The sequence below is a fragment of the Rhinolophus sinicus genome, linkage group LG01 (assembly GCF_036562045.2).
Source record: "Rhinolophus sinicus isolate RSC01 linkage group LG01, ASM3656204v1, whole genome shotgun sequence".
Lineage (NCBI taxonomy): Eukaryota > Metazoa > Chordata > Mammalia > Chiroptera > Rhinolophidae > Rhinolophus > Rhinolophus sinicus.
In genome coordinates, this window is record NC_133751.1 from 114,369,684 (window position 1) to 115,523,116 (window position 1,153,433).

Here is a 1,153,433-nt window from a genome sequence, read left to right on the forward strand (position 1 = left end):
GGGGCTGGTCACCTGGGCATCAAAGGTGCTACATGAGTTGGGTGAGGCAGCATGGAAGGGAGTCACTGGGGTGAGGCACACTGAGTTCACCAGGCCAGTGCAATTTCAGATTTGGCTGTATGGGGAAGGGCTCATCACAGGAAAGATGGCACCAACCTGTAGGCTAAGAGGGTTCTACACACGGAAAATGGAAGCTGTCCCTTTAGCCCTCGTTCTGTGACCACACACCTCAATCTTTCTCTGTATGCCTCTGGTGCCTCTCAGGCTACTGTCTTTCCTCCAAAGACCATGGTGAGTACCTGCAAGTGAGTGAGTCTATGTGCAGGCCCTTTAAGATGATTTCTGGGTTTCCCACAGCCTTCTGTCTCACCCGAATGGGTAGAATGCTTGCTGATTTCCACAGCCAAATTTTGTGGTGACTCCTCTTCCCTGCACTGGGACCCTGATGTGGGGCTGGGACCCCTCATTCCTCAGGGGGGAGACCTCTGCCAGCAAGATATCTCTTCTGATGCTTAACCACTACACTAGTGTGTGGGACCAGCTTGTTTCTTGTCTCCACCTCTCCTACCAGTCTAGACATGGCCTCTTCTTTATATCCTTAGTTATAGGATATCTGTTCAACTAGTCTTCAGATGGCTCTCCAGGTTGATTTTTCTATAATTAGTTGTCATATTAGCGCAGTCACAGGATGCAGCAAGCACAGCATTTACCCATCTTAACCAGAACTTCCAACCACCTGTGTTTTGTGAGTATTTCTAGAGATACCAAAGCATGCTAATGTTTGAGAATCACTGGTCTTGTGTTGTTTTCCATAAGATTAGAGACCTTGATTGAATTGAAAAATTAAAAGACCACATTTTTGTTCTCCTAATGAATATTTAGAAAGTATTCATATAGCTCAATATGTAGGCACACACTACAAACAATGTTTATGACATACAGCTAAAATAGTTCTTTGAAGAAAATTCATACCATTAATTGTAATTATTAAAATAAAGATTAACTTTTATTTTCTCTGTAAGTTTTTAAAGTAGCTTTAACTTTCTAAATATTGGAGGATTTATTGGTTTCCAATTTTATTTCATTGTGCTCAGAAAACAAGATCTGTATGATATTGATTCTTTTTTTTGTGTGTATGTATCTTCTTTGTGACTTAGTACATAATCATTGTTCCTTTTTTGTGCTTGAAAATAATGTATATCTATATTAAGTTTGATGATATGATTGTTCATATCTTCTATAGTCTTACTATGTTATTTTCATGTAGAAATTAGTACTACTGGCAGTTTTATATTGTGTAGGCTTGTTAATTTCCACTTCAAATTCTGTCACTTTTTGCTTTGTATATTTTGATGCTCTATTACTATATATATATATATATATATATATATATATATATATATATATATATATTTATATAGTACCCCTATTCATATGTAAATATATATTTTGTCTTAGAATTGTTAATATAGCTACAGTAATATTATCTGGGTTATTATTGATTGCTATATATTTTGTCATCCTTACTTTTGGGAATGTGCTTGAGAAAATCTTGGGACATGGAATGAGTAAACAATCGCTTGATATTAAATAACTGCATACTAATAAAAATGGAGTAGAATTGCTTTTTCTTAGAGAGATAGCAAGTAAAAACCAAAACATTATTATTATAAAAAGAATAAAAGTTAAAAACAGTAAGGGAAGAAATGGAGGTGCTAAAAATGGAAATGCTGAAGTAGAAAAGAAGCTTGAAATGATTAAAGTAAAAGGACAGAGGAAAAAGAAATAACAATGGAAATAAACAGAATACTCATAATAGATATGAAGGACATGGGGAAAAAAGTGAGCAACTGTATCCTTCGCTGCTGGCACATCGAATACAACGAGCACTGACAATTATCCCTTGGATTCAATGTGTGGACTCCACAGAGACCAGAGCGCTCCCTTGGGAGGAGGGTGTGAACAATGCCAGATTGTATAGCAGTCACAGAAGAACAAGAAGAGAAGTGGACACAGCAAGGACAGGCAACTTTTATGAGTGTTAAAATTCCAGAATAATGAAAAAAATATTTAAATCATTCAGTCATAAAAACCAATTCACTTATAAGGGAAACACAAGTGTTGTCTGTCAAAAGCAAGCAAGTGAAGTGACATGGAATGAAAGAAAATAATTGTGAGCAAACAATACTTTCAGTCACTCTTATATTGATTGATAAAGGATATGAAAGACACCATGATATATATAGATGATATATTACAGAATTGTACACTTCAAACCTATGTAAGTTTACTACCAATTGTCACCCCAATAAACTGTAATTTAAAGCGAAAATTTTACAAATGTGTAAGAAATTAAAAATTTAGGCTGTATGCATACCACTTTCTTTAAAACAAAATTTTGACAAAACCCAAACACCATAAATGACTGTGGTAAAAATGGTATCTTAACTAGAGAAGATTTGAAGACATGCTTCCAGGTATTTATGCAATTTTAAATGGGCCAAGAAATTTATATTTAACCAAATTTTCCTTTAAATAAAAACCTAAAAAAAAAAAAAGAAGAAAAAAAAAAGATGTCATGAGAAATATTGTAAATTCCTGGAATATAGTGTGTACTCAATAAATACTTATTTATTCCCTCAAAAAAAAACCACACACACAAAAAAAAAAACAACCCTATGGACAATCCCAATAATGCAAAATCATATTACCCCAGATATGATCCATTTTTATAATAGCTATATTATGATGATCTAAGCTAGAAAACATAAACCAAAATAAATGATCGAGGAATGAAAAAGCTATAACAAAACAACAACAACAAAAACTGGCAGTGAATATTTAATCCTCTAAGATAAGATTAAAAATCATCTGGTAATTATACTTATCAAAAAGAATTCAAATGTACTGAGCTCTAACAGAGTTTTTTTATTATTATATTTAACTAAAAAATATGGAAGTCAGAGGATGGTAAATGTGAGATGACTTATGACAGTTTTACAAATTATGAAATAGGGAGAAAATTGCTACATGTAAAATTGAAACATATTTAATGTTAAATCATTGTGAATGTAAAATATTAATGATTTTACAAATCATTATATTAGAAATCATTATTTCTATTTTAGAAATCACTATTTCTTGATTAAACATCTTGTTTCTTTTTTTAAATTTCAGCTTTGTTTTCCTTTTGTCATTTTCAAGTTAAAATAAATGTGATGATTTATACTAAGATATAATTTTCTTCTGTTTTATAAAATTATTTCTAAATACTTATTAAAGTATTTATTAATGCTCATAAATGTTTCAGGACAGAATTATAAAAAGATTTTTGGAATGTTAGTATGACTTATACTAGATAATGAGGGTATTTTTCCCACATTTTCCTTATTTGAACTTCTCTATACCATTGAGTTTGTTGTTGTTATTAATAGGGAGCAGGACTCACCTTATAGTTATAATATCTTAATTTCAAAAAAGTAATACATTTATTGACATTTTGAAAACACAAAGAAGAGAATACAAGCTTTTTGTATTCATGCCATTTGGCACCCAATTTACTTTCTTAGCAAATCCTTATCTTCCCTCCATCATCCTCAGTATGGAGCTAGGGTGACCCTCAGTCAAAGGCAAAACTGTCAAACCCACTACATCTCCCCAGTGCTGTGATGTGCCAATCTGCATTGAGTTGATAAACTTAGAAGATATTTATTTGAGTGCATAGCTACAAAAACTTACACTCATTTATTTAAAGCAAAATGAAGATGCCACTGATATAAGTCAGCTATTCGGGAGATGGGCCCACATTGGCAGAGAAGAAAGAAGGATGATGTAAGCTTTTGATCAGGTGAACTTGAAGTAGAGAGGTAAATATGAGGTTGGACAATTATGTTCATGAACTTATCCTAGAAGAAGTGCTACATAACTCATTGCTGAATATCACTAAGGTCACCTTCGATGTAGTCTCATTGGGAAGCTATGCACAAACACCAGCGCCTAGTCTACCCTTTAAAGCAATTTTGGAACTCTTTCTGGACTGGCCATCAGAGCTATCGTATTACCCTTGATGTCTTGAATGTCATCAAAATGTCTTTCTTTCAATATTTCCTTTATCTTTGAGTAAATAAAGAAGTAATCAGAAGCCAGATCAGGTGAGTAGAGAGGGTGTTCCAATATAGTTATTTGTTTATTGATTAAAAACTCTCTCACAGACAGTGCTGTGTGAGCTGGTGCACTGTCGTGATGCAAGAGCCATGAATTGTTGATGAAAAGTTCAGGTCGTCTAACTTATTCACACAGTCTTTTCAGCATTTCCAAATAGTAAACTTGGTTAACTGTTTGTCCAGTTGGTAAAAATTCATAAGGAATAACCCCTCTGATATCAAAAAAGTTTAGCAACATTGTTACAACAAGTTTGTGAACTAATTGTCACATGTTATGTAGGCAATGAAACTTACAGGATTGGATGGGAGCTCAGGACTGGTACTATAAATTACAGAGTGCGAGAGCAGTGGACTCTCCAAAGCTGTCCAAGTGGTGTGTGCGGGTCAGGTGGGGTAGGGAGAGTCTCCGAAGGTTACCAGCATGAGCAAGTGTCACAGGATGTCATTGTTTCCTATGAGTAGCTTCTTTTTGACAGTCATTAGTGGGTGGCACCATATGTGCATGCTAGAGGTAGTAGGATCAAGACTGTTATTTGTAGTCTTTCAGAGAACATGAAACAGATGTATATAATTACCACATGTAAACATCAGTGGAAAGCAATTGTATTTTTACCAGAAATTTTAAATGCTAGGTTGCTATTTTTCTTGTTGTTGTTGTGTGTACAATAATTTTTAAATACTTTTTTCCAACTTTGTAGATCTATGTCAAGATAATCAAAGAAAAAGACAATTTATATTTCATTCCATTATATATCATGTATATAGTAGTTTCAGGGATTCTTGAGTGTTGACAGACAGTTTATATTTACTAGGAAATTATAATGATAGAATCAGAATTGATGAAGCAAAACGTTTCGCAGATGATGCTGTTATAGAAAGTAATGTTATTTAAAATAAGTAGTAAAATTGTGGTCACACAACAGCCTAGCCGTTTGTCCCCCCGCACCTTTCCTTAAGGAAAAAGAGTCTGTGGGACTGTGCTTCTCTGGGACTGAGTTTGTTACACCTTGTGTCGCTCTGTTTGGTCTCCAAAAGAAGGGTTTGCAGTCAAAGACTAAGTAAGATTCCCCATGGGGGGAACAACTCAAGGCAGACGGAACCCCATAGAGACCTCTGATGAGCTGCCTTGGAACATCTGGGAAGGGGCCTTGCCTCCACTTCCCCCATGCTTGAGAAAAGCTGCTGCTGACTCTTGCTGCTCCCTCTCACCTAATTGTGAGAGAGGTCTTTAGAGCGATAAGATCAAGCTCTTTCTTCCCAGCTCTTGGAATTGTTTCACCACTAGAGACTTTTCCCCCCAGGGAGGTGCATACCACACCTTAGTCATTATGGGACTATATGCTTAGGCTGTTTTGGGACAAATAATTTTGGTTTGAAGTCATTTTCTGACGTAGTGGTTGAGTTTCACAGACCGTGTCTTAAACAATGTAACTCCCTTGTGTGTAACAATAAATAACTTCCTTGTGTGTAATAATAAATACCGTCAGTCGGTCCGATTCAGGGCTCCAGTCTTTCGAGGCTGCGAGACCCTTGGCCCTCTGAGATTTAACTGCATTGAGTCTCTGCTTCTTTCTTATAGCTTAACCCAAAGCCGCCTCTTCTTGCCTCCCCACAGCCTGTGTTGTGCTGGACGTGACATAAAATAATGTACTTGTTTTATTTGTATCTCTTCTGTAACTCTCCAGCTTAATATTTTGTTATATATCATGGTGTTTAGTAATTTGGGCCCCCAAAATAATGACAGTAAATTATAGCACCATGGTGAAGAATATATAGACATTGGGTAGGAAAGAAACTGAACTGGATGCAAATACCACTTCTACCACTTCGAGGCTTCATGACCTTGGACGAGAAATTCATCTTTTGTGTTACAGTTTCCTATTAGCAATCTAGGAATGTGACTATCACACAGAAAGGTTACAAAGATATGGGACAAAGTATGTACAGAATTTGGGATGTATAAGGGCTTAATAAATGTCAATTACTGCTGCAATAGACTGCAGAAAAATTATATTTTGAAAGGTTTGCCTCTTTAAGGGATGCATAATTTGACATTCAAAATGCTTACAGATTTTAACATTTTTTATTAGCATCCTGATTTCATTAACAGATGTATGGTTATTGGCTCATGCTGTTATTTCTTAGGTAGGGACATTTGCTTTCAGCTTATTTGGCCGACAGTCTCAGTTATATCCTAACTAACTATGATCTCACATTCTGTCATTGAAGTCCCAAACACTCAAAAGCACACTCATTCTGATTGAATACGACTGCACAGTTGTTGATGAAACAGAAATTAATATGACTGCACAGTTGTTGATGACATCAAACAGTCATCAATATGGTTTACTCATCTCAGCAAGTAAGTTATGTATACTGGATTGGATTCAACTACACAAATCTCCATTTCAAGCCCAAGGCCTTAAAATAATCTGGGTAAAGAGTAAAGCATGGGTTGGATCATGTTCTCCATACTTGCAATTTCTCCCTCACTTTAACCCAACTTACACCTTGAACACCAAAGCTTTCATTCAGTAATATCTTAATATTTTAAAAAATACCCATATGTGAGGCAATGTGTTAAATAATTTATATACATTAGCATTATAAATCCTTTATAACAACGTTGAAAGGTTAGCATGTCTATTTTAAATGAATACATTGAGGTTCAAAGGGTTTGTATAATTTTTTCAGATATTGCACAGCTGGTAACTGGTAGAGCTAGATTTTAAGTTCAGGTTTTCCTGATTCCTAGACCCAGAGATCTCATAGTGCATAGCACTGTGAGATTATGGTTATGCAAACATTGCTGTTCATTATTGTTCCCCATATAATTTCCAAATCAAATGCACTTGACTGGTTCTCCATTGCCTATTACGTATTGGTCACATGTTTAAATCATTCATTATCTTAACTCAGACTTTATCTCATCCTAATTTCCTGCCACGTCACAGAGAACATCCTGCTTTCCAGCAAGACTGTCACTCACGTTAGTGAGCACCTGCTGTTCTCAGCCTGCTCAGGAGAGAAACCTGTACAGCAAATCCATCCTAAGCCAGGAGGACTCAGAAGGCTTCATAAAGGGAAGTGAATAACTACAGAACATGATAGGGAAAATTTATTAGGAAGAATATCTTAAGACACCCTGTAAGTATTTATTGTATTTTCCTTTGTTTCTTCTGAAGGTGTGTACTTTCAATGTTCTTTGAATCTGCACTAGGTAGGGGATTTTCTTGAATGTAGAACACAGTACAAAGTAGAAAGCAATCTTCGTGGTCTATTAGTTTTGATTCATTTCAAATTTTTGTTAAATACACAGTATAAATTTATGCTCGGTTCGGTAGAGTACGTGGTTAAAGCAAGTTTTGAAAGAATGTTTTTTCATGTTTTTTTTTTTTTTAAATACTGTTTTTTAAAAAACAATTTTAAAACAGTTATCATTACAGAGGCAATTATTTATAAAAATCGGGGGATCATTCTGCCCTGGGTATTCTGAACCCTGTGGTAAATACTACTGTATGGCAAATGTTTTCACCACAGCTTACCTTAGGTTCAGTAAATAACACCTAAGGACTATCTATTTTCCTTTACTTCAACATTTTGAATGTGAGTTCAGTTTTCAGAGTGCATGTCTTTAAAATGGAAGGGACCTAAATACGGAGACAGACATTTCAGTCATAGGAAAGGAAAAGCCCCATTTATGAAAGACACCCTGGTATGTAGTTTAGACAGCTGAGTCAAGTAAATTTGGTTTACATAAGGACAGTTGTATCCAATCATTAGCTGCTCTGATGATGTCCATTTGTGAAATTGTAGAACTGAAAGCCATAATTGGTATGTGGGATCCCAAGCAGATGTTGACTGGAAGTGAGTCTATGCTGTACCATCTGTTTGCCTTTCTGGATGCCATCTCTCACTCTCTCTCATTCCTTCCATTGTACGTCAATGGAGCAGTTAGCATCAAGCATGACAACTTGCACATGTCACTGGATATAACTTATAAAATGTCGAAATACTGACATTTCCTGTGTATCCCATTCTGTAAGTAAAAGGGACAATTTAATTTAACCACGTACTCTACCGAACCGAGCATAAATTTATACTGTGTATTTAACAAAAATTTGAAATGAATCAAAACTAATAGACCACGAAGATTGCTTTCTACTTTGTACTGTGTTCTACATTCAAGAAAATCCCCTACCTAGTGCAGATTCAAAGAACATTGAAAGTACACACCTTCAGAAGAAACAAAGGAAAATACAATAAATACTTACAGGGTGTCTTAAGATATTCTTCCTAATAAATTTTCCCTATCATGTTCTGTAGTTATTCACTTCCCTTTATGAAGCCTTCTGAGTCCTCCTGGCTTAGGATGGATTTGCTGTACAGGTTTCTCTCCTGAGCAGGCTGAGAACAGCAGGTGCTCACTAACGTGAGTGACAGTCTTGCTGGAAAGCAGGATGTTCTCTGTGACGTGGCAGGAAATTAGGATGAGATAAAGTCTGAGTTAAGATAATGAATGATTTAAACATGTGACCAATACGTAATAGGCAATGGAGAACCAGTCAAGTGCATTTGATTTGGAAATTATATGGGGAACAATAATGAACAACAATGTTTGCATAACCATAATCTCACAGTGCTATGCACTATGAGATCTCTGGGTCTAGGAATCAGGAAAACCTGAACTTAAAATCTAGCTCTACCAGTTACCAGCTGTGCAATATCTGAAAAAATTATACAAACCCTTTGAACCTCAATGTATTCATTTAAAATAGACATACTAACCTTTCAAAGTTGTTATAAAGGATTTAAAATGCTTTTGAGAACCAGATCTTTCTAGGTTTGGCCTGTCTTTTCAGATTACTGCTGCAAGTGAATGAATGCCATTCCCTGTGGGAGGACTCAATGGGGGTCCACAGAATTGCCCTGACAAAAGCAGTGCTGGCCGGAGCTTATTGGGAGCCACCCCTGGCTCTCTCCTCATTGGCCCACTGAAGAGAATCGAGGTTTGTTCTGAGCAGTCTCTTCCCTTTCCCCAGCCTCCAGGGTGGCTCTTAAATTGTTAAAGTGACTCTTGAACTTTTGCAATGGAGAATAGAGTGAATATGCGATGGAAGCAGGTTGGTGTGGCTGTATGAAGGCCAGAGCTGCAAGGAAGTTTTACAGGAATGTTAAAGAAAGCAGCGCTTGTGAAACTGTGTATTCATTAGAAGAACCCCCTACTTTATTTACCTTTAAATCAATGGGAAAATAATCTGACTTTCAAAAGTTTACAAAAAAGGTGTTTTTTGTTTTGTTTTGTTTTTGTGAAATTATAAGAAAAAACAATCAAAACACTTATAATTTTGCAATTTCATTTTAATTTATTAGGGTTACATTGATTAATAAAATTAGATAGGCTTCAAATGTACAATTTTGTAATATGTCATCTATATATTACATTGTGTGTTCACCATTCCAAGTCAAATATCTTTCTGTCACCATATATTTGACCACCTTTTCCCTCTCTTACCTCCCTCTCCCCCTTTACCCTCTGGTAACCACTAAACTACTGGCTGTGTTTATGTGTTTTTGTTGTTGTTTTGCTTCTTTTTTTGTCTTGTTGGTTTGTTGCTTTCAATTTTATATTCCACATATGAGTGAAATCATATGGTTCTCGACTTTTTCTGTCTGACTTCTTTTGCCTAGCATGATAATCTCAAGATCCATCCATTTTTTCACACATGGCAGTGTTTCACCTTTTCTTACGGCCAAGTAATATGCCACTCTATATATATACCACATCTTCTTTATCCAATCATCTATTGAAGGATACTTTGGTTGTTTCCATGTCTTGGCCAACTTGAATAAAGCTGCAGTGAACATAGGAGTACATATATCTTTACTGTTTTCAGATATTTTGGGGTCAATGCCCAGAAGAAGGATTGCTGGGTCGTTTGGTTTCATAGACTCTGATGAAATTGAAAATTAATCCTTTATTACCTTTTAGTACAATACTATGTTATCATTGCACCTGCCCACTAGGTCACCTTTTCAATTTGCTTAATATGTATTTTTGTTGTTATACATTGTTGCAACATGTATATGACATTATCATAATTTTTAAATTTATATGTATAGTATATTTTTACATAGTGCATTTTTCTTAGATGTTTTTATTAATTGCTTAGATTGTAAGCTTTATCCATATCTATGTATATACCTAATGGAATGCTTTCAGCTGTTGTATAAAACTCTAAATGTTTATGTGTCACTCTCCTGTGCTAGAAGCACAGGACGTTCCAGTTCTCAGCCACTGTATGTAATACAGCAATTCATATTTGTGTATACATTCCTTTCTGGACTTGTGTGAGAATCTCTTTGAGGTATACATATGGGGATATATTTGCTATACATAACAAGGAACAGAATTGCTAAGTCAAAACATATGCATATATTTAATGTGACCGCCAGTCAGTCCCTGTCCAGGACAGCTGCTCAGCTCATACTCCCTGCAGTACTGAAAGAAGGGCTTTATGTTCTCCATTCTTGCTAACCCAGAGCTTTACCTATCTTTTTTATCTTTGTCAGATTAATAAGTGTAACCTGGTTTATCGATAAGTATTTCAATTTTAGATAGTTTTATTTCAACTGTCTGGCTACATTTTACCTGAATGATGTGGGTTACAGCTTTACACATAGTACAAATATATACTTTCCATTTACAGCAAAGCAAATAAGGACCACACCAGTCAAGGGGAAGGTAAAACTCTGCACTTATTTTAGTTTGGAGAATAACAAGAGGTCAAATGTCAAAGAACTCATGGAGACAACTGAGAGCATAGTGCAGTGACTTCCAACCAGATATTGACCAATGCACTATTTTATAATGCATGTTCCATAATGCCCCTTTACTATTTTGAAATTGAATTTATAGATAATGTAACTTACCAACATAACATTTAAAAATATATATTGCTCTAAGGCTACATAAAGAAGAAACAAAGGGAAAGCAAGTTACAATGAAATAATGTGTTTTTGATATGCAAATGACTAGGAAGGGCTATTACAGAAGACATGAAGAAATAAATGCTTGCATCTGTACATAGAATCATAATGAAAGCAACAGCTATACAAGTTGCCTGAAACAGGTGTATTCTATTAGCAATTCAAACATTACAGTACTGTTGTTCATGGTGCGCTTTTTGAAGCGTGAAAAATTCTTGGTAGTGTTAACAAAAAAAGTAAAATCTTGCCTCAACTTTCAGGTTAGTTGAGAAAACTCAGTAATATTAAAACTATGCAAAAATATACAACTTTTTTTTATAATATAAAATGGAGTTATATTCCAAGCTCAAATATTTTGAACACGTTTTTCCCCCTGAATTAATGTCCATTAAGATATTTGAAAATGACAAGATAATTCATTTGGGGGGAATTTCCTATGTTCTATTATGTTTGTTTCTGCCCATGAAACACCAGCGGAACTTCTGAACAACCAGGACATCCCCTGGGTGTGGAAAACTACAAGTATTACTAAATGTAGGTGAAACGTAATCTAAACATGTTATTACTGTTTCAAGTATGATTAAATATTCTTAATCTACCAAGTCACTAACCAGTTACAGTGCAAGCTAAGCAAATACCAATGTCAAAGTCAAATTGCTGAGTTCAAATAATTGACGTACATAAAACCATAATGTATGTACAGAAACAGCGGTGACAGCTAAATGTGATGACTTCTGTTTCATCATCTGTGTTAGAACCAATAATTACCAAGAATAGATAATACAATTTTTTATTTAGTCCAGATTGGGTTCCAATCCTGATTCTCTCTCTAGGATATAAACTCCATTGAGTTACATACAAGGTGTGATCATAAAATATGGTGAACGTTTAGATTAAGAGAATATGTTACAGTAAAAGACACATTGCTATTTAACACCCTCAAAAGACTCCCGCTCACTTCCAACACACTTATCCCATCATTATTGCCACTTTCTGAAGCAGTTCTGGACGTCCTCTTTCATGAGTGTCTTTGGTTGTGCTGTTGTGGCTGCCTCCATGTTCTGAATAATTTTGACTTTGAGGAAGAGCCAGAAGTCACACGGTGCCAGATCCAGTGAATAAGGTCGGTGAGGACTCACTATAATGTTTTTATTTGAAAGAAATTGCCGTACCAGAAATGATGTGTAATACGAAGCCTTTCCACTGTGATCACAAAATATGGTGAATGCCGCTGCCAAGTGCCATCCAATGAAAAGGCAGGGATCTTTAATACAGGAAGTAGTTTGTCAACCTTAGTAAATTGTGTGATAAGTTTCAGCTTGTTCAGTGCAATCAGTCAAATGTGAGCTTCGGCTGAGAGAAGGTGTGTTTGAAAGTGTACCATAAATCATCCTCCATCATGAAAATGCTCCATATCACACATCACTTTAGTAAATTTTGTCAAATAAAAACATTATGGTGTGTCCTCATCCACCTTATTCACTGGATCTGGCACCATGTGACTTCTGGCTCTTCCCCAAAGTCAAAAGGACCATGAAAGGTAGACATTTGAATTGATTCAGGACATCAAGGCAACCACAACAGCACAACTGAAGATATTCATGAAAGAGGACTTCCAGAACTGCTTCAGAAAGTGGCAAGGATGATGGGACAAGTGTGTTTGAAGCGAGGAGAGTATTTTGAGAGTGATTAATGGTAATGTGTCTTTTACTGCAATATATATATATATATATATATATATATATATATATATATTATTTAAACAGTCACTGTGTTGTTTAATCATACCTCATATCTTTCCTAAGCTTCCGACCCAACCTGAGGGATTGAGTTGTTGATATTTGTTGCACAGCATTGATATTTACTACCAGTAAAATAGTACATGCACCATCACGCCCCAAAGCAGATTCAAATAGATGTCAGTGTATTTTCAATGATAGATAACTGTTTCTAAAAATGAGATTTCATGTCTCTGACTATAGGAATTGTGTTTTGCATGACTGCCACTCAATATGCATACAATAAGTTCTGTGGATTGATTAACTTCTAATTACAGACAGAATCATTTAAAATAAAGTCTGCTTTAGAGACTTTAGTTTATATTAATGCAAAAGAAGAAAAAATATTAATAGGAAGAAATATTTAACAATAAAGAGAACTGAAGAGACTTTTGGGGCATTTGGGGTTAGGTCTTTCTTCCAGATTCATTCTGTAGCATTTCATTAATCTTCAGAAGGTGGAGAAATTTTAGTTTCAACATCAAATGTCTAAAACTCTTTGAAACACTGCATAAGGATATTTTTGAAGTCGTTCCTTATTCTCTGAAATGTCTCTTGTGTGTGTGTGGTGGGTGGGGCAAGGTGGGCAGATGCAAAGTGAAGCTCTCTATTTAACTCTATGATTAGCTTCAGATTCTTAATGTATTTAGGCTACTGACTCACTAATATGAATTCTGTTATGGTCTGCTATTTTACAACTGACATTTATAAAATAATCACTCTATCTGTTATACATCATTTGTCATACGTAGTAGGTCCTAATTTCCCAAAGTTCATTCTGAGAGATAACTCTTGCACAAAAAATACATCTTCATTTTTACCCACAATGTCCTTTAAACAATTAATGCATGTTAGAGAAACAGGAGCAGCTCCAGAAAACACATCAACCCTTTAAATTAGTGTACAATCCATTGGCGTTGATGAAAGGCAGTATCATAAAGAGAGTGGCTGACATTCAATTTCCCCTTGGGGAATTAAGAACAATAGCAAGTTTTGTAATGCATTTATGCAGTGGTTAGAGATCCTTAGATGAAATGTGTGGTACAGAAACAAGGCATAATAAATGGAGTATGCTGGCTTTTATCTTTTAAAAGTGAAGTCTGATGTTCACCTTTGCATCTGTTCAGCTGGGCACAGTGGGTTGGAGGACAGGCATGGCAGGACACAGGCATGAGTGTGGGGAAGGTAGGTGGGCACAGAGAGATGAAAAGAAAAGGAGAGTCTCAAAAGCTTCTTTCCAGAATAAGAAGCAAGAGGGTTATTGCCAGTGGAGAAATTTCCAAATAGATTTGATGCTCTTTTATTTTGCTGTTGCTTTTCACAAGTTGAGTGTTTGGGGGCAGACATAGCTGTCTGCATGGAGACAGTCTGTTTGTTTTAACAGAATGCTGCATTCAAAGCCTCTCCAACAGCGACAGTTCAGATAATCTACCTTCACCGGGAGCAGAAAATAATCCAGTGTCACACCTCCACTGCTACCAAAGTGTGTGACTATATGGGAGAAAGTATATGAGGAGAGGTCATATGTAGCTGAAAATGTAAAGACACAGAAAGGATATTAACAGTCTGAAATCTAGATAAAGATGCCATGTTACCAAAGAAATAGACTGTGATAGAACCAGATTGGTCATGAGAGTAAATAAAAATAAAATGGACTTTTGAACTGGTAAATGGGAATGTCAAAGTTAGAGAAATCAGACCTTACGACAAGGACTTTTCTATGGATCTATTCAAATAGTGAAGATAATAAGGATCAATCAAAATAGAAAGGATGAGAGGGAAATCACATTTTGACTCACTACAGATAGCTTGCTCCTGTTCTAAAGACTTTGTTTTTACCAGTTCAGTGGATCTCAAAATGTGGTCCATGGCCAGGCCATATCAGCATCACCTTGGTACTTGGCATAAGAACCTTGGAACGGGGCCTGGGAATCTGTGTTTCAACAAATTCTCAGGAGACTCTGCATGTGCCCCTAAATTTGAGAACCTCGGCGTTAATTTGCATAATCTTCACAACAGCTCTGCAAGCTGATTATTGTTTAGATTGACTTTTAAGGTAATGAAGCAAACCCAGTGAGATTAGGGACTATGTGAAATATAAGCATCAGGGCTCATATTCACACACATATCTGTCCATCTTCAGTGCCTGCTTCTTGTCTGATTTTTGTCACACTGTTTCCCGGTAGCAATATAAATACCTGGTCTCAATGTAAGGGGAAGACAAGTGCTGTGTGCATAATCAGGCAAAGTCTGTATGCTCCATGAATAGGTGATACGTTAGGCAAGGTGTTAAAAAAGATGAAGGTGGAAGGGTTTTAGATTCTAACAACAGTTTCAATTAGAATTGGTTGTCTATAAGAAATAACTACATATTGGGCCGACAGATTAGACTAGGTAGCCACAGCCAACTGCTGGATACCAAGCTATAAGCCAAAAGCCCTTTTAGAGTCAGGGTGTCTCTGGTCGGAGCTGTGATTTTCAGAGTGTGCCCTGGACCAGCAGTATCACTTACAAACTTGTTACAAATGCAAATTCTGATTCCAAGAATCAGAAGCTCAAATGAGGCTGAGAAATCTTTGCTTTGGTAAGCTCCAGGTGACATAGATGCACACTCAAGTTAAACCGCTGGACTACAGATGACATTGAACTCAGAGGGAGTAATGTCATCAATGGGGCAATTAGCATTTAACTAATGAGGAATGTGCAGAAAGCAAGACAGTCTGAAACTCAAAGCTGCAGAAAAGAAAAACGAGAAACGCACAGAAAAGCAAGGAGGCTTAGGGAAATAGTAGGAAGCTGATCAGTCTTCTTTTCCTGTGGCATCTTCTTCTTGCTTGATCAATGCAAACTATGTGTCAAAGGGTAATTTACTCACTGTTAGTGAAGCTGTTAATGGTGATGAAATTTTCTTCTGAATAAGATAATGTGCACTTATTATTTTATGTATTTAACAGAACTTGAAATCAACCCCATCACCAGGCAGAGACTCACTGATGTTACCTCCAGGCCCGGGAGGAAACACCTTCTTGCAGAGGAAGTATCCTCTTGCAGTTCTCTCAGTGGTGATGCTGCCACAGGAGCTGTGTGATAGGCTCAGACACAATTCGGCGTCTAGGGTCATTATCATTTTTGTAATCTGCTTGTTGTCCAGGACTGTAATGATCATTTTTTAGTTTATGAGTGTATTTTGGTGGTTAATGAGGTTCATTTTTGGAAAAGGGCCAGGTTTAATTGGCCAAGCTCATTATGGAGCAAAGTAAGTTTAGAGCTTCACCTTGAAACCCGTTTTCTATGTTCAGATGGTGCTACTTCCCTGGCAGTGCAGACCCGGGCCACACTGTGCCAGTGGAGAGGTGATGTGCAAGGGGTTTGGCATCAGGCCGTTGGTCTCCGGCCCATTTATAAACTAGAGTGCCCTGCCTTGGAGCCTCTCTTCTCATATGTACGATGGAAATACCGAACCTTAAAATGACTGTTACTTGAGGGGGTTAAAATGATAATGTAAAGAGCCTGGAACATAATAGGTATTTTTTATTGAGTACTTACTCTACACTAATATATACTTACTCAAGTTACTTTTCATTTCTTACCCTAGAGCTTCTCCAACATTACCACTGTAATAACTTTCATAAAAGAATAATGAGATCACAATAATCTAAAGACAGAGTACAATGTGGCCTACAAATAGCATCAAGTTTGGAGGAATACATTAATTTTATGTTAGTTTTTATGTGAATGATAAATGTAACTCTGAAACACAATTACATTTCTTTTATATAAAACATATTTTTTAAATTACTCATTTCAATTACACAAGTAATCAGAGATGTGGCACTTTCCCCCCCCAGGGTTTCAATAATCATACAACGAATGATAACTAAAGTTATCTGGAGAGCAAAGGGTGTCTTCTGTCCGGGAAGCGGTTAAGTGCCTCATTTGCCTTATCTTGTGCAATACTCCCATTGACCGCATGTGGCAGGTGCTACTATATAAAGAGACTGCTGTGAGAAATTAAGTAAACTTCTCAAGATACAGAGCTTGAAAGGGGTAAAAATTTGAACCCAGGTTATCTGACCTCAGACCCGAGTTTCTAATATCTCAGTGGAGGTTTTATTCTCTCTTGATGTCTTTCTTCACCGAAGTACATTTATTTATAACTTGACTTCTAAATAGTGTCCCAATTTCAAAAACTGTTGTTTAACTTCCATACATTTGTGAGTTTTCCAATTTTTTGAATAGATAAATTAAGTTGACAAACACTTAGCTAAACTAAGAAAAAAAGAGAGAATACTCAAATAAATTTATAAGTGAAACAAGAGATATTACAACTGGTACCACAGAAGCACAAAGGATGATAAGAAGCTACTATGAATAATTATATGTCAACAAGTTGGAATACCTAAAAGACATGGATAAATTCCTAGAAACATACAACCTACCAAGACTAAATCAGGAAGAAATAGAAAAATCTGAATAGGCCAATTCCTAGTAAGGAAATTGAATCTGTAATCAAAAACCGCTCAAAAAAACAGAAGTCTAAGACCAGATAAATTCACTGGTGAAGTAAGCCAAGCATTTAAAAAAGAATTTACACCAATCCTTCTCAAATTATTAATAAAATGAAGATCAGGATATACTCCCAAACATATTTTATGAGACCAGAATTGACCACATAACAAAACCAGACAAGGACACAATAAGAAAAAACAACAAAAAAAAACACTACATATCAAAATCCTTAATGAATATAAATACAAAAATCCTCAAAAAATACTAGAAAACTAATTTTAACATATTAAAGGGATTATACATTGTGGTCAAGTGGGATTTGTTCCTGGGATGTAAAGATGTTTCAACACACACAAATCAATAAATATAATACACTACATTAACAGAATGAAGGATAGAACTCACATGATTATTTCAATAGGTGCAGAAAAAATATTTTACAAAATTCAACACTCTTTTATGATATTAAAAAAAAATCTCTCAACCAATTAATTATAGAAGGAATGCACGTTAACATAATGCAGACCACATAGGACAAGCTCACAGCTAATATCGTGCTCAATGGTGAAGATCTGGATCAAGACAAGGATGCTCACTCGCACCACTTGTATTTAGCACAATGCTGAAAGTCCTACCAGAGCAATGAGGCAAGAGAAATAAATAAATAAATAGCATGCAGATTGGAAATGAGGACGTGAAATTGTCCCTGTTTGAACATAACATGATCTTATACATTGAAAACCCTAAAAGATTCCATCAAAAAACCACTACTACTAATAAACAATTTCAGTAGAGTTGCAGGATACAAAACCAACATGAAAAAAATCAGTTGCTTTTCTACATAGTAACAACAAAGTATCCTAAAAGTAAATTTAGAAAATAATCCCATTTACAATAGCATCAAAAACAATAAAATATGTGGGAATAAATTTAGCCAAGGAGGTGAAAAATCTGCATGTTGAAAACTATAACACATTAATGAAATAAATAGAAGAAGAGACAAATAAATGGAAAGACATTCCATGTACATGATCTGGAAGAATTAATACTGTTAAAATGTTCATATTACCCAAGCAATCTATTGACTTATGGTGATTCCTATCATTTCCAATGGTATTTTACACATAAATAGAAAAAAAAATAAGTCCTAAAATTCATATGGAACCAAAAAAGACCCTGAATAGCCAAAGCAATCTTGAGGAAAATAAACAAAGCTGGAGGCATCATGGTACCTGATTTCAAAATATACCAGAAAACTATAGTAATCAAAACAGCATGGTATTGACATAGGAAAAGATACACAGACCAATAGGACAGAATAGAGAGCCCAGGAATAAATGCACACATTTACAGTCAATTGATCTTCAAAATATGCCATGGTGTTGAGAAAACTGAATATCTATCTGCAGAAGAATAGAATTGGACCCTTATTTCATACCATGTACAAAAATCAACTCAAAATAAATTAAAGACATAAATGTAAGACCTGAAACTGTAGAACCATTAGAAGGAAACATAGAGGAAAAGCTTCTTGACATTAGTCTGGGCAATGATTTTATGTATATGACCCCAAAAGCACAAACAATAAGAGCAATAACAGACAAATGGGATTTCAGTAAGCGAAAAAAACTTCTGCACAACAAGGCAATGAACAGAGTATAAACAGACAACCTATAAATTGGGAGAAAATACTTGCAAACCACAAATCTGATAAGTAGTTAATATCCAAAATATGTAAGGATCTCATACTACTCAATAGCAATAAAACAAATAATCCAATTTAAAAATGGGCAAAGGACCTGAATAGGCATTTGTCAAAAGAAGACATACAAATGGCCAACAGATATAATAAAAAAATCCTCTTCTTCACTAATTGTCATAAAAATGCAAATCAAAACCATAACAAGATATCACCCTGTACCTGCTATACTGGTTATTACTGAAAAGATAAAGGTAAGTATTTGTGAGGATATGGAGAAAAGGGAACCCTTGAGCAGTGTTGGTGGGAATGTCAATTGGTACAGCCATTATGGAAACCAAAATGGAGGTTCTTCAAAAACGTAGAACTACCATATTCAGCAATTCCACTTCTGGGTATTTATCCAAAGGAAATGAATTAGTATCTTGAAAAGATACCTGTATCTTCATGATCATTGCAGCATTATTCACAATATCCAAGACATCAAATCAACTTAAGTGTCTATCACATTAGCAACAATGTGATAACATTGAGGATACTATACTAAGTAAAATAAGCTATGCACATAAAAACACATTCTTTAAACCTACATGGTCTCACTCATGTGTAGAATCTAAACAACTCAATCTCGTAAAAGAAGAGAGTAGAATGGCTGTTGCCAGGGGATGTGGGTGGGAGAAATGGGAGATGTTGATTAAAGATGCTAAGTTTCAGTTATGCAGAGTGAGTAAATTCTGGACATTTAATGTACAGCATAACGACTATAGTTTAATAATACTATAGTGTATACTCGAAATTTGCTCTTTGGTAAAAGAGTGTATCTTAAATGTTTTTCACTACAAACAAAAAAATGATAGCTAGGTGAAGTGATAGATACGTTAATTAGCTTGACTGTGTAATTAATTCACAATACAAACCTATATCAAATCAGCATATTTTACATAGTAAATACAATTATTTTTGTCAGTTTTATCTCAATAAAAATAGAAGAAAATATATTTCAAAATCTTTTCACTTGTCCATTCTCACCACTCCTGCTTTTGTTTAGGATATCCTCACTCTGCAGTGAATTGCAAGTAAGCAGCTATGATAATGTGATTATTTCTATAATTGAAGAGGGTAGAATTTGCTCCAGAACTAATAACAAATAACCTGATATGTAGTAAATAGTACAGTCCAGCACCAAGATAAACACTTTGCACAGAAAAAAAAAAAGCTTTAAATAAACATTTGTTGAATTTAATAAAAGCTTGTAAAGAAAGAAATTTAATATACTAATTTAGTCATATTAGAAGAACCTGCTATATAGAATTACTATGGTAACTGATTATAACACAAAATAAATTCCCAAAGTGCCTTACATTCCTTCAGTTTAATTCAAGCTGTTCATTCACTTTGCTATTTATTCATTCATTTATTCAACAAACATTTTATCTAGTGCTTACAATGTTACAAAAAAGTCCATGTAGAATCCAGGCAGTATAAAGAACAATCAAACCGAGTATTTGCCTTTCAGGAATCACAAGTTGGTGATTTATTTGTTCATTTTTTTTTTTATTATTATCTGAAACCAGTGAAACTGCCTATCTGGCCATCATTACCCAAAGGTTTACAACAATTCAGACTGACAAATAATCATGTTAATTAAATAAGTAGGAATTGAGGGAGGGTGGCCAGGTATAGCAAATAAAAAGAAGAAGCATCGAATTAAGTTTGAATTTCAAAACATGCCCCATGAAATAATTGGTGTGTACTTATATTAGTTTTCTTTACCTGGAATTCAAATGTAGCTGTTTGCCCTGTATTTCATCTGGAGACTCTAGTTTAGGGTCTCCTATAATCCCATTCCCACTCTTCGTTTTAGTTTAAGTGTAGAGAAAAGAGCACCGCCTACTTAGCCCTCTCCCCAATGGTCTACCAACCGCAGTTTCAGCACCTTAAACAAAACTAATGAGGTTTGAGACCCCTGTATGAAAGGAATTTTTCTCAAGGTAAGTTACATACACCAAAAGACATATTTTCTACTCAGAGAGCAAGCTTTCTCATTTAAGTCTGCCTCTCAGGGAAAAATTTGAGTACAGTGATATTTTTAATATCATATTTCACTCGAGGATTTCAAAGCACTTTAGAAGTAATTACATTATCAATGCCTTTGTGACCCCTTTGAAGTAGCTAGTGGGCATGTATTATTTACAATCTCATTATGGATGGAGAAACTCAGACAAAGAAAGGCTTGGTGGTTTGATGGAGGTCACACAGTGAAACACTAGTGAAGCTGAGTACAGAACTTCAAATTGGTAAGCAGTGAGGTGCTGTGCATTTAGGGCATGGGCAGTTTCACCAGACACGAAACTTGCTAGAGACTCCAAAAAGAAAGAAATAGTAATAACAATAAACTGGAATTATTATTTATGTCCTTTGTCCTCTGCCCCTGCTCGTCTCTCCTGCCCCATTCTGGGGTAGTCTCACGTGGGTGGGATGGCTGCATGGCAGCAGACATGGGAGACAAAGCCCTTTCCTACCAGACATGACACTGTGTGTCTAGTCCCTGTTCTGTTCCGATGAATAACAACATGAGAGGCAGAATGAGCATTGAAGTGATGCAGAAATAAGAACCAAACAGCTGAATTGCTAGTCTTCTCGCTGCACTAGATGTGTAACCCTGCGGAAGTCACCTGAGTCTATTAGACTCAGAGGCCTTATCTCTTTTATATCATCTTTTATAAAGATGTTAATATCAATCTTGACGTGTTGTGCTATCATAAATGCTATTCACAAAAGACTTAGAAAATTTTCAGTACGTATTTTGACCAAGTAGACTAGCATCAACCATTCCATATAATTCCTTCTTTTCGCTGGTCCTTGGGTTCATCAGCAGATAAAATGATGAGGTTAGAAATGGATGACCTCTGAGGTCTTCCCTGACTTTTAGATAATATGATTGAATGGATTTGAACTTTGACAAAATCACTGAGATGCACCTTGGAATATTGTCCAGGTTTATAAGCTGTCTCTTAAACAGATCTCGATTCCATACAATTCTTACATAGGGAAGCTGCTGCTGCTAATTCACGCTCAGGGAGCAGGTGATGCTCTTTTCTACACACGTCAGCACCCTCTGAGAGCTGAAGACTTATTTGTAGCATTAAATAGAATCTTTTCTCTGTCTCAAAAACTCTCATGTTATGGTATTTGCATTCAAGCCATGATTGTGAAAAGCAGGATATCTCTGCATAGAACCAACTCTTCTTCATGTTGGTAGCACAGGAACAACCCTGGCCTTTGGAGCTAGATAATCACTTAATGTTGGGCAGGATAATTAACTCTCTGAGCCTCCTTCCGTAATTCTATATATGAAATAGGCGTAAGATCTAACTTAGAAGTTTGTTATAAAAATTAAACGACATAGTAAAAAGTGTCCTCTTAAATTAAAGTCCTCCACTTTAATTAATTTTCCAACAAGGTGAGGTTGGTGCTTACAGGGCAGTCCAAAAATAAATAAATGTAGAAGTATATATTTTAAAGATGCATTCATTCATTCATAAAAATGCTCTTTTTCATTTAAAAATTATAGCATATTTGTGAAAAAGAGACCATTTTGCCTAGATTAACCAAAACGTGTTATTCTCTTTCTTAACAATTCAGCATTTGAAAACACATGCTTATAAGATAGAGTACTTTTTCATTTTTCCTTTTGTCACGAGTCTCCTAATTTTCTTCCCACAATTTGAAATATCTCCTCAATTTATAATATTATGCCAAATAAGAAAGAGGAAAAAACATAAAACTGTACAAAACTGGTAGCAAGTTTACAAACACACACACACACACACACCGCCCCCCCACTCACACACATGATTAAAAAGAGAACTTACCAGGAAACAATATATTCTTTTAATTAAACTGCTTACCACATTCCACAATAACTCATCTTTTGAATTCCATTTCAACAATGTCATTGTCCCTTTGGTCGTGCTAGTTTACTACCTATTTTGTGGGATAAAATTCTTACTTCTGTGGGTAATACAGCCCTGACTGTTTACTAGGGCAGCAAAATACAGTGACAGAAGATGCTTGTCTTCCACCTTGATCTCTGAAATTCCTGCTTTGCTCACCCAATCCTACACCTTCACTTGGCTTATTAGCTTCCTTGCTGTGACACCCAGGTCTCTCTACGGGCCCAGCCCCATCTGTGACCACTCCCACTCACCTCTTTCTCCTCCTCACTGCCCTCTTTTCTCTACTCCATGGCTGATAGACAACCAGGACTTTCTAAAAATGATGTGCCGGTCCGTGCGTCTGTGCTTCTGCTTGTGTTGTTATCTCAGTTCAGAACACTCTTCCCAGTACACTTCATTTCCTTTGCAGCTTCTCACTTGGATTCTGTTGCTTCTGCCCCCTTGGGAGTGGCCTAGACACAGTTTGTCCTGTGACCCATGATCCAGGATTCATGATGCTTCTATGAGAGCACTTATCATTGCACTGTTCATAAGCGTAGGTGATCACGGATGTCAGGGACAATATTTTTATTTATTTCTGAATTACCACTGCCTGCGACACAGGGGCTCACTATACGGTAAATGAGTAAACAAATGGGTAAATGAAAGAACATGCTCACCGATGTCTTCCACAGGGACCTCTCTAGCTAATCTTCAGGATGTGCAGGAACTTATGAAAAGGCCCTGCAGGAAGAGCTTGACCCAACAGAGGTTGGCCTATGGGATCATGTTTAAATGAACCAAAAGTTCTCTCTCAGGATGTACAAAGGGAGTAAGCACTTGGTGTTGGAAAAAGAAGCCAGAAAGACACATAGACAAAAGGTAGCACATGTGCCCTGAATTATGAAGAAAAAACCTTTGCAGTAGGGTATGGTACATGTACCTGCCCCAATAGGATTTTGCAAAAAAATTAGAGAAATGCATGTAAAGCTTTTGGAATAGTACCTAGCTACAAGGAAGCAGTCAGAAAATGTTACTAATAATAATCATTATTACATTTTATATTTAGAATAACAAAACTACATAGAGTTTTATGAAGATGCCCTAATTCAGCCTGAAATTCCATGAGACTCTGTATAAAACCTCTATCATAGGTCTCATTAATGGTTTGCTAGTCTATTCATGCAAAAACATCTATTGGCCACATACATATGAGGTGCCCATGATATTCCACTCTTCTTAGCATTTATCCCCCCACCCCATGTAGTAAGCTTTTGGTGACTGTGTATTTTTTAATCTCTCTAGTCACAAGATAGAAGAGTGGATGAACAGAAGACATTCACTGTGATTAACATTTTCCCCCCATCATGTGTACAGTTAATTTAATTTACACAAGGCTCAGGTCGCTTATGAAAATCATCTCTGTAAGTTTCCCAATACATTCCTAGTTTTTCTGAAGATTCAGTCAGGTCATTAAGACTTTCTAACATCTCCAGGCTTTTATCAAAGAAGGACCCCGATCTTTACCTCTGAGTTAAATCAGGATCCAGCTGGGTCAACAGTGTATGTGGCATTTCTTGAGTCTTAACACATAAACTTTTTTTAGTAAGTAGCTACCATATGTTGAACATTTTCTGAGGTACAAGGGCTAAGAGGATAAATAAAAAAGAATCTCAGGCTTTCAAGAGCTCAGTTACAAAAATCAATCATGACAAAATGATTTGAAAATGTCCATCACACAGAGAAGCATAAGCTATAAGAACATAGAAAGGGATGCCTGACAGCAGGGAAACAGGGGGTCAAGAACACCTTCCTAGAGGGGCTTATGACTAAAATGAATTTTGAAAAATGACTCAGTGTTAATGAGATACTAAAAGAGAAGTTTTCAGGAAGAAAGAATAGCACTTTGAAGGCCGAAGATAAAAAACAGCAAAATGCATCTAAGTGATGTTACATACATATTTTATACATGTTTAACTGTAATATGCAACATTATGATATACATCTATCCATATATTTTATACAATTCAAATGACAAGAGGCAAAACTTTTAAAGAACATATTTTGATGTGTAGAGCTCAGATTTATTTTAAGTCCAAATTTCTTAATGAATCAATGTGACCTGTTATAACTTGAGCATGCATAATTCTCTAGCTTCATGATTTCCAATCTTTCCTAATCAACATCTTTAATTTAGGTTTTGGCATATTTTTTTTCCCCCATAAAGAGCCAGGTAGTAAATATTTCAGGTTTTGTGGGCCAAGCAATTCCTTTGGTGGCTACCCACTCTGCTGCCCCATGCAAGCAGCCGTAGGCAATACATAAACACATGATGCAGCTGTGCTCCAATAAAACTTTTTTCATGGACGTTGACATTTGAATTTCATGTAATTTTTATGTGTTATGAAATTCTATTTTTCTTTTGATTTTTTTTCAGTTATTAAAAATGTAAAAACTTTTGTTAGCTTGCAGGTCATACAAAAACGAGTGCCAGGCTGGATTTGGCCCTCAGAATGTAGTTTTCCAACCTCCCTTTTTAAGAAAATCATTACAACTTACTGGTTGAAAGCTAAAATAGGAGTCTCATTGTTTGGCATTTACACCCAATTCAGCCATTTTCTTACTTTTGTAATCTTGAAATAGAGAGAGTTCAAGTGGTTTGCCCTATAGGTGACGGGAAGTCAAATATTGAAAACAGGACAGCAGAGGACTCTGCCGTGCATATTAGGAAAGTCTTTCTAACTAAAGAGTGGAGCTTGGATCAAACCCGGCCAGTTGGATAAAGACAAAGCAGTGGAGGAATCACAGAACAAATTTCATTCATTTAGTTAGGTTTTTCTAATTGTTAGATCTGACATCAGAATATATCATATTTAATGGTATTATGTGTCTATACTAAGCTTAGTGTGTTCTTTTCTAATGTCACTTACAAATATACTATATTTCCCATTGCAAAGTAATTAAAGGTCAGCTCTATATGATCTTGGAGTATCACATTTAATAGGAATGGATTCAGAACTTGTGAACTGCAGATAGGAATGCCTTTGTAAAGCAATTTAACCAGGAACATCCATCTGTTTCCTTCAGAGATACAGTATCTCAGCCCACAGTGTGGTTCCAAATGAATAATGGAGATTGGTTTTTACAAGTCAGCTTTATCTGTTGCAGCAATGATTAATAGCCCCGTGGTCAATCTTGCTTACAAAAAGAGAGAAAACATCTGAAAACAATTTTCTATCTGAGTGAGATGAATCCAAATTTTACAAATAAGATTAAAGTCAACAGAAGAAGATGCCATTGAATTTTGAGCTTTTCCTTATTGTGCTGAGTAAGAGAAAGAATGTGAGCATTGAGGCCTATACATCTTGGGTTAGACACCAGGTTCCAAAATAAGCCTTTTTCTGTGGCCTCGGTCAAATCACTTTACATTCCTGAGCCTTCATTTCAGCCTGTAAATGAGGATAAAAACACATGCCTTGTGGCATTAAGATGCACACTCATCACTTTGCATGTTTAGAGTCCAGGATGTGGTAAACTACGTACTTAGTAATGTACTTAGTAAAATTATTTTTGGAATAGTGGCGTGTGTGTGTGCGCGCGCGCGCCTGTGCTCATGCCTAACCCTGCTCTAATTCAAAAATTTCTCATCATATTAGCTTTTGCTTAGGACCCAATGATCTCCATGTCCCTGAAACAAACAAACTTTTTTTTTCCCTTCATTTTTTACTTTCTTAACTTCTCAGCACTACTCCATCATTTTTTAATTTGTCCTCCCTTGGCTTCTTGAACACCACATTGTTTTTTTGTTTTGTTTTCATTCCTACCTCTCTGATCTCTCTCTCTCTCTCTCTCTCTCTCTCTCTCTCTCTCTCTCTCTCTCTCTCTCTCTCTGTCAATCTTTTGCTCTCTTTCTCTTCTTTTTTGTTTTGATAAAAGTTCATTAAATGTTGGACCCCTTTAAGGTTCAGTTCAAAAGCATTATTTTCTTTTACTCTATGTTCTAATCCCAGGATATAATATGTGTGCTCATGATTTCAAAATCATCTATACCCAAATGACTCACAATATACATCTGTAGTGTAAAATTCTCCTTTCTGCTCCAGAATTAACTAAAACCTAATTACTATATGCTAACTCTATTTTGATGACTAATCTGACAGTTTATCCCCTAAAGTTAGTACTTTTCTCTGTATTGCCAAGGCCTTTTCTGTTCTACAATATCCCTGACACCTCCTACTCTCTCAACCCACATACCCATCCACCATAAGTTTTTTATATTTTCCTTCTAAAATATTTCTCTGCTCCAGGATTTTTCAACCTTGTCTCCATTAACACTTTTGGCTGAAGAAATCTTTGCTGGGGAGTGGGGCCTGTCCTATGCAGTCAGTATCCCTGGCCTCAATAGTTCTCTCCCCAAGTCTGACTCCCCTCTTAAAAAAAAAAATTAAAAAATAAAAAAAAATTACTCTTACTCTAGGCATTGCCAAATGTCCTGGGGCAGAAGTATAGAGCAAAATTGCTCTCAGTTGAGAACCGTAATCCATCAATCTGTTTCTGTTCATCTCACCTTGGCCATGTAGACCAAGCTTGCATTTCCCCTCCCCTGGATGGCTGAAATGGGCTCTAACTGGACACCACATATACTCTGCTACGTGCTCCCCTTTTTTACACTGGGGGAAGTGGAGCTTGGGGCTTACAGTGTGAGTGCTGAAGTCAGACAGCTGGGGTCTGCTCTGACGCATATTCACAGTGTGCACTGGACAAGTTCTCCTCACCCTTACGGTGGGGATGATGATACAGACTTTATAAAGCTGTTGATGAGCATCCAATGTGTAATATGCACATAGTGCCCAGAGCAATGCCTGCCACAGGGTAAACTCTCAATGAGTACTAGCTGTAGGAGTCACAGTGGTCTTTTGAAAACAGAATTTCGAAATGTCAATGCTTTGTTAAAATTCATGGCTCTTAACATAAACGAATAATAAAAATAGGTATTAGCATGGCCTAAAATGATCGCCTGGCAATATGCCTATTCATCTCCCTTGTCTCATATTGCACAAAGATCCCTGGTGATACCTTGTTCCAGATACTTTGTTTTGTTTTCTGTATGTTCTTGATAGTGTGTCATGAATCCTTCAGACTCATATCTTTCCACCTTTTGTTCTCTCTGGAATGCCCTTTCTTCCCGTAACCCAATACTCATTGCCTACTCTTCTTCAGGTGACTGTCCAATTACCACTTCCTCAAAGAAAGCTTTCTTCATCTCTCGGACTAGATCTGTTATTCTCATTTTACCAGTCTATAACCCCTTATAATTTCTTAACACCTAACTAATTTGCTTTGTGTGAGTCTTTGTTAAATGTGCACATTCTCCACTAGACTATAAACTCTTTGAGAGGAAAGTTGCATTGTTGTTATTTTAGTTTTGTTCATTACTAGATCCATGCCTAGTATAATTCTGTACTTATTATGTGCATTCAATAAACATTACACATTGAATGAAGGTATATAGATTTTATAGCTCATTAAACACCTTTGTAATACAGACAGATGTTCTTGCTAAGTTCCCTGAAAAAGCAGACTGAGAAGGAGACTTATGTGCAGGAAGTTTATCCAAGGATACGTTATCCAGCTGATTACCACTGGAGCAATCTTGACCCCAAGAATGAATGTACCCATTGAGAAGAGCTGCTGGTGACCTACTGGGCTCAAATTTATAAACAGAGCTTAGTGACCATTGCTAAACAGGGGCTTCTCACACAAGTTCTACTTCAGGGAGAAGCCTGCACTGAACTGCCTGCCTGCACTGTGTTCCTGCTGTCTGAACAGACCCTTATAAAAGAGTCAACCCTTATAAAGGACTTCCTGGAATCATTTTTCAATGAATAGGACTGAGACTTTCCCCATCCAATTGGAGCTGTGCAGCTATGTGTCCATTAGTATCTTCACCAACCAGTCAGAGTGGCTCCATACTGATCAATCAGGGTGGTGCTTTATAAACCAATCAAATTTCAGGATTTGGAGTCCTCATTTGCATGAAGATGGACTGATCAGGGCCCAGGGATGTGAATTTCTCTCCATATGATTCAGCTGCCCTCTGGCTCACAGAGTGCAATTTTCCCTTTGCATCAAAGACTGAAGACCGCATGTTCTCAGCTAGAGCAGACACAACAAAGATGTAGCCCTGGAGCAGAGCCGGGCAGGGCAGTGGGGTGGCTGGAGAGGGCAGAACAGAGCAGAACCAAGTGGAGAAGAGCTGTGTCTCCAGAGAGTGGCCTTGCCCTATGGCCCAGTCTCAGTACTGCTGTTCCACAGCTGTGCTGTATACCAATCGAGCTATTTGCACTGAATCAAGTTTCCTTCTTCACCACCTCCCAAATTGGGGATTCCTGTTGGTGTTGAATTGGTGCCAATGACCATCAGTTGAAAGCAACTATGGCTGGAAAGAAGGGGCCGTATAGAAGGTATCTGTACAAAATACCAATGAGAATTTTCTACCCAGTGAACAGAAAAAGAGGTTTATTAATTTATCTGCTGCTATTGCCCTTGCTCAAGGATCCACTACATGGACACTAACCTTCTCACACTTCCATTTTTCACATGAACCAATAAACTAAGCAGATACCTGAAGGCTTTCTATGTACTAAAATCAGAATACACAAAACACAATGCAAAATAGCTGAAGAACAAATAATGATATCTAATCCTTTTAATTTATTTCCAAAACTTCTAGTGAAGTAAATGATATTTTTATATGTTTATTGGCTATTTTCTTATTCATATAATATGCCTAATTTTCCAGCTGGATTGCTTGCCTTTTCTATTTGAAATTTTGGGAGATCTTTTGCAGAACAATGATATAATCCTTCTATCTCTGATCTTATTTCAATTTTGTCAAGTCTGATAGTTTATGCTTTATGCATTTTTGGTTTCTTCTCTTGCTTCCTGATTTCAAGGGAACAAAATAATTAGAATTTTTCTTCTAATAACTGTATACAAGATATATTATATTTTTCATGCAAGTCTTTGATCTACTTAGAATTTATTTCGGTGCATCAAAGCAATGTATGAGCTAGTTTCCCCTCATTTACACCAACATTTAGTGTTACCATTATTTTTTAAAGCCATTTTGATTAATGTGTAATGATAGTACATTGCAATTTGAATTTGCATTTTCTTAATGGCCAACAATGTTGAACATCTTTTCAGGTTTTTATTTACCAGTTGTATATCCTCTTCAATGAATTATCTGTTCACATATTTTGCTAATTTCCTGATTGGATTGTTTGTACTTTTTTTCCATTTTCTTTTTCTCTTTCTTTTCTCTCTCTCTCTCTCTCTTTCTTTTAACTGTTGAGTGTCTATAGTTTAAAATTCCAGGAAATACTTTTTGCTAAATATGTGGTTTGCAAATATTTTCTACTAGTCTATAAGCCTGCCTTTGTCTACTCAGTAGGATCTTTTACAGAGCAAAAGCTTTTTTCTTTTCTTTTATTAAATTTAGGTTTATTTTATTAATTTGTTCTTTTACGTATCTTGCTGTGTCTTTTTCTTAAAGTACTCTGTGCATTTCATTGTTTAGATTCTCATTTACCACTTTAAAATGCAAATATATAAATCATAAATTCCTCTTAATTATTATGTAGACCTAACGAGCTCTTCTTTTGTTTCCATTGTCTATCAACAATAAAAAAAGCTTACGTATAAACAATCAAAACATTCATTCGGATATTCTCTCCCTAGAAATAATTCCACACCATTTTATTAATAAAGCAATGGGCTTAAACAGCCACTAGTTATTTCAGCTCAATCACAGGTATGTGGCTAGGCACTAGGAACAGGTATGTGGCTAGGCACAGGTATGTGGCTAGGCACATTTCTATGTGTATGTGTGTGTGTGTATGTGTGTGTGTGTGTACCATATTTTGCCATGTATAATGTGTACCCACGTTTTTGGCCCAAACTTTCAGGGGAAAAAACTTTGTTTTAATTTTTTAATTCAAATTTTTATGTGTTTATGTTTGGGTGCTCTTTTTATATTACAAAGGAATTTTAGAATTTATTTTTAACATATTATAATATGAGAAATTTTGTGCAACAAATAATTACAAAACACAAAAACAGATACAAGGTACAAAAAATTTTATGTACTGGTAACAAATTTACAATATTTATACATCATAGAAAGCCAAGAATACTTCATTGTTGTAAGTTCATCGTAAGTTCAACAAAACCTATTATTGTATCTGTATTTTGCATATGGATGTCATTACTGATTTCTAGAGTTACACTTTTAACTCATAAGCATAAATAAAAGAATTAAAGACATGCATCTAGCTATGGAATTAGCGTTACCATGTATAATGCACACTCTTATTTTTCCCTCACAAATTTTGGGGAAAATGTGTGCATTACACATGGCTATATATATATATATATATATATATATATATATATATCAGATTATAAGTAACTGTTACAAGTGTCATTTAAATATAAGTGAGTAATGTACTTGGTATAAGCTGAAGAAGTATAGTGTACGATTTCTGGTAAGATAAATTCTTCAAGTAGGGAAACTATTTAATTAGACTCAAGGCTTGGGTTTTATGTTCTACCAAAATTCCACCACAGAGTCAAATATGATCTAGGTTGTGAGTGAAATAACCGTATAATTGATTTTCTATTAGATAAAATACTAAGAACTAGGATGAATACAAAGGAACAGAAGACATAGAAAATACATTTTCCTTCTCTAAGAAGATACACTCTAGCTTAAAAAACAAAATCTAAGAGTGTGGTGAGATCCCTAGGGCAGTTCCAGAGGTGCTATATAAATTGGAGATGATAGGTACTAAATTTCACAGAGGAAACAATATAGTGAACTTTGTTAGTAATTAAGGGAAGATGACTTTAATGGAAAGTTAAGTTGAACTTGTCTTTAGATAGCAAACAATGAGTAGGAACTGTGGCTGGAGTTGGATGGGATTGGGGAGCAACCTGGGGCAAATTGCTTAAGCAAAGTTATCAAGGGTACAAAAGTAAAGAACTTAGGATTCTAGGATTTTTTTGTTTTGTGTTTTATAGATTCTTTTGAATTTTCTGTGTACTCATCCATGTCATCTGTAAATAGAAATAGTCTTCCCTCTTCCTTTCTAATCTATATGCTTTTATTTATGTTTTACCTTAATGCAGTAACTAGAAATTTCAGTACTATGTTAAATGAGAACAGTGAGGCAAACATCCTTACCTTGTCCCCAGTCTTAGAGGGAATACATTCAGTCTTTTGCCAATGCTATTTTTAGAATTTTAATACTCTTCAGGAAATGGAAGTAATCCTTCTCTATTCCTATTTTGTAGAGTTTTTCATTAAATAGATTTTGAATGCTATCAAATTTTTTTTCTGCATTAAGTGATGTAATCACATGATTTTTCATTTTTAGCCTGAAAATTAGTTTTCTCGGAATTTTTTTTTTTTAATTTATTGGGGTGACAATTGTTAGTAAAATTACATAGACTTCAGGTGTACAATTCTGTATTACATCATCTATAAATCCCATTGTGTGTTCACCACCCAGAGTCAGTTCTCCTTCCATCACCATATATTCGATCTCCCTTACCCTCATCTCCCACCCCCACCCCCACCCCCTTACCCTCTGGTAACCACTAAACTATTGTCTGTGTCTATGAGTTTCTGTTTCTCATTTGTTTGTCTTGTTCTTTTGTTGTTTTTGGTTGGAATACTATTCGGTGGTAAGAAAAGATGATATAGGAACATTTGTAACAACATGGATGGATCTTGAAAGTGTAATGCTGAGCGAAATAAGTCAGACAGAAAAAGTAGAGAACCATGTGATTTCACTGATATGTGGTATATAAACCAAAAACAACAAAATAACAAATTTTCTTGGCTTTTGTCTTTCAAAAAATGCCTTTATATCACTTTAATTTTTAAAAGATGTTCATTGGCTATAAAATACTAACATGGCTATTTCTATCCTTAAGTAAAAATTCCATTCCACTGCCTTTTGGCTTACACTGTTACTGATTAGAAGTCAGACATCTGTACTTTTGTTCTCTTGAATGTATTGTGTCGAAACCCTTGCATATTTTTCAGATTTTCTTTTTAATCTTAGATTTTTAAAAATTCTTCTGTGATGTACCTGAGTATAGCTTTTATTGTATTTATCTTGTTTGGAGTTTGTTGTGCTTCTTGGATCTGTGGGTTGATTTCCTTCATCATTAAAAAAACAAACAAACAAAAAAAAAACACACAAAAAAAACCCATTATATCCGTATCTCTCTACCATCTACTAGGATTCCAGTTTTATGTGTATTAGGCCATTTACTATTCTCCTACAGTCTCATAGTATATTTATAAATGATTTTTGTCTTTGTCTTTGTATGTCAGTTCTCTAACCCTTTTTTTCCCCTTTCCTGTATCCAGTCTACTATGAAGTCTTTCAACTTTCTTCATTTCTGATTTTTTTTTTTTAATTCTAGATTTTCCATTGCTTTCATTTTTGTAGTTTCTCTTGTGTTGCTGGAATTCTTCATCTAATCATATACATTCCCTTCCTTTTCCATTTGGTTCTTTGACAGATGTATCATAATTATTTTAAAATCCTTCATCAACTTGCTGCCTTGCACTAAGTGACAGTCTTGGATGCTTTGGGAGGATTGCTACCCATTTTATTTGCTTACCCCTGAGTCTTCGCTGTGTTACTGTCCATGAACAAGAAATGCTAGTGGTTATACACTCACCCTGTGACGCGGCTGCCTAGAACTCTCATTCCTCGTACCAGTCTTGTTCATATGATCATTAAGTTTGATTTGAAGTTAGGCTCTTTCTTCCATATCTATTTTATGATTGCTTCCTTTAACTTTGGACCCAGTGATAAAACCATCTCTGAGTGTCTATATTCCTAGGAACAGCCCAGTTAGTTCAGGAATTTAGCTCATTTATGTTCTTTGTATTTTCCGTTTTCTGATTAGGTATCTTTTTGTTATTATAAGATCAGTGTTTCAGTCTTTCACAATTACTTACATTCTAATTAGAAGAAAAGTACAGCATGATCTTTTTTAAATAAAAGTCTTCTCACATTATTCTTCTCAAACACTTCTAGCTTATGGTCTCTAAGCCAAATGCAAACTCTCTACAACAGCCTCCAAGGCCCACAAGAGCTGGCCTTCTATTAACAGTCTGACCTCATTTATTCCTGGTCTCCTCTCTACCTATTCATTCCACTCCACTGATCTCCTTGCTGTTCCTCTCATACACCACGCACATTTCCACCTTTGCATTACTCTCTAATACCAACATACATCACTCTTTCATTGCTTTCAAATCTTAAAAACAAAGAAACAAATGGAAAAGAACAGCAACAAAAAATAAAAGAAAGAAGAGGAAAAGAAAAGCAAACATCTCACAATGGCTTTTCCTTGCCATGCTATTTCAAATTGTACCACTCCCTCTTTGAGATATATATGTCCTCTTTCTTCCCTGCTTTCATTTTCTCCATAGTATTTATCACCTTCACACAGAAAGGGGTATGGTTTATGTGGGGTGTGTGTGTGTGTGTGTGTGTGTGTGTGTGCATGTAATTTACTAATATATTATCTTCTCTCCAAATGAATATACACTTCATAGATTCAAGGATTTTTGCCTGCTTTTTTGCAGCACTTAAAACAATGTTTGCCCATATTAAGTGTTTGATAAATGTTATAAAATGAATGACTAAGTAACACAAAGTCTGAAAACATGATAGTCCCTCCCATCTCCATACCTTATTTATTAAAACCCGTTTAGTGATTTGTGACCACTGGAGAAGTCCTGAGGTTTAGATTCAGCACCAGGAATGAAAAAATGCCCTTGCCAACTTGACAAATTAAACCTTTTACTAATATCATTCTTATTGAAACCAATGTGACTGGTTTATATGTATGGCCAGATACTTCTTTATAAATTCTAAGAGTACTAAGGAGATTAATAGGGTAAAGTATGAAGTACTTTATTCCCTTCTAAGAAAATGTGCTATGTGTACGTATGTCTGCGCAACCTCACTTACATAACAAGTAATGTAACCAAGTGACTATGCCTCAGATGGTCAAGCAAGATGCACGATTGATTTATGGGAAGACCTTAGACTTTTTTCAAAACTTGATTGAGTATAAAAATAGAAAAATAGGAAAATTATCCTTAGTAAGTTTTCCCAAGCTTCACAACATTAAATATACAAGTCAACATGAACTGCTTGGATTCATCAGGGTACATTTCTGGTGTTTTGTTGCCTTTAATTTGATTGGCTCTGTCTCAGTTGCCTTGCCACCCTGCCTCTCCATGTGAGAGACAATGGCTGGTCCTGATTTCAGAGTTCGAGGTGGACTGTAACATTAATATCATAAGTCCTGGTTTACTACTCAAGTTCCATATGCTACTAGCTATGGAACACCCTCGGTCCTCAGTGTCCTTATCTGAAAGTAAAATTATTGACCTCATATGACTAATACAAGGATTGTAAATTGCAGGTGTAAAGAAATGTGCATGAAACCGGGACTCAATTGATGATAACAAATGCTATTCTAAGGAGACATCTACTCGGATTTAGGAGGTTAAATATACAAAGACATTGGCTGCATAGACTTCTCCAATTTCTGTAGGACCTCTCAGCCTCAGGGGCATGCTAGAGGGATTTTACAAAACTCAAGATACAAGATACTTGATGTATATTTGTTACAACAATGAAAATATAAGCTAACAATTTGGACACATTTTTAAATATAATGATTTCAAATGAACTCTTTTAAATATGATTATAGAAGTATTTACGTAGTATATATGTACGTAACATACGTGCATATTTATATATAGAGAATTATACATATTTTGTATATATGTGAAGAAGAAATAATGTGTGCATTAACTAACATTTGCTAAATTTTTCCAGGTTCTTCTATGTATCCTAAAAGATAGGAAACATCAAAACACGTCAAATCGACCCAATTGTGGTAATGAAAAAGGAGAAAGGAACAGCTGAAGAAATAGTGAAAAGTGGTAAAGAGGGAAGGGGCTGTGCCAAGTGGATGTGGAAGTTTCACTAGACATATGTCCATTTGAGAAGAGGAAAAATGAATTGGAAGGTAAAAAAGCGCGCAGCTATGAGTTTCAAATACGTTTATCATTGCAAATTGTCTTTGTAACAAGCCCATTGTATGGATTGCATCATTATCATTACATATGATGAAAATAAGAAACAGAAAGGTTAAATTATTTATCACCATTCGTAGCTACTAAATAGTGGAGCAGGTTACAAACTCAAGCAGCATGACTTCACATGCTTAGAGACCTAAATATGCACTTAAGACCATGTACGTGTTTATATTAGTATCCTTTAGAATATGATTGAAGTGGTGTATCTAATCTGTAGTGTCTTAATATTTCACAATCTGAGATTCATAGAGCACAATTTCCAGGAAGTTTCACCTTTGGCTATAGATGCTAAAGAAAGAATGACTACCACATTCTCGTCTTTGAGACTGACGGTGTTTATTAACATGTTCAATTTCTGAGAAACCTGTAATAAAAATGAGACATATAACTTTAACAGTTAAAGAAACAAACTTATTCATGCATGGAAATAATATATTTTTCTTTGTGTATCTATCAAGAAACCTTGATATTATATCCTTTTTATACACTTCCTTGGGAAGTGCAACTCAAGGTCACTGAAATTAGGACTCAGGGATGATGCCAGAAAATGTTCTTCTACAGGAAGACTCAGCACACTAATTAGCTTTGTGGTACCTGGGCTTGTCTTCATTAACTTCAGATCTTCTCTGGCACAATTTCTGACATAGTCCTGATGCAGATGTAAATTTTTTCCACATTGGTCAAAACTAGGGAACTTTAACTTGGTATTATATAAAATTATTTCCCATTATGTAAACTCTACCCAAGTACTTTTATCAATAAGAAGTCTTTAGAAAGAGTTTCAAATGAAAGAATATTTGTCATGTTTTAACATTCCCAGTTTAAATTTTAAAAAAAGAAAAATTGAGTTAAAAAATAAGTTGGCTTGTTTTCTAACTGGGAACACCCTGGGTATTTAGGGGCAGAGTCCAAGCTATGAAAACTGTCTTCTTTAGCTTTGCAGCTCCTTTTGCAAATGAAACAGTAAGGTCAGATCCTAAGTGTTATTTTATGGGTTTTACCCTTCTGTATATTCAAATAAATAGGAATGCCAAACAACATCAAAGGAGCCCATTTCCCTCTGACAGAAGGAGAGAAGGGCACAGCTAAAGAAAGAATAGAAAGCAATGAAGAGGGAGTGGAGGCTGTGCCGAGTTGATGAGTACATAGACATATGTCCACATGAGAAGAGAAAAAATGAATTGGAATATGAAAAATCATGCAGCTCTGGCTTTAAAGTCCTGACTTTTTTCCTTGAACAAGTCACTTTATACCTCAGGACCTCAGGTTCTTTCTCTATAAAGTGGATTCTAACATGTTTCTGGTTCTACTTTTAGCCTTACAGTTTATACTAGAAAATTCATTTTCTACATATAGACCACAGTTACTTCCAAAGACTTTTAGGCAACTTACCCCAAATGTGGATTATTCAGATAAAATACATTTTAAAAATCAAAGAAAAGTCAAGATAAACTATTAAGATAAAATTGCGGTAAAGTGAGCACAGAGAAGTACATTCCACCAGCAAGGATTGCACAGTCTTAGAGATGGGTTGTTAGTTCAGAGGTTCGTAGATGCTAATGCCGAAAGTGAGAAACTCGTGGTTACCAGTCCCATAGAGTGGCAAGGCATCACTCTGTGGTGCTTAGAGGCAGAGACACCTTTTTGGTGCTGATGTGTTGAGTAAACCGGTGTGATGTCCCTGAGGTGCTGCACACCTTGTCTTGGTCACAGTTGGAATGGGGAGCATAATCCTGTATCACACCTGTGTCTGTTCTCTAACAACCGTCATCAACGTGTGCGGCAGCTTTGTGCAGATTTGTCTGCACAATTAATACACTAGGAAAAATAATTTCAAAATGGCTATTTCAAATAGCACTGATCAAAGAAAACACCTATTTTCAGTCATTGTGATTATTCAGCGTATCATGTAATTGGCTTAGGGGCCTAACTCCAAGAATATTAATTTATGTCTGTTGCTCAAATAAATGCAGACAGCGTCGCATCTACCAGCAGAATGTTTCTCATTTGTAGGAAAATAAATTGTTTGATGTACCATCATCTGTACTTGAGGATATGCTTAAGTGACTTTCATTTAAGCTTAGTACACTCTTTATTACGTACGCTCAGAAGAAAACATGTTTTCCCCATTCGCTGTTTCAGCCGGGAAGCTATAGGGAGAAGAATATTCCACCTGCTGGCCTTGGGCTCTGATCTTCACTGCTCCCAACTGAGGATACTCATCTGTATGGAAAAGTCAATGATGTCTGACTTGTATATTAAATTCACATTATCCATTTAAGAAATACTTGCTGGTTGACTACTATTCCAGGTACCAACCTAGGCATCAAAACAGAAATGGAAAAAAAAAAGGTGATTATCTGGTGATAATGTACATGGAACCTGTAAAATAGCCTTTAAATATTATTTATTGTTGTCATTATTCATAAACAATGCTTAGTTTTAACTAAAAACAGAACATAGGAGATATTAGGTCTGAGTATGCGTAAAGGTTATGGTGATTACTAAAGCAATCTCTCTTCTATCTTCTAAACTCTTCTCATCTGCTCACTGGTGTTTGGAAGACTAGATGGCAAAGCCTCTGCAGCTACAATTTGATTGAGGTGTAGGAATCTGTCTGAAGGATACCCAGGGATTTTATTTCCTGGTAAGATATTTCTAAATGGTGCGTATTTGTTCATAAAACATTCATGTGGCATTGTGCTAGGTGAGCGGATATATACAAAAAACTACAGAACATAATTCATATCCTAATTTGAGAACACAGATTAACCCCTTTAAAATGTTAATTATGAGGAACTATAAAATTATTCATTTATCAGAGCATTGTGTGAAATACAAAAGGGTGAACCCTCTGGGCAGACTATAATTGCAACATGACTTCCTCTATGAGTGCAAACATTTTTGTTTTTGTTTTAAGTCCTCTCCTCTCGGTAGATGCAGCTTTAGACCAGGGCACAGAGCTCGGGGAGCCAGCATGTGATGGATGTCAGCCCCCACTCCTCCCCTTGGCTGAGCAGCTTTGAGCAGGTCCCCAAACACAGTAGAGTATATGCAATCCTGATTTAATACCTCTAGAATGAATGCCAGGGTAGTAAAAGATTAATTAGAAAATTAGTAAAGCAATATTGTCCTTAAGATATTCAAAGAGAAAAATCTCCCTTTAGGTGATTTTTTTATGAAGGCTTTATGAAAGATGAAGAAAGAGTAATACCGTGTTTCCCCGCAAATAAGACCTAGCTGGACAATTAGTTTTAATGCGTCTTTTGGATCAAAAAATAATATAAAACCCAGTCTTATTTTACTATAATATAAGATTGGATCTATAATATGCTATGCTATGCTGTGCTATGCTATGATTGATATATGATATGATATGATATGATATGATATGATATGATATGATATGATATGATATGATAAATACCAGGTCTTATATTAATATTTGCTCCAAAAGACGCATTAGAGCTGATGGTCCAGCTAGGTCTGATTTTCCAGAAAACACAGTAGCATTTTGAAGAATAAGTAGGATTTGCATAGGCAGAAATAATCATAGAGTTACTTTTAGTTGGCTAGCTGGAACAGATTGAGCAAAACTACAAAGATGGGAGAGGGTACTCTGTGGGAACAGCTTGTAAAAGCATTTGGATGAAGATGATGAATAGAGAGTAAGAATTAGAATATTAAGAGTGGAAATGCAGCTTTATGCCAGGTGTCAGAGGACTTTGAATATTAGAATAAATAATTTAAACTCTATCTGTAGGCCACAGCAAAACATTGAAGCATTTTTAGAAAATGATTCATATAATTAAAGTAAGTAATTACGGAAGATACTAAAACAATGCAAAGCAATTATTTTTCCACTTAAAGTCAAAATCAGTAATACATGGTTGTTACAGAAAAATACAAAATTGCAGGTAAGGTAAATGAAATAATCTATAAATCAGTTACAGAGGTAATGATTACTAATGCTTTGGCATACTTAAATCTGAGTTCATTTTATGGACATAACTGCACTTATATAATATATGTGTTCATATTATAAAAATAACATTACACTATACATAATATTTAAAAAATATCTTGTTATTTAACAAGGTAACATGAATTTATTGTTAATAAAAGAAAACAGTAAGTTTAAACTTTAACACACACCTTCTGTTACAGCTCCATAAAAGTTACACAAACACACACACGTGTATTTTATTTATTTATTTATTTATTTATTTATTTATTTATTTATTTATTTATTTATTTTAAGGAGGGTGCAGCTCACAGTGGTCCATGCTTAAGTGATTGAACCAGCAACCTTGGTGTTATTAGCACTACGCTCTAACCAATACACCCATGTGCATTCAATTTAAATATAAAAATATAAATATAAACTCATTTGGGCACAAGCTAGAATAGAAGCACAAAACAAGGAAGAAGGCCAACGTCATGGACACAAGTAAATGTTTATCAGAACTGATTTAAAAAAAAAGGGTAAATAAACGACCAAACAATATTAGGCTTCAAAAAATGAAAGTAATTATTAATATGATTAAAAAAATTAAATCAAAACAAAAAATATTAACAACTTCAAATCAATACTAAGAAAAAACAATAAAATGAAAATTTCTATTAACATATACTAAGGTACTACACCCCCCAAAAAAATATGAATATGTCCAAAACCATCAAAGAAATTATGTCAGCAATCAAAGTCACCACAACAGAACTGTACACCTGAAATCTATGTAACTTTACTAACAATTGTCACCTCAATGAACTTTAATTGAAAAAATACATTAATTAAATTTTAAAAAATAGAAATAATAAAAAATAAAATCACCACAAAATATTATTTAAGGAAGGAAGCAAGATGGCACAATAGGTAAATACTGTGTTTACCTTCCCTCACAACCCCATCAAAATTACAAATAATCTACAAAACAACCATTATTAAGAATCACCTAAAATCAAGCTGAACTGAAAGCTTTCAACCAGGGACTTGCAGAAGAAGCCACCTCCAGTCTGGTAGGAAAGTCAGAGATGAAGAATGGGCTGGTCCCACACATGCGTGTGATCATTAAAGATCGGAAGGGCTATTTCGGCTGTGGGGGTCCCTCATCATCCCCTAGAAGAGCAAGAGATCCCAGCCCTACTCTGGCCCAGGATTCCAATGCTGGGGAGAGAAGTCGCCATAATTTCTGGCTATGAAAACCAGAGGAGATTGTGACTGAGTGAGACTGAGTGTAACTGCACTCACAGATGCTCCTCTTAAAGGGTCTGTGCACAGAATTACCTGCCAGCAGAATCATTTTCTCTGAGCTCCACTGCTGGGGCAGTAGCTGGAAGGTGGCAGAGACAAATGCTGGGGAATTGAGTTGTCTGGCTTGGGAAGGGGGATTAGAGAGGTGACTTTCTCTTGGACAGGGGAATCTGGCAGAGGCCATTGTTTCTTTGTTGAGTCCTCCCCCTTCCCAGCTTACGAACACAGGTGGCTGCCACATCTGAGTCTCTGCTGCTCATTTCCCCTCCCTGGCAATTTGAGACCTGGCCCCACCCAACTTTCAGGCACACCCAGGCGGCTTCCAGCCCCTTTTTTCATGCAGACTGCCTGCCTTAGCTCAAGCTGCAGACTTTTGTAGACTCTAAAAAGTTCACAGCACCCAGACAAGCAGCATCTGGCTTGAGCATGTCCTGTGCCTCTGTCTGAGCAGCCCTAAGCTGGCACAAGTGGTATCCGGCCTAGGTTTGCTGTTTGGCCTCTCAAGGCACTTCCAAGCACAGCATGCGTGGCAGCCATCTGTGGATTTCTTTCTGGCTTCCACTGGGTGGCCCCGGGTGGGGAATGCATGGGCTGTGGCTGAAGCAGACCTACAGTGGATCCCTTCCAAGGTGGTTCTGGGGCTGACACCTACAGTGGCTGGCCTCAAAACGAGCTACAGCCATAAGGTCAGCCCCAGCACAACAACTCTTCCACTGTAGTCAAGGCCAGTCTTCACATCCAGTGAACCTCACATTAATGTGCAGTTATCAACCAAGGCTGAACTACAAGGGGAGGGCACACACAACCCACACAAAGGACACACTTGGAGCGTGTGCCCCAGGTGACCAGAAAGACTGTGCCACTGAAACCCACAGCACACCTTCTACAGAAGGCCACTCTACTAAGACCAGAACACATAGCAGCTCTACTTAATACATAGAAACAAACACAGGAAGGTAGCCGAAATTGGGAGACAAACTAACATGTCCCAAATAAAAGAAGAGAACAAAGTTCTAGAAAAAGAACTAAGCAAAATGGAGACAAGCAATCTACCAGATGCAGAGTTCCAAACACTGGTTATAAGGATGCTCAATGATCTCAGGGAGAACTTCAACATAGAGATAGGAAACATAAAGATGGAGATGAAAAACATGAAAAAGAACAAGTCAGAAATAAAGATACAATAATGGAAATGAAGAATATATTACAGGCAATCAACAGTAGATTAGGTGAAGCAGAGGATCCAACCAGCGATGTAGAAGATAAGGTAGTAAAAAACACCCAACCAGAACAGCAAAAAGAAAAGAGAATCCAAAAAATTGAGGAGACTTTAAGGGACCTCCAGAACAATATCAAGCACACCAACATTCTCATGGTAGGGGTACCAGAAGGAGAAGAGAGAGAGCCAGGAATTGAAAACTTATTTGAAGAAATAATGACAGAAAACTTCCCTAGGCTGGTGAAGGAAATAGACATTCAAGCCCAAGAAGCACATAGAGTCCCAAACAAGAGGAGCACAAAGAGGCCAACATGGAGACACATCATAATTAAAGTTCCAAGGGTTAAATACAAGAAGAGAATCTTAAAAGCAGCAAGAGAAAAGCAGTTAATCACCTTCAAGGGCGCCCCCATAAGACTGTCAGCTGATTTCTCAACAGAAACTTTGCAGTCAAGAAGGGAATGGCAGGAAATATTCCAAGTGATGAAAAGCAATATCCAACAAGATTGCTCTATACAGCAAGTCTGTCAATTTGAATTGAAGTACAGATAAGGAGCTTCCCAGACAAGAAAAAGCTGAAGGAGTTCATCACCACCAAATCAGTATTACCACAAATCTTGGAGGGACCTCTTTAAGGTGGGAAGAGGGGTTAAGGATGGGTGAAAAGGGAAGGGATTAAGAAGTATAAATTGGTTGTTATACAGTAGTCATGGGAATGCAGGATATAGCATAAGGAATATACTCAATAATATTGTAATAACTAGGTGTGATGCTAGATAGGTACTAGATCTACCTATACAGGATGACAATTGGGAATGGGGTTGGGGTCAGGGTGAAAAAGGTGGAGGCATTAAGAAATACAAATTCATAGTTAGTACTGTATGGGATATATAATCAACAATGTTGTAAAGATCATTTAAGGTGCCAGATGGGCATTGGACTTATCACAGGGATCATGTCATAGACTGTGTAGATGTCGGACCAATGTGCTATACACCTGAAGAGCTGAAGGAGAATATTGAATGTTAACTATAACTAAATATATAGGTGCATATAGTCACAGGATGTGGAGTACAACATGATAGTCGAAGATAGTCAATGGTATTGTAATAGCTATATAAGATGGGGGTGTTATTGCTTTATAAATGGTTTAAATGTCTAACTATTACATTGCTTTTTACACCTGAAACTAATAAAAAAAAAGGAAAAATATATTGTTTAAGTCAAAAATATTTTATAAATGAATATGAATAAACCCCCATGGGTGTAACAATTCCTACATTATACAAGTTCTTTTAGAGAAACAAAGCAGGGATAATTATTTAATAAGTAAAAAGGAATAGATAATAATTTTTATAAAAATAAAATAAGGTTGAAACCAAACAGAATAAAAAAGAGATAAAATATATAAAGTTTATACCAACTCTCTTTCTGGAAAAATGTGTTAATAATAATGAACTATAATAACAGCAAACACACAGCATTTTATCTATATTAATTAACTTATTCCTTAAAAACCCACTATGAATTTGATGTCATCGTTTTACATTTTATAGAGGAAAAACCTGAGTCACAAGGAGCTTAAATAGTTTTTTTCATGGCCCCAACTACTAGTGATAGAACCAAGAGTCTAGTCAAAAATATCTGTGCTCTTATTCATTTCTTTATATTTTACCTATACATTAAATAAAATATGGTAAATCAAACACAATAGTATATTTAGAAAAAAAATTCTATGACAAAATAGGGTTTATCCCAGGTATATAGTGCATTTTTTTAAAAGGGCAATCTATTAATGTAATACATATTATTAATAGATTAGAGGACAAATGTAATTAAATCAATACAGGGTGATAGACCACATGCTAAACATCATACTCAATAGTGAAAGACTGAAAAATTTCCACCCTAAAGTAAAAAGTAATGCTAGGATGGCCAGTCTCACCACTTCTATTAATATTTACTGAAGGTCCTAACACAGTCAATCATGCAACAACAAAAAAAGACATTGAAATTACAAAGGAATAAATAGAACCATCTCTAATTTCATATAACATGATCTTCGGTACAAAAAAATCCTCAGAAGTACTTAGATACCTATGAGAAAATTTGGAGCTAATAAATTCAGTGAAGTTTCAGGATATATGATAAATATACAAAAGTCAAGTGTAGTTCTATACACTAGTGATGAACAATTTGGAAACGAAGTTTAAAAATACTTCTATTTACAATCACAGCAAAAAGAATAAATCAAACAGATATAAGCTTAAAAGAAATACAAGACTTGTTAAATAAAAACTATGAGACATCACTGAAAAAATGAAAGAAGTAATGAATAAATGGAAATACATATCATATTCGTGAATTGGAAGACTCAATAATGATAAAATGGCAATCTTATACAAAGTGGTCTACAGATACAGCTCAATTTCTATTAAAATCAGCTGAAATTTTTAATGAAATTGATTAGGTGCTCCTAAAATTTGCATGGAAATAGAAGGAAATCAGAATAGCCAAAATAATGATGAAAAACAAACAAAAAAGTTAGGAGATTAAATACTTACCACAAAGCTACAAAAATCAATTCTGTGTGCTATTGGAATCAGAATAGACTGATAGATTAATAGAATAAAAATAAGTGTTCAGATAAAATAATATATATTTGTGGGACACTGATTTTTGTATTTTTAATTATAATTGACATTCAATATTAATTTATATTAGTTTCAGGTATACAGCATAATGATAGACATTTATATAATTTATTAAGTGATCCCCCAATAAGTCTAGTACCTACTGGCACTATATATATAGTTATTACAATATTATTGACTATATTCCCTGTACTGTACTTTACATCCCCATGACGATTTTGTAACTACCAATTTGTACAAGTGTGTCAAGACATTCAATAGGAGAAAGAATAATTTTTTCAACAAATTATGCTGAGACAACTGGTATCTTCATGCAAAAGAATGAAGTTAGATTCTTACTTCACATGATAAAAAAAATTAACTCCAAAAGTATCAAAAACCTATAACAGCTAAAACTATAAAACTTTTAGAATAAAACATATGTGTAAATATTTGTGATCTTGAAGTAGGTAACTGTTTTTTTAGATATGAGTCTTAAAGCCCAAGCAAATAAAGAAAAAATAAATAAATTAGAATTCATCAATGTTAAAAACTTTTGTGCATTAAAGGACACTATCTACAAAGTGAAAAACACCCACCCACAGAAAAAGTAAAAATATTTGCAATTTATGTATTTGATAAGAGTGTAGAATCCAGAATATATTAAGAACTCTTACAACTCAACAACAAAGAGAAAAATGACCCAATTTAAAAAAATAGGGAAAGGGCCTGAATAGACATTTCCCCAAAGAAGATATACGAATGGCCAACAAATACATGCACATATGCCCATCACAAATCATTAGGTAAATACTAATCAAAACTACAATGAGATACCACTTAATACCCATCAAGATATCTATAAACAATAAGTCATATAATAACAAGTGTAAATAAGTATGTACAGAAACTGAAATTCTCTATTGTTAGAAAGTAAAATGGTGCAACTCATTTGTAAAAAATTTGACAATTCCTTAAAAACTTAGGTATAAAATTATTACACAACACAGCAATTCTACTCCTCAGTATATATAAAAGAGAATTGAAAAGACTCACAAAAAAATGTGTATATAAATGTTCATAGCAGCATTATTCATAATAGCCAAAAATGGAAACAACTTAAGTGTCCATCAACTAAGGACTGGTTAAACAAAGTTTGGTATATCCATGAAATGGAACACTCTTCCGCCATTAAAAATGAAATATTGACACGTGCTATAATATAGATCAGTTTTTAAACATGCTAATTGAAAGACGTCAGACACAAAAGGCCACACATGGAATAATTTCATTTATATGAATTGTCCAGAATAGGCAGATCTAGGAGACTGAAATCTGACTAGTGGTTGCCAGGGCTGGGAGAGGAAAGAATGAGGAATATTTGCTAGTGAATTAGGGGTTTCTTTTTGGGGGTGATGAAAACATTCTGAGCATTAGATAGTGGTGATGGTTACACAATCTTGTGAATATACAAAAAACCTAAACATTGTGAAAATCATATACTTTGAAAGAGTGCATGTTATGGTTTGTGAATTATATATCAATAAAAAGGATGCCAGATCTAAATGTGAAGAATGATCCTAGATTGGGGATCCTGAAGGAGAAATACAAATTGCTGTAAAGGACAATATTGAGACAATTAGCAAAATTGAATACAATCTGTACTTTAGATAGTTGTATTATATCAATATTAAATGTATTATTTTGTGATAATTTGTGGAATTACACTGAAGTATTTAATGAAAAAGCTTTCCAATGATTGCTTCTTGCTCTGTAATAATTCAGAAAGAAAGAACAATAAATCAAATGCAGCAAAATGTCAACAATTGCTAAATCTGTGGGAAAGGCATAAAGAAATTTTTGGTACTTTTCTTGTCATTTTTATGTAAGTTTAAAATTGTTTCAAAATAAAAAATTACTTGTCATAAAGTAAAAAAAAAAAAGTGAAAAAAGTAAACCCAATTTATCCATCAGCATGTGGACATGGTCCTTTCCTAAAAAAAAAAAAAGAAAAAGGAAAATGAAAAAGGAGAAGTAAAATTGAATGATTCTTTGAGATTGCTTGAAGTTTTCTCAATCTGCTATTAACAGTAAATTTATAAAAAATCAGATTAGCCAGCGAAAAATAAAATTCCTACTGTAGGGAAAAAAACAACAACAACAAAGCAACACATTAACATTTATCAAATGGACTTACAAACAACCCAATTAAAAAAATAGGCAGAAGACCCAAATAGACATTTCTTCAAAAAGGACGTTCAAATGGCCAAATATATGAAAAGATGTTCAACATCACTAATCATCAGATAAATACAAATAAAAATCACAATGAGATATCACCTCACACCAGCTAGAATGGATATCATCAATAAGACAAATAATAAGACGTGTTGGAGAGGCTGTGGAGAAAAAGGAACCCTCATACACTGTTGATGGGAATGCAGATTGGTACAGCTGCTATGGAAGGCAGTATGGAGGTTCCTCAAAAAATTAAGAAGAGAATTACCATATAACCCAGCAATCCCTCTCCTAGGTATCTACGCAAAAAATCTGAAAACGTTTTTCCATAAAGATATATGTGCTCAAATTTTCATCGCAGCTTTATTTACAGTGGCCAAGATGTAGAAATAGCCAAAGTGTCCTTCGATAGATGAATGGATAAAGAAGTTGTGGTATATACACAGTGGAATACTGTTCTACCATAAGAAAAGATGAAATAGTGTCATTCGCGACAACATGGCTGGATCTTGAGATCATTATGCTAAGTGAAATAACTCAGACAGAAAATGTCAACAACTATATGATTTCGCTGACATGTGAGATATAAAACTGAAAGCAACAAAGGAACAAGACAACCAAATAAAGAAACAGAAACTCATAGACACAGACAATAGTTTTGTGGTTACCAGAGGGTAAGGGGGTGGGGAGTGGTGGATGAGAATAAAAGGAGTCAAATATGTGGTGATGGAAGGAGAACTGACTCTGGATGGTGAACACACAATGTGATGTATAGATGATGTGTTACAGAATTGTACACCTGAAACCTATGTATCTTTACTAACCATTGTCACTCCAATAAATATTATTTTTTTTAAATGAACTTACAAAAGAATTTTACTATCCATATTTGAACATATGTGTTTACATTAATGGAGTTTATTTGTAAAAGGTGGATAATGATTTTGTGATGCTGATGAACTTCAATCAGAATTCATGATAACTCATAAGAATTATGAATTAAAAATATGACTAAATAGGGATACAGAAATTAGGATGTGTGATCAAACAATATAGTGGATGTTTAAAAATAATATTACAGTAACAGACACATTGCCAGTAATCCCCTTCAAAATTGTCCCCCTCGCTTCGAACAAACTTATTGCATCATTCTTGCCACTTTCTGAAACAGTTCTGGAAGTCCTCTTTCATGACCGTCTTTAGGCTGTGTGATAAAAAAAAATATGGTGAATGCTGCTGCTGAGTGACATCTAACAGAAAGGCAGGGATCTTCAATACAGGAAGTGGTGCATCGAACCTTAGTAACAGTATGTGGCAAGTTTCAACTTGTTCGGTGCAGTCATTCAGGTGTGAGCTACGGTTGAGAAAAGTTGTGTTTTAAAATGTGCCATAAATTATCCTCCATTATGACAATGCTAGGTGTCACACATTGCTTCTGGTATGGCAATTTCTGTCATATAAAAACATCATGTTATGTCGTCATCCACCTCATTCACTGGATCTGGCACCGTGAGACTTCTGGCTCTTCCCCAAAGTCAAAATGAGTCAGGACATTGTGGCAACCATGACAGCACAACTAAAGACACTCATGAAAGAGGACTTGCAGAACTGCGTCAGAAAGTGGTACAAATGATTGGATAACAGAGGGGGCGTGCTTTGAGGGGAATTAATGGCAATGTGCGTTTTACTGTAATACATTTTTACTTTATTTAAACATTCACTATCACACCACATATAGGGTCTGACAATTAAGTGTGCAAACTTGTTGCAATGATGTTACTAACATTTTTTGATATCAGAGGGATTATTCATTATGAATTTTTAGCAACTGGACAGTTAACCAAGTTTACTATTTGGAAGTACTGAAAAGGCTGTGTGAAAAATTTAGACAACCTGAACTTTTCACCAACAGTTCATGGCTGTTTCATCATGACCATCCCCCAGCTCACACGGCACTGTCTGTGAGGCAGTTTTTAGCCAGTAAATAAATAACTGTATTGGAACACCTTCCCCAATCACCTGGTCTGTTGAAAAGTCACCAGTGACTTTTTCTTTATCCAAAGATAAAGGAAATATTGAAAGGGAGACATTTTTATGACATTCAGGACATCAAGGATAATATGATGACAACTCTGATGGCCATTCCAGAAAAAGAGTTCCAAAATTGCCTTGAAGGGTGGACTAGGCGCTGGCATCAGTGCATAGCTTCCCAAAGGGAATACTTCAAAGGTTACACATAATGATATTCAGTAATGAGGTATGTAGCACTTTTTCTAGGATGAGTTCATGAACTTAAGTGTTTGACCCTGCATAACAAAATACCAGTTCTTCAAAATTAAGAATTATGAAAATTGTTACAATTTTAGAAAAACTGACAGAAAATAAAGAAAGAAAGCACAAATCATCAACCCAGAAATGAAATCAGGGGTATTACTAAAGATCCTGCAACTATTAAAATAATAGTAGAATATGATGAACAACTTTATGCTGGTAAATTTAACAACTTAGAATAAATGAACCAATTCTTCAAAAACTTCAAACAACAGAAATACAACAGACACCCAGAATAGTCCACTATACCTGTAAGAAATTGTTTTGTAATTTAAAATTCCTGAAAAATAAATGTTCGTTCTCAGATTATTTTCCTAGAGAATTTTACCAAACATTCAAAGAAGACTTACTACCCAAATCTGTAAAAAGATTGACACAATGTTTTCCAGAAAACAGTCTAAGATGGTATGAAACAAAACAAAACAAAAACCAACCAACACACAAACAAAACAAAACAAAATAAAAACCCTACAAATAATATCTGTCATGAATTTCGATGCAGAAATTCTCAACAAAATGTAGTAAATCCAATCCAGCAATGTCTAAAAAGAATGACATGCCATTACCAAGCAGGCTCTACTCTAGTATGCTAAGGTGGTTTAACATTCAAATTACAATCAATGTAATTCACCATATGAATGAACTAAAGAAAAGAAATCATACATGATATCAACTGAAGCAGAAGAGGTATTTTACAAAATCTAAAACTCATTACTGTGAATACTCTTACCAATTAGGCATAGAGGGGAACTTCTTCAACTTGATAAAGAGCATCTACAAAAATCCCCTACAGATAATATTACACTAAATAATCAAGACTGAGTGCTTTTGCTCTAAGATTTGGAACAAGGCACTCTCACAGCCTTATTCAACAATTCCTAGCCACTGCAATGAGACAAGGAAGGGAGGCTGGAAAGAAGGAAGGAAGGAAGGGAGACATTGGAAATAAATAAAAATGTCACTATCTGCTAATGGTATAATTTTCTATTAAAAATTCCAAAGAAACTAACAGCAACAACAACAAATCTTAGGCCCAACACACACAAAAATCACTCACGTTTCTATATTATAATATAAACATGTGGAAACCAAAATTAAATACTTAGGTATAAACATAACAAAATATACATGACATATGAATGCTAAAAATTACAAACTGCTTATGAAAAAAGAACAAAATAAACCTAAATAAAAGTCCAAGAGTCAATGATTCTGTCAATTCTCCCCAAACTAATCATTGGATTTAATGTAATTGTTAAAATTCCAGCAAGCTCTTTTGCATAGATAAGCTCATAATAAACTTTACATGGAAAAGCAAACAAACTAAAATAACTAAAACAAACTTAACAGAGAAGAATAAAGTGAGAAGGATCACTTTACCCAATATTCAGGTGTGATAAGTATCTGTAGTAATCATGGCAGTGCGATGATGGAGGAACAATAGACACATAGATCAATGAAATGAAACATAACTACTCCAAAAATAGATAGTCCAGAAATAGGCCCACACAGACATGCTCAAATGATTTTTTTTGTCAGAAGCAGAAGCAATTTACTGGAGGGAGCCTTTTCAACAAGCAGTGTTGGAGCAGTTAGATCTCCATAAGCAAAATTTACAAAGGAAACTAGATCCAAACCTCAAAAATAAATTCAAAATGGATCCCAAATTTACATGTAAAACACAAAATGATGAAACTCTTAGAAAACGTAGAAAACTACCTTAGGATTGAAGGTCGAGGCAAAGACTTCTTAAACTTGACATCAAAAACATGATCCATGAAAGTAAATATTGACCAATTTTACTTGATCAAAATTAAATATATTTGCTCTGTGAAAGACCCTGTTGAAAGCAGGGAAAAATCTACAGAATACGATAAAATATTTGCAAATCACATATCTGACAAAGGATTTGTGTTCAAAATATATAAAGAATTTTCAAAACTCAACAATGTGGAAACAAACAATCCAATCAGAAAATGGGCAAACGGCATGACTACATATTTCACCAAATAAGATACACAAATGTAAAATGAGCACATGAAAAATATTCATCACTACTAATCAGGAAAATGTAAATTAAAATCATAGTGAATTTCAGTACCCACTCATAATGTCTGAAATTAAAAATAATAGAGGCAATACCAAATGTTGGTGAGGATACAATAAAACTGATCATTCATGCATTGTTGGTGGTAAACAGTTTAATAGTTTCTTATGAAACTTAAACATGTAACTATCATCTGACCAAACAATTGCACACTTGACTTTTTATCCCCAAGAAATGAAAACTTGTGTCCCATAGAAACCTGTACACAATTATGCATGGCAGATTTACTCATAATTTCAAAAAAATTAGAAATAATACAGATATTAATTAATGGGTGATTATTTATATATCCTGTGATTCAACCATACTCAGTAATAAACTATTGAAACACCCAACTACTTGGATGAATTTCCATATGATTTTTCTGAGTGAAAAACTATTAATCTCAAAAGGTTGCATACTGTATGATGCATTTTTATGACATTCTTGAAATGACAAGATAACAAAAATGAACATTGCATAGTAGTTGCTAGCATTCAGAGAGCAGAGGAGGGAAGTCGGGGAAAAATGAATGTAGTGCAAAAAAAGCAATAGGAAAATCCTTCTGGTGATGGATCTGTTCTATCGTGGCTGCATCAATGTCAATATCCCAGTTGTGATATCTTACTATAGTTTTGTAAGATGTTGCCAAAGGAGGAAAGTGGGTGTATTAGTTTGCTAGAGCTGCCACAACAAAACACCATAGATTGGATGGCTTAAACAACAGAAATTTATTTCCTCACAGGTTTGAAGGCTCAAAGTCCAAGATCAAGGTGTCGGCATGTTTGGTTTCACCTGAGGCCTCTCTCCTTGGCTTGCAGATGGCTACCTTCCCCTATGTCTTCACAGGGTCTTTCCTCTGTGTCTGTGTCCCAATGGCCTTTTCTCACAATGACGCCAGTCAGATTGGATTTTGGGCCAACTGCAATCACCTTATTTTATGTTAATTACCAATTAAATGTCCTATCTCCAAATACAGACACATTTTGAGGTACTGAGTTTTAGGACTTAAACATATGAATATAGGGGAACATACTTCATCCCCTTACAAAGACATTATTTCCTGTATTATTTATTATAACTGTACGTTAATCTATAATTATCTCAAAATAAAGAATTTTGTAAAAAATAATGTGAATCATTATTATCTCTCATTATATTAAGAAAATAACTGAAGCCTAAAGTGTTGCAGTTATTTTGAAGTTACAGGCACTCTAAGGTAGTGACAGGCAACAATTAATGAATTTCATTCAACTGAGCTTTTAGTAGGTATCTAATGAGTATCCATTGAGTCATGCAATGTACTAGTTTTTAAAATATAGAGATGAGTAGGATCTAAGTAACTGTGGTGGTTAATTTCATACACTAATTTGACTGGACTATGGTGTGCCCAGATATTTGGTCAAACATTATTTTGAATGTAAGGGTGTTTTTAAATGAGATTAACATTTAAATCCATAGACTCCGTAAAGCAGATTTCCCTCCCTAATGTGGGTGGTCCTCATCCAATCAGTTGAAAGCCTGAATAGAAGTAAAAGGTTAACCTTCTCCTGAGTGAGAGAGAATTCTTGCTTCCTGCCTTTGAAATGGTACATCTCTTTTTTCCCTGCCTTTGGACTCAAACTGAAATGTTGGCTGTTTCTGGGTCTGGTCAGCCTGTGCCTTCAGAGTGGAACTACACCGTCAGCTCTCCTGGCCTCCAGCTCGCTCACTAACACTGGGACTTACCAGACAGCCTCCATAGTTGTGAGTAGATTCCTTATTTAAAATATGTATATGACACTCCTGGGAGACTGGCTGTATGTTACCCATAAGAGTCTCTGCCAGAGGAACTAACATGCTGCTCTTGGACGCCCTGGGCACCTGAAGCACACCTTTCCTTGGCCATGACATCATCAGGGCAGCAGTGCAGTACTTCCCCACTATAGTGTAACAGCCTTACTATCTCCTGCAGTGTCCGCCTTCTTGGCTGGAATAAACAGGACTGGAAGCAGGTGGTTCCAAGACAACTACTCTTCAGTCAATGCTTCGATTGAATGAAGCTCCCTGAGAGGAAGAATATAGTCAGCGCGTTTATGCTGTATCAGTAATGACTAGAATAGAGTTTAGTACGTGTTTGGAAACCATCCGACAGATAGATGATGATAGATAGATAGATAGATAGATAGATAGATAGATAGATAGATAGATAGATAGATAATAGATGATAGATAGATAGATAGATAGATAGATAGATAGATAGATAGATAGATGATAGATAGATAGATAGATAGATAGATAGATGATAGATAGATAGATAGATGATAGATAGATAGATAGATAGATAGATAGATAGATAGATAGATAGATGATAGATAGATAGATAGATAGATAGATGATAGATAGATGATAGATAGATAGATAGATAGATAGATAGATAGATAGATAGATGATAGATAGATAGATAGATAGATAGATAGATAGATAGATAGATAGATAGATAGATAGATGATGGGTAGATGATTATAGATAGATGATAGATAGATAGATAGATAGATAGGTAGATAGATAGATAGATAGATAGATAGATAGATAGATAGATAGATAGATAGATAGATAGATAGATAGATAGATAGATGATAGATGATTGATAGATAGATAGATAGATAGATAGATAGATAGATAGATAGATAGATAGATAGATAGATCTTTTGAATGAATGAACAAGCCTTTTCATGTCGTATAAGAAAATTTGTATCAGGGATATGTTCATGCTTCTTATTGAGCCTTATGTACTTGTCTGGAATTAGTTGGGTACCGGGCAGGTACTTTCTGCCACAGATTATGTTGTTGATAGTGTTTTCTTAAAGGACTGGTGATTCTTCCCACACCTAAAGTCTTTCTTCTTTAGCCATGGATATATGCTGACTATGAAAACAGGAAAATGATTGGCCTCAAATAATTTAAGTTCCCTGTCACATGACTGCTTAGACACTTGTTAGATGTTAGTCTCTCTTAATGAAAGGTTTGTTCAAGTTAAGCTGTCCAGAAGTGAGTTGCCAATATTCCCAGAAGTCCTCAGAGGAACCAGCAACAGGCAAGAGCGGACACACATGATGATGCAACACTATGAAACCAAGTACCCCAGAGGGTCCTACACTCAAACTTTGAATAGCAAACTTAAGTTTGCATGCTTCTCCATTTTCAAATGAACCTCTCAGTAAATGTGGGACACACTTTACATCATCCATATAACATTCTTCAACGAGGGGACATATTGACTTATGCGCCAGAGAGTTATGATTGCTCTCTTTTCTATTTGATACTAAAAGCAGAGAAGCAGGATACTTTGACTGATCTGAGGGAACCGGTCAGTCTCTTTAATAAACATTTAACAAATCAAGTCAATAATCTCATTTAGGAATCTCTCCAGAAAGACAAATAATCAAACAATGCTTCTTTGTTTTTCCCTTAGCTGTCAAAATTACCATCATTCAAGGTTTCCTTGCAACAGGATGAGTGAATATCAATATTATTGTTGTCATGCTGTCATTTTATTATTATTAATTGTTTCCTGTTGCAGGATCTGGGCCATACAGAAAACTTATGGGTTGTTCTGACAGGAACACAAAACGTTAGTGGGATGGGGACACTCATTTACTTCGAAAACTGGATTATTGAGTCCATGAATACTGGAACAATAGATTAGGATTCAGAACATACGAGCTGCTGCAAGAGAAATTGTGGGAATTACAGTAACATCTGTAAATGTGGGCAGGAGTTACTGTTATAAGCATTTTCCCAACGCTTACTTTTCATTCCATATGAGTTTAATGTTTGTTTGTTTGTTTTGTTTTTTGCTTTTTATGATTGTGGCTTGCAAATATATGTTTCCTGTTCATTGCAGCACTTCTGCACAGATTATGCTCTCCTTCAAGCTGCTCCTTTTTCTATCATCAGCACCTCTCCTCAAGCTTACCCTTGTCTCTATTCAATAAAAAAAGTGTCGTGCCAATTGTTAAGCTCTTTTCTGTCAGCTTCAGACCTGCATTTTTATACTCGGCTGTGCAATGCTGGATCTGAGCCTAAAAACCACATTTCCATTTTGCCAGCTGTTCCATTTGGCTCTGCCAATAGGGAATATAGAGGAGCCAGCCAGGCTGGAGTGGGGAGAAGGGACTCAATCCTTCCATCCACTCTCTGTTCCTGCGAGGATCACATTAGCCTTGCCTCTTCACTCTGGTGGCTGTAGTTTACATCAGGAACTGTAATTTAATTTAATTTTCAATATTTCTAATATTTTCAGGACTACTGTCATATGCCCTCAATGATCCCCCTTCCACAGAGGTTCCAGTCCCAGGCAAACCTTCACAGACACCAGCCTAGCCTAACCCATTGCAAGCTGAACTATAGGCTTCTGCATTTAAATAACCCCAGCTTCATCCCACTTTGGTTATCCAGCCTTAAAAGGGGCAACTACCTCATTGAAAGTTTAGTGTTTTCATAAGACATTTTAATTATTTCTACTTGTTACTAATTTGTTATGATAATTTATTTCTCTGCTAAAATATCTAATAATGTTTCTGTCTCCCACCTATACCCTGCTTGATAGGGAAATTGGTAATAGGAGTAATCCCAGGAAACAGACCCACAAAAATGAGATTCCTGGATTGGTTTAATGTAGAGCTAGGTAAACCATTTCTGTAAAGATCCAGATAGCAAATATTTTTAGCCTCGTGGACCATAAAATCACGATAACAAAGCCTCGATTCTGTTGTTATCACATGAAAGAAACACATATAATAAGTGAGCAAATGGGTATGGCCAGATTTGGGCAACAGATTCTCACTTGAAAACACTGGTTAATGGACAGAGATCCAGAGTGGATTCTAGAGACAAGAATTCCAGGCCTGAGTTGGCTGCAAACAAGTTCTGTGTCTATGGAGAAGTTATATACTGCTCCCTGGCCTCAAATTCCTCCTCTCAAAAAGCAGGCATTTGGGCTCAAGTATCTCAATGCGCTCTTCTCAATATCTACACTTCTATGCATCTAAGAATTGCCCATTTAACTTAATGACATATCCGAGACTAAAATTTGTCACACACACAAAAAAAAACTGTAGCAATGCAATCTCAGAATGACAACATGAGGAGCTTCAGTGAAGTGCTTTCTATGGAAACTGCAGAAAATCATAAACAACAGCCACCATTTGTTTCTAGATATGGTCCTATGGATACAGCAAATGAAGAATGTATCTATTCAAACAAATCTTCTAAAATTCAGTAAGAACAGTAAGTGTCTGTGGTATGTGAACCAAGAAAACAAAGGGAAATTCAGAAAGCTCACAAGTATGTGAAAAGAACAAACAAAACAACAACAGAAACCCACAATCCTAAATAACCAATGGTTCAAAGAAGAAACGAAAAAAGAAATAATAATCTGAGATGAATGAAATTAAAGATACAACCTACTGACACTTATGAGATGTAGCTAAATCAGTACTTACAGAGAATTTTATAGCTGTAAGTAATATGGTAAAAAGAAGAAAGATTTCAAATTAATAACCTAACATTCTACTTAACACACTGGAAAAACAGAAGAGCTAGTTAAAACTAAAACAAAGAGAAGGAGAAATAATAATAATAAAAAAAATAGAGCAAAGGATAATGAAATAGAGAATAAAAAAAAATTAAACAAAACTAGTTCTTTGAAAAAAATCAACAAAATTGACAAAACTTTAGCTATATTTACCTAGAAAAAATAGAGTAGACTCAAGTAACTATAATGAAAAATGAAAGTTAGAGCATTACTAATGATCTTACAGAGATAAAAAAAGAAAATACTGTAAAGGAATACTCTGTACAATTGTATGCCTATAATTCAGATAATTTAAAGTAAATGGACAAATTCCTAGGAATACATAAACTACAGAAACTGAATTAAGAAGAATTAGACAATCTGAATAAAATTATTTAAAAAGTAATTGATTAGTAATAAAAATAGTACCCCCTACCCCCACGAAACCTGCCCAAATAACTTCACTGTTGAATTATTTCAAACATGTAAAGAAGAATTAATACCAATTCCTAATAATCTTTTCAAAATTATAGGGGAGGAGCAGACAGTTTTCATCATTCTATTAGGCTAGTGTTAGCTTGACATAAACAACAGATAATGAAATCACAAGAAAAGAAATCAACAGACCACTACTGTTTATGAATTTCAATGCAAAATTCTCAACAAAATATTGGTAACCAACACTAGTAGCATATAAAAAAGAATTCTCCACCATGACTAAGTAGGAATGCAAACTGCTTTAACACCTAAAAATCAATTAATATTATATACCATATAAAAAGGATACAAAAAAATTCACATGATCATTTCAGTAGATTCAGAAAAGCCATTTGACAAAATTCAATACCTTTTTATAAAAAAAAATCAAAACAAAACAAAAAAAGCAAACAAACAAAAAACTCTCAAAAACTGGAAGAAGGAAACTACTTAACCTTACAAGAAAATGTTGGGGGGAGAAAGAAAAAAAAAAACAGTGAAAAATGGTACTTAATGATGAAAGACTGGCTTTTCCCATAAGTTTAGAAATAAAACAAGGATGTTCTGCTTTCACCATTTCTATTTAACACTCTACTGGAGATTTTAGCCAAGGAAATTAAGAAATAAAAAGGACTAAGAGACATCTAGATTGGAAAAGAATTAAAACTATCTCTATCTGCAGATGATAGAATCTTATATGCAGAATATCCTAAGGCATTCACTAAAACACTCTGAGAACTAAAAGATGAGTTCAGTAAGATTGCAGGAGATGGATCAATATACAAATACTAGTTATAGTTGTATAAGCCTGCAATGAACAGTTTGAGAGTAATTTAGAAAATGTTTTATTTACAAAACTATTAAAGATAATAAAATAATTAAGAGTAAATTTTACCAAAAAAACTGTAAAACTTATACTTTGAAAAGTATAAAACTTTGTATGAATTTTTTTTAAAAGATTTTATTGGGGAAGGGGAATAGGACTTTGTTGGGGAACACTGTGTACTTCCAGAATTTTTTTCCAAGTCAAGTTTTTGTCCTTTCAATCTTAGTTGTGGAGGGCACAGCTCAGCTCCAGGTCCAGTTGCCATTGTTAGTTGCAGGGGGCGCAGCCCACCATCCCTTGCGGGAGTCGAGGAGTTGAACAGGCAACCTTGTGGTTGAGAGCCCAGTGGCCCACGTGGGAATTGAACCAGCAGCCTGCAGCATTAGGAGTATAGAGTTCCAACCACCTGAGGCCCGGGCCAGCCCCTGAAAATAATTTTTAAATAACTGAAAAAATGGAAAAAAAATTCTATGTTCCTGGATCAGAAGTCTTAACACTGTTAACATGGTAATATTTCCCAACTGCCTTCTTTGTAGAAATTGACTACCTAGTGTAAAATTCATATAGAATTGAAAGGAACTTAGAAGCCAAAACAATACTGGAAAAAAAAAAAAAAAGAACAAATTTGGGTGACTCACACTTCCCATTTTAAAACTTATTACACCACAATAATCAAGAAAGTATGATACTAGCATTAGAATAGACACATAGAAAAATGGAATAGAATTGAGAACCCAATTATAATCACTGTGTCTATGGTCAATCGAATTTGACAAGAGTTTCAAGACCTTTCAATAGGAAAAGAATAGTTATTACAACAATATGGTATTGAGACAACCGGATAGCCATACATAAAATAATTCAATTGGACCGTTACTTCACACAACGTGAGAAAATAACTTAAGTGGATCAAAGGCCAAAATGTAACAGCTAAATTAGAAAAGTCTTAATAGAAATCACAGAGGTAAATCATCATGACCTTGAGTTGGGCAATGTGTTCTTAGAAACAACTGCAAAAACAGGAGCAAAAGGAAAAAATAAATAAATTGAACTTCATTGAAATTGCAGCTTTTGTGTTTCAAAGAACACTGTCAAGAAAGTGAAAAAACAATCCACAGAATGGAAAAAATATTTACAAATCCTATATCTAATAAGAACTTGTATCTATTATATGTAAAGGACTCCTACAACAATAAAAACAATCCAATTTAAAAAATATATATGCAAAAGATCTAAATAGATATTCCTCCAAAGAAGATACACAAATGGCCAGGAAGCACATGAAAAGACGTTTGGAATTATTAATTATTGGGGAAGTACAAATCAAAACCACAATAAGATACTACATCACACTCACTGGGATGAGGAGAATCAAAAAATCAGATAATAACAAGTGTTGGTGAGGAAGTGGAGAAATCAAAACCCTCCCTCACTGTTGGTGGGAATGTAAAATGATGCAGCCACTTTTGCAAGTAGTTGGCAGTTCTCAACTAATAAAACAGAGTTAACCACATGATCCAACAATTTCACTCCTTGAGCATTCTGTTCCTAAAAGAAATGAAATATGTCTACAGGAAAACTTTTACACAAGTGATTATAGCAGCATTATGAATAATATCCAAAAGTCGGAAACAACCCAAATGTCGGCTAAATGTGATTTAGCATAGTTAGCTAATGGATTAAAAAAAAAAAGTGGTATATTCACATGAAGGAATATTATTTGTTCATAAAAAAGAATGAAGTACTAATGCATGCTACACATTAATGAGCTTTGAAAACATTATGCTAAGTGAAAGAAATCAGTCACAAAAGACCACATAATACATGACTCCGTTTGTGTGAAATGTCCAGAATGGGCAAATCTATAGATAAAGGAAGTACATTAGTGATTATTTAGTGTTAGGATGGGGTAAAGTAAAGGAGGTGATAGCTAAAGTGTATGGGATTTCTTTTTGAGGTGATGAAAAAGTTTGAAAATCGACTATGATGATAGTTAAACTTCTCTGTGAATATACTAAAAAACCATCGAACTGTATACTTTCAATGGGTGAATTATACAGCATGTGAATTACATCTTGATAAAGCTGTTAAAAAATTAGCTGTGATGTGAATCTAAGCAAAGCATAAGCAAATGAAATTTTCTTAAATCATTGCACATTCCGTTAGCTTATGGAGTTAGTATAGTCTGAATTTGAATGACTTGCAGTTCAGAAGAATCAAAGGGGGAGAGGATTGAGGGTATCTCGGAGGTGTCATTTTGATCCACATAATGGGTATTTGATCTTGATGATTGATAAGGGCAGAGGTTGGGGACAGGAAAACCTGAGTTTTAGACCATGGCACTTAAAACATCCGATAGAGTGGTCTTCTTGGGCTTTGCTTTGTGAAAATAAGGGACCCCTGGTCCACTTGTGTGGGCTTCAGAGATCTGCAGGACCAGAAGCTCATTGCAGATGTCTGAGCAGAAGACTCTATGAACTGCCAGAGGGCATGCTGGCTGCTGTCCATCACCTTCTCCTTTTATTCTGCCTTTTTCTGTAGTTACCCCCCTGCCAAGTTGTGATAGACTGCCACATTTTGAGATTGTGTGAGTTAAGTCTTACTCCTCCCTCAGAGTTAGATAAACAAACTGTCCACTTTGCTTCTGGTTCCTATTTGTGTCTCCACTATGCCAGGTATTTTCATTAACTTTGATTATAAGACATTCACTGCTTTGCTCCAGGCTTCAATTTCCCTCCAATTCAGTAATATTTAATCAGTGGCTCCATTCTAGGAACCTAATTGGTGCATAAAATGTACTCTGAGATGCTTTAACCATCTCTGAGATACAGAGCAGTCTGAAGGAGAGTTAACAGGCTCAAAAGAGGGGCGCTCTGCCTTAATGATTGCCTCTGTGGTGCTTAGGAGAATTACTGGCTCACAGCAGACTTTTGGTGAATGTGTGATGAACAAATAGTATTGAATCTTTGACAGAAAGAGTAGGAGAGTTGTTTAGGGGAGTCGACAGGATGCTCAAACATCACATCACAGCTACTTCATGACATCAGTAAATCTGACTGTGGTACCCGGGGTTTAACTACAGAAGATTCCCCAGGCTACATTGTTCACTCTGTTTACTGTCTCTGAAACACTGGACTTATCTGCAACTGCAGGGATACATGTATGAGACATTTTACTTTGTTTTAATTCTGAAGATTAACTTCTTTACTATCATGGAGTCTTGGATTGCAAAACTATTGGAATTCTGAAAAGAAATCCACCATGAATAAAAAAAGCTGACTTTTTTTTTAACTAAAATTGTTTTTGTAATTAAAGGATGTGTGTTTTTGTCTCAAATATGTCCAAAATAAGGATATAGCCTGTGAAGTGACCTGGGACATAGGCTTTGTTTTCCAATAAACAAATTTAGTACAAATGAGAAATTGATAAAGTGAATGAGTCAACTCTAAAATTCCAAGTGTTACTTGTGACTGTGAATCCAAATGCCCTCAGTATATTTTCTCATCTCTAACATAGGAAGGGTGATTAAAATTACCCTTAACATAAGTTTTATGTTAGTTTTACGCTCCATTTGCACTCCAACCTTACATAAGTTTTGTACTCTGTTGGGTAAATACCAAGGAGTGGGATTGCTAGAGTGCATGCTAAGAGTATGGTTTGTTTTGTAAGACACCACAAAACTAATTTCCAAAGTGTCTGTACCATTTCACATTCTTACCAGCAACAAATGAGAGTCTGTTTTGCTCCACATGCTTGCTGGTATTTGTTGTTATCAGTGTTCTGGAATTCAACCATTCTAATAGTAGTATAGTGGTATTTCATTGTTGTCTTAATTTGCATTTCCCTGGTGACATATGATATATGTATATATTTGTTTTGTTTTGTTTTCCACATAATTTCCCAGGACTTTTGCAAATACTTTATAAATACTGTTTGTAGGAACTGCAAACTGAGTGGGAGACAACAGAGCATAGGGGTTAAGGATGCTGACTTTATAATTAGACAAACCTGAGGTCCAATTCTGGCTCTGAAACTTTCTATGAATGAAGAGGGACCATTGGTACCTCTCTGAAGTCCAGTTTTCTCAGACTAAATTGTGGATAGTACATAACTTTAAATTTGTAGGATTCACAGGAAATTAAAATAGTGAAATTAAAGCATTTAACACAGTGCATGATTCATAGGACTGTACCAATAAGTAGCAGTCATTATAATTATTATAATGATTTATGTAGCTACCATGTTTCCCTGAAAATAAGACATAGCCGGACCATAAACTTTAATGCATCTTTTGCAACTTTTAATGCATATATTATATATGACAGATTATATAATATATATATATATATATATATATATATATATATATATATATATATATATAATTATTTACACTTTTCAGTTAGAGTTCACATTCAATATTATTTTATGTTAGTTTTTCAGGTGTACAACATAGTGGTTTGATATTCATATAATTTATGCAGTGATCCTCCAATCAGTCTAGTACCCACCTAACACTATGCACAGTTGTTGCAACATTATTGACTATATTCTCTATTCTGTACTTTACATTCCTGTGACTGTTTTGTAACTACTAATGTGTGTTGCTTAATGCTTTCACCTTTTTCGTCCAGTTCCCCAACCCACCACCCCTCTGGCAACCATCAGTTGATTCTCCGTATCTATGATTCTGTTTCTGTTTTATTCATTTATTTTGTTCTTTAGATTACACATATAAGTGAGATTATATGGTATTTTTCAGTCAGACTTATTTCACTTAGTATAATACCCTCTTGATCCATCCATGTTGTCACAAATGATAAGATTTTATTTTTTTGATGGTCCGGTAATCATTCATTGTATATATGTACCTCACTTTTTTATCCAATTGTCTATTGATGGACATTTGGGTTGCTCACCAAAAAAACTATTAGAGCTGATAAATAAATTCAGTAAGTAGCAGGATACTAAATTAATATTCAGAAATCAATTGCATTTTTTACAACAATAATGAGCTGTCAGAGAAATTAAGAAAACAATACTATTTACAATTGCATTAAAAAAATTAAAATAGGTAAGAATAAATTTAACCAAGAATGTAAGAACCTGTACTCAGAAAACTATAAGACACTGAAGAAAGAAATTGAAGAAGATACAAATAAATGGAAGCACATACTATGTCCATGGATAGGAAGAATTAACATTGTTAAAATGTCCATATTACCCAAAGCAATCTACAGATTCAGTGCAATCCCTATCAAAATACTAATGGCATTTTTCACAGAACTAGAATAAATAATCCTGCAATTTATAAGGAACCACAAAAGACACCTGAATAGTCACAGCCATCTTGAGAAAGAAGAACAAAATTGGAGATATCATGCTACCTGATATCAAACAATATTACAAGGTTATAGTAAACATGACAGCATGGTATACTGGCATAAAAGCAGACACATAGATTCAATGGGATAGAATAGAGAGACCAGAAACAAACCAACACCTGTGTGGTTTTTTAATATATGACAAAGGAGGCAAAAAACATACAGTGGAGTAAAGACAGTCTATTCAATAAATGATGTTGGAAAAATGGGACAGATACATGCAAAAAAAACTGAAATTAGACCATTTTCATACACCATATACAATAATAAACTCAAAATGGACTAAAGACTGAAATGTAAGACCCAAAACCATAAAACTCTTAGAAGAAAATATAGGCAGTAAACTCTCTGACATTGCTCTTGGTGATATATTTTCTGATCTGTTTCCTCAGGCAAGGGAAACAAATGAAAAAGTAAACAAATGGGACTACATCAAACTAAAAAGTTTTTGCACAGCAAAGGAGACCATCAACAAAACAAAAATACATCCTACTAAATGGGAGAAGATATCCATCAATTGTACATCTGATAAAAGGTTAATATCCAAAATTTATAAAGAATCCATAAAACTCAACACCAAAAAAACACAAACACCCAATTAGAAAATGGAGAGAAGACCTGAATAGACATTTCTCCAAAGAGGACATACAGATAGATGGCCAATAGACATGTGAAGAGATGCTCAGCATCACTAATCATCAGAGAAATGCAAATAAAAACCACACCTGTCAGAATGGCTGTCATCAGTAAATCAACAAACAAGTATTGATGAGGATGTGGAGAAAAGAAAACGTTCATGCACTTCTGGTGGGATTGCAAATTGGTACAGCCACTATGGAAACCATTTGTAGGTTCTTCAAAAAATTAGAAATAGAACTACCTTGTGCCATGCAATTCTACTTCTGGGTATTTATTTGAAGAAATCCAAAATTCTAATTTGAAAAAGATATATGCACCCTTATGTCCACTGACACATAGTTTAGACTTTTTGTTTTAAGGACACAATATTTTTTCAAATGTCTCTTTCACAATGTGCATGCATTAGGCTGTCATTTTACTGTTGAGGTAGCAAAAAACAGACATGTTTTTTGTGCATGGCATACAGAAATGACAACATGGAGTCTAGAACCCAGGCCTCTTAGTTTCCATTTTTGAGCTTATTCCATTAAATTCATTTTGCATAGCCTTTGCAGAAGGGCAGATGTTTTTCATGCCTTCCTATATGACTCATAGCAACCAAGATAATTCAATTTGGAGAACATTTATTCACACATACACACAAATGTCTCATGCGCATACATCAATGAGTGATAAATGTAAACACTTGTGAACTCGATTCAGAGTAAAAATACCTTAAGTGTTGAAATTTTAGTAAAAATGCATTATTAGTAATGATATACTGCCATTCCTAGGTAGCTGTGGTCAGTAGGATATGACTACTATTTTTTTTTTTTTTTTGCTTTGTTTCATTTATAGGGTCAGTAACAGCTGAAAACAAAGGTCTAGATTAAGTCAATGAGGAAAAGAGAGGGTCTGTGGTGAAAGAGGTGAGAGAAGATAAAAAGAACTAAGTCTAAGAATCCAAACTATTCATTGAATTTTTATATTTCAAATCAAACAACTGTGCAATTTAGTAAAAGAACATGTCAATTAATCTGGATTTACAATCTACTTAGCAGTCAGATTGTCAGTACATGAAAAGGAAGCCTTCCAAGGAGCTCTTAAGTCCCCAGGATGAGAGATGTGGAATCAAGTGAAGGAAGCCACTTGAAAGAAATCAGGTCCTAGAAAACAAACTCAACCTTGAGATAGACTTGTCAACATTAGACCTTTACCTAACAATTTTCAATGATGAAGATTCCTACAAAGGCCCCACTTGGACTAGTTGGTCATTTTCTTTGGGGACAGAAGCTAACTTGGATGACCAAATGAAAATTCAATGGTTACTAAAATTCAATTCAGATAAGAAAGTATTAGTGCATATAGGTTAAGAAACTTGTCCAATATTACACTTTGGAAACTTGTCCAATATCACACATTGAAACTTGTCCAATATCTTTGTGGCAGAGTCACAATTATAACTCAGACAGTCAGCCTTTCGAGTGTATTCTCTTACCCACCTTGTCATCTGTGTCAATTAGGATAGAAAATGTTATCTTTCAATAACAATTAGTCTCCAAACTTCAGTAGATTAAAGCAAAACAATACTATCTCCCACTCATTCATGTCTATTTCATGGAACATAGTGTGTCTGCTCCACAATTGCCTCATTCAGGGCCTCCAACATCTTGAATTGATTGCCATGAAACTGAGAAAGGGTATGTGATAAATATTTTAATGCCGCCAAAAGTAACAAATATTGTGTCAGCTCACATTTCACTGGCCAAATCAAGTCATATGGACATGCTCTACTTCAAGACAGTGGCAAATAGAAATTAACAATGCCTCTGGAATAAGAATAATTAGAACAGTGGTAAAGAACCCTACTGATTTCAAAACTATGCATCCAATAAACACACGTACAAAACATACATACAGTCACATGTATTACACACACAAACCCATTGAAAAGCAATGTGCATATTATGACAACCTATAGAAAAAGACTAAAAATTTCAGTCAACCATATTTCTTCCTTTCTTTCTTTTTCTCCTCTCTCTCTCTCTCTCTCTCTCTCTCTCTCTCTCTCTCTCTCTCTTTCTTCTTTCTTAACAAATGAAACTTCATTGAGGATCAGTCTGTGTTAGTTACTCTAAGGACTATGTGATAAATTATTGGTGCAGGACGTCTTTTAAAAAAATACAAATTTGGACATGCAACAGGTCAAATGCCAACAGTATAAAGTGAAATAACTCTAACATCAAACTCTGATATTGTTTAATTAGTCTTTGACATGGTAGGTACATCCTACTAAGGAGCATTATAAATTGATTTTGTTGACTTCTGGTTGAGATGTCAGAGTAGGTAAACACTGTGCTAGCCTTCTCCCACAACCACGTCAAAGTACAACTAAATTATTGAACAACCATCATTGGGAACCACCTGAAGACTAACTGAACAAAAGTTCTATAACTACGGATATGAAGAAAAAGCCATGAGGAGACTGGTAAAAGGAGAGGAGAGGAAGAATGGGCAGGTACCACACACAGTGTGGTGATTAAGATCAAGAAGAATATGTCAGCTTTAGAGGCACCCCCTGAGGAGTGAGGGGTCCCAGCTCCACACCTGGCTCCACAGCCTGGAGCACCAGTATTGGGAAGAGGTGCCCCCATAACATTTGGCTATGAAACCCAGTGGGATTGCATCCAAGTGAGAGGAAAGGTGCTAGAGTCCCAGGTGTTTCTCTTGAGGGGTTGGGCAGAGGCATGTTCACTGACAGATTCATTTGCTCTGGGCTCCAGTATAGGGGTGATAACTTGAATAGAGCCAGGAACAGATGGGGAGGAACTGAAGTGACTGACTTCAGGGTGAGGGCTGGAGGGACAAAGTTTGGGACTGCTCTCTCTAGGGACAGAAGTGCTGGCATTGCTCATTTGTTGAACTTCCCCCAAACAAGGTGGCAGGTGAAGGCAAGCACAAAATCTGAGCTCTCCCTTAATGGGGCTGCCTGATTATTCCCTGAGACCCTGCACCACCCAACACATGTGCCTGCACCAAGCCACTTCCAGCAGCATTTTTACACAAGTGGCTTGCCTCAGCTCACATTGCAAACTTCCCTAAAATCTCTCAAAACTATACAAACTACAAACAAGAAGCAGATGGTCTTGTCATGCCATGTAACTCTTGTAAGCGAACCCAAGTCTGGCACAAATGGTGACCAGTCACAACTTGCGCTGTAACACCAATCAGGTGGCCCCAAGCATGGTGTAAGCTATAGCCAGTGTTGGCCTGGAAGGAAGCTCCAACTAAGCAGCCACAACGCAGCACAAGAGGTGCAGACAACACACATCACGGTACCCAGCAAAGGGTTCCAAGCCCAGTACTACTGGAGCCTGCCTTGCTTCATAAAATAGCCTCTCCCAAGCATCTCCAAGCCCAGTCAAGTGGCAAGCAACCACATAACACTTTGTATCTCTCACCAGGCAGCGCCAAGCTGGACACAAATGGCAGATCATAGTTAGTAATGAAGACCCTCAAAAGAGCCTCCAGAACCAACACCCAGTGGCCAGCTTTAGATGACACCAGAACAGAGCCCAAAAAGCTCCAAAAATGACCTACCTGAAGAGCGGATTTGGCTGGCACCAGTCCCCCTCTAAAGCAACTCCCACTCTGTGAGGTCATTTCCTGCACAACAGCTTGCAGGCTATAGTCATATCCAGCATTCATAGCCAGTCAGCCTGAGGGGCAATACCACCCACTGATGTGCCAACAACAATCAAGGCTCAACTACAACAGGAAAGCAAATACAACCCACATGAGAGACTTCCAGGGGACAAGACATCTGGCTCAGGTGAATAAGGAGACTACACCACTGGGCCTCATAGGACAACTAGTACAAAGCCAGTCTACAAATGCTGAGATATGTCGCAGATCTACCTAATACATAGACAAACACAGGGAGTCAGCCAAAATGAAGAGCTAAAGAAGCATGTCCCAAATGAAAGAACAGGATGAAACTCCAGAAAAAGAACTAAACAAAATGGAGACAAGCAATCTATCTGATACAAAGTTCAAAACACCAGTTGTAGATATGCTCAGTGATCTCAGAGTAAGAATAGATGATCTCAGAACTGCAACAAAGGATAAGAAACATTAAAGAGAAAAAGTCTGAAATAAAGAATATATTGGAAGGAATCAACAGCAGATTTGATGAAGCAGAAGAGCAAATCAGCAATCTGAAAGACAAGATAGTGGTAGTAATAATCAGCCAATCAGAACAGCAAAAAGAAAAAAACAATAATTAAAAAAAAAAAATGAAGCTAGTTTACAGGACTTCTGGGAGAACATCAGGCATATCAAGATTCACCTCATAGGGGTACCAGAAGGAGAAAAGAGAGAGCAAGGGATTGAATATCTACTTGAAGAATTAATGACTGAAATCTTCCCTAACATGTATGAAATAAACAGACTTCTCGAGGAAGTGCAGAGAATCCCAAACAAGATGAACCCAAAGAGGCCCACACCAAGACAAATCATAATTAAAATGTTAAAGATTAAAAATAATGAGAGAATCTTAATAGTAGCAAGAGAAAGACAGTTAGTTACATATCATGTCAGCTGATTTTTCAACAGAAACTTTGCAGGCCAGAAGGAAGTGGGATGACATATTCAAAATGATGAAAAGCAAAGACCTACAAATAAGACTATGCTACAAAGCAAGGCCATCATTTAGAATTGAAGGAGATATAAAAAGTTTCCAAGAGAAGAAAAAACTAAAGGAGTTCATCACCATTAAATCAGTATTGCCACATATGTGAAAGGGACTTCTTTAAGTAGAAAAAAAAAAAAAAAAGATGAAAAATATGAATAACAACATATAGGAAAGAAAAATATATTCTCACTGACAAAGCTAAATTTATAGTAAAGCAGTGGATCAACCAACTATGAAGCTAGTACAAAGATTAAAAGACAAAAGTAGGAAGATCATGTGTAATTACTACAATAAATTAAGGGATAGATGCAAACACACACACATGAAAGAAGTTAAAAATGACAAAAACATAAATGTGGCAGTGGTGAGTAAAAACTGTAGGGATTTTAGAATGTGTTTAAACTTAAGGAACCATAAACTTAAAATAGCTTGCTATATATGAAGCACATGGTAACAACAAACCAAAAGATACATACTATATATATATATATATATATATGAAAAAAAGGGAAACAAATCCAAATATGACACTATAGAAAGTCATCAATATACAAGAGAAGAGAGCAAAAGAATAACAAAGGAAGAGAGAAGAACTACAAAAACAATCAGAAAACAATTAATAGAACGGCAATAACTACGTACTTATCAATAATTACTTTAAATGTAAATGGACTAAATGCCCCAATGAAAAGCTATAAGGTGGCTGAATGGATAAAGAAATAAGTCCTGTACATATGCTGCCAACAAGAGACCTGCTTCAGATTAAAAGACATACATAGACTGGAAGTAAATAGATGGAAAAATGTATTTCATGCAAATGGCAATTAAAAAAAAAACACACACAAAAAAAACTGGGGTAACATTTATGTCAAATGAAATAGACTTTAAAACAAGGGTTATAACAAAAGACAAAGGAAAGCATTTCATAATGATGAAGAAATCAATCAAACAAGAGGGTTAAACTTTCATGAATATCTATGCACCCAAAGTAGAAGCATCTAACTATCTAAAGCAAGTATTGATAGACATAATGGGAGAGATTGACAGTAATAAAGCCATAATACGAGACTTTAACATTAATGGATAGGTCATCCAAACAGAAAATTCACAAGAAAACAATGGTCTTAAATGACACATTAGACTTGATGGATTTAATTCATACACCAGGGGTGCCAAAAAAATTTATACACATTCTAAGAGATGTTATCTATCCTCAAACAGTAATTCGCTGTAATCAGAAGAGTCTGGACACTGATGGTAACCACTTTGAGCACCTCTTATAACTGCAGAAGTCAAACGTGACTTGTATTCATCTTTTGTTATCAGTATATATTGAGTATTACAATTAATGCTTTTTTCTTTCTTAAAATTTGTATATATTTTTGGCACCCTCTGTGTACAGATACTTTTACCTGAAAACAGCAAATATACATTGTTTTCAAATGCATATAAAATATTTTTCAGAATAGACTACATTTTAGGCCACAAAAAATGTCACAATAAATTTAAGAAGATTTAAATTACATCAAGGATCTTCTCAAATTACAACGTTATAAAATTAGAAATTAATTACAGTAAGAAAAATTGAAAAACACACACTTTGTGGAGGCTAACTAACATGCTACTAAACAATGAATAAGTTAACAATGAGATCAATAAATAAATCAAAATATACTTTGACACAAATGAAAAGGAAATACATGGACACATCAAAGCTGTTCTAAAAGGGAATTATATAGCCATTTAGGCCTACCTCACAAAGCAAGAAAAGTATCAACTGAAAATCCAACTTTATACCTTCTATGCCCAAAGTGAGTAAGAAGAAAGGGAATGATAAAAATAGACATGGAAATAAAAGAAATAGAGACTAAAAAGAAAAACATAGAAAAAAATCAATAAACTCAAAAGCTGGTTTTTCGATATGACAAAACTAAACAAACAAATAAACAAATAATAGCCATCAAACCTTTCTCCAGAATTATCAAGAAAAGAAGAGAGTCCAAATTACCTCATTTAACCTTGCTTACCTCCTTAAAGGTCCTATCTCCTGATGTAGTCACACAGAGAGTTAGGTTTTAATGTATGAATTTTACAGCAATATAATTTGTAGCATATGAGGTCTGACAATTACGTTCACAAACTTGCCGCTGTGCACTTACATTGACAGCACTGTACAAACAGCTCCACGAGGTTTCATAACCTTGGTATATTAGTGTCTCACAGCTGTGTTCCTGTTACTGTGTGGCATTCATTATTGTTGTTGAGTGTTTTTGTGTGCCATCGTGAAAATATCTAAGCCTGAATTAGAGCTATGAACAAATATTAAATTTCTTGTTAAACTTGGCAAGAGTGGAAGTGAAATCAGGGACATGTTAGTCCAAGTTTATAGGGATAATGCCATGAAGAAAACAGCAATGTACAAATGGATTAAATATTTTTCTGAGGGGAGAGAATGCATCACTGATGAAGAGAGGTCAGCGCAGCCAGTAACAAGTAGAACTAACGAAAACATTGCAAAAATTCATCAAATTGTGCGTCAAAATCATCGGCTGACTGAGAAGCATAAGAGACCAAGATCGATAGAAAAACAGTTAGGAAAATCTTAACTGAAAATCTTGGCATGAGAAAGGTGTGTGCAAAAATAGTCCCAAAGTAGCTCACCAATAAACAAAAGCAAAAAGGTTTGCCAAGACCTTTTGGAGAGGCAAGATGATGTTTTGGGCTCTGTTATCACTGGTGATGAAGCATGAGTGTACCAATATGACCCTGAAACAAAGCATGAAAGTGCACCATGAAAGTCAGCCAATTCTCCATGACCGAAAAAGTTCCGTCAATCCAAATCAAGATTCAAAATGATGTTGCTAATCTTTTTTGATATCAGAGGGATTCTTCATTATGAATTTGTACCAACTGGATAAACAGTTAACCATGTTTACTATTACTATTTGGAAGTGCTGAAAAGGCTGCGTGAAGAAATTAGACGACCTGAAGTTTTGCCAAGAATTCATGGCTCTTGCATCACGATAATGCACCAGCTCACAGGCACTGTCTGTGAGGGAGTTTTTAACCACTCATCAAATAACTGTATTGAAACACCCTCCCTACTCACCTGATCTGGCCCACAATGACTTCTTTCTTTACCTGAAGATAAAGGAAATATTGAAAAGGAGACATTTTGATGACATTCAGGACATCAAGGGTAATATGACAACAGCTCTGATGGCCATTCCTGAAAAAAGAGTTCCAAAATTGCTTTGAAGGGTGGACTAGGTGCTGGTGTCAGTGCATAGCTTCCCAAGGGGAGTACTTCAAAGGTTACCACAGTGATATTCAGCAATGAGGTATGAAGCACTTTTTCTATGATGAGTTCACGAATGTAATTATCAGACCTTAAAACTACATAAGCCTCAGAAGTGTCTTATATTCTACTGAAAGAATGGTAAAAAAAAAATAAATAAATACAGTTCATACATTATGGCTCCTCAGAGAACAGTTGTTTTATTTTCATTTTTTTGTTTTGTTTTGTTTTTTGTTTTTATTTTTGCTTCTGGCACTGTGAAGGGAGCTTCTTTGACAAAATAAATAATAAAACAAAACAAAACACAACATAAAACGTAGAACTAAATTGTACATATCAATGTTGTTGAAAATCTTTTGGCCATTCTTAGTGTTGAGAATTACTTGCTAGTTGTTCTGCATGCAGTCCTGATTTTCATCATGTCACTGGGCTCCTCTCTCTCTCTCCTCCCAGTATTCAACCTACCTCTGTCCCAACTCAAACCATGTTTCTGAAGTGGAAAAACTGAGTTTTACCTGAGTTTCAGTGTCTCCACCCCAACTGTATGTTAATGAATCTTCATCTTCCATTTCTACACATTTTTTTTTTCCAGTGTTTTCCTAAACAAAGAGCCAAATACTTAGGAAAGGAATTAGCTTCTGGCCTAGAACAGAAAAGAAGATATAGTCACCTTGGATTTTATATAGATTTTAAATAGTTAAATGGTGATTGGAGATAATGCAATTAAGGCTTCGAACACTGTTTCAAAAAAAACGAGGGTTCCGGAAAAATGGCGGCATGAGGTGAGCCTCTGTAAAGTTCCCCTGGAATTTACAACGAATCGAACAACAAAAACTCCACAAAGGACTCCCTGCATAGCAGATAGGCAAGACGAAGAGGCCCACTACTGAAATCACCTACAGGTTGGAGAATCACGCGAGCGGGGGGGAGGAGGGAAGGGAGAAGTGCGGAGACGGAGCTGCACAGGTGCAGGACGCAGACTTAGCTCAGTGCTCCGAGCTCGCTGCTTCCCGGAACTACCGCAGCTGTGGGAGAGGGAAGAACTCGGACTGCTAGGGCTCCGCTTATGGCCCACAGGGCTGAGGGGACAGCATAAAACACGGCTGAACCCAACTCTCATGGCAGAGACCTCGGAGAAAAGACTGAGGGAAGAAGGCTGAAAATGGTGGTTTAAGCCCTCACTGCCGAGCAGAGAATGGAAGCTTTAGGCACTGAGACTGGCCGCCCCTTCCCTACCCTCCCAGAGCTTGCCCTGCCCCCACCTGCCCGGTGCTAGATGCGGAACAGTAGCAGTGTCAGATCAATAGAACAGAATATTTGCTGTTCTGAGAACTGTGGATCTCAGACACAGATTCGCAGCCCAACTAGTTCCGGAAAAGGGGAGGGAGCTGTGGAAGCAGGACCGGCTGTGGTGGTGGTCGCCGGCATTGCTCTGGACCACCTCTCACAACTCACCTCGCCCCTGACCCCACCTATCTGGGCAGATCCCTGCAGGAGTAAACAGAACTGCTGAAACATACGGGCTCTGTATCTGGAGCTAGAAGAGCTTTGGAACCTCAAATGCTCTCCGCATACCCACCGGGACACTGAGCCCTGTGACCTAGACGAACTATTAACAGAGGAGAAGCCCATCTCCCAGGGAATCCCCGAATTGTGTAAGAAGCTGGAAGAGTGCAGAGAAAACATAGCACTACCGTGTGGGAGAAGAAAAATAAGCTGCAGTTGGAGAAAAAATAAAACATTCTACCAACAAGTACTGGAAAACAAAAAGACTGCTTCCTATCAAACTGTTGCAGAAGCCACTCCTGTAGATGTCTAGGAAGAGAAATAGTAAACTAGTAATCGCCATGAATAACCAAGGCAACAAGGTAGCTCAGACAGAAAGTGAAAAATCTCCAGAAAAGGCACTTAAAGATACAGAAATATGTGACTTAAATGACAGAGAATTCAAGATTGCAGTTCTGAAAAAACTCAACGAGATAAAGAAAACACAGATAGGCAGTTAAAGGAACTCAGAAACTCAATCAAAGAACAGCATGAGCATTTTACGAAAGAGATTGAAATCTTAAAAAAGAACCAAATAGAATTTCTGGAGATTAAGAACTCAATAGAAGAAATTAAGAATGAAATAACCAGCTTAGGTAGTAGAGTTGACCAGATGGAACAAAGAATCAGTGACATCGAAGATAGAAACCTGGAAATGACACAAATTGAAGAAGAATGAGACTTGAGACTTAAAAGAAATGAAAGAACTCTACAAGAACTTTCTGACTCCATCAGAAAGAGCAATATAAGAATAATGGGCATACCAGAAGGAGAAGAAAGAGAGAAGGGAACAGAGAATATATTCAAACAAATTGTCGATGAGAACTTCCCAAATTAGTGGACAGAACTGGACCCTCGAATCCAAGAAGCAAATAGAACACCTAGTTACCTCAATCCCAACAGACCTTCTCCAAGGCACATTGTATTGAAGCTGTCTAAAATCAACGACAAAGAAAGAATCCTCAAGGCAGCCAGGGAAAAGAAGACGGTAACTTACAAAGGAAAGCCCATTAGATTATCATCAGATTTTTCAGCAGAAACTCTACAAGCCAGGAGGGGTGGAACCAAATATTCAAACTATTGAAAGAGAGAAATCATGAGCCAAGAATAATATATCCAGCAAAGATATCCTTTAGATATGAAGGAGGAATAAAGACCTTTCCAGACATACAGAAGCTGAGGGAATTTTCTAATACACGACCTGCACTACAAGAAATACTAAAGGAGGCTATTCGACCACCATCAACAGGGACAATTTGTGGCAAACAAAACTCAAAAAGGGAGAGAGTAAAGGCCTGAACCGGAATATGGGAATGGAGAAAGTAAGCGTGCTGAAGAAAATGGAATACTCTAAATATCAAACTTTCTTTTACATAAACTTAAGGGTAACCACTCAAAAAAATCCAGAACTGAAATATATACTGAAATAAAAGAAGAAACAGAGGAAACATCATAGAATACCACCACACAGAAATAATAGACAACAACAAAAGGCAAAGAAACAATGGAGACACAGCCTTACCAGAAAACTAAAGATAGAATGACAGGAAATCCTCACATATCAATAATCACCCTAAATGTAAATGGACTGAACTCACCAATAAAAAGGCACAGAGTAGCAGATTGGATCAAAAAACTAAACCCAACCATATGCTGTCTCCAAGAGACACATCTCAGCTACAAGGACAAGCATAGACTCAAAGTGAAAGGGTGGAAATTGACACTCCAAGCAAATGGTACCCAGAGAAAATCAGGTGTAGCCATAATGATATCAGATGAAACAGACTTCAAGGTGAAAAAGATAACAAGAGACAAAAATGGACATTTCATAATGGTGAAGGGGACTGTACAACAAGAAGACATAACAGTCATCAATATTTATGCCCCCAATCAGGGAGCACCGAAATACACCAAGCAACTACTAACAGAACTAAAGGGAGAAATTGACCAAAACACAATTATACTAGGGGACTTAAATACATCATTGACAGCTATGGATAGATCATCCAAACAGAAAATAAATAACGAAATAGTAGCCCTAAATGACACATTAGATGAAATGGACATAATTGACATTTATAGAGCACTTCATCCTAAAACATCAGACTATACATTCTTTTCTAGTGTACATGGAACATTCTCAAGGATAGACCATATATTGGGACATAAAATCAGTCTCAGCAAATTTAAGAAGATTGAAATCATACCAAGCATATTCTCTGATCACAAGGCTTTGAAATTGGATATCAACTGCAAAAAAAAAAGCGGGGAAAAAAACACAAATACATACAGATTAAACAATATACTTTTAAAGAATGACTGGGTCAAAGAAGAAATTAGAGGAGAGATCAAAAGATACATAGAAACAAATGACAATGAAAATACATCCTACCAAAATTTTTGGGATGCAGCGAAAGCAGTTTTAAGAGGGAAATTTATCTCATTACAGGCCTATCTCAAGAAACAAGAAAACTCCCAAATAAATAACCTCATGTTACACCTTAAAGAACTAGAAAAAGAAGAACAAGTAAAACACAAGGTCAGCAGAAGAAAGGAAATAACAAAAATTAGAGCAGAACTAAATGAAATAGAGAACAAAAAGACAATAGAAAAAATTAATGTGACAAAGAGCTGGTTCTTTGAAAAGATTAACAAAATTGAAAAACCCTTGGCTAAACTTACTAAGATAAAAAGAGAGAAGACACTAATTAACAAAATCAGAAATGAAAAAGGGGAAGTTATCACGGACACCACAGAAATACAAAGCATCATCCAACAATACTATGAAGGACTCTATGCCACCAAATTCAACAACCTAGAAGAAATGGACCAGTTCTTAGAAACATATAGCTTTCCAAGGCTCAACCATGAAGAACAGGAAAATCTAAAAAGACCGATCACCAGTAATGATATTGAATCAATCATCCAAAATCTTCCCAAAAGCAAAAGTCCAGGACCAGATGGCTTCACTAGTGAATTCTACCAAACTTTCAAAGAGGATCTAATACCAATTCTGCACAAACTCTTCCAAAAAATTGAAGAAGAGACAGTACTCCCTAAGTCATTTTATGAGGCCAACATTACCCTGAGACCAAAACCTGGTAAGGACAGCACAAAAAAAGAAAACTACAGACCAATATCTCTGATGAATACAGATGCAAAAATCCTAAGTAAAATTCTAGCAAATCGAATACAACAATGCATTAAAAAGATTATTCATCACGACCAAGTGGGGTTCATCCCCGGGGCACAAGGATGGTTCAACATCGCAAATCCATCAATGTGATACATCACATAAACAAAATAAAGGACAAAAATCATATGATTATATCAATTGATGCAGAAAAAGCATTTGACAAGATACAACATCCATTTATGATTAAAACACTTAATAAAATGGGTATAGAAGGAAAATACCTTAACATAATAAAGGCCATATATGACAAGCCCTCTGCTAATCTCATAATTAATGGAGAAAAACTGAAGCCCTTTGCTCTACGTTCAGGAACACGACAGGGATGTCCCCTATCACCTCTGCTTTTCAACATAGTGTTGGAAGTCCTTGCCAGAGCAATCAGGCAAGAGAAAGAAATAAAAGGCATCCAAATTGGGAATGAAGAAGTTAAATTATCACTCTTTGCAGATGACATGATGCTATATATAGAAAACCCTAAAGACTCCACCAAAAAGCTATTAGAAACAATCAACGAATACAGTAAAGTTGCTAGTTACAAAATCAACGTACAAAAGTCCATTGCCTTCCTATATACTAATAATGAAATCTCAGAAAAAGAAATACGAAAAACAATTCCTTTTGCAATTGCAGCAAAAAGAATAACATACCTAGGAATAAACTTAACCAAGGACGTGAAAGACCTATATGCTGAAAACTATAAGACATTTTTGAAAGAAATTGAAGACACAAAGAAATGGAAAGACATTCTGTGCTCATGGATTGGAAGAATCAACATAGTTAAAATGGCCATATTACCCAAAGCAATATACAGATTCAATGCAATCCCCATCAAAATCCCAATGGCATATTTTAAAGAAATAGAACACAAAATCATCAGATTTGTTTGGAACCACAAAAGACCCCGAATAGCCAAAGCAATCTTAAGGAAAAAGAACTATAATGGAGGTATCACACTTCCTGACTTTGGCTTGTACTACAGGGCTACAATAATCAAAACAGCATGGTATTGGCAGAAAAACAGACACATAGACCAATGGAATAGAATTGAGAACCCAGAAATAAAACCACATAAATATGGACAGATAATTTTTGACAAAGAAGCGAAAAACATACAATGGAGCGAAGACAGCCTCTTCAATAAATGGTACTGGGAGAATTGGATAGCCATGTGTAAAAGAATGAAACTGGACTGCTATCTGTCACCATGTACCAAAGTTAATTCAAAATGGATCAAAGACTTAAGCATAAGACGTGACACAATAAACTGCATAGAAGAAAACATAGGTACTAAACTTATGGACCTTGGGTTCAAAGAGCATTTTATGAACTTGACTCCAAAGGCAATGGAAGTAAAAGCTAAAATAAACGAATGGGACTATATGAAACTTAAAAGCTTCTGCACAGCAAAAGAAACCATTGACAAAATAAAGAGGCCACCAACTGAATGGGAGAAGATTTTTGCAAACAGTGCCTCCGATAAGGGGCTAGTATCCAGAATATACAAGGAACTCATGCAACTCAACAACAAAAAACAAACAACCCAATTGAAAAATGGGCAGAGGACTTGAAGAGACATTTCTCCAAAGAGGACATACAAATGGCAAATAGACATATGAAAAAATGCTCAACATCACTAATCATCAGAGAAATGCAAATCAAAACCACAATGAGATATCACCTCACCCCAGTCAGAATGGCTATCATCAACAAGACAAATAGTAACAAATGTTGGAGAGGCTGTGGAGAAAAAGGAACCCTCATACACTGTTGGTGGGAATGCAGACTGGTGCAGCCGTTATGGAAGGCAGTGTGGAGGTTCCTCAAAAAATTACAAATAGAATTGCCATATGACCCAGCAATCCCTCTCCTGGGTATCTACCCAAAAAATCTGAAAACATTTAGAGATAAAGACACGTGTGCTCCAATGTTCATTGCAGCTTTGTTTACGGTGGCCAAGACATGGAAACAACCAAAATGTCCTTCGATAGATGAATGGACAAAGAAGTTGTGGTGTATATACACCATGGAATACTATACGGCGGTAAGAAAAGATGATATAGGAACATTTGTGACAAGATGGATGGATCTTGACAGTGTAATGATGAGCGAAATAAGTCAGACAGAAAAAGCAGTGAACCATGTGATTTCACTGATATGTGGTATATAAACCAAAAACAACAAAAGAACAAGACAAACAAATGAGAAACAGAAACTCATAGACACAGACAATAGTTTAGTGGTTACCAGAGGGTAAGGGGGGTGGGGGGTGGAAGATGAAGGTAGGGGGTATCAAATATATGGTGATGGAAGGAGAACTGACTCTGGGTGATGAACACACAATGGGATTTATAGATGATGTAATACAGAATTGTACACCTGAAATCTATGTAATTTTACTAACAATTGTCACCCCAATAAATTTGATAAAATAAAAAAATGAGCAACTCAGAAACAAAAATGAATTATAATACTGTATAGAAATAACACAAAAGTTTAATTCTTTAAACATCTGTCAGACTCTGATATTTTTTATTCTGTTACATATGTTGTTGTAAATATTGATTTGATTTTATAACCCTTAACAGGTTGTGACCTACAGTTGGGAAACACTGGCTCAGAGAGGTTACAATAATTAACCAAAATCCAACAGTGCCTCTGTGTTGCAGACAAAATTTCAACCCCTGCTTGCATAATTGACAGCCTATACAGGCACTATAAAAACAGGAAATGTTTGTGTCTTCTCCAGGGGAAAACAACACATTCATGAGTCTGCAGGAGCTTTCAGTGGAAGAAGTTCACAGAGAAATAAAGAAAGAGCTTCTCCCTTGGACCCAGAACTGCTCTTGCCCGCCTGTGAGGGTGGCTTGATTCTCCTTGAATTGCGAATGCAGACTCGGTTAGGCAGTTAACTTTGAAGATGTTTTATACAACTGCTGTTTTAAAGCATTTTTATACAATTCAACACTGTCGTTAGAACTATGATCCTTTATTGTAGCTCATTAGGCCTAGGAGAATCTTAATAAAAAGAGGGAAGAACTACATGGTGTACTTAATGCAGCAAGTTTAATGCCATAATAAGTACATAGCATAGATTTATTTTTTCCTCTCCATTAGGACTGCACCAATCTTGCATCAAGTACACACATCCATCCACACAAACATGCACATGGAATTACCCCACAGCCTCTAAAATATAAACATACTTTATCCCAAATATCCAAAAGCCAACAGGGAAACACATAACACAAATTCAACATTAGTAAGAAGAAATAAGGCAGTGGTAGAACAGTGACAAAGCGGTTAGGAGGAAAACAGAGAATTGAAATAGCTCCTGTGTTTTGTCCATCCTTCTCAACTAAGAGCTGCATCTGGGGACTGGTTCCCACACTGACAGAGGAAGCAGTCACTTATGTAGATAAACACCGAGAAGGACTCTAGCTTTACTCAGATGTCTCTCACTTCCTCATCACTGAAGTATGAAGAGCCACCTGTTGTGGCATCGTCTCCTGGGTGAGATATTATTGACCCTGAATTGGGATGGTCTCCCTTGTATAGTGGACTCTAGGCAGCATGAGTACCATTTGGCAAGAATAGAGTGCAGATTGGATAGGTGAGAGAACATGAAAAAAACCTATGTTTCATAATATTTCAAAGACTAAAAATAGACTTTTGTATTTCTCATTTTTCTCTTTAAAATAAGAGAGACTGGATAGGTCATCTTATATGACTCCTCAGATGATGTTTAAATTTGTGCTACCACATAATCCCAAACCAACTATCAAATTATATGTGGTAAATGACCCCTGCTGCTTAATATTTTTAATTATTATGTATTGATATGTTTGTAAAATGTGTAACAACCTGGATGATGTATTCATTTTGAATTCTATAAAAATTTCCAAACATTTTTCCTACTCTGTCTATTTATTTTATCTTGGGCTGGCAATAAAGTTATAGCAATGGTCTAACTAATTTTTGAATACCTTCAGCATTACTACAATGATCATTCTATCTTAAGACAAGTTGATTGCATTTTATGCACACAGACCGTGAAAGCAGTGAGTCAAGCATTCAGCTGAGTGAAGGAGATACAAAGGTGATCAAGTCAGGATCCATGTGTGAAGGGGCTCTGAACCCAGCCCAGGTTTGGTGAAGACTTCTGGAAGAAAGGGTCCAAAGCAGAGTCTTGAGGAAAGAATAGAAATTAATCAGATGTGGTATGAAAAGAAAGACAATTTTTTGTTTTTGTGTTTGTGTGTGTGTGTGTGTGTGTTGTTTTGTTTCATTTTTATTTTATTGGGGAATATTGAGGAACTGTGTTTCTCCAAGGCACATCAGCTCCAAGTCATTGTCCTTCAATCTAGTTGTGGAGGGCACAGCTCAGCTCCAAATCCAGTTGCCGTTTTTCAGTCTCCAGTTGCAGGGGACACAGCCCACCATCCCATGTGGTAATTGAACCAGCAACCTTGTTGTTAAAAGTTGTTGTTAAAAGCACTCCAACCAACTGAGCCATCTGGCCGCCTGTCCAGCAGCTCAACAGCAGTTTGTTGTCCCCAATCCAGTTGTGGAGGGTGCAGCTCACTGGTCCATTTGGGAATCGAACCGGCAACCCTGTTGTTCAGAGCTCGCACTGTAAGCAACTGAGCCATCTGGCCACCCAAGAAAGACAGTTTTGATCAGAGAAAACAGCATGATTAGACATGTGAAAAATGTGAATGGCTACTCAGAAAACTACAAATAGTTTGGTATACAGAAGCTTACAGTCCAATTGCTTCTAGTTATACTTGTGTGGTTTGATGTCAGTTAGGGACTTTATCATCACTAATATCCGAGAGAGAGAGAGAGAGAGAGAGAGAGAGAGAGAGAGAGAGAGAGAGAGAGAAGGAGTGAGGGAAGAAGGAAGGAAGGATGGAAAGAAGAAAGGGAGAGAGGGAGGGAGGGCAAATCTCAAATCAAATTATCTCTTTAAAAAAAAAGTAAAGAGAATTGTTTCAAATTTCACAAAAAGGCAACGTTTGTTCCATTCGCAGAATCCCCCACCAATTCCTCGTTGGTGTAAGCGGGTGCAGTCCCCTAATCTAATCACTATGAAGGTACTATGGAATGTGCGCACTAATAGAGGCTCTCGCATTCTATTTTTAAAGCTGTTTCCCCACCTAAATCACATGGTCGTGAATTAGAAAAGAGTAAATTCTCTTAACGAAAATAAGGATATGTTCTGGAAAGAAGGAGAGTGGACATAGAAGGGAGAAGAAGGTCAGGGTCAAAAGAGTTACACAGTAGTCCTCACAGAAAGTTCTAGCTCCTCTTACAATAGACTGCAAGTATTTGAAGCACTACTTGAGTATCCCTTAGGGTTAAATAAACACAAGTTCTGAAAATACGCCCCACATTTCAGGTTCACTCAATATTTTGGTAATCATATTTAGGAAGAGAAATATACCAAAATAGCTCATTTAAAAAAGGAAAATGAGATATGGAAACTTTTCAATGACTTCCCAGGGGCTCTTAGAATCAAGTTCAAAGGCTCTAATGCGACACAAAAGTCCCCACATAATCACCCTTTGCGTTTAAATCCACTCCACCTCTAAGCTCCAAATATACCCATATGCTAACTTACCCCTCTTCACTGGCAGCCAAGTAAACCTCCTTCTCTGCCCTGGATCTTTGCACATGAATCTTTCTCTGCTTAGAAAACTCCTTGTTCCACGACCTGCCTAATACTGTGAATTCACCCACCTTGCTTGCTCATCTGTGAGGTCTCAGATTCAATGTCTTATGTTCAGCAACAGAGACTCTCTCTTCCTAGGTTAAGTCCTTCAAGTATGTTAATGTAGAACTAATTTTTGCTCCCCTTTTTCTTGAAGCTGTCAATGAGAATTGCAACTCTAATAACTCTGATGACCCCAATTTCCCGCTGGAATGAAAGCTCTGTGAGGACAGGGATCTTGTCTGTTTTGTCTTTCTAGGTTCAGTATAGTGCTTTGCCTATAAGGTATTTAATAAACACTTACAAATGAGTACATGAATTCTTCAACTAATATTAATAAGAGGTAAAACAGCTGCAGCTCTGCAATGTCACTAAAGCCAGGTTTGCTGCTGCTTCTTTATTCTTGTTAATATTTTAATCAATTAATAATCATGGAAGCTAGTGACCTTTGGTTCTGCCAAAGACAGAAAAATATAAATATGTGGAGAGGGAATTTTGAAAAGTTTTCTTACCTGTAGGAAATACAATTTATCTTAGAAAAGGAAATAGGTTAGTTTGGAAAAATACCTTGATAAGCTGTTTGGGAGGAAGGGAGGAGCTTGCAGGTGTGAATGGTGGTGGGAAGCAGGTGAGAATAGGAAATGCTCAAGGGGTCTGCTCACATCATTGGCAAAATTGGTTTGTGCTCAGTGAGGGAGGGAAAATGGCCAGAGGGGAAACCTGAGGAAGAAGCATGTGCAGTGGTGAGAAAGATGGGAATGTAAATCTGGGACACTCCACAGGGAGAAGCAACCAGGAAAAGGTCAAGTGGAAGGCTGTGGCGAAAGGACATTTAAAACCAGAGGATGTTTCCCCTTCAGATTGTAGGGTTTTGTGCATCTGTGATGTGACCTCTGCTGCATCCGCCACTCCATCCCACCTCAGTCCCAATGCAGTCTGTTGCACACACGTGTGCTATACTGAGGATTCCTTCTGTTTTATCTTTTAGGAAATATGGAAAGCAGCAGTTGCCCATTGGAGTGAAGTGGTGCGGGAAAGAAATAGTACATATGAGGGAACGAGACATGAAGCTATTTAACTACGGAGGAAATAGGGAGCTTGAGGCCCAGGAGGCCGTAACATGATGCTAACTGGACTTCTAAAAAATTCTGGAGAAGAATTGAGACTTCTGCAGGCTTGGAATGGGTCGACCTGGTTTTATTTAGATCTCAAAGCATTAGGTCACCCAGAACGATCTCTGTCTTAAAATGAATTGAAATTCATGATGTTTTTATGCCATGCTTACATTTATTTGTCCTGTGGGCCTGATTGTAGTAGAGCTCTGTCACACACCAAAATAGGGTTTTCAGGGTTTGGGAGAGACACACTGTGTTTATGCATTTTTATGTTCTCATGAAATGCTAATGGCAATGAAACCCTGTTGAAAATAAAAGTGCCAACTTAAGCATTCTCTATTAATATGCCAATGATTGGTGAATATTTTAGTCATACACATGGAATTTTTACCTCTATGTATTTTCCTTGTTCATAGTTTATTAGCTAAAATAAGCCTTAAGATAGAGTATCTTTGTATAAATGAGACTCCAATTATGTTACTTCTTAATAATAACTACCTAGTATTCATAGTGCACTTAACTATTTCCTGGTACTGTGCTTGCTAGTCCCTTTCCACAGCTTACAGGATTTAGTCTCAAGTTGTAACTACTTGACCCCTGTTTATATCTGCGTGCTCTGGGACTTGGACCGTGAAGCTGTTGGCAGGGTGGCTGTGAGAGGACAGACATCAATTTCGAACTTCAGTGTCTGTCCCAAACTCCATTTACTATTTACTAACTACACCACAAGACAATATAAAAATACATTTTAAAAAAATGAAAACCTTACAACTTGAATCACATGCTTTGAAAAGAGATGGGGCTCACATTCACTGGCCTGAGAGGATGGGTGCCTGGTAGGTGCTCCAGATACTCCAGGTGCTAAGTGTTTCTTAGCAACATAATTTAGAATGAAACATAGTGAGAAAGGAAAGCAACCTGAAAATCTTTGTCTTTTTAGGAGCAGGGACATTGGGATATATATCCACTTTAACTTCTTTTTACTCACGTCTACCTTCCGTCCTTGTGGCCAACTTGACCAAAGTTTGTATTTGGCTGTTTGTATTCTTGAAAATAATATGTAGTTTGCAGTAGCATGAGGCTTCAACCAGCATATTTTGTAGTCAGAGTAGGAAGGAGGGAAGGAAGGGAGGAGGGGAAGGAGGGAGCAGAAAGGCAATAGCACAGACAAAAAGTTCTTTTAATGTTGGAGGGATTAGCAAAGAATGTGCTAACTGCCACCTTCTGCTCGTTATGAAACACAGATTCCTGGAAATATTCACATTTGGGGGAGCTTTTCTTTTATTTGAACATCAAAGTTTGAAGCCTTTTATTCATTCTGCCCCTGTGAACACTGAGTACATCTGTTTACATATCTGTGCTCATACATATATAATACATACTATAAATTAAGCTAACAATATATAACATCATCATGATATAGTAAAATGCTTTTTTTTTAAATAGAATTATATGTGAGCACGCCTTTTCTCAAGCTCATACAAATAACTGAAAGGGATCTTTCAGACCAGAGCATCTTTCTTTCTCAAATCCTCACTTTACAGAATTGGCAAAGATGTTAGGAAGGCTTGAATAATCTCCCTCTGGAGGCAGCAGTGATCATCTCTACGGTATTTGAACCAGTGGCCACCTTTTCTGAGCCTGAAGAATCTAGGGGCAAGAAGTGCTTTGTGTTTGGAGGTAGACCAAGATATTATTAGATACTTCCAATTATTACCAATAAGGTATTTGTTCTATACTATATGTCTCCCTAAAAAAAAAAAAAAAAGAAAAGAAAAGAAATCTACCAATGGATTTTGGTCCCAGAGAAACAAGGGAATTCTGACCTAGCTATCTATCTATTTATTTATTTATGACAAGACTCCTTTCCCATTTTCTTCTTTGATTGAAATATCTTTATTTCTGTTCCTTCTCTATTTTCTGGCATAACCTTAAATATTTTCAGTATTCTACATAGATAAGCATTATGGTTACAATAAGATTGGTTTAAATCACTAAGATGAGTGGCATCAAAGTGAGAGCCTGTACCTGAAACAAAGACTCAAGGGTGAGGGGCGATGAGCTCCATACACATCTCCAGGTTTTCTTTGTAGCCAGTAAATCGTATAGTATTGACCTCTAATTTAACTCACCATCTTTTACACTATGTCTTATTTTAAGATATTCTATTTTCTTAATGTATGAGTAAGACATTTTTCTTATAGAAGAATTTGAAAATGTTGATATAAAACAGTAAAGTCTTGCATTAATAAAGAAAGCATATACCGTATATAATAGATATTTCAAGGTATAACGTTTGTGTTCTATATCTATACACTTGTGTTTTATTTAACAAAACTGGGTCATATAAAACATGTTTCCAAACCTATTTTGAAAAGATGCATAGTTTTCACCTGTGACACCTCTACTACATTGTCAGGCAGCTTCCCTTTATTGGGATTACTCACTGAACCTGCACGACTCAAATGGGACCATGTGTAGGTTGAGTTGTGGGAAAACAATATTGAAAGGTTTGGTAAATAGATTGTGATCATCTTACCTTCTTGATTCACACTAAGCTTTTATAATCTTTCAACACATTCTCTCTTCTGTCTTCTCTGTTGTTGTCTTTGTCTGCCTCTCTCTTCTTCTCTCCTCTTTGCATTTATATTTCAAACAGCTCAATCATTCAAGTCATCTTCTTTGATAGATGGCTGTACTAAATTGATTTAAAAGTTGAGTTGCTTTTTTTTAAGGGACTTTTAAAAGCTCTTAGAGCTTTAATAAATATTCAAGGGAGAAGTTGTTTAAGAACTTTAGATTGTGTTATATCTGGCTCAAATCCAGTCTTCTCAAAACATGTTGCAATTCTTCTACAACTTTTTCCTAGTTGTAGAAAACCATACCATTTGGTCAAATTTTTCTAATTTCTGGGATGGCTAATTCTCACTTTAGCAAAACTTTTCCCCAAAGATCATCTTTCAGAGGAGAAGGGGACAGTGGCTGACTAAAAGAGAGGTAATAAAGACAGTAAATCAGTAAATGATATAGCATATTAGAAGACAAAACTGCTAAGGAGAGAAATAGCAAAACTATCAGAATATAGGTTTTTAAAGACTGGGGCAGCTCTCAAACTTATATGGAGTGGACAGGGAAAGTGCTCGTAAGACGGTAATGTTTGAGCAATGATGTGAATGCTGAGAAGGAACTAGTTTTGTGAATACTGGAGGAAAAACATTCTAGGAAGAAGGGTACTGATGCATCAGCAAGCTTGGCCCACCTACCAGAGGAACAACAGGGAGGTGAGTGTGGCTCAGGTGGTGAATACATTAATATGCTTGGAGGGTGGTATGCTGGAGAGGGCATGGAAGGTCTGAGCCCCCCACCTCAAATCTTGCCCTATGCATCTCTTCCATTTGGCTGTTCCTGACTTGTAGTCTTTGTAATAAAAGTATAATTGTAAATAGAGAAAACATAGTCTCTAAATAAAATAAATACACAGGATTTATATATATATATATATATATATATATATATATATATATATATATATAATTTATATATAAATACATATGTATTTATTTACATATATGTTAATAACAAGTCTGTTTATTTAAAGGATCTGAAAATAGCAATATGGCTTTCAACAACGTTTCACAAATTTTCAGGATATTAACAATATGAAACATTAAGAATTTACTTCAAATAATCCAAAGACTTCTAGATCATTCCAACATCATGCTGCTTTAGGGCTGACACTTTCTTTTTTGTCTGAATAAGTGACCTGCATTCTGAACACCACCCTCTTTGGACCTGAAGCTGCGCTGGGTTGGGCCGCTCAGCCCGGAGGGAAGCCAGTGGGGAGGCAGATGGCGGTGAGAACTGGCCTCTGGTCCAACACCAGGCAACTACCAGCCTACCGTGGCACTCAGACAGGCAAGAGTCGGGGACAGCGCTTGATGGATGCGCGCGGACGGTGGAGACGGTGCTCAGGCTGCAGAGCCACCTCTGTGGAGACCCGAAGGGTGGCCTCCCCTGTGGCCCTGGACCCTGCAAGTGGGCAAGGCACAGCCCCACCCATAACCTCAGAAGTAAGGCCCAGGGTCTGGGGAACAGCCCTTCCCTACTCGCCAACTAAGCAGATAAAAATGCAATTGAAAGACAAACCAGTCACTCAAACTGGCCTGTATTTAGGGTGTCTGCTGGGCGAGGGGCCAAGGCCAAGTGCAACTGAGCCTCCACTCGACTCTTCCCATAGACACCACACTGGCAACCAGTCATAAACACGCCCTATCCCCACCCACCGCTGTCCTCCGAGGGAGGAGAGAGTGCTGTAATGATGGAATTTCCACGCACCACAGGCCCCACAGAGGGACAGTGACAGCAGAAGAATTCAGAGATATTGTGGTACACCAGATATTGCAGAACTTTGGAAGTCATCTCAAGGAATTTTGTCATACTCTGAGCGACAGGAAGACCTATGTCAGCATTTTGACAGAAAATGCTCACTCTCCTGTAATCAGCACCCAAATCAAGAACATCAAGAGTACATGAGAAGTCCTTTCGTCCTACCTCCTGGTGACTGTTCCCTCCTAAGTAATAACCACTCTCTCCAGTCTTCTAAAACCATAGACATTGGCTGCTTTTAAACTTCAAAAAATAAAATCAGATGGTACACCTTTTTATGCAACATTATTTTCATGAAATGCATGTGTTGTAAAGTGGGATTGTAGTTCATTTATTTAAATTGTAATAGGCTGCTCCATAAATATAAAATATATTAATCCAGTTTACTGTTAACCGATATTTAAGCTTTTTTTTTTTTTTTTTTTTTTTTTTGCTATTATGATTAGTACTGCTGTAAATACTTTACTTTTGCATATCTTTGGTGAACTGTTTTATTCCTCACCTGAAGTTATATGATATTATCATTATAGCTTCATCTGCCTTCCAATAGCACATTGGCTTCATAAATACATTGTCATTGGATGATTTGGTTTTAGCATGAGATTCCCCAGAACATGTGTTATCAGCTACACTTTTTAAAAATAAAAATATGTGGACCCTTCAAAGATCTGATTTCTGCCATCTCCCTTGTCCTTACAGATTCTCTAAAAGGTGGAAGATTGCTGTTTTTATACAAGGATAATTGTCAGCTGAAGAACAGTAAGAAAGAGATGAGTCCCATAATGAGTGATTCAGCTGCTCAGGCTGGGCTATAAAAAAAATGGAAGCGTGAATACTATTATTCCAAAGGAAGATGTTGGTTAGAAGTAACAGGAATAATATGATAATAAAAGTATAATAATAATAATAAACCGCAAGCTACAATTTATTGAGGTAGGTGGCATAGCATGGTGGTAAACAGAACGGGATCTAGACCGGAACTGCTTGGTTAGAATTTCAGCCCTGCCACTCTCTAGTTATATGAACTTGTTCTGCCATCTGAAAGATGCGAAAAATAATGCTACCTATTTCAGAAGGTGTTGACTGAATGGGGTAACATGGTAAAAAACTAAGAACTATATTTAAAATATAGTCTGGTTATATGTATATTAAGAACAACTATTTTCATTATTTTTCAACATGTAGATATGTGATTTCTAGTTTTTACAATCTTTCAAGATAGCTATAACTAGTTATAAACTTATATAAAGTATCTTTTTTATGATTTCATATTTAATTTTCTAGTATTATGCGCTCAATGTGGTTTATGTCTAGAAAAGATGTATTCTGTAGCATATTTCCTACTGGACACTTCCATTTGTTTTGTCTCAGTTAATCAAGGGCAAATAGAGGTGGAATTTTCTTACAGCCTATTTTACAGATTCAATTATGGAGGCCCACATAAGTTAAATAAGTTACTTAAGCCTTTGCAGTTTATTAAAAAATGAAAAATAAAAAAAATGGTCTCTTCTTTTCTGCAAGCCCAGTGGTCTTTTGCTATTTCTTGCTGCCCCCTGTAGCTTAATGGAAAAATTATGTCTTCAGTGGGTTTGATGGTTGTGAGAGAGTGTTAATACTCTGAGTTAGTTGGATACTGCTGTTCTAAATCTTTATTTTTGAACTACAGAAATGGCAAGCCTTGCCCAAATTTTCAGACAAAATTTTGATTTCTCATTTTGATTATCTTGAAAGGTCATAACTAGCAGAGGAAAAAAGCAAAACCAAAGGAGTGGATATAATAGCATGAATGTTTCTGTTGTTTCTTTGCAGGGCTTTTAAGCTATATTGAAGCTCATTTCAATTATGATTTAAAAATAGTTAATAGTGAATGAAGAACTTTCAGCTGTGGTAAAGACTAAGTGAGATGCCAGTGTGTCTTCTGCTGGGTGCAACTAGAAACCTGGACAGAATGCACCCAGATGCTGAGGTTAAAGCAGATGATAGCACAAGGATTGCAGAATAAAATGAGCTATTTCTGCTAAAACTGAATTTAAAGTAAGTTCCTCCCCCCTTGTTTTAATTTTGTTTTTTTCTTAGACCAGATCCAATGACAGCATAATAGTTAGGCATATGCACCAAATATGGATAGAAAGAACTTAAAAAGAATCTCTCTGTTTCTGGTACAAGTAGTGGGAAAGGGAACATGTGTGGGGCAGATATAATAGGAGAAAGGGCACAGATTCTTTGTTGTTGTTGTTCTCCCCTCACCTGGCCCTCAGAAATCTCACAGAGGCGCAGAAGTAGTAGCAACTGGAAAGACATCTAAAATTCCAAGGGAGAATCATCTCTGGTCTCAAAGTGTGGGGAAGCCCCACTGGTGTTTTTTTCTCTGTGTATGCATCAATCTACAGAGCCTGCCAAATATTTTAAGAACTAAACGAAAGCACTGACCACCACTCAGATCTTAGGCCACTGAGTGGAGAACATGGAGAAGATTTAAATTACACTGCAAAGGTTTTGAAAACTGGCTTGATGTTAGAACTACAGCCATCAGGTACATATGTAGAAACTCGGCTCCTGAACATAACTTGGTCAAATTGTCTGCTGAAACATAAAGATCAACATTTTCGATAGGACTCTGAGGCTCGTAACATAATATACAAAATGCATAAATATGCAGGAGCAGGAAATTTTGACATCTTGCAAGGAGAAAACATATTAACTGATGTTAACTGTGAGATGATAGACATATTGGAATTACCCAATAAAGATTTTAAAGTAGCTATTATTAACATGATCCAAGAAGTAAGGTGAAATACTTCTGAAATAAATCAAAAGATAGAAGTCCTCATAAAAACCTTAGAAAATATAAAAAAGAGCAGAGAGGAATTGCCCCAATTTCCAGTTCTGAGTTTGTTGACTTTGATTCCAAAATGTAATTTCTGGTTTCCTTGAACCAAATTTTCCATTTTTTTCAGGGGTCTTAAAAGGCTCAGTTAAATGATTTCCAGAAAACATGTAGCAGACTCATAAAACCTCTTGAGACCTAAATTTCTTTCTACTCAAAAATCTTAAACTGTTTATTTTATGTGTAAAGGTTGTTAAACTAAAGGAATAAAGTCTATTAAACAAAACAAAACAAAAACAAAAACACACAAAAAAAGTACAAAATAGAAAATTTACAAATGAAAACATAATAACATTTTTTCAAAAATTACTGGATGGGCTAAATAACAGATGGAGATTACAAAGAAAAGAGTTAATAAATTTGAAGATGCATCAAAGAGGCTGTGGAGAAAAAGGAAACCTCATACACTGTTGGTGGGAATGCAGACTGGTGCAGCTGCTATAAAAGGCAGTATGGAGGTTTCTCAAAAAATTAAGAATATAATTACCATATGACCTAGCAATCCTTCTCTTGGGTATCTACTCAAAAAATCTGAAAACATTTATCCATAAAGACACGTGTGCTCCAATGTTCATTGCAGCTTTATTTACGGTGGCCAAGGCATGGAAACAACTAAAGTGTCCTTCGATAGATGAATGGATAAGGAAGTTGTGGTGTATATACACAATGGAATACTATTCTGCCATAAGAAAAAATGAAATAGTACCATTTGGCACAACATAGATGGATCTTGAGATTATAATGCTAAGCAGAATAAGTCAGACAGAAAAAGTAGAGAACCAAATGATTTCACTGATACGTGGTATATAAAACTGAAAACAACAAAGGAATAAGACAAATAAATGAAGAAACAGAAGCTCATAGACACAGACAATATTTTAATGGTTACCAGAGGGTAAGGGGGTGGGGGGTAGTAGATGAGGGCAAAGGGGATCAAATGTATGGTGATGGAAAGAGAACTAACTCTGGGTGGTGAACACACCATGTGAGATATAATGTATTACAGAATTGTACACCTGAAATCTATGTAATTTTACTAACAATTGTCACCCCAATAAACTTTAATAAAAATAAATTGAAGATGCATCAATAGAAATGATCTAATTGGAAAAACAAAGGTAAAAAAAATAAGGAATGAAGAAAAAAAATTAACAGAGCCTCAGGGACATGTGAGATAAAAAAAAAAAGCAAAAATCTAAAACTCATGTTTTCAGAGTCCCAGAAGAAAGGGAGACAACATGGCACAGGGAAAAATAAAAGAATAATGGCTGAAAAAAGTTGGCAAAATATATAAATTAAAAGAAACAAAGTTGCAATGAACCCAAACAGGATAAATTTTAAAATACCCATGTTCAGATATATCATAATAAAACAGCTGAAAATTTAAGAAAGACAAAAGATTAAAAATACATTGAAAACAATTAAAGAAAAAAACTTACATATAGCGGAATGATAATTCAAACGATTGTGAATTTCTCAAAACAAACAAACAAACAAACAAACAAACAAACAAACAAGCCAAGGAAGGCAGTAAACAGTAAAAGCCTTTTTAGATTGATGAAAGTAAAACATTGTGAATCTCAGAATCTATATCCGTTAAAAGTATCCTTAAGGAATAAAGGTATAATAAATAAATTCATAGATGAAGGAAAATGGATAGAATTTGTCAGCAGCTGTAAAAGAAATGCTAAAGGAAGTTATTCAGATAAAAGGGACATTATACCAGATGGAACTTGAAACTTCCAGAATGAAAGAACAACAAAAATGGTATATAACTGGTTACATATAAATAGACTAGAGTTCTATTAAGTACTTTAAAATATACCTGGCAGTTGAAAGCAAAAATTCTAACATTGCCTGATGAAGTTTTTAATATAGGTAAACATAATACAAATGACAACATAAAGAGACAAGGTACAAAATATCTGTGATGGTAAGGTTTCCACATTTCACTTAAAGTGATACAATACTATTTTTAAGTAGATAGTGAAACATTAAGTATGCTTTAAGTAATTGGAAAAGCAACCGCTAAAAATCACACAAAGAAATAGTCAAAAGCATAATAGTCAGATTAGAAAAGAGTGCTAAATAATATGAAAATAATACAAAATAAGCATAAATGGAAGTCAGAGGAACAAAAACAGAGGAACTACAGAAAAAAACCAAATAGTGGCATTACATATGGAATTTAAATATATTAACTATTGTATTAAATGTAAACGAACTAAGCACCAAATAAAATGTCAAAATGAATTTTGAAAAAGATCAAACTATATACTAAGAAATTTACTATAAAAATAATAATTAAAGTGAAAGGATGGAGAATGATATATCATGCAAACACTAATGAGAAGAAAATGAAAGTGGTGGGAGACATTTCCCAGGGTGTCTTACATTTCTGCACCACTTACTATCTAGGCACTGACTGACCTTTGTTCCAACCTATCTTTTCAGGAATTTTTTCTGTAGTGAGTGGCCTTGGACCATAGACACAGTATCCATCTTACTCTGCACTAAATGACAGGTGTATTATAGCCAATTTAAAAATATGTGGGTGCCCTAAACCCAGATTTCCTTACCTATAACACAATTTACTGCATATGCATGAATCCCCTCACCTCCTTCATTCTTCCCTGTGAAAATGGGGCTTGGTAACCTGATGCAAAATAGCTAATATTCTGGATAGTTCTACTGCTGTGAGATATAAACTGTACTTTGTTTCTGACCCAAGATTTTTGTGTCCTCTGTCAAAATCCATAGATCTATAGTAGGCTAACTATCAGCTTACAAATAGAATACAATCTCAGAGTCTCACAGACCTTGACATAGAGTGGCTACATTGGTGTTTAATAAAGTATGCTTCAGAGCAAGGAAAATTACCGGGAATATTACATAATACAAAAGAGTCAGTTCACCAAGAGGAGATACCAACCCTAAATGGCTAGACAAAGAATAATAAATAGAACCTCAAAATACATGAACAAAAAATAATAAAATTAAAAGGGTAAATGGATAAATCTACAAGTATAGCTGGAGACAGCGTTATTCTTCTCTTATTAATAGATAGAACAAGTAGATAAAATATCAGAAGGATATATAAGGACTGGAAAACACTATCAACCAAATGGAATCCAAGTGACATTTATAGAACACTCTGTATAACATTACCATAATGCAAACTATTTCCAAGTGTACATGGAACCTTCACAAAGATCAATCATAGCCTGTGTTATAAAACCATCCTTAATAAATTTAAAAGACTTAGAATCATATTTCAAGTGTGTTATCTGATTCTAATAAAGTTAAGCTAGAAGTTAATAACAACAAAGTGTAGAAAATGTACAAATATTTGGAAATGAAACAACACACTTCTGAACAATCCATTAATCAAAAAGAAAGAGTTGTGAGAGCATAGGCGTATAAAGACAAGTGTGAGAAAGCTTTTTGGGAAGATGGAACTGTTTTGTGTCCCATTTGAAGTAGTGGTAACATTAGTCCATATGTATGGTAAAACTCATAGAACTGTCCAACAACAGAAAAAAAGAATCTATTTCGTCGTATATACATTTAAAATTTTATAACAAAAGGTTAAAAACATAAAACTAGTTTATTGTATATAAAGAGACATAAATATATCCATTATCAACAAATTCATTTTTAGCTAATAGCCATATAATCTTGAATAGAATTTTGAGTCTGTTTAGAGCACAGTATAAAGACATCAACCTAGTGGAGATTGCCCAAGGAATGTTTCTTCCGGTGCCATAATGCAGCTTTAGCTAGCAATAAGAGGGCCTGAAGGCCTAATGTAAATTGAAAATGATAATGCTAATCATAAATTGAATACACTCGTGAAATCACCATAATTTCCACTGCAAAGACATTCTGTGTGTATAAAACAATAAAAACGAAGATTCTGGAGAAAACAGACTATCCTACTTACTAACTTATGATCCTGCATATAAAATGCCTGAGTCTCAGATTCTTCATTTTACAAAGGGGGCTCATGGTAGTAAGTGAACTGTAGAAATCTATGTAAAGGGCTTAGAACAACGCCAGAAACATGGTAAGAACTCAATCCATGTTAGCTGTTATGGGAAGCGAATGGCCTGTTCCATATGTCCACATGCTAATCTCCAGCACCTATTAATATGTTAATTTACATGGCAAAAGGATCTTTGCAGATGCAATTATGTTAAGACTTGCAATTGTCATGAATTACCTATTTGTGCCCAATATAACGACAAAGGTCCTTTTGTATAAGTGACAGAGGGAGCCTTGGAGTCAGAGTAGGAGTCAGAATGAATTTCGAAGATGCCATGCTGCTGACTCTGGTGATAAAGGAAGAGGTCAGAGCAAAGGAACTCAGGTTGCCTTCGGAAGCTGGGAAAAGCAAGGGAATGGAATTTCCCCTGGACCCTCCAGAAGGAACACAATCCTGCTGACACTTTAATTTTCGCCTGGTGAGACCCATTTCAGACTTCTGAATGTCAGAACTATAGGATATTTGTGTTGTCGTAAGCCACTGTGGTAATTTGTGCAGTATCAATAGGAAACATACCATTATTTAAAACAATCAATTTCTTTCTGGGTTTATCTCAATTTATTATACAAAGCTGCTATTCTACTTCTTTCCACAAACTCTTTCAAATTCTCTATCATCGTTCTTGCAGAAAATGATGTTCAGAGATCATCCGTAAATGTATTCTGTGTGGTGGATGGAAACACGGACTTGGAGGGGGCCACACCTGGATTCAAAGCCAGCCTCCAGCACACACCCGCCCTGTGACCTGGGTGGGCTGTCCGTGACTTCCTCTGCCTGCTCCCTCATAGGCAGTACAGGGATTAAATGATTGCCTGCCTATAGGGTTGTTGTGAAAAGTAAGTGAGATGTTGTCCCGAATCATTTAACACAGAAAACGGCTCTTAATTAGTGACCATAAAATGAGAATTATTGATGTTAGTGGTTATCCAACATCCACACTTTACAGATGAGAAATCTGAAGCTCAGGGAAGGTAAAAGTCTTGACCCAAGTCACATGGCCAGTTCCTAGCATATGCAGGATTGTACCCACATCTTTTTGCTTTAAGTCAACTGCACGCTCCTTGTGGAGTTGACTATTTCTGGGTACCTTTAATTTATTTTATTTTTTCCTTTAGGAAACTTTGAGGAGGTAAGAAGAAGTTTAGACTCGAAGGCTGTGGATCATAAATGTCTTGTCGAAATTATTGTTCTGGGCTTGTTGAAATGATTGTTCTGGGCTCTCACTGAAAACTTCCGTTTCCTTTACCATGTGCTAAAGCATTCTTTTCAAATTTGCCTTTTCAAATCTGAATTGAAAATCAGCTTTAAGTAAAGCTGTCTCCTTTATACTTGCAAAAATAAAGGTCTCCTGTTTTCCTCCCCTTCAAGCATGCTCTTCTGAGGTAAAATTAGTGAACTGTCAAATGCCAACATAATAATCCCTAGATAAGAAGTCCTGCGTCCCCGAGGCCTTTTTCACTGAAGCAGCCAAAAAGCAAACAAACCAGGAGTAAGCCCAGGTAGACCAGGATTCACTGCTGCTTGCCACCTGGTGGACATTCTCTCTCACTGCAAAAGCAATCACAAGCCCATATTTTAAAAGCATCTCTGATCAATAAATAACCTTTGCTCCTGGTTGTGTTTTCTGTCAGTGAGTAGATCTACTGTAGGAGGATGGTGAAAGTGTGCAGCATTAGCCTTACTTTGGAAGAAAAACTATCTATATTCAGTTAACAATGAGTTGCCTAGAGTTGCAATGTGTCAGGTGTTCTCAGAGACACTTCAAATACTACCCAATGTGTCACCATCACTGAAACCTGATGTTCTCATGGCTTTAGATGGAAACATTCCCTGTTGATTTGTTTTCAAAACCGGTTTCATATCCTTCAGGGTCTACATATTTCAATTTTCTTGAACAGCTACAAACAGGCCCCCCTTGACCTGGGCCTCTCTATGTCCTCATCCTCATTTGTGGTCATTTTCTCATACATGCATCTTTCATTACCCGTACTATATGGTACGCAATTACCTGCCAGTGGCAGAATGCTTATGTTCCTCCAAATTCATGTGTTGAAGCCTAATTCCTAATGTAATGGAATTTGGAAATGGGAACTCGGGTGATTAAATCACAAGGATGGAGTCCTCATGATGGGATTAGTGCCCTTATAAGAAGAGATGCACAAGAAAGCTCACTTCCTCTCTTTCTGCTCTCCTCTACGGGAGGATTCAGCCAAGCACCCATCTGCAAGCCAGGAAGAGAGTCTTCACCAGGAACTGAATCAGCCAGCACTTTGATCTCGGACTCCCCAATTTCCAGAACTGTGAGAAATGAATTTCTACTGTTTAAGCCACCCAGAATATGGCATCTTGTTATAGCAGCTGTAGCTGACTAAAACAATATCTGTACATGCCATGACCTCTCATGCTCCCTTTCCTTGGCATGTGCTATTTCTGCTTCATGGGGTGACCTTTCCCTTTTTTTAATGTCATATTTTACTTAACCCAATATATCTATAGACCAAAAAATTTAATGAGATAGTTTACATTTGCTTTTTAACACTAAGTTTTCAAAATTGAATATCTGTATCACACTTACAGGACATTTCAATTAAAAATTTAGTTTCACAGGTCACATTTTAAATGCTTACTAACCACCTGTGAATAGAGGTGACCATACTGGACATAAAAGCTCTTTAGGGTCCTGGAAAGATTCACCTTGACACAGTCATCACTTAAAGATTACACAATTGTCCACAATAAATTGGCAATACTGAAACCAGTGTCAAAAGAATGATGTTACTCAATTTAAGCATTCAGGTACCTTGGTGGACTCTGGTCACCCCAGAGTTAAAATAATATATTTTCCTCCTTAAATCCCTTACTTTTACATGGATGTTTCCTATAAATTTTCCTATTTAGCTCCAACCTTGCATTTTGGGGGGAAGCAGAAAGCAGTCACTGGTCTACAATCTGGTCTAGAGGTCTCCCTGGATGGCTGCACACCCTCATATGTTCTCACTGGACTCATCGCCCCCTGCTCTGATTGCCTGTTTGCTTGGCGGTCTCTCCCATTGAATGGTGGGCTCCTGGAGGGTGCAAACTAGACGTTCCTTCTCTATATCTTCTGTGCCATGCTCATTCTTGGTGTAGGCATGTGTTAATTGCCAGTTGTAGAACAAATGGATATGAGTTTCTTTTCATAGGCCTTAATCAGGACCAGTCACTAAAAACTATCTGCCTGGATGCAATTTTAGTTCAAATCACTGAGGAGAAATACTTCTGTCTTGCCCACATCTGAAACTCTATCTTACTCCATTTATCATATTTATTGATAATATAATTGAAACCTATTTTTTTTAAATATAGGTTTAGGGCATGTTGACATAACCCATTAAAATTCCAACTTCTTTGGGATGAGGGGCTTCTCAAGACAATATTAGATATTGCTAAATGTGCTCTTTGACAGTGACTGCCAACTGAAGGTAAGGTCCTATGGGAGCAAAAAAAACATGGAGAAGAGGGACTCAAATACCTTGGTGACAACAGCATGTGAAGAGACAGACGAAAGCAGGAAAGTAGGAAAAACAAATATTCCTAATATCGCAGCTTTTCCTTCTGCTTCAAAGACCTAAATTGGATTATTTCATGGAAATACAGACATTGGTTCACTTAAATCTGAATTAAAATCCAGCTTCTTTCATTATTCAACTCTGTGACTGAAGGAAAATTGTTCTCTTTGAGCTTCATCTTCCATAACAGAAAAAAGTAGGTGCCCAACGTGTATCTTGTAGGGGTTCTTAGGAGTGTGATGCATGCAGGTCACATGGTTTACATAATTTCACAGTCACAGTAGGAACTCAACAAATACTACAATATAAATCCATTTGCCCTGTGCTCAAGGATGTACATGATGTGTTAGCAATCTAATACTTTGTCTAACTGCTTGCCAACAATAGACACCAACATCTGTTCCCTGTGGATGCTTCATGCATTTGACCACCGTAACTTTTCACATGTCATTCCCACATGAGAAGTGTTGAGAAGATTTCTCCCAATTTCCCAAGTAAACAGGATTGTGAGTGGATTTTAGAGAAAGTAAGTGGGTTGGAGTGACCACTGTGTTTTGCGGTAAATAACATTTTCTTATTATTTGGATTTGGGGAACCATTTAGTTTGTCAACTAAAATGTCTGCCTAAATATATGCACAGAAAATTTTGTCTATTTTATACTTATTGGGTGTCTTTAGAGCTGCTTTTTCTGTCATGTGTATCATTACAGAGAGGAGGTAACGGTTAAAATCTATACTACTGTGTTTCCCCAAAAATAAGACCGAGTCTTATATTAAGTTTTGCTCCAAAAGATTCATTAAGGCTTATGTTGAGGGGATGCCATCCTGAAAATTCATGCGAGGGCTTATTTTCCAGTTAGGTCTTATTTGGGGGGAAACACGGTATGTTTTTCTACGATACCTTCTGATCTCACCTGATTTAAGCTCTGAATGAGCTTAAACAGTATGTGCAACCTCAGCACAGGGACACAGCTCTTGTCCAAAAAGGAGGTTACATTCCAGAGACTCTGACATAAATTCGCAGGAAGAAAATGTCTCAGAGGTTGAATTACAACTGACAGATGTCAGGCTGAAGCGTAGAGATCCTGCAGCCTTGCTTGTTTATTAAGAAATCTGCTGATGGAGTTTGGTTTGGCCTGAGCTAGAGCTCAGAGCTCATAATATCCTGTTCCACCTCAAAATCAAATACAAGTCAATCAAAAATTATTTTAGGCCTGCACTATGTGCAATTAGTAGGCAGGCATGATGGGGAGGCAGTAAAGTCTAATAATATGTCTGCCAAGCTGCCCCTGTTTCCACAACACAATTTTAAAAGGCAGCTCTAGGCATAACATCTATTTAGCCCATTGAGGTGGGTATTCACCTCCTTAGAGCTGTCTACTGCAATCACCACTCTAGGAAGATAGCCAGTAATGCAGTAATGCAGACAAATTATTTTCCATCATCAGTTATATTAATATAACTTAATTAAATCAATAGTCCACTAGCAAAACATGGTTCTTAAATTTTATAGGATTTGGTGATCACTGCTATTGGAAAAATTTATTTTTAGGATTTACTAAGATACCTTTCAAGCTTCTGAGTCAATCTTTTGATGAATTTAAAAATAATACCTCGGAGTGCCAGTTAGCTCAGTTGGTTAGAGTGTGGTACTAATAACACAAAGGTTGGCAGTTTGATCCCTGTGTGGGCCACTGTGAGCTGCTCCATCCTTAAAAAAAAAAAAAAGAAGAAGAAAAAAAGAATACCTTAAAAATAGACAAATAAAACAGCTGAGGAAATCACTGGAGCTAAATAACCTCTTTTGCACCCAAAACTTACTGAGTTCATAAATATGTATAAATAAATCTATCGCCCAAACTCCAACACATAATGTACACATACACACACACACACACACACACACACACACACACACACACAGTCACATTCACATAGATATGTATTTTAAAATCCTGTAAGTAGGATATAGTGACAATATTGGATTCATCTTTAGAAACCATGCTGAGTCCACCGAGCTGGGCTACCAGGTTTCTATTCTAGTGCTTCCCTAGTATTCTGTGCCTTCTTCTATCAAAACCAAGAAAATATACCAGATTATTAGTTATTTTAGTGTAAATCTGTGTAGACTCTTCGTTTTTGAGACCATGGTTGTGTTTTATTCATCTGAAGTTTTTCTTAGCAAAACATAGAGTATTTGGCATATAGGTAGTGCTCAAGATCTATAAATAAAATGTAAATTAAAAAATACTCTCAAAGTTGAATAAATGTTAGAGATATTAATAGCTCACAAAATTTTGAGGACAAGGTAATCACTGTGGGATGATGTACAGAAGGCTATGTGAAGAAGGTGAAAATAGGTCACTAGCAAGTGTTTGCTAGGAATTTGTAATTATCCATTTTAATTTTAAATGGCATTTTGAGTTTCATTTTTAATTCTTAATTCATCCATTCACTCAGGCATACAGCATACTAAGTTTCCTTTCGGTATCATTTCTTCGAGTGAGTCCTGAGGTTGTAGCGATGAATAAAGAAGGGTCTTGCAGACAGTAGCATGTTCTCAAGGACCAGACAAGCTAACAATTACATCCACTTGACAATGACTGTTATGCAGGGTGTTATGTGGGGTCTCTGGTCCCGCTTCCCACATAACGATGCAGGACACGGTGAGGCCAAAAAGGAACACCAATAGAGCTATAGATAGGGGAGTCATGCCACAATAGTCTCACTAGCAGCTGGGTTGAAGACACAGGAAGCAGGAGCCTCACGATCCACAACCTGCCGCCCACTTCTCTGCCAACCAACCAACCCCACTTGCTAGCTGCAATCTGCCATGCTAACTGCAATCCGTGCTTGCTAGCTCAGCCACCGTCTTCTTACTAGCCTCCACCTACTGTTAGCGTAGCCACGGGCAGTTATATTAGTGGCCAATGGCTCATTGGTTACAGCTGATGGCCATCTGATCACAGTTGATGGACATTTACTACCCAAGCCAGCACCTTTCCACGTGAGGCCGAGAGCCTGGAAGCAGCACTCCTGGCTCTGTCCCCACACTTCACCCCTACAGGGTCTCGCCTCACAATCTACGTGACAAGCGTCTTCCGCGATGGGCCCTGTGTGAGGAGCCTGGAGGTGAATGCAATATCCTGGACACAGCCAGTTTTTCTGGGCACAGCCAGGGTTTCTCAGTGCACCATCAGTCCTTCTGGGCACAGCCAGACTTCCTGGGCTTCTTAGGGTACCACCAGTCTTCCCGGGTATAGCCAGGGTCTCTCAGGGCACTGCCACTCTCTCTGGGCACAGCCAGACTTCCTGGGCACAACCGGGATTTCTCAGGATAGACCAGATTTTCTGGGCACAGCCAATCTTTCTGGGCACAGTCAGACTTCCTGGGCACAGCCAGGGTCCTCAGGGCACCACCAGTCTTTCTGGAACAATAATGGCTCACAGCCAAGGTGCTTACATAGTCTCAATATCCGTCTACACCCCAACAAGGGGTCTTCCTGCTACAGCCTCGCTGGCAGCCAGACGAGACACAGGAAGCAAACATCCGCCAGTTCCACTGCATGGTGGTATGTTCCCAAGCAAACAGTCAAGCAGTCCATCAAATTAGGGATGGAGCCAATTCCCCATAGTCCACAGTAATTTGCCAGGGCTGTGCACCGGCCACCGGCCCCACAATGTGTGCCCTCTCAGCAGGGTGAGGGCTCCAAGTCCTCCCCAACCTGGGTGTGAGGGACGACCTTGGCCTCACCCTCATCTCCCACGGAGATCTCAGCAAGTGTTTCCTCCTGGGACTACAAGTCCCGCATCTGGGCTTCCTCAACAAGCACTTCCCAGCCCCAACGGCCTCAACAACCTTTGCTTTCTCCGGCCTGTGGTGGTTGGAGAACCATCCACATCTGCCCACCCCTCCACAAGGTCCAGTTCTCCGGCAGCTGCTCCTCCTGGTCTTCCTGAGACTGAGTGTTCATACGCACAAACTGTTCCACCGCCCTTCGGAGAGCTTTCGCTGGCACTGTACCCTGCTCGCTGTTCCATGTTTCATGCGGGGTGTTATGCGGGGTCTCAGGTCCCACTCCCCACATAAGAACGCAGGATACGATGAGGCCAAAAAGAAACACCAATGGAGCCATAGGTAGGGGAGTCATACCACTATATTCTCACGGGCGGCTGGGTTGGAGACACAGGAAACAGGATCCACACGATCTGCAACTTGTGGTCCGCTTCTCTGCCAACCAACCAACCCCACTTGCTAGTTGCAATCCGCCCTGCTACTGCAATCTGCCATGCTAACTGCAATCTGCACTTGCTAGCTCAGCCACCATCTTCTTGCTAGCCCCCATCTACTGTTAGCATAGCCACGGCAGTTATATTAGTGGCCAATGGCACACTGGTTACAGCTGATGGCCATCCAATCACAGTTGATGGCCATTTACTACCCAAGCCAGCACCTTTCCATGTGAGGCTGCGAGCCTGGAAACTGCACTCCTGGCTCTGTTCCCACAATGACAGGAATTTAAATTGATTCCTGTTTTGAAAAATGAAGAAACCATTATCTTCAATTGATAGGTGAGAACACTAAAGCTGAGGTAGTTTATGTAATAAATCATGCATCTAAAAAGGGTTGATATAGTATTCAAACCCAAAACTGTTCAACCCGGAAGCTGTTCATTGTCTCCTACTGCACCATGTACCTTCCGTAGACAGGAAGTTGCTGGTAGGTATATGGAATGGCTGTGTGGTGTGAGAACACGCCCTTCCTATGAGAAGGTGCATATCAGCAAGCACAGACTTGATTGCAGGTGTGCTACATTAGGGATCTATTTATTGACCCCTTTGAGCAGCCCCTCTCTGAACAGCCAATTTAGGCACTATGATGGCGAAAAATAGATTCTCTAGACATTTTCCTTTGCTCTAGCTCCAGGAGCTGACCACATCATCTTCCTCACCCAAAATTAGTTCTCAATAAAAAGCACTTTGGCTCCCAGCCATTTCTAAACACAGGGAAGCAGACTTCAGATCCAGCTCGAGCATAATTCCAAAAACAACACCGTAAAGAGGATATGGAGTGGAGAGCCTGGCCCAGATGGATAGAGGTTATCTGACAGCATCATCTACGGTTCATTTGCCATTAATAACAAGGCAACCTGCTTTCCTGGGCCTGCTCCAACCTGCTAATTGGTACTCACTGGGGATGGTCCCCTCCCTCTTCAGCTGAGCAGACTCACTGCAGAGGCATCAATGGACTTGAACTTTTGTTCCTAACAATAACAGGACCCTACGGAGTTCTAACTTCTGGGTGACTCCTCCGTCCAAATGGAAGAATTCTGGTTTCCTGGTTCTTCCTGTCTTCCTATCCCTCATAAATGAGGGCATTTAGTATGTCATCCTAGTTGTCATGCAGGTACTCTGGTCCTGCTCCCCGCACAAGAACACAGGATATAGTGAGGCCAAAAAGGAACAACAATGGAACCATAGGTAGGGGAGTCATACCACTATATTCTCAATGGCAGCAGGTTGAGACACAAAAGCAAACATTGGCCAGTACCCCAACAGGGGATCTTCCTGCACCCCAGTCTCGCTGGCAGCCGGGTGAGACACAGGAAGCAGGAGCCACATGATCCGCAATACACCGTCCACTTTTTGGCCAACCAACCAACCTGCTGACGTAGCCATGACAGTTATATTAGTGGCTAATGGCTAACTGGTAACAGCTAATGGCCAACTAGTCACAGCTGATGGCCATCTACTACCCGAGCCAGCACCTTTCCACGTGAGGCTGAGAGCTGGAAACTGCTCTTTGGGACTCTGTCCCCACAGTAGTTCTCTTCTGTTTTCCATATAAACATTCCCTTTAATAAAAGCACAGGCAATTGATTTAATTAAAAGGTTAACACCAGAGCAATCTTTACTCCCCACTCTTCTCTTCTGATTAATCTGGGGATTGTAGCATACATTAGAAATCACAGAGAAAGAAAGAGGGAAAACAGCATCAAACCAGTTTTATAACTAGATAAATCAAAGGACAATGGGGAGGGCTTAGTGTAGTGAATATAACAGAGCATTTTGTATTGAGATGTTTAGATTTTTAACTAAGCAAGACTCTCATCACTAGGTTATTTGTGCAAGTCCCTTCAATTTTCCATGGCTGTGTTTTCTGATCTGTTAAAAGACTGGGTGTGGGGACAGAGTCCTAGAGAGCAGTTTCCAAGCTCTCGGCCTCACATTGAAAGGTGCTGACTTGAGTAGTAGATGGTCATCAACTGTGATTGGATGGCCATCAGCTGTTACCAGTTAGCCATTAGCCACTAATATAACTACCATGGCTGCGTTGGCAGGTTGGTTGGTTGGTTGGTTGGCAGAAAAGTGGACAGCGCATTGCGGATCGTGTGGCTCCTGCTTCCTGTGTCTCCAACCCAGGCGCCAGGGAGACTATAGTGGTATGACTCCCCTATTCATGGCTCCATGGGTGTTCCTTTTTAGTCTCACCACATCCTGCATTCTTGTGTCGGGAGCGGGACCAGAGTCCCCACATTACACTCTGCAAACTCTCCTAATTATGTGCAAACTCTCCTAATTATGAGAATCATGTGAGACACTTGTCAAAAATACACAGTTCCAGGACCCACCTCAGGTGGACTAAATCTGAATCTTCAGAGAGGAGATCACCTCAGGTGTTGTTCATGGCCATGCAAGGTCAGGTTCTCTGGGTAAATGGGCTCTGTGGCCTTTCCCAGTTCTAACATCTCTTCCGTATTTGATGTGATTCTAAGGCATCATTACATTTGGGTTACAGAGAGAAGCAAAATCAAGGGTTGAGGACTTTTTCAAAATTTTTTTGAAGGTGCTAACATCAATGTCAGAATGCCTACCCATAGTCACACCTAGAAAAATTCAAAAGCCAAACAAGCTATTTTGTATCTTGCCCAAACTCCGCTTTAGGTGTCTTTGCTCTCTGTTGTTCTCCTCCTTTCTCCAGGAACTTTTGGCCCAGTGCTGGTCTCTGCCTCATGTAGACTGCCCGTCAGGTCTGCCTAGAGCACTTAGTACCCCATTCTCCCATCCAGCTCTCCTTTTCTGTCCCCACACAACTATCCTCAACTCTATCTGGCTAGACAGTACCTGAGAACCAATTAATATTAATATGTTAATAACAAGTTTGGGCATAACTGTATTTCCTCAGGCAGAGTATTTACATTTTAACTAGGGGTATCACCTAAATTTAAAAGAATGATTCTCTGTTGGAATTTTCAATAACATGCACAGTCTAGTGTGGAAATATGTGAGGCCAGTGGGTTGCTTCTGACACACTAAATCACCACCTCCTCATGGAAGAAGTGCATTAATGGGGCTTTATTTTTTAATGTTTGATGTGTATAGAAGATTTACCTACTAGGCTAAAAATCTCTGCTTCATCTACATGAAAAGGAATTTTGAAAATTTAATCAAAACTCCACTTAGCCTTTTTTGATGTTACCAACCAAATGATTATTGTTCACCCATTATGAGCATCCCTGAACCTCATCTCTTACTAACAATGAACCCTTATTTTCCCCAATGAAAATATAAGACTAAATTATAACCCTATGAAATATGTGCATCTTTGAAAGACTAGAGAGGAATTATGATTATGTCAAAACCACACATTACTACATTTGCAAATAATTTAGTGCACTTTTTCTTTCTTTAAAGCTGAATGGACACACTTGATTTTCTAAATACTGTTGGCAACATTAAAACCAAATGCCTAAAAATTTTCCTATGTGCAGATTAAACAACAATTGGAGCATAATGCTACTGGAAGAGACAAAATTTAAAGGAAAATATTTTCACTAGTATTCATATTACTAAGTTCACATAAACCGTGCATAGGAAGGCCAAACACAGTTTTTTGGTTCTATGAAAAATGCACGATGGCTCAGTGCATGGGTTCTACACACAGACTTCTTGGACTGGGATGGAGGCTGTGGGGACAGAGCCCCAGAAAGTAGTTTACAGCCTCTCGGCCTCACGTGAAGGGGTACTGGCTCGGGTGGTGAATGGCCGTCGGCTGTGGCTGATTGGCCGTAGGCTGTGGCCGGTTAGCCGATTGGCCGCTGGTATAACTGCTGCGGCTATGGAGGATTGCCGAGGAGCCGAGCAGAGCCGAAGAGAGCGGAAGAGGAGGGCTGAGGAGAGCGGAAGAGGAGAGCAGAGAGAGAGGAACAGAGGAGAGAGTGGAGAAGAGTCCTCGGTCAGTCGGTTGGCGGAAAAGCAGACGGCAGGTCGGCGTCCGGTGAACCCAGCCTCCAGTGAGACCGTGGTGGTATGGCTCCCCTACCTATGGATCCGCGGGTGTTCCTTTTTGGCCTCACCATATCCTGCGTTCTTGTGTGGGGAATGGGAGCAGAGACACCGCAGGCCGCCCCACACGACAAATGGCGCAGCGAGCAGGGTCTCCCGCACGACAGAGGCCCCACCATCTGAGTCCCTGGGTAAGTGAATTAATTCCATATGCCTTAGATTCCTCATTTATAAAGTGAGTATTAAAATATTACTCAGTAGAATTTCAGTGACGAACAAATGAGGTCATGCATACAAGAAGCTTAAAATAATGCACTGGCATCTAGTTATTATGCAATAAGTTTATGTTATAAGTGTTAGTGATAAGTGTTATTATTGTTACCCAATATCCTTCTTACCCAGATGGGTTGTTAACTGAGAACAACCTTGGCAAATCCTAGCTCTTAATTCCAGTCTATCAGTTTGGTCCAAATCATGACCAAGTTCCTTACAACATGCTGAATAATAAAGGAAGTCTCAGGGATGCTTTTCACCCTTGAGAATGAGACGTGGCAGTCTTGTCCCAAGCCACCTGCTCCAGCCTTCCTCCTCTTTTCAGCCTCCTTCCAGACTGGCAGGACGCTTCCTGATCTTCCTTCACCAGCCGCCTGCAAAGTGAGAGGAGAAGCCCTAGAAAAAGAGCAATAAAACACTGTCTCCTTGTCCACCACAGGTTCCACTAATGAAAAGAATGGACGGACATATTCATTGAAGGTACAATTGTGACTTTTGTTCTCCATGTGTCCACTTTAGTTTATTCTCTGATGATTTTAATTTGAGTGAAACAGTGTGTCCCTTGACAAGTCAATAACTATTGGGAGCCAAGATTGTAGCAAATGCCATTCTAGGGTTGGAAGACAGATTGATGAAAAATACAAACTGAGTTTTCACTCATATGGCCCTTATATTCAAAAGAGAAAATACATAGTTTTTTTTTTGTTTTTTTGTTTTTGTTTTTTTGTGTGTGTTTTTTAATACGAATAATACCACGAAAGAAAAGTAGAGATGGTCTAATATAGTTAAGGAGTTTGTGAAAGGATATATAATAATTGCACAGATGAAATATAGATTGCAGTTAGAAAGATTAAAATAAGGAGAAACGGCATTCTAATCAGAAGAGACGAATATGTAAGAATGCCATATGAAGGAGGACATAACAAGCAAAAGCATGATGCATAAAAAGAATTGAACATGGAGCAAAAGTATAACAGAGAAGCAGGGCCAGCTCATTTATGGTCCGGGATGCAATGTTAAAGATTTGAATTTTCATGACAGCAATGGAATCTCATTGAAATGTTTTTGCTAGAGTAATTAAAAGTTCAGAATTATTTTTAAGAGATCACTCTGGCTGTAATACAGAAAAGTGTGTGGTGAAGGGACACGTAGATGCAAGTGATTGTATTTAGGAGGTTACTTAAGCAGAACTTGTAAAATATTATGGTTCATATAAGAAGAGGTGAAAAAGTCAATAATTTCTAGAAATATACATGCAGGGATTAGAATTTATGGGATGTGTGAGAGAAAGGAGAGGTACAAGAAATTCTGGATTGCAAAACTCAGTAAAAGGTATAATCAGGATAAACTAGGTTTATGCTACAAAAATAATCCCAAACGTTTATTTTTTGTTATATGTTTATTTTAGGTTTTAAGGGGGAAAAGATTTCCAGACTTAGGAATGATCCACTATCCCCTAAACATCTAAACCTACACCCCTCGGAGAGAGAGAAAGCTGAAAAATTGTATGTCAGCTTTTGTGTGCCTCAGCCCAAAATGGAAACCTGTATTTCCTCCCACAGTTGTAGTGGTTAGAAGTTACTTGGCCCTTCCTAACTAACTATAAGAGGACTGGGAAATGTGGGGTAACACATGGAATTCTGGGAGACACCACTGTCCTTGCCATAGTCCACTATTCTGGTCATTGAACATTTCTTCACTCTCATTTTTTCAGACATATGACACACTCTACTCTTCAACAAGTCAAACTACCCAAAGTCGCATGCATCCAGGACATTAAAGTCTGGGATCTCAGAGTGAGGCTGTATAGTTTTTGTTTGTTTGGTTTGGTTTTTTAAATGGTTCCAAATATAACATGTCTTAGACTTGAAGTCTGTGAACCAACAAGAAAAATCATCTATACCACCCATACTCAACTGATAATACAGACTAGAAACAAACTAACCACAATAAACATCCTTATCCCATTTAGAAAGGGAAAGAAAAAAGTAGTCAGATGGCATGGATCCATAGAAACCTGAACTACATTGATAAATATTCTCTGAGCCTCCTGCTCTGGGCCAGTGAATACTTTTTGGCTAAACCTGATTCTGTTTCCCAAAACTGAAGGCCGTTGGTCCTACCCTCTGAAGTGTTCTTGCTTTCCCATTTTTCTTCTTGGATATTTCTAAAATTAGTATTGACAATCTGCTCTTTCTTGGGAGCTATAGAGCTCCTAGAGAAAGTTGAAAGGTCTTAAAGTTGTTTTGAGTTCAAAAAGTTTGCAATTTAGCTCAAGCTTCCAGTTTCTTAGTGATACAATTCTCTTAAAAAAAAAAAAAAAAATTAGTAAGTTATTGTTTATTTAACATCAGTTTGTTTAAAGCCAATACCTATATTTGCTTTCTTGTCTTCAATCCTCCTTTCCATTTGAAGGGGTTATCTTGAAATTCAAGATAATGTATTGAAACTCTATAGCTTTAGTAACTCTGTGTCAGTTAATTCAATGAAAATATTTTACTATGGGACATATACTTAACCTTCTTGACCTGCAGAATCTTCTTCACTTGAGAAGTTTTAACAACAGGTGTGAATAACCATACCTATCTGATATTTGTCAAGAAGCTGGGTTTAAATTAATCTCTGTCTCTGAAAGCTCCCTCCATTTTATTTTGTACACTTTAAGATCTGGAAGTTTTCTGCTCCTCCAATATTGTTAGGCTGAGTCTCTGGAATCACTCTGTTCTCATTTATTTCTGCTTAACACCTGACCAGTTCACGCTGAGCTTCTGTATTTTTTGTAATGCCTTCCCAAATGCACTCTGTAAATATTAGTTCCCTTCTGGTGTATATTAGCTCATATATAGATTATTAAAAACACCTCCTAACTTCTCTCCCAGCATGACATCTCTCTTTTTGTAATGCAGCTCCCATTTTACAACCAGATTAATTTCATGAAAGCACAATTCTGATCCCATTTGTTATTATAGTTTAATATCTTCATATATAACTAGAGAAGCATTTATGTACTGAGAACCCATTCTGTGCCAGACATGGTTTCATTGAGATAACCATGAGATACATGGTAATCTCATGTAATCCTTATAGCAATGTAGTAAATAATCACCCCCATTCACTCATAAGTGTCTCAGGCATAGGGAGGTGAAGCAACTTTTCCAAGTTCGATAGTATTAACTGGCAGAGCTTTTGGATATGGACTGCCTTGATTCCAAACCACTACATTTCATTCCCTCCATTCTTATGGATGAAGGAGTTAAAATGATGGATGCAATCTGTAACCGCTAAGCAATTAAACCAGCTTGAGTCCTGTGAATGGTTCAGTTTTTGCACATTTCAGATAAGGTTTGTCTGAATTAAAATGTCTGAGTCCCAGGCACCTTGGTGTCCTTAGGAAGTCACTGCAATTTAACACATCTTCTAGATATATTTAGAATGTCAATTGTAGACTTTTTTCTTTTTTTTTTTTTTGCTAGTTTTTTTTTTTTTTTTTTTTTTCTCCCCACTTTCTCCTTTATAAAATCTGGCAAGGGTAAGTGCAGGTGAAATGAGGGAAACCTTCTTCAAGTGCAAAAATGACAAGGACACCACATCTCAAACTACAACCTTGTGACCACATTATCAAAGACTTAATTAAAGGAACAGATAGAATTAGCACTTGGATTCTTTATCCTTTTTTTTTTTGTGTGTGTGTGTGTGTGTGTGTGTGTGTGTGCAGCAATTTTGTCTCACTCCTTTTCTCATTTCTTATTTCTTACTGTGATACTTTCAGGGTTTGTTTTGTTTTGTTTTGTTTTTGCTTTTTTTGTTTTTTAACAAGCAGCACCATTGTTTGGAATATTCAATTCACACTCTCTCTTTCCAGTTCTTTCACATTTTCAGAAAAACACTGCTTAAAACTTACATTGTATGTCTTAAATCTTAATGTACCCCATCTTGTTTTCTGAATATTAATCTTTCATGGCTATTTTTCTTAAAAAGACATAGACCAAAATAAAATTTTAAAAACTCTGTTCACAGTGCATTAAACATAGTAGGCCCATGCAATGTATATAAATGGAACATGAAAATAATTAGTTACAATTTTCTCAGTGTCGTGCGGGAGACCCTGCTCGTTGCACCATTTGTCGTGCGTGCAGAGGCCTGCTCGCCGCGCCATTTTTCAGGCGGGGCGGCCTGCGGGTTCTCTGCTCCCGCTCCCCACACAAGAACGCAGGTTATGGTGAGGCCAAAAAGGAACACCCACGGAGCCATAGGTAGGGGTGTCATACCACTATGGTCTCACTGGAGGCTGGGTTCACCGGACACACCACCTGCCATCCGCCTTTCCGCCAACCGACCAACCAAAGACTCCTCTCTCCCGCTCTCTTCGGCTCTCCTCTAACGCTCTCCTCGGCTCTGCTCGGCTCCTCGGCAATCCTCGGCAGTCCTCGGCTCTCCTCCGTAGCCGCAGCAGTTATACCAGCGGCCAATCAGCTAACCGGCCACAGCCGATGACCAATCAGCCACAGCCGAGCCAGCATCTTTCCACGTGAGGCCGAGAGCCTGTAAACTACTCTCTGGGGCTCTGTCCCCACACTCAGTGATCACAGGATTCAGTAATTCAGCCAGTTTTTTTTTTTTTTTTTTTTGTTTTTTTTTTTGCAACGAATGACAAATTTAGCAACTAATGATTTCAGATTTGTTTAAAAATATTTTCATTATGAAATAATATGTAATTATAAAATAATGTGAAAATTCAATAAACTAGAAAAATCCCATCACAGAAAGACAAATACTTTCAGATTTTATGTTTATATATTTTACAAAGCTGTTCATATGATGTGTCTTGATTTTTTCCTGAGCAATACAAAGTGGCATTTCTAATATTTTAGAAAATATTATTATTCACTATCATATTCTACTTCATCACACCTTAATTTAGTTAAGCAATCTGCTATGGTTAAGCATTTATCTACCTTTCAAATTTGGGGAAGTGGGTAAATGCAACTATGCCATGGATAGCTTTCTAGGGTCATTTCCTAAGAATTGATCCTCAAAATTGGGATTGCTGGGTCAAAGTTTAGTGATGTTTTCAAGCCTCCACATATACCTTGTGAGATTGTTTTCCAAAATGATTATATGATGTTAGTGTTTCAACAGCGAATGCCTGGTAGTCATCTCATTCTAGCAAATGCTGGGATTGATTAGAGCAAATAAGGTCTCTCTTTGATAACTAGTTAATATTAAGCATCTGTTGTGTATTTAGCACTTCATTAACTGCTGGTATTTTTGAAAGTGCTTGCAAGTACAATATTTCATTCAGGAAGCCTTGTAAAAAAAGGTGGAAAAGCTATTACTAGACTCTTTTAAAGGCACACCATCTGAGAGCAAGGACAATCAAATAAATTGCCTCAGGTTACTCAGTGGAAGAGCTAAGATTATAGGTTATATACTGCAACACTCAGGCTGGCCCTTCTCTCTCTTTCCCATCTGGCTTTGTCTGAATAACCAGATAGATTCACAACCTCCTACAGTAGTAGGACAGGCCCATGGCCTCCATTTAGGTACTTTCTTTTTTTTTTCTGTTAAACACCTCTTGTGGGGATAGAGCCAGGGGTGCAGTTTCCAGGCTCTCAGCCTCACATGGAAAGGTGCTGTCTCAGGTAGTAAATGGCCATCAACTGTGATTGGATGGCCATCAGCTGTGGCTAGTTGGCTGTCAGCTGTTACCAGTGCGCCATTGGACACTAATATAACTGCCGTGGCTGCGCTAGCAGAAAATGGGACCTAGCAAGAAGATGGTGGCTGGGTTGGCAAGCGCGGACTGCAGTTAGCACGGTGGAGTGCGGGTTGCAGATTGCAGAGAAGTGGACAGCAGGTTGCAGATAGTGTGGCTCCTGCTTCCTGTGTCTCCAACCCAGCCATCAGCGAGACTATAGTGGTATGACTCCCCTATCTATGCCTCTGTGGGTGTTCCTTTTTGGCCTCACCATGTCCTGCATTCTTATGTGGGGAGCGGGACCAGAGACCCCGCATGATACCCTGCACTACACCTCTGTTATGATGGGTCCCACTAAATCCTTTGAAATATGTCTAGAGCCATACTGATATAAAATACTGCTAAGAATTGAGATAGACCTTTAAATTATTGGGCTACTTCCTTCATTTTACAGGAGGAAACTGAGGAAGGAACATGTGATAGATTCATGATCGCCCAGTAAAGTGATTTATATTCATCACCATTAGTGAAGCTAGCGTTTATGTGGAGGAAGTATAGCACAGACCATGTGTGTGCCTAGCAGACACAGAAAGCCAATTGCATTGATTTTCTCAGTTTTCCGATCTCATATTCTGTCCTCCTTTCATGTCCATATTTGAAACATGCAATGAAGTCTCACATCTACCTTTCACTTCTCAGAAGAGGTTATCTAATTAGTGGATTGATTTTATATTATTGACCAGTAATAATTAGAATGCTAACACTTAAATTAGTCATCATCAGTGGTTTTATTTCCTGTGATGTCCATTTCTTCATTTTGAAATTATCTTTTTAGATCATTAATGGATATGACAACACTAAAGACAATTTTCTAAGAGGAAAATCCCAAAATCTCTTCATTCTAGGATATTAGTTTAAATGTTTGCTGATTCCATTACATTATTTGTATATATATTCAGAATATATGTATTCTTATTAAATTTTGAATCCACATTGTATGCTAATTTCCCTTTGTATGTCATCCAATTTGCAGGTCTACATTTTCTTCATAGTTATGATTTATAATGGTTAAGATTTTCATTGTATTCAATATATACGTATACAAAATTTAATAGTCAACCTATCATATTGAATAGGCAGACTACTTAGAAATTTTTACTCTTAAATAAAATGAATGTCCGTGTGCATTTTTAGGCTTCTATACTTAGGAAACCTTCCTTATGATAAGTTCTATATTTAGAAAAAATTATCTATGTTCACTCCACAACAGTGACATCTCAGGTTAACAAAGTATGAGCATTTTGGCAATTATTGATGCGTATATCATAATTCCTTTCCCAGAGTACAGTGTTATTTCCATTGATCCTTACAGAGATGTTTAAAGTTGTGGACCGTGCCTAATCCATTTTATAATAGATTTTTAAAGTTGTGAGCTTTCTGGCATAATAAGGAAAGCCAATTGAAACATGTACTAGTGGAACACAAAATTCTGTGCAGCGATATGGTTTGGGGAAAATAGGACATCAGGATTCCTCAGCATATATGATACGTGCAAGTGATTGCAAATAATTAAAAGTTAAGGCATTTTAAAATTGTGCTATTTCTGTAAAAATGCCACTGGAATTTTGGTAGAGATTGCATTAAATCTCTAGATCACTTTGTTATAATGGACATTTTAACAATATTAAGTCTCCAACCCATAAAAACAAGATTCATTACGTTTGTTTTCTTTAATTTTTTAATAAAAGTTTTATTGATTTCAGTAAATATTTCATCTACTTAGTTAAGTTTATTCCTAAGTATTTTATTCTTTTCTGGTGCTATCATAAGAGGGATTGTTTTCTTAATTTTCCTTTCAGATAATTAATTGTTAGTGTATAGAAAGGTAACTGATTTCTGTATTTTGATTTTTGTGTTCTGAAACATTACCGAATTTATTAGTTCTAATAGGTGTGTGTGTTTGTGTGTGTGATCTTTAGGGTTTTTTTTATATAAGACCATGTTATCTGCAAAGAGGAACAATGCTACTATTTCGTTTTTCATTTCAGTGCCTTTTAATTTTGTTCTTGACTAACTACTCTGGCTAGGACTTCCAGTACTATATTAAACAGAAGTGGCTAGAGTGTGCGTCCTTGTCCCAGATCTTAGAGAAAAAGCTTTTAGTTTTTCCTTTTTTTTTTAAATTTATTGGGGTGACAATTGTTAGTAAAATTACATATTTCAGGTGTACAATTCTGTATTACATCATTTATAAATCCCATTGTGTGTTCACCACCCAGAGTCAGTTCTCCTGCCATCACCATATATTCGACCCCTCTTACCCTCACCTCCCAACCCCCATCCCCCTTACCCTCTGGTAACCACTAAACTATTGTCTGTGTCTACGAGTTTTTGTTTCTCATTTGTTTGTCTTGTTCTTTTGCTGTTTTTGGTTTATATACCACATATCAGTGAAATCATTTGGTTCTCTGCTTTTTCTGTCTGACTTATTTCGCTTAGCATCATACTCTCAAGATCCATCCATGTTGTCACAAATGTTCCTATATCATCTTTTCTTACCGCCAAATAGTATTCCATTGTGTATATATACCACAACTTCTTTATCCATTCATCTATCGAAGGACATTTTGAAAATCTGAAAACATTTATACATAAAGACACGTGTGCTCCAATGTTCATTGCAGCTTTGTTTACGGTGGCCAAGACATGGAAACAAGCTTTTAGTTTCTCAATGCTGAATATGATGTGTGGAGGAGGGGGAAATTTCCCCTCCTTCCCTCTTAGTTCTTCTGGCTGACCTAAGAATTAAATTGATATGAGTTGATTAACAGGGGAAAATGACTAATTTTAATTACATATGTACATTCGAGAGAGTTTCTGTGGGTCCTGAAGACAAACTGGGCAGTTAAGGCTGATATTCCATTTTGAGCTAAGGAGAAAGGGGGTGAGGGTTCGTGGTTTAGAACTTCAAAGGAGAGGAATACAATCCACATAGAGATATAAAAGCAGATGTTTGGTAAACAAATGCTTTCTGGGCAAACTTTAACTTTGGGACACAGAGAAGACTTTGATCAAATGGACCTCACTAAGTTCCTCCTTGTCTATCACACCTAGTTCATGTGAAACGGCACTTATCATGGTGATAGCTCCCTTCCTGGAGCCAGTCCTTCATCTAAGTCTTTCCGGCAGTTGGGGGGAAGGTCAAAGGTTTTTCCTGAGTCTTTTGTTTCTTAGAAATAACCAGCTTAAAATAATCATAGACGAAAAAAAAGCATATTCTGAGGTGCAAACTCTGCTCCCTCTCAGATGTTAGCTGTGGACTTTCATATATGGCCTTTATTATGTTGAGATAATTCCTTCAATTCCCTTTTTCTTGAAAGTTTTACCATGGAAGGATGTTGAATTTTGTCAAATGATTTCTCTGCACATATTTAGATGATTACATAAATTGTATCTTTAATTCTGTTAATATACTGTATCATACAAATTCATTTTTTTATGTTAAACCATCTTTGCATTGCAGTAATAAATCCTACTTGGTCATGGTGTATGCTCCTTTTAATGTTCTGTGAAATTCAGTATGCTAGTGTTTTGTTGAGAATTTTTTTTCACCTATATTCATTAAGGATATTGGCCTATAGTTTTCTTGTAATATCTTTCTTTGGCTTTAGTATCAGGGTAACACAGGCCTCATAAAATGAATTTGGAAGTATTCGTATTCAGTCTTCTTCAAGTTTCTGGAAGACTTGGTCATAATTCTTCTTTAAATGTTTGGTAGAATTCACCAATGAAGCCATCTAGTCATGGGCTTTTCCTTATGGAGAGGTTTTTCATCACTGAATCAATCTCCTTACTAGATATAGGTTTATTTAAGCTTTCTGTTGCTTTATGATTTAATCTCATTAGCTTGTGTGTTCCTAGGAATTTATCAATTTATTTTAGGTTACCCAGTTTGTTGATATATAATTGTTCATAACAGTCTCTTATGATCTTCATTATCTTTGTAGCATCAGATTTAATGTCTCCTCTTTTATTTCTCATTGTATTTATTTGTGTCTTCACTGTTATTTTTTTCAGCCTAGCAAAAGTTTAATCAAGTTCATTTATCTTTTCCATAAACCATCTCTTAGTTTTACGGATTTTTTTCTTTATTTTTTTTTAATTTCTGCTCTATTCTTTTATTATTTTCTTTCTTCTACAATTCTAAAATTCATATGGAACACATAGGACCATGAATAGCCAAATCAACATGACAAATAACAAAACTGAAAGCATCACAGTTCTTGATTTCTAAATATGTTACAAAACTACAGTAGTTAAGACAATATGATCCTGGTATAATGGTATACATACAGAATAATGGAACGAAAATAAATCCGTGTATGTATGGTCAATTAATCTTCTACAAGGATACACAATGAGAAAAGATTGTCCCTTCAACAAATGATTAGAAAACTGGATATCCACATGCAAAAGAATTATATTGGACCCTTATTTCACACTATACACAAAAATCAACTCAAAATAAATTAAAGACTTAAATATTAGACTCCAAGAAGAAAACCAAACAAACTGTAAAACTCCTGGAAGGAAACATAGGGGAATAGCTTCATAACTTTGGCCTTGTAAATAATTTCATGGATGTGACAAGAAAAAGCACAGCCAAGAAAAGTAAAAACAAACAAGTGGGGCTTAATCAAATTGAAAAGCTCTGCATAGCAAAGGAAATAATCTAGAGTTAAAAAGATACCTATGGAATGGAAGAAAATATCTGTAAATATATATATATATATATATATATATATATATATATATATATATCATATATATTTGTATATATCATATACATATATGTATATATAATATATATCATATACATATATACATACATATATATGTATATGTATATATATATGTACGTGAGTGTATATATATATATATATATATATATATATATATATATATGATAAGGGGTTAATTTCCAAAATACCTAAGGAACTTCTATAACTCAATAGCAAAAAAAAAAATCCTATGATCGATTTTTAAAAATGGGCTAACGATGTGAACAGACATTTCTCCAAAGAAGACAAATGAATGGTCATCAGGTATGTAAAAAGACGTTCAATGTCACTATTCATCAGGGAAATTCAAATCAAAACCACAATGATATTACCTCACATTTGTTAGGGTGCCTGCCTATTATAAAACAAACCCAAAAGACGTAAGTGTCGGTGAGGATATAAAGGAATTGGAAACATTTACATTGTTAGTGAAAATGTAAGATGGCATAGCCTCTTTGAAAAACAATATAGAGAGTTCTCAAAAAAGTAAGAATAGAACTACCTTATGATCTATAAAAGCAATCAAACTTCTGGCTATTTATTCAAAAGAATAGAAATCAGAATTATGAAACAGTATTAGCAGTCCCATGTTCATTGTGGCACTATTCACAATAGTCAAGACATGGAAATAACCTAAATGTCCATCAAAAGATAAGTGGACAAAGAAAATGAGATACATGCATACAATGGAATATTATTTAGCCTTGAAAAAAGGAAAATTTGTAATATGTGATATGGATGAACTTTGAAGATATTCTGCTAATAAAATAAGTCACAGAAGGACAAATATTGCATCATTCCACTTCTATGAGGTATCTAGAATAGTAAAGCTTATTGAATCAGACAGTGGAATGCTGGTTACCAAGGGCTGCAAGGAGGGAGAAATGGGGAGTTGCTAATCAATGTGCATTAAGTTTCAGTTACGCAAGATAAGTTTTAGAGATCTTCTGTACAACGTTGTGCTATTGTTAACAATATGGTGTTGTACACTTAAAAGTTTCTTAAAATAGTAGGTCACATGTTGAGTATTCTTAACACAAGAAAATACAATAAAATTTAATACATTTGAAAACATTGTGGTATCTTATAGTCCTACACCATGATAACAATATCTATAGTCTTTTTCTAAGCCTGCACATGAAAATGACCTTACTTCAGTTAGCATTTTGCCTTCTGCACTCAAATCTCCTTTCTGACTAAAGTAAAATATAGACCATATTGATACATTTACTATTTCTTTCTTTTATTATGTGTGTGTGTGCATCTCAGGCTCACAACATTCATTCTAGGCTACTGGAAAGGTTTAAATTTTCCTCCGCATATGGTATACAGACTCATAATTTGGGGCCTTTGCCTTCCCCTGGAATTTCCTCCTTTACTTCCCTAACAGATGAACTTTTACTTGTCAGCTCTGGATTCAAAAGATCTTAGTCCTGCTGAGTCCTGCAGAGTCCGTTTATTTCTGTTCTAGTTTCCCTTAGTTCATTTATCATTTAATATTTATTTAACGGCTTGGTTGTCTGCCTTACCATCCACATGTGGACATATTTTAAGGACAGGGAACATGCCTTATTCATCATGATAAGATAACTAGTGCAACTATTGTGAGACTTGGCATCTGGTAGGTGTTCATAACGTTTGTTGAATGTAAACTCCAACTTGTTTGACTCCTCCAATCTGCAGACTAAATCCTATAGCAAAAGGTTTAGAACTACATTTGTAATAGAGTCCCTAGGGTTCTGATGATATACCAAGCGCATCAAACATGTCTATGGAAATTACCCCAAAAGAAAATATGTGTAATGCTCTTATCAATGTCCACACAATCCACTGCTATGCAGAATGAACCCATTTAGGGAGAAAAAAAAAAGTGATTGCATGCCTTGATTGCAAGTCTTGATAATAGTAGCCAAATAATTTACATTCCTAAATCAGTCCAAATAGTGAAATGTAATCTTTTGTGAATTAAACCAAAGTAACCAAAGTCTTTAATTTTCTTCTCAATTATAACACATTACTAAGTGATGTGATCATCTTCCCGTTTTCCTCTAAACACGCTTGGTCCAAGCTTGCTTTATTTTCTGTTTGATAGCAAAACAAATGTCATTATGGAGTTATGCAAATAGTTCAAAAATGATGAGCTGAAATAATGAAATCCCCCATAAGAAAAGCCTGATCAAGATTAAATTGGATACATACTTTATTCACACACACCCTTTCCCCCACAATCTAATTGGATTCCATCCAATCCTGTAAATGTAAAATTGCACACTGGTAATTCATTGACTCATGGTGAATCTAGTTCTCATTTCCTTCCAATGAAAAATTGCTAGAAAACCAAGATCTGGATTTTGAAATCCATTAATCAGGTTTTCTGACAAATAAGAAAAAAAATGAAAATGCCATTTTATATAGAATGTCAGAAATATATTAGGGCTTTTGTAAAAAAACAAACAAACAAACAAAAAAAAACCCTGAAGTTTCTCCATTCTCAGTAGTGCTATGGGCAACTGTTTCCTGGAGTTATACATGGAAGTAAAGAGATGACTCTTTACTAAACCAAAAAAATAACATCATACCAAAGAAAGCAAGTTGTGCATGGGGAGGTAGAAACAGAGTTGGTAACTTCTGAGGGATGGGATTTCCTTGAGAAGTATTTAGTAAACTTCACACCTAACTTTTGAATTTCATCATTTACAAATCTGATCTTCCTCAATCTCTAATCATTCTGACAAAAATCAATGAGCTACAAAGTTTTGCCTTTACTCTAAAGTCCTCTTTAAATAAATTGCTTTTCATCTGTCTTTTTCTCATCATACATTTTTAAGACAGGTTTTATTATGCCTATTTCTTTTGGCTGTGTTGAAAACAACTTCTCTTTGAGGGTGAGGTGTCGACATTTAGATTCTGAAACTTGCTAGTAATTCTTCAGAAAATAAGTCATCCACCAGAAAAAAATTGCCAAAAAAATGTCAAACACTTAAAAAATTGCATTGGCCATATTCTAAACGTCTTGTGTTCCCAATGGGATATGATTGTCTTTGATAAAGACAACTATAAACTCACTGCATCTATGAAATGTTGTGATGTGAGAGGCATTTAATGGTCCAACCAGGACTTGCAGGAAGTTAATGTGCTATATTTAATGACACCAAATTATGAATAACAATAACCATTGAATGAGTGCTTCGAGCATCAAGCACTGCATTTCTTTTACTTCACCTCTGATTTTCACAGCAACCTTCTTATTTGGTGTCAACCCTTTTTGTACAGATAAAAGTAATTTACATAATTTGCCCTCTGTATCATACACCTAACAAAAACTTGATATATGCCCAATACTCTGACCACCAAATATCAAATCCATAAGTTGTTATTGCTTTGAGCAAGGTATGGAGATACCTAAAATGAAAACATATGTTGAATGGAGGAGTCACACACTATCTCACCGTAAGTACTAATGCATCTATGAGAAATGACCTGACTGATATTTGGAACAAAAGAACTATCGAATATGGAACCATTGGTCATTCCCTCCTTAAAAATAATAATAAAAAAACATACAACACCTCTTACTTTCTCCTACAATCATTATCAAACCTTTAACACATTTTGTATATTCTGATGCTCAGCTAAATTACCTTTCCATTTGGAGGTTACCAGTAATTCCAGTTGTCTTCCTTCTGGCTATCCTGCTCCCTCTCACCAAGTTTCCTAAACATACCAACCTCTTCCCATCTCTCTTTTCTCACCACATAATTTACTTTTCTAGGAAACCTTTCTGGCCTCAAGATAAGTTCCAATCCTCTTTCAGGTGTGAATTCCCAGTGCCTTGTTGTTGTTCTTCCTAGTATGCAATACAATCGTAATTAGTTGTCAGACAGGGACAAAATTAAATTAAATCATGAGTATTCGTGAACTTCCACTGTTGTTCTCCTTCTCTACTCGCCAAGTTTCTGGACCTTTTCTTATGCTGATACAGGTGTTGTGTGAGTAAGAGAACTAGAAGGATTGTAGGAGGTTATGGCCATAGAAAGATGGGGGGGGTCATTAAGTAAAAAATTTGTAATTATTTTTAAAATGCTGGAAGTAAAATCTATATGAATTCTTTATATCATCTTAACAGTTTTTCTGTAAGTTTGAAAGGATACCACAATAAATTTTAAAATGTAAGCATGGATGAAAGCATGGAGTTAATACTTAAAAACCGGAGTTTACTGGAAGGTAATGGAAATTGTTCAATAATTTCCAAAGATTGGAGGAATGAGAACCATTCAGTGATATTTTACACTTGTAGTGAAAGTGACAGGGGTAGTAACTTGAAGATCCAAACTCAACTCATTCAGCAGAAATGGCTTTAATCCTTTCGAATTAACATCACAAGTCTACATATCCAGCCTATATTTTCCAAAGCTTGAGAGATGATTTTGTTAATCAACTTATCCCATGGTCTCTGGTACATCAAAGGCTCTTGATAAAAACCATTCTGAATGTAAGAGTGAACCATATTGTGTCCTCTGTTGTATAGTATTTCTGTACCTTGTATTCTTTTCTAGTGTTGCACTTAGACTGTTATCCAAAGTCAGTGAAGAATCATCAAGTAAATAATTTAGGCTTTGCGGTCATATAGTTTCTGTGGAAATGTCTCATCTCCTCAATTCTAATGCAAAGGCAGCCATAGAAAACAGCAAACAAATTAGCATGGCTATTATATTTAAAAAAAAAAAAAATTCATTTACAGACACTGAAATTTGAATTTCATGTCATTTACATTGTGTCACAAAATATTAGTCTTTGATTGATTCTATTCAATATTTTTTAAAAAGTGAAAAAACATTCATGGCTTATGTGCTGTGTGATGAAACAAGTAAAGAGTTAATGGGAGCGGGTTTGTGAGCTGGCAGGATGGGACAGGCAATGAGTTAACAGGAGCGAGCTTGTGAGCTAAGAGGAATGTGCTTAAACATTAACCTCTTGTCTCTGACTCCCCGGCTCACACAGCACCTGCAGCTGACAGGCACGTCATACGTCCATCATAGGTGGGGACAGAACAGTTCCCAATTGCAGCGGCAACCCCCTGCAAAGTAACAAAGATCCGTCATAGCTGGGTACAGTACAGGACCCAGAAGAAGAAAATTGTAACGGCAGCCCCCCTGCAAGCTGACAAGCACCCTATATCCTGCATGGAAAAATATAAAACCCCAGCACGCCTTCTCATCGGTGCAGCTGTCCCCCATCGGACTCTGCCCTGGCACAACTCCATTTGCCAGTATTTCCCTTACCCCTCTGTCTCCACAGCTGTCTCCATCAGATTGCCCTGGAAAACTTCTGTCAGCGTCTCTCTCTTACCGCTCTGTCTCTGCAGCTCTCCATCTCAGACTGCCCTGGCAAAACTTCTGCCAGTTCCAAACAAAAGAACTCTCTCTCTCTCATTTTTAACTTTGAATAAATCTTTTCTCTGGATACTCTTGTAGAGTCTCGTAAATTGTTTCACATTCTGCAAATGACCAGAGGTTAATTCTACACCAAGACACTGTGCAAAACAAGCAGCAGGCCAGACTGGACCTATAGGTTAAGGTTTGCCAACCACTGTCTATATCACTTTTTTTTTTTTTTTTCTTGTATACCAATCCTCTTTCTTAAAACATATAAAGCTTCAGAGCAGGTCCTGTCTACATACCCCTAGCATTGCATTGTACATTGGCAGATTCTTAAGTAGAGAAATCTCATGTGACTTGAATCAAGATACATTCCATTTAAATTAATTCACATAATAATAACTCTTATTATAAACTTCCCTACTTTAGCAATTTTAAATGGAACATTTTTATTTATATATTACTTAAAATAGAGTTTCTTTCATGTTAAAAAAAAAAAGGAAAAAGTGTATTTATTATGTAGCCAGTTTCCCAGCAATTTGAAGTCATTTTGTCTTCAGTAGTAGGTCACAATCTGCTCCAAATCACAGATTATGACTAATTAAGCTAGGAATTGCAGTGCCTCAAACATGGCTAGTACAGGAAATGCACTGAGCAAATAGTGATTCAAGTAACATACAAAGAAAATAAAAATAAAGTGGGGGTATAAAGAAAAGGGATATAGCCAAATTATATATAAATCAATATATATATATATATATATATATATATATATATATATAAAACCCTGAAAATATTTTTTTCTAAGTTGTACAAATTCAAGTGATTAAAAAACTCTTAAGTTTTCCATTGAAATAGATAGGTGGTATATTTATTTTTAATTAAAGTGAGAATACTTAAGGTGATGGGTTTTATTCAATATGTTGGATTATGCACTTTTATTATTCTTGGTCTTGCATGATCTCTTAATGGACATAATATCAGAGCTGTGAGGAAAATTTTAAAATAAGTCAACAGATTTATTTTTCTGTTTCATTACCTCCTCTTACATCCTCTCTCCAGACCTGACCCCAAACGAAGAATAATTCAGCAACCAGTAAACTTTCCCACACTGCTGCCTCAAATCTTCTTTTTTCTCACTAGTCAACACAGCCCATGCTGACTCTAGATGAACATTCATTCCACCATTTTGGAAATGTTAATAAAAAACAAATTATAGATGTTTTTCACTGTGTTTTCTAAGCTGATTTAAATGTAAAATGGTCTCTTTGTTTTTTTGATGGTTTCTTTTGCAGCAAAACAAAGAGGCAATCAACCAAATGGGAGAAGATATCTGCAAATACCTTGATAAGGTATTAATATCCAAAATACAGAAAGAACTTGTACAGCTCAACAATAAAGAACAAACAATCCAATTAAAAACTGGGCAGAAAACTTGAACAGATACATCTCCCAAGAAGACATACAAACGGCCAACAGATATATGAAAAAATGCTCACCATCACTAGCTATTAGGGAAATGCAAATCAAAAATACAATGAGAAAGCACCTTACACCTGTTAGAATGGCTGTTTTCAACAAGGCAAGTAATAACAAGTGTTGGAGAGGCTGTGGAGAAAAAGGAACCCTCATACACTGCTTGCGGGAATGTAAATTGGTACAGCCATTATGGAAAACAGTATGGAGGTTCCTCAAAAAATTAAGGATAGAACTACCTTATGATCCAGCAATCCCTCTTCTGGGTATCTACCCCAAAAATCTGAAAACATTTATCTGTAAATATATATGTACCCCTATGTTCATTATAGCGTTATTCACAGTGACAGAAACATGGAAACAACTGAAATGTCCATAGGTAGATGATTGGATAAAGAAGATGTGGTACATATATACAATGGAATATTACTTGGCCATAAGAAAAGAAGAAATACTGCCATTTGTGACAATATTGATGGATCTTGAAATTATCGTGCTAAGTGAAATAAGTTAGACAGAAAAAGCTGAGAACCATATGATTTCACTTACATGTGGGGTATAAAACTGAAAGCAACAAATGAACAAGACAAAGAAGCAAAAACTCACAGACATAGAGGGAAAAGGGGGACAGGTAGAAAAGGGTAAAGGGGGTCAAATATATGGTGATGGAAGGAGATTTGACTTTGGGTGGTATTGTAGAATTGTACACTTGAAACCTATGTAATTTTATTAACAAATGCCGCCCTAATAAGTTTAATAAAATTTTAAAAATGCAAAAAGGATTAAAGGACATACATACTAGAGATTAGGTTACATAATGAAATAAAGCCTTAGAAAACGTAAAAAAAAAAAAAAAATTGAAAAAAATTTCATCCTAGTGGTTATTACAGCTCTTATGTTCAGATGTGAGCCTGACTTGCATAAAGACTAAGAGTGTACATAGAACAGAACAGGTTCCTGCTGGTCTTCATTAATTTTCTTTAACAAACTTGGTAATTAATAGCAGTTTGACTTTAGACACAGCTATTCCCTGAGAGACAGAAACATGGCATAAGCAGCCCTAAAGAGATTTTTTTTTTTTTTAAGTAGAAATCAAATTGTTGTCAAAAAATATTTGACCTTCAGGGGACATGTTAAATGCACACACACACACACACACACACACACACACACACACGATTTAATAGATATATTTCATTTCTGAGCATTTGTGGCATTGAGCATAGTATGATCAACCAAGATTCTGTATTCAGAACCTTTGAACTTCTACTTAACAGCTTGTGCTTTGGACAATATTACTTAAATTTCATGAATCTCAGTATCCTTATCTGCCCAGTTCAGCTAATAATATATCTGTGAGAATTGTGCCATGAATTCTACAAGAGAAAACAAAGTCAAAATTCCTATTGCCTGTTGATATTTAATAAGCATTGTTCTATTTTCCTCTAGAGAACTTAACCAGCAGTGGCTTACACGATACAGACTCATTGTTCCAGAGCAGAAATACCTGTTGCAATTAAGACCTACAAGATGTATCTTTGCTTTGTGCCATGTCATTGTCCTGGCTGACTCCTCATGTTCCCACGTTGGCTAATGTAGAAACCAACCTCATGCACTCATTTGATATTGTCCACACTGGGGGAAAACTGCAGAGACAATAGGACTTTTATTCACATTCTTTTCTCTTTTGCCAGAGGGAAAAAAAAAATATCTTTCCCGTTGTTGGTTAGAACTGGGCCATATAGAAAGTACCAGATAATCACTCTCCAAGAGGAAAGTGATTGCTCTGGTAGGCTAAGTCAAATCATGATTATTTTACCAGCTTGTTTTGCAATCAAGGAAAAAGTTACAAATGGCTGTTGATCAAGGAATCAGTAATGCCTGCTACTTTGATGGACTTGAAAATCAGCATTTGGTTGTCTGTCGCCTGTAAGAATGTGTTACTTATGTTTGTATATGTTATCATCCCACTTAGAAATTGTAGGGCATGTAAGAATTGTGAAGACAGAACAGGTCATCTCATCTATGGCACCTTTGTAACCAAAAATAAATAATACAAGTCTAGGCACATAAGTGTTGCTCAATAAATTAGTGTTGGTTGATTGATTTACTGTGATGCCTTTGAGTAATGAGTTATTCATATTTCCATAGAATGGGTAATGTTTTTAGGTATCCACATGTATTTTTACTCTAGGGATAAATGGGCAAATGGAATGCATGAGAAATCCAGTGGTTAGGGATGGAATAAATTGTCTTTTTCGAGCTAGGATATAATGTTTATAACTTGTGTCTGTATAACAAAAATATTTTTACATGTGTTATTCTATTCACTATGCAAAAATACCTATGCCAAAAATATCACAATTCATAATTCATAGGTGTAGAAACTGAATCTTAAAGAGACCAATGTATAGAGGCTCAAGGTCTCATACTTAGTAAGCTGCAAAGCCAAGGCTAATACTCAGGGTTTCTGATTTTAAGCTCAGAACTCTTTTCATTAAAGTACTCGAAACAGGTTTCTCCTGAAACATGATATATATCACAGATGACTTCTTGGTGATTGTAAGCAGAACTTCCTCCAGAGAGAGCCAGAAATAAGTGGGGAAGAGAGATCCTTTTTTCTTTTTTTTTCTTCACATGTTTCTAAATATGGCATGGCTAGGTTTGTACAAATCTAACTATGTACACTTTAGAAGGTGAAATCCTCCCCAAAATAAATCCAAGTATTTAAAAACTATATGGCTGGGAGAATGAACTATTAAGATTTTATTCTAAACTGCAATCCCAATGATTATCCATAAAACTGACATCCTGATTTCCAAGGAACATAAATAAGGACAACGTCCTCAAAGGAGTCACTGAATCTGGTAGAATGCGTGGATGGGGTGAGGTGGGGTGGGGTGGATGTAACCTCTAGAAAATTTGACAAGACCTTTTTACATCGAATGTTATTCATTCATCAAGCATTCCTTGAGAGCCTACTGTGTGTGCTAAAGACTCCAAGTTGAATCCTAACTGAGAAACCACTCAGAGTCAGGAACACATGTGAACAGGAATATTACACAGTAATCAATAAAGACCTCACGAGAAAGATGGACTTGAATAGTGAGTGCAAATTAGCCACCTGGGAAGGAGAAGTCCATGGAAGGAAGAAGAGTACTATGTGTAAAGAGCATGACAGTTACCAGCTCAGGTAACAGGCATTCCAGGTAAAGGTATCTAAAGGGTTCTGTTTTCAGGAGGTGGATGACAGCAGACCACTACTTTTGATGTCAAGGATGAGCATTGTGGGGACAACATTTAGTCTGAGGTAGACTAGAAGACAGAAATAGAGGGAAGAAGCTCAAGTGAGTTTTTCTCAACATTTGGCTAAAGCCCATTTGCCTTAATGGAAAAGTCCACTCTTTTATACCAGTAGACTTCTGCCTTCATGTCCCTTAGATTTGACTTTACTGTTAAGGCAAATATACCTGACTTAGCCTGAACTGAATAGTAGGCTTTATGGTCCAGGGGGATTCAAATCCCTTTACCCCCAAAGAGATGAAGAACCACTTCATTAAGCCAACTGCAAGTTTTCCTTCCCAGAGGAAGCAATCTTTATCAACTTACAAACTCCTATAGCACTTATGATCTGAGCCATGTGGCACTTAATCACATGCCAGCTTGGCATCTTAACTTTTTATGTGTTTAAATTATACTTTCCTAAATCTTTTTTAGCTCCATGGAAACAGATTCTCCCCCCATTTCTTACACCAATAGGTGTTGCATATTACGGGCCACATACTGTAAAGAAGGAAAATGGAACAAAACAAGAATAACATTAAACATTAGAAAAGGAAAGAATAAATGAAAAATAATTAAATTAACTTTCTGCTACATCAATATTTTTAAAAACTATTTTCAAGATATGAGACAACAGATGTCATCTTACAGTCTTTACGACAAATTATAATATGTGAAGTTGAAAAAAATCCAAAACTACTAACACTCAAATCAGAGTGGCGCACTGTAGACAATGCAGGCTCTTCTTCCATACATACCAGGTACTCATATGTCATAGTGATTTTCTCCTATTAGCTTTCTAAACATAAAGGGAATAGAATGGGAGGTTTTCATTTTCAAGTGCAGTATGGATTGAGGCCATTAATTCTGTATGATATTTAACATGTCAATCTGTCTCCTTTTAGGATCCCATCTATAAAATGGAGATGACCAAACTTAACTTCTCTATGCCTTACAGGAGAATTACAAAATCAATGAGGCAAACCACTTGTTGAATATTTGATGGCTAACATTGCAGTTGATGAATGATTCTTTTACTTCTACTCTTTTAAGGGGAAACACGTGGGAGTACTCAAGGGAAAACAAAAGGGACTGGAGAATTTGCCATTCCCTATTAGCCATCAATGCGCTTTATCTATGCAGGATTTTTCACCCTCTTCAAAACAAGGTAGTCTGCAAGTATGGGTTTTTCTTCTATATCAAAGAACACAGGGTAGGAAAGGGAAGAGAGATTATTCAGCTTCTATTCTGCTGTTGACAATGAGTATTTAACACACTTAAAGGCTTACAAAAGATTTCAATCAGTAAATATCAATCTGGCTGAAAACAGTTTTAATACTATTAATATTCTACAGCTAATAAAAACTTTCTGGCAAAATGCCCCCAAAAGATGAAATTTTTACTCTACTGTGTAAGAGGAACAGCTGTTTGCCTCTTGCCACGTTCAGAGCTGCAGTGTTCTTACTGAAACGGTAACAAATCTTAGACAAATATCTGCTGTTTAAGGCTCAAAGTTGCTCTGAGAACAGGTGTGTTTGAGAGAGAGAGAAAAAAAAATCTTCAGCTGTAAATAGGAGTTTAAATTAGGTGCAATTTATATACTAGACATTAAATCTGCATATGGACATCTATAAATGCAGAGTTCCAGTATTTACTAATAACTTGAAGATCACATACAGTTTGGGGGCTTCATGTAACAAATTTCCATAATTACCTTTTAATATATACTCCATGCACATTTTACTGACATGGATTCATTTTAAGTCATTCTGTCAGAAAATGAAGGCATCTTCCATAATTTTTGAAACAGTTTATTTAACTAAACATTTTTTTCAGATGTGTACAAAGTGGGATGATATAGTTGAACAGTAACCTCAGTGACTAATCCCTGTGTTCTCTGGGTATAATTTTGCCATTTGAAATCAGAGAGGTCTGAAAGAGTTGGTGAGGGTGCAGAGCTAGGGGAAATCTTACACAGTACTGTGGGCAAAAGGGGGTATGAATTGGTAACACCGTTTTGTAGAGAAACTAGCAATACCTACTAAAGCTAAAGCTAAGCATTTCCTATGATCAAAAAAATGTTATTCCCAAGTACCTATTTGAGAAAAACTAAGAGATAGGTACAAGATTATATAGTTTATCTTGAGGGGAAAAAAAAGGATATAATCTGTAGGTTAATAAACAAAAAAATTAATGATAAATTGTAGTGTATCCATACAATGAAAATAGAATACAGCAGTTAAAATGAAAGAATTAGGACTATATGTATCCAGATGCATAAATTCCAAAAATATAATGTTGAGTAAATTGCAAGATGCAAAATGAAACAGTACGATGTCATTTATACATTTGTTAAAGACAATCAGATCAATACTATATTTTGTTTAAGAATGTAAATATGTGTGGTAAAGGTATAAAAACATGATGCATAGGAATGAAAAATAAGTGTTCTAGGTATGGTGGAGGATCAGGCAAGAATGCAAAAGGGAATTCATAAATACTGTTCTTAAACTGAGAAAAAAGAATACAAAACGGACTTAGATTATATTTGCAATATTTTATTTCTTTTTAAGTGTTAATGAACATATAAAGCTGGATGAGGCTTCATATTTTTTTCTAGTCTCTCTAGTGTGATTAAACTAGCCACATGGTATTTTTAAACCTGGGGTCCTCAAAGGCCAAGGTCAGCAGAAGGAAGCCCAAGAAGCTGGACTTTGAATCACAGGCCTCTCCTCACTCAGGCTCCTACCAGCAGGACAGCTTCTGGATCACTTCAGCTTTGATATCTTGTGATTCCCCACCCCCTGTAACGGCCTTTCCTCTCACAACTAAAGCCTGTGCTGGAGAAGCCTTCCGTTGCTCAAGAATCTAGTAACAAGAACAATTATTTTCAGTTAGCAGCTTAGACACAAGAGGGCCTTTACTTAACAAGTGAGAGGACCCTCAGAATTCTTTTCTCTAATAAACTAATGATGTCACTAATCCAGTTGTTATCCAGCTATCTTTTAGTATTCCAATGATGTAAGTCCAGCTCTCACCTAAACCACAGGTTCACCTCAGGTTCACCTTCATGCAGAAGCTGCTTGAAACCCAGCTTAAGCTGCTGTAGCTGTGCAAGCTAAAGACCAAGGGTTGTCAGGAATGTATCTTGTAAAATAAGCCTGCCTATTTGCTACTGGGGGATGGGGGAGGGAGACACCCACTTCCTCTGAAGTGATTCCATCCCAACTTGATTGTAAGCTTCACACAGGAGAAATCATTGTGGCCCTCATTATGTTAACATCTGACAGCTTTCTGACAGCTTCCAATAAAGACAAAAATAAGTTGATTTACGGTAAAGCGGGAGAGTAACCAGATGGAAGTTGGAAGCAGAAGACAGAACATCTAGGGACCCTCTAGGAAGAAACCAAAACTACTCTTTTCCTCCCTTTTAACTTCAATCCCTCCAGCTGGGCCCTCATATATAGAATGAATCTCACAAGTCAACTAGGAACCCCCACCCTGCCTCACATCTTTACCACTCCCAATCTGTCCCTCCCTCTCCGTCAGGCGCCCAGGAACCACTTGAGCTCCAGAACCTAAAGCACCGCGCAGCTTGCAGTCTGCACCTGCCCAAAATACGTGCCTGTAGCAAGGAGGAGAGTGGACTTGCTCTTCTCTGAATGGATGGGCGAGGGGGGCAGAGTGCGGGGTCAGAAGCAGGGGAGCAGGCACAATATAAAATCGCTAAATCAGAAATCCCAGTATCTTCACTACCCATCAGCCTTCCACACCGGGGGTGGGGGGGAGCACTGGGTAAATAAAATCACATTATTAAAGCCTTCCCTCAAAAAAAGAAAAATGCATCTCCTTAGCTCTTTGCGAACCTTTGCATGGGATATTACTTCTTGCCAATGCGTTTTGTCTTCCAACTCATTTTAGGATGCCTTCAGCAGCGTTCTTCAAACCCTTGTTTAAATTTCAGTACCTTTACTCATCCCCCAAATTGGGGGAGGGGAGAGAGACAGATCCCCCTTTCCCTTCCTGCTTCCCCTCCCAGGTAGCTGAAGCGCACCGCAGCGCCAGGCGGCGGGAGAGGAGCCGCGCGGAGCTGGGTGCAGACCGGCCCCGGCCGCTCTGATAGGGGAGCGCAGGGCGGGCCGGGTCGGGGGCGGCGCCGCGCAGCCGGCGCGCGTATAAGGAGCTGTGCGCCGACCGGGTGTTGATTCCAGCTCCAGCATCCATCGAGTGGGCGCCTGTGGTTGCAGTCGGGTTTGGATTTGCATCTTTAAGGAGGGGGGAGAGGAGAAAGAGGCGGGCGAGGCGGGCGAGGAGGGCGAGGCGGGCGAGGCAGGCGAGCGCAGCAAGCGGCGGTCGCGGGGACTGTAGTTCCAGCCTCAGTTCCGGAGAAGACCCGCTACGGTTTCGGTAGTGCATCTGGGCACGGGATGGAGTGAAGCAGCGAGTGCCTCTCCAAGGGGGTGGGTGGGAAGGGGTTAGCGGTGCAGAAGAGAGAGAGAGACAGAGAGGGAGAGAAATAGAGAAGAAGCCGCGGCGGGCGCCTGCGAATTTGGGATTCAATTGGGAGAGACCGCTTACTCGGGGGAAATGGATTCTGTACCACTGCTCATCAGCGTTTTCACTTTGCTGTTCTCCGGCGTGTGGCATTTAGGATTAACAGCGACGAATTGTGAGTACCAGGAATTGAGGGTGGGTAGGTGAGGTGGGGAACGCTAGCATTGGGGAAGATACCTAACTGTCCAAGCGTGTTCAATTGTGCCTGCTCTGAGCACAGGACAAGGTTTCAAAAATGCTGATTAGCGTCGTTCCATCACTCTAACCATCCCAAAAGTTAGCAGAGCTCGGATGATCCTTCCCCGCTGGATTTTCTGCCCTCTCCCCATTCGCAAAGTTCAGGGGAAAAGGGAGGCGTCTTTTCCCTTAGCCTCCCGTTAGCCCCTTGTGCCGCGCCAGTGTGATCTCAGCCAGGGCATTTCCCGAGAAGGCCCCTGGTTCAGATGGTAAACGCCGCCTGGGGCTGAGCTTCCAGGGACTGAGATTCTCCCAGCCAACGCACTGGGTGACCGCAGCTCATCTCTGAATGCGGCTGCCTTGGGTTTGCAGCATGCCTAGTGCCTCTCAGTACAGGACTCTCACTAGGGAGAAGGCTCCGTTTGGGTTATCTTGCAACCAATGGGCATTGGTTTAGTAGGATTGGGAGTTTTGGCCTAAGAGTCATGGCCCAACATATTCAAACCATAAGATCAATGGATGTGCCTGTTACAGGAAGAAGAGCTTTGATACACACTCCATCCCCAAAATCTTTGTGCCAAAGAACATCTAAGGAGTATTAACTAAGTGTACACTGTTGTCGAAGCACCAACGTCTGCAAGTGCAGAGCATTTAATTTAATAGATAGGGAAGGTGGACACCTGGGGATCCAACACCTGCACTGTGTATTTAAAGAACTCAGTTGGTCAAACTTGAATAAATCTCTAGAACCATCAGAGGTTTAAGCTCAATTGCTCAGCTGCCTCTCTAGGCAGAGTAAGGGAAGTTTTCCAGCTCTGGAAACTCCTAAATGAGAAAATGCAATTAAGCCATCTGTGTTTTCCAAAGATGGTTTATCAAGGTTCCTTGAGTTTCTGGGCTTGCTCCCCTTTCTGCTAACCCCGCCGGAACCTCAGAAATGTTTCACCCTATTGGAACATGCTAATACTATTTTTTTTGGTCATCTGAACCATCACTGTTAGAGAAAGGTAGTAAGAGTACTCATTACTATGAGTCCCTCTCATTCACTACCCACCCTCCAAGAGGGCCTTGAGGAAGATATCCAACCCAGAGTTATACCTCAAGGGAAGAGGATTGGATAAATGTTATTAACTGAAAATAGTCCAAAGCAAAGCCAGTGCTTCAGCTGTGATTGGAAGTTTTAGAGATCCAGAATCTATAGTTAGTGGTGATGCCTTATAAAGGTTTTATTAAACTTTGTTTTTCTAAAGGAGTGCTGAAGTGGTCAACCTCTCTACAAGGGAGGATCCTAAGGGCCTTCGTTCAGAAATTATTTCTGAGGACAGGTAGGGACAGGGTAGAATCTGATTTTTCTTTTCCTCCTCCTCCTCCTTTCCTTCCTCTTCCTTCTTTTAAGTGAAATTGTTCCCATGGTGCTTTAGAAAAACATCTAAATGGTGTAGTAAGAGGAAGTAAGGCATGGTGCTGAACTAGTCTTTCTACCTCCTGGAACACTAGAGGTCAGTATTGTCCCAGTGTGCAAAGGTGTGGCAGTGAAATCACCCTTTTCCTTTGGCACATTTACCTATCTGAGAATAGTGAACATTTTGAAGATACAAAAAGGTGGAGTGAGGAATAAAGGTGAAATAGATAGAGCCTGCTCTGTAGGAATTTGGTTGGGGCTTCCTTATGCAGTACATTTTCTTAAGAGCAAAGAGAAATGTGCATTGTAGAATGGCATTTTCTGTAAATTAATTGAATTATGGTTGTGCTATAATAATGCTTATAAAACCTACATGGCATGGATTTAAGACTCATGCTTATCATTACTGATGTAGCAATAAAACTAATTCCGAAATTTAAAATGAAGCTTTGTGATAATGGGCTTTAATATTTCATCACTGACAGTTTAATTTCCCTATTTCCAATCAACATTTCAACTGAATGCACGCTGCTTGCTAAATATTTTGGGGTCAATGTTCTTAAAAAATAATGACAAATGTTGTTATTATGCTGAGCAAATGTATTAATTCAGTGAACAATAGAATAGCAGCAGGAAATTACTTCTGAACTCAGTACATCTTTGTAGTCTTCAAAACCTGTGATGCAGAACCTCTAAGGAAAGAAAAAGAACATTCCACAATTCTTCCAGACCTCTATTGTCCACACACTTTATCCATTAAATACAGGGCTTTTATTTAAGATCTATCTACAGCCCATTTACATTTATATGCATATATTGAAGAATACTCAAATTGTTTATAAGTTATTATAAGTTATTTGGAGAAGTTGTTTTTTCAAGTTTATTCATTCTATATTTTGAAGTAACATTTTGTCATTGTGACATAGTCTTGAAAATGCATTAGTTACCCAAGATGCTCCATAGTATCTGTGTATACCTGTGAACTTTGTTCCAGTAAAAACAACTTTTGTTTTCATTCTTCTAATAATAATTTGCTGTTGCTATTGTGTGTAGGGTGTGTGTGTGTGTGTGTGTTTGTGTGTGTGTGTGTGTTTAATTTTCTCATAATCTGACCAAAACTTGAGCATTTATCTGCAGGAGAAAAATGAATGCTTAGCCAATTATAGATTTTATATATTTCTAATTAAACAAAATTAAAATAAAGTAAGGTTAGGAGACCAATACGGTATATGAAACTGTGCAGAGAACATAATTACCTACGAGTAATAAAAACCCTGAAAATTCCCCTATTCCAGGTTTTCAGGATATTAAATAGCTACAACATATCTTCGGATTTACCCTGAGGGAATTTCAAATGTAGATATGATGGGCCAATGTTAAATGAAAAATGCTTTTACATATAATATCAACTCCTTTGACACCGGAATAAACGATCTGAGTTGATAGTTGGTGGAAGTGAAGCCAGGGGTATGAAATGTTACAGAGTTCTAGCCCTAGTTATGCCACAGCTAAGATGTCAAATGCCCATCGGGTTATACAAACTGCCTGTGCTCACATGCTTAGGTACAAGACAGCATTTAGGATACGTACCTATTCCTAAACAGAACAGCTGCTTAATATTTTACTGAGGAGTTTCTTCAAACATTAGGTATGTTGAAAGAGCGTTATAATGGGAGTACTTGTGTTCAGAAGATAAGAGGGATGCTTGGGACACTTCTAGGGTTACGATTCACTTCATTTTAAACACTAATCAAATGTTAGGTGAGTATAAAGACCCTTAATTTTGACCAATAAGTCACTTTTAATGATCTCCAAGCATCTTACCTGTTTGCTGCTACATATTAGGTTCACAAAGATAATAGCCTTGAGATAAATCAAAAACTATTTATTTTAGCCCTTTCATCATAGGCAGAACTTCATCTAAAATATAAGAGTATGCCAATCATATTTATAGAGATCTTCAAATAAAGAGATGCACTATAGCATGAGTTATCTGAAGCTTATGCACAAACCCAATCAATAGGTAATATTATAAACAAGCAATGATCAGCCTGATTTCTTTCAGCTGGAAAGTGTTTGTGGTATACTTTTCGTGGCATTTGCAATCAGCAGAAGTGAACGAGGTATATGATACTCATTTGGAAGAGACCTAAAAATTTTCCCATGTTTGAATGAGCTTATTTTTGGTTGTCCATATGAGCTCTCTTCCCTTTCTCTTCACATAGACCTCATCTCAAAAGCAGATTCCTATTTCCACAACTGGAAGATACAAATGAAAACCTAGGCTAAAATTTCCACACAAGGGTACAGAATTATGGAAAAATTTGTTTCAGTAAGAATAAGCTCACTCCCTGCCCCGCCCATCCTTATTCTCAATCTAATGAATGACTGTCCTCTAAGTTGCAAGTTTTCTTTTTCCTCTGTTCCTCTTCCCATTGCCTTTTCTTTCTTAGTGGGACTCAGTTTTCCTTTACTACATTGCTTTATTTTTCAGTGTCCATTTGTTAGAAAATAAAGTATGTGATATAGTTTGAAATGTTCCTAAAACGTTTAGTTGGTGATCCAATGCCCTTTAACTTATGTCAGCTGAAATATGGATTTTATAGACAAGCTAATCATCTTTGTCATATAGGAAGGTGGGGTGGAGAGGGGATAGTTACCTGAAAGTCCAGAATACAATAGTCATTCACTCAGTAGGACTTTATTTTGATGCTTCAGTGTACTCTTTTGGAGCCAATAATGGCATTTTTAATTCATAAGGGGAGATGTCTTCATTCATCAAAACTCTGACACTGTTTGTCTGGTGTCCATGAAAAGGTTGTTATTGACTTGTTCTAATGTTCTGGGTGTATGAGAGGAAGGAGTTGGATCAAATTCTTATTAAGGTCCTATCTAGTTGGAGTGTATTGTTGTCCTTAACTGCCGATGTTGCCTGCTGGTCATTCCATTTACATACTTCTGGGGTGATTGTACTCAAAGTTATTAAACAATTATACTTAGAATAACAACTTAATAGGGTTTTCATTCCTGCTGTGTCCACATAATTTGACCAGGCAACACAACAAGGTAGACTTTATTAAGTCCACTTTACAGATGAATAAAGTTAATGATTTTCCCAGGATCATAAAGCTAAACAATAAAAAAAAAAAAAATCAGGATCGGGGTCTGGATCAATCTCCAAAAACCACACTCTTTGCAAGATCTGAATTCCCATGCATTTAGTTGGGGTCTGTGTGAGCATCTGTGGCAAGCTGCCTTGGGATCCCTGTGGTTGGTCTCCATCCTTGGCAAAGGACGTGGAAGTCGCAGGTTCCACCAGGGCCAACTCCCAAGTCGTACCTTAAACACCAAACATTCGAAATCTAGATCAGGTGCAAGATGCCAAATATCACAGTGGTCAAAGATAAGAGGCTTCGTGTCTGGATGTGCACCAGATGCTTTATTTTTCTTTTACAAGTTTCCGTAAAAACTTGGTAGGGAAAGATTATAGCCCTGATGCAGACGTGTGATTGCACACACACAAGCATATAACAGTACCGTGAAAGTTACCTCCATTAGTATCATGTCTTATAAGTTCATAGATGTCAGACTAAACATATTAATTAAAGAGCAGGTGTGTGCTCCTTTTCCCGACACAGGGCTGGTCCTGATCCGGCTCTGCCTAATACCCTGTTTCATGTTGACCACTCCTCCCATATCCCCCAATTTCTAACATTTTGGAGCATCTTCATACTCCACGAACAAACCAGGTTGTCTCACATCTCCTTGCATCATTTATTTGCATATGTTGTCTGCCTGCTCTAGAATACCCGTTCCCATTTTTTATCTTCCTTCACTTTCTTCCAACTCTAACACACACACACACACACACACACACACACACATACATACACACGCACACTTTCCCCAGGCTAGGTCAAGTATCCTTACATATTACTACTGTATTTCAATAACACTTCTTATGATCCTTGTCTCCCCAATTAAATTGCATGTTCCATGATTATCATATTTTATTTGACTGTCTATATTCAATGACTAAAACACTGGACAAATGAATGGATGAGATAATAAATGAACAGTCTCCAAGGAAACATTTTTTTCCTAAATTAAAATCCTTCTATGGTTTTATTGCTTGAATCTTTTAAAATGTATTTGTTTTGTGTTTATTTTTTAAACTAACAAGTGTTGCTTATTATTGTTTGGGAGATGCTAAGGTTGCATGTGGGGCTGTGAAAGAGCAGTTCAGATGATTGGATTGGAATTGGGAGCTGAACAATGGGCCTCTGCACTCATAACACCTACACATTTCCATGACCTCACGGCTGACATGATCCTGCCTGTGTGTCAAATGGCCGTTGGTCCCTCACTGAGAAGACCTCTTCATCCTTCTGCCCTCAATACAAAGTTTTAGCTAATTTGCTTGCTTTTGTGATTTTAATGAGTGTTTTCTATGTAGTCTGAAAATTTACAAATATATTGCTTTAAAACTTATTCATAGCCCATGGTTCGGTATAAAAAGGAAAAATTGGGTTCTGTTTAATGGGGTTTTAGTAGTAAATCAGTGGAAAGATCTTATTTTATTGCAAACCTATAACATTTCTCTGACAGCATTATTCTGAGTCTCCAATGTCATCTTTTAAAGCTGCCCGGTTGGGAGAAGATTTAAGTGTTAATGGTTTGTGTGTGTTACGCATTTGAAAACCTTATTGAAGGCATGAGTCCCACCTAAAGGTTATCTTTCTAAAACATATATATATATATAGTTCTGGAGAAATAAAAATGAATAAGAAGATATAGTCTGTGACCTCAAGGACCTTTGAACGTGGGCAGCCAGAAAAATGAAATTTTAATCATGTCAAAGTGATAAATGCTATGACAATGATAAGCGCAACGTGTAATGTAAGGTGGCTGGGACATCCAGGCAGGCTCTCAGAGGGAAATGAAAAGTAAGCCAAGACAAACTCAGACTTCCCTGGCTGGGAGAAATACAAGGAGGTTATTACAGGTTTTCTGTGTGAAGGTATGAGAGTAAGGTGTCTTGTAGTGACTACCAATAGGAGTGGCTCAGAAGCATAGGGATAGAAGAAGAAACTAGAGAAATGGGTAAGCATGGGGTCTTTTGTTTTTACTGTCAAAGCAACGAGTCATGGAAGGATGTTGTACATGTAATTAGATATACATTGTATTTTAAAATTTATTTGTTTTGTGTTTAGTTTTTAAACTAACAAGTGTTACTTATTATTGTTTGGGAGATGCTAAGTTAGCATGTGGGGCTATTAAGTGAAAGAGCAGTTCAGGTGGTTGGATTGGAATTGGGAGCTGAAGAATGGGCATTTAAAAAAACCTGTGTGAAGAATAAACTAGAATGAGCCAAGACTAGTAGTAAGAAAACCAGATAAGAGATTATTACAGTAACTCAGATGATCATTAATAAGGGCCCAAAGAAGGAAGTTTCATAATCTCCAAAGGTTGCAGAGATTCAGAAAGAAAATAATGGCCAAGTTAATTCAAAACATAGACATATATGAGCTAGTAAACTCACAGGAGGCACAGATTTGTGGTTAAAATGTATTCTACAGCTGCTTCCATTGTTTTTGACAAATGAGAGCTATAGATGCTAGAAAAGGTGCTCAGTTCTCTGAAATGAAGTTCTTCTCTGGGAATACCAAATGACCATATTCTCAGTGCAGTATATTTCATATTTGCATGACACCATCTAGCATATGCTGTCTGTATCCATCATCCTGATGCATCTTCTAGTCTGTAAATTATGCTGGTTTTTGTCAGCAGAGTGAGAACTAGTCATTAAAGGATGTGTAATTAAACCTCCACCTCCCTGTTCTCTTTCTCCCTCTGGCAGGAGGTGAACCGGGGATCATTACTACTGTCCGTGATTGCTCAATGGGAACAGAGACAAGGGGAATTGGGTGTGCCCCATTGATTTGCCATCATTGGTATTTGATTTGCTGACATAAATTCCATGTCTCTACATTTCTAATTGCTTTTGTGCATATTCTTGGGGGTTGATTAATGCCATCTGCTCACTGGATCAGCTGAATTGATTGAGTTTTAAAGCATGACAACAGTAATGTTGAAATAGAAAAAAAGTGAAGAGAAACGCCAAAACACCACTCATGTTGTGTATTATTTTTAACTATCCACCTTTGGAAGCAGAAATATCCCTCTGAAGACAGTCCAAGGCAAATAGCAATCTAAAGAAATTTGCCTCACCGACAGATGCTTGTAGGTGTTAGCCTGGAACCCTGTTAGCTGAGTAGTTATGTTCAGTTCTCTCCCTCACTCTTCCCTCCTCCCTCTTACTTTTCCTTCCTCTCTTTCCTACTCCTTCTCTCATGAGGACATGCAATTTGGGTGTTATCATTGGCTGTTCCCTGAGCTCATGATTGTGATAAGATGTAAGAGGAAGGGAGAAAAATGTCTGTTGGATCCAGTGCTGCCTTGCAAACTCCATGGGGGCACAAAAACCAAACGTGAAACCTCCCAGCTAGGCCTATTCTGAGGGCAGTCCTGACAGGGATCTGCCACCCCCTGGGCACTGGGGAAAGGCCTCTGATTATAACACCCATTTGTCCCCAAACAACTCTTCTGTTAACTCCATCAGTCCCCTGAAACTGTAAATGTGGGAAACAGTCATTCAATTTATAGAAATAAGCCCTAAAACACAGAGCCCCACTGGGAGAGAAAATAGAGGAATCTAAATCTGTACTGAACTACAGTTGATTGAGAAAAACAGACTTTTTGCAGAAAAGTTTAGAGAATTGAGAGTACTGGGTATCTGGGGCAGGGAAAGAAAATATTCTGAGTTGGAGAAGGGTTCAGGATTCTCCTGCTTTGCCCATGCTTAACCTCCTTATTACAAGGCTGAAAGCGAAGTAGGTGGGCACTAGCGCAGCAGTAAAGGATGTTGAAAAGCACGTGCATCACAAATTTCTGGGTTGATTTCATTCTCACTAGAAGGATAGTTGCTATGCACACAAACATGAATCTTGTAGAGTCAGTGTAGGTATGATATGAGTCACTATCAAATACTCATGAGGTGGGCATTCAATAATCATGCCTACCTGCTATTATAATTACTAATGAACCTCAACATGGATTCACTCAAAATCAGTTATCATACGAATTAGGGCAGGGACAACTACATTTCCTTTCTCCAGCAAAGATAGAAGGACCTACTCTCCCTTCAGCAGGGTAATCAGAGAGCTGAGTGATTGCCAAGACAAATAGAAATTGTTCTCATGTTAACTCCTACATCAAAAAGACTATGGGCAGAATTGGTCACCACCTTGTTGAGAAACGTGACCATCGGGATTTTTTTTTACTTGAATCCTGGGTTCTGTCATAATAGTGTGATCACTGCTTCTGGGCAGTTGCCAGTAGACCCTCTTGCTGACAAAATTCACAAGGGGAGCCTCATAAGAAAGTGGAGAACAGAGATTCATCTAGACACATAAGAAGCACATCGCCTCCAGAAAACTGAGAAGGACTGTGCAGAAGACGTCAGCATTCTGTGGGAGGTATCCTTGAACAGACCTTGGTAGAATCAGTGACCCTGGACAGGAGCATGTGTGGAGTGTTTTCAGTACCCTAAGCCCTCCATTGATAGGAGACACAGGCAGATGGAGGTAAAATTGGAAAGCTGCGACACCTGTATTTCCTCTGTGAGTACTACTGAAGCCAGGTTTGTGTGAACAAATAGTAGAAGTATTCTTTTTTCTTGTCTTTTTGATGTTTTAGCTATCTTTTTAAAAATAAAATGTATTGGGGTAACAACATTTAGTAAAGTTACCTAGATTTCAGGTATAATTCTGTAATACATCATCTATATATCACATTGTGTGTTTGCCACCAAGAATCAGTTTTCCTTCCATCACCATATAGTTGACCCTCATGTACCATCTTCCTACCCCCTTTTTTCTTGTTAATGTTGGGTGAAAAATCAGGTGCTAGTACAATGACTGAGGAATTATAAAAGCTTATTCCACTTCCACCTGCCTCATGCATTCATTCAAAAAGTATTTGTGAAATGCATACTGTGCACAGTGCACTTCCCTGTACCTTCACAAAAGCCTTTTGTTGACTGAAAAGCAGTTGATGAGGGGACAGATTAGAATTGCTGGCCACCTAGCTCCAGACGTGACAAAAGACAGTAATATCCCTTCAAACTAAGCCACGCACTGTGGCCCCTACATTTTATTCTTGCTCTGTTTATTGAACACCTCTTTCCTTTCCCTAAATCCTTACTCTCTGCTTCCTCATCTTCAGCATTTCTTTTCCTTTGTTCCAGTGCGCCTTCCTTCTGATTCCCCCTCCTTTCCTTTCCTCTTTCCCCCTCCCTCCCTTCCCCACCATTCTATTCCTTTCATCTTCTCCATCTCTGTCTTTCTTTCCATCTCCCTTCCTTCATTCTGCCTATTTCAATTAACATTTACTAAATGACTTGTTTTTATGTTTGGTGGCAGCTCTTGCTTTCCAGACTTCACCGGAAAAAAAGAGTGCATGAGAACCACGGGAATTCCGAGAGCTCAGCTTCAAGTGCCTCTGAGGCATGTAATTTCTTGAACTTTATATTTTAAACATTCAGGCAAATTTGAATTCTCCTACATACTATATCCATGTTTACATTACAATAAAAATATTTCACCACCATCTCCAATTAAAAATTGATGAGCAAAGTTGATTCAGTTGACCCATGGCAGAGGGCCACATATACCCAGGGGCACAGGCGTTGTGGCTCTTTTGCCCTATTTATGCCTTCAAGGATTCCTAAATGAAGGAACAACTTCCCTCCCTGTCTCTGCTCTCCTGTTGGAACCACCAGTGGCTCCATTTCCTGTTAACTGACTGTTGTGTGAGCTGCAGATTATGATTAATCAATAATGGGATGTGAGAAGATCTTATCAATTCCCAGAAGGAAAGGAAACCCACAGCCTATAGTGAACAGAAATGGAGATTTTTGGAGAGGCGGAAAGAAGTCAGCTCAGACTCACTCCAGTCTGTGTGTCACCCACTGCAGTCACCAGGCCAGGCGGTGTGCTGCCACAGCCAGGAAATTTACCTTTGAGGGAATGAGCTCTGCCAGGTGACAGGATTGGGGTCAACGAGGGCAGATTCCTTCTGATTGGAAACAGGCTGAGCTCACCAGGATATTAAAAGAGAGATTAATGCCTTTCATTGTACAATAATCAGGAACCTTTTGACACAATCAAAAGAAATGAAAGCAGCAGCTTGGAATGTTGGAACATTGGAGATCAGAGATAAAGTTAAGTAATGTGCCAGTTCCTTGACTGGGTTTCCAACCCTACACCTCCTGCAGGGGTGGTAACTGATGAGGTCTCATTTTATTCCTCACCATAGTCCCAGGAATAGTTGTTCTTCCCTCCGCTGGCTTCAGTTAAGATGTACGCGTACTACATGATTTATTTTTTATGCTTTTTTTTTTTTTTTTTTTTTTTTTGTAGAAGCTAATGCTTTTGAAACTTTTCCATTGACGTGCTCATCACCAGAAAAAAAAAAATAAAAGGGAAGAAAAAAGTAAATGAGCACTCAGGGGATTTAATATTTAAAATATTCTAGAGTGAACATATGCTGGCTTGGATGGTTAGGTAGTTTACCCAAGATCAAGTAGCTAGGAGGTGGTCACAATGGGCTTATCATCTATATTTGCCCGACTCCAGAATCCCAACTTTTTTTTCACTCTCCCCGCAGTTTCCCTGAACCCAAAACGAAGGCTGAGCTATTCTTAAACCCGAGGAGATGTTCAATTTTTCAGAGCCAGTCTCTCTCCCTGATCCATGAAGAAAAAAGCTTATCAGTCTAAACCTGAAGATTCACCAGCAGTGTGTAGGTCACCTTAATCTAACCTTGCAGGCAGTTCTTCACCCACATCTGGAAGTCCCTGTGGAGAACAGCTTCTGTAGTTGTAACCATTTGTACGAGTTAATTGTATTAGTCATTAAAGCTTGTGCCATGAACTCTCAGTGGCCGGGCTCTGTGCCTATCAGTCACTAATAGCCTGGTGGATTCTGTGATCAGTGGATTCTGTTCCTGTTGTATGCTCTCTATAGACCTTCCTCACTAGTCTGGCATTTTCATCACTATGTCATACTTCACGCATCCTAGAATTTGTGAGATAGATGTTCTGTGGTTTTTGTTTTGTTTTTGATTTTGATTTGGTGCTATTAAGAAAAACCCTATTTGTGGTACGTAGAGCACAGGTTCGAGGAAGGCAAGGACTGAATGGTGTTCTGGTCTGTTCTCCGTCTTTGAGCTGCGGAGTTCATCCCACATCCACCCCACAGTCTCCTTTTACCCAGTGGAAACAGACAAGGGGTTGGGTTTAACAAGTGCATATCCTATACTGTTATTCTTCACACATGCTAGGTGCAAACGTGGGCACCTACCCTGCTGGCCTCAAAGTGTCTGCCTGGTAGAGGAATCAGCCCATGTGTGAACTTTCATCACAGACACGCTGTGTGGTAAGTCATGCCAGGGAATTCTCTGCTTTCTTCTCTGCTCCCCTGCATTTGCCCCTTCAGACTGGGCTATTTCTTGGCATTGTTGTGAGGTCTGTCTGTGCATCTCTCTCTGCCCTCCTTTTCAACCTTTTTCTTGACTTAGTTTTAGAGAGGCTAAGTCATTTGTTGGATGCTCAGCACCCTTCCAGTCTTACTTCTCTTCCTCTACCAACGGCTGCTATCAGGAAAGGACATAGAGCATCCTGAAGTATTTCACATGGAGGCAATTAATAAATGCTGTGTTCTAGCTGTCAAAAAGAATTAGTGTTTCAAGGCATAAGGCCTGAATATTTCAACTTATTTTAAGAGCAGAACTTTTTGGTTTCCAAAATTAAATCTTGCATAGAATTTCAGTATGAAAAATGAGTTGCAAAGATTGCTTCTTTGGGGAAAATGGGGAGAGGAGGTGCAGAATCCCATCACCCGATCTACTCTTCTGTCTGATTCTTCATGGAAGGACCCTGTGAAGATGGCAGCCTTACCCTAACTGCAGGGATCTCTAAGTATATAATTTTACGCAAAAGTGATTAGGCTTATGGAGGTTTTGAGGAAAGGCAGGATGGTACCCTTAATGGTTACCAGGGCTGCTGGGCAGCAGCAAGGCCCCCTGGGTGCCAGCTAGCTGCCTCTGTTTGAATCAGTCAATCACCTGCTGATGTCATTAACACTTTAAATACTGCCCCTGCCCAGGTGCCTAGTTTCAACCCTTTGGGATTCTGTTTTTTCTTGTTATTTTATATAAGTCTCAGGGCAAGAGAATCTTCATGGCATTTACTGATTTGGAAAGGCAGTAGCTTGTCAAAGAAATGTCTCCTCGTTTTGATCTCCTTACTTAATAATCAATAGCTCTACTTATTTTAAAGGAAAGGTATCTTATGAAGGCCCTCACATTATCCACCCCCATCCCAGATGTCTCCTTGGAACCTCCTCAAAAGAAGGGATTTCATGTTAGCCATACAGTGAATGGCAAAATAACCACTTGGCGAATTGAACTAAAGCCTAGACAGGTTAAGTTAAACCCAAGCACAGACAGCAAGCCTGGATTAGGGGCCGTAAGGGGCAAAGCCCTGAATGCCGGCCACACCCGTTGATGCTCCCTCAGTGACCACATGCCTCTGTCTCCTAACTTTTGTGAGAAATGAACTTGGCCTCCGTCAGTAAGACCCTTTCAGAGCTCCCTAGTATTAATGTGACTAGAAGTGATAAAAGGTTACAAATGACATAAAATCGGTGTGTGTCTGTATTCAATCTTGGTTTCTGATTGGGATCGGACTGTTAATTTTAACCATATGCTTGAATGTTGGCTTGGAGTACCATCCATTAGAAAATCACATTGCATTTAGATCTACACAGCATTTCACATATAAAAATAAGTCCCCAAGGGAATTCTAAATGGTCTTACTCTGCATTCTTAATAGAATGAGTGTAATAAATCATTTAACACATACACACACACATATATGTATATATACATATACATTCTTATTAGTTTTGTTTCATGGTCCACATACCAGGTAGAATTTTACATGTGTGCACACTCTACGTAAACTACTGGTTTTGGTAAATGTCAAAATGTATTATTCCTCAAGGTCAATATTGACTTGGGTGTCACCTTTGTGATTATTTACCTCTCTAGATAATGAACTGGAACATGCATTTGGATGAAAACTGATATTTATTTATTTTCTGAAATTGAATTTGTTTTGCCAAAAAGATGGATAAATAGTATCGGGAGGTGTGCAGACATGTTTCACTGTGGCTGCTCAGTAAGCAGGCTTTTTGTTCTAATGCACTGTGGTTATTTTTTAAAATAGTTTTTCCTGTGCTTCTTTTATCTAATGGACATAATGCAAAACTTCAGGTATATTCAGATTGATATTTCATTAACATAATCAGGAGATAATGAAACTTGAGCATATGGATAATAAGTGTACATCAAATTAATGAACACCTTGGCTTTGGAATTTATTTAGGCCAAGGTACTGTTCCCTGAGAAACACAAAGCTCCTTCCACAGTGATCTAATTAAAGAAGAATGCAGGAAGGGACACAAAATTGCCAAGTGCTTCCTTAGGTTTGGAGATATTGATTTGTTGTTTTGAAATAACCTTGTCATGTTTCGTGTTTTGGAGGTGTGTGTGTGTGTGTGTGTGTGTGTGTGTGTGTGTGTATGTGTGTGTGTGTGTGAGAGAGAATTTGTAATGGTGCTCATTTCTTTATTAACAAAAGTCAGTACCACATGTTTAGGGATTTAATGTATCAAACCAGGTTGAAATTCTTTCTAAAATTTTGAGTCTATAATAGAAAGATTTAATGTTCTTGTCATCACTGTTTTATCAATTTGAGTACTGAGTAGCTTTATATATAATTTTGTGTATATATGTGTATAATTTTGTATATTTATATGTGTATATATCCACATGCAGAGGGTGCCTAAAAATGTATATACATTTTAATAAAGGAAAACACTGTGTTAAAATTGTAACACTCGATATATACTGATAACAAAGGATGAATACAAGTCATGTGTATACATTTTTTGGCACCTCTGATATATGCATATATAATTTTGAGTACTCAAGTCATATATATATATATATATATATATATATATATACACACACACACACACACACACACACACACACACACAGAGGGTGCCAAAAAATGTATGCACATTTTAAGAAGGGAAAACCTATTAAAATTGTAATACTCAATATATACTGATAACCAAAGATGAATACAAGTCATGTTTGGCTTCTGCAATTACAAGACGTGCTCAAAGTGGTTATGATCAGCGTACAGACACTTCTGGTTATGGTGAACTACTGCTTGAGCATAGATAACATCTCTTAAAATGTGTATACATGTTTTTGGCACCCCCGGTATATACATGTGTGTGTGTGTGTGTGTGTATGTGTTTATGTAACATATATATATATATATATATATATATATATATATACTCACTAAGTAATATTCTAGTTCTAAAAAAAAGTGTAATTGTGACAGGTGCTGTGCGCTGTTACCTAAGCATGGAATGTATATGTGATTTTCTGTATAAAGATTCACACATATTGCATTCCTTTTTTTGTCCTTTGTAAACAAGATTGATTAGTGTAGTTATCAAATCAGCAAATTTCTTATGGCCATTAATGGTCTGAGAAAAGACCTGGGCTTACGAAAGAATATCATAATTAAGCACAGACGTGGCTTAGTAGTCAAGGGAATAGACAACTCTGAAAATTCATTAGTAGAGTTAATCCAAGAAATGTCTGAGCAAGTGAAACAAAATCAATTCAAGGTAAGAATGTATAACTCTATTGATGTTCACACCCTTGTCGATACATTGTTTGGGGTAAAGATCTCTGTGTTTTCTGCATAAATATAAATTTCTGTTGGAAAATTCAGTTTGACTTATTGGGTTCCTATAGCTAACTGTTTTGTAACTTCATTGGGTAAATGATGTCATTTTGAAATAAAAAAGCCTCACTTGACCAATAGAAGTCTCGTGTTACACACCATCTAATTCTCATCCCAGATGAGGAATTAAAGCCAAGATAGCACCTCTGCTACTTTATTCCTTGTGTGTGTGTGTGTGTGCGTATGTGCATGTGCTAGGAAGGTCTGATTCCTAGAAGAAGCCAAAGACACTGAGAGGTTTCTTTGTCTATCAATTACATGTACACGCACATACTTGCCTGTGTACAGCTCCCAGTCAATTAGTTTGCATTTCTATCATAAATACATTAAACCTGATAGTACTCAATCAGTAGTTCTCAACTGGAAGCAATTTTGCCCCAGGGGACATTTGGCAACATCTGGAAACATTTTCAGTTGTCACAACTGGGAGCTTGCTACTGGCATCTAGTGGGTGGAGGCCAGGGATGTTAGTACGCATCCGACAATGCACAGGAGTGCACTGCACAACTGGTAATTATCTAGCCCAAAATGTCAACATATACAAAGTTTGTGAAACTGTTTAGGTCTGTTAGTCATGTGTTAATTGAAAAACAACACAAAACAAAACCAAACAAAACAAAAAAGCCTGACTTCTAACATCTAGTCCTGGACAAAGATTCCTATAGAAGAAAAAATAAATCCTGGTTCTGATTTGGCCACTTACTGCTGTGTGACTTTGTGCTAATCATTATACATTTTTCCCAAATAAGGGTGATGATATCTGCACTTACTATCTACTATTGTGAATAACAGCTGAGATAAGGAGTGTCTTTGGAGAAATATATATTAATATATTTTAATGTTAATATTTATTTTAATTATATTATTTAAAGGAGTAATGGCCTGGCTGTACTGTCCCCATGGACTTTCAGAAACAAGGGATGACAGGGGAGATGTGGGCACAATATGAAGAGGGAGGAAGGGGACATATCCCAGACTGAGAACTATAAAGGTAAATTTCATTTTTCAGTTTTTCCAGTTACTTTGTGGTTCAACTTTCCATCTCGTCTTGAAAATCACCTCGTCAGGCCACCTTTGGCAGAATGCCATGCAATAGCTAAAGTCTTTTAATAGTAAAGCATTTTCAAATTATTTGTTTTTTTGTTTGTTTGTTTTATAATAGGTCCTCTTTAGCACGCATATATATTTGGGAAGTTCTGGGATGAAACTAAGTTTGCAAAAGTGGCCTATGCAAGTGCTTCTGAGGTTGCATAGGGACACTGCTCAGGAAAGTCCATAAATCAATCAATTCAAATGACATTTTCTACCTTATTTAGCAGCTCCAAGATCAGTTAGATAAGGATGTTAGCTTTGATTGCTTATCTGCTCTAATCCAATCTTCAATTTTTAAAATCAATTAAAAGCAGATCTGCAGTCTTTGATTTGTCTTTTCAATGGAAGTGGGATGGTTGGCCTTGGCCTCTACTGGATTTCTGCTTTTTGCAAAAGGCAGGTTATAAAAGTCAGAGGCTGAAGAGTTGGAAAATGGAGACCTTTGGAGTTACTGTGGTCCATCCATAACCTGCATAACCTAAGAAGATTTCCACTTCCCCTAAAAGCACTCCAGACAGGCGGCTTCTCCATCCTACTTCTTATGAGTGCAGATAAATGGCTCCACAGGACACATCAGGTTCTTCCACAAAAAGTGTCATTACCAGAGCATCCTTCCTTCCATTGTGCCCTGATCTATCTCCAGGTAGCACTCAAACCTGAGCTTTACTCTCCGAACATCTCAAACCAAGGGTCCTCCTTCTTCATCATGATTTGTTTTGCAGATACCTAAGGATAGCAACCTCATTTCTCTTGGCCTTATTATCTCTTATTTTCCTTTGTTTTTCCTACAATATGGCTCCTCTTCTTTGGACTTACTACCATCAGATTCCCTTATTTTGTACATTGTCTCCTTTGTCAATGATGTCCACAAGAGAACACAGTCCTTTCTTTGGATTTGGTCTTGCAAACTGTGGGGGCCACAGTGTGATGGCCATAAGAAAACCTGGGTTACAGAGGAGATTCAGGAAGGTTTTACAACAACATAAACCTTCAAGTCTAAAATGCGTCAAGCTAGAAAACACCAAGAGCTTTATTATCTCCAGGCCACTGTTGTCTCTCCTTTCTCCCACTCATGTCTTCACTTAATTAGCCCTCAACTGATATAAATGGTTCTCCTCACTTTCCTCAAAGATAGCTTGAAGAAAGTTATCTTGGTGGTTTCTCCTATGCTGAGTGAACTGTAAACTCTCATCTTTACCTCTACCTTCACAGATCTTCTCCACGGTCAGGTTCTGGTCCTCTCTTCTCCAGTCTTAATTAACTTTGCTATCCTGTAAACCCTTAAAACCTATACAACATATTGCATCTTTAAGCTCTTAATTATATATTACCTTTTATTGGTTTCCATTTTTTTATTCCAAATTTGTCCAATTACAATTCAATGTGAGGAAATACATCTTCTATAATCTCTGTTTATAGTAATAGTAGCCACCATTAGTGACTGCCTACTGTGTGCCAGACCTTATCATCAACCTGCATTACCATTAATCTGCCCCACAACAGTAGGCGGTTAATATTTCTTAGAAATTTGGGGTTAGAGAGGCTAAGTAATTTGCCCAAATCCATACAATTATTACACAGTTTTACATGGTTGACCTGAGATCCAACCTTGGTCTCTGATTCTGAAGCATGTTATTCCACTGAGGAGAGGATTACAGCCTGATGAGGAGCTGAGGTCCTAAAAGTTTCTCAATATCTCATTTTGGTTGATTGGAGGAAATCACATTCATTTCACAAATATTTTTTGAGTACCAATTCCAAACTAGGAATTGATTTTAGCTTTTCGTGAAGACAGACATTCAACTTCCCAGTATAAACCATGGCTACTTTCATAGTGAAAGACAGAGTCCCACAAGCCTGAGGTTCCACATTATGGAGATGATGGTGTATGTTGGTCCCTAGTAAGTAGTATCCCTCTGTGCTTTTACTCTTGCTTACATTTTTCAAAAAACGCTATGGCTGCTTGTCTTCTCAGTGGTCGTGATATAGATGCTGTGAGATGGTCTCAGCATATTGAGGATACACATTGTTCAGGGTAACCTCATCTCTGATCCCAGGTTTCTCAGTTGTAGCTATAACATCATCCCCACCACAGAAGGAAGCAATGATAATGAGGAAAGACACACACACACACACACACACGAATAAGGAAAGCCCATCTTTCTGGAGCACCAATAGCATTCAAAGGTTAAGAAATGCACATTACTTTAATACTAAAGAAAACATAACAGATATCTGTATATTTTGTCTTCTGCTACTTTACTGAATTCATTTATTGTATTTTTGATGGACTCTTTAGGGTTTTCTATATATAGTATAAGGTCACCTGCATATAGAGTTTTACCTCCTCTTTTGCAATTTGGATAACTGTTATTTTTTCTTCTTATCTGTTTGCTGTGGCTAGGACTTCCAATACTATATTGAAAACTAGTGGGGAGAGTGGGCACCCTTTTCGTGTTCCTGGTCTCAGAGAAAGCTTTTAACTTTTCATCACTGAGTGTGATCTTAGCTGTGGGCTTGTCATATAAGGCCTTTATTATGTTAAGGTACTTTCCTTCTAGACTCACTTTGTGGAGAGTTTTTATCATCAATGGATGTTGAGCTTTGTCAAATTATTTTTCTGTATCTATTGAGATGATCATGATTTCTATCCTTGGTTTTGTTGATGTGATGAATCACAGTAATGTTTTGTGGATGTTGAACCACTGTTGCATCCCTGATATAAATTCCACTTGATCATGGTGTTTGATCTTTTTAATGTGCTGTTGAATTCAGTTTGCTAATATTTTGTTGAGAATTTTTGCATCTATGGTCATCAAGGATATTGACATGTAATTCATTCTCTCTCTCTGTCTCTCTCTCTGTCTCTCTCTCTCTCTCTCTCTCTCTCTCTCTCTCTCTGTCTCTGTCTCTCTCTCTTCTCTCCTCCTCTCTTCCCCTCCCTCCCTCTCATCATCTTTGTCTGGTTTTGGTGTCAAGATAATTCTGGCATCATAGAATGAATTTGGAAGTGTTCCTTCCTCTTAAACTTTTTGGAATAGTTTGAGAAGCATAGGTATTAATTCTTTAAATGTTTGGTAGAGTTTACCTGTGAAACCATGTGGTCCAGGACGTTTGGTTGTGGGGAATTTTTTGATTACTGCTTCAATTTCATTGCCAGTAATCGGTCTGTTTGGTTTCTCAGTTTCTTTCTGGTTTAGTCTTGGAAGGCTGTATATTTCTACAAATTTATCCATTTCTTCTATTTTGGCCCAGTTTGTTGGCATATAATTGTTCATAATATTCTTTAATAATTTTTTTTTTTTTGTATTTCTGTGGTGTTGGTTATAATCAATCCTCTTTAATTTCTGATTTTTTTTTTTTCTGGACTCTTATTTTCTTGATGAGTCTTCCTAGAGGTTTGTTAATTTTGTTTATCCTTTCAAAGAACCAGCTCTAAGTTTCAGTGATCTTTTCTATTATTTTTCTAGAATATGTTCTGGAGTAGAATATAAAATCTCCTGGAAAAAACAATCTCATGGAATTTTCAAAGGTTTCAAACATGTCTGTCTTCAAAATGTGTACCCAGAAATTCAGGGTTAATGGGTTCACTCTTCTCTGACTTAGAGACTTCTCAGGAAAACATTTGCAAAGAGTATCCCTGAATCAATCTCTGTGGGCCCACAAAGTTTTTCAGCTTGGCCTCCAGTTGAAAATGTCTTTCTCCATCCCACCCCCTTTTAAAGACAGAGTTACTAGATTGTGTCATAATGTTACCTTGCTAAAGGTCTGGCTTCTAGCACCCATGAAAGCCAAAACTCAAGAGACATGGTTGCTGGAAAGAAAAGCAGGTTTATTCAGAAGGCCAGGATGGCGACTCCTGTCCAAAGACCATCCAACATGCCACCCCCCTCCCCGCCCCCACCCGCCCCCAGCCGCCCCCAGCATGGCCCAAAGGTTTTACAGGCAGTAAGGAGAGACAGAACAAAGGAAATGAGAAGTTGGTCAGGCAATACCTGGAGTAAACTGAGTCATTGAAAAGGCACTTCCCAAAGACTGGTTTGTTTCAGGGATAGGAGTGGATCTTCTGCAGATGTAAAAACTTTCAAGTCAGTGTCCTGTAGGTTTCCTTGTGGAACTCGGTCACTGAGCCTGGTTTGCATATGGTCTGGAGTAAACAGACCCATTGAAACTGGTATGCATAATAAACAGAGTCATTAAGGTTTGGCAGGAGGAGAGGGAGACAAAGCAAAAAAACAAACAAACAAACAGAAAACAATAAAACAAACAAAAAAACCTTTCAAAAGGTCCCAAGCTAAATTGCACTGTTAAATCAAATTACACTAGAGGTTTAAATCTCAAAGTAGAAGATAATTGTCACCCTTATAATAATACAGAGGGTTATAGTTGTGTGTGTGTCTTACTCTCAGCGCCCTCTGATAAAAAAGGCACTATGTAGGCAATGATAATATTAATATTATTATTAATACTCACTTTACTTTTATTCTAATACCAATTTTTACACACACTCCACTCCTGGCTTTATGTGTTGGGAAAGAAAGTGGAATGCAGTGATATTGACCGAAGGCCTATTCCTCTGCCCCACCCTCACCTACCCCAGCCTTTTCAGTCACACATGGACTCTGCATTAGGACTCTTAAAGATTTTCTTTTTGTGTTTAGGAAGTGCTGTGACTCTCCTGGTTCTGTGCGCAAGTCACGGTGCGTATATGTGCATCTGTGCCGTTTTCTTGGATTGAGGTCTGATAGTTCACCAGATTTCTAAAACATGTCCATGACCCAGAAAAAATGAAGCGAGAGACATTGAGAGCCTCATTACCCCACGTGTCCTCAGGGAAGGGAGGGAACAGTCTTACTCTAAATGCACTGATAATGATTTCAGCAAGTTCTCTCCCAGCTCCCACAGGATGGGTGTGAGCTCCTGGATTGAGGGGTGTGAGAAGAGCCCCTCAAAGGGGAAAAGTTGTGTTGAATATAAAAGACAAGGACAGGAAAGAGAAACTGAAGAATGCACAATTTTGCCAGTGGCCAAATATTCACATCACAAACAAGCTGGAATTAATATGGATGAACATTTTTATTACAAAGACTAGAGATTCAAAAAAATAATTCATAACCTGTCCTTTTATCCTTTGCAAACCCACCCTTGCCATCCCTTCACAAAGGAGAAAAAGACAGACAAGAACAGCTTAATGTGTAGAATTTGCAAGTCTCTAAATATCCTCCTGCCCCCCACTGAGAAACCCCTGAATTTTAATCATTGTTATTGCATCAGAAGATGGCTGAGGTGTCCATTTTTTCCTTCATATGTTAGGTACTCACAGAAATGAACTGATCACGCTTCTACTAAGTCAAGTTACAGGGTCAGGTGTATTTCATTCAAGAAAAGCACACAATTAGGCTGTTAATGCTAAGGATACTTTCTAGAGAGAGGTGAAAAAACATTCCCCAAGAGGCAAAGGCTCTACTACACTGCCTTGCCATCCCCTGAGTAATCCTGAGCCATCTGCAGAGGAAGCCAGGCGATTAGGGTGGTGTTGGGCTGGAGAGCGAGATCTCGTGTTGGGCACACATTTCTTATTAGGTTAATACTGGGATGGCCTTTAAAACCTCCGATGTAAGAGGACCCTTTTATACTGAAATTCAAAAATCCCTAAGACAACGTGAGAGGGCAGCTTGTGCAAATCATTCTTCCTTAGTACCAGCCATGACCTAGGAATTGAGTGCTTACTATGTGACAGTAGTAATAAACACCAGAAAAATGATGAGGAAGGCTTCACATTTATGAGACACTTATTACAAGACCAGAAACAATTCTATTATTTTTATCTATTAGCATATTTAATCTTCATAATAACACTGCATGGTTATTTTATGTCGAACCCTAGTTTACAGAGAAGAAAACTGAGTCATACAAGTGTCAAGTCACTTGAGTGGAAGTGTCAGCCCAGGCAGTCTGGCTGTAGGGCTCTCACTCTTTATGTCAGGTTGACATTATAATCCTCAGTTGACAAAGGAGAAAATGCAACTGGGTCAGGTGAAGAAACCCAAGCTTTGTCAGTGGTTCATAAAAGGCTTGGCCTTGACCTAGATCTATCTGACTGCGTATGACTGTGACTGTTCCCATGCAGCATCTCATCATATGATCTGTATCTTGCATATCATTATGTTGACATTCAGTCGTAGAAGGGATATTGGTCCCTAACTCTGGTGCCTGAACCCAATCAAGCAGAAATGGTGAACCTCAACTGGACTTTATTAAGCCTGTTACTCTGGAGCCTTCCATGCCTCATGGCTTTGCCCTCGGCCTCACGGCTCTCTAGTTCTCTCCCGGGTGCCTGGTACATTCAAGTCTAGTTAAAGACGCAGCTATTAAAGGTATAAACTTTAGCTCCTTACTCAGATAAGGTGCTTTATGTGCATTTCAAGATACATGCAGAGGTGGTGGTAGTTCCTATGTAGGTCTTAGAGCTAACGTTCTCCCAAGGAGTGACTCTGGTGTTTACTTCCAACCTGAACAGTCAAAAGTTTGGTGTTTAACTTACACATTTCAATGTACAGACCTGTGTTTTTCAAACCAGAATAAAATTGTTAGTCCTGCTTTACTTCCTGTTAGAGGAAGACATAATAATCATAATCATAATACTACTACTACTACTACTAATAATAATAAATACCAGGTTAGAGATGAGTTTAATTTGACTTTCAATACAGGTTCTGTTAAACTCACTAGGCTGGGACGTCCCTGAGCCTCAGTTTCCTCATCTGTAAGATGATGATAATAATACCCCTTATGATTAAGGAGAGGTTCAAGGAGCTACCTTTCCCATTATAACCTAAAATAGTGCTCCCCACCCCCTCAGTGGTAGGTCTTCCTGGCTGAGGGTCTGTGGGCTTACCACCATGCTACATTACCTTGCTTTGATAGGTATTCTTAATACAACTGTGATTGTTAAGAATAAAGAAATAACTAGACTTTGTAGGCAAGATCTTAGAAAGGAAGGTGGGTTGAGGTCACAACGGTAAGTCACTATGCTTCTGGATTTTCTGGGGCTGTCCTGACATCTGGTTTCCTTCCACCTGTTCCCACCTGTGTGAGCTGCTCTTTTGCCTGAAGCAGGGCCTGTGACACCCTGGCGAGAGGCTGAGCAGCATTAAGCCCCTGGTTCTGCTCAGATTTCAAGGCATAGCTCTGTGCTTTGATGAAGAATACTTCCGACTGAATTTCAATTTCTCTGAAATATCAGTCTCACAAACTGCAGCTTTGATTACACTTGGCATACTCTGCTCAGGGCACTAAAATAAAATTTATAGTGGAAACCAGCTTAGAAACACAAGCTTTCTTCAAAGTGCGTTATTTCTGAATGAAATAGGTACAGGAGAACATCAACAGGGCTGACTCTCAGTCGGGTGGAAAGTTCCCCTGGACTGTAGCATGTTAAATGTCTGTGGTTCACACCTAAAAGAGAAGTATGCACAATTGTTCAGTGGATCTAAAATTACAGACAGCTGAGGTGGCATAGGAACGGACACAATGGCAAGTGACGATGTGTTTCCTGGTGATGATATCCCATCTTTTGTGTACATCTACAATAATTTGAGGCCTTAACAATGATAAAAACCCACTTTTTTTTCCATCTCTTGTCTCTTCTGAACACACAAACACTGTTCTCATCAATAAACACAAAATGTCCCGTTGGACACATAGAGGTGTCTGAAGTTTAATTGTTTCTGGATGAAGATCGTATGCGAAGACCCTCCCTAGGGGAAGCCCTGGCCAGCATATGAGAGGGCCTTCACTTGGTCATCCTGAGGGCTTGGTACTACCTCTTACCTCAGGCAGAGTGTTACTAGCAAGGGTAACTTAGGGGTGGTACCGATTATCCAGAATATATTGAAATACAACGTTGCCTCTAGTGTTGTGCTGTGGATTATAGCAATTTAAAATGGTTTATGATATGGACCCCAATCTTAATGAACTTCCATCTCGTGAAGAAGCTAAGCCTAATTTGAGCAATAAATTATGTGCTTTGTAACAGGGGAGCAGGGGTATTAAAAAGAATATTGATTTAGGTATTACATAGATTTGAGGTTGAATTCCAACCCACATAATTTAAACAAATGCTCCCAACTCTGGTTTTTCATTTGCAAAGTGGCTATAATAATGTCCATGTCACAGAGCTTTCGTAAAGGTCAAGTGAGGCATCTAATTTACCTGTCTGGCACGTAGTCATTACTCAGAAATGCTAAGGATGTTTTGCTTTCTTTTATTTTTTTATGGCATTCTTTTGCCACACAGAAGAAGGTTTCTCAAATTATTTGTGAAGAAGAACCAGTCCCTCCTACTCTTCTCTCGTTGGCCCCAACCATCACAGACTAACACTTTTGTAAAGCACAACAAAATGAACTACTAGAAAAGTGGAATGAAGACGTAACAAAAATATGGAAAGTAGAAGCCAAAATTTTACTAGTGTATTCCACATAAAGTATGCAGCCAGATTGCTTTAGGTTGTCAGGGTACCCTCTGAAGCCTGGTGCCCTCTGAAGCCCAGTGCCTGTCTTACCCTGGACTGGTGACAGAGGATCCCCCGCTTGACCTGGTCTACAGTGCGGTCTGCAGATCACACTTTGCGTAGCAAACTAAGATGATGGTATGGCCCTTAAACTTAGTCTGATTAAGAGTAGAAATTACTGAGTGAATCTGTTTGAATCGTTTACTTTGTGTCAGTATGTACAGAAAGATCAGCCTTCATTTTCAAGTGATAAGTAAAACCGGACTCAGGGAAGTCATGCAACAGCAGGGGAATCCTCAGAGAGTTAAGCAGGCACACCACAAGAGATGAAACTATCAGGCAGCTTGGAGAGTCCTCTTTTCCCTCTCAGCTGATAGTCCCGGTACACATACAGGGAGGAAGTGAAAATGAATGCATGCATTGTGCAGTGTAGAACTTGGTGTTACATAGATTTCCATTCCAGTTTCCATTCAGTCATTATTACTAAGCCTTGTGCTTTCTGGAGAGTATGGAGGTCATTGGCTTATGGCACGAGCTTACATTTTCTCCCTCTTTCACTGCATCTTACACTTTCATTCATAATGATCTATGTAAACGGCATGGCTGTCTATGTCACTCCCATTCATGCAGTTCTAAGACCCTTCTTGTCCTGGTTCTTGCTCACCGCTCACAACTCAGCTCTCTTTCCCAGCTCTGCAATTAACCTTGCATTTAATGTTCTAATTGTTCTGAACTCTTGGCAGTTCTCTGCTCATGCCTCATTTTTTCATTTATTTGGTGCCTTCTTTTGTTCATGCATTTTCCTCTGCTTAGCCCAGCATCACCTCTTCCTTTCCTGGTGGACTTCTGGTTATCCTTCAAGAATGACTTCAGATGACCTCTAGAAAGTCTCCCTGACTCTCTCCCCTCCACCCCAGTCTGCGCTAAATGTCTCTGTGTGGTGTGCCTGTACTTTTCTCTGAATACCTTGACTGAACCAACCACATTATTCTGAACCATCTGTTTGTCCTCATTTCTTATTCATCAGCAAATGCCCAATAAATGTTTGAGAACGGGCCATAATTGAGGTAGCTGTCATGGTCGTGTTGAGACGCATGCAAGAATAGACCTTCATACTGATAAGTCAAAAAACAAAATTCACTGTACAAATTTGGCCAAGACAAAGCAGAACCAGAGACCACTGGATTCAGCCATCTGTCAAACAAGAAGTGCGTGATCCAGGCAATCTCTGTACGCAGTCCTCCTCTCTCTTGGCCCTGCTTCTCCTTTTATATAAACTAAATGCTTGTGCATACTTTTCAGGTGCAATCAATTGATCACCATCAACTGTCAGGACAAAGTCTCCACTTCGCGGTAGCAAACAGCGTAAGACACAGGAGGCCTGGTTTAGAATAATGGACAGAGCATCGGGTTTTGATTGAAATTTTGGCCTTGCTACTTACCTGCTCGACAAGCTATTAAACTTTCTGAGTCTCTATTTCCTCAACTGAAAAAGCATTGTAATAACATATGTCATAGTGTTAATTTGAGGGTTAAGTGGTATGATTTACATGAACATCTGGTACAGGTCAGGCACAATAAATGGTGGCTATTATGATTTTGAGGAAGCCATTTTTATTCTATTTTAAAGATTGCTTATGTTACTCTGCTATGTAATTTCTCACATCCTACTGTAGCATTACCAGGAAATAAATTTGGGGGGGAATAAACTAAAGGCCCATCACAGCATGTCTTGACTCATCCTAAAATCTTCCTTAGAAATTATAACAAACATCTGATCTAAGGAGTTGTTTCTTAGCCTTTCCTGTATCATGAAGATGTTGGAAAATGTGAGTTTTTCCAAACTGTGGAACCCATAATAAAGAGCTAGGATCAAACAAGATGGAGGCAAGGGGAGATGTCAAAATGATTTACTGAATGAGTAATAACGTCATACTGGCATTAGAGACCAGTATAGATTATACAGTGTGGTCACAGATATAGATATAGATACTTCAACTAGCCTAGAGACCACCGAAGAAGCAAAGCAGAGGGCCAAAGAAACGCTCCATTGAGCTTAAGAATAAACTCATGCCCTTTGCTATCTACTGAAAAAATATGTGCTCTTGGCTTTTTGTCCAGATGTTTGGGTTGGTTTTCTTTTTAAGTTATACATCAGGGCATTTGGGCAGTGGGAAAATGCTTTTGGTTTTCCTATAAATGTGATGGGGAAAAATATTAAGTAATGTTAAAAATATTAAAGAGCATATTATAACTAATGCAGTAGGGTTCTTGGGCTCCCAGGACCCTGTTCTCCTGCCCCCAACAAAGGTGAACCTAGGTCATGCTTGAAAGGGAGTAAGGGCCAACATGACCTTCACACTTAGAGAAACTTCCAATGCCATTACCCACCTCCGGTAGCCCGGCTTAAAGTTGCTGGAGACAAGACTTGGAAAAAGAAGGGGACAGAAAGCATGAGGAAGGAGGGGGATTTAAGTTCCTTGGGGATTATTGTTGCTCAAAGCCCACATTCACTATAGCCGAATATGGCTGCCGGCTCTTTGGTAGCTCCTCTTCCTATAGCTCCCTGGGGTGTGGAAAATACATGACACACAGCGTTCAAGCCCTTTCCTTTTGTTCCTTAGTAAAACTGCCTGCCTTCCTCGGCCCTTGCTGAAAAATGCTTGAGTTTTCTATGTTTCTCCTTGCAACAGCCCCAGGACTTATCCCTTGATTTCCAAAAAATCATTCCTGCCATCAGGACAAAGAGAAAAGCTCTTGTTATACACAGAGGGGCTCTCATTAGAAAGTGTATATTGACACAGTCCCACTAATTATATACCTACAAGAATTTATGGACTGGAATCAAATAGTTGGGAGAGTGAACTTGGAACCCTGTGCTTCCTACCTGCATGACCTTGGCCAAAATGGGCATGAGCTCTACCCATGTGATGATTAGACGTAGTGTATGTAAAGTCTCCTTCTAACACAGAGACTTAGCCAATCAAATATTGTTCCCCTTCTCCTGACATCATGAGATAGCTGAAGGTGAGCATCTGTAAGTCTAAAATAGGAAGCTTAGTGAAGCCTATGGTGGTCTCCTGCCTTGAAAACCCTTCGCAAAGGATGAAGTTCAACTTTTTAGAACTTTCCAGAGACTGATACTCATCTAACTCCACTTTCTAACGTGCCTCAATAGCATCCCTTTCCTCCTCTTCATCTCCTTCAACACTTACTTCCATGTTAATTTACAGCCTTCAAATAATGCTATTCTGTGTTTCTGGTTGCTCATTCCTCTTGGAATGGTCTTTCTCCCTCTGCTCCAGCAGTCCATATTATGTTCAACTTGCACAGTTCACCTCAATCCTCACATCGTTCATGAATCATCCCCAGAACGTTCTAATGCAGCTGTTCCTAACCAGTGGTGTGTGACCATTCTGGTGGGACACAGAAGTTGTCTAAAGTGGACATCAGGTTTTCCCATATGTTTCTGAGAGTTACCTGACAATCAAAATTGAGAGCATTCCAAGCCCCTGGTCCCCACTTAAACTGACTGGCCATGTTTCTACATGGCCTTGGTCACCCATCAGTCCATGTCCTCTAAGAGGTTATTCCCATTTTCATTTAATTTAAGCCCCTATTTTCTTTACTTTTTCTTTTTTTTTTTTTTTTTTTAACAACCAGACCCCATTGTTTTCAGATACTATCTCCTGAGTCATCAAGAAAGTAGAAAAATAGAAGCCATCTATCTGGTAAGACATGCCTGAACTCTTCCCTTCCCCATCTTACAACATGCTTATTACTATGCTTGATTCATTTTCCTTTGCCGTTCCCATGTCCATTGCCATGGCTATGAATTCGGCTTCCCCTGTGACTGTAAAAATAACACCCTAAGCCTGTTTCTCCTGTGTCTTCATCTTCTCCCTCTCTGCTGACTCCCTTTTAAATTGAAACATGCTTTTTTTTTTTTTCTTTCTCAGTTTCACACTTCATCTCATGTTACTTTTCCTTGTTTTCAGAGACAAAGTTTTAGAAAGAATCATTGACGTGCAGTGACTCTAATCTATCACCTGTTATTTACCCCTGCACTTACTGGATGTGAGTTCCCTTTCACTCAAGTTTCTAGGAAGGCAGCAAGTGATAGAGGAAGGGGCACAGGCTTCCCAGAAGGGCCACGGGCTTCCAGGCTGGGCAGAAGTGGGGCTGAAATTGAGCTTCTCCAATCACTACCCATGTAAACTTAGGCAATTAACAAATCTCTTTTGTGCCTCAGCAGCTCTTTCTGTAAAATTACAGTAATTTCCCTGCCATGTACTCAAGATGAGAAAGCAAAATGATAACACACATCAAGTGGTAGGTAGGCACACTGAATCTTTATGAATCTGCCATCCCACCAGTACTTTCACACTATAGGCAGGACTCTCAGAATTGACTTTACTTTTGTCTTCAGTGAGACTTCTCTCCTTGTTTTCCTCCTGTCTGTTTCTGGTTATCTCTTTCTCTCTGTCAACAAATTTCTATCTTTTATCAAATGCTATGTTCTCCAAAATTCTATGTTGGCTTTGCTTCCTTTGCTCTTTTGTGTTTTTTACTCAACCATACTACGACTTAGCTAACACTAATAGCTTGATAATGATTAAATCCCCATGTCCAATACTGATTTCCTGAACTCTTCCAGGAGCTCTTCCAGTTAAATGAACTGACATCACAATCTGAAAGGAGCAAAGGCCAAAGAAACCCATTCTGAGCTCATCTCTTTCCCTGATCAAGCCCACACATGCTCTCACTGCACAGCAGCCCCAGTATTTAGGAGTCCTCTTCGATTCTTTCCTCTTTCTTGTCCCCTACATCCAATAAATTAATAAGTGCAGCCTCAATGCATGCACGCATCACTTCTTACCTGGATGATGGCAATAATCCATGGAGGAGTCAATGTACCTCTATTTTTTGAGCTTCCAAGCCAATGTATAAATGGACATACATGGCCAACTTTTCCAGTTAAAATATTTTAGCAGTTCCTGCACAACAGTATCTTGTAGGATTGTGACCTTAGCTAGAAGTACCGGAAATCCCAGAAGCACAGTAGTAAAATAGCCTGGAAAGACTGTTTTACATGCTGATTCCTAGACTTTAACTCAGGCTCCTTGAATCAGAATCTCCTGGATGGGTGATGCTTCTGCACACTAAAGTTTGGGAACATCTAACTCCAGAATAAAGACTTAATTTTGTAGAATGTTCAGTAAACCTTTGCATAATCTAGCTCTGACCACCTCTCTAACCTCCCCTCAGCCATCTGCCATATGACTTACATGTTTGCCACATAGACTTTATGCTACTATGTCTTTGCCTAAGGTCCAAGTCCTCCCACTGCTGGCTCACCAATTACACTTTTTTATTGCTCTAAGACTAGCTCACATCAATCATCTTTCCCTTAGTAGGGCTGCCCAGTGGCTCTTAATTTACCAGTCATTTAATCTGAAACCTGTCTATCTTCCGTGCTTCCATAAATCCCAGAGCATCAGTAGGTCAATATCCCATTCCTCCCTGTCCTATCTCAAAGTCAAAGGTATTGTACATAGCTTACTGTCTTTAATAGTTTGCCGGTCTTCCTCACCAATGTAGAAACGTCCTAATACTTAAATATGATTCATGGAGTTATTAGGTGCTATTATAAAAAATTCTTTGTTAATTGAAGTATTATTTCTTTTTAAATCCCTGTGTCTGCTGGCTGTTTCCTACCATTCTTATGGGCTAAATTTTGTCTGTTAATGACTTTCTGAACTTCAAGTAGTAACCTTGTATGGAAGGTTTTCATCCTCCTGTCCAGCCCTGATACTTCTAAGTAAGTGCTATTGCCAGCTGCTTCCTGCTGATCCAATCTGTCAGGAATATCTAATTGGCCTTGTACCTGTCCTCCTGGTATTCTGTAAGGTAAATTATTGTCCCACCTACTCCAATGAGGGAATTATTTCTTATCTTGCAGTTTTTTTTTCTTATAGAAATAAAATTATTATCAACAATACTGTTGCCAAAAATGTTATTGAAATTTTAGCTACTAATGTATTTATTGTTCCTTGTTTATAAGTAATAGAAATGAAATGTACTTTCAATAACACTAGTGCATTTTTTATTTATTATATTTATTCTTTACTCTTACCTTAAGCACTAAAGTTCCCCTTAGCAGTGTTATTAAAATTTTCAAAATCTAATGGACTCATTAGATTTGTTTGTTTATATTCTAAAGCTTTAACTATAAAATGGATTCCCCATTTATTGAAATGACCTATATGCATCACATAACTCTGAGCAAATAGTAAAATAACCAAAAAGCCTCTCATCATATGAATTTCCTCAGAAAATTTTACTTTTGTTTTTCTTCTCCAAAGGGAAGTCTTGTGCTACACTGGAAAGGGCAGAGTCTTTTAAGTCAGACTAGCAAGGTTGGGTCCTAGCTCTGTCAGCAGTTAGCTATGTGCGTGCACGGAGGCGCATTCCTAACCCTTAGGCTTTCCTTCTAGAAAGCAGAGGTGATGATAGTAACTTTGTAGGGCAGTGGTGGTTGAAGTAAAAATAACCCGGAGTGCTGTTGTGATACCTGGCACATATTAGGCACTCAGAAAATCTAATTCCTGTCTACAAGCTCTGACAATTATGTTCGCGAACTTGCTGGAATGATGTTGCTAAACTTTTTTTGCTATCAAAGGCATTATTCATTATGAATTTGTACCAACTGGATAAACAGTTAACCAAGTTTACTATTTGAAAGTGCTCAAAAGGCTGCATGAAAAAGTTAGACGACCTGAACTTTTTGCCAACAATTCGTGGCTCTTACATCACGATAATGTACCAGCTCACACATAAATGTCTGTGAGGGAATTTTTAGCCAGTAAACAAATAACTGTATTGGAATACCCTCTCTACTCACCTGTTCTGGCCTCCAATGACTTCTTTCTCTACCCGAAGATAAAGGAAATGTTGAAAGGAAGACATTTTGATGACATTCAGGACATCACATGTAATATAACAACAGCTCTGATGGTCATTCCAGAAAAAGAGTTCCAAAATTGCTCTGAAGGGTGGAGTAGGCGCTGGTGTCAGTGCATAGCTTCCCAAGGGGAGTACTTTGAAGGTGACCATAATGATATTCAGCAATGTGATATGTAGCACTTTGTCTAGGATGAGTTCACAAACCAAATTGTCAGACCTCGTTTTCTGTCATGGCAAGAAGCAGGTCTGTTTCTCATAGAGCCATTAAGAATTTGAGAAACCATTATTCTCATTTCTCTGGCTTTTTTTTTTTTTTTTTTTTGTCAGCCTTGACTACCTTCTGTCTGACATCACTGTAAAATTATTCAATAGATATGTGACTCTAGTCTTTCAACAAGATGGCAAATTCTTCAAGGACAAGAGCCTGTGAATGCCAACAGAGAGTGTGCTCAGTAAATAAAAATATCTGAGGGATACAATACAAACATGCAGGAAGAGCATTATGTAAAGGAAGTGAAGCACAAATCTTGTCAATCCTATGAACTTCAGATGTCCTCCATGCTTTATTCCATTTCTGATGACATCAACCCAATCCAAGCTGCCCTGTTTGTATACCAGGATCTCTACTGCAGGCTTCTCACTGGTCTTCTGCATCTGTGCACTTTTCACTCCTTTTTTATTCTCTACCATGCCAGTCTGATTTTACTTCATGTCTTTAAAAAAAAACAAAAAAACACACAATGGTAGCTCATTGTTTTTTGGTAATGTCAAAACTCCTTAAAATTGCTTATAAAGATGTCAATAATTGGATTTCTGTCTACCTATCCCACATCAGTATTCACTGTTCCTCCACCCTCCGGTGACCAGCCTTGGCCTCAGCCTTTCTGAGTGTCCCTGAAATCCTCTGAAGGCATGCATGTATCTGTGCGCCATTTGGCCCACGTGCATGCTTTTCATGTCGGTGGGAGTGCTATTCACTCATGGCAGTCTGACTTCTGTCACCCTTCTGGTTTTGACTATAATGTCACTTTTTGTGAATGTTCTCTTCTGACCCTAGTTTAGATTGCTTCTTTCTGCTAGACACTCCAATAATCCTTCTTTCCTTACTTTTTCTCATTCTAGAATAGTTGTTTATTCATTCCTTGCAGGTTTTAGTCTGTCTTGTTCACTGTTTTAATCCCTAGTGCCCACCTAGAGTGGGTACTCCATACTTATTGAGGGGATGGATCATATGAGGCTATGGATAATCAGGCAGACAATCTTTAACACAACAGCCAGGTTATGGCACAGACACAGATGATAAGTAAAAGTCATTAGAATTCCAGCAAAACAATATCAACTAATTACTCAGTGCTTTGTCCTAAGATTGAACAAATGACCAGCATTCAAAAGAATGCTCACATAAAACACTGGAGAGGTTCCTACCTCAGAGCCATTCCTTGTGGTGAATTCCACTCCAATTTGTACAGCCTAGTCCCTCTATGCTGCAGAAGTGACTATTCAACCTAATGTTGTGGGTACAAAGACCAGGAGATCTGTCCACAGTCACAGGTGAGCCAGAGTGTCAGTATAGACATCAGTGCATCACAAAGAGTTGGGGTCAGAAACCAGCTGAGCAGTGTTCAATCTCCCTTACTTTGGCCTAGTGTCTAAATCTCCTGAGTGTCTGTTTCCACATCTTGAAAGTGGACCTGACATTAATTGTTTTAAAGAATCACATAAATGCAGCCTCTCTATGCATAACAGCAACTATAATGCCTGGGAAGATGAAGTTTGCCATTATAATAACACAAAGCATCCAAATTTAGAACGTGGGGAGCATGGTTGTAGCAACCAACAGAAATAGGAATTCCAGTACTGAGCAATAGACACTTCCTCTCATGGTTGGTGTTCTCAGTTTAACACGGTTGAGCTATAATCCACAAACTAGATGATTCATAATCAAAAGTAAAAAATCCAATTTAGTTCGCAGTATTGATACTAATGTTAGTCTCCATCTGGAGGTTTATCAGCTTAAAGTCCTTCTGCTTTATAAAGCTTAAAAAAGGACGATGTGTTCACAGTCTGATTTTGGTTTCAAATTGAGAAATACTTTCTGAAGCTATTAACAGTAAGTGGCTATGCTCTCGAGGTAGAATATCAAAGCATCCATTGGGAGTCAGAGGAATGTCTCCCTGTAGCTGCCTCAGTGCTGAGATTCTAAACTCTCCACTTAGAGACCATGGATATTGTTGTGACAGCACCTGTGAAGCAGAAGTGGGGAAGGTGAGGAGGAGGGAAGGGGCAGTGAGGGTGGGGCTTTGGGATGGGGGATGGTTGGAAGGGGGGTGCAGCTTGAGAGACACAGCATTTCTTTTCTTTCCTTACTTTGAAGACAGTTAAGGACAACAGCCACTCACATTAAACCTCTAAATAATTCTGTTTATTCCAAATGATTTCACTTTAGCCTTGAGCAGAGCATAGCCCAGGTTACTTTTACAAAATAATTACATTATCTAAAATCTAAAATAGACTATTTCATTGTAATATTTTGAGATTAGGATATGCATAATTAATCTAGTAATGAGTCTTTTTTCTCTCTGAAAACTGTTCTTAAGTTCATGATCTATGGCATCTGAGCATTGAATAAATATGGCATGTACACTCCTAGGTGGCCAAGTCCCCTGTCATTAGGAGACAGTATAATTTTATTAATGTGCTTCAAAGCTTTGATGAAGAGGCATGTCACCCGGTCAATGTTCTTAGATCCCTCCTCAATGTCACTTTTTTATCCTAACATTGCTTCTAACTGATTCTGAATCCAGATAATTTTGAATACAAACTTGTCTTGTTGTTTCCTCACTATTAAACATCAGGACATTGGAGAACACAAAGCAAAAAGAAAGAAAATGTAAATAAACACTATGAACCCACTAGCTATGGAAAAGTGTGACTCATGACTTGGAACATATGCTTCCTGCACCTTTTTTATGCACTCTCAAAATGATATAGTGGTACTGTCTTTTTAATATATCAATATATGTGAACACACTTTTATGTCAGTGCATTTGTTTACAACCGCATTTTAAACGGCCAAATAGTACTCCACTATGCAAATATGCTATTGTTTGTAACCAAGTTCCAGAATTTGAATGATTACACTGTGTTGTAACTGTCTGTTCACCTGTGTGTTTAGACCGCAAGCATCAATAAAACAAGAGCCTCGTCTTACTCAAATCTGTATTCCAGGTGCCTTGTACTTGGTAGGTATTCGGTAAGTGTTTGTAGATTTGAATTAACCCTGTAAACAAAAAAGATACTTGGGATAATGTGCAAAATCTAGGAAGATAATATATTTGTTTCCTATGGCTGCTGCTATAAATTACTACAAACTTGATTTCTTAAAACAACAGAAATATATTTTCTCACAGTTTTGGGTCCAGAAGTCTGAAATAATTATAACTGGGCCCAAAACGTGGTGTCTGGAGGGCAAACTCTGGCTGGAGGACCAAGGGGAATGTGTTCCTGGCCTCTTCAGCAACAGATGGCTGCCATCATTCCTTGCCTGTGGCCACATCCCATTAGTCTCTGTTTCCAAGTCACACTGCCTCTTCCTCTTCTGTGTAACGTCTCCCTCTGCCTCCTCTTATAAGGATAAATGTGGTTGCGTTTAAGATCCCATCCAGATAATCTGGGATAATCTCTCCCTCTCAATATCATTAACTTAATCTGCAAAGACCCTTCTTTTTTGGCTATATAAAATAAATTTATAAACTCCAGAAATGAAGATGTACATAGCTTTTTTCCTTTGCGGAGGAGGATGTTTTTTGACTCATAACTAATCACACATAAATTCAGCTACAGCTTTTAATCACAGATTGTGTTATTTTTAGAAAAATTTATTAAGGGTGAGAAGAGTGTGTAGGAGGGTTAGATACTGTTGTTCAAAACCCTTTTCTTGAAAAGATTTGATGTTTGTTGAAATGAGGGTTATTATTTTCCTATAATTGGATTGATTTAAAAGCCTCAACAACTCAATATTGTTCAATATCATTATTTGAAACAAAAACCTTACGTTTACTTTTATTTATAAATAAACGTGGTGGGTATAGCCTAGACATAGAAAACAGTCCTGTGGTGGAGAAGTGGAGAAAGTGAGAGAAATTAAAAACAAGACAAAAAGAATCCAGTGAGAACAAGAAGAAGGTTGAGGAGAGGTCTGCTGCACAGAGAGAACAGTGTAGACACACAGGATGGCATGCAGAGCATCTTCCAGTTCTGTCCTTCTGTCCCCTTTGTTGTCAGCCTGGGATCCCTGAGGTTTTAAAACAGGGTTTACCAGCCAATGATTGATATGCTGAGTAGAGAATGAAGAGTGGGGAAAATGGATAAAGCAGGACCTATATGTCCCATTATCTTTTGTCTTGTGTCTCCAACAATTACGTTGGCATCAAATCTATCAATAATAATAATTTATTGTCATCATTATTTGTGCAATTTTAAGTATTACTGTTATTTTAGTATTACTCTTTTTATTCTTAATTCTGATTTACTATGGGCAAAGCATTGTGCTAGCCCATAGTTACATAGTTTATGTCATTTAATCTTCCCAGCAATGCAGGCAGTTCTCTCCCTTTGTCTCTGCTATCTGAAACTGCGAAGCAGACTTAATAATCAATACGGAAAAGTACAATTGTTGCGTGACTTTAAGAAAAAAAATTACTTTCAAACATTACAAACCTCCTTATGGTTGGTTTTAAATGTATAGGGATATGAAAAAATAGTAAAACTAACATTTGTTTAGTACACTTTAAATTTGAAATATTAGAAACACCGAGAACTAAAGAGTTTCATTTATTTGCAGAAAACTTACCAAGAACAGTTTGAGCATTGCTTGCCTTCTCATTGTCTGGCTTACATCACGGAGCAGTCAGTCACGTTTTCTAAGACTTGGTGAATGGTGATACTCCTTTCTCAGTTTAGCTCAGCTTCTCACATTTTATCTCTTGCAGTTTCAATGTCATGAAGTATCTCTGAGGGTCCCCCAAATGTGGAGATTTTTTGTCATTGTCAGTACCTCTGGGACATCTACACCTTATTGGTCACAATCCATTTTCTCGTTTATGTTGATAAGTTTGCCTTTACTACGTCCCTCTGTTTATATCTAGTCTCTTGAAGGGCAGCACTGGCAACATTCCCAAGGTCAGCTGTGTGTTCTGTAACTCCATCTGCATTCAATTTGAATTTCATTTTCAGGGTTAACACTTCACATCGTCACTGCAATTTCATCTTCGTTGCCCAGTTCCCTCTTTCAATTACCCACTTTTGTAAAAGACCACGTTTGTATCAGTTGGAACAAGGGAGCAACCCCACTACACACTTTGTTGTCTGTGCATGAATTGAGTAACACAATTAGTCCCATCACCAATTGGTGATCACTTCCAATCACCAATCACAAGTGACCGATCACCAATCACAAGTGACCGATCATCAACGGACTTTGAGAGATCGGCACTGACTATGATGCTCATCTGTTACGTATGTGATTGCTTGTTACTGGAAAGCAGGCAGCCAAGTTTGTGCTTTGTGCAATTACTCACAGTTAATGCACCATAGCAACTAAAATTTGAACCGTGATGTTGGAGAACTTTGTTACTTATCTAAACTGTGGTAAGTAGCATGTGTGCATATCAGAAATGTGAAAAGTGAAAAAAACTGCCTGTATTCTAACGTAGGGACTATTATTTTGTCCATTTTATGAAACATACAATTGAGACTAAATGAGATTAGATGATTTACCCAAGGTATTAGTTGGTGAATGCAGAATTAAAACTCAGGCAGCTTCATTCCAGATACCAGAGCTTAACCTTCATATTCTTTTAACTCAGCCTGAATCTTATACCCACAACCCTCTTAACAATCAGATAAACTCTGGTTGCTGATTTCAGTCAGCTCTCCTTCTTAGGGAGGATAGTTCATACTGCAGCATCTCTGGTCCAGAAAGGACCTTATCCTCTGTTAATAGCACAGTCTCCAGCTTCTCAATTTTCTTGAGACTATGAGGAAAACTTTGGAGAAACTAGAGAGCATGTGTGAAAATGTTCACATTTGATGCTTTTTCTTGTATCCTCAATCCCCTGATTATGTCTACTTGGTTGAGAATTTTAAGCTAGCCCTTTATTTTCCTCCTTTAATAGGGTATATTGGACCCTCTCTCAATGCCCCTTCTGCCCTTGTTTTTTTCCCACAAACACCTTCTTTGTGCATTTGAAGTTTTCTCTCATTCATTTCTGCTGGCAGAAGAGGACTATATGCAACTGTCTTTCTTCCCAGGTAGTTACTTTGCATTTTTGCATTTTAGGAAAATACAGCAACCCTCATTCTCTAGCAAGAGATGAAATACTTGTAAGCCTGAATATTTGGGGCTGGAAGGTATCAAGTTAGTTCAAAATTATTGAGAAGACTGAAAGGAATGAGGCTATCTCTTCTGTCGAGATAGCAAGCCTTTCCTCCTTTCATAATGCCAGTTTGACCACTGTCTTCTCTGCTTTCATTATCATTTTCCAGAAGTAATAACAAATTTAAAAAGATTACTGTTTAGAAATAAATTATTAATTGTCACACAAAGGCAGTGCTAGCATGGTAGCCAGCATAGTACTATAAAAGAAACAGTCCTAGGTATGAAACCCATAAATCTGCCTGTGGAAGCTAGCTCCATCATCTCCCATCTCTGTAACTCAGGGAAAGGCTGAACATTACAGAAGGTCAGCGATGTCTTCTACAAAATAAAGAAAAACTCACATTCTCATTATAGTGTCACTCAGGATTGAAAGCGTGTACATGTAAAATGGCTGGCACATACAGGGGTCAGTCCAAAGTCAAGCCTTATTATTCACACTTTGAAGAGTGGGGCACAGTGACATGGATAATTATATGCAAAGATTTTTTTCACTTATTTATTAATGTAGAAGTCTTTTGTAGTATCCCCTGATGTCTATGGCACAATCATTATTGTGAGCAAGGCCACAGACCACTTTATTAACTGCGTCTTGGGTAGCATGCTCCCAAATGAGTCTCAATATATTCCCGTCAGTGTGAGAGGTGTCATCAGAGAATTGCAATCAGAATTGTAAACTTTGCTTGGGAAGAGGTTAGACTGTCCTCCTAACCATCTCCCAAATTCACAATGCTGCTCCAGTTTCCTGACCTTTGTGTTGTTATAAATCATAAGTAGATCTTGCTGGAGAATTCCCTCTGCACTGGTGGCACCATGACAATGTCTGATGAATGAAGCACGTAGGCAAGGATATGTTGACAGGCGCTGGTCCCTACAGATAGTTACTACCGGAGCCCTGAACTTCATGCAGAGTCAGACCTTGCAGTCCTTCTGCTTAGTCTTTGAGCTTTACATATGTGTTTGGTGTTGTCTCAGTGTCATGGTGCTTTGGGTTTAAACTGGTCTTCTTCATCCTTTCTCTCTGATTACACAAATGGATAAATGAGATCCAAGTCTCCAATATCAGCTTTAGAGAACCTAGGTAGCGTCAGGCCAAATTCTCTCTGGCTTGTAATACCACCTGATTTGAATTAACTTTGGGGAACCGGGATTGACAGTGCCGTCAAAGGACTCAAACTGGGAGCTATTCCTTCAGGCTGTAAGCACCACAGAACACAGTGAGGGCATTTGCACATGGTTCTCCAATTCTTCACAAAACTGTTCCTCAAGATTTCATTTGCTGATGTTGAAAGAACAATGGTGACAGAGTCAAATGTATTGTTTGTTAAGTTAACTCAAGCAATGTATGTTGATGTCAACAATAGAATATTATCAAATATAGAGGAACCATAAAGAAAATGCCAAATGAAACCTAGAATTCTACTTTTGAAAGGGCAACTGCTCTTCTAATCGTAGCATATAGCCATTGAATCTTAGTTTCTTGTATTTATGTATACATTTATTCCTGTAGACAATATGTTTACAAACAGAATCATGGTATACATACTGAAATGTGGCTTATTGTTTTTATTCAATATGTTTGAACATCTTTCTACATCTGTAAACGTATTTTTTATGTGTTTGCAATAGTTTATTGTCTATAGGCATGACAATGTCATTTGTACACATCCTTAATTATACCCTTCAGATAAACTTCTAGAAAAAAATTCTGGGTTAAATTCTATAAAAACATGCTAAGTTTCAGATATCTATGGTGTGGCCTAGGTTTGAATTTCTATCTCCCTGCTTATTAGCTCTATGATGTTAGTTCTAAATTTCAAATTAATTTTTGGCCCAAACTGATTGGTTTTTATCCTCCAAAGGACTGTTTTAATACTGTGATCGAATCTTCAACTGGGAACAATGTACAATTTTTGATCATCTCTATGTACTAGCCATTCCACTAAAGAGAGAATCTACTTCTGCTACTTAATCCTCAGAACCACCATTAAATCACTTTTGTTTCTTGTAATTTGTGTTACTCTGATGGCAGAGACTGAGACAAGGAATTGGGTAGGTTCTTTGTGAGGTGATCCTAGAAAGTATAAGTAAGGAGTGGGAGAGTGATACAGAGAAAAAGGGAATGTCACTGTGAGGGGTGACAGTCTGGTATCTTCTGCAGGCACCGGGGACTTAACTCTGTAGGATCTCCCAGAAGGGAAGAGAACAGTTTCCAAACTGTCTGCTCCACGGAGAGGAGGTTGAGGATTTACTGATTGGTTGGAGATGCTTCTTGGGCATTAATTCCTCTGAACATGTGTTTTTGGATCAAGAAGATCCCAAAAGCTCTGGAAAAGACACAGGGTTTGGATCTAGAAATGGGACTCCATCAGTGTGAATCTGAGCTTAGATAAAGACAAAATTGTCCACTGCAATTGTGGGTGAAATCATAAATAGGACAAAAGTATGTGATTTTTCGGCAGCAATAATCTTTGCTATATTTTTCTAGTACAATAGACAAAAAACATTTGATCTCTGGAAGATTATTATTACTGCCTGAGAATACTTGGATCGTATTGGCAAATCCAGGCTTCAAACTCCGGTTTCTTGGTTCCAACACACATGTTCTTCCCGTCACACCACACTACCTCCAAAATGAACAAGCTGTTTGGCTTGTATGGAAGCAGCAGGCACTCAGCTGTCGGTGGCTGCTGAGGAATGCCATGGTGGCCTGTGCACCACGCACCAAACTCTAAATCTCCTGTAATCTCAATACTTTGACTTAGAGTCTGCATCTTTTTTTCTTTTTCTTTTTTTTCTCAGTTTTTGCAATCCTTATTTTCCCACTTTGCAAAAATACTGTACTTGTATATTTTATTTCTAACAGTGGATTGAACTATATCAGTGGGTTGTGAAATCAATTTAGTGGGTCTTGACTAGAATTTTAAAAATTAAGTGGTGAGAAAAATATCTAAAGTACATGGCTCCTATCATTTTAAAAACTGTTCCCGTTATGCACGCATGTGTGTGTGTGTGTGTGTGTGTGTGTGTGTGTGTGCGCGCGCGCGCGCGCCCCCGCATGTTGCTATCTATAAAGAGCTTGTTTCACATGACTGCTTCTGGATAAGAAACTTTGAAAGTCACTTACCTGTAGATGCTCAGTCATGTTGAAAATACTTGGGGCCAAATCTCAGCTCTACCACATATGCTTTGGTCGTCCTATCAGTAAATATTACTGAGCTCAAGGGCTGCAGAGAAGAATAAATGGATGACTACATATAGAATGTTGTGAACAATATCTGGCACATTAAGATTACTCAGTAAATGTTAACTTATTACTATTGCAAATGTATAACCGATCCATGAAGTATAAAGTTTATGTGTATTCTATGTTCGATATGGAACAAAGGGGATGAAAATCACCAACATTTTCAAGTGTTGGAAAGATATATTGGGATTGAACTAAAACTAAAATTTCCTGCAATTTTCATTATATTCTTTCCCACTGCTCTTCACTACCAAATATTGTTGCTCTATCTACACAATATTTATTAATTTAAATCATGAATTCCTTAGGTTAATTACTATAAACATTTTATATTAGTAAGCTACATTCCATTCAAAAATATGCATTTTGTCCAGTATTCTGGAAGATAAATGATCTGTATAGTATTGTCTATGCCATAAACAGTCTTGCATTCTAAATAAATGACTAAAAATGCCATGAACTAAAACAGAATTATCACACTTTCTAGTTCAGAAAAACACTATAACTGGGTTTCCTGACCTTAAAACACTGAGTGTATGTTCTGTTTTTCTATGTAGAAATTTCTGAATATAGTGCACATCAAACTAATCTTGAAAAACATTGAATGTAGTTTTCCAGTTGCCATTTTGTAAAAAGTATTTCTGGAAAGTAACAGTGGATCCAAAGGTAACCCATTTTGAGAATACCTGATCAAGAAGTTACTGATTGCTCTTTCTTGATTTGAAATCATGCTATTGTAATTATTTTTTGTAAATCTGCAACCATTATACAATAAGTTGATTTCCACCACTCCTCAAAGCTAACTTCAGAAAATCATGGACCCAAAGATTTGAGAATGTCAGGAAGGATCTAAGAGATCACTTTTTTCAGAATGTCAGCTGTGATAAGAACCCTTTTTCCAGCATCTTTGATGCCTTTTGTTAGATCTGACCGAGGACTTCTAGTTAAATAGGCATTTGTTTCTAGTGAAAACCTACAGCTTCATTCATAAATAACCTTCAAAATTATCAGAGTCATGAGCCACCTATACTCTTATTTATTTATAGTTTTCTTTTTAAAACTGTCTTCTGAGAATTAGGTATTTTTTAAACAGAGATTGTGTGTATGCTATTATAAGTGAATTTTTGGTATTACTAAATGTATTCATTTTGTTTCTTTCTAATACACATTTCAATGAGAAAATAACAATTAACATGAAACATATTATTTATTTTTTCCTGATTTTTAAATTGTATTTATTCATTTATTTTAGTTTCATGTGTACCAAGCAATGTAATAGTTATCCATTTACACCCTTCACAAAGTGATAACCCCCCTCCCAATCCACTAACCCTGTGACGTCGTATATAGCTGTTACAATGCCATTGACTATATTTCCTATGCTGTACTTTACATTCCATGACTATATACATACATATATATATATATATACACACACACACATATACATATATAAAATTATAGTTGACATTCAGTATTATTCTATGTCAGCTTCAGGTGTACAGCTCAGTGGTCACACATCTACACAGTCTATGAAGTGAGCCCCCTGATAAGTCCAGTGCCCATCTGGTACCCTAGATGATCTTTGCATCATTGATAATATTCCCCATTCTGTATTTCACATCCCCTATATTGACTATATTGTGACTACTACTTTGTGTTTTCTAATCCCTTCACCTTCTTCCCCATCCCCACCCCACTCCCATCTAGCAACCATCAGTTTTTCTTAACACTGTTTAAAATCATCTATATGATCCATCTTTTAGAAAATACTCCTTATGAGTAAGAGGAACTAAGATCCCATTTGTCTCACCTAACAGCCCTTCAAATACATGTTCCTGCTAACATTTCCCTTCCCCAGGCTAAATTTTTATAACTTCCTTAACTACCCCTCAGGTGAAATTATTTCCTGACTGCTCTCCATCCTGACAACCTTCTTTTAGATGCTCTCAGGTTTGTCAAAGTAGCTTTTAAAATGTGGAAGTCTCTCTAAGGTGATGATTTATGACCTGTCTCCAGAAAATGTAAGCAGTCCACTATAACTTCCTTTCCTGAGCCACAAACAGAAGAGCCTTTCTTTTGGAAAGTATAAATGAATCAATTGTAGAATGGGGAATTCTTAGGGTGCATTAAAATTATTTTTGTTTCTTTGATCAAGGGATTGGATAGTGAGAGTTTGACTTTATATGAGGACATTGGGTGAAATAGCAAATGCAGTTTTTCCCAAGGAGGATATGTCCCACCTGACATTTTGGATTTCCCAAGTATCCCACCCATCCCCCACTTTAAACTTTTTATTTTGAGATAATTATAAATTCACATGCAATTGCAGGAAATAATACAGGGAGATCCTATATAACTTTTACCAGGTTCCTCCAATGGTAACATCTTGCAAAACAATAGTACAACATCACAACTAGGACACTGGTATGAATACATCAAAATACAGACATTTTCTATCACCACAAGATCACCCCTATTGCCCTTTGGTAGTCAGTTCCCTCCCAAGCTCAATCCCTCCTTAACTTCTGGCAACTGTTAAAATGTTCCCATATCTATGATTTTTGTGATATCAATAATGTTATATAAATAGAATCATACAGTATGCAATATTTTGGGATTGGCTTTATCACTTAGCATAATTCTCTGGAGATTCATCCAGGTTGTCGTATGTATCAAGAATTTTGTTCTTTTTATTTCTGAGCAGTCTTCCATTGCATGGATATACCACAGTTTACTGAACCATTCACCTGTCAAATGAGAATTATGTTAATTTCAGTTTTTGGCTATTACAAATAAAGATGACATGAAATTGATGTTCATGTATTTGTGTGAACATAATTTTTCTTTGCTCTGAGATAAATTCCTAGAACAGCAATTGCTGGGCCACATGAAAGTAACATGTTAACTTTTTCAAAATCCTGCCAACTTGTATTCCAGAAGACTACACCATTTTACATTCCTGCCAGCAATGTATGAATGATCCAGTTCCTCCTCATCCTTGGCAGCATTTGGTATTGTCACTATTTTTTAATTTTAGATATTCTGATAGTGTCATAGTGATATCTCATTGATTAAATCTTCATTTCCCTACTGCCTTATGGCATTGAACATCTTCCATGTGCTTATTTGCCATATGACTAGCTTGTTTAGTGAAATTTCTCTTTAGTTATATCTTTTGCCCAACTGTAATTGGATTGTTTACTTACTGTTGAGTTTTGAAAGTTTTATATACCGGGGTGCCAAAAAAACGTATACACATTTTAAAAGATGGTATCTATGCTCAAGTGGTAGTTTGCTGTAGTCAGAAGTGTCTGGATACTGATGGTAACCACTTTGAGCAACTCTTGTAATTGCAGAAGTCATATGTGCTGTATATATATGTGTGTGTGTATGTATATATGTATATATATATGTGTACACACACACACACACACACACACACACACACACACACACACATAATTCATGTAAATTGAGGTGATTTGCCTCCCCTGTACTTTCCAGAAGAGATTGTTTAGAATTGACCCTGATTCTTTGGTAGAACTCCCCAGTGAAACTATCTGGGTTTGTAGATTTCTTCTTTGGGGGAGTTTGAAAAATTATGACGTCGAACTCCTTAGTAATTTATAGGACCGTCCAAATTATGCATTTCGTGTTTGTTGAGTTGTGATTTTTTTTTTTTAAGAAATTGACCACTTCATACACATTTCAAATTTATGAAATTGGGTTTTCTTTTTAAATTTCATTATTATGTTTATGATGTCTATAAAGATATCCCATGTTTCATTCCTGATATTGGTTCTCTTTTTTGTTTTGTCAGTTATGCTTGAGTTTTGTCAGTTTTATTGATTGTTTCAAAGAAACAGCTCTTTGCTTCATTGATTTTATCTTTTTTTCCAATTTCATTGATTCATGCTCTTTATTGTTTTATTTTTCTTTCTCTGCTCTCTTTGCTCTTCTTTTTCTAAATTCTTGAGGTTGGAACTTATATTATTGATATAACTCTTTTCTAATGCATGCAGTTAGTCTTGTAACTTTCCCTCTTACCACTCACTACTTTAGCCATATGCCACAAATATGTTGTATTTCCACTTTCATTCAATTCAATGTATTTTTGATTGTCTTGAAAACTTCCTCTTTGACTAAATGGATTATTTAGAAGTGTGTTGTTTAATTTGTAGTGTGTTGTTTGTAGATTTTCCTGTGTCTTTCTGTTATTGGCAGTAAGTTTTATTCCATTGTGATCAGAGAACACATACTATTTGATTTCTTTTTTTTTTTTTTTTTTTTTCTTTTTTTTTTTAATTTGGTGAGGTCTTTTTTATGCCTCAGCATATGGTGGAACTTTATTGGTGGAACTTTAAAATAATATATATTTGGCTATTGTTGGTTGATGGTGTTGCTTAGTCCTTCTATAACCATGTTGATATGATATTCTTGTTTTACCAATGATTTAGGGAATGGTGTTAAAGTCCCCAACTATAATTATGGATTTGTCTACTTTTCCTTTCAGTTCTAATAGTCTTTGCTTTACATATTTTGTATTTCTTTTGTTTGGTGCATACTCATTTATGATACTATTCTTCCTGGTGTATAAAACCTTTTGTCATTACATAATATCCTTCCTAGTGTGATTTTCTTTGTTCTGAAGTGTAGTTTATCTGATATTAATATAGTCACTCCCATTTTCCTTTGGTTAATTTTCATGATATATCTTTTTACCTCATCTTACTTTCAACCTGGCTATACTGTTATAGTTGTGGTAAGATTTTTGTAAGCAGCATAAATTTGGCTTTGGTTTATAATCTACCCTGCTAATCTGTTTTTTTTTAACTGGTGTATTTATACCATTTATATTTTATTTAAATATTGATGTATTAGGGCTTAACATTTAATATTTTGTTCTGTGTGTACTGTCTCTGTTTTTCACTTCTCTGTTTTCTTTTTTTTTGTCTTCCTGTGGACTACTTAAACATTTTTTTAGAATCCCATTTTCATTTATCTGTAGTGCTTTTGAGTGCATTTCTTCATATAACTTTATTAGTGGTTGCTCTAGGTATTACATTATATATGAGTTATTTATCAGAGTCTACTGGTGTAGTTATTTTACCATTTTAAGTGAAGTATAAAAAGCTTAATTCCTTTTAAATTCCTTTACCCTCCCTCATTTATAATATAATTGTTTTAAATATTTCCTTAGCATACATTTAGAACCACATTACACTGTGGTATGCTTTTTGTTTTAACTGTCAAACATAATTTAGGAAACTCAAGATGAGAAGAAAAGCTAATTTAATCAACCCATATGTTTGCTTACTGTGTTCTTTTCTCTTTCCTAATGTTGCAAGGTTCCTTCTTTGATCATTTCCTTTCTGTTTAGATACATAGTCTAGTCATTCTTTTAGGATAGGTCTGCTGATACCAAATTTTCTTAGTTTTCCTTTATTCTTTACTTCTTCTTCATTCTCTATTTCTTCCTCATTCTTGAAGGATATTTTTGCTGGGTAAAAGATTGTTGTTGACAGTTCTTTTCTTAAGCATGTGAAAAATATATACCACTTATTTTCTGGCCTCCATGGTTTTTGAAGAGAAAACTACTGTCACTCAAATTGCTTTTTCCTATATTGGCAAGGTGCCATTTTTGCTTGGCTGCTTTCAAGAATTTTTCTCTTTTTAGTGTTCAGAAGTTTAATTATGATATGTCTCAGTATGGGTGTCTTTGGTTTTATCCTATCTGGGTATACTCAGCTTTCTCAATCTGTAGATTTATGTCTCTTTTTAAATTTGGGAATTTTTATTCATTATTTCTTTTGCTTCTTTTTCAGCTCCACTCATTTTCTCCTCTTATTCTGGGACTCTGATGACTCATATGTTAAACATTATCTTTTTATAGACCAAGTCAATGAAGCTCTGATCAGTTCTTTTTTCAGTTTATTTTCTGTTTTTTAGATTGGGTAATTTTTACTGTTCTGTCTTCCAATTTTCTGATTCTTTCCTCTGTCTTTTCATTTTTACTATTGAGCCTATACACTGAGACTTTTATTTCAGTTATTGTATTTTTCAGTTTAAATATTTTCATTTGTTTTTATGTCTTCTATTTATTTGATGATACTCTTGTTTTGCTGAGGCTTCTAATATTTCATTTGTTATCAGTGTGTTCATAATTGATCATTAAGTCATTTTTATTACCAGTGCTTTTAAATCTTTTAAATCTTTGCCAGATAATTTTAATATATCTCATCTTGGTGCTGGGAACTATTGATTGTTTTGTTTGTTTGTTTAGTTTAAGAACTTCTTAGTTGTTGGTATGATGACTGATTTCCAATTCAAATTTGGGTATTTTCATATTATGTTAAGAGAATCTGGATATTAATTAAATCTTTGTTTTCACGGGCTCTTTTTGGACTCTGTTCTGGCAGTCAAAGGGAGGAGCACCACCCCGTAAGTGCAATGTGATGTAGAAATTGAGGTTCCCTACTTAGTTTCTACTGGCACCATATTTGTGGGCTCTTCATTATTGCTGCAAAGGGGTAAGAATTTCAGATGCCCATGTGGTCTCTACCAAAACTTTGGGTGGGTCTCATTACTGCCAATGGTGTGAATGTCCTGGCATCCTGCTTGGCCTTGTTTGAAACCCCTCAGTGTCTCATTACAGCCTCATGAGGGTGGAAGTTTAGTTTCCCCTCTCAGCCTTTGCACAGGTAGAAGTGGAGTCACAATTTTTTCTTGTGGTGTTTGTCTGGAGCAAAACAGTTATTGGCTAGAAGTTTTCTGACTTGACAGGTTGTTATTTTCCTGTTCCTTTGCTTACAGAAAACAGGCTTCTGTCGGGATATTATTTAGTTTACCCTCTTTGGTGTTTCCAGGTTGCCAGCTTCTTCAGGCCCATGTTTGAGGTATGAGACAAAAAGAAAATTGAGGACACTCAACATTGTGACATTCCTCAGGTTCCAAGGTTCCAAGCTGGCCTGCTTTTTCTCTCCAACTTTCAGTCTTCTTATGCTTTTTAAAATTACAATGCCTGTAATTTTCCGTTGTGCTTACTGGATCGAATAGGAAAAAGTCTGTCTCTGCTCGCTTCTCAGAAGTTGAGATCCCCAGTCTTTTTTTAAGTATAAGAGGAGAAAGCAAATATTTTTTTGGATTACTGTGTGCCATCATTTGAATTGCATTGTCTCAATCATTTTTTCCCTACCTTCCTAGAGTTTTCCCAATTTTACACATGAAGTATTTCGGTTTCAGAAAGCTTAAGAAGCTTGTCCTAGATGACACAGATGGAAGATGAAATAGGTGGAATTTTGGTTCTCATGCAGTTAACTTACCAGCCTATGCTTTACCATTATGCTTGTGCCCTCCTTCAAGGCTCTCTAATATTTCCAAAGTAGCAAAGCTTTGCAAAGCAGTTTAACAAAAATCATGAACTATGTCAAGTCAGTTACAGGAGGGATTCTTTACAAAATTATAGAATTTGATTATAAAGAAACATACAAGGTTATTTGATTTACCCCGAAGTGTAATTATTTGGATTCAAAATACCAGGGGTGCAAAAAAACTGTATACAAGTGGACACTTTTGTCAACATCGCTCAAGCAGTAGTTCACCATAATCAGAACTACCTGGACGCTGATAGTAAGTACTTTGAGCACCTCTTGTTATTGCAGAAGTCAAAACGTGTTATCTTTTGTTATCGGTATATATTGAATATTACAATTTTAGTACAGTTTTCCTTTCTTAAAATGTGTGTACATTTTTTGGCACTCTCTGTATGTTTCCTAGTCCAGATCTCCTTGCTGCATGCTTTCTCTTCTGCTACAATAAAGTGGTAATGAATTAATCAATTTATTATTGAACTGGGGATGATTGCAAAATTACACAAATTATCAGTCCCATCATGCTCTAATTTTTATTTAACTTTCTTGGGGAAAATAAAAGAACCATATACTTTTGATGAGACTATTTATTTTCGTCCAATAAAAATACTGAGTAAGAGAGCTTGCAAAGAATGGCCTGAAGGTAAACTTTCTCATGGGATTTATATTGATTACATTAGCTGGGGTTGAAGGTAAGGCCATCAATTTCCCCTATTATCTATGAGACTGTAAGTAATCAATATCAGCTATTGATTGATTCGTTCCTGTATGTTCAATAGAACCCTAAAGGCTAATGTAACTAAAGAAGAAACATAAGGCATGGTCCTGTCTTTTATGCTGTTCATATTGTTGTTGAAATACATGTTTTTTATAGAAGAAATAATGAGAAAACTATAGAAGACTGGAAATGGAGTACTGGTCCAGTATATTATATAAACACAGTAGTAGCTTAAAAAAGAAAAGAGGAAAATATGTATTAATTGCCAAGTATGTATTAACCACTGTATAAACACTTTCATATGTTATCCCTCAGAAAAACATTTCAAAATATATGTCTCTCTTTTTTTTTTTTATGTATGAGAAACGTGAGGCTTTGAGAGACTGAATAACTTGCTTAATGCTGCACATTAACTGAAAGAGCTGGGAATCAAATGAAGTTTGCAACAAAATTTGTGCGGTATAAAATACATCAAGCCTGTTGAGGTGAATAATCAGCTAGAGTTTAATAAATAATATGTGTTTTAGGAAGTAGGAAGAGAAAAATGGGATGAGAGGGAAGGAGAAGTGTACGTGGAGGAAGTGTGGAGACTAAAGATGTGTAGGGTTTGGCATTTGGATGCATGGAGAAGAGAAGACATAGGAATGGCTGCAACCAGAGGCCCCCCAAACAGATGAGCAGACCAGCCCGATCAGGATAGGGACACACCTGGGGAATGGCTGAGGCCTCACATGGTACGTGAAGTAAGGAATAGAGAAGAGTAAGTTGCACTTTATGGGAGAAGACTTAAAAGAATATCAGAGACTGTTGAACAGAGGAGTGGTACAATGGCAGGATGATCCAGAGATGAACCTTGCAGTTGGAGCAGAACAGCTCAGAGCAAAGGCATAGTTTTGGTAAGGGAGAACAACCGGGGGCTCAGCGGTTTTCCCAGGCCCGGACTTAGATAAGATAAAGGCAGTGAGAAAAGCGGGATTGATGCCAACAGGAAGTGCCCCTGGGATGTGGGGGATGGACTGAATGTGCGGGGAGAAGAGGAATGACATGCACAGTGCAAACCTGCATGATTGTTAGAGTATGGGAAGCAATGTGGGGGAGAAGAAGCCTGCAGCTCTGACCTCACCACATAGGAGTTCCTGATTCGGAAATGTTATTTTACCACTCTGAAATTCAGCCTTTCTTTTTTTCCCCCCCAGTCTTCATTATTAAATAGGGAATAGAAGACCCATTCCACAGGGTTGCTAGGGATATTAAATGGAATAAAATATCTAAAACACCTGACCCATAACAAGCTCCCAACAACTGAGTTTATATCCTTGGATGAATGGCAGTGCCTTCCTAAGGGACAGGAAAGCACAAAGGAGTGGAACAGTGTGTATGATGTGAGAGCTCTGACGTGTGTTTGTGTTGGGATCCCACATGTCTGGAGGAAGACACTTGACCTGGACCCTAAGGAAGACCAGGAGTCCCCAGGTCATGAAGTCAGGTAACAGCCTCTGTGCCATAAGATCTTAGGTAAAAGCAGCACGGTGCTGTCAGTGCCTGTGATACTGCAGGTGGCTTCTGTTGAAAACCAGAAGTCGGCCAAGTCCACCACCGGAAACTCCTGGAGAATGTGGAGCCTTCTGCTCTGCATACAGCATGGCTTTGGCTTCTGTGCCATCTTTGTGCCAGTCTGGGCTGGTGCCCATTTAAATTTAAAGGGATAATGTGCTCTCTATCACTTCTGATGCCCTCTTACATTTTTATCGTAATATGCTTTATGACATACTCCTTTTTTTTAACCCCGTGATCTTTATTTGGCTTTACAATTGTCCTATTACAATGCTAGTGTCATGCAGGGACTCACGCGGGGTCTCTGGTACCGCTCCCCACATAAGAACGCAGGACATGGTGAGGCCAAACAGGAACACCCACGGAGCCATAGGTAGGGGAGTCATACCACTATAGTCTCGCTGGCGGCTGGGTTGGAGACACTGGAAGCAGGATCCACATGATCCGCAACCTGCCGTCCACTTGTCTCTGCCAACCAGCCTCACCTGCTAGCTGCAATCCGCGCTTGCTAGCTCGGCCACCATCTTCTTGCTAGCCCCTATTTTCTGCTAGTGTAGCCACAGCAGTTATATTAGTGGCCAATGGCTGACTGGTTACAGCTGACGGCCAACTAGCCACAGCTGATGGCCATCCAGTCACAGTTGACAGCCATTTACTACCTGAGCCAGCACTTTTCCACATGAGGCCGAGAGCCTGGAAACTGCACGCCTGGCTCTGTCCCCTCAACTAGGTTGTATTAAAAACAGGGTGGTGTAAACTAAGGTATAGGAATGCTAAGGAATTTATTTGGCTCAACAGCCTATTGGAGTAAAGCTGGAGTTATGGAAACTGAAGGAAACAGAGGGTTTGAAGACTATAGCTGTCCATCGGTCTAGGGGTTGGCCAACTTTGTAAAAGGGCCCGATAATAAATATTTTCGGCTGTGGGCTATCCACCATCTCGGTTGCCTATCCTTATCCTCCTCTTCCTTCTTCCTGTTCTTCAATAATTCTTAAAAAACAAAAAAAACAAAAAAAAACAAACAAGCATTCTTAGCTTAAGGCTATACAAACAGATCACAAGCAGAATTTGTCCCCAATGCCATAGTTTGCCAACTTCAAACTAGTTCAATTATTTTATTTTATAGATGACAAAGAGATAAGCAAGTCAAGTGAGGCGCCCAGGCGTCACCTAGCTAGAGACCTCAGGTTTCTTTACATTTCCCTCTTCATCGTCGTTCCGTATCTTTAACACTCACCAGTTGTGCTTATTTACTTATTTACCTATTTAAAGTCCAAGTAGGGCCGTTTGAAGGGCCATGGAAAATGGGCACCAGATCTTATTTCTCCCTCTCTGTGCCTTCCGACCTCACACTTCTTTATACACTTATGCATTGCCTAAATCCACAGTGTTTGAGGACGTGCACAAAAGTACAAATAACCCACAATAACTAAACAAATAATGCACAAAATAAGGAAATACAAAGGCCAAGAAAAACATTAGCAGTAGGTAGTAAATTTTGCCTTTGACTTCCAAGTGCTCAGTGGAGAGATAAATCCATAGTTAGTCACAAAAGCCAGTATCAAAAAGACTAAAAATATTCAGTAGTTCATTGCAACACACATTGTGCTAGTTTTGAGCCCTGAGAAACATTGCCCAGGAGCTAGTCATTAAGTGCACTGCATGACAAAGTGACCCAGGCTGCACACAAGGCTGCACGTGATGGCAAGAATCGCTGATTCTGGGGAACCCCAGTTCTTTTGTCTCTGGGATTTGGGCATGGAGAGTCTCACACATTGACAAGCATTTTAAGAAGTATGATTTTTCTATGCTCTTATCATCAGTGTCAGGCCTAACATCTAGGTCTGACAACTGTGGGGAATGGGACTCCCTGCCCTCTGACCTCTGGTCTCACTGTGGCTCTTAGGTTTGAGATAATGAAGAAGGATCTGGGACTGATGGCAGCAACTGCAAGAACACGTGCCTACCCCTCTGGCAGTGTGACCCATGCCTGTCCTACTCTCTGTCTTGTCTGAAGGCTTTACGAGCCAGACCTGGCCAAACCAGCTTCAAAATAGAGGAAGAACGATGGTAAAAGATGGGCCAAGCAAAGGCCTTGCATGCCAAACAACTCTTTCAGTGAATGGCAGAGGCATCGCCACCACTCACTCTTTCCATTAAAATTACCAAAGGCTCTACACACGATACGTACACAAAGCTACTGGACTTCTTGTCCACTCTGCTCTAACATCTTCCCTTCCCGATGTGGCTGAGGGTTTCCAAAAGTTGCAAGGCAAAATGTACTGAAGTTTTTACTTACGTCTGGTTGGTGGTTCACCATTATGCTGGGTGATGATATGATGGCCAGTATTTCAGTTGATTGGCCCCAGATGTACAACAGAGTGTCTAATCCTCTCTCCTCTGTATGGCAGGGTCTCCACCCTGCCATACACACAGTTTCCTCCTCTGCCCTGGTCTGGGGGAAGATTAATTCATCTGTTCCTTTTTTGTTCTGTTTTCTCACGCAAGCTGCACGCAGGGCCTTTTGCTGCTCCTGTCCTAAACCATGACACTAGCCATTTAGAGCCTGTCTGCCCTCAATGTCCTCATTTTCCAGGGTCCGCATTTTTACTCCATATGCTCCCTCTCAGAACCGCCGTCCTGATTTTGTTTCCTCCATCCAGTTATCTTGCAGCTTTCTCTAAGAGCTATACTCAAGTTAAACTGTGTAAATAGGCTGGGGATGCTGATAGGGAGCAGTCTGTCCTTCAGTGGGTATTTGCTGAGCACAGTTGGGGTTCTGGTAATAATGCAACAAACAAGATAACAGCTGTTGTTCCACTTGTAATCGCAGAGCATACTATCCACTGAGTATTGTCAATCCTGTACATTTAGTTACCCATCCTATCAAAGTAGTGAAATAATGGGGATTTGACTTTCACTTGCCATTTCAACAGCCCACACTCACTTCTTTGGGTAGTTAGTATTCCTCTGTTCCCACTACACACCTCGTCTTCCAACAGCCTTTCATTATAATCCAGGGACATTTGAAGATAACTTTATTTACAATAAAAGGCATGGTCTCTGGCCAACATAATCTTTGTCAGTAAGTGGGAATAGGATTAGGAAAAAAGCTTTTCAGAGTAGCACAAATCTTTCTTAAGCAATGGCTGGATTCTACAAGTCTTTCTCATTTTGTTCGTGGTTTTGGTTTCATAATTATCATCACATAAGAGGCTGAATATTTTTGTTGGCCTATGGAACTAGACAAGCTTGCGCTGGAATCTTGTTCCGGTATATTCTTACTGTGTGGTTTTGGCAAGTACCTTGGCCTTTCTCATCCTTCATATTCTTATCTGTGAAATGGGAAATAAAAATAGCTACCCAACCACTGGTGGTGAGGAATAGTAGATATCTTTGAAACCTCTAGATGAAGCCATCAATGTTCAAAAATGGTACCCAAATATGATACCTCACTGTAGGTTTTTGACTTGCATTTTGAAGGAGTGATGAGTATTTAAGACTCAGCAAGTCAGTACTAATTTGGCATCAGATGAATATTGGCTGCTTCTCTGTAAATGCCTGACTATGAATGATTAGACAGTAGGTGTTTCAAGTTAGTATAGGAGATGATGGGATCTTTTTCTTTTAGGAGGAACGTGCACCCATAGCCACATTAAAATTTAAAGAAGATTTCACATTGTAAAGGTAAAACACAACACATTCACATTTGATATTTCATCTTGCAAATCTCTAGCTTGAACTTCATGTTTTCACACTCTCTTTAAACTCCATACTCTTGTACAAGATAGGAAAAATAGCTCATGGGCTACGAAGTACAGTAATAATGTCTTTGCATGTTAGCTTGATGAGGTGAAAATAAAGATGCTTATTTCAAGTCAGCATTATCTTGTGTGATTTGTAGTCCTGATACCACAGCCTCGGTGTTCGAAACCAAGCTTGAAAATTTGCAGATGGTACTAAATTATGGGAACAACAAATAATGAGGTGCCATGCATTCATATGGAGGAGAAATTTGCTCGTTTGGGCACCTCAGGCTAATAGAGAACTAATGGATGGCACATACAGTTTGGTGTAGATAAATGTTGAATAATGAGGTTTGGGATACAGACTAAAGAGAAGGAATGCCTAATGAATTGGAAGTGCTTTAGTACAATGAATCAGAAAAGGTTGCAGAGTTATTAGAGGAAATAATCTAAATGTGAAAACTCAAATTACTTCTTTGCAGAGAGAGCAGAAGGAGCTAACACTTTGGGTAATCAGCATTTCAGACAATAGAAAGAACAAGAACTTCGGAGTCAGACCTACATTAGTTTAATGTCTACTCTATCATTTTCCAAAGTAATATGATTGGGGAAATTCTATGCATCCAGGCGAGCCCTACTTCCTTCACCTGAAAATAGGAATCGTAATATATGCTAGGGCTATTGATACATTGTTGTCAGTTGAAAACTGTGCAATGATACCTCAGGTGAGGGGACACTGCCCACATTGGACACTTGATAGATTTGTACATTTATTGCAACAATTCATGCAGATGACTCCAATGCTTTAGGTTTATTTCTAAATCAGTATATTGAAAGCATTTCTAATATATGGAGGCAAAGTATGTTGAGTGGGGATGCATGTTCCCTTAATTGTCAAAGGCACTGTAGGAACCAATGGGGGCCTGAAGATTACATGGCTCCAGGTGTGCAGAGTGCCTGGAACACAGTAGGTGCACAGGTAGGGGCCATTTGGGGGTGAAATAGGGACACAAGATCTGATGGTGACTCCCTCAGGACTGGCATTACCTACCAATAAAATGGTGGCCTCATGAGGGATAAGTGTGAGACTATGGAACAGGGTAAATTAATCCATGGAAAGCCGCAGTGTGGATACTGCCCTTCTCTTCCTATAGAATCCTACCTTTAAAATGCTGCACTGAAGATTTGTGATCAAGAGGGCAGAGTAGGCAAATGCTATTTATGCTTGTCTCCTCTCATGACCACATCAAAATTGCAACAAAACTACAGAACAGTCATCATTCAGAATTGCCTGAAGTCTAGCTGAACAGAAGTCCTACAACTAAGAAAACACAGAAGGAGCCACCTGGGGACTGGTCAGTGGGGCAGGGCACAGAACAGGCTGGCCCCACACCCAGGTGTGGCAGTTAAAAGTCAGGAGGGATATCTTGGCTGCGGAGGTCCCCCTGGAGGAGCGAGGGGTCCCCACCACACCAGGCTCAGCGTTCTAATGCCAGAAATAGAAGTCCCAATAACTTCTGGTTGTGAAAACAAGTGGAGATTGGGGCTGAATGAAACAGAGGGTGGCTGGAGTCCCAGACATTCCTCTTGAAGGGACCACGCACAAACTTACTTGCTGATGGACTCACTCTCTCTGAACTCCAGCAATGGTGCAGGAGTTTGAAGGGTGCCCAGGACATAAGGGGAGACACGGAATTTTCTGGCTTATGGTGAAGGCTGGAGGAACAGCATTCTCCCACACAGAAGTACTGGTAGAATCCATTGTTCCTTTGTTAAGCCCTCCCCTCACTCAGAATGCAGACACAGGTGGCTACCATATGAATCTCTATCAACATGGCTAACACTGTTCACCCCATCCTTGTGATTCCCTGAGTTCCTGCCTCGCCCAATTTATGGGCCAACCCAAACTGCTTCCAGTAGCATTTCCATACAAAAGGCCTGTCTTGGCTCATACTGTAAACTTTCCTAAAATCTCTCAAAGGTTCACAAACCCTAGACAAGCAGCATCTGGCCTTAGCATGCCATGAACCTCTTGCTGACCAGCCCCAAGCCTGGCACTAGCAGCAGCCAGCCTTGATTCATGGTTTGTCCTTTTGAGGCCAGCACTGGTGGCAGCCATCTGTGGATTGGTCTGTGGCTCATGCCAGGTGACCCTGTGCAGGACACATCTTCATTTGAACTGGCCTGTGGTGGGTCTTCTCCCAAAAGGCCATGGGGATAGCATGACCTGTGGCCAGCTTCGGACTGAGCTGGAACATCAACCAGTTGCCCCTGTGGACAACACAACCAAAGGGTAGACTGGGCAGGCCCCAGAGCCCTGCTTAAGTAAATCCTCTTGAGTAGGGTTAGCCCCTCCACAAGAACTTCTGCACTATAGTCAGGGTCAGTCCTCACAACCAATCAGCCCAAGGGTCAATTCCTTCCCATTGATGTGCCAACAGCAACTAAGTCTCAGCTACAGCAGGAGGGCACACACAAACCACACAAGGGACACATCTGCAGCACCTGACTCAGGTGACCAGGGAGAATGTGTACTGCGCCCCACAAGACACCTATTACATAAGGCCACTCTACTAAGACTGGGAGACATGGCAGCTCTACCTAATACATAGAAACAAACACAAGGACACAGCCAAAATAGGGAGATGAAGAAACACGTCCAAATAAAAGAACAGAACAAAGCTCCAGGAAAGAACTAAACAAAATGGAGATAAGCAATTTACCAGACACAGAGTTCAAAACACTGGTTGTGAGGATACTCAGTGATCTTGGGGAGAACTTCAACAAAGAGATACGAAACAAAAATAGAGATAGAAAGCATAAAAAAGTCAGAAATGAAGACTACAACAACTGGAATAAAGAATAAATATTTCTGGGATTAGTTCTTTTAACGTGTCATTTTTTTCCCCATGTTTCTATTTGGTTTTTTCCTTCCATTATTTATTTTTAATTTTTGTCAGTCAACATTTATTGAATACACAATGACGTGACAGTCATTATGGTTAATACTTTTCAGTCTTTTTCAAAACTTGAAAACAACCTTATGAGATCAACACCATCAGCTCTATTCTCCAGATGAAGAAATTGAGACTTAGATAAGAAAACAGTAACTGCCCAAGGATGCATAGTGAGCAGATATCAGAACAGCCTTTCGTAGCTAAATCCACCTGTCCCCAAACTGCTCTTATACCCTACTTTTAGGATTTTTCATAGTGCTGCCTTGAGCATCCTCCCTGTCCTATTCTCAAATGTTATAAAGATATTTTCCTATTTTCTTTAACATACTCATGCTTGAACTATTTGTACTTCACCTGCTCTATTCCCTTATGTAACTCCCAAACAAATCCAGTGTTTTACTAATAACTGAACTTTCATTAATTATCTTTGGTTTCCATTTGTATTTAGATGAATCACCTGATTAATTAGCCTTAATTTTTTCCCATTATATATCTACCCATCAAAACACATCCACGTGGACCATATGAGGCCCTGCTAAAGAATTTAAAAGGAAATCCCTTGGGACAAGATTCACCCATGAGAATATTGAGTTTGTTTTCATAAACTCTCATGTAGAAAATTCCAGTGGCTCCTTGCTGATTTAATGAATCACATTGCTTGCAAGTTATTACCCTTTCCTTTGGGGTTCTGGACACCCATTTCTAAGCATATTTTTCTCAGACTCCCCGGCAAATGCTCTTGCAAAACCCTCACATGTCTATCTCCCTGATTGGCCTGTATACTCTTCAAGGATATGAAGCATGTTCTATTCATTCCAATGAACTATTTAGTGAACTGTATTCACGAGTCTGGCAAATTGTTTTCTCTGTGTGCCCCAAATAAGTCAAATCTTTTCATTTTTCTACATTATTTCTCTGACTGGACTATTGTTACACTTCTCTGCCTTCCAAATATGACCCATTCCTAATAGTAACTTAAATTTGGGTTTTCTTTTTAGAGCACACAGAGCATGTTGACATCAAATTCTCCCAATATCTGTATGAGAAAAACATATTAAGCATTCGTATTTTTCAGATGAGACATGTAGAGGTTAGGTGACTTCCTCAGGAAAACCAACAAAGGTTCCTGTTGGTATTTTAACACAAATATTCTGATTCTAAAGTCCACTTTTTAAAATTCTGTCATGGTGCCTTACCTGAGTTCTATCTCCACCATGATACCTTGACTTTCCACCATCCTTTCCTCTCAACTTTTACACCCTTTGATGACCAAGAGAGGTGTCTTCTTCAGTTTTCCATCACTGCCATTATGTTAACAAACACATAAAGTAAAACAGTATACAGGTTAAGTAAACACAGATTAAAAATCAGTCTCCTTTTATATTCTCCCACCCTCACTTTTTAATCAAGCCCCCTTTAAAGACATGCTGGCCACCAGAGCCTGTCTGACTGTGCCAGTGGCACTAGCCACGCACCACCTTGATGATCTCGTCTTTCATCATAGTTTTCCCTGTGCTTTACCTGAAGAACCAAGTGGAAATGACCTTGGAAGCACAGATCCCAAGGTGGGGTGGTGGGGAAGGATCCACACAGTTTAGGGCATTAACAGTAATTGCGTTTGTTGACTACTTAGTAGTACATGCTAGAGGTGGCTCTAATGATATGATGTATAGTCTTTTTTTTTTTTTTTAAAGATTTTATTGGGGAAGGGGAACAGGACTTTATTGGGGAACAATGGTCAAATTGTTGTCCTTTCAATCTTAGTTGTGGGGGGTTCTGTTCAGCTTCAAGTTGTTGTTCTTTCAGTCTTAGTTGTGGAGGGCGCAGCTCAGCTCCAGGTCCAGTTGCTGTTGGTAGTTGCAGGGGGCAGAGCCCACCATCCCTTGCGGGACTCGAGGAATTGAACTCGCAACCTTGTGGTTGAGAGCCCACTGGCCCATGTGGGAATCGAACTGGCAGCCTTCGGAGTTAGGAGCATGGAGCTCTAACCACCTGAGCCACCGGGCCGGCCCTGTGTAGTCTTTTTAAAGTGGATTAGTGGTTCTGTCTCAAACGAACCATAGCTTCCTTACGTCTGTCTCTCTCACAAGCTAATGGGGTCCCGGACAGCATATCCCTGTCAGGCTGCTGCTGAAATGCTTGCTTCTGAGTCTCCTAGGACCCACAATAGATGTTAAAGACAGCCATGATTTCCCCATAAACCGAACTCCTGAACACTGAGGCTTCCAGGTCCTCCCCACCACCACCTAAACCAGAAGTAAATCTCAAGGGAGAAAAATACATTGCATTTTTTTTTTTTTTTTTTTTAATGTGACCTTTGCGTTCTCTTGTGCAAATATTAAAAGCAATTTCACAGGCACAGAAACTAATCCAAGTCTCTTGGGCCACTTTTCAAAAAGACAACAACAAACAAAAAAAGTGAACTTCTCCATGAAACATGAAGAAACTACCAGAGGAAATTGCAGAATAATAAGAAAACAATTTAAATCATCTGGGGGTAATTATATCCTGGACTCAGGCTGATTTTGCACATGAAAGGAGCACAGAGCAAGAAGTTATGTGAACAAGGGTCTTCCTGTCAACTCTGCCCATTTATTGGCTTTGTGACCTCCCCTCAGTCAAGTCACTCAGTCTCTTTGGGGTTCAGTTACTCTTCTGCTATGGAGAAATGATAACACCAACAGAAACCACAGAAGTGGATATGAAAGCAGTGGGAAAGCTAACCATTCTGTTTGCCTTTCTCTCTGCATTTATTACATTAATTTAGTGGGAACCAAGCCCCTCTCTCCAGTTCTAAGAAAGGAGTCTTCCTATAAAGGCTGATCTCTCCCTCTGTGCTCTGGAAACTGCTTGCATTGCCTTAGGGAAATCTAGCCTGGGAAAATAACTTATCTTAGCTTCCCACTAATTATCTATAAATTTGGATTAAAATTATTACCTACTTCACAAGGCTGTTGTAATGATAAATGAGCTAAATCAGGTAAAGTGCTTAAGACAGTGCTTGGTACATTCAAAGTACACAATAAATATTAGCTCAGATTATTTTTGGCTTTTATTTCCCTACATATAAAAACTGTCCATGTATCTGCCAACTTGAATATTTGTACATAATATAAACATAATAGATCATATATAATTTAACTATTATATATAATACTATTAAAACATACTTAATAAATGAGTTATTTTTAGATTCCCCATATAAGTGAGACCATACAATATTTGTCTTTTTCTATCTGGCTTATTTTACTTAGTATAACTTAATATGGTAATCAACTTGCAATATATGTATATCGAGTCATGCTGCACACTGTAAATTCATACAGTGCTGCATGTCAATTATGTCTCAGTAAAAATGAAGAAAAATATAGTTAATCATAACAATACATATAAAAATATCTTATCCTCCTCTAGCTACTAACTACCTTATTTCGCAACTTTCCTGCATCACCAAACTTCTTGACCAGGTGGTCAACATTTACAATCTATATTCCTTTTTTTTTTTAAAGAAAAGTAAAAATATAATGAACCCCCATGTAATTGTCACTCAGCTTCATCAATTATCAACTCATGTTTCATGTACCTCACTAACATTCCATCTTCTACCTTATTTTGAAACAAATTACTGGCCCAATATAATTTGTTCATAAATGTCAGTATGTGTCACTGAGAGGATTTTTGACTCTATTATGTGAATTTCCATTTACCCCACAACAAGGGAACACTTGTCCATTTCAGACATAGATGTGATGAACAGATTGGTAGCTCTTTCTCAGTTGGGGGTAGAACGGCATGGCCTACCGTTCTCAGATGTGTGGCTTAACCATTCTGACTCAGTCACTCCCATTTTATTGAAAGTACTTTGTTTCTTTATTTGTTTTGGTTTCTTTTGTTTGGCCATGTTAGCTCATGACCACCACATTGTCAAATTCAATGGGCATTTTTCAGTCCTAACTGTACTTGATCTTCTGAGGCCTTTTAATACTTTACAGTGAGATAGATTGACACTAATATTAACCTTTAAGATAAGTTATCTAACCTTGTCAACTGATGCTTTTCTAACTCTTTAAAAATGGGGGGGGAAAGTTATATTTTAAGGCATAAAACCTAATAGCTACTATATGAATGAGAATTAGTATTTATGAATAGTACTTAATATCCCGTTGGGCTTCCATCACACATTACGTTATTCTTTTTGTTTACTTCCTACTCGTCGTAATTTTAAGTCAAGTCTCTTTGGCAGCCACAGGTTTTAATGTATTCAGGCATTTGGGCCTGGGCCTTATTTCTTGGCGTTCCATGCAATGGTCATGGGGAACTCATACATAGTCATTGCTTCAACTCCATGTTCACGTGGATGGTATGGTCCTCCTTCAGCCATGGCCCGTGGGTATTTCCATTTGAGTAATCTCAAAGCTCCCAAATTGAACATACTCGAATATAACTTGTCACTTTTCACCCCAAATAATTCCTCTGAATTATCTCAGTTATCCTAGTAACTTTCATAAGTGACATTTCTGAGAATCACATACACCATTATTTTTCATTAGCAGAAGAGCCAGCTACACTTGGGGAAAGGGTGTGAGCAAAAGTATTACCTTGATTTTCTTGCTAATGAATCTCATAGGAGAACAGGAGGTATTTCTACACTGTATTCGATCGCTCCCACAGCAGCATTGCTTACACTCAGTTGTTATGGTGTATTATTTGTCTCGACTCGCCCATGGGCTTGCAGCTCCTTCCCCACAGGAATAAGTCTTTACTTTTTGTTTTAGTAACACCAGTGTCCAGCTCAGTGCCTGGCACACAGTTGTAAATTAATGCCCAACTCGATTTAAAAAAGAATATTATTGTCTGAAGTTCAGACAACTTGTGACGAGACAATGGCAAAGTCTTGTTTTCATTTTTTCATACCTGCAAAAGCAGTTGTGAAAGCATTTGTAAATGCCTGTATTTTTCAAGTTAAAAAAATACATATATGCATATACATATATATGGATAGATGTATTTCATTTGTTTAAAAAAAGAGTCAGCATAAATTATCATCATCATCAACCTTAGATGAAGAGGAAAACACACATATACTCATTTGCTCTTTTATTCGCTCATGAAATGTATTAAATTGCATAGATTCAAACTCATCAAATTGTACACATTAAACATATATATAGTTCTTTGTATATAAATTATACCTCAGTAAAGTAATTTAAAAAAAGAACTAAAAGACCTGAGAGGAAAAACTCTACTTTGTACAGGAAAACCCATTAATTGCCTTGAAAAACATTAATGAATTTTCCTCCTCCACCTGAAGAGATTTATAAACTTGAAGGAGAAATGAGGTGTGCATATAAATAAGACAATATGTGAAAAGTGCCCTGAGGTGAGAGTAATAGCAGTTCTCAGGGAGTAGGAGAGTTATCAGATGTAGAAATCTGGGGAGGCTTAAGTGTTTGGAGGGCTATCAATAGGCAGAAACACTCAAGGTCAGAGTCAATGTGAGACTACATGTGTGGTCAATAGAATGAGAAAGTAGTGTGTTCAAGGGAGCACCATATGTTTTCAGATCAGTAGGTATTTCTGTGTAATTGGGGACCTGTATGCATTGTGGTCGATGCTGGCTGTAGATGCAGAGGTTGCCAGGCTGCACAGGGTCTGCACTGAGTACCACAGGAGACACACAGGACTTGGACAGTGATGCAGTATCAGCATCATGTCTGTATACAAGAGCAACTGGTGTGATGTAAGAATATTGTGTATGCATTTGTATATGTGTATTGTACAAAATTAATAGTGTCTTATTAGCTTTAGGAAAATACTATATATAATCAAAAAAAATTTGTTGTATGTATACAGTCATATCTATGGCAATGTGCAGCAGTCTCCTGTGCTTTTGTTTTTGTTCTATCCTCCCACCCCACCCCCAACATAGGCAGAATGCACTCCTGTGAGTGGGCTCTGACAGTTGGTATAAATAAGAGGGGCTTTAGAATTGATACACAAATTCCCCTGATATTAATTCTAGTCCATTACTTTCTCATTCAAAAAAAGCATAGCTGCTTATCATATCAATAGCTTTGTTTTAGCAGGAGTAGGGTTGCTGTTGTCCTTATTTTTATTTATTTTTGAAAAATTAATGCAATCACATTGTACACAGAAATGTACATAAAGATATGCACATAAAAGTCTCCTGACATACCTGCCCCCTATAAAACCAGGTGCCTCCCCTGGCAGCAACCAATTTTTAGTCTACGTATCTAGTAAGCTCAGATTCTATAGGTATATAAGCATGTATAGATGTTTCTTTCCTTTTTAATACACATATATTAACAAACAAATGAACTGTTTTGCATCTAGCTTTTTTCACTTAACACGTCTCCATGACCCTTTCAGATCACCACATTAAGAACTTTCTTAATTCTTTTTTAAGATGCACAATATTACTTTGTGTAGGTGTGTCATAATTTATTTAACCCATTTCCACTAATGCATATTTAGATTGTAGCTAATCACTGCCATTAAAAACAATGTTGCAGTAAATAATTTTGTACACTGGACAGTTTGCACATGATTTGAATGCATGTATAGGAAATTTCTAGAACTACGATTGCTGAACGCTTGTTATTTTTACACAGAGTGCCAAATTGTCCACTAGAGAATTTGGACCATATACCCTCCGTTCAGCAATTAAGAGTGGCTTTTCCAAACACTCTCATGAAAATTGTTTTATTAATCTTGCTAATTTATTCAAGTTAATGAAAAATGATATTTTTGTCTAATTAGCATTTTCTATCAGCTTTGCTTTATCTGGATCCTTTAAATTTTAACATGTTTTGTGTTCATCATTGTCATTTTTTGGATATTTTGTATTTTTTAGTATTTATCATTTATTCTTTAACCCTGGAGTTGTTTTAACATGTTGCTGTTATTGCATTTCCAAGTGGTAGAGTCAATTGATTTTCTGGCTTTTATATTGATTCTAGTTTTGCCCCATTGTGATCAGATAATATTCTCTCCATTATTCCTAGGTTTGAGAACATTTTCATACTTTCCTTGTTGTCGTTTATTTAGATTATTCTTTGGATCATCTGAAAAATATTTGCTCACAGTTATCAGGCTACAGAGATCCATTTACTATTAAAATAGATCAATTACACCTACATTTAAAAGTAAGTTAACTATGTACTTTTTTATTTTTTGTCCACTTGGTCTTTCATGGAATGAAAGAGGAGAATTATAGTCTGCTATTAATTTATTTGTATTTTTCCATACCTCCTTCTTTTTCTTTATACATCTTACTGTTATACGAATTAGACCTACAGCCATGTGGGAGGAGCTAGGGAAATGAGGGTCTACAGTGGGAGTGGGGATGTCACGTCAGAGGGTGTCCCCGCTATCAGCCCTCCTGAAACACCAGTGCACTGGACAGTGGGAACTGTCAGACACCTCAGAGAAGCCAGCACATTTAATTCCTGAAGGGGACTGTGAAATGGGAGCTTATGGGGCATGGAAGCAGGTACCCAGTGTAGTGAGTGTTTCTGTGCCGGCCTCTGGTGCTGGTTTTGGGACCACTGAGGGTTAACAGGGCCAGGGGTGAGGAAGAAGAGCTGAACCTGGAATGGAGGACAGTGGGAAGAGCTGGAATCCACAGCACCAGTCTGTCTGTATATCTGACCAGGAAGACCTTCCAGAAGGGTCCAGTCCACCTCCCAACTCTGAGTCATGTGACCCATATGAAAAAGAAAAATTGGGAAAACATGTTTCCTGCTTAACAAATTTGACTCAGTACAGTCCAGCTGACCTTCGGTCATGATCCATTTCCAACTCTCTGAATTATTTGTTATAGGCGTATCTCTCATATGCAATCTGGCGATGGGGTTTGCTTCCTCCAATCTCGGAATGTTTTCTTTCAATAGTTGATTAAAAGATTTTTTTCCATGGTGGAAATATCTTTTCTTAGTTCTTCAAATATTTTCTGTTATAATTTTATAAGTTATGGTTTGTGCTTTTATAAAACATATTTCTCTAAGTAGTCCATATTTTCTTGGTTTTGTTTTAGTGATGCATATCTGTGTGTGTGTGTGTGTGTGTGTGTGTGTGTGTGTGTGTGTGTCTGTGTGGGTGTGTTGAAGGGGGTATTACTTTGAATATTTGGAAGGCTAATATTTTCATTCTAGTGGTTAGCTTTAGATCTATAACTTTATATTATATCCTTACTTCTCTCTTTCATTAAAGAAAGACTTCTGGTTATGACCTCTGGTGACCAATAATGACATTAATCTTTCCTCTAACTTGCACTTACCTGTCACCACCTGTTCTCAGTGTATTATGACCTCACCTCTTGTGTTATGTCCTGTTTACCTTAGTAACATTAAGTGTAATATTCCTCTATTACTTTAAATATTAGAGTTTAACAACTATCTGGGAAAGAAGACAAGCTCAGAAGATGACTTCCTCCCACCTTCTAATCCCTTTGCCCTCCCAACCTTTCTCCTCTATACTGATCACTGTGTTGTTAGTATGTAACATAGTTTTTTATTTCCTTATGCTTTTGTGTCATTTCTCAGAGGTGAAAATGCCCAGTTTACTCTGTCATATGCACATTAGAAGTGTATGGATAATTTTTAATATGTTCAAAATAAATAATTCCCAAAATTAATTCTTTAGATGGTATGAAAAACAGTCTGTTTGCCACATGCGTGTCGTCACCCACCAGTTTGTGGAAACGCTGCGGTGGTGACCCACCTTCTCAGTTTAGATATAATAGCAATTTCCTTAATACATTTCAGAAACCAAAAAGTAATAAGAAAATGTATTTTCCAAGTTAAGGTCTCAAAGCTTATGCATAGTCCTTGCAGATTTCCTTAGTTTCTCATTCCTTAAGCCTGCCTCCTCTTTACATAGCCACAATTCTAGCAAACCAGATCATTCATTACCAGGCCATCATGACATTAAAAGCACATAATCAGAATGTCGTAGAGAACTGTTATGTAGTAGCTTACGTCCCAGCAGCAAACAAGGAGATCCCAGAAAACACAGCAAGAGGAGGTAATCAGGGTCAGCATGAGCATGCAACCAGTGCATTCGCACAGGGCCCCATGTCAGAAGTGTCCCTATTTGGGCACCCTTGAAATTTTCAGTTTTATCTTTGAATTTGTGCTTTGCAAATGCTGCTCAGTGGGACAAAGAAGCACGTATGGGCCTCGACTCACAGGTGGATTTTGGGCTGCCAGCTTCCCCACCTACTCATGCCCCAGACTCCCCTTCTGGCACAAGGACTGCCAGCCTCCACTCAGAGCCCGGACACACACGTTGGGAAAGTTGGGGATAAACACACTTCATGGCCTCAAGAGGCAGGCATGACAGAGCTGTCCCTGCTCCAGGGCACATCAGGCAGGTGACTCTGGAGGCAAGCCTCTTGCCCTCTCCCAGTGCAGCTACCACACATGTCCTGCAGCAGAGTTGCAACTCCGTGGGGTCACCGAACCTCTGTGTGTTGAGGTGCAGGCCCACAGGAAGAGGAGACTGTCTTTCCCTCTGAGGTCTGGGCCTCGTGCCTCTGCAGGCCTCTGGCAAGAGGGGGAACTGACAGCTGGTGAGCCACTAGGTCCTCTTGTAGAGTCACAGGGAGCCAGTGGGCACCTGTGAGAGTCAGAACTCACTTGGCAAGAATCCCCTTGCCTGACAGAGTGTGACATTAAATATAAAACACCACAGCAGGTCACAGACACCAAGAAGAAAGGAAAAGATAGGTATATGACTTTTAGCACTTTTAATGATACTTTTTTCTGCTTTTTTTTTCTCCCTGTTGTTGTTGTTGTTTTACAGGGACCCAGATTTGATTTTTCACTGGGTTCCTGAAATCATGTTGTCAGCCCTGCGAGTAATTTAGGTACAAGACAAACAACCTTACTAATGGCTGTAAACCGTGGTGTATAATTGCCTGAAATTATAATAAGTGCTCAGAGTATTATTGCAGATTATACTCTGTAAACTGAACACATGGAGGGCACAGGAACGAACTTTTCTGTTGTTCACTTGCTTTGGGTAGGGCCCACTCATTTAGAAAATTCCTCTCCAGGTTTTAATTGTTTTGCCCTCAGCTCAGAGGAAGCATCTATACCAGGCCTGACATTTATGTTTGCGAACTTGTTGCAACGATGTTGCTAACCTTTTTTGATATCAGAAGGATTATTCATTATAAGTTTATACCAACTGGACAAACAGTTAACCAAGTTTACTATTTATTTGAAAGTGCTGAAAAGGCTGTGTGAAAAAGTTAGACGAAAATGACCTGAACTTTTCACCAACAATACATAGCTCTTGCATCATGACAGCTCACACGACACTGTCTGTGAGGGAGTTTTTAGCCAGTAAACAAATAACTGTATTGGAACACCCTCCCTACTCACCTGATCTGGCCCCCAGTGACTCTTTCTTTACCTGAAGATAAAGGAAATATTGAAGGGAAGACATTTTGATGACATTCAGGACATCAAGGTAATACAACAACAGCTCTGATGGCCATTCCAGAAAAAAAGTTCCAAAATTGCTTTGAAGGGTGGAATAGGAGCTAGCATCGATGCATAGCTTCCCAAGGGGAGGACTTCAAAGGTGACCTTAGTGATATTCAGCGATGAGATATGTAGCACTCTTTCTAGGGTGAGTCCGTGAGCTTAATTTCCTGTCTTGTGTTCTTGTCTATGCCATCTTCCCATTAGCCCTTCTATGCCTGTGCAGATGCACAGACTGCCTCCTCTGTGCTAATCACAGGGCTTCCTGTTTAGGAGTGAGGGAGTATTTGCAAAGATAAGGCATAACTGTATAGAGATTCCACTGTGATAAGTATCTCTGGACTCTTACTGTCGATAAAGTCCCATGCCTAGATTTGGCACTGTTTGGCCCTGAGAGGGGAGGAGCTTAGGACCATCAGGAACTTAGTTGTCTTTCAAGAACTTAGAATGAAATTGGCAGGCAAGCATATACACACATTAAAAAAAACAAGCAAGTGACAGTCAAGATGACAATGATGCTGCCAAATGCCATCAAAGAACCTTAGAGAAAGAGAAGACTGTTTATTGAAAACTGGCTGGATGAGGCAGTGCTAGCATTTTACCTATGAGATTTCATTTCTTCTGTCACCCATCCTGAGGGATAATGACTTTTGGTATCTTCATTTTACAGACAAAGGAACGGAGTCCAGATAGCTTGGGTTGTTCCCCAGGGCTACACAGCTGGCTGGCTTTCAAAGGCACATCTGTGTGACCTCTAAAGCATTCTACTTTAAGAGTGTACCTCCCAAGGACAACTGTTTCTATTTATTCAGTACATTTAACATTCAAACAAACTTTCCCATCTATTACCTTATTTGATCTTTACAAAGGCTCTTGATAGTTCACTACCAGAAAGGGGAGGTGAGGACACAGCACGTAAAGAGCCCAAGTTCATTATCCATTCACAAGTGTGGCTCCTCTGATCTCCCGTGATCTCTGTCTGGTAAATGAATGGACTGAAAAATGACTGTATAATCAAAGTGCGATTTGTCCAGGGTGGTGCTGTATGAATAATTTATGTGGCATAAATACTGCTGGATGAAGCACTTAACTAAACCCTTGATCAGATGCCTGCTATTATCGGGCTGGCAGACAATCAAAAAATGAAATGAAATTTGGCAAAGTCCATACACACTTATTTGGGAAAGATCACAGAGAGCAATGGAAGAACACAAAAAAGCACACAAAACTGAGAGTTTGGGATACCTGTGGATTTCTGAGACTGCTGGAAGCCCTTTACGAAACAGGCTAACGCGTAGCTCCATATCTTAGAGTGAAGTCATATGCAGTGACTATAATTACAGATAAGCTGAAGTTTCTTTTTGGGGTTGATGTGACAGTTGGCTTTTTCATACAGTTTCAGCCTGTAGTGACTGAACTCAGCATTGTTAATGAGCTCAGTGTCGCTTATACACTGACAAATAAGAGTCTGTTACACTGTATGCTTGACAATTCATGGAACGTGAGGTTACTGATATCTCCAAATAAGTCGAACCATGGTACCTTCACCTCAGGCTCTGAGTGACGTGTATAACTGCAAACAGCCTCATGAAGGAACTACTGGCTGACTGAAGGAAAACCAGAAGGATTGCCACAATACGAGATGCTGAGCATTCAACACTCGAGGCCCTGGACAGATAATACATTGTGGTGTCATACTATTTCTATAAAACCATGTTGTCTTCTTTCCAGCCCTTCTCCACATTAATCATAGAGTGGGTCTCCCTTCCAAAGAACAGTTTGTATTACTCACTTCACAGTTTCTCGAAACCCAAAGCCCTGAGTCACTAGATGGTATCTGTTTAGGGTTTTCATCACTCCATGGTTCAGTGCTCCCACGCTATGGTGTGGCCAGGTCCTTCCCATCTCTGTGCTGTCCCCAGGGCATCCCTGACAGGCAGCATCACCTGCAGTGGTTCATCCCACAGTGGACATCACAGTCCCAGCCACGAGAGTTTGCTGGATCTTGTTATGCTCTGAAAATAATAATGGTATTTAATGTGGCTTCCTAAGGAAAAAATTTAATTTCTTGGAGGCTAACAGAGAATATTTCTCTTCCATTCAGGGTTTTGTACATTAACCTGGCTTGCCCCATTATTAGGCTAAAGAAGCACAACAATCCAGTCACTGACTGGCTTCTTTAATATCCACAAGGGTTACCTTCCAGGCTACCCACTTTGGTTTGTCATTCCTTCATATTATTTTTCGTAGTCCTCAAAGACATTGATTTCCCACTCTAATTCCTAATATCTGCCTTGGGTTTTCCCTGAGTTGACTCTATATTTGAACATAGATGTTTAGCTTGGACCCAGCACTCTGTCTCAGATGTCAAACATTATTCTTCCTCTGACCAGAAGCCTCAAATTTTATCTGAGAGGTGTCTGACCACCTGCTTTGCTCAAAGGACTCATGTCAGCTGAGCCAGCTTGTCACAGCCACCTTAGAGAGAAGGACGCTCAACTGCTATTGTCCAGCTTACCTTCCGATTTACCCAGCAAAGTTAGACACTGTCCTCTTTCCGTGCATCAGCTGAGCTCATTTGTTGAGGCATTTTTCCCCCTTTTTCATTTTTGATTAAATTTGGACTTCTAAAGATGAATTTATCAAAGAAAAATGCTTAACTTATAATGATATATTACAAAGTGATTACCTGTGTGGGCTCCATTCATGTAAACAAAACAACAACAAAGAAAGAGAAAGAGAGAAAGGAAGAAAGAAAGAAAAGGAAGGAAGGAAGGAAGGAAGGAAGGAAGGAAGGAAGGAAGGAAGGAAGGAGAGGGAGGGAGGGAAGGAGGGAGAGAGAGAGAGAGAGATGAAAGAAAGAAAGAAAGAAAGAAAGAAAGAAAGAAAGAAAGAAAGAAAGAAAGAAAGAAAGAAAGAAAGAAAGAAAGAAAGAAGAGGAAGAGAAAGAAAGGAAGAATGGAAGAAAGAAAGAGGAAAACATTGCCTGCATCCAGAAGCCTGTGACTGGGTCCCCAAAACCACCTTCTCGATTCCCCCAAAAGATAACCATCTCTCACACAGTTGCAGTAACCATTTCTATGCTTTTTAAAATAGTTTACTTCTGTCACAAGCATCCCTAACCACCATATATTTTTAACTCTATAATTAGAATTATTACCTTTTGTTTAGATTTTCTTGCTCAATATTATGTTCCTCTGAGAGTATCTCAAGTTATTATTAGTAACTATAGTTATTAATTTCTATTAGTAATTTGGGAAATACAAACTACACAACAGTAAGATTCCATACACAACTGACAGAATGGTTAAATGAAAAAACTGAAAATATGAAGACCAATAATATCAACTGTTAGCAAGGAGCTGAATACTGCTGATGGGAATGTAAATACAAGCAGACACTTTGGGAACCAGTTTGCTACTCCCTATTAAATTTTCAGATGTACATCCCCATATCCTGTGACTCAGCACTTCCACTTCTGGATATATATACCCCCGAGAAACGCACACAAAATTTATACCAAGCGTCATATACAAGAATGATCATAGCAGCATTATCCACTATACCTAAACATCAGAAATGTTCTAAATGAGTATCAACAATAAAAGGATAAATTATTACATACATACAAAGAATTTTAATGTGTGAGAAATCTTGGAGTTTTAAAGTTTGTATGCATTTTCTGTACATGCATTATAGTTCTCACTCAAAATAAAAAGGTTAAAAATAACCTTTATTTAATGCATGTATTTAAATAGAATGAGTACTCAGTGCCTCCATGGTGGAGAATGAAATATTAGGTTGTTTCAAATATTTTGTCCACTTTTCTACTGGATTATATGATATTTTATTTGTTAGAGTTCTTTTTATATTCTGGATTGGAGCCCTTGGTTTATTACGTGTTGCAAACCTCCTCTCATCCTATTGTTTGTTCACTCTCTTAATTAAGTTCAAACAGAAGTCCTTAATTTAAATGATCAAATGGAACAATGTTTATCTTCATAGCATCTGCATCTTGTTAAGAAATCATAAGATATTCTATCATCTAGAAGCTTTATTGTTTCATCTTTCACATTTATACGTATAATCCTTTTGGAATTTATTTCTGTGGATGGTGTGGAGTAAGGCATTATTTTGTTTTCTCCAATTGCCCCAACACTATTGAAAACATCATCATGATCTCACTGCATTCCAATAGAAATATATGTATATATATATATATATATATATATATATATATATATATATATAATTCTAGGTTTCCTATCATTTTCCATTGGTCTATGTGTCTAACCTTGAGCCAGTATCACATGGCCCTGATTATTGTAGTTATTATAATTCCTGACAGATAAGAGAACAAGTCCTCTCATCTTGTTCAATAATGCCATTAGCTTTTCTTGTCTTTTGTTTTAAATTTCCACATGCATTTTAGAATCAGCTTGTGAGTTTCAAAACAAAACGGGATACTGATCAGGATTGCATGGAATCAATAGATCAGTTTGGAAATAACTGATGTCTTTACAACCTTAAGTCATGTGTCAATGAACCTGGTCTCTCTCTCTCTCTCTCTCTCTCTCTCTCTGTGCATGTGTTTCTTTTTTTTTTTTTTTTTTTTTTAAAGATTTTATTGGGGAAGGGGAACAGGATTTTATTGGGGAACAATGGTCAAATTGTTGTCCTTTCAATCTTAGTTGTGGAGGGTTCTGTTCAGCTTCAAGTTGTTGTCCTTTCAGTCTTAGTTGTGGAGGGCGCAGCTCAGCTCCAGGTCCAGTTGCTGTTGCTAGTTGCAGGGGGCACAGCCCACCATCCCTTGCGGGAGTCGAACCGGCAACCTTGTGGTTGAGAGGACAGGCTCCAACCAACTGAGCTATCCGGGAGTTCAGTGGCAGCTCAGCTCAAGGTGCCGTGTTCAATTTTTTAGTTGCAGGGGGCGCTGCCCACCATCCCTTGCGGGAGTCGAGGAATTGAACTGGCAACCTTGTGGTTGAGAGCCCGCGCTCCAACCAACAACTGAGCCATCCGGGAGGCAGCTCAGCTCAAGGTGCCGTGTTCAATTTTAGTTGCAGGGGGCAGAGCCCACCATCCCTTGCGGGACTCGAGGAATTGAACTGGCAACCTTGTGGTTGAGAGCCCACTGGCCCATGTGGGAATCGAACCGGCAGCCTTCGGAGTTAGGAGCACGGAGCTCTAACTGACTGAGCCACCGGGCTGGCCCTGAATTTGTTTCTTATTGTATATTGTTCTCAATAATATTTTAAAGTTTTCTGCATAGAAGACTGTATTTATTTTGTTAGGTTTATTCTTAAGCATTATATTGTTGAAGCTGTGATGAATTGTATCTCAGCCTCAAATGTAATCTTGTAATTGTTTCTTGCTAGTATACAGAAATGAATTTAAGTCAGGAAGTTGACCTTGAAGCCATCAGCCTTGCTAATCTCATTATTTTTAATAATTTATATATGATTCTTTCATAGTTTCTATGTATATAATTATCTCATTCATGATTAATGACAGTTATGTTTTCCTTTCTGATCCTAATGTTTAAATCATTCTTTTGCCTTATTACACTGGGTAGGTCCTTCAGTACAATGTTAAGTAGAAGTGAGGATAACAGACATCCTTGTTCATTCCTGATACCAAAATAATATCTTTCAAATTTTCATCAATGAATATGATGAATAGATACGTTTGTAGATTCCTTTTATTGAATAGTTTTCTTTCATATATGCAGTATTCTCTTTATGTGTGTTTTTGTAATTGTCAAACGCTTTTATTTCACTTAAGACAATATTATTTTCATTTTATTATTAGAATTAATCATGCTGATTTTCAAATGTTAAACCACCTTGCATTTTAAAATAAACCCAAATTGCTCATGAAAAATATATATTTGTATAATGGAATAGCCACTTATTAAAATAATGGTGTATAATTATCATGGTATGATTATGTCATGATATGTAAAAATCAAGGATTCTATATATCTTTTTGTATATTGCTAGATTCAGTTTATTAACATGTAATTGTTTTATATTTTATTAGATTCAGTTTTTAATATATTTTAACGTTTTGGTGAAGCATGATGAATACAAGGAAAATGCAATGATCACAGATGTACAACTCAGTGAATCATCACGCAACAGGCATTGCCATGTAACTTAGTTTGCTAATAATGTGTTTTGGATTTTACTAGATCCATGAACATAGACCAGTCTTTTAAATCATGGACCCATTCAGAGTTATATAATTTTCAGAAATCAGCACACTTAGGAATCTGAGACTTAAAGCCAGAGGGTTGGGAGTAAAGATCTTTGGCATAATGATTATTGATATTCTAACCAAGCGCTAGAAAACAAAGTGGAGTTGGGTACTAGCAGAGTCACTGGCAGTCCTTAAGGTAGGAAAAGACAAAGGACTCTGAAGGTGGACAAGCCTCGGCTTAACATGACCCTGCTGTTATGTACTAACTGCCTCACCTTGGATGTTTTACTTAGCTTCTCTAAAACTCGGCTTTCTTATCTGTACAACCAAGAATTATTACCTTCCTGAAAAAAGTCTGAAGAGACCAAAATGTGCTAGTTTGTAAAGCACATGCTTGGCATAATTTTTTTCTCTCTTTATTGGCCCTCAGTTAATACAAACCCAAAACCATAAAGAAAAAAAGAAACAATTAAATGGTTTAAAGGGCCAGTTTTTTTGTGTGTTTGTTTTATTTTTTAGGTGTAAAGAAAGAACTAACAAGAAGAAAAATGTGGCAACAGTGACTTCTGAAAGGAAGTCCAGATCAAATCTTAGCTCAGGTGGTGGATCCTCCCTCTGCGTTTAGTACAGGGATGGAGTGGGAAGCTGGTGTTCAAATTAGAAAATGTGCAATAAGAGGCACCGCCTGCAAGGGTGTGAGTCCTACTATCTCACTCCCATAGCAGGAGCAGATGACCTGCTGCTTTTCCTTGGGTGTGAAGAAAAATAGTGAGCACAGTTCTATTCTGCTTGGTTTCTGATTTAATTGTTATGTGGAGTGACCTGGGTGTTGAGATGTTGAGGGGCTCTCCAGATCGTTCTACTATGTGGCCAGGTTTGGGAACCACTACTCTGGGGATAGAGCACAAGCCTCCTGGATGTCAGAAACTGATGAAAGTGACAGATACAGCAGTTATGGGAGAAGGCAAGAAGTGACGTCTAATGATAATGGTGATGGGTGCTGTGTACGTGAGCACAGAGTAGGTCCTCATCACCCAGACTGCTCATCACCTCCCAGACCTAAACAGAATGACACAGAAGAGAGGCAACGAGGGAGAAAGAACATTTGAGGAAGAAACAGAAAACAAAAAACAAACAAACAAAAACAAACAAAACATCAGGTGGAAAGGAGCAGAAGTAAACTAGAGAAAACTGGTTTGTCATCCCCAGAGCAGAAAGAAGTCACAGTGAGGGAAAGGAAAGAAGCTAGGTCTGCACAAGTGTCTTTGAAAGGCATGATACATAAGCTGTATCTTACAAGATCATAGAGTATGAATAGACTTAGAGAAAAGAGGTTAGTCTGAGGGGAAAATAGAGTTACATGTAGTTTAGGAATTGGGTGATCTAACCAGAATTTTTTCCCAGGTGAGGAAACTAGGTGCACAGGAGTTGCTCAGTTTGTCCTAGACCAACAGCCAAATGTCAGGGGCAGAGCCTGGAATGTAATAGAGGCCTGGTACTTCCTGGCAAGTGTCAACCACTGCAGTGCCCTTGGGAGAAATGACATTAATGAAAACAAAATGTGTATTATATGTTTGGAAGAGTGTTTTGGAAGAGGTTACAGGTTTGGCATGAAAGAAGACACCAACTGGATGGCGACAAATGTGCTGGTTACCTGGTTATATGACCTCAAAGAAGTTTGGGCATGCAGTCACTCACACTCCAATCTTGTTTGCAGAGAGGCTCTTCTTTCCAAGGCAGACGTATGTGGGAGGTCTATGTGCTGAATCTACTCACCGTGTCTTTGGTGTGGTATAAGAGGGTAATTCAGAGTTAGAAAGGCATGAGAATTAATCAGTGCCGTAATGAGTTTGAGTTATCCAGCCCATCTAACGTGTTCTTGTCATTGGCTACTTCTCCTGATTAGCAGCATTTCTTTATCTTGAAATGATGGAAGCTTTTGGTATTAGCCACACACACACACACACACACACACACACTCAGAGTCATGGACACACGTTAATGGTCTTTGCTTGAGTTAAAACCATTCACGTGTCTCCTGTGATTGTCTTTACTCAGTTTGCATAAGGCACAGACTGACGGTTGAAAGCACGTCTGTCTCATCAATACAAACCATGGATGAAAAACCACAACGCTTCCTCCCCAGCTGGTCTTCTAGCACATGTTTTTACACTTCCCTTGCCTGCTTTCCATACTTATTTTCATCTCTGATATATTTCAGAGCTTTTCTCCTTTCTCTGCTTTTGGTTTCATTGAAGTCTGCACAGTCGACACAGTCACTGCTTATGTCTGGCTGCCAGGACTTTCATCAGCATTGAGGAGAGATGCAAAACTGAAAAGCATATGCCTTTTCGGTCAAGTGCTGAATTAGGCTTTAAAAGAGCCTACAGTGGGACAATTTTGAATTATTTTTAGTTTTGAGATGCACCATAGGAAATGAGCGAAGGAACACAGAGCCCCTGTCCTCCAGCCCACCCTGAATTATCCAGTGCACTCAACTTTCACAGCCACGCATCCTGACCTGAAGCTTTCCAACCACTGTGACCCCTATTGACCTTTCCCTTACTGGAACATCAGCTGAGTTTCATAGTGTGTACCAAACAGTTTAGCACTTCACGCTAATGAAATGAGGTTAAATAAAATCTCTTTTGTAGAAGTGCCTGCTGTGAACTGTATGAGGCAGATGCGTGGTACTATTACCACCATTAATTTGATTAATTGGCTTTTGTTTGTTCATTTTTCATCCTCAGCTCTTTTGTGAACTTTCTACTGAAGATTCCATGTCAGCGGATACTTGGTGGGAAGAGGAGAGATGCTAAATAGCTGTGGATTTGTTAAAGTTGAAATTATTTGATGGGCATGCTTTGTGGCTTGTTATATACAGTGGTCTCATTTCTTCCCACTGCCATTTTCTCCTTGAAAATTCTCACTCATCCTGCAAAGGGAAAAATGCCAGATCTCTACCCAGCTATATTTAGACAGCCGGAAATGAAATAACTGTAACGTGATTGATAACCTTAAGTCCAGGGAAATGATACTACTAATTAAATCGTGAAACATTAGGCAGGCTATCAAGCACAGATATATTTAAAGTCGTAACAACTCTTGCTTATTTTTAAAAAGTGTTTGCATACTGAATGATTCTGGTAAAATTGTTTCTATTTGTTACACCAAGTATAAAGTGTTCATCTCCATGGTTTCTGCAAACTTAGCAGGCACTCTCAAATAAAGCCAGGCCCAAGAGAGCAATTGGTCCTTCATCTCACATTCTCCCTTTCTCTGTAGTCTTTCCCTCAATTTTGGAATTAGCAAATTCAGAACTTTACAGCTTCTAGAAGCTAAAGTATGTGGTGAGGTAGGTAAAGGAAAGAGACAGAAGTAATGATCTCTAATTCACTGAATGCCTATTTTAGGCCAAGTTCACCCATGGATTGCTAACTTTACCAGTCCCATTTTACAGGTGAGAAAGTGAAACACAGAGATGTGAATAAAGCAAACAAAAAGAATCTTCCCCTTCACAGCCCAGCTAACAAGGGCAGACTATACTGTCAACGGAGGGGTTCCTGATGCCAGTGTCAGTGTCCCTTCTAGGAGGCCGATTTCACTTCCTCTGAGGTGTCCCACCCCCGTGCTCTGACTTTCATGATATTAAAACCTTAAGTTGGATGAGAAGAAAGGCTACGAGAAAAATTCTCTCACATTAAGGACCAGATGAAGGTGAAGTTCTTCTCCAGAGGTGGTCACACCATGAGTTAAGTCCTTTGAAAGGCTGAATTTCTGAAGCTAATGAAGAATGAAGAGAACCCCCTGGGCTTTGGGGTCTAGCGGGTCTTTTGTCGCATTGGCAGGTCAGAGAACTGTGTGGCCACAAACACATGACTCCTCAACTCTAGGTATCCTTACCCCCTTCTCAAACATACTCACTTTGGCAGTTTGTAAGAAAATTAAATGGAGGTCATTTTAAGATATCTACAAAAAGGCAAAGGGAAGGGAAGAGAAGGGTGAGAGTAGGACTTTACAACCTTTCCAAAATTGTACTCATGCGAGTGTTTGCTTATTCTCTGTTTATAGATGGTCTTAAATATTGCGTATTGAACAAATTTTGGCAAACATAATAGGCACATCCTACTCCAGTACAAGGCATTAGATTGAGCATAATAAAATTGTAGTTTAAGATGAAAGGCCTGAAAATCATATTAAATAGGATAAGGAAGCCTTAATCGAAGCTCCAGAATGATTGCTTTAAAATCTCTTTATCTGGGTTTGTTATTTTCCTATCTGATCATGGAGGGAAGGATGCCCCCCAGCTGACCTGTCTTACATTGTAATTGGTTTTCTGTCACTGTTGCAAATGAATAAACTGATACTGTCCCTAATCCTGAGAGTACTGCAAAATTACAGTAAATTACATGCACAGAGGTAGAGAAAGGGCTTTTGGCATTAAATCCCAGCCTGGAATCTCATCTTCATTCCGTACAGATTGTCAACTTGCCAAATTCAAGGCTATAATCTACTGTTGTAATTAGACTTTGGAAACATTTTTCTGATTTCTCTTTTCTGTGACAAGGATTTGCTACTAAAATTACAAATTTCAAATATATTTCAGGGTCCACATATGATCGTCTTTTATTTCCTCTTAATATCTAGGAAATTACCTTTGTTTTCAGTGTTGATTTTGGGTGGCTTTAAAGTGCTAACCCTGAAATGAATGAACAGGAGAGGAAACAAGAAGGGCAGACTGTTCCGTCCTTAGGCAGCAAGGGGCATTCCCAAGCTTGAAACTGCATTGTCAAATCTTTGGACCCACCCGACTCTTAGTCTCAACTCCCACAGCACTGCTGTTCTCTCTTTTTCTCAGCTACTTCCCCCTGCACCCTGCCCTTTCATCCAAGTTGAATCTTTCCCATGAAATGTCCATGCACTATCCATGGAGTGACCATATAACATTTGAGACTGAAAGGGACATAATTAATTTTTGTGCCTGAAAAAGATACATAAACTGAGACCATTCTGGGCCAGACAGGACAACTGGTCACCTCCATATGCATCATCTAGGCTCCTCCAACACTAATTGGGAGCCCCAGAATCTTTTTGACGTTGAATCTTTTCACTTTTTTTTTGTATTATATGGTTTTTTACATACTTTGAATATATGCTTTATTTTGCCAACTTTGTTTCTAACCTCAACATAGAGACTCTCCCCCTTTAGTGCCTAGTAATGTGCTATGGGATGGTCAGAGTAGACATTCAAACACTGAAAGAATACAGAATATGCATCAATTAGCACTATTTGGATAGTTTCCTCCTTTTTGTAAATGGAAAAGAAGAAAGATGATTTTGTTATAATAGTAGCAATCCCTAGAAGTATAACAATTCAAAGAATATTTCCATAAACATTAGTAGCAGCAGCTTCTTTTGAACCTTGATTTCTTTTAAAAAATTCTATAAAGTAGGGTACAACAGTGAACCTGTTTTCCGTTAATATGTGTGGCTGTGTTTTTGCGAAAGGAACATTGGCCTTGGAACATTAGTTGGCTTGGGTTATAGTCCTAACCCTGATGGAATAGCTGTGTAATCTTAAATATGTTATTTCAAATGGATAGGCCCCGCTTTTCTGATCTGTGTATTGAGTTCATGTAGAAGACGTTTTTTCTCTAATTCAGCCATACTGTGATGATACATTTAATACTGCACCTTCATTAAGATCACATTCTGTATGAGAGGTTCTTTATTGTTCATCATATGTAGGAATGTCATGAAGTGCTTCCCAGACAGGAAATTAAGTTCTCTTAGCAACCCTGTGCTATAAGTACTACTAACTCCACTTGCAGAGGAGGAAGTGAGGGTGAAGAAGGGTTAAATGAGTTGATCAAGCTAGTAACTGCAGAGCTGGGATTCAATTTCAGGTTCGCCTGACCCTGTAATCAGGAATTGAATTGTGTCATTGCTTCAGCAATTCCAATGATTTCCTGATGAGTAAGTGACTGGGGGGTGACAGATTGGGAAATGGTCTCGGGATTCATTTCGCTTTGGTGTCTCCATGCAGATTCAATCCAAATGTGTTACGGAAGTGGGGCTGCAAGACATTGATTTTATTTTCCCAATTGAGGAAAGAGGACAGTTTCTTTGCAGAAACTAAGTGAAAGACTAATAAGGAAAAAAAAAACAAAAAACAAGTCCCACAGTTAATTCCTTTTTCTTTCCAACATACAAGTTTTAGAAAGAAATACACTCCTTCCCTTATGAATCCTCCTTCTTCGACTGGTGAGGACATGGTCAGGATTTCCTTTAGCTTTCAGTGTTGGCCTGCTCGTCATTCGTAAGCACGCCGTCATTGTGCACAAAGGATGGATGCAAACTAAGGCCCTCGTCCTCTCCAGGTAAGACTATGACAGCAGCATGGGCTAAAGTATATTCATAAATATCTACTTAGTCTATTGAATGTGTTCATTCTATTGAGAGAAAAGGGATGCCCTCTTCTTCCTTGGCAAAGAAAAAGAGAACATTAAATGTGCTGCCCAGGCAGAGACATTATGTTTAAAAGAAGCCCATCTTCAGATTGTATCTGAGCAAGAAAGATGTCTGAACACAAAAGGGGCATTGAGACCTCTCCCATGGTTATATCCAGAGGAGATGCTGCCACAGAACTGAGGTCTCAGAGAACACAAAACTAGGAAGGTGAAGCTAGAAAGACACAGAGCGGCAGCAGCCCTTCCTAGGGTCAGCCAAGGATTATCAGTGATCGTCAATCAGGACCTGCAGTGAAAGGCTTTCTAACTTGAAAGAGGCCACAGACTGAACTTCAGGTGAGCCCTTGGTCAGACGTGGTCTTTATCTTGTTCCTTAGTGGAGAAGACTGACAATCTGATCAGAACATCGCTTCTGCTTCCCAACTGCTGACTCTGGGAACCCACGACACTACAGGCAGTGCTCACTACAGTGAATGGGGTTGGTCATTCTCAGCAAAGCCTTCTGTTGGCTTCGTGACGTGGAGGGTTTATGGCTTATATTATTGTAGTTAGATATTTCAGTGGGGTAAACTATGCTCAACTCTTAGAGTTACAGTTTTCTTGCACAGTTAAGCAAATATTCCCTATGAAATATGGTCTTACTGTGACTTGCTTTCATCTGGTCAAATTACATAATATATTTCCAAATGGGTCATCTGACATTATCATTAAAACAATTGTGTGAGGTAAATGGAATCAACCTTATTAACCTGATTTTATAGATCAGCAGTTTGGTTAATTATTATAGTTCCTGGGTCTAGCCAAATAGTCAAGCTCTATGAACTTTAAATCATTGTGATAAAATAGTGATATACTAATATAACAATAGTACCAATAACTGATATCTAATGAGAACTCACTATGTGTTGGACACTCAGTTAACAATTATCTCAGTTTCTCACCTATAAAATAGAGACATAATTTTTGTCCTATCAACTTCCTGGGGTTGTTGAAATAATTGCATGGCAGAGCCTTTGACACATTAAATACCATTGAATACCATTTAATAGTAAGTATTCATTTATCATCTTATCAACTATATAAATACATTTCTTTCTACAGCTCACTGAACCACCCACATCTGGCACCTCTGTCTGTTCTACCTTTCTCAGGCATCTCTACTCATGTTTCTCTCTTTAATTCCTTAATCACACTATCAATGACAGCAATAATAATAATAACAATAATAGTGCAATTCTTCCATTGTAGAAGCCTGTCTGGTTTACAAAGCATTTTATATATTTGATCAAATACCCTGCGAAGAGGATAAATCAGATATCATAATTCCCATTTTTCAGAAAAGGTAGATAAGATGCAGACTGGCTAAATTTTCTAACTCATTCCAATAACAAAGTAAAACTCCACCCAGAGTTTCACCATTTCCTGTATAGCTGCCTCTGCTTCAAATAATTTTCCCTCTCTCTTCCAAGCCCTATTGTCCTAAAAATGCCTAGAAGAGTCCCTATGCCTTCCTGAAAACTTCTTACATCAATAGTTTCTGCAGTGCGAGGTACTAGCTGTCCCAGCAATCTGAGCTCCTGTACAGCCTGAAGGAAGTTCTCCCAGGAAGATTCTCTCTCCTTCCATTCTTATGAGGAAGCAGTTGCACAGACGGGGGTCGAGGGGTGGTGCTGTTCCCCCTACAGGAAATGTTCTTCCGCTCATGTCGCTGGAGGATTAGAAGATTCTGCTCAAATGTCTCCTCTCTTGTGAAGCGTTTGCCAACACCCTTTCATCAAGCACTACTCTCTGTGTGTCTCTCCCATACCAGCACTGACTGTCAGTGAAGCAGGGCTGGTGCTTTCTTTCACCCAAAGAGTTGTCCCCACCCAGCTGACTGTGGGACCCTTGCGAGCCAGAACAACATCTGGGTCATGTCTGTGCATCTATACCCCAGCACAAGAGATGGCAAACAGTAATGAGTGGATAAATAGATAGAGAAACAAGTAAGTAAATCCTATTGCTTCTGTTAAAGTCAGAATGTCTATCGCTGCTATCAAACAGCTGTGCTCTGATGGGAGTTCAAGTGGCTAAAGCAGCTGCCTCTTTTTTCCTTAATTGCTGTTCTTTCCTGCAACATTACCAGTGTAATGTGCTAGTTCTTTGTATGTGTCAACTGAACATATTTTCAAATACATGAGGAGCCTAATTCTGGTATCACTCATTTGTTAAGGCCAGTGTTGAGGTGTTGTAAAAGTCACACCTCTGTGAATCAGTGAGTTTCTTTGGGGTTCATTCCATGCGGCCATAGCTACTTAATCTCATCCTCATTTTCTTTCTGGAGCAAAGGAAAATCTCTGCAAGGACAATGTGTCTATCTCCATTAAAAGCGAGGTGCGGGGGAGGGTGGAAGGAAAGAGACAATTAGAAATAATCCCCAGACTAATTAGCCCATGGAAAAAATTAATGAACTTGGGTGTTAGACAGAAACTATGGGGTCTAATAATAAAAGCTAGTTTGGGAACAACATTACACTGGGTTTATTTATATGGTAGTCTCTTCTGCAGAAAGCTTGCTATTAATAAAATACCCCCAGCAAGAGTTCTGGCCCAAAGCTATTTCTATCTCGTAAAATCCATATTGTCTACTTCTAGTCAATAGAACACACTACATAATAAACCTCAATTGTTCATGGTCCTGGGGCCCCAAAATCATGTGAAAATTGAAATAAAAGATACAGTACTCCTAATGAGCAATTCCACCGAGCTTTTTGGGTATACCTGTATCCATCAGCTCTCTTTCTGAGTCTTAGCAGCCACTGTTCTCCAGCATGCCTCCTGATCTGACCCCATCCCAAACTTCATCCTCCCAGAGAAATGTTACACTGTGGAGAGATCACTGAGTTTATAATCTGATAAGCTAGGCTTCAAATTCTGATTGTGCTTCTTCCTGGTTGCGTGACCTGAGATTTTTTTTTTTCAGTTTTTTTTTTTTTTTTTTTTTAATTTATTGGGGTGACAATTGTTAGTAAAATTACAGAGATTTCAGGTGTACAATTCTGTATTATATCATCTATAAATCCCATTGTGTGTTCACCACCCAGAGTCAGTTCTCCGTCCATCACCATATATTTGATCCCCTTTACCCTCATCTCCCACCCCCTACCCCCCTTACCCTCTGGTAACCACTAAACTATTGTCTGTGTCTATGAGTTTTTGTTTCTCATTTGTTTGTCTGGTTCTTTTGTTGTTTTTGGTTTATATACCACATATCAGTGAAATCACATGGTTCTCTGCTTTTTCTGTCTGACTTATTTCGCTTAGCATTATACTCTCAAGATCCATCCATGTTGTTAAAAATGGTCCTATTTTATCTTTTCTTACCACTGAATAGTATTAAATTGTGTATATATAACACAACTTCTTTATCCATTCATCTATCGAAGGACATTTTGGTTGCTTCCATGTCTTGGCGACAGTAAACAAAGCTGCAATGAATATTGGAGCACACGTGTCTTTATGTATAAATGTTTTCAGATTTTTTGGTAGATACCCAGGAGAGGGATTGCTGGGTCATATGGTAATTCTATTCGTAATTTTTTGAGGAGCTTCCACACTGCCTTCCATAACGGCTGCACCAGTCTGCATTCCCTCAACAGTGTATGAGGGTTCCTTTTTCTCCACAGCCTCTCCAACACTTGTTACTATTTGTCTTGTTGATAGCCATTCTGACTGGGGTGAGGTGGTATCTCATTGTGGTTTTTATTTGCATTTCTCTGATGATTAGTGATGTTGAGCATTTTTTCATATGTCTATTTGCCATTTGTATGTCCTCTTTGGAAAAATGTCTCTTCAGGTCCTCTGCCCATTTTTCAATTGCATTGTTCGTTTTTTGTTGTTGAGTTTCATGAGTTCCTTGTATATTTTGGATATTAGCCCCTTATTGGAGGCACTGTTTGCAAAAATCTTTTCCCATTCAGTTGGTTGCCTCTTTATTTTGTCAATGGTTTCTTTTGCTGTGCAGAAGCTTTAAGTTTCATATAGTCCCATTCATTTATTTTAGCTTTTACTTCCATTGCCTTTGGAGTCAAATTCATAAAATGCTCTTTGAACCCAAGGTCCATAAGTTTAGTACCTATGTTTTCTTCTATGCAGTTATTGTGTCAGGTCTTATGCTTAAGTCTTTGATCCATTTTGAATTAATTTTGGTACATGGTGACAGATAGCAGTCCAGTTTCATTCTTTTGCACGTGGCTATCCAACTCTCCCAGCACCATTTATTGAAGAGGCTGTCTTCGCTCCATTGTATGTTTTTCGCTTCTTTGTCAAAAATTATCTGTCCATATTTATGTGGTTTTATTTCTGGGTTCTCAATTCTATTCCATTGGTGTATGTGTCTGTTTTTCTGCCAATACCATGCGGTTTTGATTATTGTAGCCCTGTAGTACAAGCTAAAGTCAGGGAGTGTGATACCTCCAGTATTGTTCTTTTTTCTTAAGATTGCTTTGGCTTTTCGGGGTCTTTTTTGGTTCCAAACAATTCTGATGATTTTTTTGTTCTGTGTCTTTAAAAAATGCCATTGGGATTTTGATGGGGATTCCTTTGGGTAATATGGCCATTTTAACTATGTTGATTCTTCCAATCCATGAGCACAGAATGTCTTTACATTTCTTTGTGTCTTTAGTTTCTTTCAAAAATGTCTTATAGTTTTCAGGATATAGGTCTTTCACATCCTTGGTTAAGTTTATTCCCAGGTATTTTATTCTTTTTGCTGCAATTGCAAAAGGAATAGTCTTTTGTATTTCTTTTTCTGAGATTTCATTGTTAGTATATAGGAATGCAATGGACTTTTGTACATTGATTTTGTAGCCGGCAACTTTACTGTATTTGTTGATTGTTTCAAATAGCTTTTTGGTGGAGTCTTTAGGGTTTTGTATACATAGCATCATGTCATCTGCAAAGAGTGATAATTTAACTTCTTCATTCCCAATTTGGATGCCTTTTATTTCTTTCTCTTGCCTGATTGCTCTGGCAAGGACTTCCAACACTATGTTGAAAAGCAGAGGTGATAGGGGACAGCCCTGTCGTGTTCCTGAACGTAGAGCAAAGGGCTTCAGTTTTTCACCATTAATTATGAGATTAGCTGAGGGCTTCTCATATATGGCCTTTATTATGTTAAGGTATTTTCCTTCTATACCTCTTTTAGTAAGTGTTTTAATCATAAATGGATGTTGTATCTTGGCAAATGCTTTTTCTGCATCAATTGATATAATCATATGATTTTTGTCCTTTATTTTGTTTATGTGATGTATCACATTGATGGATTTGCGGATGTTGAACCATCCTTGTGCCCCGGGGATGAACCCCACTTGGTCGTGATGAACAATCTTTCTAATGCATTGTTGTATTCGATTTGCTAGAATTTTGTTTAGGATTTTTGCATTTGTATTCATCAGAGATATTGGTCTGTAGTTTTCTTTTTTTGTGTTGTCCTTACCAGGTTTGGGTATCAGGGTAATGTTGGCATCATAAAATGAGTAAGGGAGTACTGTCCCTTCTTCAATTTTTTGGAAGAGTTTGAGCAGGATTGGTATTAGATCCTCTTTGAAGGTTTGGTAGAATTCACTAGTGAAGCCATCTGGTCCCGGACTTTTGCTTTTGGGAACGTTTTGGATGACTGATTCAATTTTGTTCCTGGTGATCGGTCTGTTTAGATTTTCCAGTTCTTCATGGTTCAGCCTAGGAAGGCTATATGTTTCTAAGAACTTGTCCATTTCTTCTAGGTTATTGAATTTGATGGCATATAGTCCTTCATAGCATTCTTGGATGATCCTTTGTATTTCTGTGGTGTCAGTGATAACTTCCCCTTTTTCATTTCTGATTTTGTTAATTAGTGTCTTCTTTTTATCTTAGTGAGTCTAGCCAAGGGTTTGTCAATTTTGTTAATCTTTTCAAAGAACCAGCTCTTTGTCACATTAATTTTTTCTATTGTCTTTTTGTTCTCTATTTCATTTAGTTCTGCTCTGATTTTTGTTATTTCCTTTCTTCTGCTGACCTTGGGTTTCACTTGTTCTTCTTTTTCTAGTTCTTTATGGTGTAACATGAGGTTATTCATTTGGGATTTTTCTTGTTTCTTGAGATAGGCCTGTAATGAGATAAATTTCCCTCTTAAAACAGCTTTCGCTGCATCCCAAAAATTTTGGTAGGATGTATTTTCATTGTCATTTGTTTCTATGTATCTTTTGATCTCTCCTCTAACTTCTTCTTTGATCCAGTTGTTCTTTAAAAGTATGTTGTTTAATCTCCATGTATTTGTGTTTTTTCCTGCTTTCCTTTTGCAGTTGATATCCAATTTCAAAGCCTTATGAGCAGAGAATATGCTTGGTATGATTTCAATCTTCTTAAATTTGCTGAGGCTGATTTTATGTCCCAATATATGGTCTATCCTTGAGAATGTTCCATGTACAGTACAAAAGAATGTATAGTCTGATGTTTTAGGATGAAGTGCTCTATAAATGTCAATTATGTCCATTTCATCTAATGTGTCATTTAGGGATGCTATTTCATTATTTATTTTCTGTTTGGATGATCTATCCATAGCTGTCAATGATGTATTTAAGTCCTCTAGTATAATTGTGTTTTGGTCAATTTCTCCCTTTAGTTCTGTTAGTAGTTGCTTGGTATATTTCGGTGCTACCTGATTGGGGGCATAAATATTGATGACTGTTATGTCTTCTTGTTCACCATTATGAAATGTGCATCTTTGTCTCTTGTTATCTTTTTCACCTTGAAGTCTGTTTCATCTGATATCATTATGGCTACACCTGATTTTCTCTGGGTACCATTTGCTTGGAGTGTCAATTTCCACCCTTTCACTTTGAGTCTATGCTTGTCCTTGTAGCTGACATGTGTCTCTTGGAGACAGCATATGGTTGGGTTTAGTTTTTGATCCAATCTTCCTCCCTGTGGCTTTTTTTTGGTGAGTTCAGTTCAATTACATTTAGGGTGAATATTGATATGTGAGGATTTCCTGTCATTCTATCTTTAGTTTTCTGGCAAGTCTGTGTCTCCATTGTTTTTTAGCTTTTTTTAGTTGTCTACTATTTCTGTGTGGTGGTATTCTATGCTGTTTCCTTCTATTTCTTTTTTTTTATTACAGTATATATTTCCGTTCTGGTGTTTTTTTTTTTTTTTTTGATTGGTTACCCTTAAGTTTATGTAAAAGAAAGTTTGATATTTAGAGTATTCCATTTTCTTCAGCACGCTTACTTTCTCCATTCCTGTATTCCGAATCAGGCCTTTACTCTCCCCCTTTTTATGTTTTGTTTGCCACAAATTTTCCCTGTTTATGGTGATCAAACAGCCTCCTTTAGTGTTTCCTGTAGTGCAGTTCGTGTATTAGAAAATTCCCTCAGCTTTTGTATGTCTGGAAAGGTCTTTATTCCTCCTTATATCTAAAGGATATATTTGCTGGATATATTATTCTTGGCTCATAATTTGTCTCTTTCATTAGTTTGAATATTTGTTTCTACTCCCTCCTGGCTTGTAGAGTTTCTGCTGAAAAATCTGATGATAATCTAATGGGCTTTCCTTTGTAGGTTACCATCTTCTTTTCCCTGGCTGCCTTGAGGATTCTTTCTTTGTCGTTGATTTTAGACAGCTTCTATACAATATGCCTTGGAGAAGGCCTGTTGGGATTGAGGTAATTAGGTGTTCTGTTTGCTTCTTGGATTCCAGGATCCAATTCTTTCCACAAGTTTGGGAAGTTCTCTTCAACAATTTTTTGAATATATTCTCTGTTCCCTTCTCTCTTTCTTCTCCTTCTGGTATGCCCTTTACTCTTATATTGCTCTTTTTGATGGAGTCATACACTTCTTGTAGAGTTCTTTCATTTCTTTGAAGTCTCAAGTCTCTTTCTTCTTCCATCTGTGTAATTTCCAGTTTTCTATCTTCAATGTCACTGATTCTTTCCTCCATCTGGTAAACTCTACTACCTGAGCTGGTTATTTCATTCTTAATTTCTTCTATTGAGTTCTTAATCTCCAGAAATTCTATTTGGTTCTTTTTAAAAATTTCAATCTCTTTTGTACAATTCTCATGTTGTGCTTTGATTGTGTTTCTGAGTTCATTAAACTGCCTTTCTGTGTTTTCTTAATCTCATTGAGGTTTTTTTCAGAACTGCAATCTTGAATTCTCTGTCATTTAAGTCACATATTTCCATATCTTTATGTTCCTTTTCTGGAGACTTTTCACTTTCTTTCTGAGCTTCCTTGTTGTCTTGGTTATTCATGGGAATTACTGATTCATTTTTTCTGTTCCTAGACATCTACAGGAGTTGCTTCTGAAACAGGTTGATAGTAAGAGGTCTTTCTTTTGTTTTCCAGTAGTTGTTGGTAGAATGTTTTATTTTCTCTCTGACTGTAGCCTTTTTTTCTCTCTGTCACAGTAGTGTTATGTTTTCTCTGCTCTATTCCAGCTTCTCACACAATGGGGGGGATTCCCTGGGAGATAGGCTTCTCCTCTGTTAACAGTTTGCCTGGGTCACAGGGCACAGTGTCCATGTGGGTATGCGGAGAGCTTTTGAAGTGCCAAAGCTCTTCCTGAACCAGATTCAGAGCTTGTATGTTTCAGCAGTTCTGTTTACTCCTTCAGGGATCCGCCCAGATAGGTGGGGCCTGAGGCGGGGTGAGTTGTGAGAGGTGGCCCAGAGCAATGGGGGTGACCACCGCCACAGCCAGTTCTGCTTCCACAGCTCCCTCCCCTTTGCCAGAACTAGTTGTGCTGAGAATCTTTGTCTGCGGTCCACAGTTCTCAGAACAGCAAATATTCTGTTCTCTTGATTTTACACTGCTACTCTTCTGCTTCTAGCACCGGGCAGGTGGGGGCGGGGTGAGGTCTGGGTAGGGAGGGGGTGGCTAGTCTCAGTGCCTAAGGCTTCTGTTCTCTGCTCAGCAGTGAAGGCTTAAACCACCGTTTTCAGCCTTCTTCCCTCAGTCTTTGCTCCCAGGTCTCTGCCGTGAGCGTTGGGTTCAGCCGTGTTATATGCTGTCCCCTCAACCCTGTGGAGCCCTGGCGGAGCCCTAGCTGTCCGAGTTCTTCCCTCTCCCGCAGCTGTGGTAGTTCCGGGAAGCAGCGAGCTAGGAGCACTGAGCTACGTCTTCGTCCTGCACGCACGCCTCCGTCTCTGCACTTCTCCCTTCCTTCGTCCCCCTCTCACACAATTTACCCACCTTTAGGTGAATTCAGTAGTGGGCCTCTTCGTGTTGCCTGTCTGCTGTGCAGGGAGTCCTTTGTGGAGTTATTGTTGTCAATTAGTTGTAAATTCCAGGGGAGCTTCACAGAGGCTCACATCACGCCGCCATTTTGATGATGTCTCTCATGACCTGAGATTTTATTCCAGCATTTCAGTTTCCTCATTTGTATAGTTGAAATACAAATAGCTGCTATACAGATTGTTGGGAGAATTAATTGAAAGGTACAGGACATGCTGACATGAGTAGCAAAGCTCCATGTTAATTCCCATATCTCTCCCTAAGAAGCAGTGAGGCAACAGGGAGAAGAAGTAAGGGAGCCTATAAAACTCAAAAGTTATCAAATTATTCTCTGCATAAGTTTATGAGTGGCCAAGTATTTTACATCTTATGAAGCCTGACAATTGCACCCTTTCTGAAAGTTCCTATCTGCTGGAGAGCAGGGAATTTCCCCAGCCAGTTCCACTTGCGAGCCGGGTGTGTATCCAGAAAGCACCATGAGCTTTGGCAGCTGACATCTCAGCTTCTTACTAAGGCTCTCCAGAGGGAAGGGGAGGACCCTGGGCTCCTTAGACCTGTTTGGGCCTCCCACCTACACAAGGAGGATGTAAGCTTGAGTGCCTCATTTCCTCTGTATTTCTACTGTGGATATCTGCACTGGATGAGTAAGGATGGGCTTGAGGAGACATAAGAAAAAAATAAATGGACAACTCATATGGTCATAAAAAGAACTTACATTTATCAAGGGAGTGTCTGTTTCCCTCTGAAACTGCAAATACTACTTTCCCTTGTGGAGACTTGAAGTGTGTCTCATCATCTAGCTATTTCCACTCCTATTCCTTTCTCAATACCTACTATACTCCAACATTTACAGCTAGCTCTTCACCTCTATCCACATCCAACTCCATGTCACCATCTTTCTCTCCACCAAAAATTAACCATGGAGACCTAGGTTTTGTTTGTTTGCTTTTTTATTTTGTTGTATTTGTCGAGTGTTTACACACACCTTAACTCTTGCTGTGTCTTGTGATTCATTCTGCTCTTTGTCATGTACACCTCGTTTATTCCTATTTCATCCTCAAAAGCTGGAGCAAGCATCACCTACTTCATGAATAATGGCCATATTGATGGGCTTGATCTTTATTCATCACGGAATTATCTGAACTTCTGCATAATGCACTTTTGGGGCAACAATGAACACTAAATCTATGTGAACTGTCTCACATTAGATGAGGAATGTTGAAATTGTGTCATCCAGATAATCTAGGGCATGTGGTCTTTATACTTAAAAACTGTAATGCCAGATTTTCAATTAGCATTTCACGTTTTTCTAATGGTATAGTTTTGTGTTGTAATCATCTGAGGCCCTTAAGGAGAGGGGTCATGGCTATTCCATCATATATAGCCCCAGAGCTGTAGCAGAATCAGAGGAGCCTGAAAAATGGCCCCAAACCTTCACATTTTGAGCATTCCCTTGGCTGTAGCCATAAGGTGACAAGAATGGGAATAGGAACTAACAATAGGGGAAAAAGTGAGACAACTAGTGTTGACCATAGGATTAATGTGAGAGACAGAGAGGGAGAGAGGGAAACACACACAAACACACAGACACACACAGATACACACACACACACACACACACACACACACACACAGTCAAGTTTACACTGAAACAGGCTGGCTAGGAGCATTTGAACCTCTTCCATACACTTTGCTTAGATTAATTGTCACATTCTCCAGGAAGTGCCCCTTCATCAGTAAAGCTCTGGTCATTGTAAAGAACATGCTCTTCTTCGAACATGCTTATGCTCCTTTGCCATTATATATGCAGTTTTGTCCTCTTGGGATGTCCTGTTCCAACTTCTTAAGGGATTTATGCATAACATTCGCTAAGAGGGGTGACCCCTTCTGTAGGCTGGATATGATATCCTTCCCCTGAGTTATCCTGTTTCTCATGTCACCCTTTATCATGACTTGTACTGTGTTGTGCTCTGTGCACATTTTCATATTCTTTGCCAGGCCACAAATTCTTCAAGAGCTAGAAACCCCTTCCTGCTCCCCATCTCACCACTTAGAACAGGCTCTGACTCAGCATTGATGTTCCATCAGTTTTTTTGAATGTATCAATGGATGAATAAATATACGAATACATAAAGCTGCATATTACACTTTATGATGTCTCTTTTTTTTTTCAAGTTTGCTCTCCCTATTAACTTTAACCAGATTTTATTTACATATAAATAAAAAAGGATAGAAAAGGAAAAAAGGGCTCAATTTCAGCTGGTTCCACACAGAGTTTCATGAGGAGAAAACCTCAATGATTTTTTTTTTTTTTACTTTGAATGGTAATCTAACATAAACTCTGATACTGTTCACTAATTATGCAGATTTAATAGCTTAGAACCAAATTACATGAATAAAGTCCAAGTCTAGAGAAATTTTTCATTCGTCAATACTCATGCAGTCAACACACACAAGACATTGCTCTTTTGAATGTTTTGAGATAATTAAAGGATGGGATTAAGACCAGTCTCAAGGTTAAGGAGCTTACATTCTAATAAGTAAAGTGTGACATATATGTCTATAAATCCTGTTGCTAGATACAGAAACAATGTCAGAAGTGTAGAAATCATTATGAATTTGTACTTGCCATTGAAAAGATGATGGCAAGACTTGAACATATGGAGAAGTCAGTGACCATTCTGTGTAAAACAAATGACAGGATCATGGTTAGTAAAGGGTTCTGAGCCTGAACTAACATTGTTTTGTTGTTGTTGTTGTTGTTGTTATTGTTTGTTTGTTTGCTTTCTGAAATAAACAGCATGTGGAAAAAGGTACTGGGTATTGGGTAATAAATCAGAAGGTAAGCCAAGGGGATGACCTGACACTGCCTTCTCTACCCTATTTGATCCATATTTAAGGGCAATTAAATTTTACTGGATTTCATGGCCAATTTCAGCAGTCAGCAAATATTTCCTTAATGAAAAAACTGAAAAATATTAAACCAAGGAGGAACATTAGAGATTATCCACTGGAGATGGGGAAGCTGAAGGTGAAAAGTTGGTGGAGTCCCAAGCCCCCCTCCCTCTTTATGTCAGTAGCTCACATGTGTCTCTGATCAGTTGGATGCAACCCAGATACTAACTAGAGACTAAATGTCTCTGAGCTCCTCTTTCCTTTGCCTCTGCCACATATCCTCTCCTACAGAACAACAACAAACAACAAGAGGAGAGGCGCGAACATATGCCAAGGTCTACTGATTCTTGAAAACATGTTGTGATTCCATATGGAACAATTATCAATACCTTGTTTTATTCAGGAAACATAAAATAACTCAACATCCCTGTCCTAGAGGATCTTACGGTACATTTTATTTTATTTTATTTTTTTGACATTCAGCATTATTTTATATTAATTTCAGGTGTATAGTATAGTGGTGTGAAATTTGTATAATTTAAATTTGTATACTTTTCTTTGCATCCCCATAACTACCAATTTATATTTCTTAATCCCTTCACCTTTTTCACCCTGCACCCCAATACCCTCCCACCTATCACCCAACAAATATAGTACCCATCTTAAACCAATATTATTGACTATATTCCTTATGTTATAACCTACATCCCCATGACTACTGTGTAACAACCAGTTTATACTTCTTAAGTCCCTTCCCCTTTTTTACCTACCCTTTCAACCCCCCTCCCACCTGGCCACCTTCAAAATGTTCTCTGTATCTATGAGTTTGTTTCTGTTTTGTTTTTTTGTTTATTGGGTTTGGTAGATTCCACACAGAAGCGATATCACACATTGCATCTGTTTTTCTCTGTCTGACATACTCCACTCAGCACAATAAGCTCCAGATACATCCATGCTGCTGCACATGGCAAGAACCCATTCTCTTCCCTGGCCGAGCAATATTCTGTTGTATATATTCTGTTGTATATACCACTGACTCATTATCCATTTTTCTATCGACAGACACCCAGGTTCCCTCCATATCTTGGCCATCGTAAATAATGCTGCAGTGAACAGATGAATGAACATGTCCCCTCGAAGTAGCGTTTGGGTTTCTTCCGATAAATATCCAGAAATGGGATTAGTGGGTCCTTCTTTGTCTCTTGTTATACAGTTTGTTTTAAGGTTTATTTTCTCTGGTATAAGTGTTGCTACCTAAGGTTTTTTGTTTGTTTGTTTGTTTGTTTCCATTTTCATGAAATAACTTTACCCATCCATTTATTTCAGTTTTTGTGTGACTTTCAATCTGAAGTCTTTTGTAGGCAGCATATGTAAGGGTTTTGTTTTTTTTTATCCATTCAGCCACCCTATGTTTTTTATTGGAGCATTTAATCCATTTACATTGGAAGTAATTGTGATAGATATGTAGTTATTGGCATTTCATTATTCAAATTTTTTATATTTCTTTCCATCTCAAAGAAGAGCCTGTAACATTCCTTTTAATACCGGTTTGGTAGTGATGAACTCCGTTAGCTTTTTATTGTCTGAGAAGCTCTTCATCTGTCCTTCAATTTTTTTTCCCCTCTTTACATTTCTTTCTTTCTTTCTTTTTCTTAATTAAAGTTTATTGGGGTGGCAATTGTTAGTAAAGTTACATAGGTTTCAGGTGTATAATTTTAAATGATGGCCTTGCTTGGTAGGGTAGTCTTGATTGTAGATACTTGCTTTTCATCCCTTGACTATTTTGGCCAATCTGTTCTTTCCCGCAAAGTTTCTGTTGAGAAATGACCTGGTAGTCTTATGGGAGCTCCCTTATAAGTTACTAGTTGCCTTTCTCTTGCTACTTTTAGGATTCTCTCTTTGTCTTTAACCTTTGCCATTTTAATTATACTGTGTCTTGGTGTGGGCCTGTTTGCGTTTGTCTTGTTTGGGAGTCTCTGTTCTTCCAGTACTCATATGTCTATTTTCTTCACCAGGTTAGGAAAGCTTTCAGTCATTATTACTTCAAGTAGGTTCTCAATCTCTTGCTTTCTCTCTTCTCCTTCTGGTAACTCTATGATGCAAATGTTTTTACATTTGATGTTGTCCCAGAGGTCTCTTAAACTCTCCTCATTTTTTTGGATTCATTTTTCTTTTGCTGTTCTGAGTGGGTGTTTTCTGCTACCCTGTCTTCCAAACTGTTGATTCGATCCTCTGCTTTATGTAATCTGCCATTAATTCTTTCTAGTACATTCTTCATTTCAGTTGTTATATTGTTCACTTCTGATTGGTTCTTCTTTATGGTTTCTACGTCCTTTTCTATGCTTGCTATCTGTTTGTTGAAGTTTTCTCTAAGTTCCTTGAGCATCCTTATAACCATTGTTTTGAACTCTATCTTTGATAGGTTGCTTGCCTCCATTTTGTTTAGTTCTTTTTTGTTTGTTTGTTTGTTTAGTTCTTTTTCTGAATTTTTCTTCTGTTCTTTCGTTTGGGACGCATTTCTTTGTTTCTTCATTTTGGCTGCCTGTTTGTGTTTGTTTCTATGTATTAGATATATCTGCTATGTCTCCCAGCTGGCCTTAGGTAGTGTCCTGTGGGGCCCAGTGGCTCAATTTCCCTGGTCACCTGAATTGGGTGCTCCTGGAGTGTCTCTTATGTTGGTTGCGTGTGCCCTCCTGCTATAGTTGAGCCTTGATTGCTATTGGCACATCAGTGGGTGGGATTTACTCTCAAGCTGACTGGCTGTGGGGTTTGGCCATGTCCACAGTTTACAGGCTGCTGTGCAGGGGACTTACCACACAGACAGAGATTCATCCCAGAAAAAAAAAAAAAAAATGTTGTGCCTATCGAGACCATCCTTTGTGTGTGTCACTTGTGGGGCTAATTGGATGATGCTCTGCCATAGTTTGTAACCAACCTCTAAGTATGTTGATTCTGGGCCTCTTGGGAAGGGCTCTGGGGATGGCTAAGGTCACCTACTGCCTGTTACCCTCTGGGGACTACTTGGTAGGAGCTATAAAGTGATCCGTGGTTGTTCGCTGCCTGCACTAAATCTGGAGGAATGTGGGAGAGGCTTCACTCTAAATTGAAGTCGACAGCCACAAGTACCAGGCCTAAGGTAACTGCAAAAAGCCAGGACACCCAGAGGCCTGCTGCCACCTACCACCTCCCTTAAGGTTCAGCTGCAGATAAAGCCTCATGCGGTCTGCAAGTTGGGCGAGGCAGAGTTTTAGGGAATCACTCGAGTGGGAATATTTGTGCTCACCAGGTTAATGTAGATTCTTGCTTGTTGCCAATGCTGAGCCTGGAGTGACTCAGTAAAAGTCTCAGAGCACATGGAGGTCAGTCACTGCCCACCTGGGGCCCATGGACTCCGATAGTTTTCCATGAAAGAGTGCAATGCAGGAGAGACTGGCCGTTCATGAGAAAGTGCCTCCAACTGTACTAGAATTGGGTTGGGCAGGGTCCCAGCTGAGTCAGCAGAGTGGAGCACTGGAGCTCACCAGGCAAATCAGATTCAGATATGGCCTGTGAAGGTGCGCTCAACACAGGCAAGATGGAGCCTGCTTGCTGGCTGCTCAGAAGAAAGACCCATCACTGGGAGAATGACGACTGTCCTCCAGTCCTCCACCCTGAAAGCCTCACACCTTAGTCTCCCCCCCATATGTCTCTGAGGTCCCCTAAGTCACTGTCTCTCCACCAGAGCCCAAGGTGAGTGTCTGCAAGTGAGTGAGTCTGTGTGTGCGCCATTTAAGAGAACATCTGGGTTTCCCGCAGCCTTTCATCCCACCTGAACAGTTGGAATTCCTGCTGTTTTTCACACCCAGATGTGGGGCTCCTCTTCCCAGAACCAGTACTCTGGGCTCGGGAGCCTGGTGTGGAGGCCTGGAGTACCTCGCTCCTCCAGAGGGAAATTCCATAGCCGAGAGATATCTTTCCTGAGTCTCAACCACCACAGGGAAGTTTGGAGCCCATTTCGTGTCTCTTCCCCTCCTACCATACTCGCAGTGGCTTCTTCTTTATTCATATATTTTCTGTTATAGTACTTCTGTTTGGCTAGACTTCAGGTGGTTCTCCAATTTGATTGTTCTGTAATTTAGTTGGAATTTTAATGTATTCACGGAAGTTCATAGGCACCATGTTTATCTACTCTGCTCTCTTGGATCAAGGATCTTACATTTTTAAAGGAATAGTATTGAAAGAAGTATTAGTCTGAAGCCTAATTCATCAATATGAGTATGATGAGACTGTGACTTTTATGGATAAGTATGCATGCCTTTTCATGAAGACCTTGAACTCTTGGTTTTTTACTTAAGAGTTTCTATAAGATGCACTATTTTATCCTTCAAATACTACACAGTAAGGCTTCACCTGTTCTGGCATTCTTCGAGCATCTGGAGCTAGAGGGGACACTGTGCTCTGCTCTCAAACCAAATTGAAGTATTATTTCCTAAGGTTGAAAAAAATGATTTAATTTGATTATTGCTGGAGAATAAGTGGTTCTATTACTTTCTACCTAATCTACTTAACATGGCATATGAGGATCACATGATTTGAGCCTCTTCAGCTGCTTCCTCTCCTGTTTCTCAGTCCCTCCCTCCCCCATCTCTTTCATCACACACACACACTGTTCCAAGAGCTGTAAAAAGACTCACAATGCCATCTGATCACCTTCCTGCCTTTGAACAAATGATTATTCCTATTTGAAAGATACTAAACATAACAAGAGTTAAAGAAACCTGCCTAAAGAAGGCTCAGCCTCTGAAAAAGCAGTGGGGTGGTTTGCACAGTGACATTGCCTCCCTTGGCACAGCTATCTGCCAACTACCCTTCGCCCGCGCAGAGGAGGAACAGTGACACCTAAGTGTTAACACTCGGGGATAGTATATTTGTCACATGAGAAAGGCTTCAGTTTACTCATGTTCAGTGTTCTTCACAGAGTAGCAAAGGAGACTCTGGTCTATAATTACCTACTTCCTTTGGTTTCTCTATATTATGTGCTATTGCTGAATAGAGATAAGTCTGTCTTTGAGAATTCTTTGCCCAGTCATTGTTATTAATTATAGGGAGCATTTGATATTTCAAAGTATATTTAATGGCGTTTTGAGCTTTGAATTTCATTGGGAAGAATTGAAATTTGATGCATGTTGATAGCGGCTGTAAATAGTATGCAGCTGACATATTTCTAGTGCTGGTGTGTTGAATTAATAATACCTTGCAGTTGTATCACAATTTTTATTTTAAAAGGACCCTTGTGAGCAATATTTTGTTTTACCTTCTGAACTGCCCATTTAAAGCAGATAGGGCAGAAGGTCACCATACCCATGGGCAAAGAGAAAGGGAAATTGGGGCACACATATTTGAAGCCAGGAAGCTGGTGCCAACTCTCTTGACACCTGGACAGGTGCACTGTTCACTGGAAGCTGCCACTTAAGTTTGGATCCTAGTTGCTAAATGCTTCTATGCCTAATGTGCCAACATCACTCATACTGCTAAGCTGTATTCCAACACGCACACACACACGACCCTCTTCTCCTGATGCTCCCTAAAAGAGGCAGGAGACAAGAATATTAGAATATTTTCAAGTCAAATTTGATTTCCCTCAATGCTAAGGATCTTAACACCCTCCCTTTTCACCTAGGAGTTTCCCTTCTAGAAATTTACTAAGTAGAAAACAGATCAATGTTCTCAGAATTTAATGTTCATCTCAGAATTATGAAAACAAATATTTGATAATGAACTTCAACATTAGGGAAGAATACTTAAATAATTTTTGTCATATTCATATGCTGGAATCTTATGAAGCTCTTAAAAGTCATACTTACAAAGAATATTTCACAAGTTATACTTGTGACTTAACCTTAAATAAATCAAGAATATATAAGAATAAAATGATATGTCAAATTGTTAGTAGATATCTTGTATCAAGACTTAGGATTTATATTTTCTTCTTTGTTTTAGTTGTTAAATTTTAAACACCCTTATTTAAGACAAAGCATTTTAAGTTATTTTTATAAAAAAAAAGTAAACTAAATTAATGTTTAATTCATTCATTGTGATTCATTGAGCTTGTCTTATGGCCACTCTTTCCTAGGGACTGGAATACCCAGTCCCTGCCCTTGTGAAGCTCGTATTTAGGGAATGGGGAGCTGGGTGTGTGCACAGGACAGACAATAAACAATGAGCATAGCAAAGAAATGACCTAACATTGCATTATTTAGCAAACACTTTATAACGCTTCCACTGTGTCAAGTGCCACTGTAAATAATCAGAAGGTGATATAAGAAAGAGAAAAAATCTTTGTGTGAGATCCAGAGTCTGGAGGAGGAAGGAGAGTTGCAATTTTAAATAAATTGATCAGAGTAGGGCTGGTCGTCAAGACGGTAACGTGAACAAAGTCAAGATGGTAACATGTGAACAAAGTCAGGAAGGAAGAAGAGAGCGTTGTCTGAAACAGAATGCCTTATTTGAAACCTTGGGCCCAGGTTTGTTTACAGAATTTTTGAACATTTGGAGAAGTAATTCAATGTGTATATTAACGAACACCCCAGTAGGGTGTCAGTGCACTATGTCAAGTACTCTTAATTAGACACATTTATGTTTCTGCAGGGAAACATACAGATATTCCCATGAAGTGTAACAAATAAAGAGTATGTTAGCTCACATTAGTTCAGGTTAGGTTTCTTCACCAAGTGATTTATGGGAAACACTTGTTTAATCAGATCTTTCTGGATTTCAGAAATGGAGATAAGGGGTTGTAAAACTGTAATACCCCGAGTTTCAGTAAGGTTCTGTAATCTGGAACAAGCATTCATAGGTTGTGACATAGAGTGTACCCATTTTGCTCCAGATGCCTTTCTGACAACCCTGCAACCCTGGGGGGAGCTTGCATGACTTCAGATGTTCACAGATGGAGTGAGCTACTTGTTGCCTGTGCTGGTGAGCTTCCTATCACCCAGGCTTTTTGCACCAGAGGGAATTCCTGCTCTGCAAAGAGCCTCGGAGTAGCTTCTAAGAGAACATGTATCCGTAAAGCCATAAATATACTGCATAACCTCCCAATGGAGTTACTGACACAGGTATGCCGAGAGTGCTGAGTAAAACCAGCTGTTTGCATTTGTGAACATGATGCTGGTTGGTACCTGTGAACCAACTTGACAAAAAAGAACTGAAGGGATGTTTGAATAAAGGAAGAGGCGTGGCTACGTGCACTTCTGCCCACCCTGAGGTCTCCCAGGTTAACTGTCTCATGTTCTCAAGGGTTACAAGCTACTTTGTTATATTATTTATTTTTTACTGAGTCACACCAGGAAATCTACTTTCCAAAATTTCCAGGACATTGCATAACTTTGAATATTCTCACTAGTTTTGGTTTATACACCTCTAAAGCTATTCTGAAAAGATTTTACCATGGAAATTCGAGATCACCATGAGGCAGGGACTTTTGTTCCCCACTATATCCTCAGGTCCTTAAACTGTGCCTATAAAAGGGCACAGTTTTATAGGGGCAGCCGGATGGCTTAGTTGGTTAAAGCACAAGCTCTCAACAACAAGGTTGTGGGTTCAATTCCCACATGGGATGGTGGGCTGTGCTCCCTGCAACTAAGACTGAAAACAGCGACTGGACTTGGAGGTGGGCTGCGCCCTCCACAACTAGATTGAAGGACAGTGACTTGGAGCTGATGAACCCCAGAGAAACACACTGTTCCCCAATATTCCCCAATAAAATAAAATAAAATAAAATAAAATAAAATAAAAAGTAATATATATATATATATATATATATATATATATATATATATATATATATATAGACACACACACACACACCTATAATGCATACACATATATGTGGAATACATTAATATTCTTGAACTTATTGAATTACTACACAATTGTTTTTCTTGAACTTATTGAATTACTACACAATTGAGGGCAAATACACCCTTTTAATTTTTTTATCCCAGGTTAGTCACATGTATTACATGTTTCCCTGGAAGCCTTCAAGGCTGTGAATGTTCCCTTGTTTTCTTCTTTGTTTCCAACCAGACCATCCAAACCCCCTTCCGTCTGCTCATATCTCCTACTCCACTCTCACTGTTCTTCTTCTAGTCATTACATTATTATAGAAAACATTTAATTTTGATAAATGAGTAAGGAGAGAATGTGCCTTATTCAGATAGTAAATCTTTATGCTTGTCATTACCAAGAAGAATTCGGCATAGGAAGGGGAGGAAATAGGAGTTCGCTACCATGTGATCCAAGGTGGTGTGTATCACAAAGGAAATGAGCTCAGAAAAAGATCAGCTTTATTCCAATGGCAGTGAAAAGAGAGGTTAATATCACAAACTGGCTGGCTTTAGTTGTGTTATCTGGATTCAGAAATCTCTTTAAGATGTGCAACTAGGGCAAATAGCATGATTTTCTGTATTACCTCTCTTTAGCTAAGAAATTTTCTTCTAACAGAAGGAAGAAACAACAAACAATCAAACCAAAAACCCTAAGCCCTTTTTAAAGGCCAGCATCCATTCTGATAGCAGACAGGGAATGAGCAGTAAGGATCTGAGAGAGAAATATTAATGCTATCCTGGCTGCCAGCACTTCCTCCCCTCCTGTGGCCTTGACTAAAAAAATAAAATTTCAAGAGCTTTTACGGAGCAACAACACTGGACAACTCGCATCTGGCCAGGCCACCTGTGCGTCTTTTGTTGCTGCCAAAACAATCCCACTGGCATCTGTGAGCAGTGCAGGGGCAACTTCCTGACCCTTGCAGACCAGCCTTGCCAGCCATGAGAGGGCCCTGACTTGTGACTTTTGGGCAGGTGCTGCTGCTATTCTGAAACCCCTGTCCGGGCAGTTCAAAATCTAAGTTTCCACCTTTAGCGGGAGTCTCTATTACTCCAAAAAGTCTTGGGAAATGTGGAATGGGGAACAAAGTCCTTAATTCTGTTCTGCTTTTTCAAACATGGAAAATAAAGGACTTAACTCCCAATCGGAATATCTATTTTCTTCTACAAAGCCCTGTAAGATTTACTTCTGATTAAAAAACAAAAGAATAAATCTAGAAAGTATGTATTTGTCATTGTGTCAAAACATTTACATCATTGTCATCTACTATATTTAAGAGAGTGTTAGGCAAGGGAGATATGAAATGCAGTGACACATAGTTCTGAGCATGCCTGAGATGTGAGCATCTCGGCTCTGTTAATTAACTTTATGCACTTATTTACCTACCTAGCCGATGGAGGTTATAGTTACAAGCCAGGGTCTCTACTAGTAATTTATAAATTGGCTGTGGAAATTGGGAACACATAATCTATAGATATTGTATAATGGATATTGGGTAGTTGTTACTTCTGGAGAGCTCTCTTGTCTTTTTTTTTCCGACATACCAAAGTTTATTCAGGCATTTTAAAAAATGCAAATTAACACCTACTGAGTTCTGTGCTGGAGAAACCCATGTGAGGGCAGCACACAGGGGTTTCTATGTAGAGGACAAACATGGCGTAGGATGTGCTGTCCAAGACCCCTGAGTGAGGCAGAGAAAGGAAGCTTTCAGGAAGTCAGAAGAGCACATGTCAAGGCCCCGTGGAAGAGAGAGCCTGGCTGGAAAGGAACCCGGGGAATGGCGCTTTGAGGACGGGGAAGCAGTCCATGACATGGGGTGGGCTGGTGTAGAGCTCACAGTGGGAAGCCTGTGGCTGGTGTCAGAACATTAGGCTGTAACCTGAGAGCAATGCCAAGGTATGGCAGCTTTCTAAACAGGAGGACAGAAACCCACTCACCCTCCTGTGTCCCCAGGCACAGCTTGCGGTCCTTGCTCACCATGGCGACCGTCCCTTCTCTGACCATCCTCCTGGGCATTCTTGCAGGACTGATCAGTGCTGCTGCTCTTGCCAGGAGGCCTTGGAAGTGTGCTGAGCCGGGTTGAAAAATCAGCTCTGTCACTGACTAGTTGTGTGATTTTAGACACTGTGGTACTAATTTATTCTTCCTTAATCGGACCACCTAATGGGCTACTAATTAAGTCTGTGCTTTGATACTTCAAAAATTTTCCTCCATTGCCATATGAATTTCAATTAAATATCTTAAATCATTGGCCTTAGGCCCTAAGTGGATTGCCAAGATGAATCCATTTCTTAAAAAATAAATGTAAATTTTAAGACTGCTGTTTCTGAGAGCTAACACAGGACCTAGCTCTGTGGAATTGCCTCATGTGATAATGATGTACTGTCTCCTCATCTTAAATAATTTCTATTTTTACTTCTGTCTAGGTGTGCAAATGCCTCAGACTCAGAAATCAATAACAACTACTGTTAGTTTGGCCTGGCCTTACACTGCGTGTGTTTGGACGACGTGTACGTGTGTCATCAGTCATATAGCAATGCATTAATTATCTGGTGAGCACCGGACACTTACTGCTATTAAGGAAATTAAAACTTCTTAAAAGGTGGTGAGATGATACATGGGACAAGGGAAATGCATTTATTGGGCATCCACTAAAAGCACAAGTACTTTCTATGTGGTGACTCATTAAGTTAAACTTGACTGAAACTATGTGGAGTAGATGGTGGCAAATGCACTTTGTAGAGAAGGAAGCGGAGCGAGAGAGAACAAGGTGACTTCTGCATGTGCTCTAGCTTATCTACCTAAGGCACATCCAGGGGGGCTGTAAAACAAGCCTGGTCTGACTGTCCCGTCCATTCTCTTAATGTGAGTGTCCCCCCATGAAGTGACACAACAATAAAAGTGGTAATGACTGAGTTATTATTTACTCAGTGCATACTACATGCTAGGCACTGTGCTAAGTATAGTATATCTATTATCCCTTCGAATCCCTTTCACAGATTTACATGGTAAGCTTTACTGTTATCCAAATTTTGCAGATGAGAAACTCTGGAAGATGAGAGACTCTGGAAGGTGAAGCAAAAGCCAAGGCCTCAGAGTTAACATGTAGCGAAGCTGGAATCACAGCTCCTCCTCTTGCCAATGCCCTTGTTATTAACCATTCCACTTACACACAATAATAATCACTATATACACTGTATGAAATTAGAGTTGATATATCATTCTGATTTGAGATCAGTTAATGAGGATTGGAGAAGGTTTTGTGGCAGGAGAGCAACCAATGAGGAGCTAGTAGCTGGAGAGAATCCAGAAAGGTGGGAGGGAAATGGAGGACATTCTAAGCAAGGTGACATCACAAACAAGCCAGGGCATTGGAGAGTAACATGACAGATCTGAGGGGCCATGGAGAGGATAGACAAGCCATAATCTACATTTAGGTTAGAAGAAAACAGCTGGTCATCTTATCCTATTATAACATACACCCCTCTGCTTGGTAATCATATTTCCCCTCTAATTTCCTACTAAAAGAAAGTTGTAACTCAGAGACAAATGAAAATCATCCTCATTCATCAATTTTGGTTGCTATGGAAACAGTTGGTGATGTTCCATACAGCATCCTGGAATCAAGGTCATCTAGACCATCCCTGGGTTGAGTTTTTCTTAGAATATTACAGGAGGTATTAGCCAACCTAAAATATCCTTAGGCTAAAGCTGAAAGTAGATATCAGGATTACTGACAGTAGGTTTATAAAAACTTAACCCTTCATAACATAATGACATAATTTAAATAATTCATATTACCCATTGGTTTTCTGAAGAAATGAGAAAGGATAATGGCACTGATCAAAAAATAGAAAACTAGAAAAGAATGTAGAGATAAAATGTGGGGTGGCCATGTACAATAAATGCTGCTTAATGAATATTTAGCCCATTTGTCTCTATAATTTAAAGAGGGCAGAGAATGATGGTTTAGACTTTAACTCCTGGCATCAAACTGTGCTGGATTCAGAGGCTGATTTGACTGCAAGAGAACTGAGAGCAATGGGCAGATACCTAACTTTCTGACATTCCATCTCTTCAGAATATTTGGGATATAATCCCTCTCACTTACAAATTTTGCTTACTTGTTGGCTTTCCTTGTTAAAGAGTTGGCTCCCCCAAGCCTGGATGTGCCTAGTTATTCTCTATCTGCTTAGATTGGACTCCCCAGGCAGACCCTGAGACGAGTATTCAACTGCATGGAGTTTGTTTTGGAGAAAAAGAAAACAGCAGTAGGGGGCCAGAAAGTGAGGCAGGGAGGAGAAAGAGGGTATCACAGAATGGGTGTTATCAGCAGTGGAGGGGAAGGGAGGTTGAATCAGAGCTTAATTCCACTGGAAAACCTCTGAGGGTCCATGTAGAACACACAGCTCAGAGATATACCTCTGTGGGGTGAGTTCCCATCAATCCTGGGTTGAAGCATAGTTCCAAAAAGCACTCATTCTCTGGCACTTCTGTCCTGCCATGTGATGGGCAAAGAGGCCTCCCAAGGGAAGAGACAGTCTTCAGGTGAAGTAAAACAGGTGCTTCAGTGACAGTCTGGTAGGTTGCAGTGGTAGGGATGAGGGGATATGGCCTGGTATCCCTGGCATCTGCTATCACTTCCCTAGCTTAGAGCAGAGTATCCGGGCTCCAATATTTGCCCCATCAATATCAGTCAAATGAATGGCTGATAGAATGAAGGCATCTCCTAGCCCTGTGCTTCTCTATTTGGTTGCACATTAGAATCAGATGGCAGGGCTGGGGGGAGCTTTTAAATATCCTGATGTGTAGGCTCCACTGTGGGCCAGGTAAGTCAGAGTCTCTGGGGTGGGGCTCGAGTATCAGAATGTTTAATAGCCAGGATGGAGAACCACGGCTCTTGTTCAACTAATGTGTGAATTCTTTCTACAAGTCTTTGACAGATGGCCGTACAAGCCTCTTTTTGAAACACTTCATGGATGGAGAGGGATTTTGCTATTCTCAGAAACAAACCATTTCCTTTTTTGACAACACTAATTGTTCCTTTTTATTTATTTATTTTTTCGTCCTTACATTGAGCCCAAACTTGCTTCTGTACCTTCCATCAGTCTTCCTAGCTCTGCACTTTGGAGAAATGCAAAATGATTCTATGCCATTTTCTACATGACTGCCCTTTAGATATTGAAAGGCAGTGATAATGCCCCAGCCTGACCTTAGTTTTTACACTTTAAACACTCAGCTTTTACACCAGCTGCTGTGCAACCTCCTCTAACCATATTTGAGTTTGCCAATAGCACTTTTATCCTGTAGAATTCTCAACTGAACGTCTGGTCTAAGTCTGCACGTGGAAATAAAAAGTGGTAAATGAAGTGTGTGTCTGTGTGTGTGTGTGGGTCTCAAATGTTATTGGTGATGGCCCACTTAATGTATATCCACTTAATTAGCTCATTAGGAAAAAATCGTATTTTCTCTCTTTCCCATCTCCCAGACTTTGCTTTTCCTAACTATGTTTGTTTTTCTCTCCGCTAATTTGTTTGAACACCTCAGTCCTTGCATTGCTTTTCAGGGCAATGTATTGTTAAGATGCATAACACGGAGGGGAAGGGAAAGGTTTACATTGAGGTTTGTCACCTGTCCTTTTAACAGTCAGCCACAGCATTCATGAACTCCAAAACAAAACACAATGGGTACAATACACGCACCCTAGAGAGAAAGGAATTAAATGCTTGTGGTACTCCAAGTAAAACCATTCTTAGCTCAGTGACTAAGGCTACTCTAAATTTGGAGGGAGAGCAGCTGGGCCTGCCCTGGACAAGTGCAATTGAAGGAACCTTTGCTACTCTGGAGGCCCTGAGCAGGTTTGGCTGCCCCCACCCATACACAAAGCAGGAAGGACTCCAGCTGGCTTTGTAAAGTAATTCTAAAAGAGGTTTTGGAGAGAAGGCAGATTTGCATCAGTTAGTGTAATGTGATCTCAGAAAACTGAGACAAATAGAATCCACAGGTGGTTGCAGTCAGGAATCTTGATCTGAAAATAAGATTAGGACTTTATGATTCTCATGGTCAAGTCTGAAAAACCCATAAGGAGATTGTTTGGTATTCTGGCAAGGCCTAGAGCAGGGCAGGGCAGGGCAGGAGGAGGGGCAGTAAGACTGCTTGAGGAAAGGAGGACAGACTGAATCAGAGAGCTGGCACTGGGATCCCGGTCCACCAAGGTCATCAGAATGACCTTTGAGAGTGAGCTTTGCTTCCCAACCTCAGTTCATGCACATGTGAAATGAAGGCAAATCGTCACTATCAGGTTCATGTCCAACCACAGGCCAACAACAGCTATAGGAATGACCTGAACTAATGTCTGTGCCCAGGCCAGCGTGAAGACCCTGTGATGTGAGCATTCTGCTTAATTGCTAATAGTTAGGAGATAGAAGGTCTGGGTCAAACCCTGGCTCCATCACACACCCAGTAGTATGATCCAGGAAAGTGCCTTATTATCTCTGCACCTTTGTAAACTGGAGTAAGAACACCTAGCTTCTGGGTTATTGTGAGGACTGAAGGATCTGATAGGCATGCGAAGCTCATGGGGTAGGGCCTGGCACACTATAAGCATGGAAAAGAGTTAGCTCATATTTAAGGTTCTGTCCCTAACTGTTTCCCATTTGTTCCAATAACCACTGGGGCTCAGTTTTTTTCAGTGTAAAACAGTGGATGGGGCATTGGAGTGAGTCATTGAAGGTCCTCATTAAGTTGCACTTAATAAGTTGCACTGGGAATCTGGGTGTGTGTTACCACCCTCACAGCTGCCCTCTTCCTAAGAGCAGAGCCTGGGTCTTGCTAGTGTCTGATCCTTAGATTTTATTCAATAAATGTTTGTGAATGAATGAATGAAGTACTGCATTAAAAAGGTCATTAACACTTGTCCCTGTGCCATCGGGGTTTAGCCCCTTTACTACTATTGTGTTTCCCCGAAAATAAGACCTAGCTGGACCATCAGCTCTAATGCATCTTTTGGAGCAAAAATAATGTAAGACCCAGTCTTATTTTAATATAATATAATATAATATAATATAATATAATATAATATAATATAATATAATATAATACGGGGTCTAATATATCATATCATGTCATGTCATGTCATATCATATATCATATCATATGTAATAATGACCGGGTCTTATATTAATTTTTGCTCCAAATGACGGATTAGAGCTGATGGTCCAGCTAGGTCTTATTTTTGGGGGAAACATGGTATGTAGAAAGTCAGCTGTGTTAGGCTTTCCAAGTCAGGAAAGCAAGAGGCAATTCTCACTCTTCTGTTTCCTGGTTTTCCTACCCTGTTTTTCTTTCCCAGTGATTCTATCTTTATGGTTCCTTTGCTAAAGTTTCCCTACTCCCCTTATTTCTTGTTATACTGCAGGTAAAATTCTAATCTATTACAATTCCTTTCAGAAGAAAGAAAGGGATAAATATCAAAAGATACAAAATAGCAGTTTTATGATTTGGAGTAAGTACGTAACTTCTCTGATCGTCATTATTTATTTGCTAAATGGGATTTATAGGATGTGCTGTTAGTAACCCATCCAAAAATTGCTTTTATCCATTCTTCCTTCTGGCCTAAACCCCAGTTCTATTAAGTATTCACCATTTTCCACCCAGCTGTGTGCTGAAGGAGAGAGAGACCTCCCTCTAACACCTAGCCTGAGAGTCTAAGATAATCATCGAGGCCTGATACTTCCATCAGGAACTCTCTCTGGTGGTGGTATGTGACACAATTTTTGCAAAATTAAGGATTTCTTTGCCCTAAAACAAGATTCTTGGAAAGAAACAACTCATTTTCTTTCATTAAATATTGTCAAAACGATGTTAGTTTTGGCAACTTTGAAAATAAAAATGACATGCTGAAGATAGGCAGAGGGAAATGCAGAAAGAACGCAGTTCTTGATAACATCAGTGGGCCACCGAATTAAACAGTCCTGAGCCCCTTGTCTTGTTATATAAAATGATGAATTTCCCTCTTGGTTTAAACCAGTCAATTTGGCTTCTCTTACTGACAATCCAAAGCACCCTATTTCGAGCATTTTTTGTGTGTGCCGTGGAGTGATAAAAAGACTTGAGATAATGGATAATGCCTAGTATTTACATATTTATGCCAAGCATGTTAACATGTTAAAAATGTCGATGCATTTGTGATAGCTATGTTTTTGTGCTACAAAAGGCCATTTCACTTCGTTCTGGCTTACTTCATAGTTATGTGCCTGTTTCAGATGCAGGCTGCTGGTTTCTTAGCCACTGGAGAGCCGCGTGCAATTCATCTTACCTGGCATCCCAACTGGGCGGGCGTTTGGTGTTTCTGTTGAACCCACCCCTTGTGGGTGTAGAGCAGGCGAACTGGGTATGTGCTGCTTGTGGCCAGTAGCGGCTCATATGCTGGTGAATGAAGCAGTGAGCTGCTTTCAATGCTCACAGGAACCACACAGCTCGGCGCCCAACAGGTCTCCTTAAATTAGCATTTCTCAGTAGTCACTGCAAACCTGGGGGAGGAAGTTAATGTGAAGTGACCTTCAGAGCCACTTACATTTCATGGGTTTCAGCACGTGCTCTGTATAGCCATGTCCCCTAACAGGAACAATTGCTTTTAATGTTGAGTCTTGGGATAGCAATCTCACTTCAGGGTAATAACATCAAATGGTGTTGGTCAGTTGTTGTTTTTTTACTCAGATAAAAAAATATAAAAAAGATTTGGGTCACAACTCCTTTAATGAGTTGGAAATTTGTAACTGCTCTTCTAAATCAGGGATCAGGGATCTACATACTTTTTCTAGAGGGCCAGATAGTAAATATTTAAGCATTGCAGGCCATATGGTCTCTGTCACGACTAGTCAACTCTGCTGTTGGAGTGGGAAAGCAGCCACAGACAACATGTAAATGATGAGACTGTCACTGTGTTCCAATAAAATTCTATTTACAAAAAATATGTGGCAGACCAGATTTGGCCTGTGGGTCATAGTTTGGCAAGCCCTGTACTTAATTAGTGAACAGATCAGTGTGAACACTTTTTCCCAGTTTTGTCACTAACCAACTGTGAGACCATGGTGAAGTCATTTTATCTCCCTGGGTCCTGGTTTTCCTCATCTGGAAAATGAAAGCAGTGGGCAAGGTGACATTCAGGATTTCTTCTACGGCAAATATATGACATTGTGTGAGTCCAGGGTGACACTGCAAAGGCATAGACCAAAATTAAGCTCGTAGGATAAGAAGGTTATGGTCTTCTTTTAAAACAAACACATCTAATCTCACTATTAAGCAGCATATCTACCTATATGAAGGCATTGAGGATTCTGGGGAAACCCTAAGAATAAAAGCAGTTTATCCGGGTTTTGAAGAACTTGAGGGATATTTATCTTGAGGGTTGGATACATTAGGAGGAGGACAAGACAGACTAGTATTGATTTAGAGCTCCCCAAACACTATACCATACTCCTTTTCTTCATAGATGTTGTGTACCCTTACACATAACCTATGAAGTAGACATTAGTATTCCTATTTGAGAAAGCTGAGATTATGAGCAGTTAAGAAATTGTCTTAAGGTCGCACACCAAGTATATGGCAGAGCTGTAAATCCACATCTACAGATTCCCAAAGCCATTCTCTTTTTACCAGGTTAGACTCTCCTAAGCTAATGGAGAAAAAGACTGCTATTCCCACCATGGGAATGAAAACCCTCAAAGCTAAAATGGGAAGGAATGGGTCAGTATTAGGGTCACCAAATTAACAGTTTGAGTACCTCTTATCCCCCAACAATAAACTTTTCAACGGCAGATGCCACATCTTTTAGTCCTCTCCTCCCCAGTATTTGCTATCTTTGACTTACGTTGTTGTTGTTGTTGCTAGGTTGAGAGCAATTGACCATGGGACATAAGCAACAAACGATTAACACTGAGCATGCAGGTGTAGAGAATAGTGGCATAATCAAATAAAACTTACAACAGAGTTAATTTGACACACACCTAATGACATACATAATTCAATTTCGAAGCATGGTAATTAGGTATAAATGGTAAGCTATTGACGTAAATGACTGAAATTAGCATTGCTTCTGCACAGGCAGGCCATGTGTTAAATTTCACATTTCTCACTTTGTTGGTCCCTTGGGATTTGTAAATTATTGTTGACAGATTTTATAACTGGAGAATAGAAGTCTTTGGGAATCAGTGAGCGAAGAGCTATAGCCTTATATTTATTTAATTTTATGTGTTTGCTTATATTGTATGTTTATACTATACCTTACCGATTTCGCAAAGGCATTGGGGATCATTTGCAGTAACATATACAAGGCAATAGGAAAATATGCATATACGATGACAAACTGAATAGCAGGATCAGAGGAAATGCCAGTGAGAAAAGGATGTTTAGACCACAAAAGAGGCTAAAAGTTGATTGTGTTTCCTGGTGCAAAGGTGAGAGGGTAGTGACTTTTTGACCTGAGTGCCTAGTACACCAATGTATTTCTAATTACCTTAGCAACTCTGCAAAGTAGATACTTTAATTCACATTTTACACATAGGTCAGAGAGGTGAAACTGTGTTTACTAAGTCTGCTCAGCTAGTAAATGCATAGAGCTGAGATTAAAACTCAGTCTGCATGACTTCAAACTCATAGTCCACTATGCTGGGTAGGGGAGAACTTCTGGATGATGATGAGGCTGGGATTCGGAGAAAATAAACTCTAAATTCTAGTATTTAGAATAGAGGTAGACTGCCTTGCGTGGCCCATGCAAACATATACACTAAAAGGTACCACAGGAAAACACCTCCGGGAGACCGGTTGCACTTAGCAAGCACTCAGCTTAATGATTTATTTATTGACAAGAATATAGCAATACATTTAAAACAGGTGTTAAGTATATGAGTGACAATACACTGGCATTATTATATGTTCGTTTTAGTTGGGACTCCTTTACTTTAAAGAGATTTCAATACTTTAAAGAAAAAAAAAATTGAAAGATGTGCTCATTGTAAATGCAGACAAAAACAAATTGCAACTGCTAGGCCAAGAGACCTCAAAATGTAATGGCTTATGACTATATAATCTCCATATATATATATATATATATATATATATATATATATAATTAAAATTTTAAAAATAAACAATAAACAGATACTAATAATTAAATTTTGGAAATATTTATCTATGGATTCAACAGGTGATTGTGGGTGATTAGAAATTACTATTCAGCGGTAAGAAAAGATGATATAGGAACATTTGTGACAACATGGATGGATCTTGAGAGTGTAATGCTGAGCGAAATAAGTCAGACAGAAAAAGCAGAGAACCATGTGATTTCACTGATATGTGGTATATAAACCAAAAATAACAAAAGAACAAGACAAACAAATGAGAAACAGAAACTCATAGACACAGACAATAGTTTAGTGGTTACCAGAGGGTAAGGGGGCTGGGGGGTGGGAGATGAGGGTAAGGGGGATCAAATATATGGTGATGAAAGGAGAACTGACCCTGGGTGGTGAACACACAATAGGATTTATAGATGATGTAATACAGAATTGTACACCTGAAATCTATGTAATTTTACTAACAATTGTCACCCCAATAAATTTAAAAAATAAATTAAAAAAAAAAGAAACAATATAAAGACTGAAACAAATAAACAAAAAAATTGTCTCATGGTGAGAAGTTATTTGAAACATATATTTAATTATGTCTTAAGATTTCAAGAATTAGGAAACAAAGTAAACAGGGGAAATAATAAAACAAAAAAGGGAGCCCATTCTACCGCACGTCATATGTGGACACTGTGGCCTTGAAGTTTGCCTTTGGGGACTCAGGCTGGATTCCCAGGCCGTTGATCTGAAAAGACTTGGGCAAGTTATTTATTCCTTTCTCTGCACAATTTCCACTCTGTAAAACTCTCACAAGGTAAAGATTAAATAACATGGTGCACTTAAAGTTCATGACACTGAACCTGGTGCCTAATTAAGTGCTCAATAAATGTTGGATATTTTTATTATAATTATTGAATGAAGCGAAGATATGTTTACATGGGTAGTTGAAGTTGGGACATGTAAATGTCATTAAGAAGACACTTTCTGTGGATAAAATTTTAGCTGCTCTTGATCCCTCTCTTTTTAAAGGAATTATTTTTGAACAACAACAAAAAATGCTTAAACCCACATTAAGATTAGTTAGCCCATATTTCATATTCAATATGTGCCAGGCATTATACTCAGTACTTTGTTGGCATTACTTCACTGAATCTTTGTAATAAAATTTGAGGTAGGTCTGCTTATCATCTGCATTTTAGAGACAGTAAATCAAGACACAGGGAGGTGAAGGGACCCACTAGATGCTGCCCAGCTGGAGGTGGCAGGGCTGGGCTTTACACCCACACGGCCCAGTGGAACTGGTTTGAACACTAGATAATTTTACAGGAGTTGTCCGTACTAGGCAGATAAAATCCTCATCATTGATTTGGGAATGCTGTCACTGTTATTAAAATTGAAGAAACATGTTCCCTATCTTTATTACTACCCTCTTCTTATCCATAGTTTGAAATAAAGTGGGAAAAGTAGAAATGGAAATAAGGGTAAGACCATGTTTAAGCCAGGATTTCATCAAAAAATTTAGAGAAGATTAAACACTAATTGTTTCCATTTTGGAATCTAAGGAATTATTTAGTTACTGTATAACTATATGAATTACTAACTCTAATAATCATAATAACAACAGATATGTCATAGGATAGATTTCAGAACGTGCTTCCTATGCCTGCCCCCATGGCTTCTGCTCCTCTCTGCATCTCCTACCTACCTAAATGTCACTAACCAGGTAGAAACCCCAAATACAGCACTTTGACACCAAAATTTCTCTAAAGTAAATGTTACCCTTCAAGATTGAAATAAAAAGTGGGGTGCTTGAGTTGCAATGGTATACCTCCAAAACATTATGTAACTGGCAATTTCTTCAATTACTCCTATGGTCATTATAAATTTACAATTATGAAATTTTAAATCTGGAAGCAGACCATACAGGTCCTTTAGTCCCACTCATTTCACAAATGGGGAAACTGAAGCCTAGAAATGGAGCAAGAGAAACTGATGGCAGAGCTAACATACCCTGTCCCCACGTTTGCTATTTTGACCATACCACACTCACTCGCTACAGGTTGCAGGCAGGACAGTGAAATGCTGCCTCCAGACCTGGGAAACATGGCTGTGGAAATAGTTACTTTGTTTCTATCAAGTTATCCTCAGAGGAAACCCTCAGAAGGAAACCATCTTATCTGTCTACCCAAAGAGAGCTTTCACTTCCTGCAAATGTCAAGAGGGGATTAGCACGCCTGAAGTCAGGCATGGGTTCTGAATCTGATCGTCAGGAAGACGCTTCAGGACAGAAACGCTGGCCGCCAGGGACCATTCTTCTATGTGAAATTAAACAAACTGTATTTACCTTCCTGCCTTAAGGTCAATAGAAACAACATTGACTTTGCTTGAAGCTCCCGTTTTGAAAGTGGTTTCCTTGCTTACATCTGCACTACAGAAAAGTTACTTCCTCCTGTGACTGCTTTCAAGACTACCAGTCTCTCCTCCTTCTCACCTTTATATCTCCTCTCAGTCTTTCATCTGTTTTTACCAACTTAAGGAAAGGAGGGAAAAAAAAATTTGCTCTTCTTCCTTGTAGAACAAATCCCCTCATTCTTTTAACTTCAAGCTCTTGTCTCTGCTTGCATTTTTTAAAGAATTAAAATGTCTCCTAACAATATTCACAGCTTAATCATTTTCCCTCCTCTGTTCCAAGGTTTATCACTCTGTCTTCACTTTACTCACTTAGCTGGAACCTAACCCAACATTCCTTTTCTTACATCTGTATTTACCTGTATTATTTGTTTTCAGTGGAATTCAAAATATGACTGTTCTCTTTATGTTTGGCTATGAAAATAGTAAAATTCGTGCCAAATGTTAGAAAATGTACCTGCATCCTCGAAGTCTTTCAGAAACATTCTAAGGGCTTAGCTACAACTGTGAATGTGGCAATACCTCTGCCATCGTGGAACTTACATTCCAAGGAGGGATATAGGCTTTCACAGAGATACTGGTGTAATTTCAGGTAGCTCTAAGGAATAAAAAGAGAAATAAACCCCAGTTAGTGCAGAGACACTATTTGATATAATGTTTTATGAACAATGTCTCTTTGAGGAAGTAATACTTGAACAGATACATAAATAAAGTAAGGGTGCGTGTTTGAAGAAGAAATTTCTTGGGGCAACCCATGAGACCAAAGGACACCTTTGTTTTTTCTGGAAGAACCCTAAGAAGGCCAAGTTAGTTGGGAGGGCAGAAGGGACAGGTAAGGAGGGAAAAGAGGGGTGGGCAAGGAGAGATTACATAGGGTCACACAAATCCATGAAGGGATTTGGATTTTATTCCAAGTGTGATGAGAAGCTCTTGGAGGCTTTTGAGCAGGGCTTTAAATGATGCAGTTTAAATATTTTTAAACTCACCAAGGCAACACTGTGGAAGGGAGACCTTAGTGGGAGAACGGAGACTGCAGTTTTTGTCCTAAGCTACTTGGTGGGGGGTGGGAGGGTCGTAGCAAGTTCCTGCAGGGAGAAGGGGTAGAGGTTGAGTTTACAACGTACCCTGTGGAGCAGATAGAACACAAGCACTGCAGTCAGACAGACAGAATCGGGCTTGAACCTCAGGTTGTGATCTGTGCTTAGGCTAACTGAATAGCTACACTTATGTGGATGAGCTTGACCTCAGCTGTGAAGTGTAGATACTGTTTTCTACCCTGCAGGGGTTTTATGAGCCATCATGAGGCAATATAAACAGAGTGTCCAGCAGAGCGACTATTGTGATTAATGTAAAAGACATGTCATTTTTGAATCAGTAGACCAGGGTTTGAATCTCAGTTTAACAAGTCTCAGTGTATGATTTTGTAGAGTAGGTGGACTCTCTAAGATCCTTCCCCTCTTCTGCAAAATGTATACAATGATATCCATCCTTTGTATTTCTGTGGCGTCCGTGATAACTTCCCGTTTTCATTTCTGATTGTGTAAATTAGTGTCTTCTCTCTTTTTATGTTAGTGAGTCTAGCCAAAGGTTTGTCAATTTTGTTAATCTTTTCAAAGAACCAGCTCTTTGTCACATTAATTTTTTCTATTGTCTTTTTGTTCTCTATTTCATTTAGTTCTGCTCTGATTTTTGTTATTTCCTTTCTTCTGCTGACCTTGGGTTTCATTTGTTCTTCGTTTTCTAGTTCTTTAAGGTATAACGTGATGTTATTTATTTGAGATTTTTCTTGTTTCTTGAGATAGGATTGAAATGATATAAATCTTCCTCTTAAAACTACTTTCACTGCATCTGAACAATTTTGGTAGGATGTATTTTCATTGTCATTTGTTTCTATGTATCTTTTGATCTCTCCTCTAATTTCTTCTTTGACCCGTTCATTCTTTAAAAGTATGTTGTTTAATCTCCATGTATTTGTGGTTTTTCCTGCTTTCTTTTTGCAGTTGATATCCAATTTCGAAGCTTTGTGATCATAGAATATGCTTGGGATGATTTCAATCTTCTTAATTTTGCTGAGGCTGATTTTATGTCCCAATATATGGTCTATCATTGTGAAGGTTCCATGTACACTAGAAAAAAATATACAGTCTAACGTTTTAGGATGAAGTGCTCTTTATATGTCAAATGTGTCCTTTTCATCTAATGTGTCATTTAGAGCTGCTGTTTTGTTATTTGTTTTCTATTTGGATGATCTATCCATAGCTGTCAATGATGTATTTAAGTCCCCTAGTATAATTGTGTTTTGGTCAATTTCTCCCTTTAGTTCTGTTAGTAGTTGCTTGGTATATTTTGGTGCTCCCTGATTGGGGGCATAAATATTGATGACTGTTATGTCTTCTTGTTGTATAGTCCCCTTTACCATTATGAAATGTCCATCTTTGTCTCTTGTTACCTTTTTCACCCTGAAGTCTGTTTCATCTGATATCATTATGGCTACACCTGATTTTCTCTGGATACCATTTGCTTGGAGTGTCAATTTCCACCCTTTCACTTTGAGTCTATGCTTGTCCTTGTAGCTGAGATGTGTCTCTTGGAGACAGCATATGGTTGGGTTTAGTTTTCTGATCCAATCTGCTACTCTGTGCCTTTTTATTGGTGAATTCAGTGCACTTACATTTAGGGTGATTATTGATATGTGAGGATATCCTGTCATTATATCTTTAGTTTTCTGGTAAGGCTGTGTCTCCATTGTTTCTTTGCCCTTTTGTTGTTGTCTATTATTTCTGTATAGTGGTATTCTATGATGTTTCCTTCTGTTTCTTCTTTTATTACAGTATATATTTCAGTTCTTGATTTCTTTTGAGTGGTTACCATTAAGTTTATGTGAAGAAAGTTTGATATTTAGAGTATTCCATTTTCTTCAGCACACTTACTTTCTCCATTTCCATATTCCGGTTCAGGCCTTTACTCTCCCCTTTTTATGTTTTGGTTGCCACAAATTGTCCCTGTTGATGGTAGTCAAATAGCCTCCTTTAGTATTTCTTGTAGTTCAGGCCATGTACTAGAAAATTCCTTCAGCTTCTGTATGTCTGAAAAGTGTTTGTTCCTCCTTCATATCTAAAGGATATCTTTGCTGGGTCTATTATTCTTAGCTCATAATTTCTCTTTTTCAATAGTTTGAATATTTGGTTCCCCTCCCTCCTGGCTTGTAGAGTTTCTGCTGAAAAATCTGATGATAATCTAATGGGCTTTCCTTTGTAGGTTACCGTCTTCTTTTTCCTGGCTGTCTTGATGATTCTTTCTTTGTCTTTGATTTTAGACATCTTCAATACAATGTGCCTTGGAGAAGGCCTGTTGGGATTTAGGTAATTAGGTGTTCTATTTGGTTCTTGGATTCAAGGATCCAGTTCTGTCCACAAGTTTGGGAAGTTCTCATCGACAATTTGTTTGAATATATTCTCTGTTCCCTTCTCTCTTTCTTCTCCTTCTGGTATGCCCATTATTCTTATATTGCTCTCTGATGGAGTCATACAATTAGTGTAGAGTTCTTTCATTTCTTTTAAGTCTCAAGTCTATTTCTTCTTCTATCCGTGTAATTTCCAGGTTTCTATCTTTGATGTCACTGATTCTTTCCTCCATCTGGTCCACTCTCCTACTTAAGCTGGCTAGTTCATTCTTAATTTCATCTATTGAGTTCTTAATCTACAGAAGTTCTATTTGGTTCTTTTTCAAAATTTCAATGTCTTTCATAAAATGCTCATGTTGTTCTTTGATTGTGTTTCTGAATTCATTAAACTGCCTTTCTGTGTTTTCTTGCATCTCGTTGAGTTTTTTCAGAATTGCAATCTTGAGTTCTCTGTCATTTAAGTCACATATTTCCATATCTTTATGTTCCTTTTCTGGAGACTTTTCACTTTCTTTCTGAGCTTCCTTGTTGTCTTGGTTATTCATGGGAATTACTGATTTATTATTTCTGTTCCTAGACATCTACAAGAGTGGCTTCTGAAACATGTTGATAGGAAGAGGTCTTTCTTTTGTTTTCTAGTACTTGTTGGTAGAATGTTTTATTTTCTCTCTGACTGCAGCCTTTTTTTCTCTCTGACATGGTAGTGTTATGTTTTCTCTGCACTATTCCAGCTTCTCACACAATGGGGGGGATTCCCTGGGAGATAGGCTTCTCCTCTGTTAACAGTTTGCCTGGGTCACAGGGCACAGTGTCCATGTGGGTATGTGGAGAGCTTTTGAAGTGCCAAAGCTCTTCCTGAACCAGATTCAGATTCCATATGTTTCAGCAGTTCTGTTTACTCCTGCAGGGATCTGCCCAGATAGGTGGGGCCTGGGGCGGTGTGAGTTGTGAGAGGTGGCCCAGAGCAATGGCGGCGACCACCACCACAGCTGGTCCTGCTTCCACAGCTCCCTCCCCTTTTCCGGAACTAGTTAGGCTGTGAATCTGTGTCTGAGGTCCACAGTTCTCAGAACAGCAAATGTTCTGTTCTATTGATCTGACACTGCTGCTGTTCTGCTTGTAGCACCGGGCAGGTGGGGGCAGGGCGAGCTCTGTGAAGGTAGGGAGGGGGCGGCTAGTCTCAGTGCCTAAGGCTTCTGTCCTTTGCTCCGCAGTGAGGGCTTAAACCACCGTTTTCAGCCTTCTTCCCTCAGTCTTTTCTCTGAGGTCTCTGCTGTGAGCTATGGGTTCAGCCGTGTTACATGCTGTCCCCTCAGCCCTGTGGGCATAAGCAGGGCCCTGGCAGTCCAAGTTCTTCCCTCTCCCGCAGCTGCGGTAGTTCCGGGAAGCAGCGAGCTCAGAGCACTGAGCTAGGTCTGCGTCCTGTGCCCGCGCGGCTCCGTCTCTGCACTTCTCCCTTCCTTTCTCCCCCGCTCGCGCGATTTGCCCACCTTTAGGTGAATTCAGCAGTGGGCATCTTTGTCTTGCCTGTCTGCTGTGCAGGGAATCCTTTGTGAAGTGATAATTGTTCCATTTGTTGTAAATTCCTGGGGAGATTTACAGAGACTCACCTCTCGCCGCCATTTTGATGACGTCCCGAAAATAAAATATTTCTAATCCATACTCAGGAATACCTTCTTAGTATCTCCTCCCACCCAAAATTGCACTTTCAAGTGAAGTTCTACAGGTTGTAGAAACCACACACATACATACATACATATATATATATATATATATATATATATATATATATATATATATATATTTTTTTTTTTTTTTTTTTTAATGTTGCTTCTGCTCTTTTGAAAAACAAGTTAGAGGAGTGGTCCCTGTTTAATATATTTCCATATGTGATGACAGAGTTAAAATCACAAGAGACTGAAAAAGTTTCTGTTACACTCCAGACTTCATGCTTACTGGGCAATCTCAACTCTCCTTATTGCTTGGAGTTAGCAATTAGAAACAAAACCATTTTTAAAGAGGTCTCTCTTTTCTCAACACTGTACATGAGTACAAATTCCAGGACAAAACAAAAACAAACAAACAGGAAACAGTAAACACAAGGTAGCAGGTTTTATGTGGACAAACTGATATCATTACCATGTAGTCTCTTGAAGATTCTGAAAACAATTTGAGGGCATGGGAGAACAGATTGTCTCTTTCCATCTCCTGTTAGGCAGCATACAGAGATCCTCTCCAGTCTGAAATCTCAAGGAACGCCCTGGTGCTTCCACACAGGGTCAGGGTTACTCTGTAGTACAGGTGGGCCAGCCCAGTGTGACTTACAGAGTCCGAAAATGTCATAGACACAAGAAGTACCTTTGCCTTCTGTGTGCGAATAGTTTACCCCTGAGATTTGTTGAAGAAAGGAAAGGAAGATCCCTACTAGTGCAAAGCCAAAGCAGGAGGTCATAGAATGTGAATGGCCAGAAGGATGAGAAAGAGGGAACAAGTGAGAAGGGAGGAAATGTCAAATGACAGGACGAAGAGAGGAAAAAGATCGTGGAAGGAGGAGGAAATTAGAAACGTTCTCATTCTTCTCAGCCTTCTCTGGGCATATGACCTGGGCTGATCTGTCACTTGCTGTGAAAGATGCAGAAATGTACGAACCTCATAAAGCTATCCTGAAGATCAAACAAGGTCCTACCATATGAAGCACATCTCTCTATGAGTTAACGCTCGATCAATGATTTTCTTCATCTCTCTCTGAAGTTTTTTCACTATGAATTGTTAATCACATCAGGGAACAAAAAGCAGGGGCTCTGTATGTACAGGTCATGGTAGAGTATAGATGAGAATCTCTGATCATTTTCTCCAAGTTTATGTCAGATGGGAAATGTGTGCACAGGTCTTGGGCTCTTGGAGAGCAGAAGGGAAAGCTCTAGACGGCTAAAACATAGCCCCGACTTTCAGGATTTTGTTAGTGCACATTCTGTATGTTTGCTGGCAGTTGTGACAAACATAGGCCTATTCTTCCTGTGTCTAAATGGCTCAGTTTATTTGGCAGAAACTTTTTTTCCTATTCACCTTTCATATAAGTGTTGAGAGAGAACTTGGAGCAAATCTGTCCAGATGTGGCTGGAAGGAAAAGGGAAGTTAGCAAAGGGTCTCTTGATTCTTTCAAATCTCTGCAAGAACGTCATGTGGGTGATTAGGCTGGACTTTAATACAGAGAAGAGCTAGAAAAGAAGAAGCAACTGGAACTGTTTAGCATCGTCTGTATTGTGGGAACATTAACATAGATCAGTAGAGGCCTCAAATCTCTGTGTAATAAAGATGGAGTATAAATAAATAAAAATAGCATGGTTGTTATCATTAATATGTACGGATGCTTCTTTCTCACCAAAACCAAGGTGAGCCTCTATCTATTAATAAATACTGTGAGTTGGGGATATAAACTGTCCACTGCTTTGAAGTTGATGCAAACTTAAAAGGATCACCCCATCGGACCTTCCCCAGCACCCAAATGCACACCTAACAGCCGCCACACTCCTCAGATAGGATTGAAGGAGACCTCCTCCTTTCCCAGTTGCAACGCCCTCTTTTTCTCTGCTAGGTACTGCCTCTTTCACTTGTTTCTTCCTGGTTCTCTCCGGTCTTTGATTGACATTCCTCTCTTCTTGCCCACCAGAGTATAAACCTCCTCAAGGGCATACACTATTGATTGTGGCCTTCGGAGCCCCCTTGTTCTGCATGCACAATGACAGGGCAGTGTATGGAGAACTGAGTGGGAACCGAGAGCTGTTCTTCCTTCTGGAACTGGCTGCAGTGGCTGGTGTTGTGTTATGCTGAGCTTTGGACTAGTAAAGGGAAGGTGGAGAGAGGGCCATGGTGATGCCCCGAGCAGCTGCCTATTCACACATGGACATATCAGAGAGGAAAAATTCAGTTCAGCCACAAGGGGGAATTAATTGTGAGGATGATGGAAAAACACAATAAAGAAAGACCTCTTTTTGAAAGAAAACTTCCACATGGGCAAAGTGTCTGTAAAGATCCTTGCATTATGAATAGAAATTCCAAAGTATTGACATGTGTTGTGAACTTTCAAGGAATGTTGGACAAAACACAGTAATTTATTTTTAGAAAAGTAATAACTGGTAATGCAATGGTGTACTTCCAGGAATACTGTTTCCGAGATCTAAGAATGCTGGCCTGTTAGAATTACAATATTCCAACAATTTTGCTATATATAATACTCAATTATTAATTCCTGTTGTTATTTTGTTCAGGTGCAGAACAAAATGACACTGTATTTAGAGCCCTTACTCATGCAGGCTCAGTGTGACTCAGCAGCTAACATGAGGTAGAGCAGCAGCCTGTTTCAAGGTGTCAGGGGCACGTGGGCTGAGGTCCATCACTTGCCACATGACATAGGTCTGACTGACTTCTTCCTTCACATGGGGAAAGGTAGTGGACAGAAGCCTGGTTGGGAACAACATCCGTGTAGAGTTTATCTACAGCCCGGGTCACACTGACCTCAATGCCGCCTTAAGGGAACCAGTACTACATTCCCATTCTGGAGGGAGAAGAGACAGGACAAAGCAGGGCAGCAAAGGAGGGTAGGAAGCTGAAGGGTGACACAGTGTCTGAGGACAAGAACAGAGAGAATAAAGAGAGGCAGGTAGCATATGGAGGCTGTCATGAAGAAATCCGCTTTAAGGCTTTATATGTCTTAATTTTTTTTTTCCCCCTGAAAGGGCATTGGGTTGACTTCTGTTTCAGTCACTGACATAACCTTTACTTTTATTTCCGAGAGTTACCTTGGGAGCCCAATGTGGATTTGACTTGTTCATTTGGCATGATTTAGTACCTGAGTTAGCTTTTCAGAAATCTTGCCAATATTAGCATTGTGTGCAGACGCTTTTCAAATGAATGGTGCCCTGGGACACTAAATCACACAGCAGTGTCCTCTGCCACTCTGTGAAAAGAGGACAGTGATGTGGCAGCTTCTGGATGCCATCCTGTGGGTAAAATATAGAGGCTTTTCAGGGGGCGTCTACAGGAATCTCAGCATGCTGCTGGGGGAGAGGATAGTAAAGACACAGCACACTCACAGTCAGGGTGGCTCTCATGGGCCAGGCTGAGTTTTGTCAGCCTCTCCCACCACTTGGTCAAGGGTATCTATGGGTCCAAGTATACACATGATTGGTAAGAAGACTGCAGGGGCAGGATAAAGGGCAGGAAGTGCCCACTGAGACAGATCATCAAGGAAAAGCATAAAGACCAACAGAGTGGAAAAGCATACACATCCCATGGCTTGCCCCTTCCGATTGAGTGACCTTGAGTCAGTTACCTTGACTTCACTGAGCGTTTGTCTCATCGCTCTTAAATAAGAAACCCAGCAGGCTCTTGTGGCCATGTTCTGATCCATTAGCCATTTGAGAAGCCCCTACTTCCTTTTCCATCTCCTCCACCCCACCATGTGGGTTGATTTTTTACTATTTCTAAGTTGCTGAGGACTATAGTAACAACCTCATATGGCTGTCACTCAGATAGAAAGAAGGTTATTGCTTTTCAGAACAGGATAGAGTTACAGCAGGGATATAAAATGTTGGCTTCCACCGAGTAATTTCAGATGTCCTGTTTGTTGGCTCCTCTGCCCTCCACAAATGCACTCTTCTTTTGCCCACTGGCCTGAAGCTACCTCTTTGAGCAAGGTCAGATAAAGGAGCTGAAGTTTAATTTCTCTAATTTATTGAACACAGAGATAGTGGTACCCCAACATGCCAACTGCAAAATGTCCTTGCATAGTTTTTGATTATTGGGAGAGTAACATAACGCAATCACCACAAATGTTCAGCACACGGCTAATTCGAGCTTTCTTTCTCCAGAAAGGAAACTAGTGAAGCCCTTGTGAAGACAGCTCCTAGCTGCACACCTAGAATCACTGGAAGGCAAGAATGGTGAGACAGGCATTTGTCCTTAAGCAGGGCTCCCAAAGATCTTAGGATTATCATGCTGGCTCAAGGTGTCCTTGGAGGCCCGGGCACGCATGTGGCTTCTGCATTTATCTCAGACTCATGACCTTCTCCTAATTCTGAAGTTGGGAATTTACTGTTCCCTAGACTCGAGGCCCATGTACTAGAGTGAAAGACAAGGTGTCCTCACCTTACTGGGCATTCAGTAAAGTCAAGCTTTTCTGGTATATGTGGTAAATGCTAACATCGGGCTTTCTGAGGAAACCGGTCCAGAAAGGCTTTCTGTCAGCCAAACTTTGTTGCGATTCATATTCTCTACCAGTAAAGAGCAACACGGTGACGCCTCCACTTCATCAGCCATAGTCTATATGGACCAACTCACCAGCCCAGAGCTATGCTCACCGTACCATATGCTCAAAACCTGGCCACAGCATCCACCATGAATGACACTAACATGTTTAATGACTGAGTAATTATGGTTAACAGTTGTATTTACTTTTTCCTATCAGGATTTGGTTAAATATAATAGGTTGGTCCAAAAGTAATTGCGGTTTTTGCAATTTTTAACCTTTTAAACCACAATTACTTTTGCACCAACCTAATAGTTTTTTTTTTTTTTTTTAAAGCTTTCAATGTTTCCATATCCCAAGTGCTTATATTAAAAACAAAGTTACATCTTCCCTCTCAAAACAGCAGTGAATAATGGTAGGAATTCTCCAGAGTAGTGGGAAATATATGCACATTAAGATACACATTTATTATTATTATTAGTTTGGGAAAAGTCATTGTTAAATAGCTACTAAAATGTTTATATATTTTTCTGAGTATAAAAGTTTATAAATTACAAAAAAGTTAGAAATATGAAACATCTGTAATTGAATTGCTGAGTAATAGTAATTTTTTTAACATTTTCATATGGCCTTTTATTTTGCTGTTTTAAATGTTCTCTCTCCGGTCGGCCCAGTGGCTCAGGCGGTTAGAGCTCCATGCTCCTAACTCTGAAGGCTGCCTGTTTGATTCCCACATGGGCCAGTGGGCTCTCAGCCACAAGGTTGCTAGTTCAATTCCTTGAGTCCCGCAAGGGATGGTGGGCTGCACCCCCTGCAACTAGCAACAGCAACTGGACCTGGAGCTGAGCTGCGCCCTCCACAACTAAGATTGAAAGGACAACAACTTGACTTGAAAAAAAAGTCCTGGAAGTACACTGTTCCCCCAATAAAGTCCTGTACCCCTTCCCCTATAAAAAAAAGTAAAATTAAATGAAATTTAAAAAAAAGAAATTTCCTACGTTTAAAAAAAAAATGTTCTCTCTCTCTTTCTCTCTTTCTCTCTCTCTCTCACTGTCTCTCTCTCTCTCTTTCTCTCTCTCTATATATATACAGACACACTCTAATTGTTAGCATAGAGAGGTATACATGTATATGTGTCACACAAATGGGTAAATGGGAACTAAATATACACATATGTATATTGTGTGTGCATGGATGCTTACGTATTAAAATTTAGTATCCTGATTTTTTTTATATTTTACCTTAAATTGTGATCATCTTTGTGTCATTAAATTATCCTCAAAAACATGATTTTAAAAGGTTTTTTATTTATTTTTTATTAAAGTATAGTTTACATACAATATTATATTAGTTTCAGGCTATAACATAGTGATTCAAAATTTATATACCTAAAGAGGTGATCACCATGATAAGTCTAGTAATCATGTCACCGTACAAAATTATTATATCATTGAGTATATTCCCTGTGCTATGCATGCATCCCTGTAACTTACTTATTTAATAACTGCAAGTTTGTGATGTGAAAATATTTTTAGTTAATAATGAAAACTCATGCACTAGTTGACCGTCATTGAGGCTAAAAATACTGTGCCCATAAGCGAGTTTGCTATGTCCTTCCTGCTCCATTCCCAGAATCTCTCTCCTCTTTTCTAATCTCTCAGTGTCCCCACAACCCTGGTTTAAAAGAATGCCTGCACCTGCCAGAGTATTCTCCTCTAGGCTTCAATTTCCTGAAACACAGCAACGATCATTGAGATCATTGAATGAGAGACAATATGCTTGTTTCACACCTCGTTATTAGGAGACATGAATTAATTTGTTTGGCTGAATTAAGGGAAAGGAAACACCACTTATTGAGCTTAATGATGAAATAACTCAAAGTAGAAAGCTCAGAGTTCTGAAATGTCTTACTCAGAGGGGTTTTATGGCTGCTAAACCAGGCATGTTTCCACATTGGGCAATCTGTTTTCTTCTAGAAGGACTGCTGAGTTGTCTATCAGAGAGGGTGAGATGAGACAATAGAGGCTCTGAAGCCAGACCGTTCTGGAACCAAACCTGCCTCTTCCACCTGAAAGGTGTGCATCCACCCATGTTATTTCTTCCTTTTCTATGTCTAATTTTTCTCTCATGTAAAAGAGTGGCAAAACCCATATTTATTTTGGTGTTTGAGAGAAATAGATATCATGCTTCCCCGAAAATAAGACCTAGCCGGACCATCAGCTCTAATGCGTATTTTGGAGCAAAAATTAATATAAGACCCAGTCTTATTGTAATATCATATAAGACTGGATCTTATCTAACATTATATAAGTCCAAAATATCATATAAGACTGGATCTTATCTAACATTATATATTATAAGTCCATTATATATTATTTGCTCCAAAATACGCATTAGAGCTGATGGTCCGGCTAGGTCTTATTTTAGGGGAAACACGGTACATGAGTGCATGAACACTGCCTGGCAAGCGGGAGATACTCGTATGTAATCCACATTAATTTCGTGTGCATGCAGGTGCACACACATACACACACACGTACACTTCCCTTAGCACCTCACAGCAAGGAGAGAGTTGGGATGAGTACTGCATGCCTCTCCAATGATTGGATTAAAATCCGTATTACTTTTTACATCAGATTTTTTTAGTGACTCACATTTTCCTTCTCATTCCTCTCCTTCAGCATCCATTCCTGTCACTCCTGGGTTATTGGGTATACTGAGCAACAAACTACGCTTTCTTAAATACTTTTTTTCTTCCAATTGAACCCATTATATGTGTACAAATTAACACTTTCACGCAACCCAGGTATTTCCTTGGCTGTAAAATCAATTATTATTTCTTTGTATATAATTTTTCTTTATCCTTAAAATATGAGTGTTGCTTTCCACTAGACCTTAATCCATGTTCTTGATATTATCATGCAATTTCTAAGACTAGAAACTGGACAAGCCCTCTAATTATAGTCGGACTAATCTGACCAAAAAACTGAGTATCGATTGGCATTTCCCACATACTGAGATATCCTATAGTTATTCTATTATCTTATGTTACAGTTGTAGCATTCCCTAGTGTATGACTATTCACCTTGTATTCCACTAAAATGATCAAGTCCACTTTGGTCTTAGTCCCTCAGGGGTAGTATTAATTCTTCCTCTTAGATTTGAAATATTTTTGTTGTTATGACAGTGGTGGCGGTGATAGTCATTTGTGCGCACATGCGTGCATCATTGCGTGCATGCGTGTGTGTTTTAACTCCTAAGACTAAGGCACATTGTTAAGGTTCCCACATTTTTATTTTTTTTAAGATTTTTGGTAGTTTGCTCATTATCACAGGATTGATATAGCCTATAAACAGATGCCAGAGGCAATAGTTTGAATAAGAAGAAAATATGTATGAGAAAGATCTCTGAATTTCAGAGCTCTTTCAAGAAATACTGTGTCAAGATGAGTCCCTCATCCACCCACCCACCCCAATCCTCTCACCCCATTCCTGCCTCTGGCCTTGCACAGACATCAATATTATATTAGTTTCAGGGTATAGCATAGTGATTCAAAATTTATATACCTAAAGAAGTGATCACCATGATAAGTCTAGTAATCACTGTCACCATACAAAATTGTATGCTCACTCTCTAACTTTTATCAGATATTGGTACCATATACATCAGAAGATCTATTTTTCTTAGGGGAATGTATGCATGTTTTTATTTCTTCATATCTTTTTTTTTCTTTAAATCACAAACAATGACATTAAAGCAATACCTAGAGTGGTTACATTATTGTCAGATGCTGCATTCTACAAACCAGGATTGATAAATGTTCAAGCTGAAGATGCTTCCCTTAATTATATACAATGTCATTCTGCAAGTCACATGGGGTGCCATGGGGAGTTGTAGTCCAATTTACCCAAAGAGAAATGCATTTCAATTTCCAACTGTTAAAATCCAAACCCATAGTTTTAGCAGAGTTACTAGGACTTCGATGCGTTCCTGATAGGTTTGACTTTTAGATTTCAATATTTGGCCCCAGGCCTATGCTTGATACTGCTGTCCGTCTGCTCATTTCCACTCCCCGTGGACAAGGCTGTTTCAGAATGCACATTTATTTCATCAAACCAGGGAGGGCATTTCAGAAAAATAAACCTCTGCTGCTTTTTTTTTTTTTTCCTTTACCAATATAATTTGGATGATTCTGCAGTAAATGAAAGGGATGAAAAACATGATTTGAGAAACATTAAGATTGTAAATATAGACAAATAGGTTTGGCTTCTGGTCTCTTACCCAACAATAAATTTCACGAAATAGTATTCTGGTAGTTTAAACACTATGCATGAAAATGCACAATGGTCTTTGACAGGAGTTCTCAAACCCTGCAGAACTGAGATGATTTCCATCACAGAAAATCAATTTCCTGTAAATGGTAAGGAAGCAAAATTTTAGGGCAACATCAGATATGATTCCCCAGAGGGTATTTGCTGCTTGTTTTCTGGAAGAGCTCAATCAAAATTTGAAATAGATATTTTGTGCCGTCACTTAATCTCTCTTCTTTCTTTTCATCATCGTTGGTGTTATCAAAATTAATATTTTACATATATTTTAGACCCTGTTTTCTTTTACAAAGTATTCAATACAATTAGAAAATAAATATGAGGTGTTCTTATTTGCAATGTGACCCTCGATGCTAGTGAAAGATGAAGAAAAGATAAATGTTCAGTAATAAATCCCAGATTACAGCCCTCCAATCCTCTGGTCGGCAGAAATCCAAAGCCTAAATCTATACAAATTGAAAATAAAATTAGACATAAATTATATAAATGTCTAATCACTATGCTGCAGACCTGAATTTAATGTAAAATAATATTGAGTGCTAAAAAATGAAAAGACAATGGGAGGTTTAAAAGTACTTAGATAAGATTAAAATTTCCTCTATGTTCAAAATGAGTTTTTTTTTTATCAATCATTAAAACTAATTTCAAAAATCAATAAAAATCATTTAAGAATCACAACACTTGTTAAACAAAAAAACTTTCATGACCAAACGTTTTTCTGAAAAGCAAAAACAAACAAAAAACCAGGAGCACTTTTATACATTATGTTTTGGGGAAGAAATATGTAAGTTGATCTGAAAGACGTTGGTTACACATGAAGAAGAAGGCAGTTCTATGAAAGGAGCACAGTCTGTAAGGAAGACATATTTACTACTTTGGATTGGTTACAGGCGTCAGTCCTGAGAGTTTGTGCATATACAGACGCGACTAAATGGCTGGGTGTTGATTGGAAGCCCCAACATACATTCAGTAATGTGAGCAGAGTTGTCCGCTGGCCTCCAGCTATGAACAAGCTATTTGCTCTGTCTCTTTCTCTCACTCTCCAGCCTACTATAATTTAATTTAGAACATCCCAGGATTTTTTTTTTCTTGTTATATGTTACATATGTTACATAAAACTTCTGTACTATGTTACATCAGAAACAGTTTTGGAGACATAGAGGAAAAACTGAGGGTTGCTAGATGGGCGGGGGTGGGATAAGGGGGAAGGTGAGGGGATTAGAAAACAGTCAGTAACCACAAGAATGCCACAGGGTTTTGAAAATTAATTTGGGGAACGTAATCAATAATGTAAAGATTTTGTGGGGTATCCGATGGACACTTGTCCCATTTGGGAGACCACCTCAAGGATGATGTAGATGCCTGATCACTGCACTTTACACCTGAAGCTGAAGCTGAACAATAATGAATGTCAACTACAAGTTTATATATATATATATATATATATATATATATATATATATATATATACTTATATGTATATACTTTTATATATAATTGTATATATATATGTATATATATGTATGTATATACTTACAAGAAGTGGAGTACAGCATTAGGAATAGAGACAGTGGAAATGTAAGGGCTCTGTGCGATGTCAGAGGGATAGTGGATGGGGGGAGGGGGCTTCACACAGTTTGCGGGATATAAATGATAAACGTCTAAGTATTACTTTGTCTTGTGCACCTGAAACTAATAAAAAAACAACAAACAACAAAAAAAACTTGTAGTTAGAAAGTGTCTCCATTTCTTCATCTTGGGATTTCAGGAAATGAAAATCATCTCCCTGCTAATTCAAACTCTGCTACCATATGTGAGTAATAGGAAATGACCCTCCCTGCAGGTCATTTCCTCCCATTATTCTCTGAGAATGGCCCCCTCAGCTACCTTTTTGTGCTTCCCTCTACCTTCAGATGTACAGAGCCTGGTAAAAGCCAGCAGCTTTCACGGAGGAGATGGGTCAGAGACACCCAAGAGCACTAAGGATTCTCCTTTGTAAGAGAGAGTGCAAGGGAGTTGAGAGAAGCCAGTCACTTTCATCAAGCAAGGCCTATTTATTTAGACTGACACATTAACAGAAAAACAAAAACAGATCTTCTTTTAAAAAATGTAATTTTATTTAAATATTAATTTCATACGTGTATTACATTTTATATGTAATATTCTTTCTTTTTAAAATCCTTGATGTTTCTTGGAATAGCCATAGCAATTAGTACAGTACCTTGTTTTGGGAGTTCAATGAATAATCGTAGAATGAGTAAAGGTAAAATGTATAAGAATTTCTGTGTTCCTAAGACTGGTTTATTCTTTGAGTCAAAATTATATAGGAATTCCTTTCCTTACACATAAATAAGCTTTGGCAATAAAGGATTCCATTTAGTATATTAAGTATCATTAAAATATTCTAGAAATATGTGCTAGCTATATGACAATATCCAGGTTTCCTTTTTTTCTTCATTGTTTTTCTTCTTTGTTTCCACCTAGCTGATACTTATCTCCCAGTATATTCTCATTCTAGAAGCAATGCAGCTCTTTGATCTAGCAAACAGGTCAGGTTAAGAAAGAAAGGAGTTCAGTGAATAATGAAAAGCATCCTAGTGAAAGTAGGAGGAGACTTACTTAGTTCCATGCCTGTCTCTGATCTTACTGTCTTGGTCTGCTTGAGCATGTCACTTCCTACTATTCCCTCCTAATCTAGCAGGGAAGGTCCTATACCTCTTGCCTGTATCACAAGTTTGTGGTGAGGATCAAATAAGATTATGAATGCACTCTGAAAAATAGAAAATTCTATGTATTCATAAAATGGTATTATTTATACAATGGTGATAATAATATTGGCAATGTGTTAACTAATTATGTATCATCTGGTAGTATCAGTTAATAGTGGTAGACCTATACTTAATAAACAGAGTAGGATTCTCTCTTCTACCCTTTAAGTCTTGATTTAATTGTCATTAATAGCTATTCCTTGTTTTGAGATTCAAAGTTGGCTATGAAACACAAGGGTATGTCATGATTATAAAATGTGTTAAAAAGAAAGTCATTCAAAAAGCTAAGTGAAGTTTTGACTTGACTCATATAGATTTAATGATCTATAATTTAGGGAAAGTAGATATAACTTTAAGCCTTTCTAAGTATGATTCCTTCGCAAAAGTATCAGACTTGGCAGCGTACTTCTTTTAGTCATTGCATTAATCTAATTCTTCTATTGTTATAGAAAAATAGGTATGTGTTTGTTCCTTCTCTGCCAACATAGTATTTATTTATAAGGATATTATTTATCTGTACCAAAAACCATCCTCAAAGGAAGTATAGAAAGGAAATTATCCTAACCATAGTTATGTATTTTTCATTAAATGTAATGACAGGTGAAATTATAAAAAGTATCTCATTTAATTCTTTTAAATTTTTAAAATGATTGTTCAATTACAGTTGACATCAGTTTCAGGTATACAACATAATGATTGACATTTATATGCTTTACAAAGTGATCACCCTATAAGTCTTGTACCCACCTGGCACCATAACTTAGTTATGACAATATTGTTGACTATATTCCATATGATGTACTTTACATACATCTCCATGACAATTTCGTAACTGCCAATTTGTATCTCTTAATTTCTTCCCTTTTGTCACCCGTTCCCCTAACTCCCCTCTCATCTGGCAACCATCAATTTGTTCTCTGTATCTATGAATTTCCTTTTATTTTGTTTGTTCATTTGTTTTTTAGGTTACACATATAAGTGAAATCATAGGGTCTTTATCATTTTCTGTCTGACTTATTTCATTTAGCATAATATCTTCTAGGTCCATCCATGTTGTTGCAAATGATAAAATTTAATTCTTTTTTATGGATAAGTGACATTCCATTGTATATATGTGCTACATTTTCTTCATGCATTGGACTACTGGTAGAAACTTAAAATGCTTCCATATCTTGACTATTGTAAATAATGCTGCAATAAACACAGGGGTACATATATCATACGAATTAGTATTTTGGATTTCTTTGGATAAATACTCAGAAGTGGAATTGCTGGGTCATAAGGTAGTTCTATTTTTAATTTTTTGAGGAACTTCCATAGTGTTTTCCATAATGCCTGCACCAGTTTACAATCCCTCCAACAGTGCACAAGGGTTCCTTTTTCTCCACATCCTCACCAACACTTTTGTTTGTTGATTTATTGATGATAGCCGTGCTAACAGGTGTGAGGTGATAACTCATTGTGATTTTAATTTGCATTTCTCTGATGATCAGTGATGTTGAGCATTTTTTTATATGTCTGTTGGTCATCTGTATGACCTCTTTGGAGAAATGTCTATTCACGTCCTATTCCTCTTTTTGTATCTCATTTCATTCTCAAAATATTTGTAAAAGGGATTGATTACCAATTTTACAGATGAAGAAAGTGAGACTCACAAAAGCGAGGTAACTACTAAAGCTCACACAGCACTAAGGAAACTCAAATATGACCCCAGATTTCATTGGCTGCAGAATCCGTGGATCTCTGCTTCTATGACCTCTAGAAAACTTAAAGCTTGTATCAATTAATTAAAAAACATTGACCTTACCACAACAAAGTTCTGGAACCTATTTCATCACTAGCAAACCTGGGAATTAATCCATTAGTATCATTACTCATGTTCTATAACCATGTGTGTTTACTTACATATTTGTCACTTACTTAAAAGTGTGTCCACCAAAATTTCCTAATGTTTTCTCAAGTACCAGCATCTTCCATGTAGCATTACCTTCACGTTCTTTCCTTGAAGTCATTTTTTTTGTTTTCAAGGTATTACATTTTCTCTCCATTTATTTTCTACCTATGTGTTTAGTACCAATAAAGCAGCACTAGCTGTGGTGTCTTCTCTGCTTTCACTCAGAAGCTTTCTTCAGCTTTGCCAGGCAAGTTAGTTCACTTTTACACTTCCAAATCTTTGATGCTTAATTTTTGCCATGCTTTATATGAAACTTCTGTATATTGGATGTTATTCAATTTTTGTTATTCATCCTCATAAGTGGCAAAAAAGTAACAAATAAACCCCTTAATCTGGAAGATCTTCCATGTTTCACTTATTCATTTTGTGATTTGATGAGTCCTTTAATATGTGGCTTAGACACCACTTCTACCATAAAGTCTATCTGATACATCAGTATGACTGAGATTTTTCTTCTCTATGGCCTTTTGTTTCTGTATTTTTACCACTGGACATAATGATTGGCCTTTAATAAACGTCCATTAATGAAAGAATATGTGAACATTTTTATGAATGAATAAAATACGTCTATAAGTGAGAGGTTGCTCTAAAATTCCCTACTTCTCTGATCCACTGTATAATGTCAGCTCCTAAAAGATCCATCTTCTGCTAATTATTTTATGGTAACCTTGAAAACCTTAAAATGTTTTCTTTCTTAACTATTTTCAATTAATAGTAAAAATATCTATTTTCCTTTGAAATACATTCAAGTCTTTATGAAAAGTTGAAAATGAAATGTACATTCAATGTGTTGTAATCCAGTGGAATCAATTGATATTGAATTTATGTCACCGTGCTCCACTGGGTTGAATAGCTTCCTTTCAGAAACTATCATCTATTGCATTAATCAATCTAATCAAATAGTAAATCATAGTCAATCTCTTTTCACTTGGCAAATGTAGAAAACACAGTTAATGTATTTCATTGCAACATGCATGTGGTCCCTTTGTAACTTTTTTTTTTATTGAAAGTTATAATGAGGTTGACTTAATTTATTCATACATTCATTTAAAGCCCATTTTTTTGTGTAATGTACAAGGAACTTGGTGGAAAGAGATAATCTGGAAAGAGATGAAAGATAACATCTGCTCCTCAAATATTCACTATCAAAGTGGGGAGGCAGATAATTATACAGGTTATATTGTTAGGTCTAAGGTAGATAGATACCCAGGGTTTTCTAACAAAGAGAAGAAGGGAAAACCACTCAGATTGGGGAATTTGGAGGATTCCAGAAGTTATACAATTGCTAAAGGATCTGGAAATGCCGGTAAGGAAGCAGGGAGGATGTTTTGGAAGCATTTGAGGTAGAGAGAGCTGCATGTGCAAAGAAAGAGACAAGAATGACAGAGAAATGTCTGGAACTGAAATATATTGGCTGGATTATAGGAACATTAGATTTGCATATCTGTGAGAAGAGAAGGAGATAAAGCTGGAAAGAAATACTGGGGGTGCCAAAAAATGTACACAAGTGGACACTTTGGTCAACATTGCTCAAGCAGTAGTTTACCATAATCAGAAGTGTCTGGATGCTGATGGTAACCACTTCGAGCACCTCTTGTAATTGCAGAAGTCAAAGTGACTTGTATTCATCTTTTGCTATCAGTATATATTGAGTATTAAAATCTTAATACAGTTTTTTCCTTTCTTAAAATATGTATACATTTTTGTCACCCTTTGTAGGTGCAAGAACTACTTTGAAAAGAAAAATCTGTGCCCTTTTTGTTGGGTTGGGGGTGGAGTTAAACAGAGGAGCAGTGTGATCAGATTAGCCCTTGGAAGAGCACTCTGGTCTAGAGTTGTCAGATAAAATACAGTTAAATTTCAGATATATATATATATATATATATATATATATATATATATATATATATATATATATAGTATATGCACATTCCAACTAGTGTGGGTCATACAATAACAAAAGTTATTCATTGCTGACCTAAAATTCAACTTTAACTGAGCACCCTGTGTTTTTATGTGTTAAGTCTGACAACCTTACTCTGGTGTCAGCATAGAGAGTGAATCAGTGATGAAAAGACAAGGCAGAAAGGTCAATTTGGTAGATAAATGATTAAAATCTAGATTCATCCTTTGAGCCACAATGGCAGGGGGTCGCACTGTGCTAGATTTCAGAATGCGGACCACACTGTTCCGGTTGCTGAGAGTCAGAGCACAGCTTGAGGAGAAAGGCTGTCTTTAGCCTTAGGATCTTATTCAGAAGGCAGTGGATATTTTGGAATGAATAGCTGATTTTACTGACCAGGGTCTACATATTTCATCTGCGGAGAGGGCGGCATGCAGAATGTCTGTGCTGAAGACTGTGGGTCAACACAGATGCTGCGGTCATAAAAACAAGGGATACAATCACCCAATGTATTTATTTTGGTCTCAGGGGGACCTTCACAAACATGCACCATGTTGGTGCTTATATTATGCTTTGAACTTTTCAGATTCCTCTCATTCTCATTATCTCACATCTACACCCAATGGTTTCACAGTCAGTGATTATTAACCCACATTGACAAATAAGGAAATCTGCATGTATAGAAAGACTTTAGCTCCCCTATTAAACTACTTTTTATTCTTCAAATCCCAGTTGAAACCCCTCATTTCCCACAAAATTTTAATTGCCCACACCACAATTTACTCTACCTGCCACTTGCAATGAGAGAGAGAAAGAGAGAGGAGAAAGAATTTTGTTTCAACACTAGGGAGAATGAGAGTTGCACCTCCCATGCTTTGGACATTCTGCTGTCGTGAAGAATGCGATTAATGACCTAAGGAATTTCACATCTGGATGTCTCAAATATGGCCTAGATGAATGAACCCAAGACCATGCAAATGGGACTTTAATATTTCAAAGATTAAGTCTTTCGTGAGTTCTTTGATATTTCCTTCCATCAAGCAGTCAAACTGAAATTAAGCAAAATATTTATGAAAGGCATATTCTAATAATGTGCATCCTCTTACTAATTTGGGATTGTCATTTTAAATTTTATTTCCTGTTGTTGTTTCAAAAATATTTGTTGAGCCCCTGTGTCAGGTACTCTTTTTGGTGTGGAGATAACAGCAATAAACAACACAGAACTATCTGACCTTGTGGAACTTATATCCTAGTGGAGATAAATACACAAAATAAATTAGTAAAACATGTAACAGTCTGAGTATCTCATTGAACACCTTCATAAAGCCTTCTCCTAGTCCTGGTTATTCAGTGACTCCAAGAGTCATTGCTGACTCTGCGAGAAAGAGTGGAGGCCTTGCAGCCAGGAGGGGTCCTCACACATCTGCTCTGTAATTTCCTAGTCCGTTGACCCTGTACAGATCACCAAACTACCCTGACCCTCAATCACTTCAGCTCCAGTAGTGTGGTTTTCATATTCACCTTGAAAGTTATTGAGAATTTATAGGAGATAATACACGTGAAAGAGCGTGAATGTGACTCATCATGAGGAGAGCCCAGGGCCATCTCTATACTTCCACATGCTCTTCTAAACATAATGAACGCTGATGAAACAAGGAGAAAAAAAATCCCATTTATTTAAGGAGACTATGTTTGTTTTGTCGTGTTATGTTTTGTTTGTATTTAATAGACTGGACAGAGTTTTGCATCCTAAGAATTGGCAGGACATTTATCATTAGATTGCTAATAAATTCCAAACCACCATTTAGGGTCACAGGATTGCTATTCTAAATATATAAGTGATAATGATCTCATCCAAAGGACATAAAGGATGAAAGTAGAGAAGATTGAGCTGCCTTTAGCACATGCCCTGTGAAACCTAGTGCTGCAGAGCAGAACAGGCATCACTCCATACCTGAGTTTCCATATACCTCCAATGTAGGCTTTGAACGTCTTTTAACCTCACTGAGTTTTTTTTGCATCTGAAAAGTTAGAAAAAATACCAATTTGTCTGACTATTTGTGGGTCCTTAGAATTGAGGCCCCACTCCAAAGAGGAAAGAAGATACAAAACCTTCATGCTTGAATTAAAATGACAACTATCATATGTTTTGCTAAACCACTCTTCTTAAGGTACGCTTAAGGGTGAGCTTTCTCTCTCTTTGTTCCATAATGTGTACATTATTTAAAGAATGTATTGCTTTGGTGGTCTGAATAGAGATATGATATGAGTCATATTAAGCTCCCAATTGATGGCAATGATCTTTATGAGCAAATTCAAGGGTAGTTGGAGACATAGTCTAACAGCAACTGTTTTATGAATTAAACACAATAGTGGGTGGTAACTAATAAGAAAAGCTCTATTAGGGAGGAGAGAATGAGTGTCGTTTCAAACAATGCGCTTTCCCCTTGTGTGAGCTGAAGGCTCAGCTGACAGATTTCACCACACTGGCAACATGGGGCACTTATTAGATCAAGTACCCTAATCTTAAAATCATAAATATCCCAGCCTTGCAAATAACTATTTCCTAGTATATCAATTAATCAAAATGTATGTAGCATGGATGGACCTAGAGGGTATTATGTTAAGTGAAATAAATCAAACAAAGAAAGACAAATACCATTTGGTTTCACTTATATGTGGACTCTAAAAACAAAAACAAAAACAACCCACAAATGAACAAACAAAACAAAACCAAGCTCATAGAAACAGACTGAAGGGATGGTTACCAGAGGGGATGGGAATGGAAGGTGAGAAAAGGTGATGGGGACATAGTCAATGATAATGTGCTCAGTTTGCATGGCAACATGTCATTACTAGAATTAGTTGGGTGATCACATTGTAAGGTAAAAGTGTTGAAATACGATATTGTACACCTGAAACTAACATAACTGATATAATATAGTATTCCAACTATACTTAAATATTTAAAAAATGTATGTAGCAAGAGAAAAAAAGCTCAATAAAAAGAAAAAAAAGCTGTAATTTTAGAAAAGAGACATGAAAATGGAAATTCCTAACACAATATCTACTTCTCTGAAGCTGCCTCTTCCTCATTAAAACAGGAATAAGGGAATAATAACAGATGAATGTTCCATTAATAATTTCATATGCTATTCAATGTATAGTTGGTAAGAACATTATATATATTACATACCTATATAAATTATGTGTATAATTTACATATAGTTTAAACTCCATGTCTGTGAATACTTTATTTTAAATATTTTCTCTAGCTTTCCTCTTTATAGAAATTATCGATTATGTGTTATTTCCCTTGGCATCCATTTTTCGACTCTTCTCATGCCCTGGGAAGGTACCACTCCATGGGTTTATTTTTCATCCTGGAAAGGTTGATGGCTTGTCAGTTATTGAATGATAATAATACAAGCTTGACTTTCTGTGACACTTTATTGGAACTCAAAAGGTTAAATACATACTTCTGCTTTTTGCAGATTGTATTTTATTTTTGTTGGTGTCTTTGAAGAAATAGTGTGTTCAAGAGCAAATACCAAAATGCATCTGGGTTTTCTGATAAAGGCCTAAAAAAACTCTGAGTGACCACTACATTGAGCTCCTTTCCTCAGGCCAACAAATATGTATGACACAGATCTGGTTTTATATAGATGTGTATATACATGCACGCTTTCTTTAGTATGTGGGGAAAACCTCAGAAGATGGGGATTGTATGAACTGCCTTTGCTGTCCATTCCACAATGTACTCAGTCCTCTGGGTTTTTGAACTGCCACGTTCCCATATATGCTTCTTTCATTTAAGAAACTTGTTTGTTTGTTTTGCCAAAAAACTTTCCTAAAAGCGCTTCCAGCCATTGAAAGTTTAAAATAGCCTCTAATTCATGATCAATCACAGAGCCATGATATTAGCCTCAACCAATATATTAAGCTTGAGTGAAATGTTTACATCTGATATCAGCAACCCCAAACCAAGATACTCGGCCTTCTGCTACCCACCTCCAATCCCATCATCTCAGCCCAAGTCAGAAACACAGGATCTTGGCTTTAGTCTACTCCCCCACGATTTACACCCTTACAAAGGCCAGTAAATCCAACTCGTTCGGGATTATTCTTCTGTTTGGGATCACTGAGCTCACACTAAATTAACCTTTTAGGTTTAGTCTCTTTTCCAATTTTAAAACAAAAGACTACAGATTTATAGCCCAATTCTTTTGTTTCACCACCAGAAATATAGTAAAAAGCACGATAATGTGGCCAACACCATGATGTTTGCTATAAGAAAGCAAGGAATAAAAAACTCAGGTCTTTATTATTTTTTTTTTCAAATACATCACTAATAGCTTATTCTGTATTCCCCCCTTTATAAAAAAGAGGCGGATTTCTCCAAAAGAAAATTGTATCAGTGTATCTTTATTAAAGCCATATTTTTTGGCAAATTTTGATGATTACTGAAATAGATGTCTTGGGGTAAATCTGGCTTAACAGTTAGTAATGGGCAAGTGTCATTATTAATATTAATGATAATTGTATTCCACTTGAAGAACAGATGCTCTCCCTTTGGTATGAAGTACCTTGATATTATTAGAATTTAAAGTTTAGCCATTATTGAGAAACTAGACTTTGTGGAATTATTTAAATCCGCATAATTTGAGGCAGTATTCTTATTAATAATATCAACTACTGCTCTGAAATGTAGCTGTTTTCCCAACATTACTTTTTCAAGCTAAAAGTGGTAAAGGACATAAATTTTATGGCTGATGTAAAGGGGATCAACCAGACTTATGAAAGCAAAAAAAAAAAAAAAAAAAGTCTATATTTTTTCCTGTTATTTCATCTTATAATTAGCATAGCTGATATTTTTCCTGAAGCAAAATAAACAAAGAAAATAGTATCAATTAAGACTTATAAATCAATAGCATTCATTCATATCTTTCAGTCAGAATAAAATGTTTTGATGTATCCAGATGCACAATATAAGACCATGTTTACTGTTAAATCAATGTATATTTATAGAGTCAAAATTAAACACAGAACTTGTTCTAGTTCTTAAACCTCTAACATCTGAATGTTCACAAAGAATAATTTTAAGTCTCCATAAACAAAATTATCCCAATCGCATCCCACTTTTGAACCATTGTTGTTAAACGTAAGACTTTATTATTTAGTTAGGAACATATGCATCTCTTTTGCTTTACTATATTGGAACAAAAGTAACTCTGAAGTAATTACAGTTGAAATTAACTATTTTAAAAGTAACAGAAGAAGAAATCTGACATTTTATTTTCAGACAGTGAAATCTCCCAACTGTAGTCAAACTTTCATATTTATATGAGGAAAAACAAAATAAAAATAAAAATAAACTTTTGCCAGCATTGAATAGTTCCTTTGGATGTCTTGATATTTGAAGAAATATTATTTGAAGGTAACTTAGATTACATTACCTGAAGGGATAAGGTTGAAATTGTCTTTGGGTTCTCCAAGTGATAGAATATACAAGATAATAGAATTACGTTCTTTGAAGGAAACTGAAAAAGTAAACTTGATGCAAAGCCAAAGGATGCAGATTCAACATTCATACATTCATTCAACAAAGAAGCATCAGATGATCACGACACATAAATATCTGTACTTTAGAACAAGATGAAGATGTGGGTGCTGCTCTCATTCATTAACAGTCAAAACAAAGTGATAGACAAAGAAATTTCCAAACATGACAGTGTAATAGGTTAGGAGATATAGGCAACCCCCGGATATTAAAGAATCACACAGAAAGAACACCTATACAGACTGGACTGCCATGGAGCATTTGAATCTTTTCTGGAGGGAGTGCAGATGGGGCAGGAGGGGAAAAGAAGCCCCCAGCTCACAGAGCATTGTTTTTGGCAGATTCCTCCTGCTCCACTGGTCTCCAGGTAACTTGCACTCATGGCACTCTCCTTGCTTTTGCCTACTCTCCTTGGGATAATGATCATAGCAAAAAACTCTGAGAAAACAATACTCAGTTGGGATATTGAGGAGATAATCAGGCAGGGATTCTCAGGAGGATAAAACAGCATTCCAGGCCAGGGTGGTATGAAAGAACCGTCCCATTCAGATAATTGAAAGTATGATGTGACTGGTGAAAACAAAGGGAGCAAATGGAAAGATCAGGCCCAGGAGGTAAGCAGGGCCATCATTAATATGTTAAATATTTGAACTTTATTTTTTAAGCTATGAGGAGTCATTGATGAATTTTAGTGTGGATTACGTGAAAAGACAAGGAAACAACTGCTGATTTGTCACATACGCAGACTACAAAACCTCCTTTCTTTGGATGCTTTAAAGATCTGTAGTCTTTGAGTAGCTTCAGTTTTGGACCTTCCCGAGTTTGGCTGGATGACCTGTGATGCAGACTCTGCAATCTTTGTTCGTTGTCATGAATAATAGCTGAGTGTTGAGTGGGATGTTTTCTGTCGGCTCTGCTGATCCACTTTCAACACTTCCCCTGCCCTGACCCTAAGAGCCTAGATTTCAACAGCTGATTCCTCTCTGTGTTCTTTTGGGTTCTGTCCATGGGAGGCATGAGGGGGAGATACAAAGACAGGGGGCAGGACTGGGGAGAGTGGGGTCAGAATGTTTGCTCCACATGCATTTCCTGCCCCTGCTCCTACAGTTGGCAGTTTGACCTTCAAGGTGGCTTTTTCTCCTGCCTTCTGCTCCATCTCCGGCTACACTCTGAAGCCCTAGCTGCTTGCCTGCCTCTGCACACCATCCTAGCTGACCTCTGCCCACTGTGGCTGGCCCAGGGGTCACTACCATCCTGTAAGGGTTTCCCTTTACCCTCCTCACACTGCGAGGATAGTCCCTTTTTTATATTCTCCTCTGACTGTTTGATACTGCCATCTGCTTCCTGGAGGCACCCAGACTGATATTCATATCCAGTAGAGGTTTCAGATGTCTAACAGTTCAAAATTGAACTCCGCAACACTCCTTACCTGTAAGTTTCTGCATCATCTCAGTTGTGGTAACTCGATTCTGCCAGTTGTTCAACCGAAAGCCTCACCCCTGCCCCCTCACCCCTCACCCCCTGACTATTCTTTCTCCTGTAAGCCACACACAGTCTGTTAGGAAATCACATTGACTCTACCTTCAAAATGCTCCCAGAATGCTTCCTCTTATCTTCAGCCCCTTGGCTGCCACTCAGGTTCAAGCCATCATCCTGCCTCGTCCAGGTTAGTGCCATAGTTCCTTATGTGGTGCCCTGGCTGCCACACTTGCCCCTGATAGCCTGTGTCCAATAAGGCAATTGTACAACTGCATTAAATATAAAATAGATTATGTCACTCCTCAAAACCTTCACTCACCATCAGCCATCTTACTCAGAATAAAAGCCCAGGCTCCTACGGTGGACAACAGCCCCTCAGTATCTGGCCCGTGGCCCCATAGACATATTCCATTCCCTTCTTCCTCCCTCTGGGTTAGTCCGATTAGCTCCAAGTGGATGGCCTTTTGTCCACCACTCCCTGTGCCTGTGTATCCATCCCTGAGATACTCTCTGGGCTTCTGTCCTCCACTCTTGGCAGATGTTATGGTCACAAGGTGTCCTACCCTACCCTGACCACCTCATTTAATATTACACTTCATCTCTTGCTTCCTCCAGCACCTCTTCCCCTCCTTGTCTTGCTCTATTTTTTATTTGCTTTGTAGTATTTAATTTTTTTAAGCATTCATGGTACATTAGTTCCCCAAGAATGCCATAACAAATCCCCACAAAATGGGTGGCTTAAAACAACAGCAATGGATTGTCTCACAGTTAAACAGGTTAAATGTTTGACACCCAGATGTCAGCAGGGCCATGCTTCCTCTGGGGTCTCTAGGGGAGCATCTTCCTCCCCTCTGCCTGGCTCTGGCAGCCCAGGCCTTCCTTGGCTTGTGGGAGCATAGCTCAGTCTCTGCTCTGGTCTTCACGTGGCAGTCTTGTGTCTGTGTGTCTTTGTCTCTGCGTCATCACATGGCATTTTTTATGTGTATGTGGGTCAGTATATCCAAATTTCCTTCTGTTGATAAGGACACCAGTCATATTGGATTAAATCCCGTTTTCTCTAGTGACCTCATCTTAACCTAATTAAATCAAATCTGCAAAAACCCTGTTTCCAAGTGAGTCCACATGCACAAGTACCGGGGTGAGGACTTCAGCGGATCTTTTTGTTGGGTGGGGGACACCTCAACACACAACACATGTTTTACTTATGTACTATGCCCACTGTGTATTGTCTGTCACCTCTGGAGTTCGGATTTTCCAGGGCAGGGATCTTTGTCTCTTTCTGATGCACCACGCACACCCTCTCATTCACCCCAGGCCTGCAGGCAAGTTCGGATCCCTCCATGAGTTCCAGCACACAGCTTTGAGTGAAGGAAAAGTCACAATAACAGGCTATTTTCAGGATTACAGTGAATGGCATTTTTTTTCTTTTTCTTTTTTTTTGGCCTGGGAAAAGAAATGTCTCTGAAGCTCTAGTTTGGCTAATTTAGTTTTGAAAAGCAAACACTTTGTTAAGATTTAGAAAGACATCAAACTACTAAACTTTCACTTAGAAAACAGTACTTCACTGGATATGTGGGGATCCACTTTTTAAACTACTATTTCTTTTTCCTCATTCACAGCTCATTCATGAAATTTGAAACACTTGTTCTTAAACCAATCCCTTTTAAATCTTCTGAATTTTAGACCTGGGGGTTGACTCTTCAGGGGATGTTTGATATGTACCTTGGGGGAGAAGGGGAGGGTGAGGATGGAGGAGATGAAGAGGGGAGGGGCAAGATGGGCAGCCACAGCTCAGCCCTGAGCAGACCAGCAATGGACAGCAGTGAGGCCCAGGAGGACCGTGAGCAGGTGGCCTCAGTGCCGTCCTCCAGTTCCAGGTCAAAGTGGCCCCAATCGACCTTATTTCCTCATCCCTCTGCTATCGCCTGGGCCTGTTCAGGCGCAGGGCCCCACCTCTCATTCACCCCAGGCCTCCAGGCAAGTCCACTCTCTCTGTGACTTCCTGGGCACAGCTCTTGCAACATCTCTTCATTTCAAATTGCCTCCCGCCCCTCTCCCCATTTTTGTCCTCCTGTGGACGACTGAGCTTTGCCAACACTTGGGACATTGGCCCGGTCTCCACACCGCCAGCTCTGGAGGTGCGCAGGCCGCAGCAACCAGCTATCAGAGAAGTTAATGAAACCCAGGCTGCACATATCACAGATTTACACCAGGCCCTTCAATCGCTGGTGTGCCATGTCTGGTTTCCCTAGTTTAGAACACATGGTCCTTTGAAAAGGATGCATCCACTGGCCCTCTGTATGTTTCCTTTAGAAAAAGCTGGAAAATAATTTCATATATGAAAGTAGTTTATATCCAATTATTAAAGCACTGAAAAACCATATTACCTGAAAATAAACACATATGAAAAAATTTACTTAGGATAATTTAGTTATAACTTTATAACAATATAATGGTAAAATAATATATAAATATAACATATATTGTATAACACGCACAGTATAAAATATAATACAATTATATATGATTATATATAACATAATATAATATTACAAAAATAATAATGGCTCCTTTAATTCAGCATTATTCCTCCAAATAGGATTTCTTTTTAACATTGGACATGGTGGGGAAAATTAATAGATAGATGACAGGCTAGCAGAAGTTATTTGAAGTATCCCAGTTCAGTCAGAGATTGTTGTTACAATATCTAAGGGATCTTGCACACCAAAAATGATGACTAAAAGGCAAACACTCCAATAGAAATAGGTCAAATATGGATCATAGCCACTTTCAGAACAAAAAACTCAAAAAGCAGAAAAAGCATCTGAAGAGAAGCTCAATATTTTTAAAAACCAATAATGCAAATACAATAAATGAGATGTCACTTATCTAGCACTCTGATGAGCCAGCGCCCAGCTGAGCAGACCCAGGGTTGGGGTGGGTGGTGGCTGTGGCACTGTGGGCTGGTGTGGCCATGTGGCAGAGCTGCTGACACGGCCATCACTCCACTGTGGTCCTGCCCTCCTGTCCTGAGTACGTGTCCTACAGGGATTCTCTCACAAGTCCCTGCAGGGATGCTCCTCAAAATGGTCCTTTTAGTGCAGAGTGTTAGGGAGCGTGTGGAGGCGTGGCATCCCTCATGTGAGTCTGGGTGGGTGAAACATGGTCACTGAACATTGTAGGGCAGGGGCTGGCAAACCTGTTCTGTGAAGGGTCTGAAAGGAAGTGTGCTCGGCTGGCTTTATGAGCCAGAGGATCTTTCTTGCCCCGGCTCGACATTACCACTGTAGCATGAAGGGGCCCCAGAGACATGACCCAAATGAAAGATTGTGGCTATGACCCAGTAAAACTTCATTTATAAAAACAAGCATTGGGCTGGTTTGGCCTGGGCTGTAGTGTACACATTCTATATAACGTAGTTCCGCTTACAAAAAAATTTAAATATACACATAGTAAAAAATAATCATCTAGCGAGACTATATTTAACAATATATACATATTAATCACTTATGAATGATTGTTGTGGGGAATGGAGAAACAAATGGGGGGGGGTGAAATGAACCTAGAAATAAGGAATATCATGTGCTCAAGATTCTATCTATACATAGGTCCAATTTCATTTTTCTAAACGAGGACACACACTATGGTTTTGAATAAGTTACTTCAACCTGCTCATGACTTTTCAAGAATTGAGGTACTGCGCAAGATACCCACTGTGAGTTAACATGAAATGTGGATCTCTGGTTTGATGAAGCACCTGATTGTGGCAGGAAATCAAGGGAGTTTGTGTGAGGTCATTTTCAGTCCTTTCTTCTGACAAATAAATGGCACTAGATAAAAATAGCAGCATTTTTTTTTCTTGATCAGAAATAATGATTTGAAAAATGCCCAAAGGGAGAAGACAATTGTCAAGTAACATGGCTTACATTGTTCAAGATATTACCTCTGATAAAGAAGAAATGGAGCTCTGTCTTATGAGAAAATCTTGTCCAGAGGTGGGATATTGTAAGGGATATGCAAGCTATACTTGTTAAAAGCAAGGGATGAGATTCAGTTTCGGATTCCTATCTTGGGTCTCTCACTTCATAACTAAATTACTTAAACTTTCTCAGCCTCAGTTTCCTCATATTATGATAAAGATACCTTGAAAAATTGTCTTGCGGGGAAGGAGATTAATTTAAAAGTAGAATGGGTAAATGTAGTACTCTTACTATAGAAGAGTTATTAATAGTTTGTACGTGTAGCAGTTCTTCATTTCTATTGTTCTGCATATTTGCCTGCAAAGGTGATATACCCACTAACCCAAACTCGCTGACAGAGAGATACCTGTTGCTTGGAAAGTATAGCATATTTTATAGAAGTACCACTGCATTATCTTGAACCCCAAAGCATCTAGAAAACAACCCTATTCCCACTATAAAATACTCACAAAACATTTTTGTAGAGATTAATTAAAATAAAAAGTAATGTTAATAAAGTAAGTAATTAGGAAATTAGAAAAAAGGCAATGAAAACACACCATGGTGGGCAAAGGTCACACAGGGTCATGCTTAATGCCTCTATCTCAAAAATCCTGTAACAATCTACAGACTCTGTCACCTGCTTTAATCCTCCCAGGTCCCAAGCCTTGGGGACAGTGTTGCCTTTTCTTAAAGTTTCAGCCCCAGCCCCTTTCCCAACTTCATCTGGCAGTGACACAAGTAGTACGCACACACCTTCCGAAAAGCCTCGAGGTGAAATGATATATGGTCTGGATAAACAGCATTTTTGCAGCTTCTCATGTTCCTAAAGCAGTTCCAAATAATTTATATACTTTCATTTCGCACATTAATATGTACTTTGTACTTCTAAAATTATATTTTATTGAGAGTATATAAATGCTATTTATAAACTATGTGAGACTTGAGTGATAATAATGAATGCTTATCTCCTAGCCCTCCACCTCAATTTAGGGTAAATATTGTCGTCAAGTGAGAATCTGCCTGAGGGCCTCTCCAATCTTATTCTCTTTCCTCCACCTTTGCCCATATCTCATATTCTGACAAATTTTGTGTTTATTGTTCCCTTGATTCCTTTAAGAAGGTTTTATCACCTACAGTTCTGTATTTAGTCTTATGTGGTTTTTAAACTAAATATAAGTAGATTAATTTGCTGTATCTTCTTCTAGGACTTGACTTGTTCACACTATATTATTTCTTGAGTTTCATCAATGCTTTTGCATGTAGTTTTAGTTTATTTTCAGTGCTGAATGATTTCCCTTTGTCACAATATACAACAGCCTATTTATTAATTCCACTATGAGTTAATATTTGTGTTGCTTTCAGCTTTCTGCTCTGCCGTTGTAATTAGTTGTACACATATCCTAGTGCACATGGGAAAACATTTGTTTAGAGTATGCACTCAGAAATGGTATTTTGTGGTAATACATTGTGCATATCATTAATAACATTAAATTGTCCAAAATGTTTGTACCAATTTATAATTCACAAACAATTTGCAGGTGTCCCAGTTGCTATTTCTTCTCAACCCTTCTTATGGTCAGAAAATATGTTTTATCTCAAAATAGAGGGTGTGAAATGGTATTTCATTTCCATTTTAATTTTAATATTTCTAAATATTAATGAGTAATTTTGTTAAATTTATGAGCCATTTGAGTTTCTATTTTTAAAAAGACTTTTATTAAAATATAGCTAACATGCATTATATTAGTTACAGATGTACACCATAGTTGTTCAGTATTTATATACCTAAAGAAATGATCACCATGAAAAGCCCAGCAACCATGTAACATCATATCACACTATCACAATATTATTGACTATATTCCCCATGCTGTATGTTACATCCCCATGACTTACTTGTTTTATAACTGGAGATTTGGACTTCTTACTTCCCTTCACCTTCTTTTTTCTACCTTTTTGAATTTTTCAATTACAGTTGACATACAATATAATTTAATATTAATTTCAGGTCTACAGCTTAATGGTTATACATTTATATAATTTAAGAAGTGATCCTCCTGAATAGTCTAGTATCCACCTGGCACTATACATAGTTATTACCATATAATTGACTATTATATTCTCTATGCTTCACCTTACATTCCCATGACTGTTTTGTAACTATGAATTTGTGCTTCTTAATCCCTTCCCCCTTTTCACTCACCCCTCTAACCCCCTCCCATCTGGCAACCATCACAATTTTCTCTGTATCTATGAATTTGTTTCTGTTTTGTTTGTTTATTTTGTTCTGTAAATTCTACATAGAAGCAAAATCACATTGCATCTGTCATTGTCTGTCTGACATATTCCACTCAGCACAGTACCCTCCAGGTTCATCCATACCACCTCAGAGGGCAAGAACCCATTCCTTTCCATGGCCTAGCAATGTTCCATCGTACATATGTACCACCTACTCAATATCCATTCTTCCATCAACAGACACCCAGGCCGCCTCCATGTCCTGGTCATTGTAAACAATGGTGCAATGAATATATGGATGCACATGTTCCCTCGAAGTAGTGTTTTGGGTTTCTTCACATAAATACCCAGAAGTGGGATTACTGGGTCCTTTGTCTCTTGATATATCCTTTGTTTTCAAGTCTATTTTGTCTGGTATAAGTATTGCTTCCCCAGCTTTTTGTTTGTTTCCATTTTCATGAAATATCTTTTTCCATCGCTTTACTTTCATTCAGTCTCAGTATTTTTATATCTGAAGTGAGTCTCTTGTAGGCAGCACATGTAAGGGTTTTGTTTTCTTATCCATTCAGGCTTCCTATGTCTTTTTATTGGAACATTTAATCCATTTACATTGAAAGCAATTGTTGATAGATATGTAGTCATTGCCATTTTATTATTCATATTTTTAATCTTTTTGTTTTGTTTTCATCTTAAAGAAATCCCTCTAACATTACTTGTAACACTGGTTTGGTGGTGATGAACTCCTTTAGTTTTTTCTTGTATGGGAAGCTCTTTATCTGTCCTTCGATTCTAAATGAGAGCCTTACTGGGTAGGGTAGGCTTGGTTATAGGTCCTTGCTTTTCGTCACTGAATACTAGGTGCCAATCCCTTCTGGTTGCAAAATTTCTGTTGAGAAATCAGATGACAATTTTATGGGAACTCTCATGTAAGTAAGTAAGTAGTTGCCTTTCTCTTGCTGCTTTTAGGATTCTCTCTTTGTCTTTAAACTTTGTCATTCTAATTATAATGTGTCTTGGTGTAGGCCTGTTTGGGTTCATCCTGTTTGGGACTCTCTGCACTTCCTGGACTTGTATGCCTATTTCCTTTGACAGATTAGGAAAGTTTTCAGTTATTATTTCTCCAAAGGAGTTCTCAATCCCTTGTTTTCTCTCTTCTGCTTCTGGTATCTCTATGATGCAAATGTTGTTATGCTTGATATTGTCCCAGAGGTCTCTTAAACTACCCTCATTTTTTAAAATTGTTTTTTCTTTTTTTGTTTTAATTGGGTGTTTTCTGCTACCTCGTCCTCCAAATGCTGATTTGATCCTCTGCTTCCTCTAGTCTGCTGGGGATTCCTTCTAGTGTGTCTTTAATTTCAGTTATTGTATACTTCACTTCTGACTCCTTCTACTTTATGGTTTTTGTGTCATGTTTTATGCTTGCTATCTCTTTGTTGAAGTTCTCACTAAGTTCCTTGAGCATCCTCATAACCATTATTTTGAACTCCATATCTGGTATGTTGTTTGCCTCCATTTTGTTTATTTTTTTGTTTTGTTTTGTTTTTGAGTTTTCTCCTGTTCTTTCATTTGGGACATATTGATTTGTCTCCTCATTTTGGATGCCTCTCTATGTTTGTTTCTATATATTAGGTAAATATGCTACATCCCCCAGTCTTGGCTGGCTGGCCTTATGTAGTAGGTGTCCTGTGGGGCCCAGTGTTACAGTCTGCCTGGTCACCTATGCCAGGTGCTTCAGGAGTATCCCTTATTTGTATTGTATTTGACCTCCTGTTATAGTTGAAACTTGATTGCTATTGGTACTTCAGTGAGTAGAATTGAGTTTCAAGCTTGGTGGCTGTGGGGTTTGGCCACCTCCACAGCGTATGGGCTGTTGTGTGTGGGGTTTACCCCAGTGAGTGGGATTTACTCCAGCAGGCTCTGCTGCCTTGAGACTGCCCTTTGTATGTGCCGTTTGTGGGACTAATTGGATGGTGCTCTACTGTGGTCTGAAGCTAACCTCCAAACATGTTGGCTCTGGGGCCTCTTGGGAGAGACTTGTGTGCAAGCCCAGGTCAGCTATTGGCTATGACCAGTCGGAGACTACTTGGTAGGAGGCACAAAGCAATCCATGGTTGGTTGCTGCCTGTGGTAAACCTGGAGGTGCATGGGAGAAGCCAAGCTATGAATCAAGGTTAGCTGCTACCTGTATCAGACTTTAGGTAGTTCTGAAAAGCCAGGAATCCTGAGGCTTGTTGCCACCTGTCAGCTCCTGTAAGGTCTATCCACTGATAAAGCCTCCTGTGGTACACAAGCTAAGTGAGGTAGAGTTTCAGGGAGTCACCAGGGTGGGACCAATGTTCACAGGTTAATGTAGATAATGGTTTGGTGCCAGTGCTGAGAGTGGAGCTACTCAGCAAAAGTCTCAGAGCACACTGAGGCCAGTCACTGCCCAGCTGGTTCTCATGGACTCCCAAAAACTGTCCAAGAAAGAGTGCAACATGGGCAAGGCTGGCTGCTTCCCAAGAAAATGCCTCTGAAATTGAGTGAGTTTAGTGGAGCAGAATCCCAGGGAGTCGCCATGATGGAGGGAGTGGAACTCACTAGACCAATTCAGATTCAGATTTGGCCATGTGGTGGAGGGCTCAACACAAAAAAGGTGGCAACTGCCTGCTGGCCACACAGGAGAAGGACCCACATAGGGAAAATGGTGACTATCCCTCCAGTTCTCACCTTGAAGCCACACAAGTTAGTGTCTCCCCATATAACTCCGACACCCCTGAAGTCACCGTCCCTCTGCTGGAACTCAGGGTGAATGCCTGTGAGTGAGTCTTTGCACAGGGACTGTGCACAAAATGTCTGGGTTTCCTGCAGCCTTCTTTCCCAGGTGGTCAGAATCCCCACTGATTTTCACAGCCAGGTGTTGTGGAGGATTTTCTTCCCGGTTATAGGACACCTGGGCTGGGTAGTCTGGTGTGGGGCTAGGGTTCCTCTCTCCTATTGGTGATCTCCACGGTCGAGATATTCCTCCCGATTCTCAACTGCCATGTGGAGGTTTGGGGCCTTACTCTTTCAAGTCTCCATCTCTCCTACCAGTCCCGATATGGTTTCTTCTTTATATCCTTAGTTATAAAACTTCTGTTCAGCTAGACTTCAGATGATTCTCCAGGTTGATTTTTCTATCTTGAGTTTTATTCTTTTTTTCAAATTGCTCTTCAGATATTTTGTATATTTTTCTGTTGTGTCATCTTCATTTTAAAATTTTATATGTAAAAATTATTTATGTACTCTGAGTTCTAATATTTTGTCACTTACATGCTTGCCAAAATTATCTTCCAAATTTTATACATTTTAAATATATTTTTAATGAAAAGAAATTCTTAATATTTATGTGAAGTAATTAATCCATCATTCCCTTGATAATCTGAATTTTCTGTAATTTGTTTAAGAAATAATTTGACCAATAGAATATTAAAGATATACTCCCTAACCCAATAATCTGGGAAACATTTTTTACCTTATAGATTGGCAAAAATGAAATATTTATAATATCAAATATTGATAAATGTGTGGAAAAAATTAAAGGTATATTGTTGGTGATGTATAAATTGATACAATCACTTTAAAGAATAGTATGACAATTTTTGGTAAAAGTGAAAATACACCTATAGTACAAGCTGGAAAACTTATTTCTGTAAACACACATATATGGGGGTGTTGGTTAAAATATTGTTTATAATAGTAAAGAAATAAAACAACCTAAATTCAATAAGAAAGTAAATAACTAAAATGTAGAATATTCACAAGATCAGAAACTAAAACAAAGCTCTCTTTTCCTTCTTTTCTTCCTTCCTTCCCTTTTTTCCTTCCTTCCTCCCTCCCTCCCTCCCTCCCTCCCTCCCTCCCTTCCTTCCTTCCTTCCTTCCTTCCTTCCTTTTTTCATATTCTGTCTCCCTTTCTTCCTGTCCTTTGGAGCAAGGGGTGGGTTATAGAGGTGGAGACTGATGAGAGATTGGCAGCAGAGGGATGATTAGCAGAAAATTTAGTTAAATATAGACTCACTTACATATCCAAATGATTGGTTCTTTTCTGTAGCAATCATTTCAAAATGAGTTAAAAAGTTGTTTGTATTACTACTTTTTATCTTCCTTTAAAAGCCAGCTCTTGAACGTAAAATTGCTTATTGTTATTTGCAATTCTAGGCACATTGAGAAATAGCTTTCTCTTAAGTTTATGAGAATTAAAGAAAATAAAACAAAGAAGGAAGGTCAAATTTTGATAAAAGTACAATGATATTTACCCAATTTTACGTGAAATGATTTTGCTTGGTCACTTGTTAAGTTTTCTCCTCTTTTAATAAATACTGTAGCTCCACATATTTCTTGAAGCATTTTTCAGCCCATCCCACTACCAGAGGGGACCATATTGGATCTTTTTAATTAGTTATTAAGGAGAGAGACTAAGCATACACCTTCCCTGAGTTGGCAGCTTAGGGAGAAAACTCATATCTCTTCCTTCTATGAGACATCAGAGTGCAAAACAGTGTCTGGCATTGGTATAATTGTCATTAAAGATTAAAAAATTGGGGCAACAGATGAAAATCCTCAGGGAGAACCTGTCAAAGTTCTCTCTTAATAATGTACACTGCTTATAAATCTAGCCAAGAAAGGTGTAAACAAGATTCAAGTGTAACAATTTATAATAATGATGGGAATTATATTACTCAATCAGCTAATCAGGACAGATTTGTCCATCACTGATTTTGTTTTTTTTTAAACAGAATGATCAGTTACTGCTTGCTTACAGTAAGCTAAGTCCTTTACATGTTACCATATTTAATTTTCCTCAAAACAGTCATACTTAAAAAGTATAATTATCTCATTTTATATAAAAGAAAATGAAGTTCAGAGAGGTTAAGTGGATTATTCAAGGGCATAAATCTTAAACCTGACTCCTTTCATGCTATACCAGTCTCCCAGGAGCCCAGGAGAATGCAAAGAGCTTCTCTTGAGACTTACAATCTACTTGGAGAGACAGACAATACTTGTTCTGTAAAGTTGTAAGTGACAGGAGCCACCCAAAGCAGGAAATAGGAGTGCAACTAGAGTGTTCAGGAAAGGTTGCAGAAGGGAAAGCAATATTAGGAATTGATCAAGGAAATTAAGATATTTTGCATAATCGTATTTGTTCCCAGTAACTACACTATAGGCCTACAGAAGCAATCTTACAAAACTCCTTCCATATTCCATAGTATTTTTTTTCATCTTAGGTATTGGCATTGGCAAAGAATTATAGACTCTGTCCATTAGCCTCATCATTAATACTGTTTTGCTTTTTCTTTGCCTTTGCCCTCCAAACTGTTCGCAGAATTGAGATCTGTTCCATTTATGAAAAGAAGGTACTTGAACCATGTTTTACAGATATGTGTTGCAATGACAAGAAGTCTGCTCCTAATTCAAATGTTAGTATAATTATATGCATGAAAATATTAACATAATTACTTAAAACAATTACTAAAATCAAGGTAGAAGAATGCATTCTATCATTTAGTTGTGGTTCCGGTAGATCTGTACTGAGATTTCTCCCGATTCCCTATTCTCAATAGGACTGTTTCATTCAAAATTGCCATTAGAGCGATGCTGAAGATGAATCACCACAGCCTCCTGAAAGTGATTCTGTGGCCATTCTGAGAGCTTTCAGAGGAAGGCCTTTTCAGGATTATTAAATGCTGATTTCATGTTGGTATCTGTTCAGTAGTGTAAAGGTAAAGAATAAAAACTATGGTGTGGGTTTGTGAGTGCGAACCAGCTGCTCACATGAGGGCTGGATGTGAGAGGAGGAAAGAAGGGCCAGCAATAGGAGCCGAGTTTGCACATCAGCATTTTAGTTAGAATCCCAGGGTCCACAGCCCAGCTGTTTAGGAAGATCCTTCAAGTCAAAGTAAACCCGTGTCGGTCAGAAAGTTCAGTGAGGCAGGGGAGACTTACATCTCCAATTTTTCAGGAGACAAAAACCTCACATTTCAGGGGGGTGAAACCAATAAGTTGCAGCCCCAGAAGCAGAGGCAGTAATGTGGACCTAATGTTGTGTGGGCTCTGTAGACACTGGAGATACGGTCATGTGTGCATTCAGGATAATAATTCTAAATTCTAGGTAATAAAATCTCTGAAAGGGACTTGGATGAAGTCTCCCTTTGGAATTTTAATGGTGGATCTTTAGCCCTTCTTTGCTAATTAAAGTTTGGATATACCCTGATACATATTGTGATAGTGGTTGGCAGAGTGTATGTAGAAATCACATGTATTTTTTTCCTAAAATTTCTAAGACACCAAGGTTGGTCAAGAGGTTGAGAGCAAATTAATAAAATGGATTGAATTTTCCTGAGTTCAGTGCTGCAGGATGGTTAATGCTAACAGATATTAGGCAAATCTAGTGCCAATTCCAGCTCTGTGACCTGGGACAAATTACTTCAATGTTCTGAATCTGTTTCCTTATAAAACCAGAACAGTATTGTCTGACTCATAATTAGTATTAGGAGGATTCAATGAGTTAATTTATGTAAATCACCTGTCACAGTGAGCATTTGCCTAAATTCAATAAAAAGTGTGTGCTGTTGTAATGACAGAAGTTACAACTGGAACAGAATATGTATGGCCTTCATTGCAATGTGTTTTGTGTTAAGGAGGGAAACTTTGTCCATATAATGCCCATGCTGACAATCTCCCCTTCTCCTCACCCACCCCCTCTTTTTTCCATGGGACTGGGACAGCTTTGTCAAGCTCCAACTGTGTGCTACCACAAGGGTGAGTTAAAATTCCAGAGGTCTGAGTTGGGCCAGTGGGGACAGTTACATAAAATAGTAAATTGAGTGAAAGCTATAAGAGAAAGGCCACTAGTGTTGTAAGGCTTTGCTGATCCAGGACCACTAGCATTGGAGATTTGGAAGCTTGGTCTTGAATCAGATTCTGCATTTTATCAGATTCTGCATTTTTAAGATGCCCTTGTAATTCATACTCTCCATAGGGTTGAGAAGCACTGTTCCAGAGAATACCCTGGGAAATCACAGGCAGGGACCTGGACAACCATAGTCAATAGAAGACCCAAGGTTGCTGGAATGGGGTGCGGTATTACAGGGAGATAACCAAAGTGGGAATTCCATCAGGTCCATCTCTTTTGAAGGCACACACACAGCAGGGGGAAAAAATACCACCCTGTCCAAACTTCAATATATAATCAAACATGAGTGAATAACTACAAATTTTCAACGTATCAGTATTCATATAGATTCAGTCCAACTCTCTGTGGCAAATGCAATATTTAGTATCCAATAGCATACATTCCCATGTTTCTAGTACACTAAGGGATGCCTTCCTACCATATTATATTGACTGTAAAGAACTAGACTCTGTGACCTAGTTCATCAAAATGCACTTGAAAAATTCTGTCTGTAGTTCTCAAAATCATGCTATGCATTAAAGATTTTATTTTCTTCATTCTGTCTTTTCTCTTCCAAGGCTTGACTCATAACCACTTGAGATAGAGCTAAAGCTGACAGAAAGTGAAAATCCTCTGCCTTCTTGCCTGGAGGAAATGCTTCTCAGGAGATTTCCAAGCTGTGCTGTCATCAAAGCTAAACTTAACCTTGTTCAGGAAAAGAACGCTTAACTTTCAAACCGACTCTTTGTCAGGCCCATTCAACTTGCAAAGTACAATGTTGGGGCAGGGGGGAGCAGAAACAGTAATGAATGCATTTCAGTTTGCGGTTATTGAGACTTGAAATTATGACTTCTCGTGTTTTGCAATGACATTAAATTTAAATGTCTTGGTTCCCGTGCTCTTCACCACTCCCTTCATCTCCATTAATCTTTGCTCACAGTTTTGAAGTATACCACTTTCTGTCTTCAGCAATGAAATGAAATTTTCCCGGGGTAATAATTGCTTTGCAGTGTGTGTACTTTCCTCATGTTATTTGATTGCTAAAGATTTCCTCCAAAATGGGAGCTATTTAGTGAATACAATACAATGTATTTCCCTGCTATGTTTAATCTGTTCATGCATAATTTGAAGGGTTGGGTATGGGGAAAATGGAAATTGAACTCATCTGACCATGACAGATTTGCACACTCTGAATACAACTCAGACTTTATTGATGCTTTTAAATTATGGCATCAAATACCTGGACATGTCCATATAACATTTACAGCATTTTATGTCTTCATAGCTATAGCCAAGGTTTGCTTAAGAATCACAATTGTAATGCAGGATGAGTGAGAAGAGCATTTTACAAGGGAAAGTAGAACATGCTGAAGCATTTTGCCTATAACAAGCTTTTATTTTTAGCCTGTCCCCAAAAAATCATTATCTAGAAGCCAGAAATGTCTCAAAAAATCATTATATTTGAGTGCTTGCTAGGTCATTTCATAGAGTCTCACAGGATTGTATTCGATGTCAGATGGAGAAGCTCTCTGAACCATACAAACAATTGGTGGAATGGGTTGTGTGTTGAAACCTAGCCCTTCCTCTGTCTTCTGAGGAGCAAACATTGTCTAGAGTACAGAGTTTTAACAAATGGCACACCACAGTTGGATCCAGTAATTTATATTCAGCATTTTTATTGAGTTAAATAAAACGTAAAGTGTCCACAATTGAAATCTGATAATCTGAGGAGTAGCAGAATAATTAATATTTATCTGCATGTAGTAAGTTAAGGTCTTCTTTCTTGTGCCTTTCATTGGATAAATTTTGTATGAATAATAGCATACAAAGGAATGCCAAAACAAAAGGGTTAGATTTGGGATTTGGCCCTGAACTCTGGCTGGTACCCTCCCTTTCAGTGAGAAATGTCTTTTTTAGAAGAGAATAAATACATACGGCAGAGCCATCTATCATCAGTTAAAGGGAACCAGCTACTTAGTGGGGACCACCCCTGCCTAGTTCCCATCCCAAAACACAGAAAGCCAGACCCAGACAGGCCTAGTGAAAAATTTCGGGGGCTGATCATTAAAAATTAAGGGAGCTGAAAGCATTTTCCTTCACAATTTTCGAATTCAAATTTATGAACTCTCTAAGCATCATTTCCTTACTCAAAAATCTTTACAGAGACCTATTGGGTAATTATAATTATAGTGTTGTAGTTACCATTAATTGAGCACTTTCTATGTGCCAAACACTATTCTCTCTGTTGGTGGTTCATAATAATCCTCGTTTGTCACAGTCCCCTGTAGAGAACAGGCATCATTGTCTTCACATTACAGGGAGAGAAACTGCACCACAGAGAAGGGAATGGGTATGCCTAAATTTGCTAAGTGAGTCAATAGGTCAACTCAATATATAAGTAGATTGATGGCGCCCACAGCTGTGACCTTTTCACTTCACCTCACACTTTCACATGCTCATTGGTCCTACCCAGTCAGGCTGCCCTGTGTAGATAAAGGAGGTGTGATCAAAATATACAGGGAATGTTTAAAATAAAAAAGTATATATATATATATATATATATATATATATATATATATATTACAGTAAAAGACACATTGCCATTAATCTCCCTCAAAATACACCCCCTCACTTCCAACACACTTATCACATTGTTCTTACCACTTTCTGAAGCAGTTCTGGAAGTCCTCTTTTGTGAGTGTCTTTGGTTGCACTGTCATGGCTGCCTCATTATCCTAATGCTATGCCCTGAATCAGTTCAAAACGTTTACCTTTCATGGTCGGTCTGACTTCAGGGAAGGGTCAGAAGTCGCACGGTGCCAGATCCAGTGAATAAGGTGGATGAAGACACACCTTAATGTTTTTATTTAACAAAAATTGCCATACTAGAAGCAACGTGTGACAGGGAGCATTGTCATTATGGAGGATGAAGTAAAAACACTTACGAAAGAGGACTTCCAGAACTGCTTCAGAAAGTGGAAAGAACGATGGGATAAGTGTGTTCGAAGTGAGCGGGAGTATTTTGAGGGGGATTCATGGCAATGTGTTCTTTACTGTAATATATATATATATATATATATATATATATATATATATATAATTTAAACATTCACTGTATCTTCTGATGACACCTCATATTTCCAGGTTTATCCTTGACACCCTCAGAGCCTTGGTTTCTTTACCTGTAGAGTGAGGGTGTGTTTGAGGCTATGACAAGTAGTACAACAAGTACTTTGAAAGCAGATGTCTTTGCCACTCCAGGCCATACCTGTGCAACAATGATAATTATGTTCCTCATCCTCTCAGAATGTGGTCACCATCATGGCTGCCCTATCTGTCTGAGATGCTTTTTCTAAAGATCAATGAAGAAGGCATTTGAAAATCATATATATATATATATATATATATATATATATATATATATATATATATAAAGATAGTGATGCTCTCATCAAAATTCACTTCAAGTGCTCACAGTCTTGATTTCACTCCCCTCTGTGACTTGGGCAAACTAGTCTCTTTAGTACTGCCCAGACATTTCCCATTTTAGAAAGGTGCCCACAGATTCCTACACAGATATTTAATCCCAATTTGACTGTCCTCCATTTTTCTAAAGTCCTACTTGGATAATTATTGGGCAACTGATCTGTGATCAGACATTGAAAACAGGAAGTACCCTGGGGTCCCTGCTGTCAAAGAGCTTGAGGTCTGATGTGCAACAACGTCATCAAAACAAAAGACATTGTGGTGGTGGGTCCTCCTAGTGGAATGGAGTATAAGACATAGGAGTAAGTGGTCCTCGCTTCCTGGAGGTGAGGCATGCTTCCGGAAGCGTGCATCCTTTGCAGTGAGTAGGAGTGGATGAGTGGGCAAGGGGAAGGTTAGGTGGGGGGCATTCATGATGGAGTCAGATATGGATGGGCACAGAGAGGGGGACACAGCATGTCCTGAAGCCTGCCAATAAATTGGCAAGTTGGAGCACAGATGGAGAAATAGGAGTGTCAGAAGGTAAAACAAAAACAAAAAACAAAATTATTATCATGAGGAATATATAGAAGCAAGAAACTAGACTTTTATTCTGAAGGCCGGGGAAGCTACCTACCTCAGGTCCATGTGAGTTTCATTTTTCCTGGATATAGTATGAGTTGCTCACCTGTCCTTGGGTAATTAAGAATGTATCACTTTGTAACATCTTATGACTTGCCATCTGATATGTTGACATGTATAGACTTTACTCTCATGACACTACTCATTCTATTTATCTAAAAGAAAGATGAGGAGCAGTAACCATAATTTAGAAATAATTTTCATATGGGGCCATTCATCATCTCTGTTTTGCTTGATTTAAATTTGTCAATTTTAGAAAATGACTTGTAAGTTTTCCAGGACTCTAGGATAACAAAATAGAGACATTAAAACCAGAAATCTTGAAGTTTAGTTCCATTGTTACCACCCTTTCAATTCACCAGGCAGATACTTCTAATAAATATAAATCTTACCTTCTCTCCATTCCAGTTGCCATTGTTTTAGGTCAGGCCTTTATTATTTCTTCTGTTCTCTTTCTAAAGGCTTTGATTAGATCCTGCTGATACCAACTTTTACCACTCTATCCCCATCCTTGCCCCAGACATTTACACATGCACACTCCTGCTTCCTTCTCCACACTGAAATCAGACCATCCTGTCTAAAATACAAATTGGTGTGACTCTCTCTCCCAAAATAGTTTCTCAACTTTTTAAGCTTATAATCTAGAAACACAAACATTGCATATGCTATGTTAATATGTCATAATTTTTATAATAAATCAAATATAAGGACTAGAAAGAAATCCAAACATTTTCTACATCCTCAACCCTTGAAACATTATATTATCGCTGTGTTTCCTATTCCCCTTGAGACTCACCAGTCTGGGGACCAGATAGCAGGATACCTGGATCATTGCACTTAGGAACCGTTTATTGCATACAAGAAAAAATGTGATAAAACTTAGAAAGTATACTGTGTTTGGTCTTGGAGCTTAAGTAATGCGTAAACAGAATAGCTTTTGGCCCAGAATTATCCTATGAACCCTGAAAAGTTGATAAAGAAGCAGAGCTACAACCATCTGGATGGACAAAATTTAAAAGACACAGCAAAGGATACAAGAAATGTCATTTTTCAAAGGCAACGGCTATAACTGGAGATGATGAGTTTGAATCTAAGGAAGAAAGAATGATAGGAAAATGAAAGAAACTAACCTGTATCCAGTTATGTGCTAATCACTTCATTGAATATTTTAAATGAAGTGTCTCATTTTATTCTCACAACAAGCCTACAAATAGTTATTATTCTCATTATACATACAGAAGACACAGCTTAAATAACTTCCAAAGGACATATAATTAGTAAGCTGCAGAGTTAAGACCTGAATTCACACTGGGCTAGTACCCAATGTCTGTGCTCTTTCCAGATATACTACAGCCTGACTTGTCCAGAAACACACACATACACACACACACACACACACACACACACACACACACACACACAAATATTGAAGACAACTGCTTCTGTCTGTGGGTTGGCATTATTTATTCATCTACAAAAACCAATAAAGGTCAGTATTTGTTCAAATCATCAGTACATGTTTATCCCAACCACTCACAAATGGTTGGCATTAACCTCATTGGGTTGTGCTATCAGCCAGCTGGCCAGTCCTCAACTCACAGCCTCTTTTAAAATAAAGCATTTATCCTAAATTCCAATGAGCAGATTGATGGCACACAGAGATTTTGGTGTTTCCTTTAGGAACTCTTTGCCTAGATCCATTAAAGATGAAGAGGATTTTATAAATGTGTATGGATTGACTGAGCTACACTTTAAGATCATGGTTTTTGAGTAACCAGTATTGTTGGTGTAAATAGAACAACTCAATGCAGGATCATGATTAGCTATTGGAAGTTGAACTCCGTTGTGTGTCTGTGTGTGTGTGTGTGTGTGTGTGTGTGTGTGTGTACACACAGAGGGTGCCAAAAAATGCATACGCATTTTAAGAAAGGAAAACACTGTATTATAATTGTAGTACTCAATATATACTAATAACAAAAAATGAATATGAGTCATGTGTATACATTTTTTCAGCACCTCCTGTATATACTGAGAAAGACACAGCTCTGGAAAATAAATGATCAACTCTGATGAGCACTAAATTGACAGAAGTACTATCTTTACAATTATTCATTTGTCTCCTTTCCTTCATTTTAATATGTCATTCATAATCACTTAAACAATGCACTTTTAAAGTGACATCATCTCTACTTTCAGTTTTTTTTAAATGTTTTATCTTATTTTTCCCATTAACCAAATTTTAACACTCAGTACATCCCATTCTTGCATCTATTTAGCTTTGCATAAAAACCCAATCAATTCTGAAACTGATGTGGCATCATACTTTATAATGATGTTGATAGATGGGGATGGAAAGAGGTACACAGAGGTGTGTAGAAGCAATATTAAATGTAGGAAAAAATTCTAAATTGGCAAAATTTTAATTTTTCAAAGACTTGATTTTTTTCTTAGGAATCGCTTCTAAAACCCTCCAAAGTAACCTGGCCACCACTCACAGCTTCTCATGTGACAGAAATTTCTAATTCTCTTCATCTATGAATTTTACCTTTTCCACCATGAAAGATTTTATGTCTTCTAGCTAATCCAGTTAAGCTATGAGGGACCATTCGTAATCCTAAAGGTTTAATAGCTTGTACGTATTTGATCTAGACACTGTCAGATTGATTCCATCGGGGGGTACGATGCGAGGCCTCTGATTGAAGCTGACCCCAACAACAGGCCCCTTACTTCTGACCTCTGCTTGTTGGACCTGACTTTCTGACTCCGACAGCCTCTTACTGATCAATGACACAGGCCTTATGATCAGCTTGGACCTGTTATACGAGGTCGGACAAATAAGTTTGTGAACTCATCCTAGAAAAAGTGCTACATACCTCATTGCTGAATATCCTACAGTCACCTTCCAAGTACTCCCCTTGGGAAGTTATGTACTGAAACCAGTGCCTAGTCCACCCTTCAAAGCAATTTTGGAACTGTTTTTCTGGAATGGTCATCAGAGCTGTCGTCATATTCCCCTTGATGTCCTGAATGCCATCAAAATGTCTTCTTTTCAATATTTCCTTTATCTTTTGGCAAAGAAAGAAGTCACTGGGGGCCAGATCAGGTGAGTAGGGAGGGTGTTCCAATACAGTTATTTATTTACTGGCTTAAGACTCCCTCAGAGACAGTGCCGTGTAAGCTGGTGCATTGTCGTGATGCAAGAACCATGAAGTGTTGGCCAAAAGCTCAGGTCATCTAACTTTTTCACACAGCCTTTTCAGCACTTCCAAGTAGTAAACTTGGTTAACTGTTTTTCCAGTTCATACAGATTCATAATGAATAATCCCTCTGATATCAAAAAAGTTTAGCAACATTGTTGCAACAAGTTCAGGAATTTAGTTGTTAGACTTCATAAGCTAGCAAAGCACTTCTTTGTTCTTTTATTTTCATGATGCCACCTCTGAAAGCCAAACTTAAGGCTGGCATCCCTAGTAAGTGAAAGAAATATATTGAAGTCAGTGTTTTAGAAAGGATGGTTTAATGAGAGTAGAGCCCAGTGGTAAACTGAAGGGATTGTTGAAAAATCATAATGTGATATTTGAAAAGCCTGAATTAAGATCAAGTAGTGGGCAAGGGAGAGAAAAAAAAAGTGAGTGTAAATCTGAGTGGTCTTTCTAAACAAGAACAAAACAATTGGATCTTTCAACCTTTCACTCAAAACAAAGATTTATTGAATGTATATGTAGGCTCAGATACTAGTAACTACAGTGATTAAAAAAAGAAAAAGAAATCCACGATACTTTGTATTCCCCTCATGATTCGTACATTGTATGTCTCACATCAGAAGCTTCAGAAACATTAATATACTAGATTTAAGGACAGAAAAGAAAAAATAAAACCGTTAATTGTAAATGTGATATTTCCAACCTGAGAATAACGGAAAAAAAAATCACCAGTGGCAGTATGGGGAAAAACAGGAGTAATGTGAAAGAAAAGCAATTTAGGCAAGCATATTTTGGGACCATTGAGTTTGAGCTAATTGTGGGATGTTCTTGAAGATCCAAGGAAGAAAGAGCTAAACTCACAAAGATAGTCAAATGGGAGAATGGCCCTTGCCTGTCTACCCGTATGATGCATTCCTGTCATCATTTTAAGTTCTGGAAGGAGACAGGTGACGTACCAAGAGTCACAGCGACTTTGATTCAAAGCCTAGTTTAGACATTCACTAGAGATGAATGGAGAAAGAAACCTGAAATTTCCCCCTCCATACTCTCCACATGATGGTCTCCCTCCCCTCGCAGAGCTGCAGTGCCGCTGATGACCTGCAGGGGGAGCTGACCCACACTGCCTGCTCTTTTGCACATCCGGTTTGGGCTGCCTTGTTACTTTGCTTATCCAGTTCAGTTATGATGTAGTCCTAGCGAGCCACTTATAAGTGAAGGGCAGTACCTCCGCATCAAATCTTTCCTAAAATCTTAAGTAGGATTGTTTAAAAAGCCTGGAAAGAACCCCAGAGCCCTCTTGTTAATCTCTAGGCAGGACTAGCCCAGCTTCTTGGACGGCGCCCCCATCTGTCATTCCCATTCACCGAGGGGTGGTGTGTTCCTCTCCACAAGGTGTGAGGAATGACCCACAATTGCTTTTACTATTTTTAAAGGCTGACAGAAGCCCTGACACCTAGAATGTGCTCAGTTAAAGTGTGTCGGTTGAGTAAATGAACAGTAACCCCTACCATTTACCGCTGAGGAATCTGAAATTCAGAAAAGTAAAATGAAAGGATATTCACAGTGAAAGCAGAGAGAGCCATGACTCCTTGACCCCAAGCCACAGGGTTGTTTTTTGTTTGTTTGTTTGTTTGTTTGTTTGTTTGTTTTGCGTGTAATTGTTCATAAACGTAAGGTGCTTTGTAAAAAATATGGATTAACTTCAACCCAAAGTATACGCTTGGCTACATGAGCTCAGGATCTAAATCTTTGACTTTAATTCCATCTTCCCACAGTCAAAAGTACAAGCACATGTTCATAAAGCTAGTGCTGCATTAAATTGGAGATGATGTCAGGATAGAGACGGTTTAATCTTCTTTTCATGACTCATTTAGAGAGCTATATTTCTTGGTCTGCTCATTAGGATGTAATTTACCTTTTAGGATTTCAGGGAGAAAAACGGGGACAGGATCAGAGGCAAGAGTCATGTTAGACTATTTGTTTTTGTTGTTTGCTATGTGAAATTATAAGTAACAAGGGAAAAAATAAATGAAGCTGAAAGCATGAATTGTCACTTCTAAGCACCATTGTAGGCACTCCACAAAATGTATGCTTTATATCTTTTTTAAAAAGTAGGCCATTAAGCGTGTGATCCTAAGAGGAATTTTATCTCACCTATAAATACAAGTGAGTCTTTTAAGTTCCAAATTCCCATATACAGACAATTTACTGTGGTAATCAAGATGATGCTTGCAATTTAACTTCAGGACTATATGTAACTCTACTGGTAGTTTAATAATGAATAAAAATATATGTTGGCAACAAAAAATGTTACTTAATGTATGATCATCTTAGAGTCAATGATAATTTCTAAGATGCTGTGTAAAGATCATATTTACTTAGAATTCTCTTTTGTGTCTTTACCTTTAATTAATGTGAAAGAAGACTGTTAGTATTTAACTATACGTATATATTATAGAACAGATTATCCCCACTTCTTCAGATTGAAAATATCAAATACCATGCTTGCCTTGAATACCCATGCCAATATTAATAAGGAAACAATGAGGTTCGTTTTTTTTTTTTCTTTCTCTCTTCTTAACTTTTTTTTCTTCCTTTACTGTTTGTTGTTTGTTTGTATTGGTGGGTAAGAGAGAGTTGAAGGAAGAGATAGGAAGGCAAGAAAAATAGAGAAGAAATTAAAATTATTTTAAAATTACAGACTATTTTTCTTCAATGTTTTCCTTTTATCCACAAAATAAAACTGTATCCTTCGTTTTGCGGGGAAAAAAATAGTCAAACCATTAAAACAAATGTTGTAAAGAACAATATAATGAATGGTACCAGCCTTGTGCACAGGTGACCTAGTGGCCACCACCGGGGAGTGAGGAAACCCAAATTTTGGTCCAGACTAGTCCATTGATCAACTGAATAATGCTGGGCAGTCCTGCTATGACCCTAAACCCTGAGACTCTTATTTGTGAAGTGAAGGGCTTGAATTCCACAGTTTTAGAGTTTCGTTTTGGTATTTTTAAAATTATTAATTATGTATTAGTGTACAGTTGGCATACAATATTATAGTAGTTTCAGATGTACAGCACAGTACTTTAACTTTTGTATACTTTACAATGTGATCACCACACTAAATCTAGTGACCATCTACTGATATTGTCTTAGTCTGTGGATGTAAGACTAAGTCATTTCCACATAGGACTGGGGTTGTTCAACAACTACTGAATGGAAGAGCTGAGGTGCTTTCTCACCCAAGGGCATGGCTTTGATCTACTAGGGGTGGAGTGGGGCAAGAAGTGTTCTTTATTTATAAAGGAAAACAGTAAAGATGGCAATAAAATTATTTGATCAAGAAAGAAATGGAGAATAATAAATCACATGTGAATAGAGTTAGCATTTTTAAAATAGCCTTTTAATTTTTTTTTACAAGAAATCTTTCAGAGGAAAGACCCGTAAATGGGCTTTTTCAGAGCATATTTTGAAAATATTCTATGCCAACACATTATGCATTTGTGAAGTGTGGTTCATTTCTGGAGAAATGATCCTTGGGAAAATCATCATCTGTCTCAGATTATATGTCCTATAAGAAGTCTGACTTTAGTCCTACAGTATTTTTTTCCTAAACTTCAAATATCTCTCTCCCTACCCCAATTTTTTCACCCTTTCCTCTTCCCTCATGTAAATACAGATACACATTCACACACACTTTTGGAGGAACCGACTGATGAATTTAGCATTGTGGAGACATAACTGTCAGAAGGCTGAGATATGAGTTTAGCTGAAATTTAACAACATGGAATTGATTATTTAAAGCTGGCAGGTGGAACAGATGGTGCTTTTTTCTTTCCTTTCCAGCCATGTGTTTGGTGTAATGTTGGCCCAGGCTCCACCAGACTGCCAGTCCACATAAGGGGTGGACTGCCCTGGGCAATCCTATCCTCACTCCCTGTGTGGATGTCTTCACTCCTTTGTTTCTCTTCCACTTCACTTTCTCCTTCTCATCTGGTTGATTGCAAAACTTTAGTGCCAAAGAACTATTGGTGACACCAATTCTTGGGCAGGTTTTGTGACATATGAGGAAACACGATCCCAGAAATAAAATTGTTGAAATGGTTCCTTTTGATTGCATCAGGTATTACAGACATTCATGCACTGCTTCCTGTTCTCATTCTGTGCTTTATCCCTTATAGGGGTACTTTTCCCTTTTATTCTCAATCCGTCTTTCAAATGAGACCATGGCTGCACATGGCAGAGATAACTCTCTGAGACGACAATGGAGATAAAGCTTAGCACATTTGAATGCATTACCTGGAATTACCTAGACTAGAGAAGAAACCAGTCTAGAATGGGAATCTCCCAGCTCTGGTCCTTTTGAGATTTTCCACTATCCCGGGCTGTCCCAAATCATTAAAATTAAAAAAAAAATAAAATAAAACAAAAACAAGAACACTATTGTTCTGATTTATGCTACTAGGTCATATCTCCCCTTCTTTAAAAATAGGACAGATGTCTAAAAATAAAGCACACTTAGATTTAGATTGGTTATATAAACACTTCATTAATTCCCAATGACTAGAGGGAATTTGATTAGAGGACAGGTCAATTCTCAGTTTAAGTGACACTGTCAGGTTTATTCATGTGACATGGAGATGACTGAGGGACCTACATATTTTCTGTGAATGGGGAGGTCTTTCTCTCTTTCTGATTTGAAATTTTCCCACTCTTATCACTTTAAGGGATAGGAGAGCAAAATTTCCGATGAGGTCTCTAACAGCCACTATTCCAACGTACATTCAGAAAGGAGTCCTGGAGAACCTCCTGTGGATCCTTTCATCAGCATAGATTATTTAAATGAAATTACTGATGTCCAAAGTGGAAACATCGATCCCACAAACTTAGATGCGGGAGAGCTCATTTCAGAAGAGGAAATGGGCAGTAAGGACAGTGGCAGCTAGTGTCTGAGGCCAGCGGGCTGTGGATGCTTACTTCTCCCTCAGGCAGTGCCTTGTGCATGAGAGACCTGCAGAGGGCACATCACTCGCCTGCAGGTCTGGACACTTAGGTACCCATTTCACTGGCTTAGATGTGACCTTGTTGAAATGCTCCTAAACTTCCCATCAGTTGATTTGTTTATATCTTTATATTTCTCAATGGTCTCTGAACTCCTTGAGTTATGACACTTAATTTTATTCAAAGCTATCCCCAATTCTTACCCAAGCTAAAAGTAGGCTCTTGTAAATATGTATTGGATTGAATTAAATTGAAATGATTAGGCAACTCCGATTTCTGTTTAGGGGAAAATAGGGTAAGGGGCATAGTGCTAAAAAGTGTCATCAGTGACACATAAAAAAACATAAGAACTGAATAAAAATGTTAGCACAGTTTGTTACATGTTATATGCTTAAGAAGTACATATATACCGAAACCAGAGGGCAACCGAGTCCGGGGCTCCTGCTGCCTGAGCTGCTCAGCCAATCGACCGACACAGGAGTTGGGCCATAAAATAAGCGTTTATTATCAGAGCACCAGTGGTCTGAGAGGGCAGCGAGTTAACACCTCAAAAACTGCCTTGACATTCTCAGACCAGCTTGGGGTTTTTAAGGGAAAATCTGGGCGTTCCTCTAGAGGCTACATGATGGTTCTAGGGGTCTGCATGGAGCCTTCCCTCTGGCCATGTGATTCTGGTGGAGTTAGCAACCCAGGAACAATGATGGGAGTAACCTGGAAAGAATGCTAGACCAGAGAGATTGTGATCAATAAGACAGGGAACTGGGTGAGAAGGGACTTTCTGAGCTCAAGCTGCAGGGGTTGATCTATTGTTTAGACATAATTCAAGGGCAGGTGAAGCCAGGGACATTGCAAGGCCTCTATTAAGGGGGTCCCAACCTGGCTCTGTTTCAATACTGTAATAAATATGGCATTGTACCTTCAAAAGATCTTCAGTTTGGTTGTGGAAGTGGGTATCAGAGCGTTGTGAGTTATTGGGAAGTACTGGAAACAGTGTTATTTGAAATTGGAGGATAACTGTAACTACAGGTGTGGATAGATGGGGCTCATCATCATCAGGTAGCTTTGAACTAACTAAGGTATTATGCAGTGTTTGATGTGCGTGTGTGTATGTGTGTGTGTGTGTGTGTGTGCGCGCACATGCTCGTGCACACATGTGTATGGGATACTCCTGTGGGGTTCAGTTTAATTTGTTTCAATTTTTTGCGTTCACCTGATGTTTCCTGATAATGAAACTGGTATAAACAAATGAAGATTTGCATTGTGTTCCAATTGTTTCTCAATATATAAACATTATAACAAATTTATGTTATCAAACAAGTGTGTTGGCGGTGTGTATGCACCTTCTCTTACCTACATCTTATACCAAGAGAAGAGTGAAAACACTGCTTTCTATTCACAGAATGACCATATCTGCTGAGGTGCCTTTGTTGTGATTTTTATATCATTCCTCTTTGGTGAGGATCTCTGGCTGTTTTGTGTTTGTCAAATGCCTCAAAATATTTTTCAAACATTTGTGTTGCAGAAAAACTCAAACTATGCTTTGCCAGTTGATTTTTTTTAACACATTTAACAAACAAAAATTTATTCCTTATGTTTCTCATTAATTTTCCAGTAATTAGATAAAATACTGGATTTTCCAAGAATTTGCTGGATGAACAAGCAGCCTCATAATCCTATGTACATTTTCTTAAAAAACAATGTCAAATCGACGCTTTCTAAGAGCCTTTAATACCATCAAGTTTACCTTCACCCTGAATAACACATTGCAAATTTGTTTTGACTGAAGTATGTCTAGATTTCATGAAGTTATTTGCAATGTTCTACAAGATCAACTGTAAACAAAATGGAAAAAATGGGAGTTTTTTGTACTCTTATGTGAGCCGCTTCCTTCCTTCCTTTGTTCCCTCCCTCCCTCCCCATCTCATTCTTTCAATAAGACTTTATGGAAAGCCTATTATGTACCAGCATATTTCCTAAGGTCTCACAAAGAGCATGCCCCCTATTGAAAGCTGCAAACAAATAAATGAAATACAAAACAAACAAACAAGCAACAAGAAGAAAAACCTTTTAAATGACCAATATGCTGTGTGAAGAGTAGTCATCCTCTACATGAGATTGGATGGTCTGACATCAGTGTCAATTGGGGAGAACATATCTATGTGGTTAAGACCACATCTCTGCCCCAGCCCCCACCCTGTTTCCCCTTTGGGCAGCATCAAAGACAGCTTAGAAAACATAGTTACTACATTTAGGGAAGCCTGGAAGGGTAGCTACTGAAGTGAATAAGAGACTCAAGGTTGTACAAGATCAGGGCTACCTCTATTACTTTGTGGAATAGAAATGAATTATTACAATTAGAACTCATTTTCTAAAGACTTTCACACAACTGGGAGTGAGATAGTCTAAATAATTCCATCCCTCTAGATACAAGGATTACAAGAGTCCTTAGGGGCTGAATATGGATAGCAGTTAAACAATGCCCCCCTCCCCCTTTAATAGTCTTCCTTCTTGTAAAGTAAGTTCAATTGCTATAGCTTTAGGCTTTGCTCAAGGGGCTGATTCAAGAAATGGGTGAGTAGTTGGGCTGTTGAATTAGACAGTTCTGGGTGAGAATTCCAGGCAAGCTATTTTATAGTGTTGTCACCTTGGACAAAATGAACTTAACATCTCTGAACTTCAGTTTCTCTAACTGTGAAGGAAACTCACACCTGTGTTCCAGGGTTGTTGTGAGGAGTAGATGAAATAGCCATGGAAACAAGGAATGCTGGCCTTGTTCAGAGCAGGTGATTTATAAATGACGGTGGTTCATGCCATGATTCCTTTCTTTATGGACTATTTTTCACTAATAGAATTTGTTCTGTTTCTCTTCTATTGTTTCAGACAACTGTGATGACCCATTAGCATCCCTGCTCTCTCCAATGGCTTTTTCCAGTTCCTCAGACCTCACTGGTACTCACAGCCCAGCTCAACTCAACCGAAGAGTAGGTGAGTAGGGTGACTAAAGTGCTGAATAAGCACACAGTGGGCAAATGGAAGAGAGTGCATGTCACACACTGGAATCATGACCAGGAGCAGTGTTTAGAAGAAGGATGGGAAGAAGGGGATACAATAGGAAGATACTTCGTTTCCCAGCACAAAATGGGTATTCAAATTATGCTGATTCTTTTCCCCCAACCAATGTTATTCCTCCTTGATTATTATGAAAGACTTGAGAGAAAATAATTTTTAAAATTTGCTTTTTAAAAAAAATGTTTCATCTATGTAACATAAATAGCTATCAAAATATACTATTATAGCATGTTTAGACGTATGAGTGAAATCTACCAAGATTTTTTTTGATAACTTTAAGTTTTATAATAAAATAAATGTTGCTAATTTTAAAAAAATGTAAAATACTATTAAGTGAAAGTAAGAAAATGCAAATAAAGTGTAATCCTACCAGCTAAATATACCCATGGTTAAAGGTTGGGTTTGTATCTTTACATTGTGTGATAGAAATAAGAGCAGACACTCCCTAGATAACCTCTTATGGGAAATTATGTTGGATATCTAAACAGATACATTTTAAATCAGATTTGGATATTGGCTTTTATACTTTGTGTGTGTGTGTGTGTGTGTGTGTGTGTGTGTGTCTGCATGTGTATTTGTTTTTTTTAATTTTTAAGGACTATTTAAATATCTGATATTTATGTATTTGTATATCTCATGAATGTTATAAACTCTTTATCAAGTTGAGAAAAATAATTTCAATCGGTACACTAATATATTAGGGTCCATAGTAATTACTCTTAGCTATATTTTCCAACTGATATATGAGGGCAATAATAGTAAGTTTTCCATTGTTGAACTATCTTTGCATTCTGGAATAAATTCTAATTGGTTGTTGTGTGATTGATATTGTTTTTATAAAGCTCAGAATAATTTAATTTGTTAATATTTTAATTTATAATTTTGACTCTCCATTAATCATGAAATTGATTAGCAAGTTTTGTTTTTATATTTGTTGTTTCTTTCATGCCATGTTTCATAGTTTTTCTATTATATTGGGATGCATAATTTAAAAGTTAGCAAGTTCAATGGCTTTGTTAAGAATATTATTCTGAAGGGAAAAGAATGGCTAACCAAAGATCCAGCAGGACAATAGTAATAACAATTTTGTGCTAACATTGCCCTTTGCTGAATACTCTGTCCCAAAACTTGTATAAAGCGTTTTACCTGTGTTAAGGTATTTATGCTTCACAAATATACAATAAGGTAAGCAGTATTACCTTTTACCTTCAAATAGGGTTTCTGAGGCTCAGAGAAGTTTCATACCTTGCCCAAAATCAGAGTTAAGAAAGGAAAATGCTTGGATTTAAATCTAAGTCATCTCAATCAAAAGATTTTCCCTTACAACCACATTAGCAAATTGATTCCCTAACACAGGTTTTAGGGAAAAAATAAAGATTGGGAATCAGCCAGAGTTAAAATGGTGGCTATGGCCTTTACTTACAAGCTCTGTGAGTGTCTGCACACCACTGACCTGCTCACAGCCTCAGTTCTTTTTCTGTAAAGTGGACCAATATTGCCTGCCTTGTAGCATTATGTACAGGCAGAGACCAGACTTGAGTGTTGAAAGGACCGTTCTCACTGCAGAGCAGAGAATTACTCTGGAGCAGGAAGCTCACTTGCCCTTTCAGGGAACACATGCGTTGGCTGATGTTGATATGGTCTCCAACAGAACATCCAGACCCACCTTCTGTCTCATACACCCCAACTGTGCAGTGTCAGAAAGTTGGTACTGCCTTGTAGCTCCTTGGCAGTTTCTGGGGAAGCTGCGAGTCTGTCCCCAGGCCAGCTCCTCCCATAATGGGCAGATATTGACAGGGCACAGATGTCTCTGCTGCAGTTTGTTGTAATTGTTTTGCTTACGGGGGATTTGGGTGTCTGTGCGCAAGGCCAGCATGAGCATATGCAGAGGGAAGGTTGACCTCTCATTCTTCTCCCAACTAGAGTCTAAATCAGGAAGGCCATACAGGAGACACAGTCACAGAGTTGTAATGCATTGGCCTAGAACTCGTCCTAGTACAACTCCCAGGGCTGAGAGACTCCCCTCCACTCCCTGGGCCCAACCATGGCCCTCAGAAGGAGTGAAACAGGCTCAAGATGGATCAGATGACTGGCTCTCATCTAAGCACTGGGAGAGCTTTTCAAATAGCGGGGCCTGACCCCTTTCCCAGCTAATCTGAATTCATTGTCTGGAATGCAACCCAAGCAGAAATATTGATAAAGTAAATAAATACAAGCTTTGCAGATGATTCTAAAATGCAAGAAGAATTGCAAACTACTAGGTTGAATGAGTCATAATAACAAATTCTCCTATTAATTCTTATTAAGCTCTTATTTGTGACAGGCACTGTGCTAAAACCCTAGCCCATAGTTGGTAAAAAGTGTTTACAGGTATAATTCAAATTACCATACAAATAATTAGTAGAAAACTTGGTAGTTAGTAATAATAATGACATTATTTCATTTCATAGATATAAAATATAAGTGATGTACATGTCTATGTACATAAACATATAGTAGGGTATATAGAGAAAGTCAAATATACTGGGGGTGCCAAAAATATATATATACATGATGTGTATTCGTCTTTTGTTATCAGTATATATTGAGTATTACAATTTTAATGTAGTTTTTCTTTTGCTTTCCTAGAATGTGTATACATTTTCTTGTCACCCTCTGTATATATATATGTTTGGATATATACAAAGTCAGAGTTATATGTAGACAGAGATAGATATATACAGGGTTGGATATACAGGGAGTGCCAAAAATATATATACACGTTTTAAGAGATGGTCAACGTTGCTCAAGCAGTGAGTTTGCACCCTCTATACATATACGTCTATATGCAATAGCATATATGGACACATAAAAATACAGACATATGTATACATGGATGCATAAAATCTACACATGTACATATACACACGTAAAATATAGAATATATTATAATATATTATAATAAAATAAGTTAGTATATAAATGTGATTAAGAACAGATTTGTCATATGTGTTTTCCTAAATACAAAATTTAGAAATTTAAGGATAAAACTATTTTTTTATTTATGTTGAAAATATTAGTATAAAGTAATGATTCAATTTTCTCCTTCTAAAAACAGACTACGTCCTTTCCACTGAAACAGCTTAAAAGCAATTATAGTCATATCTAATGAACACTTTTTTTCCTGCATGTCTTCCTTTAAAACTTCCTTTTTATTTTCTAAGAGGAAAGACATCAAATATACCTTAAAAAGCAAAGTATTCCGCATGGTTTGAAACCTAGGATACTCTCAGGTGTACATAGAGATTTCAAAGAACATCTTGGTTTTGATTTGAATTCTCCATATAGTGTTTCAAACGGCAAGTTCACAGCCAGAGGCTAAATATATACTACTCTGTACTGTCATTATCAGGTTTGGCTACTCCCTGAATGTTGGGATTGTGTGCCTAGCAGTTTACATTTCTCCTGTTCTCAGCTTATGCCTACAAGCACACAGCTAAACATCAGAACACTAATACACTGTTGACTCTGAAAAAGAAGATACCTACCAAGAAAGGCTCCTGGTGTGTAACTGGGTTCAAATTTACAAATAGGGCCTAACAGTCATTGCCAACCAGGAGCCTCGCATACAAACCGTGCTTCAAGAAGCCTGCGCTAAACTGTCTGTCATCTGCACTGAACTGCCTGCTTGCACCGTGTCTGCTGTCTGATTCAACCCTTATAAAGGAGTTCCTATAATCATATTTCAACCGATAGAATGGAAACTTTCCCTATCCAATTGGAGCTGCACAGCTATGTCCCCACAAACATCTTCACTGACCAGTCAGAGTAGTCCCATTCTCACAAATTAGGGCAGTGCTTTTTGGACCAATCAGACTGTGAAGATTTTGAGTCCTCATTTGCATATGAGTGGACCGATCCAGGATCAGAGGAGGGACTTCTCTCTACATAAGTCAGCTCCTAACTGGCTCAAGGTGTGCACTTTCCTTTGCACTGAAGACTGTTTTCCAGACTGGACCTGGAAAACTGAAGACATCTCGCTGGTATGGACTGGAGTGGAGCAGAGCTGTCTAGCTGGAGATGGGCTTCACTCTAGAGCCACTTTACCTGAGGGTCCCCATGCTGTTCCACAGCCATGCTGTATTATATTGAGTTGTGACACTATTGAACTGTCTCACAACTGTGCTATTCTGCAAGACTGCTGTATCACAATTGAGCTGTTTGCATTGAACGGAGTTTCCTTCTTCACCACACCCAAGTTGGATGTTCCTTTTGGCATTGCATTGGCATCAATGACCAATTGTAGGCAACACTTAGCACTTATGATTAGTCCATCAGTCTTCTAAGCCCTTAAGATACGTCAACTACTCACAACTACCTTTCATGCAGGTACCATTGTTATCTCTGTGTCATAGGGAAAAAATGGCACCACACAGAGAGGAAAATAATGAATATTAGAATAATAATTCTAGGTAAATACAAAATTAGTTAACGTCTTGCAAGGTAATAAAATCTGGGGGTTATGTCTTCTCTATTGCAAATTTATAAGTTAACATGTAACATCACAATATCTAAGATACAATCAACTATTGAGTAACATAGCAAAATGACAGATCCATTGTCCTTAGAAACTTAAATAATCATTGAGTGAACTTGTTAAAAATTGCTGCAGGATGACATTGAAAAGACACACTGTAGTCTCTTTTGATTTCCAAGATTGGGGTCATTTTATCTTAACATACTCCATTCATTCATTAGTTCACTCCCTTATCACAGTATTTTATGATTTTTTTGTACTCTCTGCCTTTTAGCCTTATACAAAATTACTAAGGAACTCCTTGGTATTCCACCCAAGATGAAATTCAAATTGTAAAACTCTTGACTTCCATAAAACAAAGTCCTCTTGATGGAACCACGTGTGTTCAATGGCATCCTGGCAGTTCATCACTGCTGAAGTATTTCACAAAGACGAACTTTCCTGAAAGTCATCTGGCACCATTTAAATTTGCCGAATCCCCTGGGAATCGTAGACTCTTTCCCCTGCTATCCGAAAGTAGAGTGGTCCTATGAATCCTTTCATAAGCCCAAATGGTATAAAGCAATTGCCATTAACTTGAGAGCAAAAATCATCTTCAGATTCTTTTCCATTAGCTCAAACAGGTACTAACGTAGGTCTTACGTAAAAGCAAAATGGTGTAACGTGAACTTCCAGACAGCAAGGGATACCAGTAGACCGTGGGCATACGTTAAACATGGGGATTGAGGTCCACCTTACCTCCAGTGTGTGCTCGAGTTCAGGTGTACACCTCTCTGATCTATTCCAGGAAGAAAGTACACACAGCTGGTAAGTATGTCATGTCAGAAACAGGGATCAATTCGGACATTGAACAGAATATAGGAAAGATGTGCTGGTGGTCAGTCTCCGAGTCAGACTAAAGCAAGTATAATGAGCTCTGTCAATGACAAACTCATATTTCTGAGACAAAATGCACCCTTGGAAACAGCCTCTGAGCTCAGGTGTTTTTGGGCAATGTACCCAAAGACGACGGGGTTCGATGGTGAAAGCCCACTACAACATAGTCTTCACACTACTCTCCTCTGTGGAACGGATTTGCCAACTGGATTTTTTATTCTCCCTTCCAATGCCCCTCAGCCCCCATCTCATCCACACACAGAGAAATGGAAAAGCAAGGAAGAGAACTAAGTACTTTTGGAAAAACAAAAACAAAAAACCTACAGAATGCATTAAACTGGGGGTCAGATCACCATTCACTTAGGTTGCCAAGTCCATCTATATAATTGTGGCTTAGAAGGAATCTGACTTTGTCAAATATGATTTGTTTTGTGGCAAGAAAGCTTTTGATCTGGGCATTCAAGTCAGCTGGGCTACCAGAAGCACTTATTGTCAGCAGGAAGTGCAGCAGCTGGTGGCAGAGAAGAAAGCCACTAAGCTGTGGGTTAGACCTGCCTGAAAGTGAGGGGAAGGTTTTAAGTTACTTCGTATGATTAAAAGGCAAATAGAAACAGTCATCGTTGGCCCCATGAGAGGGGAGGTTTGTACTTCTCCTCCCCATCCTCCCCTCCAATATAGTTTTGCAAACAATTATGTTTACCTTTTATTCCTTGAAATGTTAATCCTTTTTCCTCACTCAATATATTTTTGAGACGCTTGCCTGTGTAAATTGAGATTGTGTGTTTCTAGCATGACAATTTGGTTGCCATGGAGAATTTGATTTTTGATGTCAAGGCATTTTTGGCTTCGTGGGCTCATAGACTAATGAAGAGTCTTAAAACCCGCTTGCCTTTGGCACAAAACGCATACACACCTTTTTTCTCCCTTGGGCAGCACTGGTTGCAAAAAGCTAAGGACTTGTGAAGGTCTTCAGAAGTTGGTTTTCAGGTTAGCATCATTGGTCCCTCTGTGAGGAGATGTAAATTGGGAACAGTGCAGGAATCAGGGTTCTCACAATTAGCATAATATCAACCTTCTAGAAACTCGTTCCAGATCGCTAGGTGGCAATCCCTGGGATCCAGTTTCATAGGCAGCACTACAATGCCTGCTGGCGAAAGATAGCGCAAGTCTCCCATCTGATTGACTGAGCCAGATGTGATACGGATATAATCTAGTCTGTTTAAAAAGACAGTGAGACATACAGAAATCTGTCACTGGATTCTCTCCTCTTCCCTTCAAGGGCTTTCTTTCTTTTCAGTCCATTTCCTTTCTTCTGTTGTATCCCAGCTGCCCAAGTCATGACAGTTATCAGGTCCTGTGCTTTCTTTATTACCTTATACATACTCTCCCTTACAATGCAAAATATAGACCTTGAGTGAAAACATAGGCATCACCTGGGAGCATGTTAAAGATGCAGAATCTCAGCCTTGGCCCCAAAATGTATGGATCAGAACCTGTGCTTAAACAACTGTCACATTTGCGAATTCAAATTTGAGATGCACTATTCTAGAGCATCCCTGAATCTTCTGCTGCTTCAATTCTTACCCACATGTCTTTTTGCTTTGGATCTCAGGGTAGAGGAGAATGGGTGTGTTAACAAAAGCAGAAGTCCTTTCAAAGTGAGAAGCAACAAGCATTTACTTGAGATCAAAGAACAGCTGTTTGAGTGCACTGACTCAGTCAGAAACTCAAATAGTGTTCTGATTAGGAGACAGAGGCAAGGGATATTTATGAGAAAGGGAAGGGAAACAATTACATTAACAGAAGGAAGGCATTTCTATTGGTGAAGTAACATAACATAGTGATGTTAATTCTAAGCAATGTTTTTAATTTTTTGTCTAGTAGCCATCAGGCTGGTAGTCATATCTGTTTCTTGTTATCTTTGAAAACAGTTCTTGGGGACACAAAGTTGCTTTACATGCAGTCCAAAGGTTATTTTGCCTTGGTTTAACATTCCAAAGGTTTGAGTCATAAGATGTTCAAGGCAGTTCCTTTGGGATGGCAGCTCTGGCACTGTTTTAAAGTGACTCCATATTTGTTGTTGTTTACAGAAGGAAATCAAAGTTGGCTAAGCTAGTGTGAATAATAAACCGTACTATTATAAAAATTAGAAACTTAAGCTGTTTTTTTTTTTTTTCATCATGTCAGTACTCTAAGATAGTTGGTATTATTCACTTTTTTAAAGATGAGGAAATAGACTCAGAGAGGTCAAGTCACTGACCTAAGGATACACAGACAATTATTGGTAGGACTTGGATTGGAATTTAATTCTGTCTACTCCATATGAACAAATGTCTCTATTCACATTGATTTGAGATCTTACTCTGACTATTGTTGGTGTAATAGTTATCCCTTTCAGGTAATATTAACATTTCTACTGGGATTGTTAGCATTTTAACCACAAAGACTGGATTTCTCAGGCATCAAGGGAGAAAGAGAGGTAAGGACGCCTACGACTCCTCAATACCCTTAAAATCGTACTGTAGCCCAATATGCCTGTGCAAAAACTATTACTGACTTAGATATTTAAACAATGCCCTGGGCCTCTTCTCTTACTAAGACAGCTATAGGCCATTGGGAAATATACATGAGACAGATACAGAACAGAAATCTGCTATCTAACAGGAGCTTTGGGACTTTGTCTCAAATGTCGACAAATCCAATACGATGACCCTTTCTATTCAGCCAAGATAATTGCAAAGAAAAATGATGTTAAGGGAAGAAGGGGGGGAATCATATGAATACTTTTGCTGTCTGATAATTTAATGATTCAAAGGCTCTAAACATCAACATTTGACAATGAAAGTGAAATAAGCCCGCGTAATTCACCCTTTACTTTTTCTCTTAATAGCTGGTCAATTCCTTTTAAAGGCCAAGCTGTGATTTTTTTTATTTATTTATTTTTCCCCTAAGTGGCACTCTTAAAAATACTTGTTCAATGAATCACCATCTGATGTAACTAATATTTTACAAGACAAAATGTTCTTCAATTCATTGGTTCAGAGCATTTAACTTAAATCATTGTGACCTGAAAATATAGTAATGGAATTAATTGCAGGATAATTAATGACATACATTTCTCTAATGATTGGCAGTTTACTCCTGCATTTGTAGTAGTGTCACACTGGCAGGAACTAAGTTGTATTTGTACAGCAGATTGAATGGTGAATCCTTTTGCTTTGTCTAACCTGTAGTAGTTAAGGAGGATTTACTTTATCTATTCACTCCTCTAGAAAATTATTTTCATTTCAGACATTGTAGAAATGTCATTATAAAGGTGAGCTAAGGATTATTGTATCCACCATATAGCGAAAATGGTAAAATAACCATCTCTAAGGAACCAGGAAACAGTTCTCCTTTCTCTAGGAATCCAGCCTGACTGCTCCTTATCTTATGGTGGCTCTTTCGCTGGGGCTCCGTTTGAGCGTCTCAAACTATACTTATCTTACTTACACTCTACACAGTCAGTTCCTTATATCTGGGATTTATTTTTCTAATTACTATACATGTCTGATAAAAAACAAACAAACAAACAAAACACAGACTTTATTAAAAGAATCCTTATCATTTATTCTGCTAAGGACTTGTTTCTAATGAATCTCTTCCACAAAATATCCAGTTCAAGCAGGTCCTTGTTTTTCATCACGTTGAATATTTTGTGTCACTCCCTTCTGGCCTGCAAAGTTTCTGTTGAGATATAAGCTGATAATCTTATGGGAGCGCCCTTGTAAGTTACTAGTTGCCTTTCTCTTTCTGCTTTTATGATTCTCTCTTTGTCTTTAAACTTTGCATTTTAATTATGATGTGCCTTGATGTGGGCCTCTTTCTGTTCATCTTGTTTGGGACTCACTGTGCATCCTGGTCTTCAATATCTATTTCATTCACCGGTTAGGAAAGTTTTCAGTCATTATTTCTTCAAATAGGTTCTCAATGTCTTGCTTTGTCTCTTCTCCTTATGGTACATCTATGATGTTTTATATTGTCTCAGAAATCGCTTAAACTAATTTTTGGTTTATTTTTTCTTTTTGCTCTTTGGCTTGGGTGTTTTCTGCTACCTTGTTTTCCCAATCACTAATTCAATCCTCTGCTTCATCTAGTCTGCTGGTGATTTCTTCTACTGCAGTCTTAATTTCAATTATATTGTTCACTTCTGACTGGTTCTTCTTTATACTTCCTATATATTTTTCTATGCTTTACATCTGTTTGTTGAAGTTCTCACTAAGTTCCATGAGAATCTTTATAACCATTGTTTTGAACTCTGTTTCTGATAGGTTGCTTGCCTCCATTTTGTTTAGTTCTTTTTTTTGGAGTTTTCTCATGTTCTTTCATTTGGGATTTATTTCTTTGTTTTTCTCCTTTTTGCTGTTTCTCTGTCTTTGTTTCTAGGTATTAGATAGACCTGCTATATCTCCCAGTCTTGACTGGGCGGCTGTATATGGTAGATGCCCTGTGGGGCCCAGTGTCACAGTCTCCCTTGTCACCTATGCCAAGAGCTCCAGGAGTGTCCCTTGTGTGGGTTGTATGTGACCTCCTGTTATAATTGAGACTTGATTGCTATTGGCACATCAGTGGGTGGGATTAACCCACAGGTTGATTGACTGCAGGGCTTGGCCACATCTAAAGCTTATGGACTGCTTTGCGGGTGAGCTTACCACATGACATGGAACAGGATATGCCACAATATGCTCTGATTCCTGTTGAGACCACCCTTTGTGTGTATCGCTTGTGGGGCTACTTGGACAGTGCTCTGCTGTAGTGTGAAGCCAATCTCCAAACGTGTTCATTTTGGAACTTCTTGGGAGGGACTCTGGTGAAGGCCCAGGTCACCCACTGCCTGTGACTGGCTTGGGAGTACCTGGTAGGAGCTATAAAGCTATCTGTAGTTGTTTGCTGCCTGTTTTAAACCTGAAGGCACGTGGGAGAGGCCACATTGTGATTTGAGGATGGCTGCCAACAATCCCAGGCCTGGTGTTGCTCTGCAAAAGCCAGGACACCCTGAGGACTGCTGCCACCTTCTGGCTCCCTTAAAGTTTGGCTACTGATAAAGCCTTGTGCAGTATGTGAGTTGGGTGAGATAGGTTCTCAGGGAGTCACTAGAGTAGGAAGAGTTGTGGTCACCAGGTTAGTGTAGACTCTGGTTTGGTGCCAGTGGTGAGTCTGGAGCTACTTAGCAAAAGTTTCAGAGCACATCAAGGCCAGTTGCCACCCAGCTGGGTTCAGTTTTCCAAAAAAGTGTATAATGAGGGTAGGGCTGCCTGCTTGGGAGTAAGTACCTCCAGGGTTGAGGGAGCCGAGTGGGGTGGGGTCCCGGAAGAGCTCATCAGACCAATTCAGATTCATATTTGGCCCTGGACCTTGGGGAGGGTTCAACACAGGAAAGATGCTGCCCAACAGCTGGCTGCACGGGAGCAAGATCCCGGACAGGAGCAAGCCACCACCCACTGCTGGGAGATAAATGTATCCTCTAAAGAGGATCTGAGTGGAGCCCTGAGGACGTCTCCAACAGAACTGCTTCCACCGTCAACAGCTACACCTTCCCTTCTCTGCTCTGTGCTGTAATACTGCCCTGCCCTCCAGCAGCCTTCAGCCAGGACATGACAGAGTTTGTGTATAAAAATCCTAGTTTCCTCCCACTCTGGTGATAGAACCCTAAGGCGTATACACTGGTGGGATTCAGCCCACCCTTAGCAATGGCTGGCTAACTGATAAACCACAAATTGGGTCTCCTTTCCTCCCTGTCTCATCTCCATTTTCTTCACCTAACTGCCTAGTGTCAATTCCCAAGTGAACTAGTTAGCACTCAAATTCATGTCTCAAAATTGACTTCTAAATCACACACAGAGAGCCAGCTACACCCCCAGACTTTGCTCTTGAGTCAGCCTCAATTGTGATAAATGGGTTTGATTCAAATTCAAAACTTTCCCTCCCCTACATGAATTTGCTCTTATGAGATCCTTTGTTCTTTCCTGCAAACTGGCTTCAAGTAGGGCCACTCCAGGTTTTCCCAGAGGTTTTTACTTTCTTTGAAACTCATAGTGTGTTTGGACAAGTTCCCACTGTCCTTTCACCCAGGAGGTTCCTTAGTCCCTAAATAAATGTGCAGAGAGACGTGTAGAAGCGCTTGGCAGGAGCAGCCTGCAATGTGCAGGTCTGAGCATATCTGCCCAGTAGCAGAAGGATGAGGCCGTGTACCACCAACAATTTCCCAGCCTCAGAAGTCCTGACAAGTCCCAAATGCATGCTAACGATGCTCCGAATAGAGGAGCGAGACGCCATCCCAAGCCCTAGGAGCAGGCTTGTGAATGTAGCTATAACTCTTACCCATACTGTATAATGTTAAATATTTATGGGGAGCCTCTGCTTTACTCATTAACATCACTAGGTAGTTTGTCCCTGAAAAATCTCAAACCTTTGCTTCCAGAGGCACCAACTGTTTAATAATTAAGATGCAGCTTGTAACTCAACCTAACCTCCTAGTCACTTGTGAGAATGTGCTTGTAGCTTTTAGGGCCTTCTGTGAATCTGGGGGAGGCATATACTTAAGAAAACTGTTCCCTATAGGGTTCATTTTAAAGTTTTTAAAAATGACCAGGCTGTGTGCTTCCAACAGATTAGTATGAAAATGTTATATGTGAATATTTTAGCTCCCGTCGGTCTTGTGCTAAATGGACTCTTTTTTTTTTTTGAATGATAGTTGTAAAATATCACTTAGCAAAGACCTGTATATAGTGTTTTGCACCCATTTCTAGTGCATGACATCAATCAGCCCTCATTTCCCTTTCTGAGATAGAAATGGAAATAAGTCCAAAAAACGAATGTGTACATTCTTGACCAATTATTTTGTTTCATGTGTAGAGCCTTCCCTAGCATGTGAATTTGGGGATAAGCATCGCGGTGTAGAAGGCTGAGCAGGGAACTGGGCTTCAGGAGACCTGAGTCTCTGGTGTTACTTGAGATCTTTCTTAGAGTTCTCCATAAGAGACATTTCCTGCTTGTTTAAGACATTGGTTCCTGATAAAGCCTCTGTCAAGGATGAGAAATCAGGATAACTGGGCTGGAGAGCACTCTCTCACCATATAACCTGGATAAACTAGTTGGCCCTTTGAGGTGGCTTGCTTCTCTAGTAAATGGAAATTAAAAATACTATTGCTGATGGCTGTGAGAATCAAGTGAGATACTGAGAAGAATGTGCGGTGTGAATTGTTTCTGGTGAGGACTGCTAAGAGGAAGGAGGACTCGGAGGAGCATGTTCTCTGCTGTTCAGAGGCTGTGCGATGAATGGTGAGGCTTGGGCTCTAGGCTCCTGGTTTTCTGTGTTTGAAGCTTCTGCTCTGCCACTTACTAGTTGTGTCATCTTAGAAACGCTGCCCAGTAGTGCTGCCCTCTGTTTCCCCACCTGTGAGATAGGGATACTAATACCTACCATGCAGGGCTGCTGTGGTGATGAATGCGTTGATGTTGGCCAGTTGCTTAGGGCAGTGCCAGCCCTGAGCCAGGACTGTTCGCTAACAGTGTGTGTGGGTGAACACTCCGAGGACTTGTGGAATGGGGGTGATGAGAGGCACCAAGGGCTGACTGGGACTGAAAAGAAATGTCCAAACAAGAGGGGAAATAGATAGTTCTGAACTCACAGATTTTCAGATGTCCTTGGCACTTGTAATTCTGACTTAAAGTATCCATCCGTGTTGGGTTTGGGGTGTTTAGGGATCAAACTCACGGCGTGTCCATCTTTAGATCCAGAAGATATTTCATATTGTTCATATATTTGCTTTTACTAATCAAAAATAGTATGTTGGATTTGATTAAGTGGGACTGTTAAAGATAAGTCATGCAACTCTTAACAGTAAAATATTAGAACTGAAATTTCAAAAGTTATGTCACCTAGTATTTCCCAAAGCACTCCACATGTCATGAGCACCATTCTTAAAACACAGATTCCAGGGTAGGCCCCTGAGTAAGTTATCAAGGATCAGGTCAAGGAAAGTGGTCTTCACAAGCTCTCAGGCTGTTTCTGATGGTTGAGCATATTTGAGAATCTGTCATCTCATCTAACACCAGGAGCAGAGCTGGGTCTGGAACCAGGTCTCTTGGTTTTCAGATCAGCATCTCCTCTTTTCCTCGTTTCCCAAAAAGTCCAATAATGCAATATATAGAGTATAAGGCTTGGGGTGTGCTAGCAGTAAACAGGATATACCCTGTAAATCATTCAGTAGCCCATGTTTGAAAATTACTGGAAAATTCTAGATGCTATCGAAATCTAAGGTGAAGTTATTTTTTCTTTGAAATTAAAATTGTTCTTTAAATTTCCATTAAATTTCTTTAAATTTAAACTGCAAGATTCATGAGAATTGCAATTAATAATCATTGATACTACAGCCACCATTACAGTCACACCACCTTAGTTAACACCTTTAAGCTGCCAAACACAGGTATTGGTGTGCATGTTACACCCCCAATTTAGAGAACAATTCTGACACAGGAAGCTAGCATGGGCATGGTGTGTCTTTAGAGCAACTGCAGATAGTATCTTCTGGCTGCTGTCATCATTTGTGAAAACACATTTATTGTTCAGGAGAAGGCACAAAATGTTTGCCATAGCAACCATGGCAACCCTGGGTGTCTGGTCTATTAGCTGTGATGCAGGGAGCATCTTCAACAGCAGGAAAAGAGTCATTGGCAGTTATCACCCAGACTGTATCCCTCCATTTAAGAGCTTATGCTGAACCTCCTGGGGTTGGAAAATTCTTGATGTGTTAATGAATGCTAAAAGCAACAATCCCATTTAATGTTAGGGGGATTAATAAGCTAAGGTTTTTACTGTGGGCAAAATGAAGATGTGATTTTCTTTTGACAAATTTGAAGAAACCTTTTTTTTCATTTGAGTTTTGGTCAGTTTTCTGTCATTTTATTCTTTCAAGGTGGTGGGGTGAATCCCTTATTCTATTTTCCTTCTCCTGTCCTCAACATAAATTCTTATCATATGTGCATATGATGAGAATAATTAGAATAAATGAAGGAAAACTCTAAAGCACGACTAGGAAGCCCAGCTGTCGATTGTTGGGGGTAAAAAAGAAATAGTTTAAATTTGAAGATTTAATTTCTAAAATAGTGATGTCTCACAAAAAGTCATAAGCCCTGTATTATACTCCAGCTGTCAAACTGCTATATATATACATCCTTTATCCAATAAAGAGAATCGCTAAAATGACTTTCACTGACCTAGGGTGAAATAAAATGGAATTTGTTTATGAACCCACCTAAATAAAAATTCAGTTGACTCCCTGATCCAATGCTCTGAGCAATGTGTCCCAAGGGGTTGCTTTTGTCTCATCCACACCCATGACATAGGACATTCTGCTGTAGCTCCAACTCAGGGTTCAGAACTTTTGTGAACTTTTAGGTCAGTAAAAATGAATATCATTCATTCCTACGTGAAATGGAAACAAAAAATATTCCAACTAAACGAGAGCTAATATTGATCTTCTGCAAAGTTCCAGTTTGTCAAATTAGGAAATGATGGGACCCAAAGGCTTTTGTTACATGTTAGAACATTTCTGTGTGTCAAGTAAACCGAATGACATGGAGCTCCAGGAATGTGGGGTCTGTCATGTCTCTCTGAGCTGTTGCGTATGCTGTTCTCTTGACCCTGGGTGATCTCTCCAAATTTCTCTTTACCCAACCTTGTTTGCGTAGGAAATGGCCATACTTGTTTCAGGTTTCTGCTCCACTGTCACTGTATTTAGGTCTCTCTGATGACCTACCAAGGCATTCTGTCCTCTGTGCTCCCATTGCACTTTGCATTTAAGTCTTGTAAGGCTTCCTGTCACTTCACATTACACATTTTTGTTTGCCTGTCTGTCTTTCTTTAGCACCCAGCATGCTCCTGGAACTTAGTAAACATCTGCTGAATGAAGGAACATTGTCAGTGATCTGACATCTTTGTACCCGCAGCAGAATATTGGTCTGTGGCAGGTTTATAGCACATATTTGGAGAGAGATAAGAAGCAAAGAAAAGAGAAAGAGAAGAGGGATAACAGAAAAAAAGAAAAGAAGGAATGAAGGAGATACTTCTGAGGCAGAGGATATAAGTAAGGCATATTAAAGATTAAGATTGTAAAACCGTTTTTTAAAAAAAGGAAAAAAAAAAAAGGAACAAATTCCACTAGGAATACAGAAGATGGAAACTGTAAAGACTGAGCAACGAGCAGAAGAATCATAGAGGAAATAGCATTTGAGATGGATCTTAAACCATGAAAGCAGATTAGGTGGAAGGGGAGCAGGACAATTGGTCAAGAAAGTACCAGGGGTTTACCAGCAGTGGCAGGGTATATTTGGGGTAAAGACATCTTAGTTGAACACTGTCTCATTTCTCTTTAAGAGTCGAAATCTGTGGCTATGTGAGATGTTACCACCACGCTGTCTGTCTGATCCTCTTTCAGGAGCTGGCGGTTGGTCCCCAGCAGATTCCAACGCTCAACAGTGGCTCCAGATGGACCTGGGACACAGAGTGGAGATTACGGCAGTGGCCACGCAGGGAAGATATGGAAGCTCTGACTGGGTGACTAGTTACAGCCTGATGTTCAGTGACACAGGGCACAACTGGAAACAGTATCAGCAAGAAGACAGCATCTGGGTAGGACATCTTTTCTCTTCCGATGACTAAAACTGAGATGTGCTAATGGTAACTGGTGTACTTTTCTGTCATTTTCCTGTACCCAGATTGTTGGTAGCTTAATAGCCATTGAGAGCTCATTCAGACATAATTAGGCCATATATAAGTCCTCTCTCCAGCACGGCTCCAGTTTCTAGGGAAATTAGGATGTCTGTTGCAAAAAGTTTAGTGTTTTCCTCCTTTTCTGGTAACTTGGGTAGTTCACTGACTGAGTCTCAATTCATCTATAAAAACAGGTACACACCATGAAAGTCTAATTGTTAATGGGAATGTATTGATTTACTGAGTACTGATTTGTGTACTTATTTGTTTATTATGTGCCATACCTTGTAATGACCCAGTTAGCTCAGTTATGTAACTTGACCAAAGATGCCCTATTTTGGAATTGTGGCATGGAGACCTGCAATTGGGGCTGATCTTAAAGCCACTGGGCGCAACAGCTTTTATCCAAGATTGGAAAGAAACTGAAAGCATTAAAAATATAAAGCAAATACAAAATCTACAATGATTTTGTTATTATAAACAATCTTCAGCTTTTAAGTAAAGAACAGTTTGCACCAAATTTAAAAAAAAAGAACATTTCCTTCCCTACCCTAGGCCCGAACTCTTGGCCTTGTAATGTCAGTGACAGGTTGTCCCCAACCAAGGTGACGAAAGGGAGGTGGAGGTAGAGCAAGGGAACCCGGAGGAGGCTTCAGACAGACGCTCAGGCACAGAACAAAATACTTTGTGAGTTTATGTTGCTTTTAGTTTAGGAAAAAACGTAACCAAACATGGTTTTTTGTTATTGTTTTTTTCTAAATATACATAAAATGTGAAGATTTGGCAACTGATAGCATAATCGTTCCTTTTCAAAACCTGCCTATTTCCTTAAATCAATGCCAAGTATGATTACAAATTGCTGTTGTTTTGTACATGTATTTTTCTATGTTGACCCCAATTCATGGGGGAAAAAAAAAATCTATTTTATACTTATTGTTATTTCTTGATTGCCCACTATCACTCTTTCTAATCGAAAGTAATGTTAAATTGAGGATTAAATTTAGTTATGGCAGGTTGAACTTGAGAAAATTATCATCTTTATTCTGGGTCACTAGAAATATTAGGTGGTAATATGCATAAAGAACATGAACTTTTTCATCTTTAAAAATAGATTTTTGGGAACTATTCTATTTGGGAGCTCAATTTTGAAGCTCTTATACATTTTTACAGGTTCTTCCTTTGTTCTTAGTTTGAAATAAGAATTAAGCACACCTTCCAATTTGAGGAACAATTTTAAGGATTTATGTTGACTTTAGAGAGGCAGATAAATATGAAATTATTTATTTTCTTTTGTGTTTTCAATCAGAACTGGTTGTTTTACAGATTGAATTGCATTTTTGAGTTATTCTGTCTAAAGTTCTTTAAAACCCTGAGTTTCATTTTCTGTAGAACTGAATGGCCTGCTTTCTGCCTGTCCCCTGAATCAGGATATGGTTCAAGGACTGACACTTCCTCTGGGCTTGTGAACTGTTAGCATACAGCCAATTTCACCTCTTTGCCCCTGTTGGTTTACCTGCATTTCCAAGCAACTCCAAACCCCTTAGAGGCAGGGGCCTGTCTCATAGGTTCTTGCAGCCTCCATGCCTAGTGTTGCCAGACAGATAGCAGGAATTCATTTTTAGGTGGTTATCTAAAGAACTGCAGAATGACTAGGGCTCCCACAGTTGGAGGGGAGAATACTATCCCCATCCTTTATCTCACCCTCAGAACAGCCTTCACTTTTTTGGGGAGGTGAAAGATCCTGGGCAGGCACAGGAGAAAAAGCAGGGAACCATGTGTGTAAAATGGCGCTAAGTCCATCTGTGGCTTCCCCAGAGACCATGCCTGCAGAGCGCTTAGGAGAGGCAGTAGCTTCGGGAACAGCCTGTCAGGTGTGAACACTGGGAGGAGGAGATTGTGGAGTGATCATCACAACTTCCAGCTCAAAGAGTAAAATACAGCGACACTGGGCACGGACACCATGATAAGTCATGCTAGTAACAAGGCTCAAATTTAGGAAAATGTACATCCACTTATATCAGTAGGAAACTACCAGCTGCTGAGCACCAATTACATATCACATTTGTAAGCAAACATGTACAGAGGGTGCCAAAAAAATGTATACACATGACTTGTATTCACCTTTTGTTATCTGTGTAGATTATTACAATTTTAATACATTTTCCTTTCTTAAAATGTACATACATATTTTGGCACCCTCTGTATATATATCTGGAGATTATGTATTATGTAACATCTCCCTGAACAAAAGGCTTGACCACCCCCCACAGAAACCCACCCAAAGTCATATAACTAGAAACTGTTTATGCCAGGACACAAAACTAGAGTTTAGTCCTAAAATACTTGATTGTAAAACTGTACTTTCTATTTCTCTTTCACTACCCTTCACTTTTTAAAATTTTTTATACAATTGACTTACTTTTGTAAAAATCATCTGAAATGTAAACTTTGTCAGAACAACCACTCTATAAGAATAATATTACACCGTATCGTTTAATTGACATTTTGCTGAAATATAAAAGTGAAAAAGCAGCAATAACATGTAAATGCATCCTCTATGTTATAAACAGTGCTCAGACTCTCTGAAACTGTCTAGGCATCAGGAACACCTGTCGAGACTCAGGCTATTTCACCAAACACTGGTCAGGCACATGCAAAATCTGAGTTGTGGCTCGTGTCTATTGGTGTTTTTATCAGATTGCCGTTGGATAAATACATTTCCTTGAGAGTTTTTCTTGTTTGCTTTTTATTGTAAATTTAAAATTAGAAAAAAAAATAAAATTAGAAGGTAAGCCTTATAAACAAGATGAGAGCAATAGTAAAACAAGAGATTTTTTATAAAACTCTAAGTTGTTCTGTTTACCATTTCAGGAAAAGTCAATACCTAAAAACCTCAGTATTGAGCATTGACTTGTTAAGGATGTGTATCAAAGAAGCAGAGACGTTCTTGTCTGCCCCTTTCACATGGCCTTCTGAAGGTCCTCAGATTTTAGATGACATGGAGTTTGCAATGCTTTTTTAATTGACTTACCAAACAATACCACTACGGCACACTCCATGGCTGGGGTATCAGTTTCCCAGTACTCAGGAGATATGTTTTATTTTTTCAAAGTTCACTTTGGAACGAGAATCCTGAACATACACCTGTCCAATGTACACTAGCCAATATCTGTGCCCTAAAAATTCAATTTGTGGCATTTCTGATCTGGCACTAAACGAATTGTTCACGAGTGAGGCCACCGAGTAGCCACTTAGCAACGCATCATGATTTCTGAATAAGCCACAGCCCTCACTATGCTAAATACTCAGGCGTGAAGGTGTCTCAGTGACGAACTTCACAACACATTTAAAATCTCATCAGATGCAAAGTCTCTTCCATTAATTTGTAGGCAATATAACTATTATGATTCTAACTCTGGGCAGCAATGTTAGCCAGTGTTTGGTAGAGCGGATGAATTTATCTGGAACAAGGAAACCACTAATTATCTAATTAAATCCACCCAGACCACGATCCTCTGACATTCTGAAATATATGCCAGGGGAGACACACACTAACGCTATTATATCCATGAATTTTCTTTTCAGCCCTGAGTCCCTTCCTTGTGTGAGTGTTCGAACTATTCGTGAATCCATCTGTTTCCTATACACAAATTATAAGTGTTCTCAAAATGCATCCCCTCTGTGCATTGGCACTTTTCCTTAATTCCTGATATTTATCACTCTGAATTTTCAAAGACAGCTGCTGTGCTTGTGGTTTAATATATGGGGTCCTTTTGTGAAATCACCTTGTCCACATTACTCACGATCTTGTACAAGTCACTCAGGATCTTCATCCTCTGCCATATCAGTCTAACGTATCCCTGTCTTGTCAATCAATTATTACGTTTTATTGACAATTTCAGTTGTATTTCTCTTGAGCTCTCTCCCCTTATCTCTCTGGGAAAATCAACTGTGTCAAGTATATCAGGTATGGACAGAAAAGCCTTTTATAAGGATTCAAAAATATTATCTGTTTTGTTTCTAATATCCTCCCTGATGGCAAATTTCACATCCATTTTGGTTACAACAAAATATTAAGGTGATGTTCCCAGTCAATGAACTCACAGGAATGTAATAAGGTTTTAGCTATAAGGATTTTCAACCTACAAGATAGGCTCTACTAGTAGATGTTAAAGTACAATTCATTCATCTCAGAGGTAATTTCCAATGTCATAGCCCTCTAATCCCACCACCCTTTGCCATGTGTCTTTGATGTGAAGGATGACATGCACCATAATTCTCTTACTCTCTCATGTCAGGTGTGATCAAACAATATGGTGAGTGTTTAAATTAAAAAAAATATATATATTATTACAATAAAAGACATATTGCCATTAATCACCCTCAAAATACTCCCCCTCACTTTGAACACAATTATCCCATCATTCTTGTCACTTTCTGAAGCAGTTCTGGAAGTCCTCTTTCATGAGTGTCTTTAGTTGCGCTTTTGTGGCTGCTTTGATGTCCTGAATCAATTCAAAACATTTACCTTTCATGGTCATTTGGATTTGGGGGAAGAGCCAGAAGTTGCACAGTGACAAATCCAGTGAATAAGTTACATAAGGACACACCACAATGTTTTTTTGACAGAAATTGCCATACCAGAAGTGATAAGTGACAAGGAGCCTTTCTGTTGTAATCACAAAATACAGTGAATGCTGCTGCCGAGTGCCATCCAATGGAAAGGCAGGGATCTTCAACACAGGAAGTGGTACTTTGAACATTAATAACAGTAAGTTTCAACTTGTTTGGTGCAGTCAGTTAGGTGTCAGCTATGGGTGAGAGAAGGTGTGTTTTAAAGTGTGCTATAAATCATCCTCCATCATGACAACACTCCATATCACACATCGCTTCTGGTGTACAGCAATTTCTGTCCAATAATAACATTATGGTATATCCTCACCCACTTTATTAACCGGATCTGGCACCATGCAACTCTGGCTCTTCCCCAAAGTCCAAATGATTCAGGACACGGAGGCAGCCCTGACAGTGCAACTAAAGACACACAAAAGAGGACTTCCAGAACTGCTTCAGAAAGTGGCAAGAATGACGGGATAATTGTGTTCAAAGTGAGGGGGAGTATTTTCAGGGGGGTTAATGGCAATGTGTCTTTCACTGTAATATATATGTATATATTTTATTTAAACATTCACTATATTGTTTGATCACACCTCATGCACCCAAGAACTTCACCACAAGAAACTCAGTGTGCAGAAACCGAAGAGCAGTCTTCCCTAAGACCCCAGAGTCATTTCATGTGTCATCTACAGATCCCCATTCTCAATCAGTTTTAGTTTCACAACTTTATTGAGCATATTGGATAAAAAGATTTGCCTTCCCTGACTACTTTTACACATATATGAAAGTATTCAAATAAACTGTTTTTGTTATCTAACTTCAAGTGTTTCTTACTTGGAGACTTTAATATCACCTAAAACCTTTGATAATTTTTGTAATCTTCCTTCTGCCTTTTATTTATAGAGATAACAGAAAATAAAAACTAGAAGCAATCTGTAAGAATCCTGAATTTTTCAATTTCTCTATCTCCTAGTAATTTGCATTGTTTTTTCTACATTTAATTCTCATATTATCAGTGATAAAGCCATATCCATCTTTGTAGGATAACTTGCTTTACTTGCCTTTTACAAATGTACTCTAAGGAGCCCCTGTCAAGTACAAGTTTTAGACAAGTATTTGCTGTTTGTGACTTCCTCAATATTGGCCGTGAATAGCTAGTAGTCTGCTTTACCTACATGCTCCCTTGCTTCTTCCAAGTTTTCATGTAATTAGGCATTCACAATCAGCCTTGGTTTGATGCAGGTCATATACCACGTGATGGTCCCATTCTAATCATTCCCAATGCCATAGCATAGGCATGCTCACTCATGAAGGATGCAAGGGCCACAGAGATATGGACCACTGTGGAGGGAAAAAAATAAACAGTTGAGACCATGACAAAAGCAAGGAATTTTGCAATGCTGGCACCTGTCAATAAAATGAGAGCAGTTTAGAATATAGTATCCAAAGTGTTATAGAGAATCCAGTTGATTCCTCTGGTGTCTATATACCAGGATGCCCAATTCAATGGGTCAGCTACTCTTTATCTGGCACTCAATATGAGTAGGCACTCTACTAAGATTACCAAAGGTATTATTCAATATCTTCTAAATAATCCTAATGAGTCATTTCTGTTTTATGGAAGAAAAAATTGAGGCTTAGAAAGGCCAAGGAACCCGGCCCATATCACACAAGCAGTAATGTGATGGGCCAAGACATAAACCACGTTCTGTGGGTCTATAAAGCCTAAGCACCTAAATCACTAAATAACACCTTAGCCAGTGGGCAATGGCATGAGGGTTAAGACCCAGTATTTTCAGACAAAGGGCTGGTACAATCTGGGCTTGGGATGCAGAGTACATTCTCATACAGCAGGGAAATAACTAGCTAAGTTAAACCAAAGGGGAAATTCAAGTTCCATCTGGGCTAAACCAGCATGGTGAAGCTCATGGGAAAACTTGGTGGACATGGAGATACCCAGAATGTATCCCTAACACACTATATACTTGTCAGCTAGTTTCGGACATTTCCTGCAGGTAACTCTGAAGTTATTGGTGTGCTCATTATTGGTTCAGGAAAAGGTTAGAAACAGCTTTTGGGGCGAAGTTTTCTTTTCATGATTCTGTACAACAGATCATCAGGGCTGGAGTTGGGACAGACTGGTACACATAGAGCCAAAATCTTTCTCCCTCCAGTGTTTACACCTTGAACTCCAGGTGTTCGCTCCTGCAACATGGACGTAAAAATGTCCTCCTCCTCTTCTGCAGAGTGGTCTTTCAGATCTTTTAACAATGAGACACTTTGATTCCTTTTCTTCACTGACACAGTTCCATACTTCCAGTAAGGCTGCTCACTGTGTCCAGTATCTTCACATACTCAGCCATCTTCACATGGCTGGTTCAAGCATCTTCACTAGCCTATCACTTCCCTCTGAATATAATGCACTTATTAATTTATTGTATATTTATCAATATTTAGTTTATAGTTTTCTCTTAAAGAAAATATGTTTCCACTTCCTCAATGCCTCAGCTATCTAGTCCTTTATTGTAGAATCCTTTGGCTTGTACAGTATAATGGTGTATGGTTTCCTTTAGCTTTCTGTAGTCTGTTTTAATATGAAGGGCTTATTTTTTCAGGCTGAGGTCAATTGAAACAATGGATTATACATTTGGGTTCCCTGATTTATATCATGAGTTCCCTGATTTCATCCTTGAATGACATCCAGATTCTCTGGGAGATGCTCTGATCGTCATGATTTATACACTTTTATTCCACCAATTTGGCCTAGAACATCCTGAGTATTGAACCATTATTTGATATAGTATTTCTAGCCTACCAATTTTAGAAAACAATTGATTACCATCAACATATATCTTTTGAACCTCATTGTATGCCAAACACTGTGCTAGGTGTTGGACACACAAAGGGGTGTAAGATTGGTTAATCCCTCCTGTGAATCTGTGGAACCATTAATGAGACAAACAAGTGACACTGCAACACACTGCTTGTGCATGAGTTACACTGATGGCAGTTTAAACTCATGCAGCTATTGAGAAGGTGTGTTCGGCAGTATATATGAGTAGGAAGGACTTAGATGAGTCAAAAGGACAGTCACCATATTTAAGTTACTTTGGCTTCCCTACAACTACAAAGTGCTGTATGCCTAGTTAAAACTCAGCAAATGTAGGCGTGGGAGTGTTCACAGAAGGAGAAATGCTATAAGCATAGTCTTAAAGGAAGATATAAGAGATGTATCTGAGATACACAGAATTAATCAATTTAGGTATAAAATGTCCCCAGTCAGTTATACAAGATAACCCTGGAGAGTGAAGCTGACTATGGATTGTAGGCTACTACTACCCCCATATCTTCTTTAGCTATAGTCCGAAGCAGGATAGTCATTATGTGTTGGTCACAGTTGTTTTGATGCTTTCGTGTTAAATAGCAAAGATTACATGTAAGAAAATGTTATCAAAATAGTTTTCAAGATTTTGTTGATTGTTTTCTCCTTTGTTCTCTTTCATATGCATACAAATAGAAGATTTTAATGCAGATATTCTTTTCATAGTTCGTCATTATTAGAACTCAATTAAGAACTTTGCATGTTCAGAATCTTGCCTTGGATTTAATGGAGACCACCAAGACAAAAACGAGTGATCAACCTGCACCAAACCAACAGAAATGAGGCATGATGGAAAATGCAGAGGCTTTTGATTAGGGTCAGAGTCCAATTTCACGATCGGTTGCTTATATGGCACTGAAAATGTCACTTAATCTCATCATAGTGATCATTCTCCCCCACCCCTGGGCAGGCATATATCTAGAACTTTCTAGGCCTTTGCATTCATTCCTCCATACTTCCCTTCTCAGATTCCTTGGTATATGGGCTGACCTGAGGGTTATACGGGAAATATACAGAGAAAAACCCTTCACTGTGGATCCAGCTCAGGACGGATAAACAGAGGCCCTCAAAACTTAACATTGCCCTTGAATTATCTCTGTGGTTCTGTTCTAAGTACTTACTGACCTTAGAGTCCCTTACTGTTGGATGAGGCTTTACAGAAAAGGAGAGAAGGCACAACTGGCCAATCAGCATTGTGGAAACCACAGCTGGTCTTTACCCCAGAATTAGCAAGCTTCCCTCCAGCCCTCTGGCTCCACACTTAGCTCCTGAAAGTTCCTTACTGATGGCCATCTGTTTTCCCTTCTCAATGCTGGAATAGGCTGAGATGTTTCAGAGAACTTCCCAGTGTGGGGTCTAGCCTCTTTAAGGAGTAATACTTTCACACATTGACACGTGTGTCATTTAAATGCATCACATGGACAGGGAGTCATCATGTAGTCTTTAGGGTTCATATCCATATGGACATTGTGTAGGGGAGAGCAGATGTTGGCAGCATTCTACAATCTGGTTATGTTTGTAATAGGGTAGGATCCAACGGCTGATATCAAAGTAAGGAATATGATCTGCTTAAAATTAATTCTTTCAAATTCACTGCTGTTATGTTAATCTTATTGTAAAGGTACTGAGTGGTTCACAGGAAACTTGACTTATAATTTTATTTCTAATATGTATAAACCCAGTTAGGTATTGGAGATACCTAACTTAGATTAGAAGAAATTGGAGTTAATATCTCAACTGTAACATATAACAAAGCATTATATATTTTTTTAATGTAAATAGATTGAATTATGTTAGCTCGGTATAATGGCTAGGAGGAAGAAATCTTATTAACTACCCTTTATTCACTTAGTCTTTAGCTACCATATATATATATATATATATATATATATATATATATATATATATATATATATATATATATATATGTTTTTTTTGTGTGTTTTTTTCCATAGATTATCTCAGGTTTTGCTGTCTGACAGCTAGAGATTCTGTGACTTTGATAACTGACAAAACCTTAGAAGGCTCAGTTCCCTCCTTTGTAAAGTGGGTCTAATGAGTGTACTTACCTCATGTGATCTGTAAAGGAGAAGTTCTCAAACATGGGTGTGCAACCAGCGTCCCATGGGGCTCCTTGAGACACACATTGCTGGGTGCTCCCTGCAGAGCTCCTGATCCAGTAGGTCTGGGATGGGGCTGAGAACTGGCATTTATAACACAATCCCAGGAAGTGCTGGTGCTGCTGGCTGGGGGGCCTCACTTTGAGAACCACTGCGTCAACTACAAACGGGTTAATGCGTGTAAGCTTTACACAGTGCTGACTATATAAGTGATATAATTACTATCGCTATTAAAGGTAGGTGCATGTGATATATACCTGGTGAAGACACCCAGAGGACACTAGCTTGTAATGCTATTTCTTTTGAGCTTGGTATACAAAATGGAAAGGAAACTTAATAACTCAGCTTTTTTTTTTTTTTTTTTTTTTTTTTTTTTTAATAAACTAAATGCTCAGCAGAGAAGGTAAGATCTCCCTGTGGTTACAGGCAAATCTAGTTACCCATGCGGGCTTATTAAAGGCAATTAGCTGAGAGGCCAGGTAGCTGACAGAAGAGCTAGAAGAAGAGCCTGGGGGCATTACTGACAGCTAAAGAAAAGGATTCTAGGCCAGAGTCTGAAGCCCTGGTGTCCTCTTGGCTCTAGCCAGATGGAAAGATTACAGGCCTGGCAGGGGCTTCAAGGAGGAGAAGAGCATCTCAAGTGTTTTTTGGTTTTTGTTTTAAGTCTAAAGGAACTCAGGCTTCATTAAGTTTATTGTTACAATGATAGCAGTTGATAATAAGGGGAAAAACATAATGTGGTAACCACACATTTCTATTCCTATTAAGCATGCATTCCAGGTGGGTAAAGAGAGGACACAGTGAAATAAAGGGCAAGAGTTGCTCTTGTGTTTCAAGTCTCTGACCAATTGCAGATGTACATGTGGGATGGCGTCCTTCTCTCCGCCTGTAACCAAATGGCAGCGCTGCCCTTGTGGCTGCTTTCTGAACCAGGAAAAGAGCTGAATGATATCACTAAATTTATCTAGGCTCTAGGATTGTGAAGAATTGTCCAACTTCCTGACCTATGAATTATTTGGAAATTAATTTACAAGTCTGTAGACAAGGGAACTGTGTTTGTTTGCTTGTTTGTTTGTTTTGAAATGTTAAAAGTAGAGCAAGGGAGTCATAAACATTTGGCTGGAATTATTTTGACATGAATGTCATTGGTACTTTGCTGTATGGGAAGGGAGATGTACTTGTAAAAAAAGAAATCTCTACCAGAAAATCATAGACTCCCAACATCCTGTCTTATCTGATTATAATGTAGTATATTAAGCATCTGTTAGGCATATTCTGCATGCAATAAATTAAGGAGACTTCAAGAGTAGAATTTAGAAGTCCCTAATCAGAAGTAAGATAAATGCAGGAAAAAGTACACAAGGAAATGCTATGCACAGATGGACATATAGGTGAGAGCATGAAGTTTCTGACTTGTCACTAACATAAGCGCTGTATATATTTTTTCCCAGTAGCTATTTTGATCTTGCAGTGTTTATCCACAGTTTTGTCCTACCTGTACGCATTGGTGAGACACTGCAATAATTGAGGGCCAGAGTCCATTAATGTACAGTGAAACAAAGTAGGAGGAACTGATAAGAACCAAGCAGATAAGCATGAACAGGTTATTGATATGTTCTAAATGGTTCAGCTGCCTGCGTGTGGTAACTTCTATGAATACGAAGGAACCTGAGTGTAGGTGAGAGAAAGGAGAGGCTGTGAAGGTGGAGATGCCCATGATTCACAGCGACATTTATGTGACGGAGTGGACCTCCTCTGCCTTATGTTTCTATGCCTGGGCCTCCCGCTCCCAGTTTTCCCACCTGGTGCTATTTCTCTGAAGTGTTGTGTTGTGTGTCAGACATTGTGTTTATGTGAGTGCTGTAAGTAGGTGAGAATCTAAGAAGGTGTGTGTGTGTATAGAGGTAATACCAAGTCATACACCAAGCTACTGCAATAAATACATAATTTGAGGGAAGATCCTGTATTTACTCACCATGGTCTACTTGGAGGCCAATCGCTCAGTCCCCATTCCATGAAGCTAGATGCTGCTATGCCACTTATATCCAGGAATACCTTACCTGCCATTGCTGGTATATGTGCCATATGCAAATGCACTTCAGGTGGTTCATGGGTGATGACCAACCACCATGCCCAGCTGGGCCCAAGTTCTCCTCTATGAGACATCTCTGGGACAGGCAGCTGCTCAGGACACCCTTGAGTCCTATTTCTCCTTTTTTGGTGGTAACTCTAACCTATTGGTAATAATTCCTCTGTACATTTTCCCCTCATTCCACATTATGTGTCAGGCTTTTTTTGATATGGATTTGTCACTTAATTAGTAATTTCTGAAACAATTAAGTGGCAATATAATAAATAGCTTTGTCAATTTTGTGCAATGGAAAGCCAAATTTCTGTGTAAGAAAATGCAAAATCACCAGAGGGTAAGGGGGGTGGGGGGGTGGTAGATGAGGGTAAAGGGGATCAAATATACGGTGATGGAAGGAGAACTGATTCTGAGTGGTGAACACACAATGTGATTTATAGATGATGTTATACAGAATTGTATACCTGAAATCTATGTAAATTTACTAACAATTGTCACCCTAATAAACATTAATTAAAAGAAAAGAAAGAAAGAAAATGCAAAATATTTTTTCCTATAACACTGCAGAGAGGTTTTAAAAATAATTGCACATTTGCAAAAACTTTTTGATTTAAGTTAGCAAGATAAAAAGAATACTTTCTAAATTTTTTATCTGGAAACTTGAAACCTTACAGATGACCTTATTTAAATGGAGAGATGTGAATGAAAGCTCTCTTTTTAGAATGTGATCCTATTATTTAAGCTACAGTTGATAAATTTCATTTATATATATCAGTACACACATACGCATACATATTGGCATTAAAGACACATGTACATATATATTCATAGATTGAAATTATATGAATATAGATTTATAGCTTTATATATATATATATATATATATATATATATATGTGTGTGTGTGTGTGTGTGTGTGTGTCTTTAATTTTAGATAAAAATTTGGTGTATGTACAGAGGGTACCAAAAAATGTATACACATTTTAAGAAAAAGCTATTAAACTTGTAATGCTCAATATATACCGATAACAAAAGATGAATACAAATCATGTTTGACTTCTGCAATTATAAGAGGTGATCAAAGCGGTTATCATCAGCATCCAGACACTTCAGATTATGGCAAACTACTGCTTGAGCAACGTTGACCAAAGTGTCAACTTGTATACACTTTTTTTGGCACCCTCTTATATATACATATATCTTAAATCTTAGCACATTTCATCTTCACTTCCCCTAAATTATATATTCTGATCTTTCAAATGTTTTACCTTTCTGATAGTTATTAGAGGATTTAGAAAAATTTTACTCTATTTATTTTGTAATGAAATCTTGTTATTGGAATTAAACATCATAACAATATTAATATATAAATCAGGCCAAGTTATTGTAGGGTTTTGTTATTAATTGTCAAAGTCATTAAGGAGCAGAAAACAAGGAGAGGCAGCACAATGCTTTAATGACATAATGACCAAGATGGACTCCAACCTTTTGTAATAGATGTTACCTTTAAATGAGGGGCACTATTTGATGAGATTGTAGATTTTGTGTGTGTATGCCTGAATACACCTTTGGAGCACATTAGCAACAATGGTACTTGCAACACATGTTGAGTCACCATGAGCCACATTTGTGCTGACTGCTTCTATTAAGTCTACAAAGGAGTGATTATCCCCCTTAAAAACTCATAGACACAGACAATAGTTCAGTGGTTACCAGAGGGTAAGGGGGGAGGGAGGTGGTAGATGAGGGTAAGGGGTCAAATATATGGTGATGGAAGGAGAACTGACTCTGGGTGGTGAATACACAGTGTGATATATAGATGATGTATTACAGAATTGTACACCTGAAACCTATATAATTTTACTAACCATCTTCACCCTAATAAATTTAAATTTAAAAAATAATAATAAATAAAAATAGATACCAATTGAAAAACTAAAACAAGACAACAGGGGTCATGGGGTTACTTGTGAACACAGCTCCATGTAAGTAGCAGGGCTGAGGTTTGGAAGGACGCCATCTGAACCCAAAGCCTGTCCTTCCCATGACACAGGACTCATTCGTAGTCAACAAAAGCATCCCCTGCTTGCTAATGCAGATGTGCCAGCTGTCTTACTTTAAAAAGCAGCAATCACAGTTCTTTGGGACAATCATCATTCTTTGCTTTCTATAATCAGGATGACCCCTGGTGAAGGGACTTGCTAAGAATACTTTAGAGTGTGTGGCTCGGTTGTTCAATGACTTGTGTCATTTCCTTGCATAAACAAGAAAAGTCAGCCAAAGAAAATAAATTAATGTATTTTGCAAATAATTGGGCACCACTGTCAGAGTTCTTGCAGACTGCATACGAATAAGGAGACTGGACTCTGAATTGTGCCTAGTTAGAACTACTGTTCTTATCCTTACTGGATACACTGCTGTTAGTAACTGGGTACTGGAGTCCATGGATTTAGATAAGAAGATGATGGGGAAGGAGGAGTTTTGGTTCAGACTGGATCAGGATTATATTATTTCATTTGAGTCTCTTTTAATTGAACAGTACTTAATAAACTCCCCATTATGAATGGATTTGGAGCATGGACTTTGGATTTGGGAAAAACTGAGTTTGAATCCCTGCTACTTACTAACGGTGTCACCCTGAGCAGCATTTTCTCTCTCTGGGCCTTAGAGGTCATGTTTGTAAAAGTTTATAAAACATAAATCAGAGTGATGCAGGGATTCATGGAGGTATCAATCTGTGTAGACCCCCACCCCAATGTCCCTGACATATTAAAAGTTGTGAAATGAGTCATCAAATCTTTGAATTCTTGTTTGAAGCAAAATTGAAGGTTGACCAAGACTTTGTAAGAATCCCAAAAGGCAGCTTTTTTCCCTGAAATGTAAGATGATAAGCACCATCGAAATTGCCCTGCTCATGCTCCCATGTATATTTTCTGGACCAGTAGCTTTTTAACATGCTGGGTGCCTGCTGGTAAGAGGGAGCGGGGCCGTGGTGGCTTCTGAGCAGGTGAGTGTTTCCGCTGTTGGGTGATGCTGCTCAACTCACTCCTGAGATGGATGACGTATCTGCCACTCTTGCGGGTAGATGTGAGTTACTAAATTACATGACAGAAAACAGAAGTGGGTCAGGAAACAAGGTAAACTACATGGAGGGCCAGGAATTTAACACTGAGCAGATTTTTAGCCATTGACAATCTGTTTAAATCAGTTCCCAGGAAAATCATCTGAGCTTTGCTTAAAATAAAAGCTGAAGACTTGGTTGAAGATAGATTTTTCTTTCAGCCATCTTGCTGGACGTCCGGAATCTCAGGACTCACTTATCAGCAACTGTTCTCACAGTGCTAGGTCACAGCAGACCATTGTTTCCTTATTTCAGAAAGGGGTTGGCTAGCCAGTCAAAATCAGTCAGTCAAAATACTGACTTTTGACTGATTTCCAGAAGCACAAGCTTGTTGTGCAATTTATTTTACTACTGACATAAATTCCTTAACTTCCTTACACTAAATAAAGTTAATGTCTAGTAAAGATTTCCGTGTGAGCAAACATGGTGATACTAAAGTCTCAAGCACCAGTTGGCTTTGGCCAATGTTGTGGAAACAAGACCTAAAAAAAAGGAGCCATGCAGACATGAAGGGAGTAACAGCTTCAGTACCTAGAACGGGAATAGGAAGAAGGGCTCAGGAAATATCTGGAAGATGTTTAAGGCACTGAATTCAGAATCACCCTTATTTGGTGAGACACAAAGAACCTTTTAAGAGAGAACAAGTAGAGTTAATACACCATTTGGAATGAAAGCATCTGTTTCTCACCACAACTCTGTCTCTGACTATTGTATGCATCTTCAGGGCCACTGGCGAGCTCTGAGCCTCTGAGGATGTGTCTTATTCAAATGTGCTACCCTCTCCAGGCACGTAGTAGCTGTTCAGTAAGCATTGCCTGTGAATCAGTCAATTCTATATCATTTTCAACAAATATTAGTTGAGCATGTATTGTGACAAGTCACACAAGTAAGTTTTGGAGAAAAATACATATGATATCTTTTACCTGCCCAGAGAATAACCTAAGTGTCATCTGTTTATTTGAGACACAGGACTTGTGTTGGGAACATAGGAGATAAGCCTGGACAGGTATATTGGCTGTTGCATCTTCTGGGTTTATGCAGGTAAATTTCTTGTTTACACCTGTTTTTCCAGTGTAATTTTTAATTGAGCCACTTTTCACTTTCAAAAATGATTTGGATGATAAATGATATGGTCAATTTACTTCTAAGGCCCATTAATTCAGAGTAACCAACTTATAATTAACTCAGAAGAAAAGAAGACTGAGGAAATGTGGTGTGTGTGACGGGAAGATGGATAGTGATAATAATTGATGTTGGATTATTCTTGACCTAATGTTATATTAGGAGATAACCAGAAATATTTTAAAGAGTTTAAAGTTTAAGCATGATGAAAGAGCTATCAATGGATAAAACTTTGGTTGTAAGCTTCCAGTGGTTTTACAATTTCAAGATCTTTAGGAATCTATGGCATCAGAATGAGAAATAATACAGCAAATATGGGAAACACTGTTTCTAAGAAGTTCCTGTAGGAGGAGCATGAAGATAATCTAGAAGGGGGTCACCTGCCTTAATTAATTTTTATTAAAGAAAAAATCACTTTGTTTGGGGGAAAGATGTACCATAGAATGTAGATCAACAAATAAGAAAAGAACGTTCTTGGCTTAAAGCTTCAGAGGAATCAAGAGGAATCCACTTTTCTATTAAATGGAAGTATATGTAGAAGCTATAAGATTAAACCATATTATTTTGGTCACTTTTTAACTGGTGAACAAATAGACTTGTTGTAGTAGGTTGAATACTGTTGCCCACCCCAATTCATGTCTACATAAAAACTTGGGATATCACCTTTTTTGGAAAGAAAGTCTTTGTGAATGTAAGTAGTTAAGGATCTTAAGGTGAGATCATCTTGGAATTAGGGAGGACTCTAAATCCAATGACTGGTGTCCTCATAAAAAGAGGAGAAGACACCAAGAAACATAGGGAAGGTCATATAAAGATGGATGCAGGGACTGGAATGACTTGCTACAAACCAAGGAATACCAAGGATTGCCAGGGCAGAGGCAAGGAAGGAATCTTCTCTAGAGGTTTAGAGAGAGTATAACCCTGCTGACACTTCGATTTTGGACTTCTGAAATCTAGAATTATAGATAATAACTTTTGGTTTTGTTTTAAGCCACTTGGTTTATGGTAATTTGTATGGCAGCCCTAGGAAACTCTGACACTTCATTTATGACTTTGTGGAATCTGCTATGAAACCACACGTGTAACTCTGAGTTCCTCTCTTAAAAGGTGGATACTTTGAATAGCAGCTCTTGTATAACAACCTTTTGGATTCCTCCACAGCACCTAGCACAGGACTACCACTGGTTCAATACAGCCAAAACTTTCTGCACATTTTAATGCTTTTCCATCTTTGAGCCTTTAACATGGTAACACCTAGAATTCTCCGTAAATCCTCCCATGTCTCCTCGACACATACATCTCCACTTCTGTAAATTCTCTTTCATCTTTTAGATCCAGTTTGAATTTGATCCGAGGCCCACAGTGTCACTTCTCCTGACTCAGTCACTCAAGCAGAAGTGATCTCGGGCACATCTGCACTCCCTTCCCACTCTGGGGGCCATCTCTTAGGACTTGTAGCAATTTTTCTCTATGTTTTGTTTTAACCCTTCCAAATGTTGCTCCAGTTAACTGAACACGGTGATTTTGGAAGACAAAGTGCGGTATGATTTCCATCTCCATCTGTCTACTTTGCCTTGCACAAAGTCATGTCCAGTAGTGATAGGTTGACTCTTTGCTCTGCCTGCCTCATTCTACAGTGAGGGAACTGAAGTGTTCTCTGAAATTACTTCTTCATCATTATCCATTTCACTTGAAAGCCATGCAATTGATGCATTTGCTAGGGATTCTCTTTTGCCCATTGCTCATTAAAGCTGTCCTCATATAGCACACATATGTATAGGAACAGTGAAACCTTAGCCCCCAAGCCAAAAAGTGACCTGTGCAAATGCTCTGGCATGAGGAGACTATCCATAGCACTGCAAATCATGCAATGACTCTGCTGGGTCACGGCAGATCTGGGGCGTGGGCGATGAATGAGCTAACTTGGAGAAGGCAAACAGAGTTGTCCGGGGACAGAAAAGGATCCAATACCTCATTAATTTGTTCCCAGCAAACAATTTTCAAGGATTAGCCACATAGTGATGCTTCTAGAATATGCTCTTTGTAAATGACCAAAGATGATATGACAGGCATTTCAAAACAGTAATTGTTGAATTAATGACACTGCTGAGGAAAGACGGGTCATGATACCTTAATTTGAGGATTGTGAGTATGTTGTGCAGATGGGTTACAAGGTGGCGTTTGCGCAAAAGGGCTGGGCAAATGCAAGATGACATTATAGTGTCCCATTAGGTGCCTCAGATATACAGCACCTTTTCTTACCCTTCATTATGTGAAGAATGTGAAACAATGCTACAAGTTTAAATTGGGGCCAGCTGTGTGCTGTGCCACAGGAAGAAATTCAATTAAATATGAGGTTGTGACTATGCTTTCACAGTGTTCCATTTAAAAGGACTCCACTAGACAAAAATAACATTGTGGCAAAGAGAATTTTATGGCACTTGCCTTCTAAGACTCACATATGTCCTCATAATAATGCAAATATTCATCAGTGAGCATGTGAAATTAAACGAAGTGGAATAATTTAAAATGTATATATCAATGACCACTAATACTGTCAACCTGCAGAGCTTAATTTTTTCCATAATACAAAACACATTGATGAGACAGTAAATTCTTAGAATTTGAAAGGAAATGTTTCTAGCTCTTTCTCTATTCATGAACAGAGAAAGAGCTAGAAATTTAATTTAAATAAATTAAAACACCGCAAAATGTAAAACTCATAGGATCCCTTGCCTGCAGATGTGATTCCAGGTAAATATAATCCATAACACACACACACACACACACACACACACACACACACACACACACAGAGAGAGAGATATGGAGTATGGTGTTCACACCTTAAATAATTTTGGCAAATTACTATATTTACTGAAGAATCCTGCCCTTTCCTGATGTCTCCCACAGATCTGGGGCAGGGGGAGCGCTCCTCCCCAGGAGATGTCCCACCTGCCTGCTGCCTGCCGCAGTGTTTGCCTTGTAACCAGGCCACTCTATACTTGGGAGCTGCAGGCAAGATGCTATTTCTGGGGTGACATTTCCTTCCTTCTTGGCTGTCAAAAGCAGAGACTGTTCAGGTACCAGGCTTCATATTCTTGGATAAGAGAAAAAAATGCTCCATATATAGAGTTAGAAGGGTGCAGTTTCTACCCAAGCAGGATTTTCTAACTGAAAGGGTCAGGGACACATGGGAAGATTGGACAAGTACAACTCTCAGTTTCATTGTGATTATTATAGCTGCTTATTAGTTATTTACAATTCACCCATTCTGAGCAGGAATAACATGGTTTGTGAAATGTTATATGACAGGAAATTATGAAATAAATCAATGAGGGAATCATAGACAAGATGAAATAATGGTATAAAAAATAAATCCAGTCTAAGGCTAATACAACAAATTAGATTGAACACATTGCAGGTACTCTATAGCAAGTATCGTTTTTGCTAACATTGCTATTACATATGAAATACAAACACCACTCTGAAAAAAAAAAAGATTGAAATATTAGCAATTTATTTGCTGGTCCCCTTTTACTTCTATGAAATATTAGCAATTTATTTTCTGGTCCCCTTTTACTTCTATGAAATATTAGCAATGTATTTGCTGGTCCCCTTTTACTTCTATGAAACCATCTAGACACTTCACAGGTCAGTGAAAGAGACCAGGAGTTTTCGATGGAGGATAGCATGGGATTTACCCAAAAGCCTTCTGGGAAGCAGCAACACCCGGGGGGCTTTATCCATCAGTGAGTGGCCTAGAGTGCCATCCCGCAGGGAGGGACAGCAGATGGAGGGGCAAGTAGACAGAATTAGGCCATGTAAGAAAAACACCCTCCTTCAGGATATTCCGCTTGGATAGAAGCCCTTGTTTTAAAATACACAAAACATTAACCGTATGTATTTATCTCATTCACCTGCTCCAAAGTCCCTATGGTAAAATTCAAGGACAATTCTCTCTCCTACCTCCTGCCAAAAATGTAATTGGCTTTATGGCCAAACTGTCTTATTGACCCTGATCAAGCTTTCAAACATCATACATGATTTTGAGGCTCATTTTTATCACCTGACACTCTTTTGTGTATAGAGCATTACCAAAGTCCCACTGAAGGAGACGTGGTGATGCCAGGAAGAGGGTGGGGTATGTATCCACAAAGCCTGGCTTTGAATCTTAGCCTCGCCATCACCAACTTTCTTGTGCCCTGAGGCCAATTATTGCACTTCTTTCCTACCCACTTTCCTTTTCTATGGATTGCAAATAACATTGTCTCCCATGTCCAATTTTTGGGGGTGTAGAGGTAATGAATATAGGTGTCTGTAGCATAGAAGGTTATCAACAGATGGTTGATATCATTAACCATCTTTGCTTTATGTTAAACCATTCTGCCATGTGTAAGAAGAAGGTGTTTACAATCCTTAGATGTCAGACTAGTGGAAACCAGCCTACCCTGGGGAACTATGTGGATACTCAAACCATGGGCACTGATAAGAGACTTCTGAGTTGACTAATGAAAATATTTGAATCTATTGCTGTAAGTAACTACCAAAATTATTGGACTCTTCCTATAAAACAGCACAGAAATAATCTTCTGGTTGAGTCTTTGAGTAACTAAGTAATGCCCAAATCTACACACATGAATCAGCACACACACACACACACACACACACACACACACACACACACCAATCACGGTGGCCAGTGATCAATATCAGGATTAGATTCCAAACACCCAAATTAGAACTACTGAGGCAATGTGAATGTGGAGAGACAGAAGGCATAGCCCTGTGAACCTGGAAGGAACTCCAGAATCAGTTGTCTGAGAGCTGCAGATTCAACCCCAAGGACAAAAGGCCTGGAACAACACTGAATTGTGAATCTCCATAGATCCTCAAATGGAGAGCTCACACTCATGGAAGATGGAGTGGAGTGAAACCAGGTGTGGTCCAAGGTGGGATTCTGAATGATCCCCTCCAACTGTCTGGTGGTTTATGAACTTATTCAAAGACCAGGGACAGATAAGACAATTAGTGAGCCAAAGGCTACCCTAGACAGTCTTGTTATTTGATTTGCATTCTTCACCAAAATTTCTCTGTAACACCACTGTGTGTGTGTGTGTGTGTGTGTGTGTGTGTGTGTGTAGGTAAGTGTGCCTGAGTGTTTGAATCTATATGTCTGGATATCTGGGGAGACAACAGTTTCTTTTCATGAGAGTTGATTTTGTGGTGAGGGCCACGGGGAGGGTCAGTAATGGCGACATCAGAAGGGACCCCAGCATCGTGCTTCTCACCCAGAGGTGCTATAACTAGAAGATCCAGGGTGCCTTCTTGCTCAAGGTGCTTAGGTTGTAATATGTAAATTCATTGTGTGGGGAATGTAAGTTGTCAGACAAGGACCTTGATAAACACTTGCAGCCTTTCCCACAGTTGTGGAGTTACCCACCCATCCTGCCCCCACCTTGGCACAGAAAGAGCTATGAATAAAGCCCCCACTGTACATGCTTTGCCATCTGTAATCCCTTAAGTGAGAATGGTACCATTCCGGTATGCTCATCAATGCTTACTTGTCCCTTAGTGTCAGTTTCACTTTCTGTATCCAATAAGGTCCAAATCGAAGGCGGAGCACCTCTGTGCACTCTGTCATGCTAATAATGGCTCACTGGCTACAATATCGGGGTCATCCTCCCCCTTCATATTCATGAGGTGCAAACTGCCACTTTGACGCCCATTACTTCTGTTCTAATCAATCACTACCCTTCCTTCTAGCTGTTCTTAAAACCAAATAAATTCTACCTAGAAAGAAGGCTTTGTGCCTGTGCTTTCTGGAAGCATTCAGAGATGAAAGAATGAGGGAACTGAAGGCCACATGCCTGAGAGAGATTATAGCAAGTTAGGAAAGAGAGAAGGCCTTCTGGCAAGGTTTTTAGGTGCAACAAATGAAACTAATTCATGGGTAAAGGATCCTGACATGAAATTGGAACTGATGCACTGCGTGTGTACAGTCTGGCTTATCTAGGTGACAGAGGGCTGGTCTGGGAGCCTGGGACCTGTCTTCTACTCCAGCAGCTCTGGCTGGACTACAGAAAATTAATGGGCCTTCACGTTTCCATTTGCAGCCTGAAAATGGTGAAAATAACAGTCAGTCAGGATTTGGGTCAGTGCAAAGTCAAACATCCAAGCAGATGATTCCACAGCCACAAGAAGACAAATCACAAAGTCTCAAATATGCCACATGTTGACAACTGTCTCCTCCCACTGCACTGCCCGTTAGGCTCTGGGGTCCCCTAGTCAGACTCCCACCCTTCTCAGTGGTGTGACTTTGAACAAATTGCTTAATCTCTCCAAACCTTAGTTTCTTCATCTATAACAAGAAACGAAATAAAGTTACTGACCCCATAAGATCGATGGGCTTATTAAGTCCTATCTCCTGAGACTTGTATGTGGTACGGGTTCAACCAATGGCTATAGATAGCACTTTTATCTATAGAATTGAATGAAAGTTTGAGGTATCTTATCCTATGATAGCCCAGCATCACCATGCCTCCTAATCATGTAGGATTTTCCAGTCTACAAGACTAGAAATGACCATTAAAAAAAAAAAAAAAAAAAAAAGAGTCAATGTTATTAAACTGGATGAAATCAACCACTTGACAATGTAGATATAATATCAATTTCTTTGCAGACTTGGTAAACTGACTCAGCTCTATTTGGTTTTGGGACAGAGTTAATTTCACCTTCCAAAAAAAGTTGGGCAGCCCTCAGAATGATTTATGAATAGGTCTCTGATGCATAAAAATCTCATTTTCTTCGGTGCATTTGTCAAAATATTTTCTGATGTGTGTCTTGTTTAGGACTTGGTTAGCGCGAGCCGCTCAGCCTCCCGTGCAGGAGGTGTATTTCTGCTGAAAGTTCCTCTTGACAGGTTTTGGGATGATCACACTTGACTGATGTGTTGTTGTTCTTTCTTTAACACCTGCACTATGAACTTTATATCATGTTTTACTTCCCTGCGTATTAATGCTTGGGTCTTCACGTGCCGATGAAGTGAAGCCATAAAACTCAGTTCTGTCAGCCAATTAGTATTTACCTGACAAGCGACACTTTGTCTTTTGTGTGCTAACCCGGGAATGATAAACAGACAGCATCTTGTTTGCCTTTCCAAAAAGACACCCCCATAGAATAGAAATTACATACTCTTTTTGCTGGCTTAAGCATAATATGGATTTATTATGAGATATGATGAAGATAGGTGAGAGATATTTTATTAACATGCTGCAAAGGCTTTACAATTATTTACTGTCCTCATTATCATTAGGAAGCAGGCATTATCTTATCTATCTCTCCAGTTTTTTATGGTGAAACTCTACTTTAAGGTTCATAATTTTTAAACAGTGCCTGTTCCTGCACAGAGTATACAAACTGCAGGGGGAAGAGTGACTTCTGCCGGATGTCCAACTGCCTTGGCAAAAGCATATTTGAAAAGTTAAGAGGATGTTTTCTAACAAGATGTGAAAATCAAGTTCTAAACAAGTGGGTAGTGCTTAGAAGAATATTTGGAAAGAAATGACTGCTGAGTTTATGTAGTGGGAACATTTGAAGTAAAAATTCAAATCCTCACCTTTGGGGTCATGGCGATTAATTTCCATTCCAAATGTAACTCTTCTTATAGGCAAGAAATCCAGTAACTGTTCCCCTGTGAACCACAACCTCGTGAGCTGTTGGCAGAATTAATAAAGCTGTCAGGATTTCTTTGGAATATTGCACAACTCCCTGTATGTCATTTAATTGTGAAGTGTAAATATGCATGTGGCACATCAAGAAGACTAAATATATTAGTCTTTAGGGCTTCACTGCCTGTTTCTGTATTCATTTATCAATTTGTATTAAATTAGGAGAGAACATTTTTATACAAAGATAAATAAAATATTTGTGATTTTCCAGGAGAATGACTTGCATTGCTTATATTCCCAGTCTAGGGAGAAATATATACATACATTCATATATATATGTTTGTATATGTGTGTGTGTGTGTGTGTGTGTTTGTGTGTGTGTGTGTGTATGTGGCTTTGAATAACATAAAATGGTCTATATATAATATGTTCATAGCTTGGGAGAATTTTTGGGAAATGTTCTTGATTAGCAAACTATTTTTAAGAAGAAAAAGTAGAAAACCAAGGAACAAAGGAAAACATAATGCAACTTAGTTTCCCTCACTTTACAGAATGCAGCTTCTAACTGGCAATCCATGTGAGGTCTTGCTCAGGAAGATTCTGGAATAGGGCGGAAGGGGACATGTAGAATGAGTCAGAAAGCTTCTGGTTGTGTCAAGATCCAGCTCAGTTCTTCAATGAAATGATGTCATATAACGGAATCTCATTAAAAAGGAGACTGGCTTGTCTGTTTTGAGTAAACTTGGGGCCCAACACCCACCTCAGTGTTCTCATCCTAGGTGAGTTCTCTGTCTTTGGACAAATAGGTGTTGGTAAATACAGGAATAAGCCAGTGCTCTGTGACTACAAGTATTCTTTTTCCTTTGAAACAGTCAAGAAAGAGGATTACCTTATAAAAAAGAGTAACAGGAAATTTGTAAGTGGTTATAATTTAATATGAACACCCAAGTATTGAAGTTTTTGTTTAGCTTTTTTCCCCTCTGAGTATCAGTCTGAGGTAGAAGATAAATAAATTTTATGTACTGACTAATTAGTAATGTTCTATGTTGTTTCAAATATTATAAAATTAACTTCACGCAAAAGAGGTATTATTGTCCAATTTTATAAGTGAAAGAATTGTGGTTAACAGAGATTAATAAATTTACTGCAAGTCATACATGAGGCAGTACTCTCCCTAGCAATAGTGGGGTTTGGGGAGAAATTATAAATTGGCATCATAATGCACCATATACTTACATATATAAAAGCTGTAAATCACACCAACTGTTAAGTAAATCGGGCTCTCCTTTATTAACAAATATACTTGCATAATGATGTGGGAGTCTAGGTTCCAATCAGAATGTGTAATACACACCAGGCTCTTCCCTTCCAATCCCTGTGTCCACCTGTCACATCCTGAGGAGAGGGGCTCGCATTCCCAAACTCAGCCCATCATCTGACCCTTGGTCATGCTTTGCTCTCGAGATTGCCCATACTAGTTGTGTGGTCTGGCCCATCTTCCTTGAAGTGGATGAACCTGAAAGAGACCTGCACAGGCCCAGGAAGTGGGCTTTAGGCCATTTGGTCGTGGAATTCTGAGGTCTGGATCGATAGCTAAAAGAATCATGGTCTAAATGGGGATGACAGGGGAGAGCCTAGGCTCCAAGTGAGCTCATCACTTGCCGGGCTCCACAGAGGCTTCATCTACAGGGAGAAACTCAAGAAAAAGAGGGCTGAGCAGGGCTCCCTCCCACTCTAGTCAAAGGGAGGTGTTACAACCTGCACACAGTGATTGAAATGAAGAGATTCGAACTGAGATCATGTCACTAATTAATAGCCAGTATTTTATCCATTCTACCTTGGTGACTTCTTAGTGTTTTAAGTTAAAAAAAAAAAAAAAGAAAAGAAAAAAAAGTGAATCAGGCTATATTACTATTTCAGGAATCCTTTTCACAAGAACAAAATAAAAGGTGACAAGAGTCATCCTCACTGCAGAACCCACGGGTCCCTGTGTGCCTTTGAGAAGGGGCTACAGGAGACAAACCAGCGTCTCTGACACTGAGCTCAGTGTATTTCTTTGGGTGTTTTTGAATAGGGCTTCAGGAGCACTCCAGGACCACTTATCTGTGGGTAGTGCCTCTGATAAGATATTTGGGGGTCTGCAGATTCCATTGCTGGGCTTCCAGTGAGCCATAGGAGCTGTGTGTCTGTTATAGCTGGGAAAGAGAGGCCCTGGTAAGCACAGGCCCGTAGTCTGAACATGGAAAGTAATGAGATGAAGGCCTCCGCAGACAGACACCTAAAGCAAATGCAAGCTGAACAAAAGGGAACTCAAAATATAAAAAGATAAGGTGGTTGCACAGTGGTAAATTTATATAGGATATCCATGCATTCAAGTAACAACCTTATTCTATATTCTACAGCACACACTGGAGATTACATATATATATATATGCATATATATACATTTATATGCGTGTATATATACATATGTGTGTGTATATATACATATATACTTATATGTATATATATGTGTGTTTATATATGTATACATATAAGATATATGTATATACACATATATACACACACATATATATGTGTGTATATATATATATATATATATATATATATATATATATATATATCTTAAGGTTTCTACTATTAAAATAAGGCAAAACACCTAATTAGATCAAAAGAAAATAGGGCAAAAACCTGAGAGAATTGGAAAACCAAAGGCATTGTGTGGTCAGATAGATAGCTTACTTTTCACATTTTGTCTGCAGGTATTAATGAGGACAAAGCAGTACTGGAGTAGAGGAAGCACAACAGTACTTATATTCAAACACTTACGAGTATAAAGAAGAATCTCCAATAATTTTTTAAAAATCAGATATTAGACCACTCAGTAAGGGAGCATCATGATGATACTATATCACGGACGGCCAGGTCATAGGCACACCCCTCTTTTGCAAGATTGTGGTCAGGTTGAAATGATGGCGGTAAAGCTCCTAAGGGAATGGCAGGCAAAGGTGAGGGTATAGGATACTCCAGTCTTACTCCACATATTCTCAGAGACAGTCCAGGGTCATGTCTGCCCAACAAGCAGAATATATGGGTTCTGTAAGTTTTGAAGGAGCGGAATGAGAATACCTAGTGAGTGTGTGACTTGCTAATTTTTAAGTTTGTAAATTTTAAATTTGTAAAATGACTTTGTGTTTTTTTTAGACCAAGTCAAAATAGCTCCACTTCAAAATTTCCTACCAAGAAAACTGTGTCAAATATTCACACTCTAAAAGATATTTAAATGTTCATATCAAAATGACAATCAAAATATTAGAACTTCTTGTCTTCTCCCACAATTAAAACAGGTATGCTTATCACACTATATGAGGTCAGAGAATTAAGTTTGCAAACTCATCCTAGAAAAAGTGCTACATACCTCACTGCTGAATATCATTACGGTCACCTTCAAAGTACTCCCCTTGGGAAACTATGCACTGATGCCAGCGCCTAGTCCACCCTTCAAAGCAATTTTGGAACAGTTTTTCTGGAATGGCCATCAGACCTGTTGTCATATTACCCTTGATGTCCTGAATGTCATCAAAATACCTTCCTTTCAATATTTCCTTTATCTTTGAGTAAAGAAAGAAGTCATTGGGGGCCAGGTCAGGTGAGTAGGGAGGGTGTTCCAATACAGTTACTTATTTACTGGCTAAAAATTCTCACAGACAGTGCCGTGTGAGCTGGTGCATTGTCGTGATGCAAGAGCCATGAATTGTTAGTGAAAAGTTCAGGTCGTCTAACTTTTTCACACAGCATTTTCAGCACATCCAAATAGTGAACTTGGTTAGCTGTGTGTCCAGTTGGTTCAAATTCATAATGAATAATCCCTCTGATATCAAAAAAGGTTAGCAATGTCATTTGTGAACTTAACTGTCAGACCCCTGTTTACCCCGAGTTTTCGGTTCCGTAGTTATTATGGTCATCACTCCCGTGAAACAGAGCTTCCTAATTGCTGGGTACTCATGAGGAATGGGTTATTTTTATATACATCTGTTGATTTTCTTGGCCTTTGGACCTGCCCTGCGGGGCTTGGGTAGAACCCTTGTCTCAGTGACCTAGCAACCTCCTACTGCTCTATACAAATATAGTCATTGAGTGTATTGTTTGAAAAAAGTTGGGAATTACTGCCAGAAGAACCTAGGAAAGAGAAAAATAAAATTGGGTTGAATAAATTAGAAAAAAATAATGGAGGAGGTAGGTTCTATATGTATATACTTCGGAGGAGCACCAAATTTAAAATTAAAGAGGGAAGAGTATAGCTTCTGCAGGAGGGGAATAGAGAGACATAATCAGGAGAGCATAATTAGAATATGTGGGAGAAACAGCAGGGTGGCTGACATTGTGGAAGGGCACATTCAGGCCTCGAGACAGCTGAGACCAGTTCTGTGATCCAAAAGGTCTGGGATGGTGTAAGGTAAAGGGCAGGAGTAAGAGGAGGCCTTGGGGCAAAGATGTCACATGATGCAGGTGGGGTTGGAAAAATGCATCACTTAACTGCAGGCCTGCAGGGCTTCTGGGAAGACAAGGAGATGGAGTCTGAGAAATCTGATAAAGGTCTCTGAATCTGTAAGTTTTCAGTTTTCATCTGAAAGTTTTGCTTCAAAAAGGTATAACTTTGGTTTTCTCCTACTTTGCAAATTGACTTTATGTATTTTCAAAATAATAGTTTTCTGGTTGAGAAATGTGTCTTAGTTTTGTGTTTAGGCTTTAATTGTGTATGCCTGTGACATAAACTCCACATTTTAGACTTTGCTCTCGATAGCTACCATCAAAAGTTAAGCAGAGAGGGAATTTATTTCTAAGATATTTTAATTTTCTCAATCCCTGATCGGGACTTTCAGTTTTCATTTATTGTTTTTAGTTTAGATAAGATGGATTGCTTTGGCTTATGAAGTAGAAACTTTCTCTAGCAATAAACTTTACTTTTAAATATGTTGTGAAAATGGATTAACATAGTCTTTAATAGGAACTACCTATAGCTTATATACACCAGATATTTTTATACAGATGTGCTTAAAGAAAGATAACCTGAAGCTTGAAACCTTTCCAGAACCATCTGCTTTGCCCCTTACCACTTCATGGGAGGACAAAAAGAAAAAGAGTGAAATCGTGCAATTTTAGAGTAAAATAAGATAACTCAAGTTTTTCACTGCACCGCAGAGGAAGAAGGAGTGAGTAAATTAAATAAATTTTAATATAAGTTCCTTGCCATTTATTAGCTATGTGTTGATGATAAAATTGCATAAGTTCTCAGAGCCTATTTCCTCATCTGTAAAATTAGATAATAGTACATACCTTATAATACTGTTGGAATGATTCAGTGGCATGGTGTATGTAAAATGCAAATCATGAAGTAAGTGTTCAATACTATATCATACCCATGTACTATTATTTTATTAATATTATTTTTATAATAACAAATGTGAAACATGACAGCAAAGATTCTTAGGTTTTGTTTGGAGATGTCAATAATTCAATGTATGAATCTACTAACGACTACCTATAAGCACGGGATGAGCAAATGTATTACCCTGTAGGTCATTTCCTCATGAATCTTTGCTCTTGAACATATTCTCCAAAGGACATGCTAAAACATAGAAACAGTGGTGATAACCTTACTTCTGATACATTTAACACTATGACCTTAAGAAAGTCATTTAAATTTTTAGCTAAGTGGTATGACATACCTAGTAAGAACATACCACGTATAATGCCTCTCACATGTTACATGTTCTATAGCAGTGATTCCCTATTCTCAACACCTCATCTCTAACATTAGAATGCTACCAGACTTACCTACCTTCCAGGATTATTTGGTGTTCAGAAGATTATAGTAGGTGATATAGTAATATATAGTGAATGACAATACATACATGACCTAAATTTGAAAGTTATCAGAGTTTTGTGTCCTAATAAGAAACGATAAATGAGCAAGATACCCTGAGAACTTGAAGAGAAAGATAGACTTCCAGATTCTCCCATATTCAATGCACATTTTTCCTCCTCATTTAATCTGTCAGTGGCCGAGCCTGAGACTTAAAGAGCTTTTTTTAGCCCTGACCATTCAAACTGCTGACCAAGACACCTACATTTCTGGTTTCCACACACAGAGCAGGTATAAACGTGCTTCTATGTTGGATGCAACGTTTGCCTACCTGCCCTCGAAAGGAACAAAAGCAGTGTCCCCTTAACTCCTGTCTGCCAGACTGTCTGAACTCACCTTTCCGTGACACAGCTTGGTGCTATGCTCTTGACAAAGAACACCACAGAGAGACAAGTGGCGTGTCACTGGTAAAACCTCTTTCATAATAAAAACCTATACCCTCTTTAATTTACTTATTCACATTAACTCTGAAACAGACATTATTTATACCAATGTTTTGGATGTGGACACTGTAGCTTACGAAGTATAAGTGACTTGTTCAAGTATCTATGGCAGAAGAGCTGCTATAGGTACACAGACCCACGTGATGCCAGAGGGTACAGGCCAGCACTGCCCAAAAGAAATAGAACACAAACTACATACATGGTTTCACATTTCCTAGTAGCCTCATTAAAAAAGCAAAAGAAACAGTTGACGTTTTAATAATATATCTTAACCCAATATGCCCAAAATATTATTTCAATATATAATAATGTAAAATTATTAATCAATTATTTTTACTTTTTTGTATTGTCTTTAAAAGGGCACATTTTAAACGACTTTTTTGAGGTATAATTGACATGCAAAAAGTTGTACATACTTAATATATACAACTTGATGAGTTTGGAAATAAGTATACATTTGTAAATCAATCACCACAATCTATGCTATAAACATATCCATCATCACCAAAAGTTTTCTCCAGCTTTCTTTCTTTATTATTATTATGGGGGATAAGAACACTTAGTATAAGATCTCTTAATATACTTTAAGTATACAATACGTCATTATTAACTAAAGACACTGTGCTGTAGAGTAGATCTCTAGGACTTATTCATGTGGCATAGCTGCAATTTTGTCTGGCAACCACCATTTTTCTCTCTGTTTCAATAAGTTTTACTATTTTAAATGCCTCATATAACTAGTATTATGTAGTATTTGTAGTTCAGTGTCTGGATTATTTCACTTAGCATAATGTCCTCCAGGTTCATCCATGTTGTCAAAAATGATGAAATTTCCTTATTTTTAAGGCTTAATAATATAAAACTGTATGCCACATTTTCTTTATACATTTATCTGTCGATGGACACTTAGGTTCCTTCCTTGTCTTGGCTATTGCAAATAATGCTAAAATGAATATGGAAGTGCAACTATTTCTTCAAGATCCTAATTTCAATTCCTTTGAATGTATACCCAAAAAATGGGAGAAGTGGATTAAATGGTAATTCTAATTTTAATATTTTGAAAAAAACACATACAATTTTACATAGTAGCTGCACCAATTCACATTCCCACCAATAGTGTACAAAAGCTCCAATTTCTTCACATTCTCACCAACACTTATTATATTTTATACTTTTGATAATAGTCATCCTAACTGATATTAGGTGATATCTTACTGTGATTTTGATTTGCATTTCCCCAATGATTAGTGGTGTTCAGCACCTTTTCATATATCTGTTGGCCATTTGTATGTCTTCTTTAGAAACATGTTTATTTGGTTCTTTTTCCCATTCTTTAATAAATTTGTTTGTTTTTTGCTATTGAGTTGTAGAAGTTCCCTAAATATTTTGGATATTAATTGTTTATTAAATGTATAGTTTGGAAGTATTCCCATTTTGTAGAATACCTTTTCATCTTGTTTATTGTTCCCTTTATTGTGCAGAAGGTTTTTAGTTTGATATAATCCCTCTTGTCTATTTTCTTTTTTTTTTCTTCTTCTGTTGTCTGGGCTTTTGTTGTCATAGCTAAGAAATTATTGCCAAGACCAATGTCAATAAGTCTTTCTCCTATGTGTTCTTCTAGGACTTTTATGGTTTTATGTCTTACATTTAAATATTCAATCCAGTTCCAGTCAAGGTGTCAGAATAGGAAAAAACCTCCCAGGACCACATTAAAATTACAACTAAATTATAGAATAATCAATCTGGAGAGCCATGCTAGTCTTAAGACTAGATAAACAGAAGTCCCATAATTAAGGATAAAGAAGAAGGCATATCAAAACTAATTGGAGGGGTGGAGAAGCTAAACAGACTTGCCTCACAGCCACATATGGCAGTTAAGACTTGGGAGGGATAGCTCAGCTGCAGAGGTCCTCCCACAGGAACCCCAGCCCCACATAAGGCTCAAAAACCTGGATCAACAGTGCCTGAAAAAGGAGCCCCCACAAGTTATGGCTGTGAAAATCAGCCAGGATTCCATCTATGTGAGACAGAAGGCTGCTGGAAACCCATACATTCTCTTAAAAGGCATAGACCCAGACTCACTCTCTCACATGCACTCCTGAGGTGGGACAATTGCTCTGGAAGTATCAGAGACATACAGGGAGAGACTGAGTTGTATAGGTGCAGGGCAACGGCTGGAGGGACAGCAGCCATTGTGCCTTTGTTGAGCTCCTCTCTTGTGCAACTAGCAAGCAGGCACTGTCTTTCCTGTGTTGAGGCCTCCCCTACATGGCCAAATCTGAATCTGAATTGGCCTGATGCATTCTGCAAGTTTCACCCTAGTGACTCCCTGGGACTCCACCCCACCCAACTTGAGCACCACCTGAGGCTCTTTTGGCAGTAGGCAGCTGGTTTGGGCCAGACATTCATGGCTAACTCTCAGGGGTCTGTGGGCCCAAGGTGGTGGCAGCTGGTCTCAATGTACTCTGACACTTTTACTGAGTTGCCCCAGGCGCAGCACTTGATCCAAATCTGAATCTACATTAACCTGGGGAATACCAATCACTCCAACCTGGCAACTTCTTGAAACCTTGCTTAATTAAACTCACATACTATCATAGGCTTTTGCAGCAGCTGAGCCTTATGAGCAGATGGCAGGCAGTGGAAGGCTTCAGTATGCCCTAGGAATTTTGCTGAACTGTCCCAGACCCAGTAGTGGTAGCAGCCAGCCTCTGTTCTCATTGTGGCCTCTCCCACAAAACTCCAGGTCCAACAAAGGCAACGAACAACTGCAGATCACTTTATATCTCCTACCAGCTAGCCCCGGGGCAGACACAGTCAGTATCTGAACTTGGCGTGTATGTGAGCCCCTCCTTAGATGTTCCAGAACCAACACAACCAGTGGTTGACATCAGACCACAACAGAGCATCCCCTGCAGTTATTCCCCAAAACAGCAAAATCAAAGGGTGGTCTCAGCACACACCAGAGTCCACTGGGGTAAATCCTGCTCCATAGGGTCAGCCCTCACACTGTAGCTCATACTCTGTAGTTATGGCCAATTCTCACATCCAGTCAGCCTATGGGGGAAATCCTATTCACTGAGATGGCAACAGTAATCAAGGCTTAATTACAACAGGAGGGTGCATACAACCCACACAGGGGACATTCCTGGAGCACCTAGCTCAGGTGACCAAGAAGACTGTGCCACTGGATGCCACAGGACTCCTGCTACATACATAAAGCCAAACTGCCAAGAATGGGAGACATAGAAGATCTACATAATACATAGAAACAAACTCAGAGAGGCAGACAAAAGGAGGAGACAAACATGTCTCAAATGAAAGAGAAAATACCAGAAAAAGAACTAAACAAAATGGAGGCAAGCAATCCACCAGATACAGAGTTCAAAACAACGGTTATAAAGATTTTCAAGGGCTTTAGTGAAAACTTCAACAAAGAGATAGTAAGCATTAAAAAAATAATTAATAAATAAATAAATAAACAAAACAAAACAAAATAACATTGAAACAAAAAAGAAGAATGAGTCATAAATGAGGAATACAATAAATGAAATGAAGACTACACTAGAAAGACTCAACAGTAGATTACATGAAGCAGAGGATCGAACCAGCAATGTGAAAGACAAGATATCAGACATAACAAAACCAGAACAGGAAAAATAATTTAAAAAATGAAAATAGCTTTATGTACCTGTGGTACAACATCAAGCGTAACAATATTTGCGTCATAAGGGTACCAGAAAGAGAAGAGAGAGTGAGTGAATGTGAAACTATTTGCGGAAATAATAACTGAAAACGTTCCTAACCTGATGAAAGAAATAGACACACTAGTTCAAGAAGCACTGAGAGATGAACCCAAACAGGCCCACACCAAGATACATCATAATTAAGTTGGCAAAGGTTAAAGACAAACAGAGAATCTTAAAAGCAGAGAGAAGAAGGCAATTAGTTACCTACAAAGGAGCTACCATAAGACTGCCAGCTGATTTCTTAACAAATACTTTGCAGGCCAGAAGGGCTTGGCACAAAATATTCAAAGTGATGAAAAGCTAGGACATACAATAAAGACTACTTTACCCAACAAAGCTATTTAAAATTGAAGGATAGATAAAGAACTCCCCAGACAAGAAAACACTAAAGGAGTTCATTAACACCAAGCCAGTATTGCAAGAAATGTTAAAGGGACTTCCTTAAGAAGAGGAAAAGGAATAAAAAAAGAACATAAATATGAATAATAAAACGGCAATAACTATGTACCTATCAATAATACTTTAAATGTAAATGGATTAATGTTCCAATCAAAAGACATAAGGTAGCTGAATGGATAAGAAAACAAGACTCCCACACATGCTGTCTACAAGAGACCCACTTCATATAGAAAGATACACATAGACTGAAAGCAAATGGATGGAAACACATATTTCAGGTGAATAGAAATGTGAAAATGTTGGGGTAACCATAGTTATATAAGACAAAATAGACTTTTAAAGAAAGGCTGTAATAAGAGACAAAGAGTGACATTAAATAATGATAAAGTTATCAATCCTACAAGAGGACATAACCCTTATAAACAATTATGCACCCTACATGAGAGCATCTAAATATATAAATCAGATATTGACAGAGATAAGGGAGAGAGCAACAGTAATATAGTCATAGTATGGGACTTTAACACCATTTTTATTTCAATGGATAGATTGTCCAGACAGAAAATCAATTAGGAAACAGTGATCTTAAATGACACAGTAGATCAGATGGATTTAATTAATATTTTTTAGAGCAATTTCACCCCAAAGTAGCAGAGTATACATTCTTTTCAAGTGCACATGGTACATTTTCCAGGAGAGACCACATGGTAGGCCACAAAACAAGTCTAAGTAAATTTAAGAAGATCGAAATAGTATCAAACATCTTCCTGTAGAGTGGCATGAAAATAAAAATCAATTACAAGAGAAAACACTGAAAAACACAAAAGAACATGAGGCTAAATAGCATGCTACTAAACAACGAATGGGTTAATAATGAGATCAAGGAAGAAATCAAAAGATACCTTGAGACAAATTGAAATGAAAACATAATGACCCAAAAATCTATGAACACAGCCAAAGCAGTCCTATGAGGGAAATTCATAGCAATACAGGCCTACCTCAAGAAACAAGATACATCTCAAATGCACAATCTAAACTTACACCTAAAGGAACTAGGAAAATAAAAATCAGCAAACAAAGCTCAAAGTGAGTGGAAATAAGAAAATAATAAAGATCAGAGTTGAATAAATGAAATAGAGCCTAAGAAGAAAATACAAAAGATCAATGAAACACAGTATGCTTCATTGAAAAGACAAACAAAATTTATAATACTTTAACCAGACTCTTCAAGAAAAAGAGAGAGGGCACTAATGAGTAAAATCAGAAATGAAAGAGAAGTGACAACTAGCACCACAGAACTACAAAGGATTATAAGAAAATACTACAAACAATTATATGCCTCCCAAATTCCACACTCTGTAAGAAATGGATAAATTCTGAGAAACGTACAATTTTCCAAGACTGAATCAAGAGGAAACAGAAAATGTGAATAGACTGATTACTACTGACAAAATGAAATTAGTAATCAAAAACTCACAAGAAACATAAAGTCCTGGACAGGATGGCTTCACAGGTAAATTTTACCAAGCATTTAAAGAAGAATTAACACCTTTCCTTCAAAAACTATTTCAAAAAATTTAAGAGGCGAGAAGGCTTACCAGCTCGTTTTCCAAGGCAACCGTTACCCTGATTCTAAAACCAGACAAAGACATTACAAAAAAAAAAAAAAAAAGAAAGAAAAGAAAAGAAAATTATAGGCTGATACCATCATGAACATACATGCAAAAATCGTCAACAAAATATTAGCAAACCAAATTCAGCACTACATTGAAAAAAACCATACACCATGATCAAGTGAGATTTATTCATAGGATGCAAGGTTGGTTCAATATCCTCAAATCAATTAGCATGATTCATGACATACAAAAAAAAAAAGGATAAAAATGATATGAACATGTCAATAGATACAAAAATAGCATTTGACAAAATCCAGCATCCAATTATGGTAAAACCTCTCAGCAAAGTGGGAATAGAGGGAACAGAACTAAACATAATAAAGGACATATATGACAAACCCACAGCTAACATCATACTTAAGAGTGAAAAGCTCAAAGCATTTCCCTTAATATCAGGAACAAGACAAAGATGTCCACTTTTACTGCTTTTCTTCAACACTGTATTGGAAGTCCTAGCCACAGCTATGGGATAAGGAAAATAAATAAAAGGCATCCAAATTGGAAGTGAAGAAGTAAAACTGTCATTATTTACAGATGACATAATACTATGTAGAGACAATGCTAAAGAGTCCAGCAAACACTATTAGAACTGATAAAATAAATTTAGTAAAGTATCAGGATACAAAATTAATACTCACAAATCAGTTGCATTTTATATGCCAATAATGAATTATCAGAAAGAAAAAATTAAGGAAACAATTCCATTCACAATTGCATCAAAGAAAAAAATGAAATACCTAGAAATACATTTAACCAAGCAGGTTAAAGACCTGTACCCAGAAAATTATAAGATATTGAAGAGAGAAATTGAAGAAGACACAAATAAATGGAAGTGAATACCATGCTCATGGATAGTAAGAATTAATATAATTAAAATGTCCATACTACCCAAAGCAATCTATAGACTCAATGCAATCCTTATCAAAATACCAAAGGAATTTTTCACAGAACTAGAACAAATAATCCTACACTTTATGTGGGGCCACAGAAGACCCTGAATAGCCATAGCAATCTTGCACAATCTTGTGCACTGTTGATGGGGTTGCAAATTGATGCAGCCACTATGGCAAACAATATGAAGATTCCTTAAAAAAATAGAAATAGAATTACTTTATAACCTTGCAATTCCACTTCTTGGTATTTATCCAAAAATGTCCAAAACACTAATTCAAAAAGATACATGCACCCCTATGTTCACTGCAGCATTGTTTAAAATATCCAAGATATGGAAGCAACCTAAGTGGCCATCAGTAGATGACTGGATAAAGAAAAAAATAACACATATATACAGTGGAATATTACTCATTATAAAAAAAGAATGAAATCTTCCCATTCGCGATAACATTAGTGGACCTAGAAGGTATTATGCTAAGTGAAATAAGTCAGACAGAGAAAGACAGGTATCATATGATCTCACTTACATCTGGAATCTAAAGAACAGCGTGAATGAACAAGCAACATAGAAACAGATTCATAGATACAGAGAACAAAGTGATATTTGTCAGATGGGAGTGATTTTCTGGGCCTGGGTGAAATGCGTCAGACAGAAGGTATTAAGAGGTACAAATTGGTAGTTAAAAAATTGTCATAGGGATATAAAGTATAGCATAGGGAATATAGTCAATAATACGGCAGTAACTATGTGTAATGACAGTTGGGTACTAGACTAATCAAAGGGATCACTTCGTAAATTACATACATGTGTAACCATTATACTGTACACCTGAAAGTAAAATAATATTGAATGTCAACTGTAATTAAAAATAAATTACTTCAAAAATAAATAAAAATCTAGGATCCGCTCAAGGACCATTCACTGAAAAACAAAAAAAATACAACTTAATCTTTAATCCCATTTGAGTCAAAGTGATAGATTCAATTCAGTTCCTATCAACCTCCCATTGCTATTTTTTTACAGAAATAGAAAAAAAATCCTTATATCCATATGGAACCATAGAAGACCTTGATTAGACAAAGCAGTTTTGAGCAGGAAGAAAAAAACTGGAAGAAACATGCGTCCTGATTTCAAAGTATATCATAAAATTTTAGTAATCAAAATAGTATAGTAATAGCATAAAAAAAGACATCATGACCGATGAAACAGAATAAAGAACCCAGAAAGAAACCCATGTATATAGAGTCAACTGATCTTCAATGAGTTTGCCAAGAATATATGGAAAGATAGTCTCTTTAACTGATGGTCTTGGGAAAACTTGATATTCACACGTTAAAAAATAAATAAATAAATAAACTGGTCTTGTGCCATATCCCAAGAAACATATCTTAATTTAGACTAGTGATGTCTGTTGCTCATTAGCCACGTAGTATGTAGCAGCCAGGCAGATACTTTCATTACACTGGGCTACCTGTCTAGTCATCTCTCCTCTTTTAACACATTCTGCATAGAGCATCTAATTTATTTATTACACTTTAATTTGGTGATGCTTTTGTAAGCTTGGAAAGGACCAAAGTGGAAGAAAAAAAAAAAAATCCTCCCTTACATATTTTTTCTCTAATACCAAGTTTTAAATATCATTGTCAGAATATGCATTGTACTACCATTATCTTACATGCTTGGTCCAATCAGTCAAAGTGACATGTCTGCGTGTGAACCCTAGATCCCACATCCTCACCTTTTGACCTGAGCTCCCACTTTCAAATATGACATACCAGGATCTCCAGCATGGGCCCAGATCCTGCCTCACCATCCTCACAGCGCCACCATTTCCTGGCTTTGTATTGACTATTTTTGTCTATTTCAATTTCTACCCCACTGTTTTATGCAAATCCCCAGTCACTGTGTAATCCATAATCACTCCTCCTGTGACTGCCTAGATTCTTGATCCTCTGTTGCTTTACCTTCTGAGAGAAGTACCTCTTTACCATGATTTTTTCTAACATGGCCTGAGGCAACTTGCTTGATGCATGGGACTACTGTTTAGTCTTGCCCATCAGTGCTAATATGCTTGTTCTCTGGGTTTCAGACCTTCACACCCGGAGTCACCTGACTGTCATTAGATGCCTTTCCCAGTGGCTCCCTGGGAACTACAGCCTTGTACCTCGTGCCAGGCTTGCTCCTCACTGGAATTCTCCTGTGACTCCTTGTTGCCTTGGCAAGCTTTGCTACCAGTGAAACTGCCCAGTGTCTGACAGTGGGAAGGATTTCTTTTTTTGAATTCCTTAATTTCAAGTGCTACGAGGTTTCTCAGAAATAAGCCTAGCATCCTTATTCAACAAACTTCACACTGAAACATTCTTCACTCCTGGGAAGTATTTTAAGAACCACAAAAGCCAAAGGTATAGAGAAGATCTTAAACAAAAGTTTCCCTGTAAATTTAGATTGAGCTTGTGTGATAGAATACAGTTCTGAAGTTAGTAAGTACAGGGGCCTAGGACTTTAAAAGGAAGGAAAACTAATAGTACATGCCTTAGGGCAAGTTAGGCAAGCTTCCGGTATGAGATGAATATAAAACAAAGGACCTTAGCAGCCAAGCCTTTATCTCTGATTTTAACTTAAAGGAAGGCTTGACTGATCCAGTTAAAAACTTAATTGAGAAAAACATGGGTCAGTGTCTCTGTCAGTTGTCATTTATGAAAACATGCCCCTAAATTTATTTACATTATATCTATATTTCCCTAGTAAATGTCAAAGTATGGATCCATCAAAATCTATACATATTCATATGATGGGCCCAATCCAAGGAGAAGACATTTGAGGGCAAACTTCCAACATTCCAGATTTAGTCTTACTGAAAACTGCTTTCCCATTTGGCTAACTTCATGATTTTAACAAAGCTCAAAGTTGATATTAGTAAACATGTGACAAACTCTTTGCCCCCAAATTCATCAAGTAGAAGAAGGGCTTTAGTACTTTTCTTCTCTGGGTTGGTCAGGAAAAATCTTATTTTGGGATTTCGTTTAGATGTTACACATTTAAAGAATAATACAGACGAATGTGCCCCAGGGAGAAAGGACTAGGACAGTAAGCACATTCAAACTAAGTCAGATGGAAAGGGAGAAAAATAGTACAGATGTCCTGTCTAAAGGCTGTTTTGGCAGGATTGGGAAGTGATGACCTGTGTCTCCCATGACAAGAACAAGAAGCCACAAAGAAAGGGGTGCTCAGGAAGCATCAGCCAGCCGACCACCCTGTCTAGGTGATGGAGCCGGCATAAGATGGGGAAGGTGAGCACAGTGACCTGGAAGCACCCGTCCAGCCTTGAAATTCTATCACAAATTATTCCCCTACCGCGGCCACATGTAAAGGACAAGTATTGCTTTTTCAGTCACAAACAAGAACAGACTGCTTTTAACCATATCAGGAAAAGGGATGCCTGCTAGTCAGGAGTGTGTACATTGACCTGGGGCTTGTTTTTCTATAAATCATCAACAATACACATGGCCGTGCAAGGCAAGCCTAGCCTCAGCACATTTTCCTGGCCTCATCTGGTTAGGTGAAGGTTCGAAAACCCGGCCCTCTTTGGCTTTGGGCAAAGAAGTTTTATTGATCACACTTGTCATGAGCAATCTGCAGCTAAAGAAGAGAAACCATAGAAGTGCTATAAACTACAGGAACTGGCCTTGCGTTTGCCTTGTTTTCAAAATGAATACAATGCACAGGAGCTATGCAGAAACCTAAATAGTCTATATCCTTTTTTCTGTCTCCAGGAAACCTCAATATATTTTCATAAAAGTGATTGGGTAAAACCAATTCTCATTAACTTTCAGCTCCAAAAGTTTTAGTATATACTGCTGTGTTAGATTAAAATAAATATTGAGCCAATCATCATTTTTTCCCCATTTTTATTATTATTAGTAGTATTATCAACAATTACCTTAGTACATCAGTTAGGAATAGGTTTATCTGCTAGCAGGGAAGGTTTTAATTAGGGGGTGGAGAGGTGTGTGGAGAGGGAGAGAGAGAGAGAGAGAGAGAGAGAGAGAGAGAGAGAGAGATTATTTATTTGTCTTTTGCAATCAGAAATCCCATGGCAAGGAATTCTGGACTAGTAGAGCAAACATCAAGTAACTGGTTAGGCAAGGCATAGGATTTGAATCCGGGTTTGCCTGAGATCAGGGCCCATGCATTTGCACTCATCACCATGTTGACATACAGAAGGGGCCAGCCTCAGGAACTGGTCAGCCTATACCTGACCACGTTACCTTCTGCCAAGTGAGCCCTTAAGTTAGATAGGATAATAAAATCATCAGACTTGCTCAAACTACCCAAGATCATCGGGCCAATTGGACCTAATGCTATATTCAAGGAGAGACATTGAAAATAACAAGATTACAATAAGATATGTGCAGATTCTACACATTTAATTAATTTCTACCAAAGGAATCACAAATTATGTGTACAAGAAAAAAATACTGAAAAGAAATAAAATTAAAAAGTAAGACATTTACTCCTATAGAAAGGTAATCCAAACAAACTTTAGAAATCATTTATCTTTGCCTAATCATTCATTATAGTCAACTTTATATGGAAATAACCACATCTTAATACCCCACATGGCCAATCATGTGTTCACTTATCTGTCCACAATCAAAACGAAGCCCTAGGCAGCAGTGACTTTAACATTTTCTGCAAATTAGAAGACATTTCTTAACAAACAGGCCTCAAGCAGATGATACAATACCTTTCCTGAGTGATCAAAAGTTTAAGATGATGAAGAATGGTTTCATGAGATTCAGTCGTGTTGTTCCAAGATGTGATTTCTGACAAAACAACGGTGACCTTTGACAAATAGCTCAAATTACATTAGCAATATGTACTCATATTGAATTGAGTTGGTTTTGATCTCTTGATTTTAACAATGCTTTGAATAAATCTTTCTTCCCTCCTTCCTTCAATCCTTTTATTCCTTCCCCACTTATCCCCTAAAACTATGCCCTAAGTTCTGTGTGAGGAAGCATATACCTCCTTAAATATGCTTCTACCATAATTTACCATGGGTCTTTTGTATGCCTCTGGTCATGATATGTGTAAGGTTTCTTTCTATTTACTTTGGCATCTATTAGTTTGGCATCATTCTCTCTGTAGAACTAAAAAAGACACTTTTAAAAAGTGCATTGTTTGCTGCCCCAAAGCCCAGACAGAGCTTAGCCTAGGCTGACGATATGCAAGTGTTGCCCAGACAATCCTGGTTTATATCTATAGTCTGAGCATAACTATTTATAGTGAGATTTTTCATCTTCACGTGTTCTAGTTTGGAGGATAAATTATGCATTCATCCTAATTAGAACCATAGGAAATGTAGTGTCTTAAGTTGGTGATCACGTCAGCATGTCTCATCCTGTGTAGTCTGGGGTAGGTTAAGAAACCTCAGATCATGTGATTTGACAACGTAGTGCCAATTTGCATATGAAATTGAGCTCCAACACCTATGGAAACCAAGGTGACCCTCTAGAATGTTCTCTGCAGCGTTAGGTTGTATAGTAAAAGTAGTGATGGCTAACATTTATTGACTATATACTACATTCCTGTGCCGAGGGTCCTTGACTACCCTCTCGCCCTCAGCAACAGCCCTTTGGGTGAGCATATTTATTTCCATTTTCTTGTTGAGGACACTGAAAATCTAACAATAGGAGTGAGAAGCCTATGGGACCCAATAGTAACCACACTGGAACTGAACTTGGGGATGATGTATATGGACTCACTGTATGAAAATAGTTCCACTAACAAATTACACAGAACCTGTTTTTGCTTGGATGTGGGTGTAGCAGGGATAAGGACTGGGACACAGGGATGGATGGGAGTCACACCATTAAACTCACTGAGTTGTGTGATTCCTCTCTCTGATGGGATCTTTAAGATTCAGAGACTCATTCTATCGTTCTCTCCTACCATCTGCACTCCAACCTCCTTACCTCCACCCTTCCCAACATATATATACATATAAATTTGTTACCAAATAATAATGTGTATTTAACTTTTGGCCAATGACTTTCATCCTTCCAGCATTATCCTTCACTTAATACTTGCATAGCTTAAATATCTACTTGCTTGTAGAAAATTTAGTATTTCCAACCTGTATCAGAGAATTCCTACTGTGAGGTTTTCAAGACCTGATTATTTTCCTTAAGCTCCCACTCTTGTTTTAAAGCCTCTTTTGTTTTCCAGTTTTATTTATTCACATGTAACACCATGCAAGTTTAAGGTGTTCAATGTACTGAATTGATACACTTATGTATATTGCAAAATAATTACCTCCATAGCTTTAGCTGCTAGCACTTCAATCATGTCACATAATTACCGTTTCTTTTTTGTGATGAAAACATTTAAGACCTACTTTTTAAACAACTTTCAAGTCCCGCTATCTTTTCAAATCCCCAGCCACGCTCTCAGTGATCACTGCATGCTATAAGGTCCCTGTAACAACACCTGAGCAAGGCCACTTATTGTATAGAGTGGACTTTTACTCAGACTTTGGTGACAGGGTAGCCTGATCATAGTTTCAAAAGGAGAAAACAAAGCATTGAAAATTGAGTGTCACCCCTGTCTAGTTGTCAGCTGTTCTCCAGCTCTAGAGATCTAACTGTCTTCTTCCTTCATAAACTCCCACTCTCTGCAAACATCACATCTTCAAATCAACTCCCTTCTATTATCCCATCTTTTTACATAGCTCCAGGTCCCAGAAAAACAAAATAGATTTTGATTTACCTACAGTTATTCAACAATTCTAAGAACAACAAACCAAAAAAATCCCTCCACATCAGAACCACCACTTCAACCTGAAAAAGGAAGTGTCCTTCCTTCTCCTGTTACTATTGTACTCTGCCAATTAAGTACCTTTGTGCAGACTGTCCCGTTGCCAAGATATTCAGTGGGCTGTTTTCTTAAACAGAAGGGCAAGTCCTCTTTCTTCTCCAACACTCTAGGACAAAGACATGCTGAAATCAACTTTTAAACTAGCAATTTGCTTCTAACGATAGAAATAAAAGACATTTAATTAATCACTGAAAACATATTTATTGAGCACCTGTAATGCGCCAACAATGTGAAAACGATCACGGGGTTATAACGCAGCACACTATGGATCTTCAAGGGACTTTCACGTCAGGCGAAGGAGAAAATGCTTGCAGAACAGTTGAAAAAGTGAAAGAAGGAAAAGGCCAGGAGCTTCTCCCACATCTCGTCTTCTCCCAGTTACACAAGACTTGTTGGGAGATTAAAAGGAAAGCATCTATGGAAAGAAACATGCTCTTTTAACTCTAAGTGAATTGAAAGTAATTCAATGCTCATTTATTTCCCAAACCCCATCCCTGGAGTAAGTGCTGACACCCATAGATTTTGCAAAAAGGGTCCTTTTACTTGCTGTTTTGTTAAATAACTTATTGAGCACTGTCAAAGTAGAAAACAGACTGATGAAAAACACTTGACCATAGGAAGTGAATGATTTCTTCTCAACATTGTTCTGCTTTGTTATTTACACATCAAGGCATTTCAAAGATTACCATCTCTATAATGCTACTGTGTCACCCTGAAGGTCAACCCCAAGGAAAAGCCAGCTAAATGAGGAAACTTGGCAAATGCAGATTCTCCTGGGACCAATTAGATAGGAATAAGAAAAATGAGCTTTTGCTTTCTTTCTTCAGTGGTGGTTTCACAAACCCACTGCAGGGTTGTTGCTGACCAAATACGGAAGCCGGATGGGACCTTTTAAGCAAGAAAGTAAAAAGCATCTTTTACAACTCTACTTCCCTGGGCTCCTGCAGTAACTCACTCGAGCACCTGCCTCAGGCCAGAGTGTAATCCTTCCCAGGAGCCCAGAAGGAGAGTGCAGGCAGGTCACACCTTCCATCTCATTCAAAAACTCTGTCCTGATCCTTTCCTCTTCTGGAGAATGAATAGGCAGTTCTCCGGGTTTGAGATGCAAAGATTCAAGGCAGGGTGGTTTTCAGGCTTTCAAGACAGAAATTATTTGAAGCATAAATGAATCACTTAAGTAGAGATTCTAATCAGTACTCAGTAAGGGCAAACGTATTATTTGGTGGAAAAATGAAAGGCTTTGACATCAGAAACACTTGGATTTGAGTCCTAGTTTTGCAGTAAACTAGATGAATAATTTGAGTCTCATGATTAACTACGAGGAACCTTGGTATACGTACTTCTAAAAGGGGAATGATAGTAGCTTTAGAAGGGATGGGTATTAAGAGTCAGGTGCTCAGTAGGTGATGGCCATGAAATAAATGTGAGATAGCAACCTGGAGTGAGTCTCCTTCGTTCACCGTTGGAATTGTCTGTGATGGATGGTATATGGCATGCGTGCAACACAGCATCACAGCCAGCCTTCCCTGACAGGTTCAGAGCTCTCCAGCAGATAACACCGCGCTTCAATTTATCACAGTTGAAATTTTCTATCTTTCCTGTATATGGTTAAAATATGTCTCCTACCAGATTGTAAGTGCCTTCACAACAAGCACAATTTTGTTGTGGTGGTTGTGGTTGTGTTTTGTGTTTTGCATTGGCAGGAGTCCTCGGGGGCATACAAAGATGCCTACCCCATGATTAGCAAAAATGAATGTTGATGAAGCTTTAAATCCTTGCAAAAATAATGTTTTCTAGTTTCACAGGTGAGAAAGCAGAGGCTCTGAGAGGACAAGTTTCCTAAAGTAACATAGGTAATAAATGGAGGGCCAGAGATTCAGACCTAAAAGTGATTCCCTAGGGTCAATACAGTTTCTACTAATATAGACAATACCACATTACCATTATTGTTTTTACAGATGAATCAACAGAAGCTTAGAGGCTAGTAAATAACTCTCCCAGGCAGATGCTTGCAGAGCTAGGGCTCAAACCCAGGCCCCCTGAGGAGATGTCCAAAGCTCCTTCCTGCTCACCTGTTCTCTGTTCACCATGAAAACCATTCTGACGATGGTCCCAGAGCCCTGACTGTCCTCAGGACTGGCTTGGCCCAGGCAGGAGCAATGGCCTGAAGAAGTCATCTACAGCCAAGTCCTGGGATGGTGCCGGTTGGAGGTAGGCTTTGGCTGACGCCTGCTTGCTTGTTGTGCCTTTTGCTGGAAAGCGTTTTCCCTGAATACTTCTGACAGATGGCCAGGACTTTCTATTATGTGAAGGTATGTCTTGAATTTACCTTGATGGAGTGGGGAGTGTCATGCTGTCAGGAGGTTAAGTAAAAGAGGTTGAAAGATTCACCATCTCAGGAGCAGAGGTGAGCCCTCAGCCCCTAGGACGTTCTGGGGTGCGCAGGTGAGGGCCAGTACTGGCAGTATCCTGGCAGCTGTGCCTTTGGAGCTCAGGTGCAGGCTCTGTGAGTTGTGGCCTCTTGTAAGCCAGCAGGCCAGCAGGCTTCAGTCAAGCATATCAGATGAAACTTTTTCAGCCTGCTAAGTGAAATAAATTCAGGAATCAACAGTATACCCACTCTGTCTTGGCAATATTAATTTTAGCTAGGAAGCCTTGCCTAGTCCCCCAAGAATGGAAGAGAACCTTTCCATTACATACAAGTTAGCCCATTATCTGCATTGGACTTCTATTCAAGTCAAGGATGCACCAGCATGGCTGAAACAGTGGAAATATCAACACAATCCCTCGCTATTTAGTAAACTGCTCAAGCTGTCAAATAGCCCCCGAAACTGTGTGGCCATCCTGCATACTCCCCAGGGATACAGTCACGCCTGATGTAGCATCTGAAAGGTATAGCGGGGGCCTCTGTAACCCATCTTGAAACTGGTTCCCGCAGTCTGATGCCAGAACCCTGGTGGGCAAAGACATAGTAAATATTTCAAATACTAGTCAGTTTTGACTTACCTGGTTTCTCTGTTAGACTCCAAACATCTTGAGGGCAAGCACTGCGGTTAGCTTACTCGTTTAGCCCTACCTGCTAGATGTTCCCAACTGTCCCATGTTCTCAAGAAATTAGAGACACAGCACAACTTTTTAGAGCGCTTTGCTATTTTACAACAGGTTAGGGATTGAAGTATGGACATACATTCCATGGTGTGGGTGTGTTTTCTCCTCCTCCAGGAACCATCACTAGTTTTAGTTTGTGAGATCACAGGTGACAGACTCTTTATTCTTCTGTAATACTGGAGTCAGTACAGTTTCACGAGTCCCCGGATAATTAGTTTCATGGACTCTGATTCTTTGTCAGTCAGTTTTCCCCTCTCTTGGAATGCCTAGAGATATCTGGGACACAGGATAATATCTCTTCGTACGGTTATCTTAAGTGAAATGAATTATACAGCTGGTAATCTAGACATTCAACATTAGGAGACTAGATTTTATAGAGTCATTTAAAACTGCTGGCCAACTTTTATATGCTGGCTTTCATTTCAGCCACAGATTGGGACTTTGTTTCCATCCACACATGCATACATGGAATGTCACTGGTTAAAACTGAAATGTTCAAAAAGTTAGAGGACATCATAGGAATGGCGGCAGCGAGGCAGACTTCTTGAGTTCTCCTCCAGAACTTACCACAAACTGAACATCTGTAACACATCAAAGGACTCTGCTCATCACACAGAACAGCTAACAGACTCGTGCCAGGATTACTTGAAGGTGGGCAAACTGGGCGAGCAGGGGAAGAAGGAAGGGAGCGGAGTGGAGACTTGGCCCGCATCTACAGCTGTGCAGATGTAGGGGATCCCAGGACGGAACAGAGACCACAAAAGCCAGGAGTTGGGCTCTTTCCATGCATCCCACAGCTGATCTCTCCCACTGAGAGAGCAGCATGTCCAGCATTTGAGGCAGTAACCTCAACTGAAACCTCCAGCTGGGCCCGAGGTAGGAAAAAGGATATAAACTCCGTACCTGGGTCCCTCCTCCCACTCTCCCAATCCTATCTCCACCCTTCCAGGGACTGAAGCTGGCCCCTGAACTGAGGAGTAGGGTCAGATTACAGAGGATCCATAGTGCTCAGGATCTGGGCAGCACTGACCCAGGGAAGAGGCTGGGAAGACTGTGATACTGCTGGGCTGGGCCTTTCTGACCTGCCTAGGGCAGGGCAATTACAACTGCAGAGACACTCCCAGGGATGAGCAGTAGGTGGCAGAGGCAGCTCTGGGCTTTCAGCAGCTCAGAAATCTCCTGCCCTCCACATACACACACACACACACACACACACACACACACACAGAAGAAGTGCCCTAAGACTCAGAAGACCTGGGCACAGGGCTGGCTGTGTTACTCTCAGTGTGCATATGTGCAGGCAAGAGCAGAAACTGCACTGACTTTGTAAAAACTACCATCCAGACCCCTTAGCCCCACTCATCTAAATCTGCAGTCCCAGGATCACTCTGGGCACCAGGCGACCGGCTCTGCCTGCACAATATGCAGAGGACTCTTTGGTACAGCAGAGGACAACTTGGTGTTTACTTGATGGGCTTAAGCCAAGACTGGTGCTGCTTTTTTTGTTTTGTTTTGTTTTGATATCTTTGATATTTTTGCCTGTGTTGAGTGTAGGTTACTGGTTGTTTTCACATGTGAATGTATTTGGTTTTTACTTTGTTGTTGTTGTTGTTGTTGTTGTCGTGCTTGGTGATTTGCTTTGTTCTGAAATTGCCCTACCAGGGCCCAGCTCAAGAAGCACAAAATTCAACACAGCCAGAGGCCAACTCCAGACCAAAGCAGAGTACTACCAGGTTTGACCTACAAGTGACACACCCAGAGGGAATTCTCTACAGGCACAAGAGCCCATAGGGGCCAAGCCTCCTTTGAGTGGTCAACCCTCCCAAAGCAGAACATCCATTGTGGGCAGAGCCAAGTCTCACACCCAGTCAGCCTGGGAGTCAATCCCACTTACTCACAATCTAAAAACAATTAAAGATCAACTTTAACAGGACAATATACACAACACAAGAGTCACCTTTGGGGCACATGCAGAGGAGAAGAAAGAAGTCATGCAAGTCAAATAAAAAGGATACACATGACATAAGATAACCCAGCAAGAACTAAGAACCTAGGGGATCTACCTAATACATCGAAGCAAACACAGAGAGTCAGCCAGACTGGGGAAACAAAGAAACATGTCCCAAATGAAAGAACAGAAGAAACCTCCAAAATTGGAACCAAGTGAAATAGAGTTAACCAACCTATGAGAGACAGAGTTCAGAACACTGATGACAAGAATGTTTAAGGAGCTTAAACATAAAGAAGGATAGAGAAATCATAATGAACACAGTTAGAACTAAAGAATACAATAACTGAAATAAAGAACACACTTGAAGGAATTACCAGCAGGTTAGACGAAGTAGAGGATCAGATCAGCGACTTAGGAGACAAGTTAGCAGAGATCACCCAAGTGGAACAACAAAAAGAATAAAGAATAAAAAGCAATGAAAAGTATTTAAGAGACCTCTGGGATAACATCAAGCGCAACAACATGTGCATCATAGGAATACCAGAAGGTGAAGAGAAGAAACAAGGGATTGAGAACATATTGAAGTAATAATGCCGGAAAACTTCCCTAACCTGGTGAAGGAAACCGACATACAAGCCCAGGAAGTGCACAGAGTTCCAACCAGGATAAACCCAAATAAGTGCACACTAAAACACATTATAGTTAAAATGGCAAAGGTTAAAGACAAAGAGAGAATCCTAAAAGCAGCAAGAGAAAGACAGAGGGTTACATACAAGGGAACTCTTACAAGACTATCAAATGGCTTTTATACAGAAACATTGCAGGACAGGAGGGAGTGCAGGCAGGAGATACTCAAAGTGATGAAAAACAAAGGCCTACGACCTAGATTGCTTTATCCAGCAAGGCTATCATTTAAAATTGAAGGAGAGATAAAGAGCTTCCCAGAAAAGAATAAGCTAAAGGAATTTATTACCACCAAGCCAGCATTGCAGGAAATATTAAAAGGGCTTCTGTAAACAGAAGAAAGATGAAAACGATTTACCTGCAAATTTAAAAAATGGCAATAACTATGTACCTGTCAATAATCACTTTAAATGTAAATGGATTAAATGCTCCAATCAAAAATCATAGGATGGCTGAGTGGCTAAGAAAGCAAGACCCTTGTATAAGCTGTATACAAGAGACTCACCTCAGATCAAAAGACACACACAGGCTGAAAGTGAAGCGTTGGAGTAAGATATTTCATGCAAATGGAAATGAGAAAAAAGCTGGAGTTGCAATACTTATATCTGACAAAATAGACTTAAAAATGAAGAACATATTAAAAGACAAAGATGGGCACTATATAATAATAAAGGGATCAATCCGACAAGAGGACATAACCCTAGTAAACATCTGTGCACCCAACATAGGAGCACCTAAATATATAAAACAGATATTGAGTGACATAAAGACAGAGATCAATAGTAACACTATCATACTAGGGAACTTCAACACACCTCTGACAACAAGGGACAGGTCTTCCAGACAGAAAATCAATATGGAAACAATGGCCTTAAATGACACATTGGACCATTTGGATTTAATCGATATTTTCAGAGCATTTCACCCCACACCTGTAGAATAAACATTCTTCTCAAGCGCACATGGGACATTTTCCAAGATAGGCCACATGTTAAGCCACAAAACAAGTCTTGATAAATTAAAAAAAATTAAAATCATACCAATAGTCTTCTATGACCACAGTGCTATGAAATTAGAAATGAACTACAGGAAAAAAAACTGGAAGACACACCAATTTATGGAGGCTGAGTAATATGTTACTAAATAATGATTGGGTCAACCATGAGGTCAAGGAAGAAATCAAAAGATATCTTGAAAAAAAGAAAATGAAAACACGATGACCCAATATCTATGGAATGCAGAGAAAGCAGTCCTAAGAGGGAAATTCATAGCATTGCAGGCCTATCTAAAGAAACAAGAAAAATCACTAATCAACAGTTTATCTTCACACTTAAGGAATCTGGAAAAAGAACAGCAAAATAAGCCCAAAGGGAGTACAAGGAAGGAGATAATAAAGACCAGAGTGGAAATAAATGAAATAGAAACCAGAAAAACAATATGAAAGATCAATGAATCCAAGAGTTGTTTTTTAGAGAAGATAAACAAAATCGACAAACCTTTAGCCAGACTCATAAAAAAAAAAAAAAAAAAAAAAAGAGAGAGAGAGAGGACCCAAATTAATAAAATCAGAAATGAAAGAGGAGAAGTGACAACAGACACCACAGAAATTAAAAAAAATAAAAATTAAGAAATTACTATGAGCAACTATATGCCAACAAATTTGACAATCTGGAAGAAATGGACAATTTTCTAGAAACATACAACCTTCCAAGGCTAACTCAAGAAGAAACAGAAAACCTGAATAGACTGATTACCATCAGGGAAATGGAATCAGTAATCAACAGTCTCCCAACAAACAAAAGCCCTGGACCAGATGCCTTTACAGGTGAATTTTGCAAAACATTCAAAAAAGAATTATCACCTATTCTCCTCAAGCTCTTCCAAAAAATTCAGAAGGAGGTAAAGCTCCCAAAAACTTTTTATGAGACCACTATCACCCTGATCCCAAAATCAGACAAAGACACTACAAAAAAAAAAGAAAACTACCAGCCGATATCTCTAATGAACATAGATGTAAAAATCCTCAACAAAATATTAGCGAACAGAATTCAGCAATACATTAAAAAGATCATACACCATGATCAAGTGGGATTCATCCCTGGTATGCAAGTGTGGTTCAACATTTGCAAATCAATTAATGTGATACACCACATTAAGAAAATGAAAAATGAAAATCGTATGATCATATCAATGGATGCAGAAAAAGCATTTGACAAAATCCAGCAGCCATTTATGATAAAAACCCATAAGAAAGTGTTTTCACTTTCTTATCTCAACATAATAAAGACCATATATGATAAACCCACAGCTAACATCATACTCAATGAGGAAAAGCTAAATCCATTTCCCTTAAGATCAGGAACAAGGCAAGGTTGCCCACTTTCTCCACTTCTATTCAACATAGTGCTGGAAGTTCTAGCCACAGCAATCAGACAAGAAAAAGAAATAAAAGGCATCCAAATCAGTAAGGAGGAAGTAAAATTGTCATTATATGCAGATGACATGATACTATATATAGAGAACCCTAAAGACTCCACCAAGAAACTATTAGAGCTGATAGATGAATTTAGTAAAGTAGCAGGATACAAAATTAATATTCAGAAATCAGTTGCATTTGTATATACCAATAATAAAACATCAGAAGGAGAAATTAAAAAAACAATCCCATTTACAATTGCTTCAAAGACTATAAAATACCTGGGAATAAATTTAACCAAAGAAGTAAAAGATCTGTACTCAGAAAATTATAAGACACTGAAGAGAGAAATTAAAGAAGATACAAATAGATGCAAACACATAACATGCTCATGGATAGGAAGAGTTAATATAGTTAAAATGTCCATACTGCCTAAGGCAATATACATATTCAATGCAATTTCTATCAAACTATCAAGGACATTTTTCACTGAAATCGAACATATAATCCTAAAAGTTATATGGAACCATAAAAGACCCCGTATAGCCTTGGCAATCTTGAGAAATTAGAACAAAGTGGGAGGTATAACGATACCTGACATCAAATTATACTACAAGGCTACAGTAATCAAAACAGCATGGTACTGACAAAAACAGACACGTAGATCAATGGAACAGAATAGAGTCCAGAAATAAATCCACGCCTATATGGCCATTTAATCTATGACAATGGAAGCAAGAATGTACGGTGGGGTAAATACAGTCTATTCAATAAATGGTGCTGGGAAACCAGACAGACACATGCAAAAAAATGAAGCTGGACCCCCTCCTTACATCATATACAAAAATAAATTCAAAATGACTTAAAGACTTAAATGTGAGGTCTGAAACCATAAAATTCCTAGAAGAAAATATAAGAAGAAACTTTACAGACATTACCCGGAGTAAGATTTTTACTGATATATGCCCTCAGGCAAGGGAAGCAAGAGAAAAAATAAACATGGGATTACATCAAACTGAAAAGTTTTTTCACGGCAAAGGAATCCATCAATAAAACAAAAAGTGATCTTACTGAATGGGAAAATATATTTGCCAATGATATGTCCGGTAAGGGGTTAATATCCCAAATGCATAAAAAAACTCATTCAACTCAACTCCAAAAAAACAAACAACCCAATTAAAAATTGGGCAGAGGACGTGAAGAGACATTTTTCTAAAAAGGACATACAGATGGCAAACAGACATATGAAAAAATGCTCAACCTCACTAACCATTAGAGAAATGCAAGTAAAACCACAATGAGATACCACCTCACCCCAGTCAAAATGGCTATCATCAATAAATAAACAAACAACAAGTGCTGGCGTGGATGTGGAGAAAATGGAACGCTTGTGCACTGTTGGTGGGATTGCAGATTGGTGCAGACACTATGGAAAACAGTATGGAGGTATCTCAAAAATCTGAAAATGGAACCACCTTATGATCCAGCAATTCTACTCCTAAGTATTTATCAAGAGAAATCCAAAACTCTAATACAAAAATCTTTATGCACTCCTATGTTTATTTCAGCACTATACACAATAGCTAAGACATGGAAACACCGAAATTCCCATCGTTAGATGACTGGATTAAGAAACTGTGGTACATTTATACAATGGAGTATTACACAGCCATAAAGAAGAATGAAATCTTACCATTTGCAACAACATGGATGGACCTAGAGAACATTGTTAAGTGAAATAAGTCAGACAGAGGGAGACAAATACCATATGATGTCACTTATATGTGGAATCTAAAGAAAAGAATGAATGAACTAATCAGAAACAGTCTCAGAAACATAGAGGAAAAACTGAGGGTCACTAGATGGGAGGGGGTGGGGATAAGGGGGAAGGTGAGGGGATTAGAAAGCAGTCAGTAACAACAAAATTGACTCTGGGATACGAAAGTCAATTTGGGGAATGTAATCAATCATGTTGTAAAAATTTTGTAAGGTATCCAATGTACACTTGTCTTGTTAGGGAGACCACTTCAGGGATGATGTAGATGCCTGATCACTGCACTGTACACCTGAAGCTGAAGCTGAACAATAATGAAGGTCAACTACAAGTTTGTATGTATATGTATATATATACACACACTCACATACATATATATATATATATATATATATATATATATATATATATAATGTACATAGTTACAAGAAGCGGAGTACAGTATTAGGAATAGAGACAGTGGAAATGTAATGGCTCTGTGCGATGTCAGAGCATAGTGGATGGGGGGAAGGGGATTGTCACTGTGTGAGGGATATAAATGATAAATGTCTAACTATTACATTGTTTTGTGCACCTGAAACTAATGAAAACAAATTTAAAAGGGGGGGGGAGATGAAGGGGAATAAGAGGTTCAAATTTCCAGGTATAAAACAAATAAGTCATGGGGATGTAATGTACAGCATGGGGAATATAGTCAATAATATTGTGATAGCGCGGTGCGGTGTCAGGTGGTTGCTGGACTTATCAGGGTGATCACTTCTATAGGTCTATAAATGTTGAACAACTGTGATATACCCCTGAAACTAATGTAATATTGTATGTTGGCTATATTTTTAATAAAAATCTTTAAAAACAAACAAACAAAAAAACAAATGTTCACACTTTTCCCTGAATGTCGTTAAATGTAGGGAGTTTGGTCATTTGAATATATTTTCATGATTGTTATTCATAATATATTTATTCAGTCAATACTTTTTATTTATTGAGTTTCCACCATGTGGCAGGTGCTTTAAAAACATTGCTGTCTATTGTGATCACAACACTCCAAACTATGTACCCTCATCTTACCCATGAGAAAACCAAAAGCCAGAGAATTTCAGTAGCTTCCTCAAGACCATCCAGCTACTAATTGGTGGTTTTGGGATTCACCTCGAGTGTCCTAGCTCTTGCTCACAAACACCACTCCCCTGGTGGTGCTGTGTCTCTCTCATTCTCCAAAAACTCATGCCTTTTTCCGGGACGACCCGCTTCTTCTGCTCAGCACACACTCAGCCATGAAAGCAGGCATACCTTCCTCATAGTTACATTTTGGTGCCATGGGTCTCAGATTCCGGGAACCTGAAAATTACTGGGGAGCTGCAAAAATTATAGATGTCTAGGTCCCACTTACAATTATTCTGCCTTAATTGGTCTGGACTGGGTCTGGACATCTAGAATATTAAAATGTTTCTTGGTGATTCAAATGTGTGACAAATTTAGAAACATTATCCAGAGCTGTGACCCCAAATTCAGTGTGTACATGAGTCCCCTGGGGATATGTTAAGGAAGACCGAGATTCTGGAGCACTGGGGCTGGGCCTGAGTTTCTACGTTTCCAAAGCACCCCCATCGACACCACTGCTGCTGGTCCACAGACCAACATGCTGCTAGCCAGGCCCCTGAAAGTCTGCTGTTTCTACTCGCAGCAGACCAAGTCTCCTCTCCTCCAGCTTGCTTTCCTCCTGGGAGAAACTCTCCAGTAGGGGGTTTGCACTGTTCTCAGATGCTCTCTGTCAGCAGGCTCAGTAAGTCACGTGAAGTAAAAGCTCAGGTTTTGACTAAAACTCCCTGTTAGTTGAGTGGAATAGAGCCGGTGATATGTAATGAAGTCCAGGTCACAAATTCATTGCCTGAGCATAATGCCCACAGGGCTCAGTTAGCTTTGCTCCTGCCTTAGCCAGTCTCCAGACTAGCCGTCACACAGGTGTGTGATTGGCCCAGAGGGATGGCTGCTTCCTCCATCATGGCAAAATACCAGAAAAGCAGCCAGTGTCTGATTCCTACTCACAAAGAGGTCAATAGCATCATCTTGACAGGAAATAAACATTCAACAATATTAGCTATTACTGGCACTTACATGTTCTGGGCAATGTGCTAAACAAATTAGACTCTTCACAACATTCTCTGAGGTATATATGTGTAGTCTCATTATCCCCATTTTATAGATGAGAAACTGGGCTCGTGGCTTTAATCTGACAGCACACAGCCTGCAAGCAACCTGGAATACTAGAACTTCGGCTATATGCTACATGCTAAAGAGCATAAATTAGGGATGGTAAATGATCTGCAGCCTTTTAGGGTTGTAAACTTAAAAACACATCCTTCTAAGCCCTATCACGCTTCTTGATTCTCTGTATTGCTCCCTTAATTTGTAATGATGATGACTGTCACTGACTCACTGTGTCGTTAAACAAGAATGAATCCGAATGTCCCTACATTAAAAACAAACAAAAACGCCTGATCAGCTACATACTCTTGGGAGTATTTAACTCATCCACAATGAGCAGCAAGTGTATCCACAGGCTTTCCCACCACAATAGGAGCCCTTGTTCTGCCTATATACCCATCTTAGACCCTTTTGATTTGTCATCAGTTTATAAGGAGATACCTCTTGGCTTGGAGCCTAGGAAGTTCTTCATTCAGCTTTTTTTAAGTTTCAGTCCATGCATCTGACTGGTGGGGTTGGCTTTCTGTCCATAGATAAGGAAATACAAATTTGGATATAGATGTTTTGTTTTTAGGCAAAAATTCAAGAGGAAGCTACATCTATTTTTATTTAGTGTTGAGAAATATAAATTTTTGAAATGTATGATTCAAATACTAAAATACAGGAAAAATCATGATTCCAATGAGGTTTAAAGGCTGTATAATTAAGTATTAAAGCCAAATTGCTAGAAGAAGTAAGTACCAGAAGCATGATGTGTTTGGAGGTATTCCCCATTAGCTTTCCATGTTCAGTTGATCAGTCATACACTCACTCTAAATCAAAGCAGTCAACTAGTGACAAAATTTTATCAACAACTCTATATAATGGGAAATGTCTTCCACCCTGGACATTAAACCAGTCAGACATAATGCCTACCCACATAGAGATTTTATCCTTCTTACAAATGGAATATTTTTTTTTTCCTTTTTTTATTGAATGTTTGTTTGCTGTCCCTAGGGAGTGTTTTTTCTTGTTTTAATGGAATACCTCCAAATTTTGATAAACATTTTTCTTTTGAGTTAACATTCTTCAAGGTGCTTCAGGTGATGGCAAACAATAGAACTCATGGATCCCTGCTACTTTAACTAAAATATGCCCCCAAATCTCCCTCTACAAAATGATTCTCCAGCCCCTCCTCCTGCCTTATTTCCTGAATGGCATTTTCTCTCTCTCTCTTTAATTATTTATTTATACCTTTACACATCCTGCCCATCTTCCCTACACGAGATATAAGCTTTATGCCACATAAATTTCCATCGAGCTTGGTAGTAGGTCATCAAAACCTGGTGCAGGACCTCAGAAATAGGAGGCACCGAACCAATATTTCTTGGATGAAGGAATGAATGAATATTAGCTATAGATTCAGTAGGAGAGAATTTTGCACTAGGTGAGAGGTTAAATAGAGATGGCTTTTTAGGCTCTTCTATCTAACCACAGATTTAAGATTTACAATTCAGTTTCCTGATGATGATAAATAATAATAATCAATTACCAGTAATAATTTATTGATCCTGAAGTATATGATCAGGGCGATTTTGTGGCTGGTAGTCTAAGGACATTGTTGTCATACCAAAACAACATTCAGAATTCACATTTGTATTGTGCTGTTTTTGACTTCAAAGATTCCTGGTATAAAACTTTTTTTTTTTTTTCCTTTGGCATCTTCTGAAGACCACTTCACTAATTATGGACAGTTTCAACTTTTTGCCAGGGACCCAGAGTTAATGTTCCCTGGATTGCTTTAATAAATATTGCTTTTAACGAAGTTGGTGACTAGACTATGCTAACAACAAACTAGAGGAAAGAATGTATGGAAAGTTCTCACCTGTTTTAAGAGTAAATGATAATAGGTATGAAATTGGTTTCACATGCTTTAAATGTATGGCCATTTAAAGGGATATGTTTAAAGAGTATAAAAAAGTATGAGCGTGTGTATACAAACGTCATCACTCCTCATGATATTAGAATAAATGTCTAACACTTGAAGCATAAGAAAATTTCTTTGGTTTAAAAATAAAATAAAAGGGAATGAAATATATGCTTTTTATCTATCTATCTATCTATCTATCTATCATCTATCTATCTATCTATCTATCTATCTATCTATCTATCTATCTATCTATCTATTACTTATTTATTTTGTAAGCAATTACCATTTAGGAATGTCTACTGTGTAGCCAGACAGTGGACCAAGTGGAGCAGGCGCTCGATGTACGTTCTTTCCTTTACACTTAGTAATGTACTGTGGAGTGGGTATATCACCACCATTTCAGACATACAGAAACTGAGGATCAGAGAGATTGAAGAGCTAATGAGAAACTGGATCTCGATTTTGAACCAGACATGCTCGTTGTACCTTGCTCTTTACATGCTGCAACACTGCCCCCTGTGGTATAGGCTGATATTACACTCAATATAACTGACAGTTAAAATGTATTGGATAGCCTTTTATCCAGTGGTGTCTTGGGAAACTTTACTAAGGTACATATGTAAATTATGTGTTCTATAATTATATGTAAAGATTACATATTATATATAAAATATATGAATATTCTGGTGGTAGGATCATGAGTGCTTCTTCATTTTCTAATTTATATTTATTGTTCTAAATTGATACAAGGAATATGTTACTTTTCACATTTATATTTTAAAATGTATAATGGGCTTTTGGGAGAGCACCTATAAATCATGGGAGATTAATTTCAAATGGTATGAAACATGCTTACCTCAGCTGTGTCTTGAAATGGCCGTGAGTAGAATATTACACTGGTGAGTCACTGGTGTGCGCCATCATCCTGTCTGAGTAAATAAATTACTCAGGTCAAACCCAATGTGCTTTCTTTTTTAATTATTTTTTTCTAAAATTAATGTTTATTGGGGTGACAATTGTTAGTAAAGTTACATAGATTTCAGGTGTATAATTCTGTAATACATTACCAATGTTCTTTCTTTCCACTTTGGTAGCACTTGCTACAATTCAGTGGCTAATAGAATGCCATATGCAAATAGCATTGAGCTAGCATGTTTCCCCAAAAATAAGATCTCCCTGGACCATCAGCTCTAATGCGTCTTTGGAGCAAAATTTAATATAAGACCTGGTCTTATTTTACTATAATATAAGACTAGGTATAATATAATATAATATATATAGTATAATATAATATAATATAATACCAGGTCTTATATTAATTTTTGCTCCAAAAGACACATTAGAGCTGATGGTCCAGCTAGGTCTTATTTTTGGGGAAACAAGGTATTTAATGTGTTTCCCCCAGTGTGTTGAATTTGGAAATCACTATAAAAGTTATCACTACACTTATTTTTCACCTTCACCTGCTGAAAGAAAGAGCAATCATTTCAGTCTACATCTTGAATGCAAGGCTGTCATAAAAGATCCATTGTCCGTACCTACTGTGTACATGGATCTTTGAAATTGGACCCAGTGATGCAACATAAATTTTAGAGAAGTGATTTTCAACTGCCAGGCAGACCCCAGGCCAATTTGAAACAAGATTTGGGACCTTCAGTTCAATTTCCATTATTCACAAATATCCCTTTGTTTAGGCAGGTTCTAATCCTAGTGGTCTCACCAAATACCTCTGTCATCTTCAGTAGGTCACTTGGTCTACCTCTATCCCTGCTTTTCATTGTGTAAAATGGGAACTATCACATCTGCAATTCATTCAACAGAAATTTTGTGATCACCATTGATTGTGGTGGTGCGAGCGGAATCTGTGAGTATTGCATAGTCTTGAACAGCAAGGTTAGCTAAGTCACAGAGTGGGCCCACATTCTGGCTCTAATTTTCACATACCACAGGCAACCCCTGGACCTCAAAAAGCCTCAATTCCCTACTTTTAAATAGGGATCATTATATACATATCTCAGAGTTGTTTTGGATAAGAAATTTAAAAATCTTTGTAGAGATCTTGGCACAGTGACATTCCCAGAGTGAGTTCTTGATGGATGATAGATGCAACTATCTAAATATATAGATACAAATTATTTTGAATGTTGGTTTATGTTTTGTTGATTTATATTTTGTTATTAATTTTTGTTTTTATGTTTTGCTATTAGGTTTATGTTTGTTATTTTTTGTTGATATGATAATAATTACATTCACATATGTGTGTATGTATGCATATATTCAATGTTGAAAAATTGGCAACGAGAAAATGGAGCTGGGATCCACAATTCTATCACTGCTATTTACTATCATTTTAAACTATTGCTAACATTTTGGTGTATTTCTTTTTCAATTTTTTGTTAATTCTATAAACATTTTCATAGATGTAGTCATACATATTTATATAAGTTTTGTGATACCTTTATCATTCAGTAACAATGGAAGTACTTAATTTTTCTATTACAAATACTGCACATTTTAATTAGTATTTTCATTATGAAGTAATTATGCACATATATTTTCATTTAAAAATTGAAGATAGAAGGTAAAAAAATATATAATTATTTGTAACTCCACAGGTGATAGTCACTACTAACATTTTAAAATAATTCTTCTGATCTTTTTTCATGTGTATACATCTAGGATTTGATCTAAAATAACAGTGATTGTAAAACCGACCACTATTTCCTAAGGAAGAAAGAAAGAAAGAAAAAAAAAATTGCTACCGAATAAACGTTGACACAATGCTTTCTTATCAGTTATAACTTTTATTTTGTATGTTTTGAAATGTCCCTCTTAAATTATATAGGCAGAGGTTTACTCATAGTATTATTCTTACTCATACACAAAAAAATAGATGATACATAAAATAGTTAAGATGCTCCTAAAACTTCCACATTCAGAGTCTGTGTGTCCTGAATCACCTTTGACTCATCCTTGTCTAGGTATCCAATACCATGTCATCTATACTGTTGCTCTTCCAGATAAACAATGTATTTTCAGTATTGAATCATAATATAATATTGTAACACAATTTTAAGTAGCAATTACACTCAATACTTGTAGTACTAACAATGCACAGAGCTCAGATAAGTGACAAAGTTGTGCCTTAGCTCTGCCCAACCCCACACATTTTTCACGTGGCCAGCACAGTTCATGATGGCCAACCATAAGCCATTATAAGGATATACACCATAATTTTGGGCATATACAGCTTAGAACTAGTGAAAAAGGAATATTTTACATAATTTTTTACATAAGTTTTATTTAGTTTTATATTTTTAAATGTCCACTTAATATTAAATGGGAACATTTCCCAGTATCTTCAAAACTCTTCAAAAAATAATTTGTTTCAAAGTATTCAACAAATAGCTAAAATCCTTGACTTTTGTGACTTTTTGAAAATTACCATTATTGAAAACAAAACTTGCAAGCAGAAATATATTGAGAATTATTCCTACAAAAGCAAAAGAAGAATTCAATAAAATTAAATGATGAACATTCAAATGTCTACAAAATTTAATTTTAAAAATCTATAATTGCATGTTGGAATAGCTTGACATTTGGGAAGAATTTTTTGATGGAACTCCTATTTCTAATTAGGTAAATTCATATTCTGTATCAGAAGGAAATTGAAAATAAAACTGAGAAAACCTATGATTTCACATAAATCTAAATCCGATAAAACATACAAAAGCATCAGAGAAGCCATTTATTTGACAAGTTTTGTTTTGTAAAAATATGTATTAAGGAAAGATTGTGAAAGAAGGCAAAACATAACATATATAAAATATTTGTGCTGAAGTATGTAAACATTTCTATATCAAAGAAATTAGGATTGAGAATATCCTTCATTTAGCCAGTTTGCTCTGAATGTACCAGAAACCTCAGTATTTAAAGCGAATTTTCACAATGACAAATAATATATTCCATTGAAGAGTCAGTTTGATATGTCAATAATTTTTCAACATCAAAAGTATAATGATGAGCAAAACTGTAAGCAATTTTATAAAAATAATAATACAGTGTGACCATATTGACCAAATAATTTTTTAGAAAAAAGTAATAATGAGATGTTATAAGCAGATTGGACTAAAGCACTGACTAAAGTATATTAATAAGTGGCAAGAATTATTTTGCTGCTTTACTTTTATACTCAAATCATCCATATCAAGAGTTTAACAAATTATTTAAATGGATTGTACGATTGTTATGTTTATATTTATAAATAATTGTTTTAGCAAAAATAGCTTTTCTTAGTTTTAAAAAGATCATTATTGCATATTTATGTATTGTACTTTATGTACTATATTATATATTATTACACACTAATTTGTCATTTAGTGAATAAATATTTTAATTTATTTTGCATAAATAATATGTATTAAATAATATACTTAATAAATATTAAATAAAATATTTAAAAAATATTCTTAAATTGTCCTTGCGGCATAAAATAATCTCTCTTGTGATGTATAATAAGATATTTAACTCTTCCCTTGTTATATAGCATTTTGTATGTTGCTTTTTTCCCTATTGCACTCATTATTGCACATATTAAATGGGTAGCTCTTCATCTGCAATTCTGATCATTTTGTTAGGATAGATTCAAAGTAGTGGAATTTTTGAGTCTTATAATAGGAACATTTTAAATTTAAATTGCATCAAAGTTCTTTGAATAATTTTATGTGTTCTCTGAATATCAGGAAATAATAGTAGTAAAAATTCAACGCTTAATTTAACGAAAGTAAATTATTTCCAGTATGTTTTAAATAACTAAAATAATATAGATAGCACTTTGTAGAAAGATAATGTTAAGCAAATAATGTGAATGGCAGTTGGGAAAATTACTATTAAATAATTACATTTTTGGTTATATATCCTGGAGGTGCCAGAAAAATGTATACAAGTGGACATTTTCATCAACGTTGCTCAAGCAGCAGTTCGCTGTAATCAGGAGTGTCTAGACACTGATGGTAACCACTTTGAGCACCTCTTGTAATTGCAGAAGTCAAATGTGACTTGTATTCGTCTTTTGTTATTGGTATATACTGAGTATTACAATTTTAATAGTTTTTCATTTCTTAAAATGTGTATTCCTTTTTTGGCACCGTGTGTGTGTGTGTGTGTGTGTGTGTGTGTGTGTGTGTGTGTGTGTGTTTAATGATAAAGATTTATTCAGGGGTTTTATAGTTTGCAAACTGGAAAGAAGGCTAGGCAAAAACACAGAAGTATTCCAAAGAAAGAAAGTTAAGACTTCTAATACTAAAAAAAAATGCATTCTTGAGAGTACTCAGTCCTGAATTCTTTATTTTTTAAATTTTTTTATTAAAATATAGCTAACATACGATATATTATTTTCAGGTGTACATCATAGTTATTCAACAGTACCCACCTGGCACTATACAGTTATTACTAGATTATTGATTGTATTCCCTATGTTAAAGAAGTGATCACCATGATAAATATTGCTACCCCAGCATTGTTTGTTTGTTTCCATTTTCATGAAATATCATTTTCTGTCCCTGTATTTTCAATCTTTTGGTGTCTTTCAATCTGATGCGAGTCTCTTGTAAGCAGTATATGTAAGGGTCTTATTATTTTTTTTTTTAATCCATTCTGCTACCTATCTTTTGATTGGAACATTTAATCCATTTACATTGAAAGTAATTTTTGATAGATATATAGTTATTACCATTTATTATTCATATTTTCATTTACTTATTATTATTATTATTATTATTATTATTATTATTTTTATCTTAAAGAAGTACCTCTAAAATTCCTTGTAATAATAATTTGCTGGTGATGAACTCCTTTAGCTTTTTCTGTCTGAGAAGCTCTTTATCTGTCCTTTGATTCTAAACATTAGTTTTGCTGGGTAGAGTAATCTTGATTATAGGTCTGCTTTTCATCATGTTGAATATTTTGTGCCAGTGCCTTATGGCATGCAAAGTTCCTGTTGAGAAATCAGCAGACAGTCTTACGGGAGCTCCCTTGTAGGTAATTAACTGCTTTGTTCTTGCTGCTTTTAAGATTCTCTCTTTGTCTTTAACTTTTGGCATTTTAATTATGATGTGTCTTGGTGTAGGCCTTTGGGTTCACCTTGTTTGGGACTCTCTGCACTTCCTGGGCTTGTATATCTGTTTTCTTCTCTAGATTAGGTAAGTTTTCCTTCATTATTTCTTCAAATATGTTTTCAATTCCTTTCTCTCTCTCTTCTCCTTCTGGTACCCCTATGGTACAAATGTTCGTACACTTGAGGCTGTCTCTGAGGCCCCGTAAGCTTTTCTCAGTCTTTTGGATTCTTTTTTCTTCTTGCTGTTCTAATTGGGTGTTTTCTGCTACCTTATCTTCTCATCTAATCTATTGTTTATTGTCTGTAATGTAGTCTTCATATCTATTATTGTATTTTTTGTTTCTCACTGGTTCTTTTTCATGTTTTCTGTCTCTCTTTTTTATGTTTCCGATCTCTTTGTTGAATTTCTCCGTGAGATCACTGGGCATCCTTATAACCAGTGTTTTGCATCTGGCAGATTACTTGTCTCCATTTTGTTTAGTTCTTTGCTGGAGCTTTGTTTTGTTCTTTTATTTGGGACATGTTTCTTTGTCTTCCCATTTTGTCTGCCTCCCTGTGTTTGTTTTTATGTATTAGGTAGGGCTGCTGTGTCTTCCAGTGGTCTTATATATTAGGTGTGCTGTGGAGCTCAGTAGCACAGTCTTCCTGGTCCCTGAAGCCACACACTCCAGATGTGTCCCTTGTGTGGGGTCTCCACTTGTAGTTGAGACTTGGCTGCTATTTGCCCATCGATGGAAAAGATTCACCAATGGACTCATTGGTTATGAGGACTGGCTGTGACTACAGTGGAGGAATTGTTCAGGGGCTGACCCTATAAAGCAGAGCCTGCCTCAGCAGTGCTCTGGTGTTTGCCCAATCTGCCCCTTGGGGGTGTCTTCCTTGGAGGTGGCTGGGTGATGCTGTAGCTCATTTCAAAGCTGGCCACTGGGGGTGCCAGCCCCAGGGCCACTTGGGAGTGGACCTCCTGCAGGTGAAGTTCAGCCTCAGCCAGTGCCCAACCTGGGGCCACCCAGCAGGCGCCACAAAGAAATCCACACATGGCCACCGCCCATGTCATGCTTCAAAGTCTCTTGAGAAGCCAAGTCTCGAATGCAGGCTGACTACTGCGAGGGTTGGCTTAGGGCTGCTTAGCCAGGTCCAGAACATGCTTAGCCAGGTGCTGCTTGTCTGGGTTCTGCAAACCTTTGAGAGACCCTAGGAAAGTCTGCAGCCTGAGCCTAGGCAGGTGGTTTGTATGAAAAAGCCATTGGAAATGGCTTGGCTGTGCCCAGATGTTGTAAGGAGTGGGGTCTTGAATCACCAGGGCGTGGTAAATGAGTGGCATAGTGATACAGACTCAGATATGGTGACTGCCTATGTCTGCTCACTAGGAGGGGGGAGGGCTCAACAAAGAAACAATAGCCTCTGCCAGCTCCTCTGTCCAGGAGAAAGCTTCCCCTGCAGCCCCCGTCCTGAAGCCAGGCAAGTCAATGTTTCACCATATGTCCCTGTTGCCACCTCAGCTGCTGCCCCAGCACTGCAGCTCAGACCCAACGATTCTGTAGGTGGGTAAGTCCATGCCCAGTCCCTTTAAGAGGAGCACCTGGGACTCCATCCGCCCTCTGTCTCACTCAGACACAATCTCCAATGGTTTTCACAACCAGAAGTTATGGGGACTTTTTTCCCTGGAACAGGAACCTTGGGCTGGGGAGAGGCTGGAACCCCGTGTTCCTCCAAGGCAACTTCTGCAGCTCAGATATTTCTCCCAAATTTTTTTTTTAAATTTATTAGGGTGACAATTGTTAGTAAAATTACATAGATTTGAGGTGTACAATTCTGTATTACATCATCTATAAATCCCATTGTGTGTTCGCCACCCAGAGTCAGTTCTCCTTCCATCACCATATATTTGATCCCCCTTACCCTCATCTCCCACCCCCTAACCCCTTACCCTCTGGTAACCACTAAACTATTGTCTGTGTCTATGAGTTTTTGTTTCTCATTTGTTTGTCTTGTTCTTTTGTTGTTTTTGGTTTATATACCACATATCAGTGAAATCACATGGTTCTCTGCTTTTTCTGTCTGACTTATTTGCTCAGCATTACACTCTCAAGATCCATCCATGTTGTCACAAATGTTCCTATATCATCTTTTCTTACCGCCGAATAGTATTCCATTGTGTATATATACCACAACTTCTTTATCCATTTATCTATCGCAGGACATTTTGTTTTTTTCCATGTCTTGGCCAATGTAAATAAAGCTGCAAAGAACATTGGAGCACATGTGTCTTTATGTATAAATGTTTTCAGACTTCTTTGCTGGATACCCAGGAGAGGGATTGCTGGGTCACATGGTAATTTCTTCTTTGACCCAGTATTTCTTTAAAAGTGTGTTGTTTAATCTCCATGTATTTGTGTTTCTTCCTGCATTCTTTTTGCAGTTGATATCCAATTTCAAAGCCTTGTGATCAGAGAATATGCTTGGTATGATTTCAATCTTCTTCAGTTTGTTGAGGCTGATTTTATTTCCCAATATATGGTCTATTCTTGAGAATGTTCCATGTACACTAGAAACGAATCTACAGTCTGATGTTTTAGAATGAAGTGCTCTATATATGTCAATTATGTCCATTTCATCTAATGTGTCATTTAGGGCTGCTATTTCATTATTTATTTTCTGTTTGGATGATCTATCCATAGCTGTCAATGATGTATTTAAGTCCCCTAGTATGATTGTGTTTTGGTCAATTTCTCCCTTTAGTTCTGTTAGTAGTTGCTTAGTATATTTTGGTGCTCCCTGATTGAGGGCATAAATGTTGATGACTGTTATGTCTTCTTGTTGTATAGTCCGATTTACCTTTATGAAATGTCCATCTTTGTCTCTAAGTATCTTTTTCACCCTGAAGTCTGTTTCATCTGATATCATTATGGCTACACCTGATTTTCTCTGAGTACCATTTGCTTGGAGTGTCAATTTCCACCCTTTCACTTTGAGTCTATGCTTGTCCTTGTAGCTGAGATGTGTCTCTTGGAGACAGCATATGGTTGGGTTTAGTTTTTTGATCCAATCTGCTACTCTGTGCCTTTTTATTGGTGAGTTCAGTCCATTTACATTTAGGGTGATTATTGATATGTGAGGATTTCCTGTCATTCTATCTTTAGTTTTCTGGTAAGGCTGTGTCTCCATTGTTTCTTTGCTTTTTTGTTGTTTTCTATTATTTCTGTGTGGTGGTATTCTGTGATGTTTCCCTTTGTTTCTTTTTTTTTATTACAGTATATATTTCAGTTCTCAATTTTTTTTGAGTGGTTACCCTTAAGTTTATGTAAAAGAATTTTGATATTTACAATATTCCATTTTCTTCAGCACGCTTACTTTCTCCATTCCCATATTCAAGTTCAGGCCTTTGCTCTCCCCTTTTTTATATTTTGGTTGCCACAAATTGTCCCTGTTGATGGTGGTCAAATAGCTTCCTTTAGTATTTCTTGTAGTGCAGGTCGTGTATTAGAAAATTCCCTCAGCTTCTGTGTGTCTGGAAAGGTCTTTATTCCTCCTTCATATCTAAAGGATATCTTTGCTGGATATATTATTCTTGGCTCATAATTTCTCTCTTTCAATAGTTTGATTATTTGGTTCCACTCCCTCCTGGCTTGTAGAGTTTCTGCTGAAAAATCTGATAATAATCTAATGGGCTTTCTTTGTAGGTTACCGTCTTCTTTTCCCTGGCTGCCTTGAGGATTCTTTCTTTGTTGTTGATTTTATATAGCTTCAATACAATGTGCCTTGGAGAAGGCCTGTTGGGATTGAGGTAATTATGTGTTTTATTTGCTTCTTGGATTTGTGGATCCAGTTCTGTCCAAAAGTTTGGGAAGTTCTCATCGACAATTTGTTTGAATATATTCTCTGTTCCCTTCTCTCTTTCTTCTCCCTCTGGTATGCCCATTATTCTTATATTGCTCTTTCTGATGGAGTCAGAAAGTTCTTGTAGAGTTCTTTCATTTCTTTTAAGTCTCAAGTCTCTTTCTTCTTCCATCTGTGTAATTTCCAGGTTTCTATCTTCGATGTCACTGATTCTTTCCTCCATCTGGTCAACTCTACTACCTAAGCTGGTTATTTCATTCTTAATTTCTTCTATTGAGTTCTTAATCTCCAGAAATTCTATTTGGTTCTTTTTCAAAATTTCAATCTCTTTCGTAAAATGCTCATGTTGTTCTTTGATTGTGTTTCTGAGTTCATTAAACTGCCTTTCTGTGTTTTCTTGCATCTCGTTGAGTTTTTTCAGAACTGCAATCTTGAACTTTCTGTCATTTAAGTCACATATTTCCATATCTTTAAGTCCTTTTCTGGAGACTTTTCACTTTCTTTCTGAGCTGTCTTGTTGCCTTGGTTATTCATTGCAATTACTGATTTATTATTTATCTTCCTAGACATCTACAGGAGTGGCTTCTGAAACATGTTGATAGGAAGAGGTCTTTCTTTTGTTTTCTAGTACTTGTTGGTAGAATGTTTTATTTTCTCTCTGACTGCGGCCCTTTTTTTCTCTCTCACACGGTAGTGCTATGTTTTCTCTGCACTATTCCAGCTTCTCACACAATAAGGGGATTCCCTGGGAGACAGGCTTCTCCTCTGTTAATAGTTCGTCTAGATCACAGGGCGCAGTGTCCGTGTGGGTATGCGGAGAGCTTTTGAAATTCTAAAGCTCTTCCTGCACCAGATTCAGAGCCCGTATGTTTCAGTAGTTCTGTTTACTCCTGCAGGGATCTGCCCAGATAGGTGGGGCCAGGGGTGTGGTGAGTTTTGAGAGGTGGCCCCGAGCAATTGGGGTGAACACCACCACAGCCGGTCCTGCTTCCACAGCTCCCTCCCCTTTGCCGGAACTGGTTGGGCTGTGGATCTGTGTCTGCGGTCCACAGTTCTCAGAACAGCAAATATTCTGTTCTTTTGCTCTGACACTGCTACTGTTCCACTTCTAGCACCGGGCAGGTTGGGGCAGGAGGAGCTCTGGGAGGGTAAGGAGGGGGCGGCTAGTCTCAGTGCCTAAGGCTCCGTTCTCTGCTCGGCAGTGAGGGCTTAAACCACCGTTTTCAGCCTTCTTCCCTCAGTCTTTTCCCCGAGGTCTCCGCAGTGAGCGTTGGGTTCAGCCGCGTTATATGCTGCCCCCTCAGCCCTATGGGCCATAAGCGGAGCTCTAGCAGTCCGAGTTCTTCCCTCTCCCGCAGCTGTGGTAGTTCTGAGATGCAGCGAGCTTGGCGCACTGAGCTAGGTCTGCTTCCTGAGCCCGGGTGTCTCTGTCACCTCACGCTGCCATTTTGATCCGGAATCCTTTTTTCCCCTAATTTTTAATGGTCACACGTGGGTGTGGGACCAGCCTGTTCCGTGTCTCTGTTCCTCCTATCAGTCTCAAGGTGGCTTCTTCTGCATGTCCTTAGTTGTAGGGTTTCAGTTTAGCAAGATTTTAGGTAATTCTCTATCATAGTTTTTTGTAGTTCGGTTATAATTTTGATGTGGTCATGAGAGGAGGTGAGCACAGCATTTATCTACTATGACTTCTTGACCAGATACCGTATTTTGCCATGTATAATGTACACTTTTTTGCCCAAATTTGTGAGGGTAAAATAAGGATGCAAATTATACTTGGGCAGTACTAATTCCATATCTATATAAATGTTTGTAATTGTTTTATTTATGATTATGAGTTAAAAGTTTAACTCTAGAAATCAATAATGATATCCATATGCAAAGTAATACGCTGGAATACAATAATCGGTTCTGTTGAACTTATGACGAAATTACAACAACGAAGAGTTCTTGGCCTTCTATGGTATGTAAATATTGTAAACTTTTTACCAGCACATAAAATTTCTTGTACCTTGTATCTGTTCTTGTTTTGTAATTATTTGTTACATAAAATTTCTTGTACCCATAATATATTAAAAAATAAATGCTCTTGCAAATAGCATATGGACAGTTCTTTTTTATATTTACAATACAAAAACAAGTACCTAATTGTAAACAAATGACATTTTGAATTAAAAAATTACAATGCAAGATTTTTTCCCTGAAAGTTTGGGCCAAAAATGTGAGTGCGCCTTATACACTGGAATGCATTATACATGGCAAAATATGGTATCTCTGTTTGACTGCGTTTTTTAAATCTGAGGGCATTGTTGGGCACTTGCCATGTTTTGGGCATTATGCATAATGCTCTAGATCTCAAGGTAAAGAGACTCTGTCCTTTAGGGATTCTTCTGGTTGTGGTTGAAATGGGAACAACAGAGGTAATTACCGCAAACACTAGTCATTGTTACAGCAGAGCCCTGAGGGCCATGAGCACAGAGAGCAGCCTCAGCTTCTCCTGAAGTGTGGGGTTAGTGATGGAAAAAGTGTAGGGCAGATTTCATAAGAAACATAACAGAGGAACTGGGTCTGAAAGGCTAGTAGTTTGACTGCAGAGAAGTGAGGGGGGTAAATATAGAGGAGAAACATAAGCAGAGTCCTCAGGTTAGGAAAAGCATGGCATATTTAAGGGACAGAGATGATTGTGAAGTTGATCCAAACACGCTTTGGGCTGGAAGAGAAGATGGGGTGGGGCAGGAAACTAGTTTCCAGGGTTGAACTGGGACAAGTCTTCTTTTGCTTGTTATGGCTGTTCTCATTGTATTAATTCAACCTTTGTAGCTGGGACTGCTACTCATGCTACTATTCCACCTAGTGTATGCCTTCAAGATACCTATTTTCTGTGTTCTAGACACAATGCTAATTCCCAGAAACACATTGTTGGACACAACAGATAAGCACAATGGCAATAAACAACTACAATAATATGAAATTTAAAATAATGACAAGTGTTATGAAAACAGGGTAGAATTGTAAAGAATGCATATGCTGTAGCTAAATGTGGATCTATTGTGGAGGAAGAGATGAAGAAGGCCTCATTGAGAAAGAACATGGTACGTGGACTATAGCATAATGCTAAAAAGGGTTTAGCCATCTTTAGTACAAGAGGAAAACCAGTCCAGCAGCAGGAATGACAAAATGGCAAGTGCCCCTGGGGCAAGATCAGGCGTGGAATATTGTTTGAAGAACTGGAATAAAGCCAATGACTGAAGTTCCAGAGCAAAACAATGATGAGAGAGGTACAAGAAGAGGATATAGAGATAGAGGATAAGATGCCTGTAGATCTTAGCGAACTTGGTGAAGGGTTTGGATTTGATGCTAAGCGCTATAGGCAGCTACTGGAAATTTTTAGAGTGAAACAATGTGTCCTTAAAAGCCTATTGCTTTGCCTGTAATAAAAAACAAAAAAAAAAGTTTTCTCATGTTGTTACTCTAATATGGAAGGGAATACATGCTACATGTATGTGTCTCAGAATAATGCATTCCTGGGGTATATGTGAACATGTAACTTTAGATAAAACTAAAGTATAGAGCTTGAACATGATTCTCAAATCTCCTTTTTCTATTCTTTTGAGTGACTATATAGATCATCCCAGGTTGGGTTTTATTAAGAAGAATGCTATTCTCTGTCCAGTTTCAAACTCTGGGGCTCATCCTCGGCAGAGGTGGGTAAGTTGCCTACACTGGACGATGGCTCATTGTAGACGAGTGAACACAAGTCCACCATCTGAGGCTCTGCTCCAGCCGTGTAAGTTGTATTGTATAATGGAGTCTTTCTGATAACTTTTCTTCAAGTACCTTATTTTAGAAATGAGTTGGTTTTACTTCTGATTGTCCTATGTTATTGGTTACTACCATTTTGACTTTGATTGATTTTGCCTCGGCCTCTTGCAAGGAAGTAATCATCTTTTTTGAGGAAATTGCAAGAAAGAATCAATTAAAGGAATCCTGTAGGTGATTAAAAAGTAACTAAAAATTGTGGATAATCATCTCCTAAGTAGTGTATTATGTTCATATGTTCAAAACAGAAAGTCTTAAAAAGCAATTATATATAATTACATTACACCTTCCCCTTCTATTAATATTTTGGTCTATTCTCTTTCTGTCTTTGCTCTCCTTGCATTTTATATACTTTTGTTCATATCACAGAGGCTGCTATTCACTTGATTATAATCCTAGTGCACATTTTTTAATGCAATTTGTCAAAGTAATTAATGCTAGCTGCCCACAACAGAAAAACACCCTGGAGATCTCAGCGGCTTAATGCCACAAAGATTTATTTTTCAGGACCCTCAGCAGCGATTGGGTAGCCATCAGCCACCCCTTGTCTGCCGTTCAGGACAAGCACCTTGCACAGCTGCAATGGCAGGGAAACAGTGGGTGCATGCACACTGGGTCCTAGTTGCCCAGAAACAGCACAGATTGCAGGTCCTAGCAGTCCACTGGGCAGATCTGGTGTCAGGGCTAAAGTGGAGGGGACGGCATGTGTGATGGACCTGTCACCACCTGCCCTCCATCACCTAGCCACCCTCACATACAGGTACACTCCTACCTTCTCCAGTCTCCCCACAATCTGGACTTCTCATCCCGCTCCTGTGGGGAGACATTCCAAAGTCCATCTAGTCCCGGTGTCTGCTTCCATGACCAGGTGTCTGGTGGGGTTTCCATAAAGCTTAGATGTGGCTCCTCTTGGTACAAACATCTTGAATTTAAGAAACAAAACAAAACTAGTATTATCTCCTTTCTTCATCATGATCCCCCACACACGCCCATTATATATATACACACACATATAATCCAATGTGCAAAGGTGGAACAGGAATAAAATAGTAGCAGTGCACACTGCCATTTGGATAGTGAAAGCCTGGGGAAGGTGACAGATATGACATAGCAGTCACTGGCTTATTCTGCAATTCCTTTCAGCAAATGTTGCGACATCCTCCTACCCTGACTGATGGAGGTTTTTTTCCTCTCTGGGCAGCCTTTTCAATCACCATCTGGGCTCTTAGACTCCTCTCTAGGAGGTTCTTCCTTTCTTATGATTTTCTCTGACATCAACAAAAATGAGCATCAAGGAATATGCCCACTTTGGTGGCTCATCTCACTGCTTCTTCACAGACAGTTGTGGCCACAAAGACTATTTTAAGGGTCAAATACTACTTCTTTTTTCCCACCAAATTCATGGTATATTTGTATTTATTTATATTTGCCTCAAAACTGAGAAGACTTCTAATCAATAGGCTTCCGCTTAGTTCTATGTGTCAGTAGCCACACCCAAAGTTCTTTCTGAATTGTTGATCTCTGTCTCAGTAGCCCTGTTCTCCAAGTCTTTCTCTCTTAGCTCAATGGCAAATGTCTATCTGGAAATCACAGGAAAATGGTACATCCCTAGTTTGACATTTGCCTTGAGTTGCTTTATCTAACTCAGAAGTCTTCCTGGACCTTTGTTGCTTAAAGGGTTTGTAAAGAAAACCATCATTTCCTATGTGAATCTAGAAGCATTCAGTTTTTTCCAATCAAGAACACCTCATGTTTCTGTAATCTCTCAAGTCCTTTTACTTCTACATGTAAACTGGCAGGTGCTTTCCTGAGCTTATGTCTTTCTTCTAAACCTTGACAAACACATCCAATACACAGTCCTCATACTGTGATTCCCGCCTCTTCCCTGAAGCCATAAATCCACTCTGCATATGTTCTGCCCTCCAAATTCATGATTTCACTAAATGTTCCCCACTGCCAAACATAGATCTCCACCTTTGCCGTTTCCAATATCAGACTCTGTACTACCCATCAAAGAATCATTAAGCCTGGCCACCAACATACAATTATTTATTTATTCTTCTTTCTTGTTTCCTTATTTGTATCTCTTTGCAAAGTTCTTTACTTCAAGGTATCAATTTCTACATGCTCTAAGGAATTCCTACCAACTGCTCACAAAAGGCAAACTTCTGAAATCTCAATGCAAAACACACCAGTTTGCTTCTCACACTATAGTGGGGTGTGGGTGGGGCAGGCCTCCTTCCCCTTACAGCCTTGCCATCTGGAATGAGGACCTCCACCCTGCTCCATAACTGATACACTCCACTTCTGCTTGTGTCTATTCCAGGGGACTCGTGGTGCAATCCCAATCTAAAGTCAAGGATGGCTGGGAAATTCAGGGAGGCACACCTAATATTTGTGCCACATTATTGCAGTGCTTTCAAAGTCATGATTTCATATTAATTTTAACTTTCTCTTAGAAGTTACAGGCAGAAAAGCCATGACTTGTTCAGCTTAGTGGATGAGAAAAACAAGTAATGTGGGTATCTAGCTGTCTTTGACTGTACTAGCTTTTGTGGTGTTTCCTCCTGTCTTAAGTGCACACAGAAATCTGTGCTTCTATACCAAATAGTATGATGGGGCCCAAACATTCCTATACTCCTGGAGGCATGTAATCGCAAGAAAGGCAACCAATTTCAATAAGCTATGACAAGTGCTAAGGGAACCTATAGTAGAGGCCCCTCACTTAGTACGTGAGCTAGTGGGGACCTCCTGTAGCAAGGGGCATTTACGCTGATGTGTCAGCGATGGGCAGAAATGAGCCATGTGAAGATAGAAGAGGAGAGTGGTTTGGTCAGAGCAGAGAGCAGAGCAGGGAGGAGGGAAGAGGAGCGTAGATCCTTGGTATTTATGAGGAAAGATGGGCAGTGCTGCGCGCTGGGTGCAGAGGAGGCAGCAGTGGGGAGGGAAACTGGCGACAGCTGAACTACAAGGTCTGGTAGGCTGCACCAAGGGCTTTAGAGTTTACTCTGAGGACAGAAGATTTAAGCTGACTACTGCCAGGAGTATTCCATTCCTCATCTTCCTCCAATGCACTGCCAGCTGCATGGACTTAGAAACACTTCTGACCTGAGGGTGACAGCAGCTTATCAGGACTCAGGTTCCCCAGCTGCCTCTGCAAAGGTAATCAGAGGGCCAAAGGGCTTGCGCTCCTGCAAGTTTAACCTTGAAAAACTGGGGGGAGACGTACCTATCCATCAGATGGGCTTACAGGAACCATAGAACCCAGGCATTCTATCCAGACTGTATTTCTGCTTTGAAAACAAATGTACTTTCACACAGCTTTGTACACAGCATAAGAGTGAAAAGGAAACAAACAAAAAGAAAAAGAAAAAGAAAAAGAAAGTTACATCTTTTTTAAACAAAATGAGCTCCCCTGAAGTAGTTACACTGTCTAAGGACTCACTTGTTTCCTCTCCCACTTGTGATTATGTTAGAACGTATTGCGCGCTTTACAAGGACTTGGTCTGTAATTGCTACAACTATATTGCGTTGATGATATACTATGTAACACTTGCAATTGATAGTCTTTGAATCTTTATTTTCTTTGCAGAGGCAGAATGTAATCTCCAAAAACTGGACTGCTGTACTTGCTAAACAAAGTGCAGTATTGATCACTCTCTTAAACTATCATACCTTTTGCAATTTGTGAACTAACATTGCACTATTCATTTTGCCTGTACCCATCACATTTGCTTCTTGCCTCCCCCACGCCCCTGCGTATGTGAAGAGAAATCATTAATGAAGGAATGATGCGTAGTGTAGTGTTACTGGGTCTCCTACCATAGTTAAATTTCATATTATTGAGAAAAACAATTTTCATTTATTACACACATTGTCTTATTAGATTATACTGCTCTGCTTGGCTTACTACCTGTAACTGTGCTTGACACTTACCCGCACACTACTCATTTAAAGAACGCATGACACCCACTCATATCCTGTTCACTTTGGTTCCCTGAAAGGCTCATTCCTGGGAGGTTCTAGTATGTGGACACCGTTTCTGTCCTGTGTTGGCTCTGGGTATGTTGTCAGCCCTATGAGGATCGTCTGGCTCCTTGTTCTTGCCATTTTTTCTCCATCTCTCTATGGACGGATGTGTGGCTTTACCTTCAGCATTCTGCTCCAGATTCTTTGTTGGAGATTCTCACCAGAGGTGACTCCTTAAGGAAAAACTTCACTGAAGTAAACTATTTGATATTAAGGAATTTATATATATATATATATATATATATATATATATATGGTAAAATATATAGTAATATATACTATATGTTTATATAGTAAAATCACAGTTTCTGTAGGCCTTCACTCTGATTTGCATTTAAGTGTCGCTTTTCTCTCTCCGTCCATTTGGCTCTCCTCCTCCACCAAAGCAGTTTATGCCTGAGTAAGCAAAGAAGTAGTTAACTCACTATATATACACACACTTTTTCTGTTGTGCAATGAGCCCTGTCTCCTGACCGCTGGGCTGGACCATGTCCTCAGTGCTCAGAGATTCTTCCTGGTAGTCGTATCCTTTGTGGCTCTTTATTTTTTTGCATTCTGACTACATGCATTTGATCTTTGACTATCTAAATGTACAGATATCCACCTATCTCCTGTTCATTCCTCAGAGAATGTATCTTCTTGTATTTGACTGCAGTTCACCATGAATTATTTTCTCCCAGCTACCCTTGTGCTGTTGAAAAATCCTCTCTCCCCCTCATTGTATATTCGGGAGGTCTATTTTGTCATTTTGTTTAAGGGCTACCATGTCATTTACCAGCATGTGGGGCAGAGGGAGGCAGAAAGCTGACATCACTGCCCAGAATCCACTCAAATAGGGGAGCGCATGTTTGGACATAGAGCCAGGAGGTGTGGAAACTATACATGTAAATCTATGTATTCAATCATGACGCACGTTTTTTAAATGGTGATTTTTAAAAAAACGATATGGTTCCACCTTGCAAACTTGTGTGCAGATGTGTACAGCAGACCGATGAAGCAGCTGTTTATGGTGACACTGTCATAGGGACGTCTGACCCTTTCTCTGAGGCTAAAAGCAGCTGTTGATGTAGTAACAACAATCGAGACAGGCATTTAATTAGAAACAAATGACTGCTAAAAATACTATTCCTACCTATTTCTATAAAACGTCAACACATTAAACTAGATTGTAGTTTTCAGCTCTCCATGCACTAAATACATGGTGTATGTGAAAGAATTGAAAATGGTTGCAGGGGCATCTTTTTTTGGGCTCCATTTTTTTTGACACAGTGAGCAATGATCTAAGTCACCTCTCTGTATCATCGTCATCACTTCACCATCATCATCATCACCATCATCACCATCATCACCATCATCACCATCATCACCACCAGCACCAGTTCTGTTTATGCCAGGAACTATGCTAAGTGCTGGAAATAAATGGTGAATAAGACAACCAAAGACCTAGCTTTTATAAATTGTATGTTTAGCAACAGGGATAATTAAATAATTAAGCAAATATTAGAGACACAAGTAATTTTAATTTCTATCGTAACAGGAAATATTTTGTACCATGAGAATCCATACCTGGAACATTTGACCTGAGCTAAAGGAACAAGAAAGGCTTCTCTGAAGTAATGACATTAAGCCAAAATCTGACCTAGAAAGAAGTAACCAGGGGGAGAAAAGTAGAAGGGTCTACTGAGAGCCGGAACAGACCATGTGAAGCCCCAAGCTAAGGGGAGCTCATTGAAACGCAGGAGTTAGAGGAGCCAGGCAGGAAGGGACCAGGTCATTCAGGCTCCCGATGGCTCTGATAAGTAGTCGATCACTTAAAGTTCTGAGAGAAGTGGGCAGCTGTCAAAGGATCTGCCGTGGGGAGTGGTATGACTGGATCCCCCAGTTAAAAATAACATTCCAGATACCATGTGGAGAATAAGTTGGAGGGAGGCAAAAGCAGTTATGAGAAAATTAGGGAAGAAACTATTATCAGTCAAGAGCAGACAGTAATATATATAAGACCATCAGAGACTTCTTGATTTGCTTTCTGTATTTCCCAAAGAATTCATGGGTTCCAGATGTTTCTTTAAAGATGACCTCGGTCATTCATTCACTCATTCAACCTCCCTTTATTGTGCACTGACCCTTGTGAGAATCTGCGGATCGGGGAGCACTGAGAGAGCAAGAAAATTGAACTGTGGCTGTCACAGCAGTAGGCAGGACAGCAAGAGTATACTGGAAAGGCACTGAACCAGGTCCTTACGCAGAGATGTACTGCTGCAGATGCCTAGAACTGAAGGAAGGATGAAAATGTGCCAGGAGTCTCTGATGTACCCATCAGAGACTATTTTTGTTGTTAGTTGGGTTTTAGGAAAATTGGAGATAAAACTACCAATCACTACCAAATTAGATTATCTTTGGGGTATTAAAAAGAAAGGCTGTCATGTTTTTATCTCTGCCCCCTATTGCTCACCATATTAATTTCCTGTACTTGCCATGGCTGAGGTTCCCCAGTCTTGCTTTAATCAGGCCTCCTTTTTCCTACTCAAACTCATTTTCCACTCCTTTTTAGCCCCTGCTCTTTCTTGTATTTATCTCTGTCTCCTTAATGCCTTTTATCAGTCACAGTTCATGAGATTGCATTTCGAAAGAATCTCAACTCAATTGGCTTCATAGAAGAAGAAACATGATTGGTTTATCTGCTGATAATTTAGGCATTCCTGAAGACAAAAATCAAAATATGCCCTGGGGACTTGGTCTCTCTCTCTCTCTCTCTCTCCCCCCCCCCCCCCATTGCCAGTCACTCCCAGTTTCTTCCACCCCTTCATTCTTACTTTCTCTAGTTCCTGCTTCTGGTTCACTGCTAAGAACTTTCTACATGGAGGCAAACTAGCCACAAGCTGTCCCAGGACTGCAGCCTAACAGTGTGTCAGATGCACGAGAAAGTCATCTTCTTTCTCCAAGTAGTTTTACTGAAGTCCAAAGCTGAACTCCGTATGGTCCCATCCTGGTGAGAAAATTAATATCTATCTCCAGGAATATGACCTATGTTGGCTGGCCAGATCTAGCTACCCAAGCATTCCTGAAAGAGAAGGAGTGTAAGTGGCATCTGCTCCACACAGATCGAGTGGCAGACAGTGGACATGCTACAGGCTGTCTAGGAGAGCGCTGAAGTGTCAGCACGAGAAGGGGGACCAATGCAGGACAGTGTCTGCTACACTTCTCCCAGAAGGCACCCGTTTACTCTGATCTCCTGTTTTTGATAATTTGGGTTCTCATTATAGTCTGTCTTTTCCTCCAACAGAGGTAGGAATGAAGAAATTGCTCATGGAATCACCCACATTTATTATATCTAGAAAGTATCTTTTCGGGCATTGATTCCACCTTTGATTTTGGCACCATAGCTTTATCTCGGATCTGGAATATGTAGACTCAGGCACTTTAGGGTTTAACTACAGCCATTTTCCACTGGTTATGTTCTGAATATACTATGAGGTATCCTGGTCATGCTGGAAAGAGTAGTCATGGACCTTTGGGATCATTCTGTAAAGAATAACTCCATGTACCAGAAATTAGGGACTCAGAAGGTAGGAGTTCAGGAACTTGCTTTCTTGGGCTGAAATGACAAAAAAATAAATAAATAAAATAAAATATATATATATATATATATATATATATATATATATATATATATATATATATGTTTATTAGATGTCTTTTAAAGTACAATGTTTGCTCTACTTCCTAGGTCTTGAGCAAAGAAGGAGAGACACTCCTGCAGAAACAAAAGATGCTTTAGCAGCCAGATCCCACGGTTTCTTGATACGTATTGCTTTATTTTCCCATTGATCCTCCATAGCTCTAGCAGAATCTTCTCTAAAACCTTGTTAGAAGCTGGTTAGAAATGTAGAATATCAAACTCTTTCCTAGGTCCACTGAATCAGAAACTACAATATACAACAAGGCTGCCAGGTGATTTGTCAGCCCATTACAGTTAGATAAACATTGCTCTGAAAGTTTTCATCTCAAGTACCCTGTGCTTCATGGTCTGGGGAGAGATTCAAGATTCTACATTGGGCCATAATGTTAATGGGACATAAGTGGATAGCAAGCTCTCCCCACAAGTGAGGTGAATTTCATGGGAGAAATGTTGGGACTACATATATGTCCTTTCCCTACATGAAAACTCTCCCTCATTACATATATATATATATGTGTGTGTATATATATACATATATACATTATATATTATATGTATATTATATATATATAATATTGTATATATGTGTGTATATATGTATATATACATATATAATATATATATAATATATATGTATATATGTGTATATATATACATATTATATATGTGTGTATATATATATATATATATATATATGTATATATATATATATAGAGAGAGAGAGAGAGAGAGATTTCCTTTTTTTTAAGAAAAGAAAGTCATGTTTTCTTACATACAGATTAATAATAGTTGGGAACTCACAAGCCTGAGTGCCAGCCTTAGCCTCTTCCCACGGTTCTGACTCTGCTCCCCCACCCTTTCTCCAGTTCTCCGCCCCAGTTTCTAATATCATTCTTCGCCACCTCCTTAGCTAGTGAACTGAATTTATTAAGTTTCCTTTTTCTTTGGCACAGGTAGCTGATCCCAATGTTATTAAACTAAAATCAAACCCAGTGTGCTAAGAATTTTATTGACTATTTTATGTAACAACTTGAATTACAAGAAGGCTCAAACCGGATTCACAGAAAATAAATGCATAGGAGATTTAAGCCAGAAATTATTTAAACAGGCTTAAAAGGTTAGCCAAGGAAAAGAATAGGATCAGTTTGTTTGATTCATAAAAGAAGAAGTTAAGCTGAATCAGGGGGAGAAGATCTGCCTCTTGACCTTCATTTAGAAGATTTATCTTCTAAATGAAGTATAAGCTGTTTTACTGTTTTGAATTAAAAATGAATTAATATGTAAATATAAAAGCACTGAATTGACAAACTTCCTACATATGATACTGAAAAATGATTTATAGAATGCATATTTATAGAATCTGAAAACAGATACTGTGAAATAGGGAAAGAGTATAGTTTGTGGACATGAGCAAACTGGCTTCAAGTTCACAGGAACCATGCACTTGGCCAGTTCCTTCAAGTCTTAGAGTTGGGCTCCGTATTTATGAAGTGAAATAGTGATAAAACCTGTAAAGAATGGTTGTACAGATTAAAAGAGATTATTGCCTTATTGAGCCCAACATCTACTACAAATATTCTGTGAAGGGGGACTAGTAATATCAGGAGGAAAAATTGATAGATAAGTAATAGGAGGACTGAGACACTTTATGGTGCTAGGGAACCTTTGTCAATCTACTTAAAAAACAAAACAAACAAACAAAAAAAGCACCTCATCTCTATTTCCATATGTGAGCTTTACCAACAGTGTTCAGAGTAGGGAACATGGATATTTTTCCAACTTGATAGATGCAGATGGAACACAAGAGGCAATGAGGTTAAGTGACTGGCAGGGCTCCCAGCCAGTCCGTGGCAGAGCCAGGGCTCCCCCGAGCTTCAAGATGGTAACAGTCTGGCACCTTTACCCAGAGCTATGCCTCCCCTAGGCTTCAGGTACTCTGCATCTGGTATCCACTGAGGCTGTATCCCACGGCCGCTGCTCCTTACCAACCAGCTTCCCACCAAGATAGTTGAGAGATGTACAGAATCAATAGAATGCTGGCTCCACAAGGCAGATGTATCCCAAGTACCTGGAACAGGGTCTTCCACATAGTAGGTGCTGGAAATATCTCCCGGGATAATCACTAGCAGATGCAGGCAATCCCCATATAACACAGTTGTTAGGTTCCTAAGAAATGCCGTGTTATACGAATCCATGCTATACAATACAAAAAACTAGTAGAAAAAAGGGGTTTAGGTTCCAAAAATTAAAAAAAAAAAGTCTTATATTTTTATAATTAAGAGAAATATTTTTTATTAAAGCAGTTTTCACCCAAAATATAACATATTAATGCATATTAAATAATGTTTTCTTCGTCATCACTACTAAGCTTTTGTTATGTTCTGTGTTATTCGGGGATTTCTCTAATTCTCAAACTGTGTTGTAGAAGTGCTGTGTTCTACAGGGGTTATCTGTGTTTTTATATTACAGGGGAAAGGTGGGAGCCTACACAGTCTGCCTGTTCTAGGCAACTTTCACCTGCAAGGGATTGGAATCTCTTATCTTTCATAAGTGCAGCTAGATGAGTAATTCTCAAATATTAGTTTATACAGAAGAATCCTCTAAAGTGCTTGTCAAAACTGTAGATTTCTGTTCACACCATCACTCTGAGTAACCTGGTCAAGGTGGTTCCCAGGACTGTATTGATATTAATGCAGGCTTATGTATTGAGATATCTGAGTTAGATTCCGGGTGAAGGGGTCAGTAAGCTAGGTGTGTGTGTGTGTGTGTGTGTGTGTGTGTGTGTGTGTGTGTGTAGTGTATGCACTTGTGATTGTGTCTGTTTCTTTTGCTGGGTAGGGAAGAAGGGAGGAAGAAGGTGACAAGTGAGAAAGAAAACATGCAAATGTGTGGAATGTCCTACTTAGTGGGTTGGAAAATTCTTTCTCTTCTATTAATAATCACATTTATCTTTACATCCCTTCATAAGGAAAAGTCAAGATCGGTTAGAGTCATAACTTCCCATTATAGTTTAATTCCCTTCCTTCCTCCACTGCCCCCTTTGCTGTCCCCAACATCTCCCTAATGAGCCCTTGGAGATAGTGAGAAAAGAAAACAGGCCTCATCAATTTCCCTAATGTCTCTTTCAAAAAGCCTTTTTTTTTTTTTTAGCTTTTTTTTATTTTTAGATCTTTTCAAACAACGTTTCTATTAGAGGGTTGTCAAAGGCCCCATGTGATTTATGAAAACTTTCATTAAGAAAAATAGGCAGTGACTTCAAGGACAGTGTCAAATGTCATAAAAAGAGCTATATTTAAAGTTGTGGATACGGAGCAAAGTTTCAAGTCGTTAGCCAGATTCGCAGTGGGAACTTGAGGTTGGCAGGAGCGTGGCTGACTGAGCGAGGCTTAGGTTTGAACCTGGTGTGTCCTCGCCCCACACCGCTATGCAGGTGCCTAAGTACTCTGAGGACAAACCTACCTCCACGTCAGTTTCTTTACCATTTTTTACATTGTCAGATTAAATTAGACAGTGTGTTTAAATAAAACTCAGTATATATCCATAGTACTTAGAAAGGCATCAGCAGCCATTGGATTCCTTCACTCTGATACTGTTTGTGAATGTCAAGCCTTGTTATTTTACTTCTCTTTAGAGCTTCAGATGAGCTTCTTTTCTTCTTTTTTTCCCCCTCTTACTACATCTAACAAACTATCATCTTTCTCTACTACCTGTATGGATCAGCTGAGCCTGCTGTAGCAAAATGCCACAGATTGAGTGGCTTAAACAACAGACATTTAAATCCAAGTTCTGGAGGCCAGAAGTCGCTGCTCAAGGGGCCCACTGTTCAGTTCCTGTGAAGGGCCTGCTTCCCGGCTTGCAGACAGCTGCAGTCTTGACCCCACATGTGATCACATGGCCTGTCTTCTGTGCATGCGAGTGGAAGGAGAAAATGAGATCGCTCTCTCTTCCTCTTTTATAAGGCCATTAATCCTGTCAGGTTCAGATCTACCCTTATGACCTCATTTAATCTCAATTACCTCCTAAAAGCCCTGTCTCTAACTAGAGTCACCTTGGGGGTAAAGGTGCCAACATATGAATTTTGGGGGGATAGAAGTCATCAACCACAATTCTCATGTTCTCCAATTTTCTAATGTTTCCACAGTCAACCATTTGTACAAGTTGCCTGATGGTCACATTGTTGTCGTTCAATAAAATGATGTTAATAACCTACTACTATATATTGCACTCTATACTAGGGATTAACAGACGCAAAATTATTGGGCGATAGAATATTCCTGATGTGATCATAGAAACAGGTTTGTTGTACTGTAAGGTACAAAGGAAGCTCCTCACTTATGGCTGTAAATGAAGATTCCATGGATTCTTGAAATTTTAGAAAGGGATATGGAGAGGAAATGGAAGACAAGGTACAACCTGGTGCAGGGAAGGCAACAAACCACCTGCAGACAACTCGGAGTGTCTAGAAGCTGGGTTGGAAATTGTGACTCAGTGAATCATAAAGCCAGCATTTGAAAAAGGGAATGGTTTGTAGAAGACCTTATATATCTTGCCGAAGAGCATAGTCCTTGAAGCTATGAAGTATATTTTAACAAAAAAGCGTAGTGCTTGAAATTAGAATTGGGTTGGAAATGTGTGGGACTGGGGCAACAGTGGGGTTTTCAATTGAGCAAGAATTTAGTATTATGATTGCTAGTGATGAGCCCTTTCATCAGATGACTATTGAATGACTAGGACTCAGGGCTCCGATCGGGCTGGAAATTACAGTGTATCCATTTGTAGAACATTCCTTATCATTCCTCAATTAACCCAGTGCCATTTAAGAGTCACTCAGCCTTACACATTCAATTCACACCGAAAATAGTCTATGAAATAACTACTCCCAATTATTATATGATTAATCACAAGTCAGAGAGCATTGAAAATATTCTGTTAAGTTACTTTTAGGAACCAGATCATTAAATATATTTGTTACATAAGAGGTAAAAGTTCTAGATTCTCCCTGACCATGATAGGAACTTGTTCAAGATATAGTCCCTAATTTTAATATCACTGGAATTCATTAGACATAGTCAACCCCCAGCCCTGACACTGGGCTGGTACATCAGGCCAGAAACCCATGCAAGAAAGATGTGAGCAGCAGCCCACAAAATATATCAAGCTTCAAGGGCTCTATTTCTGTTCATAAAATTGCCTAGAATTTCCAAATTTAGCTTCCGCTCTCTATGCCTCTTTCTCTATCTTAGTATACTTCTTTGGTCTCATGACTTAAAAATGCAAAAAAGGAAATTAAAATTCTGGCTCTGTTCTCACACCCACTCAACCCTTGGAAATTGTCAAGCATTTGTATTTATTATATTGTCTGTATCTTCCCATTCATGTTCATGTGAATAATTTGCCCCTTGAAAATAATTTGGAGTCCAGCAAAGCTATGGGGCAGGCTGGGCGAGCAGGTGGTGGTGGTTTGGGGGTGGGACGGGCAGATACCAGAAATCTTAAATCCAGATAATTCCTGTTCTCCATTCAATTGTTAATGTCTTGCCTGAGACACCAAGATTGTCACTTGCAGATGAACTTAGTGGTTTTCTTCATGTTATCACCTTCAGTGATAGATCTAAATCACAGACTTCAACTGCTTTGCTTAATAACCAAAAATATACTATATTATATTCTTTGTCCTTCAGAGTAGCCTTTGATTTGTGGCCCAAATGGATTTTTCAGAAATCCTATGGATGGGTAATTTGTAGGAAGAGCCAAGAATGCTATATATTTTCCAAGTACTAGATACACAAAAAAAATAATGTGATAATGATGGTTTGTTTTCTCAAGCTTTCAGATGTGCAAGGCTGGAGCTGGCAACATGCAATCTCCTGCTACTTCATCTGAATTACTTAAATGGGGAATTTCTGTCTGCATTCTATTACTGATTTTCGTGTTTCACAACCTGTAGTTTTCCAGTCTTCAGGGGTAAAGGAAACATAGCTCAAATTAGAAAGGGCCCTGCCAAAGCCCATAAGAAAAGCCATTTCTCCTTGATTTGTAGTGACTTGTTTGAATCTCCATAGTGGGACCTAAGAGACCCATATTTTGTCTTTGGGAGCAGGTGCGACACAGCGTTGATTCATGATTTTAGCCAAGGGAACACATTGAGGCTCCAACTGACTGAATTATTTTCGTGTGGATAATGTACTTTGGGGCTCCACTTGATCACTTGTAGCTTCTCTTAGTCTGAGCTTAAGATTCCCATTTGATTTTTTAAATTAACAATATTCATGGGTTTGCTTTTCCATTTATAAGAGTAATACATGCTCCTTTTGTAAATATAATATGTAAAGAAGAAAATAAAACTCTTTCATCGTCACACCATTATTTCGGTGTTTTAAAGACCATCTACATATGTGTTTATCCAACCATCCATCCATCCATCCATGTACTTGTGCATATCCTGTTTTTTTAAAGAATGTGTTTAAGATAACTTCCTTTATATCATGAAAAAATTCCACAAAATTATCAAAATATATATAAAAACATGTTTTTGTGTGTGACAATTTTAACTTTGCAAATAAGACAAAGTAAAAGGGAATGTATCGGAATGTGTATGTAGTATATGTATATATTTGTAAATTACATGTGTAATGCATACAACAGGCAAATAAGCTCTTGTGTTTGATTGGTTGGTTTTGGGTTCTGCTTTGCCTGTGCTAGCCTTCCTCCGGTTGGAGAAAAACTTGATTATGGGTATTATGTAATTTTGAGATTGAAAGTGAGCTCTGGGACTGTCTGCCCTGTGGTTTTCACATCTCAAGGGTCAGGAAAAGATGCCTTAGGGGCTGCACTGGGCAGCAGGGCTTCCAGCCCTATTGCCAGAGTCACTCCACTTCCCTGTTTTATAAATAGTGTTGTTTCACAAGATGATTTGTTTAATTTGTGTTTTGTGTATGTATCAAGTTTTACACTGCTTTAAAAACGTTGACAATTGTTGCTCTTGTCCCATTTCTTACTCATGGTGGTTGTCCCTTCTACAGCAGGCCTGTCAGGTGGCTCTTTAGATGCTGCTCTTATCCCCCCAGTGATTTTCGGATAAGTAAACAAATGGAATCCCCTCTCTCCAAGATAGGGGCCTGACCGATTCAAGAAAAAGCCAACACTTCATGTCAGGGGTTACTGCTTTAGGAATCTAGGTGTACATTCCCTTGTGGGTCAAATGCACAAAGAGCATGAGCAGAATGTTGCTGGGAGCTTTTGAGAAAGAAGGTTTCTCGTTCTTGAGAAAAATAAAACACAAAACACAAACTGAAAAGATGGAGCACTTGCTACCTGCTGATGTGAGGTCTGGGACAATTTCCTTAGCTCCAATACCAGCCTAAGGATGGGCCAGATAGAGGAAGGCAGACTAAGAGAACCAGAGATGTGGAAACAGACCACTAGCTGAATCTCACCCACTTGCCACACTTCCCCACCAACCCTCAACTCCTATTTTGTTTTATTATCATAATGAGTTAGGCTGGTGGGAGTTGGGTGATGGAAGATGTGACCTTCAACATGCCTTCAGCACAAACATTCCGGAACAAGCTTAGTAACCTACTGGGTGCTGAGAACTGGGCTGTGGAGAGGACCTGAATATGATTTCAAGTGAAATCACCTAATTGTTCTGCATGTGAAAGTTGCCCAGCTATTTCATATCTCAGTTGTCACATTAGCAAATTGACGATAAATATCTGTACAATACATAAGTTACAGAATTGCCACAATGTTCACAGTAAAGTGTGCAGTGGATGTACGATAGAATATGTAAGGTAGTGTTCTCCTGTCTGTGACAGAGCACACTGATAATAGCTAACATTTAGGGTGTCTGCTCTGTGCTGGGTCTACACTACATACTTCACTTTTGTGGTCACAAAACACTTACGAGGTAGCTATAGGTCCTCAGTTTTATACGACTATTCACCTTAAATGGCTTCCATTAAGACCTCACATCATTATGGAGTAGACTTTACCTTCAGGTTAAGTAAGTTCAGGTCAGATTTTGCAGCCAAATTAGTTAATGATTTTAATACTAACAATGGTGGTAATGATACTACTACTAATAATTTTTCAAATCTTTTTGGAAATCATAATTGTAGACTGTGCTGTACTTACTCCATTTTACACATGAAAAGCTAAACCTTGCGAAGGTTAACCAAACTTCCTCACATCACACATCTCTTAAAGGAGAAGGTGAGACTGAATTCAGTCTGGGTGTCTTAGGAGCCCAGCTCTTAGCCTCTGCTAACCATTGTTTATTCTTCGTCTGGATGGGCTCCTCTCTCTAACCTCACAGTTAACATAATGATCTCCATTGTCTTTTTAAGAGGATTTTTAGAACATCAAAACTATGTTAAACAAATTTCAGCAATTAATATTTAGAGCAGAAAGATAAACTTTTTTGTTTGAAATTTTGTTTCCATAATTTCTGCACATATTCACTGGTCTTAAGAGTAATCACACACTACGTCTAAGAGAGAGCACAAACACTGGTCAATTAAAATGATTGATTATTGAAATCACCGATTTAAAATAAACACACATGCATTCAAAATCATATATATATATATATATATATATATATATATATATATATATATATGGCATGGGTGTATGTGCATGCACACACGTGTGCTATCTGTGACGTACCAGAGCCTGTGCTAGAGATGTGCAACTGGCAGTATGATAGGGACAGATAAGCGCTGACAGCACTCACACATTTTATTTCATTGCAATATGTGTGACAGGTTCTAGAGTGTAATGTGTGCAAGGCTTCATAGGTGAAATGAAAATAAAAATGTCCTAAGTGCTTCCCAGAAGACACGGCATTGTGGCGAGACGAGGAAAAAGAGCCCAGGCTCCTCTGGAGAGAGGGCAGCAGAGGAAAGGACGGGCAGTGGGCGGGAGCAGCAGATACATCTGTCCTGCTCAGTGTTGGACCACAGAGTTGCAGGGTGGGGCTGCTGACAGGGCTGAGGGGACGGGGAGAAGCAGGAAGGGGCCAAATCATAAAGACCTCCTTGCTATAAAGAAAAGCTGATATGTTTATGTTAAAGTTAATATCTAATCCTTAAATAATGTTGAGCTAGAAATCACTATTAAAATATGCCTTCAGTTCAAACACAAGATATATTTGTACCACCCATTTTGATAGAGCCCTGTGCTAAAAATGTGACTTCCATAATCAGTAATTCCTCAAAGTATGGATGCATCTGTCTCAAGTTAAGGTACAGCACACAGACTTGTGATCAAGAAATAATGAGATAATTATATTACTTATGTTCCACCATCAGGCTTGATCATTTTTAAATAATGTCTAAAATTCTATTCAGTTTAATTGTTGTAGCTATTAATAAACCAATGGCAGAGTTTGGAAAACAGCACTTACAGTTTTGCTTTCGTGATTCAGATCATGTCTGAGAACAGAAAAAGGATGTTTATAAAATCCAGGGCCAGAATATTTTCGTAGTATTTCAGCTTATTCCAATGTTAATAGATGGCCACACAACCATCTGTTCCCTAAGCCAGAAACCTACGCATGTCCTCACTCCCCATTTTCAATCAGCTTGTTATTTCTGTCGCTTAAACATGTCTCCCTTCACTTCTCTCAAACCCGTTGTCACTACTCTAATTGCAGAATCCACTTGGCCCAGTCCATCAAGACTCAAGTCCAATCCCCATGAATCTTTCTTACACCTTCTTCTCTAAACGGGCAGAACTGACCCACTCACAGCTGAACCTCCCAGACAACTTTTGGGCTGTTTCTCACCACGTCTGTCTCTATTCCTGGATTTTGTGTGACCTGGTTTTTGAGAGTGGAGATGATGCCGCCTTCAACTTTTCATGCTTGTCTTTGGCCTGTGCACACTCCCGACACAATTAATGGTCAGCCAATACTTGTTGCGTGAGTGTTTTCCTGCCTGGTAATTCTATTCCTTAATTTTTATAAATGGTTTTTCTTATAAATTAACATGCTCGTTAGTGCCAAAGGCTGAAGTTGATGGCAATGCTTTGCTCTTGAGAGTTTCAGGACTCTCATATGTAAATGGAAAAAATGTGTTCAAGCAACTAATTTTCAACATGATATCACGATAATGAAGAGGTCTCATAGGTACCCTGTAAAATATATTAAGGACTCTTTTTTGTCAAGTGAAAAGGTAAACTCTAAAATGGGACAGTTCAAGGCAGGTGTGTGATCTCAGATTTCTCAAGTTTAGACTTGCGCACATCTGGCTCTTGTCTTCATATTGGTAATGTTGTGTTTGTTTTGTTTGTTTGTTTATTTGTTTCCTTTTTCTTCCTTTCTTTTTTTTTTCTATTCACCTACCTCCCGTATTTCCCTCACCCCTTCCATTCCTCTTCTCTAGATCAGTGTTACTGACCTTTGGCATTATTGACTTTTAGAGCCAGATCATGCCTTGTTGTGGATGCTAGCTTGGCTTGGGCATTGTCAGATGTTTAGCAGCTTCCCTGGACATTACCCACTAGATGCTGGTAGCACCTCCCTGCCCCCAAGCTTTAACAACCAAAATAGTCCCCCATATTATCAAATGTCCCCTAGGGAGGTGGAAGAGATTGCACTTAAGTGAAAACAGCCATTCTAGATAGCCTGTGCTAGGGGTCTGATAGCCTTTATAATTGCCTAATTTATAACCACATATTGAAAGGCACATATATGGTATTTAGTTATTCCTTGTCTTATTAATCCAGATCCTGTTATATCCCCTTCTCTGCTTCCTGCACGCAGTAGATAAGATATCGACTTGCTATTTTGTAACGTCCACACACCTTCCAAGGCGCAGACGTGTACACTGTTTTTAGCCATCTTGGGCCTGCGGGCATTCACTCTGTTCCTATTTGGGTTCAAACACACTACTGCCACACGCCCCTGTGCAGTTAGATCCATACATGCTGCTGCTTTTATGGCTACAATCTATTTTTGCTGGAGTGAGCTTTCTGCACTGTTGAATATGTGTATGTGTAATGGAAATGGATGTTGATAGATTAGTTTGCTAAAAGACTAAAACAATACACATTTTCTCCAGCAACGCGGCAATGCTTGAGGGACCCGCCCTCCCTACTGCTGCATACCCATCAGCGTTAGTTGCCAAAGCTCTATGTTTTTCCAATCTAATAGCTCTAAAGAGCTGTCCCATTGTCACCATAATTTGCATGACTAGCAGTGATGCTAAAGAGCTGGTTTAATGGAGTATCTAACTGGAATAGCATGAAATCAGACGCTTATGGGGCCCGAATCGCCACTCCACTGCCCACCTTTCATTTCCGGAGCAGCTGCCTTGGACACTTCAGTGCAGGCACCATCACCTCCCCGCACAGGCAGTAGGACCATGTTCTGGGCCATAAGGCTTCGGCCCCTTCACTGCATCAGACAAATACATAAGGGTTTGGATATTTTGCTTTTTGTTTAGCATCATTTGGAGGAAAAAAGACTATATTTACGATTGAATTGTTTTTGAGCGTTTCTCCCATTGTGTGTGTGTGTGTGTGTGTGTGTGTGTGTGTGTGTGTGCGTGCGCCCTTCAGAGAATCTGAGACCTGTTCACTGGTGGACTAAGCGTTTCTGATGCCACATTAAGTATTCTCAGCTTTTAGGAATGTGCCTCACTGGGAAAGGAGATCAATTGTGAAATGAATGGCTGCTGGTTTTAGTGTAAGGGGAAATGGAATGCTGTGTGAGAGAAAATGCAGTTGTTATATTTTGGGGCCCAGATGAGCCGTCCGTCTGGAGCTCTCCTGCAGTCTTTTAAGGCAGCTACTTCAGTGCAGCTCCGCAGAGGACAGGCTGGAGACAATAGGTTTACAATGCAGCGAGGGGGATATAGGGGAATTCAGTGTTGGGGCTAAAAATAAAGGAAGAAATTAGAATGTTTTTACCTTGTACTTGTATCATGTAACAAAAGGGAAAATGTGAATTCTGCTTTGAATTTTTTTGAAAATATTTTTCCGTTATAAAGGAATATATATGTTCATTAAAGGAAATTTGGAAAACAATTTTTAATAGACATCTGGCAATGGTGATCTGGAAATGGCATTTTTCAAGCAAGTTTGATTGGAAGTTAGTAGAAACGCCTCTCAGATTCTGGTATCGGGGTGATTATCAGTCCCAGCTTTTAGTATGAGGATTGCCGTATTCTGGATCTTTTAAAATATAAAGAAAATGGGAAGTTAGGGCAGATTATATTAGAACTTCGTGAATCTGAAGCAATAAATTTAAATGGAAAATTCTTATATCACTTTTGTAAACTTTTCTATTCATTTGTTTTTCAAAATAAATCTGTAATGACAATAAATAAATAAATGTTACTTAGTAGATGACAAGCTCAGGCCCAGGTCCCTATTTTACACATTAATTATCGTCTTCATCTCTGGCTCTGTCAGAAGTCAGGCCAGTAATTTCACTAGCTAGTATAGCCTGGTATAACTTGAGAGCTTACCATCTGAAGTTACTCAGGTTAACCTAAGAAATGTCTCATCAGCCAAATACCAGGCAAGACAGACAGGAAATGTGAAGGGATCAAGGGGCAAATTTTGTTTTGACTGCCTACAGTTAACTTTGTATGAAGACAAAGTTAGTCATAATCACAATTAAATCAACCAGGACAATAAGTACGTGTGTAAAATGGTTAGCTGGTAGAGCTGAACCATTGACTGATAGATAATGGCATTTTATTAGCTGCTCTGTGATGCCCTGCCTGTGCAGTTGGGATTTTCCATGTAGTACATGTCCGTGGAGCAGGTGCTCAGATGATAAAAGCTCCACTTCCTCCAGGTACAAGTGTAGTCCACTTGCATCCTTGTACTGCTTCTCGAAAATTCCAGGCACTGAAAATTACTCTTTCAATACACATAAACTAAGTATTTCATATGTGACTAGCACTGCGTAGGTACTACAGTATATCAGTATGAAGATAGATGAGACTGCTTCGTCTGCACTGGGGATCATGATTTTATAACTAAACAATCTCATGTGTTTGTGTTATTATAGAATTTAATAACAAGGACCAGAGGAGAGAGTTAACATATTTGCCCAGCTGGGTCATAGACACCTCCCCAGGGGAGGCACTTGTTCTGGGCACTGAAGTTCTTGTGGAAGTACAGACTTTACAAAACAGAAGTGCCAGGTCCATAATGTTTAGGACTTCTAGCTACCTGGCTTGATCATAAGGCTTTAGAAAAGTCCTCAAACAGAATTCCATAGACTCAGGTCAGTACCTAAACTTATAAACACATGTGAATAATGTCTTGGTAAAAGTGTGAGAATCCTAAGTGTCTTAAGAGGTTTACCATTCAACAGCAAGTCATTCCTGCACCAACTAAGCTGTCTGAGGGATCGGGAGTAGCAAAGGAGCCAGCGGCAGGGGTTCCATCTGCAGGAAGAGATGGTACCTGTGGGACTAGACCCTGGGGTCCAGGGGGTGGACACTGGAGCATTATCTGTGTGTGGATGTAATACAACGTCTATAGTACCCTGAGATCACAAGCAAAGGCCTGCCAGCCCTGCATCCTGGGGGGCAATCTGTGTCAAGACAGTGATGATGGCTTAGGCAGGAAGCACTTCCTCACCCTACACTCATCCATTTGGCGTTCACTTCAGTTAATCAGACTGAAAGTCAAAATAAAGGGAAAAATTATGGCTCACGCATGCACGTGTGTGTGTGTGTGTGTGTGTGTGTGTGTGTGGCTAGATGCATATGTGTGCCCATGTGTATGTGAAAGAGAGATAACAACAAGCAAGAGGTATTTGAAGTAGGTTATAGAGCTCAATGGACAAGCAGGAGAAAGTATTTGTGTTAGAATCTGCAAGTCCAATTTGGGAAAAGTAGATAGAATTTGGAAAAAAAAAAGAGACAGAGCCAGAAATGAATATATTTATTGACACTCATTAACCTGTTTGCCTTTTTTGAAATTGGTCGTCTAATATGTCTCAAGCACTATGAGGGACAATGAGGATAAAGGGTGAACAAATCAGATGTGACCGCATTCCCTGGAGACCTTAGTCTCTAGGGAAGCACTTGATCAATAACAAGCTCATACCTTCTGGGTGTGTATATTCTGGCGGTGATTCCATTTTACATGGAAGAACTGAGCTAACTAACTCCCTCAGCAGGCTGGGAGCCGTGCCTCTGACACAGTGGGGGTTCCCAGTGCCAGAGTGGATGTGAGGCTGGACAGGCATTGGTTATGGGAGACTGAGGCCTGGTAATTAAATTTCTAGGCCCATAGGCCCCTATAGATTAAATTTCTAGGTCCACATGGGTTTTTGGGAAAGTGAAAACGAAGAGAAAATGGTACTGGGATGAAGATAGCAAAACGGAGTGGGCAGACCTGTGTCAAATGGAAGGCAGTCCCCAGAAAGAATTCCTGAAGCGCGCATGGTGTAACAGTTTATTGGTTCCCTGAAGTTTGGGGGGGTGTAAAATGTGGTGAGCCAGTTTATATATGTACTAACCACTGGTGTTCGGGAGTGAATAAGTTACTTCATTTAAGGAGTTTGAGGTCCAACGATTAGACACTTCTGTAAATGAACAACCTTAAAACGATGTGTTGTTTGTGATGGAAGAGAGAGACTGCAAGTAGGATAAATGAGCAGACAGAGGAGCCAGGAAACAGGGCTTCCTTCAGGAGACCTCAAGGGGGACAAAGGGGAAATTAGCTGCTCACAATGGAAAGAAACCAGTTTGTAAAATCAGTGCCCATTGACCCCCAGGTAGTCCTATGACTTTGAAGGCAACTAGAGATCTTATAGAAATCCCTTAAGTGAGAATGACGTAAGCACACAGATAATGAAATACTGTTTTATTCCAGCTCTAAGTAGGAAAATGAATGAAAATAGGAACAGAATCACTTATTCAGTCACAGGGTTTCCAGGACTACATGGTGAGAAACTGAACTAATATCATGGTCATGACTATGGAAGAGAAAAAATAATTTACAATCACACAATGGAATCCTTTAAAAACTTTCTGTCATCAATGATGTGTCTTCATGTAGTAAGTGAGGATTTTATGTAGTATGTATGTATGTATGTATGTATGTATGTATGCATGTGTTTTTGTGGCTTATAGCGCAGCTGGTTAGAAAGTATTTGTCTTGAAGTCAAGAACTGTGTGACCCCCACATCTGGCACTCATTACATAATTAAAAGCATTGATCAAGTCACTTCTCCTGCCTGGGTCTCCATTTCTTTAAGATGAGAAAGTGAGATGTGGCCATTTCCTCACTTCCTTCCTACTTGAATATTTTATATTCTAACTATTCACATATTGGGAATAAGGAGAAGAAGAAGGATTTACATGTTGAAAATAAGGGTAACTAAAAATCTGGCTGCCTTACCTCCAATTTACTTAGATACACAGAAAAAACAACACGTCACTATAAATCTGAGTGGGGAGGGTGATCAGCCTTGGCTGGTCCTCTAACACCCTCTAAAGTGGCTGGGACTGTACAGGGCTTTGTACAGGAGATGGAGCATAAGCCACACCAGCCAGACACTTAAGATTTAAGTACAGCTACACTGGTTTCAACAATAAAAACATGAGTACAAGGGTGATTTATACAGATAACAAATAAGTAATAAAAATAAATGATTAAATGTTTGCAGAATGTACCAGAGTGGAGTGCAGTCATGCATGAGAGCCAAGAGAAGTTAAGTTTCCATGCAGGATGGGAGGCAAGAATGTAGTTTTTTTGTAGAAGGGCTCATCATGAAGAACTCATCCCCAGGGAGCCTGTTCATGGGGCTTACAATTCCTGATAAGCGGTGTGCATGGTCTGCATAAAATACACCTCCTCCTTGAAGATATGCTGTCATTATGAAGTTTTCAGCATGATTTTTAAAGTCCCACCGAGAAATAGTGGTGTGCGTGTGTGTGTGTGTGCATGTGTGTGCGCGTGCGTGCACACATGTGTGTACACATGTGATGGTCATGGGCAGAAACTCCTGAAGTAGTAAGTTTTTTTCATGTGTGGCCCCAACAATGAGTATTAAGCTTTTGCTTGACAGAAGAGAAGAGTCTGTCAGTAAGAATGATACTATATTTGACAGGAACTTACTAAAGCAGTTGGCAACACAGGCTCTGGAGGCACATTCCTTGGTTTGAAATTGCTGCTCTGAAATTTCTTATTAGCTGTGTGACCTAGCGCATGTTACTTCAGTTTTCTCTGCCTCACTTTCCTCAACCATAAAATGAACATTATTAAAACACCTGTCACATAATATTGTTGTGAGAATTAAATGAACATTCCATGTTTAAATAAATAAGTAAAAAAAAGCCTTAGAGCAGAGCCTATGTTTATGCTCAAACTGAAAGACTTTATGGAAAGGAAGATTTAAAATTAAATGACAATCAGATTTATAGGGAGAACAGTGATATCTTTTTCAGTCATGCTTAAATTCAGGTCCTGCAATATATATGTTATATTTGGAAGGACACATATTGCTTTCAGTTTTCTTACATAATTTGCAAGATAAATGAGGTCTAGTAATTTATCTTTTTAGAGTAGAAATTCTGTAGGGGAAATGATAGTTTCTAAACTGCTGATTTTTTTTTGTTCTTCTACACCCATTGTTACATTTTTATCCCCCCTCTTCCAGTGAGGCTGTGAGCTAGGAGCTCATTTTGCTCCCATCATAGATACTAGTTATGATATCTTGCCTCTTATTCAAGATTCTAAGAGCTCATTCAATTCTTGGTCTTGTTCCACAGCATTGTCCAAAATCTCCCCTTTTCTTCCCTAAGTTACTGCTTTCTCTCTCCTCACACTTCAGGAGGGTAATTAGAGTGTCCTACTTTTTAATCACTCCCTTTATTTTATTTGTTATTAAAGTATAATTGTCATACAATATTGTATTAGTTTCAGGTGTACAAAATAGTGATCCAATTTTATATATCTTACGATGTGATCAGTGCACTAAGTCTAGTAAACATTTGTCATCATGCAAAGTTATCACACTATTATTGACTATATCCCCTTTCACCTTTTTCACCCGTCCCTCCAACACCCTTCTCTGGCAACCATTAGTATGTTCTTTGTTTTTATGAGTCAGTTTGTTTCAATTTGTCCATTTTTTATTTTGATTTTTTAAAAATTCCTTGTATAAATTAAATCATATGGTATTTATCTTTGTCTGACTTCTTTCCCTTAGCATAATACCCTCTCAGTCCATCCAAGTTGTTGTAAATGGAGGATTTTATTATTTTTTATTGCTGACTAGTATGCCACCAAATCTATACATCTATATCTATCTATCTATCTATCTATCTATCTATCTATCTATCTATCTATCTATCTAATCTATCTATCTTCACATCTTCTTTATCCATTCATGTATCAATGGACACCTATGTTGCTTCTATATATCTTGGCTATTGTAAATAATGCCGCAATGAACATAGGGGTGCATATGTCTTTTTGAATTAGTGATTTCATTTTCTTTGGATAAATACCCGGAAGTTGAATTGCTGGGTTGTATGGTGGTTCTAATTTTAGTTTTTTGAGTAATCTCCAGATGGTTTTCCATAGTAGCTGCATGAATTTGAAGCCCCAGCAACAATAAATGAAGGTTCTCTTTTCTTCGCACCCACGTCAACACTTGTTATTTGTTGACTTTTTGGTAATAGCCATTCTCACTGGTGTGAAGTGGTATCTCATCATGGTTTTGATTTGCATTTCCCTGATGATTAGTGATCATGAGCATCTTTTCATATGTCTGTTTGGCGATCTGTGTGTATGTTTATGTCCTTTGCCCATTTTTTGATGAGATTGTTTAATTTTTATTACTGAATTATATGAGTTTATTATATATTATGGATATCAACCTCTTATCAGATATATCTTTTCCCACCCGTTAAGTTATCTTTTTGCTTTGGTGATGGTTTCTTTGGCTGTGCAGAATCTTTTTAGTTTGTGAAGTCCCATTTGTTTACTTTTGCTTTTGTTTCCCTTGCTGGAAGAGTCATATCTAAAAAGATGTCAAATAGTTTACTACCTATGTGTTCTTCTAGGAATTTTATGGTCTCAGATCTTACATTTAAGTCTTTAATCCATTTTCAGTTTATTTTTGTATTTGGTGTAATAGTGTGGTATAGTTTTTTTGTTTTTTTGTGTGCATGTATTGGTCTAGTTTTGCCAACATCACTTGTTAAGGAAACTGTTGTTTCTCTGTTTTATATTCTTGCTTCTTTTGTCATAGATTATTTGACCATAATAGAGGGTTTATTTATTTATTTATTTTTAAGATTTTAATGGGGAAGGGGAACAGGACTTTATTGGGGAACAGTGTGTGCTTACAGGACTTTTTCCAAGTCAACTTGTTGTCCTTTCAGTATTAGTTGTGGAGGGTGCAGCTCAGCTCCAGGTCCAGTTGCCATTGTTAGGTAGTTGTAGGGGGCGCAACCCACCATCCCTTGTGGGAGTCAAACCGGCAACCTTGTGGTTGAGAGGATGGACTCCAACCAAGTGAGCCATCCGGGAGCTCAGTGGTGACTCAGCTCAAGGTGCCCTGTTCAATCTTAGTTGCAGGGGGTGTAACCTACCATCCTTTGCGGGAGTTGAGGAATCGAACCGGCAACCTTGTGGTTGAGAGCCCACTGGCCCATGTGGGAATTGAACTGGCAGCCTTCCGCCTTAGGAGTACAGAGCTCCAACTGCCTGAGCCACCAGGCAGGCAGGCCCCTGAGACGGTTTATTTCTGGGCTACCTATTCTTTGCTATTGATCGACGTATCTGTTTTTGTTCTAGTATTATACTGTTTTAATTGTTGTGGCTTTATAGTATAGTTTGAAATCAGGGAGAGTAATACTTCGAACTTTGTTCGTCTTCCTCAAGATTGCTTTAACTATTTGTAGGTTTGTGTGTGTGTGTGTGTGTGTGTGATTTTGTATGAATTTTAGGATTGTTTGTTATAGTTATGAAAAGGATCCCATTAGTATTTTGATGGTTTGCATTGAATCTGTAGACTGCTTTGCATAGTGTGGACATTTTAATGATACTAATCCTTCTAATACATGAGTATGGTATCTTCTCCCATTTATTTAAGTTATCTTCAGTTTCTTTCTTCAATGTCTTACAGTTTTCAGAGTGCAGATCTTTGACCTTCTTTGTTAAATTTATTCCTAGGTATTTTATTCTTTATGATAGGATTGTAAATGGGATTTTTTCTTAATTTCTCCTTCTGATTATTTGTTATTAATTTATAGCAGTGTGACAGATTTCTACATATAAATTTTGTATCTTGCTACTTTATAGAATTTGTTTATTAATTCTATTAATGTTTTGGTGGATTCTTTAGGCTATTCTATATTTAGTATCATGTCATGAGCAAATAGTAACAGCTTTACTTTTTCCTCTCCAAATTAGATGGATTTTATTAATTTTTCTTTTCTGATTGCTGTGGTTACGACTTCCGATATTCTCTTGAGTAATAGTGTCAAAGTGGGCATCCTTGTCTTGTTTATAATCTTAGAATGAAAGCTTTCAGCTTTTCACCATTGCAAATGATGTTAGCTGTCAGATTGTCATATATGCCCATTATCTTCTAGAGGTAAGTTCCTTCTACACCAACTTTGTCGAAAGATTTTTCATATATGGATTTTGAATTTTGTCAAATGCTTTTTCTGCATTTATTGAGATGACCATGTGATTTTTATTCTTGCTTTTGTTGATATCATATATCACATTAGTTGTTTTGCTGATAATGAACCATACTCTTATCCCTGGTATAAATTCTACTCGATCATAGTATAGAATAATTTAATGTATTTTTCTTTCTATTTGCTACTATTTTGTTGCCAGACAAAAGGGTCTATTGGCAGGATTACCTTATCTTCTTTTGGTGAATGAAAAGCCTATGTGGCAGATGACCTCATTGGTGCTGACCAGGATTCACCAGGATAATTCCAGGCTAAGCAGTTAAGGCTACATTCCTGAGGGGGATTAGAACTGTGACTAGGTCAGGTATTAATTTTTTATTTGGTTTTGTACACTTAGCCCAAGTGATTCAATTTTGGGTCTGTTGCTTCTTTTAAATAGTAAATACGTATACAAAATGAAAGTTTATTTTCAGTAATTGTTCCAATCTATACTCCTCCCAGAATTGTATGTTTTCACTTTTTTTTTTTTTTATCTTGGCAGCTTTTGGTATTATCTTTGTTTTTTGTTATGTATTTGACAATTTGGTAAGTAGATTCTATAGAATTGTCAGTTTGATTTCATTTCTAGCTTAAAATATTACATTGAACTGCATATTTTTCCATTTGTGTGAGCCATTTGATTTTGTTCCATTGTGAATTGTTTTTCGTGTCCTCTACACATCTATGTATTATATTGTTAGTGCTTTCTCTTAAATTGATTGAGCCCTTTATATGAATCCTTTGTTACACCTATGAGAAGACTGATTATTTTTAACATATTAGAAATTGTACTTCTAATTATGTTCCATTTCCTTCAACATGTCCTAATGGCAAATTACAGTTATTTCAATGATGGTACCATTCATTGAAATACTGTGGGATATTTTTATTTTGGAATGGTTTTAATATCTCTAATGCAAACCATAGAGTTAATTCAGTCTCCTTTCATCACTATGAACCCAATTCAGTATAGCCAGCTTGATCACTCACTTATTCCCCAGACTTGAGTTTTGAAATGACTTCTGGCTATTTCTAAACTTAAATCCACTTGGAAAGGATGAACATATGCTACTTTTGATAGTATCAAATTAATGAGATCTAAATTCTGAAATGAATTTCTTGGAAAGAAAAGAGAGTTATAAATCCTGTTAAGGAAGTTTAACACTATCAGACAAATTTAATCTCCCTCCAACTATGAATACTTGGAATGCTAAAATAGCCATTATATTTTCTGATGCATTTAAGTAGGTATGTAAATATAGATAGGATATTTTTTTTGGAATAAAAATATTTTGTGCCTTTTTTATACTTAATTTCTTTATTCAATTCTTACACCTCCACTCATAAAATGGTACTTTTTTTTATATTTCTTCAATAAATTGACAGAAAACTATCAACTTTTTTATAAATCTAAATAATAATAATAAGTTTAATAGCCAGATATTGTGAGGAGATATGACTTTAGTAACTTTTTAAAAGAAAGAAAAGAAGGTATGAATTACTTTTGCTAGTTAAATTTACCTACAGTTTCTGAACCAAATTAATATAACTTTAATGTATATTATGTGTAAGATTCTATATATTCCTATACAGATACAGATAATTAAGGATGAAACACCTGGGCCTCCAAAAGCACATAACGAAGTCTCTCTGCATCTTAAGAGTGTAGCTAGGAATGGTATCTTATGGCCCTCTCTTTCAAGGCCTTCTCTTTCAAAACCTTACCCGATATTTTAAAAATACAGACAAGCCCGGCTTTTGTGTGTCTCCCCAAAGAGGCTACTGCCCTGAACATCATTAGAAATGTTTCCCTTTAAACTTTCCATCTTTCCAAAGACTTTCCTTTGGCTTACACTCTTCTCTACCGTCCCCAGACATCACCTTATCTGTACACGACAGATAGTGTCTTTGATAGATACATTTCTCTAGAGAAGAGAGCAAGTTTCAAACATCAAACCAAGAAATGCACTCCTTTTGAGAGACAGGGGAAGTATTTGCAGAAATGTTATAGAAAAGATGCTTCCTGAAACCGTGGATTTTCTTTCTTTCTTTCTTTCTTTCTTTCTTTCTTTCTTTCTTTCTTTCTTTCTTTCTTTCTTTCTTTCTTTCTTTCTTTTTTCTCATATATTCTTTCCACAACACTTTGCAGATCTCTGAAAATGTCCTGGTTTCAGGTGTGATCCCTTTCATGGAAACCTTTCTTTCACCCCAGTGCCAGGGTTAAAGTTAAGACAGAGGATAAGTAATGGGTCAGCTCTTTCCACTCTGTGACTATATATCCAACCTCTACTGGCTTTCCACCCTCTGTCAAGTTAACTCTCTGGCAGGCAGCCAGTCCACCTGGCAAGGCTCTTGCTGGTGTGATAGCAGTGTCATGGTCTCACCACTAAGCTCAGCCATGACAGGGAGAGCCAATGGAAGGTGCAAAGAGTCAGTTCAAGTTGGCATATTGAAGAAGCTCAGCTGAATGGCTTTTCGAAGCAAGAAGTACATGTGGAGGGTTGGAGGTTGGAAGGAGATTAGAGAATAAAGAGGTTGAGGAGGCAGAGTGAATAAGAACAGGTGTAGAAGAGCAGTCATGGAAAGTAAGAAAGAAGTGTTTCCCTACATCTATTGAACAATCTGGGTAGATATAGTTAAAGGATCTGGGGCAATTTGTGTAACAATTGGTGGTGCCAGAGAATATTTTACTTTGAGATTAAAGGAGATTGACAGACATTCATTCATGAAATGCCTATTATATTACTTATAATTTAATTTATATCATTATGTTACTGAAGTGAAAATAGTAAACACATGGCTCTAAGAGCTGATATTTACATAGAGGAGTAATCAGGAAAAGCAATTTAACATAGTAACTGCAATTCTAGAGCTGTGTTTCTCAAAACACAGAGAAAGGACACTGAGTTAATAGGAACAACAGAAGGATTCCCAGAGTAGGCAGTAATTGTGCTCTAGTAATGGGGGAAGCTATCACTAAAAAAACTCCCTGGATATGCCAGTGCACTTTTCCCTTTTGAGATACAAATAAGAGATCCACACCAGAAAAGTTTCTGCTCCAATGGTCTTCTCTCATTTCACCAAATCCATCAGCGATTAATATTGTTATGAGGATTCATTTTCTCCTGACACATGAAGTTGTATACTGGTCACTATGTTGAGGAAACGTTAAGGAAGAAAAAGTTAATATTCAGTGTTTATTATGTGTCCAGCACTGCCCTTCTCATGGGGGGGGGTGTCAATTACAAGACTAATGTCTACGTGAATATTAGATCCATTTCACACATGAGGAACCAAGCCTCACCTTGGTGACACAGATTACTAAGGGTACACACAGAAGGTGAGGGATGGAGCTCCTGTGCTTCCAGGCTCTTAGAAACATAGAAATGCTGTATGCCTCCCTCCACTGGTTAGAACATCAGTCTTTTTAGTAAGTTAAGTAAGTCACTTGATTTCTCTGAGCTTCTGCAGCTGCTTTGGAAAGCAAGGACATCAGCCCAAAGGTGCTGTAAATATAGAGGTGTATGGGAAGTTTTACTTTATTTTTTTAACATCTGTAGTAAAAACTGTGATTTGATAAGCACATTTCTGGATGGAAGTTAATGCTCCAGGGCCTGAGTATAAGTAAAATTTCTCTGCTTATGAGAGGAGAAAACCGTAATTTAGTGTTCTTTCAGAGTAAGACGAGAGCAAAGAGTAAAACTAAAAGCTGGAAATCCGTGAATGTTCCCACTTTCCAATTCCACACACCTTTGGTAAAGTTATTAAACTCATAAAATACTTGGGTAGAGGTGTTTTGTTTTGTTGTACTTATAATAGGAGGGAAGAACCAATAAAGTGGCCTGACTTTAGGCTTGGACCCAGGAGGAACTGTGCAGAAGCAGGATGAGCAGGCATGTAACTTAAACAAAGATAATACCACGAGGGAGAAATTAGCTGGAGCTGGGGTCAGACCACACTGACTTATGTCTCTATGGGAAGGAGAGACCGAGCTGACATCTCGCAAAGTGCTACACAAATTGTGATAGTTATCAGACAGAGGAAGCACATTTTCCATAGAAGGTAAGACTGCCATGAATCAATACAACAAGTTTGTTTTGTGGTGCTGTGCCTCACTCTCAGCGCCTTAGGGTGTTGATGTGAATTTAAGATCAGTCATGGTCTTTCCCTCCTTCTCACAAAAAGAACAAGAGAGAGGGGAAAAAATGAAGTCCAACATAGCACCGTAAGAAGACAGTGCAACATTAAACTAAGGCTCTGAATCTGGGCTATTTTAGCAGATTAGTATCTAGTGGAGATGGATTGTGAAGTGTAATCACAGAACCATGCGTGCAGAACTGCCACCTGTCAGCCGAAAAGAAGCATGTTCTAAGTTGCAGATGCAAAGCGCGTTTCAAAAGAAGCCTAAGCAGCTGCCTTATGCAGGCGCGCTAAGTTAGGCCAGACATGGACCACCATCCCCCTGCACCGTCCTAACATGGTGCCTCAAACACTTTCATGAAATTTTCCTATTCCAAAAATATTGCAGAACAGGAGTGATAGCTGCGCGAGCTTAGAAAAAGAGCAAACATTAAGAGATGGAAACTAATACCAGGGAGTGGGAGTCTATGAAAGTCAAAACTGTAAATAGGGTTGGGGACAAGAATACTCATAGCTGGGCTTTTGGGGGATTGCAGTTTTTCCTGCGCTTCATCTCGTCTCCATGTATCACAGACATAGGTAATAAGGACACGGGTGAATCACATTTCAGTTAAAGAGAAATTCATTAGATAAAACTCTGTTGTAGACTGGAAGTTTGTCTAAGAAATACAAATGACAATATATAACCTATCAGGCAGGTGGAAATCACTTGCTACTTGAACAAGAATTATTCAAAGAAACTCAACAAAAATCAAGAAGACATAGCCACGATGAAGCAAGAACATAAGTATATATGGAAGATGAAGAGACACTGAGGTGAGAGATGAAATAAATGTGAGACCTACTGTTCTAAGGAGAGTCGCACTTTGTCAGAGTCTAAGTGGTTTGTCAGAAGATGAAAGTCAGAGGAGCATATATTTAGGTCAAGGACATGGGATTTATTATTTTTAAGGCTTATATTACAAGATGGAGAATTGGTTGGAACTAGGCAGTTACTACCCAACACCTCCGGATTCGTGGGGACCGGGAATCAAGAACCCTAAAGTGAGTCTTAATTAGTATGCTGTTAGTTTTGATCAGTTAGCTACGTACTTTAGTTGGTTCATAGTTTTATCTCAGGAAACAGTATTTCCCAGGGCAAAGAATGAGTCATTTTTGTTTATGCTCAGTATTATTTGATAGAGGGATAGGAAATTAAATTGTTTTTAGTTCTCGATAGATAGTCGAGTTTTTATTTCTGACTAGATATTTTTCCCTTCCATTTTGAAAAATCTGACCAGATTTTTCCTTATGTAGAGTTTTTGTCATTAATTTTGCATGAATGAAGTCCCCTTTTCTTTTTAATTGGAGTATAATTGTCATACAATATCCTATTAGTTTCAAGGGTACATCATAGTGATTCAGTATTTATATATAAACCGAGGGTGCCAAAAAGTATATACATATGCCTTGTATTCATTTTTTGTTATTAGTATGTATTGAGTATTAAAATTTTAATACAGTTTTTTTTTTCCTTTCTTAAAATGTGTATACATTTTTTTGGCACCCTGTTTGTGTGTGTGTGTGTGTGTGTGTGTGTGTACTCACACACACACACACTCATATATTAAAATGATTACCACATTAAATCTAGTAATTACCTGTAACCATACAAACTTATTATAATGTTGTTGACTGTATTCCCTCTGCTGTGCATTACATCCCATGACTTATTTTGCAACTAGAAGTTAGTACCTTTTAATTCCCTTTACCTATCAGTTTGTAACCATCAATTTGTTTCTGTTTTGTTTTGTTTAGTCATTTGTTTTGTTTGTTTGTTAGATTTTACATTAGAAAAGTTATACAGTTTTTGTCTTTCTCTATCTGACTTATTTCACGTATCATAATACCCATTAGGTCTACCCTCTAGTGATGTGTGACACAGAGTGTTGTCGTGATGGAGGATGATTTAAGGCACATTTGAAAACACACCTTCTCTCAACCATAGTTCACACCCAATTGACTGCACTGAAGGAGTTGAAACTTGTCACACACTGTTACTAAGGTTCCATGTTCTGCTTCCCATATCAAAGATCGCTGCCTTTCCACTGGCTGGCACTCGGCAGCAGCATTCACGTTAGGCTTTGATGACAATGGAGAAGCTTGGTCCATGTCACACATCGCTTCCGGTATGGCAATTTTGGTGTGTCTTCACCCACCTTATTCACCGGATCTAGCACCGTGCGACTTCTGGCTCTTCCCGAAAGTCAAAATGATTCAGGACATTAAGGCAGCCATGACAGTGCAACTAAAGACACTCACGAAAGAGGACTTCCAGAACTGCTTCAGAAAGTGGCAAGAATGATGGGAAAAGTGTGTTTGAAGCAAGGGGGAGGGTATTTTGAGGGGGCTTGGTGGCAATGTGTCTATCACTGTAGTTTTTTTTATTTAAACATTTACTGTATTTTTATCATATGTGTATCGTATATACGATAAAAATACAATAAATGTTTAAATAAAACTTATATATGTTTTATTTATCTATCTATATCTATATCTATATCTATATCTATATCTATATCTATATCTATATCTATATCTATATCTATATCTATATCTATATCTATATCTATATCTATATCTATATCATCTATATATAGAGAGAGAGATACCACATCTTTATCTATTCAGCTATCAATGAACATCTAGATTGTTTCTATATCTTGGCTATTGTAAATAGTTCTGCAATAAACAGAGTGCATATATCTTTTCAAATTACTGTTTTCATTTTCTTCAGTTACATACTCAGAAGTGGAATTGCTGGACGGTGTGGTAGTTCTATTTTTAATTTTTTTGAGGATCTTCCATACTATTTTCTTTACTGGCTGCATCAGTTTATATTCCCACCAAGAGTGTATAAGGGTTCCCTTTTCTCCACATCCTCACCAACACTTGTTATTTTTTTATTTTTATTTTTTTTATGATAACCATTAGGACAGGTATGAGGTGATATCTCATTGTTGCTTTGATTTTCATATCCTTGGTCATTGGTGATATTTAGCATCCTTTCATGTGCCTGGTGACCATTTGTATGTCTTCTTTATAAAGTACCTATTCAACTCCTCTGCCCATGTTTTAATTGGATTGTTTGTTTGTTTTTGATAGTAAGTTGTATAAGTTCTTGATGAATTTTGGCTATTAACACCTTATTGAATGTATCATTTGCAAATATCTTCTCCCATTCCTTAGGTTTCCTTTTTATTTTGTTAATGGTTGCCTTTGCTCTGCAAAAGTAATCTTATTTGTTTATTTTTGTTTTTGTTGCTGTTGACTGAGGAGACTGGTTTAAGAAAGTATTGCCAAGATTGATGTCAAAGAGCTTACTGACTATGTTTTCTTCTAGGAATTTTAGGGTTTCAGGTCTTACATTCAAGTCTTTATTTATTTATGTATGTATGTATTTATTTATTTATTTATTTATTTATTTGGACATGATATAAGTAGGTGGTTCAGTTTGATCTTTTTTTGCATGTAGCTGTCCAGGTTTTCCCAAAACTATTGAAGAGACTGTCTTTTTTCCATTGTAATATTCTAGCCTTTTTTTTTTTTTTTTTTTTTTTTTGTAGACTCATTGACCTTATGTATATTTTGGGGCTTTCTATTCTATTTCATTGATTTGTATCTGTTTTTGTGCCACACTGTAGCTTTGTAATATAGCTTGAAACCAGGGAGTGCAATGCCTACAGTTTTGTTCTTTCTCAAGATTGCTTTGGTTATTCAGGTTTTTTTTGTTCTATACAGATTTTAGGATACTTTGTTTGAATTCTTTGAAAAATACCATCAGTGTTTTGACAGGCATTGCATTAAATCTGTATACCACTTTAGGTAGAATGGACATATTAATAAAATTAATGCTTCCAATTCATGAGCACATTGTATTTTTCATTTATTTTTGTTGTCTTCAGTTTCTTTCATCGACGTCTTATAGTTTTCAGAGTGCAGGCCTTTCACCTCCTTGGTTAAATTTATTCCTAATATTTCATTGTTTTTGTTACAATTGAAATTGGGATAGTCTTCTTAGTTTCTCTTTCTGAAAGATTATTATTAATGTATAGAAACGCCACCAATTTATTTATACTATTTTTGTATGCTGCAACTTTACTGAATTCATTTATTAGTTGTAGATTTGTGTGTGTGTGTGTGTGTGTGTGTGTGTGTGTGTGTGTAAACTTTAGGGTTTTCTGTTTATATTTGTATCACGTCATCTGCAAATAGTGATGATTTCACATCTTCCTTTACAATTTGAATGGCTTGTATTTATTATTTTTGCCTAATTCTGTAGCTAGGACTTCCAGTACAATGTTGGGTAAAAGTGGTGAAAGTGGATGTCCTTGTCTTGTTTCTGATCTTAAAGAAAAAGTTTTCAGCTCTTCACAGTTGAGTATGTTGTTAGCTGTGGGTTTGTCATATATATCCTTTATTATGTATCTTCCATCTATCCTCATTTTGAGTTTTCATCAAAAATGGATGTCAAATTTTTTCAAATGCTTTTCTGTATCTATTGATATGATTATATGGTTTTTACTTTTGTTTGTTAATGTGATTTATTACATTGATTTGTGAACGTTGAAACATCATTTGTATCCCTAAAAGTAATGGTGCTTGATCATGGTGTGTGCTCCTTTTAATGTATTGCTGAATTTGTTTTGCTAATATTTTATTGAAAATTTTTGCATTTATGTTTATCAGGCATATGGCGTGTCATTTTCTTTTTTGTGGTGTTTGTATGATTTTAACATCAGGCTACTTTTGACTTTGTAAAATGAGTTTGGAAGCTCATTTCCTTCTTCAGTGTTTTGGAAACATTTGAGAAGAGTAGGTATTAGCTCTTCCTTAACTATTTGGTAGAATTCACCTGTGAAGCTGTCTGATACTGGAGTTTTGTTTTTTGGTAGTTTATAATTACTGATTCAATTTCATTACTTGTAATTGGTCTAGTTAGATTTTCTATTACTTCATGATTCTGTCTTACAAGGTTGTATATTTCTAGGGATTTATCCAGGTCTAGGTTTTCCAATTTGTTGGCATGTAATTGTTTGTAGTATCTCATATGATCCTTTGTTTTTCTGTGGTCTCAGTTGTAACATCTTTTTTATTTCAAATTTCATTATTTAGGCTGTCTCTTTTTTTCTTGATAAGTCTGGCTAAAGGTTTATCAATTTTGTTTATTTTTTCATTGAAAATATATTTTCATTGAAAAGATATCTTTCAATTTTATTTATACTTTTCAATTTTATTTATATTTTCAAAAAAGAGCTTACAGTTTTATTGATCTATCATTTTTTTAGTCTCTGTATCACTTAATACTTCTCTGAGCTTTATTATTTCCTTGCTTGTACTAACTTTTGGCTTTGTTTGCTTGTCTTTTACTAGTTACTTTAGGTGTCAAAATAAACTGTTTATTTGTGATTTCTATTGGTTAGTGAAGTAGGTCTGTATCGCTAAGAAATTCTATCTTTGAACTGCTTTTTATTGCATCCCATTTTGGCAAGTTGTTTTTCCATTTTTGGCAAATTGTGTTTCCATTTTTATTTGTTTCAAGTTATTCTGTGATTTCTCCATTGACCCATTAGTTATTTTGTAGCATGCTGTTTAGTCTCCAGAATTTGTGTTTTTTCCAGTATTCTTCTTGCAGTTGAGTTCCATTTTCCACTGTGTGGTTAGAAAAGATGCTTAATATTATTTCAGTCTTCTTGAATTTATTGAGTTTTTGTTTGTTTTGTTATGTGTTTTTGTTTTGTTTTGTTTTTTGTTTGTAATGCGTGTTTGTTTTTTGCCTAATATGTGATTTGTCCTGGAGAATATACCATGTGTACTTGAAACGAATGTGTATTCTGCAGTTTTAGGATGGAGTGTTCTACATATATTTATTAAGGCTAACTGGCCTAATGTGTTGTTTAAGCCCAATGCTTTCTTATTGATTTTCTGTCTCTATGATACATTTATTTATGTAAATGGGTTATTAAACTCCTTTACTATTTTTGTATGCTGTCAGTTTCTCCTTTTAATGTCTATTAATATTTACTTTATATATTTACTAGCTCCTATTTTGGGTACATAAATATTTACAAATGTCATATCCTCTTCTTAGATTAACCCATTTATTATTATATAATATTCTTCTTTGTCTTTTCTCACAGTCTTTGTTTTAAAGTCTATTTTGTCTGATATGAGGATTGTTCTCCTTTCTTTGCATTACCATTTTTAAGGAATAATTTTTCTCATCCTTTAACTTTTAGTCTTTGCGTGTCTTTATATCTGAAGTGAATCACCTGTAGGCAGTGTGTAGATGGGTCTTTTTTTTTTTTTTTTTATCCATTCAGTCACCCTATATTTTTTTAATTGAGGCATTTAGTTCATTTACATTTAAAATTATTATTGTAAGTTTGTACTTATTGCCATTTTGTTCATTGTTTTTATGGTTGTTTTTGTAGTTCTTTTCTTTTTTCTTTTCTTCTCTTAATCTCTTCCCTTGTGGTTTGATGGCCTTTTTAGTACAATCTTTGGGTTCCTTTCTTTTTACTTTTTGGGTTTTTGCTGTAGGTTTCTTTGGTGTGTGGTTACCATAATGTTCACACATATCTATATGTCTATATCTATCAATCTATATTAATATATCTATATCTACATATCTATATATATTTCCTTAATTTGAATACATTCTAAAGCATTGCATTTTTACTCCCTTGTTTCACATTTTTTATGTCACATTTTACATCTTTTGGTTTGATATAACCCTTAACTACTTATTGTAGTTATAGTTGATTTACTACTTCTGTCTTTTAACTGTTATAGTGGCTTTCACAGTTGCTGATCCATTGCCTTTACTGTGTATTTGTCTTTACCAGTGAGGTTTTTCTTTTATGTGCCTTATTTCTAGTTATGGCCTTTTATTTTCCACTTAAAGAAGACCTTATAACATTTCTTGTATGATCATTTGAGTGGTGATGAACTCCTTTAATTTTGCTTGTCTGAGAAACTCTTGTTTTTTGTTTGTTTCTGTTTTGTTTGTTTATTTTATTCTTTAGATTCTATGTATAAGCAAAATCACATTGCATCTGTCTGACACTCAACTTAGCACAATATTCTCGAGATCCATTCATGCTGCCACAGATGGAAAGAACCATTCCCTTCCATAGCTGAGCAATATTTCATGATTAGTGCACAGAGTCCCAAACTAGATGAACCCAAACAGGCCCACACCAAGACACATTATAATTAAAATGACAAAGGTTAAAGACAGAGAGAATCAATCCTAAAAGTAGCAAGAGAAATGAAACTAATATCCTATATAGGAGACTCCATAAGAGTGTCAGCTGATTTCTCAACAGAAACTTTGCAGGCCTGAAGGGATTGGCACAAAATAGTCAATGTGATGAAAAGCAAGGACCTACAACCAAGGGTTCTCTATCCAACAAGGCTGTCACCTAAAATTGAAGGACAAAGAGCTTCCCAGAGAAGAAAAAACTAAAGGAATTATTCACCACCAAACCAGTATTTCAAGGAATGTTAGAGGGACTTCTTTAAGATGGGGAAAAAAAAAGTCAAAATTATGAATAATAAAATCGCAATAGCTATATATTTATCAACAATTACTTTCACTGTAAATGGATTAAATATTCCAATGAAAAAATGTAGATGGGGAACTATTAATATCTCTTTCTACTCTGAATGAAAACCTTGCCAAGTAGACTATTCTTAGTTGTAAGTTCCTTCATCTCAATATTTAAAATATATATTGCCCCTTTTGGCCTACAAAGTTTCTGTTGAAAAATCAGGTTTTATTTGTGTGAGGGTTCCCTTGTGTGTAACTAGTTATTTTTCTTTTTCTCTGTTTAAGGTTCTCTCTCAGTCTTTAATTTTTGCCATTTTAATGATAATATGTTTTGGTTTGGATCCTCTCATTTCATTTTGTTTGGGACTTTGTGCTTCCTGGACCTAAATGTCTGTTTTTTTTCTCTCAGTTCAGGGAAATTTTTAGTCATTATTTCTTCAAGTAAATTTTCTACACTGTGTCTCTCTCTTTTTCTGGGTCCCTCTATAATGCGAATGTTAGAGCACTTGATTTTGTCCTAGCGGTACCCTGGACTATCCACATTTTTTACAAATTTTTTTTTTTTTTCTTTTTGCTGTTTTGACTCAGTTCTTTCCACTGTTTTATCTCCAAGATTGCTGATCTTTTCTATATCATCTAATCTGCTATTGATTCCCTTTAGTGATTTTTTTTTAAAAGTTCAGTTATTGTATTCTTCAGTTCTGATTGGTTTTTTCTTAAATTTTCTAACTTTTTGTTGAAGTTATCACTGTATTCCTCCATTCCTCTCCTGAGTCTGGTGAGCTTCTTTATGACCATTACTTTAAAATCTTTATGATGTTAATTATTTATCTCCATTTAGAGGGAGCAGGAGTGACGGAGCTTTTCTGGGGTCTATCCTGTTTTCTGTTTGTTTAGTTAAAACATATTTCTATATCTCTTCATTTCATTTGACTTTCTGTGTTTGTTTCTATGAATTTGGCGAAACAGCTGCTTTTCCTGGTCTTGAAGATGTGGCCATGTGTAAGACTGTCTCCCGTGTAGACTGTGTATTTCATTCTGCCTTGAGAGGCCAGCTGCAGCTGCAGCAGGCACCATTGGAAGGGGAGGTTTCAGAGAATGCCTTGCCACAGCTTCCATTCTGCTGGAGCCAGTGAGAGCATGGGCCAGGGGGAGTCCCAGGATTGCTTTGGAGGGCCAGCTGGAGCTAGGTCTGGTGTGGGAATAAGCCACAGGATGTGATGGGCACACTGTGCTGGGGCCATCTTCGTGGTTTGGCTGGAGCTGGTGTAGGTGCCAGGCACACTGGGACAGCCTTGGCAGGCTGGCAGAGTACTCAGACCATGCACCCACCCACGCAATCAAGGTGGAGAGAAAACACAACAAAATGTCACTTTCTGGTGCCTCTTACCCCAGAGGGAGTTCCAGTAGTTCCTTGCTCACTTGAAATAGTAAATGTATTTCTTTTTTCCTATTGGTTCTCCAGGCCTGGCAAGTCTTGGTGCTCTTTAACCCAGTTTTTTTTCCCCCATTGTGTTCCAGGCCTGGGAAATCTGTGTGTGGGCCCTCCAGTGCTATCCATCCCTACTACATGTTGCTGTGTTGGGTGTGGGGTTCCCTTCCATCCCATGTCTTCCTCTCTCCTACCAGTTTCTATGTGGTCCTTCTGTCATTTGTTGTGCAGAAGCTGCTCAATCAGCCCTCCGTTCTTCAGGAGGAATTTCTGTATATTTAGATGTAGATTTGGTGTGTCCATGAGATGAGGTGAGTTTAGGGTCTTACGACACTGTCATTTTGGACCTCCCTGTAGTCCTCCATTTTGATAACCACAATAAGTCCAATCATCAATCTGGGAAGGCTCACTTCCATTGTGTCTCAGAGATAACTGTTTTCTCATACATGAGTTCTTTCTTCTTTCGGAACAGTTCTCCTTAAATTAGGTTCATATTCTCTACACTCCATATCTATAATCTTTTTTCTCATTACAGTTTTACTTTTTCATATAATTTATGTTTTCTATAAGAAGTAAATGTTACTTTTAAAAATGAAAAATGGATATTTAAATATGTGTGTACAAAAAAGGGTTAGAAGATAAATTCTCCAAAGTCTTTACAAATTTTTTTCTCTGAAAAATGGGCCAAACAGGTGAATTTTTAAAATCTACTATTCTCATTTGTCATATTTCTTTGTTGAAATAGGTATAATATTTGCTGTAGGTGAAGACCTCATTTTAATTTTATAAAAAATATATTAAGATATATCTGAAAACTCTCAGGCCCTCTTCTCCCATGCTTACCCTTTACACCCTTTTACAAGTGTCCAGTTGGTGTGTGTGAGGATATGTTGATGGAAGGAAGCAGAGCTGATCAATGTGATAGCAAGCAGCCTTGCAGCCGGCACTATATCCATCTCACTTAACCCACTTTTCCACATGAGCCCTTTGTGCTGCAGGAGCCATCATAGAAAACCTAGGGAAGTTGAGTGACTTCCCTGTAGTCCATTTCACAGGTCACCCCAGAGGTTGTCTCGATCACCCTGCTGGGATGTGACATACTCCTGTTTCCACTTTCAGGAGTGAGCTCAATATCATGGAGCCCAATACCTGCATACATCTGTGGGATTTATACTCAGGGTCCATTTTTATTTTTTTAACTTAAGAAATCTAAACATAAAGTCAAGGTTAGATGTTTCTAATTTGCATTTACTGGATGTGATTAAAAAGTCATGTATACTGAAGAGGAAGGAGTATATTTCTATGGTTGGAAAGAGTGACTGAGTTTTTGTTAGCATTTGGTATATTCAATGTCAACAAGGACAGGGGTAATACCGGAATAACACATTTGCAAATGAACTAGAAGTGGCTAGCTTTCCCTCATCACTTTTATAATTCTGTGTGTATTAAGAGCCAGTGATCAATAATGCTTGTAAATAAAATATAAACAAAATTTCCTCTCACTAAGCCTTGATAGTATGGATAAACATGATCAAATAAGAGCCAAGATTGTCTCATATTTTGATATCTTTAATAAACCAAATATAAAATATAATAAAATAATAAATTCTTTAGAAGATATAAAAATTAAAGATACTGTCTTTAAGCCATGTTCTTTAACTATGGCTTCCATTAAGATGTGTACACACTTAATGAATTTAGCATTTCTCTTTAGAAATATGTTTTGAGCGATGTTGATCCATAGAATCCCAACCTTAAATCGTATTAAGAAGAAACATTGAAGCACTGCTGAGAGCAATTATATGATGTGTCTACTAAATACTGTTGGTTTTCAGAATCTTATCTCACTTTTTAGTGTTTTATACATTTGACAGCTTGGCTTGTTTTCATATCACTCACTACCCTTCCAAAACCTAGGCTGCCATTCTTGTTCTTTAACTATGGTCCACCTCAGTAACTGTGGACATATCTTTTAGCTTCTCTGCTATGGATGATGGCATCTGATTTAGAAAAAGGAAAGTGCTGTCCACTGGACTTAAGGGAACAAACATGATAGCACTCTGGCTGCATAACTCTGCCTTCACCTTGTTGTCAATTTTAATTGTTTTCAGCCTTCCAGGTCCAGATTTAGATTTGACCTTATTGAGAATGCATTTTGCACCTCCTTAGTCCAGTTGCCTTAACTCAGTCTATACCCCACTGCTTAGCAATGGATTTTATGGCAAGTGAGCACATACCACACTGTCAATAAGCAATTGACTACATTTGATTTTTCTGTACATGTTCAGTCATTCTCCAATAACGTTTTGTGACCATACCTACTGTGTGTCAATAAATTTCTTCTAGGAACTCTAGATTGAAAAAAAATGTGGCTTATCTTATGAAGGAGAAGACAGATAATAAACAAGTAATAAAAGAATAAGTTTTACACATTACAGTTTTGGTAAGTGTTGTGAAGGCACTATGATTGTTTGTAATATCTCATTATAATGACCCTATTGCTGGCTATTAATCAGGACGTGTATAACTTATTCCACTTCAAATCCCATTTGATCACTTCTTTTTTCCATTAATCCCTGGACACCTTTGGATTTTCCTCTTATATAAGTGGTGGAGCTTTATCAGATTTCTTTATAGAATGATTCTCTTTTCTCTGACTTTATCGCATCTATTCTCATGTTCCCAATTGTACACCTCCAAATAGACTCCCTTGCTGAACTCTAGACCCATAGATCCACCTGATTTCTCAACAGCTGCCTGGCACCAACTCAATGTGCCCAAAATAAAATGACTTCCCCCCCAAACTTGCCCAACCAACAGCCTTTGACATCTTAGTAGATGACAACTCAATTCTTTCAATCGTCCCAAACCTTAGGTGTATCCATTCAATGCTTCTTTATCAAATACCTCATGATAATCCACTGATTCTACCTTCAAAAATATATACGAAGTCGCACTACTTTTCACCACCTCACCACTACCCCCTACTCCAGGTTGCTGTCACACTTCCCCTAAAAATGTTCCTACTTCTACCCCTTGTCTCCCTGGAATCTATTCTCCACTCAGAAGGCGGAGACATCCTTCTAAATCAGAGTCTGTCTCTCCTCTATGCAATCCCAGGTAGTGTCTCCCAGTTAAACTCAAGTCCTTAGAGTGGCCTACAAGATGATACAGATACACATTACTTCTTGGGCCTTTGATCTCTCTCTCTCTCTCTCTCTCTCTCTCTCTCATTGGGGAAGGGGAATGGGACTTTATTGGGGAACAGTGTGTACTTCCAGGACTTTTTCAAAGTCAAGTTGTTGTCGGGCACAGTCCACCATCCCTTGTGGGAGTCGAACCGTCAACCTTGTGGTTGAGAGCCTACACTGCAACCAACTGAGCTATCTGGCCACCCTGGAGCTGAGCAGCAGCTCATTGACTTCATTCTAGTTGCGGAGGGCGCAGCTCACTGATCCATGTGGGAATCGAACCGGCAGCCCCGTTGCCCAGAGCTCGCGCTCTAACCAACAGAGCCACCTGTCCGCCCTCTTTGATCTCTTAATGTTCTTTTACTCTCCCAGCTGCACTGGTTGCCTTGCTCTTGCTTGAACACACCAGGGCCTTTGCTCTAGCTGTTCTCTGTTTCCTGATCTCTCCTTTGATAACTATGAGGTTCACTCTCTACTCCTTTAACTCTTTGCTCAGATATCACTGTTTCAATGCATATTTTTTGATGAACCTCTTTAATGCTGAAACTGTCCCCACTGCTTTCACCTCTGCACTTTAGATTTCTTCACCCAGCTCACTTTTTATGTTGTCTGAAGGACCCAACATTTCTATTATGTGATATAATTTGCTTATTATATTTCTGTCTATCCTCCTGGTAGGATATAGGCTCCATGAGGGCATAAATCATTTTTCCAATTTGTACATTGATACTCCAAATGCCTTGAGAATTATCTAGCACATAGTAGGTACTCATGGACTAGTCAATGAATAAGCCAATGGATAAAAGAATACACTTAGTGATGCATTATTTCTAAAGGAAGAAAGATAGACCATAATGGTGATTAATTTCCAGAGTTAGAGTCCTTTACCACCCTCTGGATTCAGACCGTGACTGTACTTGGTAGAATACAAGGAAGGAAGGAAGGAAGGAAGGAAGGAAGGAAGGAAGGAAGGAAGGAAGGAAGGAAGGAAGGAAGGAAGGAAGGAAGGAAGGAAGGAAGGAAGGAAGGAAGGAAGGAAGGAAGGAAGGAAGGAAGGAAGGAAGGAAGGAAGGAAGGAAGGAAGGAAGGAAGGAAGGAAGGAAGGAAGGAAGGAAGGAAGGAAGGAAGGAAGGAAAATACATGAAAAGAGAAGGAAAATTGATTGAAGATAATCCAGTAAAACTTTAATATTAAGAGTTGTGAGACAAAGCAGTTGGCTTCTTTAGTTATTTTTCATTACCTTCTTTGCTTCTTACATGGCACTTGGCACATGCTAGCCTCACAATAAATGTTTGGTGAACCAAACCGAATTTCTAGGAGAGAGAGGAATTAATCACAGCAATCTACTGGCCACAAAGTTGATATCACTCTAATTAGCGGTTCTTGAATGGATTATTTTTTTAAAAATTAGAAATCCTGATAGATTTTCCACGAAAAAGGAAGTTTGTTAATGTGGAGTCTGTGGAGAAACTATTAGGTTGGTGCAAAAGTAATTGCGGTTTTTGCATTTATTTTTAACCTTTCAAACCGCAATTACTTTTGCACCAACCTAATACTTTGGGAATCTTTGCCTACTTTGCCACTTGTCAGAAATGCACAGTTCACATGAATATGTTATGGTTTAGGGATATATATTTTTGCCACGGTAAGGAAAGTAATTTAGCAAAGTTTATTTTCCAAATATCTCACAGAATGTTGGTGCTGCGGAGGACGCAGTGTTGGAAGCACTGGAATGGATGACCCTGAATGGTCCCTTTCAATAGTAACACTAAAGGGAAGCAGAAGGAAGGCTAGTCTTTAAGTCTTAAGACCTGAATCTGTGCTCCAACTTTATTACTTCTCAGAATAGTTTCCTTGGAAGAGTCCTTTCTGTTTTTTATGAGGCTCCCTTTATTCATCCATAACATGAGATTGATAATGAACCTTTTCACCAAATGGCTGTGAGGCTTTTATAGGTTAATTGAGTCCTTCTCTTCCTCCTCCTCCTCCTTAAACAGTTATTTCCTTTAACATCTAAAACTATAACCAAAGCAATCACACTCAATTTCAGTTTACATTGAAATTCCAAGGCCTGCACTGTCAGTCCATCCAGGGGGAAAGTAATGCGAATGAGTGTCCTTTAACCAGAGCCTGTGTCCTTGGGGGAAGGAAACTGACCCTGGGCGAAAGCCCTGGTTCCAGAGGAACTTTCTCTAAAGAAAAGCAATAGTTTGAGCTTTGTCAAGTCCTACTGCTCGAGGTGTGTTCTAAAGACAGGCCACAGCTGTATATTTACCAGCCATTTCTTCTTCTAGGACAACACGGATGTACTCCACTTACAAGTCTAGAGGAGAATTCATATTGTTATTGATAAAGGATTTTAGTTGGGATGATTGACTTAAAGCCATTCATTTTCTGGGCACCCTAGGGCACTCTCTAATCCTCTGTCTTTATAAACTTTGTGAGGTAGATAACATTGCTGCATTTTCTAAATGCAGAAACTAAGGCTCAGACAGGTCTAGTGAATTAGTCTCAGGTCACACAGCTGGTCAGTGGCCGAGCCAGGATTTGATCCTTCATCAATCTGCCTCCAAAGTTCACATTCTTTTAATTCTTAATTATAGTCAATGGCAAACTTGAGCTGAAACTTTAAAAAATTTACTAGCTCCTACCATGACCAATGGGAGGCCAATAACACAGCAGCCAGGATAACATAAAATATGATTTGAAACCTGTCTGCCTGCAGAGAACGGAAGATTTCTGGTGAGATCTCTAGATTAAAAAGCATACACTGTATTCTCAAGATGTATCCTGCATCACCAATATGCAGCATGCACCTCTCATTGTATCAATAATAAGGGAATGGAATGACTCTGGTATTTATTTCATTCTCACTATGATTAATTCTGAAACTATCAAAATGCTGACAGAGGAATTGGGGTAATATGCAGTATAAAAATTGCTATACCTGGTACATATACACAATAGAGAACAAGCACAGAAAAGATTGTCTGATATTGCAGGAAACAAAGCCCAGTGATGTGTTAAAAGGCAGAGACCGTGTACTCATTAAGTTTCCTCTTTGCAGACAAAACATATCCATTCCTGAAGCATGGGGATAGTTTACTTGCTACTTTGGCTTTTAGTATCCCTTTACTCTTAGCATCTAGTGAGTACATGGCACATGATAGTTTCTTGATAAATAATCGATGATGAATGGGCCAATTAATTTCATCAACAAATATATGCACAGGTACTAGTGCTCCAAGTTAGACAGGTGTACTGGGTGGTGGTCATGTTGCCTGGAAAACAGACTGTGGGACAGAGATTAGCAGGTAAGAGGTTAATTGGGAGGTGCTCTCCTAGTCAGTAATAGCTGAAGGGAAGAGAAGGTGGCATTGCTAGGCAGGGGGAGACACTGGGGCTGTGAGGCAATCACAATCAAACCTCAGCCAATATCGCAGGAAACTCTGGAGCTGGGAGAGCCCATCAAAGTGTCCAAATTGAGAAGAGGGGCTAAGTCTTATTCCAAACTCCTTTACACATGGACCAAGCTTAGGTTACACGTAATGGAGAAGGCAGAACCTTGGGCAAGCAGGTTCTTATCTCCTAGGAGAATTTCAAGAGAAGGGCTTAGCTGAAGGCTGTCAGGGGCCAGTGTCCCCATCGGTGGAGCCCATAAGAGCCTCAGTCCTGAGGGAGGCCTGGGCTCTGCAGCCTGGTCCCTATCCCAGGTATAGATTGTAATGAAGGCAATGTGATATTAAGATACACACCTGATGCAAAGTCAGAGGAAGGGAAAAAGTAATTAGAAGTTCAGAATGACCTTTCAGGATAACTGTTAGTTTAAGTTTGAGACTTTTGCTTCAGAAACAGAATTGTGAATTTGAAGCTGCTAAAAATAGAGGGGAACAAGGAGAAACCTTTATGCTGAAGACCAGAGGCCTGGTTTCGGATTCTAGCCGGCCACCCGCAGAGCGATCCTACACACACTGCTCACACCTCTGGCCTCTGTTTCTCATCTGAAAGCTGTGTGTTGGCATAAATTGATTTCTGAGGGCCATGTGTTTTAGCTGTACTCCATTGGAACCACAGAAAGGATTTGGCTCCCTGATGTGATGGAAAATTATAAAATTCACAAAACCTTCTAAAATGCTAACTCTTTTGTTATGGCTTTTTAATGACCTTCATTCAAAGAGCAATTACTTAGTGAAAGGAATCAGTTCTGGGAAGGGGACAAGTAGAGGGTTCTGGAATGCACTGACCATGCAGCACTGAGGATCTAAACCCATGGCTTCCTCCCACCCACTATGCAGCGCAGGCCTGGGGTATGCACAGTGGGGATACATGCTCCACACTGCACGCTTTCCAGTGTGGTTTATAATTCTGCTATATGGAGCGGTAGTTGATTTCTTTCGTATAAAAATGTAAATACAGACTAGCTTCCCTGGGTAACCCATGTATTACCCTTTTAAGTTTATATTGAGACAAACAATGGCAATAATAAATAGCAAGTCTGAGTAACACAATACAGAGGATTAATATAAAAGAAATACACAAAAGTGTAGTTTTAAAATTAGCTTCTAAAACTTGATCATAGTAAGAAACATGCAAAATAAAACTATGCTGGGAAGCCATTTTCACGGGTTTAATTGACATATAGATCAAAATGTTTCTAGCATACTGTGTTCATGAGTTTATGAGGACAGCCACATTCTCAGATATGCAGGTCAAAGTGAAAACTGGTGCACCGGCTAAAGAAATCAATTTGGCAATATCGACCCAAGTTAACAAATGTGCATACTCTGACTCAGCAATTTCATTTCTAGAAATTCATCTTAGAAATATACTTCCTGTGAGCAAACTAATGGAATAAATTAGTTTAGAACTTTGTCTGTAGTAATAAAAAAAAACAAAAACACAAGATTAGAAACAACCCAGATGCCCATCAGAAGAGGGAGATATAATTAAATACGCAATGACATAAAAAAGAATGAGGAAGCACTTTATATACTAATATGGAAAGATATCCAAAATATATTATTCAGTGAAAAAAAAAAAGTAACACAGAGAATACGGTGCACTATTATTTGTATAAAGTGGAGAAAGACAGGCATAGGATATCTCTGGAAAAAATACAGAAGCTGGACACGGTCAGTTCTGGGCAGACAAGCCAGAGTTTTGGGGGAGGAAAATCTTTACTGCACACCTATTCAATTTTCAGTCTTGTAAAATTATTAGTGTCTATTTAAAACAAATAAAAATGTTTGAACAGCTTGACAACTGGTAGTTTGGAGAAAAGCTGATTTAAGTAGAAAAGGGAAAAGAAGAAGAAAAGAGGTTGTGAAAACTTGGAGGTGCCTGCTTGGATGACCCCTGTGGTTGGATCAGAATTGAAGACTTTCCCAGAGCACTGAATGTGGCAAGGGAAGGTTCTTGGGCAAAGAGAGTAAGAGAGTTCTACTCACCTTCCACTTGTTTCAGGAGAGTCAGAGACTCACAATCTCAGTGTCTTTAAAAGACTCTACATTTGCATAGAAAAGAATCTTGGAGGCCACTAAGACTAAAAGAAAGGTAACTTGGGTAGAAATCAGGAGACTAAATCTAATTTCAAACTGCCAATTATGTAGTTTTCATTGAATCATTTCATCACATGGTTCTTAATTCTTACTACAGATTGGATGTAACTGGGGAGAGTCTAAAAATGTAACACATCAGGGGGCTCATCTCAGAACAATTAAAACAGAACTTATAAAAGAGGAACATAAACATCAATATTTTAAAAAGTGCCCCAGGTAATTCCAAATTGGAGGCACAGTTAAAAATCTTTATTTATTTATTTGTTGAGTTTTTTTTTTTTGCTTCAATTTTATAACTTGTCAAAGTCTGATTTGTAAGCATCAGATGATATAAATGGGCAATGACTCATTTTTACCCCATAAAGCATTCTAATAAAGAGAAACTTTTAAAGACCTTTCTGAAGTTTTTTAGCACATAGAAAGAGTTCAACAAATGTTATGTATGCTTATATCACATATGTGTTTTAACGATCTCCGTGGACAAATATAAGGAGGTCCTAATTACACCTATAGTGATTATACAACCTGCACATAAAAAAAAAAAAAAAAAAAGAGAGAGAGAGAGAGAAAAGGCAGTTCCCACTGGCTGAGTAGAAAGAGCACCAAATCAAAATCAGAGCCTTCTGGATTCAGTTTCACTAGTTACCCTCTGTGTGGTCGTGGGCATGGTTTAGTTCAGTTTCAGTTTTCTTTAATACAAAGTGGCCATAACAATACCTACCCTGCAAGAATGTTAGGAACAAAAAAAAAAGACAATGCAGTTACCCGGGAAGATTTTTAAATAATCAGTACTCATTATAATTGAAGCAAGTCCATATATAATGAGTACTTACTAATCCTAGAAAGACTAAAAGAAATACCCTAAGGGAATATATATACACACACATATAATTGAAGAACAAATAGATTCAAACAATTATCAAGTGGGAAAATACTCCAACTCCACAAAGGAAAGAAAACTTCAAAACTGAAGCTGCGTATGTGAATGGCAAGTTTCTACAGAGGCCAAATCTAGACCCTCTGCAGAAATTCCGAGTTCTGTGGAAAATTAGGACAAAATAGCATTAACAAGAGAAAAGGTTGTAATGCCTGAAAGAAAAATAATTGAATTGTGGTGTGTTGTGTGATGCCCTGAGAATGAGGTAGTCATATACCTCAGATAGTCCAGGTCCTGACCACTGGAAGCTTGCTACTAGGGCTTCTCAGCCTCTTCTCAGATCATAGGGAGGACGAAAAGAACTGACAGAAGAAACCAGGGCAGCAACTCTTGAGACCTTGAAGTTTTTGAAAGAAGATTGAGCTCTTGGAGATTTGAGAGATTTTCATTTCCTACTTCCCACTCCAAATCAAGGAGAGAAAATTAGGGAGATAAAGTTGGGTATGGAATACAAACTGCTGATTATGGAGTTGATATTTGACATCATGATTTGATTTTTCAAGTCATGGTTTAGATGCCCCTATCACTGGCCCTTGGCTGGGGATTGGGTATCCCTCACAATGTATGGGAAGAATATCATCTAAAATTTTATCAGAAGTGTCTTAATCTGCCAAAATATGGAATGTCTAATTAACATCAGTTTTGCATACAATAGAGAAGCTTTTCCCAAAGTGTCCTGTTTGGAAACATTATTAGCATATGATCAAAGAACTGATATGCAACATGGAAGTTCTATGGTGGAGCAAATTTGAGAAATTCTGGGTTTAAATATGTCAAAAGGGACCTTTATTTTTTTATTTTTATTTTTATTTATTTATTTATTTATTTATTGGGGAAGGGGGACAGGACTTTATTGGGGAACAGTGTGTACTTCCAGGACTTTTTTCCAAGTCAAGTTGTCCTTTCAATCTTAGTTGTGGAGGGTGCCCTTCAGCTTCAAGTTGTTGTCCTTTCAGTCTTAGTTGTGGAGGGCGCAGCTCAGCTCCAGGTCCCGTTGCTAGTTGCAGGGGCGGAGCCCACCATCCCTTGTGGGACTTGAGGAGTTGAACTGGCAACCTTGTGGTTGAGAGCCCACTGGCCAATGTGGGAATCGAACCAGCAGCCTTCTGAGTTAAACCACTGAGCTAAAACTGCCTGAGCCACCAGGCTGGCCCAGGGACCTTTATTTTTAATTGCAAGTCTTCTCATAGAATTTAGCAATGTGCATTATGACAGATATAATACATGGATGTCATATATTTGTGAGACTTATGGAACTCAAATATTCCAGTAATTCGGAAAAAATAAAGCTGAGTAACAGCAAATGTGGGGGAAGATATGGAATTATATAGGGAATAATATAGTTACTCTTAACTGGCTGTATATAAATATTCAACCTGTGGGCAATGAAGGAATAGATAGAATGTGTGCACAGCAACCCTAATTTCAGGGATGGATCACAAAGTACAGAGACTGCTGCACTCAGGAGGGCCGTGCATCTTCAATTTTCAAATTAGACTGCAAAGGAGGATTTGTATTTTATTGTTGGAAGGGTATATATTTTTCCTACTTAAGAGACCTAGGACACAAGCTGCCTGGTAACTTCTGACAGTGAAGTAAATCAATCTGAGGATGACGCTGGATCTATGGACATTAGCAAGGGCAGTTGTTCCTGATGAAATAATAGAAGTTCTCAATTAGTCAGTCCTGTGCTTTTCCAATTTCTGGACTTGCTGCTGTATGGAATATTCAGTTATCATTTATTTTAACCAATTTGACTCAAAGTTTGTGTTATTGCAGATAAAATTGTGTTGTCACAAATAATTAATCATCTGACACTAATTAACTCACAATGGAAAAATAACTATGTCCAAACTAATTAGAGTTTGTTTAAAAAAAGATAACTAGAATCAAATATGCATTTGAAGAAAACATGTTACTGTTTAGAATTCCTTAAACCTGTAGATTAAGCACATTTGAGGAATTTTGCAAACATACAAAAGACAAAGGCAACAGAAATTATACTTGAGGGGATGTACTACGACTCAAATGAAGGACAAGGCTATGGCAGTCTAAAAGTAGATAACAGTACAGTCACAGATTAAAGGTCACTCTGTGTTGGAGAAGCATCCCAGTTCTTGATATTAGCCTGGAGTCTCAGCCTAGAGAGGGACATTTGATAGAGTTTTGATTTGCCTCACAGGCAACCTTAACTCTTGGAAAGTGTTAAGAAAGGATAAAAAGAATTATTATTTCTTATCCACGTGGGGATTTGCTTTATAAATTAGAAACGGTAGAAGACTCATGAAACATTGGCTCTCATCCATACAATGGAGACTAGCACATTCATTGCATGGTGAACATAATCATGATTCCCAGAAGGAGGGAGTTATAAAAGGAATATGTCCAGAAAGTTGGGAGACAGTCCAACAGGAAATTGTGTTAAAAAGAATAGCAATGACCATGACAAATACATTGAGAAGTAAGAACCAAAATATTTGAAATGGTGACATGAGGAGTTCACTGATAAATTCAGATTTTAGTAGAATGTCTACAAATTATGTAAATTATGTCATTAAGGATAAATGCAAAAGCATGGTATGTGATTATAAAAATCACTACCCAGAAGCCTAAAGTCAAGAATAATTAAATTATTCTTTAAAATAATAATTAGTCTTTAAAAAATGTTGAAAGAAAATCTTCTGATTTTATTAAATACATTTTCAGTTATATTAGGAAAAATATAATTTTTCTTCTAAGGATCTCTATTAAATGGGTAATTATAAATGTGGACAAATATTTATGTACAAAGATGTTTATTATAGTATTACTTACAATGGTATAATATTGAAAGAAATGTAAGACCTAGTAATAGAGATTTAATTAAATTAATTCCAATGAACACGTAAAAGTATCAACTATTCTATTACTAAAATTATAATTATGAATAATTTTGCATGTGAAATTACTCTCATGATATGTTAGATAAAAGTAGCCAGATATAGTAATATATGTATAGTATAATCTCACTTTTGTGTGTATTTGTAAATATGTGTGTATATATGCATAGTGGGTACAATACGTATCTCTGCTGTGACATTATGGGATTTTTTATTCTATATAGACTTTATATAACAGGAACTTGGTATTGTTTTTAAGGAAAGATAAATTATTAAAATTTAAATATAAAATAAAATTAAAATTAGCTATATTAACACATAACTACATTTGGGGAAATAATGTTATCTAAGGAAGAAGAATATGTTCTGATAACAAACAGACAGAAAGTAAAAGTTGTGTGGTTTTTATCAAATATAATTCCTTCCAATTCCTTCAGATTGGAAGGAATTGAACCAACATGGTCAGTAGGGAAATGAACTCCAACTAGTGAAGAGACCATAAAAGAGATTCTGGTTGCTCTAAATGAGTTTGCGTTTCCTGGGTCCTGTTCTCCAGATTTGTTACATGTCTGAGTGCTATGTGCACTTACAGAAGAAGTCAATACTATTCCTTTCAGGAATCATGACGAGCAGATGTTCTGAAATACTGGGAATGGTCACAAATAGTCCTCATTTCCAGAAAAGTTATGATAATAGAATCAATAAAACATGCAATATGAATGAAATACTTTTCCTAGGCAAAATCATTGAATGACTTAGTTACTAAGTGATGTGTGAGTGCCCAGCAGGTGTGATGGTGATCACTACAAGCTGGCAGGAGGTCATCAAGAAGACGTCAGACCTACTCCAATGGGAATGAACACACTTAGTTGCAAAATCTTGGTTTCTACACACCATTCTCCGATAAACAGGGCCAAGGATTCTTGGAAAACTGAATAATACCAGAGCTGGGTCAGGAAGATTACAAGATGGGCTTGGGGAGTATCCTCTGATGCAAAAAAAGTCAGGAAGGATTGAAAAAATGATGGGAGCATGTTGTAGAGACATAGGAGTCCACCTAAAACAGCTCCCCAAGCTGGAAACATTTGAAAAACAAAGTAGATCATGGCCATATTAGATAATAACCCATAGATTAAATTATCATTCTGATATAAGTAAATAATTTAATAAGTGAATAAAAAGTGATAGAAGGGACAGCTCTTCCTTAAAGACAATTATAATAAAAGTAGAATCATAAGTGAAATAGAATCTCACCATGAGAGTGTCATAGTAATAGGCAGACAAGAATCATCCATGGATGCTAAAATCAGTGGGTTAAAATTTGACAAGTGACAAGATATCTGCATAGTTTCAAAATATCTCTCCAAAGATATTTATTAATTACAAAGGGAAGATATAGTAGTTAATTCATAATAAACAAGGACACAGACTCCACTACGCCTGAATGATCCAGGTTAACATCACCAGTAAGAAAGCATGTCAATATCACCAACCCCCCATATGATGCACTGGCAAGGACAGACACAAGGTCACTTCTGAGGCATTTCAATGCACAACGTCAATACTATCACTAAAAAAAATAAATAAAAAAATAAAAAAAATTCCTTCAGGCCCAAATTGAGGCAGATTATACAACATAACTGGTCTATAGCTACTCTATAAATTTGAGGGTAATGAAACACAAGAAAACACTGAGGGACTGTCACAGATTAGAAGAGACTAAAGAGACATGGCATCTCGATGCCATGAGGGATCCTGGATTGGACCCTGGAACAGAAACGGGACAGCAGTGGGGGAGTTGGTACAATGTGAGTAAAGACTGTAGGAGAGGTAATAGGATTATCCCAACATAACTTCCTGGTTTTGGGAACTGTGCTATGATTGTACACGTTGTTCACATTAGGGGAGTCTGGCTGAGTAGTATGTAGGTAATTTCTGAGTTCTTTTTGCAATTTTTTTTGTAACAAAGTTTTTAAATCTAAAATTATTTCAAAATAAAAAGTTTATAAAAAGAAGAGATCAATCCAGGTTAACATGTTTTCATACATTCACATAGATAAAGTGAAAAAAATATATTCAATAGTAATACTCATAAATTAAAAAAACTGTAGATCACAAAATACTCAAAATGCTTTGATAAGAGCATCATCCTGCAAAGTGTCCTCAAGAAGGAATCACAAGGTCATTCCAGACCTTGGTCTGCTGCTGTGTTTTGTAATCAGGCTGGAATGAGTATCAAGCTTGTAAGTTTTTCATAAGATATGTATGAAACTGGAAAGGAGGAGGAACATAGTAGATAATAAAACCTGGGTCCCAAAAGTAAGTGAAATAATTGGGTTGAAAAAAAAATATTTTAAGAGGAGTAAGGGGAAAATACTAAGTTCCAAAATAGCCACCCATACCAATATGGCAGCAGAAACATGGTGCCTGTCATGAGTTCAGATGAAATAGGATGAGTGAGTGACAGTTGCTGTTCACTTAACAAAATTGCACTCTTTGATTGAAAATTTATAATGAGAAATATTTTTTGTTTTGTTTTGGTTTTTAATATTATTCCCAAAGGCAGAAGTGGGGGCAATAATACAAGTTGCTGGGAAGTAAATGCTGGTTCAGAATAAGAAAAACCCTTGCAATGGTTATTTATGAGACACTGTGTCCCAGGTAAATGGAGGTGTTCAGGCAGAAGGGTGCTCCCTTTGGAGCTGACTGGCCTTGATTCTCTGTGCGAGTATAAAAGGTTTTCATGATCCCCAAGAGTCTCTCTAAACTAAAATGCCAGGATGGTGTGACATTATGCGAGAGAGAGAGAGAGAGAGAGAGAGAGAGAGAGAGAGAGAGAGAGAGAGAGAGAGAGAGAGAGAGAGAGAGAGGGAGAGAGAATTGAATGTGCAAACAATGTCATAAAGTTTGGCATTTGGAGGGTGGCGATTTGCAGTTGCATAAATGAGCATGTTATTCCATATTAATATCCACTTTCTCTTGTTTTTAAGAAAATGTTTACTTTGGTGTGAGCATCCACAGAGGGTCCAGATGGCCCAACCATTTTTTTCTTTTAAGCTTAAGAAAGTTATGAGAAATTAGAATTAAACTTCTTCAATGAATCAGGCTCCAAGCCCCCAGAGAAGTGCCCAGGAAGGCACAGGTGATTTATTTTTTTTCAACTCATTTCCTGCATTTAAATGGAAGTATCGATACCTGTAAACAGGTTTCTCCTGAGGTTTTAGGGATGTAAGCCTGTGTCTTGTACTTCGATCAAAGTAAGACTTAGATTTTATAGCATTAAAGTAAGACATGTGAAAGATTAATATAAAAGTCCCTGGGGAGAAAGAAGCTGGGGAAATCTCTGCTAATAGCCTTAAAGCAGTCTCAGAGGCAGTTATCACCAGCTTTCAATGATAATGTGGCAGGTAAAACTACAGCTCACCAAACAGGTAACTAAGGAGATGGTTATTTACATTGTGAACTCATTCTCCCCACTATAAACAGCGCTTTGCTTTAGTAGAAGGACTTATTCTCAGAAAGGGTCTGTCTCTTCCCATGTGTTTAAGGGTTAATGCAAGGGTCATTGATATTTGAGAAGGGGAATGAGGTAGGTGTAGAAACTAAAGAATTGTAGAGAAACATCATATTAGGAGACACCAATCATATTTTCAAAAATATTTGGGGATAATGCATCTTATGAATAGCAATGTAAGTCACAGTGGAAAAAAAGGAAATTGGAAAATTTTGTGGTTGCCAAAGAATGTAGTACCTACAAATTATAAACTTTAAAATAAATTTTGGGAGCTTCTGAGTGAAATATGTGAGTTACGTTGAGAGGAAAACTTCCATATTCACGTTCTGTACAAATCATAAGTACCATCTTGATTCAAGTGGGGTTTTGGCTGAGTCAATAGTGAGTTTTCAGATCCATGCTCTGTGACACGAGCAATTCTAGGAGGCAATGCCAATTCCTGGGGCAGTTGTTGTAGAATTCCTAGCTGTTTTGTACCCATTTGGCCACCATTACATACCACATGGGGACCGATGCTTACTCAGAATCTTTATTAGATGGTCTGAGAGGACTAAGTTGTATAGATATGTATATCCTTCAAAAAAATTTTAATCCATTGAATCAAGGAATTTATGAGGATAATAAAAAGACTGAGAAAGGCTGAACTTGTTACAGGAGGAGGGACTCCCTTCTCCGCATGGTGCCTGGGCTTGGTTCCCACACCAGGGGTAGAACCTGGCAGGGTCCGGGCTTAATTCCTACACTGGGGATTGAACCTGGTGGAGTCCGGGTGAGGTTCCCACACTAGGGGTTGAACCCGGGCATTGGGGAGGAAAACTGGGAATCTTAGCCACTCCCGCTTGCCTCTTACAGCGGGGGTTGAACCTGGCAGAGTCCAGGCTAAGTTCCCACACTGGGGGTTGAACCCAGGCCTCCTGGAGGAAACCTGGAAGTCCTAGCTGCTATGTTGCCAGAAGTGGGCCCTCCTCAGCACAATGTCCAGATTCTTGGCGTCTCAAGGAAATTATTGAACGAGACACAGAGGTAAAGTGGTGAAAGAGACGTTTATTAGAAGGGAAAGTACACTCCAAAGAGTTAGAAGTGGGCTCAGGCTCAAAGAAAAGCGGCTCGAGGGCCATTATTAGAAGAGAAAGTACACTCCAAAGGGTTAGGAGCTGGCCTGAGCAAAAGAAGCAGCTAAAGCGGCTGCAGCTCAAAGGCAGAGGCTCATGGGAGCCTGGGGGTTTTATCTTTTTTTCTTCAGGATGGAGAGTTCCTTTCTGGGCATGTGCCCAACTGATTGACAACTGTGGTTGACAAGGGACTATGTCATGCAGGGTGTCTTCCAGTGGGGTCTCAGCTCCTGCTCCCCACTTAAGAATGCAGGACATGGTGAGGCCAAAAAGGAACACCCACGGAGCCATAGATAGGGTAGTCATACCACTATACTCTCACTGGCGGCTGGGCTGGAGACACAGGAAGCAGGAGCCACACCCACCGCAACCTGCCATCCACTTCTCTCTGCCAACCAACCTTACTTGCTAGCTGCAATCTGCTCTTGTTATCTCAGCCAACCATCTTCTTGCTAGCCCCCATTTTCTGCTAGCATAACCAAGGTAGTTATACTAGTGGCCAATGGCTCACTAGTTACACCTGACAGCCAACTAGCCACAGCTGATGGCCATCCAATCACAGTTGATGGCCATCTACTACCCGAGCCAGCACCTTTCCATGTGAGCTTGAGAGCCTGGAACTGCACTCCTGGCTCTGTCCCCACAGGCTATTACCTCATCTTCTTAGACTGTGCACAATCCTTCCCAGAATTTGGTCTGGTATAATGATATTAATGAACTACTGGGCATATGGATGACATAATAATGGTATATAATGAGGCTAGCGTGAGATGGAGGTCATTGTAGCCACTACTGCACAGGTGTGAGCGACTAGTTTAATCTAGTTAGGTCCTCACAGTGGTTAATGGCTAGGGCAGATAAGGGAAGAATTTGAGAGGTTTCCAGGTGGTGCTCCCCATACATTATGTTGGACATGCAGGAAGGCAGAGACCCAATGCCTGTCCCTAAAGGCCTGCCTTATCTTCCCTGAGAGATGTGCTCCCCATAAATCTTTGTGGGGAATTAAGGGATGGGGGTCTCTTCTGTATTTGCTTCAAGCAGAGCAGGGGCATAGAGCTGCCTCTATGTATTAGCGATTCATGGAACTCTCACCCCTATCTGATCGTAAATAAAAAAGAGGGGGTCTCATATCTGTCTTGGTCAGGGTGCACTGGAAGCCTCGCTGGGACATAATTTATATCCCTATGGCCCCTAGATGAGGAGAGACAGATGTTAGTTAATAAATTAACTAGCTGGCCTGAGGAACAGGACTTAAAGTCCATTTATCTTATTTCACCCAGGGGTTAAGTCTAGAATGGCCTGGAGGAGTGTTGGGCTACAATGATTACAGCTAACAAGCTAAAGTCACAAGCTTTTAAGCAGTTATTTGAAGCAGGGGTGGGAGTCATTCTGTGATTTAGGCTAGGAGCAATCTTTGGTTTAGGATTAAGAAACTGATTTGAAAAGTGATTAAGACCAGGGACTAGGGAGCTAAGAAACTAGGGAAAAGGAGACTTAAAATTTCTATAGTGAGGGGGCTCTCCTGTATCAATCTCACTCTATGAAATAAACCATCTACAATGTATTTACATAATTACATATATAATATAATTATGTGCAACATTATATTATATATAATATATAATAAGGTGGCTAGTTCTAATATTTTTGCATGTGTTTTTCTAGCCATTTCTCTAAATTGTATATATATACATGTATATATATATATATATATATATATATATATATATATATATATATGTAAAAGGACACATATTCTAAAAAAAAAACACCTTTCCTTTCATCAATGTATATTTGCCTGATTTTTTTCAAAAGCTGCTTAATATTCTATTATACGGTCTTACCACTTGTGGGGACAGAGTCCCAGAGAGCAGTTTCCAGGCTCTCGACCTCACGCGGAAAGGTGCTGGCTCGGGTAAGTAGATGGCCATCAGCTGTAACCAGTTAGCCATTAGCCATTAATATAACTGCCATGGCTAAGCTAGCAAGTGGGGTTGGTTGGTTGGCAGAGAAACGGATGGCAGATCCTGCTTCCTGTAACTTCAACCCAGGCGCTAGCGAGAATATAGTGGTATGAACCCCCTATCCATTGATCCATTGGTGTTCCTTTTTGGCCTCACCATATCCTGCATTCTGGTGCGGGGAGCGGGACTTGAGACCCTGCATGACACATGACGGAGCAAGCAGGGTTCGGCACAAGCCAGAATCCCCTAAGGGGTAATGGAGCAGTATTTACATATGAAAGCTCAGCTTCAGAAGGCCAGTGAGGAGCAGAGCTGGGAACAGGAGGCGCTGTCTGCTTGGGAGACTCGAGCCTCCGAATGACACACCACCCTCTTGACCATAGAAGGTGTCACCTTCCTTTTGGTAGACTGCTGCTGCTGTAGGCTCTGAGAGCTGCAGACATCTTCCACTGAGCCTGCACCCAATTGGACGCCTGGCACGGCGAGCAGGATTCCGGCCAGGTAGGAATGGTGTCTGACTCTGGGCAGGAGGACAGGTGGCCCCCACACAGTGTGTGGTAGCCCGTGGCCACTGTTCTCAGAAGTTGGACCCACGAGGAGGGGTGGGAGATCATGGATGGTTCTCTGGCCTGCGTGGAGAGGGCCCTGCAGGTTCTAGCTGAGTGACGCCTGAGGAGGCGAAGGGTACAGCTGGCCATGTGGATTGGATGTTTCTCACTGCGTTGCGTCATAACATGGAAGATGCGCTTAATTAAATAGCCCAGGTGCTGGACCAGCAGCCCCAGTGGGAGGTGCTGGAAGCTTGGGACTGCCAGTTAGAGGAGGTCTTCACCACGTTGGGTCATAACTCAGAGGGAACGCTTGTTGAGTCCTCAGTGGATGATGCGGGTGCAGGTCAAGGTCGTCCCTCACCCCCAGGTTGGGGAGGACTTGTAGCCCTGGCCCCGTGGAGAGGACACACATTGTGAGGCCAATGCACAGCCCTGGTGAATGACTGTGGACTATGGGGAATTGCCTTCATCTCTGATTTGATGGACCACTTTACTGTTTGCTTGGGAATGTACCACCACGTAGTGCAACTGGCAGATGTTTGCTTCTTGTGTCTCGCCAGGCCCCCAGCAAGACTGTAGCACAGGAAGACCCCTTGTTGGGGTGCAAGCATCTGTTTGATTCCTGTGTCTCGACCAGCTGCTGTTGAGAATATGTAAGCACCTTGGCTATGAGCCACTATTGAGACGAGCATAGTACTCTGAGAAACCTTGGCTGTTCCCAGGAAGTCTGGCTATGCCCAGAAAGACTGGTAGTACCCTGAAAACCCTGCCTGTGCCCTGAAAACCTGTCTGTGCCCAGAAAACCTGGTGGTACCCTGATGTCGTGCAGGAGACCCTGCTTGCTGCGCCATTTGTCATGCGGGGCGGCCTGTGTGTTCTCTGCTCCTGTTCCCCACACAAGAACGCAGGATATGGTGAGGCCAAAAAGGAACAACCACGGAGCCATAGGTAGGGGAGTCATACCACTGTGGTCTCACTGGAGGCTGGGTTCACCGGACATGAGACCTGCTGTCTGTTTCTCTGCCAACTGACCGACGACTCTCCTCCACTCTCCTCCACTCTCCTCCTCTACTCTCCTCTGTTCTCCTCGGCTCTCCTCGGCTCTCCTCAGCTCTCCTCCGTAGCTGCAGCAGTTATATTAGTGGCCAATTGGCTAACTGGCCACAGCTGATGACCAATCAGCCACAGCTGACAGCCATCCATCACCCGAGCCAGCACACTTCCACATGAGGCCGAGAGCCTGTAAACTACTTTCTGGGGATCTGTCCCCACACCTGAGAACCCTGACTGTGCCCAGGATATTGCATCCACCTCCAGGTTCCTGACACAGGGCCCTTTGCAGAAGATGCTTGTGGCATAGATTATGAGGCGAGACTTTGTAGGGCTGGAGTGTGGAGACAGAGCCCCAGAGAGCAGTTTCCAGGTGCTCGGCCTCACGTGGAAAGGTGCTGGCTTGGGTAGTAAATGACCATCAACTGTGATTGGATGGCCATCAGCTGTAACCTGTTAGCCATTAGTCACTAATATAACTGCTGTGGCTGTGCTAGCAAACTAGCATTGCTGCTATCAAGTTTGGTTGGCAGAGAAGTGTATGGCAGATTGTGGATTGTGTGGATGCTGCTTCCTGTGTCTCCAACCCAGCCACCAGCGAGAATATATGGTATGAACCCCCTATCCATGGCTCCATGGGTGTTCCTTTTTGGCCTCACAGTATCTTGCGTTCTTATGTGGGGAGCAGGACCTGAGACCCTGCATGACACCACTATTTTCTTGATTTTGGACAATCAGCTTGTTGTCAGTTAAGTTTTCATGTTTCAAAATAGGCAGCCAGAACTGTGGTGAATGTCTTCGTGTGCTTGTGTGATAATAGCCACAGGTTAACGTCCCAGGAGTGGACCTCTTAAGGTGTATGCATTTGCACGTCTCCTCTTGTTGGATATTGTTTTGTGCTGAAGTATTGTTGACCTCAGTTATTTTGTAGATATTGTTAGTCTCTATTACATCTTGATAGAGGGAAACAATGTTCCATCTCAGGATGCTAGGGAAGAGGCTGACATTGCACATTAATTATCTGACATCTGATGTAGGAGACATACTTTCTGCAATGCCCTATGAAAAATAGCTACTACTAATTTGTTGCTATCCTTGTGAGGTCCGGCAGGTCCGGCCGCTGCCCCTGCTGACTTCCTGGGGAACCCTACACTGAAGGCAGTGTCCTGCCAGTGCTGGGATATGCTCCTGCACATGGGGATTGCAGCTTTCTGAATGGAGTGGATTTTGAAAATAGATCGATTGTTGGGCAGAAACATGGAGTATCCTATGGATTAGCATAGAGACCCTCAGGACCACCCAATTTTCAGAGCGCTATAGTTTAAACACGTTGTTTCTGACATCTTGCTGTGGAAATTTAAGACTGTGCTGAACTCAGAATTGGAATTAGCACCTGGGGTAACATACCTGCCTTGTGTTTGTTTTACTGGTTTTTCTTCTAATTGATTTTCTGTCATTCTGAACATAATTCATCTATTGATTAACTTATTCTATTTGTTGATTTATTATTGGGAGTAACACAGATTTTGAATGAATTTTTAATATTTAAAGATATTATTCTAGATATTCATAGCTGTAGTTTATTGATACTAAACATGTGGCAAGAAGTGCATTTTGTACACCATCTCATTTTATCGTAAAATCAGTATTGTAATATAAGAAAACTGAGTATCCAAAAAACAAGGAAAATTGGCAGAGCTGGTACATGGCTGAGCTGAAGTTCTAAACCAGGTTTCTCTTCTACAGTGCTCACACTTTTTCACAATACTGACCGATTTGTATTGAATTTGCCCTTGGGAATACTGAGGAGTAGAATATCTCCACACTATGGTAGAGAAGTAGACAGACACCTGCTGCAATTCTCTGAAATCACAGGACCCTAGGCTTCTGTCCATCTCCATCTCCACAAAACAGGCATATTCCTTCCACGACTTGCCATACATATCATGCGTTTTAATACTTAGTACACTTGTACAGCTCATTCTTTTTCTTTCCATAGATTTATATCATCTCTTTCCAAATTTGCAATAAAGACTGCATCTAATAAATCTTTCTTGTCCCCTTCGAAGCAGTTTTAAGCTGCTCTGCAGTCAGTAACACCCGGTTCTTTGGGAATCCACTAACTACAAGGCTTGCCGTAGACTCTGGGGATACTGCAGCGATCAGAACAGAGTTGGTGCCTTCATGGAACTCATATTCCACTGGAAAGGGAAAAGAAAACCAGTACACCAAAGAGAAATACATGATTTTAGATAATTAATTGTATGTATCAGATGAAAAAAGTAAAATACTGATCAATGTGATAGAAAATGACTTAGAAAATAGAGGGAGGATATTTCCCTGGGGAAGGGAGGGCTGTCATCTCTGAAAAGGTGACACTTGAGCTGATACTTAACTATTTAAAGCAGGCAGTCATGGCGGGTGGGTAGGTCTCCTGGAAGTGCAGACTGAGTTCTACCCAGAAGGAATTTGAAGTCGGGAGACACTGACCTGGGAGCTGGGTGGGTGTCTTTGGGGATACATAAAAGTCTGGTGTGGCTCGCCGGCTCGAGAGAAGTACACATGGCAGAGACAGTGGTGGAGAGGGAGTCAGACGTATATCACGTGGGCGCTAGTGGAACCTGTAAAATGTTTGCAGTTTTCGTTCAAATTGGAACAAGCTAACACAATGTTTTACATGAAGGAGTAGTGTGGCTTGTTTTAGGGGTTAAGACAATTAAGACTTTGAGGAAATAGGTGTCAGGCAGCACAAGAGTGTAAGGGGTCATGAAGCCATTTAGGAAGTCATTGCTATAGCTCAAGAAAGCAATGCTATGGTTGCCAAGAATGTAATAGTGATTGCATTTGGCTGCAGCTAATGGGAAAGGCTGATGGACTATCTTTGGTGCATGAGGGACAGATGGGAATAGGATGACCCCCCAGATTGAGCATCTTGGGGGATCTTCCTTATGGTGGTGCCAATACTGAGATGTGCAAGTGTTGAGCCAGTGATGATTTGTCAGGGAGGTGGGTAGGGATGGAGGGTTTGTTTCAGCCCTATAAAATTTGAGTCACCTATGAGACAGCCCAGGGGAGGGGGCACAAAACCTGCAAGTCAGTTAGCTAGTGGGGTAGACACGCAGATGTGGGCATCATGGAGCCTACCAATGGTAGTTGCAGCCCTGGGTTTGAGTGAGATCATCTCAGAAAAGATCTTCCTCTGGGTGATAAAGAGAATGGAACCCAGGATGAAAGAACCCTGAGGCTTCCAACAATTAGAAACAGGAATGGAAGAACCAGGGAGCAAACTGAGAAGAGAAATGGTGAAAGAGATGGAAAATGAGGAGGATGTGGTATCAGGGGAGCACCGAAGTGCAGCAGGGGAACAGACAGAGAGGTGACAGCTCAGGAAGTGGTACCCAGGGCAGTTTTCTTGTTTGATTGCTTTTTGTTTGTTATTTGTTTGTAAATGAGGATTATTAAGGCGTATTTGCATGCCCCAGTAAATGATCCAATAGTAAGAGAAAATTGATGACAAAAGTAGTAATTGCAGAGGGAAGAGTAGGTAGGAGGATTGAGATAAGCCATAAAAATCCTCAGATTGGCCTTACATACTAGGGAGAACACTTGGTTTGGCTCCTGAACTAGAGGGAAGGTAGCGTGTGAGTATGGATTAAGGCAGGGTAGTCAGTGGCTTTGGGGATGGGTAGAGGAGCTGGTTTTGGTCTGTTTCTGTTGTGTTCTAAAAATATGCAGGCATTATCAGCTAAGTGTTGGAGTGAGGAGGGAATGTTGGAGATCGGAACGAACAGACAAGACTGCATGCAATCATCTTGGAGAGTAAAGGAGTGAATTTACCCAGGGACGCACAAGAGGGTGGTTTTAGAAATCTGTACAATCGATTTGAGTCTCAGTTTATTCCCCTCCCCATCTTCATGAGCTTATAAAAATTGCTTAAATGCTTTAACCTAGTTTCCTCATCAATACAATTAAAATAACTATTGAGGATCTTTGCATAACAGATAATCAGGCACATTCATGTACAACCTACAATTTAAGCTGTAAAATGAGGATGATGACACCTATTAGAAGAGAGATGAATTGGAGAATATAGATATGTGTGTGTATATTAAAGGGCATTCATTGCAAACTGTAAAAAAACAACAGCAAAAAACTAAGTACTTAAAATACTTTGCTATCATTATTTTTACCCACAAATCCTAGGTCAAACTATTTAGTTCTTGATTAATTGAGTCTAAGGATTCCTACTGGTTTAATTGTTTTATCTGAAATTTGGAATTTTTCTTTTAAAGCAAAACAAGATATGTAACACAAAAAAAGACTGTCATTGTTTTCCCTTTTCAAATTGTTCTTAACATTCCTCAGGTTCTGGCATTTTCTGGAAATAAAATTAGGTATGTATTTTGAAATGCCAAGTTTTCAAATATACTCTTGCAGAACAGCTGCAAACTCATTCACGGATCCTTTCTGCACATGCAGCACTACTTCTGAATAAGTTCCAGGCATCCCATCGCTGTGCCAAGGATCATGATGGCCCTGCGTATTTCCATGTCACCTTTCCCTCAAGGAGTTTCAAGTCTTTGGCCAACACGATCTCTGGAATAGCAATAGCAGATCTAGGTTCGTACAGCTCCAGCCTTCCCTGGAGGCTGCTGCTGCATTCGTAGTACCTGATTTACGGCCCCATCACCATTCTGAAGCAAACGTTAGTATAGACTTGGGAACAGGGAAACTGAGGTCTTGAAAGTTTCCATGCACTGCTCTGTCATTTGCTTTTAATGTCCTTCTTCCTAACTCTCCAGCTTCATGCAGCGTTTGGAGGCCCATTGCAACTTCTCCACACCATGAAACCTCCCTCATCCCTGCAGCCGTGACTGACTGCCCCCTGACTACTTATATTGACAGCCTCACGTACTTACAACTGCATCCAGTAGGAGGCCATGCGGTTATGGTAGAATGTAAAGAACACGCTGCAGAACAAATCGCAGCTTCAAGTCAACCCCACATTGGCTAGCTGTTATTTAAAATCTCTGAGCCACCATTTTCTTAGTTGTGAAAAATTTCAGGGCTATTAGAAAGGTCAAGACTATTTATGTAAAGAGCTTCACAAGCACATTCCCCACCATGACTGGACTCAATTCATTGTAACTCATGAGTTTTCATCAACATGTATTTTATCACTGGCTAATTATTTCACATAAATATGCTTTTCTCTCCTTGCTGATAGTAATAACGGCCTGTAGACCAATATCACATTGTAAGAACTGAATTCTTAGGTTTGACAACTCAGTTACCCTCATGCTTTCCCATTTTTTAATCAATGTGCCCATGCTACAAATTTCACTCTAGATAATGTTCTATCTTTGATGTGGAGTCTTTCACTTGTCATTCAGCGCTAAACATATTATTACAATTTGTCTTATTATTGCCCCTTTAATCCATAATTCATCACTAGTGCTAGTTAGGTTATTTATTTTCCAGATATATAACTTACAAAATTTACTTTTTATTATGGATTTTAATTGTATTTCTTTGTAGTCAGAGAACATATGTCTGTATGTAGTCAATTCTTTGAAATTTACTGAGGTCTCTTTTGTAACATCACATAGGGTAGATTTTTATAAATATTCTGAGTGTCCTGGAAAATAATGGATGTTCTCAGCTATACAGATTTCACATGGTCACATTGTTTAACGTACAAAAGAGAAGAGGGATGAAGTGCTGAATTTTAACATAAGTAAAGTGCTGAGTTTTGAAATATATATATATATAATGTTGTGGGGAATTTAGAAGTAATTTTGGATTGGTTTGTTTTAGTGTCCCGTGTGGAAAAAAGTAAGAAGGTAAATTTTGGTCTCTAAGGAAGGAAGAAGACATTTATGAGTAATTATTATGTGTAAGGTCCTTTATATATGTTGCATTTTGATCCTCATATGGGAAAATACATTATCTTCATGTTAAAGATGAGTTAACTGAGACTTAGAAAAGATAAGTAAATTTCAATCCAAGTTTATCTTAATTCAAAACCTGCATTCTTTCTCCAATTAAGTAGACATGTTAAAGAAACTGTGGATTTGTTTCATTCTTCCTCTGCTATTGAATTTCCTCAGTCTTACCTCCGAAGAAGAAGGAGCAGGTATGTCCTTGGGGCTAAGGGAGTCCCCAGGCAAGCTTCTCTGTTCACCCCACTTTACCTGCCTTTCCCACTGTGGCTCCACTCCTCACAAGTGAGACTGCAGCCAGGTTGAAGAATCTAAAAGGTGACAGACGTGGACTCAGTTATGGGACACGTGACTCACTAACGAGTGTTTTCTTCCACAAGAGCAGCTGGTACTTAGCAAATGACTTCAGATCACTGTCCAAGGGCAGGTGCCCCCCAGCCGTTGAACAGGAGGTGCCCTACCACACCTCATATTTTGATATAAAATTCATTTCATTTGAATATGAATTGAAGATACAAATTAGTTTTGTACATGTATTAGGAAAGTCCAGCTTGAAAATCAGGAAAGAAATGTCTGTGCGTGGACAAGCATGATTGGTGTGTGTGTTTCCAGCACAGAGGCATTAATGGGAGAGGAATAAGCATTATCAACATTATGTAGTGAACGTGTTCCATCACCTACTGTGCCAGCCACCCTGCTGAGCACTTTACATGCTTCATTTCCCTTTACACCTGTATCAATCCTGAGAGATGCATGTGGTGGTCTTCCCTGGCTCCCATGGCCAAACTCAGCCCCGTTACTCTCACTTCTCACAGTTGTGCTACCCAAGTATTCAAGTAAATTAATGTACAATTAATGACTACTTCTCCCATAAGGATAAGACTATACCTTCTGTGGAGACAGAGTCTGCTTCTTCCTCTTTCTTTTCCTTTCTTTTCCTTTCCTTTCCTTTCTTTTCCTTTCCTTTTTTTTCCTCTCTCTCTCTCTCTCTCTCTCTCTCTCTCTCTCTCTCTCTCTCTCTCCCACACACACCCCTTCCCCCTCTCCTCCCCCCCACCTTCCTCCTTTCCTTCCTTCCTCCCTTCTTTCCTTTCTTCCCTCCTTCCTTTCCATAACTCTGTTTTCAATGTCTTGCACAATGCTTGCCACATGAATGAATAGGCACTCAAAAATATTTTGGACTTAAATGAGTGTGCTTTTACAGATGTTTAAGTACCAAGTAAGTGGCAGAATTGAGATACAATTCCAGGCCTGTCTGAACATCTTAAGTGCTATATTAAACAAAAGAAAAGTGTCCCTTTACAGAGAAGTAAGAAATGTCCTGAAGCACTCTAGTGGGGATGGGGTACAGTACCCTTACTGATCTCCACTTCCTTCTTTATCATGCTGGGTAGCAATGTGTTCTTTCTTTCCCATTTCTTTCCTTTTGGCTGTGGATTCTGACAGAGTACATCCTTCACCTTGTATCTCCATAGTGCCTAGCATGTAGGCAGTATCCATATTTTTTCAATGAATGAATGAATGAATAAGTGAACTGCCTTGGGTGAATGCACCGGGAGATGTAATTAGTTGACCTTGGGCACTGAGTTGCATTTCCTGTGGCAGTGATGGATGGAGTTGCTCCATCTTTCTCTCTCACAGAAACCAAATGCCTGCATTTGTCTGAGAGCTGCTCAGAATCACCCAAGGTAGAAGAACACTGGTTGTCTAAATTTCTTTTCAACATGTGAAGGTCATTGGCCAGTGAGGAGTGGAAAACCATGACTGTAAGAGCTTTGCAACACAGGTTCCCTCTAAATGAGGAACTCACCTTAACCGAAACTCAGAATCGGACTCTTCACTATTTCAAGGGACCCTGGCAATTATCCACCCCAGTTCTCACTCTCTGCAGGTAGTTCCTCTTTGGTCCCACACCTGCAGAGGCTTGACAACTTGCAGGGATGCTGACTTGCTCCCTCAGCAGGCAGTCTCTTCCATTCTTGAACAGCATAACTCCTAATAACTTTTTTTGATTTGTTCTACTTCTGTAGTTTAGGAACATAGAAATAAATTGCATCTTTCTTCAATAACCAACTGATGGTAATTTTAATCTCCCTTTCACTATCCCCCTCCCCACCCTCTGTGTATTCATCTCAATGTGGCATGTCTCAGGGGCTTCACTCTTCCTCATGTGATCGTTTCCAAATGTCTTGCCAGTCTTGTACCCTCTTCTGATCATGCTCAGTAAATGCTCCCCTAAATATGCCCCAGCTTCCCCTCCCCCTACTCTAGATGTGGCCTGATAGGGACAGCCCAGCTGAAATATAGTCACTCCACTGGTGACAGCACAGCCAGACTTTGGCTGTTTGGGCTTCTATGTCACACTGCTCATTTTCTTGGAATCCACTATTTCTAAGGAAGATAATTTATTTTTTTAATCTTTGAGTTTGTACTCTTGAGTTCAAAACAAGTAGAATGGAGGCTAATTTTGAGTTCTTTCCATAACCCTCTTATCTTAGCCAGTGTTTCCTAGAAAACAAAACCTGAGACCAACAGTATTTTGAGAAAAGTAATTCCAGGGAAGTGAGAGTGAGGGAAAAGGGGAGGCTGGAGGGGAAAGAGGCAATGCCATTATCACAGATGGTGGTTCTGAGCTGCCAAAGCTCCTCAAATCTTCATGGTAGCCTTAACTGCACTTCCTAGCAGTGTGTGCAAGGGGTAAGTGGTGAAAATGTATCCTTCAACTTCACCAGTCATTGATCAGTTAGGTCTGTCCATATGTCAGTTCCTCCTAGCATTTTCAGATAGCATTTGTGAGGACACACCACATACCAAGAAACCATGTCTCTTGGGCAGGAGTAAGAGATAAATGGGTTGGGCTTGAGCCAAGGAGCTGGGGGGCTGTGGCCAGGAGGCTTGGGGGCTGTGAGAGCAGCTGTTATAGGAGGCATCCTACTCCACAGGGGACACTGACAGTGCAGCAGCAACCAGAACCCCGAGAGCAGTACAGAGCAGTGCTGGGACCACTGCAGCTTAGCAAGTGTGTGGCTCTGCAGAGACCTCTGAATGCAGCCCATCACACTCTGTGGATTTTGTCCTTCCCATGGTTAGCGAAGCCTAATGAGCCAGTCTCAGCTCATTCATCAATTCCTTGGGGAGGCATCTTCTGAGCCTTCCTTCTAGGCCAGATGTCAGCACTATGTGCTCCTAGAGCACATTTATGCTCTCACTCCTTCTCCTTCATCACCATGCATGTGTGTGAGTATTAGATGAAGGTCTGTCCCAGGCCTGACTTCAAGTTCCCATCATAGGTCTCGTTTTCATTCTCACCACTATCCCCAGTGCCTCACAGAGAGCCAGACATCTAGAAGGGCACAGCGTTCATTCATTCATGAGCCAAAACAGCTGAATGGTGTCGATGGGATCTGAGAGATTAATGGAGCCCCCTATTTCTCCCACAAACCTCTTTTTTCCAAAAACCTTGATTCAGTAAAGCTAAACTCAATATGGGCAAGTGAAAGAAAACCCAGTTGGAAAAAGAAAAGGGAAAACCAAAACAAAAAAAAAACTTTCCGGTGCTGTAATGTTTTGGTATGGATAAGAAGTACAAACAGGAAATTTGAAAATCTAATAAAATGCTTTGCTTGAAAAAATAAAAAAATATGTCACTACAGTTTGAGAGAAAAGACTGTCTGCTAGAAATAGTAATATAATTCACTGTCCTCCTTTCCAAATCCCATTCCAAAAATAAAATTATCCAAGTTCTTTCCTTTTTTCTTTTTCTTTTTAAATGGTGGCTGTCTAATCATAATAAGAACGTAATAATTTCATGTCTTTTTAACTCATTTGGTACTTTTCACATATTCCCTGGTATGGTTAACTAGCCCATAGGTTATGTCGGTTGCCCTCTAAAATATGTTTTTGCCTCTATGATTATCACACCAGGACTCGTTTGTTTTTTACAGGCAAAAAGCACATATATAACAAATGAATTATCCACAAAATGGAGATTCTGGGAGCAGTTGCATTGGGACATGAAACAAGGAATTCTTGACTTTCACAGAGAAAAGAGATCCAAAGAGATGCAAGGAAGTATAAACATAACTTTGTTTAAAATGAAGAATCTACACCACAACAATCACAGAAACATTAGTTACAGATGTAAAGATCAGCCCCAGTTTCTCTTCCAGAAAAATAAAACACACACACACACACACACACACACAAACACAAACAAACAAACAAACGAAAAAACAGTGGTATAAGTGCCCAAAAAGCATGACTAAACATAGAAAAATGGAGGTGAAGTTGGTTCAGTCTCTCTGTTGTCAAACCGTAGGCTAGTCCCTCCCCTTGGCTCCAGAAAATACCCTACTGATGAAGTGAACTCCTAGATCCTCATTTGCCTTCCCTTTTTTGTTTAATTTATTATTATTTCTATGTTTGGTGGTTTAGCTTCTCATCTGCATCTTCTGTTCACCTCTTACCTCCCTACCTAATAGCGTGGTAGTTAGCCTCGATGAGAGACTGCTGACTTCCAAACTTTGGTTACATCTATTCACACAGCGCAGAAAGGTTTACCTCCCAGCATCGGACTCTTTACTGAAAGGCCAGTATAGCACACTGGTCCCTGCACCGCTTCCTGGGCTACTCCGGCTGGCCCTGATCAGCTTATGAGAAGAAAGACCATGGAAGACAAATTAACCAGAGAGAACATCCTGAAGGAGGCAAAAGCAGACTACAACTAGAGGCACCTAACTGAGTCAACTAAGATGCCTGGGAAAGACCTGTTTTTCTAGCAGCTAAAGCAAAAATGGCAACATGTTGGGTTGCATACTCTTCACCTAAACTGATAGAAATGCGCATTCACAGCTTTGTAGTACATGAATTACTTTCCTTATGATTCAACTCAAGAAGGAATTACTTGATCAAACCAGTATATAAAGACACTGAGTATTTTCATGGACAATATATTAAATAGTAGTTTTACATGAGATGAATAAATGGGGTGACCAAAAGGCAGCTCACCGATACTTTTGTATAAGATCAGAAAAGCATACCCCCTCCGTGTATGTGATAGCGGCGACCGGGGACAATTCTGTAAAGCTGTTTCTGCATGGGCACTAATTAGCGTCCGCACTGGACACCAGTTCAGAGAACTGGCTTCTCATAGGATTCTGTGTGCTCTAGGAGCAAAGTTATGTTTTGAAGCCAAACCAGCATGGGTTTAAATCCTGATTCTGCAAATTATCAGAGGTGTGCCTTGGCCAACTTATTTGAACTCTGTGGGTCCATGTCTCTCTCTAGAGATGGATGTTAAAAAATCTATCTCACAAAGAGTGTAGGGAATTAACTAAAATAACAAATTTCCAGAGTGTGGAAAAAAAAAAAAAACTGTTACATAATAGATGCAAAATTTTTGTTAAGAAGAATGTGTAAGGAGTAAGATATTTTAGATACTTCAGCTATTTAAAAATTTAAGCTATTAACATATTAAATATATTAGCAAGAATAGAAAATGTAAACTGAAAGGAAAACCAATTTGACCATTAAAATGGATGGAAGTTATCTTGTTGAGTTCAACTTACTGAGCTGTTCGCATCACTGTGTACCTGGTATAACTCAGGCAATAACAACAGGAAAGCAGCCTCCTTTACTCACTGCCCTCAGTAAATTGCCACTTGCACAGAGCACATGGTTATTTGGTAACCCACCTCAGTGCTTTTCCCCATAATCTCTTGAATCTTTTGTTTTAGCTCTTTTGTAGAAAATCCCAACAGGACCGTTGGCAGTCTTGTAAATCCAGAGCACATTCTCTTGTCACTAAAAAACGGGCAGGTGAGACGAGGCACCAGGAATGACAGGTGAAAAAGGCAAGGAAGGAGCAAGTAATGAAACGCTGCTTCTCATGAGAGTGGTGGGAAGGGATGTGGCTTCTCTCCTCTCTGCTTTGAGCCCAGGAAGTTTAAACTGAAGCATAAAGATATTTATCAGGGGAAACTTTAACGGGCCAATTAGGTTTTACTATACACCAATATTGCTTATTGTGAAGAAATGTTGGCAGGAATGAAGAACTATAAAAGCTGACAAGGAAAAGGTCAAATAATCTAAACAGGATGAAAACAGATATATTCTTCGACAATTACCCATGATGATGGGAAAAAATAGCTTTGATTGCCTTGAAAAGGAGAAGTTAAGAGAACGCTGCTAATCCTTTAAACCAGTTATCTTTATAAATCTATAAGAATGGGTTAATTAAATGAAATCTCTAAATGGCTCAGTAAGTAAGTTCACAAATCCAAAATGTTTTTAAATGGAGACAGAGCTCTAATTAATTTTGACAGCCATATTGGAAATTAAGACTGAGATTATATCATAGAAGCAAAGCCATATTGAAATGCATTCATCCATTCCTACTATCTCTCTCAGAATTCCTAGCTCCTGCACTGAATAAATTTTTCAGATTTGTTTTCTAAATATAATATTTGAATAACCCTGACTTTTGATTTGTATTTTGTTGTTCTGTGCCCCTCATAAAAGGAGTGTGGGAGGGAGGAAGGGAGGGAGGAAAAAACATGCTTTAGTCAGCTTGTTTTTGCAATTGAGTTTCAGGTTAACTGACAAATTATGAGGAAGCACTTTTGGTTTAACAGTTTTTAGAACACTTCCTTAAATATATTCAGGCATATGCAGACTATTGCAGCCAGTCTGGAATGACCCCAGGACACTCCTAAAAGTTGTTTGACTTTTTAGTTTGCTTTGTAACCAATTTCCAAATATTAGCTTATTTTATTCTTGTTAATTTTTTTCTACTAATCAATTAATTTCGGCATAGCAATGGGAGACACTAGTTAAGTGAGTATAGATTTCATTAGGTTTGAATCTATGCCTATTTACTGTCACATAGTGTGGGGTAAGGTGTGAAGCCTGAGCTCTCTGGTCTTCAGATGTCACACTTCCTTTACCTCCCAAACAGCGTTAGCCACACCTTCACTTTCCATGTCTGGCCTCTAAGTATTTCTGAGACACTAAGGAATGCTTGCATGTTCCTCATCTCAGCCAGGACACATGGCCTTAACATTGTATCAGGATCTATTTCTCCAGGTTCCGCAGGTAAAGGCACAGTGCCCTCAAGTAATTCTCTACAGGCGAGGCAAAACTTCATTGTAGGGTTTGAAGATAAGAAGAAGTTTGGGACCATAAGTAAAATAATACCAAAAAATAAAAGCAAATTACAACATGAAAAAGCTTCAAACTGCTAACATATTAAAGACCCTAGACCCATGTGCAGTTCAGGACCTCTCCGCAGATACCCTGTTGGGCATCTCTCTCCCTCACCCAGCACATCACTCTGTTGCAGACACCCCCATAACTGCTCCTACAGGGCACCTTGGACCAGACCTCCTGCATTGCAAAACAATGGGTATAGACTTCCCTTGGGGGTCTGGTGAAGGGGGACAGGATGCACTTTTCCTCACCACAGGCTCAGGCTTGCTCTGGACTCAGTCAGTATGCCCAGCAGCTACACAAGCCATTGTGTCAGGTTTCGCCTCACCAGAACAGGATCCAGGCTTTGCCATGGCAAGACCAAGGGGCACCCTTGAAGTACTGTGTTTTATTTTCCATGAAACAAATATGCAATTTCTCTATGTATATGAATGAAAAAATGCTGTCAACTTTTACCTAGCAGATTGACATCTGGTTTCTAGCCACCAAGGTTTAAAATGTTCAAATTAAATTAGAGAACACTGTGAGATGTCAATCATATTTTATACATTTCTAACACTCAATTGTTGCAAGCATGTGCTTTCTCTAAAAATTAACAAAAAGACAATAAAGAGCGTGGAACTAGCGGAAACAGAATGGATGCATATCGGGACCAGTGCTGCACATACAGCCCTGGCACATAGTGACTTAGGCTCCCATCCTGACCCTGTCCTGACAAGTGACATGTGAACAATGAGAAGGAGAACAGGAGTAGTGAACATGCAATGACATGTGCTGCATGCGGGGTTCCCTAAGTGTTTACACACACCATCGCCTTCCATCCTTGTAACCACCCTCTGAGAAATCTGTTTCACAGAGCAGGAAACACGGCACAGACAGGGAAGGTCACTCACCCAGGTACCAACATGATGGAAACAAGATCACAGTTCATTTGGCTGAATGCCACCCTCCCTTTTGATTGTACTGCCTCCTCCAAGACTCACGCATTCTACCTGCCGCAGGAATTTTGTCAAGTTCAAATTTGTCTGAGTTTTCCATGAAACTGTCAAGGCCTTGTGTCCTTTACTTACTTGTTCTTTTATTTTTTTTTTTTAATTCAGCAGAATACTTATTAAAGTACTTCATATCACACCCCATGATAAATGCTGTGAAAGAATTGTCCAAACATTAAATTTATTTAATAAATGTGGAATCTTAGAGAGGAAGCAAACATGCCCATTGATAAAACAAATGAATGAACACAGATGGAAAGAGGAAGCATTGGGTGTGGGCTGCATGAGGTCAAGTTTTAAGCACTTTTTTAATACATCATGGATGCTAGACAAGTATGGAAATTACCGTGTGTGTGTGTGTGTGTGTGTGTGTATTTCTGCTCTGAAACGTTTATTCTTTCATAATGGAGATTGAGTATGTACACACATCACTAAAATACAAGTTGAGAAGTATTAAGTGCCACAGTAGAGTTAGAAATAATGTACAATTGCAGTTCAGAGAGCAGGGAGATTATGTCTCCTGAGAAGCAAGAGTTCTGAGCAGACCTGGAGGTCTGAATAGATGCAAAGACCTGTGCTCAGATCCCCGCACCACTGTGGGTAGCTTACTGGACTGTTAGGTCTCAGTTTCCTCATTTCCAAGATGTTTAGAAACAATGTAAGATGTGACAAGGACTGATGTGCGAATGTGTACTTGGACTATAATTTATATCCAAGAAATGGTAGTCCCTCTCCCTCTTTAGCCAGTAGAATTAGAATTTGCTTGATAAAGGAATCTCCATTTGACATGAAATTGAACAATAATTATGATTCAACTAAACATGTGGAACTAACAATTGTAGAGGTCATGTTAGCGCTAATATAGGTCATGTATTATTCTAGAACTTCACATTCTTGCCAGAATTAGTCGAAGTAATATCCAGGCAATGTATGTGAATGCATATATTGCTTTGAATTATCCAGGCATACAGTGTGAACCATTACACACACACAGACAAACACACACACATGCACATGCAGCCCCCCCATACACACACACACACACACACTACTCTCTCTGCAATCCCTTGAGGAATATACTCTTACCCACATTTTAAGTTGGGCAAATATTAGAACAGAAGAAGTAAGTACTTGCCCAAGTTCTCACATCCAGTAAATGGCAGAGCAAGGGTTTGAACTTCAAGTCCATCCTCCCAACTTCTGCAAAGTCATAGCACGAAGATCCTGAAACAAGCGTGCACGTGATATCTGTGACCAATGACAGTGAATAGCCCAGTTTTTGGAGTTTGCCGTGCGTACAGGCATTGTGAGAAGTGAGACTTTTGGAACAGAATGGGGCCAGTGGAGGGCCTCAAATATGAAGCCAAGAAATTCAGAATGCCAGTGTGGGCGGTGAGGTCCGAGCCCTGTCACCATTGACGTCAGACCAAGCGTGGCATCATCAAGCTGGGTAGTCTGGAGATCACTCTTTCAATCTGGGAATGAAGCCAAGTATAACACGGCCTGTGTTCTTCCACACAGTGAGGTACAAAACACAGTTACCCAGCTGTAATCCTTCACATTCAATACAGAGCATGTGCACCTCCCTGGTTTTCTGCGTGGGAGCAGCTGGAAGGATGATTGATTTCAGCCATGGAAGCCACTGTTGCAAACTTTTGAAGGAGGGCTGGTCAGTGTATAGTTCCAGGGGATTTGGGGCAGGGATAAAAGAAGCTTTAGTATAAAGTTGCTTTCCTATATATTATTATCTCAGTTTAATAAATAAAGAAACCAAGATTCTGAAAGATGATGTGAATGGCCTTTGACGATACATAAAATAATGAGGTGATTTTCAAGGGTACCTCCCTCCAAAGCCCAACAACTTCACACACATGGCATCTTTTCTCAAGGGGGATAAGGGATAATACGTAGAATGAATAATTAAGATGTCATGTATTTGCCACCTTCCATGTGCTATAGCCTGTGCCAGGTGCTAGAGACTCAATGAATCAGGGCAGAAGTCCTCTAGGTGAATGCTGTCTAGAGGAAGAGACCATCATAAGCACATCAATTCCAGCCTTTTCCCTGATGTGTTGCTGTGACAGAAGAGACAATAGAATAAAGGAGGATGGTGTCCTAGCTTAAATAATGCATTTGCAAAGAGCTCTGTGAAGAAGATGCTTACAGAAGGCATTTGCTGGTGCATCGGAGGGAGCTTTGAGAATTTTGACATGGCAGAAGGAGTACATGGTGAGGAGAGAAGACGCAGGAGATGGTTTGGAAAACAGAGAGATTTATAGGGCATACTAAGAGATTTGGCCTTGATCTTAAAGGTGATGAGCTCTCGCATCAGATGGATTAGATGGGAGTAACACTGGAGGGAGAAAGATTATGAGGCTATGACAGTAATGCAGGGAAGAGATGAAGGTGGTGGTAGAGACGAGGGAGGTGAATCATGCCCCGGACATTTACGTAGGTTTTTATTCACCTGGAGCCAGACCTCAGAGCTTGCAGCAAACATCACGGCAATGTATTTTGCCTTGGTTTATTAGCCAAACTACCATCAGAATTAATTATTTTAGCATGTTAAAGCCTGCCTTCCTTCCTTCCTTCCTTCCTTCCTTCCTTCCTTCCTTCCTTCTTTCCTTTCTTCCTTCCTTCCTTCCTTTCTTCCCTCCCTTCTTCCCTCCTTCCTTCCTTCCTTTCTGTTCCTTTGTGCTTCAAGTGTCCCTTATAAAATTTTTAAATGCTGATTTTTCCCTAGGAAGAGTCATTGCTTGAGCTACTAACAATTTAAAAGAAAAAAGTTGAAAGTCAGACAAAAGCAGAAATGTAACAAAGGGGTGAGGGAGAAGAGAAGAAAATCATGATAAAATGGTCTTATTATATAGTTTTGCCAAAGGCTGACCCTGAGCTTACATCTTCTCTGCTGAGTGCTAGTTTGAGATCCAAATCTCAGGAAAATGGAAACAAAAAAACAAAAACAGACCCATAATGTCTGGTTTCGTGTTCCTACCTATATCTCCAGTGAGAAACTGCTATCTCCTCAAAGGTTCCCCCTCAGGGAAGTTAAATTATCTCAGGAGAAAATCACCTATGTATATAATAGGTGAACTGAGGCTTATGTGGTGATACAGGTATTGATTTTGGAAATGAGCTGGAAAATCTCTGGTGGGGGCGGGGGGTGGTAAGAGCATCCTAGATCCTTTCAGTCATTATTTGACTCTCATAGGACTAGTACCAGGCTTAGCTTGTTCTCTGCTCAATTAAAGGAACTCATAGTCTGCAGGAGCTTGTGAGGTCACGCACTGGACCCTTGTGGGCACAAATTGCCATCAGGGAAGAAACGGGCAGCCCATGCTGCCCGCCTACTCCTTCTGATATTTCTTCCGCTGACAGTTTCTGACGGGCTGGAGAGCACAAAGTTTCCTAACTATATACATTGAAGCTTTACTCATGATTTTCTCTCTGAAGTGCTCTAGTCTGGGAATTAAGAACATTAAAGTCAGCTGTGGTAGTTGAAGGCACTCCAATATGTCATATGATTTCAATTCTCCCTTCAACTAATGACATTTCGTTGAGAAAATGTCTTAAAACGCTTACGTTTAGTTTGTCCACCAAAACCTGTGAGCATGAAGCGCTCTCATTACCACCTTTATGTTCACATTTCTATGGAGCACTGTTACGGTGCTCCATGAAGAAATAATAGGATTCTATAATGAACACACATTTGGGGAACACATGCTGCATATCATTCCTTCATTCATTTGCCAAATATTTATGGGGCATCTGCCCCCTCACTTGTCATTCTAGGAGACCCGCTTCTCATGGAGCTTTCAGTGCCATGGAGAAAGAGAAGCAGCAAAGTGAGATGAGTTTAGGAAGGAAAATAAAGCCAGATGGGAGGGTTGGTTGTGCTGGGGAGGGAAACAGAGTTGGTGAGATCCCCAGCTAAAGCCATCGCGATGCACGGAAACAGGCTGTGTATCTCTGCAGTCCTTCCAACCTGGTTTTCACTGTTCCTTCTTTGCCCCATGGCTTTACCCCACACACACACTGGTTAGTCTCTTCTTGGTTCTGGGCCCATCCCTTTGTTGCAATGTCTCTCCTTAACTCTAGGTCCTGTAACAGAAGGCCAGGCTCTCCTGTCACATCCCTTGCTTAATTCCCATTTCATTGATAAGGAAATTCAGAAATCTTTCTATTTCTCTTTTCAGAAATTGAAGAAGAGAGGATGTATCGTTTCTGTTTTGCTTTAGTGAAGTGTGAAATGTCTGATTTTGCTCAGTGTGTATTCATTTTTTTCCCAATTGTGTGCCATATGGTCGAGCTGCCATATGTATTGGTGTTATAGCTCTTAGCACAGAAATAGAAACATAAATATGTGACACTGTTGTCAACAGTTGCTTTATTACCCCTTATCACAGAAGTCACACAAAAATCAGAGCCTTTGAACAAACACAGCAATTGCAATGAAGGATTTTGTTGTCACATGCATGGACTCATTTTTAAACAAATATGTATCTTTACATACATAGTGTCTTCATGAATAATTAGTACTCTGAATCATCCAAGCCACTGAGCAAAAAAACACATTTCTGTTTAGTTGCAGGTTCATATATATATATATATATATATATATATATATATATATATGATTTCCACATTATTAGTTTATCATATTTCAGTTTCTAGTAAAAAGTGACCCAGACACTCTAATTGTCACAGGGATGCTGACAGCCTAGTTGTATATATAAGGTTTCTGTTGTTCTAGGAAGAGTTTTGAGGAACTTAATTCAGAAACTTCCTTTAAATCGATGCTGCTTCGTTGTAAAGCTTTAAATGGGAAGAGACAAATGGTGATTTGAGAGTCCTTCAATTTCTACTTTAAAATAGTTTTCCCGATGCCCTTCCTTGGTGTTTATAACTCTTGACATTTATTTATTTTATTTATGCTTGAATTATTGATGGAACAGTTTTAATGCAGAGTGTATGGAGAAATACACTGGTTCTTCCAACTAGGAAAGCGATCAGGAAGTGGGAATTAATCCTTTTTGATGAGGGAACTGGATGTAGAGGCCGGGATGCTCCGTGGCCGTGGGCGCTGCTCCTGTGAGAAGCCAGCTTTTGCCGTCTGAGGCCCAGTGCTGCTCACTGACATCGCTGGGGCCTCCAGTCGGGGAGGCATTTAATTGAGGGCATCGTGTGAAGTCTTTCATAGGCTACTCAGAAACTTCTGCTGGCAAGCCTTACTATATTCCTTCACTGGGAATAAGCAGCGATGCATGCGATTTGTTAGGATGAGGTTTTAGTTAGTGTGTGAAGGGTTTATCTAATAAGATTTGCACTGTAAATAACTTTAATATGGGTACATTAGTCATAAAGTGGCGGATATTAGGATTTCACTTACAATTCCATTTTCTGAACCAGCCACCTTTCAGGAGATGACTGACAGCTAAGGAAGGTCCAGACTGGGAGACTAGGCTCAAAATGACAACTTGGGAACCAACTGCTCCCAAAAAGGACATGTGTGATAAAGGTTGTGTCAGGTCTGGGATGGGAATTAGGAAGCACTCAGACCTACTGGAGGTCATTTCCACTGCCAGAGACAGAGGGAGATAAACAAGTATGCCTGTGGTGACCGTTCCACGACCTACAAAGGGTAAGAGCATCAGCTCCTAAGAGAAGTAAACAGAACATGAATGCATGTACCTAGCACAGCTGTATCTGAGTTCCCCACTCAACTTGTGGTCAGAATTAAGGAGGAATGACAGTTTCCCTCTACTGTTGCCTTGGCTCCTTGAGTTTGCCTCTACTCTGGAGCTCACAGCAGGCAAAGGAGGCAGGGTGGGGAGTGGCTGGGTCAGTTATCCTCTTCACCAACTCTTAGGAACAAATAGAGAGGTGGGCTCATTCTTACACAGCAATCAAGTTCTGAGTGGTCTTCTAATCTAATTAAGTAACTGCTCTTATAAAATTACGTGTAGATATGTGTATCACATATGCACTTATAATGATGTAATAGGCAGTGTACTACAAAAAAGTTTGAGTAGAAAAATAAACAGTATTCAATAGTTTAATTCTGAAAATCTATCATTTTAAATGTTCTGTCAGCTAGCAATAGTGGCCAGTGCCTAACATCTACCTCTCCCATTTTCTTTTTGACAAGTGCCTGCCTGAAATCCAGTTTGGCATGTACCCTCTGAACAACAGTTTGGAACAAACATTGAGTGGATTTATAAATTTTAGTTTTAACTCCATGGTTTGCATGTTCATTACCCTTTGCCTTATTAAAAATATCTTATTAAGTAAGAAAAAATGTATTGGTAATTAGCTCTGGGCTGCTGGTCCTTCCTTAGCTTGAGTTCACACTCTTTTTGTTGTTGTTGTTGTTGGGGGGTAAGCCCTTTGAATGTCTTTCAGAAAGTTTAAGTATGAGTGACAAATACCTCGCATGGGTCTTGAGGATATTAATAGGTTACTGCTTCAGAATATACTCTCCCACAAATATATTTTTATACAAAAAATAACTATTGGTCTCTCTCTCTCTCTCTCTCTCTCTCTCTCTCTCTCTCAGTATTGCCTGTATTGCTGAGAATCTACTATGTGCAGTATCATTTGCATACAATATTTAATATAAGATTTACAAACATTATTGTTTTAAGAGTTTAAGAGTTTATTTTCACCATTTTCCCGATGAAAGAAACCGAGAAACCAAATTATTTTTTTGTTCATTCATTCACTCACTCACTTATTCAGCAACTTGAGAGTAACAGTCTTAGCAACATTTAGATGCTGTTTGTAATTCACTGATTTTCAAATAATTGCACAGATTTGGTTTGTGTTGCTGAATGCCACTTAAGCATACCTTTAAGATAGATATGCTGTGTTCCATGCACTGGGTTGGACAGTCCAGCTTGTAATAAGATATGATCTGTATCCTCAAGGGAATTACAGTCCAAGTGCTTCTCTGGGGATGCCAGCACACCAGCAGGTGGTTAGGACTGACACCAGTGCTCATCCCCCCATCCCACCCTGCTGCTTCTCTTACAGTGGCCCCTTGGGCAATGGGGTGTGGTTGGCAGAGCACCTGACTTGAGATAGAAGTCTCCCTGAGAATTTGGAATAGTCCCTGTTAAGGTTCCTGAGGTGAAATTTGGTTGTTGCACCTGTTATTTTGTGCCCCGACTGCAGGTAGAGGCATTAATAATGCCTTCCTTGTGGCACTGGGATGCTTGTGATCTCACTGCCAGTCAAAGTCAAGTGTGGGTTGAGTCCATGTGGCGAATCCGTTGCGTGGCTCTGGTGGTGCTGCCCCAGACCCTGCTGCTGTCCACGGATGAGGCCAGCGATGCTGCTGTCTTAGCCTCTCAGTGTGTGCCGTCTCCATTAGCTCCCTAATAAAGCAGGAGAAAAAGATCAGCAACTCCATTATGATCACAGGTTCTTCCATTCGTAAACCCCCGTGTTGTTTAATGTCAAGGAACAAGTGTCTGTCCAGAAGGATGGAGCTGAGAGGTGACTCTAGTGCCCACTTTTCATTTCTTGCCATCCTCCCACATGCTCAGTATGAGGAAGCTCCCTTGGGGGCCCCTCTCATGTGCACCCTCACTTTCATAAGCACAGAAGAACTTAACTGCTCCTATCCTCAAGTTTCTTTAATTATAGGGGAAGAAATGTGGAAAGAAAGACTAAGTTCTGCACTGTGTTCCTGCATAGGGACAAAACAAATGGACAGTTTTGTCAAGAACCATATGCATGATATTTTAAAATAATAATAATAACATTTATCTCATGACAGCTGTACAAGACCTCTGCGCATATTCAATATAGCACTGCTTGAAGTATGATGAGGGAAAAACAAAACAAAAATCTTCTGAAAAGTAGTGTATATAACATCATCCAGAATTAACCTCTCTAATTCCTAAGGTTTTCCAGTGAGGTGGGGGACACTGTATTAACTGGGTACACAATTATAAAATGCATTGCAAATTCAGAAATTTTCAATGTACAAGGTCTGACAATTAAGTTTTCAAACTCATCCTAGAAAAAGTGCTACATAACTCATTGCTGAATATCACTATGGTTACTTTCAAAGTGCTCCCCTTGGGAAGCTATGCAGTGACACCAGCGCCTAGTCCACCCTTCAGAGCAATTTTGGAACTCTTTCTCTGGAATGGCCATCAGAGCTGTCATCATATTACCCTTGATGTCCTGAATGTCATCAAAATGTCTTCCTTTCAATATTTCCTTTATTTTTGGGTAAAGAAAGAAGTCATTGGGGGCCAGATCAGGTGACTAGGGAGGGTGTTCCAATACAGTTATTTGTTTACTGACTAAAATCTCCCTCACAGACAGTGCTATGTGAGCTGGTGCATTGTCGTGATGCCAGAGCCATGAATTGTTGGTGAAAAGTTCAGGTCGTTTTTCGTCTTACTTTTTCACACAGCCTTTTCAGCACTTTTAAATAGTAAACTTGGCTAACTGTTTGCCCAGTTGGTAGGAATTCATAATGAATAATCCCTCTGATATCAAAAAAGGTTAGCAACATCGTTACAATAAGATCTCCTGTGTGTTTGGGTGTGGGTGTGGGTGCTTCCTTTAGTGAGGAAGCTGGCTAAAACCTTGCTGATAATGAATGGAGTGAACTCAAACATGCAGAGGGCCTGGTAAGTGTCTGGTGTGAATGGTAGCTATCATTGTGCCTCAGCAATTTATTTGGTTGGTTTGGGAAACCTAGCATATGGGGCTGATAATGGGAGTGAAATAGAAGGCTCACTGGACTTGAATCACAATCTCTATAATCAGTTCCAGTTTGACAATTTTTTGATTTATCACGTATGGCCCAATTTTAACTCTAAAGCTAAGATTTTTATCTCTAAAATAAAGATAATACAGATGTCCTGTCTCACAGGATATTATGCTCAAATAAAGTTATGAACATTCTTTGCAGTCATTTTCTGCTCCCCAATATCAATAAAGTTACTGATCTGACTTACATCCTCAGAGTTCAGTTCTTCCTCTTCTAGATACACACACGGACTCACAGTGTGGACTCATTATGGCTGCCTTCTTTTATTCAACATAGTGTTTTGTTGCAGATATCAGTGGTTTATTATTTTTTTGTTGTTGAGTGGTGTTCCAATTTACTAATATTCTGAGTTCAGTTTTGACTGTTTTTATCTCCTTGAGGTGGAAGCTTAGATTTTTAATTTTGTAACTACTCAGCTCAATGCATTTTTTTCTAAGGGCTGCTTTGGCTGTGTTTCACACATTTTCATACAGTGTTTTTATCACCATTTAATTCAAGATATATATTATATATATATATATATATATATATATATATATATATATATATATATAGTAATTTCCATTATTATTTTCATTATAATTTCTTCTTCGGCCCATGGTTTATTTAGAAATGTATTGGTAAACTTCCAAACATTTGAGGGTTTTCGAAGTAATTTATTATTAATAATTCCTAACTCAATTTATTTGCAGTTAGAAAACAAACTGTATGGCTTCATTGAGACTTATTTTATCATGTAGGATATTGTTTTTCAGTGAATATTCCATGTCTAATTGAAAACAATGGAAAATCTGCAATTGGTCAGTGATGTATTGTGTAAACATTCATTAGGCTAATTTCACTATAGTGTTTGAATCTTCTATATCCTTGCTGATTTTTCACACTTAATCAATTACTGACAGATGTTAAAAAACAACTAAAATTGAGGATTTTCTTCCCTTTTTGTTTTTGTCATGTTTTGCTTCTTATATTTTGAATCTCTAATGTAGTTCCGTACACGTTTATGTTTTTTATGTCTTCATGATAAATTGGCCCTTTATAATTTTGAAAAGTTTCTTGGATCTTATAATATAGCCTACTTTGATATTAACAGAGAAACAGGTTTATTATGCCTGCTATTTGCATGTAATCTTTTGCCATCCTTTTACTTTCAACCTGTTAATGTTTTTTATTATTTATAAAGAGTATCACATAAAAAGTATATGGATGGGACTCATATATATATATATATATATATATATATATATATATATATATATATATATGTATATGTGTGTGTGTGTGTGTGTATTTCAATGTAGCCTAAAAATCTGTGCCATGTAGGTGAAGTTTTACTCAATTTTCTTTTAATGTAAACATCAATTGGGTAAATTTAAGTCTATTATTGTGAAATTTATTTTAATTTTTTCCTCTGTTGTTTTATTTCCTTTTTTCCCCCATTCATGCCTTATTTTGTATTAAACCATAGCTGTTTTTGTTTTTTTCTTGCTGCTTTTCAATATTCCATCCTTCCTTTTTTATTGCCTTTGTGGCTATACCTCTTCGTTTAATTTTTATGCATCCTTAAATGATTGTAGTTTGCCTCAAATTGACATTATATCCTTTTATATATAATGTTAGGGCTTTTTGTAATATATTCTATTTATCCTATAATTCATCCTTCATGGCTTTATTGACATATGTTTACTTCTACATATGTTATCAAGATCACACATTTTTTTTTTCTTTAAACTGTGTGTTGACTTTTTAAATGTTTAAGGAAAGAAAGAAAATAGTCTTTTATATTTACCATTTTGAGTACTTTTCATTCCTTCCTGTACACTGAAAATTCTATCTTTGACATCAATTTCTTCATAATGTAGAACTTATTTAACGATCCTTAGCAGTGGGGGTCTGTAGGTAATACATTATCTAAGCTTTTATTTATATGAAGCTGAGTTTATTTTTACTTTAGATTTAAAAGCTATTTTTTGCTGGATTTGGAATGCTAGATTGATAGTTTTCTACTTTTAACATTTGTTGGTGTCCATTGTTGGTGTCATTCAATAAGAATGACAGCTGAGCCATTCTTATTGTTGTTAAATTATCTTTAGCCATGGAGCTGGCTTTGGGTAGATGATAGCTTTAAGGCATCCAACAGGGCCTTGGGATTCAGGCACCAAGAGAGTCAGGAGAGCTTTCTTGCTTTTCATCTTGCCCTACAACTTCCTCATTGCTAAGTGGTGATTGTCTTTGATCTTGTCAGAAGATTAATTTGGTGAGAGTTTGGTTTTAGCTTCCTTTAGACTCAATCTGGCTCTACCTTTAAATGTTTCTGAGTTGATTTTAGGCTGCTACTATGTTTCCCGAAAAATAAGACCTAGCCGCACAATCAGCTCTAATGTGTCATTTGGAGCAAAAATTAATATAAGACCATGTATTATATTATATTACATTATATTATAATTTTATTTTATTTTAATACTATAGTATAAAAATACTATAAGTAAAATAAGACCGGGTCTTATATTAATTTTTGCTCCAAATGACACATTAGAGCTGATTGTGAGGCTAGGTCTTATTTTTGGGGAAACATGGTAGCTCCAGGGGTGGGGGTGGGATGGGTGGAATCATACATTGTATAGTTTGAGTTCTCAGAACTGTGAGGTCTATGAAACTATGAAACTGCAAATGATACGACTCTTGGATAGTAGAACTTTAGGACTGTGAGACTTTGTGATCATAAGACTGCAAGACGGTGAGAGTCAGAGGATTAAGTTGCTTGTCCAGTGGTACATAATGATGCCAAGAGGCTGCCTTCTTTTGATGGAATACAGGATCCCCTCATCAGAGCACAGAGCACATGAGTTAAGGGATCCTATAAAGGAGTCCAAGTTAACAAAATACGACTTTTATCTGGAATTAGACAACCAAGATCAGTTTAAGAATATATCTTAAAATCACATAGAACGCAGGAGAGGACACCTCATCACCCTCAGTGTGAGGAAGGTACCATCGAAAGTTCAGTTAGATTAAAAGATGCTGCAGACCCAGAGACTATATGCTGGGAGGTGGGCTGTAGCACACACGATTAAAAGGAATCCAGAGGAATGGGAGGCCCCCCAGTTAGATTATAGAATAACAAAATGCCATCACTCCATCCAAACAATGCAAAACCACAGAACCATTTACCCCCTGCAACTCCAACAAACTCGTATAGCAAAATAGTATGGGCACAGATGAATATTAAAAAGAACTAAACTCCACAGGGAAAAGGCCTTCTTAAGTGAGCAAAGGATTGAGGAAATTTTATACCTGTACCAGTTGCTAAAGTTGGCAGCAGGACATATGAAGAATAAGCCTGCCAAATAAAGATATTCTTGTTTGGATGAAGAGAAAATGGCCAAATCTTTGAGAAACGTATGGACTGAAATGTTGGAATTGAATCTTGAGGAATTTTCTCTCCACCAAGTCATCCTCTTACACGTGGGTTTTGCTGCAGGTACAGCTGCAAAATAGGCAGTGAGTTCTTCATAAGCCATTTTGAGATATGTAAAAGTGATTATATCAATTGTTTAATGTCAGAGTTATTAGCCAATGCATTTTTTATGTGCAGCAGAAATGTCAGATTGTTCAAGGTACCCTAAATTCATGAGTATTTTAAGGACACCCCAAGGTTAAGGTTTGGATCTTTGAAAATGAATATCATTAAATAGATAAATCATTTGCATAGCATTCACTTTGGCCATTTGAGAAATCAATGGATCTTATTGGTTGGCTTTGAAGGACATTAATTGGCATGCAGAGTTTATCTATGAACACTTGAGTCAGAAAAGAAGGCCAATGAGAACTCATAATGAAACAAGAGAATCAGTGTGCTAGCTGACATCCAGTCTTAAAGCTCAGATATAACTGGGATGATGAAAAAGTTCTGTGGATGAAGAGTTGTGATTGATGGTTGAATAACAATGTGAATGTGCTTAATGTCACTGAACTATATGTTTAAAATGGTTAAAATGATAAATTTATGTTATGTATGTTTTACTCTAATGGGGAAAAAATATGGGTGAGACTTTGTATTCCATCTGTAGAAAAATTTCTACTCCAGAAATCATCCAAATGAAGGCTAAGAGGCATAATTTTAGTGTACCCAATAGCTCCCATGCTATATGTTCCTTTTCTTAAACTTCAGAAGGAAATGTAAAAATGAATTACATAAAAACCACAACCTCCTATTACACCTCTTGTAAGAATTAACAAGGGAATAGTTGAAGAATGTGGGACTGTAGAAAAACCATAGGCTTTGGAATAGGACAATCCTGAACTGAATCTCAGATCAATTACTAATCAACTGGATAATTTGAAGACTTTTTATCCTCTCCACTTTTTCTATCTCACCTTCACATTTTTTTGTTGTTGTTTATTTTGTTTTGTTTTTTAATCTGTAAAATTGTAATAATGGAAAGTGCTTAGCATAGTGACTGACCCCAATTAACACTAACAATTACTTTAAAAGAAGCCTTTTCTTCTAAGAGGAGATTTTCTGTTCTCTCTCATACCACAATAATTGTGAACATTAGGAATATCAAAACTTCATTGTGTTATTTACTTTGTAAAACTTTTAAGTGTCAAGTCTTATGACTTGCTAGGATTGACTTATTGATAAAACTGGGGGATTTTTAAAGAATAATGTACAGTGTTTCTGAGGGGAAAAACACACACAAAACAAACATATAATGAAGAATTTCCACCTGAGTCAGATTTCATTTGAAATATTTGAGAAACTGAGGATTTTCTCTGTAAAATTTGGTGGAATAAAATATGTGGATTTCCACTGATGTTCTTTGAGCTCTGGTATATGAACGAAATGCCAGGTGTCACAGACCTCACTGGGCCTCCTCTTCTCTCTGTAGACCTTTGTAGGAAACATGAATGCTGACAGCGTGATGCACCACAAGTTACTGCACTCAGTGAGAGCGCGATTTGTTCGCTTTGTGCCCCTGGAATGGAATCCAAGTGGAAAGATTGGCATGAGAGTTGAGGTCTACGGATGCTCCTATAGTAAGTACCCACATGGAACATGAATACAAGTGCTTGTGAGTGGCACTGTCCACATAGTACCAGTTTCTATACATTGAGAATAGCAATCTCAATTGTTTTAAAGTTATTTCTTGACTTGAATAATCTATGAACATTTGGAAATGTAAAATTCAACTCAGAGAAGAGAGAAAACAAAAACAAAAACAAAACTCTTCTACTTAGGCATGAAGGAGCTTGGAAGTGTCAGATAATAATGACAACCAAAAAAAGATCAAAATTAAGAGCTCTTGAAGTTTGAGCTATCACTTGTACTTGCAGTAAAAGAATAATTTAAGTGCAGTTCTTTCCCAGAAGGGAGGTGTATATTATGAAGTTATTCCCTTCCTCAGAGCCGTGAGGGGGAAAAAGTTCTCCCTGTTCATTTTTCTCAAAGAGGAGGAGAAGGAACATTTCTACCCTTTGTAACCCATGGAATGCTTGTTTCCTGGAATTATGCTATTCATTCTTTCCTGTGTGAGTTTTTTGTACTGAATTTAAAGGTAGAGTCCATGTTACATATAAGGAAGGTTGTAAACATGGGTAGAACTGGTAATTGCTCTAGAATAAGGTTGAAATTATATAAGAAAGGCTTCCATCCCTATAATTCTCCCCTGCAGATTGTATTTAAATCTAAAATTGCATAATAAGAAATTGTTATTCTGACTTACTAGTGACATCTCTGGCTTATATGCTATGAACTCTAATGAATAATCACGTTTGATCACTATCACATTAATATTATGTAAATTAGTTCAGTAGATTCCTAGTTTTGGTTATTAGGAGTACCTAATGGGTTCCATGCTTGTACTGTTTTCCATGGTATGATCAGCTAAGTGCCTGCATCAGAATCATCTAGAATTATTTTATTAAAATTAGTTTCAGGTGTACAAAGCAACATAATAGTTAGACATTTACACCCCTCACAAAGTGATAACCCACCCCCCAAGCTACGACCCCTCTGACATCTTACAGCTGTTACAATACCATCGACTATCTTCCTTATGCTACACTCCACCTCCTGTGACTATATATACATATATTTACTTTTAGTTGACATACAGTATTATTCTACATCAGATTCAGGTATACAGTGCATTGGTCAGGCATCTACACTGTCTATGACATGCTCCCCAGGATAAGTCCAGTGCCCATCTGGCACCCTACCTAATCTTTACAACATTGTTGATTATATTCCCCATTCTGTATTTCATATCCCATATTGTGTCTACTAATGCCCATCGATACACGATTGAATAAAGAAACTGTGGTACATTTATAAATGGAGTATTACTCGGCTATAAAAAAGAATGAAATCTTACCATTTGCAACAACATAGATGGGCCTTAAGAACATTATGCTAAGAGAAATAAGTCAGATGGAGAAAGACAAATACCAATATGATCTCACTTATATGTGGAATCTAAAGAACAGAATAAATGAGCCAACAAAACAGAAAAAGACTCAGAGATATAGAAAAACAATCAAACAAACAAAAAACTGTTGTGTTGCTGGATTGCTTTTTAAAAATGCATTTCCCTAGACTTATCTTATACATACTGGGTTATGATTTATGGGGATAGGAACCTAGAAAACTGAATATTAATAAGCTCCCCAGGGAAGATACGACCACAGAGTATTTATTAAAAGTGAAGCCCTACACAGAAGTGATTTATGTGTGAAACGACTCTTTGTCTTGCACAAGACCTTCCAAAAAGATTTGTTTTAGAACAGATGCACCAACAAACCATTAGGCCAAGGAGAGACTGCCTTCTACTCTAGCACTTCCATCACAAAGCACATAACATCTACAAGGGCATATGCTTCATACCTCAGGATCTTTGGGGCATCCCGATTCTCTTGTTACCTCTGTGTTTTTAAAATTAATTATTTTTTAAATTTAATTATCATCGGTATACAATATTAGTTACATTAGTTTCAGGTATATAATAGAGTTATTCGGCATTTTTTTATATCTTAAAATGTGATCACCCCACTAATTCTAGTAATCATCTGTCACCATGTAATCTAATCATAATATTATTGACTATATCCCTCATCAACTTTTTTCATCTGTTCCCACCTCCTCCCCTCCAGTAAGCATCCCTTTGGTCTCTGTTTCTACGAGTGTGATTTTGTTTTGTTTTATTTGTTCCCTTGTTTTGTTTTGTTTTTTTAGATTCCACAAATAATTCGAAACCATACGGTATTTGTCTTTCTCTGACTTATTTCACTTAGCGTATTACCCTCTAGGTCAATCCATGTTGTCATGAATGGCAATATATCATTCTTTTAATTGCTGCATAATACTCCATTGTAAATTTAAGGCCCGAAACCATAAAACTCTTAGAAGAGCACATAGGTAGTAAACTATTTGATTTCAGTCTGAGTCATATATTTTTGGATATGTCCCCTCAAGCAAGGGAAATGAGCAAAAATAAGCAAATGAGACTTCATCAATCTAAAAAGCTTCTGCAAAGTGAGCAAAACCATCAACAAAACAGCCTATTGAGTGGGAGAATGCATTCATAAATTATGTATCAGATAAGGATTTGCTATCCAAAATCTATAGAGAACTCTTACAACTCAATAACAATAAGTAAGTAAATAAACATTCTGATCAAAAAATGGTCAGAGTACATTAAAATACATTTCTCTGAAGAAGATATACAGATGAGCAAGAGGCATATGAAAAGATACTCACCATCACTAATTATCAGGGAACTGAAAATCAAAACCCCAATGAGATACCACCTCACGCAAGTCAGAATGGTTATTATCAAAAAGTCAACAAATTACTTGTGTTGACCAGGATGTGGACAAAAGGGAACCCTTGTGCACTATTGGTGGGATTGCAAATTGGTGGAGCCACTATGGAAAACTGTGTGGAGGTTCTGCCAAAAACTAAAAATAGATATACCATATGACTCAACAATTCCACTTTTAGTATTTATTTGAAGAAAATTGGAACACTAATTCGAAAAGATATATGCAACCCTATGTTCATTGCAGCATTCTTTTTTTTAAATTTATTGGGGTGACAATTGTTAGTAAAACTACATAGATTTCAGGTGTATAATTCTGCATTACATCATCTATAAATCCCATTGTGTGTTCACCACCCAGAGTCAGTTCTCCTTCCATCACCATGTATTTGATCCCCCTTACCCTCATCTCCCACTCCCCAACCCCCTTACCTTCTGCTAACCACTAAACTATTGTCTGTGTCTATGAGTTTCTGTTTCTCATTTGTTTGCCTTGTTCTTTTGTTGTTTTTGGTTTATATACCACATATCAGTGAAATCATATGGTTCTCTGCTTTTTCTGTCTGACTTATTTCGCTTAGCATTATACTCTCAAGATCCATCCATGTTGTCACAAATGTTCCTATATCATCTTTTCTTACCACTGAATAGTATTCTGTTCTGTATTCTTACCACAACTTCTTTATCCATTCATCTATCGAAGGACATTTTGGTTGTTTCCATGTCTTGGCCACCGTAGACAAAGCTGCAATGAACATTGGAGCACATGTGTCTTTATGTATAAATGTTTTCAGATTTTTTGGGTAGATACCCAGGAGAGGGATTGCTGGGTCATATGGTAATTCTATTCGTAATTTTTTCAGGAACCTCCACACCGCTTTCCACAATGGCCATTGCAGCATTCTTTACAATAGCCAAGATATGTTATCTCATCTCTTGATGTCAGTTGTCAAGAGATGAGGTTAATTTTTAAGTGAAGCATGGACTTTCATGCTGAAAAAACACACAAAAAAAACAAAAAACAAAACATTATTTATATTATTACTTCAGCCATCTATTTTGTTGAAATAATTCCGTTATTCTTTAACATGTCATCATATTTTCATTTTCTCTCAGTCCAGTCTGTTGTCCTTGTTTTTCATGCCATTGTTCTTGTGCTGGGAAGACTCATAGCATCAAGTTAAATAAAGAGACTGTAGGGTTGTGTGAGACCTTAGAGAGACATGTTTAACTTTTTCTGATGATGGATCCCTATGAGAATCTGATGGCATCAAGAGACCCTCTCTTAATAAATGTGCCCACAATGACTTGCAAACTTTTCTACAATATGAGGAGGTTCAAGGATCTGCTAAAACATAATTCTTGTGCTAAGAGCACCTGACTTTGAGATAGTTCAGTCCTACATAGACTCCTCACCAGATAGGGCTCACATCTAATGAGTGCACCCTCTAAGAGGATAAATTACTTTCACGTAAATAGTCCTAGTGATGGGAAGTTAACCGCGTTCGGGAGCTGAGACACAGAATGTCCTTCTCTGTGATGATCCTCAAGCTGACACTCTATAATCTTTGATCACTAGTCCTGTGTTGTGGTGTTTTTTTTCCCCTTTGGACCAAAAAAAAAAACACACACAAAAAAAAAACTCACAAAAAACAAAAGTCTTGCACTATCTATCTAAAGCCAACACCTTAGCATATCCTCTAGATCCAAAACTCCCCTTCAACATCATCATAGTCCCTTTTTTACTGGGTTATTGTTATTTTTGTAAGCATAGAATTATGCTATATAATCTGTCAAACAAAACAAGAGCAACAAAAGCCCTGTGGCCCTATTCAGCAGTTCCCTCTCCTTCTCCTCTCCCCTCCTCTTCAAGGAATAACTTCTTTCCAAAACTTGTCTTTAATTACTGTCTCAATCTGCTCACCTCCCTTCACACTGCAACTGATTTCATTGGTATTTAGACATGTGGTGGTCAGTTTCATGTGTCAACTTGGCTAAGCTATAGTCCCCAGTCACTCAACCAAACAATAATCTAGGTGTTACTGTGGTACAATTAAGGTCTACAATCAATTGGCCTTAAGTACAGTATATCATGCTCCATAACGTGGGTGAGGCAGACTTAGTCAGTGGAAAAGGTTTTAAGATCAGAACTGAGGTTCCCCTGAGGAAGAAGAAATCCCACCTGTCACTGCAACTGCCATTTCTGTCCAATAGTTTTTAGCCTGCCTCTCCTGATGACCTGCCTAACAGATGGTTTTCAGACTTGCCTAGTGATTCCTTACCAATTTTGCAATAAATATCCCTCCTTCCCTAGGTTATAAAGACTGATCAATTGATCAGTTTTTGGCCAAAGACTGTATGCTGGTGAACCAAGTAAATAAAGGACATGGGTCCTGCTACATCACTGAGTTTGTGATATAAAGATGCATACTTACAGATGTCAATATAGCATTGTATAAAATAATTAATCTTTTGTAGATATACAAATGAAAAACAGATAAACAAAGGAGATGAATCATTCTGAGTTGTGATTAATGGCAATTCTTTTCTTGGAGGTAGTGTGTTTCCTATTGGTGGCATCTTTTCCATCATTGGATTAGTGATTGTCATATGAAATGCCACCACCATCATCATCATCCCTTTCTCCCACTGTCATTAGTATGCACAATATGGTTAATACACTCTCCAAAACTCATTACAATCTTTTAAGATAGTAATTACTATTCTTATGTACTGTAAAAAAGGAAACTGAAATTTATAAAGATGAAGTGACTTTTAGATTAGTAAAGTAATTTGTATCCCGAGGCAAATATTTCTTCTGAATTCTAAAAATATGTATTTCTTCATTGATATCACAATTTGGCTATGTCATAATTGGCTCCAATTTAACACATCCCTAAGGGAACACTTAATCCATTTGTGCCCTCCAACCACAATGAGTATGTTCTTCCTGTGGTCTTCCTTGTCTCAATAGATATTAGGTTGTTGCAAAAGTAATTGTGGTTTAAAGGTTAAAAATAATTGCAAAGACCAATCTAATACTACCAGTTGCCCAAACCAGGTGTAAGAATCTTTCTTGAATTTATTTTGTCTCCCTTACTTCTCACAGTGAATCTATTAGCAAGTACTATCAGTATTACTTTCAAAAATCATTACAAAAATATATGTCTATTTATTTTCATCTTCACATTCACCAGCCTAGTTCAGTTACATCTTCTATCACTTGAATTTTTAACTCAACAACCCACTTTCCCTTTTGTCTTTTAGTCCATCATTTCTGCTACATCCAGAGGATCATAATTAAATAAAAACTTGAGACACATTCTGCTGAAAACCTTTCAATGGCTTCTGAAGTTATGAATAAAACCAAAGTCTTGTGTTAAAAGAACAGGCCCTATAAGATCTAGTCTCTGCCTACTTCACTGGCCTTGGCCTCTAGCAAGGTCCCCTTCCTGTCTGAGATTGAGCCCTACTGTCCTTCCTTTTTGTCCTCTATCATGTCATGCTTTTTACTCTCTCCTGGCCTTGTTTATGCCAGTCCCTCTGACTACAATATCTCCCCTCCTTTTGCCTTCTTTGGTTTATCTCTTAATCAATCTCAGCTTTATTATAAAAAATTCAGAGATATTCCTGAGGTATGTAGTTATTGCCATTTTATTATTCATATTTTTGGGGTTTTTCCCCCCCTCGTTCCTCTTCTTAAAGAAGTCCCTTTAACATTTCTTATAATATTGGTTTGGTGTTGATGAACTCCTTTAGCTTTTTCTTATGTGGGAAACTCTTTATCTGTCCTTCGACTCTAAATGATAGTTTTGCTGGGTAGAGTTATCTTGGTTGTAGGTCCCTACTTTTTATCAGTTTGAATATTTCATGCTAATCTCTTCTGACCTGAACAATCCTATTGAGAAATCATCTGACAGTCTTATGGGAGCTCCCTTATAGGTAACTAACTGCTTTTCTCTTTCTGTTTTTATGATTCTCTCTTTGTCTTTAACCTTTGAAATTTTAATTATGATGTGTCTTGGTGTGGGCCTTTTTGGATTCATCTTGTTGGGGACTCTCTGCACTTTCTGGATTTGTATGTTTATTTCCTTCACTAGGTTTGCTAACTTTTCTATCATTTCTTCAAATATGTTTCCAGTCCCATGCTCTCTCTTCTCCTTCTGGTACTTCTATGATGCAAATGTTGTTATACTTGATGTTGTCTCAGAGGCCCTTTAAGCTACCCTCATTTTATAAATTATTATTTTTTTCTTTTTGGTGTTATGACTGGGTGTTTGCTGCTACCTCGTCTTCCAAATTGCTGGTTCAGTCCTTTGATTCATCCAGTTTACTTTGATTTCCTCTGATGCATTCTTAATTTCAGTTATTATACTCTTCATTTCTGACTGGTTTTTCATGTCGTTTGTGTGTTTTCTATGTGCATTTTTATGTTTCCTATCTTTGTTAAAATTCTCATTGAGTTCATCTACTTTCCCCCTAAGTTCATTGAGCATCCTTATAGACAGTGTTTTGAACTCTGCATCGAGTAGATTGCTTGTCTCCATTTTGTTTATTTCTTTTCCTGGTGCTTTGTTCTGATCTTTCATTTAGGACGTTTCTCTTTGTTTCCTCATTTTGGCTGATTCTCTGTGTTTGTTTATATTTATTAGGCACACCTGCCCCACCTCGAGGTCTTGGTAGAGTGACCTTATTTAGTAGGGGTCTGTGGAGCTCATTGACACACTTTCCTGGGCCACCTGAGCTGGGTATTCCTGGTGTGTCCGTTGTGTGAGTTATATGTACCCTCCTATTGCAATGACTTTGATTGCTGTTGACACATCAATGGGCAATATTGATCCTCAGAGGACTGGCTGTTACTACAGTGGAGGAGCTGTTGTGCAGGGACTGACCCCAGGGACCAGGATTCACTTTATCAAGGTTCTGGTTCCTGCCCAGTCTGCCATCTGGGTGTGTCATTTGTAGCGGTAGTGGGGTGGTGCTCTGGTGTGGTCCAAAGCTGGACACCAGGTGTGTTGATTCTTTGGCCTTTAGGGAGGGGCTCTGGTGCAGGCCAAGGTCAGCTGATGCCTAACCCATGGACACCTGATATGAGCTACAAAGTGATCTGCAGATGGTGTCAGTTGTGCTGGACTTGGAGGAGCCTGGGAGATGCTAAGCTGCAAAATGAGGCTGGCTGCCACTAATGTGGGGGTTGGGGCAACTTAGAGAGAGGTACAGGGCACACTGAAGCCAGACACTGCTTGTTTGGGGTTTGGGAACTTTTGAAAGATTTTTAGACAAGTCTTCAGCATAAGCCAAGATGGGCTGTGTGTTTGGAAAAGCCACTGGAAGGAGCTTGGGTGGACTCACAAGTTGCATGGGGCGGGGTCTCAGGGAACCACCTGGGCAAGGTGAATGGTGTTAGCCAGCCTGATGGAGACTCAGACTTGGAGGCTGCCTGTGTCTGCAGGCTAGGTGGGAGGAGGGCTCAACAAAGGAAAAATGGCACATATCAGCTCTTTTAGTTCTGGAGAGAGCTGCCCCTCTATCCCTTGCCCTGAAGCCAGATAATTCAGTTCCTCTCTGTATGTCCCTGGTGTCTTTTTTGCTATTGCTCCAGTGCTGGAATCAGAGCGAGTGAGTCTGTCAGCAAGTAGATCCATACACAGGCCCTTTAAGAGGAACACCTGGGACCCTGTGGCCCTCCATCTCACTCAGCCTCAATCCCTGCTGGATTTCATAGCCAAAAGGTTTAGGAACTTCTCTTCCCAGCACTGGAGCCCTGGGCTGGAGATCCTGGTATGGGCCTGTGACCCCGTCACTCATCAGGTGGGGAAACTGCTGCCAAGCTGTCCCTCTCTTTCTTAACTACCACACATGGGAGTGGAGTCTGCTTATTCCTTGTCTCTGTCAATGTGGCTTCTTTATATCATTAATTATAGGACTTCTGTTCAGCTAGTTTTCAGGTGGTTCTCCTCATAGCATTTTGTAGCGGAAAAAACCACCAAGATCATTTGTTGCAATTCCTTAATTGTATTAATGAGGAAATTGAGGTCTAGAAATGTTTTTAAATTGAGTTAATGAAATAATGGAATCTGTCTACTCTTCTTTCTTTTAGTTCATATAGGAATATCTAAAAATTCTCTTCTGTGAAGAGACAAATATACATATGTATGTGCAGAAAAAATTCAAATTAAATTAAAAAAAATATTTGATGTCCTATTTTAGGTCAACTTTTCTGAAAGATTGAGGAGCTGAAAAGTCCTTCAATAGACAAACAACACTCCTCAGTAGCCCCTTTCTGCTAGGCTTTGGAGAGATAGAAATCAATAAAACAATCCTTGCCCTGTAGGAACTCAAAGATTGTTAGCAGCTGCCAAAAGCAGATAGATAAATTCTTATAGTGGAGGTTGAGAACACCAAGTCTTATGTAAGGCTAGCAGAAGAGGAGGGGAAAATCCAGAACTATTCTTCCCGATGGATTAATGTGTGTGATTTTGACTAACTATATGGCTCTGATTCCCAGGACCCATATGCTAATGGTGGTGATTTTAACGGAAACCTTAAAAAAAAATAACCTAATAGTCAGATTAACTACTTTATGCAGCAGTGGGTTTCCACACAATGTCAAGACTTTACATTTTGTTTTACATTTACTCCTTGTTGAAATGGTCACTGGAGTGATTTACTGTTATTTCCCCACTGGCCTCCAGCAATAAGTTCTGTAGTTTATGCCCAGGTAGAATCTTTAACAAAGAATTTTCAATTTCCCCCAAACACAAAACCATGGTAAATCTTTTTTTCAGAAAAAATAGTAACCAGTTTTAGGGAGGAAAACAGCAAATCATTTCCCTCATTTTGACACTGCTACTTATATGCCTCTCACTGTGCAAACACTGTTTCAGGGGGCACTTGTGTGTTGTCGTGGACAGCCATTTGAACAGGAAGCAGTTCATAATTGTGTTACACTATTTTTACAACAAGGGTGGGATGCTCAATGTCAGCCTTTGCCTTGACCATTCTTTGTGTGAGCTCCTGAATAGATTCATGAAACATTACCCTCTTAATAAAACTTCTGTTAACCTGTCTGCTCCTTAGTAGTGGTGAGTGGCCATGTTTCACTTCCTGCCTACTCGGCACCTTTCTCTCAGAGTGACCATACATCCTGCTTGCCCGGTGCAGTCCTAACCCATGCTGTTGTCCTCGTTTGGTCATCTAGAACTCCTCTGGTCAGTCTCACAAGTCCCTATTTTGGTAATAAATTGCAGGGACTATAATTATGTTTTCCTTTATCGCATCCTACTCTACTAAAGTGAATAATCTACCATGTTAATGTTATTGCATCCAAGTTCCTGAGTGGAATGACTCATGTATCAATCATCTTTGCATCTCACAGCTCAGCACAGTGACTGAAGAATACAGAATATGCCCAATATTTGTCAATGAACTTAAGAAAATACAAGTGAAATAATTTCTGCTACTATGGAAGTTCCCTAAAATGAATAGATCATTTTAGCATAATCTTTGTAGTTAATGAGCAGTCCAGGTGAACTACAAATTTTAAACGTGCTCAGAGATGTCTACAAGTCTAAGATATCCCCAAAACCTAAGCATTATAAGCAGGCAAGTTTCACTGTGAGAGCTAAAGTGACTCTCTGCTGAAGTTAAAATTGGAATTCAGAGTTTTGATTTTTTTGTACTTGGACTGTTTTTCTATGTTGTCTGCTTGACACCTATCCTGTTTTATCACTTGCTGTCATACCCAGAAATGTCACAAATTCAACAAGATAAACTATTCTTAGGAATTGTCACAGTTAGCTTTAGAAACTTACATTGTTTGCCTAGTTCATCTAAGGTTATCATGAGCTTCTAATAAGGCCTGGAAATGTCACAGAATTGGTGGAGGGTCTGTGAAACTTGAGCTGAGTGTGGAAACCTTTGTCGTTTGTGTATTGCTAGCCAAAGAACTTGAATATTCAGTGCAAGTGTGTGGTCTGAATAGTCATCATTTTTTTGATACAATGTAGTATGGGATGGCGCCAAACTGGAATTGTCCTGAGAATCATGTTTACTGTGAACAGCCCAAGAGTCTGAGTGGGACTCAGTGTAGGATACACTGATTGTCTCAGTGTGAATCAATAGTTTCTCCTGTCAACTTTGCACTTTGTCTCTCCAGCCTGTGAGAATGCAAACTCTGTGTCACCGGCCCACACAAGGACCCTTCTCAGCTCACTTGGGGAATCTTTTATTCAGTGGAGACCTTTTTCAGCTGGTTTGTTGACAAGTTACCAACATCCATCAAATGTGGCAGAATATGCCTCCAGAGCTCTGTTTTCCTCAGAAAACAAGCTATGACAGCTAGGTCAGCAATTATGGGCCCAGTGCGAAATCGGCCAGCACGGACATGTCTAACTACTTTTGGGACAGAGGGCAGTGCATGTTGGATGCATTCTGGCTAAAAGGAGAGGTTTCTGAGCTGAGATGTAGGGACTTCCCTTATCCAGAAAACTGCTTGGGTCCACAACTGTCCTATTTTTCATGTTCTAGAAAAATCTGCCAATGCATGACCATCTGAACAAACCACAAATTGAATCAAATTGAGTTTACAATAATGAGATCCTAAAAATAAATTTTGAGAAAGAGGGAGGAATTGCCCACTCCAGGAAGTAAATTCCTAATGGCTGTGTCCTGGTTGGCATTCTTGATGAGTTAAGAAGCTCCGATGAACAGTCACAATATATTAATGTCAGGAAAAGGAAAAATGTCACAAAACTCCAAAAGGATCACAGTAGGGCTTCACTACCTTCTTAAGAGACAATAAAACTGGGTAATTCCAGTGAGAAGTGATAGAATGGGTAGCCAGGATTGGAATGTGGGCTGACCACACAACTATGTAACACAAATGAACTTTGTAAAAATCGGAGATCTCTTTCTAAAAACCAAACCTGACCATGCACTTTCCCTACTTCAAATATTTTGACAATTATTTCTCTATTGACCTCAGGGTCACATTCAAATCTGCATTATTTTACTTTTAAAGGGCTGTCCATCATAAAACCCCTCACTCTGCCTTCGACACCTTGACTCCCCCCGCCCTGGCATCCTATGCTTTAGCAGAGCTTCCCAAATCTCAGTGAGCATCAGTGTTACAGGTGGCCAGGTCCCAAGCCCAGAGTTTCTGATTCTGCAGGTCTGCAGTAAGGACCAAAAGCCTGTACTTCTAAAAGGCTCCCCAGAAATACCAAGTCTGCTGGTGCAGAGAGCACACTTGCAGAGCCACAGCTCTAGCAAGCCTGAATCCTTGTGGATTGAGATCTGACCCTATGCTCTCTCATCCGTGTGTTGAGTCGGTGGCTCCTTCCTTCTGCTGGCGATGCCCGTTTCCCACACCTCACCTGCCTCGCTTCCACACCCCCCCAGGACGTAGGAGAAGGATAACCTCCTCCGGGACACCCTCCTGAATTCCCGCTCCACCCTGGACAGACTTAGGCACTCCTCCTGCCGGGCACAGAGTGCTCACCTCCTTCCCACCAATATGGAATCCTGTGGTGCTGTCTTCAGCTTAGCCCTTCAGAGCAGGGAGCTTTGCCAAGTTTATCACTGTCGGTCTGTACTGAACGTGGGCTGTACTGTGTTGAAGGGGCTCAGTAAAGGTTCAAGTGCAAAAATGTCTGAATGAAGTGAGATCACAAAAATCTACCAGGACGGGGGTTCAAGCTTAGTGGAGATAGTAATGAGTGTGGGGAGGGCATTGAATATCTACCTATCAGTATCTGCTCAGGTATTTGGGTGGTTTTCATGGCCCTACCAGAAGGAGCCACTTTTCTGAGTGAACTTGGTCTGTGAAGGCGAAAGTACAGGACAGCAGGAACCGCAGGGAAGTTCACATCAACTTTTAAGGAAAAGAAAACGTCCTGTTCAACATTATCTTCCTTTTAAATTGGTGTCTCCTTTCTTATGCACCTACTCACACATATACACACCCTCCCAGTTCATGCATAATACATGAAGTGTATGAAGTTAGGGACAGTCTTACTATATATGAGATGTAAATGCCACCCTTTGTCCCCCCACACACAGTTTTTTATGAGGGAACATGCATATCTTTGGTGTCAAACAACTCATTTCTGTGTATATGCCTTTGAGTAGGTACATACTATTTCTGTGTTTGGCCTCCCCCATTTTATAAATAGAGAAAAATATGGACCTTGCAAGGCTGTTAAGAATATTAAATTAAGCAAACGTGCTAATTAGTTCCTTTTTCCTCTAGAAAATGGGTTATTCAATTCAGACTAAGAAATCTTTATGAGTAGCTTAGAGAGGCTATGATAGCGAATATAGAAGATATATTTAGTTTTCTTGGTGTCCTTAAAACTATATTCTGAGATGATCACACATTTCCCCATCTGCCAATAGGAGCCTATCTGCACTCTATATGCACCTTCCAGATAAAACTCTTTATTTTTCCTCCTTTTTTTTTTCTGTATTGTTAAAGAGAATCTTACTTCAAGATATTTGTAAAACATGAATGGAGATGTTGGTGTCCATAACCAAACCCTAAGCTCCAAATTAAGTACCAGACGAAAGGATCACAACAAAGTCTTCGCAATAATATCTAACGTGGAAACCCAACACATAATAGAATGCTTTTTTTTCTTCCTTAACAGCAACACTGTAAAAAAATATGGGCCTTTGTTGTTATCATTTTAAATCTGTTTTATCCAAGTGAATTGGGAATGCTGAATATTTCACATTGCTCCAGTGCCTGGGGAAATATTAAGAATTCAGTTGAGGAAAACTGTAATCCTTCTTAAAAACTTTTTTCAATCCCTTCTGTTTTTCCATTTGTGAAACAGCTGACACATTTTTTATGTGACTTAATTAATATTTCAGGGGTCCAGGGTGTTTGCCTGAGTTCTCTTAGAGTGGCAATATTTCTCTTATTAGCTGTGGGTGGTGTTAGAAGGACAGTTTCCACTCTCTGCCAGGCATACTCTGCTCTCCTAAGGGGCATGTGACCTCTACACTAGTGAGCATACGTGGGTAATGCAGGCATTCCCTCCCGGTGGCTAGGCGTGTGCCTCCAAGTAAATGAACTGTCTTAGTGTAAATGGGCAGCCCATCTCTTACAGAGTGGGGCAGGTGGTGCAGCAGGAAGTCAGGAGACAATCAGCAGTGCCACGCTTGGGTATTGGCAGGTGTTTCTGAACAGCCTAGCGTTACGGGCTCGATGCTGGCTCTGACTTAGTGAGGCAGTGAATACACATCTGGCCCTTGCCCTGGTGGCATGCACTGTTGTGCAGAGAGCTGGACTGTGAACAAGTCAAAAAACAGCCACATATGCAATTGCAGTTGGGAGGTGCATTGTGAAGGGAGTACTGTGACACTTAGAGGGAGACTAAGTCACGGGAGGAACGTGTTTGGGGAAGGACCCAGAGCAGAGCATGGAAGAGCAAGGGGCAGCCCTTGGAGAGCACTGAGCACACTCAGAGCAGGGGCACGCCCGGTGGGGAAGGCTGGATTCCGAGCTCTACCACTGGTTCACTGTGTACTTCTTCACTTTTACTACCATTGTTCACTCATTGTAAAATAGAAATAAAGTGGGCTTGCAAAGATTAAATAAATTCATGCACAAAAACATCTTTAGAGCATTTCAGGCCTCAGGGTGTGCACTCCATAGACATTGTCCTAAGCCCTCCCCACAAATGCATATGCCCACAACACACGCACATACAGTGAAAGTACAGCTTCCAGTGGAGTCAAGGTTGGGGAGAGAAGTTGAGGATGAGGTAGGACAGGTGAACAGAGACACATCATGATGGGTTTTGGAGACGGAATTTAATTTTATTGCAAAGGGAGTTTATCGAAGGGCTTCAGCAAAGGCGATTCATGATGTTTCTTATCTTTTATGAAAATGGGTCAGAGAGAGGTGACAAAAGTTGAGGGTGGTTATTGGGTTATTTTAAGAATATGGAAGGCAATTAGGGCTTGAATGCATGCCTGCTCAATGTGATGTGAAGGATCCTAGACCCCTAACTTAAATAGAATTTCTTCCTACCATGTTCTTCATGTTGTCTTTATACCATGCTTCCAATCTTTACCACTGCAATAATTCTTTCAGATTAATGATGGAATGAGGGAATAAAATGTTGAGTGACTGTTTAATTCCAGACATAAGTTTATGTAATTTTCACAATGACTTTTTAGGGTACGTTTCTCTTAGCCTTATTGTACAGATAGGAACACTGAAGCTCCGAAAAGTCAAAAAAGTTGCCTCAAGTTCGCCTGTCAGTAGGTAGCAAAACCAAAATTGAAACCTAGGTCAATAGTATTTTCTTTTGTTCTTTTTCTGTCGATTTGGTAAGTTTCTTTAAGATCTCATAGCAACATAGAGATGTGTTTTCTTCGAGATAACCTATGTCATCAAAACTTGTATCAGCAGTTAAATCACTAAATTAGCTAGACATTTGATGGAATGGAAGTAGATCATCAAAGCTGTGATGAATTGGGAAAGAGGGGACATAGTGCATTGGAGTGGAGAACAAAAGACTCTGGGCCTCTTCACCTTTACTACCATTGTTTGCTCATTGCAAAATAGAAATAAATTAGGCTTGCTGAGACACATGGCATAAGGTGTGTCTTTTAAGCAGTAACAAATCCCACATTTATTCTTGGAAGTATTTGTCCCACTCCCATAGGCAGTGTTTGAAATTTGTGTTCCCACAGTACTGGGTGCTCGTCTCTATTTTAACTCACAGCATGCTATATTAGCATCACTGGACACAAATTGCATGTGTCATGTCCACTCACTGTGTACTACAGCTTCTAAGGACCCCATTCCTGACCCAGAGTCTGGTGCAGGAGAATACGGGGAGCAATCAGAAGAGAGCGTGCAAACACAATGTACATACCACGCACATGTGAATAAATCAACTGGAGTTTGAGAAGCTAAAATTTGGTGGAATCATTGGGTCCAACTGAACTTGGACCCAACTTGGGTTCAAGTTAGCATCCCTTGGGCAGTAAACCATTGAATCAAAATGAGAAGTAGTGTCATTGTGGATGAGATGCTGGACTGTCAGCTGATAGAATGGACTGGATAGGAACTCAAAATCTAGTATCCCAATCACTACTAATACTCCTGTTAGTGATTTAACACGAATAATGTGCCAGACACAATAGCATCGATTTGTATGTGTTATCACTTTATATGTATTAGTGCATTTAATTTTCACAGCAGTCTTCTCGGAAGGATATGAATTACCCATTTCATAAAATCAAGTCTTAGAGAGGTAAAGTTGCCCAAGGTGACCCAGCTAACAAGCTATGGCTACTGTAGTTTAAAAACCATGCTCTTATTTCTATAATGATCCTCATTGTTCCGTGATTGATGGGCTTTCCGCCCATGGCCTCCATCTGGTTTGAGTAGAATTAGGTGCAGGGGACAGATGTAGGGCACTGATGGGGTGATGTGGGAAGAGTCTGAGAGTAGTGAGTGTTTGTAAAAATCTCTATATATGGACTATTTCTTTTTAGCATCTAGGGAGTCATTAGCAAACTTTTGGTTAGAACTACTTTATAGTAATACATTTGGAAATTGTGCTTTAAATCTAATTACAGTAAAAAAAGTGTGGTTTCAATTTTTTTTTTTTTTTTTATATCAGCATTTCAGTTTTTCAAGGATATTTCTAGATCCTTGGTCAACAAAATCTTCATGTATCATTGTGTATGCTCAAACTGAGAATTTTAATTGCTTGGTGAATAATGAAAAATTGAGTTTTTCTGAGTACTTGATTTCAAATAAGATTAAACCCACTGCTTCCAAACACCTATTCCCCATTATCCCACCCACATAAGATGGTATATAATTAATCATTTTCCAGTGATAATTCAATAGCCTTATTTTTCTGTTATAAAGTGATAAAAGCTCACTGTGAAGTTTTTACAGTTAAAAAATATTAACTGAAAATAACTTACAATAATACCTCCCAAAGAGAGTCTCTACTAACTTATTCTAAAGACTTAATTCTTTAAAAGCAGTTTTAGATTCACATCAAAATTTACAGAGATTATTGTGTTTGGTTTATATAGCACATATCAGTGAAATCACATGGTTCTCTGCTTTTTCTATCTGACTTATTTCGCTCAGCATTACACTCTCAAGATCCATCCATGTTGTCACAAATGTTCCTATACAACAAAAGAACAAGACAAACAAATGAGAAACAGAAACTCATAGACACAGACAATAGTTCAGTGGTTACCAGAGGGTAAGCGGGGTGGGGAGTGGGAGATGAGGGTAAGGGGGATCAAATATATGGTGATGGAAGAACTGACTCTGGGTGGTGAACTCACAATGGGATTTATAGATGACGTAATACAGAATTGTACACCTGAAATCTATGTAATTTTACTAACAATTGTTACCCCAATAAATTTAAAAAATAAATTTAAAAAAAAAAGTGGGAATTAGAAACAGAAAAAAAAATAAAAAAAAAATACACAGATTAGTCAAATACCCCTGGTCCCAGACTTACATAACCTCACCTATTATCAGCATCCCCAACCAGAAAGGTACATTTATGATAATTGAGGAACCTACATTGATATGTCATAATCATTCAATGTCTATTGTTTTTATATTACCTCTCACTCTTGGTGTTGTATGTTCTATGCGTTTGGACAAATGTAGTAACGTGTATCCATCATTATGGTCTCAAGCAAGATATTTTCACTGCCCTAAAAATCCTATGTGCTCTGCCTATTCATCTCTCCTTCAACCAATGGCAACCACGGATCTTTTTACGGTCCCCATAGTTTCATCTTTTTCAGATTGTCATATATCTGGAATCATATAACAAGTAGCCTTTTTACATTGGCTTCTTTCACTTAGTAATGTGCATTTATGTTTCTCTTGGTTGCTTCCAAATTTTGGCAGTTATGAATCAAGCTGCTTTAAACATTGGTGTGCAGGTTTTTGAATGGACATAAGTTTTCAAGCCCTTTGGGTAAATACCAAAGGGTGTGATTGGTGGATTGTATGGTAAGAGTATGTTTATCTTTTTTAGAAACTGTCAACCTGTGTTTCAAAGTGGCTGCATCATTTTGTGCTCCCACCAGCAGCGAGTGAGAGTTCCTGTGGCTCCATATTCTCAGCAGCATTTGGTGCTGTCAGTGTTTCTGATTTAGGTTCTTCTAACCGGTATGCAGTGGTCGCTCATTGTTGTTTTAATTTTCATTTCCCTGATGACATGGGATGTGGAACACCTTTAATGTGCTTATTTGCCATCTGTATAAATATTTTTGGTGAGGTAAAAATATCCTTATGAACTATTTGGCATATACTTTTTAGACACGTGTATGCACATCTACTATATAAGTCATCAGGATGACTTTACCTTTTTTTTTTTTTCTTTCACAATAATAAAGAAACATTTTTGTATATAAAGACTAAAATCATAACTTTCACCAGCACAAAATAGAGGAAGTGATGGCAAGGATGAAATATATTTGCCTTCTCTGTTCAAACAGCAAGTTTTTCCCCACTGAACCCAGAGAAAATCTCAGAATCCTTCTCAACATAGGTTTCCCCGAAGATAGTACTATTCAGCCAGAGTTAGAGTAATAGACTGTTTTTTCATCTCTAACCTTGAGCCTGAGGTGACAGGATCAAGCAGCTCCAACTATCTAGTAAAGTAATAAGGAAGACAAATCATGTGATATTATTACAACTTGGCATCTGACATAGGTACTTGTGGTATTCTCATCCTGCCCCCTCAGGGAAAAACTGACAGACCACTAATGAGAAGATTTACTTCCAGGCTGCTGATCAGTTAGCTCTAACTCGGTGTGTGAGGGTTGCTTATACACACGTTCTTCCCCTGAGTCTAGTTTGGATGGATATAATCTACATAATTTCCCTTGAAACAGGTCCTTCCAGATGTCAAAAACATTCCTAAGAACTGGACAACAACTGAGCTGGAAAGCAGGACTAGCCATTATGAGGATATGCACTGATTTTTCTCCCCCCTCTTCTTGTGTCCAGAATCAGATGTTGCCGACTTTGATGGCCGAAGCTCCCTTCTGTACAGGTTCAATCAGAAGCTAATGAGCACCCTCAAAGATGTGATCTCTCTGAAGTTCAAGAGCATCCAAGGAGATGGAGTTCTGTTCCATGGAGAAGGTCAACGTGGAGACCACATCACCCTGGAGCTCCAGAAGGGGAGGCTTGCCCTGCACCTTAACTTGGGTAAGGTCATGCTTTGACCCTGCCCAGCGTGGGCGATTGGGAACTCCTTTTTGTAGTGGGTCACAGATCCTTAGCCTCCTATGTATCAGGTGGAAGTCCCTGGAGCACAATCCAAATGACGTATTTCTCTTATCCAGGTTCGAGAAGGAAAATACCGTATTTTGAAATGGTTAAGCCATAGATAACATTCTTTAAAACGAGATTTTATTGGTAGGTAGGGGAAGATACAGGTAAATTTCAGGAGGGGGAGTGGTTTGTTTTTTCATTTATTTAGCATCTATCTATTTACCTATTTATCTATGTCTTTTAGTAACAAACTTTAAAGTGATTTTGCACATATATTATAATGAGGCATACTCACAACCTGTTCTTTTGGTACACTCATGAAAGCTAAGTTGCAAAAGAGAAAAACATGGATAAAAAGCACTTTAATTTCCTTAGTGTTTTTGTTTGTTTGTTTGTTTGTTTGTTTGCAGGGGCAGAGGCATCATATGTATATGGGGAAAATCTAAGTTTCTGAGCATTCCATGTCTTCTTAAGGGAACTATGGCTTTCTTTAGGTGTTCTGGCTGTGCTAGGTAGAACCCTATGTTTGCCAAATGCCAGCTAATTTAGCACACAATGCCCTCCTGTCTTCTGCACATTTAGGACACGGTTCTTTCCCTGTGGGTTGACATCCATCATGGTATGCCTCACCACAGGCAGGTCTGCATGTCACTGTACTCAACTTATCCCAAAGAAAGAGAGAGAGGGGCTCAGCTTCCTTTGGAAAAAATGGAGAGCCACTGGCAGAAGGCAAGGGCAGAGTTCCAAATGACGCAGAGGCAAACCAAAAAAGAAACCAGAAAAAGAGTCAAGCCTGGGAAAAAGGAAGTGACCATTTTTGTATGAGAATGACTCCCTGCCTTTCATTTAATATTTATTAGTATTAAGGAAGGGGCTGGATGTTATAAATGTAAAAGAGAATTATCACAAAGTATTTACTATCAGATAGTAAAGAAGGGAAGCCATAGAAGACCTTAGTATGTAAATTCAAATTACATGAAAGACTGGAAAAAATCAGCTAAATATATATTTGGCAATTAGCAGGAGAGATATAAGAATGAAGATTAGTTCAGACTCACCCCAAAAGCCTACCAATGAAGGTCTTTATTCTGAGGCATTTCTGAGCATCTTCTTAGCCTCCATGGCAAATATTGGCAGAGGTAGCAGGGAGAACCTCTGGAATCCCAAATTTAGCTCATAAAATTGATACCTAATGCATTAGATTAAATATACACCAAAGGCATCTTTAGAAGCAGAGTCTCACCCAGAAGAGAGCAGTAAGAAGATTTGCTAGTAACCTAATTTGTTGTATTAGCATACCTAAAGAAGCAATTTGTCAATGAATTATCGGAAGGGTGGACATACCTATATTCAGCAGAAATGCTTTGGTTTATTAACTGGCCTTTACTTTTCAGAGGAGATATATGGGTTACTGGAGAGGACCCCCCCCCCAAATTACACATGACTCAGAGAGTATTGTGGGTTGTGGGTTAAGTTACTATTAGTTGCCATTAGAATAACAGGTGTCTTCTACTGGTAATGTTGGATCTGCCAGTTACTGTCATTTAGATTCCCAGTTCATATATGCCATTCCTTCTCTAAAGTTCTGCTCCAATATGCATAACCAAATGTTGTAACCAGCTTCATCATAGAGCATGATGGAAAGGAACAGGTCCATAGCTAGCACATATCTGCAACCACGATGAGATCATGCAACAAATCTCATCATGGTTGCAGACATGTGCTAGCTATGTATTATGGAGAAAGTTCTATAATCTACAAGTCTTTGTTTACTTGTTTCTAATCTGGGCTAATAATCACTATCTTGCAGCACATGGACATAAAACCCAAAAGTATTATAAATGAATCATTTATATCAGTAAGTGAATATGGGGGGTATCAAAAACAGGAGATCTTAATATTACTCATTTATTCTGAATGAGTCTGAAATATCTGAATGCCCCACACTCTGTGCTATTCCAGCCTTCCTGAAAGGAAACAAGACTTGATCCTTGTGGTGATACATGGAACTCAAAGGAAGTCTTTGTTTTTTTCCTCCAGGTTTCATCCGCACTGTATTTCTAACCATGGTGCTGACAAAGTAAAACCTCATTTAATGAATGATTCAGTAGTAAGAATATGTCTGCATTCTTCATAGTTTGGGAATTTCTTCATCTTTTCATCTGCTTATGGACTTCCCCATTTCCATCAGTTGACCATGGTTGAGTGTTTCCTGTACATCTAGGACAACTATTAAGTAGCACAGATGTCCATGCTGTTTCTCTAGAGAGACACTGTCATATGTTAGTATTTTAGCTCTTCATGCCTCAATTTCAGCCAGTGGATCTTTGGAAGTGTTAACTTAAGGGGCAATCACTTTGACTTGCCCGTAATGAAAAACTGTAATGTGAAATATTAGGCTCAAAGAAGAAAATTAATTTGTTTAATTTGCACAGCCAGCTGTTAGTGTAGCCACTATTAAAATCTAGTTACATCTAACCCATTTTTACTATTGTTTTCATATTATAAAATACATGCCAGTTTTAGAAAACTGGAGGAAAAAAACAAAAACAATTATGAGGAAGGACTAGAATAAAAAATCATCAAAAATCCTAGAACCCAGTCATTGGTCCTATTAAAATTTGAGTATATTTCAAGTGTGTTTATTAGTTGCTTATATGAAATCTTTACTTATTATATAACATTTGTGTTCTTTCCATGTTGCCACACAGACTGCAAACTGGGGAGAATTCATAACATCCATAATCTTGTTTGTTTTTTTTCCTAGAAAAATTAATCAAGAAAGGGATAAAAAGAGACAGAGAGAGAAGGAGGGAGGGAAGAAGGAAGATGGAGGGAGAGAAAAGGAAGGAAGGAAGGAAGAAAAAAGAATCTAAGTTAATGGGCTAAAGAATGGTGCTGGACCAATGAAGAAAGATGTTTTTCCCTTCCCAGTTCACATGGACAATCCAGTAGAGATTCTTTACTGACACTTCCCCAGTGTGTGTTCCTTAGCCAACCTCCAATTTTACAATTCAGAAATTGGGTCAGAGTGGAGGGATTCAGTACCATGGCTATCTCCTGGAGATGGTCCTGGAAAACATCAAGGCTGTGGTTCTTTTCAAGTGATTCTCTTTCTTTGCTGACTGTCTGATTCACACTACCTTGTCACCCCACCATGGCTGACTTGGGCAGGCCAGTTCCACGGTGAATTAAACTAGGTGGTTCCCTTTTGATTACTTTTATAGGGTAGGAAAATTATTTTTCTGTAACTAGTAATAAGAAAGAGATTTCTTCTCTCCATCCATAAGCACATGATAGAGATCCCACTTCACACTTTTCACATATCATTCAAATCACCTATGGCAGTTTGCTCTCTGTGGAATTACAACAGCACAGACCTTGCATGAAGGTGGGAGAATCAAAGAGCGGAGATATTATGTGACTGGGGAACTGTTGTAAGAGCTAAACAAGCCATTGATAGCACATGCAGGTCACTCATCCTTACAAGAGTTCAGTGGCTTTGAACAAAGATGCTCTGCAATCTGCAGTATGTACAGTTGCAGCAAAGTGAGAGTCCTAGAATGGCATAAACGTGCAGTGCAGTGTCCGTGGGGACCAAGCATAGGGTCCGTAGGCAAAAGGTCTGGATTATATAATCAACTCATTGAGATGTCTTGAGATATAGGTGAAAGTTCTGCACAATCTCCAGAGTCAAATGTGCAGTTACTTTAACTCTTTTGAAATTCAAGCATTTTAATAAGCCAACCCACGGATATTTATAGAAGGTTTATCATGTTTCTGAACTTGTAGTTAATATTATGAACAATTTTTAAAAATGTGGTTTTTTTGAGAGCCTGCACTTGAACACTGTACTATACATTTAAATTCATATTTCATTTAAGTCACATGGCATTTCCAAAAATTATACCCAACCCATTTTACAGATAAAGAAACTGATGGACAGTGATGCCCACTCAGTTCCCAAGGTCATAAATTTGCATAACTGTAGACCGAGGATTAGAACCCCCTTCAGTCCTACCCCTATGTCCTGACATTGATAATTAAAATGTTATAAACCTTCATGAAACAATTACATATTAAATATTAGGCAGTCCATGTGCATGTATTAAATTATAAGAATAGAGAGATCAGGATGGGAGAGAGGAGTCCAGAGAAGCTTTATGAGTTAACCTTGAATTATCTGGAGATTTTATTATGAAAAGTAGAGGAAGATAGGCATTTCAGACAAAGTGTAATTGGGAGAATGTTCACCTCATTTTTCATAAATTTTATCATTCACGTAATAAGAATCCCTTGAACAAATACATTAACTCAGGCACTGAGCTAGGCACTGGGGGTTAAAAGTTGGGTTTAGCAGTCCCTATTTTCAAGTAGCTCCCAGCCTGATAAAATAATTATTTTTATTTACTTTATAACTTTGTAATATGAATTAAAACATATAATTATGTACCACCAAAAACATGTAACATAAATGTATTTAGATCACGTTTTGTAAGATAACAAAGAAACAGAAGATGTATACAAATTAGGGGCCAGACTTGAGAAGCAACACCTAAATCTGGAGAGTGCTTTTATTGAATACAATTTAGAGATTTCCTAACGAGTGACATATGTATTTCATTGCTTTAGTGATACACAAGGATTTGCTCTGGTGTGAGGGTCAAGCCCACTAGAATCACATGGCTTTCTGTTGTTTTTTCACTTTCTTCAGAAGGTCTCACTTGGGTACTTAGGGGAATATTTATTAGATCCCCATATTACCAAATGAGGGATTTTGTGATACTGAATAGCCTATGGAGGTGACATTACCTTTTTAATTTATACCATGTTTCCCCAAAAATATGACCTAGCCAGACAATCAGCTCTAATGCATCTTTTGGAGCAAAAATTAATATAATACTATGTCTTATATACTATAAGACAGGGTCCTAATATGATATGCTATGATGTGATATGATATGATATGATATGATATGATATGATATGATATGATATGATATGATATGATATGATATGATACTGGGTTTTATATTGATTTTTGCTCCAAAAGACACATTAGAGACGATTGTACAGCTAGGTCTTATCTTCGGGGAAACACGGTATCATGTCTTGGCCCTTGCTGTTGCCCCATTTTTCTTTTCCACAACTCTCTCCTTTTGGACCCATTACATTATTTTCTGAGACCCTTTGTTGCTACTAAGCTGCATATCTTATGTGTGTGTGTGTTGGGATGCAGATGGTCAGAACATAAGAAATGAGGGTGAATAGGAGCATCATTTTTTTTCAGTAGGTTTAGTTTTGTTTCTCAATTATTGGCTTACGAGTGACCAAGGGACAACAGTACTGGTGAGAATATTAACTTTGGAGTCACATAGAGCTGAGTTGTAACCCTAACTCTCTGTGCCCTTGGGTAAGTCATGTGAATTCTTTGAGAAAGAGCTCTTTGCAAAGTTGTGTTCAGGAATAATCGAAACAACACATGCAAAATGTTTACCTCATGTGAGAAGATTAGTAAATACAAGTGAATACCATATTGATAATCTGAAAAAATAAATATGGGAAGGTCAGTTCTGAAGATCCAAAGGAGATAGGCATTGCGAATATCCACATGGTCAGTTTTTTAACAGTGAATCAAGCCTTTCTAAGAGTGATTTTTTTTTTTTTTCAGAAATGCAATCTTAAACAAGAGAGTTTCAATTTCATTTAGCTCAGGTTATCTTAAATTCACAGACTGTGAAAGTTAAAGTGGCGTTCATGTTTGAACAAAGATAAGACCAAGCCAGAAGATTCAATCAGAGAAGACTCGAACGAAAACACTGAAATGCACACCCTTAGGCAGAAAATGTTAGTTCTGAGAGAGAAGAAATTGACATGTTTATCCACAGTATGTTGGGGATGGGAGATGAAAAGATTAAGTTAGAAATGTTTTAGAAATACTTCAAGCTTCCTATGCAAATTGTTATATGCTTTAGGGTTTTGAGTAGTATTTACATTGTTTGATTTTAGCGATATTTCAAACCACATGGGAACCAGTTTATTTTAATTATAAATAACATTTTTCCCTAATATATTTTTGGCCTAAAATATTGCTTCTACATATTTTTATTGTCTTTGTCCTCCACAACTGCCATGACAATTTTTATCTTGCCTTAGTGAACTGAAAACTAGTTAAAGCTAGTAGTTGAGCTTCAATTGTCACTGAGCTAAAACTTGAATACATATTCCAGAATAAAAAGTTATTTTGAGATTTTTTATTAAAATATAGATAACATACAATATTATATTAGTTTCAGGTGTACACCATAGTTATTCAACATTTGTATATCTAAAGAAGTGATCACTATGATAAGTCCAGCAACCATCTGACACTGTACCACGCTATCACAGTATTATTGACTATGTTCTCTATGCTGTGTATTACATCCCCATGACTTGTTTTATACCTGGAGATTTGAACTTCTCATTCCTCTTTATCTTTCCCTGCCTTTTTTAATTTTTCAATTACAGTTGACATTCAATATCATTTTACAACAATTTCAGGTATAGACATTTATATAATTTATGAAGTGATCCCCCTGACTAGCCCAGTACTCACCTGGCACTATATATAGTTATTACCATGGTATTGATTATATTCCCTATGCTTTAGTTTACATCCCCATGACTATTTTTGTAACTGCCCATTTGTACATCTTAATCCCCTCACCTTTCACCCTCCTCTAACTCCCCTCCCATCTGGCAATGATCAATATTCTCTGCATCTATGAGTATTTTTCTGTATTATTTGTTTATTTTGTTCTTTAGATTCCACATATAAGTGAGATCATATGACATTTATCTTTTGCTGTCTGACTTATTACATTCAGCACAATACCCTCAAAGTCTATCCATGTTGTTGCAGATGGCAAGATTTCATTCTTTTTTATAGCTGAATAATATTCCATTGTATACATGCACCACCTCTTCATTATCCATTCATCCATTCAGGGACACCCAGGTTGCCTTCATATCTTGGCTATTGTAACAGTGGTGTAATGAATGTATAAACGAGCACATCCCCTCAAAGCTGTGTTTTGGGTTTCTTCAAATAAATACCCATAAGTGGGATTACTAGGTCCTTTTTTGTCTATTGTTATAGTCTTTGTTTTAAAATCATTTTGTCTGGTATAAGTATTGCTACTCCAGGATTTTGTTTTTTGTGTTTGTTTTTCTTCCCATTTTTATGAGATATCTTTTTCCATCCCTTTGCTTTCCATCTGTCTCTTGTAGGCAGCATATGTAAGCATCTTGTTTTCTTATCCATTCAACACCTCATCTTTTGATTGGGGCATTTAATCCATTTACATTTAAAGTAATTGTTGACAAAAATATAGCTATTGCAATTTTATTATTCATAATTTTTATCTTTTTATTTTTTCTGTATTAAAGAAGTCCCTCTAAGATTCTTTGCAATACTGGTTTGGTGGTGATGAACTCCGTTTGCTCTTTCTTGTTTGGGAAGCTCTTTACCTGTCCTTCAATTCTAAATGATAGCTTTGCTGGGCAGAGTGATCTTGGTTGTAGAACCCCTGTGATCACTTTGAATATTTCATGCCAATCTCTTCTGGTCTGCAAAGTTTCTGTTGAGAAATTAGATGATGGACTTATTGGGGCTCCCTTGTAGATAACTAACTGCTTTCGTCTTGCTACTTTTAAGATACTCTCTTTGTCTTTACCCTTTGGCATTTTAATTGTGATGTGTGTTGGTGTGGGCCTCTTTGGATTGATCTTGTTTGGGACTCTTTGCGTGTACTGGGCTAGTATATCTATTTCCTTCACCAGGTTAGTGAAGTTTTCCATCATTATTTCTTCAGATAGGTTTTCAATTCCTTGCTCTCTCTCTTGTCCTTCTGATACCCCATAATGTGAATGTTGGTACACTTGATGTTGTCACAGAGGTCCCTTAAACTCTCCTCATTTTTGGGACTCTTTTTTTTTTCTTTTTGCTGTTCTCATTAGGTGTTTTCTGCTACCTTATATTCTAAAGTGCTGATTTGATCATCTGCTTCATCTAATCTACTGTTGATTCCCTGTAATGTATTCTTTATTTCTGTTATTGTATTCTTTATTTCTGACTGGTTCTATTTTTTATGTTTTGTGTTTCCATTTTTATGTTTCCTATCTCTATGTTGAAGTTCTCCCTGAGATCATTGAGCATTGTTATAACCGGTGTTTGAAATTCTGCATCTGGTACATTGCTTGTCTCTATTTTTCAGTTCTTCATTTTTTCATTTGGGACATATTTCTTTATTTCCTTTTTTTTTTGGCTGCTTCCCTGTGTTTTTTTCTTTGTATTAGGTAGGGCTGCTATGCCTCCTGGTCTTAGTAGAGTGGACTTAGGTACTAGATGTGCTGTGGGGCTCAGTGGCACAGTCTTCCTGGTCACCTGAGCTTCATACTCCAAGTGTGTATGAAGCCTGGTAATTGAGCTTTGGCTGCTGTTTGCACGTCAATGGGAGGGATTCACCCTCAGGCTCATTCATTGTGAGGACTGGCCATGACTACAGTGGAGGAGTTGTGGTACAGGGACTGACCCTACAGAGCAGGATCTGTCTCAGCAAAACTCTGGTGCCTGCCCAATTCACCCTTTGTGTGTGTTATCCCTGGCGGAGACTGGTTGATGCTCTAACTCATTTTGAAGCTGGATACTGGGCATCCTAGCCCCAGGACCATGTGGGAGGAGATCTGCTGAAGGACAAGTTCAGCCACAGCCGGAGCCACAAAGCAATCCACAGATGTTGTCACCAGTACTGTGATTGATGTGCCTTGAGAGGTCAAGCTGCAAACCAAAGATGGCTGCCACTAGTGCTGGACTCAGGGTTGCTCAACCAGAGGTATAGGATATGCTCAAGCTACATGCGGCTTTTCTGCTTTCTGGAAATGTTTGAGAGATGAAGGAAAGTCTGCAACATGAGCTAAGGCACATGGTTTGTACAAAAAAGGCATTGGAAGTGGCTTGGTTGTGCCCAAAAGTTGGGTGGAGCAGGATCTCAGAATCACCAGGGCCAGGTGAATGAACAGAATTAGCCAACTTGATGGAGACTCATAAATGTCAGGTGCCTCCATCTGCATTCTGGGAAGAAGGAAGGCTCAACAAAGAAACAATGGCTTCTGCCATCTCCTCCATCCAGGAGAAAGCTTCCTCTGCAGCACCATCCTGAGGACAGGCAACTCAGTTCCTCCATGATGTTTGTTCCTATTGCCTCTCCAGCTGCTACTTCAGTACTGGGGCTCAGAGCCAGGGATTCCATCAGTGACCAAGTCCTTGTGCCATCCCTCTCAGAGGAGTGCCGGGAACTCTAGCCGCCCTCCATCTCACTCAGCCACAATCTCCAATGGTTTTCACAACCAGAAATTATGGGGACTTCTCTCCCTGGAACTGGAACCCTGGGCTGGAGAACCTGGTATGGTGCTGGGACAACTTGCTCTTTTGAGGGGTACCCCCCACAGCCTAGATATCTCTCCTGATTTTTAATGGTTACACACGGGTGTGGGACCTGCCCATTCTATAACTCTGCCCTTCCTACCAGTCTCCAGGTGGCTTCTTCTGTCTGTCCGTAGTTGTAGGGCTTTAGTTCTACAAGACTTTATACAATCCACAATGATGGTTATTCTGTAGTTTAGTTGTAATTTTGACGCAGTCATAAGAGAAGGTAAGCACAGTGTTTACCTACTCTGTCATCTTGAGCAGAGCCCTAAAGTTTTATAATCTTTTGAAAATTAAGTTTTTCTCTAATCTCTAATAATGAAATTTCTAGGTAAGATGTGATGTTTCCTTTAACTAACATCCTTCTTCCTGGTATCACCAAGTATAGATACAATTTGAAACATCCTACTTGACGAATAGCAGAAATTCTGTTTCTCCAGTTATTTACACAAACTAACTTTCACTCAATTTGTTTTAATACAAGATTCCCAAGTATCAGCACAGAATGATTAATGAAGGAGTGAAATTCATTCATGCCTGCCATTTTTTTGTTCATTAAATCTATTATAATTTGTAATGAATGACATATCCAATAATTTGCACATCACTTGTATAGTTTTCAATGAATCGGCTATTCAAGATAAACATTATGTATTTTTAAAGTTTGTTTATTTTTCTCATTATCAAAAATATTTATAATCACTCTGTAATGCAGAAAAAAGAAAAGAAATATAAAAACATGATATTTTAATTAATGTGTTCTTAAGCTTTATATGCTTATCTATTTCTTTTCCATAGCTGTGATTTAATCTACATTTATACTTTTCTATTTTGCTTTATATTTTAAATTAATACAGTGTAAATTATGGAATGTCCTGTTTATTCAATGGTACTTTTTGTTTTATCAAAAATGGCAGTTAGTACTGAGTATACTTTTGAAATAATATAAATACTTTTTAAATATTATGTAGATTAAGTTGCCTATATAGTGTGCCATCTGGTGATTCTAAGTTTATACATTTTTTTTTTAAATCTCTTTCCAAATGATTGAATGTTATCTCCAATTTTTAAATTATTAGACATTAAAAAGTATTCTACTATATTTCAATTTGTTTTCTTAGGATAGATTTCCATAAAGTAAATTGCTAGGTAAAAAGTTACGAACCCTTTTTACATTCCTCAATATTTATTGACATATATATTTTCAAAATTTTGGTGGATTTCATTTTGTATTTGTTTGGGCAATAAAAATGAACTGACTAAGTAAATGAACAATAAACAATGAGCAATATTAATTCACTTTTAAGGAAATGTTAACAAATAGCTTTTAGTATTTATGAATATTTCATGAAGTATTTTACATGAAAATGTGTGTTAACTAAGTTTCAGGGTTTCACTAAATGCAGTAAAAGACAAATAGCTGCATTTTACTTAAGAAGATGTATACTTTTATTCCTCTGAAGTCTTAAACTCATGAGTGAAATTATTGGATGAATGATAGGAGCAAAGTGTGTGAGCCAAGGTTAGGTGATGGGAGAGGAAGGCTGACTTTAAAACTTGATGAGAGTGAGGATGGATTAAGCATCCGACTGTTCAGATGTTCTGATCCATTAAGATGGTGGTGACGATCTTGGCAGTGAACAAAAGGATAGCATGGTGGCAGCTACCAAGTTGGAATTTTACTGCTTGAAGTTGATTTAAAGATACATTTATGATGAAGAAATCATTGTTAAATGTCTTTTCCCCTTTTAAGAAAAAACAGTGAGGTGCACATCAAATTCAAAGTGAAACCTTCATATTAATTTTATTTGACTTATTACCTAGAACCAGCAGTTTAGATAAGGTACACTACGTTTCCCTCAACCACTCATTTGGGTTTCTTCTCCTTAATTTTCCCTTATATGTGTTGAATAGGTTTTGGATGCTTTTTTATTGAGCGGACATCAATAAGGTGAAGACATGTAAGTTATACAGTTATGTGTTGACATATGTACCTACTCATGAAACCGTCACACCAATCAATATAAAGAACATTCCTCTCCTTCTAGCCTCTCTATACACCTTTCCCCTACTACATCCCTACTTTTTAAATCCAGCTTTTTTGTGTGTGTGTGTGTAGATTCCATAAGATTTCCTACAGTTTTACTTCTTTTCCAATCTGCATGCGTCTTACTTCTTTTTTGCCTGATTGTACTGGCTAGAACCTGCAGTACAGGTTGAATACAAATGGTAAGAGCAGATATTCTTGACTTGCTATAGGTTTCTATAGATGACCTTTATCAGGTTCAGAGAATTTTCTATTTTTTGTTTACTGATAGTGTTTATCAGTAATCAATATTTAATGTTTGTGCAATAGTTTTTTCTTTGTCCCAGAAAATGATCATGTGTTCTTTGTTACTCTTAACCAGCCATTAACTGTTGGACAAATTTTATTTTATAAATAAAAGGTGTGTGTGTGTGTGTGTGTGTGTGTGTGTGTGTGTGTGTAGAGCAAGAAAGAGAGAGAGAGAGAGAGAGAGAGAGAGAGAGAGAGAGAGAGAGAGAGAGAGACTGGTACATTTTACCTACCTGTTCAAAAATCCTAGAACCCATCCTTAGGTGAGTCTTTCCTTTATTACTTCCACGTGAAATATACAAGTGACATGCAAGGTCACCACATATTGACACCTTATTACCCCTTTGAAATCCATTCTTCCTGTTCTCTCTTTACTTAAGCCTCTTTGTCCTGTCTAGATCACTGCCAATCTTACTGCCAGACTTGCCTTCTAATCACATTCTCATATAGCAGCCAAAATAACCTTTCTTAAATGTTAATCAGAGTCAGTAATCTCTGATTTAGTAATTCACCAATGGTTCCCATTCCTTAAAGGTACAGTACAAGCTATTACTTCCCACACGCTAGGGCACTAGTCCTGAATGATATAAACAAGACCTGTGTTGTCATGGCATTGGGCCATGTGGAATCCCTCTGCCATGTTCCTGAACTATTCTTCCATGCCTTGGCATGTGCTTCTTCTGACCGTGTAACCATGTTCCTCATTTTGGCCTTACAAATCTCTGACACATCTCTGCTCCATAAGGAGTACCTCATAGCGCCCTACCCTTCATTTCCCTGGTTACCTGAAGTAATAGCTGCATACCACAAGCATACTTGTACTTTTTATGGATTTACTGATTGACAGTCTTTACATTACACCTTCACAGTGGGCAGTGTGCCTTTTAACTATCTCCTTTATCTCCTTTGTATGTCACCTGTCACTGTGAGCAGCACAAGTATATTTCAATATCTCTTTGTGGAAGGAAGGAAGGGAGAGAAGGAGGGAGGAAGGAAGGGCGGAAGGAAGGAAGGAAAGAAGGGAAAAAGGAAGGGATTAGCATAATTTGACAAATTGTGAGAACTCAAAAGTTGTGGGGAAATAAACAATGAACAAATCAGTGAAATGAAGTTAGCTATGAATTCACTGGCTCTCATTTTTCAATTACAATAAGTTTGATGTTCTACCCTACAGGAAGTGGTGACTTAAAGACATAATGAGGGTGGAGTGAGCAGCCTGCAGGAAAGTGACACTCCCTGCCCCCTTAATGTCACACTGTGACATTATAGCTGTTATAGCTGTTCTGGTAAAACACATCTGAAAGCAGAGGAACAAGACATTTAGCTTTCAGTCACTAAGGGGCCTGGATGCATACAATATTTTTTAAAATTGAAACTTTATATGTAAATCATAATTAGTATTTATTCATTTTGCTATGTCTGAGCCATTCTGCAAATAAAAAAATCTGTAACATTTTTGACAATAGGGTATAGTCAGGAACTTCCCTAAAAGTGAAGGAGGGACAGAGAGCAGGGGGAACCAGGAACCCTTTCCACCTAAATCTGTCACATCCTCCCAATGGGTGTTTTCCAAGCTCAGGTTAGGCTGACTCAATACATATGACCCACATCAGGGTCAGATTGAAAAGGGTCAAGTGGACCTGGATTGGAACCCTGGCTGCATATTTGAGGCCTGCATGTTTAACCTCACTGAGCCTGTTTCCTTATTTGCGAAATACAGGTAATAATTTTACCTTAGAGGATTAAAAATGGAAGTTATAAAATTCCTGCTGTACAGATAGTAGGCACTTGAAAATGACAGCTAACATGATTGTTTCCCCTCCTTTGGCTCTGCCTGCAGACTTACCTAACTCACTGTGCACACTGCCTTCCTTTTACTTACTCATTTCACTCTTCTCCAAAGCGCTACTCTAAATCTGCTTTCTCCATTCAAGAGCAATTCAAACACAGAGACTATGTATTACTTTAAATGGGATAACCTCCATTTTCAATATTGTGCATAACGCCATTAGGGTAGAGTTCCTTTTTATTATTTAATTGTTCACATCCTGAAAAGATGTCATTTCATGTTTAGGAGGGGGTGTGCCTATCAACTGACCCAGAATTTGGTCCTGGAATTTGTGGGCAAAGCTTGTAATTTCTTCACAAGCCCAGTGGAGTTCTGGGCCTGTGGAGATAGAGTCACCTTTACCTTTAGGATAGAGAGAGCTGGCTTCTTGCAGAACATTCTAGTGTTCAAGGCTGCCCTGAGGCACAGGTGTCATCTCACCTTCCTCTCCCCTTTACAGATGATAGCAAGCCTCGGCTTAGTAGCAGCCCACCCTCGGCCACCCTGGGCAGCCTCCTGGATGACCAGCACTGGCACTCGGTCCTCATTGAACGGGTTGGCAAGCAGGTGAACTTCACGGTGGACAAGTCCACACAGCACTTCCGGACCAAGGGCGAGGCGGATGCCTTAGACATAGACTATGAGGTGAGTTAACACTTTGTATGGGTCCCCAAGGCCCTTGCTCAGGATCAGTATGAAACCAGTAAACAGAAGAGCAATAGAGAGAAGCTGTGGAGCCCTGAGAAATCTTACCCTGGGCTTATCTTCGCCTCCATGGAAGCCAGGCCACCTATAGTTGAGGAGTCTGTGGAGGGAAACTGAGCAGTGAGTGTGGGGAAAATGCCTGGGCAATAATGATGGTAACCCACAAGACATCAGCTAATTTTGCACATTTTTTAAATCAGCAAGTTTCCTTTGTATTTTCTTATTTATTTGTTTTTCTGTTTGTAACACCCTGTACCACTGTTTAGTCTCTTGGTTCAGTCATTCTGTTTTCAAAAATTAAATTAGTTGGGATAATGGAAGATATAGGAAGTATACTAGGATTGTGTCACATTTCAATGATAGTCGTGCCTCAATAAAAAAGGAATTATAAATAAAATCCAAAGGAATCTAAAATCTGCACTGTAGGCATTTGATTTGAACCTTCATTCCTAAGCAAATTTTGACTAACACACATGGACAGTTGTTGCTTTTTCAGTTTCTTAGAGAAGAGGCACAGTGACATGCATCGATGCTATCAAACTGTACACTACTGTATACCAGGCTCTGATCTAGGCAATGAAAATAGAGCTCACAGGCAGAGTTCCTGAGTTGGAGGAGCTTAAAATCTAATGTGTAGAGTCCGGCCTGAAGTAACTTGTGCTGGACAAGGAGGTGAAAGCTACAATGGAGAGCAGCACTGGACACTGTGGAAATACTGAGGAGACAGCACTTGGCTCAACTTAGAAAGATGGCGGTAGAAGACGCTTCTAGCAGGAGACGCTGCTAAGTCTCCAAGGAAGAGTAAGGTTAGCCTGACGAGTAAGGTCAGAAAGGTAGGCCAGCCAGAGAGCACAGTGTGCAAAGCACAGGACATGAATGTCACAGCCCAGTATTTATGGGGTTTAAGACAACAGGTGAGCAGAGGTGTGTTGGGGCCAGCTGGCACCAACTCATGAGGGCCAAATGGAAGACTTTCAGAAATTTTGTAAGCTGGCTAGTAAATACACCTATTATTAAAAATTAGGATACATAAACTTAGAATTCAATAAAATATTATAAAAAGTAATAAGTTCACTGATTCTTAATTATTTTATTTTATCAGTCTAGCTATCCATCTCTCTCTATCACTCTGCATCTACCTATAGGTACTCAAGGTTTTGTTTTGTTTTTTGTTTTACTTCTGTTACACCTGTGTGGTGGAAATGCACTATATTGAGCTGTTATAATGCACCTCTTCCCAATTCCATATTCAATAACATTTCTTTCATAGCTTGATATCTACCAGGGTGGGAATATTTACACCATGAATATTGGCAAATATAAATCAAAGTTTGATTTATTGTTTTGTTAATTGAATAGATCAGTGATGGGCAAACTACAGATTGTAGGCCAAGTCTGGCTTAAAGCCTGTTTTCCTCCAGCCTGTATGTTAAGAAAAATGTTTACATTCATAAAGGGTTATTAAAGAAATTAAGAAACGTAAAAAAGAATATGTGACAGAGACTGTATTTGATTACAGATAAGAGTTCAGTGAAAAATCAACACAAGCATTCTATAACAATCAATTGGTTATATGGAATTTACAATAAATATTATTGGATGTTATTATTTTTGAATTGTATTTACACATTGTTTATATCAGTAAAATAATCTGACGTTTGTACACCTGCACATGTATACACACACGTACATATCTGTGTGTTGGGGGGAACCGTGAATAGCCAACTTTTAAGCCTTTATCAATACAACACTTGAGGCAGGAGATAATGAGAGATAAAACATAAGAATGAGAGAAGACCCAGGTGATGATAGGCCATGGGGATCATGTTAAGAAACTTAAACTATGGGGGATGAGGAGCCACAAAAGGATCTTTTTTGCAGGGTGGTGACATGACGAGTTTTACACTAGTAATTCTGAATGTATGTTTAAGCAGCCATCCCAATTAGCATCCTATGGAAATTTGTTAAAAATGTAAATACTTGGGTCACACCCAAACCTACTGATTCAGAAATTCTGGGACAGGGGCTCTAGAACCTGTTTTTAAAAATCCTCCAGGTGAATCTGTTGTACCCTAACATTTGAGAAACACCATTTTACAGCAGTTATTCTGAAGCAGTTACTCTGTAGTTTAGACTTATAGGTAGGTGGAAGGAGGGGGTTACTGGACGGATGGTTGAAATCCTGTTAGGAGACAATTTCAATCACTTGTGGGATACAGAATAGAAGAGGGAAGTGGAGATGAATAATTGAAAACTTAAGATCTGACATTTTTTATTCAGTCACCATCATGAGTATAAGAAATATTTTCTCTTCTGATCCTAACACTAGTTTAGAATACTGTTGATAAGATATGCCATTCATTAACTTCAAAAGATAGTTTGTCACTCTTTGACTCAGAATGCAGGATACACTGTAGATTTTTTTAGAGTTGCCGATAACACTATCAATTGTTCTCATTTGTCAACTTTTTGTAAATGATTGAAAAAACAAAAAAAATACACACAATGTTGGGATTGTCTTAAAGCAAAGAGACACTTTTTTATGAACTTGAGGACAATGAAAAACATAAAATCATTTTATGTCTCAGTATTTCCCCAAGTACCTTACCTCTAATGGCATAAGAGATGGTGCTAAATTTCACCTATCGTGTCTCCCCGAAAATAAGACCTCATCTTATTTTCATCAGCTCTAATGCGCCTTTTGGAGCAAAAATTAATGTAAAACCCGGTTTTACATTATATTATATAAGACCCGGTCTTATATTATAGTAAAATAAGACCTGGTATTATCTTATATTATATTATGTTATGTTATGTTATGTCATGTTATATTAGATTAGATTAGATCTGGTCTTATATTAAAATAAGACCGGTCCTTATATTAATTTTTGCTCCAAAAGGCACATTAGAGCTGATGAAAATAAGATGAGGTCTTATTTTGGGGGAAACATGGTAGTTGCCTGATCTAACATTAATTTTTAAGCTTATGTCTACCTGTCTGTGGTCTCCTGTGTAGGGAATCTTTATAGAATCACAGCTGCATAGCATTAAAGTGAATGTCAGTATTTGGGGAAATAAATCTAATGAAGTCATTCAATCTATGAAGTTGGAATAGATTTTTTTCAGGAAATGTCCGAATTTCTTGGTACCTCACAAAAAGTATTTCCTAGGGAAAAAACAAACCTTGAGATGTTCCCATGAAGCAACCTCTGTTTCACAGAATTCAAACCCCTTCCAGAGTGTGCAGCCAGCTTCCTCCAATGTTAATAAAAGAAGACAGATTGGCTGTAACAGTGACATTAGATGTTTGCTTTACTGGAATGCAAGAGACATGTCACAGAAGTCCCCAGAACAACTGGAGTTCTCCAGCCTTTGAAAATTCAGCTTGGAGAAGAAGAGCACTGGGGACAGGAGTCTTGCGTTGTAATCATTTTACAACTAGCTTGTTGTATAAATCTGGAAATGAAGACTCTAAACTTTCGTGACTCAGAAGCAATATTAGCACCTTTAATGGAAGCAATAGAGTTATGTCACATATCTAAATATACGGTTAATTTTATAAAAATATGGTTCATTAATCAGAATCCACATTATTGAGTTGATTCCTGCCATGGCATATGAGCCCTGGACACCACCAGCTGGAAGGATGACTGAATTCAGGTTCTGGGATCCAATGACTCATTGTCAAAACATATACTGCTGTTCTAGAGCTGCACCTTATCAAATTCTATATCAAGGCTAATTATAGAAATCAATGTTTCTTTTGAAATGTCACATGCTGTGGTAATATTTGGTAAGAAAATATGGTGGCTTTCATCCCTCCATCATAGAGTACCTTAAGGATATCAACTAAGTGGCGTATGACTTTCTAAGAGGCCATCTACTGGGAACTCATTACGATATATGCAGTGGTCTGCTTCTCCTCCCTCTTAGAAGTGGAAAACGAACACGGGCTCATAGAATATTTTGTCAAAAAATAAAAACAGAAAGAATATATGTCTTTGCTTTTCATTGGAATGTCATCCCAGCTCACATCATTAAGTCCATATGACTTTCTCTAAATGCTTGTGAGAAAGACTATAGCAATTCCCTCCGTTTCCAGCACAGAGTAGAAGGGCTTTCGAAGAGACTTTTAAGATCTTAAAGATCCCGTTTATCTGAGATCCTTGTCATCCAAGATGTTTTCTTACCAAGAGCACTTGGTGATCCTCTTTAGCATATCTGCCTTAGAAGCACCAAACTATTAAAAACATGTTTTCACAATATATGATTCACATGGCATCCCTCATGTTATAAATACTGAGTCATTTTACAAAATAGCAAATATATATCTAATAAGACTTCTTAGTAAAAACAACAAACTAGATTAAATTAAACCATATATATATATATATATATATATATATGTATATATATATATATATATATATATATATATATATATATTTATATTTATTCAAAACTTTTTGATCAAAGTTTTAAAGAAAATGTGACATAGTATTTTTTACAATTGAATATTGAGGAAGGTCCTTCTAAATATGACATAAATTTAAAAAACCTGGGAATATAATATATATATATATATATATATATATATATATATATATATATATATCTCCTCATGAACTTCCACAAAAATCCATATGTAATGACATCACCCCCCAAATAATTGGAAAACATACTTTAAATTTTACAAAATAAGAACCTCCTACAGATTATTTTTAAAGCCAATCCAATGGAAAAATAGGTAAATAACATAAATAAATTAAAAAGTACAAATTGCTCCCAAGTATATGAAAAGATGCTCAACCTCACTCAGAAAAAGAAATGCAAATTCATGGTAGAATGATATTTTTACTTAGATTGCAAAGACCAAAAAGAGCATAATGTTGGCATGCACACGAAGAAAACAAAGTATTTCATAAATTGTTTGTGGGACTGTAATTAATACAATGTCATAGAAAGGGCAACATCATTTAAAGTTGGAGACACACTCTTCCACCCAATAACTCTGTTTGTAGCAATTTATCCTATAATTATACACAAATGTGTGCAATTGGCAATATTTTAGGAATGATGAAAAATTGGAAATTTCCCAAAAGTCCACCAAAAGGGGGTTAATTAAAAATTATCTTAGTTCACAGTGAAACAATTCTGCCAGAGTGCCTGGTGACCTCACACTATCCACGTACTGTGTTTCCCTGAAAATAAGACCTAACCGGAAAATAAGCCCTAGCATGACTTTTTCTGGATGACATCCCCTGAACATAAGCCCTAATGTGTCTTTTGGAGCAAAAATTAATATAAGATCCAGTCTTATTTTCGGGGAAACATGGTAAGTCACCCACGATATGTGACCCGGGTCTTGGCAGGGCACCTGTCATTCTCCTGAAACACAAGTGAGTGGTGGTCTAGAAAGAGTGGCACCAAGTCCATCTCCCATGCGCGTCCTGCCCATGTGAGGTTGTTACAGTACAGTTTCTCATCGCCTCCTAGGTTCTGATGAGGTTTTCCACTCTGCGCTCTGAGAATGGAGCTGCACCACATAGAATTGTTTACCTGTCTGGAATTAGATCTCCATCCAGCAACAGGACCTCCCACAGCTAGTGGCGTGGTCATCTGACCTATTTTCTTTTGGTGTTCTCATTTTTGGTATTTTCAGTATTTTCGTTTTGGGGCAGGCACCAAGTGCAGCTGCATAACTCGGCCACTCCTCCCTTTGCTGTCTGTATGATTCATAAACCATGTGAATCTAAAAGTGGCTCCTTTACTTTTATTAGCCCATCAAGCAGGCCTTGGCCTTGGGTTCACCTTGTTCTGTGTGCATGCTCGAGAATCCCGTACAAAAGTAATATGCACCCATTTAAAAGAATGAGGCAGCTCTATGTGTTCTGATGTGAACCATCTCCAATATAAATTGTTAAATGAAACTAAAAATCAATGTGCATTGCATATAAACACTGCCTGTGTTTAAAAAATAGAAAAGAATCTATAGACTTAAAAGCGTGGAGACATATACAAATTTTTGGAAAAATGCTAATGAGGTGGATAAGGCAAGTGATGAGAGTAGCATCAAGGAAGATGGAAACCTTACTTTTTGCTATACTGTTTTTAAAAATTTTGAAATTTGCATAACATGCAAAAAAGTATTTTAAGAAGAAACTGAGGCAATAGAATACATAACTTAAAAGATATTTCTAGTATTTGCTTCTAAAATTACATTCTCTGATTTATTTTTATTCTTAGTCTTTTCCAAAAACACTTATCACTTTATAGTGCTATTAAATTTACTATTAACTCTTTCATCATCTTCACCCCAACCATAGAATTTAAGCTAATCATAGGGGTAGATGTTTTCATTTTTATTTTAATTAAGTTCTGTAAGATTATATCTAATACATAAAACATACTCAGTAAATATTTATTAAGTAAATGAAGGAAGTTTCTTTTTGTGAATTATAAAAGATAACAATTCATGCCTACTTTTCTTCCCAGTAGAAATTTCTAATAGGTCTCCTGTGCTCAGAAGCCACACCTTGCTGCCACCCTAACTTTAGCTGACATTACCTAATGAACATTTCTCTTAGATCTTAGACATGATGAAAGGCCTGGCCAGACATCATATAGCTATTTATCTGGTGATTGAAATAACTACAGATCACTAAGGAAACTGCTTTCTAGATCAGGTGGTAGTATAATTATTATTGATCCTTTTTTTCCTTTGGAAACTCAGTTGCAAGGCTAAAGTAGAATGCCTACATGGAAGGAAATAAATGGAAGAAAGTAAAATAAGAAAAAGAAAAATGAGTAGATTCAAAATGAAAATAAGGAGGCAAAAATGGAAGAAAAAAGGTTTTATGTTGAGTGGTATTTTGTACTTTTGTTTAATACCTTAATGAACATTGTGAGGGAGATTATTATGTCCTATAGCGCATACAGAAAAGTAAGACAAGAGAGACTGAGCCATCCCCATCCATTTTCCACAATAGCTACAACAAGAAAAACAGGATTTGAGCCCAGGGCTCTGTAGCCATTCTACTTGAGATCCTTCTGGTGACCAGGCATCTCTCTGAAGGAAGGTTAATCCCTCAAGATATAATCCCACAAGATATAAAATATAAGCTGCCTGAATACAAGATTTGATACCAAATTATTTGGGGCCATTTTTCTTTCCAGTTTTAAATATGAGGTGTGATTGTGGACTTGCTACGTTTATGTTTGCCCAAGTTTTGTAACAGTGAAATGTAATATAAACACGTCTCTTACATGTATATTGAGAGTAAACTAAGTGTGTGGAACATGACAAGGGAATGTTTTATTACCAATATTATACATGGAAAGTCATTATTTTCATGAACATAAACTAAAAATTGTATAAAATTTCTCGTTTTATTTTAGCTATTGGGGGGGGGCTGGTAGTAGGTTTTAACTCTCTAATAAGACACTTTGAAGCTGGCTGAATTTGGGCTAAATTATTGTGACCATCAGTTAAATATTACAAAGTTAGCCAGGCTCCACTGGAATATATGTAGGGCCTGAGGCAAGAGTGCAAATGGAGTCCCACATACCATAAGTCTAAATATTTGAAGTGTTAAAAACACACTAACAAATTGTTGAATAAAATATGCTCTTCTCTCCTACTTTAACAAATGGACCTTGACAAGCATATCCCACGTGTCCAAGCCCTGTCCACACTGGAAATAGCTGTCCTCTGACCATTCCTCAGCCCTACGGGCACAAGGTCCACCCTCAGGAGGACACACAGGGACCAGAACAGTTCAGGACCTTAAAGGAGTTTCTCAGCTGTTTTCGGAGGAAGCTCTCGGGTGCTGTGCAGGAAGATCATGGTTTAGAAAGGTGCTGCGAGCTCCCTACAGTTCTTACCCTTGGCTTGCAAATACAGCCCCACTAATGAGGCAAGACGTGCCTGGAGGAGGGCCAGAATGGGGCCCTCTAGGGTATCAATCTTTGGAAGAAGCCCATCTTACCTGGGTGAAATTAGGATTTCCAATGAGCTCCTTGCTTGAATATTGAAACATATATGATTTAACCCATTATCTAAATAACGTACAGTAAAACTATTGCAAATTTGTTCAGACAAATATATATATATATAATGGGTACATGTTGAACCAATTAGGCTGTGTCTACATCTGATTTCTGTGAGTCTGTAAAAAGATGCTCATTTAGAGACAGAAACCAGAGACTAACAATTGGCCAGATCTGGGCCAGGAACAACAATAACAATAATAAAAAAGGTGGCCTAGATACAGCCCCTGGTGCAAAACCTGCTGGTAACTTGAGAACATGCAGTTGCTGTGGCAGAGAAAAAGGGAGGAGCTGACTTATGCTGCTGAGAAAATATTAATGGTTTCTGCTGCTATAATTGTATATCACCTCTCCTTTTCTTCCCCTCTGGGGGGCTGCAGAAAACTCACCAAATGGTGATTAGGGACTTTTAATTTTAAAAATGGGAAAGTTTCAGGCAAACTGGGACACATAGTTCACCTTAGCCTGGGGCCTGATTCACTGAGAGGGTTACTCTATAAACCAGAAATAGAAGAAGCTGGAAGCAAGGCAGTGTGTGCGGTGGGTAAGATACGGGGCTCTAGACTGAAGGGCTTGGAGTTCCAGCAAGTCCACCTCTTGGCTGTATGGCTTTAATCAAGCTGCCAAACCTGTGTATGCCAACATTTTTTGTTTGTTTCACCTTTAAAGTAGAGTAAATAATAATATCCAAAAGTTAGAAAAAAAAAAAAGTCTAAGCAGAATGTCCAGTGTATAAAACTAATAAATATATGTCACTATAGTTATTGCTAATATAAAACCTTGTGTGAGGGAGTGCTGAGGCCAAATCCAACTGAAGTATAAGGGGCAACAGTTGTGCTTTGGTCTGAAGCCAGTGCCAGAGCAGAGGGGCGGATGTGGACCTGGGGACCAGGCAGGAAGAATGGGTGCCACAGAGGCGCCTGATATCAGCAGAAGGGCTGTTGTGATCGTTCTATAACAAAGTGCTTCCTTGGATGGACCTGGGACATGAGGCAGGAAGCATGGGTGTTTGTTCATAAGGCACTTGGTATCAACAAGAAGGGCTATGAGATCAAGGTTTTGCTTTGTTTTTTTGTTTTTTTTTTTGTTTTTTTTTAAGTCATTTTAATTCATGCTAATATTTAAAAATCAAGAGATTTCACAAGAAAATTGGGATTTCTGGTCTCATTTGAAATGGCACAGATTCATCAACCTTTGACAGTATTCCTCCAGAAGGGCCATGAACTACCTCTCCATCTGGCTTAACAAACACCAAACCAGTGCAAGTTTTAAAAGTTTCAAGAAGACAGTCATTTAGATCCTTTTCACATATACGTTCTATTACAAAGTGGACTATCAGAGCAAAAGTGAGACATATTGACAAATGAGAAACTTCAGAGTCTCAGAGATGTTAGCCAGACAGAGGAAGGAATCCAGAGCAGGAAGAGTCCCAAATTTAAACGGGGCCAGATAAGGAGGAATGAGCTCATTGCCATGAAGTAACATCAAAGATTGAAAAAGAGACAAGCAAATGCCAGAGAAAAGAAGAAGAATGAGATGAAAGAAGAGAGAGTCTCAGGTTCTGTGACCTCATACATTTAACATCAAAGCAACATTTCTCCTGGCTTCATTCACTTGGAGACCACCTGTGATGCTATCACATCCGTCAGGTTACCCGATGGACGATGCTGCCGGACACACCGAGACTGACTGAAACTTTACAACATAACGCCTGCACTTTTTGGACCACTAAGATGAGTGAAAGACATCATGCAATTTACCAACAGCAAATAAACAAGGCAAGTAAGAAAAGAAAGCAACTGAATTGACAAAAGGACAATAAAGCAAAATCAGTTTTAGAATAAAATTGCTAGTGTTCTGTTTTGATTCAATGCACCAAATATTTGTTGGATCTATTATGTTTGAAATACACCTCTTGTACTAAATATCATTACTATCTGCCCCATGGTTAAATGTGCCAGAGACTGAATAGAAAGGCAAAAGTCATCACCAGCACCCTAATCCTAGACAGTCAATTTAAGGAATAAAGAGGTTCGTAGAATGTAAAATATAGTCAGGTTTGGCTTCATAACAAAGACTGATTCAAGGACATTCATTAAAGTATAAAGGAAATACATGGGTAATTATAAACACAATAGTGATATGTGAGGCAATAAAAATAGCAGTTTATACAGCACAGCAATTACAGTAAATAAAAAGAGCTCCCATAATTTTAAGATAGAAATTTAGGAAATCAAACAAACAAACAAAAACAACACTTTTTAAAATGATGACTGAATAAGAAGAATGCAGAAGGACATAAACCTGAGAAGATAATCTTCCTCCTTGAAGAACAAGTAATACAAAATTTTATATTCAACTGTATAATTGCTAGCTTTCCTAAATTTGAAAAAAACAAAACAAAACAAAACAAAAAACAACATTGGAAATATACAGTGATCATAAAATTATAGCAAGGCCTCTCTCAATTTCTTTTTCTTTATCTTTCAACATAAATGTGAAACTAGAAATGACCAATGGGCCTTTTTAAAGAAGCACACAACATATTTAGTTCCAGCTTTCTGAAAACCAGGACAGTTATAGAGGATTTGGGGGAAAAGTTTGTCTGTTTATTAATTTGAAAAAAGAAAACATCACAGTTTAATTGCTATTTATATAAAATATCGATATGAAACATTGCAACCTTCAGCCTGTAAAATATTAGGAGTTACTATCCATATAATTTTTATTCAGATGTTATTGGAAATAATAACAATACCCTTTTGGAAGAACCTCTGAACTGCGAAGTTGCTGCCAATGAGAACAATTGTACCAAAGCAGACACTTGGCAGGATCCAGTCTAAATGCTGCAGGTTTAGGATGCCGTGGGGGTTGCTTTGCTTAGACAGAGCTCTAGGGTGGTGGACTCGGCAGCCAGTCCTGGTCATTCAGTCCATGGCTGTAGTTTCAGTGAGAACTAAAAACGTTTCACACCGCCTACTTAAGAAACCAAATGCAAATCAGAAGAAGAGTTTATAGAGCACACCTAGAAAGCAGGACTGGTCATTCCTCCATAATGGTTGGAACGTCCTGTATATCTGACCTGTACAGCTGGTATCTCTGATGCCTGTGTTCCTCCAGAGGGGGATGCTCGGGTGCCATCTCTTTCAAAGGAAGGACTGGCACAGAAAACTGAGCGATGGAAGAGAAAAATGTGGTATTACAATTGTCAACATGAAAGATAAGACAATATGATGCTAATTTTAAAATAAGGGACTTCCCTGATAAAGCTAAGGATAGCTTTATTGAAACTCATCTTTGTCTAAACAACTCAGACCATGACTGACTTCATACCTTGGTAACTGAAAATCGTTTTCCAGACTTGGTCTGGGACATCAAATATAAGACTGCTGGAGCTTTGTAGAATCTTTAGAGCCACCCCAAGTAGTCCGGGTTCGCTCTTCAATGCTGAACCAGAGCAACACATGTGGCCAGGTCACCATCGCACATACACCTGGCAGGCTTTGGCCATGTATGACCGGTCGGCAGATTAATGTATGGACAGGAAGACATGCCCAAGGATGTCCTGGAGTATGTTGTCTTAGAAAAGCACCTGACAGACTACTGTGAGAGCTAGATAATGCACGGCAAGATGACCCCCATAGACGTCCCCTGAGCAACCCATCATTAAGACAGTGATGATTCCTGGCCACCACAGAAAAGCCACAAGGAGAGGCCCATAAGCCCCAACTAGCCTGATAGCAAAAGTGACCTCGGAGGTGAAGCAAGGCTGATGAGGTGTCTGGGAGCTGTGAAGTCATCCATCTTCCTCATGCAGTAGAAAGAGCTACCTTTGTTCTCTCAGAAAATATCAATAAATAATAAAAGTAAATAAATGCTTCAGGTTTAGGAACTCTTTAATTCTCATATTAGCTCAGTCAAGCTAAGTTATTTTTATGTACATTTTATATATGAGGAAAATGAATCACAAAGAGTGAGGTATTTTGCTCCAAGTCCCACAAAAGGTGCAAGTCAGTGTTTGAATACACCCAGAAAAGCTCCTGAGATGCTGCTTCTGACATTGCACTGTAAAAGATGGGTGCTGGCATAACTCACAAATGTATGTGCACCGTCCGTAAGGAAGAAGTATTTACTGCTTTTGGATTGGTTGTGGGCAATGGTCCAGAACGTTCATGAGTAAGCAAGATGGGTGGTATCTGAGGGTGGCCATTCCTTCTAGCTAACAGCTGACATAGCTTCCCGGAAGTTGATTCAAAGTCTCAACATACATTCCAGAATGTGAGTTGTCTTTTGTTGGTTTCTGCCTATAGCTCTCTCTCCCAGTCGACAGCCTGCTGTAATTTAATTTAGGACATCTCAGAATATTTCTCTTGTCACTATGGAGCAAAATGTTCCAATCTGACTTATTTGATAATGAACTGAATCTGTAATTCAGTAATATAACTACAATCTCAAATTCTCAACTACTTTAAAACTTTAAAAATATAAAGCAGGTTGAAAATCTATGCTCACACTCAAATGTGCAGAAATGCAATATTCCTTCTCTCCAACTGACTTTGATATGCTCATCAGCCCTCACTTCCCCTGGTGGCAGAAGAACATAACCTTGATGATGAATGATACCTAGTTAATACCTATTTAAAACAGTGTGCTACGAGTAAATGTGTATCATATTGAGGTTTCTTCTTTCCCCATCTAATTTTCTTTTTCCTGGTTAGGTCACTGGCTGTGTGGGTTGGGTATTGTTTTGTGTTAGGGGAAGCGTGGGAATTCTGCAGCTGCCGTCCATAGAACCTGCCATAGCCTCATGGCTACAAGGTCTAGTTACTTGGACTTTCTCAGACCTTCAATCCAGCTACCAGCTCTTTACACGTTTACTGGTAGCCTTGGTTCACCCATATTCCCCCACCCTGCTCTCATCGGTCTGTGGGGGGTAGGAATGGGGTCCTCAGCAGCCTACTGTCCACTATGCTAGAGTGACCAGGTCATTCTTAAGCAATTTTCATACATTGTATGTTGCCACTTCCTTTACCCACTGCTAATCTGTCTTCCTTCCAGCAAAGTTTTGCTCTGGGGCCAGGATGAACTTCAAGAATCTCTAATACGCTTGCAGCCATCATGCCTATGAAAATCAGAGGAGAAATAACCCTGTTTTCCAAAAGCTCTGTGTCCTCTACCCTCATCCACCCAAATCTTAATAGGGTTTCAATCTCCCAGAGAGAACCAAAGAGCGGGTCCACACTACTAACTCTACCCTTGTCTCCACCAAATTTCTCTAAACATCCACTATTCAGACTAGAGAGAGCTTTTGTTCTCAGTGTGATGAGAAATTGTAATTTTGTGATATTCAGTATCCTCCATACTATTTGACTTCTTTAAAAAATCTCTCCACCCCAAGTTCTTCAAACACTTTTTTGCTATTGAAAAGAAAGTGTTTCTTCCCTTTCCCTCTTTTAAAAATATTGCCGTGTGACAAATATCTTTCTAAATTACACCTGAGAGAAGTGGAGTGTTGAAAACATTTTTACAAATTGAAGAAGCTGACAGACCTGAAAATGAAAAGCATACATTTGTATTACATATTTAAAATTATAAGAATGAACAAGAACAAAAATATGCACACATGTTTATAACAGCTTATTGATAGCTGCCAAAACCTGGAAGCAAGGAAGATGTCCTTTAGTAGGTGAATGAATAAATAAACTGTGGTCCATCCAGACAATAGAATATTATTCAGCACGAAAAGGAAATGAGCTATCCAGCCATGAAAAGACATGGCTTAAAAAACTTAAACCCACATTATTAAGAGGAAAAATCTAATACAAAAAGGCGACATAATGTATGATTACAACTGTATGAAATTCTGGAAAAGGCAAAACTATGGAGACAATAAAAATATCAGTAGTTGCCAGAGATAGAGGTCAGCCAGGAAGGATGAATTAGCTAGAGCACAGAGGATTTTTAGAGCAATGAAAATACTCTATATGATACAGTAATGGTGGATACATAGCCTTGTACATTTGCTCAATGGAATGTATAGCACCAAGAGTGAACTATAAGGTAAACTATGGACTTTGGGTAATTATGATGTGTCAATGTAGGTTCACCAATTTTAACAAAGGTACCACTCCAGTGAGGGATAGCAACAATGAGTGGGGCTGTGCATGTCGGAGGGCAGAGGGGATAAAGGACGCCTCTGTACCTTCCTCTCAATTTTGCTATGAACTTAAAACTGCTCTAAAAAAACATAATCTTCCAACAAATAATAAGTAAAAGTAACAAGTAGATAATAATATTTTTACATTACACATTTAATTTACACAATTTACAAGACAGCGATTAATATTTTTTAATGCAAATGACTCAAATTGAACATATTTGAATGCTGCAACAAATCAACAGGGAAGATCTTGCAAGTTATAAAAGAAATAATTCGCAAAATATTTGTGAAGTAACAGATTCATTGATGTTTTTTGCAGAGTATTTCCCAAGATATATGAGCTATTCTTAAATAGAGACAAAGACAAAACTCTTAGTTTTTCTCAGAGACAAATCTAGACTTGATATAAATACTTGAAAAAAAGAAGAAAACTATATCTTAAACTTGTTTACTACTTAAACTATAAGCACATATATTTTAAGGTAAATGGGATAAAGAGTGATTCAATTAAAGATAATCTATTAATTTATGATTTATTAATATAATTCAACCTATCAGTAGTTTAAACATAAAATGCCCTGTATTCTTTCACGTGGAGTTTTGAAAAGCCAATTGATAAACTGAGCATTTATTTCTCATTTCAAACAAACAAATAAATAAATAAGAAAATAAATGAATTATATGTAAAATAGCAGTAGAAGGATACTTCTTTAATGAGATGTGGTGTCATCTCATTAAAGGATACTTCTTTAATGAGAATCAGTATTATATGTTCTTGGGAAATATATTAAAAGTATTGTCTGTTTTTAAAGTTATATCACATGATTATTATTTAATATTGCTTAAAAAGTTTTGGCTAGACTTTAGGAAGTTTTGACCAGGTCAATGAAACAATAAAAAATATATAAAAATTAAGTATAGAAAAAAGTAAAGTATTTTAAACATCATATGATGATGTTTGAATATTTCCCCTAATGAAATTAGATAAAAAGTATATTATTTAATATATAAATGTCTGGATTGAGAAAGTAACAGGAATGAGTAATTAAGTCATATGTTAAAATGTGTATTTGATTAAAATAATTAATTTACAGTGTAAATTTTTAAAGTATGAAATTCACAAGAATTAATTTAATGATGAATATGTGAAGTAGGGAAAGAAAATGTTAACCTTAGGTGAATGCCCTTACCAAAAATATTTGGAAAATAGAAAAAGACACTGGGCTGTTGTATAGGAAGATGAAATAGTTCAAAAAATCTATTTTTCTTCAAGTAAATGTGTTAATGGAAATAATAAATTATCAATCAAAATTTCAACAGGCTATTTTAAATAAAATTATTCTAAAATGTAACTTTGAAATAAAATGGGCAAAATATCAAATAATTATTTTTACAGAGTAAAGCAATAATAAGTAAAAGTGGGCAGCAAGAATAATAACTGTTATTATATATTACTGTGTATTCAGAAACTTTTAAAAAAAAATTAGTGTGGAACTTACAAGGAAAAAAACTAGACATGTAGCAGTAGACTTATATCAGTTAGCTACTCATCAAAGCAGAAGACATCCTGATAGGGAGAACAAATCCTCCTGCAACACACCCGCTCTTCCATTATAGTTTAAGTACCTGGTAAAGGCGTCATTTCAAAGCAGTGAAGAAAAACTCGGTTATTTATCAAATGGTGTTCAGAGAAACATAATTATAGAAACTAACTTGGCTTCCCCTATAGTAGGAAGAATATTCATAAGAGATCTGGTTTGTTTTTAAATAATGTTTTCATTATAAAAGTAATTTGTAGTAATTTTCACTGGAAAGGAAAGTGGAAAAGAAAACTAGTATTCCATAACCTTTCTAGAGACAACCACCATTTACACTTTCAGTGTATTTCCTCCAGTCACATTGTAAGCACAATTTCTTACTGCTGACATCATACTTTACACCCAAATATTAAATTGTATTTTTCAATAAACATTACTCTTATCTCCCATAATCACTAATGTTTAATACCACTATTGACAACTAAGATTCTATCATATTGCTTCTTAATTATTTCCTTTAAAACACTATATGAACTATTTGAATTGTTTTCTAATTTTCATTTTTATAGCAAATAGTTTGGGAATGACCGTGCACATAGGCTTTTTGGGTATGATGCTCTACGTCTCACTAGAGCTGAATAGAGGTATATTTTGTTGGTCCCTTGGCTTTAGTTTGGCCATATTCTCTCAGAGGTTTGCATCAGAGATAAATATAAATCTGTTTATTTTTTTTCCCTCCTCCTTCTCTAAACTAATGTTTTATTGAGTATTAAAAAGGTTCAGAAAGGAAGTGAAATGTGTTGTAAACGCTTAAAAAGCAATCAATTATAGTTATTTTTATGTGAGCTAATCAGTATCCTTTTAAATGTGTAATCAAGTGGCATCTATAATTATTTGAACCACTTGGCTCATGCATACTCGTACAATTGAATCTACTGAAAATGCACTTGCTTACTTTCCGTTGCTATTTCTTCAGAGCTTATAACTAAGTTTTTTGTTGTTGTTTTTTTGTTTTTTTCCCCCTCCTCATAAAGCTTAGTTTTGGAGGAATTCCAGTACCAGGCAAACCTGGGACCTTTTTAAAGAAAAATTTCCATGGATGTATGGAAAATCTTTACTACAATGGAATAAACATAATTGACCTGGCTAAAAGACGAAAACATCAGATTTACACCGTGGTAAGTCAACATCTTCTTCAGCTTGACAGTTTCTAACCCTTTGGGGTAAGTCTTACTTTACCCATCCCACCCTTAGTACCTCTTCATTATGTGTTTATAGTGCTCTTTTGGAGGTCCCATCCGCCTCCCAAGCAAAATTGGAGAGGGAGAGGAAATGCAGGGACTGACTGGGCTAGCATGATTGCGTTATTGGGAAAAACAAATGCATTAGAGGTACCTAGGGAATCCCATGGGTTTCTGGCTGAGTTGTGTGGCAGCTGTGGGTAAGGTTTGCAGTCTGCAGTGTGATAACGTGACTCTCTTTATTACCTCTGAGAAATGAAACAATAGAACCTCAGATTCTATTGAATTCTATAGTTTGGGAATTATGTATTTGTCATCTTATTGCTGATATTTAAAATAGGGCAATTTGAACGAGAGGTTTAACTTTTGGTGTTTTTGAGATTCCCTGTGCAGCATTTATCATGTTGGCAAGTTAAATATTTTTTAATTAATTACTACTGTTTGTCTTCCCCAATAGACCATGTGCTTCATGAGGGCCAGGACTGTCTTTTAATTTATCACAAGTGCATTCGCAATACCTAGCAGAATGCCCTGTGCGTGATTGGTGCTCAATAATGGGTGTTGATATTTCCAACTATAATTGTGGATTTGCCTGTTTATGTATCCAGTTCTATCAGTTTTCGCTTAATGTATTTTAGAGGTCTGTTGTTTGGTATTTACACAGTGAAGATTGTTACGTCTTCCTTGTGCATTGGCCATTTTTATCAATATATAATGTTCTTCTCTGTCTATGATAACTTTCTTTCCTCTGAATTCAACTATATCTGATATTGAGATAAACGTTCCTTCTTTCTTTTGATTAATGCTTGCATATCTTTTTTCCATTCTCTCATGTTTAATATCCCTATATTAATATACTTGAAGTGAGTTTCTTGTAGACAGTAAATACTACAGTCATTGTTAAAATTCACTCTGTCAATTTATTTTAATTGGTGTATTTACCATTTACATTTAAATGTAGTTATTGATCTGTTAGAGCTTGAATGTATACTTTTTTCCTGTTTGTTCTCTGTTTCTATTTCTTTTTTCTCCACATTTCTGTGTTTCTTGAATGATTTTTGTAGTTCTATGTTGATATATCTAGTGTTTGAATGAAACTCTGTGTATAGCTTTTGTTAGTGTTTTCTTTATTATGTTATATACACATAACTTGAGACAGTTTAGTGCTATTTCACCAATTTTAGTGAATTGTAGGAATCTTACCTCTTTTTATGTTCCTTTACCTTTTCCTGTTAATTATATGATTATCTTAATTATTATTTATTCTCTACATATTTATAATCATATCAGTGTTATTTTTGCAACTGTCACACATAATTCAGAAAATACAAGAGAAAAAGGGAACTGTATTGTATTCACTTATTTTTTTGCTTATTGTTGTTCTTCCTTTCTTCCTTCCTAGGTACCTTCTTTTATAATTTTCTTTCTGTTTAAAGAATGTCCTTTAGCCATTCTTTTAGAGTGTGTGTGCTGGTGACAAATGCTCTTATTTTTCCTTCATCTTGAAATATATGTTCACTGGACATAAGGTTCTGGGTTGACTGTTGTTTTCTTTCAGCACTTGAAAAATAATGGGCCACTTCCTTCTGGCCTCAATAGTTTCTGATGACAAATCCAGTTATTCAAAAAAATTTCCCATATAGATAAGATGTTATTTCTCTCTTAGTGCTTTTAACATCTTGTCTTTAGTGTTTAGGAGTTTGACTCTGATGTGTCATGGTATGGATTTCTTTGGGTTTAGCCTGTTTGAGTTTCACTCAATTTCTTGAACCTGTGGGCTTCTTTCACCAAACCTGGGAAGTATTCTGCTATGTATTTGAATATATATATTTTTAGCCCTTTTGTCTTTCTATCTTCTTTCTGAATGCCATAGATATGAATGCTACATATTTTATTATACTCCCACAGGTTTCTGATCCACTCTCCCTTCTTGGTCTATTTGTCTGTTTTTTTAGATTGGGTAATTTCTATTGCTAGAGCTTCAAGTTTATTATTTTTCTTATTCTTTTCATTCTGTTATTGTACCCAGTCATTATTATTATTATTTGATGTTGTATTTTTCAGTTCCAAAATTCTAATATGGTTTTCTTTACATGTTTTATTTCCTTGCTTAGACATTGTTATTTTTTACTGAGGCTTTCTATTTTCTTTTCTTAAGTGTGTAATTACTCTTTGAAGGATTTTTGTTATAATGCAACTTAAAAATATTTGTTATAATGGCTACTTAAAGAGAATTCTAACATCTGTCTTATCTCAACACTGAGATGACAACACTTTTCATTCACTTTAAGATCTTCCTGTTTCTCAGTATAACAAGAAAAGTTTTGCTTGTAATCTGGACATTTTAGGTATTATGTTATGATGAATCTTATGTAAATCTTCTGTTTTATCTGTCTTCTTCTTTTGTCTGTCTGTTCAAGTAGGGGGAAAGGGCGTTTTACCCAAATACTGCTAGATGAGGGGTAGAATCCAGATTTCTCACTCAGCCTCCATTGACACCCAAGGGTAGGGAGCTCCTTGCTACTACTCAGTGTAGAGAGACGAAAGCTCCAGCTCTGCATCCTTCCATGATTCCTCCCTGTCTGTGATGGGTAGGAAAGCCTTATCACTGCTGCCCATGTGACCTACAGTGACATCATAGTGTGGTGTGTGTGTGTGTGTGTATGTGAGTGTGTGTGTGTGCACACTCCTTCATTATCACTGGGCAGTAGTAAAAGTCCTGACTTTCCACTAAGCCATCTCTGACACCATCCTTGCAGAGAGTGGTAGGGCTTCCTCATTACTGTTGAGTGGGAGTAGAAATCCAGGTTCCACTAGATATGTGGTCTCCATTGATACTACAGGGAGAGGCTTGCTATTTCTAACAAGGGTTCAAGTCCAGGATCCCTACTTAGTCTTTCCTGACACTACCCTTACTGGGGTCTCTAAGCACCTTGTTCCAGCATAGCAGGATAGTAGTGGGGCTATAGTTTTTTCTGTGGTGCTTGGCTGGCATAGAGCAGTTATTGTCTAAAGGTGTTCTGACTTACTATGCTGCCCCCTTCCTGGTCCTCTAATTAGAGAGAGCAGGAATCTATGATAATAGTGAATTTCTTTTTTGTCTGCACCAGTTGCTGTCTCTGAGCTGCTGGCTTCTTCAGCAACAAGTCTAGGATATATAAGGCAAAAGGAAAGTCTAGGGAACTCACCACTGCTGTTCCTCGAGCCTCAAGATCCTTATACATGCCGACTCTCTTCTCTCAACCATTCAGAATTTTCTTAGGTTTGCTTAATATGATAGCCAGGGTTTTTAAATTGTACTTAGTGGTAAAAATAAGGAGAATCACACTGCACCACCTCCCCAGAAGCAGATGTCCCTGAAATGGATGTTCTTTTAAAATCCATGACAAGAATGGCCCATCCTACCATTGACAGACAAAGGTTAATTCTCTTTGCAATGTAGTCATTGGAATATCTGGACAAACTATGGAATTTAAATGATCTTGGTATTTGTTTCCTTTGAAAAGAATCAGCTATAATGGGTATTTATATTTTGGGGTTCCAAATGTTAACCCTTTTCCTTTTTAAGTGGCCATTGGATTCCAAGGTGTTAGGCAGGCCTGCTTGAGGGAAAACAACCATGGGTTAAAGGTTGTCAACATTTTAAAAGTGGTGTGCCAAATGTCTGACTCCTTTAGTTCTGAAGAGTATAGTGGTGCTAAGAGGTGGTTAACACCTGACTCTGACTCTGGTTCTAGGCGATCTAGTGACATTGCTTATCCATTCCTTGGCTCATTCATGACCATTCTCCCAACCACCTGTGCTTAAGTCGTCCATCTCCTAATTAAACTAAGCACTTGCTTCCTAATGACATTTTTCTTGAGTCTAGGTCAGGAGACTTCAGCCTTGTAAAGTACTCATGCCCATCCATTCCCCAATATTATTCCCAGGAAATATTTCATAATATACCAGTTCCAATGAATTTAATCTGCTGATACCGTGGGATCATACAGTACTAGGAGTTTAGCTTAGATTCATGTTATGACCATCAACATATCTGAATGGCAGGGCAGAATTAGTTGCCATTGCGCTACGAGATGGCAGAGTAAGGAGCTCAGTAAACATTGCTCATGTCCATTGTTCATAAATTGGGGCTCAAAGGTATGAGAGCCTGAGACTTAGATATAAATAACTGAGATCCCTATGGCAACATTCATAAAGGAAATTCCCAAACATATTACGCATTAGAAAATATCTTTAATCTTGAGCTATATTAGATAAGGTACTGAGGACACAGGAAAAAAGGAGAAGTAAGGGAGAACAAGGAGAAAAACATAAATTTCTGAATATTGACAGCTTTTATCATCCCCTCTTCTGAGAGAATAATTAACTAAAACATTAGTAAATGTTTTGTTGATTTTAAACTACCATGGCACTTACCATGTATCTGAAGACTTTGCTAGCCTATTTATTCTTCAGAGTCGTAATTGGTGGTATCCTTAATATGAAGCTCAGAGAAAGAATCCATTTAGCACTAACGTACTTGGAAAAAAATCTCAAGAAAACTGTTTTACTTTGTAGGTAGACAACCTTTAATTTTAATCTTCACAATTTAAAAGGGGTGAACTTTATTTGTTTTCCAAATTGCTTTTATCATCTTGCTGACGTGCAAATTCATATCACTACACACACACACACACGTATACCTAGTTTTTTTGTTTGTTTGTTTTGTTTTTTCTTTAGAATTCCACGTGTGAAGAAATACTTTGCACTCTTAATTACAAGTGCAAAGTCTTTATTCTCCTAGTCAGGCTTCCCAAAAGAAACAGTATCAGCTAGAGAATCAGCTTTGCTCCAAGCCAAGTCATTGCTGTGCTAAGTGAGGACTTTTGAAAGGGACGATGCTTTGGTCCTTTCCAGTGTGCACAGACTCTCTCACAGTTACTGAGTCTTGGGGATTTCAGAGTTTAGCAGGAGACTCAAGGAATCAACAAATCAGGAAGCGAGTGTATGGTAGGTAATATTCTTAAATTACAAAGTATGATTCGGGGCTCAAGCGAGCACCAGCCGTGACTTCCTCTAGCACACACCTCTCCATCAGGCTGCATTCAGGAAGCACCCCCCCATTGTAATTTGTTATTTCCTTCTTGTGGGACCTGCCCACTCCCTGGAGATTTAACAGCTGTTCCATGGCGATAATTTGATTTAGTCTTTGTAGATTGATTTGACTACAAGATGATCCTCCATGTCCCTAAATGCAGTAAAACTAACAGCTTAAAATAGACATAAAAGTACCTCACTACCCTTCCTCAAATTTTTCATCCTATGCTAATACACTGCCGTATAATAAACACTCAGAAAGTGAATGGCCCATTGAAGTGTGTATACCGTACCTGTAATGTCGATTATTGTGTAAATAATATGAGAAATATAGTGCCCTGCTAGATTCCTGAAAATGATTCATTTCATACCTTCCACTATATAAGACTTGATGCTTTCTTTGAGTCCTCTTTTCTGAGTGTGCTATCACCTCTCCCAGAGGCAAGGAGATTGATGAGGTTTTCTGGGAGTTGGCTGGAGTCTCACCCACTTATTTCATTGCAGATCTTAAACTGATTTTTTTTTTTTAATTCTAAAAAAGGACAGACTGTGTTTCCCCAAAAATAAGACCTAACCGGAAAATAAGTCCTAACATGATTTTTTTCAGGATGATACCCCCTGAACGTAAGACCTAATGCGTATTTTAAAGCAAAAATTAATATAAGACCCGGTCTTATTTTCGGGGAAACACGATAGTAGAAATGCTCACGTTAATTTACTTTTTCACTAGAAGGGGAGAAAAAAGAAAATGGCCAATATAAGGAATTTGGTTACAGAATTGGCTTTGGAACTAATTGACCATGTCAGTTCACTTCTGTGCCTTTGTCTATAAATAATTGAAGTAAAGCAGTTGGATTGGCAATGGACAATACTAAGCATCTATAATGTTACCCCCACCCTCACAGCTAAAATTGCTAAACAATTGTAAAATGTGTTTCCACTAGTCCAGAGGGAAGCTTCACAGACTTCTCATCCCAGTGTTCCTGGCAGCACCGGAAGTAGCATAATGGTGAATAGACGGCTTAGTTTTCTAGTCCCCCATCCACTCTCATTCAGCTGTGAGGCCTTAGGCAAGTTTCCCAACCTCAGTACCCTCATATGTAAAATGGGACAATTTTAATACCTACTTCAAAGTGTTACTATGAAATGAAATATTTAAATGATACTAAATCACATTCAATTTATGAAATGGGGACAATTATAGTACCAACCTCAAAGTGTTATTGTGAAAATCAAATATGTATGCTGCACCATCAAGGTCCACAGTAAGTAGTCAGTAAACTGGAGCTATAATTAAGTAACGTTCCTATCCATCCATTCCAATGAAGTAGGCCTGTAAACCCATATTTATTTGTCACCACAGGGAGATAATTAACGCATTATGTACAGTGTTTGCATCTATGATGCCAGCAAATAGTAAAAGCAGTTTTGCGACAGCGCCTGCTCTTCTTCCCGGATCTGAAGATCAGTTTATTTCCACACTTAATAAATCATGCAGTGGGTTTTGGTAAATATTAATATGTTACAAACTTATCCACCTCATTCATTTGAGGGAATTCAATGACCAGATCTAGTCCTGATTTTGTTACATGGTGGATTCCTTTAAAATAAAGCGTTTAGAAAAGATATTCCCCAGTGGACTTGGGTGTAACAGGAATGCTAAGTAACAATAGGGGTTTGGGAAATGTATTATCTTTCGTCTGCATCTCTGCTTTCATTCATTGGAGCCTGGTTGTTTATTTCTTGCAGCTCTGAAGTCAGGAACATTGCATTTGGAGATAAGTCTGCAGATGAGATTGCACACATATTCACATAGTCACACACACACACACACACACACACACACACACACACACACACACACACACCCCTAGTCCAGAAACCTTTGTCTTACCTTCCTGTGACCCAGAAGCTCATGAAAATTGCTCAGAGAAAACTCTCCAATGTCTAGTGAAGCCTATAATATCTTTAGCTTTTCCCTGACATCCTGTTTCATCTCTGTGAGTATGCTCTGTGATAAATTATACTTTCCCCTGATGCAAGAAGTCATTTGAAAAAGCAACTAGCGTATCATGTCTTCTCTCTGAACACTCCTGCTGTCTTCTACTGTCATTCAACCAGTCTGACATTCACATCACCTGCTTCTCTGTTGTATGCTCCTCATACCCTGACACAATTATTTTCAAATTATTAGCTTCCAGAGAGTTGCCTCCTTTCTTTCTTTGGGAAAATTGAAGTTAGTTTCAAGGTCATATGACTAAAATGTGACTTAAAATTTAAAAAAATAACAATGGAATGGTCATCCTCTCTGAAAATTATTCTACCGTATACCAGTGTTATGACTTCCTTTTTCAAGGTGACCAGTTTCATTAGCTCGTCTGATGAAATCATTACTTGAGGTTATTAAAGAAATCTTCTTTAGAATATTAAAAATATATATTTCCGTATATCCCTGATACACTTTTGGAATATACAGAATAGAACACCCAACCAGCCAGAGAGGAAAATGCTGTTCTCAACTATGTGTACTTTATTTTCACATTTTAAATCTATATTTTATATAGCATATGTTATTGATAACTTTATATCTTGCTTATATGGTTAATATTTTTCTTAAAATATTTTCTGTGTTAAATTTTTCATTAAAATTATTTAATCTCTTTATTTATAAGCATTAAAACATCATTTAAACATTAAATACATTTTATTTAAAGTTTAAGATTTACCATAGTTCAAGATTCTACCATGTTGAAATATAAGTTGCTTGAAGTTATACTGCCAAAAATAGTGAGGTTACAAATATAATGCAAATATGGTTTTGTAACTCAATCCATATTGTTTAAAGTCTGTATCAATTTTCATACCCGCCCACAGTGTACAGAGGAACATGACTATCCTGCCAGTTTCACCTCATGCTTTCCAGCCATTTAAATATTCAAATGTTTTTTATAAGAGTGGTGCTAAATGAAAGTTGAAATCAACTCAGTTTCTTCTATGCAAAACTTCCAGCTAATGAGCCGAAGATGTTCATTTTATGTCCCCCCTCCCCGAATAATTACAGCAATGCTAATGCATTAATTTCAAGACGTCTTGTTTCAGAGAGCTGTCTTATAGACAATGCCACAAATCACGATGCTAATGCCAGAGGGCAGAGAATGGAGGGATGACAGATGGACCCACGTTACTATTAGTACTTCTGTCCCTGAAACATCTGTGAGGCAGGCAGGGGCAGACGTTATTATCCACACTTTCTACTAAAAGATACTTTATGGTCAGGACTATGGAAAGTCAACAATATAGTCAACGGCTGTCATTCACAGCCTTCTTCTCTTCTGGAAAGCACTACACTGTCAGCTCTTACTCATTTTTATTATATATCTATTTTTCCTATGGCCCTGAATGACTTTCAGGTCAAAGTGAAGAAAAAAACAAAGTAAGGCTGGGCAGATTGCTGAACAGCACTCCTTACTTGGGAATTGAAGACGAATGAGGTGTTTCAGGAATGGACCCTTATCTGGTTTGCTAACTGCCAAATAAGCCTCTGTTGGGTGTCTCTTGCAATGTAAGAGCTTTGGGACAGAATCCTTGTCTTTGGCAAGAGAAAGAAAGGTGGCAGCAGAGGGTGGAGTGTCTGGGAAGATTCTACTCCCTTATACCTAGATGGCTGTGATCTTGGCAGGAGATCGTGGCTCTCAGTGTGTCTTGTCTCTGGCATCCAGCTACCAAGTGCCTCCTTCTGGGTTTAAGGAGATGGATGGGAGTCCTGCATAGGCGTTAAGTGCCACCTCAGAGACTCAGCCCTCTGTGACCAGTGGCTCTTGTATTCCTACCAGGTGAATGGAAATTTTTGGTTTTGGATCCTTCATTATCAGCTCTTCAATATACAGAAGTTTATGTCCCACAGTTTCTCACCAGTGCTTCTTCTTTTCTAGCCACACATAGGTTATTCACTCTTCCTGGAATTCTCTACATGCCTAGTTCTCTAAGCCTTTTCATTCTGTGTTTCTTCCATACGAGCTAAGCTGCCTTTCTTCTTCACCTCTTTCCTGACCCAGCCCCAAACTAGCCATCCTTCTTCAAACTCACAAGTAGGGTTAACACCCTGAACCAGAGTGATGCTCAAAATACTTAACTGATTCTCAGAGTCAGAGCAGGGTCCTGCATCCCCCAACAAATTCCAGCCACGGAATCTTTAGTTGCTGCCTTGTAGGGACACTCCGTGGTAACTAGAAGTCAGGCAGGTAAACCTAGGTTTGGGGGAACTATGTAGGACTTTGAGACAGTGGCTATGTAGCAAACAGTTGGGAAGTTTCAAAATTATAAAAATGGAACCACGGTTAGAGTGTACTAATGTGATCGTCTGGGAGTTACTACGCTGACTGTATCAACTCCAGTAGGTTGTCTGGGCTTTCCTGGATCACAGTGCTAAGAAGAATCATGGGCCAGGTCCAGACTGGATAGAAGGTGCTATGGAAGCCACCATGGTTTTAGAAGAGCAGTGGTGTCCATATACTGTGTCTCCAGGCCCTGTCTAATACATTTCAGACCCCACCACCCCTCAGAGTCCCTCAGACACTCGGGTTCCTTATGCTTTCCTTGCTGTTAACCTCACACTTGCACAGCATGATGCAACGTAGCACTCCGTTCATCACCATCATCATCGTCGTCGTCGTCGTCATTGTCATCATCATCAAAATACAGTTATTGAGTATCTCCTGTGTTCACAATTCATGATCCTTGCCTCTAATGGGTGGGAAACTTTAATACTCTCTATGCCCCATCATCCACATACTGGACACTGGGTCACCATTTCAGAGATCAGAATTCAAAGCTGATGCTCTTACCCTGGCTGTCTCTTCACATGTGTTTTCTTGTCTCCAGGCACAATTGTGATGGCCACACCTCTTCTCATTTCACCAGCCTTTGTGGTCTGACCTGCACTTTTTGTGTGTTTCACCACCTTGATCACTTTCAATGACCCTGGTTTTCCGTTTGGTGTTCCACCTTCCTGCTTTCTTGCTCTTACTACACCCCCTGCCCTCTAGCCTGTAAGGCTAACAGTGCTTCCAACGGCCACAAGCCAGTCACTGCTCACTCTCGGCAAGTTTCAAAGATAGTCAAGAGTCAAGGAGAAGAACTCACAGGGCTGGCAATCAAGAAAGATTTCATGAAAGTGTGGGAAGTTGATATGAACATTAAAGAATTAGATTATTCCAAAGTGATAGGAAGACAGTCCAAGCCAGCGAATGGTCTATGCAAAAACACAATGTGGAGACATAAGTACATCTGGGAAACAATATGTTTTAGTCCAGTCTACTTCTTTGCAAGAGTTTTTTTCCTATCACCCTAAATATTTTATAAGTTTCACAAAATAGACATACTTTCCTGTGTCACTCATAGTGTTAAATACATTCCCTCTACTGTCAGAGTGTAACATTTGGCTAGCTGACAAAAGAAACATGTTTACAGGGTCCAACTCCAGTATCAGCAGCAGGGCAAAGAAGGGTAGCTTTGGAGCTGAGTCCCAGAATTGGATGACTGGCACTAATCTCATTTTTTCCTTTTAAAATCTAGGTTAAAAGTTAGAGGCCCTGGACATCTTCAAGAAGGGGTTGGGAAGACAAAGGGAGGCTCATGCATATTCATGACTCAACGTAGCCCAAGCACAGCCTTAGGCAATAATAGCATGTCTCACAAATATATGAAATACAAAATCTCAATATAAGTCAGGGCTCTTGTGAATAGGAACATAGTCATTATTTTACTTTGTCATTGCATATTTGCTTATAAAAAGGAGTGACACTATAACCACTCTGTTTTATGGGTCCATGCAGTTCATTACATTAGAAAGAATTCCTCATACTCAAAAGTGTTAGGGTCCTCGATGTGTAGACCTGTATTGGATGAATCCAAAAAATTTACCGCTCAACATAAATTATGACAAATACACATACGAAGTCTGACAATTAAGTTCACGAATGCATCTTATAAAAAGTGCTACATGCCTCATTGCTGAATATCACTAGGGTCACTTTGGAAGTACTCCCCTTGGGAAGCTATGCACCGATGCCAGCGCCTAGTCCACCCTTCAAAGCAATTTTGGAACTCTTTTTCTGGAATGGTCATCAGAGCTGTCGTCATATTGCCCTTTATGTCTTGAATGTCATCAAAATGTCTTCCTTTCAGTATTTCCTTTACCTTCAAGTAAAGAAAGAAGTCATTGGGGGTCAGATCAGGTGAGTAGGGAGGGTGTTCCAATACAGTTATTTGTTTACTGGCTACAAACTCCCTCACAGACAGTGCCGTGTGAGCTGGTGCATTGTCGTGATGCCAGAGCCATGAATTGTTGGGAAAAAGGTCAGGTCGTCTAATTTTTTCACACAACCTTTTTAGCACTTTCATATAGTAAACTTGGTTAACTGTTTGTCCTGTTGGTACAAATTCATAATGAATAATCCCTCTGATATAAAAAAAAAGGTTAGAAACATTGCTGCGACAAGTTCAGGAACTTAACTATCAATTCTCACAAAACTTCTCAAATTTCACCGAAAGATTTTCTCATGCAGCTTACTCACCTCCTTTGAAATTGTTTTATTTTCCTGCCATTCCTTTCTACATTCTCTTTAATATCTTAGTTCAGCTCATCACTCCAATTCTGTCTTCCCTCAGGGTTACTCACTCTCCCCCACAGCGACCGTGCTGTAAGAAGGTCCATAATTTGCCTTGCTTCAACCAAGGAAGTCAGCCCCTTGAAGGGCATTATATTTGTTATATTTGTCCTCCTTGCATCAGTACAATCCAAGCTAAATAAACATTTTATCTTTAAAAATAAGAATAATAATTTTAAAGTGAAAATTAAAAGATTGAATCTGGGAAAGTAACTCTGAGATCAGAACAAGTTTAAATGGACACATGTAGTCCACATTTGAAGTGTCTGGTAGAAATCTCCAGTCTGAACAGATTTGGGGGTGATGGCATGCCTGAAAGCCTGCCACCACTTCATTTATATCCCCCACATGGTGACAGCACAATATGTGAGGAACACTGCAAGGACCACACCAGAGTGTCGGACCTGGTGGATGGCACATTAAATGTCAGTTTCCCACGGTGAATGGAAGCTCAGGCAGCTCCAGAAGGTGCCCTTAGTTTTCTAGGCAGTCTATGGTGTGCAGGGACAAATGCAGTGCTCCATACTGGAGAAACAGCAAAAACCCATTTCACCTGCTTCCAGTAAACTAGATAGCGTGTGAATGTATCGGACTTTTCATTGAGTGTGATGACTACCAAAACCCAGCAAGACAGTCTAAGCATCTTTTCTTAATGTTTTTACCCATAAAATTAAGTGTTTGTAACCAGGGTTTGGCAAGCTATGGTGTGGGTATCAAATCCCAGTGGCTTGTAACCCAGATATCCCTGCAACCCTCACACCCTCTCTAGGAAGCACTGGTTCGTGCATTTTATGAGTTGTGAGGCGATTAGGGCTGACACTGCTCTAGGAAAGCACAGGAATCCCAGCTGTCTCACCAGCATACCCACGTAACCAATATATGAACCAACAAGTATCTTGAAAATAATACTTAATTCCCATTTTCATTTAAAAACTAATGTTTATGGATTATAGGAAATTTGGAAAACACAGAAAGGTACAAAGAAAAATGTAAAAACCTGCACTCTCAACAAAGGCAACCACCATACTATAAAAATGTGTATTTTCTCACCTTTTTTTCAAAGGAATATTCTTCATGCAATTTCTTTTTGTCTTATCCACATACTCTCTAACAAAAATAATAATTTATTAAGCATTTAGTGTGTGCCGGATACTCTGTCAACTGATTTTCACATTTATCAATTTTAAATCATTGAAATAACCCTATGGAGTGGATAACTATTTGTGGTTTTATTTTGCAATTGCAAAAATAAGTAAGTGTTAAAGTAACTTGCCCAAGATACATAACTAGCAAATGACAGAACCTATTCTCTGTGCCTGGTCTTTCTGATGCCAAATCCATGATCAACTACTATGCTGTTCTCTATTCACATTTTCTATCCAGCTCTAATCACTGGGTTTCTAAAATTTAACTAAAATAAAGTTAGATTATGAAAATGGTGATCAAGAAGTGTTGAGTAAGTGAATGAATTTTTTGTAAGAGAGAAAGCAGTCATTTGAATTTCTAGGCAGGAAGTGAGTGCACTAAAGATAGTAAGTGCTTAATAAATATTTGTTCAAGCTTCTGCTGTGATGATTCAACCAAGATAAATGTGTAGGGTCTGAATAGCAGTGAGGAAGAATGTCTCCCTATTTTACATCATCTGGAGCATCTTTTGAAGGGAGACTGATCTTTGTACCAGTGGTCTGCACATCTAATTAATGGATACTTAACACCATCTGACTCTTGGCTGATTGGAGATAGATAATTAGAAGACCACCCTTGGGATGGCTCTCTCTACTAATGATTTCTACTCCCCTGATTCAGCAAAACATGGTCTAATGGGAAAGTGCATTTTGTGGTCAGAAGATGTGGCTTCTCTGTCCAATTGGGTCACTAGGTCGTGGGGTAAACTTCACAATTATTCTTTCTGGTGCCATCTGTAATTGAGAAACACTCTTTAAATGTGTCTAAAACACCTTTCAACTCAAAGATTTCTTTAAGAAGAATTATTTAAAGTCTCTCTATCACTGTGTTAGTTTTCAAGGACTGCCACAACAAAATATCACAGCCTGGGGGCCTTGGCTTAAACAACAGAGAATTATTTTCTCACAGCTCCGCAGGTTAGAAGTCCAAGATCAAAGTGTTGGCAGGTTTGGTTTCTCCGGAGGCCTCTCTTTGGCTGGCAGCTGCCCAGCTTCTGGCTGTGTCCTCAGATAATCTTTCTGTTATGTGCACATATAGTTGATGTGTTCCTATGTGTCCAGGTGGCCCGTTCTTGTCTGGACACTGGTCAACTTGGTTTAGGACCCACCCTAGTGGCCTCATTTTACCTTAATCACCTCTTTAGTTTCTCTATCTCCAAATACAGTCCCATTCTTAGATACGAGAGGGTTGGTGCTTCAACTTATAAATCCTGGGGAAATAGAATTCCGGTCATAACAGTCACTTAAGATTTTATTATCTGGAGACCACTTACTCATAAAGCATTTGTATCAGCTATCTACAGTGGAGGTGCAAAAATAATTTTCTTTCAACCTTTCTACATTTTTTCTTTTTTTTGGATGGGGTAATAACTTATAACAACTTTGCAATTAACTTATTCTTTCTGGTGCCATCTGTGATTAAGAAATGCTCTCTAGATACTGTCTAAAATACCTTTCAACTCAAAGATTTCTTTAAGCAGAATTGTTTCAAGTCCGTCTATCACTGTGTTAGCTTCCAAGGACTGCCACAACAAAATACCACAGCCTGGGGGGCATGGCTGAAGCCACAGAGAACTATTTTCTCACAGTTCTGGAGGCTAGAAGTCCAAGATCAAAGTGTTAATTAACATGAGACAGATTAACAGGAGAAAATGTCCAGAATTTATTATGGGTGTCCATGCAGAGGTGCCATAGAACAGGCGATCCCAGAACACAATGGGCAGTTGAGGCTTATATGTCATTCTGGACAAAGGAGAGGGGGCAGGGGTCTGGGATTTCAAAGGGAAATAGGCAATTTACAGGGAGATGAGAAAGAGCAAACATGTGGTAAACAAATTATTGCAGGGCCACCCAGAAACAATGGGACACAGAGGGGAGTCCAGCAAACAGACTCTGCTGGATTTCTCCAGGTCTACCACACTTAATCTATATGTGATAAGGTGCACATGTTAAAATTCTCTTCCTTTGAAGCAGATTTTTCTATCTAAATTCCTTCAGGCAGGTGAGGGAGGAGGATCAAAAGTTCTTTCTGAGTCTTTTGACTCTTAATAACCAGCTTAAAATCAATATCCCAAAAGACATATTTTGGGGTGGCAAACCTGCTCCCCCAGTCTTGCCACTGAAACTTTGAATAAGAAGTTTACAATCTAGAACCTAAGGTGGTAGATTGCTCTAAATTTCATTGACCCAATCACTTACTCCTGAGAATAGGTCTGTTCAGTGAAAACACTGGTCTCATTTCAGAAGGGGATGGTGCAAACAGGCTCCCAAATTAAGCCTATATTGTGTAAGTAAGCACTCAGCTATTTAATAAGAGGCATTTCTATGGAAACGATAAAAAAACAAAGGTGAATGCTTAGAGCAAATTATAATCCAGTTTTTGAGCCTGGATAGTTGACAGTGGAGATTTCTAGATGTCAGGTTCAAAGTTTCTTTTGATGGAATGAGGCCAAGCAGTGACAATGTGATAGATTTTCTTGGTTTTCAGTTAGAATGTCCCTGGTGATGTCATTGAGTGTTTAGACAAACATTTTCCTTTTTCTTTTATATTGCAAAAAACACGAATATTGTCTAAACGTGAACTATTGTCATCATTTTTCTGATATTTCTATCGTCATCTAGCTGTAGTTTGCAGGACTTTAGGAAAAATGGTAGTTTCAGTTCTCAGTGATTCCAAGTCACAGTGATATAGGACCCTGGTGTGTTCCCAGGATCGTGATGTCGCAGTCACCGAAGAATGGGAACGCAGACTGGAGAGGCGAGGTTTAAGCAGTACAGTTTTATTATAAAGCGCAAGAGAAAAGCTCTCCGAAGAAAGGGGGATTCCGAAGTGGAATGCCCCCCACGCTGGGCTACGCTGGGAACTATTAATGTCTCTGAGTCAGAGCTGATTGGCCTCTTGTACCTGGGCTGATAATTCTGACGGGCTCTGCAGTTTGAATTTGTTTGTTAGCTATTTTCAAGTTATTTTCTTTGGCTTTGGTTATGGTCTTGGCCTTAATCCCCTCCACCACGGCCATATCCCTGACTGCCTGTGGTTTTTCTATCTCAATCCCCCCTCTGATGACGTAACCCTAACGGCCGTTAGGGAAAAGGGGCAAAGACCGCTCTGTCTGCTTCCTGCTGAGGAGGGGCGAAGCCTGGGTGGGCAGTGGGTCAGTCGGTCAGAGGGCAGTCTAACAGCCCACAGGAGATGTGTAGGTCTTATAGGTCCATATGCAGCTCCATGGTGCGTACAATTAGTAGTCTTATGGCTTCTAGGCGAGAAGAGATAGACCAAGTGACTCGGTTGAGGATGCAGGTCCCGAATGAGAGTAGAAGGAGGAGGATTAGTAAAAGGACGAGGAGGGGCCACAGCCGTTGTAGGAGCTGGGCTCTAAGGGACGCCCACCAGTCTGAGAGACTTTCAATGGAAGTTATTAGCTCATGGGCGGTGTCTAGATGGGTAACTATGGACCCAGTATGATTTATGTAAAAACAGCATTCCTCTTTAAGATAGACACAGGTCACTCCCACAGAGGACGTTAACAAATCTAGGGTCTGTCTGTTCTGAAGAGCCACCCCTGCTAGTGAGCCTACTTGTTGGGTAAGCTTTTGTATTCCGGCGCGGGTTTATTTTAAGGGTTTTGCTAGCTGGACAGATAGATGAATGGAAGTTCCCCCTAAGGCTCTACCAGATGCTCCAAAGATTCCAGTTAGGAGCGGGATTAGAACCGGTGCTACTGCGGCCTTTCGTACCCTGGGGAACAATTGTTTTAAAACATGCTGCATATAGCTGGTGACAGGCGCATAGTCTGCAATGGGAGCTATGCAAGCAAGGCTACAGAGGCCTGTCCAATCAAGGGGTTGGGTAATATAGGCCTTAGTACCACAAAAGAAAAAGAGACCCTCTTCAGGATTAGATTAAGATTAAACCCATAGGACTAGAGGGTCTGGGGTCTGGTAGTACCAGAGGGTATTCTGCCTAGTCTTTGCCAGGTTAAAGTCAGACTTGCGTGGAGTCTGTTGGAGACAGTGGAGGCTCCAGCACTGGAAGAGTAGGTCTTTAGGGAGAACTGGTACACTGAGAGGAGCAGTCCCAAGGCTAGATTGAGCCAGAGGTATTGCAGACTACATGGGACCATCCTGCTGAACAGGATTGGTTTGAGGTAGTGGAAAGGATGCGCTCCTTGGAGGGGAGTAGGGTGTTCTAAGGAACGTGTGATAGTTAGTGGAATGTTTATATGCCTGCAGGGTGCTGCATCCTGAGGAATTCCAATGTTCTTCTCCAGAGCCCGCGATGACCTTACTTGCTAATTTACACTGGGACAGGGGAAGTTGCCCAAGGAATAATTCCAGGCATACAGCTTGGTGGCATTTTCAAAGCAAAGTGGGAAAGTGGCAGAGGTGTTCAGGCTCAGTGTACCAGCCAGGCGAGAGTCTGGGTTTCATTGGACCAAGGAGTCTGTTGTTTTTAACTCTCTCTGTTTTCCTTCTAGGCGGTCAGGAACAGTCCCTTAATGGCCTCATTGGGGAAGGGGCTAGTGTAAGAGATTGAGGGAGTAACTGTGTAATTAGCCTGTAGCCAGGTGAGAGTAGGGCAGGGATGACGGTCCCCAGAGATTCCTTCCCACAGAAGCAGCAGTCAGTTAGGTTAAAGGTGGTTGCCGTTAGCTGGACCTATTCTAGGATCCCCTCTGCCTGGTGGCTATGGGGAGCGGTTATAAGGATAGCAAGGGAGACAAGTGTTATGGTCATATTAGATGGCAGGGCAGTTTCGTAGGACGAGTAGGGTCAGTCCCAAACTTAAGCAGATTAGTCCCACGATTAAGCCCGCACACGAAAGATTGTGGCAGAGGAGGGATGTCGGGTCTAGGGCCACACAGAAGAAGGTGGCAGCTAGGAAAAGGAGGAAGGCCAGTATTAAAAGAGTGTAACCTCTGATTATCATCTTCTTGAGGTTAAGCACTACCATCTGGCACTTCTCTGAGTGATGTAGGATCCGTTTTAGGTCTTCGTGGGGGTGGCTAGAGTATTCAGGGCTCTGATCTGTGGATTTCCAAGGCTTGATTTGAGAGTGGTGCATCCAGGAGTTAAATTCTGGTACTTTAATTGCAGTGGGAGTGGAGAGTATTACCTTTCCAGACCAAATCTAGACTAGGAGATAGAGAAGGAACAGTTTTAATAAGAACTTCATCCCCTGGGGAGAATAGAGGGATGCTTTCTTCCCTGAGTTGTGATCCTCATATTTGTTGGATAGCCTGTTGGAATTGGGCTAGGGAAGAAACATGTTGGGTTAATTCTATAGTTTCATGGTCTACCAGTAGGTCATTTGTTAGGAAAGGCCTATCATATAGCATTTCAAAAGGACTTAGGCCCCCACTGTTGGGCATGTTTCAATTGCAAAGGAGGGCTCTTGGGAGTAAAGTGGTCCAACCTTGTCCGGTCTCTTGGGATAGCTTTCGATAATGTCTTTGGTCTTTTCTACCCTGCCAAAGGTTTGGGGCTGCCAAGCTCAGTGGAGGTGGTTAAATGTCCATAAGGCTTTAGAGACTCTTTCAGTGACTGTGGCTTTGAAAGAGGGCCAGTTATCACTTTGGAGGGACCTGGGGAGACCAAACCTAGGTATGATCTCTGTGATTAGAGCTTTAACTACTTCTATAGCTTTCTCAGTCCTATAGGGAAAGACCTCAACCCAGACTAGGAGATATTTGTATCCTCTGGCTTGGGGCATGTGGGCGGAGTCCAGTTGCCAATCTTCTTGTACAAATAAGCATAGCCCCTCTTTTACAGTGGTTAGGAGGTCTAGTCCTCTGTGGTTTTGAAGGACTACTCCTGCCAAGGAATTTAACTAACTTTGTAAGGTGATGATACTCCAGATATATAATCTATGCTATCAGAAAGATCCTTAGATAGGCTTTGATAATAGGCAAGAGAGGTGGATAGTACAACTACTCCTGTGCCTACAACCAACGGTGATAATAAGGCCTATAAAAAGGAAAATGAATTATATGGCCCCTTTTGGTTCTTATATATGTCCTTAAAGGAATAGTTAGGGATTGATTATTGGGGGCTATTTTGATCTTTGGAGCCAAGTAGCCAATTAGCTGGAAGGCATAGATAAGACCTGGTCCCACAGAGGAAAAATATAAAGCAGTAATAAGCAGCTCCAGCAATTCTGTTTGAAGCAGAGCTTAAGGTCTTCAGTTGGCTCACAGGAACAGGAGTGACAGTCTTCCTTCTGGGGGAGTCCTGTGGAGATGTAAATGAAATAAATTTAATTCTAAGGAAGTGGACCTAGTGACTTACTCTGAAGCCCAGCAACTGTTGGGGTGCTCGGGAAAATTGCAAAAGGTTGTTCCTTCCATATAGGAGCTAACTGGTCTGTTAGAGACCTTTTCCTTTAGGCTTCTAATAATATTTGGTCCCCTATATTTAAGTGACTGCTGAAACTTTCCCAAGCTAGCAACATAGGAGACAACAGAACTGAGGTTAGAATCTAAAGCAATGGGCAGCAGTTACAGCCAGGGCTTCGAGGTCTTTTGATAAAACTTTTCCAGAGTCTTTTCTAAGTTTGATTTTTGTTTGTTTTACATTTCTTTTAAGGTATAGACCAATGGTAAGGAACAGGCTGAGTAAAATAAGCCCAAATCTGGGGGCTGTCTTTATCTTTACAACCGAACAGTTTTCAGAGGACAAAAGGTCCAGACTGAGCAGTTGAGACAGAATAAATGACTTTCATAAATTAACAGGCTTACCGGCCATGTCAGGGTCACCCATAGTTTTACCCCTGTGATGAGAATAGCTTGGGAGCCACTGGGAACTTCAGGCCCAACAGTGTTTGCAGCTATTTGTGGGGAAGGAGTTGGTCCCTGCTCCCTTCAGAAGAGGGGGCAAACTCTCCTCCAGTGCCCTTTAGTTTGCACAGGGGTTATGGCTGCTTTGGAGGATCAGGGCATTCCTTATTCCAGTGCTCTGGGCTTCCCCATCCAAAGCAGTCTCCTCTATCTGGTGTTTCCTCTTCTGGGGCTTTTGGGGTGCCTTGAGGTGGCTTCAGCCCTGGGTTGTCTATAACTGTGGCCAAAAGTCTGGCCTATGTTTGGTCTTATCCTGCAGTCTCACTATTCCTTTATTTCTTATTTTCCTGTCTTGTTTGTTAAAGACATTTAAACAAATTCCCTGGCCTTTTCTAGGATCTGAACCTCTTTATTAGGGATGTAACAGTGGGCCAGAACCATTAGAATTTCCTGCCAGTTAGGGGAAAACATCAGGCTAAGCTTCCTTATATTAGCCTATACCTGATACCGAGGAAGGCACGTGTTCTAGCAGTTCTACAATGTAGAAGTTTGCTTAACTATTAGCAAAACTTAATTTTTACATTTAATTGTTTTGAGGAACCGACCTGATTGAGACAATATAAAACATAGAAAATTATTTTGATGATACATGTAATCTTTGCTTTTCAGGCAGAAAACTTTTCCATAATATCAGTAGCAGACTAATAGTCTAACAAACTTTGTCTTAGTAGCGGGAAAACTTAACTTGAATTTTGTACCAGCTTACATTTGAGATTTAATTTTATTAATTAATCACACTCCGCTTAACCATATATAAAATGCTCTCAAGATTTTCCTTCACAAACCTTCTACAACTTTTCTATTCCCTCCTAGTTTGTCTCTTCTCATTCATTCAGAAATAACCATCCTTAGGACAAACTACTTTCTTTCAGTACCTCCAAAAATGTATTTCCATACCTTATACCTTCCTTGAAAACAAACATCATTTCCTTTCATATTAATTAGAATTCATAACCTTCAGAACCTTAATTTCTACTGACAACTAAAAGCAAGTGACCAATATTTCCATTAGCAGATCCACAATGCATTTTGCAACCTTTAGAAGTATAGGATTTGTAATAAAATCTTTTAGCTTTCATGTGACAAGGAGCCAGAAAGAGATGAACTCAGACCGACCTAATAATTAACATTTTAGTATTTTATTATTTTGAAATATCTTAGTAAAACTGAAATCTTAAGTTACCAACAGAGGCTGAGAAACCTCGTCTAAGCATCCACGTCATATAACATTTTATTAGCTTTTAACTCTGAAGGCAATTATTACCCAAGCCATTTTCTTGACTAATTTTGCGACAAAGAAAACATAAATTTATTTTTGTAAACCCAGGTAAAACAAATTTGTGGGGGCAGAGCCCCAGAAAGAAGTTTACAGGCTCTCGGCCTCACGTGGAGGGGTGCTGGCTCGGGTAGTAGATGGCCGTCAGCTGTGGCTGATTGGCCGTCAGCTGTAGCCATTGAGCCGTTGGCCACTAATATAACTGCTGCGGCTACGGAGGAGAGTGGAGGAGAGTGAAAAGAGAGTCATCGGTGGGTTGCAGACAAAACGAACAGCAGGTCGCACGTCCAGTGAACCCAGCCTCCAGTGAGACCGTAGTGGTATGACTCCCCTACCTATGGCTCCGTGGGTGTTCCTTTTTGGCCTCACCATATCCTGCGTTCTTGTATGGGGAGCGGGAGCAGAGACCCCGCAGGTCTCCCTGCATGACAAAATTGTACCATATTTAATGTTAATAACATTAAAAGGCATATGTATTTAACTGAAAATTAAACCAGCCTTAGTATCAAATATTTTCTTAGATCACGTGATCCTGAAAAGTGCTTGAATTAATTTTTATTATTTAAATTTATATAAGTACTTAATTTTTTCTTTAAGCCTATTAAATACAATCAGGTAATACCATCCAGAGGCAAAAACACTATTATATATAAAAACAGACAAGCACATATATTAGAGATCAGACATATATAAACAGAATTATTAACAATTGCAGAGAGGTCCTGAGATTTTATAATTACCCCTACAATTGCAAAAAGGCTGGAACAAGGGGTGCAAGGTCTGTCTTGGGAATTAGCTGCTTGTGTTTTTTTTTTGTTTGTTTGTTTGTTTGTTTTAATTAGTTTCAGGTGCACAAGACAAAGCAAAACTTAGACGTTTATCATTTATATCCCTCACACTGTGTGAACCCCCCTCCCCCCATCCACTATCCCTCTGTACATTCCCCAAATTAATTTTCAAAACCCCGTGGCCATTTTGTGGTTATCGACTATTTTCTAAACCTCTCACCTTCTCCTTATCCCCCCCGCCCCCCCTCTAGCTGCTTGGTTTTAAAAGTGTCTCTTTTGTTTCCTTTCAATTACCTCAGCCTCAGGCATTCCTGGTTATAAGTGGATTAAGAGATGGGTGGAGTCCCCTTTTCTCTAAACTATTAATTTAGTTCTCTTTTTTATGCCCGCAATGATGGCGTCTAGAAACCTGGCACACCTGGCCATCCCTTCTGCAATGTTAAAATACCAGTTAGAATCAGCAAAAGGGCATTGCCTTGTGGGATTCTGACAAATGTTTCATCTGCCTCTCGGCAGGCTGCTTCTAAGATGTGGTCCCTTTCAATAGCAGTACAACAGGTGGCCAAAACAAATTGAAAGTCCCTCCATAAGAGGTCAAAGGCCAAAGGTAAAGTTTGAAACCCATCTGCAAATCTTTCAGGGTTCTCAGAATATTTTCCTAGTTTTCCTTTATATTGCTGAATATCTATCTGTTATTGAGAAGGGGACTTGAGCCCTCACCATACCCTCCATTCCAGGCACTTCCCTAAGGGGAAAGAGAGCGGAAGTGGACGATGGGATTGTAGGATAAAGTGTCCCACTCCTGGTGTAAGGAGGGCTAAGGATAATCTCAGGGCTCTTAGAGGGGGCAGTAGCTGGAGGAGGTAGAGATGGTGGAGGGAGTGATTCTCCTTGGGAGGCTGAGGGAGCCTGTTGCCTTCGAGGAGCAGGGGGACGCTTAAGCAAGGGGTCATCTACAAGGTCTAGATGATCTGGGCTTTGTTTTTGATCTTTGTTGGTATTGATTTCTTTGTTCCCATGGCATAAAGAGGGGTCCTGGTAGAGGGCCATAAAGGCCTGAACATATGGAATTTCTGTTTATTTGCCTTCCCGCCTGCAGAACATGTCTAATTGCATAATAGTATTGTAGCTGATACTTCCCTCAGGAGGCCAGGTTTCCCCATCTTCTAAGTTGTATTGGGGCCACGCTTCAGAGCAGAAGACTATCATGCGCCAATTCTTCAGGGTCTGGGGGTCAAATTTTTCCCAGTGCTTCAGGATGCATTTCAATGGGGTGTAGGTGGTTGAAGGCTGACTGCGCATTCTGAAAGGGAGGGAGAAGAGGAAAGGCGTCCCTTTATCACTCTTTTCTCTCAGTGCTCTGCACAGGGCATCCTCTAGTCCTTTGGGTCTAACACACTGCATGGATTGTCGGGGTCACCAGTGGTGAGGATTGGTCATCCTTCCTGGGCTGCCTGGCCTGAACCCCGAGTGAATGCCTGCCTATCTCCTGTATAGTGTGTGGCCAATAATGGGCCATTTTAGACTGGAGGGATGAAGGGCCCTACTCTGGGCATCCCAGAAATTGATGCCACGGGCTATGGAGAAGAGACTCCATTTGAGGAGAATGGAGAGGAGGGTGTAAATGGCCCAGACCTGGAGGGAGGGAACCTGCCTGAGGGATAGGGATTCTAAGGATTCCCAGTCCTGATAGGGGTGAAGGAAAACATTGCAAAAACCTCAAAGGCCTCAAAGAAGGAGGATTCCTTAAGATACAGGGAATCAGGAATGTGGGGTGTGGCTTTGATGACCATGCAAAAACAGAGGTGTGAGAGAAAAACTGCGAGATACTCCGGTCCCCAAGGATAGAGACCCAGATGTACACAGGCTGCTAGGCAAGAGTTAGTAAAACGATAGGAGTAGTTCAGGGAACAGAAACAACAGAGGTGTTGGATGGGGCCCTCAGGACAGCACCATTGTCATCTGTGAGCCATGAGGAGATCCCAATGGGGTTGATGCGGAATTCTGCTAGGTGCCTTAAAAGAGGAGATCTGTGGTGACTAAGGAGGTGTGGGAAAAACAAAGGCCCATTTTCTTACCTTTGGTGTTGTGGGGAGCAGGTGTCATGTGGGTGAGGAGGTCAAATGGGAAAGACCCTGGACCAACGTCTCACAGGTGTTAAGGATAGGAAAAGCTGGAAAGAGTGACAGTGGTGGAAGGGTTGGTCCAAGACACCCACTTGGGGCTGTCGGACGAGGGCGGGACCTTGGGACCCACCATAGTATCACCACGGACAGGGCCCTGCAATTGTCATCGGGGTCTACCTGCTAGTCGTGCACCAAGGATGTCTCCCTTTTTGGGGAAAGAGCCGGACGGTGGGCAGCCAACATTCTCAATGCAGATCTGGGGATCAGCCGCCTGTGGTCCTGGAAGACCTATCCTCCGAGTCTTGTAGGTGGGCAGCCACGCTAGTCGCTTTTAAATGGCTGACGGAGGCCCAATTTTTTGTTTGTTTGTTGGTTTGTTTGTTTGTTTTTGAGAGAGAGTCTTAAAATGGAAGCCTGAAACCAGGCAAGCGGTAGCTGAAGCGTGAAGCGTGCTTCCTTCTCCTTATATGCTTGGCGAGCCCCCAAATGATATAGGGTCCTGGTGTGTTCCCAGGATCGTGATGTCACAGTCACTGAAGAATGAGAACGCGGACTGGAGAAGCGAGGTTTAAGCAGTACAGTTTTATTGTAAAGTGCAAGAGAACAGCTCTCCGAAGAGAGGGGGGATTCCAAAGTGGAATGCCCCCCGGAGCGGGGCTACCCTGGGAACTATTAATGTCTCTGAGTCAGAGCTGATTGGCCTCTTGTACCTGGGCAGTTAATTTTGGCGGGCTCTGCAGTTTGAATTTGTTTGTTAGGAGCTGATTGGCCCCCTGTACCTAGGCTGATAATGCTGGTGTGCTCTGCAGTTTGAATTTGTTTGTTAGCTATTTTCAAGTTATTTTCTTTGGCTTTGGTTATGGACTCGGCCTTAATCCCCTCCACTGTGGCCATGTCCCTGACAGCCTATGGTTTTTCTATCTCAGTAGGATTGTAGAAAATTGAAAATGTTTGTTCAGAAATGTGCAACCAAAATTTGAGAAAACTAGAATTCAGGATGCAGTCCAGTTTACAGTTAAATAACAAACACCTTAAAGAAATTAGTAGGACTAGAATTTAATTTCCATAAATGTATGTTATAGTTTATACTGAAACACAATTATTCTCTCTAAAATCACCCTCATTTTTTAAATACAAATAGCCAAATTAAGCTAATTTATTTGCAAGTAAGTGTAGTTTTCAATAAACTTGTCCTGTTTATTTGCATAAATACAAGAATAACAATTGATCATGTAGGCTCTTTTAAATCTGCTTTGCTAGAATTTTTCATGAGGAGTCTCCAGATTGAATTTTAAATAGCCTCTTTTTAATTATTATTTTTATTATTTTTCATGCTTTTTGAAAATTATTTCTTTTTTTTTTCCAGTTACAGTTGACATTCAATATTATTTTATATTAGTTTCAGGCATACACAATAGTGGTTAGACATTTATATAATTTATGGAGTGATCCCCCTGACTAGTCTAGTACCCACCTGGCACTCTACATAGTTGTTGCAATATTATTGACCATATTTTCTATACTGTACTTTACTTCTCCATGACTATTTTGTAACTACCAGTTTGTACTTCTTAATGTCTTCACCTTTTCCACCCACCTTCCCAACCTCCCTCCCCTCTGACAACCATCAGTTTGTTCTCTGTATCTATGAGTCTGTTTCTGTTTTGTTTGTTAATTTATTTTGTTCTTAAATAGCCTCTTGAGGCTAAGAGGCCAAGCCAAATACTTGCCCTCAGACTTTGCCTGCAGTACATTTAGATTTGTTCCCTAAAATATCCTAAAGTTCTTGTACCTGCCAGAAAGTGACCTTCTTTACTCACTTGGGAAGGCTGCTGAGGACCTTGTAGTTATGCAAGGTACCAGGCTGTTTTTCCAAGGCTTTTATTAGCTTTCTTAAGTCATTCTACTTCCTTCAGACTATCTGATCATATCTGAGTCTATGGATGGCTCTCTCAAACATGAAATTCCTGTCAAAGCCTTGTTAATATAACCAGTTTCCAGTTGTGTCCCATTACAAAGAGAATAGATTCTTATTGAACTTATTCAAATGACCAGATTGCCAAGGAAATAATACTCACTGAGTTTATAAATCATGGAGGGATCAAGTAGAGAGAAAAAGATAAATGTTTCAATTCTGCTTACAAAAGTATAATTTACTAGATTACTCTAAGTCTCATGTAGTTTAAGAGAAACAAGTTTCCTTATGTCTGGAAAATGAAAGGTTAAAAGATAATCAGCAATATTTTAAACAAAAAGTCATAAAAATGAGAATCATTCTCATTGGTTCATTCAGTCTCATGTAATTCTTATCTTCATCTTTTGTTAGCAGTTTTATAAATCCAGTTTTTCCTTAAAGTTTTGCAAATCTTCATCCAGTTTAAAGATATGATCTGAAAGTTTATCAGAAACCTGTATTTGGAATAAGTCAGAGTCCTCTCAATGGAGCTTTCTAAAGATGATACATGTTTACAAAAGCACCAGAGCTAAATAAGAACTGTCTATAAATGATACAAACTTAAAATGGCATGGTTAAAAATCTGATTATAATACAGTTGACAAATAAATGTGCTTTTCTCTGTAATACACAACATTGTAAGATAACTAGAATTGCAATCGAAAATATTATATCAGAACATATCAGAATTTTACAAATTTCATATAATTTTGCGACACATATTAGTAGTGTTTACCTATATAATATACCCTAGAAGTTTTTATCATTTTATTTTACAGTGCTTCCCAAGCAATTTAATTTAGCAAATAAGTCTAACTAGTTTAATATATCTCTTTTATAAGAAGAGGGAACAAATCTTGTGAGGTATTCCTGGTCAAGAAAATACTCTATTTAAAATTTTGAATTTTGAGAAGTTTGTCAAACATATCAAAAAGTTTGGACATTTGACTAAAAAGATCATAGATCATTATGAGACATTACTTAATTATCCACTTAACCAAAGTGACAAAATAAATTCAAAGGCAAATAATGCAAGTTACATAATTGTTAGCAGAACTGTACTTGTGACTACTGTAGAGAAGATTCCGTTTTCCTAAATAATCAAGGACCTGATTAAGACAACATAAAGCACAGAAAATTATTTTGATAAACCACAGAATCTTTGCTTTCTAGGCAAAAAAAACTTTATATAATCTTATTAATTGCAGACCAATCAGTACAGGGAAACCTTGTCCTTTTAACAGAGAAAGAGAAAACCAAACTAATTTTGCATCCCCTTATTTTTGATATTTAAATTCACTTAATTAAATTCATTCCTATCTTATTTAGCTTGATCACACATGAGAAATTTACTTTCTCAAGGTTCCATTTTATAAACTTTCTATAACTCTCCTTTTAATTCCTTCAGAAGTGCATTTCCATACCTTATACCCTCTTTTACCAAAAACATATTAATTTCCTTTCATATTAATTAGAATTCTTAACCCTTAGAAACTTTAATTTCTAGTGAAAACTAAAAAGTAAGCAATTAGCTTTCTTTAGATTAGCAAATATATGAATATTTTTCATAATTTATAGAAACATAGGGTCTTAAACTGGCAAAAATATTTCATCATTTTTAGGAACATATGTTTTCTCAGTGAAGCTTATGACATATTCATTTGGTCCCCTTCACTATTACCCACCACTTCTCCAAATAAAACAAAAACCTAGGGATTGGCATGACATTGTTAGGCACCCTGATTTTTCAATTGTTCTACTTGACCACTCTTATTCTGTTGCTGCCACCCTGAGGGTGCCACCAGCTTGTGGAACTTTAGGTGTCATATCTACATGCAGAACTGCAGAAGAGAGGAAAAAGGGAAGCCAAAAGAGTACCCCACACATATCTGTAGGAGAAGCGGGGACATGTGGTCACCCAGTTGAGCATATTGTTACCTCAAATAAATTGGAATTCCTCTACCAAGAGAGGCAAGGGGATTTGATTTTCAATAGGTACCAAATCTCTTTGAACATAAATGTCAGTACAGTTCTAATGTGAGAAGTGATCTAATTTCTATTTCAATGTCAAAGTAGGAAAGCCCAATTCTACCAGCAATGCTCTAGATTTGTGCCCTTTGATATGGTGGCCACTATCTATATTTGGCTATTGAGCATTTGAAGTGTGGCTAGATCAAATTGACGTGTTGTTAAGGTTAAAAAAAAAAAAAAGTATATATCTATATCTATATCTATATCTATATCTATATCTATATCTATATCTATATGGACACACATACACATATATATATATCAATAATTTTAATTTGGTTGCATGTTTAAATAATATTTGTATGTATTGAGTTAAAAACACATATTGAAACTAAAATTAAGTTAATGTCTTTCATTTTACTTTTAAAAAAATTTGAGATGTAATTGACATATACCATAATGTTAGTTTCAGGTATACAACATCATGATTCAGCATTTGTATGCATAGTGAAATGATCATAATAAGTCTAGTTAACATCTATCTTCATAATTTTCTCATGTGGCTGCCAGAAAAATTTAAATTACATGTGTGGCATACATTATATTTACATTACACAGTGTTGATCTAGATTATCACCCCAAGTGTATGTATTCCAGTTGCATCCTCTATTTTTAAAAATTATTTTAATTAGGAAAATGTTTTAATGTTTATTTAGAGATAACAGCAGGAATCATAATTAAATATGTTTCTTCCTATTTTCATAAATCATTATTGATGAAATTGAGATGCTGACATTTATAACATACTTATTATAGAGCTATAAATTTGCTTAATTTTCCAGGCCAGTTGGTGTTACTTGCCCTTCACACACACGTTTGCTACTTTTCCAGTCTCTACTGAAGAACCAACAAGCCCACATTGTTTTCATACCTAAAAAGAATTGCTCCTCACCAAAGTAAATTTGTCTGAAAAAGCATGATATGCATGTGTGTAGAGTGGACAGTTGCTTTGCGTGTGGGACAAGCAAAGTAGTTTGGAGAAGAAAGTTTACTGCAAAGGAAAAAGTAAATGCACGTCCATGCATGCACACCTTACTTTGACCTTTCTGCTCTAATGACGTGTCACCTTTGCCTTGAGGAGAGTGGACACATGACTAAAGATTGCAGTAGAGGGGACAAGCAATTCCAAAACTACTCAGAAGTGGAAACCATTTGAAAAATACCGTATATTGCTGTGTACAATGCACACGTTTTTGGCCCAAATTTGTGAGGGGAAAGTAAGGATGCACATTATATTTGGGTGGTACTAATTCCGTATCTATATAAACATTTTTAATTATTTTATTTATGTTTATGAGTTAAAAATGTAACTCTAGAAATTAATAACAATATTTGTATGCAAAATAATACCCTGGAATGTGATCATTGGTTTTGTTGAATTTAGGATGAACTTGCAACAACACAGCTTTCTTGGCCTTCTGGGATGAGATGTGTAAATATGGTAAATTTGTTACTGGTACATAAAATTTTTTGTACCTTGTATCTATTCTTATGTTTTGTAATTATTTGTTACATAAAATTTATTGTACCATAATATGTTAAAAAACAAATGCTAAAATTCCTTTATAAAAAAAAAACAACAACAAGTATCTAAATGTAAACAGATATAAATTTGAATTAAAAAAATTAAAATGAAAGATTTTTTTTTTTGGCCCTGAAAGTTTGGGCTAAAAATGTGGGTATGCATTATACATGGCAAAACACAGTACTAATCATTGGGTTTCACATGCAGTTGTTTCTATCTCTACCTGAATTAAGTGCTATTATTTCTTCCTCTCAATAATCCACACTAATGTCCTTGATAGCAATTACTAATCCTGAATTTGTTGTCAGGAAAGCTTTCAAACAAAATGCTTGGAAAACTATTTCACTGAAACTACTATTATAAAAGTTATCCTTCTTCATTTTAAATAAATTGGAAATAGAGAAAAACAAATAATTATGTAAATAAAACCAACATAATTCCACTACCCAGAGAGAGCCAATATTTAGCCAATTAGTCTCTGCTCTATACCTCCCTACTTATAGAGGTTTATTTTATCTGATTCATATGTGTAATTTTGTATTCTGTTAATTCGGTTGGTATTACATTATAAACATTTTTTTATGTTTACCATAAACATTGCTATTAGTGGCAGCAAATTAATGTGTCATATAGATATACCATAATTAACTATTCCTTTAATTTTAGACTCAGGTTTGTATTGTTATAAATAATAGTACTTATTGTATAAATCTTCATCTAATTTCATATTATTTCCTTAAAATAGATTTCAAGAAGTGAAAGTAAAGTGCCCAAAAGTATTATTAATATGCTTATGCTTCCCGATTTATATTTCCAAATATCTTTGCACATATTTGGTACAGAAATTAAATAGTGTTCAGAATAGAGTTATAGCTTTATCCTGTACCTGAAAACTAAGAGTTTATCCATTTAATCATGGGTCTATTTTTCATTCCCTTTCACATCCCAACTCCCAAGGTCCTCGTTTGTGTTTTGATTCCAGGTGAAAGGAACTACTCTTGCAAAGCCAAAACTCAGAGCAGAGTGTTTATCTTTGACATACAGGAAATAAGCATACAATACAGAGTCAGAAACAGAGGCACACACAGACAGGAAGCCAAAACTGAACTCACAGCCAAGGGCTGGAACCTGGGAGATAGGCTAGGGATAGGCTAAGTCTGGAAGGAGTCTCTGAGGCCAAAAGTAGTATGTGGTTCTCAGTGGATCTCTGTTCACTGGTTCCTGTAGGAAGGCAGCTCTTTGGAGGCCAGAGGACAGGGCCACAGTGCTCTTTGGCATTCCTTTCCACTTAAAGACGCTTCTCTCCTAGGTGTCCCTCAAAGGAAATCCCAAGGATCATGATATCAATCTTTGAGGTCTTCTTTAGCAGAAATAAAATGTTGCCTGTATAGATGAATGCCAAGCATCTAGTCTACCTTACGTTTCAAAAATGCATCCTGTTTTCTCACCCCCCACCCCAGTCCTGCTCCCAGCCCCACTTTTTCCCATTTATCCTCCCAAACTCAAATCAGAAAACACTTCACAAACCCCTGTTACATGCTGTCTCAGCATCACAGACGTCTCTTCCATGGCACTCAATCCCTGTTGTGATGACATGGCTCATGGCACTCATCCCCTGAGATGCAAGTTCCATGTTGGCAAAGGTTCAGCCTGCCTATCTCCTGGGCTGTGCACTTGCCACAGGGACCAACCTGGCACATATGAACTGCTTAATAACTATCTTTTGAATAAATAAATACAAGGTTGAAGGTGCCTATCTTCCCCCAAACATAAGACAAACAAACAAAACCTTTAATTTGGTCCCCTTCTCTCCCGGAGTCTGCAAATAGGGAAGATAGCTTTTGCTCACAGGGCAGGCTTTCCCCTCCATTTACTGACAGCACGCCCTTCAGACCTGGTAGTTTTCAGACAAATCAAATTAGAAATGGTTGTACTCATTTGGAAAATTAAGAACTGGCTTTGAAATCTTTCCCTACAAATTAGATTGAATCTAGATCATTTTCCCCCAGCTTATAAATGCTCGATTGACTTTGTGTGGTGCCTCATGATTGAAACTCAGCTTTGCACTGCTAGCTTTATTTTTCACTCACTAGGGTGTTGTGATGTCTGGATGATGATTAAAAACAAAACAAACACCCACAATGGAAATGCTTTGTAAATAACAGCTCATCACAGTGATATAACCCTTGGAAATGTCACATTTAGAAAATTCTAAAACCAATGGAGGCAAGCGGAACTTCAAGCTGGGTCTGCTGTATTCCTTTGAGGTTTTAAACTGTGGTTTTCTGCTGTGCAATGCCTGACTTACCATCTCCACTCATGACCCAAGGAAGGGATGCACAGGGACTTGGCTTATAGCATTCTAGGAGTTCCAGGGGGCGTAGGCTGGATGTCCATCCTCCACCTCCCTCACCCACCTATCAGTCCCTTGCTCCAGCTGCTGGCTAGGTGCCCAGATTGGATTCAAACTAATCCTGCCTTTGGTCAAGGTCTATTCCCAAACCATCCTTAGTGTTGAACAAACTCAAAAAGTGTCTGGAGGCTTTGCTAGAAATAAATGATAAAGATGGATTCAAGGGTCTTAGGGTTTGCAAACAGGAAACACAACTAGGCAAGACCCAGAGTGTTCCAAAGAAGACAGAAACGCTGAGGGTTCTCATCATAAAAAAGTACATTCTTGGGAAGAATCAGTCCTCTATTCTTAGCTATAGGATTAGTCCAAAACGGTGATCTTCTAGATGACCTATGGTCTGGGGAATGGATGTCAGGTGGACTGAATATGTAAACATTCTTTCGTTAGTCCTTCAGGCCGTAATCATGGGGTTATCTGGGGGTTTGATGTATACCCATCCAGCCATTGAAACAGGACTGGGAAGATCAAAAATTTAAGTTTCCAGCCTTGTTAAAAGAATTGAATTGTCTCTCCATGCCTCAATCTATTCGATTTTAGTAATTTAACATGTTGACTATAGTGACTCCATTATATTTCTTCATTCTTTCCTAACTATCTACGAGTTCTGACAATTGAATTTGTGAACTTGTTACAACAATGTTGCTAAACTTTTTTGATGTCAGAGGGATTATTCATTGTGAATTTGTAACAACTGGACAAAGAATTAACCAAGTTTACTATTTGTAAATGCTAAAAAGGCTATGTGGAAAAGTTAGACAAACGACCTGATCTTTTCGCCAACAATTCAGGGCTCTTGCATCAGGACAATGCACCAACTCACACAGCACTGTCTGTGAGGGAGTTTTTAGACAGTAAACAAATAACTATATTGAAACACCCTCTCTACTCACCTGGTCTGGCCCCCAATTACTTCTTTCTTTATCCAAAGATAAAGGAAATATTGAAAGGAAGACATTTTGATGACATTCAGGACATCAAGGGTAATACGACGACAGCTCAGATGGCCATTCCAGAAAAAAGAGTTCTAACATTGCTTTGAAGGGTGGACTAGGCGCTGGTGTTGCTGCAAAGCTTCCCAAGGGGAGTACTTCGAAGGTGACCTTAGTGATATTCAGCAATGAGGGATGTAGCACATTTTCTAGGATGAATTGTGAACCTAATTGTCAGACATCGTGTGACCTCAAGTCATTTTTCAACATAGTGGTTCACTCTTTGAATGTCCCCAACTTTTTGTTTTATTTTCCTCCCCCTCTACCAGGGAGTGAGACCCTTGGATGCCCAGTTGCCAGGTTCCAGATCTACCACATGGATTTTGGTCCCGATACCATTCCAAATGATGCCAATCCCCACTGCCTCCCACCCCCACATCAGAGGTTCAACCAGGTGTTGGTCTCAGCCTGAAGGATTGCTGGGTGTGGGGTGCCTGCCTCTGGCCTGGCGGGTGTGCAGGGGCCGGTGTAGTAAACTACACATGTGACTATGGTGAGGCTGAGGCTGTCAGAGGTGTGAGGCCAGGGGCAGCCCCAGTACCAGTGTGGCCCCTGGGGAGCCAGTCCCATGTCTGCCTCTGCTGGAGCTGCAGCATTTCAACCACGTCAGTTCCACTGCACATCCTCGGGACCATTGACCTTGCATTCTCCTCTCATGCCTTGTATCTAGAGTTTCTTTATTTTCAGATTATCATTTAAAGCAAAGCATAGTGTAATTTTCTGGTGCCTTCCATGAAATAGCTAAATAGCTTTATTACTATCACAGGCAGTAATAGGAGTCTTTGAGTAGTGAAATGAGTCCAAAAGAATGTACTCACCAAACCAAGAAAAAGATGGTGGCTATCACCACTGCCCAAAGTTTGACTGGAAGAAAATGCCCTCAAATGAGAAATACCTATGCACAATTCATCAGTGAAGGGCCCTTAGCCAGAACCTGTGGTCTGTGCAGCCAACCCAAGATGAAAAAATAAGTAGAAATCTTGAAAGAGGGTCGATCCCTAACAGACAGATAAGTCAAAGGCAACACCTAAGTGACAAATTTAGGCACAGTTAGGTTTTATAGTTAAGGTATAAAGTTTGTCGTGTACATCCATGACCTCAACTGAAATAAGCAAAGGATTGTGTTCAAACATAAAACACAAATTGAGATATTTGTGGATGTCTTTCTTCTCACTCCTGCTGGTTCATTGTTCTAGTGAAGTCAGCTGTGGCATTTTTTCCCCTGTGTTATCTGAGGCCTGGCTAAAATATCCAATGGCCAACAAACAAATGATGATGGTTTTCATGTTTAGGGATGTTTGATAAACATGGCGATCATTGTTTCACTGTTTAATACATTCCCGTCTGTTCCATTCATCATGCACTCACCTTTCGACCATGAAGGTGTTTCCTCCATTGTGTTTGCAAGCAGCACGGCATCTTCTGACGTCGGTCCCTCTGTACCACAGATAATCCCTGTTTCTGGCAATTTATCTGATTCACTTTGCAGTCACATGGCAAAGACTTAAATGATACCGAGTTTTGTCTGTTAGATGTTCCTTGCCCATCAGTCATCAGGAAACCATAGTGATTATGCTGTTACTGTAAGAAATTCTTTTTGATGAGCCGAGCCCGTTCATCGTGGAGGAAAGCTCTTGGATGGGCTTTATTGGATTTCAGTCAGCATTTGACAAACATTAGATTTGGTGGCAGACTACCCTGAATGTGCTGAGAAGGAAAAGTGTACTCAAAACCTGCGTTCTCACTGTTCCCTTCTGATGTTCATCACACAGCCCTTGGATCAGCACCCAGCTAAGTGACTGACATATAATTTCTCTCATATTGCTATCTTCTCTCATATTGTTATCTCCAAGAAAGTTTTAACCACTGTAATTCCTGGTACTGTTTAGCATTAACCTTGCATTCTCTTTGTATAGCATTTTGGGATTCTTTTTCTAAAGAAGGGACAGGATGAAAAATAAACAGTGGAGTGGTTATTATACCCTGTAAAACATGTTTTTACAAATTGGAAAAAAATATGAAACAGTATCATCTTCTACTTCCTTACTATATTTTTTTTATAGCATTGTCCATGGAAATTCTTGCTCTGTTCCCTGTAGTTAGAAATAAATTGGAAGAGGAAAGTCCTCTGTTCCCTTCCTAATGTCCTGAAATATTATAAAGAAAGGTCTTTAAAATGTAAATACTTGGTTGCAGTTCTCATGCCAACAATAAAGATGATTCAGACGATGCCTATCCATCCTCCAAAGAGAAGATAGGTGATAAGAATGTGAGTGTTCAGTATCAAATATTCAAGGAATGAGGGAACTGCTGGGAACCTTACAGCCATCTGTTCAACAGCCTCCTGTTACAGAAAAGGAAACTTAGTTTCTAGAAGTCATTCATCTCAGGTCAACCGAAAAAAAAAAAAAAAAAAAAAAAAAAGTGGCAGGCCTGGGAAAACAGAAAAATAAGAGGTCAGGTTTGTGTTCTCATTTGATCTCGAATCAACCTTCTAACATTGTTCTCCCAACTATAGCAGCAAAAAATAAGTATCAGTAAGAATGTGGTTTTCCTAGGAAATATTTGTCATAAGAATCCAGTTCTGCCTAAATTGGACAATTTCACTTTCTTCTCAGAATTCAAAGCAAGATGCTCTATACCCAATTATAAATGTATTATTATGGAAGAACTATGTAAGCATTAAAGAGCAGATAATTATTGCAAGGCAGTACAAAAAATATAGTAAATGGATAAATTGTATAGCAACACAAACTATGAAAGCCAGTGGAAAAGACAGCTACCTTGGGGATGGATGAGGTCTGGAAAGGCCTCAGACATGGGCCAGAAGGAAGAGCCATTCTTCCTTGGAGTAAGGGATTGTGAGGGGGGTGCAGAGGCCTGAAGAGGGCACTCCTACTGGAGAGAGGAATGCAAGAAGTGTGGTTAAGGGACACGTTACCATAGTAACTCTACAATTGATGGAATGAATGAGCTTTAGGCCTTCTGTCTGCTGTCAGTGAGTGCACACTCTAGTGGGGGTGGACACCAGCCAAGGTAGCTGACACTGAATGAGGAGAAAGGGCTATCTCTGCCCTTTCCTAACCAAAGTGCCTGTGAAAGCAGGAGAGAGCAGGATCTGTGCCCAATCTGCCCTCCCCTTTGCCCTGCAGCACTTTCTGTCAATTTCACATGCACACTCTCTGTTTGCTTTTCTCCCTGGCCCCCTTTGCCATTCTAGACAGAGCAAGCTCGTAACTGCTCTTGCCCATGTGACTGCAATAGCTGCTTGAAGCCAGCCCTTGGACATTCTTTTTGTACACAGTACACTCTCTACTCCCCACCAAGGGATGCCTCTGAGTACAATAGGGCTGTCTGTCCTAGGCTCTACATCAATTCCCTCTTCACTCCTTTCAATTCCCTTTTTTCCATAGAAAAACGTTCTGGTACCTCAACATGATATAAAAGATTACATGATTGCATCCCTTTCTGCCCATGGCACTTCGTCTTGCCTGCTGTTATGCTGGATTTTGGACTGCGGTCAGCTCACCTTCTGCCAGATACTTAAATATGCCCCACACCTTCCTGCTTCAGGCCTTAGCCATTCTTTCTCTCTCTGCCCAGATAACACTTCTCTTGAAGCTCCAGTTAGCTAATGCTGCTTGTCTGTAAAACCTCAATCCTGCACTTCTGTTACCTCCTTAAAGAAGCCTTCTGTAACCCCCAGATTGGGATAGGCTTCCTTTGTGTATAACCTCATGTCCTGCTTCGTCATAGCAATTGTTGAAACAACAGGTTCTATGGGTCCTCTGAAGAGAGGGCCTCCTAGGGACGAATCAATGAATAGAATTTGCTTCCTCCACTGACACAAACGTGGTTCTGCTGTTTCAAGGGCCTGGCTGTCTTTAGGAGGCCATCAAAATTCATGGGTTGGAGAGGGCACTGCGTCAGCTCTTCTCTATGGTACAAGACAAAGTATTTTTACATTGATATGGGCAGTCGCTCTAAGATGATCTATGAACATATATTAGGATCTCAAAATTCTGTGCTTAATCCATAGGAATCAAATTCTTTCGTCTGAGAAAGTTGGGAAGGGAACATCTGCGTTTTGAGGGTTACAAAGAAAAGGCCATGGCAGGTCCCACAAAAGGAAAATGGGTACTATTTAGGGGACCTCCAAAAAAGTTCTCTGTCTTGGAGCCAGCACTTCTGGGTCCCTCACCTTTTAGAGGAGGAAGGGAATGTTTGGGCATGAAAGCATAAGGCACTAAGAAATGCCATGTTAGGGACAAGGGGAGGTCCCCCCTTAGAAGTACCAGTGATGTGTGGCAGTCACTGCCTTGGGGAGGCCTCACTAAAGTCTTGACTGGCACCCTCAGTCAGACAGTGAGGGTCACCATCCATCCTGGACGTGGTGGTATTGTCAGGAGAAGCATATCAGACATCAAGGATTTATCATCTTCAATGTAGAGTGATCTCCTTTTTGGACAGTGAAAGACCCTCCAGGTCTTGTAAGATACGGGGAGAAGGGGACTGTGGCTATGCTACTGACCTCCTTTTACTCTCATCTATATGGCCAGGGCTGGTTGATGTATTCTGGATATTGGGCCACAGCACACCCCGTGTCATGACACATTTTGTACCAATTACGGTCAAGATGTACATTTGATGACTGTAAAGTGTAAAAGATGAGGACCACATTTATGTGTATAACTTATGAACTCATGCTTAGCACATTGTTTTACAATGCCTGAGAAATCTTAAATGAATGTTGAAACCCCTAATAAGTGTATAGTAGAACGGAGAGAATTTGAGAAATGGAATTCCCATCTTGGGAGGGATGAAAGTTGAATTTAAGAATAAAGAGGTGTGCAGTGTAGAAAACATACTGTTGACTTTTTTCCAGTCTCAGTTTTGACACTATTCTAAAGTAAATTGTCTTCTTGCGTTGTGTTTCCAAATCGTTGGTGGGGACTCCCTCACCCCTCACACATTGTCTTAAGAGGGACTCTGAAGTTACCAATGGCATTATTGAAAAAGAATAATCCCTGTTGATTTTAAAAGTAGCACTTTTTCAGTTCACTATTTTTTCTTCTTTCTGTTTCCTTTGGTGGATAGGCTAGGAGTTGATACTGCTCAACACTGGGGCTTTTCTGCTGGCAGCAAGCACAGCTGAGAGGGAGTGTGAGCAGAAGTGTCAGCCTGGGAGCTGCCTGGTGGGGATGGGCTGTAATCACTCATATTTCCAGAAGGTTGGTCCGATTTGGTACAGAAGGTACTTCCCATCCATTCCCATCTCTCCTCTCCTATGTGCCCTTGGTCTCATCTTTGGAGGACATAATAGAGGTGTGCTCTAAAATCAGAGTTTTGGATAGTTCAGGCATGGGGGTGGGGACAACAAGGCACAGTGTGAAGGGAATGTGGTGGATGGCATGGAGGAGTGTAGCCTACAGAGGACCGGAGAAACTATCTAAAGACAGAGTATATATCCAATACAGACTTCGATGCACTTCCAAGTTTTCCTGCTCTCTGTTGAGCAAAGTGTTGACCACTACACATAGATCACTTTAACCACTGAGAATCCCTGAGGCATCTATTTGGAGTTTTTGCCACCAGAATCTTGCCAGGGACACTGAATGTCCCAGAGTATCTCTCCAAGGATTCTGAGTTCTCTTGTGTGTTTCACAAGTATTTTCAGGCCATTAGACATTCAGTGGAACGGGGTGAGTCTGAGAAAGGGAGGTCCCATACCTCTTGTCAGATGGGAGTGAAATGATTAAACAAGGGGAGCATCTCAGTTCCCCTGGACCCCAACTATCCTGAGGCCCACCCTCGATGGCTGTGTATCAGAAAATGATTAGGGTTGGGTTAAACATTGGATTTTCAATTAATAGGGTGAGGGGGTTGGGACTGAGTCTCCATGGAATATGCCACCCTGGGATGGAGAATATTTCCAGCTGAAATCAAGTAAAACCCAACAAACTCAGGAAGAGGTTTTTGTTTGTTTGCTTGCTTTTTATCTCCCCCTTCCTTCTTAAAGGGATTCAGATAGAAAAACCTGCTTCAGGAAAGGAATTTTATTATAATCACCTTCACATATTGACTTTAGCACATATGAATTAAGGATGGGTCCATGAAAAATGTGTTCACTAGATTTCCCTTTGTGCCATTGCATCTGAGTTTTCTAAGAATTTGTTTGCCACTTTTTTCAGCTCCCTATGAACTGCCTATTTCCCTTTGAAAATCCCAGAGCCGGTCACCCTTTTCTCCTTTGTCCAAAATGTCATGTATACTTCATTTTGCCTCACTGTTTTGGGGAGTTTCCTGCTTGTGCGAATGCCCCATGCACATGTATTAAAATTTTGATTTTCTCCTAGTAATCTGCTGCATGTTATTTGAATTGTTCACCCAGCCAGGAGAATTAAAGGGGTAAAGCAAAAGTTTCCCCAGCCCCCATAGAGGAAAAGGACCATTTTTATAATGTCCTCCACTTCTACCTACAGCCTCTGCTACTGCTTCCCAACCATGTCCCCTTCTGAATAGTCTCAAACTTTGAGTACAGTCTTGATCTGGCAAATTTGTTACCAGAGGATGTGATGCTGACCTCAGGGATAGCAAAGAGGAAGACAAGTTTTTGCTGTCTCCCAACTTCGCTGTAGGAGCATTTGTGATTTCCCTTCTTCCAGCAGACAGCCCTGCCTCAATTAATCTGCCATGAGTGGGGATATTTTCATTCTTGAATGGAAATCCACGAGAAATAATTTTAAAAAAGCAAAAAGCAAATTGAAACAACAATGAGATATCATGAGCAAGTTGGTAGATTATTTTTTCTTTTAAATTGGTGGTACCCAGTGTAGAGGACAACGATATCAGAGGTGGTGGCTCCAAGTCACATAAGTGCAGGTTTGTCTCCCACTGTCACTGAGGAGGCTTTTGTTAAATTGTGTACCTTCTCTAAGCCTGGTTTGTATATTCTTTAAATGGATGCAGTGTTATTGTGCTGAATGCATGAGCTATGTATGTCAGTGCTCAGCCTCCTGCCAGGCACAGTGGGGCCGCATAAACTGTGGGCAATGTTTTGATGGATAGCAGGAGCTTTACCCTTTGGCACATTAATTACCTTCTGGGGATGTAGCCGAAAGAGAAAAACACATCGAACCAACTAGCACAAATGATTAATGCAAGAATATGCTCATAGCAGCCCACTCGATGAGTGAATCATTGAAAATAAACTATTGGTAGAAGTTTGTTTGGAGAGGGCTGCTTGTTTTCAGAAATGCGAGCAGATCATAAATAAATGTGGTTGAGATGTAGGGAGGGTTTTCCAGACTGTGAGGTGTTTGCAGCTGCACATTTAACCTGCTCTAGGATTTGGAGCTCTACTAGGTATCTAACCGCACTAGCTGGCCACCTTTGTGGAAAGTTTAATTCAGCAGCCAGGCAAGCCAGGATGGTCCACCTTTGGAAATCCCTGTCTTTTTTGCATAAGTGGTGCTGGTTATGGATTGACCGTTACAAAAAGGCAGTGGGCTTGGAAGGAGTGATTCACATGGAACTGGGTGTGTCCATGACTATTTAGGTGAGAATCCTGTGTTATACTTACCTGTATTGTTGTAGAGATTAGTTTGGAATCTGAAATTGATGAATGATTGGGATGGAAAACAGCATGTGGTCGGCTATGGGGTTTGAGATAGAGATTCCAAATGGCTTTCCTCAAATAACAACTATTCACAATTTATAAGGCACCCCAAACTCTCTCTCTCTTCAATCATCTTCTGGAAATGACTCCAGGGCCTGGCTCATTTGGTCACATCTACATAGTTCTGTATTTTCATGTAACTTCCTGCTGTCCAACTTTCTCTCATCATCCCAGACCAGTTTTCACTCCCTTATGCAAAGAATAATTCTCTTCCTCTTCTTTCTGGCTCTAGTCTATGCCCACTTACTATTTCCCACCTGTAGTCCTCTTATCCCCCCTCCACTCTTACTGAAAACACTCTGAATGAATTAAAAGTCTGCTACTTTATTGCTTCTAAGTTTGAATGATAACTTTAGCAAGCATACAAGGGCCTTTAAACTCTGCCTCTCGGTCCCTGGCCCTCCCTTCCCCACTTAGTGTTCATCAAACACACAGCGTGCCTTTTGTCAAAAAGGCCAGCTGGACACACTCACTCCTTTCCTTCCCCACGTTCTTCCAGGAAAGCATCACCCCTCTCGTGAAACCTTTGCTTATGTGGTTATTTCTTCTAACACTCCCATGGGGTCTAGCTCTCTTTTAGCACATTGCACATTATAACTAAGTTTTTTACCATGCATTATCCCAGTGTTTGGCACGCAGTTGACTTGCAATACATATGCATTCAATGAATGAATGTAATTATTTTTATGTCTGGTTCCTAAAAGATGTTGATGCTTTCCATCCTCCATCTCCCCACCCAGCCCTGTTTGCACATCCTTAGCACGGGGGTGGAAAACACTGTTTTTGTTGGTGTATCTGAACAAAGCTGACACATTTTTCCCTTTAACATCTTGTAGCTGAATGTGGAATGATCCTGAAATTAAGGTCAGCTTCAGGTGGTTGTTTATATCAGCTGTCAGATTGCAGAATAAAAAATGGCTTTTATATGTTTGATTTTTATTGTTTTCCAGGGCAATGTCACTTTTTCCTGCTCCGAACCACAAATTGTTCCCATCACATTTATCAACTCCAGCAGCAGTTATTTGCTGCTGCCCGGCACTCCCCAAATTGATGGGCTCTCAGTGGGTTTCCAGTTTCGAACATGGAACAAGGATGGTCTGCTTCTGTCCACAGAGCTGTCTGAGGGCTCGGGGACCCTGCTGCTGAGCCTGGAAGGCGGGACCCTGAGACTCCTGATTCAGAAAACTACAGAACGGGCAGTTGAAATCCTCACAGGTACTGTCTCCTCACCACCTCTAGGTCGGTTTCTAGTTCATTCAAGTCAATGAGTGTTTGCGATTCAGACCAAAACATACAGAACCCAGCTCCCAGGGATGAGGGATGACCCAGTATTCATAAATTTACTCTCAGTCTGAAGAGGCAACAGTTTTAGCTATGTAAACTTCGACAAGTCCCGTGATTGCCTTGTTCCCCAGCAGTCTCATCTGAGAAATGAGAATAAGAATTCCAGCTGATATTATTGAGCATAATGTAGACCAATTGCAGAGCACTTTGCTAAGTCTCTACAGACACAGAACATGTTATGTGGAATGCTCACCATGCTCATTCAAGGTGAGCATTTTCCACTTTATAGATGATGAAATGAAGAGTCATCATGGTTAAATAGCTTCCATAACCACACGATAGTAAGTGATGGAACTACAATTTTATCCTGAATTTGTCTGACTTCATCTAAAGCTTCCTTGCATACCATACCACCATCTGACTTTCTACAGCCACCAAATTCTATTTTGAGTAAAAATGAGTATTATATATATAAAATATATATATATATATATATATATATATATATATATATATATATATATATATATAATAATACATATATATATATGAAGATATTAAGAAAGTAGTATTACACATCTGGGTATGGCAGAACTTTTAAAATTTGTCCCCAAATAGCTGAAGTTTGGACAACACTTTTATAGCAATATTGTGTAGACTCTAATGTACGAGTATAGCAGCATGAAACAGATCAATGAACGGATCATGTTTTAGAGACTCTGGCTCCACTGTTTCTTCACCATGGAAGAGTGGAGTGTTCTCTCTCCTCCATCTGTTGTCTTATTAGTGTCTTCTGTCTTTCAGAAGCAGTGTGTTGACTTAGTTGACAAGTACTTACTTAGGTCAGACCACATGCCAGACATTAGGGCTGCAGCACGCTGCTGGGTCCACAAATCCTCTGATCAGCCTCCCTGATTGTACAGTGTGAATCAAATCCCCTTCCTCCGTATACCCTGGGCCAGTAGCCATTCTGGATTGCATTACATTACATTTTAGATTAATTTAAGTGTCTTTCATCCCCCACTGGACTGTGAGTTTTGTTGTCCAAATAAATTAGAGAAAATTAAGTTTAATAGTAAAGGACATGACTTAATCGTCAAGATCAGGTCAGATTATTGGAAAGCCTCAAAAACCAATAAGTGAACAAAAAGGTCCATTGAACCATTGGGAATAGCAGAGGGCTTGGGTATAGGAGTCAGACAGACAGGTTCAAAATTTACCTCTTCTTATTTCTCTGTGGCCCTGGATAACTTCTTACCTTTGTCTCATATGTAAGAGAAACTACATTAGCTATCTATAGCTATGTTACAAATTATACCAAAATTTAGTGGTTGCAAACATTCATCATGTCTCCGTTTCTAAGAGTCAGGAGTTCAGGGCCACATTGGCTGGGTAACTCTGGCTGGATGCAGTCATCTCCGTGTTCAAGTGGGGTAGATCTCCTTCTAGTCTCACTCATGCGGCTGTTGGCAGGACTCAGAAAATCCACTTCCAAGCTATCTCTGTGGCCTCCCCAGAAGGCTGCCTCATGAAATGCCAGCACTCTAACCCCAGCATGAGTGATTCACAAGGCCCCGAGACAAAAGCCAGTCTTTGCCATGTTGTGTTCATTAGAAACAAGAAAATTAAGCCAAGGGAATTATAGAAGAATATGATATTAGAAACCATCACTCATCAGGGACCCTCTTAGAATCTACCTATAGAATGAGGTAAAAAAGGAAATTCTTACATCACAAGACTCTAGTGGCAATTAAATGAGCTAGTATATCTAAAATCCTTAACACAGTGTTGAAAACCTATTTAACATGTTTTCCCTCCCATTCTGACTCAAGACCTATAGCTAGAAAAGGTCTCACTCCATAGAGTCATTACAGCTGAGTGAATTCATGCAGTCACAGGACTTTTATAATATTTATAAGATTACTTTTAATGGAGATGAGTTAATAACTTAGAAACATAATACTTTTCATGAGCAGAGTTATAAAAGTTAAACCTCAATCCGCCTTATTTGAAGAAGAAAAACGTAAGCCGGCATTGGGCTTGTTCCATATAATTGGCGAGATGTTTGAGTACAGAGACTTGTAGGACTCAGGTCAAAAACACAGCATTAGTACAGTGCAAACCCTGGCAAGACTTTGCTCTAAATCATCTGGGTACTGTACTGCTTTGATTATTAGCAACGTCAGCCCATTAAAGCCTGTTTATGAGGGAGAGAGTGGCTGGTAAAAGCCACTCGGCTACAGAAAGAGAAAAAAAATCATCAGTTATTTCAGGCCTGGCTCTCAAAGAAAACAAACAAACAAACAAAACACACACACAAAACAAACAAACAAACAATAAAACAAAACAAACAAACAAACAAAAAACAAGGAAAAGGTGATTTTTAAAATGTGCTGATTGAGTTCCTGAAATCTGTCTCAGAAGTCTCTTGCTTGATTCTTTCTTCAGTTTTGGAAAAAGGAAAAACAATTGAACTTCTTTCATTTTTCTTCAAAATGGATCAAGGCTTTGTATCCGCTGGCATTTTTCTACCTGGGGGAAAAAAAAGACAGAAAAGCAAACAAACGAAAACAGCCTGCCTTTCCCTTACATTAATGAGTAAACTTGTTTCCCAATCGCTAGAGATCACATTGGCTACATAAGAGACGAAAACAATTCCCATAGAAGAAACTAGAAAATAATACCCATTGTCCCAATAATTTTTGAAGGTCAATGGAGCAAACCTTGACACAGGGGACATCATGGAAAACAGAAAATTGGCACCCCATATCACTAATTGAACAGGGAATCCAAGTATTCCAAGATTTATTTCACACTAGTTCAGGTGTTTCTAACATCCTAGGTCAGAGACAATAAGGTAAGCCCTAGAAAGGCAGGGCACCAATACCAGGCTCATTAACTCCTGTTCCCAGAGCTTCCTAAGGTGTCATAGCTTGGGGGCAGGATGGGGCTGGGGGGTTGGTTATTTTGTTTTTTTTGCATTGGAGACCAGGGAGAGAAGTGCAAATTTATTGCATCCTCAAATTAGGAGGTATCTGATTTTACTTGTTGTAGGGGATGAAGTTTCCAGAAGATGAAGGACAACAATGTAATCCCTTTCTTTTATTTGTCTTTATTTTCTGTTTTTGCCACATTTTTTTCTTTAAAGGCTTGTACATGTGGATATGAGGAAAAGTCAAGAACACTATTTCACTGGAAGTGATATAAGAGTAGAATCAACAATGTCGTGGATCTCTTGAGGGTCAGACATTGAGCTAGGACCCATCACATAGTACTGCAGGAAAAACAAAACAACAAAAAAAAACCTTATAAAACTTAGGAAGTGGTTATTGTTTTGCCAACATGCATAGGAGGAAACTAAGAATCAGAAATTAAATTACAATGACCAGGAGAGTGTTCAACCTCAGGCCTTTCCTTTGGATTTTCAAGTTCATGGTGTTTACACTGTATCTTGCGGCCAACGATGTTCATGTTTTTATATTGTCAGTTGTTTAAATAATGCAAATGTAAAGAAATTCTGCTTTAGAAGAAAGAGCTACAGACAAATGTACAATAGGCTATTAAGGAAAATAGGCTATTTAGGATCAAAGTTGTGTTTTCCCAAAACACTTTACTTAGCGGTCCTGTTACTGACAGATTCTTAAGTAGAATTGACAAAAGATAGTGAATCCATTGTCTTTACAGACTTGTGATCTACTTTACAAGTCTGTAGATTTTCTTTAGCTAAGGTTGTCTGAGTAATATTACAAAGTAAATCATACATATCTATATATCAACACACACTAATATTCATTGAGTATATGTGACATACTTTTGTCAGACCTTTTATAATGCTCAGTACCTATTACTTAGTAAGATTAGCATCTAAGCTCTAGGGTGCTAAGTAGTAACATTAGGTGCTAATAAGAGTCTGTCTGCTTCCGAACACTTTGCTCTATATTGCACAGCTGTTCCCATTTTAGTCGGCCCTGTGCCCCAACCCCACATGGAAATGTGGGGGCTACGCAGGAGCAGGGAGAATACCATCGAAATGTCCTGCTACATGGAGAGCTTTGCCATTTCCCCTTTCGGGAATCAGAACAGCCACTTTGGCAAATCTTCATTGAATGAACAAACACCTGGTTTTCCTCTTCATGCATTTCCAACCTCAGTTCTTTAACACTCCTCCTCTTCTGAGGTACCAGGTGTCACAGGGACCACGTTCTCAAGTTCTCCCCTGTTCATTGAACAGTAGAGACCGTGTTCTATTTTTTTAATGAAGGAAATGGTTGCTGTTTTAAAGACTCTTAAAAAGATGCTTAGAATGGAGACTGGTATTGTTCAAACCAACTTGAATTCCTAAGAAAAGAGAAAATCATATAAAAGTAAAGGCGACCACCTGGTTTGCTTCTTTGGAGAATCAGGGCAGAATGTTTTAAATTTTGTGTAATCTAAAGAAAAAGCTGGTACCACTGTAGTTATTTTGAAAGTGATCTGACATTTCAATGTTATTTTTTGTGATGGGAGAATGCTGTGGAATGAAAATAGGATGAAAGGGGTCTGGGGGCTTCTGTCATTAAAGTCTGAAGTCTGCTTTATCTACTGTAGCCCTTCTTTAAATACCAGCTATCCGCTGGAAAGAGAATCTGGGCCAAGAGCTTGAACTCGGGCTTCAGGGTTTAGGGCTGCAACCTGACTGTGCTCTGCATAGATGTCGAATGTGGGTAAGCTTTGTTGTTAGACCGCATTGTCCTCCACTGCAAAAGGGGAGAGTTGGTAGAGAATTGCTAAAGTCCTTTCGAGACCTTTATTTGAGTGCTGGAAGGAAAACAGTAAGTCAGCCCTGACCCTTATGATAAATCAAGAGTCTTGTTTTTAAAATGGGGTAAATGGCTTTGACTAGGTATATTCAGGGCCCAGCCCCCTGCCAGAGGTTATGTTTCTCAATTCCCAAAATTGTGGTGCATTTTATGGAGTAAGAAATGTGGACTTGGCCTCTTTCATACATGCATTTTGTGAATGAGATGCTTGGATGCCCCAGAGAGGTCATGCATATAACTCTCAGAAACCCATCCAGAGTTTGATGCCAAAGATTCAAATCTATTCTTCTTCTTCTTCTTCTTCTTCTTCTTCTTCTTCTTCTTCTTCTTCTTCTTCTTCTTCTTCTTCTTCTTCTTCTTCTTCTTCTTCTTCTTCTTCTTCTTGCTTTGGTAACCTTCTTTAAATAACACTAGAATGCTCTGTGTGTGTGTGTGTGTGTGTGTGTGTGTGTGTGTGTGTGTGTGTGCTAGTAATACGATTATTAGAATAGTAAGGCATTCAAACTACATTAATAGAGGAATTTGTAGGTACTGGAGCTATTTCGTGTGGAGAGAAAACAAGACAGAAACATGATAAGGGTCTTTGCATATGGGATAAGCTTTCTCACAGATGAGGGTTTTTATGTGTTTATGTCGCTGCAGGAAGCAGAACAAGCACAGTAAGAACAAATGGCAGAGAAACAAACCCCTTTGGGTTTTTCATTAGAGAATATTCTATTCAGAGCTTTTCAGCTTCACAGTATAACTGCTTTGCTATCACTGGAGGCATCAATCCCAGAGTAAAAATGTCAAGATTAAGGAATGAGTCTCAGCACTACTGAATGGAAACGTAAAGACGGGAGGAAGTTCCCAGACTTCTTATCTGGCAGCTGGGCACTGCTAATGAATATAAGAAAGTGAAAGCCAATCACCAAGCACAGAACAGAATTCTTGGGCAAAAGGAAACAGTCAGCAAAGATCCAGAAATCAACCAGATGTTTTGGAAAAGTTTTCAGTTGAGGCAAATGGCATATGAAGAGGCCATCGCAGGTCATGCCATTTAATTTGGAGGTACAAGCAATAGTGTTCATCTTATTTCCTCAACCACATTCTAATTTCTCAGTATTTCTATAGTTCCTTGAATAGTAAGAATTAGAGGGAAGGCATTCCGAAAATACCAATTAAGCAATCTATTCTAATCAGTCATTAATTTTCTATGCTTAATAGACTGCTGCGATTAACTTGTTTTCTCTGGCTGAAGATGTGATGAAATTCTAGCAGCATAACCTTGATCAGCAGCCATAAATGATATTTATTGGATGATTATTTAACATCGTGTTTATAATGAATATAATCCCAGAGCTATGGTCAACACCATCCCGCTTATCTTTTAGAACTTATCTCAATTGTTATTTTCTCAAGAAACTTTCCCACAGCATGTCAGATGCCCTGTTATCCAGTCTTCCAGTTTTTTCTTTTTCTTTGTAGCAGTGCCCTAAGTATGTGTTTATATGTATGTATTAATTTGTTAAGACTGCCGTAACAAAATACTACAGATTAGGTGACTTAGAAATTTATTTTCCTACAGTTTTTGAGGCTAGAGTTCAGGATCAAGGTGTCAGGAGTGTTGATTTCTTCTGAGGGTCTTTCAGCTGGTTTAGACATGGCTGTCTTCTCCTTGTCTTCACATGGTGTTCCCTCTGTGACCTTCTGTCCTAACACCCTCTTTTTATAAGGACACCAATCATATCTGATGTGAGCCCACTCACATGCACTCATTTTACCTTAATTATGTCTTTAAATATCCTATCTCCAAACACAGACACATCGTCAGGTACTGGGAGTTAGGACTTCAGCATATGAACTGGGGCGGGCCCCAATTCAGCCCATAACCCTGTATATTAATCATGTGTCTGTTTAATTGCCTCTTTGGTGCTCATTTCACCACCAGAATGCACAGATCCATGGGAACAAGAACACTGTCTGTCTTGCCAAGGTCTAGTGCAGCACGTTGCTTATAGCAGGTCTTCAATAACATGTCTCATGCTTCAGCAACTGTCTGAATGAATTAACTCATAGAATTGGCCTCCAAAACATTTCTAAAAGATATCATTTTAAACGTAAAAAGGAATTAATAGTGAATTTTAACAAACATTCATGTTACAATAATTATATGCTGTAGAATGTGTTAAACCCAGGACAGAGCTACATTCAGGGGAAGTACTAATTAGATAAAGGCCAGTGGAGCTCCCAAAGGTGGGGTGGGGGGGATGTCTGGGAGAGCTGCTTCATGAAGGATAGAAATGCTCACTCTGATTAATACTTGAGGCCAGATGGTTTTAGGCTACAGCCCTGCGATTAACAGAGCTGCTCCCCAAATATTGCCATTTTTCAGATATGCCATTTGTATCTAGTCACCATCTGCACATCAAATAAACATGATAACTTCGTGAACTCCATCCTCTGCTTCAATTAAGTTGTCATCAATGTCTCTGTTCTTTAGCTAAGATAATGTTGATGAGAAAATCCTATTAGCAAGGGCAAAAAAAACTAGATAGCCATAAGACCAAGACTGTCACAACAAGCTGTCTAGATGAGCACAGATTTAGAGTTTCAGAAGACAGACATATAATGAGGCATTCCATTTTACGGGAAACTGAGAAATGCAATCACCTCAGCTTCAAGATATCGAGCAAAGGTTGGGGATGTTACCAAAGTAGTTACCTCGTGGGCACCTTTAGCATTTTCAGGTCTGAGTGATAATAAAGGAAGCACTTTATTTCTTAACTTACACTTTCTTCTTCACCACACACTCAAAAGAGGAATGGAGGAAGCTAGATTTTTGAGATTACATTAGAATAATCTAATAGTTAAATCTACTATCACTTCCTTTGCTCTTTCATATTTTGTACTTTAATGATTCTCTCATATAATTCACTTTGCCTCTATTTAATTCAGGAGGCTGTTGAAGTGTCTAGTCGGCGCTGGTTCTGTACTCAGATCTGAGGATGGAGGCATTGCCCTCTGGGAGCTCACAGGCACTACTGGCAGTGGTGGTAGTGAGACTTTTATAATGTAATAGGACACATGCTCAGGATACCGGGTAGCTTAGAGGAGAGGCACCAGGATGGGTGAGAAAGGGCAGGCTTCCTAGGGGCAGGAACAGCATAGCTTGGTTTTTAAGAATGAGTAGAATTTGGCCAAGCGAGGAAGAACAGAAAGAATTCTCCAATTAGGGGAGAGAAATAAGAGGAGATCTCAAAGTATCAGACTCACAGGGGCTCAAGATGCCTGGGTCACAGATGGAAAGGAGGATGGGCCAAAGATCCCATATCATTTTTGTCAGGGACCCTGAGTTTGAGCTGTATCATGAAGGTCTACCTTCACATAGAGAAGTGTCTACCTCTGGAGTTGAGCTGCATTTTTATCATATGGATGTTTGAGTTGAATGTTCAAGTCTATACTAGGGAAGCAACACCTTCATCATCAACACAAACATGTCTCATTTCCTGTCTGACTCTAGCAAATGGCAAACCCAACTGTTTTCCTCTCCTATGCTGATCATGGGTTTTGAGGATCCAGGTTACCTTGACGTGTGAACCCCGCTTTAACAACTAGGAAAGGTTTACCTGTGATTTATGGTCCATGCTCCAGAGAGGGCTCTCTTGTTGACAGTTGGCAGTGGAATTCAGCTGGTCTGATGCTCAGTCGATCAATGAGCATTTGGAGATGCTGACTGGGGGACACCAAAGCATGACGCAGACTCCAACCCCCAGAAACTTCTAATTTCATTAGGGAGATAAGACTTGCACAGGTGAATTGTTAATTAATAGTTCAAGGCAGGAAATAATATGAACTAAATGAATAGTTCAAACAGCAGATGTTATAAGAATTTTGAAGGAGGAATCACTATATGCTGGTCTTGTCAAGGAAAGTCTGCTTCATTCATTTCCTGATTTATTAACTTATCGATTCAATCATTCAGCACTTTTTATATGCCCTTTACTGTGCTAGGTGAGTATGCTAGAAAGCACAATGTATATATATATATATATATATATATATATATATATATATATATATATATATATATATATATCTGCTTCCTGTCCCTATTATTTTGGAGAGGAAGCATTAGGACCACACCTGGGCATTGGAGAAGAAGTTGGGTAGTGGGAGAACTGGGAAGATAACATAAGGTGCAGAGAGGCTGGGAGTGCAAGTGGCAATTAGTTTAGTACATTCCCTTGGAGAACAATGAAAACATTAGCCTCATTAGAATAGGAATTTGTGTAGGAATATTGGGAGTACAGGTGGAGACTTGATTACAGAAGGCACAGACTGTAAAGATAAGCAGTATGAGTTCCATTCTCAGGGCTCCGTGACTCACCAGAGAGATATTTGCTGAGGTTCACTATAACTTAGCTCTTCATCATGGCTAAGTTCCATCTAACAAGGTGTCCTGTATCAGAAAGTGGTCAGAGACAGGGAAAAGAGGGAGGCCATCACAAAAATTCCCAGCTGCCATGATAAGGGATAGACTAAATGTTGGAGAGAGAATGTAAGAAATGTGTGAATTCAATGTAATGTATGTGGGGAACAGTTAATAGAATTTGATAATTGATGGACAAATGGTATATAAGAAAAACAGAACTCAAGATCTAAATTATAGTGTAATGGTACCAACAATTGTGATCTGCTCTTTTAGGACATGATTGACATTTTAAGCCTGGCTTATTCAATTATTTATATAACCCCACTCTGTTCTCTCAAAAATTGAAACTACCTTTGAAGTATAAAGTAAAGGTAGGTATAGCAGGATATGGAAAAACAGCTGAATTGGGTTTTCCGGGGGAGATAAAGCCTTGAAACTTCCAAGTCAAGCCAGGCAATTCTTTCTCTATTTTACAGGTGAGGAAGCAGGTGTAGAGAGGTTAAGAAATTTGTCTAAATTGCTAAAAATCATAAGTGGCAGGGTCTTGAGCAAGAGGTAGAGGGTGAATAAAGACATCAAGGAAATTTGTTTCAAGTGATTTCCAGGGTTAGAAGTGAAGTCTTCAGGGACTGTGCCCTGGCCTGGGCTGGAGCTTTGTGTGTCCATGTGTGGTGTAACGACAGACACTTAGAGGTCCTGGGACAACCACTTGGTTCCAAAGTTTCTGTCTTCAAACCATAAAGAGAGACATGGAAATAAGATGGACATTGAAATGCAAAGATGTGTTAGGAATTTGAATGAGGATGAGAGAGATGGGGAACGGGCAAATCTCTGCAATGTTCAATTTATTCCCTTAACTCAGTGGTTCTCAACCAAGGGAAATTTTCCATTCCTACCCACTCCAACCTCCCATTGTCCCACCCCACTTCCCACTCAGGGGACATTTGGTAATGACTGGTGAGGTTTCTGTTGCTGGCGATGGGAACCTGTTAATAGCATCTAGTGAGCCAAAGATGCTACTAAACATTCTGCCCAAGAACTGTACTGCAGAACACCGTATCACTAACAAAGAATTATCTTGTCCAAAATATTCAGTGCCAGTGTTGAGAAACTCTACTTTAAGGGAAAACCTTACTGTTTTAAGAAAGTTTAGGGCTTCAGAATATTACTGACTCTCATTTACTCTGAGTCTCAGTTTCATCAAATGTGAACTGTAAGTTGTTTTGACAGTCTCGTTACAAAAACTATAAAAATGACAACTGCTCAATAATATTATTTATCTAGAAAAATAAAATCAAAGTAATAACATTTAGCTAGAATTCCAGCATCAGATCCAAGTAGACATTCTGAGAAACACAGGTTGAATTGTACTTTAATTCTTCGGACAATCTAGAGGGTAGGCAAAAGGACAGGACCAAAGTTTGAACTCAGTGTTATCAAAAAGGAAGTTTCCTTGTGAGAATGGAAACTGATGCAGTCGCTTTTCCTCAGAAGGGTAATGGAGTCCCCATTTGACTAGGTACACACCTAAGAGACCTGAAAACCTAGGTCCATGTGGAAATGTGTACAGAAATGTTTATAGCACCATTGTCCATAATAACTCCAAAGTGGAAAAAACTCAAATGTCCAGTAACTCATGAATGGATAAACTAATGTGGTCTATTCATACAATGGAATATCATTTAGCCATAAACATATGCTGATATAAGCCACAACGTAGATGAACCCTGAAAACATTATGTTAAACAAAGGAAGCCAGTCACAAAAGGGAACATACTGTACGATTTCAATTACATGAAATGTCCAGAATAGGCAAATCCATGGAGACAAAAAGTAGATTAGTGGTTGGTTAGGGCTGAAGGTGGGAGGATAATAGCTACATGTGATAGCATTTCTTTTGGGGGTAATATTTTAAAATTCATTATAGTGGTGGTTGCCTAATTTTGTGAGTATACTAAAAGTCATTAAAATAGTGGATTGCATGGTATGTGAATTTTGTCTCACTAAAGCTGCCCCATAAATAAATAACTTAATTAATTAATTAATTAATTAATTAATTAAAGCGAGTGAATCCAAGGGCAGAAAATAGAACTCTGCAGAGGTAATTGCACATCAAGTGCTTTCCAGAACCTGCTGGGCTGGCTTTGGAAGTGTGCAGAGAAGATGCTCAGTCACGGTGCCTGACACCTCCCTTTGAATTCTGGCTCTGACTCAGAGTAGCCATATGACCCTGGGCAGCTTCTCTGACTTTCTGTTGTACCTTTTGTGATATGAGGACAATACAAGTTGGCCTCCAGTACTACTGTGAGAATTAGGAACTATATATTTAAAGTGCCTGGCACATTGTAGATATTCAAACTGGTAGCGTGTATCATTAGCTATTTTTACAATTGGGCTGTGTTTCAAAGGTCATTTTCAAGTTCAGTTGCAATGATGAAAACTGTCGATTTTTAAAAGTCTGGATTTGTTTCCTGAGCAAGCGTAGAACAGCCTATTTAACCCTGTCTATAGGGGCCTTTTATGTGAATGCCTTAGGATGAATTCTGGGACCTGGGAGCTGCTGCTTTAAGCAATGAGAGCAAGAAGTGGAAAAGAATGAAAGCGTTTCCTATTCTTATCTCAGCTTAAACAATTTGTTAGTTTAAAAAAAGAAAACAATTATGAAAGTTGTACATTTTCTTTTTAGAAACTTTGAAAATCCCAGCACTCTGTATAAGAAAAAACAAAAATAATCTGTGATACTATTATTCATTGTCATTCCAGTATTTTCTCTTTGGGATAATTTTTAACAAAATGGGAACCATGCTACATATACTAATTACCTAGAGTTTTTCACTTATTAGGATATCAGTAGCATTCTTGGACATTATGATTTTTAATGACTACATTATGTCCCATATGTCATGTGGGGTGTCATGTGGGGTCTCTGGTCCCGCTCCCCACATAAGAACTCAGGACATGGTAAGAACAAAAAGGAACACCCACGGAGCCATAGATAGGAGAGTCATACCACGATAGTCTCGCTGGCGGCTGGGTTGGAGACATAGGAAGCAGGAGCCACACTATCTGCAACCTGACGGCCGCTTTTCTGCCAACCAACCTCAATTGCTAATTGCAGTCCACCTTTCTGCAATTCGCAATCCACACTCCACCATACCAAGCCACACCAGGCTGCCACACCACCACGCCACTACACTACTTTGCTAGCTTAGCCATGACAGTTATATCAGTGGCTAATGGCTAACCGGTAACAGCCGATGGCCAACTAGCCACAGCTGATGGCCATCCAATCACAGTTGATGGCCATCTACTTCCCAAGCCGGCACCTTTCCATGTGAGGCCGAGAGCCTGGAAACTGCTCTCTGGGGCTCTGTCCCCACACCATACTATTAAATACACCATATTTGATTTAGCTAACATATTATTATTGGAAATATTGGTAGTTGTGAAATTTTGCTATTATAAATAATGATACCATGAACTATCTTCACCATAAATCTTGGCCATAGCTCTGTTACTATTTTAGGAGTAAGTCTTCAGAATAAAATTCATGACAAATGAGGTATGTCATTTTTATGGTCTTTGACACTTATTGGTATATTGCCTTCTAGAAAGAATACACAAACTTATGCTACCACCAACAACTTGCACAATTGCCTGCTTTCCTGTACGTCCAGTAATATTGAATATAATTAGTTTTTATACTTTGCCAGTCTGGGAGATGGCAAATACATTTGACATCACTTTAAAGTTCAAAAGTTTTATGTTTGTTATCATCCAACAGTCTCTTCAGAACCCAAGTCTCACCTTCAATCCTCAAGTCCAAAATTGTTTAAGTGCTTAGTGCCACAAAGTGGCCCCAAATACACTGTTCTACCCTCTCCCCCCCACCACTACCCCCATGGAGGCTTTGACCTATCAAGGTGTACCTGGCCTCACAGGTATTGTGTCATGCAGGGTGTCATACAGGGTCTCACCTCCAGCTCCCCGCATAAGAACACAGGATATGGTGAGGCCAAAAAGGAACACCCACGGAGCCATAGGTAGGGGAGTCATACCACTATATTCTTGCTGGAGGCTGGGTTGGAGACATAGGAAGTAGGAGCCACACTATCCGCAACCTGTCATCCACTTCTCTCTGCCAACCAACCTCACTTGCTAACTGCAATCCGCTCTTGCCAGCCACTATCTTCTTGCTAGCCCCCATTTGCTGCTAGCGTAGCCACGGCAGTTATATTAGTGGCCAATGACTCATTGGTTACAGCTGATGGCCAACTAGCCACAGCTGATGGCCATCCAATCACAGTTGATGGCCATTTACTACCTTAGTGAGCACCTTTCCACATGAGGGCGAGAGCCTGGAAACTGCACACCTGGCTCTGTCCCCACATATTGCTTTCCTGTTCTTCCCCCTGGAAACTTCTTTTTTCAGAGCTGTTTATCTCAGGGAAGTTTTGGGAGGAAAGCACCCAGATAGATTGATTTTCTCTAATTTGTGAGTAATTAATAGCATTTAAACTTGTACCTTCAAAAGAGCGTTATTCAAAAGTAAAGCTTTAAGAACCTCTAGACTTGTTATTTTGGGTGGATTAACAGAATGTAGTGCAGGAGTTTGGGGTAGAAAGCAGGTTTTCAGAGGAAATATGCCACTTGGTTTGCTTTGGAGTCTAGTCCCAGGTCAGTTCCTCTAAGTTAGTCTTGATTTTCCCAGCTTCTTTCCCTAACTCTTCTGAAACCTTCCTTAATGGACTAGTTCTCAACTCAGGCTGCACAATTGAATCTCTGGGGATCTTTGTAACTTCCAAGGCCTGGGGCCACCCCAGCAGTCTGCCTTAATTAGCCTGGTGTGGGGCCCAGGACCTGTCCTTTCAAAAGCTCCCCAGGTGACCCCTTTGTGTGGTCAGCATCAAGAACTACTCTTCTAATAATTTTCATCTGAAGTAAGCTAAGACTTCACACAGGTTCCCCCTGCAGGGACCAGGGACAATGCAGGCACAGAGAAAAGAGATCAAATCAGATGGAAAAGCAGATCACACAGAAAAAGAAAAAGAAAAAACACACAACGAAGCAAACCCGCATTACGTGACTTTAAAGACAGAAACATGGATAGTGATGTGGGAAAGGGAAGAGCCCAGAATCAGAAGACAAGCTAATGATCTGTCCCTGCCAACTCACCTTGTTTTCATCTGTAAGATGACTAGGTCATGTCCATACCTCTAATTAGACAGGACATTCTGTGGCCTCCATGTGCACTTCCTTCTCTACTGTAGCTGATGCCTAGTGGGATGTGGGCCCTTAGGGGCTATTTACACCCTATACATTGAACTCTTCACTGACTCCCAGCCCAGTCTGTAGTCTGTCTGCACATGTCGTCTCCTATGTTATGCAGATGTATTTAGAGTACTATGCAAATGAAAGTAAAAGAAGTGAGGACGACAGCCCCTTTGTCCTCCAGCTGCCCCTGATAGAAGTGAAATGTGCATCCCAGGAGACACTTGACAGAGCCTCTACCTCATTAGTAGAATCCCTGTGGTTAAGACCCCAACCCTGGCCTTAGGGAGAAGGTGGGCAGCCAGGCTGAGCAGCCTCTGGGTTCCCCTCCACCCCAAACAGATGTTCAGGGCTGAAGGGAAGACTGACTGCAAGGGAGCTGGCTGCAAATGTAGGAGGGGCCCCTCCATCTGTGCTGTTCTGAGCAGATGGGCCAAGGCTGCCCAGTGCCATGCAGCTGGGCTGCAGCCTGGTATTGAGCTCTCCCTGGGCAGCACCTCTCACCATCCTCGGGCACATGTGCTTCAGTAGCTTTTCTCAGGAGCCAGGCAGACCGCTGCGCTGATTCTGAATGTAGGCTTCCCAGCTGGGTTCTCAGGGACTGTGCCAGGAAGCTCTACCAAGTGTGATCTCTTTGACCTCCAGAAATAGCTCTTAACCCCCCTTACTGTTCATTTTCACTGTTGTTACTTTGGCTGAGACCCTCATCATCCTGTCTCCTGGGGTTGTGCAAGCAATAGGCCCCCCTGATTCTGCTTCCAGCCTGTCTCCTCCCAGCTCCCTTTGCCTGCCTCTGCCGCCAGAGTCGTTGAATGTGCACCTCTAACCGGGCCATTCCCATGCTCAGACCCCTCATAGAAGCCCATGTTTCAAAGCAGTGATTGCCCTTGTGGGCTTCCCATTAGAATCACCCAGAGGGCCTTCTGAAAATGCAAACCCCCGGGGCCCATCCTCAGAATCTCTCACAGAATTGGGTAAAGTGCCCTCCAGAGTCATGTGTCAGAGGACACAGTTGAAACCCTGCCTTAGCCTGGGCATCTGAGGCCCCTGGTCGAGTGGCGCCTCTTCCCACCCACCTTCCTGTTGTTCTTTCCTGCTTCTCACTCCTGACCTTTGCTTCATTGTATAAGTTCTCTGTCTCCTAGAACTCTTGCTCTAGGAGTAGCAAATTCTTGCTCATTTTGCAAAACTTCCCTAAATGTCACCACCTCTTCCATGAAGCCTTTTTGGGATCCTTATGTGGAGTTAATCAGGCCTTCTTGCTTCTCGCTTCCACATTTACTGTTTCCCCCAGAATTGCAAATGGTATTTACCTGTTTCACTGTCTATACCGCTAGCCAGAAATACTCAAAGGACAGGATTTTAATCCACTTTGCATGTGGCTCTTCCACTTAACTATGGCCTACCTGAGGGTCGAGACCTGTGATGTTAATGCCCAAACTCCCCAGGGCAGGGATTGTCTTGTAGTTGCTGCTCTGTCCATCTGTTTTAGCAAACAGTGTTTACTTATGATGGGGCATGAACCACTGCACACACTCTGCAGTGTTAACTGGGCTCTAGATTCCCTCTTTTACTTTTGCCTTTAAAAATAGTTTATTTTTACTAAAATAGAAGTATAAACCATTAGTAGAAAAAAAATGAGAAAACTAAAATTGCCTGTAATCTCACCACCCAGAGATACAACCACCAGGAACATTTTGAGGGTGTTCTTTTCAGCCTTTTACTCTGAATTTATATCACAATAGGTCAATTAATGTGTTACCTACCTTTGGTTGTAGCATACATACCAATACGTGTTTTTGCCCTTTTGTTTTTAAACCAAACATCTGAAGTTGTTCAGCCACTTTAAAAAAAAGCATAGAATGAAGTGGTAAAAAAAAGAAAAAGGACTCTTGGGAAGAAGCTAGGGTGTTGATTTAAGCAAAGTGATGAGTGGGGACCACTCTGAGAATGCACAGGGACCAGAGGAGGCCAGGAAAATGGACCCCACTTTCCCCACACCTCCCCAAATCAGTCACCCCCATGTCTGCCCGTCCTGTTTCTTTTCCAGGCAGCGACTTGAATGACGGCCTATGGCATTCAGTCAGTATCAACGCCCGAAGAAACCGCATCACTCTCACCTTGGATAACGATGCAGCATCCCCCGCTCAGGACACTATCCAGATACAGATTTATTCTGGAAATAGCTACTACTTTGGAGGTAAGTTCCCAGCTTTGGAGGTGGAAAATAAAGGTGCGAGAGAGACTACAGTGAACAATTATTTCGTTCTGATGATTCTTTCTTAGTCAATTAGACCATTCTTCCAATACATACACACACACACACACACACACACACACGCACGCAAAATAATGAGAAGCAAACTGTCTCACAGCTGTGCAGATATAAATTATCTAGGTCAGTGCTGAAGAAAAAAAAGAACTTTAGCTATAAGAGCTAAAGTTACATAACACGTCCAAAGGAGATTTTTATAGCCATGCACAGCTCTGTGATCACATTAGAAAGGGGAAACTCAGCCGAAAACTTGGAGAAAGTACCCACAGTCAGCAGTGTCTGAAAGAGGAAATATCCGGGTGGGAGGGAACAGCCAGCTCGCTCAGCCATCCGGGCCATTCCTGTGCCGCTTTGGTGTCTCAATCCCCTGTCCTTTCCTTCCCCACATCCTGGGAGACCATGCCCACGAGCGGCAGCTAAAAATGGGGAAGACATAGAAGGCCCATGAACTTGTAGCTCCACCGGGGCAGCCAGTAGAGATTCTGCCCTCTCCGGTGCTGGGTGGAACCTGGGAACCTTTCCTAAGATAAAAACACAGGGCAAACTGGTAAAGATGAAAAATATACGATTAGGCATTCACTGCATTTTGCAGATGCATATATTTTTTATTTAGTTTTTTTCAATGTTTTCCTTTTATTAAAATATTAATATCCAATTTCTTAGTCAGTTGTTTATAGAAACAATTTTAGAAACAATCTCTAAAGAGTAATTAGTCTAAATATTCATTAATCTCAATAGCCATCTGACCTTGAGCAAGAAAGACACTTATAGCCCCTGAACTTCTGTATCTAGGCCAGGGAAAAGCAAAGCACAATTACTGGGAGAGTTCAGTGAGATCAACATTTACATGTAAGCACAGGATTTCCTACCTGGCAGGGAATGGACAAACTGGCTTCAACCTTTGTGCGTGTATGTGTGGACTGGACTTGGTCTACAGTCGCCCATTATTTTTCCATGAAGAAATTGAAGAGAAGTTCTGGGTAAAATCATAGAGTACAGTCTCCATAATAGAATTTACCAATCACTTCTCTCAGACCTGTGACATGTGGGTAAGCTTTGAAATACAAAAGGGACTTGCACAGATGAAGTCTACATCTGCAGGTGTCCTGAGAAGGCAGCAGTGTGGAGCAGTGTATGTGTGGGTTGATTGTGGAGCCTCAGGAAGGGCCTCTGTCCCTCCTTCCCAATATTCCCCATGTGTGCATGGATGACAAATTATTTTAAGATGGAAACACTTTCATTTTCTGTAAGTGTTTTATGTGTCTTGCCTCATTTAATTCATGCAGTAACTATGTGAGGTAGCTAATAGTAGCCCCAGTTCACAGAAAAGTGTTTGCTTCTATGGTGTTTGCTGACATGAAATAATTTGTGAGTAGTAGAATGGGGATTTGCCCTCAGATCTGTGTTCTCTACAAGCCACTAGGGACAACAAAGGGACACCCACTAATGAAGCACAAAGGCTGTAGAAAGAGGGTCGTGGGGCCCCAAAGATACACTTCACACACTGTGTAATTTTGGATCATATGTGTTTCCCACAAGAGGGAAAAACAACTTTGTATTTATTTGTGTGAAAAATAATGTAGAATAATGAGGATATGTAAGCACCTGAGTGCCTCAAAGTGAAAACGGCCCCCCTCCACCAGGTGAAGAAGAGTTCTTAGAGGGGGGTCTTAATGGCAATGGTCTCAGAAGGTGGAGATGTAGCTGTGATTTGAGCAGTGTTTAAACAAGTGCCCTACATGTAGACTGTAAACTTAAGGGAGGTGAAAAATGAGTTTGAGTAATAATAGTCAACTTACATAAATTCTCTCTATAGCTTCAATTAGAAGTCGTAACATTTCTCTTCATTTTATAGTGTGTGTGCCTGTGAGCTGTTAACCAGCTGCCGGGCGTCAGCCCAGCAGTGACTGTCTATTAGAGATGGCTGAAATAATTCCCAATTATTTATGGGTTATTGCTGTGTTTTCAAGCTTACATTCCCATATGGTCTGAACCTATTAAAACAATTGGGATGGAGTTTATGAAGAACTCAAGCACTCATACACCTACATTGCTCTCTCTCTGTCTTCATGAGAAGTATAATAGATATGCCCTAGTTTCAAGCTATGCTAAATATGTACGATGCATTTCTTTTATTAAAGAACACCCGTTAAAAAGGTATAGCGTTAACCTTTCACATGTGCTCTTACAACCCTTTAACTATGTGCAGTTAAACCCATAGTTTCTTTAGCATCTGGATTTGGTTTGCACGTCACATCAAAATTCCACTTACATTCCTGTGTGTACCTTTGTCAAGAACTAAGCCTGTTAATGCTAACAATTAACCACATAATTACTCTGCTGTCATCCTAACCCAAAGCATAATTTCCTGTGAACATGTAATTTAAAATTGAATTGTGCATTTAAAAGTGTGTTTTAAGACAGAACTGACCTTCCCAAGTAGTTATAACATGTGGCTACTGTAGGATGAGTGAGGTATACCATGCAGAAGAATGGCACATAGCTTACCAAGAGGAAAAATGAAGTAAGAATGAGATACATGTTATAGCATTGGTATTCCTTTTAATATATTTGTTTTTGTTCTCTACAGTGATTGAGTATGCCTTATTTTGTACCAATTCTGCCCCCTCTCTGAAAATGCTAGGATTTACGACAAAAGATGTGTGCACTGCTATGAATGAAAAAGCACCACAATAATTAGACCTCAAGGTCTTCCATTGATAGGTCGCCAAAGCAATGACTGATCATTTCAGGATTCTTCTTCATTTTTTTCTCTGTCTCACAGGGTGCCCTGACAATCTCACCGCTTCCCAATGCTTAAATCCCATTAAGGCTTTCCAAGGCTGCATGAGGCTCATCTTTATTGATAACCAGCCCAAGGACCTCATTTCAGTTCAGCAAGGTTCCCTGGGGAATTTTAGTGATTTACACATTGATCTGTGTAGCATCAAAGACAGGTAATTATTGTCTCTTCTCCTCTGTTCCCCATCCCTTCCTATTCTCACTGTTCTAAATATGAGTTTCTTTAAGCAAAATTCAAATCCACTGACATTAGTCACATTAGATATAATTGAGTTGCCTAATGGAAAATATTTCTGAAAGGATTTCAGACCCAGAGAAAAATGGTTTAAATTAGTTGAGTCTCTCTTCATGTTGACTTGCAGTAAATGGGATATGCAAATTAAATCAAACTATAAATTTGTGAAAGGATTAAAATTTGGTGCATAAACACCATTTGATTACTTTGAAGTTAACAGTAAAGCATAAAGGAGGAAGGAATGACTTTTCTCCTAAACCATTTTATTCTTTACTGCAGTGTGTGTCCTCTCTAGCACAAAACGTGAGCATCAGGCGTGCTGGAAGCATGTAACAGAGGTTGGGGCAGTTCCCATCCACAGACAGAGACTCCCGGGCTGACTGGCCTTTGCTGTCACTGCCCCTGACCAATTGCATTTTTGGCCCAGAAGAAACCAGACCCTGGACCGAGAAGGAGTACTTTCTGCAACTTGCAAATCTAGCAAAAGTTCAGTGTCTCTCTTAGCGTCTCCTGGGATCTGGCTCCTCTTATATTGGAAGTTTCTAGATTCAAAAACACACTGGAAAACATTAAAGAGGCTTGATTGCAATTTTTTAGCAAGGTTTATCATGTTTCTCCTCTAGTGCTTTTCCCCTTCATTTCTCCCGTTCTGCGCCCCTCCCCCCCGTTAAAATATCATTTATTAAGTGGGTGAATAATATGTGTTAAGTGCTAGCCTATGTGTTGGTGAAATAGGGTCTTTACTCAATTTTCATCAGGAAAAAAATTAGCCATTACGATAAAGTGCAATACATGACCAAGACGTGCACCCTTATTGGTAGGACATATGGGAGTAACAACTTAGTCTGGCCGAGGGAGAGGGACATTCAGGAGGTTTTCAGGTTTTCAGGGAGAGGTGCTGTGCTGCAGCTTACAGGACGGGAGAGACCCGGCTGAGGGGCAAATGTGCGCGTGTGGGATGAGCTGGCAGGATGCTGCAAGGGAAATGGCATAGACACAGGAGGCATCATGCTTGCAAGACTTCATCAATTCAAGACACCTGTTTTTCATTTTGAAATCTGTAATATTTGGACACATTTTACAATTGATGGTAGTAGTTTAATTGGCAACATTTATTTATCTTAGTGGCATTTAAAATAGTGGTATGTATTCTAACGAATGGTGTCTTAGATGTGATAAAAGTCTGTGCATGGGGATAGCTGGTCAGTCAGGTGGAGCACGGGACGTGAATGTGGTTAGAGATGTGGACCAGCATCAATCAGAAGAATGGCGTGTGCCTGTGGAGTTTGTCTTTCTGCTCTAGGTGAGAGTCAGAAAGGAAGGTGCTCAGATCTGCCTACTAGTAGGAAGGGTACTCGGGAAATAGTGAGAAAGATGGATCGAAAGAGAACCCACCAGAGCTGGAGGTGACTATCCGAGTCCAGGGGAGCAGTGAGAAGCAGCAGGCCCCTCTCCTGAGTGCACAGGCATCAGCTACACAGATCCGAATCTCCTCTAAGGCTTGGGACGAATGGTGTCATTAGAACTTGATGAGCACGCTTCTCTGATAACACCACTGCACACGTGATAGTCAACACATCACACTGACTTCTGGTTCTTCTACTTTAGCTTGTGTTTTTCTCTATTTGAAAAGCTGGACACGTGGGTAATAACATGTGTGCTTCATTAGAATATGCTAGTTTAGAGACCGCAGAATAAAAGATGCTGCCCCGAGTGGTGGCCGCCCCTGGAGTCCTGTGAATGATGGTGGGAAGTGTCAGCCAGCCCAGGCTCTACACAGTGTAGATCAATAGAGGGAACACTGATCAATGCCTTCATGTCTAATCAGGGATGATCTTGTTTTTGATTACACAAAAGTCATTGCCATCTACACTGCATCATTACTTTTGTGTAATTGTAGTCTGTATAATTGTATTACATATAATCGTGTTTTGGTTAACTATATAAGAATAAGGGATTGTGCTTAGTTTTGTGGTAAATGGTGTGTTTTTCTTGATTTACCAGACAGGGTCTCTCACAGAAGGGAAAACTGTGATAAAACGCTTTGCTTAATTAATTATTTCTTGAACTTACATTTAACATTTGTTGGAGAGGGTTAGAGGTTAGAAAAGCAAGTGGTTTCTGAGTTTTGTGTTTCATTTTTCCTGTGTTGATGCAAACCTGATTTAAGGGGGCCAAGGGCAAAGTCTTTGCCTTAAGGAGCTTGCCCTTGAGGGTCGGAGTGGGGGTGGTGGGAGAGGTAGGGGTGGAGAAGAGTCTGACTTGTTTTTCTTACCTGTGCTTCTGTCTGGAAAGTCCAGGGAGGGCAGCATTTGATCTGGCCTGAGTCTCTTCTCTCTCAGACCACCCTCCTCTCTGCCCCTTAGAGGCTGTGGACACCCAGGCCTTCTTTTGGCCTCACAGTGGCTGTCCTGCCCTATCCCTGCTTTTCCCCTCTCAGAGTAATCTGACTTCTCTGTGAAAGGGATCTAGTCCTCCCGGCTTCCCTTCCATGCTGGCCATCTTACACACTAAAATGCTCTTGGTGCTAGTTACTGGGGGAAAGCCAGTATGGCAAAACCAAGGTCACATTCACAGAAGAGTCACACGTTTTTTGAAATCTTAAGCACTTTCTCCAGTGAAATCCTTTAAGGATGTTCACTTTGAGACAGTGTCTGGGTCTGCTGCTCAGCCCATGCAAGCTCCCAAACCCTCCTTGGTACAAGGCTTTGAGTAAAAGCTGGGAGGGTCCCTTCCCAGGGACATAGGAACCTCAACTAACAGCTTGCGTCTCAATGATTGGCAAATTCCAAATCTTCTGGCCATAAGAAAGAAAGGACTTGCTGTAACTACCCCGGCCCACGGCTGTGGCTGCAGGGACAGTGCTGGCTTTAGGAAGCTCCATCTATAGAGGTGCCCAGTGCCTGACACTCCAAGGAGAGGTTGGAGAAGGGGGTAGAATACCTTGTAGAAATCTCACTTAGGGCTAGAATGGAGAACTCCCAACAGATCCCATGGTCTTTCAATAGTCTTTCTAAACCTCTAGAAAACATTGTGCAGCTACTCTCCCTACGCTGCGGGCTGGCTTTCCAATATCGTGTCCTCTACACCCCAAAGCCCTGTTCTGCAGGAGCTACACTTATCTCTTGCAACCCCCTGGACTTGAGGTAGGCAAGGCATGATAGTCTAAACTATCACAGAGCCAAGTCACCCTCAATAAATGCTTCGTGCTTTGAACACCTGTTTGTAATACCCTCAGTTATTCAGCCTCATTGTTGGGCAGGGCTGAATGAGTGGGGCAGACTTATGTAAACACCAGAGTAGAATACGATGTGGTGGGGGCTGCATAAGCCCTGGGAGTACAGGGCATCAGTATTCCCAGTTTAGTTTTGAAATAGGGTAAACGAAGACCTAGAGATATATATCAACTCTTCCATGGTTGTAGGATTAAAGTTGCAGTCCAGAGGTGACCAATGTACTATCTACCCCAAAGGCATTTCAGTCATTGTGTGTCTGTGGCTCTAATTGTATAAGCCCATCTGCTGCCCAACCACAGAACAGTTTTTATGGGCATGCACTGTATTAAATTATTTGTAAACTTTAGGTGACTCAAATGAGATTCCATTTAAAAAGGGGGCATTGAAAGTGATGTGCAATGTCAGGCAGGTTCTGAGTGAAGTAAGGGTGGCCCAGTCTCGGTGGTCCAGGTCAAGAGTACTTCTCGCTAGGACTTTTCTCAAAGGATCCAACAAGTCAATTCCAGGTGTCATGTCCAGTCCTCCAGGGTTCAAAGTCCAGAGCAGAAGAAACAAATCACAAAATGTTGTCTAAGATTTTGAATAGGAGACAGTATCCACAATGAAGAGCAAGCAGGAGTGCTGAGGAGTCAGTTGTCTAAAATGGGGGAGTGGAAGTCACACCCGTGGAAATTCAGTAATCCCAGTGCAAGTGGCAACACAGGTGAGAAGTGGTAAAGCATGTCGAATTTCCAGGCCACTACTCAGTAGCTTGAGATATACCACATATTATTTAACCCTTCTGTCTGTGTTTTCTCTTCTGCAAAACGAGGATCATAAAACCGACCTTTGCACTTAGCAATCAATGAGACAGTGTGAGACATGAGGGGCTCAGTTGCATGTCTAGTAAATAGGAGATACTCAGTAAATCTTGCATGCTTATTCCCGTAGCCAAAAGTTGCTAACTCTTAGTTTCCATGGGGAGAGGAGAAGCTCAGGTCTCCCTCTGAAGCTCCTCCCACCACTACCATGGCCACGTGACCCCCAGTAGTTTCTGGGATGGTTCCCCACAGGTATACCTCAAACACTCTCTAATCAGTCTGCCCTGTGGCTCCCTTGGGCTTTGTTTCTCGCTTGTTCACAGGAGCTGCCTCTCTGAGTGACCAGTCACCCACCACCCATTAGGGAAAGGCCCATCCATTTGGTGTCAATGCTGTGGTTATTGGATTCTCCTAAAGCATTGGTCTCAGGGCCTGGATAGGGTGACAAAAGCATGTGATGTGCCTAGGACACAAAATTCAAGGCGGTCCTTATTTGTAGATTCATGCATGTGCAGACCCTGAATTTACACGAGCCTGGGAGTGAATGGCTTCTTAAATCACGCAGGTCAATTCCAGCATGTCTGCATGAAAATCATTCGGGGTGCTTGTTAATACCCAGATTGCCAGGTAGCACCCCAGAGTTTCTGATATTATAGTAGTTGACCAGAAAATTGGTGTTTCTACCAAATCCAGGGTGCTGCTGGGATGGTCTTGGGACCAGATTTGGAGAACCACTGCCCTACAGCTTCTAACCCTGGAGTCCTTGGGATTGCATGGCTTCTATACAAAAGGGGTGAGGAGTAGGGAGAGGGATGGCTTCTTCTCCAGCTGGTCCCCCAAGCAGCTGTCCCCCTGATCAGGGACACAACAACAACAACAACAAAAACCAACCAACAAACAAACAAACAAACAAAAAACTTTTGTGAATATACATAAACAAAGACCCTCAGATGTGCCTGAGTGAAGGGATATTTTGGTTGGAAGGGAGTATGGTCTTAGACTATCTGCAGCTGCCAACAAACATGACTTGCCTTTTTGTTATTTTCAGGACAGTTGACCACTGAAAGGCACAGCTGGATCCTTGATCTTTCCTTCTAGCAAGCCTCACACCCTGTGTGTGGGAGGGTCAAGGGGTGCCATTGTAATGCCAGTGATTCTACCCACCAAAAAACATTGCTACACACCTTCATAAAGATGGATAGAGACTGATTTCATCTGGTTTTTTGGTGCCAGCAAAGGGTTTCTATGGTCACCTGTCTCATTTCCTTGGTCTCTTTCTGATAGAGTTATGGCCCTGGGGGAGGTCCTCAGAGATCATGCAGCTCTGGTTTTGCATGGAAGGAAATGGAAGTTGCACAGTGTGGTAAAGCCAGGTCCTGATACAGGGGATTTGCCCCCGTGGTTTTTGCTATTATTGCATCCTGTGGAGACCTTTTTGCTCTAATCCTCTCGAAAATTAAACAGTTTTTTCCAATGAGTGAATCACATATGGAACACTGCTTTAAATTTCTTGCAGCCAACTAAGTTATGAAATGTACTTTTCACTCCATAACCTCTTCCCTTTCTCTCTTTTAAGAAAAGCATCGGCTATACTCTCTGGTCAAGATCCTTATCTTCTTGGTTCAGAGTTTGGAGTATTGTAAATACGGAGAGTGGGGAAACATTATTGTCGTGCGGGAGACCCTGCTCACTGCGCCATTTGTCATGCAGGAGACCCTGCTGGGTCTCTGCTCCCACTCCCCACACAAGAACGCAGGATATGGTGAGGCCAAAAAGGAACACCCACGGAGCCATAGGTAGGGGAGTCATACCACTATATTCTCTCTGGCGGCACTATACTCTCACTGGAGGCTGGATCCACACTGTCCGCAAACCGCCATCCACGCTTGCCAGCCCAGCCGCCATCTTCTTGCTAGCCCCCATTTTCTGCTAGCATAGCCACAGCAGTTATATTGTGGCCAATGGCTCACTGGTTACAGCTGACGGCCAACTAGCCACAGCTGATGGCCATGCAATCACAGTTGCTGGCCATTTACTACCTGAGCCAGCACCTGTCTATGTGAGGCTGAGAGCCTGGAAACTACTTTCTGGGGCTCTGCCCCCACAATTATGTTGGATGACGTCCTGTAAACAGACTCATGCTAAAAACTCACCCCATGTGTGGGAGTTTGTTAAAAACAGTATGTTATATCAAAAGATTACATTGCAGGATAATACATATGTTTTAGTTCTTCTCTAAATGGAAAACCTTTCCATTGGGTGCCAGAAAAGTTATTGTAAGGGCAATGCCCACACAATCTGAGCTTCTAACTCTAAAATGAGAAATGCGACAATATGGTATTCTCTCTTAACTTACGGGGATGGGGCCCAAATCAAAACAAGAACGCTTCAGCTGTTTTTATTTATTATTTTTAGTCTACTTCATGGAGGAAAAGCAAGGGCTATACTTTATATAACAGTTACTGAACAAACATTCTCTAAATATTCTTTCATTTACTTCTAGCCACAGTTCTGCAAGACCCACAAGTGTTCTAAAGCTTGGCTCTCAGACCCAACAACACCAGCATAACCTGGCAACTTGTTAGAAATGCATGTTCTCAGGCCCCAGCCCATATTTGCTGGGCCAGAACCTTGGGGAAGGGGAGTCATGTGAGTTTGAACAAGTCTCCAGGTGATTCTGTTGCATACTCAAACGTGGGAGCCCTCGGTTTGCTTCATTATTGCTATTTTACAAATAAGACCAGGGATGATCATGGAAGTTCAGTGAGCTCCTGAGGTTACCTGGCAGTGTTATTTTTCTGTTTTGTTTTTGTTTTTTTTTTGTTTTTTTGTGTTTGTTTGTTTGTTTTTGTGTTTTTTGTTGTTGTTTTGTGTGTGTGTGTGTGTGTGTTTAGGGGGGTGTCAAGATTCAAATCAAGAATTGGCTGATTCCTCTACCCATATAAATGTTGGTGGCCTATTGCCTAAAGTGCAGAGAGAGGGGACTGATGGCTTGGGGAGCCAGAGCAGGTCAAGGGAGTGTCACTGAGGAAGCCAGAATGCAACAGGAACTGGAGGACTGAGCTGGGTTTAAGGAGGTCATGCTGGGCTATTCCAGGCCAGGTAGAGAGTATCAGGATGGGACTTAGAACGGCGGCGTGCTGGGTATCTGTGTGCCTCAATGGGAAAGACTCTGCTGACAGCAGCGGCTAAAAGAGAACTTAAAGCCCAGCCCGTGGGGAACTTGGCAGCACACAACACTTTAAAATATGAGGAACAGGCCATATTAATAGTTACTCTTCAAGAAATGCTTACTGTGTGCCAGGGTATCTTATAAGTACATATATATATATATATATATATATATATATATATATATATATATATATATATCCTCACAACAACCCTGTAATGTAGGTAATGTTACTAACTCCATTTTGCAGAATGAGATGATTAAGGTACAGTGGTACTAAGTAACTCATCCAAAGTCACACATTGAGTACATAGCCGAGCCTGGCTACAAACCACAGTCTGGTTGAAGACGTCATGCCTGTCTTTGCACTGTACTGCTTCTAACTTTGCAGTTAAGAGGCGTCCTACGTGGTTCAGCAGGATTGCAAAGCAGAAAATGATGTGTTTTCATCTTGCGATCAAATCACAAAACTGGTTGTGTTAACACAGGAAGAGAAGGGATATTGGCCACAGTTTATAGACCACCACAGATGCCAGAAGGGTTATCATCCATGCAGCTCATTGTCAACAACCATGTGACAAGCCCACTGAGAGAGACTCACAGAGAGCCACTGGCTCCACCCACCAAGAGATTACCCTTATCTATTTCTTTGGTCTAATTAGAGAAGAGAGGAACCTCAGAACTAACTTGGAAAGGCTGTCCTGAGGAGGTGATTCGGAGCTGATTTTTGCAAGGGCCTTCCACCTCTAACCGCCCAGAAAATGTACTGATTTATGTGCCTGATCCTTAAATGAGGGCTACACCTCACCACCTATCTCATCTCTCTTCAAATGTCAGTAGGGAAAAGGGGCTTTTTAGGAAGTTGAAACCTGGATTTGATCTGAGTAGGTGACCTTGAACAAGTGCATCTGTGTTCTGTAACCAACCTCATCTCTCATCATTTGTTTTAACAAGAAAAGTGGATTGTTATATCTATGAAATGGTACCTCTCTTCCTGGGCATAAAGAAGAGCACCAAGGTACCCCCAATTCATAGCAAACACAGAGCCCTGACAACGCCACGGGTGGCACTTCATTCTGTCCAGTCAGAGGCAGTGAGACTCTTCCCTGATAACTGGTGATCTGAAATATCGACGCTGAAAACAGAGCCAAACAATGAACTGCATGAATTATCACAAGCACTCCCCAAGCTGAGGGATTCTTTCTAAGAGCTATGGTTATGAGGATGAGGTGAGATGTGCATGTTCAGAGAGCAGTGAGGAAACGTACATCAAGTCAGTATTACTTGGATCATCTCTCCTGAGAAATACTAGCTATGAATTTCGGGGGTTTTAGATGACATAGAAGCTAAGGCAAACTTTTGATCTTGATCAAAACATGAAGAGAATGGTATTTTAGATTCTCAAGTTACTTTTCTGAGCCAGTACTTATATTTAACTCTGTAGAAAATTTTGATAAATGAATAATCAGAAGACACAGGCTCTCCCTTTTTATTCCCTTCACACGATCAATATCTCAATTTAGTCTTCATCCCACACCCCAATAAGGGCCTTCCTTCTGTTTCTCGCATACTCCAGAATGTCTTCCCTTCTACACGGCCAATGTCACATTCGTTTTTTCCTCATCTGCATTGATGTGCACTGATTGGGCTGCTAAGGAAAAGCACCTGTGGCCTTTTAACACTGTTTTTCTCTAGTCCAAAAGAATTCATCGGTGGCCCATTGGTCAGCATCATTTATACACACAGCTGGGAGAGAAAAAAGAGCTTGATATGTTTTGAGTTCGGGGAAAAGTAGGACTGACCTGTAATAAAATGCCCTCACCTGTTTCTGCAGACAAACCTAAGTTTAAACTTAGCTCTGTGCTATATTTACCTTGAATTAAATTATCTCATAGGAAGTTCATAGAACTGAAATCTGGCCTCCTGAGTGTTGCTGTGACTGGACTTCTGAAAGCTTAGGTAGACCCAACTGCTCCTTGTATCGCATGCATGGTCAGCAGCATAATACGCCATTCCCTTCAGCTTGCAAAACCCATAGGGACTATTAGCTTCCCTGACTGTCAGATGAGGAAACTGACTCTGACAGAAGTTTAATAATTTACCTCAAAACAGACTCAAACTCAGGAATTTGAGGTGGTGAAGCCCCAGCTATTTACATTTTAGTGCAACTCCAGACAAAACTGGTCACTTAACCTCTTCCTATCTCAGCTCCCTCATCTGTCAAATGGGCGTGATGTACACATTTCCTCACTGAGGGTATTTGTGAAACATGAGCAAGGCTCTACTATCACTGCCTTCTCTTGGAGCTGGGGCAAGGATTGACCGAGAGCAGGGAGATGAAAGTCTGGAAAGTTAAAAGCAAGAGGGACAGAAATGGATAGGGCACCATGTTTCTCAGCAGGCCAGACACAGGCAGAAGAAAAGACGATGCTTTACTGAATAATTTACCTATACATACATGACCTATTTTATTTTTTGGACAAGTGATCGATGTTTTCCCTTGGTTCAAGGTACAGATTTGAAATCTTCCCTTTAGGTGTAACTTCATCTTAAAAAGAGCTCTTTGACATGATTTCCTGGGCCAGCTGCAGGCCTCTTCTCTCCTGCAACCAAGCAGTGGCGGTCTCAAGGCCTGGAAGAGGCAGAGGGAGACAGAGAGCCCAGGAGCCCATGGCCGTGCGAGACAGCTTCACATTCCTACTCACAGTCTCCCAGCTCTTGTGACGCCCAGTGCATCCAGGGCAGCACTAGCTGTATTGTGAGCAGCGTGTCCATCACCGTGCTTTTACCCATGCTGAGAAACCTGATTGTCACCGTCATAACTAGGTAGGAGGCTATCCCTGCTTTAAGTATGAAAATAATCCCAGAAGTGGTTTTTAAACAACTCGAGGTTTATAGATTAAAGCAAAGACTTTTGCTGAGAATTATAGAAGCTCACACGCTGAAATGAAAATTACACGTGTCCGTGTTAGCATGTGTGTGTGCACACAGGTGTGTAGATACACACGCAGCACACGTGATATGGCATTCCCCGGTGAGCCCGATACGCTTCCATTCCTCTCGCTGAGAGACAGCCACATGCGCGGCTAGTCTTCCTGTGACCCAAGCACTCACTCCACAGCTCTTTTTAAAGGGCCTACTGTACGCCGGCACATTTCGAATGAGCAAGAGAGAGAGTCACTGGTTTCTTCCCCGCTCTGGTCTTTCTCAAGTTATTGGATCCAGGACATGTTTGGGTTTTTTTCCCCTTATTATGGGCCAGTCATTCGTTCATTCATTCGTTCACTCATCTGTGTATCGTATTTGGAACATCTCTGCTGTGTGGAGCCCTGGGTAGCGGCTGAGTGCTGAACACAGCAGACTATCTCTGAATTCCGAAAGCTCCATGGAGGGACACAGATTTTGACCAAATAATGATGGAAATAAACATGTAAGTTCCCAAATGCTGGCATGAAACAAATAAACAGAATACCAGAGAAAGGGAGGCTGGTTTACTAGGGGTTGAGGGCAGTGAGCCAAGAAAGGGAGATGTGGCCTCATTCTCTGCAAAGCTGACTTCCCAGGTCACTGCCGAAGCTGACAGGTGAATTTCTCAGAGGCTTGCACTTCCCATGGCCTCCTACAAACCTCTGGCTGCTGATTTTAATCTCAACTTCCTGTCTGTGTGTCCTTTGCTGAAATCACTATCTGCTGTGGGGGTCATTGGGGGGGATGGGAGAACACACAATTCTGCCTTCTTTAGTAGGAAGAGGCTTTCTAACTGGGGTTTTAGCTAAAGACAAATTCCCTACTTTTTCCTAAAACATGGGTGTGCTGGGAATCCTTCTGTCTGCCAAGGGGATGTCTGAACATCCCCTTACAGCGCTTTCCCCCACCCACACCCCCGGCTTCCATGGGTAAAGAGTTTGCTTCCAGTAATGCATTCCTAACAGTATATAGGCTACAAATACACTTAGCGAAGGAAAACTCTACCCGCCCAAAATAAACAGCAGTGTAAAGGTGAGAATGATATTTCAGCTGGCAGCTTGGTAAATTCTGAGAAACTGCAAGTGACAGGAGGAAGATGCATTTTAAAGGTCATTCCAATTACTATACTTACTCATGTTAAGCAGCTGCTACCCTGAAGTTTATGTGAGAAGACCCACACATGGGGAAAATGATAAAATGTGGTTGGCAGGGACTTGGGCAAATAGTAAAGAGAGTGATACAAATTACTATTGTTTCCAGTGATATGAAATAATTCTTCAACATCCAAGATATCTGAGAACTACAAGAAAGCCAAGCCTTGAGAAAGAGCACGGCACACCCTCACAGCTCTACAAGCCTAGGATTCCATGATGGATTTTCTTTGAATCCAAATTTTGCATGGTCCCACAGGGACCTACGGAGAAGACCCAAGGATGAGCTCCGGATTGCATTAAAATTTCCATTTGCAACCATTTCATTCTCCACAACATAGTGAATTCATAACACAACTTTTCTTGATAGAATTATCCTAAATGTAAAGCCACTTTCTAGATAAGGAAATAAAATAGCTGAGAACTGTTCCCTTTGTGACAATTTGCCTCATACCTCTTCCCCACCTCCTAAAATATATATTTTATCACAGCTCCATTTATGGTGAAATTCAGATTTTGTACATGCATTTCAAATGTCCTCCAGCACATGATGGAGCCTGAGGCATGAAATGCAAGGATTCAAATCCTCTAGCTTGCCTTTTGAGGTCTCCTGTGACCTGGCCTCTTCCTTTATATCCACCTTTATTATCCACCTTTATATGCAACTATATTAATTCATTCTGTATATATGAATTTGCTGAGCCTCTGAGAATACACACACACACACACACATATATATATATATATATATATATATATATATATATATATATGGACTGTGATCAAACAATATAGTGAATGTTAAAAAAAAAAAAAAGTATTACAGTAAAAGACCCATTGTAATTAATCCACCTCAAAATGCTCCCCTTCTTTTTGAACTCACTTATCCCATCATTCTTGCCACTTTCTGAAGCAGTTTTGGAAGTCCTCTTTCATGAGTGTCTTTAGTTGTGCTGTCATGGCTGCCTTAATGTCCTGAATTGGTTCAAAACGTTTACCTTTCATGTTCATTTTGACCTTGGGGAAGAGCCAAAAGTTGCATGGTGAATAAGGTGGATGAGGACACACCGTAATGTTTTTATTTGACAGAAATTGCTGTACCCAAAGTGATGTGTGACAAGGAGCCTTTCCTTGTTATCACAAAATATGGGTGAATGCTGCTGCCGAGTGCCATCCAACGGAGAGGCAGGGATCAATATGGGAAGCGGCACGTCAAACCTTAATAACAATGTGTTACAACTTTCAACTTGTTCGATGCAGTCAGTCGTGTGTGAGCTACAGTTGAGATAAGGGGTGTTTTAAAGTGTGCTGCAAATCATCATCCATCATAACTATGCTCCATATCACACATCACTTCTGGTATATGGCAATTTCTGTCAAATAAAAACATTACGGTGTGTCCTCATCCACCCTATTCACTGGATCTGGCACCGTGCGACATCTGGCTCTTCCCCAAAGTTAAAATGATTTAAGACATTAAGGCAGCCATGACAGCACAACTAAAGACCCTCACGAAAGAGGACTTCCAGAACTGCTTCCAAAGGTGGCAAGAATGATGGGATAAGTGTGTCAGATGCAAAGAGGAGTATTTTGAGGGGGATTAATGGCAATGTGTCTTTTACTGTAATATATTTTTTAATTTAAACATTCACAATATTGTTTGATCACAACTCGTCTATATATATTCTCTGCTTTTAAGAGGCTCAAGAGCAAGTGAGCCAAACAAGAAACCAGATGGTCTACACAAAGCAGCTTGTGGCATTGAGGAAGCATGAAGCTACAACTGAGCTGCCTTTGGCAGGCGAGCAGACATGGGAATAGGAGGGGAGCGTTAGCCCCAAAGTGGACCACAGCCTGCCTCACAGCCGCCGGTTTCATTCCAGCCCTCAGGCACTTGCCACTGTTTCGCTGCCTGTAATTCTCTTCATAGTTCTCTTTTGCGTGGATTCTGCCCATCTTTCAAAGTCTGGTTCAAACCCTACCTACTTTGTGAACTCCCTTGACTGTTCCTGATATTCACAATTTTCTTTCCTTATTTGAATATCTCTGGCACTTTCCTTCTCTGTTTCATTTTTCTCCCAATCATGATGTTGTCTGCATTGTATCTATATTTCACCTTCCCAGAGAAAGTTCTTGATGCCTACTAATGCATTCATTTGAGAGCACGTGCTTTGCAATTATTTGTTGAATAATTTGAACCCTAAGAGCATTTGCTCTTAGTAGCTGGGGATGAACTGCACGTAAGACTTATGAAAGTCAGCATACCTTTTGGAGTTGGATACAGTACTGCCACGAGATAAGGAATAAATTTGATAATGCAGAGGGCGCCAAAAAAAAAATGCATGCATGTATTAAGAAAGAAAAAAAATGTATTAAAATTACACTGATGGTACCCACTTTGAGCACCTCTTGTAATTGCAGAAGTCAAACGTGAGTTGTAGTCATCTTTTGTTATTGGTATATATTGAGTATTACAATTCTAATACATTTTTTTCCTTTCTTAAAATGTGTATACGTTTGTGTGTGTTTTTGGCACACTCAGTATTTAGTATTTTTTCACACAGCAAACTCTGTTGATTGCTGTCCAAGATTTGGGAATGGAAGCCCTTCACCTCTTTCTCATCTTGAAAACTTCCCAGTGTGTTTCACACCAAGTAGCTCTCTATTTGAATAGCAAGAGCACCTAATAAAAACATCTGGTGCCACCTGTCATCATCCACATGGTGTTAAGTGCCCCTTCTGTAAGCACTAGCGAGCAAGTGTTTTTGTTTAGAAACGCCATCATAAAATTAGACAAGCAAACCATAGCAATGTATTTGAGCCATGTGGTCTATAAATATTGCAGTGGGAGGAAGCATGCAAATGCATTATTCTTATTATAATCTTGTGCTTTAAGGGAAAATGAGGTAGCTCTGCAAGAGAAGGCAAGTCTGAATAAAGAGAAGCTCTAGGGAGGCATACGGGATGTCTTTGGTGATTGCCAAGGATGTCACCGGTCTCCTGGTAACAGGATCTGGGGTGTGCACCCTCGGATTCAGGGAGCTAAAGCAGCTCTTAGAGGCTAAGTTGGGGAAACTTGTGAAGTTGTCATTGTTTACCTATTAGGAGTAGAACAACAACAACAAAATACTGCTGAAGGGTGCCAGTGTGTCTGTAACCCTGTCAGCTATTTATCTGGGAGTGAAGTTATTGAAGAAGAATAAAGGTTTCCCATGAGCCCAGAGAGCGGCATTGGAATTATATACCAGCCACACTGTCACTGTCCTTATATTTTCTTTCTTTTTCAAAAGTGCTTGGCAGAGACTTAAACAACACTGGTATTATTCATTTGGCTATGTCACATTCTCTAGTGTCTTCTGAGACAGAGAGCTTCCTTCAGTTTTTCCCAAACACCATCTAAAGCCTCTTTGTACCAAAAAAAAAAAGTATACAGGAATGCATTGTTTTCCCTCTTTTCCATGAGGTTTTGCCTTATTGTTTCTGTGCTACACCCTAACAAGAGACACCAACATTAGGTAAAATTCAGCGACAAACCAGGGGCCATGCTGAGGTTTTCCTTTAATTCAAATCTATGAAGGGCTATACTAAAATCTTTAAAACAAACCATTTCCATTTTACAAATAAGGTAACTGTGGTTTGTGCATGTTAAATGAGTTTTTCAAAACTATATAGTTAGGAAGTGTTTTCATGAAAAGTTAATGGGCCCCCACACAACATGCAAATAAAAGAAATAATGTTCTTCTCTGAAAGCTAAACTCAACACCTACTAGATCTTAATGGATCATCTTGAAGATACACACAGAATCTATGCCAGGCTGGACTATGCCTGGATTAATGCTGACATTTCTAAAGGAAGATTGTGTCAAATAAAAGTAGGTTGGTAAGAAAATTCATCTTAAATAATGAAAATCAAATAGCCAATGCTAATTGTAGCTGAAAAACTAAATTAAGACCTCCTTAACCTCAGACATGTTTTTTAAAAAAAAGCCCGTTTCTCCAGTACAACATCAAGTGGGAAGAGATGGCAATGGCATTGAAAGCACAGCTTGCTTTCCTGTTTTCCTAATGTCAGAGTGGAGGACCGCTGTGGATTCGAATATTCCTCAGAGGGAATGGATGAAGCCTATGGGATTGTAATATAAATGTTTGCCTCAGTGAACCAAATACTAAATGGATGGGACCAGCACTGTGCAACAGAACATTGTGCACTGATGGAAATGACCTCTGTTCTGCTGTCCAGCACCTAGCCACTAGCAGCTCCTGAGAACGTGAAATGTGAATATTATGCATGACTGAGAAAGTGAAATTTTCACTTTATTTTGATTTTATTTTCATAAATTTAGCTTTAGATAGCCGTGTGTGGCTACTGATGATCATATGAGATAATGCAGGACTGGAAACTACATGAGCCAGTTCTCATGGAGCTGATATTTTCATCCTAGTTCAGCAACCTGGAGTTGTATCTGGGGTAATTCTGAAGATTAGGTTTGGGCCTCAAAATTAAGGCCTGGTGAGTGGATGTAATGCCACCCCCAGCAGCCCGGGCTGTGGATGAGCCTGGTCTATACCTTTCATAGTTCTTCCCCAAAGACATTCACATCAGAAGAGAAGAGCTTATCTCTGCCTTAATTTCTCCCAAGGTCCTGGCAGACCAGTGGTTTAACTGTCAAAGTGGATTCCAAAGCCATGCTAGTGTAGAAGAGAACGAGAGGGTCCTTAGCCTTCCCTGTCCCCTTTTCTCAACAAAACAAACATTTCCCATGAAGGTTATTCATGTGCCTCTTTTGTTTTCCTTATGATTCGAATGCCCGGATTTCTGCTTTTGATTTGTACACACCTGGATTTAGTTCAAAATGTCAGAAACTGTATATCACTTGGGAAGATAACCTTATTACTTCCAAGCATTCTGTTGCTCTATCTATTAGCCAGTTCTAATTTACCTTTTTCTAAATAAGGACATATTTTGAACAAATATGTACTTATAATCTAATTATAGACCATCAATAACACATTGGTGTGTAAGTTTTAAAAAGAAGATGATCTTCATTTTTTTTTTTAAATCCCAAATATCATAATACATACTAGAGTTATTGATAGGTCTCTAAAAAACTGCCTGCCCAAATCCAAAGAACTTAGAGCGAGAGAGTACCCTGGTGGGCAAGCAAAATCTGTGCGAGCTCACTCACTCCTATGGGTTGGAGCAGTCAGTTTCTCAGAAAGTAGTGAATTGAATCTAGAAATCCAGAACTATCCTTTTCTTATTTCAAGTTTAACTGAAGCCTTCTAATATTTTGAAACCCAATGAAGCTTACCTAATGAAGAAGACATATTTGTCAATCTGGGGGAAATATTGGGCCCTTTGTAAATCATGTCTTTCAATGCAAATTTATGAATTGGAATTCTAGTACACACCAGTCTCTTGTGAGTTTTCCTGCATGAGTCACACTCTTAGTGACCAATAGTCTTGAGAACCTGTCAAAATTGGATTTCCTTGTTTTCCAATTTGAGAGCCCAACCCTTGAATGGAATGCTTTCCAAGCTAAAGACCACCCAAGGGTCTGGGGAGCAGCTAGTTGACTTCACCAGAGTCTTTGTAAAGTCACAAATGGCCTCAAATGAAGGCACACACCAGACTGCAGATGTTAACTTAGCACAATTTTCAATGCTATCGATGGGTTAAAAGTAATCTTAACATTTGATCCTGAATCCTACTGGATAGTAGTTTCTAATTTTAGAATGCATAAAAATCACTTGGAAAGCTCTTTTAAAATGCCAATTTCTGGACCTCACAAGCCCAGAAATTCTGATTAAGTCCATTGAGATGAAGACTTGAAATCTTCATTTTATCAAACAGCCAGGATGTCTGTGGCTCAGTCTTGCAGAAATGTTGTGTCAGCAGCTTAAACAAAGACACTTCCTTATTGAGCTCATCATGACACAGCCTCATCCAAATGTTCTCTGCACAGTGGGAGGCTCGGCTCCAAGTTCTGCCTCATGTTAACGGTGTTCTGTGGAAAATGATTTCTTTGTTCAAATAAATTTGAGGAGTGCTGGAGAAAGCAACATTAAATGGTTTTCTTTACTGTAGGATTTCTCAATGTGTGTGTGTGTGTGTGTGTGTGTGTGTGTGTGTGTGCACATGGCCATGCATGTGTGCCTATGCCCTTATAAACTGGGCAAGAGGGGAATTAATTTGAAGTTCACAATTTCACAAATATATTTGATTGTGAAACTTTTCTTTCCACAGACTACTCATCCACATAACACAGTTTTGAAAAAGCTGCCCTGGAGTATAAGAAATCAGATTGAACTCCAGGAGGTGGTCAGACAAAAGCTAGTATGGAAGACAACTGGAAGGTCCTTAGCTTTCCCTTTCCCCCTTTTCTCAACAAAACAAATATTTCCAGTGAGACAATTTTTCTCTCTCTCTCTCTCCCCCCACCCCTTGTTTTGCTTATAATGCTAATGCCTAGGATTTCTGCTTTTGATTTATACACACCTGGAATGAGAGCTGCCTTTTAAACTTCTGTGATCTTAAATAAACTGCTTAATTTGGGATTCTTACTTTCCTAGAGATAGTGATGCTGTCTCACAGAGTTGTTTTACTTAGTGATTAGCTGAAATAATTATTGTGAATGGCCCAGCATGAAGTCTAGCATGTTAAGTGCAACATTTAATAGATGGTAGAGAGGTTAGCATCATTTAACATATATAACTAATTTGGGGGAAATTCGGGAAGAAAAAGGGAGCACAATGTATGATTTGTTTTATAAATCCCTAGAGATGACAAATAGGCTGGCTTCAGACAATGTTCTCAGGCATTCCCAGGTAGTTTCTGCAGTGAATGACTCGTGGTATCTGCCACAGAAATAGGAAGGAATGAAAGCAAGATGGGTGGCAACTTTTTTCTTAGCCATACAGGGAAAATTGTAAATGAGAGGTATCCTCAGTCCTCTAAGAACTGATGTCAACATGCCATTCAGTTTCAACTGAATAAAAATGCAACTGATAAACAAAGATTGGACTTTGTGGTGTGGATTATTAATTTTGAGAAGAGACAGGCTAGTGTAGGCTTGCACCAAATATTCATTTCTGGGATACAACTTAAGCTGACCCTAAACTTACAAGGAGGTTTGTATACCAAGGTGAAGGACAATGAGTCCAGGCAATGTGCAGATTAGTGTGTTACAGTGGGGGCCATGGAAAGGCGGTTAGAAGGCATCTATAATTTTATCCGTCCAGGACCTCTAGATGTGTCATTTCCTCCTCCCCTTCCCACCTCACGTTTCTGTGGGACGTTTGCATTCTTATGGGACTCCCGGCCTGTGGCCAGGGTGGACTGACCTATCGAGCCACGGCCAAACTCGCCTGTTCTGGGAAGTCCCAAACGAGATTGGAGAGGAAGCTTCTTTTCTAATAGAGGAAGCCTAAGGTTGCAGGACTTAGCAATTGGTAGCCACATTCCTTGCATTGGGAGGAAGATGGGGCACAGGTAGAGTGAGTGAAGTCAACCCACAAAGACAGCAAAGGCCAGTGCGCAACAGTACCCAGGCTCCCCTTTGTCCCTGGCCCAGGTGCATCCAGCGCCCCCTGCTGTTGAGAACTGTTAGCTCTTACTTGCATTCTGTGAGCTTATGTCTCCTCCTGACCTAAGATGGCTTACATTGTGAACATTTCCAACTAAAGTTCTCATATATTATATATATATATATATATATATATATATATATATATATATATATATACATATATACACATATCAGACCACTTTTTTCATACTTTTAACATAATAATGAAAAGTCTACAATAATGAAAAGTCTAAACAAGTTGAAAGAAAATATAGTTATGTAAGAAAGGATTTAGTAGATTCTTTATTGTTTGTGTTCTCCATGAAGTCTGTGTGCATAGGTGTGGGGACCGAGTCCCAGAGAGCAGTTTCTGGGCTCTTGGCCTTAGGTGGAGGGGTGTTGGCTTGGGTAGTAGATGGCCATTGGCTGTAACCAGTTGGCCAATTAACCACTAATATAACTGCCATGGCTGCATTGGTTGGTTGGTTGGCAGGCAGAAAAGTAGACGGCAGATTGCGGATTGTGTGGATCCTACTTCCTGTGTGTGTCTCCCCCGGCCGCCAGCAAGAATGAGGTATAGGAAGACCGTTTGTTGGGGTACTGCCAGATATTTGCTCCCTGTGTCTCCAACCCAGCCACTAGCGAGACTATAGTGGTATGACTCCCCTATCTATGGCTCCGTGGGTGTTCCTTTTTAGCCTCAGCATGTCCTGCGTTGTTGTGTGGGGAGCGGGAGCAGAGACCCTGCATGACACCCCACGTGACAAAAGGTCATAGCATTGTAGCTCAAATCGGATTCAGAGCCTATTCCGGGAACAGATGTAGTCAAGGCCACTGACGCTGCTGCCTGCCTGAAGCTGGAATCGCTAGCAACAGGCTTGGCCATCAGTGATTTCGGCACGAGGCAGTGCATGGCCACGGAGTTTACTTCAGGTCTCTGTCACCTCACCTGTCACGCATGCCCCAGACGAAGAGTAGCAGAGCTCAGTTCCCTCCAGGAAGCCCGGTGTGCTGTTCAAGTGGACAGGACACTGATGGGACTTCAATGATAAAAAATAAAGTATGATCTTTCTTAGCAGCTCCTGAGGTTAGAAACAGGGAATGGAAATGCCAGATCTGCATATACAGGCTGAGTAGCAAACTGAGCTTAGAAATTGCAGGCCAAATCTCTTCTCCATGAAATGGGAAAAACCTATCTTTTACAAAAAAAAAAAGAAAAAAAGAAACAGTCTGTGTCTGCGTCACAAACCACCTGTGAGAACAGATGAAAATAATAATAAAATTTCAAGTCATTCACATTCTACAAGACCTTATTTAATTCCTAAAATAATTAGGAGATTCTCTTGACTTTACTTAAGAGAAATTTAAAGCTTGGAAAGGTGTGATTAATTTCAAATGTCATGTAAGGTAGAAAGTGACAAAACTGGGATTTGACATTGGGTCTCTCTAATCTGAAGACTGGATTATTTGCACCCTGTCACCTCTGTGAAGGAGCCCACACTATCCCTCAGATGGGACACAAGGGGACAGTACCAGGCCAGCCTTCACTCCATGGCAGTCTCTGTGCTCAGAAACGAGACTGTCAGGTGCAATCCCTGATTATCAGGTTCTCAAACACCAACTCAAGTTTAATTTTATTGAATGACATTTAATATGAAAATAAAAGAACCTTACCAATATTCCCAAATGGACTGGCATCCTGGGAAATCCAGACCCTGCTGGTGTCATGTCTGTTCACACTCTGTGTGAGTTCTAGAAGCCATGGCAGTGAGTACAGCAGCCAGTGCAGACTAGACAGTGCTAATCTCCACTGGAAAATAAAACCTGGGTGGAACCTTGATAATAAAACCTGGAGACAGATTGATGAACCCAATCATACCTTATGTACTTCTTGGCTTGTATTATATGATTTTTTTCTTTGCATTGAAATGTGTTTATTCTGCCAAATAAAATTGTAGGACTATCCATAATAGATAAAAGCAATATGTGAAAATCAAATGAAATATTTCTAAACTTGGTGATGAAGTGCATTGACCCAGGGGTCACAGATTGCCGTTGTTCTTCAGCCTAAGCATCAATTTTATGTGGCTATTCTTTTTGGTTGTTAAATATTTAGAAAACCCTGATTCACACAGATAAGTAGCCGTCAAGTAGTAAGTTCTGAATACTTTGTCTTTCAATAGCAGGCATTTTTGGAAAGATTTATCCAATCACATTAAAAAGTAAGTGTACTTTTTTTTTTTAACTTCAATTTTGAGAATTGTGTGCATTCCTTATAAATAAGAAAGCTAGATAAATGCATAGTCAGCTATCACCTTCGGTAACACGGTATTATTTTGATGTCATGTTCACCCATTCACCTGTTTTTGTGTTGTTACTGTGCAGTAGGAAGAGCATATGGCGAGCAGGTGTTCCTGTGATTGGCCGGGTTTAAGTGGATTTAAGCGGGTTCAAGCGTAGCAGTGTCCTCCCCTCTGCTGCTCTGCCTGCAGGGGCCTAAGCAGACCTGATGACACCTGGCTGATGCAGTGTGACACCCGTCCACATCCATAACACCAGTGCTTTCTTATTCCCATGAACGGGCAGGAAAGGCAGGAGAAGATTTACATCAACGTCTCCAGGGTCAACCTGGAGCACAAAACTAGCATATTGCTATTGTTAAAATCTAGTGTATAATACACTGCAAAACTGTAACATTTTAATTTAAAATGTAAAAAACAACCAGAAACAAAGAGACCGAAAGAAAGAAAGAAAGAAAGAAAGAAAGAAAGAAAGAAAGAAAGAAAGAAAGAAGAAAGAAAGAAAGAGAAAGAAAGAAAGAAAGAGAAACAGAGAAAGAGAGAAAAGAAAAGGGAATAAACTCCCCACACTCTGCAGCCCCTGAACCATCCCACACACTGCAGCCCCCTGAACCATCCCACACTCTGCAGCCCCCTGAACCATCCCACACTCTGCAGCCCCCTGAACCATCCCACACTCTGCAGCCCCCTGAACCATCCCACACTCTGCAGCCCTTGAACCATCCCACACTCTGCAGCCCCCTGAACCATCCCACACTCTGCAGCCCCTGAACCATCCCACACACTGCAGCCCTTGAACCATCCCACACTCTGCAGCCCCCTGAACCATCTCCGCAGGACGTTCACTGCAGGGAGCAACAGCCCCATTGGCATCCAGTTGCTCAAGCTCCATCACAGACCTACCCCATCAGAGTCTACATATCAGCCACTATTTGAGAAGAACTAAACCAGACAATAGAGATGTTTTCATTGATAATGGGATCTGAATGGTATCCTATAATTTAAGAATAAGACCATTCTGATAACCTGGAGTGCTGCATGGTCTGCATTTCCTAATTAGCCTCAGCATGACAATTAAGACACCAGCTGTAGAATGCTGAACACAACCATTCTATTGCAAGACACATAACACCTTTTACCTAACTGATAGGAAGTAGAAAAACCAGACCCGATTTCCCTCCCGTGAAATCCATGGTATACATACCTGTTCCCAGGAAGCTCTAGGCCACTGAGGCAAATGGGTTGATCAGAGAAACATGATTCTATCTTACTTAGTCTCCCCTCTTCTGAATTTTTTAAAAGCATATTATCTGGGAAAAGGTGATACGTAGCTTTGATTTTTAAGCAACTAGGCAGCAGTGATTTGCTATTAGATTCATGACCTCAGGTTGCTTCTCATAGTAACAGTATTGGAATAAATAACATAACACTGAGAAATTCTTCTTGATTTGGAAAAGTCTCTGCTTTGAAGAAATGGCCTTTGAAGAGCTCTGAGCATCTCTTGGTCATGAGCTTGAGATTTGCAGAAGAGAGGAGGGAGCACCTTTCCATTTTCCTGTTCATTGGCCACCAAACCTAGGGCAGGGAAGGGTGCACACTGTGCGTGGTGGCTCTGTCTGGAACCCCAATAATCTTACTGGGATCACTGAGGTGCACTGCAAATGTATTTGACCATCACTGTTTTGTCCGTTATCTGGGGACTTTCTCAGCAACAATAGACAATGGACTCCCTGCTGTGAGCTCAACCCTGGGAAATTTGGGAACTGACTTTTAACACTTTTCTTTTTATTCACTTAATTCCTTAGTGTCTGCATGTGCTATAATTACAACAAACTTCAATTATAATGAAAATCCAACTGTGGGGGTAAAATGAGATTACAATAATTGTTAGAATGGAGAGGCATAGAAACAGGTTCCAAAAGCTCTCAGTAAAGCTATCTGACCAAAACAAGATCAATGCAGTAGGCTGCTAATTAAAGCAAACAGACAAAGGAACATGACCTAGCTGATTTTTAATGTATGAGCTTCATTAAAAGGCCTACGTTAGTCAGCTTGCGTTTTGAGGACTGTTAAAATATTTTGTTCTTTTGTCTCAAAGGAAAGCATGTAGGAATTGAAACTAACCTTCCACTGTAAAAAGAAGGGATGAAGATTCTTAGCAAAGGAAGTAATTTTAATAGGGGAAGTATAATTGAAATTTGGAACATAAATACATTCAGACTCATTCATAGATAACCGTTTATCTGAACATTTGGGAATTTCAAAGGCCTATCATTTGATGTCCTATTCATTTCAATCTGTTATGGGAAATGGAGAATAGGGAAATTTAATAGTGAGGAAAAATGTTTCTATAGATGTTTATATGAGGCTGATTTAGCTTAACAAATGACTTCCTCTAGATGCATTCAAGTTGTGATTTTTGGGGGTATGTGCATGTGTCTAAATAGTGCATACATCTAAATAATTGTAATAGAAACATAGACACGCAGGCACATACAGTTAACCTTTGTGTGCTTTTTTCTTAGAAAAAAGACATTTCCTTTTATTTTTTACAAGTGACTTTAAAATTTTTCATGGATCGATGGAGGGCCATAATAAATGTTGATCATTAGGAATGTATTACCCGATGGGCTTAGTTCCAAGAGCAGAGGTGCACCACACTGAGTTTTAGTTCCAGAGTTTAATGAGGGAGGTAGAGGGTGGTCAGTTAGACCTGGGCCGGACGCCTGCTCTGCTCTCTCTGGGGACTGGGAACTGACTGAGCCTCAGTATCTTGATGCATCAAACAGACCCCTTCTTCTGGACCACTTCTCTAGTCCAGCTGGTCTCATCCCAGGGCTGAGAATGTGTCTTTGGACGGCATGACTGTCTCTCAGAGACCATTTCCTAAGTGGACTAAGTTTCTCTTTGTTGGCATTTAATAACAAAATAAAATACGAATATAAGCTCAGGGACAAACTTCCTTCCAGTTTCATTGTAAAAATCAAGACCAGCTCAAGAATATGTAAAGAGTGAGATGCTACTTTTATTCCCATAGTTAACCACTATTAACAGATTACCAATTTGGTCTATTTCCTCCCAAACCTTATTCTCTCTACGTAACAATAGGGACAATAACAGTGAAATGACACATTTTACTCTGCATTGTGCTCTTGGCCTTAATAGTATATTATACATGGAGAACTTTCCAATATCCTTACATACTGATGCACACCTTTATTTTCTTTGCCTCATAGCATTCTAGAGTGTGAATGTACCATCATTTATTAACTATACCCAAACTGGTGGACAACATTTCCATTTTTTTAAACTGTTAATAATGATAGAAATTTTATACTTGTTTTTATATATAAGAAAGTATTTCCAGGTCATTACTCCAAGAAGTAGAATTTCTAGGTCAAAGCAGGTAGATAATTTAAGTTTTGGAAACACCACTACGTCAATGGCTGGGCCCTCACATGTAGCATTAAACAGCAATGTGTAAAGTATGAAGAAATCTTCAGAAAACATTTTAAAAAAAGAACAACTATCCAATAATTTTTAAAAAGTGATGCAGATAAAAATAGGTAACATGCTTCCCCTAATACTTACAAATTAAGAAAAATAAAGTAAAATCCAAGGGTGGCTAGATTTTGGGGGGTGGGGAACAGATTCACCTAAATACTGTTTAGGGGCGTTTAGGACATTTTGGAGGAGAATTTAATTAACAGGTTAAACCTAAAATCTGTTATGATCACCTAAAAGAACACTAAGGTGGACAAGGAGACACACAGAAGCAGAGGATCTAGTGAGAGAATTCAGTGCTTTAGGCTCAACAAATGGAAGTTGCTCCCAGGCTGAAGCTCAGGGGCCTTTGCACAGAGGCCGCTGGAAGAGCGCCATGCACCCCAGAAAGCTGGTGGTGATGGTGGGATGTGAGAGCTGAACCGTGAGCCAAACAGGTGCTGATGAAAACGCCATGGTGCCCACAAAGAATGACTTTTGCATGCAGGTGAAAAGGTTTATTTGTAGTTTCAAAGAATGATACTGAATTTTTTAAATTACAGATTCTGAGGCCTTTTATTTATTTTTTTTAACATTTTGTCTCTTGTTTTTATTTTAGTTCAATTTATAAAATTGTATTCTATTTGTAAGTCTAGCAAGTAAAGGACTTTGAATAACGCTTACTCCCATTTATGGATTTAGTTATTTAAATACCTTCAAATAATTTAAATTATGTTTATACTATGTTTTATTTACTTTCCAAAGAGTTCAATTTACTGCTTTAAAAACAATTGTCACAAATGTTTATAAAATTTAACCACTCAGAAAATGAGCTCTTAACTTTGGAGAACTGAATTTATCTTAGACAATCTGCTATGGAAGATTTTTAAAGGTCTAAATCAGTTATTTTATACTTTTAAAATGGGAATTCAGAAGGCTCCTACTCAAATAGGCCAAATCTCCATAAAAATTACAAATACTAAAGCACTATTGAAATATATATTTTTTTCGAAATTTTATTATAATCTTGCTACAAGGAGAAAGACCTATCTCAGGCCAATTCAAAGATCCATTCTTGGCAAGTGCCTTTTTTGTTTTTTGTTTTTAAGTATAGTTGACATACAATATTACGTCAGTTTCAGATATACAACATAATGATTTAATATTCCTATACCTTATGATGTAATCACCACAATAAGTATAGTAACCGTCTGTCACTGTATAAAGGTATTATGATATTATTGACTATATTCCGTGTGCTGTATATTACATCCCTATGACTTATTTATTTTATAACTAGAAGTTTGTACCTCTCTTTCCTCTTTATCTTTTTCAGCCATCTCCCCAACCCACCTCCCTCCTGGCAACCATCAGTTGGTTCTCTGTATCTATGAGTCTGTTTCTGTTTCTATTTTGCTTGTTTGTTTCAAATTGCACATATAAGTGAAATCATACAGTATTTGTCTTTGTCTGATTTATGTAACTTAGCACAATACCCTCTAGGTCCATCCATGTTGTCATAAATGGCAATATTTTATTCTTCTTTATTGTTGAGTAAGAAGAAATAGATTTCCTTGTTAGACTGAATAAATTAAACAAAATAAATTAATGATTATTGGACTCCTTAACTTAATGCAAGACTCTTTAATGTCCTAAGTAAAGTTCCTCTTAAGGTTAAGAATCAACTGACATTGGTCTTAATTTTATTAAAATCCATTATAAAGATCCTTAAGCATTTTTTTCCCCAAAGTTAAGAATGCTGATTTCTTCCCAGAAAGGTACAAATTATACAGATGTTTCTGGCTGAGATCAGCTTTGGGACCATTTTTCCCTTTCACTACCATATTTCTTCTTCACCCAAATTATATATATATATATGTATATACATATCCATATATATATATATATATATATATATATATATATATATATATGTTTGAATTTTATTGGGTGACGATGGTTAGTAAAGTTACATAGGTTTCATTTGAGGTGTACAATTCTGTAATATACCATCTATATATCACATTGTGTGTTCACCATTCAGAGTCAGTTCTCCTTCCATTACCATATATTTGACCCTGTTTACCCTCATCTACCCCCAGCCTCCCTCCTTACCCTCTGGTAACGACTAAACTATTGTCTGTGTCTATGAGTTTTTGTTTCTTTATTTCTTTGTCTTGTTCCTTTGTTGTTTTCAGTTTTATATCCCACATATCAGTGAAACCATATGGTTCTTGACTTTTTCTGTCTGACTTATTTCGCTTAGCATTATAATTTCAAGATCCAACCATGTTGTCGCAAATGGCACTGTTTCATCTTTTCTTATGGTAGAATAGTATTCCATTGTGTATATATACCACACCTTCTTTATCCAATCCCTCTTCTGGGCATCTACCCAAAAAATCTGAAAACATTTATCCAAAGAGATATATGTGCTCCGACGTTCATTGCAGCTTTATTTACAGTGGCCAAGACATGGAAACAACCAAAGTGTCCTTCAATAGATGATTGGATAAAGAAGATGTGATATATATATATATATATATATATATATATATATATATATATACACACACACACAATAAAATACTATTCTTCACCCAAATATATTAATGTTAAGAGTTTGATTATCTTAAACTTTTGACACTGAATTTAGAAATTTCTGGGATTAAGAATGTCATGCCTAAGGAAGACACTTACTATGCTCAGTGATGAAAACAGAGGCATGGTCCTTGTTGGTGATGCTCGTGCACCCTGGCCCTGATGTATAGGTGCTCAGCCAGGGGCTCTATGACATCCATGCATTCAAAGACCAAAGATGGACCCTGAAGGCATTTTCCATTTTGATTGATAGACCTTGATGGGCCTCTGCTTTTTTCACATTTGTAGGATTATACAATCCGTAAGCTTATTTTAAATAAGATTCCATCAATCTTGGGATAGGTTAAATGACTTTGTCTGCCTTGCAATAATAACTTATATGGCCTTTCTACCAAAACCAGGAAGGGTCTAGAAGCAATTACATTAACTAAGGCTTAGGAAATGCAGAAAAATGCTCTGTCATCTGAAAACGTAAAATAAAAACAAGCAGAATAGGGACAGGGGCTATCTTTTTAGCTACTTATTTTAAGGATTTCAGAAATTAGTAATGAAGAGATTGACAATAGAATCAAAACTTCCTTTCCCCATCATTCATCACTGAGAGAATTATAGAACGAACTGTATACTATTATGTTACTTATGTAATAAATATATACGTTACTTTCCGTTGTGGGTTTATTTATTCCAAATTAACCCATTTGTCATTTTCTTTAAGACCTCTTTTCCAACCAAATATATCTTTAAGAACTCTGAACTGACAGCTCCAAGTTTTCTAAGAAATTTTTGGAATCAGTGGGAAACAATGTGAAGCCTTCCCCCTCCCATTCTTTGTAGAAGTGACACCCCACAAGGAAGGCTGCACAAGGCTTGAGAACACAACCTTCAGTGACAGGTAGCATGGCTCACATTCCCGGCTCTGTCACCTCACCCTCGTCTTACATTCCAGATCTATAACATAATGAAAATGATACCTTTAAAGTAACATCTCAGATGCGAATGTGAGCATATGTCAATGATTCATGTCAAGCTTGTTGGCAAGGGAAAAGCCTTCAAGATAGCCAAACCTAGATTGCCTCCTGGTAGTGACATTTTATTAGAAACTAGTCACAAAAAGAATATTTAGCTAAATATCTTCAGGACATCCACAAGGCTGGTGAAAGGTCATCATGGATCTGAATATCCATTAGAGATAACAGGAATCAGTGTAACCTAGATTGGTAATTGGAATTTCCCAAACAGATATTTTGTCTCATTAAAATCTTTCAAAAATTGTATACAGACTTATCAGGGATGCAAGGTATTTCTTCAAAGGAGCTCTAAGTTGCATCATTCAAAATCATTCTTCTCTGACCAATTTGGAGACAATTATCTCTCTGTAAGTACTTAGGAGAAAAAGTTGTCCAATAGAGCCCTGACAGCCACCACCAATCTCAAAAGGCATTGCATCATTTATTACATTGGTGCAAAAGTAACTGCGGTTTAAAACATTAAAACTAATTGGAAAAACTGCAATTCCGTTTGAACCAACCTAACACTTGCATCCTTAAAGACACTCAAAAGGATCCTATTCACTGTCTTCATTTTACTTCACCTCCTCACCTGGGTTTCTATGGCTGCACAGAGGGCTCTTTTTAATTGTCTCACTGTTTCTTCACCAATTAAAAAATAACCAAGTGAAGCTCTTTGCTCTTCCCCACTCAGCCCTTAATCTGATGCTCAGTGACTGGCCGGTACTGGTAAATGAGTGAAGCCAGATAGACTGTCGTTAACTGAAGAGGCTTAGCTGAAAGAGGGCAGCTTCAGCTGGCTGCTGCTCCCCAGAAATATTCATTCATTCACTCATTCAACAACCATTCACTGCGTGCCTAGCTGTGAGCACATTGGTATTCCGTGAACAAACAAGATTCTGAAGTCAGAGACAGAGGGATGTGCTCTTACCTCACGAGTAGGCTATGAGGGGAGGGAAGGGCCTTCAAGTTTTGGGGTCTAGACAGCGGTAAGAACAGAGTTGCTATCATCTGATAATTAAGGGTATGGGTAGAGAAGGTGGGGGTGCAAGGTAGGAAGTCAGAGAAATCAGGTTTGGACCTGCAAAGTTTGAAATATCAGTTAGACACCCAAGTGGAGTTGTGAAGCAAGCAGCTGGATTTGTGAGTCTGAAATTCAGGTGAGAAGACGGAACTTAAAATATAAACTTGGCATATAAAGTCATGAGATTTGCTTTGACTATTGCTCAGTAATCTGATTTTTGCTAAACAAAAGCCAAAAATTCCTAGCTCTTCTATGAAACTTTTAAAATTATAAACAAATTGACAGGCTGCTTTTCCCCTAAGTCTCTTGAATCCCAGTGCTTTCCTAATGCTTTTCCCAGGCCTCACCCACTCCAGCTGTAAACTTGTGCTTGGCCTCAGTTAAAGCTAACTTAGGGAAATTACCACTCTGACTCTTTCTCGAGGGCAACTGCAAGAGTCTTTCTGTTCTTCCTAATGTTAGTGGAGAGACACTGATTGCCAGGGTGCTGGGAACTGCACTCTGGTTTGAATTCTTAGAAAGTTCTGCCTTTAGTTTTCTGAATGGCTGTCTCCCAACATCTTGCACAATCATTGTCCTTCTTTGAAGCAGATTCTTTGCTGTCTCCTCTGCTGTGCATCATCCTACAAAGAGAAACAGTGTGTTCCTTCATATCTCCTTGTGAATAACCCAGCACACCACAGAACACAAGCATGAATCCAGAACCACAGATCTCTGCAGGCTGGACCGTGAACATTGATGAGGTCCGGGGATCATTGTGGAGGACTGTTCTCCCACTTCGTATCTTACCTGGATTGTCCACAGCTCCAATTAGCAACGGTCCTTGTCTTTCAGAAGAATTTTGATTTGGGGAGAAATCATAAATTCTTACATCAAACATGTGTATAACTTTTGTCCATTAGATTGCTTTTGTTTTTTTCCTGGCAGTCCTAATTTTTCTCTGTCTTTTCTTCTTTCATGTACCTTCAGACCATGCACATTCTGCTTTGACAAAGAGGTGCACGGCTTCCAAAGTGTCTGTCCAGCCTGCTAAGTCTCCCCGAACACACATACCTTAGTAGCTTGTTTGTGCTCCTGGAGAATGTGAGGAATATAGTTGTGTTCATAATTGAAAGCTTTCTTTGTTAGGCACTGCACACCAAAATATGATGCATCCATTCACATCCGGTTAGATACGAACTGTCTTTAGGATTTACAAAATAGGTGCTCAGAGTGATTGTTTCCTAGCAATTTGAATTAAGCTCCCTGCACCTAAGGTTGTGACTGTCCTCACATGTAATGCTCACCTTTCATTTTGGTAGCTCTACACTCCGCTTTCTAGGTTCATGTCTTAAGTGCTCAGTTTATGCCAAATAGAGAGAAAAAGAAACAAAACACCAGTGAAAATGAACTGCTTAAAGAATATGGAAATTATACTCATAAACCTGCCCTTTTAAAATAAGCAAATTGTGGTTATGCATCTTTTACTTTGAGTGTCTATTTTACAGATGAGATTTTCTAATCACAGTGTGTGTTGAACCAAAATGAAACAAGCTCTAAGGCAGCCCTATAAGTATTCATTCATTTTATTCTCATTCTAGGAATATTACATTTTCCCTTACCCAAGTATTAATTTTCCCTACCAGAATACATCATTGGTTTTTTTGAGTGGCCATAAACAAATGAATTTGTAGCCTACATTTTCACTGGGAAATTGAGTTTATTAACATTGCAATGCAAAGGTCCGTGTGAGGCTTATTAAATATGTGTTCAAAGTGACCAGATAGTTATTGCATTTCCCCAAGACCCCTCCCCCTACATGCCCAAATGAATTTGTAAATCATGAGTTTTAAAATATTTTAATGTATAGATTCTAAGGAAAACGTGTTTTTATTTCTTTTTGTATTTATAGAATGTTGATTTACAAAATATCAAAATTCTAATTGAAAGTAGCAGAATTCTAACTCCAGCGAGCCTAAATGCAATGAGGGTTCTCCTGGAAAGATCTTGAAGTATCTCCCAGAATCTAATATAGATTAAAACTGCCAGCCCTCAGGAAGTTCACAGGTGCAACCAAGTCTTGGGAACAGCAAGGACCGACCACACAAATATTGTCAGGACCATCTCCATCTCTCTGCTTCACGCTGCATCTCAGCATTATTTGCGCTCTCTCTCTCTCTCTCTCTCTCTCTCTCTCTCTCTCCCTCTCTCTCTGCAGACAAGTTTTCTTCTCATGGCTGAAAATACTGCCTCTTTGAACTTTTGCATTTTCTATTTTATAGCTCCAGCCACCTGAAATAGGCTGATCTGAATTTTCTTGTTGCCAAAACCAAAGGAACTATAGGATAAGTACCTACTGACCAGGTTTTGCTCAGCTTTCCTTCTTTAAAGCAATTAACCTTTCTTTGGGGGGAGAGAGAGGAGCAATATTTGCCAATCATGGAGTAAGTGTGTGTGTGTGTGTGGGGGGGTATGTTTGGGGTTGGGTTAGGGGAGAGACGTAAGGTGGGGTGGGACAGGGTATAGAGAGGTCATGTAAGAACTTGCTTTCAGAGGGGAAATATGGTGAAAAGTAAACTGCAAGGGAAGCAATATTCAGAGGCAGGGAGATGTCAGCTGCAAAAGAAAAAAGAAGGTGTGAGGCCGGTGAGCAGTGACAGGCTAGCTGGAAGTCTCTCCTCCAGGGTACACCCAGAGGCAGAGGTCCTTACTCGGGTTTTGAGGACACTGATGCTTCAAGATTAGAGGGGGCAGCAACTGTGGTTCGTTGAGTGACAAGCCTGTTTCTTTTCCGTTCCACCAACATGAGTCTCTGGGAGTAAAAAGGAAGGGTAGGGTCTGGAGTCGGGAGGGGACTGCTGTTTTGCTTTTTTATTGGTTGGTTTTTGTGGACACGTTCCATAGCAAAATTACTGAATCCTACTGTTTTCCCTGTGTTTTAAGCTATAGCTGGATACCAAGGAGTTACCAATAAGTTCTTCCCAAACAAAAGCCCGGTCAGCACATTGAATGTTTGCTGTGCTGGGCAGAAAATTTCTAATATTGTGTCTGAACTTATGCAGCAATATTAGTTTCTGGGCTTTGAGACAATCATTGCTGGAGGGTTTCCTACCTATAGGGGACATTTAAGGTAAATTGTCTTATTTTTGCTTGCCTCACATTCTCAGCAGCTCCATGATGAATGCTTTTATTGCATTATACCACTTCTGTAACTTCATTGCTTAAACACTTTCCTCTTTGAAATTCATATGTGTGTTTTTTTCTGTAAATATTGTTTTCAAGAATTTCAGTATTTATCATTGCTTTTACTTTAAATTGTATTCATTACAAATATTGAGCACTTTTCAGCTTATCTCTTAGTAGCAACAAGGCCTACAGTGTCAAGATTTTAAATCATGCATGTAAGAGGTGACGATAATTACCCAAAGCACCATGTAGAAAACGGTTGAGCTGGGATTTGAACCCAGGTGTACATGACTCTAAAGTCCACGATCTCCGTCCAGTAAAAATGAACATGACTTCACTCTCGTTAGACCAAGGGGCACTTCACATTTATTTTCTTCCTATTATTTTTGCAATAGAAAGTGTTTGTTTTACATTGTGATAGTCATTCTTTACATCTTGAATTTCCACTTAATCCAATCCCAGTTCATTATAATCCTATTTACTAATATCATATGTAGTAGCTTCATGATACCGCATTAATTTTATGTACTACAACTTTCCTAAGAAATTTGTAACCTTGGACACTAATCTTGATTCATTATGACATCACTAAGAATAATGAAAAATAGCTTGTATACTTCCCATATTTTAAAATGTATCTTTAAGAGAGCCACCTAAGTTGAATGCTGGATCAAACTATAGGAATATTTCAAAGAGTTTTTAACGTGTGTGGTGAAAATATTTTTCAGAATAGTTATACTGTTTTTAGTATAAGTAGTAAAGACCTTATTTTAAGGGTGGCTTTGGCACTTTTAAAAATGATAGAATTATTTTGCATTTAAATGAAGAGTTACCATCTTTTCAAATTTCATGTAGCCTTTTAAAAATAGAAGTTTAAAACGGATTCCTGGCCATCTCCCAAAAAAGAAGTGTGAGGACAGTGACCTCAATTATCTGCACCTTTCGCCTTTCCTTTGAAAATGCAAATCCTTTCCAAAATGTAAAATTACAATCTTTGTACATTTTTTTCCCTATGGAAAATGAAAAAACCTTACAGATTCTGACCACTTCATATTAACTTGAAGTCAATGAGATTTTGCCCCAATGTTGAAATGCTTCACTTAATTCCTAAATCAGCTCTGAGCTTTTCGTTGCCCAGGAGTGCTGGGTGGACCCACTCCTTGTGGTAAAACAAGTTCTGTCTGAGGGAGAGGAGGATAGCAGAGCAATTTCCACTATCAATTCATGCAGATGGACATAAGGCATCTTTGTCCCTTCATTTGTCCTGATTTGATTCATTTTGGTTGTTTTGCTTTGTCTCCCATTAGGTGTTTGCCAAACTACTGTGAACATGGAGGAAGTTGCTCACAGTCGTGGACTACCTTCCATTGCAACTGCAGTTACACAGGGTACACTGGCACCACCTGCCATCACTGTGAGTAGATTCATGGTTTACCCATGGTGGAATGGGCAAAAACCCCGGAATACCAGTGTTACCTTCAGGATGTAGTCAGCATGGGGCAGGCACTTTTTAGTCATTCGTGCAACATGTGTTTCTTGAGATAATACTATGAGCCAAACACTGTAGTGGGGATTGAGGATGCATGGATATAAGCCATGTTCTCATGGAGTTTATGGTCTACCAGGAAGACAACAGGAAATGGGATATGTTGAGGAAGAGACAAGACAAGGTCCTACAGATGCACAGAGGAGTTTTTAAATCAACTGTGCCATCTTGATGGGTTAGTCACAGTGCTGTGATAAACACCCTAACATCTCAGTGGCCTAAGTGACAAGTGGGTCTGTATGCCTATGTTGCATGCCCATCAAAACTGGCAGGGGTCCTTCTTCTACACTGTCCTCATTCTGGGATGCTGACGGAGGCTCTATCATCTGGAAGGTTGCCATGGCAGGGAGGAGGAAGCACAGGAAAACATGTATTACTTTTTAGAAGCTTCTACTTGGAAGTGGCAAACATTACTCCACTTGCATCCCATAGGACAAGTAAAGTCATATAGGCATGCCTAAATTCAACAGGGGAGAAAGTGTCATCTTCTCACGGGGTCTGAGACAGCAGAACCGATATATTGGTGACAAGTACTGATGACCACATGTCAGTTTGGGAAGCTTCAAACAGAAGGCTTGAGCTGATCTAGGATTATGATAGGGAGAAAAGGGAAAAAAAGAACACTGAATCTGCAAGTAGTTTCATGTGGCTGGAGAGTGCTGACAGCGAGAACTATACGAGAGGAAGCAGAGTCACACAGCTGGAACACACAAAGAATAAGGGGTGAGGAGTAAAACATAAATGAATAACATGAGCGCTGATTTCTAGTTTTATAGTCATGATAGAGCCAGCAAACAAAAACACATGACAACATAGAGAAGGTTTGTCATTTAGAGAATTGTATGCCAAACTGTGTGAAATGAAGTATCAGTGCAATTGAGAAACACATAATCTGAAGGTGCAGGCATCAGCTGTAGGATATTTCAGGGAAAATGTGAAATTTGTAATTGATGTAAAAGATAGAAGAATGGAAGAAGGACCTCATAGAAAGATGTAAGAACCATGCCAAGGCTGGAGTAGTACTGAGGACCAAGGTGAGACAGTCCCTCAGAGGCAGATATCACCAGTTTTTCTTGAGTTTCTGCTATTGATGGGATGGCACCCTGGGATGCAAAAAGGAAATAATAGATGCCAGTTTGACTGGAATCAGACTCTGATATAGGATGAGCAATGTCAGTGCATCCCTGAAGACCTCTCAGTCATTCCGTGACCTCTTCTATCCCTTGGAATGTATATTCACCAAGGATGCCCATAAGGTAGTCCACTCACATTGGTATTAGTAAATATTTCTTCAAATATCCCAATGGCCACCATGTGATGATGTTGATTTTGCTGTAAGTTGCCCAGGGAAACAGAAAACACTGACTGGCTGTATAATAAAATATCTTATTTAAAATGTTCTATTACAAACTTGGAACAGTGGAAATAACACTGGACTGAGAGAGATTGGATTTAAATTTTACCTGGCTCTTGTACTTGAACATGAACATAATTTCATTACTCCAGAGCTCCATTGCTTCACAGATCCAATGAAGGAAAACTAATGAAATTTTCTGGGCTCGTTTAATGGTAAAATTACGTTTTTATGAAAGTTTTCCAATAAACAGAAATCCATAAATGTTGAGTCTTGTTCAAGAAATATTACCCATACATAGCCAAAACTAACATATACTTGTAAAAAAAAATCATATAGGACATGTATAGGATGATCCAGATTGTAATGTTAATGCTATTGGAAGAAGCTCAGAGGAAATAAGAATGACCTCAATTCAATAGTGAGATAAGAGAACCCTGAGGAAGATTTAAGTCAAAGCGACCTAATTTTTAGCCAAATCATATGCCATCATTTCTATGACATTACAACTTATTCTATGCACTTTTTTCCTAAAGTCATTTAACAATGTTTTGAATCCTTATGCACACTCTGCTACTTTAATTTTTGCCATTAATCAAGATAAAAATAGAAGATTTTCAACTTTGGAAAAATAAAATTGATGGAAGTAACATGCTGATTTTTAAAGGAACTCTGTCAAAGTTGATGAGCTAAAAACTCTACATACCAAGCCTTAAAAATACCATTCTTGAGAAAACCAAGAAGGTACAGTAGGTAAACGCAAAATTACAACTAATCTACAAAACAACCATTATTGAGAATCACCTAAAATCAAGCTGAACTGAAGTCTTTCAACTAAGGACTTGCAGAAGAAGCCACCTCCAGACTGGTAGGAATGTCAGAGACACGGAACGGGCTGTTCCCAAACCCGTGTGTGACCATTAAAGATTGTGGTGGCTATTTCAGCTGTGGGTGTCCCCCTATCCCCTAAAGGAGAGAGAGATACCAGCCCCACCCCAGCCCAGGTTTCCAGTGAGGGGAAGAGAAGTCCCCATAATTTTTGATTGTGAAAAACAGTGGAGATTTTGACTGAGTGAGACAGTGTGGCTTCACTCACAGGCGCTCCTATTAAAGGGACTGTTCTCAGTCTTACCTACCAATGGAATCATTCTGAGCGCCAGCACTAGGGCAGCAGCTGGAAAGGTGGCAGGTGCATATGGGGGGAATTGAGTTGTCTGACTTGGGATGGAGACTGGAGAGATGACTTTCCCCTGGATGGGGAGCTGGAAGAGGCCATTGTTTCTTTCTTGTTCCCTTCCCCTTCCCAGCATGCGAACACAGGTAGCTGCCATTTCTGAGTCTCTGCTGTTTGTTCCCCCACTCTGGTGGAACCCAACTCCACGCTGGTGGAGACCTGGCCCCACCCAACTTTTGTGCACACCCAGGTTGCTTTCAGTGGATTTTTCATGTAGCCTACTTGCCTTGGCTCAAGCTGCACTTTCCTAGGGTTTCTCAAAGGTTCATGGAACCCAGACAAGCAGCATCTGGCTTGAGCATGTCCTGTGCCTCTGACTGAGCAGCCCTAAGCTGACACTAGTGGCAGCTGGCCTTGGTTTGTGGTTTAGCCTCTCAAGGCTCTTCCAAGCACAGCACAGCACAGCCAACAGATATCTCCGGATTTCTTTCTGGCTCCCACTAGGTAGCCCTAGGGGGGGGAACGGGCTATGGCTAAAGCAGACCTACAGTGGATCCCCTCCATGGTGTTCCTAGGGCTGGTGCTCCCAGTGGCCAGCTTCAAAATGAGTTGGAGCATCACTCAGCCGCCTCCAAGTACACCACACCCCAGGGGTAGATTGAGCAAGCACCAGAATCCTGCTGAGGCAGATCCTGCTCCATAGAATCAGCCCCTGCACAACAACTCTTCCGCTGTAGTCAAGGCCAGTCCTCACAACCAGTGAGCCCAAGGGTCAGTCCCTCACATTGATGTGCAACAACCAAGGCTCAACTACAAGAGGAGGGCACACACAACCCACACAAGGGACACACCTGAAGAGCATGGTTCGGGTAACCAGAAAGACTGGGCCACAGAACCCCACAACACACCCACTACATAAGGCCACTCCACTAAGACTGGAAGACATAGCAGGCCTACCTAGTATGTTGAAACAAACACAGGGAGGCAGCCAAAATGGGAAGACAGAGAAAAATGTCTCAAATGAAAGAACAGAACAAAGCTCCAGAAAAAAAAACTAAGCAAGATGGAGATAAGCAATACATCAGACACAGAGTTCCAAACACTGGTTATAAGAATGCTCAATGATCTCATAAAAATGGAAATGGAAACATAAAAAAGAACCAGTCAGAAATAAAGGATACAATAATGGAAATGAAAAATATAGGAAATCAACAATAGATTAGATGAAGCAGAGGATCCAACCAGCGATGTAGAAGATAACGTAGCAAAAAACACCCTACCAGAACAGCTAAAAGAAGCAAAGAATCCAAAAACTTGAGGAGAGTTTAATGGGCCTCTGGGACAATATCAAGCCTACTGACATTCACATTATAGGTGTACCAGAAGAAGAAGAGAAACAGCAAGGAATTGAAAACCTATTTGAAGAAATAATGATAGAAAACTTCCCTAATCTGATGAAGGAAATGGACATACAAGCCCAGGAAGCACAGAGAGTCCCAAATAAGATAAATCTAAAGAGGCCAACTCCAAGACACATCATAATTAAAATGCCAAAGGTTAAATACAAAGACAGAATCTTAAAAGCATCAAGAGAAAAGCTCTTAGTTACCTACAAGGGAGCCCCCATAAGACTGTCAGCTGATTTCTCACAGAAACTTTGCAGACAAGAAGGGAGTGGCAGGAAACATTCCAAGTGTTGAAAAGCAATGACATACAACTAAGCAAGGCTGTCATTTAGAATTGAAGGACAGATAAGGAGCTTCCTAGACAAGAAAAAGCTGAAGGAGTTCATCACCACCAAACCAGTATTACAAGGACTGTTAGAGGGACTTCTTTAAGATGGGAGGGAGTTTGAGGATGGGTGAAAGGGAAGGGGTTAAGAATAACAAATTAGTTGTTATACAGTAGTCATGGGGATGTAGGTTATAGCATAAGGAATATAGTCAACAATATTGTAATAACTAGATATGATGCCAGATAGGTACTAGATCTATCAGTGTGATAGATGGGAATGGGGTTGGGGTCAGGGTCAAAAAGGTGAAGGCATTGAGAAATATAAATTGATAGTTAATACAGTATGGGGAATATAATCAACAATGTTGTAAAGATCATGTAAGGTGCCAGATGGGCACTGGACTTATCAGGGGGATCACATCCTAGACTGTGTAGATGCCTGACCAATGCACTATACATCTGAAGGGCTGAAGTAGAATAATATTGAATGTTGACTATAACTAAATATATAGGTAGTCACAGGATATGGAGTACAACATAGGGAAGATAGTCGATGGTATTGTAACAGCTATACAAGATGTCAGAGGAGTAGCTTGGGAGTGGGTTATCACTTTATGAGGGGTTTAAATGTCTAACTATTACATTGCTTTGTACTCCTGAAACTAATAAAAATACTATTTTTTAATAATTGAAATTAATTATTTATTTTTGGGTTTCACAGCAGATCATACATAACTACATAGAAACTTTAGTAAATTGGAAATGGATGGACCTAAAAGGTCTAATACTAGTGAAGTAAGTCAGATAGAGAAAGACAAATACCATATGATCTCACTTATATGTGCAATTTAAAGAAAAACATAACAAACAAACAAAACAGAAACAGACTCATAGATAGCGAACAAAGTGATGGTTGCCAGCTGGGAGTGGTGTTGGACTGAGTGAAGGGATTAGGAAATACAAATTGATAGTTACGAAATAGTCATGGGAATATAAAGTTCATAGGGAATATAGTCAATAATACAGTAATAACTCCTGGGGGTGCCAAAAAATATATACAAGTGGATACTTTGGTCAACGTTACTCAAGCAGTAGTTCACCATAATCAGAAGTGTCTGGACACTGATGGTAACCATTCTGAGCACCTCTTGTAATTGCAGATGTCAAACGTGACTTGTGTTCATCTTTTGTTATTGATATATATTGAGTGTTACAATTTTAATGCAGTTTTCCTTCCTTAAAATATGTATACATTTTTGTGGCACCCTCTGTATGTGTGGTGCTATGAGGGTGCTAGACTTATTGGGAGGAACACCTCGTAAATTATATAAATGTCTAACCACTATACTGTACACCTGAAACTAATATAAAATAACATTGAATGTCAAGTGTAATTGAAAAAGGAAAACTATCATTCTTTTATTTTATTTTTTTCTTTTATCACCTTCTCGTTCTGCTTTCTGTGAAATTGCTTAGCAGTTACACTGTGAGCTGCAACAATGATAAACCCCTTGTTCCCTTCTGGAAACCCAGCCAGGACAAAGCAGAGGCACTTGTGTGACTCTGAGGTTTGACAAGCATACCTTGGAGCCTGTACAGTTCAATAATTTGTCCTTCTTTTAACTACCCTCCCCCCGGTGTGTAAGGACCATTGCTTTCAGTCTCTTTGTAAACTGAATGGATCAAGCTGTGCTTCATGCCTTCAACAAGCATGTGTCTTACACACGGGGCATCAGATCTGAGAGCAAGCTACCAAAATGAAGAAGATGGCACACAGGGTACCCTCAACCAAAACAAAACAAGCAAGTTCAAGATTCTACTCTTTTGAAAATGGCAATATTTTGGGTGTGTTGAGGCATGTTTTCTCAAAGCAATCACTTACAATCAGAACAGTAAATGCAAGGTCTTAAGATTTTTTAAAAAGTGATAATTTCTTGAGTGTTCTCTGAGTCTTTTGCCCTTTGAAGCTCTTCAGGGTTAGCTTTGCTTATTCATTATTGATTCTTTCTAGTAAATATGAACCAATAAATCTGATTTAGAACAGATAGAATTAACTTCTTTCCAGCTTCTGTGAATAAGACAGAGTTCTGGGTGAGGGGAAGGGTAGATGGACTCTCTGAGGAAAAATGACAAAATGGGAATTCTGAGTCTTTAGACATAGCTGGTTGCTGTCAAAAGTACATATATCATCATTCCACTTGAATTTTCTTTCCTTCTTATCTGTTGACACAGAAAGAACTTGGGTATGCAAATTAGGTTACTCTTGACATGAACCTTGTCCAAAACCACTTCTTTAAGAAGGAAGTGATGAGTATGTCGGCAAGTCCTATCCAATCTGTGGTGGCTTCACCATATGAGGAGAAAATATGAGACGATCACTTATCCCACATCTGCCATTATATCATGTCTGTCACTTGTTTTGGTTAGGAATTTTCCCTTCTAAGTTTTACCCTGTTCTCCAGAACAGTAACTGAAGGTAAATCCATGTTTGCAGTTCATATCAAGCCCTGGCAACCCAAACAATGTTCAGGGCTTTCAGATCACCAGAGACAGTTACCATGGTTATTGATTTTATACAGTGTACAAGTTTAGAAGTTATATATTTGAAGTCAAACTTCTAAGTACTCAGGGTATATCTTGGTCATGGTATATAATATCTACCTTATTAGGAATCCAGATTGAGATTAAAAAGAAGTTTTGATTATGGAGCTTAAAGAAGATTGGTATACAACATAATGATAAGCTAAGATGGGTATTATCATCATCGCCGTTTTACAGGTAAGCACATTGAAGTCCAGAAAGGATACATAACTTCCTCAAGGTCACTTAGCAAGTAAATGGTAGAACTGGGCCTTGAATGGAGTGAATCTGGCTACAGATGTCAGATGCTTAGGCTTTATATCTTATTTCCTTTTTCAATCAAGTGAGGCATTTGCAAATCTCTCTACATGAACTTAGTGATGGGGCACTCATGACATTTTTCATATTGCTTGAGACACACTATGGTATTGTGATGCCATAATTGAAAATGGCATTCTAAAAAACTGAGAGATGAGAAAGTTTTTGTGTTCTAGGATAATCATAAAATTACCATAGAAGTAACTAGGATGGATTGGAACTTGAAAAAACAGCTAAAATTTGAATAGATATAAAGAACAGGGAGCCTACTGAAAACAGAGAGACTGGAAAGAGCCAAGACCTGATGGAAGGAATATACTGGGGGCGCCAAAGAAATGTATACACGTGACTTGTATTCATCTTTTGTTATCGGTATATATTGAGTATTACAATTTTAATATAGTTTTTTTTCCTTTCTGAAAATATATACACATTTTTTTGTCACCCTTGGTATATGCTGTGTTTTGGAACAATGCAGATGTTTGCCTGGCTCAAGAAAGGAAAAATGAATAGCTTCATTTGTTCATTCGTGAAGTCCAAATGGGATTTCTATGAATCACTTTTCCCATGGGGAAATCTGAGTTCGCTTCCCATTGTGACCAAAGCCTTTCACATGCTCTGTCAATATCTATAAATACCACTTTAATAAGTGCATCATAAATGGTCTATTTAATGACACTTTTGTTTTTATTTAACAACTTCAATATTTTCCTTTCTAGAGGAGAGGGATCCTGTATTTTTCCAAATATATATTATTATAACCAATGTTCCGGTGAGCATCTTTGTTCCTATTTTTTTAACCTCACATATTCTATTGTTTTCTTGAACTAGCTTTAGAAATGGCATTATTGAGTCATAGCTGATGAATAGTTTTATGGATCTTGATTCATATCATCAACTTGTTTTCCTAAAGCCATGCTACAGTTTATGCTCTGATCACTACTGTCTGACATCTTGTTTTACTTCTCTGACAAAACTGTTTGCTGTAATTTATAAAAGTGTTTGGCATGTGTTGTTACTAAAGCATTTGCATATTGAAGTGGAAATTATTATTGACTGTCGTGGACAGTTCCAGATAAAGCAGAAGTTTTGTTTTGTTTTTAGATGACTTGTAGAATAGGGATAAGATTGTCTCTCCAGAATCTCATTTCATCACCCCACAAGTACCTTTTGAAAGCACATCTGGTGTCAGCAACTGTGCATTGTGATGATTACTCTCATGTTGAGTGGATTCAATAAGTGACACGACTACTTATCTGTTACCTCTCTGTCCCTTATGGAGTGGGACTTGCTTGATCTTCTCAATATCTCTGCCTGATGACTTTCACATGTGCCCTTTTCAGGGTCTCTTCACCACTTTTCAGCCTTTGCTAATCCCTTTCAGTGTAGAGCTCTCTGACATCCTAATGATGCCTTTTAGCTCACTTATCAGCTTGCAAGAGGATGTCAGCTCTCTCTCTCACACAAGCCTGATGTAGTGCTCCTCCCACTGGGCAGTCAGTAGCCAGGTATTGATTGGAAGCCTATCAAGTTGTCTGGGTATCAGACCCTACAGTAGTCATCACGGAGGTATAACACTGCTATTTTAACAGTAGGTAAATCGTCCGCTAACTGCATGACATTTTATGGTTGGAGATGGTAGGGGATTTGGGTGATAAGAGGGTTTATTTAAAAGCATCACTCATATCTCTTAGCTCAGGTCAACTCAAATTCTAAATTATTCTGTGGGTTTGCTATCAAGAGCCAAATAAAATGTATCTTCATGCTTAACTCTGAATGTCATCAGCAGATATTCCCAGCTGCAAGTAGACACCTTAAGAAGAATAAAAAAGCCAGTAATGAATCGTTGAATCCATACGCTGCTTCATTTTATGACACTAACCACAGTCTTTTGTGTCATCATTATTTTTATTCATGTTAACTCCCTACTGAGGCTATAAACTCCTTTAGGGAAGGAACTCTGTTTTATTTGTATTTGTACTACCTGTTTCCATGGAATTGGTGACACAAAGGGCATATCACATAATTGGCGAGACAGATAATTAAGCAGAAATAAGAGAATTCATTTGGGCATTAGATGGGGACTCCATAAGGACAGGATGGTGTCTGAATCTTCTCTGTGTCTCCAGACCCTTGTTTGCTGCCTGACACATAGTAGATATCTGCTGTTTGTAATGCAGAAACATAGGTGAATGAGATATATGCACACAGTTGTGTCAGGTTGCTGGGGCAAGGGCACTGTCACTTGCTGGGGAAGGTGACAAAGTTTTCAGAATAATTGACCTTTGAGCAGAGACTTGAAGAATGAGACAGAACAAGAGCAAGGAGAAGGAAGAGGGAGCAGCATGTGCAAAAGCAGAGGGACAGGAAGGGTCATGCAACAAAGAGAGGACTGTAAGATGTCAAGCATAGCTTGACTCTATGGTGAAATGGAGGGAGGTAGAGAGGCAGGAAGCACAGCCAAAGCAGAAGATGGGTGGTGAATGGAGAAGGAGCTTGCTTCTCTAGAAGCATCCACAGTTTGTTGGTTTCATTTTAATGCTGGGCATTACTTGTTAATATTTATTTTGTTGTTTGCTTCTTTCCTGGTTCATTTATTTTTAGAAATATATCTGTGATGGTATTGCGGAGCATGGACTGAAGTTGGATAGTGTGGGTGCCAGAGAGAAATAGTGGGTGCTATTTGCAATTGCGTGGGCAACAAATAATGAGAGTCAGTGTAAGCTAGAAAGAAGGGACGTGGCTTGAAAACTCATATCTAAAATTGGATAAAACAGAATTGAAGACAAATCAAATACAGCAGAGAGAAGAATGGCTGTTAGCTTTTCAGTTTGGAAGACTTCCTGAGTGAAGGATGCTGCGACTAAGTTCTCAGGGCTGTCTGGGCCTGACAGTCTAGGATCAAACCCAGGCCTACAAGTTACAGGACAGAAAATCCAGGGCAAATTTTGTGGGCACTATGTGCTTCACTTTCTACATGGTGATACGGAGCTAATAATAACATCTGCCTAGCAGAAATATCATGAAAATTAAATAAAGGAATCCCTGTAATGTATTCAGTTTGGTGACTGTCAAATGCAAAGACCCTGTTTCATTTTAGACACTGTTTGAACAGAGGATGTGTAGGCAGAGGAGGAGACGCTGGAGATGCTGTAATCAGTTCAGTTTGGGACATGATGTTTACATGGAGAGATGGCCACTGTGCAGCAGTAGCTGGAAAGGCTCAGACTGAAGTCCGGGGAAGATCAGAATCATTGGATGTCTGGGTGCTGAAGCCGTCTGAGTAGATGAAGTCAATAGGGTGTGGTAGACCAAGGTTGGAACCTGCAATGTCGCATTTGAAAGGATCCAACAAGAGAGACAACTATGAAGGAATGGTGAGGGGTAAAAACAAGAACTAAAAAAAGTGGTAACCTAAGTATTACTTTGTCTTGTGTACCTGAAACTAATAAAAAAAAAAGAATTAAAAAAGTGGTAACCTAAAAGGCAGAAGGAGGGGTGTTCCAAAATAGATTATAAACAGAAATGTCCAAGTAATACCGTGTTTCCCCGAAAATAAAACCTAGCAGTACCATTAGCTCTAATGCGTTTTTTGGAGCAAAAATTAATATAAGACCGTGTCTTATTTTACTACAATATAAGACCGGGTCGTATATAATATAATATCATGTCATGTCATGTCATGTCATATCGTATCGTATCGTATCGTATCGTATCATATCATATCATATCATATCATATCATATCATATCATACCGGGTCTTATATTAATTTTTGTTCCAAAAGATGCATTAGAGCTGATTGTCTGGCTAGGTCTTATTTTCGGGGAAACATGGTATCCCAAGTGTTATATAACGACTACTTCATCAACAATATGGTTGGTAATTGTTGAATGACTGGGCAGGTGTTTTAAAAAGAAACTGGAGAAAAACCCAATAGGGAAAAAACCAAAATAAAACACCATTTTTCTGCAGGTGACCTACGACTGTGGCAGTATTGGAATGTACTAGCATTTGTGTTCCAAGAAGATTTGTTAACTGATGATCATCGTAGCTGTTAGGATGAAGTGATTCACAACCATTACGTTCCATTGATATGACTCTCCTTCAGGAGAAAAGACCAACATCCATTAATAACCAAGTAATACAAGGCAGTGTGTGATTACATGCATCAGATTTACTGCAGATGGTTGCTATTCTGTGGAGGGAGAGATCAGAGAAGGCTGAACTGGATGTGAACCAGTTCTTCAAGAATTGATCAGGTCTGATCAAGGGCCAGACTGGGTTGGCAGAGAAGTCTTAGGAAAGTGTTTTTCAAGGGTGAGAATCAAAGAAAAGACTTGAAATAAAAATGGGAATGGAGATGCTTGGTTTTCCTTCAAAGCACTTGCCTAAGAAGAGGAGAATGGCCATTGGTAAGCTCCTTTTATATGTCATACACTGTACTTGGTGGTTTATATGTATCAGCTCACTTTCTGAGGCCCCCTCACATTCTTAACTCCAACCTTATTTGACTATGGCAATTCTTCAAACATCTGAGTTTTTACGTATGTAAATCTCTTGACTAGAAACAATTCTTATCATTCTCTTTGCCTGAGTCACCTCTGTCAACTCCTGCAAAAAGTCTACCCAGATATTTTCCCTCACTCCTTCAGTATCCACACACACTGAACTTTCCCCACCATATTGTAAGGGAATGTTTTGTTCTTATTTTCCTTCCCAAACTGCAAATGTTTGGTGTATTCCTTTCTGTATAGCTGGCATCTACCGACATGTAGCAGAAGATCAATGAATGTAAACATCCTTTCATGACCAAAATGCTTAGGGCCACAGAGCTGGTGGAAGTGGGATTTGAACTCAGTTCTGCATGGCTTCAAAGTGCTGCTGCTTCACATTACACATCTCTAAGTGGAAGAAAGAGTAATCTTAAATATTTTATGGAACATGGCAGGATTTAAAAACAAAACTGGCACAAAAACATCTTATCAGAGCAGGGGAGGAATGAAGGGTATACATTCACCTCGGATTGATTTTCTTCCTGTTGAGCACATTTTAATGATTTAAGAGTTTCCCACACTCATTTCCTACATGTTAATTTGTTTTATTTCTTCTTTCATTCCTCTTTCTCTCCATCTCTCTCTCTATATATCTCCCCACCCTTTCATTAATTGGGGCTGTACTAAAGCTAACTTCAAATACTTTCATTGGATTGACAAAGTGCGAGAAATGTAATCACAAGTTTTGGCTTTGTTCCAAGCCTTTAGAAGCAAAAAATGATCCTGAAATATGAGAGAATTAATTAACTGGAGATGATTTAGTTGTTAATATTGCCTTTCTTTGGAGAGTCATTGATATTTACTTTGAACACTGAGCAGAAACAATGAGTATTTATTTCCACTTTCAATCAACATAAGACTAATTACTACAGAAATACAAAGCTCAGGTATGTCCCATGAGTTGGAAGTAATCTGGACCAGATTCATACATATTGAACTCAATATTTGAAGACACATCCTCCATCTGTGCCTCAGCTTTGGATCCAGACAGATTTAAGTTATATTTAAAGCTTTCTGGTCTTGGACAAATTACTTTTTTCAGCCTTGGTTGCTTGATCTCTAAAATAACAACTCATGGAAGCAGTTATTGTGTGGACTAGAGGAAAGCAATGGAAAACATCTGGCATAATATTTGGGATTTGACACTTCCATGTTAAGTGGTATCTATTATATATCTTAAATTATGTTTGTGAAAGTTTAGGAATGTTTTTTCATGCAAGAGACATTTAATAATTTATCTTCCTATGCTACCAAAACATATGGCTCTAGGAACACTTTTTACACATAGATTATAAAGTAGATATTAGGTGCTGGCATAGGTGTTGCCATACGTGGAAGGACTGAGAGGCACAACGTCACTGAAAGAAGACCAAGCTGGGGCTCAGGAGGCCTGAGTCAGGTCTGTCTATGCTACAGTGACCTTCAGCAAGTCACGTGCTTCTTGTAACTCATATTCCTCATGAGATAATATGGGTTGTACATAGATTATACGTAGTCCCATAGAAAAATTATCTTGGTATGCTCCAGCAGTATGAATCAGAATGAGTATGTTGCTTACTTGGTTGTGCTGTAATCACTCTGTACACTTCCTCTTTCTCATCTGAGCCATTTTCTAATGTTCTAGCTCAGAATAATATTTGCATCTATCATATAGCCTTTCTCTTATCTAAGGTTTAGAAAACACTGAGTGTTCCTTCTCATTATTACCTCAAAAAACTTTTAGAGGTGAAACAAATGAAAACTTAATAGGTGTTTTGTAAGGGTCACAAATGCTTAAATCTCTTTCATCTTGCCCTTGAAACATTTGTTAAGCAGAGCACTGTGGTTTACGTTTGGAATGGATCAACTCAAGGAATAATAAGAGTAAAAAGTAATAAGAGAAAGAGAGAGACAGTGCGACTTACAAATTTTATTTTAAATAATAGAGTAAGACTCTAAATTTTCATGTAATGAAAGGATTCTCAGTATGCTCAGTTTGAAGCTTGCAAAAATATTTTGACTGTGGGAGTGAGAAATAAAATTCAGAAAATATTTCTTCACCCATTAAAATTCTATGACACAATAACACTGTGACCTATGGCAAGTTATTTCACCAATTTGAGACTCACTTGTGTCATACACCCAGATAAAATAATAGAATCTGTCCCTTATTGCTACTGGGATAAATTCATGAATCAATGGGCGTGAAATCTCTTTGACAAGTACAATCTAACCTTTCCTTATAGATTCCTTCTCCTTATATATTTACAACATTTTATTCTCATTGCAACCTTGGTGAAGGAGAAGGCATGTATTCAGAGGAAGGACCAAAGTTTCAGAATAGTTTAGAACGGCGAGCCCAAGGACGTTCTGGTACAAGACCTCAGTAGGACTGAAACCCGGATATTCTCCTTGTCTCTGACTTTGTCCTTGTGAGTCTCCTACAAAAGTGTCTTCAGCTATATCACGTTCTAATTGTCGTTAGATTCCAGTGCAACTTTTAATTTTAGTTTTTGTTACTTTTTATTCTAAAAGCAACTCTTGAATATATTATTGGTCAGCTCCAAATCCTTCAGTGGCTCCATATCATTATATGACTCCTGCTTCTAACTCAGTAAGAGTAGTTCTTCATTATTTGGAGGCCTCCTAAACCACACAGCTTTCAGTCGTGACCCCATATGTACCCATGTTAGAGTAGCTCTGATCAACTTTTCATTCCTTAAGCACATGAAATTCTTTTTATTGCTCTATTCTTTTGCCCCTGAATGTTCTTTCTGACTTGTTTTCCAGATAATTCTGAATTCGCTTTCATATGGACAAGTGGTTGCAATAATTGATCGTTTGGTTTTTCTCTGGTATTTGTTTGAGCTCCTTGAAGTCAGGCACTTTGGCTTTTCATGCATATTTAACCCTGTAGAGAGTGCCATGTTGGGAATACTGCACATGCACAATGAGTGGTGAAAGAATGGGGTTCCCATTGTGAACTTGTGGGCACATCCTTGAGGTGTATTCGTATGTTTTCTCCATTGAGAGAAGGTCAAAGACAACACATCATATGCTGCCCTACAGTATCTGTTAGCCTTCCTCTTCGGTCTGTTTTTAATTTGATGAAAGAACGAGGCCCCTGCTTTGAATTCAAAGCATACTCCTTAAAGACCCGACGTCCAGGCCCCTATGACTCCCAAACTGGCTGGTAAATCATCTTTCAGTTGGCAGAGTCATAGCACATGATTTTAAGGCACTAGACTAAATAGGACTTTTGTGTAAATAATATATGTAGGAAACATAAAAAGGAAATAAAGCTGCCCATCGTCACAGCAGAACATGTAACTGAGTTTATTAGTCTGTCAACGAGAAGTTGTCAAAGTCAGTTTTTGGCAGCATGGGTTTCCCGTTGGCAGCTAATGTGATGATGAAGACTTTGGCAGTCACCCCCTTGCTCCTGTCTCCCTGATCCCACTGATGTGATAGCTGGAGGAGGAAGCAGCGAACATGTCTGCTAACACTTGATTCCACTGCTGCATGTGGACTAAACTGGCATTCAGTGGACTGACTAGTGTAACTTGCAGACTGGGGGTGCCTGGAGCTCACAGGCCTTCTGAGTAAAGGCCTATGCTCTCTAGTGTCTACCTAGCAGAGTCTTTGGTCCAATGACATCACTAGGAGGTTGTCAAAAGAAGCAGAAAATATATATATATATATATTTTAAATTGTGACTTTTTTTTTAATGGAGATGAAATAAGAAAAGAGAATTGTTTTTGAAAACTAGCCTCCCTTGGGTTCAAGACCAGGCTCTAGAAATTACTAATTGAGTAACCTGGGAAAAATTACTCACTTTCTTTGTACCTTGGGTTTTGCATCTCTAAATATAGGAATAACAAAATCTGTGTCAGGATTTCTTTTTTTTTTTTTTAATTAAAGTTTATTGGGGTGACAATTATTAGTAAACTTACAGAGATTTCAGGTGTACAATTCTGTAATACATCATCTATATATCACATTGTGTGTTCACCACCCCGGATTTTTTCATGACTGTGTAAGAACTCATACTTAGACCATTAGGTGTAGTGCTTATATGTAGGAGGCCCTTGATTTACTTCACCAACCCTCTGCACTTTCACCTTTTCTCATCTTCTATATGTAAACATCTAGATGAGTAACAAATGCTGATTTCTATGTTTGGAAGGAAACTTATTAGTTATTTCCATCCTTCCTCAAGTCGATGTGGTAGAAACATCCCGATCAATAACTCCTGCTATTATTGTGCTTCTCTGGTGGCTAGAAGGTTGGCTTCTCTTAGAAGCTGACTTTCCCTGGTCAGTCTTTGTTGTGTCTTCAGTGAGCCTACTATGGGAACCTCCCATTTAGGCCATCTTTGCAGAGTTTTGAGGAGTCTCCCAAAGAATTATCTTCGCACAGTGGTCCTCTGGGGGATCTACTGCAGGTTCTGTTTCTGCATGGAGTGACTGATTCTCGGGCTTCCTGTGCCAGGCGGCTGGTTTCTGTGGCAGGGTCTGTCCTGCAGCTGCCGCCGGCACCCCGGTGTCTCTTGCTGGGAGAGGCGAGTCAGCCTCAGTGGTGTAGGAGATCCCTTCTCCTAGGCGCTTCCTGATAGAGGGTTCCTGATGAATTCTGCTTGCTGGTATAATCTGATTCACCTGGTGTGGTTAGAGGTCGTCCCTTTTGATTTAGTGGGGTGGAGGTGAGGGTTGAATGATCCAAGCTGGGCTGCCTTCTCTTGCTACACTAGGGTTCAGAGGCAGAGAGCACTAGATTTGTTTCACCCTTTTGGGCCAGCACAGGGGTGGAGAAGCACTGATGCTGTGTTATCTTTTCCGTCCTGAGGTCCCAACCATGTCACCTTCTTTTTTCCCACATTTTAGAGTTCTCCTTGGTTACTTTTGCATTGTGTTCCTGGGTGATCATCGTAATTAGCAAGGAAGATCAGGGAGAAATGAGTCTAAACCATCTTGTCTGAACTGGAAGTACTTCCACAGGTTTAAGAATATATACATATTTTTAAATATATACAAACCATTCTTCAATGTTGTAACTTAAATTTCAAATAGGTGAGATATTCACAGGGATGACAAATCGATCTTTGTAAAAAGATATAAAGAAAAAAAACCCTAATTTTCATTCTTATCTTCCATCTGCCTAGACCTGCCCCAGACTGTCATAGGTACCTTATATTTCATACCTGAGTTTCCTTATAGGAATACAAAAAATACAACTACATATTATATACACTGTTTTACACTTTGCTTTTTTCATAAAGAGTTTTATCATTCTCTTTTCATTCACCTGGAATTCAGTTGTAGAATTGTAACATAATTCATTTTATAAAGCAAATTGATAGACTTTTTTGGATATTTTTCTAATATCATACAAATAAAACCGCAATGAACTTGAATATATACCATTTCTCACCCTTGCAAATATATCTGTAGGTTATAGTTCAAGAAGAAGGATTTCTAAGTCAAAGAATATATATGATTTTATTACATATTGCCAAATTAACTTCCATAGGCATTGAGCCAATGTTCACTTCTACGAGAAATGCATGAAAGTGCCAGTTTCCCCACATACTCAGTAACAAAGAGTGTTGTCAAAAGTTGGGATGTTTGCCAGCTTGATAATTATTTCTTGAGAAAATAGAAATAACATTCTTCAAAAGCCTGGTGGTGTTTAGCAAATGATAGGAGAGCTCAGTGAATGTTTGGTCCTCCTCCAGGCCTTCAATATGCTTAATATATAGTTACATCTGTTCAGGACACTGGGAAGGATATAATCTAGGTATGCATTGATGTATTTATATCTATATCTGTATATCTACATCTATTCCCATATCTCTTTATATAGATATATGTACATATACACATATATATTATATATGCCATATATATATATATATATATATATATATATAACTATAGAATTATATAAGTGTGTAAATATATACTTTTCCCATCAAGGATAATAGTTTCCCATCAAGGGCTTTAACTCAAGATGTCTGACCAGGAGTAGATATATATCCATTAAGAAGTTAGGAGGACAAAAAACTACGCATATGGCGTGATTTACAAGGCAGCACTTTGTTAAATAAGTGGAATAGATAAAATTCTAGATTTCAGAACAATATGAATACGCTAAGGATGGGTAACTTTCTATAAGAGAGAGGAGGAGCAAGTCCCCACAGGATGTCGGTGTTTGCACAAGTGGGCAGGATACGGTGAACAGGAATTATGGATGGCAGACGGAATGTCTGGCTCCTCAAAGGCTCTCACTAGAGGATCAAGGAATGTAGACAGAGATGAAGGGGGCAGGGCACAGATGGCTGCCTTGGGGCCCAATAAGGAGGTCAAGTTGACTGGATGGATTTTATAGGGAGGCAGTGGGCAATCAGGCTGAAAGTCACTAATCATTTGGAGCAAGAATATCTCCTTTTACATGTTTTAAGTCTTCAAAATTCTCCTCTGAACAACATGGATCTTTTTACTTCTCTATTAGTAGAGATCACTTCAAGTTTCTTAATTATAAGTTAAAATCATGTTAAGGTGGGGATAAAGAGAAAGAGGGAAAAAAGCGAAGGTTGAAATATTGTCGCTGTGATGGTCTTCTCTGGTCTCCTCACTCATTCTGCTTTAAAAGAGTCCAATCCTCTAATTAGAAATTAAGAATAAAAGTGAGTGTACAGACTCGCCTATGTGATTCCTCTAAGAAATCAAAGCTCTTTCATTTTCAAACTCCTCGCATGACAACATAAAACAATCTCATTAAGGATTTGTGAAGTAGTGGTAAAGTTTAGACAAAGTTCAGGCAGCACTGAATAAATAAAAAAAAAAGTGTTTGAGAGTTTGTTCAAAAATTGGGTAACTTCGGATTTCAGTTTTCAGGAAGCTGAAACTGAACAAAAAGGGAAAGCTCACAGGTAATGATCCTCTCTCCAACCCATGGACCTAGCAGGAACAGGGACACAAACAGATGCCTGAAATGCAAGCTTAATGGGAAGAAATGTGAGGTACTGCCTGTGGAGGTCCTAGCCAGCTGGGAGAGGAAGATTCTGTTATATACGGACATAATGGGCCTCCAGGAAGGGAAAGGCACCTCCATTGTGGCAGACGCCATCTTCCGCAAAAGTGACAGCCATGTCGCAGTATAAATAGTCCTACAGGGAACTGACTTTTGAGTCCAAGAGAGGCGCATTCCTAAACTGGGGCTTTTTCACAGACAGTGAGGCAGGGTGTTAGAGCAGGTTTTTAAATTGCTTATTAAGACAGATGGTGAACTCTCTTTCTGCTGTAAATCTGTCTTAAATGAATCTTGAGAGATTGAGATGTGAGTGATCTGGGAAGACTATAAATGGAAGTTCCTGTGTACGTTTGCCTGGTGAGGTTTCAATGTCAAGGAGTTACAAGTCATCCAGAAGGAGCTTCCGTTCTGTGGTCAGAAGGCCTCGGTGGCTGTCTTGTGTCTGTCGGTTTGCAGGCATGTGGTTAGGGTACAGGTAACACATGCCAGCTGGGAGCAGCCTCAGCAGGGCAAGACTCTAACAGGGGCGATTGCTATGCCTGGCTTTGCCCACTCTGGGCAGCAGCATTTGACTCTAAGAGGCATGCAGAGTTCCCCAGTCAAGCCATCCGTTTATAACAGCTTCCCATCTGGGGCTTTAACTCAAGATGTTTGACCAGGACAAAAGGATAAGTGAAGACTCAATCCAGTCTGGACTGGGAATTAAATTCAGTGTAATATTCATGTTTCTAAAAGATGAATATAGATTCAATGACTAACGAGATGAAAGATACTTCCAGGATACATTGCCGGGAAGCTGTGTATACCATTTAACCAATAAAGTGAATATTTCTCCTGGGTATTTCTTCTATGTGGTCCCAAGGTTATCCCTCTGCCTTGTACCCTGTCTGTCCCTCACTGTCTGACCAGGGATGGCATCTTCTTTCTCTAGAAACCTTTGTACAGCCATCTCACTTGGGTTTATGCAGTTGCTCAGACAAGGTTGTTTATGCATCACAGCTATATACTCCTATTAGCTTGACTGATGGATGGCCATAGTTTTTATACTTACTTATTCACTGCCTTGAACAACTAGTCTCTCTCTCCAGTAAAGTTCACACCTCCCTCTGAAAACCAGCTCAAACTGTGTTTGAGAATCTTGAAGAATTCTCCCAGGGTATTTCCAATATTTCACTTTTGAGCTGCTGTTCATATCATTTTCTGTTTTTTCCTCTTGTTTTTTTCTCTCCTCTAGAGAAAGTTAACATTTATCAGGGACCTATGATGCATCAGACAGTTTACAGGGACTTTTCTAATATCCCATTTAGTCTTCAAAACAAGTCCATGAGGTCAGTATTATTATTATATTTTACAGAGGAGGGAACTGGAGAGCAACAGTAATTGGTAGCTTTTCCCTCTGGCTAGCTCCAGTCATCAATTGTCAGAGACACTGCTGCACACACTGCTCTGCTTAAAGTGAAGTCAAGAGCAGTCTGAAGACCCATGGACATCAAACAAAGCCTAAGTCAAGAGTCCAGGGCTCCTGCTTACTTGAGAGAAGGGCTCAGACACATCTCTGCAAGAGACAGGCTGCCATCTTTCATGACAACCTGGGAAATAGGCTGCTAATGCTGTGCTCGTGCTCTGAGCTGGGGCGGATCACAGTTTCAAAGGCCTGGGACTTATGTAATTCTGGGGATCCCATTTGAGACTTTTTTCTAAATGATTTTTAGAATGAGAAAATAAATCACTACACTTTGCATTTTGAAAGTGACAAGTATCACAGACATTTCCAAGTTAATAAGAATAATACTTTTATTAACTTTCTGACACAATTTTATTGTACTTTTATTTCCTATCTTTTGTCTACTTTCTCTTTGTTTGCCTCGTGATATGATATTATATATATATATATATATATATATATATATATATATATATTTTTTTTTTTTTGCGGAGAATAAAATGATAATGCAGTTTTCCATCTAGTACAGTTGATCAATATATATTAATGTGTATTTTTAAATTACATCGATCATTTAGAAAACATTATTTTTCAGGTTCACATTTTGTTATTGGTAATGCAATATAAACTTTCAAAATATTCATTGCTTATTTACTTTAAAGTGAAACAATATGACAGTAGAATATAAAAAATTGAAATGCATGTCCCATTTTCTTATCTGGTTACCTAATAAGCAAAACTCAATATAATGGATGCTGAATATTAACATTTTTTAGGTATCCCTAGTACTAATTGTACTTATTTTCAGGTACATTTTAGAAACATCTTCACATGTTTATTGGCAAACATTCAAACTTGTTTTGTGTTTTCTCCCTGGTAGTTTAGTATGGTAAAATATGCATAATTTAATTACCATCTTAGCCATTTTTAAGTGTACAGTTCCGTGCTTTTAAATGCATTCATAATATGCTACCATCACTACCATTCACCTCCAGAATTTTTCATTGTGTTAAATTGAAACTCTATACACATTGAATAATACCCCCATGTGCAGTATAAACTTTTATGAATGTTAGAATTGTGAAAATTCCTATCCAGTTCATAAATTTCATGTAAGACTTAGAAGAATTCACTAGCTTTTGGCTGTGTACACATCAGACATGGCTTTTCTCCATGCCATGCACACTTCTGGTGCTGAATGCTGCCGTCGACAGTCTAGGGAGAGATGACCTCTGGCCCTGAACCATTCAGTTACCATGCTGTGTGACAGTGCATAGGCTGCCGCAGGAGTATTCTAAAATCATAATGACCTGTAATTACAATGCATGGGAGTAGCCACAAACCATGTGGTTATGCCTCCACCATACAATCTAAACTGAATATGCATCCACAGCACACTTCCTAATTAACTGAATCACAATAATGTCTGTGGCTTCGCCAATGTTACCTGTCATGAGAAGTGTGACAATGAGAAGGGCAGGAAAAAGAGACAGCAGCAGTATTAGCCAGTTGCAGATACACACACACACACACACACACACACACACACACACACGGTCTGACAATTAAGTCTGCAAACTTATCCTAGAAAAAGGGCTACATACCTCTGTTATGGATATCACTCTGATCACCTTCAAAGTACTCCCCTTGGGAAGCTACGCACCAATGCCAGCATCTAGTCCACCCTTCAAAGCAATTTTGGAACTCTTTCTGGGATGGCCATCAGAGCTGTTGTCAGATCACGCTTGATGTCCTGAATGTCATCAAAATGTCTTCCTTTGAATATTTCCTTTATCTTTGGGTAAATAAAGAAGTCACTGGGGGCCAGATCAGGTGAGTAGGGAGGGTGTTCCAATACAGCTATTTGTTTGCCGGCTAAAAACTCCCTCACAGACAGTGCTGTGTGAGCTGGTGCATTGTCGTGATGCAAGAGCTATGAATTGTTGGCAGAAAGTTCAGGTCGTTTAACTTTTTCATACATCCTTTTCAGCACTTACAAATAGTAAACTTGGTGAACTGTTTGTCTAGTTAGTAGAAATTCATAATGAATAGTCCCTCTGATATGAAAAAAGGTTAACAACATCGTTGCAACAAGTTCACGAACTTAATTTAAATTTAATTTTTTATATTAGTTTCAGGTTTACAAAACAACATAGTGATGGGCATTTACACCTTTCACAAAGTGATAACCACCCTGCAAAGTCTACTACCCATCTGGTACCATACATAGCTATTACAACACCATTGACTCTATTCCCTATCCTGTACTTTGTATCCTGTGTATGTATATGTATGCATATATATATTTAGTTATAGTTGATATTCAATATTATTCTATTTCAGCTTTAGGTATATAGCCAGTGGTCAGGCATACACACAATTATGAAGTGATCCCCCTGATAAGTCCAGTACCCATCTGGCAGTTACATATTTTATTTTAACTGATTGTTATTAAAGTATATTACTTTCACGAAATTTGTAGCTTTAGAATGTGTCAGTGTGGTTTTGCTGAACTGTTTTCCTCAGAATGTTCCTTCCTATGGATTTCTCTTTAGGGAAAAACACAATGGTAAGACACTGGTTAGAGGTCTGAAAGGTAGAAGGGAAGCAGCAGCTCACTGAGGCAGGTTTCGTGTCTCACCATGCTGGCATGGGCAGTGGACAGACAACAGGAAATCTCACAGATTTCGGTCCATCCTCCTGGGCTTGACACATATGTATGTGTCCTTGCTTGTTCTTACTCCCACACCTCACATCCATCTTTCCTTCTGGACTGTGGACTGCAAGCTCCATTATCAAATGCAAAAACAACAACCTTACTAAGTCTGCCCCACCAGCTCCCACAGTTCCCTGTAACAGATCAGCCTAAAGATCCATGTATAGCTATCTCCCCATGGTCTGCTCCTCTGACTGAACCCTGGCTGACACACACGTCTACAAAATGACATAACCACTTTAGGGCTTTGCTAGGGGTTCCTGAAGTTGTAGTTTCCTTTGCTTTACAATAAATTCATCTCTAGCCCAGAGATTGGTGTCTAGGGCTTCTCTTTGGTGGCCATGTTGTTTCATGGCAGTTCGTATTCTCTGAACCCAGGGACGATGAGAAAAATTTGTAAGCATAATCTGGTAGGAAAAACTACAACATTTTGAGTGTAATCTGCACCGACATGACTTGTCCTGGGTAACAAAATTAAATATCCTCTCTGTAAGCATAGCTTAGGGCATTTGGGTTAATCCTTTTGTGTCAAATATTATGTGCTCTGCACACACTAAAAGACACATATTGTTTACTGTAAAGTGTCCTTTTCACAGCTTAAAAAATAGGCATTCACCAATTCATACTGGAAGATACATTCTTTATGGTTTGCAAATGCAAAATATTAATTTATTTTACCAGCGTGGCCTCTGCAGAGGATCCTGAACTTGTTAACAATGATGGTAAAATATAGAGAGATAAACATTGTGTAATTATTTTCAAGGATGCCTTCAAGGTACTTTCACTAGGATTGCCTTATTACTCTGTCTGTTTGAGGCCAGTTTTAGAAACGTATGACCACAATATAACTATTTTATGAGTTTTTGTTTGTTTTCAGCATTTAGAGGAGAGAGCAAGGAGTGTAGAGCAGGGAACCAATGTCAGATGCCCAGATCCACCCCTTATCAGCTGTGGTGGCTTTAGGCAAAGCTCTCACATTGTGAGAACTCACTGGCATTATCCATAAAGAGGAATGCTTGCTATCAAGCTTGGCACTCAGAAATCTCCGCGTAGCGGAGCTACAGCTTAGGGAGCGAGGGAAAGAGGTTGGTTAATCTGAGTGTCTTAGCAAAATGGAAGTTTCTTTTGGGCTCATGTCAGGACCTTGGGAACCTCTTTTTCCTGGTAGAGGGGAAAGGATGTGAGAATCACTCACAGAAAACCTTTAAGTGTCACATGTGGAAGTGAGGCACATGTCCCTCCCTCATTTCATCTGGAGCAACATGAAACTACCCTTGGTAGCCCACATATGCCATGCTGTCCTTCCTACCTCTGACTCGTAAAATGTGCTGTCACCTCTGCGGGGAAGGGTGTAGTATTGCTTGTCAGCCCAGGACACGTCTACTCCGCTTTCCAGGTCGTTTCAGTGCCATCGATCTAATGCCTTTATTGTGTTTCCCTGAAAATAAGACCTAGCCGGACAATCAGCTCTAATGTGTCTTTTGGAGCAAAAATTAATATAAGACCAGGTCTTATTTTACTATATGACCTGGTATAGAATAGAATAGAATAGAATAGAATAGAATAGAATAGAATAGAATAGAATAGACCGGGTCTTATATTAATTTTTGCTCCAAAAGATGCATTAGAGCTGATTGTCCGGCTAGGTCTTATTTTCAGGGAAATGCGGTAGTGGGCCTGGCTATTCTTTTGTCAAATGTAAACTAGGCTTTGTACATTTCCTCATCATGCCATATTACGTTATAAATGGTGGCATGTCCATCTCTTCAATTATTCTGTTGGAGAACAGAAATTGTTGTTGCTTCTTAATATCCCTAAAAAATCACTATAATTATTGTGTAGTTATCAGTATAGTAATTGCAGAGCCAAAGTGATTGCTTGGAAATTCATTACAAACCTTTGGAAGTTCTATTAGTGCCTTCTTACGTTTAAGAAAACAGAACCTTAGAGCAGTATTGAGGCTAAGTTTCCAAACCTCATAAGCAGCAAAGCTAGCATTTTAATACAAAACTCCTTGGGTTAAAAACTTCTCTCTTTTTCACTGTACCCCATGAACTCTACACTCAAAGAAATGATCATGTTGTTTTGAAGTCAAGGCTGACTCCCATGAAACAAGCAGGGAACTGTTTCAAGCATGATAAGACAAGACTTCCCGATGGATGAACGCAGCTAGGAGTAGGCAGATTAGGGAAAGTGATGGAATCAAGGCGTGGGGGCAAGATGTGTCAGGGCGTCTTGTTCTAGTCCACAGTTGAAGTAAAGGGTTTGGAGATGCTCGCTTGGAGGCCATACTCACCAGATGGCAATTTTAATACCAAACCCAAGGTCTCTGAGTAAGACCATGTCCATGAGCTGGTGACATTTCTCCCCCACATTGCTAGGTTTCCCTCTTGTGTGGTAGCCTGCTCTTGTACTGAATCTTTGTGTAATTTGAAATGGAATTTGGATTACAATGATAGATACATTAAAGGCTTGTATTAAATCAACTTGTAAACCTTTTTGTCCTCCAGAAGAAAAGAATATTTCTTCTTGTTTCTCTTTAATTAATGTCTAATTAATCCTTTCCATGTAAGATGCCCAGACATATGGAGTCCCAGACAAGCTATAGAATGGCCATCTTCAGATCCAGACATGCACACACCTGTCCCTGTGCCATGCTTACCCCTCTTTCTGAAGAGGCCTACAGCGGCCTCTGCCTTGCTTTTGTCTTCATTCTTCCTCAGGGATGACTGCAGCAGTCTCCTCCCTTGTCTTCTGCCCTCAATCTATCTAGTTCTGATCCAGTTTCCAGAGAGGTCTCTCAAAAAGGCACAGCTGCTAAACACATGTGTGGCCCTCACAGGTTCCCTCAGGGGGCTCTCCTAGCCTCTTCAAATGTTTCTAAATTCACCAACACGTCATTTTTTGAACACCTACTGTGAACCAGGCTAGTCCCTGAAAATACAAATATTTAAGATCCAATTCCAAAAAAAAGTCATCACATAAATGAAGACTATAACTTAATCTAATCCCTTACCTAACTTAACATTTGAGAGCAGGGGCAATATCTTACTCATCTATGTATTCCCCAGCACTTAACTCTATACCTAATACATGGCTGGGATATGGTACTTATTTGATAAATTCACTGCAGGGCCACGCATGTGAACCCCACCCTTTTTTTGTTTAAATTGTTTTATTGTATTTATAAATGATAACAATTTGATAGCTCTCACTTACCGAATGCCTAATGTTGGCGAAACACTATCACAGCCAATTTTGATACTTTACCTCATCTCATTCTCATTCTCATAAAAAAAAAAAGTTCAAGGAAAATAAAACTCAAGAGATTAAGCAATTTACCAAAAAGTTTGTAAATGATCAGTGGTTGTTGGATTCAGAGCTATCAGCTTGAACAACATCAAATGATAAGCGATGACATTCTTAACCAAGTGTAGGGTCATCTAATTAGTGAGTTAGTAATCGTTCTTGATTTATGCAGATACATGATAAACATCACTCCTCCCAAAAAAAACAATAGTATGAGGCAAAACAAAATGGGAGAGAAAAATATACAGAGGCTTAGCATTCTGGGCAAAAGTTGAAATTAGTATTTTGACTGTATCAATACTTATTAGAAACTTGAGTTTTCAGCAAGTAGGACAGAATTACTAAAAAAAAAAAATCATGAAGATGTGTCACTATTTAATAAGTGTGGCTTTCAAAGATTTTTAGAACAAGACTTGTTAAATTTTAACTTGCAAATGAATCATCTGGATATTTGTTAAAAACCAGTTACCACAACCCTGTGCCCAGAGACTCTGATTCAGAATGGAGTCCATGAATTTGCATCTGTAGGAAGCTCAGAGTGACAGTAGTTGCTGCTGGTTTGAGGACCACACTTGGAGAACCACTGCTTTAGAAGCCGTGTGTGCCCTCTGAGGGTCATGCCAGTACCTGCCTTGAGATTCCCGATGCTTCGTCCCCATTCACATGACGAGCTGGACTTAATTCACATGTGGACTACAAGGAAGGTTCATATAAATCACGTTTACATATTTCTATTTTAAATACAACACTTTACTAAGGATAATTACTGTGCATTTTATAGATTAATTTATTGGATCACAGAGGGTAAGGATGACAGGGTATGTATAATAGGCCTGTTAGACCCAAGATTCTCAACTTGTATTTAGCAATTGCAACTTCATTGTCCTTATGTAATGGAAAGTGTTGTGGTTTCTAAGGAGAAAAGGAAATATAGCTGCACTTTGAGAGGGAGGTGAAGCTGGATGCAGGCATATTGTTTGCCCCTAGAACTCACCAGAACTCATCTGGCTGGTGTGCCGCTCTATTTGGACACTGCATCAGATGGAACAGACATCAGGGCCCCCAGGCACGGTGTCCTGGAGGAAACTAAAACACTTTTGGGGACGTATCCAGTAACCCAACACCCTGTCCCTCAACTTTTTCAGGTTTATTGAAATATATATTTTACATCAAAAATTTTCCCTATTAAAGTGTACAGGTCAGTGTTTTTTAGTATATTCACAAGGTTGTACAATCATCATCACTACTTAATTTCAACACCCCAAGAAGAAACGGTATACATTAGTAGTAATGGCCGATTTCTGATGCTCATCCCCAGCCCTTACCCCCAGCGCCTGGCAACCCCTGGTACACTTTCTGTCTGCACAGACTTGCCTTATTTGGGCATTTCACATAAATAGACTCATACAATATGTGATCTTTTGTGACTGGCTTCTTTCACCTAATGTAATGATTCCAGGGTTCAAGATTCATTCCTGTTGTAGCACACATCACTGCTTCATTTCTTCCATCACCTAATGAAAATCCACACTGTATAGATATACCACCCCCAGTCGTTTACCTATTCATCAGCTGGTGGCCATTTGAGTTGTTTCCATTTTGGGGCTATTTTGAATAATGCTTCCTATGAACATTCGTGTGCAGATTTTTATGTGGACATGTTTTCATTTCTATAAAGTAGATATTTAGGAGTGGAATTGTTGGGTCATAGCCTTCTTGATATAAATCTTTTCATTTTGAAATAATTCAGTGTAAATTGCAAAACAAAATATACCAGGGGTTCCTATGTACCCTTTACACAGTTTTCCCCAATGGTAACATCTTGTATAACTGTGGTACATCCTTAAAACCAGAAAAATGACATTGGTAAAATGTACAGAGCTTACCCAGATGGCTGCATTTTGACATGTACTAGTGTGTGTGTGTGTGTGTGTGTGTGTGTGTGAGAGAGAGAGAGAGAGAGAGAGAGAGAGAGAGAGAGAGAGAGAAGGGGGGGTTCTGTGCAATTTTATCACGTATAGATTTATGCAATCAAAATGCAGAATATTTCATCTCAAGAACTCAACATGCTGTTACTTTATAGCCATACCCACCTTCTGTCATTTCCCATCCCTAACCTCCAGCAACCACTAATCTATTCCAATCTCCACTAACCTCCTTTTAAGTAATGAAATGTTACAGAATCTGTCTATTTTCAGCCGGTACCAACTATGTGCAAACTGGGACATCAAAAGATCTATTTTCTAATTTAATCCCCTGACACATTTTTTGAATTAATTTCAGAAATCCCATCAGTTTTAATACATTATTTTTTTATCTTTTCTTCACTGAAACCAGGCCAAGGCAAAGTCCCACAAAACTACTGCACAAGGGGTTTGATAAACTTAATTAAATAAATAGCTGTTAAATGCAAAATGCTTCATAGGCATTTATTTAATAGGATTAATTTGATTTTATTTATGTCTGTAGGCTATGTGTGTAGATCTACAACTAAATATGCAATCATGTAGTAAATATTAGAGTCCTGGGGCCATAGAGAACGAGGAGGGAAATAGGACTGAAACAATTTTAAAGCCTTGAAAACATGTAATTGTAAGTTTCATTTCTATTGCTCTAGTTCTATAATAGGAATATAAATGAAGGGGAAGAAAAACTGTAGCTCTGACTTTGGTACTTGAAAGGGTGAGGTCTAAATAAAAGTATTTTGTTGTCTGAACACTATCATTATCTATAATGAGAATGGGCTTCACAAGGACATTTTAAATTGTGCCTGACGTAATAAATTAGCTGCCAGGACCAGATTCAGACTCTTTTCCTTAAATATGGAAACACTTATCCAAGTGCTCTGTCCAGCTTCATTATACATCTGCACATATTAATGTAAAAATTTATTCTAATGAGTCGTACTATGTCCTTTTCATTAATGAGTATGCTCTTTGTGTGGACTCATAATATTGGACCTTCAAAATTAGCACTGGCATTCACTAGTTGCTGTTTTTAATGGACACATGTCTTGCTAATGATAGAGCTTCTTTGTTTTTCATTCATGCTTCCATCTTCTTCCCAGCAGCAAATGTGTTGGGTCTCTTATAGTGGCCTCCAATGGTAATTTAGAACTTCTATAAGACATATGTCTTTTTAAATTAGTGGAGATGGTCTTTTTTTTTTCCCCCCTCTTTGGCATATATATATATATATATATATATATATATATATATATATATATGCTAATACATTTTCTAATATTGAACCACTCTTGCATTTTTGGATTAAGCCCCCACTTGGCCATTAAGTCCTTTTAAAATAAGCTACTGGGTTCTATTTGCTATTTTCTGCAATTGTTTTATTGATATTCATATGCGAGTTTGTAGTTTTCTTTTTTTGGTATGATCTTTGTTATGTTTAGGGATCACCTTTCTATCTACTTCATATAGCAAATTTGGAAGATTTCTTTTGCTGTGATTTAGAGGAGCGTAAGTAGCAGTGTAATTATCTGCCCTTTAAAAGATTTTCTTGAGAAATCATCTGATCCTGCTGTCTTGTTCTAGGGGAGCTCTTTAAATACTTTTTCTTTCATAGGAATTGGTCTTTTACATTTTTCTTGTATAGGTATTGGGATTAATTTTGATAAGTTTAAGACCCTGAATTACCAGAGATCTAGAACGATGTCTTTTTTGTTTAGTTATATGAGAGCCTGAGAGTTACTGAAGAATTAGTAGCTCGCGAGTAATTGTTCATACAGCACTTGTTGTGCGGTGTGGTAGACAAGCAGTGTAGAAAGGGCAGCTCAGTAAACAAGGAACGTGTTTGTACTTCCTGGAATGGTTGGTGGATGGAACATATATACTTACCTTCACTTCCCTGTAAAGCTTCACATAAAAAGTAGTCAATGATGTAATTTTTTAAATGTCTCAGTCAGCGTCTGATCAGAGAAACACCTTGACTCCAAAGCACAGCCAAACCTTCAACTTTAGTAGTGGGGTGATCATAAGAGGTCTAAACATGCCCAGACTAGAACTTAGGGTCACTAAAGGAAGAGATGGCCCATCGAGTGTAGGCGTTGACTTGGCTTGGTTGTCCCACATTAATAACTTAAGTCAAAAGATAAGTAACAAAAGATAAGTAAAAGGTAATCGACAATAGCACCCCATGCCCTGCCCTGACTGCACAAGTGTGAAATGAATATGTGTCTGTGTCACTTCCACCTTCCAAATCACATGGAAAACATCCCTCTAAATTATAGTCTATCAAGACCAAGAGAAAACACCTGAAGGCACTGACATGAGGATTTCCTAAGCCAGATAACCCTACAGTAACGACCTTGGAGGACAAACCACAGACATTTGCTTAGAGTGATCAGTATTTTAATGAATGCTGTTAAATATGAGATGAGTACAGAAGATTACCTGACATGTAGAAAAGAGTCGAACGTGAAAGATAAGAGACCGAAAGAAAACACAAAACAAATACACCAACTAAACACACACAACACACACACTTGAAGAAACAGTATGTACAGAAAGAAGAAAATGTAAAAGAAACTGTTATAATTAGTATTCTCATAGATATTAGAGACAAATTGCACCAATAATAAAGAATTGCATGTTATTACAAAAAATAATAATTATATATATATATATATATATATATATATATATATATATATATATATTCAAAGGAAGAAGCAAACACTCTAGGTAATTTAAAAATGCTACAACTGAAACAACCCAAAACTGGAAATAATCCAAATGAACTAAGAATTAAAAGCTATCATGTCTTCACAGAAGGGATGTAGGGTCTATTAGTTTTTCATAACAAGCTTTGTGATTCATTGTGTAGATGGAAAAAAAAAGTCAAGTAAGTACAAAATTGACAAAAAAAGTAGAGGCAACATGGCATGAAACAGAATAATAATAATACTAATAATAATAGATCATATTTATCAAGTACTTCCTATGTGCCAAGCACTATGCTAAGTGCTGTATGTGCATTGTCTCTTTGAATCCTTACTACAATTGTATGAAGTAGGCTTTTTTATACCCGTGTCCACATGAGAATTAATACATTGAAAGTTTATTAGGTCTCTTTTGCTGCATAATGAATTATAGAAAAATGTAGCATCTGGAAACAATAGACATTGTCACCTCATAGTTTCTCTGGGCCCTTGTGCAACTTACCTGGGTGGCTCTGTCTGGGTCTCTCCTGGGGCTGTTGTTAAGATGTCAGACGGGTGCAACCATTTAAGGATTGAACTGTGGAGATCTGCTTCAGAGCCCACACCATGGCTTTTCTCCTAAGCTTCCAAGTTCACTTGTGTGGGCCTATTCTCAGGGCTGCCTCAGGAAATACAGTGGCTTCTCTGAGAGCGAGTAATCCAGGAGCACCCAAAATGAAAGCCACTGTCTCTTTATACTCTTGTCTTGCAAGTTACATCTATCACTTTTATCATATTCCCTTAGAAGCATGTCTATAAGGCCAACCCACACTCAAAGAGAGGGTATTAATTCATGAGCAAGGTATGAATACCAAGAGGTGAGGATAAGATGAGTTATCTTAGCGGTTGCCTACCACAGGTGAATTAGCATATCTGAGCTCTCATAAATAGTAAGTGGTAGTGTGATACGAAACTATCCAGCTGGACTCCAGGGCTCAGGGTCTTAACCCACAGTGTAATCCCCTAAATGTGATCTGGGCGGAACAGCATCATTTCCTTTCACAGGGTTGTTATCTTGTGAGTGAGGGAGTGGCTTGGGGGAGGCACCACACATAAAAGCTGACGTCCATATGTGTGACACACGCTCAGGTGGACTGTCATTTTGGGCAAAGAGGAATACGCTATATGTAGTGCTCAGTATGTAGAATGCAACTGGGACCCTCCCATTCACCTCCTACCTCACGAAGTGTGGAAGGCTGCAAGAGAGAAGTGCGTGAGTACAAACATAACCTTGACTTCACTCTAATTTATAAAAACTCAAAGCCCCTCAAGCTTTAGAACTTTACTAGTAATGAATTATTTGGGACACTCTTCACCCTTGTTCATGACAAACTGCAGCTTCATTTTCCGGGGATGGGGCACTCGTCACAGGGACATGTTGGTGAAAGTGAGGAGTTGGTACTCTGTCCTTAATGCTAGCGGGAGCCACGAAAATGTTTCAGTGTTTTAAGACTAGGAAGGAGACACAATCTAATGTGTACTTGCTGCTCTGGGGTATACTGTTTTGTTTAAAGCATGAAGCAGCATTCATGCATGAGACAGCAGGTGCCTCCTTTAAACCCACTGATTCATTCATGTTGGTGTAATGAGACTTATAAATTTCTCCTACCTGCAGATTGGTCACGGTACCTATCTCAGGGCACCTGTGCCTAACAACCCCTGTGGCTGCAGCCAGGCTGTGAGCTTCCTAAGGCACAGATGGATTGCCTCATTCCTGTTCTGTCGCCTGGTGGCAGCCACACTGTTAACATATATTAGGATCTCAGTAAGTGCCTGTTAGGTCAAAATAGAGTAAAGCGGATTGAGCACCTCCGGTATATGAGTGACTATGCAGGGCTCTGGGCAAAGAACATTATGAGAGTGCCATTTTACTTTATTAATACAAAGTCATGACTGTGTATGTTCATTCAGGTTTCCAGCCACTAGTCAAACTCTTGATGTGAATGTGGCACTCTGCAGGCTGGCACAGAGCGTCAAACAACACATGGCCACCACTCTTGCAGACTCTGTAACCACTGGGGGAGGCGGTGGGCAGGGCAGTGTAAGATGATCCTAGCTTGATACACTGCATGGGCATCCGGGGGGACATATACATCAGCATTGAGAAGGGCCTTGTCCTAGGTAAGGGTGGACCTTTCAGAGGATGTGACCTCTGAGCTGGTTAGAAGAATGACTCTTAGGATGAGTGGAGGATGTGACTTCATCAAACCCTGCGATGCTTATTTGTTAAGACATGGGGGGAAAGTCGAGGTTATAGGAGAAGGGAAGGAAGTCAACATTGACCATCAATATAAGTTGGAGTCACTGATCCATCCAGGGAATATGAAGAGACATACAAAGTTTCCTTCCTGCTGCCTTTGTGTCTTCTCAGCCCTCTATGAGAGATCCTGCGAGGTGTACAGGCACCAAGGAAACACGGCTGGTTTCTTCTTCATCGACCCTGATGGCAGCGGGCCGCTGGGACCTCTCCAAGTATACTGCAATGTCACAGGTGAGGGTGCAGTATTCCCACTCACGCTCAGCCTAGTTATGTGGTGGTGTACAGAGAAGGGAAACCCACGGGAAGGGGATGCTCATGCAAACAGAAATTTCAAAGACCAGCGTCTGGGGCGCAAAGTGGTATTTAAGGAAATAATAGAATGAGCAGCTAGGTTATTTCGTGAGAGAAGAAAACTTGTTAAAACTTCTACCAAAACAAAGAAATTAATTATCAACTATTTTCTGTAGAGCTTGTCAAGGATACTTTTTTTCTTAAAACTCAAAAATAGAAAGCAAAGGAAAATCAAACAAACACAAAACAGAACTCAAAACCAATAGGAAACGTTGACTCAGGAAGCAGGCCCTGAGGACTGCATGAATCCACACTCTCTCCCAGCTTCAGCTGTTCACCCGTGAAATGGGAAGAGTAGCTGCTACCTCCTTGAGTTGTGAGAATTAGTCACAGTCACGTGTATTGGAGCAACTAATAAGACTCTTTTTCCATTAGACACCCAACAAAAACAAGTGAGCTCTTTCTGTTTTCCCTGGTGATCTCACATAACCGGCTACTTCTTTCAAAAGCACGGAGGACCTAGTGAGAGACCCTTATTACATGAGTTCAGAAACAGCAGAGGATCACCAATGTATTTTGAAAAATAATTCCACAAAACCAAAATGCAACATTAATAGTTATCTAAAAGTACATCAATGTGAGTGCTCTCTCCATTGTGAGTGGCATTGATTGGCGCAGGCACAGTTTTTGATTCAAGCGCTACCTTTTCGAAAGGCCATCAGAATCATGTAATGAAGAATAAAAGTGGGGGACAGTTATTTCTCATTGAATTCTCCAGTCCTAGGCTTTTCTGCAGCAAGGAAACCACCTTTATGAAGCTCTTTCTGAAGCCAGATACTGTCCTGGGCACTGAGGATATGCAGAGAAATAAGACAGAGTCACTGTCATTTCTGAGGCCGAAAAATTGGGGAAAACAACATGCAATATCACAGGTAGAAATGCAAGCAAACTTTTGCAAACATGGTGATTAAGGACACTTTGGCAATTGGTCCATCTGAGTACAAAGGACCACGCTGTTTCTTTTGTTTTGGTTTTTTTGTCCTGCAGAAAATGCTAGTTACATAGAATTGAATACCATCTTATTGCATTTCCATAATGCTTCATCTCCAAAAATACATATATGCTAGCTGCTTCTCAGCAGCCCTATAACATCATCAGAAATTGTGTTGCTGTTTTCTTTTCATGGTTGTAGTAACCGTCAGTGTTCAAATACCTGGTCAAGTATTAGGGTTCTCGGTGGATCCAGGTTATTTCAAAATGTAATTAACGTAGAGATCTCTGAGGATTCTTGCTGAACATACAAACTTCCCAACCCCAGAAATTCTCATTCAGTAAATGCACTTTTACTGAGCTTTCCAAGTGAGTCTGATGCAAATTGTCCCTGGTGCACATTTGACCAAAAAACAAGGAAGTGACTTAGTTGCAGAATCAGGGGAAGGAGATGCATGCCTGCTCCTGAGTGGTCAGGTGTGGTCGCTCAGTGCTTACCAACTTTGGCACCTGATATCATTTGTTTGATCCTCACAGCAGAAACATAAGGTCGATATTTTTATCTCTAGCTTACATAGAAGGAAAGAGAGCATGAGAATTCCCTGACTCACTCGAGGTGATAAATACTGGAACTAATAGTCAGGATTCAGGAGGTAAAGAAAACATTCGGGCATGGTGATAATCTGTATCATTAAATGTTAACTGGATGCTTCGTATTGCTTGTTTTGCTTTAAACAGTGCTTCTATTTTTGTTTTAAGAATAAATCAATTTAATTATAGTCAAATTGAAGGAAACAAGAAAAATATGAAGAAAATATTAGTCACCTATAAACCACAACTCAGATGTTACCATTGTTATTTTTGTTAGAATTCCCATGTGACTTTTTTCTATGAATGTATGTTTTTAAATATATATTTTAAAATTGTGAATTTAATAGACTTGTCCTTATATTATTCATGTATATTTTGAAATTAAATATGTACATTAAATATAGCTTAAATTTTTAAACTCTCCAGAAGTAAAATGACACAGAGGGTATGATTGATTCATAGGTCTCATTTACATAGAATCTCTGCTTGTCTTTGGAAAGATTTCTCTCAGGGATTATGTAGGTATTTTGTCCAGAAATGGCTAAAGATGAATGTTTCCTTGTATTTAAATGAAGCTCTTTTGCTGACGTGATCCTGAAGGAAGCAAGACCTCTGAGTTGTGTCTGGGAGTCCGTAGGCATCGTCATGCATGATTGGACATTTCTTTTAAATATGTTTTTTTGGTCTGCAAAATATATAGGTTTTTGGTTTTGCTGTTTTCTAAAACAAACCTCTGTGTTGGCTGAATTATATAATTCTCATATTTAACTGACAAATATTTTTAGTACATAAATATACTGATAATCAAATCCTTATTTTTCTATTTGTATTACAATGAATCCATATTCATTGTAAATGCTAAATGTTTGTAAATATAAGTGATTTATGACACTAGCAAAAGTGTGATCAAAGTGGTTCAGGGAAGAGAGGAAGGGAGAAGAAAGACAGGAAACGGACAGAGAGAATGGCACTGGAGTTGGGGGAGGAAAATGCAAGACTTGGTCTGTGTGTAAGTCCGTTTGTGCAAACACAAGAGTTGCTGCTCTCTGCCCTTCTCAGAAGCATTACTGAGGTGATAACAGAGTGGAAGCAGCCCTAGCAGGCTGGGACCTGCACTGTGTCTAGGCACCGGTGCCCTTAGTGGCAGGTCTCTAAGATCAGGATCTGGGGCCAGGTGGTCTCCAAGCCACCCTCATTTAGATTCCCTGAGAGATAAGTGAGCTTCAACCAAAAAAGGAAGTTTCTCCTAGGAAGTCTACAGGTGCTTGCCAATAGATCACCTGAGGATGAAGCAGGACAGTTTTTGTGTGGAAAACGTACATTTGAATCCCAACAGCATCTCTATTTACAGTGTCCCCTGGGGGGGACATTAGTTCCCCATTCCTGTAGGTGTGGTGGCCCTGAAATCCTCCTAGAGATGAGTCTGTGCATCTTACCCAACACTGGGTGGTCTCCGGGTGATGAGATCCCTGAAAGCTCAAGTAGCAGCTGTCCCCTTTGGTGTAAGGCAGCGTGATCTGTGCATGGGGCAAGTGGGCTAGTTTTGGGGGAGTGACCTAAGAGGCTGATAGACTTCTTTATAAAGTGGCCTGAATCTAGGCCTGTGCAAGTGTTGACAGTATGCCACACCTAGGACTGGGTTCTAAGTCACTTACTTGGGACTAGTGAGTGGGAGAAAGGAAAGGCCCGGTGTTTGGATGGAGGATTGACTGAATTTATGGATAAGGAAGCTGAAGAATGAGTTTCTGCAGGGATACCATCTGGTCTCCTTTTAACATCTAAGTGATGTACTATTCATGTCAGCTCAATGTAAATGTACAGATTTCAGGTACATTGTGAAATGCTAAGGATACAAAATTGAGTCTGCATTAGTTTTTCCAGGTCTCTATAATAAAATTCTACCAATTGAGTGGCTTAAAAACAAACAAACAAGAAAACAGAAGTACACTGTCCCACAGCTCTGGAGACTAGAAATCCAAAATCAAGGTGCCGGCAGGGCCGGATTCCCTCTGAAATCCTGTAGGAGAGAATCCTTCCTTGTGTCTGGTGTTTTGCCTAAACCTCGGGCATTTCTAGGCTTGTAGCAGCTCTTCTGTCTCTACTCCTAAGAGGCTGACACCCTGTTTCCAGGTGACTTTGTCACATGTTACCATCTCCTCTCATGTGACTGTGTGTTCTCTTCTTATAAGAATACTGGTCATACTGCATTGGGGCCCAGCGTAATAGAGTATGACCTCATTTTTATTTGATGATATTTGACAAGAGCCTATTTTCAATTAAGGTCATATTCACAGGTACTGAGAGTTAGGGCTTTACATATCTTTTGGGGGTGGGGGACAATTCGACCTATAATAGTATCATTTCAGTCTCCGTGACATGCTAATCATGGAGAAATCACAGCAAGGATTACACTATGACAATGACAGGCTATGCATAGTCTTGGGAGCCTGTGAGTGGAGCCTAATGCAGCCTCTTGTGGAGTGGAAGGGCCGTGGGGTGGGCAGGTGGTGTCTCTAAGACCTGGATGGAAAGTGGAGCTGCCCAAAGAAGAGGCACAGGGAGACATTTCCAGAAAGAGCAAATAAATATCAGGAACAAAGTTCTAGGTCCCTTGAACCTGCGCATATGTGGGGGCCACCAAACTCTCCAAGTTGTGTCACTAGTTTAGAAAACTGAAAAACTCATGACACTGAATGAATAGAAAAGAAAAGGATCCAAGGGACCTGAGCAGGGACAAGTAAAAACTGTTGAAGGTCCACAGTCTGAATTACAGTTTCTCAGTAAGGAAATCTGCTGTCTCAATTCCAGGGAAAAGAAGGAGCAGTGTCATTGTAAGGAATTCCTGAGCCTGCAGAGTACTTCCTGTTCCTGATTGAGACAGGGAGAGCTTTCTGAGTCCCAGCATCAGGACACCATCCTCACGTCATACGTGACCTTTAACACTGTCCTCTGTCTTGAGGACAGTGTCTTTGTCAGACGGCTTTTTCAATTCAGGGACTGTTGACAATGGTGTGAGCATGCAGAAGGAGATGATGGGAAAAAGATTGTACTACAGAGCTAGTAAGAGGGGTGTCACCACCATGAGACTCAGAGAAGTGAGAGGAGAGATTGTTGCCTGAGAGGAGAGATTGTTGCCAGAGTAGGAAGGATGGCAGCGTGTGGATCTGTGCCCTCCTATGTGGGGACAATCAACAAATATCTTGGAGAATCACCTCAGTCTCCCAGCTCCTTCCAGTGTCCTTGTGTCTCCATTGAGCAGACACAGCTAGAACTCGGAAGGCAACAGCACTTACGGATGGAATGCTTTCAGTCAGTCTTCCTGGGCCCAGAGAAGGCTGCAGAGGGATAGAAAGGGTACCTGGTGAGGCAAATAGAAAATATCCATGTTAGTCTGTTTAAAGAACCATCCAAAGAAGTCTGGGGAAATGATTAGAATTCACCAAGAGTCAAGGATGGTGGGAGGCCAAATCCCAAACCTTGCAAACATATGAAGCATGGACTTATTCAATAGTCTCCAACCTGAAGAAGAATGGACCTCCCTTTTCAGGTTAAATGAGAGTGAGATGAGGATGAATGCAAGGAACACATACTGACTTGGACAGTGACTGACTAAAGGTTGAGGGCTTGAGGTCACTCAATGATGAAGAACTGAAGGATAATAGACAGCTAAGAGAAACTGTGACATATTGAGATGTAATGTTTTGTTAAAGGGGACATCTGGGTCCCGTGCCACTACCTGGTGGTAAAAAAATCTCCTGGTCTGGATGTGGATACTTTCTGCCAATGATGTGACATCTGGGATTATTTTTTTGGCTATGACCATTACTTGGGTAAGTAGGAAGAGATGTGTTTAAGACCACAAGGAACCCAGTAAGAACTCAGAATTGTGCTGCTGGATGAAAATGCATGTAAGGTGGGTTTGCAGGATGGGTTAGAAGCTCTCAGGAAGTCAGGTGTTCTGGACACTGGGATCGATGTACAGAAAAAGGTAGGCGTGAAGGAAGAGCTGGGCACAGCAAGTCATAGGTGAAGGCAGTGAATACCTGGGGTCAGGGGTGGGACTCCTCAGCGGTGGCCTGCCTTCCTTGGTACAATGATCAATTTTATGTTCCCGCTTGGCTAAGCCACAGTGCCCAGATATTTGGTCAAACATCATCATTAATGTTTCTGTGAGGGTGTTTTAAAGATGAAATTAAGATGTATATCACTGGTCTTTGAATAAAGCGGATTACCCTCCAAAACGTGGGTGAGCCTCATCCAGTTAGTTCAAGGCCTTAAGAGAACAAAGACTGACCTTTCCCAGGCAAGAAGAAATTCTGCCAGCAGATGCCCTTCAGATTCGAAGTGCAATTATGTTCTGGGTCTCCAGCCTGTTCACTTACCCTGAATACGTATGAGAGATTTGTATGCATATTTGCATCCTGTTGTCTCTGTTTCTCTGTACAACCCTACCTAATAAGCTTAGGTACCTGCAGTCTGCATGTCTCCTACTCTCTGCTCACCTCTCATTTTTTATATAGACTTCCACCATGGCACTGATAACACTGTATTATAACCACCAATGTTTACTTGTGTCCTCACAGGGCTGTGAGCTCCTTGATGGAAAATGAGGGACAGTGTATGAGGAATCTCTAGATATAGTTTACACATACTCTCATGAGTCCAGTGTTAACAGAACTCTGAGAAGTCACAGCCAAGTGAAAGATTAATTTCTGCCAGCATCCTTTTATTCTTCCCCCTTCCCATAATTTATCTCAGATTGAGGTCCTGTCCATTAAACTAATAGTTTGGAATGGTGGATTTTGTCTCAATGTCTAATCTTAAGTGTGCTTGAGTAATTTTTATCCTTTGCAACATTTTCTGCAAATCCAAGAGTAAAAGTGTCCAATTTCTCTTCATTGCTTCCAAGACCTTCTGTTGCTATCCACCCTTCCCCTAAGCCCTTCTTTTCGTCAAACATAGAAATGACTAGTGGGAGTGGCACATATTTTGTAGTCATGTTGGTGTTCAAATATCAGTGCTGGCACATTCAGGCTGTGTGACCTTGGACAAGTCATTTAGCATTTCTGGAGCTTGGTTTTCTTTGATGAGATTTAAGAAAATCAGAGCAAGCTGCCAAAACAGTGAGACAGAATCATAATAGTGAGAATGATAAGATATGGAGACTCATGAGGTTTGCACATAGATTAGGAGCTGTATGAGAATGGAAAAAAAAAAAATTGCTGTAAAGATTTCCTTTACTAGGTTTCCAGTAAAATGGAGATGATTAAAATGGCTACTTTTCAAGACTAATGGGAGGGTTAGAAAACATACGCAAAATCCCTAGATTCAAAAAGTAAATGGTCATGAAATAGGGTAACTGGATATCAGGACGTGATGATTAAATGTACCCTCTTTTACTGGCACTGCTGTCCTAGTATAGAGGACATCTAAATAGCCACCCTAGCTTTAGAAGATAGCCATCTTCTCTCCTTAGCAATAAAGTCTTTACTCCTGCAGGTGCCATGAGATTTCTGAGGCTCCAGGAGCCTGATGGGAGCCTTTATGAGGGGGAGTTTCCAGTATCAATAGAGCAGAATTAGAAGGATGAGACACCCTGACAAGCTTTTCCTTAGAACTTGACATTTAAACTTATTCTACTCAGTTTACATTTTACCATTTGAATGTTAACAAGATACCTTGTCAACATGTTAACAGATATTTCCCAGCCACACACTGTCTTCCCTCTGTAGAGGACAAATGCATAACAATATGCAAAATTGTCTAGAACCACTAACAAAAACACAGTTATTTCTTGATGGATACAATGCCAATGTCAGGTGTCTAAACCTATACAGAAGCCATCAGACATTGCTAGGAGTTTGCAAGGAATGTTTAGACAAATCTCTACAGGAAAACTTGTTTTTCATTCTCACACAGCTCCTAATCTGTGTGCAAACCACCTCACAAGTCTCCATGTCTTATCACTCTCACTGTTGTGGTGCTCTGTGTTGCTCCTTTGGCAGCTCACCCTGTTTTCATTAAAACTCATCAAAGAATACAGAAGGCAGCAGGTAGAGAAGCCACAGCTGAAGTCTCTCTAACCTGCCTGCACATAATTGTGCAGTGTGATTTCAGGTAACACATGATCATCCACACTATTGACCGAAAGAAAGAAAACAGTCCATTCAGGTAGGTGGAAGAGTTGTCGGCCTTTCTTCCCAAAGTGGGAACACGGTCAGTGAGTACGTTTACAGATGGGCTGCACAAGGGTGGGCAGGTACCGGAAGTGAGAGTCAGCCGTTACACAGAGCGGGGACGCTTACGGCACATGTAGTTCTCTCTGAGCTTCTTAGTGTGTTGTTAATTATGGGCAGCTCTATTTTACACCTAAGAAAAGTATAACTCAGTTGTTGGTGTCACGTGCATCTGTAATAAAGCTCTGTCCTTGTATCTTCTGTCGGCATCTCCCTGCTGATTTCTGCTGTGAACACTCCACTTCCAACACACACACACACACACACACACACACACACACACACACACACACACACACACACACACCAAAAATGAAGTACTACCTTTCATTGCCCTGACAAACCTTCCACAACAACAAGCTGGGCTCAAGTTCTCAAGTTTGTGTTTTACCACATGTTGGATAGCCATCATTGCCAAAGTACTGCTGCTGGAAAGTTGTCACTTGATAACAGAGTGCATACAGTTGAGCTAAATATCTGCTGGGAACTGGGCTAGTTCAACATGCATCACTGAAGCAGCTGGAATAATTTTTATTTTACGAATGTGTTGAGGAGGCTAGTAAGTTATAGAAATGGGACCCCATTTTAGCCCTCAGTTCTAAAGCTTTTTCTCCAACTGGTGTGTGGTACTTCTTATCAAAGGGTCTTAAGGCATGGGAGGCAAACTCTCCTCTATTACTGTGAATCAGGATGCATTGGTTGTCTGCTAGGCCAGACGCTGAGGAAGCACTGAAGATAATAGAGATGATTCAGATACGGTCCCCCAAATCCACAGAGTCTACAATCTTCTGTCCTTGTGGTAGACACCCAAGGAGACACCCAAGTTTTCACCCTTCCCCTCTCTGATGAATAATTCATGCAACAGCCAGAAGTCTCCTTTAAAAACACAGTTATCTTGCCTCCACACCCCTCTCTGCTTCTACCTGTGGAAATCTCAAGCTCCTTATTCATGGATTGTAATTGTTAAAGGGCACGGTGGTAAGGATATATGAGCTCCTACGCGTTACTTAAAAGTCTTAGAACAAAACCTGTACTTATCACAACCTCCAAATTATTATAGTTAGTATCTATTATAATGATCGTCTGTGGTATCACAAGCAAAGCCCTTGATCTTTGTATCTCAGTTTCTGTCTCTATAAATGGAGAGTGATGGTAACAGCTTTAAGCTTGGTATGTAGTCCATTATATGAGTTAACATTTAAACAATGCTGGATAGTGACTGACACAAAGCAGGTGGTGAAGAAAATGCAGGTCTTTCTCCTTCCCTCCCTCCCTTAGAAACACAGCCACTGTCTTAATGGGCGACAGGCTTACTTGATCAGGGAGAAGCCCAGAGGCTGTGTCCCTGGCAATACAAGAGTCATTTCCTGTTTGGGACTCATGTATGGATGACACATATGCTGTGACTGACTGACAATTTACTCAATTGGAATAACACTTGTATTTCAGAGGGATAATTTGCTTTCTGAGAATGAAGTGATGTCCAGAGGACTATTTTAAGATGAAGAAGAATGATAACTTAATGGTTTAGAGAAAGGAAGCCTTTTTTAAGTGTCTGTCTCCCTGTTTAATTCCTTATGCTGTCAGCCAATATGTGGTGACTACAGAGGGATTCCAGAAGCCTGATCTCTAAGACAAAGCTGGGATTTGCTTGTGTGAAAGTCCTGAGCTTTAAAGTGGTCTCTCTGGGCTAGCAGGCGGCATAATCTCCTGCTAAATTGGACCATTAAAAAAAAACTATTAAGTCATAAAGATGTAGTATTACCCTGAAATTAAAGCATTGTTACCTTTGGATTGCCAGGAATTTTAACAGGTACTTAGAGAAACTGCTTTCACACTTCCCTTTAGCGTGGCCAGTTGACTCCATATGCATGGATGAGAAGAAAGGCTCATTCATTTATCTGCTTATTCATTCTTTCATCTCCCCTATTAACCCACTCCCTAATTTCTTTAATCCCTTTATTAATCTTCTGTTTATTTACTTACATGTTTATTTTGTATGTGTTCAGTTACTTATACGTTATTCATTCTTTTTTATTTTTTTTTTAAGATTTTATTGTGGAAGGGGAACAGGACTTTATTGGGGAACAGTGTGCACTTCCAGGACTTTTCTCCAAGTCAAGTTGTTGTCCCTTCAGTCTTAGTTGTGTCGGGCGCAGCTCAGCTCCAGGTCCAGTTGCCGTTGCTAGTTGCAGGGGGCACAGCCCACCATCCCTTGCGGGCGTCGAACAGGCAACCTTGTGGTTGAGAGCCCACAACTGAGCCATCCAACCAACTGAGCCATCTGGGAGCTCAGCGGCAGCTCAGCTCAAGGTGCCGTGTTCAATTTTAGTTGCAGGGAGCACAGCCCACCATCTCTTGCAGGAGTCGAGGAATTGAACTGGCAACCTTGTGGTTGAGAGCCCGCTGGCCCATTTGGGAATCGAACCGGCAGCCTTTGGAGTTAGGAGCACGGAGCTCTAACCGCCTGAGCCACTGGGCCGGCCCACGTTATTCATTCTTTAAGTCAGTCAGTCACTCAGTTGTTCAGTTGGTCATTCAGAAATTAAGTCATTCAAATAAACTTTTGAGTACTGACTGGGATAGGAGCCAAGGTTACAAAATGAATGTATGTCCTTTTCCTCAAGGAACTCACAGTTTAGAGAGGGAGACAGATGTTGTAAACAGATATTTCACACATGGTGTTGAAAATAAAATAGAAGCAAGTACCGAAATAGTACAAAGGAGGCAGTGGTTGAATCAAGGGATGCAAGGAGCCTGGGGACAGTTGTTGGAGAACCTGTTCTTGAAAAGCTGCCCTCTGAGCTGGATTTTGTAGTAGAAATAGTTGATATTTAATTGAACATCTACTAGAATGAGATGCCATACTAGACATTTTGCTCTCATGATATTCAGTTTCCCAGCAATCATTCTTTCCATTTACAGATGAGGGCACTGAAATCTTAAGAGGCTGAATCATTATCCAAAGTGACACAAGTTGACATGTGTTGGCCAGAGAGTGGAACTAGATCTGTGATTCCCATCCCTGGGTTCCTAGGCCTGGAGACAAAGAGGCTCCGAGGTGAAGAAAGACCCTTCCTTTGGCCTCCCTCATCCATCAGTCAGTGCCACCACAGAAAGTCTTTCAAGGGCGTGACCCTGAAGGAATGAGGTCTCCATTATACCTACTTTACCTTGTTGATCACCACTTTCCTTATCTGTAAAATGGGGATAATCATACCCACCTTGCAAGGTTTTTGGAATATCGATGAGAATTACAAAAAGTGAAGGTTTCTTAAATGTTATTTCTCCAAAGAGTGACCTAGGGTGAATATTTAAAATGCCATTTTTTAGGTTATCCCCAGCAACCTTTATTCAGTAGGTTTAAGATAGTGATCAGAAATAACAAATTTAACAATCACCTGAAGACACTGGGCTTTGGAAAAGACCTACGTAAGTTGATTAGCACAGTGCTCATCACTTAAGTCCCTTTCCTTAGTCATATTCTCCCAACCAAGAGAGACCTGGTCTGTGACTAAAAGACTTGCTGATCTTCTGACCTGACACCAGGCTTATCCTGATGCCTTCCTGATGGAACTTTCACAGCACATAATTATTGCACATACATGGTGAGCCCTTCTTTTTGGTTCCATGGGACCCACACACCGTCCAATCAACCAGTGTTTATTGAGGCTGCCTTGTGCTCAATGCTGAACAAGCTATGTAAACCACTGACCTTGATGCCCAAGGACCTCATATTTAATTTTCAGTCTTAAAGCACTTTCATTTAGGCCATTCTATTTAATTCATGCAGTTATCCCGTCAATACTGGACAGCCATGAAATCCCAGGCAAGTTAACTTCTATGAAGCTCAATTTCCTCATCTGTACAATAGGAATGACCAGTTACTCTTACCTCAATGGGTCGATGTGTCGATGAAATAAAATGAAATAAGTGATGCACCTGATAGACTCAGTACAACATCTGGAATTTTCTAATTTCTTCTAAAATTGAAGCCATAGTCACCACAATTAGAGGGGGTCTAGAGGCTGAAGGAATTCAGAAACAGGAGTGATCGCCAAAGGTTTCATGAAAGACGTGGGGCTTGGGTTTGATCTTGATCAATAGGCATCTATGGGCTAGGCAGAGAGGAGAAGAGAAAAAAAAAAAACAAAAACAATTGTGTTGAGCTCAGCAGGGTCATGAACATGGAGATGCAGGGAGCAGGTGACCAAGGGCCATTCCTCCTGGCTCGCTGTGCACTGGATGCTGCGCTATCGTTGGGCTGAAATTTTCTCGTTCAGAAGAGTGAAATAACAAGCGGAGTCAGATGTGATGCCCAGGAAGCTGGCTTGCTCTTGCTCACTTTGGCCCTGAGTCCAGGATTTCAGGGAGAAATGATGAATCAAAGTCCTTTTAGATGCCCCAAAGAATAAAAGACCCAAAATGTGCAAGCAGTGTACGATTCCATGTTTTGTGGAAAGGGAAAGCGGAAAAGCCAGTCATCTGGGAGCTTTTCCTTTCATGCTTGCCGTCACGTGGACTCCCGTCACAAGAGCACTGGTCAGCCTTGCGTTCTCAGTCCCCAAGCATTTGAATCTGCTATATTCATATCTATTTGTAAATAAAAGCTGGTAATAGACCTTGGCTGGTTAGACGGTTTCCACGTAGGGTTTCAGGGCTAGCTCTGAGTATTCTCTACTCCCCGCATGCCTTAAATTCGGTTTTGCTTTTCTGGAATATCATTCCCTCACCTCCTTCTTTAGACCAAGTTCTCATTCTTCTCTCCTATGAAGCATCTTTTCCTGTCACACACACACACACACACACACACACACACACACACACACACACACAATATATATATATATATATATATATATATTTATGGCTCCCTCTTAAGTTCACTTAATCAACCAACATCTAATAAATCCAGCACAGTCTCTAAGATCTTGGGCTTGATTTGAATCCCAGTGCTGGTAATTTTTAGTTTTGTTAAGTTACATGACTTAGGTGAGTTGCTTGGCTTCCCTATTCCTCAATTTCCTTTTCTGTAATTAATAATAGAACTTACTTTTAAAGTTATGGTGAGATATGTATGAGATAATGGATGTAACCCATAACAAAAAATGTCTGGCTTTGTATACCCAATATAGGGTAGCTATTATTTATTATATTCATCACTCTATCCCCAGAAACCTGGACTCTGGTTTATGGGGATGCAGTCATGAAAATAATAACTGATAACTTTTATGAGTGCACAATACCTGATACACTGAAAGCATTCATGAAAATTAATTCAACATTATTAATAAATACTTACACTTGAAAATGCATGTGCTACCATGGTGTGAATGGTTGAATTTGGTAATAATTTTTGCTATTTAGTAATTAATTGGCAAATTAGTCTTTAGCTGCGTGTGTGTGTGTGTGTGTGTGTGCATGCATGTTGGTATAAGAGCACATGCACATGAGTTAGTTGGAGCATAGTAGAATAATTTTAAGTACTTACTATATGGGAAGTACTGTGCAAAGAACTATCTTGTTTTCACCAAAGTTTTATTCTGAAGTGTCCAAAACTACAGAAAAGATGAAAGAATACTAAAATAAGCATCTAGGCACTTTTCACCTAAATTATCCAAGTATTAACATTTTGCAACATTTGCGCATTTCTGCTACCCTCGTATCTCTCTCTCTTTCTCTCTCTCAATCTCTCTCTCTCTCTCTCTCTCTCTCTCTCTCTCTCTCTCTCTCATTCTTTCTCTGTCTCTCTCTCCTCTCTGCTCCCTTGCTCCTCATAAGACGCTTTGTTTTTTTCTGAACTATTTGAAAGTAAATTATAGACATACTGAGCATTTAAACCTAACATCTTCAGCTTGTAGCTCTTAGAACAAAGATATTATCCTATATAACCACAGTACTAAAACCACACATAAGAAAGTAAACATTGAGTCAATTACTATTATCCAATATGGAGTCCATCTTATTCCTAAGTATCTTTTATGGCAGTGTCCGTTTTTATATTTGTATTCAGGATTGAAGCAGTGTCCACATGTTGGATTTGATTGTCATGTCCGTTTAGTCTTTTTTAACTAGAAGGCCCTTTCCCCTAACCCACATGATTTTATTTGTATAGCATTAATTTTTTTTGAAGGATAATAAAAGCCAACTCTTAACTAAAATGCCCCTAAAAGTTACGTTGGATTTTTTCTGATTATTTTTCATCATTAGAATACTTTGGCAAGACAAGCTCATGGGTGATGTCTGTCCTTCTCGGTCCTTCCCCTCAGGAGGGACATGATGTCAGTGTGTGCCATGTCTGAGATGCTCAGCTGCATCCTTGGGCTGAAGCAGGTCTGTCCGATCTCTGAATTGTGAATGTGATTATAATCAGTAAGTTATCTGCGCGGTGATTTGCAGACACCATGTGAATATTCTATTTCCCAACATTTCTTCCCAATCTGTAATGATCCTGACCCATGCAAGTTATTACACCGGAATTTGTCAAGTGTTGTTATTCTAATTCTATAATTCCTTCTACATTTATAGCTGTCATTCTGCATTCTTCTCTACAAGATATATATATTTTTTTAATTTCTTGTCCTCCTCTACCTCTTTCTGTGTAACTATAGACATGTAAATTATTCCATTTAAAAATATCGTTACTATTATCATTATATTTTTTGATGTTAAAATTGTCCCCAATATAGCTGGTCAGGGTCCCTTTAATTCTGCTCCTATGTTTTTCTTACATGCCTCCATTAATCTTGGAGTACTTCCTTGCTTTCTAGCACAAGGTGTTTCCTTGAACTTTCCCTGCCTAGACACAGACTCACCTATTTCCCCAAAGTCTAGTTCTTTTTTGTAGCAAATGGTATTTGGAAATCAGGATCTAGGTGTTAGGTTTGCTTATTACTTCTAGGCCCTTTCAGTGGACACAGATATAAAATGTGTGTGTGTTTCCATTACAAGTTCATATGTTTATCTCTATTGCAAATACAGCACCATTAGACTTATCTTCACAGTTCTCTTCCATATCTATCTATCTCTTGTCTCACAGTGAGAACTTGTCCCAACAATACCAAACTATTTACTCATTTGTTCTACCTGACAGCACACAAAAAAATAATTTCAAAATCACATAAGCACCATCACTACCAATAACTAAGTACAAGGTAAGATTTCCTTGAATTTTAATTTTTGTTCTTAAAATATGTCCTGCCAGCTGTGTATAGCTAGACAGAATACTATATTAAAATTTGTTTGAATTAATGTTTTATTATGTGTGTTTATTTTATCTATTTAATATAGTTAGCATTTTTTGTTTGATATTCAATTTTAGGGTTTGTCTCTTTTCATCTTTTCATTGAATTTTATGTTTTGACTTTGTAAAACATTGCATGATATCTCTCTATCTATCCATCCATCCATCCATCCATCCATCCATCCATCCATCCATCTATCTATCTATCTATCTATCTATCTATCTATCTATCTATCTATCATCTATCTATATTAGATATATAGGCCAGAGATGTCTTGCTCTCAGTCATATTGCCTTTACTCTGTTCTTACCCATGTCCTCTAGATAACCATTTGTGTTATTCTTCCTCCTGAGTGTATTCGATTTCTCATTTAATCTTGCACAAAATGCACCTTAATGCCTTGATTTTGTCACTTTATAATTTATCCTGGAAATCATTGTATATCAGTGTAGAGAGATCTTATGTGGTCTTTATTATGACTGCATGGTATTTTACTGTCAATTAACCATGCTTTATTCATTCAGAGCCATATTGATGGATATATATATATATATAACCCTTGGCTGCACAGCAGAATTTCAAATACATATATAAACATACTTTCCCATCATGTATCACTTTCCTAATGATTTTAGGAGCTGTCCCCAGTCAGTAAAAATCCTGGAGGTTTGTTGAATATTTAGTGGTAACTGAATGCCTACTAAGGACCACGTGTTATGTGAGCAAATATTTATAACAGTCTTTTCCCTAAACTGTGGAACTCACAGTTTAGTAAACAGGTTGTTATAACAGGGCTGAGTGAGACAAGCACAAAGTGGAGTTAGAAAAGGGTTCCCTTCGGAGATAACACTGGCACTCTGATAGTATCATTTCTGTTTTGATGAGCTTCAGAACAAAGATGTCAGCTGAAAGAATATGGATAATTGCACTCTCCTCTTTGAGGTTTCTGTTTCCTAATCACCTCCAAAACCAGAGTATAAGATCCATGAAAGCAGAGGAAGTGGACATTCTTTCATTTACAGAAGGCTTGTCTCCTTTTGCAACCCGAGAAGAGGAGATTTGAATGTGGCTTTGGCTACCCCTTCTTAGGACTAAGGCAAGCCTTTGGGTCACTGAATGCCTCTGAGTTCAATCTTTTCCAAACAAAGGGATGAGAACTACTGTTTATGGTGAACCTGTGGCCCAGGTACTGGATTATATCTTCTTAGAGATGATCTCGTTTAATCCACATGATGAAGTGTGAGGTAAGGATCCTTTCGCATTTGTACGTTGAGAAAACAGAGGTTTAGAGAGATTGAAGAGGATGCCCAGCACCACTCGGCTAATACGTGGCAGATGTAGGGGCTGAATTTTTGTCTGTGTGGGCGCATCTTCTTTCTCAGAAGCACCAAAATAGCGCCTGCCGCAAAGCTACTCCTACAGACCTAATCAATCTTCTAACAGCCCCCAAAGCGCTGTGCACCAGCCTCACAGCCCTCTTCCCATCAGGTGATTTTGAAGTGGAGCCCCTTTCTCATCTTGCCTGCCCAGAAAGCAGGACACTGAGCTGTCCCCGTTGTCCTCTCCTATCCAGGTGCTGCCAGGCTTTCAGTGACACAGGCACTTCTTTCCCACAACCAGCTGGGAGTGGCTTGAGCTCAGATTTCAGAGGGTTACTCAGCTTTGTACCCTCATCCTGCCACCTTCTCAGTCCCTAGCAATACTCTCTACACACTAGGCATTTGATAAAATTTCCTTAAATAATCCCTTGAACAACAAACAAGTACGATACAGTATACATGGAGTCTGTTCAAAATCACACCCCTTCAACATGATAGAAAAGATTTCCCAGGCCTCTTTGATCATGGCACCTACAATATTTTAATGCAAGGGAAGAGAAAAATACCACCACCACCACCACCCCCCAAGCCCCCCCAAAAAAGGTACATAAAAAATAAAGACTCCGGTGAGGTGGGGGAATAAATCACAGTCCAGTGTTGTCTGAGGTTGTGAAATGTGGCCCATGCAGACAGGGGCAAGAGCGGTCAGGCTGCGGCTGGCTCCTGGCCCTGCTCTGCAGCATCTGCGCCCCAGCTAACATGCAGTGCAGACAGCCCACCGGGAGCCTAAGCAGCTAGTGCTGTCTGCCCCCCACAGCAGAAGCCCGGAAACAACACAGAGGAGTCTGCAGTGGTGTTAGCAAGGCATCGATGGATTCTCCCGTAGGCAGCTGGCTGAGTCATATGGGAGGCGACACAGCTCTTGTGGGAATTCTGATGCTTTTAAAGGATCTGAAAATCGTTTCATACCGACTGTCTCCCTTCCCTTTAGATGTTGAGAGGAAGGTGGCTTGGATTCCTCAGCACACGTTCCCATAACTGTTTCTAATATCGAGGTGGTCCCTTCTAATCCAGTCTGGAATGAGTTCATCAGAACGGCTTGTAGCAGTTCAACTTTGATTTCCAGTGGCTACCTTGAGCCCGGCACGATGCTCCGCTCAACCCTGTGCGTTTAATTAATTTCTCATAACATTGCTGAACATGGATTCCATCCAGTTTGCAGATGAGGAAACTGAGGCTGGGGGAGGTTATGTGTCATTGCCACGTTCGGGAATCTGGTCAGTAAAAAGCTGGTTCTGGTAGCCAGGCCCAGTGAAGCTCTTGCTTTCCTCCATCACACTTGTATCTGGTACCCACAGAAGCCCTTCCCAAGCCGACATTTACTCAGCAGTCATTGCTCGTGAGTTAAATGGGGAGATAAGATAGAAACATATGAAAAATTAAACAACTATCAATGCAAAATGACAAGAGATGTCAGTAGGCTATACATGTGTAATGGTAAATGAGTGGTAGAGACAGTGCTTTGAGGATTATTTAAGCTGTCTTTACCCTTGGCATAGAAATTCACTTTGTCAACATAGATAACTGTAGCAGAGGTGACCCCAGGGACCCTAATATAGACTTGCTTTCTTACAGTAGGAGTATAAGTGAATTGGCACATTTTTCAAAGGACTATAAGCAGCTCCCCACAGTGATTTAAGTTCAATTAAGCTGGATATTGATAATCTGTAGACTTCTTCCCAAGCATTGTGATAGAAAACTTGCATTTTTTTTTTTTCCTGGCTCTGCAAAAAGACAAATATGTGTGTAGAATGAGGTCTTATTAATAAGAGTTATTTCTTGCTTCTCTTTCCTTTTTCACTTTCCTTTGTTCTTTTTTTCCTGAATAGTGATCTCCATGGTAACAGATGGGACAACTTGCAGCATCTGTAATTATTATTGTTATTAAATTATCACAATAATAACAGCAATCAAATAAAATGAGAGAAAAATATGAAAAAAATTAAACTGTGGCTCTGTATGTAAACACTTTACAGCTTCTTAAATGAGAGCAAGAGGAATCAGGCAGGTCACTTAGAAACCCAGGATGAAGGATCATAGAGAGCTTTTTGGGTGATGACACATAATGATTTCACAAGAGGAATGATGCTATAGAATGTTCCAGAATATTTCGCTATGCCTACTCTGCTGGCACATTGCACATTGTCTGTTTTCTTTTTTCTTGTTGATGTTGCTGTTGTTGAATGTATACATGTTTTGCTTTTATAACTTGAAACTTCTTTTAAATTTGGACCGTTACATAACACATACATAGAACAGCTGCTTTTGAAATGCAGGAACAATGAACCTGGCAGAATACAAATGATGGTGATTGACTAAACTTGTCACTTGACAAAGATTTCCTGAAGTCCTACAAGGTGCTCAGTGCTAACCTAGGCTCTGTTGGTCTGAGGTTGAAGACTGAGGATGTGACCTGTCCATTCAAGAAAATCAGTGCACATTATCCTCTGGACAGGCTTCTGTAACACCCATCCCCACCCCAATGGTACCCCCAGCAGATTTCTGGGCAGCCCCACTTACTCATAATATCAAGAGTACTTATAACAGCTTGAGATATTTGTCATTCTTGGGTACACAACTTTTTCCCAGAATTGATGGTAAGTTTTTGGAGGAGCTAGGCAGTGCATTATTGTCCTGTGTATGCACTCTAGTCGCTAGCACAGCATGTGTGAACACAAGAATGAATGATCCATTCCACATACTGGGAGATCTAATAGCTTTATGTGGATAGACTTGAAAGCTAAATTCACAATGTAATGTGGGAAATGTTTTATTTAATCTACAGAACAATGTATGAGGTCTGACAATTAAGTTCACAAACTCATCTTAGAAAAAGTGCTACATACCTCATTGCTGAATATCACTACAGTAACTTTCTAAGTACTCCCCTTGGGAAGCTATTCACCGACACCAGTGCCTAGTCCACCCTTCAAAGCAATTTTGGAACTCTTTCTGAAATGGCTATCAGAACTGTCATTGTATTACCCTTGATGTCCTGAATGTCATCAAAATGTCTTCCTTTCGATATTTCCTTTATCTTCGGGTAAAGAAAGAAGTCATTGGGAGCCAGATCAGGTGAGTAGGGAGGATGTTCCAATACAGTTATTTGTTTACTGGCTAAAAACTTCCTCAGAGACAGTGCTTTGTGAGCTGGTGCATTGTCGTGATGCAAGAGCCACGAATTGTTGGTGAAAAGTTCAGGCCATCTAACTTTTTCATGCAGCCTTTTCAGCACTTCCAAAGAGTAAAACATGGTTTGCCAGTTGCTACAAATTTATAACGAATAATCTTTCTGATATCAAAAAAGTTAGCAACATTGTTGCAACAAGTTCGCGAACTTAATTGTCCAAACACAGGTTCTAACTGGATGGGTTTGTTTCTAAATCCAGGCTGTCTCATGGAACCTTGCAGCTCTGGGTGCATCTGCAGAGACGAGAATGTACATCCGGGGGTAGAGGGTCTGGTGCTGGAGACAGGCCAGCAGAGGACGGTGTTTGAAGCCTGCAGGGTTTTACGGTGCTTCTCCCATCATAAAATTTAGATGAGTTACCCATGTACCCTGCATGAAACTGGACTTTCTTCAGTTATATTGACGACCTTTGTAGGTTTTCTTGTGTGGGAGTTCAAGTTCACAGAACTTCAGGAAGAAAGCAATTCCTGTTCTGGGCCTCTTGGAATGGCCATATTTTTCTCATGGATCTTTGGAGGGAAGGCCAGGCTCAGTTCATCCCTCCTTTAGGTGTCTCATGGGTCTTACTTTATGATCTGGGAAAGAACCCTGTTAGTACAAACTATTGTGGGAACCACCAAAGGCAATTCACGGGTTCTCCTTCTCCTGGATGTTGTTGTTAGTAATAGTAGCGTCTGATATCTGTGAGATCCTTGTGACAGAGAAGATACATTCCTTTATACAATAAGTGACACAGATTTATGTGGGATGCTTAGTAATTTTGTTAATAATGGACTGCTTCACACAAATGCCTTCACTAAATTGTTACCACTCCCTTGTATCATTGGCAGCTTTGCTGCTTTTCAAATATCACTGATGAGAAACTGAACTGTAGAGAAGTAATAATTTGGCCAAGGTTGCTTAGCCAGTAAGTAGCAAGCTGGCATACACATCCAGATCTCCTGCTCCAGAGCCCAGGCTGTGTCCAGCCATCTCTACCTGCCATTGATTAAGTTGACTATCTTTAATGTTTAGCTTCATGGCTCCAATTTTAGTAAAAGTATGTGAGGCTTCATGAATGAATCTCTTGCAACCATGTAAGACCGTTCAGAATAAATCTTACGTGTTTTAAAATCCTTCAGAGCTAAATTTCACACAGACCTTCACTAGCTAAAGCCACCCGTCCACATCCTAGCCCAGGCGTCAGGAACATCTGCCATCACAGCCGGCTTGCATGAGTGGCACTGAGGCCTGGCCTTTCATATGTCTTCACGGTTCAGGCTTAGTCTGCACTTCTGCTAATGAAGCTGAGGGGAAAAATAGAAAGTGAGGAAAAACAATACCCATTTACTCCCTTGCTTTCAATCTTTATTCTGCTATCTCCTAGGAGAAAAAAAAAGACACTAATCAGAGGACAAAGGGAATCTTTAAAGGAAAGACATAAAAGAGACTCTGGATTTTGTATGATCATCTCACCTCCCGTCATTCATATTTGCTTGCCGTGAACTGTGGAAGCACTTTGGAGCTCTTAACTGTTCCTTTGTATCTTCTGTGTATTGCATCTATCAGGGAGTGCTAATAGTTGAATTATTAAAACTTGCATTCTCCCTCAGGTTCCAGAGGCAGGTTGGTAATATTGGTGGCTTTAAGATAAAAGATTGTCTTTCTGATACAGCTTTCTTTCCACCTTGCCAAAGATAAAACATGATTTTGGCAAAATGAGTCAAGGAGTAAATGAATAAGCAAATCAATTCAGGAATCTATTGACAATTGGAAGAATGGATATATGAAAAGGAAACTGTGTTTATTGAGAGGGAAATCCAAATTCATATGATTGAGTGATGTTATGTGGACTGCTTTTGAAATCAGACAGGTTGGACATACTGAGATTAAGGACAAGTTTATGTTCTCTCCTTGAGCCTTCATATATCTATATATCTTTATCTCTATACCTGTAGACATAGATAGAAAGATGTAGATATATATGTGTCTGCTGTGGGGACTGTTATGAGTACTAGAGATAAGTCATGTAAAATGTATTAGTATGAGGCAATAACATAGCATCTGTTATTAGACTGGGTTTTCCTTTTCTGCATCTAAGCACCATGGACATTTCAAAACTCTCCGTCTTTATTTCTCCCTCTACAACATTGCATTATTTTTTTAAAGATTTTTTTATTAAAATATAGCTAACATACAATATTATATTAGTTTCAGGTACACAAAATAGTTATTCAACATTTATAGACCATGATAAGTCCAGCAACCATCCGACACAGTACCACATTATCACAATATTATTGACTCTTTCTTATGCTGTGTATTACTTCCCATGACTTAGTTGTTTTTTACCTGGAAATTAGGACTTCTTATTCCCCTTCATTTTCCTCCCCCTTTTTAATTTTTCAGTTACAATTGACATTCAATGTTATTTTATATCAATTTCAGATAAGAAAGTGTAGTGGTTAGACATTTGTATAATTTAAGAGATGATCTCCCTGACTAGCCTAGTACCCACCTGGCACTATACATAGTTATTACCATATCATTGACTATATTCTTTATGCTTTATTTAACTTTCCCATGACTATTTTGTAACTACCAGTTTATACTTCTTAATGCCTTCGACTTTTTCACCCTCCCCCCAACCCCTTCTCATCTATTACACCAACAAAGCTAGTGCCAATATGACACCACACATAGTTATTACAATGTAATTGACTATATTCCTTATGTTATACCCTACATCCCCATGACTACTTTGTAACAACCAATTTGTATTTCTTAAGCCCTTCCCCTTTTTCACTCACCCCCAACCCCCTCCCATCTGGCAACAATCAATATGTTCTCTGTATCTGTGAGTTTATTTGTTTATATTATTCTTTAGATTCCACATATAAGCGAAATCACTTTGCATTTGTCTTTCTCTGTCTGACATACTCCACTCAGCACAATACCTTCCAGGTCCATCCATGCCACCACTGATGGAAGGAACCCATTCCCATCTATGGCCAAGCCGTATTCCACTGTATATATGTACCACCTCCTCTTTATCCATTCTTCCATGGACAGACACCCAAGCTGCCTCCACATCTTGGCCATTGTAAACAATGCTGCAATGAACATATGGATGCACAGGTCCCCCTGAAGTAGCATTTGGGTTTCATCAAATAAATGCCTTGAAGTGAGATTAGTGGGTCTTCCTTTGTCTCTTTTTATAGACTTTGTTTTAAAGTCGATATTGTCAAATGTAAGTATTGCTAACCCAGCTTTTTTTTATTTTTTTTATTTCCATTTTCATGAAATATCTTTTTCCATCCCTTTACTTCCCGTCTGTGTGTATCTTTCAACCTGCAGTGAGTCTCTTGTAAGCAGCATTTGTAAGGGTTTTGTTTTCTTATCCATTCAGTCTTCCTATGTCATTTGAATGGGAAATTTAATCCATTTACATTGAAAGTAATTGTTGGTAGGTATATAACTTTTGCATCTTATTATTCATAATTTTGATATTTTTCCCCCTATCTTAAAGAAGTCCCTTTAACATTTTTTGTAATACTGGTTTGGTAGTGGACTCCTTTAGCTTTTTCTTGTCTGGGAAGCTCTTTATCTGTCCTTTGATTCTAAATGATAGCTTTGCTGGTTAGAGTGATCTTGGTTGTAGTTCTCTACTTTTCATCACGTTGAGTATTATGTGCTAATCCCTTTTGGCCTGTAAAGTTGCTGTTGAGAAACCAATTGACAGTCTCATGGGAATTCCCTTATAAGTTACTAGTTGCCTTTCCCTTCTTTTAGCATGTTGTTATGCTTGATGTTGTCCCAGATGTTGTCTCTTAAACTATCTTCATTGTTTTTGGGATTCCTTTTTCTTTTTGCTTTTCTGATTGGGTTTTGTATGCTACCTTGTCTTCCAAATTGCTGATTTGAGTCTCTGCTTCATCTAGTCTGCTGGTGGTTCCTTCTAGTGCATTCTTCATTTCCATTATTGTGTTCTTCACTCTGACTGGTTCTTCTTTATGGTTTCAATGTCTTTTTCTATGTTTGATATCTCTTTGTTGAAGTTCTCACTAAATTCCTTGAGCATCCTTATAATCATTGTGTTCAACTCTGTCTCTGGTAGGTTGCTTGCCTCCATTTTATTTAGTTAATTTGTTTTTGTTTTGGTGCCTGTTGAGACCACCCTTTGGGTGTGCCACTTGTGGGGCTAGTTGGGCAGTGTTCTGAAGCCAACCTCCAAGTATATTGGTTCTGGGGTCTCTTACAAGGGGCTCTGGTGCAGGCCCTGGTTAGCCACTGCCTGTGTCCCACAGAGGAGTACCTGGTAGGAGCTACAAAGCAATTTGTAGCTCTTTGCTGCCTGTACTAACCCTTGAGACACGTGGGAAAGGCCATTCTATGAACCAAGAATGGCTCCCACCAGTATTGGATCTGAGGTAGCTCTGAAAAAAGCCAGGACACCCTGACTTCTACTACCAGCAGCCAGCTCCCGTAAGGTTCAGCCACATGTGATTGCCTTGTGTAGTATGCCAGTTGGATGAGGTGGGGTCTCATTGAGGCAGCAGGGTGGAACAACCGAGCTCACCAGGCCAATCAGATTCAGATTTGGCCTGTGGAGGCGGTCTCAACGCAGGGAAGGTGGTGCCTGCCTGCCAGCTGCATGGAGAAGGACACCACACAATGAAAATGGCAATTGTGCTCCAGCCCTCCATACAAACTCAATATCTCAGTCTACCTCCCATATGTCTTTGACACCTCCTGAGTTACTGTCCCTTCGCTGGAGCCCAAGGTGAGTGCCTGCGAGTGAGAGAGTCTGTCCTTGGGCTATTTAAGAGGACACCTTGGTACCTACAGACTTCTGCCCCACCAGGATGGTTGGAATCCTGAGTGTTTTTCACAAGACATTTGGTGGGAGCTCCTCTTCCCAGTATCAGTTCTCTGGGCTGGGAAGATTGGTTTTGGCTGTGTGCCTTGCTCCTCCAAGGGGAACTTGCACAGGCAAGATATCCTTCCTGCTTTCCTGATTCTCAACTGCCACATGCAGGTTTGGGGCACATTTGGAATCTCTGCCCCTCCTGCCAGTCTCTATATGGCTTCTTCTTTATATCCTTAGTTACAGTACTTATGTTTGACTAGACTCAGATGATTCTTCAGATTGATCATTCTATAATTTAGTTGTAATGTTAATGTGTTCATGGAAGGAAGCACACACACTGTTTATCTACTCCACCATTTTGGATCTCCTACAACATTACATTATTGAGTAATTGCTTTTTTTTGGTGATTTTGGTCTATATTAGCACAAATATTTTTGGAGTTCGGGGGTTAATTATTTGTGTAACATTATTATTTTTACCAATATGAATCATGTCCTATTTTTACTTTCAGAGTCAAAATCCAATAACTTTCATTTTGATTTGTTTTTTTAGACTTTACAGAAAATGTAACTCTGCCTCAGTTAAACATTGGAGACATGTGGGCTATTAGTGGCTGGTTTTAGGAAACAGTCTTAAAATGAATCATAATGTTTGAGAACAGTTTAATTTTATGCTGCCAGAAATGTGTCCTTTTTCAGAGTTGGCACATACTTTAGAGATAATTGAAACCAAACTCTCTTTCTCTTTTTCCTCCTTCTACTATCTTGACACTGAAGTGCAAGGCAATGAAGTTACTTTCCCCAAATCAGATGGTTGCCATTCTTTTTTCAGCTAAATCATGCCAACAAGCGTGGTCCTGCATGCGCGGTAGGACCAATTAATAGTAGTGACTATATCTGGTATGTGCGCTCATCGTTTTTGTCTAATAGATGCTACTTGGGCCATTTCTTTACGTCCTAGACCCTGGTTTCCTCATTTATAAGGCTGAGGAGTGAGGGAGGAAGAAACCACATGATGTCTATGGTGGCTTCTTTTGCAGTCCTGAGAATCTAGGGAGAGTAATAATGTCAGTATGTGGTAAAGAATCTCAGATGACAAAAGCTCTTTATGACTTCCTATTTCCTCTTGACTTTATTTGTGAGCATGCTCAGAATTAAATCCTCTGTCCAATTGCAGTAAATGTTTTATCCTAGGTTATTATTACAGAATGTCTGATGCTTCCCAGAGAGTCTTGCAACTTCATATTTGTGGTCGCTATTCTACGTTAACAGCCTGGCCACAGTATTAGCTGTCTTTTTTAAAATATATATTTAATTTTTTACTGATGATAAAACTGAGCTCCAGAAAAGTGAAGTGACTTGTCCAAGCTTGTTGTTGGCAGAAATAGGTTTCAGTTATAGATCTCTCAGTCTCTAAAACTCAAATTCCTCTTCTTTCTCCTTGCCTCCCATTCTTCCCCGTGGTAGGCAAAACATGTTCTCCATCCCTGATTTAAAGGCCTTCGTCTCTGTGTTCTTTTACTGTAAGCCTCCACAAGTATTTTTGGCAACTAGAGTTGACATGGAGAATAAATAATTTAAAAAGTGCAATGAAATGCTTTGCAGTACAGTAGAAAGCGCCCAATCCCATCCTTGTGAATGATGTGTGTGTATTTTATGGATACTTTCTGTTTGTATGTCTTAATTTGCACATGAAAGTTATGGTTCTCTGAGAGAATCATCGATGCTAGTGTTTCTCTTGTGAAGGAGTTTGCGTTAATAGCTAGAAACACAGCTTTGGAGGATGGACATCCTGGGTTCCAGTTCTTGCTTAGTCACTACCTGTGTGATCCGGGGTCAGCTGCCTAACTCTCCTCACTTACATTCCCCTTGTTTCTGTCACAACAGCATTAACTGTCTTTCTGTTTAGGTAATATTGATTTTAATGCATTAACAGGCATTAAATTATTAGCATAAAAGTAGTGGAGTAAAGGCTCTACAAATTTAGCTCTTAAGATTATTAACCCTCATACTAACTCTGGGTAGAGCTCTATGAGGAACAAAAATTCTCTGGTTAAATTCTTTGCATGAGTAGAGTACTGAGATGGTGATTAATTATCACATGTTGAGCCACTCATAGCATTACTTGCACAATTCTCTCTTTATTTTTCAGCTTTATTGAGCATGATTCTTTTTTGACCTTCCTTCTGACATGTCCTTCTTTGGGTTGCGTTTTCTGGGCAGAGGACAAGATCTGGACGTCAGTGCAGCACAACAACACAGAGCTAACCCGTGTGAGGGGTGCGAGCCCCGAGAAGCCCTACTCCATGGCCTTGGACTATGGGGGCAGCTTGGAGCAGCTGGAGGCAGTGATTGACAACTCTGAGCACTGTGAGCAGGAAGTGGCCTACCACTGCAGGAGGTCCCGCCTGCTCAACACACCTGGTAAGGCTCACCCTTGCTCCTACTCTGCCTGGGCCACAAAGGGCAATCACACGGTGACACGGGTCCCACAACCTGGAGTATTAAAGAGTTGGGTATGTGCCCACAAGGGCACTGCAGCTATAGTTGTTCACTGTGCAGTGAAGAGAAACACTGCCAGGAGGACTAGTGATGGGCTAGTCGTGGCTCTGATACCCAGGGTATGACCTAGAGGGAGTCCCACAGCCTCTTAAAGTCTTCTCATCTTTAAAAAGGGAGTGATGACAGCACCATCCTGCAACAGTTGTGAGAGTAAAAGGTTCCTTAAGAGCAACTGCACTCAAAGAGAACATTTGAGCTAGACATAACAAATGTGGAGGTGGGACATTTCTGGCATAGGGAATAGCATTTGAGAAAGCCCAGGGATCTTTGCACATTCACCAAAGAGCAATGAGTCATGTCTGGGGCACAAAATGCACAGGGGGTGGTATTAGGCAATGAAGCCTACAGGGCAGACCGGGAGAGATCTGTGTGTCTACAGTACTAGTTACCTGAAAAGTGGAGGTCTCAATGGGAAATTTTTTTTTTTAAATAAAGTTTGCTTTTAGAAAAAAGAAATTAGGTTAAACCTATTTTTTAATCTTTTCCTCTGGTTATATTTTAGAGTGAATGGTTGATATAGTTATTAACATATTTGCAAAACCAAACCAAAACAAAACAAAACAAACAAACAAAAAAACCTCCTAGAATTGCTTACCAAAACGGCAAAGGGATTTTGCAAAATGTCAGGTGGGGCTTGTTAAAATTTATACGTGCCCTGGGAGTCAGTCAGTTTTTGTGATTAGTAGTTCATCATTTTTCAATAGCCAAAAATAAGGCTGTGTACCACAGGGATATGGGAGGTCCAAGAAAGGGTTGCAGAATCTTTTGCTTCAAGAAACTTACAATCCAGTGATTGGAAGTTAGGAATTATGAATGACTTGAGAAAACTAGACAATGAAATGTCAAAAAAGGAGAAGGGATAGATGTCTCACTAAATATAACACACCGCCTCACTAATCTAGGATTTTTAGTGAAGACCTTGTTCCACATAAGTAAATTTTCCAGATAACTGTTGCTTATCCCTTTAAGCACCAAAAATCTTTTGAAAGAGTTTTAACTATTTTAAATGAGAATCTCTCTCAAATGGATTACACGCTTCCTTGCCTTCTTAAACAGATAATTCTGAACATAAAATGTAACCTTTTCTTGATGACTCAGGATCATCATTGTGAAAATCAATTACTGTACTCCCCTTGGATCCAGCCCTGCTCACGGGGCTGATTAGATCTGAGGTTTGGTTCCTCTTTTCCCAGCATCCTCATGTGGTGATGCCTTGGGAGATTCTGTTTATATTTATTCATTTTCTTTCTCTTTTGGCTGTCAAGCCTGCACATGTCACTCTCAGCGCTATTTGCAGAAGGCCTATCTAAAAAAACCGACGTACCCTCTTTTCATTGTGTTGTTTTTAGTTTTCTAAGGTTTGGGTTTGGTGGGATTTAGGGAAAATGGTATATGATCATTCTGACTATGGGACTTCATTTGGTATATGTGTGCTGTGATGTCAGTTTGGCTACATCATTGCCTTTGTATGTGTTTTTGTTTGTTTGTTTGTTTTCTAACGTACTTGTATTTAATTTTGTAAGGATGTTTGAGTGGGAGGGGCATAGATTTGGGATCAGGTAATATTGAGAGTAAGGTCTTAACTCTCTATGCCTCTTACTAGTTAGGTGACTTTGTACAGGTTGATAAATTTCCCCAATTTCACCACCTGAAAAATTTACATGAACATCTTGAACTAATAAGGCTGATAAGAGGACTGAATGAAAAATGTCGTCTGTGCTCCGTGTCCCATGCCTGGTACAGAGTAGGTGTCCAACAAACACTAGTTCGGTCTTTCTTTCCTTGCTCATAGCTTCCATCCCAAAAAGGAAGGTCCAAAACTTGTGCTGTCATGGGAAAAAAGCTCAAGGAACACATTATTTCTATGTAAACTGTGTAAACGGAAAAAATATATAATAATTATAACTCACGCCTGCAGATAATCTGGCCACACAGAGAAGACGAATATTGCATTCAGGTGTGTATCCTTCCAGATTTTTTCTCAGAAAAACACAGTGAGAACATAGCACACATATATTGAGGTTTGAGGGTATTGATTAAGACTTGTTTCCCATGAATCAAATGAGATAAATGAAAGACAGTGGGTATGTACATACAGCTGTTGGTTTTCACCTGGTGAGTGGGATTGGAAAACGCAGTGTGCACCAGTCACCAAGAAGACCCCATGCCTCTTGGCCTCCACCTGCAGCGGTTGTGGCCCTGCGTGCACGAGGTGGAGCTGCAGACACACAGCCCCATAGAGACATGGCCCCAGACTCACACCCATTAGTGCAGAGACCGAGCACCTGGGCCACAACTCAGCTGTGCTCATTTCATGGACATGGGGTGGAGATAATTCGCACCCAGAGCCAGGGCCCAGGGCACTGACTTAGCTGGGGCTCCTGAAACAAAATAACACAGACTGCCTGGGTCATAAAAACCTGACGTTTATTTCTCACAGGTCAGGACTGTTCCATGATTAGGGAGCCAGTATGGCTGGCCCCTGGGCAGGGACCTCTTCCAGGTCACACGCAGCTCACTTTTCTTCATCTCCTCACATTGTAGAAAGAGAGTGAGAAAACATTCACGAATCCATTCATGAGGGCTCCGCCCTCATGACCTAATTACCTCCTGAAGACTCCATCTCCTAAAGCATCACACTGAGGGTTAGGGTTTCAACCCTCTGAATGCATTGCGGCGGGACACACACATTCCGTTCATAGCAGGCACACACCTGCAGGAACTTTTTCCTAATCTCCCTAATTATTAAACCAACCCCTTATCAACAGGGAAGGCCAGGGAGAGAAGGGGAGTCGGGTAGTGATAGAGACCATCTACTTATGTACCTGCTGATCTGGAAGAGCTGAGCAAGTGTCTCCCTTCTCTGCTGAAGCAGCCCCCCTGTAATATTGTCTTACTCCATGTATTTGCCACATGTCCGATGTACAAATATCTTCCCTTATCAATAAATATGACTTTATGCCAAATGTTCAATAACAACAGAGTCTTCCATGATATGGCTATATCACATGGATAGACAAAATTAACAAATCTCCTGTTTTGGACATTTAGATTATCCTCCTGTTTTTCACTATTACAAATGCTACAAGAACATTTTTGCCCATAGATTTTTGTCAATAAAACTTATTACATTCTTAGGGTAAATTCCTTGGGGTGCTATTGCCAGGGCAAAGAGTGTGCATATTTTTAAGGTTTTGCCATATTGATTTCTACAATGTATCGTGGTTTTACCAATTATACTCCCAACAACACTTTAGGATTGAGTGTCATTTTCCAGCAGTAGGTGTTATCATCTTATTTCAACGTTGGCAATCTGATAAATGCAGTGGGGGCTCAAAGAAAATTAGAAATATTTTTTGTCAATTAAAAAAATGTGCAGGCTGATTCCCATAGCTTACTGGAGGCAGATACTATTGGGTACCAGGGTTAGTAGAAGCTATAAAATATTATAAATTGTGACTATAGTGGAATCAAATCAATTAGAAGAGAATGTGGAGGATGCCTTCTTATTATAGATGCTCCTCCATAATATACGTGATAGGTAATGGAGGGAAGAAATAAAAGAAGGCAAGATGAAAGAAAAGTGAATTGCACTTCAAATGGCCACCAATGACTCAGTATTTATCCTCCTTGAAGATATGTGTGGGCTGCTGTGCAAGCATTACCTCTAATCCACACAGTCGTTCTGCACAGTCAGGGTTATTATCTCCATCTGACATTTCAGGAAACAGGACCTCAGAGAGCATAGGACGCTTGCCTAAGGATACACAACTGGGGAGGGGAAGACCTGGTTTTTGAACCCAGTTTCTCCTGGAATCAAAGCAAGAATGCTGTTTCTGATACACCTAGAGTCAAAAGTTGAAAGGAAATGGACTAGTCATGGAAAACATGACTTTATGTGATTGTCCTTATTTTGTAAGAAAATGTAGATGAAGAGATAAATAAACAGCCAGAGCCACCTCTGTGTTTGCCAGGTGGCTTGAACTGGGCAAATTCCTTCACAGGGCATTCAGTGCGCTTGCTTAGATACAGCGTCTTCCATGGTCCATGCCCCCTTCACATGGTGGCCCTGTGTGTCCCTATAACTGCGTCCCCAGAGACTCATTCAGTCTGTTCTCGGCTCTGACTTCGGTGCCACTCATCCAGCAGCAGCACAGGGAGACAGAGACGGGAGACAGGCAGGATAAGGTCAGGCCTTGCTGCCACTGTATCTTTTTCAGTCAGTTAGTGATTGAACCGTGACATTGTCATTTTGTGACAGTTTCCCCTGATAGTCTTCCCCGACCTGCTGATAAGTGACAGCCAGTGGGATGTGGTATCTGTCTCTTTAACGGAAGGTTTATCCTAGAAATTCTCAGAAGGTCCAGAATCTCAAGCCATTGGAGTCCCTTTGAAAGGTGTCTTCGCCGTCCCCATGTACTTTGTAGTTGTACTCACGATTCTGGCTGCTTCCTACCCTGAGTTTTATGCCAAGTCTCTGTCCCTGTGCTTCAGAGCAGCTTGCGTGACAGTGGTTAGCAGCCCACCAGGCTCAGAGGCACCCTGTCACCAGCAGGGGCCCACTAGTCCTCAAGGACAAGGGCTGTTCCTGTTGAGCCCAGGCCTTTCCTCACTGTCAACACCTCCACAGGAGTTTTGCCTGAGGTGGGTTTCCTGAAGGTAACAGGTTATGAGGATATGCAATAACACAGAACCCAGCTCAGGAAACACTACCGCAGAAGACAGGAGAAGAAACATTGAGTCACAGTCTGGAAGATGTTTAATCACATGGCCAGTTTGCTCTATAGCCCGCTACTGCCATGGAAGGGAGACAAGTTTGAAAAGGGATGAGCAGCCGATTCCCTGAGGAAGCCCAGAACCCAGGTCCCAGGTCCCTGCTGGCAGTAAGCATTGAAGCTCTGCCTACCCCAAATGTGCTCCTTGGCGCCCAGAACCCCACCTTGGTGTTTACTTGTAGGGTGTAAGTTTCAGGTGGATGCACCTTTTTGCATTCACCACTCTGTGCAGTGAGAGTCTGACTGTGAACATCATCCCCCATGGCTGTGAACTCCCTATGGCAGAGGTAAGAAGTCAATACTGATACACAGGAAACCACTGGCCATTCAGACTCCCGGACCTTGAAACCTAATAGCTGTTGGAGATCCTGGCTGGAATTTGCTCTGGTTCTGAACAGAAAACATTTGCCAAGCAAATCAGCCATGCAAACGAGTTTGCCATGAGAAATGTTGAACTTCCTCAGGAGCAGTAACACTTCAAGGCCCCCATCCCCTACCAGTAACAGGCTAATGTCACTCCCATTCATTTCTCCATGCAGGCACATGAGTGGTTTCCACCTTGAGTCAGTTGTGTCACCTAGTTATATTAAAAGTAATAACATCCTATTTCTTTTAAAGTATTCTAAAAATATCAATTTTCCTTTTCCCCTTAACTGATGGCAGTTTAGTGAGCATATTATTTAATTGGCTAAGTATACGAATATGTGGTATGTAGTTTAGACTCTCTCCCTGTAAATATACACTATAGTATGTATGAGTATACATACACACTATTTATATACCATAGAGCATATGCTATATAAGACATGTTATGTATTGGTATATATTGGTATATATACTCATCATATACTCTGCATTTCAAATACATCTATTAAAGTACTTGTGTGTATAAACCTCATGTCTATTTGTGATATTCGACTTTTGATATTCGATGTGCACAAAACTAATGAAAAGTCAAACGACTGACAGAAAAGAAATAACACTTCAAGGTTCTCTGGGATTACTAAACTTAAAATTCTTTGTCCCCAATATTTGTACCAAACAAAATCAATTAACATTTTCTTTGTTACATTTTCTTTCACACAATAATTATTTATTGATTATTCATTATGTACCACATACTTTTTTGGTCAAAGGGAATGAAACACTGAAAAAACAGAATTCCTGCCATAGCATTATAGTAGGGATGACATAAATAAAATAAACACACATGTATGCACACACACATGCACATGTGCATACACGCATGCACATGTATGCATATATACACATGCAGGCACACACATACATGTACACACACACGGAAACAGTTCATGGAAAGTGTGAAGCAGAAAAGTCAAGAAAAATAAGGGGCCTGAGAGTGACCATGGTGCAGAGTTCGATTTTACAAGATAGGTAGTATGATAGAAAAGACCCCCTTAGCTGGTAGAGGGCATGCCACTGCCACCAGAGTCCTGGGTGAAGGGAAGGTGTGGGGCCTGTGAAATCTGGGACGGAGGATTCCAGGCTGAGCAACGGCAAGGAGGCCAGTGTGGCTAGTGGAGGGCGAGGAGGGAGCAAGCGTGATAGGAAAAGGAGCTTGGGTATGTGCAGAGACCAGATCATACAAAGCCTAAGACTACGAATTTTATTACAAGTGTTCAGGGAGTTCACGGGAGCGGTTAAGTAAGGGAATGCTCTTTCTCTTCCTATTTCAAATCCAAAGGCTAATGTCTGTTCATTTACAGGCTCTCCCAGGTGGTCATAATTTGCTAAGCACATAGACATTTTAGGTTATTGCCTATTCCTGTGAGCAAGAAAGAGCTAAGCGCTCCCTGAGAGAGGAAACCGTGTCTCATACAGTGCTGATCCCCACAGTCTAGCTCAGTGCTGTCAGCAGAAGGCTGAGAGTACACCTTGGATCACTTCTGCTTCCGGCACTGCTTTCATCCTCGCTGTCCTAATGAACTGAGTGGAGATCACTCTGCTGACCTACCCCCACCACACATTCAAATCTTAGAGGTCTCTGTCAGAGACCTGAAATCCTCGTTCCCTACAGCACACCCCCCTCAGATACCTATAGTTGTTTTATCCATCCCTCCTTGCTCCCTCCCTTCCTCCTTCCCCCTGCTTCCCACTTTCCCTCCCTTCTTCCTGTCTAAACTCCCTCTTTCCATCCTTCCTATACACACACGAAATACAAGGATAGAACTGAGCCCAAAGTCCACTGTCCTTTCAGTTCACCACGTCGTCACCATACTACTGAAAAAAATGTTGTCACAGAAGCAGCTTAATCAAAGACAAAAGTCTGTTATGACACGTGGAAAACACAATACCAGGGCAGTATTTGAAACTTCTTTAATAAATTGGCATTTCTACTTTATATACATTAAGACATTAGAAAGAAACTCATGGTTCCTATAATGCATACTTTTTGATGTCAACACTGCTGCTAATGACATTGACTCTCAGCTACTGAGTTCCTTCTCTCTGCCAGGCCTTTCAGACATGTGTCCTTTAACCCTCTCAATGGTCCTAGAAATTTGTATTGCCATTCTCATTTTATCCATGGAGGGGGAGGCTCTGATAGCTACCAAGGGCTAGAGAGTGCTTTCAAACAAATGTTTCCCTGATTTTAACCTCTATCTGCATTCCAAAATAACATACAGAAAAAGACGGAAGTTCTCACAGAGAAGGAAAATAATAAAAGGAGGATCCAGGTAGCCAAGGCAAAAGTTCATCTTCTGTTCTGGTCATCAACTGTTATGTAACAAACTGCCACAAAACTTCGTGGTTTAGAACAGTGGCAATATTCATTTTGCCCATGAAGCAGCAGCTTGGCAGGGTCCAACAGGACCTGTGCATCTCTGCTCTGCTCCACATCCCCTGGGGCTGTGTCTGGGGTTGGGCCTGGGCCATCTAAAGGCTCACAGACTCAGTGGGTGCTGGCTCTGGGCTGGGGTCCTCAGTTGGGCATGTGTCTGGGACCTCCATGGGACATGTATTCTTTCCATGTGGCTGCTTGACTTTCTCATAACACAATACTGGGTTTCATGGACAAATGCCCTAAGAGACAGAGAGAGCCAGGTAGAAGCTATATTGCATTTTATTACCTAGCATTGGACTTTTACTGCCGTGTTACTTTTACTGCATTCTAGTTATTAGAAGACAGTCACTCAGGCTAGTCCACATTAAGAGGGAGGGAAACCCAATTCCATCTTTTAATGAGGTAAATGTACAGACGTGTTTTAAAACTACCTCCTCTTACAAATTTTGCATGAATATTCAACTAGCCAAAGGGAACAAAACAAATTCAAGGTAATGTCAGGAGTCAAACCCAGGTCTCTCCAACTCATGGAGGCTCTTTCACTCAATGGCCTGCCTACCACTGTTTAGCACATCTAATTCATGTGTCTGACTCTCCATTACTCCCTCTTAGGGACTTCTGTCATCCTTAAAGTAACATGTCTAAAATGTGTTTACAAGAGTTTACCAAAGGGCTTAAAAACTGTAAAGAAAGCATTACGTGAATCAAGTCAGTGCATTTTACTGTGTGTGAAGCCAACTTGACGAATGTCCTCATAACTCACTCTGGACGTTTCACATGAAGTGCAAATTAGAGGTGGTGGATTTTATAAAGAAGACATACACCTTAATGGAGCTGTAGAGCTGTAGATGTGGGTGTGTATCTGAGGAAAATAAAAACTATCCCACAAAACTCATGACATGATATGTGCCTGGCTGCAAATGAATTGCTGTTCAGACCATTAGTTACTTCGGTTATCAATGTGGATTGCCCAAGGATCAACATCTGGATCCTGTATTATATATATATATATATATATATATATATATATATATATATAATTTAATTTAATATTCTTACACTTTATGAAAGACCGTGTTCACTTACTTTCTCTCAAATGTGCATGTAAGAAGAAGAATCCTATTTTCTAATGTTAAATTATAGTACAGTGGCAGCAACATGATGATGGCATGAAGACTGGAATCATAAAACCTGGTCTTAAATTTCACTGTTTTTATTTATTAGCTGTGAAATCCTGGACGAGTTACATGGGCCTCTGAGCCTCAGTTTCCTTACCTATAAAATTATATCAGATAGATGCTGTGTCTTGCATATAATAGACATCTGAGATACAGCTGTTATTTTAGCCAGTATTTTATCACATTTTCCAAAGAACAGGAGGAATATTACCTTTCCTAGCTACCAAGATATGGTCTCAGAATCACATGATTTATCTGGTGAAGGAGCTCAATTCTGGGATTTGCCTCTTGTTGGCCTGTGGGCATGCTTACTTTCTAAGCTGTAATTCATTTATTTGTAAACATGATATTTACCTACCTAATAGGGCTGGTGAGAGTGTTAGAGTTACACCCATGTCCCCTGCTCACCTCTAATCCACTCATCTATCATTCTCATTGCAATAACTGGTACCATCATCTATCTAGTTTCTTAACACAAAAACCTAGGACTCATTCCTTCCTCGCCATCTCAGTTGCCCATTCAGTACAAAAACGAACGCCAAACCTCACAGGTCACAGCTGACTTTGACTCCAGCCTTTTCTTTCCAATTCCACTGCTACAACCTAAATTCAAACCCCTCACCTCCAAGGGAGACAACTATATCAGGTGCCTGCTTCCTCTCTATTCCATGCTTTCCCCACCTTCCTATTGTTCATATCTCACACACCAGCCAAAGTGATGATATTTCCAAAACGAGGTTATGTAACCTGGTTACAAACTCTCCCCATTGTCCTTGAAATCGAACCCAGATGCCCGACTGTGGTCTACAGACCTCTGCAGGCTGAGGCCCCGCCCCAGCTCCTGTTCTCCCACCTGCCCAATAAATTTGGCCCTATTTCCCTTTATTCTGTTCTTTGTCAAGCTTGCTCCCCTACCTCTTAGTGCTATGGCACTAGCTGTTCTCTCTACTCAAAAACTTCATTCCTCTTCCTGTGCTTAGCTCTCAACTTAAATTCTACATACAACTCAAGTATCTATTCCATCACTCTTTGCACTGCATCCCATTTTAATATTCTGCCTAGAGGTTATTACTACCTGATATTTTCTTCCCATTTGTTTGTTGACTGCCTACCTCTGCCAGTAGAATGTGAGTTCCATGAAAGAGGGAACTTCTTTGTCTCATTCACCACTTTATCCCCAGAATGCAGAGAATAGTACCTGGCACCCAGCAAACATTAATAAGTAGTTGTTGAATGAATAGAAGATTCTTCCTCAATTAATAACTATCCCCTATATACATATGTCAGAGGACCCATGATAAAACACGTGTGTTGGGCTAACCCTGCTGCACAGACTTTTGGCAGAAAGCAGCTTCACATAGTGGGAGGGTCTGCACTTGGCGTGGACGCCACCCTCCCACTCCTGCAACATCCACCATTGACTCTCTGTGACCTTGAGCAAGCTACTTACATTTTATGGGCCTCGGATTTCTCATCTGTAATCCCAGTGGGTTATTGTTGATGTTCTCCAAATACGAGGTGTGATCAAAACATATGGTGAACATTTAAATTAAAAACAAAACATGATCATAGTGAAAGACACATTGCCATTAATCCCCATCAAAATACCCCCCTCATTTCAAACACACTTATCCCATTGTTCTTGGCACTTTCTGAAGCAGTTCTGGAAGTCCTCTCTTTTGAGTATCTTTAGTTGTGCTGTCATGGCTGCCTTGATGTTCTAAATCGATTCAAAACATTTACCTTTCAGGATCATTTTGACTTTGCGGAAGAGCCAGAAGTTGCACAGTACCAGACCCAGTGAATACAGTGGTGAGGACTCACTGTACTGTTTTTATTTGACAGAAATTGCCATACCAGAAGTGATGTGTGACATAGAGCCTTTCTATTGTGATCAACAAATACAGCGAATGCTGCTGTCGAGGGCCATCCAACAGAAAGGCAGGGATCTTTAATATGGGAAGCAGCACGTCAAACCTTAGTAACAGTGTGTGACAAGTTTCAACTTGTTCAGTGCAGTTAGTCAGGTGTGAGCTACAGGTGAGAGAAGGTGTGTTTTAAAATGTGTCGTAAATCATCCTCCATCATGACAATGCTCTGTGTCACACATTGCTTCTGGTATATGGCAATTTCTGTCAAATAAAAACATTACAGTGCGTCTTCATCCTCCTTATTCACCTTATCTGGCACCATGTGACTTCTGGTTCTTCCCCAAAGTCAAAATGATTCAGGATATTAAGGCAGCCATGACAGCACAACTAAAGACACTCACAAAAGAGGACTTCCAGAACTGCTTCCGAAGATGGCAAGAATGATGGGATAAATGTGTTCAAAGTGAGGGGGAGTATTTTGAGGGGGATTAATGGCAATGTGTCTTTTACTGTAATATTTTTTTTTATTTATTTAAACATTCACCGTATTGTTTGATTATTTTATTTATTAAATATTCACCTCATATACATTCTTCCCTCACACTTCATGACTCTCTACTAACCAACACAAAGTGATATAAAATACATGTCACAGTTTGTTACTTTCTTTCCTGTCACAGGAAAAAAAAAATGGAAAGGTTGTTAAAAAATGACTTTTGACACTCTTAAGGCCATGAAATATGATAATTTATTTACATAGTAGGTGATATTTTTTGACACATTTATACACCTGATCTTCTCAGAATATACTTTTTATGTCGTAATACTGTTTGCACAGAGAAGGTATGAAACTTCCCCAAGGTCATAACAAGCTAAGAATCATAAGTGTAACAATTTCTTACCTTAGAGTTTTTATGCATCCATTACAGTATTTACTTTATAAACATATTCAGTGGTAGATGTGGAAATACAGTTATACAATATGCACAGATGAGGTCAATCAGTGTACACAGATTTTGTGCTGTAACAGCACTTCATAGCTTGCTATCAGGAGTCAGGGTTGATGCTAGGTTTCTGCCCCAGGTGGGTGTCTGAGTCTTCACTCTAATCAGGCCACAGGGGAGGCAGCCGATGCTAGTGAAGAGGCCAGGCCATGGTATCACCTGCCTCGGTTCACACACTTGGTCTGTTATGTATCAGCTATATGATCCTAGATAAAGTGTTCAACATCTCTAAGCCTCAGTTTCCCCATTTCTGAGGATGACAAAAATAACAATCATATGAACATCATTGAAAGGACAGAAATGCTTCTGAGTTGTTGGTTGAAACCCCTGGAATACAAGACAGAACTTTGCACTTTATAATTTAATAATTTGTAATTGAACTTCTCAATTTACCAAAATTCTTTGGAGATTATAGAGGTACCTTTGTAAACACAATTTTCACTTTTCTCTCACTTTTGCTCAGAGACACAAGATAATGAAGTATGGTGTTTTTATTCCTCTGTGCTTTCCTCTGTGTGTTTGTGTGTGTGTGTGTGCGCACGTACGTGTGTGTGTGTGGGGGGTCTAATGAGAAATACCAAGCATCATGTTAGCTCTTGCAGACATTGTTAAACCGTAATCTGTGTGTCACAGTAGAAACGTTTTAGCTGCTGAAGCTTGAAAATAACTGAATCCCCTCCTCTGGCACTTATTTGTTGAGTAGCCATCGTCAGGTCATATTACTTCAGACTCTGAGTCATGTTTTCTCAAGTGCAAAATTGTAACCAAACATGCAGGCTGTTTCAGGGATTACAGTGCGTATGTAAATGGGGCTGGCCATAGGTGACTCCTACCCTTTATGGAGGCTATGCCCGTGGCAGAATTAGAGACACTACTTACATGTCAGTGAGGTGTAAACTTCTCTGAAAAAGGAAAACTTACTTTTATTGAACAAAGGACAGTCTAAAAACAATACTGTCCGATGGAAATATAATGTAATTTACTTGGGCAATTTAAAATTTTCTAATGGCTACATTATAAATACAAAAAGAAACACGTGCATCCAATTTTATATTCTTACCTCATTTAATGAATAAGACATTATTCCAGATACATAAATGAGGAAATGGGGACTTAGAAGTAAAGTAGCTTACCCTAGGTCTTACAGGAATGATCTGAGTCACAGTAGATCTGACTACAAAGCCTGTGCTCTTAAAAATGGAAGACAGATATAGAGAGAATGAGGAAAAAAGCAGCCTTGTTCTGCGTGATAGTTCTGCCAAATAAAGAGAGATGTGTTCACTGAAAAGAGCATATTTATACATGACACATGTGGCTGGTTACAATGTCATATGTATGTACATATGTATAACAAAGTTTGGCTTATACACAGTTGCATATTATATATATATATATATATATATATATATACACACACACACACACATTCATATATTCATATACACATATATGTGTGTATAGATATACACATATATATATATATACATACATGTACATTGTATATAGATGCATTTTACGTATTTTTCTTTTCTTTTTTCTTTTGAGATTACTATTTACCTCTATCTAGGGGGTACTTAAAGTAGGGGGAGAAGGAAAATGAAAGATATTAACTTTGAGCCTAGCTTTTGAATCTAATACTTGCAATGTGCTAGTCTTTTAAAAAGTGTTTTCAGTTTCTAGTACAGATGAATTGTAAAACCACCTGCTTTAATCCTTATACTCTCATGAGGTATAGGTTAATACTAATGAGCAAACTGAGGTTGAAAGAGGTTAAGTACAATAAGAACTACTGACCCTATCCACATCTGTAGAAACGCACTGGAATCTAGTAAAACCTGTTACAATTAAATCCTGTTTCATGGAGAAGCAAAAACAATCTTTGCTTAAGTCTGTCTTGTCACCAGCTACCCAGACACCAGTTATATACAACATTTCCTTGGACTGAATCAAACTGAGACTGGATATTGCCTAGTAAACCACTATTATATAAATACAGTCATAAGTCACTCCAAAATCTATCTGGCTGTGATTTTGTAAGATGTCCCCAAGAATAGAAAACTAATTCTCTCTGGAAACACATCACTGACAGGGAAAAGAAGTCAGATAAGGAGAAAATCAGAAATGAAGTTGCTGACACTCTAACAATTCATCTATATATTCAGCAGAATTTTTTGATTGAGTTTAGAAAGGATAACATGTCAGAATACTGGAGTAGTTTCTGAACCCACCTTGGGAGGATTAAGAGAGAAGAAGGAAGGAAGGAAAGAAGGGAGGAAGGGAGGGAGGGAGGGAAGGAGAGAGGGAAGAAGGATGTAAGGAAAGAAAGAAGGAAGCAGGGAAGGAAGGAAGGAAGGAAGGAAGGAAGGAAGGAAGGAAGGAAGGAAGGAAGGAAGGAAGGAAGGAAGAGAAAGAAAGGAAGAAAGGAAGAAAGAAAAAGAGAAACAGCATCTTGGGGACTTACCTCTGAGTTAGGATCCTGTACTTCCTCTCATTGTGTATCCTGAGAACAGATTCATAACGCGGAGACATGATTTTAGACAAATAATCTTGTGTGATCTCAAGGGCCTCAAATTATGATGTTGAAAAACAAGGATTCATTATAATGGACAGAACTATCCCAAGCAGCGCCATGCCACAATGAGCTTCTTAAACTGAGATGGGTATGTGGTGGCAATGGGTGATAATTTGTGGGCAGCTAAGAGGCACAGAGGACATGCATTTTCTCAGTGGTCAAACTGAAATGAAAATTCCTTTTCCAAGTGAGACTCATCCAACTCTGTGAATTCTTCAACAATAGCCAGTCTTATTTTTTCTGAATACATAAATACTTGCTTGGTACCTGGTACAAAGCAGGTCCTCAAAAAATCTTTCTTGTATGTAAAATTCATGTGAAAGTATGTCCAAAAAAGCACTTTGAAAAACAATACTTAGCATTTCTATATGAGACATTGTAGGATGAAGTATGCTATAATGACAGCAACAGAATAAAACCAGAATACCTTAGAGGCTTAAAACAACAAGGCTTCATTTTTCAAGTAGGGCAGATATTCATTATGGGTTGGCTGGGGGCTCCGCTGTATGTCTACTCCCTCTAGCACCCAAAGGGATAGGGTACCTCTGCTCTCAAGTGTGTCACCTTGAAAAAGGAAAAGGGGTCCCTTGAGTGCCTAGAACTGCTACAGTCTGGGAGTGACAAATGCCATTATGCTTAGAACACATGGCCCAGAGTAAAATATATAGGGGAGGGAACATAATGTTCTCTCTAAACTTCTAAGTTGAGACCGCTGGAATACAAGACAGATTAACAGGAGAAAAATGGACTGAAGCTTATTAGCATGTATACGTCGTGTACACATGGGAGATACCCAGGGAAAACTGGGAACTCAAAGAGGTGGCTTAGAACTCCAGCTTGTCTAGCATTTTTAGCAAAGTACAATACATCTGTGGAGAAACGATAGGACAAAGTAAAATAGTTTTAGGCTTCCAAGTGTGGAGATACAGATTCCTCTGGTGCCATCTCCAGGCTAGATAGGTTCTAAAGTTGTCTCTGGGAGATTCAGTAGTATCCTTCTTGCTAGAGAGAGGATGGACACCTTTGAAAATGTATGTCCTGCTTTTAGAAAAATCAGGGGATGGCAAGGAGCTTTCCCTGTCTTTGCTTATTCTCAATTGCCTTCAGCTCAAAATAATCCTCATGCCAATTGGCCCATTTGGGGTGGCATATTCTGCTACCTCTCAAATACCTACAACCCTAAGGGAACCAGGAAGTGTCTTCCTACCATATGCCTGGAAAGTGAAGAAGTAAATAACTGGCACATTGCCACAATGCTCATCACACAGTGAGGGGGATGGGGGGAGAAAACAGCAAAAAAGTCATACCCGAATAAGAATCAAAATAAAAGGACATCTTGTAATATTGCTTTTTCCTTCTTATCTACAGTAAGATGTATCTTTCTTATTAAAGGCAGGGCACACTAAATAAAAATATGCCAGACCTCTAAAATGCTACGAGATATGTTTAAACCTATAAGTCTATATATAGATCCTCATGTAAGTATGAGTAGATATAGCCTGAATTTTAGTTTTAGTAAAAGTCAAATATTTGATTGATATTAAAATTAGCTTTACTATTTAGTTAATATAGTTTCAGTGTTAGTTCATGCTACTTTCAACATAAACTGGAGAGATAATATTTGGAAAGGATTATTTTATTATTGTTTTCTTGGAAAATAAAGCAAGTTTTCCAAGTTAACTTTATAATTAATCACAAACCCGTAACATATGTGTGGATAAAACTCTCTATATGCATGTGTTGGCGTGTAGCTAAAAACCATTATATGTTTTTCGATTCAAACAAACATCCCATTTAATCAGTCTGTTGCCTCTGAAATGTGGCCTGTATGTGTGTGTGTGCGTTTGTGTATGTGTATAAGACTGTACACCACAATGCACTGCTGACATATTATTTCTCAAGCTCTGAATGCTGGCCTGCTCAGTCTGGAAGCTGGAGATATGGCAAAGCAGATGGTGCTGGTCAGTCTTGGCCAGGGAGGGCTGGTGCGCCATATTGCAGTGCTGCAAGGCAGTGAGCACGCCACAGGGCCATCTTGCTCTGAGTGCACTCCAGTAGCTTGGGTTTTACTTTCCCACAGTGGTTTCTTCTGCTGCTCCATATTTGATGTATGTGGATGGGGGCTGTTCTTTGGATCTTTCAAGACTGTCAAAGGTCTTCAGGTAATAATGTATGAATGACAACAAAGAACTAAAGGGAGATGACTACTCTGGATGTTAGAAATATATATATTTTATGGCAGCTAGAGGTGCTGTCTGAAAAGATGTGGGAAACGTTAAAATGACTGGAAAGTTAGAGATTAGTAGAAACCCTTTGATAATATGAAGGGATGTAAACATCCTGGCAGCTGGAGAAGATTAACCAATAAATGAATGAAGGGAACTAGAAGAAATGATGGCCCGAGGCAGTTCATGCTGCAGGCAATTTGAATGCACCTCAGTAGGGTCTGCTAAGAACATTACAGTGCTGATTGAATCGCAGCAGAAAAGCAATTCTAGCTCCTTGCTAAATGAAGTACTGAAGGACGCAGGCCCTGTGCTGGCTTAGAGGATTCTTTAACCTACACATCTGTGTTCTGGGTGTCACACAGTTCTATGTCCTTGACTGGATAACTCAGGTCTCTGGTGTTTTTGTGATTGCATGCACGTCACAGTTTAACTTTGAGGGTACCTTTGTCGCTGAGCTGCACTGTGTTCATATATTTGAGCCTGCCCCACCACACTGGCTCGGTGGTGCTATTCTGTCAAGGAAAGTGTGCCGACTCCTCCACTTACTCATCAGTGCCCTGGGTCTTTGGTGAATGCATTCCCTCCTGCCTCAGGGCAATGGCAATTTCATTGCTCATCCTCCATCATGCCTGAATACACAGTTTACCTAAAGGTTAAGAATTATGAGTCTAATTAAGAGGATGAAGCAATTCTACTACATTAACATTAATAGTGCATGGAAAGCACTCCCCATGGCTGCATTTTTTAAGCCGTAGCTATTTCCATGTCTATTCTCTCCTTCTAATTTTTTCTCCCTGCACCACTAAATGAAATTCTAATGGTAGGAATGGCACCTGTGTTGATGGAAGAGAAAAGGTGATAATTGTTCCTGCTTGTCTCTTTCTCATTTCCCCACTGATAAGGGCAGCATTCTTGAGACAGGTTTGCTTTTCTGATCAAAGCCTGTCCATGGGATAAGAGGCCCAAAGGATGGGGAGTTGTCAGGAAAGCTGTCTGCTGCAGACCGATATGATGGAACTCAGTCATCAAATGATAAAATGTGAACTTTTCACTCATCCTGAAATTGAAAGGTCATTACAGTAGAGAGAGAATTTTATAAAGGTTAGAAGTGACTAATTGTGATGTACCATGGAATTACTTGGCCTTGGAACACTGCCTGAATCTGGGTTTCTTGCCCTGCTTCAATTTATACAAGATGATTAGGGCCTCCAACCCATCGGTGAAAGTATGCTTTACTCAAGTGTTTATCCAGAAAAACCTGCATCAGGAGCTTCCCTAATAAACAAGCCTACATGGGGCACTGGGTTGTGGATGTCCCTTAGGACTTTTATTCAGGAGCTCCCACAAGGGAGCGGCAAGAGTCTCAGAGAGCTTTAGCAACTAACTGAGAAGTTTAGGAGCGATTGTTTAGCATAACATGTGTTCCAGAGGCATGGCGGGGGGAGAGCAAATTGAGCATATGTTGAATTATCGCTTGACAGACATTGCCCAGGAAACCGGATGATGTGGAGTGAGATCTTCAAAACTGCTATATCAAGATTTGACAGACTCCAAGTTATCTTCCTTCCATGGGTCTCTTATTGCCCTTATTTCAATATTTATTATTCTTTACTTATTATTCATATATGTTATTTATTAAATAATGTATCATTATTTAAATATTTATTGTTATGTTATTTCCCTTCACTGGTCCTTTCTGATACTGTATGTTTGAGCTCAGGGATCCCCCATTATGAAACACAAGAGGGTTTTATGTGATATACAAATGGACTTGAAAAATCATTATTTGTATTTTTATTTTACCTATGTTACAAAAATATGTACAATTAGCACATCAACCGGATGATTTCAAATCTCTTGTTATTAAGACAGTAGTGTAAATGAAAAGTTGCAAAATTTAAGGTCAATTAAATTTTTAAGAAAGTTATCAAGTGAATAATCGTGCAGGAAGAAATGGTAACATACTCAGATAGGTGTGCTAAGGCAGAAGGTTAGGGAGCGTGAGGACGCATTTCTTCACCAGATCCATAGGCTCTGTCACCTCTCCATGTCTTACACCTCGTCCCACTTCCAGATGTGCCGTCCTCATGCAAAGCTGCTAGTAACTCTTTCTTTCTTTCCCAGGTCTGCCTCCCCTGTGAGGCCCACTCAGATTCACTGGGCTGACTTCTGTCTGCTCTTTCTATTCCGTTTTTACATTTCCCTGGTTCATATTTTCACTGTATTCAGTATTCACATTTGTTATAAATAGTTACATGGCTAGAGCTGGTATGAAAACAGTGTTCATTTTTATATGCTCAGTGTCTGCATTTAGAAGATGCTAAATAGTTAATTTCGAATACACAGTTTCTCCAGAACTTCTCTTGGGAAAATCACCAATATACCCACAGTTGCCAAATCCCATGGCAATACTGGGAGATGATCTCTTGATTTAGCAACATTTGGCACAGATAATCACTTCCTCCTCTTGGAAATTTATTTTTTGCTTGACTTGTAAGACACACGGCTCTCCAGTTTATGCCCTTCCACCTGACTGCTTTCACTAGCTTCTTGTTTCTTTCTTTTCTACTCACACCTGAAATTAGAAGTCAGCCTGGGGCCCCATCCATGGCTCTCCTCTTCATGTATGCATTCTCCTTTGGGGTTACAATTCAGTCACCTGAAGGAGACTCTCAGTTTAGATCTTCAGCCAAGATTCGTCTTCTGAACGTAAGAGTCACAGCCCCACCTGCCTACTGGTCTTACAATACCCCCCAAAATAATTATCTGATCTTTTACTCCATATCTGCTCCTCCAGCATTTTTTTCCCAAATTTGTAGGTGGCAACTTATTTTGTCACATGTTCCGACCAAGAAAGCTTTGGGGTTATCTTTAATTCTTCTTTTCCTCATGATTTCTCATAACATTCTTTTATTATTATTTTTTTTTACTTTTATTTCCCTATGTGTGTTTTTCCAGGACCCATCAGTTCTAAGTCAAGTAGTTGTTTCAGTCTAGTTGTGGAAGGCGCAGCTCACAGTGGCCCATGTGGGGATGGAACCAGCAACCTCGTTGTTAAGAGCACCGCATTCCAACCAACTGGGCTAACCAGCCGCCCCTCTCATAATATTCTTAATCCTGCTGACTACAATCAAAATATATGCATAAATTAACCACCCTTACCACCACTTGTGTCACTCACTGCCCAGGCCCAAGAGGCATCATCTTTATCTGGATTACCACAACCATCCACCTGGATGGATTTTCTTGCTTCTTCCCATCACACTCTAGTTTTTTCTCTACATGGAAGCCAGTGTGTTTCTTCCTGACCACAATGATCCAATGTCTCCCCGTCTCACTTAAAGCAAGACCAGTGACTTCACAGGCCTTCCATATTCTGGGCCACTTGATCTCTTGCATCGTCCCCAACACTTGCCATTTTCCCTTTTTTCGATTATACCCATTCTAGCAGGTGTGAAGTGATGTCTCATTATGGTTTTGATTTTCAGTTCTTCAATAATTAATGATGTCAAACATTGTTTCATGTGCTTATTCTTTGCATTTCTCCTTTGGAGAAATATTTATTCAAGTCCTTTGTCCATTTTTTAATTGTGTTGTTGCTCTTTCTGTTATTGGGTTATTGGATACTAGATTCTTATCAGATACATAATTGCAAATCTTTTCTCCAATTCTCTAGGTTGTCTTTTCACCTTCTTGATAGTGTCTGTTGATGCAACATTTTTAATAAAGTCTGATTTATTTATGTTTCCTTTGCTGTTTGCACTTTTGGCATCACATATAAAGTCCACCTTAGAGTTTTTGCACTTGCTGTGCACTTGCCTGCAAATCTCGTTTCCAATTAATCACATATCTTGTTCCTTTACCTCTTTCACAACTTTTCATGAGTATAATTGTCTTAGCAAGGACTTCTCTGTTCACCAACTTGAAAATTGCAACGCTTTCTGGCCACAGCCCTTCCTAATCCCCTTCTCTTCAGTAGTGACTTTCATGTGATATAATTTATATGCATGTTTTCACACTTAAGCTAGGTAAGGCAGGGTTGCTGGCTGTTAATGTGCCTTCATGTTCCCCATGCCTGGAGCAGAGCCTGCTGCAGAAGCGGTGCTCAGTACACCTGCCGCCAGGAGCTGATTGTCCCTGTAAATAAGCAGGCTTTCCTGCGACTTTATCACTGCCGAAATGATCAGCATGATAATCACTAGCAAGCAATATTTAGAAAGGTTCTACCTCCTCAGGGTGCTAAGCTAAGTATAGCTGTAGAAGCACACATCTGGGATTTTCCGGGACAACTTTGATTTAAAAATAAGTTTATTAGACAGTGTAACCCAATTTTTGTCTCAAAAAAAGCATAAACATAAGAAGCAGCATTGTATCGATTTTGCTTGTAAGCTGAGCGTGTGACCTTATATCAATGTCATGGCCTTCTGAACCACAGTTTCCTCATCTGTAAAATTAGATTATTATGAAGATTAAAGAAAATCATTCCTGAGAGGCCACTCACAAAGTGAAATGTGTGCTAATTTCATTTGCTAATAAACCAGACATGGATGACTTTAAATGGTAGCTAATTTAAGGAGTATTGAGCTTATTAGTAATAATAACCATGTTGTTAGTTGAAGGGTTGGAGTACTTAATCCTAAAGCGTGGCATCATATTAAAAACATTAACATGTGCTCAGAATGTGCTTTCTTAATGGATTCAATTTAGTGATTGCAGTAGTGAGGACAGTACAGGTGATGATTAAAATTAACAAAACTGAATTAAGAATCCACACTTCCTGATAGGATAATAGTTATGCAATGTCATACACAAAGTCAAAGGTATTAGTTACCTTTTTTTTTCTGCCTCTTAGCCTGATTTCCTAAATATTTGAGCTACTTATGTTTCTTTAAGCCGCAAGTAATAGCATATAGGTAATATTTCCTATAGGCTTTGCTCTTGGGGGCCTGATTGTATATAAAATAAAGTATCTTCCAGGATAATGAAAGCAGCATCCAGTTATTGGATACCAGCTCTGTACAAAGAAACCAGGCTATTTTGTGCATTAGATAATTTAATTATTATGTGTGCTATTTTTCTAATTTTATAGAGAAGCACCTGGGGCAGAGAGAGAATGAGGAATCACTGTAATCATGCAGCTATAAAGGGAAAAGTGGAGATTTCAACTCAGCTTTTTTTATTCTTATTTTAAAGTCCTAAAATATTTTCACAATGATGAGATGCTGATTTTTTTATAGCTTTATTAGAATTATTTAACATGTTGCAAATGTTTTGGGGTACATTCACAGAGTAGCAAATGTCACCACAGTCTAATTTTATAACATTTTTAACATCACCCATATAATATCCCCTGCATATGTGCCATCATTTTGCTTTCTGGCTCCCAACCTACCCATTCTCCCTCAATGACCCAACCCCAGGCAAAGATTCATCTAATTCTATGTTTATGTGACTTCCCATTGTAGACATTTCACATAAATGTAACCATGCAATATGTGGTCTTTTGTAACTGCGTATGTTTACTTCGCATAATGTTTTTAAAATCCATCCATGTAGCATGTATCAGTATAAAAAGTGTGCTATTGTCAATATTCCAGTATACGAATACACCACATTTTGTTTATTCCTTCATCACTTTATGGGCATTTTACATTGTTTCTACATTTTTGGCTATTGTGAATAATGTTGCTATAAACCTTAATATACAATTTTTGTGTGGAAATAGATTTTCCTATTTCTGATGTATTTGCCTATCTGAGAGTGGAATAACTGGGTCGTATGAAAACTCCATGTTTAGCATTTTGAGGAACTGCCAAACCATTTCCAAATTGGCTGCATTATTTTATGTTTTCTTTGCCAGTGTATGAGGGTTTCAATTATAATACATCCTTCCCAATAATTGTTACTGTCTGTCTTTCTTATTTCAGCCATCTGAGTGTGTGTGAAGGGATATCTCATTGTGACTTTGATTCTTATTTTCCTCATCACAAATGGTGTAGACTACTTTTTAATGTGCTTATAGGAAACTTTTATACCTTCTGTAGAGAAATATCTATTCAAAATTGTATACCCCTCTTTAAATTCTATTATTTGTCCTTTTATTTTTAATTTATATATTCTGGGCAGTACTCTCTTATCAGATATATAATTTGAAAATATTTTATCCCATTCTGTGGTATGTCTTTTCACTTCTTGATGGTATCCTTTGACGCTCAATTTTTAAAATTTGATGAAGTTCAATTTATTTATTTTTCTCTTCTGTTACTTGTGTTTTAATGTCATATGTAGGAAATCATTACCTACCTCAAGTGAGCAGAGATTTATTCCTATGTTTTATTCTACAATTTTTATAATTGTGTCTCCTAAATTTATATATATATATAAATTTTGTGTTAATTTTTGCTTGTGGTGTGAGATAGAGGTTCATCTTCATTGTTTTGCTTATAATATACATTGGCCCAGCACCATTTGTATAGAAGACTAAGCTTTACCATTAAATGGTCTCAGCATTTTTGCCAAAAATTATTTGATCATAAATATGAGAGTTTGTTTCTGGATTCTCACTGTTATATTCCATTGATCTATTTGTCTGTCCTTATTCCACTATCACACTATCTTCATTACTGTAGTGCTGTGTTAGGTTGTGAATTGGGAAGTATGAGTCCTATAACTTTTAAAATTATTTTCAAAAATTTTGTGGCTATTCCGTGTCCCTTGCGTTTTCATGTGAAGTTTAGAATTGATATGAGATGTCAATTTCTGCAAAGAGAAAACTACGATTAAGCATTGTGTTGATGTATAGATCAGTTGGAGAGTATGACCATCTTAATGAAGTTAAGTCTTCTGATGCATAAACATGGGATGTCTATCCATTTATTTAGATCTTCTTTCATTTATTTCCATGATGTTGTCTAGTGCACAAATCTTGTAATTAGTTTATTAAACTTTTTCCCAGGCATTTTCTTCTTTGTTGATGCTATTAAAAATGTTTACTTATTTTATGTTTTTATGTATATATCTATATGTTGATTTTTACTACATATTTTTCTTAATTTTAGTTTTAGACTGTTCATTGATAGTATATAGAATATTATTAAATCTTGTATCCTGACACATTTTTGAAATCATTTATTAATTCTATAATTTTGTATTGGATTCCTTAGGATTTTCTATACACAAGATTATGTCATCTACAGTAAGAGTTTTACTTCTTCCTTTCCTGTTTAGATGACTTTTATTTATTTATTTATTTATTTATTTATTTATTTATTTATTTATTTTTATGTCTGCTTAATTGCCCTGGCTGGAACCTCCAATACAATGCTGTCTAGAAGTAGCAAGAATGGACGTTTTTTACTTTTTCCTGATTTTAGTAGGAAAATGTTCAGTCTTTCTCCATCATGTATAATGTTAGCTGTATGTGTTTCATAGGTATCCTTTATCAGGTTCAGAATATTTTCTTCTAATCCAAATGTGGTTTTTGTTTTGTTTTTAATCATGAAAGAATGTTGAGTTTCGGAAAGAGTTTTCCTGCTTTAATTGAGATTATCAATGTCATTTTTGTTCTTTATTTTATTCATATTGCATATAACATTGATTTTCATATCATTACCTTCGTATTTGCATATCTGAGAGTGTAATAACTGGGTCGTATGAAAACTCCATGTTTATGAATCAGTTTGTCATGTTGGATAATCCTTTTTACATGTTGTTGAATTCAGTTTGCTAGTATTTTTGCATCAATATTCAACAGTGATATTGGTCTATGTATTTCATTCGTTTGGTTTCAGGATTAGGGTAACAGTTGCCTCATACAATGGGCTGTGAAGTGTTCCCTCTTCTATTTTTTGGAAAAGTTCGGGAAGGATTGACATTAATTCTTCTTTAAACATTTGGTAGAACTCATCAGTAAAGCCTTCCAGACCTGTACTTGTGTGTGTGTGTGTGTGTGTGCGTGTGTGTCAGGGTGCGGGGTGTCAGGTGTGGAATGTTTTGTATTAGTAATTCAATCTCTAATTATTATAAATCTATTCAAATTTTATATTTCTTCTTGAGTAAATTTCAGCTTGTTTCTAGATTTTTATTTGTATCTCATCAAGGCTATCTAATCTGTTTCTCTACATTTTTTTCATTGTATTCCATTATTATTCTATATATTTCCGAAAGATCAGTAGTGATATACCGTCTTACATTTCTAATTGTAGTAATTTTAGACTTTTCTTTATCTTTTGTGCTCTGTATAACTAAAGTTTTGTCAAATTTGTTAACATTTTCAAAGAATCTTTTGCTTTCATTGATTTTTCTCTACCATTTTGCTATTATTTTTTTCACATATTCATATTGTAATCTTTATTAGTTTTTTTCTTTCTACTAGATTTTGGTTTAGTTTATTCTTTTGTTAGTATCTTAAGGTAGAAGGTAAGGTTGTTCATTTTTTTTTTTTAATATAAGCATTTATAGCTATAGATTTTCCCCTAAGCTTATTTTGACTGCATAAGTTTTTCTTTTTTTTCCCCCCTTCTTTTGGCTGTTTTTCTTTTGTTTTCATTTGTCTTGAAGTTTTTATTTCTCTTATGATTTATTTTTTACTCATTGTTTATTTAGGGATGTATTGCTTAATTTCCACTTATTTATGAAGTTCCCGGTTTTACTGTTAATTTTAAAATTTAAATTTAAAAAATTAAAATTTAATTTATAAAGATTTCTATGGCACACCTTGTATGATACCAATAATGTAAATTTATGGAGTTTTGCTCCTTTCATAGTTTATGATCTATCCTGGGGAACATTCCCTGTGTACTTGAGAAGATTATGTATTCGGCCATTGTTGTTTGGATTGCTCAACTGATGTCTGTTAGGTTTAATTCACATGTAGTGTTATTTAACTCTTCTGATTTCTTGTTGATTTTCTACACAGTTATACTCATTATTAACACTGGGATAGTGAATTCTACAACTACTATTGTTAAGTTTTCTCTTTCCCATCTATTTATTTTCAAGGTATTTCTGTCTATGAATATGTCATGTGTGTTTCATAGCCTGCATATATTTGAATCATATGTTTTTATCTCTACTCTCCTTTTTTTGTATCTATGGCTGACTTTTAATTGGGTTATTTAATCCATTTATATTTAATTTAATTACTGCTATGATAAGATACACAGCTGCCATTTTTGTAGTTGTTTCTATGTGTCTTATGATATTTTCCCTAATATCTAATTCCTGTCTTTTTTTTTTAATATGCATTTTCTCATGTATCTTTTAAGATTCTTGTGATGTTTCTGTTAGTGCATTGAGTTATTTTCTTAGTGGTTATTCAGAGGATTACAATTAGCATCTTAATTTAAAACATTCTAGTTTGGACTAATGCTAACTTAATTTCCATAGTATGTAAAACTTTGCTACAACATAGCTTTATTCTCTCTTTCTTCCTTTGTATTGTCATTGCAACACAATTTAAATCTTCATATATTATAAGCTCATCATTATAGTTTATGTTTATTGCTTTATTGATATATTGTTGTCATGCTTTGCTTTACTTCTTTAGAAATGAATTCCTTTCTTTTTTTCTTTCTTTTCTTTTTTTCACATTCTGAAATTATGACCATTGGAAAGATTTAACCTTGTCACCATTTTTCAAGGCTAACAGTTATGGTAGTATATTGCACTTGTTATTGATTTTGACTTGCACCCTCATACCAAGACAAACCATCAATAAACCAAATTAAGACTCTCCTCTTCCATCTGGTCATAACGGATTTCTTTATTTCTTTGAACATATTTGTAAAAGTTGAATTAAAGTCTTTGTCTAATAAGTCCAACATTTAGGTTTCTTTGGAAACAGTTTTTATTGACTGCTTTTCTTTTTTTTCTTTTCTTTTTTTCTGTTTGTGAACCATAATTTTCTGTTTATATATTGTGATTTTTCTTAAACATTGGAGCTTTTAGGTAATAACAATGCAGGAAGTCTGACATTTAGATTCGTCCCTCCCCAGGTTTTGTTCATGTTGCTGTCACTGCTGATGTTTGGTTAGTGACTTTCCTGGAGTAATTCTGAAAGGTCTGTTCTCCTTTTACTCTTTCTGCGATGCCACTGAGGTTTCTGTTCAGCTAACATTGTTTATGGCTAACGAGTGAACAGCTTTCCTCCAATGCCCCAAACTAATGAGTCTTCCAGGCTTTTCCTAGGAGCTTTGAGGGTGTGTGGGAGCATTACTTCAATGTAGGCCATTTACAACTCTGCCTTCATTTTCACATCTTGCTTATGCAAATCCATCAAGTCAGCCAGATGAGAGAAATTAGGACCTTGTTATGTCTTCTCAGAGCATGTGCAAAGGCCTGCACATGTGATATTCTTCTAGATTCCTAGAAATATGCTGGAGCTTTTCAAAACCCCCATGGGTGACATCTCATTAGTCCATTGTTTTCTTTTACATTTTTATTCAGCCTCTTGTTAGTCCCACCAGGCATCTCTGTTTAGGCAGCTGAAATATGAAATAATTGCCACCGATTGCTTTTAACGGATACCCTGAATATAGGGCTGTTCACACAGAGTGAACATAGAGTCAGAACCTACAGAGACAGGCCTTGAGAATGGAGCTTTTCCGCGAGCTTTCAGTCAGATCAAACAGTGACAGTTCTCCGGGGTGGGGCTTTCGGGAGTGTACCAAATTTATTCTACACCCTCAAATGGCTTTTAGGCCACTCTAGTTGTGATGCTGGTCATTTTCAAAGCTGTCATGGTGCTGGAAAGAAGATGGGAATAGGGCAAACAGAACACCATCAAGCTTGCATTTTGCTGAGATTCAGCTGGTTTTTTTTTTGGTTTGTTTGTTTGTTTTTTAATGTTTCTCAGGTTGTTGCAAGCCTTTGTTTAATTCCTAGAGTTCTTTAACAAAAAAATGTATTTGGCAATGTTCCTATTGCTCGTACAGATGGGCAGACTTTCAGAGGCCCTTACTCCACCATGGTGGAAGTGTTTCCCCACAGTGGGGGTTTGGGGCCTGGTGTGAGATCTGAGGCTCAGCCTTGTTAAATGTCACCTGCTATGATGGGAGCCGCCTGGCCCAACAAGGACTCCCAATGTGAGGGTAGAAAAGTAAAAATTATAGCAAAATGAAACCTGTGCTATGCAAAGGAGAGGCTAGGAAAGGAATGCACCTGACCTTGTCACGGCCTCCTCCTGTGCCTGCTGTCAGACTGGATACTTGGCTTCTCTGGGCTCCTTCCATCCTCACTTATCTTTACTTCAGCTCTGCCTACCTTCTTTGTTTCTTCACTAGAAAATGAGTTCCCTCAACAACAGGAACAACATCTGATTGTCTTTGCATTCCCATGGTGTAGCACAGTGCTTAGTAGATGGGAGGCATTCAGTTAATGTTTATGAAATAAATTGAGCTTATAGTGTTCATCTCAGAATTTCAAACATACGACAGGCAGGGCATGTTCAAAAATCTCTGCTACAAGTAAGAATGGCATGTTATAATTTCTGCTACAAACCCATTTCAGGCAGAAAAGTCAAGAAGGGAGAATTGTCTGCAACACTCACATCCTCCTTAATTGAAGGACAAATGGCCAGAGGCAAAGCCACCCATGACAGGCAGGCACTGGCAGGGCACAGCAGGATGCAGCAACTTCTGGTTTGGACGGCACCTCTGTGGTGAGCCAGATAAATAAACCTGGGAAGTGACAGACCTCCTCAAGGAACTGAAGTGACCTAAGAAGTGGCACCAGCTGCACGTACACACACTGAGGAAAGCAATCTTTAAGACCCATGAGTCTTAGAGTGCTCTCCTGGCAAGAAGAGCTTACTGTGCCTCCTCAGTTTTCTATTCCCATTGAAAATAATCACTACCACAGTTCTCACCTCATCTTTTTGAACCTAAAGCACTTCAAGCTTTACAAAACAGTCACCCCTGATGATGCTCATAGCAGCTGCATGAGAGGAAGAGGGCAAGTATTTTGTAATCTCCGTTTTACAGGTGAGGGAATTGAAACCGAGGAACTGTCTTCCAATCATTAATCAAAATAAGTGACATCGCTGAGCCTAAAACCCAGGTTTCTGGGAATGATCTCATTTTTTTTTATTGTTTCTCTTGAGTTCAAATCAAAATGCATTTCTTTGCTAATCCCTATGGGTGCATGGTTGTTCACATTCTCAGGTGATTCAATGTCACTCCATCCCTGCAGCCGGCTCGCCCTCTCTCCGTTCTCTCTGTACTTTACAGACACACTAGTTTCTGTTTTTCTATATTTAAAGTAGTGGAAATTTTATCCTTAAATGGGCATCCAGAAAAAAAACGTATCATTCAGGGCAGATTCCCTCAAGGTTCTTTGTCAAATTTCTCATTTGTGGGAGGCTCAACCTACTCTTCTGTATCCTTCAAGATTCAGCTTAGATGTTATATCCTGTGTGCAGTGTTTTTGGCCTCCTCAGACTAGGTTAGGTGTTTCCTTCCTCCGCTTCTGTAGCATCCTGTACTTTTCTCTACAGAAACATTCACATCATTGTCTGTGATCATTCCTTGTAACACTGTGTTTTCACCCTTCCTTTATTGGTCTGAGTCAGCTGCAAAGGTACCATGTCTCAGACAGCCAAGAATGACTTGCTATTCCCAGCCATATATTGGGCTCCCGTAAGCATTTTCCAGTGACTGACACCCCCTTTCCTGTCGTCTGACAGAGGTCCTAGAGTACCTCCTCTGGTAGGGCTTCTGTAGGCCAATGGCCTCATTTCTCCTAAGTCAAAACTCTGTCCCCTTAGGGGCATTTTCTGTTGGTTGTTTTGTTTTGTTTTAGTTCTTGCTTTTATTTTTAAAGCTGATTTCCTAGGTGACACACGTGGGTCAGTATAATTTAGTTGTCAGCCAATCATTAATCAGAAGATTTCCTGAACTATCTCGCCTACATACCCCTCCTTGCCAAGTCCCTCTATGTGAAAACTCACACCTTTGAACTTCAGGCATCTTTCACCACAGCCTTGGCCATCACTTCCTGCTTGGGCAGGGCCTCGAAGTCAGTCGAAAGCCAGGTGCCTCTCCTTTCCAGGTCTGCTCTGGGACGTGCACATTCTTGCCCACGAGAGCAGCCTTTGAAGTCGCCAGGAACATGCAGGAGCTATTTCAAGTTGTTAGTCTTCTAGTGCTCCAAGATTTCCTATTAAATCCCACCTAAGTGCTTGTTCCCGCTGAAATCTCAGCCTTAAGCATGTGAGGTGTTGCCAGCACTCTACTGTTGTTTTGGGAATGTTCTGGAGCCCACCCATCCCCTACCCCACGCTGAGCTTTGAGTTCAATTAAATAGTCACCCCACTATGAAAACAAAGACTTCCCAGGGATGTGCCAGTTTGAACAAGATGCTGACTGTGCTCTGATGATGGTGATTTTCATGGAGGTCCAGACCTTCCCATTGTCTACAAGAGCATAAGCTCTTGGACACGTGACCTCTGAGCTGCGGAGGGAAAGAAAACGGGAACAGCCTTCTTCCTAAGCTTCAGTTGTTTACTTGGCTAGGCCATTTTCAGTTGGTTCTGTGGTTTAGGTCAATTAACAGCCTTCTGAAATGGTTGATTTTGGTTGATTTACCTGCATTATTGTTTTAGACAGAAAATGATTCACAAAGGTCCTCTGCCATTTCAGAAGAGGTGCTGATTTTATCACTTTGAAGTTGGCAGAGTGTAGGCTGGGTTTGGAATGAATTACACCTTGTTACTTTCTCCAGAAAAGGATGTTGGCTAATTAGAGATGCAAAAATAGAATACAAGCCATGCAGGTACTTAACAAAACAAATTGTTTCAATCACTCTGTAAATATTTACTTACAGTCAAACAACTACAGTGATTATCATCAATTTCTCCTCTATTTAAAATGATTTTATAGGTTTTTGCTGTTGCAGTTGCTGATCATGGTTGTGGTGGCATGTGTGTATGTGTGCATGTTTGGGGTGTTTGCTTTAACATGAGGACAATTTATTGAGGTACAATCAACTATTTTCCAAAACTGAGAGCAATAATCTAGGTGTTTCTTCCAGTTAACTAAATAATTGAGGGGTCTCTATAAGCAGAGTGTGGCTGAGTTATGAATATAAGCTGTTGGAGGAGCAGTGTGCCCCACCCTTTTCCAAACATGATGTAAGTAGCACTTTAGACTTCTTGGTTAGTCCATCGTGGGCCCTTTAAACAAGGAAGTCTATGAAGTCATTGATATTTATTTTTTCATTAATCTCTAGAAATTAGGGAATATTTGTGGCTTTGCTCATCTTAAATTCTGCCTCCCAATGAATACTGGACACAGTAGGTGTTGCATGTACTATACTTGTTTTTCTACCATTTTCATGATAGAAAAGGAAAAAAAAGTCCTCTAGTCAATCCTCCAAAACGGTAGGCACCTAACATTTATTGACTGACTGATCACCTTACTCTTTTGAGTGAGTAATCATTTTATTTACACGGTGCCACTGAGGAGGTACTAAGTTGTGAAATGCTACCTTGGACAATCCATTCTTTCTCTGTACAAGGCCTGGGGATCCTTCTAGCCAGACTATATTGAAGAATGTCATGTTTCCAAAGGATAAAGTTTATCTTCCCTGAGACAGACTATTTGAAAAATTAATCAGTAAATTAGCCAAGTGTAACAGCCCATTAGACCCACTGTCATAGTTCAGAGTCTGGGTTGGGGAAAGGAAGCAAAGGCTAAATGTGTAAACAGAAGCTCCCTGAAATGACAGGAACTGTCTGTCCGTGGTGGGGAGTTGTGGCCACTCAAAGGAAGCCCGCAGACTGCTGTTAACATGTGGCCGCTCAGTGTCTCAATACACACTCACTGGAGGAAACTGGGGCTTTCAGACTAGAGCTAGGAATCTTAAATACTAAGTGTGTACAAAAATCATTATATTGCTGCAGAACAGCAGAGCCTATTTCTACTAGCCATTGGCTCATTTGTTCAATAAAGTATCTATTGAATACTTGCAGCATTAGAATTGCAATACCTCTTACTCTCTACCAAGGCCTGGATAAGGCCATTGTTTTCCACTTGGAGATCTAACTCTCTTATGTACACTGGAAATTACTGCATTTCTACCCCCACAGCCTATTGACCATCCTGGCTAAAAGCATGGGTTTTGCAAATAGACTGATTGCTGTGTGACCTTGGGTAGGTTTTTCTGCTTCTTCTTTGAGGCTAACCTCATTAGATGTAAAGTGAGGATAATATCACCTTGTGGGATGGTTTTAGCTGTAGTGATTAAATGAAAACATTTATGCCAATAACAGTCATAGATGACTCTTATCGAACCCTTAGTATGTGCCAGACAGTATGTTAAAAGGTTTACACACATTATGTTGTTTAATGCTCACAACAAAACTGTAACGTGGAAACTGTTATTATGTACATCGTATATTTGCAGAAACAGGTTTGAGAGGTCACACAACTTCTCCGAGGTCACTCAGAAAGTAAGGGGCAGAGGTTGACCCCAGATCGACGCTGTCTGGTCCCAAAGCCCTGATCAATCTCGACTGTTAATCTCCAGACATTACTACATTTGTAAATAGTAGCACTCAACCAATGCCAAGTCCCTTTTTTTTGCTCTTATTGCCACTGCCACCCTTCATATCCTGCCACAGGGATTACAACTCTATTTGAGTACTTTTCTAGCTAACCTCTGAGGTACACAATCTTCAAAATTGGTTAATAAAGTTTCTTGATCCTCAAAATGTAAATTACTTTAGAGCTGAGGTGCGCCTGGATAAAAATCCCCTCGGATGCTTCTTTTAATTCCAACTGCCAAAGTTCAAGGGGTTCATTTCCCTTTTGCCTCTCATACAAATTAAAGAAGACACATTATTTCCATTTTCCTGTCTCAGATCTCATCTTCTTCACAATTTGGAGGCTGTGCAGAGTAAATACTGTAGAATGGCTCATTTCTGCTTACACTTTATTTCTTAGTACCTGTATAAATCATCTCAATCACCTATAGAAATATTTGTGTCAAAGGCTAAGGCAACTGATAAAAATTTTTCCTTGTAGGTTATGAGTCTGAGTATCCTAACATCTCTGCATTGAAAGAAAAATAGTTACATTTGGCGTTTGTGATGACTTGCGGTAGTGAAAATATTTTTACTGCCTACAAAAGCAGTTTTATGGTGCTCAATCCTGAATCATTAAAATCCGGATTTTCAGTAGAGCAAATTGCACTGCTTACAACTGAGGTTTTTGAAAATAAGTGCCATTTATTGTCTAGGCTGTCTTCATTGGCAAGTTTGTTGATATGGTTAATGCCTTTCAAGAGTCTAGAGATATTCAGCATCTGAACTAAGGGTGTGTGTGTGTGTGTGTGCGCATTATTGAGTGTTCCTGTGGGAAAGAGGGAATGGCACATAAGTGAAAATGCTCAGCTGGTAAACAACATAAGGCCCAGAAGCCTCACGTTATAATTCCTCTAGGAGTTCTCATTTTTGCTTTTGTTGCCCTGTACTGTTTTTTACTTCTTACTCTATAATTAACTTTTCATTGATTTAAGACAGCTCCACAATTACATTATAAAGACCTTACAGTTTTTGAAGCGATATGATGTCATGAGATATTGGATCTGGGATTTAAACTTTGGTCCATCTAACTCCAAAGTTTATCGCTATATAGCCCTGCATAGAAATTGATAGAAACTCTCCGGCTTCTGAACAGAGTCAGTGGTGTCTGGGATGGGTGGTGGCAGAGGATAGATTTAATTCAATATTTTATTGATGAATGGCTTAATTTGTGCATAACACCCAGCTAAGTGCTGGCAGTCTGGAAGAGGTACACAGGTACTAGATAAATGGAACCCAGTCCCTTTGCTTAAGAAAACTTAACATATATATTGGTGGAGTGGGGTGGAGAAGGAGGTGTGAACTCAAGAAAGACTCGAAGGACAACTTGACACTGATGGGAGCACTGGCAGGCTGGAAGCAATGCAGTAGTCTATGGAAATTTATAGAACTGTGAACTGAAGTGGTAGAACATTTGGTGGAGGACTGTGATTTAGTGGATGTATTATGTATTCTCCAAAGATGGCCCAGCTACAGAGGAAGACGACCTACCTGGGAGTATATGAGGCGGAGTGGGGGGGAGGGTAGTGAAAGACAGAGAGCGAGAGAGATAAAGTTTGTATAAATAGTTAGTAATTGCAAGCACCAGAAGTGATGAGAAGTAATTGGATATTTATAGATTTATTATTAATTATTTAGTGAATTATTTAAAATTCTAAATACATTCTCTCAATTAATACTGTCTAATAGAATTTATTGCAATGGTGGAAATATTCTATAGCCACACCATCCAATATGGTGGCCGCTCACCACATATGACTATAGAGCACATGAAATGTAGGGATTGTGAATTAGGAATTGCAGTTTTAATTGTATTTAATTTTAATTCATTTAAATTTAAACTTAAATAAATAACCACATATAGCTACTATATCAGACAGTATAGTTCTACAGTTTTGGAAGTGGATAAATTAGTGGTAGTTAACATAATCCCTGGCTTTTGCAATCTAGTAGCTGAGTTGATAGGACAGGAATTAGCTGTCTTGGTGGCTATGTTCCTTATAGGTTTGGTATGTGACTAGTTGGATGACTGGGGCTGAGGTGGGAGGGCTGAGAAGTCTTAGTTACCAAGAAAAGACTTTAGATTATTTTATCTCAAATTGTGGCGCATAATATTGGAGTGCTCATTAACCATGCCCAACCCCAGTGCTTCTGTGTGAAGAGCCCAAGTCCGGCATTGTAAGAAGGACCCTGACTGATAAGAATACCAGTACAGTTCCTCAAAACAGCTCTTCTTTCAACGATCATTCAATTTACCTAGATGTCTGTGTTTAACCTTCTTCAGTACCATTTAAATATATATTAAAAATGCCCCTCTCTGTGTGTGTATATATATATATATATATATATATATATATATATATATATCACTACTTGGAAGCTTCATTATGGTTCATGGGTTTCCTTTTCAACCAGAAGTACATTTTTCTTAAGTTCCTCTCTCAAGTGCTTAGAGAATATTGATGTGAAAGGTGGTTGGTAATCACAGGAAGCAATGTCTCATCTACAAGAATGGTACTTCCTGTGCATGGCAACTATAGAGAAACTGGTAAGTGGCAGACAGGGAGAGCCAACTGAGTTAAAATACTCTGTCATGAAAATAGCTATTTTCTTTTAGAGCATATATTGTCTTCTGCAAATCTACTCCTGATTTTAATGAATACAGAGAATCATTTGTAATTACTAGTAACCATGTATATACAATTAGGGTATTAAAATGTTAGGAAATGCTGTGTCTCCTTAGTAAGTTAATTTTTCCCTGTTCGCTTATGTTGAATTAGACATTTACTTATCAAAATGTTTATTCAAAAATTGAACAATTTGTTCAAGTACATTTTACTAGCACTAATTCTGAAGTAATGGGGCCAAATATATGAAATCACTGTGTTCTTGCAAGCATGCCAGATTCCCAGGCACATGCTCTCTAGACCTTAGTTTTTTTCTTGTGTATATTGGGGGGAAAAAATCATTATTTATGAGATACGCACTGCTGAGATCTATCAATGTCTATCCCAAATCCCATACTATAACTAAACTCTATATATTGGTTGCCAAAAATAACAATTCTCTAATTGGTCTTTGTTTTGTTGAAATGCAATCATGAAAAAGGCTTTTGGCAATGATATTTTGGAATTAGCAGTTTATTTATTGACTTATGTTTAATGAAGCAGAAGAGTGAGGGCATTGTGGAGGGGGATTCTGGAATGGTTTAAGCAGTCATTTGGCATGATTTTGATTTGTGTTTTAGAATTCTGAGCCTGATGGGATTGAGGGGAGAGGCTGAGGAGGGGAGAAGAGTAGGAGCCTGGTTTCATCTGCAGTTTAAGTCAGAGCTATTGAGATCTGACCTCAGGCACTGTCAGTAGCTGAGACACAGTATGAGGCAAATTTCAGGAAAAAAAAATCAGGAGCTTTGATGAGTCTAAGAAAAAGGAGTGTTCAGGGAAGTTAGGCAGCCAGAATGATCTGGAATTCTAGCATAACTTGTAGAAAATGGGCTTCCTGAAAAAGGTAAATAGTAATGATATTAATTCAGTGGGGAAGAAGGTTGCCTGGTGTGATTGGAAAGGCGCTGAGTTCATTTCGGGACATGCAGTTAGCTAGCAAGTGTTGTATCTTGGGGGGAAATGAAAAACAAAGGTGTGAAATACAGAATCAGATGGACCTGTTAAGCAATAATGTATTGCCAAACTGATGAAAAGTCATTACCTTTAAATAATGGCCCACATCTGAGATTTAATTTTTACAGGGTGAGATGATTGGTGTCTCATACAGACAAGGTCAATTATCTTACATTCGTTGAAAATGTATTATGAATAATTCACAGGTAAAAGTTAGCTGTGAAACATGTTAAAAATAAAAGGTGGGGAAACATGAATTCAGTGGTAATGTATTTTAATGATAGCAGGCAGAAAATTATACGTGAATAATGTTCATACTTAGGATAGAAGGAATTACTCATTAGATTGATCTTCCTAAATGAACACAGCAACGCTTGCCACCATCCTGTTCCTGAGAACGAGGGTATTATTGTTCTTAGTACCACCGCTAGTTCCTCTTTGCATCCCACTGCACCCAGCTCAGTAACCATTTATCAAGCGTTTACTCTCTGCCCGTCTGTACAGTAACTCCTGGGGACATAGTGGTGAGTAAGGCAAGAGCAGTGCTGCTAGGAGCTCACAGTCTAATGGAGGAGAAAAATCATTAAAGGAATCATTTTAAACAAAATAATTGTGCTTGGGAGTGATGGGGCCCTGGGAGTGGATTCTGGAAAGAGATTAGCTCTAAGCAAGCCTTGAAGTACCAGTGGGAATTAGTCAAGCTGAGATGAGCACAGATGACGCACTGGCTCGGGAGTGAAGCTGGGCCATCAGCATAGGCTCTGCAAGAGGAAACAGCATTGCATGTACATGTATGTGCATGCATGTGTGTATGTGTATATACATGTGTGTCTGTGTCTGTGTGTGTGTGACTCCAGGGAGGGCAGTGGGAGCAGAGGTAGCCAATATCTCTAGAGTACAGGTCAAACAGGCATTTCAATGTACAATCTCTGTGGTGTTCTTGTTCTTAGTTCAACTGGTTTTGCTCTGAACACTAAACTAAAGACTTGTATAAGAAGTAACGTTATTTCTGTTTTCTCTTTCATTTTGCCTACTTGTGCTCATTGTAGAACAATGAATCTTCATACCTGGGGGGAGTGAAGGAGCAAAATGTAAGAGAGGCTAATGGGATGTCCTGCTTTCCCTTCTCACGCTTCCTCTTTGTCTCTGCTTCTCATCTTCATTCATTGGAAGCATTTCCTATAACGAATGGATATACATTACTTATAACTTGAGAAGAAACAAGAGATGCTTTCAAAACATGTTTAAAAACCTTACATGCAGCAGTAATGTGAATTCTTGCTTGGAGTTGAAAAAAGAACACACACAAAACAGCAGCCTATATCTGTTAAGAATGTATTAAGTGTCAGTACAAGGCTTATTACTGAAGTTAAAATGATTTAATTACTGAAAGTCAAGTTAGTTCTATGGATTCGTTTAGAATGAAGCTTTATTCAAACGATCTTATACAAGAAAACAGGCTTTGTATTTGTTGTTTCTTTACCCTCGCTTCCTCATGCATTTTTCTTCCTGTAAGCCAAAGTCTCCTGAAGCCGTTTCCCTTCTTACTGAGTAGCATGAGTGAACAAACAAAAAATGTCAAAATGCTTTTTTTCTCAAGTTGTCATCATTTCTTGCCTGCAATACGTAATAGCCTTTTAACAGATATCCCTATCTCTCGTTTCTTGTTTCACCAGTTTCTATTCTATACGATTGTCTAAAACCCTTACCATTCTGAAACCCTGTGTCAGATCTCTTTTGCCTACAGTGTGAATACAGGTCACCTTCGTATGTCACTCAATGCCTCCATGACTGTCCCCAGCTGGACTCTGCAGCCCCTTTCCTAACACTCATCTATTGTTCCCCTGAGCAGCCCAGCTCTGCCAGCCGTGTCCATTGTCTCTGGCTAGAATACCCCTACATCCTGTCCATCATGTCAACCCCTCCTTCTTCATTAAAGTTTTGTTTTGACATTATCTCTTCCTCAAAGCCTTCTTTAACATCTCCAGGCAGAATCCCCCTCAGTGTGCTCCCATTGTTCTTTGATTATTCCCCTTTCTGGATTAGAATGTATTGTGCTACTGAAATTATTATTTTTTTTTTCAGGCCCTTCTTTCTCATGTCCTATGAACTCACAGAGAGAGATGTGTCTGTATTTGTATCCCCAGCATTCAAGCACAGCGACTGGCACTTACTGAAAACTTAATCAATGCTTAAGGGATGAATTATTCTTTCCATAGTGTCAGTAGTCCACTTTTCCTCAGTTACGCCATGAACTTCAGGGACCTGGTACCTCTGCACACACCATTATATGAGGATACATTTAGCGGTACATGTGCTTTGTAGTTTGTTTGTAAAGGTGGGCCACGGCCAATTCCTTCCACTACTGTATGTGCATGCTGTCGCTCCACCCCTCCCCCATACTTCCACGCTGCCTGTCCCTATAACGTGCTTTGACCACGTAACTCTGTGCCAGTTCTGTCTGGGCATGAGGTGTGCTAGCAGCTTTTACTTCTGTGCTCTTGGGAATCTACCTAATTTCCATGTAAAGTGTGTAAGCTGGACTGTTGAATGGTAGGAGACAACATGAAGGAAGAAAGGAACAGAAAGTCCCCAGCTGTTCCAACCAGCCCAGTGGCAGTGCCAGATGTGTGAGTGAAGCTTTCTGGCATGTCCCAGCCCAAGCCAAGCTGCCTGATTAAGGTGGTCATTGCCAATGTCACACATAGAGAAGAACAGCCCTGAAAATTGTGAGAAATTGTAAATTGTCATTTTCGGCAAAGGGTCGCAGATGCTTTGTAAATGAAGTGTACTGCAACACAGACACACTTACGGGTTTATATATTGACTATCGCTACTTTTTCAAGACCAGGGCAGAGTGAGGTGTTGTGACCAAGTCCCCATAGCTTTCAAAGTCTGAAATATATATTAGACTTTACAGGAAAATGTGGGGATCATTCTTTTGTTTATTTTTTAACATTTATTTTTTAGTAGCTTAAAACAACAAATAGCTATTAGATAACTCAGTTTCTGAGGGTTAGGAGTCAGGAGCCGCATAGCTGAGTGGCTCTGGCCTAGGTCTCCCCTGAGGTGGCAGTTAAATGTTGGCTGGGGCTGCATCTTCCGAAGGCTTGACTGGGGCTGGAGGGAATCCTCTTCTGAGGCTCCGCGTCTGGCATAGTTTACAAGGCAGTTAAAGATCACGGAAATGAAGGCAGTAGAGTATCAGCTGATCCCTGGAGGGGTAAAGGCTAAAGAACGATGTCACTGGTGATATGAGTTAGAAGTAAGGCCTTGATGTACAAGTGTTGGTACAAAGAAAAATCAATACCTTTTTTTTGTTGTTGTTCCAGATCTTTTTATTTACCCCTTTCTTACTAACACTGGAAAAGGTAATATTAGCACAGAATATGAGAAATTAAGTAAAATCATTCCCCAATTATGTGCAGGTAATGGGATTAAAGTTGCTTAAGGCAGTATGTTCTGACATTCCCTAATGGAATCCAAGAATGGACTCTTCAGAAGCCAGGGGAGTGAGCTCTGCGGGTCTCTGAGGAATGCCCAGCTGATGAATAGCTCTCTTCTTAGTTTAGCTTCTTTTACTTGCTTTCAGCCTTTCCTGGTGATTCCCCAAAGGGGACATCCATCTGTTCTTTGGAAATGAGATAGAGAATTTTTTTTCTGTGACACATAAATCTTTTCTCAGAATTCTGAAATTCTTCACACGCAAATTCTATAGAATGGACAGAAGGCAGCATGTTATAGGGCAAGAACATGAGTTTGGGAGTTCCATAGACACAGGATCAAATCCTGGCTTCACCATTTACTTGCTGTTTGTACCTGGACAACAAACTTTAACCTTTCTGTGCATTACTTTGCTATAAACTAGGGACAGAAATAGAAATATAGTTGGCACATAATTAATGCATTTTTGTTCTTTCTATAATGAAAATATATATTTTACTATGCTAAGCGATGCTCTTATTTAATGTTCAAAAATAGAGGAATGGAGGGAGGGAGGAAGGGAGGAAAAAAGAAAAAAGGAAGAAAGAAAAGAAGAAGGAAGGAGGGAGGGAGGGAGGGAGGGAGGGAGGGAGGAAGGAAGGAAGGAAGGAAGGAAGGAAGGAAGGAAGGAAGGAAGAAAGAAAGAAAGAAAGAAAGAAAGAAAGAAAGAAAGAAAGAAAGAAAGAAAGAGAGTCCCAGGAATATCGCTGCTTCCCCAGAACAGTTTCACAATGTTAATCATTTGTTGAAAACGTCTTGTGTCCAAGACGTGCCAAGTTCTGAAATGACAAAGATGAATATTATAAGTGTTAGAATCCTCTTTAATATGAGAAATCAGAAGTGTTAACTGTCAGATCTACTGGGATATAGGGCCAGGCTAGATTTTATTCAGAACTTTCTGAAATAAGAATGTAAACAACTGACATCCATCAAGTTTTGACCATGTGCCTAATTCTAAGCCCTTTACAGACATTAGTTACTTTCTTTCTGATATTCTATGGAGTCTACGCCTGTGACATAAATGTGCCACAGTGGCTGAATCACGGTGCTACTGTCACATCACTGGCTTAAGCCAATCTGTTTTCAATAGAATGAGACCACTTTTCCCTTCTAGTTATTTTAAAACATTTGAGTCTGGTATATAATTTTAAAAGATGTTATATGGCAAACAAAACAAAACAAACACAAGAAAACAAAACCAAGAAACTTAACTGTTGTATTTCATCTCAACTGTCTCTAACCAGCTGAAGCTGGTGAGGTGTGATGAACTTTGAATGATCATTACTGGACCTAGCTGAAGATACTTGTCTGGCCATGAACAAGTGGGATTTTTCATAACCAATTGTGTACGGACTTCTGGACTCCTTCCATTCTGTTTGAATGCTGGTTTTCATTGCTGAACTGGCAAAACTCCACGGCCTCCCCCTTCTAGTCTTGAAAAGAACCATGACTTTCTCCTCCTCAGTCAATTCCTTCACAAATGAGCATTCCTTGACTTAGCAAATAACTAGACTTGGCATTGTAATTTTAAAAAAAAAGTGTTTTATTTTTAAGCTTCAGTAGTTTTTGTTTTATTCATTGATGAGTCATTAAGTGTGTAAGTAATTTGTTGGCGGACATTAGCATATGAGTGGCAGGGCTGAGACTTGTCACCCAAGTAGTCTGGCTCTAGAATGCACACTCCTGGTGTCTCACTATGCTCCCATGCATATAGTCAGACAATAAACACCAACTTCTTTTGTGAAATGCCAAGCACTTGGACACAGTTTGGAATAATCTCATAGTGGTTTGGCCTGGCAGAACCATTGGTAAAGGCCATGAATATGAAAAGATATGAATAATTCATTATAATGCCTGAAAACAATATAAAGACACAATATTTTAGTGTCCATGGTCAATGTTTAACAACACACTCTCCCCAAAAAAGCATATACGTGTGTTTGTTTATATGTTTATTATAAATTTACTTATATAATGGCACACAATTTATAAATAATAGTAAAAATATCTATTACTCTTATAAATTTCATTTAGCCATCTGATTCTCACAGAACGTCTTTGCTAATTTTTGCCGAATTCTGGTATTCATAGTCAATCTATGGTTACAGTTGAAAGAGTATAGCTCCAACATGAATACCAATTGATATTTTCATGTATGTTAATAAGTAGCATGAATGGAAACCAGGAAGGCAGATGTTGAAACTTCACTTGCTTATCAGTGATGTAAGTGACTTCTTTGGTGAATCACATAATAGTTTTCAAATGCTAGTAAAATATTTCCTCAATGCTTTTGTGTTATTTAAATGTAACGGATGCAACATGACATACTTTTAAGATTAATTTGTATTATTGTATTTTCTTTCATACTTTCTGAAGTCTAGACAACCAATGAAACAATAAGCCAAGCCCCAATTTGTGGTGCCTTTCAGTTTCTGTGGTGTGAATGCACTCACCATGGCTGATTTCATGCCACCGACATGACGTCACTGAAAGTGGAGCTGGAAGACATGCACAGAAGCACAGTGTTCTGTGGTGTTCCAGTTCCAGTTACAATAGACAAAAATAACCTCAACAACATAGAAAGTGAGGAAATGCAGTAAAATAATTGAAAAAATAATTATGAGTATTCCCTTTGTTTTGAATACATTTATTAATTATATGCTTATGTAATTTTATGGTTAACAATGATTATGTTTAACAACCCGCTTACAAAATTTCTGAGTATTTACCAATGGACTCCCTTGCGCGAGTACAAGCTGACCGCAGAACAGCCCTGGGTATACCCGAAGAATTTGGGCACAGGAAAATATAATCTCAATTTTGAATTAGACTTTAGATATGCAGCTAAACTGTCAGATGTTTCCAAACCATCTAGAAGAGGCCAAGCATCTTCCACAACAAGTAGGATATGAAGTATATCTCTAAAGAAAGAATATGTTAATCGAAAGGGAACTGGTCAGTTTAGGAACCAGACACCCTCCTCAGGCCCAGAAAGAGGGACTCTAGCCCAACAGACTGTTACTGCTAATGTTCCCATCCCAGGATTGGCCCTAGAGGGGATGGTATTTCACACTCTCTCCTGTTTTTTGGATGAGCCTGGAGGGTAGTGGGGAAAACCATTGCAAGGGGGTGGACGGTGCTCATGACTGTGGTAAGTTCTTTATGTAGGTTTTGCTTTTTTAATTGTTAAAACAAATTTCCTAGGTAAAAGCTTTTAAAACTATGAAACTGAGGTTGAAGTAAAGTGAAGTAATTCGCCCAACATCACTTACCTGTTAAGAGGTAGAGTCAGAATGTGAACCTGGAGAGGAACTCCAAAGCCTTCATTCTTTTACCTTGAAGATTTAGAGTCACCTCGGATGGTATATGTCTTTGTATCAATAGGGTCTGCTCAGATGATCCAGAGTGAGGAGATGTGATCAGTGGAAAGCTTGGTATATTTGGTAACAAATGCGTTTGAGATTCTGGTTGAAGAAGAAAATTTTCAAAATGTTATTGTGTGTTTGCCCAAAAACAAGGGTTCCTTTGCAGATAAGTCAAAGAAACTAGAAATTACGAATTGATACCCCTGATCTCACCCCTTCCTCTTGCACTTTTATACTAGAATTTCAATTCAAATTAATAAAAAGGCTTGGTATTTTTTTTCTATCTTAAAGAAATAACTCTTTTAACTTTCCATCTCATCTTAAATGTAAATATTTTATCTTTTTTTTTTTTTTTTCTTCTGCCTCTCAGTGAAAAGTGCTCTTTAAAGGAGTAGTAAAAAGTTAATTCTTCCCCAGTAACTATAGTCAGCTCTGCCTAATCTCTCTCGAGGTACTCTGTCCTGGTCTAAATTTTTGACTGGTATGTTCCTGAAGGGGATCAAGGAAGTTGAGTTAATTTAACAATTCCCTAAAATATCCCTTCATACATACATCAGTGCACTGATGAAGATACCTAGAGCTCAATCCAATTGACTTTTGAAGAATCATGCATGAGTGAGTCAAGGAGTAAGTGAGATTCTCTAATTCTCAACCTACTTGCATCTCCTACAGCATCACATCATTTTACACACACACACACACACACACACACACATCTGCACACAATGCATACTTATAAGTACATTTTTCTTTTAATTTCCAGATTAAGATTTGGTTCCACAAAATGGCTCTTGATACAGCTATTTCATATTATTTTTTAAAATTTTTCAATTACAGTTGATGTACAAGATTATATTGTTTCATGTGTACAACGCAGTGATTAGGCATTTATATAACATGCAAACTGATCATCCCAATAAATGTGGTATCCATCTGACACCATGCATAGTTATTAAAATACTACCGGCTGTAATTCCCATGCTATACTTTACAACCACGTGACTGTTTTGTCACAACCAATCTGTAACGCTTAATCCTATCCCCCCTTCACCCATATTTCCAGCCCCATCCCCCAATCTGGCAACCTTCAAAATGCTTTCGGTATTGATAAGCTTGTTTTCTTTTATGTTTTTTGTTCATTTATCCTGTTCTCTAGATTCCACATATAAATGAAATCATATGACATTTGCCTTTCTCTGTCTGACTTACTCCACTCAGCACAGTATCCTCTAGGTTCATCCATGTTTTTGCAGATGGTAAAATGTCATTCCTTTTGCTGGCTGAGTAATATTCCATTGTATATATGTACTAGCTTTTTATCCAATCATCCATTGATGGACACCCAAGTTGTCTCCATTTTTTGACTATTGCAAAAAATGCTGAAATAAACATATGGATGCACATGTCCCCTTGAATTAGTGTTTTGGGTTTCTTTGGATAAATACCCAGAAGTGGGATTACTGGGTCCTTCTTTGTCCCTTGCTATTGCCTTTGTTTTAAAATATATTTTGTCTGGTATAACCATTGTTACTCCTTTTTGTTTGTTTTTGCTTCCATTTTCATGAAATAACTTTTTCTATCCCTTTACTTTCAGTCTGTGTGTGTCTTTCAACCTGAAGTGAGTCTCCTGTAGGCAGCATATGTAAGGGTATTGTTTTCTTATCCATTCTGCATCCCCTATGTCTTTTGATTGGGGCATTTAATTCATTTGCTTTGAAAGTAATTGTTGACAGATATGTAGTTATTGTCACTTATTATTCATATTTTTATCATTTTTTTCCTTCTTCTCAAAGAAGCCCCAATAACATTCCCTGTAATAATGGCTTTGGGGTGATGAAATCATTTACCTTTTCCTTATCTAAGAAGCTCTTTATCTGTCCTTCAATTTTAAAGAATAGTCTTGCTGGGTAGCGTAATCTTGGTTGCAGATCCTTGCTTTTGATCACTTTGAATATTTCATGCCAATCCCTTCTGGTCTGCAAAGCTTCTGTTGAGAAATCAACTCAGAGTCTTATGGGAGCTCCCTTTTAAGTAACTACCTGCTTTTCTCTCGCTGCTTTTAAGATTTTTTCTTTGTCTTTAACTTTTGGCATTTTAATTATAATGTGCCTTGTTATTGGGCCTCTTTGGGTTCATTTTTTCTGGGATTCTGTACACTTTCTGGGTTTGTATGTCTATTCCTTCACTAGGTTAGGGAAGGTTTCTGTCATTATGTCTTCAAATATGTTTTCAATCCCTTGCTCTGTCTAGTCTCCTTCTGGTACCTCTATGATATGAATGTTGGTGAGCTTAATGTTGTCCCAGAGTCTCCTTAAAATATTCTCTTTTTTTTAATTATTATTTCCCTTTTGCTATTCTGATGGAATGTTTTTTGCTACTGATCTTCCAAATCACTGATTTGATTCTCTGCTTCCTCTACTCTACTGTTGATATTCTCTAATGTATTCTTTATTTCAGTTATTGTATTCTTCATTTCTGACCTCACTTTTATGTTTTCCACCTCCTTTTTTATGTTTCTTATCATTTTGTTTAAGTTCTCATTGAGATCATCGAGCATTTTTCATGGCAAAGGATTTGCTATTTTTTAAATGGGTTATTTTTCTTTGTCTTGTTGAGTTGTAAGAATTCTTTTTATATTCTAGATACTAAACTTTTGTCAAATATATGACTTGAAAATGTTTTTTACCATTCCCTGTGATGTCAATTCATGTTCTTGTATGATTAACTCAAGGGGAGATTTTGATCCTAATTTTTTCCATTTTATTGTAAAATTTTCAAATGTGTATGATTTTCTTTACATATAGTGAGCACTCATATACTTATAACCTTGCTCTTTTTGCTTTATTACATATCTATAACCTAATGGTGTTGTTTTAATTTTCCTTCAGCATTTCTGTACATTCCTGCTTCAACTCTTATTTTCCTTCCTAAACTTTAATACATCTTTTTCACAACATCCACGAAAGCAAGACTAAGGGAAAAGCAGTGACAAGGAAACCAAATTGTTCTGCTCAAAATGAGGATATTTATGTTGATGATCTGATTTTAAGGAGTATAATAAATTGTTATAAGAATTACATTTAGCATGAGCAATTATGTCCTTGAAATCATTTGGAATTCAGAATGATAATGTCCTGTGGACATATTAGCAATTCCTCCTCTTTTGATAATGAGGGACTTCTCAGGTAACAAAAGACCTTTAATGTCTCCCTCAACTTTGTGTGTACTCCAACAGCTAAGGTAATAGCTTAAGGATGTAGACGTTTAAGGTCTTGTGAGTGGAAAGTTATCTCCTCTAGTGCCTTATTTTATGTCCCTGAATTTAATAGTGCCAATTCCATGGCCGATGAGTTTACCTGCTTTATTTTCACTAAAGAGAAAGTTCAGCAGAATTTCAGAAGGGGCTGGAGAATTGCATGTCAAGCATCGTCTGCCCTATATCAATTTTGCACAGCACTGGGGAAAGAGAATTGAAACAGAATTTCCTGTTATGTAAATGTAGCTGTTAGGAAGATGCAACTGAATTTAAGACAATTGGCAAAGCAATAGCATACAGCATTAAAGGAGGTTGAGGGCACACTTTAAGGATTTGTCTTCCCCTTTGTTCCATTCTCTTTTCCTGATTTTCTCATTTACTTCAGGGACTCTCAAAATGCACGTTTTTGAGCCCAATCTGAATTTTTGAACATTACATCTGATGTGCTTATTTTGATACATGAACATGAACAGATGTTTACATTATAATGTTAAATGTGCCAGCTGTTCTTATATCAAAATAAACATCTTTGCATTTTATTTAAAAGTAAAACCAAGCTTTAAAACCTCTTTGCTCTCAAACATCCATATAAATAACACTTTCCTTCCATCCTCACTTCTATCCTTCCTTATTTTCTTCTTTCCTTTATCTTTTTTTTTTTTTTAATCATGTTTTCTTGGAACAATTTTTGCTATTTTCTGGATGTATCATAGAACATCAGTGCTCAGTGGAATTAACCAAGTCAGTGAATGCCACACTCTTATTATGCACAGGACAAAATCAAGTTTAAAGAATATTTCCCAGATTACAGTTGAGTTTTTAAGGTTTAATTCACAGCTGTGAAAGTCTGGTTACCAGTTGGGTCCCTGTAGGCAAATCTCCATGAATTTTGATGACTATGGCCATTTGAATACAATTGCCTATCAAGTTTTTATTTTATTTTTTTCTGGTGTGGTACACAAACTAGAACGGCAAAGATTACCCCCGTTAAATTCCTTTAGTTTTGTATTCTTTGTTCAGATAACATGAAGGATTTCACGTTTCACCCAAAATGCACTGGAGAGAACTTGATTCACAGGGACAGAACTGGTGGCCCCAGATCTAGCTCAGCCTCTGCTCAAGTAAAAGTATTCCACCAGGATTCCCTCTGTGGGGCTTCTCCACTGGGAAACTGGATCAGTATTGAAAAGATCACTGATGGCCAAATATAGTTTTTTAAATTATTTCTTCCTGATTTTCTTAAAGCACTAAACAAACATAACAAAGGAGTGTTTGGACATAAAGCACGAAACTCATTATATCATTATTTCAGAAATATGCCAGGTGTTATATTTGTTTTCTTAAGCCTGTTCATTGAAATGATACATAGAGCATTATACAGTCCTTAAATGTGTTTATTTAGAATGTTTTTTATATCATGAAGAAATGATTTTCAAATGTCACTAACTGATAGTTCAGCATTCCTCTTCTATATTTAATGTTTTAGCAAACCATTTAAAATGTTTGTTTGAGTATAAACATAGAAACAAACAAACAAACAAAAAAGTCAGGAGGAAAAGTACCAGAACATTTACAGTTATCTGTCAATTAAAATGTTCTTTGCAGTGGTCTGCAAATACCTATATAATCTGGCTACCTATCGCCCCATCCCCATCCCAACTCCTACTCTCCCCTCCTTACTCAGCCTTGCTCTCCAGTTAAACTGACATGCAAGTTATTCTTCCAGCTTTCAACTTAACATCTTTTTACCAGCTGGCCCTACTGCCTCAAATCTTGTCCCTGCATGTAACTGCTTAGAATGGAATTAGTTTCCTTATAGGAAGAGACATGAAAGAAATGACTTCTGTCTTGGCCATGTTATGACACAGCCAGATACCAGATCTCTGATCCCTTGATCTTGGTCAGTCCAACCTCCAGAACTTTGAGAATTACAGTTGTTTAAGCCACCAAGGCTATGGCGCTTTTGTTATAGCAGCCTGAACTGACTAAAACACACTTTCTCTAGGATGTCTATTCTTACTGAGATCCTCCTATTTTGCACTGCCTCTTCTTCTACCCATAGCCAACCCCCTTAGTGTCTTCTACTTTTGCTTTATATTTAGTACTTTCCACCTGATTGTGTTATGTAGTTGTGTTATGTAATATACATGTATGGTTATACATCACACACACACATATTTTATAGAGTGGTGTGTGTGTGTGTGTGTGTGTGTGTGTGTGTGTGTAACTTCCCTTTCCAGAATGTAAATTCCAGGGTATGTTTGTTCTATTTAAATGTAGTGATGGATTCCATGTGTTTAAAACAGTGTCTGGCACACAGTAGGCATTCTCTAAATATTTTGTGAATGAATGGGGGTTGGCATTATGGATAATTTTTAATAAGAATAGAGTAATACACTTTGATAATGAATAATGATTCTTTAAAAATGAAGAGACCATCCTGTATGATAAAATGAGTGGTGTAAAAATCAGAGCAAAACTTGAAGATGTTCAAATGCCTAGAAACAGACTGGCTTTGTAAGTCTGACATGCTTTACCACCCTGTCACTTTTCAAGATATAACTTAGTTTGAGAATACTGTGGACTTTCATTATGGCTCTTTCCCTCTAAACTTCCCCATGTTTTCCCAGGTGAAGGGGATATCTAATAGATTCTTTTGCCCAGGTCTGTCCCTCCCACCTGCATAACAGGCCCAAGGCCAAGAAGAGAGTAACAAGTCTTTGTAGGTTTGAACTTGAAACCAGAGTTGTGAAATGGCAGCTCTAATACTAGGTTATGGCTCCACATCACTTTAGATTTCATCACTGGTAAGTCTCCCCTTTCCAAACGTTAGAGATAATCGACTTTGTATGACTTAGGGTCAATGTCCATCATTTAAAAATGAAAAATTGAATTTAAAGTTTTATGTGGCTTTAACTCTTTTGTTCCTCTTAGCCACAGCTAAAACACAATGTTAATTACTAATTTCATGGTAATTTTATTTGGGAGAACCAACATTTGTAATGAAAACCTGATAATATGTATATGTTCTTCCAACATTGTTTGTTATTCCATTGCTTATTTGTCATGATTTTAGGGTCCCTTAAAGAATCCTGAGGTAGAAGAAGAAAAGTACAACTTTTCATTGACACTGAGGAGACAGGGCAAGTCTACCCAGTAGTCACGATAACAGGTGACCTGGCAATGGGACAAGAGAGCAGAGGTTAGGGAAAGGGCTTTGGTCCCTCCAAAAATCCCCATCAGAATTTAAAATGAAATTTCATTTTTGATATGGAGAAATGCCATTTTTCTCAAGTGGCAATAAGAATACCTCTAGAGAGAATTGTTGATTTATTGAGCTATATAAAATAACATTATCTAAATTAATCCAGGGTGCCATAAATGTAAATAAAGTTTGAAAAAATTTCCTAACTTTCTTTATCTACCCCATCATTGCTATCTCTCAGCCATTTAAAAGACTGATGGCCCAAACATGATAATCACATGTAAACTATGGCCAGGAATTGCCAGCATAACCAGAGATGGGGGAAGGCAATAGAAATGAGAGCACTGGATTCATGTCAGTTCTGTAGTGGCTCAACCCATGGCACTGAGGATTCCTAACACCGCTCTGTCTCACTTTCTATTAAGTATACCTTTCCTTTTTGTTTCTGGATTTTTTAAAATTAAGTTATAAAAGAAAGAATAGAAATTACCACATGACTCAGCAATCCTTCTTCTGGGCATCTACCCCAAAAACCTGAAAACATTTATCTGTAAAGATATATGTGATCCGATGTTCATTGCAGCTTTATTCACAGTGGCCAAGACATTGACACAACCAAAATGTTCTTCGATAGATGAGTGGATAAAGAAGATGTGGTATATATACACAATGGAACGCTGCACTGCCATGAGAAAGCATGAAATAGTGCCATTTGTTACAACACGGGGGCTCTTGAGATTATGATGCTACGGGAAATAAGTCAGATGGAAAAAAAATCAAGAACCACATGATTTCATTCATATGTGGGCTATAAAACTGAAAGCAACAATGAACAAAACAAACAAACAGAAACTCATAGACACAGACACCAGTTTAACAGAGGGTAAGATGGAAGGAGAGGGTAGAAGAAGGTAAAGCAGGTCAAATATATGGTGATGGAAGGAGACCGGACTTTGGGTGGTGAACACCCAAATGTAACATACAGAGGATGTATTATAGAATTGTACATTTGAAACCTGTATATTTTAACTAACCAATATCACCCAATAAATTTAATAAAAAAGAAAGAGTTCTCTCATCAGCCTCAAGTATTGTAAATTTTCTCTCCACGCAAGCAAGATTACATAAAATTATTACTCTAATTTTGGTATCTTAAAATACAAGTGAGGATGAATAACTTTTCATATACTATCCAATGTTGGCAAGATAAAATTCAAAAAAAAATTATATCATTAATGATGTAAATAGAAACTCATTAGTTGAATAAGAGGAATTAATATGTCAAGTAATCAGTTAGACCCATATGGTGTTTTGGCTATTGTTGTTACTGTTTTCTAAATCAGTTGAGTATTTACAATTGAGCTTTTAATGTACTTTGACTTTTTAATTAGTAAACTTTTATTAACATTTATTGCTGTGTCAAATAGACTTCAACTCAGATAGTCAAAATGAAGAGGCTTTAATGAAGGAACTGCTTCCAGAGATGACAACAGGAATTGCGACACATACCAACGTGTAAAGTGAAGGCACCCAGATACTAGCCAGTGTAGGAGGTCATTACTGTGCCTGAAGCTGAAGAGGAAATAGAGCTGGAGAAGTGGAAGGGAGCTACCAGGTAAAACCTGGGTTCAGTTAAGAAGTCCAACCATTAGTAGTTCTACTAAAACAGAGAGGAAGCCTGAAAAATAACCTGGCCTCCCTCCCCTCTCAACTTCTGCTGGTGCTTCCGATGGCCAGGAGACATGGGAACCTGGGTGGTGAGGTCTGTAGGCCCAGATCCCAAGGGCACAGTGAAGGACAAGCACATGCAGAGAGGCATCCCGGGAACTGAAGGTACAAGGAGGGTAACTAGCACAAGAGAGATGTAAATTACATTGCTGTTTCTTATCATGTCACACCCTGGCATTTATGTGTCTTTCCTGAAACTGCATTTGCAAAATAGCTTCCTGGGATTCCACAGAGTAAAAATGCTACAAATAGTTTCCTTACCACCACTTTATTCTTAAGAATGAGTGTGACTCTTAGTTTATGGTGGCATTGGGTTTCCACACCATCACTTGGTGATCATTAACTATTGGCAGTCATTGAGCTGGGATTGCTCAACAGTTGACACCTGTGGTGAATCGGTAATTATTTACATGCAGTTTCTGTTTAACATGGTCTTACCTGACTACAGAGAAGCTGCAGACATGGGTTACTTCTGTTCTGCACCCTGCGCTGAGAGCACACCTTGTGGCACCCTTCTCTGCACACTAAAATCGTAATGCTACCTTGCTCACCATGCACTGTGTTCAGCTCGGCAGAGTGCAGAGCACAGTCTCTCCTGGGCACAGCTGTGAGTGGCAGTATCCAGCATCACTGTTATTTGATATTTCTTTTGCCCCAGGCCTTGGTAAAAGCAGTAGCTTTCCTTGGTAGCAGTCGCAGGAAATCCCACACTGAGATGTAAATAGAGATAATAGCTTAAAGAAGTTCTGCTGATATCATGTGTGTGTGCGCCTGTGTGTGTGTTCATTTTAATAGAAATCACAAATAAACATGTCTACAAAGGCCAACTGGCTAACATACATGAAAGCATTATTTCTACAAAGACCCATTTAATGTAAATAACAAATATTTGTAAAAATTTCTGTTTTTCTCAGACGTCAAATTACAATTTCATAAAGTTAAAAACATGACTTGCACTTCACATCCCCATGACTGTTTTGTAACTATGAATTTGTACTTCCTAATCCCTTCACCTTTCTCACCCATCTCTCCTAACCCCCTCCCACTAGTAACTATCAGTGTGTTCTATGTATCTATGAGTCTATTTCTGTTTTTTTTTCATTTATTCTGTTCTTTAGATTCCACATACAAGTGAGCTCATATGCTATTTGTCTTTCTCAGTCTGACATATTATACTTAGCATAATAACCTCTAGGTCTATCCATGTTGTTGCAAATGGTAAGATTTCATTCTTTTTTATGGCAGAGTAATACTCCATTGTATGTATGCACCACAGTTTCTTTATCCAATAATCTATAGTATGGGGAATATACTCAATAATATTGTAGAAACTATGTATGGTGCCAGGTGACTTATCAGGAGATCACTTCATAAATCATATAAATGCCAAACCACTACACTGTACACCTGAAACTAATATAAAATAGTACTGAATATGAACTATAATTAAAAGATATATAGTCACAGGATGTAAAGTATAGTATAGAAAATATATTGAAGGGTTTTGTAATAGCTATGTACAGTGTAAGAGAGTTAGTAGACATGTTGGGTTGTTATTTTGTGAGTATAAATGTCTAATCACTATGTTGTTTTTTACACCTGAAATCAATCATAAAAATAGAAAGTGGTTATGTATAAAAAACATGACTTGCATACTAATATAAAATGAGTGCATGTTGAAAATTTATGTAAGTCATTAATGAGGGAAACAGCAGGTTGTAAAGCCAGTTCAAAGACCACTTGAGGAACCCAGGATTACAGTGTGTCAGGAAAACATGCTAAAATAAGTTTACTTTGTTAGAGACGAAACTAGTTAACGTCCTCTAGGACAACAAAACCATGACATTTGGAGTTAGAAGTCATTTTTATCTGTACTGGACAAACATCTAGACGTTAACATGCATTGTGGTCCTAATCAATAGTAAAGAGCAAGTCAAACAAAAATAAATCCCTTAAAGAACTAATTAATATTATAGATAATTCAATAATCTTTTAGATAAGTAAAGGAAGTATTGGATGGGCCTGTAAAACAATGCTTCAATAGACCCTTGAAAGAATATCAGTCATTCTTTTGTCTTATTTCCAAGTTTCAGATAACTTTCCTTAACAAAGGAATGTGCTGTTTTCTATTTTTCTTAAACCACACGGCCACCCTGGTTTTCTATAGTTTCCCAATTTTCATAAATGCAAATGAAACAGTTGCTTTCATTTTAATTCTATAAATTTACAAAAACAAGTGGATTCAGGTCCTTTTTTACCCCCATTCATGATGAATGAATACATGGTAGCTGCTGCCGGATCTCAGGGCCTAAAGATGACGTGGTGTGCTGGAGATGATGGGAACCGGAATTGGAAGCCCAAGTCTGTCCTTAATTGAGAAACTGGTTTGTGGGAATGTGGGCCCAGTACTGCCAGATGATCTGACGTTCCAAGTAGGCCCAGAAATCCAGACATTTTACATTTAATCTCTTGATTTTTAAATGTTGACAAGTTAATGTGAAAAGTTAAAGACACTATATGGGTCAACAATTGCCAGCTACCTCTGCTCAGGGAGCTTCCATCATGCAACTTCTTTCTTAAGTTAAATAGAACAAGCTTTGGTAGGGAAATTTTAGTTTATTACATGTCTTTGTAAATGACTATGATAGAAAAAACAGTGTATTTGCCCTGTTAAATCTGGACCTTTCAGCTTAGAATGCTTAAGTATTCTAAGTTCAACAAGAAGACTTACTGTCCATTGTTTGTCTACCCATCCATCCATCCAGTAAATGTCTACTGTGTATAGATGATATACCAAGTATTCTGCTGAAGATATGAAGATGAATCTGATTCCATCTCTCTTTGAATCTTTGCCATCAGATTTCCCAACCTCAAACTTTTGACCCCAACTTCCTCCTCATCCTACAGCAGAATGGCTCCTCTTTTTAGCTGTTTCTGTAACTATTCTTTTTAGAGTAATTTGGGACCAATTCATTATTAAATAAGGCAAACATTTCTTAGTCATTATTCAACCCGAGTTTTCTGTGGCATCTGAGTCTGTTCTAATTTCTTTGATAATCTTTCTTTTGGAATCCAAGAAAGTGTTCTCTACTGCTTGGAAAATGTTCTCTATTGCTTTTCTTTTTACTACCACTGCACATTAGTCTCCCAGAGGGTCCGTCTTTCTTCCCTTCCCAAGTCCTTTGAGCTTATCATTCCTCACACTGCAATTTTCCTTTATCCTAGACATCTCATCAGAGTTGGCAACAACAGACTCTGCTCCCTCTCTCCTTGCTCTCAACATTCAAATGGTCCCTGGGCTCTGTATATTCTATATCCATAATATTCCCCAAACCACCTCTTTTCCCCTATCGCTATCTGATTTTGTTCAGGCTCTTATTTTATATGAATTATAACAGTCACAATGCTTGTGGCCACATGTGCAAAATGGTTTCTACAATAAAGATATTTATTATCTCATTTACACAATGTTCTAAATTTGGAGTTTCTAGGATTGTCTCATTCAGCATCTCATCACAGATAAGTTTCTTTGAATTTTTTGATGTTTTTCTGAAGCCTTATCCTCATGATCCACAGATGTAGGTAGAAGTCCCAGCATCTCAACATAAAAAATAACATCTATTAGCAGAAGCCCTTCCTCATGACTCATTATAAGCTCCTGGCCTGATATCCTTTTATATCTTATTGGCCAGAATTGTGCAATATGTTTCTGTCTAAAACAATTACTGAAAAAGAAAGTGATTTATATTGATCAGTTTAGACCAGCTACACTTTCCTTTCCTTCTGGGACCCACCTCCTTTAGGCTCACATAAAGTAAATACACGAACCAAACAACAACAATAATAATGATGATGATAGATCAGCTTGAGCATGCCAGATGCTATGCTCAGCATTTGCTGTATGAACTCATTTAATCCTCACAGGAAGCATATTTGGTAGATCGTGTTATCTCCACTTTACACACGTAAAAACTAAAATTTAGAAAGTTTAAGGGTTTTGAGCAAGATTACATAGCTACCAGGACTTATACCCAAGCTGCCTGATCCAGAGTTTAGCTCTTTATCCACTTATATTCTACCAAACAGGTTTTGTTAGTATGAGAGAAGGGTCTGTGGGAAGAAGCATCGCTGGGTTGGCTACCAACAGTATTTGCTATATTTCTACCTCACTGACATTCTAATAATGTTTCTTATTTTCCATCTTATTCTTCTTCTCATCTTCCTCTCAAACCACCTTCCATATTGTTACTAGAATGTCTTTTCTAAAACACAAATCTGGTCATGTTACCCCTCTGTATAAAAATATTTCAATGCCTCACTATTTCCATCACTATCTGATTCCCTATCTCTCCCCCTTAGTTCAGAAAAACTTCCTTCTTTTGCTCTGTGTTTTAACGTTGACCAGTTAATTAGTTTCAAGATCACACCATGTTTTCTCACGTTCCCTTGACTTTGCATCCATTCTCCACACCCCTCCTCTCTCTGCCAGAAATATCCTTGGACTCTTCCTTTTCAAAATTAATATGTCACCTCCTCTAGGCATTCTTCCCTGATATCACATAACACTCCATGTATTATGTCATATTTTATTTGTCTTATCTGTTGTCCCTCTCTCCCAGGGCGGTGTAAGTTTCTTCAGAATAAGGCAGTGTAAGTGCCTTATTCCTCTCAGTGCAGCTTGATGTAAACACACTTAATACATTTTCCCTAAACAAATGTCCAGAGCTCCTCAGGGAGCTCAGAAATTAGTGAGGCAAGGCAGATGTTTGAATTAGGTATTTATCTGTAGAGGAAATGTTATAATGGATGATTTGCTCAGAAACAGTACTCCAATCACTTAATTTCACTAATCTCTAATAATCCATGTGAATTTCCTTGATGACCTGTTATACACGTTGGTGAAATGTAAGGGCTGTTTATGGAATGGAGAAGGAATAGATGGATTTATTCTCCATTTTACTCAAGGACCCACAACTCACCACACATCATGGGCTAGGCACTTGACACACGGAAATTAAAAAGAAAAACAAAACAAAAACCCAGAAACACAGGTGGTTGTTCTGTGAGTCACTCTGTTCAGGGAGGATAGAGAAATAACCAAATAAGCAGTAACAGTTGGGTGTGATCCATTCTGTCAGCAACATGAATGTGAGTCGTGCAGGAGCCAGAGGAGGGGTCTCTAACCATCTGGGGAATGAAGGATGGCTTGTGCTTACTGCAAAAGTCCAGCTTCATGATGAAATATGCCTGTGAGTTAGCTGTCAAGAAGGACATACTGGGTGGAAGGGCAGGGTATGTATCAACGTAGCTCCCTTTACATCACCATTTTTATCTCCTGTTTTCCGTGGGTAATTTTAGCCCTCTGCTGATAAACCACTCAACTCTAGTTTTTAATTACTATCACCTTGAAAGGTCCATGTTTCCTTTGGATACTGTCAGCTGCTTCATCCTCATTAAATAAATGTCCCACAAAGATTTCATACTGAGTGTTTTTCCGATTATGGCCTTTAGTGCTTAGGTGTTTCATTGTCTAAGAATATTTCAGAAAGTGTTGGGAGATACTTGAGCCTTGATTCTTGCAAGGAGTACATACCAATTCCATGATATTTGGGGTCCAAGTACACTGAAGGGATCGTGCTCATCACTGACAACTTAGAATGTATATCCATGAGCTACACTGAGCAGACGGTGGGCTACTCCAATTATATGTGTATGGCCAACACTGGTGGGAGGGGAAATGTGTGGGTGAAAGTGAGGCTCTTAGCTCAGATGATTTTAAATTATCTGTGAAGCTAGTGTTTCCTATGTCACTCTGTGATCTCAAGATGTCCGGGCTCTGTTGACCACACATCTTGAAGTTAGTCACCAAAACAGGACTTCTGTTCCTTCATCTGTGAGGAGGGATTCTGTGCTGCCTGGATGTCTTGTGTTGACTAATTGATTAGTTGTGTTCAGAGTGTGTATCCAAAGCGTTTTAACTGCTAAATATTGTCACTAAAGCTGTTGAAAAACCAGTTTCCTCCTTTGAATATTTTCTGAAAACATATGTTCCCATTTCCCCAGTTGAAGCTGAAGCCACATCTGGTGGTTTCTCCCAATTCCCACTCTGCTCTGATGAGTGTAGCGCGTACAATTGATGAAACCAGAAATAACTTAGCAGCTGATGGTATTTCACACAAAAAACATTTTTTTAATCCCAAATGTTTAAATGACACAGAAAATGAATTTGTAAAGTTTATTTTAAATTTTCAGGTGACTCTGATATATTTAGAGCATTTTTTTAGTAGAAACCAGATCATGGAACACAGAAAGAGAAAAGATAGAGCCAGGATTTCATTTTCCTTGAACAAGTCTGCTGGGATCCTTAAAATACAAAACACAGTAATATTCAGAAATTAAAATGTTAACTTTAAATGTGCTACAGAAATTTGCAACTTACAGCACTATGTAATTTTGTTATAGCAAAATACGTGTAATGTGTTGTATTTTTTTCCCTTTCCAAAATGGCAAAGTATATTATTTTTGTGCCTAGATTCCTTTAGCTATGGAAATAGAGCACTGAGTTTTTTGAAGGCTAATGATAAGTTTATATTTTACCAGATCATATTGGAATGAAATTTCTGAATCCCCATTTTTATTCTTCTTTGATATATTTTAAGATGGCAAAAGGTGTTTTTTTTCACTACCAACCCAAATAATATTGTTCCACACTCTGTGGAACATTTGTCTGCTTCCATTGCCATCTTTTCTTAACACAAACATCACTCCTGATGCATGAATATGGCAGATCCAGTTAAATAGATAGGAGAAATAAGTGTGTCCCTCCACTCACTTCTGCCCCTCCCCCACTCCCTCTCACACTGGTGGGAGGCAGATCTCTGTCCTCAGAATTGCCATGCAGGTTTCCACTTTGTTTATCCGTAAGAATCAAATGAAGAGTGGCAGAAACAGACAGACAAACCAAACAAAAACCATAATCACAACAAACTGGCAAAGTAACTTTGTCTTGCCCTATTTTCTGTCATGCATACTGACACCCCCCTTTCATAATTAAGGGCCAGGAGAGTTTTCATTCAATATGTTTGGAATTTTAAGATAGAAAACTCTCAAAAATTAGGGGAAATCCTAAATGGTACCGATTCAGTTTGCTAGGGCTGCTATAACAAAATACCACAGACTGGGTGACTCAAAAAGAGAATTTGTTTTCTCTCACATTTCTCAAGACTAGATGTCCAAGATGGAGGTAGTGGCAAGGCTGGGTTTTCCTTCCAAGGCCTCTCCTCTTGGCTTGCAGGTGGCCGCCTTCTTGCTATGTCCTCACAGGGTCTCCTCTGTGCACGTTCCTCCCCAGTGTCTCCTCAAAGGAAGAGACCTTATAAGGACACCAGTCATGTTCAATTAGGGCCACACCCTAACAGCCCCATGTTCACTTAATCACCTTCTTAAAGATGTTATCTTCAAATATGAAGACAGTCTGAGGTACTTGGATTGAGCACTTTAACTTAAGAACTTGGGCGGGAGGCACAATTCAGCCCATAACAGGTAAAAAGAGATTACACATGTCTTCAATCAATGAACACTATTTTCTGAGATTCTATTGTATTCAAATCACCTGGACAGTAACGTGTTGAAGGGATATAGAGCGTGGGGTATAGGTGACCAGTACAACTTTATCTTGCTCTCCCTTCTCCAGCTTGAACTCATGGGATATTGAATGATGGCTTCATTGTCTCATTTGTTCTCTGAAGCATTTGCCCCTAATTCAAAGGAGCATCATGTATTGCAGACCCTTATCAGAGAGCGTTTTCTCAAAGTGTCTTCTATGAAGCACGTAACCGAAAGATAAGCTCACAAAAGTAGTACTGGGGGAGTAGGGTCATGGGAAGGGTCATGCTGTCAGTCTTTTCCTTAATTCCACTCTATAAGTCAAGCCAGTAATTTGAAGGCTAATGCTTCACTGTCATTTATTACCTCATCAACATTAGTCCCTTCGCTTTTTCCAAAGGACCTCCAAGAAATCCCTCCATATAAAGTCCTCCAAGAATTTCTGCCTTGTGAAATTCGACATATTCCCTTTGTGGTGGGCATACTATTGAGTTCATTTTCCAGGATATTCCTTTGTTTCTTTCTATAACATTTCTCATATGAAAACTTACTTTCTACATTCAATGTTCAAAAACCATTTTACCTCCCTTGAGAAATGGTAAGATTCCTTCTTTTTGTGAGAAATATATAACTGATGACATTTTTTTCTCTTATCTTTCCAAAATATAATTAAAAATAATTTATTTCTACAATCTTTTTGTTCTTACAAGGACAATTTTAATCTATACTTCATCATGCATTTATTGATCATGTTTTGTTTTGTTTGAATGCCAGCTGAAATCACAGAAATGAATTGATACAAACAATAGTGGGTTTTTTTGTTTTGTTTTGTTTTTGTTTGTTTGTTTGTTTTTCCCTCAAGGAACTTAAAAAGTCCTTAGAGTACAGAATTTGACTAAATATGTCTTTTTTTTCTAACAAATGTTCTAAATAAGTGGTAGTTGATCAGAATAACTTTATAGAAGAGGTAACATTTGTAACGAAATTTGAGGAATAGAAATATTGGATTAAAACCTTTAAGATGACTCCTTTTGAATCATCAAGTCCTTTTGAATCTTCTGAGAGATAATCTGTAAGTCCACGAAAAGAAAGTTGAATAGTTCTTTAAAGTCCAATGTTTAAACTAAATTAAATCATAATTTATAATTCAATTTATAAACTAAGCTATTCTCTGTTATCCTGCATCAAATCCCAAATAGAAAGGCCTTCTTAGGATCTTGCATAGGCCTCGTCGCTTCTTTGGTACAGAAGAGGAGAGCATTTCAGGACCCCAAGATGTATCCAGCAAGGGTCTCTCATGAAATCACAGTCCAGGAACTACCACAGGGAGGACCTGCTAGGACCTTGGCTATGAAGTCACCTAGTGTCACTTCTATCCTGCTTTGTTGGTTGAAGCAGTCGCAAACCCACCTAGATTTAAAGGAAGGGAAGTCTTAAAGAATTTGGAGGCCCTGTTTTGAAATTGTCGCATGTATACCCATTTTTCATTTGAAAACCCTAGTCTTCAAATATTTTTATAAAATACTTGTATTAAATGTCTAATTTAAGCCAAAGTGTTTATTGTTCATAAGAAACCTATTAGAATCTTGATGGATTTGCTCTTATTGTTTTTGTTGTAGACTTTATTCTTTATCCTTTTTACATGTACAGCAATCAAAAACAAATACTAAACAATTTTCCTGACTAGATAAAAAAACAGCATGAATTGAAGATGGAATGAGTCATGGGAAGCTCGACTACATATGAAAATGTAATTGAAATCCACTTTGTTTTTACATTCTTGATATTTGTGAAATTGGAAGGAAGCTTACAATCAATAATGGAATTTAGTTGCACCAGTAGTAGTTTTTCTTTGTTAGTAGTACATAAAATAATGACACAAGTTGCTATCTATGACAACTAATATTTGATGAACTATGATAGTCATTATTCACAATTCCAGAATAATCAGAAACAGTTAGGACACAATAATACCCTCTATTTTGAGCTATTTTCCATATAACCATAAAGAGTCTTAGATCTTAGATCTTGCTTGAATTGCACCATTCTACACACCTGTTAACTCCCAGAGGTTCCCCCCACCCTTTGGCAATGTGCTCATTTCTTTAATTTGATTTTGGTCTTCTAAGAGCAGCCAAAAATGCATTAGCTTTTTCTGGCAACTGAAAGACCCCTTAATTGACTTGTTCTTATTGACTGAGATACTAGAAGGGGCCTCTGTTAATGCTGAATCCTGATGGGAGGCAACAAATAGGTTTGCCAGCATTGGAGCTGAGTGCTAGATGCAGTATATTATGTTATATTCCAATCAGTTAGCTTTCCCTCATGATGGCAACAAAATAATTTCCTGGAGAATGACGCCCTGAATCTTATTATCTGATAAAATATATACCTGAATGTGAGCAATCCAGCTATAAATTTCTTGATAATAATGTTGTCTGAATCTTAGGTAAAATAATTCATCTTTTGGGAAATTGTATTGGAATTATCATGTAAAATGTTTGTACTGCTATACCATTTAAATAGGATAGTGTTTTATGTTATGCACTAAACATTGTGTGCATGTACAGACATATATCTATAGACACATAAAAATATTAAATTATTCAATTATTATTTAAAGAATTGGTGAGTCTAATAACTGTCGAAACATCTGGGTATATACAGACATATAAATCCACAAATACATATATGTATTTATTCAATTGTTATTTGAGGAATAATTGTGTGTCTAATATATAGCAGGTATATGATGATTACTAATTATCCCTGCCCTTAGTTAGATCACTGCCAACTTCTTGTAACTTTATTTCTTGCTCTCCACCTGTTATATAATGTGGACACTTAGAATCTTGAGTAAACACTAGCCAATGTTTTCACTTAAAAAAAAATACTTTGTATTGACAAACATAGTTAATCAGTTTTCTCAACTGGTAAATATATATATATATATATATATATATATATATATATATATATATATATATATATATATATTGCTCTTTAAATGGCACATTCCTGCTCAGAAACCACTTTGTGTATTTTCTGATTGTAGAATATCTTTCAAAATAATTAAATGACCTTTGTGGGCTATCATGGAGCAGCAAAATCCTTGAAGGCAGGAAACTCATAGCCTTCTTTTATTTATTATTTATTTATTTATTTATTTATTTATTTATTTATTTATTTATTATTTTTGTGATGTATCCTGCAATAACCATAAAAACAGAGAGTGGTTAATAAATGTTATTCAGATTTGGGGATGTGAAATAGGAGATCCAGGTATGAAATCCTGTGCTTATTGCTATCATTATGCTGAGGATCTGGCCACTTTTATCTGTGTAATTGCAAAGTCCTTCATATTTTATCCATTAGAAGAGCTGCACATGCCTATTCTTCTCAGGTGGCTGCCTTGCACTCTTTTCAACACTTCCTATGGGTCTAATCTGTGGGCTCCATCACTTTTCTGTCTATGCCTTGTTTAGACCTCTCATGAATATTAGACTTACAACCCTGAGTTATGTGTCAAGCACAGAAATAAATGAACAGCTGAATTTTATTTGTTTATTAGCACTATGGAAAGCAAACTCACTTTGTCTCTTTCATGCTCTCTTTTGTGAATTTGCTCACCTGTTATAAATTTCAAGGGAACCTTAATTCATACAGGTATTTACATAAAGGTTTACTACTAACTCTTTTTTTCTTTCCTTTTCTTTTAGTTTTTTTTTTCTTTTCTTTTTTTAAAACCATAATTAGGTAAAACCTATTAACCATCAGTGATGGAATGTGTAGACAGAATTGTGATCAATTCTCCTTGTATCTATGATTTTGGGAAATTACTGTTGGAGATGTATCAAAAAAGTCATGGAGAACAGAAAAAGGAACAAGAGAGGTAAAAACAATCTTGGCAAGGGAAAGTGGGACATAAGGCAGAGGAAGGAAGGACTCAGGGATACGGAAAGGGAGAGAGAAAACAAAAGAGGGTCTTTGAATGCGAGAGCCAGAGCGAGAACGAGAGAGAGAGAGAGAGAGAGAGAGAGAGAGAGAGAGAGAGAGAATAAAAATAAAAGAAAATAATGAAGGGAGAACCCGAATAAGAAGAACTTAAAAAGAGCACTCGAGCAAGAAAAGGCATGGAGTGTGTGTGTGTGTGTGTGTGTGTGTGTACAAAAACATTATAAAAATGTATAGAATAATAAGTAATAAATATTCTTCATACTTTGTGAGAAAGTATTGGAAAATACTGAGGAACAGTCATGTCCACCAGGAAAGAATGCAAGGCTGGGGAACCAAGATGTTTTAGGCATTCACCTATAAGTAATACATGAACTATTACAGAGAAGGACAAAGAAAGTATTCCATATCACCAAGGGCTGTGCCCACAGAAGGGCTGTGGGTGGGAGGAATACTGGTGAAACAACTAAGTGAATAGATCTGTGGGTGGACAAATGAGTAGCCAGATAGAGAAATAAAACTGATAGAAGAGCAACTTCACCATCTTCTTATCAAGACTATGAAGACTGAGCACTGGAGAGCCATTTGCCCCAGGAAGTTGGAAGTGGCAACTGTTTTTGTGTGTTTGTGTTAGAGGATGAAAATTCAGAGAACTTGAACTGGACATCCCTAATCTTTTCAAAGTATGGAACAGAGTTTGCTAAAGAAAATGAACTGAAGTGGAATGGGGGTTGGGGCTAGACAAGGATGGATAACTATGGGAGCTACTCTTCTGGGGAAACTTCTAGGGAATTCATGAGAATATTAGCAGCATCCAGTGCACACTAACTGGGTTTATATTAGACCAAGTCAGAAGGGAAGGAATTCATATGTATTTCAGTTATTTTCCCCTGGTTACAAGTTAAACTTAAATTTCATTGTGTATTTTATGCATCTTCTCCTATCATTATCTCTTTCTTTAGCTGGAACTAATATAACCTAATGCGTGTGTCTTGATAATGGAATGAAAACTAAAACTAAGTATCTCATTAGTACTTAGCAGTCTATAGTGTCATTATATAAGAGTTCTTCAAAAATAAAACAAGGTGATATTTGAACATTTTGGAAGAGGTTCAAACCGTGTAACCAGTGATTCTTAAATTTTAGTATGTAAAATTTCAGCATCGTTTATTGAGTATAATAGAAATGGAAATCTTGGGCTCCATTCCCTGAGTGTCTGTAAAAAGACTCTGAACCTGTATTATGAGCACACAAGGTCATTCTGGTTAAAGTCATACAAAACTACACTCTGAGAAACACTGATCTAAGGTTTCTAGAGAGAAATTTCAATTGATCCTGGTCATACATTGAACCTGTCACTCCCTTCTGTCAATGTTGAGCAAAGTTATAGAACTTCAGGAAAATTGTCCTTTTTAAAAACAATGATAATTATTAGAACATTTACTTTTGCAGATATTTTTCTTTGATTGATTGATTGATTGATAAATCAATAGATAGAACAATATAGTTGGGCAGACAATAAAGTTTGGAATATCCCAAAGAGAGTTGGGAATGCATACCCAATAGAGCGCAGTAGTTTACCAATAAAATAATTATTTGATGTATACTCATAATTTTGACTCAAGATTGATTTCTGTGAAGACCTATGATACTCTTTTATTGTTATGTATCATAGGGCTAGGTTTTATATATATAGTAAAACTATTATTGGGGTTTGGAGCCATAAGATCTAAGTTCAAGTCTTCTTATATATATGATCTTGGGAAATTTACTAATCCTTTATTAGCTTCAATTTATTTATAAAATGAGAATGAAAATATTCACAGATTTGTTGGGAGGGTTGAATGAGATAATAAAATGTGTGAACGCTAATAGTGTAGAAATCCAATTTTATTTTTGCTGTTTGGGAAACAGAAATGGCAGTTGTATTCAAAATAAGAAAGACTAGAGTTTTCCCCTAGAACTATGGTCTTCACTAAACATTAGCCATTTTTAAATCTTTAATTTCCAGATGTTGCTTAAAATTCTAATTCAAATTTACTTCATTCTAACTTTTATTAAAGCTCATGTATAACCTTTTTCCCCCCTCGCCTGCTACACTGTGAAGGTCCCAATGTCAGGCCTCATACCTATTTTGTACTTTTTATCTCTAACCAGACATGTGTCTTGTCCATTGTAGATATTTTATGTTGTTTTGTTAAATAAACAAATGAACACCTTTCTATATGGTGATCTCTCTGCCACATTTATAGTATGCACTTACTCAAACACTTGGTGGATGTCCTTTTCTGGACCTATCACTAAAATGACAAAAATGCTTAATTTATTTAATTATGACACTATCTTTAATAAAATGCCAAAGATGAATATACCTATATAGCGATTAAAGCATTGTACTCACATTTGTTCCTGCATGGAGTTGTTTTTTAAATGTCATCTGTGGGGACTCCTTCTGTGTTGATATTTCTTTTTCTTGCATTTAGTCATTTGTTTATTCAACAAATGTGGATTAAGTCCCTAGCATAAACCAGGCACATTCTACATATTGGTTACATAGTCATGAACAAGACTTCCAAGCCCTTGCTCTAATTCTAATGATGGGTAACATATCAGGGACATGTTACACAGACAAAGAAAAACATAACAAAACAAAAAGAATGGTTTCAGGTAATAGTACTGCTACAAAAATAATGGAGTGATTTTGGAGTACTTTAAATATGGTCAACAAGGGAAAAGTGAGACTTAATTTCAGGATTCAATAATAGAAACACTCAGCCACTAAAAAATCCATGAAAGAATGGATTTGAGCAGAGAACAGCACACATCAAAGAGCATGTGCAAGGGTCCACGGTAAGCTCAGTGCGGCAGGAATGGCCTGGAGCATAGAACGAAATCAGGCTGTGAAGTCCGGAGGCACCAGACTGGTAGGGTCTTCGGGGCCATAGTGAGGAGTTTGGATTTCACTATTGTAATGGAGGATTTTAGTCAGAGACATACATCTTCTGGTATAGACTTTAAAAGCCTCCCTTTGGCTGCCATAAGAATAACTTTTGGGGCAGCTGGATGGCTCAGTTGGTTCAATTTCCACACGGGATGGTGGGCTGCGCCCCCTGCAACTAAAGATTGAAAACAGCAACCTGACTTGGAGCTGAGCTGCGCCCTCCACAACTAGATTGAAGGACAACGACTTGGAGCTGATGGGCCCTGGAGAAACACACTGTTCCCCAACATTCTCCAATAAAAATTAAAAAATGGAAAAGATAACTTGGAGGATGGAATAACAGTTGGAGGCAACAATTTTACCTTTGAGTCCGTTGTAATCACCTAAAAGAGATCACCACAGCTTTGGCTGGATTCTGTCAGTTAGTAGCTGAGTTACTTTTGGCAAGTAATTTAACTTCTATCCAATGACTTTGTTTCCTCATCTGTAAATGGCATACAAGTATTTTTCTTAGTGTTATTGGGGAGATTGAATAAACTAGGCTATAAAAAGTGCATGAAACTGCCGCAATGTTTTAGATGCTCAATAAAATCTGGACTTTTTTTTTTTTTAACATTAGGATTTCTAGTATAGACACATTAGCTTTAGTACCCAGAGTCACTGCAATTCTCTATTTCTCAGCCTATGTGTAGACATTAAGTATTTTACTTTTCTAAATCTGTTTCTTATTATTTCTGTTTACTATATTAATCAGTATATGTTAAGCTATGCATTGGTAATAGCTGTGCCCCATCCCAAGTCTCTGAGGCATAACACAGTGAAGATTTCCTTCTCCTCACATACAGTTTGATATGGAGGAGGGAATCCCCCTCCATTCTTATTGCCCCAAATCTGGACACTACTGCTTTCAAGTGTGTCACATTAGAGAAATTGTGTGGTAAACTAAAGATCTTATTCCAATGCCAGTGTTCATTTATTATTATCAGTTTCCACAAATTTATATTACGTTGATGCAAAAGTAATTGAGGTTTTTGCAATTGTTTTTAACCTTTTAAACTTCAATTACATTTGCACCAACCTATAATAGCTGATCATTTTCTCTAACTGGTTGTTTTCAACTGCAAGGCTCACATTATTTCCATATGTTTTTAGCATATTACAAGGTAAAAAAATAAAAAATAAAAAAATAAGGGTCTGTGACTCTTTGTGAAGGTGAGTGCTCAGTATACAATCCATGGAGACTGGGACTTAATCAACCCAAATCCTTGAGCCCCGGTTTGCCCTCAGTTATCCTGTGACTTTGAACAAGTCTTTTAACCTTGCTAGGATTCTTCATCGCAGCTCTTCAGATAAAATATATTATCAACATGCAAAGTATTATTATATCCTCCCACAAAAACATAAACAATGCGAATAGAATCATTTAAGTTAATAGTTTTGTCTACCTCTTTGTCTCACCATGGAGTATCCCTATGGTACATTCTAGAGAGGTTTGTCTAGTCCAGCTTGAAATGACCCCAGCAAAGTGACTTTTATCATTTGTTTTGAGAGATGGTATCATTAATCTTTCCTGCCCTCCCCCTTTTTTTGGGCTGACTTCCATTAAACAGGCAGGGAGAAGAGAACATTAAAAAACATTATAAAAATGTTAATATCCTAATTCCTAATATCACTGACTAGCTCTTAATCACACTATTAGACATATGTTCTGATTTAATGATTCTGACCAGCAAGCAATAAGACCACGATTACTTTGATGAACGTCTACCATTATTTTCTCATATGGATGAGGTTGGTTTTCTTTCTGGCTAAACATTTTCTCAGCAATTGTATTCTATTTAGAAAGAAAGAGCATATAAAATACTTTCTTTAGTTGTTAGAAACCAGTGTTGTGATGGTTTGTATTTTGATCCTACAATTGAGACACTTTGGTGCACTCACATGTAATTGTTGATAGTTTGTATGTTGATCATACAATGAGACATTTTGGTGCGAACATCTGTAATTATTTGGCCTTACAACATTGGGCTGTGTTTCTCTGCTCTTATTTTTAAGCCCACAATGCTTAACTGCAATCAATGAAATGGGACTTTTTTATGATGTGCAGAAATTTCGTTGTTTCAAACAGTTGCTTCCTAACCAGGCTGTAGTAAAAATCAGATTCCTTTTCTTCTATGGATCTTGCCTACACAACTCTTCCTTGTGGCACCGTGGCTGAAATTCTCCTCAAACCAAACTTCCAATCAAATGTCGCTATTCCTTGAAATCTTTCTCAGGACTCCCGGACATAATTCATAGGATCTGATTCTGGACTTCCCTAGGGTTTTATTAACTGCCCTCTTTTGGCCCTAATCTCATCCTGACTTGCATTTCTCTTAGCTCTGTACACATACTTCTTCACCTAAATGTTATAAGCTCCTTTGGGGCAGTAAAAGTCTATTAAAATTTATGTTACTGGGATATCACACCATGACCTTCGCACAGCATATATACATATATATGCATATAAAATAATTTATATTGTTATATTTAATTACATTGTCTTATAAATCATTTATGTAGGTATCATTTATATTTATATAAAACTTTAAATCTTGTGGCACCCTATGGATGGAAGTTGTGACAGGTGACAGTCAAATGATCAGCCATGGGAATTGATTGTCAAAAGTTCTCTGCAGAATTTCTAACTAAATACATGGGTGGGAGGCAACGAGCCTAGTATAGACGAGCCAGCAGTAGCACCACTGGGGAGAACTGCTATCTCAATTGCAGGAAGATGCAATCACCATGCATGACATGGATAAGTATGTGAGGGTTACACTGTCAGTGACTAGAACTAAGCTGGAACAGGCTGAGAGTGAACCCAGATTGGCTTCAAGTAAGGAGTTTGTGGGGGGAAAACTGGAGCAGGGTTCTAGGAGTGACTTCTTAAGCAAATGCTAAAATGCCTGCTATAACTGCTTCCACTTGTGGGCCAGCAGATAGATAATTAGTCAGGTCCAAACAGAATTTATATTTCTCTTTATTTTCCTCATCCACCTATATGCCTCTTTATTTATGTTTACAACCAGATTGTAGATACCTTGAAAGCAGGGCCATCATCGATCATTCTATTTACTTCCTTATGATCCCTACAGAATTTTTATGTGGTTGATATCTAATTTGTATTTTATCAGTTGTTGTCATCACAATAAAGCTCTAGAGCCAGTTGCAAAAGCTCTGTGGCATACAACATTCAGTGCTTGTACTCACGTTTGTGCCTCAGGTGGGAAGATGTGCTTCAGGTGCCACATTCTGAGGCCCACGCTGGAGTGGGCTGTGACTGGGACATGTTCTCATGGTCGTGTCAGGGAAATTCCTCAGGGTCAAATGGAAACATGCGTGCCTCGTAAGGTCTAGACCCTGAACTGACATATCGCCATTTCTGTCCACATCCCAAGTGGCAAAGCAAATAGTGAGACTATGTCTAATATTAATGGGGCAGGGTTGTTTGCTATTCCCATTGATCCACTATAGCGTGTATTTACTGATCACCATAAACATTTTTGAAGTCATAAAAGAGACAAGAGAACCCAAACTCTTCTTTTGGGCATATTGAGTTTACCAGAACTAAGGCTATGAGCACACTATTTGTAAACTTTAGAAATAAAATAGAGACAATCGGTGACAACGTGTGCTCCACAAAGTAGAAACATGTCTACAAATTTACAGAACTTTGCAGCACTGTTCTTGTTTTGTTTGGAATTATGCTTGAGCTGTTTGCCGCAGTGAGAACAGGGCAAATTCTCTTGGCTGTAGCTATTGTTTCACTGGGAGACTGTTGTGCTTACTGCTTCCCAGGTTATCCACACTTTAATTTAAATGTTGCAAGATTAAAGAATGATCTCGAAGTTGAATTCTGTTCAACATCTCATAGTCATTAAGTCATGAAATCGTGCAGCTGTACGGCTTCATGTTTTCTTCTGAATTTCTTATATTAGGAAAATTATAACTTAAATCAAGTATTGACAGGTTGGGTTGATACCTAGGTGTTCGATAAAACTTATTGTGATTTTTCTCTCCTTGAACTGTGGGTAACATGTAAATGTGTCACTGGAGGGAAACTCAGAGTCAGGAGGGTGTGCTTCAGATGTGCTCATTAGCAAAATTCCTAGATTTGACCTTTGTGATGTTTTAAATTCAGATATAATACTTTTCTGAAACTGTTCACAGAGAAGTTAATATGAGCTCAGATTTCTGAGGTCAAAAGTGAGGATGAGGATATTGCTCCTCTTTCGTCTTCTCTCTCTCTCTCTCTCTCTCTCTCTCTCTCTCTCTCTCTCTCTCTCTCACACTTCCTCCCCAAACTCAAATTCCCTTTATAAGTCTACAATGTGCAGAGTTTGTTTTCAGCTGTCTTTGATTCCATTTTGAGAATTCTTTCCCAAGTTTATTTTGCATTATCACCTTGAGGATAATTAGAATAATAGGAACTTATGGGCTGGCAATCTAAATAGGAGGTAAAGTGCACCTAGAAGTTTCTGCATTGGGGCCCAGCACTGGAGAAAGAGTGCTAGCCTTTGACTTCAGCGCTGCTCTGATTAAGAAGGAAAGGGCCTGGCTGTGCTGAAATGACCTGAGGGAAGTACCCTGGTAAGGAGTTATTATGGACAGACCTCAGGCTACATAGTACCCTGTGTAGGGTGCTATGCCAAGTAGTGTAAATGACGGTCCTGCATAAGTTTCTGTCTTAATTTGTTTGTCAAATACTTTAGCCATTTTAAAACTTGGGGAACAATGAGGTCCTAGTAAACGGCATAAAAATCTCTGAGTAAAAACTCAGAAAGGCACTGCACATTTAAAAGGAAGTCCAGCTATAGGGTATACACTGTACCTCTCAGTTTGCATGTTATTTACAACAAAATCAAACACTCATGGTTATCTCCTTGAAACCTGGGTGGGGAAATCTGAAAAAGTCCTAGCAAGAAATGCTAACATTAAATTATTATTATTGTGGCATTATTATTGTGTATAAATCAATAAAAAGTTAGATATTTTTATTTATTGTGTTGTCTTTATTTTAGCGAATATAAAAACTTATCCAACACTTGCGATTTTTAAGTTATTTCTTATCACTTAAATCCACCCATACATATTTTTCTGAAAGGCCCTAAGTTTTTCAATCATGAATTATATTCCCACGTATCACACCACAGAGGCATAATATGAGTTCAGCCCAGAGACTCTTGGGCAAGAATTTCTGGATTCATATTCTGACTCTGAACTTTCTGGAGTCCAGCCTCGTCACAGTTATTTAATCCTTCTCTTCCTTCTCTATCTTGAAAGTGAAGGATGATAGTACCTACGTAACAGGAGAGTTATGATTATTAAATGGGTTAATGTATGCAGAGCATGCTAGAATACTGCCTGAAACCTGCACATGCTCAGTAATGTTTCCTACGGTCATTTTTATAAACCTCATGATAAATATGATTGGCCTTTGTTTGGTGATATTCTATTTGGATTAACAAAGGGAAAATGATCACCTCCTGTTGCCATTTATTGCCATAGGCTGAAGTCATTCACTCTGAGCTACATACTTGCTTAGGAAGACTTTTTGTTTATTTATTTTTAAATGTATATGTAACCTGAATTTCCCCAAACCTTGATTGTATATGACTTGAGGTCACAGGACAATAATAATTCCAAATGCATAGTAATAATACAAATTAAAGCAGTTCTTCAGTGGTGTTTTCTATATCCTGCGTACTGGAGACCTCAGTGCCTCTGAGGCCTCAAGGTCTGCTGCAGAGTTCCTGGTGCAGTCCTCTAGGGGTACCGACACCTCCCAAAATTCTTCTCCTGGCCGCTTTAATGGAAGTTCTTGTGATGTATGTCACTGCTGGGGCTGTGTATGAAAACACTGCTTCCTTTCCAAGGGGCTGGCCTCTGAAACCCTAGAGCCTTAGGCCCCCAGAAGCACAAACTGTGCGGAGGTTTCTTTCACTGTGGATCGACCCATGGTGTAGGCAGCTGCAGGATGCAACTACTCTTCCCCATTCTGCTCTGTGTGAGGTCACCTGACTGTCAACCCAAAAATATTGTGTCCCCCAGGCTAACACACACGCACACCTCAGACTCCTCTGTTAATCAGAAACTTCTCATGATGTAGATCTGTGGATTGATAACCCAATTTTATGCAAGAAATTGAGATTTCAGAAGTTTAAAGTACCGATCCATTAAGTGATCCTAAGTGTCTGTTTGGCTCCACGACAGACATGTATCTTATCCGTGCCTGCTCATCTGCTTTTGAGTAGCCTTTGAGTGTTAGTGAAAATACACATTGTGAGGCCTGCCTCTGCAGTGAAGTCAGAATTTAAATCCCCAGGATCCCTCCAGCGGAGATACAGGATGTTATTTATGCTTCACCAATCAGACCACTCATCTAAGGCTCTGACTGGGAGGTGAGCACTGGGCAGCAGGCTCTCCGGGGAAATTCTGCTCTGCTCTTGCAGGCACCACAGAAACATCTCTCTGCGGGGTGACAGGGCTTGCTGGCCTGAGATCCTTATAGAGAAGAGGCTGTGGTGCCAGCAGCATATCTGCTTCAGCTGAGTAGGTCTCCTGATGTTTGATGGATCTGGTGCAGCAAACTAGGCGGGTTCCCTCATCAGGCTAGTTTGGCAACATGGTTATCCCATTAACCTAAAGCTCATTTCTTCCATGGCCATGGTTCTGTGCAGCCTGGTATCTTTCTAATAAACACCTTTACCTAGAAATTGTCAGAGTGAATTCTTAGTTTGCAACAAAAAAACTGACTAATGTAAGTTCTATTTTGCCAGTTTTTACTACCTTTTTTTTTTCTTTTTTTTTTTTTTTCTGTTAAAACTTCCTATTAGAGCTTCCTCAAAATTTTGAAAATTGCTGTTAAAAACTTGGGGATAGGGTGATATCAGCATTATGGCAGAGTAGAAGACCTCTTTGTATCCCCTCTTAAACACAAAATATTGCACAACTGTAATTCAACAAAGGATCCTCTTCTCAACACACAAACACATCTGAGACAGGTGGGAGCACAGGAATGAGCAGGGAAGGTAGAACAAGGGGCGGGGCAGAGATGGTGGCTGCCTATACAATTCAGAACATGCTGCAGGCCCCGCTGATATAGTAGTAGTGGAGGAGTCTGGTTGCAGCTCTCACACTGTGTCCTGGAGAATAAGAAGGGCAGAAGCAACATTCCTGCCTGAAAATTCAACTCCCCTTGCATCAAATCCCTTTGGCAGGGGTGGAGATGCGGCAGACTTATGGTAGCAATTGCTTTCAGAGAAGCAAAGCAGCTAGTGATGTCCATTGCTGGCAGAGAGGCAAAGCAGCTTGTGGTGTCCATTGCTGGTAGAGTGACAAGGTCATTTGAGGTATGCATTGCTGGCAGAGAGTCAAGGCTACTTGCAGTAGCCATTGCTGGCAGGAAGGCAAAGCTATGCGCTTGCAATGGCCATTATTGACAAAGAGGCACAGCTGCAAAATTATGATCTACCTCCTGTACTCACCCCATTGCAGTGGAACCTGGTAGAGGTTGGATTTGGTTGAGGCAGCTGACATGCCTTGGTTAGCACAGTGTGGCTGGTAGCCATTGGTAACAAGCAGGCAACACCTGGAGCGCACAGATCCAGAGCCCCATCATCCGCCATATCCCGTACTGGGAGTGGTACTCTGAGACTAGGACAAACCGGGTACAAAGGGATGACCACCACCCTGGGAAATATGTGGCATTTTCCAAAACTTAAGCCCCACCTCCCCACCAAGATTCTGGAGGTGCCAGTGGTTCAGGTAAAGCAAACACAAGAATAAACTGACTCCATTAGGTAATGGGTATACCAGAAGATGAAAGGGAGCATGGGACAGAGAGTCTATTCATAGAAACAATTGATGAGAACTTCTAAAATGTATGGAAGGAGTTAGACATTCAAATACAAGAATCCAATAGAACATTTAACTCTCTCAAACCAAAAAGACCTTCTCCAAAACACATTATATTAAAATCGTCAAAGGTTAATGACAGAGAAAGAATTATCAAGTTAGCCGGGGGTTAGGGAGTAGGGAGAGAATAACCCACAAAGATATGCCATTAGATTAACATTAGATTTTTCAATAAGAACCTTCCAAGCCAGCAGAGAGTGAAAGGAAGTATTCAAAATATTGAAAGACAGAAATGACCAGTCAAAATTAATATATCTAGCAAAGTTATACTTTAGATATGAAGGAGAAATTGAGGTTTATTTCGAACAAAAGCAGAGAGGATTTACCACCACAATCCTGCATTACAAGAAATGTTGAAAGAGTTCTTTTACTGGAAACAAAAGGACAAAAGTGTATGCATCTTTGCATAAGATGATAGACAAAGCAGGATGATGCCACTTTACTTCAGAATAGGATGTTAAACAATTATACCATAAAATTTAAAGGGAATACAAGCATTAAAAAATAAGTATAACTACTGCAATGTGGTAATGAACGCAAAACACAAAAAGGAATAATTTGTGACAATAACAACATAAAAGGGAAGAAGAAAAGGACCGAATGTATATGGGTGAATGAAGATAAGTTGTACTCAGAAAAAAGTTCATTGTATATATGAGACATTTTATAACAAACTTAATGGTAACCACAAAACAAAATCCAGAGCTGAGACACAAAACATAAAATAAAGAGCAATTAGAGAAAAAAAAAAAATCATAGGAAACCATCAAACAGAAACACAAGGGAGAAGAAACAATGGAGATACAGAGAAACCAGAAAACATAAGATAAAATGGCTGTAGTAAGTCCTCATATATCAGTAATCACCCTAAATACAAATGGATTGAACTTACCAATAAAAAGGCACAATGTTGCAGGATGGATTGAAAAACAAGACCCAACAATATGTTTCCTTCAGAAGACTCGTCTCAGCCCCAAAGACAAACGCAGGCTCTCAGTGAAGGAGTGGAGATTATACTACAAGCAATGGCAGCCAGAGAAAAGCAGCTAGAGCTGTACTTAGACAAATTAGATTTCAAGATTTTTTTTTAAAGGTAACAAGAGCAAAGATGGACATTTTAGAATGATTAAGGGGACAATTCATGAAGAATATATACAACTTATCAGTGTATATGCACCCAACTTGAGAGCACCAAACTATATAAAGCAATTACTAACAGACTGAAAGGGAGAAAGCAGCAAATATAACATTACACCATAAAAAAATAGAAAAATAAGAACAAACAAAGCCCAAAGTCAGTAGAAGGAAGGGAATAATAAAAATCAGAGCAGAAAAAAATAAAGAACAGAAAAAAAAAAAAAAAAAAGAAAGTAGAAAAAGTTAATGGAATGAATATCTGTTTTTTTGAAAAACATAAATAAAATTGACAAACCTCTAGCTAGACACACTAAGGTAAAAAAGAGAAAATAATCAAATAAAACCAGAAATGAAAGAGAAGTTACAACAGATAACACAAAAATGCAAAGGATTGTACAAGAGTAATCTGAAATGTTATATGCCACAAAATTGTACAAGCTAGTAGAAATAGACACATTCTTAGAAGTATACAACCTTCCTACAATAAGTCATAAAGGTTTAGAAAACCCAAATAGACTCATCGCTATCAAGGAAATTGAAACAGTAATTAGGAACCTCCCAAAAAAGAAATATCTGGGATTAGATTTATTCACTGTTTAATTCTACTAAATATTCAAAGATTTAATACCATTCCTTCTCAAACTTTTCCAGAATATTAAAGAAGAGGGAATACTTCCTAACTCATTTTATGAGGCCAAGATTACCCTGATACCAGAAACAGAAAAGGACATCACACACACACACACACACACACACACACACACACAAAAAAAGACGAAGAAAAGAAAATTGCAGGCCAATATCTTTGATGAACACAGACGCAAAAATCCAAAACAAAGCACTGTTAAATCTAATATAACCAAACATTAAAAGGATACTATGCCGCTCAGTGCATTAGGTTTGTGAAATTTCCACCGCATAAGCGCACGGTGGAAAATTCACAAACTTAATTGTCCGAATTCACACATCATGATCAAGAGGGATGCAAGGAATGCAAGGAGGTTTAACATCTGAAAATAAATGCTAGAAAATATGTTAACAAAATAAAAGATAAAAACCATATGATCGGACTTCCGGAAAAATGGCAGCGTGAGGTGAGCCTCTGTAAAGCTCCCCTGGAATTTACAACGAATCAAACAACAAAAACTCCACAAAGGAGTCCCTGCACAGCACACAGGCAACACGAAGAGGCCCACTACCGACTGAAATCACCTACAGGTGGGAGATTCGCGCGAGTGGAGGGAGGAGGAGGAAAGGGAGAAGCGCGCGGAGACGGAGACGCGCGGGCGCAGGACGCAGACCCAGCTCAGTGCTCCGAGCTCGCTGCTTCCCGGAACTACCGCAGCTGCGGGAGAGGGAAGAACTCGGACTGCTAGGGCTCCGCCAGGGCTCCACAGGGCTGAGGGGACAGCATATAACACGGCTGAACCCAACCCTCACGGCAGAGACCTCGGAGAAAAGACTGAGGGAAGAAGGCTGAAAACGGTGGTTTAAGCCCGCACTGCGCAGAGAACGGAGCCTTAGGCACTGAGACTAGCCGCCCCCTCCCTCCCCTCCCAGAGCTCGCCCCGCCCCCACCTGCCTGGTGCTAAAAGCGAAACAGTAGCAGTGTCAGATCAAAACAACAGAAAATTTGCTGTTTTGAGAACTGTGGACTGCAAACACAATTTCACAGCCCAACTAGTTCCAGCAAAGGGGAGAGAGCTGTGGAAGCAGGACGGGCTGTGGTGGTGGTTGCCGCCATTGCTCTGGGCCACCTCTCACAACTCACCCCGCCCCTGACCCCACCTATCTGGGCGGATCCCTGCAGGAGTAAACAGAACTGCTGAAACCTACGGGCTCTGAATCAGGAGCTGGAAGAGCTTTGGAACATCAAAAGCTCTCCGCATACCCACGGGCACACTGCACCCTGTGACCTATACGAACTATTAACAGAGGAGAAGCCCGTCTCCCAGGGAATCCCCCCATTGTGTGAGAAGTTGGAATAGTGCAGAGAAAACATAGCACTACTGTGTGGGAGAAGGAAAATAAGTTGCAGTTGGAGAAATAATAAAACATTCTACCAACAAGTACTGGCAAACAAAAGAAAGACCGCTTTCTATCAACCTGTTGCAGAAGCCACTCCTGTAGATGTCTAGGAAGAGAAATAGTAAACCAGTAATCGCCATGAATAACCAAGGCAACAAGATAGCTCAGAAAGAAAGTGAAAAATCTCCAGAGAAGGCACTTAAAGATACAGAAATATGTGACTTAAATGACAGAGAATTCAAGATTGCAGTTCTGAAAAAACTCAACGAGATACAAGAAAACACAGATAGGCAGTTAAAGGAACTCAGAAACTCAATCAAAGTACAGCATGAGCATTTTACAAAGAGATTGAAATCTTAAAAAGAACCAAATAGAATTTCTGGAGATTAAGAACTCAATAGAAGAAATTAAGAATGAAATAACCAGCTTAGGTAGTAGAGTTGACCAGATGGAGGAAAGAATCAGTGACATCGAAGATAGAAACCTGGAAATGACACAGAGAGAAGAAGAAAGAGACTTGAGACTTAAAAGAAATGAAAGAACTTTACAAGAACTTTCTGACTCCATCAGAAAGAGCAATATAAGAATAATGGGCATACCAGAAGGAGAAGAAAGAGAGAAGGGAACAGAGAATATATTCAAACAAATTGTCGATGAGAACTTCCCAAATTTGTGGACAGAACTGGACCCTCGAATCCAAGAAGCAAATAGAACACCTAGTTACCTCAATCCCAACAGGCCTTCTCCAAGGCACATTGTATTGAAGCTGTCTAAAATCAACGACAAAGAAAGAATCCTCAAGGCAGCCAGGGAAAAGAAGACGGTAACTTACAAAGGAAAGCCCATTAGATTATCATCAGATTTTTCAGCAGAAACTCTACAAGCCAGGAGGAGTGGAACCAAATATTCAAACTATTGAAAGAGAGAAATCATGAGCCAAGAATAATATATCCAGCAAAGATATCCTTTAGATATGAAGGAGGAATAAAGACCTTTCCAGACATACAGAAGCTGAGGGAATTTTCTAATACACGACCTGCACTACAAGAAATACTAAAGGAGGCTATTCGACCACCATCAACAGGGACAATTTGTGGCAACCAAAACTCAAAAAGGGGAGAGTAAAGGCCTGAACCGAATATGGGAATGGAGAAAGTAAGCGTGCTGAAGAAAATGGAATACTCTAAATATCAAACTTTCTTTTACATAAACTTAAGGGTAACCACTCAAAAAAAATCCAGAACTGAAATATATACTGAAATAAAAGAAGAAACAGAGGGAAACATCATAGAATACCACCACACAGAAATAATAGACAACAACAAAAGGCAAAGAAACAATGGAGACACAGCCTTACCAGAAAACTAAAGATAGAATGACAGGAAATCCTCACATATCAATAATCACCCTAAATGTAAATGGACTGAACTCACCAATAAAAAGGCACAGAGTAGCAGATTGGATCAAAAAACTAAACCCAACCATATGCTGTCTCCAAGAGACACATCTCAGCTACAAGGACAAGCATAGACTCAAAGTGAAAGGGTGGAAATTGACACTCCAAGCAAATGGTACCCAGAGAAAATCAGGTGTAGCCATAATGATATCAGATGAAACAGACTTCAAGGTGAAAAAGATAACAAGAGATAAAGATGGACATTTCATAATGGTGAAGGGACTGTACAACAAGAAGACATAACAGTCATCAATATTTATGCCCCCAATCAGGGAGCACCGAAATACACCAAGCAACTACTAACAGAACTAAAGGGAGAAATTGACCAAAACACAATTATACTAGGGGACTTAAATACATCATTGACAGCTATGGATAGATCATCCAAACAGAAAATAAATAACGAAATAGTAGCCCTAAATGACACATTAGATGAAATGGACATAATTGACATTTATAGAGCACTTCATCCTAAAACATCAGACTATACATTCTTTTCTAGTGTACATGGAACATTCTCAAGGATAGACCATATATTGGGACATAAAATCAGTCTCAACAAATTTAAGAAGATTGAAATCATACCATGCATATTCTCTGATCACAAGGCTTTGAAATTGGATATCAACTGTAAAAAGAAAGCGGAAAAACACAAATACATGGAGATTAAACAACATACTTTTAAAGAAGGACTGGGTCAAAGAAGAAATTAGAGGAGAGATCAAAAGATACATAGAAACAAATGACAATGAAAATACATCCTACCAAAATTTCTGGGATGCAGCGAAAGCAGTTTTAAGAGGGAAATTTATCTCATTACAGGCCTATCTCAAGAAACAAGAAAACTCCCAAATAAATAACCTCATGTTACACCTTAAAGAACTAGAAAAAGAAGAACAAGTAAAACCCAAGGTCAGCAGAAGAAAGGAAATAATAAAAATTAAAGCAGAAATAAATGAAATAGAGAACAAAAAGACAATAGAAAAAATTAATGTGACAAAGAGCTGGTTCTTTGAAAAGATTAACAAAATTGACAAACCCTTGGCTAGACTTACTAAGATAAAAGAGAGAAGACACTGATTAACAAAATCAGAAACGTAAAAGGGGAAGTTATCACGGACACCACAGAAATACAAAGGATCATCCAAGAATACTATGAAGGACTATATGCCACCAAATTCAACAACCTAGAAGAAATGGACAAGTTCTTAGAAACATATAGCCTTCCAAGGCTGAACCATGAAGAACTGGAAAATCTAAACAGACCGATCACCAGTAACGAAATTGAATCAGTCATCCAAAACCTTCCCAAAAGCAAAAGTCCGGGACCAGATGGCTTCACTAGTGAATTCTACCAAACCTTCAAAGAGGATCTAATACCAATTCTGCACAAACTCTTCCAAAAAATTGAAGAAGAGACAGTACTCCCTAACTCATTTTTTGAGGCCAACATTACCCTGATACCAAAACCTGGTAAGGACAGCACAAAAAAAGAAAACTACAGACCAATATCTCTAATGAATACCGATGCAAAAATCCTAAATAAAATTCTAGCAAATCGAATACAACAATGCATTAAAAAGATTATTCATCACGACCAAGTGGGGTTCATCCCCGGGCACAAGGATGGTTCAACATCCAAGAATCCATCAATGTGATACATCACATAAACAAAATAAAGGACAAAAATCATATGATTATATCAATTGATGCAGAAAAAGCATTTGACAAGATACAACATCCATTTATGATTAAAACACTTAATAAAATGGGTATAGAAGGAAAATACCTTAACATAATAAAGGCCATATATGACAAGCCCTCTGCTAATCTCATAATTAATGGAGAAAAACTGAAGCCCTTTGCTCTACGTTCAGGAACACGACAGGGATGTCCCCTATCACCTCTGCTTTTCAACATAGTGTTAAAGTCCTTGCCAGAGCAATCAGGCAAGAGAAAGAAATAAAAGGCATCCAAATTGGGAATGAAGAAGTTAAATTATCACTCTTTGCAGATGACATGATGCTATATATAGAAAACCCTAAAGACTCCACCAAAAAGCTATTAGAAACAATCAACGAATACAGTAAAGTTGCTGGCTACAAAATCAACGGACAAAAGTGTATGCATCTTTGCATAAGATGATAGACAAAGCAGGATGATGCCACTTTACTTCAGAATAGGATGTTAAACAATTATACCATAAAATTTAAAGGGAATACAAGCATTAAAAAATAAGTATAACTACTGCAATGTGGTAATGAACGCAAAACACAAAAAGGGATAATTTGTGACAATAACAACATAAAAGGGAAGAAGAAAAGGACCGAATGTATATGGGTGAATGAAGATAAGTTGTACTCAGAAAAAAGTTCATTGTATATATGAGACATTTTATAACAAACTTAATGGTAACCACAAAACAAAATCCAGAGCTGAGACACAAAACATAAAATAAAGAGCAATTAGAGAAAAAAAAATCATAGGAAACCATCAAACAGAAACACAAGGGAGAAGAAACAATGGAGATACAGAGAAACCAGAAAACATAAGATAAAATGGCTGTAGTAAGTCCTCATATATCAGTAATCACCCTAAATACAAATGGATTGAACTTACCAATAAAAAGGCACAATGTTGCAGGATGGATTGAAAAACAAGACCCAACAATATGTTTCCTTCAGAAGACTCGTCTCAGCCCCAAAGACAAACGCAGGCTCTCAGTGAAGGAGTGGAGATTATACTACAAGCAATGGCAGCCAGAGAAAAGCAGCTAGAGCTGTACTTAGACAAATTAGATTTCAAGATTTTTTTTAAAGGTAACAAGAGCAAAGATGGACATTTTAGAATGATTAAGGGGACAATTCATGAAGAATATATACAACTTATCAGTGTATATGCACCCAACTTGAGAGCACCAAACTATATAAAGCAATTACTAACAGACTGAAAGGGAGAAAGCGGCAAATATAACATTACACCATAAAAAAATAGAAAAATAAGAACAAACAAAGCCCAAAGTCAGTAGAAGGAAGGGAATAATAAAAATCAGAGCAGAAAAAAATAAAGAACAGAAAAAAAAAGAAAAAAAAAGAAAAAAAAAAAGAAAGTAGAAAAAGTTAATGGAATGAATATCTGTTTTTTTGAAAAACATAAATAAAATTGACAAACCTCTAGCTAGACACACTAAGGTAAAAAAGAGAAAATAATCAAATAAAACCAGAAATGAAAGAGAAGTTACAACAGATAACACAAAAATGCAAAGGATTGTACAAGAGTAATCTGAAATGTTATATGCCACAAAATTGTACAAGCTAGTAGAAATAGACACATTCTTAGAAGTATACAACCTTCCTACAATAAGTCATAAAGGTTTAGAAAACCCAAATAGACTCATCGCTATCAAGGAAATTGAAACAGTAATTAGGAACCTCCCAAAAAAGAAATATCTGGGATTAGATTTATTCACTGTTTAATTCTACTAAATATTCAAAGATTTAATACCATTCCTTCTCAAACTTTTCCAGAATATTAAAGAAGAGGGAATACTTCCTAACTCATTTTATGAGGCCAAGATTACCCTGATACCAAAAACAGAAAAGGACATCACACACACACACACAAAAAAAAAAAAAGACGAAGAAAAGAAAATTGCAGGCCAATATCTTTGATGAACACAGACGCAAAAATCCAAAACAAAGCACTGTTAAATCTAATATAACCACACATTAAAAGGATAATATGCCGGTCAGTGCATTAGGTTTGTGAAATTTCCACCGCATAAGCGCACGGTGGAAAATTCACAAACTTAATTGTCCGAATTCACACATCATGATCAAGAGGGATGCAAGGAATGCAAGGAGGTTTAACATCTGAAAATAAATGCTAGAAAATATGTTAACAAAATAAAAGATAAAAACCATATGATCATGGCAATAGATGCAGAAAAGGCATTTGACAATATTCCACATCCCTTTATGATTAAAAAAAAACAACACTCAATAAAATGGGTATAGAAGAAAAGTAATTCAATCTAGTCAAGGCCATATATAAAACACCCTTAGCTAATATCATACTCAATGGCAAAAAACAAACAAAAAAAAAAACGCTTAAGATCAGGAACAAAACAAGGATGACCACTCTTGCTTCTGTTAATTAACACAGTACTGGAATCCTGGTCAGAGCAATTATGCAAGAAAAAGAAATTAATGGAACCCACATTGGGAAGGAAGAGCTAAAACTGTCACTGTTTACAGATGACATGATTCTATATATAGAAAATCTGAAAGACTCCACCAAAAATAAAAAATAAAACAAAACCAAAAAAACAACAGTTAGAAATAATTAAAAAATACACTTAAGTTACAGGACATAAAAGTAATATACAAAATCTATTGTATTTCTGTGTATTAACAATGGAATATCAGAAAGAGAGATCAAGAAAACAATCCCATTTACAATCACAAAAAAAAAAAATGAATAAAATACCAAGGAATAAACTTAACAAAGGAGGTGAAGGACCTGTACATGAAAAACTACAAGACATTGTTGAAAGGAATTGAAGGAGACACACAAATGGAAATATATTCTGTACTCATGGGTTGGAAAAATTAACGCTGTTAAAATGCCCATATTACCTAAAGCAATCTATAGATTCGATACAATCCTTATCAAAATCCTGATGGCATTTTTCACAGAAATACAACAAAATATCCTCAGGTTTGTATGGAACCATAAAAGATGCTGAATAGCCAAAGCAATCCTGAGAAAGAAAGAACAAAGCCAGAGGTATCACATTCCCTGACTTCAAACTATACTACAAAGCTACAGTAATCAAAACAGCATGGTATTGGTAGAAAAACAGACACAGTGACCAATGGAATAGAGAACCCAGAAATAAACTCACACATATATGGACAACTAATTTTTGATAAAAGAGCCATGAATATACAATGGAGAAAGGAAAGTCTCTTCAATAAATGGTGTTGGGAAAATTGGACAGCCACATGCCAAAAGTATGAAACTAGACGGCTATCTTTAGTACACAGAAATTAATTCAAAATGGAATACAGACTTGAATATATGACGTAAAACAATAAAATACATAAAAGAAAACAGGAATTAAAATTGAACTTTGACTTAGGACTTTTTGTGAACTTGACCCAAAGACAAGGGAAGTAAAAGGAAAAATAAATAGGTAAGACTAAATCAATTTAAACCGCTTCTGGACAGCAAAATAAACCATCAAAAACAAACAAACAGAAAGAAAGGCAACCAACCAAATGGGAGAAGATATTTGCAAATGGTACCTCCAATTAGGGGAGAATATACAAAATATATAAAGAGTTCACACAACTCAACAACAAATAAAACAATTTGATTAAAAGAAACTGGGCAGAGGACCTGAATAGACAGACACTTTTCCATGGAAACATACAGGTAGCCAACAGACATATGAAATGATGTTCAACATCACTATTTTATAGGAAAATGCAAACCAAAGTACAATGAGATACCACTTCACACACTTTAGAATGGCTATTATCAAAAAGACAAGAAATAAGAAGTGTTAGAGAGGATGTAAGAAAAAGAGAATCCTCATACACTGTTGGTGGAGATGTAAGTTAGGCAAAAACTATGGAAAATTGTAGGGAGGTTTCTCAAAAAATTAAGAATGGAAGTATGATATCATCCAGCAATTCCTCTTCTGTGTGTTTACTCAAACAATATGAAAACATTTATTAGGACACAACCTAAGTTTCCACTGATGGATGATTGGATAAAGAAGATATGGTATATATACAAGATGGAATACTACTCAGCCATAAGAAAAATGAAATATTGCCATTTACAACAACATGGATGGATCTTAAGTATATTATGCAGCGTGAAATAAGTCAGATGAAAAAGGACAAAAAAATATGATTTCACTCATATGTGGAATAGAAAACAAAAGTAACAAACAAACTAACAAAAATACTCATACGTAGAGACAACTGAATGGTGGTTACCAGAGGGGATTGAGGGTGACAGAAGGTTGACGTGGATAAAGGTCAAATACATGGTAATGGAGGAAACTAGACTTTGGGTTGGGAGCATGCAACAGAGTGTACAGATGTCAAATTATAAGCTTGTACACCTGAAAATTATATATGTTACTAATCAACATCACTCATATACATTTAATTTAAAAAACAAAACAAAACAAAAAAAATGGTGATAGAAATCAGGAAACGCCTTGATTTACTCCAGGCGTTTACATTGACCGTATGCTCTTCTCCACGCAAATTCCTCCCTGCCTTTAAGTATTGATCAGAATGTATCTTTTTTACAAAATTCTACCCTGACCACCCTAAAATTGTAGCACCCAATTCTTCACAACACAACTTACCCTTACATGGTCTAAAGTATTGTTTCTATAGCCCTATGCTTTTCTAAATACTGAAATTATTTAATTATTTTTATTGTCCACTCCCCATAATTACATTGTACATATTTGAGGGCATGTTTAACTTGCTTGTTTATTTGTTTTGGTGTTTACGTGAATTAGCCCAGGTGTCTAGAATAGTTATGGAGTACTGTAGATCTTCAGCAATATTTGCTGGATGAATATATGTAATATGTATATAAAATTACATATACGTATATATTATACTGAAGATCTATTATATATTATAATATACATATAATATGTTATAATACACATTATATATTATACTATATATGTATATAGTATATAGATATATACAGTGTATATGTATATATAATATACATTATATATATGTGGTATATATATATCACATGTAGTATTTTTATATATATATGTAACATATATAGTATATATGATGCTTTGTTCTCTCATTTTTGAAAGAACTTTCTATCAGGATAAAATAAATTCAATTTCTCCAATGGACCAAATTCACAGCTAGGGTATAGATTCTCTCCCTACCTACATCTATAGAGTCATGAATTAAGGCCAATATGTCCCACCTTTAATCCTCAGTTTCCACATGTGTTGTGCTCCATCTAGTACTCCACAGAGAATGAAACATAAAGAGAGGACATCTGACAGGAAAATTTAGCAGCCAACCTCTGCTTTCAAATGTGTGTGTGTGGGGTGTGTGTGTGTATGTGTGTGTGTGTGTGTGTTTTCTCTTTTCCCCCCTTCCTTTCTCCTTGACCATTAACAGTCAATCAGTTAAAACAATTTGCAGCCTGTATCGTATTGGCAGACATGAGAAGGGGGCAGCAAACTTCCGTGGTATAAGACACTGCTCAATTCAAAACAATACAAAGCCTGTGGCTGCTGATGGGACTTTAAGGGGCTTAAAGCACCAAATGAGAATTGGTAAAACTACTAGAAGGTGGTACATGTACCAGAGCTCTGCACAAATTGGTTTTCCAGAACTCATACCATTAATAATGATGTTGTTAATATGATTACAACCTTGGCTTAGCCCATACACAAAAATAGTCCATGGTAACATTGAACTTTACTATTTGATATGGATTCTAGATTATGGGGGAGAGATCTGGGCAGCACTAGATGAAGGGAAAGGTAGAGAGATACTTTCTCATTTTTTGGACCCAAAGCCAACATGGGCAAACATATTCAAGCACACAATGGTTTACCCTTGTGTTTCCTGGACTTACACACTGAGTAGATCCACCTAAGCTTACCCCAGTCCTGAAAGAGCTTTATGCCCTGAATAAACCCACCATCTCTCTAGGCCACTTGTGCAGCTTATGTGAGTTAGGATTTAGAACATACGTGTCCAAACTTTTTTCAACGTTTTTTACCAAGGGCCATACGTGGTAAAATACACAAACTGCCAGGCCACTCGAGGTGAAGTATGTATTGCCTCACCTGGTTTATTAAAGTAAACTAAATATATTTTTGGAATTTTCTGCGGGCCAATTAACAATGGATTGCGGACCGCAGTTGGCCCGCGGGCCGCAGTTTTGACACCCCTGATTTAAAAAACAAGCAATTCATTTGAAATAGTGCTCAATGATTTATAGTTGTTTGAAAATAGGGAAACGGATTCACCATTTATAATAGTTCTTTCTTTAAAAAGACACTGGCTAACAGACATCTCTAACTGGAATTCTAGCTTTAAAAGATAACAAATGGGCTTGACTAACATTTCAGGCAGAAAGAAGAGTAACATTTCCCGTCAGTATACTCCTTCAGGCTGCCTGCCCCTGGTAACCAGCCCTAAGATACTTGTGGTTTTCACAGCACCTTCGCCATCTTTTTCTCATGACCTACATATTCTTGGAAAATCCACATTGGCATTTCTCTTCCTTCATGCCTCAGTGAATTTCATGGGACATTAGCAGTGAAAGAAATTCAGGGAAAGTTGCTGCTATTTGTATAGATGCATAATTTGTCAATTATATGTTTGTAAATCAGGAGCTGTATAAAAATCAAATCCTGACTAAACAAAATTTCACCATAGTAGCATGCTCAGAATATATTATTATTGTATTGTATTATTATTCTACTTAAAATGGCAAATTATAAAAAATGGACCCTAATGAATATTTCTTTCATTTTCAAAACATATATTAAGTGGCTGTTATACACGTATACTCAACAGAAACAAAACAGCAATTTCCAAAGGGAACCTAGACCTAACCCCATTCAGCCTAATGATGTATTGAGCATCTCCACCTTTGCACACACTTGTGGTTTTGGATACATTATCATCTTATGGATAATAATTTAATATACTGAAGTATTCCCAGTCATAAAAAAACAAAAATCTCCAACGGATTTTACAAAATTTTTCATGGGAAGAAATTGACAAAGACAAGTCTCAAAATCAGTTTGCAAACCAGAAATTGGAGGTTACAGACCAACCTTATATGTGTTAAATACGGTGTTCAGAAGGATTGTTTTCCATTTGGTATTTTCAAAAAAAATATATTTTTTGTGTCTATATATTAAATGTTTTGCTCTGAAATCTGGCCCACTTTACTCAGTTGTGATACTTGTCTGATTTGGTAATCATTTAAGTTTGTAATTCTGCCTCTGAACATTGTGATTAATCAATATCCTACTAGTAAATACTTTCCATGAATGTGTTGGTTATATGTGCATATGTATATAGACATAGATATCTGTAAATATACAGAGGGCGCCAAAAAATGTATACACGCTTTAAGAAAGGGAAAAAAAAAAAAACGATTAAAATGTAATACTCGATATAAACCAATAACAAAAGATGAACACAAGTCACGTTTGACTTCTGCAATTACAAGAAGTACTTAAAGTGGTTACCATCAGCATAATTTCAATGCAGTTTTTTTTTCCATTCTTAAAATGTGTATACATTTTTTGGCACCCTATGTATATGTATGTATATATATAAACATGTATAGATATATAGATATAGAGAGAAAACACAGAAAGAAATAGAGAGACAAAAAGAAAGAGAGGGAGGGAGGGAGGGAGAAAAGGAGGGAGGGAAGAAGAGAGAGAGAGAGGGAGTGACAGAGAGAGAGAGAGAGAGAGAGAGAGAGAGAGAGAGAGGAAGAAAGAACAGCAGAGAGGAAGGATAGATGTGTATTCTTCAAGACATTTTATTTTAGTTTCTGTGCTACCTGCTGTGCTATTCCAGGCTTGCTCCACTCTGACCTGTGAAATCCCTTGTTTTCTAGATGGAGTGCCATTTACCTGGTGGATTGGGCGGTCCAAGGAGAGGCACCCTTACTGGGGCGGTGCTCCTCCTGGAGTTCAACAATGCGAATGTGGCCTGGATGAGATTTGCCTGGATATTCGGCACTTTTGCAATTGTGACGCTGACAAGGATGAATGGTAATGGGAATCATGATTTCTGCCGTTGGGGAGGAAGCACGTTAATAGACACATAACATTTCTCCTAAGAGACAAGAACATGGATGAGACGTTCAGTATAAACTTGGGCTCCTTAAGGAATGTGATAGTTTTTAACTGAAAATTTCCAGTGCTAGTACTTTTACGGCTTTTACTGACGTTTGTAACATAAAGCACTTTGTCCCATTATCGCCTCCTTATATTCTGAACCAGCTATTTTAAACAAAGAAATGATATGTAATATTTAGCTTTGTGATTTAGTCAGTGTTTCTCTAATGCACGGAGTATAGGTTTTAGGAGAGAATGTTGGCGACAGGGATGTGTAATTTATACAGACTGTTTTTTCATTCTCGCTCGCATTCCCACTGATGTTTCAATCACCAGCCTACCTTATTACCACCAATAAAAATATAGCAAAGGGAATTTATATTTAATGAGCATCTATTTGATCCAATAACAACCTATTAATTCCTTATAATTTTCTCAGTTTTTCGTCTTAAGGTTGAGGAATGTGGATTGGAGAGAAGTTAAATAAATTTCCCAAGGTCACACGCATTGATTGGACAGATCCAGAATTTGAACACGGGTATAGCTGAGGCCAGATTCTCTCACTCTCCCACACCAAATGACCTATCAGATACCGTTTACTTTCTTTCCCCCATGTCTGTAACATCTACTTTTCCTTTGTTCCCCAGGTGAATGGCTTGTTTTTCACTGTATTGATTACAAAAAATAATGCACACATCATACACATCATTTCCAACCCACTTTTTTTTTTTTTTGTATACTCACTTTTTTAATAGTTATTCTTGGCAGTGCTTTTTATAATTTTTTTTTAATTTATTTTTTAAATTTATTGGGGTGACAATTGTTAGTAAAGTTACACAGATTTCAGGTGTACAATTCTGTAATACATCATCTATAAATCCCATTGTGTGTTCACCACCCAGGGTCAGTTCTCCTTCCATCACCATATATTTAATCCCCCTTACCCTTATCTCTCACCCCCCACCCCCCTTACCCTCTGGTAATCACTAAACTATTGTCTGTGTCTATGAGTTTCTGTTTCCAACCCACTTTTGTTTTGACAAAAACAAATGCGTTTGAATTTAACACATCCTTTAGTTTTGGCTTTGTAATTCTGCTTGCTTCATCAAATGCTGATTCATAGAATTAGGAATTCCTAAGTAAAGCTGCTTTCAACCCAGTTGAAATGTATTTTCAGTACTTTTCTTTCACTTTTAAACAGGAAGAACTGTTTCAAATGAAATTTAAGGTTGAGTCAAAACCTCATTTTGGTGAGGAAAGGACCAAATCTTTGTTTCCATCAGATTCTACTAGATAGACTACTCTTTCATAATGCTGTAGGGCTGCTTGGGCCCCAAGGCAAGTTACTTGGGTGCCTTCTCCTAATCTAGAAATAGTCACATATGTTAATTCAGATGAAGTTGACTGAAGGTAGGATGGAGTCCCCGTTTTTTGCCCTCCCCCCTTTACCCTGCAGTGACTTCCATCATAGTATTATGGATGCCTGCAAATCCAATGTCCCTAATGGAGACTATGTCTCTTTTAACATTATGTCCCTCAAGACCAACTCCTGTACAGTAGAAATTCAGTGGTAGTTAGATGGATAGATGCATTTAGAAGACCTTTGAGGAGAAGAAGTGATCAAAAAATGGCATCTATAAACTTGAGAGCTGTATGTTGAAGGGTTACACAGTTGTATTGCCAGGAAAACATGTTCAAAATTCTCTGCAACCAGAAGCTTAAATTTACTCTTTTCTTAAATTGTTTAAATTTCCTTCATTATACAAGATATTATAAATTTATAGATGCACAGACTTGAATGGAAACATCTTCATTTTGTTGTGTATAATCATTAAAGTTGTTATTGGAAGTAGAATATGGAAAGTTATTTGGAAGAGGAAGTGTTTTCCTAATTACCTTCAACTCTCACTCTTTTTATTTCGGGGTGAATTTTGATCTTTGCTTACTGTTTCATTCGCTATGGTGTAGCCCTTTCATATAGAGCCCTTTCCCTACTGCTTCATGCCTTCCCTTTCTAGGGATCAACTGAGCAGGGCGGAGTTTAATTTGCTGAACACTGAGAGGCAGTGGTGGAGAATGACATCACATCACTTAAAAGTAGAAGATGAGACTATCAGATTGAATTATCTCCACACTCTTTTAAACAGCACTTTCCATTGCTGATCGCTTCTCCTCAGCTTGCAGCTTCTTCCTCCTTTGACTTGCCCACTAGTTCAGTGAACTTTGAACCCCTCATATGTTGACTTAACTTCATCGTCTAGGCTATGCTCAGAAGAGCTCTTCAAAACAGCTTTTCCTTAAACTCTGGGGCCATCAATACGTCTATCAACAGAGTTATTGCATATTTCATAACCCTTCCCATTTCCTTTAGAGCCAGGGGAAAGCCCCATCACCTGCCACTTTCGGAGGCAAGTGACCTCTATCAGGGCATTAGCATTTAATTTTAGATATAGGTTTTGTTCAACAGCAAACTTACCAAAGATCAAGAGAAATGATTTGACCTTCCCTTTGTACAGATGCCCACTCCACCCAGGGGCATACCAGAGGAACATGCTAGGCTTCTCAGGGCAACATCCAGGTGAGATGGGGACGTCCATTCTGTCATTGTCATGAGGGAGCAGACGCTGAGATTCTGAATTAACTCTTCTGGGTTTCACTCATTGTCTTAGGACAAGTCATAGTCTGTTGTGAATGATTCTGGAAAATAATTTGTTATAGAAGCAACTGTATGTACTACTCCACCTGACATTTTCACATGTTTACCAAGTGTCTACTGTGCACCAGACAGGTAGTCCACTGTGCGGAGAAAGTCAAGAATGTTATAGTCCCTGACCTTGAGGGATATGCAGCACAGTAAAAAGGAAAGATAAAAGCTAGTTAGTTAGCAATACATGGACCAGTGAGATGAATTTTGTAATAAAGATAAACGTAGATAGTCCCAGACTTAGAGAGCACATGGGCTTAGATTAGTTAGATTTCAAGGAAAGAGGTAAATTTCGAAGAATCAGAAGTCACCTAAGGTTAGTTTAGTACAGGCAGGTGAAACCTCTGTGTTCTCAGACAGGGAAATGTGAAACAATATCAACATCACCACTTTCCCCAAACACAAGCATGTAGGTTTGGTTGTTGCACAGTTTTCGTGTGAAGAATTTATAAGAGATGAAGGCAAGGAAGGAAGTCAAATCCAGATCATAAAGTTCCTTGTATGTAAAATAACAATGAGAAAGCTTTGTAAAAAAGATTGCAGAAATAGACTACACTTTCAGATATAAAACACAGCAGAGCCTAGTGGAAATGCACTCATTTTTATTGATTCAAATCTATTATTTACTGCACAAGGAAAACTACCAAAAGCACAAAAAATAACAAAATTGTGAAGTAGTTAATCATGTTACTTAACATTTTTCAGCCTCATTCTTCATTAACATGTGATCAATCTGGCTTTCCACACATTTCAGATTTTTTGTTTCAGACAATCATGCCCTTTTAAGTATCACTGTTGCTCCTAAGAAACCTCAGGTATTTTTCCCTTGTAAACTTTCCTTAAGTTTCTGCTCTTAGTAAAGTGAATCTGAAAACTGATTTGGGCTGCTATAGCATCTAGTAGATAGCAGTTTAATATATTACAATTCCTAGATAATGTCACTTAAAAATGTTAATCTATCATACACTGAAGTTTTCTTATTATTTAATCTATCTCATATAATCACCCCAACAACCCTTGAGGTTGGTTCATAATCTCCTTTCCCCAGAAAAGGAAACTGAGGCTGAGATGATAAATGGTTAAGGTCACATGACTAAAAGGGCAGAGTTGAGTTCCAGCTGAATCCAAGTTTGCTCTTGCTGACTACACCAGAAGAACTGCTAAGTTGGGATTTTGACTCATGGCAGCTAGTGAGACCTCTCCCTGGGCCTCTTAAGTCACATCACAGCAGTGTGTACCTTTCTTTTTGCAATGTCAGGCTTTTCAGTCTCATCTACCTTCTAAGCCTCTGGTAATTAATAATACTTTAGTAAACCTCCATAACTGAATAACTTGTGGTCATATATTTCAATGAGCCCTAAATAAAGGAGGAAAAGGAGTGTGTTGTGAGTATGGGTTAAACTGAGGCAGCTCATAAAATGGATATAAGTGGAGGGAGAAAAAAAAAAAAAAGAAGTCACTTAATGAATACCAAAAGCACAGTCCTGTCTGAGAGTTAAGGGAAGCCCCAGCTAGACATCTAAATCAGGTGTACTATGGAGTCACTTTTCTAGGGGTTTATACCCCAGCCAAAGAATTAAGCAGGGAGGAAAAAATAAGAAATGAGAAAACTTGTCATGAATAACAGTTTGATAGTCAATGATTGTTTGCAAAGGAACTTCTGTCTTCAACTTAGTGATTCAACCTATTGAAATCCTCCTTATCAGGTATTTTCTTATCTAACTACTTTGGACTGATGGACTGTTGAAAGTAGGAAAGAAAACCAGTGATAGATTCAGCATGGAGACACTAGTACAGGAAAGTATTGGGCTATGTGGAAAATGGGAAAACTGTCATCCCCATGGAGGGATACTAATAGAGATACAAGGAATGATTGTAGATGGATATAAAAAAAAATGATAGTGCATGATTACAAACCATGGTGTACAGGGATACAAAGGATGGTTTGGGTGGCAAGTTGGAGGAGGCAGGTAGGTGGTCCAAAATGTGCCTCTTGGTGATGGCACATGGGCCAAATGGGGGTTTTCTCATTCAAACATCCAGGTGGTACTAAAGTAAAGCTCTCTTGTATTTATAAGAAAATGCAGACATATTTATTTGATTTTTAGTAATTCAGTTCTTTGCTCTTCCTACACACTTGTATAAAGAGATGTGGCACAAAATAGGGAATGAAAATGGTGTAAGATTTAAATTCTGATATGTTTAAACATTTTGCTATAGATTTGTTTTCTCCTGGTTATCAAAGAGTAGTTAGAAGTGATCACTCTGCTCCAAAAGTTATATTTCTATACATTTTTCTGCCACTTTTGTTATTGGTGTCTAATCCAGTCCTTGGACCTTAACCTCCACAAAAGCCCTTCATTTCTTTCCCATGAGAATGAATGAGACAATTGCATTTAGGAGGATGATGCTGGATGCATACAAAGGGTTAGGGCTTGGCTGTTTCCTCATACTGGCTGTTCATTGATCTCTCAGACCTTCTTTGATTTCCTCAAGACCTTCACCCCTGACATTGCCAGACGTGGTTCAGTGAGGGTTCTTCATACTTGGTAATATCCTAGATATTACCAAGGGGATTCTGACTCTTGAGAGAGAGAAAGGGATCACCTCGGTACACACTAAGGCTTTAGCTCATTAAAAAAATATATATATATACAATTTCTGCTTGTTGAATTTTGTTATTTTTAAATCTGTTTATGAACTAGTCCACTGGTTACTGAGTTTTGGAAGTGACCTTGCCCCAAGCAGGCAGAAATTATGAATTTCATATGGGGTTTTACTCACTCGGTCCCTGAAATTTCACATGCACCTAGAAATGTAATGAAGCCATTACCTCATGTTGGAGAGGAGTATGCTTGGCACATGGTATGTCCTTCATGTATTAACTGCTGAGTGAATTAATGAAAAAATAATAATAAATAGAGTTATTTCCTTTCTCCCCAACCTCTCTTCTGGCCAAATGTGCTCTCCCTCCACTTGGTAGTTACAGTCTGCTGTTTTAGTCATTAAATTTTCACTTAAAGTATATATCCTGGAGGAACTTGATACTGTCATGTTTACACTAATGATCCCAAGACTAGATTTCAGATTGTTTTTGTTTTCAGACAGAATGTTTGTAGTGTGTCTGTTTGGAGAGAATAGGAGGCATCACACACTCAAGAAGAAACAATGCAAAAATAAAGAAAAAGAACTTATAACCAGAGGTTGATAATACAAAAACCAACATATCACATCATTATCTTATAGAATTCTAGATGGAATAAAATAGTTTATATTTATATTTTGCCAAAGGTAGCATTAATAAGTTTATTTGCTTGTTTGTGTGTTTGTTTTTATTTAATGATACCACCATCCTCTCATCTATTGGGAAAATAACTAATATTATATAAACAATTTAAGGCCCGTTGGTTCTACAAAAAACAACATAGCTATAAAATACTTCTTTTTTATACTTAGTGGAAACAATTAAAATGTTATCTGTCAAGCTGTACAAATATACTATTTCTAAATTATCTGTGGAGTCGTGTTACTTAGGTAATTGCAAAGTTGTGAGTACAGATAGAAATCAAAGACAGTATCAAGACTGAGAATTTGCATTTTTATAGTACATTTTTACAACATTTTGATTTGGACTATTATCATACACCAAAATATTATAATTCAACTTAAATGTACAATAAGATTCTGGCTTCTGTTTTAATTTTCCTACTTAACACCAAGGATATAGCATTACTCACCTAACAATAGCAAACTACTCTATAAGTTCGCTTACAATTGTCAGGTTTGATCCACCCAATTTAGGTGTCTGTATTTAATAATGCATAAGGGAAGTGTTTTTCCTTTTTTTTTTCTTCTTAATTTTAGGAGTTTTTATTAAAAAAATAGGTACATCATCTTGCAAAAATTTAAATATTTCAGATTATTTAATTTAAAAAGTAGAAGCTCTTCCTTTACCACCACTTGGAATCATCTCACTTCTGCCCCATATGTAAAATCCAACACCTAGAAATAATAGTTGAGCATGCAAGGTACTTCTACATATAAATATCTTCCTACACATATACCATATTTATTAACATGTAAGCTTGTTTTTTCTTTACTAAATATGAGATTGTATTAATCATATTATTCTGCAACTTGCTTTTTCACATAAAATATGTCTTGGAGAGCTTTCACTTGGCATCATTAAATAAGCATGAAAATGAGTGCACCTTGCCCACTTTCATGGCTAAAATACACCCCATAGTATAGTTTTATCATTACACATTTTAGCACTCCTTTATGATAAACCTTTTATGTGTAAGTGATTTTCCACCATTAGAAAAAATGCTGTAATGAATACTTTTGAATCTTGATTTATACTTTTTTCCACTTTCAAAATTATTCTTTCTATTGCATAGATTCCTAGCTTAGAGTTGTTAAATGACCCATTTTTCTATTTTGATAGACGTGGCCCAACTGCTGAAGGGCCTTAGGACTATGTACAGACCACAGGGGAGTCAGTTCAGAACTGGTGGCCCTGACTCAGGGGGGAAATGGTCCAGTCCCTGAGGAGGGACCCGCAGCACAGGCGTATGCAGAACTCACTAGTGTCAAAACAAGGCTACACAGGGAGACATTAGTGACAACCTCTTTTTGCTCAGAACTTGCTGGAACCCTTAGCCAGGTGTCGAGAGCTCTGATGGAACCCCGGGGATACTGTGTTCTTCCTCATGTTTTCTCTCTCAGTTTGTCATTTCTACCATGCCTGGCACTGCTCCCAAAGTCCGTGGAACACTCTCAGCAAATTGCAAATAAATCCCATGGTCTGCATTTTTTTCAAAGCATAGAGTCTTTATCATTAAGAAGAAGGAAGAGGAGGGAGAAAAGCAGGAGGAGGAGGAGGAGGGAGAGAAATAGTTCTATTTCCTTTGCAAATATGCCATATACCATATAGGTTTTCAGTGAAAACATTATGAGCTAATACATGTAATACACTTAGAACACACACAATTGTAACTACTTTGGCCAGTAGCACCCTCATTTTCTAGATGTATGGTGTAATTTATCTCTAAGTAATATTTTATCATGTAATGGGATGACCAAATCCTGGATTTATCACTTATTAACAATAGAGCCTAAATCACTTAGCCTCTCTGAGATTCAGGTTCCCGTTTTACTAAATATATATATACACACACACACACACACACACACACACACACATACATCTCTGGGAAGAACTGGATGAGTTAGCAATAATTTGTACATCTAACAGATGTACCATATATTTCATTCTCAAAAATGTGCTAGGCATCATTTTTATTATTCTTTCTAGTTTACAGTATCTTACACTATGAGGCAACATTTATTTATAAAAATTAAATTAATTTCTAAGAAAAGTATAAATATATGCAATAGTATAAAGAATTAAATAGCATACCGCAACAATCAAAGGTATCATCCAGCCATCAAACCCTAGGAGAAATGAAAAAAGAACACTGAAGGCCCCTCCCCCAAACATGGCTGCCCTCTGAAAGTTCACTTAATGGATGGGTCTGACCACAATAGAAATAAGATTGTGTGTAAATGTGTAACCAAAGAGTTTGTGGACTCCCAGAACCCCTGTCAAGGTGACCCTGTGGAATCTCAGGGATCATAGGCCTGGACAATGATTGCAAATTAGTAAAATGAAACCTAATCAATTGAATTGTATCTTGTGTGGAGAAAACCTGTGTGAACAGAGTGGGGACAGTCAGTCTGAGACTCAGGAGGACAGTTCAAGGACTCAGGGCTTGTGCTGTCACCCCAGAACTGCCCTGAGAAGATGCAGACTAAATGTGGGAAATGACAGCTTCCACTCACACTCACCAGAGAGCTGCTCTCTGTGGGAGTGAGACCTGGCCTGGAGGACAGGAGTGTGGTGGTTTCAGTAAAGGCTCTGCCCTTCAACGCCTGGGTTCTCCACTTGCAAATGATGCACGCTGAGAAATTTAGCCATCCCTTCCGAACCCTAGATTCCTCTCCTATACAAGGCAGGGAATGCTTATAACAACATCATAGGGTTGTTCTGAGAATTACATGAGATAAGCTTCAGTGACCTGAGGTTGTCAGACAAACCCCAGAGCCATCAGTAGGTTTCAGAAATAGAGGCCCCAACTCAAGCAATGCCTCGAACTTAGGGATCCTGGTTTTAAGAATGAACTCCTCTCTGTAAAAGGCCATTGTCATGTGGGGCGGCCTGCTGGGTTTCAGCTCCCACTCCCCCCATAAGAACTCAGGATGTGGCTAGGCCAAAAAGGAACACCCACTGGGCCATAGGTAGGGGAGTCATACCACTGTGGTCTCACTGGAGGCTGGATTCACAAGACCTGCGACCTGCTGTCCGCTTTTCTGCCTGCCAACTGACCGACTCTCCTCGACTCACCAATCAGCGCAGCTGTGGCAGTTATATCAGTGGCCAATTGGCTAACTGGCTACAGCTGATGGCCAACTAGCCACAGCCATCGGCCATCTACTACCCGAGCCAGCACCTTTCCACGTGAGGCTGAGAGCCTGGAAACTGCACTCCTGGCTCTGTCCCCACAGCCATTGAGATTATAAATAGCATTTTATTTTTCACACTATTTTCCCCACTTCTTCCGCCTCCCCTCCCCCACTCCGGTTCAAGCCATTGTTTCTCAGTCTAGTTGTGTAGGACACAGCTCCCTGGTCCATGCTGGTGTTATGAGCCTTGCAGTCCTCCCGGTTGAGGCAGTCAGTTGAGGGTCATTCACACTATTTGTTATGGTAAGTATTTGGAATTTGGATTGTACTTGTAAGAAATGGAGACCCCTTCAAAGGGTTTAAGCAATCATGAATGTATCCTGGTTCACATTTATAAGTGTGTGTCTGGGTGTAGTGTGGAGAAGAATGAGATTGAAGCAAGCAGAGAGATTAGCAGCAGGGAGCTGGGTTAGTCACCAGAGCAAAGCCCCAGGCAGAGTGAGACGTCCAAATAAAATCGAGGTCAGGAGGAGGAAGATAGGGCAGCTGAACGGAGAGACATACAGTGAGATGGGTGGGAGTCGTTGACCAAGAACGAGCAAGGATGTGCAGAAAAATGAGAGATGAAGGTCTGTACGGGTCCGGACTGAGCAACTAGGGGCACACAGCCAGGGCATTCACATAATTGAGTAACGCAGACAATAAGACTGCCAATTCCTGGGGAAAGTGACAAATGGAGGCAATTTGGGCACATTCGTTACAGATGACTAATGTTAACATAGAAAGGAGAGCTTAGTTGGGTCATTGGGATGACTATATATATATATATATATATATATATATATATATATATATATATAATTTATTTTACAAAAAAAGGGTGTGTGTGTGTGTGTGTGTGTGTGTGTGTGTGTGTGTGAGAAAGGAAAGAAGATAAGTTAGGGTCTGACATATTCCATGCCAATTAGCAGTTCAGTGAGAGAAGTTACCATGGAGCGAAGGGAGAAAGGCTGATTGTGGTACTTTGAGGAGGATAAGGGAGAGGAGCAAGATGAGATAGAAGGAAGGATGTGGAGAGTTCTGTGAAGAACTTTCATGGCACTACTGATGCTTATTTTGTTCATATCCAGAACACATTAATCAAATGATGCCTCCCAAATCTTCATCGGTGGTAGTGCTTTTTTTAATCAATTGTATACCCATAACATCTTGAGGGCCATTTTAATTTCTTAACAATAAAGTAAAATTGTGTAATCTTTGGCTGTATTTATCTAATAAGACTTAATTTTATATTCTCACATGTACGTGAGATGAGCTCTATGGTCTCAAGTTTCTAGAATGTTTATAGAAGAAATATAGTTTCTGGAATTTTCAAGTTCATGCCAAACTTGTCTTGTTTTGCCAGGCACTGAAAACAAGACTCCAGCTGTGGTGTGGTCGGTGTGGGGCAGGGCTGAATAGATACTACCTCCAGGTGTGGACTTGTGTATATGAATAGTCAATGCTTCCATTGGCTCTTTTGGGCAACCAAGTGACCCTTTAGCTCATTTTGAGCTTCTTGTCATCTAATCCCCATGTCTCTTTTCTCTGGATATCCTCAGAAGGAAGACAAAAGGAAAATAATTGCCTTAACCAAAGTGAGGATAGAATTATTGGCAAGCATCAATACACACACACCCTTTTTAAGACTTGCAGAGCTGCTTCTGGGCCTCTGACTGGCCATTCCCCCTTTGCAGCCATGGGAAATGGAAGGCATGATTTCATCCAACCAAGGGAAGGGTGGACAAAGTGTCTTGAGGCTAATCAACTGAGATTCCCACAAGGGCTGCCAAGAGAGCTGAAGTCCTGGAGTTCTTTGCATAATTCCTAGGTTTTCCTACCTTATGCATTGTCGTGTGGGGAGGCCTGCAGGGTCTCTGCTCCCGCTCTCCACACAAGAATGCAGGATATGGTGAGGCCAAAAAGGAACACCCACGGAGCCATAGGTAGGGGAGTCATACCACTACGGTCTCACTGGAGGCTGGGTTCACTGGATGTGCGACCTGCTGTCCGTTTTGTCTGCAACCCACCGACGACTCTCTTTCACTCTCCTCTACTCTCCTCGGCTCTCCTCCGTAGCCGCAGCAGTTATATTAGCGGCTAATTGGCTAACTGGCTACAGCTGACGGCCAATCAGCCACAGCTGACGGCCATCTACTACCCGAGCCAGCACTCCTCCACGTGAGGCCGAGAGCCTGGAAACTACTTTCTGGGGCTCTGCCCCCATATGCATAACGTTTAACTTCTTACTTTTGAGTAACTGAAAAAAGAGAAGGACATAAAAAAAAGAAGAAAAAGGAACTCCCTTTATAGGCTCAGTCACCCAGATGATTCTACTAAAAGAAGCTTACAGAGCATCAGTTAACTAAAATTGGCTGATGAAACAAATGGGAGCATGTGACTTTCCACCACACTTTAATGATACACTAGAGAATTCAGAGGTCCCTGTTGTGTTCTGTAATCCTGAATTTGGTAAAATCCCAAGATTCAGATAATAAACCCAGAGGAGACCACATTGAGTAAATCTGTGCCATACTTTTGCTCTTGAGAATGTTTTTCTCAAGTCTTTTTCTTAATGCACACTTTTTTTTATTAGGTAGGTCATTTGTGTAACTGGAGGACCGCGCGTCTATTCCTTATGTCCTTGGAACCTCCATATGCCGGAATCTCTGGCTGGCCTGCCATTCATCATTCATCAACAGGGGCTCCCTTTCTTATTTTCCTTTTAAAAATTCTTTGTACTTTGCATTTTAATTTCCAATTTTCCTGGGAATTTCAACAATTATGTATTGAGTCCCTAAGATGTAACAATCAGTGGGTTAACTGTTATATATACATTGTCTTTTGATTTGTACAACAATATCAAATTAGTATTATAAGAGATAAGGAAACTGAGGCCCAAAGTGACCTCTGTGGGGAGAGAGATAGGAGTGCAGTTTCCAGGCTCTCAGCCTCACGTGGAAAGGTGCTGGCTCAGGTAGTAAATGGCCATCAACTGTGATTGGATGGCCATCAGCTGTGACTAGTTGGCCATCAGCTGCAACCAGTGAGCTGTTGGCCACTAATATATCTGCTGTGGCTACGCTAGCAGCAAATGGGGGCTAGCAAGAAGATGGTGGCTGACCTAGAAAGAGAAGATTGCAATTAGCACGGCAGATTGCAGCTAGCAAGTGAGGTTGAGGTTGGTTGGCAGAGACAAGTAGATGGCAGGTTGCGGATAGTGTGGCTCCTGCTTCCTGTGTCTCCAACCCAGCCGCCAGGGAGACTACAGTGGTATGACTCCCCTGTCTATGGCTCCATGGGTGCTCCTTTTTGGCCTCACCATATCCTGTGTTCTTATGTGGGGAGTAGGAGCTGAGACCCCGCATGCCACCCGGCATGACAACCTCACTGACACTATACGATGAGTCTGTTTAGGCACATTTATTCAATGCAGGGCGGTCTGATTCAAATGATAACACAATCACTTCTGTACTTAAAAAGTACATAAGTACTCTACCCTAATGTAGAGTCTCATATATTCCAAAGGAAGACAAAGTCTTAAAGCATTCGCCCTTGCGAAGGTGAGTTCAAACAAAAAGAAAAGTTAAGTGTAAAAAGTCAGATCTACAACTGTGGACTCCTGGCCTATCAACAGGAACCACCATAATTGGTATCATTTTCTTGTGGCCAAAATCTACCACCACCACCCACCCCCTAATTATTCTACCAATTAATGCTTGGAAAGGTTTCAATCATACCTATCACTCACAAATTGAATTAAATCCAATCTTATTCTCAATGTGATTGTGGGGACAGAGTCCCAGAGAATAGTTTCCAGGCTCTTGGCCTCACATGGAAAGGTGCTGGCTTGGTTATTAGATGGTCATCCATCCACTGTGACTGGCCATCAGCTGTTACCGATTATCCATTAGCCACTAATATAACTACCATGGCTAAGCTAGGGGGTTGGTTGGTTGGCAGAGAAGCGGATGGCAGATTGCGGCTAGCAAGTGGGGTTAGCAGGCAGATTATGGATTGTGGATCGTGTTGATCCTACTTCCTGTGTCTCGCCCGGCTGCCAGCAAGACGGGGGTGCAGGAAGACCTCTCATTGGGGTACTGGAGGATGTTGGCTTTGTGTCTCAACCAGCCACCATCGAGAATATAATGGTATGCCTCCCCTGTCTGTGGCTGCTTTTTGGCCTCACCAAATCCTGCGTTCTGGTGTGGGGAGCGGGATCTGAGACCCAGCATCACAGTGATCCTAAAAGCATGAATACATGTGCAAGGTCTCCTTGATGCCCAGGTTGCCTGTAAGCTAAAAACATTTCTCACCTGCATTTTATTGACCAATACAGTGTTGGTTCATTCCCACCATACACTTTAAAAAAAAAAAAAAATTCATTGTCAAGATTTAAAAATGAAAAAGTTTTACATTAATACTGAAGAAGGCTAGGCTACCTTATACTCATAAATAGCATAATTACCTGTCACTAATGGATATGGCTCTTTCCTTTAAATAGAACACCTACTTTCTACCCATCTCCCTCTCTCTCTCTCTCTCTCTCTCTCCTCCTGAGAGTGAAGCTGTGTGTCAGGTTCCATTTATCATCTAACACAAAGCTGGCTTCACTCATTTTTATTCCTTTCCTGGTCCCTGTAGGCACTTGAGTTTTGTATCTGTTTATCCCATTAAACAACTTTGGAGAGTGGTTTCATTCATTAATTTACTTTTTTAGTTTTTAGATAAAAAGTATTTTTGGTAATGTGAATTGCAACATCAAACTAAATGTGAAGGATTTTTGTTTTCCCTTTACCTGGAAAAGATTTTTATTGTTAGAGTGTTATTTAAATATTCCAACACTTTGACACAAGGACAGAAAATTGTTGTAGGCAAGATGACATAGTCTGTAAGGGAGGCAGTAGTTAGCATTGATGGGCAGACTTCAGAATTTACCATTTCACCTTGAAAATTAAAATGGAGAGAAATGAATCCTACAGAAATACAGAGTTACTTCAGGAGCAGATGTGAGTTGGTCTGTTCCTTTCACTACTTGGAATTTGGTTTGAAATCTCTTCCAGAAAAGATATTGAAATGTGACGACTTAACGTTGATTGTGTCTGTGTAACATTCAGAGACGTGCTTTCAAATAGAAACAAAAGTCTTAGTCCAGATGACAAGTAAAATGAGTGTTACTGCTACCAGTTTTCAGCATTTACCATAGATCAGACACCATGCTAAGTGACTATGTAATCTCATTTAATCCTCTCTGCAACTCTGTGATATATTCATTATCTCCATTTTAAAACTGAGGACACTGGGGAGTCTCAGAAGTAAAGTGATTTGCCTAAACTAACACAGCCAGGAGCTTGGGACCTGATATTCCAGAACAAATCTGCTTCCAAAGCACTTTATCACACTATTTGGTCTTTGCTAAGCTTCCCAAATTAATACTTTGGAATATTATTTTTCTTGTCTCTAAATTCAGAGTTGTAAGTGATATGTAAATGATGATGAAATATAATGTTGATTCTGAGCATTTTTGAGTGTTTTGTTGACCTCTTTGTGGATACAGAGAGAGAACCAATGTTACTCGGCTACTTTGTGTTCTTATTAGCAAATGCTGCATCATATACTTTGCCTGAATGTGGGAGCATGGTGCTATCTCCCAGTTCCCAAGTACAGGCAAGATGACCCGCCCTGTGTTTCACTGAGGCTGATGGGGCGGGCGGGGGGCTCGAGGGGGGTGAGTCCAGGGCATTTGTGTGCGTCCTTGGACTGCCTCATCTGATTCAGTTCAGCTCAGATTGACATGTGTTGATGACATCCTTGTTAATTTTACACATGGGCTAGGTACCGAGTGTGTGACTACACCCTTGCCCCTTCTGCCCGGTGGCCCTTAGGCAAATTACCTAATATCTCTGAGCCTCAGTTCCCTCATTTGTAAATGAGAATACTGACACCCACTGTATAGGGGTGTTGTGTGGGAAAAATATCCTTTGATATGTTGCTGCTTCAAAATGTTTATTAATTTAATGCCAGTTTCTTACCCACATCTGTTTTTACTCTTAGTTTAATGGTATGTTCTTACCATGAGTTCAAAATCACAACTTAAAAAGAGAGAAAAACCAATAGCTTAACTCTATTGCTTTTTAAATTTGTTGTGAAAGGGTGACCAGTCAGTTTCCTATTTGCATAATTAGCAAAGACAAAGCTAGAGTCCTTAACTACCAAGATGTTTAAAACATAGACCAAAATGAAAAGCACCAAACCAGTAACTGTAAAGATTTGTTTTTACCTAGAGTTAAAAGTTGGTAAGAATCATCCCAAGCTGATTAAATACTTTGGCAGGTGTCTAAAACAAGTCCCCGGAGTGATTTCACAGGGAATTATGCCTATTTTGGGTTAGTTTCTGAGATAGCTGATCTCTTTATGGCAAGAGAGGCGATGTTTAATGTTACATCACGCTGCACTGGGCAGGTGTGTGCTCTTAGCCAGAACAAGCAGCAGCAAACTCTACAAACTGTTTCTGGAAGGACTTAGGGAAGTTGTAAAATCTCCTTGTTTTTGGAAGCCGGCCATGGATTTTATAATTGCCATTCCAGTTGTGGGGGCAGAGCCCCAGAAAGTAGTTTACAGGCTCTCGGCCTCACGTGGAGGAGTGCTGGCTCGGGTAGTAGATGGCCGTCAGCTGTGGCTGATTGGCCGTCAGCTGTAGCCAGTTAGCCAATTAGCCGCCAATATAACTGCTGTGGCTACGCTAGCAGAGAGGAGGAAGGAAAGAGAATGGGGGCTAGCAAGAAGATGGCGGCTGGGCTGGCAAGCGTGGATGGCGGTTTGCGGACAGTGTGGATCCAGCCTTCAGTGAGAGTATAGTGCCGCCAGAGAGAATATAGTGGTATGACTCCCCTACTTATGGCTCCGTGGGTGTTCCTTTTTGGCCTCACAGTGTCCTGCGTTCTTATGTGGGGAGCGGGACCAGAGACCCCGCAGGGTCTCCTGCACGACAAATGGCGCAGCGAGCAGGGTCCCCTGCACGAGAAATGGCGCAGCGAGCAGGATATGGTGCCGGTGAAAGCTCTGCAAAGGACGGTGGAGCAGTTTGTCTCAGGAAGACCAGGAGGAGCAGCTGCCGGAGAGCTGGACCCCCGTGGAGGGGTGGGAGGACATGGACGGTTCTCCCACCAGCACAGGAAAAGCCATGCAGCTGCTGGAGAGATGGAGCCCCGTGGAGAGGTGGAAAGATGTGGACGGTTCCCCAACCAGCACAGGCCGGAGAAAGCAAAGGTCGTTGCAGCCCTGTGGGCCGGGAAGTTCCTGGTCAGGCAGCCTGGATGCAGGACTTATAGTCCCAGGAGGTAACGCTTGCTGAGTCCTCCGTGGGAGATGAGAGTGAGGTCAAGGTCGTCCCTCACCCCCAGGACGGCCCTGGTGAATGACTATGGCTATGGGGAATTGCCTTCCATCCCTAATTTAATGGACCGCTTGACTGTTTGTTTGGGAACTGTTGTTAGTGGAACTGGGGGATATTTGCTTTTGTCTCTTGACTGGCCGCCATTGAGAATATGTAAGCACCTTGATTGTGAGTCGCTGTTGTTCCAGCAGGGTACCCTGAGAGGCACAGAGAGAGTGGCAGTGCCCTGAGAGCCCTGGCTGAGTCCAGGAAGTGTGGCTGTGCCCACAGAGAGTGGCAGTGCCCTGAGAGCCCTGGCCGAGCCCAGGAAGTGTGGCTGTGCCCACAGAGAGTGGCAGTGCCCTGAGAGCCCTGGCTGAGTCCAGGAAGTCTGGCTGTGCCCACAGAGAGTGGCAGTGCCCTGAAAGCCCTGGATGAGTCCAGGAAGTGTGGCTGTGCCCACAGAGAGTGGCAGTGCCCTGAGAAATCCTAGCTGTGCCCGGGGAAACTAGTGGTACCCTAAGAAGTCCAGGAAGTCTGGCCGTGCCCAGAAGCACTGGTGGTGCCCTGAGAAACCCTGGCTGTGCCCAGAGAGCCTGGCTGTGTCCAGGATATTGCATTCACCCCCAGGCTCCTCGCACAGGGCCCCTCGAGGAAGATGCTTGTCGCGTAGATTGTGAGGCGAGAGCCTGTAGGGGTGGAGTGTGGGGGCAGAGCCCCAGAAAGTAGTTTACAGGCTCTCGGCCTCACGTGGAGGAGTGCTGGCTCGGGTAGTAGATGGCCGTCAGCTGTGGCTGATTGGCCGTCAGCTGTAGCCAGTTAGCCAATTAGCCGCAAATATAACTGCTGCGGCTACGGCGGAGAAGAGGAAAGAGAAGAATGGGGGCTAGCAAGAAGATGGCGGCTGGGCTGGCAAGCGTGGATGGCGGTTTGCGGACAGTGTGGATCCAGCCTCCAGTGAGAGTGTAGTGCCGCCAGAGAGAATATAGTGGTATGACTCCCCTACCTATGGCTCCGTGGGTGTTCCTTTTTGGCCTCACCATGTCCTGCGTTATGTGGGGAGCGGGAGCAGAGACCCCGCTGGACGCCCTGCACGACAAATGGCGCAGCGAGCAGGGTCCCCTGCACGACACCAGTCTTTCACACACACGTATGAGATGAAACGCCCTGTTATCCCCCTCCCTGCCCCCACCCTGCTGGAACCACCCAAATCACTTTTGAAAAGAGGAGTCTTGGTAAAGAGTCCCTAGTTTATCCACATTTTCTCCTCTTTTTCTGTAATTTGTGTTTTGCAGGACAAATGATACTGGCTTTCTCTCCTTCAAAGACCACTTGCCTGTCACCCAGATAGTTATCACTGATACCAACAGATCAAACTCAGAAGCTGCTTGGAGAATTGGTCCATTGCGTTGCTATGGTGACCGTGAGTACTAATGGAAATAAGCTTTCTTTCTGTGTTACATAAGCCCAAGATGTTTTTATTCCCTTATCCCTTTCCCATGCAGTTTTCCCCAGTCTTGAAAAATTATCCACATGCTCAGCTTTCCTATACCCCATTCCAAAACAATGAGCCATGCTTAAGGATTTTCTCATTTGCAGGACACTTCTGGAATGCAGTCTCATTTTATACAGAAGCCTCTTACCTCCACTTTCCTACCTTCCATGCGGAATTCAGCGCTGATATTTCCTTCTTTTTTAAAACCATGGCTTTATCTGGAGTTTTCTTAGAAAACCTTGGCATTACAGACTTCATCCGACTTGAAATAAGCTGTAAGTTCCCTCATTTATGAATTTAATGTAGTTGGTCAACGGAAGAAACTTTAGTCTTATCTTTGCCAACAACAAGTTCATATTTGTACTACTAAATAACCTCACTGGGCATCTATAAATTAGCAATGCCAATTTCTAGTACCTTCTAATGTTTTATTATTACCTATCCGTATTTAATCAGTCATTCTCTCTTCAAAATAGCACATTCCCCAAATGTCCGTGGATACCTATGGCTATGTCCTTTATCTGATCCATGTGTGTTTCTTACGTGTGACTTTAAGTTTCTACATCATAGAACTTGTTCATTACAATTTCTGTGAGAAGCTGAAAGTGTTATTCTTGTGCATTATATTCAGATTTTGGGTCCACTTTTTTGTTGTACTTTTGCTCTGAAAGTAGTATCCTCACTTATTGCTCATCACTAGGAGTGTGTGACTACCCAGTCAGAATTCCCATCATTGCTCTATCACTTCACCATGAACTTTGGTGTATCTGGTGCATTTGATGCCAGGACGTGGGTCAGTTTTTAACATCCTATCTCCTATATATACAGGTTATATTCAGTAATCATCACAAAGTTAAATGAAAAAATGATAGAAATACAGATGGGGAAATGTTCTATTATTGAACTTGTATATGTAGTCATGCCAATAAAAAAATAACCCAGTACAAAAAGGAAAATAAAATAGATTTTTTTTTCAATTGCATTAATTTGATTTTTATAAAAAGGGAAAAAAAATACCTATGTTCATTTGTTCCAGTAACAGTAATAAAATTAAAATGTCTGTTCCTTAGACTTTACCTCTACAAATTTGTGAATGACTTCATCAAAATTGATTTTCTTGGCATGTCTATGTTTAAAAGATTGTAATCAGATTTACCCATCAATCTTCTCTCATATTGATCAAAGGATTCTTTTTATAAATTTTAATTTTTTTCACATTAAGCAATAGCTATATAAATTTTAGGAAAGGTTTTAAACATAAGGATATCTTGGGTACAGATTCATAAAAATTCAATTTTACAATAAATTCCAGAAATTGTAATATTTTCCATGTGTATTTTTCAGAATCACTTCTAACAACTTTCAAAATACCTCTGCAATCAGAAATAATCCACTAAAATATTTTTACCAGAAAATTCAGCATAGATTGCTGTTCTGTTAGGTAGTACCTAACAGGGTTCCTGAGGATTTCAAAACACTTAAGCTGTCTTTGGATGTAATTTGTGTCCACAACCCCATGGTACTATATATTCATGTGTTTCAATAGATTTGAGTTATATAATGATAGTGCAGTAATTATAAAAATGAAAAGTCAGAACTTGAGTTCTTGCTCTTTAAAGAAAACACATATATTTGAGTCTGTATGTTCAGGAGCCAACAATTTATCTGGTGTTCTCTGTGTTAACTTACCTCTTGAATACAATATTTACTAAGTGTTAAGAAATAAAAAGTGCTATTTGAAGCTTACATGTGCATTATTAAAAATTAATACTAACATCACCATTTGTTAGAACTCAGACTAACAAAAGATTATGTTTTTGGTGGAGATCTGTTTTATTACTAACACTTAGAATTAAAGGCGCATGGCAATAAGGAAAAACAGATCTACTTTTAGCTGCTTCTGCTTGTTTTTCAATTCTCTGCACTCAGGGTATCCCCTTATTTCTTACCTACAGTGTGGCCTGTTCCCACCGTCTTGTCCTTGTTATACCCATTGCCATAAAAACTCCTGTTTGTCACCAGGTGTCTCATTTATCTGCGTCTAAATAGATGTTCCCTATAGTGTGATTAAGACAATTGACCATTGTGACTACATCATATACCCTTGAAAGGATAAGTAATGTGTTACCACCAGAAACTTGGAAATTTAAGAGATCGAGAGAAAGAGACAAAAGCACCGGCTAGAGGAGATATGTAGCTGCAGTGTTTGTATGCTTTTCCTCCAAATCACCAAGCAACTAAGTGTTTCTTTAGCAATGACAGCACAATACATGCAAGGAAAGAGATCTCTTTAATTGGTAGTTTTAACTCCTTTAACGCCAACAATTTAGACTGTTAATGGGAGGAAACCCTGTGCCTTTCGTGTGAAATAAGATCCCTCCTACCGAACTTGGCCCAGGTCTGAAAACGTGGAGTTGAGTGCCAACCATTTTATAATATTAATATAATAACCTTAATGTACATTTAATAAAAATCAGGCCCCAAGGCCTATTGATTCATTAAAGTGGCAGCAAATGTCATCACAAGGTAATGAGTGTTGATTTAGTGTTAATTATATGTCGATACCCAATGTGTACTCTCTGTTACTATATTTTGTCTTTTGGGCTGTACAAAAATGTTTTAAATGCACGTGGTATTACATTTGATAAAAATATAATTTCCACCAGAGTTAATTTATAAACAACCTGACAATTAGCTACTGATTTTATTCCCATTTTACAAATGAGAAAACTGAGACGCAACAAGATAGAAAATGTGCCTTAGGACACAGTGGCTCTATATCCCCTTTTCAAGGCCTCTCCCTTATTGCTTTTCCTTTAGGTCAAAATTCACACTGACTAGAATGTGCAACATAATTCAAGCTCTCAGTTACTTGAAATCCTGCATATTGGGGGCTTCTTATACCAAGACTGGCTTTCGGTTAGGGTTTTGAGGCTGAGGAGGGAGTGGTCCTCGGTGGTGTTTGACTTTTGATAATTCAGATTTGGTAGTTGATGACTTTGTCAAAAAAAACCCATGTCCTGTTTTGGGGATAAAGGAGAGGGGCATCACAAGGTGTTGAGAGTGAAGTGAAGGTCTGGCATACAAAGGTTCCAGTTACTGAAAGGGGGCTATCTTCTCTTCCTCAATGTATAGCTTACCTCTCCACTTCCTTCAGTCTTAACAAAAATGTATATAATAACGGAAAATATAAGAACATATACTTAACTGAGAAAAAATGGTAAATAATTCTATTTTTGGTGTCAGATTCTACTCACTATCTGGGAATCTTTGAAAAAATATTTTTACTTCTATGAACTTTTGGTTTTCTCATCCATGAAATGGAAACAAAAGTGATGCCTTCCTCACAGGGTTGTTTTGAGGACTGAAATGAGAGAATCGATTGCAAGTGCCTGGCAGAGTTCATTGTCTTTTCAATGCTGCTGGTACTTGGTCTCTCTCTCTCTCTCTCTCTCTCTCTCTCTCTCTCTCTCTCTCTCTCTCTCTCTCTCTCTCTCTCTCTCCCCTATCTAACTTAATGGCTGCGCCACACCTGCCATCATCAGCACCAGTATCATCACTGCCATATCATTATGGGTATTACTACCCCCGACTAGCTGCCCCTGGCTTGTTTTACATGCATATTGATATAGAAAGGCAGAGTCATAGGAGGAGCTGAGTGGGGAGGGGAACGCGTGCTTTTGATCCCAGGCACCCCCACTTGCAGCTATGTTTCCTTGGACATGACACAGACTTTCTGAGCCTCTTTTTTTTTTTTTTCCCTAAATCTTAATGTGAATGCTTATATCACCTGTATTAATGAGATAACATGGAAAAGAGCACTGGATTTTCCAGGTTGTGGGTCTTTGCCCTGCAGGAGCAAAGCTGCCCAGCTAACCCAGTATCTACAGATAACTAGGAAGACATAGTTGAAGCCAGTATAGACCCAGAAAAACCAGAAACTTGACATGGATACATGTGTATCATATTGGGATTGGTGTCCCAGTTCCCTATCCTATGTCCTGACTTCTCACCAACTGGGCCAATATAAAACCTTGAGGCTTAACATTTGGTGGTTATTACTATTAATGTAGTTTTAATACTGCAGGGATTTCCACTGAAGACCTTCCTACCTAGCTTTTGATTTATGATCATTTATAGCATTCATTCACAACTTGTTTGTGCCCTGAATGCAGACAACTCTCTTCATCTTTCTGTTTCCCTTTTGTGGTTTCAGCTCCTTCCGAGATCACTTTTGCCATGGATGTTGGGAATGGCCCCATCGAGCTCGTGGTCCAGTCTCCTTCCCTTTTGAATGACAACCAGTGGCATTACGTGCAAGCAGAGAGGAACCTCAAGGTAACCTCGCTCCAGGTAGACAACCTCCCGAGGATGACCAGGGAGACTTCGGAGGACGGACATTTCAGATTGCAGCTGAACAGCCAGTTGTTTGTAGGTACGGGACATCTTCAGGCACCCTTCATAATAAAAACCCTACAAAACCATTGTGTGACCAGGCCCAAGAAAAATTATTAAAATATGTCATAAAGCTATTAGAATTATCCATTTAGTTTTACACATTCTTTCTTTTTAGCTTCATTAACTACAGCAATAAAAGATTATGCCTCCCCTTAGCAAATTTTGAGGTGGTCTCAGATCTTTTTTGTATTTTTTCTCTTTGTACATATGACCTTCATATATCCAGGGCCCCTATTATGTTTCATCCTTATAATCAAAATATGCTGTTAGAAAAGAGAATGGATCAGCTCATTGCAGCTTTGTGGTGCTGGCTCTAAGTCAGTGGGTCACACTTGCCCCTTTTTGCTGATACCTAACTCCTGAAAATTATAACAGTGTAATGAAATATGCTGTAGCGTTTAAAAGGGATTTCAGTCATCAGTAATACAACGGGGAAAGGAATTATTGGTTTTTAAACTAGGGCTTCTTTGATACACCCTGAAATCAAGTCACCTGGTTGGCTGCCTTACACTTGCACCTAAAAAGCAGTCCTGGACCCCAAGCAGATGTCCCTCCAGTGTTTATTCCCTTTCTGAGACTCAGAATCAGACTTCAGACAAGTTATTCATCTGAACTGGCTGCCACTGCTGCTCATGGGGACTGGAAAGTCTCACACAGGATTCACTGAGTCCTTCCTTCCTTCCTTCCTTCCTTCCTTCCTTCCTTCCTTCCTTCCTTCCTTCCTTCCTTCCTTCCTTCCTTCCTTCCTTCCTTCCTTCCATAGTCACTAGCACCTAAAACAAGCTGGCACCTTGTTGGATGGTGGGGATTGAAAAGTGAGTTGTATAGTGACACTACTTTTAAAGAGCTCACAGTCTGTGTGTGTGTGTGTGTGTGTGTGTGTGTGTGAGAGAGAGAGAGAGAGAGAGAGAGAGAGAGAGAGAGAGAGAGAGAGATGGGGCAGGGAATAGAACTTAGCCACATTAGTCCAGGTAGGAAAGGTCAGCTTTATAATTTAGAAAGGATTTTTTGAAAATACGTTGAGCAGGGCTTATAAAGCTTTCAAGTACCAAACAGTGCTATAAATATTAGGGATATTGTAATATTATCACAATTAAGAAGATGCTCTTACATAAAACTTGAAGTTGAGATGCTTAGAACAATGATATAAATAAATTCCAAGAGTGGCCAGCAACCCAGATTTAATTTTCTTTCCTTATTTTTTATTTAACCAACTCTCACACAACATAGCTTGCCTGTTAGTAACAGAATGCCTTCAGCAATCAGTGGGTGTTTCTTACTTGCTTCCTTTACATTTGAATTTGTAAAATTTTAACTTTGAGGAAAGTAGTTACTAAAAGCACATGAACTAAAAGAAAAAAAGTAATAGAATATGTCATATGCTCTCATCTAATGGGGGTTATATTTCTTCATCTGTCATGTTTTTCATATCTGGCAGAAGCGAAGGTATAAGTGATTAAAACATTTTTATGATTATAAGGCATTTACTTGATTAATAACCTACATAAGTGATATGATTTAGTATTAAATATTTTTTAAAAATTTATATTGCTGTTTAATTCTACTTAAACATCACATTTTATTTCTCTGAAGAAGTTTGCTAGTCATCAAAATGTAATGTTTGTGGGTTTTTTTGGTGGAATCGATTCAAGTAGTTTGCAATTTTCATAAATTATATTCATGCCAAAGTTTAATTTATCTTCAGGCAGTATTTACAAATCTTTCAGGATGAAATGTGTATATAAAGATGGAATAATTTTTTGATCCTTTCATGCAAATTTCATGTAGCTATGAAATTATCATATGTCCTGAATATGTGATAAACTTTCTGCAAGTCAACAGGGAAAAAGAGGCAGTTGTGTTTCATGGAAGGTTTTTATCTGCAGATGTTTCCATTAAATTGCTCACAAAGGCCATGGGTTGTGAGAGCATGTGGATGGGTCTGGAGGAGATATGTTGCTCAAGGTGGAGCCAAGGTCAGCTGTGGCTAGAGCACCTGCTTCTGTTATGTTTCTCTCCAATAAATTCCATCTTAGATGTTACTCTGCTTTATCGAATTTGTCTTAATGTACTTGAAGAAGAAAAAAATGCCTTTAGAGGTCACTTTAGTCTATTGGTTTGAATTTTTTTGCTTAGTGTTCAGTGATACACTTGTTTAGAAATATCAGGTGACTGAAAAAGCTGAAGTTGCAATATTTCCATTTCTATAATTCAGTGGTTAAAAAACACCCACAAAAAACAAAAGAATAAAAACAAAAAAAATAAAAACCCTTTACTTAGCTATAGCAGCCAAACAGAAGGATTGCATTCCCCATCACTCAGAAATTTAGAGGAAATGGATATTTTTATTTGCTACACAGAAAAAGATATAATTGATATGTACTTCTTTACTGGGATGAATTGAATGTGGCAGGACGTAAATATTAATTTGGATGTGTCTGTCTAGATACTTTTAGCCACTGAACTACCTTGCAATCAAAACAGCATTGTTCAGCATTGTTTAAGGGCATTGCTGCTGTGCTCATGAGTGCTTCCTGAGTACCAGAAATTGGTTTAATTTTACAGAATAGGGTGTACCTCTTAGCACTACCCCTGCTATCTGAATGTGACAAGTTCAAGTCCTGCCACATGAGTCAAAGCATTCTGGATTCCGAGAAACATTTTTTTTCTTTTTTCTTTTTTATTTTTTAATTCAGGCTTTTATCACCATGATAGTTACATTTGCAACAATGCCATTTCACTGATCACATTTCTTTGAAGGATTAGGAGAAACTTCATAACATGTAGCTTCTGAAATCTATGCTACAAGCTTGACATTGTTCCACCTTTGACACTCATGGTGGTATCGTTCCTCTGCTTTGTGTTCCCTACTAAGAGGATAAGGCAAGAGAAGTCCAAGAACTAGCACCCATGGCTGACAATGAAATGAGTTCTGGGTAAGAATTCCAGGACAGCGGCCAACAGGCCATGGGCTTTGGTAGAAACACAGTTATCCTAAGGATGCTCATTGTCTTTATCTGCAGAATGAAAACGAAGAGTCTGGTAACTGATTCTTTACAACTTGAGGATCTGCTGTCTACATATACATATTAGGAATGAAAGCATCTTTATCCTCATACCCACATGTATGTAATAGCAAGGGAAATGTCTCATTCTCCGCAAATCTGACATTGCATCTTTCCAGATGTGTTGCAGTTGTACCGTGGACAGTTTGTAAAGTGTTGGTCCATGAGTCTCATTTTTGTGTGGCTTTACATCTGTTTTACTTTTTTGGTCTTTCATGGATTTTTTTTTTTTCCTTTAGCTTCTTTATCTGTGTCAAAATAAACTGAAGTTACTCCCAACTTATAACTCCTTGGGGGAAAATACTACACTGACTTGATAAATCATAAAGTTGCAGAGCTCCCCAAAAATGCTGCTCCTGCTTTCACCCTGGTAGGGAATTATTATTCCCATTTTCAGGTGAATCATGTCAAATGTGGCGAGGGCACACAAGAGAAATAGAGGCTCTTGCACTTGCGCTCAAGGAGGATACAAAGAATTGAGATGTTTCTCGGGAAACAATGAACATTTGTTCAGGTGACACACGGAGGTTTTCTAAGACAGCCTGTGAGTGATGATATCCCGTTTTTAAGAGCTGATTCATGCTCAGTGCAAGGAAGCATCATCACAATGAACGTGTTCCATACCCAGGACCAACTGAACAGTTTCATACAAAATTACTTCCAGCGAACCCAGCTTACCAACAGTGTAAATTGTCAAGAAAAGTGATAGGGCAGCCAAGAGGATAAAATGCATATGTATATATTACTTGGTAACAGAAACCATGTAAGAGACCAGGGGAAGAAAGAAGAATTGCTTAGTTTTCTTACTGACCAAAATTGTCTAATCAAATAGTTCATTGTAGGATTTTAGGGCTGTGAAGGTAAAGAGGCTAGAAGGCTAAGAGGGCCCAGTCTGACTCCTGCCTCTGCCATATAAAATCTATTTGATTCTTGACTCTGGCCAAAACAATGCCTCTGATACTAAGTTTTCTCAACTATGTAATGTGAATAATATAAAGAATACCTTTTTCCCATTGAGTATTCAGTAAGTTAGTTATAAAGTTTCTAGCTTATAACAAGTATGTTTGGTGTTTGTTTTTGTTTTTTTTCTTAGAGGCATTGTTCTGATTCTCAAACAGCTTGCAGATTAAGTATGAGCCTCAATTAAATAACTTTCATCTGCCTTAAGGATAAGTCTACAATTGTTTTTTGTTGATGTTCTTTCAACCTTACATAAATGCTAGACAAGATGCAGACAAGTAAAGAGGAAAGTATATTAGAACAATTGAAAAATCAAATACCTGCAAGGGCCAGGAGGGCAATATGAATGAATGACGTGGTCCTGGTGGGCCATGTGGCCAAGTAGAGCATGAGTGTCCTGTTTTAGAGGAGCTGACCCCAGTGCAACTGGGCTTTGTCCAGCAGGAAACCAGGTTCGTCGTGAACAGAACTTCTGATTCTTCAGTGGAAGACTTACTAGAAATTTTAAAATACTTTTTGTTTTCAAAAAAATTGGCAGTTAGTTAAAATAAATACTGGGTGGGCGGGAGATATGTGACTAGGGAATGCATGTACGTGGGAATGTATAGGGAATGCATGTAGGGAGTGCATGTGTATACTTTTGTGACAGAAGGGATGGAGGACGGTGAGCCGCCGAGTGCATGGGGAACATACCACACCACATAAACACAAAGCACACGAGAGGCTCACAATCGAGGCAGACCCTGAGTGTTGGGGAACCATTAGCACTTCAGAATGTCTCATGCCCTGAAGTCAGAGCAGGAAGAGGGAGAGATAACTGGAGGCCAGGACTTGCATGGTATATAAGCTGTGCTAAGGATTTGAGCTTATTCTCAGGACAATGACTACTCTCTGAAGAGTAGCAAGCAGGACTGGCAGAATCCAAATTTTACATGTGGTTGAGCTCTCTGGTTGCAAACTAGTGAATGGATGGACCGAATCAGGGCTGAGAATAGGACAATCAATGAGAAGGCTATTGCTGGGATTCAAATGCGGTGAGGGAGATTGTGCTAAGACCATGGCTCTGGAGATGCAAAGAAGCAGATGGGTCCACAGATACCTGCGAGAGCAGATCCACAAGGCTGGGTTGGAAGAGAAAGGTTATAGGTGAGGAGGAGGAGAGATTGTGGTGCTCTTCTGTGCACTATTTATGCTTCACAGAGATTCACACCTCCAATGCCACTGTACACAGAGTAGGTCACACTGTCAGAAAATAGAAAGTGCTACAACCTGACTGGATGTCATTATGTGGTTGGAGCACATCTTTTTAGAATGAGTCTATACATAGACCACATACTACTTCTCCATAAATAAAAAAAGAGCCTAACCTCCAGTTTTTTCTCCCCTGTAAAGAATAAAAAGCAGTCAGGTAAGGACTGAAATTTAGTTCATCTGCCATTTAGTTCATAGTTCATTGTGTCACTGTGTTTTGTCAGCTTTTGGGATTGAAATGAACCTCTTGTTTTGGGTCATTCTCACCATACTCACTAGGTCTCTAACCTCAAGGAGGGTATTTCTGTCAAAGAAAACACCCCAGCCACCTTCTCCATTTATGAACTTGGCTAAGTCACATGCAAGAAAACGTGCAATCGATCCTCTATGTTTTCTGCTAGAAGAAAGGAAAAGGACACTAAAAAGATATATGAGTGTTATTCAAATTCACCGCAAGAAGTGACTGCAAAATAAGGGGAAAAAAATAGAACAAAACATTTTACTACATATATCGTCCCCTCTTTATTCTACACAATCTCTAGGAAAGAAATAGTGAAACTTCCTCTATGATCTGCTTATATTTATAATTGATTTAGCTTGTGGTTCAAGGAGATTTACCCACTGGAATTGAGACAGACAGCAGAATACAATTTGGGTTTGACTTCTTGGCCGGTCTGGGTATCAATTACCAGAACTGAAGATGTGATGGAGTTTCATCGTTACTTTAGAATAAAAGACTGGATTAGTTCTTTTGGAGCGTTGTGTGTTTAGATGCAAATGGTGACTGTCATACATATATTTATGGGTCTGATGTCCTGGTGTGCTTCAGGGGAGGGAGAATGCTCCCTCTTCCCACCCTAGATTCCCACTATCCCCATTTCCATTATTTTCTTGTCCACCCTGCCAGGATGAATGATGCCAGAAATTATTTCACTCACATATTCATTTCTTTACCTTATAGCTGTTTGTTGTTTAACATCTATATTCCCAGTTTGAGATAGGACATTTGGAATTCACATCCGTATCCACCTTGGTTGGAATATATTCCATCTGGTCATTTGCTAGACCAAGATTTACTAAAGTTGCAACCTGAAGGACTAGAAATGAATGAGGCTCAGGAGAGTTGGCTTAAAAATACATAAAATAAATGACAAGCCAGTCCTGCCCTTGTTGTTTCCCAACACACCTTCCCGTCCACCCCATTATCCACATACATGGACTTGAGCCCAGAGCACTGGATTTGAAGTAGAACTAGGATTCTTCAAGGGTGGGCATGTGCCTTCTCTGGAACCTCCCACAATTCCCACACAAAATAAATATCTGCTGATGGGCTTTAGCTTAATGTCTTGGCTTGTTGTCTCTCAATATATATTTTTTCTGTTATTAGAAGTTTAGGCTAGTAGAATCCTGAATATCCAACAGTAATAAAATACTCTGACCCCTTTAAATTTACTGAATTCTTGAATAATCTGTAAGGAACATTGTGGATCTCTCTGAAGACTTCAAGATGTATCCTCAGCAGAAAGTTGGATTAAAATCTTTTTCTGTATCCCAGAAGGAGAAATTTGTCTTCCAAATAATAATCTGGGAGTAATCTAGGATCAATCAACACACACACACACACACACACACACACACACACACACGCACACACGCACACACGTATGCATGCACACACGCATACACCGGAGAGCCAAAAAAATGTATACACATTTTCAGAGATGTTATCTATGCTCAAGAAGTAGTTCACCATAATCAGAAATGTCTGGACGCTGATGGTAACCACTTTGAGCAACACTTGCAATTGCGGAAGTCAAACATGACTTGTATTCATCTTTTGTTATGGGTATATATACTGAGTATTGCAATTAATATAGTTTTTTCCTTTCTTAAAATGTATATGCAATTTTTTGGCAAAGTCTGTAGTGTGTGTGTGTGTGTGTGTGTGTGTGTGTGTGTGTGTACAACGTACCAGTTCTAGCTAAGGTGGGAATAAGAACAGAGGGAGAGCAGATGGCAAGCCCTCCATGTGCTAGGCACCACCCAGCTCATTCATTTTTTCTGACCAAAGCCGCTCGTATATATACTGTGGTCTCCTTTCTTTTAATAAATAAATTATGCATATGGTGAAGTGAAATGTCATGTATAGGTTCTGTATTTAATGCCTCGATTGCCTCTGAAGTGTGGTTCCCTCGTGGCCTGTGACCCTTCCGAGCCTGGTTATCTTGTGGCCCTTATGCACACAATCCGCCCATTTCAAAAGGAAATGCATGCATGCCCACTGCCGCGGAGACCCTCTCGTCCACGTAGTGAACACAGGCATCTGTGTAAGATTTGTCTTCCTGTTGATTGGTCCAGCAATTTCCTGTATTAAAATGATCAAATAAACAGAATCCTATGGGGGGAAAAAACAAAACAGAAAAACAAAACCACTGTGAGGGTTCAAGAGAGGTGATAGCAAAGAGCAGTGATTGAGGACGTACTGTATTCCTAGATCTTAACTAAGCCTTACAGTGAGCACATCAAATAGATTTATTTTACAGATCAAGCAGCTGAGTTTTGGGTGAGTCAGTGGTCAGTATGGCTCCTCGGCCATGTCTGCCTGGGCCTCAAGCCCCCTGCCTTTCTAGGCCATTGCACTGTGCTACACAAACATTACAAAGCTCCTCACAGTTTTCTAACTTGATGAGTCTAACAGCTTCTCACATTGCCAGAGGTTATAATCCCACTCTGCACGTGATACTTGAGATAAATGTCTGCTGTGGACTAAAAGCACATTTTGTTTCATTTGCAAGGGATATGACAAGTTTCTATCTTAAAGTTTCTTTCTTAAATATGTAAAGTACAGGAATCCACATAAACTATGATCTTTAAAAAAATTGTTTTTGATTGCGGGGAGGTATTTTTCCCAGCCTAAAAAGGCATGCATTTCTCCCAGGGTCTTTAAATTCCTAATTCTCACTGGAAATTTCAATTGAAAAGTCCACCACAACATGACAACAGAACAATAGTTAACTTACCAATGCTGATATTAAACTTAAAAAACTTGAACCCTATGGATGACACCTTACAGATCTATTTTTCCTTTTGTGTTTCATTACTTAGGGGGAACATCATCAAAACAGAAAGGCTTCCTGGGATGCATCCGTTCCTTACACTTGAATGGGCAGAAACTGGACCTGGAGGAGAGGGCAAAGGTCACGTCTGGAGTCCGGCCAGGATGCCCAGGCCATTGCAGCAGTTATGGCAGCATCTGCCACAATGGGGGCAAGTGTGTGGAGAAGCGCAGCGGATACTTGTGCGATTGCACCAGTTCTCCATACGAAGGGCCATTCTGCAAAAAAGGTACAATAGACATTTTCATCTTCCCATGTGCCGCGTTGTAGTGAATACAGGCTATGGCCAGGTCATAGAATCCCACGACCTTACAGTCCTCAGATGACCATCATTCTGCCTCGGTTTCTCTATATTCTGAGACTGCATATCTCCTCAACACAACTACAGATGTTCATTATCACTGTCTGTGGACGCTGGCAGTGCAATTCTGCTGAATGGATAGTAACAGGACCACAGGCTCTCCATGGCCGAGAACCAGCTAAGCACTCAGAGAGGTGGACTTATTTCTGTTGTATCAGCCGGATCTTGCAGGGTGCACTGACCTTCCCAGTCCTAATTCCTCAGTCCATAGGTGTAATCAACGAATCAGAGACTCTAGCCCTGGAGGATCCTTACAGATCCTTAAGCCATCCTAAATCGTTTTTGCAATAGAAAGAGTATAGATAAGTTAGCAAAGTCAGTACCGCATATCTAGGAAAATCTCCCTATTCTGCAGGTGACTTGATTGGGGTCTAGGGCTTAAAAGCCCAGCCCCAAAATTCACATTTAGTTCATCAGGGCGCTGAAAATAGAACACTGCCCCCGTGCCTTTCCACACCCCCTCCAAACCTCACAAGACCATTGCATTAACAGAAGCTAACCATGATGCGAGTACACCTCGGATAAGGAATGATGGCCATGGTGTCAATTATCTAGAAAAATTTGAGATAACTCTGAAAACTATAAAATCTCATTTTCTTTCAGTATAAATACTTGGTAGTTTTCAAATAGTGGGACAAAAGATTTGGTCTACTGTCAGACTTCGCAGAATTTTAAAATTTATTTTACTAATAAAAATGTTGAATAAATAAACAATATTTCAAGAGCAGCATTTAAATTATTAAAGTGTTTTAATTACCATTTGAAACACCATCTATGTACAAACAGTTATAAAAGTTCTTGTCAATTCATTGAGATACATTTCCCAAGCACCTCTCTGAAACAAGGCTTTATGTATTCAGTCCCACTTCCTGTTGGAACTGCAAAACAATAGGGAAAGAAGCACTCAGCACTCAGCTTCGCTTTGAGGGATCTGTAATTTAAGCTCTTCATCTACCTGCACTGGCCTTGTCCCCAGTTAGTATGAATTACTTTCTTGTTATGGCTGGTCAAGCTCTTCATCCATTTGCACTGGCCTTCTCAGTGTGAATTACTTTCTTGCCATTGCTGGAAAGCTCCTTGGGAGTAAAAGTAATGGTATAAATTTTAGGGCCAACAGAGTGTTGGGCCCTGCATGGGAGCTTGGAAAAAAGCAGGGCCCGTCCTGGTAGGCTCTACATGTGAGCTAAGACAAGCAAAGTGCGACTGGGTTTTCCCACTAGGGAGGTCTCTGAACACCTTCCCTGAAAAGTTTGAATGCCACCCTTAGCCTGGTCCCACATGCTAAAAGAAGCAAATACAGAATAAATGCTACCAGGTCCAGTCACTAAAGTATACTAGTATTATCTTATAAGATCTATATAACCAAGACTTTTGTAGAAAGAAAAAAGAATAGTTGATCTTTCTACCTTTATCCAGAGATCGTGTTCAAACATCTCATAGATCATAGTTGTCTGAATTTAGCCTAATTTTTCATTGGCTCCTTTCTCTGAAACAGCTACTATGAATTATCTTCGGTCCATGCCACTGTATCTTTTGACTGAATTTGTTGAAATGTCCTTTGTGCTCTCTCCCCACTTTTTATTTTGATCTACAAACAAAATAGACAAATATGTGCTTAGCTTTTTCAGCTTATTTCATATTTTATTGTTTCCAAACTTTCCCTCCTATTTCATAAATCTAAGGAAATGATTCTCTTTATATTCAACAGTTCCAAAGTTTGTAAGAAGAACCTTTTTACCAATTCTATTAGCCATGCCAAGTGCCTCTGGGAAACGTGGCTGGAACTGAAATGGAGCCATTAGCTACGACATGGCCCTGAACAACGTTGCTCTCTATTGGGGCAATCTTCTATGCTAACTTACTATGACATGTATATTTTAGGGTTTGCAAACACTGGATAATATCTGGAGTTGAATTAAGGACATTTATCCATTAGCTGTGCCTGGGCTAGAACCATGGTTCATTGACCCACTTTCTGTTTCTGATCACGGTACAAAAAATTAATAATCATAAAATTAGCTTGTAACTATTGACTGAAACATTGCTTATCCCCAACCTAGAAGGGGAGGGTGGTAATATCTGTTTTAACATATGACAATACTGAAGGTCAGGGAGGTTTAGTGATTTGCTAGTTAATGTCAGGCTGGAGGTCCATCCGACATCTTTTTGTTTCCCTTTTCCCCTTTATAACCCTGATTTTATTCTATATAGGAAAGTAGTAACAGGATTAAAATATGTACTTTTTGTTGTTGTTGTTTTGTGTGTGTATGTTGTTGTGTGTGTGTTGTTGTTGTTTTCAATTGAGATGCAATTTACATACCATGATATTCAACTGTTTAAAATGTACAATTCATGGGTTTTTAGCATATTCACAAAGTTGCATAACTATCATCACTATCTAATTTCAGAATATTGTCATCATCCACAAAAGAAATCTATACCCATTAGCAACAACTCCCCATTCACTGCTCCCCATTCACCCACCCCAGTTCCTGGACACCACTAATTTATTTTCTGTCACTATGGATTTGCCTAATCTAGATATTTCATATCAATAATATTATAGAATATGTGGCCTTTTGTGCCTGGTTTCTTTGAATTAGCACGTTTTCAAGGTTCATTTATATTATAGAATTTTTCAGTACTTTATTCCCTTTTATTTCCAAAAGTGTATTCCACTGTGCGGATGTACTACATTTTGTTTGTTTTAACCACATATCAGTTGATGGTTTGGGATGTTTACTTTTTTTTTTTATGGACCTATGTTTGCTATTCCCTTGTGCATATACCTAGAGGTGGCACTGCTGGGTCATATAATAACTATATGTTTAATAATTTGAGGGGCTGTCAAACTGTTTTTCAAAGTAGCTGCTCCGTTTTACATTCTCATCAGCAATACATGAAAATTGCAACTTTTCCACATCCTCACCAACACTTGTTATTGTCTGTCTTTTTAAGTATAAACATTATATTGTGAAATACTATTTCATTGTGGTTTTGACTTGCATTGCCCTCATGACTAACAATATTGAATATATTTTTATGTACTTATCTGCCATGTGTACATCTTCTTAGGTGAAATATTTATTCAAATGTTTTGCCAATTTTTAATTGTTTTATTCTTTTTATTGTGTAGTTGTAGGAATTCTTTATATAATCTGAATATAATTATCATATTACATATATGATTTGTAAATATTTTCTCCATTTCTCACTTTCTTGATAGTATCTTTTGAAGAACAACAGTTTTTAATTTTGATGAAGTCTAATTTATTTATTTTTTATTTTTATTTTGTTGCTTGTGCTTTGGGAGTCATATCTAATAAAACTGTTGCTTAATCTAAGGCCATGAAGATTTATAGCTATGATTCCTTAAATGCTTTGTATTTTTGACATTTAGTCTTGGATCCATTTTGAATTGATTTTTGTACATGGTGTGAGGAAGGGATCTACCTTCATTGTTTTATATATGATTCAGTTGTTCCAACACCATTTGTTGATGTGTGCTTGTCTTTAGCCAGTATCCATCCCCACCACTACTTTAGCAATCTGGGTATGACTGTCACGGTATTGTCATTTAACATATTTTCAAATTAAAAATGTTAGATAACATATTTGGAATTTTAATTGGAAATCCATTTGGAAGTCTAGAAAAATGAAACCACAAGCTACTCAAAGTCAGCCATTAAAATGAAAATCTGTTTTCCTTCTTGCTTTTTTCTTTGCATTAAACATAGTCAAGATATCTGTCATTTTAGATCCTGGATTTTATTTATTTCATTTAATAGACATTCTTATACAATTTTTTAGTATTAACAATTGCAATATATTGCATCTGGTGGAACTGCCTCTGTTTATTTAACCCATTCTATCACCAGAGCATTATAGTTTAGCAATATTGGGACTCTGGCACCAGCCGGCTTATGTTCAGAATTCAGCTCATCCACAATCCACTGCCTGAAACTGGTTATGTAATTCAACCTCATGATTCCTGGGTTTCTCATCTATAAATGTGAAAAGTGTAGAAAATTCAACAATCCCTCACAATGGGTTGTGGTGAGCATTCAATGATCACTTCACAAAGCACTTGGGGTAATGCCTGACGTATAAAGTCTCACTAAATGCTTGCTGTTATTATTGTTTTGGAATTATAGATCATCCCAATTTTTTTACACATAGATAATGCTATGATAAGCACATTAATCAATTATTTCCTTAATGGAATTTTAGTGAAAAAAAGTATGTATATTTAGATACACTTTACTAATTGCCAAAAACATGTTGAAAAATTCTCTAATATTTACCTTCCTGACAACTTATATCATTATTTTACTGTTTATTACAGAAAAAAAATTAAATTATACAGTAGAGAGAAGAGTTTCAGAACACCCATGCATGCATTCTCTAGCTTCAACAACTATCAACTCATGACCTTTTTTTTTTTTTTTTTTTTATTTTATTTTTTTATTAAATTTATTGGGGTGACAATTGTTAGTAAAATTACATAGATTTCAGGTGTACAATTCTGTATTACATCATCTATAAATCCCATTGTGTGTTCATCACCCAGAGTCAGTTCTCCTTCCATCACCATATATTCGATCCCCCTTACCCTCATCTACCACCCCCCACCCCCCGCCCCCCTTACCCTCTGGCAACCACTAAACTATTGTCTGGGTCTATGAGTTTCTGTTTCTCATTTGTTTGTCTTGTTCTTTTGTTGTTTTTGGTTTATATACCACATATCAGTGAAATCACATGGTTCTCTGCTTTTTCTGTCTGACTTGTTTTGCTCAGCATTACTCTCTCAAGATCCATCCATGTTGTCACAAATGTTCCTATATCATCTTTTCTTACTGCGAATAGTATTCCATTGTGTATATATACCACAACTTCTTTATCCATTCATCTATCGAAGGACATTTTGGTTGTTTCCATGTCTTGGCCACCGTAAACAAAGCTGCAATGAACATTGGAGCACACGTGTCTTTATCTCTAAATGTTTTCAGATTTTTGGGTAGATACCCAGGAGAGGGATTGCTGGGTCATATGGCAATTCTATTCGTAATTCTTTGAGAAACCTCCACACTGCCTTCCATAACGGCTGCACCAGTCTGCATTCCCACCAACAGTGTATGAGGGTTCCTTTTCTCCACAGCCTCTCCAACATTTGTTACTATTTGTCTTGTTGATGATAGCCATTCTGACTGGGGTGAGGTGATATCTCATTGTGGTTTTGATTTGCATTTCTCTGATGATTAGTGATGTTGAGCATTTTTCATATGTCTATTTGCCATTTGTATGTCTTCTTTGGAGAAATGTCTCTTCAAGTCCTCTGCCCATTTTTCAATTGGGTTGTTTGTTTTTTTGTTGTTGAGTTGCATGAGTTCCTTGTATATTCTGGATACTAGCCCCTTATCGGAGGCACTGTTTGCAAAAATCTTCTCCCATTCAGTTGGTGGCCTCTTTATTTTGTCAATGGTTTCTTTTGCTGTGCAGAAGCTTTTAAGTTTCATATAGTCCCATTCGTTTATTTTAGCTTTTACTTCCATTGCCTTTGGAGTCAAGTTCATAAAATGCTCTTTGAACCCAAGGTCCATAAGTTTAGTACCTATGTTTTCTTCTATGCAGTTTATTGTGTCAGGTCTTATGCTTAAGTCTTTGATCCATTTTGAATTAACTTTGGTACATGGTGACAAATAGCAGTCCAGTTTCATTCTTTTGCACGTGGCTATCCAATTCTCCCAGCACCATTTATTGAAGAGGCTGTCTTTGCTCCATTGTATGTTTTAGCTTCTTTGTCAAAAATTATCTGTCCATATTTATGTGGTTTTATTTCTGGGTTCTCAATTCTATTCCATTGGTCTATGTGTCTGTTTTTCTGCCAATACCATGCTGTTTTGATTATTGTAGCCCTGTAGTACAAGCCAAAGTCAGGAAGTGTGATACCTCCATTATTGTTCTTTTTCCTTAAGATTGCTTTGGCTATTCGGGGTCTTTTGTGGTTCCAAACAAATCTGATGATTTTTGTTCTATTTCTTTAAAATATGCCATTGGGATTTTGATGGGGATTGCATTGAATCTGTATATTGCTTTGGGTAATATGGCCATTTTAACTATGTTGATTCTTCCAATCCATGAGCACGGAATGTCTTTCCATTTCTTTGTGTCTTCTTCAATTTCTTTCAAAAATGTCTTATAGTTTTCAGCATATAGGTCTTTCACATCCTTGGTTAAGTTTATTCCTAGGTATTTTATTCTTTTTGCTGCAATTGCAAAAGGAATTGTTTTTTGTATTTCTTTTTCTGAGATTTCATTGTTAGTATATAGGAAGGCAATGGACTTTTGTGCGTTGATTTTGTAGCCGGCAACTTTACTGTATTCGTTGATTGTTTCTAATAGCTTTTTGGTGGAGTCTTTAGGGTTTTCTATATATAGCATCATGTCATCTGCAAAGAGTGATAATTTAACTTCTTCATTCCCAATTTGGATGCCTTTTATTTCTTTCTCTTGCCTGATTGCTCTGGCAAGGACTCCAACACTATGTTGAAAAGCAGAGGTGATAGGGGACATCCCTGTCGTGTTCCTGAATGTAGAGCAAAGGGCTTCAGTTTTTCTCCATTAATTATGAGATTAGCAGAGGGCTTGTCATATATGGCCTTTATTATGTTAAGGTATTTTCCTTCTATACCCATTTTATTAAGTGTTTTAATCATAAATGGATGTTGTATCTTGTCAAATGCTTTTTCTGCATCAATTGATATAATCATATGATTTTTGTCCTTTATTTTGTTTATGTGATGTATCACATTGATGGATTTGCGTATGTTGAACCATCCTTGTGCCCTGGGGATGAACCCCACTTGGTCGTGATGAATAATCTTTTTAATGCATTGTTGTATTCGATTTGCTAGAATTTTATTTAGGATTTTTGCATCGGTATTCATTAGAGATATTGGTCTGTAGTTTTCTTTTTTGTGCTGTCCTTACCAGGTTTTGGTATCAGGGTAATGTTGGGCTCATAAAATGAGTTAGGGAGTACTGTCTCTTCTTCAATTTTTTGGAGGAGTTTGTGCAGAATTGGTATTAAATCCTCTTTGAAGGTTTGGTAGAATACACTAGTGAAGCCATCTGGTCCCGGACTTTTGCTTTTGGGAAGGTTTTGGATGACTGATTCAATTTTGTTATTGGTGATCGGTCTGTTTAGATTTTCCAGTTCTTCATGGTTCAGCCTTGGAAGGCTATATGTTTCTAAGAACTTGTCCATTTCTTCTAGGTTGTTGAAATTGGTGGCATATAGTCCTTCATAGTATTCTTGGATGATCCTTTGTATTTCTGTGGTGTCCGTGATAACTTCCCTTTTACGTTTCTGATTTTGTTAATCAGTGTCTTCTCTCTTTTATCTTAGTAAGTCTAGCCAAGGGTTTGTCAATTTTGTTAATCTTTTCAAAGAACCAGCTCTTTGTCATATTAATTTTTCTATTGTCTTTTTGTTCTCTATTTCATTTAGTTCTGCTCTAATTTTTGTTATTTCCTTTCTTCTGCTGACCTTGGGTTTTACTTGTTCTTCTTTTTCTAGTTCTTTAAGGTGTAACATGAGGTTATTTATTTGGGAGTTTTCTTGTTTCTTGAGATAGGCCTGTAATGAGATAAATTTCCCTCTTAAAACTGCTTTCGCTGCATCCCAAAAATTTTGGTAGGATGTATTTTCATTGTCATTTGTTTCTATGTATCTTTTGATCTCTCCTCTAATTTCTTCTTTGACCCAGTCCTTCTTTAAAAGTATGTTGTTTAATCTCCATGTATTTGTGTTTTTCCGCTTTCTTTTTACAGTTGATATCCAATTTCAAAGCCTTGTGATCAGAGAATATGCATGGTATGATTTCAATCTTCTTAAATTTGTTGAGACTGATTTTATGTCCCAATATATGGTCTATCCTTGAGAATGTTCCATGTACACTAGAAAAGAATGTATAGTCTGATGTTTTAGGATGAAGTGCTCTATAAATGTCAATTATGTCCATTTCATCTAATGTGTCATTTAGGGCTACTATTTCGTTATTTATTTTCTGTTTGGATGATCTATCCATAGCTGTCAATGATGTATTTAAGTCCCCTAGTATAATTGTGTTTTGGTCAATTTCTCCCTTTAGTTCTGTTAGTAGTTGCTTGGTGTATTTGGTGCTCCCTGATTGGGGGCATAAATATTGATGACTGTTATGTCTTCTTGTTGTACAGTCCCTTCACCATTATGAAATGTCCATCTTTGTCTCTTGTTATCTTTTTCACCTTGAAGTCTGTTTCATCTGATATCATTATGGCTACACCTGATTTTCTCTGGGTACCATTTGCTTGGAGTGTCAATTTCCACCCTTTCACTTTGAGTCTATGCTTGTCCTTGTAGCTGAGATGTGTCTCTTGGAGACAGCATATGGTTGGGTTTAGTTTTTGATCCAATCTGCTACTCTGTGCCTTTTTATTGGTGAGTTCAGTCCATTTACATTTAGGGTGATTATTGATATGTGAGGATTTCCTGTCATTCTATCTTTAGTTTTCTGGTAAGGTTGTGTCTCCATTGTTTCTTTGCCTTTTGTTGTTGTCTATTATTTCTGTGTGGTGGTATTCTATGATGTTTCCCTCTGTTTCTTCTTTTATTTCAGTATATATTTCAATTCTGGATTTATTTTGAGTGGTTACCCTTAAGTTTATGTAAAAGAAAGTTTGATATTTAGAGTATTCCATTTTCTTCAGCACGCTTACTTTCTCCATTCCCATATTCGGTTCAGGCCTTTACTCTCCCCTTTTTGAGTTTTGTTTGCCACAAATTGTCCCTGTTGATGGTGGTCGAATAGCCTCCTTTAGTATTTCTTGTAGTGCAGGTCGTGTATTAGAAAATTCCCTCAGCTTCTGTATGTCTGGAAAGGTCTTTATTCCTCCTTCATATCTAAAGGATATCTTTGCTGGATATATTATTCTTGGCTCATGGTTTCTCTCTTTCAATAGTTTGAATATTTGGTTCCACTCCTCCTGGCTTGTAGAGTTTCTGCTGAAAAATCTGATGATAATCTAATGGGCTTTCCTTTGTAAGTTACCGTCTTCTTTTCCCTGGCTGCCTTGAGGATTCTTTCTTTGTCGTTGATTTTAGACAGCTTCAATACAATGTGCCTTGGAGAAGGTCTGTTGGGATTGAGGTAACTAGGTGTTCTATTTGCTTCTTGGATTCGAGGGTCCAGTTCTGTCCACAAATTTGGGAAGTTCTCATCGACAATTTGTTTGAATATATTCTCTGTTCCTTCTCTCTTTCTTCTCCTTCTGGTATGCCCATTATTCTTATATTGCTCTTTCTGATGGAGTCAGAAAGTTCTTGTAGAGTTCTTTCATTTCTTTTAAGTCTCAAGTCTCTTTCTTCTTCAATTTGTGTCATTTCCAGGTTTCTATCTTCGATGTCACTGATTCTTTGCTCCATCTGGTCAACTCTACTACCTAAGCTGGTTATTTCATTCTTAATTTCTTCTATTGAGTTCTTAATCTCCAGAAATTCTATTTGGTTCTTTTTAAGATTTCAATCTCTTTCGTAAAATGCTCATGCTGTTCTTTGATTGAGTTTCTGAGTTCCTTTAACTGCCTATCTGTGTTTTCTTGTATCTCGTTGAGTTTTTCAGAACTGCAATCTTGAATTCTCTGTCATTTAAGTCACATATTTCTGTATCTTTAAGTGCCTTCTCTGGAGATTTTTCACTTTCTTTCTGAGCTATCTTGTTGCCTTGGTTATTCATGGTGATTACTGGTTTACTATTTCTCTTCCTAGACATCTACAGGAGTGACTTCTGCAACAGGTTGATAGAAAGCGGTCTTTCTTTTGTTTGCCAGTACTTGTTGGTAGAATGTTTTATTATTTCTCCAACTGCAACTTATTTTCTTCTCCCACACAGTAGTGCTATGTTTTCTCTGCACTATTCCAACTTCTCACACAATGGGGATTCCCTGGGAGACGGGCTTCTCCTCTGTTAATAGTTCGTCTAGGTCACAGGGCGCAGTGTCCCGGTGGGTATGCGGAGAGCTTTTGATGTTCCAAAGCTCTTCCAGCTGCTGATTCAGAGCCCGTATATTTCAGCAGTTCTGTTTACTCCTGCAGGGATCCGCCCAGATAGGTGGGGTCAGGGGCGGGTGAGTTGTGAGAGGTGGCCCAGAGCAATGGCGGCGACCACCACCACAGCCGGTCCTGCTTCCACAGCTCTGCCCTTTGCTGGAACTAGTTGGGCTGTGAATTTGTGTTTGCGGTCCACAGATCTCAAAACAGCAAATTTTCTGTTGTTTTGATCTGACACTGCTACTGTTTCGCTTCTAGCACCGGGCAGGTGGGGGCGGGCGAGCTCTGGGAGGGAGGGAGGCGGCTAGTCTCAGTGCCTAAGGCTCCGTTCTCTGCTCGGCAGTGCAGGCTTAAACCACCGTTTTCAGCCTTTTTCCCTCAGTCTTTTCTCCGAGGTCTCTGCCGTGGCGTTGGGTTCAGCCGTGGTATATGCTGTCCCTCAGCCCTGTGGAGCCCTGGCGGAGCCCCAGCAGTCCGAGTTCTTCCCTCTCCCGCAGCTGCGGTAGTTCCGGGAAGCAGCGAGCTCGGAGCACTGAGCTGGGTCTGCGTCCTGCGCCCGCGCGGCTCCGTCTCCGCGCACTTCTCCCTTTCCTCCTCCTCCCTCCACTCGCGCGAATCTCCCACCTGTAGGTGATTTCAGTCGGTAGTGGGCCTCTTCGTGTTGCCTGTCTGCTGTGCAGGGAGTCCTTTGTGGAGTTTTTGTTGTTCGATTCTTTGTAAATTCCGGGGGAGCTTTACAGAGGCTCACCTCACGCCGCCATTTTTCCGGAAGTCCTCATGACCTTTTTTATTTAACCAATATGTTCACATTGCTTCTCTTCTTTTATTATTTTGAATAAAATTTCAGCTATGATGTCACTTTATAAATATTGCAATATGTAAAATTAAAAGATAAGTACTCATAAAAATACATATCCACAAACCATTATCATAGGAAAAAAATTAATAATACATTTTTAATATTATGCCAATTGTCTTATTTATTTTTAATCTGTTTGATGTTTTTCCAAATTAGTTACAGCTTGACTGATTTCTAGATAACCACGAGCCTACTCAATACCCAGGACTGGTCTTCATGTTTATGTTAATTCTAAATTCAATTCTATTGGCATTATTAAGACAATGCTATCATTTATTGAGTTCCTACTATGTGCCATTATTTTATATAATTTCTTCCAACATTTATGTTTCAGTAACGTGAGCTTGAGTGGGTTGTTATGGGAGAACTAGAGAAGGGCACAGCCAGGTTCCAGCATCCAGGTCAATCAGACTGGCTCAGAGACGCACCCTCTCCTGTGCCACCCTGTCTCCGAGCTATTTCTCTTAGTTCATTCCACATTTTAAGGCCTAGTCAGCATTGAGCTCCTCTTTCTTCCCAGGCTACTCTGGCCCATGGAGACATCCAACACTGGGAATCATTTTTCCTATCACTCACACATCACACCCTAGGCTACCTTCCATTGGTGTTATTTATTTATTTTTCTTAATGTGTTTCCTGTCTTCTCAGAATATAATCAGTTCCTTCCATCAGGTAGGTATTCAAGAGGTATCACTAATATTGTCATTGTGGTCCTGGAGTAGCTTATGGTCATTGATAAACACCTTCAAGTTAAGATTCTTCTTCTATTTATCCCAGTGGTTTTGGATGTTCAGACAAATAAATCAGAGAACTTAAATATGATCAGAGAGCTTAAAGCCTTAGATTATAAAATACAAGAAACTGAGAAAATAGTAGAATTCAGATGTTTTGCTGAATGTCCTTTATGTTGAAATTGACAATATATAAACACTAAAAATACTGGGGATAGGGAAAAAGGGAGGAGAGAGATGTGGTAGGATATTTCTAGTTAAGAAATACTTTCCATTTTAATTTCCTGTGTTAAATATAAAGGAAAAAAGGTCATAGATATATCCATATTTAATACGCTGCATAACAGAATGCTCTGAATTATATTTACATGTGAACGCACACACACACATCAAATAAAAATCATTTTTGTGTTAACTAGGCAACAGTAGCTCAAAATGCAGGCTAAATGTCCCCAAGGAAATTTACTAAGGAAAGTCCTTGAATCAAGCTGATGATTAACCTGAATCCTCACTGTCACAAATCTCTGCTTCACAGCTTTAAAATCAGGAGTACTAATGTTATGACCTGCATGATAAATGCAAAACTCTTAATTTGAAACTTTAGTAAAAGTGAACTGGTATTTCTAATATGCATAAATATGCAATTTTAATTTTTTGGCACTGTTACAGGCTGTTATAGAATTTTCACAAGAGTAGAACAAATTTGCAGTAGAATTAGAAAGCGAAAGCAAGGTTTAATTATGTTCTAGGTGCCACCAATTCAATCAGAGAATTCTATGGGGAATTAGGAACATTTCATATATCATTTGGAAGAAAGATAAATTAGTTGTGCAGATATAGGATCATGTTTATTGTGCTATTTTTATGACAGAGTTTTGCTACCAGATCTAAGCTATGTTCTAAAAAAAGAACCATTACTCCATACACTGATATTGAATAGAGATCAAATTGAAAGTGAACTTAAGAGTAGCCTTGATTAAAAGAAGAGAATATTTCAGCATTTGGATGGATGCACAGTCAATAAATAGATTTTTGTTTAGTGAAGAAAATCAGGATGGGTTCAGGTTAAATTATCTTCTGATATGATTGTCTATGAGTTCAAACTGTGGTGGGTTACTTTTAAGTGCTATACAAACGTCATCTCATTTATCCACGCAGAAATACTGTTGAGGTAGGTTTTATGCTTCCCAACCCCAAACGAGAAAACAGACTTCACAAAGTTCACTAACTCGCCTGGGACCACACAGCTGGTATGAAATCCAGTGGGGTTTCAGATCCAGTACTGAAGCCAAATCCTGTGCTAATTCTATTAAGCTAACAGTTGGAGGGAGGACGTTATACAGAAAGGATTGGGGGATTTTCATGTGCCTGCTAATTGAATGTCATCACTTTGTAGATGCCTCCTTTCCTTATTGGTGGTGGCAGAACTCTATCCAATGTGTTGTGAGGTAGGAATTGGTTCCCATAGAAAGGTTTCTTTACCCAAGTCTTTGCTCGATTTGGGAATTTGGGCATTGGATACCAATTCTGAGACATCTGGAATGTTGGGTCTGCGAATTGGATATTTATGCCTTTCTTACTGTTTCCATGGATCCCCACACTTCACCCAACACCACAGAGAATTCCTGCTGCCTCTTCCAATGTCCTCCTGTCAGTAATTTAGAGTCCATTTAAAATCTTCCTGATACACGAAGAAAGCATACACCAAAGCTGTTAGTATTTCAGTTTTGAAAGTAAGATGGTCCCAGTGAAATTTCTCTGTACTGTGCTGGAGGTAGGGACATTTCACCTTTGCTGCTAGAAAAATGAGCCTGACACATGATTCTGCAAATATATGTTATTTGCAAATATATGTTATTCTGCAAATATATGTTAAACTGGACCTAAATTTCACAGTGCAAATCCTAGCTCTCTTCTAGCTATGCAAACTTGTTTGAGGTTCTTAACCTCTTCACACCTCATGTTTCTCATTTGTAAATGAGAATGACACGTATCATTTCAAAATTATTGTGGGAAGCATGTTATATAATTAATGTACAAACCTTCACACAGTGCTTGATGCATAGGAAACAATAAACAAGCTATTATTTTATCCTGAATAGTCAATTAAATATGTTCACGTGTGCCTTCCCCTCTTATATTTTGCAGAGGTTTCTGCTGTTTTTGAGGCTGACACTTCAGTTACTTACATGTTTCAAGAACCCTACCCAGTTACCAAGAATATAAGCCTTTCATCTTCAGCAATTTACGCGGAGCCGGCTCCATCTAAAGAAAACATTGCGTTTAGTTTTGTGACCGCCCAGACACCCAGCCTCTTACTCTATATCAATTCTTCCTCTCAGGATTTCCTGGCCGTCCTGCTCTGCAAGAATGGTGAGTAATGATGGCATGAAGGCCTAGAGGGTATCTTACTGGGCCAGAGGGACAGGTCCTGACATCCAGAACTCTGCACAATTTAAACTATGTTTGGTTCCACCTGGACAGCTTATTTCCAGACCTCCAGCCAAACCCTTGATTAAACTTTACCTTTATGAGTTGCTATTGGTATTCCAGGCCAGTGTCAATTCATTGCTGAAGTCTCAAATGCATTGACTTTAATTTGCCTCAACAGTGCAGCCGTAATTCTTTAGTATTTATTCTGTGCTGGAATCCATTAAGTGTAAAGGAGAAGATCGTAAGCATATCTGAATTTCAGAAGGACAGTCGTCACATATATCCTGTCATATTTACTGCAGTCTCCGTTACTGAGGGCTGTTAAAACAACTAGCATAAATGCAGGCTGTATTAACAGAAGGTGATTGCCTAGGTCTTGGAGAGAGGTCGTATATGTGAGTCATCACCTTGGGGAATATGGGTCTCAGTGCTGAGAATCAGATTTTGAAATGAATGTGGACAAAATGAACTATGCAAAGATTGGAGGGCTAAAGGGGCTAGAAGTCCTGTATACGAGTAAAGCTGAAGGACACCAGTTTTGACAGCTGTTGGGAAAAGTCAGGTTTTCTTCCCTCACTACTTAATTCTACCCTGCAATAATGAAGACAATTGATATAGTTATGGCCAAAGACTGTGTGAAATCAATATCCTAGGGGATGGGACAATTATAATAGAATGGACGAAGAGGGCAAAGATGTGGAACCCCCGATCTGGTCTCAAAGCACACATCCTTGTACTCAAGAATGTAATCTTTCCTCTTCGTGTAATTTGCTGATATAATGAGATGAGTCTGGGCTTTAGAACCATCCACCACAGGCATGGAAGCAAGGAGGCCTGAGATATGGAGCATGTACTGTGCCCTCTCCAGGCTTAGACAGAGACACTCACTATATCGCTTACTCTACGTGTCTGTGGGTTTATTCTTTCTTGCTTCGTATAGCTTTAACTATTTACAACACTGAAAATAAAGAATGATGTGTGGGCCTAAAGGAAGGAACAAAACTGGTGGGCCAGTGAGTTGAATCAGGCCTGAAGTACAATCATAATAATGTCCAACTAGAAGCAACAGGACTCATTCATTCAAAGCACAACATGTTGGAAGAAAAAAAAAGAAAGATAGAGAGAGAGACTACTACTGTGTTTCCTTGAAAATAAGACCTAGCTGGACAATCAGCTCTAGTGCGTCTTTTGGAGCAAAAGTTAATATAAGACATGGTATTATATTATTATATTATACTATATTTATATTATATTATATTATAATGTTATGTTATGATATGTTATATATTATATTACATTATATAGTGTTATGTTATGTTATGTTATCTTATGATATGTTCTATTCTGTTCTATTCTAGTCTAGTCTAGTCTAGTCTAGTCTAGTCTAGTCTAGTCTATTATCAAGACCAGGTCTTGTATTATAGTAAAATAAGATCTGGTCTTATATTAATTTGTGCTCCAAAAGACGCATTAGAACTGATTGTCCGGCTAGGTCTTATTTTCGGGGAAACACGGTATGATAACTGGCCATGCTAACACTATTTGATCCTGAAGAGCCTACAAGAGAGAAAGGAAACATTATGGGTTATCAGACCTCTTATTTATCAGCAGACCTTTGCATGATTACAACCATTATATCAACATATCAGTTCTTCAACTTTGCACCCATAATGTCTCTGTGAGGTTGATAAGGCTTCCTGAGGACACTGAGGCATGGATTAACTGATTAATGTAGGCCAGCCAGCTAATTCATGGCGCAGGTGGGAGTAGAAGCCAGATTTTCCCTAGAGCATCTTTTGGGGATGTTCTGCAGGCACATGTGTGCTTGTCAGTCTGTGCCTATGGATGTAGACAATGCATGACAGGAATCACTGTATCAGACGACATATATGCTAGTCAATATATTATATATATATTTATGTCACCCTGTGCTGGACACTTTTCTAATTACTGCACACAGTACTTAATCCTCACAACAATCCTGTGTGATTGGTGGTAATAATATACCCAATATACCCAATCTGTAGAAACCAAGACATATAGATGTTAAATATCTTGATGAAGGTCTCACAGAAAGTAAGAAGAGCTGAGATTAAATCCTCTCTCCTGCGTCTGGTGGCACGCAAGTGTCCTGTATTCTTCACCACAGATAGAGCTAAACTAAGAGTGTTATTTATATTTCAAACATCATGTTTTAAATAACTTGAATTTATTTAATTGGAAGGCATGCTTGAATTCTGCCTTATCCCATTTTCGTATACTCTAATGCAGGGGTGTCCAAACTTTTTCCAACGTTTTTCACAAAGGGCCATATGCGGTAAAATACACAAACAGCCGGGCCGCTCACTCGAGGTGAAGTACGTATTGCCTCACCTGGTTTACTTAAGTAAACTAAATATATTTTTGGAATTTGCTGTGGGCCAATTAAAAATGGATTGTGGGCCATAGTTGGCCCGCGGGCCGCAGTTTGGACACCCCTGCTCTAATGCCTCACTTCATTCAAAGTTGTACTTGACCTCAAAGACATTTGCATGGAGATACTGGTGTCCTTTGTTTGTTTGTTTGCTTATTTATTGTTTTAAGCTTAGATCTCAGGGCCTGTATAAAAGTGCAGGCCTTTCAATTCATTCTAACTCAAGGGAAATGTATGTCCAAGCCATGGTTAGTAATATAGAGAACCCCTCTCCTCATTTACCTTCAGAGAATCAACTCCTCAACTTCCTCTCCACTGCTCCCCATCATTTCTCTAGGGAACTCTTACTGCAGTAGGCAGTGGTAAATAGTGATTTAGGATGGAGGTCATTTCCTGCCGTCTCTCTTCACTACAGAGGCACGACTAAAATATGTGCTCATTCATTTATTCATTGAATTTCTGGGTAGTTACTAATCCCACTGCATAGTATCAGGGACTATGGAGACCAACAAAGATAAGCAGGGTAGGGTTCCGTATAAACATGGTGAAGAAAAAGAGACTCAAAAACTGCTTCAAACTTTCTGAAAGACAGTCTTGAATACATAAGGAAGTCAAATTGCCCAGTTTTTTTTTTTGCCCAGTTTTCTTAAGCAATCTAAGCAGAAGTTAGATTTTTGCCTAACTTTAAGGATAAATCTCCTTGGAATTCAGGTATTATAATAGCAGAGTAAAATACTTGAGTGGGTGTGAATTTCTTGTCATTGGAGGTTATCAAATAACAACTAAACGACAATTTACTGTGAAAAGCCTAATAATAAGAATTCCAGCAGTGGATGACACACAAAAATAACCTCTGAGTGTCTTTCCAAGTCTTAGATTTTGTGATTCTTTATTCCTCTCCTGTGTAGTTTTATATTCATTATGTATTTCTTCCTGCTAGGGTTTCGTTTGCAGATTTTGAAATGCTTCTATGAGGAATTAGGAACTGGTATCCTTACAGCCTGTTCCCAGTTTATGAATAGTATTTGACCACTGACATAATTGCCAATGAATAATATTGGTGACACTGTATTATTAAGAGGGAGGGATATTTTAAATGTGACTTGGATACACTTTGGTGAAAAATATACCTCTGAAAATACTAATGGAAGTTATGAATATTTACAGACAAAAAAAAGAAAGAAAGAAAGAGAGAGAGAGAGGGAGGGAGGGAGGGAGGGAGGGAAAAAGAGAGAGAGAGAGAGAGAAAGAAAGAGAGAGAGAGAGAAAGAGAGAGAGAGAAAGAAAGAAAGAAAGAAAGAAAGAAAGAAAGAAAGAAAGAAAGAAAGAAAGAAAGAAAGAAAGAAAGAGATTAGGAGAACAAAGAGGGTAAAGGGTTAACTGGGAAAAGCCTTACTCTGCAAGGTATTATATTAGATTGATTCATATTTCTCTGAGATGGAGTTAAGAGTCTTCTGTTAGTACAGGTTTCTACCCTTTCTTTGATTTAAGATACCTTTGGGAATCTGGTAGAAATTGTGATGAGAGGGTCACTCTTAAAAGGAGTTCCTTTTGTACTCCTCTGGAGGAAGAAAATGCCCACAGCCATGTCATACAAAACCTTTCCGGTTGCAGCACTCTGGGTTAAAAAGTCAGAGGGTGAGACAGTTGTATGAACGGTGTAAATACTGCATGAAATTCCTGGCTTGCAAATGTATTTAATAAGAGTGTCCAGGCCAGAGAAAAGAAGAGCAATGTGATTCAAAGTCATGTTTGCCAGTCTCTTTCTGGCAGGGATTGGATTTGGCAGCTTTGGAATTCTTCCTTGCCCTTTATCATGTTTCTTGAAATTTCTCCAAATAGAGACTTATTCAGGTTAAACTGCTTCTCTCTTTTCAAAGGAAAACAGGTTCTTCTTCCTAAAGGAAGAAAGGGTTTTAAATTCCTGGGAAGGAAGAATAGAAGCAGAAGAGGAGGCATTTCTGGGTCAGGGTGTCCTTAGGAAAGGTAATTGTGGTTCCATGGCCTGGGGCTTTGGGCCATAGGTAGCTTCTCAGAGACGTGGCATTTGTAGGAGATTGGGGTGGCATTTGTAGGAGATTGGGGTATTTGAAGGAGGAAAGGGGTCTCTAGAAGGAGACGAGAGTGTTCTGAAGATACACTTAACATTCACAGCATTTTATTGAGTGATGGCTCTGCCTTCTCCATGGTAACATGGAGCTCTCCTTCAAGCTTTATGCTTAACAAATACTGGAAGAATGTCTGCCATATGGCAGACACTCTTTCATGTACCAGAGAGACTGAGATAGATAGGATCCTGTCCTGACTTTAAGGATCTATCCTGGGGACAAAGACATAACATATATTAAGGATGACAATATGATGCAGATGCTAGGATAATCTGTTAGAATAAGACAAAGAAGGGAAGAGTGACTGATTCTTTCTAAGAGGGAGGGTCAGAAAACGCTTTATAGAGATAGGGACCCTTGTGTTGGCCATAGAAGATAAGTAAGTGTTCTCTAAGCACGCATCATTTTTTGAAATAAAATAAGATGTTTCTTTGCTCCTTATTTTATATTTTATTTCTATTGCACACACATACACACACACACACATATGTGTGTGTGTGTATATATATATATATATTTCTCCAATCAATTCCCTGTGCTATTTTTTCATCATCTGTCCTTCTTGGCTCCTTGATGGTAGAAATAAAAAAAGTCAAATATAGAATACGTGCTATTTCTAAGGCCATCAATCTATGGTGAGATCATTTGAGTACAAAATCTAAATCTAAACAGGGCTGCTGTTCACCTTCCCCATGATGGCTGCCCACCTGCCCTGCAGCACCGAATGGTTCCTCTGACTTTGTTTCAGCATTTCCTTTTTATCAATCTTTTTTTTAACATATATATATTCATAAGAGGTACTGTCTGCATTTGTGATTGCACACACCTTAGAGGGAATAATAATGAACCCAGATACTTTACATTTCCAACAGACTGACTGCAGGGAGACAAGATAAAAAGGAATCCAGAGAGGGGGCATCTTCAACAAACCTCAACAGCTGCTGGCCAGGGCTGAGCTGACCCTTAGGACACTCCCCGCCATGGCTAATTTCTCAGGGAAGGCCTTCAGAATTTAATGCTGCCTCCTGCCACCCCCTCTCTGACACCAACATATGGGCATATGCTTCACTTCCCCAGAGCAGCAGGAATCCTGATAAACAGCCTGAAAAAAGCATGCCTCAGATGGCTTGCTTCCTTGGCCTTACTCTGACCACCTCAGTCTCTTGGCTTGTGTCGAGCAACACTTCGCTGCTTTTGAACTTAAAATTCTCCAAACTCTTCTGATATCTCCCAGACTCTGTTTAAGTTGATTTATTTCCTACATTTCTGGGCTTCCTGACAATCTTTTTTTTGCTGGGAGATACAACGTCCTACTGTCAGGTCCATTCTCCATTTCACAGTAATGTGGTTATGACACATTTTGAGAGAGCAAACAAGTGTCCTCACTTCTCCTTCCTAGAGGAAGGACATGATATGGGCAGGGATAAATGGCATCTCCAGTATCGTACACTTAACCCCTGTGCCAAAGTGTGAGCCGGAGTGGAGAAGTAGAGGCATGAGGAGTGAAACTGCACCTGGGTAACTTTTCTTGCTTCTCTTCTCTTTGTTGTAGTGGAGTTTTTATGTGTTCAAAGGTCCTTGAAGATGGCTGTAAACTGAATGGTGCTCCCTCCCAAATCCATATGTTGAAGCCCTGACACCTCCTGTGGCTGTATTTACAGTAAGAAGGCAATTAAGGTTAACTGAGGTCATAAGAGAAGAGCCCTATTCTGACAGGGTTAGTGTCCTTATAAGAGAAGACACCAGAGTCTCTCTCTCTCTCTCTCTCTCTCTCTCTCTCTCTCTCTCTCTGTCTCTTTCTTTCCCTGCCACATGAGGACACAATGAGAAGGTACCCACTTGCAAGCCAGGAGGAGAATCCTCCCCAGAGACTGAATTGGCTGGTGACTTGAACTTACTGGCCTCCAGAATTGTGAGAAAATAATTTTCTGATATTTGGGCCGCCCAATCTATAGTATTTTGTTATAGCAGCTCAATCAAGCTAAGGCAAAGATCAAATGAGGCAATGGAAGTAGATGTGTTTTATAGACTGTAAAGTACAAAACACATTGTATTTTCTTACTGAGAATAATTAATAATAATACTATGGCGATACTAGGTCCTGTTGGTGGGTCCATCCTCAGATGTACCTGAATTGCAAAAAGAGAAAATGCATGCTTATGTTATTAGAGCACGTTTGTGAAGGCCAGGATTCAGGATAATTGGGATTAAATTTTAATACAAAGAGGACATAAAAATTGCCCATTGTCTAGAAGCAGAGCACCTAATAGGTGAGACATTACCCTGAGGAAGTAGAAATCTGAGGCACAGGGTGCCCACCCTGCAAAGTAGCTGCTGTCACTAGGCACAGGCAGAAGTTTTTGATATAAAAGCATGAAGATGAAAACCCTAATAACGGCTTTCCCAAACAAATAACAGACCTTTGGGGAACCTGTCTGATGTGTCTGCAAGAAAGAGAGTTGGAGAGAAATACCAGGGGTGCCAAAAATCTGTATACGCGTGGCCACTTTGGTCAATGTGGCTCAAGCAGTAGTTCACCATAATCAGAAGTGTCTGGACGCTGATGGTAACCACTTTGATCACCTCTTATAATTGCAGAAGTCAAATGTGACTTGTATTCATCTTTTGTTAACAGTATATATTGAGTATTACAATTTTAATACTGTTTTTCTTTCTTAAAAGGTGTATACATTTTTTTTGGCAACCTCTGTATATACATTTAAAAAAATAAAACTGAAGAGCAGGGTATATGTGCAGAACTAATGAAGACCTTTGCTCACTGCAAGACCAGATCCAACAAGATACAGCTGGGGAGACATGGTCACACACTTGGGAACCCCCCACCTCAACCCTACGGCCCTGGCTGTGCAACTGGCTGAGCAGTATGTGCAGCATCAAGAAAACCAAAACAGGGGCAATGATAGCGCCTGAGTCAGTGCTGGAAGAGCCTGGGTGAACAGCAGCAATTAAATACTAGTATGGAAATAAGACTAAAAGAACAACAAAATAGCAATTAAAGCTCCACACAGCTATTAATACCTACTATGTGCATCTGCTAGGATCGTGATATCAAAATACCACACACTGGTGTCTTAATCTACAGACTTTATCTTCTCACAGTGTTGGAGACTGCAAGTCTGAGATCAATGAACTAGCAGGGTTGGTGTCTTGTGAGAGCTCTTTCCTTGGATTGCAAGTGGCTGCTTTCTCTCTGTATGCTTACATGGCCTTTCCTCAGTATGTGTATGGAGAGAGAGAGAGAGAGAGAGAGAGAGAGAGAGAGAGAGAGAGAGAGAGAGAAACCGACCATACTCTCTGGTGGCTCTTCTGAAAAGACACTCACCATATTGTATCAGAGCTCTACACTTATAACCTCGTTTAACCGTAATTACTTTTTTAGAGGCCCTACGTCCAAATACAGTCATGCTGGATGTTAGGCTTCATCGTGTGAATTTCAGGGGGACACAAATTCATAGTCTGTAACACCTACCATGTGCTATATGCTGTCTTATGTGCTCACAATAAAAAAAGGAACGTGGTGTATTAGGATTCAGGGAGATTCTTGGGCTTGGATTCCATGTACAATTCACCTTTGTAATGTCAGCATCTAGCTGAGTACCTTGGTGTTCTTGGAAGCAGTTATGTATTTTGAATCTGATAGGTGAAGAATGTGTATACATATTAAGTGTGAGAACGCCCCACAGAGTTCAGGAGAAGACGTTCTCAGATTACAGTGGGGCCATGTTGGAAACAGAGGGCAGCTTCTCTCAGTGCGTCACTAAAGACTTCCTGGTGCAGATGGGCATGCATATAAATTATATTAATGGAGTATTAATGTTCCTAATACTATCCTTCCTGAGATTCCATTCTGTCACCTATAATATACGTGGGAGGCAGGTTATCTGTGCAGCCGGGCTCTGTGGAGCCTGTGTTGTTTGATTTTATTTTCTGAGGGCCTTCGGGGTCTTCTCACTTTGTACTTTGCCAGTTTAAACAACTCTTCAGCAATTTTCCAAGAATTGAGCAACTGTTCATTTTTTCAACAGGACTGCTTACTTACAACTGTACAGTGAGAATCAAGAGAATTATTATCTATTCTAATGATTCACTGTAAAAAGAGAAAAGGCATGCACTAGGTGTCTTGGTTTCTTTATCTGTAAATTTGGGATAATTGCAGTGGTCAAGGGTCTCACAGCAGAGTCACTGGGGATTAACGGTATTTGGTTTGTAAAGGATTTAAAGGAACTCAGATAAAAGATGGGAAAACACAAAGACTGGTTATTACAAAACAGACCAAAGAGCTTGCTGGCTACGGAGGCACATTCTTTTTTTTTTTTTTTTAAGCCAGGGACTGAATGTTTAGCTTTTAGACTAGAACTCTAATTAGAGGCTTAAGGATTAAGAAAGTAGTTAAAGTCTTTGTGAAGAAAGCTTTTCTCAGAGAAAAGACATATTTTTGTTCTTCTTAGACCACTTGACCTGTAACACTGACATCTCGAGATGTGAAACGAATTCAGCAGAAAGTCCAAGCTCAGGGCTTATCCAGTTCTCTTTGTAGTTAATTACCTTTTGTGCAGAAAGTGGGCCTTGAATTATCATTATTTCTCTTAATTCAAAGTTATAGAAGATGTATTTCCACTTTAATTAGTACCTTGACCTTTCAGTGTTTAGAAATGTGGCATGTGGACATGGAATCCCTCCCTCTCCTGAAGTTGTGGTGGAGATATATGGTGACTAGTTTTCAAACTTCCCAATTCCTAGCACCACCCACAGGGACCTTCCTTGGCCTCCCAACTAGAAAACAGTAAATAGAAGGTGATAGTTATAGAGTGTCTAATGTGTGCCAAGGTGCAGTTTCGCTACTTTGTATATATTAATTCATTTGTTCTCACACATGGCTATGTACTTGCTACAACATTCCCCCATTTTACAGATGAGGAAACTTAGGCAGCCAATAAAAGAGGGTGGCAGACATCTCCTTATCTTTGGTAAATTGTACTTTGGTGCACACAGAAGCACACAGGACTATCAAGTGAAAAAATAATTACTGTCTTATCGATGCCCATCTCTGTGATGCAAGTTGCAGGGTATAGCTAGAACCCCCAGCTCTGAGACTAGCCAGCTAAATATGATGGTCACTGTCAATTGATATTTTGAAGTGAAATGGGGGAGTGCTACGTACTTGCAATAATTGGTTTTAATATTATTAATAGGACTAGGCAGATTTTTTTCAGAAAAATCACATGCTATATATGCATGTGATTTACACATAAGAAATGAATGCACATATTTATTGCCCCTCCCTTCTTAAACTCCTCCACAATAACATAAAGAAATTCAAATATATTTAAAAAGGTAGGAAGTCAAAATAGAAAACAAAAGACAGCAGAGCTTAGGATGGGGATTTCCAACACATTTTGGAAATCAGACAACAGACAGAGGAAGAAGGCTGGCTCAGCTCAAGTCTCTGTGAAGGCACGTGGAGGGGGGCACATCTTGGAGAGGCTCAGCCCTGCATGTTCTGTACACCACAGCAGCTGGGATGAGGCATGATGTCAGGGAGAAACTTTTACAGGGAGCCGTTCTAGACACACTTTTCCCTGTTCAGAAAGATAAGTAAGTGCCTCCTTTCCACCTCCATCCCAGAAGTCCGGAGACATATTCTGTCACACATAGAAATTGGACCAGAGTTTTCAAAGCTGAGGGAATGGTTGAGATATGGGGCGTTAGACAAACATAAAGTGGCATCTGTACACAGGGCTATGGGGCCCTTGGCCTTATTTTTTTCCTTCTTCCAAGAGCTCTTACAGTTAGCCTTTTCTTTACATGCAGTAGATGAGATAGTTTTTCCATAGAACTGAACAGTCCCATGAAAACTATGTGTGATAGCTAGAATTTTAGAGCTGGCCCATTGAAAGAGTTTCACCTGACAGTGAATCCCACCTGTTGACAAACTCAGCCCCGGTACATGGACTCCTTAATCCAATGTGTAGTGTTTCAGACACAGATAACTAGAGCCATTGGACATTTCCATAACACCTCCAAAATGAAAGATAAAGACTAAAGTAATAAACAAACAAAGTTAATTGGAGAAAACAGGGATAATGCAGGAGGCAAAGAAACAAAAATGTATCTTCAGAGAGGTGGCAGAATATATAATTCCATGAAACATAAACATGGTACTTTAAAATAAAATTGGCAAACAAGAAAGAACTGTTGGAAATGCAGTAAAGGAAATTATTAAAAATCTAGAAGAAGTAGAAGATAAAATTTGAGAATTCTCCCTAAAAGTTGAACAAAAATGCAAAAAAAAAAAAGGGGGGGGTACAATGAGGATAGAATAGAAAATCAGAGGATCAAAACATGGTGTTCAATATCTAATAGGATTTACAGAAAGGAAGACTATCTGAGAAGAGGACATTAGCAAAGATACAATATAAAATACTTCATATAATAAAATAAATCTGATATAAAAGTGTGCTTCCTTCCCCAACAGAGAGAAAAGAAGACACAGACCAAGGCATAGGCAAACCTAACTCTGCTAAATAAAGATAGGACCAGGACTGAGACGAGCAGGGAATGTCATAGAAACACGGGCAGTGTGAAGCTAATGGAAGGCCATCTTTACAATTCTTAGAGGAAAAGTTTCACAAACTAGAATGCTGTGCTTAGTCCAATTATCATCATGTGTGATGGAGGAAGAAAGACCATTTTATACACAAACGGACAGAGGTACCTCATGTCATTGCTAAGGCTTCCTAAGCACCTTTACTAAGATTCTACTTGATAGACATACTAGTTATCTAATGTTGAGTAAAAATATTATCCAAAACTTAGCACCTTGAAATAGCAAACACCACCTTACACAGTTCTGCAAGAGGTCAGGAATATGGGACTGGTTTAGCTGGATGCTTCTGGCTCATGATCTCTCGTGAGGTCACGCTCTTGGCTGGGTCACAGTAATCTGAAGGGACTGGACGGTCTACTTCCAAGCTGCATCCCATAGCTAGTGACTGGAGCTTTCAGTTATTTGTTCTTTGACTTGTCAATATGGCTGAACAGACAACATGTCAGTTGGCCTTCCGCAGAGAAAGTGGTGAAGGAGGGGAGAGACAAGGAAAGAAGGGGAGAGAGAGAGAGAGAGAGAGAGAGAGAGAGAGAGAGAGAGAGAGAGAGAGCATATTACGTAAGACAGAATTGAAATCTTTTAGAACCTACACTCAGCAGTGACACCTGGTATAATGTGATGGCGGGGGGAGATTATATAAAGGTATGAATACTACGTGGCAGGGGGGTCATTGGGGAGCCATCTTAGAGGCTGCCACCACAGTGGACTTTACCCAAAGTATATAAAAAGAAAGATATGGGCTCCAGGAAACAGGTCACCAACCACAGAACAGGCAAGATGATTTCAGGAAAACTGCCTTGCAGGAGTCCTAGTGAGCTGCCAGTATAAGCCAGTGGTTCTTAACGGGGCACAATTTTGTCCCCCAGGGAACATTTGGTAAGATCTGAGGATACTTTTAGTTATCAAGATGAAAAGTGATACTGATACGTAGGGTAACAGAAGCTAGGGATGCTGCTAAACTTCTTAAAGACCCAGGACAGCCATCCCCAAACACACACACACACACACACACACACACACACACACACACACACAGAATTATCTGGTCCAGAATGTCAATAGCTGGGAGATTGAGAAAACCTGATGTAGAATGAATCATATGACAAAGGGCTTTTTGAGGGGGCTCTTAAAGGACATATACAAGTCATAGATACCAGCAGGTGGTGATTTTTGCATCAGACACATGGCATGGACTTTGTAAACCACCCTGTGGCATACCTGTATTGGAGACCTGGAAGGATGGGTTCATACGTAACTGGGTCCAAGAAAGGTAATTCCTCATCTAATCATGATGGGAAGGCAAAATATAGTATGTAACATTGATAAATCAAAAAATAGCAATATATTTAATAAAGCAATGTTGAAGGAAAATGACAAGAAAATAACAGAACTAAAAGTAATTGCATGGGACTTCCGGAAAAATGGCGGAGTGAGGTGAGCCTCTGTAAAGCTCCCCTGGAATCTACAAAGAATCGAACAACAAAAACTCCACAAAGGACTCCCTGCACAGCAGACAGGCAAGACGAAGAGGCCCACTACCGACTGAAATCACCTACAGGTGGGAGATTCGCGCGAGTGGAGGGAGGAGGAGGAAAGGGAGAAGTGCGCGGAGACGGAGCCGCGCGGGCGCAGGACGCAGACCTCGCTCAGTGCACCGAGCTCGCTGCTTCCCGGAACTACTGCAGCTGCGGGAGAGGGAAGAACTCGGACTGCTAGGGCTCCGCCAGGCCACAGGGCTGAGGGACAGCATATAACACGGCTGAACCCAACGCCACGGCAGAGACCTCGGAGAAAAGACTGAGGAAAAAGGCTGAAAACAGTGGTTTAAGCCGCACTGCCGAGCAGAGAACGGAGCCTTAGGCACTGAGACTAGCCGCCTCCCTCCCTCCCAGAGCTCGCCCGCCCCCACCTGCCCGGTGCTAGAAGCGAAACAGTAGCAGTGTCAGATCAAAACAACAGAAAATTTGCTGTTTTGAGAACTGTGGACCGCAGACACAAATACACAGCCCAACTAGTTCCAGCAAAGGGGAGAGCTGTGGAAGCAGGACCGGCTGTGGTGGTGGCCGCCGCTATTGCTCTGGGCCACCTCTCACAACTCACCCGCCCTGACCCCACCTATCTGGGCGGATCCCTGCAGGAGTAAACAGAACTGCTGAAACATACGGGCTCTGAATCAGGAGCTGGAAGAGCTTTGGAACATCAAAAGCTCTCCGATACCCCCGGGACACTGCGCCCTGTGACCTAGATGAACTATTAACAGAGGAGAAGCCCGTCTCCCAGGGAATCCCCCCATTGTGTGAGAAGTTGGAATAGTGCAGAGAAAATAGCACTACCGTGTGGGAGAAGAAAAATAAGTTGCAGTTGGAGAAATAATAAAACATTCTACCAACAAGTACTGGCAAACAAAAGAAAGACCGCTTCCTATCAACCTGTTGCAGAAGTCACTCCTGTAGATGTCTAGGAAGAGAAATAGTAAACCAGTAATCGCCATGAATAACCAAGGCAACAAGATAGCTCAGAAAGAAAGTGAAAAATCTCCAGAGAAGGGACTTAAAGATACAGAAATATGTGACTTAAATGACAGAGAATTCAAGATTGCAGTTCTGGAAAAACTCAACGAGATACAAGAAAACACAGATAGGCAGTTAAATGAACTCAGAAACTCAATCAAAGAACAGTATGAGCATTTTACGAAAGAGATTGAAATCTTAAAAAAGAACCAAATAGAATTTCTGGAGATTAAGAACTCAATAGAAGAAATTAAGAATGAAATAACCAGCTTAGGTAGTAGAGTTGACCAGATGGAGGAAAGAATCAGTGACATCGAAGATAGAAACCTGGAAATGACACAGATAGAAGAAGAAAGAGACTTGAGACTTAAAAGAAATGAAAGAACTCTACAAGAACTTTCTGACTCCATCAGAAAGAGCAATATAAGAATAATGGGCATACCAGAAGGAGAAGAAAGAGAGAAGGGAACAGAGAATATATTCAAACAAATTGTCAATGAGAACTTCCCAAATTTGTGGACAGAACTGGACCCTCGAATCCAAGAAGCAAATAGAACACCTAGTTACCTCAATCCCAACAGGCCTTCTCCAAGGCACATTGTATTGAAGCTGTCTAAAATCAACGACAAAGAAAGAATCCTCAAGGCAGCCGGGGAAAAGAAGGCGGTAACTTACAAAGGAAAGCCCATTAGATTATCATCAGATTTTTCAGCAGAAACTCTACAAGCCAGGAGGGAGTGGAACCAAATATTCAAACTATTGAAAGAGAGAAATCATGAGCCAAGAATAATATATCCAGCAAAGATATCCTTTAGATATGAAGGAGGAATAAAGACCTTTCCAGACATACAGAAGCTGAGGAATTTTCTAATACACGACCTGCACTACAAGAAATACTAAAGGAGGCTATTCGACCACCATCAACAGGGACAATTTGTGGCAAACAAAACTCAAAAAGGGGAGAGTAAAGGCCTGAACGGAATATGGGAATGGAGAAAGTAAGCGTGCTGAAGAAAATGGAATACTCTAAATATCAAACTTTCTTTTACATAAACTTAAGGGTAACCACTCAAAATAAATCCAGAATTGAAATATATACTGAAATAAAAGAAGAAACAGAGGAAACATCATAGAATACCACCACACAGAAATAATAGACAACAACAAAAGGCAAAGAAACAATGGAGACACAGCCTTACCAGAAAACTAAAGATAGAATGACAGGAAATCCTCACATATCAATAATCACCCTAAATGTAAATGGACTGAACTCACCAATAAAAAGGCACAGAGTAGCAGATTGGATCAAAAACTAAACCCAACCATATGCTGTCTCCAAGAGACACATCTCAGCTACAAGGACAAGCATAGACTCAAAGTGAAAGGGTGGAAATTGACACTCCAAGCAAATGGTACCCAGAGAAAATCAGGTGTAGCCATAATGATATCAGATGAAACAGACTTCAAGGTGAAAAAGATAACAAGAGACAAAGATGGACATTTCATAATGGTGAAGGGACTGTACAACAAGAAGACATAACAGTCATCAATATTTATGCCCCCAATCAGGGAGCACCGAAATACACCAAGCAACTACTAACAGAACTAAAGGGAGAAATTGACCAAAACACAATTATACTAGGGGACTTAAATACATCATTGACAGCTATGGATAGATCATCCAAACAGAAAATAAATAACGAAATAGTAGCCCTAAATGACACATTAGATGAAATGGACATAATTGACATTTATAGAGCACTTCATCCTAAAACATCAGACTATACATTCTTTTCTAGTGTACACGGAACATTCTCAAGGATAGACCATATATTGGGACATAAAATCAGTCTCAACAAATTTAAGAAGATTGAAATCATACCATGCATATTCTCTGATCACAAGGCTTTGAAATTGGATATCAACTGTAAAAAGAAAGCGGGAAAAAACACAAATACATGGAGATTAAACAACATACTTTTAAAGAAGGACTGGGTCAAAGAAGAAATTAGAGAAGAGATCAAAAGATACATAGAAACAAATGACAATGAAAATACATCCTACCAAAATTTTTGGGATGCAGCGAAAGCAGTTTTAAGAGGGAAATTTATCTCATTACAGGCCTATCTCAAGAAACAAGAAAACTCTCAAATAAATAACCTCATGTTACACCTTAAAGAACTAGAAAAAGAAGAACAAGTAAAACCCAAGGTCAGCAGAAGAAAGGAAATAATAAAAATTAGAGCAGAACTAAATGAAATAGAGAACAAAAAGACAATAGAAAAAATTAATGTGACAAAGAGCTGGTTCTTTGAAAAGATTAACAAAATTGACAAACCCTTGGCTAGACTTACTAAGATAAAAAGAGAGAAGACACTGATTAACAAAATCAGAAACGTAAAAGGGGAAGTTATCACGGACACCACAGAAATACAAAGGATCATCCAAGAATACTATGAAGGACTATATGCCACCAAATTCAACAACCTAGAAGAAATGGACAAGTTCTTAGAAACATATAGCCTTCAAAGGCTGAACCATGAAGAACTGGAAAATCTAAACAGACCGATCACCAGTAACGAAATTGAATCAGTCATCCAAAACCTTCCCAAAAGCAAAAGTCCGGGACCAGATGGCTTCACTAGTGAATTCTACCAAACCTTCAAAGAGGATCTAATACCAATTCTGCACAAACTCTTCCCAAAAATTGAAGAAGAGACAGTACTCCCTAACTCATTTTATGAGGCCAACATTACCCTGATACCAAAACCTGGTAAGGACAGCACAAAAAAATAAAACTACAGACCAATATCTCTAATGAATACCGATGCAAAAATCCTAAATAAAATTCTAGCAAATCGAATACAACAATGCATTAAAAAGATTATTCATCACGACCAAGTGGGGTTCACCCCGGGGCACAAGGGTGGTTCAACATACGAAAATCCATCAATGTGATACATCACATAAACAAAATAAAGGACAAAAATCATATGATTATATCAATTGATGCAGAAAAAGCATTTGACAAGATACAACATCCATTTATGATTAAAACACTTAATAAAATGGGTATAGAAGGAAAATACCTTAACATAATAAAGGCCATATATGACAAGCCCTCTGCTAATCTCATAATTAATGGAGAAAAACTGAAGCCCTTTGCTCTACGTTCAGGAACACGACAGGGCTGTCCCCTATCACCTCTGCTTTTCAACATAGTGTTGGAAGTCCTTGCCAGAGCAATCAGGCAAGAGAAAGAAATAAAAGGCATCCAAATTGGGAATGAAGAAGTTAAATTATCACTCTTTGCAGATGACATGATGCTATATATAGAAAACCCTAAAGACTCCACCAAAAAGCTATTAGAAACAATCAACGAATACAGTAAAGTTGCTGGCTACAAAATCAACGCACAAAAGTCCATTGCCTTCCTATATACTAACAATGAAATCTCAGAAAAGAAATACAAAAAACAATTCCTTTTGCAATTGCAGCAAAAAGAATAAAATACCTAGGAATAAACTTAACCAAGGATGTGAAAGACCTATATGCTGAAAACTATAAGACATTTTTGAAAGAAATTGAAGAAGACACAAAGAAATGGAAAGACATTCCGTGCTCATGGATTGGAAGAATCAACATAGTTAAAATGGCCATATTACCCAAAGCAATATACAGATTCAATGCAATCCCCATCAAAATCCCAATGGCATATTTTAAAGAAATAGAACAAAAATCATCAGATTTGTTTGGAACCTCAAAAGACCCCGAATAGCCAAAGCAATCTTAAGAAAAAGAACTATAATGGAGGTATCACACTTCCTGACTTTGGCCTGTACTACAGGGCCACAATAATCAAAACAGCATGGTATTGGCAGAAAAACAGACACATAGACCAATGGAATAGAATTGAGAACCCAGAAATAAAACCACATAAATATGGACAGATAATTTTTGACAAAGAAGCTAAAACATACAATGGAGCAAAGACAGCCTCTTCAATAAATGGTGCTGGGAGAATTGGATAGCCACGTGCAAAAGAATGAAACTGGACTGCTATTTGTCACCATGTACCAAAGTTAATTCAAAATGGATCAAAGACTTAAGCATAAGACCTGACACAATAAACTGCATAGAAGAAAACATAGGTACTAAACTTATGGACCTTGGGTTCAAAGAGCATTTTATGAACTTGACTCCAAAGGCAATGGAAGTAAAAGCTAAAATAAACGAATGGGACTATATGAAACTTAAAAGCGTCTGCACAGCAAAAGAAACCATTGACAAAATAAAGAGGCCACCAACTGAATGGGAGAAGACTTTTGCAAACAGTGCCTCCGATAAGGGGCTAGTATCCAGAATATACAAGGAACTCATGCAACTCAACAACAAAGAAACAAACAACCCAATTGAAAAATGAGCAGAGGACTTGAAGAGACATTTCTCCAAAGAGGACATACAAATGGCAAATAGACATATGAAAAAATGCTCAACATCACTAATCATCAGAGAAATGCAAATCAAAACCACAATGAGATATCACCTCACCCCAGTCAGAATGGCTATCATCAACAAGACAAATAGTAACAAATGTTGGAGAGGCTGTGGAGAAAAAGGAACCCTCATACACTGTTGGTGGGAATGCAGACTGGTGCAGCCGTTATGGAAGGCAGTGTGGAGGTTCCTCAAAGAATTACGAATAGAATTGCCATATGACCCAGCAATCCCTCTCCTGGGTATCTACCCAAAAAATCTGAAAACATTTAGAGATAAAGACACGTGTGCATCAATGTTCATTGCAGCTTTGTTTACGGTGGCCAAGACATGGAAACAACCAAAATGTCCTTCGATAGATGAATGGATAAAGAAGTTGTGGTACATATACACAATGGAATACTATTCGGCAGTGAGAAAAGATGATATAGGAACATTTGTGACAACATGGATGGATCTTGAGAGAGTAATGCTGAGCGAAACAAGTCAGACAGAAAAAGCAGAGAACCATGTGATTTCACTGATATGTGGTATATAAACCAAAAACAACAAAAGAACAAGACAAACAAATGAGAAACAGAAACTCATAGACACAGACAATAGTTTAGTGGTTGCCAGAGGGTAAGGGGGGTGGGGGGTGGGGGTGGAGGTGAGGGTAAGGGGGATCGAATATATGGTAATGGAAGAAGTGACTCTGGGTGATGAACACACAATGGGATTTATAGATGATGTAATACAGAATTGTACACCTGAAATCTATGTAATTTTACTAACAATTGTCACCCCAATAAATTTAATTAAAAAAATAAATAAATAAAATAAAAAAAATAAAATTAATTGCATGTGAGGAGAAGGGCCTGGGAGTAGGAAGGTGTGGAACAGGGGTTGCATCTTCATGTTAAATCTTTGTGTACTATTTGGCTTTTAAAATGCATCATTTTCATAAATAGTATTTAAATGCATAAAATGAATCCATTGTTTGAATATCAAGAAAGAGTTATACAGTTTTGTTAATAGAAAAGTAGTCTTGGTCCCTACCAATAATTGCATGTAAATATGTAAAGGATATTAGCTGGAAGCACATTTGATGATTATCTGCACAGTTGCACACACCCCTCATTTCCATGTTTTCAATTAGTGAATTCAATCCTTCCATGAATGAATGAAAGAATAAATGAATAAAATAATTTAATTGGAAACATTCAACATAACAAATGATTCCTCTGTCTACTTAAATAGTCCATGTCAAGACTACTAAGAAGTGTCCTCACTGCCAGATGTATTTCAGGCCTTACACTGCGTGAGCTTGCTAGATAGAGCATGACTACTTCTTCTCAGCCTCTGCATGTATCCATACCTCATCCATACAGAGGTCCTTTAAATGTTGGCTGCCTTTCAAATGTTGGTTTTATTGTGGTAGTTCAGGCTTTTTTGAAAGAAAGATACACCCTCACCAAGATGTATCCTCTATTCCCATGACTTCAATTTGTGCGTATGTAGAGCTTTGTGTCTGTGAAAACATTGACAGACAACTTCACTCTGCCGTCCCATAGACCCTCCAAACTTGGTATGTTGTAAATTGACCCCACACTTATCCCCACCTCCCAAAACAAATGCACTCATGCACACACACATATGCACACAGACACACACATACACATACATACATACACTGCTAGTTCTCCTCTTGCTTGAGTTTTCCCTTTCTCAGATAAATGCTCCTCATTCACTCAAACGCCAAAGACAAACACATGCCTCAGCCACATCTTTCTCTTTCTCACCCCTCCAGAATCCGTCAATCACGAAGTTTTATTCAATGATTTTGCGTTGCATTGTATTTACTTCCTCAGTCTCTTTGATATTTGTCCAGTTTGTTGTTGTTGTTTTAGTGTTCCCACTGTGGTTATCTTCGTTCTGAATCAAGTTATTGCAATGGTGCCCAAATACTGCTCCCAATGTCTGACCTGTACCCTTTCAATTCTCTCTTCTGACCAGGTTGATTTTTTAAAATTCAAATATATTCATGTCACTCATTTTCCAATAGTTCTCCATTGCCCTTGGGCTAATTTCCAAACTCACCTCAATCTTAGGTTTTCCTTTCCTATGAAGCTTCAATTCTAATCATTTTCAAACCCCACTGTACCCTCTTCCCATATTGAATTATGCTCAGCTCATTGACTACATCATGTCCGGTTTCACCTCTGGGTAATTGCACATTTTGTTACCTTTGCTTGAAATGCTCTTTCCTTTCCCATCTTCCTTCCTTCTTTGCTGGAAAACTCTTGTTTTTTTCAAGTCTTTGTTCAGTATCACTTCTGGGAAGCATTCCTGTTTCCCTCCCAAAGACGGTGTTAAGTGCCCTCCTATGGCTTCTGCAACAGCCTATGATAGAAATAGTCGCAATATCTGTTAATTTGTTGGATCCACCAGTATAACACTGATTAAAGGAACCAGCACTGGTCCAGCACCATTCAGGGGCCCAGCGTCTACTCACGATAAATACGTTGTCCTTTAGACAACATTTAATGACAACTGAGCACTTTTTTTTTCAGGCAAAAGAGCCTTTTAAAAAGCATATTCATAGGATTCATCTTTAAAGTTCACTGTCATATCTTTATGGTGCACTAAGGCACAGCTAAGAATCAAAGAGAATAAATTAAATTGAATAGCAACTTTCCTTAAAAGCATGAAGCTAAAATGAGAGGAAAGCTTTAAGATTTTCCATTAGGAATAATCTATTCACTAAAAATGGATTATTCTTATCCTCTCATCTCTAATATTGATAGGTATATTTCCTCTCAAAGTATGTTAAGGCTCTGAGGAAAAATACCTTAAAAGAGATGCAATTTAAATCAGATAAAATATTGCTTTCAAAAAAGACAGAGGAAAAAAAGTCACCCAACTCATCAGCTCCATAATGGAAATACTGCTGGGTTTTAGTTGTTTGTGTTGCCATCCTTAGGTAGGATCTTCAAAAAGATAAACGAGATTAAAGATGAAATGCCTGATGTTTCAAATGAAAGCACAACAATAAAAATCAAAGAAACAGCACACATAAATCTTTGAAGGTCCTGATTTCAAGCTTTCTGTAGCAATAACTGAGTAAGCCTAGGTGTCCTGTAACTTAGGCCACTGACATTTGTCAGACTTTTCAATAAAATGGCAATGAAAGACTAAATCCATGCAAGGTGGAAGATAAATTAGTACACAGCCAAAAGTCCTGGAAAAATAAGCACCAGTTTCGTAGCTGAAATATTTTTTGATAAAGTAATAATCCCTTGTAATCTCTCTCCAGCTTTAAATAACAGCCGGTCTTTGTGCCGGCAGTTTAATTTTGTTGGCTGCCCTTGTCTTACAAATATATTTAGTGGAGTCTGGAATATCACTTTGTGCTGAAAGCTGAAGCCTTTGTCATGCGGAAGCTAGGCAAAGGCAATAAATCAAGGATAAAGTGAAAAGGAATAGAAATGGGCGATCGGAAAAGTATTTCCCCAGAGCTGGAGAGCGGGCTTTCTTCTCCTGTAAGCAGGTGTATTGCATCAGTCATGTCTTCCTGCTAAGTGCCTCTGTTGTAATGATATTGACTTATATCTACATTGCACCCTGGTTGGCACAGCTCCAAAGTGCTTAAGATGCATCTCTGGGAAATACATGCTGAAAATAGCATCATGAAAATATACAACCCCAGTTTGCTTTCCTTTTTTTCGTTTCCTCCTCTAAGATTATTTTTCCCAGGAAATTGCCCTGAGGTGTCCAATCTTCGCTTCTTCTACTTGCTTCTTCATTTGTGTCTGTCCAATTAATAAGTGACTCTTTGAGCTACAGGACCACTATAAATTTAAAATTATTAAACTAGGACGATTGTACTACATGATTTACATGTGCCAAGTTGGTACCTGCTGAAAATGGATTACAGAGAAAGAATGATGAGATGTTTATAGGGTTTTGTTTTACCTTTAGCAACAAAAAGTAATAACAATCACTGTGCTAGAAAGCCAGAGAGCTGCGTCTGTGAATTAGCTTCCCACTGGTGAGTAACACCGTTACACAAACTCACTGGCTTGAAAGAGCCCACATTTCTTATCTCCCAGGTCTGTTGCATCAGGTCCAAGGACAGTTTATCTGGTCTTCTGCTCAGGGTATCATGGACTGCAGTCAGGTTTCCGGTGGGCCGTGGTCTCATCAGAGTTTCCACTGGGGAACGATCTGTGGCTAAGCTTCCTTGGGTTGTTGGCAAAAGTCAATTCCTTGGGGTTTTAGAGTTGAGGTCCTGGTTTCTTGCTGGCTGTTGACCACACCTTGCTCTAAGCTCCTAAAGGTGGCCCACAGTTCCTGGCCACATGGTACTCTCCATGGGCCCTCACAGCTCAAGCCAGCAAGGGAGCACCAGCATCTATATGAATAGATTAATCTTGAAATGTAATCACAAGTCCATCCCATTATCACTGCTCGATTCTGTTTGTTAGAAGCAAGCCACAGGTCTTGTATGTAGGTCTCACCTACATACAAAGTGCAGGTTTATATATAGGGTGTGAACCCAGGGCTCACCTTAGAGTCTTCCTACAACATTTCCAGGGTTTCTTGGTCATTAAAAATGTGATACTTTTATATTCACTCAAAGCAATAAGAATGAATGATTTATATAAGCATAAAACAAAATTGATAAATCTCACAAACTTAGTGTTGAAAGAAACCAGACATAAAAATGTATATTCTCTATAATTCTAATTTGTTATAAATTTCAAAAACATCAAACTTAATCTATTCTGCTGGAAATCATAAGTGCCTCAGTTGTAATGATATTGACTCATATCTGCAAGTGACAATAAGAGGATGTGAGGGGGCTCAGGGGTACTGGAATGTTGTCTCCTGGACTACATGTATTCCATTTATGAAAATGTGTGCAGCATCATGCTTACAACATGTGCACTTTTCTAAATGTAAGTGTAATCATACATTACACTTCAATAAAAATTAAAACAAAACTAAAGAAAAATCCCTGGTAACCTTAGACTAGTCACATCATTTCTATGGGCCCTAGTTTTCTAAAATCCTTAGCATGAGGTTGACCTTGATGATGACCAACACAATGTAGAGTCGTATGAAATATTACGGGGGCTGTAACGCTTATTGGATGACTGTAAAGTGCCCAGAATTCATAATGTCTTCAATGCCATTCTTACTGAAGGAGAACACTGTGCAGTCTACACGCATTTCCACTTACAAAGGACTGGCCTTGGGAAATCAAGTTGATCTCAATGAATATATGTTTTCTTAAAGTCTCTTTCACCTCAGAAAATGTCTATGACCCATTGATTTGACAATTTCTTCAGACCCAGCACAAGTGGCATAGCAAGGGTGGGGGCAAGCAATGGGAGGGGTCTGATCTGGGGACAGGCAAAAAAGAGGTGCATTGTGGAGAATTTAAAGTGATAATCAAAGTGGAAAAACAAATTTGTCTTCTTTTGTTATCACCACGCACCTGCCACTCTAAGTGATGCCATTGATCTAACTCCTGCCCACTTTGCAGCTCCATCCCTGCTCCTAACTTGGTGTGTCACTGCCAGGAATGGTTAAGCCCTAGGCTACATAACTAGCTAAGATATGAGTCTCTACATTGGAAAATGTAACAAAGAAGTTGAGACGATGGATGTGCATCAACTAACTAACGTCTATTCCAAGACCCCCGTCACAGTAGGGTCTGGGTTTTCAAACACGGCAGGACACTTAATGTGTTATAGCCTCATTGGTCTCTCAGATTCCTTCTCCAAACCCACTGATTAATTGTGACCTCTGGAACTATTAGGTAAGTGGCTTGTAGTGATGCTTGCCTAAATTAAAATTAGAAGTGAACTCATGAAATAAACCTTCAATTTAAAAATCCTCTTCTAATGCTCGCACCTGAAACTTCGGAAGAACGTTTGCATCCAAGCAGTGCTGACCGCCTGCATTGCTCCAGGCTCAGCGCGCTCACTCAGCAGCTGTGACCACCTGCTAGGTCACCCTCCCAGTGCTCTTGCCCTGCAGCCAGCCTCTCTCTGCAAAGCATCCACATGTGTCCCTTCACAGCATGGGGACCCTTACATCTCTCCTCAGTATAAAACTGTGCGATGATTTTTCTTCTCACTCGGAAGGAAATCCAGGTTTCTTCCTGGCCCCTGTTGTCATCCTCATCCTTTCCCACCTCCTCTTCTGGTCCTGGCTCACCCATCTCCTTACCATTCCTATAATGTGCCAGCAGGCTAGTGCTTTGGGCTTTGTACTAAGTTTCTATCTGCCAGCAGCCCTCTTTGAACAGATGCCACATGGCTCAGTGTCATTTAGGCCCCTATCTGAGACACCTCTCCTGACCATTGGCTAATGTATGAGGTCCCCATGGAGTGGGGTTTATAGAGATCACAACATCTCTGAGTCAGGTCCTAAACTTCTCTCTCTGCCTTCCACTCTGCTTGATGTTTCTTCATCAGCTTATCACCTGGCACTATGTTCTACATTTACTTATGTGTTGCCTGCCATCAAAACTAGAATATAAGCTCTGGGTGGCACAGACTTTGTATTTTGTATCTCTAGGAGCTAGAATGGAGCTCAACACATTGCAATCATTCACTAAATTATTAGTTGAATGAATAACCCAAAGTTAAGTTTAGCTTTTACATTAGTCATGTTAGATCCCCACCATCACCACCAGGGTTCCTGTTTCCTACTGGTACATTTGTTTCTAACTAATCAAATGTCAATATGGGTCTGTTAAACTCCATGACCTGAGGTTTGTAAGAACTTCGAATCACCCATCACCAGTGTTTCATCATAATTTTATTTTTAAAAAATCAGTAGACTATCAGTGATGCTGTTAGTGGAGCCCCTCCATGAAATCAGCATTCACCCCCGTGTAGAATTAAAATTATCTTTACAGTAAGAGTTGGCCAGTGGACCTAATGAACAGAGATTTGTTTGAATAAGTTATCCCTCTACCTTCAGGGCTAAATTTGAAAACCTGGTTAGAAAATACAGAATTAAAAGAAAGAAATGAGAAGAGAAGTAAAAGAAAGCTAGAATAGCAACACTGTAAAAAAAAAAAAAAAAAAAAAAAAAAAAAGGAAAGAAAAGAAAAGAAAAAGAAAAACAAATAAGCAACTGAGAAACTGAGAAGCAGAGATAGGGAGAAAAAAGGAAAGCAGGAGGACATCCACGCCACCATGATACCTGTTCCCAGACTTCCTGTCAACACTAACTCACCCTATACAGCTGCTCACTTACCAAGTGTCCTTGACTGGAAATTATTTTCCTGGTTCCCATGCTTTGCTTTGCCCATATAAACTCTGCCTTACTTGTCAGACTTCCCTATCGCCGGATTTTAGCCTGGTCATGAAATTGCATGCCACCTTAAAGCCTTACAGCAACACAACTGTGTGATTTGTACACTATCTGCTTGACTTTCCATTATGATTTTACCCCTAGATGACCCTTGGTTCTGTACTCTGCAGCCTCAGGTTCATCCCTCCCCATCTTCCTGCCTCATATGGGTTCTCAGAACCTTAGCTCAGTTACAGGTTCCCAACCTTCTGCTCTGCCGGGTTCGTGGGGGAGGTTTAGATAGGGGGGTTCTGGGCCTCTGATTATCCTGATTTGTATTTTTTTCCATTAAGAGCCTTCGTTTCCTTCATTACAACGTTATCCTATTTAACTTTTTCTCGTCCTTTGAGACCAGCATTATGGACAATTTTAAGCAATCGATTAAACAAATAATTATAGTCACACTATTGTGTATTTATGGAACGTAAATCATCTAAAGAACCAGCATGAATGTCTTTGCATGCATTTTTCATGGCAAAACATTATGCAATTAGCAGCCCCTTTTCCAAATAAATGTATTATAGCCATTTTTGAAAAAGTATGTCTGTGTCCAGAAGTTTAGTATTTATTTTAAAAATACAAGAAAAAGAAAAGAAAACGAAAACCAAGGCTGCAGGCAATGAAATCAGAGAAACAGATCGACATCTCAAATGATTTCTAGGCACACTGAGTCATTTCAGTCCAAATCTGTGATATTTATACAGCAAATGCAGATGTTATGCTTATCACTTCTATAGCACTTGCTAAAAGGCTTAGCTCATATGGAAAACTTTTGTGGGATATTTTGTTAGACTAGGCATGTTTTGCCTACTGAGAAAAATTTTAAACCAAAACACTAAATCTGGCAGAAATTGAGGTAGATGCATCTTAGTTGAAAACTTCAGGAAGATATTTTGATAGTTACTTAGTCCCAACTGCATGGACGTGTGCCCAGCCTCGTGCAGAAATGTGGGGATAGAGAGGTTCATAGAGCACTCTGCCTGTTCTGAAGGAGCTCATGGTCTTACAAAGTAAAAATAACACACAAAAAAGGAAATTCCATATTTTGTCATAAATGTTATGATTAGTGAAACCGATAATGTATCATCCACGCAGGGAAACTTCAAGCAGTAAAAGGGAGTTCTAAGTATAATTTCACCCTCATAACTGGTGTCATTGGCACTGTTTCTGGAACACTTGTTGCTTGGTCACTTTGGCTGCAGCTGACAAGCACGGGTATGGGGAATGATTCTGGGAAAGCTACCTGAGACAGCAGAGCAGGTGCTAAAGGAACGCGATGCCGCATTACCATGTTGATCTGTAGAGGGCAATCCTCATACATTTCTGAGCTGCTGTGTTGAGTGCCGGGATCACCTTCTAAAACTGACCCATTATCATATGCTGCCAGCAGCCCCTATCCCTGAAACTCCCCTCACCCGCTTCACACATTCTACCTTAGCAAAGACTCTCACCACAGTACCCCACGTCCTACAGATTCAATGCAGAAGCAGTTAAACAGAATAAGGTTTTTACAAGCATCTGGGGTTAAACTCTGACTTTATTGCAGATTAGCCATGCAACTTTTTGCATGCAAATCAGTGAAATTCTCCAACCTCAAGAAGGAAAACGTGTCCCTGCTCACATTGTTCTTTGGTGCCCCCATCAGACTAAAGTGTGGCATAGATAATAGAAACAGGCAGACTTAGGGATAAACTCCAGCTCTGACGTTTACAAGCAGGGAGACCTTGGATAAGTCCCGGCACTTGTCTAAACCATAAGCTCTCCGTTTGTAATAACTACTGACAGAACCAACAGTGATAATAAGCACAGTATGTGAAGTGCCTGACAGAGTGTCTACCACAAAGTATGTATCAGTAACATGGTAAGGAGCTGCTGTCGTTATAATTACTGGTGTGGTTTCTGACTACACCATGGGGCTGGCCGTGAGCAGCAGCTCTGATGTTCTGTTAGACGAGGGACCGTGCCCTTTCCTAGAACCATCTGGGAGTCGTCATTCCTATTTTCCATCTTTGCTTGTTATTTTCAATTTTCTTGCTCAAATACCAGAAACAGTTTGCTGCTCATTCCCCTGCTGCATTCTCAAACAGGAAGCAGTATGCTTGGCTGGCAGGTGTTGGCTGTTTGACTGAAGGAATAAACAAAAAGCTGTGATGACACAGTTTGCTAGAATGGTTTATCCATTGTGTTCAGTGAGAGGGTGTTATTAGTTACCAGCTCCTTCTGCAGGGTGCCCAAGGCAAAACAGTAATGAGACATTACTCAGTATTGGCACCTGGTGAATGATAGCATGAGAAAACCTGTGTCATTTCAATTATTTAAAATACTATCTTGTCCAGAGATGGAAACTCTCATGGCAACGCCCACTGATTAGTAATTGCTGCTCTGGGAACAGTTGGGAAGCTACTTGGCCCTGGTTCAAAGGAGGACATGACTGATTAGTGGTGTCTGCCATGGACGGAAGGGTAAAGAGCACATATGCTCATTTATGGGTGTACTGGTCCTAATCCCTGAATTAATTGCCAGCCCGAGGAACTATCATGCAAACAAAAGATCTTATACTTTATTTATTAATTTATCCATTTTTCCAATAGTTCTTGTATTCCTGGATCTGACAGATGACACATTAATTATTTAAATTAATGTTGTTTTTCCCCAACCCCTCTTTTTTTTCTTGAAAACAATAAACTTCTAATTTGGCAAATATTACAGCTACTCATATAATCTTAACCATTGTAAAAATGGGAGAATGGCCAATAAAGAAGACAATGGCAAAAGTTGAAAATTACTGGACAAATGAGGATAATAATTATTTAAACCGTGTATATTTAGAGCTCTTGTAAAAATACCATGTTCTACTAAGGTCTACCTATCATCTATTTTATCCTACACAGAGCATAGGGTATATATGATCTCTTCTCCTTAATCATAGTCAGGAGAACACATTTATATCCTTAAAATAATTGGAAAACTAATTTAGTTGCCTACAATATGAGCAATATGAGCTATTTACTATCATTTTTGTTTTTGTTTTTCCTGCAACAAATATACTTGTTTGTGTGTTTGTATCCAGAGATAGGTATGTCAGCATTGGGAATGATTTCATATAATTGTTGATCTAAAATCCCAGTTAAGCCTACTCCCCCTCAGGAAGAGCCCTTATAGTTAATAGGGCAAAGCTATGAGAATCCACTACAGATATTTGATATTGATTGTAGAACAGCCCCTTGCTGTGTGAGTAAAGCAGAGATAGTAAGGCCATTACAAGACTGGAAACAGAACCTTCATGGGGAGAAATAAATGTATCATAAAGGCTCTTTCTTGCTCTAGTACAAACCCCTTCCCAAGAAGAACAGTTTTTGAGATGGAAACACTTGGGAGGTACAATTTAGGGCCTAGAGGTGGCCACGGATCAGTCATCTTTTCTTCGGAAATCTGGGAGGAAGAAAAGAATTCTGCTTTCTTCAGAAAACCTGCTGACGTATCTGCAGTAGGCATTCTTGTAATGAGGCCATCATGAGGCCTCCAGCACCTCCAGGGACATCTGGAATTAGATCAATGTGTGTGGTGTGTGGGATAATTCTGTGGTCAGGATACATAACTTCTATTAGAACTTCAAATGCGTCTTTAACTATAGAAAACTAAGAAGGCTCAGGAGTCTTTCTATCACATTGGTTTATTTAATAAAAGAGAATGAATTTAGGGATTTAAATCTCTATATTGGTATTCTTGTATTTTAGTATGCTTTGCAATTTTTTATGTAACTGAAGTACTTGCATATTATATTAATTTAATTAACTTTTTTTCTAATAGAATTTTTCCAAAAAAATCTGAATCATTACATTTTGAAAACTTACCAGCGATTTATGGCTATGTTAAATTTTAAAAACTAAAACGAGGTACCTTATTTTAAGAAACTTTATGACCATATCCCCACCCTGTTTAAAACATTTCTGAAGCATTCAATCTTGTTTAATTTTATTTTCTGAGTTACTAGTGAAGCTAAATCTCTTACATTAGTTACATGGCCTTTTATCAGTGTGAGTTTGCACCCCATGGGTGTTCACATTAGTTTATAGAGTAGGCTTAGAAGTGGGAGCGGGATCCTCAGGAAACCAAGAGATGTGTACTCTAGGAGTTAAAGAGAGCAGGGTTTTTTTTTTTGGGGGGGGGGGGTCTAAGATGCCTACTGCATCCCAGGATCACACCAAAATTACAAATAAATTATAGAACAATCAACCTCAAGAATCATTTGATGACTAGCTGAACAGAACCCCTACAACTAAGGCTCTAAAGAAGAAACCGCATTGAGACTGGTAGATAGGGCAGAGATGTAAAATGGGCTGACCCCAAACCCACAGAGAGTGGCTGAACAGCAGGAGGGACACCTCGGTGGTGGAGGTCCCCCAGGAAGAGGGAAGGGTCCCAACCCCACACCAGTCACCCAGCACAGGGGTCCTGTGCCAGGAAGAGGAGTTCACATACCATCTGCCAGTGAAAATCAGCAGAGACTCTACCCGTTCCAGTGAGATGGAAGGCAGCTGGAAACCCAGACACCCTTTTAAAGGGCCCCTACACAGATTCACTCACTTGCAAACACTCACCTGGTTTCTGTGGGAGGGTTGGCAACTTGAGAGGTGCCACAGACATTCAGGGAAAGACTGAGCTGTCTGGCTTCTCAGTGAGGCCTGGAGGGACTAGCCATTGTCCCTGTGTGGAGCCTGCCTCATGTGTAGCCTACAGGAGGCATCATGTTTTCTATGTTGAACCCTCCCCCAAAAGGCCAAATCCGAGCCCACATTACTCTGAAGAAATCCATGTGTGTGCACCACCTTGGTGATGCCCTTGTATTCCTCACCCTGCACATCTAGTTCTACACTGCCAGGGCATTTGCAGCTACAAGGAGGCCAGCTGTCCCCCATAAGCTGCAGAAGTATTTTACAGCAGCAGATGGCTCATAGTGGCCAGGGAAATTTTAGTGGTGGGCCATGAACCACAACCTGTGCCACAGCCTCCCTTGGGCATCTCCTGGGGACCTGGGGGCTTAAGGCGAGCAGTGGCTGGCCATGGTGTTCTCAGGGCATTTTGTGAAGTGGTCACAGGCCAGGCACTGAGGCAAAACTTAATTTGCATTAACCTTATGAAAATCACAGGCCATAGCTCGTGACTCCCTGGGTTGTGCCCACCAAGCAAGTGCTACATCTCTGAAGGCACTCTCCACACTGGGTCAACCAGCCTGGCCAGTGAAGCTTGGAGGCTCTTTCAGCAGCTGAGCCTTATAGGCAGCCAGTAGGTAGCAATAGGCCTAGAGGTCCCTGGGTCGTTTACTATGTTGCCCCAGGCCACATACTGGTAGCAGGTGGCCTCGGTTCCTAGTGAGGCTAAACCCACATGCCACCATATCCAACACAGGCAGCAGCCAACCACATATAGCTTTGTAGCTCTTACCAGGTAGCCACAGGCCAGTCCCAGGCAAGGCTGAAATTGGCCTGCATTGGAGTCCCTCCCAAGAGGCACCAAAAACAACACACCCAAAGCCCACTTGAGACCAAACCAGAGCACTACCCAATTAGTCCCACAAGCAGCACACCAAAAGGGTGGTCTCAACAGGCACAAAAGCTTGCAAGGGCAAATCCCTCTCTGAGGATTTAGTCCCTACATAGCAACTCATAAACTGTGGCCATAGACGAATCCTTATAGTCAGTCAGCCTGAGAGTCAATCCCACCCATTGACATGCCAAAAGCAATCAAGGTTCAGCTACAATATGAGAACTCACACAACATACTCAAGGGACACTCCTGGAACACATGCACAGGAGATCAGGGAGACTGAGCCATTAGATTACACAGGACACATATTAAATAAGGCCACCCAGCAAAGACTGAGAGACATGGGAGCTAATACATAAAGGCAGCCAGAATGAGGAAACAAACGAACAAGAAAAACAAGGAGAAAAAAAAAGAAAGAAAAAAAAAAAAAAAAAAAAAAACAAGAAAAAAAAACTACATGCCCCAAATAAAAGAACAGAAGAAACCACAAAAAATAGAACTAAATGAAATGGAGGTCACCAATCTACCAGAGACAGAGATTAAAATACTGGTTATAAAAATACTTAAGGAACTTGGTAAGAATTTCAACAAAGAACTAGTAAGCATAAAGGAGGACCTAGATATCACAAAAAGAACCAGTCAGAAATAAAGAATACAATAACTGAAATGAATAATATACTGCAGGAAACTACAGCAGATTAGATGAAGCAGAGGATTGAATCAGTGCTTTAGAAGACAAGGTAGCAGAAAACACCCGATTGAAGCAACAAAAAGAATAATAATTTAAAAAGGAAAATGAAGATAGTTTAAGGGACCTGTGGGACAACATCAAGTGTAACAATGTTCGTATCATAGGAGTACCAGAAGAAGAGAGGGAGCAGGGCTCAAGAAAGTGTTTGAAGAAATAATGACTGAAAACATCTATAACCTGATGAAGGAAATAAACATACCAGTCCAAGAAGGCCTGAGAGTCCCAAACAAGGTGAACCCAAATAGGCCCACATCAAAACACATCATAAGGTTAAAGACAAAGAGAGAATCCTAAAAGCAACAATAGAAAGACAACTAGTTCTTTACAAGGGTGCCCCCATAAGACTATCAGTTGATTTCTCAACAGAAACTTTGCAAACCAGAAGGGAGTGCCAGGAAATATTCAAAGTAAAGAAAAATAAGGGCCTACAACTAAGACAACTCTACCCAGCAAGGCTATCTTTTTCTGTTTCTTTCTTTCTTTTTTTTTTTTTAATTGCAGAAGGGGAACAGGACTTTATTGGGGAACAGTGTGTACTTCCAGGATTTTTTCCAAGTCAAGTTGTTGTCCTTTCAATCGTAGTTGTAGAAGACGCAGCGCAGCTCCAGGTCCAGTTGCTGTTGTTAGTTGCGGGTGGCACAGCCCACCATCCCTTGGTGGGAGTAGAACCGGCAACCTTGTGGTTGAGAGCCCACTGGCCTATGTGGGAATTGAACCTGCAGCCTTTGGCGTTAGGAGCATGGAGCTCCAACCGCCTGAGCCACCGGGCCAGCCCAAGGCTATCATTTTCAATGGAAGGAAAGATAAAGAGCTTCCCAGATAAGAAAAATCTAAAGGATTTTATTACCACCAAGCCAGTATTATAAGAAATTTTCAAAACCACAATGAGATACCACCTCATTTTTGTTAGAATGGCTATTATCAATAAATCAGCAAACAACAAGTGTTGACGAGGATGTGGAGAAAAGGAAACCCTTGTGTTCTGTTGGTGGGATTGCAAATTGGTACAGGCACTATGGAAAACAGTATAGAAGTTCCTCAAAAAATTGAAAATAGAATACTTTATGACCCAGCAATTCCACTCTTGGAAATTTATCCAAAGAAATCCAAACTAGTAATTTGGGGAAAAAAGTAATACATGCACCTTTATGTTTAATGCAGCACTATTCAAAATAGCCAAGGTATGAAAACAACCAAAATGTCCATCAGTAGACAATTAGGTAAAGAAATTGTGGTAAATTTATACAGTGGAGTGTTACTCTGCCATTAAAAATAATTAAATCTTACCATTTCTAACAATATGCATGGACCTACAGGTTATCACACTAAGTGAAATAAGTCAGACTGAGAAAGACAAAAACCATATGATCTCACTTGTATGTGGAATCTAAAGAACAGAATAAATGAACAAACTAAACAGAAATAGACTCATAGATATAGAAAAGAAACTGATGGTTGCTAGGTGAGAGGGGGATTGGGGAAATAAGTGACAAAGGTGAAGGGAATAGGGAGTACAAATTGGTACCCTGTTTCCCCGAAAATAAGACCTAACTGGACAGTCAGCTCTAATGCATCTTTTGGAGCAAAAATTAATGTAAGGCCCAGTATTATATTATTATATTATATTATATTATATTATATTATATTATATTATATTATATTATATTATATATATTATATTATATTATATTATATTATATTATATTATATTATATTATATTATATTGTTAGACCTGGTTTTACATTATAGTAAAATAATACTGGGTCTTATATTAATTTTGCTCCAAAAAATGCATTAGAGCTGATGGTCTGGCTGGCTCTTATTTTTGGGGAAACACAGTAGTCACAAAATAGTCACAAGAATGTGAAATACAATAAGGAGAATACAATAAATAATGTTATAAAAACTATGTATGGTGTCAGTTGGGAACTAGACTTATCATGGGGATCACTTCATAAATTATATAAATGCCTTACCACTGCACTGTACACCTGAAATTAATATAAATTAATATTGAACATCAACTATAATTTAAAAAATACACACAAACACACACATACATATATACTATATGAGGTATGATCAAATAATACAGTGAATATTTAAACTAAAAATTTATTACAATAAAAGACACATTGCCATTAACCCCCCTTAAAATACTCCCTCTCACTTCCAACACAGTTATCCCATCATTTTTGCCACTTTCTGAAGCAGTTCTGGAAGTCCTCTTTTGGGAGTGTCTTTAGTTGTGCTGTCATGGCTGCCTCGATATCCTAAATCATTTTGACTGTGGGGAAGAGCCAGAAGTCACATCATTCCAGATCTGATAAATAAGGTGGATGAGGACAAACCATAATGTTTTGACAAAAATTGCCATATACCAGAAGCGATGTGTGACACAGAGCATTATCATGATGGAGGATGATTTATGGCACACTTTAAAACACCTTAACTGTGCCTCACACCTGACTGATTGCACTGAACAAGTTGAAACTTGTCACACACTGTTACTAAGGTTCAACGCTCCACTTTCTGTATTGAAGATCCCTGCCTTTCTGTTGGATGGTACTAAGTAGCAACATTCACCATATTTTGTGATCACAATGGAAAGTCTCCATGTCACACATAGCTTCTAGTACAGCAATTTCTGTCAAAAAAACACATTACGGTGTGTCCTCATCCACCTTATTCACCGGATCTGGCACCGTGTGACTTCTGGCTCTTCCCCAAAGTAAAAAACGACCATGAAAGGTAAATCTTTTGAATCGATTCGGGACATCAAGGCAGCCACAACAGCACAACTGAAGACACTCACAAAAGAGGACTTCCAGAACTGCTTCAGAAAGTGGCAAGAACAATGGGATAAGTGTGCTCAAAGCAAGGGTAGTATTTTGAGGGGGTTAATGGCAATGTGTCTTTTACCATAATTACTTCTTTTTTATTTAAACATTTACCATATGTTTTGATCACACCTCATATAGTTGTGAGATGTAAAGAACAACATAGGGAATATAGTCAATGTTATTGTGATAACTATGTCCAGTGTCAGTGGGTAGTAGACTTGTTGGGGTGATCACTTTGTGAGGGGTGTAGATGTCCAATTATTATGTTGTTTTGTATACCGGAAACTATTAGGTTGGTGCAAAAGTAATTGCAGTTTGAAAGGTTAAAACATAATTGCAATAACTGCAATTACTTTTGCACCAACCTAATAATAATAATAATAATAAATGAACCAAAAAAGAAAAAGAAAGAAGGTGAGGAGACTAAATGGTGAGTGGGGCATCCAGGCCCAAATCCCCAGCCCCTCCCCATACCCTGACTGCTTTATTCTGGATCCCAGCCCAGGCTTCCCTGTTCTCCCTTCCGCTGTTTTGCTCCCTGACCAAGTACGTTATGTTAACCAAGAGGTTCTCACTGGGTGTTCTCTGGACCAACAGTATGAGCATCACTTGGGCATTTGTTAGGAATGCGGATCTGATGCTATTCTACACCCAGACCTCCTGAATTGGAAACTTTGGCCTGGGGCCCAGTAGGCTGTGCTTTAACAAGCCTGCTGGTGATTCTGACATAGGCTCCAGTTTGAGGAACTGCCTTAACTAGACAGTATTTCCCAAACTTCCCCGCTATAGGATTCACTCCTATTCCTTCCCAGGTCTCTTCCTGAAGACTAAGTGGGTTTGTGATACGGCCCCAGGAATGTTGATTGTTAATGAGTACCCAGAGGGATTCTTATCATCGGGAAACTTCGGCACGGCTGGGCAAGCTTCCCTACCAGGTCCCATGGTACACTGTGTGCTGCTGATGGGTCACAGGTGTTTTCATCACCACGTCACCTCAGTCCCCGCAGTGTCCAGGCAGACCTAGGGTGGCCGGCATCCCTGGAATGGTCATCTCTGGGCAGCCAAGGCAGAGCACTGAAGCAGCTCTTCAGATAGTATGATGTGAAGGTGTTGAGGCCTTTTAGACCTGACCCCTTGCCCCTCAGGATAACCTACTGTAATCAAGACCTTCTTCTCCCATCATGTTACTGGGAGAGACTCAAGCCACCTGGATAGCAGCACCTCAATCTGGGACCCTGGGACTCTCACAAGAAAAGCAGTATCTGAGGACTAAGGGATGAAGTCTGGGTGACCCTAAACCTATGTATATCCTTATTTTATTTTGAAACAAGACACCACTATTTTGTGATTTATTTTGTGTAATACATTTTGCTTCTTTATTTTAATTATCAGCTAAGTGTGTTGTATCCTTTTGTAAGTAGGTCTGTGTTGGTATAATGAACATCAATGTTTATTGTATGCTAAATAGCATATAATGTCCTTAAGGCAGCTGTGTTCTCTTGTCTGTATTCTCGTTTTTCTCCTGCCTCCCTTGCTGTCCAGCTGTCTCAGATCAAGGGTTTAATGTACAGGGAGCCCTTTAAATTGCTGTATGCAGTTGTCTCCAGTGTGGGTATCCCTATGTGTCAGGAGTGAATGTAAAGTTAGATGAAAACCATCTCCAAATCAGCTCCAAGCAGCTCTTCCTCAGAGCTGCACTAACAGTGGGCCACAGGTTCGGAGGACAGACTGGTGACAGGTGGAATGTTATAGGCTGACAAATCACATGTGGAGTGCTGATGCCACATGTGTGAGTGTGTTGTTGTAAGCATGACCTTACAAGAGCTCCTAAATCTCTCAGAGACCGTTTCCATGGCATAAAGTTTGATAATGATGTCTACTTCTCATTTTTTAAAAATTGTGTTATGAAAAAAGAATATGTAGAATACCTAAAACCATACCTGACACATAGTAGGTTTTCAAAAAATGCAAGTTCTCTTCTTCTCTCAGTCATTTCATATGCTGTGTTTGCATAGTTGTTTTGTCTGAGAAATGGCTTCTCTATAAATATTATGTAAGTATTTGTTTAACCAAAGTCCCACTATATGCCTTGTACACAACCCAAGAGATAAGAGAAGATTGAAAGGGAACAAACTTAGGCAACACTCACTCCATACCAGGCATTGTACAGGGTGCACTTCTGCACAGTAGATACTATGTGTATCATCTCAGAGCATAGATCGTGAAACTGAGGCAGAGTGGGTTTAAATGCATTGCTGATAAAATGGCAAATCCAAGATTTGCACTATAGATAGAAGGTCCTCAAATAATGTTTCCTTATAACATTGATGAGATGAGATAGAAACATAATTCTTGTTTATATCAATTAGCCTGGGGTAAAAAGGGGTTCCTCTTTAAGTCATACGTTGTTTTGCTTAAAGTTGCAGAACCTATCGATGTCACTAAGAGAGGACTTACTGTATTCAGCTCTAAAATGTATGGTTTTCACCATTATGGCCCAGACTTTAGCTTTGAGTGGTTTTCAGTCTGTAGTTTAAAGGCTAGTATTTTTATGCAAAACAGCCTCCCCGCCACACACACACACATTTACCAATGATGTTTTTCTTAAAAGCAAAATTGTAGATAGTTGACTTCATTTCACCAGCTGGACTTTTCTCTGAAGAGTGAGTTTACTGAGCACACATCCCCAGGGAGAAACCGCTAATTAAGGTGCAGGCTTCCTCGCCAGCTGTTTCACACAGAGAGAGGTAGTTCAAGTTTAAATAGCCAGGCTATAATGTGGAGGTGTTGTGCAAAAGGCCTCTGCAAGCTGTAAGACGATGTTGCTTGTTGAACAGCATTGGAAACAGGGATTGGGCTCAGTGCCATCTGTAGGTAACAGGCCAGCGGATGTCCTTACGCCATGTCCAGGAAGCTCTGGGCAAAACTGTAACCATGGATTCAACTGTGAGGTGGCATTGAAGGTGCCGCTGACATATCCAGTAGGTGCCTCCTCAACACCTGCTTTTGTTTACAGTACTTGCTTTCAAGACATCTTTAAAGTGACTCAAACTAGTACCCAGTCTGAAGGGTTACTGGGAGGATTAAAGAAGATAGCATAGGGAAAGCACTTAACACAAGAGAAAGCCCAGCACAGAGAGCATAATTAACGGTGACTTTTACCTATTGACTTATTACTATTTGAACACAAATTGAATCAGAGTAAGCCTACTGTTCTAGATTTATTTTCAGTTAATATTTTGTTGTGGAATATTCCCGTATTGTTACACTCTAGTGGATAAATTGTATTAGAGGATATGCTTTGCCTACATTTCCCCTATTATTTGAATATTGGTTGATTTTTAATATTTTCCTGTTTTGTTTTTAATGTTATGATGCATTACTTACTACTGTATCTTCAGGGACTTAATGATTTCCTGGGGAATTCCTAGATGTGGAATTGCTACATCCACACTAATGCACATTTTTAAGGTCTTAGTTATACATCACCAAGGTGCCAGGGTCTTAGCCGAAGGTCCCATGTGGCGCCTCTGACCACACTCCTAGAAGGCACAGGGGCTTGCCTGGGGGTGAGCATTCTCCTGGGTGTCCATGTTCAGATTCACTTCAAAAGGTGTAGCCGGGTACTAATGAGGTCTGAGTCATAAAACCAAACCCTTTCATGGCATTTAGCATACCCGGACCCAGGCATTGTGCTAAGTTATCTGACTCTGGGCGTTTAGTATTTGTTGAATGTTTGTTATGTGCTATGCAAGACTGGAGCACACTTTTGCTCTATGGAACAGAGAGGTTAGGTGACTTTTCCCAGTTCACACAATAAAGAATGGCTGCTTAACTCTTTGTATTCTGGATGACCGAGCAGCTGCATCTATTGCCCCAGATCACACATACTGTCATCGTAAGGAGGAAGCTAATGTCACACATGCATGTGGCCCCTTCCACTCTCCCAGTTAGAAGAGTGACACCTTATTCCTGCCTTTGACCTCTACTGAGAGCATATCAAAGGGAGAAAAAGGAGAGTTGGAACTGAGGTCTCTAGCTCAAGGTAAGAAACTTCAATTTTATTCTCTGGTGAGCCAGAGAAAGATTTAAAGACAGGGAAGGTAGAATGTAGAACAGAGAGATATTGGGGGGAATATAGCATTTTCCAAGAGATTGCTATTTTAAAAAATGGGGGAGCTAGAAACAGATGTAAGCGTTATTCACCTCAGAACTCGCATGCAAGATCCTGGAGTCAATGGATGGTTAGTAAAGTGCTTTGTAAAGTGCAGAGCTCCACACAAATACAGTTGTGTATCATTAGTATTAGTCAGAAGTTCTGTTAGGGTAGCTATTTAATTACAATATCATCTAAAATTAAAGGTGGCCTCTAAAATTAAATGGTTTCTGCCACAGACCCCTCATCCCCTTGTGAGTTTCCATTGCATCCACATGTAGAGGCCCAAACCATATGTTCATTTTGCGGACTATTTATAGAGGGATGACTCAGGAATGGTGATTGGTTTTCTGTTTTGATTTATGATTCTTCAGGCGAAGATTCTTGGCACATTTGGTCTTAATGACTTTCACTGCTCCTTCCTGCCAGTCCTCAAGTAAGGCTAGTGGAGTCATGTCCCATTGGAACCTAAGCTGTGGTCTCCGGGGGTGAGAGCTGACTGAAATGTGTTGTGTCTGTGAAGCTTCCATTCAGGTTCTTTAGCATTCTGCAAATGAATTCTCCTTACATCCAGGCACAATATGCCTTGGGTTGTTTTGAAATTGTTGAACTATCTTTCCTGAGTGTCAATGTACAAATACACTCTTATTCAGAGAGGCCATAATCCCTACTGAAGAGTTATTAATTACACACGTACCTAGTGTTTGTATTCCAGCTTTCCTCAGGGAGCTCAAAGCACTTGGCAAATATGAATTGAAAACAATAAACAATGCCTTTGATTTCTAAGACACCTATCTCTAAGGGTTTAAGATTTTTTTTCTTCTCAGCATTCTATAGAACTGAAGCCTTCACAACCCAAGGACAGAAATAAGCACCTCTATTCCTATAAGAAAGAATTGTGGACTATTAATAGGACTGATTTTACCACACTGGGACCTGAATATGTGAGGGAATGACTTTGTAACTGGGTTTTAGAAACCAGCTAGAGACATTAAATGGCTATTAGGAGGAAAACCATGGCTTTACACTAACTTTGGACCACCAGAAATTTTCATTAATCAACAATAAAAATGAAGGGAGAGGGAGTGAACAAAGCATGAACTCCAGTTTTACAATCCTGAGTTAATTATTGGCTTTGAAGCACCTTAGCAACTAAATCTTGTGTTTGGCTAAAATAACTCATTTCTTTTCCTATTGAAGGGTGTTATCTAGATGAAACGTATGCAAACAGGACTGACTTTTTTGTTTTACAACTTGCTCTGTTTTTAGCCTCTAACCCAGAGAAATCAGGGGAATAATTATTTGGGACATTTTTTGGTTTAGCACGGAATTCAACTGCAATTTAATTCATATCTAGCAAATGTGATATATTAGTGACAGTTTTGTTTACAAAACAACACATAAATAACGACCACTGGTTACTTTCTAAGTAAACCTGCTTTTCCCAAGAAATCACCTGGTTCAAAATTTTCCTTTCACTAGGCAGAAATTTGAACTTGAGAAGAGGATTAGGTCTTCCAAAATTCTTGTAGGCTTCTGCGTACCTAGCAAATTGTACATATTCAATTGATGGCAATTGGCAGTGAGACCAGCTCTCTAGGCAGCTCTTTCCATGTTCAACAGCACACTTGCTTCTTTCCAATTCTCTGTTGTGTAAACTGAGCTCTTAAATATGGTGCTGCATTAATAGAGCTCTTTTCAGAATCATTTTAACAATTAGAAATGATGACACAGAGGATGAAGCCCAGGACAAATAGTGATGAAGATGCTGATGATGACGGTAATGACAATGCATTCTTTGTATGGAATTCCTCCAAATGAAGCTTTAAAGGAAGTCAATAAAAATCAAATAATAATCATGTTGTTAGTTCACATTTGTGAATGTTATGTGCCAGATGCTCATAAAGCATTTAATATTGCTTTAATCCTCACAATTTCATGAAGTCCATGCTATGATTCTACCCATTCTGCATACACAGGAAGTGAGGAAATGGAGTCCGTTTACCTGGGTCTCCCTGGTAACGTAGAAGAGCTGGGATCTGTCCTAGGCAGACTGGCTAACTGTAACTACTGTTCTGCCCTGCGTGTAAGCATACAGTCAACACCAGGTCATGGAGCTCTACAAGGAAGCTATCAATGGAAGTGGTACGGAGCATCCTATGAAAGAACATGGTTTTTATTCCCATATATGATAGCCAGTCTTTGACCTGGGAAGATGAGAACTCACCTACTTACTATACTAACATTACTAACTTACTATAAAGCAATGTCTTATTACCCATGGCTGACTCTAAGTCTACTGGCCTTGTGGTCTACATAACCTCCTTGTCAGTGGCTCTTAGATGTGTACTTCCAGCCTCCACTTTTCTCCAAAACTCCAGTCCCCACATTGCTTGCACTTATTTCCCATGTTTACCTTTATATTGATATTATAAATTTAATATACCATGTAGTAGTTTAGTAGTTAAAACCTATTTTTGTCCCATTTTAAAACGTGTCTTTTTTCGTCCTATGTTGCCTGTCTTATTTAAAGCTTAACTAAAACTTTCATTCATTCATTAATTCATTAGATGATTATTTATTAACTACTGAATGCCAGATGCCTTTGATAAGTGCTGAAGATACAGAGATGAATGAAACACAGGATCTCTGTCGTCCTGGACCTTACGTTCCATTAGGAGAGCCACATATTAATAAAATAATCATGCTAAGAGATATGTAATTACAAACTGAAAAGTTTCATATGGGAAAATACAGGGTACTAGGAGAGCTCCTATCAAAACTGGGGGGAGAGGGCACAAAGAGACTTCCCTGAGGGTGAGATCTTTGTGCTGAAATATAAAGCATGGGCAGGGCTGGCTGGTTGGGTGGGTTGATTCCAGTAGAGAAGATGGCATGTGTGCAGAAGCTCTCTTAGGAGAAAGGATGGTGTGTAGAGGAACTGAAAGACAGTCTAGTTGGCCCCAGAACATGGGGGTGAATGTTGGGAAAGGGGTTAGAGAGTCAACAGGGGTCAGATCACCTGAGTTCTGGGATCCTCAGTTCAGGGTTCTTGCCTTTGCCTTAATATACCCAACCTACCACCAAATCTGCTGACTTTGTGTCTGTTTTCCTTTCAGATTAGCTATTCTCTTCTGTTATCTGGGCTTGCTTTCACTGGGCCCATGGGCCTTTAGATGGTTTGCCCAACTCCCATCCTCACTATTCTAAGACATTCCCTTCACTGAGGTCTAGGATCTTCCACTGTGATTTTTCTAGAATATGTCTTAGAATATTCTCTCCATTAGAACTTCCTTGACTCCTCAACCTCTGTAGTATAAACCCAAATTCAGTAGGACAGAGCACGAAGACCTGTAGCAAACGACCTAGCCCTGGTTTACATGGGAAACTGAACTTCTTGTCACTTTCCCACTTTAACCCCTTTCCTCTGACCTAGAAGCATTGTCAGTTATTGTCAGAGGGCTGGTTGGGGAGCTCGGAAGATCTTTGCAAAATGTTGGGGAAACTCAAAAACAATTACTTTATTTTTATTTCAAGAAAAGCATACTTGTCTTTTTATATGTATCTTTTCCATAAGTGAAAATAAATTTGACATAGTGAAAAAGTATCATTAGTTTTCTTTCTATGCACAGGTTTTTTGGAAGTGCTTTTTTTCATTCATCTAGCATGTGTTTAGGCAGGACTTACCTCATGCAAGGAAGAGTGGAGGTAAAAATAATAAAGCTTGCAAGGACATGAACCTCTTTTGGCTGCAGTATAGGACACTAAGAGGGGATTTGTGGAGATATGGCTAATAGACAGGCTGAGAGAAGACTAGAAAATATAGGAAAGGCATTATGTTGACAGGTAAGGAGTGTCCTTCACATTCAAATCCCACTGTCACAGGTATGAAGGAAAGAAGTTGTTGTTGATGCCAGAGAAGACATTAGAGAAAAGATGATCATTGGGAGGCCATGTACTGCCTCAGGCATTGGAGAATATTGGGGGGATCTCTTGAACATGCTGGCCTCCTTTCTACCTGTTATATGCTCCCATAGAGCCTGAGACATTTCCTCCAGGTCACAGCATTTGTTTTGTTTGTAGATGTGAGTTTACTTTCTGTCCTCACTGGGAGGTGGGAGTTCCATGAGAGCAGAAGACTTGGCTGTGTAGTCCCAATGCCCAGCAAAAGAAAGGTGCATAGTAGGTGCTCCATAAGCATTTGCTGACTGACTAATAGATGACCTCATCATATTAACACCTCGTGTTCATTGTGTCACTCACAGTTTCTGAAACCAGCTTTTTCTCATCTATAAAAACATGGAGGATTAATTACATGTCCTCTGTTTTTCCCTCCTAAGGACCAGTATTGTTTGCTCTTGTTCCCCTTCCTGCCATAGGCATGCTACGTGGTATTCATCATCCCAGTAGAGAACAAGGTTTCTTGTTCCTTGTCATTGTTCTTCACTGAATATGCAATGTTAAATCTTTTTTGAGAGTTTAAACCAAATAGTTAGGCAAGGACATGCTGTGTGTGTAAGTGTGTAGCTGTGCAAGTACATGAGTAAGAGAGTGTGGGGACAGAGTCCCAGAGAGCAGTTTCCAGGCTCTTGGCCTCACGTGAAAAGGTGCTGGCTTGGTTATTAGATGGCCATCCATTAGCCACTAATAGAACTGTCCTGGATATGCTAGGGGATTGGTTGGTTGGCAGAGAAGCAGACGGCGGATTGCACATCGTGTGGAGCCTGCTTCCTGTGTCTCCAACCCAGCTGGAGCTAGAATATAGTGATATGACTCCCCTACCTACAGCTCCGTGAGTGTTCCTTTTTGGCCTCACCATATCTTACATCCTTGTGTGGGGAGCGGGAGCAGAGTCCCTGCATGACAGAGAGTGTGAGTGTATTCGTGTGCTATGGTGGTGGGAGGGGGATTGTTCTTTATTATTATTTAAATTCTAATGTACTCCATGTTCAGGAAGGAAGAATTAGTGACAAAAATAGTTCATATTCGAGGCTGTTACTGTAGTTTCTTCTCCGTGTTCTGTCTCAGAGCAGTAGGCGAAGATCCTTCCCCCAGCTTCTTATCTACCCCAAATTCATGCTGTCATTTTGAGGGAGTAGTATTGTCCTGGGGTCCAGAACCTCAAGTTACCACTTTAGGTAGATTTTAAATTCCCTGAGCTTCATTTTTTCTCATCTGTAACAGAAAATAATAACTATTGCAAGTGGTTGTCATGTCATGGCTTCTGACCCAGGGAAGTTTCTTGGTCCCTCTTAGGGACAGGGATAAGAATCTTGGTGGGGTAATGGAGAATAGTCAGAATCAGACTCTGTGCGCCTGCAGGCTGGGACATCCCCAAATGCCACGCTGTTCTCTCATCAAGTACAATGTCATACCTAAATGCATAAGAGCTTGTACAAGGCTTAGCACAGAGTAAGCATTTATTTGGTAAATCTTATTTCCACCCTCTTCTCTGGGTGCATCTTTCAGATGCAAATCAATAGTTCCCTTTCCAAAGCTAATGTTGGAGTAAGAAAGAATAAAAGATACAGAAGGGACAACATCCTGGACAAGACCCTCACTTCTGAACAGGTGGGATTTGATCTGCTGAACTTGGAGGAGCCCCACCCCTCAGGAAAATCACCATCTAATTGTCTCTGTACCATTACACAGGATCCTATAGTTGTGTCTAGATGACTTTGCATTGTGAAAAGTGCCTCGAGTTATTCATGAATTAGTTACACTGTTTGGTAATGATTTTAGAAAATGGCTTAGGATACAATCTATAATTGACCATCACTTATATTTTCCTTTATGGAAGTATCTGAAGCCAGCACTAACTGCTCTGCTATCTCTGCAATCAGCTGGCTGCACGGGACTGACAGACATTATGAAAACACCAAGGGTGAGGTGTTTGGGTATAGTTTTGAGCAAGCTCTACGTTTCATATGTTTAAACTTTTTTTTTTAAAATCCTCATTCTACGTTCACCTTACTTGATTTTGGAATATTTTTGGAATATTGCATTTTCACCATTTCTGTGAGGTAGTACACACAAAATTAAAGGCTAAGCATAACTCTCAGAGCTGGTTATTAAACTCAGTATGGCAACTCAGTTCCTCGTTATGTGGATGTATTTGTGCAGAGAGTCAAATAACCACCCACCTCACTCCCTGGAATAAAAGCATTAGAACATGTATCGTAGGTGTCATCCAGAGTGGGTCTTTTGAAATTATCTTTATAAATAGCATTTAGAAAAAGTAAAATAATGAGTTGAAAAAATCATGACTCAATAGATGTAATGGCTTCCTTAAGTAGCAATTTTTGTTCACATCCCCAGATTTTCACTAAGTATTATCTTCTACTTCTCCACATGCATGCCTACCCTTTACCCACCACAGACATGCACTTAATCCTCTTTTCTCTTTCCTTGCCTTTGACACGCTATTTCCTGTAGTAAAGCCCTCTTCTTGTCCATGTGGCTAACACTCATGTGCCCCTCAGGACTCTGACTCAGGCTTTATCACCCTAGCAAGCTTTCCCTGATCCTCCAGTATTCTTACCTATGCATATATTTTCCAGCATTTCTCTGCACTATATTGTAATGGTCTATTGTCCTGGGTCTCTCACTAGGCTGTGGGTATCTTGAAAGGAAGGCTATATCTTCCTTTGCTAAGCCAGTGTTCATACACTCTTCCTGGCACATCATGGGTGTGGACCTTCTTTTGCTGCATATTGATGGAGAGAAGGCCCGCTCTGGATGACTTCTGCAATGTGCTCCATGGGAGACGTGAGGACATGTGCAAAAGCTCCTTGTTAGGAGCTTCTCAGTGGCATTTTAGCCAACAAGGTAACAAACCACAACCCAATATTTCTGTGAATTTGCATTATTTTATATGGTTAATACCTGTGCTTATCAAAACTTTTTTTTTTTAATTTGCACTTACATACGTGCAACTACCATTATTTCCAAATATTTCAACATTTTAAGTACCATGATCAAAAACATTTACATTTAAAAGTAATTGGATAGTAAAAAGAGAACATAAAATTTACAAAGCTGCCTCATCCTGAGTACTTTAAAGACTAATTACTATCTTGAGTCCTAATGACTATTGCCTTCAAACCCCATAAATCATAAACAAATAAGAGGAGAGAGTTTTTTAAATGTAAGTGTACGCTAATTGGGTCTCAGAAGGCAAGAAAGCAGATCTTTAGAAGCTCGATGAATTCTCTATGCACATAAAGCATCAACCAGTCCCCCCCATGGAGTTTTGTGGACTGTGCCTTTTACACACACTGTAATGACTGAATTCAGAGGACAAGCCTGAACCAGAGGAATCTATTTGGTTTCATTCACACATAGCAACTGAAAAATAAAATCAAAGAAACTCCTAGTTCTGTAATTTAATGTATTTCTCTTTTGTGGAAACCAGACTTTCCATGGCACAGGCAATAAAGAAACATGGGTCTGGACCAAATGCCATGGAAAAGGGGTAGTTGGTCTTCATTTATTACCAATAATGGACTCTTTTTTCTATGCAAATGACTTTTGAGTTAAAGGTAAGACAGGTTGTGGAATATTTTCTGCAAACGTAAACAGCAGCACTGAAATAGAAGATAATCTTTGCTTATTAAGGTGCTTAGAATAGGGCTGAATGAAGTAAACCAGAACCCATCATCAACCAGGATGGAGGATTTGGTACCTGTTTATTACTTCCTCTGAGAGTTTTCAAGGTTATTTTTGAATAAGAAATGAATCGAGCCCTAGAAAACTATCATAGCTGAGTGAATCTGGGAATGCTCAGCACATTGCAGCTACTGACTCATGAGAAATTCTCAAGTAGCTGAGAATGTTTTCTTTAGGATAGCTGATTCTTTTTGGTTCTAATCTGCCCTCACCTTGCCGAAGATAGAAAAAAGGGAGAACAACATTAATGTTTAGCTTGACCATAAAAATTGATTTTATCTTCCATGGAGTTTGCAATTCTTTTAAGTATATCTATCTCTTTTTCAAGAAGCTTATAAATACAAGATTTTTTTTTTTTTTTTTAATTTGGAGACATCTCATTAAATTTAGCATTCAAATGTATATGCAATGATTTGAGGATAAGATCTAGAGAGCTGAATTTGGCTTAAGAATGTACGCAAAGTTGTTTTCCAGTATTTTTTCTTTGAACTCTAAGTGGAATTAACACTAGGTGCACACCTTTATGTAAAGGGTTTTTATTAAGTGTTTATCCTTGTACAGTGGGTGCTGAGGAAGAGATGCAAAGCACAGCTGCTGCCCTTCAAGGAAATGTAGATCACAGTTAAATTAGAGAGAAGTTCTCTATAAAATGACTGATATTTAAATGTTCAACCAGGTTAGACAACTCAAATTTTCTTTCTATATAAAATTAGCAGTGTAGTTTACATGGTGACAGATAAGAAAATTAACTGAACATAAATCAAAGACCTAAACATAGGATCTGAACCAATAAACTGCAGAGAAGAAAACATACATACTAATTGTAGACCTTGGGTTCAAGAGGATTTTATGAATTTCACCTCAAAAATAAGGGAAGTAAAAGCTAAAATAAATTAATGGGACTATATCAAACTAAAGAGCTTCTGCACAGAAAAGAAACCATAGACAACATAAACAGGCAACCAACTGAGTGGGAAAATATTTTTGTAAACAATACCTCTGATAAAGGGCTAAGATCCAAAATATATAATGAACTCATACAACTCAACTACAAAAAAATAACCCAATTTAAAAAATGAACAAAGGACCTGAATAGACATTTCTCTAGAGGACATACAGATGGCCATCAGACATATGAAAAGATGCTCAACATCACTAATCGTCAGAGAAATGCAAATAAAAACTGCAATGAAATATCACCTCATACAAGTTAGAATGGTTATCATCAACAAGACTAATAATAACAAGTATTGGAGAGGCTATGGAGAAAAAGGTACCCTCATACACTGTTGGTGGGAAGGCAGAGTGAAGGCTTCCTCAAAAATTAAGAATAGAATTACCATATGACCCAGCAATCCATCTTCTGGGTATATACCCCCAAAACCTGAAAACATTTATCCATAAAGATATATTTGCTCCAATGTTCATTACAGCTTTATTTATGATGGCCTAGACATGGAAACAACCAAAGTGTCCTTCAATAGATAATTGGATGAAGAAGGTTTGGTGTATATACACAGTGGAATACTACTCAGCCATAAGAAAAGATGAAATAATGCCATTTGTGACAACATGGATGGATCTTGAGATTATTATGCTAAGCAAAAACAGAAAAAGTCGAAAATCATATGACTTCACTGAAATGTGGGATATAAAACTGAAAGCAACAAAGGTATAAGACAAACAAAAAAATAAAAACTCAGACACAGACAAGAGTTTAGTGATTACCAGAGGGCAAGTGGGGAGGGGAGTGGTAGATGAGGGTAAGGGGGATCAAATATATGGTGATGGAAGGAGAACTGACTCTGGGTGGTGAACACACAATGTGATATATAGCTTTTTTGTTAATTCTTTAAATAAAGAAAACAATAAAATTAGCATAAAATAATAATGTGCATATCATATTATCTGGGGTCTAAAAATGAAATATGAGAAAATCATTTAAGATAACATTTAGAACAAAATGGGCAACTAATGATATTTTAATAATACTGATTATAACAATAGCAATGCTAACACTTATAGCCATAACAATGACATTTGTTAAAATTATCGAGTCCATGCAGAATGGCAAGTAGCTAACCACTCTGCTTGTCTCCTCCAATGACCGTATTAAAATTACAACTAAATTAGAAATTAAACCTGAAGAACAATTTGAACACTAACTGAACAGATGTGCTATAACTAAGGATATAAAGAAGTAGCTACGTGAAGACTACAAGAGGCAGAGAAACAAAATGGGGTGGCCCCACACCCACATGTACTTGTTAAGAATTGGGAGGGATAGCTCAGCTGCGGAAGTTCCCCCTGAGGAGTAAGTGGCCCCAGCTCCACTTTCCTCAGCCTGGAGTGCCAGGAAGAGGATCCCCACAACATGTGGCTGTGAAAATCAGCAGACATTCCATCCATCAGGATAAGATGGGAGGCTGCTGGAAACCCAGATGTCCTCTTATAGGGTTTGCACCTAGACTCACTTGCTTCTAGGCACTCATCCTGGGCTCTGGTGGAAGGATGTAGACTCAGGAGGTGCCAGAGACATACAGGAAGAGACTGAGTTGTGTGGCTTCAGGATAAGGGCTAGAAGAACAGCTGCCATTGTCACTGTATTGATCCCTCTTTCAGTGCAAGCTGTGGGAAGGCACCATCTTTCCTGTGTTGAGCCCTGCCCCACATGGCCAAACGTAAATGTGCATTGGCCTGGTCAAATCAGCTTTCCATAGACTGAAGACTCCCTGGAACGCCACTCTACCTAACTTGTATATCGCACATGGCTTTCAGCAGCTGAGCATTATGGGCAGCTGCCAGGCAGTGGAAGGCCTCAGGGTGCCTTGGGCTTGGGCCTTTTCCTAAGATGCCCCAGGCCTGCTACTTGTGGCAGCCAGCTTTCTTTCACACAGTGGCATCTCCCACATAACTTCAGGTCCAGCAAAGGCAGCAAACAACTAATGATCATTCTGTGGCTCATACCAGGTAGCCCTGGTCCTGTCACCAACAGCAGCTGACTTTTCCCTGCATGGGAGCTAGTCCTAAGTGGCCCCAGAATCAACACACACAGAGGCTGACTTCATACCACAACAGAGCACAACCCAATTAACCCCACAAGGGATACACAAAGGGTGTTCTCAGCACTCACCAGATCCCAAAGAGGTGAGTCTCACTCCATGGTATCAAGCCCCTCACCTCAGCTCATATGCTGTGGATGTGGCCAACCCTCACGGCCAGTCAGCCTGAGGGTCAATCCCACCCACTGGAATGTGAACAGCAATCAACACACAACTACAACAGAAGGACACACACGACCCACACAAGGGACACTCCTGGAGCATGCATCACAGGTGATCAGGTAGATTGTACCACTGGGTTCCAAAGGGAACCTATTACTTAAGTTCACCCAGCCAAGACTGGGAGACATAGCAGATATACTAACACATAGAGCAACACAGAGAGACTGCCAAAATGAGAAAAGAAAGAAACATGCCTCAAGTGAGACAAGAGGAGAAAATTCCAGAAAACGACCAAGTGAAATGAAAATAAGCAACCTAACAAATACAGAGTTCAAAACACTGATTAGGATTCTCAGGGAACATAGTGATAACTTCAACAAGAGACAGTAAGAATAAAAGTGGAAAGAGAAACCATAAAAAAGGACCAGTCGAAACTGAAGAATAACTGAAATTAATACAGTAGAAGGAATCACCAGCAGACTAGATGAAGCAAAGGATCAAACCAGTGATTTGGAAGAATGACAACAAACACCCAATCAGAACAACAAAATGAAAAAAAAAAAGTGAGGATAGTTTAAGAGACCTCTGGTGCAACATTAAGAATAACAACATTTGCATCATATGGATACCAGAAGGAGGAGAAAGACAGCAACAGATTGAGAACCTACCTGAAGAAATAATGACTGAAAACCTCCCTAATCTGTGAAGGAAATAGACATTCAAGTACAGGAAGGGCTGAGAGTCCCAAACAAGATGAACCCAAAGAGGCGCACAACAAGACACATTATAATTAAAATAACAAAGGTTAAAGACAAAGAGTGAATCTTAAAAGCAGCAAGAGAAAGACAGCTAGTTACTTACAAGGGAGTTCCCATAATACTGTCAGCTGATGTTTCAACAGAAATCTTTTAGGTCAGAAGGGATTGACATAAAAGATTCAAAGTAAGGGAAAGCAAGATTAATAAAACAGATTATTCTACCCAGCAAAGCTATCATTTAGAATTGAAGGACAGATAAAGAGCTCCCCAGACAAGAAAAAGCTAAAGGAGTGCATCACCACCAAACCAGTATTACGAGAAATGTTAAAGGGACTTCCTTAAGAAAGAAAAAAAGGAAAAGACAAAAAACATGAATAATAACATGGCAATAATTATATACCTATCAACAATTACTTTAAATGTAAATGGATTAATTGATCCAATCAAAAAATATAGGGTGGCTATATAGATTTAAAAAAGAAAGACCCATACATATGTTGCCTACAAGAGACCCACCTTAGATTAAAAGACACACAGATTGAAAGTAAAGGTACAAAAAAAGATATTTTATGCAAATGAAAACAGATCTGGGTAGCAATACTTATATCAGACAAAATAGACTTTAAAACAAAAGCTACAATAAGAGATAAAGAAGGACATTACAAAATTATAAAGGGATCTATCCAACAAGGGGTCATTGCCCTTTTAAACTTTTTGCAACCATCATAGGAACACTGAAATATATAAAGCAAATATTGACCGACATAAAGGAAGAGATCGACAGTGATACAGTCAGAGTAGGGGACTTTAGCACCCTATTGATACCAAACAGAAAATCTACAAGGAAAAAGTGGCCTTAAATGACATATTAAACAAGATGCATTTAATTGACATTTTTAGAACATTTCACCCCAAAGGAGCAGATGATACATTATTTTGAAGTGCTCATGGAACATTTTCCAAGATACATTACATGTTAGGCTATAAAACAAGTCTCAATAAATATGAGCAGATTGAAATCATATCAAGTGTTTCTTTGTGTGTTTTTTTAAATTCCAATCACAAAGGTATAAAACTAGAAATCAATTACAGCAATAACAAAAACCCTGAAAAACATACAAATACAGGGAGGCTAAGTAAACAATGTTACTAAACAATGACTGGGTCAACAATGAAATCAAGGTAGAAATCAAAAGATACCTGGAGACAAATGAAAATGAAAGCATAATGACATAAAATATATCGGATACAGTGAAAGCAGTGCTAAAAGGGAATTTCATAACAATGTAGGCCTACCTAAAGAAACAAGAAAAATCTCAGATAAATAATCTAACTTTACACTTAAAGTAACTAGAAAAAAAGCTGCAAACAATGCCCAGAGTGAGTAAAGGAAAGAAATTTAAAAAGATCAGAGCAAAAAAAGTAAAACAGTCTCAAAAACAATACAAAAGACCAATGAAAAAAAGATCTTTTTCAAAGAGTTTGCTCTTTGAAAAAACAAAATTGATAATTCTTTAGCCAGACTCATTAAGAAAAAAAGGGAGTGGACTAAATAAGTAAAATTAGAAATAAAAGAGAAGAGACAATTGACAAATAATTATCAAGAAATATTATGAACAATTATATGCCAACAAATTGGACAGAGATGGATAAATTTCTAGAAACATACAATCTCCCAATCCTGAATCAGGAAGAAACAGAAAATCTGAACAGATCAATGACTACTAATACAATCAAATCAGTAATCAAAAATCTTCCAAAAACAAAAGTCCTGGATCATATGGCTTCACAGGTGATATTTGGCAAACATTCAAAGCATTAATAACTATCCTTCTCAAATTGTTCCAAGAATTGAAAAAGAATGAAGGCCCCCAAGCTCTTTTTATGAGGCCACCATTACCCTGATTACAAAACTAGACACAGATGTTACAAAAAATAAAAATTATAGGCCACTATCCTTGATGAACATAGATGCAGATATCGTCAACAAAATATTAGCAAACTGAATTCAGCAATACATTAAAAAGATCATTCACCACGATCAAGTGGGATGTATTCCTGGAAAGCAGGGTTGGTTCAGTGTCCGAAAATCAATTAATGTCATAACACACATAAACAAAATGAAGGATATAAACATAACAATAGATGCAGAAAAAGCCTTTGATAAAATCCAGCATCCATTTATGATAAAAACTCTCAGCAAAGTGGGAATAGAGGAAAGGTACTTGAACATTATGAATTTGGTTTGCTAATATTTTGTTGAGGATTTTTGCATCTCTGTTCATCAGGGATATTGACCTATAATTTTTTTATTTTCTTTTTTCTTTCTTTCTTCTTTTTGTTTTTGTAGTGTCTTTGGTTTTGGTACTGGGGTAAGGCTGGCCTCATAAAATGAATTTGGGAGCCTCCATCCTCTTCAACTATTTGGAAAAATTTGAGAACCATCGGTATTAATTCTTCTTTGAATGTTTGTCACAGTTCACCTGTGAAGCCATCTGGTCCAGGACTTTTGTTTTTGGGAGTTTTTTGATTACTGATTTGATTTCATTAGTTGTTATTGATCTGTTCAAATTTTCTGTTTCTTCCTGATTCAACCTTGGAAGATGTTATGTTTCTAGGAATTTATCCATTTATTCCAGGTTGTCCAATTTGTAGGCATGTAGTTGTTAATAGTATTTCCTGATAATCTTTTGTATTTCTCTGGTGTCAGTTGTCATTTTTTTAGACTCTATTTGTTTTATTTTTGTTCTGATTTTTATTATTTCCTTCCTACTTAGTTGGTCTTTGATTTTTCTTTATTTTCTTGTTTCTTTAGTTGTAAATTTAAATTGTTTATTTGAGATTTTTCTTGTTATTTGTTGTAGGCCTGTATCACTATGAATTTACCTCTTTCAACCGCTTTTCATGTGTCCCAAAGATTTTTTGGGTCATTGTGTACCCAGTTTCATTTGTCTCAAGATATATGTATATGTATATACATAAAATAACATATATATAATAACATATATATAATAACATATATATATATAATATATATATATATATATATATATATATATATATATATATATATATGTTATTTCCTCCTTGATTTCTTTATTAGCCCATTGATTGTTTAGCAGCATGTTTTTTGGCCTCCATGTGTTTGTATTGTTTCCAGTTTTCTTCTTGTAATTGATCTCATTACATATCACTTAAATTAGAGAAGATGCTTGATATGATTTCAACTTTTTAAGATGATGGAGACTTTTTTCAGGCCTAACGTGTCTATTCTAGAAAATGTTGCATATGTGCTTGAAAATAATATGTATTCTTTGATGTGGGATGCAGTGTTCTGTAAATATCAGTTAAGTATATCTGATCTAATGTGTTGCATAAGGCCACTATTTCCTTGTTGATTTTCTGTCTGGGTGATTTATTCATTGATATGAGTGGGGTATTAAAATTCCCTACTATTATTGTAAAGGGGATATCAATCATCTCCTTTATGTCTGTTAATATCTGTTTTTATGTATTTATTTGCTTGCTTGAGGTGCTGTAGACATAAACTGGGATGTCAAGAAACCTTCAGAATTCTTTAACAGTGTCCACGTCGAGATTATTGACATATAAAATGGATGGTTGTGAGGCAGGTGTTAATAAAGATGTATAAAATGGAAGTGAATTCTAAAATGGATGAATTCATACAGAATATAGATATGTGTATGAGTGATCCAAACGGTGGGATTGTAAAAGACTCCATGTTACCTCAAGGAATGCGGTACTTATCACCATGCCTGATACCTAATTGTCACGTTAATTTAATTGTTTGATTGAATTAATTATGCAAAACACCCAGATTCTTAGAATTAGAAGAAACCTGGAGGAACATGCTGCCCAACAGCCACTAATGCATGAGATAGGTCTTTCTCTAGCATAGGCAGCAAGGATCCCTGTGTCAACGTCTGCTCATCTTCACCACCACCCCTGCTCAACTCCGATCAGCACCAAATATGCTACTGCTAGGAAGCCATTACTATTTAAGTGGTAAAGTGGCCAAAAATATTAATGTGTGGAAATCGGTGATGATCAGAATCAAAAGGAGAGAATGGACCATGAAAACCAAGATTGGCTGTAGGGAGGTTCCTGTCTTGGTTGATTGTTAGGTAATGCCCTCATAGCCCCAAATCATTTTCTCCTGTTCTACCTTAGGTTATTTTGTAATCTTGTTTCACATTATACGTTCTGAAATTCTGAAAGCAATTAGGAAGAAAGGGAGTTATAGGAAATGCTAGGAATTGCAGAGAAAGTGGAAAAATACTTTTTCCTATTAAACTATTCACAATCCAATTACAATATAGACTTGTGGTCGTTTTATTTTCCAAACTGGGATTTTGGTTTCTGATAACACCTCCTTCCCACCACAGACATATACTTTAATTTTGCAGGTTTAGTCAGGAATTTCTATATGGACCCAAATGCTATATAGTAATAGCATCTTTTCAAAATTTGAATGATGAAAGAACTGAAACATGGATCCATGTCATTTAAAATTTCAATTTAATTAAACAGTAATGATAAATTAATATACAGTGTGATCATATTTTTGCATTGTATGAGCCCTTTTTAAATTCTAATATCTAATATTTGTTTTTCAAGGAAGCTTACAAGTTCACTATCAGGTGAGCAAGGAAGAAACCCATGTATTCACCATTGAGGTAGAGAACTTTGCCAACAGGAGGATGCACCACTTGAAGATTAATCGAGAGGGAAGAGAGCTTACCATTCAGGTACCTTACTTTCCTTCTTCTCATTCATCCAAATGTGTCTTGGATGCTCAATAACACTTTTCTGTGCTTCTACCCCAAGCCAAGGGAGGAGCCAAGTTCTGGGAATAGATATGAACCACACTTGGCCCCAAGCTTTGAAGAGCTAGAAAGGTAGTTCTCAAAATGTGGTCCTCCCTTTCCACCAGCATTTGGGACCTTTTTAGAAATGTTAATTCTTAAGCCCCACTTCAGATCTACTTAATCAGAAACTTCTTTGCAAGGGAGGCAGCAGGTGATTCTGATCCCCCCTTAAGTTTGATTATCCCTCAAATGTGGTATAATAAGGATGACATTTGGGTAAAGAAGAAATCACAAGAGACTGGCAAAGGCTAGGACAGAAGTGTGCCCAGGTAAAATGGGAGCATGGAGGAAGGCACTGATCTTATCTGGACATCAGTACGCAATTTCTTGGCAAAGCTAGGACTACACTGAGTCTTGTAGGTGAGTAGGAGTTAGCTAGGTGGAGAAGAGAAAGGAAAGTGCTCAGGCAGAAGGTCCATGTGATCATTGGCAAAGCTGTCTGGAAGAGCATAACATGTGGCAGGCACCCCTTGACCTTCTAGTGGTCTTCGTATAAAGAGCAGGCCGCAGGCAATGATAGATGACAATAGAGAATTGGCAGGGTCCACATCATCTGCTTTAGAAGCATGACCTGAAGTGAGCCCTTAAATCTGCCCAGCAGTCATCCCTTATTTTTTTTTTTGCTCCATCTACTGTCTTGATAGTCTAGATGATGATTTTAAATCTCCTCCTTTCTCCGTATACCAACAACAATCTCAACCACATCTTCACTCTCAGCAGATGATTTTGTTTTCTTGTAAAAAAAATGGAGCATTTACAACAGAATACTCTCACCAGCACAATTACCCCACTACCTGTACCTGTGTCCCTCTACTTTTTCTGTCCTTGTTGCTGAATATGAATAGTTAAAGGCTCAATATAAGGCCTGACCCACCACTTGTGGGCCAGATCTCATACCCTACTCAAAAACATTACTCCAGATTATCCCTCTTCTCTGTTGTCAACATTTCTTCCACTTCTATTGAGTAGCTTCCCAAAGCATGAAACATGCAAATATTACGTGGAAAAAACAAAACAAAACAAAACAAAAGAAACACAACTGAAAAACTTTCCTTGGGCCAGGGAAGAAAACCTCTCTCTTATCCTCTGACCTGACTCATATACTGCCACATTTTCTCTTTCAGTTTACTGCCAAGATCCTTGGAGATGTTGTTTATATACTTGGTCTCTAAATTTTCTCTTCCTTTTCCTTAAACCCACAACAATGATTTCCCCCCGTACTACAGCAAAATAATACAGAGGGTGCCAAAAATATGTATACACATTTTAAGAAACGAAAAAATTATTAAAATTGTAATACTCAAAATATGTCGATAACAAAAGATGGATACAAGTCATGTGTATGCATGGTTTTTTGGCACTCCCAGCATTTCTCAGGACACCAATGGCTTTATCTTGCAAAATCCAATTATTTTTTATTTATTTGTCTTCCCATTGGCATTTGACACAGCAATTGCTCTCTGTTCTTGGTACATATTTTTATTTGACCTGCAGAACACTGCTTTCATCTGTTGTTCCCCTACATCACTAACTTCTTTTGTTCATCCCCCTCTTTACCTTCCAAACTCTAACCATTGGAACCTCCCAGGACTCCGTCATCAGATTCCTTCTCTTTTTTTATCTGCATTCATTCTGTGATTCAGTCTCACCTCTTTATATGCCATGTATATGCGGCTTAATTAATCCCAAATGTATCTCTAAGACCAATCTTTTCCCTGAATTCCAGACCTATATACCCAACTGCCTACTTGGCATATCTATATGGATGTCTATTTGACATCTTGAATGTAACACGTTTAAACTGAGTTGCCGAGAATCTTCCGCCAAACACCCCCATCCTCCATAATCTGCCATATCTGAGTTAATGACAGCTCCATTCTTGCCATTGCTCAATGTTAAAATTGTGGTTTCATTTCAGATCTCTTTTTCTCACATTCAACATCCTGTTGATCAAGAGCTTTCTACCTGGCCCCAAGCCACCGTCACTCTTTCCTTGGTTATTACAAGTTATAGTTACTTCTTAATTGAAGAAGCCCTGCTTCTCTTTTTGATTTTCTGAAGCCTATTCTCAACATAGCAGCCAGAATGATTCTGTTAAAAGATTAGTCAGATTATGGTCCACTTCTGTCCAAAGCCAAAGACCTTGCAGCAGCTTAAGAGGATTTCTGTGACCCAGCATGCCTGCTACCTTCCCACTGTTACTTCTCTGATCTCATCGATCTCTATTCCCTCTGCAACTCCCCATTCACCACTCTGGTCTCCTTTTATTTCCAGAGTCCATGAAGGGTCATTGACTGACCCTTTGGATATAGGCTGTGGGAGAAGTGTAGATTGACTGTTGATTTTCTTGACTGGGGGGAAGTTCAGGAATAATTGTCAAATATGTTGTGAAAATGATCCCTGAGTGATTACAATTTAATGTTCTCACCTCTGGTCTTTACTCTTGAAATAAGAGGGAAATGTCTTAGGAGGAAATTTGGTTGGGGCCAGATGAGAAAAGGTAAAGGATGGAAATCATGAGTTCTTGTTTGAATGTGTTTGGACAGAGGTCTTGATGGAACAGCTGGGATGAAATCTGGTGGGCGTTTGTACATATCATACATCAGACTTCTTTTTCTCCTTTATATTGCCTGTCTTCTTTTCCACAAATGAAAGGGAAAACAAACAAACAAACAAAACAGGTCACTGAGAGAATGAAAACTTATTTCCTTTTCTTCTCCTTCTAAAGGACTTCCACCAGTCGATTAATAGGCCATGATAAGTATTAGGTTGGTGCAAAAGTAATTGAGGTTTAAAAGGTTAAAAATAATTGCAAAAACCACAATTACTTCTGTACCAACCTAATATATACTGGATAAGAATATAATATTTTCAAAGCACTGAAGGGAGCAGGAAAAACTGGAAGCTGAGACATTTTTGTTTTGTTTTTTTAATTTTAAATCAGTTTATTGATCCAATAACAACATACTTGCCTCCCTGACACCATCCCCTACCCCCTCCTTATCTAGATCTATTCTCTTTCCTCCCCACTTAGAACAAGCTGTTCAGTAAAAACAGAAAACAGCAGGGTACTCCACTCCTACCTGTCCAGTCACGTCCCCAAGCCCTGTGGAGCAGGGTCTCAAGCAGTACTCAGAACCTGTTTAAAAAGGCAGGATATGATCACTGTATTCAGCCAGCCAAAGGTACTTAGCACCGAGTAACAGATCCTTCCAGACTACCAGGCCTAGAGTTGCTGTTCCTCCTCCTCCTCTTTTCTCTCTGATGATAAGAAGTTGATGTTGGAGGCAGACAGGAGCAAGAACTCCAGGTGATGATTTGAGAATTTTAATGGGGCTTGAGTTTTTTAGGGCACAGCTGCCCCAACAAAATGCTCTGGTGGTGAAGGTGAACTTCAATGCCCCTATTTTAAGTGCATCATGACATTAAACAGATTAAGCCAGTTTGCAAAATGCCAGCACATAACATGCTCTAAAGAATGAGGAACCAAGCATTTTTGAAACCAAGTAGTTAATTACTTCCTTTGAAAGATGAGGATCCAGAGGCCAAGAGAGGCATCACCAGAGTGAGGTACACCTGGGTGTGTGTCCCTGCTCCAGCTCAGATGCTGTGTGGTCTTGGCCCAGTTATTTACCTTTCTGAGCTTCAGGATATTTATCTATTGAGAAAAACAAAAGGACCAAAGCTTAGTTCTTGTAAAGATCATAAATACCATGTGATCTCACTCATATGTGGAACCTAAAGAACAAAATAAACAAACAAAACAGAAACAGACTCATAGACACAGAGAAGAAACTGATGGTCACTAGATGGAAGAGGGGTTGGGGAAAAGGGTAAAAAAGGGGAAGGGATTAAGAAGTACAAATTGGGAGTTACAAAATAATCACAGGGATGTAAAGTACAGAATAGAGAATACAGTCAATGATATTGTAATAACTATATATTACAGTGGGTACTAAACTTTTTGGGGGATCACTTGGTAAATTATCTAAATGTCTAACCACTATGCTGTGCAGCTGAAACTAATATAAAATAATATTGAATATCATCTGTAGTTGAAAAAATAAAAATAATTGTTAAAAATGTTTTAGAAGTTTAAAAAAAAAATTAAATAACATAGTTAAGGAATCAAGCATGAAGCCTTGCATCTAGGACTTACTGAAAAAAAGGTTTCTTCCATTTTCCTCCATTTTATATCTCATTTAATATCCTGACAAGACCACTGGGTATCTAAGATTCTGAGATCAGCCAAGCTTCTAGGCCAGATTACAAATTTTACCATCCAAAAGGGCTAAAAGACTATGGTGTTTCACCCCTTACAACCTCACCAATTGTATTAATAAGTAAAAATAAAAACAATACTAACCCATAAAGTAAACATAAGGAAGTATAAAAAAATAATGTACTTCCCACTGAATAGTTCAGTGATGGCCTAGTCCATATCATACATGTGGAAGTTCTAAGAGTAAATATTTGTGGTACACACACACACACACACACACACACACACACACACCTGTTTTTGCTTTTGTTCTATGCATTTGCTAAGTTTTTCAAATTGGTAACTCAGCCCTAGAAGCAGTACTAGTGCTCAGGTGCCGTCACTCCAAGTCAGGGCTGGAGCCCATCCCCCAAATATCCACAGTCCACCAATAGCCTGAAGTCTCCTTTGAGTCATCCTGCCTTCCTCTCCAAACCTCTACCAATACTCATTTTTCTAAAAAAAAACAACCCTTTAATTAAGTGCCATTTACTTCTCTCTCTCCTGCATTAGTCATCTGGTTACAGTGCTAAAGAGCAGGTGAATTCCCACAAAGCAGAACAGTAGGACTGGAATGAGTCATTTACTTTAACAATTAGCTCTTCCTCTATGACATTTGAGCATGGCCTTGTCACTGTTCAGGGAATCATTTATGCAGGAAGCTGACCATATGGAGCCTGGGGAGGAGGTAAGGGCAGAAGCCAGGGGAATCTCAGCTCAACCTTCAGTTCTAAGAATTCTTCTATTGTTCTCTACTCAGCAGGAAATTCCTGCTCACTTTAGTCTCCTCTCTAACCTGGACAACAAAGTATTGGGGAGGCCTCTTTGCTCCCTGCTGGAAAGGGAATTTCCAGAGACTAGGAGAAGTAGGTGAGGGCTCTGAAGTAGCATGGGAATAAAACTCTTTTAGGGCAATCTGAATTCATGAGCATGAAACGGACTAGGAATGGGGACCATAGAGACCAACAAACTTATGTTGTACTTAAAGGTGCAGGGGCCTCCAGGACAGCCAAGGGCATCCTGAAAGTAGGACATACTCTGTCTTCATAGCCCACAAGAAAGAAAGGGAATCAGCAAGTTGGCAGAGTAGATAAATGCTGTGCTTGCCTCCTGCTGTGAACACACTAATATTACAACTACATTATAGAACAATCAACCTGGAGAACCATCTGAACAGAAGTTTTATAACTAAGGGTATAAAAAAGAAGTTGCATCAAGACTGATGAGAGTCAGAGATGCAAAACAAATATCCATGCAGTGGTTGAGGATAAGCGGCATATTTCAGCCATGGAGGTTCCACCAGGAGGAACAAAGGACCCCAGCCCCACACCAGGCTCCCCAACCTGGAGTACTTTTGCAGGGAAGAGAAGCTCCCACAACATCTGACCATGAAAAACAGTGGGGATCCCAAGTGTCAGGGTAGAACTTAAGGCTGTGAAAAACCCATAGGTCTTCTTAAAGGACCCATGCACAGACTTTCAGGTAATCACTCTCGGCTCCTGTGGAGGTACAGTGACTTGAGGGGGCATGTCACAGGCATATGGGGAGAGAGTGAGATGTGTGGCTTCATGGCAAGGACTGGAGAGACAGTAGCCATTTTCATGGTGTGGGGTTCTACTCTCATGTAGCCAGCAAGCAGGTACCATCTTTCCTTTGTTGAGCCCTGACCCCAACCATGGCCAAATCTGAATCTGCATTGCCTGGCGAGCTCTGCTCACTCCACCATGGTGACTCCTTGGGACCCTGCCCCACACAACTCACCCTATGATACAGGCAATTTATCAGTGAGCATCCAGTCTCACTCACATTGCACATCTTCTTGGACAATTTTCAGGGTTCCTTGGGTGCTGGGTGGATGGAGGCTGGCTTTGGAGTCCTCTGAATCTTTTGCTGAGTAGCTCCAGGCTCAGCACTGACACCAAACCAGAATCTAAGGATAGTTTAAGAGGCCTCTGGGACAATACCATACTTAATAACATTTGCATCATAGAGATACCAGAAGGAGAAGAGAGAAAGCAAGGGATTGAGAACCTATTTGAAGAAATAATGACTGAAAACTTCACTAACCTGGAGAAGGAAATAGACATACAAGTCCAGGAAGGTCTGAGAGTCTCAAACAAGATAAACCCAAACAGGCCCAAAAGACACACTATAATTAAAATAGAAAAGGCCAAAGACAAAGAGAGAATGTTAAAAACAATAAGAGAAAGGCAACTACTTACTTATGAGGGAGCTCCCATAAGACTGTCAGGTGATTTCTCAACAGAAACTTTGCAGGCCAGAAGGGATTGGCACAAGATATTCAATGTGATAGGCAGGCAGGATCTATAACTCTATCTAACAAGGCTAGCACTTGCAATTGAAGGACAGATAAAGAGCTTCCCAGACAAAAGAAAGCTAACGGAGTTCATCACCACCAAATCAGTATTGCAGGGAAAGTTAGTGGGGTTCTTTAAGATGAAACAATAAAAAATATAAATACTTAAATGGCCATAAGTTGTATCTATCAACAAATCCTTTGGATTTGTTTAACCCAATGTAAATGTATTAAATGATCCAAACAAAAGTCATACGGTGGCTGAATGGCTAAGAAAGCAAGACCCTTACATAAGCTGCCTACAACAGACTCACTTCAGATCAAAAGACACAAACAAACTAAAAGTAAAGGGGTGGAAAAAGATAATTCATGAAAATGGAAACAAACAAAAAAGCTGGGATAGCAATGCTTATACCAGATAAAATAAACTTTAAAACAAAAGTTATATTTTAAGAGACAAATAAGGGCCAGTAATCTGACTTCTGGTTATTTAGCCAAAGAAACCCAAAACATTACTTTGAGGGGATGTTTGCATCCACAAGTTAATTTCAGCATTGTTTACAATGGCAAAGATGTGGAGGTAGCCTGGATGTCTGTTGATAGATGAATAGATAAATAGGGGGTGGTAGATATATACAATGGAATATTTCTTGGCCAGAAAAGGGAATATGTTCTTGCCATCTGTGGCAGCATGGATAAACTGGAGGGTATTGTGCTGAATAGAGTATGTCAGACAGACGCAATGTGATTTCACTTGTATGTGGAATCTAAAGAACAAAATAAACATAAACAAATTCATAGATACAGAGAACATTTTGATGGTCCCCAGATGGGAGGGGGTGTTGGGAATGGGTGAAAAATTGGAAGTGATTAAGAAGTACAAATTGGTCGTTACAAAGTAGTCATGGGGATGTAGGTTATAACATAAGGAATATGGTCAATAATCCTGTAATAACTATGTATGGTGTCAGATGGATACTCAATTTGTTGGGGTGATAGATGGGAAAGGGTTTGGGGGACAGGGTGAAAAAGATGAAAGGATTAAGAAGTACAAATCGGTAGTTACAAAATAATCATGGGGATCTAAAGCATAACAGATATAGTCAATAATATGGTAATAATTATGTATATCCTAGGTAGGTACTAGATTAGTCAGAGGGATCATTTCTTTAATTACATAAATGTCTAACCACTATGTTGTTCAATTGAAATTGATATAAAATATTGAATGTGATTGAAAAAAAAATTTGAAAGGGGGGAAAGGGAAGGAGAATTAGAGGTTCAAAATTCCACTTGCAAGTCATGGAGATGTAATGTATGGCATGGGATATATAGTCAACAATATTGTGATAACATGGTCAGTGTCAGATGGTTGCTGGACTTATCATGGTGATCACTTCTTTAGGTTATATAAATGTTGAATAACTATGGTGTACCTCTGAAGCTAACATAATTTGTATGTTAGCTATATTTTTAAGACAAATCTTAAGAAAAGAAGAAAGAGGATCTATACAGGATGTTTAATCCGTCAGCAAACCTGTGTTAGGAGTTATTTTAGCAGTTTCTTTAGTAGGCCCTATTGAAAACACATTGATAAGATGTCCATATTCTAAAAGAGCCAATAGTTTTGTGGGGAGAAAAAGAGTGAAATACTGAATCATTATGACACAGCATTTTAAATGTAAGATTAGAGTAGAAAAAGGCATCATGAGAGAAGAGGATCAATTAATCTAAGCAAGGTATCAAGGAAAGCTTCCTGGAGGGGGTGGAGTCTGGGAGCACTTAGAATTGTGTCTGTCACAATAGTTTAGTGTTTGCCAGAGGGTAAGGGGGGTGGGGGGTGGGGGGTGGGAGATGAGGGTAAGGGGGATCGAATATATGGCGATGGAAGGAGAACTGACTCTGGGTGATGAACACGCAATGGGATTTATAGATGATGTAATACAGAATTGTGCACCTAAAATCTGTAATTTTACTAACAATTGTCACCCCAATAAATTTAATAAAATTAAAAAAAAAAAAAGAAATTTGCTAAGAGAGTAGAACTTAAATGTTTTCACTAACAATAATAATAATATAATTATACTGGAAAAAAAAAAAAAGAATTGTGTCTGTCACACAGACACCATTTGATACTGAAACATTTGTTGAATTACTTTTGTAGAAATCCAGAAATAAAACATAGTGCTTGTCTAAAAGTTGCTCAGCTATCTAGAGAGGTACAGATAGTAAAGCAAAGACCATATTGCATGGTGAGTGGGCAACATGACAATGGGACACAGCATTGTGACACGGTGTGGCCTTGGCAAACTTGTTGATCTCTGTATGATATGAGTTCCCCAGTCTGTAATACAGGGATAATAATGCTTATTTCAGTGTTCTTGGGAAGAATACATTTTGAAAGGTGCTTTAGTATGGTGTCTCACATAACAAGTGTTCAGTAACTAACAAATATTATTACAGTCCAATTTCATAAATGGAAAAGTAATAAAGCATATAATCATATGCCACAAATCACAGACAGTGATTTCTCTCCCAGCAGAAACCACTGCAGGATAAATGGGTGAAGGGAACTGTGTATTGTTCCCAATCAGCTGCCTCTGGAGCTGGCAAGGATCTAAAGAGGACTTAGCCTCTTATTACAAGAGAACTTTAATATAATGCAGATTCTTTCTGAGGATACCACCATATGAATTTTCAGAGTAGAGTCTGGAAGAAACTGGTAGGTTTTTACTAGGCTGAAAAAATTGGGATGGATGAGGAAAACTACCTTGGAAAGAGGAGGGGGATCACAAAGAGATGGAACTGGAATCAGCAGTGGCAGAGGCAAGGAGTGTTCCCTAAAGGCTGATTCTAGCAATAAGGTCCTGAAGAATCCCAGTGGTGGCTTTTGCTTCCCTTGTGAGACACGGTTCATGTCAGTGGCAACTGTTCAGCTAGCCTTTCCTCCCCAGGGTCAAACTTTCGTCAGACTGAAATATTTGCCAGGAAAAGCCGTCAGTGTCCTCAAGTGAATGAAACAAGGTCAAAATTAAAGGAGCAACGGGGACAGTGATGGCTGCAAGGACAAAATGGGAGGGGGGAAGAAGCTGGGAATGAGTACCTGCTCTCCATTTAATGTTAATCCTACCAGTATGTTCCTAAGAATTTTTTATTTGTTTGCTTGTTTGCAGCAAAGAATTCAGTGATAAAATCTCAGTGGGTAGATAAATACCTGTCAAAAGCCGTACAGAATTTCCCAGGGAGAAAACTTGTATGAAAGCCAAGAAGAAAGAAAGGGGTATTTGATGTGCATTGTGGGAGAATTAGCAAGCCACCTCTCATCTCTCCAGAGAGAAAGCCCCAGAGAGGGATCTGCTCTGTGTGTTTCCAAGCGATTTCCAGACAGAGTGTTTTATGCCCTTTATGTGCAGATTTAGCTCATGCATCTTTGCTTTCGGTTTTCTTGCAGATGGACCAACAACTCCGACTCAGTTATAACTTCTCCCCAGAAGTGGAGTTCAGGCTTGTACGGTCACTCACCTTGGGCAAAGTGACAGGTTTGTATTCTAGTCCAGTGGGCTTTGTTAAAATAAAAGAATACATAAATGAGTTTCATCAGGTCATTTCAAGATTCAGAGCTGAAGCTTCTTGCTCCCATAATATCCAAGATCTAGAACCAAGATTTCTGGTATAGGAGAAGCTAAGATGTAAGTGTGGCAGGGAATTGGCATGTACATCTGTATCACAGAAGAAGCTGGAATAAGAAAAATTAACAAAGAAATGAAGTACATTTTTTACTCAATTTCTAATTAATTAACTAATTTGAAAGGTTTGCTTATTTTTTTACTTAAATTTACTTAATTTTTATCTAAAGACATTAAGGATTTGAAAACCCAATTATTGGCTTGCTCAAATCCTTAATCTCTTTACTAATTCATCAACAAATAAAAGAGAATAGAAATTGCCTACTATAATAGTGGATTTTCTTTTTTTCTACTGGAAGTTCTGTCAATTTTCATTTTATATATGGTGAAGGTTATTTATTAGGTGCATGGAAGATTGAAACTTTCTCAATGAGCTGAGTATATATACATATCTACTCAGTTTAACTTTAATTTATCTTTGTGCTTTACTCTATTTTGTCTGTTATTAATATAGCAATTTAGTTTTACTTTAGTTGGTATTTACCCAGCCTATCTTTTGTTTTATATGTGTTCTTCTGGTATTTATTTTTCTTTAAGTCTCATAGATAATCTTATGAAAAGCATACAGCTGAATTTTGTGATATCTAATCTGGCCATCTCTGTTTTACAAACTGGCAAAAATAACCCCCTTTATATTTTTGGGTTACTTACAAGGTGGGATTTGTTTCTGCCTCCTTATTTTCTGTTTGTTCAATTTTTCTTGTGATTCTATCTTGTTCTTTCTTACTTTCTCAATCCCAGTGCCATACAGAAAACAATAGCTGGAGGCATTTTAAGCAGGGATGGATTTAACACAGGAAATTAGTTGCTTACAAAATTGTGACAGCATTTATAGTGTAGATACTCGTTAGTCCTTCAGAATGACTCCCCAAGCAAGTTTGAACTGATTATTGGGGAGCTATACCTATGAGGATGTCACTGATGTTAGGCTGGAGTCCAGAGGTCACTGTGACCCCAGTACTGCATGTCAGTTCCCAAGAGGTGAAGAAGTTCTCTGAAAAGTGGTGACACTTCAAGTTACCTTGACTTTGCTGGTGAGTAGAAACAACTGAAAAGGCAGGACGATAACCCTGGTGTCACTACAGCCTTCCTGATTTATAAATGAGATACTCTATATAAATGAGATACCCCCGAATATAATGTGCATCCAGAAACCTGCTGCAGTCAGGATCTAAAAATGTCCATTTTAGTTTCCAAAATGGCCAATCAAGTGACCAACTTCTAGATTGAATTTTATTTCTTATTCTATTACCTCCTTCTACTAATAAGCATTTTATGTAGAGACTACTATTTTTGATTTACCAGTGCAGTCACTATTTTAATTATACCTCATTCTTTCCTATATTTCAGAACTTTCTACTTACCAGGTTTAATGTCCTTCTTTATGTAGTAAATTCTTTTGAATCTCTCCTTTGTCAGGTGCCCTTTGTCTGAGAAAGTTCTTTATTTCACCTTTATTCTTGGAAGATAATTTTGCCAGACATGTGATTCAATATTGAAGGATATTTCCGCTCAGATCTTGAAAGAATTATTCAGGTGCATGGAGTGAGCTCACTCTGGCTCATAAGAACCTATTACACACATCTCTGCCCAATTCTGCATTCAGTGATGTCACAATGCTGGTTTGAAAACAGCCATTCTAGGAGTGTTTACTTCATGTTGGTCAGAAATGCTACAAGGCAGCCTTCCCCGCCACTGGAGCGGAGAGCCGGCTCTGAACCCTCCCCAGCACAGCGCTGTTCTCTTGTCTCCTTTCTTCTGCTGTGGCTGTTGAATAGCTGGCTGGCAGTCTGTCCTGCCTTTGGACGTGGTGCTGACCATCCCCACCCACAAGCTACTTTTAAAGTCATCTCTTCTAATTTGGTGTTTTGTATTTTTATCACTGTGTGGCCGCTTGTAGATTTCTTTTTAAGTGTCTGATCTGATATTTTTATGTTTCCCCCATTATGCGCTAGTTCATCTACGTATCCAGTCCCTATGCATTTTTATATCTGTCTATTCCTCAGTTCTCACAAATCCTCAGCATATCAAATAATGATTTTTCTTATTCTCTCTGTTCAATTATTTTAGACCTGTACTAGATAAATCTTAGACTTTCTAACTTTATCCTCATGTCTCTTACCATAGTTTTATGATACGTTTTACTCTTGTCTATCTTACATTCTGGTCAATTTATTGAGTTTTATATTTAAATTTACTAATTCTTCATCCATGCCTAATAATCCATCCATGACTAATTAAATCCATTCAATGAGTCGCTTTTCATTGATTATGTTTTTTTCTTATTTCTAAAATATTTTGTTCTTTTTCAAGCATGCTTGTTAAGATAATCTGTTGTTCCCACTTTTTTGTTGTTGTTTCTGTCATTTTATATTTTTAAGTATTTCATTAATAGTTATTGAGCATTTGTCTCTGGTAATCCCAATATCATAAGTCTGTAGTTGTCTAAATCTGTTGTTTTCTGTTTTCTAACTCTTTATTATGGTAGCTTGTTCTCTTATGCTGTGTGTGTGTGTGTGTGTGTGTGTGTGTGTGTGTGTGTGTGCTTGCACTCATAATTGATTGAAATTAATCTGAGGAACTGTAATGATCAGAAATTGGGAATTTTTCTTTCAGGCAAGATTTGTGTTTACTTCTGCCAGATGCCAGGGGATACTACCAAATTAGGCTTATTTCAGTTTCTCACTTCAGATTTTTTCTGAATAGACACTGAGTATAAACGAACTCTAGGCTTCTGTAAGACCAAGTTTCTGGTTGAAGTCTTGGCAGAAATGTTGTTATTATTAATATGTCATTTTGTTATTATTTTTGTTACTTTTTTTTTTTTTCAATTCAGAACCACATCAGAGGTAAACAGGTTTTATGTTATTCTTTTGACATTAGGTGTCTTTGTTTTTGTTGTTGTTGTTTTAATCCACTTTTCACTGAAACTTAATGTTGAAGTCTCAGGTTCAACATCTTTACCTGGTAAGAGTTCCAAGCTTGGACTCCTACTCTGCTTCAAGATGGTTCAGGTATTTTCTTTTGATAAATCTTTAATGTTGGTATATGACTCACTGCCTTGGTTTTATCCTCTCTCTCCCAAAATTTTGCCCCAAACTTAGGATTCCTCTTTGTTTCCTGAAGCTTAGCAAGACATTAAAATATGTTTATTGGTTTTAATGAAACAGAATTACTTTTTAGGGTATATAGTCTATTATAGTCTATTTACTGTCCACTGATATGTAAGCAGTATACCTTGAGTCATTTAATCCTCATTTCAACCAAATCAGAAGAATCATGGGAGGAAAGATAATTAGGGCTATATGACCGCAATACCCAGGCTTTTCTTGTAGCACTTGCTTTGTGTAATGGAAGCTCTAGAATCATCCTCTTGTTTAAAAGCTTTTCCTCCATTAATCTTGACACCGTGTATGGCATTTCTGTGGCCTTTCTGTCTTTTGAATTAAATCTATAACATACAAGATGGAAAGGATGAAACTGTAAAGCAAGGTACTAAATTATTGACAGGTACCTTGTCGTTTTGTTTTGGATTCATTGTGAGGAAAGACAGGAAGTACTGGTTAAGGTTGAGGAAGAGTACCCAATAAAATGTCTTCATTTTTCTGAGGGTAGAAGACTCTTGCTTGCTGGTCTTTCTTCTTATCCAACTGCTGTTAAACGGATAGGAGGGTGTAGACCCACAATTAATTTCAACACTTCTGGTCTACAAAAATTCTCTAGCTGAAGGTGAAGGAAGGTGATATGAACACCAGCTTCATTTTTATGAAGGCATACTAACCCTGGGGATTCTTTGGAAGTAAGCCTCATGCATCAGAAAGAATACGGCTAGGAATGACAGATACATGAAATGGTGCAGGAGTGGATGAAATGGTCTCGATAACATATACAGTGCCACTCCACCATTTTAGAAAAAGTCTACCACTCTGTTGGACAGTTCCATTCTAAAGCATGGATTTGCAAGCACTTTTTATAGTAATACCAAGGGCAAACAAGCGTGAACAAACTATTGTCCCAGTTTTCTTTAGTACCACAAATAACATTCTACTGTGAAGCAAGAACAAGTTAGTTAATTTTATTCTTTCTGTGAAAGGAAGGGCCAATCAACTATTTTAGAGGATATAGGTGCTACATGGTACCATGTTTCCCCAAAAATAAGACCACATCTTATATTAATTTTTGCTCCAAAAGACACATTAGGGCTTCTGTTCAGGGGATGTCATCCTGAAAAGTCATGCTAGAACTTATTTTCCGGTTAGGTCTTATTTTGGGGGAAGCACAGTTTGTGTTACATATATACCATGATGCATAAACATCTTGCCCGAGAATTCCTGCGATGTAGAGATGAATCCATTAAAATAGCTGACATAATCATTGACATTAAAATTGCATTGTGGGTGTTCAGCTACGGTAAATCCTGAGATGCTGCTAGGTTTATTCCTTTGTTTACTGACATTCTTTGACTTTTAAGGACGATGTCTTGGTCTGGTCTATTGCATCAATGGGTTTAAGAGAAATTAGCATTAAAAAGAAAAAAGAGAGAGAGTAGATATTTAAAGAAGTCACCCATTTGGACAAGATTACCTGTTTCTGGAAAATTATTTGATTCTTTAGAAAATATGGAAGTGCATTTCTTACTTTGAAAGAGTATGACTGATTTATCTGTGTTTCTAAGTCTCTGTCTAATTTGGATCATAGACATTCCGATAGATTTAAAAATTTAAAAAGCTTAAGCTTGAAACGTCTAAAAAAAACTGTACCTTTTTTGTTTTTGTTTTATTTTTTTCTGGTCCTGGTTTACCCTAACTTATTGTGCCAGAATATATCACTAAATTTGATTATAAGATAAAAATCAAGCAGACAATTTCTTGGTGCAATTAAGAATTAAGGAAATTATTATTCTATTATTATTATTATTACTATTATTATTATGCCTTCCTGTGAGGAGACTTATTACTGTGCTACAAATTTATGAAGCACTTACTTTTTAAAATATGGAAGCATGTTAAAGGCTAGGTGGAAAAGAATTGTAATACAGCTTTTAAACTTTAGCTACCAGATTCTGAATAGATATTTAAATGAGATTTGCACTCAGGGAATGCATATAGAATTATTTTTTTACACAGCCAGTGTTTATTAATTCCTGCATACCTGCCAGTTTGATAGGCCAAAGCTCACACCTGACAGAGACTTTATTATTCTGTTCTGATGGCTGTTTGCTCATGTAGCTTCAAAGTTCACTTGGCCCTAAGAAGCCACATAGAAATTGGAAGAATTCCTTCGCAGCCTGAATAAAACTGAGCTAATCTGGAAATTGCAGGGCTAGCTGTGAGCACTTTCTCTTGGACTGTTAAAATGAAGAGAGTTCTGATTGCTTTTGTAGAACAGGGATCTATAATTCTCCCAAATCCCTCAGTTTTGAACTTGAAGCCTACTTTGTCTTCTGTAGCATCAGAGCATTAGTGGATGAATACCTTGATTGTTTTCATGTTAAATCATTTCCCAAACATCTTATAGAAAATGAGTTATGGCTGCCATTTTTGAAAGCACAACAGAATTTATGCATGTAAATGAAAGGTAGGTACTTCAAAGTACTCATTTTGGAAGACTTACTCTTTTTTTCTACACAGTTGGCCCTTCTTATAATTCAAATGTGATGCAGTTGCTATTAAACTGGGAAGTAAAATTATATAGAGGGAAACCTGCACAGCTTTTTAGACAAACTGACTCATGTTTGCTCTCTCTCCTGTTGTTACTGTTGTGTGGCCATGGTGAAGTCTTCTAATGGGTCGGTAGTACCTGTTGGTAAAATTAGGAAGATAACAGTTCAGTTAATTCATAGATCTGTATAAGGATTCCACAAGACACTATATGCAAATAATTTGGTATTTAGCATACACTCAATAAATATTAGTTTAATCCATTTTATATTTTTAAAGTTTGTGGGAACAGAACAGAGAACTGCTATTGTTTTCATGAGTCTGGAGAGGTAACTGGAAGGTGACTTTTAAAGAGGCACTCAGATATGCTCCAAAATGTCAGTTCTGAACTTGGGAAACCTTGAAGACTTGAGTGTGACTCACTCTCAACTAGGGCTATTTCAAGGGTATATTAAGCTCATCCCAGCTTAATCAGCAACAATAGAAAATATAATAGTTTGTGAAAACGGAAGTTTCAAAGCATAGGTTTTGCTTCAGGCACAGCTGGGTTCAGAAACTCAAATATGACTGTGGCTCAGTCTTTGTGAGTCTGTGTGTTTCTCCCTTCACTTTTGACTTTTCTTACCTCTGGGTAGGAATTCATTCTCAGGCAGCATTTCAATGATAGCAAGGTGGTATCAACAACTCCATGCTTAAATGCGTCCATTTCAGCAACTCTGTTGGAAAGAAAGCCTCTCATCTCTAAAATGTCTAGAAAAGTACTGGATTGAGTCTCAAAGGACCCTTGCATGTCAAGTGTTAATCCCAGACGATGACAATGTCCACAAGAGTGGAACACGCTCAATGGCGATGACTGGATTATGCCACCAGCTGTGGGTCTGGAGGGTTGACAGTGTCAGCTCTATATTAGCCACGTGTGTTTTGAGAACAGGAAAGTGTTATTTTCAGGAGGAAGTCGAGATATTCTCACCAGAGAGTGAGACAGACTGTGAGGAGGAGCATTAACGATAATCCAGTAATAATTCTGCTTTTTCTTCCTTGCAGTCTGCTATCTCTTTTAAGCAGGAGAGAAGCGGATGCAGTAACAGGGGTGGGCTAGGAATTGTGCATAATTCTGGGACTGCATTGTGCTTGCGTACATCAACAGTCCAAGTGCGCTGCAACTGGAGAGATAATAGTTGAAAGATGCTCTTTTCAGAAATGCATGTTATCTTCTTTTGAGCATGTTTCTAGCTTCCCAAGAGACTGCTCTGAAGAATTATTTCATTTTGAGTGCGTAGGTTTCTTAATGTTTCACCTTGTTTATGGTCATTTCTAGTTCCTTAGTAAATAAAAATATTTCCAAATCACAGCCCCTTCCTGACTCAAATCTTAACAATGTGTGTAATTTTCTCCTAGTGTGTCCAGAAGTTTCTTAATGAAACTGTTTCTCTGAGTAATAAAATATTTTGTTTGCATTAATCCAATCTGACCTACCTGTGAAATGAATGATGTACTTACCGCATCCTGAAATGCCAGTTTTAGTAAGCATCCCAACTTTCTAAATGTACACATCTTGTACTTTCTACTTTGAAGATAAGCAACTTTGAATTGTAACTGGGTTATGTGGGATTCGCTACTGTTTCTTTTAAAAATAATGAACCGCATTTCTCCCCGTGGAGAAATTCCATAGATGGTTTAGTTTCATCTCATGGAACAGAAATGTGTTAAATTTTCTGATTTAAAATGCAATTTTGTTTTGCGTTTTAAATGAATCCCTTCATGATCAGAGTCCAGACCTACTCCTTGCTGAGTGCTGCTCTGTGAAAGTCAAGTGTGTTTTTGTAAACCAAAAGCACCATTTAAACAGCATGCTCCTCAAACACTTATTCAATACAATCACTTTCCTGCTTTGCTCCGCCAATGGGTAATAAATGAATGAAGCGAAGGTAGCTATGATATGTTGTTTCCAAGTACAGATTGCCCTCAGCTGTGAGGTGCTGTACTAATCCATTTCAAGGAGGGATGGCCTCCCAAGGAAGTGCCTGGCTTTATACAGTAGCTTTGCCTGGCTATTAGCTAAGGAGGTTTTGTGTAGTCTATGGAAGCCATGACAGTACTGTCATTGATAAAAAGTTCAAATTAGTTCTCATCACACAAAAGTCACTGAGCAATATTGTGAACCATGCAGTGTGTGAGGCCACATAAATACCAAAAACAAGCAAATAAATGAACACAAAAACTGTCCCTGTTCTAAAGATCCTGCTTAATTTAAAATTTACTTCTTTCAAATGAAAATTATCAGGGTGAGATGAGGAGCATTAAAGTTTTTTAAGACTTTAAACTATCTCCTTTAGGTTATGCTAAATACCAGGTTTTCCTCACTACTCAAATAATAATATTAATGATGCATAGTATTTATAGCATATTAATACTAATAGTATAACAATAAGTGGTACTTATTAGTAGTAGTATTATTTAATGATATGCTGTGATGTGCTAGTTCTAAGTTATGTTAACTCATTTTTTCTCACGACAACACAAAATGGTTAAGTACTATTATTACTCCTGTTTCATAGATGAGGAAAGTGAGTCACATAGGTTAAGTGACTTGTGCAATGTCACAAAACTAGCAAGGGGTACATTTGCTGTTTAGAGTCAGACACTGACTCTTTCCAAGAGTATGCTATTTTAGATGCAAAAGGACAATAGGCAGGCTCACTTAAGGTAAAGACTGACCTTTGTCAAGGAAGCTACAGGCCAAGGATGTGACTACTGGCCATGATCTGATTTTAATTAGGCATTTTTCTGTTCAGACCATCCTATGTGGTTAATTTTGGTCTGTGAGTTTGTAGGGCCTGTCATGCAGACCTCCCTGAGCTTGACAGGTTTAGTATGTGGCCCCTTTGTATCCACAGCCTGTTATATAGTAAATGCCCTATAAATGTTTACAATAATAGTAATAATAATAACATAAGGAACCACCAACCCAAACCAGCTTCTTTTGTTTGAGAATGACTTTTGACTGCCTTTCAGATGTGAGAGAGGGGATTGCAAGGTAGAGGGACTACAGTTGCCCGCTCCTTGCATAACAAAGCTTTCATTTCACTCTTTCTTTCTGCTGTGCATGGGGGATGAACAGACAAGGCATTATGTAGCTTTGACTCCAGTTGTTGCTTGATAAATAGTGAAGGTAAGGATGTGGTCAATTCTTAGTTTCTGATGAAATCACCTTAAAAGAGGTAAATCTATACAAACCTACCTGACATTATTTAAATGTATGTTCTCAGGAATGAGCTGCCTCTGACAGATTGTGTCAATGTGATACTTGGTGAATTAACTAAACTTAAAGTATGAGATGTAGTCTGATTTTTAAAGATGTGAACCACCACCTCCATACCTCTCCCATTCTCAGCATGAGGTATTCATGGGGTTCAAAGACAGGACCTGAGTCCGACTTATGGTTTTCTCTCCTTGCTACCTGCCATATTGTGTTCTATGTTTCTGTAGTGGGCTTAATGTCATACAGTTAGATATGGCTAGATCTTGGATGAATGTCTCCTATAAGCTGTGTTTCTTTTTTCATAATGGTGTCTGGCAGTAAAGTGTAAAATGGGTTTGGAATCAGACAGGTCAGAGCTCAAATCCTGTAACGGTCACTTATTAGCTATGTCGCTATGAAGTTCACCTCTCTGAGCCGCGGTTTCCTCGTCTGTAAAGTAGGAGCAATAATACTTCCTTTATTGATTAAGAAGATAAAGAGATAATGTGTGGCACATAGTAATATTTGAAAACAGAAGCTATTGTTAATAAGATCATACAGTCATCTGCCTGATTTTTCTTTGGCTGATATCCCTTTTCTTTGCTAATGGCACTGCTATTGATTGGTTTACCCTTTGCCTGAGGGATCTGGGTCAGGGTTATAAACATCAGTGTTGACAAGGTGATGAAGTGAAGAGGATCCAAGCTAACAGTAATGAACTCTGCAGCAGGCTTTTAGTTACCTCTCCTAAGCTTGGGGGGCGGGTGTGGAAGCATCTCATTGATCAGAAGCTGAAATGAACAAGTGGGACCAGCCCAGACTGAAATTCTCGCTGCTTTCCCCTGGAAACGGAGAGGAAATTAAGGCACAGAGAGGGTCAAGTGGCCACTACTTATTTAGTCTACTGGGATTTTATTTTTGAAGGATGTCATTAATGATAATAAATTGAGTATTAAAACAGGTTAAAATAGCATGAAACTCATTTCCACTTAGGGGTGACTATGGGACATCCACTTCTAGGAGAGATTTGATCTGAATCCCTGGATTTTCCATTTTACTTCCACAGAATTATTACCAGTGAGCAGTGTCAGTACTCGACACCCGTAGCCAATGCACTAATGTTCTTTTGCTTGATAAAGAGCCACATTGCTTGCTGTCCAATGGGAAGGAAACATAAGTAGCTCATTCTCCTGAGGACATTTCTAGTTTGAGATCGTCCCCTAAAATGAATTGCTGCCTATTCTAATCTGCTCAAAACCTTGAATATATGCTTTGTCTTTTCCATTTATTTCCTCACATTTTACAAAATTCTTCTATAGAATATAAGCTATGCATAGACCACGTCTCTCTTAAAAGATTAAGATTATATAAATGTTTTGAATTAAGAATACTCTTCCCTAGCATTATTCATGGATAATTCATTCAAGGTATGTCTTTTGAGTACCTATTATGTACAAGGCAAGATATTAAGTGAAACTGAGAAAAATTTTAAAGAGGTATAGCCTAGGAATTCTTATTTCCAAAGTGATGAAACGTATATCTATGGAGATGAGATATGAAATGACTATACTATGAATAATTTCAATGTATTACACAATCGAGTATGCTTAGGATTCATAAGAGGGAGGGACCATTTCAGCTGAGATGATCCAGAATGTGTCAGAGAGGAGACACCCCTGACTCTAATCTTGATGCACAGATTTGCACTCAATAGATGGAGCACATCTGGGAAGGAGGAATGGCGTGAACCAAATATGACAATATGAAGGCAAAGACGGTGCTGTGAACAAGCAGTAGTCCATCTTCAGATGGACCTCTCATTCATGCAGAGATACTGACAGAGAGGACTAAGAAAATCTCAGCTGGTAGCATATTACGGAGGGCCACTAGTGCTCTGCAAAGGAGTCTTTGAAGATGGGAGAAGCCATTGATGGGGACTCTTGTGATCACAGCTGCTGTTATCTCTTTCTGAGTGACAGATCGGATGGGGAGAGAGACTGGTGTGGAGATTATGGTAACATCTACCCTTCCGGTAGGAAAGGACAAGAGTCTGGACTGGGGCATAACCATGGAACAGGGAAAGAGGTGCCGGGGAAGGTTATGCAATAGGAATTGGAAGGTTTGCGTAAATCACTGGATAGGTGGATAGCAGTATAAGGCGGACTAGAAAGGAGAGGCACACAAGAACAGAAGAGTTGTAGCTTTGGGCACTTGTTACCAAAGGAAATCCACCAATTCTGGTCAGGCCTGAGCCCATGTTTACGAGATTGGGTGCCACTGTACAATGCATTATACAGCTGGTATACACCTCCTTTAGGTCACACTCCAGGGCTGCTCAGCTGCATCTGGATTTGTGCAATCCCTATCATCCAGGACAAGTAGGAGAGCCACAGACCATGTCACAGGACATGTTGATGACACTCCAGTTCAGAATCCTCACAGTGGCGATTCCCACATTAGTCAACCGCTTCAAGAAGCGTATCTCTCCCACACATGTTGAAAGTTCCCTGACTTTTATTTCTTATCTGTGTAGATAGTTGTTTCCCTGGGGAAGACAGAGATCTTTGAAGGCAGGAACCTCCTGTTATCCACGTTCCCATCACCCCATCTGGATGCACAAGCCTTCATTCTCTGTCTGTTCCCCATGTATATTTACAATGCAGTTGTTTTCATGAGTGTATTACATATCAAGTGACTGTTTTCAATTCAGGAGGAAAGTGCCTGTGTTCATATTCCTCATTTTATAATCCATACTGGGGTGAACAACCATTCTGGTCTGCCAAAGATAGAGATTTCCAGGGATGTGGGGTTATCAGTGCTAAAACTGAAACAGTGCTGGGCAATACTGGGCAGTCGGTCACTCTAAGCCACACTTAGTTTAGGGGTTTGCAATAGGTTAATGGAACTTGACTCAGGGGTTGTATGCCAGATGAGCAATTTGACCTCACACTTTTCACAGTCACAGCTAAGCCCAGCTGCCATCGTCCCAGCAAGTGCTATAGATGGACCCAGGTGAGTCTGGGGAAAGAGAGTGAACCAATCAGCCTACCATATAACACTTACTAAGCCACTGTTGGATTGCAGACCACAGCAGCTAGATGTCATGAGACGCCTGGAGAAGGGTATGAGGTTGTTTCTGCCCTAAAACCCCAGTGAGCTGGGTGGGGACATAAAATTGCACATACGCGGTGATTACAGAACAGCTGATCTCTAACTCATGGAAAAGGAAAACAAAGGAGGTGTTAAAAGTAAAGCCATCTATAAGCAGGATTCTTGTCCTGCATGGTGGTTCCAGGTCCTTGTTTATGAACACACCATTTCAAGCTGTATTGAGCAGTGGTGTTGTGGGGACAGAGCCAGGAGTGCAGTTTCCAGGCTCTCAGCTTCATGTGGAAAGGTGCTGGCTCAGGTAGTGAATGGTCATCAACTATGATTGGATGGCCATCAGCTGTGGCTAGTTGGCCATCAGCTGTAACCAGTGAACCATTGGCCACTAATATAACTGCCATGTCTAAGCTAGCAGCAAAAGGGGGCTAGCAAGAAGATGGTGGCTGGCAAGCACAGATTGCAGTTAGCACGGTGGATTACAGTTAGCAAGGGGTTGGTTGTTGGTTGGCAGAGAAGTGGACGGAAGGTAGCAGATCGTGTGGATCCTGTTGCCTGTGTCTGCAAACCAGCCACCAGTGAGAATATAGTGGTATGATTCCCTCATCCATGGCTCCATTGGTGTTCCTTTTTGGCCTCACCATATCCTGCGTTCTTATGTGGGGAGTGGGAGCTGAGAACCCTACCTGCCACCCGGCATGACAGCGAGCAGGGTACAGTGACAGCCAAAGCTCTCTGAAGTGTGGTGGAGCAGTTTGTGCATATGAACAGTCAGTCTCAGGAAGACCAGGAGGAGCAGCTGCTGGAGAGCTGGATTTCCATGGAGGGGTGGGAAGACATGGACAGTTCCCCAACCAGCACAGGACGGAGAAAACAAAGGTCATTGTGGCTCTGTGAGCTGGGAAGTTCTTGCTGAGGCAGCCTGAATGCGGGACTTGTCCCAGGAGAAAATGCTTGCTGAGTACTCCATGGGGCTGAGGTCAAGGTTGTTGTGGGCACAGAGTCCCAGAGAGTGGTTTCCAGGCTCTCAGCCTCACATGGAAAGGTGCTGACTCATGTAGTAGATTGCTGTCAGCTATGGCTAATTGACCATCAGCTGTAAGCAATTAGCCAATTAGCCACTGATATAACTGCTGCAGCTGTGTTGGTTAGTCAGTCGGTCGGTTGGCAGGCAGAGAAGCGGACAGCAGGTTGCAGGTCATGTGGATCCAGCATCCAGTGAGATTATAGTGGTATGACTCGCCTATCTATGGCTCCATGGGTGTTCCTTTTTGCCCTAGCCATATCCTGCATTCTTATGTGGGGAGCGGGACTAGAGGCCCCACAGACTGCCTTGCACGACAAATGGTGCAGCGAGCAGGGTCTCCCGCATGACAAATGGTGCAGCAAACAGGGTGTGGTGCTGTCCAAGGCCTACTGAAGGATGGTGGAGCATTTTGTGTGTGTGAAAGCTCAGCTTCAGGGGGCCTATGAGGAGTGACACCGGGAACAGGAGGCGCGGTCTACCTGGGAGACTCAAATCTCCAGATGGCACGCTGCCCTGTTGGCCAAAGCAAGCGTCACCTTCCTTTTGGTGACCTGCTGCGGCCGTGGGCTCCTAGAATTGTGGACATCTTACTTGGAGGCTTCCACCCACTCAGACACCTGGCACGGCGAGCAGGATTCTGACCAGGTAGGAATGGAATCTGACTCTGGGCAGGAGGACGTGTGGCCCCCACACAATGTGTGTGGTGCCCGGTGGCCACTGTTCTCAGGAGTTGGACCCCAAGGAGGTGTGGGAGGACATGGATGGCTCTCCAGCCAGTGTGGAGAGGGCCCAGCAGGCTCTAGCTGAGCGGTTGTCAGAGGAGGCGAAGGCTACAGCCGACCAAGTGGGCTGGATGTCCCTCATGGCCTTGAGTTGCAACACGAAAAATGCGCTTCATGAAATAGCCCAGGTGCCGGACCAGGTGCCCTGCTTGGAGGTGCTGGAAGCCCGGGTCCACCTGTTAGAACAGGGGCCCCACAGTGGAGACTCTGAGGCAGAGGCGGAGGAAGCAAGTGGAGACAATGTAGCTCCCAACCCCCAAGCCTGGCCAATCTTGAAACAAAGGGTAAAACATGAGCAACCTTTGGGCCCGGGGTTGTTGCTGCCGGCAACACAGCTGTGACTGAGTTCACAACCTATACCTCTTACACTCCCACTGAGTTGCAGGAGCTGGGGAGGCGGTACTGACAGTGCCCTGGAGAGCCAGTCTCGGCTTGGCTACTAGTTTATGGGATGAGGGAGCAGACAACATTCTCTGCTCCCCAGGAGAGATGGAAAAGCTAGCCTTCGTGACAGTGCATCTGTCCCTGTGACAAAGGTTACAGAACTGCCATAGGTTGGCCCAAAACCAGGGCAACCACTCTCTAATGGAGTGGCTCACTGCTGCGGTTCACATAGTATGGGGACAGGCTGGCGAGCTGCCAGACACTGTGAGTCAATGGCAGTCATATACGGAACTTACTGAAATCATCCGTGAAATGGGTGTGAGGTGCTATTTTCAACCCTAGTATGTGGGGGCCGGATGATGAGCTTTTTACAGCCAGCATGAGAGATCTGGTTTTGGATACTACACCTGCAAGTGCTTTTGTATCCTTGGTTGCCATTCTTACGCCCTATGTGGGGCGGTGGATCCATGAAGTTACCATTGCCATGGCCACCCTAGGGGATGTTGAAAGTCGGAGGCAAAAGAAGTTAAGACAGGAGGTCCGAACAGTCGAGACCTGGAAGCCCAAATCAAAAGTAAAGGGGCTAGGTGGCGGGCCTCAGAGAGTCACACATGCACAATTGTGGCGTGATCCCGTGGCAGCAGGGGTTGATCAGGAAAAAATAGACCAACAACCCAATGCACTCTTGTTGGAACTTTGGAAACAGTTGTGTCCAGAACAGCAATTCTAGGAAAACCTAAAGGAGAAGTCTGGGAACGCGACCCATGTCCCTCTAGGACTTCATGCAGCCGCTTGAGGCCACCTCCTTTCAGCTTGATTAGGGGTGGGGCCAAGGTACCCGGTCAGAGGGGATGAGCAGGGACCGGAGGCCCCACGTGGAACTGTCCATACACTGGTCCCCTTCGAATGTGCAGAGGGTTTTGGCCCTAGTTGACACTGGCGCAGACTGCAGTCTTGCTTACGGGAACCCAGAACTGTTCCCCGGACCAGCAATCTGCATTGATGGCTATGGGGGAAAGACTGTGACTGTGAAAGCTGTTTCCTTACCACTGGGTATAGGAAGGCTTTCCCCTCATACCTACAAGGTTTATGTCTCCCCTGTTCCGGAGTATATTGTAGGGGTGGACATGCTACATGGCTTCAGTTTACAGACGTCGGTAGGAGAGTTCCATCTCCAGATCCAGGTGGTGAAAGCGGTGACACGCGGGCATGCTCACCACCCTCCTCAAGTGTTGCCACAGCCCCGGCGCATGGTTACAGTCCAACAGTACCACCTGCCAGGAGGGCAGGAGGAGATTTGTTGTACAATATTGGATTTAGAGAAGGCACATATTTTGAGGCCAATGCACAGTCCCTTTAACTCCCCAGTATGGCCTATCAAGAAGTCAGATGGGACTATGCGAATGACTGTTGGCTATACGGAGTTAAATAAGACGATGCCACCTTTGCATGTGGCAGTGCCTTCAATTCACGATTTAATGGATTGTCTGACTGTCTGCCTGGGGACATATCACAATGTAGTGGACTTGGCCAATGCTTTTTTCTCCATTGACATTGCACCCGAGTGTCAAGAGCAGTTTGCTTTTACGTGGGATGGGCGGCAGTGGACTTTTCAAGTCCTTCCACAAGGATACTTGCACAGCCCCACTATCTGCCATGGGCTTGTGGCCCAGGATTTGGCACATTGGGATCACCCGTCCTCTGTGGCCTTGTTTCATTATATAGATATTTTATTAACATCTGATTCTCTTTCAGATTTAGAACAAGCAGCTCCTTCTCTTCTCTGCCACCTGAAATCACGTGGCTGGGTGGTGAATGAGGAAAAGATCCAAGGCCATGGCTTATTCGTCAAGTTTTTGGGTGTTGTGTGGTCGGGTAAGAAAAAGGTCATATCTGAGATGATTGTTGACAAAATACAAGCCTTTCCCCAGTCGACCAAGGTCTCCCAATTGCAGACGTATTTGGGTCTGCTAATATATTGGCGGGCGTTTGTACCCCATTTAGCACAAATGGCAAGGCCCTTGTATAACATGATAAAAAAGGGGGCCTCATGGGATTGGACAGAAGCTATAGAGCAAGACTTCATTGCCACGAAACGGGCAGTGCAGCAGGCACAGGCTCTGCAATTAGTAGACCCTGGCCGCCCATTGAACTTCATGTTCACGTAACCCAAGAGGGGTATGGATGGGGCCTCTGGCAACGGCAGGAGCATCTCCAGTTGTCAGTGGAATTTTGGTCCCAATTGTGGAAAGGAGCAGAAGTCTGCTACTCTCTACTAGAGAAACAACTGGCTGCTGTGTATGCAGCTTTAGTGGCCACAGAAGCCATTACAGAAATGGCACAGGTGTTGATTCGAACAACCTATCCCAGCCAGGGGTGGGTCTGTACGTGGACCCAGGGACCCAAAATGGGTGGCACAGACCACCACCCTCGCCAAGTGGGGTGCTACTTAGAGCAACGTAGCACACTTAGATCAAACCCTTTGATCACAGAGCTACAGCAGGTCCTGGGACCTGTGGAGGTTGTAGCCCAGGCTGAGCCAAGTGCTCTACCTAGGCGGGAGGACTTGGAGCCCTCACCCTACAAAGAAGGACAGCCCCCAGTACCTGAGGGTGCCTGGTTTACCGATGGTTCTAGCCGAGTAGGTGCAGCCATTTGGACGTCTATTGGTGTGCAGCCCAAAACGGACACTATTTGGTTTGATACTGGGATGGGCCAGAGTAGCCAGTGGGCTGAGTTACGGGCTATGTGGATGATAACCAGCCACTAGCTCGGGCCCCTAGTTATTTGTACTGACAGCTGGGTGGTGTTCCGGGGCCTAACGTTGTGGCTCCCTACATGGAAAAACCAAAACTGGTTGGTGGGACACCGTCCACTCTGGGGTCAAGCCATGTGGCAGGACCTCTGGGACCTAGGGCAGAGAAAGGAGGTGACCCTAATGCATGTCACAGGTCACTTCCCCTTAGTGTCCCCAGGTAATAATGAAGCAGATGCCCTAGCACAGGTACGATGGTTAAAACAGGCTCCTGCCACTGATGTGGCCCACTGGCTGCATAGGAAATTGCAGCATGCTGGAAGCTGAACCATGTGGCAGGTAAGCAGATGCTGGGGCCTGCCTTTGAAATGGCAGGAGATAGCAGACGCCTGCTATGACTGTGCCATCTGTGCCCAGGACAGCCCCCAAAGGCGGAGGCTCCCCTGGGAGACACAGCAGATTACGCGAGGGAGGGTGCCCCTCACTCGCTGGCAAGTGGATTACATTGGACACCTGCCTAAGGCCCGCAATGCGATGTATGCATTCACAGCAGTGGACACTGCTATGGGGTTGATGTTTGCTTGGCCATGTCTGGCTACAGATCAGCGGCATACAGTGGTCGGTCTTACACGGCTGTGCACCCTCTATGGGCAACCCAAGTCATTGAAAGTGACAGGGGTACCCATTTTACGGGGTAAGAAGTGCACCGCTGGGCTGCCAGGATGGACGTACAATGGTTGTTTCATACCCCGTATAACCCACAAGCCGCTGGCATGATTGAACGCTACAACGGCCTTTTGAAGCAAGGTCTCCGGGTGTCAAAACACCTTCCCACGATGCGTGACTGGGCCTTGCATCTATGGGACATCTTGAGAATCCTGAATGAGACACCATGGAAGGGAGGGCCCATGCTAGTAGAAGCTCTGCTTCATCAAATGGCCGCTCCCATTCAATTACAAGTTACCACAAGTGAGACTGTTAAAGCCAGGCTACGGCAGAAATGGAAACATTTTGCTGCCAGCACCCACATGCTTGAAAGCAGGGGAACGGCAGCAATGGACTTGGCCCTGGCAGGTCAAAAGTCCCCACTGTCAATGGTTGGGCCTGATAGCCCCATGGGGGCTGGTTTGACTTATGGTTTGTAAGTGACGTCAGGGGTAGTGGCTGAGTGGCCACCATAAGTGACTGTAGTATATGAAGTTCCCGACAATGGGATGATTTTGCGGGGAACCTATGTGGTCTCACTATGGCCTATTATGGGGTCCCCTGTTCTGTTACATATTGAAACTACGCAAGGGACCCCAAGCACTGCCATAAAGGTCTGGTACCACAAACCGGGAAAGGTACCAGTGGCAGTGACCCTCCTTTCCCAGAACAAAAAGCTAGCATGTATCCTCCCAGATGGAAGGGATTTGCCATTGTTGGTTCCTAAGACTACCGTTTCTTTTCGTCCATAGGTGTCAGTAGGCTAATATGGCACAGGGACTCTTGTGGAAGATGCTTGTCACATAAATTGTGAGGCGAGACCCTGCAGGGGTGGAGTGTGGGGACAGAATCCCAGAGAGTGGTTTCCAGGCTCTCAGCCTCACATGGAAAGGTGCTGACTTGAGTAGTAGATGGCCGTCAGCTGTGGCTAATTGACCCTCAGCTGTAAGCAGTTAGCCAGTTAGCCACTGATATAACTGCTGCAGCTGTGTTGGTTAGTCAGTCGGTTGGTTGGCAGGCAGAGAAGCGGACAGCAGGTTGCAGGTCATGTGGATCCTGCCTCCAGTGAAACTATAGTGCTTCTAGTGAGACAGTAGTGGTATGACTCACCTATCTATGGCTCTGTGGGTGTTCTTTTTTGGCCTAGCCATATCCTGCGTTCTTATGTGGGGAGCGGGACTAGAGGCCCCACAGGCCACCTCGCCCGACAAATGGCGGAGACAGCATGGTGTCCTGAATGACAGTCGTCCCTCACCGCCAGGACAGCCCTGGCGAATGACTATGGACTATGGGAAATTGCCTTCCATCCCTAATTTAATGGATCGCTTGACTGTTTGCTTGGGACTGTGCCACCATGTAGTGGAACTGGTGGATATTTGCTTCCTGTGTCTTGACCGGCCGCCATCGAGAATATGTAAGCACCTTGACTGTGAGCCACTGTTGTTCCAGGATTGTACCCTGCGAGGCCCAGAGAGATCGGCAGTGCCCTGAGAGCCCTGGCTGTGTCCAGGAAATCTGGCTGTGCCCAGAGAGAGTGGCAGTGCCCTGAGAGGCTCTGACTGTGCCTGGGGAGACTGGTGGTATCCTAAGAAGCCCAGGAAGTCTGGCTGTGCCCAGAAGGACTGGTGGTACCCTGAGAAGCTCTGGCTGTGCCCAGGAAGTCTGGCTGTGACCAGAGAGAGTGGCAGTGCCCTGAGAGCCTGGCTATGCCTGGAAAGACTGGTGGTACCCTAAGATGCCCAGCAAGTCCTGCTGTGCCCAGAAGGACTGGTGGTGCCTGAGAAACCCTGGCTGTGCCCAGAAAGCCTGGCTGTGTCCAGGATATTGCATTCACCCCTAAGCTCCTCACACCGGGCCCCTCGCAGAAGACGCTTGTTGCGTAGATTGTGAGGTGAGACCCAGTAGGGGTGGAGTGTAGGGACAGAGCCAGGAGTGCAGTTTCCAGGCTCTCAGCCTCACATGGAAAGGTCCTGGCTCAGGTAGTAAATGGCCATCAACTGTGATGGATGGCCATCAGTTGTAACCAGTGAGCCATTGGCCACTAATATAACTGCCGTGGCTATGCTAGAAGAAAATGGGGGCTAGCAAGAAGATGGTGGCTGGCAAGTGCAGATTGCAGTTAGCATGGCAGATTGCAGTTAACACAGCAGATTGCAGTCAGCAAGGGGTTGGTTGTTGGTTGGCAGTGAAGTGGACGGAAGGTTGCAGATCGTGTGGATCTTGTTTCCTGTATCTGCAACCCAGCCGACCATGAGGATATAGTGGTATGACTCCCCTATCTATCGCTCCGTTGGTGTTCCTTTTTGGCCTCACCATATCCTGTGTCCTTATGTGGGTAGTAGTAGCTGAGACCCTGCCTGCCATCCTGCAAGACAGGTGTCTTTTCATTAGAGAGGCACCATGAAAGTACTTAGGTGTCAGATGCACGTTGCAGTAGCTCTTCTGGTTCTCTGAACAGGAAATCTCATGTGCATCTTCCATACCAGCAATAGCTCCCATTATCTTGGGACCTGCGGTGTTTACCTCACCATGTTGTGGGAGGCAGGGACTCGGCGATGTGTGTTGGTAGAGTGATTCTTTTGAGATATCAATGGGTATTTTTATACACAGGAGCCAACTTAGCTCTTTGAGGATAATGTGAGGTTTCAAGGTTGAATTACCTTTTCTTATCACTCTGAGGACATCAATGGTTTGAACATGCATGTCCCTGTGTTTTGCATATGTCTACATAGTTGCTTTCTACAAGTTGCCTTTTCGCTGTTTTGTCGTTTGATCTCCCTCATTCCCATTAGAGGACTTCCTTAGACCTCTGAGGATCCTGGGCTTCATCACATATATGAACAGTGGCTAGAAAGCATCGATAGGGAGCTACACTGAAGGATAGGGCTGGGCCTTAATGAGAGAAACTCCCACTGTATCTTGAGGATGTTCTCCTTGGAACAGGCATATTTCCTAGGGAAGTGTTTTCCAGTCTCCTCTTTGGGGAATTTCCAAAAGTCATATTGGGCAAGAGAGCTGGTGGGTTTCCTTACCTGCTGGGGAAACATCCCTTTCCTTTCTTGTTTTCCTCCCTCAGTGAGCATCCCTAGCTCACCAGTGGCCGCTCTTCTCACCAACCTGTCATGATCTCACAGTATCGTCATACCTATTTATCAACTTCTTCAGAAGCTAGGTGTAATTGAAGTTCAAAAGTGCAGGACTGGAAATATTTTCTTTTTCTCTAGAATTTCTATCTTTGTGAGGAGATTGGTGCAGAATTGGCTGAGAAAGAGAAAAACAGTTTTGGATGCCAAACCTTTCAAATGTAGAAGCCACTTAGTTAGTCAGGGTTCAACCAGTAAGAGATAACAGATGGCATTTATTGCAAAGAATTGGTTTACGTGATAATGGAAGCTGGGTATGATGTCTGATATCCATGGGGCAGCCATGAGGAAGTACAGGCTGGAATTCTCAGTTTCCTGATTATGAGTCTGGGTACGATGTCTGAAAGGCTGGGGACAGCCATGAGGAAAGGCAGGCTGGAACTGTCAGGCATGTGCTGTCCATAGGTGCAATTTCTTCTTCAGAGAAACCTGAAGAGCCACTCTGCTGTTAAATCCTTGCAGCTGATTAAATCAGACCCACGTGGATTATCTAAGATAATCAGTCAACTGAACATGGATTTTAGTCATTATCTACAAAACACCTTCACAGCAACACCTGGACTATTGTTTGAATAACAAGGGAGGGTAGCTTAGCCAAGTTGACACAGCAATGGACCATTATACCGTCTCCTCTTTATTTTAATTTTTTATTGAAGTAAAATTCACATAATGTAAAATTAATTTCACATTCAGTGATACTTAGTACATTCATAATGTTGTGCAAATGTTACTCCTATCTACTTCCAAATATTACCCTGTACCCAAAGCAGTCACCCTTATTCCCCCTTGCTCTTGGCAACCACCAAGCTGTTTTCTGTTTCTATCGATTTACCTGTCTATTCACGAGTTTTCATATAAATGGAAGACTGTAATGTGGGACCTTGTGTGTCTGGTATTTTTCACTTAACATCACTTTTGAGGCTCAGCAACATGGTAGCTCATATCAGTACTTCATTCCTTTTTATGATTGAGCACTATTCCATTACATGGATATAATCCATTTGTTTACCCATTCATCTGCTAATGTCATCTGGGCTGTTTCCACCTTTTGGCAATTGTGAATAGTGCTGCTGTGACCATGCATGTACATGTACTCGTTTGAAGACCTCTTTTCAATTCTCTTTGGTATATATCTAGGAGGGAAATTGCTGCCTTTGGAAAGCCATCACAACCAAGCCTTAGCGCCGTGGGGCCATTCAGGGAATGCTGCATTGTCACCTGTGTTCCATACACTGCCCACTCCGTCATACAAAGAGGTCTTTTGAGAGCACTCCTGAGTGGGTTTATGTTCTTTTATTATTAGTTTCAGGTGTACAAAACAACATAGTGATTAGACATTTACACCCCTCACAAAGTGATAACCCCAACATGTCTACTGCCCATCTGACACTGTGCATAGTTATTACAGTACCAGCAACTGTATTCCCTATGCTGTACTTTACATCCCGTGACTATATACTTTTTAAAATTATAATTGACGTTAAATATTTTGAAGACGCTCCCTGTGTGCATCCTTAAGCAGGTAAACATGCTGCCACTCTTTACCCTCCTAGGCCTCAAATACCAAATAATTAGGGTAAGAACAATCACTGGGTACATGCCTAGGGTTCTCTGTAATGTGTGATTAAAGGAGATTTGGTAGCAACCAGACTGGGGACACGTAGTAGGATTGGAGGACTAGTGTATCTGTGTTCATAGCAGCTACATGACTGAGCAGCTGCTTAGAATCACTGCAAATTCATTGTCTTTGAAATGTCATGGTCTGCCACATAATCTTCGAAGAGTGCTCTAATGTAGAACAACACATAATTTTGTAATATGAAAATTTTATAAACTTTGACTTTGAAAATCCTGATTCTAAAGCAGATCCCAAAGTCATTTTTAATACTATTTACAAAACAAAACAAGAGAAACTGAAAGCCAGTTTTGTTGACCCAAATTAAAGAATTCTGGGCTGTAAGTAAAAATACTTTTCAATATCTGAAAAAAAAAAAAAAAGTAACCCTGAGCTTTATGATATCATGAGTTAAAATATTGATATGTATTTGAAAATTATACTTAAGCTGAAATTTGGATATTTTCTGATATCTTACTGTCATGCAGGGTATCATGTGGGGTCTCTGGTCCCGCACCCCACATAAGAATGCAGAACATGGTGAGGCCAAAAAGGAACACCCATGGAGCCATAGGTAGGGGAGTCATACCGCTATATTCTCACTGGCGACTGGATTGGAGACACGGGAAGCAGGAGCCACACGATATGCAACCTGCCAACCGCTTCTTTGCCAACCAACCAACCAACAAACCAACCAACCAACTAACCCCTTGCTAACTACAATCCGTGCTTGCCAGCCACCATCTTCTTGCTAGCCCCTATTTGCTGCTAGTGTAGCCACAGCAGTTATATTAGTGGCCAATGCCTCACTGGTTACAGCTGATGGCCATCCAATCAGTTGATGGCTATTTACTACCCCAGTGAGCACCTTTCCATGTGAGGGTGAGAGCCTGGAAACTGGACTCCTGGTTCTGTCCCAACCCTTACATTTTTAGCCTATGAAGTTGCAAGCTCTCCCTCCCTATTCACTGGGCAGCATGTGGCCATTCTGGCTACTCTTCATTTTTTTTCTTTTTTTTGACATAGTAGAGAGAATATGGGATTTGGTGTCACACGCCACCAACTTCCACTGTAGCTTGGGTTCTGAAATGTAATCACTTTGAATATCCTAAAACCACTTGGATAAAAATCCTAATTCATTGTACTTTAAGGAAAAATTACACAAAGCTTTTAGTTTCATTGTAGGTGAGATTGAAGAAAATTTGGACTCAAGGTGTTGGCCATTCCATAGGCTTTAAAGAGGAGAAGAAGAAAGATATCTAAAGATGTGGGTTCATGAATAAGATTCAGGATGTCCAATCAGGGCATCTCAGTCAACTCTGTGCTCTGTGGTAAAGCCTGTGTTGGAAGCTTGCTCAGGACTCATCCTCGTCTGACCCTGTCAGAGGCTCATGGCATTATCATTTTCTGTGGCAAAAAGCTTTCTTATGTGCTGCTTACATTCATCTTGTATCCTTATAATTGACTCATTGTGAAGCTTTGGTAAGCTTTAATAAGACAATGATTTTCTTTTGTGAGGTTGGGGAAGAAAATTTCAATCAAGGGAGGCTTGAAGATGTGTTGACCTATGTACAGAGTGGGTGTGATGGTTCATTTTGTGTACCAGCTTGACAGGTGCACAGAGTGCCCAGACATTTGGTCAAACATTGTTCTGAATGTGTCCAAAACTGGCCCTAGTCATCTAAATGTCAATAAAAAAAAATGTCTCCCTCATATATAGACGAGATATGAAATACACATCTTTTTGGGGGTCTGCTCCTTGAATCTCTAGAACTCTACCAGTCACATCTAAGTTATGAGCAATTGCAATTTGCATTTCACCATGTCAGTAATATTGAAAAGCATTGAATTCAGATTTTCAGCTATTGTCTTTCAGCTCATGGATAAATATCTTCATTGGTTGTAACAATGTGAGAACTCTTTCTATATGGGACTTCTGTAGACAGTGAGGGAAGGGTTTAACTTACTTTCATATCTCAGTTAGCAGTCTCACTCCCCAAATATTGTCACCAAATGTATACTTCTCAATTGGGAGAGAGCTGCTTATTTATTAATAATCAGCTAGGCCTCATCTGAGTGGCTGGCAGCACTGAATTTTGCCCAGGTTGTAGAGGCTGAGAACATGAGCTCTGGCATCCGGGGGCCTGAGCCTTAAGCTCCGCTCAATCACTGTCTGGTAGAAACCTGAGTTCCTCACTTTTTTCTGGGCCTCAATTTTCTTATCTGTAAACAGGAATAACTATTACTACTATCAGGATTGTTTTGATACCTAAATATTAGTGTGTGTGTGTGTGTGTGTGTGTGTGTGTTAGGTATTTGCACACACACTGCTTAGCCCACAGTCACTGACTAACATTTAGAAGCTCCATGGAGGCACAGTGTTACAGAAGAGACATCTGAAAATGGAAATGGGAGAAAGAATTCCTGTGAGATTCAGGCCAGAAAGAAAACTTGGCCTCCTACATCTCTCTGTTTTACAATACCTTTACTCTCTGTGTGGGGTGTCCCCTTCTAAAGACTAAAGACTGAATTCTGTGAAGCCAGGAACTAAGGCAGTACAGGTAGAATGGGAAAAAAACAAACAGGCAGGTCCAGGTGCTGAAAAGTCAGGATCATGTGTTTGTTTTCTTTTATCTGTAAGGTGATGGAAAGCCCTAGGTGGTTTTAAACAGGAAGAAAATAGAATTCTTAAATATACCAATGTTTTGGCTTCTTTACCTAGAGGCCTCTTTTCTAAGGTGTAGTATTATATTTTTGATCATGGAGTGCAGTACGTTCTAGTCATATACTCAAGTGTGCCTATATGATATACCTGGCATGTATTGATTAAAAGAAAATTCAAATATGCTTCTTCTCTGGCACTGCCGGTGCCAATGATTGCTAGGATAAAGATGGCAGCAAGTGCTTTTCTATTATCACTATATCATATAAGGTTTTTCCTCTTGTCCAGTATATTATTTTGATTTTATTAAAGTATTTGAGTGATTTAAACTAAGAAAGTGTTACCTCCATTGTTATCTCTGCTATTTCTAGGATGATGGGAATAAATAATTTAAAGAGAGTCATTGTTATTTTTAATAGAAATACAGCTTCAGTCTTTCTATTAAAACTATCAGCTACTGAACCCAGCCATGTGCTCAGGTTAATTCTATGGTATCTGTGATCCACAAGGGGAGGACTGGTGAGTGTTAGAAATAATACACACAGAGTTCAACACGATCACTTATTGGAGAAGATATTTTTATCCAAATGTGTGAGGTGGGAAATTAAGTTTCAGTAACTTACCCAAGATTACTCTAGCAGATGTTATTGGTACTCCATCCTGTTCTCTTTCCTTTGCCACTCTGGTACCAGCTCATTTACAACTTACAGCACCTGAAATCATGGTGCTGAGTGTGCTTTCTCCAGCCACTGAAGCTGGCTTTTCCTGTCTACATGGCAAGCCAGAAGTGTCAGGGCTTTAGTGTGTGCTGGGAACAACCCTTGGTGGATAATTTGAGTTACTGTATACATTCACCCATTCATTTATTGATTGGCTGGCCTGGTATACAAAGCTAGATTTGTCTGACTCCAGAGATTACATCCGTTTTACTATGTGATATAGCCTTTAATAAAAGGCATATAAAGCATAAACCCCATTTGACAGAGCTTGAAATCTTAGAGAGACATGAAATTATTATACAAAGAATGAAAGAGAAGTAAAATGGCTGAATCAAAGTAAAAGATTAGCTTACCGTCTAATTGTAAGACTCAGTTCTGGGGTGGTGAGTGCACGTTAGAGACCTGAACTGAATGGGGAAATCTCCTCCCACAGGCAGGTGGATGGGATAGTATATATTCTCTTGAAAGATAACATATAAGCCAAATATCGTTGAGTAGATACCATGTGCCAGGCCATAAGTTAAGAATCTTACTTTCATTATTACATTTAATCCTTAAAACAAACATGAGTTAGAATCTTAAGTATCTATTGTTGTGTATCAAAGTACCCCATAACTTAGTAGTAGTTTAACCCACCATCTCTTTTAAAACATCACACAATTTGTTGAAGAAAAATTTGGGCAGACGTTGCCCAGTTGGTTCTTCAACTCCATGTAGAATTGACTCGAATCTCCTGGTGATATCCGGCTGATAGCTGGGCCAGTACGGAAGAATCTAATACAGATTTACTCACATGTGTAGTGCCTTGGCAGGGATATCTGCAAGGCTTAGCTCAGTTTTGCCCCTCTCTTTCTCCGTTTAGTCTCAAGGTCTCTCCATATGATCTCTCTATCAGGACAGGTCTTCTTACATGGTAGCTTGGGGCCCCAAGTCCCAAGGCAGAAGGTGCCCACACTCTTGGTGGCTAGTCCTGGAAGGCAGAGTAACATTTACATTGTGTCCCATTGATGAAAGCAGTCAAAAGCCAACTCATATTCAGAGGGAGGGGAAATAGGCCCTGTCTCACAATGGAAGAAGCATCAAATACCTCTGACCTCTAACCTACCACAAGCAGGCACCACATCATTTCCCTGATACAAAGTTCTGACAATTAAGGTCGTAAACTTGTTGCAACGATGTTGCTAACCTTTTCTGATATCAGAGGGACCATTCATTATGAATTTGTACCAACTGGACAAACAGTTAACCACGTTTACTATTTGGAAGTGGTGAAAATGGCTGCATGAAAAAGTTAGATGACCTGAACTTTTCACCAACAATTCATGGCTCTTGCATCATGACAATGCACCAGCTCACACAGTACTGTCTGTGAGGGAGTTTTTAGCCAGTAAACAAATAATTGTATTGGAACACCCTCCCTACACACCTAATCTGGCCCCCAATGACTTCTTTCTTTACAAGAAGATAAAGGACATAGTGAAAGGAAGACATTTTGGTGACATTCAGGACATCAAGGGTAATATGGCGACAGCTCTGATGGCCATTCCAGAAAAAGAGTTACAAAATTGCTTTGAAGGGTGGAGTAGGCGCTGTCATTGGTGCATAGCTTCCCAAGGGGAGTACTTTGAAGGTGACTCTAGTGATATTCAGCAATGAGGGATGTAGCACTTTTTCTAGGATGAGTTCATGAACTTGTCAGAACTGGTATAGATGAGGCAACAGTCCAAGAGATAGAATGCAAGTACCCTAAGTTTACAGTGTTAATAAGTGGAAGACTTGAATGTTGAAACTAGGGAGGCTGATTCATTGGTCTTGACACCTGTATCTAGAGGGAAAATTGCATAATGGTTTAATTGAAGGAAAATACAAAGAAAAAAAGTGTGTTTGTCAGAAGGGATTTAAACCAGAGACTGTTAACAGCTTCCCTAGTATTCCATATTCATTCTCCTCTTCTTAATTGAATACAGTGGTGTTTTTGGTTTTTAGTTTTGTTTTCAGGGAGCAATGTTGCCAGTTAAAAACAGTATGTTCTCAACCTTCTTCTTGAGTCAAGGATGGTCATACTGTTAATACATTGTTCTGGACAATGGACTCCAAAAAGAAGTCACTAGGGATTTCCAAAGGCCTGACATAGCAAGTATGCACGTTTCTGCCCTTTGCCCTCCCTGCTTTCTTCTGGCTGGGACACGGGAGTGGTAGCTGGAGCTCCTAAAGTCGTCTTATGACGAAGCAGATAAAGGTTATGGTCTGTGGAGAGCAAAGTACAAATCTTGAAAAAAATTCTGGGTCCTTGATGATATCTGGAGCCAAAACACCAACCCTAGACTGGTTATCATCAGACTTCTCATTAACTGGGAATCAAATAACTTACTTTATTTGAGCTACTGTTATTTCTCTTTTCTTTCCTTTTTTCTGATACATGTAGTCAAATGTAAATTATAGCTAACAGACATAATTTGTGGTTTTATACTCTGAATCAGATGGAGAAAGAAAGAAGGAAATATGACTGTTTCATCCAAATTCCAAGGCTCCGATAGAAGGACAATGATACAAACGATCAAGAACTGATGACTGAGGGCTGGGGAGTCCCTGTCCTACCGAGGAGTAGGTGGATGAGTGTGTGTGCATATCGGGGTCATTGAAACCAGTGTGACTTCTGCTATGCTGGAAGCCACCTTGTTGTGTACCAAAGAAAACAGTTCAAGAGATCAAACAAGGAAGCTTAAGGTTAAGTCTAAAGCAAAAGGAGTTCTGTAGGCTGCAGCGGAGGGGATACTCTTGAAACTGCCACGGTTGGGAGGCTGCCTGTAGGAGTTGGGGTCTGGGCTGGGGCCATTCCCTAGCTGGTGGGTCCTGCACTGTAATGTGGCGTGCCTGTTCTAAAAGCTAAATGGACTCAGCCTTTATGCAGACAACCTTACCAATGCTTTGTGCACAGTTCACCCCGAATTAGTATTTACTGAATTAAATTTGTGGTGTAATTTGAAGCAGACCATAAAACATACTGACTCCAAAATACCTCTTGTAATGAAATCCCAGAAACTTTTTTGTTTTTCCTGAAGTCATTGCAGATCCATTTTGCAATCTAAATATGTTACCCTGAAGAACACAGTAAGCCATACTCAAACATTATTACCTCATTCAGTTGCCAATCAGTTATCATCTCCTTTCATCACGAAGGGAGAGAGTTTGGCTCTCTGAGATGCGTAGACTTTGCTGAAGATGTGGGAAAGTATTTACCAAGAGATGGGAAAGAACATGTGCTGGTAGAATAGAAGTTAAAGGTCCAATCACATTTTGCTGAACACATTCATTCAACAAAATATATTGGATCACTACAGTTGCCACACCTGGAATCTATCTGAAGTCAGTCTCCATCATTTACTGTGAGACCCTGCACAAGTTCACCTTCATTTCCAAACCTCAATTTCTTTGGTCTGAAGTGTGGAGATTAACGTGCCTCCTATTTTGTAAAGTTGTGTTGCGATCAGCACAACCCGATTGCCTGTGTAACTTGAGCAGCACAAAGCCCGTACATAATTGATGTCCTAGGAGTGTCAGCGATTCCAAGAGGAAGGCAGGGTGGTGTTCTGTCACCGTGTTTCCCCCAAAAGAAGACCCAGCCAGACCATTAGCTCTAATGCGTCTTTTGGAACAAAAATTAATATATCTTATATAATATAAGACTGGGTCTTATAGTAAAATAAGACCAGGTCTTATATTAATTTTTGCTTCAAAAGACGCATTAGAGCTGATGGTCTGGCTGGGTCTTATTCTCAGGGAAACACGGCATCTGGGGCTGAGGTTACACACGCTGGTTCAAATCCCAGCTCTATACTTGGGCATATTTTTAACCTCCCTTGTCTTCATTTCCCTGCCTTTAAAATGGGCATAATAACACAGGAGATGCTTGTGTCACAAGGCACTGAGGGTACATATGCACTGAGTGTGGCACATATAAAACACTCCTTTCATGATGGGTATTGTGCACACAATCCTTGCTTGCATAGCACTGCAGAACAGTCAAAGGAACACACAAGATGAAACTGGGAAAATAGATCTTCATAATTATCAGAAAAAATACTGTATGTAGTTCTCGACCTTTATTATTATTTGTGTGTGTGTGTGTATGTGTAAGCATGAAAAACTCTCTTAGAGAAGTAAAAAAAAATAATAAAAATAGTATTCAGTCATATTGAAAATATTGAAAATTAGAATGCTTCATCTGTTAAAAAAAAAACTTATCAAGAGCAATTTTAACATGCTTACTTTCTTCTAGTTGCATGATGAAATACAGAGGGAGCATCTTTTCTGGGCCTTGGGTAACTGTCATACTCCTTTCTAAGATTGGGAAGCCTCTGATATTTTATCCTTTGTGTTTTCAATGTCATGAAATGTCTTGGAGAGTTGCTTTAATGTGAATTTGTTTTTATATTGATTCACATCGTGTTCACTAGTTTCCTGTGGCCGCAGATGGAGAGTCTCTTAAACAGCATCACTGTCAACATATCCGTGGTCAGCTCTTAATTCTGTAAATCTACTTACAATTGAATTTCACTTTCAGTGTTATCACTTTTTGTTTCTTTGCTGCAGTTTTATCTTTGCTGACCAATTCCCTGTTTAGGTTATCTGTTTTTGTAAAATGTCACATGGGTTCATTACTGAAAGACAAAGAAGCCACTCAACTATATTCTTTTCTGTCTTTGTATGAATTGAATAAACGGTAGCACAGTGACTGATCACCCAGACTTCAAAAGAAATGATGGGATTGGTCACTAATTATTATGCACATCTGTTATTTGCATATTAATTTGTGGGCTGAAGAGCTAGAAGCAGAGTTTTTACTTTACATAATTGCACCAATACCATGGTCAATGAAACTTGAACCATGTTGCTGGGGTACTGGTGTTATTTCAACTATGGTAACTGAAATTCATACATATTGGAACCAAAAAAAAACAGTCATTTGCAACTGCCAACTTTATTCAATAGAAATATTTAAACAAAAAATTATAATTGTCTTACAGCCAGTAGAATATTAGTATCAGGGCATGTTTGAAATGCAGAAACGTAGAACAGCTTTAGCATTGACACAGAGTGTTCCTATGTGTATTGTTCCCTATTGCTGCTGTAACCAACTACCACAAACTCGGTGGCCTAACACAACATAAATGTATCTTCCAGTTCTGGAAGTTAGAGGTCTTAAGTGAGCCTCCTGAGGCTAAACTCAAGGCATCAGCAGAGCTGTGTTCCTTCTGGAGGATTCCGCAGAGAATCTGTTTTCTTTCCTTTTCTGGCTGCATTCTGTGGCTTGTAGTGCTTTCCTCAAATTGCTGGAACCTCTTACTTCTGTCATCACATCTCCTACTTCTGTCTTTGACCTTCTTGACCCCCTCATATGGACCCTTGTGGTGACATTGAGTTTACGTGCATAAACCAGGATAATCCTTGCATCTCCAGACCCTTAACTTAATCATAGGAGAAAAGTCCCTTTTGCCATACAAAGTAACATATTCACAGGCTCTAGGGATCAGTCATGGACGTCTTTGGGGGAGGGCATTATTCCTGCTACACCAGGTTTCTTGAAAATGAAACCTCAAGGTGTAGACTATGATCAGCTCCATTTTACCTGTAAGGAATGTGAAGCTTAGAGAGATGAAGTGTCTTCTTTACGATCACCCTGTTAAAAAGGTTACTTTAATGAGTACCTTTCATTTAATATAAAAATCACCAATCATATATTGGATGATAATCCAGACACACAAAGACAAATACATCCTCCCTCCGTCCCCCAGGCCTTCCCTACATACACACTCATTAAACAGCAGTTATTTTTGATATGCATGGCTTGCTTGGCTTCCGGCAGCCCAAATGGTGTTAGTTTCCCAGGAAGTGCCATGTCCTAGGGCTGTTCTGACCCAGTCACTCCTAGACATGTGGCTACTAGGACAGAGTTCAGGCCTTCCCTGGTGCCTCTACATAACGTGCTCCAAACCCAGGCCTCATCCCGGGAGACTTGAGAATGCTCCTCCTTAAAGAGGTTTCCTGTAGCCCCACCACACCCCAACTTATTTATGTTGTACTAGTAGACTGTTTGTCTAAAATGATAAGATGAGTCATTTTATGAAGCCAGAGCAGCTGTGCTGGAAGCTTGGCCATTAAGCTCTGGTCTGTGGATTCAAAGGGATAGCATACATAAAAAGAAAATTGTAGTGAAGAGCTAGAAATTCTAGCTACAGACTTTGAATCCTTGTGAATTTGTTTTCCTCATCTGCAGAGTGGGTATAACGCCAAACTACTCCATCTTTTCTAAGCCTTGAAGCTAATGTGTGCCATTTGTCAGCATTATGCCTTACAACTTAATCTGAAAGGTGTTCAATACTTAGTTAGTATACCCTAGTATCATTATGGAAGATACTTCAAAAGTCCTCCTGAGTGCCACATAATATTGACTAGCATTATGAGACAGGCAATACAGATAAGCACCAGAATAGAAGATAACAGGCACGTGTGCGTGTACACACACACACACACACACATAACCCAAAATAAACGCACACACAAACAAAGCAGCACTAGATATAATTATCGCCATCGGGACAGTTTTACCCTTACGTGGTATCCATTCAATCCCTAAAGAACAGCTCTATTTCTTTCCCTTATTTAGAGCAGCCAAAGTTAGGTAATTCACTTTAGAGATACGGATTGCTATAGAAGTATATGACTCATTGAAATAATTGACTTTAAAACTGAATGTGTGTGTATCCCTCTTCCCCACATACACACTCATTAAACAGCAGTTATTTTTGATATGCGTAGCTTGCTTGGCTTCCGGAGAGTGGCATGTATGTAACTGACAGTGTTGGCTGCCTGCCCAACACCCATTTTGATGTCTTCCTTTCTAACAGAATTCAGATTTTATTCAAGCATTCATGCTCCTCCTGGAAGGGTTTTCTCCATTTTCAGTCCCTGAGTATCCCTTCTAATGCATCTAAGCCAGTGGTACTCAGGGTGGTCCAGGGGTCATTTTGGTCCTGGAACCCATTTTGAGAAACCACAAAGTCAAAATTGTCTTTATTTTTTAATAGACATTAATTATTTTTGTTGTTGTTTTCCCTTACACGTGTAGAATGGAGTTTTTCAGAGGCTACATGATGTGTGATGATCTCACCACTTGGACAGTTAATAGAACATGTTCTGTGGGTTCTTTTACATTTTTCAGTTTTAATTTTTAATACAGTGAGTATTGACAATTACAAAAGCAGGTCTTGATATCCAAAAATCTCTTCAGGATTTTTAAGATTGGAAGTAATTCTTGAGACCAAAAATAGGTCTTGAGAATTGCTGGTCTCAGTAAATGACCATGGTTCATTTCCATTGCCAATGAATGGAACAGGCATAAATATGTGACATAGTCTAGCCAATTAGAGGAAGCCTGAAAGGTCACTGCATGTATGTTATTCTGAGGAAGGATTTTTCTTTCTTAAAAAGAATCATAGAATGAGGCAGCCTTTTTTTTTTTTTTTTTTCTTTTTTTTTCTTTTTCCTGGACACTGTGGCATCTGGATGTGATGCCTGGAACTGCACAACCACTTTACTCCAGACTGAAGATTAATACAGCTGCAGAGGAAGAGCCCTGAAATTCCATGCCCAGAGCTCTCCTTGCCTCTAAATACCTTGTTATTTGAGATAATTCATCCCTGTCTCATTTAAATCTCTGCAAGTTGGATTTTTCTCTTACCTGCAGTAGAAAGCCTCCTAACAAAATTTACATTATGCTTATCTCTGTAAACAAAAAGGAAAATAACATCAAATCACTTAAGGTGCTCAGTATGGCTTTTGCTCTTCTTGGTGCTTTTAAATCTACAGCTAGTAATTGCATACCAGAGTAGAATATATTTCTACAGGTTATTTTTGGACTCTGTTGAAAGATTCCCTGTTGGGACATGCAGGACCCAACTTCTGCTCCTTTCCTTTAACAGATTAAAAAAAAAAGAAGATATAAATAAATACATGTGAGTTGTCTGGTTCTAACCCCACATTAAATAAATAACCAGCATCTTAAGAGGAATTATCATTTTTTTAATTCCAAAGGATTGCATTTATACATCAATTTGCAGATCCGAGTCATAAAGTCAGAAAAATGTTTTTGCTGTGAAAAATAAGCAGAATTGATATTGGGGTATGATATCTAGAACTTTTAAATATGAAAATATTGCTAAGGTTTTGTTGAATAAGTGTCACTGTCCTATATCCATAGAGGTACCTTCATATAATGCATGTAACTAACCCAATTAAAAAATGAAAAATGTGGTTCAGCCAGTGAATTCAATTGAAATTTGGTATTCTGAATTGGTAGAACTTTTGTTTACTCAATTGACTTTTTTTTAAATTAAAGTTTATTGGGGTGATGATGGTTAGTAAAGTTATATAGATGTCAAGTGTACAATTCTGTAATACGTCATCTATATATCACATTGTGTGTTCACCACCCAGAGTCAGTTCTCCTTCCATCAAAATATATTTGATCCTGTTTATCCTTTTTTACTATCCCCCTCTCCCCTTACCAAGCTCTGGTAACCACTAAACTTTGTCTGTGTCTATGAGTTTTGTTTCTTTATTTGTTTGTTTTATTCCTTTGTTGCTTTCAGTTTTTGTTTTTTTTTCCAAGTCAAGTTGTTGTCCTTTCAGTCTTAGTTGTGGAGGGTGCAGCTCAGCTCCAGGTCCAGTTGCCGTTTTCTAGTTGCAGGGGGCACAGCCCACCATCCCTTGCGGGAGTCGAACCAGCAACCTTGTGGTTAAGAGGACGCATTCCAACCAACTGAGCGGTCCGGGAGCTCAGCGGCAGCTCAGCTCAAGGTGCCATGCTCAATCTTAGTTGCAGGGGGCAGAGCCCACCATCTCTTGCGGGACTCGAGGGATTGAACTGGCAACCTTGTGGCTGAGAGCCCACTGGCCCATGTGGGAATCGAACTGGCAGCCTTCGGAGTTAGGAGAATGGAGCTCTAACCGCCTGAGCCACCGGGCCGACCTCCTGTTGCTTTCACTTTTATATCCCACATATCCATGAAATCATATGGTTCTCGACTTTTTCTTTCTGACTTATTTCGACTTGTTCATTTTTTAGTCTTCTTGTATTTTATCATTATATCTATCTATCGTCTATCAATCTACCTATCTGTATGTATACAGTTTTACTTAAAGAAGAGTCTTGGAAGACCTATTATGTGCCAAACCCTGGGCAATGCAGACTCATTCAGGCATCCAAAAATAGTTAGCAACTTCTATGTCCAAGATACTATATTAGGAAATAGGCAGTTAGTGGTAAGCAAATAGTCACACTTTCATCATAACACTGATGGTCTGAAGTGGTACATAAAATGTGAACCAGTTACCTACACACACACACACACACACACACACACACACACTTACAAAATTTAGGAAATGTAGAAAAGAAATCAGCTGGTTTCCATGCTAGAGAATTAGAATGAGGGGAGGAGGACATGCTCCTGAGTCAGGTATAAAGAAGGAAGGAATTTTCAGCCTGAGACTCCAGGGCAAGGAGCCTGTCGTGCAACATTCGGGGCTGCCTTCTTGGCAGTGTGACAGCTCTGACTCTTAAAACCTGTGGGGTCATTACTAATAAAATAGATGCTGTGACGTGTAGTAACCAAACTTACGTGGTCACTCAGATTCCATATAAACAGTTCACTTAGCTTTGAGTAACAGAATGCTGAAAAGAATGAAGAGAAATATTCCAGAGTACTCTTGGCAGAGCTGTAAGAACTATTAGTGATGTTCTCATCAGGATGTGTCCTGCCTCATCAGAGAGAGTGCCACATAACATGTCCTGAGTGGGAATATAAAAGCAAAGAAACTAATGCTTATGTATAAATGGCTAGAATGAAGAAGGTTGAGATATGTCTAAATACTCCTGACTAGCCTGCATTACCAATGATATTAAGAAACATTTATTTTTTTTCATTCATTAATTCCTTTTCTTATTTACTAAACACTTATTCTGTATGTTGGGCACTGTATTCCAAGTTCATGGGCTTGGAAATTTGAAAAGGACAGGTTTCCTGAAAGCAAGAAACTTCCAGTCTAGTGGGGGGACAGACTTGTAAGCGTCATACTAATATAAAAGAAGAGCAATAGAAGTGAGGGAGCAAAGCAGCTGGGGCCTCTGTGGGGAGGTCCATCCTCAGTTGCATCCGGCCCCTGCCTATCATTTCAACATCACCTTTTGCCTTATTTTAAGGCAGAGTTAACCTGATTTTTCAGTGTTTGAAATGTGATGGACTTTCTCACTCTTGGCCTTGTACAGGCTTTGCTTTGTGTCTGGGACACTCTACCCTCTTGTACAGGATTATTGTCTGTTCGTCATTTAAGCATCTGTTTAAGTACATTTATTCCAAGCTATCTTTCCTATACCAGTGTTTCTCAAAGTGTGACTCATGAACCATCCACATCATAATTGCCTAAGAATGTGCTTTAAAAATGCAAATTCTTGGGTACCTCCACACTGGATGAATAGAGACCCAGAAATATACATTTTCATACATTTCCCTGGAACATTTTTGCATACCCAATTTGATCACCACTTTGCTAGACTGTATCAAGGGTCTCTTCTATTCTCCCATAACCATAATAATCTCTCCCATCATAAGACTTATTGCCTGAAATCATTGTTGGTCTGTTAAATTAATCCTTTAGTAAGGGAAATGTCTTCTGATTAAAGGCTAGCGATTGTAAGTCCACTGTCTCACATAGAGCATGGTAGGCATAGATAGCCAATAAACAGATGTAAGTAGTGCAGAGAGGGAGCAGATGTTACCCAGGCCATTAAGGGACAGTAAGGCCTTCCAGGCAGAAAGAACAGCGTGTGCCTATTTGGGCAGAGCGAACAGTTCAGGTTGTGGGAGCACAGATGGGGCTGCATGGGTGGGTGGGAGTCAGACAGCAAATGGCATAGAAGTCCTGTTATGGAGGTGAGGTTTCTTTGCAACCTATCAATAATCAACACTACAGAAAGGTGTTAAGCATGGCATAACAGGGGGAAAGAAAAAAGGAGGATAGGACCCCAGGGACTTAGTTTCTAGGCCTGGTTTGGCCATGAACTGGTCAACTTGTTTTAGACAAGTACTTGACCTTATGTTCTAGTTTTCCTAACTGGTAACTGGACACAATTTTCTCACCCTCTCTCATTTCACAAGGATGGCTATTTACATAGAGCGTGCAAATGAGCATAACATGAAAAGCATAAAGGCATTAAATAAATGCCAATTTTTGTGTGTGTATTTTTTGTTTGTTTGTTTGTTTGTTTTTAATAGAGTTGTCATTACCCGTTCAAGATTAAAGGTTTATCTGATGGACTTGGTTCTTGGACTGCGGACTCCCGGTAGTTAAATCTTCAAACTGCCTCTCTCTTGCCTGAAAGCCACAATGGACTTTGGAAGGAAAAATTCTTTACTTGTTCATACTCCTCACACCTTTCATTAATATCGGTTTCCTTTATTTATACTTTATGCTGGTATGACATTTTGCTCTTAAAGCCCAGGTTGTATGGGTATGCATGGCTTATATCTTGACACTTCAGGATTCAAATGTCATAAATGGTTTTTGACACTTAGTAAATGTCATATGCATCCTACAGCAATGTCTGTTTTTAGCAAATTTCTGATTTCTTCTTCTGTTTTAATATCTAGGAAAAAAACAACTGCCTGGATCAGCTCTATAACTCTCTAGTGTCAAACAATTGTGGGCGTGGGAACTGTTACACATTCTGGAGCTAAAATTGGTTCTGTTCTACTTTCTGTGACATTGCAGAATCCACTTGGTTTAATAGAGGGGCATACCTTTGCTTTGAAGAAATGAGCATTTGCAAATTAATGTAGAAAGTCAAGTTTTAAAATGCTTGAAAAAGTTGGTTTATTATAACCAATTGAGTCATTCAAAGTTTTAGTACTACTTTTATTCAGTTGTGAGTCAGTATCAAGTGGAAATTTAGAGGAAAGACTTCACAGCAAACACATCAGCATTTACATCTTAGTTCTGCCATATAAATGCAATATGGTAAAATGGGCATAGTGAGGGCCATTAAGTCTAGGTGAAGGAGTTTGGAACTCCTTGAATGAGTAATAGGAAGAGTAATAATAATACTAATACACACATTTATGGGTGCTGAGCTAAGAATCATACTTATATTATTACTTGTATTATTATATTAATTTCCACCACAATTCATATGGTTGGTACTATTTATCACTGTTTTACAGTGGACAAAACTGAAGCTCAGAAATAAGAAAATACAGGGCGGGCCCGGTGGCTCAGGTGGTTAGAGCTCCATGCTCCTAACTCCAAAGGCTGCCAGTTTGATTCCCACATGGGCCGGTGGGCTCTCAACCACAAGGTTGCCAGTTCAATTTCTTGAGTCCCGCAAAGGATGGTGGGCAGTGCCCCCTGAACTAAAATTGAACACAGCACCTTGAGCTGAGCTGCCTCCCTAATGGCTCAGTTGGTTGGAGCGCAGGTTCTCAACCACAAGGTTGCCGGTTTCTACTCCCGCATGGGATGGTGGGCTGTGCCCCCTGCAACTAAAATTGAACACGGCACCTTGAGCTGAGCTGCCGCTGAGCTCCTGGATGGCTCAGTTGTTGGTTGGAGCGCGTCCCCTCAACCACAAGGTTGCCGGTTTGACTCCCATAAGGGATGGTGGGCTGTGCCCCCTGCAACTAGCAACAGCAATTGGACCTGGAGCTGAGCTGCGCCCTCCACAACTAAGACTGAAAGGACAACAACCTGAAGCTGAATGGCACCCTCCACAACTAAAATTGAAAGGACAACAACTTGACTTGGAAAAGTCCTGGAAGTACATGCTGTTCCCCAATAAAGTCCTGTTCCCCTTCCCCAATGAAATATTTAAAAATAAAGAAAAAAAGAAAGAAGAAAATACAAGTCATATGCCAAGGGCCATCTTCAACTCAGGTCTACCTAGCTTCCAACATATGTTTTTTCAGCACACCATACTGCTTGTGCATCAGTATTCAATGGCAAGCAATAGACTTTAATGAGAATTCGAAATTATACGTCAGTGATTTTTAAAGTGTGTTGAAAGGGAGAAATTACATCAATTTCAAATAAGTTCTTTAGGTATTTTTAGTAAGATATCTGTGGTTTTTCAAGGTGGTGGTTTATAGTATGAAGAGAAACCTTGTAATTCTCCTGGATTGGTTGGTTGGGACTTTTATGCATAAGCAGAAAGTCTTGGTAAGAGTGAGAAACAGAATAGTGGCATTTTCAGTGGCAGGTCCTTGTGTGCATTCTCATTCTACTACTTCTGAGTAGCCACTTTTACTGTCAAGTTTGTCCTCCGTATTCACTTGTTAGCTCAGTACATACACTAGTCCCCTCCCCTAGTTCCTTATGTATCTTATGCAAGTGTAACCTAAAAACTGAATATAAGTAATTAAGGAATGCATTATGTCTTTAAAGTAATACAGAGTTTACTGAATTTTGGGAAGCATTCTAAAATTACTATGCTTTCCTTATTTCTTGTTATTTGTTTCTTAGCTATTTTATGCAAAAATATCTTACTCTACCTAGGATATTTTTGAGAGTTGCGTTTTTTTTTTTGGGGGGGAGGGGGCGGGGCAGGAAGGCAGCATAGATTAGATAAAGAGTTGGACATTTCAAGTCATAAAGATTTTGGTTTAAATCTCAATTTTGCCAAATGATCTTCAGTACAACTTTTTAACATTTCTGTGTGTCAGTTTCCCCATCTGTAAATTTTGGATGATAATAGAAAATAAATGGAAGCACTTTTGAGAAGAAAAGAAATAATAGTTTGAAAAATTATTGCAGTTATGTAGTAGGTATTCAATAGATGGTGAATATTGAGTGTCCACAGCTTTTAAATTTTTAGCGAACAAGTACTTCCTACCACATCTTGTTAGTTAAGAAGATTATAAGAAACAAAAATGAGTTAGAACCATCATATATATATATATATATATATATATATATATATATATATATATATATATATATTTGTTATCTCTCTATGTATGTAAGAATCTGAGAAATCATTATATCAGGGCTCATACTAAGAGTTTTTTCTCGTATCAGGAATTCATGTTCTCTTCAGAAACATCATAAGGTTTTCATCCTTATTATACACCTAGAAGAAATACATTTTCTTAGAGATAAGACTTTATTCAAAACACTTTCTTTCTTTAAGGAGAGAATGTCAACTTCTGGCACCCCCTCCCCCATTTATCCATGTGCCTATTCTTGTACTCAAGCATGTATTTGTGGCAGTCACTATAGTCATGACTTCCAAAGACCTTGGCAACCCTATGGGCTTCTTTCTCACTGAGTTGTAGGAATGAGGTCTGGCCTTTTGACTCAGACCCTAAAGGCATAGCTACAATGTCATGTCACTTTCCAGTGCTTCAAAATCCTACAATTCAAAAATGTCATGCTGGTTTATACTTCCCTTCTCTTCTGCCTTTTCCTCTAAATATTTCTGATCTGTAACTCTACCTGTTGATAAGTCTCAATTAGTAGCTAATGTGCTTTCTCAATTACAGCTGGTTACATAGATTTCTGGTGCCACTTGGCAAATAGCACCCAGTCTTAAAGCTTTTTGTTCTGGAAGGCTTGCATAACACTGTTCGAGAAGTCTCTTAAAAGATGAAGTCTTTTAAAGCTCATAATAAGAAATAAACATATGTGATTCTTCCATGAGTAAGTAGCAACTATGCACCACCACTGTAGGATATCCATGGGGATATGTGGAAGACAGCAGTTTCCTCCCCTACCCCAGTGTTCTTTTGCATTTGAAGAAGATGTGACTATGGGGAAAAGGCACAAAAAATGCAATATTGCTGATTCTGGAGACAGAGGAAGGTAACTGTAAGTCAAAGAACATGAATGGCTTTTAGGAGCTAGAAAAGACAAAGAAATGGATTCTGCCCTAGAACCTCTAGAAGAAATACAGTCTTGCTAGCACCATGATTTTAGTCCAGTGAGACCCGTGTCAAGGCTTCTACATAACTGTAAGACTATAAATTTCTGTTGTTTGTTTCTGGTAATTTGTTACAATGGCTAGGTAAAATTAGTGCATGTGGTTTTTTCCCTTTTCCTGTAAGAAGAGAGGAATGACATATTAGTGAGGTTTGCATGGCTGTTGAAAGGGGAGACTATAATGAAGGCAAAACTACAAAAGGCATTGTTCAGGGATGTTAATTTTTCATTTTCTTCCATATTCTTATTGCTTCTCTTCAAAATACTGTCAACAAAAATCCTTGCTTGGAGATCCATGGAGGCACTCTTAATTTATGTTCATTTATGAATTAATATGAATTATAACCTACACTGGTAGAGAGGAAAGTCCCTGCCCTCTTCCAAAAAATAAACAGATTGTCATAATAAAACAATTATTTGAACGATTTAGCTATGTTGAAACTATTATACCTTAAGAAAAAAAAGGCTCATTCTGTATTACAGTTTATGTAACTGCATCATAGCAATTTGTTCAAATGATCCTTTTTAAAAGAAAGAAATGGGCTACTGAGTAATCTTACTTCAAATCTTGAAGAAAATGAAACATTTGGTCTTGCTTTGACTCATAAATGATTGCCTTTTTTTTCACAAAGGCTCAAAGACACTTTGGGGGTTGAATGCTGTCATAGAAAATCTGTGTTCACCAGTGAATACTATGGGCAGAAAAAAATAGGTGAAAATCTTGACTAGATAGTCAATCTATATAGACCGTTCAGTTTAATATACCGAACATGATATAAACTTCTGGGAGGACCACTTTGACTTCTAATTTCTGTCTGCCTCTTTTCATTTTTTCCCTCTATATTTTTGAATTAAATGTTGTAATGAGTATTGTAATATGTTTGAACTAATCACCAGCATTCATTGATAAATGGTGATGGAAATAATGATATAAATTCTATAAAACATCTAGAGTGTAGAATAGATTTATTAAGTCTTTGTTACAGTTCATAAAATACATGAATGAAAATTTAGAAGTTTGAAACATTATCTGAAAGCAGAGATGGCCCTAACAGTTTTTATGATATGTAGTTGGTATGCTCATACTTGCAATTGGGGGAGAGTGTGGAAAGAGGAGATGAAGAATGATTGGGATGATTTCCCTTATTCAAAGGATAAGGTAATTTCTGTAATTGTAGACGTTATTTAAAGAGGATATGGAGCATAGCTTGAAAAAAAACACTGCCTTTCATGTTGCAGAGAATCTTGGATTGGACTCTGAAGTTGCTAAAGCGAACACCCTGGGTTTTGTCGGTTGCCTGTCTTCAGTCCAGTACAACCACATCGCGCCCCTGAAGGCAGCTCTGCGCCATGTCACCGTCGCACCTGTGACCGTCCGCGGGACCTTGACAGAATCCAGCTGCGGCTCTCTGACGGATTCAGACATGAATGCAGTGACTACGGTGCATTCTTCATCAGGTACCCAGAGAACACCCAATGGAACGTGCCTCAGTAGTGCTACTTTTGGTGTCTTCAACAAGCTTCCGGGTTAAAGGCTAATATGATTCAGTTCCTTACCTTGTATGAATACAGGTGGTTAAGAAGTATGACTGGCTTCTCATGGGTGATTTTCATATGTATTTACTATAATCCTACTTTTTCTCCTTTATTTTATTTATTTGTTTATTTATTTATTTATTTATTGGGGTGACAATTGTTAATAAAATTACATAGATTTCAGGTGTACAATTCTGTATTACATCATCTATAAATCCCATTGTGTGTTCACCACCCAGGGTCAGTTCCCCTTCCATCACCATGTATTTGATCCCCTTTACCCTCATCTCCCACCCCCCTCCCCCCTTACCCTCTGGTAACCAGTAAACTATTGTCTGTGTCTATGAGTTTCTGTTTCTCATTTGTTTGTCTTATTCTTTTGTTGTTTTTGGTTTATATACCACATATCAGTGAAATCACATGTTTCTCTGCTTTTTCTGTCTGACTTATTTCGCTTAGCATATAATCCTACTTTTAATATGATGAACAGTTAGAACTAAATGCATATTTGCATATATTACTATATAGATATTTATGTCACTACTGTTTAAGTGACCAGTTCTCTGAGGATGGAAGAGTTCAGGTCTCAGAGAGGCAGGCTGGTTGTTCACCTACTATAAGTCATATGATTAAAATCCAGCTGATATACTTTTATGAATCAATGTCACCCCAATAAATGTAATAATATTTTTAAAATAATAAAATAAAATAAAACCCACCTTTCTTAATAGTAGGAAAGTCTCACAGCACTATCATCCATATCTCTTCTGCTGTAGCACTCCCTAAAATGTCTTTTTTATATTTTCTTAGTCACCATCATTCTGTGTCTTAAAGTGTTCCTGGGATTTGTTTTAAATAACTGTGGTAATCAATTGCCAAATAAGTTATTAATTCTGAGCAAAGAAAGGGGATTGGTTTTTGCTGCTGCCTGCTCATCTCAGACCTTGGTGTTTTCCTGTAGCAATGAGGTATAACACAAAGAACCTCAACGTGACAGTGGGCTAGCCTTGATTTGAACTCTGAATTTGTCGTGAATGAACTGTGGAACTTTGAACAAGTTATTTAATGGCTTCAATCTAATGTCCTTATCTGTGAAATAGGAAAAATAATATGTTGTAGTCATTTCCTGAGGATTAAATTATACAACAGAAATGATAAGTGCTACAGGTCCTGGAAAATTTATGTGCACTACATGAATATGTAAAGGTGTCGTTACCACCTATTAATATATTAGCAGATGATTTAAAAGTATATCTAGCTCACTGTCACTAGACCAAGTGGCAGAGGAATGACTCAAACCCATATCTATGTGTCTTTAAGCTTGATGTTCTTTTCCTCACACCACGTATGATAATGTACATATAGTAAAAGCTTTCTCTCCTTAGTGAGGGCTTCTTGGGGGTGTTAATTTTCCAGCACTTTTGTCCTTCTTCGTTAATGGACTTGAATCCTCTTGCAGCAGAAGCAGAGGGGTATGTGTGCTTGAGGTAAGAAAGCACTGCTGCATAGGGTCTGTCTAGGAAAGCAGAGAGGGACTTTAGGGGAGACTGAAAGGTAGGCTGTAGGCCAAAGCAGACATGCCAGGGTACCACCACCATCTGTTTCAACCCCTTACCTCACAACTTACATAGAAGCTATCAGGTCGTGGAATTGTGGGGTACAAGTAGTGTACTTCAAATGCTTTTTTATGTACGTTTCTTTGGGTTCCTTCCCAAGTCCCAGCGCATAACCATCTGAGAGCACCTGGTCTAATCTTCATGTGTCATCTCAACTCCATACTGTAGACTTCCTTCCAGGAATTTGAGGGAAGAGATAGTCTCATGCCTTTAACCCCTTTCAGATCCCTTTGGGAAGAGAGATGAACGGGAGCCACTCACCAATGCCGTTCGAAGTGACTCAGCCATCATTGGAGGTAAATCATTTTTTGTCGATGAAAGCAGAAAACATATACGTTCTGTACTTTGGAAAAATTTATCTGAATATTCCGTTAATTATGGCCATCCAGCACCCAGGCCCTACTCATCTACAAGACTGTGAGCCTTGTCATGAATAGTTACGTGTGCTACGTGATCTGAAGCACCCTTTCCTCCAGCACCAGCAGCTCCATGGACACATCCCGCCCTGAGCCATCAGGCAGCTGAATCCCGAATCAACAGCTGGATAATTTACTTAGAGACAGGCAGGGTGCACCATGCTCATTTCATCCAGTTGTCAGTTTTCCTACAACACAAGCAAAGCAAGCCAATAAAACTACATATGGGGAAGGAGCCACACTGGGGCAGACAGATGGGTGAGGGTGCAGTCCTTTCGGGTTTTCTCCACTGAGTGATTTGGGTTGGATCTAATGAGCAGGGGAAGCCCACAGACTATGCTTTCAAATCCAACAGCACATATGGTTACAGATGCAGATCTCATCCACTCTGCTGTGAGCTCAGCTCTCCCTCCTGCCTCCCTTGTTTTTCCATTTCCTAACTACCCATCGGCCTCACCCCTTTTGATTCTGCATCAGCTTGGCTGCAGCCTCCAGTAGCCTTGGTTTTTCCATCTGGTCCTTGCAACACAGAATGCCTCCCAAACCTTGTTTTGTGTCAGATGCCTATGAGAGACTAAATCCATTTCCATCTGAGAACCACGGTCCTGGTAGATGCCCCTATCCCTGCCCTCTGGCAGTTAGATGAATTGATCCACACCAGATGGAGTGCTCCTTTTAAAAGTCAGCAGTATCCATTCACTTAACTTCTATTTAGTGATTCCCCAGGTTTGGGTCAGGGCCTGTGCTCAGTATAGAAATATACTGAGGATGAAAGACGTGGGCACTGGTCTCAAAGAACTCATGACCTGGTGGGAGGCAGGCCAGGTAAATAGACGATAGAACCAGTGAGTGGTGTTTTGAGGGGTGAAATACAAACGGTTGTGGAGTACAGACGTGCTCTGTCACAATGAGATTGTAAAGAAAGAAAATCCGACCTTTTCTTAAGGTAGTTCTTAAAATGGTGACCTGAATTTCTGCTTCAGGGAAAAGAGTCTGACTTGATTTTTGTTTGGTATCAAGAAATATAGGAAAGGATTTGGTGCCATTTTCTGTTCCTATAATTAATTTCTCATTTGACAAGTGGAGAAAAGACTTATGACTGCTGACTTTTTACCACCTGTGTACATGTGTCTGTGAGTATCTTTTAGAGCAGGAAAATCATCCTAAACCCAGGGGAAAATTTATTGTAAGTTTGCAGCATTTAGAAATGACAGCCTCCAACTGAATACTCCGTGTACTGAAGGAATAGAAACAGTTTTGTATTTCATCTCTTAAAGCTACAGCCCATTCCTGGCAGTCACTCACCACCACCCATTTTAGTCATAGATTTGTTAACTTAGGTGTTTTTATTCTGTGTTGTTCTAAAATATTTGGGGAAAGACCACATAATACTTTAGGACTATTTTTTAAAGATAAGCAATCTTTCTTAATCATGGCCTCAGCTCTAGCACAAATTGGTTTAAGATATTCATTCACTATATTTAACTTTCTAGTGTTCATGTAATGCAGGGCATTCAAAATTAACTTTGGGTATTGCAAAAAACAATATTTACATTCTACTTAGATTTTTAAAAATCAGCAGAATGTAAACTTTATTAAGAATAAATTTATCTTTGACTATCATAAATACTTTTCAAATATTTGAATGTTGAGAAACCTACATTCATGCATCCTCCCTTTTAAAAACTGGCAGTATCCACACTTTCAACATCCCTCTGCTGACTTTGCTCTACACATCCCAAGAGTCTTCCTGGCAAAGTTAGGGACAAGACCTTCAGGTCAGCAAGGGCAGCTTGCCAAGCAGGTCCAGTAAAATCACACACAATCCAATGGGGGAGTCTGACACTATTGGCAGAAGCTTACATTTCAGTTGGCTTTGAATTTCCAGAGGTCAGAGACACATCATCTCTGAGGCAGCCTGTGTCGAGCAGAGTGCAGAGCTGTGTGGGGATGCCCTAAAGGTTTGGTAAGCATTCCATTATCGATAAAACATTTTAGCAAACAAACGGATACCATAAACACATCTACATCAAAAGAGCATTATTGGGGTGTGAAATATTTAAATATTGTTCTCTAGGCTGGTAAAGTAGCTCTAAAATACTTATTTGCAAGGTGACAAAGAAGTGTGCTGATTACAAATGATTCTGACACATTCTTTAAAACAGGTATTGAAGAAGTTTAATAAGAAAATACTTTGCTAGTCTGATTCGATATTTATTTGATGGCATTCTTAGTCTATTAAATGAAACCTCTGGTTTAAACTGGCTCTCTCCCTAGCTAGTCTGGAAAAGGTTTTTCGTAATTGAAGATAGAAGGCATTTAAGCTGGTCTTTATTTCTGGGAAACGTGGCAGAGTGCGTTGCTTGTTTTGTTCTGTTCTGTTTTGTTTTTTCTCCCAAGTGGCTGCCTTGTCTAGACAGACTCATCCCCCTGGAGTGGACGATCGGCAGTAATGTCTTTCTCTCATTTGCCCCTTTCTCAACAGGAGTAATCGCAGTTGTGATATTCATCATCTTCTCCATCATCGGCATCATGACCCGGTTCCTTTACCAGCATAAGCAGTCACATCGCGCTAACCAGATAAAGGAGAAAGAATACCCAGAAAACTTGGACAGTTCCTTTAGAAATGACATTGACTTGCAAAACACAGTAAGCGAGTGTAAACGGGAATATTTCATCTGAAAAACTGCAGGGTCACCTAATATTCTTTTGTTGTGCTGTTAAAATTTTTCTCCTTCTCCTCTTTCTCCTATCTCTTAATTCTGGTCATTCTCTTTCTCTTATTGGTTTGCCATTTATTTTTGGAACATACCTGCCTCTGCCACAGCGTGTATCCCCTTGACCCAGCCCCGAAGACCAGACAGCTATGACCACTGTCTTCATCTTTGACAAACCTATCGTGGTGACAGTGATCACTCAGTAGACTGACGTGACTAATCCAGACAAGGAAGAGACACGTGTGCACATTCAGCTCTGCATTTCTGGCTTCTAAGATGCACTTCTCAGTTCTGCAGTCATTCGGTCCAGCAGGCTTACTTTGAACCTGAGCTCTGTGACTCAAGCACAGAACAGCCGTCTTCGACATCCTCCCCCATCTCAAGTCCATTCCTACCAGGGCACTCAGGGTAGAGAAAGAAGATACTAGAGGCCTGGTTTCCTTCAGTGGCATTTTAAAAGGAACAAAAAAGGTTTGTTTGGTGTTTATTTTCCTTACCATAGGAAGCCCATTGCCCTAACTCATAACCCTTTTTCACTCTGAGTCATCCCCTGAGTATTTTCCAGTATAAGATTCCTGATAGTAGTGAGCTATTACTTTGCTCCTTTCTTACCACTCTCTCCTGGGTCTTACACTTTAGAACAGCACACTCTAGCACAGGGGTGTTCAAACTTTTTTCAACGTTTTTCACCAAGGGCCAAATGCGGTAAAATACACAAACAGCTGGGCCACTCACTCGAGGTGAAGTACGTATTGCCTCACCTGGTTTATTTAAGTAAACTAAATATATTTTTGGAATTTGCTGAGGGCCAATTAACAATGGATCATGGGCCGCAGTTGGCTTGCGGGCCGTAGTTTGGACACCCCTGCTGAGTCTAGCATAAACCTAGGGCAAGCATGGAAAATAGTAGCTTAAAACTAGGGGGTAAAAAGAGTGCTGCTAGGAAGTAGATATTCTATAACTTCAAAAATCCCTCTTCCAATTTTGTAAGAAATATTAACTAGCTTATTCCTGGGATTGTTACACTGAGGCATATATATATATATATATATATATATATATATATATATATATATATCGCAAATAAAAGTCTAAAATAGTACCTGGTTCCTTGAAAGAGTTTAAGGCATCTTAACTCAGAAGAAAGGAAGAAAGAGAGAGAGAGAGAGAGAGAGAGGAAGGAAGGAAGGAAGGAAGGAAGGAAGGAAGGAAGGAAGGAAGGAAGAAAGAATCTGCATGAAAGAAGAGAAATACCACACAGAATTTTTCTCTTCCATGCACTCGCTAAAGATCTGGTGATGAAAACGAATGCAGGTTTTACATTTTAGAACAAACATAACGATCCACCTCTGTCCGTTAAGCTGTTTTCTAAGAGGTTCAGGATGCACTGACATATGAGGCATTATGGTTAGCTCCAGGGAACCTTCCCTGCTCAACTTCATAGGAGCCCCTAGGTTCTATAGCACATCGCATTTTCAAATCTGCTACAGCCTATGTATATAAACACACACACACACACACACACACACACACACACACATTAGAGGTATAAACTGCCCTACAAGGTGGTGATGAATTTCCTGGTCTTGGCCCATTTTGATAACAAAGTATCGAAGAAACACAATCACTCCTTCGAAAAGGCATCTTGAGCTCATCCACAAGGTGGTGGTAAGAATCCTGATGATTTTGCTAAGGCAATATGCCTCACTCTTTGCCTCTGGACCGTCTTGGAGAAAAATATAAGGGGGGAATAATTTAAGCAGTCCAGGATACTGGGAATGCCAACATAATGATCCACAGATGTGGAAAGTACTTGTCAATCTTTTTTTACAAGACATACTTGATTTGGAAAACAGTTACCCCATTGCTGTTGGCCAGCCTCCACAGTTAGCATTCTATCCTGTTGTTAGTGTGTCTGCTGCCTCTGAGGATTTGACACAGTCCTGCGTGTGGAGGATCACACTAAGGAATTCATTAGCTTCACCCATTTCAGGTCCATTTCAGACTCTTCTTTCAGAGCACGTGGTGTAAGGATTTAATCGGTTATCATATTTCTCAACTTTAAGATGTTGTTCTAATTACACATCTGCTCCTTAAAATTTTCTCTGAATGCTTACATAATCATTCCATCATTTCCATTTTGCTAGTAAATTTGTTTTAAAATGATTCTGACAAAGGCAATTTTTTTTTCTTCCAGCTTTAATAAGCTGGATGGTCTAGTAAGAGGAGGAAAGATCTTTAAATACTGGTTTTCCAGCCATGCCCTCCCCTATGTCCAGTTATCAATTTCGAATTTTCAATTTTTATTTATAAAAAAAACTATATAAATCAGCCATTTGCTTGGCTACATTGTCCTTTGTCCCCTGAGATAACATCCCCATGAAGTGTAGTGGGTTTAACTTGAAGCATCTCCAATAATGAAATGGAAAGGAAAGGGAAGTTGTGAGTAATAAAGATGGAACTTCTCATTATTCAAGTGTCTGGAAGGCAAGGATGCTGATGTAGTGTTGATAAAAGAAATGGAGGACTAGAAAGGCCAACTTAGAGTATTTGCTTTTTTTTATCTACTTACATATGCTCACAGGTAGTTCTGTAGGGAGAAAAATTTGTGAAGCTCTATCCCCACCACATCTTTACTAGAGAACCTGCCAGCACACCTCCCTGCATATATAGACTATGTACACAGACACAGTACGTATCATAGACGTACACACGGATGCCAGTGCAGTGCAATCTGCGTGTCACTCTTACGAGAGCGTCTCAGGGCTGCATCAGAATTGTTTTTTACAGCATTGGATTATTTCATAAACTCACCAACCACTCTAACTTTCACTAGAGGTATATGAAAGCAAGTGAGCTGCTCCCTCCAAAGAAAACACAATATTCGCTTAGGAATAAGTGCTAGCTCTGCCTGTCTTTTCCTGAGTGATACCATCATCCATGTATTTTTGTGCAGTTTTTTAATTGCATGAGTGTTTCAATCCTTGAATAATTATAATTTAAAACAAACAGTCTTTGAAAACCTTCCAATCCCTCCTTAACCACCTTTTCCTGCTTCAGGTATCAGGTTTTCTGAACGCATGTGCTGGCCAACTAGACTACCATAACCCCCCACTTTAACCCTCAGCCTTTGGTAACTACAATTTATACAAAGATTTAATGGAATGTGGTCACTTTACAGTAAAACCAAAAATATCTGTGCAGTTTCACATCCTAAAGGGGCTGTTTCATTGATATCCTTCCACCAAAATAAATCTATTTGTGCAAGCAATAGTACATCTGCTTACTCTAAGATATATTTAACAGCCACTGCATCATTCATCGTGTGGATGGGTTAGATTGCCTGGGTTTCTATGAGATTCCATCGGGAGAATTAGAGATTTGTCACTTCTCTAGATATATTTTTATGAATAGCTTAGCCTCTTCTATTCACTCTCTACTGCATATGAGATTTATCTTAAGGATCCTGGGGCTGACTTTTTAAAGCAGGTTTTATTCTCTTTCGTAATAATATAGATGGTATTAACCTGACTTCCACTTTTTTTCACACTCATGCCCACTCCAAGGTAATAGGGGCAGGACCAGAACAGGAGAAATAGATTGTTCTCTTTTTTCTTTATTCACTCGTGAAGTATTTATGGATGCCCAGTACCCCAAGGGGCTGTGCTAGACATTGGGTGTACAGATATAAATTACACTTTGTTCTTGCCCTTGGGGAGCTCCAAGTCTAGCATGTTTGATTGTAGTAGGCATATACTGGTGTAATAGGAGTATGCATATAGTGCTATAGAATGAAAAGCAAAGGTCCTGCACAATTACTTTTGTAAAGTCCTTGCGAGAGACTTCAAGAAAGATACATTGCTGGAAAATATTTATAATTTTTTCTTGTTTATTATTTTCACCTTCAGAAAACTGCTTTTTTCTCCTGCTCAAAGCAAATATGTATTGATACAGATATGTTTCCTGCAGTGGGAGATGGATTGAATCTTTAGTGACAGCAAAAATAAATGTCCCCATGTCTAAAGTTCATTTGCGAGGCTCAATTCTCACTATTCTTGTTTCACTTCTGGTTGGGGGTTCTGAAAGCTCTCCCTTCCGTCAGTCAGCCCTTAGTGAAAACGTAGGGATCCCCTTTGCTGTAGGAAACACAGTCTCCACTTCTGCTTCCCTCTGCCTCTTTCCCCATTTCTTTTCTGACATGTAGTTTGACCTATTACCTGCCACTGCTCGTCCAGCTGTTCTTAGGGGCTCTTTGTCGTACTCCAGCTCCTCCTAAAGCCCTCCTGTTGATGCGCCACTTCACTCTATGTAGGAAAATCTCTGAGAACTACATGAAGCATAGCTTTGAGTAAATAACTGACTAAACGTTGTTGTACATCTAAGCAGGTTCTCACCTCTGGACCTGGGTGATTTTCATCGATCCTGAGGGTCACACATGTCTCTTCTCTGCAGAAAGCTCATTCAGTTAGAATGCAAGGCTACAAGTACAGTCTTCTCCAAGATGTTCATGGAGATAGGAATCAGGCCATTGAATTGTTTCTTATAAAAAGCCTTGACACTTATCCACCAATGCCCTGGCTTCCTTTGAATTCACCCACAGCTGCAATACAACAAACCCACCTTGCAACACCAGCCCGTAAAGGGGAATCTGAGACAGCATATATCTTTGCTACTCATTTCCCCTTAACCTGCAGGCTTGGACACACTTAGTCTTCATTTGTCCTACAGGTCACAAGTAGACCAAATAAATAAAGAGTTTCCTTAGTCCTACAGATGCAAAAGTTGTTAGTGGAAGACGGTGCAGGAAAACTCAAAACTTTCAGAATATTTTGAGGATAACTGATTACTATTTCATGTCTCTCATGCAGTTTGGAAAGGTTTTTGCAAAAAGACACAAAGTGTAATTGAATTACCTCCATACACTGTTCTTGGGTCTTTCTTAAGCTCTCTTCCCATCCCTCACCCATGCACTTATTAAGCCATATAGTTTGCAGAGTTTGTCTCTATTTTTCATCACTGCTTTCACAAATCCCAAGTAGTTGAACCTCCTAAAAGGAAAAAGAGCGCAAATGCACACATGTAAAAATGCTTTGTAAAGATAGAGCTATTATTTAAGCTTTTTTCAGGACATTCTACATACATATCTGCTTGGTAGGGAGAGACACATTTCCTTTTGAGTTGACAGTTATTTGAAACCTTCATATAAGGTTTTAATATTTAACTCTTTTGCTATCGTTAAGTGATTTTTCTCTTATTTTGCACTAAGGTACTCTGAGAAAGAACAGAAAAGCACATTTTTTTAGTGAAATATTGTACTTTGTAAGCTAGTTTTTGTCTTTTATAGTGTTTATAGTCTACAAAGTGGCTGAGCAGACATGAACAAGGATTAAGGCAAAAGTTGTTTTTGGTTTCAACCACACCTGCGGGGAACATATTGAGGAGGAAGAGGGAACGCGTGACAAAATTTGGTAGCTGTCGTAGGTGAGCAGTGTCACTGATTCCATCACAGATCAGTGGCAGAAGCTCTTTCACTGTCCTGGCTCCTAACTCAGGAGTCTCTTTACTGTGTTTGGATCATCATCTCAAACATTAAGGAAAGAGGCAACATCATGGGTTTTGCATGAAGAATCCTTTACTTCCCTTTGCATGATATTCTTGACCTTTCCCAGCCCTACTCCAATCACATCTTTTTTATTTCCAAGATTTTTATTTCATTGGGATTTCCCCAGGATGCTTTAGAACTATTACCACAATGACCTAGCCTGCCCAGTTTGAGCACCCAGTTGCAACTTTAAGGAAAAGAAATGGTCAGAAATCTCCCTATGTCCACTATCCTGAACTGGAAACTCCATGGGTGGAAGCCCTGAGATCCTGAGTCAGTCTAGTGGTCTGCCTTTCCCTTCATTGGTCCTGCCATTCATAGGCATGTTATAATGGCAAAAAAAGGTCTGATACTCTCCATCCCTGAAAGTGACTACTTCCAGGGATTCACTGACTAACACTATATGGGAATGCTGTTTTCCTCAGTCGTCTCTGGTAATGCAGGGAAACTCTTGCAAAATAGTAGGAGAAAATTAGGAGAGTAGTCCTAGGCCATGACCAAAGGTGAAGCTAATTGCTTTAGTGATTAAATCTGGTCCTCTTTTTTTATTGCTAGCATCATGTTCCTCCATGCCTCGGATGCCAAAGTAGCCTCAGAGGACATGTAAAATGTACTATGTATGCAACTGGAGCATTGTATCACCCTGTAGACTCTTTGGAAGGCCCATAAGTAGAAAGTTTCAGTGAAACTTTAAGGGATAATATTAATGGGTATCTGCCTAGTCATACGTTTCCATTATGGTAAATCCCATCCCAAAGGTTTTACATGAAATCTTAAGATGTTCTCTTCTTTTTGACTGGCAATATCAAGCTGTGGAATGTTATCCTGCCTTAAATACTCACACACACAAAGTAAACCTTGTTTCAAACAGCGTAGATATATTGTAAGGAGGAATTTGTATTTAGTGAGGTCCAACACCAATAACTTTCTCCTTCTGAATCTGGTAGGTGAACAGCCTCCAGATATCCTGTGGTGTCTTAGGCTGTCCTTTCCCTCAGTCAGCTAGAAGAGGCAAAAGTTGCACAGTTGTCATTGGGAATAGGAGTGCGGGCTGAAGGGGAACCAACATTCTGCCTCCATGATATGATAAGCAAGGAGTCAGCAATTTTTTTTTTATTTTTTATTTTTTTTTCTGTAGAAGGCCAGAAAGGCAATATTTTAGGCTTTGTGGAATAGACAGTTTCTGTCGCAACTACTCACCTTTGCTGTTGTAGCAGGGAGGCTATCTGTAGACAAATAAGCATGGCTGTGTTTCAATAAAGTTTTATTTGTTTAAAAAAACAGGCAACAAGTCAGATTTGCTCCATAGGCTACGGTTGGCTGATCCCTATGGTAGAGCATTTCAGTGTCCATTTCAGATGGTAAATCTGTTTCACTCTGGCGCCCAGTGATTGTTCTTTTTGAGGAATGAGAAAGAATAGGGAGATTATTTTTAACAATTAAACAATAGATGTTAACAATGCAAAATAACCTTTCCCCCAAATATATATATATGTCAAACACTTTACTATGGCAAAAGCACAAATCAGGTCACCTCTCTTTGTAGATCTGCTAGAGTCTAGCTTTTCCTTTTGACCTTCTTATTTTTTGTTCCCAAAACAGAATCCCAAGTGATGTTGCCTCGTTCCGTCAGTTTTGTAGTCCATGTAACATGTCTTAATACACGTATGGGGAAAAATAAAAGTTAGCCTTAGATTTCTTTGTTTTCTATGGTTACTGTTGTACAGAAGAAAGATTTAAACTGTAAATAATGTATATTTAATAAAGAGAAAATTTTGTATGATTTTGTGTGGAAGAAAAATGTGTCTTGCTGTGTCTTTTTGGGTTAATGAAGAGTCAAACAATTACTCCCTGAGTTCCCATTCTTCTTCCTTAGACCATTCAATCCCAGACAATATGGCCTGTGGGGTTGCTGGGGAGACATGGAACTCCACTCTGTGTTTATTGATTTCAGCAGGCCTATAAGTGCTGTCACGAGCTCTCTCATTGCTCAGCCAAATTACACTAGCCTGCATACCTGGCTCAAATGTGGAAAAGAACAACTCATTGACTTGATCAAAAGTTTTATATTCAGGGCTCTGGAGCCATCCAGTTTCAGCTGCCCACACGTAATGCAGAACCTCTTCTAAATTCCATCCATGCCCACTCACAGCAACCACAAATCTTATCTCACCTTACCTTCCCCTTCTTCTCACAGAGGGTCTGGAGACTCACCCCAACTGGACTCTATGTGTTTGAGATACTAAACATGCATTGTCATGAAACAGAACTCACTTGTTATGGTGTGATTAAGACTTCTAAGTATGGGGTCAGATTACAGAAATTAAAAACTGACACAGGTTTTAAACAGAAAAGTGACATTATTGGTTTTACCTTTTAAAAATCATCTAAGTGCTGAACGGAAAATGGACCATAGAATAACAAGAGGGAAAGAGGAGAGAATAATTAGGACCCATTTCAGAAGCCTGGGGGAGGTGATGAGGGCTGCTGTAGCAGAAATTGTAACAGCAGCTGGGTCCAAACTGAACCAAGAGGGCTTGCTGATGGATGGGAAGGAAAGTGTGAATGGTAGAAAAGGATCAAGACAGATTATAATTTGTTGGCTTAAGCAAATGAATGAACAGGAGCAAAGAGTTTTGTTTTGAGGAATGGTGGCTCTGAAATGTGAAGGATGGATAATGAATTCAATATAGGATTTTGTTAAGTTTGAGATTCCAACTAGGCAGCAAGTATAGATGTGATGCAGGTGTTTGGATGTATGCCTGTAGTTCAGGGGCACGATCAGTTCTGGAGCAACAATTGGGAGATAGACGGACATATATACGAGTATGTACATGTATATGTACATGTCTACATGGGTAAACACGTGTATGTGTGTGTGTGTGTGTGTGTGTGTGTGTGTGAGAGAGAGAGAGAGAGAGAGAGAGACTGGTTGCAATCATCTAAGAGTGTGACTGTAACTAGAAAGTAGAGCCTAGAATAGTGGTCTGTTAAAGGAGAGGAGCCAGACATCAAAGAAGGAGGAGAACTGGGTAAGTTGGATGCCAGGAAATAAAATACTTGATTAGGAGGAAGTGGGCAGTCCTTAAATGCTACTGAGAAACTAAGTCAATTGAGAAGAGATAAACGTCATTGGCTTTAGCAAGATTCAGGCACGAATGACGCTTTTTAGAGCTACTCAATGAAGTAGTGAAGCGGAAATATCATTTGTAGTCAACTGAAAGGAGGGAGAAGCTTTTGGACAGCATGGAGTAAGGCTCAAAGCAGTAATATATGGTGGAGACACATGGGCATTGGAACCAGGCAAAGCAGGGTCCAAATCCCATAAAATCTCATTCGCCAGTTTTGTGACTTGAAATTAATCACCTTCATTCTTAGTTTTTGCAAATGCAAATTGGAAAATAAAAACAACAGTAAAAAGCTTCAGAGATCCAGAATACTAAGTGGAATAATACGTGCAAAACACTCAGTGGACTACGTGGACGGTGGAGCTCTCCATAAATGCTGTCTGTCGTGTTTCCTTACCGTTTACTAATGTACAGAAAGTCAATGACACATATCACACAATGAACAAAGTGAGGCATAGAGAAGGCAGGCATACTGTGTTTGGCAGAGTGGCTCACTAGTTGTCTGTAAGTGGATTGCTAGGAAGAGGTCTTGAGTTCCAGTTCTGGCTCTGTCGTAAATGAGCTTTTGAGATTCTTTCCCCAGCCCACCCCCCACCGCACAAAAAAGTGCATGATTCTAAATAATGAAACAAATCAATTACCTTGAAGGAAACTTTTGCAATAATTTGGGATATCAGAGAAACTGACCTCATAGGCTTTTGAACAGACAGTCAAATCTTCAAAGTCCAACTCTTCTAATTAGTAGCTGAGGGACAGTAAATAAGTAAGTCCTTTCTCCTCTCAGTTTCAGTGCCTTTTCCCTCATTCAATTGAAAACAAATGCTCATGTAAATAAAGCGGAAATGAACATTGGAGCCCAAGACATGGAAACAACCAAAGTGTTGGATTAAGTACAGAAGATGTGGTATATATACACAATGCAATACTATTTTGCAATAAGAAAAGATGAAATGATGCCATTTGCGACAACATGGATAGATCTTGAGATTATTATGCTAAGCGAAACAAGTCGGACAGAAAAAATCCAGAACCATATGATTTCACTGATATTTGGCATATAAAACTGAAAGCAACAAAGAAACAAGACAAACAAATAGAGAAACAAAAACTTAGACACAGACAAGAGTTTAGTGGTTACCAGAGGGTAAGGGGGGAGGGGGTGGTAGATGAGGGTAAAGGGGATCAAATATATGGTGATGGAAGGAGAACTGACTCTGGGTGGTGAACACACAATGTGATATATAGAGGATGTATTACAGAATTGTACACCTGAAACCTGTGTAATTTTACTAACAATTGTTACCCCAATAAACTAATTAAAAAAAAATACTCATGTACTAAACGGATATTAGTTTTTCTACCCTTGTTTTCATGAGCTACGTTCCAGTAACAAATATAATCAGAAAATAAAACCAGAAGTTAGTGAAGGACTATGTTAACTTTATCTGCCATTTCATATCTGTATTTGGTTTAAGCCTATGAAATAAAAGAGGAGAAAATGATAGTTCTTAGTCCAAAAAGACAAAGAAAATCTGGAGGAAATCATGGTATTTTTAACAGTATAATTTTAAAATTGTATATGAATTCATGTTATGTTTAATAGTGGTTCAAAAAGAACAACTTTCTAAGGGCCTAAATTGATCAGGCAAATGACCTCACAGCGTCTGCACACCTAAATTAGTCTGAAAAGCACTTTGAATGCACACGAGCTGGGGCTGAACACGGTCCTGACACCAATACACCTGGATGGCTGAAAGCCGAGTCTGGAATGTGAAATCCATCCTTGGGGAAGAAACATGAGCGCTAATGACAGCGCTGACTCGTCGGAAAGGCAAATCCAGTACAGCTGCATCCTCTGAGGAGCTCCAACTGTTCAAATGGACCTTAGAGAATCGAAGCCTGTTTTAGAGCTTATCTTTCTGATTGGAGGAGAAATGCTATCAACTGACAGCCCAAGAGGATGCTCCATGAAAGGGCAGGTGTAGCAGCTGTCACTTCCCTGACACTTGGGTTTGGAGGGTGTGACAACTTGTCCTTGTCTCCCAGGGCCCTTCACTTTGTGGGAAGCGCTCACTTAAGAGACGCTGGCTTTATGAAGAGAATGAGCATGTGTCAAATATTCTCCTGCGATAATAATGTAATAATAAATGATTACCAATTGTTGTAGACCTATTGCATGTCGAGTATGTTATGCATGTTAACTTATAGTCACGATAAAACTACCAGAGAGCTGTTGTCTTATGCATTCTGCAGATAGAGACATCTAGCAGGAGAAAATTTGCTAAAGGAACTGCATAGTCTTTGTTGTCACATACACTTATACCTAATGTCCACTCTGTTATCCATGTACTTTTGGGCAAGGCTCTCACCCTATCTATGACTCACTTTCTCATTGAAAAAAAATAGCACTCTTAACACCTACTTCCCAGAATCATATAGCCAGTTAGTGGAGGAGTAAAAATTTAACCTGTTTTGGCCTTAAACCACACCTAGCTATTCCCAGCTGCTTCTAGAGCTAATTGTAATAATGTATTTTGGCCACAGTGTAACTGTGCTGTTCTTGATTTCTACTACTCAGTGAAATTAGAAGAAAACCTCCTTCTAAAAAGGTAAAGAGGTGCTAAAAGGAGGTGTTAAAGTCCATGGATACCAAAATGAGGCTTCCTTAAGCTATAAACAGTTATGTTGAACCAACATTAAAACTGAGATACCAAGAGGGTGACCTGGGAGTGTAGGAATCACTTTGTGTCTACAGGAAACCCTGTGTGATGTTCCTACTCTCAGGGACAATCCTTGTCAGTGGGGAGTATAGCTGATGTTTTCTCGGGGGATGTCTAAAGAGGCAGAGTCTCTTCTAGAAGGGAGGGGCACTATTCAATGTTCCCTTAAAACTGGGACTGGTCGGAAACATTTTTGGCATGCATATAACCAAGTAAGAGTCAAGTGCTCCCTTCCCATACGCTGGTAGAGCTCTGCCACAGCACGGCTCCGTCTTGGAATCATGGCGGTGCTCTCCAGCAGGGGCGTGCTTCAGTCCCTGCTGATCTTCCCTGTGGGTGTCTATGAAGGAACGAGTAAGCTTATTAATACAACTTTGTGATGTAACGTTAATCGAGAGCCTGCTGTGTGCTAGGTGCTAAACTTCCCATTTATGCCTCCACTATCTAAATTTTAAAAGACCGGCAAACTTATAAATCAAGCTGCCATAAATCAAATAGACAGTGATCAACTGAATGTGTATTTGTATATAGTTTCTTCAGCATTTTATTCTATATGAAAAAACATCTTGTTAATTTGTCATTCGTTAGGATTTATAAGATAATATTACAGTACATTATACTGTAGTGTATAATACCACCTCTATTGTATATTATCTGAAAGCAACTATTAAGTTTCTGTCTGAGTCATTCATTCATTCATTCATTCAACAAACATTGGTCAGTTCTCTTGGTGGGGATTTTGAGTGAGGTGATGGGAATGATCACACAATAAGACATGACAGCTGCTGGCAAAGGGCCTGCAATGTAGCTGGGGAGGCCAGCAGGTAAATGACAAGCCTATGTGGCAGGTATCATAGAAAATGGAGCCAAGAGCTAATTAGCACATACAAGCAAAGCGCAGGCACTGGAATAAAGTAGGTATTGTTTTAGTTGTGTCTCAAAGGTCTAGAGGATGATTAGATGTTAGGTTAAAAATGGCAGTTAAGAGTAAGGAAACAAGATTTAAAAGAAGGCACAGAGACAAGAACGAGGATGCCAACTCAAGAAATCGTACATAGCTCAATGCAGCTTAAATAAGATTAGAAAGTTGTTATTAAAAATGACAGGCAGCACAGCAAAGATGTGACAATGACCTTTTACATCAAAGTTCCTGTATTGAGATGAGGAAAGCAAAGATGACAAATAGGGAACATATAACAAGTGAAATGGAATTATGTGCAAGTTACATCATGTCCAAGCAAGCATTACATGGGACTTGATGTCAGGAGATTTCTATTACATCCTAACCCTCTCCTTTCTGGGTACACCAGGAAGAGTTGAATCACTATTTTGAACTTTGGGAGTCTCATTTGTTACCTGAGTTTTAAACTATTTGCAGAGTTGTTATGAGTACTTAATAAAATAAGAAATATGAAAGACTTTTAAAGCTATACAGAGCAACGCAAATATTCGTTATGCCATCTGTGAGTCTGGAGAGGGAGAAAATATGCATCAGTTACAGCAGGGCCAGATAATACATAGTTTAGGCTTTAAGGGCTAGTTTCTGTTGCAACTTTTCAATTCTGCTGTTATAGTATGAAAACAGTCATGAGCACGATGTAAGCAAGTGAGCACGTATGGAAACTCAAATTTAAATTTCATGTAACTTTCACATGTCATAAAGTATTATTCTTCTTTTGAATTTTTTCTAACCATTTAACCATACGTAAAACATCGTGCTAAACTTGCAGGTTGTACAAAAACTGGCAGTTGACCAGATTTGATTTGCAGGCCATGGTTGCAAACCCCTTAATTAGACACATATTCATTGAATTTGAAGTCTAGCCTTTCTCAGTGTGAGAGTGGAGTTCTCAAACATATGCTCTGTCTTTCCTGGAAAACAATACCATTAAGATGTGCAGACAAATGTAGGGAATAAGGTTGGCAACGCTGAGTGCTCTCTGAGAGCTGTGAAATTAAAAAGAGATTGAGATCGTACTTAAGTTAGTTGATAGAAAAAGATGTGAAGCAGAAGGGCCGCTTGGACTGCAGCTTGACAGGAACGAGCTATACGACCTCAATGTCCTGCTCACCTCAAAGTGTTGCCATGGAAATAAAAAGCAGAAAGGGCTGTGAATATGAAAATACTTGTTATCCGTGGAGCATATATAAAGTGAGTTATGCCAGAGAAAGTCTCTTTTTTGTTGTAATCTAGCTTGTTTGGTTTGGGAGACCCAAAGGAAGTTAGAAACTTTTGCAGAAGCCACAGGATATGACTGTATTATACATTTAATTGTCGGGTCAAGTTAATTAGGTTGAGGCACTTTAAAGAAAAATAAACATTATTATGGAGGGAGTTTTGTTTCTCAGAATAGATGATATTAATGTATATGAAGATCGGTAAGACAATTCTAAGCTCCCAAACCTGTGTGTCGTGCGTGGGTAATCGGTATATAGTAAGATATTGATCCCTAAGCCCTTAGTGAGGACTCGCAGGGATTTGGGTGGATGGAACACTCAAGCTGATGAACTTGTCCAAAGCTCCTGAAATGATGTCCAGTTTAGAATGGCATTGCAGGGAGGGTGATTCAAAATCTGTAATCGAGATGTCCATTTTGGTGTTGTGAGAGACAATACAAATAAGTAGCTACACATAAAGCAAAAAGAAAGGCTATTTAAATATCAAACTATGGAAGACAACAGCAAGCAAGACAGTGATAAGCAAAGCAAAGAAGAAAGAAAAAAATATGAAAATTTACATGACAATTGCTCAAAAAGTTCTGTGCTCTTCTAGAAAAGAAGAGCTCTTAACAGGAAACCATAAATACTCTGAGGCTGTGTGTGACTTCTTCACTTCTCATTTTCAACAAAGCTTGATATAAATTTTTGAGTTGAATAACTGTCAGTTTGTTGCAAGGTCAAATCCAAATGTTGAAAGATACAGAAGAACCAGTAGCAGTGTCATATTTAAATAAGAAGAATGGATCGCCCTGCCCTTTAGGCTTTCAATGGGCTTGGCCATGATTCCTGGCATTGACTCTAGGTACCTGTCCATAAGAGGGGACAGGCAACATTCTGAATAGTTATAGGCCCATCAGGCAAAAAAAAGATCCTAGAAAGCCATTAAATAACCCATCAGATGTAACCTAAAACAATATTAGATGTTAGGGTATTAGAACCCAAGATTCTAAAAGAACAGATCTTTCTAGACTAATTTAATTTATTTCAAACATAAAAAACGTACAAGAATGTAGAAACCAGATGGAAACACTAATGGTCATCTAGTTTTCTAACAGCCATCTAGTTTTAAGATGGGTTTGATAAATTCTACCTCAAAATGCATTCGTATCAATAAAAGATGACAATGCAGAATTGAGTATAACATTGTAGTGCAAAAATAACTGACTTTAGGAGTGATTATTTATAACTCAGTCTCAACTAGGGCCATGAATATTATTTAACTATAATTAGTCCTAGAATATGTTATATTTTACAACTTGTAACTACTCTTAAAAAATTGGGAGTATGCTTATCAAATATATAGGTAACTGTACTAGCAGAACTATGAATATAAGAGAAATAAATATATTTCAAGATTATATTATACACTGGCCAAACTATACTATTTAAAACAAAAATGACAATATTTGATGAACACAAGGAAATATATCAAACACACATATTCAGAAAGGGAGAGGATTTGTACAGGGGAAAATAAACTAAGGTCAAAGAACACCACACTTTTAATAGAAATAAAAGTCAAAATGAAAGACTCTTTCTCCATTGTGTACTATTGATATATGCCATAGACATCTGACCCTCCGATTTTCTCCTCTTGTGACATACGTATGCGTCTGTTATTAGGACTTTACTTGCAAAGTTTCTGTTTGCATGCTTGCCTGTTCATCTCCATGCTTCTTGATGGCAGCAGCCAAGCATTAGCACCCTCAATTATTCACTCCTGAAAACACAGGAGGCTTTGGGCCTTGCTGGTTGGATGGAGCAATGGTTAAATATTAAACTAAAATACCATGATAAGTTTAGTGATAAATGGGGAAAGAAAAGACTTTGATGAGTGTTCAGAAGATAATATGAAGTATTTGAAAAAAATAACTCACAAAATATTTGTGATTTAATAAAGACAAAAATGAAGTAGAGCATAACTCCCTGAAAACCTTGAAGAAAAGTGAATAATTTGCTTATCTCAGAAAACTTAGCTATTAGCCTTAGTTTCTTGTCATCAAACTTTTATTGAATTTTCTTATATTAAGTTTCATAAATGCCCTGTAACTATTAACCACATGTTAAGGGAAGTGTTTAAAAAGTTTCAGTTGATTATTTCCAACTGATAGAGATATAAGACTTCCAGCCAATTTATTAAAATACATCCCAATAGTAGCATGGTAGCTATTACAGAAACACTGATTTCCATTTAGCTTCAGTTATTGGGCTAACTGCTCACTGGCATCATTTTTATTATGATGGAAAAAAGCAATAATATTCAAAACTCATGCCCACTGCATGCCAAGTCTTTAATGGTCTCAGAGATTCTGGATGACTGATGCTTGTCCTGCGATTGAGGGCATTACAATCAGGCTGAGTTAAGGTCATGGACAGTCAATGCAGCACCATTTAAATTGTGGTCTACAAAAGAGTTTCAATAGCTGTGCAATATGTTCCATGGAAAATTAAAATACTGTAAGCATAAAAAGGAATACAAGAGTAAATAGTATTTGAGGAGTAAAGTATCTTCTCCAATATATGTGAATAAATTGTAAGAATTTTTGCAATAAACACAATGCACTGTGTTTATCCCACATACAGCAATATTTTTGAGCACGGAACATTTTCTCACAAACCCCATTAATTAACTTCTACTTTGGAAGTAAACAATGTACTAGCCCAGCAGTCAAAAATCTGGTTGAATCCTAGCCTCAAATATATTCCTGAGACCATTTTTTTTTACCTTGGACAAGACACTTCAACTCTCAGCAATGCAGCTTTCTCTAATATAAAATGAGATAGCTGATCCAGAGGTATCTCAGAGCCTTTATAGCTCTCAAGCTTGATGACACTAACAAAGGTCTCTGCAAAGAGGACCCTGCGACTTCCATATTGATTTTTCACCATTAGTCTGAGCCAAGCCTAAGAACACATAATAATTATTAATGGAGGATGAGAGTGAGGGTGACACAATTAGTTACTTCTTTGAAAAAAAAATAGCATAGGCAAATAAATAAATAAATAAATAAATAAATAAATAAATAAATAAATGAAAAGAACAGAAAAGAAAGGGAAAAACAAAACAAAACAAAAAAAGCATTGAAATTGTACCATAGACTTGATCAAGAATTTGAACCCAGATGAGTCTGAAGGAGTGAGCAGGGAAATACAGCAGTGACAAATGGAAGAGAACACAAGGCTCAGGAACATCACTAGCCTTCTTCAAGATTTGTCTGTCTTTTTTGTCACATCTTGAGTCAAGGAATGGTCTTAGTTACCAAATATCTGTATGAGCCATGGAATTACATTGCCTCCCTTGTCTTGATTTTTTGTCTCTTTCCATCCTCACAAATGTATTCTACAGACACCTAATTAGCTTAGCCTGTCTACATATCCTTTTATCATGAAGAATTTCCTCACTGAATCCATTGAAATACCTACAATTCCCTTATTCCCTGGGAACCTTCCTCTGGGGGTGAGAAAAAAAGAGGAGACTGAGGAGATACAGACCAGCAAAGTAGGCCCAAAAGGAGATATTAGGAGAAATAGTATTGCTGAGATGAAAATTTCGAATGGGTGAGTAAATGTAGGGATGTTTTCCAGCTTCACATTCAGAAATTTGAACGTGAAAGTGTCAACTTGATGAGAGCTAGACTGTTTGTTTTAAGGAGCACTTTTTAAAATAGCTCTAAGGAAACTCAAACAAGCTACCAGATATGATCACTGTCCCTGACGCTTGGTTTTAAACAGGTTAGAGATAGTAACTGTAGAGATTAGGATGCATTTCTGCACAGATCGGACAGCACAGATGCTATGTTAAGGTTGGAGAAAGTGAAGCAAGAGGAAAGAAGGATGACAGTGCTGTGATTTAATGGTCAGTATTTACTTTACATATTTCAATAATCTCAAATGCTGGAGAGATTTCAGAAAGCAGAATATGACAGTGAACCTCAGCGGAAAAAAACACAATGAACACTGCTCCATTAAGCCCTCTGACTGGGCGGAACTCTCCAAATGACCTATGTGGGTCTAGGCCAGTGTTCTGCCATTCTGGGATTCAGTTTCTTCCCCTGAAAATGAATGGAATAGACAAGATGTGTCCTTTCCACTAAATTGATGGTTTTATGATTATATTGTGAGAAAAACAAAACTCCTTTGAGAGTTCATAAATATTTTCAGAAGATTTGAGGGAGAATCATGTTACAGAACAGAAAGAGTTCATCTACCTGACACTAGCAGAGCCAAACACTTAACACCGAGAATTGCAGTGGAGAAAGGTGGGCTATTTTATTATGAATGGTGCCACCCAGGAGAACGGGAAGCTATGTTCAAAAGTCTGAACTCCCTGATTCAGGGTTTGGAGCGAGTTTTTAAGTGTATGAAGGGAACAGGTATGCAGAAGTGTTAGCTGGCAAGTTTTAATTGGAGAATCTTGGAGCTCATCCATATGTGGTAAGGGGGTCAACACAGGATCTTCCTGGTTAACGGATTCTTGGCTTCAGAAAGAGTTCTGGTGTTCAAGTTCCAGTTATGTCCCTGTCCTTTGGTTCCATTGCGGGTGGGGAGAGAGACTTTGGTTCCAGGTGCAGCTGGAGATCAAAGTTCCCTTCTCTGTGCATGCTTCAGCTGCCTGACTTGTGGTTTTGGTATGTTATCGATGAAAAGCAACGCAGTATCTTGTTAAATAGGATTGAACCATTTTGAGCTGGTTCTGTGGTTGCAATCACAGGTAACACATCCCCATAAAAAGAAAAATTAGCATCTACCATGATCAAATTCAGATATGAATATAATGATTAGTTAATATTTTCTTCTAGCGACCAGCCCTTACAGGGAAGGCTACTTCTACTGAGCTTGTGTCCCATGCACTGCACGTTATGCATCATTCCTAATTCTCATAGTACCTCTACAAAGGCAACCCTGGCATTCCCCATTTGCTGATGAGAAAATTCAGCCTCCAGAAGATAACATAACTGCTCCAATTACTGTTCTTCTAGTCATTATTGGAAAGGGAGAAACTGGATACGGGATGATTTGATCCCAAATGCCTTGTCCTTCAGCATAATCACTACCATTATATTCACCTCCTTGTGCCGTCTCAAAAGGAGTGTCCCAAGAGAAAAAAGGACCAAATCCAGATATGAGCTTGGGATGTGATACAAAGTGCTGGTTAATATTTAGTGATTTATTCTGAAGTTAGCACACCCAGGAGGGGTCCTGAAATAACCAGCGAGTTGATGAGGTTAGGATGGAAACACACATTAAGTCCCCTGAAAAAGTTAAAATAAGTAAAACCAAGCCAAATAAAAAACAATATCTGATATTTGTTGAAATCTTAAAATATTAGGTATTGTGTTAAAAGCTTTATGCCTAAGATCTCCTTTAGTACAACAGCTCTGTGGAATAGGTGCTATTATAATTATTTGTCTTTCTTTCCTGCTTTATTCGAATAAGGAAACAGAGTCTTAGAGAGTTTAAGCACCCAGGTCTTACAGCAAGGCCTCAAGGATGGGTCTTGAATCCAAACCCCATGATTTCAACCACTGTGTTCTATGTCTATGCAGCTGCTCGGAGAACATATATGCAGTGAAAAACCATGGAGAGAGGCCTGGGGATAGCTGATTTAGCTATTAGTACTGGGTGAACACATGCAGACTCACGTGCCCCAGTATATGAGTACATACACATGATGCTGGTATTCAGGGCGAGAGTAAATGCTTTGCTCTGGGTGAAGCATCCTGCAAAAATATCCAACTCAATTAGAATGCCAGTTAACGGTATTTGGACCTCTAAACTGGGCTGCTTTCCAAACCTAGAAGTCACTGACCTAGAAGCTAAGCAATAGCCACCTTTTAACCATGATGGAGAAAACTTATGGTCACAATAGCAAACTAGCTAGTGCATCATTGCATTTTTGGACATTAAGCGCCTAATCACCATCCATGATTTTTTTTCTCCTTTTTTCTTAATCTTGATGGAAATGGGTACTATTATTCAACTTGTGAAAACAAGACATAAATATGCTGGGTGCATGCTGCTCCCCCCACCCCATCCCCAACCAAGGCCCAAGGAAAATCACAATTTGGGGATTATAGGACCCAATGATAGGTTGCAGAAGCAATCTTGGATTTCACTCAGCCTAATGTATTTATTTTTCAGATGAGAAAACTGAGAATGATCATGCAACTTCTCTCTCACACCCAACTTGTTATTTAAATTTTTGTGGGTTCGGGGAAGACACTCAACTTGTCTAGATTCTCAGGCATTTCATCAATAAAGCCTACTGCATGGAGCTAAATCAAAAATTAGATGAAGACTGATTAGAAATCCTCACGGAGAACCCCTGATACAGGGTTCAGTAAATGCTGACAACTTTCAGTTCACATCAGCTAGTTCCGTGTAAGGTCTTTTGGAGCCTCACCTCCTCTGTGAAGCGTCCCAGGACTGTGTAAGCCCCAAGGGGTGGGCTTCTGTGGCTGCCTATTATTTCAGAAAACTGATCATTTCATTACACATCTGTAAGTAGTTTATTTACAAGACTTTGGCTCTCAATCTCAGGTCCTGTGCAGAATATACATTGAAATTTCTCTAGTATTTCCCATATCTTCCATTTGCCAGCTTCAATTCCTAGGTTATAGTGGGTATCTACAGATAACTTTTAATTAAATGATTGGCTTTTTAAATTATTTAAACAACTTGAAACCTGCACTTACTTTAAAAACACAATTGTTTGATAAGTCACAATTAAAATAACCATTATCTGCCCCACCTACCTCCTCTCCTGATTTTAAATCCCCACAGAAGTGACTTTAATCTATTTTAGTTGTTCCTTCTGGGATAACTGTCTATTTTTCTAAATAACCTATTTATGCTAACTTTTGACTTTTTAATTTTACATGTGACTATGGTTTTCTTACTGCAGAAAATAAGGATTTAGCTTTCTTATACACACTTTACCATCTACCCAGAAAAATTAATGAACAATTGTTGGTTATATCAATTGATTTTTATATCATTATGATATGTAAATGTTAGACAACCTAAGCTAATTAGTGTACAAGAATTCATTTATTCTGTTGTTAATCTTTATTTCCCTGTTTTCACGTTCTTGATTGCCTAAATGCCTTTCACAAGTTTATCATTAAACTGAACTGTGAAACTCTTGTATTTCTTTCTTTTTTTTCAATTAAAGTTTATTGGGGTGACAATGGTTAGTGAAGTTACATAGATTTCAGGTGTACAATTCTGTAATACATCATCTATATTTCACATTGTGCGTTCACCACCCAGAGTCAATTCTCCTTCCATCACCATATATTTGATCCTGTTTCTCTTTTCAATATGCTAAAACATATCAGGTATGCACTTTCATTTCACCCTTCCCTCCTGAAGCCTTTGATCTGCCTGCTCTAGTCAGCAGTTTTGCTCTGGAGGTCTTCCACTAAGCTATTCTCCTGGGTTTTCTTTCTTCCTCTAGAAGTGCATCATGCTTTATTTTGTATTGTATTCCCTTTTCCTGGACACCAAGACTTCCTCCTCCTTGGTTCTATCCTTCATTTTTGAGAGTGTATCCTGACAAAAACATTAGAGAACATTAAATACTTTAAACCTTATTTATTTGGAAAGTCCTAGATTATTATTTTTCTCATACTTGATTACTAGCTAGGTGAGGTACAGAATGTTTAGCTTGAATAGATTTTCCCTTAGAATTTTGAAGGCATTGCCCCACTGCAATTTTAGCTTCTGAAACAGGGACTAAGAAGTCTTATCCCATATCTATTCCTCAGTCTTATCCCATATCAGTTCCTCATCGATTATAGGATGGCTGCTTATTTACACTTTGTAAGACAATTCAAGACTTTTCCTTTGTCGTTGCTCTGAAAGTCCATCATGATATCACTCCGTTTGAGTGCTTTTCCATTAACTGTGCTCTGCTCACAGCAAGCCCCTTTGGGCTGTAATTTGAAAAGCTCAAGCATTCTTCAATAAACTCCTCCTTTATCATTTCTCTTTGTGGAACAAAATGATTTGGGGTATCTGGGTCTTATTCTGTCTCCCCTTTTTCTTTATTTTTTATTTATTTATTTTTTTGGTGTATCTCTTCACCATTTTATTCTTTCTGAGCATTTTCCTTAATGTTGTCAACTCGGTTCTTAAGCTTTGAATTTCTACGATCATAATTTTGGTTTCCAAGAGTTCTCATATATTGTCTTCACGTGTCCTTTATTATTGTAACATGTATTTTTATTTCCCTTTATTTTCTATATTCTTAATCAAAATCAACTACACTACCAATATGAGTTTGAGCAAATATATGTTACAAGTGTGAGCAAATGTAACAGTTTTGCTCAAATTCACCTTGTAATATAATTTTGAGGAAAAAACTCATGAGTTAAACATGCTTTCAGACAGACTGCTCTGCTTAAACTTGATTTGCTCAAACATACATTTGTGATTCAGGTATGAGGAAATGCTTGTCCCCAGAAGGATGGATTAGTCAGAAAACAGTAGGACTGTGGGGACAGTAGACTAACCACTTCCCTTCCCTTCCTGGTCCTGTTTCACTGTCCTGTCCTCCCGATGACTGTGAGCCACACTCTATCCCATCTCATCAGCTGACACTCTTCTGTCACATACTATTAAAATAAATTCAGCACTCAAAAATCCTTTCCAGTTAGTCTTTTCTCTACCAGGATTATTTTATGGACTGAATTGTATACCCCACACCCTATACCCATATGCTGAAGCCCTATCCTCAATGTGACTGTATTTGCAGATACAGCCTTCAGAGAGGTAAAGTAGGTTAAATGAGGTCATAAAGGTGGTCCCTAATCTAATAAGACCAAAACTGGTGTCCTTATAAGAAAAGGAAGAAATACCAAGGAACTCTTTCTGTCCTGTTTTATGTGTGAGCACACAGAAGTGACAATGTGAGGACTCAGGGAGGAGAAGAGGCCATCTCTAAACCAGGAAGAGCGATCTCAACAGACACCAACCCTCAACTGCCTCTTTGACCTCAGACTTCCAGCCTCCAGGACTGTGAGAAACTAAATGTCTATTGTTTAAGTCACCAATCTTTGCTATTTTGTTATGGTAGCCCTAGCAGACTTATACAGTTATCTAGTAATCAAGTCAAACTTTTACCAACTATTTCATGACTGTTCTATATGGGGTCAGGTGGGATAAATCCAATCACTAATTTATAGAAGGAAAGAACAGCCATTTTCTCCTGGTGTGAAATGTCTCTGATTTTCTGGCAGTCTTAGATAATTGGATTCTAGAGTTACTTTAGATCTCACAGAGAATCTCATTTCGGTAGTTTAAAATGTTCAGAATCAGTAAGTAATCAAAACACTAGATGTAAACCTAAAACTCCTCTCTTTTCCAAGCAGCAGCCACTGCTACTGGCTAGAGGGCTGCTTACAGTGAGGGGGTCAAATAGCCCACCCTTGATGCACTCATAGGGTGATGTTTCCAACTTCACTAGGAAAATGCAGAAGCAAGAGACTGAAATATGTTGCTGGCCTCACTACACAGGCTCATTTGAAGAGAGAGTCAGTAATGGGTTAGAGTTGTTGAAGCTTGCTTCTGCTGCTGTGTCTCCAACAACCTGTGCACACAGCTTCCTGTGGGAAGATAATAATGACCACATAGTGATAAAAACATGAGGAAATACAAGTTCAGTTACTTCAGTGTGACGAACTGGAATTTTTATTTGATTAAACATTTTCCAGCTTTGTTGAAATATAATTGATGAATAAAAACTGTATATATTCACGGTGTACAGTGTAATGATTTTACATATACATTGTGAAACGATTGTCACAGTCAAATTAATTAACACGTCTATCAAAAAGTAGGAACTGAGGTATTTTTGTTTCATATATATAAAATTTAATTGATACATTAAATGTTATTTGTGTATGAATAATATCTATAAAATAGAAATGTATCCCTGTAATTAGCTTGCCTTTTTGTACTGTAATGTTTGCTTTATTTTACTTTTTGTTTATTTATTATTTATTATTGCATGATTATATAGACAAAGTTTGTTAAAAGATCATTTTCACTTTCCATGTTTCTTTCCTTATTGATATTATTGTCATTGATAGTTTTACTGAGTATAAATACTGAAAATAATTTAGTATAATAAAGGAAGTGATAGATAAAAAAATCACTTCCTTCGGGTACAAAACAAGCGAGTTGCGCGACTGGGGGAAAGTATAGTGTTATCCTTGACTGAGCATCTGGACAAGAGATGTCTACAGCAGAGTCGCTCAGGAAGGCATCCTGCCCTCTGTCTTTTTTGAGAACCAGCCTTGCCCCTCTTCCACTGTCCTCTCCACCAGCAGTTCGTTACAGCTATGGCATTTCGACAGCAGATCCCCTCATGTCTCCATACCATTGGTCATACACTTTCTCCTAACTGAAATTCTGTGTCCAATGTGCAACGCCCATGAATCCTTACAAGGCATGACAGATTAGAGGTAGTTTTATCTTCTTCATGAATCTTTTCTTGCCACTCACTGCTCCAGTATTATTCAGTCCCTTATATGAGCTCCACTAGACTTCAAAAATACGTCTCTACTGACACTTATATAACTTGTCCTTTTTCTGTGAAATATTTCAAATATATCCTGAGACTACATAATTACATACTTTTTGGTGAAATGTGTCAAATACAAATAAAAGTACAGAAAAAAATAACAAATCCCCATGCGCCAACCAACTGTGGTTACAAATGGTAACACTGCCATTTTGGTTTCATGTATTTCAATTATTATTAATATTGAATGATTTTATTATTGAGGATATAAAATATGACATACCATTGAAGACCATTTTTCTTCTCATTCCCATTCCTGTCCATCCATTGGTAAAGGTAACCAGTATTCTGCAGTCGATACATATTCTTCTGAATGATATTCTCTACATTTACTCTATGTGTGTGGCCATCAAAATATATCATTGGTATGAACAATTAATTTACACACACACACACACACACACACACACACATATGTTAGATAAATGCATAGTATTTATATACATCCTTAAATTTCTTTTTTTTAATTTATAAAAGTCTTAAATTAAAATAAATGGTATCATAGTTCTCGTATCTTTCTATTTGTTTATTTCCACTCACCATTCATTTTCCAGGTTTTATCCATTTAGATCAGATTTATTCATGAAAGTTATTATATAGAACATTCTATTGTATATGCCACAACTTATTTATTCATCTAATGATGTAAATCTCCAAAACCAATCTATTCTCACATCTTCAAAGCACAAGAATGCCTGCTTCTCTCCATTATTGTCAGCTCTTAGTATTTATGGTCTCTTAAATACCTGTGACTTAATGTGTGTGAAATGAAATCTCAGTATTTTCTTTGTTTTGTTTCTAAATACTAGTAAAGTTAATTAAAGTGTTGAGCATCCACTGTGCGCCCATCACTGTTTTCACCTCCTGGAATACCTCAGTGATTACAGGAAGATGCCTGCTCCTATAGAGCTGATACCTTGTGGGGGCAGGGGTACAGATGATATGCAATATTAATATTACATAAGTAAGTTAGTAAATACATAAGACCTTAGAAATACTTTACATGTGTATTATATTCACCCAATGTGAAACATACTATCAAAAATTAGGGGAAAAAGACTTAGTCACATACACCACTTGTTATTTTATACGCAGAACAATTGAGAGAAAGTTTCCCCGGCCTAATCAATTGCTTCCATAGCAAACAAAACTACCTATATAGATGCAAAAAATATCATATCAGAAGGCCCGGTGGCTCAGGCAGTTGGAGCTCTGCTTCCATTCCCACATGGGCCAGTGAGTTGCACACTCAACAGCTAAGACTGTGAACAACAGCACTCCCTGGAGCTGGGCTGCTGTGAGAAGCCTGAGGTCGGTGTGAGTTGCTGTGTGCTGTAGGCTGCTGTCTGCTGCTGTGAGCTTCTGTGAGCAGCTGACCAATGACCAACAACCAACTGCCTCAGCTGGATGGAGCGCAAGGCTCATAATACCAGCATGGGCCAGGGGGCTGCACCCTACAACTAGACTGAGAAAGTAGCTTAAAAACGGGGGTGGGGGAGTGGCGGGGTAGGGTGGAGATGGGGGGAGGGGAGGGAAGTGGGGCAGAGGCAGGGTTAGGGGGTTAGGAAGGGGATGGAGGGAGCAAAAAAAAAATAATAATATATATATATATATATATATATATATATATATATATATATCATATCAACTTTGGTTAGTCTAAATACTTTGGGATTATAATCTTAGGTTAACTGTGAGAAACATTATTTTCTTCTGAAGGACTTATAATTATTTCAGTTATCTATTACTGCATAACAATCCACTCCAAAACAGTAGCCTAAAACATTAGCAATAATATATTTTGCTCACCAATTTAGGGGTTGTCAGGGCTCAGCTAAGCAGTTGTTGAGATTCCTCATGTCATTGCAGTCAGATGATGGCTCAGGCTGGGGTCATCTTGGAGGCTCTTTCTCTTGCATGCCTGGCTCCAGGGCTGGGGAGACTCAAACAGCTGTAGGCTGGAAGAATTGGGGTACCCTGGGCATCTCTCTCTTTATGAGTTCTCCTCACTTTGTCTAACCATATGGCAGTCTCAAAGTAGTGGGGGCATCTTACCTGTTGGCTGAAGACTCCTGGAATGAGTCTCTCAAGAGAAACTAGCATAAGCTGCATGTCTCTCTTTAAACTAGCTGCGGAAGTCAGGCTATGCCATTTTTGCCTCTTTCTACACCTTGAGACAGTCTTAAAGGCCCATCCAGTTTCATTTAGAGGAAAGGTAGACTCTGTCTTTTGATGGCAAAGGTGTCAAAGAATTTATAAATATTCTGTAAAACCACTACAATGGCAAATTATCATCACATGTCAAAACAAACTACATTTCTGCTTAAGTTACTTATTTTGAAAATACTTAAAAAATCAACTCAGAGATTTACCAGATATATGTACAATGAAGGTAAATAATTTTATTGAAAATCCTTTTCTAAGAATGTTCTCAAAAAGAGAAACTGCCCACCCTAAAATAATTCCTTACTGGAACAATTCATTTTTTTCCCCATGCTAAAACATTTTACTGCCAGAGTTTTATCTTAATAGGATAAAAAAGAAAAAAGAAACATTACAATGTTAAACAGACTGCTACTCTGTATGCAAATCCACAGACAAGGGCCCTTGACAAATGTATGGGGGACAAAACAATTTCATAAAACACAAGAAATCCATCAAAAATTATAAACATTTTACTAAAAAGATTCATCTCTACCAGCATATAGTATCTTATGCTTGGATAGTTTCCACTGCATAAATCTTCCATAGCACATAATAGCAACTGGGGATATCATATCAAAATTGATTGAATGTTTGTTTGTTTGTTTGTTTGTTTTTAAATGATGGATTGTTTTTGATCTTCAAGAGATTGACATAGATCCGAAGAATGGAAAAAATATATATACACTTTGGTATAGATTTTCAGTCCTTTAAAAGTTTAGAATTTTTTGATGTGTAAACAAATATGCTTTAAAATAACAAATGATAATAATTAAATAATCACAATTGCAGCTACAACTTCTGGAATGTTTACTGTATGCTAGACCAGTTCTGAAAACACTGCTTATGAAATTTCTTTATTTCTGGTTAGATTTATGACGTGTGCATTTTCTACTCATTTTTCAGCCAAGAAAAATTGAGGGTGACAGATGTTGTCACTAAATAAATTTATACGAAATGCTTTTAGCACTGTACTAAACTAAGGACCACATTCACTGCCAGCATGTGCATAATGTATGATACACAATGGCTGGTGAGGACCCTAAATATCATCTCAGTTTGGAGATGGGGAGCATGATCTTTGTATCTGGGAAAGTTAGAAAGTGTTTAGAGCTGGCTCTTGAAAGATGACGAGGTGGGACTCAGGTAATCAATAAAGGTGTAAAAAATAAGTGGCTTTAGCAACAGGAACAGTTTTTAAATTTTTATGGCAACATGGAGAAAAACATTTAAAACAGTGATTTTCTATCTAATATATCATCTGGCTGAAAGAAAAACTGGAGAAAAAATAATGAAAAAAATTGTCTAGTGTTGTATATAAAGAATGCTTGAGGGGGAAAAAGTCACTATATATGTCATTCAAATAAAACTTTGTATATTTTTCATGATTTTTTATAAATTTTGAATTTATTCATTGTATATTAAATGGAAATTGATAGTTTATGTGAAACAAAAACTTTGGCACACAGGAAGGGGAAACATCCAAGTTATAATAACCAGTGTAACTCTCAGAACTATGCCTGTGGATATAGAGAAAAGGATTCTTGCTGTTCCTCCATTGGAAGGATGTTTCCTGAGGGCTGCAGGCAGCCACCCTGGGTTCTCAGGGAGGGTTGACAATGACAAAGACAAAAATGTGGAGAAGAGCAAGATAGAGGAAAGCAGAAAGATGAAGAGGAAACAGATTTACATTAGTCTCAGAATATGTACCTTTAAAGCAGTCATATCACTGGACTTTTTACTATATGAATCTATTTGCTTAAGTCAACTTGAGCTGTTTTTTCTCCTTTATTTGCACTTTAAAAGTTCCTAAGTGATATACCATCTTAAGATGTGGCATCAGATAATACACAGATTCAAACTTTAAATACAATCAAATTAACCAACAATATCTATTCTTGCATTTATCAGTTATTTATCAAATGATTAATTTTACTTCTACCTTGTAAATATATATAGTACCTAGCTGAAATATAGAGACAAAATATTTATTGGCCTTGCCTTAAAAGGTTCAGAGTCTAGTAGGATGTTCTCTACACAAATGGTTATAATATAGTGTGATAAATGTTATAATGCAAAAAAAAAAAGTTAAGTCGAATGTTACTTAGACCTAGAATATCTAGATCTGTTTTGCAAAATGTGGTAGGTTTCAAATGGGAAAAATTGTCTATAATGAGACTTAGAGCATGTATCCTTTCTCTCTATTTTGCAATATTTGCATCACGGGCATTAATTTTTGAGGAGCTTTATAGTTGTATTTTTCTTTCCAAGCCTTCTTCAGAACAATAGTGCTTGAACAACCTCAGTGAAACAGCATGCTTGGAAACCCTTGGTAGTAATAAAACATTAAAACTCCAGGTATGGAGTTCAAGGTATTGATCTAACAACAGGAAGTGGATCGTTGCTGCACAATTTCACAACGCAGGAAGTGGGCCAGGTTCCTTGGAGGTCACCAGCATGTGCTCCGTGGTCTGGGAATGAGGCTCACATATTTAAGATTTAAATGGAACTTTCTTGGAAAACATATATTTCTTTGTGTCTCTCAAACACAAGGGGAAGATAATGTGCCTGTTTTTTGGTCAGATTGTCTCCGCGCTAAAGAGATATTTTGAGAGCAAAGTCAGGCTATGTAGGATCATGCTCAGGTGGTGGCGTGATGCGTAGCGGTTGAATGCAGGCTACAGGGACTCTAATCCTGCCCACTTGTCCTTTTGTCTTTGCTTCTTGAAAGTTCAAAGCTTGGAAGTGCAACTTAAGTAACAAACACAGCTTAGGTGCCTGAAAATCTATAATATGTTTGATTTGTCTATTGTTTATTCTCATTTTATTTTTTTTTACAAAATATTATTGTGAAAATTTTCAAATATAGAACAACATTGAATGAATTCTACAGTGAAGACCCTCTATATACTACCATTAATTTTTTACTATGTTTGTTTAATCACAACTCCATCTTTCTACCTAGTATTTTGTACCTACTAACCCATCATTTTTTATGTATTTCAAACGAAGTTAAATAAATATACATAGCAAATACTCTACCATGTATATCATTGACTAGAGTTCAGTTGTCTTAATAGTGTTCTCCCTGGTAACATTTACAAATGATGAGCTACATTTATTTTATTTTATTTTATTTTATTTTATTTTATTTTATATTTTATTTTGCTAAGTTTTGACAAATGTGTGCACTGTAAAACCAAATTTTTACCACCACCTCAGAACATTTTATTATGATCTCATCCTGTCATTTCTAACCACCACCATGCCAAACAATCACAACTCTGATTTGTTTTTTCTTTTTTTTTGTCAACCATAGATAGATGTGTATATTTTAGGAATTCATTTAAATGCAATCATACAGCATGGAGTTTTTGTGTAAGGCTTTTTTATTTAGCAAAATATTTTTGAAATATACCCATGTTGTGCATAGTTCTTTCCTTTTTGTTGCTGAATAATATTTGTTGTCTGAATATACCACAGTTTATTTATTACTGTATACCAGGCTGTTTCCACATCTGTTCTTGATACTAGGCTGTTTACATATGTTGGCTATCACACATAAAACTTTATGAATATATTGCTTAAGTAATTTTGTAGATATATATTTTAATTTCTCTTGGATAAGTACATAGTTTTGGAATTGCTGGGGAGTTGTGTGTTTAAAACCATTTTACATTCATATCAACAATTTGAACAGATTTACTACATATTATATATACCTGTTGATATTTGTTGGTATCAGTCTTAAATTTTGGTCACCCTAGTGAGGATGGTTGTATCTCACAGTACTTTTTATAGTTTTTCACTGTTGTTTATTTATTTATTTATTTTTTAGCAAATTTATGTGTTTATCACCATGTTAGTATCTTCTTTTGTGAGATATCTGTTACAATAATTTGCTCATTTCTTATTAAATTGGCTATACTTACATTATTAAAATGCAGGAGTTTTTAAAATAAATTGTGAATATCAGTCCTGTGCTAAATATAGATTTTCCTTTCTTCCTTTTTCTCTTTTTCTTTAAATATATTCTCACTGTTTGTGACTTATTCATTCATTTCCTTAGTGATGTAATTAATGGGAAAATTTTTCTATTTTGACAAAAGTCCATTGTTTTTCTTTTTTCCTATTATTCTGCTTTTTATTTTTAATAGTTGCTTATTTTTTGCTTAGTCTTGAAAAGTACCTTAAACCCTTTTGAAAGATAGTCAGACATGAAGATAAGGAGTAAAAGTGGTTGGAGTAGGCATCTGTTTTCTATGATGTTAATGATCTACTTATTCACTTTTTCTTTTTCAGTTACATTCATCTACCAGGGGCTTTGCAGGAATACAGTGATGAAAAAAATGAAAGGATCCCTGCCCTCCCAGAGTACTGGGAGGACACAAGTAAGGCAGGAAAAGGGTCAATGAGCAATGGGGAGTGCTATTTTAGATAAAATGGAGAGAAAGTGTTAATTAGATGAATTACTATTTAAATAAGGACTATCATAATAACAAAAGTGATACAGCACAATTTAAGGACCTTACTATGAGCCAGACAGTCAGCCTGGCTTTACGTGCATTATCAACTCATTCTCTACACTATCTTATAAGAAGCTCACTCTCTTTATAAATGTGTAATAATGCCATCATCCTCAAGATAAGAACATGAAGAAAACAGAATAAGAGAATAAGAATATAACAATAATGATAATAATAATAATGAGGAGGAGAAGGAAGACGAGGAGGAGGAGGAGGAAGAGGAGGAGGAAAAGAAGAAGGAGAAGAAATAGTAGAAGAAAGTGAGTTTTAGTGAAGTAAGTTGAACCTTGGTCTACATGAGTTTAAGGCCTGAGCTTTTTATCACTAATCACTATATTTCTAATTTTATGGGTTACCTTGGCTGGGCTACATTGCCCAAATGTTTGGTTAAACATTTTTCTTGATGTTTCTGTGAGGGTGTTTTTTGGATGGTATTCACATTTAAAATTGGCAGACAGGTGGACCTCATGCCATTAGTTGAAGGCCACAATAGAACAAAGACTGACCTAACCTCCCCCAAGCAAGAAGAAATTCTACAAGCAGATGGCCTTTGAACTTGAACTGCAACATCCGCTCTATTGAGTTCCTACAGTGATTCCACATTCACTCAGTTTTTAATATTGAAATTAGTCAAAGTATCTTTTCCAGCCACAATGGAATGAAGCTAGAAATCAATAAAATAAGAAAAATTGGAAAATCCAGATATGTGAATATTAAACCAAACTTTCTTAAACAACTAATGTGCAAAGAGGAAATCACCATGGAAATTAAATATACTTAAAGATTAATGTAAACAAAACTATAATATTCAAAAATTTATGAGATACAATGAAGGAATGATTATATTAAAAAGAAAGGAAATGTAAAGCAAACTAAGCCCAGGGTAGGGGAAAGAAGGAAATAATGAGGATTAGAGCATAAATAAAAATAGAAAAACAATACAATAAATGAAACTAAAAGTTAGTTCTCTGAAAAGGTCAACAAAATTGACAAACCTTTAGCTATACTTACAAAAAAGAGATAAGACACAAGTAATTGAAATCAGAAATAAAAGTGGGACATTTCTATCTCATTAAAAAAAAACATTAAAAAGAATATTACAAACAATTGTACACCAACAAATTAGATAACCTAGGTTACAGGAAAAAAATTTCTCGAAACAAGCAAATTCCCTAAACTGACTCAAATGAATTAGAAAATCTCAACAGACAGATAATAAGTAAAGATATTGAATACTTTCTCCTTAAGAGTGGGGAAAATGTAGAACCGTTCCCTTTTACTGCTCTTACTCAGCAAAGTGCTGAAAGTTGTAGACAGCACAGTAAGAAAGAAAAGAAAACAAAACAAAACAAAACAAAACAAAACAAAACAAAAAGAAACTAAAAGGCATATGTATGGAAAAAAGAAATAAAATGTCTCTATTTGCAGTTGACATAATTGTGTGTGGAATCTCAAGAAATCTACAAAAACTTTCTAAAACTAATAGGTACATTCAGTAAGGTTGCAGAATACAAGTTCAACATAGCATTTCTATGTGCTAGCATTGAATACATGGCTGCTGAAATTAAAAATACAGTACCATTTACAATTATTCAAAAAAGAAATACTTAGGTGTAAATCTTACAAAAGGTTCCCAGGAATATATGCTGCAAACTACACACTTGAAATATATTAAAGATGATCTAAATTAATGAAAAAACATCATGTCTGTGGATTGGAAGACATCATAATGAAGATGTTAATTCTCCCCCAATTAATATATAGTTTTAACACAAGTCCTATCAAAAGCCTAAAAAGATCCTTTTGTAGATATAAATACGATTACTCTAAAGTGTATATGCAAAAACAAAGGAACCAGAAAGCTAAAACAATTTTGGAAAAAAAATAAAGTGGAAGAAAATGGTCTAACTAGTCTCAGTACTTATCATATAGCTATAGTAATCAAGACTGAAAATTAAATTAAGAGAGTTTGCTCTATACAACATCCTGTTAATGGAACAAAAATATGCTTCTGAATGGGAAAAAAAAATATTTGAAACCACATATCTCACAAAGAAATAGAGTCTAAAATATATGAAGAATTTTTAAAACTCGGGAGTCAACTAACAATCCAATTAGAAAACGGGCAAAAGACTTGGCAAAAGTACAAATGTCAAAAAAGCACATGGTAAAATGTTGTACATTATTAACACTGAGAAAACGCAAATTACAACAATGAACTATCATTGCACACCTACCAAAATAATGGCTGTAATAAAAAATAGGCTGAATAATATTCATCTCCCTCTCTCTCTCTGTCTCTCTGTCTCTCTGTCTCTCTGTCTCTCTGTCTCTCTGTCTCTCTCTGTCTCTCTCTGTCTCTCTCTGTCTCTCTCTCTCTCTCTCTCTCTCTCTATATATATATATATATATATATATATATATATGAATAATATACATATATCTCACAATTTATTTATCCATTAATCTATTGATGGACACTTAGGTTGTTTCCATATCTTGACTAGTGTAAGTAGTGCTTCAATTAACATTCAGGTGCACATAGCTTTCTCAGTGTTTCTGTTTTCTTTCAGATAAATATTCAGAAGTGAAATTGCCGAATCATATGGTAATTTTATTTTTAATTTTTGGAGGAACCTTCTTACTGTTTTCGATAGTGACTGCATCAATCTACATTCCCACCTACAATATTCAGGCTTCACTTTTCTCCACATCCCTACCAACACTTCTCATTTCTTGTCTTTTTAATAATAGCCATTCTAACAAGTATGAAGTGATATTTCCTTATGGTTTTGATTTGTATTTCTCTGAAAATTAGAAGTATTGAACATCTTTTCATGTATCTGGTGGACATCTGTATGTCTTCTTTGGAAAAACGTCTGTTCAGAACATCTGCCCACATTTTAATCAGATTGTTTGTTTTACTACTGAGTTGTAGGAGTTCTTTACATATTCTGTGTATTATCCCCTTGCTAGGTAACTGGTTTACAAATATTTTCTTGCATTTAATAGGCTGACTTTTTATTTTGTTGTGCACAGTCTTTTAGTTTGATGTAGTCTCACTTGTTTATTTTTGCTTTTGTTGCTTGAATTTTTGGTGTTAGATTTAAAAAAAATAATAATAATAATTGCCAAGACCAATGACAAGATACTTGCCACTTATGATTTCTTCTAGGAGTTTTATAAAAGGTTTCAGGTCTTACATTCAAATCTTTAACCAATTTTGAGTTATTTTTGTGTATGGTGCAAGAATGAAAGAATAAAATCTTGCCATTTGTGGCAATATGGATGGAATTTGAGGGCATTATGCACATATTATATGGTCTCTCTTATGTGTAAAATCTAATCAACAACAAATTCAACAAGCTCATAGATACAGAAAACAGATTGGTGGTTACCAGAGTAGGAAGTGGTGGTGATGGCAGAAATGGGTGAAGAGGGTCAAAAGACAAAAACAACTAAATAATAAAGTAAAACATATGGCTCAGAGATATTTGAGAAATACGAAAAATATCAGAAATACTGTGTTTCCCTGAAAATAAGACCTAGCCAGACAATTAGCTCTAATGCATCTTTTGGAGCAAAAATTAATGTAAGACCCAGTCTTATTTTACTATAATGTAAGACCGAATCATATAATATAATATAATATAATATAATATAATATAATATAATATAATATAATATAATATATAATATAATACTAGGTCTTATATTAATTTTTCTCCAAAAGACACATTGGAGTTGATTGTCTGGCTAGGTCATGTTTTCAGGGAAACATGGTATTTTTTGGAAATAACAGGATGGGGCATCTCTAAACCACCTCTGGATAAAAAAGAAAAAAGAACAAAAAGCACTCCCCATAGCAGCTGTCTAAGTTGTTAGAGGGTTGGTTAGCTAGTTACACAATTTAAATTAAGACTAAGAACGCTGTCTTTGTCCAAAGATCTGGCCTGTAGCTTGTCTTGTTAAAAATATTTTCACAATTAGTATCCTGGTAAGTTTGTATAAATATAAATATATATATATATATATATATATATATATATATATATATATATATATACACACACACACACACATACATATATAAATAATATGTATACATAAATACGTAAATACATAAATACATAAATAAATACAAAACAAAACAATAGTATTGTCTGTTCAGTATAATGAGAAACTGGATCGCTCTCACATTGTAGTGAAAATGTGAAAAGATATATCCCAGCCACTATGGAAGACAAACTAAACAAACTCTCGCCCCCGAAAACAAATACAAACAAACCATGGACAACAACAAAAACAACGCAGCTACCATATGATCCAGTGATTGCATTCCTGCGCTTCAATCCCAGAGAAATAGATTTATGTTCACACAAAAACCTATACACAAATGTTTATAGTAGCTTTACTTTTAATGTTCCCAAACTGTAAAAATCCAGATGTCCTTCAGTGAGTGAACTGTGAAACATATTCTGGTACCACCATAGGGGGAAATATAACTCAGAAAAAAAAAAAAAAAAAAAAAAGGAATGAATTACTGATACAAGTACTAACTTGGGTGAATCTCCAGAGAATAATGCTGAGTGAAAACAGACAATCCCCAAAACTTACATGTTATATGACTTCATTTAGACAGTGTTCTTTAAATAACAGACCTGTAGAAATGGAGAACGAAGCAGTAGTTGCGGATGGTCAGGGAAGGGGTGAAGGTGAGAGGGAGATGGGTGTAGCTTTGAAAGTGCATCAGGAGGGATCGTTGTGCTGGTGGATTCATGTACAGTGATATCATTGTCAGTGTCCCAGGTATGATATTGTACTATAGCTTTGATCTTACTATTGGGGTAAACTGTGTAAGAGATACATAAGATTTCTCTGGATTGTTTCTTACAACTGTGTGTGAATTTTCAGTTATTTAAAAAAACGTCAACTGAAAATAAAATAATACCACATCTAAGAACACTTCATGATAAAGCACAGATAACAAAGAGACAATAAAAGTATCAAAATGAGGACTTCACACTGTAGAAGTTATAATAAAGGGAGTGATGGTGAGCATTAAATCCATTTAACTTCGTGGATCATTATGTTTTAGATGTTTATTTAAGAGATAACAAATAAACTAAAGCTAAATTAAAGAAAATAGTATGTTTTAATCAGATTGTGAATTTATATCATTTAAAAGGCAAATATAATCTATTTATATTTACTGTAAATACTAATAAGTTGAACTCTTCCTCATATAATTTTGTTTTATTTTTATTATTCTGTTACTTTATTTTTTAAATATTCTTTTCCATTAAATTTATCGAGTCTTTTCCCCCTTTTGTTTTTACTTCTTTCCCTTTGCTTAGAATCCTTTATTTTATTTGCATTATTTTTATAGTTTCCCTTCAAATATAACATGCACCCACAAAAGTTTAGAGTTAATACCACCACCCTCCTTACCAACAATAGAGGAAACATATAATGTTTTATTTGTTTACTGTGTTCTAGAATTTTAGTTCTAGTTTGTTTTAAAATCCAAAGTTTGTCATTATTTTTTATTTTGATTTTCAGTAGATGCCTTATTAGTTTTTCACCTATGTTTATATATTTATGTGCTCACTATTGCATCTTGTATTCCCTTCTCCTTGTTTCAATATCCCATTTTCCTGAACTTGTTTTTGTAAAAATCTGTGAACTATAAATTTATTTTAACTTAAAATACCTTGAATTTATCCTCTTTTGACTGAGTTTGCTGTGCAGAGAATTCTAGGTTGACAGTTATTTTTCCATCAGCACAGTGAGAATAATATTATTCCATTTTTTACTCTTATCCCCAATAGTTGGTGTTCTATTATTTCCCTAAGAATTTCTGAGTATGGATTTAATTGTGTTTATCTTGCTCAGGACCTGGCATGCTTTTACAATCCAGGCATCCACATCTTTCACTGAACGTGGAGAATTTTCAGCCATTATTATCTCTTTAGATTGCATTCTTTTGCTGTCTTCATTCTCTCAGTTCACTTCTATATCTCCTTTTGGATATTTGATGGATATTATTATTTAATTATGCTATTTCCTTACTGCTCATTTATTTATTTACTTTTTTAATTTCTACCTTTCAGTACTACATATCAAAGAGTTCTCTCACGTCTATATTCAGTTCAGCTGTGTCTAATCTAAACTTACCTATTAAGATTTTAATTGAAGTTCTGGTTAGTACATTTTGAAAGCTGTCCTATTTTATTTTTATTCTATCTTTTGTAAATTTTGATTTCTATTTCTATTTTTATCCCTTAAATAATTTTAAACTTATTTATACTGTCTCTCAAATTGTCTTATTATCTCAGGCTCTTGGGACCAGTAATCTTTCTGATGATTTTGTTTGGTTTTCCCTCATAACCTGTGTGGTTTGCAAGTTTTCTTTATGGGTCCAATAAACTTGAAGATTACTTTTTCTGAAATATTACCTCATTCTTGATTTATGAAGATGTCTTTAGTGGGCTAGATGCATTGCTCACAGACCAGTTTTTGTGTTAAATTCTCACTTTGGAGATTCATATTCAATATATGGCATGTACAAGTAAATTCTGCCTCTGCAGAATGTGGCTCTCATTATCTTACAAAAAGTGTTAATTTTTACCTGACCTTTTCCTCAGGTCTTTGGATGAGGGGCTTTTAGTCCCTCTTGAAGCAAAAAAATGCATCTGTTCTAGAGTCCTCAGTTCCAACCTCCTCTTCATACAGTATACGTCTCTTGCCCAAAGATGATGTTACAAGCCCATCCCCTAACTGCTAAAGCCTGTATCCTCATGGGATACCATTCTTAGCTACAGCAGCAGCCACAGTGTGTTAGAACACCCAGTGACCTCTAATCAACATCAGGACTGCCAGATTTCAATTTGCAGTTGGTGTGGGATGCAAATAAAACATGGGTCAGCCTTGAATCCCAATTGAGAGACTTCTGAATAATATGTTCTCACCTGTCAACGAGGTTTTTTTCCTTTTTCTTCTTCTTCTTCTTTTTTTTTGTTTTTCTGTCTCACCATTAACATACATGTTACAGAGAATATCCATTGCAAAATTTTTCATGGCTATTTTTTGGCTGATGAACACCGACTTATGCCTAGTTATGTTGGGAATTCTTATTGGCTGTGTAGTATTTTTTTTAAAAAAAACTAATATACACTCAGATTTCTAACAATAATCTCTTTCTCATTTCCTTGCAACTTTTTCTGTTCTGTTTGTGTTTTTACCCTAAGCTTGGTTATAACTCATTTACAGTCGTCCATTTTTTTAAGTAGAAAAAAAAAATCAGCTTTGGAAATATTCTGTTTTATTTCTACTTCCTCCTTTTATGTTTGTTTTCAAAGTGATATCTGCCATTTATAATTGTTTAAACCAATCAGTGCTTTGCATAGTTTGGAGATAAACAGAATAAATATCAACAGCAAGTCCCACGTTGGCCAGTGGAAGAGGTGAGTGTGATGAAGACGGCCCAACTGAGATGTTACAAGAGTGCTGTGCACGCAGTAGCTACACTTTCAATAGCATCCTTGGAGGAAAACCAAAACCAAAAGGTAAATCTTATTCTATGGTAAATCAGATTCCTAGATGACAGGTAAGAGGTACAAGATCAGAAATAGAAGACAAACTTCAAACTCAAGACAAAGGCCTTTTCAACATTAGTGTTTCTTTTCTGTTTCCAATATACTGTGATTCGAAAACAGTAACAAGACAAAAGCGAGGTAAGTGACAAAATTTGTTTAATCTTTCTAGTAACTCCACAAGGTCTGTAATAATACTTGTTCATGTGTAGAGAATTGGAGGCTTATAGGTGAAATAACTTTTCCAAGATCACAAAGTGAGAAGTGAATACAAATCCATCACTACACTTCTAGAGCACGTTGGTCAATTATCTATCTTGGTCTATGGACATTAAACAATTAAGAGATAGTAGTGTCTGAAATTTAAAAAAAAAAAAAAAGATGTAACTTAAGGATTAGAAAATCTACTATGAGAGGTATGGAAACATATCACATACAGTAATGGTAATTCAACTTGCTAAAGCAGAATTGTGTAACAAGACTGATGACATTGTTTATCCACTCCGGGGAGCAGAACCTTTACTCTGACGTTAAGAGGTGACCCAAGAAGCCCAAGCACCCATCTCTAACAATATCAGAAAGCTCAGTACCTTAAAAAGATAACATGGTTTTATTGGGAGTGTCTGAACTCACATTTTAGAAGATATTATGCACAGGTACTATCAATAAAGTACAAGAGACAGTTCTGATACATAAAACTTTAGTGTATACTTCCTGATAAACATAAGAGCAAGTAGCCCACTTAAACATTCTGGGTTCTGGTCTTTTTTAAGACCTTTTTTTCAGATTTTTTTTGCTTCAGTTTAGTTTCACAATGGTTGGATATATATATATATATATATATATATATATATATATATATTACTCTCTTGTATTGTGTCTTGTTATGATTGTTTGATTATTCTTCTTGTGTGGGTGAATTTCTAATGGAAGTTATTTCTGCCAATAAGATTCCCTGTAACTTTGGTTTAGCCTAATGTAAGCATTTCTTTTGCGTGATGTCTTTTCTAGCTGGTTGTAGCAAAAGAGGAGACTTTTATATTCTTCCATGTGCAAGCACTTCCTACTCAGGTTAATTCAGAAAATGAATTCCCATAAGATAGATGCAGACCACAGCATTCCCTCGTTCTTGTGAGTTATCACCATACATCCCTGCAGCCCCACCCTTTGGCTGCAGCTCTGTCAGTGACACTCTTGTTTCAAGTTATATATCACATGCAGTTTAACCTACAATTCTAAGTAAAGAATATTAGTCTCCAAATTCTTATATGATTGAAGTCTAATGTATTAAATGATTAAATGGGGCTCAACAGCCATTTAGAAGCAGTATGTAAAGGTTTTCCTTTAGTTCTTCTGGAATGAAAGAGGGAAAAGCTTCAAGGTTGGCTTATTGAGATGAAACAGAGCAGAATTACTGCTTCATATAAGTGGGGTTGTATCACTGAGTGTGTGTGTGTGTGTGTGTGTGTCTGTGTGTGTGTGTGTGTGTGTGTGTGTGTGTAGATGGAGAGAGAGGGAGAGAGGGAGAGAGAGAGAGAGAGAGAGAGCCATTCTCACAGGAAGAAGGGTTTGATTATGACAATCAATGAGTAGAGGAATGTTGGGTGGCAGAATTATATTCTTCATTATGATGCCAAGATTTTAATGGAATGTAGTGTATAAATCTCTATATTTCAGTTCTGCCTCTGTCTATTGTAATCTTACTGAATCAAACTTGTAATTGCTCTGGAAACAGGGAGAAATAAGCCTAAAAAAATTAGTAATTTATCCCCCATCCATGGAGTAATTTTAGATAGCTCTTTTGTGTCGCCCTAAGTGTAAAATATTGCAGTTGACATTTCATTTATGGAAATATAAGTGTGCTAACAATTTTCTTAGCATAAACAGATGTGTTTCAAGGAAAATATACATTTCCCATGTACCCATTTATAGATATATGGTTTCTCTTAGGAGCTGAAAATATTTCTACTTTTTTTTTCTCTCTCAAATCCCCTTAGAGTTAATTATCTGATTACAGTTTTAATTTTCTTTTATAATGAAATAGAAGCATGTGATACTGGTCACTAACTCAGCTAAGGCATTTAGCTTCCCAAATGGTATCTCTTGTTTCTAATAAGTTAGGTTTCCTGACTTTACTTTTTATCTTTTGATAAAACAGCATCTTAGAGTAGACTTTCTTTTTTCATATATTGTGATTGAAACTCTATGTGTATATTTTAATCAATATACATGCAATCATTCATACATGTGCAACATGATAAACAAGATGCATATATTAAAATTGATGGAAATTTATTTTTTTCTCTTAAAAGTGTTCCATGGTTTTATTTTCAAATACGTGATCCTTCCATGGATTTTTGTAAGTGATTTCAAATTCCTCAATCCCTTTGGGAATATTATACATTATGAGTATATAAATCATGTATTGTATTCCAACTTGGCTTAGGTTTACATTTTGACCAACTAGAAGAAGTTTGGTTATCTATCCAGTAAAAACTGGTAAAGGCAGGGAAAGAAGAAGGGAGAATGTGTCAATCAGTGCACTGACTTTTCCCTTTGGAGTTTCATGTTCCCTATTTGATCAGGTAGAGGCTGTTGTGAACTTTCTGTTAGGAAATGCACATAGCAGCCTCCCTCCTCATTCCCCACTCAAGAGAGGGTTCCTCACTTACTTCCAGTTCTTTGTTCTAAGATGAATCATGCTTGAGAATCACCTTCTACCTGAAGACGAAGTGCCTGGAGGACTCCAGGGTGGGAAAGACAGTTGTCCCTGCAGTCACTCACCCAGTGCTGATTGCCTTAATGTCTGACTAGGTTTGAATTTGGATTTCCCATTTATAGTATCAGGCTGCTCAAGCTCTTTGCCAGCTTTTCTCCCTTCCTAGGTCCCTTCACTTTCTCCCTCCTTTCTCTTCTTCTTTCTTCTCTCCTCCCTCCCCCAAATATGTGCTTCATGTGAAACAAATGACACACGCCATCCCCTGCCAGAATCATTTCTTCTCCTTCTGAGCCCCAGAGACAAATATGTTCAGCCAGTCACTTCAGACATCCAAAGATATGGAGTGAGGTCTTCAATCAGAGGAAAACAAAACATTTACTTTCATGATTTCAAGAAACAGTAGCTTTTAACCATTCTGAAAAAGAAGGGCTATTACAGTTCTCAGGCTCCCTGTGGAAAGAAGAGTTAAATTGGGTAACGAAAAATTGGTGTAAAGACTTAAGGGTCTGCAGGGGAAAGGGAATTGCAGTGCTTTTGTTTTCCATTCTTTATCTTAAGAAATATTCATTTTACTCTACAGAAATCTTTAGAAATGCCAGTTCTACCCAGACCTGATTTAACAAAAAGCTGGCATTCTGCAGAGACAGATCTTGAGTAATGTGCTTTGAGAATTCACTATTCAATATCATCTATATGCCTAACTTCCCCACAGAACACGCTGACTGCCTGTGTACATTTAGCTTAGGCGGGAGACAAAAGACTTCATTTCTTTTTAGTAGTTGGTCTATGAAAAACTGTACCTTATTGTTTTAAGGGGTGATCCACAAGCAATGAATATAGTATGTAAGTGAGCCCTGGAGAATGGGGTGAATCTTACGTTTTGTGCACTACCTAAGGCAAGCTTTACATGGCCTGCAGAAACCCAGAAACCCAGAGGAGAACACAAATGCTGCCATTACTGTCAATTTTAGCTGTCTCTGTTGAACAAGACTGGATCTGAACAAAGCCAGTCTATTCTCAGCCTGTCAGCTGCAGCTTAGCTCAGCTTTTGGGTGAAATGAGGTACTTATTTGCTCTCTTCTTCTTTCTTGTAGATATGAAACTCCTTTCATATCAATCATGCATGTGTATCTCCTTGTACCAGTTTAGATTCTTTCTGTCAGCTTCATTCTATGTACATATGAAAAAAATATTCACAGCATGAGAGACTAAGGTAGAGTGAAGAGGAGAAAGTTCTAGAATATACAGGGACCCAGTACTGGATTTCAAGACAGGCTATATCCACTGATGACAACAAACTTGACTGAAAGGTGAGCAGTCTCTTATTGAGACATTCATTTGCAGGAACCTATATTTTAATTAAGTAATATCTCTGCATGGGCGGATGAAAGACCTACTTCTGGTAAAATTCTAAAGTCACAGCCATTTGTCTGCTGTCCTTTTATTCAGCCAGCCTCACACACTGGAGCTTTCAAAATTCCCAGTGCCCAGAAATTACATCAGAATCTCTAAGGATGAAATCCAGGGATTAATATTTTAAAATTTTCCCAGGTGGTTTCATTGTGCAGGCAAGTTTGAGAAATATTATGTTAAAATTTTTAGGCCTTCGCAATTACATGTGGAGGCATTTTGAGGGGACATGAAAAATTTGCTGAAGTAGTTAAACTAATAATATTTTAGCAAGTGTTTACTCCATTTAGAAAGCCAATATCTTTGCCATAACTGAAGCTAGGACCTTGTTAAATTCTCCACAATTTACATTTTTGCCCTTGTGCTTGCTAGTCTGGAAACTGGTCATTATGAGTACTCAGAGAAAACGGGACTTATATATCAGCTTATTAATATATTAGTAGTGTGTCAATAGATATTTCTATTGACAAAGGTCTTTGTCTCCTATGCTGGGGCTTATTAAACATGAAATTATACCATAGAGACGGAAATAATTTTCTAAGAACTTCCATCCAAGAGATGGTGAGGCTCAATAATCCAGTATTGTCTTCTCTAAAAGAATGTCTCGTAAATTATAAGTTGCTTATGACTGCTAGTTTTTGTCTTTCTCTTGAGATAAAAGAATAAACATTGCCAGTTTTGCCTATGGCAGGCATGCCAATTAATATCTTCTTGCTCATATAATTATAGGGACACAGTCTACCTACAGGCAAGTGCATGACCTGTCATCACAGTTTCATGGAATCAGATGGTATATATATTTTCATCAGATGATATATATATATTTCACTGTCCAAATTCCAGATTCCTTGAAGTATAGTCTGATTAACTCCTCTTTGGTCAGCTCACCATCTGATTCCATGAAACTGTGATTATATATATATATATATTTTCCAGAGAGAGAGCGAGCCAAAAAATGTATACACATTTTAAAAAAGGAAAACTGTATTAAAATTGTAATACTCAATATATACCGATAACAAAAGATGAACACAAGTCATATTTGACTTTTGCAATTACAAGAGGTTCTCAAAGTGGTTACCATCAGCATAATTTTAATACATACAGATTTTCTGTTCTTAAAATGTGTATACATTTTTTTGGCACCCTCTGTATATACACATACTTTTCTCTGACAAAACAGAAATTAGTTGATGGTGGTGTATTGTGTAGAAACACTCTCCACCTCACTGCCTTTTTCTTTGAATATTTAACATCTTTCATTTGGATGTGCCACTATTCACAGACTGTTCTGACCGTAGAGGGCAGGGGGTAAACTTCTGTCCTCAGTGTTTAGGCAAGGAATTCTTACTGTCACAAGCATGATGGTATATCCCATTGTAGGTGGCCTCCAGCCATTTCTGTGTGTGTCCTCTAATATTTCCCCATCTACTCAGTTTTAGAGTATCAGACAGACAAGTGTAAGAAGATCTAAGCAGAACCAAATGTCCTTTTTGAGCTCATTCCTCAGTCTGATACCTGTACCCGTAACCTATCCTGGTATTTGGGTCACAATTTGATGATTAAATGTTCCTTTGTAACAGTAATCTTTTTATACACACCCAACTAAGCCATTTGCCTTTTCAAAGTCTCAGTATCTTGTCAAACTCTGAGATCTTATTAAACTTTCATTGACTTGCTGATTGACAAACAAGAAAAGAAGACCCTGGAGGTCACTAAATACGAGGAACTTGATCAAATCATTGAATAACCCCAAATCATTGCTCTGTGGGGTGCCAAAGGCACCACTAAATAAACAGCACAGGAAGTGATTGCAGTTCCTTTTCCCCTGGACCAGTGTCTTGGAGTAAATCAATTAACATCTTGACTTCAGTTGCTTTATTTGTAACACATACTGCAACAGAACACAATAAATCATGGAAACTACAGTATTCACTGAGGAATAGTAAAAGCTACCTGGTATTGAAGATTCTTCTTGTTGTTGTTCTTTTTTTTTTTGTTTTGTTTTTTGTTTGTTTGTTTGCTTGTTTGTTTTGAGTGTCTTGTGCTAGACATATTTACCCAAACTATTTCATTTGATTTTCACATTAAATCCTTGGGTTATATGTTTTTATCAACAATTTGAAGATGATAAAACAGATTCTTGTAAGTTGATTATTTCATCCATAGCAAACAGGACAATAAGTAACACATCCAGGACTCAGATGTAGTTCCCTGACTGCAGATTCTATTTAGCTTTGGTTCACAATGCTGTCTTTATAGAGCTTGGTCTGGATGAACTCTTGAGGTCACTGAACTCTTGAGGTCATTTCTAGTCATAGTGACTACACAGATACATCACATCCTTACAGCTTCTCTCCCTGGCCCACTGACTTCCTCCTGCTTTTACAGCATAAGGTTTAGTCTCTGTCTCTTTTACCTGAACCTCACCCCCACCCTTCACCTCATTCCCACAAGTATAAAAAGAGCAGCTGTCACTTAGTTATTGGCTGGTGTCTGTATTATCTAGAGAAAGTTAGGGAAATAATACATTTTATATAGTGTCTCATAGAGTAAACAAAGTAATATTCATCACTGCTAACTCATCAGTCATTCTGTTAGAATAATTTCATATATATTCTCACCTAATTTGCCGCAACAAAGGCAGCATCTGGCTTTGTGATAATGCATGTACTGAATGCAACCCAAACCTACAAGTCTGCAGATTTGCAGAGATCAGAAGAAAACAGTTAAAAACATTGTTTTTGTGACTATTCCCACCCTGGGGCTCTACCACCAACCTCCCCCGGCTCTACCACCAACCTCCCCCCACCCCACAAGGTAAGTGTTCTTTTCCCAGGTGGAAGTACTGCAGTCCAGAGAATTTAAATATTTTACTCAAGATCAAACCACTTGACTTTGAGCCTAGATTCAAACTGAGGTTTTCTCGCTCCATTCTAACCACACCATTTACATTTTTCACATGTTCCTACTCTGGTTCAGTCTAAAAGATGTTTATTCTCTGTCAGTCATTGTTCTAGGTGCTTGAGATAAAGCTGGGAACAAACCCAAGTCCCTGATTTCACTGACCTGACACTTGTGTGGGGAGTGACTGGTAATAAACAAGAAAATTAACAGGTAATGAAAGATAACTGTGTAGTGCTGCATGTTATGTAGAATATAAGTTCAGGGTGTATATTAGACAGTAATGGGGCTTCAAGTGTGTAATTTACATAGAATTGAAGAGAAGGAATTTAAAAGTAGGTCCAAGGAGGTCCAAGATGATAGTTGCATAGGAGGATATTGAACTCCTATGAGCAAACTCAAATATACTTGTGAATAAAGAGGTGTAACTCCTGTGAGACAAGGGAGGGCTGAAAGAGCAACTTTTTAAGAATACAAAAGAAAGAAACTAAATAGAGAAGGCTGGGAAACCATGGGAGCACTCTGGGAGTTGCCAGAGGAAATGGGCAGCATCACTGTTAATGTTCCCTGCAACTTGGATGGGGCAGGTGGGAGCTCTATTGCAGTGTTCTGGCCTACCTGGGAGATCGCCACAGACAGCTTCACAGGTGAATTCTACCAAACATTCAAAGGCTTTATATAACAAACCCACAAATAACATCATACTCAATGGTGGAAGGTGAAAGTTTTTCTCTAAGATCAGATATAAAACATGGATGCCCACTATCACCACTTCTAATCAACATAAGACTGGAAGTCCTAGCCACAGCAATCAGACAGAAAAAAAGAAATTAAAAAAACAAAACAAAACATTTAAATAGGAAAGGAGGAAGTAAACCTCTCAGTATTTGCAGATGACATGATACTGTATGTAGAAAACCTTAAACTCCACCGAAAAACTATTAGAAGTAATACATGAATTCAGTAAAGTTGCCGGATACAGAATAAATATACAGAAATCTGTTGTGTTTCTATATGCCAATAATAAATGATCAGAGGAGAAATTAAGAAAAATAATCCTATTGAAAATTGCATCATAAAGCATAAAATACCTAGGAATAAATTCAACCAAAGAAGTAAAGAATCTGTACTACAAAAACTATATGACACAGGAAAGAAATTGAAGAAGATATAAATAACTGAGAAGACATGCCATGCTCATGCCTTGGAAAAATTAATATCGTTAAAACGTCCTTACTACCTCAAGCAATAAACAGATTTAATGCAATCCCTATTAAAATACTAATGGCATTTTTCTCAGAAATAGAAAAATCAATCCTAAAATTTATATGCAACCACAAAAGACACTGAAAAGCCAAAGAGATCGTGAGAAAGATCAAAGTGGGAGGTATCACACTTCCTAATATCAAAATATACTACAAAGCTACCATAATGAAAACAATACGGTATTGGCATAAAAAAAGACATGTAGATCAATGGAATAAAATAGAGCGCCTAGAAATAAGCCCACTCTTATACGGTCAATTAATCTACGATAAAAGTGGAAAAGACATGATGGGGTAGAGATAGTCTCTTAAATAAATGGTATTGGAAAAACTGAACAGATACACACAAAAAAATGAAATTGGACAACTTTCTACACTATATATAAGAATAAATTCAAAATGAATGAAAGACTTAAATGTAAAATCTGAAACCATAAATCTCCTAGAAGAAAACATAGGCAGTAAACTGTTTGACATCGCTCTTAGAAATAACTTTTGATATATCTATCTCTGGAGGCAAGGGCAAAAAAATCAAAAAGAAGAAAATGAGACTACATCAAACTAAAAAGTTTTTGCACAGTGAAGGTAGCCATCAAAAGATAAAAATGCAATCTACTGAATGGGAAAAATATTTGCAAATGATATATTCAGTAAAGGATTAATATCCAAAATACAAGGTCTAACAATTAAGTTTGCAAACTCATCCTAGAAAGAGTGCTGCATACCTCATTGCTGAATATCACTATTGTAACCTTTGAAATACTCCCTTTGGGAAGCTATGAACTGATACCAGCACCTAGTCCACCCTTCAAAGCAATTTTGGAACTCTTTTTCTGTAATGGTCATCAGAGCTGTCATCATATTACCCTTGATGTCCTGAATATCATCAAAATGTCTTCATTTCAATATTTCCTTTATCTTCAGGTAAAGGAAGAAGTCACTGGGGACCAGATCAGGTGAGTAGGGATGGTGTTCCAATGCAGTTATTTGTTTACTGGCTAAAAACTCCCTCACAGACAGTGCCGTGTGAGCTGGTGCATTGTCGTGATGCAAGAGCCATGAATTGTTGGAGAAAAGTTCAGGTCGTCTAACTTTTTCATGCAGCCTTTTCAGCACTTCCAAATAGTAAACTTGGTTAACTGTTTGTCCAGTTGGTACAAATTCATAATGAATAATCCCTCTGATATCAAAAAAGGTTAGAAACATCATTGCAACATGTTCAGGAACTTAATTGTCTGACCTCCTGTATGAGACACCCATCCAACTTAACACCAAAAACAAACAAACAAACAAATAAAAATCCCATTAAAAACAGGCAGAGAACCTGAATAGATGTTTCTCATTTCTCCACAGAGGACATACAGATGGCCAATAGACATATGAAAAGATGCTCAATGTCACTAATCATCAGGAAAATTAAAATTAAAACCACAATGAGATATCACTACTTCACACTTGTCAGAATGGCTATCATCAAAAAATCAACAAACAGTAAGTGTTGGTGAGGATGTGGAGGAAAAGCAACCCTTATAATCTGTTGAGGGGATTGTAAATTACTGCAACCATTATGGAAAACAGTATGGAGATGTCTCAAAAATTAAACTAGAACTGCCATACAATCCAGTAATTCCACTGCTGGTTTTTTATCCAAAGGAAACCAAAAACACTAATTTGAAAAGATATAAACACACCTATGTTTATTGCAGAAATATTTACAATAGTTGAGATATGGAAGCAACCTAAGTGTGCATCAATAGAAGAATGAACAAAGAAGATGATATGCAAGGCCTGACAATTAAGTTTGTGAACTTATTGCAATAATGTTGCTAACTTTTTTTGATATCAGAGGGATTATGCATTATGAATTTCTACCAACTGGACAAACAGTTACCAAGTTTACTATTTGGAAGTACTGAAAAGGCTACGTGAAAAAGTTAGATGAAAATGACTTGAGCTTTTCACCAGCAATTCACATGGCTCTGTCAGGGAATTTTTAGCCAGTAAACAAATAACTGTATTGGAACGTGCTTCATACTCACCTGATCTGGCCCCCAATTACTTTTCTCTTTACCTGAAGATAAAGGAAATATTGAAACGAAGACATTTGGATGACATTCAGGACATCAAGTGTAATATGACGACAGCTCTGATGGCCATTCCGGGAAGAGAGTCCCAAAATTGCTTTGAAGGATGAAGTAGGTGCTGGCATCTGTGTGTGCATTGCTTCCCAAGGGGAGTACTTTGAAGGTGACTGTAGTGATATTAAGCAATGAGGTATGTAGCACTTTTCCTAGGATGAGTTCATGAACTTAATAGTTAGACATCACATATATATATATATATATATATATGCATATATGCAGAGAGTGCCAAAAAAAATGTATGCACATTTTAAGAAAAGAAATTGTATTAAAATTGTAATACTCAATATATACTGATAACAAAAGATGAATACAAGTCACCTTTGACTTCTGCAGTTATAAGAGGTGATCAAAGTGGTTGCCATCAGTGTCCAAACACTTCTGATTATAGCAAACTACTGCTTGAGCAACATTGACCAAATTGTCCACTTGTATACATTTTTTGGGACCCCTAGTATATATATACATATATACACACCCACACTTAATACAATATGATTCTGCAATAAAAAATAATGAAGTCTTGTCATTTGTAATGACATGGATAGACCAGGAAGGTATTATGCTTAGTGAAATATGTCAGACAAAGGAAGATAAATAATGTGATTTCACTTATATGTGGAATCTAAAAAAAAGTAAAAAAAATAAAAAATAAACAAAACAAAACGAAAAAAGACCCGTATATATAAAGAACAAGTTGATGGTTGCTAAAGGGGAGGGGTGATGAAGTGATGGGGAAGAAAAATCCTTCTTTTGGCTGACATATAGTGATACTGATTGAAATTAGGACAAACACATTGACCAATCTTAGCCAATACTAATTAACAAAATCAATAAAAAAATTTAAAAATAAAATAAAAGGAAAGCAGTGTACTAGAAAGAAGCAGACATATGAGGTATGATCACAAAGTGCAATGAATGTTTAAATTTTTAAAAGTGTATTATAGTAAAAGATACATTGCCATTAATCCCCCTCAAAATACTCCCATTTGCTTTGAACAAACTTATCCCATTGTTCTTGTCGAAGCAGTTCTGGAAGTTCTCTTTCGTGAGTGTTTTTAGTTGTGCTGTCGTGGCTGCCTCGATGTCCTGAATCAATTCAAAACGTTTACCTTTCATGGTCATTTTGACTTTGAGAAAGAGGTAGAAGTTTCACGGTGCCAGATCCACTGAACAAAGTGCATGAGGACACACTGCAATGTTTTTATTTGACAGAAATTGCTGTATACCAGAAACGATGTGTAACACAGGGCGTTGTCATGATGGATGATGATTTACAGCACACTTTAAAACACACCTTCTCTACACTGTAACTCACACTTGACTGACTGCACTGAACATGTTGAAACTTGTCACACACTGTTACTAAGGTTCAACGCACTGCTTCCTGTATTGAACATCCCAGCCTTTCAGTTGGATGGCACTCGGCAGCAGCATTCACCATATAAATATATATATATATATATATATATATATATTTTTTTTTTTTTATTTTTTTTTTTTATCACACCTCACATAAGATCCAGAGAACAGTACTCCGGGGAGAGGAAGAGCAAGCCCTGAGGCACTGCTGCAGGAATGAGCTGCATGACCAAGTTACAGAGGATATGTTCCTGGAGTGTGGAGAGATTTCCTCTCCTGTCCATTTGAAACTGATGAGAAGTGTTGTTGCTTAGACCAGAGGGAGGCCCATGCCCTGGACCAGGAGAAGGCCACAAATTCCATCTGGCATCATGGTGCCATTCATCATTCCAGGAGGGTGGGAGCCTACAGTCTGCTGGGCAAAGGTCAGTCCTGCAAACCCAGACCCGGTCAGGCCCTCTCTCCCTGGGGATCTATATAATCCACACCACAATTTGGTTTTGTTTTCAAATTATACAAGTGGTCTTTCATAGCATAGTTTCTAAGTAAAACTCATGAAATTGCATAAGGAATATACTGCCCCAATGACTTGCAGAATGTTCCAAAAGGGAGAAAAAATAAACAAAAAGGCTAGAGTCAAAGAGCAAGGCATTTTGGTTGATGTTAAGCTGACTTTATTTCCCATAAAGTCACATTCAAAACTCTCTTTGCATTTGGATGGCTTATAGTATTTAGGTGTTTGTTATGGGAAAAAGGCCACCTTTTCTGCTTGGCTTCTAGCCAAGTCAGTGCAATTGACAATAAGGGAGGTAAATACAAAACAATCTGAGGCCCTGCTCCCTGGTAAAGCATAAGGTCTGGTAAATGACATTTAGCAGAAAGCATGGAGGATGTCCTCTAATTCTGATGAAATGATTGGTTCCTTCCTTGTCCCTTAATCTAGTCTTTGTGCCTTTATGGGAGAGTGATGGCTAAAGGATATGTGCTGATGTTCAAACCGCAGAACCCAATGTATTTTAGTTAACACTTACCCCTGGGGAAGTCATTCTTTTGCAGGTATGAAAAAGCTGACTGGGTCCTAAGGGGGAGTTGAGTTGATGGTGTTGCAGGTGACTGTTTCTATTTTAACATGCTTTCCCTGTTTAGAAAGTCATGCATATAACATCTGACTTACACAATAATATTAGAAAGGCACCACCAGCCAGCCACTCAGGGCACTGGGGTTTTTCAGGGATAGTGACATATTTACTGAGCACTCAATATAGAAATACTGTGCTTCTTGAAGGAATATTCACTCTTATCCTAGTATTTGGACTGCTAGAGTCTGGAGCAATACATGGATCCGACAGAGTAAAGTTAGTATCTCAGCTGGTTTGTACTGAAGAATAGGCTCTGCAGGCAAGTCGTAACCCAGCCAAGACGGTGTGGGTGGGGAAGAGTCACACAGAACCTTTCAATGCATGTGCTCATCGCCTTTGGCCCTGACAAATTTCATACTTTTTGGTATTTTGTGTATGTTAGACATGGCCAGAGCAATGAGTCGCAGGAGACCAGATTGGTCTATTAGAATTTATTTGGCGTGTTTGAGCTGCGGGAGGTCAGGTTAGAGCAAAGGGAAAACATCATAACCTCTTCTGAGCAGAGAGGGGTATGGAGTTTTATCGGAGGGGGTAAAGGAGCTGTTCCTCCTTCAATGCTTCAGGGGGTTTTCATTGACAAAGGGTTTCAGGGCATGACCAAGCCCTCTGGCTCCACACCCCAGCCCCAGGTTGCCATCCAGACCACCCAGGCCCACCCAGGCCCCCTGATCACAGGCCCCTAGGAGATAAAGCAAGACAGGATCAAGACAAGATGGCTTTTAAGATAAGGTTTCTGCTCCTGGCCTGAATATGGCTTAATAGTGCACACAATCAATCCATTAAATATTTCCCTATTTTGCTTTCTAAAACATTTTCAGTTCACACCTGCCTTCAGACTGTTCCCACTACCTTAGTTCATGGTCAGGACAGCAAAGATGATGGAGACTCCGTTTCTGCTGCTGGGAACTCACAGTCTTCATTAAGAAACAGGCCAGGCCTGGGCAGGGCACAGGGTGATGATTACTTTGCAGCTCACAGAGGATGGAAAGAGTCAAGGTGACTGTTACCTACATGCATGTCTGAGCTGAGACAGTCACATTCTGTTACAGAATAAAAAGGATGATAAGAGGGAAGAGAATGAGAGTTCTGATATTGTGGAAACACTGGATGTGAGTGGGAGTGCAAGACGGAGAAAACAGGACATTTTCAGTGGATTTCAGAACAGAGGCTGGATGGCTGAGAAGGAGAAAGTCATGGTAATATGACACCTAACCAGACAGTAGAATCATCATCAGGCAATTGGAGCAACTCCTGACTCCCAGGCCGTACACACACTGATTATACCAGAATCTCGGGCTGGGACCCAGGCGTGCTAATATTCATAGGTGTCTCAGTATGTAGCCACTACTGAGAGCCTGTGAACCACCAGGCCGTGGTGGCTGACGGGCCCCACACAGCTCCTGCCAGCATTCGGCTGGACTGCTTTCCTGCTTTCTTGCCCCAAACCAAGGGGTCTGGCCAGATACCCTTTCCCCCAGGAATCACCCTTATGTACTCTAACTTGGGAATACCTGTTCCCTTCCCAATTGGAACTTTTTCTTTGCTTCTCCTATGAACTTTTCTAATTATACAGACGTGGATGACAAACAGTATGTCACGATGGCAAGTTAACAAGTGTACATATGCTACAAGGCTTTTCCTGGAACAACCCGGTTCCAGGTGTTGTACAAAATGCTTTTCATGCCTAATTTCACTGAATCCTCACAATCATTCCATGAGGTAGAAAACTGTTAATTCCTTTTTACAGATGGGAAAACAGAAGATCAGAAAAGGTAAATAACTTGCAAAGATCGTTTGGCACATCTGTGGTAAAGACTGGGCACAGGCCCAGCTTTGCATGATTAGAGCCCTGACCATAATGACAAGTATTATAACCTCAGAGCCTGGTCCTGTCTTGTTTTTAACAAGACCCGGAACCAGGTTTTAAACCTTGGATACACCACTTATGAGCAACATGTGAAACACCACTCAGAAGTAATGCTTTGTGAAGTCTTAATTGCTCCCCTTTAAAATGTCGTCTGAATCCTGGATCTGGAGACACAGTTCTTAGCCTTGCCTCCTGTCTCCTTGCCAGTCGACTCACAAATAAAACTCCTTTCTTCTCTCAGAAGCCAGTGTCATGCTCCTATGTGCATCGGGCAGAGAATCCTTGTTTGGTAACAGTGGGACACGTCATGTGGAAATACCACAGGATCAGGTAACAGCCATTCTCACTCATGCTTTTCCTGTTAACACTGAGGCTCAAGCGCCAAGCCAACACAAACTTCTGACACCAACTCCAGGCCCCGTGGTCCTCTCCACCATGGTCACATCTTTGGGGATAAAAACTAAGTCCAGGGAGAGCAGCGCTAGTGTAAGTTAGTGTGGGTGGGTTTGGGAACCAGAGTCCTCCAAATTTAAACTGCTTGACCTTGACTGAGTTACTTCTTTATCACTTTGAGCTTTATTGCTCATCTATACAATGAGGATTTTTTTTTTTAAAGCATTGTCAATGAAGACTAAAGGAGAAAGCATGTAAAATGCCTATTAAAATGCAAATGCATAACAGACTCCTAATAGATGGTAGTGAATGGGGGAGTGGTTGATTTGCATTTCTGAGATGCTACCCACCTGGCACCCTCCAGACACAGAGCTCTGCCCTGCTTGCCTGCTGCTCCGAGACACTGTCTCCCATGGGGCTGGCACAGAGGCACTTACAAACCCCCAGTCCTGGACCTAAGAAGGGACCTGTCCCCACAGCCCTCACCTCAATCGCTGAGGCCACCTAACTCTGTGTCATTGCTCACCTTTGTCACAGTGGCTGCTTCTGCCTTTCTCCCCCGCTCCCTCCTCTTGTGCCACTTTTGCTGCTTATTAACTTGCTGTTAAACCAGGTTACCAAGTATAAGTTCTGACAATTAAGTTCACTAACTCATCCCAGAAAAATTGCTGCATACCTCATTGCTGAATATCACTATGGTCACCTTCGAAATAATCCCCTTAGGAAGCTGTGCACTGACGCCAGCACCTAGTCCATCCTTCAAAGCAATTTTGGAACTCTTTTCCTGGCATGGCCATCAGAGGTGTCATCGTATTACCCTTGTTGTCCTGAATGTCATCCAAATGTCTTCCTTTCAATATTTCCTTTATCTTTGGGTAAAGAGAAAAGTAATTGGGGGCCAGATCAGGTGAATAGGGAGGGTGTTCCAATACACTTATTTGTTCACTGGCTAAAAACTCCCTCACAGACAGTGTCATGTTGTTGAGGTTTTTCCGGCAGGCCCCCCCTAAGAGCTCAATCTCCCCCTTATTGGAGATGTCCCCGGCAAGCTCCCCCTAAGAGCTCTGCCCCCTCCTCCTCCCATACCTTATCAGAGATGACTCCCGCAGGCACCATAGTTAGAGGCCTCCCTGTCAAAACAAAGTTGAGGGATCACAGCTGCTAGGGACGGATCTCCCTGGCACCCTGGCCAGACTCCCCCCCCTCAACCCGGAGGCCTAAGCATATAAAAGCAAAGCCCCTGATCCCAGTCAGTGCTCAGTTCTTTGGGAAATATCCCACTGGGCTCACTAGTGTAATAAAGCTGAGTTCTCCTTGCCTTCTGGGTGCCGCTTGTGTCTCTTGGTCCACGCCGTTTTTGCAACAATGTGAGCTGGTGCATTGTCGTGATGCAAGAGCCATGAATTGTTGGCGAAAAGTTCAGGTCATCTAACTTTTTCATGCGGCTTTCTCAGCACTTCCAAATAGTAAACTTGGTTACCTGCTTGTCCAGCTGGTACAAATTCATAATGAAAAGTCCCTCTGATATCAAAAAAGGTTAGCAACATCGTTGCAACAAGTTTGCGAACTTAGTTGTCAGACCTTAGTATGTAAATATTTTTTAAAGAGTAATCACTCCTGAATGAACACTGGGGATTCACACCCGGGGGAAGAGTGGCACTTTAATGCAGGAGCTCTGTAGCTGTCCTTTTGATCCTTCACAGGCCTTTGTGCTGCAGGAGGGGCCACCATGCTTCCTACACCTGGGACAACTTCTCCTGGAACTCATGTCCTTGTGCTCTGAGAGGTGGAAAGCAACAGCAATCAAAGCTTGCCTTCACATACGCAAAGCTTCAGGAGAAATGAACAGTGTTATTTTATTGAATATAAACTCACACATGTGTACCTATATCTTCTCCAATACAAATACTCACACAAAAATTTCATTAAAATTTAAGATAAAATATGAGACTTCAAACATATTTCACATTTGGAGTAGGTTGTTTATGACTAAGACTCCATGCCCATGGTAAGTTTATATTCAATGGCCTGGCTTTAAGAATGTTTAGGTAAGAATACCTGAGCAGCCCTGGGGGAGCAAGGCAGAGGCCCAGTGGGCAGGGAGAGGAAATCCATTATTTCAGTTCAAGTCCCAGCTCTGCTACCAGAGAGCTGTACAAGCATCAGCTTTCTCACATAGGAAAGGAGTGCTGTGACAGTTGTTCTGCGAGGTTTGACAATATTCATAGCTTAGTGACCGTAGTGATATTCAGCAATGATGTATGTAGCACTTTTTCTAGGATGAGTTCGCAAACTTAATTGTCTGACCTCGTATTTGCTTCCCCACCCCCCTCCCATGTTCACATCTTCTGTGCCCCATTCTGGGTTCCGGAAGGCTGAGCCTGTGGAATACCTGTCCTGGGAGTCCATATGGGGTGGTTCAGGGCAGAGGCACGCATTGTCTTCTGTACCCTCCCACCTTCCTGCGCTGTCTTGGCAGTGACTGCATTTCTCTATGGCCTTAGCTCCTACTGGGGAGGCACTCCTAAGTCCTTGCTAGATTCCAGAAACACTGTTTATCTCTCATGTTTCCCTTTCTGCCAATGGTAAGGGTTTCTCACTGAAGCTAGTCCTCAGGACTGGTGAAGCTTGACCCTCACTCACAGGTTACCTTAGCCTGGTTCACGCCCCCTGCACACCACCTGTCATAAAGCACTTCTTGGTTTCACACATACGAGCCATTCTTTCCTTTCCCGCCCTGACTAACACAATACTACGGTAACATCTAAAAGTGCTGGGTCATGGAGGTTATGGATACATGTGCAATACTGTGTTCATTTAATAGGCACTGAATAGGTGGCAGCTACTGTTCTATCTGTGTTTACTTCTGGGTACGGGACAGGTGACCAGGAGATCCTGTGCAAGTAGCCACGTGTGCTAACATGACCATACTGTTCCAGGGTTTGGCACACTAACTGGCTGCTCCCTATCCTGCACAGGAAAAGCACACGTGTGACAGCATGTGCTGTTCCTGTGGGTGTTCCCTTATTTGAGCTTCCTTACCTTGGGATTTGTGGGCCATCATTATAGAACAGAGATGTGCTCCCTCCCTCAGCTCTACACCTTCTATGACTGATGATTGAGTCAATAGCTTGCAGGGGTCACACTGGGCTAAGAAAAACTGCCAGAGGAGGAAAACCAGCTCCTGGGTACCTGGACAAAGAGGCAAAGGACTGCACCCCACATCTTTGTGGAGAGAACTAACAGACCTAATGAATAGTGCTTCTCTGAAAGTCTGTTAATGATGGATGCTAATTAGGCTTCTGTGAATCTTTTTGTCTTGCTGCTTAAAGATATATATGTTTCATAAATTTCATGTTTTAATTAATGATTTTATGTTCTCTATATTATCAAGGCTTATAAATTCAAATAAGGTCTTAGAGGTTCTTCAAGTAGGAAATGCATTCCATAAGTGGAAGATTGTTATTAATCTTGATTATTAATATTTAATTTTAAAATGAATAATTAACCTCATCCTAATTCCATCATTTTATGGTATATCTGGAACTTTTCTTTTTGTTCGTGTATAACCCAGAGCACCTCACTCTTCTGGGACTGTCATTTGCTTTGAAATGTCAAGATTTATGTCATCTTTGCGTTCAGCCTTTGTCTCAGAGAGGGCTCCTATCAGCAAGACACAGACACAGATTAGTGTTGTTGTGAGCAAAAGTGGAAATTACTGAACAGAAGTCAGGTAGGAACAGAATAGTGCAGGGTGGAAAACCTGGCTGGAAAAGGGGCAGGAGCCGAGAGAGGCCACAAGCAGGACAAACACCCACATCCCAGCACTGTGAGTGAGGGACACCGTTGCCTTCATCACTGAATTCACGCCACCAAAGTCACTGACAAGACCTCTTCCTGGGCTGGGCCCAACCCCTGCTCCTGGCGCTGGTGGCTGAGACCCTCCTCAGCCACCAGAGAAACCGCTACTGTAGCTGCTCTTGTGAGACACCAGATCCTGGTCTGATGCGGTGACATGTGCAGCTGTCTCACAGACTCTCAGTCTCCTGGCCATGCTGTGATGCAAGGAAGGCTGAAAGAAGAGCTTCTGGAGCACTCAGCTCTCCAGCAGGAGCGCGTTCCACATAGACAGAAAGTCAGCTGTTAGGACTTGAAAACCAACAAAGGCCAGTCCAGTGTCCTTGCTTGTCATTACCACGCTGTAGAATAGCGCAGCCCCAATGCCAACACTGCCGTGTCTGATACCAGCAAGGCTACTCCTTCGAGGTGGGAATGCAAATTCCTTTCTTAAAGGAATTTTTTTTCCTCCTTTGTTTTGGAATCACCAGATATTTAATAATCTCCCCAAATTTTCCATACTTTGTCTGTGGTTAAGAGTCTGGGCTCTAGAGGCAGACTGCCTGGCTTCAGAAATATCTGTCCCCTCAGCCACCTTGAGCCTCACGTTTCTCCTCTGAAAATGGAGACAAGGATAGTACCTACCTCCCAGAGGGTGAGAATTCAATGCTTCAGTACAGTGCTGCTCAGCCTGCGGGGCAGCGCCCAGTGCAGTATGAAAATGAGAGACCCCCTGTTCAATGGTTTTCAAGAACTTCAAAATGGTGACCACAGAGCACCACACTAGTGCTACACTCTTTGGAGCCTGTGTCCTATGACACTGTATAGGTAACATGTCCATGAATGGACTTTGGGGAGCACTTAGTTACTGGTCCAGAAAAGGTACAGAAGTTAAAAGGAAACATTTAAACACGTTACAATAATTTTGTACTGTCATTACATCTACGTTGATGTGATGAGTCCTGTTGAATAGGGTAGAGTCTGCTGTGGATGTTGTCAAACTTTTGTGCTGAGTGGCATGTGCCATGAGTGTTGCATTAGTCATGCCAACTATGATCATTATCCAATTGAGAGCAATTAAAAATGAGAAAAAATAACTGGTTCTTTGTGACCGTTCATCTGAGAAGCACTAAGCTAATGCATACAATAAGCCTATGACAGAACCCAACACATGATTATATGTTCAGTAAATGTCATCAATTGTCACCTGTGATTATTTTTAACATACATTATTTTGTTTGTACTGTGTATGGGGGGGTGGGCATGAGATGTGCTTTTTCAGAATTTTTGTTGTTTCAACCTTTACGTCTCTAATACTGACTAATGCTTTATGACTGTCCACCTCTTACTCAGAACCTTCCAGGCCCCTCATGCTCTAACTGGTGCCCCCCCCCCACTCGCATCCGTGCCCCTGACTTCCCATGAGTATCCCTAGGGCTAGTACCTTTTACTGCATTTATCTCCTTTCCTGAAATGTTTTTCTTCTCAGACACTTTCTTCTGTCTCTAGGAGGTCTTTTAAGTTGAAGACAGCATATTCTGATTACTTTGAGCCTATGCAAACCAGTCTTCTTGTAACAGAATTAATGCTAAGTCATGTCCATGAATCAGAGTCAAAGTTCTTAACTCACATTCCACCCAGTTTGTCTCTTCCTTTGGCTGATTTATATCTTTATCCTTTCACTGTACTAAACTGTAACTGTGTGTATGACAGCTTTCAGTGACTTCTCTGAGTCCTAATGACTTATGAAACCTGAGAGTGATTCTGCTCTTCAGAACTGACAACAACCAAGCTTAGAGGTCACAGATTTCTCCAGAAGACAGCCCTCACTTCTGACAAAAGCTGCTCTTCCTGCCATCATGATATTAAATGGTTGTCTGAATATTAGCCTTCGTGGGGGAGTCCTAATTAACCTGGCTGACCTACAAGACTTATTTACATAGGAATACCCATTTGTAGCAAAGGAAAACCATGAAAACAATTTATTTACCTTTAACAAGGAAGAATGGTGCTTATTTCTTTCTGTCTTTTTTTGTTTTTATTTTTTGTCCTAGAAACCTATCCTAGACATACAAAATAATAAATCATTATTAAAAATGGTAATTCAATAATTGTTTAAAACAGAGAATGCCTTGAAAATTTAAATTCTCAACATTGAAGGAATGATTAAATAAATTATAGTGTAAACAAGTATTTATTGAGACTGTTTAGTAGACTTTTCAGATACACGTGAAAATGCTCATGAAATACTGATAAATAGAAAATATAGGGCGTCAAATTTTATTTGCAATATGATCTTAACTCTGATTTGGTTTACTGCATTTTCTAAATTGCAAGCGAGTAAAATGTATTGTTTATAATAAAAACAAGTGAATTTTATTATAGAAGACTTGGCTTTGGAGAGTTATACTGAGCTTGGGGACCCAGGGATGGTCCATTTCCATGTTTCTCCAGCTTTTCTATACATTCATTTCTCAAGGGGTCTCAAGATAAAACCTAAAATTGTTTGAAAAACACTTGAAATACTATATTAAGATTTTTATTCTATTATAAATATATGTGTGAAATATTTCATTTTATTTAATGATATATTGATTTTTTAATAAAAATAGATTGCTTACCTTAAGGAAAATAATGACAGCAGAAAAGACCCTAGATCAGATTTTTCGATCACTTATCACACAGACAATTTTTCTCTTCTCAGCCTTCACAAATCCATGAGAACAGCCAGTGTGAAAATTCTAAATTAGGTGGTGCCTGCGTAGCAGAAGCTTTTTAGAATTCAAAATTCAAGGAGTCTTCACCCAATGTTTTATTCAAATGAAAGTACTACTTGAGGAACATTGCTCATTTCTATCCCATGGCGTTGTGTACCCTGTGCCATGCCCGAGTGTGCCCTGGTGTAGGCAAATATACCCCTCTTTGAGGAACATGGTCACCTTTTAATTTTACATTTTAAGAGTTACATATAGAAGAGTGCACACATTCTTTCTTTTAATTTCTAGCTTTTTATGTTTTTTCTAAAAAGTAGAAAACAAAGCTTATCAGTTGATAGGTAATATCTGTAGGAAAATTTTGGTTCAGAAGAAGGAGGATAAAACAACCAGCTAACAGCTCTCTTTAGAAATTAAAGGACTGGACTTACTGTGCTTAGATGTGTTTAAACAGAAGTGGGATAAAATCTGAGACAGAAGGGGATCAAATATATGGTGATGGAAGGAGAACTGACTCTGGGTGGTGAACACACAATGTGATATATAGATGATGTATTACAGAATTGTACACCTGAAACCTATGTACCTTTACTAACAATTGTCACCCCAATAAACTAATTAAGGAAAAAAAGCAATAAAAGCCTTCATACAATGTTAGGAGAGACCTTTCCCCTTCTTGAGATTGAGCCGCTCCACATCTTGGAGTGCATCGGCCTTTACTAATAAACTTCTTAAGACTATCCTTAAAAAAATGTAAATAAAAAACAAAAAATATGAGACAGGGACTCAGTACAAATAGAAGTGAAGCTAAGATGGCTTGAGTCTCCTTTTGATTTTGAAATAACATAGCAGAAGCACCCATAGCTATTGAACGGTGATTGAAACCGGTGTTATGTTCACCCCCATAGCTATTGAATGGTGAATGAACAGGAGTTATGTGCACCCCCATATTGATCATATCTACATCTTTCATTCTACTACTTATCTTTTCTCCCACAAATAGTTTATTTTCCTCCCATGGTACAGATTTCAATGTTGTGTTCAATTTCCCAATATACTACCCCACTCTCCCCCATATCCTTTCACTGAGAATTCAGTCAGTACCTGGTGGGACAGCTGTTTGTTCTGCTCCAGATATTTAGACACAGTCGCTCTCTCTGGTGCATGAGTTAAGTAGTACTTGTCCAGTTTCCATCATCCACAGCAAATACCTTTCAAATACTGTTTACCCCCATTTGCAACTTATTAAGATAATTGACTTTTTAAAATGTTTATTTTAGCTATAGCATGAATTTTACTCCTTTATATAATGTTGTGGCCTGACTGGTTTTAAATAATGTTAAGGTGATTGTAATGACAAGTACTCTCATCAGAAGATGACATGGGGTTAATGGTGGGGAGTAGCAATTTCCATTTCAGTGACTGAGATAGAATGGACATATCCTCAGGGAATCACTTAGGGTAGACACTCCCAGACACCACCTGAGAGTAAGAAGTGTGGGGCACAGGAGAGAGGCAAAAAGAATGCCTTGGAGTACAGTTGTTGGGGGCTGAGAAAACTGCAACAACAGAATTCCCAACCATTTACAAGCAAGTGAAGGAAGTGATAAGGAATCCTGGAGTCGTCAGACTGGGTTTATGTCCTGGCTGTACTCCTGACTTGTAAAAAATTGAGCAAGACTGGGGGCTGGAATACAGGGTTTCATGGAGACAGAGGTGCTTGGGGGTGAGGGTGGAAGAGATGTTTCTGCTGACAGCATATAGTGCTAGATTATAAAGAACTCTGTGAGTTGAAATAAAATTTTAACTTCATTGAAAAAAAAATTGGTCTGAGGAGGCAGAGAATGTGTAAGATGACTCAAAAAGGAATTGGGGAAATAAAGTAAAGGGTTAGCCCCACAGCCTAAGGGCCTGGAATAAGATAGTGACAGTGGTGGTAACAAGGAGACATAGGCAACAACTAATTAGGAAAATCAATTAGATTTGTTGTTTGAGACAGGGATGACTCTTTGTTTTTGGGGTTAGCAACTGGTAGTGAGAATCATAACATCAAAAAAAGATGCAATTCATATGGAAGTCAATAAGGAATTCTCTTGAAGTTAGATTGGCTCAAAGGGCTTATGTATCATACAGGTAGGAATGATCTGCAGATGGTCATATTTGGATCTGGGATTGCACTGCAGACAGCAATTAGGAGTCCTTCCTTGTGTTCGGATGTAGCTCTGCCTTTAAATATGGACTATGAATGTTTCACGTGAGATACAAGTAAGGTCAAGAGGCCACTGACGATTATTATGGTGATGAACACTTCGATGGTGCACCTCACAATGTACTTTTCAGTATATACTTATTTAATTCCACCACAATGAGTGAGATATTAATGATTAATATCAATGATTAACATCAAGGGGTAGAAAACTCTGATGCTTTTACTCTTTAAAAAATTCTACTTTTTTCAAGATGTTCTGTTGTAAACTTGAAGAAATTCTAATTATGAGAGTGATTGGCTCAGTCATCCAGGAGAGCCAACAAAGTCTCTTCCCAGGAGGTAAAAATTAGGATCAAGAAAAAGATGGCAGGCCTGGAACATGGAAGTTCAGGTCATCATATTTCTGTTTTGTGAACAAAAGATAAAGATGCAGGTTCCTAGACCACACCTCCTGGCCATCTGATTAGCCGAGACTCAAACAGATGGCTCACCCATTGACCAATCAACTACTGGTACGGTCGGAATCATGTTGAATAAACCTGGCTTCTAGGTGCTCCATCAATCGAACCAAGAAATGGGACAAAATAATTCTATTTCTGTGAATTCAGTTCATTGTGTGTATTTAACATGATCTGTTCTATGCCCATTATAAAGGCAAACTTTTCCAATATTATAATAATTATCTATGTCAAGAACAAAATGGAAGTTAGCAATATAAAACTAAAGTGTATGATCATTACAAGAGTTGACAAGATTTTTGTTTGTTTGTTTGTTTGTTTGTTTTTAGTTTCAGTAAACTATTCAATTTAAGAAATATTTATAGGGTACCACCTACCATGTTCTAGGGATTGCACCTAGCACCTCCTTTCTGATAAATCCCTTGGGAAACCATGGTGATACAAATATCAACAAGAGCCAACATTCACCAAAGACTTACAGTCAGGAATAAAGAAAAGGGAATAGGGAATGTCAGAGGTAGCTATCGTTACCCTTGTCTACTTCACATTTTTCTCTAGCCTTGTAATGCTTTTTTAACTGGGCTACTTCTAAGAGGGTAGGAGAAAAACTGTGAGACTATAAGATTCCAGAGTTTAAAAAACACACAAATCATATTGAAAGGATAAAGCGATAGGCTCACCTACAGCACTTTGAGAGGTAAATATATAAATGATCAAAAACTTCCAAGACAAAAGATTGACCCTGAAAATGGTGAGAAAGAAGAGAAGATACATTATTGGACAATCATGGCTATTCTTGATTTTTTTTTTTTTTTTTTTTTAATGAAGAGGGAAAATTTCCCCTTCCTTTTAGAGGCAGAAACATGATACATTTTGTTTTTTTCTTTTTAATTTATTTATTTAAGTGTGTTTTTCCAGGACCCATCAGCTTCAAGTCAAGTAGTCGTTTCAATCTAGTTGCGGAGGGTGCAGCTCAGAGTGGCCCATGTGGGGATCGAACCACAAACCTTGTTGTTAAGAACACCACACTCTAACCAACTAAGGTATCTGGCCGCCCCTATTCTTGATTTTCATTATATCATTTCCTATGAATCCCATACCAAACTTTCTGGTATTTCAAATTAGAGCTTCATCTGCATTTCCACTGGGATACAGTGCTTTGTAGTGACCTTTGCTTTTTAAATAGTGTGACTCTATGCTTCTAATACTATACAAGTTACTACATGAGTGTTTTTAGCCTGTTCTAAGAACTGACTCTGATTTATATGTTGTTTCTATGGGGAATGTGCACAGAGCATCAAATATAGAGCCTATCCTACACTGAGGTGGGGGGATCCTTAAAAACTTCTGGGACTAGCAATCCGTCCATGGCTGGTAATCATAGGCCAATTCCTGGGCCTCAGGGCAGAGGCATTGATTTATTTTAGATTATGTTAGTGCTTTATAAAGTGACTTTTTAATGTGAAGACTTGCTAAAAGGATAAAAACATAGATTAAAGGTGAGGTTACCCAGACACATTCCAAGAAAAGAAAGGAATCTCCCACCCCACAAGCAATCAATGTTGGAGTATGTACTATGGGGACAAATAGGGAAAGTTTGAAGCCAGTTGATTGGTGACCAATTCATAAAGACTCATTAAGTTCTGGTCATTGAGGCTGCAGGTGATACATATTTTGTTTCAATTCACACTTTATTAATCTTTCTCTTTTCTCAACCACAGCAGAATTTATTGTTTGCACTCTGAATCAGTCACTTACCATAAGTTTAACTGCAGCAATCTGTGCACAAGTCTCTTCAATTGGCTCTAACTTGTGGAAGACAGAGCCCAACTGTGGCCATTGCTTCCTCACCCACAGAGCCCAGCTCAGTGTCTGGCACATGTGCCCAGGCAATGAGTACAGCATGAATAACAAATGCACATGCCAGAATATACTACAGTTCCTGGAATAGTTCATTTAGTTTCCCAGCTATTCCAGGGTTAATTTCCAAATTCCACAACTTCTACTGAAATTGCATGCCTGGCATAACCAACAAGTCAGTGAAAAACTGTTACTACTGTGAATCAACCAACAGATGGGAAGATTCTGTAGTTGGAAAACATGAATAAATTAGCTCTACCTTAGAAAAGGCTCCACCTTGTTTGTTTGTTTGTTTTAACGATCATAAAGAAATAAGTCTTTCAAAGAACAGTGGGAAAATAGACTTCCAAGTGAGACTAAGGGTAATATTTGAGAGAGAGGAGAGATCCTTAGAAAGATATAAAGGGGAAAATGGTACAAATAAGACATGAGACTAGAAAGGGGTCTACTTGTCTTGTTATTCTTTAAAAGCAAACTGAAGCTAGGACAAAGCTAAAGGCAGTGACATTGTCTCAGATTCTTGATAGGCAATGCAGTAGCAGTGGAAGCAAAGCAATGGGTACTACAGATGACCTCCTCTGTATTCTTCCTTTCAAGTGTAGTCACCCCCTTAAAAAGCCAAAGATCACAGCTGCAAAGAGAAAGATAAGATTTCCCAGCTTTGTTCCAGCCTCCGCAATAGCACGAAATTGCATACTTGGATGACTAAACGTTGAATTTAACTGGTGACGATAGTATACATAAGATGTTAGCTTCAAACATGACTATCATTTGGATCTCTAAAACATATATACGTATACACAGTATACACCAGACAATGCAAAATGAGTAATCCATTCTTTTAATAGTGGTTTAATACAACTAGGCATAGATGTTCACAAGGATGTATGATTTTACTGACCCTATAGGAGTTTTTCTCAACCAGTGAGTACGAAACACCTCTTCCCAAAGGAGATCAGCAGTCCATGGTGAAATGGTAGTGAGATAGTGTCAAATAGCATATTCAATATTTTGCAATGACTTTATAATTAGAAAAAAAGTGTGTGTTGTTTTGATAATACAAACTGTGGAAATTAAGTTTCTCTACTAGTTTCTCATATGCAGAGCACATGCAGAGAGTTATTTTTATCTCTCCTCCTCATTCTCATTCACAGTACCTTCTGGCTCATGGTCCCTGCACAGTGAACTCTCTACGGTGGTGACTTATTAAATGTAGGCTCCGCCTTACTTCATTCTCAGGCTCTAGGCAAGACTTTCAGGACACAAAGATAACTAATTCAGAGCTTTTGGCCTCAAGATGCTCACACTCTGGTGGAGAAGACAATTAAACAGATAATTGAAACAATGTTGTAAGAGTTAATGACAGGGTGTTGTACAAGAGTGTAGGCACATTAATCCCATACTTGAGTTAAATGGAAAAATATAATAAAATACCTTTACAGATACTCAGCAGGACAAATACTTCAGCCAACATAGATCGGTAAAGAACACCTATCCTCAGAGATTGTCTCACGGGGAGCCTAAAATGATGTTTATATGCTTTTCTTTGTTCCTCTTTCACCGCAAACAAATGCTTCGTTCTGAATCCATACGTTACTGTCTATGGAAATTATTGCTGGCATTTTGGCAAAATAATTTATGGGTGAGATGTTTTTTAATGTTTAATTGAAAATATTACCCCTTCTACCTTCATTACATAGAATATTGGGGGTGGGGGACCATTTATAACCTTTTCAAGGAAAAATATTTCTAAATCAAATTACTTTAATGCAGTGAGATTTTTGTTTTTCACATGAATAAATATCGCAGTTGAGATGTAGAAAACCATTTAGCTCCCTATTTATCTCTGCTTTGCAAACAGGTACTGGCTTCTCTTCTCAGCATAGGCTGAGAACAGCGGTGTGTGTGAGATGGGCTGCCCCACTAGCAATGAAGAGGCTGAAGGCTCAGTCTCATTTCCAGTCCTCAGCAGTGTTGCAAATGATCCCGGGAATCAGTAAACTGCATTATGCTCAAAAACAGTAGTGTTTCATCAGAAAGTGATTTCCAAGAATGAATCATTTTCTTCTGCTTCCTTTAATTATTTAGGCTCACTGATCAAACAGGGCAGCAGTACATAGCAGTTAAGTCTATCCCTGGACTCAGACTGTTTCGCTATTATGATCTGCAGGGCTGCATGCTTGTTACGTGGCTTCTCTGAATGAATGTCGTCTCCTCCTCTGTGAAATACTACCCATAATGTAACTCCCACAGAGTGTGCAATGAGGATTGAATGATGGAAGGTCAGTGCTGAGAACAGGGCCTGGCCAATGACTGGTCGGTCATGTCTCTGGGCAGGCAATACAAGTAAAATGAAGACAATAATAGTACTTACTTGAAAGAATTGTGGCAGTTAAATAAGTTAATATTACGAAGAACTCAAGCAGTGACTATGTATCACAGGCACTGGATAATTTAAAACAACAAAACAAAACAAGCAAATAAAAAAAACAAAAAAAAACAAATGCTAGACCATTATTATATTTATTATATTTCTTGAATTACTAGTGTGGGCCATACTCTCTACATTGGTTATCTTTCTTTAATTTTATCTTCATAACGACCTTGTGAAGTAGTAGCATCTGTTTTGCAATGCCAAAACGGAGGCTGAAGCTCCGTGGAATTCAGTTACATAGCATCATTCAGTAAGTGGCTGAGACAAAATTTAATTAGAGTTGACTGACATTGAGATTGTGCTTTATTTTGAACACCAGCTGGAATAATTTCAGAAATTTCTATTTTCAATAATTAAAGAAACAAAACTCTTAACTATAACTATTGCTTGGAAAACTTTTTGTTGTTATTGTTTTTGTTGTTGTTGTTAAACAAATCTAATCAAGTACTTTTTCACTTAAATGTGATATGGCCAACGGAAGCAATGTGCTAATGAGTCAGCACTTTGACCTGCCCATAAGATTGACAGTAAGACCAAGTGGGTGCCCCATAGCCAGTAGGAGCAGTGGTTTCACTCATTCCTTAGCCACAAGGGTGGTTGGCTTGAGTGTTTTTCCAGGATAATTCACTTACTTTAAGGATCTTGGGACTCTTCATACATTTCTAAATAATCTTTATTTGTGCTGAAACAGTTGTGTGTATGTGTGAAAAAATGTGTTTGGTTTTCATGTGGTGCATTTGTAAACAGGGCCTTCAGGCTAATCCATGGTGGTTGCACTTACTGAGCAGTGAGTAATAAATGGAGGAGAGAAATGCTGAAAGGAAAAAAAAAATCTGAATTCACTCAGCCACAATTACATTAAATGAAGCAAGACTCTCAATTTAAGTAAACTCAGATTGACAAAGTAATAATAAAAAAGATGAAAGCTACTATTTATTGATTTCCTACTATGAGTAGGGTGCTGTATTTTATCACCTCCCATATTATCTCATATACTCCTTGCAACAATCATACGGGTCAGATAATTGTTTTATTTTGCAAATATAAAAGTAGACAATTAGACAGATTAAGTGATTAAATAAGGCCACTAGCAAGTAATAGTAACAATAGTTACTATTGTTTTTAGCTCTTAGCACATGTCAGATACCGCTTTCAGTGGATTTTAGACATTATTCATCAGCTTATTAAATAAATATTTACAACATGCTCTGTACCAGACACTCTTCTCAGCCTTAGTATATAGTAGAATGCTAACCATGATGCTCTCATAGAGATCATGTTCTCGCGGGGGTGGGACGGGTACGGTAAAAAAAAAAAAAATGAGTGCATTTTATGGCATAATATTATAACATAAATGGTATGGAGAGTAACACATTAGAGGAAGGAACAGGGAGGGATGGAGGAGGTGCAATTTAAAATGGGATGGATGATTTACTAAAACTTAAAAAAAAAAAAATAGCATGGACAGGGATCCCTAGGAAAGGGGGTGGAGAGCATGAGGGGTGGCATACAAAGAGTGTCAGACCTGTAAACCAAAATGAATTTTAGACTGTACTAAAGAATATAAAGCATTTATTTGAGCAAAATAAATTGCAACCTGGGAGACACCAATTCAGGTAGCAACCTAACTTGTGTACCATGGAGACAAAGGGGAGGCGGTCTTTTATAGTGAAACTTCCTGTCCACGTTCCCAATTCGGTCTGTTTTATGTAAATGAAGTATTCAAGCTGCACAGTTCTATGGGACGGGGCAGATATCAGTCTGCCGGCAGAAAGGTGAAAACAGGGCTTCCCTCCAGTTGTTGACTCAGATAGCGTAAACAATTGGGCAGAGTGCAGGAAGCCAAGGGTTCAGTCTGAGGTTCTTCCTGGTGTACAGAGTTAGTAAATGGCTGCTAGGCACCTATTATTTGTAAAATTTGGGCCCTCAGATGACCATGGGGAGTTCATCTCAGCAGATAAATTCCTTCTTGGGGTTTACTTCAAATGAATGTTTCTTCTCAGGGTCTGCAAACCCATGGCTTATTCAGAACTGGGCTGCTATGCTATTTCATCACTCACTACTACAACATAGTTGTTAAGGACATATTTTATAAATAGCCTCCTGTGATTTGAATACTATCTTTAAAAGAGTCCCCTTAGGCAAAGTAATTAAACTTTCTGTGCATTTCCTTAAGCTATAAGTTGAAGAAAATGATACAGCATGTCTCATAAAGTGCTTGTGAGGATTAGTGAGTTCTCTGATCTCGCTTCCTACTATTCTCTTTCTCAGAGATTGTTCCACACACATCGCCCAGCTCCCACACTCCCAGGCAGATCTGTTGGCCACAACTTAGTTCTGATGTTTTGCTCTTCAAGTTGACCCTGCCTGGGTCACTCTGACTCCAGATTCCATTATGGCTTGTTTAGTTGCCTTTTTTCCTGTATTACTTCAAGTTATCTTCTCAGTGAGGTCTTTAAGGACTTCACCTGAAGTAAGTGTCTCGCAAGACGATGCTGTTCCTCTATAGGTCCAATTCTATGACTTTTTATCAACTCCAGGCTTGTTAGCAGGGTCAGGTCTCCCCATAGTGCAAATAAGGACATACAGTCTAACACCCAGAAGGAAATGACTCCAAACAGGAAAGAAAAAAAAAAAAAAAAAAAATATAGCACCTACGTAGTAAGACACCAGCAGGAATTAGGGAAAGATGAGTGGAAATGGACCTTGAAGGGTTGGAGGTAGGGTGGGGAATTGAACTATAAATTTTGATAGGCAAGAATGTATTGACATGGGAGTAGTGACCTATGTCCATGGTTTAGTAACTTGGCAAGGTCAGCTCGAATTAAGCTCACTATGCTGTGGGTATGGCTCCTTAAAGCTCTGACATAATGATGGTTAACTGTAAATGCCACAGAGAAAGCAGGATTACAGTGCTAGTGTATTGAGATAAGGGGCAAAAGTTTTAGGGAAGTGAGAATGAATTTATTATGTAAAAAACATCATTTGACTGTGTTCTGGGTAGGCCAATAGGGTACTCCTTTAACTAAGATAAGAAGGTTTGTACTGGAGAGGGAGAATGAGTATTGCAAGAGTCTTTCTTCTGTAGGCTGTATCAGCTACAGATGCCACCATGGACCTGGGATTTCTATAAACAATGCAAGTATAGAGCGGATGGTTTCTACAAGGGTATTCTGGAATGGCATAGCAAGATGATCATATTTAACTGTCAGAGACAAGATGCAGTCACCAAAATGTACAGGAAGGCTCGTGACAATGAGAATGTCTTATTCCCTAGAATCTATGGTGTTGGCTAATAGTTCATGACATTCAATGAAGCAAGTTAATATGCCCTATTGAAAGAGAATGAAAGAAAGTTGCTGACCAGAAGGCAAATAACATCCTTGTGTGGAAAATTGTGGCCCCCAATATGAGAGAGTTCACAGGCCCAGGACTCGTCCACTGATGGGGAAACCAGAAAGAAGAATTTGCAATGCTACCACAGGTATTTATGCTAATTATTACCCAGATCTTTTCTAAAAGATACCTGTAGTAATATATTGGACTAAATTTGTACTGGAGAAAAAAGAATACCCAGTCTTTTCAAGAACTGTTGACTGAGTTCTGATGTATCGCTGATGCCACAGAAGCCCAAACACCATCAGAATCTACCAGCCAGTAAGAGCCCTATGGAGGCCACTTATAAATGGAGTTCTAGGCCAAGTCACCTCTCAATTGGTTCAATCTTTCTGCAGACCTTCCCTGTTATCATTTTCGTGGTCTCCAAGTGTGTAATTGGGATAATATATTTAGAAGCTGGCAGGACCTCATTTTGGTCCATGATTTATGGAATAAGAGCCAAAATGATAGTAAGGCCTAAGTGAAGTCTCTGAAATGGCCCTTTGTGACACCCTCCACCCTCAGCAATGGTAGTAAATCAGAAGTAATAATACATTCTGCAGGAATTGCAGCGATTAAAGCCACCATTAAAAATGGAAAGCTTTAAGGGATGCTGCAGTGGTGCTGCCCAATATAATCACATTCAATTAGTTTGCATGGTCCCTACAAACAAAGATCACTCTTGGAAAATGACAGTCGTCTACTGCAAACTTAGCCAAATGATAGCCACAATTGCAGCTACACATACAATGAAATTTCTGCTGGAACAGATTAATGCAGGCTTTGGCACTTAGTATGTGGCTATTAATCTAGTGAACACACTCTTCTCAGAATACATCACTAAAAATGAATAAAAGAAGCCACCACCCAGGTTTATTGAAATATAACTGACATGAAACATTGTACAAGTTTAATGTATGCAATGTGATTATTTGATACACATACTCATATATGTGTGGGACTGCTGGATCATAAGGTAGGTATATTTTTCATTTTTTGGGGAATTCCCATACTGTTGTCCATAGTGGCTGTACTAATTTATGTTTCCACAAACAGTGAACCAGGGTTTTCTTTGCTCTACATTTTCACCAGCATTTGTTATCTCTTGTCTTTTAGATGATAAATTCTTTAACAGCATGCAGTGATAGCTCATTGTGGTTTTGGTTTACATTTATATAATGATTAGTGATATTGAGCAAATTTTCATTATAATTGTTGGCCATTTGCTTGTCTTCCTTGGAAAATGTCTATTTAGCTCTTCTGCCCATTTTTAAATGAGTTGTTAGTTCTCTTGCTATTGAGTTGTACGAGTTTCTTATATCAACCCATTATCAAATATATGGTTTGCAAATATTATCATTTTACCATTCCATAGGTTGTTTCTTTTTTTTTTTTCATTTTGTTGATTGTTTCTTCTGTGCAGAAGCTTTTTAGTTTGATATAGTTTCCCATGTTGACTTTTCCCTTTACTACCAGTGCTATTAGTTTCATATCCAAAAATATATTAGCAGGATAAATGTCAAGGAGCATTTTATCTACTTTTTTCTAGGATTTTTATGGCTGCAGGTCACATGTTTAAGTCCTTAATCCATTTCAAGTTAATTTTTGTGAATGGTGTAAGATAGGGGCTATTCAGGGTCTTTTGTGGTCCCTTATGAATCTTCTGATTGCTTTTTCTATTTTTGCAATTAATACCATTGGAATTTTGATAGGGATTGCACTGTATCTATAGATAACTTTGGATATTACTGACATTTTAATAATATTAACTCTTCTGATCCATAAACAAAGAATATGACTTATTTCTGTCTTCTTAAATTTCTTTCATCAATATCTTATTGCTCTCAGTGTATAAACTTTTCACTCCCATGGTTAAATTTATTTTTAAGTATTTTATGTTTTGATGACTTGACAAATATGATTATTTTCTTTATTGCTTTTTCAGATAATTTATCATTGTATAGAAATGCTACTAATTGTTGTAAATTATTTTGTATCCTGAAACTTTATGGAATTTCTTTAGTAGCTCCAATGGGTTTGGGGAGGAGTCTGTAGGATTGTTGATATACAAGGTTATGCCATCAATAAACAGAGACAATTTTATTTCTTCCTGTTTAATTTGTATTCTTATTTATTTACTTTCTTGCCTAGTTACTCTAGGTAGGAATTCTAGTACTATATTGAATAGGAGTTGTGAGATTGAACATGCTTATCTTGTTCCTGATGTAGAGGAAAAGTTTCAAACTTTCATTCTTCAATCTGATGTTTGCAGTGAGTTTGCCATATATGGCCTTTTTATACTGAGTTATGTTCTTCCATACCCAAGTTACTGGGAGCTATTATCATGAAAGAATGTTAGATGTTTTTAAATGTTTTTTCTGCATCTACTGAGATAATTATATGATTTTGTTTTCATACTATTAATGTGGTGTACTACATTTATTGATTTGCATATGTTGGATCATCCTTTTATTTCAGGAATAAATTCCACTTCATCATGGTGTTATGATTCTTTTAAAATGCTGTTCAATTCTGTTTATTAGTGTTTTGTTGAAGATTTTTGCATCTATGTTTATCAGGGAAATTGGCCCATAGGGTGTTTGTTGTTGTTGTTGTTGTTGTATTCTCATCTGGCTTTGGAATCAGCATAATGCTGACCTCATAAAATGAGTTAGTGAGTGTTCGTTCCGTCTTCACATTTTTGAAAATTCATTTTTAAAATGTTTGTAGAATTCACCTGTAAGCCATTTAGTTCTAAGCTGTTCTTCATTGGGAGGTTTTTGATTACTGATTCAATCTTCTTACTTGTTATTGGTTTGTTTGGATTTCTATTGCTTCATGATTAAGACTTGGTAGGTTTCTAGAATTTTAACAATTTTTTTAGGTTGTTAAATTTATTGGTGTGTAATAGTTCATAGTAGTCTCTTATGATCCTTTGTATTTGTGTGGTATCAGTTTTAATATCTTTTCTTTCACTTATAATTTTATCTATTTGAGTCCTCTTTTTTCTTGGTTAAGCAAATACTACCAGATCTGGTGGGAGTAATAAACAACAATACAGCAATAGTAGGGGACTTCAATACCCCACTTTTAATAATGGATAGACATTCAGACAGAAATCCTTCAGGCAGAAAATCAATAAGGCTGTGCTAGACTTGAACTATACTTTAAAATCAATGTACCTAGCAGGCACATACAGAACACTCCATCCAATAGCAGTAGAATACATATTCTTCTCAGGTGCACATGAAACATTTCCTAGATCATATGTTAGGTCACAGAACAGTCTCAGAAGATTTAAAGATTAAAATTATAGTAAGTATGTTTTCTGACCACAATGGTACAACACTAGAAATCAGTAATAAGAAGAAAAATGGAAATTTCACAAATATGTGGAAATTAAGCAACATAATCTGGAATAATCTGTGGGTCAAATATTAAAGTACAAGAGTAATAAAACAATTGAAACAATCTTCAAACAATTGAAAATAGAAGCAAACATACCAAAAACATATGAAATACAGTAAAAGCAGTGCTGAGAGAAATTTATAATGATAAATGCCTACATTAAAATAAATATTAAATAAATAACATAACTTTATATCTCATGAAACTAGAAAAAGAACAAATGAAGTACAAAATAAATAGAAGGAAGGAGACAATAAAGATTAGAGTGAAAATAAATGAAATAGAGAATAGAAAAACAATAGAAAAGATCAACAAAACTAAAAGTTTATTTTTGAAAAAGAAATGAAATTGACAAAAGAAGCTTTAATTGGTGTGGTCAGGGCATCTATTTTAATTGTCCCTGGATATGATTAACTCTACTCTCTTTCACAATATAAACCTAGGGGACTTTGAACATATTGACAACCTCTAGAACATCTTGCTAATTCACTATTCTGATGATGTCATGCTAATTGGATCTGATGAGTAGGGTAGCAAGTACATTATATACCTTAGTATGACACTAATGTGCCAGAATGAAGGAGATAAACTCATCAAGGATTGGGAGGCCCAACATATGAATGAATGTTTTGGAATTCAGTGGTTTAAGGCATGCTGGAACATTTTGTCTAAGATAAATACAAGTCATTGTTTCTCAGAATTGCTATAATCAAGATACAAGCAGTAGTTGGTGGGCCTTGTTGGATTTTGCAGTCAGCATATACTGTACTTGGTAATAATGCTCTAACTTGCTTATCTAATCACTTGGAAGTCTAGCAGTTTTGAGTATCACTCAGAACTAAGGAGACTCTATGAGTTTGGACAATTAAGTTCACAAATTCACCCTAGAAAAAGTGCTGCATACCTCATTGCTGAATATAACTACAGTCACCTTCAAAGTACTCCCCTTGGGAAGCTATGCACTGATGCCAGCACCTAGTCCACCCTTCAGAGCAGTTTTGGAACTCTTTCTGGAATGGCCATTAGAGCTGTCATCGTATTACCCTTGATGTCCTGAAAGTCATAAAAAATGTCTTCCTTTCAAAATTTCCTTTATTTTCAGGTAAAGAAAGAAGTCATTGGGGGCCAGTTCAGGTGAGCAGGGAGGGTGTTCCAATACAGTTATTTGTGGACTGGATAAAAATTCCCTCAGAGACAGTGCTGTGTGAGCTGGTGCGTTGTCATGATGCAAGAGCCACGAATTGTTGGTGAAAAGTTCAGGTCATCTAACTTTTTCATGCAGCCTTTTCAGCACTTCGAAATAGTAAACTTGGCTAACTGTTTGTTTGTACAAATTTATAATGAATAATCCCTCTGATATCCAAAAAGGTTAGCAACATTGTTGCAACAAAGTTCGTGAACTTAATTGTCAAACCTCATCTACTAGGTTTAGGTATTCCTGTTATATCCCAAAAAGCTGGACTCTAGAATCTGTGAAGCAGGAGATGGAAGTAAGATGCCCTTCTCACCATCACTCACACTGATGTGCTTATGAAACTTTCCTCCTATTCTCCCACAAGCTTAGGCTGTGCTGTGGTAGACAGTCTTACTTCTGTGGCAGAGGTAGGAAAATACTGATAATCGGGACTGAGATAAAACATTTCACAGAACTTGAGGTACAATTATCATGTGGTAACTTTGGGCTCATTGTGGCAGTGGATCAGGAGACAAAGAAGAGGTTACCTGACTCTTAAGGGTAATTGACCCTCGTTACCACTGTGCAGAGTTGCTGCTTCAGGATGTGGGCATTGAGGCAGGGCACCAGAGGATGAAGAACACGAGGTTATGTGTCACAGGGTCAACTCCAACTCCTGGCTAGCCTATGGAGTAATGACCTAAACATCCTGTCCTCAGCTGCGCTGCTCAGATTATACAGACTCGTGCCAAATGCTTATTTTATGGAGTCAATCCATCTCATATTTGGTATTTCTTTTTTCCTGCTGTGTTTAATTTTCCCCAACATTATTGTCTTTTCCAAAGAAACTTGCCGTCTCATAATATGCCCAAAGTAGGACAGCTTCAGTTTGGTCATTTTTTGCCTCCAGCGATGTGAAATTTCAGGCTTCATTTGCTTTGTGACACATTTGTTCCTTTTTCTGGCCATCTACAGTATCTGTAGAGTTCTTTTCCAACACCATATATCAAATGAATTTTTTTTTTCCTAACAGCCTTTTTTGTTGTCCAACTTTCACCTCTGTACAGAGTAACTGGGAATATGACAGTGTGAATGATTTTAGCCTTGGTTTCTAATGACACATCTTTGCTCTTGGTGATCTTTCCTAATTCTTTCACTGTTGCCTTTCTGAATCCTGGTCTTTTCTTGATTTCTTGGCTGCAGTTTCCATTTAAATTGATGACTCAATGAATGTAAACAAAATTTTTAATAATTTCAGTATCTTAACTGTGTATGTTAAAGTCATGCATTTCTTTTGTAGTCATAATTTTTGCCTTCTTTGGTGTTCAAATGCAATCCAGCGTTGGCACTTTCTTCTTCCACTTTCATCAGAAGTTGTTTCAAGGGGTGGCTGGTTAGCTCAGTTGGTTAGAGTGCGGTGCTGATAACACCAAGTTTGCTGATTTGATCCCTGCAGGGACCACTGTGAGCTGTGCCCTCCTTAGAAAAAAACAAAAAAAGAAGTTATTTCAAGTCATTTTCTTCCGATAAGGGGGTGTCATCTACGTATTTTAAGTTTTGATATTTCTTCCACCAATTTTCACTCCTCCTTCCTCTGAGTCTAGCCCAGTTTTGCATATGATATATTCTGTGTACAGATGAACAAACAGGAAGATAAAATGTGCCCTTGTCTGACAACTTTGTATATAGGGAACCTTTTGTCTCTCTATTTTGTCTGACACCTTTGTCTATAGGGAACCTTTTGTCTCTCTATTTTGGTAGTGGCTTTCTATCAACAGTACAGTTTCCATACTGGTGTACTTAGGCACACCCGTTTCTTTCAGAACAACCCATAGCTTTTCATGATTGATGCAGTTAAATATTTTACTGTATGTAGTCTGAAACAGACTAATCTTCTTCTGAAATGTTTTGGAGCATTCCTGTGTCCATCAATAGTTTTCAATTAGATCTCAAGTGCCCCTTCTTTTTCTGAATCCCACTTGAACATCAAATCAACATTTCCGCTCCATATAAGGTAGGAGACTTTATTGCATCATCTTGAGCATTACTTCATTTGCATGGGAATTTAGAGCAATGCTTATATAGTCACTGTACTCCTTGACATCTCTATACTTGAAAATTGGGATGTGTTTTGAATATTTCCAATCTGTGAGCCATTGCTTTGTTTTTCATATTTGTTGATATATTCTTGTTAGGATTTTGACAGTCAGTCTCTGTGACTTGAAATACGCTCATAATTCTATCAGTATCCCATCTACCCCAGTGATTTATTTCTTCCTATTATTTTGAGGGCATCTTTCACTTCACTTTCTAGAATTACAGGTTCTTCCTCATAGGAGTCCTCTTCAAAGATGTCATCCTTTTGTCTCTTCTGTACATATTTTCAGTACAGTCTTTCCCCCTTCCCTTTGTTTTTGCCTAATCAGATAAAGTGCTTCTTTGTTGGCCATTCAGCATTCCTATTCTAGGTTTCAATTTCCCTTCTATTTCTTGAATCTTCTGGTAAGTGAGCTCTTGGGTTTTATTTGTTGTTGTTGTTGTTGTTGTTGTTCTCTTCTATCTCCTTACATTGAGTATTGTAATAATTCTCTTTATTTCTACATGATAGTGTCTGAAAGACTGTTTCTAGGACTCTAACACAGTTTTTGTCACCTTTTACTTTTGCCTATCACCTGTTTTTAATCATTTTTTAGTCATCCATCTTGATTTTTCTTTCCCTTTTTACTTCTGGCATTGTCTTTTCACATTATTCCCTAATAATTTTTCTCGATTCAGCCCACAGTCCTTCTGGTTCTCAGTCAATTAAGTTTAACAGTGCAAATCCATTTTTTGTTTTATGTGGGCTTTAAATCCATCAGGAATGCTATTTATATTATATTTGGGTGTTTTTCTTCAGCTCTACTCTAATGTTTGATATTAACAGTTCATGGTCAGCACCACAATCTACTTCTGGTCTTGTTTGGGTGGAGAGAATGCAGCTTCCCCATCCCCTGATCCCAATTACGTAGTCTATCTGATTTCTATGTTAGCCAGCTGACGAAGTCCATGTGTATGGCCATCTCTTTGATTGTTTGAAACATATGTTTGTGATGGACAAGTTGTGGGCTTCGTAGAAATCTACATGCTGATATCTTGCTTTATTTCTAATTGTCATGCAGGGCGGCATGCGGGGTCTCTGCTCCCGCTCCCCACATAAGAACGCAGGACAAGGTGAGGCCAAAAAGGAACACTCACAGAACCATAGGTAGGGGAGTCATACCACTATATTCTCGCTGGCGGCTGGGTTGGAGACATAGGAAACAGGAGCCACACTATCCACCACCTGCCGTCCACTTGTCTCTGCCAACCAACCTCACTTGCTAGCTGCAATCCGCGCTTGCTAGCTCGGCCACCATCTTCTTGCTAGCCCCCATTCTTCTGCTAGCGTAGCTATGGCAGTTATATTAGTGGCCAATGGCTCACTGGTTACAGCTGACGGCCAACTAGGCACAGCTGATGGTCATCCAATCACAGTTGATGGCCATTTACTACCTGAGCCAACACCTTTCCACATGAGGCCGAGAGCCTGGAAACTGCACTCCTGGCTCTGTCCCCACACTGACTACTAGTCCAAATTTTCTGATGACATCTGATTCTGATTTATTTCCTAGTTTTATGTTCTAGTGACATGATTATCAGCTTGTCTTATTTTGGTGTATGATCAATTTCTTCTTGGATACTTGCAGAAAAGCTTTCAATTTCCTCTTGTTCAGCCTCTATAGTTGAAACATAGACTTGAATGATGGTTATGTATGTAGGTTATCCTAGAAGTCTGATTGATACTGCTTGGTCAGACCTTATAATGTAGCCCCTAACTCCCTGTGCCACGTCCTGCCTCAGTATTAAGTCCACTCGCTTTCTTTTCAGAGATTGTCATTTCCAGAATTGTACATTTTGTAGCAGCGTGACTGGAAATGTTCCATTGCAGTCCACAGTAGTTCAATAAAACCAAACTCCGCAATGTTTAAAGATGCCTCCTTGCTTTACAATTTCCAGTTTTCCTTGGTTTATGTCTGTTATGTTCCATGTTTCAATTGTACATGTTGTGCAACATCGTACTTTCCTTTCACCTTTGTGCACATCAGCTGCTACACATCCTCTGAGCTTTGTTTTATTCGCACCATTAGCAACAATGCTATTCCTATAGTCTCTGCTCTTCCCCAGTAACTATTTGTCTCATCATAGGGTTTCCAGGTTAAATATATATATAAGAATAAGAAAAGAAAATGCAGCAGTGGTTTACCATTGCTTTCTGCTGCTCAGTATGTGGGTCCAAACCACATATGCTCAGGTCTGTGGTGTCACAATCACCAAACGCCCACAAAATATAAGTGCCCCTGTGGGAAGAACACGAAATATTTGGGGATAAAAGCCTGGGTCATACCACCAGGCAAGCAAACTAATCTAACTGACGTGAAAAGATTCTAGAATTTGGGGTAGAAGAGAAAGATGGTAAAATAGATTATTGCCTCAGGTCCAGCTGCAGCAGAAAAGACCCGTTAACACTGTGTATTACATCTTTGCAGGGATTGTGCTTGGTCACCGACTTGAAAGAGACCCTGTGACAGAGTGGACTAAATAAGGGGCAAAAGTGGGTCTGAGCCATAAGAGCAAACAGTCTTGCTCCTTGGAGACTGTTTCCTATCTTCTAAGGCTCTTGTTCCAACGACTATTGCCTTGACTACCTCTGCACAGGTGTTAATTAATTAACACAGATGCAATTTGTTAATGCTTTGCCTTGAGCTTTGTTCCACAGACTTCTCATTTCTCATCTGGAGTTTCTCTGACTCTTTAGCATGCCATGTCCACAGGAATCTGCATGCCACTCATTACGGGTGATCCAGCAGTAAATTGAAGTTAACACTTATAGTGTCACCTGGACCAACTGGGGGAAATCAATGGATAAATGCTTCTCCCCTTTTATCTCAAGAAACAAATTCTATGAAGCATTCCATACGCTCATTAGAAAGGGCTCTGGTGATGGACAACTCGCTAATGCATTTTTGTTCTTTTTTTCCTGCTGCCTGTTTATCCCCCTGCCCCCATACGTACTACCTGTGATCACATTTTCAAATAAACTATCTACATTGAAACCTTTGTCTCAAGCTCTATGTTTAAGGAACCCAATCCTAAGACATTTCACAATCCATGTGTTCATTCCATGCTATACACTTTCTCTTTATAACTGTTAAGTCTCAAATGTAAAGGGATTTTTATTTCAATAGGACAGTCGGATATTCGCAGGAGAAATTTATATATATATATATATATATATATATATATATATATATATATATATATATGCATGTAGCTAATGCACAATATTAAAAAAGCACCTGTAAATATCTTTTTTCTTTATTGTTGTTATTGTTGCTGTATTCTGAGTGCTCATGTCCTTGCATTCAGGAATAAGCCGAAGAGATGCCCTCCTGGACTGCTGACATGAGGTTCAAAAGAGTTGGTTCAGACCAAGATGAAAAACTCAAAATCAAATTAACAGATAAAATAATTTAGGGAATAGGTTAAAAAACAATTTTAACACCTGCCTATAAAGCAGATAGCAGGAAGTAAGAATAGGTACTTTAGGTGCTGGAGCTTTCTGACTATGCTGGGTGTGGGCCTGCTGAGCTCTGCCTCAGTGGCTGCCACCTTATGGGAAGAGAAGGGTGTGTGTGTGAAGTCATCAAACATCAGCTTTAATAGCAAATCTTTGTTCTCTGCTTTCAAGACTTTGTGATGAATCATAATGTCCAGGGATAAACAGCTACAGCATATATGTCGCTATTCCTTCTTCCTCCTGCCACAACAGTCCTCAGTAACCAGCCATGACACCCTTTCCAAGAGTCCAGATGTGGCTTCAGAATCGTTCGCCACACTGTGCTGTAGGCAGCCTCAACAAATGCAAGAACATAAAATCCTGCATTTGTTTGGAGGATGTTGTGATAAAGAATGTAACAGATACTTTGACGGTGTCTCTGGTTAATAACAAAACACCTACATAAAAAATACAATATCTAGCCTAGCTCTCTATTTTTAAATAGATGCTATAAAACTCAGATAAAAAGTGATCTGAGAAAATAAAAAGATTTAAAGGCTATCAATTACAAGCTCTGGGTTAGTAAGTAGATGCTATTGGAATTTTAGGAAAAAGGATGAGGAGGATGTTAATAGAAAATCTGTGCAAGACATTGTGCTAAATGCCTTCATATGTCTATCAGAAATCACTGTGTCTGATAAAAAAATGAAAAAGTGAAATAGAGAGAGGTTAAATAACTTGCTGCAGGTACGTGTTCAGATAAAGGAAAACATGGATACAACCACATACAGGATACTTTATAAGGAAGAAATTAACAGGAAGGTGGGGAAGTTTGTAACATATAATTTATTAATCATTTCTTCAATTATATTTTCATCCAGCTTTTTTTTGCAGAAGAAATACCATTTATTCAATCAACAACTATTAACAATCCTGTCCAGCAATGGAGATATGAACAACAGTATCTTGATTCTTCCCTGTGAGAAATAAGTCTAGCTAGAGGACAAACAGGTACAAAAGTTATTATAATACAGTAATTACTATAGTTTGAACAGTCTTATAATATCAGGTGCTTTAAAGACCCAACATGGTTCCTTGGGAAAAGCAGGACTTTGGAACTAAACCATGTGGCTTTTAATGCAGTCCTCCACTTATTATTAGCTATGTAACTACAGACAAATTGCTGAATGTCTCTGAGCCTCAGTTTTATAACTATTGAAGGATTCAATAATAACTAAGAGAAATACTAATCTTTTTTTAAAGCTTTCCATATCCAAGAAATGTTACAGGTTTTGAATATATTATCTGATACAATCTTCTCAATCTTCTTACAATTAAGGAAACAGGCTTAGAAAGTTTTAGGGGTATTCTCACATCACAGAAATAAGCATATTTAGCAGTAGAAACAGGATTTAAACCCACAACTATCTGATCCCCAAGTTCATGCCTTTTCCTTCTATACTGCTCTCTGCTGCTACTTGTAAGAGTTTATTCAGTGATTCCAAAATATAATACATGAAAATGAACAAATAAATGAACTATCAACTTAGTTGAGTGCCTGACATATAACAGGTACTGAGCAAATGGCTTATGAAATGTTGGCTGTTAAACCAACGTGGTTGCATTCTCCAGACCAAACTCAGGAACTTGCACATAACATACAATGGTGACTATTAATGGCTGCTTAGCATGGAGTGACATAGGAAAAGGAATCCTGTAGAAAAATGAATCTATATGTTCTCTGTGGGCAGGAAATATATATAATTTATTTTTGTGTCCCTACTCCTAGCAGAGTACCTTATCAAATTAAAGATAAAATAACTGAAGAAAAAAAAATATAACCATATCCATACATTACTATTTCAGGTTAACATGCACCATGATTGTATAAAGAAAGAATATTCTCAGTTTTGTTTCAAAACCTCTTTCTTGATGATGAAAAGGCTTCCAATTGTTGAGTCTCAGGTTACTCGGAATATTTGTCCTCAGAGAACTGGGACTGTCACTTCATCGTGATTTTCCAGATTAGAATTCAAAGGCCTGAGACTCATAAATGTTGGTTTTCCTTCTTACAGGAAAACTAAATAGACTACAATGATCTCTGTTTAACTAAATTATCACTTTATTGTAACTCAATTTTCTTAGAAGCTTAATAACAATATGTATTTGGGAGTAGGCCAAGTAAATTTTACAAGAAACTGTGGCCTCACGTCATACCTTCTCAGAAATATTTTTTTTTTTTTTTAATTTGTTCTTCTTAAATAGTTTAAGAGTTACCTTATAAAGGCACCCTCAATCTTAGGGTGGAAATCAGGCAGACAACTAAAACATCATTGCTTTATATCATAATTAACCAGTATAATCCTAAATGCCCATCTCATTAATGGTTCTCTGAAAACTTTTTCGATATGCTAGATCATCTGGAAATTGGATCATCTGGAAATTTGTGATTAACTGCGGATCTAATGGTAGCCAGGGGTTTCTTGAGAGGATAGGATAATATGAAGGGTATTAACCCTGTGAATTGGAAACCTGGGTCCTAACTATGGCTTTATGAATACTGAGATATATGGTCCTTGTAGGAATCACTTCATATCTCAGATCCTTCTCATCACTAAAGAAAGTTTCCCTCTAGCAATTTAGGAAAAAAATTGTGGGGAAGGAATTACCCTATGTGAACACAGGTCTTTCCCCAAATCAGGAATGTGTCCATAAGGAAAAACAAAACATTACCATAGTGATCTTCTATTTCATATGTACCCAGGAGAAGAGGAGGAGATTATGACACTTCTCAAACACCACCAGTGTTTATGAGGTTGTGGCACATGCCATAGCAAGTGTGATGTTGTCACCATGCCCCATTGAGGAATCATCTGGACCCAAAGAGATATTCATAATTCTAAGATCTATTCACTTTTCTTGTCATTTTACCAGATTCTCTGTGTTTGGGCCAACTCACATTTTAATCATCATAGGGAGCTGACAATTATTTCTATTCTCTAACTCTTTCCAACTAAATCGTTCCCATTTTAAATACAAATTTTGTAATTGCATTTTTCCTTTTTCGATATACTGAAAGAGTTATGTAAGATATACTGAAAGAGGATGCAAGTCTGCAGACCATTCACCATCCATTACTATATGTTTGATTTTAGACTCTAACCATCAGTTGATTGTTCTTCTTTTCTCCTCTCGTCTCTTTTACTCACCTTTTCTTCTTCTTTACTTCTTCCTCTTCCACCTCTTCCTTTTTCTTCTCTTTACTTCTATTTACAAAATCAAGTGCATGGGTCATTATATCAATCCTACATGAGAAGATAAAGATCAAATAAAATGTTGCATATAAAATCTGGAATAGGGGGGAGGGGTGTCTTAGTCAGCTCAGGTTCCAATAACAAAATACCATAAGTCGGCTAGCTTAAACAACAGAAAATTATTTGTCACACTTCTGGAGGCTGAAAGTCCAGGATCAACATCCCAGTTCATTTGGTTCCCAGTGAGGTCCCTCTTCCTAGCTTACCAATGGCCATCTCCTCACTGTCTCGTCACATGACTAAGAGAGACAGAAATCCCACGAGGGCTTCACTCTTATGACCTACTGACCTTTCACAGGCCTCACCTCCAAATACCATCACATGAAGGGGTAAAGATTCAACATGAGGTTTTGGGGGACAAAAATATTTATTCCATAAAAGGAAGTGAAGACCTCCTCCATAAAAAACAACAAAAAAACAAGATATTCAGAACTCTGGAAGTTACTAAAAATCTCGCAACATTACGAGGAGTGTTTATTGAAGAAAAACTGTTGAACCCCGATAAGGACAGAACACTTTGTGTCTTTTCACTTGCCGAACTCTTCTTCCCTGTCCCCAGCTCTGCAGCAGCCATAAAAACCAACAACCTTGCAGTCACTGGAGGAGAAAGACTAGTTTTGGGGGCTGGATTTAGTTCTTTTCTATTCATTTATGAAGCACTTTCTATGTACATTTACCTTTTAAGATCTAAGAAGAAGCCAAAGGTTTGTAGTCATTACAATCACAGATTTAACACCCTATCAAGAGATAAGCTGAACAGGGGGCTGGCTCTATGTAAAACACTACCTATGGAGCCCTCTCTGCTGTAAAACGTTTAAAACAGACAATTCAGAGGTGGATATGGGCACATTTTAGGGATGGGAATCATGAAAAGATTTCTCAAGGAGTGAAAATTCTAGGCAGTTCTGGGTTGCTGTGTGGATATAAAAGCAAAGTCATAGAAAAAAGGAAAAGGGGAGGTGGAGTTTGAAGACTATTTAATAGTCTGGGTTTATGATCCCCTGATGAATTTTTCTTTTGAAATTTTATGTTTCTCCACATTTTGCCACTAAAAACTGATTTTATTAACTATGCTACAATTATCACCTCTTTAGGCACTTTTGAGCAATTTCTCAGTTAATATGGGTATTTGTCACATTTCTAGAGATGCAAGTTTAATTAGTATTTTATTTATTCCCTTTACTATGCTATGAATGAAGATTTTTCCTAAGATGGGTCTTAATTTCATGCAACATAGTATAGCAGAATCTATTGTCTGCTCAAATACCTTCTTATGTCCTTTTGATGACTGGCTGGCACAAGAATTTAAGTCTGTCCTTCCTCAGAAATTCTGACCCATCCAACGGGGAATGTGCTCTGCAAATATTCAGATGTTAATCCCCCATAACTCATGAGGTCACTCAATGGAACTTTTCTTGACCCTTCCTTAATGTAATCCTTTTATGTTGTCCTCTTTCACTCACCATGACTCTCCATTTTTCTGCATCTGCCCTTGGGAAACCCCTTTAGAGTTATGCACAATGACAAATCCACCCCTCCCCCCCTTTTAGGTACATACAGGTGATATAGTGTCACCATTCACCTAATGCTATAGTGTCACCATTCACCTAATGCTATTCTTATCCTTGAGTTCCATGTACAGTCACATAGGGTTTGGTATCTCCTGCTTTAAACCAATAAAGAACAGTCAAAATCACTTCATTTAAGTAATTTGTATCTTCTGCCTCAATTCACAGGAACAAACTTGGGTGCAAAAATTTCATTGCTAAATGCAGACTCTTTTTTTCTGATACCTCTGTCATTCGAATGAACTCTATATTTTCTCACACATTATTAATGAAGACCCCATATGCCCTCATGTTTCCCAGCATTACTGATATTGTAAGCTTTCTCCTCACTCTGATTTATTTGTTTATGGCACTTGTTCTGATCAACTTTTTCATGGCTATTATTGCTAATTACATTCATTGTGCAATTTTTGTTGGTAGCAGCTTTCTTCTAATTTGGTGAGGTCTTTCTTCACAAAGGCAGAAAACTCTTGTTAATAGTGCTATCTCCATTCAAAAATAAATTGACTATCAAGTATTGCATATGGTTTATAAGGATCACATTTCAAGTGGAATTGGCTGAGAAATTTTCTGTGGTTCAAAGTACAGTCTCAAGACACAGGTGGTATGATAAACGTATCTCTTATGACTGTCTTTTGAATTCCCACCTCCATTGCCTTGGTACAGAACCCTTTGCCTAAGATTATTGCCAAAGTCATCTAATTGGTCTTCCTACTGATTATCTAATCCACTCTGATTTAGCTTCCTAATTATGGGAGAAGAGATAACTGCTTAAAATATTCCCTCCAATCCTCTTTTCTCTCGTGATAATGAGATGATGAATTTTCTAATTTATTTCACTGTGGTTAAAGAATATACTTTATATGATTTGTATGCTTTTCAGATTTACAGATATTTGGTTTATGACTTAGGGCATGATTTATCCTTGAGAATGTTTCATCTGCGCTTAAGTATGTATTTTCTCTTTTTTTGGGTGGAATGTCCTATAGATGTTCATTAGGATACATGATTTGTAGTCTTCCTCAAGTCTTCTCTTGTTGATCTTTTGTCTGGTTGTTCTATCCATTATTGAAGTGAGGTATGAAACAATCCAATGATTACTGTTGAATTGTCTATTTCTCCCTGCATTTATGTTAGTTTTACTTTGTGTATTTTGGTGCTCTGTTCTAGGTACATACATGTATAGAACTATTATACCTTCCTAATGGATCGGTCTTTTTATTATTATAACTGGCCCATCTTTATAATGTTTTAAGTGTTTTAAACTCGATTTTAAATTCCATTTTTAAACTCTATTTCTTGTTTTAAACACTATTGTGTCTGGTATCAGTGTAGACACTCCAGCTTTTCTGTTGTTGTTCCTCATATGGTGGTTTTTCCATTCTTTTATTTTCAATCTATTTGTCTCTGAATCTAAAGTGTGTCTCCTTTATACAACATATAGTTGGATTGAGATTTTTACCCAGTCTGACAATCTCTGTCTTTTAATTAGAGTGCTGCATTCTGTCACCTTTAATGTTATTATTGATGTAGTTGAATTTATTTGTACCATTTAAATTTTTGTTCTCTGTATGTCTCACACGTGTTTTTTCTTCCTCCTCTGCATTAAGTGAACATATTCTATTGTAGCATTTTAATTTTATTAATAATTGTTTTACTATAATTTTTAGAATTTTTAGTGTTGCTGTAGGGTTTACTGTATACATCTTAACTTACCAGAATCAGCTTCAAATTTATACTAGCCTGATTCCAGTAACATATAGAAACATTGTTCCTTAATAGGTCTCTTTCCTTTTTTTCACCTTTTTTTGTGGCATTATTGTTACATACATTATATCCATTAATGCTATGAACCCAACAATAAATTCTTATGATTACTACTTTAGCATCATTTACTTAGCACATTACAGCTTTGCTTTTACCCACTTGCTCTGTGTTATTTTTGGCAAATGTATTACTTTTCTAAATGTTACAATCCCATCAATACAACACACACACACACACACACACACACATATATATATATATATATATATATATATATATATATATATATATAATTTTATAAAATTGATATTAAATCAATCTAAAAGGGAAATGAGAAAATATACATTTACAGTGTCTTTATAGTGAAATAACTGCAGAATTTTGACTTGGTTCTTTTTTTAGAAATTAATCTTTTCTTTATTCACAGCCTCTATTTGATGTGATATTTTCCTTTACTTTATTTCTTTCACTGCTGTAAATATATTTATTATGACTACATTGATTTTTGTTGTTGTTGTTGTTAAATTTAATATCTGGTTGCTCTCACAAGCCATCTGTCACCTGCTTTTTTTCCCCAATGCATAGGTTATGCTTTCCTCTTTCTTTGCATATCTCATAATTTTTTTGATGGAAAATGGCCATTTTAGATAATTTATCCTAGCAACTCCGGACACTGGTCCCTGCCCCCTCTAAGGTGTGTTATTGTTACCTGCAGGTTTATTTTTTTAGTGACTTGGCTGGATTACTTTGGTAATCACCCATCTACCCCCATAAACAATGCTAAGCCTCTAACTGTCCTCCTCTGGGAGACACATCTTTTGGAGTGTTCCTGGTTACTGGGAAGACAGTAGTGCAGGTAAGATTCTCCTCTACCTTTTTCCTGACCATACCCAATTGTTGTACTCCACTAATGGCCAACAGTCACTCTACTGTTTTCAACAAGATCCTGGGAAAGAAGTTCCTCTATGAACTAATCCAATCAAATTATGGCTTCATGAACATAATGATTCCTGAGATTAGTATATGATATTTATTCTAATTGTGTGATGGCTTCTTCAAATTCTCTTATTCTCTGGTTCTCTTCTGCAAACTAGCTAGCAGACACTCTAACTGTGTAAGATTCACAAATGCCTTCCTAATTGCTTTCACCACAACCTCCTCTGTCTTAAGAGTGGCCTTAGGCTTTAAACTTCTCCACACTCTATTGTTAATGAAGAAGTTCCTTTGAGAAGACATTAGGAGCTATCTGACTTATGGACTTCTTGTAGCCCCAAGGCAAAATCTGTGAGTCAGGGCTCTAGAGCTGGGGGTGGGGCAAATACAAATCTTCTCTTTGAATGCCACCCCTGCTCTAGGAACTGAGTGCTCAGTGGAAGGAAAGACAGCAGGCTAGAATCTCTTGACATGTAACTGATATAAGGAGAGTTAGCATGTCCCTAGATAGACAGGGAGGTCCCTGGTGGAATAAACAAAGACAGTCATATCCTAAAACTTCAGGTTTTGAAATCACTCCTTCGCTCCAGGACATAATGTAACAAGGCTTTGAGGTTAATCATACAATTCATATATAAGAGTAGGTTACTTTGCTAATTCCTTTAGGATGGGCAAGCAGAACAAACCTGGTAGACAAATTTCATTAGAAGGCGCCAGTTCCCTTCTTCAAATAGTTCCCTTCTTCAAACAGCTCCCCTTCCCCAAGCAGGCAAGGGAAGGTATAAAAGTAAGAGCTTTTGCCTCAGTCATGGGGCACCCCCCATTCAGGACCCCCTCCCTCTTGGGAGCTGCAACCTCTTCTCCTGCATCTGATAAACTATCCTGTTTTTAAAACTTTTTGCCTCTCCCTGGTCCGTGTTTCCATTCTTCGTCTTCACGAGACACGATCCTGGCCCACACTCAGAAGCTGCAGGCAGATCCAACATCACCTACATCATAACCACTGCCTCATGAGCTAAAGGAAGGGCTATCAGGGACTCAGTATTCTCACCATGTCTTGTCCAAGGTAGGGCTTCTGTTTCATCAGTGTGGGATGAACTAAAAAGGGAAATGCTCACTTTTTAATTACACTCACCCAGGACATAGCCTTACCAACAGTTAGCTGGCAATAGAATAAGAAACTCTGAAGGGCTCTTCTTCCCAGGAAGAAAGCCTTCCAACTGGATCCTGTGTGGAGAGAGAGGGAGACCTTTGTTCTTGGCTGCAGCAATCTGGAAGGGAGTCTGCCTCACTGAGCTGCATGTGAGTATGGAGGGATGGAGCAGTCTTGGTTCAAATATCATGTACTCTTGCCTTTCTTAATATATTTTCATAAACTTTCCTGAAAAAAAGTTTCTTCATTTGCTGTTTTTTTCAGATGATTTCTAGAGCCTTTAAGGTTTTGTTTGTTTGTTGTTTTTGTTTTTGAATAATGTTCACCAGCTTCACTGGAGAGCAAATCACCAGCGTTCTTCATACTGTCCTGCCTGAAGGAGACCTCCTGATGAATTTTCAACATCTTTAATATTGGCATAATTTTTCTCTGTCTATGCCTAACTTCTTCACACATATATACATGCACACACACACACACACACACACACACACACACACACACACACACGAGTAATTTTGTTTTTCTATATTTGAAGTAAATTTTCATCTAAATCTACTTTATTCTATTAGAGAGCAGAAAATTTTAATCTAGCCAGGTCTGGTAAACTCAGTCACTTCAGAGTTCCTCAGTCGATTTTGCTTAAACAGTTTATTCAGGATGCTAATTTATTTTCTTTTTTTGAGACAGCCTAGGGACTTGGGCCCAGGGCCAAAGGATGCCGGATGGACAGGAGGAACGCCAGATAAGCTGACTACAAGAACGCCACCCCCCATCACTCCCTACACAAAGGCGCAGAAGTAGCTAGCTATTATCTCCCTTCCCACCGCCAACTTCCTTGCAGATGTCAAAACCACTGTTCCGCATGCACAATTGATCAAGGTTTGACCACTCTACCACCTTCCGGGGGTGGCGATAATGAGCCGTCCACTATCTTGGCCCCACAGCACAGGTGTGAATATAGTTACCAGGCAACGTAGTAGTAAAGGAAGCCGGTCATTTTCAAAAAGCCCGCCGCTTTCTTAAGCTCACCTTTTCAAGCAAGCCCTTGGTCCCTAGCTTATAAAAGCGGCCAAGTAGAGCCAGACCCTGAGTCAGTTTGCAGGGCTTCCCTTTCCTCTGTGCTGCCTCCCTTGTGCTCCAGCAGAAGCTAAATAAACTTTGAAATTTTTTCTGGGGTTACCTCTCAATTCCTATTTTAGGGAACCCAAGAACCCGAATGCCAATAACACTTTCTTTAACTCTAGGATTACTTTAACTCTCAGGGACTCTCTTTGTAGGTGGGTAGGAAAAGGGGGGGAAAGGTTTGGTCCATGGACATCTGGTGGAATACTCCGAGGTCATTCAGTCTCCTCAGGTGTGGCCATCTCCCCTTCCTGACTTCTGAGGCTACACTGTCCACTGTCTTCATCCCTCCAGCATCCCTATGCTATGATGCTGTCATGGCCGTGTTCAACATTCTCCTTCAACTAACTACTACGCCTTCTCGGGGACTCAGAGAAATCGGACACTTCCTCATCTTTCTCTGGGACAATAGGAGACATCCAGCTAGTACTTATTTCATTTCTTCCCCAGCAGATATCTTGATTATTTTGCTTCTGACCCACAGTAGAGAGATAAGCCCCCAAAGGGATGATACCTCTCTGGTCTATAGGCCAAAGCAGGGGACAAGTGACCACTGGTCTCAGATCTGTAAACCTAACTAAGGGTTCTATTGATATTCTTCTTCCTCAGAATATTCACTAAGGAGGAGAGGGCAGGTGCAGGACCCTTTTTCAGAAATCCCACCATTTATTTTAACTTCTGTTTTACCTTCTCTTTAACTCTCCCTTCCATCCTCTGGCCTAACAATTTTATATCTTCTGGGATGTGAACATTACATCTAGAGGTATTTCTTTTTCAAAATCTTCCATGTCTTAGACCTTTAGTTTTGCTTTTTTAAAATGTAAAAGCCAAATGTTAGAGGTCTCTGTTCTCTGATTCCTCAGTGATGATACTCCTTGGACTTAGCAGCCTGGATTTGGAGAAGAAAGGTACAATGGAAGTATAGATAGGAGTGGGTATGCCCACTGGTTAAATCTTTAAAAAAAATTGGTTAGGTCTATTCATATTGTTGAAAATGGTAAGATTTCTTTCTTCTTTATAGCTGAGTAATACTCCATTGCATAAATGCACTACAATTTCTTAAACCAGTCATCTACTGATGGGGATTTTGGTTGTTTCCAAGTCAGTTGAAGAAAGAAAAATACCATATGATCTCACTTATATGTGGAATCTAAAGAACTGAATAAATGAGCAAAGTAATCAGAAATAGTCTCAGAGATATACAGGAAAAACTGATGGTTGCTAGAAGGGAGGTGGGTGGAGAGAAGGGAGAAGGGGAAGGGATTCAACAGCATGAATTGGTAACTACCATTGTTAGAGCAGTCTCCAGCGATATCATGTTAGAGCAGTTTCCGGCAATCACAGCTGCTAGGAACTTTCCCAGCATGTTAGAGCAGTCTCCAGAGATAACAGCCATTAGAAACTCTCCTGTCACCCCTACCGGCTTTAACCAACCCCCTAGCACCACAATAGCAATGGTGCGAACCCTCTCAAACCAGGAAGCCCGACGCTATAAAACCAAACACCCGACCCCAGAGAGTGCTCAGTCTTTGGGAAGGATCCCACTGAGCCCACCGGTGAAATAAAGCTGAGTTCTCCCTGATCTCTGTGTGCCGCTTGAGTTTCTCGGTCCTTGTCATTTTCTGCAACACCATGTTTCCCTGAAAATAAGACCTAGCTGGACAGTCAGCTCTAATGCATCTTTTGGAACAAAAATTAATATAAGACCTGGTCTTATATTATAGTAAAATAAGACTGGGTCTTATATTAATTTTTACCCCAAAAGATGTATTAGATGATTGTCCGGCTAGGTCTTATTTTCAGGGAAACACAGTATAATATTGCCACTGGATATGAAAGACAGTTTGGGAATATAATCAATAATGTTGTTGGTTATATTCCCTGCTAAAGATTTTGTAGGGTGTCAGATGGACACATGTCTTATTAGGGAGACCACTTTATGGATGGTTTAGATGCTTGACCACTGCACTGGACACCTGAAGCTGAACTGAATAATATTGTATGTTAATTATAATTATATATATATAATTATATATATAGTCACAGAATATGGAGTACAGCATAGGGAACAGAGACAATGGAATTGTAATAGATATATACGATGTCAGAGAGGCGATATATTGGGAGAGTGGGATTATCATTTTGTGAGGGGTGAAATGTCTAACTATTACATTGTTTTGTACAACTGGAACTAATAAAAAATATCTGATTATATATATATATATATATATATATATATATATATATATGTTGTTACTTCTTCCTGGATCACTTTCGCTAACCCATTGGCAAATTCCTAATCATTCTATAAGATCCAAACCTATGTGAAACTTTAATTGCCTACCACAAAGATTAGATTACTTCCTTCATGCCTCCCATGGGTGCTTACATTCATTGTTATGCTTCTTATTCTACATTAATATTATTTGTGTTGTTGCTGTTGTTATTGTTTTGACTTCTCTGCCTTCCATTTGAGACTGTGAGCACTAAGTGCTAGTTTTGAGGTCCTGTTACTTATACAATACACATTCTAGGAGTGAATCTAGGAATAAAGAAGGAAGAAAGGAACGCCACACTGAGAGAATAGGAGTCAATACTGTATTGTCCCTGAAAATAAGACCTAACCGGAAAATAAGCCCTGGCATGATTTTTCAGGATGCTCGTAATATAAGCCCTACCCCCAAAATAAGCCCCAGTTAATATCGTCAGCCAGACGCATTTAGTATGTCCATCACAACATACGGTGGACATATTGAATTATAAAATAATAATATTAATATATATTTAAATATAAATAAATAATACTATTGACACTAATACTTAAAATAAATGATAATATAAATCATAATTAAGAATTTGTAAATACCCAAGCGGGCACCTTTGAACAAAAGGTAAATGCCTATGTAAACAGATGAACTCGAGAGTTACTGCCAAATGACCACTCGGAGTACAGACACAAGGCAGAAATAATGTGCGCACTTGATAATGAACAGACGTGGTTGTGTCTAATATGAATCCTCATAATTCAATACGTCGTGTGTTGTAATGGACGTATTTAATGAACTCGTTTGAAATAAAGAGGCGTTTTCTGAATTTTTCTGCCTGCAGTTTTACATTGCTTTTCTGTGGACCATCGTTCTTAACTGTCATCATTTTTGTTGCCACTCCTGTCTCATAAGTCTTCAATTAACACTTGATTTAATGGTAGATTTAGAGGGAATGATATTTTGACCCCCATACAAGAGCTTTCCATCAAGTATGAGAAAGGAATCATGGAGAACTCCCAGGGCAAGAATCTTATGGCTTTCTGCAAAGAGAAGTTGGATCTCCGAATGGTCTGAAAATGACCAGCAGAGTACGATAACCTCAGTCAATAGGTGGACGAGGGAAATGCTAAGAACTGCAAGTGTGGATAAGGTTGACGACCATTATTTCCTGAGCTGGAAGACATCATCTGTGAATGGATCGCTGACAGGAGAGCACAGGCTTTAGTTGTGCGCAGGGCTGATATTCAAGCATTTGTCCTCGCAATGGCACCCCAGTTAGAAATATCCTCAGAAGAATTCAAAGCATCACAACACTGGCTGGATGGCTTCCTTCAGCGATATGAACTGTCTCTAAGATCGACAACACTCTTCAAGCTGGAAGATACTGAAGTTATTAAACGTGCACTTGCATTCATGTTCTTTGTTGATGCCATCGATTTTCCTAAATACCAACTCGCCAACATGATTGCTATGGATGAAACTGCAATATATATGGACCAAGGAAATCAAATGACAGTTGATCAGAGGGGTGCCTCGTCAATCTACATTCCCTCCACTGGTTACAAAAGTGCACATGTTACCTGTATTTTGGCAATTTGTCTGGATGGAAAGAAAGTCCCACCTCTAATCATCACTAAGGGCAAGAAAGATAAGGTTGAAGGTGTTTCAGACATTTATGTTCTTGAAACCAAAAAGGTCTGGTCACACAAGCAGTTCTAAGGAAGTGGGTTGATTTAATGCTGCCACTTGTTTTGCGAGGTGGCCAAAGTGGTCTGCTAGTCTGGGATTCAGCCAGCACTCACCGCGCTAAAGACATGAAAAACTTCCTTGCAGAGAGAAGAATAGATTAAATAATGATTCCTGCAGTCATGACTGCCTGGGGGGACAGAGCCCCAGAGAGCAGTTTCCAGGCTCTTGGCCTCACATGGAAAGGTGCTGGCTCGGGTAGTAGATGGCCGCCAGCTGTGGCTAGTTGGCCGTCAGCTGTAACCCTTGAGCCATTGGCCACTAATATAACTGCCGCGGCTGTGCTGGGGAATTGAGAGGGACTCGAGGAGAGTCGGTCGGTTGGCAGAAAAGCAGACAACAGATCGCACGTCGTGTGAATCCAACCTCCAGTGAGATTATAGTGGTATGACTTCTCTACCTATGGCTCCGTGGGTGTTCCTTTTTGGCCTCCCCATATCCTGCGTTCTTATGTGGGGAGCAGGAGCTGAGACCCTGCATGACACCCCACATGACAAATGGCACAGGAAGCAGGGTATGGTGCCGTCCGAAACAGCGACGCCAGCAGTGGGAGGCACGGTCTGCCTGGGAAACTCGAGCCTCCAGATGGCACACCTCCCTCTTGGCCATGGAAGGCGTTGTCCTCCTTTTGTTGATCTGCTTCTGCTGTAGGCTCCGAGGGTTGTGGACATCTTACACAGATGCCTCCACCCACTCAGACACCTGGCGTGGCAAGCAGGATGCCGACCAGGTAGGAATAGCGTCTGACTCTTGGCAGGAGGACATGTGGCCCCCACACAGTGTGTGGTGTCCAGTGGCCACTGTTCTCAGGAGTTGGACCCCCAAGGAGGGGTGGGAGGACATGGACGGCTCTCTGGCCAGCATGGAGAGGGCCCTGCAGGCTCTGGCTGAGCGGTTGCCGGAGGAGGAAAGGCTACAGCCGGCCGCGTGGGCTGGATGTTCCTCACGGCCTTGAGTCTCAACACAAAAAATGCGCTTAATGACATGGCCCAGGTGCTGGACCAGGTGTCCAGGTTGGAGGTGCTGGAAGCTCGGGTCCGCCTGTTAGAAGAGGGGCCCCACAGTGGAGACTCTGAGGCAGAGGCGGAGGAAGCAAGTGGAGACAATGTAGCTCCCAACCCCCAAGCCCGGCCAATCTTGAAGCAAAGGGTAAAACGTGAGCAACCTTTGGGCCCCGGGGGCGTTGCTGCCGGCAACCCAGCTGTGACTAAATTCACAACCTACACCCCTTACACTCCCACTGAGTTGCAGGAGCTGGGGAGGCGGTACCAACAGTGCCCTGGAGAGCCAGTCTCGGCTTGGCTACTATGTTTATGGGATGAGGGAGCAGACAACAGTCTCTGTTCCCAAGGCGAGATGGAAAAGCTAGCCTTCGTGACAGTGCATCTGTCCCTGCGACAAAGGTTACAGAACTGCCATAGGTTGGCCCAAGACCAGGGCAACCATTCTCTAATGGAGTGGCTCCCTGCTGCGGTATGCACAGTATGGGAACAGACTGGCGAGCTGCCAGACACTGTGAGTCAATTGCAGTCATATATGGAACTTACTCAAATCATCCGTGAAATGGGTGTGAGGTGCTATTTTCAACCGTAATATGCGGGGGCTGGATGATGAGCTTTTTACTGCCAGCATGAGAGATCTGGTTTTGGATAGTGCACCTGTGAGTGCTTTTGGATCCTTGGTTGCCATTCTTACACCCTCTGTGAGGCGACGGATTCATGAAGTTACAATTGCCATGGCCATCCTAGGGGATGTTGAAAGCTGGTGGTGAGGGAAGTTAAGACAGGAGGTCTGTGCAGTTGAGACCTGGAAGCCCAAATCAAAAGTAAAGGGGCGAGGTTGCGGGCCTCAGAGAGTAACACACGCACAGATGTGGCGTGATCTCGTGGCAGCAGGGGTTGATTGGGAGAAAATAGACCAACAACCCAATGCACTCCTGCTGGAACTTTGGAAACAGTTGCATCCAGAACAGCAATTCCAGAGAAGCATAAAGAAGGAGTCTGGGAAAGCACGATCCGTGTCCCTCCAGGACTTCATGCAGCCACTTGAGGCCGCCTCCTTTCAGCTTGATTAGGGGTGGGGCCAAGGTATCCGGTCAGAGGGGACGAGCAGGGACCGGAGCCCCCACGTGGAACTGTCCCTACATTGGTCCCCTTCGAATGTGCAGAGGGTTTTGGCTCTAGTTGACACTGGTGCAGACTGCAGTCTCGTTTACGGGAACCCAGAACTGTTCCCCGGACCAGCAATCTGCACTGATGGCTACGGGGGAAAGACTGTGATGGTAAAAGCTGTTTCCTTACCACATGGTATAGTAAGGCTTCCCCCTCGTACCTACAAGGTTTATGTCTCCCCCATTCCGGAGTATGTTCTAGGGATGGACGTGCTACATGGCCTCAGCTTACAGACGTCGGTAGGAGAGTTCCGTCTCCGGATCCGGGTGGTGAAAGCGGTGACACGCGGGCATGCTCACCACCCTCCTCAAGTGTTGCCACAGCCCCGGCGTGTGGTTACAGTGCGACAGTACCGCCTGCCAGGAGGGCAAGAGGAGACTAGTGGTACCCTAAGAAGTCCAGGAAGTCTGGCTGTGCCCAGAAAGACTGGTGATACCGTGAGAACCCTGGGTGAGCCCAGGAAGTCTGGCTGTGCCCAAAGTGAGTGGTGGTGCCCTGAGAGCCCTGGCTGTGTCTAGGATACTGCATTCACCTCCAGGATCCTCACAAAGGGACCCTCGCGGAAGACGCTTGTCGCGTAGATTGTGAGGAGAGAGCCTGTAGGGGTGGAGTGTGGGGACAGAGCCCAAGAGAGCAGTTTCCAGACTCTCGGCCTCACATAGAAAGGTGCTGGCTCGGGTAGTAGATGGCCGTCAGCTGTAACCCTTGTGTAGCCACTAATATAACTGCCACGGCTGCACTGGGGAGTCAAGAAGGAGTCGAGGAGAGTCAGTCGGTTGGCAGAAAAGCGGACAGCAGGTTGCACGTCATGTGAATCCAGCCTCCAGTGAGACTATAGTGGTATGACTCCCCTACCTATGGCTCTGTGGGTGTTCCTTTTTGGCCTCACCATTTTCTGTGTTCTTGTGTGGGGAGCAGGAGCTGAGACCCTGCGTGACACCCCATGTGACACTGCCTATCTCCAGACTCTTAATATTGCAATAAACAAACCATTCAAGGACCGTTTTTGCATGGAAATCAAGACTGTATTGAAAATTGAATGGAGAGAAATCAGTGTGGAAACTTTGTGAAGCCTAGCCTGCAAGAGGTCGTGACTTGGGTGAAAAATTAATGGGCTAAAATCACTGACAGCTGTGTTGCCAAAGCACTACGAGCAGGCTACATGGACAAGAAGTGCCATTTAAGGAGAATTTTACTGCTGGACATGAGAGATTAGGGCCAATGGTCCTACAGGAAATCGCGTCGCAAGAAATTCAAGCCAGAATTCGGGGTTTGGAGAGTTATAACAATGTTTCAGAAGAAGATGACATGACTGTATTTGAATAAATGTAGATTTTTGTACATGAATAAATGAATAAATGTAGATTGTTGTACATGAATAAATGTAGATTGTTGTACATGGAAAAATAAGACATCCCCTGAAAATAAGCCCTAATGTGTCTTTTGGAGCAAAAATTAATATAAGGCCCGGTCTTATTTTCGGGGAAATATGCTAAGAAGATGTTGAAGACAGAAGCATGAGCTTTGGATCTGCAGCACAGTTTGTATTAACATTTTTCCATAGTGAAAAAAATTTTAGAACCTTTGATTCCTGGGAGATATAAATGCTTTCATAGGAATTTAACATTACTCCTAGAAATAAAAACTATTTATGTCAGTAGAGAAGAGTGGATTTGGCTGTTCGAAGTCAGGAGACAGAATTCTCTCATCTTGCCAGTTTGCTTTGCACACAGACTTCTGGTTCTCTGTTAAGGGGGGAAAATAGGAATGTTCTATACGTGATGAAAGTTGCCATTAACTAAAGATATTAAATGATACAACTTTCATAGGTCCAATATTCTGAAGTGCCAATTGAGGCATGATTCTGTAACACATTACCTTGCATCGTAATTCTTGGAGGTGTGGAGCAATTTTGTCCTTTCCACCTGTTTCCCAAGGACCTTGAGCAAGTAGGTCACAATGCAGGAACATGTGTACATGTTTCTTTGCAGTAGTAATCTTAGTTTCTTCTCGAGTTAACCATACATGGAGCCTATGAGATATGCTTTCTTGGAGCATGCAAGGAACCTGGGAAGGAAAGAGGGGATGTAGGTGTTTGCCACCGACCAGTGAAATAGTCTGGATGATTTTGTCTATAGCTGGTTATGCACATCTCTTCTTAATTAACTCATTGTCTGGTGATGTCATTTTGGTAGCTTAACATTGTTCACGATGAACGCATTTATGAATATTTACCTCACAGAAATCAGCAAAGCTACAAATTTGTTTTCCTCACCCCCCCGCCCCCGTTTATGACACCCTTAATTTATACCAATATTTGGGACAGTGAATTATGTTATTTCTGATAAAGAAATGGAAGTACTTCTTAGCTGCAATCAAATGATACTTTTCATCTTAGGATATTATAGTGTCCTGGCCTGGGATTCAAGACCCAGGTTCTTATTCTGTTTCTGTTGTCTCTGTTACCTGACATAAACCACTTTATTTCCGTGGATTCTGTATTACTTTTATCATCAGTTTTCAAATGAAGTAATTAGACTAAATGGAGTCCCAGAAACTCCCAGTTACACTCATTATGAACTTAGGCTTAGAAGAAATATATGCTGGAGGCTACTTACCTGACAACACACAGAAAATTATTCAACAGAAAAAAAACCTGGTTAATGTCTCTTAAGAGAACAGTTATTAGCCTATATTTTTATAAACACACTCTTTTTAAGAGACTTAGCTATCTATACAGGTGAGAAATTTTCATGGCTTTTTATCCCTTGAATATTTATTTCAAATTTAAGATTTTTACCTGACTTTGATCTCAATTTATCTTGATGCCTTTGAGATCAATTTTATATTCACACTCCTCCTTTTCTTCATATGCCTCCTCTGCAGATGGCCTAAATTAAATCTGATCTGCAATTAAAATAACGAATAATCACTTATTCTCAAATGTTCACCATATCAATTTTTATTATTCCGAATTTCTTTTTATTTACCCATTTTTGCATTTGTGCAAAGAATTTGCCGACAATTATAGGTAATTTATCCATTTATTTTTAAGTACTGACTCTCAGAAATATCCTCTTCTTTTCGAATGAGCAAGAAGGCTGGCCCTAGGCAAAGTTACAGCGTAGGTGCAGCTTGTCTTCATCTTTCCTGCTGCTTTCTATTTCTGACAACAACCGTATTGAAAACAGTAGAAAACCACAATAAATAGCCACCGCTTATTGAGTTCTTACTATTGCAAGGCACTGCCTCATGGCTTTCTGGGATGAGCCCCTTCCGCAGCCCAGAAGGCAGCATGCTGTTTTTCCATCGTGATTTCCCCCACTCAGACCCCTTGCTCTTACCCCACCCAGGGAGTGGCCAGATTCCTGATCTTGTAATTCCTTTTGGGCCTCCGTTGTTTCACAGCGTCCTGTCCCTCAAACAACCTCTCACTCCTGTTCCAGCCCTTCAATGCCCTAATCTCAGCTGCCTTTCACATAGAAAACCACCTGACATACCCATAGAAAAATGTTGTTAAAGACAGTTTAAATTATTATAAGAGGAGTTTTTACTCACTAAGGGAAATTAAATGAAAAAAGAAAATAAAAGCAACAGCACATAGCAGCAGATGTTTTCCTACAGGGCACCATTTAGCGAAAACCCATCCTCCCTGCTACAATTTGAGCTTTCCAGAAACGTACTTTAACACAGAGTCTGAAGGGTAAGGTGTTCATAGGGATCAACACCTGTGAAACAAAAAGTCACATTCTAATGCAGACCCACACCTTCTTAGCTAAGTGAGTGGGGAGCTCTGGCATTCATATTGGCTGATGGAGTTGTCTCACGTTGTGTGAAAGGGCTGGGACTTGATAGTCTCACCTTGCTCAGTTACCACAGGGAAACTACCCCAGGGAAAGCACATATCCTCAGGTGAGGCTCTTCCCTGCTGCTGAAGCACACTCTAGGATGGCCGAGAACTGGATGCTCTCTGCTAATGCCACCTGTGCTGCTGGCAGTAAGTGCTTCCATGAATGGGGATCAGGAAATGTATCTTCATGTTGACTATACCTCATACACGTTTCGTAGTGATGTTGTTGGCTTAGATGACAAGAAAATTAAAATTGAGCACTTTATGATCTAATTCATCTTCAGAAGAGTGATCAATTTAAAAGTTTATAATTATCCAAATAGTTTCCATCTTGTAACTCTGAGTTTTCAGAATGTTTGTTCTCTTTTTCTGGAATTTTTGAAATGACCCAACCTCCAGATCCTTCAAAACCAAATATAGAGTCAGCGGTCCCTGGATACTTGCTTGATGTTGAGATAACTCTTTGCTCATTCCACAGTAGAACTCTGAAATTTAGCCTTTCTTCTCATTTAGCTCTTCTGAGAAAATTAGCTGTTTGTGTAATCATGTTGTCACTACATCATGAGCCCCATGAATGAATGTAGGCATGTCATAGGTATCTACAGGATTGAATGGATAGCAAGCAACAGAAACACACGAAGAACACATATCTGAAGTTACTAAGGAAACAAAGGAAATCCCAAATCCTTGGTTTAGCAAACCACAATAATATTTTTTTTTCCAAATCTTCTAATTTTCTGCAGACATATGATATTAACATCTCCTCTTGAATCTCAGGTCTATATGGAATTCCTCCAGAGCACAAAAGTTAGTGGCTTCACTGGGTGTCTGGTGATGCTCAGAATGCCACTGCAACCTGAAGACAATCACACCAGGAGATCCAGGGCACCAAATGTGTTCTGAATTGTGATACAGGAGCCATTGGCATGCAGCAAGCCATGTGGAGTGATGCACATGGTTTCTCCTCCAAAAAGGCTTGTTACTATTGCCAATAAAATAAATTAGGGTGCTGGTGGGGGCAGTGTATAGAGACACATTGGCCCAAGGATGAGAAAATATTGCTTTCAGACTGATGGAAAACTACCATAGCCCCTTGTATTTGGTAGACTCTTTTGAACAGTTCAAACTACCTTGGCATCTCACTTTCTTTGAGTCTCTCTAGTATCATTAGCTTGTATAAAGGTATGTGGTGTAGCATGAATTTGACAGAGGAAGGAGGTGGACACCGGGAGTATTTTAATGTTTAGTCCAAGTCGCTGTCATTTAGATTATTATGCCTACCCTCAGTACAGTTGGATGAACTCCCCTCTATTCAATGTGAAGAAAGTTCTTTGATGCAGCAAAAGCAGCATTGTTCCTGCTTCTTTTTACCGCTAAACTTCCTATGCCAAAACTCATCCTGTCTTAGTTTTATCTACTTAACAAATTTATTCCCATAATTATTCCCTTTTTTCGTATATTGTTTTTCTCTTTTCTTTAGGACAGTATAATTAGCTCATAAACAGGACATAAGATCTTCCAGCTTAAAAGAAAATATCTCTGTTGACACACCTCTTATCTGTTTTTAGTTTGTTTGTTTTTATTGCCCTTATTGGAAAACTTCTCAAAGAGGTTATCTCTGTGACTCTACTTCCTCATCTCTTATTTTCTGTAAGACACTCCCGTTAGTCTTTTGTCTCTGTCTCTCCCCGCACTATTCTTGCTCTTGTCAATGTCACTATGGCTTACATTGTGTCAAGTTCAATGGTCAGTCCCCAGATTTTATCTTCTTTGAGCTTTCAGCAACATTTTACCCCCTTGATGATTTCATCCTTCTGTAAACACTTTTTCTGGCTTCTAAGATACCAGTTTCTTCAATTTTTTTCTACCTAATTCATGACTGTTCTTTGGTTTCCTTTGCTGAGTTCACTGTGCCTTTATGACTACTAAATGATGTCATGCCAGAAGGCTAAGTTTTAGACTTATTGTATCCTATCTATATTGATGCCATGGGGCATCTCATCCAGTTCTATGGCTTAAAATGCTATTTATATGCTGCAAAGCTTCAAATATTTCTGGTAACAACGAGAAAGACATTTATATAGCAAAGGACTAACATTGCACAGCACATAATTGAAGCCATAACAATATGAACAGCTGTGACTAAGTCTGCCAATGTTAGTCAATGACAACTACATCACGACTACCACCTGACTACCAGTGATTGACGAGAACATCAGTTGTCTGGGGAATTTCTATTTTAGAAAGATGTGAAAATGTGAAAGAAAAATGAATACTGGAATCAATCAAATAATGGCGTATTCCTTTGCCTAGTCTATATCCTTACTTATGACTGAGACAACTCAAACTTTCCAGGCCGCAAATAGAATTCTTCACTCACTAAACCCCCAAATCTACTCCTTCCCCTGTTTTCTCCAGATCATTTATTAGGTATGCCATTTACCCAGTTGGTCAGTGAAACAAACAAACAAAAAAAACTACAGTAAGAATGAGCTATTTTTGGTTACACATCTTTCACATCACAAATTGAGCTAATCAACAGATCTGATCAGATCATTGAACATGTGACTGTGCTACTTCCCAGTCCACAGCTGCCCTCCCATCAGCAGCATTATCTCTTTTCAAGAGAAACTCCCAATGGCTCTCCTTGTTTCTACTCCTGAACTATTATATCATTCAATCTTAAACATTATTATATCCCTCAGAATACACAACCCTCCAGTGCTTTACCCCACACATTAAATTGAAGCTTCAGTCCTTTCCTTGACCTTCAAAACCCCACATTGTATAGACCTGTGCCTTCCTTTCTCACTGGCTGCTCCAACCCAGCTGTACCCACTTTCTTGCTTTTTTCTAACATGAGAGGTGAATTGCTTTTTCAGATTCTAGGACCGCTGCATTTACTACTGCCTCTACTAGAACACCATCTAGGCAAGGCTCTCTTCACTTTTATTCAAATTTCTGCATAAATGTCTCCTCAGTCAGAGTTTATATGACCACTTTACATAATGTAGTGCCTCATCTCCCAGTCAGCTTCTGACTTATTTCCCTGTCTTATCTTCTAGCATAATACTTCTTTTCACTCAAGATTATATTACATATTTCTGATTTTATTTGTTTATTATCCATCCTCCAAGAATATAAGTTACACAGTGACGTCAAGGATTTGGTCTGTCTTGCTCATGTCCATATATCTATTTTTATTAATTTATTTAAAAATATATTTGTAGGGTATCTGATGGACACTTGTCCCATTTGGGAGACCACCTCAGGGATAATGTAGATGCCTGATCACTGCACTGCACAGCTGAAGCTGAACAATAATGAATGCCAACTATAATTGTATATATATATATATATATATATATATATATATATATATATATAATTATAGTATATATTAATATTATATAATATACTATATATATACTATAATTATAGTATATATTATATATATAGTATATAGTATATATATAGTATATGTATATACTTACAAGAAGTGAGGTACAGCATTAGGAATAGAGACAGTGGAAATGTAATGGCTGTGTGCGATGTCAGAGGGATAGTGGATGGGGGAGGGGGATTCACACAGTGTGAGAGATATAAATGATAAACATCTAAGTCTTACTTTGTCTTGTGCACCTGAAACTAATAAAAAAAGAAAAAAATATACTTCAGCTTTATTGAGGTAAAATTGATTAAAATTCTATTTATATAAAGCATGCAATGTGATGATTTGACACATGTATACTTTGTAAAATGATTGCTGTAATTAGGATCCAACACCTCACATAGTTCTTTTTTTTTTTCTTCTCTCTCTGCTCTCTTTCTCTCTCTCTTTTTTTTGTGTGGTTTATGTTCTACTCTCTTAACAACTTTCAAGTATACAACACAACATGACTAACTATACTCACTAGGCTGTATATTAGATCTCCAAGTTTTATTCATCTTCTAACTGAAGACTTGTAACCTTTATCCAGAATCACTCCATCTCCCCCATCTTCCAATCCTAGGTAAATGCAATTCTATTTATTTATTTTTTTTGTTTCTATGAGTTCTTCTTTATTTTTTTAAAGATTCTATGTATAAGTGAGATCATACAATATTTATTTTTTTCTGTCTGCCTAATTTCACTTAGCATTATGTCCTCTAGTTTCTTCTATGTTGTTGCAAATGACAAGATTTCCTTCTTTCTCCTGTTTGAAAAATATTCATATATATTTCACATATTTTATTTTCTTTGGATATAAACCTAGCAATAGAATTGCTGGATCATATGGAGTTCTATTGTTTTTTGTTTTTTTTTAATTTTTGAAGGAAACTCCATACTGTTTTCCATAGTGTCTACACCAATTTACACTCCCACCTACAGTGCACAAACATTCCCTTTTCTCCACATCTTCACCAGCCCTTGTTATCTCCTCACCAGCACTTATGTCTTTGTAATAATGGCCTTTCTAACAGGTGTAAGGTTATATGTAATTGTGGTTTTGATTTGCATTTCCCTGATAATTAGCAATGTTGAGCACCTTCTAATGTCCATGTCGGAAATTTGTATGTCTTCTTTGGAAAAATGTCAATTCAGGACTTTTGGATGTTTTCAATTTTTTTTTCTGCTATTGAGTTGTATAAGTCCCTTATACATTTTTTGATATCAACCCCTTATCAGGTATATGATTTGTAATTTTTCTCCCTTTCCTAAGATTGAATTTTTATTTTATTGATTGTTTTCTTTGCTGTGTAGAAGCTTTTGAGTTTGATCTAGGCCCACTTCTTGATTTTTGCTTTTGTTGCTTGTGCTTTTGGTGTCATATTCAAAAAAAGAAAAAAGCCGAAATCAATGTCAAAGAGCTTTTTTCCTATGTTTGCTTCTAGTAGTTTTATGGTTTCAGCTTTACATTTAAGTCTTTGATCCATTTTGAGTTAATTTATGTAAGTAGTGTAAGATAAAGATACAGTTTTAGTCTTTTGCACTTGTATATCCATTTTTCTCAACATCATTTCTTGAAGAGTATATCATTTCCCCATTGCATGTTCTTGGTGCTCTTGTCAAAGATTAGTTGACTGTACATATATGGGTTTACATGTGGGACCTCTATTCTGTTACATTGATCTATCTGTCTTGTTTTAGCATATGCCATATTGTTGTGATTACTATAGATTTATAATATAGTTGAAATAAGAAGATGTGATGATTTCAGCTTTGTTTTTCTCAGGATTGTTTTAGCTAGTTAGTGCCTTATGGTTTCATATATTTTTATAGTGTTGTCTATTTTTGTAAAACAAAAATGCCAATGGAATTTTGATAAGGATTGCATTGAATCTATAGATTGCTTTAAGTAGTATGACATTTTTAACAATATTAATTCTTCCAATTGATGAAAAGGGGATGTCCTTCTATTTACTTGTGTCTTCTTCTATTTCTTTCATCAATGTCTTACAGTTTTCAGTGTAAAGGTCTTTCATCCCCACTGTTGTATTTATTACTTAGTATTTAATTTTCTTGGATGCCAGTATAAGAGAGGTTGGTTTCTTAATTTATCCTTATAATAGTTTATTGTTAGTGTATAAAAATGCAACAGATTTTTTGTCTCTTAATTTTCTATCCTGCAACTTTATGGAATTTGTTAGATCTTATAGGTTTTCCATATGTAAGATTATGTCATGAGTAAACAGACAATTTTACTTGTTCTTTTCTAATTTAGACACATTTTATTTCTTTGTCTTCCCTAAGTGCTTGAGCTTGGAATTCCCGTACTGTGTTGAGTAGAAGTGGCAAAAGTGGGCATGTTTGTCTTGCTCCCCATCTTAGAATAAAAGTTCTGCTTTTCGTCGATAAGTATGGAATTAGCAGTGCGTTTGACATATGTGGCTAAATTATTTTGAGGTACATTCCTTACATTCCTAATGTGTTGACAGTTTTTAATCATGGAAGTATATTGAATATTTTTCAACTGCTTTTTCTGCACCTATTGGGATGATCGTATGATTTTTATCTTTCATCTGTTAATGTGGTATATTTATTAATTTTTACTGAATTATATTTGCATCTCAGGGTAAATCCAAGTAGATCATAGTGTATGATCCTATCTAATGTGCTGGTAGATACAGGTTTCTAGTATTTTGTTGAAGATATTTGCATCTATATCCATCAGAGATATTGGCCTGTAATTTTCTTCTTCTTTTTTGTAATGTTTTTGCCTGGTTTTGCTTTTCAGGTAATGTTGGTCTCATAAAATGAGTTTGGAAGTATTTTGTCTTCTTGAATTTTTTTGAAGAATGTGAGAAGGGTTGGTATTAATTCTTATTTAAATGTTTGGTAGGATTTACCAGTAAAACTACCAGTTCCTAGTCTTTTCTTTATTGGAAAGTTTTTGAATACTAATTCAAATGTTTTACCCATTATTATTAGTCTGTTCAGATTTTACGTTCTTCCTGATTCAGTATTGTCAATTTACGTGCTTCTAGGAATTTATCCATTTATTTCAGGTTATTCAATTCGTTGGCATATTATGATTTGTAGTAATCTTTTATGATGCTTTCTATATCTGGGTATCAGTTGTAATGTCTCCTCTTTCATTGTCTGTTATCTTTGGAGACATGTCTATTCTGGTCCTCTGCCAATTTTGAATTGGGCTGTTTGTTTTTTTTAGGTGCATGTGGCCAGGCTGGTTGTCCCAGTGCTGACAGTGCCTCCACTGTTACCATGTTAGTTGGGCAGGTTGGGGTCCCAGGGAATCACCGGGGTGGCATGGGTAGTGTCCACAAGGTTAATGCAGATTTACTTTGGGGGCCAGTGCTGAGCCTTGGGCCACTCCACAAAATGCCCAGAGAACACTGAGGCCAGCTGCTACTCACTTCAGCCTGCAGACCTCTGAGAGCTGTCCAAGAAAGGTTGAAGCACAAGCCGGGTCTTACTGCCTGCCTCTGAAAATGTCCTAGGTGTCCCCACAAGTCACCATGGGCCTTCTGCTTCTGGAAAGACTCTTTCAGTGTGTGCATTGGGGATGGCTGCCCAGGCACTCAGAGTGCCCCTGGTGATGCCATGCAAGATGGGTATGGCAGGGTCCAGGTAGTCACCAGGGAGAGGCAGTGCTGAGTTCACCATGCCACAGGGTCTTGGATTTGTCTGTATGTGGAAGGGTTCAACACACAGATGGTACCTGCCTATGAGTTACACATGAGGCATGCTCCACATAGGAATTATGACTGGTGTCCCTGTAACCCTTGCCCTGCAACCACACAACTCAGTCTTTCCTTGTATGTCTCTGTTGCCTCTTGAGTTACCATCCATTCTCTGGAGCCCAGGGTGAGTTCTTGGGAGTCACTGAATCTGTGCATGGACCCTTTAAGAGGACATCTGGGTCTCCAGCTGCCTTCCATCTAATGAGAAGGGTAGAATCCTCCCTCATTTTCACAGCCAAATGTTGTGGGGATTACTCATCCTGGCACTGAACCCCTGGGCTTAGGATACCACTGTGGTGTTGGGGCCTCTCACTGGGACCCCACCTTCAGTGGGGACCTTCACCCCTGATGTTTCCCTTCCAATGCTCAAGTTGTAATTTCAATGTGGTCAGGGGAAACAGCAGGTATAGTATTTACTTATTCTGCCATCTTTTTCATGAATCCTTTAAAGTCTTCATTTATAAAATGAAAGTTGTAAATTCTTTTCCTCTACTGTAATATGCCTTGAAAGTACGATAAAATAAAATAATGAGAGGGCTTTAGATACCAGTTTATAAAATATGAGGCTTTTTGTTTCCCACACATGAAGTGTAAAAGAAAAAGACTAGAGAAAAATCATCTTCCAGTCCTTTAGTGTTCTGTCCTTTCTTTAAACAATCAAGGAAAAACCGAACTTTATATTATTATTTGTTATACAATACAATCTTGAGAACAAATTTCATGTAATGTGTTTATAGTAATCATTTTCTGTTGAAGCCAGGAAAGGAGCCAGCCTAGTATGTAATTTGGATCATTTCCCTTGCCTTGTTGTTCTGTTTCCCATAGCTTGAATCTTATTTTTAAAAAAGGAAGAAGACTAATATAATAGCAGAATTAAGGCATGTAGATTAAGATTAAGAAATGTGTAACTATCAAATCACTATTATTGTAAGTGTACCAGACAGGTCTCAGAACTTCAAAGCTTTCTCTGTTAACATATCAGGCTGACTAAACTCAATCATTAACAACGTATATTCCTCTTAGAGTTTGAAATATTTTCCAGGTTTAACATTGCAGATTAATTGAAAATAGTCTTTTTTTGTTTGTTCATTCTTTTGTTTACAACAAATATTTTATATTTATTTGGTTATACCCAAGGAGTAGACTTTATTGCATGGGATTAGAGAAACAAATATTAGAACTCCCATTTATGTTTAGTTTTGCCTTTTAATTTTTTGTATTTTGCTTATATTGTACAATTTTTAAATAATTTAAAAATATTGTAAAAGTACACATATGCCACTAAATTAGTAATTCAGTAGAATATGTATATATTTTATAATTACTAACTATATAAGTACATACATAGTTGGTACGTGGTCAAAATGTTTTCATTAGTCAACCAAATAAAATCTGACTCTTTTCTGTTGCATAAAATGAGATTCTCAACAGACTCTTTTCTGCTTCAACACCATCACCCATAATATTTTATTTTACCCTTAAACAGTATAGAACTGTTTTAGAGTTTTCTGAGCAATTGATGTGGTCTCATATCACTCTGCATTTGCACCCTTAGGTCCTCTGCCTGGAATTTCATTTTCTTCTCCATCTGCCAAATTCTTATACCAAAACTATGCCAGATCCCAGCTTCTCTAGGAAGTGTTTTCTGACTTTTTAAACATCTTTATTTAATTTACACACCACAAAAATCCATGCATTTAAAGTGTAGAATTCAATGGTTTTAGCACATTTACAAGTTTGTGCTCTCATCATTTCTATATAATTCAGGAACATTTTTATCACACTTGAAATAAACCTTTGTACCTATTAGCAGTTACTCCCTACTCTTTTTTATTTGAAAACATGTACAGCTGTAGTAATCAAAATAATTAGTACTGGAATAAGAATATTATATATTTCAATGAAATATTATTTAAATTCAGAAATAAATCCTTCCCTATATAGTCAATTGACTTTCAACAAGCATGCCAAGAAAATAAATGGGGAAAAATAGTCTCTTGAACAATTTTTTCTGGTTTTAATTGGATACTTCCATACTAAAGAAGAAAGTTGGATACCAACTTCACATCTCATACAAAAATTAATTAAATTGAATTATAGATCTAAACATAAGTGCTAAAACTGCACAACTCTTTGAAAACAACAAGTGAGCGAATAGTCATGATCTGGGATTATGTAATGATTTCCTAGATATGACACCAAAAGCACAAGCAACAACAACAGAAAGATAAATTGGATTACTTCAAAATTAAACTTTTGTTTTGCAAATGATATCATCACGAAAGTGAAACGGCAACTGTCAGAAAAGGAGAAAATATTTGAAAATCATATGTGATAAGGAACTAAAATTAAAATATACAAATAACTCTTTAATGTAAAAATAAAAATATAAAGAATACAGTAAAATGTGCAAAGGCTTTGAGTAGATATTATTGCAAAGAAGATATAAAAATGGACAATAAGAACATAAAAAGATACTCAACATCATTAACCATTAAGAAAATGCAGGGCAGCCAGGTGGCTCAGGTGGTTGGAGTGCTGTGCTCCTAACACTGAGGTCACCGGTTTGATTCCCACATGGGCCAGTGGGCTACACCCTTTACAGCTAGATTGTAAATAAGGGCTTGACCTGGAGCTGGAGCTGGGCTGCCGTAGGCTGCCATGAGTGGCCATGTGCGGCTGGCCGGTGGCTGGTGACCAACTGGCTCAGCCAGGTAGAGTGCAATGCTCATAATACCAGCATGGGTCAGGGAGCTGTGTCCTACACAACTAGACTGAGAAACAACAGCTTGAATGGGAGCAGGGTGAGGGTGGGGGAGGGGGAAGGGGGGAAATGCAAATCAAAACTGTGAGATACCACTTCATATTTACTAATATGGTTGTAATCAAGAACACAAATAATAACAAGTGTTGAAGGGTATGTGAAGAATTGGCACCCTTATGCATTACTCTCGGGAATGTACATGGAAATGTACAGTCACTTTGGGAAACTGTCTGGCAGTTCTTCAAAAGGTTAAATAATATAGTTACCATATAACTCATCAATTCCACTCACAGGCGTATACCCAAGAGAAATGAGAACATTGCCTCCCTTGTTTCAAGAAACTTATTTTGTTTTTTAAATGAACTCATTTAATATCTTCTTTATCTTAACCTGTTTGTACCATGGTCAATTACAAATTTCTTGAAGGCAAAGAGTGTTTCTTATTCATTTCTAATTCCCTAGAAATAGGTAGTAATATTAAGTAGGCATACTATTGGTGTAAAGTAAGTAAGCCTCAGTATCACCTGGCAAAAGATATAAGAAGGTATCTGAAATAAAGTAGTCATCAGTAATACCTTTGCCAAAAGGAGTTCCATAACACTCTGTCAGTAAGAATTTAGTGAGATTTTGTTTATGATCATTTTGGACTTATATGTGTGAACTTTGAGTTGAAGAGATATTTGAGAAATATTAAGGAAGAGCAAAGTCAAAAAGCCTAAAGGTTTTTAGGTTCTCAGTTTTTCTGGAGTCCAGATTTCCATTGTAAATTTTATGAGCATCATTAGCCACTTATTTGCCATGAGATTGCCTGAATTTCATGAATACCTATTGAAATTAGAATTCTCAAACGTCTCCTGGTCTATAAAAAAGTCCCTGATTTCTAGTTTTCTGTACACAATCCTGCAAGCTAAAGCCCCAACATATATAATTTATGACAAGGCATATGTGTGCAGTGTAATAGAATTGGTTGAATTAAAAAAAGCTGGAAGGATAAAAAGTAACGGAAAAGAAAAATTCAGGGAAAGAGAGAAGCAAGTGGAGGGATGTTTCACACTCTGAAGCTAGAGTGCAAATCATGCTTTCAGCACTGTGCAGTTGGGGACCAATGTCTAAGAAGATGATGCGTCATGAAAAGGTGTTGGTCTAGGAGTCAGAAGAAAGGATAACTTTTCTCACAATGACTAAGTAATGTGAAGAGATATAATTGGCTCCAGAAGATCACATAAGGGCCATGCAAATTAGGAGTAATTTAATTTAATTGTTTTTTTTTTTATATATATACACAGCAATCAGGTGATGGCCTAACATCAAATTGTCTTCTTATTCAAAGCTTTGACATTTAGATTTAGGTGAGAAATCCTCCCCCTTTGGGTGTAGGACTGCCAGAAGGACAAGGCCCAGTGCCTGAGTACCATACCTCAGATACCACAAAAATGAACACAATTCAACAGCCATGGCTGTGCTTTACAAGACTTGGTCAATTACTCCTCAACTGCAGAAGTCAGCTGCATCAAAGCAGATAGACCAAGATACAACACTTGTCAAAATGGTCCCATGATACAGGTACCAAATATATCTCTAATCATACTCAGCTTCACTGAATCTCAGGGACTTACTTAATATTGATCGTCAGCCCTCTTTTATATCTCTGTGAAATTCCTTACTGAGTGAGTTAAGAGTATGCTCTGCCAAAGGATATCTAGAGACCATTGACAGACCATTGGTACAAAGAACTTAGAATTCATTTAACAACCAAAATTGTAGAGAGGACTTGGGCTTCAGGCTATTCCTTTGAGCAGGTCTAGGAATTTCCTACTTAATTTATCTTAAAAAATAATTGTTGTGTTCCCCTATGATTGGGCAATTTCAAGATCCTCATAGATATCTAGAGGAAATTTCAAAGTGTTTTTCAGATGTGGCTTTCCAGGGTTAGGATGGAAATAAGCTTTGCTTTGGTGACTTTAGTCTCTAGCACCTAGCATAGTTCCTGAATTAGCTGTTTGTCTATTTGTTTTGCATTTTCTTCTACCATGGTTTTGCTATTGAGACATACATCCCATACTCTGAGGCCAAAGCAGCACTATCAGAGAAAACTAAGCATAGAAGTAAAACAGAAACTTTTAATGTAAAAAGCACTTCTCTAATGACTGTGTTTTTCATCTTCTGAGTCTGACTTTGCCTCTTTGAATTTAAGGTCCTATGGGCAAAGTATGAGCTCTTTTTGAGTGTCACCATTCATTGTTTTAATAAATTCAATTCATGCTGGGTTGTTGTTGTTTGTTTTGTTTGTTTTGTTTTTTTGCTAATAAGCCAGATATAGTTCTTCACCCACAAATTTACAATAGCAATGCCTCCATTTCTTAGTCTTTTTGCACACATATGTTAGCTCAACATTTAGTTAGGGAACATTTATTGCTGCTAAACAATAGTGAAGTTTTTCTTTAATTTTCATAGTCACTTTGAGTCTCTCACTGTAATTATTTCTTTATCCTTTATCATCTATTCTCTCTTCTTTTTCTTTGACCTGAAGTCATTTTCAGGAAAGTTGGTTAATAGTCATTTGTATTGAATAAACTTAAGTCATTATGCTCATTCCCCAAGAGGACTGGAATTTGTAGTTGCTCTTTAAGAACAGAATCTCAGACTTCATCAAAGCAAAGGCAGAAAAATTGAGAGCCAATGTCTCTGAAATTTCAGCACAAGTACCATGACTTTGTCTGCTTAATTATAATCATGGTTCACACTCTTCTCACTAGTCTATCTTCAAACATCAAGCATATTAGAGCTCATGTGTGTAGAGCTGATAAGCCTAAATCAACAAAAATACTCAGAAGAGAAAGGTAGAAGTATTATATATATTTTTTGAGACCTTATGCTTGATTTCTAATAGGCACACAGCTTGAAGACTTCTAAATCTATGGTACATAGGATCTGATTTATTCTTAAGCTTGTGTCAAATAGTACATGACATTTTCTATTTGTTCTTCTGTTTGGAGTGTATATGTGCATTTTCAGAGTGAATCTTGAGTTAATTTGTTCAACTTTCAGAATCTCAACCTAATTCCAAGCTTTGGTCGACATAAGCAATGACCAATTACAAAAACAAAATAACAATGAAACACTTTTAAACTAGCTTGCTTTCTTTTCTATTGTCATATTTCAATCATTTTTCTCAGAAGCATGATAGCGAAAGCTGGCTAATACCAATGCACCTTTTTATTTTTTCAATTTATTTTTGTAGAATTGTTTGGTTTTTATTTTTTATTTTTTCATTAAAATTTATTGGGGGGGGGCAATGCTTAGTAAATTACATAGGTTTCAAGTGTACAACTCTGCAATATATCATCTATATATCACAGTGTGTTTTCACCACCCAGAGTCAGTTCTCCTCCATCACCATATATTTGACCCCCTTTAACCTCTTCTATTCTCCCTCCCCCTTACCCTCTGGACTATTGTCTGTGTTTATGAGTTTTTGTTTTTTTATTTGTTTGTCTTGTTCCTTTGTTGCTTTCAGTTTTACATCCCACATATCAGTGAAGTCATATGGTTCTCAACTTTTTCTGTCTGACTTATTTCGCTTAGCATAATAATCTCAAGATCCATCCATCTTGTCACAAATGGCACTATTTCATTTTCTCTTATGGCAGAGTAGTAGTCCATTGCGTATATATACCACATCTTCTTTAACCAATCATCTATTAAAGGACACTCTCAAAACAGCTTGTAATTGGCAGAAAAACAGAGACACAGACCAATAGAATAGAAATAAATTGAAAACCTAGAAATAAATATGGATAGATAATTTTCAACAAAGGAGCCAAAGACATACAATGGAGAAAAGACAGCCTCTTCAATAAATGGTGCTGGGAGAATTGGATAGCCACGTGCAGAAGAATGAAACTGGACTGCTATCTGTCACCATGTACCAAAATTAACTCAAAATGGATCAAAGACCTAAACATAAGACCTGAAACAATAAACTGCATAGAAAAAAACATAGGTATTGATTCACCTTTTTAGATTGAAGGGGTTGTGGTCCTAGTTCTTGCACTTGTACACAGAGGGGGAAATTTGTTGGCAGAAATCTCCCCTTCACATTTATTTCCTGCATTCCGCATTTTGCAGTGAGCTTGTTTAGTGATTGTTAGCTCCCAAATGCCATGCACTGTCAGAATGATGTATGGAGTTTCCATGTCAGCAGGGTAGCATTTGCAGAAAACATCTAATCTGCCTATATTTACTGTGATTCTGACACAGACGTCTCTTTCCTTCACTTGACTCTTTCTTTTGTACAGACTCATGTTTGTTTTAGATAAACCCTGTATCAATAAGGGCCTAAACACTTTGAAAAAAGAAAACAAAGCAAAATACCAAGGGCTTATTGAAATGAAAGCTGGCCTCCTAAAGTTAATCCACTTAAGAAATATAAATATTCAGTATTGATATGGAGATCAATTGAGACAATGGGTAAAGTTATTAGATCTGGTACTCGTTATGGAGAACATAATAACTATCATTTATAAAGCAACTATTGTGGTTTTAGCTTTGGACTAAGAGCTTTACAAGTAATATAATTCACCCCTGTTATCAGTACCATTTATCAAGAACTTCCCATGCATGTGGTCCTGACCTAGGTACGACTCACCTACTCTATTTGTGTAAGAATAGTCTACAGTTTATCCATATCATATTTTGCAGCTATCATTTATTCTATGTCAGTTATATATATATATGGTATTGGTCATGCAGGGTCTCATGCAGGGTCTCTGGTCCTGCTCCCCACATAAGAACGCAGGGCATGGTGAGGCCAAAAAGGAACACCCACGGAGCCATAGATAGGGGAGTCATATCACTGTAGTCTCTCTGGCGGCTGGGTTGGAGACACAGGAGGCAGGGGCCACACGATCTACAACCTGCCGTCCACTTCTCTCCGCCAACCAACCTCACTTGCTAGCTGCAATCCGCTGTGCTAACTGCAATCCTTGCTTGCCAGCCACCATCTTCTTGCTAGCCCCTATTTTCTGCTAGCGTAGCCACGGCAGTTATATTAGTGGCCAATGGCTCACTAGTTACAGCTGATGGCCAACTAGCCACAGCTGATGGCCATCCAATCACAGTTGATGGTCATTTACTACCTGAGCCAGCACCTTTCCATGTGAGGCCGAGAGCTTAGAAACCGCACTCCTGGCTCTGTCCCCACACTCCACCCCTCGCCTCACAATCTATGTGACGAGCGTCTTCTGCGAGGGGCCCTGTGAGAGAAGCCTGGAGGTGAATGCAATATCCTGGACACAACCAGTCCTTCTGGGCACAGCCAGACTTCCTGGGCTTTTTAGGGTACCACCAGTCTCCCGGGCACAGCCAGGGCCTCTCAGTGCACTGCCACTTTCTCTGGGCACAGCCAGACTTCCTGGGCTCAGCCAGGGTTCTCCGGGCACTGCCACTCTCTCTGGGCCTCTCAGAGTACTGTGCTGGAACAACAGCGACTCACAGTCAAGGTGCTTACGTATGCTCCATGGCGGCCGGTCAAAACACAGGAAGAAAACATCCACTGGTTCCACTACATGGTGGTAAGTTCCCAACCAAATAGTCAAGTGGTCCATTAAATCAGGGATGGATGGCAATTCTCCATAGTCCACAGTCATTCACCAGGGCTGTGAGCCTCACAATCTGTGCCCCTTTGGCAGAGCTAGGGCTCCAAGTCCTCCCCAACCTGGGGGTGAGGGCCTCAGCAAGCACTTCCCAGCCCACAGGGCTGCAACCACCTTCGCTTTCTCCGGCCTACGCTGGTTGGGGCACCATCCACATCTTCCCACCCCTCCCCGGGGATGCAGCTCGCTGGCAGCTGCTCATCCTGGTCTTCCTGAGACTGAGTGTTCATACGCACAAACTGCTCCACCGCTTTTGGAGAGCTTTGGCTGACACCGTACCCTGCTCGCTGCGCCATTTGTCATGCGGGGTGTTATGCGGGGTCTCAGCTCCCACTCCCCACATAAGAACACAGGATATGGTGAGGCCAAAAGGGAACACCCATGGAGCCATAGATAAGGGAGAATACCACTGTATTCTCGCTGGCGGCTGGGTTGGAAACACAGGAAGCAGGAGCCACACAATCCACAAACTGCCGTCCACTTCTCTCTGCCAACCAACCCCACTTGCTAGCTGCAATCTGCTCTTGTTAGCTCAGCCACCATCTTCTTGCTAGCCCCCACTTTCTGCTAGCATAGCCACAGTAGTTATATTAGTGGCCAATGGCTCACTGGTTGCAGCTGATGGCCAACTAGCCACAGCTGATGGCCATCCAATCACAGTTGATGGTCATTTACTACCTGAGTGAGCACCTTTCCACATGAGGCTGAAAGCCTGGAAACTGCATTCCTGGCTCTGCCCCACAGTATTCTACCTGATGGTCTATACCTACTACACAGATAAAACCATAATAACTATAATACTAGGCACTATTTGTTAAGTAGTACCTATGAATGGAGCATTAGACTAAATTATTTATACATAGAATGATAATATTGGCCATTATATGATATAAATTTATGGGTGATGTTAATATTAGCCAGTATACAATAAACACATCTAATTTCCAGACAAGCTGCCAGCATTATTCAAACTGGTGCAATAAATATATACAAGTTTTGCCAGCAAGGAAACTGGGATTTAGAGAGTAAGTACATCACCCAAGTTCACACAGCTAGAAGTTCAAGGGCTTTGTGTTGAATCTTGGTTTCACTGCTCCTGCAGCATGATCTTGTTCTACTCTGCTACACAGCGTATACGTGTTTGGGTGTGAGTGTGGGGTGTGTACATGAACACAATGAACTCACTCGTTTTGTGCTGTGCCACGTATCTGAAATAAAGGCTCTCAATGAAAGATTCGTAACTCATAGCTGACCTGTTTTCAGAGAGCCTTTTAAGAACTAACTGAAATTATACATTGTTTAGAGTGAAGAGAGTCCATAAAAACTGAATGTGATTTATTCAAATGATTATTAAAGTAACGGATTTCATTTGCCCTTTAAAAAATAAGTATATTTTAAAAATTCTTCTCATTCACAAAACGGAGATTTTCTTACCTACTTCATTTGTGGGCTATGTGAACCGGAATCAAGCAGCCAAGAAGATAGTAATCATATCTATTTGTACGGAAAAGAAATCCAACAATGAAATGTAGAACCCAAACTGTGTTTCTCTATAGTAAAGCAACTAAACAAGGATCAATGTTATCTATAGTGAGAATTAAAACAAAACAAACAAAAGACCACACACAGTTGTGGCTGCTTCAGGCACTGATTTACTAATCACTACCCTTCTGTTTTATGGGCTCAGATCTTACTAACAACTTCATTATTTATGGTTAACATGCCTGTGATAATTATGGTGGTGGCACTTAGCCCAGCCACACATATTATTACATCCCTAGTATTTCTAGGTCAGGAAAAAAAGTGTTTTAATGAAAGAATATAAGAGATCGAACTAGCACATTGCTTTGGTCATGGCCAACATGGGGTATATTTAAAAGAGCATTTGTTTTCTATCTGTCTTTTTGGACCCTTGGAGAATCTCATGGTCATGCAGGAGACCCTGCTCGCTGTGCCATTTGTTGTGCGGGGCGGCCTGCGGGGTCTCAACTCCCATTCCCCACATAAGAACGCAGGATGTGGTGAGGCCAGAAAGGAACACCCACGGAGCCATAGGTAGGGGAGTCATATCACTATAGTCTCACTGGAGGCTGGATTCACACGACCTGCAACCTGCTGTCCACTTTTCTCTGCCAATCAACCTCACTTGCTAGCTGCAATCCACTCTTGCTAGCTCAGCCACCATCTTCTTGCTAGCCTCCATTTTTTTGCTAGCATAGCCACAGCAGTTATATTAGCGGCCAATGGCTCACTGGTTACAGCTGATGGCCGACTAGCCACAGCTGATGGCCATCCAATTATAGTTGATGGCCATTTACTACCTGAGACAGCACCTTTCCATGTGAGGCCGAGAGCTTAGAAACTGCACTCCTGGCTCTGTCCCCACATTCACTTTTCATACCAAGAGTCTATCCTCCATTGGCAAAGCAAGCCTAGCATCCCTGCTCTGAATCCTTCATCTCACATTACCTTCTGCTTCCTGGCTCGTTCCAGGACCCCATGGTTATTGGCTGGTTGCCTTATTCTGGCCAATATCCTGCCATGCCTCTTGTGCCCTTTTATTATTTTTCTTCTGGTAATTTTTATTTTTTAATCTTTCTTAAAAAGGACTCTTTCTTTCCACTTGGATCAGCTCATTTTGTTGGCTTGAAATGCCACTTTCATGCCAATTAAGTATGAATCTAGTTCCACAGTAGTAGATCAATATTCCAGGTGATTTGGGTTGACTTCCTAAAGAAAATTAAATGGTCCCATTTCCTTTTTACCATCCATATAACTTGCTCTGTAGCTCTCCCACTTCTCAGGTATGAACAAGCATTCTTCCTGAGCTGACTTTCTCTGGGTAGTCAGTGACCCATACCTTCACCGTAGCATTATCTACCTTCTTTCATTTTTTTCCTACACTTTCTGGTCATGCAGCTCTCACAGAGAAAAGAGATTTGAGAAATTACTCAGAAGGGATCAAGACACAATGGCAGTGAGCTAGAGGGGATGCTTGCAGGCAAAGCTATTTTCATTTTCTTCCAGATAATAATCCATTTCCTCCTAGGCCAGGGTTTGAATTAAGAGGAATGAGAGTTACTAAAGAGTTATCTGTAGATTTTAAAACGTTCATGAGTAATATTTTAGTTATTAAGGAGGAAGAAGTTACTGTACATAAGTGTAGAGCTACATACTCATAAGTTATGCAAACCAATTTAGTATATTATTTTATTTTATTCGCATTTTAAACCTTTGAAGTAAATGTTATAATTATTTCAATTTTATAAAGCAGAAAATTTAAATATTGTATACATTTTTAATTGTTTTAAGTTCAGATAGCAAATAGGTGGAGGAGCATGGATTCATGGCCAGGTCAATTAGTCTTCAAAGATGACATTTCTATCTCATTATTATACATTTTAGGAAAAGCATGTTAGGTAGCAGTTTGATTTTTTTATTTTTTTTGTTAGTTTTTTTTACATATGTATAGTCTTCTAGCCCCCTTCTCTTCTCTGTACAAAATTATACTTTATTAGATTCTTCATGCACTTGAAAATAATCTAATAATAAGAATTTATGCCTTCACGCTTTATATTTTAAATCACTCCAGCAAGGAAGTGTGGGATGATACGAGGTATGACAATTAAGTTTGTGAACTTGCCACCATGCACTTACATTGGCAGCCCTGCACAAACAGCTCGGGAAAGTTTCATAACATTGGTCTATCACTGTCTTAAAACTGTTCGTGTCGACGTGTGGTGGTGTCTTGCTGAGTGGCATTCATTATTGTTGTTGCATATTTTTGTGTGCTGTCACGAGAATGTCTGAGCTTGAATTAAAGCAACAAACAAACGTTAAATTTCTTGTTGAACTTGGCAAGATTGGAAGTGAAATAAGGGACATGTTAGTCCAAGTTTATGAGGCTAATGCCATTAAGAAAACAGCAGTGTACAAATGGATTAAACGTTTTTCTGAAGGAAGAGAATGTGTCACTAATGAAGAGAGGACAGGGCGGCCAGTAGCAAGCAGAATTGGTGAAAACATTGCAAAAATTTGTCAAATTGTTTGTCAAAATCATCAGCTGACTGTGAGAAGAATAGCACACCAAGTAAACATCGATAGAGAAACAGTTAGGAAAATCTTAACTGAAAATTTTGGCATGAGAAAGGTGTGTGCAAAAATGATCCTGAAGGAGTTCACTGATGAACAAAAGCAAAGGAGAGCTGAATTTTGCCAAGACCTTTTGGAGAGGCAAGATGATATTTTGGGCCTTGTTATCACTGTTGATGAAACATGGGTGTACCAATATGACCCTGAAATGAAGCATAAAAGTGCACAATGGAAGTCAGCCAATTCTCCACAACCAAAAATGTTCTGTCAGTCCAAATCAAGAGTCAAAACAATGTTGCTAACTTTTATTGATATCAGAGGGATTATTCATTATGAATTTGTACCAACTGGACGAACAGTTAACCAAGTTTACTATTTGGAAGTGCTGAACAGGTTGCACGAAAAAGTTAAATGTCCTGTACCTTCTGCCAAAAATTCATGGCTCTTGCATCAGGACAATGCACCAGCTTACACAGCATTGTCTGTGAGGGAGTTTTTAGCCAGCAAACAAATAATTGTACTGGAACACCCTCCCTACTCACCTGACCTGGCCCTAAATGACTTCTTTCTTTATCCGAATATAAGGGAAATATTGAAAGGAAGATGTTTTGATGACATTCAGGACATCAAGGGTAATACAACAACAACTCTGATGGCCATTCCAGAAAAAGATTTCCAAAATTCCTTTGAAGGGTGGACTAGGCGTTGGTGTCACCATGATAGCTTCCCAAGGGGAGTACTTCAAAGGTGACTATAGTTGTATTCAGCAATGAGGGATGTAGCACTTTTTCTAGGATGAGTTCGTGAACTTAATTGTCTGACCTCGTAAATTACATTTCTGCTTAAAAATTGTTGAGACACCCATGATCTCTCAATGAGGAATTTGAGAGAAGAGGGGATCAGAAATTATCTCATGTAGGAAGACAATCATCAACTAAGCATATATCATGAATCACTATAGGTCCTAGAAAGTTGGAAACCTCTAGTGTTGTCTTTGGCAGTGGAATAAATACTGTGTTCAGTAGCAGGTGGTGATTACATCACTCTGCTTCATGCTAATTTTATCAATATTTAGAGGAGTGGCACATTAGATACTGTATAAAAGTCTTTAAAATGGCCAAGATAAATTGGAGATGGAAAGAAAGAGAGAGACTGGGAAAGTGGTGAGTCTGCAATTGACAGCATATCAAGAGAAAAGATGAAAAACGAAAAAAAAAAAAAAAAGATATTTAACTTTTGGCAAACACTTACATTGACATCTCTTCAAATATTTAGTGAAATGTACTAGAAGGAATTGTTGGGCTTCTTTCTATTTTGTAACCAAAGAAAGAAGAACTAAGATTTATAAATGGAAATTATTGGGAGCTGGATTTGGGCTTAATAGAAGAAAGGACTTTTAGATAATTAAAGTTGTCCTGAAATGTAATGAACTGCCTGGTGAGACAGTGAATTCCCCATCTCTGGAAGTGTGCAATAAGAGGCTGCATGACCACTTATTTGGAATTTATGCATCTATTTAGAGTGTTAATATAGATGAACTAATCTCACTTCCCATTCTGAGAGCCTATGATTCGATACTTGGCTGTGTCTGTTCTAAAAATGTTTTAACTTGATTACGATAGCCTGAGTCCACACAATTTGGTGGATCTATGACCAACTCAACAGTCCCTTGAATTTTTTTTTATGTTTTTTGTTATTTATTATATACATTTTTGAAGTCTATTACAGTTGGAGTCAATAAATTGTCTCTCTTATGTTGATTGGTAGCTTTAGTCCCAGCTCAGCTCTTTCTTCTCACTGAGAGAGAAAGAGAGCAATCAGCCATAATGTGTATTGTGGTGAGGGCCATCACCATTTTGAAGAATCTTTTTTTGCATGCACAGAGTCCCAACTTATTTTTCTATATTTTCATTTACTATTCACAATTTGTGAAATCATGAAAATTGTCATATAGAGCAAATAATTGAAAGTTAGAATCATATAGAAGGCAATTCCGAAATGAGTCTACAGCATTATAAGGTTTTGAATTTATGGCAAGTGAGCACAGATACATACACAATAAATCTCAATTTATTTAGTCAAGAATACAGAACTGAATGAAAGTGACACTCTATAGAACAAGAGCCTGTGTAGCATAATTCATTAGGCATTTTACTTGCCCCTCATGTCCACAAGAGGCACAACACTACTGGTGACACTTTCTATGCTTGGTAGGGTCCAGAGAAAAGGTCATAAAGAAGCTGAATTCTTGCTAAGTCACTGTCTTTTTCATTTTAGTTTATATCATATTTCCAGAAGAATGTACACTAACAATCTATATATTTCCATTTAAGTAAACATTTCTAATAAACATTATAATGTGATATGACAATGAGATGACGTACAACAAAGGAATAGTAAATATTGTATTAAGAGATCCTTGCCTGCTAGAGCACGTAAAAACACATACATGATTTACTCTGGGCCACTAAATTCTTAATTACATTAACATGATGATTTTTTGTCTTCATTTTTCTAAATTTAAGTATCTTATTTGTTTGTATGTGCATTTGGGTATTTTCTGGTTTAAGCAGTCTCTGTCATCTCCTGAGTGCATTATGGATTTCCAAGTTGCTTTAAGCTCCATGATTATATTGCATTGGCATGCAACTCTTTCCATTCTTCAATTGCCTGCTCATTTAATTTGTCTATTGTTTATCTCTGTTCCATATTATTAATAACAATGACAAATTAAATGCAACCAATACTTATGCCCATGGCACCCAGCAGGGAAGCCTCCTGGCTGAACACGCTTCTGTTTATCATCTGTCTTTAGATTTAACCTGTTGGCCATTCTTCATCCCATTAAACAGTGCTTCAGGTATAAGCCACACTGAATTCATGCTTTCCAATTACCTACTAGAATCCAAACATTTGGTATCTTTTTGTTCATTGTTAATGTTAATCATAAGAAAAGTGGGACGAGACAGTTTTATCTGTAACAAATTGCATTTTGTTCATCATAAATACATTATGTTTTTTGGAGCAAATATAGTTGATTTTTTTCTTTCAGTTAATAGGTACAATGGTTGACCTTAAAAATTATACATGATGAGGGTGAGAATCAGATGTTATTTCTACAACTTGAAAGTAGGTACCACAGCAGTCTTCTTAATTTATCTTTTTAAGAATTTTCAAATTAGATACATTCCAGATGCAAATAACAGTGGCTTGAGGAATGCATCAGTCACAGCTTTTAAAAATAGTCACCTGTCCCTTATCCAGCTCTCCGGGGAAAGTTTACCTGAAATTTATCAATATATTTGGTCAGAGTCTTAATTATTAATAAAGTATACCATATTTATAGGAAGGAAAGTTTCTCTTGAAAAAGATAGTCTTTTTAAGCTATCTTCCTGTACAGTTGTTTTTTCTTTTCTCCTTTTCGACAACTCAAAATGATACCTTCTATGACAGATTTTTCTCTTTCCAACATCCCGTTAAAAATATTTTTATGATTCACTGATTTACTTAGAAATTTAATTTTTAAATTGATTTTCTCCATTCTCAGACAAAATTAAAGTTGACTTGGGGGATGGTCTTCTTTGATTACTGCCTTTGATTATAATATCAAAACGAAGAAGACCATATATAACTCATGATACAGAATTTATAATGTTTCAAGATGCATAGAAAATGCAAAGAAACATTAATAAATTCAGCATCATTTGTTCATAACGAGTTCTAAACTGGATGTTAAAGAGGAAACTTGTTTGGAACTTATGAAATATTGGAATAAGTTATCATAACATAGTTATGATAATAAGTTTCTTAACAGAGTTAAGAAAATATGACTACAATAACTGTAAATCACTTTATTAATATACCGTTTTAGGTAAAACCTGGCAAGAAATTAAGATCATGCCACCTGTGAAATTTTTTAATGATTCTGTGATTATGTGGTCTGGTCATATCTACCTGTGTCTGATGCCTTATTCACATAAAGTATCAAAACAATGTACCTTTACACAACATACCTATACAAGGAAATAAGTAAATTGTCTAATTTTGTCTAAGATTATTAATAAGTTCCATATTATTTGGAACCTGGAGTGGAAGGAGTGCTATTCTAAATATCTAAGCTTTTCATATTACCAAAACTTAAAAAATAAGAATGATAATCATTTGGTCAGTTTCTTACAAATCCTTATACTTATATTCCTCTTCAATATTACATAATATTGAGCAGCACTTAATAATATGTTACATCAACTCAGTTTGAAAAGTCAAAGTTGAAAATGGGCCATGTATGTCAGAAGAAACTATAATGAACTACAATGTACAAAGGCACATGTTTAAATTAGTAATTTTGTGTTATGGTACATTTAGAAGACTATCTATTTGGGAAAATGTGTTTTATGTATTAGAGAAAAAGGAGGTCAGATAAGTTAATTAAGTTTAATTTGTAGATAGCCTTGATAGTAAGGGTGAGATAGGTAGATTGTTGTACTAGGAAGTAGGAAAGCCTGGCTAATTTTATATAAGAGAGAAATGAATAAAAAAAGTTCAGAACAATAATTCACATTGATCGATCAATGTGATACATGACATAAACAAAATAAAGGAGAAAACTCATATCTCTATCTATCTATATCTTTATCTATATATATAGAGAGAGAGCGAGAGAGACATTTGATAAAAATAGCATCTGTTTATGATTAAAATATTTAATAAAATGGATATAGAAGGAAAGTACTTGAACATAACAAAGTCCATATATGAAGAAACCTCAGCTAATATCATACATAATGGGGTTTTTCCTCTAAGAAACACCATTTTTGTTCACCATTGTTAGTATTGGAGGTGCTGATATTCACCATTCAACATAGTGTTGGAAGTCCTTGCCAGAGCAATCAGGCAAAAGAAAAAAGTAAAAGGCATCCAAATTGGAAACGAAGTCAAATTGTCACTTGTTGCAGATGACATGATTCTTTATATAGAAAACCCTAAACACTCTACAAAAAAACAAAAAAACAAACAAACAAAAAAAAAACTATTAGGAACAATAAACAAATACAGTAAATATGCAGGATACAAAATCAATCTATAAAAATCCATTGCCTTCCTATATACTAACCATGAAATTCCAGAAAAAGAAATGAAAAAAAATCAATTTCACAATTGCAACAAAAAGAATAATATACCTAGGAATAAACTTAACAAAGGATATAGAGACCCTATATACTGAAAACTATAAGATATTATCAAAAGAAATTGAAGAAGATGGAAAGATGTGATGTGTTCATGTACTGGAAGACTGAACATAGTTAAAAATGACCATATTACCCAAAGCTATATACAGATTTAATGCAATCTCCATCAAAATCCAAATGACATTTTCTCAAGAAATAAAACAAAAAATCATCGGATTTGTATGGAATCCCAAAAGACTGAATGGCCAAGGCGATCTTGAGAAAAAAAGAACAAGGCCAGAACTAGAAAGCAACAGTAATCAAAACAGCATGGTATTGGAAGAGAAACAGACACACATACCATTAGAACAGAATTGAGAGCCCAGGAATAAACCCACATGTATGTGGGCAGATGATGTTTGACAAAGGAGCCAATGGAGAACAGAAAGCCTCTTCAATAAATGGTGCTGGGAAAACTGGAAAGCCAAGTGCAGAAGAATGAAACTAGACTGCTATCTGTCACCATGTACCAAAGTTAACTCAAAATGGATCAAAGACCTAAATATAAGACCTGAAACAATAAATTGCGCAGAAGAAATCACAGGCACTAAACTTATGGGCCTTGGTGTTAGAAAGGATTTTATGAATTTGACCTCAAAGGCAATAGAAGTAAAAGCAAAAATAAATTAATGAGACTGTATCAAACTAAAAACATTCTGCACAGAAAAAGAAACCATCAATAAAACAAATAGGCAACCAATCAAATAGGAGAAGATATTTGCAAACAACACCTCCAATAAGAGGATAATATTCAAAATATATACAGAACTCATACAACTCAACAACAAAAAATGAACAAGCCAATTTAAAAAAGAAAAAAAGAAAAGAGAAAATGGATAGAGGAACTGAACAGACACTTCTCCCAATAAGACACATGAGGTCTGACAATCAAGTTCGCGAACTTGCCACCATGCACTTACATTGGCAGCACTGTACGAACAGCTCGATAAGGTTTCATAACCTTGGTCTATCAGTGTCTCACAGCTGTGTTCATGTCGATGTGGGGCGGTGTCTTGCTGAGTGGTGTTCATTATTGTTGTTTGTTTTTGTGTGCCGTTATGAGAATGTCTGAGCTTGAATTAGAGCAATGAACAAACATTGCATTTCTTGTTAAACTTGGCAAGAGTGGAAGTGATATCGGGGACGTGTTAGTCCAAGTTTGTGAGGATAATGCCATGAAGAAAATGGCTGTGTACATATGGATTAAACATTTTTTCTGAGGGGAGAGAACATGTCACTGGTGAAGAGAGGTCAGTGTGGCCAGTAACAAGCAGAACTGACAAAACATTGCAAAAATCCATTGAATTGTGCGTCAAATTGTCGGCTGACTGTCAGAAGCATAGCAGACCAAGTAAACATTGACATAGAAACAGGAAAATCTTAACTGAAAATCTTGGAATGAGAAAAATATATACAAAAGTGGTCCTGAAGAAGGTCTTGCATCACAACAGGACACCAGCTCACATGGCACTGTCTGTGAGGGAGTTTTTAGCCAGTAAACAAATAACTACTGGAACACCCTCCCTACTCACCTGATCTGGCCCCCAATGACTTCTTTCTTTACCAAAAGATAAAGGAAATATTGAAAGGAATATATTTTGATGACATTCAGGACATCAAGGGTAATACAATGACAGCTCTGATGGACATTCCAGAAAAAGAGTTCAAAATCTGCTTTGAAGGGTGCCCTAGGTGCTGGCATCAGTGCATAGCTTCCCAAGGGGAGTATTTCGAAGGGGACCATAGTGATATTCAGCAATGAGGGATGTAGCACTTTTTCTAGGATGAGTTCAAGAACTTACTTGTCATACCTCGTACAAACAGCTAACAGATATATAAAAAGATGCTCAACTTCACTAGCTATTAGGGAAAAGCAAATGAAAACCACAACGAGATACCACCTAATACCAGTTAGAATGGCTATTATCAACATGACAAATAATAAGAAATGTTGGGAGGCTATGGAACCCTTATACACTGCTGGTGAGAATGTAAATTGGTACAGTCCCTATGAAAACAGTTTGGAGGTCCCTCAAAAAATTGAGAATAGAATTACCATACAACCCTGCAATCCCTCTTCTAGATATCTTTCCCCAAAAACCTGAAAACATTTATCTGTAAAGATATATGTACCCCTATGTTCATTGCAACATTATTTACGGTGTCCAAAACATGGAAACAACCAAAGTGTCCTTCGATAGATGATTGGATAAAGATGTAGTATATATACACAATGGGATATTACTCGGCCATAAGAAAAGATGAAATATTGCCATTTGAGATAATGATGGATCTTAAGATTATCATGCTAAGCAAAATAAGTCACACAGAAAAATTTGAGAACCATATGATTTCATTCAGATACGGAAAAACATTTAAAAATTCATAGACACAGACAACAGCGTGGCGGCTGACTAGAAGGAAAGAGGGGTGGGGGAGAGGTAGGAAAGCGTAAAAGGAGTCAGATATCTGGTCATGGAAGGAGATTTGACAGGGTGGTGAACATACAATGCAGTATATAGATGATATATTATAGAACTGTACACTTGAAACCTACATAATTTTATTAACCAATATCACCCTAATACATTTAATAAAAGCAAATAATTAAATTATTTAATTCTAGCTGCCAAAAATACTGGGGACATTAAAATCATAAGGGGCTCGGCTATAACAGCTTTCTAATGGCAAACTTGGGATTCAAACCCAGAAAGTCTAACTCATGAGCCCATTCATTTTATCACGGAATTATAAACACTAAGCTAGGATTTTAACAGGGAAACATATTGTTTAGAGAGAGATTGAGAGCCAGGGCTCACATGAGGCAAGTGAAGTGACTATGTCCCAAATTTCAGAAAGTGGTTGCAGGATCCTGAAAGCAAGATTCTCCTTTAACTTTGAGACTTAAGAGTTTTGCTCCTAGGGAGTTGTGATCCTGAGACAGAAGATGAAAGACAATTAGCACGGGCTCTACAGGATGGTGTAAGGCTCAAAGGAGAGATCTAGGGAGAAAATCCTGGGATCAATACAGGACAGGAAGAGGAACCAGAGCAGAAAACAACTGGAATCCTGAAAGAATTAGGGTGACAGATTGGAAGATTGAAGTGTTTCAGCATTTGAATAGGAAACAATTTCCAGAAGGAATGGTCGGTAAGGAGTATGTTCCAATTACCAGGTCTGAGTAATAAAGTACCCCAAAACTTAATGATACAAGACCTTTATGAAGTTTATAGAATCCATGGGTCAGAAATTCAGAAAAGGCACAGTGGGAATGAAATATCTCTCCTTTTCAATGTTTGGGGTCTCTACTGGGATGAAGCAAAGCCTGGAGAGACTCAACAGCTAAAAGCAGGAACCACCTGAAAGCTATTCAATCATGTCAGGTAGCTGAACCTGGCTGTCAGCTGGAGCTTTAGCTGGGCTTGTTGCCGGTAACAGGATACAAAGCCTTGCCCTGTGGCCTGGCCTCTTCGCAGCATGGTGGCTTGGCTCAAAGGGCAAGTGTGCCAACGGAGAGCACAAAGAAGATGCTACATTCATTTTATTACCTAGCTTTGGAAGTCACATGGTGTGGTTTCTGCTATATTCTATTGGTCAGAATAGTCATAGGCCTGCTCAAAGGGAGGGGGAATGGACTACCTCTTGACAGGTACAAAGAAGGTTCTCAAGGAGCTTGGAGACTAGAAGTATTACTATGGCTCTTTTTGGAAAGTAGTCTGCCACAGAGGATGGCATAAAACATGTCCAAAAGAGGGCCAGGATGAGTGACGACCAGGGTCGGTAATTTGTCATTGGATTTAAAGTGATTTATTTCAGGATTATGGTGGATAGAGGGCTCATGCTTAAGCAAACTAATGAAAAAGCAGTGGATGTTGGTCACTCATTTGAGAATTTGTGTAGTTAGAAAAAGAAAGAAATATGATAGTAATTGGAAAAAAGAGCAAGGTCAAGCATGTTACTTCTCACACATGATCAGGAAGTCCTCAAATATTTAATTAAAATTTGTGATATAAATATTAGAGAGAAGAGGTAACAAAGTTATTTTTGAGGACAGAAACAACTTTTTTGTGCACCTACAGTACAGTGAGTTAGGTGTTTCACATGTGATCTCATTTAATCCCTACAACAGAGTAGATACATAGTTTAAAGCCCATTTTGTATACAGAAAACTGAAACCATCCAGGTCTGACAACTTTACTAGTTTACAAACTAAGCAAAAGTTCTGTTTATAGTGGGCATGTCTCCACAACTTGTGTTCTTTTCCAATAGATGCGTGAGGTGCCTAAAGATAACATCCATCAAATAGCATCACGATAACAGTTGCTTTCTTAAAAGTATTTTGCAATAAAGTTTGGGGTCTAGCACGTCTGTTGTATGTGTCTCTAAAAATACTGGTCCAGATTATATCTCATTTTATTTTCCTGCTTTGATTAATAAGTCAGAAAATAAATTGAAAGTAAATAGCAGACAGGTGACTCTTTGCATGAATATTTAGAATTGAGTGAGAAGGCTAGCTTGCTTTCATTTATAGGAGTAAACTCCTAGTGGGAGGGCAGTAAAGAAGGCCATGGGAGGCAAACATACTTTGTGATTGCCATCAATATGCCAGACATTGTGCTGGGAGATTGGTACTGAAGAAATGCTGTTATAACCTCCTTTCTTTCCTGGTATCTGAGGTTTATACAGGTAAGGTGTACGAGTATTTCCAAAGTTATTTATCTAGGAGTAGCTGAGCCACAGTTCAATTCATGATTTTTAAATTCCAAAACTCTTTCTTTGCCTTCTTTGAGAAATATGATGATGATGATTTTTTTTTTTTTATTGTGGCAGCTGGTCAAAATGAAGTAAGAATTAAACTTTTATATTTGTCAAGTTGGTACTGACAAATTGCATTTTAAATTACAGAAATCAATTTATTAGTGTTGGGAGATAATTTTCGGTGGGTCGCTCCACATTCCTACACCTCTTACAAGCAGCGGCTCTGACAGTTTTTCTGTTTGACTGTCTTTTCAAGAATGTTTATGTGGTGAACAGCCTAGGAAGAGAGAGAGAGTGTCTCCCTCCAGAGCAGAGGGAGATTTGTTTACTATCCATTATAATAAAGATCATGGCTCCCTCCAGGGTAAATGTTGGGCAGGTTTGCGTGAAACCCATTAAAAAAGATTTAGATTCCCTAAACTCAGTGTTTCTCAGATGAGATGTAAACTCATTGCATAGACAGCATGAATCTGGTAGTCTCTACTTCCATCCCTGCGGAACTCAGATGAAGACAACAAGGAAAAGCAACAGAAATATGTAGCTCATGCTGTCTCCATGAGTAAATACCCTTTGTTTCAGACCCAGACTCTTCTATCTTTTTTCAGAACGCTGAAACTGCCAGGTGAACTTGTTAGCTTGCAAATAGAGTAAAATCTATGAACTTTCACAATTTTTGACAATAGATCTAATGATTTTTTTTTTCATCTGTAAAGAAATAATTCAATACTTTTCTTCCTCTTTTTTGATAGGAATCTAATTTTTTAAGAGAAACTTGGAGGGTATGTCCCAGGTAAGTCTAGAAATAGGTCAAGACGATAAGAAAGAATAAACATGAGGTATGAAGAATAAAAAATACAAGAGAGTCAGAAAATATTTCATGACTTAAACTTCTATACATCCATTATCTTGCAAATCACATGTAAAATCTGTGTCAGATAATGAAGGAAGAGTGACATTAGGGAATGGCTTGACTCAGTTGACAGAAATAAAAGTTTTACTGAGGTTTTCTTTTTCTTTTGTTCTTATTTTTAGGAAATGAATAGTCAGTAACTCTTTAACCTAAAACCAATGGCCAAGTTCAACAATATGCACATGTCACTGGAAGAAGATGGAAACAAGAAAATGCATTTCACTGACATGTATGAATTCTCTAATATTTTTGTACAGGAGAGAAAACAGAAGCCTCATTACATGAGAGTTTAAAGGACGGCTGGGAAGGAACATGTTAAATTTACACAACCTCTCCAAATTGGAGTAAAAACTTAGTCCTGTGAGTACTAGAAAAAAAATTATTATAATTTTCTTATCTGTTTTCATATTTCTGTTAAAGAAAATCAGTTGGACATATAATTTCATGAAACAGCATTTCCATGAAAAAGAGAAGCATGTCAATAGAATATAATGTGTCCTGATTCATACAAAAGAGAAAACCTAGAGGGCACAGGCCTGTGTGAACATTCTTACATGGTTATAACAGTTAATCATTTAAAGTCATGTGCACTGTATAGCAGGGATATGACGAATCAGGACATCACCTCACTAAGACATTAAATAGGTGAATAGCAACAGCTACAGTCCATAGTTCAGGTCCTCACCACTTGACCAGGGACAGCAAAATAGCCTTTTGGCCCTTGCTATTCAAAGTGCTGCCCATGGACCAGCAGCCTAGTTCTTCTGACTCCTAGAAATGTTACAAGGGCAGAAACTCAGGCTCCACCCAGACCCACGGAATCAGAATCTGTGTTTTCACAAGATCCTCAGTTGATTTCTATACACAATAAATTTTGAGAACCACTGGGATAAATAGAGTGTCTCCATTCTGCCTGTCTCCTACCTCCCTGCATTGTCCACTGTAAGAAGAGATCTTTCAAAACTGCAGATCAGAGGTCGTCTTAATGATACCACATTGTCAGAGAAAGCCCAGATTCTGTGGTATTCTAGGTCAGATCACCTAAGATTTGGCTCCTGCCTTACTCTTATGTTATGCCCTCTCCACCCATTAAATTCCCCCAACACATGAGAGATATTATCCTCTCAGCATCCCGAGTGCAAATATCTGCTCATGTGAACACAGGTGGTCCTTCCAATTACTTACAGTACTGTAAACCTGCCTTGTCATTGTGTGCTCATCTGTTGTCAGACAGGACAATCCTGCTGTTCTAAAATGACCTTTTCTATTTTGTCTCTCTGTTGGACCTCAATTCAACTATCCAATGTATTTCTTCCGTCTCTTCTGCTCTGAGAAACCCGCCCAGCACTCCCAGTCCCTAAGTCTTCCTCCATTTCCTTCCAGGCACTTCCAACCAACCTTCTCTCCTACTCAGGTCCGATAATTTATCCAATTTAAGCCCATTCTGCCTTCAGAATATTTCTTAAACGGACTTTTTTCTCAATTCCTTCTTCTACTGCCACTCACAAAGCAATCAGCAATTCTGTAAGAGGGAAATAATTAGTTTTCCCTCTTTAGTATTCTAGACTGAGTCCCTGTTTGCATGGTTTGTTTATTTAGTTGGTATTATCTTCTTACCATCTCCAGCCCTAATCAGAGTCATTCCAACCTGATTACATTGACCAATTTGTTTCCTACAGCTGAAAGCCCACATTTCTCCTTCGTGGGGAATTAAATATACTTGTTTTTAAACATGCAATTAAAAAAATCCACCTTTTTCATAAAATACATTAGCCTTATAAAAAATACTACCATTTAGGAAATGTGGCAATCAGAATATTGACCACAAAAAAAAAAAAAAAAAAAAAAAAAAATTGATGTGATAATGAACTGTCTTAGATTTTTCCATACCTCCACAAGTATGTACTGTAACACACACACACACACACACACACACACACACACACACACACACAATTTTTCTTTCTTTTTGCTTTTTAGATTGAAAGTAGTTAGAAATTAGAGGAAACCCACACCATGGTTTTACTTCCCTGCACCCTCTTAACTGATCTTTTTTCTTGAATCCATCCTGTTTTTTTCCATCTCTACATCCTTGCCTGTATCAACTATCATTGCTTTTCTCCTGTATTATTAAAATCATCTTCTAATTTGTCCTGTTTCTTCTGACCTCAAAACTCCTCCTCACCTCTGGCCTTGTTACTTCCTTGTCCCAAATCCTTCTGTGCCACTCGGTTGTGTCCAGATTCAGTTGCAACTACTTAGCCAGAAACACAAAGCCCAGGGAGACATGGCTCAAGACCTACATCTTCGGGCCATTCTTTCTGTATGTAATTAACATCTCAACTACACTGTCCTTGAATTCCTAAATTAAATCAAACACTCTTTTCTCACTTTTTTCCTCAGATCATATGTTCTTTTTTTCCCCTGAAACAACCACCCCCTCATTATCCTCCTGGTGAGCTCGTATTTGACCTTCAAGATGCAGCTTAATCTCCTCTTGGAAATATTTTTTGTGTGTGCCTCCCTGCATTTTAGGTACCCTTACTCTGTTCTCTGGTGTTATAATGTGTTACTGATTTTTTTTTAAACTTACCATAGTGCTTCAATAATCAATTTCTAGACTGTGAGTCTTTGCCAGCTGGGAGCATGTGTTTCATTCTTAATAATGCAGTAGATGAAACAAAATATTTGCTGGATGGGTGGATGGATGGATGGATGGATGGATGAATGAATGAGTGATACTCCTTTCCCACATTCTCTGACCTTCCTACCTCAGGTAAGGTAGTCAGTATTGTAAATTTCATCTGGTACACTCTTCTATGAAGGTGAGACTAAAGAATATTTATGGTTATCTTCTTGTATCAGTCGGTTCAGCTGATCAACTTTCCAAGCAGAATTCAACTGTCTCATAAATACATGAGTCAGCTTCTCTGCATACTGTTTTTTATTAATCTCTCTCTCTCTCTCCCTCCCTCCCTCCCTCCCTCCCTCCCTCCCTCATAAGTCTACATTCTGTCATCATTCTCCCATGACAAGACTGCATGGGAGACTGCATAAATTTCTTATTTGACTCAGAAATTCTTTTCTCATGTTGCTCATCTGCTTTCTGAACATCATATTTGAACGGTTCTCTTCCTGTCATTTTTCTTCGAATTCAGTGAATCTTAGAAAATAAAACATGGAAGTAACTTTAACAATAATCGGATCTTACTCTCTCATTTTTGAAATGAGTAAATGAAAGCATTGAAGGCAGAGGGAGATGGAAAGATACCCTACAATTTCTGTCTGGTCCTTTTATCCACTATGGTGGATGTTTGTCATTTGTTTTGGTGGCCTACTATCTGAAACCCTTTCCTGTGTTTCAGAAAGCCTCCATTTAAGAGTCAGAGTTTGCCTCATATTTCAGAACTAAAAATGCCACATACATTTACAGCCTTCCCAGTTCTGGAAGGCCCAGGCTCTCTCATCAGATGCACCCATCTTAGATATTATGTTAGAAGCTAGTGATGTGACTAAACTGGGGCTCCTCAGTTTCTGTGACAGGGGAGACACCTGCACTGACTTTCCCAAACCACAGAAGCAGTGATTTCTGAAAATACCCAATGACATAGGTGTGTGGTAATATGTACAGCATCCAGAGGTGATAGCACTGGTTTCTGTCTTTCCACTGGTCTTATGGTTTGTTTTTGGTCATTGTTCTTGTCTGTGGAGCCATCAAAGCTTAATTCTCCAGGTTTCCTTGAGATCCTAGTAATATTTTGTTCTCTTTTGAAGTCAAAGTCCATTTTGTTTCTTGCAACTCTTTAGTTCTTTAACATGTTTTATTATCTTTTTGGTACCTAACTGCTACCTAAAATTATATTTTATTTGCTAATTTATTTAGTGTCTATTTTCCCACAAAAATGCAATCTCCAAGATGGAACTTTACAGCATATGCTTGGTAAAGATTTATTTTTATGAATAAATTAATTAATAAATGAATACAATAATTTTCTCTCAGCTTTTTTTAAGTTCTCTTTTCCCCCTCAAATGCATATATGGTTGTTTGTGTTTTGATGTATGCATTTTGTTTCTTCATATATTCTGTTATTGTTGTTACATTAGTTTTTCTCTCAAATGTGTGGGGATCTCTGGATATTCACCTGTAGGTATCAATTAAAAGCAACGCTAATTGGTATAAGAAGATGCTGTGAGCTTCCTCTGCTCTTGCAAAGACCTAGCTGCCCATAAGTTCCTGTGTCTGAAAGAGATATGGGTGGGGTGGGGGGCTAATTATAAAGCACTGTTAAGGGCTGTTTTGAATAAAATATTTCACTGTAGACAGTTAAAAATGGAGGGATAAGAAATCACCTGCCACACTCCTACCCCCAGTTCCAAAGTCTGAGCCCTATCATTAGGTGCAAACTAGGACTTCTGCCTCTCCTCGGGCAGATAGTAAATCACCACCGAATGAACATCCTCTTGTTTTAGATTGGAGTAACTCTGTGGTGCCTGTGTCTCTACAGGGGGTGGAGTAGGAAACCGGTGCTCTAATGCTGCTGATGAGTGAATCTCTCTGATCTCTGCCCTCTTCTTGCTCTGGTTGTCTGTGCCCATCAATATCTAACCAGAGCGTCTCCCATGTGAGGACAGCCACAGCTCCAAAATCCCAGTTAGTTTCCATGGGCTGAGTTCTCAGCACTGTGGTAAGGTCCTGTTCTCTTTCTGTCTTCTAGAATGACATCAATATACCTGGTGCTCTTCTTCTACCTACCTTGTTACTTATTTATTGCCTTTTGTTTATTTTCTCTAATATTTCACGGAACTTTGGGGAGATTGGTAGGTAAATGAGGCGATTCAGTTTTCATCTTAAGCATAAAGTCCAAAGAAAGTACTAAAGTACATATCCCTAGACTTCATCCCAGTCATTGAAAGTAAATGTTTAAATTAATTTGTATTGAGGTTCTGGTTCTGTTAGACTGGTCCAGGTCTGTGGGTCAACATGTAGGATGACCTGTCTTAGAGAGGATCTGGACCAAGCTTTTGCTCAAAATTGTGTGGATGGCAAGAAGAAAGATTCATTTGATGTGAACCTCGAGAAGGAATTTATTTGTTGAGATGGACTACCAATGGTCAACCCAGGGTCCAAATTTTATAAACAATAAAAGCCTAGTTGTCATTTGCTGACAGGGGTTTCTCATATACTCTGTGGGCCAGGAAACACCTCATACTGAAGCCTCAGCTTCAAACAATATGCCTGCTCGTTTACTCGGTCTGAGTCAACCACTGCAGAGAAACCCTTGTTTTATCTTTCTACCAATGGACTGAAACCTGCCCAGTCCAATCAGAGCTGCACAATTTGGTATCTGATTTACATAAAGTAGACCTAATTGGGAACATGGACAGGAGCTTTCACTATAAAAGATGGCTCCCCCTTTGTCTCGGTGGAACATAATTTAGGTTGCTACTTGAATCTCTGTCTCCTGGACTGCAGCTCCTATTTTTCATTCTTTGTTACAGTCTAAAATTAATTTTGGTTACAGCTGCCCCCTTCTATAGCACCTCTAAGTAGGAACCTAGCCTCTGCTTATACACACTTCTAATTCATTCACCATTAAATAATCAATAAACATGTATTAGAGGAAGAGAAAAATAAGGAAGAAAATAGGGAGGAAAGAGTAGGAGTCTTTTATTATTAAATAAGTTTGAGTGCAAGTTGTGTGCCAAGCATCGTATAGGTGCTGGCTAGAATGGATGTCGTTTAGGTAAACTTTCTTATTGCATTTGCTTTAGCAATAAAATAATAAGATGATATTCTGGTCCAAAATACTGACATAGGAGGTTCCTGACTCACAGCTTCCTACAGACACTAAATCTACAGCTACCACAGAGCAAGTTCCTATAAATGAAATCCAGAAACTAGCTGAGTGACTTCTACATGTTAGGCAAACAAGAAAATGCCTGCGTCAAAATGGGAAGGAAAGGGTGAGACACAAACCTCACCCCTGGCACAGCAACATAAAAATGGGACGAAACTCACAACTCCTAGCTTCTCCCTAAGGAGCAAATTGTTTGGACCCAACATCTACTGCCCAAACCTTTAAGACTTCCACCTGAGGGATGGGTCCACAAAACACCTAGCTCTGAAACACAGCAGGGCTTGCATCCACTAGACCCACAAGACTATATCAAACAAATAAACAATTCCTAACAGACTTGGGAATTGTGCATGGCTTTCCCCCCAAAGCTCAGCACAAGGGAGCAGTCAGAAATGCCCATCTCCTAGTCTTTCCCTGAGAAGGGCCTATTTGTGTACCACAGGCTTCTAACTGAGCACACATCTAGGAGTGAACTGCGACCCTTCCTGGGGACCAAGGTTACCAAGGGGAACTGTCTCCACATTTTCCCTGTGGCCTGCTCCAGGTCAACAATGTCTCCATGGAAGGAGCTTGTGCCTATGTCTGACACCACCGGGGTCTGTGGTTGCTGGCTGGGGGACACACCCCTTGAATACCTGGCACTGTTTTCCAGTGGGGCTTGAGTTCACAGGTCCCACAAGACCACGACAAACAAACATTGCTTAACTGGTTATCTCTCCAGAGCTCAGGAAGAAGGAGCAGGAAGAAATGCCTGACTCCCAGTCATTTTCTGAAAGAAGTCCATTTGAATATTTTTGAAGTTGCTCCTGAGGGTCTAGCTTCCACTAAGCCTACATTTAGTTATGTCTAAAACCTTCTATACCCTCCCCTCTGGGACACTGACAGGTCTTGGCACACCCTCAGCTACTGGGAACAACTAAAAACAAGCCCAGAAGGCAATATGGACAATCACAAAGGCATGAGACACAATCAAAGGCTCAGGCCAAGGTGAATGACAAGGTTCATCTACAAGAAACCACATCATCAAGATTGAGAGAGGTGGCTGTTTTAGCTAATGTGCAGAAACTAACACGGAGAGTCAATGAAAACAAAGGATTAAGGCATTATGGACAACCCTCCTACCCCCAAATGAAAAACAACAATTCTTAATGAAATGGATACAAGTGATTTACCTGATAAAGAGTTCAAAATAATGGTCATAAAGATGCTTACTAAGGTCAGGAGAATAATGCATGAACAAAGTGAAAATTTCAACAGAGAGATAGATCATATAAAAAAAGTAACAAACAGAAATCACAGAGCGAAAGAATACAATAACTGAGTTAAAAAAATCAATAAAGGGTTCAACAGCAGACTAGGTACAGCAAAAGGAAAAAAAAATCTGCAAATTGAAAAATCAATTGAATTCATTCAATCAAGGGGAAAAAGATAAAAAGCAGGAGGCAAAAAAAGAATGGAGGTGGGGGAGAGACAGAGTGCTTAATGAAAAAAATATGGCTGAACCCTTCTGTAATTTGGGAAAAGAAACAGACAACCAGATTCAGGAAGCCAAGGAAGTTTTCTAATACGTCAATCTAAAGACATGCACCCAAGACCCATTACAACAAAGTTGTCAAAATTAAAAACAAAGCAAAAACTAAAGTAAATACGTAAAAGATAAAGGTAAAATAAGTATACCACTAGAGAAAATCATCAAACACAAAGAAAAAGAGCAGAGAAGAAACAAAGTAATTGTAAAATAGCTAGAAAATAAATACAAAACTGGCATAAGTAAGTCCATATCAATCAATAATTAATATAAATGTAAATAGAATAAATTATCCAATCAAAAGGCATAGAGTGGCTGAATGGTTAAAAACTAACAATATGCTGCCTACAAAAGACTCACATCAGATTTAAGGATACACACATAGTAAGAGTAAAGGAATTGAAAAAGAAAACAAGATTATCTATACTTAGATAAAGTAACTTCAAGCTGAAGACTAAAAGAAAGCAGATCATTATATAATGAAAAAGGGGCCAATCCATAAAAGGATATGTCATTTGTAAATATTTATGCACCCGACATAGAAGACTCAAGTAAATAAAATTAGAAATGAAAGAAAAGTCATTACTACTGATAGCACGTAAGTATAATCATAAGAAACTACTATAAATAATTATGTGCCAACAAATTGGACAGTTTAGAAAAATTGATAAATTCCTAGAAAAGTACTACCTGCCAAGTTTGAATTATGAAGAAATAGAAAATCTGAATCAAGTAATTACCAGAAAGAAAATTGAATTGATAATCAAAAACTTCTCAATAAAAATGTCCAGGACCATATGGTTTCACTGGTGAATTCTACCAAACATTTTAAGAAGAATTGATACCAATTCTCTAAAACTCTTCCAAAAGTAGAAGAGGAAAGCTTGTAAACTTCTTTTATGAGGCTAGCATTAAGCTGATACCAAAAACAGATAAGGACCTACAAAAAAATAAAGTTATAGGTCAATATTCCTGTTGAACATAGATGCAAAAATGTTAAAAAAAAACAAAACAAAACAAAAAAAAAACCATGGCCAAACTAAATTTAATAATACACTCAAAGGATCATACATCATGATTAAGAAGGATTTATTCCAGAGATGCAAAAATGAGTCAATATCTGCAAGTCAATTAATGTAATACATCGCATTAAAACAATGAAGGATAAAAATCATAGGATTATTTGAATAGATGCAGAAAAAGCATTTTATAAAATTCAATGGCCATTCATGATTAAACTCTGAACAAGGTGGGTACAGAGAGCATGTACCTCAACATAATAAGTGCTAGATATGAAAAGTCCACAACTAACATTATACTCAATGGTCAAAAGTTGAAATCTTTAAGATCAGAAACAAGACAAGGATGCCCACCCTCACTATTTGTATTTAACATATTAGACAAAGCAATTAGTCCAGAAAAATAAACAAAGACATCCAAATTGAAAAGGAAAACGTAAAACTGTCTCTACCTTCAGGTAACATGATATTATACATAGAAAACACGAAGAAACAAACAAAAAACCACAACTTTTAGAGCTAATAAATGAACTAGTAATTGTCCCTGACAAGATGGATTATAATAATTTCACCTTGAATATAAAAATCCAACAGGAAGCTAAATGTCTTGGAATCAACAGACCCAAAGACATTCAGAGTCAATGCAGCAAACATCAAACGCAACCCCAGAAAATATTTGATCATGAGTCATAAAGATCCGTTCTGAGCCATGAATTATATTCAGAGGGAGAGAGTACACACTATTTGCTTTCAAGTTATATATCTTCAGCACACTCATTTTCTCAGGTGTTAATATGAAGAGATGTAAATAGCCTAGGAACTGCTTTCTGAAACACAAGCTATAAAATTAATGATCTCTGCCAAAGATTTTCACATTTCTCATCACGATAAACAAATTGGACATAAAAAAGCCTGGCTGGATGTCTCTTTGCTGGTGGAGAAGTGTGTGCATGCGTGAGTGTGTATGTGTGTGTGTGTGTGTGTGTGTGTGTGTGTGTGTGTGTATTGAGAAGAGAGTGTTGGATATTGGGTAGTAATATGACCTTTACTTAGAAATGGGGAGAGGAGAGGAAAATTAAATTCTATTGGTCTAAAAATGACAGGTGTTTGTTAGAGTACCTGAGAGGCACAAGCCAAGACAATCAAACTCATGCCTTCATTGTTAGGTGGATGTATGAAGGTTTAGTTTTAAAAACACATACCTCTGGTGAGGTTAAGGGGAGCCAAACATAAGGGGTGCGAGGCTCTGAATCTGTCAGCTTGGAGTCAACTCTTCACTGAGTGGCAGCTTCTGCCAAAGTAGAGCCCTTTATAATTTCTCTCCTTCGCCACCTACCAATTGTGCAGAATGACGTAATGTGGCAGGATTGCACTGACTTTACTAGAGGCAAAAGTCAGGGACCAAAGTCCTTTATAAGAAGAGATAGTAAAGAAAATATATCAAAATCATATCAAAACAAATTTATTTTTCCTTTCTGAAAAAAAAAAAAAAAAAAAAAAAGATATATGTTACATTGTAGATAAGACAAATCCCCTAACGTTTACTGTATTAGGAAGGGATGTACACAAAGATAGTGTGTATGCAAAGGTACTTTTTTTAATACATACAGATACATAGCTGTAGATAAGTTTTCCATTTTCCCATGAGATTCAATTCAGTCTATGTTTATTTTTACACAAATGTCTATCATTTATTGTAGAAAAGTGATGTATAAAATAAACAAGGCCTGTCATAAGTATTCGAGGGACTGAATCTTGGCAATTATATGTGAATGTAAATTTTCCTGTGGTAATAAATACGGTGGCAGATATCTTCCCTCAGTAACAAACCACACCTGCAAGAATATTAATTGCTTGATGGAAGATCTATAAGTTTATCTGTACATCCAACAGATAACAACATCCAACCTCTATTTCATCCTTACCATGCACCAGACTTATTCAAAGTTTCTTTCATAAATTAACTTCTCAGAATTAAATACTACTATTGCTCATGTTTTGTAGGTGGTACTGTTATCAGAGATTAGGTCCTTGTATCATCACAGGAAGGCTTCCGGAATTATGAAAAATGCCACACAAAGGCAAGCAAGGTAATGATTTAGTAAATTATATATGTGTGCGTGTGTGTGTGTATGTAATGTATATAATTGATATATGTAATTTATATAGTTTACATATATATGTGTATATGTATACACACACACACACACACACACACACACAGAGGGTGCCAAAAAAGTGTACATATTTTAAGAAAGGAAAACTATTAAAATTGTAATTCTCAATATATACTGATAACAAAAGATGAATACAAGTCACATTTGACTTCCACAATCACAAGAGGTTCTCAAGGTAGTTACCATCAGCATCTAGACACTCCTGATTACAGTGAACTACTGCTTGAGCAACGTTGGCCATCGCTTAAAATGTGTACACATTTTTTTGTCACCCCCGGTATTTCCCACACAATTTTTATCGAGTACTCTAGTGATGAACATTTATATTTTTTCATCTTTTGCTAATTCTCACACAGACTAAATATGCAACCTGAACATTTGTCTTTTTGCATAGATCTGCAGGACACAGTCACAGAAATCAAATTTCCGTGTCAAAGTTAATGCACATTTTAAATGTTGGTAATGGTTGCTTAATTGCCTCAACAGAGAGATACCATTTTATGCTTCATCCTGGAAAGTAAGAGAATGTATGTATGTTTATCAAGCCATGAAGTGTATTACAAACTTGTTAGAAATTTACTACTCTAAGTGAAACTGATATACCATTATAATTTTAATTTAAACATTTCTTATTTTGAGTGGAATTGTGCATATTTTCAGCCATCTAAAGCCATTTGAATTTCATTCTCTGAGCAGTTTGTTCCCATCTTTTGCCATTTTCCTAAGGAGTTCATTAAATTTTCTAATAACTCATATGTCTGTTTATTTATTAAAGATGTTATCTGCTTATCTATAACATGTATTACAAAGCCTTTCCTCAACTTGTAATTTGTCTTTTCATTGTGTTGTTTAACATGCAGAATCCTTTAAAATACCCATTTGTAGAACTTCAATAATGTGGGGTTTCTGTAATAATTTGAAAAGAACTTGTCATGCTAAGATCATCAAAAAAACTCACATTTTCACCTAAAAAATATTATGCTTTTATTTTTCAAATTTAAATGTTTGCTCCATCTAGAATTAATTTTTCTATATGAATTTATTTTCTGGATGTCTACTTAATGTCTCAACATCATTTATTTAATAAAGTATCTTTTGGCCACTAACATTTCATACACTACATTTCAGTGTTTATTTAGGTATATTTCTGGACTTTCTATTTTCTTCCTTTGATGCTTTATTTATCTTTACTTTAGCATTTTTCTTTTAATTACTCTAGCTATATAATTAATTTTAGTATCAGGGCTAATTTCTGCTCACAACTCTATTAAGATTTTTTCTGGCTACAATAATCAGAGCTTGTTTTTCTTTTTTCTGTATTCATTAAGCATAGTTAGTCTACTTCTTTAACAATGCTGTTGTTAATTTAATAAGAATTCATTGAATTTATAGATGAATTTAGGGAAAACAGACTTTTTGATATTTTTTTTCTTACATAAGGAGAAGATATGTCTTGTTTTTTGTTTTGTTTTTTTGCCTATTTTCTTCCACAGATTAGGATTTCAAAGTTTTATTCATATGACTCTAGTGTATTTCTCATTAAATTAGTCCTATTTTTAAATTGTTTGTATTATTTAAAAACACTATGAAATACTTAAAACAAAATAATGTATTGAAATATATATTAAACAACTATGTACCCACACCACACAACTGAAAAAAAACAAAAATATTTTATATCAACGCAGTTAAAGCTTCATGTCAACTTTTTTGTGGTTAGCTTTTTCATTATAAAATATTTAAAATGTATCTATGTTAAAGCATATGTCAGTAGTTGTTTCATTTTTATTGCTGAACAGTATTCCATTGTATGAATAAACCACAAATTTATTTATTAATTTATGAGCTGACAACTGTTGTAATGTTTTCTAGTTTTTGACTACTATGAATAATGCTGCTATAAAATCTGTGTACAGTTCTTTGCTTGGACATACATATCCCTCCCCACTCCCAGTATTGCCAAAAAGTGCAATTGATGGGTCTTATGGAAAAATTATGTTTAACCTTTTGAAAAATTGTCAAATGTTTCCCAATATAGCTATACGATTTTACATTCCTACCATCAATGAGTGAGGGTCTCAGATTTTCCACATTCTTACTGACACTTCGTATTTTCTGTCTTTGATTAGAACCAGTATAGGTTGATATATAGAGGTAACTCATTTCAGTTTTATTTAACATTTCTCTAATTAATATTGACTTGGAAAATCATTTCACATGCTTGTTAGCCATTTGTATGTCTACATCAGTGAAATGTCTATTCAAATATTTTGTTCATTATTGAATCAGTTTTTTTCTTGTTGAAATGTAAATTTTTATATACTCTGGATACAAAGCAGATACAGAATTTGAAAATATTTCCCCCAGTCTTAGGAGACTGTGGTTTACCTTATTATTTTCTTAATAACGTCTTTTGAAACACAACTTTTTTTTCATTATGTTGTAATCCAATTGATGAAATTTATTTTTCCGGTATAAATTATGTTCTTAGTGTTATATCTAAGAACTCTTGTCAAACCCAAGGACAGAATATTGTTTTATGTTTTCTTTTAAAGATTTTAGATTTGTGCTGGTCTATGATCCATGTTGAATTAATTTGGTAACATAAAGATTTACGTGGATGTTTTTGCATGTGCATATAATAGTCACAACATCATTTGCTAAAAATTTTCCCATTGCATTATTTTGACACTTTTGTCAAAGGTCAATTAAATGTAAATTAAGAGTTTACTTCTTGACTCTTATATCTGCCCCATTGATCAATCTGCTTAACCTTATACAAAGACCACTTTGTCTAGAAAACAACGTGTTTTTAATGTAATTGTGTAACTTGTAGTGTAACTTAAAATCATTTAGTAATTACTATAAATTTATTTTAATTTTTCAAAATTGTTTGGATATTTAGGTGACTTACACTGCCTCAGATTTTGTAGGATCACTTTGCCAAAGTTTTACAAAATAGCTTGTTATAGTTTCAATGTGGAGTACATTGAATTTGTAGATGCTTTTGCAGAGAATTGCTAATTTAGAAATTTTTAGTCTTTTAATCTACGGACCTAAAATATGTTTCATTTACTTAAGAATTATTTTAAATTTCTGTCAACAATGTTTTATAGTATTCAGTTTACAAGTCTTACATTTCTTTTATTAAATTTATTAAGTGTTTGATTCTTCCTGGAGGCTATTGTGAATGGGATCATTTCCTTATTTTATTTTTGGACTGTTCACTGATAGTGTATAGAAATGAAATTTATTTTATTTTGTATATATTGATTCTATATTCTTCCACTATGATAAATTTATTTTTTCTACCTTTTTTTCCCTTTGTGGTATATTTCTTATTATTTTCTACATACAGAATTATGTCATCTGTGAATAAGATAGTTTTATTTTTTTCTATTACCATATTGATAACCTGCCTCCCTCCCTTCCTTCCTTCCTTCCTTCCTTCCTTCCTTCCTTCCTTCCTTCCTTCCTTCCTTCCTTCCTCCCTCCCTCCCTCCCTCCCTCCCTCCCTCCCTCCCTTCTTTCCTTCCTTCTGTTCTTTGTATCCTTCTTTCTGCTACAAAGTAACAAGAGAAGGCATCCTTAGCTTCTTGTTCATATTAGGAAAAAATTATTCAGTCTTTTACCATTAAGTATGAAGTTAGTTGAGGTATTTTCACAGATACTCTATAGCAAGTTAAAGAAGTTCTTTTATATTCCTAGTTTAAGAGTTTTATTCTAAATATGAGTAAGCAATTGTCAAATTTTCTGCATCAATTGGGATATTTATGTGTTGTTCATCTGGTCCTTTATTATATTAACTTTATATATTATGTTAATTGATTTTCAATTGTTAAACCAACTTTGCATTACTAGGATAAATCCTACTTGGTCATCATGCAAAATCCTTTCTATGTGTTGCAAGATTCAGTTTGCTACATTTTGTTGAGGATTTTTACATTTCTGTTCATGAGGGATATTGGTCTGTAGTCTCCTTTTCTGTAACGTCTGTCTGGTTTTGGTATCAAGGTAATACTGGGCTCATTAAATAAGTTGGGAAGTGTTCCCTCATTCCCTGTTAACTGAAAATATTTGTAAATGTAGCTGGCAAAATTTATTATTGAAGTAATCTGAGTCTAGGCTTCTCTTTGTAAAAATATTTCTAATCATTAATTCACTTGTTTATTTTTTTAATTCTTTTCCTATTTTTTCTATAGTCTTCAGTCAGTTTTGACAATTTTTGTCTTGCTAGGGTTCACAAATTTCATCTAAATTATCTAATTTGTTGGCATGTTATTTGTTAGCATTTTTCACATCCTGAAGGATTGGTAATTACATACATTTTTCATCCTTAATTTTGATAATTTGTGGTTTTTTTGTTGTTGTTTTTTGTTTGTTTTGTTTTTTTAATCTTGGTCAGTCTGTATCAGGAATTGGCACACATTTTCTGTAAAGAACTAGTCATGAATGTTTGAAGACTTACAGGCCCCATAGTCTTTATTGCCACTAATTAAGCTTGTTATTATAGTGTGAAAAGAGCCATAGATAATACATAAATGGATGGGCACTGTTGTGCTTCAACAAAACTTTTGCATTTGTAGAAAACAGTCCATAAGCTACATGAGTCATAGTTGGCTGACCCCTGATATAGCTAAAGGTTTACTAATTTTGTTGATCTTTTCAAAGAACCATTTTTTTCTTTAATTAAAGTTTATTGAGGTGACATTTTTTTTTTTATTTCATTCACTTTCTTGAATTTTTTTTTTTGATGTTTCATTGATTTCTGCTCTATTTTTTTAGTATTTCATCTCTTTTGGTTGCTTTGAGTTCAGTATTCTCCTACTTTTCTAGTTTCATCTGATGGCAGATTAAATTATTTAAGCCTTTCCTTTTTTTCTACATAGCCATTTAAAATATAATTTCTCTCTAAGTACTGTTTGACCTGCAGTCCCTGTATGTTGAGATGTCTTATTTTTGTTTCTATTAAATACAAAATAGTTTTTAACTTCCCTTGAAATATTTTCTTGATCCATGAATTATTTATATGTGAATAATTTGATGTTCTAATATTTGGGAATCTCCCACATTTGTTTTTGTTTTTGATTTCTAGTTTAAGTCTGTCATGGTCAGAGACCATACTTTGTATGACTTCAATACTTTTAAATTTATTTGTTTTGTGGCCTAACATATGGTCTTGCACTAAAAAATGGTCCATGTATACTTGGAAATGATATGTATCCTTTATTAGTTGGGTCCACCACTCATATATGTTAAATGAAGTTGCTAATATTGTTTGACTATAATTAATTGTCTGTCTAACTGTTCTATCAATTATTGATTGTCATGTGTTGAAATTTCTAAACAACCTGAAAAAAATTCCATTATATGTGACATCTGCTAGCAATAACTTCTATTCAGCTCTTTTTTTTTTTAACTTGAGAACATATTTCACCTCCATTTTTGAAGAAAGATTTTTTGTGTATATAGAATTTTTGTTTGACAGCCCTTACCCTACTCCCAACCCATACACCCTGCCTTGTAGCCTCCATTGTTATAGATGAGAAGCCAGTTGTTAATTGTGTTGGTGCTTTCTTGTATACGATAATTTTTCTCTAGCTAATTTCATGGTTTTCTCTGTCATTGACTTTTAACGGTTAGACTTGAAGTGTCTGTGAATCTTTATGTATTTACACTACATAAGATTCACCCACCTTTGTGGTGAGCAAGGGGAACTAATGGAAATATGCTGTCCAATATATTATATAAATATAATATTTTTTGCTCCATTTTTGTATGTAATTAGTATGCCTCTGCCCTTCCCTTAATTATCAACACTTATATATAGTTTCTCTTTTTCAAATTGTACAGTTGTACCTGGTTACCTTTGTAACCTAATCAGTCTTTCTTTTTAATCAAAAATCAGAATATTATGGCCTTACATAATATCTGGTTGCAGCCATTCATTTACGTATTGTCTGTGTTTTTTTATACTAAGATGGCAGTTTGAGTAGTAGCAACTGACACCAAGCAAATGTGACTTTCAACATCTAAAATATTTACTATGTAGCTCTTTACAGAAAAACATTTGATACTTACATATTTAATAATATTTTATGTTGGGCTTTTATATTTTGTTTCTTATACTTCAGAATATATTCTGTGTTTCTTTTCATATGTACATATACATATATATACATACATATATATATATATATTCCTCATAATTTAAAATTATTTTAAGCTTTTCTAGTGATTACTATTTTAATCATAGCTTTCTATAATACATCTGATTTTTTTATCTTAAACAGTAGCCCTTGGCTGTTTTATGTGAGCAATGTATATATTAGGGTACTCATAGTTTTTTATATCTCCCCATTCTCCTTCTCTCAACTTCACCATGAATTTTAGTTTGTTACTCTGTTTTTATTAGTTATTCATTTTCCCCCTTAGTATATTTAATCTTTAGTTTATATTTTTTAATTATATTTTGACAACTCTGATTAAACTCAAGAAAGTCATTGTAGTTTATAATACTTTCAGTATTTCTTATTCCTTTCTCTCCTACTTACATTGAAAATATTATTTCTACATTCATGTATTTCATAATGTATGTATTTTGTTCTGTAAGTCACATTAATTTTCAGAACTTATCATGAATTTATATAAAGTTATTGCTCTCTAAGAGACATTTGTTTAGAGATATTAGCACCTAGTGTTTCTATTAATTAAATTATGTTCTATAGTTGTTTTTTAATGAAGAATTCATACAAAATACACTAAGTTCTTATGTATTCATAAATACCCATATGTTGCATTTAACTTATGGCAGTTTGATTGGCTATAAAATTATTGAATCAATCTGCCCTGTAGAACTTCGGAGGCATAGTACAAATGTCCCTTAAGTTTTCATATAACAATAGAAGTCTAAGATTTAACTCATATATATATATATATATATATATATATATATATATATATATATGATATCTTATAGATAGATATTTTATTTTGCCCTAAATCTCCTTCTATTAGTTTGCTCGGACTGCCCTAACAAAATACCACAGGCTGAGTGTCTTAAACAGCAGTTATTTCTTTTCCATAGTTCTGGAATCTGTAAGTACAAGGTTAAGGTGCCAGCAGGGTATATTTCTTTTGAGGCCTCTCTCCTTGACTTAAGATGACCAGGCTCTTATTGAGTTTTCACATAGATTTTCTCAGTGAGTGTGCGTCCTGTAAGATACAGTCACATTCTAAGTTGCAGGTATTAAGTCTTCCACACTCTCCAAAAGTGGATAATTCTAAAAAGTCATTGATGTTTTTCAAGGGTATATTATGTTAATGATCATTTTTAATCATTATTTTACTTCAGAAAAGTGATGTTTTCTTCAATCCATAGGTTTCAGTCTTCTTTTAATACTAGAATTTCTTTTTGAATTATATCTTGGACATTTTTCCAATTTGATTGTTTTATTTCAAAAGGAGAGTAATTACGCAAACATATTTCTTTTGTCTCTTGTAATACATATTTAATTTTACTTTTATTTAATTCATTGTTCATTCTCCTTTAATATATTTTTCTGCTTTCTGTTCTGTTTATCACTGAATGCTTTCAGCAGTGTCTACTTTATCTTTGTGTTATTTCTTACCTAAAATTTGTTTTTGTAGAAATTGAAGAAGACACAAAGAAATGGAAAAACATTCCATGCTCATGTATTGGAAGAATCAACATAGTTAAAATGGCTATATTACTCAAAGCAATATGCAGATTTAATGCAATCCCCATCAAAATCCCAATGGCATTTTTTAAAGAAATAGAACCAAAAAACCATCAGATTTGTTTTGAACCACAAAAGACCCTGAATAGCCAAAGCAATCTTAAGAAAATAAATAATACTAGAGGTATCACACTCCCTGACTTTAGCTTGTACTACAGGGCAACAATAATCAAAACAGCATGGTATTGGCAGAAAAACAGACACATAGACCAATGGAATAGAATTGAGAACCCAGAAATGAAACCACATAAATATGAACAGATCATTTTTGACAAAGAACCAAAAAACATACAATGGAGAAAAGACAGCCTCTTCAATAAATGGTGCTGGGAGAATTGGAAAGCCACGTGCAAAAGAATGAAACTGGACTGCTATCTGTCACCATGTACCAAAATTAATTCAAAATGGATCAAAGACTTAAGCATAAGACCTGAAACAATAAACTGCATAGAAGAAAACATAGGTACTAAACTTATGGACCTTGGGTTCAAAGAGCATTTTATGAATTTGATTCCAAAGGCAAGGGAAGTAAAAGCTAAAATAGATGAATGGAACTCTATGAAACTTAAAAGCTTCTGCACAACAAAAGAAACCATCGACAAAATAAAGAGGCAACCAACTGAATGGTAGAAGATTTTTGCAAACAGTGCCTCCTATGAGGGGGTAATATCCAAAATATACAAGGAACTCATACAACTCAATAACAAAGAAACAAAACAACCCAATTGAAAAATGGGCAAAGGATCTGAAGAGACATTTCTCCAAAGAGGACATACAAATGGCAAATAGACAAATGAAAAAATGCTCAACATCACTAATCATCAGAGAAATGCAAATCAAAACCACAATGAGATATCACCTCACCCCAGTCAGAATGGCTATCATCAACAAGACAAATAGTAACAAGTGTTGGAGAGGCTGTGGAGAAAAAGGAACCCTCCGACACTGTTGATGGGAATGTAGACTGGTGCAGCTGCTATGGAAGGCAGTGTGGAGGTTCCTCAAAAAATTACGAATAGAATTACCATATGACCCAGCAATCCCTCTCCTGGGTATCTACCCAAAAAATCTGAAAACATTTATACATAAAGACACGTGTGCTCCAATATTCATTGCAGCTTTATTTACGGTGGCCAAGACATGGAAACAACCAAAATGTCCTTCGATAGATGAATGGATAAAGAAGTTGTGGTATATATACACAATGGAATACTATTCTGTGGTAAGAAAAGATGAAATAGGACCATTTGTTACAACATGGATGGATCTTGAGATTATAATGCTAAGCGAAATAAGTCAGACTGAAAAAGTAGAGAACCATATGATTTCACTGCTATGTGGTATATAAACCAAAAACAACAAAAGAAGAAGACAAACAAATGAGAAACAAAAACTCATAGACACCGACAATGGTTTAGTGGTTATCAGAGGGGTACTGGGGAGGGGGGTAGTAGATGAGGGTAAAGGGGATCAAATATATGGTGATGGAAGGAGTATTGACTCTGGGTGGTAAACACATGAGGGGATTTATAGATGATGTAATACAGAATCATACACCTGAAATCTGTGTAACTTTACTAACAATTGTCACCCCAGTAAACTTTAATTAAAAATAAATTAAATTAAATTTAAAAAAAATTGTTTTTGTCATGGTTTTAGTTTTAGCTTTCCTGTTTTTAACTAAAGTATCAGAACCTGAATCATCTTTTGGTATTATTTTGCACTATCATCCTAAACTTTGAATACCTCTCATTTTATCTCATTGTCTGGTTAATTTTTTTAAATGTGTGTGTGGTCACCATTTTTGTCTGTTTGAATGGTATTTCTTTTTCTTTGTGGTGAGTGTTTTTCTCTATCCCTTATACTGTGCTATCCCTTATACCATCCCTTATACTATGCCTAACCTTCTATTCCGTTTTAGTATTACTAGTAGCATTTTTGTACATTGTGGTGTTGCCTATTTTAGTATTTCTCATCTTTGAATTAAATTCATTTTTTGTATCAACTATCTGCAGCAGCCTGATGAGAATGAACCAGGGAAGTCTCCTAAGCCAGAAGGAATTCTCTCTAGATCACAGTGAAGCGCCATAAGACATAGAGTTGTCTTGCCCACGTTGATTTGGCTTTATCTTCTCCCCAGTCAATAAAGCAGCAGCTATGCGGTTACTACAAATGAACATCTCTCTTTTATAGCATACTTCAAAGACAGATCACTTCCTACTGAAGTGACTTATATGTGTATTTCCTCACCCAGGTCTGACTCCTCTGCTTCCTCATCATGTAAAATGGCGTGAAGCAAGGTTGTACTATTGGAGCAAACCACCCCCCTGCCAGTTCTAAAAACAATTTGACCCTTCAAGACAAGTTACCTACTCTAGAAAACTGTGCCCAGGTCCAAACCTTACTGAGCTGTTCAACTGTAGATGTCATTTCAAGTGACTCTCCACTCTTTTATGTAGTTTTCAGTGCATTTGGAAGCTCCTCCTTGAGAATTTATATAAGTGCATTACGTGTAATTCCTAGTTTTATTAAAGTTTCAACTTGAGTTTGTCTTATTCCTTTCATTATTTGGGGAATATTTTCTTTTCCTTTTTTCTTTAATGAGGAGAATGTGGCTGAAATGTCTTTACACACTCCCTTAAGCATGAAATAATAATTAATAAATAACATTTAATGCACTTACTATTAATATGTTCCAGACATTGTTTGAAGTGCTCCATCTCTATTAACTCATTTAAGTGAAAGTCCCAGACTATCTAATGTGGTCTAGAGTCATGTTTAAGTAGTGTCACGGTAAGCAGAGCATGATGGCTTTTATCAGACTTTCAAAAAGATACAGGATTACAGAATGATTTTAAAATACTGATTCCAAAAGTAGTGTTATTAGCAAGTTAAAATGTGTTAAATGTAATCACACTAGACCTGTGGATTCTCAGACCCAAGGGACAGAAATGTGTACCAAAAATCATCTGTAAACTGTGTAATATATCACATTAGCTACCGTTTCCTTGTTTTAAATTTATGCAGATGAATCTGGTGATTAAAATGCAAGTTTATACTGCCATTTGATCAACACATGTTTTCTCAATCAATAACAATAGTTAACATTTATTGAACATTTAAAATGAGTTAGCATCTTTAAAATGTGTTTTTGTGTTTCATTTAAATTCTTAAAACTTTATGAAGTAAATTCTATTATGATGATCCTGTTTTGGAGATTAAGTGATTATGGTATAAGAAAGGTAGGTAGCTTGACAGAGAACATATAACTAATAAATGGTGGACTGAGATCAAAACTCAGGCTATCAGTTTACAGAACCTTACCTCTGACTATTCTATTAAAATGACTTTAGTGCGCTCTGAAAGTCATCCTTTCACATTTGAGATCTGTACAGTTTTGTTTGTTTGTTTGTTTGTTTAAAGTGTTGGAGCAATCCCCATTACATAAAAATACTGAGACACTCTATTCCACACTGAGTTTAAACTTTTTCTGATAGTCAGTGAGTCATGTCTGGGGGTTTATTTACTATATGATGTAATAAAATAGTGTTTAGAAAATTAACCTGATGGTTTGTAGTAAAGAGAGACCAGTCAGGGAAAACCTAGTCACATCTCTGCTAAAAGGGCGCTGATCTAAAAAAGTACTGGCAATAAATTGTCAAAGGATTTTGATAAGATTCTGAATAGAAGAACAAATGCAACATCTTTTAGATTTTGCTCAGTAAAGAAGGAATAAAATTAAGGGTAAACTGCAGTGGTTCTGTCCTGTCAGAAAAGCAGGGAAATCTATGGGCAGGCTCTGAGGCTCTGTGAAATTTGTTTTGAATACACCTGCAGGTTATCAGCGTCTTTATTCTGTTTTTGCCATATCTGTTTCAACCTCCATGTTATCTCTTTGGCTTCTTTTCGTCTCAACATTTCCCGATTCTCCTTCCAAAGGATCAATAGTTTCTTCATCTTTCTAGTCCACTTCTCAATAATACCACATGAATTTTTTCTGGAACTCTGCTTATTTTGTCTGTCCACTAGAGAACTGCCTCACCAGGCCTGTCTGCCTCAGCCCAGCCTTTCCTCTCTGCTCTCTCTCTCAGTTCTGGTACCTGAAATAAGGAATTAGACAGGAGTGAATATATTTGGTATTAAACATACTGAGAAGAAATAAATATTGAAATAGTATGCAAACAGAGGATTTAAGGCTTCTCTGAAGAATCCATACTTATTATAAAATTTCTTAGTCTCACCAAACTTTTTCATTTTCTTTCATAATTGGCCTGAGTTCTATCTATCTATAAGTCATAGTAGAAGCTTTTAATAGCACAGTACAGTGAACAGTCTTATGAAGTTGTGATTAGAAAGTACAAACAAATTACAATTGAAGTTGTAGTTCAATTTTAAATAAGAAGGTTGAGTGTCACAATCTGTAATACTTCTTTTGGTTTTGATATTACCTGATTCTGTTTCTACTACGTCTTTATCCTTAAGAAGTTTAACAAAGCTGTTTGATTTATTCTTACAGAGTTTCTAGGTGACAGATGCTGTTCCAGGAAAATATTGTCTCTCATCTTCATAAGAACTGTACAAGGTAGATATTATTATACCCACTTTAAAGGTGAAAAAAAATAAGAGTTCAGAAAGTAATTGGAGGCTTTTTTTGTCATGTTGGTAGATTAAACAAAATGTCCTATCTCCAAATCCCATGAGAAAACATTAAAGATGTATTTTCAGGAATAAATATACAATGAAATAGAAGCACAAACAACAACTATAAATTTTTTTTGGAAGCTGCAAATCAAACAGATATGTGGAAACTGACTTAACAGACCGGAGATCACTGTTCTCTTAGCTAGCGGAAGAAATAAAAAAGCAAATCAGTATATAACAAAAGAAACAGGAAGGAAGGAGAAAAGGAAAGAAAGATGAAAATGAAAGGAAGCAAACCCAGAATGTCTGCAACCTGGTGCTACCAGGTATGGCAGTGCGGGTGCAGGCAGGGCTAGAATTATTTTAACCAAATGCGTTTATTCCTTCTCCTGCTCTGCTTAGTTGGACAACTGGTTTGCAGGAATAAAGAGAAAATGTTTATTCGCTAGAGAAGACAAAACAGAGGGTTTCAAGTCTGGGGACACCAGACAGAGGTTAATGTGGGATGCTAAAAGAGGAAATTTAAATGAATAATTATAAACAGAAAATGAAGTTAAACATTGTAAAATCTCTGAATACTCTGGACAAAGAGAAGATTCTACAAGCTTCCTCAGAGAAAGACACACATACAGTCTCAAAAAATAAATAAATAAATAAAAATCAGGAAATAAACAGGAATCTCTGATTCTCAACAGCAATTGCAAATGTTAAAAGACAATGAAGGTAAATATGAAACTAAATTTTAAGCTTGGGAAAAATGCCTCCTGATCTGGAATTTCTACCTAACCAGTTTATCAGTTTATTTTGAGGGTACAATATATACATGGAAGTCTATGAAAGTTCACATTCCATGTACCTTATCTCAGAAAGATAGTAGAAGATATCCTCTATCTACTGAAACATGGGAGAAAACAAAAGGGAAAGAAAGAGAATAAAAAAGAGGGCTGTGAGCCAGAGAGAAGAAAGTGAAATCTCCGAGTTTATTTGAAAGTGTTGTCAAGATGCTAGCCACTAGCCACACATGACTATCGAACACTTGAAATGCAGTTAATCCAAATTGAGATGTGTTCTTCTCAGGAGTTGGCAAATTTTTCTCTAAAGGATTAGGTAGTAAATATTTTCATCTGTGCAGGCCACACAACGGTGCTATAGTAACAGGAAGCTGCCACTGACAATAAATAACAAATGGTGGAGACTTTATTTCAATAAAACTTTATTTACAAATCAGGTAGCAAGTAGGATTTGCCCGAAGTGTTTATTGACCCCCTTTCTCTTAGTTTGAAATGCACTATAGATTTCAAAATTGAGTACAAACAGAAGGAATATATAATATCTCAAATCTATAAAACAACTATACAATAACATGGTAATTTTTATGTATCTAGTTGCATACTAGTAATATATATATATATATATATATATATATATATATATATATACATATTTAAAATAAATTTGCCTGTTTCCTGTTTACTTTTCATCTCTACCTGCTAGAACTTTATACTTACACATGTAGCTCCCAGCTATTTCTGTTGGACACTGCTGTCTAGGATGACGGCTATGCCTTGCTGTACAGGGCTAAACTGGAATAGATCAGAAGCTCCAGGAGTCATTCATTCAAGATGGTACAAGTAACACAATGACAAATATGACTGAATAAATTGATGGGAAAATCACCTGGGAGTGAGATGATTCAGGGTTGAGCTAATTATAAGTTTATAGAAAATTAGGCAAAAGAAAAACAGAAAACAATAACAATAAACCTTAACTCCAGCAAAACTAAAAAAAATAAAAAACTATATCATACAAGAAAGAAAATATAAACATGCTATAATATATGCATCAACAATGAAGAGCAGCTGTCCTATGATCATAAAAGTATAAACACTGAATTTTGATTTAATTATGATTCAACTGTGTTGGGAGAATGGAGGGAATGGAGCATGGACAGGTGCATGTGTGTTGTTAGAGGCAGAAGACCGGTGACAGAAATCGAAATCCTCATATTTGCTTGAGCAGTGTCACTAGAAAAAATTTTAAATGAAGATTAAGAATAATAAATATCAGCGAGGTGTTTAGAAATAGACACCAAGGCAGCTAAAAGAAAAAAAAAAATATCTTGCTTGATGAAGTTAGTATTGGGGTGAGAAAAGTGGGGATAAGCAGTTTTTTGTAGAAATTTTTGTAGGATCAATTGTTTACATACATTCATAACTAATCCAAGTAAACTAGATTATACAAATGAACACATAGAATACAATTTTTAATATGGAAGAATGGAAGAGAGGGAAGGAGGGAGGTAAGTAAGTAGGATATAGAATTTGCCCAATGTCACAGGGCTAGTGATTGGGCTAAAATCTCATTTGAAGCCGATGTGTCTGACCTGATTCCATAATGCTGCCTGAATACAGAAGGAATTAAAGCATGACCAACAGCATGACCAATTAAATGGCAGCTTATTGCGCAGGCATCAGTAGATTCATGGCCTCCTCTCAGTCACATCTTCATGCCCTTTAATTCTGAGAAAGGTGTCCTAAGCCAGGGGCCCCTGCTCCAATCCTGGTCTACCCCAGTCCAGACTTTGCTGAATCCCCAAAGGCTCCTGAATCACAAAACCAGTGTTTCTTCCTGGTTGACATCATTTTCTTGACTCTCTTCACCTCAGGAGAGAGTAGGGATGAGAACATCTTTTGGATCTCGCCATTGCCTTTCTTGCTTGATACCTTGCAAAATGTCCACCCTTAAAGGCCGCTCCAGAAGCTGGCTTTAGAGGGTAGTGTGGACTTTCCTTCTCTCCTGTGTGTTCTCCATCAGAACCAAAGCCACTCTCAATCATTATTAATTAATTATTAGTTTATTAATTAATCGTTAATTATGTGCTTATTAGGCAAATACAAGTACCAGAACATTCCTCTCATTACCCCTGCCTCATATGGCTACTCCTAAGCATTTCCTTTTTCTAATCACAGAGCTATGCTCTCTAAGCTTCGGGTATTCTGAAATGCTTACAGTTTCCCAAACACGTCATAGCCTGTCAGATCTATACTTTCTGTGCTTGTTGTTTCAATTTCCTGATCCTCAATCACATTATCCTACCTCTTTAGCATATTCCACATACCATTCACGGTCTGAAGGCACGCCTGCTCCCTGCCACAATCCCACCATGTACATCTCCTACAGTGACTATTCCTGTTGTAAGCCATGTGACTGTAGGACGTCTTTCTCATTCCTCCTTTGACCCACAGTCGCTAGTACAAGGCCTGCACAAAGAAGGCATCGCAAAGTCTTTCTCCAATGTGTAATAGGGAAGACATTTGGGGCAGAAAATAGCTTGGAGTGGCAAATGATTACACATTAGCTAACAGCTTCTGTAGCCTGTTTTTAACTTGCAGGAAGTGGGAACAGAGATAAAATTTATCAATATCTATAGTAAAATTTTTAGATGGCATACAGCCTGATTTATTTAAGGCTGTGACTTAGGAGCACGTGTTGAATAACAAAGTCTGCAATTTTAACTTTAAGTAAAAATTTAAAAAGAACTATATATACAAAAACACACTGTATTATTTCCCAAGTAACTGCATTAAATTTTCACACTTGACCTGAAACAGATCACTAAATGAATAATTAGCACAGTGTCCACAATTCCAACTCACCTCAAGAGTGAAGCCTCGTATCTATTTGAATATTATACCTTCCCCAGCAGAAATCAACAGTGGGCATTTGGGAGAGGCAAGATGAAACTCAGCAAGCTAGAGAGAGGCAGGCTTGAGGCTTTGCATTCCTAATATCAGTCCTCATTTTAATGTCTAAGCCAGGGGTGTCCAAACTTTTTCCTCGTTTTTCACTAAGGGCCATATGTGGTAAAATACAAAAACAGCAGGGCCACTCACTCGAGGTGAAGTACGTCTTGCCTCACCTGGTTTATTTAAGTAAACTAAGTATATTTTTGGAATTTGCTGTGGGCCAATAAAAAATGGATTGTGGGTGGAGAGGGGAGGAAAAAAAAAAAAAGGATTGCGGGCCGCAGTTGGCCTGTGGGCCGCAGTTTGGACACCCCTGGTCTAAGTTATTAAAAAAAGGGGGGATTTTAGTGGTTATGACTAAAGAATCTTGTTTTAGAGTCAATAAATTGCTTTTCTCTGTCATTTTGCTTTTCTGAAACAAATCAAGTAAACACAGTCCACATAACTTGGTTTCAGCCTCTCTGGTTAAAATCTTGGCTGAGAAAATTTAGGCCTCTTGCAAAAACATGGCAAAACTCTGCAGAGTAACAAATGGCCAGAGTAGAAAGTTCACTGAAAACCTGACACCTGTTTCTCCATACAGGAGCACTGGCTATAAATACAGCAGCTTTATTGATTCTTGTGGATATGCTTCTGTTCATGATTTTGACATTTAGAGAACATGGCTTATTTCTTTTCCCCATCGTAGGTATATATACATATTTTTTCTTTTTTATTTTTTCTTTCTTTTAATTCTTGAAAAAAGGCAAGCTTCATGGGCTTTGAGCTTTCTTTGGCATAAGTACATACAACATCCAATTGTGTCAATCTTTATTTAGTTATTTTGCAAGGTGCAGCACAGCTCAAAGCCATGGAAACAGAAAGTAGTTCCTTTCTGAGTGTCTACACAAATACAAAGACACATCCATGTTCTAATCAGCATCTGTTATGTTTAGTGTTTACGTTCATTGTCAATTGTTTTTCTTCCCTTTACTCATTTATCCCATAGACATAGATGTCTTCTACCACCCCAAAATATTTACCTGATCTTTGTTCTCTCTCAGGATAACATTCAATTTCTTCATCTTTTGTATCCTAGCAAAATGTTGACATATATCTATAGCATTACCCATATATCTACAGAATTTCCCATCACCCCCCGTAACTCATGTCCATCTAATTCCTATCCCTACTGCTATTTAGTGAATATCCTATATCTTTCATTCACACAAAACTTTTGGTCTTCTATTAGCTCTCATGATCTTTAAGTCCTCACAATATTGAAGTTGATTTTACTCTTCTTGAAAGAATTTTCCCTTTATATCTGACCAGAAGTCTTGATTTATTTCTCAGACATTTTATCCCCCAGCTCCTCTTTCTTTCTCCTTTTTCCGTTTTTTCACATCACTATACCACCTAATTCATTGAAACAATTGACATTTTCCTTCCTTGTTCCTGAAGCTCAGTCATCATTCTGCTGATTCTAGTTTTCCTAAGTCTTTTCTTCTTACTAACACCTTTTTCTTATCTTTCCTCTGCCGCCATTTAATTCTGGTTCTGTGCATTATTGTAACTCAGCACCCAAACTGGTCCTTTTCACTTACAGTCTATCCTGCATGATGTCACCATAATAACCTCCATAAAACACAGTGTTCCTTAATCAAAGCCTTCAGTTAGTTTAGGGGCGCTCAACCAGGGACATTTCTATTCCTCTCATCCACCCCAGAGAGGCATTTGACAATATCTAGAGACACTCTTAGTTATTACAACTAAGTACAGAGGTGACCTTGGCATCCAGTGGATAGAGACCAAGGATGCTGCTAAAAGTCCTATGGTGCAAAGAACAGCCTTCACAACAAAGAATTATCTGATGAAGAATGTCACAGTGTCAAGGTTGAGAAACTGTGCTTTAATCTAATATATATGCCCTCTGATTTGGCTTGATGGCCCCTTTACAACTGTGACATCCATTATTTCCAAATATCAGTACTACATTTTTCCCAGTCTTCCCAGCATTCTCAAACATGTCTGGAACATTTTGGTTCCCTTTCTAGACAGGAAGTCCCCTTCCTTTGCATTTAGATATTTAAAATATATACATATATTTTAATCTCCTTCATTAAAGTTTAATATGGCTACCCTGTTAAACAGTAATCACCTTTTTCCTATAATGTCAGGAATGCAAACACTTGCTCAAGGACCTGATCCCTTGGGGCATATCATGGATTCCAAAAGCCCTGTTATGCTCCCAGAAAGTGTCAAGGTAAGAAACGTCCAAACCTGTAGAGAATTGTTATGAGTTTATCTGAGCTAAACTGATGGCATATACTAGAGAGCAGGATCTCAAATGCTCCAGAGAATGGCAGTTTGGCAGCTTATTTTACACGTTAGAATCAAAAGAGAAGATGTACAGAAGGTGCATGAAATCCATTCGTGATAGATTAAGGAGTTGGAGAAAGCATAGTGGGGAAATCTCTGGGATTGGATAAAAGTCACAATGCCGAGACACATACTTCTTTTATATTGGTGGGTACAGGATAGTTAATAATTAACATTTACAATGCATAGAGATGGTATGTGGAGAACAAGATAATGATGTTGGGTTCTGTGGTCTTATGCTCTGGTGGCTGCAGTGGTTGTACCTTCAAGGAGTAGAAAAATAAAATGACTCTGACATTTCAAAAGCATTGTGGACAATAAAAGGAGACGCATGTTAAACCTGAGGAGCTCAGGAGACTGAAAACAACCACATAGGATGGTCTGAACATAAAAATTTCTAACCCAAAGTGGATCATGGCTGGTAGTCACATCCTTGACCTGTAGCTTCCTTGACAAAGGTGAATTTTTACCTTAAGTGAGCCTGTCTGTTGTCTTTTTTGCAACTAAGATAATGTGCCTTGGAATGTCAGAGTAATCCCTTCCCCTCACCCCACCAGAGCCGGAAATTACAGAATCCCTCATTGTTTTCTTGTTCCTTCATTACCACCTCTATGTGCTGTAAAATGTTATTAACTATCCTGTACCCACCTATGTACGGGAGTAACTGTCTCTCCAATTTACTTTTATCCAATCCCAGAGATTTCCCCACTTTGTTTTCTCCCACCCCCTTAACCTACCACCAAAAATTTCATGTAACCCTCCTCCTTTGATTCTACATATAAAATAAGCTGCAAACCACCATTTTGAATAGCATTTTCTCAATCCATTGAGATTTTCTTCCCAGCAATTGTTGCAGTTTGGCTCAAATAAACTCTTATAAGCTTTCTCTTAGGCTGGATGTTTTTTCAGGGACAACATATTATCCTAAATGCATAAGAACCATGGGCAGGCTCAGTTAAGGTAAAGATTGACCTTTGCTAAGGAAGCTATAGGCCTGGGACATGACTACCAACTATGACTGCCCAAGTAGAAGTCTGTGCTCAGACAATCCTCTGTGGTTACTTTTGGTCACTGAGCTGGTCAGGCTTATTACATAGCCCCTTTTCAATTCACAAAAGTAACCAGACAGAAACCATTTAGGACACTTTAAAATACTAAGTAGATTTAACAAGGAGATTGTCAAATAGAATCAGAGTGGACTGTGCTGAATTCTATAAGAATATGAGAGGATTTCTAAATCTATTTGAGCCTTTCTTTTAAACTCCAAAAAAACAAAAACAAAAACAAAACTCAGCACTCTCTATAAAGCCTGATGGACCATTCTCAGCTCCTTTTCCTGATTGAACCCTGCAAGGTGGAGGCTGTCATGTCAACTTCCAGTAGCTCTAAAGAAAGATCCGCCTGGAGGCATTCACTTTAAAGCTCTGGTGTGATGCTCAGAGACTTTTAGTGATGTGAGAACAAAGAAGAAGCCTTCTTGTTCCCATTTAACATTTATGGTTTCTGTGACTTAGGACTTCGGATGCCAGAAATTGGAATAGGCATCTGATGAAAAGTCAGACCTAATGACTAGCAATCATGACCCTGAAGGAATTGGGGAAGTGTTTTTTAATCAGAATTTTTGTTCAGTGTTCCAGTATTATGTATGTATGTATGTATGTATGTATGTATGTATGTATGTATTTATTTATTTATTTATTGGAACAGAGCTCCTAAGAAAGTCAGAAAAAAAGGGTGGGGGAAGGAAAAGAAATGGCTGGAAGGATTACATAGAACAATCAGTTTTAGAAATGCTAAATACTGTTTATTTCCCATGTGATAATTCATATTGCCCACTGGCATATAAGAGGCTTTGTAATGACCTGGATTAAAGTACAAGACAAAACAAATGCAACAAAGTCTAAATTATTTGAGTGTTTCTAGCTCTAGATAGCAGAATGAATACATATGATTATCTCCCTTCATGGGATCTAGCTTGGACACTAGGGAAGAACTTTTTTCTGGGTCTTGTGAAGAGAGACCAGGAGACCAAAGAGGGAATGGAGATTGCCCTTGGCAAATCAGAGATGGAACGTTAATACAGAAGAATTGAAATGTAGAAGTGAGGGCCCAGTTGTGATTGGGGAATCTTATGACCCAAAGAAAAGGGGAAGTAAACAATTGACAAAAGATGGTAAAGTGATGACCTTAAGCTGAACTGAACACTTCTAATCAATTAAGAAAGGGACTAATTGGAGACCTCATCAAAATGGAGGTGTGAGGTGAGCCTCTGTAAATCTCCCCTGGAATTTACAAATAATTGAACAACTATAACTCCACAAAGGACTCCCTGCACAGCAGACAGGCAAGACGAAGAGGCCCACTACCGAAATCACCTACAGGTGGGAGATTCGCGCGAGCGGGGGAGGAGGGAAGGAGAAGTGCAGAGATGGAGCCACGCGGGCGCAGGACGCAGATCTAGCTCAGTGCTCCGAGCTCGCTGCTTCCCGGAACTACTGCAGCTGCGGGAGAGGGAAGAACTCGGACTGCTAGGGCTCCGCTTATGGCCCACAGGGCTGAGGGGACAGCATATACCACGGCTGAACCGAACACTCACAGCAGAGACCTCGGAGAAAAGACTGAGGGAAGAAGGCTGAAAACGGTGGTTTAAGCCCTCACTGCCGAGCAGAGAACGGAGCCTTAGGCACTGAGACTAGCCGCCCCCTCCCTCCCCTCCCAGAGCTCGCCCCGCCCCCACCTGCCCGGTGCTAGAAGCAGAACAGTAGCAAAGACAGATTGAAAGAACAGAATATTTGCAGTTCTGAGAACTGTGGACTGGAGACACAGATTTGCAACCCAAATAGTTCCGGCAAAGGGGAGGGAGCTGTGGAAGCAGGACCGGCTGTGGTGGTGGTCGCCACCATTGCTCTGGGCCACCTCTCACAACTCACCCCGCCCCTGACCCCACCTATCTGGGTGGATCCCTGCAGGAGTAAACAGAACTGCTGAAACATACTGGCTCTGAATCTGATGCAAGAAGAGCTTTGGAACTTCAAAAGCTCTCTGCATATCCACACAGACACTGTGCCCTGTGACCCAGGTGAACTATTAACAGAGGAGAAACCTGTCTCCCAGAGAATCCCCCCATTGTGTGAGAAGATGGAATAGTGCAGAGAAAACATAGCACTACCATGAGAGAGAGAAAAAAAGCCTGCAGTCAGAGAGAAAATAAAACATTCTACCAACAAGTACTGGAAAACAAAAGAAAGATGACTTCCTATCAACCTGTTGCAGAAGCCACTCCAGTAGATGTCTAGGAAGAGAAATAATAAATCATTAATTGCCATGAATAACCAAGGCAACAAGACAGCTCAGAAAGAAAGTGAAAAGTATCCAGAAAAGGAACTTAAAGATATGGAAATATGTGACTTCAATGACAGAGAATTCAAGATTGCAGCTCTGAAAAAACTCAATGGGATGCAAGGAAACACAGAAAGGCAGTTTAATGAACTCAGAAACACAATCAAGGAACAACATGAGCATTTTACGAAAGAGATTGAAATTTAAAAAAAACAAAACAAATAGAATTTCTGGAGATTAAGAATGCAACAGAAGAAACTAAGAATGAAATAGCCAGCTTAGGTAGTAGAATTGACCAGATGGAGGAAAGAATTAGTGACATCAAAGATAGAAACCTGGAAATAATATGGATGGAAGAAAAAAGAGACTTGAGACTTAAAAGAAATGAAAGAACTCTACAAGAACTTTCTGACTCCATCAGAAAGAGCAATATAAGAATAATGGGTATACCAGAAGGAGAAGAAAGAGAGAAGGGAACAGAGAATATATTCAAACAAATTGTTGATGAGAACTTCCCAAACTTGTGGACAGAACTGGACCCTCGAATCCAAGAAGCAAATAGAACACCTAATTACCTCAATCCCAACAGGCATTCTCCAAGGCACATTGTATTGAAGCTGTCTAAAATAAACAAAAAAGAAAGAATCCTTAAGGCAGCCAGGGAAAAGAAGACGGTAACTTACAAAAGAAAGCACATTAGATTATCATCATATTTTTCAGCAGAAACTCTACAAGCCAGGAGGCAGTGGACATAATATTCAAACTATTGAAAGAGAGAAATCATGAGCCAAGAATAATATATCCAGCAAAGTTATCCTTTAGATATGAAGGAGGAATAAAGACTTTTCCAGACATACAGAAGTTGAGGGAATTTTCTAATACACGACCTGCACTACAAGAAATACTAAAGGAGGTTGTCTGACCACCATCAACAGGGATAATTTGTGGCAACCAAAACATAAAAAGGGGAAGAGTAAATGCCTGAACCGGAATATGGGAATGGAGAAAGTAAGTGTGCAGAGGAAAATGGAATACTTAAATATCAAACTTTCTTTTACATAAACTCAAGGGTAACCACTCAAAAAAAGATAAAATAAAAAAATCCGGAACTGAAATATATACTGTAATAAAAGAAAAAAAATAGAGGGAAACATCATACAATACCACCACATAGAAATAACAGACAACAACAAAAAGGCAAAGAAACAATGAAGACACAGCCTTACCAGAAAACTAAAGATAGAATGACAGGAAATCCTCACATATCAATGATCACCCTATATGTAAATGCACTGAACTCACCAATAAAAAGACACAGAGTAACAGATTTGATCAAAAAACTAAACCCAACCATATGCTGTCTCCAAAAGACACATCTCAGCTACAAGGAGAAGCATAGACTCAAAGTGAAAGTTTGGAAATTGACACTCCAAGCAAATGGTATCCACAGAAAATCAGGTGTAGCGACACTGATATCAGATGAAACACACTTCAGGGTGAAAAAGGTAACAAGAGAAACGATGGACATTTCATAATGGTACTATAAAACGAGAAGACATAACAGGCATCAATATTTATGTCCCCAATCAGGGAGCACCGAAATATACCAAGCAACTACTAACAGAACTAAAGGGAGAAATTGACCAAACACAATTGTACTAGGGGACTTAAACACATCATTGACAGCTATGGATAGATCATCCAAACAGAAAATAAATAAAATAGCAGGCCTAAATGACACATTAAATGAAATGGACATAATTGACATTTATAGAGCACGTCATCCTAAAATATCAGACTATACATTCTTTTCTAGTGTACACGGAACATTCTCAAGGATAGACCATATATTGGGACATAAAATCAGCCTCAGCAAATTTAAGAAGATTGAAATCATACCAAGTATATTCTCTGATTGCAAGGCTTTGAAATTGGATATCAACTGCAAAAAGAAAGCAGGAAAAAACACACATACATGGAGATTAAACAACATACTTTTAAAGAATGACCGGGTCAAAGAAGAAATTAGAGGAGAGATCAAAAGCAACATAGAAACAAATGAGAATGAAAATACATCCTACCAAAATTTTGGGGATGCAGTGAAAGCAGTTTTAAGAGGGAAATTTATATCATTACAGGCCTATCTCAAGAAACAAGAAAAATCCCAAGTAAATAACCTCATGTTACACCTTAAAGAACTACAAAAAGAAGAATAAATGAAACCTAAGGTCAACAGAAGAAACGGAGTAACAAAAATCAGAGCAGAACTAAATGAAATAGAGAACAAAACGACAATAGAAAAAAAATTAATGTGACAAAGAGCTGGTTCTTTGAAAAGATTAACTAAATTGACAAACCCTTGGCTAGACTCACTAAGATAAAAAGAGAGAAGACACTAATTAGCAAAATCAGAAATGAAAACGGGGAAGTTATCACGGACACCACAGGAATACAAAGGATCATCCAAGAATACTATGAAGGACTATACGACACCAAATTCAATAACCTAGAAGATATGGACAAGTTCCTGAAAACATATGTCCTTCCTAGGCTGAACCGTGAAGAACTGGAAAATCTAAACAAACTGATCACCAGTAACAAAACTGAATCAGTCATCCAAATCCTTCCCAAAAGCAGTAGTCCTGGACCAGATGGCTTCACTAGTGAATTCTACCAAACCTTCAAACATGATCTAATACCAATCCTGCTGAAACTCTTCCAAAAAATTGAAGAAGAGACAGTACTCCCTAACTCATTTTATGAGGCCAACATTACCCTGACACCAAAACCTAGTAAGGACAACACAAAAAAAGAAAACTACAGACCAATATCTCTGATGAATACAGATGCAAAAATCCTAAACAAAATTCTAGCAAATCGAATACAACAATGCATTAAAAAGATTATTCATCACAACCAAATGGGGTTCAACCCCGGGGTACAAGGATGGTTCAACATCTACAAATCCATCAATGTGATACATCACATAAACAAAACAGAGGACAAAATTCATATGATTATATCAATTGATGTAGAAAAAGTATCTGAAAAAGATACAACATCCATTTATGATTAAAACACTTAATAAGATAGGTATAGAAGGAAAATCCCTTAGCATAATAAAGGCCATATATGACAAACCCTCAGCTAATCTCATAATTAATGGTGAAAAACTGAAGCCATTTGCTCTACGTTCAGGAACACAACAGGGTTGTCCCCTATCACCTCTGCTTTTCAACATAGTGTTGGACGTCCTTGCCAGAGCAGTCAGGCAAGAGAAAGAAATAAAAGGCATCCAAATTGTGACTGAAGAAGTTAAATTATCACTCTTTGTAGGTGAAATGATGCTATATATACAAAACCCTAAAGACTCCACCAAAAAGCTATTAGAAACAATCAACGAATACAGTAGAGTTGCTGGCTACAAAATCAACGTACAAAAGTCCATTGCTTTCCTATATACTAACAATGACATCTCAAAAAAGAAATACAAAAAACAATTCCTTTGGCAATTGCAGCAAAAAGAATAAAATACCTAGGAATAAATTTAATCAAGGATGTGAAAGACCTATATGCTGAAAACTACAAGGCATTTTTAAAAGAAATTGAAGAAGACACAAAGTAATGAAAAAACATTCCATGATCATGGATTGGAAGAATCAACATAGTTAAAATGGCCATGTTACCCAGAGCAATATACATATTTAATGCAATCCCCATCAAAATCCCAATGGCATTTTTTAAAGAAATAGAACAAAAAAATCATCAGATTTGTTTGGAACCACAAAAGACCCTGAATATCCCAAGCAATCTTAAGAAAAAAGAACAATACTGGAGGTATCACACTCCCTGACTTTAGCTTGTACTACAGTGCAACAATAATCAAAGCACCATGGTATTGGCAGAAAAACAGACACATAGACCAATGGAATAGAATTGAGAACCCAGAAATAAAACCACATAAATATGGACAGATAATTTTTGACAAAGAAGCTAAAAACATACAATGGAGCAAAGACAGCCTCTTCAATAAATGGTGCTGGGAGAATTGGATAGCCAAGTGCAAAAGAATGAAACTGGACTGCTATCTGTCACCATGTACCAAAATTAATTCAAAATGGATCAAAGACTTAAGCATAAGACCTGAAACAATAAACTGCATAGAAGAAAACATAGGTACTAAACTTATGGACCTTGGGTTCAAAGAGCATTTTATGAATTTGACTCCAAAGGCAAGGGAAGTAAAAGCTAAAATAAATGAATGGGACTATATGAAACTTAAAAGCTTCTGCACAGCAAAAGAAACCATAGACAAAATAAAGAGGCAACCAACTGAATGGGAGAAGATTTTTGCAAACAGTGCCTCCAATAAGGGGCTAATATCCAAAATATACAAGGAACTCATGCAACTCAACAACAAAAGAACAAACAACCCAATTGAAAAATGGGCAGAGGACCTGAAGAGACATTTCTCCAAAGAGGACATACAGATGGCAAATAGACATATGAAAAAATGCTCAACATCACTAATCATCAGAGAAATGCAAATCAAAACCACAATGAGATATCACCTCACCCCAGTCAGAATGGCTATCATCAACAAGACAAATAGTAACAAGTGTTGGAGAGACTGTGGAGAAAAAGGAACCCTCATACACTGTTGGTGGGAATGCAGACTGGTGCAGCCGCTATGGAAGGTAGTGTGGAGGTTCCTCAAAAATTTACAGTAGAATTACCACATGACCCAGCAATATCTCTCCTGAGTATCTACCCCAAAAATCTGAAAACATTTATCCATAAAGACATGTGTTCTCCAATGTTCATTGCAGCTTTGTTTACGGTGGCCAAGACATGGAAACAACCAAAATGTCCTTCGATAGATGAATGGATAAAGAAGTTGTGGTATATATACACAATGGAATACTATTCGGTGGTAAGAAAAGATGATATAGGAACATTTATGACAACATGGATGTATCTTGAGAGTGTAATGCTAAGCGAAATAAGTCAGAGAGAAAAAGCAGAGAACCACATGTTTTCACTAATATGTGGTATATAAACCAAAAACTACAAAAGGACAAGACAAAGAAATGAGAAACAAAAACGCATAGACATAGACATATACAATAGTTTAGTGGTTACCAGAGAGTAAGGGGGGAGGGAGGTGAGAGATGAGGGTAAGAGGTTCAAATATATGGTGATGGAAGGAGAACTGACTCTGGGTGGTAAACACACAATGGGACTTATAGATGATGTAATACAGAATTGTACACCTGAATTCTATGTAATTTTACTAACAAATTTCACCCCAAAAATTTTTAAATAATGAGGTAATTGGCCCGAAAAAAATTTAAGTTTTTTACAACTAAAGAAGTATATTTTTCACATTGCTATCTTAAAATAGCAAAAATATTTTTCCTTAAATTCTACAAAAATTTTACCTCATGGACTATAACTATATATGAGAAAACTGCTGTTAAAAGATTGTTTTCAAAGTTGTAGAAAGCATAAAAGTAATTTTTAATTATATACACTTAGGTGCATACTTTTGTTTTTATATATGGTCCTACAATTTGACAATATACAATAGTAAAATATTTGTTGAACTTGCAACCACATTTAGAAACAATTGTTTAGCAAGTATAGTCCCTGAACTAAGTATCAGTTTGTATCATTTAATAATATGGTCTGACAAGAGGTCAGAAAAACTAAAATTTGGATTGATTTGATAAAGCCCAAATTTCGTTGTCACAACCTTAGTAGGGTACATATGACCTCTTCATTGCGTCTGTTACTGAGAAAGAAAAGGAAGACATTGTGTGTATATTATATTTCAAGGTATACTTGTGTATTATGATGGGGATATATGATATTTGCATATAAGAACTGAATTATAGAATTGAGATATTAATAAGATTTGGGATGGTTATGTATATATGTATGTGAAGGTTGTGTATATGTGTGTAATAAAACATTATCTGTCTGATAACAAAAAAAGAAAGGGACTAATTGACAGAATATGGGACAGTGGCAATTAACAATGGCTACATATTAGGAACTTAAAAGGAGGTTATTAAAACATATGGATGTTCAATATTCTTATCAGGTAAACTGAATCTAAATCTCTATATTCCTCTATAAATATTATAAAATTGCAACCCTGTATTCTACAGCCAAAGAATGATTTTTATGACCAGCTACATATCTGCCAAACAATGTATATATTATAATTATAATGAGCAAACATATTCATCATTTCCGAATTTACTGTGTAGAATGATAATGAAAATATGTGTAAAACAAAAATTAAGCCTAAGTTATTATTGGTTATAACCAAAAAATAAAAGTAACAAATAACCACTGAGGTAAATGATTTAGTCAACTATGTGTTTCTAAAAGGGAAATGTGAAGGGCTTCAGTACTAATATTCTGAGCATTCTATTGTAATTTAAGCAAACAGAGTAGTTCTAACAAATTTTGAGCATGGCACATTGCTGTAAAAATGTAAGAGCACTTTAACCTTTTCTATTACCCGAGGGGAATTACTAATTTATTCATATATACTTTGCAAATGGATGAGAAAAGGGCAACATTTTTGTGCAGTCTCTCTCTCTCTCTCTCTCTCTCTCTCTCTCTCTCTCTCTCACACACACACACACACTCACACACAGTATTCTAGATTTTAAACATATCCTATATCTACATATGTATCATGTTATTTTATTTGTTGGTATCCCTGATCTCTTTTAGATATGTATCCTTTCTCAAGCCCCATTCTTCTGAATAGTCCAAGCCTGATTCCTGCAGCAATGTGAGGTGGTAAACCACATGCTGTGAATTGGTTGTAGATGCCGAGACTTTGATCTCCTCAGCTTGGAAGCACCCATGCAGAGATGGGAGCACCTGGAACCCATACCACATTTAACCCTATGTGCCATACAAATATTATTACTTTCTAAAGAATGCTTACGTGAAAGATTTGGTGAAGACTGACATATTCCACACTGACCTTCAAATTTGCTGCTCCCTAACTCTACCCTTTAGCATAGTCTTACAATGCTCACTGAATATAGCTTGTAGTATTGTTTCATGTCAAGTATTGTGATACTTCCATCTTTGTTTTTCTTTCTCAAGATTGCTCTGGCTATTCTAGTTCTTTTATGGTTCCATATAAATTTTAGGATTATCTGTTTCAGTGCTGTGAAAAATGTCATTGGTATTTTCATAGGGATTGCACTGAATCTATAGATTGCTTTTGGTATTATGGACTTGTAACGATGTTAGTTCTTCCTATGCGTGAGCACAGTGTATGTTCCCCTTCATTTGTATCCGCTTCTGTTTCTTTTTTAATGCCTTATGTATTTTTGAGTATAAGTCTGTTTCCTCTTTGTTTAAATTTATTCCTAGGTGTTTTTTTTTGTTTGTTTGTTTTTTTGTTTGATGCAATTGTAAATGGGATTGTTTTCTTAATTTCTCTTTCTGGTAATTCATTATCGGTGTATACAAATGCAACTGGTTTCTGAATACTAATTTTGTATCCTGCTACTTTACTAAATTCATTTATCAGTTCTAATAATTTTTTGATGGAATCTTCAGGGTTCTCTAGATAGTATCATGTCATCTGCAAATTATGACAGTTTTACTTCTTCCTTTCCAATGTGCATGGATTTTATTTGTTTTTCTTATCTGATTGCTGTGGCTAAGACTTTCAATCCTGTGTTGAATAAAAGTAGTCAAAGTGGGCATCAGGAATAATAGTTCCTGATCTTAGAAAAACATTTTTAGCTTTTCCCCATTGAATGTGATATCAGCTGTGGGTTTGTCATATATGGCCTTTGTTATGTTGAAGTATGTTCCCTCTATTCCCATTTTGCTGAGAGTTTTTACCATAAATATATACTGGATTATGTCAAATGCTCTTTCTGAATCTGTTGACTTTTGTCCTTCATTTTGATTATGTGGATATCACATTAATTGATTTGAGGATATTGAACCAAACTTTCATCCCAGGAATAAATCTCACTAGATTATGGTGTATAATCTTTTAATGTATTGCTGAATTTAGTTTTCTAATATTTTATAGAGGATTCAAAGAATGCCAAAAATGTATACACATTTTAAGAAAGGAAAAAACTGTATTAATTGTAATACTCAATATATACTGATAATAAAAGATGAATATAAGTCACGTTTGACATCTGCAATTACAAAAGGTGCTCACAGTGGTTACCATCAGACTCCAGACACTTCTGATTACGGCGAACTACTGCTTGAGCATAGATAGCATCTCTTAAAATATGTATACTTTTTTTGGCACTCCCAGTATTATATATATAATGTCTTTGTCTGGCTTTGGAATCAAAGTACTGGTGGTCAAATACAATGAGGTTGGAAGCCTTCGTTCCTCTTGAATATTTTGGAACAGTATGAAAAGAATAGGTGTTAATGCTTTATTTAATATTTGGTGAAATTCTCCTTTGAAGCCATCTGGTTCAGGGTTTTTGTCTCAGGGGAGTTTTTTGATTACTAATTTTATTTTGTTAGTAGTAATCAGTCTGTCCAGATTTTCTGTTTCTTCTTGATTCAGTCTTGGAAGATTGTATGTTCTAGGAATTTATCCATTTCTTCCAGATTGTCAAATTTGTTGGCATATAATTGTTTATAATATTTTATTATAGTAATTTGTATTTATCTGTTGTCAGTTGTCACTTCAACCCTTCATTTCAAATTTTATTTATTTGGGTCCTCTCACTTATTTTTTGTGATCAATTTTGTTAAAAGTTCATCAATTTTGTTTATCTTTTCAACAAATCAGCTTTTGGTTATATATATTTTTTTTTTTTCAGATTTTATTTTGGTTATTTCCACCTTGATCTTTATTATTTTCTTTATTCTCATTTTGGGCTTTGTTCTCTCTCTCTCTCTCTCTCTTTTTTTTTTTTTTTTTAATAGTTCCTTTAGATGTAGGGTTAGATTGTTTATTTGAGAATGTTCGTGTTTCTTGAGATAGGACTGTATTCCTATGAAAGAATTGCTTTCACTGTGTCCCATAGATTTGGGGTCATGTTTTATTTTCATTTGTTTCAGGGTATCTTTTGATTTCTTCTTTGATTTCATTGCTAACCCATTCATTGTTCAGTAGCATATTATTTAGCCTCCATGTATTCATGCGTTTTTCAGTATTTTTTTCTCCTAATTGATTTCAATTTCACACCATTGTGGTTGGAGAAAACACTTGATATGATTTAAATCTTCTTAATTTTATTGAGATGTGTTTTGTAGTCTAACATGTGGTCTATCTTGAAAAATGTTCCATGAGCACTTGAAAAGACTATCTATTCAGTTACTTGGGGGTGAAATGCTCTAAAAATATCAATTAAATCCACCTGGTCTACTGTGTCATTTAAGGTTACAGTTTTCTTGTTAATTTTCTGGAAGATCTATCCCTTGATGTCAATGTGGTGTTAAAATCCCCTACTATGAGTATAATACTGACAAACATTTCCTTTATGTTAGTTAATATTTGCTTTATCTATTTAGGTGCTCCTATGCTGGATGCATAAATGTTTACAAGGGTTATGTCCTCTTGTTTGGTAGATGACTTTATCATTAAGAAATGTCCTTTTTGTCTCTTATTATAGTCTTTGTTTTAAAGTGTATTTTTTCTGATGTAAGTATTGTTAACCAGATTTCTTGTTTGTTTGTTTCTCTTTGCATGAAATATCGTTTTCCATCCCTTTACTTTCAGTCTGTGTGCCTCTTTCAATGTGAAGTGTGTCTGTTGTACACAGCATATGTATGGGTCTTGCTTTCTTATCCATTCAGCTACCCTGTTTTTTCTGTTTGGAGCACTTAATCCACTTATATTTAATGCAATTATTGATAAGTACATAGTTATTGCCATTTTATTATTCATATTCATGTTTGTTTTTTCCCCTCTTCTTTTTCTTAAAGAAGTCCCTTTAACATTTCTTGTAATAATGGTTTTGTGGTGAATAATGATGAATTACTTTAGTTGTTTTCTTGTCTGAGAAGCTCTTTATCTCTCTTACAAATTTAAGTGATATCTTTGATGGGTATAGTCTTGGTTGTAGTTCTTTGCTTTTAATCAGTTTGAATATTTCATGACACTCCCTCTGTCCTGCAAACTTTCTGTTGAGAAACTCTTGACAGTCTTATGGGAGCTCCCTTGTAGCTAACTAACTGCTTTTCTTTTGCTGCTTTTAAGATTCTCCCATTGTCTTTAACCTTTGGAATTTTAATTATGATGTATCTTAGTGTGGGCCTCTTTGGGTTCATTTTATTTGTGACTTTCTGCACTTCCTGGATTTGTATGTCTATGTCTATTTCCTTTGCCAGGATAGGGAAGTTTTTCAATGTTATTTCTTCAAATAGATTTCCAATTTCTTGTTCTCTGTCTTTTCCTTCTGGTACTTCTATGATATGACTGTTTTAATCTTGATGTTTTCTCAGAGGTCCCTTAAACTATCTTTTTTTTTTCTTTCCTTTTCTTTTCTTTTTACTGTTTCAGCTAGGTGTTTTCTGCTACCTTGTCTTCTAAATCACTGATTCAATCCTCTGCTTCATTTAATCAGCTGTTGATTCCTTCCAGTGTATTCTTCATTTCAGTTATTTCATTCTTTATTTCTGACTGTTTCTTCTTTTTGGTTTTTATGTCCCTTTTCTATGCTTACTATCTTATTGTTGAGGTTCTCACTAAGTTCCTTAAGCATCCTTATAACCAGTGTTTTGAACTCTGCTTCTAGTAGATTGCTTACTTCCATTTTGTTCAGTTTTTTTTGTTTTGTTGTTTGTTTTTTCCCCCTGGAGTTTTCTCTTATTCTCTTTTTTGGGACATGTTTTTTTGTTGTTTATTTGTTTGTTTTTGTTTCCCCATTTTGTATTCCTCCCTGTGATTTTTTTCTACATATTAGGTAGATACGCTATGTCTCTCAGTCTTGGCAGGGTGGCCTTATATAGTAGGTGTCCTGTGGGACCTAGTAGGACAATCTCCCTGGTCACCTGAGCCAAATGCTCCAGGAGTGTTTCTTATGTGGGTGGGTGTGCCCTCCTTTTGTAGTTGATTCTTGCTATTGGCATGACAGTGGTTGGGACTGACCCTCAGGCTTACTAACTATATGGATTGACCTTGATCACAATGTAGGAGCTGTGCGGGGGCTGACACTATGGGACAGAATTTCATCCAGTGTGCTCTGGTCTCTGGTAAGATCACCCTTTGGGTGTGCTTTTTGCGGGCTAATTGGGTGGTTTCCTTGTGGTTTGAAGCCAGCCACTGGGTATGATGGTTCCGGGGCCTCATGGAAGGGGATCCTATGCAGTGCAAGGTCAGATGCTGCCTGTGATTGGTCCAGAGCTACATGGTAGGAGCTACAAAAATGATCTGCAGGTGGTTGCTGCCTGTGTTGGACATGGAGGTGCATGGGAGAGACAATGCAGTGAACCAAGACTGACCATCACCACTACCAGGCCTGGGGCAACTCAACTAAAGGCCTAGGGCACAAGGAGGCTCGCTGCCACCTGCTGGCTGTCCATAAGGCTCAGCCACTGAAAGAGCCTCAGATTGTAAGAGAGTTGAAGGGGGCAGGATCTCAGAGAGTCATGAGGGTGGGGTGAGTGGTTTTCAAAGGGTTAATGCAGATTTAGATTTGATGTCCGTTCTGAGCCTGGGGACAATCCTCAAATGGCTCAGAGCAAACTGAGGCCAACCATCACCGACGTGGAGCCTGTGGACCTCCAAAAGTTGTCAAGAAATTCTGTAACACTGGCCAACACTGTCTTCCTGCCAGCTGCACAAAAATTTCTGGCGGTGCACAAGCGGGGTGGAGCAGAGACATAGGGAGTCACCACGTAGGAGTGAGTGAAGCTCAACAGGCCAAAGAAAATTCAGATCTGGCTGTGTGTGTACGTGCGGGGGAGCTCAACTCAGGAAAGCTATCACCTGACTATAAAGGAAAAGAGCTCAACATGGGCGGCTTTCCCTTCAGCATTCACCCTGAAGCCACACAACTCTGTCTCTCCCTATATGTTTCTGGTATCTCCTGAGCCACTGTTCCTCCACTGGAGCCCAGGGTAAGTGCCTTGGAGTGAGAGAATCTGTGTACAGGCCCTTTAAGTGGTCACCTGGGTTTTAAGTAACCCTCTATTTCACCCAGACAGAATCCGGGCTTTCACAGCCAGATAGTGTAGGGTTTCCTCTTCCTAAGACTGGTGTTCTAGTCTGGGAGCCAAGTGTGGGGCTGGAACCCCTCACTCTTCAAGGGGCACCTATGAAGCCAAGATATACCTCTTGATTCTTAATTGCCACATGTGGATGTGGGGCCAGCGTGTTTCACATATTTGCCCCTCTTAACAGCTTTGAGTTGACTTCTTTTTCATATCCTTTGTTGTAGGACTTTTGTTCAGCTAGTATTTGGATAGTTCTCTGGGTGGATTGTTCTATAATTTAGTTGTAATTATAATGTAGTCAAGGAAGGAGGTGAGCAGTGTTTTCCTACTCTGCCATTTTCACCGAACTCCAAAGTTTCTAATTGATTTTTGTGCATAGTTATTGAGTATGGTACATTTTATTTACTTTCTGAGGATAAGAATTATCCTTATTTGTAAGTGTCTTTATTTGGCCTACTAACTCATTTTTCTCATATGCTAGTCCTTCCACAGATTTTTCTTTCACCTTCATTTTAATTCTTTCAAATGTTGGGTGTTCTGGGTATGTTTGCTGCCCTTTATGTTCTAGATTTTCTTATCATCATTGTAGGGACAAGTTTTGATTACACATGATAGCTTCTGGTGGTGGTAAGGAGTAGGGTATAAAGCAGTACTAAAAGTGGGGAGTTCCAGAGGCTTATCATCTCAGTGTGCTATCTCTACATCCCTAGTTATTTGTGATAAACATGGAGATATGTCTTTGAATCTATGGAGGGTAAGTGTACTTTCTACCTGCCCCGTATCACCATTCTGACTATATCTCACACCTACCAACTATGATTTTGATCTCCACAGAAACAATGGCATCTCTCATAAAAGTCTTATTTTCCTGTTTCACTTCCAAACATTTTTATGATTCAGAAATGCCTCAAAATTTTGGTTTTCTAATGGCATTCCTCATTGTGTTTCAGAACAACATATGAGATGTGATTAGAAAATAAGACGAATGTTTAAATTTAAAAAATATTACAGTAAAAGACACATTGCCATTAATCCCCCTCAAAATATCCCCCCCCACACACTTTGGAAAACATATCCAATCATTCTTGTTACTTTCTGAAACAGTTCTGGAAGTCCTCTTTCCTGAATGTCTTTACTTCATGATATGCCACGTTCTCTATCATGACAACAGTTTGAGTCACACATCGCTTTTGGTACCACAATTTCTGTCAAATAAAAACATTATGGTGTGTCCTCATCCACCTTATTCATTGGACCTGGCACCATGTGACTTCTGGCTCTTCCCTAAAGTCAAATGAAAGAAAAACATTTTGAATGAATTCAGGACCTCAAGGCAGCCACAACAGCACAACAGCACAAGAGGATTCTCAGAAGAGGACTTCCAGAACTGCTTCAGAAAGTGGCAAGAATGATGAGATAAGTATGTTCAAAGCAAGAAGGCATATTTTGAGGGGGATTAATGGCAATGTTTCTTTTACTGTAATGAATTGTTTTTAATTTAAGCTTTCACCATATTTTTTGATCACATATTATGTATCTTATTTTCATGTGTTCATGGAATCTTTAACCAAAAAAAAAAAAAAATTATAGACTTATGTATTTCATCTACACTGTTGATTCAATCATATTTTTTTCTTTAAGTTTTTCATGTGCTTATTAGACACTTTTTATTTCATAACAGTACCTTCAATTATCAGCTCATTTATAATCTTAATTCTACAAGTTATTTCATTTTGGAAGTTTTCACTCCCACACTTATAAAATGAGAATAATACCAGAAACTTCAGAGTTGGGAGGAATTTCCCATTATGAGTCCCACTGTGAAAACACCTAGTGACTTTGTCCTATGTTTAACACTCAATAGATGAAAGTTTTTTACCCTGACTTCTCCTTATTTTGTACCTAGGCACTACTCACTCCAGAACAGTTTGTAATTCTTCAAAAGATGGGGATCATTGCTGTATGCCTTTTGTAAGCCTTGTAGCATTTAATGTAGGACATATCCTTAAAAAGGGCTAGTTGAATAAGAACATTATGTAGAAAGATAGTGTTCTCACAAGTGGCTGTAAATGCTAAATTCCTAGCACTCAAGAGATGAAAGGAACACAAGAGAGGGGCTGATTCTACCCATGCTTTTTGACAGATTCCTGTATAAATGCCTAACTCTGCCTTTTCCATTTTACCCTCTTGTTCATTATATCTTCTCTACAAGTAATTATTTTAGTGTTCATTATCATTTTTTTCTATGTAATTAAAAAGAAGGCATAATCAGACTTGTAATTTTTATACCCTTTCTCTTCTGGGAAGTGATAAAATTACATGGAAAAGTTGAGGTATTTGGGGGGAAAAGAGAGAAGAACACATGAGAAGATGATAAGCCAGTTTTTGTCACTTACCCTGATAAAAGTTGTCCTGTGAGTAGAGCTCTTAATAAGAAAGCTTGCACATTGGATGTCAGAAAACAGAGGTAGTGATGGCTATTTCTAGAACTCCCGATAGTAGCTAAAATATTTGGATTTAAATATCTGACATGTTCCAAACTGCTTTATACAATTTATGAATTCATTAGTAACATAATAGGAGGCATTGAGTTAACACAGTCTTCAGGAGCCACTGAAAACCTAGGTTTTTCTACTTCTCCATTTTGCATTCTACATTGTTGCCTATACTGCAAAACATATTCTTCCTTTGTTCATAGCTTATATTAAGAATGTTGCATATTTCTTTGTTGATATCCTGATGGAACTGAAACTTGTATTCATTTAGTGTGTCCTTAGTACAACAAAAATGTCTCTGCAAATCTTATAGCAACCTTGTGTTACATTTCAATTGCTAGCATTTATCCACATGCTTATTCCTGAACCAACGGCTGTCAAAAGCAATCCTGAGTAAAAAGAAGAGGCCAGGTATATCACACTCCTTAACTTTAAATTATACAACAAAGCAACAACAATAAAAAAGCAAGGCATAGCACCGAAACAGACACACCGACCAATGAAATAAAATGAGAACCTAGAAATAAGCCCACATGTATATGGGTAGGTAATTTTTTGGGGGGAGAAAAAAAAAAAGCATACAATGGAGAGAAGAAAGTCTCTTCAATAAATGGTGCTGGGAAAATTGGAAAACCACATGAAAAAGAAAGAATCTAGACTACTGTCTGTCACCATGTACCAAAATTAACTCACCATGGATCAAAGACCTAAACATAAGACCTAAAACAATGAATTGCATAGAAGACAGCATACGTACTAAACTTATGGACCTTAGGTTTAGAGAGGACTTTATGAATTTGAACTCAAAGACAAAGGAAGTAAAAGCTGAAATAAACGAATGGGACTACATCAAACTAAAAAGCTTCTGCACAAAAAAAGAAACCATCAACAAAACAAAGAAGCAACCAATGGGATAGGAGAAGATATTTGCAAACAACACCTCTAATAAGGGACTAATATCCAAAATATATAAAGAACTCATACAACTGAAGAACAAAAAAATGAGCAAATAACAGGAACAACAACAACAACAACACAATTAAAAAATAGGCAGAGGACCTGGACAGACACTTTCCCCAAGAAGACATACCAACAGCCCACAAATGTATGGAAAGATGCTCAACTTCACTAGCTATTAGGGAAACACAAATCAAAACCACAATGAGATACCACCCCACACCTGTTAGAATGGCTATTATCAACAAGACAAGTAATAATGAGTGTTGGAGAGGTTGTGGAGAATAAAATAAAAACAAAACAAAACAAAAAATCCTCATACACTGTTGGTGGGAATGTAAATTGGTACAGCCACTATTGAAAACAATATGGAGTTTCCTCAAAAAAATTTAATAATAGAATTACCATAAAACTCAGCAATCCTTCTTCTGGGTATCTACCCAAAAAGTCTGAAAACATTTATCTGTAAAGATGTATGTACTCCTGTGTTCATTGCAGCATTATTCACAGAGGCCAAGAGGACATGGAGGACATGGAGACAACTAAAGTGTCCTTTGATAGATGATCGGATACAGAAGGTGTGGTATATATACACAATAGAATAGTATTCTGCCATAAGTAAAGATTAAATAGTGACACTTGGGACAACATGGATGAATTTTTTTATTATTATTATTAAAGTTTATTGGGTGACAATTGTTAGTAAAGTTGCATAGATTTCAGGTGTAAAATTCTGTATTACATCATCTATAAATCCCATTGTGTGTTCACCACCCAGAGTTAGCTCTCCTTCCATCACCAGATATTTGATCCCCTTTACCTTCATCTAGGATCTTGAGATTATTATGCGAACTGAAATAAGTCATACAAAAAAAGTTGAGAATTATATGATTTCACTCATATGTGTGATATAAAAGTGAAAGGAATAAACAAACAAGAGAAACAAAGAAGCAAAAACTCATAGGCACAGACAACAGTTTAGTGGTTGCCAGCAGGTAAAGGGGTAGAGGGGAGGTAGAAGAGGGTAGAAACAGTCAAATATATGGTGACAGAAGGAGAATTGACTTTGGGTGGTGAACATACAGTGCAATCAATAAATGACATATTATAAAATTGTTCACTTAAAACCTATATAATTTTATTAACGATATTACCCAATAAATTTAATTAAAAATTAGTACATTACAATACAGATGCATTGAGTTTCTACCTTGTGTACAGTACTATTCTGGGCATTGACAATTTTGAATATATAAGACTTTGCGTCTACCCTAAAGGAGCTTGTAAACTACAGAGGTAGAAAACATTAACAGATTCATGTATTATAAAAATAAAAAGAACATCCCAGTACAACGAGATAATTGAATATAGGCATATACGCAGGTGTAGAATTCCTTGATCATAAGATGTACATACCTTTAACCTCATTGATCTTAGGAAAACTTATATCACTTCATGGTCAAAAAGAAAAAAAAGTCTTAAATGTATTAAGATATTAATTGATTGCAGAAAATGAGAAATTTAAAATAAGCTTCCAACTTAAGAAGTTAGAGAATACTATGTAAAACCTTCCATATATAAGACAGACCAGTAAATATACAGATAAAGTAAACGATAGAAGAGAAAATTAATAAAATCCCATAAAAGATCAAGTAGACTTCTCTTATATCACTCTGCCGGTAGTTAACCCGGGCTCATTTCTATTATAAAAATAATCCTACTACATTCCTGCTTCCATGTCTACATGGCTAAGGTCGTGAATTCTGGAGTTAAACTGCCTGGGATAGAAACTTGGCTTTAATTCTCAATCTCTAAAATAAAGGTATTTAAAGTACTAAACTCTTATAGTGAGAATGACATTAGTTAATATAAATTGAGTACCTACAGCATTGTTTGGCATGCACTGAACACTGAAAGGTGCCTGCCAAGACAGAGCTAGCAGTACGGTACTATGGATAAGAGTATGTTTTCTGTCTCGATTGCCTGAAGTCAAATTCTACCCTTGTGAAGTAAGTACATGTATGTCTCCAGACCTGTTTTCTTACCTGTAAACTTGGAAAACATAATAGTACCTACCAGATAGGGTTGTTATAGGAACCACATCAGAAAGCAAATGTAAAATAGTAAGAACAATGAATGATGTATAGTAAGTACTCAATATATTTTAGTTAATATTGTTACTATTGTAGCTGTTCTTATTTTAGCCCTTCAATCTCACTTTAACAATTCCTTTCCTGCTTCAGAAGTAGCTCATTCTTCTAGAACTAAGCTCAGATAATTTCCTGATGCCCAGAATGAATGTAGTATTAATGCTGCACAGTCAGGGATTTGCGGTGAATGTTAAAATTATCAAAAGAAAAATATCTGAAAATGTTATACTTAATTTATTTATTTTTTTTACATTGTAAAGGAGTGAACAGTCCAGAGGATTTGCAGGGTCTAATGCTGAAACCAGCCTTGTCAATAACGTGGTGAAAAGGCTGTCACCTCCCATGACTCATCATGCCTCACAGTCACTTATTAACAGCTGGTTCATTCCTTCTTATCATTTTATGTAAAATTGTTTTCAGTAGATTGTTTATAGTCTGCCTTTCCCCTACTATTTGAGTTTAATGAGACAATAATTTCATCTATTTTGTTCTTCAAAAATTATTATTAATTATATTAAGGAGATTTTAGATTTACAGAGTAATTGCAAAGATGGTAGTGAGGATTAATATACAAGGTTGGACAACTAAATTCACAAACTCATCCTAGAAAAAGTGCTACGTGCCTCATTGGTGAATATCACTATGGTCACCTTCAAAGTACTCCCCTTGGAAGCTATGCACTGACGCCAGCACCTAGTCAACCCTTCAAAATTATTTTGGAACTCTTTTTCTGGAGTGGTCATCAGAGCTGTCGTCGTATTACACTTGACGTCCTGAATGTCATCAAAATGTCTTCATTTCAATATTTCCTTTACCTTTCAGTAAAGAAAGAAGTCATTAGGGGCCAGATCAGGTGTGGAGGGAGGGTGTTCCAATACAATTATTTGTTTGCTGACTAAAAACTCCCTCAAAGACAGTGTCATGTAAGCTGGTGCATTGTCATGATGCAAAAGCCATGAATTGTCAGTGAAAAGTTCAGGTCGTCTAACTTTTTCATGCAGCCTTTTCAGCACTTCCAAATAGTAAACATGATTAACTGTTTGTCCAGCTGTTACAAACTCATAATGAATAATCCCTCTGATATTAAAAAAGGTTAGCAACACCGTTGAGAACAAGTTCGCAAACCTAATTGTCAGACCTCAGATACCCACCCAGTGCTTCCTATTGCTAAAATCTTACATGACACGTTTGTTGAAATTAATAAACCAATGTTGACATGTTATAATTAACTAAAGCCCATATTTTATTCATGTTTCCTCACTTTTTATGGAATGTCCTTTTTCTGTTCCAGGATCCCATTCAGGATAAACATTACATTTTGTAGTCCGGCTTCTTTAGCTTCTGTGGTCTGAAATGTTCTCATACTTTTATTTCTGGTTATCTTGATTTTTGAAGAATTCTGTTCAAGTATTTTGTAGACAATCCCTTAGTTGGGATTTGTTTGATGTTTTTTCTCATTACTAGGCTGGAGTTATGGGTATTTGGGAGAAAGATCACAGAGGTAAAGTGTCTTTTCTATTACATAATATCAAGGATACATACTATCACCATGTTTATCTTGAACCCATGGACACAGTGTCTGTCAGATATTCTTACTGTGAGCTTCTTCTTTTTATCTCCAGTTCTTAAAGGAAGTCTCTGTGCACTGCCCACACTTAGGAAGTGGGAGTTGTGCTCTGCCTTCTTCAGGTCAGGATATCTAAGTAATTTTTCCGGAATTATGTTGCACAGGACATTTTTTCCTCCCAATTATTTATGTATTAATATTTACTAATTTGTTTGTTAAAGTATTGTCACTAAGAACTTATATATGTATATTATTTATAATATTATATATGTTATACTTTAGATAATAATCTGAAGCTATGTTTTTTTTTAATGCTCAGATTGTTCCAGCTTTGGCCATTGGAACAATGTCAGTTGGCTCCTGTAACATTTGGCACAATCCCATAGTTGTTTTGTTTTGTTTTAGCACACTTTCTGAAACTAGACTATTCTCCAGGCTCAGCTTGTATATTTCTTACCTTAGTCCTCAAGTCAGCTATTTCTCTAAAGAGATCCAGTTCTTTTTGTTGAAGAATGATAAGCTAAACAAGATCTGAGCATTAAATGTGCTTGATGTTACAGAGGTATTGTTGCTTCTAGACATTCTCACTTAACAGAGGAAGTGCGTGCGTGTATACTAATCAAGTGTATATACGCATATCTATGAATAGTTTTATAGCTAATCATCTGTATTTTTATTAGCTAGCCATGCATTCATACTGTCTTCAATTCAAATGTTTAACCAGATAGATCAATCCAGACTCCTCTATTGCTTATCTGCATCTTGCAGTGTTGCCCATGGGAAACAACTTTATCGGCTAGATTAGAGTGCTTATGCCATGTTTCTTTTACAGATTCCATTAATTTCCAAAGTTACTTAGGTCAGCAACTTTTCTCCCTATGCCTTTCAGTTAGCATAATTCATGCATTTGTAATACTGCTAGGTTGTTTTGTCATATTCTACATTCCATCCTGGTATCTTCCAAGATCCTAACTGATTTTTTTTTTTTAATTTGCATACTTTAAAGTTCACACTTTGGGCTATAAAGTTCTATAGATTTTGTCAAGTGACTAGTGGCATGCATTCATCATTATAGTATCGTAAAAAATAATCTCACTGCCCTAAAAACAGTCCCTGCCCTCCACTTACCCAAACCTCCCCCAGCCCCCTTGGAAGGCTACCAAAGACTAAAAGTCCTTTGCTCTTCCCAGAATGTCACCCACTTGGAATCATACAGTATGTAGCATTTTCAGACTATCTTCTCTCACTTATCAGTATTTATTGAACATTTATCCAAATCTTTTCGTGAGCTGGAATTTCACTTCTTTTTATGTATAATAATATTCCATTATATGGATGTACCACAATTTATTTATCCATTCACTTATGGAAGGACATTTTGATGGCTTCCAGTTTTGAGTGATTAAAAATAAAGTTGCTGTCAACATTGACATGCAACTTTTTGTATACACATAATTTGTTAAGCTAGTTGGGTAACTACTTAGAAGGCCAGATCACAGTCATGCCCCACATAACATTTCCGTCAAGAACATACTGCATATATGACAGTGGTCCTATAAGAGTATAATGGATTATGGGCACAAAGTTTGCAGTATTGAAGAAAAGGCTGGACATGACTAAGATGTTGAATTTGCTGCCATCTCTGGGTAATTTAAATAGACAAGGAGGCTCAGCATGCTGTCTAACAGCCCTGCACCCTCTTGAGGCCGGCTGGAGACCAGTGCTCGTAAGGGAGCAAGAGGAGAAGGAGGGGAATAAAGGGAGCCAGGAACCTGCCTCCACCCAACCCCATCCAAGTCCTCTCCTGTACACATGCGTGCGCGCGCGTGCACACACACACACTTTATTTTTTGTACCATATTTTACTGTATTTTTTCTATGTTTAGATTTATATAGATATACAAATACATACTTACCATTGTGTCACAGTTGTCCATAATATTCAGTACAGTAACAAGCTAGCTTAAGAGCCTAGGAGCATAAGAGAAGTAGGAGATACCATCTAGGTGTGTGTAAGTAAACTTTATAATGTTTACACAATGATAAAATCACCTAACGATGCATTTCTCGAAACTTATCACCCTCGATCCTGTTTTAAGCAACACATGACTATATATGGTAAGATGATGTATAGCTTTGTAATTAGCTTCCAAACTGTCTTCCAAGGTGGCTGTACGATTTAGAATTCCCACTCACAATGAATGAGAGTTTTCTTGCTCCATATTCTCACCCCCAATTGGCAGTGTCAGATTTTTGAATTTTAGCCTTTGTAATAGATTTGTAGTAGTATTGCATTGTTGTTCTAATGTGCCCTTCCTAAATGGAAAATCATGTTGAACCACTTTTTATATGTTAATTTTCCATCTGTATATATTATTTTTGGTTAGGAGTCTATTTAGATCATAGATCATTTAAGCTTTTTAAAATTGGGTTGCTTTTTTGTTCAGTTGGAAGTGAATTTGGGTGTTACATTGTGGATCAAAGTTTTTCATGAGACATATATTTTGAAAATATTTTCTCCCAGTCTGTAGTTTGCATGTTAATTTTATTAAGAGCAACTCACAGAATAACCTCAATTTTTATTTTTATGAATCATGATTTGGATGTATCCAACCATTATCCCCAACCCAAGGTCACATAGATTTTCTCTTATGTTTCTTTCAGGACTTTGGTGGCTTTGTATTTTATCATCAGATCCATGATATATTTTGAGGTAATTTTCTTATTTTTATTCTATTTTTTTTAGTGACAGCCAATCATTTGGACTTTTTGCCTTGAATGAGTTAGATTGATGTTTTTTTTTAAAAAACCAATTTTTCCAGGATAGCTGTCTGTATTTTGTGAAGTACTGAGAGAGTTAATGTTGATTTGATAAGCTACTTTATAGTGTTACATGCCATAAAAATAACCAAGCTAAAATACAAAAAATACATATGTAAAAGTCTGAATGCTTGTATTCAGTTCTGGAAATGTTTTCTGTTATTAGTTTCACACTAATTTCATATTTTAACAAAATCAAATCTATAAGTTGCATTTATTTGGGTTGTGTCTCTCTACCTAAATTTTCCTCTTCCTCAAAACTCCAAAGATATAAACTAATGAAAATTGATAAATCTCTGAATTTGTAAAATGTGTACCTTAATTGTTCTACTCCTAAATATTTTATCAAATATATTCTAAGATCCAGACCACTTTCTTAAATAAACACAGTATTTAAGTTCAGAAAGTATTTAAGTTCAGAAAATTTTAGAATGATTCTTTATAATTATCTCATCAAACTTTACATCATCTGCCTTAAATATGCTCAAGGAGTTAAAAAAAGAAAAGTTTGACAAAAACCTAAATGAAATCAGGAACATTATATAGGAACAAAGGAGAATATCAACAAAGAGATAGAAAGTAAGAAAATGGACCATATAAAAACTTTGGAGCTAAAAATTGTAATAAATTACATGGTAAAATCACTAGAGAAGTTCAACAGCAGATTGGAGAAAGAAGAAGAAAAAAGAAATCAGTGAACTTAAGAAAGGACAACTGAACTTATTGAGTTTGAGGAACAGAATTAAAAAAAAAAGAATGAAGAAAAGTGACCAGAGTATAAGGACCTGTGAAATACTGTCAAGCAGACCAATAAACATTATGAGAATCCCAAAATGATAGGAAGAAGAAAATGAAGCAGAGAGAATATTTAAAGAAATAGTGACCAGATGCCTGACCACTGTGCTGTAAACCTGAAGCTCAAGTAGAATAATACTGAATGTCAACTATAATTACATATATATATATATATATATATATATATATATATTTCATGGAATGTAAAGTACAGCATAGGGAATATAGTTAATGGAATTGTAACAGCTATATACACTGTCATAGGGGCAGTAGACTTCGGGGGTTATCACTTTGTGAGGGGTATACATATCTAATCATTATTTATAATGATTTGTTTTGTACACATGACACTAATATGAAAAAACATAAAGAAAATAGTGACCAAAACCTCCTAAATTAGATGAAAGCCATAAATTTATAAATTCAAGATTCAACAAATTCTAGTTAGGATAAACCCAAAGAAGCTCACACTGAAACACATTATAATCAAATTGTTTAAAGACAAAGAGAAAGAGAAAATCTTGAAAGCAGCAAGAGAGAAGTGACTTGTTACATACAAAAGATCCTTAATGAGATTACCAGCTAATTTCTTATCAGAAAGCTTGGATCTAGAAGGCAGTATGACATATTTAAAGTTGCAAAAAATAAGTCAACTTAAAATTCAATATCCAGCAAAACTGAAGGAGAAATGAAGACATTCAAAAACAAAGCAAAGCAAAACAAAACAAAACCTGAGGAAGTTTGTAACTACTACTCCTGACCTGTGAGAAATAATGAAAGAAGACTTTCAGCTTCACAAAAAGAACACTAGATAATAACTCAAAGCCACATAAAGATACCTGATTAACAGTAACTATGTTGGGAAATGTTAAAGCCAGTACTGTTGTTGATTTGATTTGTAACTCTGTTTTTTAGAAAAAAATTCTATATAATTTAAAAGACAAATGCAAAACTATGAGTATAAATTTATGTCATTAGGTGCACAATATATATAGCTGTAATTTGCATTATAATAACACAAAAGGGGGGAGTTATATAAAAGGCAAAGAGTGTTATATTTTTAGGATGTTATATGTAACCTCCATGGTTAAAACTCTCTCTCTCTCTCTCTCTCTCTCTCTCTCTCTCTCTCTCTCATATACAAGAAAGGAAAGGAGAAATGAACCAAAATACATTCCCCTCCCCTAAATTAGCTAAACACAAAAGAAATCACTGATGGAGAAATGAGAGACAAAGAAGTTATAAGACATACAGAAAACAAATAGAAAAATGATAGAAATAAGTTATTTCTTTCATAGTTAACTGAAATGTAAATGAATTAAACTCTCTGTTTAAGAGGCAGAGATTGACATAATGGATTAAAATAATGACCCAATTGTCTGTTCTCTTTATGTCATCTTAGATCTAAAGACATAAATAGGTTGAAGGTGAAAGACTGTAAAAAAAACCCAACATAAACAATAATCAAAATTATGTGGGAGTGGATAGACTAGTATGAGACAAAGTAGAACAGTCCATCCAAGAACATCATATGTCACATTTTTTCTCAACTGTCCATGGGACATTTTCCAACATGAATAGTATGTTAGGTCACAAAAGAGTCTTAATGAATTATAAAAGATTGAAATCATATGTAGTATTCTTTCTGATTATAATCAAGTAAAACTAGAAATCAATACAATAAATACTTTAAAGTAAAAACTCAACACACAATCAATGAAGGAAAGAAAAACAAGGAAATTAGAAAACACCTTGAGACAAATAAAAATGAAAACACAACATACCAAAACTTATGAGACTAAGCAAATACAGTGCTAAAAGAGAAATTTAGAAATAAATCAATTAAATTATACACACACACATGCACACACACCGGGGTTGCCAAAAAATGTATGCATGTGGATACTTTGGTCAACGTTGCTCAAGCAATGTTTGCCATAATCAGAAGTGTCTGGATGCTGATGGTAACCACTTTGAGCACCTCTTGTAATTGCAGAAGTCAAATGTGACTTGTATTCATCTTTTGTTATTGTTATATATTATTACAATTTTAATTGCTTTTCCCGTCTTAAAATGTATATACATTTTTGGCACCATATATATATATATATATATATATATATATATATATATATATATATATATATATATATGAAATATGTCAAATCAATAACCTAAGCTTACAACTTAAGGAACAAGAGAAGGAAGAGCAAACTAAATTCAAAGCTAGAGAAGAAAAGGAATAATAAATATTGGAGTGCACATAGAAAACAGAAAAGCAAGAGAGAAATTCAACAAAACCAAAAGTTGGTTCCTTTAAAAGATCAAGAAAATTGACAAATCTTTGTCTAGCTGGATTAAGAAAAAAGAAAGAAAAAAGAGAAGACTCAAATTACTAAAATCATAGAGAAAAGAGACATTACTAAAATTTTACAGAAATAAAAATGATGAAAGAATACTATTAACAATTGAATGCCAGCCAAGTGGATATCTTAGATGAAATGTACAAATTCCTATAAAAACACCATCTACTAAACTGATTAAAAAAGAAATAGAAAAATTGAGTTGATCTATACTAATGAAGAGACGGAATCAATAATCATAAATCTATTAACAAAGAAAAGTTCAGGACCCGATGATTTTATTGGTAAATTCTACCAAAGATTTAAAAAAGTGACACCAATACTTCTGAAACTATTCCAAAATATTGAAGAGGAGGGAGCACTTCCTAACTCATTCTATAAATCCAGCATTACCCTGAAACCAGAGGCAGACAAAAGACACTGCGAGAAAAGAATATTATGAACTAATACCCCATAAGTGCCAAAATCTACAAAACAAATACCTAGCAAGCCAATTTCAGCAGCGTATTAAAAGGATTATATATTAGAACCAACTGGAATTTATTCCTTGAATGGAAGGATGATCGGACATAAAAAATTCAATCAATATAATATATTACATTAATATAATGAAGGGAAAAGAATAATTGATCATCTCCATTGATGCACAAAAAAATGTTTGACTATATGTAATGTTCTTTCATGATAAAATCACTCAATAAACTGTGAATAGAAGGAAATGTCTTCAATGATAATTGATAAATTATCAATTTATCATGATAATTAAGATTGATAAATAACACACATGTGTGCACGTACACACACACACACACACACACACACACACACACACACAGAGCTAACTTCGTACTCAGTGGTGAAAGAGTGAAATATTTCCCCTAAGATCAGGAATAAGACATGTATGACCATTTTTGCCATTTCTAGTCCACATAACTTTGGAAGAACAGTTAACCAAGCAAAAGATACGAAAAGATTTTTTTCAATTCAATATGAGCCAGAGTATCTTGCAACAAATCTATTGTTTGTAAAAGGTAACAATAATGATAATAAATATTTAAAAATAGAATATAACTTTCTACAAAAAATGTGATTGCTAAGAAAACTTGTACAGAAAATTCTTATTTCAAAAAAAAAAAGAAATATCAGGGAACTATACATACACATATGTATATGTATGTGTGTGTATATGCATATATAGTCATATATTGTTATGTATAAGATATATGCTATTCTAATAATATACAAGTGTATATATATATATTCTGAGAGTGAAAAGAGGGCTACATATATGCATTTTTTTTTAATATTAAGACTTTGGTAGCAATTTGGCAGTATATATCAAGAAGTTTTAAAAATATTACTTTTCTTTGACTAATTAAGTATTTGGGATACTTAAGCAATAATCCAACATACAGGGACATATGTTTTAAATAAATGGTCAGCAATCTTCTGATTTGGCTTGTCTCAGGCCAAGTCTGACCCACTGCCTTTGTGAAAAATAATATTTTATGGACAGACAGCTACACCTGTTCATTTACATATTTTTATGGAAGTTTTTGTGCTACAACTGCAGCATTGAAGAGTTGGGAGACAAATGATATGACCAACAAAAACTAAAATATTTAATATCTGGTCTTGATCAAAAAGGTTTGCAGCCCCCTCTTTTATTATTTTATATTAAAAATTAAGACAATTATTTTAGAGCAATTTTAGATTCATGCCAAAATTGAAAGAAAGGTACAGAGCTTCAGATCCTCTTTTAAAATCACAAATTTATTAGAGAGAAAAATTGGGAACAATTTACATATCTAAAAAGTTTCTAGTTAGGTAAATTATAACTTAAAAAGATATAATATTAACATACATTTTAGATTTAATAGAGGTTTTATTATATGATAAATTGTAATTGGTGCTTTAGTGATTTGTCTGTTACTTTGTGTTGTCATACTTTTTCTGTATATTAAAATAATAGAATTGTTAAGTGTCTGCTCAGTGGCAGTCGCCAAGGGGAGTTTTCTGGGATTCCGAAGATGAAATAATTCAGAGGAAGGGAGGAGTTTGGGAAATCCAAAGGTTAATGCACAGTGGCAGTGGCTGAGAAGATAGCTTAGACATGTTGAAAATAGTTATATTGAAATACATTTTAGTGATTGTCAATTTTCAAAGTGTGTTGACTCAAATTATTTTTAATAAGTCCTGAGTGATCTTTGCGTTTGGACAGGACTGCTTTTGACTTCTTCTTCTCTTTGACTCATCTCTCTGATAATGGTCAGTTTTGATGTAAAACCCACAAGCTCTGTGCTTATTCTGCTCATCTGCTTGCATCTTCAAATAAGTGTCTCTCCCACGGTATACGGAAGAGAAATGAAAACAGCTCTGAGAGAAAGAGCTCCAAACTTGGTCTTGAGGGGAATTTTTGTGTGTTGTGCTCTAGACTCTGCGTGAGTAGAGTTTCTTTTGGCTCCAAGTGTCTGTATTAATTTTAACTGTAATCCAATCTAGCAGTTGGGTGTCAGAAGCAGGATAATGCTAGTGGTGGTGGGTTTTCATTTCAGTGACTAAATTCATTTTGTTCTTACATTCTGCACCTGTATGTATGTACAAATGTAGGGAGGAAAAGGTATAGAAAGAAAAAGAATCTCGAGTGAAGAAAACCTTTTAAAAGGAATTTTAAGCCCTGTGAGATATATACTTTAAAGTTATTAATTGCAGACATTACATTTGTTTGATTTGAGCAGTATTATGTAGGCTGATGCCCTGGAAAGCTTGTGTTATGGGTTTTTATACAAGATCCATCTCTTCAGACCACCTGGAATCTTAGAAACCCCTGCCCCCACCTCTCTCAACTTCCACTATTAACCAACTTTATATGGATTTTCTTGCTCTGCCCTAGTCACTAGCCACTGCGACCTTATTTCAATTTCAAAATAAACAAGTATGCTTTTTCTTGGAATCTTTCTATTTCCTGATTCTTTTGCATGAGACTATCATTCCCAGAGAGTTTTCTGTCTCATTCTTCTTCACTATTGATGTTCTCAGCTCAAATGCTCCCTCTTCAGTGAGGAAATCCTAACACCTGTAGCAGAGCTCCCTGCCTTGACCTCTGCCTTACTGTCACAATTTCCTATTCTACCATGTTGAATTTTAGCAATTATCCATCTATAAAATTATCATATATGTTTCTCTACATAGTTTTTTCTAACTCTCTGTTTCTTCTCACTGTGTTTCAAGTTCTGTTAGAGCAAAGCCCTTCACCATGTTGTTCACCTGTATCTCCTGACCGGAAACAACATCGGCCATTTAATACATGTCCAGTGTCGAGTTTTTCACGGAGGGAAGATCTTTTAGGTTATCTAGAACTACTTCCTCTTTTTTTTTTTCTTTAGTAGATGAAGAAACTGTATTCTCTTGAGCATTTTACCTTTGCTTGTGCATTTCCCAGTCATCTCTACAGATGGTGTCCAGTTCTCTAATTCCATTTTTTCCTTGACGATCAGACTCAGTGACTTCACCTCATGATCACTGCCAACTTTATTGTGATATAACATCAATTCAGCAAATCATCATGGTTTACTTGTTTTTGTACAAAAGCCATAGAGTTCACCATCTACCCTGTCCTTACATATCCTATGTCATTATTTTCATATTAGCTTACTTATGTAGCATTATTTTTCCTTTCAGTTATCTCTTAATGCACTGCTTGCAACAAAGTTACTTCTTTCGTTATAGTTCTCACATTGCAACCAGTCATATTTCTACAATATACCAATAAGCGTATAATGGCATTTCTTATTATATAGAAGAGGCAATCTATGGTTCCTTTAAATAAAGATATTAAAAGCTAAGCACCTCTGTGGCATGTAAAGTCATCTTCAAAAGTTCCCCAGCCGCAATTTCTAGCTCATTTCCTGTTCTGCCTCCTTTATACACACAGAGTGCCCAGTGTTTCATGCAGAGCTCTCATGGCCAGCCAGGGCACTCTTCAGTCCTCTTACACACTGTGGACACTCCTGCCCCATTGGATGACTTCATTCCTAAGGCTAATCCAGTTCAAATATAAAAAGCTCTGAGAAACTTGACCTAATTTCCCACTTAGGCTTAGCCACTCCCACACTTTTACTATTGAATACATTATTTTGAAAAATAAATATCTTCTTGTACAAATCAGAAACAACTTATTTTATAAAGTTCTAAGTGAAAGTCCCTCTCTCTGGTTTAGAGACTTTCAAGGCTGTGATACCCGGAGATTTTTTATTCCTAACCACTGGTGATAACCGCTCTTTCCTCTGAAAACCCATAACATCTGATTACCTCTTTTATGACTTTCCTCATATTGTCTTACTTACCTTTCTTCCTTTAATCTGTGATAGTCTGTAACTATTTTGACTAATAGGGTGCAAAAGTGGAGATATACAGATATTTCCAGGCTTAGTCATAAACAACAACAACAAAAATCTTACTGCTTCTACCTTGAATTCTCTTAACCGATCAAGTAATAAGATTGACTGCCATGCTGGAGAGACAACATGGAGATGAAGAAAGATCCAGCTGGGTCCAGCCTTCTAGATGTAACCACCTACCTTGGCAGTAAGCCTGAGCAAAAAGCTGTCACTGATGCTCCAGACTGGCCTGGCTACCAGCTGACAACTAAGTTTGTTTGGTTGATGACATTCAGAACCCTGCACTCATCCACCCCACACACTACTGAGCCCCACCTCATATTTTTGATCCATAGAATGCCATGAAGTATAATCTTAATATTTTTTTTCTTTTTTTAAATTAAAGTTTATTGAGGTGACAATGGTTAGTAAAATTACATAGATTTCAGGTGTACAATTCTGTATTACATCATCTATATATCACATTGTGTGTTTACCACCCAGAGTCAGTTCTCCTTCCATCACCATATTTTTTTTCCCTTTTACCCTCATCTACCACCCTTTTCCCCCCCTACACTCTGGTAACCACTAAACTATTGTCTGTTTATGAGCTTTTGTTTCTTCATTTGTCTGTCTTGTTCCTTTGTTGTTTTCAGTTTTATATACCTCACATCAGTGAAATCATATGATTCTTGATTTTTTCTGTCTGACTTATTTCATAATATTAATAAATTTTTAAGTCACTTAGTTATTAAGTATTTTTTGATCAATTATCCAGAACAATTCCCATTTTATAGTAAATAAAGTAGATGTTAAAACATTGAGCAATTTCCCAAGGCTATTCAACCAGCTAGTGGCCAACTAGGCTTAAATACTCCTCTTTTGTCTCTAAATTCTATGTACTCTGTACATTTTGCTCCATCCACAATAAATATTTATTTAAATTTCCCTAAATTATAAGCAAATAGTGAAAATAGAGAAGCATTCCAGTCAAACTTCTGGGTATAAATGCAGACCGGCTTGCCATATTTAGCAAATGTAAATATAGGATGTCCAGTTAAATTTGAATTTCATAAACAAACAGAAATTTAGTATAAGTATGTCCCATTAAATATTTGGTACTTTCTTCCACCAGAAAAAAATGGTTCTTTTTCTGATTCAAATCTAAATGTGTATCCTGCATTTTCTCTAGTAAACCTAAACAGAGAGAAAATACTCAGTATAACTTTGGAAAATATATTTGAACTCTGAAACTCAATCATCTAATCTTTAAAATGAGGACAACATGATTCATCACACAGAAGAATTAAGAAGGTAAAGTGCATGAGATAGCACTTAGAAGGATTTCTAATTTTATATTTGCCATAGCTTTGTTGTTCAGAAAATGTTAGTTCAACTTTAAATATCTTAAATACTTAACTTTAAACATCTTAACCTCTTTTCTGTGTATTAGAGCCTCACAAATCTGCTTTATCCTTTTTTTTTAATTCCATGACTATTCCACTCAGAAATAAATAATCATATTTATTAAGGTCTTGCTAAATCCTGTACTGTTTTGTAAAATGATATTAAATTATTAACCTATATGCACACTCAATTTTATGTAATACTATCTGATCGGACTGATTCCCTGAAACAAGTTCTTGCCATTATGAACATTTTCACATAAGAAAACAGAGGCTGATTGGAGCTAGCTACTTGGGAAAACCATGCAAGTAGTAAACACTCTTTGAGGAAGAAATGAAAGAAAATGAGGATCTTTGAAACCTCTTCAATACCCAAATAAATAAACGCCCATCTTCATATTGCAACTTTCTGTTTGGAAAAATCACGTTTTTCCTAAAGCTCTCCCTTGGGTGCACAACTGTCAAATTTATGTTACCAAAATAAGTATTTTCCAATTGTATTCTACTCTCAGAGACATAATAGGTGAAAAGTCACATAGTCATAATGTCACCTCAAAGAATTTGTCTTACATAGATACAACCGGGTGAAACATACAGTGCTATTTTTCAATAAGAAAACCAACCACTTGAACTGAATATGTTTCTTGGCCACATAGACTTTTGGACAATAAAAATATTTTGGGGGCATAAGTCAGGTCCTTCTTTGCTCATGCAGAATGACAGCTAGTATATCTCACTCAATCGTGGGCTTTGAAGATCCATCCACCGGCATTTAATAAACAACCGACAAGAGATAGATAGTACAACTCAACTATCCATAAAATCAGAGCTTTAGACTTGACAGGGACTGGAAATAGTATCTAACTCAGAACCTCAGTTTATAGATGATAAAACTGAAGCCCATAGAAGTTAAATGAACCAAGGTCACATAGCTTATTAGTGTCAAAGCAAATCAACGTAATGAATATTTACTGATAATTGCTACATGATTAATCCAATGTTGGTGCAGAGTCTTTGGGGTCCAGTTTCCTAAGAGCTTTTGTTAAGAAGCGTATAATCTACTCAAACCATACATGCAGTGAAATATTTTATAAAATGTGCCTGTGAGCATTTGATTATAAGCCTGAAGGAATAGTTTCACATATTATGTTTACTAATGCCTCCAAAATTCATAACTCTGCAGCACCTTTACAAGTTTCTGACCCACAAATTCCACTCTGAATTTAACATTTCCACTTTAATGTGCCACAGGTATTTCAAACTAAGTATACTCAAAATTCATTTCATAATCTCACCCTTATAGTTACTTTTTCCATTACAAACACATACTTATGAGATTTATTTGCCTTCCTTTCCCAGGGCAGCTGGAAACAAAACATAATAACTGAGATAGCAATTTCCACCTGGGGTATAGGCTGCGTTTTCCCTTTTGAAGTTTGGAGCCTAAGCTTACCTAGTTACTAAGTATTTCAGAGGGAACAACTCTACTCTCCTTCTTGCATATTCTCATGGTTTCTTTTTCCTGTTTTCAGTGAATCCTAATGCTTCCCAGTGTGACCCTCAGAAGGATAATTAGAAGCAGGTTCATAGTCCCAAAAAAGGGAGAAGAAGCAGAGAAGACAAGTGTAAGACACCAAAGGGTAGGGGAATACTACACAATCAGGTGCTAGTTGTTTGCTTTCTTTCTTTAAATTTTTTTGAGTTGATTTTGTTCAGTTTAATGTTTGCCATTCCAATGTCTCCTTCCCAGGCACTGTAAGGAAAAATAGAGAATTGTCATTGGGGAAAAAAATCCCTTCAAATAAGATACTGCCCTGAGTTGCCAATGTGCTTACAGTTGCTATAGATGAAGATCATAACCCTCATTTTCCCAACGGAAAAAAAAAAAAAAAAAGAGCCCCATGGCCATTATTTCTCTAACAAAGTATTTGTGTTATTTAAAAACTCTGGAGGAGGATAGGTTTGGGATTCAGATACTCCTTTTGGGGAATTGGTGACTTGTCTTGGTGTAGTGCCAAAACAAAATATGTATGATTTATTGAGTTCTAATGTTTGCTGGATACTTTGCATAGGTTGTACATTTAGTTCACCCTCATAATGTCCCCTAGTGAGAGGAAGATATTATTATTCCCTTAGATGAGGAAGTAGAGTACAGTGAATCACTCGAAATCACTTAGCCAGTAAATTGCAGTCAGGAATCTAATCCCGGTTTGTCTCATCTCAAGGCTGCCACTGACAGTGGCCTCACTAAAAAGTTAGAAATATTATGTTTCTAGGCTTATGAAGAAATAGAGAGCAACCTCAGGTGAGTTCTGCTCTTTACTCCAAAGTTTAAGTTCGGTAAAAGTGTAAAGCTAGATGTAAAGCTAGATGAGCTGTATGAGGGAGAGTATAGCTGGAGCTCAATGTTGTTAGAATTCTTAAGGAAAAAGGCTGCTGATTTTACTCTTTGGAAATTCCATGCAACACTAGTCTGGTTTTACAACTATTTCTTTTGGAATTAAAAAGTCAGGAACTGCCAAAGGAACTATTACATGCTGTAATAAAATTACATTATATCAACAGAACAACATAAGCATATATTTGTTGACAAAGTTACTTCTTCTGGCCATATATGAACTAATCTGAAAGATTTATGTTTAGAATTATACAATTTTACAATCAGGAGATAAATTACATGTACTTGCAAACTTTGACCACTATAGGGATTCCCACTATAATATATGTCATAAGGTGACATCCAGTCTAAGCTAAAATACTTTCGACACTGGTTTTACTTACTAACTCAAAAAGTATCCCTGTCTATTATGAGGCTGTTGAATTTCCAGAATAAATGTCTATATTAAGTCATATCTATTTATTTATTACTTTTCTCCATTGTTTCAAGTTTTCCCTTCTGAAGCTACAGATATATCCACAGTTTTTAAATTGTGTTAGTATTTCAAAATTGTTTTTATAAATAGATAACTGTTTTACAACAGTCTTCTGGTCTTAGCTTGAAAAATACTAAACAAAGGGGACTAAGGCAAGTCCAGGAATATGCAATTAAAAAAATAAAAACAAAACAAAAACAAAAAACTGTTACAGATAATTCTGGGACTGAGACCAAGCTGGTTTGAGGTATTAGTTTTGGTCCTCCTGTTCTGCCCCAATCAGTCTCTGAAAAACTGCTCTCCTTCTTGATTTGATCTTCTCATGACACTGAACCAAGAGAGATTATTCTGCTGGCTGCAGTGATGCTATCAATCATCAATTGAAAATTGGTTTGCTGCTACATACAAAGGAGGGGAGGATTATGGATACTACTTTCATGTCCTACAGCAAAGGTCAAAGGAAGGATATAGTAATTCAATAAGTGCAGACCCACTAAGGACCGGAAGCCATTAAAAATAAAACTTTAAATAAGTATCCCATCCAGTTGTGTACTGGTTAGGGACAAGAACAATATAAAATGAAGAGTGGAAATAAAAGAAGTAAATACAACTACATCCTCATGTGCTGTCATATATATATATATATATATGTCAACAATTGAGTTTTTACTCAATTTTCACAAATACTATCTGTAAGGAACCTTAAAGGAATTTATAAATGAATTCAGTTCATAAGTATTTAGACCATAAGGAGCTTTGTGACTACCAAGCATAGAGAACTGGTCAACCATCACTTGCTTTGGGCTATGACTCTAAAAAAATGCACTAAATTTAAATCAGCACATGGACGATAGCTTCGCTAGGCTTTGTATTTTCCGGGTGCAGTGAATCTCAAAATTTGAGCATGATTTAAAATGATCCTTGACATGAGGCTATTACTTTTCAAATATAATGCCCAACACACAGCTGTACACAAACACAAATAAATAAATAAGTGCATAGGACTTTATAAACAAGAGTCAGAAGGAATAATAGGCAAGATAAACAAATCCCCTGGATTTCAGGTATTGGAAATATTGCTATAAAACAACACTTTATTCTTGTTAAAAAAATAAGAAAACAGGCACAAAATGGAGTCATTTATACTAATCCCCACATCAAAAAACTGAGACTTAACTTTCGGTCCTCCCAGAGCTGGAATCTTAGCCAGTAAATTAGGAATCACCTGATCAGCAATAGTTAGGTAATCTGCTTTTAGAACCCTGCCACCTCCTCAAAGAAAGTTCCCTTGTAATAACAAACCCCCTTTGTTTTGCCTGGAATAACTTACTTCTTTCCCATAAAAGTCTTTCATTTTGTGTAACACTTCAGATCTCCTTGGTTTCTGCTAGGTCAGATGCTGCCCTATTTGATTCAAAGTTGCTCAAATAAACACTTTAAAATTTTTGATATACTCCAATATATCTTTCAAAACTCCATTTAAGATGATAAAGTCAATGAAAGTTTTGGGATGAAATGGAAACTAATATTTGATATTGATTTTTAAAAAAATATATAAAATATATTTTATGCTTTTAATCTCAGTTATAATGTATAACATTAGAAAAGGTAAACTGAAAACTATGGCCTAGAAGATAGGGCAGGGGATAGTATCCACAGTGAGCCATAAAATCAAAATGATGAAAAATATAGAAATAAATGTAAGCAGCATAATGAATATGGTGGTAAGGTGTAATAAAGAGATAATTGGAGTCAGAGGGGAAAAAGAAAATAGATGGGCAAAGGGAAGGTTTTAAGAAAAAAGTTGCTAAGAAATTATTAAAGACATTAATTTAGAGATTAAAAAAATGCATCCTTAAACATATAATTGTGGAAGTGTAAAAAAAATTGAAGACAAAAAAATAACTAAAGCATTTTCAACTTTATCAACTGATAGAGTAAAGGAAAAATGGGATTACATTAACTTCTCAACAGTAGTAAAGAAGTCATAAGACAATGAAATGATGCCATTGATGCAGGGGGAGTGAAACCTTCCAAGAACAGAACTGCATACAAATAAAAGAAAGAAAAATAAAAACTCCAAAATGAAAGCAAAAGAAAGACCTTATCGAGCTGAAATTGAGAGAGTTTACTACCAGCACAATAACAGTAGAGGAAATTCTAAAGATTATTCTTTAGGAAAAATAATAATGAATCCAGAAGGAAGGTCAGAGTTGTAAGAGAGTATGAAAATGAAGCAAATATGTTATATTTAGTGAACTTTGACTGTACAAAGCAAGAACAATATAATATTAGCTTTAAAAATGCATTGGCATCAAATTAAAATGTAATGTAACAATAAATCATAAGAGGGTGAATGCAGACACAGTAATTTAATAACCTGAATTTTCAGTAAAAAGGATATGTTATTTTTAACATATCCACTAAAATACATGAAAAGTAAATTACATTCATACTGAGAGAAGAAAAAATAGTATAAGATAAATCCAAAAATGAAATGAATGAAGTGACAGAGGCCTAAAGAATAAACAGGACAAGGAAATGTTAGTCATATCAGAAATTAGATAAATATAAATGAATAAATACCTCTGGGAAAAAAATAAATCTTGGCAGACTGGATGAAAATCAAACCTTAAGATATGATTTATAAAAGAGTGATATGCAAAATAATATTATAAAAAATAATACCATGAACATACTAGACAAAAGCATGGAAGTGTACCTATATAATATGATAAAGAGTAGATTTTCAGGGAAGAGCAATACTAGAAACAATGATTATTTATAATGATAGCTGACTCTATTCACCAGGATGATGTATTTAAATAGGTGTATATCTAATTATATGGCCTCAAAAATATTAAGCAAAAAATGATTGACACTCAATGACAAATAGATAAACTCAAAATAATAATGGAAATTATTAACTCATTTCTGAGTAATTAGCAGGACAGGCAGGAAATACTTTAAGGAAGTAAGAGTAGAGAATTAACATAATTTAAAAATATGAGCTAATAAATGGAAATTAGACCTCAAAAATAGGATTAAAATTATGTCAGTTTCTCTGGCAACAATGCAAGAATGCTGGAAACAATAACAAAGGTGTAAAGCTTAAGCTTAGATTTATGTTCAGACATTGCAATTTATAAGTACCTTATTTTGCCATGTATAATGTGCACCCATGTTTTTGGCCCCAACTTTCAGGGGAAAAAATCTTTCGTTTTAATTCAAATTTTTATTTGTTTACATTTAGGTACTTGTTTTTTGTATTATAAAACAATTTTAGCATTTAGTTTTTAAAGTATTATGGCACAAGAAATTCTATGTAAAAAATAATTACAACACACAAGAACAGATATGAGGTATGAGAAATTTTATGTATCAATAACAAATTTACAATATTTACACATCATAGAAGGCCAAGAACTCTCCCCTGATGCAAGTTCGTCCTAAGTTCAACAAAACCAATTATCATATTCCATGGTATGATTTTGCATACGGATATCATTACTGATTCCTAAGTTACACTTCTAACTCATAAGCATAAATAAAAGAAAAACATTTATATAGATACGGAATTAGCACTACACATGTATAATGTACATACTTATTTTTCCCTCACAAATTTGGATATTGTACATGGTAAAATACAGTAAACCATATAATAAACAAGATTATGTTGAAAATTAAAGAATTTAATGATTAATATTTATATTAAATTTAGTGATAAATAATAAAAACTGCTTATCAATAGTATAGCTAGCTAATGATATTTCAGAGGAAATCATTTGGCCTTAAGTGAGTATGTTAGAGAATATCAATGAGAATACTAATGAAAAAATATTTATCTTGCAAAATTACAAAAATTAACCAAACACCAAAAAACATAGAAAAGAGGATATTATGTGAATAAAAGTAAACATGAAGCCGCGTTTCCCTGAAAATAAGACTAGCCAGACAATCAACTCAAATGTGTCTTTTGGAGCAAAAATTAATATAAGATCTGGTATTATATTATATTATATTATATTATATTATATTATACTATAGACCCATCTGATATTATAGTAAAATAAGACCTGGTCTTATATTAATTTTTGCTCCAAAAGATGCACTAGAGCTGATTGTCCAGCTAGGTCTTATTTTGGGGGAAACATAGTATTTAGAGGGAATCTATAATATAAATATTAATTCCTCAGCAGATTACCATAACTGATAGATCTAAAACTTGATTGATCAATATAAAAAGGGTCAGAGAGAGAAATGCAGGGTAGGGAGGCGGGGGGTGGGGGAAGCGAAGGAAAGCAAAGGTAAACGAAAAGAGAGGGAGAGAAAGAAGAAAAGTAAAATTAATTAGTATCAAGTATGAAAAAGTCAATACCTCTCCAGTTTCTATAGAAGTAGTCTTCATTGGAGGATATTATGAATAAATGTATAACAAAGTATGTAAATATTTATGAAATGTACAAATTATTAGAATAATATTTTTCTGAAATTGACACAAAAAGGTAAAGATATCATGAATGGTCATATAATAATTATAGTCATTGATTTTATAATGAAAATCTTCCCATAAATATATTCCAGGCCTAAATGACTTGTACTAATGAACCCATCAAAATATAAAGTAATGAATTACTCTAATCTTAAACTGATTCTACTAAGAATAAAAAAGGAAAAAGAATCCTTCCAATGATTTTATGAGGCTAATGACCCTCATACTAAATAAGAAAAAGCCAGTACATAAAAGAGAAAATTATAGGCCAATCTCATTCTTGAAAGTATATTTTAAAATTTGTGCAAAATATTAGCAAGCTAGATACAATAATATATAACAAAAGAGTAAGATTATCTTCACCAAATTGATTTTATATCTATAATTCAACATTTGTTAGAAATGTAATAGATACATTTTTCTTTACCAATACATTGAAGAAAACTTTTTTATGAACATTAGAATAAATGCAGAAAGATCTTTGATTCAATTCAACATCTATTCATAATTTTAAAAAAGAAAAAAATACTCAAAAAATCAGAAACCAAGAAGAGATTTATCTATAGGACAAGAGTATAAACAAATGTACAGCAAACATTACACTTAATGACGAAATGGTGAAGTCATTCCCTTTGAGACTGCACTGAGCTCAGGGTGCCAAGACAAAACAAACAAACAAGCAAACAAACAAACAAAAACTAAATTAAAATGCATAAGAATTGGAAAAAAATAAAATAATTATTATTCATAAATAATTTGACTTTATGAAAACTAAAATTAAAGGGGACATAATGAATTGATGAATTTAGAATTTTTTTCTAGATAAAATATATAAAAATCAAATACTATTTAAAACAATGTTTACTATAACATCAAAATATTGCATAACTAAAAATAAATCTATAAAGAATGCATTTTATATTTATCTACCTTTAACAAATTCACTTATAAATTCAAAACAATCCCAATAAAAAATTCCAATGTAATTACAGACTCATCCCCCTTCCCACAATACATGATGAGTATGAAGTGTGATTGAGAAATAAAACTTGTAGTTCTTTGTTACTGCAGAAAATTTAATCCCTCCTGATTTTACAAAGTGGCATCACAAAGTGGCAAAGAAGGACCATGGATCTTGTCAGTCAGTTTATTAAAAAAAAATATCTGTACTACATACCATATGCTAAGCACTGCATTTTAAAATTTGGTTTTATTATGTGTGTGATTTAGGATAAAATTACTTGATTTCTCTGATTCCTGTCATCATTTTAAAGATTAGCTTGTTTGCATGACTATGTAAATGAAGATAAAAGATACATTTACCATGTAATTAATCGACTCAAATGGCATACTTTTGAGAATGACAGCAAGTAGTCTTATATTACACAACACACTGATATAACAGGCACAATTAGTGCTTCTAATTCCAGAAGAAGATGATAAACTGCCTGGCACTTGAGTAGGTATTTAAACTCCTATCCTACCCACTCATGTGACTTATGAAGCACCATAGTAGTCAGTGACCCATAGTACGTCCCTTAACTATTTTCAATGTGTAAAACTACAGGATTGATCTCTGGAGCAGTTGCTTCACTTATGCAGCAACAACTGAAAGAGACTTTCAAAGACAGTCTGTTCAAACCATTAATAACTTAAAACGAATGAGTTCGTAAAAAGATCACTTAGAAAAGCCTTGCAAAAATGGGGCACACAGTGAAGGCCATGTGTTGTGGGCAAGGCAGGAAGAAAAGTGAGAGAGCTGAAGGGTTAAGAGGGTGGGTGAGGGGTTAAGAGGCAGTTGCATACCCATGGAGCAATGCAGGAAGCCTTAGGCTAAGCTTAGTGGGCTGGAGACTGAGGATGGGGTCCAAAAGTTGGTCAAGGCTCTGTTGAAGGAATAGGATGCCGGCTGACACTTTCAAATCAATGTAATATGTTATCGATATATAAATATGGTTTCTGGCTTCAGTATTGGATGTAGTATTTGAGGGTTCATATTAGGTAGTTAAGGGAATTAGCATTGGAATTACCCTTACTCTCTAAGTTACCATGCTTGGTGCTTTATATACATTACTTAATAAATCTTCAAAATGCCACTGGCTGTTCGTATTTTACCAAATTTTAGAGGCAACCGAGTTTCAGAAAGCTATTCTGACATGTCTAAGGTCACACAGTTTAGTACCTAGCAGAGCTGAGATTTCAGCTTTCTGTTTGTAAACCTGTGTTCATATTTCCACCTAACAAGCTGATAACACCTGGCCTGAAAAAAAGACATTTGAGGATGGGGAGCATCTCTAGGTAGCCATGACTACTGCTTTGGGAAGTGATGCAAGTTAGAATTTCATATCCACATTTACTCATTTGTGATAAGAGGATCATTGGCTCCAATGCTTTTTCACACAAGGCTGTTAAGAAGGCTAATTAGATAACAGTCATAAAACTCCTTTAGCTCCTAGGAGAAGATTTTGATATAAATCCCAGGCATTATTTATTAGTCAAACAGTATTGCAATTCAATACAGATTGATTTTGAAGAATCACTCAGATAACAGTTTGCCACTTAATTGGATAATAACAAAAGAATATATATGCTTATCTCTTATTCTTATCTCAACTCCAATCTTAATTATGTAACACTGCAGGGAATGCAAAACATAGCCTCACTCCTGAATTTTCAATTTACTTGCTTGCAGACTTCTAGCAACTGCTTGGACAGCAAGACTTCTTGAAAAATAAACTGCTAAATTACTTGCGATTGCTTCAGATCAGCAGCTTCTATCTAAGGAGAAATAATTGTTAATAAGAAATATGCCTTCTGCCAACTTTTCCCATCCTATTCCCCTGTAAAAATGTTCCCCATCTTCAAATCCTTCTCCATCAAAGTCTTTTATGTCTGTCCTGGGCACCTCTGAGTTTTCTCTCTTCTGAACAGTAGGTGAATTTCTTCAGATACTCCAGTGAGAGAAATTTCTGCACAGTTATGAAGAATTGGGTTAAAAGACAATGGAAAGAGCACTTTTTGTTCATTTCCGTCTGTGTAGAGACACAGTCTGCAATCATGCTAACCTTATTCACCATTATAAAATGAAGCTCGGTGGGTCATGGAGCCCACTGTCTTTTTTTTATTTTATAAATCTTTGCCATTATAAAGTACAAGGAACAATTTTACCCATTGCTTTACAGATCTTGAAAATTACTAAGATATTTTATTATTTCAGGAATTATTTATTCTGAATATCACTTTCTGAAGCCACCAATTACCACACAAACACACAACCTTTCTAGACTATACATTGTTTATATTGAACCCACAGTGTGTGTGTGTGTGTGAGTGTGTGTGTGTGTGTGTGTGTGTGACCATTTGTCTGTATAACCTGCTGGGTTGCAAAGTTCATAAGGGGTGATTATTTTCTACCCTAACACATAGTAGGTGATGAGTTCAGCACTCAATGAATGAATACATGGGTACATAAGGTGTCTAAATGCATTGTTGCCATACAGGATTTCCTTCAAGACTTAAAGACCTAGGTACCCTCCTAAAACTCACCTATTTATGGGTAGCCTTTGTAATAATGAGGAAGAATAATTAAGAAAGTAATACTTAATGCATTAGTCTTGTAATTAGTAATTTACATGTATTTTTTTTTCCTCATAGAAAATTTATTGTACTATACATGAAATTAAGGATCCCTGTCGTTTAGAGGTTGGGAAGCTAAATTTTGTAAATATTGGGCTTTTTCATTTTTCCAGTGCTAACATTCTTTAATTTAATTTTGAATAGGCAATACATTCACAAGCTTCAAAATTAAAAATTATAAAAAGATAGAACGTAGTAAAAAATCTCTTGCCCACGTTCGTGTCTTCCCTCCTTAGTTCCCTTCCCCACAGATTAGGGAAAAACAAACGAACAAACAAAAACTTTCTTATATATCTCTGGAGAGACTTTAAGATATATAAGGCTATTTTTAGATTTTAAAATATATTTTAATAGTAGTTTAAAGGATAGTTTAAGATGTATAGTTATAAGATAAAAAGCATATAGGGATACATACACACAGACTTTTTGTTTCCCAGTCCCCATTTCAATTTACTGATTTCTTTACTTGACAGCATATAGTGAAACACTTTTCCTATCAGTTTTCAAAGATGAGCTATTTTACCTGGTCCTGTGATACTTCATCTTCATGACCTGAATGCACTGTTTTAGGACTTTAGAGGTTATTTGATATTCTTCTCTCGGCCCTACCAGCTTCATGATATCTTGTCATTTTCAGATATATTTACAATCACTCCCTTCAATGACATGGACATTGAAATATTTGATTAACACTGAACACAGCTTCAATTAACATGATATTGTTTACCCAGTCCATATTTTACAGAAATCAACATTACTCTCTCGGGAGAGTGTCAAATATGTGATTCTTCTCTCTCTCTCTCTCTCTCTCTCTCTCTCTCTCTCTCTCTCTCTGTCTCTCTCTCTCTCCTTCCTTCCTTCCTTCTTTCCTTCCTTTTTTTGTCAAGACACAATTGACATATAGCATTGTGTAAGATTAAGGTTTATATAGTGATGATTTGATACATTTATATATTGTAATACAATTACTACCATATCATTAGATGACACACCAATTACATCACATAATTATCATTTATTTTGTGTGGTGAAAACATTTAAGATATAATTTCTTAACAACTTTGAATATATAATTCAATATTTTTTATTATATTCACAATGCCATGTGTTAGATCTCCAGAATATAGTCATGTTCTCCCTACACATTTGTTCACTTTGACCAACATTGTTTCAATCTCTGGTAATCACCATTCTACCATCTCTTTCTAATTCTGGCTTTTTAAGATTCTGTATATAAGTGATTAATCTTTCTGACTTATCTCACTTAGCATAATGTCCTCAAGATCTATATATGTTGTTGTAAATGGCAGTTTAATTTTTTCCATGGATGAATAATATTTTGCTACACACACACGGTTACACACACATGCATACACACACACACACACACACACACACACACATATATATATCACATTGTCTTTATCCATTCATTTATTGATGAACATTTAGATTGTTTATATATGTTGTCTAACATGAATAATGCTACAGTAAACATGGAGTGCAGGTATATTTTTTACACCCTGTTTTTATTCCCTTTTTATATATTCCCAGAAATGGGACTGCTAGATCATATGGTAGTCATAGTCTCAGTTTTTTGAGGAGCCTCCATACTGTTTTCCATAGTGACATACCAGTTATTATTCCCACCACAGGGCAAAGCGTTACCTTCCCTCCACATCTTTACCAACATGTATACTTGCTTATCTTTTTGATAATAGTCATTCTAACAGTTGTGAGATGATATTTCAATGTACTTTTAATTTATATCTCCTTCATGATTAGTGATGTCGAGCACCTTTTTATGTGCCTATTCAGAATCTTCTGCCCATTTACTAATCAGATTGTTTGCTTTTTTACTATTGAGTTGTATGAGTTTTTATGTATCAACCCCTCATCAATATATGATTTGCGATATTTCCTCCCATTCCATAGATAACCTTTCCATTTTTTGATGGTTTCCTTTGCTGTACAGATGTTTGTATTTGTTTATTTGTTTGTGGTAGTCCTGCTTCCTTATTTTTGCTTTATTGACCTTGCTTTTCATGTCAAATCTGCAAAATCATTGCCAAGATTGAGGTCAAGGAGAATGCTGCCTATTTTTTCTTCTAGGAGTTATATGGTCTCACATCTTATATTCTGAGTTACTTTTTGTGCATATTGTAAGATTATGGTCTAGATTCATTGTTTTGCTATAGCCGTTCACCCTTCTCAACACCATTTATTAAAGAGATTATCCTTTCCCCATTGAATATTTTTGGTTTCATTGTCAAATATCAGTTGATTACACATGAAGGGGTTATTTTGTGAGATCTCTATTCTATTCCGTTGATTTATGTGTCTATTTCTATGCCAGCACCATACTGTTTTAATTACTATGGCTTTGTATTAGGTGCAAAAGTAATTGCAATTTTTGCAATTATTTTTAAACTTTTAAACTGTGGTTACCTTTGCACAAACCTAATAATACAGATTGAAATCACGAAATGTGATGCCTCCAGCTTTGTTTTTGCTCAGGATAAACCCTTTGTTCAGGACTGCTTTGGCTCTTCAGGATCTTTTGTGGTTTTGTATACACATTAGTGTTGTCCTTTCTATTACTGTGAAAAATAGTCACTGGTGTTTTCATACAGATTGCGTTGAATCCATAGATGACTTTGGATAGTATAGATGTTTTGTTAATATTAATTCTGATCCATGAACAAGGGATAGCTTTACATTTTTTGTGTGTGTCGTCTATTTTTTTCATCAGAATCATGTAGGTTTCATTGTACAGATTTTTCACTTCCTTGTTAAATTTATTTCTGATTGCCTTATTGTTTTTAAAGCTACTGTAAATGGGTTGCTTACTTTACTTCTTTTTCAGATATGGTATTGTTGTACAAAATTCAACTGATTGCTCTGTTGATTTTATATCCTCCCTCTTTACTGAATGTATTGATTCATTCTAACAGATTTTTGGTTGAGTCTTAGGATTCTGTCTGTATAAGATCATATCATCTGCAAATAACAATTATATTTCTCTTCCAATTTGGATGTCTTTTATATTTTTATCTTGTCTGACTACTCTAGCTAAGACATCCAGGACTATGTTGAATAAGAGTGGTAAGTGTGAACACACTTAAGTTGTCCTTGATCTTAGAGGAAAAGCTATCAATGTTGGATATGATGTTACCTGTGGGTATGTAGTAGATGGCCTTTATTATGTGAAATCACACTCCTTCTATACCAAATTGGTCAAGCGTTTTTATTGTAAAAAACTACTGAATTTTATCAAACGATTCTTCTGCATCTGAGATGATAATATGGTTTCCATTTCATTCTATTAATGTGGTATATCACATTTGTAAATTTGAATATGTTGAATCGTCATTGCATCTCAGGGATAAGTCCCACTTGATCATGGTGTATGATTATTGTAATGTTCTGTTGAAATCAGCTTGCTAATATTTTATTAAGAATTTTTACAAATATATTCATAAGGAATATTGGCATGCATATATAAGTCATATATATATTTCTTCAGCTTGTAGTGTTCTTTTATGGCTTTGGAATCAGGGTAGTGCTGGCCTTGTAAAATGAGATTGAAAGTGTTCCCTCCTCTTCAGTTTTCTGTAAGAGTTTGAGATGGTTGGGCATTATATCTTTGAAAGTTTAGTAGAATTCACCAGTGAAGCCATATTTTCCCAGACTTCTATGTGTTGGGAAGTATTTGATTACTGATTCAGTCTCCTTATTTGTTATTAATCTGTTCATATTTTTTATGTCTTCTTGATTCAGTTTTGTAGGTTATATGTTTCTAGGCTTTATTAATTTCTTCTAGGTTAACATATTTGTGATAATCTAACTGATCATAGTATTCTCTTATGATTCAATGTATTTATGTGGCATTAGTTGTAATTTTTCATCTTTCATTACTGATTTTATTAATTTGAATGTTCTGTCTCTTGTTTTTTAAACTTAGTATGGTTAAAGGTTTGCCAATATTGTTTATCTTTTCAAAAAATCAGTTCTTAATGTTACCGATATTTTCTATTGTTTTTCTTATTCATCTTTCATTTATTTTCAATTTCTTATTTCCTTTCTTCTTCTAACTTTAGATTTAATTTTCTGTTTGTTTTTTTCCTAGCTCCTTGAGGTGTAAAGTGTGTGTTTTTTCAATTCAACATCTTTCTTTTTGTTAACATATGCCTTTATTGCTGTAAACTTTCATCTAAGAACTGCTTCTGCAGCATCCCATAGGTTTTGATGTGTTGTGTTTCCATTTTTGTTTTCAGATTTTTATTTAAATTTCCCTTTTCATTTCTTCTTTGCAACAGTGATTGCTCAAGAGTGTGTTGTTTATTTTCTACATGTTTGGAACTTTCCTCTTGCTAATTTCTTGTTTCTTACCGTTGTGGTCCAAAAAGATACTTGGTATGATTTCAATCTTCTTAAATTTGTGAAAACTTGTTTTGTAGCCTATCATATGATCAATCTTGGAGAATGTTCTGTGTGCACTTGAGAAGAATGTGTATTCTGCTTTTGGATGAAATGTTCTATATAAGTTTGTTTGGTCCATTTGTAATAAAGTGTTGTTTAAGTCCAATGTTTTCTTGCTGATTTTCTTTCTAGATTATCTGTTAATTGCTGAAAGTGGGCTTTTAAATTTTCCTACTGTTATTGTGTTGTTTGTAGTTCTCTTTCAGATCTGTTATTGGGTTGGTGCAAAAGTAATTGTGATTTAAAAGGTTAAAAATAATTGCAAAGACCACAATTACTTTTGCACCAACCTAATAGTGTTTGCTTAATATATTTTGTTATTTCAATGTTAGGTTAAATATATTTACAATTGCTATGTCTTCTTGATGAGTTGACACCATTATCATTATAATGATAATATAATTGTCTCTTGCTGCTAATTCTGGCTTAAAGTCTATGCTGTCTGAAATAAATTCAGTTGCCCCCACTTTCCTTTAGATTTTATTGCATAAAATATCTTTTTTCATCCCTTCACGTTGAACCTATGTTGTTTTTCAAGCTGAAATTAACCTCCTGTAGGAAGCATATAGTTTTGTGTGTGTTTTTTTCGTTGTTGTTTGTTTGTTTGTTTGTTTTTTATCCATTCAGCCACTCTATGCCTTTATATTGGAGACTTCAGTCATTTACTTTTAAAGTAGTTGATAGATGTGCCCTTCACAATGTCATCTTATCAATTGTATTCTGGATGATTGGCAATTCCTGTGTCCCTTTTTTATTTTTCAATTATTTTGCTATCTTCCTTTGTGAATTGATGATATTCCATGGTTATATGATTTAATTCCCATCCTTTTATCTTGTGTATTTACTGTAGATTTTTGCTTTGTGGTCACTGTGAAGCTTACAAAAATCAATTTATAATTATAATAGTCTACTTTAAGCTGATAACTTAATCACATAGAAATAATCTAACCTTTTATTTTTCCTATCTTTTTATGCTTTTGATTTTACAATTACATTTTTATACTGTCTATCCATTAACAAATTGTAGTAGCTGTCATTATTTCTAATATTTTGTCCTTTTATCTTTATTAAAAAGTTCATTGATTAACACACCACCATATTACAATATTAGAGTATTCTGAATTTTATTATACACTTACTTTACTGGTGTGGTTTATATTTTCATGTTACTAATTAGTGGTTTTTCATTTCAACTTGAAAAATTCATTTCAGAATTTCTTCATCTTTTTTTTACCCATCTCATCCCTCTATCTTTTGATTAGAGAATTCAATCCATTTACATTTATAGTAATTATTTATATGTAGGGACTTACTAATTTCATTTTTTAGAGTTTATTGGGGTGACAATTGTTAGTAAAGTTACATAGGTTTCAAGTGTACAATTCTGTATTACATCATATATATATTACTGTGTGTTCACCACCCAGAGTCAGTTCTCCTTCCATCACCATATATTTGACCCCGTTTACCCTCTTCTACCACCCTCCTCCCCCTTTACCCTCTGGTAACCCCTGAACTATTGTCTATGTTTATGAGTTTTTGTTTCTTTATTTGTTTGTCTTGTTCCTTTGTTGTTTTCAGTTTTATATCCCACATATAGGTGAAATCATATGGTTCTTGATTTTTTCTGTCTGACTTATTTCACTTAGCGTAATAATCCCATGTCGCAACATGGATGGATCTTGAGATTATCATGCTTACTGATTTCATCTTAACAATTGTTTTCTGGATGTTTTGCAATCCCATTGTTCTTTTCTTTGTGTTGTCTGCATTTGTGAATTGGTGATTTTCCATGGTAGTATGTTTTAATTTTCTCTATCTTTTTTTATCTTTTTAATGTACTATAGGTTTTTGTTTAGTGGTTGCCATATAACATAACAGTCCATTTTATTCTGATACCGATTTAATTTTGATTGCATACACAATATGGAGGATGCCAAAAAATGTACACACATTTTATGAATGGAAAAAAAAAACTGTATTAAAAGTATGCTGATGGTAACCACTTTGAGCACCTCTTGTATTATAATTGCAGAAGTCAAACGTGACTTGTATTCATCTTTTGTTATTTGTATATATTGAGCATTACAATTTTAATACAGTTTTTTTTTTTTTTTTTTTCATTTCTTAAAATGTGTGTACATGTTTTTGGCACCCTCTGTATTTCCCATTTTATATTTTTGATTTCACAATTCACCTCTTTTAATATTGCATTTCGATAGTTATTTTTAATTCTCTTTTCCTTTTAACCTTTATAGTATAAGTATGTCATTACTACACTATCATATTATATTATGGTACTGAAGTTTTCAAATCTGACTATATACTTTCACAGTCTGTTATATATTTTCATGTTTTCATTTTGTTGAATTGTATTTCTGTGTTTTCTTGTAGCTCATTGAGTTTCTTTAAGGCAGCTATTTTGAATTGTTTCTTAAGTAAATTGCAGAATTCTGCAATTAGGAAAAAAATACATGAACAAAATGAAAAATTTAATAAAGAAATAGAAATCATAAACCTCCTGGGTGGAGTGGTGCTGGCAAAGTTCTTACTTTCTCCAATGCATCCAAACTAATGTTTTTTTTATTATGATGATTATTATTATTACTATTCTCCACAGAGTACTGGAATCTCTTTTCTCAACCTTGGGCTTTTACAAAGGCTGTCTCATCTGTGGGTGTCTGCTGAAATCAGCATTCTCCAGATGATCCCTGCCTGGAGGGATGGATGCTGGTGCACATGGTTACATAGCCTGTATCAAGGTCTGACTGCCCATTACCCAGTGCACAGATAGGCAAGACTCTTCCCAGGTCCCTTGGTGTGCATGGTTCTGGGTCCTACAACTCCCACACAGGCAACTTTTGTTTGTGGATGGATTGTGAATTTTAGTTGCTAAAAGAGGTGACAAAAAGGAGGGACAAAATATAACACCATAATTCTAACTTTGATTTTCAATTTGATTATTTTTCTATTTGTTATCTTTAGCCCAGAGTAAAATTCATTCAATACTTGTAGCTGTGTGCTTACTCTAAAATGTATTTTAATATATTTTTATAGTTTCTTATTAAATTGTATTTCAAAAGCATTATTAAGCCTGTTAGTTCTACATATTGTTCTTTGATCAAGATATGGCTTATATAATTGCCTACCAAGATTTACAGCAGTGTCAAATCTGTTAAATAACTTCAGTTTGATTTGCACACTGATAACAGGGCAATTTGAGAATTCCAAAAATTTGGCGAATTATCTTTTGCTGTTGGAAATGTCAATGTAAGAAATGACCAAAACTTTAGACAAGTTTAATGAGTTTATTTCAGCCAAACTGACGACAATTGCCAGAAAGCAAAATCTTCACAGATTAAAAAAAAAAAAAAAAAAAAAAAAAAAATTACTCCAGAAAATGGCAGTTTTACAGCTTATTTTGTACATTAGAATCAAAGGAGGAGATGTAAGGAAGGCTATATGAAATCCATTGGTGGTAGGTTAATGGGGTTGGAGAGAGCAAAGCAGGGGAAACTTTGAAGTTGAATAAAAGTTAAAATGGAGAGACATATACTTCTTTTACAGTGGTGGGCACAGAATAGTTAACAATTATTATTTACAGCATGTAGAGATGGTATTTGGTAAATAAATTAACAATGAGCGGTTCTGTATTCTGGTGTTGCGATGTGGTGGGTTGTGCGCTGAGGGGTCTGGAAAAAGGGATCACTCTGACATTCAAAGAGTGTGTTATCTTAGATGCAAACCGACAATAGACAGGCTCACTTGCCGTAAAGATTAACCTTTGACAAGGAAGGTACAGGCCAAGATGTGACTCCCGGCCATGACCTGCTTTGACCTGATTAGGAATTTTTATGTTCAGACCATCTTATGTGGTTAATTTCAGTCTCTGAGTTTGTAGGGCCCACCATGCCAGCCTCCCTTGAGCTGGTCATGTGGCCCCTTTTACGTCCACAGAAGTAATGCATAAGATAAAGAGAATACGATCACATATTTCATAAATTCTCAATACTAGTAGTAGTATGTGCTAATACCTAAGTAATTTGAAATTTTTAAACTTATAATAAATTATTTTAAATGTAGCAAAGATATGATGAATAAAATAACAAAACTCCTCTGTCACCATCAACTTTATAGATAAAATATTACCAACCTAGTGGTGGTACCTGATACTCTTCCTGGTTGCATCAAATGCAACTGCTCTCGTTTTCAGTGATTACAAGTATCCTTAATTTGATTTTTTTGTTCCCATGCATGTACACATACTCTTATCATAAATATATACTATGTACATATATAACACTATGCACGTGAAAATTATAGGTTGTATTTATATATCTTGTTTTGCATGTTTATCTAAGTTGTTAACTACTGTATGTATTTTTGCCACTTTTTTTCAATCAATAGATTTGTCATATTCTCCAAATTGATATTTGTTATTCCAGTCTTTCTAGTTTCACTGATTTATAGTGTTCTATGGTACAAACAAACCACAATTAATTTACTTATTCTTCTGCTGATGGGCATACAGTTGTGTTAGTGTGTGTGTATATATACACATGTTTATACTTATATTTCCACATACACACACACACATACACATACACAGTCAAAACACTGTTATGGAATTATAAAAATTAAAGTATGTGTCTTATTTATAAATATATGATAAGTTCTCTAGGGCACATATTGAGGAGTAAAATTGCTAGGTAGCAGGGTATGTGAATTATCAACTTTCATATAAAAAACAAATTGCTGTTCAAAGGAATTGTGGGATATTAACATGTTTAATTACATTAACAAGATAATTACTCAGGCACTCCTGTTGACCTACATGCTCATCAAGACCAGGTATTGTCTGCTCTCCATGCCTTCCTTGAAAAACACAATAGGAATATGAAAGAGGGTTTACTGCAGTTTTAACTTGTTTGCTCTAATCCTGTGAGGATCAGCACATTTTCATGTTTATTGTTAGTAGTATTGATATTAACAGAATTTCATTTTCTGTTAATTAACTATTCATAGTTTTTCTCTATTAAACTGTTTATCTTGTTCCTACTTATTTGCAGTTCTTTAATTTATTTTGGATACTGATTATTCATGTAATATATTTGCTCCAAATAAGTTCTTATAGGCTGTGGTATATCATGTCACTCTTGGCATTTTTTTGATGCATAAAAGTTTATATTTGTTAATTGATAAATGTATGAATTTTTCCATGCATGGTTTGTGCTTTCTGTTTATTAATTTAATAAGTCTGTCCCTATATTAGGATAATAAATACATTTTTATATGTTTCCTCCAAAAGTCTTAAAGTTTTGCTTCTTTCCCAGTTTTTAATTTGTCTTTAATTTATTTTTTATTTTTTCCAGTTTTATTGAGAAATAATTGACATCACTATAAGTTTAAGGTGTACAGCATGAGCGTTTGATTTACATATATCGTGATATGATTACCACAACATGTTTGTGAGCATCTATCATCTCATATAGATACAATAAAAAGAAAACAATTATCCTTTTTCATATGTCATGTAAATGGTACAATTTTAGTTTTTCAAGAATCATTTGAATATTTTACATTTTTTTCTCAATGATTTATAAAGCTACTTTAAGTCACTTCAATGTTCACGATGCATCTGTCTGTCTCTGGCCTCTCTATTGTTTTTCTTGGTTTACTTGTCAATCACAGAGTCAAAGGCATATTATCATAATAATTATAGCTTTGTCTCCTGCAAAATTGTGGTAGCTAATATTTTTTCTACATCTCCATGAGACATAATTTACATACAATAAATAGCACCAATTTAAAGTGTACAATTAAATATTTTTATTGTAGTCACTGAATTGTAAAATCATCACTACAATCTAAATCTAGAACATTTCCATCACCCATCAAGAAACTGTGTGCCCAATAACAGTCACTTCTGTCTCCCACCATCCACAGAGCCATAGGCAAACACTAACATATTTTTTATCTATATAAGTTTGCTTGTTATGAATATTTCGTGTAAGTGGAGTCATAATATGTATTCTTTTGTGACTGGTTTCCTTCATTTAGCATAATGTTTTCAAAGTTAAGTTATATTGTAGCATGTATAAATTCTTTAATATTTTTACTGCAACATAATATATGGCTATATCACATTGCTTAACCATTCATCAGCTGAGGAACATGTAGGTTGTTTTCAATGTTTGGCTTTTCTGCATAATGTTGCTGCCTTAGCCAACACTGAGTTTTTCTTTTTATATACAGTTAGAAACTGTCAAGTTCAATGATATGCCATGAATTATTTTTAAAATTGAAAGTACTGTTAATGTGTGGATACATTTGAGAATAATTGACATATCTACAATATTGGCTCTTTTATAAACAAAAATACAAGTACATATACATATATATACATATATATATAAGTAAAGACACATATACTCATTTTAATTTCTCTTCAGTAGGGTTAGGCACAGATTTTAGTAAATTGTAAATTTATTCCTAAGGCTTTTTATTTTATGGCTAACATACAAGTATGATTCTTAAAGGTATGTGTTGTATGAATAGATAAAAATATACTTAATTAATTTTTATGTCTAATTAATCTTATATCTAGCAATCTTTCTGAACTTTTTGCTCTTATCTACCCTTGTAACACCTGTGTTTATATTGTTGGCTGGTAGTTTAGAAATGTTTGCATCTATACTAATGAGTGAAAATAGTGAATGTAGTACTGGGCTGGTTTGATTTACAGATTGTAATGACTCTAGAATATGCTTTTGGGAGAATGACTCCTTTTATGCTTATGGCACTATAGGTCTAGTAATATTGATATTATTGGACATTTAAAGCTATAAAATAGTATGGATTTACTAGTATGAACTTGTATGTGGGGTAGTATTTTATTATCTTTGATATTTATAGGTCTATTTACATTATTTATTTTCCCTTTAGCAAGTTTTAATGATTATGCATTTTTATGAAACTGTTCTTTCTAAATGTTTTCAAATGTATTGTTATATTTTTGAGATTAAATGTGTCTTGTTATTGTTATTTTTAATAATACATGGTTAAATGTGTTTCTTTTTTATATGTAACATTATTTGAGTGTGTGCTTGTGTACACATGTTTTGCTTCTTTGTCTCTAACTCAGTTGTATCAGGTTTGTTATTTTATTAATCTTTTCAAAGAAATATAGAAACTTGGCTTTGTATATTCTTTTTATTTTGTAATTCATTTCTGAAATCTAAGAGTAATTATACAAACGTCCAGTGAGAGCTTCTGAAATTGCCCACGTAGAATTAATGTAAATAATCAAGAGCAATATTTTATCACAGAAGTATTTTCATAAATTAGAACCATCATCAAAGACTTAAATTCAAAGCACAGTGGTCTTCATAAAATCTTTAGTCAGTTCCCTGTCAAAAGCTGATGATAGCAAATGGCACTTTTTTCTACAAGTTACAAGTTGTGACATCAATAGCCTGGGATGAGTATCTGTACTGAATTATATCAGCATAGCATCTGGCATTTTGTATGTAACTGCTGACATTTTATTTCCAATCTCCATCATCAAAGAGTAACAACAGCAGTTTGCATTTCCGAATGAAGGTTGACAGTGCTCATTCTTTTCTTGTGCCAGGGCTATGCCATCTCTCTTTTTCTCAGTCACAATATTATCCTGAAGGATGTGATAGGCAATTGATTATCAAAGGTATAAAAATGACCAATAAAAATATCAAATCAAAATACTAATAACTAAAAAGTCAATTAAAACAATAACTAATACCATTTTTATACATCAAATTGGTGAGAGGTTAGATAGATTATAGAATTGTTGATAATATTGTTACTCTCATCCATTACTTGTGGAAATGACAGTTGCCTCAGTGTTTTGCGGATTATCATGAAGTACTTGAAAATTAATAATAATGATGATGATGATAATAATAATAATAATAATAATAATAACAAGCTTTGACATACCAATCCTAAATGTGAACTAATTTCAAATTTAAAAATAGGTCACATGCAGTATATAAGAATACATGTGCAGTTATTTTTATTGCAAAATTTCTTGAATGGCAAAAACAAACATACAAACAAAATATAAAAGTTTCCCTAGTATCCAACTATATATATATATATGTTTTACCTAATAAAGTTGAGATCTAGCTATACTATTACCTTGTAGAATTTCCCTGTGTGTATCACTAGACAAGATAATGAATACAACCTTATATTAGAAAAGTAAAAACAAACACCAACAAAAACCTGATTTATACCTATATGTTTTCAAAAGCTTAGACAAAGATTTCAAAAAATATACTCCAAATGTTTGTTAGTTTGAAGAAAGTTAGGATTGTTGAAAAATTTTATGCATTTATATATTTAGAATGTCTATAGAATATTTAGTTGTTCATTTAAAACTAATTTAAAAAACATTGGATTTGAAAAGATATACTATATCTAATGTGCACCAAAACTGGGTGTTAACTGTGTCCAGATCTCCTAACTCTTGGTCCATTGTCATTTTCCTAGATATTCACTTTTTCCTTCATAAGTAATAGTTATATGTAATTAAATACCAAGAACATCCACCTCAAAGAGAATGTGTCATGACTACATCTTTTAACTTTTTAATAACTCCTATAACATCTGGGGGCTAGTGTCTGTTTGGCACTCAGTAACTTATGTACCCATCATGGTAACACTTCATTTATCTCTAAACTAACTGGAATAAAATTTGGAGAATCTAAATAATTGAGAAAAGCCTCTGAGGACCTAGACTCTCTTAGTGCCCACACTCTCAATTTTGTGTATTGTATTTCTTACAGAGTCCTTGAACTGCTTTATAAAACCTAAATATTTATGATTGCCTCATGGCATTAATAAATGAAATTAAATTTATGAAGACAGATAGTTGTTAAGGTAGAACACCGATGTCTAGTTACAAAGCAAAATTCATCCCGAACAAAGCAGAGAAAACTGAAAAAGAAACTGACAAAACAAGAACTGGATGAGTCAACAAAATAAGTCATAACCCTCTGCAGGGTTCAGATCATGTTTATATATAGAAACGGACAAAGGTTAAGTACAAACTTAAGATCAATCTCCAGTTTCTGCTCTCAATTACCAGTCACAATCCCACTTTAATTAACATGGAAAAGCATCACATAATTTAATAAGTGTGTTACTGAGCTCAGGTTTGGTGGCTTGCCACTCATGAGCCAATGATTGAGAGATGAGTTGGTGGAAGAAGGAGGAGGTTTATTCAAAATGCTGGCATTTCAGGAAAATGGTGGACTCATGTCCTAAAGACCATCTGCCCCCTTCCTAGAAGGGCTGGAAGATTCCATAGGTGCATAAGAAGCAGAACAAAAGAAAGGGGGAGTTAAGTGATTCCTGGGTGTTGACATCTGGACATACGCCAGGGTCTGTTTTTTTTTGAGATAGTGTTATCTGGAACCCAGTCATAGGGGCCACTCATGTGTCATCTAGTGGAAAATTGCAAGGGAGGTACAGCCTGGTTATCAGTGTCCCAAGGTCTAGGGCTGAAACAGTTTCTTTTGAGTCAGTGTTCTGGCAATTAACTAGTTTAAGGAGGTATGCATGTAACTTTGGGAAAAACAGAGCAATTAAATCAGGGAGAAGAGGAAGGAAACAAAGAAAACAGTAAAAAAGAAAAATAATCTAGATTGTTAAATCTTGAAAAGTATACTGTCATCCTCATAAATGGCCATGTTACACACACACACACACACACACACACACACACACACAGTAATCCAGAATGACCACATGGCAAATAAAGTAAAATGTATGCATACTTAGAATATTTCT

At 38.3% G+C, this 1,153,433-nt stretch overlaps 1 protein-coding gene and 1 pseudogene across 2 annotated transcripts; both read left to right on the forward strand.

Moving 5' to 3' along the window:
- Positions 1 to 132,683: 132,683 nt before the first annotated feature.
- On the forward strand, positions 132,684 to 940,641 carry CNTNAP5 (contactin associated protein family member 5). Of its 2 annotated transcripts, XM_019749552.2 has the most exons (25): positions 132,684 to 133,233; positions 303,932 to 304,036; positions 319,991 to 320,184; positions 480,794 to 480,941; positions 499,749 to 499,952; positions 514,111 to 514,295; positions 531,137 to 531,280; positions 572,841 to 573,105; positions 589,709 to 589,858; positions 592,719 to 592,890; positions 626,752 to 626,858; positions 660,271 to 660,390; positions 687,153 to 687,353; positions 774,909 to 775,065; positions 793,010 to 793,137; positions 793,314 to 793,484; positions 797,426 to 797,644; positions 806,049 to 806,288; positions 820,249 to 820,473; positions 875,629 to 875,759; positions 885,909 to 885,996; positions 928,211 to 928,429; positions 930,348 to 930,419; positions 933,025 to 933,188; positions 933,367 to 940,641. In XM_019749552.2, exons 1-25 carry the CDS (start codon positions 133,152 to 133,154, stop codon positions 933,379 to 933,381), a joined length of 3,906 nt encoding a protein of 1,301 aa, XP_019605111.2. In that variant the 5' UTR covers positions 132,684 to 133,151; the 3' UTR covers positions 933,382 to 940,641. The 2 variants fall into 2 exon arrangements, with proteins under 2 accessions (XP_019605111.2, XP_019605110.2); XM_019749551.2 differs by having other exon boundaries at positions 933,025 to 940,641.
- On the forward strand, positions 525,264 to 526,126 carry LOC109456981 (large ribosomal subunit protein mL45; annotated as a pseudogene).
- Positions 940,642 to 1,153,433: the final 212,792 nt, after the last annotated feature.

What these genes read in the sequence shown, in the direction of transcription:
- CNTNAP5 (XM_019749551.2), top strand. Translation starts at nt 133,152, where the DNA reads ATGGATTCTGTACCACTGCTCATCAGCGTTTTCACTTTGCTGTTCTCC. An exon ending in CCGCCTGCTCAACACACCTG is followed by an intron (nt 687,354 to 774,908) that starts GTAAGGCTCACC and finishes CTTGTTTTCTAG; the next exon opens with ATGGAGTGCCATTTACCTGG. An exon ending in GAAGAGAGCTTACCATTCAG is followed by an intron (nt 875,760 to 885,908) that starts GTACCTTACTTT and finishes GTTTTCTTGCAG; the next exon opens with ATGGACCAACAACTCCGACT.